The 1,153,433-nt window shown below is 42.0% G+C and overlaps 6 protein-coding genes, 2 long non-coding RNA genes and 2 other non-coding genes across 38 annotated transcripts; 3 read left to right on the top strand and 7 right to left on the bottom strand.

Annotated features, from left to right (window-relative positions):
* Positions 1 to 23,353: 23,353 nt before the first annotated feature.
* APBA1 (amyloid beta precursor protein binding family A member 1) lies at positions 23,354 to 263,196 on the top strand. 9 transcript variants are annotated; one of them, XM_084987523.1, is made up of 13 exons: positions 23,354 to 23,702; positions 183,638 to 184,906; positions 220,601 to 220,696; positions 225,234 to 225,273; positions 229,010 to 229,155; positions 239,121 to 239,153; positions 240,194 to 240,280; positions 241,039 to 241,224; positions 245,349 to 245,528; positions 248,001 to 248,213; positions 256,422 to 256,541; positions 258,550 to 258,690; positions 259,488 to 263,196. In XM_084987523.1, the coding sequence occupies exons 2-13, from the start codon at positions 183,707 to 183,709 to the stop codon at positions 259,557 to 259,559; spliced, it is 2,514 nt and encodes an 837-aa protein (XP_084843649.1). In that variant the 5' UTR covers positions 23,354 to 23,702; positions 183,638 to 183,706; the 3' UTR covers positions 259,560 to 263,196. The 9 variants fall into 9 exon arrangements, 8 of the variants coding, with proteins under 8 accessions (XP_084843649.1, XP_084843660.1, XP_020920347.1 ...); XM_021064688.2 differs by lacking the exon at positions 23,354 to 23,702 and adding an exon at positions 23,993 to 24,051; XM_021064677.2 differs by lacking the exon at positions 23,354 to 23,702 and adding an exon at positions 23,993 to 24,152.
* Positions 234,670 to 234,775, top strand: LOC146407056 (U6 spliceosomal RNA). Its single transcript, XR_014833600.1, has one exon. It is a non-coding gene; the product is annotated as a U6 spliceosomal RNA (small nuclear RNA).
* Positions 263,197 to 296,639: 33,443 nt separating the features above from the next.
* ENTREP1 (endosomal transmembrane epsin interactor 1) lies at positions 296,640 to 363,166 on the bottom strand. 4 transcript variants are annotated; one of them, XR_014822670.1, is made up of 12 exons: positions 362,689 to 363,166; positions 353,492 to 353,548; positions 327,315 to 327,425; positions 316,558 to 316,686; positions 314,741 to 314,848; positions 314,470 to 314,603; positions 306,901 to 307,054; positions 306,672 to 306,750; positions 304,426 to 304,578; positions 301,858 to 302,757; positions 301,073 to 301,365; positions 296,640 to 297,570 (listed from the first exon to the last, which is right to left on the bottom strand). XR_014822670.1 is itself a non-coding variant. In XM_021064669.2 (11 exons), exons 1-11 carry the CDS (start codon positions 363,094 to 363,096, stop codon positions 297,367 to 297,369), a joined length of 1,830 nt encoding a protein of 609 aa, XP_020920328.1. In that variant the 5' UTR covers positions 363,097 to 363,166; the 3' UTR covers positions 296,640 to 297,366. The 4 variants fall into 4 exon arrangements, 2 of the variants coding, with proteins under 2 accessions (XP_020920328.1, XP_005660207.1); XR_014822671.1 differs by having other exon boundaries at positions 306,925 to 307,054; XM_021064669.2 differs by lacking the exon at positions 301,858 to 302,757.
* A 46,464-nt stretch (positions 363,167 to 409,630) lies between these two features.
* On the bottom strand, positions 409,631 to 547,133 carry TJP2 (tight junction protein 2). 14 transcript variants are annotated; one of them, XM_084984867.1, is made up of 25 exons: positions 547,051 to 547,114; positions 546,682 to 546,938; positions 515,443 to 515,644; positions 452,644 to 452,697; positions 448,675 to 448,799; positions 447,006 to 447,108; positions 444,564 to 445,143; positions 440,744 to 440,847; positions 439,823 to 439,976; positions 437,835 to 437,943; positions 437,597 to 437,730; positions 435,316 to 435,382; positions 434,144 to 434,294; positions 430,122 to 430,230; positions 429,136 to 429,346; positions 426,490 to 426,677; positions 425,499 to 425,594; positions 424,645 to 424,724; positions 424,061 to 424,271; positions 417,712 to 417,812; positions 416,308 to 416,520; positions 414,674 to 414,784; positions 413,164 to 413,493; positions 411,968 to 412,053; positions 409,631 to 410,540 (listed from the first exon to the last, which is right to left on the bottom strand). In XM_084984867.1, exons 3-25 carry the CDS (start codon positions 515,599 to 515,601, stop codon positions 410,375 to 410,377), a joined length of 3,642 nt encoding a protein of 1,213 aa, XP_084840993.1. In that variant the 5' UTR covers positions 515,602 to 515,644; positions 546,682 to 546,938; positions 547,051 to 547,114; the 3' UTR covers positions 409,631 to 410,374.
* LOC146407055 (uncharacterized) lies at positions 545,935 to 662,094 on the top strand. Of its 2 annotated transcripts, none has more exons than XR_014822758.1 (3): positions 545,935 to 546,308; positions 656,945 to 656,998; positions 660,461 to 662,094. It is a non-coding gene; the product is annotated as an uncharacterized LOC146407055 (long non-coding RNA). The 2 variants fall into 2 exon arrangements; XR_014822756.1 differs by lacking the exon at positions 545,935 to 546,308 and adding an exon at positions 628,181 to 628,263.
* Positions 587,069 to 609,299, bottom strand: FXN (frataxin). Of its 2 annotated transcripts, XM_021064638.2 has the most exons (5): positions 609,116 to 609,299; positions 603,936 to 604,033; positions 601,961 to 602,081; positions 592,878 to 592,975; positions 587,069 to 588,855 (listed from the first exon to the last, which is right to left on the bottom strand). In XM_021064638.2, the coding sequence occupies exons 1-5, from the start codon at positions 609,281 to 609,283 to the stop codon at positions 588,693 to 588,695; spliced, it is 648 nt and encodes a 215-aa protein (XP_020920297.2). In that variant the 5' UTR covers positions 609,284 to 609,299; the 3' UTR covers positions 587,069 to 588,692. The 2 variants fall into 2 exon arrangements, 1 of the variants encoding a protein (XP_020920297.2); XR_014822709.1 differs by lacking the exons at positions 587,069 to 588,855; positions 592,878 to 592,975 and adding an exon at positions 596,867 to 598,801 and having other exon boundaries at positions 601,497 to 602,081.
* On the bottom strand, positions 643,039 to 983,564 carry PIP5K1B (phosphatidylinositol-4-phosphate 5-kinase type 1 beta). Of its 3 annotated transcripts, none has more exons than XM_021064629.2 (15): positions 983,502 to 983,564; positions 863,000 to 863,084; positions 858,367 to 858,435; positions 810,612 to 810,742; positions 796,487 to 796,604; positions 784,662 to 784,814; positions 778,246 to 778,545; positions 750,173 to 750,384; positions 748,507 to 748,590; positions 748,334 to 748,382; positions 743,550 to 743,634; positions 731,267 to 731,422; positions 725,397 to 725,541; positions 666,148 to 666,265; positions 643,039 to 643,791 (listed from the first exon to the last, which is right to left on the bottom strand). In XM_021064629.2, the coding sequence occupies exons 3-15, from the start codon at positions 858,433 to 858,435 to the stop codon at positions 643,789 to 643,791; spliced, it is 1,623 nt and encodes a 540-aa protein (XP_020920288.1). In that variant the 5' UTR covers positions 863,000 to 863,084; positions 983,502 to 983,564; the 3' UTR covers positions 643,039 to 643,788. The 3 variants fall into 3 exon arrangements, with proteins under 3 accessions (XP_020920288.1, XP_084843748.1, XP_020920285.1); XM_021064626.2 differs by lacking the exon at positions 643,039 to 643,791 and adding an exon at positions 658,589 to 659,030; XM_084987622.1 differs by lacking the exons at positions 796,487 to 796,604; positions 858,367 to 858,435; positions 863,000 to 863,084; positions 983,502 to 983,564 and having other exon boundaries at positions 810,612 to 810,705.
* Positions 688,354 to 688,483, bottom strand: LOC146407054 (small nucleolar RNA SNORA18). The gene has a single exon (XR_014832377.1). It is a non-coding gene; the product is annotated as a small nucleolar RNA SNORA18 (small nucleolar RNA).
* LOC146407053 (uncharacterized) lies at positions 757,077 to 763,084 on the bottom strand. The gene is made up of 2 exons (XR_014822766.1): positions 758,387 to 763,084; positions 757,077 to 758,085 (listed from the first exon to the last, which is right to left on the bottom strand). It is a non-coding gene; the product is annotated as an uncharacterized LOC146407053 (long non-coding RNA).
* PABIR1 (PP2A Aalpha (PPP2R1A) and B55A (PPP2R2A) interacting phosphatase regulator 1) lies at positions 898,077 to 902,799 on the bottom strand. Its single transcript, XM_021085089.2, has one exon. It carries the CDS (start codon positions 902,697 to 902,699, stop codon positions 901,836 to 901,838), a length of 864 nt encoding a protein of 287 aa, XP_020940748.2. The 5' UTR covers positions 902,700 to 902,799; the 3' UTR covers positions 898,077 to 901,835.
* Positions 983,565 to 1,153,433: the final 169,869 nt, after the last annotated feature.

Genomic DNA, 1,153,433 nt, shown 5'->3' with positions numbered 1-1,153,433 from the left:
GATGCAAGCTATTATATCTGGGGTGGACAAGCAATGAGATCCTGCTGTATAGCACAAGGAACCATATCTAGTCACTTGTGATGGAACATGATGGAGGATAATGTGAGAAATAGAGTGTATATATATGTGTGTGACTGGATCACTTTGCTGTACAGTAGAAATTGACAGAACACTATAAATCAACTATAATGGAAAAAACAAAAATCTTTTAAAAAATGAACAGGAAATATGATAGACATTATCTCAAAGAAGACATATAGATGGCCAAGAGACATGAAAATATGCTCAACATTGCTAATCATCAGGGAAAGGAAATGAAAACCACAATGAGACCAAAAATTAAAAATAGAACAACCATATTATCCAGCAATTCCTCTGCTGGTAATATATGTGAAGAAAATGAAAACACTAATTTGAAAAAATATATGAACCCAGTGTCTGTAGCAGCATTAGTTACAATAATCAAGATATGGAAGCAACTTAAGTGTCCATCAACAGATGAATGGATAAATAAAATGTAGTATAAATATGCAATGGGATATTACTCAGCCATTAAAAGATGAAATTTTGCCATATGCAACAAAATGGATGGATCTGCAAGATATTACACTTAGTGAAAAAAGTCAGAGAAAGACAAACACTGTATGTTTTCACTTATATCACTTAAAAAGTAAAAAGTAAACAATGAATGATCAGAAATAGACTCCCAGATACAGAGAACAAACTAGTAGTTACTAATGGGGAAAAGGTAGGGAAGGGCATGATAGGGGAAGGGAGTTAAGAGGCACAAACTATTAGATATAAAATAAATAAGATACAAGGATATATATAGCCAGGGAATATAGCCAATATTTTATAATAATTTTAAATGGAGTATAATCTATAGAAATATTGAATTACTATGTTGTACACCTGAAACTAATATTGTAGATCAAACTTTAGTTAAAAAAGAATTAACAACAAAAAAATGCCCAGTAAACTCAAATTTTAAATCTAAAATTAAACAAAAACCTAACAATGAAAAGATTAACTATGAAACTGAGGCAACATTTGCAAGAATTCCACAGATTAAAAAACGAATGTTGTTGTTCTTTATATTCTACTTTAAACTTTTTCATAAGTTTAGGGTTATTTCAAAATGAAAAAAATTTATAAGCACCCTTGATATATGAAGAATTCCTGAAATTTGGTAAGAAAAACACTAAGACAGGGAGTTCCCTCATGGTTCAGCAGATTAAGCATCTATCACTGTCACTGCTATGACTCTGGACTGATCTCTGATCTCTGGCCAGCAACTTCTGCATGCCATGGGTGCAGGAAAAAAAGAAAGAAAAACACTAAGATAAATGTTTAAAAGTTCTATACAGACAGTACACACATACACAAACATATATGTACTCACAATAAGAACAAAAAGTGGTTAATAGATAAGGCAGAAAAATATTCTATCCTAATAGCAAAGCAGCTAGAGAGAGAAGAACAGACAAGACCTAAAGTTAGCAGAAGGAAAGAAATCATAAAGATCAGAGCAGAAATCAATGAAATAGAAACAAAGAAAACCATGGAAAAGATCAATGAGATGAAAAGCTGGTTCTTTGAAAAGTTCAACAAAATTGATAAAAACTTAGACAGACTTATCAAGAAAAGAAGAGAGAGGACTCAAATCAATAAAATTAGGAATGAAAAAGAAGTACAACAGACATCACAGAAATACAAAGGATCATAAGAGACTACTACATGCAACTATATGCCAATAAAACAGAAAACCTAAAAGATATGGACAAATTCTCAAAAGTACCATCTTCCAATATTAAACCAAGGTGAAACAGAAAAGATGAACAGACCAATCACGAGTACTGAAATTGCAACTGTGATTAAAAAACTTCCAACAGAGAGGACAAGATGGCGGAGGAGTAGGGGGACATGCTCGCCCTCTCCCACAAACACAACAAAAAAAGCATATCTACAGAATAAATGACTCACACAGAACAGCAACCAATCGCTGGCAGAAGAACCTAAACTCTAATAATGGCAAGAAGTTCGTGACATTACTGGGCATAACGGGAGAAAAGAGGAGAGTGAGAGAAGGTGAATCCGAGCAGGACGGGCGCTCCCGAAAGGGAACTGTGGAGGAGAAAGGGATCCCGCACCCTGGAAAGTCACCTACACGGGGGAAAGATCAAATGAACCGGAGCAATCTCCAGATGCAGAGAAAAGTGTAGCAGTAAGTTGGAGTATGGAAAAGCCGATCAAGAACCGAACGGACCATCTGAACTACGGGCACAGTCACCAAAAATTGAGACGCCTGGGTGGGGGTTGCACACCGAATCCTCGTTTCCAGAGGTTAGTCCCCGGGAAAGGGCCGGGGGACACCTGGGTGGGGGCTGGGCACCGAGACCTCACCTCCGAAGGTTAATCCCCGAGAAAGGGCCAGGGGACACCTGGGTGGGGGCTGGGCACCTGGGTGGGGGCTGGGCACCGAGACCTCAGCTCCAGAGGTTAGTCCCCGGGCTAGGGGGGCGGGGCGGAGCGGAAACTGCTTGGGAGGTCTAGAAACCATTTGACGGGGCAGAGACTGCCTGGGAGACTAGAAAACAAAGCTGTCGCAGAGGAAGAGAGCAATACCCTAGGGGCGGGGAAGTGGAAAGCCGCCTCAGAGGGAACCTGGGAGAAGAGCCTGGTCTGCGCCCATGCTGGGGAGGGGAGAGAAGAAGGGGTGGGTCCCCATAGAATACCCCCCACGCCACAGCAAGCTTACAGGCCCGCTAGCTAGCTGAAAGCTGTGCTTCCCAGTGCATCCCCTCCCCCCACCCCTGCCACCCCCTACACTCTCTCGAACCTGGGGCTGCCTGCCATCCAGGAGGGCTGGCCTCAACAATTGCCTGAAGCCTACCACCGCAGGGGCTGTCCCTGCACAGGCCTGCTTGCCCTTTGGAGGGGCTACACTTCCGCAGAGCAGCACCAAACACCACCAGCCCCCGAGAAAAGGCCTGCAGCCCAGAAAAGCTAGAACAAGCCTAGCCAGGCAGTGAATAGATCTGCCTAATTCTCAGACAGTTTTTCTGAGTCGGGCTGCCCAGGGGAGGAGCCTCTTCGGTTTCCAATGGCCCTGCTACCCGCCCAAGCCCCCATGGGGTGCCCTAGTGGATCAGCTGCATAGGACTGCCAGCTCCAGGCAGGACCCCCTGCAGCCCAGAAAAGCTGCAACAAGCTCGGCCGAGCCGGGAAAAGATCTCAGATGGTCTTTCTGAGTCCGGCTGCCCTGGGGAGGAGCCTCTTGGGTTTCCAGTGGCCCTGCTACCCGCCCAAGCTCCTAGCGGGTGCCCCACTCCCACGGAATAGCTGCTCAGCACCACCAGCCCCCTAGCAGAGCCTCTGCAGCCCAGAAAAGCTGCAACAAGCTCGGCCAGACTGTGAAAAGATCCGCCTACATTCTCAGGCCGTCCTTCTGAGTTGGGCTACCCTAGGGAAGAGCCTCTTAGGTTCTCAGTGACCCAGATAGCTGCTCCAGCCCCCAGGGAGTGATGCACCCCTGAAGAGCAGCTGCCCAACACCGCCAACCCCCTTCAAGAACCCCACAGCCTAAAAACACCAGAGCAAGCTCTGCATGACCAAGTGAAATCTGCTACCATTTTGGTGTGGACCTCCCAGTCCTGTCTGCCCTTAGGAAGTCCTCCTTTGCTTCAAAGAAACACTGTTAGTCCCATCAACACTCCAGAAAAGCCACACTGCCTCAAAAAAGATTGACCAACAACGACAGCCCTCAGGAAATATTCCACAGCAGTGACAAGGCAAACACTGCCCGATAACGGAGAGTACAACTCCCTCAGGTGAAAGAAAACAACAAGCAAGATGAAGAAGCTGAGAAACCACCCCCAGTCAAACCAACAGGAGAACTCACCTAAAACAGTCAACAATGAAACAGATCTCTGCAGTCAGACAGACCTGGAGTTCAAAAGAGAAATAGTGAAAATACTGAAGGAATTAAGAGAAGATATGAACAGTAATGCAGATACCCTCAGAAAGGAACTAGAAAATATAAGGAGGAGCCAAGAAAAACTAGAACATTCATTTGCAGAGATGCAAACTGAACTAAGGGCAGTAAAAACCAGAATGAATAATGCAGAAGAACGAATCAGTGATATGGAAGATAGAATAATGGAAATCACTCAATCCAGTCAACAGACAGAAAACCGAATCAAAAAACTGGAAAGCAATATAAGAGATCTATGGGATAATATAAAGCAGGCCAATCTACGCATAATAGGAATTCCAGGAGTAGAAAAAGATAAGGGGATGGAAAATATATTTGAAGAAATTATCGCTGGAAACTTCCCAAATCTAAAGGATACTGGGTTCAAGATACAAGAAGCACAGAGGGCCCCAAACAAACTGAACCCAAACAGACCCACACCAAGACACATCATAATAAAAATGGCAAAAGTTAGTGATAAAGAGAGGATCCTAAAGGCAGCAAGAGAAAAACAGAATGTTACCTACAAGGGAACCCCCATAAGAATATCAGCTGATTTCTCTACAGAAACACTACAGGCCAGGAGGGAATGGCAAGAGATATTTAAAGTGCTAAAAGGAAAAAATATGCAACCTAAATACTCTATCCAGCAAGAATATCATTTAAAATAGAAGGGGAAATAAAAATTTTTCCCAACAAACAAAAACTTAAAGAATACAGCAACGCAAAACCCAGGTTAAGGGAAATATTGAAAGGGCTTCTCTAAACCAAAAAGAAAGGAAGGAAAGGGAAGAAAAAGAAAAGAAAAAAAAAGAAGAAGAAGAGGAAGAACTAGGACTGAGGAAACCACAATCAGAGAGCAGTCACTCAAATAAGCCAGCATACAGATTTAATCATGAACATGCTTCAAACAAAATAAAATTAAAAAGAAAAAAATAAAAAAGAGTCATCAAAACCATAAAATGTGGGCAAGGGATGTTAGGAAGTAAATAACCCTTTTTGTTTGTTTGTATGTTTCTCTTCTTAATTTTAATATAGTAATGAAGTGTTTGAACTTACAGGACCATCAGGCTAAAAAACAATTATTGGAAGGGGTTAGCATACTTAAAAAACAGGGCAACCACAGGCCAAAACCAAATATTGCATTTGCAAAAAATGAAAAAAAAAATACACTCAAGCAGATAATAACAGGAGACCATCCAACCAAAAAAAAAAAAAAAAAGAAAGAAAGGAAGAATGGAAAACCATATAATCAACTGGAACACGAGGTTCAAATGGCAATAAATAATCATCTATCAATTATCACCTTAAATGTCAATGGACTGAATGCCCCAATCAAAAGACACAGAATGGCTGAGTGGATAAAAAGGCAAAAACCTTCAATATGCTGCCTACAAGAAACTCATCTTAGGACAAAAGATACATATAGATTGAAAGTGAAAGGGTGGGGAAAAATATTTCACGCCAATAGACATGACAGAAAAGCAGGAGTCGCAACGCTCATATCAGACAAAATAGACTTTAAAACAAAAGACATAAAGAAAGACAAAGAAGGACACTACTTAATGATTAAGGGATCCATCCAAGGAGAGGATGTTGCTATCATCAACATATATGCCCGAAATACAGGAGCACCCAGATACATACAACAAATATTCACAGACATAAAGGGAGATATTGATGAGAATACAATCATAGTAGGAGACCTAAATACCCCCCTCACATCAATGGGCAGATCCTCTAGACAGAAAACCAATAAAGCAACAGAGATCCTAAAGAAAACAATAGAAAAGTTAGACTTCATTGATATCTTCAGGACACTACATCCAAAAAAATCAGAATACACATTCTTCTCACATGCTCATGGAACATTCTCAAGAATTGACCACATATTGGGACACAAAGCTAACCTCAATAAATTTGGGAGCATAGAAATTATCTCAAGTATCTTCTCTGACCACAATGCCATGAAATTAGAAATCAACCATGGGAAAAGCAGAGAGAAAAAACCTACTACATGGAGACTCAACAACATGCTACTAAAAAACCAATGGGTCAATGAGGAAATCAAGAAGGAAATTAAAAACTACCTTGAAACAAATGATAATGAAGACACAACCTCTCAAAATCTATGGGATGCTGCGAAAGCAGGGCTCAGAGGGAAATTTATAGCAATACAGGCCTTTCTCAGAAAAGAAGAAAGATCCCAAATTGACAACTTAACCCTCCACCTAAACGAATTAGAAAAAGAAGAACAAAAAAGTCCTAAAGTCAGCAGAAGGAAGGAAATTATAAAGATCAAAGAAGAAATCAATAAAATAGAGATTAAAAAACAATAGAGAAAATTGATAAAACCAAGAGTTGGGTCTTTGAAAAGGTAAACAAAATTGACAAACCCCTGGCCAGACTCACTAAAAAGAGGAGAGAAAGAACACAAATAACCAAAATTATAAATGAAAAAGGAGAAATCACAACAGATACCGCAGGAGTTCCCGTCGTGGTGCAGTGATTAACAAATCCAACTAGGAACCATGAGGTTGCGGGTTTGATCCCTGGCCTTGCTTAGTGGGTTAAGGATCCAGAGTTGCTGTGAGCTGTGGTGTAGGTCGCAGACATGGCTTGGATCCTGCGTTGCTGTGGCTCTGGTGTAGGCCAGTCGCTACAGCTCCAATTCAACCCCTAGCCTTGGAACTTCCATATGCCGCAGGAGCGGCCCAAGAAAAGGCAAAAAGATAAAAAAAAAAAAAAAAAAAAAAACACAGATACTGCAGAAATACAAAAAACCATAAGAGAATACTATGAACAACTATACGGCAACAAGTTTGAAAATCTGGAAGAAATGGACAATTTTCTAGAATCTTACAGCCTGCCAAAACTGAATCAAGAAGAAACAGACCAACTGAACAGACCCATCACTAGAAATGAAATTGAAGATGCCATAAAAAAACTCCCTACAAATAAAAGTCCAGGACCAGATGGCCTCACAGGTGAATTCTATCAAACATATAAAGAGGAATTGGTGCCCATCCTCCTTAAACTCTTTCAAAAGGTTGAGGAAGAAGGAATACTCCCAAAGACTTTCTATGAGGCCATCATCACCCTCATTCCAAAACCAGACAGAGATACCACCAAAAAAGAAAACTATAACCCAATACCATTGATGAATATAGATGCAAAAATTCTCAACAAAATCTTAGCCAACCAAATCCAACAACATATCAAAAAAATTATACACCATGACCAGGTTGGGATCATCCCAGGTTCACAAGGATGGTTCAACATACGCAAATCAATCAGCATCATACACCACATTAACAAAAAAAAAGTCAAAAATCATATGATCATCTCAATAGATGCAGAAAAATCATTTGACAAAATCCAACATCCATTCATGATCAAGACCCTCGCCAAAGTGGGTATAGAGGGAACATTCCTGAATATAATCAAAGCCATTTAGGATAAACCCACAGCATATATAATACTCAATGGGGAAAACCCGAAAACCTTCTCACTCAAATCTGGAACAAGACAGGGATGCCCACTCTCACCACTGCTCTTCAACATCGTTTTGGAAGTCCTAGCCACAGCAATTAGACAAACAAAAGAAATCAAAGGCATCCATATAGGAAGAGAAGAGATCAAACTGTCACTGTATGCAGAAGACATGATACTATACCTAGAAAACCCTAAGGACTCAACCCCAAAACTACTTGAACTGATTAATAAATTCAGCAAAGTAGCAGGATATAAGATGAACATTCAGAAGTCAGTTGTATTTCTGTATACCAGCAATGAAATATTAGAAAAGGAATACAAAAATATAATACCTTTTAAAATTGCACCTCACAAAATCAAATACCTCGGAATACACCTGACCAAGGAGGTAAAGGACCTATATGCTGAGAACTATAAAACTTTAATCAAAGAAATCAAAGAAGATGTAAAGAAATGGAAAGATATTCCATGTTCCTGGATTGGGAAAATCAATATTGTAAAAATGGCCATCCTACCCAAAGCAATCTACAGATTGCAATCCCTATGAAATTACCCACGACATTTTTCACAGAACTAGAACAAACAGTCCAAACATTTTTATGGAACCACAAAAGACCCAGAATTGCCAAAGCAATCCTGAGAAGCAAAAACCAAGCAGGAGGCATAACTCTCCCAGACTTCAAGAAATACTACAAAGCCACAGTCATCAAAACAGTGTGGTACTGGTACCAAAACAGACAGACAGACCAATGGAACAGAATAGAGAGTCCGGACACCTATGGTCAATTAATCTTTGACAAGGGAGGCAAGAACATAAAATGGGAAAAAGAGAATCTATTCAGCAAGCATTGCTGGGAAACCTGGACAGCTGCATGCAAAGCAATGAAACTAGAACACACCCTCACACCATGCACAAAACTAAACTCCAAATGGCTGAAAGACTTAAATGTAAGACAGGACACCATCAAACTCCTAGAAGAAAACATAGGCAAAACACTCTCTGACAACAACATCATGAATATTTTCTCAGGTCAGTCTCCCAAAGCAATAGAAATTAGAGCAACAATAAACCCATGGGACCTCATCAAACTGGAAAGCTTTTGCACAGCAAAGGAAACCCAAAAGAAAACAAAAAGGCAACTTACAGAATGGGAGGAAATAGTTTCAAATGATGCAACCGACAAGGGCTTAATCTCTAGAATATATAAACAACTTATACAACCCAACAGCAAAAAAGCCAATCAATCAATGGAAAAATGGGCAAAAGACCTGAATAGACATTTCTCCAAAGAAGATATACAGATGGCCAACAAACACATGAAAAAATGCTCAACATCACTGATTATAAAAGAAATGCAAATCAAAACTACCACGAGATATCACCTCACACCAGTCAGAATGGCCATCATTAATAAATCCACAAATAACAAGTGCTGGAGGGGCTGTGGGAAAAGGGAACCCTCCTGCACTGCTGGTGGGAATGTAAACTGGTACAGCCACTATGGAGAACAGTTTGGAGATACCTTAGATATCTATACATAGAACTTCCATATGATCCCACAATCCCACTCTTAGGCATCTATCCGGACAAAACTCTACTTAAAAGAGACACGTGCACCTGCATGTTCATTGCAGCACTATTCACAATAGCCAGGACATGGAAACAACCCAAATGTCCATCGACAGATGATTGGATTCGGAAGAAGTGGTATATATACACAATGGAATACTACTCAGCCATAAAAAAGAATGACATAATGCCATTTGCAGCAACATGGATGGAACTAGAGAATCTCATGCTGAGTGAAATGAGCCAGAAAGACAAAGACAAATACCATATGATATCACTTATAACTGGAATCTAATATCTAGCACAAATGTACATCTCCTTAGAAAAGAAAATCATGGACTTGGAGAAAAGACTTGTGGCTGTCTGATGGGAGGGGGAGGGAGTGGGAGGGATCGGGAGCTTGGGCTTATCAGACACAACTTAGAATAGATTTACAAGGAGATCCTGCTGAATAGCATTGAGAACTTTGTCTAGATACTCATGTTGCAACAGAGGAAAGGCTGGGGGAAAAATGTAATTGTAATGTATACATGTAAGGATAACATGACCCCCTTGCTGTACAGTGGGAAAAAAAAAAAGAAAAACTTCCAACAAACCAAAGTCCAGGACCAGATGACTTCACAAGTGAATTCTATCAACCATTTAGAGAAGAGCTAACACCTTTTCTTCTGAGCCATTCCAAAAAATTGCAGAGGAAGGGACACTCCCTAACTCATGCTATGAGGCCACCATCACCCTGATACCAAAACTAGACAAAGATACCACAGAAAAAAAGAAAATTAAAGGCCAATTTCACTGATGAACATAGATGCAAAAATCCTCAACAAAATACTAGCAAACCAAATCCAATAATACATTTAAGGGATTGTATATCTTGATCAAGTGGGATTTATCCCAGGGATGCAAGGATTCTTCCATATTCGCAAATCAATCAGTGTTATACACCACATTAACAAACTGAAGAAAAAAACCACATGTTCCTCACAAAAGATGCAGAAAAAGCCTTTGACAAAATCCAACACCCATTTCTGATAAAAACCCTTCAGAAAGTGGGCACAGAGGGAACCCAACTCCACATAATAAAGGCCATCTATGACAAACCCAGAGCTAACATCATTCTCAATGGTGAAAAGCTGAAAGAATTCCCGTTGAGATCAGGAACAGGACAAGGATGTCCACTCTTGCCACTACTATTCAACATAGTTTTAGAAGTCCTAGCCATGGCAATCAGAGAAGAAAAAGAAATAAAAGGAATCCAAATTGGAAAGGAAGAAGTAAAACTATCACTGTTTGCAGATCACATGATACTACATCTATTGAATCCCAAAGATGCTACCAGAAAACTGTTAGAGCTCATCAATGAACTTGGCAAAGTTGCAGGATACAAAATGAATACACAGAAATCAATTGCATTTCTATATACTAACAAAGAAAGATCATAAAGAGAAATTAGGGAAGCAATCCCATTTACCATCACATCAAAAAGAATAAAATACTTAGGAGTAAACCTACCTAAAGAGACAAAAGACCTGAACTCTGAAAACTATAAGATGCTGATGAAAGAAATCAAAGATGGCACAAATATATGGAAATACATACCACGCTCTTGGATTGGAGGAGTCAATATTATCAAAATGACTGTGCTACCCAAGGCAATCTACAGATTCAATGCAATCCCTATCAAATCACCATGGACATCTTTCAAAGAACTAGAACAAAATATTTTAAAATTTGTTTGGGAGCACAAAAGGCCCAGAATAGCCAAAGACACCCTAGAAAAGAAAAACGGAGCTGGAGGAATTAGGCTTCCTGACTTCAGACTATACTACAAAGCTACAGTCATCAAAACCGTATGATACTGGCACAAAGACAAAATATAGATCAGTGGAACAGGATAGAAAGCCCAGAATTAAACCCACACACCTACCGTCAACTAATCTATGACAAAGGAGGCAAGAATATACAGTGCAGAAAAGACAGCCACTTCAATAAGCGGTGCTGGGAAAACTGGACAGCCACATGGAAAAGAATGAAATTACAACACTTCCTACCACCGTACACAAAAATAGACTCAAAAAGGATTAAAGACCTAAATATAAGACCACAAACGATACAACTCTTAGAGGAAAACATAGGCCAAACACTCTCCGACATAAACCACAGCAATATCTTCTCAGATCCACCTTCTAGAGTAACGACCACAAAAATAAACAAATGGGACTTGATTAAACTTCAAAGTTTCTGCACAGCAAAGGAAACCCTAAACAAAACGAAAAGACAACCCACAGAATGGGAGAAAATATTTGCAAATGAAGCCAACTGACAAGGGATTAATCTCCAAAATTTATCCACATCATCTGCAGCTCAATACCAAGAAAATGAAACAACTCCATCGAAAAATGGGCAGAAGATCCAAACAGACAATTCTCCAAAGAAGACATACAGATGGCCAAAAAACACATGAGAAGATGTTCATCTTCACTAATTATTAGAGAAATGCAAATCCAAACCACTATGAGGTACCCCCTTACACCAGCCAGAATGGCCATCATCAAAAAGTCCACAAGCAATAAGTGCTGGAGAGGGTGTGGAGAAAAAGGAACCCTACATTATCTGTTGGTGGGAATGTAAATTGGTGCAACCACTATGGAGCCTCCTCAGAAAACTAAAGTAGAATTACCATTTGATCTAGCAATCCCACTCCTGGGCATCTATCTAGAGAAAACCATGACTCGAAAAGATACATGTAGGAGTTCCTGTCGTGGCTCAGTGGTTAACAAATCTGACTAGGAACCATGAGGTTGTGGGTTCGATCCCTGGCCTTGCTCAGTGGGTTAAGGATCTGGCGTTTCCATGAGCTGTAGTGTAGATTGCAGACGCGGCTCGGATCCCGCGTTGCTGTGTCTCTGGCATAGGCCTTTGGCTACAGCTCCGATTAGACCCCTAGCCTGTGAACCTCCATATGCCACTTGGCCCTAGAAAAAGGCAAAAAGACAAAAAAAAAAAAGAAAAGAAATGATACATGTACCCCAATGTTCACTGCAGCACTCTATACAATACCCAAGACATGGAATAACCTAAGTGTCCACCAACAGAGGGGTGGATAAAGAAGAGGTGGTACATATACACAATGGAATATTAGCCATTAAAAGAAAAGAAATAACAGCATTAGCAGCAACATGGATGGACCTAGACATTATCATGCCAAGTGAAGTCAGTCAGGCAGTGAGACACCAATATCATATGCTATCACTTACATGTGGAATCTAAAAAAGGACACCATGAACTTCTTTGCAGAACAGATCCTGACTCACAGACTGAAAAGCTTAGGGTTTCCAAAGGGGACAGATTTGGGGGTGGGGAGATGGGATGGGGGTTTCAGATGGATATGCCTTAAAATTGGGTTGTGATGATTGTTGTACAACTATAAATGTATTAAAACTCATTGAGTAATGAAAAAAATAAAGATAATAATGGGAGTTCCCGTCGTGGCACAGTGGTTAACGAATCTGACTAGGAACCATGAGGTTGCAGGTTCGATCCCTGGCCTCACTCAGTGGGTTAACGATCGGCGATGCCCTGAGCTGTAGTGTAGGTTGCAGACATGGCTTGGATCCCGCGTTGCTGTGGCTCTGGCATAGGCCAGTGGCTACAGCTCCGATTAGACCCCTAGCCTGGGAACCTCCATATGCCGCGGGAGCGGCCCAAGAAATGGCAAAAAGACAAAAAAAAAAAAAAGATAATAATGAGATCATTCTATATATACTGCTTTGTAACTTGAATGTCCAGTAAATAGTATATTGCAGACAATTTCCCCTCTAATAACTCATGGGCTCCCTCCTTTGTTTCAATGATTTATAACATTCCTTTTCTATATATACTATATATAATTTACATAACCATTATATATAATTTCTACACTATAAAATTATACTATAGTATAATTTTAGACTATAATTTATATAACTAGTTCCCTCTTGATACTCATTTTGGTTACCAAATCATTATTATCACGAATGCTACATTGATTATGTACGTCTTTGTAGACTTATGCAATGCAAAGATATCTGAAATTTATGACTATCTGAAAACAAACATCTATGACTCTTTTTTTTTTTTTTTTTTTTTTGTCTTTTTGTCTTTTTGGTTTTCGAGGGCCGCTTCCCGCGGCATATTGGAGGTTCCCAGGCTAGGGGTCGAATCAGAGCTATAGCCACCGGCCTACACCACAGCCACAGCAACGCCGGATCGTTAACCCACTGAGCAAGGCCAGAGATTGAACCCGCAACCTAGTCAGATTCATTAACCACTGCGCCACGATGGGAACTCCCAAACATCTATGACTTTTGAGTATTTCTGTATGATAAATGTCTAGAAATAGCATTTCAGGGTCAAAGCTTATAGCTAAGCAAGCCTTTTCAAATATTGTTTATACTCACAAATACTGTATCATAAAAATGCCTGCTTTGCTATTACATTTTTAACAATGTAGTATATTATCAAGTTTCCTTTTGTTTGGCCAGTCTATTCAGTGCAAAATATTGCCATTGTTATCCTTGGTATTTCCTTAGAGATGCTGAGCACTTTTTTGTAGATCTGTGTGTCATTTGTTTTTCTTCTAGGAATTAGTCATTATTGTCCTTTGTGTTTCTATTTACTTATCTTTTCTCATTGATTTGTTAAAGCTGCTTTTTGTATCAGGCACAGTAGCACTTTATTACATTATAAGCATAATTTTCTATGGTTTTCTTTTGACTATTTTTGATTTTTTTGGTACAGAAATTCTTTAATGTTATTGTATTTACTGGTATTTTCTAATTCTGGGTCTGTGTCATGCTTAGAAAAACTCCTCTCAACTCCAAAATTATAGATAATATTCATTTTTTTTCTTTATTTTTTTTGTTTTTGTTTGTTTGTTTGTTTTTTGCTTTTTAGGGCTGCACCTGCAGCATATGGAAGTTCCAGGCTAGGGGTCGAATTGGAGCTGCAGCCACTGGCCTATTCCGCAGCCACTGGCCTATGCCACAGCCACAACAATGCAGAATCTGAGCCACATCTGTTACCTACACCACAGCTCAGGACAATGCTGGATGCTTAACCCAGTGAGCAAGGCCAGGGATCAAACCTACATCCTCATAGATACTAGTCAGTTGGATTCATTTCCACCTAGCCACAATGGCAATTCCTCTTCAAGTAATTTAATCTTTTCAATTATTCTACTTTTTTTTTTTTTTTTTGCTGCATCCACAGCATATATAATTTCCTGGGCCAGGGATTGAACCTGCACCACAGCAGTGACCTGAGCCACAGCAGTGACAACACCAGATCCTTAACACACTGAGACACCAGGGAACTCCTACATTTTTATTTTTGAAGTATGTAGATTTTATTTTGCCATAAAGAGTGGGGTTGAAAATCTAGTTTATTTTGTCACAAATGGCTAGTCAGTTGACCTAATAACACATTAAATAATCCATTTTTTCTACACAAATTTCAAATGCCACATTTATGATGTAGTAAGTATTCACATAGACTTTGTGTATTTCTGAGATCCATTTACTCTGACTCCTGAGCCAGAAAGTGGCAATTTATCTTTGAGTAAACACACTCTTATCAGAAAAACAAAATGCTGCTATTCTGGAGTTGAACATCCCTAGACATTATGGAAAATTTCCTTTTACTTACTTATGAGTCATCAGACTCGGGCGATATGGTCAACATATCTAAAGGTGTCAAATATGGTTATCATGTCCAAGTTACTGTGAGCCTCACCTACAGTTTTTTACCCCTACTTTACTTGTCAAGGAAGGACCAACATAGTTCATCTCTTTTTATTGTAGCGACAGAGTTCATTGTGACTAAATGATGGAACCACAAACTAAAAGTACTGTATTTCATAAAGGCTAGTGACATCAGTCTAAGCTATGGAACTTTCTCTCTCAAAGATGCCCTGAGTGTGAACAGATGTTTAGATTCATATGCATAGATGAGAAATTAAGAATATCTTTTCCAACTATTGTATCCATCCTTGTGTAGATGTACATTGACTACGTGAAAATAGATACAGTATTTTAGTTTGAGAACATTTCTGAGTAGAGTTCACATAGAATCAATGATTCAGAGGTTTGCCATAGTGTGTGTGTGTGTGTGTGTGTGTGTGTGTGTGTGTGTGTGTGTGTGTATCCTTTTGTCTCTTCAGTTCCCATGGCATAATGGATGGGAACAACCCTGTAACTCTCTATCTCAGATGGAATGCCATGTTGTGCCTCTTGATTCCATTGTGTGGGTTTGTGCTATGTTGTACCTTTCTCCATGGCCTACTTGCCTATCAGACTCAGCAGGTATAATGCCTAGAGCCCACAATACTTTAAGGAGCTCATAAGAATGTCTTCATTTCTTTTAAAATCAGGGGCAAAAAAAAAAAAAAAAAAGAATTTTTAAGTCAAAGGAAATGTTCTTATATAATATTAATATATCCATCTTTGTACCAATATAGTTATAAAGTATATTCTTTGATATTTTTTATGAAGGAAAAGGCCCACAAAAGTCATAACACAGCCTTGCTTGTCCCTCAAAAGGTTTCTTACAAAGTGAACACTAAACTTTTTAGATCTTTCATCTCTATTCTCCTCTTGGAAATTCACAATTAAACTATAATAATTTTAGTTTACTCCAGGTTCTCTGAATTTATGCGATCCTGGAACTTTTTTTTTCCACATAATAACTACTGTCTTCCCCCAGAACTAGTGTTCCATAGGAAAACTTGTGAAACACTTAGCTTTCTATTACTTTAAGACTCAACATTGATCAAGATAGTCTATAGCTGAAATCTCTCAACTGTATATATTTTTAGCAGACTATATAGAAGCCTAAAGAATTATTATCTGTTCTATTTAAACAATTAAAATGCATACCTTATTCTCCTGGAGCAGCATGCTAGCAACAGAGCCCTATCTATTCACTTGGCGAGAGAATTTTACTGTTGCACAAGTTTTAGATTTATGCTACACAGCTCACTGAGACACATTTCAGTTCAGTTTTCTTGATAGGCTTGCAGCAGTATGAGGATGAAAAGAATTCCCAAATGGCAAGGAAGGGTAAAAAGCTGCTTTCCTGAATCCCAGAACATGTTATTCCTTAACCTATCAGACCTTATTAAGAGTAACTTAAAATCTGTCAGCTCTCAAAAGGTTTCTCCAATAACAGATTTCTTGGTTCCATCTCAGTTCCTGCAGTTCCTATAACCACAGCCTATTCAATTTAGCAGTGCTTGGCTGCATGAATGCTGAAATTAAAATGTGCTTTCAAAATTCAATCCATAGCAAAACTGACCTAACTTATAAGCATCTCCACAGTTAGATTTAATAAAAAGATATGAGTTTGGGATGGAAGGCAGAAGAAGGATAAATTTCTCTGAGGAATAAAAGTAGAAAGTGGTTGGTTTTTTTTTTTTTTAAGTTTATATTGACTATGTCCCCTTTTCTTGGGAGGGGGCAGGGGAGCCACACCTACAGCAATGCCAAATCCTCGCGGCCACCAGGGAACTCTGGCTAATGTCCTTATTTTAAAGTCAGTTTTCTATTTGATAGAAAAAGTCAGAGACCTTAAGTCTTTTATTTTCTTTTTTCTTTTTTTTTTCAGCTTGCAGAAGGTTTGTTCAATAGGAAAATGATCTCTATTACTTTTCTGGAAGCAGATGCATCTCTCCGGACATATTGCTTTAAAATACATATAATTCTCATCTAAGAGAAACTCATAAGCCTTTTGGTTAAAAGAAAATCAAATTCAGGATCATAATATTTTTAAAAATTAGGGAATAAAATTTCTTTTAAGGAAAATAAACCTGCTTATTTAGCTACAGACCTGACTTCTAGAAGCTAGAAAATTGATTTAGTTCTCTAAATACGTAGCATTTTAGCAAAACAATACAAACAACCAAAAACAAAAGCTCTCCTCTGCACTTCTTTTATTGCCAGTACACTTCATGAAATGATTTGTGTATAGGTCTGTCTGCCCTCCTTAAGGCAGAATAGTCCTTGAGGGTAGAGAGGTTATAATATTTGCTTTAGTCTCACAAATGCCTAGCACACCCACTAGCATTTGCCTGTACAGCTTGTGGAATGGAGATCTAAGTGTTAGTGGGGTTTTTTTGTTTTGTTTTTGTCTTTTTGCTTTTATTTTTTTAAGAGTGTGTAAAAGGGATCAGAAAAGCGAAAATAGGATGACATCCCTCTGCCTTAGTGATATGAGTAAACGGAAGAGATTTCTATCTTCTAAATGTTTCTGGATTTTCCTAATGAGAACCTATCACCTTGTGGAGCTGAGAGGAAGCAGGGCTCTCTGCCACTGCTGAAGGAAGACTCCCCTTTTATCTCTTACCAACCCTGCTTCGCACCCCCGCCCCCACCAGCTTCATACCTACTTGCCATTGGCATGTTCATCTTTGCCAAGCTGACTGTCAAAAAAATGGTACCCGTATAGTTTTTTTGTTTTGTTTTTGTCTTTTTGCCATTTCTTGGGCCGCTCCCGTGGCATATGGAGGTTCCCAGGCTAGGGGTCGAATCGGAGCTGTGGCTGCCAGCCCACACCAGAGCCACAGCAACGCGGGATCCGAGCCACGTCTGCGACCTACACCACAGCTCACGGCAATGCCGGAACGTTAACCCACTGAGCAAGGGCAAGGATTGAACCCGCAACCTCATGGTTCCTAGTCGGATTCGTTAACCACTGCGACATGACGGGAACTCCCTAGTGGTTTTTTGATAGTGTAGTCTACTGGAAATTGTCATCATGGCCATGATTATTAGTTACATTGTTACCATTCCTCTGAATATGAGACAGAAGGAGAGAATGAATGAGAGAATATATTATCCCCCTTGGCTGGCAAAGGGCTTGAAGTCTTGATAAAATTGCTGAAACTAATTTTATTTACTATTAAAGTCTTACCTAGGCTCTTTATTGTTGAGCCAATAAAGATATTTATAACTTTTTCCCAGAGGCTACTGAATTCTAATAAAAATAGTAACAAAGGAAAAATAAATTATTTTAAAGGCAAATCAGTAGTTTTGAATAAACTAATTGTAGTAATTGGAAGGATCATTAGTAAATATATCAAGCAGCCAATAAATATTTCAGGTATACTTGCTAGGTACTCTATATATGCTAGGTATTTGGTACAAGGAACACAAAAACACTATACCTGACATTTGGTCCCTATTCTTGAAGAGCTCATGATCTAGGTGGGGAGAAGATACAACATACCCAAAATAAAAAACAAAATAAAGCAAGAACAGAGCAGCAGTGATTTTTAAATTACACTTCCATATGTCAGTGCAATTGTAGAAACAGCACTGAGGTTATCTCTTGCCCAAAATGAAAAATGGTAGCCTATTTCTTTGTTTATGAACTGGTAAAACTGGTTATTAGAATTCTCTCAATTTTATATTTGTATTTTATACAACTTCCTTAGACAATTGGTGTTTACTACCATTTCTCTATTATTAAGAGGGCAAAAAGATATGTCTATAGCAAACACATATTGAGAGAAAAATTTCTGAAACTGCTGAACACTTAATTTCATCGCTTCTTATTTGTAAGGGAATGCACTACTGGTTGTAATGTTTTTTTCTAGAACACAGTCATATTTTCTTCCAGTAAAATTGTTCCTAGTGTGTAGGATGAATTAAATATATCAAGATTTTATGTTCTTCCTACCAGATGACCATAATATTCAGACGTCTTACTACTGAAGTAAACTGGGGAACAATCAAGTGTATAAGCAGATGTAAAAGAGAATGAGCAAAAAATGTTATCAATTTTTGTCATTTACATCCTGATATTCCACAGAGGCTGTAAGGCTGCTAATGCTTCAAACAGGTGCTCAGACATTAAGTATATCAATGATAGCAACACAGTCTGAAAACATTTTCTTGGAGTATGTGGTATGTGAAATAAGCTTGGAAGCATAAATCAAATCTGGAAAAATGCTATAGAAATGCAAAGTGACCCGATAGCTATTCTGTAATGCTACCAGGCATCTGGTGGTAATGTTAATTTCCACAGACACATTTTTAGTAACCCTAGCCATATTTTTTCAAATTGTTAGGGTCATGTCTATATTGTAATTTTTTTTAAAACTACCAGTACATAGAAAGAGGAAAATATCACTACCACTTAAGTGGACTACTGTTAACATTTCGATGTACCTTTTGTGTTTTTTGTTTTGTTTTGCTTTTTCTGCTGCACTCGTGGCATGAAGTTCCTGGGCCAGGGACTGAACCCACACCATAGCTGCAGCCTGAGCGACAGCAGTGACAATGCCCAATCCTTAACCCACTGCACCACCAGGAAAGTCCTTTTTTTGTTTTTGTTTTTTGGGGTTCGTTTGTGGAGGGTTTGGGTGTATTTTTTCGGTGCACTTTTTAAAAGTCATGATCAATTGTCTACATAATTTTGAATCTTGATTTTTTTCAACTGTGATGAGAACTTAAGCTTGCGGTTTTTTTCATATTATTAAAAATATGTGGATATGATATTTTTAAGGGCTACATAAAACTGTAAAGACATTAATCTATGTACCAACTCCTTTGTTGCTGTAAATTTAGGTTAAATTTTCTCAGTCTTTTCTTTTCTTTTTTTTTTTTTTTTTTGTCTTTTTGCTATTTCTTGGGCTGCTCCCACGGCATATGGAGGTTCCCAGGCTAGGGGTCAAATCGGAGCTGTAGCCACTGGCCTACACCAGAGCCACAGCAACAGGGGATCCCAGCTGCGTCTGAGACCTACACCACAGCTCACAGCAACGCCGGATCGTTAACCCACTGAGCAAGGGCAGGGACCGAACCCGCAACCTCATGGTTCCTAGTCAGATTCGTTAACAACTGTGCCACGACAGGAACTCCAGTCTTTTCTACTATAAGTCTGACATGAATAGGATAGATGTTTTCCTTTGCTTCTGCCCATTTCCCACTCTTTGTGGTCGTACTTAGGTCTTGCTCTATTCTCAGTCACGTGGTACGAGGAAGACCCAGCTCCAAGGTGGGAGCCATGCTATTGGTCATGGAGGTTGGTTCAGAGATGGGCATATAACCATTCAAAGAAGACAGTATGCTCCCATGACATTCTTCACTCAGAAACTTCATTTTCGGTGGTAGGGTCACTATGTGGAACCAGAATGCCTTCTAGTGGATCAGAAAGCGCAGCCAGAGAATGCAATTCGGGTGGGAATCATTAAAGAGTACAGTGAATGTGATTCAAGGAAGAGAGAAAGGGAGCCTGACATATTTGGGGATAGAAAGGAAAAAGACTGGGTCTTGTTTGAAGCCAGGAGAGGATGTATGTCAAGAAAAAGCTGGTGAAATAAGAAACAGCACGTAAAAGTAAATTCATTGAAGTTTAGGATATGTACATTTCACAAAGGTTTATTTTGTCCATGCATCCAAAATTCTGTGACAAAAATAACTACAGATTGGATAGGTTGCTAGATAATCAAGTGTTAGCAAAAATAAAATCCTCAAGAAAAACCTCATTACCCAAAGATTATTGAATATTTGCTCTATATACAACCTCAGTTCTTAACTTAAACTCAAGGACTAAGAGAGAAAAAAGGTAATTGCTAAGGAATATGAAACCAAGGAAAAGTATATACTGCTACCAAAAGAGACATGTTCTGTTTGGGCTGTCGAGAATCCTAACAGGGGTTGAACAAGGACATGATCACACTCTTGTGAAACTTGAATTTAGTGAATCTTGGGCTCTTCGGGTCTTTCCTGACCAAAAGAAACCTAAATGAGTAAAATTTCATGGATCCCTGCCCTCTCACCAAGGGGCAAACAGTGCCTGTCCCAGTAAGATACACTCCTAGGTACAGGGCAGGGTTATGGAGTTCAGGAACTCAGAGATCACACTGAAGAAAATTATCTTTGAGTCAGTGGGAGGCCAATTTGAGTTTGCTTATAATAGGAGGCTCTAAATTGGCATGCACAGAGACTTCTGAACCATATGTAGTGGTGGACAAGGCCTGAATTTAAACCCAAGTCACTTGGGACAATGTCTATAGTATTATTACCTGCTACAATGGATGGCAAGGTGCCAGTATTCTATATACTGACTTCTGAAACATTGAACAGCAGTTCTGACCCTTGTTAAAAGTAGATGAGTACAAGCATCTGAAGTGGCTTATAAGAATACTTATAATAAAGTAGAAAAATGCCAATAAAGCAGGCACAGGAAAATTATCGATAGAAAACAAGACCAAACGAAGAGCTGTGACATAGACATGAATGTTATATGCATCTACCCATTTCCTAGACTGACCTACAAATTTGGCTTCAGTTTCCTGCCAGCCAAGGCACAAAGAGTTCTCTGATGACCTAGTGGTTAAAGATTCGGTGTGGTCACTGCCATGGTACGGGTTCGATCCCTGGTCCAGGAACTTCCACGTGCTGCAGGTATGACCAAACAAAGTACAAAATAAGCAGAAAGATCTCTGAGGAAGGAGTTCCCATCATAGTGCAGCAGAAACAAAACTGACTACTATCCATGAGGATGGGGTTCGATCCCTGGCCTTGTTCGGTGGGTTAAAGATTTGGTGTTGCTGTGGCTGTGGTGTAGGCCAGCTACAGCTCTGATTCACCCCCTAGCCTGGAAACCTCCATATGCCATGGGTGTGGCCCTAAAAAGAAAGATTGCTGAGATAACAAACCAAATGGCACCAAGTGTATGCACAGAGAAGAGCCTGTCACTCAGAACCTATATCCCCTTACTGAATCTGAAATTCTAACAAGATTAATTTCCTTCCTAAAACCACAGCTGATTAAAAGTAACAAAATAGGGACTATCATAGCAAGGCACTCTGAAAAGCCTCCAAACTGGTATGTATGAAGGCAAGAACTAAAAATAAGCAGAAGAACAGGCAGTGTAAAAACTAAAAACCCTAAATACTCACCAAGTAATAGGCAGGAGTGTGTCAAGGGTTCAGCATCTCTCTGCCCTGGACCCTGACCTTCATGAATCACTTCTTCAGACAGCTACCTCACAAATCTTTCAGGAACTGATATGTGATCATGATCACACACTTCCAACACTTACAGCCTTTCACTGACTTCCAAGGTTCACAGGATAAAATCCTTATTTAAAGAGGCCCATAAGGTTCTACAGGTGTGGCTGCTGCTGCCTGCCTCCCTAGCCCTTTCTCATTCCCTCTCACTTCAGCCCCACCTGCGTGGGCTTCTACACATTTCCTTCTGTCTGCCTGGAAGAGTCTCAGTGCTGCCTCTCCTAGATAGCCTGGAAGATCATTTCCCTGGAAAGCCTAACCCAATCCTGGAGTTATATTAGGTTTTGCTATAAACCTTTAGCACCTTTGCAATTGAGAATGGATCACAGTTGCACTTATTAGTCTAATTGTTTAATATCTGTTTCCTCCATTGTACTGTGAACTCTGGGAGAACAAGGGCCCTATCTAGAATATACGTCGAATAAATATTTGCTGGGGGGAAGAAAAAGAATTATGTAAGGTCACAGTACAAGTATCCTTGTAGTATATAATATTTCGATTTTAGTAAAAGATCTTTTTGAGGAGGGGGAAGCTATTAATTAGTTATTAAAGCCAAAAAAAAAAAGATTCATTACGCAGTGGAATGTAAATTCATATGAATTTTAAAGCTAAAACACAAGACTTCAAGAATACATCAGACTACATTCCAGATTTCTGGCAGTATTTTGCTTAAAATAATATGTAAACATGGTGTGTGTAGCAAGAGATTCCTTTCCCAAGAGCTCCAGATAATCAAGGCTTATCTTCATTTTACTAGATGAGAATATGTGTATGAAGATGGCTTTGCAAACTATAAGGCTTTGTGCAAATATCATTTATTATTACTGAGAAATCTGTGAAGAGAAATGATTTCGCTCATAATACATTGCCAATTATAGGTGAGGCTGTCGACAGAGCCCAAGTCCCCTGAGGCCTGTCTATCCCACTGCTTTTCATTAACGCACAGCACCTGACACCTGGTTCCTGCTGCTAAGGCTCCCCCCCACCCCCACTCTTATTCCCTCCCACGCATATCTGGGACTGATGCCCTAAGCTAGGCTCAAATACAGTCTAAATTCTGACCAACCAGAACTGAGAAGCAGGTAGAAAAATTAAGCCGAGCATCTCCCGGCAGAAGCTTTCTGCTCTTCCCCCAGGAACGGACTCTTCCCCTCAAGGGCGGCAAACGCGGCCCGTTTAGCTCCAGCTCAAACCCGAGCGACTCGCCCCCTGGCGGCGACAACGCAGGACTGCAGCGCTTTCCGAGACGCCAGCCACCCTCTTTTCTGAAGGGGTCTTGTGCAGCCGCGGGGCAGCGAAATGCAGGCAGGGCCGGAAGAAGAGAAGCTCGGTAGTAACTCAGCAAAGGGAACACCCCTCAGGAGCCAAAGCAGCGGCCCGACCTCGTGGTCCCACAGCGCGGCCCATCCTGTCGGGGAACCCCCTCTGGGCTTCCGCCGAGGAGGCGGGGGTGTCCCCATCAGTCCCCTCGCGGAGACAACCCCACGTCACGCTCAGTGCGCCCGGCCAGCAGCCAGAGGAGAGAACAGGAGGTCCGGCGGGGCCCACGCACTGCAAGACGCCCCTGCCCGAGCCAGGCACTTAAGAGCGACAAGAGGCAGCAGAGCCAGGCACGCCCACCCGCGTCGGGACCGGGGCGCTTCAGAGGCGGCGCGTGGAGGACACCGCCCAACTGCTTAGGGCTCGCGCGCCGCGCGTGCGCGCGGGTGGGCGTGGGAGGCAGGGCGCTCCTAGCACGCGGCGTGCGCGCGCGCGCTCCCCGGGGCACCCTCCCTCTCCAGCCGGCCGGCTCGGCCCCGGCGCGCGTCACGAGGGGCGGGCGGCGGGCGGGAGGGTGGGGAGAAGGGGGTGGGGCCGCGGGACCGAAGGGGCCCGAGCGGCGGCTGCAGAGCCCTAGCCCGAGATTGGCGAGGGAGGCTGAGGTCGTGGCGGCGGCGGGAGAAGATGGTGGCAGTAGAGGTAGGAGCGGCTGGAGTGGAGCTTTATTCCCAGGCTTGGCACCAACGCTGTCATTAGCGCCGCCTGCTCCCGCGGGCCCGCGGACCCAGCTGTCAAGCAAGGTACCACCGCCAGGGAGGGGTGGGTGAATGGGGGCTCTCCGGCGCTGATGCTGCCCCCGACTGAGCCCCGGTCCTAGCGGAAGGGTGCCCCCGGGCGCGAGAGGAGCTGCGAGGAACAATAGTGCGGATAAGAGGGGACAGCCGGCGACGTCCAGAGGGCAGTGCCTTTAGCCACGGAGCTAACGGGGCGGGGGAAGGAGGCGTTGAGAATTGGGATGCCGGGTGTCCGGTGCTTGCTGAAATGCAGTGCTTTGGGGACAGCGGCGGGCCTGATGACAGTCATGGCAGGAGTGTGTGTGTGTGTGTGTGTGTGTGTGTGTGTGTATAAAAGGTAGAGCCTAAGGGATGGGGATGGCGAATGAAAGGTGTTGGGGGACGACATTTCCAGGAATCCCCGCTAGGAACCCTCAGCTCTTGGCTGACTGTGAAAAAGAGTGTGGTGATGGCAACGATGAAGTGGGCAGGAGGCACTTGGTGTGTGAATGTGGAGGGAGACAGCAGGGTGGGTGCGGATTTGTAAAATACCATGTGTGTGAATCTGTGTATGTGTGTGATTGTGTCCACGCTCCTCAAACTGCTCTCCAAATCCAGAGATCTGCGGGTGCTCCGACTTGCTGTCACCCGTTTACTGTGGGACACTGTTTGTTATTTCCATCCTGCAACTCTGAGTACCTTCTCTGTTCTGCTCCTGCCCCGTGGATGGCCGGGTGTGGGGATTCTCACTTCTCCTCACTCACCCTCACTTCCCCCTGTTCTCACATGTCTTTTGACATGGGGATGTGGAAGTGTGACTGTGGCTTTGGACCCATGGCAGAGAAAGAGGGTAATGGTTACCCTTTCTGGGCTTTCTGAAAGGTTTTGAGGGGAGCTTCCATCCTGTGACACCTCTCCTCTGTTCAGCCCCTGCTCTGTAAGGGTCTTAGATGCCCTGACACTGCAGTTTCTATTGTTTATCTCTGGTCTGACCTGAAGGAGAAGGGTCTTTAATGGCCACATCCCTCTCTCTTTCCCCCAACTTTGAATGTCAACTAGACCTTCTTCTTCCATATTTAAATACTGGAAATCTTATGGCTGAAGAATATGGTCTTTATGTTTATTCTTGTAGCATGAACTCTAGATGTGTGTATAAGAGATGGGAGGGGTGGTATTTAAAGGACGAAAAAGATCCTACTGAGAAATATTTGGTACCCTCCTTGGTCAACGTCACACAGGCAGGGCGTTTTCCTTAGGAAAAGGGATACTTTATTTCTACTCCTGGTGTCATCTACTCTTCCAGGCTTCACAATGACTAGGTGGTACCATGTATTATTCCAGAACTGAAATCCCCCAAGACTCATGGTGGTGAGGTCCCAGGTCAGTGCGTAGTCAATGTAGCCTGCTAGTAGGGAATTTGGAAAATGTCAGGCTGGGAATAAGTCACCCAGTGGGAGCCAGGACACAGAATTGCATCCAGAGTCAATAGCTGTTTAATTGTCTCTGCGTGATAAAGATAGGCTTGTGTGGGGCTGGGTAGAGAGCGATAGGAAGGGAGATAGCATATTCATATATGTGTCCACTGCAGTTTGGCTCCCTGCTCCTGTGTTTCTCCTGCGGTATTTATAGAAATGAATGCACCTTTCCACTTAGTATCTTGATATTTCTTTATTAAAATGTCATGAGACTAGATTAACCTGCTTAGAACATATTTTAATCATAACACCTTAAATTCTACTGCATTGCTGTCGGAATCCAAACTGGCTGCCCTGATCCTTTTGAAAAGCCTGTAAGCAGTCATAGCTACACAAGTAAGTATACAACACATTGGCATCAGAGCTTTCTTTCTCTTTTAAAAAAAAAATCGTTTTATTTTCTTTTTGCAGGAGTTGCATTGAAAATAATAATAGGAAAATAATAATAGGGCTGTCCACATATTTTTTTTCTTCCCATTTATCTTCTCTTAATTAATGATGATCTGTAGATCGGGTTTTCTTGGAGCTGTGAACATTAAATTTCCCACGTCAAGTCAAGTCTTGTAAAATTTTAATGGGAGGTTGTTGGACTGCATCCAGGATTTAAGGATAGATTTATAAAAATGAATTTTAATTCTTAGTTCTTCACTCTCATTAGTTCTGCTGATTTCTTCCTGAGAAAAGTACTTTGGAGTGTAAAAGGCATTCTCAGAGGTTTTGGATTTTCTAAAAAATAGTTGGCATCTTTATATCTGCAGGTAAAATTCAGAGATGTAAATGTCTAATAAGACAGTTTAAGAATATTATTAATTATCAAGATAAATAAACTGTTTTGAAAAAGAATAATTATACAACAGCACAGTTGATGACTCAAGAATTAGTGATTTTCTTTCTGACATAACTGTGATAATTTTTAAAATGCACTACTTAGCTTCCTAAAGTTGGGACTATTAAGGTTAATGATATAGCTTGAATCCTGTAATTCAGTCTGAGAAATAGTTGTACCTTTTGCTGTGGTCTGCAGCAAGCCATTTGTTTTGCATGGATGCATTCTCTTCATTTAAAGAAGCCTTAATTCTTTTCCTTGCCACCATTGGGTCTCTTAAAGAAGTATATTTTTCGGAAGACTTAGAAATAAGGGACATTTGAAAATCGACCTATGAGGGCAAAAGGAATAAACCCTGGTACCATGAGGAGGTGGGACTTAACTTCCACAAGGAAAAAGTAATTGTTCTTAAAATTGAGAGAATTTCATGCCCCCAAATCCAAAGTTAACCCTTTGGGTTACTGTCATTAATTTACAAACATGTTAGTTGCCTACAACATCTCAGGCACTGTATGCTTTTGGATAGGGCTCAGGAAATGTTATGAGGCCTGGAGATTTGAGGAATAAGGAGACTTAGATCCTGCCTGGAAGGAGAGACAGGGGGACGTTCATGTAACTAACTATAAGAATGGTGGAAAATGATTAAATGCTGAAAAAGCTATCTGCTTGTAGAGCTGTAGGAGTTCACAGGATACAACAATGACTTCAAAAGGAAGAATCAGGAAAGATTACTTGAAAGAGGGAGACTCTGAGTGGAGGAATTTGAGCTGGCAGGGAAGGAAAGGCATACTCAGGAAGGAAGAGCAGAGCAAAGACCTGGTGGTGGCCTTTAAAATGGCAAGTGTGGCAAAAGGAAAATCAAATATAGCACTTCACTCAATACCGTATTTATCCTCAGTGTGTGCTCACAGAGGGAACAGAGTGGTGTGTCAGTTATTTCTCAATAAAAAGAATGATAGCACTTTGGCTGGAGTGCAGGAGATGGCCAGAAACGTAATGAGACGTAAGGTAAGAAAGAGAGGGTCAGTCAAGGTTGTGTGATGCCTTGTATATGAATTGTATTCAGTAACTACCAGGGAACCTTAGCAGCTTCTGAGGAGGAGGGTTGACAAGACCAGAACTGTGCTTCAGGGAGAAAATCTTGAAGCATTGTGTTGGATGTAATGAAATGAGGAAAGACTGGCAGTAGTGAGACTAGATAGACTCTGTTGTCAAATCAGGGATAAGAGGAAATGAGGCAGTGGGAGTGAAGGGGAGAGGGAAGACTCAAGAGACAGTGTGCAGGAATAATCTGAACCCTGAGCAGGGAAATCAAGGTCATTGTCAGGCTCTGCCGAGAGAATGATTGGGTCATTGTCAGGAAGGATCTTCAGAGGAGGATGAGGAAGAGGGGGGAAAATAAATTTTATTTTGGGTCTGACAGGTTTGTCCAGATGAAGGGACTACAATACAGGTGTAAGTCACGGAGGGAGGTTAGAGCTACAAAGAGAGATTTGTAAATCATCTACTTAGGAGTGATTTTAATGGATAATAGGGAAAACAGCAAGAAGAGGCAAAAGATAAGGAATGTCTGTGTGTTTGAGAGGAAAAGAGAAAAAAAAAAAGGGTGTGAAGAATACTAAACAAGGGGCAGCTAGAGAAATGTGGTGGCAGTAGTATGATGTTATGGAAGCTGGAAAAGGTGAGGGTTGCACCATCATTCTTACGGCTCGCCCAAGTGGGTGAAGGTGCAGTGAAGAAAAGCCATTGAATTTGACCCCTGGCTTTCCTTAATTGTCTTTGAACGTGATGGCCGTGCAGTCAGGCTGTGAGGGGTTGAAGAATGGAGGATGATGCATATGGAAGGCAGTGAGGACAGACTTAATTAATAAGTGAGGTGATACATCCAGGGCAGGGCATAGTGTAGAAAAATAATGCTTTAGTGTAGGAAAACTTGAGCCTACTTTATAAGCAGAGGAAAAGAAACCATTGAAGGGAAGAGCAGTTGAAAATGTAAGGGAGAGGCTAAACTGATGGAACGGAATCTTCAAGAAGATGGGAGCACACTGGATGAACGCAAAAGGACTCTTTTGAGGCAGGAGCAATGGGAACTTGGAGGTAGAAGGAAAAGAATTTCTCCCAGTCTTCCAGGTCAAGTCAAAGAGTGGTGAGCAAGTTGAGGCCATGGTAGAATAACGAAGACTTAGACTATATGCTATAGAAATGGAGCAGTGAGTCAATTAGGGGTGAATAAAAGTTTACCACCCAGCTCTGAGGGCCTCCTGGTTTTAGAGAGCATGACTATGTAGTAAAATTAATTAGCTGTCTATGGTTAGAGTTTGACAACTACTTATGTCAGTTTGTAAAAGTGATCATGAAATGTTGTCAAATACAGTGGTTCCTCCTTCCCTTAAACTCACTGAAAAGAGAAAAATATTTGCCTTTAAAATTAGTTGAATGAAAGACTCCACCCGAAGTAGTTCCTGTGACTGTTCTCTCTCAGGGATTGCTGACTTCAATAAATAAAGGTTATAATAAAATAAAGGGAAAAATATACGTATTAAAAAAAAAGATGAGTTTTCCCTATCTATAATTGCAAGTATGACAAAAGGAAAAGCAAATACAGCATTTCACCCAACACCATATTTATCGTAAGCACTCAGTAAATATCTCTCACATGAATAAATTATTTTATTTTTTTAGTAAGGTAGGTACAGTAGTATCTAAGATCTAAAATTTTAGGATTTTTTCCTGTTTATACCATGGACATTGAATGAGTTGTATTCCATGGCCTATTCAAGTTTATGATAGAATAAAAACTTTTATTTTTTTCATATCTACTACACTGAAGCCTTATAAATATTTTTTTCACTAGATAATTTTGAACCCTTTAGACCCTTGAGTTATAGGGTCATGTCATGATTCCAGACAAGTTTATGGAAATTCAGCTGTGGTGAGTGATGATCTTGAGGTTCTACTGATGAAATCATTTATTCATTCCTTCAGCAAATGTTCAATGAGCACTTTCTCTCTGACATTCACTGTTCTCTCTCTCATTTTTTTTTGCCTGCACTATTCAAAGAAGTATTTTGTGTATTTATTTTTAAAAATTTTATTGGAATACAGTTGACTTACAAAGTTGTGTTAATCTTAGGCATACAGCAAAGTAAATCACTTATACATATACATATATATGTAGGATACATCCATTCCTTTTCAGATTCTTTTCCAAAACAAGCTAGCACACAGCACTGAGTAAATTTCTCTGTGCTATTCAGGGGGTCCCATTACCCATATATTCCATAAGTAATAGTGTGTGTATATCAATACCAACCCCATAATTTATCCCTGCCCCATTTCCCTTTTGGTGAACCTAAGTTTGGTTTTGAAATTTTTGAGTGTTTCTGTCTTATGAGTTCTACCGTATCGTTTCTATTAGATTTCATATATTAGTGATCTCATATGACATTTGTCTTTGACTTACTTCATATGATCTTTTCTAGGTCCATCCATGTTGTTGCAAATGACATTATTTCATGCTTTTTTTTTTTTTTTTTTTTTTTTTTGGTCATTCACTGTTCTTGTTCCAAGGGATTCAGCAGTGGGGAAAGTCCCTACTCCCACCAACCTCTTAGTAAGAGGAGATCAAAAAATAAATAAGCAAATATATGTCAGGTGGTGGCAAGCTCTGTGAAGAAAGCAAGGAAGGAGCTGAGTATGACAGTGTAAGATTTGCTGTTTTTTTATATCGGGTGGTCAGAGGAGGCCTCAAGCAGAGAGAGCTTAAAGAGGTGAAAGAGTGAGCTATGCAAGTATTTGGGAAGTGCTTGGCATGATCAAGGAAGCCTGACTTGTTGCCTTGCTTCACGTGTCCACGTGGTATCACACGTGATACATGAAGAGGGCACTTAGGGGCCGGACGATGTGATGCTTTGCCTTTTGGTATTGAATCAGAGGCCTATAAAGCTGCATCACTGTGTCCCACATTTGGGCTGACCTGTGGGTGAGTCACTGCTGGGTTTATGGAAATATAGGTGTCCTCAATCAAACATTTAAGTTAGAAAATTTGAAAAGTGGCTCTAAGTAGTGATGAAACAGTAGTTAACTAGAAGTAGCCCCTGTCTTGGAGTGCACATCACTCTTCTGCGGCCTGAAGCTTCTTTAGTTACAGGGCTTCTTTTCTTCTTCTGTCCTCATGCCTCATTCTCAAGTTTAAGGTCTTTGAAACTAGTACTCTATTTTGTTTATCTGAGCATACCCTACAACCCATAGAAAAAGTTTGCATTGGTAAGAGATCATTAAATACTTATTGTAAGGAATGGATGAGACATTTCCAAAGATCTAAGCAATTTAGGTGTGAAGAATGAGGGTAAAACTCTTCACCTTGATTTGTGCAGACAGTTGTTTCTTCAAAGAGGACGCAAAATCACCACATGATGCTAAGTAGTTTATGTACGCAGGGCCTGAGACAGGGACTTGGGTACAAGTAATCTCTTTGGGAAGTGATCCCAAGAAGCATACCTGAACGATTGCAGAAAATGAGACAGAGAAGGAAGGAAAACCAGTAAGAGGCAAGTTAATGAGCAGGTTACCTTTGTGCACAATGGAGGTTCCATTCTTTACGATTGTCCACCAAGCAGCGAGGAAACTGGGGTTGTATTCACCACTTAATACTGGGGGCATTAAGTTCCTAACATTTTAGTGCTGCCAAGATTAGCCTGAGCAGGCTTTGGAGGCACCAGAGAAAGCCCTTGGGTAAATAAGCAGAGAGCAGAGCAGGCTGGAGGCAGGCAGCTGCCAGTGGGCAGCTTTCAGAGCTACAGGTGTCTCAGAAGTAGGCTGAGGCGACTTGAGGCAGCACAGTCACAGTATCTGTTTCACATGGTTCAGGGACATCATAGGGAATTCTTTACAGAGAAGAATTTCATGCCAGTTACTGGTATTTTATTTTAGGATTGTAGCAGCTTCCTGCCATTCAAGTTTGCTCACAAGCCAACTCTTGACAATCCTCAGTTATTCAGGATGACTATCACCACATATGCCCTTTGTGTAAGGTACCTTGCATTTTAAGATGATCCCCAATTTTCCAATGAGATGGTCTTTTAAAAGGTTTTATGTCAACTTGATTATGGATATTTTAGGGACATAAAGGATGAAACGTCTACTTGTATTTGTTAATTTACTTGCATATATTTAAAATCACATTATCTAAAATTAGTTAAAAATATGACATTCTTCTACCTTCACATTTTACTAAATCATTTATTCGAATGTTTCGTATGTTTCTTTGACTTCAGAGTCTTTTTGGTCATTAGGCCGCATTTGGCATATTCATTTCTATGTAATTTGTTTGAAATATAGTGCTTCTTGAATTTCCATATGATGTTACCACGACAGACTTTCTAAGCCGTGTGTGCCCATTCGCACAGCATAAGAACAATCATTTTTTCCCCTTTATTCCTATATATATATATATGTGTGTGTGTATGATATCTGCAACTGAGCACTTCTTCATGACTTGTTTAAGGACATACAATACATGCAGTTGTGAAGGAATATTTGCTTAAATTGGTGTTAAAATCTTGGCTCCCCTTATTCATTCATTCATCTCTTGTATTTCAATCCTGTGACCTTCATAAGCATCCCTATCTAGTATTGATTTCAGCTGTTTCTGGTTATGTTCAAATAGTTCTCAAGTAACCTCTGAAACATACATCTCCTTTTCATAAAACATTCAGTCTTACTAGGTAAATGTTTTTGACACTGTTTCTCCCTTTAAAATCAGTTGCCCTCACATCTAGCATTAATGAATTGCTTTATTTCCATTCCTGTTGTCTTGGAGATAATAACCTTTTTGCTTTTGGCATTCAGAAGGGAGTAATTGAGAGAATACCTCATAACATGGGAGACTTTACATGGAGTTAAACACAAGGTGTCTTTCTCTTTTCCGAAACCTAATTTTGGAGGAACTAGAAATCTCATCTTATTTTTGTTTTGTTTTTGTTTTCTTTTATTTTTAATCTTATGGCCACACCCGTGGAATATGGAAGTTCTCCAGCCAAGTATTGAACCTGAACGACAGCTGCAACCAGTGCCACAGCTGCAGCAATGCCAGATGCTTTAACCCACTGAGCCAGGCTGGGGATGGAGCCCTCACCTCTGCAGTGACACGAGTTGCTGCAGTCAGATTCTTAACCCATTGCACCATGGTGGGAACTCTTCATCTTATTTTTGCACATGCCCAGGGACCATGGGAAGTTATTGAGGATGGTGGTGGTAAAACCATCCCTTCCTGCAAAGTCTTCTCTCCAGCCTCCTCCTCTCCTGCTCCATGGTGGATTAATTAGTGTGAAAAATACACCAATGATTTTGTTTCATGAAGCAAGGGATTAGCCATCATTCTGAACAATGTAACCATTTATGTTTCTGACTTTTGGTAAATTTTGTATCCCAAGATTAATTCTGTTTGACAGATACACTTTATTTTAAAGAAGAGATATACTTGGCAAGATGTGCAGAAATCCCTTTTCTTATAAATCACAGCATAACTTAAATGCAGAAGAGCTTATCATTTAAAGACATTCCATTCAATAGGAATAATTATCTCTTCACATGGCTATTCAATGAATTAGGATTTTTTTATTCTGGATTCACACTCTATTCCTGCCTTTAAACTTGTTTGACCATGGTCCCTAGTGAGAATACAGTTTACATCACGGTCTAGCAATATAGATGAGTGTGTGTAAACACCCACACTCACACACACACACAAACATATCACTGAAACAAAAGTTTCACTCAACAATACTTGTCCTTTATTATGTGTATCACATCTGGATGCTTTCTGTTCTATTCTGTTCTATTCTATACGGTTGTCTACCCGCTAAACTCATTTCAGCTCTAATGGGTCCTGACATGCAGTTTAAGAAACACTGTTCTATTGTATTAAAGCCATCAGAAGAGCGCTGATTTCCTTATAGTATGAAATAATTTCACATCAGAGCTCTTTAAAATTTGTTTCAAATCATTAGCATATTTGGATATTTGGTAGTGTGAGTGTATGAGGTCATAATAATACTAAAGGGAAACTTTATTTTTTGAGTAAATGTTTTTTTTTTTTTCCAAAAAAAAGAAGTGATTAGTGTGGAAAGTGGAGTAAGATGAATGGATTGGTCCTGAAGTCTAGCAACTTTCCTAGGCTGTGCAAACTCACGGCTTGCAAGATCACCACTCACGGGTCTGGCTGGTCTCTCCTCACAGTTCTTTCCTGTCCTCCTCCCTTTTTGCTTGTTTCCTAAGCCTCACCCTCAACCTCAGGAGTTCTAAATGTTCAGTTCAATTACTCAATTCCCACTTTCAACCTAGTATATTTCTTCCTAAATGTGAAACTAGTTTTTACACCCACTTTTCTTCCAATAACTGGAAGGTACAAGAATCTTTTTTTCCCTGAGCTAATACCTGGGGGAGGGGGTTGTCCTAAAGAAGGAAGAATTTGTTCCACTGGTGGAATATTTCTATAGCATTGGGTGGAGCAAAGGTCTAACCTAGTCTGATGTTCACATGTGATGGGACTCTCTATTGGCTCTCCTGTTGTCTCATGTAAGTACGTGTCAGTCTCCGTTTTAAAAGTCCAGTAGTTTACCCACCCAGTGAATGAAAGCAGGTTAACGTCATAGCTATAAAGTGGCAGGCATTGTGCTGAGCAGTATACACAGTTAACTCATTTGCTTCTCATACTCATCTCACGCTTCATAACCACATCAGGAGAGGACTTATGTTACACACGGGACTTGAGGCCCTCAGAGATGCTCTCCGTGACTAAAGGACAGGGCAACAGGGACTCCCCTGAGGTCCAGGGATAGGAGAAGGCCCCAATAGCTCCTGGTCCCCAAGTGTCCTTTGTCCTGCTGCCCGGCAGAAGGCCCCCCCCCCACCCAGCTGGACTCCCTTGTTTATAATGCCCTTATTTCACATGGGGTGTGTGTGTGTGTGTGTGTGTGTGTGTGTGTGTAACTGTTGTACCAGCATCTCTCCAATCTCCACACCACGGGGTGGAAAGATTCAAGACAGAAGTAATGTGGTGCTGCCAACCCTGGACAAGTCTCTAGATTGGGCTGAGCCTCAGCATCCCCAGCTGTAAAAGGGGGGATAATGAAACCTGCCCTTCTCTTCTCTTCCTATACAGGGCCACTGGGAGGATCACATGAGATAGAAGGAGTTATAGGAAAGTAAGGTAGATGTGTCACTTCCTTCATAATGACCTTGGGCAGAGGTGACATCACTCTCTTCTAAGCCAGGGGTCAGCAAACTATTTCTGCATGGGGCCAGATAATAAATAGGTTAAGTGGGTGCATGGCCTGTGTCGCCACTTCTCAGCTCTGCTGCTATAGTGCAAGAGCAGCAGTAGGCACTGTGTGAACCAACGAGCAGGGCTGAACTCCAATACGACTTTATTTATGGATGTTGAGATTTGAATTTCGTATCACTTTCACTTGTCACAAAATTTTGATTCCTCTCTTGATTTTTTTCCAGCCATCTAAAAATGTAAAGCCACTCCCAACTCCCGGGCACTGGGCCAGATATGTCTCATGGAATTTAGCATGCTGACTCCTGATGTAAATGCTCATAGCACTTCGAACCACTTGTTAGCGAGCAACCCCAGTTCACTTTGGACTGCAGCTGTGCACACTCACTTTATTCCATCCTTCTCTTGTCCTTCCACAGTGTACACCCACCCACCAGCATTGTTTTCATCTCCTTTAGCACTGGAAAGGTGAATAGCACATGATACTCTGCAGACCCATACACATGTGTGTAGTACATATTTAGGGAATAAACAGGGATAAGAAAATCTGTTGCTTTTCTATGTATCTCATTTTTCATCTTTAAAGGAAATTCTTCCTGTTGCCTAGTAAATTTGGGGAATGATTGAGTTAACGTTTTGCAATTAAATTTAAGGGCTTTAGGAATCATGTTTTCTCCCCTGCTGTTAACCAAAAAAGGAAAAGAATGCCAGGGAAGAAAGAAAGGGAAAACAAGAAACAAAACCAGCATTTCAGCATAAAAAGGGCTTATTAGAGAATAATTGAAGTGGCCAAACGTTTAGCTTTTTGTCCCTGGGGCTTTCTGTCACTCTGGAGGCTGAAGTGCCTTGTGCCTCAGCTGCCAGCAGCCCTGCTTTTTGCTGTGCTTTCCCCCTGACCCTCAGTTTTTTTCTTTTCTTCTTTTGGCCACAGCCTGCAGCACCTTGGTGTGGGACCTCAGTTCCCAGATCAGAGATTGAACTTGGGCTGCAGCAGTGGAAATGCCGAATCCTAACCACTGGGCCACCAGGGAACTCCCTTTCCCCAAAACTTAACTCAGAGGCCAGAACTCTGCACTTGGCTATAAAAAAGATGGAATGATAGAATGTACTTTATCTTTTCATCTGTGCTTCCTCAACATGGACCAAGGAGTTACATCTCTTAAGAGCAAAGCCTTAAACACTACTTCTGTTTTACTTCTTAGCAGGTACACAGACTCTGGAGTGGAAGTATAGGAATATATGTATCATCTAAAATTTTCTTCTCAAAATGATGTGGGCAGAAACTAGATGGAGTAATTACAGTGGTGTGTGTGTGTGTGTGTATGTTATTTTTCCAAATAGTCTATGAAAATATTACTCTGTTCTGTCATCAGCCAATTATATGTATGTGTGTGTGTGTGTGTGTGTGCACGTCCGTGTATTTAAGGGATGGGAAGAAAGGAATATGCTAGAACATTGGAACTAAAATCATTAATAGTGTATACCCCTTATTAAAATTTGTTAGGAAAAGAACAATTAGATCAGCTTTCAAATAAATGCGTATCTTTTTTAGTCTGCCAAAAATATAATAACCTAGGGAAAATATATGGCTGGCATAAAAAATTTTTTAAAGTGTGCTTTCTACTTGGCATAAATTCTTGTTGCCCTGATAGGTGCTCTCTAGCCTTGAAGACAGGAGGTTAAGCCAGTGTTAGAAGTGCGTATTACATTTAAGTCATGTGAGGTATTTGAAGCCTGCTTGGGGAAGAATGGAGGCTGTGGGGCTCAGGATTTTGTTCCCTGTTATGTCTGAGCTGCTCCAGTGAGACACAACATACCACTTACTGGCGGTGCAGAGACTATTTTCAAAATTGCCCTCAGTGGATGGAGGCAGAGAGGGTGGGGGTAGGGAGCAGACTTATTGGAGAACTGCAAGGTGGAGGGGGTGCTGCTGGTAATTATCCATCTGTCTGCAGTTCCTGGTGTGGAATGAGACTCCTCTTGATGAAGTAAGACACTGTGCTTATGAAGGTGGATGATTAAGCTTTCGTTCATTATGTTATCTGCACAGTGAATCTTACCTTTTCTTCTTTTTCTGAGTTTAATTTTTTTCCTTTCTTACCATCACCACCACCCCTTTATTCCACTTGGGAAATTACAGTGGGCTTGTTTACGTCTCATGACTTATTTGAATGGCTCCCTTCCACACCGGGTGTTTTCAGCTAATGTCTGGCCATTGTGGATTGTCTATTCATATTAGGGCTGTGCCAAAGATGGCCAGAGGTCTGTATAGTTGGCAGGGTTTGTAGAGGTCTTGGGTTGGGCTCCCCAGAGCAAACACTGAGAAGATGGTTGGTGCATGCAGGTGCTGCTTTATTAAGGAGATACTCCTGGAGGAGCCTGGAGCCTGGAAAGGGGGCAGCAGAGCTCTAGTGTGATGTGGCCTCAGGGCTGTCCCCACCAGAGTCAGTGGGGTTGGTGGTACATAACCCATACCTGACAGTCACTGGGTAAGGGCCCTGGGGATAAAAGGGGGGACTGTGGGGAGAGGGACATAAATTCTCAGGTATTTCTGGTTCTTTCCATGAAAAGGCAAAGCTAGGATAGCTCTCCCCGGAGGACTCATAGGTGCTGACTGTTATCTGGATAAAGATCTAGCTGTGACCCCAACATTGTCCACCACCAGACCAGTGGCTTCTTCTTGGGGGTGCTCAGCCAGCAAGCCAATTCAGCTGCTTCCCTGGGAATCCCCAAATACCAGTCTCTTTCCTGAGGAGTAGCTGCTGGCTTCTGGTGGTGTGTGTGTTGTCCCATCGAGCAGAGGGCTGGGATCCAACTGTCTGGTTACAGTGAATCGCCTGTTTCCAGAGCCTTCTGCACCTCCATCCTTTGCTAGGTCTGTATCCCTGGGGTTCTATAGTCCAGTCACTTCCAAAGAAATGTATTAAAATCTCTTGTTTGTGACTATTCTCCCTCCCATTCTCTTGGTGGTTTTATACCTTATCTATGCCTTTATAATAATTTAAGTAGGGTCTTGAGAGAAAAGGATAAAAATGTGCATGGTCAAGTTGCCACATTTAACAAGGAGCTACTCAAAATAAAAGCTGAAGTAGAATTTTAGAATGAAAAACATACCTGAGTGTATGACTACATATACACACACATATATATACATACACATACATACATATGTGCATATAAAATGCTTAAATATTTATATTACTACAACATCATGAAAGTAGACCAATAATTGGGAATTAGCCAATCTTAGTACGGCCTAGTAAAATGATATATTAACCAAAAGGAGTAGTTGCAATCTGCTATAATCATTAGCTTGGTGACATGAGCCAATGGTTGCCGTTACTGTCTTTGGGCTAAGCAAGAGGACTTCTGTGTTCCCCAGTATTTTTTGTACAGTACCACCAGACAAGGTAAACCGTGGATGTTGGAATGAACTATGGTTCCCATATTATGACATGAGAGTTCACCTTGGCAGTTAACAAGTAAACGGAAACGTAGTGATAACCCAGGCAGGCTCCCAAAACACTACCTTGTTATTTAGGGACTCTGAAATTTAAAAAAAAAAAAAAAACTGCCTCTGTATGTAACAGATTTGGCAGATGGGTGAGGTTCAGTAGGATGCAGATAGCAACCCTCCCCAGTTCTCACACGGCCCACTGAACAGACTTGTTTTCTCTTCCCCACTGAAATGCATTGGGCAGGTCCCTTAGATTTCCCTCTCTTGAGTGGCAAAAAGTTAAATCCAGTCTATGGATCATATAATAGAGTCCCGTGTACTAATAAAAATTCCAAACTCCTGTCTCATTCTTGACTAAAAAATTTGCAGTGAAAGCCAAAACTAACACAGCATTGTAAATCAACTATATTCCAATAAAGAAGACCAAAAAAAAAAATGTAAAACCCATATAACTAGGATGTAGATGAGATACAGAACATATCCTGCCCCTCCTAGCAGCCCCCTAGGCTCCCTCCTGTCCCTTCCCAGTTAATATCAACCAACACCCCAAGTGTAACCATAGACAATTTTGCCTGTTTTTAACTTTACATAAATGGAATCAAAGAGTATGTAACTTTTTGTGTCTGACTTTTTTGTTTAGTATTGTTTTAGAGATTCATCCATGTTTTTGTATGTATCAGTAGGTTGTTCCTTTTTATTGCTGTTTAGTAATCCATCAGGTGGATATACTGAGTTTATTTTCCATTCTTCTGTTGATAGACAGTTGGGTTGTCTCACTGTGAACATTCTTGAACGTTTATTTTAGTGCACGTAAGTATTCCTTTCTGTAGGAGTGGAATGTCTGAGTTGTAGAACAAGTGTATGTTTAGGTTTAGGGATATTGCCCAAAGGTTTTCCAAAGTGGTTGTACCAGTTTACACCCTCAACAGAAGCTTCTGAGAGCTGTGGTTGGTCGATATCCTTGTCAGCACCTGGTCTCAGACCACTCACTTAGCTCTAGCCATTCTGGTAGGTGTGTAGTTGTGCTAAGTGTGTCTGATATTAAACTTCACCTCCTCCAGCTCAGGCAGGCTGCTTCTGTAGAGCCCACAAGAGACAGACATCCCATTGCTCTTTGCTGCAAGCACAGCCCCCTCTCTCTTTGCCCTGCCAGTTCTGAGTAGCTTTTTGATTTCTCACAGCAAGGGTCAGATAACAATACCTGGGTCCCACAAACTCCAGAGGGTCTGTGTCAATCTCCCAGAGTGTTTCTGGGAGCCTTTTCTCATAAAACACTACCACAGAGTTAGTGGCTTGTCCAAAAGAAATTAACTTTCTGACAGCTCTGGAGGCTGGAAGTGCAAGATCAAGGTGTTGGCAGGTTTGGTTTCTCCACAGGCCTCTATCCTCAGCTGGCAGACAGCCACCTAGTCACTGTATTCTCGCATGGTCTTTCCTTATGAGCACATGTTCTCCATGTCTCTCCCTCTTCTTCTAAGGGCACTAGTTGTTTTGGATTAGGACCCCAACCTTATGACTTCATTTAACCCAATTACCTCTTTAAAGACTACCTCCAAGTACAGTCAGGTTGAGGGCTAGGGCTTCAACATGTGGCGGGGTGGGGCATGCCGTTCAGTCCATGACCCTTGGTTTGGTGTGTATGTGGGGAGAGCGCTCTGCCAACTTTCCAACAACACAAGAAGTACTCGTGGCAGCCAATTTTGCTAAATCATAGTACAATCAGTCGTGATATAAACTACTAGCTGGGGAGTCCCTGTCATGGCTCAGTAGTGATGAATCTGACTAGTATCCATTAGGACACTGGTTCAATCCCTGGCCTCGCTCAGTGGCTTAAGGATCCAGCAATGCCATGAACTGTGATATAGGTCACAGACGTTGCTCAGATCCTGAGTTGCTGTGGCTGTGGTGTATGCTGGCAGCTGCAGCTCTGATTTGACCCCTAGCCTGGGAATTTCCATATGCTGCGGGTGCGGCCCTGAAAAGCACAAACAAACAAAAACAAACAACTTGCTGGGAAGATTTTTTTAACTAATAGAAGTAAAACACATACAGTAAAGTACATAAAGCATGTACATCTTCAGTAGTGTTTGAAGAATTTTCCATGTGGATAAACTTGTGTGTCTGCCACCCACATCAGGATGTGGAACATTGCCAGCACCTCATAGATTCCCCCAGTCTGTACCTGTTCCTCATTCCCCCAAGTAAACACTGTTGTGACTTCTATCCTCATTTATCAGGTTTGGCGATCCTTGAACTTCGTATAAAAAGATTCACATATGTGCTTCTTTTTCATCTGATTCTTTTCCTTGGCTTGCTATCTATAAGATACCTCCATGTTATTACATGCATCACTGGTTCATTCTTCTTGTTGCTGTATTTTATTCATGTGTATAAATACCTAATGATTTGTTAACCTGTTATCTTGGTGATGGACATCTGAGTTATTTTCAGTTTTTGACTCTGAACAAAGCTGCTGTAAACATTCCTGTATATGACTTTCTGTCTTCACTCCTCTTTCTTGAGTATGTATTTAGGAGTGGAGTTCCTTGATCAGAGGGATAGCTGTGTGTCCAGTTGGAAACATTTTAAGCAATTGTTTTTGTAAATACCTTTCTGTTTGATATAATCTTAACACATCCTCTTCACAACTCAGGGACAGATGTAGGTATACATGTTCTGCTTTAAGGCAGAGATGTGCTTTGTTGATATTTTTTCTCATTAATTTTATTGTCTAACTCAGTTAACAGAATATGATTTTGTTAACTTTATATATCAGAGGTAAATGAAGCATATGCTTATGAATTCACTGGGTACTGAACAGGTTATTCATGCATATTTGAAGAATGTTTTTGTCAGCTCTGTTAAGAAGCCAACAACCATCTACTAACAGGCATTTTGTTTGCTATATCTGAATCAACAAGGTTATGCATTCAAAATATTTTCATTAAAAATAGTTTTATGTACAACAAAACAAGCCAGTGCATATTTTAATTTTAAACATCTTATTCTTAAGCGTTAATTGATTCCCATTATAACCAGATTATATTTGTTTTAGCCAGAATACTGTAAAGCAGCTTTAAAAAAACACCTAGTAGTAATAAAATGGTAAACATTTATGTATTGCTCATGGTAAGTGACATAAAACACTGCTCAAAGCACTTAATATAATTAGCTCATTTAGTCCTCATAAAGTATGCTATAATCATATACCTCATTTTACAAATGAGGACACTGAGGCACAGAGAGCTCAAGTGACTTGCCCAGGATCACACAGCCAGTAGGTTGTCAAGGTCCAGTGTACATATATAACTATGATACCATACTGCCTTTTAACTCATTCTCTCATCTTTCTGTTTATTCATAGAAGAGCAGGCTGTAGGAAAGAGCATTCCCACTTTCTCAATTCTTAGACATTTTCTCAGTTTAGATTAAAGCTGTTGCAGTTAAAATATTTATTATTACTTGAACAAATTCCATTAATCAGATGCCTAAAGGATGCCAACCTGTTCTCACTGCCTTAAAAAATCACATTGAAAGAATCCCTTCCTCCTCCTTTGTTAAACCCTTAGGTTATATTGGGGAAATCTGTTAAGAAAAGAGCCTGAATATTCCTGCAGACCCTCTGAGGCTCTGAAAATCTGGCTTTTGTGCGGCAAGAGAATGATCCCCAGAGAGAGAGGCCTTAACCACCATGATCTGAGCACTGCTTTCTCAGCATTCACTGTCCATCACATCCATTCTACACATATTTACTGCTCATGGACAGTGTGCCAACCCTGTGTGAGGCCCAACAGGTGACTGGAATGGAGCCCACAGGGCCCTTTTCCTCAGGAAGCTAATTTGGAGTTGAGCACAGGAGACAGGCACACACACAAACCATGTACATGTCATTGCTGTCATTACAACTGATGAGTGCCATGAAAGAAAGGTGAAAGTGCTTGCGTGTGACCGGCAGCCAGTCCTATTGGGATCACTTGGGAGGGACTTCTCTGTGTGGGGAAGTCACTGAGGTGGAAGAGGGCGTAACTCCAGGCAGAAGGGAGAGGGTGCACTAGGTCCCTGGGAAGGGGAGGGGGTGTCTGGAAGGGACAGTGTGGGCAGCTTGCTGGACACTGAGGACAATAGGAAGCCTTTTCAATGTTTCAGATAAAGGAAAGATATGATCAGACGTGTGCTTTGCTGTGAGAGTAGATTGGAAAGAGGGCAAAAGGGAGAGCAGGTTTGTAAACATTTTCCAACAAGGAAGGTGCTTCACATTAGAGCCCATCACAGAACCCCAAGGGGGCGTGGGTGGTTCAGAAAATGCTGACAGAAGATCTGGGAGATGGACAGACTGGAAAGATTTAGCAGGTACAGTCATCAGGATCTGGGGAAGGACTGGATATAGGAGGCAAGGAAATCAGGGGTATCACCCCTGACTCCTAGGTTTTGTTTGTGCTGCTGTAGGAATGGGGTTTCCCGTCACTGAAATAAGAAATGGAAAATGGGAGTTCCCACTGTGGCTCAGCAGGTTAAGGACCTGACATTGTCTCTGTGAGGATGCGAGTTTGATACCTGGCCTTGCTCAGTGGGTTAAGGATCTGGTGTTGCTGCAAGATATGGTGTAGGTCACATATGCAGCTCAGATCCCTTGTTGCCATGGCTGTGGTGTAGGCCCCCAGCTACAGCTCTGATTCGACCCCTAGCCCGGGGACTTCCATGTGCTATAGATGCAGCCATAAAAAGAAAAAGAAAAAAAAGAAATGGAGAATGGAATGACTCATTGGGAGGGTGAGCAAGGAGCGGGGAAAGTACTTATCTTAAGGTGTCTGTGAAGCCTGCAAGGAGGGGCACAAGGTAGCTGCTTAGATATAGACATCTAGAACCTTAAGGAGAGGTCTGGACTAGAGATGATGCTAACCAAGCATCACAGCTCTAGAAATGAAGTTCTAATCCACAGGGATGCCTTGAGTTGGGATAGATCAAGTGCTGTTTTAAAAAGACAGCATGGATGAGGAATAGTGCAGAGAGCTGGGAGTTAGCCTAGTTGAATTGCCCTTTCTCAGTGCTTCAGACCCTCTCTGAACAGCATCTGTAGTCCTGAAACCACAGAGCTCTATCATAGCACCAGTGGTCCAAACTCTTAAAATGAAAATTTGTTAAATGTTTGATCACTTTGTATTTGATCACCCGTTTTAAAGAAAAATAGATTCATGGTTGGTATAAAATGTTTATGAATATGTTTACATGTAAACCTGCTAAGAGTAAAATTTCTGGAATCACTTGCTGATTAAATGGAAAAATGTCCTGGGCTTTAGATCTCTTAGAGCAGCTTATTCCAGTGCTCCTTGTAACTTTTTTTTTTGTGAAGTTAAACCCTTTTATGTGTTATGACCCAGACTCTGGTATAGCTTTGTTCCTAACTTTGTTCTTATCTCCTTTTAGATTTTCCCTAAGAACATTACTCTTGGTGAGAAATGATGAGGCCAAGGTCTTGTGGCTGAACTTTGGGAGCCAGCATGTGGACCTTTTTTTTTTGGGGGGGGGGGGTCTTTTTCAGTTGAAGTAGAGTTAATTTACAATGTTGTGTTAATTTCTTCTGTACAGCAAAATGATTCAATTTTACACACACACACATAATATATTCTTTTAAACTTCTTTTCCATTATGGTTTATCATAGAGTATTGTATATAGTTCCCTGTGCTATGCAGTAGGACCTTGTTGTTATCCATTGTATATATAATAGTTTGCATTTGCTAACCCAAAACCCCCACACCACCTCTCCCATAAGCCCCTCTCTTTCTTGGCAACCACAAGTCTATTCTCTATGTCTATGAGTCTGTTTTTGTTTTGTATTTAAGTTCATTTGTGTTATATTTTAGATTCCACATATAAGTGATATCACATGGTATTTGTCTTCCTCTTTCTGACTTATTTCACTTGGTATGGTAACCTCTATGTCCACCCATGTTGCTGCAAATGGCATTATTTCATTCTTTTTTAAGACTGAGTAATAGTCCAGTGTGTGTGTGTGTGTGTGTGTGTGTGTGTACACTACCTCTTCTTTATCCGTTCATCTTTTGATGGACACTTAGGTTATTTCCATGTCTTGGCTATTGTGAATAGCAGCATGGTGGACCTTTAACCATGCTCTGCTCTTCCTAGCAGAGGACTAGCCCTTTATCTGTACAGACACTGTAAACAAAGACATTGAAGGGCCTGCAAGTTCTGACCCAGAGTCACAGAGGGTTGGGACAGGATTCAGACCTACACTGGGGCCATCAGTGTTGCCCAGCCATCAAACCCCACCATTGTCAATCACTCCCATGTTCCTAATCTTGAAGAAACCGGCACCAAAATCCCGTTCAATAGTCTGCTGTCTTATTAAAAATAATTTATCCTGAGCTTCACTGGTCATTTGGCACCTTTTGCTTGATTTCCTAAAAAACAATGCTATCAGAAACATTTTACCCAAAGATTTTTAGATACTCAATAGTACTATTTAACTTTAGTGTGTTTGGGTCTTAATATTTTAATAGCATGCATTCTGATGCACAAAGGAAGCAGCTTTTAAGGCTTGGTTGTTCTGAGTTTTGCTTTTCTGTATATCTGTATATCTTTTCTGTATACATGACATGTGTATCTTAAACTGTTGCTTTCATGACCTTAAGTAATCACTTAAGAATAAAGTTGAGAAAAATATTGTCAGGAAACCTGAGAAACAAATGATTGACTTTGGTTATTGTCTACCCTGAAAGCTGTCAGATGGAGATTACATGTAATATTTGGAATTTGGCTGGCTCCTTTTCTGTGGTTTTTAAAGCACTTGCCATATCCAGCTACTTTGCAAAATCCTGATAATCTCTTGGGAAGATGGGTGTGTTTTTTATGGCTTGATTTTAAGAACAGTGATTTATGAAACTTTATCTGAGGGAGGTGAGGAATAATAAAATATCCAGGGTAGAACTGCAGATTTGAGATTCCATGATTTGCTTCCTTTTCATATACTTTGTGAAAGAAAAGGTTAAGATCCATAGGTAAGCTTTCTAGCCTTGAACAGTGCCTGCTTTCTGAACAAAAAGAGCTGTAATCCTGTTAAAACGTCTTGCTGCCAGTGAAACCTCGGGACCTGGCTTCAGATATTCTATTTGATGGCACAGGTTATATATTGCTGTAACCAAGGCATTTGGTCCTTTTGGGGTGGGGGTGGGGGCTCTGAATATTGAGTAATGATACATTTCCTGACGAAATGATGGGAATGAGGCTGCAGGCTGGATTGGCAGCACATTGGTGGCTGCCTGTCTTCTCCCCATTTATAGGAGGTCATGAGGAGCCGTCTACCATCCAGTGCTCCCCCGTGTCCTCAGACTTGCAGTTGGAGGGCACTGAGAAACCTAGAGAAATAGCGTTAATCACGGGTCCCTGGCCACCTGGGCCAGTCTAGAACCTCTCAATCACACCCTTCGTTCCCCTCCCTACTCTGGTACCAGAAGAGAACAAAAGACAAGAGACAAATGGAGCTCTGTTACTGATAAAGCTGGTTGGAAGCTGTGCCTTAGGTGTGCAGCTGCCAAGGGCTCTCTGAAATTCATGTCACTCATGTTCTCCGCCCTGCCAGCACAAGGGCAGCACATGCCTGTAAGCCCACTGAGAGGCAGAGAGCAGATCCCAGAATACTTCTCTATAGGCAGGCAGAGGCGACAGAGAGGAAGGGCCGAAGCTAGGCAGCCTCAGGACTTCTTCCGACTCTCCCAGATCCCACGAGACACAGCCTCTCCCATGAGAAGGAATGAAGGTTGAGGAGTGGGGTGGGGTGGGGCCAGAGAGGTGGGGGAGGGTTGTTTCCTTTAAAATCCCTCGTGGGAACATCAGACCTTGGGAAGGAAGTTGCTCCTAAAAACAGAGAGCATAATGATCAGCAGAAAAAAAAAAAAAAAAAGCCCAGACATGTTTCTCTATATTCTAAAATGACTGTTTATCATACGAGAGTTATGCATGCAGGGTAGAAAACCGTACCTAAGCAAGATGATGAAAATCAGTATCACTCACTATCCCACTAGCCAAAGGTAATGAATGTTAACATTACGGTGTTATCTCTTGCTATGTGCATAATGAAAATACAGCATGTATGCTATTTTATATCCTGCTTCTTTCACCTAGCAACATCATAAGTTTTAATAAATCTAAAAAATGATGCCTAAGAGCTTATCAAACTAAAACTTTTCCTATTTTCACCTTGTCTATATATTAGAGGAATTTCTTTCAACTGGTTGTGTGACTTGCGAATGAATATACACCCGTAGGATTTAGAGTAAAATTTGTGACTTTTATTTTATGAATGTGTTATCAGTCAGGGTTCTTAGATCCTAGTATTAGAAAGTGACTGGCTGACCAAGCAGAAAAATTGTTAGGTAGCTGGCAGAATTGTTGGGAGACCTGGAGGGCTGGGATAAAGGTTGAGTTTTCTGAACAGCACCCAACACCAAACTTCAGAACTGGTCTGACGAGAAAATGCCACCTCTTCTGAGCTCTTGATGACATGTGACTTCTTTGCCAGGACCTTAATTTCTTTCTTTTTTTTTTTTTTTTTTTTTTTTTTTTTTTTTTTTTTTTTGGTCTTTGCTTTGCTTTCATTTTCTTTCTTTCTTTTTTTTTTTTTGTCTTTTTGCCATTTTTTCTTGGGCCACTCCCGAGGCACATGGAGGTTCCCAGGCTAGGGATTGAATCGAAGCTGTAGCTGCCGGCCTATGCCAGAGCCACAGCAACGCAGGATCTGAGCCGCATCTGCAACCTACACCACAGCTCATGGCAACGCCAGATCCTTAACCCACTGAGTATGGCCAGGGATCGAACCCGCAACCTCATGGTTCCTAGTCGGATTCAATAACCATTGTGCCATGACGGGAACTCCATCTTTTTTTTTTTTTAATTGAAGTATAATTGACTTACAACTGTGCTAATTTCAGGTACATAACAGTGATTTGATATTTCTATGCATTATAAAATGACCACCCAGGACCTTAACTCCACCATCACTAAAGCTACCTCAGTGTCAGGTACTCCACCAAGTGGCCACGACCTCTTCTGACCCCACCAAAGAGAAAGTGAGCTCCCGTTCTTCCCCTTTCACATCACGAGCTCCTGAGTCTGCCTCTGCGCACAGGTTTATCTGGTTGGCAGAGCCCAGCTCATATGCCTTTTCTTGAACTGCAAGGAAAACTGGGCAAGCAGGTATCTAGTTTTCTCTCTCATGTTCCTTGTGTAACCTGGACCCATACAATGGCTGATTACCAGAGAATGAAATTCAGGCAGTTAGTGGCCAAAGAAAAGAAAAATGTTTTACATGTGTCATGTTGTTATGAGTGCTTACTTTAACTGATATTTTCTTGTTTAAAAAAATTGTAGTTGATTTACAATGTTGTGTCAATTTCTGCTCTACAGCAAAGTGACTCAGTTATACATATATACATTCTTTTTTATATTGTTTTCCATCATGGTCTGTCCCAGGAGATTGGATATAGTTCCCTGTGCTCTATAGTAGGACCTTGTTGTTTATCCATTCTAAATGTAATAGTTTGCACCTACTAACCCCGTTCTCCCAGTCTGTCCCACTCCCTGGCAACCACAAGTCTGTTCTCTATGTCCTTGAGTCTGTTTCTGTTTTGTAGGTAGGTTCATTTGTGACATATTTCAGGTTCCACATATAAGTGATATCATATTGTACTTGTCTTTCTCTTTCTGACTTAACTTCACTTAGCGTGATAATCTCTAGTTGCGTCCATGTGGCTGCGAATGGTGTTATTTCATTCTTTTTTATGGCTGACTAGTGTTCCTTTATATCTGTGTACCACATCTTCTCAATCCATTCATCTTTCGATGGACATTTAGGTTGTTTCCGTGTCTTAGCTATTGTGAATTAACTGATGTTTTCAAATAACTAACTTCCTGTCTTGATCATGTTAAAGAAATTGACTTCTTTTGTCACTTGGACAAGTTACAGTCTTCCTTACCTGCCTGTGCCACAAATAAGATGAAAAATGCTTTGGAAACAATAAAGAACATATAAGCTATAACAACCCCTCAACCAATTTTTTTATGTCTCTTTTGCAGTCTCACCCCTATCTGAAACTGTTATCTTGAGCATTACTGTGCATCTTCTAATAAACAATCCAGGGACTTCTGGCTTGACTCTTTGGCAGCATCTGACACCTCTCCATTCCCCACTGCCCTTCTCTAGTCCCATCTCCCCACACACTTCTGGTCACTTCCCAATCCATATATATTCTCCCTTGCCCCTATCATTTTCTGGCGTTCTATTTCTAAAGCCCTGTTCACAAGTTGGCTTCCAAGAGGCTTCATCATTAGGACCCTGGCTCTCCATCCAGCAGTAATTCACACTTCTCAACAGACATCCCCAACTTCCTATACTGAATCAATTCTTTTGTCTCACATGCAGGCCTACCCCCAGGCTTTGCTCACATTGTATCCTCTTCCTAGAATGTCTTCTCCCATCTCCCTTTATCAAAACATTCTCCAATTTTATTTCTAAACCTCAGTTGTAGCTATCCTAATTTCTACTTTTATATTATGTTTTATTTGTATCTTCCCTCTTTTTTTCTTGGCAGTCTTGGAAGGTGTCTATCTCATCAAACCTTTTTAAAGAACTATCTTTTGGTTTTGATAATTTTTTAATTTTGTTTTTATAGTTTTCTAATTTATGACTTCTACCTTATTTCCTTCTTTTTGATAATTTGGGTTTGCTCTGGATTTTTTTTCCCAATGTTTTTATTTGAATGCTTATTAGCTCATTTATTTTAAAACTTACCCTGTTTCCTGATAATTATATTTGAAACTATAAATTGTCCTCTAAGTACTATTTTAGCTACATCTCTGTAATTTTCACGTGATTTTTATTCACATTTTAATTCAGTTCTGAATATTTCTCTTCTCCATTCTCAAAGGTTTCTTATATGCTGTCTCCTTTCTAACACCTCCCCTATCACACATTCAGAATCTTTTTTTCTCTATTCTCTTTGACTTTGAGAATTTTTTCCTCTATCTCAGTGCCCTTCTTATAATTTACTTTATTAGTTATCTGTGGGATGTTTTAATTCCTGCACTGAACACTCTGTCCCTTGGCAGTGTCTTAGGACTGTGTATTGTTCATCTTTTCTGGCTCCAGCCCCCAGTACAGTGCAACAATAGTATGTGCTCACTATTATTAAATCGTCTAGAACAAAGATTTTTTATTTTAGGTTCTTTGTACCAAATGATCAATCAGTAACTCTCAATCCACAAGCACTTGCTAAGCATTTTTCCTTTACAAGTTAATATACAAGTCCTGTGAATGAATCTAAAGAAGCTGAAACTCTTGAGGTCCCATCTAAGACTTGGAGAAAAACAGGGTTGCTGGACCTCCTAGAAATAGAGCTCTGTAGTGAGAGTATTTGGCTCTTATGGATAGGACAAGCCAAACTGAAGCTGCCAGGATGTGATTAAATGACTAAAGAGGAATTGACTCAAACTTCTTATTGAGAACTAATAGCAGAATTGGGGAAGGGATGGAAAAAAACTAACTTGACATTGAAAGAGTAGGAAATACTGGCATAGTCATGGTAAGAAGTACCTATCCCGAGGGATTTTGTAACTGGGGATAGATGAATTGTGATGGCGGTCACTGAATTAAAATGGCTAAGTAAAAAAATTAACTAATACTTTGTGAAACAAATACTTATTATATTTAGAACATTTACTCTGTACCTGATACCAAAAATTCTAGTGATACAGTAGGGAACATTACTCTCTCATGAAGCTTGCATTCTAGTGGAGAAAAATAGATTAACGTGAAACTATAAAGTGATAGGAGACTGGGTAGGGCTAGGCCAGCCATGTTTGGCTCATGTTTCTGAAACAAGAAAGAGAAGAAGCATGAGGGAGGTATGAACAGAAAGAAACAGATATGGAAGACCACTGGGTCTTGAGGAGGAGAGGAGATGTGCCAGTTCCTGGTGTGAAGCCTTCCTGATGTCAGCTGAACTTCTTGTTTTCAAATCCCATAAAATATCCACATCCTCATTAGTAAATTCTCATATTCATAAACCAGCTTGACTGAGTTCCTATTTCTTTCAACCCAGCAGTTGCTGATGCAGACCCCATTCCATGCCACGTAAGAGGTATGGAAAAGGGGCTGTTGACATTGAGGAGGGCAGGGTCATTGGGTCTGGGCAGGTGAAGAATGAGCTCATAAGCTCATAGGGAACTCATGGGCCTCAAAAAATGAAATTTCCAGGTACCTATCTATGGAAGTATTTTCAGTGTTCATGCTTACTTCACAACTATTATCCTTTTTATAAAAATTGAGGTGTAATATACATACAATAAAATTTTTCTTTGTAAAGTATACAATTTGAAGAATTTTAACTAATGTATGCAATTTTGTCACTTCTGTTACAATCAAGATACAGAACATTTATATCATCCAAAAAAGTGTTCTTATACCTGTTTGTAGTCAATCCTCTCCCCTCACCCTCAGCCCCTGGTAACCACTGTATATTTTCTGACCCTAGAGTTTTGCTCTTTTTAAGAATGTCATATAAATGGCATCATATAGTATGTAATCATTTATACTTTACTTCTTTCACTTCATATAATATTTTTGAGATTGATCTAGGTTATTACATGGATAAGTAGTTTCTTTTTTGTTGTTTTATTATTATCCTATTGTATAGACATATCACAGCTTATCATTCACCACTTGATGTTCGTTTTGGCTTTTTTCCATTTTTTACTATTATAAATAAACTTACTAAGAATATTCACACTAAGGTCTTTGTGCAGACATTTGTTTTTGGTTTTAGGAGGGTAAATCCTTAGAAGTGGGGTTGCTGTGACATGAGTAAGTTTATATATATAATTTGATAAGTAACTGCCTATACTAAAGTTCTCCAGAGAAATAGAACCAACGGAATATATATATAGAGAGAGTGACAGAGATTTATTTTAAGGACCTGGCTCATGTGATTGTGAAGTCTTATTAAGTCTGAAATCTGCAGGGTAGGTAAGCAGTCTGGAGATCCAGCCAAATTCTGCAGTTTGAGTTGAAAGGCATTCTGCTTGCAGATTTTTTCCTTACTCAGGGAAGATCAGTTTTTGTTCTGTTAAGCCTTCAGCTAGTTGGATGAAACTCACCCATATTATGGAGGGCCATCTGTTTCACTTCAAGTCCACTGATTTAAGTGTTAATATCATCTAAAAAATACCTTCACAGAAACATTGAGAATAATGTCTGATCAAATACCTGGATACTGTGGCCTGGACAGCGTGACACATAAAATTGTAAAATTGCCAAACTGTTTCCCAAAGTGGCTATACCATTGTGATTTTTCCATCAGCAATATATGAGAGTTCCAGTTACACTGTATCCTTGCCAACACTTGGAGTTTCCATTTTTTTAATTTTAGTCACCCTAATTAGGTTATACAGCTAATTTATTGCATTTCCCTAATGACTAACTAATTAGGTTGAATATCTTTTCTTGTTGCTTTTGGCCAGTTACATGTTGTCTCTAGGAAAGTGTTCAAATCTTTTGCTTATATTTTTAGTGGATTATTTGTCTTATTATTAAACTATAAGAGTTGTTTTTACTCTAGATATATATCCTTTTAGCACAAATGTGTTTTGTAAATATTGTTTCTCAGTCTATGATTTGTCTTAATTTCTTAACTATGTCTTTCAAAGGATAGCTTTTTATTAAAATGTGATATATTTTATTACATTCTATCAAGTACACTTGACCCTTGAGCAATATGGGGGTTAATCCATGAATAATTTACAATCATCCCTCTACATGTAAGGTTTCTCTGTATCTACCAATCATGGACAATATAGTACTGTAGTGTTAACTGTTGTATAATATCTGCATGTAAGTGGACCTGAGCAATTCAAACTTGTGTCATTAAAAGGTCACAATAGTGTGAATAGTGTGAATATAGTGTGAATTCTCCAACTGTGCATTTCTATATGTATTTTAGTATTAGGCCCTTGACATTCCTCTACAACTTTTAGGATCCACTTGTCGACTTCTAAAGAAAAGTCTGCTGAGACCTTGATTGGGATTATGTTGAAGCCATAGGTCATTCTGGGAATAATTGACATCTCTTCTTATTATTGATGTGTTGAGTCCTCCAACCCATGATAATGCTCCCTTTATTTAATTCTTCCTTAATTTTTCTCGGTAATGTTTTTTAGTTTTCAATAGACATATTTTGCTAAATTTTCCCCATATCATGTATTTGATATTTCCTTTTAATTTCAGTAAATGGAACTTCTATTTGTTCCATTTACTGGCATGTAAAAATGCACTTGATTTTTGTACACGGGCCTTGTATCTTGTGTGGCCTTGTATCTTGCCAAACTCAGTTATTAGTTTTATAATTTTGATAGGTTCCTTAGGATTTTTTTTGTATAAATGATTATTTCATCCCTGAATAAAGAATTTTACTTCTTTATTTCTTTATCTTGCCTTATTACACTGGTTAGGGTCATCAGTATTGAATAGCAGTGGGGAGAGAGGTGGTCATTCATCATTAAATGTGATGTTAGCTGTATGTTTTTCAGAGATGCCTTTTATCAAGTTCCCTTCTGTTCCTAGTTTTCTGAGAGTTTTTATTATGGATGGGACCTAAATTTTATGAAATGCTTTTTCCATGTGCATTGAGATGATTGTATAGCTTCTCTTTGTTAGTCTGTTGGTATAATGAAATACATTGATTAATTTGTGAATGTTGAAACAGCTTTTCATTCCTGGGATAAATCCCACTTGGTCATGACATATTAGTCTTCCTTCATATTGCTAGGTTTGATTTAATAATATTTTTTAAAGATTTTTACATCTGTTCATGAGGATATTTGTCTGTAGTTTTATAGTTTTTTTTTCTTTTATTGTAGTACCTTTGTCTCTTTTGTTAACAGGATGATGTTGACTTCATATGATGTGTTCTGTCCTCTTCTATTTTGTGGAGGGGTTTGTATAAGAGGGTTTGTTTCTTTTGTGTGTGGGGGGGAGAGCTTTGATTGACTTTTGATTCTCCAAAGGCAGTACTCTGGACCTGGAAATACCTGCCTTAAATCTTGGACTTGCAGTGTTCTAGAATCAGGCCTGTGTGGGGTCTAGCATCTAAAAATCTAGGCTGGGCGAAAGCGAAAAAAAAAAGGGGGGGTTGGTAAAATTAACTAACGAAGCCACTTGGGTCTAGAGTTTTATTTATAGGGAAATTTATAACTATGGCTTAAACTTCTTTAAGAGAAAGAGGAATGTCCAGGTTATTTATTTTTTTGTAAAGTTTGGCACATTTCCTGTCTTTCAGATAATTTGTTTTACTTATGTTATCAATTTTATTGGCATAGAGTTGTTGACAATATTCCTTTATTATCCTGGTAATGTCTATAGGATTTGTGGTAATATCTCATGTCATTTTGGGTATTTTGGTAATTTGTGTTTTCTCTTTCTCTTTTTTTGATCAGTTAAACTAAAATTTAGTGAGTTCTGTTCATCTATTTTTATTGAAGTATAGTTGATTTACAATACTGTGTTGGTTTCAGGTGTACAGCAAAGTGATTCGGTTATATATATGTTTTCAGGTTCCATTTCATAACAGGTTATTATAAGATATTGAATATTGTTCCCTCTGCTATATAATAAATCCTTATTGTTTTTCTATTCTTAGTGTATATGTATTAACCTCTTATTCCTTCCCTTCCTTCCTCATTTTTTCCTTTGTTGACCATAAGTTTGATTTCTATGTCTGTGAGTCTGCTTCTATTGTCTGAGTAAATTCATTTGCATTATTTTTTAGATTTCACTTATAAGTGATATATAATATTTGTCTTTCTCTGACTTACTTCACTCAGTACAGTAGTCTCTAGATCCATTTATGTTGCTGCAAATGGCAATATTTTGTTTTTATGGCCAAGTAATATTCCATTGTAAATATATGTATACCACATCTTAAACCAATCATCTGTTGATGGGCATTTGAGTGATTTCCATGTCTTGGTCATTGTAAATAGGACTTCTATGAACATTGGGGTTCATAATCTTTTAGGATTAGAGTTTTTGTGTTTTCTAGATATATTCCTAAGACTAGGATTGCTGGATCATATAGTAACTCTATTTTTAGCTTTTTGAGGAACCTCCATACTGTTTTCTACAGTGACTGCACCAATTTGCATTCTCATCAGTAGAGTAGGCATGTTACCTTTTCTCTATGCCCTCTCCAGCATTTATTATTTATATGCTTTTTGATGATAGCCATTCTGAATGCTGTGAGGTGATGCCTTGTTGTAATTTTGACTTGGTTTTTCTAATAATTAGTGATGTTGAGCATCTTTTCATGTGCCTGTTGACTATCTGTATGTCTTTTTTGGAGAAGTGTTTATTCAGGTCTTCTGCCTATTTTTTATATGGTTGTGTGGTTCTTTGATATTGGGTTGTATCAGCTGTTTGTATATTTTGGAAATTAACCCTTTGTTAATCATATGGTTTGCAAATAATTTCTTCCAGTTTGTAGGTTGTCTTTTCATTTTGTTTATGATTTCCTCTGCTGTGCAGAAACTTATAAGTTTGATTAAGTCTCATTTGTTTATTTTTGTTTTTATTTCTTTTGCCTTGGAAGACTGATCTAAGAAAATATTGCTATGATTTATAGCAGAGAGTGTTTTACCTATGTTCTCTTCTAGGAATTTTATGGTGTCATGTCTTAAACTTAGGTCTTTTGAGTATTTGTGGTGTGAAGGAGTTGATTTCCGTGAGGCTCTCCAGCTTTCCCAGCATCGCTTGCTAAAGAGATTATCTGTTCTCCATTGTATATGCTTTCCTCCTTTGTAAAGGATTAATTGACCTCATGTGTCTGGATTTATTTCTGGGCTGTGTCTTCTGTTCCATTGATCTATATGTCTATTTTTGTGCCAGTACCATGATGTTTTGATTACTGCAGCTTTGCTGGAAGGGCAATGCTTCCAGCTTTGTTCCTTTTCCTCAGGATTGCTTTGGCAGTTCTGAGGCTTTTGTGGTTCCATATAAATGTTTGGGTTATTTGTTCTAGTTCTGTGAAAAACGTCATGGGTAATTTGATAGGTAGTGCATAAATCTGTAGATTGCTTTGAGGAGTATGGCCTTTTTAACAATATTAACTCTTCCAGACCAAGAGTGTGGAATATCTTTCCATTTCTTTGACTCTTATTTAGTTTCCTTAATCAGCGTCTTATTGTTTTTAGCATATAGGTCTTTCACCTTCTTGGTTAGGTTAATTCCTAGGTTTTTTTTTTTTTTGATGTGATTTTTATTGAGATTGCTTTTTTACTTTCCCTTTATGTATTTCATTGTTAATGTAAAGAAAGGCAACAGATTTCTGTATATGAATCTTGTATCCTGCTACCTTGCTAAATTCATTTATTAGTTCTAATGAGTTTTGTGTGGAGTCTTAGGGATTTCATGTTATTTGCATGTTAATGATGATTTTACCTCTTCTTTTCCAAGTTGGATACCTTTTATTTCTTTTTCTTATCTGATTGCTATGGCTAGGACTTCCAAAACTAGGTTGAATAGATGTAAAAGTGGACATCCTTGTCTTGTTCCAGAATTTAGTTAGAAGGTTTTCAGCTTTTCACCCTTGAGTACTGGAGGTAGGTTTGTCATCAACGGCTTTTAGGGAGTTCCCTTGTGGCTCAGTGGGTTAAGGATACTGAGTTGTCACTGGCACAGCTCAGGTCGCTGCTGTGGCCCAGGTTTGATCCCTGGCCAGAGAACTTCCACATGCTGTAGGCATGGCCAAAAAAAATGGCTTGTATTATGTTAAGATGTGTTCCCTCTACACCCACTTTGGTAAGATTTTTTATCATGAATGGATATTGAACTTTATCAAATACTTTTTCTGCATCTATTGAGATGATTATGTGGTTTTTGTCTTTTCTTTTTTTTTCTTTTTTTTTTTAATTGTTATTTCCCCAATACAATTTTTTTTCTACTGTACAGCATGGTGACCCAGTTACACATACATGTATACATTCTATTTTCTCCCATTATCGTGCTCCATCATAAGTGACTAGACATAGTTCCCAGTGCTGCACAGCAGGATCTCATTGCTAATCCATTCCAAAGGCAATAGTCTGCATCTATTAACCTCAAGCTCCCAATCCACCCCCTCCCCTTCTGCAACCACAAATCTATTCTCCAAGTCCCTGATTTTCTTTTCTGTGGAAAGGTTCAATTGTGCTGTATATTAGATTCCAGATGTAAGTGATATCATATGGTATTTGTCTGTCTCTTTCTGACTTACTTCACTCAGTATGAGAGTCTCTAGTTCCATCTGTGTTGCTGCAAATGGCATCATTTTGTTCTTTTAAATGGCTGAGTAGTATTCCATTGTGTATATATTACCACATCTTCCTAATCCAGTCATCTTTCCATGGACATGTGTTGTTTCCATGTCTTGGCTGTTGTGAATAGTGCTGCAATGAACATGCAGGTGCATGTGTCTTTTTTAAGGAAAGTTTTGTCTGGATATATGCCCAAGAGTGGGATTGCTGGGTCATATGGTAGTTCTGTGTATAGATTTCTAATGTACCTCCATGCTATTCTCCATAGTGGTTGTACCAGCTTACATTCCCACCAACAGTGCAGGAGAGTTCCCTTTTCTCCACATCCCCTCCAGCACTTGTTATTTGTGGACTTATTAATGATGGCCATTCTTACTGTTGTGAGGTGGTATCTCGTGGTAGTTTTGATTTGCATTTTTCTAATAATCAGTGATGTTGAGCATTTTTTCATGTGCTTGTTGGCCATCTGTACATCTTCTTTTGTGATGTGGCATATCACATTGATTAATTTGTATATACTGAATCATCCTTACGACTCTGGAATAAATATACCTTGATCATGGTGTATGATGCCTTTGTGTTGCTAGATTTGGTTTGCTAATATTTTGGGGGGGATTTTTGCAACTATATTCATTAAGGATATTGGCCTGTAATTTTCTTTTTCAATAGTATCTTTGCCTAGTTTTGTTATTATGTGATAGTGGCTTCATAGAATGACTTTGGGAGTGTTCCTTCCTCTTAAATATTTTCGAATAGTTTGAGAAGGATAGGTATAAGTTCTTCTTTGCATGTTTGGTAGAATTCTCCAGTGAAGTCAGCCAGTCCTAGACTTTTCTTTTCAGGGAGTTTTTTTTGTGTGGTTTTGTTTGTTTGTTTGTTTGTTTGGGTTTTTTTTTTTTACTTCTTTAAAAAAAAAACAATAGATTCTGTTTTACTTCTAGTGATGATCTGTTCAAATTATCTGTTTCTTCTTGACTCAATTTGGCAAGTTGTGTATTTTTAGAAATTTATATGTTCCTTCTACATTGTTTTATTTGGTACTTAATGGCATGTAAGTGTCCATGGTATTTTCTTATGATTTCTTGTATTTTTTGCAGTATCATTGTTATTCTATTGATCTTTTTAAAGAAACAACTTTTGGTTTAATTGATCTTTCTCTATTCTGTTAGGCTTTAAGATACTATTTCCTCATCTCATAAAATTTATGTCTTGTTATAATCAACATAAAAATCTCATTTTCCCAATATGCTTCTGAAGGAATTTTTTTTTTTAATCCACCAGACACTCTACACCAAATCCTCGTTAAATGCCATATATCTTCCATGTATACCTAGAATCCAAGATGAGTTGATTCAGCTTTTCTTGAGTCAGAAAGACAAGGTGGAAAAAAAAAAGTCATATAATTTTTGGAATCATGTACTGGATCCATCAGTTATTAGCTATATAAGCCTTAGGAAAGTTACTTCCTCTCTCATGAGAAATAGGGATAATACTTATTCCTATGGTTGTTATGTAATATATATAAAATACTTAGCATGAGACCTGGCATTTGGTAAGAAATCAATAAATGTTAATTCTTCATAATATTATTATATACATTAAATATTTTTCAGTTTTACAAGTATAAACTTATAATTTGCAAGCTTTTTGTGTAGCTGCCAACAATCCTAAACTTCCCTCAAAAAGTGCTGTGCTTCATTTGAGGATTACTGTCAGAAGTCTTTCAAATTTTCTTTATTTCCCAAGAATAAGGGCTGAACTAAGTTTTATGATTTCTGAATCAAAAATACAATATTCTAAAATTTTAATCATTTCCTAGTAATTTTAAAGCAAATTTTTACATATGCATATAGGATGTATGTATATAATAGTTTTAAAAGTTGTACTTATACAGAATGTATATATGTGTGTGTGTGACTGGGTCATCTTGCTGTACAGTAGAAAATTGACAGAACATTGTAAACTAGCTATAATGGAAAAAAATTTAAAGCATTATATAAAAAAAGTTTTACTTATAAGCCATGAGCTATAGGTCATAGACTTGGCTCGGATCCTGTGTTGCTGTGGCTGTGGTGTAGGCTGGCATCCGCAGCTCTGATTTGATTCAGCCTGGGAACTTTCATATGCTACAAGTGCAGCCCTAGAAAGCAAAAAAAAAAAAAAAAAAAAAAAAAAGTACATATAAATACTGTGCAGAGTACACTGTTATCAAACCTGAATACAGCTTGTTATCATGAACATTTTCTGTTATCTTTCTTCTCTTTTTAATTTGCTGAAAAAGCAAAGAGGTCAATTTTCCTATAGGTTGTCCCAAAGGCTAGATATTGTTGACCATCTTCTATGGTGTCATTTAACATGCTCCCTGGTCTCTGCATTTTATAAAAATCGGTAGTCAGATCTAGAGACTTCATCAGATTCAGTTTTGATTTTTTTTAACAAGACCATCTCTTAAATGGTTTCTCTAAATCATTACTATATTGGGCCTTGCAAATTGATGACATTCTAATTTTATCATCCCCTCATTTAGTAAATGGATGTCTTCTTTAAAGAGAAAATTCCCTTTGTGAACTATCTGATTACTTTGAAGTACAGTTCACACCAACATGGTAGGCTAATTGCTTGATTCTTTTTCTTTTGTTTACTAGTTTTCAAAATAAGGAGTTGGTTTGCTCACCCCCTCCAGAGATAACCTGTGAGGAAAAGTTTGTATTATTGCTATTGACTTTAGTGTCATGCATTTAAACCCATTTGATGTGTTTTCATCCATTACAGTTTGGCCAGTAGGAGCCTGTTAAAGTTGGCTCCTGAATCCTTTGGACAAAATCCTAGTAGTCTTTGATAGCTCCCTTGCTTCTGCTGTGGTGAGATATTCTAGGTTCATTTGTCGCATTTCCTGCTCCAGACCTGGCATCAACCATTTTCCCTAAGAACTTTGGTTTCTTTTAGTGAGAAATGGTAAAGATCACAATCCACAATCCATTGGGCTGCTCTTTGCTACTGGCTTGCTCATTATTTCCATGCTAGTTTAATTGGCAGAGTTGGGAAATGCATATTTTTGTACAAGATGAAGTACATCATGAGTTCATACTGATCTTTCCTATTGAAATTTAACACTACAAGATTATAACTACATTTTAGAAGAGAAAAGTTTGCATAGATTCATACAGCTTCTATGAGCTCTGGACCTCAATTAAGAATAGACAAAAATAATACTATAAAAATATCTTTTAATTGCCAACTGCCCCAGCAAAATAGATGTTTTTTTTTTTTTCATTTTTAAGTAATAAAATGATTCAGTGCAAGTGGTGGGAGCAGATTAGACTATCATAGAAATGAAAACCTCTATAAATTCTACTGTTCTAGCATAGAGCATGGACCCTCCTATTTGAGAAGCCCTGTGCCAGGCTAAATCTCTACGTTATTCTCTTGAGACTTCATTAAAGGTTAAAACCTTTTATCTTTTTCCATTAACCTTCTGAATGGGCCCTAAGGCATCTGAAATTAAAAATTTTTCATATCTCCGCTTAGACTGGCTCCAAGATGGTCTTTTCTTGGTAAACATTTGATGTGACTTTTAATCACTTCAGAGTTTTTTGCTGATTTGAAACCAGAGATTCTTTATACTCTTTAAACCCACATTCATGCATACCCACATGCGCATGCACACACACACACACACACACACACACACACACACACACACACACACAAACCAACTGTTTAATCTCATACACATAAATGAAGAGAGGGCCAGGGGTAAGGGCTTTATTATTCATTTTACACAGTGTCCACTCGAGTGTTTTGTCCATAAAACTAGATCCCCTAGTGCATTTGAAGTATGAGTCTGTGTACAAAAATCTGATTTGTACTCAGCTCTTCAGCAGCATCTCTTTTGAGTCAATAAAATTACAGCTCATCTGTTGCATTTTGCTTTGGAAGAAACAACACCATTTGCAGAGGCTGCTAATGCTGCTCAGTTGTGGGTTTTGCAGGAGGGCATTCATGGTAACATCATGATTTGTAAAATGTGTGCCTTACTTGCACAGTCTGCCTGATTTTCCTGAATTATCTTTCCTTCTCTGTCTCATGTGGCCTGGCTCTCTGTTTCTTACATTAAATACCTCTTTGCTAGCTCTGTTTTTAGACCCATTATCCATTTTCCCTAGAATAATATCATTTCAGCATTATTGTTCACAATCATGATTTTTTAGTATCCTGTCAGTATTGAAAATCTTAATACTTTCTATCACCTTTGCTCTTGGATCTCTGTTAACCTGACAGGAAGTGCTGTACAAGACAACATAGCTTATGCATGAAAACTTCTCCATTTAGAACCACCTCTTAGCCTGGGTAAGAAACATACTTTAGGAGTTGTCATCATGGCTCAGTGGTTACCAAACCCGACTAGAAACCATGAGGATTTGGGTTTGATCCCTGGTCTTGCTCAGTGGGTTAAAGATCCGGCAGTGCCGTGAGCTGTGGTACAGGTCGCAGACACAACTCAGGTCCTGCATTGCTGTGGCTCTGGTGTAGGCTGGCAGCTATAGCTCCAAATTGACTGCTAGCCTGGGGACCTCCATGTGCTGGGGGTATGGCCCTAAAAAGACAAAAGGCAAAAAAAAAAAAAAACAAACCATACTTTACCCATTTGATTTACTTGGCCAAATGGTTTATCACTAAAGCAGCCCACAAACATTTATTTTCTCATGTAGAATGTGACCTCAAGATGCAACTAATGATTAATTCATATGTTAAAGCCGAAAGCTTCTGCTGGTGTCACCTTCTAAAATTAAGCTCCTGGTAATAATTAAGAGCTGCAGCCCTGGGGGCATTCAGTATTACCGCTGGCTTGATTGTTAACAGGGAGAGCTCCATGAAGCATCTTTCAACTCCTGAGCCTCTAGGCCAGCTTGGAAAAGATGAGGTAGCCTTAGAGAAACTTGTGTTTGAACTTGTTCTCAAGGGTATGGTAGCAAGTGCCTTAGTGGATTGACTGTGAATGGAGAGGAAACTTTGATCATTTGAGAGATGGTGTTCCAGCCAGTCCTCTTGTCCTGCAAGTTGTCAGAGGAAGTAACATTTACCTGACCAGAAGGTCAGTGAGGAGAGTAAATGCTGAGAGCATCAGGGTCCCTCCCACCCTTTGTGCTGTATGTAAGTTACCAGTTGGAATGGCAAGAGTTTGAAGTGGTGTGTTTCGGGCAAGAGTCTCAGCCTTCTTGGCTCCACTGCTATTTTTTTCACACGTATAAGGTATTCACAGTGCTACCTTTTTTCTTCAGATTTTGCAGGGCTATATGTCACTAAGCTGGACTTACTTGTCAGTCTAGGTCCTAGCAGGAAACATTTGAATGATTTAGGATGGTTGAAGAAAGGGACTATTTAAAACTGTATTTTTGGGGTTAAGGAAGACAAGAGATGGTGAAACATTCTGGGGCGTGCAACACTGGGGAGCCCATGACCCCTTCACCTACTGAAGGGGCCAGAAGAAGGAGGATTAACAAACCCTGGAGAGAGTAGCTGGAGCTGTAGGAGAGGGCAGCCTGGCATGAGCTGTGGCCTTTGAGAGAGGTGACCCAGCAGAGGGGAAGCTGGAGGATCCGACACCCCGAACTCACTTTTCTTTCTCTGACCTGTCTCCTGCCAGTGCCTCCCCTGGCTGAAACCAACCAGCAGCTGGAGAATAAGGAAGCCCACTGAGGCCAAAGGTCAGCCTTGAAACACAGAGCAGAGGGAGAGCAGAGGCCACTGAAAAATATCTAACAGCCCTTTCCTATAATGTATACAAATGTGGATTGTTTCATAGAAAAATGACAAATATGGACAAGTAATTCACATGTCTGATTTCAAATCACTTTGTGGGTTTGAAGTGAGAACTCCAATAATCATTGGGCTAAAAATAGCACTGGTTGTTATAAGCATTCTCATCTTAGCTTTCTTTGTGCTGGGTACTGTTCTAAGTACTTCATCTATATTAATTCTTAATCTTCAAAACAGTATCATGAGATGTATACTGCAACTGGTCTCATATTACAGATGAGGGAACTGAAGCATGGGGAGCTTGTAGTATCTGCACAGTCTCATAGCTGGGAAGTGGAAAACTGCCCTCCTGCCCTGTACTGCTTCTTACTTGTTAAAGCAAAGTATGTAAAATACAGCTGATGGGGGGAGGGGGCTGCCGTGTTCAGTAACGATTGCTCTTTGCTTCCAGTGGGTAACTGGAAGAGATTTTGTATATTTGAAATCTCTTCCCAGGAGTTCCCGTCATGGTGCAGTGGAAACGAATCTGACTAGGAACCATTGCTGAGTGGATTAAGGATCCGGCATTGCCATGAGCTGTGGTGTAGGTCACAGACACGGCTTGGATCTGGCGTTACTGTGGCTGTGGCGTAGGCTGGCAGCTGTAGCTCTGATTAGACCCCTAGCCTGGGAACCTCCATATACTGCAGGTGCAGCCCTAAAAAAAGCAAAAAAAGAAAGAAAGAAAGAAAAGAAAAGAAATCTCTTCCCACACTTGAGAATTTTAGGTCTATAAGGCCAAGTTCATTTGTTGGTGGGTCATTAGCTATGACACCCCCTCCCACCAAGAACAGTTTAGTGATAGATTTTTTTTTCTCTCCCCACCTTTAATGTTTCTTCACTTTTCTTTCCTCTGTTATCCAGATAGGAAGTACTCTTTTTGAGCCTCAGAAGGATAGTAGCAACAAAATAGCATCTACCAACTTCCAGTTCACTGGCTGGAGAACTTGAGAAGGATAAATTATTTTTTTCCTAACAGTCCTGAAAGGCAGCTGTCAAAATCCCTATTTTATAGGCAAAAGACTAAGTCCTGAGACCATGGTTTCTTGCCCAAGTTCACACAATTAAGAAGTACAAGTCCAGTTCTCACTTGCTCTGCTTCTGTCCTTTCCACCATTTGCCCCAGGCCAAGGCCATCAAGGATGATGGACAAGCTTTCACTTGACTGAAGACCCTGAGTACTTTTGCCCCTGCACACCTATGCTTATGTGTGGGTCATTCTCAAGAAGAGAAATGCAGGAGAGACCAGAGATTCAAGAGAAAATGAGGATGGCAGTTGGGTCATGGAGAGGGGAGTGTGTTTTCAGGAAGAGAGCATGGCCCCCTATGCCAAAGGCAGCAAGCAGATAGCTTGATAAGTTAAGAACAAGTGGCCCTTGGATTTGGACATGTGGAGAGCATTGGTGACTTTAGCAAGAGCAATGTTAGAAGACAGATCCAATTAGAGTGAACTGAGGAGGAACTGGGAGGGCCAGGAGATGGAAGCATCACATCTGGACTTTTCCTTGGAGAAACTTGACTGGGAAAGGTGAAGAAGGTGAGTTCCCAGAAGGGTGGGATGGTTCTTTAGAGGTAGGGCATGAGAGAATGTGTTTGAAACTGTGAACAGGATCCATAGACAGGGAGAGGATAACAATGAAGCAGAGAGGAGGAACAACTAAGGGTTAAAATTGACCTTTTTAACTTAATTTTTTGTGACCTGGCTCCTGCCCTCACCCTGGTCCCATCTCCTTGATTGTTAGGCCCAGTCACTCTCATTTTCTTTCTGTTTCTCATGCTCAACTCAGTCCTGCCTTAGGGCCACTGCACGGAGGTTCCTCTCCCTGGCATGCTCTGCTCCCAGATCTTTGTATGTCAGGCTCCTCCTTGACTTGGCTGTTTCAGCTAAAATGCCATATCCTCAGAGAGAACTTCCCTGGACACTCATTTAAAGCAGTCCCCTGCACCTCCTTCTAGTCACTCTGTCATAACCCTATGTTACCTCCTTCATAGCAGTCTCCTCTCCAGATTTACTGAGAAGTCATCATTTTGTTGGTGCCTACCCTGTCTGCTCCATTTAGAATTGTGACCCACTGCCATTCCATATACATACTTCTAATTACCTTTATTCTATTCTCTCGTGCATGAGTGCTCTCATCATAGCACATATCACGTTTTAACACAGTGTATAAATTACCTACTTATTATGACTTGTGTTTTTATTCTCTTGCCCCTGGTAGAATGCAGTCTCCATGAGGATGGGAATCTGTGTCTGTTTTGTTCACTGATGAATCTATGGGGCTGGAGCACTGCCTGGCAAGGAATAGGACCCCCCAAATATGTTCCCTTGAATTGACTTAACTTTCCACTATCTGAAATTACCTTGATCAGTTTTTGGCTTGCTTGTTAATTATTATCCCCCAGCTAGAATGCAAGCAGAGACTTTGTCAACCATATTTGCTGCTATAATCCCAATGCAAAAAGTGTGCTAAGATGTAGTAGCTGCTCAATAAATACTAGTTGAGTGATTGATGATTCCATTCCCTAACTTGACTGAACTCCCAGACTTGAGACAAATTCTGATTTGCCTTAAGTACACCTGAACCTGGACTGTCAGTTTCCAGACCTTGGCCATGCTTTGTCCCTCTGGAAATTTTTGGAACTTCAACATCTGCAGTAACACAAAAAATGGATTCTGGCTCCATTTCCTGGCAACTTTCTGTCATCATTACATGAGTGATATTATGTCTATTTTTACTTCTTCTTCTTTTTTTTTTGTCTTTTGTAGTTTTTTAGGGCCGCACCCGTGGCATATGGAGGTTCCCAGGCTAGGGGTCAAATCAGAGCTACAGTTACTGGCCTACACCAGAGCCACAGCAACGCCAAATCTGAGCTGCATCTGCAAACTACACCACAGCTCATGGCAATGCCAGATCTTTAACCCACTGAGTGAGGCTAAGGATTGATCCCACAACCTCATGGTTCCCAGTTGGATTCATTTCTGCTGCACCACAACAGGAAACTGTGCACAGTTTTTTTGTTTGTTTGTTTGTTTTTTTGCTATTTAGGGCTGCACTTGTAGAATGTGGAGGTTCCCAGGCTAGGGGTCGAATCAGAGCTACAGCTGCCGGCCTACACCACAGCCACAGCAACGCAGGATCTGAGCCATGGCTATTACCTACACCACAGCTCATGGCAACCCCAGATCCTTAACTTACTGAGTGAGGCCAGAAATTGAACCTGCAACTTCATGGTTCCTAGTCGGATTCGTTTCCACTGCACCATAACAGGAACTCCTGTTTTTACTTCTTAATTCCCATATATGCTTCATAAAAATTATTCAAAAGTTAAGATTAATCATGAATTATTAGCACTAGAATGATTCTTAGAAGTTATCTAAATCATTTTAGAGGTTATCTAGTTCTTAGAGGTTATCTAATCAGAGGTTAATGTATCATGATTAATATCAGCAATTGGGCTAATGTTAACATTAGCTGTCTAATTAAAATGTATAGTAAAAATTCAACTAAGAACTACATATTCCAAATATAACCTTTACATTAACCAGATCCTTGGCACTGATATTAAATAAGTGAAAGAGAGGAATTCTGATAGAATCCTGAACATATAATGGACATTTTTAAGGCTTATAATTGGTTTCAATTCAGACTTTAGCTGTGATTTTTGCATTTATGCTCCACTTATTATAGGGGCAACATATTTTAAAGATTCCTTTTGTATAGTTTCATGTAAACAACCTTATGTGATTAATTTTCAAAGTTGTCGTCCTGTAAAAAAAGCTATGAAGAAATTTTCGAAAGTCTAAAGATATGTAATTAGGAGTTAACACAAGAAGTTTTATAGCTCTGTAAAAACACCTTCAAAGCAGAAGGCCACATTAGGCATTCTTTCTTTTATAATTCATCTTTATTCCAGAACTAAGATATGCACTCACAGGTATAGAGATTTAATGGAGACTTATTTGCAAAAACATGAGCAGATGAAGACAAATTGGTTGTGTCTTATTGTTTTGCATTTCCAGGAATTTTAAGTAAAGCTACTTAGAAGTTCCCTGTATAGTATAATAAGATTTTCGAACATGTCACTATGCCCATTATTTTTCATTGTCTGCTTAAGAGGCTCCTCTGGTTAATAAGCTTTCCCTTGTAGGACCCAGAACATCTAAGAAGCTAATAGGCATCCTTTGGAAAAGTTGACACGGCGCTCAGCTGGCTCTGTCTGACTCTCAGTATTTCTTCCAGGGATTATCTGCAGAGGAGGGGAGTGAGCAAAGAGCTCTGTATCCAGGCTTAGAATGACCCTGATTCCTTTGCGGGGGGTGGGCAGAGAGGGACTTGTCTCATTTCTTCTCTCACTGAATCACTTTTCTAATTCTGCATAAGTGATTACCACAAACTTGGCAGCTTCAAACAACACACACTTCTTATCTCACGGTTTCCATGGGTCAGGATTCTGGGCACAGCTTTGCTTGGTTTCTCTGTTCAGAGACTCACAAGATTGTAATCAAGGTGTCCGCTAGGCTGTGTTCTCTAATTCATGTTCCTTTCTTAATCTTCTTTCTATGTTGTGGGATCCTTCTTGGTTACTTTGGGGATGAGAGAGAGTCCTTGAGGGTAATAGAAAGAAATCAGAGAATTAGTTCTTGAGGAACGAAAAGTTTGGTTCCAGAGTTTTGGGTGGCCATCATCTGTGTTTCATGTAGCAATAACAGTTTCCACTTGGTTTCTCATTATGTCACTGAGGAAAGTCCTTTGGGTTATAGCAATGAATTGACATCCAAATGGCACAGGTACTATCAATGGAATTCTGCAGTCAGGGTGGGAGCTGGTCCAGATGAACAGATGAACTCAACGAACATGTCCCACCCACAAATATTCTGTATTGGCTATAAAATTAGAAAACCTGCCCTCCCATGCAGGCCAGTTATGGAAGGATATATTCCCCAGAGATCTAGTTAACAGAAGAGGTGTTTTTCAGAGTCTAACTGAGAGAGAAAGCGAAAAGGAAAAACAAAAACCCTAGGGTGAATCTAACTGCACTGAACTATAATGAACCTAAAAATGGTGTTATTTGATAACCAAATAAGCCCTAAACCAAACCAAACCAAAACAAAAAGGAACATTCACAGTTTAAAAAACAGTAATTTTGAGATATTTTTAAAAATCTCTCTCACATTGAGAGTGTTCATATTTGTGGTAATTACGATGTGGCATATTTCTGTTTACATTCTTACTAATGACTTGCTTTTGGAGTGCTTTAAGAAATGCCCACAGAGTGCTTTAGCTTTATACAGAATAAAGACTAGGTCAGCTGTGTGCAGCATTGTATGGAGGGTTTTGAATAGTGACTGGAAGGCCCTTTTAAGCCCTGACAGCAAGAATTACTGAGGTAGAAATCTGCAAAAGCAAAAGCATTATTTAAAATAATACTTCTGAATTTATCCAAGGTTTTTTCCCCCCCTATAAGTGCTGTTTTTCTCCCACTGGCCTCAGGATTATAAAGTTTTGGAACTTAATGGCTGGCGTTAGTAGGTAAATAAATATGAGAAGAGATGCCATTGGTTTTTATGGATATTGGTATGCCTTAGGACATGAACAAAAATCATAATATTTCTTTCTTTTCTTGGGTCTTCGGAGCTTATGTTCCTATTTCAGTCTCTCAAGGATGTTTGGCCAAGTCTTAAAGAGTAAATTTATATAAATAGCCGGAGGTCTTAGAAATCAGTTGACAGATAAAGAGGGCAGCACTTTTCGTCTTTCCTATTCCATATTTTTTGAGAAGATGCTGATTTAGGCAGTGTAGCTTACAGCACCTTCTTTCTCTCCCATATATTATCATAAAATTGGTGATTCCCAGTTGTTAATGGGGAGGGTGATAACGTATTGAAATGAAGAGATATTGATTTGAATTTTATCTCTTGGATCACCACTGTTGGTTTTTCTATTCTCTTTTAAAAGTACTAATATTTGGGGGGGGGGGCGGTTTCCCACTGTGACTCAATGGTAACAGCCCAACTAGTATACATGAGGATGCAGTTCTATCCCTCGCCTTGCTCAGTGGGTTAAGGATCTGGTATTGCTGCAAGCTGTGGCATAGGTCACAGATGCAGCTCTGATCTGGTGTTGCTGTGGCTGCAGCATAGGCCAGCAGCTGTACCTCCAATTTGACCCCTAACCTGGGAACTTCCATATGCTGGAGGTACATCCTAAAATAAAATAAAATAAAATAAAAAAGTACTAACAGCTCCTAATGTATACTTGTCAAAAAACAGTTCATTTCTAGAGTTCCCGTTGTGGCTCAGTGGTAACGAACCCAACTAGTATCCATGAGGATGCAGGTTCAATCCCTAGCCTTGCTCAGTGGGTTAGGGATCCGGTGTTTCTGTGAGCTGTGATGTAGGTCGCAGATGCATCTCAGATCCTGAGTTGCTGTAGCTGTGGCATAAGCCGGCAGCTGTAGCTCTTATTGGACCCCTAGCCTGGAAACCTCCATGTGCTGTGGGTGCAGCCCTAGAAGGACAAAAAACAAACATACAAAAAAGCAAAAACAAAAAAAACCCAACGTATTCCTATGCAGTAGGAAGATTGCTGTGGCCAAGGTCTGAGTCAGCAGAGCTGCTCTTCACTCTTTGGTAGATGCTATGGCTGAAGCTCAGTTTGTTATCAGCTTAGCTCACTGCCCTTCACTGACCTTATAAGCTTGTGAACTGTGTTTAGCATCTACCAATTGGTCCTGGAAAAATAGAAACTTCACTTCAAGACTCGAACCAAAAATGGACAGAACCTGTGCTTAACAAATTGCTTTTTCTAGACCTACAATGGCATTTATTTAGATGGTAGTTAATGGTTGAGTTTCCCCCAATATCCAAGTTAATCCCTTTACCAAATAACTCAGATAAAACCTTTTTAGATGATCAGGGTAGCATTGGATATACTGCCCCAATAATGTGCTTAAGAATTAATCTGCTGAATTTATTCCCAGAGAGTAATTTAGGCAGTGATGAAACTCAAGCCCAGTGACATATGTTGCTCTCATATATTCAAGATCATAGTCATGTGTGAATGAAAACCTCTTATAGTTGTTGGGATACATTTCAGACTTTAGTAGCACTTCTCTAATAATTATACAGTTAATGTTAAATTTTACAATGAACAAATGAAAAATTTGAATTATGTTTTAACCAAACTAGCTCTAGTAGAGTATAGCAATTCAAACTGATTGGGTCTAAGAGTGACTTATCTCTAACTAAGCCTGATTAATGCAGCCTTGCTATTTCCCATAGTCACATGTCCAATATGTATCTGTGGGCCTACTATATGCTGGGGACGTTTCCAGGCACTGGGGATATCTCAGTGGTCACCTCAGACAAAATCTCTGTTCTTAGAGAACTTACATTCCATTTGAGGAAGAAGACAAGAAGCAAAAATTTCAATGTTCAAGAGAAATATCAGCCAGAGATAAGTGCCATGTAGAGAACTAAATAGGGCTTTATGAGAAAGCGTGATCACACAGCTACCTTAGATTGGGTGGTCAGGGAAGGTCTCAGTGAGAAATGCAGACTTTAAATGGAGATTCTAATGTCAAGAAAGGTGCAGTCCTGGGAAAGATGAGGGGAGAGGCTTTCCAGGCAGAAGGGACAGCTGGCGCCAGCCTGGTGTGTTGAAGTCTAGGAAAAGGCCTTTGTAGGCTCTCGTGCACTGGAAGGGTGGCCAGTGTGGGGCCCAACTGTTCAGAGCCCTGAAAGGTAGGGAAAGGAGTGTGAGTGTATACTAAGCACAGATAGAGCCCAAAGATCCCTGGAATGTAAGTGTCACGAAGACAGTATCAGGGCAAGAGACATGTTAGGAGGCTATTGCTGTGGTTTGGTTGTCAGTAGTTACTTACCTGTAACCAGCGCTGGCCATGATTTATTTTTTCCTCTGAAAAATGGTGGTGGTGGGCCGAGGAGGGGACCCTAGAAAAATATGTCCCATTTGACAGTGGAGAAAGAACACATAAAGCATTTTAAATTTATTGTTGACATCTCTTTAAGCTCAACTTCACATCTGGATTTCTCTACATTTATGAAAACTTAAACTCTAAATCATGCTTTCTTACTCATGAACAAAGTTTTGAGTGCACTCTTTTAATTTTGTTGCACAGACTGATGTAATTTCTTGGAAATTTGACTTCCCTGGGTTGCCTTCTAGAAATCAGAGTGTGTTTAGCCTTCCACTGAGGCTGGTCTACCTTAGGTTAGAGTGTAAAACCAGGTCTTTTACCTGCTGGGCACATCACCTGAGCTTTGTGGGTGTCTGTGGGGTGTCCATATTCAGCTTCCTAGGGGACAGCAATAGGAACTGAACAAAGACCCTCCTAGTCTCAAAGAAAAGTGCTATTTGGTGGGTACTTAATAATTAGTAAGAGAGGAGAATATTGCAACTATAAAAATTGTTTCCAAATTGAATGTGTTTTTCATTTGAGACCTTGGCTCAGGCTGAGAAAATTGTTTGGTACACTAAGAATGAGCATTATTTGCTCTGTTAAGTGTGTGGGCTGTTTTCATCAGAGGCATACCCCGTTCACCCTTATGCTGATCTGTGCAGTGTGGCTACTCCTTTAAAATTCACTGTATCATAAATTCATGCTGCTCGTTATTAAATTTAGAGCCATTTGATTTTCACCAGAAACTGGCTCAAACTATACAGTATCCTAATTTGGGCCTTCAGGAACTTTATGTTTCGAATCCAGAATCCCTCAGAAGCAGCTTGCCAGCATGTTCTAAATATGGGTTATAAATGAGTAAATGAAAAAAAAAAAGGATTATGATAATTTATGTTTCACATTTTATGTTGCTTACATCTCTAAAATACATTAACACCCACCTTATATAATTCTCAAAATACCCACATGAGAGAGGCATTACCACACATAAAGGGAGAATTCAATGCATTAAGGTGACCTACTCAAGGTCACGAAGCTAGAAACAACAAAACAGTCCACCACTTTCTCACATTGTGAAGGAGGTCAGGCTGCGTCCCCCAGTGTTGGGGCCAACCATTTTAAATGGCCAGGTTTAGGGCCCCACCTGCACCTTGAATCAGATACTCTAGGTCTAGAGTCTAGGAATCCGCATTTTTCAAACACCCTGCCCTGGCTGATTTTTGTATGTGGTAAAATTGAGAAGAATTAGCAGATCTAGTCAAGTTAGCCCTTAGGAAAATCATGAGTTGGGGGAAGATTTTCTGTGACCCATCCACCTCCTGCTCCAAAATCTTGTTCTTCTCTTTGATCTCTCAAGCTTACCCACTGCTTTCTTTTATTAAACCCCCTCCAAGAAGACGTGCAGGAGCTAAAAGTACCAATTCTCCTTAGGATTTCTGCCTTTTCACACAGAGACCAAGTCTTAAGGAAAGAAAGAAAGAGAGGGAAAGAATGGGGGAGAAAGGAAGGAAGGAAAAAAGAAAAATCTATTGGAAAGTGAAGGAAGCATGTATGAATAAAGGAGAATGAGGTTGACCCTCATGTCATCTGTTCTGTTGCAATCCCAGGTCAGTTCTGGGTATAGCACTCACCTACAAGATGCACATTTCAGAGCAACTGTAGATGGATAAAGTAGGTTTAGGGGGTAGGGTGCCTATGAGCCTCTCTTGAACTTGCTGGTTTCCAGACTTTTCAAGTACAACTTGGCAGGTTGAGCCAAAGATCATGACCGACACTGGTCCTTTTAGTGATGAAGCTTGGATCTCCTCTTTCTGGTGGGACCCCTTAGGGAGTTTAGTAGGACCCCCTTAGAGAGTGGGACCTGTTAGAGAGATGACCCCTGGCTCTCCAAGGGTTTAGATACTTGAGTAATGAGGTCATTGTTGGGATTCTGTGGCTGCCTGTGCTCATCACAAAGACAACGCATGCCGTTTCCATGGGCTGTGATAGCCAAAACCACAGCTGACCATGAGCTGCTGTCCAAACATCAGAGGCTTTTGTCGTGAGCGCTTAAGAAATCATATTCTCCATCATCACTGACACTTTCAGGGAGAAGTCTTTAGCTTGGGCAGGAATTTAGTTCCTGAGCTCTGGATAGACTGTTCTAGGACATACAGAAGAACATGTCATTACAAGAAGATCCCAAAAGGCTTCTTGGTATAAAAACAGGCTTTGGTACATATGCACTGTCCTTAAATGCTATTGATACTGAATGACTTCACAGGCCAGAAATATCTGTCAATGGCATTTCTCTTCAAATGGAAGAACCCATGAAATGTAGCCAGTTCATTTTCTGTTCTTTTCTTTTCTTTACTTTTTTTCTTTTTATGGCCGCACGCAAGACATATGGAAGTTCCCAGGCTAGGGGTCAAATCGGAGCTGCAGCTGCTGGCCTATACCTCAGCCACAGCAATGCCAAGTCTGAGCCACATCTGTGATCTGCACTGCGGTTTGTGACAACGCCGGATCCTTAACCCACTGAGCAAGGCCTCACAGACATTATGTCGGGTTCTTAACCCGCTGTGCCACAACAGGAACTCCTCTCCCTGTTCTTTCTTTTCTTTTTTTTTTTTTTTTTTTTTTGTCTTTTGTCTTTTGTTGTTGTTGTTGTTGCTATTTCTTGGGCCGCTCCCGCGGCATATGGAGGTTCCCAGGCTAGGGGTAGAATCGGAGCTGTAGCCACCGGCCTACGCCAGAGCCACAGCAACGCGGGATCCAAGCCGCGTCTGCAACCTACACCACAGCTCACTGCAACGCCAGATCGTCAACCCACTGAGCAAGGGCAGGGACCGAACCCGCAACCTCATGGTTCCTAGTCGGATTCGTTAACCACTGCGCCACGACGGGAACTCCTCTCCCTGTTCTTGCAATGAACTTGACAAAGACATATTCATGTTTAATCGCCTCTGGAAATTAAGCCCTCCATGTAGGATTCATTTCTTTGTTTCACTTTCTAGAGATTGTTTTGCTGGAGGAGACATCTGTGACATGTGTGAGCCTTGCTCTTCTTCTTACTCACTCAGATACTTTGGGGGAGATGGGCTGATTCTGCTGGGTCTTAGTTTCATCATCTTTGACAAAAAGAGAATGGATTGAATCAGTGGATCCCAAACATGGATGACATCCCTAGATTCCTGGGATCCATTCGAGATCTACTGAAATAGAACCTTGGAGACTGGACTCTGGGAATCTGTGTTTTTTGAAAAGTTCTGGGTGCGTCTTAGGTTGGGTGGCGACTACATCAGGTGATTAAGATCCCTCTGGCTCTGATGAACTAGGAGGCAACATCTGTCCTGTTCCTCAGGTTGCCAGTTGCTGCAGTAGAACATGATTTGTTGCTAATCATAGCCAACATAGGGTTCCCATTAATTGCTTCATTTCTGCCAAATACCATGGTTTATTCACTAGTAGAAAGCAGATTAAAGATCATAAAATATTTGCCTACAAAGCCTGCTGAGCCTGAGTCACTCATATTTTCCTATTTTATTCATGAAGAATAATTGTAATGATGGCCAGAACTCACTTAGTGCTGTGTGCCAGGTGGCCTTCTAAATACATGAGACATATACACTCATTGGATCCTCAAAACCACTCTATATTGTGGGACTATTGTGATACCTATTTTATAGATATGGAAACTGAGACACAGAATGAATAATTTCCTATAGCTGCTAAGTAGTAAAGCCAGGACTTGAACCTTAGCAGTCTACTCAAGAGTGATACTACTGTCCTCTACAGTCTCTCCATGGATGAGAAATTGTCACTGGCTTCTCTGATCTTACTCTAGATGTCTAGGCTGGTTGACTAGAAGGAAGGCTGAACATTACTCAAAACAGGGCAGCTGAGAGGCTGGAGGGTTAGCAGGGAAAGATCTGTTTGGCAAATTGAGATACATCATGGACATTGGGAGAAGTTGGATCTCACTCTCAGAAGCAGAAACATGGGTAGAAGAGCAAAGTAGGGGCAGTCTTAGAATGGACGTGGGTGACAGAGATAAGGAGCAGAATATGGAATACCAGGAGAACCGTGGAGGTTGCCTCTTTTCTGATCCAGATGGACAGGGAGCTGGCTAAGGGCAAGGAGAAGTCAAAGAAGTAACAGGAGACCCAGGGAGCTGCAGTTTCAGAAAGCCAAGAGAGCACAGATTTTCTCAAATTGAGGGCGGATAAGCAGTGTTGAGTGGTACAGTGTCCAACAAATGGAAAACTAGAGAGAGGAGGTAGAAATTGGGTAACTAAGACCTCATGGGTAACCTTTCAGAAGGGAATTTCAGGGTGTTAAAGTACCAAATGACAAAGTCATATTGGCTGAAACCGTGTTGTCATGCTATATTCAATGTAATTAATTTGTGTAATCCTCCACCAAGAAATACCTGCAGAATTAAGTTAGAAGAAAATCCCACCTGCTTCGAGATTACCAGCTCACTGGGCAGCTGGCACCTTTAATGTTTCCATAGCTATAGTTTAGCTCACCTCACTGGTGATAATAACTATCATCTGGCGAATGCTTGCTCTGTGCCAAACACTGATCCTTAACAAAAGTCCTATCCATCCCCATTTTACAGATCAGGAGACTGACACACTGAGAGGTTATGTAACTTGCCCCACATCTCGGTGCACGATGGGGCTCAGCCCAGTTCACATGTTCATCTCCAGCAGCCCTGCCTCCTTCCGCCCCCTGTGGTCTGTGCTGGTCTAGCTGCCTCTTCTTTTCTGGAACCTTATTATTGTTTACCTGTGCCCAGCAGGTGTAGCCGGACTGGCCAGAGCCTGCACCCTTTAACCTCTCATCCGGCCCTTTCCACGCAGAGATGCAATGGGTGTAAGGGACCAGGACAGAGCCCTGTGGAGGTTTCTCCTGACCAGCTGCTGTGTCACCTCCCTACAGTCTCTAAATCAGGCTCTCCCTCTCACCCATTTTCTCAGCTTAGCATGTACTTTATAGCCTCTGGTGTTCTTCCTGAGGACTTTGCAGGGGGAAGAGGGACTAGCATTTATGCCAGGCTTTGCCCTGGCTTAGAGGGTAATTTTCTAGACTGTCCTCAGGAGAAGTTGCAAGCCACCAGTACTAAATGTCAGATCTAATTTGGGGAGAGAGAGGAAGAGGCAATGCTAGCAACTGGGACCTAGTTTTCCAGAAGACAGAGCTTTGAGACCAAGATGTCAAGGGAAGACACTTTTCAGCTTGGCATTTAATTGCTTGTTTTGAGTGTTGGGAAACTTTATTTTTCCAAATGTTTGAGAGATTTCAGGCAACTTTTTGCAGAGAAGGCCAGAATAAGAATTTATATTTTTGTCAGAGAATTTTGTTGGCTGTGCAAACCAGGAATTGAAAATTTTCTGTTTATGTCATTAAGCAGAACATAATATGTGTGTGTGTGTGTGTGTGTGTGTGTGTGTTGCACATGCAAGGGCAGCCCAAGTACCTCTGTCAGTGTGAATAATTATGTCAGAACACATTTATTAAAACCCAAAATTTAAAAAATGAATGTATGTCAAGTTCAAACTTTTTCATAAAGCAGATTTTATTTTATCAGCAGGTAAAATTTCATCTTGGCTTTTGTCTGTCATAGTCTAAGGACAGGGAGGGGGCCTGTATGTTAATAACTGAGAGATTTTTGTGGTGCCCTTTGAGGTGATGGTGATAATGATGCTTTGTCTTTATATGGCTCTTGGTGGTTGGCAGAGCCTGTCCATGTACATCATTTCGAGTCTCACAGCAGCCATGTGAGACAGGAGGGAACGCAATCTGCTTTTCATGGTTGAAGGAATGGAGATTCAGAGAGGTTAAGCAATTTGTGTAAGGTCACACAGCTAGTAAACAGTAGGGCTGAAATAGCAAATATGTTTGCAGTATTTATGAGTGTAGTATTTATGAGTCTCATATTTCCTTCCCAGATTTATAGAGATCTCTCCAGCTGCTTCACTCGTCCTTGTAGACTTCACAAATGACTATTGTGTAATCACTCAGAAAGTATGTTTCTAAAGTAATGTCATGGGTTCCTTTCCATTAATGTAATCTCTTTTCTTATGGCTCTGGAAGATAGACATTTCCTTCTCTTCACCACTGGATGAATTCCTTGGGGTGGGAACTAAGGCTTAAATTTCTTTTGAATTGCCTCAAAGAAGCAAATACTGTGCTTATTTCAATAAATGTTGACTCGTGTTGGTTTATGGTCCAGTGCAGTCCCTCAGAAGCCCCCTAGACAAGAGGGAACCAAAATGTGTTAAGTACCTGCCATATGCTGAATACTTGGCCAGCTGCTCTGCATCTCAATTAACTTCCACACAGCCCATTGAGGTAGATGTAGCTGTCCCTATTTTGTAGATGCGATGTTCACAGAAGTTGAGAGACTTACCTGAGTTCCCCCAGATAAGTCTAATAGGTAGCAGGTTAGGATTTGAACCTAGATCTTTCTGGCTCCAACATGTTTGTGCCTTTCTCTAATATATCTTTGAAAACAAAGACCAAAAATATTTGCTAAGAATTGCTCACGATACTTGAAAAAAGACACACTGGCATGAAGAACAGACTTGTGGTTGCCAAGGAGAGGGCAGAGGGAGTGGGATGGACTGGGAATTTGGGGTTAGTAGATGCAAACTATTACATTAAGAATGGATAAACACTAAGGTCCTATTATATAACACAGGAAACTATATCTGATCTCCTTCGGCAGGCCATGATGGAAAATAATATAAAAAAGAATGTGTATATATTTTTTAAAAAAGAATTGCTTATGAGACTTGAGCCCTTGCCTCTCTTTGTGTTAATCTGCCTTCAGCCTACGTCCTTTTCTGCCCCGATCCTTAGATCACACTTCTCCTACTTACATCTGCCTTTCCTCTCACTCTTGCCTGATTCTACCTGTTAAAACCTTTTTTTAGCCCAAATCAATCTCATCAGTCGGTAAGGAGTGATCTTGACCTCCTTTATGCCTCCATTTTTGTTTTGCTCTTTTCATGGAAAGCACGATACCCTTCCTCACATAATAGTTATTTTAGGACCTCCCTTTACATCTCAAGCTTTAGGGAGTTGGAACTTACTCTACTTTTCCTTTAATCATTATGGCATCCTGCACATAGCAAGAATGCAATTAATGTTGCGTGAACTGGATTGAGAGAAGCTGAGTGGTTCCTAGAAAAGAACTGGTACCAGCCCAGCTTCTTGTATCTGCAGTTGTTGAGGAGTATGAGAATTGGTGGGGGTGCTGCCCAAAGCTACTGTCCATGGCTGTGTGCTTATTAAAGAGACTGAGCTCTGTGCCATTTCTCTGAACCTGAACTAAAATGACTGGTCCAAGGATGATGAATACGTAGCATGCATGCTGCTATTCCCCCTCCCTCCCATTCCAGCAAGCATCACAAAAGCATTTAGAGTTGACATTTAAGAAAATGTAGTTGCTGCTCCTGTGTTGGTCTACCTGGGTGTGTGTGTGTGTGTGTGTGTGTGTGTGTGTAAACTTGATAGTAAAACATTGAGAGTTGAGAGCTTTAGCATTATCTGTTTTAAGTATGCCAGTAAACACCCATACTTGATCTTCTCATTGTCAGGAAAGCAGACTTAAAAGGAAGTGTAGTTGCACAATAGTGTAACTGTACTTAATGCCACTGAATTCTACACCCCCAACATAGTTAAAACGATAAATTTTATATTATGTCTGTTTTACCACAGGTAAAGAAAAAAGAGGTATATGTCCCAAATATTTGGTGTTGACAGTTACATGGCTCAGCAGTACAGGTGGGCAGAGTTTTGGGGAGAGTGGAGGTATAGTACTTATTTCTTCTCTGTCACGCTCCCATGTTCTCAACAATTTCACAAGCCCATAGCAAATATGTAGCATGTTCTGGAGTAAATGTATTATTAAGCCCTCTTTCTGACTCTCAAAATGGGGTTGTGCGTATAGCAAATAGTCAATAAATATTTGTTGGTGATAGAAATGATTCCATGTAGGTAGAATGCATATGGAGTCACTAGATTCGATTCTGCTATTGGTTGTCCACCATAAATATCACTGCCATCCTGGTGGCATGTAAGTCTCCTCCCTCTGGCATTAGGTCCCTTATAGACAGGAAATTAGTCCTCCACTTGAAGATGGACCCTCCAAGACATGCATTGTCATTACTCTTGGTCAGCATCATCTCTACTTCCCACTCCCTGGTATAATGCCCAACAAGAAATAAGTGTAAGCATTTTTTAAAAAAAGAAAAACATTGAATGAAGGAATAGAATTGACATCTGATTTGTTTTTTTGTCCATGTCAGTGCCAAGCCTAGTGCGGCACCCACACAGTACACGTTTTTAGGTTAAACTAATGTTTCAGATGAAAAGCAGATCCCATACTACAGTATCACCTACTGGCACATAAGAAGGGCTAATTAAATATTACTGATGGTTATTAGATTATGTCTAGAAAATGTTAAAGCTAACAGAGTGGCACAAGTATGGGGGAAAAAAGCCACATCTTTAGAAGAGGGACAGAAAGTAATGGAAACAGTGTATAATTAGGGCTCAAAGTTGAGAAAATATGCTTGTAGGGAATATGACCAAAACCTAAGTTCTCAGCATGGGTGCTCTTTAATGCAGTTAGCTTTAGGTAATTGCATGTAATTATCCAGTGGCTCTGTATCACCACTTCTAAGGAGAAGACCAAGGGGGCCCCTTGAAGATAATGGTATTTAGATGCTCCTTTGTGCCTTCTTTTCCCTTGTATGTTGAAGTAGCATATTGGAAATGCTGTCTTCATGGGGCCAGTACCTTAAATAAAACTTGTGCAAATAATGATCCATCTTCCCAGTTGTCATTATTCTTCATCACTGAGTTTTCTTTTTAGCCCTCTTGATATTTTGAAGTTAGCTGTGAGTCTTGCTTATAATTCTGCTCTTGAATCCACCTACCCTCCCCCCACTTCCTTTTGAGTAATTTGTTTTTCGTTTTTTATTTTTTTGCTTTCTCGGGCCACATGTGTGGCATATGGAAATACCCTAGGCTAGGGGTCAAATTGGAGCTCAGCCGCTGGCCTACACCACAGACATAGAAATGTAGGATCTGAGCTGTGTTTGTGACTTACACCACAGCTCATGGCAATGCCAGATCTTTAACCCACTGAGTGAGGTCAGGGATTGTACCTTCATCCTCATGGATACTAGTCAGGTTCACTACCACTGAGACACAACGGGAACTCCACTTTTGAGTAATTTGATGATAGTATAGATTTTTAAAAATCCTTTCATTTAAAAAATAAAAGAGGAAACAAGATGATTAGGCTGTACTTCATCTTGTATAGGGGCATTAATTCATCATTGTAGCAGTTTCTACCTTGGCAAACATTTCTATTTTTACTACTGCATTTGCAGCCAACAGTTTTCATCATTATAATTAAAAAGATTTTGTGATTTCTTTTCCAAATATGGTTCTAAGTGTTCTTGGGGGAATACCACTGCATCTAAAAAGGGTGAGTTGTAGGGTAGTTTACAGTGTGATGCTCTTCCAATTAAGTGGTGATCTCCTGTGGTCAGAGGAATCTAAAAATAGTAGATATTGCTTGTTTCTACCTTGTGCTACCTTGTTAGTGCTGGTATTTTCTAGGCATAACCTTTTTTTATTTATTTTTTATTTTTTTTATTTTTTGGCTTTTGCTTTCCAGGGCTGAACGCATAGCATATGGTGATTCCCAGGCTAGGGGTCTAATCAGAGCTACAGCTGCCAGCCTATACCACAGCCACAGCAATGCCAAATCCCTGACCTACTGAGCAAGGCCAGGGGTTGAACTGGCATCATCATGGATACTAGTCGGATTCATTTCTTTCTTTTTTTTTTTTTTTTAAGCAATAAACATTTATTTCTCACAGTTCTGGAGGCTGGGGAATCATTTCTGCTGCACCACAACAGGAACTCCATTTCTAGGCATAATCTAATGATAAGAACTAACATTTATTTAGCTGTTATTCTGTGATAGACACGGAACTAAATCTTTACATGCGTGACTTTACAAAGACCCTGTGAAAGAGCCACTGATAATATCCTCATTTTACAGATAGAGAAATTAAGGATTAAGCAATTTATTATTATTATTTTTTAATAGTTATTTCCCCAATACAATTCTTTTTCTACTGGATTAACCCATCTAAAACATGGGTCCAAGGTCAAACAATCAGTAAGCGGCAACACTGAGATTCCAACCCAAGCGGTCTGAATTTGGAGCCACAGCTCTAACCACTGGGTAGCACTGCCTTCCATGCACTGTTAGTTAGCACAAGCAGACCAATTTTTGTCGCATTAACATTTTACTTAAGTCAAAAGTTAACATGAAATACTTTGGGGAAACATTAGAAAATAATGTGCTTATAGCTAGAGATGAGTACTAGAGTGTGTTATTCAAAGTGCATATGGTAAAGCTTAGCTTTGAAGGTTGGAGGAAGCTTGAATTAAAAACCATAAATGTAGAGTGGCCATTGTGGCTCAGCAGGTTAAGAACCTGACATAATGTCCCTGTGGATGTGGGTTTGATTCCTGGCCTTGCCCAGTGGGTTAAAGATCAGGCATTGACACAAGCTGTAGTGTAGGTTGCAGATACAGCTTAGATCTGGCATTGCTGTGGCTGTGGTGTAAACCAGCAGCTGCAGCTCTGATTTGACCCCTAGCTTGGGAACTTCCATATGCCACAGGTTTGGCCCGAAAAAGAAAAAAAATAAAAACTATAAATGTACCTATTCACCAGTTCTGGAAGTAATGGTAGATGCTGCTACTGCTTTTCTTTTTTCACTTCAAAGAATAAATGCAAAACTTCTCGTTTGTGAAGCAAATTAAATTCTGGTTGGGAAAGTAGAGTTTCTTTTATTTTTTTAAATTTTTTATTATTTTGTCTTTTTGCATTTTCTAGGGCCACTCCCTCGGCATATGGAGGCTCCCAGGCTAGGGCTCTAATCAGAGCTGTAGCCGCCGGCCTACACCAGAGCCACAGCAACGCGGGATCTGAGCCACGTCTGTTACCACAGCTCATGGCAACGCCAGATCCTTAACCCACAGAGCAAGGCCAGTCGGTGTTCGAACCAGTGTCCTCGTGGTTCCTAGTCAGATTCATTAACCACTGAGCCACGACGGGAACTCCTGTAAAGTTTCTTTTAAAGACTCTGCTATGTTTCTTGAAAATAAATGGGGCAGTATCATTGCATTTTTTTTTTTTTTTTTGGTCTTTTTGCTATTTCTTAGGCCGCTCCCGCGGCATATGGAGGTTCCCAGGCTAGGGGTCCAATCGGAGCTGTAGCCACTGGCCTACACCAGAGCCACAGCAACGTGGGATCCGAGCCGCGTCTGCAATCTACACCACAGCTCCTGGCAATGCCAGATCCTTAACCCACTGAGCAAGGCCAGAGATCGAACCCGCAACCTCGTGGTTCCTAGTCGGATTCATTAACCACTGCGCCAAGACAGGAACTCCCTCATTGTATTTTTTAATTTATCTCTTTATTTACCTTCAGAACAGGAAATCTTCTCTTTATCGATGTTTTTTACCACTTGCTTTCATGCCCCCGCATCGCTATGTATCACAGCTTTTAGGAAGCAACATGGCCTCAGAACTGAGTCAGAACTGTAGTTGGACAGACTTGGGTTCAGAAACCAACTTCCCATTCACTTTCTGTGTGAACCTTGTTTAAATTCTCTGAGCATTAGTTTATTTATCTGTTAAAAAAAAAAGAAAGAAAGAAAGGGGAGAAAAAATAAGTGAGTGATACAATAAAGCATAACTTCACAAGAACTCTGGTGAAGTTTACACTCAGTGACAGATAGCAAGTTCCCATCACAGTGCCTACTGGCCTGCAGTGGGTGCTGACATAATGACTCTGGGTCTTGCCTCTTCCCCTCTTCTCTACCTGTTCCATTACACCAGCATTTGCTGTGGTGCTGGGTTTTGTTTAACCAAAAGCCATTCTCTGCTATGGACAGAGGCAAGAAGTCCTCTTTGCTGCAATAATATTCTAAAAAAAGACTGATTCATTTGATTACATACCAGTGTTTGTTTGTTTGTTTGTTTGTTTCCTGGAGTTTTGTCTATAAACTCTAGTGTATATATGTATGGATTCTTTTGTGTATATTTACAGTTGTTAAGCCTATTGGCAGGGCTCTTTGGCTGTATTCTTCCTTCAGGTTCCAAGGGTCTGAGGACCATGGATCTTTCCTCTGGTTATGTGAGTTCTTTTTGAGAATTTCCCATTCATTCACCCAATCATTCATATATTGGTTAAGTATATATCGAATGCTTGCTGTATGCTAGGTACTCTAAGTGCTGGCACTGTAGACCATAGTCCACAAAGCAGACCCTGACCTCATGGAGCTTACGATTGTGATGAAATTCATTTTGAAGATGATTTCAAAACAAATTTATTGTAACCATGTCCTGGACTCTGTAGATAAGCACCTTGAAACTAAATGCTGCTGCAAGGTCTCACTGCTCACAATGACATCCGTGTTATTATCGCTCTGGCATCAAGTGGTTTTTCTTTAATAGTGGCTCAAGGAACAGAGGTGAATATAATTATAAACAACGCCTTCTAACAAAGAAAAGGTCAAATGACAATATGAGGCAGTTCTTGTGACAATGGGCACTGCATGTGGAGCCTAAATAGGAAAAAATGGTTGGAGAAATGAGTCATCACATCACATACAATAGAAAAAGGAGGTCATACTTAAAAGAACCAGGCCACAGCATGGAAATCTAATTTTAACAGTGCATTATATATCAGATTAATTAATGTGATTCATTTGGATTTTATTGGCTTTGTGGGTTTGTTTGTATTATCAGTTATAAATTTGTTCTGATTTTATAGCTATTGTAAGAGCTTAAAACATAAGGAATTTATAGGCTTATAATAATTTTTGTTTGGTTAGCCCAAGGGAGGCTTAGATATTTTTTTTTTATTGTAAAGGAGGTCAGTACCATTATTCAAGTTCAGAAATCTTGTTCCAGAGAAAGGACCTCTACAGGTAAAGTCCTTTGGGAATATAAACAGTTTAGCAAAAACTAGTTACATCCTTGTTTTATCAGAAAAAATTAAGGAAAGGGCTGTGAGGAAAGACTATAGCTATTGTTTTTACACCCCAAATGCTATGTTCTGTGTTAAGAGTTGTGAGCTATTGTTTTTGTTAGTCATCACTGAGTTGTCATGATTGTAAGCATTTCTCATTAATTCTTTTAGAAGAAAAAGTTTACACTGACCTCTTTCTTCCTTGCCATGCCTCTCCACTTGCCTACCTGTGTGCCCATGTGTGTGCACACACATAAAGACGCATGAACGAACGTGGACCTATAACCTTCTTCTGACTGACTTATATTCATTACTTATATACTCTGGACCTGTCCTCATTATAAACTCCTTTGTATGGGGTTGCAAGACTTGTTTTAAAATAGTTTTAGTATTCATGATAACTTGAGCCTATCCGAGAAGCATTAAAGAGCAGTCATAAGAAATTATATCTTTATAATAGTTAGCATTTTCTGCTATGTAATATAGAGTATCTGATCAACCCTTCCAGATTCTAGACTCTGGGCAGGCTGGGGAGGTGGTTTCCTTTTAGAATCTGGCATGATTCCCATATACAGGATGACCATACATCTGTCTCCATTTGTCTGGCACTCTCCAGGCTTAGGTCTGCTGTCTTGGCTCATTAAAGGTGCTCCCTTTCGCTCGCAAAAGTATCTCATTTGAATGAGAAATTGCAAGGTCATTCAAGTTACACAGAACGCTTTGGCTTTATGGTCTAAGTAGATCCAAACAAAGAAGCTGCCTTACAGACTCACTTTAGTTACTAATTTTCTTTCTTCACTTACTCCTCACTGTAGATCTCTGAGTTCACATAATTGGAAAGTGATTATGTAGAAAAATAGGGAGTTATGTATGTACTTGGTAGCACCTCTCTTAGGGATAAGCGCAAGTTTGTCATGGAATTGACAGGGATCATTCACTTTGGAGCAGGGATTGTCTGAGCCTCAGCAAAAGTTTTTATAATGTGAGCTAATCAGGAAGAACATTTCACAATCAGAAGCTCAAATCCTACATATCCTGTTGCAATGGATTTCTAGGACCTAAATACATTCCTCTGCAAAAATTAGAAGTGAAGAATTCCCATGTGGCTCAGTGGGCTAAGGATCCGGAATTGTCACTGCTATGTCTCGGGGTTTGATCCCTATCCCAGGATCTTTTGCATGCAACGGGTGCAGCCAAAAAGAAATTAAAAATGAAATTAAGCGCTTCATTGTGTCCTGCCTAAAACAAATATCTCATCACCAGGGTAGGTTGTTTTGGATGGTGATCTTGCCTTTGTCAGAGCTTATTATTTGACTGGGCTTGGATGATGGTCTGTAGTGTAGCCATGTGGACACAAGGTGAGGAAAGACCTCTGGTTGTTCTGGAGTACAATGTCCAATTTAACCTTGGCGTAAGCTATGCTTCACCTCCTGCTACTTCTCTTTAGCTGTTTGGTTTGCTCCTTACAGCCTTCCCAGAGGACCAGGAGGAGGAAAGAAAGGGAAATTCCTACACATCAGTTTTCTAAAAAAAGTCATTGATAGAAAAATGGTTGAATCTATTTTGCTTATCTTCATGGTGTGCACCACGAGCATGTGTTCGTGTGTGTGTGTGTGTGTGTTTGGTTTGTTTTTTGTCTGTTAGACTGAGCATACTCTATTTTCTTGCATGTATTTCCTTCTCACTAAATATATATTACTTTTAATTTAGTGAAATGCATATAGTCACTAGAAGAAAAGCTCCATTAGAGGAGACTCGTAGCCTGTTTTTATTCTCCAGTTTGTCCCCCATGCCTAAAACAGCACATGATGCTGAGAAGGTGCTCAAATGTAATAATGAATGAATGAATGAATGCCACAGAGATGGAAAGTAGGTTAGGTTTTGCCAGGAACTGCAGTGAGGGGAGAGAAATGGAGATGACTGCTAATGGGTATATGGTTTTCTGGGGGGTTTAGGAAAATGTGCTGGAATTAGATAGTAGCAGTGGTTGCACAATTTTGTGAATGTACTAAAAATCACTGAATAATGTATTTAAAAAAGATTAATTTTATGGGATGGTAACTATATCTCAATTTTTTAATTACAAAAGTGAATGAATGAATGATATGCTTTACAATAGTATTAGTGCTTCATAGATATATCTTTTGAATAATGAATTATTTTTCTATACCAAAATAGTCTAAAATAAGTGTTTCTCTCTAATCATGGTGTGTGTGTGTGTGTGTGTGTGTGTGTGTGTGTGTGTGTGTGTGTGTGTTGCTAGTCATGTGGCTTGGTAGTTATCTGGCCAAAAACATTTGCATTTCCGAAGTTTAGGGCTTACTGTGGTGTCTGAGCATCATGTGGGATTAGAGGAAATCAGAACACACCTTGGAAAGAGTGGTAGAGTCTCTCTGGAAAAGTGGTTTTGTTTGTGAGTCAGAGCATAAGAGTAACTCCCCATCCGTTGATATTGTTTGATTCCAGCACTACCAAAGAGCACTGCAGCGTGATGCTTTTTGAATATATATTTTTTTAATATTGGAGGAGAGAGACCTCTGTCAGAGGCAGTTTCAGTTCAGATATTTCCAACTCTTTTATTCTGTGCTCTTGTTATATCTGTTTAAAGTCCCTGTGAATCTGGCACTCTCCAGAGAGGAAATCTATCAAAACAGATTAATGCCATCACCCAAAACATTGGGCTATACAGTGACAATTAATCTGGAAAGATTTATTAGAATTCATGTAATTTAGCCTCTTACTAGTTGCCAACAGGTAGTTCTCTGGTATTTAAGACAGCAAATGCAGGTTGTGGAGGTGAGGATGGTTTTACACCCTCTTTAGCACAAGGTCATGTAGAAGTCTTTTAAAAAAATATCTTCCTGCATTTCAGCTGATTTTCTTGTAGTCTTTTCTCTAAGGTATTGGGTATGAAATTAGTTAAAAGAGTGTTTACTGTTATATGAATATTAAGTGGCATCATCTTTATTCTGTCTGCGGAACTGTGTTCAAAGAAACTGACCTCCTGATCAAAAAAGGAGTTTAAGACTCTTTGGGTTTGGAATACATTAACTTTTTGTGTATGGAATACATTAAATTTTTTATGCAAGGTGAATATTCTATCTTGTTCACATTAAATTAATGAGTTCAATAGCTTGCATCTCTTTCATTGTTAAAATATCTGACTTTGCTGTACATACTGTTATGTTGTCATTGATTTTTCTTTTTTGCTTTTAGAGCTCTAACATTATACTACAGATACCTGATATAATATATGTGTTACTTCTACCTCTACTATTACTCTTATTAAATATTTATGACTTTTTTTTTTTTTTGCTTTTTTTTAGGGCCGCACCAGCGGCATATGGAGGTTCCCAGGCTAGGGGGTCAAATTGGAGCTACAGCTGCCAGCATATACCACAGCCACAGCCATGCCAGATCTGAGCCACATCTGTGACCTACCCCACAGCTCACAGCAATGCCAGATCCTTAACCCACTGAGTGAGGCCAGGGATCGAACCTGCATCCTCATGGATACTAGTCGGGTCCATTACCACTAAGCCACAATAGAACTCCCATTTCTGACTTTTTAACGTATTTATTTAAATACTTTTTAATGTATTTAATGTATTGAAGCTATGCACAGTTTATATTACCTCATTTAATCCCCACAGCAAACCTCTAAGAGGGAAGATGGGTTGTTATCCTTATTTTGAAGTCATGCATAATGGATACATGGCAGAGCTGGGTTCAGACTGTGAACTGGGGCTGCTTTCTCATAAGGGGCTTTCACTTCCATCTTCCCAGACTCCCAGAGAACCCTGCCACCCCCATGTGGCATACAAGGAGGCTAAGTAAGGCTCAGGGGCACACAGCTAGTAAGAGAGAAACAGGCCTAAATGGAGGTCTTCTTACCCTAAAACCTGGTACTCTGCATCATCGCCTTAACCACAGTCAGTGGAAATTGTAGGTAACCTCAGCCTGCCCTCTTCCTGTCCTCCTCTGAGCTTCCATGAAGAAGGCAGAGAAGGGGGAGTTGTCCAAGGTCTTGGTCTGTGGCGGCCACGGTGGTGAGATAGTCCCTTTCTCTGGTCCTCACCGGGGAGCTAGCAGATCATATAGGAAGGAGGTCAGCTTAGGGAGCTTTGGTCCTGTTTCCTGGAGGATGGGAAAGCTGTAACCCAATGAGATGTTTGCAGAAATACCACAGGCAGGGTGAACCTGTGACCTGATTGGATCAGTCTCATAAAAAAAGCTCACGAGGAGTTCCCGTCGTGGCACAGTGGTTAACGAATCCGACGAGGAACCATGAGGTGTGGGTTCGATCCCTGGCCTTGCTCAGTGGGTTAAGGGTCCAGCGTTGCCGTGAGCTGTGGTGTAGGTCGCAGACTCAGCTCTGATCCGGTGTTGCTGTGGCTCTGGCGTAGGCCGGTGGCTGCAGCTCCGATTGGACCCCTACCCTGGGAACCTCCATATGCCGTGGGAGCGGCCCAAGAAAAGGCAAAAAAAAAAAAGACAAAAAAATAAATAAAATTCATAAAAAAAAAGACAAAAAATAAATAAAATTCATAAAAAAAAAAACTCATGAAACCTCAGAAAAGAATACATTGGCCTTCCGACTGTGCTCACCCTTCTAGTGAACGTGCTGGTTGTCAACATTCTAGAGGTCACAGACCCCTTGCTGTGGTGGCTCTCAAACTTCAGCATGCCTCAGAATCCCCTAGAGACTTAAGAAAGCACAGACCTTTGGGTGGACCTCATGCCCAGAGTCTCTGATTCAGGAGATCTGGGCAGGGCCTGAGAATTTGCATTTCTAATACATTCCCAGGTGATGCTGATGCTGATGCTGCTGGTCTGGGGACCACACCTTGAAAACCGCTACCTTAGAGAATTTGGTGAGAGTTACATACCCTCTCCTCCTCAGGTAGATACCAAACCAAGCTGATAATAGGAGTTTACAAATTATCAAGTACTGGCAAGCTGGTTCAAGAAAGCTAGTAAATAGTTTGGTATTGGAGGAAGTACATGAGGGTGTAAGTTACTGAATGGTTTGAAGTTGGTTTGGTGAGTCAGTTAGAAACTGCACCGAGGATGTTGTGGGAGAAGCTCTATAGGACTTAAAGGGGACCCTGCCTATTTGTGGGTGGGTTATATAAATGCCTTAAAACTATTTATAATATTTGCAAACTTGTCATAGGCAATGGCTAAAATACTTTTCAAGGTATTGACGGTTGGAATGAAATGCAGTTCTCTAATATATGCAATTCATTGTAAGACAAATTTTTCATTTTGATGAAGTATATATATTATAGGAATTCCTGCTGTGACAAATGGGATCTATGGGGTCTCTGAAGCGCCAGAATGCAGGTGCAATCTCCAGTCCAGCACAGTGGGTTACAGTTCCAGTGTTGCCACAGCTTCTTTGTAGGTCTCAACTGCATTGTAGGTCAGATTTGATCCCTGGCCTGGGAACTCCATATGCCGTGGGATAACCAAAAAATATACATATATATATACATAACATAAAATTTACCATTTTAACTATTTTTGAGGGTACAGTTGAGTGGCATGAAGTATATTCACATTGTTGTGCAACCATCCCCACCACCCATCTCCAGAGTTTTTTCATCTTGCAAAACTGAAACTCTTGTGCCTGTTAAACCACTCCTCCCCTTTCCCTCCCACCCCAGCTTTTGGAAATCACCCTTCTACTTTCTGTCTCTCTGAATTTGACTACACTAGGTATCTCCTATAAGTGGAATCCTATAACATTTTCCTTTGATGACTAGTTCAGACCAATTTTTGAACAAGTGTTGAAACAGTTATAAAATGCAGTAATAATAACCCTAACAATGAATAGAATAGCAAGTAAAGTTGAACTTGAAATAAAAGCATGGTAGAAAACTTGATCTTTGGACTTTAAGCGTCCTTCTCCACTGTCCACTATGACTTGAAGCCTATTTCCTGGTACATGATAGGCCCAAGGCCACTCTGAATATACGGACTCCTTTCTCTCACCTGCAGGTAAATCTTGCTCCAGTTCTTACCAGAACCCTGTCATCTTGAAGGCCCCAAGGCAGAGCTGGGTCTTGAGCCCCCAACCTCATCCATTCATTTATTAATTCAGCAAATACTCTTTCAGCACGAACTAGGTGCCTGGTCCTGTTTGAGGTGCAGGGAGCCAGATTCCCTATGTTTCCCTATGCCCTTCTTTACCTCAAAGCTTCTGGTGATGCCTGGAACATTCAGAGAGTGAGAAATGCTACTTCAGGTAGATTCGCTAAGTGGAGAAATGTCTTTGAAGACTTTTAACCATGTTGATGGGATTCTTTCTGTAGTGTATTTGTCCTTCCATACTTTAAGCTGAATGTGCCAAACATAGTCTAACCTTCCTTCCATAAGGAAGGTCTGTGTTGCACTGGAATTATTTATTTGCTCCCCTCCCCTAAATGTCTCTGAACTGCTGCATTTAGATCAGCAGCTACTGCTGTTTCAGCTGACACTTTTCAAGGTATCTTCAATTGCCCTCCTAATCTTCGAGATCTAGGAAGATCAAAGGACAAAAATCAGATATTTCGAGCTTGAAACAGTTAACTGGCCTGAAGATAGATTGTGACAGAAGAGAGTTTTTTTTTTTTCCTCCAGTCTCTCCTTATACTTCTAGATGTATAGATATCATAATTTTTAGTTGGGCCTGTGGCAACTAAAATATGGAAGGCCACGTTTCCCAGCCTCACTTTGCAGCTGTGTGCAGCCCACATAGCTAAGTGCCAGTCAACGAGATATAGACAGAAAGCATCTTCTGGAGGGTATCCTTAATGAATGGCATGTACCCTTCTTTCTAACATGTGTGGTACATGGGTGTGATAGCTGGAACTCCAAGTAGAACCATGAGGATAAGGAGAACACATTTGGGAAGTGGCACAGAAAGCTTGATATGGACTTTTTTTTTTTTGGTCTTTTTGGGGCTGCACCCATGGCATATGGAGGTTCCCAGGCTAGGTAGGGGTCTAATTGGAGCTGTAGCCACCAGCCTACGCCAGAGCCACAGCAACGCCAGATCTGAGCCGCATCTGCAACCCTACACCACACCTCACGGCAATGCCAGATCCTTAACCCACTGAGCGAGGCCAGGGATCGAACCCTCAACCTCATGGTTCCTAGTCAGATTCATTTCTACTGCACCACAATGGGAACTCCAATATGAATTTTTATATGAAAGAAGTAAACTTATACCGTGTTAATTCACTATTGCTTTGTGTCTCAGTTACTTGTAATTAAACCTCGTCATAACTAATACACAGATATATTTGATGAAAGGATTTAAATGCCTGGAAAATAAAAAGGTTCCACAATGATAGTTTAAAAAAATTGTTAGCACAACTCCAACATATAAATAGATAAAAAGGAAGTGGTTCTGATTGGGTGGAGGTGTCCAGAGTCCCCCTGGCTCAGCTTTCCTTCCTTTCTTCCAGAGCTCTGAGGCAACTCTGATGGTGAATTGCTACACAATATAGTTTAAAACTCGTATGTGTGACCTTAAGTCTCTTCCCAAGCTTAGATTCTGGGGGGTAAATAGAGCCATCCTATGAGTGAAGTAAGTCAGCAGAGGAAGACAAATTTCATATGATACCACTTATATGTGGAATCTAATTTTTAAAATAATACAAAAGAACTTATTGATAAAACCAAAACAAACTCACAGACTTCAAAATCAGACTTATGGTTGGAGTTCCCATTGTGGCACAGTGGTTAATGAATCCGACTAGGAACCATGAGGTTTCAGGTTTGATCCCTGCCCTTGCTCGGTGGGTTAAGGATCTGGCGTTGCCGTGAGCTGTGGTGTAGGTTGCAGACGCGGCTCAGATCCCACATTGCTGTGGCTCTGGCATAGGCCGGTGGCTACAGTTCCGATTCGACCCCTAGCCTGGGAACCTCCATGTGCCACGGGAGCGGCCCAAGAAATGGCAAAAAGACAAAAAAACAAAAAACAAACCAAAAAAAACCTTATGGTTACTATAGGGGAAGCCGTGGGGAGGAGGGATAAATTAAGAGGATGGGAATAAGATATATGCACGACTGTATTAAAGAGATAATTAAACGAGGACCTACTCTGTAACACAGGGAAATCTATTCAATAGTTCGTAATAACCTATATGGGAAAAAAGAATGGATATATGTATGTGTATATGTATAGCTGATTCATTTTGCTGTATACTTGAAACTAATACAACATTGAAAGTCAACTATATTCTTAAAAAAAAAAAACTAGTTTATGAAACATTAAAAAATTGGAGCCAACCCTCAAGACCACTCTGATTGTTAAGCTGACCTTGGGATGTCCCCGTAGGTATTCTCTTATCATCATTTAACACCAGACCAGTGGATCCAGAGTATCTAACCTCAGTGTGGATCTGGCTAGATTTAGATGTAGACTGATGAACTTTTAGCATCCTTAGCCATCTGGAAATAATCTATGAATCAATGAATAAACAAAAACTACTCAAGATAATAAAGGGAAACAGTTATCATCCAGCACATACCCTTTATTGCATAGAGCTCTCTTCAGATGACTGACAATGGGCATAAAATGGCATATGAATTAGAGGTCTCCTTAAATATTTCTTGAGAGAGTGACACAGCCCCAAGCACCGGAGAACAGGTTGGACTAGATAATCTCATAGGTCTTTGCCATTCTACCAAAGTACGGTTCTATTAGTAAGCAGGAAGGCAGAAGCTGAGAACCAAGTGGATTTCTTTTACTATGCTTTGAAGTTCCCCTTAGGTACAAATTCCCATGGAAACCAGACTAGAAGAGGGAAAAAAAAAAGGAGATTTCAAAATATTAAATATCTATTTATTTATTGAAAATATTGAATATGTATTGAAAATATTAGATAAATATTTCTTTGGCCTACTGCCTGCTTGGTGTTTAGTGTTAGACCTCAGGCCAGAAGGCAATATTGCAGACATTACCTAGACACTCAGTGGTGGCTTTTGTACAAAGTTTACTTGAGCTTTAGTTTTTCATCTCCTCATTGCCCAGATCATCACCTCAAGAGTAGACTCTAAGAATATGTGGTTGTAGAACCTATATTTTATTATTAGTAATGTTTATAATAGTTATCATGAGTTGAGTGCTTACTTTGTGCCAGGCTTTGTATTTGGTGCTCCATACCACGTTTCTCACTTAATTCTTATAATTAAATTGTAGTTGTTAATATCCCATTTGACAGGTGAGGAAATTTATGTCCAAAGAGGTAACTTGGCTAACTCGTAACAGCAGAGTGTGATTCTGGCCTCTTATAGGAGTCTAATACAGTGCTCTTAACCACTATTTCCCCACCAGAAAGTATTTTACGATTGTTTTGAGTAATGCCTGTTCGTCAGAAAAGAGCTAAAAATGCTAGGTTGGAAAGCATTTCAGAATGCTTCGGACTGTCAATTAGATAAGCCTTTCCTATTAGTGTTTTGTTCACCAGACATTCCCAATTGTGTTATTATATATTATTATAATTCCAAATCATATCACACTCATGTAAATCACATATCATATTACCATGCACAATACTATCACATTCACCACAACCACCGTGCTTCCATAATCTCATCCAAATAATTCTATATCATTCGTCTTCCCTTCTCTCGCTCCCTGATTCCTCTCATATTTCTCGGTTTGCCTTTCATTTAATCACCTCTTTTATGGTGATTAAATAGTAATCCAGATAGATGAGGAGGACTGTTTGTCCAGGAGCTGGTTTGACATATTCCCTCCCCTGGGAACTTGACTGCACACCCTGGTTCCTTGCGGCTCAAGGTGTGGTGTGTGCATCAGCAACAGCATCACCTGGGAGCTGAACAGAAATGTAGACTCTTGGGCCTCACCCAAACCTACTGGGACAGAATTGTGTTTTAAAGACCACCCTCATAGGTCATTTTTGGCACATTCAAATTTGAGAAGCCCCACCTGTATCTGCTGCTGCAGCCAGGATATGGCATATCTAATTCTGGAGGCTGTTTCCAAGGGGAAAGGATGGGCAGAACCAACAGGGAGAAGTCCCAGAGCCTGTGACCCAGCTCAGGAGTCTGTAAGCCAAGGGGAGGAAAGAATTTCTCAACATACGTAAAGAACATCTGTGGAATCTAACACCAAAAGAGCTAACACCTCTATTCAGCACAAATGCAATAAAAACACATTCAGCCCAACTTGGAAACTAGAGAGAGTTAAATAAGAGCTGGCTAACAAGGGCATAAATGTCATTTTAAAGTGCTTCACTGAACAAAATTTCTTTTCATAAGTAATGAATCCTTCAGGGATGAAAAGAGCTGATGAAACAAAAGGTTTCCTTTTTCAAAAGTAATTTTGTATTTTGTTTATTTGCTTACTATATATTTTTTTTAATCCTAGCCCTCTTAGCTACTTTCATTGGAGCCAATAGGAGTGTGAAAGAATTGACCTCATTTGAAATTTCCTTTCAGCAAATGGTCAAACCTTTGTTTTCTGCTCTATTGTTTTCTAAACTGGCGCAAAAAAATAATACTTCTGCTTCAGGCATGTGCTTGCAACATTAACCTCCTGTAATTTCCTGAAATACATATTACATCTGTTCTCTGATTACACATGAACCTCTGCTCCTTACTCTCTCAGGGTGTCTTTTGTATTTTTTCTGTCCTCTTGTTGATGATTAATAATTCTTACACTTATAATTTCTTGGATTTTTTTGGTGATTACTTAATGAGAGATTGATAATTCTTATGCTTATAATTTCTTGGATTTTTTTGGTGATTATTTAATGAGATCTGAGCAAGTGAGATACCACACACTGCATTTTTTCCTATCAAAGCAACCCCATATTATATATGCATGATAGTGTGGTTGCTGATTTAAAATCCAGCTCTAGAAGAAAAAATTCTATGCTTCCCAGAGATTATAAATGACTAGATAGAGATAAGTGCAGGTGTATTTATATCATTCTCCAAATATTATGATAAGAAAGAACTGTAGTTTGCTGTTTGACTTCAATGGATAAAATTTTAAAATGTAATAGAAATGCAGGTGCTTGGCTTTGTATTTTAAAAGCATTACATTCCAAAAAAAAACTTTCTTATGAGAGAAAGACACTGCAGTACCAACAGTTAGGGTCTTATAATGGTGATAATCACTCTGCAGTGTTTGAATGACTAGTAAGTTTCTTATGTGGCTTTTTGTAAGCTTTCTTGGTTGCAGAAGCCTTTATCACTTTACTGAGTTCAGTAATGAAAACTGACCTACCATTCCTATGCATTTAGAAGACTTCAGGCCCTATTAATGGACTGTAGTCATATACACAGTTCAATTTTCAGGTTTAGGACTATTTTAGTCTTAACAAATGAAGAAAAGTTTATATGAGAAACCACATTCTTTGGCGCAAAAATGATAAGACACTCTATGGAGCCATAAGAATGAAGTTATCATAAAATATTGTGACTCTAGGATGTGAAGGAACTTTAGTTTCCTAGCATTCTAATAGCGGTGATTTAGGTAAGTGGCTTTGTAATTACTGAAAATGATAAACGTGGGAGTTACAAGTGTGGAGCAGTGGAAACAAATCCATCTAGTAACCATGAAGTTGCAGATTCGATCCCTGGCCTTGCTCAGTGGGTTAAGGATCCAGTGTTGCCATGAGCAGTGGTGTAGGTCACAGACACAGCTCAGATCCTGCATTGCTTTGGCTGTGGCACAGGTAGGCAGCTGCAGCTCTGATTCAACCCCTAGCCTGGGAACCTCCATATGCCACAAGTGTGGCCCTAAAAAGCAAGGAAATAGAAAAGAAAAGAAAAAGAAAGAAAGGGAGAGAAAGAAAGAAGTATCACTCTTTAAGTGGGAAAATGTAACCCAGTCAGAACACATTCTGTGAAATTGATATCAGCAATGATTAAGTAAGTGAGGACTGGTCACTATCATTAAAAACACCTTTCCCATCAAAGGCAGTTAGAAACATGAGCATGGGCTGAAGACCTGGCGTATTGACACTGGGTCACTGGACAGGTATTGCCAATAGCTTATATGTTAGGCATTCAAACAAAGTGGCAGACAGGGCCCTTGACTTTGAGGGGTGCGCTTAATTGAAGAGACTGGACATTTTATACATTAATATGTTTAAGAAGATTTGTGAGCCACCTATATTTGAAAATACAAAATGTCATTCAGGGAGGTTTTTGTATTAGCTGTGAGTTCAGGAATCCACAGGATAAAAATACAAAAAAAAAAGGCATAGAATTAGGAGAAGGAAAGAAGACAGGCATGTGAAGGGAGGGCGACATGTAGTATTGCGAATCATCTGTCTTGAAAGCATGTAGGAAAATGGAGCCTAATAGCAGTGCATTCTGTCTGCCCAGAGCCCTGCCACGACCTCACTGGAGAAGCATCAAATGCAATTTTTCATCATCTTTCACAGTTCAGGACAGAGGTCCAGGGGCCCTCCTGGAGTCACAGCAGCAGTGGGAAAGGATTTTCTTCCTGGATCTGTTCAAATTTGCTTTTGGCTAAAAACTTGCTGCTGAAAGCCCCCAGCATTCCCTTAATATTAGGACTTTGGTCCTAATATTGAGTTTGGAACCAGATCTGGGGATTAAAATATGCAGAATATTCTCCATACTGTTCTGCCATCTGCATTGTAGGCCAGGAGGAAGGACCCCACGTGTATTGGTTGCTTGAGTGTGTCTCCTGCCCTCCCCCAACCTAGAGAGGCAGGCAGTGTGGCTTTGGGATGGGGAGAAGCCAGTGGAAGCACAGTACATGCATTTGGCCTGAAAAAGGCTGATACAATTAATAAACATTAGAACACTATTCTCTGTCTGGAAATTGAGGGTGATTATTTCTCCTTCATTGTGTGCAACATCCTTTAGAGATCATTTGGGGAGGGATTTTGTCAGACTGGAGAATTGTGATTAATGGTGAGGGCCTTGTAGAGCCTGCCTGCATGAATGCATTATCCTCAGTTGCTTTCCCATCTGTGCACACAGATCACTCAGCGCCAGAGTGGCGGGGCCTTTGGAGCTAAGCTGGACCAGACCCATTATTTTGACTAATGAACCAACAGGCCCAGAGAGAGTAAGGGGCTTACCCCAGAGCACACAGAGTCGGCCTAAGGCCAGGACAAGCACCAAGGTCTCCTGTGTCCACAGGCTCCCATCCCTTGGCAACATAATGCCGGTCTGTTCACAGTTCATTTCAACAGCTATACCTCGAACCTCACTGTATGTCGCTGAACTGAGGTTTAAAAGATGGTTAAGATGTGGTCCATGAGGAACTCAGTCTGTGAGGGAGAACAAGATTGATAGCACATCTGATCATTTTTCAAAATTAAGACAGGAATGAGCGCAGGCATAGAAATACAGTGGAAAAGCACTTGAGCTGTCCTAGGAGTGCTGCAGGGGGTGCCACTAGAGGCGAGGTTTGTAGGACTGGTGACAGAAACTGGAGGAAAGATGAGAGGGCCATCCTGGGGAGAGAGCCTGAGCCTGGCCACTGGGCTTTCCTGCCAAACCACTTCCTCACGATCCTCTACTGAGAAGCAGTATGGTCATCATCAGCTACCTCATTTCTCCTAAAATTATAAGTGGAGGGTGTACTAAGTGTATTTAATTATTTGTTTCCTATTTCGTCAAGTGGAAGATTGATCTAAAGAGTTTGGCCAGGCAGAAATAGAAAAAGCAAGTCTAGTTTGAATTCCTGCTTACAATTTCAGTTTTGGGGAAGCTACCTGAGTTTTGAGGTGAACACAGAATGTTTTAGCTTTAATGTACTAAAGTCTGCCCCACCAACTTGAAAGGCATGATTGACAACTGTGACCTAAATGAGCTACTGTGCTAAGGCTCCCCTCAAACCCGTGTCTGTGGTGACTTTGTGCTCCAGATCTCTGGGGGGGGGGGGGGTTCATTTTGTTTTTTGTTTTTGGCCATGCCTGCAGCATGGGGAAGCTCCCCAGCCAGGGATCAAACCCACGCCACAGCAGTGCCAATGACAGATCCTTCAACTGCTAGGTCACCAGGGAACTCCATGTGCTCCAAATCTTGTAACAGCATCCTATTTATACCCCTCCCTAGGGTGTTCTAAATGCTTGTGAAAGAGGAAGATGAACCAGTGGGTTGGAAGCCCCTTGTAACACGGAGCTAAGGATTAGGAAGACAAAAGAGCAGAGAAGAGAAAACTAGAGGGGAAGCTTTGTTTGGGCCTTGTCACTTGGTCTTTTCCTATTAGTGATGTAATTGAGCAACAAATATTGACAGAGCATCTTCTAAGGACAAAGCACTTTGGGAATGAAAAGCTACTGTCCTTCCCTCAAGCACCTTGTATTCTTGTTCAGGGGATAAGGCATACTTTGTGACACAGTCTCTTGCCACCTGAGGTAGTTTAGTTAGTAGCCATGTTACTGTTGACAAGGTGCCTTACCAAGGTTGAGCTTCATTTTTCTCGTCTGTAAAACGGAAGTGCTAGTTCAGGTGGATGTATTGAGATGACCAGAGATGGTCTGTGTCTGGCACCTCACATGATGCCTGGCACATGGCACATTCTCAGTAAATAGTAGCTACCATCCTCCTCCTCACCATCATCGTAATCATTATGGTTTAGAGGATGTCTGCATCAATATCTTCACATAAATCTTTAACAGGAAAATCAAACTTCACATGCCCCCCCAAATGGAAATCCTGATTACTTTCTGCCCCCAAATGGTTCTTTTCTCATCTCACCATTGGACTAAATGACATCACCATCTAACCAGTTGCTTAAGCCAAAGATTTAGAAGACATCATTGATTTCCTCCCATTTTCTCATCCTTGGTTTCCAACTACCCAGCAAAATTTGTCTGTCTTACTTCCAAAAAATATCACAAATTTTTTATCTCCTCTGGTCCATGGCACCATCATTTCTTGTCTCAACCACTGGGCTCTGCCTATCAAACCTAGACTACTGGACACTTTGAATCTCCTGCTGTCACTAAGCTCACTCTTCTGTTCCTCCAGTATAGTAAGGCCTTTCTTGCCTCATAACCTTTGCACCAGCTATTTTACCTCTTTGGAATGTTCTTTCTTCCTCTCCTCTCCCCATTAGCTTCATTGCTTGCTCATATTGGCATATTAGGTCTCTGTTTAAATATCATTCCCTCGAAGGGGTCTCCCCTGACATTGCCTTGCACATCACCCCTCATCCAGTTTCTGATATAACAGTACTCTGCTTGGTACCTCTTAGAACATCTCCAAGGGTGCTATAGAAGGGAGAAAAGTACTGGAGGATCTCAGGATTGGAGGAAATGGCTTATATCACTTCTGCACATATTCCTTTAATCAGAGTTCAGACTGTAGACCCATCTCCCTGCAAGGGAGGCTGAGAATTGTAGTTGTCTTGTGTGCTTAGGAAGAGGAAACAGGATAGGAACATGTGTTGTTGACTGCTACAGCTCAGCAACTGAGGGTCCGAGTGCAGTTTTTTAGAGATTACTCAGTGACACTAGCATCCTTTTGTCCTCTCTCCATCTCCAGACTCTTTCAGTTTGGCCACATTCTCGGGATCTCCTCTCACTGAAGTCAGATGGAGGCAGGAGCTCCACATCTTGCCACCAACAGTAGTAAACAGTAAGAATCTTTCCTAGAAACCCCAGCAGAAGTCTCATTGATTCCAAGTGGGTCACCTTCCTATCACACAACCAATTACTGTGACCAAGGGATGTGACCTTAGACTAATGTTCTGTTCTCCATCCCCAGATGTCCCAAATCCAGTGGATCAAGATTGGGGGTGAAATGGAATTGAAAGGGCTCTTAAGGGACGTAGAGGAATAGATGCCAAAGGCAAACAAAGTTGAACATCCACTGCAACAACTTACAGGATTTATTGACCAAAACTGTACAATTCTAAAAACACCCCTAATTAACCTACCTCAGGATCGATGTATTGGGAAAGATTTTTCTTCTTAAATTACCTCTTAAATTACCAGAAGCATATTGTACAGCCACAATTATTTGCGAAAGTATGTTGAAACCTTAGTTCTTTTTTTTACATTCTTTTTTAAAATGTATTATCATCGTGGTCTGTCATCATCTATCAGTCTCTTATCGTCATGGTCTATCACAGAATTTATCTATAACATGGATATAATTCCCTGTGCTATATGGTAGGACTTTATTGTCTATCCATTCTAAATGTAATAGTTTGTATCTACTAACCCCAAATTCCCCATCCATTCCACTCCCTCCCCCTCCTGCTTGGCAACCACAAGTCTATTACCTATATCTCTGAGTCTGTTTCTGTTTTGTAGATAGGTTCATTTGTGCCCTATTTTAGATTCCATATATAAGTGATATCATATGTTTTTTGTCCTCTTTCTGACCTACTTCATTTAGTAAGATAATCTCTAGTTGCATCCATGTTGCTGCACATGGCATTATTTTGTTGTTGTTGTTTTTTGGTGGAGTGGTATTCCATTTTATATATGTACCACATCTTCTTAACCTATTCATCTGTTGTTGGACATTTAGGTTGTTTCCACATCTTGGCTATTGTGAATAGTGCTGCAATGAACATAACGGGTGATTGTATCTTTTTCAATTATAGTTTTGTTTGGATTCATGCCCAGGAGTGGGATTGCTGGATCATATGGCAATTCTATATTGAGTTTTCTGAGGACCCTCCATAATGTTTTCCATGGTGGTTGTACCAGTTTACATTCCCACCAACAGTGTAGGAGGGTTCCCTTTTCTCCATACCCTCTCCAGAATTGGTAATTTGTAGACTTAATGATGGCCATTCTGAACAGTGTGAGCTGGTCCATCATTGTAGTTTTGATTTGCATTTTTCTAATAATTAGTGCTGTTGAGCATCTTTTCATATTCCTACTGGCCATGCGTATATCATCTTTGGAAAAAAAAATGTCTGTTTAGGTCTTCTGCCCATTATTCAATTGGGTTATTTTTTTCCATTGAGTTCTATGGGTTACTTGTATATTTTGGAGATCATTTGCAACTATTTTCTCCCATTCCATAGGTTGTGTCTTTTTCTAATGGTTTCCTTTGCTATTGCAAAAGCTTATAGGCTTTATTAGGTCCCATTTGTTTATTTTTGTTTTTACTTCTACTGCCTTGGGAGACTGACCTAATAAAATATTTGTATGGTTTATGTCAGAGAATGTTTTGCCTGTGTTCTCTTCTAGAAGTTTTATGTTGTCATGTCCTATATTTAATTCTTTAAGCCATTTTGAGTTTATTTTTGCATATGGTGTGTTTTAGTTTCATTGATTTATATGCAGCTGTCCAGTTTTCCCAACACCACTTGCTGAAGAGATTGTCTTTTTCCCATATTATATTTTTGCCTCCTTTGTCAAAGATTAATTTTGGTTTATATCTGGGTTCTCTGTTATGTTCCATTGATCCATATGTCCATTTTTATACCAATACCTTGCTGTTTTGATTACTATAGCTTTGTAATGTTGAACTCTTAATTCTTTGATTTATCACACTTTAGCCTGCATTTATTGTTGACTAAGGATAAACCTATATGGATCTATTCCAGTTAAAAACTACATGTTTTGAGTTGTTAGTTATAATGAGCAGTGAGGAATTCCCCTGTATCACTCCACCGCTGCTGAGTTTACAGAGGATGCAGTTATAGCTCCTGATAAGACTAAGGTGAGAACAAGATCATCGGAGGAGAGAAACCGGAGTCATGGTGTTAGTAAGATCATCTACCTGTATGTTGAAATCACCCAGAATTGTGATGGCAGGGAGGGACCCAGAACCCGAGGAATGAAGCTAAGGGACTTGGAGACTGTTGAATGACTGAAGCAGTGAGGTATAGTGGCTAATTCACCATGTGATAAGATGAGTTTCAAAGGTAAGGAAGTTTTAAGGAGCAAAGAGAGAATGATCTGGAGGTAACACTGAAGGTCAAGGAAGATATCAACTACTCCTCTTGGCCCAGAAAAACAAGGGTTGTGGTAAAGAAAGCTGGCCACCATTTACAAATCTTAAGAGAGGAAGCAGTGCCTTTATAAGATCACCATGTCGTGGGAGGGAAAAAGGAGTTCCCTGCTGGCCTAGTAGTTAAAGACCCAGCATTCTCACAGCTATGGCACAGGTTTAATCCCTGGCCTGGGAACTTCTGCATGCTGCAAGCATAGCCAAAAGAGATCATCAGATTATGACTAGTAAAAGAATGTTTAGCAAAAAGGTTGACTTTAAGGTCCTCTTCCAAGAAGCCCATTTATCATGATTTCAGCTCAGCTACAGGCTGAATCAAGGCAGACCCTTGTGTCTGTCAACCATAGGCCACCTTCTGTTTGTGTACCAGCCCTGTTTAGGTTCAGCAGATACAATCTGAGCAAAGTAGACATGGTCCTTGCCTTCATGGGGTTTCACATTAAGTAGGGGAGATAGACATTAGTCAAATAATCAGATAAATATCAAAATAGAAACTTTGACAATAGAGGTTTGCAAACATTCAGAACATAACAGAGAGAGAGTTCTGATTCCGGGATAATTCTAAGCAGGAAGGAACACGAAGACTGTAGTTGTCAATATGGATCCAACTATTTGGCATTTGGAGTTAAGTACAGCATTGGCCAAGACCTAGAAGTATATTGATCTGTCTTTGTAGTTGTTATGATGTATAGGTGGGGTGTTGAGTGATGGCCCCAAATGCTTGCCCCAGCAGAAATCCTGTTGAGCAACCATAATAAGGGTTCAGGAGCTCCATGGGAACAGAGCCAAATTCATGGGCCATTCAGTCATTGTGGCAGGGTTCCAACATGAGGTGACAAGGCAGGCATAGCTATCAGTGGACAGTCCAGAAACAGACCCAACTTGAAAATTCTGGGAAAGCATGGCCCACCCCAAGGCTTTATGAAAGACTGTATGCTGAGTGGGAGAAGGCATGCAGTGCCCAGTCCAGAGCATACTGGAGTGCCCAGTAGGTGGCTAGCATGGGCTTCAATACATAGATTAAACCAGGAATCTGTTCCCAGAAGTGGGTCATTAGTTGGGAACAAAGTCTCATGAACAGGGGGAAGTCCACTTTGCAGAATTGGAGTACAGGTTAGAAACGGTCAAGAGGATCTGGATACTGGCCCCTGGATGTCAGACCAGAGCTCCAGAAATCCCACCACCAGCCAGTCAGGACTAAGATGTGGGGATATGGCTGGGCTGAGCCTGTAGCTGGGGGTCACATGGCATCACTGGGACGAGGGGAGAGCTGCAGAAGCTGGAAACAAAAGCCAGGGTTGGCTCAGTCTCTGAAGTTCTCCCCTTTTCTCCAGGGTTCTCTGGCCTCTTCCAGCCTCCCACCCTGCATGGTGGAGGAAGCCAGCACATGCCCTTCTGTTGTGGCCCAGGCCCTTTTCTTTACCTCTTTTGCTTTCATTCAGAGGATCCTGGCAGAGGTTTGGGGTCAAATAACTGAGCTAGCAATCCAACAGGTTATCATGGTTCAGAAACTATTTTAGTCCTTAAATCTTTCCCCTCTGCTTTTAGTATTTTAAGGGAAAGATAATTTTGCAACTGTGAAGTTACTGATTAGACATGGTATTACCACTGCCTACGTGATACTATGTACTTACCTACCTCACCTAAAAGAGTGCCAGCTCCTCAAGGGCACGGCCTCTGTTTTTTCTCTACTGTGTCCCTCAGTGCCTATGTCAGTGTCTGTCAGAGAGGGGATGCTCAACATGTTTGTTGATTGAATAAATGTGAATAAACAAATAAAAAATAACATTCCATTCAAATGGTTGAGGATAGCTCTCCATGCTGTCCATAGACACATTATACTCAAATGATATGAATTCACAGCGTCAAGCTAGTTATCACGAGGTTCCTCTGGATATGATACGTAAATGATGATCATTTCATGCTGGACAATAAATGACTATTCCTTTGTTTTCTTGGCTACTCTACAAGTAATTCAGGTTTTTATGTTAACTCAAACTTTGACCCTTTTTTCTTATTTTCTTGCAAGTGAAGAAAAGCGAGCTTTGCTTGTTTGTATCTATAATCATTTAGATGGATTTTACTTCATAGAGGGGTATTGTTTCCTCTTTAAAATGGACCCGTGGTAAAGTTTGCTAAAATTTACTGAATAATTACTATGCATCTAGCACTGTTATAACTTTGCTCTTTACCAGCAAATGTTTATAATAGTTGCATGTGTGATTATTCCCATTTCACATTGGAGAAATTGGGGTACAAAGAGGTTAAGTATCTTGCCTAAAGCCATACAGCTAATAAATAGAGGAGCCAGGAGCATTCTTAACCACTCGACCACTCAGCCTGTAGTGGTACATTGGTGAACATCACATAAGTCTTCACTTATGGAGTGAATAGAGAATATATATGATATATTGACCACCTCAGAGACTTCAATATCAAATGGGTTAATACAGGCAAAGCACTTAAAACAATGTCTGCCATAAGGAAGCACTCAACAAATTCCAGCCATTTTCATTCACACACACATTTTTTTAATTAGATTTTTATTTGGGGTTGGTCAATATTTTCTCTTACTGGCAGAAGTTGGGAGAAAAGAGCCAGTGGCATTAAATGAAGTTTATTTAACAAACACACAGGAAGGGAATGTGACTCACTGCTAGAGAGATTGAAAATCTTAGCCATTCTTCAACTGATCTGATAAAGAAAAAAAAAAAAAAGCTTTTTACAAGTAGAAAGAAAATGTCTGACATTTATTCAGTGCTCACTCTGGGCTGGGCCCTGTGCTAAACACTTTGCATGGATTGTGCCCTTGAATCTTCACCACATCCTTTCAAATTAGATACTATTATCCACATTTGGGAGATGAAGAGATGAAGCCTGGAGAGGCTAAGTACTTGCCTAGGGTGCCCCAGCTGGCCAGCTCATGCGACAGAGCCAATGCTTTTAATAATTCTGTGATACCACACATTACAGCATTCCCAGGGTGAGAGGTCAGGCATGAAAATGGCTACTATGTAAAACTTTTTATGAAATGTGGGGTGTAGTTAGGATGGAAACCCTGATTATTGTTTTAAAAGTGTGTAATTAGAAATCTCTTTTAAGATTTTTTTTTTTCCTTTTAAATGCCATTCATTCGCTGGATAATTTTCTTGAGCTAGTTCTGGTAACACCATTATAGTATAATTACTTGAGATATAGGAGCTTAAGATAGAATTCTTAAGAACGGTATCTGACTAATAAGGGTAATTTTGTAGTAATAGATTTAAAATAAATTCCAGTTGTCAAAACCATTAACATCAAGGATTTCTAAATAGGCTGGTTGTATGTGTCTTCATTCATTTGCTTCATTCATTCATTTATTCAGCAAATATATATTGGGAGCCTGCATAGAGTCTGTTCCAAGTGAATATGACAGATTCCAGCTTGCCTGGATCTTAACTCACTTTCACAGCTGAAGGAGCCAGGAAAACAAGCTAAAGGCAGAGAATTAAGGGGAAGATCTTAATTCCCTGCCTTTAGCTTGTTCCACCTTTAGAAGAAGGAGCCCCCAGTGGTGGAACTGGTGAAGTGAGGCCAGAATGGGAACAGCCTGAATGGGAAGAAAAAGCCAATAGGGTAGAAGTCGAAAAGGTTCCAAAGGAGAGAGTAGGATGTCTCAGTAGTATGATCCCCATTTTATCAGGGAGGAGATGGGTAGAGGAAGCTCAGGAAGTGGGATCGAAAGCAACAGAAGCCAGAGAGAATAACAGGCATTGTGCCTAAAATCTGCAAAAACACCCAGTTAACATATTCCTTTATCTAAAAGTCTGCAGTAAAGGTTGATGGGCAGATGCATCACCATCTTATTGTCCTGTTATTGAGGGTAGAGAGCAACCAGCCTGAGCATGGGAGAACTGTTTGAGCTGCCCTGGAGACAGGTTGGAAAGTGCAGGATTTCCCTTCTATATCATCCACTTAAACACTTGTCAAGAGAGTACATCTCCTGGTAAATATTCTTATCACACACAGAAAAGATTGCCCTTCTTTGTTTGGACTCCTGCAATATTTAAAAGGGGGAATTTAAATATTGGGAGAGCTCCACTCTGTTGGTTTACCTGACTTTGTACCTGATCATTTAAATCAGAAAACAAATTGTGCTGCTCTGGGATTGGATGGATGCTAGGTTAGATGCCCATAGGCACTTGGAATAGGCATATCTGGTGGGTAAGAAGGTAGCTTCTCCTTTCTCTCCTGTGTAAATAACTTGGTTGGTCACTAAAGAAAGGGCCTCAGACCTTTCATAAGAGTCATACAGAATGACAGCACATTTTTTCTGCTGTGAAAAGCTATTGTAGTCCCATGAGGACACATAACACATTGGCCCTCAAGCCAGGACTCCTTTTATCAACCACCTGGGCCCCAATGGGTACAGTCCCTGTTTCACAGATGACCTTCACTTTACCCAATGTGCTCTCACTTCACTTTTGAGAGAGAAGCCAGTTGCTTGTCCTTATCCTCACATTACCCTCAAGAAAACTAAGGCTCAGTGAATATGGTGACTTGACGCAGTCAGGCATCTGGGAAGTAAGAGGAGGGATCTGTGCTGGGAATCTCCTGCTCCCCCGTACACCCTGCATCCTGCTCACTCCGTAGGGCGTTGTCATGTTTTAAGGGCTTTCTTCACTCCTTAAATATTTATTGAGTGCCTACTGTGTGCTGCAACTCTTCTAAGCTGAGCATGCTTCTGCCTTTTTGTTCTGAAACAAAATTGCAAAAAGCAAAATAGGAAGGTCTTTTAAGCCTGGAAGTCCTGTGGAGTCAGGCCCTGCTCCCCCAACCAAACACACACACCTGAAGACAGTATATTTCTCTAACCCCTTATATCACATAACTTCTTTGAAGAGGTCAGGACTCTTATTTTTTTCCACCACCAGAAATATGCAAGGAGCTAAGCTTTTGGATGCACTAAGGTAAATGTCAGGGATGTTTTCTCAGTGAATCTTCCTGGCAGATCTTATTTTTCCTTGCCGCAAAACTAATAACTGTGGCCATGCTAACATATAATCCCAAGATGAGGAAATTTCAGGGCAGGGTAAGGGAGAAATGCATTTTGACCCTCTTCCTTTGACTGATAGGGTCGTTTATGTGGCCTATCATGAGCCTGAATTTGCTTTCCATCAGATGTTCCAGGAAATTACAAGGCCAGAAAAGGAAACCTGGAGATGACGCCATCTGCAGGGTGTTTCAGTGGTGTTGCTGATTGGGGCCATCTTTGATCTCTGTCACCTACTGCTAGGAAAGGAGTGACTATCAATTACATAAGCTATCAGAGGCTTACAGAGGCATGTCAAAGATGGATCCAGGTCAGGATACCCATCAGGAATCTGGAAAAGCAATTCAGCTATTCAGTTTAGGGACAACTATTCAGCTCCTAATGGGTCTTCATTTTCTTTAACTGTTTGATAACAACCCCATGAAACTGCCAAGGTGACACGGAGAGGGATCTGTGAAGTTTGTGTTGTGGGGAGCTGAAGCTACTGTATATAGCCCACAGGATTCCATAGGCTCAATCAGTATGTGTCATGTGAAACTCCGTCCAGTGGAGTGAAAAGCATTTCACGCTTTTGGTTTTTCAAAGGATGCCTGTCAGCAAGTTTCCTAGAGCAAAAAATAACTGTGAGGTAGTCAAACTTCACTAAGAGTCCCAACCAATCAGATAATGTCATACCACCATGAGGGGGAATTTAGGGCTTTGCTAGAATAATAGGGTCCTAATCTGCCAATAGGATTTGTTAACGCAGGCCAGGAGGGTTGTCCATGACCACCGGCGTATTTTCACCCTCACACAAAGTTCATCGTCCTTTCTCAGTGCCTCTTCTCTGACCTGAGGTCAGGCAGGGTGAGGAAGAGGTTGTTCTCTGGGGCTCTGGTCAGTAGGAAGTTTCTAGGGCTTAATCTGAAGTAAAAGATGCATTACTTCTTTTTTTTTTTTTTTTTTTTGGTGTTGTTGTTGTTGTTGTTGTTGTTGCTGCTGCTATTTCTTGGGCCGCTCCCACGGCATATGGAGGTTCCCAGGCTAGGGGTCTAATCGGAGCTGTAGCCCCCAGTCTACGCCAGAGCCACAGCAACGCGGGATCCGAGCCGCGTCTGCAACCTACACCACAGCTCACGGCAACGCCGGATGGTTAACCCACTGAGCAAGGGCAGGGACCGAACCCGCAACCTCATGGTTCCTAGTCGGATTCGTTAACCACTGCGCCACGACGGGAACTCCTGCATTACTTCTTGAGTATACCCTCAGTGTAGGCATTGTGCTAGAAGCTTCTCCACTATTGCTGTTGACCACAGTACTTGCCCATTCAGCCTAGATTTAGGCTCATAATCTTCAGCAAAGGCTCCTGGCCGCCACAGTCAATCAGTGGGGTTTAGCAGGCAAAGTAGTACCCAGGAGCCACCCGGGGAATTTAAATTGCCTTCCTCAAGGATAGAGACCGTGGCTTCCCATCACCTCTCTTAATGCTTAGCTGCATTCACTGCCCAGTAAAGGTCAGATGTTAAATTAGGACTTGCCTTTTGAGAATAGTACCCACAGGCGGATGTGGCTGTGTGTTTTTAAGGAAGTGGGAAAAAACAGCCCTTCATATGGGGCTGCAGATAGCCAGAGATCTGGGTGTGCACGCCCATAAAAACCATTCTGCAGCAGCTAATTGGCTTTGGAAAATGGAATAGAACAAGCAAGAATCAAATCAGATCTACTCCCAAACTGGCTCTTCTCTATTTTCTCTTCCTCTCCCACCCACTTATTTACCTCTCCCTTTCCATCATATTTCAGCTATATTTATGGGAATCTGGTAACATCCATTAATTGAGATTTACACCTTTTCTCTGAGCACCATGATATGTTTGACAAGAGCCTTGGCTTAAAAGTCAGATTGTCTCGGTTTGCTTCCCTGCCCTCTTCCCTTACTACCTGTGTGACCTCAGCCAAATTCTCAACACCTCAACATCACTATATTGTGAGGACAAAAAATGATTTTACTACTATGAAGATGAAGATAAAATATAGCTCCTGCTTATTAGATTGGTCAAATGTAAATTTAAAAATACAGATATTCCTCCTATGGTTAGAATTCCCCCAAAGCACACTGATACACGAGTGCCCATAATATGCAGAGAAGGTGTCCATCATGTGGCCTCTGTCAATGATGACCCAGTCTTGCTCAGGAATTAGTATCATCATCCCTAGGAAAAAATACTCCTCCAAGTGCAGCCCAGTGGCACTCTTTGTGTGGCTTTGTACATTATCAGCACACAGCATATAGATTATGCTGTGGATTATGCTGGCTGATGTTAGTCCCAATATGATGGGTAGGGGATAGGGGAAACCCTTAATATTGAGTTGCATATTAACAAATACTGAGTTTTTATTGCTAGAACTCTGTTCCCTAATCCTCTTTTACCCATTGAATGAATGGTTTTCTACATGGTAGTTTTGCAAAGCCCATCTCTTCATCCTTCCATCCATCCATACATCCATATATGTATCCATCCATCTATTCAAGAGAAACTTAGTGCCTGATAAGTACTAACATGGTGCTAAGTGCTGGGTACAACGGTGTGCACAAAGACAGGGTCCCTGTCCTCATGGAATAGTATAATTTTTGTGAAGTTCTGGTAAGATATCATTTGCTAATATGTAGCTATCCTATGGTAGCAGTCAGACTGCATGTGCTAAACTAGACTCTAAAGTCTCAAAGGGGAAAATGGAAAAGGTACCAGTGTGGCCAGGGGTGTGCTCCCATAAAATCCACCATGTCTTCCCCCTTCTACATGATAACACTTCCAGTAGACGCCTGATTTCTCAATCTTTATAAAGTATAAATAAAAGGATTGAAAGAAACATCACAGTTTCTTATTTTAAGCACATAAGCTAAGTAAAACAGGGAGTTGTCTTGTGGCACAAAGGGTTAAGGATCTGCTTAACTGCAGCATCTTGGGTTGCTGCTGTGGCGTGGTTTGATCCCTGGCCCAGGAACTTCCACCCTGCCTTGGGTGCAGCCAAAAAAAAAAAAAAAAAAAAAAAAACAACCAAAGTAAAACAATGTGTTTGCTTTCAACCAGATCCCCACCTCCAAGCCCCTTCTATCCAGAAATTCTGGGTAGAATTTACAGAAAGGAGAAATCAATGACAGTGAAAAGACTCAGAGAACCTCAAGCAGGGAATGGTCTGTGAATTGAGCCTCAAAAGATGATGAAAATCTTCACCCTAGGTGCCCGAGGCTTCTGTACACAACAGGTGTGCCCTGGCTTGGAGCAGTAGGGTCTGTGAGGGCCTAGGAAGAGCCATGGTGGTTGGATCCCGTGTTCCAGTGTACAGGGCTGGCTCTCTGCTTCTCATACTGTGTTGGGCCTTGCCAGGGGATCCCTTGACACTGCAGCTGGGATGCTCTCATTTTGCTCGGTTGATTTAATTTCTCACTCTAGAGGAAGAAAGTACAATTGATGTTTTCTAATTTGCCTCTAGACTCCTTTAACAGTTACCTTCAGCACAGCAAATCTGAGGCACTTTACTTTAGATCAGCTAAGAGGCTCACAAGAGAGTGTTTGCAGTCACTAGGGACAGAAGGATTTCTCCAGCTGGGCCAGTTCTCGTGATTGCCTGGGTTGCTACCACACCAGGGGTGTCACGGTGGAGAAGTCCAGAGATGTGGATTCCAACTGTGCGACCTCAGGCAAGTCATGTCACCTCTCTGGACCTTACTTTTCTCATCTGAAATATGAAGAGCCTAAATTAAAGTTTCCTCAACTGTGGAGGACAGTTTAAAGTGGCTAAAGGATGAGCATTCTTTATTTACTAGCCATATGTTTTTATGGTCCATTCCATTCATGTTAAGTGATACTAGGTTTTCATAATAATGGTAATCATTTCTTTTATTTTTTTTTTTTATTTATTTTTTTTTTCTTTTTAAATTTTATTTTTTTATTTTCCCACTGTACAGCAAGGGGGTCAGGTTATCCTTACATGTATAAATTACAATTACAGTTTTTCCCCCACCATTTCTTCTGTTGCAACATGAGTATCTAGACATAGTTCTCAATGCTATTCAGCGGGATCTCCTTGTAAATCTATTCTAGGTTGTGACTGATAAGCCCAAGCTCCCGATCCCTCCCACTCCCTCCCCCTCCCATCAGGCAACCACAAGTCTCTTCTCCAAGTCCATGATTTTCTTTTCTGAGGAGATGTTCATTTGTGCTGGATATTAGATTCCAGTTATAAGTGATATCATATGGTATTTGTCTTTGTCTTTCTGGCTCATTTCACTCAGGATGAGATTCTCTAGTTCCATCCATGTTGCTGCAAATGGCATGATGTCATCCTTTTTTATGGCTGAGTAGTATTCCATCGTGTATATATACCACATCTTCCGAATCCAATCCTCTGTCGATGGACATTTGGATTGTTTCCATGTCCTGGCTATTGTGAATAGTGCTGCAATGAACATGCGGGTGCATGTGTCTCTTTTAAGTAGAGCTTTGTCCGGATAGATGCCCAAGAGTGGGATTGCAGGGTCATATGGAAGGTCTATGTATAGATTTCTAAGGTATCTCCAAACTGTTCTCCATAGTGGCTGTACAAGTTTACATTCCCACCAACAGTGCAGGAGGGTTCCCTTTTCTCCACAGCCCCTCCAGCACTTGTTATTTGTGGATTTATTAATGATGGCCATTCTGACTGGTGTGAGGTGGTATCTCATGGTAGTTTTGATTTGCATTTCTCTTATAATCAACGATGTTGAGCATTTTTTCATGTGTTTGTTGGCCATCTGTATATCTTCCTTGGAGAAATGTCTATTCAGGTCTTTTGCCCATTTTTCCATTGATTGATTGGTTTTTTTGCTGTTGAGTTGTATAAGTTGCTTGTATATTCTAGAGATTAAGCCCTTGTCAGTTGCATCATTTGAAACTATTTTCTCCCATTCTGTAAGTTGTCTTTTTGTTTTCTTTTGGGTTTCCTTTGCTGTGCAAAAGCTTTTCAGTTTGATGAGGTCCCATGGGTTTATTTTTGCTCTCATTTCTATTGCTTTGGGAGACTGACCTGAGAAAATATTCATGATGTTGATGTCAGAGAGTGTTTTGCCTATGTTTTCTTCTAGGAGTTTGATGGTGTCCTGTCGTATATTTAAGTCTTTCAGCCATTTGGAGTTTATTTTTGTGCATGGTGTGAGGGTGTGTTCTAGTTTCATTGCTTTGCATACAGCTGTCCAGGATTCCCAGCAATGCTTGCTGAATAGACTTTCCTTTTCCCATTTGATGTTCTTGCCTCCCTTGTCAAAGATTAATTGACCATAGGTGTCAGGGTTAATTTCCAGATTCTCTATTCTGTTCCATTGGTCTGTCTGTCTGTTTTGATACCAGTACCACACTGTTTTGATGACTGTGGCTTTGTAGTATTTCTTGAAGTCTGGGAGAGTTATGCCTCCTGCTTGGTTTTTGTTTCTCAGGATTGCTTTGGCGATTCTGGGTCTTTTGTGGTTCCATATAAATGTTTGGATTGTTTGTTCTAGTTCTGTGAAAACTGTCCTGGGTAATTTGATAGGGATTGCATTGAATCTGTAGATTGCTTTGGGTAGGATGGCCATTTTCACAATATTGATTTTTCCAATCCAGGAACATGGAATATCTTTCCATTTTTTTACATCTTCTTTGTTTTCTTTGATTAAGGTTTTATAGTTCTCGGCATATAGGTCCTTTACCTCTTTGGTTAGGTGTATTCCGAGGTATTTGATTTTGTGAGGTACAATTTTAAAAGGTATCGTATTTTTGTATTCCTTTTCTAATGCTTCATTGCTGGTATACAGAAATGCAACTGACTTCTGAATGTTAATCTTATATCCTGCCACTTTGCTGAATTTATTAATCAGTTCAAGGAGTTTTGGGGTTGAGTCCTTAGGGTTTTCTAGGTATAGAATCATGTCATCTGCATACAGTGACAGTTTGATCTCTTCTCTTCCTATATGGATGCCTTTGATTTCTTTTGTTTGTCTAATTGCTGTGGCTAAGACTTCCAAAACTATGTTGAAGAGCAGTGGTGAGAGTGGGCATCCCTGTCTTGTTCCAGATTTGAGTGAGAAGGCTTTCAGTTTTTCCCCATTGAGGATTATATTTGCTGTGGGTTTATCATAAATGGCTTTGATTATATTCAGGAATGTTCCCTCTATACCCACTTTGGCGAGGGTCTTGATCATGAATGGATGTTGAACTTTGTCAAATGCTTTTTCTGCATCTATTGAGATGATCATATGATTTTTGACCTTTTTTTTGTTAATGTGGTGTATGATGTTGATTGATTTGCGTATGTTGAACCATCCTTGTGAACCTGGGATGAACCCAACCTGGTCATGGTGTATAATTTTTTTGATATGTTGTTGGATTCGGTTGGCTAAGATTTTGTTGAGAAGTTTTGCATCTATATTCATCAATGATATTGGGCGATAGTTTTCTTTTTTGGTGGTATCTCTGCCTGGTTTTGGAATGAGGGTGATGGTGGCCTCATAGAATGTCTTTGGGAGTATTCCTTCTTCTTCAACCTTTTGAAAGAGTTTAAGGAGGATGGGCACCAATTCCTCTTTATATGTTTGATAGAATTCACCTGTGAAGCCATCTGGTCCTGGGCTTTTATTTGTAGGGAGTGATTTTATGACCTCTTCAATTTCATTTCTAGTGATCGGTCTGTTCAGTTGGTCTGTTTCTGCTTGATTCAGTTTTGGCAGGCTGTAAGATTCTAGAAAATTGTCCATTTCTTCCAGATTGTCAAACTTATTGCCATATAGTTGTTCATAGTATTCTCTTATGGTTTTTTGTATTTCTGCTGTATCCGTTGTGATTTCTCCTTTTTCATTTATAATTTTGGTTATTTGGGTTCTTTCTCTCCTCTTTTTAGTGAGTCTGGCCAGGGGTTTATCAATTTTGTTCGCCTTTTCAAAGAACCAGCTCTTGGTTTTATTAATTTTCTCTATTGTTTTTTGAGTCTCTATTTTATTGATTTCTTCTTTGATCTTTATAATTTCCTTCCTTCTGCTGACTTTAGGACTTCTTTGTTCTTCTTTTTCTAATTCATTTAGGTGGAGGGTTAAGTTGTCAATTTGGGATCTTTCTTCTTTTTTGAGAAAGGCCTGGATTGCTATAAATTTCCCTCTGAGCACTGCTTTCACAGCATCCCATAGATTTTGAGAGGTTGTGTCTTCATTATCATTTGTTTCAAGATAGTTTTTAATTTCCTTCTTGATTTCCTCATTGACCCATTGGTTTTTTAGTAGCATGTTGTTTAGTCTCCATGGAGTAGGTTTTTTCTCTTTCCTTTTCCCATGGTTGATTTCTAATTTCATGGCATTGTGGTCAGAGAAGATACTTGAGATAATTTCTATGCGCCCAAATTTATTGAGATTCGCTTTATGTCCCAATATGTGGTCGATTCTTGAGAATGTTCCATGAGCATATGAGAAGAATGTGTATTCTGATTTTTTTGGATGTAGTGTCCTGAAGATATCAATTAAGTCTAACTTTTCTATTGTTTCCTTTAGGATCTCTGTTGCTTTATTGGTTTTCTGTCTAGAGGATCTGTCCATTGATGTGAGGGGGGTATTTAGGTCTCCTACTATGATTGTATTCTCATCAATATCTCCCTTTATGTCTGTTAATATTTGTTGTATGTATCTGGGTGCTCCTATGTTTGGGGCATATATGTTGATGATAGTAACATCCTCTCCTTGGATGGATCCCTTAATCATTAAATAGTGTCCTTCTTTGTCTTTCTTTATGTCTTTTGTTTTAAAGTCTATTTTGTCTGATATGAGCGTTGCAACTCCTGCTTTTCTGTCATGTCTATTGGCATGAAATACTTTTCCCCAGCCTTTCACTTTCAATCTATATGTATCTTTTGTCCTAAGGTGAGTTTCTTGTAGGCAGCATATTGAAGGTTTTTGCCGTTTTATCCACTCAGCCATTCTGTGTCTTTTGATTGGGGCATTCAGTCCATTGACATTTAAGGTGATAATTGATAGATGATTATTTATTGCCATTTGATCCTCGTGTTCCAGTTGATTCTATGGTTCTCCATTCTTCTTTTTTTTTTTTTTTTTTTTTTTTTTTGGTTGGATGGTCTCCTGTTATTATCTGCTTGAGTGTATTTTTTTTTTTCATTTTTTGCAAATGCAATATTTGGTTTTGGCTTGTGGTTGCCCTGTTTTTTAAGTATGCTAACCCCTTCCCATAATTGTGTGTTTTAGCCTGATGGTCCTGTAAGTTCAAACACTTCATTATTATATTAAAATTAAGAAGAGAGACATACATACAAACAAAAAGGATTATTTACCTCCTAACATCCCTTGCCCACATTTTATGGTTTTGATGACTCTTTTATTTTTTTCTTTTTAATTTTATTTTGTTTGAAGCATGTTCATGATTAAATCTGTATGCTGGCTTATTTGAGTGACTGCTCTCTGATTGTATCTTCCTCAGTCCTAGTTCTTCCTCTTCTTCTTCTTCTTCTTTTTTTTTTTTTCTTTTCTTTTTTCTTCCCTTTCCTTCCTTTCTTTTTGGTTTAGAGAAGCCCTTTCAATATTTCCTTTAACCTGGGTTTTGTGTTGCTGTATTCTTTAAGTTTTTGTTTGTTGGGAAAAATTTTTATTTCCCCTTCTATTTTAAATGATATTCTTGCTGGATAAAGTATTCTAGGTTGCATATTTTTTCCTTTGAGCACTTTAAATATCTCTTGCCATTCCCTCCTGGCCTGTAGTGTTTCTGTAGAGAAATCAGCTGATATTCTTATGGGGGTTCCCTTGTAGGTAACATTCTGTTTTTCTCTTGCTGCCTTTAGGATCCTCTCTTTATCACTAACTTTTGCCATTTTTATTATGATGTGTCTTGGTGTGGGTCTGTTTGGGTTCAGTTTGTTTGGGGCCCTCTGTGCTTCTTGTATCTTGAATCCAGTATCCTTTAGATTTGGGAAGTTTCCAGCGATAATTTCTTCAAATATATTTTCCATTCCTTTATCTTTTTCTACTCCTTCTGGAATTCCTATTATGCGTAGATTGGCCCGTTTTATATTATCCCATAGGTCTCTTATATTGCTTTCCAGTTTTTTGATTCGGTTTTCTGTCTGTTGACCAGATTGAGTGATTTCCATTATTCTATCTTCCATATCACTGATTCGTTCTTCTGCATTATTCATTCTGGTTTTTACTGCCCCTAGTTCAGTTTGCATCTCTGCAAATGAATGTTCTAGTTTTTCTTGGCTCCTCCTTATATTTTCTAGCTCCTTTCTGAGGGTATCTGCATTGCTGTTCATATCTTCTCTTAATTCCTTCAGTATTTTCACTATTTCTCTTTTGAACTCCAGGTCTGTCAGACTGCAGAGATCAGTTTCATTGTTGACTGTTTTAGGTGAGTTCTCCTGTTGGTTTGACTGGGGGTGGTTTCTCAGCTTCTTCATCTTGCTTGTTGTCTTCTTTCTCCTGAGGGAGTTGTACTCTCCGTTATCGGGTAGTGTTTGCCTTGTCACTGCCCTGGAATATTTCCTGAGGGCTGTCGTTGTTGGTCAATCTTTTTTTGAGGCAGTGTGGCTTTTCTGGAGTGTTGATGGGACTAACAGTGTTTCTTTGAAGCAAAGGAGGACTTCCTGAGGGCAGACAGGACTGGGAGGTCCACCCCACGATGGTAGCAGATTTCACTTGGTTCTCAGCACCCCCTGGGGTCTTGGGCGGGTAGCAGGGCCCTTGGAGACTCAAGAGGTTCCTCCCCAGGGCAGCCCGACTCAGAAAGACCGTCTGAGATCTTTTCCCGATTCCGCCAGGCTTGTTGCAGCTTTTCTGGGCTGCAGGGGGTCCTGCCTGGAGCTGGCAGTCCTATGCAGCTGGTCCACTAGGTCTCAGCACCCCTTGGGGTCTTGGGCGGGTAGCAGGGCCTTTGGAGACTCAAGAGGCTCCTCCCCAGAGCAGCCCGACTCAGAAAGACCGTCTGAGATCTTTTCCCAATTCGGCCAGGCTTGTTGCAGCTTTTCTGGGCTGCAGGGGGTCCTGCCTGGAGCTGGCAGTCCTATGCAGCTGGTCCACTAGGTCTCAGCACCCCCTGGGGTCTTGGGCGGGTAGCAGGGCCCTTGGAGGCTCAAGAGGCTCCTCCCCAGGGCAGCCCGACTCAGAAAGACCGTCTGAGATCTTTTCCCAATTCGGCCAGGCTTGTTGCAGCTTTTCTGGGCTGCAGGGGGTCCTGCCTGGAGCTGGCAGTCCTATGCAGCTGGTCCACTAGGTCTTAGCACCCCCTGGGGTCTTGGGCGTGTAGCAAGGCCCTTGGAGACTCAAGAGGCTCCTCCCCGGGGGAGCCCGTCTCAGAAAAACCGTCGGAGAATTAGGTCGATCTATTCACGGCCTGGCTAGGCTTGTTCTAGCTTTTCTGGGCTGCAGGCCTTTTCTAGGGGGCTGGTGGTGTTTGGTGCTGCTCTGTGGAAGTGTAGCCCCTCCAAAGGGCAAGCAGGCCTGTGCAGGGAGAGCCCCTGCGGTGGTAGGCTTCAGGCAATTGTTGAGGCCAGCCCTCCTGGATGGCAGGCAGCCCCAGGTCCGTGAGAGCGTAGGGCGTGGCGGGGGTGGGGGGAGGGGATGCACTGGGAAGCACAGCTTTCAGCTAGCTAGCGGGCCTGTAAGCTTGCTGTGGCGTGGGGGGTATTCTATGGGGGCCCACCCCTTCTTCTCTCCCCTCCCCAGCACGGGCGCAGACCAGGCTCTTCTCCCAGGTTCCCTCTGATGCGGCTTTCCACTTCCCCGCCCCTAGAGTATTGCTCCCTTCCTCTGCGACAGCTTTGTTTTCTAGTCTCCCAGGCAGTCTCTGCCCCGTCAAATGGTTTAGAGACCTCCCAAGCAGTTTCCGCTCTTCCCCGCCCCCCTAGCCCGGGGACTAATCTCTGGAGCCGAGGTCTCGGTGCCCAGCCCCCCCCCCCAGGCGTCCCCCGGCCCTTTCTTGGGGACTAACCTTCGGAGGCGAGGTCTCGGTGCCCAGCCCCAACCCAGGCGTCCCCCGGCCCCCTCTCGGGGACCAACCTTCAGAGCTGAGGTCTCGGTGCCCAGCCCCCACCCAGGCGTCCCCCGGCCCTTTCCCGGGGACTAACCTCTGGAGCCGAGGATTCGGTGCCCAGCCCCCACCCAGGCGTCTCAATTTTTGGTGACTGTGCCCGTAGTTCAGATGGTCCGTTGGGTTCTTGATCGTTTTTCCGTACTCCGACTTACTGCTACACTCTTCTCTGCATCTGGAGATTCCTCCGGTTCGTTTGATCTTTCCCCGGGTAGGAGACTTTCCAGGGTGCGGGATCCCTTTCTCCTCCGCAGTTCCCTTTCGGGAGCGCCCGTCCCGCTCGGATTCACCTTCTCTCACTCTCCTCTTTTCTCCCGTTCTGCCCAATAATGTCACGAACTTCTTGCCGCTATTGGAGTTTAGGTTCCTCTGCCAGCGATTGGTTGTTGTTCTGTGCGAGTCATTTCTTCTGTAGATGTGCTTTTTTTGTTGTGTTTGTGGGAGAGGGCGAGCGTGTCCCCCTACTCCTCCGCCATCTTGTCAACAGTCCTCATTTCTTTTAAATAATTGTATTTATTTTCCTCATGTGATTTCACTCACAAGCAGACCATGACTCCTCGTTTGCCCTGTCCCCATGGTCCTGAATTGAAAACTCTCCAGTATCCTTTCCAAAGCCTTCTCCCTTGGCCATTCATGTCATGATGGTCTTGAGGGAGACTTTTCACTTTGTGTATTGGGTGTGCTGCATGGGCCTTCATTAGAAAGTCAGAAAACCACTTGGGTTTCACATGATGTGGGGTTAGTCTGTCCAGGGCTTCCCAACCGCCATTCAGTCTCACATGACCTTCACAGCTTTTGCCATGTCTCTGTGCCCTGTTCACTAACAATGATTTGTTCAGGTAGACTGGGTTTACTTCTTTCTCAAAACTATTTTTTGTGTGTAATTATTTTTTTATCTAATAATTTTTCCCCATTATAGCTGGTTTACAGTGTTCTGTCAATTTTCTGCTGTACAGCATGGTGACCCAGTTACACATACACGTATACATTCTTTTTTCTCACATTATCATGCTCCATCATAAGTGACTAGACATAGTTCTCAGTGCTACACAGCAGGATCTCATTGCTAGTCCATTCCAAAGGCAATAGTCTGCATCTATTAATCCCAAGCTCCCAATCCATCCCACTCCCTCCCCCTCCCCCTTGGCAATCACAAGTCAGTTCTCCAAGTCCCTGATTTTCCTTTCTGGAAAGGTTCATTTGAGCCATATATTAGATTCCAGGTATAAGTGATATCGTATGGTATTTGTCTTTCTCTTTCTGACTTACTTCATTCAGTATGAGAGTCTCTAATTCCATCCATGTTATGGAAATAAATGGCATTATTTTTTTTTCCCACTGTACAGCAAGGGGGTCAGGTTATCCTTACATGTATACATTGCAATTACATTTTTCCCCCAGCCTTTCTTCTGTTGCAACATGAGTATCTAGACAAAGTTCTCAATGCTGTTCAGCAGGATCTCCTTGTAAATCTATTCTAAGTTGTGTCTGATAAGCCCAAGCTCCCGATCCCTCCCACTCCCTCCCCCTCCCATCAGGCAGCCGCAAGTCTCTTCTCCAAGTCCATGTTTTTCTTTTCTGAGGAGATGTTCATTTGTGCTGGATATTAGATTCCAGTTATAAGTGATATCATATGGTATTTGCCTTTGTCTTTCTGGCTCATTTCACTCAGTATGAGATTCTCTAGTTCTATCCATGTTGCTGCAAATGGCATTATGTCATTCTTTTTTATGGCTGAGTAGTATTCCATTGTGTATATATACCACCTCTTCCGAATCCAATCATCTGTCGATGGACATTTGGATTGTTTCCATGTCCTGGCTATTGTGAATAGTGCTGCAATGAACATGCGGGTGCATGTGTCTCTTTTAAGTAGAGTTTTGTCCGGATAGATGCCCAAGAGTGGGATTGTGGGGTCATATGGAAGGTCTATGTATAGATTTCTAAGGTATCTCCAAACCGTTCTCCATAGTGGCTGTACCAGTTTACATTCCCACCAGCAGTGCAGGAGGGTTCCCTTTTCTCCACAGCCCCTCCAGCACTTGTTATTTGTGGATTTATTAATGATGGCCATTCTGACTGGTGTGAGGTGGTATCTCATGGTAGTTTTGATTTGCATTTCTCTTATAATCAGCGATGTTGAGCATTTTTTCATGTGTTTGTTAGCCATCTGTATATCTTCTTTGGAGAAATGTCTATTCAGGTCTTCTGCCCATTTTTCCATTGATTGATTGGCTTTTTTGCTGTTGGGTTGTATAAGTTGCTTGTATATTCTAGAGATTAAGCCCTTGTCAGTTGCATCATTTGAAACTATTTTCTCCCATTCTGTAAGTTGCCTTTTTGTTTTCTTTTGGGTTTCCTTTGCTGTGCAAAAGCTTTTCAGTTTGATGAGGTCCCATGGGTTTATTTTTGCTCTCATTTCTATTGCTTTGGGAGACTGACCTGAGAAAATATTCATGATGTTGATGTCAGAGAGTGTTTTGCCTGTGTTTTCTTCTAGGAGTTTGATGGTGTCCTGTCGTATATTTAAGTCTTTCAGCCATTTGGAGTTTATTTTTGTGCATGGTGTGAGGGTGTGTTCTAGTTTCATTGCTTTGCATGCAGCTGTCCAGGTTTCCCAGCAATGCTTGCTGAAAAGACTTTCCTTTTCCCATTTTATGTTCTTGCCTCCCTTGTCAAAGATTAATTGACCATAGGTGTCAGGGTTTATTTCCGGATTCTCTATTCTGTTCCATTGGTCTGTCTGTCTGTTTTGGTACCAGTACCACACTGTTTTGATGACTGTGGCTTTGTAGTATTTCTTGAAGTCTGGGAGAGTTATGCCTCCTGCTTGGTTTTTGTTTCTCAGGATTGCTTTGGCGATTCTGGGTCTTTTGTGGTTCCATATAAATGTTTGGATTGTTTGTTCTAGTTCTGTGAAAACTGTCCTGGGTAATTTGATAGGGATTGCATTGAATCTGTAGATTGCTTTGGGTAGGATGGCCATTTTTACAATATTGATTTTTCCAATCCAGGAACATGGAATATCTTTCCATTTCTTTACATCTTCTTTGATTTCTTTGATTTTGTTTTTTTAAACAGAATGGCATTATTTTATTTTTTTATGGCTAAGTATCCCATTGCGTATAAAGTTTTTACAAATGATTTTCACATTTACCTAAAATAAGAGTAAAACCAACACACTGAGTACCAGGAATGATCAGTATCCTTTACACTTTTTAAACTTTAGTTCCCCAGAAGCTTCACAGGATATCTTTTCCCAGTGTTTCAGTAAGAGATCAATAAATTCATTTGCTTTATGGAAGTTTATCTACATAGGTAGAAGCTTTAAAATTTTTTAACTTCTTAATCTGGATCTGTTCTCCTGGGTCCAAAATTTTTAACTAAGACTGAAACCAGCAAAGTAGTTAGTGAAGAAAAAGTGTATAGAAGAAAATGTGTTCCTTTAAAATTGAAGAAGGGGAAAATGTGTGGTTGAGGAGGAAATCTCTGTAACCGCATTACGGTTAGAACAAAATAAGGCTCTAATGCAATGGTTTACAAACTTGAGCAAGGTCAGAACTTTTGTACAACTTAATAGAAAAAAGAAACCCAGTTTAAAAATGGGCAAAAGACTTGAATAGACATTTTTCTAAATATGTGCAAATGAAAAGTGCTGAACATCACTAATCATAAGGGAAGTGTAAATCAAAACCACACTACCACCTCACACCTGGCTATTATCAAACAAATCAACAAGAGATAAGTGTTAGTCGGATGTGGAGAAAAGGGAACATTTGTGCACTATTGATGAAAGTAAATTGGTACAGCCACTATAACAAACAGTATGGAGTTTCTCAAAAATTAAAAATAGAGCTACCATACTATCCCCCGAAGCCATGTCTGGCTGTATATCCAAAGGAAATGAAATGATTTTCTCAAAGAGATATCTGCACCACCCACCATGTTTATTCCAGCATTGTTCACAGTAGCTGAGACATGGAAAAAACCTAAGTGTCTGTCAACAGATAAATGGATTAAAAAATGCTTCATATTGAATAATGGGATATTATTTAGCCATAAAATAGAAATCCTGGCATTTGCAAGAACATGGTTGGACTTCGAGGGCATTATGCTAAGTAAAATAAGTCAGACAGTGAAGAACTAGTACTATATGGTCTCACTTATATTTAAGATCATAAAAAAAGCTGAACTCATAGAAACAGAGAGTAGAATGGTGATTGCCAGGGGCTGAGGGGTAAGGGAAATGGGGAGATGTTACTCGAAGGAATCAAACTTCCAGTTGTAAGATGAATAAGTTCTGAGGATCTAATGGACAGCATGAGACTGTAGTTGACAATACCAGATTATGCTGAAAGCTGCCATGTGACACAAATGAACCTTTCCACAGAAAGGAAAATCAGGGACTTGGAGAACTGACTTGTGATTGCCAAGGGGGAGGGGGAGGGAGTGGGATGGATTGGGAGCTTGGGATTAATAGATGCAGACTGTTGCCTTTGGAATGGACTAGCAATGAGATCCTGCTGTGTAGCACTGAGAACTATGTCTAGTCACTTATGATGAAGCATGATAATGTGAGAAAAAAGAATGTATACGTGTATGTGTAACTGGGTTACCTTGCTGTACAATAGAAAAAAAAATTGTATTGGGGAAATAACAATAAAAAAAATTGTTCTAAAAAAAAAATTGCCATGTGAGTAAAGTCCTAATGTTCTCACCATAATAACATCAAAATTATAATTATGTGATGTGATAAAGTATAACTAACCTTATTGTAAACATTTTACAATGCATGCAAGTATCAAATCATCACATTGAACACCTTAAATTTACACAACATTACATGTCAATTATATCATGACATGTAATGATAAATAAAAAGCTGGGAGGGAAAAAGAACTTTTCTGGGAGCATTTTAAATATAGATTTCTGTTTACACTAAATAAGTAGGTGAGGTGTGGCCCCAGGTGATCCTTACGCAGGTCCAGGGAATGGACCACATTTTGAAGTTCTCTACCTTTATGTAAAAGTTTACCACTGTAAAGATAGTTGGGGGGGAGGAAGATTTTCGTTTTATCACTAAGACATTTATTTGGAGATACATAAATATGTATATATGTATACACACACATATATACAAAAATTGCTATTGTGTGGAATGAAAATATTTGAATATCATCAATTTCACCTTGCCTGATAAAGTTTGAAAGAAATTGTCATCACCAGGTCAGGGAAGAGGAAATGCTACTGAACATGAAGGCAGTGCTATCAAGGTGTTGTTCCTGAGCCTCTGGGCTGAGTTGCAGGAACTCCAGATTCAGTCATCTTTCTGGCCTCTGTGGGCAGAGAACTAAAGAAAACCAAGCAGTTTCTTCCCTGTTCCCAGGGCTCCTGGCTGAGGCTGCCCCTGCAGGTAGAAGGTGTGTGTCATCAAGGACCCAGGTTCTTCAGCCAGGAAAGCATCGACATGTTGAGGTTCTGTGGCAAGAAGCCATTTTTCAGGGCAAGAGGCTAATACACTCAATTGAGTTGATTCTTCGAGAGGTCTGCAGCTGCCAATGGCTACATGTCCGTCCTACACTTTGGCAATGTATAGTCAAAGACTCACGATGCTCCAAGCCAACGATTCTTTACCTTAAATATTATCCTTGTTTAGAGACTATGTACTAGAATGTCTCCTGTCAGTTATTTGTAATATGTCCCCATCCTCCCCTGACCAAAAGAGGACTATACTAGAAAGAGAATAGTTAAATAGCTTGCAGAACCTATAACACAATAAAAATCATATAACCAATAAAATCATATTTTTGAAGATGAATGACATGGCAAAAAGCCATTCAAACAGTCACAATCTTGAGGATACTGTGTGTCAAAGCCTGTGCTAAAGGCTTGGATGGAATCACAACTCTGACCTGGAGGAGAGAGAGGACTAAACAGGCAAGCAATGTGGCAAATGGTCAGGTGCTTACAAGGGACTCTGGAATTCCCCCCAAAGAGGGGCAGCTCACCCAGACAAGGAATCCCAGAAAGATCACAAGAGGATGGATACCTGAACAGGGTGGGTCTGCATTGACCCCAGTAGGGATTAAGTGGAGCTTTCTAGAATGGGAGCAACCCACACAAAGGCCGTGGAAGTGAGGGGGGTGTTATTCAGGCAAGTTGGAATGATTCATTCTAGCTGGAGCATCAGGTGACTGAGGAAGGGGTGGGAATGGGCAGCACCCTTCTCTGGGTGCCCTCCGTGTGCCTGCAGCTCCATATCGCTATAGAGTAACATATTGCTTCTGTGCATGACCACCCTGTGAAGAAACAGCAAGGCAAACTTTTGACTAGAACCTCCAGCTCTGATGTCTGACGTGCCCTGAGGCTAGAGCAGTTGGCAGAGGCCAGATCATTGAGGCCTCATTTTCCATGTAAAGCAGCTTGGATGTGGAACTAGGGAGCAATTCGAAACATGAACTATAATAGCCTCTATTTCCCCACAAAGAAGAATTAAATGAAAAAGTTACGTCCAGTGATAGAATGTTTTGCAAGCATTAAAATGATAGTTATCAACATTAGAAACATGAGAATTTTTTAAATGTAATATTTAGAGCTTTTTCCAGTGTAAAATTGATAAATGTTCACTATAAAGTGTGAAAAATTCAGAAGTCTTATTGTGGCTCAGTGGGTTAAGGACCCGGCATTGTCTCCATGAGGATGGAGGTTTGATCCCCGGCCTCGTTCAGTGGATTAAGGATCTGGTGTTGCTCTGACTGTGACATAAGGCTGCAGCTGCAGCTCCAAATTGACCTTTGGCCCAAGAACTTCCATATGGCACAGGTGCAACTATTAAAAGGAGAAAAAAATGAAAAATTTAGAAAACTATACTAAAAAATGTAATCCTAAATAAGTAATCCCAAAATAACCACTTTTTATCTACCCGTGTGGGTATGTGTGTGTATACACACACAAAAATTAATTCATAAGTTGTATAGTTTTGTATTTTGTACCATTATATTAAGAGCATTTCCCCATGCATAGCATTAAGTATTCTCAGAAAACATACATTTTAATGCCTGTGTAGTCAATTTTATAGACAAATAATTATTTAAATGGATAAAAGACAAGAATGAAAATTTGTCTGGACTCTGTGATTACAGCTATATAAAACTGGCATAGGAAACAATAATTGTGGGTTTACGGGTTGCTTCACCTCTTATATTCTCTAAGATGTTTATTTTCATGACTTAGTTTTAAAAAATTTTTCAGCACTTAATTCATTCAGCAGTGAACTTTTTTCATCATTTTATAGTTGACAAAATCACCAATTAATAATAAAATTATGCTTCTGTTTGACATCCAGTCCTGGGTTTGGGTTTGGAGGAAATGCACATCAAGAAAGAAAGGAGGGGAGGAGATAGAGAAATCCTCAACCACACCCATTCAGTGTCTCTGCTTTTGAAAGCACAGTGTAACTATGACAGCCTGGCTGGAAAACAGTGGAGAATTGTGCTTTCCAGTAGAAATTCCAGTCTGGAGCTAGAAAACTGCCTTCCACCACCCATCCATCCCACTCCCTTCTGAGAGATGGAGAATTACTTTGTCAATATAGAAAGTAATAAAAACCAGAAGAGACTTGTTTTATCAGTCCGATATTGTTCATGTTGATTTATTGTCTAATGTTTTTTTCCTCAGAACATAGTCACAAACCAACCAAGAGGGAAAATTGAGATTCTAATCAGAGGCTTTGATGATCCATGGCTCTGGGAGTGAAATATTATCCAATTTATAGCCCGTTCATGTTTGTATATGGCATCTGCAACATGATGTGGGGAAAGAAATACAGAATCTGGCCTGTAGCAGTGAGGATATAATTTGTTAGTTGGTTGAGAAGTTATGCAAATAAAGTGAAAGGGGATTACTCTATCAAAGCATCTCCAAAATTTTCCTTGCGGTGCAACAGATTAAAGATCCAACACTGCTACTGCTGTGGTACAGGTCACAACTGTGGTGCAGGTTTGATCCCTGTCCCGAAACTTCCACATGCCATGGGTGTGGCCAAAGGAAAAAAAAAAAAATCATCTCCGAAAGTTCCTTGAGCTACAAAACTTTTAGAAAGTAGGTCTTTTCTATTACAAAGAATTTACTTACCCCTCTTTCAGGGAATTATTCTATCATTTATTGGATCTGTTTATAAATCGCTGAACATCAGAAAAACAAAGATGCTTTTAAAAAGGACCAAAATACCTTTGGGAAGTCACTTCAAATTTAAGATAAAAGACAGACTATAATATTATAAATGTCTCAATAATCCAATGTGACAGTGAGAAAAATTTATACCATCAAAATTGTATTTGTTTTTAGGCCCCACCTCATATTTCTAGCAACATCCCCCAGAGTGTCTCCTCCTCTTACACCATACACTCTTTCAGCTCCAGAAACCCAGTGTTGTTGAGCCTGCTGGACCTTCAGTGCCATCTGACACCCCAGTGCCTTTGCACAGCCACTCCACCACAACCCATCAAATACACCTGGAAAACACTCTTCATCCTTCAACACCCAAGCACACTATCCCCTTTTCCAGCATGCCTTCTCTTAACTACCCCAGATCACGACTCTGCCTTTTCTCTGGGGTTCTTTGAACACTGAAATGTTGCCTTTGTGACACGGCCCCGCCATAGTTTTGTTTTGCATCTCTCTCCACCATGAGCCACTGGAGATCAGGGACGGGTCTCACTCTCATTTGTGTTCTCACTGCCTAGCACACAGTAGACTTTCAATACATTTTATATCAAAGTAAATGCTTTCATTTCCAAAACGAAGCGACTCATTGATATGTGCTAAGGAGCTTTTAGGTCCTAGGACCTGGGCAGTTTCCCATTGGTCTGAATGATGCCAGCACCACCCCCCTTTTTTGCTAGAAAGAGAGGCAATGAGTTAAGTGCTTTTCTCAAGCTTCTCAGAACCCTGATTAATATTCTCTGATTCTCTATCTTAGAATATATGCAAACCTCTCCCTCAATTCCAGCCTACCTGGCAGGGAAACAAGAATTTACAGTGTCACTCACCCACAATGAAGAGTGCATGCTTGGCAATTTGATTTAATTATTTCTGGAACTCAATTCAGACTGTTCTTATCTGCCTAGGAAGAAATAAAGACTCTAGTGAGTTTCTTGGCCACTTTTGAATTGGCACTGTCCCAGAAGAAAGCAGGGGATAATTTTTTTTTTCCGTTTTAAGCCTGGCATTCACCTCAACAGCAGAGTTTTATTTCACGAGAAGAATTTTAAATCTACTGGACAAACTTTCTGTTTTTTTCACAATAGAAGTTTCTATTCTTGCACAGTCATCTTCAGTAATAACAAAACATATATATTGTTCAGGGTTTCTCAACCTTGGCACTACTGGCATTTGGAGCTAGATAATTCTTTGTGTGGAAGACTCTCCTGTGCATTGTGAAATATTTGCTAGCATCCCTGGACTTTGCCCACTACCTACAAGTAATCCCCCAACACACAGACTTGTGACAATCAAAACCATCTCTAGATATAGATGTCACAAGAAGGGGAGGAGGACAAAATCATCCCCATGTGAGGCCCACAGATACATACATACATAGATATACATACACACATTAATATATAGAAATTTTTACATATAACACACTTCCTCACACTCTCGTATAGCCTTAGCACTTGGAAAATTCTGCTTGGCTTCCATTTCTTATATGAAAATTACTTCTTTTAGAAATAATTTTCTGGTTTGGAGGTGTAATATGATGTAGGGTAGTAGGTGTGGGTGTGAGTGTGTGTGTGTGTGTTAAGCCATACTTGAATGAAAAGCTTAGTCTCTCCATAGATAGGTGAACAAATTAACTTTCCTTTTTGGAAGAAAGCACCGCAGGATATAAACAGAAACTATAGGATACCTCTGTTTCATTGCTAAGTGATACAGTAAAGGAATAGTTCAATATTTGCTCTTTCCTGTTTCCCCTCTCTTGGCTTTGAGCATTCTTTTCCATGGCTGGATTTGGGGAACTTGTCAGACTGTAGAGACCAAACCTTCCTAGAATGCCCAGCTCTTATACACTGGCTCACATTTACCTCAACCATACTTAGCTGGCAGTAACAGAGCTCCTGTTTTTGCATTTCTTAGTGCATGCCAGACTCTATCCTAGTAATATATAATAGTATAATATAGGAATATAATAATATCCTTTACCTGTATTATTTCTTTAGCCTTTACAATAATTTTATAATGTGGGTGCCATTAATATCCCAATTTGACACATGGGGAGACAAGCATAGAACACTGAACCCAGAATTAAGCAGAGCTCACTCTTGACCACTACGCTGTGTCACTTTCCAAAGAATCAATGGATTTGCTTATCAAAAACCTCCAATGACTACATCAGATAGATGCCTTTTACATTTTTTATATGAGCTTTTTGGTTGCTGGTTGAAAACAAGAGGGCGCTAGCGGAGGTGAGCATATACTTAAAATTCTGGTAAAAGAGACCAGAAACATAGCTGGGGGAAGCTGGTTCTCTTTCTGTTGGATACATATTATATAATGCATGCATTTGGGTTGTATTTTTATATTAATTCAGTGGAAGATGTAATTGGTCATCTTCTAATGAAGAACATATTACAGTCCTAAAATGCAGCGTGCAAGCAGATCATTTCTCTTCAAATTTAAATTTTCAACTGAGAGAATGATTTACCGAAGACCTCTGGACCATCCATGAGGTTTTCCCCCTTTGCTGAAGTGTTATCTCAGGCTGACTCTGACTAGGAGAAATAAGAACTTTCACTTAGAGCATGCAAGACATTCTCAGGAAATGTCAGTGACTTCCATTGTTCTTCTATAAATGGAAAACCTTCTCATATGACTCCCACCCGGAGAGCTGGGTTGCTTCTCCAGGGTTGGCCAGCCCTTCTTGGGGTTTTCAGCACAAGCCCAGGGTCTCCATTACTTCTCCCGCCTTCTCCTATCTGGGGAATACAGCACCCCGCTGGATCACAGGCTCCTGGGATGCAGATGCTCAAGATGAAGGTCCTGCCCACAGACAGGGTGTCCAGGACCCTCACGTTGTCTTATGCTGCCCTGCTTCCTCCAGCCCCCTCTCATTTTCAATCAGCAACCTGGAGTTCAAAGTTAATGAAGAACATTGAAAACTCAAAGTTTAACAATTCAAGATGAGTTGGGTGGCAGTATGGGTAGCAGGAATTTTTTACTGTTGGAGAAAGCTTCACACCCCTGGCGTTCCCCTTGCAGGTGCAATTTTCTCTGTGGGTTTTCCTCCCTATCTGGCATGTTATCTGCTTGTCTTTCAAGAGCTCCCTTCAGTATTATTTCTTCTATAAGGAAATGGTTGGTCCCTCCTCTGTGCTCTTCTGCTGTGACCAAAATCCAGTAAATATTTAATGAATGAATGGATAATTCCATACTAGAACATACATCTTTTTATTATAATAAATAATTATTGTAGAGAAATTCAAAAAAGTACTGACATGTATATGCCATTCAATTTTGAGCATCCATCCACCCACTATTCATTCAACAAATATTTCCTGCACCCCTCCTGGGTGCCAGGCATTGTTCCAACAGCTGAGAGTCAGGGAATAGCTAGGAACAATGGACAAAATTTCAGCCCTCTCAAACTTAACACTCAAGGAGAGTGAGGCAGACAGTAAACAGCAAATATGTGTCAGATAATGGTGCACCCTGAAGAAATATAAAGCAGGGCAGGGAGGTTGTGAGTGATGGGGAGTGAGGAGGGCATGTTGCTATTCAAGCCAGGCTGGCAGGGAAACATCTGAGCAGAAGCCTGAATGCAGCTGTGGAGCCAGCCCTGGGGATGTCTGGGGGAAGTTGTTTCCAGGTGGAGGGAACAGCAGGTTCAAGGGCCCTGATGAGGCCTTTAGGAGATGTGGATGGATAAGTAGCCAAGGGCAAAATCATGCAAAGCTTGACTGGCCACGAAAAGGACTTTGAATGTTATTCTGAGATGCAAGGTCATTGAGCAGGAAGATGATGGGAACAGATATATAGATATATGCTTTTATTTATTTATATTTTTTTTTTGCTTGGCTTTTTTTAGGGCTGCATCCATGGCATATAGAAGTTCCCAGGCTAGGGGTCTAATCGGAGTTACAGCTGCCAGCCTACACCACAGCCACAGCAACTCAGGATCCAAGCTGTGTCTGGGACCTATACCACAGCTCACAGCAATGCCGGATCCCTGATCCACAGAGCTAGGCCAGGAATTAAACCCACATCCTCATGGGTGCTAGTCGGATTCATTTCTACTGCGCCACAATGGGAACTCCCAGATTTATAGTTTTAAGCATCACATTCAGTGCATTTACATCCTCTCTCATTCACCCAGCAGTTATCAAGCACCCATAGTGCCAGGCACTGCCCTAGATACTGGGGAGCGGCAGATCAAAGACACAGAGTGTGCCTTCAGGAAGCATGTGGTCTAGTGTGGAAACAACTAGGCAAATGGGCAGCTCAGCACACTGGGTTAACGTCATGGTCAACATGGCAGAGAGCTATAGACCCAGGAAAGACTGACGCAGGGCAAGAGCAGAGGAGATTTTCCAGATGAGGTCATTGTCAGTGATGTTCCTAATCTCTCTCAGAAAAGCATGAGTATATGTTGCCATGGGGATATGGAACGGGAAGCTCTATCTCAGTGTGGGGAAGGTAAGGGAAGAATCTTGAGGAAAGGATTTTTAGACTATGTCCTGAAGGATGAGCAGTAGCTGGTCAGACATAGAGGTGGGGTAGAGTCCAAATAAGTGCCCATCATGGGGCAGGGAGTGGAGAGCTGGGATGGCAGCAGAAGCAGGAGAGATGAAGCTGGGCTGGTTGGTGGAGTCTGAGCATGCAGGCTTTGAGGCCATGGTCAGGGCACCATCAGGGCTTGAGTCATTATTTGGAGAGCAGTGTGGGGAAAGCATTTTAAAGAAAGGACGGGTATGATTAGAGTTGCATTTCTGAAAGGTCAATCTGGGTGCTTGGTGGAGAATGTTCTGGAAAAGAGCGGGGATGGGGGAGACCAGTTGGGAGCTGAGCCATTGCCTGGAATGGACATTGTGGGAACCGGGCAGCATGGTAGGTTTGAAAGTGTATAGGGGATGAGCAAGAGGGCGGGACAAATGGTTGGATGTGGAGGGTGAGGGAGGAAGACAAACGGTCACAACTGCTAGGCGCTGCTTTGGGAAGGGTGGCTATTGGAACTGTTTATCGAGATAAACGATAGGATGTGGAAGAAGAAACACCACAGGGAGAAAGACGATCAGTTACTCTTTGGGTAGTTTGAGGCTGCAGGGAGATCCATCAGGCAGCTGGATATTCTGGTATGAAGCTCCACAGAGCAAGGGGTTGTCTTCTTGGGAGATTTAGCCTGCAGACAGGTTGTGGGAATGGATGGGGTTGCTAAGGGAGAGTGTGTGTGTGTGTGTGCGCGCGCGCGCGCGCACGTAACTGAGGATCACTTGTGATCCTTAGATTTGAGACCACCTAAGGACTCTCATCAGATGTGTGTTTACACCTCAGACCTGTCACAGCACTCACATGGCGTCGGCTGTGCTCACGGTCAGGGCTGTGCAGCAGTGTGTGTTCTGAGCCTGGGGAGCTGGGCAGGCATCTGGTGACAGGAAGATGTTGGTAAAGGTGGCCTCAGGATGAAAAATGAGCTCAGGTCTCTCCCTGACAAGTGCTTCCAATCACCTGCCCATTTCAGTTGTTTGGAGGCTTTTGTAGTGAATAATCAGTCTTGTTTTCTCTTTCGTACTTCAGGATTAGAAAGAGTATTTTAAAATGTTTTCTGCACTTGGCCTTACACCCATCCTGTATGAAGAGCAACAAAGGAAGATATGCCTTCTTCTTTCTTTCTTAAAGACTTGAGCTGCCGTTCACTAAATTCCCATTAGTAATATTTCAGGGTGAAAGTGGTCCAAGAGTAGAAACTTCCAGTTAGAAGGTGAATAGGTTCCAGGGATGTCGTGCCCAGCTTAGTGACAGTAGTTAGCAATATTGTGTATTTGAACGTTGTTGACTAGTTCTTGAAAGTTCTCACCACACAAACACACTCACACAAATTGTGACTTTAGGAGGTGACAGATGTGTAGACTAACCTTATTGTGGTCTATCATTTCATGGTATATGCATTTATCAGTATGTTGTACCCCTTAAACTTAGGCAATATTATATGTCAATTAAATTTCAATAAAGCTGGGTAAAAGACATATTGCATACAACTTCAAAAGGGTTGCTAAGTGTTACAGGAGGTTGAGATTTCCTTAAACCAAAGGTGTGGCTGTGAAAAAGCAAACATCTAGTGAACCATATTTGGCCAAAGCAGAATTGGTCGTTCTTGGTAAGATTTGACTGTAGTGATATTATTTGTTCTGATTGCTCAGAATGAGGATTGATTTCTGCCCCTATTGAAGTTGATCTAGACGTTCATGCTAGTCCACGCATGAACTATTAATACTATTAGTACATAGTAAGTCCTCACGAAACCTTACTCACCCTTAGTATTGTAGTTTTGTTATTATTACTTCATTGTACTTGAATGCCTATCCATCCACTGCCCCCAGACGGGACTAAGGAAAGGATCTTGACCTTTTTTTGTCTTTTTGCCTTTTCTAGGGCTACTCTTACGGCATATGGAGGTTCCCAGGCTAGGGGTCGAATTGGAGCTGTAGCCGCTGACCTACACCAGAGCCACAGCAACACCAGATCCGAGCTGCGTCTGCAACCCACACCATAGCTCACAGCAACGCCAGATCCTTAACCTTCTGAGCAAGGCCAGGGATCGAACCCACAACCTCATGGTTCCTAGTCGGATTCGTTAACCACTGAGCCACAAGGGGAACTCCGGATCTTGACCTTTTTATGTCCTTGAAACTAGCAGATTCGTTGGCACAGGATAGAAATTAAGTATTGTATACTGTATTCTAATTGTTTGATTATATCAGTAATCTTTTCCCAGTTAGAGTGTAAGCACCTCCAAGACAGGAATAATGTCTCCTAACATCCAAAAATTCTGGCCCTGTTCTGAGCACATGGAAATTATTTACTTGCATTTATTTAAAAATTACAGATTAATTAGTTCCCACTGTAGTGCAGTGGATTAAGACCCAACAGCAGCAGCTCAGGTGGCTGTAGAGGCACAGGTTCAATCCCCAGCCCAGTGCAGTGGGTTAAAGGATCCAGCATTGCCGAAGCTGCAGCTCAGATTGAGCCCCTGGCCTGAGAACTTCTACATGCCATGGGTATGGCCATTAAAATTTTTAAATTAATTAATTGATTAAAACTGACAGATAAAAATCATTTCACTTTTGTCAGTTGAAGAGCATAAAGATTAAACACTTTGTGACCTCCCACCGCAGCAACAAAAGCTATGTCAAGGCCACCTTATTGAAACGCACACCAATAACCTGGAAAAATGATGAGGAAATAGGCCTTTTACCTCTCAGAGATGCAGCAGTCAAAAGTGAAGACATAGCCTTTGTTTTTAAGTATTGCTCTTTGATCACGGTATTAAATATTCATAAAACTCTTGAAAGGAGATTGTCATTAGGTATTAGAGCCATTAAGGTTGTCACTGGGTTTCAGAGAGTTGCCATGGAGATGAAATTGCCCCTGTGATTCCACTGCTCTTCAGATTAACTGGGTTGGTATCAGTTCCTTCATTCATTTGTAGTCCTGTGCTCCTGATGCTGAGAGGTGTGATTAGAAGGACAGAAGTTGGGGGAGAATGCTTGGAAGGAGCATCTGGAATTTAGAGATGTGGAGGTGCAGTTTTGTGCACTTCAAGAGGATAATGTCACTGGGAATAGAACACCACCACCAGAACACTGTCTCTTGCTGTCACATGAATGCCGCTATACACATTTTGATTGAGAACCAGCATTGAGGAGAGGCTGTGCTATTTGTTTCCAAAGAAGGTAGCTTGTATTTCTTGACATTTTATCCCAGTGACTTTTACATTAACAAAAGCCAGTGGGTGCTATGGAAATAATCCACCTTTGGCAAAGCTAAAGACCTCCTGTTGTCACCAACATCTTAGAGAAAACTAATTATCTGAGTGTCAGGAACCACAGGACCAGTGCAGTTCATCTGGAACTATTTGGTTTCTTCAGAGTGATCTGAATCTTGAGGATGGATGGACAGTCTCTCTAGCAGCTTTTTAAAAATTAAAACCAGGAGTTCCCGTCGTGGCGCAGTGGTTAATGAATCCGACTAGGAACCATGAGGTTGCGGGTTCGGTCCCTGCCCTTGCTCAGTGGGTTAACGATCCAGCGTTGCTGTGAGCTGTGGTGTAGGTTGCAGACACGGCTCAGATCCTGCGTTGCTGTGGCTCTGGCGTAGGCTGGTGGCTGCATCTCCGATTTGACCCCTAGCGTGGGAACCTCCATATGCCTCGGGAACGGCCCAAGAAATAGCCAAAAAAAAAAAAAAAAATTAAAACCAAGTAAGCAGTAAACTTGGGGTAATATGAGCCCACATATTCTCTGTCAATATAAGTCAGGTGAGGCTGAAAAGGTTAATATAGCAGGTTGCTTTGTCGTTTATGTGGTAGCCATGCAACCATGTAGTAACTGATATATTTACCTTTGCTGCTTTTGAGTTTAAGAATTTTTTTATTCCAAAAAATAGAGAGTAAGACTTAAGTTGGACCTTGATGAAAACTGGACTAATCCTGGGAAAGCTTTTCACTTGTAATCATTTAAGAAAAGAGTTGTGGGAGTTCCCGTCGTGGCACAGTGGTTAACGAATCCAACTAGGAACCATGAGGTTGCGGGTTCAGTCCCTGCCCTTGCTCAGTGGGTTAACGATCCAGCGTTGCCATGAGCTGTGGTGTGGGTTGCAGACGCGGCTAGGATCCCGCGTTGCTGTGGCTCTGGTGTAGGCTGGTGGCTACAGCTCCGATTCAACCCCTAGCCTGGGAACCTCCATATGCCGCGGGAGCGGCCCAAGAAATAGCAACAACAACAACAACAACAACAAAAAAAAAGACAAAAGACAAAAAAAAAAAAAAAAAAAAAGAAAGAAAAGAGTTGTGATGTTAACTCTTTTGCTGTTGAGAGTGGAGGAGAGATTTAACAATAAAATCATTTAAATTTCAAAGTCCATTTTGAGTGGATGGGGCAAACCGGTCATTGTTTACCGGAAAGTGACAAGTTGGATAGAGAAATACTATTTCTTAAATTTTTTTAAAATGATGTGCAATCAAAAGCACAACAGTATATAATACAGATTTTAAAAATTTTGTCAAATTTAGGTGACCTTATATATAGAAAATAAGGTAGACTTGAGACCTATGTGGGGGAAGAGTTCAGTTTACAAATGGACTGGCCCATACTACAGGACACTGCCGACACCCAGAGCTTTTAGGTATCATGAGATGACTTTGCATTCTGCTCAAGATTTAGAAAACAGTCATTTCCAAAGTAGCCAGGTAAATTTTATAAACCACACTTCTTGGAACTGATATTGATAGTGAGGGTTATTTTATTTTTTGTTTTGCTTTTTGGGGCCACATCTACAGCATATGGAAGTTCCCAGGCTAGGGGTCTAATTGGAACTGCAGCTGCCAGCCTACACCACAGCCACAGCAACAATACAGGATCCAAGCTGCTTCTGCAACCTACACCACAGCTCACAGCAACACCAGATCCTTAACCCACTGAGCAAGGTCAAGGATCAAACCCGTATCCTCAGGGATACTAGTCAGGTTTGTAACTTTCTGAGCCACAATGGGAACTCCCCAATAGTGAGTTTTTAAATAATTATGTTCTACAGCATTCAAGTCTACCAAATACTGTTTTATCAAATTGTTTCTAACTTCATTATTTTTAATAAATATTTTTAAAGATCGCATATTCTATTTTTAAGTCCAGAATTAAAATTTCCTATTTGAGCAGATCTAGCATATTCTCTCTACAAACAGGCCAAGTATGCACAATATGTTGTGGGGTTTGTTTGTTTCTTTTTTTGTCCTTAAAGTGATCTTTAAACATTTTGAGTAAAGCAGAAATTCAAATAGAATCAACAAAATCTAGGATATTTTGATTGTCAGTAATATTACACAATAGGGTTTAATTCTCTTGCTGTTCCTTTATAAGAGTTTTTAAAAGTTGCTTCTAAGTTGGATTTCGTGTTTGCTTTAACCTTACAGTAGCCATCCAGTTTCTTTTGAATAAACATGGAAATACTATTAAATCTGCTTTGGAAGTATAGTGAGTCACTCCAACTGCTGCTTTTTTATTGGAAATTAATGAAAAAATAATTGAGAAAAATTATCACCTCCTACCAAAAAAACTGTTAGATGGCAAATATCAGAAATGAATATTGTCATAATCATAGTGCCCTTAAAAAAATTCCCCTGGACTCACAAGTGATAAGTTGTAGGATTGGCAAATCCATATAGATTCCTGAATCAGCTATGGTCAAGACTCCAGTCAACCCATGGACTCTATAGCAGACATTGATTTGTTCATTATAAACCAATAATGAGCTATCTTTGACTATGTAGCATAATTAGTTTTGTTCTCCACCCGAGGTTATTGCTTAATGCAGATCCCAAGCATCCTTTTCTGAGGAAGGGGCACTTTCCTTCCAATATAACAATAATAACACTTTTTGCAAGAGTGCCAACATGTCCCTAAAGCCATGCCATTCAAAGTGTGATCCTCATACTCAGGCAGTGAACTGTTTATTACTGGTCTGCCGTGAATTTAAGGTGCTCACACCTCCATGTGAGACAACTGCATCACTAAGCACACGGCTGGTTCACCAGACATTCTGGCAACCTCCTCAATGAAGGAAGCAAGTACATTGACTTACAGTCTGGGGAAAGCAAAGTGCCGGGGTCCTCTCTCTTAATGTTCTCCCTCTGACTTTCAGGAATTTTCTCCAAACTTGGAAAGTTCAGCTTAGAAGGTATAAAATGTGAGAACATGAGATTTTTGTGGGGCAGTATTTACAAAGAGCAACAGTATACGTCTCACATATACGGAGTCCATATTATCATGTTTAGTTATTATTCAGTTTACTTCTTTTTCAGGAAAGATACATTTCTGTTTCTATGTAGCATCAACTTATACATAAGCTTGATTTCTAGGTAGCAAATTAATTAATTGAATAATGTCATTGCACAGTGTTTCATAACATTACGTTACTGATAAGTGCTTACTAAACTATTCCACCAAGTACTTTACATCCATTAGCATATTTTATCCTCACAACAACCCTTTGTGGTAAGATTTTTATCAGCTTCTTTTTGGAGTTGAGAAAACAGAGGCTTAGAGAAGTTAAATAACTCACCCAGTATCAAACAGCTAATCAGTAGTAGTTAGAGCAGTGATTCAAAAATCAGGTGGGCTTGGCTTCTGGGCCCTTGCTCTTAGCCACTCAAAAGCCCGTAATGGACAGGAGGATGAAGAATAGATGAGTGAATCAGATTCACATTCTGACAACCTGGTGGACAAAACTCTAGCAAAACAAACAAACAGAAAAATTGGTTAAAATATACTTTCTAGGAGTTCCCATCATGGCTCAGTGGTTAGCGAATCTGACTAGGAAGCATGAGGTTGCAGGTTCGATCCCTGGCCTTGCTCAGTGGGTTAAGGATCCGGCGTTGCCATGAGCTGTGGTGTGGGTTGCAGACGCGGCTAGGATCCAGCGTTGCTGTGGCTCTGGCATAGGTCGGTGGCTACAGCTCCGATTCTACCCCTAGCCTGGGAACCTCCATATGCCGCAGGAGCAGCCCAAGAAATGGCAAAAAAAAGGAAAACACACACACACACACACACACACACACACACACACACATACATATATATACTTTCTGAAAATGTCATGACAATTGAGAGTGAAAAAAGGCAAAAGAATCACCAGGTTTGAGAAAGGATGTGGAGCTCAAAGAAACCAGGTGAGAAAACTGAAGTTAGGGCCCTAGGAGCACTTGAATCTGGAAATAGACCCTTGTGTTAACTCCCTTGCATGCAAGGACTGGACCTGTGCAAGCCAGGAGCTAAACCTTAAACTCCATGTAAAGCTGAGCTCCTCAAGGGTCAGCCTTTTTCCAAGAAGGGAACTTGAAAAATTCCATTCATCACACTCATTCTGTGTACTGGTGTGGGGTCCAAATCTACCCCAGTGATGCAGAAGTGTAGAGAGATTGTTTGTATATGAAGAGTCCTAAGCCCTCAGACTGATGAAGCACAATGGCTTCTATCCATTCTTCTAGCATTACCAAAACCCAGTCCTCATTCTGCTATAATGTATGGAAATTTTAGAACACCAGAAATGAAAGATGCATTTTAAATATAAACACAACCACAAGAAGGAAAAGTAAATAAAGAAAAAAATAAAATTACCATCAAAGGAAAAAACAATTCAACCGGCAGCAATACTTCTTTTTGGTAACAATAAAAATTAAAAGACACTGAAGGAGTTCCCGCTATGGCACACTGGGTTAAGGAACCAGCATTGTCTTGTGGCAGTTCAGGTCACTGCTGAGACGCAGGTTCAATCCCTGGCCCAGTGCAGTGGTTTAAAAGGATCCGGTGTTGCTGCAAATGTGGTGTAGGTCACAGCTGCAGGTCAGATTCAGTCCCTGGCCAGGGAACTTCCATATGCCACAGGTGTGGCCAAAAAAAAAAGACATTCAAATAACATTTGTGAAAAAATAACTATCAACATGGAATTCTCTTACTCTGCAACCTATGATTTAAGTGTGATAATGACATGAAATATAGAGTGATAGAAAAACTACTGATAAAACAATAATTTCACAAACATTATGTTGAATGATAGAAGCCACACAAAAGGGTACCTACTGGATGATTCCATTTATATGAAATTCAAGAAATAGGCTAAAGTAATCAATAGTGATAAATGTGTGAATAATGGGGGTAAGTATTGACAGAGAAGGGGCATGAGAGAACCCTCTGGTGTGATGAAAATATTATGAGTCTTGATCTGTGTGATATACCTGGGCGTATACACTTGCAAAAATTGAGCTAAACCCCTCGCATGCATGTGCATTATATACCTTACTGTATGTATTTTGACTCCCTGAAAAGGATATATTTTTAAAACAGGGAGGGCAGAATAAAGACTTTTTAAGTTTGCTTTCTATAGGTACTCACTAAAAAATTGCCAAAGATGTATTTCTGTAAGAATGAGCTAGAACCCAGAGGATCAGAGTGGGTTGTAATAATGAACAGTGAGGAAAGGAAGTGGTAGATAAAAGGTTTCTTTTAAACAAACATTGACCAACAACAATAACAATGACTTTGAGGAGTGGGAGTTAAAAGCAAGATGGAATTAAAACACTAGATAACAACCAGTGAAGGTAGTAGGTAGCAGCTGGAGTTAAAACCTTCTAAGATTCTAGCTTTTTTTCTGGAGAAGGGTAGAAATGTGATTAACTTTGAGTCAATGTTAAAAATTTAAGGTAGCCGCAAAAACAATAGAAACAGAATATGTAACTTTCCATATTAAGTGATTATGAAATAGGAATTAAGAAGTTATTCAATTAATAGTAAAAAGAAAAAGAGAAAAATAGAGGCAAATAAAATCCATAGTAAATAGGAAAAAAATTGTAGAAGAAATAGGTCCAATTAAGTTAGTAATTATAAATACAATTTATTAACAGATATAACTTTTTTTTGGACTTTTTAGGGTTGTACCCACAGTATATGGAAGTTCCCAGGCTAGGAATCAGTGGTGTAGCTGCCAGCCTACGCTATAGCCACAGCAGTGCCAGATCTGAGCCACATCTGCGACCTATACCACAGCTCACAGAAATGCTGGATCCTTAACCCACTGATCAGGGGCAGGAATCAAACCCACATCCTCATGAATACTAGTCGGGTTCGTTACCGCTGAGCCACAGTGGGAGCTCCAACAGATTTAACTTTTTAACATGTTAGAAGACAGAGATTCTACTCTACTATTTATAAGAGAGACTCTCAAATCAAATTACACAAAGCTAAAGAAATAAAAGTGATAAGTTAAGGAGATTTTTTTAAAATGAGGAGTTCCCATCGTGGCATAGAAACAAATCCAACTAGGAACCATGAAGATGTGGGTTCGATCCCTGGCCTTGCTCAGTGGGTTGGGGATCCAGAGTTGCCGTGAGCTGCGGTGTAGGTCACAGATGTGGCTCGAATCCCCCATTGCTGTGGCTGTGGTCTAGGCCAGAAGCTGTAGCTTCGATAAGACCTCTAGCCTGGGAACCTCCATATGCCGCAGGTGCGGCCCGAAAAAGACAAAAGCCAAATAATAATAATAATAATAATGAGAGTTGATATAACTACACCAATATCTTGCAAAATAAACTTTAGGGCAAAGAAATATTTTTAGGAGTAACTCATCAGGAAGGTATAAAAATTCTGAGACTGAACTCTCAAAGTAAATCAAGCAAAATTTGATAGAATGACAAGCAGAAATAGACAAATTCTTAATGACAAGGGGAGATTTTAACACACATCCCACAGAAAATGATACCTTAAGCAGGCAGAAATGACAAAGATGTGGAAGAGTTAAACAATGCTGTTAACAAACTCTCTCTTTTAAATGTATAAGGATCCCTGCCCCGACAGCTAGGTGATATACACTCCAAGCACAGCATACATCATTTAGAAATTTGAACATATCTTATTGATACAAGAAAAATATTAGTAAAGGGTAAATGAGACAAAGTATAAGACAACTGAGAGTGTTGGGGCTTGTGGCAAACCAGAGAGAATGTGCCTTCTTAAAAAAACCAAACAAACAAATATACTCCGCAGCATATCGCCTCAGTGAGAAACTTGTAAGTGATTGCACTCTTCTGAAGTCATCCAAGCACAAACATTGGCTGCTTCCTTTCCTTCTTGTTGCCTTCTCTCTGATCTTTTGACAATTTAGACAGCTGTACTCATAGAAAGGAAAGGTGTTATCAGTGACTAAGCCTCCCCTCCCCCGTCATAAGTCATCTTTCATTCCTTTTTGGACTTGTAAATACCTCCAATGTGGAGCAACAGGGCATCAGAGGACAAGGGGAGGAGAGGAAGAGGCTAATGTCTTACATTAGGTTTAAAGATTCTGTGATGAATTTTGGATTATTCATTGTCCCTGGTCCTCAGAAGGTCCCCTCTAAGAGAGGTTGTATGAAGTCTTCTCCGAAGATGTTGAAGAATTAATCAACTAATTTTCTTTTGGGATCCAGTTAAGACTTTATGTATTGAACATATTTCATAAGTGCCTGCACTTTTTCATGACTCAGAGAATTATGTGACCCTGAGAAATCCTGGACCTAGATTCTCTGTAAGTTGGGCGAGTGCAGGATTTATCAGAAACACGATAGGACTTCACTTAGAAATTGTCTCTACCTCCTCTTCCATGGTTTATGAATAATGTTCAATATTTCTCAATATCATTGTTATAATACTCTAGATTTGGAATATATCCTTTTAATTTGTTAACCTGTGATATCCTTAACCCCTTATGATTGATTCATAATTCATTCTCATTTTGTTACATTTTAATATCTCTTCCTGCTGACCTAGAAATTCTACAGGCAGCTCCATTTTTAGGCTGATAAAATGCAGTGATCCCTGAAGCGATCTGTGCAGTCTCCCACAGGTAACCTCCTTCAAGCTTGAAATGATTCCATTTATTAGCGTGAATCCCTGCCCTTAAGAACATATTAGCTGAATGTTTGCTAATATACCTTTGCATACTGGATATCAGTCTGTCTCCTAAAATCTTTCTCAACTTTTTAAGTGAAGGCTTTGATCACCAAATGATGGATCCCATGAGTGTTTTTGGTTGACAAAAAGAGGAACAAAACCACCCATCACAGTTAATTTTTCAGTGTAACTGAAGAGCTAAAGCATCTATTAAGAGTTAGAATCACCCCTAGCTCTAAGGAATAAATAATGCTCAGGTTTGGGGACTTTTGGGTTTTTTTTTTTTTTTTTTTTGGTCTTTTTGTCCTTTTTAGGGCCACTCCCGCAGCATATGTAAGTTCCCAGGCTAGGGGTCCAATCAGAGCTACAGCTGCCAGCCTACACCACAGCCACAGCAACACCAGATCCGAGCCACATCTGCAATCTACACCACAGCTCATGGCAAGGCCAGATCCTTAACCCACTGAACGTGACCAGGGATCGAACCTGCAACCTCATGGTTCCTAGTTGGATTGATTTCCACTGCACCACAACAGGAACTCCTGGGTTTTTTGTTTGTTTGTTTTTTAATTGCCACACCTGCAGCATATGGAACCCAAGCCTCACCTGTGACCTATGCTAGATCCATTAACCGACTGTGCAGCGACCCTAACCTCTGCAGTGACCCTAACCTCTGCAGCGACCCTAACCTCTGCAGTCAGATTTTTAACCTATTGTGCCACAATGGGAACTCAGTTTGTATTTTTCTAAAAGTGCTAACTATTGGTCCCTTTGCAAAGGGTAATAAACTATGATTGTACTTGGTCACACACTCACAATGGGCATCAGAATTCTTACCACAGCGGAAGTCATCACTGACTGCATTTGTGTAAAATCTGACAGGCTGTCAGCACAATTGTGTTCACAAACTTCCAGTCTTGGTCCCTGCATCCAGCATCTCTCTGGTTTTCCATATCTACCTCCAAAGATTTCAGTCTTTAGCGTATGGACTAAACAAAGACGTAAATTCTTTTGTTTGCCGTTGCTGACCAAACGAGAGCTGGTTTTGTTCCAGATCCAAATATATTTGAACTGATTGGATAATTTCTACTTGACATAAAATGGGGAGACAAATGAATGTGATAGTGACAGGTTTCTCTGGATTATGTTGGTGCAATCGCTGTGCTTTAAGTATTCTATGAAAGACTTCATTCACCACATGTAAGTCCCTAGTGGAAGAATTAACTAAATGCTTCTCTGATTTAGACTCAAGTAGCAATTCATGTTGAGCTATAAATATGAAAGTGATTTGATTTTGGTGTTTTCTCTTTTTTCTTCCTTTTTTTTTTTTTTTTTTTTCTGCTTTAACTGCTTCCTCATTTTGGGTTCATCAGTTTTAAGCCTAGATTAAAACAGGCACCTGAGTCATAAAATTAGTTAAATGGACAGTATCCTCATTACATAAAAAGCTTATGTAATTTTTGTAAATAACACTAAGGTCACAACAGATAACTGAGTAGAGGACGTGAACAATTTCCCTAAAGTGAAAATCCAGATGGCAAGTATGCATTTTAAAAACTGTTCAATTCTCTAGTAGTCATAGACATGTCAGTTAAAGCAACCACGAGGAGTTCTCTTGTGACACAGTGGGTTAAGAATCTGGCATTGTCACTGCAGTGGCTCGGGTCACTGCCGTGATGTGGATTCAGTCTCTCACCCTGGAACTTGCACATGCCACAGGCATAGCCAAAAAACCCAAAACAAAACAAAACATAAAAACCAACCATGAAGTGTCCCTTCTCATCTTGAAAATTCTACTTTGGGAGGTTACTCAAATTTTTCTAAAAATTTTAATTGTAGAAAGCATTAAAGATTTTGACATGTCTTGTTAAATTAATACATTTTAATATATGTCACGAAAGTTTTTGCTAAAGTGTTGTACCAATTATTCTACCAAATATGCCGATATATCTCTCTGCACTCTTGTGTACATTAAGATGATCCATTTTTTAAATGGTACCAGTGAGGGAGTTCCCGTCGTGGCGCAGTGGTTAACGAATCCGACTAGGAACCATGAGGTTGCGGGTTCGTTCCCTGCCCTTGCTCAGTGGGTTAACGATCCGGCGTTGCCGTGAGCTGTGGTGTAGGTTGCAGACGCGGCTCGGATCCCGCGTTGCTGTGGCTCCAGCGTAGGCTGGCAGCTACAGCTCCGATTGGACCCCTAGCCTGGGAACCTCCATATGCCGCAGGAGCGGCCCAAAGAAATAGCAAAAAAGACAAAAACAAAAAACAAACAAAAAAATAAATAAATAAATGGTACCAGTGAGCAAATTACTGCATAACTGTATAATACTTTGGAGCATTAAATGAATATTTATGAAGATTGTATATAACACAGAGGAGATGCTTATGAAAAGGACAAATGACACTTTGGGTAGCCCCAGCCCCATGTGTCACATTGTCAAATAGGATCTAAGGGAGAATAAAAGGTGTGTGGTGTCCAGCACTCACTGATGACCAGGGTGGCTACCCATTTCTTTTAGTCCCACTCCTTACAGCCTAAGGAATGTTTAAAATGTGGATAAAACCAGCCCAGTGGTATAGCCCACTTCCTCCCATGCACTGGAAAATGACTGCGCAAATATTAAAACTCATTTCCGTGGTTAAATCACCAACTACTGTTTGGAAGAAACCTGGACTCTCTCCAAGCAAAGTGCGTTTCTGATGTTGACCTGTTCTAGCCTGCAGTGCCTCACTTAGTTTTGAAGACTTACATTTTGGAGATGTCTTCTCTGGACACATGCTCATCAGTCAGGATCATCAGTCACTCTTCAGCTCGCTTAGCCTCATCTCTGTCCTATCATCTGCTTACATCTGTGATGAATTCTTAAGGAATTTGAATTCTTGTGAACTTGAAGTCTTGTGAAGAAGAGCCAACCTTTCTGCAGGTGTCCTCACTCCCAAATCAAAATGAATAGAGAAAGCTCCTCAGAGAAAGACTTACCTTCAGAATCCAAGATATCACCATGTATGTTTTTCAGACCTAAAAATATCTTGCCATTCTTCGCTATTTCTAAAGGCTGTGCCCCATTTGAAAGGCAGCAGCAAGATCTCACAATCAACATAGTTTTATTTTTAAGGTAGAAAAAAATTGGAAGTAATGAACTGTTTTGACTGCTGTGTTACTGAAACCCTGATGAAAGCTGTTCGTGTAAGCACATCAGCTAAGTCTTTGTTGTGTAATATTGAAGCTCGCTGCAAGTGCTGGTTGCTCATGGAAGCCTTGAGGTCTGTTTGTGTGCTGACTCTTTGGACATGGAGATATTAGAGGTTTGGATTCCTTTTCATCGAAAACCATGAGTGGATCTCAAGTGAACCAGTTGTATCTATGTCTCATTTCTTTAAGTATGGAATTTATAGTGCCCACTAATTTTATAAAGATGTCTTAGTGTAAAGAAGTTGGGTGGGCTTTGGACTGTGACAATCCAGAGTCAAGTTATGGCTTTGCCAGATTCTAACCACATGACCTTAATTTAGTTAATACACTCTTATTTCAGGTGAAGTTTGCCTCTTCATGCGATATGTGGGAATAACAGCACTCACTTGACAAAGGATTAAAGATAATATATATAATAATAAGAATCGGAGTTCCCAATGTGGCTCATCGGAAACGAATCTGACTGGCATCCATGAGGACGCAGGTTCGATCCCTGGCCTCACTCAGTGGGTTAAGGATCTGGCATTGCCGTGAGGTATGGTGTAAGTTGCAGACACAGCTCAAATCTGGCATTGCTGTGGCTGTGGTGTAGGCCAGCAGCTACAGATCCAATTCGACCCATAGCCTGGGACCTTCCATATGCCGTGAGTTTGGCCGTAAAAAGACAAAAAAAAAAAAAGAATCAACATGTATTAACTACCATTGATAATTCCTTAGCACTTTATTAATATTTTATAAGGAAGTACTTGAATAAGGTGCTTTTTGAATGACTTTGTGATTCACTGAAATTAATCCAGTGCATTTTGGATTCAAGTGCTAGTCTGGACGAGGGACATTCCAGACGATGCACAAGCCCTTCTCCTCAGCTTTTGTGCTCTGTAGCATGCATTGGTGAGGTGGTCAGGGGCTCCCTATTTTCTGAGACTTGGGAATGAAGCTCTTTTCCTGAAAAAACCAACAAGTTTATATATGATTCAGTCCACACTTTTGTATTCATTAGCACCATGGTGAACCAAATATACTTAATTGGATGCTTAATAATTCTGATTCAGACACTTTATAGAGGGTGAGAAAGATATATTCTATTTCTGCCAGCAACTTGTAATATAAAGTATCCAGAACAATCTGTTAAAAAAAAATCTGTGCTCATAACTTTGCTCATTTATTATGCCACTCTAGCCCAGTCTTAAACCCACAAGGATTTGTGAAAAAGAGTGTTCACACTGGGAATAACCCAAATATGCACCAGTAAGAGAAAGATGAACAAATTATATAGTCATACAATAGAATACTATTCACGGGTTAAAAAAATCTGAGTTTTTTAATTTTAATTTTTAATCAAAGTATAGTTGATTTTCAATATTGTGTTAATTTCTGCTGTACAGAAAGGTGATTTAGTTATATACATGTATATTTTTTAAATATTCTTTTCCACTATGCTTTATCATAGGACACTGAATATAGTTCTGTGGGCTACATAGTAGGACCTTGTGGTTGATCTCCTCTGTGTATAATAGCTGACATCTGCTAACCCCAACCTCCCAGTCCATCCCTCTCCCAGCCCGCTCCCCCTTGGCACCACAATTCTGGTCTTCTTGCCTGTGGGTCTGCCTCTGTTTTGTTGATAGGTTCATTTGTTTCACAATTTAGATTCCATATATAAGTGATATCATGTGGTATTTCTTTGTCTGACTTACTTCGCTTAGTATGATAATCTCTAGTCGTAGCCATGTTGCTGCGAATGGCATTATTTTATTCTTTTTATGGCTGAGTAGTAGTCCATTGTGTGTGTATATGTTGGTGTATAGATGGATACCACATCTGTATCCATTCAGCTCCTGATAGACATTTAGGTTGTTTCCATGTTTTGGCTGTTGTGAATAGTGCTGCTCTGAACATAGGGGTGCATGTGTCATTTTGAATTACAGTTTCGTCTGGATAAATGTCCAGGAATGGGATTGCTGGATCATATGGTAACTCTATCCTTAGTTTTCTGAGGAAACTCCATAATGTTTTCCATAGTGCCTGCACCAATTATATTCCCACCCTCTCCAGCATTGGTTATTTGTAAACTTACTAATGAGGGCCATTCTGACCAGTGAGAAGCCATACTTCATTGTACTTTTGTCTTGTATTTCTCTAATAATTAGTGCTGTCGAGCATTTTTTCATGTGCTTATTGGCCATTTGTATTTCTTCTTTGGGGAAATGTCTGTTTAGGTCTTCTGCCCATTTTTTTGATTGGATTGTTTGTTTTTGTTGTTGTTGAGTCTGAATTATTAATAGACGCAACATGGGTGAATTTTAAATACATCATGTTGTACCAAAGAGGCCAGTCATAAAACAGTATATACCGTACACTTGCATTTTCGTGAAGTTTGTGAAGGGGCAAATCTAATCTATGATGACGGAAGTCAGAATAACAGTTATCTCTGAGGGTTATGACTAAGAAGAGGCAAAAGGATTTGTTTAGGGTGATGGAAATGTTCTATAGTTTATAGATATAAGGTATTACACACTCACACGTACATGTTCATAAAGCTATACACTTAAGATTTGTGTATGTGTAGTGTATGGTATATCGCCACAAAAAAAAAATTGTCCAAGATAAAGCACTATTTTGTTTAGAGAAAGTGAGTAGGATGAGGTTAGAAAGAAATTAACTCTTAAAATAGCAATCACTTTAGGGTTTACATGCTTATATGCTCTGTTTCTATAAAAATGAATCTACTATTGAATTCTACCATTGATTTTAAAACTAAAAGAACTTGTCATGGTAGTTGAATGACTTGTATCCCATTCTTTTTCCATGTAAAGTTTTAGCTCTGAAACAGAATAAACCATATAAACAGTACTTACTTCACCAGTGAGTTCCAGCTCACTGGAACAGGAGAAGTTTGAATTTAGAAGGAACATTGATTTTTAAACTGCTCTTTGGATCAATCGATAGTTCAGTTCAAAGAAAAGAACAAGTTATGTTGTAGATTCATCCTCCCATCTCCAGTTGGTTAAACTCCGTGGGAGAAACAGGAGAATAAATTACTCAGAGTTGAATGTGTTTGTGTTTGAACTCAAAGTAAATTGATTTTCACACAGGACATCTTCATTTTATGCCTAAAGAATGAGCCGTTCGTTGACTACCCTCCTTTTGCTCTGTGGTATACTTTCTCTGAGACTGGAAGAGAGAAACAATGAATGAAGTAAGAGCAGAAATATCCAGGCATCCCCTAAGTATGACAAATACCCAACCTAGGAAGCTCCTCTGGAAGGCAAACATCAACTCTGTCTCTTCACTTTTTTCCCTAAATACTTTGCTTGAAAAATTTGTAAACAATCTCTTCTGCTGTAGTGTTCAAAGCCTTTCATGATCTTTTTTTTCTCAATCTTTCTAGACATTTCCCCTCCCCCCTACTTCTCCACAGGAACCCCCATCCCCAACTTTCTATCCACAATGAACTATGTGATATTTCTTTAAAACTCTCTCAATTCCATTTTCACCCCTGCCATGTGCTTCCCAACCCTTCATTAATCACAAACACCATGCCTTATGCAGAATAGGCATTACAAATTTGCAGAATGAAGGGAAGTGGAGAAAGAGAAAGCCTGCATCTGTCTGAACAGCAAAGATTGAAAGTAACAATGAAATGTTTCAGATTTACCATTTCATGGTACATAGGTTTTGCCCTAAAACAGATTTCATGGAAACTTTCAAAACCCTCCTCCTTCCCTGACTTTAGTACTTCACAATACCAAGTAATTAAGATTTTTGTTCCAAGAACATAAAGGTCACCCAGATTTCTTTTTGTAACAAAATAGTGTAACAGTTGCAGGGGAAATAAAACAGGGGGAAAAAAAACAGGAAAAAAAATTGATTCTAAAACTCTATATGCTAAAATTAAAAAGTAAACAGAAATATTCTTTTTAAAATATTAATAATGTTAAGTTTTAAAGCCCCACAATCTGCTGTGAGCTGCAGTGTGTGGCAGCATTATGAGCAGCTATGACCTTGTCCCCTGGAATCTGTCACCAAGGCCTAATAGCTGGTTAGAGATCCAAAAGATATTCATTGAATTATTTTTCCGAATATTTTTCTTTTCACAAATGTATATTTAATGAACATTATTTAAAGGTGAAAGATGTCAACACTATTTTTTCTCATATCTAAGGATTTAACATAACTTCTGATAAAAGTTTTAAGGTATTCATGTATGTATTACATATACTTAATGCATATATACATATATAACATCTATATTATGTATATTTATACATATTTACATATATACCTAGAGTGTACCTACACATCTGTAAGCTGTCCAATAAATTACTTACACATTTTGGGGGGCAGTATAATACTCCTCTTTGCTCCTACCTCAGGACATTTGAACTTGATGTTCATTCTGGAATGCTTTTTCCCCAGTAACTGTGTGCTCACTCTCTCCTGTCCCGTATTATCACTTGTTTTTTTCCTTTACTGTCCTTCTCAGGACTCACCGTATGTCTTTGCTTACTTTTATTGTAAACTCCTTAATATGAGATCCAAAAGGACAAGGATCTTGTCTGTTTTATTCACTTTGCTATCTCCTGTACTTAGCACAATGCCACACATATAAGAGGAGCTCATTAAATATTTATAAAATGAATAGTTGAATGAATGACTTAGAGGTCATGTGACCAACCTCTACCACACACATAAGTTCCCTTTGTATCATTCTCAGTAAGAACCTGCAGTTACAAATTATTCGAAAGGCACTTATAAAACAATACAGGGAGTTCCCCTTGTGGCTCAGCAAAAACGAATCTGGCTAGCATCCATGAGGACGCAGGTTCAATCTCTGGCTTTGGTCAGTGGGTTAAGGATCCGGCATTGCTGTGAGCTGTGGTGTAGTCACAGACACAGTTCAGATCCCACCTTGCTGTGGATGTGGTGTAGGCCAGCAGCTACAGCTCTGATTCAATCCCTAGCCTGGGAACCTCCATATGCCATGGATGTGGTCCCCCAAAAAAGACAAAAGACAAAAGACAAAAAAAAAAAAAAAAAAAAAAAACCAATATGGGAATGAACTGAGTTCAGAAGAGGCGAAAATAAAATAAGACAAATGATTGGTGCAAGTTGAGAAGAGGAGGAGGAAAATTTCTGAGAGAATTTACAAGAGAGGAATAAGAAATCAGTCTGACACATTTTATATTATAGAAAGATGGCTGGAAGATAGGAATTTTGTTGTTTGTCACAGAGTCTATTACTTTTATTCCTTAATCCCTGATAAATTAATATCTCTGTAGCACTTGAAAGTTGCAAGTATAGTTGATGATGACCTTATTTATAACTAAGTGGCTAAATAAATAAAAGGTCATGCGAGGAGTAGTGATGAGAGTATTTCATGAACCAAAGAGCATAAGGTCCTGAATAGAAAACATTGCATATGCCTCATCTAAACTCATGACAACCAAATCAGTGAGATAGGTACAATTATTATTCCCATTTTTCAGATGTAGAGACTGAATCTCAGAGATTTAAATGAAAGATATCTTACCTATTATGCATACCAGATTCCAAATTTTATGCTAGATATTTAGAATCTAAAACCTAGCACATGGTGGAAAAACTCAGTTCCAATTTTTGCAGCAATCCTGGGAGCAAGTTATAAAAAAGAAATTAGAAAATTCTATCTCCTCATTCCTAATGTAAGCCTTCTTTCCATGTTGATTTTCATGCAAAGATATTCCTTTTTTATTATTATTACAAACTTGTTTTAAAAGTGCTTTATCCTCACTTCCTCTTCTTCCACAGACCCTTTGTAACAGTGGATTGAATTGATGTGAATTGAATTGTTTGGATTTAAGAGGTTCTTAGCTCTGCAGTTACCTCCTTCACCACAAGAGGTCACTTATAGGCCAGTGAGGCCAAGACCACCGAGGGGTTTATGAGAGGTTGTAAAAGAATGGGGGAAATCAAAATTCATAGACCATGTCATGACTCCTGACAAGGTGTGAAGTTGATGACTCATTGGATCAAGGTGGCAGGAAGTGAAATATCTGTGGGTTCTAGACACCCTTGGCCAAGAGAGAGTGGCAGAATACAAGAGGACAAATAGTGCAGAGGCATCAGCTGGCGACAGTTACCCCTTGACAAATTGTCTTAAGCAAACAGCAGTTCTAAGTACCTACAGTGTCTCAGGCACTTCGCCAGATGTTTGGACAATGACGGCAAGGACACGGCACCCACTTGCCCTAAACTCTCTGTCTAGTGCTCCCACTGATCTCCATGTTTTGCTTTAAAGATGGGATTGCAGATGGAGAGCCTGCAATAGCCTGCATTTGGGTATCTTTGCCGTCAGCCCGCCACTGCTCCATCACTGTTACATTTTGCTTTTCCGTACACCTGGCAGGCTCCACTCATTTCACATTACCTGCCTGGCTCCTGTAGACATTTCAGTTTTGCCCTGTGATTTCCTTGTCTGCTCTCCCTCACCTTGCCCACTCTGAAGACAAACCCTATCTACTTCTCTGCCCTTTTTTTTTTTTTTTTTTTTTTTTTGAAGAGGTTTGGTTACCAATGCCCTGGGCATTTCAGGGCTTCGGCTGTCTTGCTGCCTCAGCAGCTGCTGTAACAAAGGAGATGTCAGCTACTTCTATTCCAGATGAGATCTGAAGTAAAATGACCTTGTTTGCCTCAAAGAGAAGACCAAGGACTTCGTGGGGAGGAGGGGCCCAACCTATGAGCAAGATGTTCTCACTGGAGCATCTGGAACACAGCTGGCCCTTAGGGCACCAGTGGCCAAATGTTGGTGGCACTGGGCAGCCTCCAATGTCATGTGCCCCTGTGCTTTCTCCTCCAGGGTTTTATTTCTTTTCATTGTTTCCTTTTCCTAATTTCTTACTTTATTTCATTACCTTTCGCATTTTACCCCTTTCTTCTCATGTTATCTTCCCATTGCTTTCTGCTCCCTCTGGTCACCCTAGCAGAAACTAATGGTCTTACAGAGGCTGACTCTGGCCCATAAATGGACATTATCTGGCTCAATCGTGTTGTCTTTTAATTCACTTGCATTTGAAGGTTTCTGGACATGGTGTGCACTGTCTAGTTTATGCCACAGTCCCTACCACACAGTCACACACCTATAGCTGCATTCATTTAACTTACCTGCTTGGCCCCAGATTGATCTCATGTGTGTACTCCAGAGGTTATTTAAATGAAACAATGTATGCGATTAAGATGTGGCTTTTTTTTTTGGCCACTCCTTTGGCATGTGAAAATTCTTGGGCCAGGGATTAAACCCGCACAGTCGCAACCTATACCACAGCTGCAGCAACACCAGATCTTTAACCCACTGCATCACACAGGAACTTCCAAGACATGGCTCTTCTATCCTGATCACCTTCTACCCTTTAATGGCTACCACCTATCAATTTGTCAGAAGCTATTCCTGTGCATATAAGGAGGCATTTATAAGCTTGCTTAAAAATATAAAACATAGTATAGAAGAGCTAGCAGCCTCTGTCTGAAGGCCATCAACCCTCTTGTATTCCTTTCCTGTTGCTGTTGTAACATTATTTCAAATTTGTAGACTTAAAACAGCAAAAATTATCTTACATTTCTATAAATCAGAAACAGACACACGTCCCATAGGGCTGACATCAAGGTGTCTGTGCGGCTCTTTCCTTGCTGGAGGCTCTAGGGGAGCATCTGTTACTTTAATAATTCAGATTGTTAGCAGAATTCAGTTGTCCGAGGTTGTCAGACTGAGGGCCATCCAGTTTTCATTCCTTAGCTCAGACCCACTGCCTTTGCCATCTTCACAGTCAGCAATGAGGGTCAAGTCTCTGAGGTTTCCAATCTCTCCTCCTTCTTCTATCTCATTTCTGCAACACAGCTGGAAAAGATTCTGTGCTTTTAAGGACTCAAGTGATTAGGCCGGGCCCACCCAGATAATCCAGGATAATCTCCCCATCTCAGGGTCCATCCCTTTAATCACAACTGCAAAGTCCCTTCATCACATAAGGTAGCATCTGCACAAGTTCCGGGGATCAGAGATGGACCTCTTTGGGAGCTGTTATTCTGCTGACCACACTGCTGATCCCAGCTCTTAGATTGGTTGGAACCTCACTTGGTAATTGTATTTGAAACCAGACATGAGGTAGCCTGCTGAGTGAGCACTTGATCAGAGATGGGGAAAGCCTGGATTTCACTCCAGCCCTGCAGTCATGCCCCTGGCAAAGGTTGTAGAGTTTAGTTTCTCTTAGGATATTGCCAAGATGTCCAGCTTTAAATTGTACTAGAAATTAAAAACTGAGTAAAGTTGATTAACATTCTAGAAACCAGAATTTTCAGTTACTGCCATAGCAGAGACCAACTCAATATTTATCCTTCCTTTCTTAGCTACTAAGAGAACCCAGATTTTATTTGGGGTGGCAAGATGTCCAGCCAAAAACCAAAATCAAACAACAACAAAATCTGTGAGTCTGAGCTTTCCTTGCATCTAGAGGTGGTCAGTGCGATACACTTTTGGTTGACATATGAGTAGAAATTACTGGGTAGGAATTCCAGGAAAGCTCTTTAACAGGAGCTGACTTAGCTGATACACACCCCTTCTAGCCCTAGGCCTGCTCCATCTGCCTCCCTAGAATGCAGATGTGGTGACAGGCATCAGGCTGCCATCTTGAAAGTAGTGGATGACAGACAAGCCCTAAAGATGGCAGACTGGAACGCTGGAAAGGGTTAAGTTCCCAACAACATTGCAAAACCCCCATACCAGCCCTGGACTGCCCACTTCAAGATTTCTTTTCTGTGAGAGAAAAAGATGCCTAGAGCACAATCAGAGCGAGGAGGAAGACGTGATTTGTTTCTAAGCAGCTAAATCCAGGAATTCCCTGGCGGCTTAGTGGGTTAAGGATTAGGCATTGTCATTGCTACGGCTCAGGTCGCTGGGGCAGGTTCAATCCCTGACCCAGGAACTTCTGCATGCCATGGGCACAGCCAAGAAAATAATAAGAAGCTAAATCCAATTCCTGCTAGTCTCTATGTTCTAGCCATTGATTATTACTCTAAAGATTATCACAAGATTCAGAAGTGTCTCCACCAATAGGAAAGGAGTTGTGAAAAATAACCTTTTCTTAAAAATAAATTTCACTCTATCAAGTGATTTCAAAATGAAAGTAGGTATAAACATATGCCTAACATTTTTTAATTGAAATATCTTTTTCACATACATTGTCTTATTTTATTATCAGAATAACCCCATGAGGCAGGTGGGTCAGACAATGGCATTGCTTTCATTTGAAATTCAGGAAACTGAGGCATCAAGAGCTTTAGCAGCCTTCTTACAGACTCCAAGTCCTTATTTATGTCCTTGCCTCTAAGCCATTTGCTCTATCCTGCTCCTCACTTCATAAGATTTATTCCTTAATGTTGTAATTTTTTTTTTCTGTCTTTTCTCTTTTTAGGGCTGCACCCTCAGCATATGGAGGTTCCCAGGCTAGGGGTCTAATAGGAGCTATAGCCTCCAGCCTACACCACAGCCACAAGCAACGCCAGATCTGAGCCGCGTCTGCGACCTACACCACAGCTCATGGCAATGCCGGATTCTTAACCCACTGAGCGAGGCCAGGGATTGAACCTGCAACCTCATGGTCGGATTCAGCAGTTACTTCCTAGTCGGATTCGTTTCCACTTCGCCACAATGGGAACTCCTTAATGTTGTATTTTGAAAGAACCACTGGGGATTCTCGCTGTGGTACGCTGGGTTAAGAATCCGACTGCAGTGGCTTGGGTTGCTGCAGAGGTGCAGGTTCAATCCTGGCCCAGCACAGTGGGTTAAAGGATCTGCAGCTGAGCTTCAGATTCAATCCTTGGCCCAGGAACTTCCATATGCCATGGGTGTGTCCTTTAAAGAAAAAAAAAAAAAAAGAGAGAGAGAGAACCGCTAATATATGATGTGAAAAAAATAAAAAATTTTCTTTGCCTATGATGTGTATTTAATGTGGAAAAAACTGTAAGATTATTCTTCTCAGGCTTCCTTTGAGGATTACGCATTCCCTCAAGCCGGTTCTAATGAAAGAGGAGTTGGTCAGTGCCCCAGAGGGACCTCTCTGAAATGAGGATGGCTGGGCCCTGGGATTGATCGATGACCCTGGATGCCACTAGCAAGTGTCCTGTGGTTCTCTGACTTCCTCCAGCTCTCTTCACCTCCCCCTCTCATTAAATGGTGGAGGCCTGGGCATCGCTTCAGCAGAGTCCCTGGGTGGGAACAGTTCCTAGAGAAACAGAAATGTGAACAGGAAAAGCAAGCCATACCCCGTCTTCAGCAGTTACTGCATAGAACTGAAGTAGATTGACTCCTGAATAAGAATAACTCACTCTGCCACTGTAGTGAACTATCTGGTCAGAAAGGTTTCAGATTTTCCAAGTCTTATGGGTTAACCTTTAAAGCAAAATGCTGATTTTTTTATATTAAATTGAAATGAAATCTAGTGTATAAATGACAGCCCCAAACACAAACAACATCCTCCTTTTCAGATTGCTTCCTCCATCTGAAGAATAAAGCATTCTCAGTCCAAATAATGAGCTTTTTTTATTTTTATTATTTTGATTTTTTGTCTTTTTTTTTCTTTTTTTTTAGGGCCGCACCTGGGGCATGTGGCAGTTCCCAAGCTAGGGATCTAATTGGAGCTACAGCTGCCAGCCTACGCCACAGCCACAGCAACGCCAGATCTGAGCTGTGTCTGTGACCTACACCACAGCTCATGGCAACACCAGATCCTTAACCCACTGAGCGAGGCCAGGGATTGAACCCATGTCCTCATGGATACTAGCTGGGTTTGTTACTGCTGAGCCACAACAGGAACTCCCCATTTTTCCATTTCAGTCTCACTGTGTACCGAGCCCCTTTGTCCAAGAAGACTAACTTGGTTTTTGTTCTTCCATTCATGCACCCAGCCCAGATTGGAACTGAAAACTCTAGGTCCCATTTCTGAATTTCTAAAGAAAGAACTCTGACCTGTCAGAATCAGGGACTTACCCCTAGTCACTCAACTAAGGTACAGTGGAATAAATGAGACTAACAAAGGCCAACTCCTGGGAACATGTGGATGATAGAAAAGCAGTTCTAGAGGAGGTTGAACTGTGATAAGCTGCACAGAGACCCCCAAACATATCCTCTAGTCTGAATGAAGAACAAGACATTGGTTTCTAACCTGTGGGCCACAACCCTGGGTGGGGAATGGCAGGTAGGAGGGTAGAGACATATTTATTGAGGGGTCCTTCCTTGAAACCATCCACACAGATAAGTAGCCCTCTCCATAGTCTGAATAAATGGCATATGCTGAGCATATGGATGCAGGTGGTTTTTAATTGTATGTAGATGCTTTTATAATTAATACAATCTAAATTCCTTCAAATGTATTTGTGAATCAATCCTGTTGTTTGGTCATCATATGTCATTTTCATCACTGGGCACTGAGAGTAAAGCTGTTTTTATGCAAGAGTCCCCTTTATGGAAGATAGTTGAGGAGCCCTGTGAATAACGTTAGGTATGGACTGAGCAACTATATGTGTAGTTGTGAGTGTTGGCTGTTATGGTCAATAGGAAGCTCTACACATGAGTTTTATTTTATTAGTCCTCTTTTTCTTATCACGAAATTGTGTATAGGCACCTTACCGCTTGAAAGTAATATACATGATACAGTAAATTGGTAGAAAGCCCATTCTGAATGACAAAGAATATTTAAATTGACTTTGTATTGCTTTCAACTCTGTTCAGTAAAAGGAAATCAGGCAACAAAGGGTTAATAAGAAGATCTTTGTAATGTGCCATGAGCAATATTTAAACCTGGCTTGTAATTGCCTGATGATTGTTGACATATGAGCAAATGCTTTTACAGCATTTTAAAATATCCCTTAAAGGTACCTTAAATATTGAAAGTACTGTTTGCACCATTTTACGAATTCTCTTCCTAGATGTTGCAAGGGAAAGTTCCATTTCAGCCTAAAAATTATAGTAACAATCAAATAATAGAAGCTAGTATTACTGTGGCAGTTTCTTGATACAAGGACTCCACACTTTATAAGCATGTTTTCATTTCATTCTTGCAACAAATTTCCATACCTTATCTACTCCTGTTTTACAGGAAAGGAGATTGAGTTTGAGAAGCCTGGAACTAATGTTACATTACTTGGATCCAAATTAATATGCTTTTACTGTTTGTAAAATACTCCATGAAATGGGAGAAATGATAACAGAGAGATTCACTTAACCCATTAGGTTAGGTGGGGAAAATGCAGACGTTGCTGGCACATTGAAGAGCCACATAGCTTTGTCATTAAGACCAGATCCTGAAACAAGTCAGACTGTGCAAGATCAAATACCACCCCCACAGCAGATCTGCTTTGTGACCCTGGAAAACTGATTCGACCTCTCTGTTTCTTGGTTTCCCCACTTTAAAATGAAGATGGATAGTAACTCTTTCATAGAGTTGGTATGAGAATTAAATAATATTTAAGTGCATCAAAGAGTCCCTGGAACATAGGAAATGCCATCTGGGTGCTTTTAACTGGTCTGGAGCCTGTACATTTGGTGTGTTAGCAGAGGCCGGGAGTGCTGCCGGTGCTCCTTCTGTAACCCAGAGGCTAAGTCAGTGGGGGCTCTCTGGAAAGGCAGCGGGCTACAACATCAGGTACTTCTTCAGACTCATAATTCTCTACTTTCTAATGGTTTCCAGACCTCTTTACTTGCCGATGAGTGGAGCACCAACATTTCTAGTCAGGAGCCCAGGCAGAGCAGGGGCTGTGGCAGCCAGGCCAAGGACGCAGTCCCAGCCCAGCACACAGCCTGGGCTCAGTGAACCGTAGGGGGGCCTCATTCCCCAATTAGCAGCCAGTGCCCCTCTCCCGGCTCCCACGCTTCCACTTTAAATCCATCGAGTGCCATCCTTAGAATCTAAGGAACCCTAACTAATTGGACAATAAAAGAAGATTTTGGTCTAGAGACGGCGGTGCATTTAATGGCATTTGCAGGGATTTTGATTGCACTGCTGCTCCGCAGCTGTCTGGCTGGGGCCTGCAAGAGCCTCTTAACCTCACTGCGCTGATTTCCCCTGCAAGGAAAATGAAAGCAGGCTCCCGTGTCCTTCCCACCCCTCCCCAGTAGTCCTCGGATTAATTGCTACTTGTAATTCATTTTGATTTGGTTCAAAGAAATATGGCTATAGAAATACTAGGGTGAAATACTGTTTTTCTATAATTCAGGAGGGATTATCAGTCTTAAGTAGAATGACTATTCAGTGTATCACCTGAACTTACACTTTTTTGAGAATAAAAGGGGCACTGACCATAATTAAAATTACACAGATTTTCTTGGAAGACAGTTTAGCAGTTTCTTAACAAAACCAGACACACTTTACCATACATGTGATCCTGTAATCATGCTCCTTGTTTACCTAAATGAGTCAAAAACTTATGTCCACACAAAAACATGCACATGGATGTTTATAGCAGCTTTATTCATAACTGCCCAAACTTGGAAGCAACCAAGATGTCTTTCAGTAAGAGAAGGGATAAATAAACAGTATAAGACAATAGAGTATTATTCAGCACTAAAAAGAAATGACCTGGAGTTTTCATCATGGCGCAGCAAAAACGAATCCAACTAGGAACCATGAGGTTGCAGGTTCAATCCCTGGCCTCACTCAGTGGGTTAAGGATCCCGTGTTGCCCTGAGTTGTGGTGTAGGTCACAGATGCGGCTCAGATCCTGTGTTGCTGTGGCTCTGGCGTAGGCTGGCAGCTGTAGCTCTGATTGGATCCCTAGACTGGGAACCTCCATATGCCGCAGGTGTGGCTCTAAAAAAAAGCAAAAAAAAAGAAATGATCTATCAGGCCATGCAAAGATATGGAGGAACCTTAAAGGCATATTATTAAGTGAAATACACCAATCAGAAAGAGTTACATATAGAATGATTCCTATTGTATGTATGGAAAAGGCAAAACTATGGAGACAATGAAAAGATCAGTGGTTGCCAGAAGCTAGTGTGGAGGGAGGGATGAACAGCTGGAGCCAGGAGTTGTTTAGGGCAGTGAAACCGTCCTGTATAACACGATAATGGTGGGTGCATATCATTATACATGTATCAAAACACATAGTATGTTAGTTTGCTGTACACCTGAAACTAACACAACATTGTAAGCCAATTGTATTTCAATAATATATTTTTTTAAAAACCCATATAGTATGTACAACACAAAAAATAAACCCTAGTGTAAGCTATGAACGTTGGGTAATAATGACATCTCAGTGTAGATCCATTGACTGCAACAGATGTACCACACTTCACAGGTGATGTTCGAGCAGGAACATGAGGAAATGACAGGAGTAAGCTATGTGACTATGGTGAGGCATAATCTGGGACAGAGGCAACAGAGAGTGCAAAGGAGCATGTTGGCATTTCATGGAATAGCAAGGAAGCTAGTGCCGCTGAGCTGATGTCAACTGAGGACAGCTTGGGCGTTGAGGCCAGAGTGGCAGTGGGGACCAGGTTGGATATGGTAGGTCATTGTAAAGATTGAGGGTTTTCTTTGATGGGAGGTAGGAAATCCTTAGAGGAGACAGGTGATCTAGTTTACATTTTGACAGAATTGTGGAAGCCTGGGCACCTATTAAGAAGCTGTTGGAATGGTGATTGGCAGTGGTTGCAGTGGAGGGAGTGAAAGTTCTTGGTTGGTTCTTGTTTGTTTTCAAGGCAAGAAGGTTGAGAGTTGCTGACACATCAGATAGAGGAAATGAGAGAAGGGATTTAAGGATGATGGCAAGATTTTGTCTGAGCAGCTAAAAGAAGGGCAGTGAGGAAGATGGTGGAAGGAACAGGTTTAGAAGTCAGAAGTTTGTTCTTAGATATAATTTTGAGGTGCCTGTCAGATGTTCATGGTGAGATATTAAAAAGTTAGATGGTATAGAGCAGAGTCCAGGGGAGTGGCTGGAGCTGGAAATATAAATTTGAGAATTGTCACTGCATAGATGGTGTATAAGCTGTGAGTCTACATGAGATCACCTGGGGGGATGGTGTAGATGGTGAAGAGAAGGGTCCAAGGACTGAGCCTTCTGATGGGGAGAGGCCTGGGATATGAACCAGCCAAGGAGATGGTGAAGGAACAGCCAGGGAGGGGGACCAGGAGAAAGCATTGCCCTGAAAACTAGAAACGGGGTGTGCTTAGAGAGAGGGGGTATGATCCGTTGTATCAATGCTGCCCAACAGTCAAGTCCAGTGACTGCAAGACTGTACAACATGGAACTTGCAGGTGATGTGGACAAAAGCTGACTCAATCTTTCAGTAGGGATGAAAGCACAGCTGGAGTTGGCTTATGACAGAACAAAAAAAGAGAGAGGAGAGGAGTTCCCATTGTGGCTTACCCTACTAGTATCCATGAGGTTGTGGGTTCAATCTCTGGCCTTGCTCAGTGGGTTAAGGATCTGGCATTGCCATGACCTGTGGTGTCAGATCTGGCATTGCTATAGTTGTGGCACAGGCTGGCAATTGCAGCTGTGATTCAACCCCTAGCCTGGGAACTTCCGTATGCTGCAGGTACGGCCCGAAAAAAAAAAAAAGAGAGAGAGAGAGAGACAGAGAAAGGAGAAACCAAGAAATAGTCTCAGAAGGTTTAAAAACCTTGCTCTGGGAATACATCTTGCAAGTGGCAGAGCCAGAATTCCAACTCAGCTCTTTCTTACTCCAAAGCCTGGAAGGCTTACAGTGGAGGAAGGAGGGAGGGGCCCTGAACCAGGAGACACTGGGGCTTTGACAGTAGCTGTTTCGTCTTGAGTAAGTCATTCAACAGACTTCTTTGAGGTCCTACCATGTGCCAGACCAGCTACTAGGTGATGAATACACCGACTCCTGACCCAGACTAGGGAGTGAGAAAGGAAGTTAGGAATGACACCTAGAGAGAGGTCGAACAATCATTTTAGCTTTTCTCCTCATTTCTTAAACAAATGGTGAAGGTGGCTCAGGAGAGTTCTAAGTGTGTTTCTTACCTTTAAATTCCATGGATTTGGGATATTAGTAAATTGTCTCATCTAGAGATGAGAAAGGGAAAATCAGCACAAATTTCCCATCCTCTCCAGGATGTATCGCCAAGGTATTTTAAAGATGTCAACCCTTAATTAGAATTTGAAATTGGGAGAAATGTGTGTAGGCATTTAAGTTGCAATTAGAGCAGTAGATTAAAATCATTTTGAAGGGACCTCATTCACTTCCCAAACTGTTTAAATTGATTTTACAATTTTCTGCCCATATAAGTAGCCAGATGACATATGGATAGCTAGGGAACTACTAGAAGATTTTAATGAGATCACCCTTGTCAACCAAGGAAAAATGATAAAAACTATTATAGCATCTGTTTTTACTGCATCAGTAAAAGGGGGAGGGGGCTTCAGCCTTTTTCAGTGGGCTTTTACTGTATTTTCAGTAAACCTATAAGGCCCAAGATTCTGTTGTATTTCATCATGACAAAGCAACCCTTATCTCTGCTGAGTGGCACTACTAAATAAAAGTTTTGTTTCTCTTTGCAAAGAGAAACTATAAATCTAGTCAAAAGACATGATACAGTGGGATCCATTACTGGCATCAGGGTGACAGTCAAAAGATTAATATTCTTACTTAAAAACAAAAACACCTGGGAGTTCCTCTCGTGGCTCAGTGGGTTGAGAACCCGAATAGTATCCATGAAGATGTGGGTTCAATCCCTGGCCTCACTCAGTGGATTCAGCATCTGGTGTTGCCATAAGCTGTGGTGTATGACTTGGCTCAGATCCTTCATTACTGTGGCTGTGGTGTAGGCCAGCAGCTGCAGCTCTAATTCAAATCTTAGTCCACAAATTCCCATATGTCTCAGGTGCAGCCCTAAAAAAGAAAAATAATAATAATATAATATAAAAATTAAAAAAAAAAAAACCACCCTCCTACAAGTGCATAAGAAAAGAACTTGGAGTTCCCGTCGTGGCACAGTGGTTAACGAATCCGACTAGGAACCATGAGGTTGCGGGTTCGGTCCCTGCCCTTGCTCAGTGGGTTAACGATCCGGTGTTGCCCTGAGCTGTGGTGTAGGTTGCAGACTCGGCTTGGATCCCGCGTTGCTGTGGCTCTGGCGTAGGCTGGAGGCTACAGCTCCGATTTGACCCCTAGCCTGGGAACCTCCATATGCTGAGGGAGCGGCCCAAAGAAATAGCAAAAAAAAAAAAAAAGAAAAGAACTTGACAGAAAAGCAGAGTTCACAGGCAAGGAAATGCAATGGCCAAAAGCCTATGAAAAAAGAGACTACTCTGTTAATTGTCAGGGAAACTCAAGGTAAAACAATACCTTTCAGATCAGCAGAAATGAAATATATTGATCCGTTGGGGAAACTCCATATCCCTGCCTCATGATGCACTGTGGAATAACACCGGTGGCCCCTCTGCCTGTCCCTCATTCCCTTCTTTCCAGAAAAGGAGGGATGGTTTGTGAATTTGGGAAAGGAGACTGAGGTTGTTGGACTGCTGCCATCTCGGTCCTCTTTTCCAGCTCTGCCTGCCTGCAGTGAGAATGTATTCTGATGTGCTCCCAGCCATATGGTAGGCTTACCCTGATGGGCATGACACCTGTGAGGGACACCTTCAGTTGACCAACGTCCCAGTGACTTGGCAGGGTCCATTTATGTAATGCAGAGGTGAACTCTTAGTAAGACAATTTGGCCAAAAATATAAAAGTAAATCATCCAATCCAACTTTTCTGACCAATCTAGATATTTTTAAAATCTCCCATTTGTGTGGCTCCTATATCTATTTCTTTGCTGGTTCAGAACTTGGGAAGGGAAGAGAGAAATGTTTGTTTCCTGTACCCTGCTTACCCAAGGCAGGGGGACAAAAGAATACATACGTCTGTGCTTACATGTGAAAAAATTGAAATTCCGTAGAGTTGGAAGGGAATTACTAAAATTTAGGGGGAAGTACTTGGCAGTGTTATGGAATCAAACTTGGGTCCACTCTCCCAAGTGCAGTAAGGCTAATCTACCGACGCCAGGTTGTGGTGAGGGAAAGTGCAGCATTTATTGCAGGGGCCAAATAAGGAGCCCTGGCAGCTAATGAAGTCCTGACCCCCTTTATGGCTTTCAGGGGAATGTCTTTAAAGACAGGGTGAGGGAGAGGGTTGCAGGGTATGTGATCAGTTTGTGGGCATTCTTCTGATTGGTTGCAGGTGAGGTAACCAGAAGTCAGTATCATCACCTTTCTAGTTCCAGTCAGTGGGTCTGTGTTAGTGGTCAGCATGTAATTAACTTCTTCTACATGGTAGGGGTTTCAGTATCTGCAGAGCAGCTCAAAGGATATGTTTCAGAATATTATCTATACTCCTTAAGGAGGAATTAAGGATGCTTGATATTATTATTTTGTCTTCTTTGATAATTTTCCTTTGTTTTTGCATCACTCACTTCTCTGATTAAGTGTACTCTTTGGACTTTGGGGAAGGCCTTGGAGGCTAAAGTTTTTCTTTAAATAAGGAGCAGGTGGAGGACATTGGGGAGGGACTTGTCCCTGGAAGGCCCCATAGGCTCTTGCTTGATGACAGCAGTATTTGTTAAAATTTGAAATTGTATTAGTGTGGATGACATGATTTAGTGTCTGGCATCTGCTTCATCATAGTCCACAAGGAGCACAAAAGTGGGTAGAGGTATGAATACATCAAGACTGGCCTTTTTCATGTCTGCAAGTTTTTGTATCCTCTCAAATTAAGAGACCATACCGTTCTCTCTAGCTTTCCATATGCTTGATGTTTTCCATAATAAAAATTTGTTTTAGAATGTGTATTACTTTCAACCAGCAATTGCACTTTTAGGAATTTATTTCATAGAAATAACTGTATCAGCCCATATGGACATATATCTATGAGGATGTTTATTGAGGCATTGTATAGGAAAAGTGTGGAAATAATCTAATGGTCATTAGTAAGAAAATGATTATATAAACAGTATATATGTTGATTTTATTAAACAGTAAATTAGGGGCAACAATCTTGTACAACATCAAGGAAAACTCATACCATCTTCCTAATCTTTTATTTGTAAGTATGAACAGGCAGGAATCACCAAATATGTAGGGGAAAAAATAGCAACATGAAAGAGAAATAGCCAAGAAAAACAGACTCAGAGGAAGTAAAGTCAATACAGGAAACTTAAAACAAACAAACAACATCTCTTGTTAATATGTTCAGAGTCATTCAAGAATTTGTAATATTCATCTTTAAATGTCACAAAATCAGATACTAGAAAAAGAAAGAGCTCTTAGAGATTAATGTTAAGCTGTCCAGAAATTCAATAGAAGGCCTTAGGGAAAATAAGTTGAGGATATTTATAAAGTAAAAAAGAGTAAGAGATGGAGATGGTAGAGACCAGAGAAGTCAAGGACCAACCCAGAAGCTTTCATACAGCCATTGTGGAAAACACTATGGAGTTTCCTCAAAAAATTAAAAACGGAAATACCATGTGACCCAGAAATTTCACTTCTGATTATTTATCCAAAGGAAATGAAATCACTGTCTTGGAGAGATTTCTGCACTCTTGTGTTCATTGCAGCATTATTCACAATGGCCAAAATGTAAAAAACAACCTACATGTCTAGCAGTGGATGAGCAGATAAAGAAATGAAATATATATATAATATATATACATATATACATATATATTATATATATATAATGTTTTCACATCATTATAATGGAATATTTTTCAGCCAAGAGAAAGAAGGACATCCTGCCGTTTTGTGACAGCAAGGATGGACCTTGAGGACATTATGCTAAATGACATAAGTCAGACAGAAAAAGACATTTATTGTATGATCTCACATATGGTGGAATCTTAAAAAGTTGAATTCAGAGAGCATGGAATGGTGGTTACCAGGGGCTAGGGAGGAGGGGAAATGGAAAGATGTTGGTCAAAGAGAACAAGCTTCCAGTTATGAGTAAGTTCTGAGATTCTAATGCACAGCATGGTGATTATAGTTAATAATCCTGTAATTATGTACTTGAAAGTTGCCAAGAGAATAGATCTTAAATGTTCTTGCTACAAATAAGAAAGGGTACCTTTGTGACATGATGGAAGTGTTAGCTGACACCATAGTGGTAATCCTTCTGCAATATGTGAGTGTCACCAATCAGCATGTTGCACACTTTAAATGTATGTAATGTTATATGTCAATTACACCACAATAAAACTGGAAAAAGAAAAAGCTCCAGGAGTTTCCGTCATGGTTCAGCAGAAACAAATCTGACTAGCATCCATGAGGACGCGGGTTTGATCCTGGCCTCAATCAGCGGGTTAAGGATCCGGTGTTGCCGTGAGCTGTGGTGTAGGTCAAAGACACGGCTCAGATCTGGTGTTGCTGTGGCTGTGGCATAGGCTGGCAGCTACAGTTCCTTTTTGACCTCTAGCCTGGAAACCTCTATATGCCATGGGTGTGGCCCTGAAAATAAAAGAGAGAAAGAAAGAAAAAGAAAGAGAGAGAGAGAAAGCAGAAAGAAAGAAAGAAAGAAAGAAAGAAAGAAAGAAAGAAAGAAAGAAAGAAAGAAAGAAAGAAAGAAAGAAAAAGAAAGAGAAAGACAAAGAAACAAAGAAGGAAAGAAAGAGAAAGAAAGAAAAGAAAAGAAATGAATCTAACATCTAACCAACAGGAGTCTCAAAACACAAAGCCAGAAAAAATGCCAGGTGGGTGGGGGAAGGAAGTTTTCAGGGAAATAATAGAACATTCCTCCAAACCGAAGAAAGACACAGATCTTCAGATTGAATCAGCCTATCAAGTGCACAGGATAGTGATTACCAAACAATTTAAAGCCTCGTCCTCTGAAATTTCCAAACACCAAAAACAAGAACACTATGTTGAAAGGTACCTGAGAGAACTACAGAGGGATGTGAATTAGGTTAGTTCCAGACCTCTCAGCAGCAGCATTTAATGCTGGAAACGCACTCTCCAAGCATGGGCCTCAGACCAGCAGCAAGATCATCGTCTGGAAGCTTATTAGAAATGCAGGTTTCAGCCCACCCCAGACCCACCAGTCAGGACCTGCATTTTAACAGGATCCTCAGGTGATTCACACGCACATGAACAGGCTGGGACACACAGGGTGATGACTTCATGGTATGAGAAAAATATATATATTATGAACTTAAAATTTGATGCCCAGTAAGGGCAGAATCAAAGCACTTTAAGGCAACGTACAAATTACAAAAAACATGCAGCTCTGGTGAGTGATGTTGATAATGGGTGAGGCTATGAGTGAGGGCAGAGGTTGTATGGAAATTTCTGTACCTCCCCCTCCATGTTGTTATAAAGCTAAAACTACTCTTGGATTTCCCACTGTGGCACAGTGGGTTAAGGATCCAATGTTGTCTCAAAGGGGGCGTGGGTTCGATCCCTGGCCTGGCATAGTTGATTAAGAATCTGGCATTGCCACAGCTGTGGTATAGGTTGCAGCAGCAGCTCCAGTTTGATTCGTGGGGATTCTGTATGCTGCAGGTGTGGCCCAAAAAGGAGAAAAAAAAAGCTAAAAGTACTCTACGAATAGCCTTTTTAAAAAGATAGTATTTAAAATTATAAATGTAAGCAATACAAACGTAATTATTAAACATTGGGAGACAGAAGGAAAAGGAGAGATTCAGTGAACAAAATTCTCACTTTCACTATATTTTATACCAGGGAGTCAATAGATATTGCTTAAATTAAGTCCGTAAATTGTGATATATTATGTAGTGGTAAGGAGGTAACTATTAGAACTAAAAATAGGAAAAAGGTACTTTTTCATCCTGTTACTCAATGATTTTTTTTTTTAGTGACTTTTTTTAAAGCTGAGAGGTAATAACCTTTTATTTTTTTTTTATTTTATTTTATTTTTTTTTTTTGAGACCTCACTGAAATGTCTGTGTGGGCTGATTGATTGGAATAACATAAATAAGCGCCACAATTTTATTGTTGTCACACATATATTAAGAGTTAATTTACTAAGAGATGCAGTCCAGTTCAGGCTATTTTGGATCAGTAGACAGTTTTCCTCCCTGTGGTCGATTCAGGAATCTTCCTTCTTGTGATTCTGATATCATGCAGGTCTTAGACCGTTCTGCATTTAGCTTCTGGTGGGGCAGGAGAGCATTGAAGAGGCAGACTCACTTCCTAAATGACCTGGCCCAGAAAGGACATTCTCACTTCCACTTTCACCCCCTTGGGGAGAACAAGTCTAGATGTCATGAGGGCTTGTAAATGTAGTTCTTGGTGACGGTTCTACATTGCGGTGGGTGAGCTCAAATTATTGGTGGGCAACAAACCACTTCTGCCACACTCTGTCTCCAAATAGCTATGAATAAATGCTACATATCCTTTGCATCTCCTTAAAGGGGCACACGGATTCTGGACACTGCAAAATCAAGTGTCCTGCTAGTAGAAAGGATGGTATGTTGCTCAGATTTGCTCTGAGTTGTTTAATTCCTTTCCCTTGCTCTGATATCATTTAACCAAGCATCTTTTGGTAATGACTTTCTTTCACTTAGTAGATCTGTCTCTTGTAACTGGATAGCATGTCCTCTTGGTAAATTAATACATCAGTGTTATAAAAGGAGGGTGGAGGAGGTGTGGAAAGAAATTGGCCCACATGCTGCTCCGTGGTGGCAGCTTCATTAACACATGTGTGACTTTGAAATGGTCATGTAACCTTTCCACTCCTTGGCATCCTTATCTGTAAAATAAGAGACTTGTTGCACGTTTCTGTTCTAAATTTTTGTTAGTTTATAATTCTATCCAAAAGTGAACTGATAAGATGAGTTTCTGGCGTGCAAGTGACCATAACCTAGTCTAGAAGTTCCCACATAACTATAACAACTCTTTTATTTATTTATTTATTTATTTATTTATTTATTTATTTATTTATTTATTTTTCTTTTTTCCCACTGTACAGCAAGGGGATCAAGTTATCCTTACATGTATACATTTTTTTCTCCACCCTTTGTTCTGTTGCAATATGAGTATCTTATAATCCTTTTACCATTCCCACCCCTGCAATCTGCCACAGAGACATCACTCTTGAATAGTAAGATACAAAGAAAAATAGAGGCTGGAGCTCCCATTGTGGCTCAGCAGGTTAAGAACCCGACATAATGTCTTTGTGGATGTGGGTGTTCCATCCCTGACCCCGCTCAGTGGCTTAAGGATCTGACATTGCTATGAGCTGTGGTGTAGGTCACAGACACAGCTTTGGATCCTGTGTTGCTGTGGCGGTGGCATAGGCTGGTAGCTGCAGCTCCGATTCAACCCCTAGCCTGGAACTTCCACATGCCACAGGTGCAGCCCTAAAAAGAAAAACAAAAACAAATCAACAAAGGAAAAACAGAGAACAGAGGCTGATAAACAGAGTGGTCACAAGGAACTCGACATGTGGTGAGAAATCTCCATCCATAACAGAAGGGAAAGGTTTTAGTGGGGACTCAGCTCATCAGCCCTACCAGAAAGCCTTCCTCAACAAGAAAGGGGGATAAACTCTCCCAGATCATAAAGGGGGGCACCATCCCTGTAAGGTAGGCAGAACAGGTTATTATTTTCATGACATATGTAGGTTTTTAAAATAGGTTCATGGTTCAAGCATCAAAAAGTACAAAAAGACATATGGTGAAAAGTCCCCCATCTGCTCGGTTCCCATTCTTTGCCCTCCCTTTCCAAAAAAGAAGTAACCACTGGTATTAGTATTTTTGTCATTTCAGAGGTTTTCACACATATATATTGTTTTCCCTCCTCTTCTTATATATATGACAATATTCATTATACGTTCTTCTAACTTTGCTTAAATATATCAAGGAGTTCTTTCTATTATCTGTACATGAAAACCACCCTGTGTTTCATAGAATTTTATCTATAATTTATCTTATCAGTTTTAGTTGTTTCCAGTCTTTTAACACAAACTGTACTTTGCTAATTTAAGGAGTTGTATGTAAGTCATTTTGCACAGCTCTGTATGAATAGATACATAAATTCCTCAAAGTGATAATTTTGATAGATACTTTCCCATGTTATAGATGAGGAAAGGTGGTTAGAATTTCTGACTGCAAATCAAGGGCTGTACACAGCTTGCTGCTCCCAGGTATGATTTTCTTGAGTTGGAGCTGGAAGGGGATGAGTAGGTCTGGTGTTCTAAGCTGAAGCAGGCTGCTGTGAGGTAAGCAAGCAGAACAACACAACAGTTCACAAAGTACAAGCTGAAGGAGTGAGGCTTGTTGGCAGTGTGCTGGGAAGTCACAGTGGCAGATATGAGTGGAGCACTACCAGTGACAGAGCAGGCACTTTGTGGGCACCGGCTTGTAGGAGGCTCTAGAAATGGCAGTTACACATACGTCACAGGGTGGCCTTTGAGCCAGGTGGCCAGGAGGTGACCTTGTGCCAGTCAGGTTCTTGCTACCCATACCTGGATTCACTGGGTATTAGGATGGTGATAGGACAGTGACAGAATCGTGGAGAACCACATGTCACTTGAGCTTTAGTGAGGGGTAGTGGGATAGTTTTGTTAAAGTGGAGCAGCCTTGCTTGCATATTTTAAAGAGTAAAATATATGTGTGTGTTTATTTGTGTGTATTTTATCTAACATGTATATTATATATTTAAATATGTATATATTATATTAGTTATGTATATCTATATATTTTACTTATATATAACATGTATAACAAAGTATATTTAAATACATATGTACATATAAACTATACATACATAGGAATCATACATATTTACATATGTAAATTATATTTTAAATAAATATGTGTTTACATAAATATCTATTTAAATAATGGACTTTTTAATATACTTTTTTTTTCTTTTTTGGCCATACTCATGGCATATGGAAGTTTCCAGGCCAGAGACCGAATCCGAGCCACAGCTGCCAGCCTATGCCACAGCCGTGGCAATGCCAGATCCTTAACCCACTGTGCCAGGCCAGGAATCAAACCCATATCACCACAGAGACAACACTGGATCCTTAGCCTGCTGTGTTACAGCAGGAATTCCATATAGTTTATATTTTAGAGCAGTTTTAAGTTTACAGAAAAATTAAGTGGAAAGTACAGGGATTTCCCATATGCCTTTTGTCCCGTACATGCATAGTCTCCCTCACTGTCCCCCTTTATCAGCATCCTGCACCAGAGAAGTACATCTATTACAATTGAAGAACTGAGATTATCACCCAAGTCCATAGTTCGCATGAGAATTCACTTTGGGTATAGTACATTCTATAGCTCGACAGGTATATTTTTTAATTCCTGTCCGTAGTGCTACATTAACTCATTTTATTCACTAATAACCCTAAGTAAGAGGTAGGTGCTATTATTACCCATTTAGAGAAACTGAGTCACAAAACATTATGTGACTTGCCCAAGGTCACATAGCTAGCGAGTTTTAGAACTGAATTTGAACCTAGGCAGTCTGACCTAATTCCTAACTGCTATGCTCTACTGCCTGTGACTTGATTGCCCAGTCCCTGGGCTCTCCCCTCCCCGCCCCTCCTCCAGGGGAGAGAAAAGGGTGCTCCTCGTTTTTACTTGCCTGGCTTTCCCAGAGCCTCACTGTCTTTTTGAGGAATCTTTGAGCAACTTCTCTTGTTCCCTGCAGCAGGAACCCTGAGTGCTGAAGGGCAGGAGCTATGGGTTAGCTGTGGCCATAAGCATGACGGTTACCAGTGAGGGGGGTGGAAGAGGGAAGGGCAAAAGAGGCTAAGAGTGATGGAAAGAGGAAAGGAGCTGTACAGTGACACTGGCCTCAGGGTCTGATCTGAGATTTTTTTTTTTTTTTTTAATGTCTTTTGTCGTTTCAGGGCTGCACCTGTGGCACATGGAGGTTCCCAGGCTAGGGTCCAATCAGAGCTACAGCTGCTGGCCTACACCACAGCCATAGTAGCTCGGAATCCAAGCTGCATCTGAGACCTCACCACAGCTCAGGGCAATGCCGGATCCTTAACCCACTGAGCGAGGCCAGGGATTGAACCCACAACCTCATGGTTCCTAGTCAGGTTCATAACCAGCTGTGCCACGACAGAACTCCCTGATCTGAGATTAAAGGACAGCAGTGAAAGTCAGGGGAGGGGGGAATATAGGACCAGTGCCTTTGGGAGACCAAAGACCAGATGCTATAGAACTTGTGGCTCTAAATCACAGCAACAGTCAGGCTTTTCACTCATTTATTTATTTGTTATTCATCATCTCCTGTTATTTGGAGGAAAAATTCTGGTAATTGGAGGGACTTTGTTGAACGGGGTGATAGAGGAAGATTATGTTACTTTTGGAAAAGCTTGAACACAGCTAAGTTGTTCTGTAAAAGACAAGGAGATTGTTTAGCATGCCCAGAAGGAAGATCTAGAACTGCTCTGTCCAGTGTGGTGGCCATATGTGGCTATTGAGCCCTTCAAATATGGCTAGTCCTGATCGAGATGTGTGTAGGTGTCAAATTCACATTGGATTTTGATAACTTAGTAGGGGAAAAAAGAATGCACATAGTATGAGTAATAATCAGGGTTTTAAAATTTTTTTTAATTGTTATTTCCCCAACACAGTTTTTTTTTTTTTTTTTTTACTGTACAGCATGGTGACCCAGTTACACATACATGTATACATTGTTTTTTCTCACATTGTCATGCTCCATCATCAGTGGCCAGACATAAGTCTCAGTGCTACACAGAAGGATCTCATTGCTAATCCATTCTGAAGGCAATAGTCTGCATCTATTAATCCCAAACTCCCAATCCATCCCAATCCCTCCACCTCCCCTCTGGTAACCACAAGTCTATTTTCCAAGTCCATGATTTCCTTTTCTGTGGAAAGTTTCATTTGTGCTGTATATGAGATTCCAGATATAAGTGATATCTTATGGTATTTGTCTGTCTCTTTCTGACTTACTTCACTCAGTATGAGAGTCTCTAGTTCCATCCATGTTGCTGCAAATGGCATCATTTTGTTATTTTTTATGGCTGAGTAGTATTCCATTGGGTATATATACCACATCTTCCTAATCCAATCATCTGTTGATGGACATTTGGGTTGATTCCATGTCTTGGCTATTGTGAATAGTGCTGCAGTGAACATGCAGGTGCATGTGTCTTTTTTAAGGAAAGTCTTGTCTAGATATATGCCCAATAGTGGGATTGCTGGGTCATATGGTAGTTCTATGTATAGATTTCTAAGGTACCTCCATACTGTTCTCCACAGTGGTTGTATCAGCTTACATTCCCACCAACAGTGCAGGAGGGTTCCCTTTTCTCCACACCCTATCCAGCATTTGTTATTTGTGGACTTCTGTAATGATGGCCATTCTGACTGGTGTGAGGTGGTATCTCATGGTAGTTTTAATTTGCATTTCTCTAATAATCAGGGATGTTGAGCATTTGTTTAACATAGTAATAATTGTTTATATTGAATATATATTGAGATGATAGTATTTTGGATATATTAGGTAAAATAAAATGTTATTAAAATTACCTGTGCTTTACCTTTTTTAATGTGACTACTAGACTTTTTAAAATTACCTAGTTCACATTACATTTCTACTGGACTGTGATGATCTAGAGGGAAGGGACAAGAAGCAAGAAAACTTAGGACTATAGCAGAAAATGCACAAGAGAGCCAAGCCTTGTAGCTGATGTCAAAAAAGGAAGATGTGGGAAAAATTAATCAGTGAGGGTTGGGGGAGGTGACGGGTGTGATGTGCAATATAGTCTCTCACCTCAGTCTTCGCTATGAAGTCTTCAGTAAAATCTACATTATTTTTCAATAAAGCAAAAATGTTATTAAAAATATATATTATTATTAAAATATTTTCCTGGAGTTCCCGTCGGCGCTCAGTGAAAGCAAATCTGACTAGCGTCCATGAGGACGCAGGTTGGATCCCTGGCTTTGCTTAGGGGGTTAAGGATCCCGCATTGCCCTGAGCTGTGCTGTAGGTCTCAGACACAGTTTGAATTCCATGCTACTGTGGCTCTGGCGTAGGCTGGCAGCTGTAGCTCCGATTGGACCCCTAGCCTAGGAACCTCCATATGCTGGGGGTGCGGCCCCCAAAAGACAAATATATATATTTCTCCCCCCCACCCCACCCCCGGCCTTTGGAGAAACTTATGTCTTGAGGTGACTGAAAGCCTCTGGGTCCTGGCAAAACCATGTCTGAATTTCATTGGTTTACATTTGGAGCCTAAATGAAATTAGTTAACTAGAAGTTGAGTTACTCTACCTCTTTTCATTCTAATCAGTGTGCCCAATGAATTCAAGAGTTTTGTTTTCACTTTTGTTCCTTAAACAATGCATGCTCTCAGCTCTGCTACAATTTAGGCTCCATTAGTTAAAAATAGCCTGGAAACATTTTGAATTGAATTAAAATAGCAACTGTCACTTCCTTTTCATGTAGTGTTCAGTATAGCCTAGCATTTGCATTTGTAGATTTCCCCCCAAATACATCTCCATACATCTGAAGACTTGTTGCCAGGCTCTCCCTGAACCGTTTTTAAGAGAAAGTTTTTTTCTTCTTTCCCCACATTATGTGGTTCCCCTCTTAACTTTTTGCTAATGTGACTGAATTGAGAGAGTTGATTGTCAAGGGAGGCTTGGAATCAATATGGGATTTCTGGCCCATCAAATTCAAATTCAAGTCATCACCAATGTTGCTAACTAATAGTTGCTCAATGGATTTTGTTCTTTGGAGGTTGTGAAGCTGAATTATTGGGGAGCGAAGCTTCCTGGTCACAGCTGTTTTTAATCATCTAGTGTAGCTCTTGCATATCAGATTTGAGGCATGACCGAAAAAAGTTTTGAGGACAGTGGGCCAGAATATCGGATGCTGCTTTCTGGACCTGTGAATAAAAAGAACGTCAGAAACAAGAATCCAACTTGAAGCTTCGGATTTAGAATTGTGGCTAACCTTCTGGCGTGAATTTAGGGAAGGAAAATGATAGGGGAAGTAACAGAAAACTTGAGGGAATAGAGAGAACAAGTTAACTGACTTTCTAATGAGCCAAATAATTTGTAAAAGTAACAGCAGCAGTAAATTTGAGGTGATGTGGTCTCAAGGGAAAGACTACATTTTAATGAATTACTGTTCCGTTCATCTTTAGCCTGATATTCCCCCTTTTCCATCTCCTTTTGCAGGATGAAGTAATGAGCCTCTGAAAACTAATACGGCTGAACTGATTTTAGAGATTTACTATCCTTAACGCTGTAGTGCAGTATGTGCATGGCTGTCTGTATAATAAGAGAAATATCATGAAAATGTCCAGATTGATTGTAACTGGTGACTTACTACCCCTGAAGTGAGTGTAATGTAGCAATAGAGATAATAAAAGTAGTGAAGGGTGAGAAAAGGAAGTTATGTAGGGACATGAAAAACAGGGGAATCGTAATGGAGAAAAAAAGTCTTTTTTGTGTAACCCTCAATAAATATGGATTATGTAGATATGTCTGACTTTATATACCTGGGGCATTTCACAAAAATTCAGATAGACTTTTGATTTCCAGAGAATGCCCCTTGAGTTTTCCATAAAATTTGTAAGACTTCCCTCTGAGCTTCCATGATTGCTGTAAGCTAATTTCATGTATTTTATTGGAATCAGAATGATAAATGAATGATTTGATTGTTAAAGTGCTAGACAGAGAGCCGGACAATAAGGTAGTCTGCATAAATTCACAATTTTCTCTTTAATCAAAGGCTGGGCTGTGATCAGAGCTTTGAGGTCAGAATGGCTGAATTAATCCAAGTGGATGAGTTAATTTTCATGCCTGTTTAGTGTTAGCCACAATTACACAGATTTCAAGGTGAATGAGAGTAATGAACTTGATTTTGTGGACATCACACAAGAATATGTTCCTTCAAGTGGCTTCTGTACCTCTGTTTACTCTGCAAGGATAAAAGCATATGTTAAAGATGTGGCCATTGGCCAAAACAATATTTAAAGCCCTCTTTTGGAATTGAATTCACAGCCTGATTGGAGTCTTTTTAATAATCTTGGCTGTCACATATCTTCATCCTTTATGGATAAATTTGGTATTTGGAGAACATCAAACAGCATCCTCAGCCAAATCCTGTAAATAAGGTAGATGATAAATGTGGGTAACACCCTTTGAGGTCAAAAATCAAACACAACTAAATGTGACTATAGGATATTGAAAGTGGTTTGCTGGTAGCTTCAAAAACCTCAAATTAACTTTGAAATCAGTTCCAATAAAGGAGTGGTCGGAGTATTTTAGCAAAGACAGTGCCCTTGGAACACATAAGTATAGAGTCTGCCAAGGTGACTATTCTAAAAGGGATTATACCATTTAGATGTTTGTTTAAAAAATCAATCGCATCACTTTATGGGCATGGTGAGATGTAATAGGAAGAACAGCAAAAGCCAGAGGCATCTACCTCCCCCCTTTTGGCTCTGAGTGACCTTGGACAAGTTATTTAAGCTGTCTTGGCTTCTGCTTCAAAATTAGCAATTGGAGATAATAATCCCCACTGAGACTGTTGTGAGGGTTAGAAATATGTTATATAAAACACCACATATATTGGCCTACACATAGTACAAGGTTTGTGATTATTTGATGGATTTATTTATACCTAGCCTTATTTCAAAATGGATTAAAAGTAGCTTAACTGCTTGTTTTCCCCCCTTACATAGCCTTTTTTAGGGAATGGCAATATTAATAAATGTACCATGTTCTCTGGTCATTTATACTAACATCTCTCTCTCTCTTTTTTCCCTTTTTAAAAAAAGATGTATTGATCTGTTAAACACTAATTATAATGTGTGCGGAAAATGCACTAGTAAATGTTAACATATCAGACACTGTCCTAAATGTTTTATATATATCAGCCTGTATCATCCAATAACCATGTGATGTAAATGCTATAACTATGCACATTTTAGAAATGGTAAAATTGGAGCATTTTCTATGATTAAGTTTTCAAAGTCAAAGAGCTAGTAAGTGATGAAACCAGGATGTAGATTCAGGCGGTCTGTCACCCACCTGTCCCCTTAACTACTACCTCTTTGAGTGTAGTGAATGACAGGATGACTCTTTAGGGATAAATTTGATATTTGCAAACTGTCGAGCACCATTTATAGCCAACTTTGTAAATAAGGTGGGGGATAACCCTTTGAAGTCAAAAGCCAAATATTAGAATAGAATATTGCGAGCAATTTGCTGGTAACTTCAAACTCCATAAATAAGCTTTAAAAACTCTTCCCATACAGGAATTGCCAAAGGGTTTTGAGCAATGGAAGTGGCCTTGAATCATACAAGTATAGAGTCTTTCATGGTTTTTTGAGAAGGACCAGGACCCACCAACTTGTGTTGGGCAGGTGCTAGAAGGCAAATCCAGCTGCAGTATGTATATAGGTGCATTAGGACAGGGATTTCCTGCAGTCCCAAGAAATAGGATTTTCCTTCCAACTCCAGGACTTTCCTTCCAGCAGGGGTAGACAAGCAATATTCATTAAGTCCATGGGAAATAGTTGTATTATTTTATTTTTCATATTACTTTAAATATATGCAAAAGAATAAAAATGTATAAATGGAATCATAATTTTTTTCAGAGGAGAGAAAATTTCTTTTTCTAGTTTTTTTCAAAGGGGAAAATGGCTAATACAGTCTTTCTTCCTCTTTTCCCACTTCTCCATCCTCCACCTTGTTGCATTTTCCCTCCACCTTGTTGCATTTTCCCTCCACCTGCATTATGACTCCGCCCCTCTCGGACACACACACACACACACACACACACACACACACACACAGAGTGTACTCTCCAGGTTAACCACCTGGTATTGTTCCTTTTGTTCCTTTTTTACATGAAATTTTGCCTTCAGCCAGACCTGAAACTACTTCTCTATGTGTTACAAGGGACCACCTATTGGAAATTCTTATTAACAACTACTTAAGGACAGGTCAACCAAAGTAATTTACAGCCTCCGCTTCTGTAAATTACCAGAAACCAACATGAGCCTCAGCTAACATTATAAGCTATCTGGATTCAGTTTGCTGAATCATGAAATGCTTTGTTTCTAAATGATGCACTGCAGTGGAGATCCCTCCCTTTGTTCACTTTTTCTAAGCCAGCTGTGGAACAGTCTAGAACTAAGAGCCAGAAAGCCACCTATGCTTCACTACTGGCAGCCTGGATTCCCTCACTCCTGCAGCAAGATGCCACAGCAACTATTTTCCATGTTGCTTAGCTGCTCTTGCAGAGGAAACTGTCTTGCCTAAATTTTCTAGGCCATCCAGGCTTTTGCAGGGAGGGATTTTCTTCAACCAGCTGTAACTCCTCCCTGCTACTCTCTCAGCCTCCAGAGGCACATGGCCAAGGTCATTGGCCAGATGATGGCACTCTTTACCTAGGCCTCAGTTCCTAGGATGCTTATGAGCCATGAAATCCTGAACCTAAAAGAGCAGCACTGAATGTGATTCACAAAGGTGATACAGTTGTTGTTTTAATGCTAGCCTCCTTTTGTAGCTTGAACCTATTTCTATTTTGCATCTGTCACCAGGTATTATAATTACCAAAGCTGTGGGCCCTTGAAGTCTGAGACCATGGTTTAGAAATTTTTGTGTCTCCCTTGCCTTGCACAGTGCCTGGTACACATCCAATAAATGCCACCTGGACCAGTGCCCTCAAATGTAGGCAAATGTTGAATCACTAGAGTTCTTTGGGCACTTAAAGCATCCGAAGAAAGTGGTGAAGTTTGCAGGGGTAGATATGGGCAGCAAAGATTCAAGATGGAAAGAAGAAATGAGTTCTCCAAAGTCTGAGCTTGCAAAGTCTAGAAGGCCCCTGATAATGAGAGGTTGGAAAGTAAATATTTTCATTTTAATCACTAAAAATTAATTGACTACCTACTATGTGCCCTTTGTACTTGGCACTGGGGAATCAAAGATAAATGACATGTCCCCTTTTCTCAAGGACATCGTATTTATTAAAAAATTGCTGTTCAGAATGATAGGTGCAATAATATTGTATAGATAGATGGATAGATAGATAGATAGATAGGCAGGCAGAGTACAGTGGGGATGATCGGGGGTGTTAATCAGGCTTTATTACTCCTCTGCTTAACCCCCCCCAACCCCACCCCAGTAGCATGCCAGTGCACTTGAAATAACTCTTTGCCATGATGTACTAGGCCCTGCCCTGCTGGCCTCTCCCATCTCTCCATCCTCATCTTCTACCACACCATCCCTTACTTCACAAATGGTTTGCGCTTTTTTTTTTTGTCTTTTTAGGGCTGTACCCATGGCACATGGAGGTTCCCAGGCTAGGAGTCGAGTTGGAGCTGTAGCTGCCGGCCTACACCACAGACACATCAACGCCAGATCCGAGCTGCGTCTGCAACTTACACCATAGCTCATGGCAATGCCGGATCCTTAACCCACTGAGCAAGGCCAGGGATCGAACCTGCATTCTCATGAATGCTAGTCAGATTCGTTTCCCCTAAGCCACAACAGGAACACCCACAAATCTTATTTCTATCTTTGAACAAAGCAAGTCCTTCCTCACCTCAAAATCCTGCCCTCAGATCTTTACTTGGCTGCCTCTTTCTTTGTCATTCAGGTCTCAACTCCAATATTCCCTCCTCTGGTCACTATATAACCCTCTCTCCTCTGTCACTTTTTCAGCCGTTAGCACGTTTCATTTTCTTCATAAGACTTTTCACTCCCTGATGTTATCATATTTGGTTATTAACATAATTATTCACTGTAAACCAGCTATAATAGAAAAAATAAAAATCATTAAAGAAAATGCAATTATTGTCTCTTTCCCTCCACACCCTTGCACTAGAATGGAGGCTCCCTGAGAGCAGAGCACCCTGTCTGCCTTGGCCACTGCTGTGCCTCCATGCCCAGAACGTTACCCAAAGGCTGGCAGGTAACAGACACTTATTAGGTATGGATTTGCCTTGGAGAAGATAAGACAGATTCAACAAAGAAAAGTTATAGGTGAAAAATATGCTGAGGAGTTCCCGTTGTGGCGCAGTGGTTGATGAATCCGACTAGGAACCATGAGGTTGTGGGTTTGATCCCCAGCCTTGCTCAGTGGGTTAAGGATCTGGCATTGCTGTGAGCTTGCAGACGAGGCTCGGATCCTGCGTTGCTGTGGCTCTGGCGTAGGCCAGTGGCTACGGCTCCAATTGGACCCCTAGCCTGGGAACCTCCATATGCCGCAGAAGCGGCCCTAGAAAAGACACAAAGACAAAAAAAAAAAAAAATGCTGAGGATAAGGAAGGCAGTTAGGGCCAGTGTCAGGGTGTTAGATTACAGGGGGGACAGGTGAAGCAGGTGAGACTGGAGGAGTGACATGGCCCAGGGACTCTGTTGGGAGTAGGACTTAAGCACCGTGAGCCTAGAGCCAGAGAGTGGGGGATGGTAGGCGGGTCAGACACCAGTCCTGCCAGGTATGTCACCTGGGCAATTGCCTAACACCTCCTGCCTCCATTTTCTCATTTCTATTTTTTTTTTTCTTTTTAGGGCTGCACCTGTGGCATAAGGAAGTTCCCAGGCTAGGGGTCGAATCAGAGCTACAGCCTTGAGTCTATGCCACAGCCATAGAAATGCAGGATCCCAGCTGCGTCTTCCACCTACACCACAGTGCACAGCAACACCAGATCATTAATCCACTGAGCAAGGCAAGGGATGGAACCCACATCCTCATGGATATTAGTAGGGTTCATAACCCTCTGAGTCACAACAGGAACTCTCATTTCCTCATTTTAAAAATAGCTGATAATACTCTCCATAAAGATAGTAAAAGAGTATGCTCTTCATAGGCTAGTGTGAGGACTGAATGAGTCATTAGTGGAAAATGCCTAGCAATGACTGATAGATCGTTAGCTAAGCATTTGTACTGTGCACAAGAGGCGGGTCACTGAGGAGTCTGAGAACTAGAGTTACGGGATGCAGATTTGTATTTTGGAAAGATGAGCAGGTTGGCAGCAGTGAGCATGGCCTGGAGGGCACTGGGAAATTAGTCAAGGAAAGCACTCCATAGGTGAGAGGGACCAAGACAAGGCAGTGGCAGTGAGGACGATGCAAGAGTTATTAAGACAATGGACTTGGTCATCACTTTGGGGAACGTAGTGAGGGAAAAAGTCAGTAATGATTCCTGGATTGGGGACTTGGTGGTGCCTCTCACCCATATGGGAAATTCAGGGGAGGGGGCAGATTTGGGAGTGAGGATGGGGAGAGAGGCTGAGGTGGCATGGTTTTTTCAGCTGTGGCAGGTTGAGTTTGAGTGCTGCGGGAACTCCAGCTGGAGCTACCCAACCAGACAATCCCTAACACTTTCCTGGATTGCAAAATGATGCTAATGTGCTTATTAGCACTGTACCTACTGGTCCTTAATGTTAGCACTTAATATATAGTGTTTATAATCTTTGCTTTTTCACCAAATACTGTGAGAAACATCTTTGTCCACATCTGAGTTTTTCCTCTGAGATTTCTGTAAGTGGAATCATTGAGGCCAAGGTATATTACCTTTTGACAATTTTACTTCATCTTCCCAAATTGCTTTTCAAAAAGGTGGTACTGATATATATTCCCACAAGAACCTGGGATTCTTTCGAAACAGCCTCAGCTGTTTTGGATTTTTTTTTTTTTAATATAATAAACACAACTCTCAAAAGTTGCCAGGGTACAGGGAACAGTCCTTTCTCTTGTGCACTGCTGATGGACCCGACCACCAATGTCAGCTCCAACTTTATTTATTTATTTATTTTGGTCTTTTTGCCATTTCTAGGGCCGTTCCCGAGGCATATGGCGGTTCCCAGGCTACAAGTCTAATTGGAGCTGTAGCCGCTGGCCTACACCAGAGCCACAGCAACGCAGGATCGGAGCAGCGTCTGCAACCTACACCACAGCTCATGGCAACGCCAGATCCTTAACCCACTGAGCAAGGCCAGGGATCAAACCCACAACCTCATGGTCCCTAGTCGGATTTGTTAACCACTGAGCCACAACGGGAACTCCAGCTCCAACTTTAAAAGTTGGTAGTTGCTGGTGTTCCCGCTGTGGCTCAGTGGGTTAATGATCCAGATTGTTTCTGTGGAGGCCCTGGTTCAGTCCACTGACCAGTCCATGGGATTAAGGATCCTGCATTGCCTCAGCTGTGGCTCAGATTCCTTTAGCCTGGGAACTTTCATAAGCCACGCCGAGGTGCAGGAGGAGAAGTGTTGGTAGTTGCCTTTCTCCTCAATGTCTGCTATTAATTAACATGCTGCCAACTCCATAACCCAAACTGCATTCTTGAAATCAGGATGGTGAGTGAAATAGAAACACTCCATGCCTGAATACTTCCCTGAGGTTGATGGGGGCAGGGGTATAAGCACCATGCACCCAATGAATAGAAAAACTCTACTGTACCAAAAATGCATTATTTTAACAGTATTTCCCCCCCCCCCCAAAAAAAAAGCACTGTTTTCTGGTAACTTTCTTACCGTAATCTATGCATGGAAACCTCATTTCCTTTGGGTTAATCAGTGCGCTATGAGACAGCACCGTTCACTGGTCAGATAGGATTTTTAACTCAGAATATACTAAAATCTCCTTTGAACACATGTAACAATAGATTTTCATCAAGCTAACAGGGAAAGTGCCATTTTCACTGAAGACAGTGTTTTGGTTCGTTCTGCATGGCCATCATGAATTGTTGGCCTGTCCAGGTGTTTCAGATGGTTGTTGTTGCATTTCTAACCCTGACCACACACAGCTGACACTCTGGGCCACGGCACCCAGGGAAGTACCTGGCAGGTTTGGTATCCCTCCCTGTGAATGCTTACTTTGTGCTCAGAAGACCTAGATTTGTACATGAGTGTGGTTTTATCTGTTGTCTTTTCCAGAGAGTCCTTATAAAGGAAATTTGGGTAGATTGTTTTTGTCCATGTGTTGTATTGAACTGAATACTTGTTTTGTAGTTTTCATGATCCACTGGAGGCCACCTAACCTGGGGGCCCTGACCACCAATATTCTCTTATGTTCAGCACATTAGCCATCCACCTGGTCTGAATGACAACTCATACTTGGAAAATTTTCTTATACCCAGTGCACAGTCGCTGTTCTTAAGGGTTAGATGAGAGGAGGCCACAGTGTTTCAAAGACTGGGTCTAATTTGTACGAAGTAGGACTTTTGTCAAGGAGGGAAGCAATAGGAGGGATCAGGTCTACTAAGCCATAATTGTTTTCTAGTAAGTGTTAGGTGTGGAGCCATCAAATAACAGGGGAGAGAGATGATACTGATCTCGGAGATACAGCAGTGAGTAATGGCTTGAAGCAAGCTCTTAATTCTCTGCTCAGGAATTGAACCTGGGCAGCCTGGATGAAAAACCAGGAATCCTAGCCACTGGACCTGCTAGAGGCTAAAAGTAGAATTGCCCTGATTCTTGTCCCCTGTTGAAAGCAAGAATGTTTCAAGGTGGCAAAGACTGTGAAGATAGGTATAAAGTTTATTGTTAGAGTCACAATACATGTGGGAGAGCACACAGATAAGTAGTTTTTTAAGTCAGAAGCAAAGAAGTAATACACACCCTAAAGAGGAGTGTAGGTGCGGGCATCCCCCTGAGTGAGGAACCCGAACCTGCACTCCTCTTTCTGGTGATTTAACTCACATAGGACAGTTCTCCCAGGTCTTTGTTTACCTTTGGCCAGTTTTCTTCTTTCATTTCTCACACCTGAAAGGACACAGGACCCTCCCCAATATTGCATGTGCATCTTTTGACAAAGATGGATTCCAGAGCAAAGGGTGCCTGGACAGTATGGGGACTTATTATGGCCTGACGCCCCCTCCCTTTCTGACCCCTAGGAGTCTTATTGCACATGTGTAATTGGGGCGCTCTCCTTGACCCCAGGAGTGATTGAGGTGGTCATCTTATCTTTCTACTCCAGCAGAGCTCAGCTCCTGCAATTAACTTTTTCCTTGAAGTGTCAGAGGGGAAACAAGGCCCAATTTACTTGGCCTAACAAATCCCAGCTGTCCTCAGCCCAGGGGTTCATCTACCTCCTACCTCAAAACTCCTGCTAAACATGACCTTGGTAGCTCCAAAATGCTCTCACCCACTACTGGGACTGTCATAGTGCTTGAAGGAAATTGCTACAGTTGTGATGGGAGTTGAGTAGAATATAATGCATCCCAATATTAGAGAGTCAATCAGATGTCCCTGGTCCTCCTGGAGCTTTCTGCTGTTAAAGAGTTCAAGTCCCAGTTTTTTCCATTTGTAAGATGAGCTCTCCAAAAGAACTTTGAGAAAAGTTTACACATGTTGTTGAAACCACAAGTGTCTTGAAATCTTAGGGATCCTGCCTGTTTTTTGTTGTTCTTTATGTCATTTGTGTTTATTTCCATATGCTGTGCAGATTATGCTACAAAGCTCTTTTGTGGTAAGAAGAATTGAGAGAGGTTGAAACCAAAGCTATCTCTAGAGCCACAAGTCCCTTTGGAAATAGGGAAAGAGATCTACCTATATTTTAAAGAAATTAGCATGTTATCTAGTTATTAGCTATAATGCTAATTCATAGAATCAAAGATTTTTAGGTGTATGAGGGAAGTGAGTATTAGAAGTCAGCTAGTCAGTGTTTCTGTTAAGTGCATGTCTCAGAACACTGGCCTCTAGGAAAAAAGCATTTCCCAGTCAGACAGGTTTGGGAACCCTGCAGTCTATCTTCCTCCCTTGAATTATTTATAATGAGAAGTCAACACTCAGCCGGCCTTTCCCAAACTTATTTAACCATGGAGTCTTTTTTTTTTTTTCCCCTTCTGTGTAATAACTGTTAACATCCTGCTGTAGGAAATGAGTCCAGTCTCATAACGGAGGTCCAGAAAATTAAGCCACTCAACCCAAGGCAACAGAGCCAGTAATGACACAACTAGAACATACTGCTGGCTTCCCTCAGAACGGCTGCATATTTGTATTGACAGCAATGCCTTCAAAACATTCCAAGATTATTTTTTCCCTTGAAATTATTTAAAGAATCGTTTCTAGAGTATCTAGGATCCTAGTTTAATTTACAGAGATTTATCTCTTAGCAGATGGAAAATGTGTCAATTGCCTCATTCAATTTAGTAGTACTCTCTATTCAAATGCATCAGAAACAGAACCTGAATAGTAAGCTGTGGGGGAACTAAAGGCTCAGGAGGCTCTCAGTTAGACGGGTGGGGAAGGGAGAAAGCCAGTAAGCAATTAAACAAGGAGCTATGTAATTACAAATTACGACACGTGCTACGAAGATGAACTACGTGCCGTCAGAATGAGCTTACATTTGCAATCACTTTTTAATTGACCCTGATTCAGAAGGGATCAATAACAGCTAGTTTTATGGTTATCTTGGTACTCAGCTTCTGACTACAGTCTGAACCACGTTAACAACCCCTCCCTTCTTGTTTTTCCAGCCGGGCAGAACAAAATGAGAGCGCTTTGAGCCGGCCCAACCTCTCTCCCAGCCGTCCCCGACGCCCACCATGAACCACTTGGAGGGGGCCGCGGAGGCGGAGGTGGAAGTGACCGACGAGGCGCCAGGCGGGGAGGTGAACGAGCTGGTAGAGGCCGACCTGGAGCACCCCGAAGTGGAGGAGGAGCAGCAGCAGCAGCAGCACTATGGGGGCCGACCCTCGCGCGGGCGCGCTGTCGAAGACCTCCGAGCATCGCCCGGGCAGCAGCAGGAAGAGGAGGAGCGCGGGGAGTGCCTGGCGCGCTCTGCCAGCACCGAGAGCGGCTTTCACAACCACACGGACACCGCTGAGGGTGACGTTATTGCCGCGGCCCGCGACGGCTACGACGCCGAGCGCGCGCAGGACCCAGAGGACGAGAGCGCATACGCCGTGCAGTACCGACCCGAGGCCGAGGAGTACACGGAGCAGGCGGAGGCCGAGCATGCGGAGGCCACGCACCGCCGCACACTGCCCAACCACCTGCACTTCCACTCGTTGGAACACGAGGAGGCCATGAACGCTGCATACTCGGGTTACGTCTACACGCACCGGCTCTTCCACCGCGGCGAGGACGAGCCCTACGCTGAACCCTACGCCGACTACGGGGGCCTCCAGGAGCACGTGTACGAGGAGATCGGAGACGCGCCCGAGCTGGACGGGCACGACGGCCTGAGGCTGTACGAGCAGGAGCGCGACGAAGCAGCTGCGTATCGCCAGGAGGCCCTGGGCGCGCGGCTACACCACTATGATGAACGCTCCGACGGCGAGTCTGATAGCCCGGAGAAGGAGGCCGAGTTCGCGCCCTACCCGCGCATGGACAGCTACGAGCAGGAGGAGGACATCGACCAGATCGTGGCTGAGGTCAAGCAGAGCATGAGCTCACAGAGCCTCGACAAAGCAGCCGAGGACATGCCCGAGGCCGAGCAGGACTTGGAGCGTGCTCCTACCCCAGGCGGGGGCCGCCCCGACAGCCCTGGCCTGCAGACCCTGGCGGGGCAACAGCGGCTGGCGGGTACCGTGGGCAGCGAGGCGGTGCAGCGGTACAGCAAGGAGAAAAGGGATGCCATCTCGCTGGCCATCAAGGACATCAAGGAGGCCATCGAGGAAGTGAAAACCAGGACCATCCGTTCGCCTTACACCCCCGACGAGCCCAAAGAGCCCATCTGGGTCATGCGCCAGGATATTAGTCCCACCAAGGATTGTGACGACCAGAGGCCGGTGGATGGAGATGTAAGTGTGTGCGGATTCGGACTTGCCCAGCTCTAGGCGCGGTCTTCTGGGAGACGGGCGCTGGGTGGTCATTGGGAGATGACTTGATGAGATAAATGATCAGTGGGGACGCTAAAAATCGTGTCCACCGTAAGCTTCAGAGACAGCTTGCACTAAAGCCCCAGTGAGTGAAATACAGGTGGGAGGGGATGAAGTGAGGAGAGGTTGCATAAATCAGTGTTTCTCAAACAGCCCTTGGAGCGCTTGTTCAGAAATCGATTTCCACTACTCCCTGTTCCCCAGTTTCTCACTTAGAAGGGGCGGGGCAGAGCCTAAAAATTTGCATTGCTAGCATCCAGTAAACAATAAGTGTGGGTTGAGTAAGGAGAGACTTTACTGGAAAGGATTATGGCAAAGGGGGAAAGTTACTATTGTAATAGGGGAGGAGGCCTAATGCAGTAGTAGAACCGCTGACTCTGTAAGACCCTCAGTGGTCTCTAGAGTTAGGCAAAAAGGGGGTTCCTTTGTAGGGAGGAGTAGGTAAGGCTAGAAAAACAAGGCTGAGGAAGCGGGATGAAAGCAAGGCTTGAATGCATTGCTCACAAGAGAGTGTTTTAACCTGAAACCAGCCTAGTCCCTGGAGGGGCTGTTGAGGAGGGGTTGTAGGCTGACCAAGGTTGAGGGAACCGGAAGAAGGTGAGAAGTGGTAATCAAAGGCTTGTTAATAAACATTTTGTTCTGCTTAATCAGCATTTCACTTACCCATTTGTCAGGCAAAGAATGGGAATTGGGAGGGTCTGTGTCTTGCTTGCCATAAATGAACAAGGGGCACCTGTGAATAATCTGAGTCTTAGCCATTTCCAGAACACAAAATGGGCAGAGGTGTGGGTGTTCCTTAACCTTTGCTGTTGTCTGGGATCTTGAGACTCAGCTGAAATTCAATGCTGTTACTAATAAGTTCCCGGGTGATGCCGATGCTGGTGGTCCCAGGACCACAATTTGAAAGCCACTGCCTTAAAGCCACCCCCTTAAAGGTTTGCCATGGACAATATGGCCTCTCTGGAGGAAAACAAGGAAATCCTTCTGGGCTCTTTCCAGCCAGGGGTATCTGCAGCTTTCTTATTCCCCCTGTGCCTCAATGTGACTTTCAGAAAGGGCTTAATTTTCATTTCCGATGGTACCAGTGTGACCTTCTCACCTCATGAAAGACGTATTTTTGGTTTTAAGCTGAAATAAAAACTTTCTTATGAAGAGCTGCAGAAAGCGATTGCTGCCCTGTTGGCATTTTATTTTCCATTTTTGAAATACCTAAGAAATTTGATAACTTGGCAAGCTTAGGTGTCACAGTCTATTCAAAATAAATCAAGAAGTCTAACCTTTGCCCCCCACAACCTGGCTCTAAAGATTCTTTTTCTGCTCTGACTCTCACTTTTCCATTCTTTTGAATAATTTTTAAGCACTTTTATTTAAAATGGGAGCTTGGAGTAGAAGAAGGGTCACGAGTTAAATTCAATTTCACTTAATTCTGCATTTTGTGATTGCACTAGGCTTTTGCTCAGTGTATCTTCAGGAGTGAGAAACCATTATTGGAAGCTGGTTGTACATTTTACTTATAGCTAAAGGGCTATGCAGGTCAGAGAGGTATCATTTGTCTCTTTTAGTGATGGTCAGTATTGGCTGTTAACTGATAAAATTTCGGGCATCTTTAAAGAAAGGTTGGAACTGGTTGGGAAAGGATGTGCGTCCTCCTCAGCGAGGGGGCAGCACTGGGTCAGCCAGTTCCGCAGGCTCTGCCTCTCCCCAGTGTTTTCCAGGCTTCACTTGCAAGCAGTTAAAAAACTAATTCACTCACATGCAGAGTTCTCGGTGACCTCCAGCTGTCTTTAGCTTCCTCCTGGCTAGGAGGGAGGGATTCAGCAAACATTTTGCAGATGTAGTGGAAATGCAGCAGGTCTTTAAAAATGGGGAGCTGGCAAAAGACCAGGTTCTATATCCTTTTAGAAACTTGAAGAGCCATTTGAGAAGAAGCTGCAGGAGCATTTTGTGTGTCTTTTGAGGGCCACACCCACAGCATATGGAGGTTCCCAGGCTAGGGGTTGAATCGGAGCTGTAGAGCCAGCCTGCACCCCAGCCACAGCAGCATGGGATCTGAGCCTTGTCTGTAACCTGCACCACAGCTCACGGCAACACGGGATCCGTAACCCGCTGACCAAGGCCAGGGATCGAACCCACGTCCTCATGAATACTAATTGGGTTCATTTACCACTGAGTCATGACGGGAACTTGGGGGAGCATTCTTCTAGATACTGGTCTCTTCAGCTTTCTCACTGGCACTAGCTCCATGAAACCGAAGGTTTACCTCCTCGTCCCTACAGCTTCACCATGAATCCACAGTACAGCCTACACTAGGGCTGGGTGCATGTTTTTATCTATTTGAACTGGGAAAACAACTTAACCTATTGGAAGATGTTTCATTCCGAAGGTGGAATTGATTCTAGAATATTGGGTGGTGCTTTAGAAAATTCAATTTAATGTTAAGAAATTGGTGAGTAGGGCTTACTGGGTTATGAACAGTTAATACAAAGCAAACCCCAAAACCTGTGCCTTAAAATATTCCTCCAGTCATCTTTTAGCCATTTGAGTTTATGGATTGTATTTCATCTGTCACGCCATATTTATAGGAAAGATCTTCATTTGCTACCTCTCTGGTGGTATTATGGGGGAAAATATAAGGATACACATTCTTCTGATTTCCAGCTCAGTATCAAAAAATATTTACTGGGAGTTCCCTTTGTGGCTCAGCAGTAATGAACCTGACTAGTATCCATGAGGATGTAGGTTCAATCCTTGGCCTCACTCAGTGGGTTGGGGATCTGGCATTGCCATGAGCTGTGGTGTAGGTTGCAGACACGGCTCGGATCCCATGTTGCTATGGCTATGGCATGGGCTGGCAGCTGCAGCTCTGATTCAGCCCCAAGCCCCAAGCCTGGGAACTTCCATATGCCATGGGCATGATCCTAAAAAAAAAAAAAAAAAAAAAAATTGCTGAATGCTCATTCCATGTATGCTGTTGTCTAAAAGGGGAAAGCACTGTGGTCTGGAGTTGTCCTGAAAGGTACTTGGTGAAAATACAAATTATTGGAAGTTCTCTGGCTCAGTGGGTTAAAGATCCAGTGTTGTCACTGCTCTGGCTTGGATCTCTGCTGTGGCACCAATCCATGGCTCAGGAATTTCCATATGCTGTGAGCATGGCCAAACAAATTACTGCCTTTAGTTGTCAAGTCCAAATACCTAAGGTGGGGCCCAGTGATCTGTGGTTTTGTTTGGGTTTTTTCTCTTGCTTTGTTTTGTTTTGTAAATTCTCCCCTTCTTTTTTTTTTTTTTTTTTATTTTTATTTTTTTTGGCTGCTGCCGTGGCATAGGAGGTCCTGGGCCAAGGATCAGATCTGAGCCACAGTCACAACCTGCACCACAGCTATAACAACACTGGATCCTTTAACCCACTGTGCCAGGACAGGAATCAAACACCTGTATCCTTGGTGTTTGAGAGACACCACTGATTCTGCGCGCCACAGAAGGAACTCCTCCCTGTGATTCTTAAATATTAAGAACCACTGATTTAAAGGACAGGTATCATCTGGGTAGTTTCCTCATGTAAATTCTGTGGATTAGAGACTTAGCTAAATCTCTTATTAAGGCAGGTATGGTTTTCATGGAAGGAACTATCCCATTGGGATCATGGGTCAACAGGCCTGGAGAAGGGGGGCCCTAAAATTCTTGTTCCAGAAGCACTGCATTCTTAAAATAGCAAAATCAGAAACTGCAGCACAACACATACATGGAAATAAAAACCACCTGTACTACTACTTACCAGAGATATCTGCTGATGGCTAAATCTGCTTTTAATTCTCTAAGAACTTTCCTGTTTTTCTCTTAAGCAAACTGGCATCTGTGTGCTGGTGAGTGGTACAGAACGTGAAGATAGGAATGCTCATTAATATGAACTTAAAAAATGTAGACTAGATACTCAGCACTGAGTGGAAATTTTTTTTTAAACTTATAAATGCTTTGTTCCTAGTAAAGTCCCTCTTTTCCAGGTATATGTTTGAAAACTACCATCTAACCCCCTTCTTGAAAAATAGCTATTAAATGAATGACCAGTTGTGAAAAGTTCTGCAGCCTCCCCATCTCTCTTTAGGCAGCAGACTCCCTCTGAGTAGAGAGCAGAGTCATGATGGAATCAGGGAGGTGGGTGGGAGCCAGCACATTGCATAAATGGGAGGGTTTGGGCTCTTTGAACTGCTGTGTTGTGTGGCTTGAATTGGTGTCTATCTCTGCTCTCTCTTAAGATTACATAAAAATGACAGTAAAATGATAAAAATATGTAAAGCCACAAGCAACAGGAGACAGAGCGAGTGGCAGCAGATGAGAACAAAATTTTAGAACATCCAAGTGTTCTGGTGACTGGCGGTGGTAGACGTTAGTGCCCCCCCCCAGCCCTCCATATTGCCAGTTGTCCTGTCTCTCAAGCACAGGGAGGACCACCCTACAGCCCCTCATCTCCTAGGAGCTAGACACGGCCAGTGAGGTGGGAGCAGTGAAGTTGATGCTGCTTCTCAGCAGGAGCAGCGTGGAACAGCCATCTCTGCCTCAAGCCTCAGGTTAAGATGGTGGTGCCACACAATGGCAGAGCCTCTGTCACTATGGTCCCAAGTGACTGGGATTAGCAGGGCTTCCTGCTGACTGTGTGAACATAAAGTATGAGAGAAGACTTGGACTTTATTTTTTTAAGCCTTGAGGATTGGGGGTATTCTGTTGCCACAGCATAGCCTGATTGATTTGAACACACTGATGAGGTTTCTGTTTTCCCTACTCTGCCAAGTGTCTGTGAGGATTTGTGCCTTGGTCTCCCAGAAAGGCTCAGAAACCTGAGACACCAGTTACCTCTGATGACAGGAGTATGGCTGAAAAACAGATGAATGTTTGAAGGTCTGTCATGGGAGAAAGAAGATTCTAAACCCCTTCTCCAGCCCCTGCTGCCAGCTTGCTTCTCTTCCCTCCCTTCCCCAGAAGGTGGGAGATTTACTGTAAGGGTGGGCGAGCCAGAGAAGTGCCGGAACTGGAGACACTAGCCACAGCTGAATATGGGGATGAGGATGCCTTATGGAAAACAGAGCCCAGTAAGCAGTGAGACTCTGAGAAAGCTTTGGAATTCTTAGCTATCAGCCGTAGAACCCATCCCCTCCCAGTTCCCAACTCCAGCAGGAAGTTAGAATATTCCTGGGGGAGAGGGGAGGTTCATGGGGACAGAAAGGCCCAAGAAAGAATACTCACAGTTACTCCGCTTGGGGGTTCTCCAGCATAAAACCTGGGTTTCCACCTGATGACCCCACAGTAAAGGTTACTGCCTCTCATGGATCTTCCAGTAGACTTTTGGGGACCCACCTTTAAATATCACCGGACATTTAATTTTGTATTTGTCCTCTCCTAGGAAATACAAAGCCAAAAAAAAAAAAAAAAAAAAAAAAAAAAAAAGCACATGGAAAAGGTACTTGGAGAAATAAAGGCAGTGCTCAGAGTGGGAAAAACCAATAACACATTCGTCAGTATCCTCAAGTAGGAAAAGTTAGTGGAGACACCAAGTAAGAATAGGATGCTATTTAAAAAAAAATTCCCCCAAATTTTTAAGAAAATGACAGCAGGAATTTTTGAAATCCTTCAGAAGGAAGTTTAGGAGACAAAGTAGAGGAAATCAAGAACATGGACCAATTAAAGCAAAGGATAGGAAGAAGAACATAGAAAATATGGAGAAATTATGAAACAGCGTTGTCTAGACGCAAGGGACGTGAGAGTTCCCTGATGAAAAGATCCCAATGGGGACCTAGAACAATGAAATACAGGCACAGAAGTTTCAGAACAAAAGGGAAAAAGAGAACATCCTGCAGGCTCTCAGGGAGATGAAAACCCGGTTACAAATAGTCAGGAATCACTATGGTGGTGGACTCTTGAGAAGCAACACTGGAAACCAGGAGGCCTGCACTCAGTCTAATTTCCAATTAAGTGTGAAGGTGGAGTCAACATGTTCTCAGTTTTGTGGGGTCCCAGAGATTTACCTCTGGGAGCACCTTTTCTCCGGAAGCTACTAAAGGATTCCTGCCCCCCCACCCCCCTCCAGCCATGGGAGTGTAAATCTAAGTGAAGAGAGAAGATGGGACATCCAGGAAATGAGACAGAGGAGCTGCCCAGGGTGATGGGGAAGGAGATCTCAGATGAGGTTGTGAGAAGGACAAGGCAGCAGCCAATCCAGAGCTTGGAGGGCTCCGGATAGGTTTCCAGAAAGGGTTTAAATGAGGGATTTCCTACTATGTTCTTACCTAGAGGAGTTTTAGATTTAGAGGGTTTGGCATAAATTACTGATCAGTACACTGAAAACTAAGCAAACGGCCAAACAAATCAGTTATTTACCTCGCTAAAAACAGTTGTTATACTGGTAGGAAATGCAATAATGCAATGCATGTGTCTCAGGGAAGAGCACATGCATAGGCTTCGTAATGCAAACACTGAATATTGATTAGCCAGAAACAGTTAATATTGAGAGGCTAAGGGAAGGTATAGTATAAAAGAGGTATATCCTAATCTTTTATAGTAGAAGCTAAGAAATAGTATCTGCAGGTGAAAAATCAAGGTGAGGTAATGTAAACATACTACTTAAGACTCTAGAAGTGAATACCAGACGAAATGATAAAAGCGGACCACAGAGCCAGAAGGAGTAGGGAAAATGACTAGTTTTTGCTATAAGCCATGTAGTGCTGGTTGGACTTTTGGACTTCCTTTGCGGCTCATGACTTTTAAAACTATATTTCTGTATTTCTTTGCCTTATATTTAAAAAAAAGAGAAAGGGTTGGCATCGTTATTCAGTGATCACTTACTATACGAAGGGATTGTCTCGATGTTACTATCCATTTTCTTGAAAAACTAAAAGCAAACATTCGTATATTATGTGTGCAGTTTATAGAAAATGATTGCCTTATTAACTGTGTTGATAAAAGATAAATGTCCTAAGTTTTTCATTTTAATTTCAGGCTGTGTTTGTGTATGTACTGAGCACAAACACTTGCATTTGGCTTCTATCACACACGTAAGAGTGAAGAGGTAAAAAGTAGGTCAAGGCGAGGGCTGTACTATTTAAGGTGAAGAACTCTAATTGGTAAGTGGATTTGCATCTCTACAGGGAAAAACCTGAAGAGTTCAGGAGCTGTGGGCTTGATAAGGGGCTTAGAGTTTGGAAACCACTGAACATATGTGGGAAGGATGGCAGCCAGAATACGAATAATTGCAGTGGGAATGATGTTTGCTGAGGTCAAAGTGGATACATTGATTTCTTCTCAGGTTTATGTGCTTATATAGGTTAATGGTCTGTACTTTAAAAATGAAGTGTTTTCAAGATGCCTCCTTTTACCAGGGTACTTGTAATGGCCCATTCTTCAACTTAGGGTTAGCAGTAAATTGCCATATCCCTGCCAGTGGGAAATAAATAACAGAACTTCGTTGTCAATAACAACAACCAAAAAATCTGCTTTTCTATGAACCATGGAGGACCTGATGTGACCGACGTAGTTTTATTTTGTTTAAAGACATAATGATCTTACTGTTGAAACCTCAAAATGAAAAGGCTTGACCTGGAAATCCCTTTTGGAAAGCAAATACATAATTCATTTCAATCATCAAAAAATAAAAGGAGATAGGATAATGTGTGCTTTTGCTCTCTTCTCCTGGATTAGAAGTATTTCTGATTCCTTTAACTCACCTTTTGAGTTTCACCTGTCAGTTCAGCTCCAGGACAGGTGTCTCTCCATTGACATCAGGCCATCACCATATTGGAATCACTGGAGCAAACAGTGATTGGAAAAAACATGGAGCAAACTTTTTACTACAGCAGAAGGCAAGGTCTCCAATGACTCTGTGCTCTGTGGAATGAAAATAAGTGATAGGAAAGACTGATTATTTTTTTAACTCCCAGGTTACAATTTTTTCTCGTGACCTGACCGCATTCCCAAGAGGAATCTTTCTCAATGTTGTAATGGATTGTCTCACTAGTCAATGTATATGTGAAACTGCCAAGAAATATGGGGAAAGCAGCAGGGAAGGAAGTGGATAATTTAGCCAGAGAGGCTTTCGTTATCATTTTCTAGATAGAAATGCGGCACACAGGGCTACAGTTTGAGTGTCTGACATGCTCTCTTAATAAGTTGGGGCTCAAGAAACTTCCCAGGATTCTTTAGAAATATTGTGTCAGCTCTTCCAACTATGCACTTTCAGTATTTTCTGTAAGTGGAGTGGGGCTATTTAGGGAAAGAAGGGAAGGTGCAGGGAGAGGAACAGATATATCATAGATAATTGAATTCCTTATGTAAACCCAGTTAAATCCTCGGAAATGTTCTCATTACAAGTGTAACTGACAACATGGTCTTAATACAGAAATGTAGCTTCTCAGTCCACTTCCATCGAAGCACAGTTTTCACTTTGTTGAGAATAGCCACAGAAAGGATATTGTTTTATTTCAACAAAGGCCACCTCACTCTCCTGAAAAGTCCCACTGGCAATCTCTCTCTCCAGCTATTTCCCACACTAAGACAACAGGCACTCAACTGCCCACTTGACCTCTTTAGCTGGTCAGATCCTGCTAATGGAACACCAAACACTAAGTAAGGCTAGGAATGGATCGAAGGAGGTTTGGAGCTGAGGTGGGCATTTTGGCCTCAGCTTCCCAGAAGAAATAGCTGAGAATAGGTGGGTTATGTTACCCAGCAGCCTTGGCCCACCAATCACAGCTTTAGAGGGCAAATCAGCTTGAATGTCTGTGTCCTTCGTTTTCGGGAAAGACAAAAAAGAGATTCCTCCAGGAAGTAATTTCCCTGCATAAATTTCAGGTATGACTTATGCAGACCCCTCTGGATCCAGATGGCTCCTTTGGCATGTAAGGACCCCCCAACTCACCCTACATTGGCTTACTCATTGGTCTGACACCTATAAATTCTAAATCTACTTCTTTTTATACAGGCTTGTCTCCATACCCAACTCTTTATTTTTAAACATTCATATATTTTTTTAAAAAAATTTTACAGTATAATTGACTTAAAATGCATTCATTTCTGCTGCGCAGCAAAGTGACTCAATACTTATATATATGTATTCTTCTTCATATTCTTTTCCATTATGGTTTGTCACAGGATATTAAGTATAATTCCCGATGCTGTACAGTAGGATGTCATTATTTATCCACATACCCCACTTCTTACCACACTGACTCACCTCAGTCCAGATCACATTCCTTTTCATTGCAGTTTGGGCCCTATTCTTTGTGGGGGCTTTTTCCCCATTTTTTTAAAGTACTACTGAAGTGTTGATTTACAATGTTGTGATAATTTCTGCTGTACAACATGTATAACTGAATCGCTTTGTACACATATCCATTATTTTTCAGATTCTTTTCCCATATAGTTTATCACAGAGCATTGGGTAGAGTTCCCTGTGCTATATAGCCAGTCCCCATTGGCCATCTATCCTATATACAGTAGTGTGCATATACCATCCCAAACCCCCAATCCATCCCCCCCACCTGTCCCTTTTTGTTTGTTTTCAAAGTCTATGAGTCTGTTTCTGTTCTGCAAACAAGTTCATTTGTATCATATTTTAGATTTCCCATATAAGTGATACCATATGGTAGTTGTCTTTCTCTTTTTGACTTCACTTAGTTCAATAATCTCTGGGTCCATCCACATTGGTGCAGATGGCATTTTTTCATTCCTTGTTATGGCTGAGTAATATTGCATTGTGTGTATGTACCACACCTTCTTTATCCATTCCTCTGTCAATGGACATTTAGATCGCTTCCATGTCTTGGTTATTGTAAATAGTGCTGCAGTGAAGACTGGGCTGCATGTATCTTTTCAAATTACAGTTTTCTCCAAACACATGCCCAGTAGTGGGATTGCTGGATCACTTGGTTATTCTATTTTTAGCTTTTTGAGGAACCTCCATACTGTTTTCCATAGTGGTTATACCAATTTACATTCCCACCAACAATATAGGAGGATTCTATTTTCTCCACACCCTCTCCGGCATTTATTGTTTGTAGACATTTTGGTGATGGCCATTCTGACTTGTGGGAGGTGGTACTTCATAGTAGTTTCAATTTGCAGTTCTGTAATAATTAGCGATATTAAACATCTTTTCATGTATTTTGGGTCATCTGTCTTCTTTGGAGAAGTGTCTGTCTGGATTTTGATTGGGTCATTTGTTGTTTGATACTGAGCTGCATGAGTTGTTTGTATGTTTTGGAGATTAATCCCTTGTTGGTTGCCTGATGTGTAAATATTCTCAACCCATTTTGTGGGTTGTCTTTTCATTTTGTTAATGGTTTCCTTTGTTGTGCAAAATCTTTTAAGTTTAATTAGCTCCCATTTGTTTATTTTTGTTTTTATTTTTATTACTCTAGAAGGTGATCCAACAAGATATTCCTGTAATTTATGTCAGAGTGTTCTGCTTATATTTTCCTCTAAGAGTTTTATAATATCTGGTTTTACATTTAAATTTTGAGTTTATATTTGTGTATAGTGTTATGCAAAGTGTCTTAATTTCATTCTTTTACATGTAGCTCTCTGATTTTCCCAGCGCCACTTACTGAAGAGACTCTTTTCTCCACTGGATATTCTTGCCTTATTTGTTGTAGATGAATTAACCATAGATGCATGGGTCTATTTCTGGGCTTTCTATTCCAGTTCCATTGATCTATGTATCTGTTTTTTTTTGGCCAGCATCAAACTGTTTTTTTGTTTTTTTTGTTTTTTTTTGTTTTTTTTTTTTGTCTTTTTGCTATTTCTTTGGGCCGCTTCCGTGGCATGTGGAGGTTCCCAGGCTAGGGGTCTAATTGGAGCTGTAGCCACCGGCCTACGCCAGAGCCACAGCAACGCAGGATCCGAGCCGTGTCTGCAACCTACACCACAGCTCATGGCAATGCCGGATCGTCAACCCACTGAGCAAGGGCAGGGACCGAACCCGCAACCTCATGGTTCCTAGTCGGATTCGTTAACCACTGCGCCACGACGGGAACTCCCTTTTTTTTTGTTTTTTTTTTTTTTTGTTTTTTTTTGTCTTTTTGCCAAACTGTTTTGATGACTGTAGCTTTGTAATATGGTCTGAAATCAAAAAGCCTGATTCCTCCAGCTCCATTTTTCTTTCTCAGGATGGCTTTGGTTATTTAGTGTCTTTCGTGTTTTCATACAAATTTGAAATTTTTTTTGTTCTAGTTCTAGGGAAAAGGCAGTTTGTAATTTGATAGGAATTGCATTGAATCTGTATATTGTCTTGGGTAGTATAGTCATTTTGACAATATTCATTCTTCCAATCCAAGAACATGGATCTCTCCATCTGTGTTATCTTTGATTTCTTTAATGCCTTGTAGTTTTCAACGTGCAGGTCTTTTACCTCCTTAAGTAAGTTTATTCCTAGGTATTTTATTCTTTTTGATGCGATGGTAAGTGGGATTGTTTCCTTAATTTCTCTTATTGTTTTTCATTGTTAGTGCAAAGGATGCAAGAGATTTCTGTGTATTAATTTTGTATCCTGCAACTTTACCAGATTCATTGCTGAGCTCTAGTAGTTTTCTGTTAGCATCTTTAGGATTTTCTATGTATAGTATCATGTCATCTGCAAATAGTGAGTTTTATTTCTTTTCCAATTTGGATTCCTTTAATTTTTTTTCTTTTCTGATTGCCATGGCTAGGACCTCCAAAACTGTTGAATAAAAGTGGTGAGAGTGGTTATCCTTGTCTTGTTCCTGATCTTAGTGGGAATTATTTCAGCTTTTCACCATTGATAATGATGTTAGCTGTGGGCTTGTTATACATGGCCTTTATTATGTTGAGGTAGGCTCCCTCTATACCCACTTTCTGGAGGTTATCTTTTTTTTTTTTTATCAGAAATGGGTGTTGGATTTTGTCAAGAGCTTTTTCTGCATCTATTGAGGGGATCATATACTGGGTTTTTTTTGTTTGTTAGTTTGTTTTTTTTTTTTGTCTTTTGAGGGACGCATGTTCAGCATATAGAAGTTTCCAGGCTAGGGGTCAAATCGGAGCTGCAGCTGCCAGCCAACACCAGATCCAAGCCACGTCTGTGACCTACACCACAGCCCAAGGCAACACTGGATCCTTAACCCACTGAGTAAGGTCAGGCATCAAACCCAACATCCTCATGGATCCTAGTCCGGTTTGTTACTGCTAACATATGATTCAGAAGTTACAACAGGAACTTCTGAATCGTATGGTTTTTATTCCCAAGTTTGTTAATATGGTGTATCACACTGATTGATTTGCAGATATTGAAAAATCCCTGCATCCCTGGGGTAAATCCCACTTGATCATGGTATACAATCCTTTTACTAGATTATTATATTTGGTTTGCTAGTGATTTTGTTGAGGGTTTTTGTATCTATATTCATTGGTGATACTGGTCTGTAATTTTCTTTTTTTTGTGGTATCTTTGTTTTTGGTATCAGGGTGATGGTGGCCTCATAGAATGAGTTTGGGAGTGTTTCTTCTGCAGTTTTTAAGAATAGTTTCAGAAGGATAAGTTTTAACTCTTCTGTAAACATTTGATAGAGTTGACTTGTGAAAGTCAATCTTGTTCTGGACTTTTGCTAGTTGGAAGTTTTTAATCACAGTTTCAATTACAGTACTTGTGATTGGTCTGTTCATATTTTTTATTTCTTCCTTGGTCCATCTTGGAAGATTGTGCCTGTATAAGAATTGGTCCATATCTTCTAAGTTGTTGTATTGGCATATAGTTGCTTGTAGTAATCTCTTATGATCCTTTGTATTTCTGTGGTGTCAGTTGTAACTTCTTTTTCATTTCTAATTTTATTGATTTGAGCCTTCTCCCCACCACCACTTTTTTTTTTTCTTGATGAGTTTGGCTAAAAGTTTATCAATTTTGTTAATGTTTTCAAAGAACTAGCTTTTAGGTTCATTTATCTTTTCTACTGTTTTCTTCATCTATTTCATTTCTTTCTGCTCTGATCTTTATGATTTCTTTCCTTCTCCTAACTTGGTTTTGTTTGTTCTTTCTCTAATTGCTTTAGGTATAAGGTTAGGTTGTTTATTTGTGATTTTTCTTATTTCCTCAGGTAAGTTTGTATTGCTATAAACTTCCCTCTTAGAACTGCTTTTGCTGTGTTCCATGGGGTTTTTGTTTTGTTTTTGTTTTTTGTCTTTTTGTCTTTTAGGGCCACACCCACAGCATATGGAGGTTTCCAGGCTAGGGGTCCATTTGGAGCTGTAGCTGCTGGCCTACGCCAGAGCCAGAGCAACATGGGATCCCAGCTGCATCTGTGACCTATACCACAGCTCACAACAATGCTGGATCCTTAACTCACTGAGTGAGACCAGGGATTGAACCCCTGTCCTCGTGGATACTAGTCGGGTTCATAAACAACTGAGCCACAGTGGGAACCCCTGTGTCCCAAGGGTTTTGGATCATTATGTTTTTTGTTTTCATTTGTCTCTAGGTATTTTTTAATTTCCTCTTTGATTTCTTCAGTGATCCATTAGTTGTTTAGTAGCATATTGTTTAGTATCTGTGTTTTTTGCAGTTTTTTTTTTTTCCTTGTAGTTGATTTCTAATCTTACGGTTTTGTGGTTGGAAAAGATGCTTGATATGACTTCAGTTTTCTTAAATTTACTGAGGCTTGATTTGTGGCCCAATACGTGATCTGTCCTGGAGAATGTTTCACATGCACTTGAGAAGAATGCGTTTCTTTGCTTTTTTGGATTTTTTTTTTTTTTTTTTTTTTTTTTTTTTTGTCTTTTGTCTTTTCTATGACCACAACCATGGCATATGGAGATTCCCAGGCTAGGGGTCTAATCAGAGCTGTAGCTGCTGGCCTATACCACAGCCACAGCAACACAGGATCTGAGCCACGTCTGTGACCTACACCACAGCTCATGGCAATGCCGGTTCTTTAACCCACTGAGCGAGGCCAGGGATTGAACCCACAACCTCATGGTTCCTAGTCAGATTCGTTTCCACTGTGCCATGACAGAAACTCCAGCTTTTTTGGATTTAATGTTCTATAAATATCCCTTAAGTCCATCTGGCCTAATGTGTCATTTAATGCCTGTATTTTCCTGTTGATTTTCTGTCTGGATAACCTGTCCATTGATGTAATTGAGGTGTTATTGCTGATTTCTCCTTTTACGACTGTTAGCAGTTGCCTTTTATATTGAGGTACCCCTATGTTGGGTGCGTATATGTTTCCAATTGCTATGTTTTCTTCTTCAGTTGAGCCTTTGATCATTATGTAGTGTCCTTTGTTTCTTGTAATTATATTTTAAGGTCTGTTTTGTCTGATATGAGTACTGCTACTTGAGCTTTCTTTTGAAAGCTTTCTTTCCATTTTCCTGGAGTACCTTTTCCCATCCTCTCACTCTATGTGTCCCTAGATCCGAAATGGGTCTCTTGTAGACAACATATATACAGGTCTTATTTTTGTATCCATTCAGCCAGTGTATGTCTTTAGGCTGGAACATTTAATACATTTACGATAATTATTGATATGTATGTTCTTATTGCCATTTTGTGAATTAGTTTGTTTGTTGTTTGTTTGGATGCACCCACACCATGTGAAAGTTCCTAGGCCAAGGATCGAACCTGTGCCACAGAAGTGACAACACCAGATCTTTAACCATCTGAGCCACGAGGGAACTCCCGTTTTGTTCTTTTTTTCTTTTTTCTTTTTTTTTTTTTTGTTAAGGCTGCACCTGCAGCATATGGAAGTTCCTGGGCTAGGGGTTGAATTGGAGCTATAGCTGCTGGCCTATGCCACAGCCACAGCAATGTGGGATCCAAGCCATGTCTGCCTGTGACTTGTGCCACAGCTCATAGCAATGCCAGATCATTAACCCACTGAGTGAGGCCATGGATACTAGTCAGGTTGGATTCCACTGAGCCACAAGGGGAACCCCCACATTTTGTTCGTTCTTTTGCATTTGTTTTTGCTAGTCTTTTTTCTTCCCTTCCTCTTTTGTTCTCTTGTAGTTTGAAGACTATCTTTAGTGTTGTCTTTGGGTTGTTTTTTAATTTGTGTGTGTATTTAATGTAGATTTTTGGTTTGTGGTTGCCATGAGCTTCTGATGTAGCAGTCTATACACAAATAGACTCAAGATTGTTGTAAGTTGCTGATCTTTTAATTTCAAATGCCTTTCCAATAGCCTACAGTCACACTATCCTCATCACAACCATTGCCAGTTTTGATATTATATTTGTGTGTGGATGATTTCCTACTTTTACTATGTATTTGCCTTTACCAGTGAAGCCTTGTAATTTGTAATTTTCTTGTTTCTAACTGTGGCCTTTTCTTTTCCACCTATAGAAGTTCATTTAGCATTTGTCATAAAGGTGGTTTGGTGGTGCTGAACTCTCTTAGCTTTTGCTTGTTGGTAAAGCTGCTTTTTGTTTGTTTGTTTGTTTGTTTGTAGTCTGCCCTTGCAGCATGTGGAGGTTCCTTGGCTAGGGATTGAATCTGAGCTGCAGTGCAGTTAACACTGATCCTTAACCCACTGCACCAGACTGGGGATCAAACTCACAACTCCGCAGCAACCTGAGCCACCACAGATTCTTAACCTACTGTGCCAAAGCTATTTGTCGAATCAGAATGAGAGCCTTGCTGAGTAGAGTATTCTTGGTTGTATTTTTTTCCCTTTCATCACTTGGAATATATCATGCCACTCCCTTCTGGCCAGCAGAGTTTCTGCTAAAAAAACCAGCTGATCACCTTATGGGGAGTTACCTTGTATGTTGCTTGTTTTTCTCTAGTTGCTTTTAATATTTTCTTTTTGTCTTTAATTTTGGTCAACTTGATTAATATGTGTCTCAGTGTGTTCCTCTTTGGGTTTATCCTGGGACTTGCTCTATCTCTTGGATTTGAATTAATGTTTGTTTGTTTTTTCCCTGTATTAGGGGAGTTTTCACCTATTATCACTTAAAATATTTTCAGACCTTTTCTCCCTCTCTTCTCTTTCTGGGACTCCCATCATGCAAATGTTGATGCATTTAATGTTGTCCCAGTGTTCTCTTAGACTGTCCTCATTTCGTTTCATTCTTTTTTCTTTTTTCTGTTCCATATCAGTGATTTCTTGCAGTCTGTCTTCCATCTCACTTATTCATTCCTTTGCCTCATGGATTCTGCTATTGATTCCTTCTGGCGTATTTTTCATTTTGGTTATTTTATTTTTCATCTCTTTGTTCTTTAAAACTTATATTTCTTTGTTAAATATTTCTTATAATTTCTCAACCTTTGCTTCTGTCCCTGCACACCCCCCCCCCACTGAGATCTTGGATCATCTTTACTTCATTACTCTAAACTCTTTTTCATGTAGGCTACCTATCTCCATTTCACTTAATTGTTCTTCTGGAGTTTTGTCTTGTTTCTTCATCTGGAGTGTATTTCTCTGCCATTTCATTTTGTCTAGCTTTTTGTTGTGGTCCTTTCTGAAGGCTGCAAAGTTGTAGCCCCTCTTGCTTCTGGTGTCTGCCCCCTGGTGGGTGAAGTTGGTCCAGGGACTTGTGCCAGCTTCCTGATGGGAGGAACTGGTTAGTGCCTGCCTGCTGGTAGGTGGAGCTGAGTCTTGTCCCTCTGGTAGGCAGGGCTGTATTATGGGGTGGGAGTAGAGGTGGCTCTGTGCCTAAGAAGACTTGAGGCAGCTTGTCTGTTGATGGCTGGGTCTGTGTTCCCACCCTACTGATTTTTTGGCCTGGGGCTTCTCAGTCCTGGTGCCTGCAGGGTGTTGGGTGGGGCCAAATATTTCCAAAATGGCAGCCTCCAGGGAAGCTCACACTGATGATTATTCCCTGAGACCTCTGCCCAGTGTCCTGACCCCAAAATGAGCTGCAGCTGACCCCTGCCTCCCCTGGAGACCCTCTAAGACCTACAGGTACATCTGGCTCAGATTCTTACGTAGTCCTTGCTTTGCCCTGGGACCCAGTTCAGGTGAAACCTTGAGTGTGCCCTCCAAGAGTGGAGTCTGTGTTTCCCCAAGTCCTGTGGTGCTTCTACACTCAAGCCCTGCTAACCATCAACACCAAATACTCTTGGGGCTCCTCTTCCCAATGCCAGACTTCCAGGCTGGGGAGCCTGACATGGGTTTGGAGCTATTGCTCCTGTGAGAGAGCTTCTGCAATATGGTTATTTTCCAGATTGTAGGTTGCCCACCTGGCAAGTATATGATTTGCTTATCTTGCAAAAAAACACCCCTCCTGCCATCTCGTTGTGGCTTTTCTTTGTCTTTGGGTGTAGAATATCTTACTTGGTAGTTTCCAGTTTAATTTGTTGATGGTTGTTCAGCAGTTACTTGTGGTTTTGGTGTTTTTCTATGAGGAGATGAGCTCAAGTCCTTCTACTTTGCCATCTCAAAAGACCTTGGGGCCCTCTTCTTTTAATAGATAGATTCTAGGAATCCACATTTCCTGATTAGAAGATTGAGTCTTACCAAAGCTGATAACCACCCACTCAAACTGCAAACTACAGTTTAACATTTGATTCTTTACTATCTTATTTTCTGCTTTCCTCATATGCATTAGCCTGTTGCCTCTGTAAGTCACTGTTAGTCTATTGAAGGCATTCCTCTTGTAACTCTTGAAGCAAGTCACGCAAGGTTGATGCTCAGTAAGTATTCATTGTATGTAAATCTTTGCTCTGTCATTGACCTACTATAGTTCCCTTAAGTTCAGTTTCCTCATCAGTAAAAGATGTTCTCAGTTTTATTTCCCAGATAGACTTTGAGAGAAAATGATTTTGTATATATTATATCCTCTATGGAAATGTGAAATCAGAATTGCAAGTTTGGTGTATTGGTGGCCTTAGTAGGTCAGAGCTCACTTAACTTTTAGTGTTGGTCAGTGACAAACTGGATTAGAGAAGTGGCCTGTTAGCACCCCTTTCTCACTTTCTCCAGGCTAGTGTTTCCTGCTGCTTTCCCTCAGCACTTAGTACCCTCATAGCTGCCCATCCTGTCAGGCACTTAGTGTAACCCAAGGTCTCTAGGTAACCTGAGGTCTCTATTTCTGCCTTAAGTTGCTCTTTATCATCAGCTTTTTCCCCATGGGTGATCTAATTAAGTAAAACTAAACTGCTGATTAGTGATAATGGCAATATACACATCACCCCCTTCAGGTAATGTTTACCTTTTATTGGCATCCCCAATTCCAGGGACCAGTTAGTAAATATATTTTGAGGCAGGAAACCATTTTGGCACTAACAGTTCTTAGTCAGAAACCAGCCACTCTCCTACTGAGAAGGAGAAATTGCCAAAATCCTGTGAAGTGAGGACTTGATGTTAACACCTGCCCTAATCATATGCACTTTGGTATCCACCTTTTTTTTTTTTTTTTTTGAGAAAGATGATGTAATGAGGGTCGGGAAGCATCCTGGCTCTATCTGGATCTTGATTTCTTTGGCATCACCTATACTCCCTGTCCTCTCTCCTTTTCTCTCTTGCCTGAATTCAATATCAGCCTATGTGGTTTTTTTTTTTTTTCTTTACTGTTGCTAGGAAACTATTGACCAAGGTCAAGTGTACATGCTAATTCATTAAGGCTTGTTAGCAGCATCTTATCCGTTGACCTTGTGGTTGTATTGTCAAGCTTACAAGGGTGAGTGAAAAGAACTGTTTTTGCCACTGAAGGATTCTGTTTTTGTGAAGGATTCCTGTTAAGATATCCTCCTCTGAGAGGTCCTTTTGCTGATGGACACTACCTCAGGGAGCTCTGGCCAGCCATCGTTTTTCCAGGATCTGGATGGCAAAGGATAGAGTTGAAATGGGATCTGTACTCAAATAGACAAACTTGAGAATGAATATATGGTCTGTTGGGGACTGATTTCTCCAAGCAGATCAGTGTCTAGCTGGAATGTGATGTCTTCTTGGCAGGTGGGGGCCAGAGAGAAGGTGTTTCCTAAGATAGTCAGCTCCATTGTATCCTTTCATAGCTTGAAAAGAACTAGACCCCAAACATCCTTAACACTTAGTATGTTCTCCTGGCCAGCTGTAGAAGAGGATACATCCCAGTATTGGCTCTGAAGCCATCTTTGTTCTAAAATATGATTCATACTGTTTAGAAAAAGGGGGGCTGAGAGACCTTCTAGGTTAACCCTCCAGAAGATCATCCAGGAGCATAACTATAAAACCAGAGGATATGCTGTCAGGGCAGCAAAAATGGGCCCCAGTGTATTTTGCCAAATAGACCTTAGAAATCAATAGGAAACCTCTTCTTAGGCAAGTGAATGATGTCAGAGGAGTAAACATGTGCTCAACCATCTGCCATGCAAAAGGCCATACAGTGATAGATCGAGTTGAGTAGTTACAGTTGTTCCTCTGCTAACACTTTAATACGGCATGAGCTACGTATATGACACTGTGTGAAAGAAATAAGGCCTGGCCACAAAGCCACACTGTTCTTCATTTTGTCAGTGAATCAGAGAGAGCTGTGACTGCTGTATCTTATCACAAATGGAAAGTCTCAATTTATCATCCACTCGTTTGACAAGTACTTTTGAGTTCCTCCTATAGATCAGTGCTGTGCAAGACACCAGGGATACAGCAGCCATGGAGATGCAGGCTCTGAATAAAAAAGACACAGGCCCTATCTGCACAATTTGTTATCTACTCTAAGGTAGTTCTTTGTTGAGCCCTCAGTCAGACTTCCAAGCCTCCCTCTGCTCTTTTTGTTCGTTTTCTGTTGTTTTGTTTTGTTTTTTACTTTTTAGGGCTGCACCTACAGCATATGGAAGTTCCAAGGCTATGGGTTGAATCATAGCTACAGCTGCCGGCCTAATCCATAACCACAGCAATGCAGGATCAAGCCACTCTACAACCTACACCACAGCTCATGGCAACACCAGATCCTTAACCCACTGAGCATGACCAGGGATCAAACCCACATCCTCATGGATACTAGTTGGATTTGTTTCTGCTGAGGCATGATGGGAACTCCCCAAGCCTCCTCTGCTCTTGAAGCTTTTCTCTGAAACTTTGTTTAGTGTCTTAGCTATCTACTGCTGTGTAACAAATTGCCCCTAAACTTAAGATGCCTAAAACAAGCCCCATTGATTATCTCACAGTATCTGTGGTCATGAATCTGGCATGGCTTCAGCTGTTCCTTGGCTTTGGGTTTTCTCAGAGGCTGTAATCACGATGTCAGTGGCCTGTAGTCAGTTTAAGGCTCTCCTGGGGGAAACCCTGCTCCCAGGCTCATGCTGCTCTTGATGGCAGGATTCAGCTCCTCAGAGGCTGTTGGACTGAGGGCCTCAGTTTCCAACTGACTATTGGCCAAAGCCCTCCTCCATTCTTTGCCACATGGGCAGCTTGAGTTAATGAAGTACGCCAGACAAGAAGGCTGCAGAGTCTGATAGCAAAGTGGAAGTCACAGACTTACAACTCAGTGACAGACTGATTTCCCATCACCTTTGTCGTATTTTGTAATTGCTTAGAGAAAGTCACAGCCCACGCTCCCTCCCCAGGGAGGGGATTACACAAGGGTCTGAATACCAGGAGGTGGGGGTCACAGGGGCCACTTGAGAAATATGCCTACCACTATTGGTATCTGTCATTACTTTATGCCCCCAGAGGTTCTGGGCTTAAAACCTGAGGACACAGCAGCTGCTGGCCTCATTCTCCCCCCAGCCGACCTAGTCAGCCAGTCCCAGTTCCTAGGCTGTATTTATTTTGTTGTCTGGAACTGGGCAGGTCTGCAGATCCTGACATGACAGAAAATGAAGTCAAAGTGGCGAAAAGGGGGGATGGGGGTGTGGTCAGTACAGAGGCAAGGCAGGTGGTCATATTAGAGAAAGTTGGGGCTCAGGAGAACCAATGGAAATGGAAAAGAAGGGGGACTGTCCTGAAGGATGCGCGTGACCCCATGGATTCGTAAGTAGGATTTTAATTTTATTTTCAAGGGAGTGCCAGTGCCAAAAGAATTTGCTGGAAAGGCTCATTCATAAGCTAAGGCACAGCTTTCAAGCTTTGTGCTCATGATCCCCCTGGACTTTGGGGATGGGACAACCTGGACCACCAGTCATGTCGCTTTGAATTCTGACAGTTTCACTCGGTGCTCCGGGCCCTCTCAAGTTTACCCGGAGTGTTGGACAATTGCTATCATCTCTGTGCACCTTGACGTAGAAAGAGTTGGCAAGGCATGGGGCAAAGGGGTCTTGCTGGTGCTTAGAGAGCAGGTCTTGAGGCTGGATGGCATCGCACTGCCTTGATTTCTTCCTCAGGTGTGGGGTGTGGATCCTATTCTTTATACTCCTATTTCAACCGTCTTCTTGTTGTGGGGCCGTTTTGCATCGCAGGTGTTATCCATTATTGATGAGGCATGGAGAAGGCAGTGGTGAATAATTAAGCAGGTTTCAGGTGCAGATTGAAAATTAAAGGGAAGGAAAGAATGAAGAGAAGGAATTCTGGATTCTGTTGCACCAACAGGGCATTATGTGAGAATGCTTTCTGTAACTTTCCAGAAAGTCTGCTGATTTCCTTTGTAGTCTGGTGATTGTAAGTTGTATGTGTGATGATGGTTCTCTGGTTTATAACTGAAAAAATTACAAGCTTTCCACAGCAGCAGTGAAGATTCTAATGGCTTCAGTCTGTCTTGAATGGTCTGTGAATCCAAACCAAAACGATTTTTATTTTTAATGGCTGCACCCACAGCATGTTGAAATTCCCAGGCCAGGGATTCAGTCCGAATCCCTGCAACCTGTCCTGAAGTTGTGGCAATGCCGGATCCTTTAACCCACTGCATGAGCCAGGAACCCAACCTGCACATCCACAGTGACCCAAGACTCTGCAGTTGGAGGTTCCCAGGCTAGGGGTCAAATCAGAGCCACAGCTGCTGGCCTACACCACAGCCACAGCAACACCAGATTCAAGCCGCATCTGCGACCTACACCACAGCTCATGGCAACGCTGGATCCTTAACCCACTGACTGAGGCCAGGGATCGAACCCACGTCCTCATGCATCCTAGTTGAGTTTGTTAACCACTGAGTCACTAAGGGAACTCCCTGCAGTTGAATTCTTAATGCATTGCGCCACAGCAGGAACTCCAAACTAAAATAATTTTTAAGAGTGTTAATGAGGGAGATGGCTTAACTTATGAGCTGGGGAGAGTTCCGTGGTAGGGGCTATTCAGGCTGAACTCTTGAGAATCAACACCCTGAGATTTTCTATCTTTTAAATAATTAATGGGAAGAAGAAAATGTTTTTGAGAGATGCCCAGTGGTATACATTAGGAAGGAATGCTTCCTGCACTACTCACCTTTTTGGAAAAGGCTTCCTTGAATGGGGCTGACAACCACCGGAGTCGAATCAGACTGACCTGAACTGTAGTAGGTGCAGCCAGGCTGCCAGCAGAGAAACCCAGGAATAAGCAGGGTGAGAGGAATGCACAGGGACCTCCTCTTTCTGCCCTGGCCTGCAGAGTTGTCCACGGCACAGGAAACTGTCACCTAGCATGGGTGGGTTTTCCAGCTGTGGGTTGTTCTGCTCCTTGGCTTCTCGTTCTCGTCTTTCTGACTTGTGACCCTGTTCTAGCTTATCACGTGCCCTCAGGGAGAGGGACCTGTCAGCATGTCTCATAAAGGGTTTAGTAAGGAAGAAGGTCAAAGCCATCTGTTAGGATAAGTGTCTTAAATGTTCTGTTCCTTTTTTTTTTTTTTTTTTTTTTTTTGGTTTTTTTGCTATTTCTTTGGACTGCTCCCATGGCATATGGAGATTCCCAGGCTAGGGGTCTAATCGGAGCTGTAGCCACCAAGCCTATGCAGGGGCCACAGCAACGCCGGATCCGAGCCGCGTCTGCAACCTACACCACAGCTCACGGCCACGCCAGATCAACCCACTGAGCAAGGGCAGGGACCAAACCCGCAACCTCATGGTTCCTAGTCGGATTCGTTAACCACTGCGCCACAATGGGAACTCCCTGTTCTGTTCCTTTTATCTTTCATGCATCTACATCCTCCCCCATTGCCCTGGTTGGTTAAGAGGTCAGTTGGCTCCAAGAGGTCTCTATGTCTCCTGCCTTTAGCACCACCCTTCTCACCCCCGTTTCCATTAGTTCCCTCCAGCTCAGTTCCACTTCTATTTGTCCCGACCTTCCTGAGGACCAGTGGACATGGTCCAGCTCTCAAATCCAGTTTAGGATTACCTAATGGTTTGGGTCAAACTGTGCCAGCCATGGGGTTGGCTTCTTTTGGTGTTTGTGAGCCTGGCTGGCCCTCTCCGCCTTTTTCAGATGGCAGTGCAAGGATGTCAGAGTGCAAGGATGTTCAGCAAATGTGAAGAGGGTCCTTTTTCAGCATCCTGTGTCCCCAGCGAGCCAGGCCCTGGCTGGCCGCCGTGTTCTCTAAGCCCTCGACACAGGCCCAGGTGCATTCTGGCACAGGTTCTGAGAGAGCCTCTTTTTCCCAGCTCCTGCCCCTTTCTTCCACATGAGCTGGCTGCTTTTTTCACAGGTTCTATAAACGTAGCAGAGTTGATAGAGTGTGTGAAAGTTTCTGGTAGCACCTCAGAACTGAGTTTATTTCCCCCAGAAATAGTAGGCGTCACTGCCAGAAGGGGTAGGCCGGCCCCAGCTCCGAAACATCAGGTGATGATGCCCCACCAGTGACGCATGGCCGCCAGAGCCTTGGGCACTGAGGGGTTAATGCAGCTAGGTCAGGCACCCTGGGAGATGGTTACATCTCCCGTTACAAGTTGCATTATTGACTGGGCATCTAACACCACTGGAAGCAATCCATCAGACAGGCCCTGAGGTCAGGAGTTAGCCTCAGCCCACAAGTGGATGCGCTGGAGCTGGCCCTGCCACCAAAGAGCACCCACCTGCAAAGATGGAGAACTTCTGGATGTACCAGTTTGAGTGTCACGAAGATGAGGTAGGTGGATCCTCGGGCTTCTGAATTACGTTTGCTGCTTTGCTCTTGGTTTTCTTCTCCTGGTCCTGTCAGGAGAGTAGGAGTAAGTGAACAGAGCAGGAATAGGACAGAAAGAAATGTAACCAGATTTGCCTGTTGCTTGGAAGTCCAAGATGAGCTGAGCAGAAAAAAGGCTGTTTGATCACTTAGAGGTGCACTCTGCTTCCTCTCCATCAGCATTGCATTGCTGTCCTCTGTGTTCTGATAGATAGATGACTTCCTTTGGGTACTGTATCTTCTAATTCTCTGTATTGTGTTCTGTATTGTGTCTTTCTTCTGTGATGCTAATGACAGTGAATGGAGACGAGTGCTTGCACATTAGGAACGGCTTTGCTAGTAAATTAGCTATTGGGTATAATGAGCCCCGTACAGTGCCTGGCACATGGTAAGCCCTCCCCAAATGGTAGCTATTAGTGTTCCTAGCAGATAATGTGTTGTTATAGTAAATAGTGTGCTCTTAGCTGCTTCTCTTGATACAGACTGAAAGTGACCTTCGTTTTCCTCTCACTGAACTCAGGTTCAGTGTGGCCTGAGGATGATGGTGCAGGAGGACCATCAGGGAATATGGACTTCGGTGGAGAGATGAGTAGCAGGCTCCCTCATTTGTCCGGCACGTGTTGTAATGCATTTCAGATACATACAATGAGGTACTTCAAGGGGAAACGGTAACATTGCTTTATAGATCAGCTTTATCAGATGACTAAGTTATCCCACCTTGCAGGGATGACTCTGGTTCATAGTTAACTAGTCAGTTGTTTTGGCTTTTTTTTGTTTTCTTTTTTTTTTTTTTTTTGCCTTGGAGAACATGGTTTCAGAACCTTAGAGCCCTTTAGATGATGATGATATGAGTGATTTGTGTGGTCCCCCAATAACAAAAGCAGCCTCTGAGGAGATGGCTGCAGTGTTAGGCTTTGTCTGAACTATGAGGCGGGTGGGATCTTCACCACTACAGCCTTGCCATGGGTGTCAGAGACTTGGGGCTGGCATTGGGAACATTTCCCCGGTGGGAAAAGAGAATAGAAATAGAATATTCTGACAGTTATCTCAAAATGTTCTGTTGGTATTAATTGAATCCATTATAAATGTGTATATAAAACTCTTCATTAGGCCCAGGCTATTATCATTTTAATGACATAATTATGCCCCTACAATGCCTATGCTAACTTTCCTGCTTCACCACATTAAGGAAATACAAATGTGCATTGATAATATAGTTTGAATTGAGAGTGAATAATTATGGGTTTCTTCAGCAGTTGCAGTTTTCAGAAGCACAGACATAGCTTGGAGCAAGAAAAAACTAATCATATACTTGGGCTTTTTAAAAAATAATTCTAACATGGAATAGGTTAATTTTAAACTCTTTAGATCACTGAAGAAAACAGTGTACATTTACTTGCGAAAAAGGGTAACACTAGATAAATCAGTATACATAGTGGAAAAGCTCTCCGAGGACACTGGAGGTAAAGCCCCGCACAGCCTCTGAAAGGGACATTTCCCAGGAGAAGTAGAGTGTGGGCCATGGCCTGCCCTAGGCAACTCCCACTTTGAAAGTCCATATAGAAAAGGGAATGGAACCAGAATGTTCAAGCTGGACAGGAATTGAACAACCTGATGACAGTCTAGGAAATACCACCTTTGAGAATGCTTGTCCCTGCTCTGTCTGCCAAACTTTTCTGCTATCTGAAGATGCAGATATGCAAGCTGAGTCTGCCAGAAAGGGGGACAGACCACAATCAAGCATGAGTGAGGAGAACCATGAGCCACACGTGGGTACAGACTTGCATCTGAGCCCAGAAGTGCAGTGCTTCATGTGTCCAGAACCTACCGTTTTCCTTGTTGTGTTTCCTTTTGCCTCTGATACTAAAGGATTTGTGCCCATGCATCCTTCCATATGTTCAGCACATGTATTGAACTCCTGTTGTATGTTTTACGGTCAATCCTGTATTAAGAACTGGAAGAAGGGGAGTTTCTGTCATGGCTCAGTGGTTAACAACTCTGACTAGGAACCGTGAGGTTGTGGGTTCAATCCCTGGCCTCGCTTAATGGGTTAAGGATCCGGGATTGCCATGAGCTGTGGTGTAGGTCGTAGACGTGGCTCAGATCCCACGTTGCTATGGCTCTGGTGTAGGCCAGTGGCTACAGCTCCAGTTAGACTCCTAGCCTGGGAACCTCCACATGCCTCAGGTGCGGCCCTAGAAAAGAACAAAAACAAAACAAATAAACAAACAAAAAAAACAACTGGAAGAAGAAAATGTAAATTAATCATAAGTCCTGTCTGCATGGTGCTTATTAAAATAGTGTTGTTAAAGTATCCAGTAGTGTCATAATTTTATAAAATATAAGGGAGAAAGTGATGTACCATAAGAATGGCACAGATAAATGCAAGCAATTCTCATAGAAAGATTCTTTCACCTAAGGGGGTTGGAAGGACTTCATGAAAGAGGCTCTTGGAGGGTTGGGAGGGTCATGGACCTGTGGAGTTCAGACAAGAGCCTCAGCAAAAGCTCTGTGCAGAAACAAGTAATACACAGAGAACAGAAAGGAATTCAGTTTGGCTTTATGATAGAGAATAGAACTGGAAGCAGGGGAATTGGTAAAGATATTCAGGCCAAAGCTTGGCTGCCTTAAGTGCCAAGGTGAAGAGTCTAGGATTCATTCCTTAAGCGGAAAGGAACCACTCAAGTTTTTGAATCGAGGAATGAGTCGCTCAGAGTTTGTTAAAACCGTGTTTAAAAATGAAAGTAAATAGGTACTTAGTGAGAGGGTCTCAGTCTCTGATTGTCTCAGTTGGTTTGGGTTGCTGTAACAAGGTACCATAGCCCAGGGGGCTTAAACAACAGAAATTGATTTTTCACGGTTCTGGAGCCTGGAATGTCTGAGATTAGGGTGCCAGCCTGCTCAGCTTCCGGTGGGGCCCTGTTCTCTTCTTGGTTTACGGATGACCAGCTTCTTGCTGTGTCCTCACAGAGTGAAGAGCAGGGAAAGAGGAAACAAGGCCTCTTGTGTCTCTCTTATAAGGGCACTCATCCCGTCATGAGAGCTCCACCTTCACAACCTAATTACTTCTTAGAGGCACCACCTCTACATATCATCCCACTGGGGTCTAGGGTTTCAATATTTACATTTGAGGGGGATGCAATCTAGAACACTAGTAAAGAAGATTCATGAGCTCTTAGTATGTCTGCTGCTTGATGGCTTAAAAACAAACAAACAAACAAATCTTATTCTCAGGTTCTCTAAGTTCCATAGAGGTGACCTTCCTAAATAATTGAGTTCCAAAAAGATTTGGTAAAACTCTTTACTTTTAAGGAATCATTTCTCCTGTCCTTCATTGCAGTGAAGTTTTGGTCATTAACTTCCCCTGGAGGAAAGGGACCTACGTGTACTGGGGCACGTCAAGGTTGGCTAGAGCCAGCTGGGGTCTTTCACCCGGTGTCCAAAACAGCGGAGTATCTCGGTGTGTCATGGTCATACGTGAGCTCTATTGCCAATTAACACTGGAGCAACGCATGTGCCTGTGATTCTCTTTTGTTAATCAGTCACCATAATAGCATCACGCTCAGCCCTCATGTTTTGACATGCTGTCTTGAATGGGAGGCAGTGGATGTGCCAGATATTGCTCACAGGCATCATTATACCCCCCGGCCATAGCCAGTAATGAGCTATTCTTACCAATATACCAGGAAGAGTCTTGGGGCTTATAAATTAATTTAAAGTCTTTGTGGTAGGATTTTCATAGAGCCTTCTGTGTGCTTTTAAATTTTATCCATGAATAAAATTTTAATAAGGAATCCAGAAGATGAGATGAAGAAAACATCCCCATGGATGGGTGAAGTAATTTTTGTGAACACTCTCCCAGAGGGGTGAAGTAATTTTTGTTGCTGTTAGAATCTTAAAAGACCTTTCAAATATTAGTTGATTGTTTTGTGCATGCCCAGGCACTGAGCTGACCCCCTGTGTGTTTTGTCACTGATTAACTCTCATGTCAACCCCAGGAGGTGGGTAATAACAGTTTTCCCCAATTTTCAGGACAGTCAGAGAGGGTGGGAACCTGCTAAGTGTCTGAACCTTGAGCGATGAAGCCAGAATCCACACTCAGGTCTGTCAGATGCTGGGACTTGAGGACTTAACCTCTTCAGTGTCCTGAAACCCAAGTTAAAATTTTACTTGTTGTACCACAATACAAAATTAAGTCTTTTCAAAGGAGAAATGTAACTCGTGTTCCCCGTAATCACCTATGCTTTTGAAAACGGACGGGAAAGCCATCCGTTTTGAAGACCCAGTGTCTCAGGAATCGATGGTTTTGAAGACCCAGTGTCTTAGGAATCGTTTGTTTGGGGGGTTTTTTGTTTTGTTTTTTTAATTCTGCCAACTGACAGGCTTTGTCCAGGGACTTCCAAGTCCAGGCACAGTGGCAGAAAAGTCTTGTGTCTTCTCTACTTCTCTGACCCAGATGGGCTTTCCCTCCTCCTGCTCTTGCCTGTTCCAGCAGCTGTCATGTCCCATTTAACCATGGGACTAGAGGGAGGGGGCTGTTAAAGGATCCCTTCAAAAGACTGTTTAATTCATGTACCATGAAGACCAGAGTTTCAAAGTAAGCATGGAGAAAGGGAGATTTGATTAGAACTTTACCTTGAAAAACTAAAAAAAGCATAAACATAAGCTTAGTTTACCTTTTGACTAATAACCTGTCAGTTCTAATTTTACCTGTATGTGAATTCCTAGAGAAGAAGTATTGATTTGGGGAGTTGCGATTTTTCTCAAAGAGTCATCAAAGCATACAATAGAAGAGTCACCTTCAGTTTGCAGGTGACTTGTGCAGCATGGTTGGTCATGAAGAGGTCCATTTCAGCAAAAATATTTAAGGACTGTTTTCCCGCGGGTCTCTCTTCATTATGGGATGATCCAGTCATGCTCTTTTGAAGCATCTTTAATGCCATCATACTTCCATTTTTCTGTTCTTAATTGTTTATTTTTTAGGTTGTGCGTATTTTAAAAAATTTTATTGGATTAAAGTTGACTTACAGAGTTGTGTTAATTTCATGCATAGAGCAAGGTAAATCAGTTATACACACATCCATTCCTTTTTAGATTCTTTTCCCATTTAGGTTACCACACGGTACTGAGTAAATTTCCCTGTGCTGTACAGTAGGGCCCTGCTACCCATCTATCCTCTTCTTAATTATTAACTGTGGTAACTACCAACTTTTCAAGGGTCCGTAGTGGCTTTGAGCAGTTCGTCAACTTTGCCACCCTCAACTTTCTGAAATTCTGCTTTTTATTTATTTTTGCAGTATTTATGCTTCTACTCTGTAGTGCATTTGCTGGGTTTCTTTCCTTTTTTTATTTTTTGTTTTATTTTATTTTTCCTGTTTTGCCTGTAAATGCCAGGTGGTCCCAACAGTCAAAAGAGACCAACTGACAGAGTCATGGAGCACATCGATGCAGGTGTTTGGGGACGGGATTGGCATTTGGGGATGCTAGCGACGGATAAGATGGATACTGCCATTGTGAATCATTGGCTCCTTAGTGGCTGTTCTTATGTTGTGGTAACTTTTTTCCCTCAGGGACTCGGACACTGCTTATGGAGAACACCCTGTGCATGTTTGTGGGTCTGTCTGTCCAGCTAGACCAAGAACTCCTGGGGACCAGGCAGGATCTGGGCTTCCCCAGACATTGTCAGAACTTCCATGTTGAATAAATGAGTGAATGGCCCGGTCTTGGTGTCTTGTGACTGGAATGCCTACAAAAGTCTTTCAAGATCCCCATACATCTCTCCAAGTCACATCTTTGTTCTCAGTCCTGCCTCAGTCCTTAGGCCTTTCTAAAAAGAACACCGCCCTCTTGGAAAGAGCCAGGAGGCCTTAACCTGTGGCTTTGAGGTGTTCTCATGATCACCTGTCAACTATTCCAGGTGGGCATCTTCTCTTTAAGCAGATGTCCAAAAATGAAGGAAGATTAAGAGAAAGGGAGGAGCGAAGGTGATACTCAGCCTCTCAGTCCTTTAGATCTTCCAGTTCAACCCAGGAGACAGTTACTACGTGCCGAGACTGCTTCTTCAATGAGCTTCATCAGGCCAGTGACTCATAAAGAAAATAACCCTCTTGGCAGAGAGCAGGCCTTGTTTGTCACCAGGTGGGTTTCCAGTGACTGGTCCCTGCCCTGCTCTTCAGCTCATTGCTCCTTTCCCTGTAGAGCTGGGCTTCCCTCCTGCCTCTGTTTCCGGTACCTTCTACCTCTTCCCTGTCTCATCCCATCCTACTGCATGAATATCATCGAGTTTTCAGGATTCAACCAAAGCGGTTCCTTCCCACTGTAGCACTGCAGATGCAGACCCCTCCCTCCTGCAGATTCGATCCCCTCAACCCTGTGACCCTCTTTATGAATTAATACCCTAGCCACCTGTCATGGTGCTGACTTCCCATGTCTGCCTCCCCCACTGCCTGGAAGGAAGGGGGTGGAGGACAAGACCAAACATCTCTTTCCTCTTGGTTTCCCTGGCCTAGTGCTAGAGGCAGTGAAGGAAATGTCTGAAATGTCTGGTGAAGGAATAAGTGAATAATTATTTGTGCCCTGCTTTTCTCCCCTCTAAACATAGCCTGCAAGTTCCGTGAACTGTCTCTCTTACCCCTATCACCAGCGGTTCATAGTTTACCTCTAGGAGATATTCAGTCAGAATAAAAATGATCGGCTTTCCCTTGAGATGCTTTTGCATCCTTAGGCCCAAGGCGAGAACGATCCATCTCTTGTCCTGGAGTTGACAAGCCTAAGTCTTGAGGCTGAGAGCTCTGCTTTGTGTACCCCAGAGCTGTGGCTCACCTGCTAGAACATAATTCACAGAAGACAAATGTTGAGCTTAAGGAGACCTCCTGTAATTACCACAACAGGGAGTTGTCAGGTCATCTTTGAACACCACATTCCCTGGAGATACCCTGTATGGTGCTTAGCTTTGTGAATTTTTAGACACAGACTTACTTCGCACCTGTGGTCTCATTTGCCTAAAATCGAATATCTATCCAGTAACCGGAAGGCATGAGGATCCAGACAGGGAAATAGGTAGTGGTAGTTTGTACTTCTTACAGCATTTGGTTGGTTAAATCTTGCCTCCAGCACATTCTTGGATAGCAAAAGGAGTTATACAATTTCTGACTTTCTCTCTACTATAGATGATAAGATAGAAGTTGTGGATAAGGGACAAAGGGCTTGTAAAGCACACATTTGAGGTGAGTTGACACTAACGCCTTTGTGTGGACTCCATGGAGGCTGCATCTGCTCTGAACATATTTGTCCACCTTGACTTTGTCATCAGTGCCGCAGTAGGCTTCCAATGAAATAGGGCCATCTCTCATTTGGGGAAAACTTTCTGCTTTAAAGGAGCTTTGGAGTTCCCATTGTGGTGCAGTGGAAATGAATCCGACTAGGAACCATGAGGTTGCAGGTTCGATCCCTGGCCTTGCCCAGTGGGTTAAGGATCCAGCATTGCCGTGAGCTGTGGTGTAGGTTGCAGATGCGGCTCAAATCTGGCGTTGCTGTTGCTGTGGCTGTGGCGTAGGCCAGTGGCTACAGCTCCCATTCGACCCCTAGCCTGGGAACCTCCATATGCTGCGGGTACGGCCCCAAAAAGGACAAAAGACAAAAAAAAAAAAAAAGGAGCTTTGCTGGAGTTAAGGTCACAGTTTTCACAGGCAAAGACATTTCTCTCATTCAAAAATGCAGGTACAACCTTCTACACATAACTGTGGGGGGGTCCTATAGCAAAGAGAGGCTTATCGTGGACCACTGCAAATAATGACAGAGAGTAGTGATTGACTCCTTTCTATGCAAGCTGAAAAACATAGTAAGGCTGAAAAGCACACTGACACCATTTTTTTGGTAAACATTTACCATTTTTTTTTTGGTAAGTGCCTCCTGTTTACGAGACCCAAGGCCAGGCATGTGGATTACAAAGATGAGTAAGACAAGAGTCCTGCCTAAGAGCTCTTATGGGAGGGGAGGTGTACATACAAATCCATAATTGCAGAACCTGGCCCATGCTATCAGGGGAGAACAGTAACTTGAATAGAGTCTGAGGATGCTTCAGCAAGATGAGTGCTTTCAAAGGAGAGAATGAGGGAGACTTCTCTAGATGGAGGTCATTAACAGCACATACAAATAGAAGGAAGCCTAAGAGGCCTCATGTGCATGCAGAAGGACAGAACATGAGCGTCGGAGGGGAAGTGCTTCCTATTGAAGGCTGGCCTGGGTCCCATAAGAGCCTTGATGAGAACAGTGTCCCCCAAAGTCCCATTTGTACTCTTTGGTGTCCCATGGCAGGCACCTGCCATTGGTCACTGTGCCTTACTGTGGGATCTGACCTGCCTCTTTTGGATTCCAGCCCACTGTCCACGTAACCTGTCTTCTCACATCATCCAGAGATGACCTGATGCCCACGACATTGCCAAGATGCCTTTTTTAGAAGATTTGCAAGAGAAGAGACTTAGAGAAGTAGGCACCATGGGCTACTGTGGGAGCACCTTTTAAATGAAGGTGATACATAGCCTTCCAACTGAGCAATTAAAGAAAAAGCAGCTGCTCTATGTTCCCCAGGGACTAGACCTTTAAAATCATTGTGACAGAGAAGATTAGTTGGGGGGAAATAGACATAAATAGCTAAGGAAGCACTTCAAATTTGAAAAACTGGGGAAATTTAAAGACATTAAATTCTCATGAAGACTTGACTACCTTAATTTCGAGGAAGCAAGACAAAGAGCTTACTCAGCAAGTACCCACCAACTCTCTTGGGTGCTGATGAAAAATCCTGTGTGTTCTCTCTCAAGGCATGCAGGGCACCTTTCTTGCCTCCAGGACCGTGGGGCTTGGATACTTTATGTCTGATGTTACCCTGGTGCTTGTCCTCTTGGCTAAACTGCAGAGCAGCTGATGTCTGCCTGTGAGTGGTGAAGAGGCTTGCTGGTCCTCACCCCTTGCCCAGAATCAGGTATATACAGGCCCCTGGGAAACAAATCCAGGCTTCACAGCAATGGGCCGGGACGCTATAATGTCTTTGTGAATAATACCGCATTTCAGTACATCATCCTTGAGTTCATTTGGTGTTGCCTGTAATTTAGGCTTTTTTGGAAAAGACTAATTTTTGTGTGATTTCACACGGTCCCCCTTGCTGAGGTCCCTCTTGTCTATGAGCGTGCCCCTTCCCCTCCTTAGCACCATCATTTCATGGAGCATTCTCTGTTCCCATGCAGAGGTATTTTACTGACGTCTCTGCCTCTGCTTCCCCGTGGGGCTCAGTCTCAAGAGGTGAGAAGCAGATTCAAGCTACTTGTGGTATGATTTTGTTTTCTTGGCCCAGGATGGACCTCTCTTCACTCACATTCCTATGCTTCCTCGGAGACTAGATCTTGCCTGGGTTCAGTTTTATGCCTGCTATCAAGCATCGCCAACAAACTGTGAAGCAGTGTGTTCTTGCTCTCAGGGGACCTTGGCTACAGAATTCTTCAGCATCCCTGCGGTTCGCCCAAAGATTCTCTTTATCCAGCCTCTGCTGATTTTAGGAGCATGCTGAAATGTCTGGGACTTGGCCGGGGAGGGTTTGCAGCCCCTGCATTAATCCCATCCCTGTGCTCGTGTTCTTTATTTGGTCATTCAGTCAACAGGGATTTACAGTCACTGGCCTGGAGCTTCATACCCACTAGTGTGGGGCCTGCTCCAGGGACCCAAGCCCATCACCGGGGGCAGTAACACACCTGACCATGCTTTCCAAACCTTTTCTAAGCTTGATTTTTTTTAATGATTTCTATTTTTTTACATTACAGCTGATTTACAGTGTTCTGTCAGTTTTTTACTGTATAACAAGGTGACCCAGTCACATTTACATATATACTTTTTTTTCTCCCGTCATCCTGCTTCATCATAAGTGATTAGATAGAGTTCCCAATGCTACACAGAAGGATCTCATTGCTTATCCATTCCAAAGGCAGTAATTTGCATCTCTTAACCCCAAATTCCCAGTCCATCCCCCTCCCCCGCCCCCCCTCCCCCCCGCCCCCTTGGCCACCACAAGTCTGTTCTCCAAGTCCATGATTTTCTTTTCTGTGGAAAGGTTCATTTGTGGCATATATTAGATTCCAGATATAAGTGATATCATATGGTATTTATCTTTCTCTTTCTGACTTACTTCACTTAGTATGAGAGTCTGGTTCCATCCGTGTTGCTGCAGATGGCATTATTTTGCTCTTTTTTTTATGGCTGAGTAGTACTCTATTGTGTATATATACCACATTTTCTTTCTTTTCTTTCTTTCTTTCTTTTTTTTTTTTTTTTGTCTTTTTGCCATTTCTTGGGCCACTCCTGCGGCATATGGAGGTTCCCGGGCTAGGGGTCGAATTGGAGCTGTAGCTGCCAGCCTACGCCAGAGCCACAGCAACGCAGGATCCGAGCTGCGTCTGCAAACTACACCACAGCTCACGGCAACGCCGGAACCTTGACCCACTGAGCAAGGGCAGGGATCGAACCCGCAACCTCATGGTTCCTAGTCTATATACCACATTTTCTTAATTCATTCATCTGTCGATGGACATGTAGGTTGTTTCCATGTCTTGGCTATTGTGAATAGTGCTGCCATGAACATACAGGTGTATGTATCTTTTTCAATGAAAGTTTTGTCCAGATACATGCCCAGGAGTGGGATTACCAGATCATATGTTTTCTAAGGTACCTCCATACTTTTATCCACAGCAGTTGTACCAATTTATATTCCCACCAACAGTGTAGGAGGGTTCCCTTTTCTCCACACCCTCTCCAGCATTTGTTATTTGTGGAGGGTTTTTTTTTTTTTTTTCTTTAAGGGCCCCACCTACAGCATATGGAAATTGCCAGGCTAGGGGTTGAATCAGAGCTGTAGCTGCCAGCCTATACCACAGCCACAGCAATGTGGGATCAGAGCCAGATCTGGGACCTAGACCACAGCTCGCAGCAACGCCGGATCCTTAACCCACTGAATGAGGCCAGGGATCGAACTACATCCTCATGGATGCTCGTCAGGTTTGTTACTCCTGAGCCATGATGGAAACTCCTCTAAGCTTGATTTTTAAACACATCATTTAACAAAGAATTTTTTAACTCTTCTAAGAGCAGCCAAGGTCATGTTGTTTGGATGCTGAAATACCTGTGTTTTCAGTGGCATGTGGATGAAATCAGACAAAATATATGCAGTCTGAACTGACTAGGAAAATACAGGTGGTGTGGTCCTAGCTCTTTAAAAATGCATGTTTTAATTTTTCCTTTCCTACTCAGGTAATCTCAGGCAGGTGATTTTTAGTACCCAAAGTCTTTGTGTCCTTCAACACGGAAAATGTTTTAAAAACACAAATGTTTGAGTATCACTTTTAGCTTAATTTATCTAGGACTTTAAGTTTGATATTCAGCCTTTGCTGTGTTTAAACAGTTGGCCTAAGGTGGTGGGTGGGGGCAGGGAGGCAGAACTGTAAGGGCTTCTTGGAAAGCATGGCAGGCATTTAAAGAAAGCCTGACAAGTCCAAGCCTTTTCTGTCCAGTTGGCAGTTCGTCTCCAAGGAAGTTTTCTCACGGCTGAAATGTTCCTCCAATTGTGTGCAGCGTTCTCCTCTCTCCACAGGTCCCCCAAGGCTGGGCAGTTCACCCAGTACCTCAGCTTCTCACTGTGTTTTCCTTTGCCATCTGTGTTCTAGTCTCCATCTCCTGGCAGTTCCTCACCCCTGGGTGCAGAGTCTTCAAGCACATCCCTTCATCCCAGTGACCCCTCGGAAGCCTCCACAAATAAAGAGGTAGGATACCATTTTGTTATAAAGCCATCGGCCCGTTATGTTTTACTCTGATTCTGGTTTATGCTTTCTCCAGCCTCCCACAGAGCTGCTGACCCACATTCCCCTGGGGAGAAAAAGTCTCATCTCTCCCATGTGAGGTTCGGTGATGAAAGCCGTGCCATCCAGTTTGAAAGCTACTAGCCAGAGGTGTCTAGTTTAACTCATAAATAAAATGAAGAAGTCACTTCCTCAGGCACGCTGGTCACATTCCAAGTGCTCAGTAGCCACACGTGACGAGTAGCTCTTGTATTGGAAGCTGAGATTACACAGCATTTCCATGATGGCAGAAATTTCAAAACTGTGTCTAGAACACTATAAAGCAGCTATAATGGAAAAAAATAAAAATCACTAAAGGGGGGGGGGGAACTGTGTCTAGCAGCATCCTTCTTTATGAGCCTTGATGCCGTGGCATTAGAGTTGCTCTGCGGTTTGCAAAAGGGGCTGGCTTCTTAAATACTCACTTATTTCAGGCCCAAGTGAAAGATCTTTCATGACAACAAGGTGACCACCTGTCCTGGCTTACCCGGGGTGGTTTCAGTTCACATCTGGTGTCTAGGCAGTGCCTCTGGTAACCACCCTTTCTCACGGTCTGAAGCAGCGCTGTCCAGGAGAACTTTCTGTGATGTTGGGAATGTCCCACGTCTGTACCATCCTGTGTGGTGGTCACGAGCCACATGTGCCTGGAAAGCCTTGAAAACCATGATTAGAGACACTGAGGAACTGAATCTCTTGCCTTTTATTCCATTTCATTAACTTAAGTAGCTACGTGTGGCTCAGGGCTGCTGGATAGTGCAGCCTGAATGTGTCCCTTTGGATAGCAAATCATGTGGTCACTCTACTGATGGAGGCCATTACTGAGCTCCAGCAGAGAATATTTAAGAGAGAAGATGCTACTTGCCCCTGCTAAGGTTTCTGGGGCTAGAAAAGGGCAGGTGTTTTTCCCTGATGGGGAGCCATTGCCACCTCTGGCACCTCTTGTCCTTTTATACCTGCCTCCCACCTACTTATGAATGAGCATCAGCTGAATACTGGCCTGCTGCATAATCTCTTTGTGGGCTCAGCGTGCTCTAAATAAAGATGCTGCCTGATCAGCACTGGGGATATGCGTTAAAGAGGTAAACCACGGGATGAATGGTTGTCTCATTTTCCCTCCTTTTGTTAATAACCTTCTGTTAAATTCAATGGACGAAAGCCACCTCCATTTTAACCTGAGTGGCAGATCACTTCTAAAGGGGTCATTAGTTAAAATGTACCCTTAAAATATCATCAAACACACATACATTTACCATTAAATATTCATGCAGGGGAGAAGTATTTTCTAATCTATTCCTATTAAACCAAGCAAACATAAGGAGGCATTCTCTAAAACGACACAGCATTAGATTTTAAATTTGAAATAGACTCCATCCTTCTCTGGTTTTGATCCTCAGGCCGCAGGAGCAGGAGTAATGAGGTTACAGCTTTTCCTGGCCCTGCATCCCACCACCTCACCTTCTACATTATTCATAGCACACAGATCAGCGAGAACAAATGGCAAGAAGAGAAACCTCAGTTGATAGTAACAGGAATGAGAGTTAGCGTTTCTTGAGCATTTTTGGTGCTCGGGCACTAGGCCAGGCCAGTCACGTAGTATCTCATTTAATTCTGAGAATAATTCTGAGAGATGGAAATTATTGTCCTCATTTGTTAGTGGAGGAAGCTGAGAGGTTGAGTCACATACCTGAGGTCCCAGATCTCACCAGTAGTTGGGCCGGCTTTTGAATCCAAAGCTCCTGAGACCCCCCAGGCTCTTAATACCAGAATCTGCTACCCCTGGGATGACAAAGACTTGCAGGTAACACGCTATATGGACAAGGTAGCTTTATGTCATTATTCCAAGGGTCAGGCCCCTAGCCTCTGCACACGGTTGTGTGACCTCCTGGAACATCCCAAAGATTTGGTCTTTAGCTTCTTAAATGTGGCTTTATTAATTCTTGAGTGTTAAGGATCAGCTAATGTTTGTCTCTGTCCACATGTGAGAAAACAAAGGGCTAATCAGACATCTGAATACTCAGCATTTGATTATTCATCAGATAAAATAAGCAAAGCAAATTTGTCAGTTTCTCAGTTCCTACAGGACTTGGCACATGTTTATGCATATCTTTAGAAATAATGATGAAAATCTTCTTTATGTGCCATAATTAAAGATTCTTTCATTTCAGAAAATTCCTTTTTAAAAAAAGTTTACTACCTCAGAGACTAAAGAAAGCCAGTCATGAGCTCATGAATAGAGAATGAGTGAAAGTACCCAATGCCCTCCATTGTGACTCTAAATAAAACAGCAGCTTTGAGAGCTATAGACTAAAGCAGTTCTTTTGTAGCTTCTGCTAAAATCTGGACATTGTCCTTGAGATGAGCATTCAGGAAAGTATTCTAATACCCCCCAAAAATATGAATTGGCCTCTTGGTTGTACCTGGAGTCTAAACCATTTTGATTAAATAAAGTAAAACCTCATTGCCCCTAGATCTGGGGGGCAAGGTCAGGGAAATGACTGGGGAGTAATAATCTAAACGTCTTTGGCCTTTATGAAGAAGCTGGCTTTCATCTGCATACCATGAAGTTTCAATTTTTTTTTTCTTTAAACCAACAGAATTTAAGCCAACGGGCAGTCCACTGGACATGACTTTTCACTTGGGTAAATGGAAAGTAAAATCAATGTGATATTAAATAAAAATAAACAAAGGGAAATATTGAAAAAAAATTTAAAAATAAAATCAATGTAAAGCACCATTGAAATGGGAGTTCGCTTTCCTCCTGTGTACATAATTGTGGCTTTCACGAGGTGTGCATTTTTCCATAAGTGCATCAGCAGCCAGTAACCTTTCACTCCCAGTGAACTTCTGTCCTTAGTTTCTTTAAAGGTCATCCTTAATGAAACCAGAAACCCACCCTCTTTGGTATGAGGAACCGTTTCGTCCCCGTGAGCACATCAACAGCAGGTTTACTGAGGTTGCCCTGCATGGTGTATTGTGTGATTACCGTTGAATTCTTGTCATTGTCCTGGATGAAGTTTGGAGTCTTAAAATTAGGTTTCTTTCCCTTCAGGTTTTCACATAACAATTAACATTGCTATCTTTGAAAATGCTGTGCAGATATTAACTAATTAACCATCCTGTAGCCATTCCCATATTCCAAGTGAAGAGCATTGGATAAAGTGTTGTGATACGGAGTTGTTTCCCATGGTAACACAGCCATCATCCAGGGCCCTTCACTCTTCCAGCCCACCAGGCACCCCAAAATACACCATCATCTCAAACCATCCTATTGAGTACCTGTGTTGCACTGGATAGTCTTGTTCTGAAATGATCACCTAACACCTAGTAAATTTTTAGCAGCAAAAATCCTTAGGCTTTCTTAGGATAACCCTTGGCCTTGAAAACCCTAATTCTGCTCACTTTAGGGACTCTTGTCTTTTACATTAGCTCTCTATTCTCTTACAATGTTCATATCACCTTGCCCCAGACATTTTTAGCTACAAATTCTATCACTGATTAAAGCATGAATGAATTACTTACTCTTTTTTTGGGGGGGGGGGCTGCATCTGTGGCATAAAGTTCCCAGGCCAGGGATCAAATCTGTGCCACAGCTTTAATCAGACCTAAAGCAGTGATGACACAAGATCCTTAACCTGCCGGGCCACAAGGGAACTCCTGAATTGCCTACTCTTATTCCACCTAGTTATCACTAGGATATTTGCTTGTAAAAAGAACCAGGTGCTGAGTATTGCTCTTCTGAGAACTAGCATTGAAATTGCAATTAGTCAGGTTTTATAAGGTTTTCTAGCTGATTATATCCACTTCCAAGGATGCTGTTAGGAGACTCACCTTTGCTACGAGGTGTTACTTAAAAAAGTCCAGGGTTTTTAAATTGCTTCTTTGTTTATTGTGTTCTTAGTTTAAGGCAACACACAATAATGACTTATGTAAGGATGTTTTTAAACTAAAATAAATCAGTAAGAGATGAAAGGAAGAGATAAAAAAAACTCTAGCAACCATTTTTTTAGCACAGTGAGAGATCAGTGCAGCAAAGACCTAGAGTAAAATAATGAGTTCCAAGAGAATTTTTAATTTTAACCTATAATCATTTCAATGGTGCTTTTACTGATCAGCAATTTCTCACTTAGACACACAGATTCTTAAAAATACAAATTGAGCCCTTTTTATTGTTATTTCTGCTCATAAATTTTTGTCTGTGGGTTCTTTTTTAATACATCTCTCTCAGATTGTGGACTCTAGGATTTCCCAGTTATCTAAAATATGAATGGATAGTTTTGTGCTCTGGGTAACCTTTAATAATAAATGCATATGTTTATCCACACTTCGTATAGCAAAAATTGTTGACAACTGGTTAATATCTGCTATTGGTGATAAATTTATTGTTCGTGCTGCATGGATGGTTGTGTTAATGCATTTTTCATCATGCTTTGCCCTTTTTGAAACCTCTTTGTCTTAATTACAGTCAAGAAAAAGCTTGGCTTCATTCCCAACCTACGTTGAAGGTAAGAGATGAAAAAGAAATCTTGGAACACTGAGTCATTCATGAATCTTTTAGTGTTTTGGGTATTTGAAGCACTGGGCCATGAGATGCTAGTGGGGAAGAAAGGCCACAAAGTCGCTGATTCTCAGTCTTAGAATCTTTGATTCAAAGTACAATAGCTGTGAGTCCCACAAAGGCCCTCCTCTCTGCCTTTGCTGATTCTGTCCAGGGGACTCTGAGACTGGGGTGAGGCTGGGGGCTTTGCCCAGACTAGAACTGGCCATATTGTATCCAAAATCCAAGTCTCTTTACCTCTAGTCCAGTAAGCATGTTGCATCCATCAAGGACCAACTCAAATGAGAATGAAATTAAACTAAAGGAGAAATGTTGACCTTCTTCATTAAAACCCAGAAACAAACCAAAAAAAAAGAGAAACTTTCCCAATAATGTCTCTTTCTTGGATGAGCTAGTAATGGTGAAGTTTATCCAGTCCTCAGCCTCTGCCAGGTCCTATTCTAAGCACTTTCTGTGTAATAACTAATTGAACCCTCCCATTGATCTTGTGACGAGAGTTCTGTCATGATCCCCATGTTAAACATGAGAGAACTAAGGCCTGGAAAGGGGTCAGCAGCCTTCCCAAGATCCCACAGTTAGAGAAGCGGAGACGAGCCACACACCAGCGTTCTGACTCCACAGTTCTCCATGTGATGGATATTCTCTGCAGGGATGCCGCACATGGCTGTGTAGCTTATTCACTGCTCAAGGTCACCCCATCGGCAGGCTTGGTGGGGCCAAAACTCAGTCCAAGCTGGGCACCCGAGCTCGAGGTCAGGCCACATAGGGAGTGTGGCAGGTGAATTTGGGGCAGAGTAAGTGGTCATTTCCTTGAAGGAGGATTTTCTGAGGACCAGAGGATGCCTCAACATTGCTTTGAGGCTGCATCTGGGCTCTGGATCCTGTGTGTGAACAGTTGGAATGAATTAACTTGGATACATAAACCTGCCTGAACCCTTGGGCCTGAAGCCCAGGACACACTCATAGGTTTGGTTGTAACTGAGGTTTCTTTCTTGAGTAACCTGGAAATTTTTTGCACCATTTTTGTAAAGCTCCCAAACTCCACAACAGCACCTTGGGGAGTTTTCAGAAGTTTGGAAATCATTCTTCATTATCCATTCCTCCAGACTTTGAAATTTTCAAGCTGAGCATTAACATGAGTGTGAAGATGTAAAGCGTGTGCTTGTTTCCCACAGAACAACACAAAGGCATCACTGCCGTTATTTGGTTTAGGACTCTTACAACTTTAATGTTTTTTGGCTTTTTAGGGCCACACCCCCGGCATATGCAGGTTCCCAGGCTAGGGGTCAAATCGGAGCTGTTGCTGCCAGCCACAGCCACAGCCACAGCAACACGGGATCCAAGCAGCATCTTCAACCTACACCACAACTCACGGCAACATCGGATCCTTAACCCACTGAGCGAGGCCAGGGATCGAACCCACAACCTCATGGTTCCTAGTCTGATTTGTTTACACTGTACCATGACAGAAACTCCAACTTTAATTTTTTTTAACTTTAAAAAAGAATACACTAAAACAAAAAATACACTAGCACTGAGCCTAAAATGAACTTATGAACTTGGGGCTATTTATTTATTTATTTTTGTGATTTTAGTACAGTGGCGTTTGATTGTAGTTTCCCTGGAGGATAATTGATGTGAGATCATATCTCAAATTTATATCTGTTTAGGTCCAATATTTCTTTCTCTCAGCTGCTTAACATTTATATAGTCATTTAAATGTTATTTGTGTTACTCTTTAACTTAGCTGCATATCAGTATTTATTATGGTTGAAGAGGGATGTTTCACAATAAAGAGCTAAATCCATTGATAAGTATATGATGTTGGAAGTCCCATAGAGAAAATATCTCAATTTTTATTTTTTCTTTTTCTTTTTTTGGGGGTAGGCACCCCCATGGCACATAGAAGTTCCTGGGCTGGGTATTGAACCCGAGTTACCTGAGCTGCTGCAGTGACAACACAGATCCTTAACCCACTGCACCACAAGGGAACTCCTCTTTTTGTTTTTCTTTTAACATTCATTAAATGTTCCACAAAATGAATGGAAGCTTTTTTAAAGTTGCTATGCCAGACGAGACCTGTTTTCTATAATACCTGCTTGGTAGACATGATGTTTATGTGACATTGTAAATCTGTCACTGGAATTTATTGTGACAGACTGATAATCTTTTTACTTTTTTTATGAGCCCTAGTATGGGTCCAAACTTGTTCCTATATTATTTTAGACAGGGCTTCCCTGCTATACAGCTAAAGTTGTGCATTGTAAATAACCTGAATACCCCACACATCTTAGGTTTTAGGGTAGGAAGCCTGAGGCTGTTGAGAAGCATGTAAATGACTGGTAAGTATGTGGTGCAGGCAGGTTTGGCTGTGTACCACTCAGTGATTGTCCAGAAGTTTTTCTCAGATTGAGGAGCAGAAAAATAACAGGTTTCCTTGTTTAATCACTACACAGATGCTTTGTGAAGGCCTTTCCTAAAATGTTGTTAATTTCTTTTTTTTTTTTCCACCACCATCACCTTGGATTTAGGAAAATGAATAGCTTATTTTAAGTCTGTACCCTGATAAGTAGCTTATCATGGGAAGCAGCTGTTGAAGCTCAAGATGAGCTTGATGTGTAAGGATAAAAATAAAAGCCATTTCAGATTGGATCTCCAAGAGGAAAAAGCAAATTGTTTCCATTTCTAGTTTTCTAATTTAAAACGCTGAGGTTTTAACAGTGGGTTAAAAAGTATATTTTAGTCTTTCCAAATTTGGCATGCAAGCCAAAGAAAACACATGTTTTCATTGCAGAATTAAAATGCCTTTCTTAGTGCTTCTGTTGTAAAGTTATATATTAGTCCCAAACATGTTAATTTCCAGTGGGGTTTACAGGTGTTTATGGTAAGAATCAGATGTCCCGAAATTAAATATTTAAAACTAAGGCTTGATTTGTAAGGCTGGTGAATGAGAACAGAAAATTCCAGTTGTCCCTGGAATTGATGGGTATGCAGACCCCCGGCTGGACCATAATAGCCTGTAAGTCAGCAGGGTTGGCAGCATGAGACCAAGGCTCGGGGGTAATGTTATCTCTCTTGCAGACTTCAGATCACAGGCCACTTTGGGAATCCAAACATTCTCCCACAAATACTTACTTTTCCAATTTATAAAATTTTTTCTCCATTATGGATAAAGTGGAAGGGGTGACGTAAAGAAGTGGCAAGCAAAGGAACTGATGTTGAGTGAGGTTTTTAAATAAGACAGCCTTCTGCTCACCTAACCATTTGTCCAGCGAACATTTACTTCATACCCACCGGGTGACAGACACAGACCAGACACACGAGAGCCTGAGATGAATGTGACACACTCTTTGTCCCCAGAGAGCTCACAGTCTAACAGGAAAAACAACATCCTTTGTCACTGAATGTTGTATTTCATGTTTTAAAAATATTTACATTGTTTATCATAATCGGTAGACTGGGCGAAGTAAATTCCTTTAAGAAGAGATTGTTCTTTCTCTTTGAAAATGAGGGCTGGGTGCAGGTAGACCAGAGAGAGTTGGTTTTCACTAGCTGGTAGACGCACATGCTCAGGGGTCTCTGGAGCTGGCCCACCTGTGCTGGTGGGGAGCAGCAGGGGAAACTGGGTGCCACTGGGGGTAGGACAGTGGCCTCGCTCACCACTGCGGTTCTCTGTGTTACAGTTCCCGGACCCTGTGACCCCGAGGACTTGATCGATGGGATCATTTTTGCCGCCAATTACCTTGGCTCCACCCAGCTGCTCTCAGACAAAACTCCCTCCAAAAATGTGCGCATGATGCAGGCCCAGGAAGCAGTCAGCAGGATTAAGGTGAGGGGGTGCTGTGTGTCCCGAGGGGGGAGGATAGGGGGCAGAGGCAGACATCTGAGCCCTGCATAGTGGTCACCTCATGCCTCTTGTATCTAGTGCCGAGTTTAGAGGAGAGTAGACTGAGATGGCATGGCAGGCAGTGCTTACATACACACCTGCTAACAGTTCTAAGTGGAAAAAAAGATTTCCAAACTACGCTGGAGTCCTGATGTAGAAATCCTATATAATTTGGTTGTTTTTAAGGGCCAGTCTTAAGGAAAAACTGCATATGATCATAAGCTTTGAAAAGTTGAGATGAGGAAGGACAACATTTTAAGTATTATATTTCCAACATGAGAGCGGTATCGCTGTGTTTGCACTGACAGCTGGAGATCAGTGGCTTAAAATACATGATTCAAACGAGGTCTCATTGCTTTTGAACCAGCTGATCCTGTTCAGGCTAGGATGAACTGGCTTGCTTCAGGTAACATGAACCATTTGATCAAATCTACCTTGGTTAGTCTGAACCAAGTCAGTGCAGAGCTAACCCAGTTCAAACCAGTCATCACCTGTTTGAATCAGTTTTATCAAGATTTAAAGGGAGCAAGCTTGTTTGATCCCTGGAGAGCCACTTGTGTCTAGTTTAAATCATTCACAACTAGTTGGAACCAGCCAAAACTACTTTGATCCCATGGAAACACAGACCTCTAGAAACTCCACCAAGATGCCAGGACCACCTAGAATCATGGACAAGCCAAGGATGACAGAGACCCTTATGATGCCATCATGTCATTCAAGTGCCATTAAGTGCCACCAGCTCCTAGAACCCCTGAGTCTGTTTTCACCTAGACTCACAAGCATCGCATCACCATTGAAACCAGAGCCAGGTATTTCAGGCAAGTTGGCATAGGTTAGGACTTGACAGAATTGGTGCAATCCAGTTTCCATTGGTCCCTCCTCAAGGGACCCTTCCCTTTTTCATGTGTCCTTTCTCACACATCCCCTAGTTCCATCCCGGGCTTTGTCTGGCCATGTGGAATGAGAAGCATGAGCAGCTGGCTGTAGCTGAGAGTCCTTACTCTCCCCATCAAGGGAAGAGTATTTCCTGGGCACTTACAGGTTCAAGGCTATGCAGGGTCTTGATAAAGAGGGAGAATAGTGATTTATAAAGCAAGACCCTTACCCTCCAGCTCAGCATCACAAATGAGCAGTGAATCAAGCCAGTGAATATGCAGGGGGTGTTCGAGGAGGAAAGAGGGGTGTGGGGTCCTAAGGGCCACAGGAGTGTGGGGAGACCTTGAGAGGCAAGATGCTGTCTGAAAGCCCAGGGGAGGGGAGCGCAGCAGCCATGGAGGTCACTCAGAGCATGGGTGTTGCTTCTGGTTCTCCTGAATTGGCTGATTCCCATCTTATTCACATGTCTAGGCTCTTCCATGCCCTAAATATTGAACACGGTCATTGATGCCCAATTATGATGCCCTTGAGTACCCCCTCTGATGCCCAGTAATTCTGTAGCTTCCCAGGATGCTATGTGAATGTCCCCAGGTTCTCTCTCATTGCTTTTTCCTCAAGCTACTATCTGTCCCTCCTGCTGCTGGGACCTCCAGGAGTCACTTGGCTGCTCTTACCACCTCTCTGTGCTTAGAGGAGACATGGCTCTTCTGAGCTCAGTGTTGGGCCCTTCCCTTCACTTCCAATCACACTGCAACAGTAAGTCCACACTGCACCTTTTGATAATATCACTGACGGTTTAGGAATTAGAATGTATAAACCAGAGAGTAACTTACAACTACGTCAAGGGTGGTGATTGTCACAACAGCAATAGGCCAGACCCAATGCCAACGTTGCTGACAGGGGCTACCAGTTTCTTCCATGTAACAGGGACCCACTCCATCACTTTGTCGGAGATGCACAAACCCCGTCTGTGCCTCAGACCCTACTTCCACAAAGCCCGCTTCTGTAGTTTTCACGTCGTCTTCTAAAATTAGTCTCTCCCAGGGTGATTGACAGTGGGGAGGTCCCACCCCTTATCCCCAGAAATGCACCTCACCCTGTGACTCCCAGCAAGACAACTAACTCCCTGACAGTGTGTCAAGCGGACCTTCCTCCCCCTCTGGGTCTTTCAGACTCAATCATACTGCTGGTAGAACATCAGGTTTCTGTTGAGCTGTGCATCCAAGCTTGGCCTGATGCCTTTTCACTGTCTCCCTTATCATAAAGGGTTGACATTAATACCCACAGATGTCTCCAATCTCCTCCGTCTTCATTTAGGATCTCGACATTCAAACCAAAAACGTACAGACCTCTTCACAAGAACAAGCTGCTTTTCAGGCACTGACCTGCCTTGTTTCATACAGAGCAGAGAACTTTCAAACCAGTCTTTAGGGACATAGTTCTGGCTCCTCGTGTCCCACAGTTACCAGACAACATGTGATGATTTTGTTGTATTAATATTTGGTAAGTAGACCCCCAGGGTGCCGAGTGGCGAGCAAAACACCACAAGAGAAGTGAAGATAGAGAAGTTGTTAACTCAGAGGAAGTACATGCACACTTAGAGGGACATGTGGGAAGGTCAGGCAGGACCTGGCCCTGTGCCCACATTGGGTTCCATGGGTGGAACGCTTTGAGGGTCCCAGGCTAAAGCCAGATTAGTCGATTGAAACCAAAATGGGGCTTTTCTGAGCTCTCCAGGGGTCTGATTTGGGGGCAGGGGAAACATGGGGAAGGCCCTGGGAGGCAGGGGGAGACGTTATCACAAGGGCCGATGCAGGGGTCCTCTGAGAAGCTTACATTTGCTGGTTGCTCTCCACGGCACTTGCTTGTATGAAGGAGCTAATGTCAGTTTCAGGCCCACGCAGGCTTCTTGGCCAAACACAATGGGTGCTGAGGTAGCAGCACCGGGGAGTAACTTAGCTGAGCTCTCTCGACCCAGCACTTAGTTCTCAGGTTACTGGTACCACTCGTTCCCACAGCATCCGTGAGAGGGTGGGGACCCAGCATGGTTCTCTGACAGATGGGGACGGCCTCCAAAAGAGGTGTTTGGAAATGGGTAATGGGTGTTTTTGGTTGTCACTCTAGTGTCACGGGGTCTGGGACATGGTTACGGGCACTGGTGGCCAGGGCCAGAGATACCTGACACCCTGTAATGTTCAGGACGGAGCCTCGTGACAAAGACTTACCTCGTCCAGAATGCTAGAGCCCCCCTGCTCCCTGTCAAGTCACACTGCCAGGGCCTGCTAAGGCGAATCCTCCAGAACAATAGTCGGCCCCCAAGAGTATTGAAGACCTCCAGGACCAAAAGCTACGTGTAGCTTTGAGATGTTTGTCCTTGGTTCTGTCTGTTGGCCTCCTGCCAAATAGCCCTGGACTCCTACAGCTGGAGTCTGTCTTTCTGCTGCCCTGTGACACATAACGTGTACTTGGTGACCTTGGTGGGGAGCAGGCACAGGTACATCGTCTGAATGGAGAGCAGCAGTGGGGAAGAGCCAGCATCCCAGGACCTCCTCCAGTGCCACGACTCACCAAATGTTCTGTGCTTTATACCTTCCAATTTCCACAGTGGTTTCTGGGCGCCCTTTTCCCTTCTTGAAAGTCCAGCTCCCTGAGGAGAAACCCAAAAGGTTTCAAAGGATTGGTTGGTATCCAGAAGTGCCACGAGTCGTTGGAACAAAAAATTAGATGGCTTTGTCAATCAGAATGGGCAAGACAGAGGCTCTCTGATTATAAATCCACTTGAGACCTGCCTAGAGCAGAGTAAGCATCTGGAAAACATATATTTATTTTTACAGCAAATTGCTCTGGTGTGAGGAGTTCATTATAGAGTGGTAAAATTAAATGGTGGCATTTCATTTATAAGTATCATTTTGCAGTCTGCTTCTGTGCATCTGAAGGAACTGTTGCCTATCATTAAATATTTTCTGCCTCGTGTTCCTTTTACAGCCGTCTAAATGCCTGTCAGATTGTTTGCCTTTATACCCAGCCTGACGCTCTTTCCAATTGTGAGTGGAGAGGGCTGCGCTCAGAACCCAGGGTTTATTTCCACGCCCCCTAGAAAGTGACTGTGTCAGGATGGTGCCCATGGACTTCATCGTTTGCCCAGGGAACCCAGGAGCCAAGAGCATTTGTCCAGACCACTCGGGTGGTCTCACAGGGAGCACGTACGGTGGTGCCCCAGGTGCTTGCGTCTCTGAGGGAGGTGGTGCCACACTCTCTTCCTAAAGAGAGGCTGACCTTTCAGGAATGAGTTACTCTAGGCCACTTTGAGAAATGCAGAGCAGAATGAGGCTACAGATTTTTATATCCACATCCACCCAGGAAGAAAGGCGGGGAAATAAGCTCCATGGATTTATGTGGAAATCCATTTAGTAATGTAATAGCCTCACCACACTCTGATGAGTAATTCCTGACCTGCTGCTCTCACCTACACAGACAGAAGAGTTTCCTCCTTTGTTTTGCGGGTTCCTTTTTCCCTCCCTCCCCGTAGGGACCCACCTTGCCCCTCTCTTTCCTCTGCCTGCATCGCTTGTTTGTGCATGTGAGTGAGACCTGCCTCACCAGGCGAGAGTCTCTCTGTGGCCATGTGTTTGTGGTGCTTTTTCTGTGAGCTAGCCCTGAGCCTGATGCTTGGGTCTCCATTGCAAAGCAGGCTTTCATTACTGGTCTGTCTGTCAATTACGTGGTGTCTGTCACTCACTTAGCACCGACTGTGGACTGGAATTGAATAGTGATTTTGGATTTATCCTTGGAGTTTGAAGGATTAAGATTTTCTTAACAAAGAATTTATAGGCTAACTTGCCAGAGTGGGAAATTGAGAAATGAGAATTGGAAGGTGTGATTCGGCTAGATATGAATTTGGCTCAAAAAGCAAACTGTCCCTGTGCAGGATCCTGTGATAGCCATCTTAGGAGATAAAAATCAACCAAGACCCAGCCCTTGACCTTGAGAAACACGCAGTCTAAAGAGGAAGCCAAGAGGAGTGTTAGGTAACAATGATACAAGTCAGGCTGAGGAATCTGACATTAAAAAACTTTTCCATCTACCAGAAGGTAAGAAATAAGGTGCATCTGAATGCAGTAGAAGAGTTAGAGGACACCTATCATTTTTTTCAAGCTCTTTTTTTTTTCCATCTTTACACCCTCCCTAATGAATCCTTTCTGCCTTTTTCGTTGATCATTTTTGAGATGTAATATCCTTCCAGGAAGCCCCCTATATTATTTAGAAATGCATTAGAGCCGTGGTCCTCATCAAAGTGGGGGTCCTCGGCCAGCAGCAGCAGCTCCCAGGAACTTGTTAGAAATGCAGATTCTCAGGCTCCATCCTGGTCGGAAACTTGGGTGGTGGAGCCCAGGAATCTGTTTTCATAAGCCCTCTGAGACTGTGATATACGCTACCTGCACTTCAGGACCCACTACAGGAGAGAAGGGCAGAGCATCTAGCAGTAAGGAGCCTCCATTCTCTAGCTGTGCTCTGCACATTTCAGTCAAGCCAAGCACTGCTCACGATGGGGTTCCACATAAGCTCAAGAAACGCTTTAGAGTGCTCGCTTCAGCAGCACATATACTAAAATTGGAATGATGCAGAGAGGATTAGCATGGCCCTGAGCAAGGATGACACACAAATTCATGAAGCGTTCCATATTTTTGGAACCATGAGGTTGTGGGTTTGATCCCTGGCCTCACTCAGTGGGTTAAAGATCTGGAATGCTGTGAGCTGTGGTGTAGGTCACAGACGTGGTTCGGATCCTGTGTTGCTGTGGCTGTGGTGTAGGCCGGCAGCTGTAACTCTGATTCTACCCCTAGCCTGGGACCCTCCGTATGCTGTGAGGTGGCCCTAAGAAGCAAAAACAAAACCAAAAAAAAGGAAACGCTTTAGAACTGGTCTTTTTTGGATATTTGCCACATGTGTTTTCCTATTAAAGGCTCTGAGAAGTCCTGTACTAAGGAGATTTAATTCCCTTTGTTTAACCAGAAGCATCCACAATTACTTGAAGGCAGCATGCATTATCACTGTGGTGATACTGAGAGTCTGGTTGCTAGGATTCATTTAAACAAGTTTTCAGAAAACCTTCCGGAGAGAGCTTTGCCCTACCAGCTGTCAGTATCTAAAGTGCCCTAGGCAGGACACCCCCTCCCCCACCCTCAGTGTGGAAATCATGCCTTCACCCTTCTAGAGAACCAGACTCAAGCCAGTGCAGCTCGCTTTCCTGCCTTTCTCTGACTGCATCGCCATGTTTCACTCCACCCTCATTCCCACTTCATTCTCTGCTCCTCACCTGAAAGGCAAGGTGAACTGCCACACACTGCCAGAGTCGTAGAAATTTCTTCGTGTCCACGCAGAGTGTAGTGTGTTTATCTCATTTTCTTTCTACATTTGTGAAGCTCACGAATGGTGTTCTGATATTTTTTTGGTTCAAGATTTTTGTAAGGAGTCTTCTTTATCAAATTTTCTTATATATGTCTTTACTAGCCTTCCCCTAAAGATCCTATTTTTCCTTTCTTTTATGAAAAGATGTTCTTTAAGTGTTAAAAATTAGGATTTAATTGTAAACTGAAAATTTCTATCAGTATAGTTCTGTCTAAGCCATCTGATCTGCCATCTGACTTGAAGAAGTCTGTGGTTGCTAAAGAGGATATTGACACTTCGTAGATCTCTCACACACATTATCTCATTTCTTCCTCCACAAGGAGGGGTTGGGGAATCCTGTGAGGTAGGTATTATTAACCCCGTTTTGCAGACAGACCGAGAAATTTATAGATGAGAAACTTGTCCAAATGGCACAATAGCAATTGGAACATACAGCGAGGCTTCCAAGCTTTGAATATCTCTTCTGACCCTTAATAGCTGTGTGACCTTGGGCAAGTTAATTAGCCTCTCTGTGCCTCAGTTTCCTCTTCTGAAAGATGAGAGTAATGTAGTGCCTACCTCACAGGATTGTTGTAAGCTTTTCCACTGATACATGTGAAATGCTTAGAGGGATACTGGCATATACCAAGTGCTCAGTAAATGTCAACTGGAGAGAGAAAAGCTAGAAGAGTCAGGAAGATCCCCAGCATGGGTCTTAAGAGCAGCAGGTACTCAACACACATTGTGGATCGAGTGATGAGATGGATAGTGCTGCAGATTATGTCCTTTGCCCCACAGCCTGCTGGGTGGTAAGCCATAATCAATCTCAATGAAACATGAGGATTTAAATGGATGTTGTCACTGCTTGCTTCAAGATGCATGCTGGCCTTAAGGTTCTCTCAGACCTTTTCTCTGATGCTCCAGTCTCTCATTCTGGCCCCAGCCCCATCATCATTTCCAGTGTGAGGTCTAAATGTGTAATTCTCACTTGTTTCAGGGCACTTGAGTATCATAAGTGATTTAAAGGTGGTATTACTCTAAGCACATAAAATATTTTTAGCTTCAAAGAAATTGTCTCAATGCCTTTCATGAAATTTGGTTTGACTTTTGGATCCCCTTCCTCATCACCCATCCCAGTAAAAAACAGAATTTGGACGTTCCATTGGTGGCAGACTTACTTTCCTTTGAAAAACGCCTTTTCAGATCACTCTTCCCTAGAGTGAGGAATTTTGACCAATGGCTGTTAGGTTTAGGTATCAAAAATAATAGAAATTCATAAAATCCCACCATATCATTTCAGGGGAGGTAGTAGAAGACAAACAATTGTTAGCACTTTCACAGCTGTCCTCTATTTGGGGATTATAACCGATGCAGATCAGAACGTCCCCCGTCAGGACTCTCAGATTCCATCCAGGAATCTCTGTGACATAACATCAGGACAGGGCCACTTTTTAGATGTGGAAATATGTCCACTGTCGTGTGCAGCCGTTAGGATAACTTGTGTGCAGCTTGGAGTTGCTGCCTTCAGACTTTTCCAGAGCAGACTGTTCACCACGAACTCGTGACCACCAGTACGAGCTGTGGGGTAGCTGTGTGGGAGTGGGCCTGCCCTACTTCCCTGGATGCACCTAGGTTAGCTAGATGGCGTTTGGTTGGCTGATCGTCCAGTTTCTCCACCGTGAGGTAGTACTGACAACCATTTAGTCATTAATGCAACAGTGATGTGCTGCTGAGGGTGAGAGCTTTTCCTACCAGGTGAGTACCAAGGACGTGAGGGAGCAGTTTTTACTGCACCCTCACCACCCAGTCGCCAAGCAGTGCCTGTGATTTGGCCACCGACTCACCGCAAGCAGGATCTGTGTATATATAGCAGGCCTTGCCAAAGCCAAGAGATTGCATCCTGACATAGGCAAATTGTGATCATCTAACATCATAATCATATAAAAGCAAACACAAAGAGAGTGCTTATTAATAACACTTAGCACTGTCCTGAGAACATTGTGTATACAGTTGGCCCTTGAACAACACTGGTCTACTTATGCATGGGTTTTTTTAAAATTTTTTTTCTTATTTTTTACTTTTTAGGGCCACACCCCCGGCACATGGAAGTTCCTGGGCTAGGGGTTGAATTGGAGCTACAGCTGCTGGCCTACACCGCAGCCACAGCAACATGGGATCCGAGCTGCATCTACGACCTACACCACCTCTCAACGACGGTGTTGGATCCCCAACCCACTGAGCAAGGCCTGCATCCTTATGGATCCTGGTTGGGTTTGTTAACCATTCAGCCACAAAGAGAACTCTCGGGATTTTTTAATAGTAGAGTAGATACAGTGCTGTGTGGTTCAGGATTGATTGAACCTGTGATTTGGTTGAAGCCAAGGGTATAGAACTGTGGATACAGAGGAACCGAATTATGTCTTCAGAGGCCCAACCAATTACAAGTTGTATGTTGATTTTCGACAATGCAGTGGTTCCTGCCCTAACACCCCCTCCCTACCGCATCATTTAAGGACTGACTGTGTTCCTTTTAGCTTCAAAACAGATACTCTCTTTACCATCATTTTTACAGTTAAGGAAACTGAACCATGGAGACATTAAGTGGCTTGCTCCAAGCCACAGGACTAGTAGGTAGCAGAGCCAGAATTCAGTTTTAGACAGTCTATCCTCAGCTATGCTATCTTGAACAAATATTAAATCCATTTCCAGTTAGGTATATAGTCTCTATTGGTACACAAATTTAAGGTGAGAAATACTACAATAGATAAAGAGGGAGAACAATTCAGAAATCAATAACAAAACGATAGCTAGAAAATCTTCAAATATATTAAGAACAAAATTCTGGAGTTCCTATCGTGGCTCAGTAGTTAACAAATCCTACTAGGAACTATGAGGTTGTGAGTTCAATGCCTGGCCTCGCTCAGTGGGTTAAGGATCCGACGTTGCTGTGAGCTGTGGTGTAGGTTGCAGACGCAGCTTAGATCCTGCATGACTGTGGTGGAGGCCAGCAGCTACAGCTCCAATTAGACCCCTGGCCTGGGAACCTCCATATGCCATGGGTGCGGCCCTGAAAAAGACAAAAAGACCAAAAAAACCCCACACACACAATTCTGAATAAAGTTCAAAGAAGAAATCACAGTGTAAATTAGAAAGTGTTTTGAATGAAATGATAATTAAATTACAACATTTAGATTGCAGCTAAAGTGGAGATTAGAAGGAAGTTCATAGTGTTACATAAATATATCAGAAAAAAATAGAAAATGTGTAATTTAAGTTTTCATCTTAAGAAACTAGAAAAAAAATCAGCAAATTAAAACCAAAGAAAATATAATTAAAGATATAAGCTGCAATCAGTGAAATAGAAGACAGGCATACAGTAAAGGAAATACACAGAGCCAAGAGTTGGTTCTTGTAAAACATCAGTTGCAGTTGACACATGTCCTTTCTCTTACAGCCGCGCCACCTACTAAATTCTGATTTAGGAGATCAGTTAGAGAGTGGGATTTTTTTAAAGCCAGTCCTCCTCCCACAGAAATGCTTATATCACTGTGGATATTAGTTTGTCAATTCCCTTTTCAACTTTGAGTCTCTGCAGATTTCTTTTCTAACTGTTCTCCTGTCTCTGTTTGTTCCATGCTAAGCAGATGGCCCAGAAATTAGCCAAAAGCAGGAAGAAGGTGCAGTACAAACAACTTCATCAGCTTGGTGTTATGCCTGTTTTGTTTTGTTTCGTTATTTTCATTTGTTTATGTTTTGCCTTTTTTCCTTATTTCGTGTTTTTGTTTTCTGCATCCAGCAAGTTTTTGTTCAGATTTCTTTTTGAACCGCCCCATAAGCCAACGTTTCTCAAAACTCAGTTGCCCAAAGTGGCTGTTTTCTGTTGCTCATTAGTCATTTCACTTCAGAGGAACGACAGGGAGCAGATTGGGGATGCTAAACAAACCCTACTATAGTGCTGAAATTCCCACCATTCAGGAGCATTCACGTGGCAGGGACTTGGGTCTGCTCAATTCTCGTCATGTTTGATTTGTGGATTTGTCAGATTGCTGGATGCAAAAAAGAAAACTCGCTAATAACGACATGCGTGCGGAGTTAAGCCCTAAATGAACCAGACCGATGCGCTTTTTTGGTCGTGGAGCTTCTAGGTGCCTGCGAGCTACCCGTGGGACATTGAGACTTTGGGGTTCTTTCTTAACAGGGTAGCTTGGGTTTGGGGGGGGGTACTGCTTCTGTGTTGCTTGGGTGGTGTGGGAACACAAAGACCCTCTTACCAGAACCGCCTCCCATTGCCTTGTTTGCACCTGCTGTAAACATTGCCTCCCATCACTTGAGCAGGAGCAAGCTCTGACTTCTCCAGGGTCCTGGGCTGTGAGTCAGTCGCCCTTATTCCTTCTGTTGTTGGGCTCCAAAACCTTTACAGAAAGTGCCATTCTCAGTCACTGTTCAGAGTCAGATCTCCTGCAGTGTGTTACTGCTTCCATTGGGTGGGGGGAGCAAAGGGGAGTCTGCATTTCTCCCTGTAACCTGGAGATGCTCACTCCCGTCCCCGTGTCCATCCTCTGTGTGGTCCCTTCAGCCTTGGCAGTCTAATTCTGGAGTCTGCATCGCTGTTCTGGTGACTGTGTCTCAACGCCTCTGTGTGTGAGCTAACTCTGCTCCCGTGCACCTGGGTCACAGTCAGGTACTGAGCTTTCCCTCGGTGCATTTTCCTTCTCAGGCTCCTGAAGGTGAATCTCAGCCAATGACCGAGGTGGATCTCTTCATTTCCACGCAGAGAATCAAAGTGTTGAACGCCGACACGCAGGTATTAGCTGGCGCCAACCTTCCCTGGGGGTGAAGCTTAGCATAGCGACTAGAAGACTGTGCCCTTGTCTGTAGAGCAGCTGTCCCTAGAGGCTGCCTTCCACGAGCTATAAGGTGGTGTCTGCAGTGCCTGCTGCTGGGGTGGGGGCTGGAGAGAGACTTGGTGTAAGGAGCCTTGGGGCTGTTAAAGATCAAAGAGAAAAATAAACCATGGATATTGTTTGCTAATAATTCTCTTGAGTTTTCATCAGAAGATTTGTGAACTTGAACAGATTAGCCTTTTAAAAATTTTTGTTTAAACTCACATATATGCAGGAGTTCCCTGGCAGCCTAGCAGTTAAGGATTCAGCTACTGTCACTGCTGTGGCTCAGGTTCAGACCCTGTCTCGGGAACTTCCACATGCCATGGGTACAGCCAAAAAATAAAAAAAGATAAAATCACACATACACACAAAATATAGCCATCACGTGCAAGTTTCTTATTTTTTAACTTCCCCACCAGAGACTCTCTTGGTTGTAAGATGATTGAAATTTCTTTTCATGTACCACAGACCACTCCCTGCTCTGAGTTATCATGAGCCAAGAGACTTGCTCCCAGGCCTGGGTGGGTGCACATGAATCTGCCAACAGGGCCTTTTCAGTGAGCCCCGGGGGCCCCCCTGCGTGTGGACCACGTTTGGCTGGGCTGTAGGGTGGCAGGCGCTCATGGGTCATTAGATGTTGTGCTGGAGTTACTATCCTCTCCCTTCTGTCCTGCAGGAGACGATGATGGACCACCCTCTGAGGACCATTTCCTACATCGCAGACATCGGGAACATCGTTGTGCTGATGGCCCGTAGGCGGATGCCGCGCTCCAACTCCCAGGAGAACGTGGAAGCCTCTCACCCGTCCCAGGATGGAAAAAGGCAGTACAAGATGATCTGCCACGTCTTTGAGTCCGAGGACGTAAGGGCGGCCTTCCCCTCTTCTCCCTCCATGTCATATGGGCTGTTCTGGGGTGGGAAGTTTCCCTCTGGTTCTCCGAACGTTAATCAGACGTGAGGCAAGTAATGATTTAGTACTTACTACATGTCCAAGCACTATTCTAGCCTAGTATATGAGGCTGAATAAAATAGACAAAAGTACTCATCAGGAAGGTGATAGAGTGGTAGAAAGTAAATAGACCTAATATAAAATTAAGTAACAAAATTTGATAAGGAAAAATTAAACTAGGTCAAGGGATAGAGGGTCAGGGGCTATTTCAAGTAGAGTGATGCACACAGTCCTTTCTGAGGTGACATTTGCGCAGAGGCCTCAACAGAATTGAGGAAAGAGCAGGTGCAAAGACCCTGAGGTAGGGGCCTGGGGATGTCCTTTGAGGAAAGGCAAGGAGGCAAGCCACTCAGAGGAGAGAAGAGTGGCAAGAACTCACTCAGACCCATAGGGGCCCAAACAGGTCTTACCTGGTCACTAGGGTCTTTGAGGAGGACAGTTCTTGGATGTGCAGGACCGTCCTTTCCTAATAGGAAAGTTAGGATCCCTGCCCCTTCGCACCAGGTGGCAAGAGCACCACTCACTCACTCCTAGTCCTTAGGAAAACCAGCTGCTCTTCCAGTCATAAAACTAGTGGTTTCTGATGCCCATCTCTCCAGGTGATAAAAATCAGCAGAGAAAATTAGTTTACAACAGAGGTGGGGCCCATTCTTCTATTCAGCCTTCTTCCCCAGTTGTCAATGGAACTGTTGGCCAGGCCACCAGGCTTCAAGCTGCATTAGCACCCATGCTTCTCCCAAAGCCTCACAGGCTTTGACGACTCCCCCCGGGCCAGAGCCACAGTTCCACCATAGTCTTGAACTACAGAGCATCCCTCAAGAGGGCCGTATCAGTGCCATTGACTGGGCTCATTTTTCCTCCTGCCACAGTGTAATAAGCTCTGTTTCTCGTATAGAGCGGAGAGCCCTTATCTACTTAAAGAAAATTGCCTTTGGTAGCCTTGGTTCCTTAAAAGGGGTCATTTTTCTCTGGGAGAGTGTTCATTGAGCAGCAGTAAATGGCCTTCTTCCGAAAAGTTAAGAGTCAGAGGCGAGCTGCTTTTCTCCAGGGAACCAGAGCCGTCACGGCTGTAGCCACGAAGAGGAGACCCAACCACTGTACCACCCTTTCCTCTTCCAGTTCTCTAGAAAGTGGCCCCAGGGACAGGGGCGCTGAGCAGGCAGAGAGCTTGCTGCGCCTGTTCTGGCCATTTTCCCTGCTCTTCCTCTAAAGCTGCAGCCAAACTCATAAACTGAGAGTGAACGAGTTTAGAAGGTTCTCGGAAAGTTCCAAAGGGGTTGTGTTTAGAATCTGGTTTCACATGTCCTGGAGGCCCAGGGAAAGGGGGAGCTAGCTCTGCTCACCAGGCAGGAGGGTCCCGGTATGACCTTCTGCCACCCCCACCCCCCCGTCTTGGTGCTCCTAAGGAGGGCTTTCTTTTTCCTCTGGGCTCCTTTGGGTCCATAGGGGCAAGTGATGAAGGGGAAGGATGAGGAGGCAAGAGTGGATCTGGGAATTTTATTACTTTGCTTCCAAAGCCCAAGACAGAGGAGGGTGTGGGCTCCAGGCCTGGGAGAGCCGATGTGAATCCTGCTTCCATGTAGCTGTTGAAGGCACTGCTGTAGAAGGCACTGCTGTGTGGCTCCGGTGGACGTGGCTTAGACACCAGTAGCCTGTGCATTCGCCAGGTGCATCTGCTCATGATGGTCAGGAGGCCGACTGGCCGTGGTCTCAGACACACATTTCAGAATGTCCACATGTGCTTCTGATCCCCACAGCAGTGCCTTGGCAGGAAGTGGAGGGGGGAGGTGGTCCTTAATGTGACTTGTGGCATGTGAAGTCACCAGATTCTCAAAGTGAAAAAAGTTAAGCATTTCTTTCCCAGCCACAGGATACCACTGTTAATTAGCTGCTTTTAGCAAACATTAGCAAAGGGAGGGAAAGGAGGAGTGGAGGTGAGAGCTGTGTGTGTGTTTAAAACATTGCCCTAGAGCTTTTTCTTATTTTGTGGGTTTTCTACTCCCTAGAATTTTATAGAGAGGAGGTGGGCTCTGGAATCGGGCTGCCAGGATTCCCAGTCCCCACCCCACCCCTCCCACCCCAACTGAAGCTCTCAACTTCCTTTTCCCAGTCTGTCCGATAGGAACAAATAAAACAGACCCACAGTGGCAAAGTCTGAGAGCTCTGAGAAACAAAAGGAATTTTTGTACTCAATTAGCTGATAAACCTACTCTGAGCTGCCATGAGACACTTTATAGGATTTATCCAGCTTACCATGACTCTTACACATTTAGCTGCAGGAATGTTACTGGTGATCATTTATAAGGGACTTCTCCAGGCTCTAATGGGGCTTTTATCCAATATATGATATATGCATCCTGTTCTTTCTCAAATTTAAATATTTCTGAATTCTGAAATGCTGCCTTCAAAGCTTAGGATGATAGCTTGTGGCCCAGTCCTACTTACATCATAGACTTGACGTCAGGATTTGCGTGGTGGTGCTTGTATAGCGTTTAACACAGCATAGGCTCATAAGAAGTGCTCAGTCGCTCCTGGCTCTCCCAGGGCGAAATGTTGATTAATTAATGCAGGAGAAAGAAGAATAAAAGCAGAGTTCCTGACCTGTGATCCATGTGACCTTGGGAAGGTTCCTTGGTGTCTCTGGACCTCAGTCTCCTCCCTTGGAAAACAGAGGGTTGGACCAGATCAAGGTTCTCAACTCTCTTGGAACCAAGAGTCCCTAAACATAATAAATATTTAGTAATGTCCTATTACTGTCCTGAAAAGCAATTCATAGATAATATAACCTTCCTTTGTGAACACTGTTTTCACAAAATAGCCAAAGTATTGCTCTAGATGTAACTAATATAAAGGAGAAAAAAAAGCAAGCTAAAATGAAATTGTTCTTAACTACTAGATGTAAATGCTTGAGCCCAGCCATTCCAGAAAAAATAATGGAATCATCAGATGCTTATGCTTACTTGATGAATGAGTTTGGATATGAGAGCACAGTATTCAGCTGAATGTGGTAAACACTTTCTATTTAAAATTTTAGGGACTTCCCGTCATGGCTCAGCAGTTAATGAACCCAACTAGCATCCATGAGGACGAGGGTTCAATCCCTGGCTTCACTCAATGGATTAAGGATCCGGCATTGCTGTGAGATGTGGTGTGGGTCACAGACATGGCTCGGATCTCACGTTGCTGTGGCTGTGGCATAGGCCAGCGGCTATAGCTCTGATTTGACCCTTACCCTGAGAACCTCCATGTGCCGGGGGAAGACAAAGCAAAAGAATTTGAATTAAGGGCTAAATAAGGAAATCAATAGGTAGCAAGGTAGGCAGATAGACACACACATGCAGCTCCACCGTGCTATGCAGACAGCATGCAAGCTGATGGGAATAGATATATCAGCAGCCCACATCCTGCCAATTGCATTCATGCTGATGATTTTCCAAAGTCGTGGCGCTTAATTGCAGTAAAGTGCTGGACAAAACAAAAGCTGGCGTTCTCTCAGTTTATATAATAATTGTATCCATGGAATGTTCAGAGTGTATTAGAGCCATGCAGTTAAGGTCTTGTGTTTTTATATGAATGAGGGTTGAGTCCTAGACTCAGGTGATGAGACATAGGCGTTACATATACATGAAAGTCTGGCAATTTCAAGATATTTGAAAACCTTGCAGGATGTAGAACAAGTCATCCTCTGTGGGGCTGTGCTTTGCATGGCAGTAAGTCCAGCATCCCTGACTCCTAGCCACCAAATGCCAGGAGCTCGCTAATGATCACTGGCATCACCAAAAATGTCCCCACTGGAGTTCTCCAGTGGCCTCACAGATTAAGGATCCAGCCATTGTCACTGATAAGGCACAACTTCAATCCCTGGCCCCAGGACTTCCACCTGCTGTGGGTGTGGCCAAAAAACAATGTCCGCACTCATTTTGAAATGTCTAGCAGGCACATGGTGCCCCATGGAGACTCCACAGTCCTGACAGGACCCAGGTCCCCAGCAGCACTGCCCTGCTGACCTCTGTCTTCCCTCTCTGGCTCCTCTCCAGGCCCAGCTGATCGCACAGTCCATTGGGCAGGCATTTAGCGTGGCATACCAGGAATTCCTCAGGGCCAACGGGATTAACCCCGAAGATCTCAGCCAGAAGGAGTACAGCGACCTGCTCAACACCCAGGACATGTACAACGACGATCTGATCCACTTCTCCAAGTCGGAAAACTGCAAAGATGTAGGTACTTGCCTGAAGCTGCTCCCAGAGCTGGGCCAGCTGGACCCGCTGTGGAAGGGAAGACGCAGTGGCTGGGTTGATGAGGGTGGCATTCATAGGATGTTGCTAAGGGCTCAGGCCCGTCTCTCTTCCCCTTCATGTGAAGCCCTGGTATTAAAGTCTGCAGCTGAGGGCATGGCCTTTGAGGCAGGGCATCTTCTGCCCTCTGCAATCCAGGACCACTTAGGGGAGGGTTGCAGAGGCAGGAAGGACCTGAACCCTACTCTTGCCAAGGCCCCAGTCTAGGAAAGGGCACATTTAAAAGGAAGATTTTATTTTTATTTATTTACTTGTTTTTTGGTCTTTTTAGGGCTGTACCCATGGCATGTGGAGGTTCTCAGGCTAGGGGTTGAATCGGAGCTACAGCTGCCAGCCTATGTCACAGCCTCAGCAACTGCAACACTGGATCCAAGCCGCGTCTGCAACCCACACCACAACTCACAGCAACGCCAGATCCTTAACCTACTGAGCGAGGCCGGAGATCAAACCTTTGTCCTCATGGGTACGAGTCAGATCGTTTCCTCTGAGCCACGATGGGAACTCCCCAAAAGGAAGATTTTAAATGATGGTGCCAGGCCAGAGACAGCTGTGCCTGGCAGAGTGGAGCCAATCTTGGGTCTCCGATGATGAGTACTGAGCTCCACAGGAGTGTCTGGATGAAAGTGAGCCCTCTGAGCTGGCCTGAGGTCTGGGTATTCTTTGGAAAGTATAGTGCAGAGGGCTGGACCAAAGTAACAGAAGCATCATGCTCTGCAAGCTGGGGCATTGTTTGGGGAGCCATGAATGAGGCAGCGTGGCTGGAGGAGAGGATGTGAGGAGCCAGCAGCATGAGTCAGAACTGGAGGGCCTGACGGTCCAGCTGAGGCAAAGGGCTTGGGCTTTCTCCAGTGGATTGAGAAAGTGATTTTTTTAATCCACTGACCTATGTTAGGTGTCCTAGGTTCTCTGGAAGCACAGCCTGAGTCAGGAATTCTTATTCAGGGATTTGGGAGGAGGGTGCACTCTGGAAAAAGTGAGTGTGGGCAGCAGGGCGGTGATGAGCATCATTCTGATCCAAAGGGACGCTCCAGGTCACACATCATAGGATAGGCTTGTCCCACCTGGAGCCACAAGAGCTGGCAGGCCTGTGTACCATGTGCTAACCCACCACTGACACTGAGGTCAGACACAGTGTGTTAGCGTGCGTGGGCTGCCATGACAAAGTCCCCCCAGCCCGGGGTATCAAACACAGAAACGTATTGCCTCACAGCTCTGGAAGCGGGAAGTCTGAGATCAAAGTGTCGGCAGGGCTGGTTCCTTCCGAGGGCTGTGAAGGGAAGACCTGACCCAGGCCGCTCTCACTGGCATGTAGATGTCTGTCTTCTTACTGGGTCTTCACTCTGTGCATGTCTCTGTACCCACATTTCCCCCTTTGATAAGTTATATCAAATTAGGACCCACCCCCATAACTTTAGCCTGACTCCCTATGAAAAGACCCTGTGTCTCCAGCAAGGTGGTACTCAGAGGTCCTGGGAGTTAGGACTCCAGCATATGAATTGGGGGCGGGGGTGCAGGGGACACGGTTGAATCTGTAACAGGTGGTGCAAGTGCTATCTCCCATTTGGCTAAGAGCAGTTCTCCAGGGAAGGAGCCAGTTGCAAGCATAAGCAGCAGGGGGAAAGGGACCCAGCTCCACGAAGGGGGCTTTGTCAGGCCCTAGCTGTCCCCACTCCAGTGTGTGTTTAAGCATATATGGATCTGTAAATATGAATAAACAAACACACAACACGCCACACTCACACTCCTTGTTGGTTGCTTCCAAGAAGCGTGTTACCCCTAGCTGGTATCTCTGCCTTATCAGACTGCAAGTGTCCAAAATTAGCTTCCAAGTGCTCTGCCCAGCTGGGAAAAGCCACCCAAAAATTACATGTATCTAGAGCCATGGTCTTTGTTTTTGCACTTCCAATCTTTTTTGTTCTTTTTTCTCAGCTTTCTCTTTGCAGAGCAGCGTTTCTGTAATGTATATTTATTTTTAACTCAAGAACCTTAAGAGAATTTGTGAGGCTCTGTGGAAGAGGGGACCTGTGCGTAGAATCTGAAAGCTATTCTGGAAACCATAGCGCACCACAGAAGCCCCCACCCACACAGTCTCTCTTCTACTTCACTAAGGACTGTAAGAAAAAACCCACATGATGCCCCTCATGGTTATGTCACCAAGGCAGGATTGCTTATATGGAATAAGAATTATAAAAAAGGCTATGAGACTGCATCACATTGTTTCTTAAAATTCCAAATGCTGTGGACTACAGAGAAGACAGGGCTCGCTTGGGGTGCAGTCATCAGGGACATGTCTGTCGTGTTTAGTCAAGACAGGAAGAGGGGCAGTGCTTTGATTTCTGTTGCTACACGGGGTGATGGCTGACTCAGGCTTTCTCCGTGTTTTTCTCCTTTCAGGTCTTCATAGAGAAGCAGAAGGGGGAAATCCTAGGTGTGGTGATTGTGGAGTCTGGCTGGGGATCCATCTTGCCAACCGTGATCATAGCCAACATGATGCACGGAGGACCAGCAGAGAAGTCAGGGAAGCTGAATATCGGGGACCAGATCATGTCCATAAATGGCACCAGCCTGGTCGGCCTGCCTCTCTCCACCTGCCAGAGCATTATTAAGGTAACGGGAGATGGGAAAAATCAGCTTCTCTTGCAGACATGAAATGACAGGAGGTTATTAATATTTAGGAGCCTGTGCTAAGTGTTGGGCACTGAGAAGGACACAGATACAAAAGGCATGGGCTTGCACTTGAGCTGTTTACCATCAGGCTGCTATTTACACATTCCTCCTTGAAATTGTTTTTCGATCAAGAATGGTGTTTTTGGCTACATAACACCACTCACTAACCCCTGCCCATTTCAGACATCACTAATCAAGCACAGCACTCTCTCCCACTGAGCCCAGACTCAGCCTCAACAGAATTTACTTGAGCCCAATTCCAAAACAATCGCTTACTGCAGTCAGCTAGGTATACTTGAGATGACTTGTCATCTCTGTCACAAATCATGGAAGTGGTTCGAATCCCAGAGCACTCTTTCCTCCACTGTGATCCAGGCCAATGTTTCCTTCCCCAGAGCCTTCTTAATGAGATCCTCACCTGCCAGGTAGAGAGAAGGAAACTCTGTACAGTCTGTGCGCTCCTTACACCTGAATATAATTACAGCTTGTTCAACCTGAATTGACGCTATTGCATAAGGCTGAGAAGAGCTACTTAGAGGAAAATAGGAATAGTGAGGAGAAGAAATTAGATTTTCTTCTTGGAAATGAAGCATCCGTGTGGAGTCTTTTGAGCACATTGCAATCTGCTTAACCGCATGGTTAGTAGGAACAAGAATATTCCTACTCCACTATAGGAGCTGTGGACTCCAGTAGCTCTGTACCAAGCACTCTGGTATCGCAGACTGGGATCCTGTGGACTTTCTTTGGTCTCTTGGGGTTTCCTGGAAGACTAACTAGAACATAGCTCTGTGTGTGGGGTGAGGAGGGGGTGAGGGGAGAGAGAAAGAGAAAAAGAGAACAAACATGAATTCATGCAGTCGTTGTTCAAAGCAGAAGAAAATCACAAAAGACAACATCCTTGACCAGGGGCCTGGGTGGGGGGGAGGTTGATGTGAGTATATAGGACACAGAGGTGGGTGCCTCTTTGTTTTTAATGAAACAGATTCTAATTCCTCATAAGATAATCACACCCAGAAAGAAATAGTCCTCTTTGGCCTCATTTCTTTTTGTTACACTCAAATACATTCTTCCTCTTGCTCAACATACATTAAAGATAAGATTAAAGAACCGGCTTTGAACATGCATATTCATTCAGACTCGTTTAATTGGGCTTCTGTTAGGCTGAGCTGAACCATAGAGAAGCCAGAATGACAAAATGCACTTGGAGGATAATTTATCACTGAAAGGGTTCAGTGGCCCCTAATGGCAACATAGGGCCTGGGCGGGGATAAGCAGGGCTTCCTGAGGACTAGTGAGGCTGCATGCCCTGCGCATGACACAGCTGCCAGGCAGTGCCTGCCCTTGGCACTTGTCCCCTCCTCATGAAAGGCCACACGAGAGGTTCAGAGAGTCATCAGCCACTCAGAAGGTACAGATAACATGCCCCGGCCTCCTCGCAGCTGACAGAGTCCAGATCCTTCTCTCCCTACTACCCGCCTCTGCACAGAGGAGGCAGTTGAGGTGAGGGAGGCAGTGAGACCCATGAGGGCAGCACCAGCCTCCTCAGGACCAGACGGGGACTGGTCTTCTGTCCAGCACATCATACATCAAGGTGGAAGCAGACTAGTCAGGTCACTGAGCGGTTTGCTAAAGGGAAGAGGTTTGTTTGCACAAACAGCTGACCTTCAATGTCTCCAAGTGGAGTCTTTGTGGAATTGGAAAATTAAAAGGCTGTGGGGAGATGCAAGAGCTATAACTGATGAAGATGGAGAGGAAGAAACACCTTTGTGGCTGCCCTTGGCAGAGAAGTGCTGAGCAGGCAGGTCCTGGTGAGGATATGCTGCCCCATCAAGCGGGAACCTGTGATTGGCCTGGCCCTGTCCCCCACTCCCTGCTCCACTGGAGGATGTCACCACTGATTTCAGCTGGAATTGCCAGTACCACATGAGGGTGTTGAGTGTTTTGTACACTTGCTTTTATTTATTTTATTTATTTATTTATTTTTGTCTTTTATCCTTTTAGGGCCACACCCGCAGCATATGGAGGTTCCCAGGCTAGGGGTCGAATCTGAGCTTAGCCACCAGCCTACGCCAGAGCCACAGTAATGCCAGATCTGAGCTGTCCTGAGCTTACACCACAGCTCACGGCAACACCAGATCCTTAATCCACTGAGCGAGGCCAGGGATTGAACCCTCAACCTCATGGTTCCTAGTCGGATTCGTTTCCGCTATGCCACAACAGGAACTCTATGTATACTTGTTTTTAAATTCTCTGGGAACATGTCTTTTCCCCCCCCACTGTACAGCAAGGGGATCAAGTTATCCTTACATGTATACATTTTTTCCCCCATCCTTTGTTCTGTTGCAATATGAGTATCTAGACAAAGTTCTCAATGCTACTCAGCAGGATCTCCTTGTAAATCTATTCTAAGTTGTGTCTGATAAGCCCAAGCTCCCGATCCCTCCCACTCCCTCCTTCTCCCATCAGGCAGCCACAAGTCTATTTTCCAAGTCCATGATTTTCTTTTCTGAGGAGATGTTCATTTGTGCTGGATATTAGATTCCAGTTGTAAGTGAAATCATATGGTATTTGTCTTTGTCTTTCTGACTCATTTCACTCAGTATGAGAGTCTCTAGTTCCATCCATGTTGCTGCAAATGGCATGATGTCATTCTTTTTTATGGCTGAGTAGTATGCCATTGTGTATATATACCACATCTTCCGAATCCAATCATCTGTCGATGGACATTTGGGTTGTTTCCCTGTCCTGGCTATTGTGAATAGTGCTGCAATAAACATGCGGGTGCATGTGTCTCTTTTAAGTAGAGTTTTGTCCGGATAGATGCCCAAGAGTGGGATTGTGGGGTCATATGGAAGTTCTATGTATAGATTTCTAAGGTATCTCCAAACCGTTCTCCATAGTGGCTGTACCAGTTTACATTCCCACCAGCAGTGCAGGAGGGTTCCCTTTTCTCCACAGCCCCTCCAGCACTTGTTATTTGTGGATTTATTAATGATGGCCATTCTGACTGGTGTGAGGTGGTATCTCATGGTAGTTTTGATTTGCGTTTCTCTTATAATCAGCAAGGAACATGTCTTTTTTCCAGTAACTGAGCAGATGCTCACACTGCCCCCCCACCTACCTCTCCATCCCACGCCCTCGGCCAGTGCAGGGGAATGTTCTGGGCTTCAAGCCTTCACGGTAATATTCTTTGTTTCAGCGTCATGTCAGTGCTCCTTGCAGTGAGTTTAACGAGAAGCTCTCATCCCAGTAAACCAGTGCTTTAATCACTCAGGGATCCTGTTAAACTGCAGGTTCTGATTCTCCAGGTCTGGGTGGGATTCTGCATCCCCAGGGATAACATTGTCCGTCTGGAGCTCTGAAAGACAAGGGTCTAAAGCTGAGTATTCTGCATCTTGCCACTTTAATGCATGCTGACCTTTTCTCCTCCTGGTTATAGGGAATAGAGTACATTTCTAGAGTAGATGGCATGTATTGAATTATTTTCGTTACTTTCTTCCCTAGCTCTTATTATTTTTCCCATCCTAAATCCTAAAGTGTAATCATCGGTAGCCAAAGGGTATTAGCAGAGCAGCCGTTCTTGCCGTCACCTCCACTGTCCTGTCCACCAGATTTGTTTTCTTTTTGAGACGAGGGCATCACTTCCCTTTCCTTCCACAGGATCATCACAGATCTGCTTTCCCGTTGCTATAGAGACGGTCCTGGCTTCTCTCCTCTCCCTTCCCCTCTTCCCTACTCCTCCCCTCCCACCATATTTCTTAATTTGCTGCACCATTCCACTGTTGTCATGGGAACCAAATGACCATTTATTTAATTGGCACCTCCAATAAAATGGCAGCTGAGAAATCCAAGTTAATGGGACCCAACTTGAAGCATTGATTAGGAACAGCAGAGCAAATGCGTGGTCTGGTTGTTTCAAACCACCACCCCTCTGGGCTGCTTCTTGCAGCAAATATCCCCAGTCTAGAAATCCTTTCGCTGAGGGATGAATCGGGCATCTTAAATGAATTCACACAAAAAGAAAGAACCCGTCAAAGCAATGTGAACTTTTTAGGTATCCTGGAGAAAACAGTTATTCTGTTGCTTTTCAGTAGCTCTGCAAGGTTTTTCTATGGCTCAGAGACATGCCTGAACAACCCAAGTGGTTGAAAGCAGGTGGTTTTGTCTGGAGGGTTTTGTTTTACACATGCTCCTCGTGTTTGCTGCTTTTGTGTCCCACACACTCCTGGTCTTATGGTTGGTGATTTGGCGAGAGATGGGGCAAGAAGCCTGAGGGCTCTGGCTGCCCTGCCTGTGCCCACAGCCCTCCCCTGAGCTCCCAGAAGCCCCGCTCCACTAACTCCCAGCACCTAACACATGTCTTGGCGCATTGCAAGTGATCCATATATGTTCACTGATTAAATGAGTTAGAAAGAGAAGTCACTCAAGGGAGACAGAAATCTATGCATAAATGGCATCTCAGCAGCACCCTCCACACACCCCCAGAAAAGAAGCTGATTTTTAATGTTAGAAATAGCTGTTTCTTAGCATGATGGTTGAGATGTGGTGTTGTCAGCAGACGTGTTTAGGGAAGAATAAAAAAGCGTGACAAGAGGTGAAATTGTAGAAATCAGACATGGAAGAGTCATTAGTGGGTTTCATCACTTGCTGTGAAGATGAAGAGACAGACATAGAAGGAGGAGGAGTAGAGGGTCTAAGACCTCTGCCTGTGTGGTGGAAATGCAGCTGGAGCCCAGGTCTGCTGACACAGCCAAGACCTCTTCACCAAGCGCTGTTGGTCCTGCTATGGAGTCAGAATTCCAGTGCCTCCTCCTGTGGGCATGGCCAAGGGCACCTGCCCTTGAGCAGAAGCCCCAGATCTCCGCAGATTTCCTTCACCCCAGGAGAGTCACCCTCGGCTTACTCTGTCACTCTTATTTGAAGACATTTCTTGAACCAGAGAAGTTTCCGAGAGATGTTCCAGAAGCAGTGGAGAGGTGCGGGTGACAGCTGCCTGTGTGTGCATACCACAAGCCAAATCACAGCCATTGAGAGGCTCCGGTCCTGCAGAAGACAGCAATGCAGGACACTGAGGAAACAGCAAAGGTGGGAGATGAAACTGAGCCCCTCAAAATACATACATTGAGAGACAAGCTGGAACCACCCAGAGGTAGTGGGGCAGCCAGGGAGTAGGAGCGCTGCAGAACTATGGCCAGTAGGAAAGTAAGCTGAAAACACAGCCCCGTGCAAGGCTAGGATCAAAGATGAGGGGCACGGGTTCATTCTTCTGTAGCTCTCCCAGGCTTCTCTGTAGAGCAGGCCTAAAGCATAAATACCACAGACCCCTCCAGTTGTTTCTGTGGGGGAATAACAGTATTGGAGAAGATGCTGTGGGTTTGAATACAAATGGACCTGGGACTGAACTTTGCTGTGGGTGAACTTGTCTGAATTGCTTAGCAGATTGGAGCCGCAATATCCTCTTTAAAGCTGGCGTAATTCAGAGCTTCCAGTTTTCCAAGGAGATTAAAGAAAACAGCTCCTGTGACGCCCTAGATTGGTGCGTGGTGAAAGTCAGTGACAGGATGGGTTTTGATGGACAGTGACCTTAGGGGTACACACACACAGGGGGCTGACTGAGCATCTGGCTTTGTCGTTCCTAGCCCCATGCGCTCTCGGAGCACACTCACCACAGGTGTGAGCAGTAAGCTGACGTCTTTGGCGCCGATCGTGCAGGTTCATTTTTCTGTGGCAGGGTCTCTACCAGTTCTCAAAATTGAGTCTGTCACCAGGAAGTGTGTATCAGGTCATCCAGGAGACTTGTTAACACAGAGATTGTTGGGTCCCACCCTGGAGTTTCTGATTCCACGGGTCTGGGTGGACCCCAGACTGTGCGTTCCTACCAGAAGTGGCCAGCTGAAGCTGGTGGTGTTGGTGTGGGGTCCCCACTTTGAGAATCACTGGTAAATATACCTGTTGGCTACGCATAATAAAGCCAGACAACCAGAGGCCCAAAGCCCCTATCCATCCCTCGGTCTAAGGCATTATCTTCATTACATAGAAGCAAAATATGTGTGGGTCACCTCTGCCACTCAGGTAAGTCACACTCTTGCCCCAAGTTCTGTTGGCAGCGAAGTCATCTAACACCATTTTCACCTCTCTGCTTGACAAGGTGCTTGTGAGGAAGGCAGAAGCCTGAGCTGGGGGTCCATCACTCTGGTCCAGACCCCACTGAGCCTTGGGTGGGGAAGTTGAATTCTGTGTCTGCATCCCCATCGGTACGATGTGAGGTGGAAGTCCTGACCTCCTGCGGGGAGCTGGCAGCCTCGGCTGTAGAATTCCAGATTCCTATTTGTAGACTAAGAGCCGAACACCCTTTTCGCCAACATGGATTTGTCTTCGTTCTCCCGGCTCTCTCTCTACTTCGCCAGAGAGGGTGCACACTGGCCCCATCTGTGCGCTGATGGGGGGGATACTGTGGACTTGGGGCAGTAGAGCCTGGCCCTTCTCTGCTGACTGCTCTCTCCTGGAGGAGAGGATGCTCACTCACCCCACTGCACCATCTTCTAGGAACAGCTTCTCCCCTCACACCTGGCCCTTTGGAGCAGAGGGCTCGGCACCGCCCCCCAGTCAGCGGGCCTTGCTGGATGGGAGTCCAATGGCAGGAGTGCTGAGTTCGCCCCACTTCAGTTCTCAAAGCAGGGCCTCCAGCCACAAGCTGGGGTCCCTCTACTCCAGGCTTCTCCTCTGTGTGCCATGGTAGGAACAGGTTGTAGAGTCCCTGCTCTGGGCCATTTGGTTTGGCCCATCTGGCAGGTGGGGGTGGCCTGAGGCAGAACTTGCACTCTGGGGAGATATGGGAAGTGCATTTCAGAACTGAATTACTTTTGAAGGACTTGGCACCTTCCTCTTGGGTGAGGCTCATGAGTCAGTGATGGGGTCAGTGGGGACAGAACTGCCCCAGCGCCGGAGGGCCAGAGGGAGGAAAAGTGTAGCTCTGTGATGACATTGTAGGGGTGCTCCCACAGACCCGGGCTCTGGTCCCTACTGGGCATGTATTCAAAGGTCAGTAAGATGGGCCCCAAGCTCCACTTAGAGTGGGATGGAGGAAGCATTCTAAACAGGCTCAGAAACCAGATGGAGTCCCTTTTAATCTCTAAAAACCAACTTTGCCTCTATACTCCATCCCAACTTGAGGGAGGGACAAGTTACCAAGGAGCAAGAAATTGGGGACCATCTCCAAGTCCCATTTCCTTCTACTCCCTCTCCACCAGCACTGGTGCTACCACCCTCTTCACTGGGCCATGGAGGCCTTCCCTGGTTGGGGTCCTGCCTCTGCATCCCACATCTCTGCAGGCACTCCTGGGAATGCTGAGAAGCTGTACAACTCCCAACAGGCAGAGTGAGTGGGGGACCAGAGCCTCAGGGATGAGAGACGGCAACCCTGGTGACCTGGGCCAGTGCTGTGAGTGAGACTGCTTTGTTAGGAGAGGAGGAATTGCTACGTGCATGCCTTTTGGAGGAACAGCTCCGTTCACGTGTGGCTCTCACCTGACCAAGAGCAAGCCTGTGCATCCTCCATCTTTCCAAGCCAAAAAGCACGCGTGGCTGTCGGAGCCGCGCAGGTGACTGCTTGGTTCAGATGCCTTGAACACAGCCCATTTCCCAAAATGAAGGCACTGCCCACAGGAACTGCTCTCGTGCAGGACGAAAGGGCTCCGTGTAAACCGGGCAGTTTTCTCCTCTGAGTTGACAGAGTCTAGCATGGACTGTCCAGCTCAGGTGCTGTCCAGCTGGATGAGGGGGCACTAAGGCTCAGCAGGGTATATTGTGCCTTTGGTGCCATCTGCTTTTATCTTTTTTCTTTGTAGGGCCACGCCTGAAGCATATGGAGGTTCCCAGGCTAGGGGTCAAATGGGAGCTGCAGCTGCCGGCCTACACCACAGCCACAGCCACAGCCACACTGGATCCAAGCCACAACTGCGACCTATGCCATATCTTGTGGCAGCGCCAGATCCTTAACCCACTGAGTGAGGCCAGGATTGAACCCGCCTCCTCCTTGGACACAAGGTTGTGTTCTTAACCTGCTGAGCCGCCGCAGGAACTCCTGCTTTTATCTCTTGTGTCAGCCTCAATGGTAATTGAATCCCCTGTACCTGATTCACATTTCAGGGCTTGAAGAATCAGGCCCGGGTCAAGCTGAATATTGTGAGGTGTCCGCCGGTGACCACCGTGTTGATCAGGAGACCAGACCTTCGCTACCAGCTGGGGTTCAGTGTTCAGAACGGAATTGTAAGTCCAGCCCCACGCCTTTTCCAAAAGTCTGACACAAAACTGCAGCCCAGGGCTTGGGGGGTTTTTGGTGTTTTTCAAAGCCGTTCACCTCTTGTAAAGAACCCAGCAAGAAAGGGACAAATGGGTGAAGGCAGACTGGCTTCCTCTGTGGGCAGAGAATTCTGTGCCTTCCCCAGGGGCGGTGGAGGGCCCTCCCCCCTGCCAACCTGAGATAGTTGGGGAGACACCCACCTTCCCCACCAGCCCGGGGCTGCCGGCACTGCTGCTGTTGCCCAGGCTGGGGCCACAGGGCCCAGGGGACTAGGCTCTGCTATATCCCCTCCACTGGTGATTCCTCTGCAGCCCAGGCTGAGGACCCAGCCCTGGGGGAGTTATACGTGCATGATCTTGGCCTTGCATTTTTAACCTCACTGGGCACTTTGGAGAGAGTATTTTCATCACTTGGATGTCTGCCTTAAAAGATTTCCTTTTCTTCCCCTTTCATTGTGATAAAGCATACACAACGTTAAGTTTGCCCTTTAAACCATGTTTAATCATACTCTTTGATTAAGGACATTGATGAAGTGGGTGTGACTATCGTGCCTATTTCCAGAACTTATTCTTCATCCCAAACCGAAATGCCATCCTCAGTACCCCTCCCTCTTGGTCCTGGTTTGCTTTGTTCTGCACTCATAGTAATTCTGGGCTTTGGTGACAAATATGTAACCTTCTTGATATTACAGATTTTGGATGTGCCCTCCCTCTCTCCTGTGCAGATGGAAAAACCCTATTCTCCCCTCCCCACTTAAATTTTAATTAATATTTGTGAGTAATTAACATTTTATTCCAAGTATGTCTTCAGGTTTAGAAATACCGTTGTAGTTTCCAGTCAGAGCTGAAATAATCCAGCCCACTTTATCTGTCCTGTGTACCTAAGCAGCCTCATTTTCATCTTAAGAAAGGAGCCAGGATCGCTTCTTACAGTTTTGGCCTGATGACCTGTTTTTATGTGTTGATACTTCTTTGTTTGCCTTGGGAATATTTGAGTAATATTAAAAGTGGTTTAGGTATTATCAAAGAATTGTCATATGATAGATGTGGGGTCTTCAGGGCCCCCTTAGTTTTATCTACAGCAGGGAAAGCACCAAAGGTTGTGACCCCCAGAATTCCTGATGGGCTGAAGGGTCCACACACTCACAGTCACAGAAAGCATGTTGTCCCAAGATATTGCAGTCTCATCTATACAGGCTTTTAAAGAAAAGTGCACAGTCAAGAGTGAAAAGTCAACTCTGTAACTTCATATCATGTTCTTTCGGGGAAGTTCTGCATGCTTTGTGTGAGGTCGGGAGGCTTCACCTGCAGGACCAAGCCCAGAGCCCTCCACCAGCCTGCAGCCTTTGCCCCTGCCTGGCTGCACTGAGACAAAAGCCAGCCACCTGCTCATTTCTGCGAGAAGAGGTGGAACAAGAGCCACTGAGTTGGGAAGGCCAAAAGGAGCTGTTGCCCTCCAGCTGACCACCCTTTGGAACACAAAGTGGGGTTCTAGCAGGTTCTAGTCCCATTTTTAATTCATGTAACTGTGACCCTGAAAAGCCAGCTGTTAGCATTACCCAGTTCAGTGTTGGAGGCCCAGATAATACTAACCTGTGTTACACAAGCTGACAATTTGAAACATTACCAACTCTGGGATGGGCTCAGACAGCTCTCATTACCAAGACCAAGCCGGGATGAAGAGTAAATTGTAGTCAAAATTCACTGGGCCAGGAAATCCTGTGTGGTGCTACGTTCCCTGTGCAAAGTGCGTGGATAGGAGGTCGGGGTCGGGAGGCAGATCTGGGCCTCGAGAGCTGTATCTCTTGTAAACAGAAACAAAGAAGTATAAATGTCCAAAACTTGACTGTGGCAGCTTCTCAGAGATGAGAGCGCTGGGGACTGGGGCCGGTTCTAGGAAAAGCAGTCTCCTGCCCCCACCCCTTCCCCCTGCGATGCTGCTCAGGATGGATAACTTGGCCTTTGACTCTGCTAGATCTGCAGCCTCATGCGAGGGGGCATAGCGGAGAGAGGAGGCGTCCGCGTGGGACATCGCATCATTGAAATCAACGGGCAGAGCGTGGTCGCCACCCCGCACGAGAAGATCGTCCACATCCTCTCCAACGCCGTGGGGGAGGTAAGGGAGGGTCCAGGGCTGGGGGGGGTCCCCTCCTGCCCCCAACTCCGTGCTCACTCTGGCCCTGAGTGTCCCTCCCCGCCCTGACCACACCTCAGACCATTTTAACTGTGGAAACAAGCAGTTGTCTGAGAGCCGCCCCCTTGAAATCCCATCACATCGCCTCCAGCCTTCGACTCCACCCCCCTTTGCCTAACCTTCTCATTTCGCCTCTCAGATTTGGGCACCTTCTCTCCATGGCTGCCTAAGTTCTTTGCATTTCCCCCATCTAATCCCACCAAAAGTGCCTAGAAGATTCAAGTCTTAGATTCACGTCTTATCACCAGCGCCCCCAAAGGCAGCTCCCTGGCTGGGCTGGGGCTCTGACAGCTGTTTCGGGGCTGACTGCCTGCTGAGGGATGGAGAAGCAGCCAAAAACCCCACAGTGGTCCTCCTTCTGTTTTAAGACGTTCTTTCTCAATTTCTTTTCTTTCTTTCTTCCTTTCCTTTCCTTTCTCTTTCTTTCTCTCTCCCTCTCCCTCCCTTACTTAATTTTAATAAAAGGCCTGCTAGAGCAAGAGTACTATGGAAAATAAACCTTACCTGGTGTTCATTTTTTGCTATCACCCTTAACTTTGTAGAAAGCCCCTGGATTCTGGTCTTCCTGGAGGCCACCTGGGTCAGGTCCCCATTAGTAATGGGAGTGGGGGGAGATGAACAGGGTGTACTTTCAAGCCTCCCCCCACGGTGAGAGGCACTGCAGTGCCCACACAGCCCCCAGAACCCCAGTCCGCATTAATGTGTGCTTCTGCCCTCAGATTCACATGAAGACGATGCCGGCTGCCATGTACAGACTGCTGACGGCCCAGGAGCAGCCCGTGTACATCTGAGGCTGCACCCGCGCCCGCGGCATGCATGGAGGACTCTCCTCACTTGTGGTTGTGTTTCTCGTGCTGCATCTGTGTGCCCACTGAAACATTCCCCACTCACGCCCAGCACTCGGTCTGACACAGGAGGAAAAGAATCTACAGAGACCTCCCTCTCTGTGCTCTGTCTCTCTCCAGTTTGCATTTTTTGTTTTTAATACCAGGGAAGTTTTGTATGCACTCCCTTGAGGGTTGTCACCACCCAGGAAGAATCCTCGCTTCCCCAGAGGTGCAGCCCTCTCTGAGGAGCTCCTGGGGGTGAGGAAGAAGCTGACTCAGCAGTGCCTACAGTCCAGTCGCTGATCTCTGCTCTCCTCCCCTCCGTGTACGGGAACCTGGTCGTAACAGGGGGGCCGGCCCATGTCTTTATAGATAAGCCTGCCCACTGTCCTGGGGGCAGCATACGTTACGTCCACCCAGGATTTCTGAGCCAACCTTACGCCTCTTCTATCGCTGGTTTCAGTTTCAACATAATTGTGTTTTCTAATCTGAGCCTTTTCACCCAAGGATCGAGGGAAACTGCCCTGGACAAGGAAACCACCGCATTGCAGAGAAATGGGCGATTTCCAGGGCATCTCAGCTTCCTGAGGTTACCAGCCGTTAGATAAACTCGGGCAGGCACTCTCTGCCTCCTTCGGCATCTCACACGTACGTACACAGTCTCACTGGCACATAGATCACCCTTCCCTCCTCCCTGCCACCAAGGAGGCACCCAGAGCCCCTGGAAAACCCATATCACCTCCCCGCAAGACCCCTTCCCCCGGCAGATGAGGCCTGTGGGGGCTGCTGAGCTCTGTTTGGAGAGAGACGTCCTTCTGAGGCCCGGCCCTGCCAGCAGCGCCTTGGCTTGTGTTCTAGTGGGAGCCCCCTTGCACCCCCACCCTCCATGTGCACACACATCACGCTGGGAGTCTGGGAGGGATGGACTGCTCCCCTTGAGGCGAGGATCCTATGTCACTGTCGTGCTTCCTGGCCCGAGGTGGGACCAGCCTTCCCTGCTCAGGACCACTAGGCAGGCTGTGACATTTGAAAGGCCAAACCAAGTACATAAACCCCACAATTATGGGGACCGTCGTGACCTCAAGCAATGCCTAAGGATCTCCAGATGTGTCCCAGAAAGAGCGTGCTGCCTCGGGGGGCCTGACGGAGCTTGTCTTTGGCGTGGAATATTACATGTTTTCATCCGGTGCCTCAGGTCCATGGGTTTCGTCTCCGTTCAGTGCTGATGTTTTCGTAGTATCAGGATTCTGAGCCAATTTTTGTGTACTATTGGTCCAAAGAGCGTTTTGTTTTTATGTGGGTGGGGTGTGGCTTGGTTTGGTTTCTGTTTTGTTTGCAACCTCAGGAGAGACAGGGGAAGAGAAACTAATATATTTTGTGATATTAATATAGTCCCTCTTCTCAACATCTGGGATATTTAGGTTGTGTCTGTGCAAATGGGAACCCGGTGAGCACTTGTGGGGCAGTAAGTATTTATATACCGAATGGAGGGATTTGGGGAAGGGAGAAAATGGGAAAAGAATAGCACCAGGAGACTTCCACCAGAGATGTGTTCGTCAGGGCCCCAGGGATCTCTGAGTTTTATGCTTAGAGTCACAAACCTGAACTTTTCATCAGCGTTAAATGGCTGGACTCCCAGTGTCACTAGATGACAAGCCCTGCTCAAGAGTGGCGGGGCTGCCCCTTTGCCAAGGGTCCAGGGTGGGCCTTTGGGGACCCCTGGATCGCCTTTGAGGATGCTTAGCTGAGTGCTGCTGGGAGACCCGCCCCAAGCCTGACCTACCACAAATGAGAGGAGCCAGGAACCTCCGCTCCAGGTTGTCCATTTACCAAACTATAGTGTCTGATGAGATAAGTAAATACTGAAGAGTCATAAGTTCATATTTCCTTTGCCAGACAGAGGTGGTGAGCCAGCACTGAGGTATGCTGGGTGGTATTTCAGGCAAAAGGAGCCTTGGGAAATCACCAACACCGTCTACTCCCAGAGTGACTGCTCAGGGCGTCTGCCTGCCTGGCCAGGGGACAGGAACCCTGTCATCACATCCCTGGGTGGCCTCCTGCATAATTACAGGGAAGTATCTTCACCCAAAGGAGAGAGGAGATAGAATGTACTTTATTTGCTATGGCGCAAAAATCTTGGAAAGTGTCTTGGCAGGTGTTGGTAAACTCTCCTAGAAGGCTATAGTACTTTAATATAAGATTATCCATCACATACTCTTGTGTTACTAAAAGTGGCTTCTCACCCCGAATATTTCTGTAGCTTGGTCCACATTCAGCCGGGTGAAGTGTATTCATTTCCCTGCTCCCACTGGATAGAGGGAATTAACCCACCTTTGGAAATTAACCACAGAGGCAGAATCTTAATAGTAACTGTTTTTGAAAGTCCCCCCGGAGGTGGTGGTGCATTGCCTTTCTGACACCCCAGTTTATATAGTTATACTTGTAAATATCTGAAAACCCCATGTAATGGGGAAGACTGTACAGAGCAGCCTTCCCAAACATGGCCCTGGACAAAAAGCCACTCTTGCTGCCTGGCTAGATCGTGCTGGTGACTCAGCTTTGGGGACAGATTCCCAGATCCGTCTACCCCTCCTGGTCCAGCCAGGATGCCCCAGAACCCACCCCACCTCGGTCTTCTCAAATGTGAGCATTTCAGGGAGCCACCATCAGTCTTGGGTTCACGAGAGGACAAAGCCCCCAGAGCCCCATGCCTGGAGCCTGCTCCCCTCCCCGCAGCGGCTCCTCCAGACCTGGAACCCATCCCCGGGGCGCTGGACTCGCGTTGCTGCCGCCGGGTCTGCTTTCTGAACACACCCATCAGCACCGGCCTCGGAGAGTCCCAGAGTAACCTACTACCTCCCGCATCGCTCCCGCCAGCCCACAGCCCTATTCACACCCTAGACGCTGTCCACGCGCAGATGGCACCCCACCACGAGCCCTTCTCGGGTCCCCTGACCCAGCGGTGAGGCTGTTAACCAATGTTTACAACCAAGGGCACCCACCTCCTTGTAGGTGTGTTTACTCTCCCACCCACACGGCCACTTGCTGGTTTGAGTTTCACGTCTGTCTGCTCCTTCCCTGATTGAGGCCGACTTTGGGGCTGACTTGAGCACACACACAACACACACACACACACACACACATACACCCGATCTTTGGTCCCATCCCTCCCTCAAGGCCGTGGTGGGGACGCTGTGGGAAGGACATTCCTTGTACATATTCAGCACAGCCCCTAAAGTATCAACTTGTACTATTGTTCTGTAAAGAGGGTGGAATAGAGCTTATTGTAAAGCGTGGGGAGAAGTATAGTATTGTATTTGTAACAATATGGTTCTTTGTATACACAAAACTCGATCTCTATATATAAATATAAATAAATCTATAAATAAGATATATATACACGTGAGCCTGGAATGTGGATGCCGCACACCCACTGAATGTACTTCCTCTGACAGTCCGGTCCCCGGGCTGGCCCGCCCTCCCCTTCCTCCGTACCGTTTTGGGGGTCGTGATGTATGTAATGTGTTCTCTTCCTTTATTTAACTGAACGCTAATGTCTGTTAAGAGTTGCTACAACAATAAACAAGAACTTCACCTCTTGGCCCCGGCTGAGTGTCTGACTCGGGGCGGGACAGGCGGTGGGGGTGGGGGGGGACGAGACTGCGAGTGGGGGAAGATATCATCCTGCTTCCTGGTCATCCTGCCTCCTAGTCATCCCCAGGGGCTCCCTCCTGGCCCAGAGCCCACTTCCTAAATGGGAACGTTCTGTGAAACCAGCACGGCGATGAAAAACAAGAGACTCTGTCGCCTGGTCAAGCCGATAATCCTCAGTCTCCCTGGCCTCCTTGGCACGCACAGAATGGGAGAGGGGAACCCTCTGGAATTTCTCCGTGAGGGAAGGGAAACAGAAGTGAATTACTCCCCCAGGAACTCCCCAGTTAGGGAGGTAGCCCTGATTAAGTGGCTAGTAGACGGAACACTGTGCCTTGTCCTGCCTTCCCCTGCTGTCACCTGGCAGAAGTTTCCTGAGGAGTTTCTGGAAGATTCATCTGGGGCTCCTTGCAATTCTGCCTTTGGAAGCTCACCAGACATGACCTCCCTGCTCCCAGGGGTGGGCTGGGGGTTGCCCAGTTCCCCCACACAGTATGCAGCCCTATTTCTAAAGCAAAATGTCCTTAATGCTTTTTCTCTGTGGACACAACTGCCCCATCTTCACTGCAAAGCATGGTCCCAGCCCTTGAGTATCCATGCACTGGGGCTGCCAAAAGCCTTGGAGAGCAAAACGTGCTTTGCACTAGAGGTCCTTTGGCCGCCTCCTGAAGCCTGGCCCCAGGGGCCCCATCCCCACCTCTGTCCCCTTTCACAGAAAGCAGATCCCACAGCACACAGATGTCTGCTGTCAAGGAAAGGAGCAAGGAAACACAACGCACGGATGCATGAAGTCACAACTTGGAAATTGACTAACGGCCCGTCTTTTAGCATCTTCTATGTGCCAGGCACTGTTCCAGAGGCTTTACGCAGACAAACTCAGTTCATCCCAACAGTGCCTTTAAGAGGTAGATGCTGCTATCATACCCATTTTCCAGATGAGAAGACCGAGGCGTGGAGAATTCAAGGACTATACTTATTTTTCCAACTGCTCCCAGCTGCCCATTCCATCACAGCTGATAAACTCAGCATTATACTTCTGGGTCCCTTGGTTCTTACAGTTTCCTTTCCAGGTTCTTATCTTTTACAAACCTCAATTCATATCCCATCAAAACTACGCAATAGACCAACAGGGCTCTGCTGTGTAGCATGAAGAACTCTACCCGTAGTCTGTGATAATCTATGTATGAAAAGAATCTAAGAGAGAATGGATGGGTATATATGGGTGACTGGGTCACTTTGTTGTACAGCAGAAATTATCACAGACTTGTAAATTAACTATACTTCAATAAAACTTAAAAAAAAAAAAAACTGCTCCACCTCTAGGCTAGGCTTGGGCTCCAGGCACTGGGAGAGGAGCTTAGCTTCCCCCCTTCCCTCCCTACACCACCCCTCTAAGGAAAAGATATAGGTGAGATCTGGGCAGAAACTGGACAACTTTAGACATCGCCCTTAGAAAGGTCACAGGCCTCTCCCTGTCTGGGTCCTTCCACTGATCCAGTTTTTTGACTGGGGTCTCCCTGTTGACAAATGGTGAGCAGCCCCCAGGCACTGGGTGTCCCTCAAACCCCCAGCCCCATCCTCCGACTGACCCCTCAGGCCACAGTTCTCCAAAATGTATACATCTTCAACCTGAGCTATGTCCCCAGCAAGTCTGCAGCCCCTAGTCCCATGAGCCAGCAAGCTTGCGTGACATCCACTTTTGTCACCCCTTAGAGGGAACTAGGCTAGACACACTTGATCTAGCCCATGAAGCCCATGAAGCAGGTCTCCACCAACTTTCCACCAATAAGATGCTCACCAGTGGGGGTGGGAGGGGGGAAGGGCATGGGCACCCAAACAGGGGTTCCCCTCCCTTGGCTTGGGACAGAAGAAATACTTCTTTGCCCACCCCAGGAGTGCCGTGGGGGTAAAGAGCCCCTTGACTGCATCTTGCTCTCCCCCACTTGGCAGCACCCTGCCACGGTCCTCACGTCGCCACGATGACATGGGAGCAGCAGCTGGTGGAGACCCTATTCTTGGACACCCCTCAGCAAGTCCCCTGGAGGTGCACTGTCCCCTGTGGGTGCTATTTGCCCCCAAGGGTGAGGGTGTCCCTTACTCAGGTAGGACCTCACACTTTGCTCAGCATTGATCTCCACTGAAATTGCAGAGCAGAGAAAGAATTCCCCCATTATCACAACGCACACAGACCTATTCATTTTAGAACCATCACAGAACCTGCACTTAAGTCTTTTGCCTCTAATTTCCCCTCCCACCATGATCTTGGTGACTTCACCCCATGGAGTTTGTTTGCTCATCTGCAAAATGCTATCTGTCTTGTGGGGACGGTATGAGAATCAGTGGATGCATTTGAAGCCTTTAGAATGTGCTTGGCTCTTGGAAGTTGCTAAGTATAGGCCACTGCCGTATTGAAGCAAGCACACCAGCTTTCCTGGGTCCCACAGAGCCAGGGCCTCACGAGCTCCCTGGGATCTGCATATCCCCAGACTGCACAAGCAAGGGCCATGACTTAGGAAGACCAGCCCTGACCTCTTAGAAGCATACATACTGCTGGTGCTTAGTTCTGGTGGCTCCAGCATACCTGCAGCCCCCACCTGGCTTCTGGGGTTCTACAAATGACTGAAACATTTAATTTCATCCCACAAATGCAGGTTTTGTTTCTTAGTAAAAACTTCTGGAATGTCAATGCATACATTTTTAAAAGCCAAGAATATGACTCATAAAAATATAGAATGAACATGTATCAAAGATTTATCAACTCATTAATGATGAAACAAGTAAAATGGCTGATCTAAAGGGTACTTTTAAGAACTAAGTATTTATAGATTTTTTAAAAGGAATTAGAATGAAGTTGCTAGGTTAGAAAAAGTGGTTCAGGTCCTTTAAGACCCTACAAATATAATCTTTGAGATTATCTTTTCTAAGCAGAAATCACTTGCATCACTGGTTGTGGGGAAAGAGAAGACTATTGGATAATGATAAATGCAATATGGAAAAATAAAACACAGAAGAAGAATTGAAAACAGGGACTTGAACAGATGTTTATGCACCCATGTTCATAGCAGCTTTATACACAATAGTCAGAGTGGAAAGGATCCAAGGATCTAACAAGGGATGAAGGAATAAACAAAATGTGGTATATATAAAAAATGGAATATTATACAGCCTTTAGAAGGAAGCAAATTCTGATACACGCTACAATGTGAAGATTGAAGACATCTAAGATAAAGAAATAAGCCAGTCACAAAAAGACAAATACTGTATGACTCCACTTTAATGAGATATCTAGAGCAGACAAAGTCATAGGATAGAAAGAAGAATGGTGGTTGCTAAGGGCTGATGGAGGGCAGAAAGGGGAATTATAGTTTAATGGGAATGGAATTTCAGTTTGAGAAAAAGGTAAAGTTCTATAGATGGGCAGTTGCTATTGTAGCAAAGCAATGAGATTGTACTTAATGCTCCAGAATACCACACTTAAAAATTGGTAAAATGATAAATTTTATATATGTGTGTATGTATATATACACACATATATTAAAATAAATAAATAATTTGAACAGACCAATTACTACATATATCTTAGCGACATTTTAAAAATAAAAATACACACGCATGTAATTATCAAAGAAATGCAAATCAAAACTACAATGAGGTGAGGTACCACCTCTCACAGGTCAGAATGGCTATAATTAATAAGTCTACAAATAACAAATGCTAGAGAGGATATGGAGAAAAAGGAATCTTCCCACACTGCTGGTTGCAATGTAAACTGGCCCAGCCACTATAGAAAACTGTATGGAGGAGTTCCCATCGTGGCGTAGTGGTTAACAAATCCGACTAGGAACCATGAGGTTGCGGGTTCAATCCCTACCCTTGCTCAGTGGGTCAAGGTTCCGGCGTTGCCGTGAGCTGTGGTGTAGGTCGCAGATGTGGCTTGGATCCTGCGTTGCTGTGGCTCTGGCATAGGCTGGCAGCTACAGCTCCGATTCGACCCCCTAGCCGGGGAACCTCCATATGCCGCAGGAGCAGCCCAAGAAATGGCAAAAAAAGACAAAAAAAGAAAAGAAAAGAAAAGAAAACTGTATGGAGATTCCTACAAAAACTAAAAACGGAGTTACCATATGAATCCAACAATCCCACTCCTGGGCATACATCCAGAGAATACTATAATTCAGAAAGATACATGCACCCCTATGTTCATAGCAACACTACTCACAATAGCCAAGATGTGGAAATGATCTACATGTCCATCAACAGATGAATGGATTAAGAAGATGTGATACATACATACAGTAGAATACTACTCAGCCATAAAAAGAACAAAATAATGCTATTTGTAGTAACATAGGTGCAACTAGAAGTTACACTAAGTGGAAGAAGTCAGAAAGAGAAAAATATCATATAATATCACTTATATGTGGAGTTTAGAATATAGCACAAATGAACTTTATCTACAAAATAGAAACAGACTCAGAGTTTGAAAACAAATTTGTGGTTACCAAGGGGACAGGAAGAGGGGGAGAGGATTGATTGGAGGTCTGGGATTGGCATGTGCACACTGTGGTATATGGAATGACTGGCCCACGGGGACCTATTGTATAGCACAGGGAACTTTACCCAATATCCTGTGATAATCAATAGGGGGAAAGAATCAGAGAGAAGGGATATGTGTATATGTATGACTGGGTCACTTTGTCATACAGCAGAAATTAGCATTGTTAAGTCAACTACACTTACATAAAATATTTTTTAAAAATTACAAGCATGAGAAATAAATAATTTGAACAGACTAATTACTAGAAGTGAAATTAAATATGAAATTTAAAAACTTCCTACAAACAGAAGTCCAGGACCAAATGACTTCACAGGCAGATTATACAAAACATGCAAAGAACTGATACTGATCTTTCTTAAACTTTTTCGAAAGATTGAAGAGGAGGGAAAACTCCCAAAGACATTCTATGAAGCCACCATCACCCTAATACCAAAATTAGACAAAGATAACACCAAAAAAGGAAATCAGAGGCCAGTATCTTTGATGAATATAGATGCAAAAATTATCAACAATAGTTTAGCAAATTGAATCCAACAACACATAAAAAACAAAGTTTGAAGATCCCAATGTAGTGCAGTGGGTTTATGAAACAATGTTGCCTCTGAAGCAGCATGGGTTTGATCCCTACTCTGGCACAGGATCCAGTGTTGCCACTGCCATGGCATAGGTCTCATCTGTGGCTTAGATTCCATCCCTGGCCCAGGAACTTCCATGGGCTCAGCCAAAAAAGAAAAAAAAGAAAATCATATACCATGACCAAGTGGGATTCACCCCACAATCACAAGAATGGTTCAACATATATGCATCAATCAGTGTAATACATCACGTTAACAAAAGAAAAGTTAAAACTACATGACCATCTCAATAGAGGCAGAAAAAACATTTGACAAAATTCAAAATCCATTCATGATAAAAACTCTTAACAAAGTGGGTATAAAGAGAACATATATTAGTATAATAAAAGCATTTATGACAAACCCAGAGCCAATAAAATACTCAATGGAGAAAAACTGAAAATCTTCCTGCTAAAATCTGAGACAAGACAAGGATGCCCACTCCCAGCACTCATGATGGTCAAGACATGGAAACAATCTAAATGTCCATTGACAGATGAATGGATTAAGAAGTTGTGGTACCTAAATACAGTGGAATATTACTCAGCTATAAAGAATGAAATAATACCATTCACAGCAACATGGATGCAACTAGAGATTATCATACTAAGTGAGGTAAGTCAGAAAGAGAAAGACAAATAGCACATATTACTTATACGTGGAATCTAAGATATAGCAGAACGGGGAGTTCCCGTTGTGTCTCAGTGGTTAACGAAACCAACTGGAATCCATGAGGATGCAGGTCTGATGCTTGGCCTTGCTCAGTGGGTTAAGGATCCAGCATTGCTGTGAGCCATGGTGTAGGTTGCAGATGTGGCTCAGATCCTGTGTTGCTGTGGCTCTGGCGTAGGCTGGCAGCTACAGCTCTGATTAGACACCTAGCCTGGGAACCTCCATATGCCAAGGGTGCAGGCCAAAAATATATATGTATATGTTACCATTTTGAGATTATACATATATCTCACAATGGTAATCACAGAAGAAAAAGAAATAAAAGGAATCCAGATTGGAAAGGAATAAATAAAACTATCACTGTTTGCAGATGACATGACACTACACCTAGAGAATCCTAAAGATGCTGCCTGAAAATTGTTAGACTCATTGATGAATTTGGTAAAATTTCAGGATACAAAGTTAACATACAAAAATTGACTGCATTTATGTTTAGTAAAATGCAAGATCAGAACAAGAAATTAGAAAAACAATCCCATTTATCATCACATCAAAAAGAATATAACACCTAGGAATAAACCTACCTAAAGAGGCAGAAGATCTGTACTCTGAAAACTACAAGATGCTGATGAAAGAAATCAAAGATGATACAAGGAGATGGAAAGATATACCATGCTCCTGGATTGGAAGAATCAATACTGTCAAAATGACTATACTACCCAAAGCAATCTACATATTCAACACAATCCCTATCAAATTACCAATGATACTTTTCATAGAACTAGAACAAAATAGTTCAAAATTTGTTTGCAAACACCAAAGACTCAAAAAAGCCAAAACCATCCTGAGAAAGAAAAAATGGAGCTGGAAGAATCAGGGTCCCTGACTTCAGGCTATCCTATAAAGCTAGAGTTATCAAAACAGTATGGTACCTGCACAAAACCTGCAATATAGATCAATGGAACAGGATAGAAATAAAGCCCAGAAATAAACCCAAGCACCTATGGTCAATTAATCTATGACAAAGGCGGCAAGAATATACAATGGAGAAAATATCAACTCTTCAAGAAGTGGTGCTGGGAAAACTGGACAGCAACATGTAAAAGAATGAAATTAGAACATTCTCTAACACCATACACAAAAATAAACTCAAAGCGCATTAAAGACTTAAATATAAGACTGGATACTATAAAACTCTTAGAGGAAAACATAGGCTGAACACTCCTTGACATAAACTGAAGCAATATTTTCTCAGATTCACCTCCTAATGAAAAGAAAACAAAAATACACAAATGGCACCTAATTAAACTTAAAGTTTTTGCTCAGCAAAGGAAACCAGAAATAAAACAAAAAGACAACCCACAGAATGGGAGAAAATAATTACAAATGAAGAAATTGACGAGGGATTAAGCTCCAAAATATACAAACCCTCCTGAAGCTCAATATCAAAAACAACCCCATCAAAAAATGGTCAGAAGATCTAAATACACATTTCTCCAAAGAAGATATACAGATGGCCAAAGAACACACAAACAGATGCTCAACATCACTAATTATTAGAGAGACACAAACCAAAACTACAATGAGATAGCACTTTACACCAGGCAAAATGGCCATCATCAAAAAGTCTACAAATAATATATGCTGGAAAGGGTGTGGAAAAAATGGACTGCTCTTACACTGCTGGTGGGAATGTAAGCTGATGCACCCACTATGGGAGACAGTATTGAAGTTCTTCAAAAAATTAAAAATTGAACTACCATATGATCCAGCAATCCCACTTCTGGGCATCTATCCAGAGAAAACCATAATTCGAAAAAATACATGCATCCCAATGTTCATTGCAGCACTATTTACAATAGCCAAGACACGGAAGCAACCTAGATGTCCATCAACAGAATAATGAATAAAGATAAGGTACGTATATACAATGGAATATTACTCAGCCACAAAGAAAAATGAAATAATGACATTTGTAGAAACATGGATGGACCTAGAAACTATCATACTAAGTGAAGTTAGTCAGACAGTGAAAGACAAAAATCGAATCAACCATATGTGGAATCTTTAAAAAAAAAAAAAAAGATACAGATGAACTTATTTGCAGAACAGAAACAGACTCAGGGACTTTGAAAAACTTAAAGTTACCAAAGGGGACAGATTGGGGTGGGTGGGAGGGATGGACTGGTGATTTGGGATTGGCATATGCACACTGAGGTATTAGAATGACCAAAGAAAAATACTGTATAGCACAGAGAACTCTACCCAATATTCTGTGAAAATCAATGTGGGGAAAGAATCAGAGAGAATGAATATGTGTATATGTATGATTGGGTCACTTTGTTCTACAGCAGAATTTATCACGGCATTGCAAATTAACTATATGTCAATAAAACTTTTAAAAAATTTAGGGGGGAGTTCCCGTCGTGGCGCAGTGGTTAACGAATCCGACTAGGAACCATGAGGTGGCGGGTTCGGTCCCTGCCCCTGCTCAGTGGGTTAACGATCCGGCGTTGCCGTGAGCTGTGGTGTGGGTTGCAGGCGCGGCTCGGATCCTGCGTTGCTGTGGCTCTGGCGTAGGCTGGCAGCTACAGCACCGATTCGACCCCTAGCCTGGGAAACTCCATATGCCGCGGGAGCAGCCCAAGAAATGGCAAAAAGACAAAAAAAAAAAAAAATTTAGAGGTTCCCATCATGGCTCAGCAGTAAAGAACCCGACTAGTATCCATGAGGATGCATGTTCAATCCCTTAACCCTGCTCAGTGGGTTGAAGATACAGCATTGCCATGAGCTGCAGTATATGCGACAGATGCGGCTCCCATCTGGCGTTGCTGTGGCTCTGGCATAGGCCGGCAGCTGCAGCTCTGATTCAACCCCTAGCCTGGGAACCTCCATATGCTGCACGTTCAGCCCTAAAAAGAAACTCCTAGAGGAAAACAGAGGCAGAATGCTCTTTGACATAAATCACAGCAACATCTTGTTCAATCCACCTCCAAGAACAATGACAATAAAGACACAAGTAAACCAATGGGACCCAATTAAACTCAAAAGCTTTTGCACAGAAAAGGAAACCATTTAAAAAAAAAAAAAAACTCACACGCACACAGAATGGGAGAAAATCTTTGCAAACAATGCAATACACAATGGCCTAATCTCCAAAATATACGGACAACTCATGCAACTCAACAATGAAAAAAATGAACCAATTGAAAAATGGGCAGAAGACCTAAATAAACATTTCTCTAAAGAAGACATACAGATAGCCAGCAGGCATATGAAAAAATGCTCAACATCACTAATTATTAGAGAAATGCAAGTCAAAACTACAATGAGGTACCAACTTAAACACCAGTCAGAATGGCCATCAGTAGCAAGTCAACAAAAAACAAATGCTGGAGAAGGTGTGAAGAGAAAAGTACTCTCCTTCACTCTTGGTGGGAATGTGAATTGGTAAAACCACTATGGAACGGAGGTATCTCAGAAAAGTACATATAGAACTACCATATGATCCAGCAATCCCACTCCTGGGCATATATCTGGACAAAACTTTCATTGAAAAATATACATACACCCACATGTTCACTGCAGCACTATTATACACAATAGCCAAGACATGGAAACAACCTAAATGTCCATTGACAGATGATTGGATTAAGAAGATGTGGTACATATACACAATGGAATATTACTTAGCCATAAAAGAGACAAAATAATGCCATTTGCAGCAACATGGATGCAACTAGAGAGTCTCATAGTAAGTGAAGTTAACCAGAAAGAAAAAGACAAATACCATATGATATCACTTATTTGTGGAATCTAAAATATGGAACAGATGATCCGATCTAAAAAAACACAAACAGATCATGGCTGAAGAGAGCAGACTTGTGGTTTTCAGGGGTGAAGGGGGAGGGAGTGGGATGGATGGGTATTGGGGTGGGGGGTGAATACAAATTGTTACATTTGGAATGAATGGGAAATGGGACCCTACTGTACAGCTCAGGGAACTGTGCATGACTGGGTCACTTTGCTGTACAACAGAACTTGAAGAAGCATTGTAAATCGACTATAATTGAAAAAAAAAAGAAAAAAAAAAGAATAAGGGGTGTTTGTGGCTCACGGAGCCTTAACTATTCTACATCTGGCCCTTTACAGAAAAAGTTTGTCAAAACTTGATTTACTGTGTCCTATATGATGGCATTAAATAAGAAAAAATCATTAAAATGAGTTTTCATATAAAAAATAAAAAATAGGGCACAAATGAACCTATCTACAAAACAGAAACAGACCCACAAACATAGAGAATAGACATGTGGTTGGCAAGTAGGAGGAGGAGGGAGCAGGATAGACTGGGAGTTTGGGGTTAGTAGATGAAAACTATAACATTTAGAATGGAGAAGCACTGACATCCTACTGTATAGCACAGGGAACAATATTTGATCTTTTGGGGATAGAATGTGATGAAGATAATATGACAAAAATAATGTATATGTGTGTATGTATGACTGGGTCAGTATGTTGTACAGCAGAAATTGGTACAACATTGTAAATCAACCACACTTTAATTTTTTTAATTACTTTTTTTTAAAAAAAGAAAAAATATACGATTACAGAATGAGTTTGGAGATACAATTTTATATGGGATGGCTAGAGAAAGCCTCTCTGAGAGGAAGTAATGGGAGGGAGCTCCTGTGGATGTCTAGGGAATAAGTGTTCCAAGCTGGAGGGACAGCACATACAAAGGCCCTGAGGCCCTATCTCGCAGGGAGTACTGGAGGCTAAGTGTGGCTGGAACAGAGAGGACGGCAGCAAATAAGTGGCTGGAGATGAATTCAGTGGGGTAGAGCATGATAGCTGTAAATATTGGTGATTGTAAGAACGCTCGTGTTGTGTGCATACAACACGTTTCCACACAAACCCACACATTCCATCACACTCAGCTCATACATCTCTTTACCTCCCAAGCTTACCACTGCCAGCAAGAGCTAGGATTTGGCGCCCTCTGGTGACATGACATCAGAAATGCCAAATCGAGGCAAGCACCTAGAAATCCCAGATGGGGATTGCGTGAATAAATCTTAGCCACCCATTACAGCGCCCCGGTTTTTCAAGTATGTTAACTATAGAGTCCTAAACAGGAAAAGGACTCACCGGAAGCCACACAGTGAATAGGCAGCTAGAACTGCATTCCCTGGCTCCTTCATATAACCGTAGCTGCTGAGAGATGGGGTCAGGAAGTCTCATCTTCCCACTGGCCCGGAGACAGGGAGAGCACAGTGCCTTGACCTCAGCCTTGGGCCACCTCCAGAGTTTTTGTGGGAGCTGGGCGCAAGAGCACAGAAACCCGCCAGTTCTCCGTCCCTTCTGCTAGGCTGGGAGAAGCCATTCTTGGAGGGCTGAGGGTGCCAGTCTGAGAAGTAGGAGGCAGAAGCACAGCCTTATCACTAATCTGAACCCCCTACTCTGTAGCCCACCCCTCACTCTGCTCCTATTGCCTAACTACATGACAGCTCTCTTTCCCCTCAATAGTGTGTTTGTTTCATCTTTTTAGGGCCACACCGCCAGCATGTGAAGGTTCCCAGGCTAGGGGTTCGATTGGAGCTACAGCTGCCCACCTTTCACACCCACAACAACACAGGGTCCGAACCACATCTGCAACCTACACCACAGCTCATGGCAATGCTGGATCCTTAATCCACTGAGCCAGGCCAGGGATCGAACCCACATCCTTATGGGTACTAGTCAGGTTCCTAACTGGTTTGGTTGGGGATGGGTTGAGTGAGCCATGATGGGAACTCCCCCCTCCAGAGTTTCTTATGGATAGGGAACAAATTTTTCTCAACTCTCTAGTCATGGTGAGCTATGATTAGAAGAGTCATAGACAGGCATTTGAATTATAGCTCTGCTGTTATATTAATTATATTCTTACTGTGTGACCCTGGGCAAGTTAATCAACCACTTTGAGCACCTATGTCTTCATCTATAAAATAAGCATAGCTTGGCTCAGTTCTTAATATTAGAAAGTCTGTCCTTGGAGGCAGTCATTAGGTACAAAGTACAGAACTGGAGTTCCCATTGTGGCTCAGTGGTTAACAAATCCAACTAGGAACCATGAGGTGGCGGGTTCGATCCCTGGCCTTGCTCAGTGGGTGAAGGATCCAGCATTGCCGTGAGCTGTGGTGTAGGTCGCAGACATGGCTTGGATCCCGCGTTGCTGTGGCTCTGGCGTAAGCCGGTGGCTACAGCTCCAATTCGACCCCTAGCCTGGGAACCTCCATATGCCGCTGGAACGGCCCTAGAAAAGGCAAAAAGACAAAAAAAAAAAAGTGCAGAACTGGTCCTGGAGACAAAGTGGGGAGGAGGTGACATCTCTGCAAGGTTTTGAAGGTGCTGTAGGAGTTTGCCAGGTGCCATGGTTGAGGAGACTTGTCCATGCAGAGGCAGAGGCCTGGAAGAACATGGTGAAAGGATCCAAAAGCACTTGGTACCATGGAAGTGTGGTGTGGTGGCTTTCCACTGTGTCAGCTTAGCTAAGCTGGAACTTGGTTTTCCACAATTCCCTTCCCTGTGTGATTCTAAGTGAGATTTGAATGGCAGACATGAAGCTTGAGCCAAAATTCTCTGAAAGTTAGAGTAAAGCTGGAGGCTGCTTCAGTGCACACAGCATTGCTGGCCTGCTGGTTCCCACTGTTGGCTCAGAGTGAAGACTGTCCAACAGCTCTTCCAGATCCTCCTCCAGCCCCTCTGAGTCCTGGGCTAGGTGTGTATTTATAATTCATGTGAACATATATGTGTGTGTGTTTACACACACTCTCTCTCACGTTTCCTCCAGAGAGCCTATTGTTAAACTCTTACCAGCACACCTGCTGTGGCTCAGCTTCCCAGTTGGCTGGGGCCGTCTCCAAGCTTACTTGTGGAGAGTTTCCCTGCAAATCTTTTTCTTTTTTTTTTCCTTGTCTTTTTTGACATTTCTTGGGCCGCTCTCGCAGCATATGGAGGTTCCCAGGCTAGGGGTCAAATCAGAGCTGTAGCTGCCAGCCTACGCCAGAGCCACAGCAACGTGGGATCCGAGCTGTGTCTGCAACCTATACTATAGCTCATGGCAACGCCAGATCATTAACCCACTGAGCAAGGGGCAGGGATCGAACCCGCCACCTCATGGTTCCTAGTCGGATTCGTTAACCACTGCGCCACGACGGGAACTCCTGCCTGCAAATCTTTATTAATAAAATAAATAATAATCTTTTGTGGCCCCCTTGGGAGCAAACAAATCTTGACGAGTCTTTATCACAGCACTTGGGGGCAGGCTCTCTGGGGTTCCCAGGGCCTGCCTTGTCCAGGTGAGAAGAGATGTGTCCTGGGTGACATCTGAGGGTCCCTTGGTGCATTGGCCTCACAGGGACTCAGAGCAAAACAAAGCACTTGCCATTCATCAGGGTTTAGCAAACCCCAACCAGCCCCACTGACAGTCAGAATGAGAACTTGCATTCTTTGGCCACCTCTAAGGGGCCAGGTAGTTGAGCCGCATCTGTGTTCTGTCATGTCCTAACACAGCACTAGCACAAGGAAGATATTGATGAAGACTCTGAACTCAGATGCAGTGGGTACATTGCCCAAAATCCAAGAGTGCTGATCTGAATTCAATCCTAGCTCTGTAGTGCTGCCCACTCTTCCTGCAGGAGCATGTGGTCAGGGGTGTGGCCTGAACTGCCAAGCAAGATGGTCATCACAAGATGTCACCTACAGAGAACTTGGCAGGAGGGGGGTTTGGTGGGGGATGGGTTGAGTGAGGGCAGAGGAGACAGATGTGCAGCCACTTCTGAGTAGGGGGTAAGGAATGGGATGTTTGGGGCTGCAGGCAGCACAGTCAGGCCACCAGTGTGTCAGGCAAGGTTAGCTAGACTTAGATTGTGAAGCCCACACCACACAGATGGGAGCAAGTCCATTAGCAACTGCATGTTATTTCATTTATTTCATTCTTGACTAAAGAAGAGCTCTAGGGAGGGCACATGCAAATTCTACCTGGGCTGTTAATTACCAGATTCCGTTTTCACCCTGAGACCTCCTCAGTCCATTTCTTCAACCTCTGAGCACAGCTTGGGGCCGGCCCCTGTGCTGGGATCTGAGGAGGCCGGGCTGGACCTGAGGCACCATCTGTGCCTGGGAGCTCAGAGCAAGGGCCTGGCACCTGCATGTGGCTGGAGAGGGAGTAAGCGTGTGGTAAGTTCTGGTTCTCTTACTGCCTGGCCCTCACCAGCATGGAAGCATTTGCTAAGTTACTTCACCCCCTCATTTGAAAAATGGGACAGTAGCAGTGCTTACCTCTGAGTCTGGCTCTGAAAAGCAAATGAACAGATGAGGGACTTGGAATGGTGCCTGGCTGTGGTAAGCACTCCATGGGTGTCACCAATGATCGTCCCAAAAGAGTCTCAGTGACTGACATCCTCGTCCGGTGTCCCCATAAGGACACTCAGAATCACCATCTGGAGGTGGGTCAGGTCTCCATAGTGTGTCTGGCTCTCCTGGCCTCCTGCAGGCCAGACCTAACTGCTGGGCGGATCTATGATGTTCTACAGCCACCTGCTGGGCCTTCTGCGAATGTAGCAACTAATTCAATAAACCCCGCAATCCTGATTCTATAGGAAATAAGTCTGAGGGCTGGCCTTGTCTGGATCTCACTGCCTGTGCACTGCTCAGAGCCTATATTATTCCCATTTCTCTTTAGTAAGAGAGAAAATATTCGGAGTTCTCATCGTGGCGCAGCAGAAACGAATCTGACTAGCATCCATGAGGACGCAGGTTCGATCCCTGGCCTCACTCGGTGAGTTAAGGATCCAGCATTGCCGTGAGCTGTGGTGTAGGTCACAGAAGTGGCTCGGATCTGGCATTGCTGTGGCTGTGGTGTAGGCTGGAGGCTGCAGCTCTGATTCAACCCCTAGCCTGGGAACTTCTATATGCCACGGCTGTGGCCCTAAAAAGAAAAAAAAGAAAGAAAGAAAGAAAGAAAGAGGGAGGGAGGAAGGAAGGAAGAAAAGAAAGAAAGAAAGAAAGAAAGAAAGAAAGAAAGAAAGAAAGAAAGAAAGAAAGAAAGAAAGAAAGAAAGAAAGAGAAAGAAAGAAGGAAGGAAGGAAGGAAGGAAGGAAAGAAGGAAAGAAAAAAGGAAGGAAAAGAAAAGAAAATATTCAACTGGTGTTCCCTTGGCTTATCTGGAGTGGGTGAAAATGAGATATGGAATAAAATTTTCCCATTCTGCTTCTCTGCTCAAGTTACTTCCATATAAAAATAGATTAGGCAGAGAAGAAACACTTGGCTGGAGGAGGGGGATAGGGGTGGCAGAAGAGGAGCTCTCCACCAACCCCGAGTTCCAAAACCTTCCATCCAACACAGTGGCTCTTATTGGCCAGGGTTGTAGGGGTCCCAGCCAATCCAGCTGGGGGTGGTGGGGGGAAGGTGGGGAGGCGATGGGAAAAGTGTTGGAGGTGACGTATTTCCTGGGCAGGAGCTTTTGACAGCAAAAGCAAGGGATGCCTGGGGAGCCAGAAGCACAGCTCATCCTGGTATGTGCTAAAACCACCTGCAGTTGCCTTCTCAGTGGAGGTTGCGTATCTATGGCCAGAAACCCCCCCAACCCTAGGGAAATGGCTGATGCTGTAACTGGACTCACAATTCCCCAACCAGAACCAGTCTCACAAGAGTGATCAGGGCATCCTGGGCGCTGCACTGTGTTGAACACATCAGGGGCGGAGCTTTCACATGCTCTGGGATGGATCACCAGGGCAACCCCATCCTCTCTTCTCTTCAAGTCCCCACCTCGGTACCTGCGTCTACCTCCCATCTCTAAACCACAAGTAGAGCTACATTATTCCTGAAAACAAAGAAACAAACAAACAAATCGTGAGAGAATGGAATTCTTAAAAATGGATTCTAAATGCACCAAAAAGTCTAGCCATCTAATGGCATTTACTAAACACTGCTACATCTGATGGTCTTCTGGTGGTAAATGGAAATTTTGGGTTCTTTATTTAGGTTATGGTCATTCAGTCAGTCACCTAGCATTTATTTAGGGTTAATTCTATGCCAGCAACTGAGGAGACCACAGTGAACAATACAGACAAAATATCTGCTCTCCTGGCATTTGTGTTGTAATGGAAGAGGCAAAAAATAAGTAAAGTATGTAGTTATTTTAAGTCACAATGTGTGCTGGGGAGAAAAATTAAGCAGGGAAATGACAGGAGTACCAGAGAGTTGCAGTTTTGAAGACGGTAGCCAGAAAAGGCTTCCCTGATAAAGGGACCCTTGAGTTATGACTTGATGCGGGAAGGAAGGGGCAAGAGATCAAAAAGCACACCAGGCTGGAGAGGTCAGGTACAAAGGCCCTGAGGCAGCAATACCTGGACAGGTTTAGAAACAGGAAGGAAGTCAGAGAAGCCTGAGTGGAGGGAGGTGGGGGAGAGGGAGAGGCTAAGAGCCAACCAAGCCAGGAGTAACCGGGATGGGATGGGAGCTTTGTATGGAGCCTTATAAATGACCTGAAGGACTCTGGCTTTTATTCGGAGCCTGGTGGGGGCCATGGGAAAGTTTGACCAGAGGACTCGTGTTTTACAGGGTTGCTCTGGCTGCTGCAGGAAGAAGGAATTGAAGAGGTGCTACTTTAGTTATCTTATACTCTGCCTCTTACCTCCTGCCAGCCAGCAAGTTCTCCCAATTCTGCTTCCCATGTATTTAGTCCTCTAAATAGTGTTCTTAAGGCATGCTTTTCAATTATGCTAAGTCCTTATTTTATATTTTAATTTTTACTTATAACCAGTTTTTCTCATTATAAAATTCATGCATATTCACATGAAATTTTTCAAAAATTTAGAACACTAAGAATAAAAATGGCAATCACATACAATTTAGTACCCAGAGAGAATCACTGGGAGATTTGGGGCCCTTTTCCTTTCTCTCTGTGGGTGATGACTGTGTCTGTTTTGCTCACTTCTTGGCCCATGACACCTAGCAGAGTGTGTGGCATATGGCATAGAAAAGAGGTATGTGTTCAAAGAATGGTCACCAGTTGGCTAGAAACTCACAAAAGCATCAGAAACTTCATTGTCTTAGGTCAGTGGCTAAGACAACTTCCCGGACATATGTGGCTGTGGCAGGAGCCGTATCTGAATGTGCCCATGCTCTTCATGACCCCCACGGTGCCCTCCCTGGAACAGGCTACCACCACCATGATCTGCATTAACGCAGCAGGCTCCTAACTGGTCTCCTGTTTTCTCTCTTCTCTCCACCGCCCCCTCCAACCTGTAGGCAGAATGAACCTATTTACATAACTAAACCATGTTAATTCCCCTCCTCCAATCCTTCCACCACATCTCATCACATGTAGACGGAAACCAGGGGCCTTGCAACGATCATGTACTGCGGGTGGGAATGTAAACTGGTGCAGCTACTGTGGAAAACAGTATTGGGCTTTCTCAAAAAACTGAAAACAGAACTGCCATATGACCTAGCAATTCCAGTCCTGGGTATATATCTGACGAAAGTGAAAACACTAAGGAGTTCCCACTGTGGCACAGTGGGTTAATGACCTGGCTTATTACTGTTGTGTTGCCAGTTCAGTCTCTGGCCTGAGAACTTCCATATGCCACAGGTGTGGCCATAAATTGGGAAAAAAAAAAACCAAACACTAATTCAGGACAATACATGCACCCTAAGGTTCACAGCAGCATTATTTACAGATGCCAAGCTATGGAAGCAACCTAAGTGTCCATTAACAGATGAATGAATAAAGAAGATGTGGTATATACACACAATGGAATACTACTCATTCACAAAATGAATGAAATTTTACCATTTGCAGCAACAAAGATAGACCTGAAGGGTATTATGCTAAGTGAAATAAGTCAGAGAAAGACAAATACTATATGATATCACTTATATGTGGAATCTTACAGGTATAACAAACTAAATATAATATAATAAAAATACAGTAGACTCACAGATATAGAGAATAAGCTAGTGGTTACCAGTAGCAAGAGGGGAGGGGAGAAGGGCAAAATAGGGGCAGACAATTAAGAAGTCAAACTACTATGTGTAACATAAGCTACAAAGATATATTGCACAACACAGGGAATATAGCCAATATTTCATAATAACCTTTATGGAGGATAATCTTTAAAAATTGTGAATCACTCTATTGTATATTAGTAACGTACATAATACTTCATTAAAAAATAAAAGAAATAAAACTTAGGGCCTTACAATAACACTATATGATCTGGCCCCTGGCTGCCTCTCTGATCTCATCTCCTATCAATCTTTCCTTTGCTCACTCTGTTTCCTCCACACTTATCCTCTCAGCCCACACCAAGACCACAACTGCTTCAGGGGCTTTGCCCTCTCTGTACCTGCTCCTATGTGGCTGACTCTCATTTCATACAGATTTCTACTGAAATGTCTCCTTAACAGAGAGATGTACCCTAGCCCTTCCTCTAGTGCAGCAGGCCCTAACCTGGTCACTGTCGGGAGCAGCAACACTTAGCACCTCCTATCCCTTTATCATGCTTTATTTTTCTTAATAGCCCTTGCTATCATTGCTGTTATTTTGATTATTATTTTTTGAAGAATGCTCCATTTGTTCAAATATAATTTGTTTTAGGAAATAAATATAACACCAATACCTAAACCACCAGATACAAAGAAATATACAGACCACTATTGTTCGTAAATATCATTGCCAACTTTCTAAATGAAACATTAGCAAACCACAATAAATCTAAAATCACATTCAGAAATCATACATCATGAATAAGAGGAATGTATTCAATAATGCAGATTAGCTCACTATTAGGAATCCATTAACATCATAGTCCACATTTAAAAAGTCTAAAGGGGGAGTTCCCGCTGTGGCACCATGGGGTTGGTGGTATCTCTAGAGCAATGGGATGCAGGTCTGATCCCTGGTCCAGCACAGTGGGTTAAGGATCCAGTGTTGCTGCAGCTGTGGTGAAGGTTGCAACTGTGGCTTGGATCTGATCCCTGGCCTGGGAACTCCATATGCTGTGGGGAGACCTAAAAAGAAAAATTCTAAAGGCAAAAAATCAATATCCCTATCAATGCTGAGAAAAATTTAACACCCCTTCATAAATAAATAAAAACCACTCAAGATCTTAGGAACAGAGGTATAAGTATACTTCAACATGATAGAATATACATTATCTTCATCCTAAAGCTCTTATTTAATGAGGAGGCATCAGAGGCATTTTCTCCAAGATCGGGAACAAAGCAAGGATTTTGATTGTCTCTATGACTCGTCAACATTATACTAGAGGTATTAGCCAATGCAGCTAAGCAAAAGAAATCAAGTCAAGTTATAAGAACTGGTTGTTGGACTGCACTCTATAGGCCTGCAAGGCCTATACTCGCCTCGATTCAAGATGGAAGAAAGCGCCTAGAATTAGCAACACAGACTTTAATGATTTAATGGATAAGGGAGCTTCCACAAATGAAGCAACATCCTGGAGTGACTCCACGGACTCCAGTGATGCTGTGTCCTGTGGACGGTGGGCAGGACATGGCCGCAGTCGTTGCTACCAGGAGGAGAGGGTGATGAACATTTACAGGGGAAGTGACATCAGGTTGGCTCACTGGTAACCAAAGAAACTAGCAGAAGGGCATCCCCTCATCTCCCCCTTGACAAGAACAATCACTAGCTGGGACCTGGGGCACATATGTAGGAAGGTCAGTCGTGTGAATAGGGAATGGGTAAGGCAGAAGTGTTAAAGCAAGGGATGTAGCGAGAACAAGAGAACAGCCATCTTGGGTGGCCTGCCATACCCTCCACCCCTATGTACCCTGCACAACCCTTACAACCTTGGTTTGCCCTTCTTCTGAGATATCCCTGGGGTCAGGTATGTAGAGGGGCACTGAAACTAGATACTGCAAATACAATACAGACAGAAGCAGCCGAAGAAAATTAAGAGTAAGATACCTAGTTTGCTGAGAACAGTTATTTGCCAGGATGTGGGCAAATGTTGGGGCCAAGTGCTTACCAGGTCAATGGAAAGGGAGTAAGTGGCAGCATTCAGTCCAGTTATAAGGAAGGTAAGGCTACCCCTGTTTTTTACAAACCCAGAGCCACTGCCACAGGGAGGAGAAGGCCCAGCTTTAAAGGAAACATTCTGTTGGCCTAGGCAGGAGTCAGCAGTCACACTACAGGTTTGCCATTCCATATTATTTGCATGTCATTAAGGGGAGACTTGAGTGTCCAGAAGCCAGCTATTCCATTCCACACAGCAAAGCCCAGGGGTGCTCATGGGCAGTCAGTTGTATATTAATGTTTAACAACAAGGGTCCTTTTGATGTATTAGCATGTGGGAAAAGAAGATGATTATAGTCACCCCCATGGGCAGTCATCCCCTCATAAGCACATTAACCAGAGTGATTTTTCATGGAAGTCCAGAGGAAAACAATGGCATCTCACTGTAGACCCAGCAATTATACTCATTTCCCAATGAGGCCATTGTTGCTGCTCAGTCCCTTAAATACATTTCTCCCTCTCAGACTAGGGACAAATGTAAGACATCTAAAGGGAACAATTCAGGGGATATCATGACAATAAAGCAAAATACAGGCAGTAACCACATTCTGAGATTCCCCACCTACCTGGGGTTTCTATCCTAGTTTGCAATACAGTTTAGAGATCTCAAGTTTTCAGTAAAACAGGAATATGTCCAAAATCACATTCACAATGGTTGCCTAGTTTTACCTCGGGTGTATGAACCACAGCTACTCCACTTGGACTTTCAAGAGTCTTCCCCTCTACACAATGGCCAAAGCAGGTGTACAATACACGTTCAATAGGCCACAAACCAGGCCACTCTACTCAGGAAAGTTAAAGCATGTATAAGCCAGAGTAACTCCCCCATACCTCGGTATGTACAAGTTTCCCCTGCTTTTCCATCATATCCACTTTTGATTATAAATCTTTCCACAGAAAACACCAATGATCTAAATATTTATCCTTCAAAGCTGGGGTAGTTCAGCTGCCCGGCCCAGGTCCAGATCATGCATGTCCTTCGGTGCTAGACCTCTTCCATTACTTGATTAATTTTAAACTTTAAATTATTTTTTGGCCACACTTGCAGGATATGGAAGTTTCTGGGCCAGGGATAGAACATGTACCATAGCAGTGACCTGAGTCACAACAGTGACAACACCAGTTCCTTAAAGAAAAGGACACCAGGAAACTCCTGGGCCTTCTTTATATAGGTCTAATTATCCACATATGGGGAAAATTAATCAGATATTGTGAACAGGCTCAGGAGTATGTTGATGAGGAAGCATTTTAGAGGTTGTACATTTTATCAGTTATACCCAGTTGTCACACAAGCATTGTACATGTGATTTTGTCAATAGACTTAGAACAAGAATATGAATAGTTATACTCTGTGAAAATACCATTAGATAATTTTCTTTTCCTCCTGAACATCAGGCAAAAATGTGGCTAACACAATAACTTTCATAAATCTAAACCTCAACTAAGAAAACTAGAATGTACTATCCACTAAAACACATGACTATGTTTTAACGGATATTAAATTTCTCTCTGAAATTTCCCTCATCTCCGCCAAATCAAATCACACAGCTAAATCAAGACTAACTTGTTGGCAAGCAAGTCTGGTCAATTGACTCTATGATCTCTCAAGGCCAGGAAAGTCATGTCAAAGGCTTTCCATCTTGCTCCACCTCAGTGGATTTCTTTCTTCTAGAACACCCCAAAATATTGAGATTTCTGCTCATTCTGGGAGACAGTCTTTCCTATTCACCTGATAAAGTTGCTTGTCACCCAAGAGTTTCCAATATCTGAAGTGACCAGGTAGAGGGAGAAGGAAAATGCTTCAATTCCATCCCCAAGTTTAGTTTAGCAAATTGCTTTAAGTCATAAATAACTTGAAGGCAAGAGCTTCCCTATACCTGGAAAGCATAGATCAAAACTAAAATGGATCAGGACCCTATGGAGTGTGCCCTGGTACAAATCCATTCCATGTCCTCCATTTCTTGTTTGCAGGAAGTAAGCCCCTCCCATCCAAGTGGAGAATGATAACTTCAGGCTGAATGCAAGATTCCTGGAACACCACCCTATTACCTCACAACCAATCAATCAGAAGAAAGTCACAGATCCTGTAGTCCTCACCCCAGATTTTGCCTACAAAACTTTTCCCCCAAAACCATTAGGGAGTTTAGGATTTCAGAGCATGAATTACCTGTTCTCCTTCTTGGCACTGCAATAAACCTGTCTCTGCTCCAGACCCCAATGTTTCAGTTTATTTAGCCTTACTGTGCATCTAGCAAATGCTACTTTTGGTAGCAGCAAAACTAGTAATATTTATTTAGCCTTACTGTGCATCTAGCAAATGAACTTTTGGTAGCAGCAAAACTAGTAATATTTCCAACAAAAACTATAAAAATTGTAATCATATTTAGCAGTTCATTGAGTAACCAATTCTTTGTTTATCTTTTTATAAAGCCATCAGATTTTCCATTAGGATTTTTTCATTTCTTACCCAATTCAGCAGTAAGATCTGAAATTTATTTATCAAAAAAAAAAAAATAGCAACTGTGAGGAGAGTATGAATACAGGATATTAGAAAGGCATTTGAAATTAAGAGACCAGCAACTTAAAAACAATCTTGGATACACACACACACACACACACACACACACACTACTATAGCAAAACCTCATGGTAACCACAAACAAAAGATCTACAAAAGATACACACACAAATAAGAAAAAGCAATCCAAACACAATACTAAAGATAGTCATCAAACCACAAAAGAATAAGAGGTAGGGAAGAAAAAAGATTCCCCCAAATAAATCCAAAACAATTAACAAAATGCAAAGAGGAACAGATATATCAATAATTACCTTAAATGTAAATGGATCAAGTGCTCCAACCAAAAGACATACACTGGCTGAATGGATACCAAAACAAGACCTGTATATATCCTGTCTACAAGAAACCCACTTCAAATCTAGAGACACATACAGACTGAAAGTGAGAAGATGGAAAAAAGGTATTCCATGCAAATGGAAATTTAAAAAAAACCTGGAGTAGCAATACTCACATCAGGCAAAATAGACTTTAAAACAAAGAGACAAAGAAGGACACTGCGTAATGATCAAGAGAATTAACCCAAGAACAAGCTATACCAACTGTAAATATGTGTGGACCCAACATAGGAGTACCTTAACATATAAGGTAAATGATAACAGACATAAAGGAGAAATTGATAGTAACATAACAATAGTGGTGGACTTTAACACCCCACTTATAACAATGGACATATTGTCCAGACAGAAAATCACTAAGAAAACAGAATTTAAATGACACATTAGACCAGGTGGACTTAGTTATATTTATATAGCATTCAATTAAAAAACAGGAGAGTACCTAGATTTCAGAAAATTGAAACCATATCAAGCATCTTTTCTGACCAAAATGCTATGAGATTAGAATCAACTGCAAGAAAAAAACCTGCAAAAACCCACAAATAGAGGCTAAAAAATATGCTACTAAACAACCAATGGATCACTGAAGAAATCAAAGATGAAATAAAAAAATTCCTAGAGACAAATGAAAACACAAAAACCCAAGCCTATGAGACACAGCAAAAGCAATTCTAAGAGGAAGTTTATAGCGAAACAAACTTACCTCAGCAAACAAGAAAAAAAAAAAAAAATCACAAATAAACAACCTAACTTTACACCTAAAGCAACTAGAGAAAGAACAAACAAAATCCAAAGTTAGTAGAAAGAAATCATAAAGATTAGAGCAGAAATAGAGACAAAAGACGAAAAAGATAGGATTACCCAAAACTGAACCAGGAAGAAATAGAACATATAAACAGACCAATTACCAGTACTTAAATTGAGTCAGTAATTTAAACTTTCAATAAACAAAAGTCCAGAAACAGAGGGTTTCACAAGCAGATTCTACCAAACATTTAGAAAAATTAAACACCTATCCTTCTGAAACTATTCCAAAAAAATGGCAGAGGAAGCAACACTCCCAAACTCATTGTGTGAGGCCACCATTACCCTGACATTAAAACCAAAGACACAACAGAACAAAGGGTGGGGGAAAAAAAATGTAATTGTAATGTATACATGTAAGGATAACTTGATCCCCTTGCTGTACAGTGGGAAAATAAAAGAAAGAAAGAAAGAAAAAGGTGGAAGTTACAGTTTTCCACATTCTAAATAAAATATATTTTAAAAGGTAAAAAAAAAAAAAAAAAGATACTACCAAAAAATTATAGGCCAATATCATGGATGAACATAGATGCAAAAATCCTCAGTAAAATAAAATACTAGAAAACCAAGTGCGACAATTCATTAAAAGGATCATACACCACAATCAAGTTACCAAGTGGGATTTATCCTACAGACGCAAAGATTTTTTTAATATTGGCAAATCAATCCGTGTGATACACCATATTAACACATTAAAGAATAAAAACCATATCATCTCAATAGATGCAGGAAAACCTTTAGTTTATGATGAAAACTCTCCAGAAAGTGAGCACAGAAGGAACATACCTCAACATAATAAAGGCCATATATGGCAAACCCACAGCTAACATCATACTCAACAGTGAAAAGCTGAAAGCATTTCCTCTAAGATTAGGAACAAGACAAGGATACCTAGTCTTACCACTTTTACTGAATATAGTTTTGCAATAGCCATGGCAATTGGAGGAGAAAAAGAAATACAAGGAATCCAAATGGGAAAGGAAGTAAAACGGCCACTGTTTGCAACTGACACAGAAAATCCAAAAGACGCTATCACAAAACTACGAGAGTTCATCAAAAAATTCAGTAAAGGGAGTTCCCGTCATGGCGCAGTGGTTAAGGAATCCGACTAGGAACCATGAGGTTTCGAGTTCGGTCCCTGCCCTTGCTCAGTGGGTTAACAATCCGGCGTTGCCGTGAGCTGTGGTGTAGGTTGCAGACACGGCTCGGATCCCGCGTTGCTGTGGCTCTGGCATAGGCCAGGGGCTACAGCTCCGATTAGACCCCTAGCCTGGGAACCTCCATGTGCCATGGGAGCGGCCCAAGAAATAGCAAAAAAGACAAAAAAAAAAAAAAAAAATTCAGTAAAGTTGCAGGATGCAAAATATACAGAAATCCCTTGGATTTCTATACACTAAAAATGAAATATCATAAAGACAAATTAAGTAAACAATCCCATTTACCATCACATCAAACAGGATACAATACCTAGGAATAAACCTACCTAAGTAGGCAAAAGACATGTACTTTGAAAACTATAAGACACTGATGAAAGAAATTGAAGATGACACAATCAAATGGAAAGATATACCATGTTCTTGGACTGAATGAATCAATATTGTTTAAATGACTATACTACCCAAAGCAATCTACAGATTCAATGCAATCCCTATCAAATTACCAATGGCATTTTTCACAGAACTGGAAAAAAAACAATTTAGAATTGAAATGGAAACACAAAAGACCTCTAATGACAAAAGCAATCCTGAGAAAGAAAAATAGAGCTTGAGGAATCAGTCTTGCTGGTTTCAGACTATACTATAAAGCTACAGTTATCAAAACAGTATAGTACTGGCATGAAAACAGACATAAGAACAATGGAACAGGACTGAAAGCCTAGAAATAAACCCACACACTTATGGTCATTTAATCTACAGCAGGAGACACAAGAATATGCAATAGAAAAAAAGACAGTCTCTTCTATAAATGGTACTGGGAAAGCTGGACAGCTATATGTAAAAGAATGAACTTAAAACATTCTTTAACTCCATATACAAAATAAAATTCAAACTGGATTAAAAACCTAAATGTAAAACTGGATACTATAAAACTCCTAAAGGGAAACAGATGCAGAAGTCTCTGACATAAATCACACCATTATCTTTTTGGATCTACTTTCTGGAATAATGGAAATAAAACCAAAAATGAACAAATGGGACCTAATTACACTTAAAAGCTTCTGCACAACAAAGGAAACAGTAAACAAATGAAAAGACAACCTACTGAATGGGAGAAAATATTTTCAAGCAATACAACTGACAAGGGATTAATTTCCATAACATACAAACAGCTCAATATCAAAAACAAAAAACAATCAAAAAATGGGCAGATGATCTAGGCATTTCTCCAAAGATGACACACAGATGGCCAACAGGCATATGGAAAAAGGCTCAACATCACTAATCATTAAAGAAATACAATGAGGTATCACCTCATACCAGTCATAATGGCCATCATCAATAGGTCTACAAATAGCAAATGCTGGAGAGGGTGTGGAGAAAAGGAATCTTCCTACACTGTTCATGGAAATATGCAGTCACTGTGAAGAACAGTATGGAGGTTTTAAAAAAAACTAAAAATAGGAATTCCCTTGTGGCATGGTGCATTAAGGATCCAGCATTGTCGGCACAGTGGCTCGGGTCACTGCTGCGGCAAGGGTTCGATCACTGACCCAGGAACTTCCACATGCTGCAGGTGTAACAAAAAAATCTAAACTAAAAATAGAGTTAACATATGATCTATCAATCCCACTCCTGGGCATATATCTGGATAAAACTCTATTTGGAAAAGGATACATGCACCCCAATGTTCATAACAGCACTATCTCCAATAGCCAAGATATGGAAGTTATTTAAATGTCCATGGACAGATAAATGGATAAAAAAATGTGTATACACACACACACACACACACACACACACACTGAAATAATGCCATTTCCAGCAACATGGATGGACCTAGAGATTATCATACTAAGTGAGGTAAGCCAAAGACAAATATATGATATTGCTTACATGTGGAATTTTTAAAAATTATACAAATAAAATTTTCTACAAAACAGAAATGTTCTCATAGACATAGAAAACAAACTTATAGTTACCAAAGGGAAAGGTAGGGGGATCAACTAGGAGTTTGGAATTAATATATACACACTGCTACATAAAAAATAGATAACCAACAAGTAACTACTGTATAGCACAGGGAACTGTACTCATTGTCTTCTTATAGCCTATAAGGAAAAAGAATCTGAAAATGAGTATGTGTAACTGAATCACTGTGCTGTATACCTGAAACTAACACAACACTGTAAATCGACTATACTTCCATTTAAAAAATAAAAAATAACTCAGGTTTCAAGTTACCAAAATCTGGAGAGACTATTTTAGATAGACATTCCCAAAACATAATTATTCCTTTGGAGTGAACCTGAAAGCTCTTTTTTTTTCCCTCCTTTACTCCTTGAGATCACAGGTGATTCAAGTTCCTGAGAGCCCCGGCAGGTCATTTACATCTCAAAGGCACAAGAAGAGAAATACCAATTCCTTGGAGAGCTAGCTTAGCCAATTACCAAAGGTTCACTCTGATGCTCAGCAGAGCCATTAGGAGCCATTGTTCTCCAAATGTCTGCGTGGCCCTCATTCCTCAAGAACAGCCACCACGGGGTCCCACATATTAGATGGCCACCCCAGGATTTCCCCGCCCTCCTGCAACTTTCGGGATCATCCCCACAACTTCAGGGCCCCACATGCTAGTGGATGGCCCTGCCACTGTCCATTCCCCTTACTTCTCAACATCTTGGCGCTCATGGGAGTTTCCTTGGTCTCCCCGCTGCTCACCAATTGTTGGGCATCACTCTGCAGGCCTAAAAGTCTTGTATGTGCCCAGCTTCAAGATCAAAGAAAGAGCCTGGTATTAGCAACAGAGACATCAATGGTTTAATGGATGGGGAAGCTTACACTTTTGAAGCAAGGTCCTGGAGCGACTCCCCACCGTGGGCTGCAGAGGACAGGAGGACAGGGGGGCAGACTCCTCTCCCAGTAGCAAGGGGAGCTTGCCAGTTATAGGGTGAATTGAGGGCTTGCTGGCTCCTTGGTTACCAGGGAAACCAGCAGGGCCCCCGCCCCTCACCACCCCCTTGATAAAAAAAATCACCAGCTGCAGGGCTGAGCCAAGTATGTAGAAAGGTCACTAGCACACGTGTAGGTGAAGCAAGCACTGGTGGAGCAGGGGAATGTACAGAGAGCAAGACAACAGCCATCTTGGGTGGCCTGACCACACCCTGGTGAATCATGAAGGGTAATATGCAGATTACCTAAATTAGTAAAATAGTTCTGGAAGGGCTCACAGTAACTATTAGTCATGATCACTATTCTGAAGTGATACACTGGTGTTGATGTTTTCATTCCAGTGGGTTCCAATCCTACATTTCCTTTACCTTCCCATAGTTCTGTGGACCCCAAAAAAAAAAAATGTTGCTGGCCACTTCAGTAAGCAAAGAATATCACCTGCCATTCCAGTAAGCAACAGATATTGCCTGCCATCAAGCCATCATCCACGGCAGCTGCCCCTCAGGTGTGCCTTCAGTGGAATTCAGCGTGGAGGAAAATGGGATGCTGGCCCTAGAGAGTTAAAGTGCATATCTAAGGAATAATGTCAATGAGCCGAGACTCTTTCAACTTCTCATACATTGAAAAACACAAGCTAAAATCATTACCTTCAGATGTCTCTTTTTTTGGAATCAGTCATTAATCTTTTGATGTTCTACTACTTTTTTTCTTTTTCCAACAACAAAAAAAAAGGACAGGAGGACAAGGGATATCCTGGCTCCTTCCTTACCTCTCTGGACAGTTCTTCAGAGCTATCAGATGCAGCTGAGAGAAGTGTAACTTTGCATTTATTATTAGTATTTTGGTTGGTCCCCTTGTCCCGGCTCAACATTCTCTCCTCTGTACCTGGCTCATTGCCTGCTACTCTGTCGCTCAATAACTATCTGCTGAATGAATGAGAGGATGGAGGTTCCTGCAGAGAGAGAGAAATGGGAGAAATGTGGTGCCTTTGGCCCCAGACTTGGCTTCCCTTACAGAGTCCCAGGGAGGAAAGCCTTGGAAACAAAGATGCCCTTGTCCAGACACCCAGCCCCACCCCCTCATTGTTCTCTTCTGCATCCTGGCCAGTCTGCGGAGGGGAGCAGAGATGAGCCCCTTTGTGCTGCTTCCCCAGTTCCTCTCCTGCTGGGTGGAGCCCACAGCTGCCTCTTTCCTCTGCCAGTTCTTCCTAATCCTGAGGGTCTCGCCAAGCCAGGGATTTTGGCAGTGTGGGCTTCTCTGTGAGGGGTCCTCAGGGGTCAGGCACCCTTGGAGACACATGGGTGCAGAGGGAAGGGTGTCTGCCTGCCCTCTCCTTCCCAGTCCAGCAGTTCCTCCCCCTCCATCAATGTCCATGCAGAATCGGCTCAAATGAAACCGGGAAAATCAGGCTGGAGTGGGAACCCTGAGCAGCACTGAAGTGTGGGCCACAGACCCGAGCTGAGAACTCTTTGTTCCTGGTCCCTGACAGGAGCGAGTTCAGAAAATGAGGGTGTTTTGAAATGTTCCCTTGTTAGAGCATTAAAGTACCATTATGACTGTTGAATCTAATAATTTAATAAGGGGGTTAAATGAACCATTAAGTCCTAGAAAGGGATGGAGGAAACTTAAAAGCGTATGACTAAGTGAAGTCAACCGGAAGCAGCTCCAAACTGTGTGACTCCTACTATATGACATTTTGGAACAGGCAAAATTATGGAGGCAGTAAAAGGACTGGTGGTTGCCAGGGGTTGCAGGGAGGGAGGGATGAATTGGCAGAGCACCAAGGATGTTTAGGCCAGAGAAATTACTCTGTTTAATATTATAATGGTAGATATGGGTCATTGGTCATTTGTCAAAACTCACAGAATATACAACACCAAGAGTGAAGCCTCCTGTAAACTATGCACTTTGGGAGATGACATGTCAATGCAGCTTCATCGACTGTCACAAATGTATCGCTCTGGTGAGGGATGTTGTTCGTGCAAGAGCTCAAGCGTGTGTGAGGGCAGGAGGTACATGAGAACAGTCAATTTTGCTGTGAACCTAAAACTGCTCATAAAAACAAAGTTTCTTTGGAGTTCCCAGCATGGCTCAGTGGTTAATGAAACCGACTAGTATCCATGAGGATGAGGGTTCGATCCCTGACCTTGCTTGGTGGGTTAAGAATCAGGTGTTGCTGTGAGGTGTGGTGTAGGTCGCAGATGCGGCTCGGATCCCACATTGCTGTGGCTGTGGCCTAGGTGAGCAGCTACAGCTCCGACTCAACCCCTAGCCTGGAAACGTCCATATGCCTCGGGTGCAGCCCTAAAAAAATAAAATATATATATAATATTTTATATTAAATATATCTATAACACGAGAAGGGGCTCTGCATTTTCTATGTCTTTTTTTGGTTACTATTATTTCATTTTCCTGTAATCAGTGCCATTATTAAATCAGCACCATTGACTGAATTTTATGCTCCCTCAAAATCCGAATGTTGAAGCCCTAATCCACACTGTGATGGTATTTGGATGTGCGACCTTTGGCAGGTGACTGGGTTGAGGATGAAGCTCCTGTGATGGGATTAGTACCCTTAGAAGATGAAGAGACCAGAACTCTCTCCACCACGTGAGTACACAGCAAGAAGGAGGCTGTGTGCAAGCCAGGAAGGTGGCGGCTCTCACCAGAGCCTGAGTCTTCCAGAACTTTGATCTTGGACTTCCCAGGCTCCAGAATGGTGAGAAATAAATATTTCTGTTGTTTCAGTCATCCAGTCTAGGGTAGGCTGTTAAAGCAGCTTCAGCTAAGAGTTTTCAGCTGGTTTATTATAAAAGTTTTTGGTCTGTGACAGATTGGAGAGGGGAAACACTGGTCCTTCATCCCAAATAGTTTGAGAAGCTCTGACCTGCACCAACAGCCCTGGTCCAGGAGTTGGAAGCACTGGTCTCCTGCTACAGCTCTACATGTAGCTCTCTGCCTCAGTCTCCCCAGCTGCAAACTACAGGGGTAGAGTGACCAGACCTAGCAAATGTGGCTGTTCATATTTTGGTAAATATGGGCAACCTCTAGCAGTGAGGTGCACGGAGCCCCTTCCTTACACCTCACTGTTAGTTGGGATGTTCCAAAGAAAGCAAATTTGGGGGATATTCTTCCAGCCAGACACCAATACTCACTGGCAAGCTGCACACAACACCTTGCAAGCCTGGGAAAGTCCTGCTCTGTCCTAAGACACGTGGACACACAACAGGTGTGAAAGGTTGGGGCAGAGGCAACAACATTCTCAAAAAGCAGACTGTGTCCTGGTCGGTCCCATGAACATCTCATGAAGCGGGGACCAGACTCTCACTCTGCACTGATGCAGAGGCAACGAAGACTGTCTGGGGCTCCTAGCCAGACAGTCACCTCACCACTGAAAACTTATTTCAGATACCCCCTCCATGCCAGTTAATTAAACTTCTGGGGTACTTTTGATAAGGACATTTGAGAGGCTTTGTTACCATGTCTGGACCAGATTCTTAAGATACTCCAAGTGCAAAACAGCTGCCCCCTCCCATTCAATTCTGCACGCACATGAATATCACATTATCAATGTCTATATATGTCAAAGTATACTATACCCTGCAAGCTAACAGGGAGCAGTACCATGTGGCCTCTAAGTTCTCTAAGGCAAACAGAGATAAAATATTGTATTACCTATTGTAAGATAAATGGTAATCTATAAGACATACATTTTTTTTTGCTTTAGGTTCCTTTAAAGTCTGAGAAGTAAGACAGAAGTCAGTTATCTGACTTTACCAATACCTTCAGATCCTGGAAATACATGGGCCATTCCCCAGGCTGAGGGTCGATCCTTCAAAGCTGAGCCAGGTCCCCACTTCTTCCTGATATGTGTTAGGGGATGCCCTCAGTCTGTTTCCCTTTCCTCTTCCAGTTATTGCCGGCAATTCCCCTCTCCTCGGGATGGCTGGGACCATCTCTGTGACCCTTCCCCAAGGCTAGAAGCAGGCACTGTCCACACCCTCAGTCCTCACCTGCCTTCCCTGGGCCTTCGGGGGTACAGCGATGTTGGCAATGGCTGCTGAAGGTGTGTGGTAAGGACTTCAGACGGAAGATGGAAAGGGGTGCGCTTCCAAAGTGGGGAAAAAGAATGTAAATCTAGGAAAGTCAGAAAGGCCAGCCAGGAGGTAAGGTCTGAGAGGGGTGAGGCTGTCCTTTTCTCCCTGATCATGGAGGAGCAGCAAATTGGTAGCTGAGAGCTCCTGGGCCTCACCTGGAGACACCAGGCTGGGGAAAATAAACATCGGAAAAGGAGGAGAGCAACCAGACAGGGTGACATGGGCAGTTCACAGTGACGGTGAGCCTGGGAGGGCATGGGACACAGTGGAGACCCTCAAAGAGGGCAGGGGCTTGCCCCAGGGAAGTGGGCCAGGCCCCAGCGGGCATATCTGGCGGTGACAGCAAGGGCTTCTAGGAAAGACTGCTCACTTGCCTGGGGAACTCAGTGCCTAGGCCCAGGCAGATGGGAATGGAGAAACTGTCATTCTGAAAAGCTCCTATAAACCTCCTCCATAAACACAGCTCACCCCAGGAAATGGGCCAGCCCCCCATCTCGCCTTCATTTCCAGCTCTGCTCCCACAGGGCACTTTCCACCCCAGCTCAGTGCCTCCAAATGGTCTCTCCTCCTCTTTACTCTGTCCCCTGACCTCACCCCAGTTCCCACGCTGGTCTGGCGTGTTAGCTTAGAACCAGGAGAGTCTTGCCTCCACAATCCAAGCTAGAAGTCTCAGCAACCACTTGTTCACAGAAACATGAAATGGCAAATTGCTATGATTTGGGAGGCGTAAATGAAAATGACATCTCTAGTGCTCAACTTCTCTGTGGTCTTGGGCAAGTTACTGAACCTCACTTTCCTCATCTGTAAAATAGGGACAGTCACCACACCCATCTCTGAGGCTGGAGTGAGGGTAACATGAGAGTGTAAAGCCCCCCGCTGGGCACCTAGAGCCCAGGTGGTGCCCAGCAAAAACAGCGGGCCTCCCAGTGTATAGCCTCTTTGTCCAACTCCGCTTTATCCCATATCCTGACCTAAACTAGTTTCCATGTGGCATGCTGATCCTCTGAAATGTAATTACATCTGCACTCTTCTGTTGCAAACTCTTCCATCATATCTCACTGTGAACATAAAATCCAGCCTGAGGCTCCGCCCTGCCTCTCCCCTGGCGCAGGGCTGCAGTCACTGCCGTCTCTAGTACGGGGGGGGGGGGGGGGGGGGGGTTGGGGGGGGATTCGCACTGGTTGTTCCCTCTGGCTGGACCACCCTTCCCTGACCCTCAAAGTCAGGTCCAGCTCAAATGCAATTTCTTTGCAGAAGCCTTCTCTCACGGCCCCCATCCTTCTTAGCACTAATCCTCAATCTGCAATCACTTTACTGATTTGCTGCCCATGGCCTCACAAGAAGGCAGCTCCGTGAAGCCAAGCGCTGGCTGAATGCATGAAGGAGGCATTGTTACCCGCCGGGCTATGTGCTTTGGGGATTAAGCTGGTTTGGTGGCCTGCCCAGACCTGACCACCTGACCACCATGGCCCCAAGTTCCAAACTCTTAGTAAGGTAAGGCCTGACCACCTACTCATAAACAAACATTGCACAGCAAGCCCAGAGGTCCGAGGTAAATGTTTTTATTCTCAGTTCTGCCTTAGCCGTCTCTAATTTTGCAAGCATGAATAAATGGAATCAACAAGAATTCTCTCCCTAAATGGCCTTCCTTAAAATTTGTCACCGAGTGAGTTTCCTGTTTTCCCTAAAGAGAATGAGATTTAAAAGTGACCTAGCATGAGGCCTGACGACTGCAGAAGATCGGGGTTAATCGTCCTGCTTCCGTGCTTCCTGCTTCCATCCTGCTTCTGTGTCAAGTTCCTCTCTCACTTGACAGCACAAGGCCACAGACAGCTATAAATAGCAGCCCGGCAGTTCTGCCCCTCCATCGAGGTAAAGAACTCTGTGAGGAAGAGCCCCCTGGGGGCGTCGGGGGTGGGGATGGGGAGCGCACCGGATTCTGAGCGGTTTCCGTCCACAGCAGGGCCAGCCCAGCAGAAAAGGAGATGCTGCTTCATTCGGGCCTCCAGCTTGGTACATCCAAAAGCCACACAGGCTGGCAAGAACTTGTCGTCCCCCTCAAGTGCCCTCAGCCAGCAGAAAGGGGAGTCAAAGAGGAGGGGGAGGCAATGTTCCCGGGAGTCCCCCCCTTTCTGAGGAGAACCCAGAGGAGGCCCCCAACTCCCAGCCAGCAAACTACAGAGTGAGGAAGGGGGTTTGCTCCCTGGGAGAGGCTCTCTGCCTTCCAGGGCCCACCGTTCTTCCTGCTCCTCAGGCGCCCTGGCCCCGCAAGTTCACAGGACAGTCTCCCGGATGACACCAATGAGGCTGTGCGGCCTCTCAGCCTCCACTCGCCGGGGCCTCCTCTCGGCTCTGGGCCGCCCCACCGGGACAAAGGTGCTCAGATCTCCGCAGCTCCGCAGGTGCAGCAGGCCAGGCTGTCTTCTCGAGGGCAGCACAGGGGTCCTGGAGGCACTGGGCTGCATCGGGGCCATGATCTTTGAGAGAAGAAACAGAGTGACAAGAGGTTAGGCTGCACCAGATGTGACTCTCAGACCTGCCTCCTACATCCATCCATGGAATGTTTAGTTGAGTTGCCCTGGGAAAGAAAAAACGTGTTTTCCCAAAGAGGAACTCACCTGGAATTCCAAAGAGTCTTAACATATTGTCTCTTTTCTGAAATTCCTAAGAAATTCCCCCAATTTTCTATTGCTTCAGCTGTAGACGTGCCATGCTGAACTGCTTGTCTACTTCCATTTCTTGCTTATATTTAACATTCTTATCACTTTTCCCCATTTTCCCTGAGGTCTAAGCCAGTGATTCCTAGTGGGTCTGCACATCACTGGAGGAGTGGGGAGCTTGTCAGAAACGTGGACTTCCTGCTCCCCTCACAGCAGTTCTGACACAGGAGTCTGGGATGGGGGCTGGGTATCTGTATTTTTTTGTCTTTTTTTGTGCGTGTCTTTTTAGGGCCGCACCTGTGGCATATGGAGGTTCCCAGGCTAGGGGTCGGACCAGAGCCGTTGCCGCCGGCCTACGCCGGAGCCACAGCAATGCCAGATCCAAGCCACATCTGCAACCTATACCGCAGCTCATGGCAACACCGGATCCTTAACCCACTGAGCGAGACCACGGATCGAACCCGAAATCTCATGGTTCCTAGTCAGATTCATCTCTGCTGGGCCATGACGGGAACTCCAGCATCTGTATTTTTAACAAGAACCTGGGTGATACCCACATACTTGAAAATTTTATAACCACTGGGATTGTGACCAGATAGATAGTAAGTTTATAAAATGTCAACCAAAACCAGTGATGCCTCTAATCTATCTGAGAACTCTTCAATTAAAAACACAATACACAACATAAAAATCAGGCCAATTTATCTGTTAAAAACTCTTAAGAATGTTTCTGCTGCTAGATTCATTTTGCAGTGTACCACATACATAACTTTAAATATATCATAAGATGGCAAAAAAAAAGAAAAGGGAAATTCCTGATTCAACTGAGATAGGGAAGAGCTGTCGTGTACACACAGTTTTTAAAAATGACACGGTCATGTCCCTATGACCTATATTGCTGTGAGCACCTTGAGGAAAACTCAAGTGCTTTATTTTTTTATTTATATATATATTTTTTTTCTTTTTATGGCTGTACCTGCGGTATACGGAAGTTCCCGGGCCAGGGATCAAATCCAAGCCACAGCGGTGACCTATGCCACGGCTGCGGCAATAACACATCCTTAACCCACCATGCGGGGCTGGGATTGGAACCAGCGCTTCCACAGAGACAAGCCAGATCCTTAGCCTGCTGTGGGAACTCCTCAAGTGCTTTATGACTGTCTGACATCACAGCACAATCTTTAGGATGACTTTCTGTTTAGTCTATACCATTCTGAGACTTTAAGGTCATCAAAAGGTTAATCCCCTAAACCATGGGCCATGAAATTTTGCTAACACTCTATTATTAGATTTGTCCTTAAGGCTGTCTTTGTTTCCTGAGTAAGAAGAAAATCCTAACATTCATAGATGTCTACTATTGTTACACAGTAAATGAGGACAAGTGGTTTTAATATGGGTAAAAATCAAAACCGATATAAAAACACATTCCAATAACACTAGAGAAAGTGAAAATGCCCAAAGCTGGGTAGAGTGAGAAGTAAAAGCTCCCTTCCCCTTGTCCTGCCTCTTTCTCTCTGGGGAGTTGTGTGGCATTATGATGCCTCACCACTGGGGTCCAGTTCTGGAAGCCCTAGCAGGTGGCCCAGATCTGATCCAGTCTGCGCACGAAGACATCACAGACATCTGCAGTGAGAGCATCTGTTGGACTGTAAGTGCTTGTGCTTTTCTCCCAAAGCAGCTTTCCAGCAAGCAAAACTTTGCAAGAGGTGCTTTGCAACAGCTTCGCAGAGGCTCCAGTTCTTACCTCAACAGCATCTGGCAGCCTCCAGTACTTGGTCCTGTTTGTTGGGCTACTGGGGCTGAACAGAGGGAGGGAGGCAGGGAATGACCTCTGAGTGGACCAGGGACATGCAGATGTAAATGTCCCTCCTACACAGGCTCCTAACAGGAGCCTGACCCAGGACCACAGGTGGACCACTTTTTGAGAAAGCGTACAAGAGGGCCCATGGTTCATGTACCCCTTTGGACGGGCATGTAAAATCAGGCTGCTCTCCTGCTCCCCAGGGGCCTCTGAGGGCTGGGAGAGAATTTGCCTTCTGGTTTCTGTTAAGAGGCCAGCAGGTGGGAAGGGCAACAGAGAGGAAAGTGAGAAGGGGGTGTGTTCTATCTGCCTTAAAAACTTAGCTAGGCTCCTGTAGCTGGTAATGACCCTGAGAATCAGGCCAAGTCAACACAAGAAGTATTTGATGGGTGCTTCACACCCATAAGCACAGCCAAATAACACCCGTGAGCCATTGTGTACTGAGGTTTAAAACCACCTCCCCACAGACATGGAGCAAGGAGCAAATACCTAAAAGGCAAATACTCCTTTTAGAAGAGGAGGATGAGGAAAGCTGTGATCCATTCCCAGTTTCAGAGGGAAGTTCCACTCACTCAGAGAAACAGATAGGGAGACCACCTAGTCCAACCCTCCACTTTAAAAATAAGAAAGCTGACACCCAAGTGGAATATTTATGTGCCCAGTTTTATCTCTACACTTGTGGTTTGGGGATTGCCTTGAGTTTTTTGTGGGTTTTTTTTTTTTCTTTTTATAGCTGTACCTGTGTCATATGGAAGTTCCCAGGCTGGGACTGAATCAAATCTGCAACTGCCAGCCTATGCTGCAGCTATGGCAACAGTGGGTCCAAGCCATATCTGTGACTTATGCTGCAGCTTGCAGGAAAGAGCAGATCCTTAACTCACTGAGCAAGGCCAGGGATCGAACCCACATCCTCACCGGCACTGTGTCAGGTTCTTAACCTGCTGAGCTACAATGGGAACTCCCGTGTGCTTTTTAATCTACGGACAGGAAAAGGTGTTGATTTCTTTAAACCTATCAGCTTAGGTAATCTCACCAAACATTTCATGGGAATGTGAACAACTCCCAGGATCTTGCCAGTATTAAAATTCCTGTATGTCCATCATTGTCAAAGGGCTAAAAAAACACGTCAGATCAAGGGAAACTTTCAACTTTGGAAGTGGGATGTTGAATATACTGCATGCTGCCCACAGCCCTCACTTTTACCCCAGCGAGGATGAAAACCCCAGTCTTTTTGGCCCAAGAGAAGAGAAACCACAGCAGCTGCTCCCCCAGGCACGCTTCCACATCCCAGAAAAATTGGTTTCTCTTCTCTTGGGCCAAAAAGGCTATGAACAAGTCACCACACCTGGAAAGAAAGCAACCAGCTTCCTCCTCTCCATCCCCAGACCTCCTAACCCCATCCCCCTTGATACAGCGACCATGACCTTTCTGAGTCTTGGATAGGAAACCAAAGAAGCTGCTTCAGCTGCTATGGAAACAAGTTATTTGACTCATGCCTGATATTAATAATAAAACTACCTGTTCTAGAAAACTGGCACTTGTGATGGCTTCCTCCATGTGCTCCTCGTCGGACTTCAAGACAGATTTAATGTTTTCTACAAGTTCATGGATATCCGGGGTCATAGTGCAGGAGGACTGCTCCAGGAACCTCGCCACCAGCAGCTTGGTGTCCATGTAAGATTTGTAATCTATTAAAGACCTCGGTCTGCATCGTGAAGCTCGGGATCTCAACCCTCTCCTCAAGGTCACCGCAGCCAGGTCTGGTCTCCCCTCAGTCTGGGTCGCAGCTTCACAGCTGAGCACAGGGACGGCTGTGGGCAGAGACAAACAACACGCACCCATTGGCCAAGCCCCATGAACCCACACCTGTATCTGAAACAGCACAGACCATGAAACAGTATGGAAAGCGTGCGACAAATGCCGACAGCCATGCACATCTCGCTCTTGCTCTTGCAGAAGGAAAAGGCAAAAGAACCAACCAACCAACAACCATGACATGAACTTATTCCCTGAAGTGTCATTTCAATAGGACAGGTCCCCCCAACATTTTATGGTGTCACACAAAACAGAACCATTAAGGTAAAGACAGATGAGAGAGAGTGTCCGGAAGACTAACTCTAACGGAGCAACATTTTCATGGAGGGATGAAAAATATATGAAGATAGGTGGGGCGGGCAGAAAAGAACATGGTTGGCGGATAGAAGAATGTTCCGGGGGGTTAATGAAGAAGCCGCTTAAAGAGAGGGACTGCGGAGAGACGAGACTTGTCGGAGGAAGGGATGCTCTGCTCGCGCTGACTGTACCTTTGTCCTAAACATCCTCAGGGGCACTCTACTACTTAAGAGTATCCACGTTGCACCATGGTTGGGAGGTGGCGCTACGGCTGATGTTACAGAAAGAGAAATCTAGCGCAGAGGAAGTCCGGGGCATTCTGGAAGTCAACAACGGGCCTGGGAAATCCACCTCAGGCTCCGATTTCCACAACTACCTACTTTAGTAAGGGTACAAGGACGGGCAGAACAGTGCGGCTGTGGCAGGAGGGCGAAGCGAAATCAGGCCTGGTCTCCACGTGTCCGTAGGCAGCCAGCAGCCTTCAGTGTACACCACACTGGAGATTTCAGTCTGGGAAGGTCTGACAAGCAGGAATTCAGAGTCGAGGAAGAAAGGAGGCGGGTGGGGTGGGGCGGGAGAACAGGCAGAGGAATGGGAGCCCTCCTTTTCCTCTGGAGAAAGGTAGGCATGAGGAGTTCTACACAGAGGTCGGTCGCTGTCTTCCTAGGCTGCCACGTGCAAGCCACAGAGAGCCAGAGTCTTCCAGGACCGCTCACTACAGGCACTCATGTGAGGAGGGTCGGGGGCTACGCTGCCACCTGAAGGCAACCCAGTCTCTTCCACAGCAGAGGGCTCAAACAGGGATATAGGCGTCATCCTCGCCCCTGCAGCGCTGCAGAAGGAGAGCGGGCTCTGGAAAGATCTCACTAGGCTGTGCAGACAGCCAAGTTCCCATGGAGGCGGCAGGTGGCCATCTCGATTCCTCAACTTGCCAGGTTGGGGCAGAGGACCCCGAGGTGCAGACGGGTCCTTGGAGCTGAGGAGCCAGGCTGCTGGCCAGCTGGGGGGCGGAGGGTACTCAGTCCCCACTCAGAAGCCGCTGGAGAGACAAGAGGAGTGTTCTCTCTGGCTTCCACACGGTCAGTCCAGAGCTGTGACAAACAACACAGGCTGTCAGAGGGACAGAGCTGAACTAGCAGGGGACACAGGGCCTGGGACAGAGCAAGACGAGAGAGTTTGCAAAGCTGTATTGGCACAGAGCTTGAAGAGAGCACAAGCCACCTGTTAGGATAGGTCACCAGAAGACACCTGTGCTGGTGGGTTTACAGAAACTTTTCCTTTTCTTCCTTTATTTCCTTTATTTTTTACCATTTTCTACAATGAAGAGGTATTTGGAGATATCCAATCATATATTCAGAAAAAAAGATTCAATCTTATTTTAAGCTTCATTTTTTCCCCCTTTTTACAGCCACACCCATGGCATATGGAAGCTCCCAGGCTAAGGGTCAAATCAGAGCTGTAGCTGAAGGCCTACTCCACAGCCACGGCAACAAAGGATCCGAGCCTTGTCTGCGACATACACCACAGTTTGTGGCAACACTAGATTCTCAACTCACTGAGCAAGGCCAAGAATTGAACCCACATTCTCACCAAGACTATCATCAGGTTCCTAACCCACTGAGCCACAATGGGGATTCCTTAATTTGTCTGTGTGTGTGTGTGTGTGTGTGTGTGTGTGTGTGTGTCTTTTTGCCTTTTCTAGGGCCGCACCTGCAGCATATGGAGGTTCCCAGGCTAGGGGTCAAATCGGAGCTGCAGCCCCCGGCCTATGCCAGAGCCACAGCAACACAGGATCCGAGCCACGTCTGCAACCTACACCACAGCTCACGGCAACGACGGATCCTTAACCCACTGAGCAAGGCCAGGGATCGAATCCACAACCTCATGGTTCCTAGTCAGATTCATTAACCACTGACTGCGCCATGACAGGAACTCCTCAAATTTTTTTTAATTAAAAAAACTGAAATTAAAATTCAAAAGTATTCAGATAACACCTATACATCAACAAACTCAAAATAGGGGCAGATATGGAGTGAAAGTTTCACCCTCTCCAGAGCTCTTTTTTTTTTTTTGGCTTTTTAGGGCCACACTTGCAACATATAGAGGTTCCCAGACTAGTGCTCAGATTGGATCTACAGCTGCCAGCCTACACCACAGCCAGAGCAATGTAGGATCACAGCCATGTCTGCCACCTACATCACAGATCATGGGAACGCCAGATCCTTAACCCACTGAGCAAAACCTGGGATCAAACCCACATCCTCATGAATACTAGTCAGGCTCATTACCACTGAGCTACAATGAGAACTTCCTATCCAGAGTTCCTTAAAAAAGGTCAGATTTGAATAATTCCATCTACTTATAAGCAATGAAAGTATAATTAGTATTAAATGATAGAAGAGGGGGTAAAAAAATACGCCCCTTTAACTTTTTCCTGGTATGAGAATGTTCATTCCCACAGGACTGGGAGCATCTAGGAATCAAGTTTGCACCCATTTTCTTTGTGTGGTACCCAGACAATACCATGTGCAACCAAACGCTTTTGACAATACTGACTTAACAAGAAAAAACCCTCCCAGCCTTAAAAGACATGGTGGATGTCTATCCCTAGTGTGCACGCAGAATATCCTATTTCCCCAAGACCTCTTAACCCCCTCCAAGTTCTCTCTCAAACCGTGGGGACTTGGGTGGCCAGAGCCACCTGGCGCCTTTAGGCAAACAAGCACCGTGCCCTGGGAAGCGCTTGGGGAAGACATCACCTCTTTCTGTGGAATGATGCAGCATCGGGTCACTCTTGGATCTTGTCCTCAGGGGTTGGAGGGCTCTCTGGCTCCTCGAGGGATGTGGCTGGTTTGCGTTGGGCGTTGATATGGATGCCCTTTCTTCTCCAGGTGTGTTAGGAATGTCCCCACCTGATTTTTTTTTTTTTTTAAAGAGGAGAAACATAAATTATTTCACCAGCTGGTGCCTTCAAAATGCGGGGCAGGAAACACCTGGAAGCCCAAACCTGCTGGGACAAGGGTAAGACAGTCAATAATATTTGCTTAGGCTGCAGGCCCAGTAAGTTTTTATCTCCCAGCACTGTGGGAAACGCTGCCTCTCCAGGCCACCCTTCCACACCTAAAACAACCAAATAAAAAAACCTCTAAGTCTAAGAGCAGAAAAAGAAGCCAGGCCAGAATGTGTGGAGGTGTTAGAATCTTCGCCAGTGAAGCTTCCTGGTGCCACACAGGGAGGCTCCTGCCATTTTACAGTTCCTGCCAGTTCAGGATGAACTTGACTGAGTGGAAGGTAATACCGGTGAGGTGGTCGCCCTGCAGGCTGCTGGCCAGTGCAAGCAGAGAAGGTATCTGTGGGGCTGGGTTGTGAAATTCTCCCCAAAACCAAGTTAAAGAGCCAGTGGCCACTAAATGAATCAGTCAGACCACTGCAACTGGATGACTGCTCCTCTGGAAAAGAAAACCCCATCATTTGTGAGCCTAAGCTGTGGTTTGGGAAACTTTTTTTTTTTTTTTTTGCTTTTTAGGGCTGCACCCCCACAGCATATGGAGTTCCCAGGCTGGGGTTGAATCGGCGCTTTAGTTGCCAGCCTACACCACAGCCACAGTAGCACAGGATCCGAGCTGCATCTGCGACCTACACCACAGCTCGTGGCAATGACAGATCTTTAACCCACTGAGCGAGGCCAGGGATTGAACCCAAAACCTCATGGTTCCTAGTCAGATTTGTTTCTGCTGCGCCATGATTGGAGCTCCTAGGAAACTTTTTTAAGAAAGGGGAGACTTACAAACATACTTAGGAAACAGAATCCTACTGCATAATTCTACTTAAGGGGGAAGGTGAACAGAAACCCATTCCAAATGGTGCTGCTGAAAAATTACCGCCGTCTAAAATAGCTCAAAGTTGATCCATTATTTATCACCATTTGCAATTTTGTCCTGTGGACAATTCTCTGGGCCATTTAAAACCTCTCCAAAGAGAGAAAGCGGTAACAACGTTCCCTTAAGCTCCCAGGATAAATGTACACTGACTCTAGTATCTAATGCAGGATTGGAAATCAGCATTCAGGACATATGAAAGCAGCAGGACCTGGGTGCTCGTTATAAATGAACAAATCACTCTGCAACAGATGAAACTCTTTTTGCCCCTTTAAAAGAGCTCATCCTATTTTAACAAGAGAAAAAAACTTAGATCAGAAAACACCGGACCTCAGAGTTCCTGTCATGGCTCAGCGGAAACGAATCTGACTAGTATCCATGAAGATGCAGGTTTGATCCCTGGCCTCGCTCAGTGGGTTAAGGAGCCAGCGTTTCTGTGATCTGTGCTGTAGGGCTCAGACCTGACATTGCTGTGGCACAGGCCAGTGGCTACAGCCCTGAATTGACCCGTAGCCTGGGAACCTCCATATGCCATGGCAGCCCAGAAAGAAAGGAAGAAAGGAAGGAAGGAAGGAAGGAAGGAAGGAAGGAAGGAAGGAAGGAAGGAAGGAAGAAAGAAAGAAAGAAAGAAAGAAAGAAAGAAAGAAAGAAAGAAAGGAAGGAAGGAAGGAAGGAAGGATGAAGGAAGGAAGGAAGGAAGGAAGAAAGAAAGAGAGAAAGAGAGAGAAAGAAAGAGAGAGAGAGAAAGAGAGAAAGAGAGAAAAAGAGAAAAAGAGAGAGAGAAAGAGAGAGAGAGAGAAAGAGAGAAAGAGAAAGAAAGAAAAGAAAGGAAAGAAAGAGAGAAAGAAAGAAAGAAAGGAAAACACAGGAATGCTAAATTAAACATTGTAATCCATTTCTGAAAACAGTCTCGTTATTCATAAAAGATTCTTTATTTCTGTTCACATATGATCTCCTAAGTACAAGCCCCAAGTGTTGATTGTATTTTCGCACCTGGAAGAAAGGACGTAGTTTGAACCATTTGTTGCAAGAATATCTGACCTCCAACAAACTACGATACAGATCATTATTTTATCATTTTTACTCTACTGAATCATGAGTTTGGGCAGCAATAATGTATTTATTACCTTGAATCACTGGTGTGCAGATCAGTTCCAATGGGCTGGTGGCAACTTCTGATCCTTCTGGCATTTGGAATGAAGATTGCTACATCCCAGAAAAAAAAGAGGGTTATTTGTTGATATTCAACTCAACCATCCTTTGGACTGGAGTGAACTAAAAAAGTTCTGTAGGACACAGTTCCCTCCCCAACCCCGTGCTCTGGGCAGCTACTTTTCCTACCTGCCACCAACGTACCAAAGAGAATCTCAATGGAAGTACCTGCTGCTGGTCTGTCTGGCTCACCACAGCTTCATAGGGAGGCGGGGGGTCCAGAGGACAGAACACTTCCACGCCTTTGATCCGCGCTCCGTAGATATGCGGCAGTGGAATAACATCAGGACCGGCCATCCTAGGAAGAACAGCTTGGCATTAAGAAGCACGTTCTGGCCATCTGATGGTAGTGGCTCCACACGGGCTTCTGCCTTGGGAAGGGTTATCCACGGACAATGGGGAAAATCACTCACCCCTCCACACTACAGTCTCCTGGTCCAGGAGCAGGAGAATAACCTAAGCTGCTCTCTGACGGAGTGCCCGGAATTCTTAGGTGAGTGACAACACAGAAAATGCAATACTATCATATTCCTTTTAAATCTGCTAGTCAAAAAGCAAACAACAATACATAAGAGATAGAAGTAAATCAGCAGCTGCCCAGGGACCTGGGGACAGGGGGAGAATGAGACGTGACTGTTCAATGGGTACATGATGAAAATGCTTTAGAACTAGATGGAGGTGATGATTGTGCCATATGGTGAATATATAACTGCCACTGAATTGTTTTCAAACAGTAAATCTCACATTATATGAATTTTGCCTCAATAATAAAAACTAAGGACTCAGGGAAATAATTATTTCTTAGCTTAGTACATGACAAAAGTTTCTTGCCTGCATTTCCATTAAAGTCTGATTCATGATAGAAACTCATTGTCAAACAAATATTTGAAACAATGAATACCAAAAAGGGGGGGGGGAGAGCATCACAGCTCAGAGACAAAGCAGCATGCTGCAGGGGCATCATGGAGTGCCTCTTCCTAAAGGTGGTCTTTCAACCTACACTGATGGAGCACTTGCTCCAAGCCAGGCACTGTGGCTTTTGTCCTGTGCAAGAGAGCAGCAAATAAAAACAAAAACCCCACAAGATCTTCTACCAATGTTCACAGAAAATTAGACAAACCAAAAAAAAAAAAAAAATTATCTAGATAACAAAGAACCTAAACTTTACAACAACAGTTAAAAATACACGAAAGTTGGGGAGTTCCCAAGTTCGATTCCTGGCCTCGCTCTGGCATTGCTGTAAGCTGAGGTGTAGGTCGCAGATGCAGCTTGGATTCTGTGTTGCTATGGCTGCAGTGTAGGCCAGCAGCTGTAGCTCTGATTCGACTCCTAGCCTGGGAACTTCCATATGCTGTGGGTGCCGCCCTAAAAATTAAAAAAAAAAAAAAAAAAAAAAAAAAAACTCGTGTAAATAAGTCCTGGGGACATAATGCACAACAAGCAACTATGGTTAATAATAATGTACTGTACATTTGCAGATGCTGAGAGTAGATCTTAAAAGTTATCACAAGGAAAAAAACCTGTAACTATATGAGGTGATGGATGTTAACTAGACTTGTGATCATTTCACAATATATACAAGTGATATATACATATATATATATCATTACTTGAAACGAACAAATATAACGTTGTATGACAATTATCACAATTAAAGAAATACACAGAAGAACAAAAAACCTGTACACAGGCCATGAAGTGCTGGAGAATAAAAAAAGATACAGTAGCAAAAGTTTAATATCTGAAATGCAAAAATAGACATAAACTAAAGCAGACCAATAAAAAGACAAATTCTGGAGTTCCCATCATGGCTCAGTGGTTAATGAACCCGACTAGGATCCATGAGGACAAGAGTTCGATTCCTGGCCTAGCTCAGTGGGTTAAGGATCTGGCGCTGCTGTGAGCTATGGTGTAGGTGGCAGACTCGGCTCAGATCTGGCGTTGCTGTGGCTGTGGCGTAGGCTGGCAACCATAGCTCTGATTTGACCCCTAACCTGGGAACCTCCATATGCCCCAGGTGCGATGCTAAAAAGACAAAAGACCAAAAAAATAAAAATAAAAAAATAAAAAGACAAATTCTGGGGCTGGGGTCAGCTTTTTTTTTTTTTTTTTTTTTCTTTTTTTCTTTTAGAAAGGTGCTCTCTGGATTATGGTTGTTTCGTTTGCACGCATTTACAAAAATGCAATATTGGTGGGAAAAAAACCTGAAAAAGATGTGATATTCTTTTTTCCTACCAATAATGCTTCAGGAATTCTGGGATTTAGAAGAATGAGACTTCTGCGCCCAAATGAAAAAAATGAAAAAGCGTTCCTCTTTTTTCCTGCATCTTTGTTCAGAAGCAAGACTCTCACCCCCTGCTTGACCTGAGCGGGAAGGAAAAGGTCACAGGCTGACACCAAGATGTCTGAGCTCAGGCACCGGCAGGAAGGATCCCCTCCCTGGACTGGCTGGGAAAGTCACCAAGAAAGGGATATTCTCCCTTAGAGCAGGACTGCTCATGGGCTTTACGCCAACTCTCCACTCCAGCCGAAGGTGGTGAAGAACTATTAACACTGAGTGCCTTGAGGAAGCCAGACCCTTCTTGGACCTGACTGAAGACTCTTTCCAGACAAAAGAAAAAGGCAATTTGTTTAACTCACTGAGACCTAGGCATCCTTCCGACCTCTCCAGAGGGCCAGTCTTCAATCCTTAATTAGCATAATCCTATAAGCATCTTTCCAGCACTACAGACCCTTGCCTGTTCCCTCCCTCAGCCAACTCCCCAAGCATTTCTTCACTACTGTGTTCTTGCCTAGTTCATCCTCCAGCTTTGTTTGCTACCTCTGGTGCTCTTTGGTTCATATTCCCAGCCCAGTGGCTGGCTGTATGTTCCTACAAGGGCTTGCGCGTTAGCACCAAGAAGTCAGAGGAACGGGCTCCACTTTAGATCCGAAACTACTACAGAATCTCATCAGGAAGGAAAACTGGGGTGTAAGAGGGGGTGCACTTTATCTAAATTGGCTGCAAAATGAACGGCTTCTAGAGTGGTTACTACGATGACCAGCGAAGCCTCATTTAGACGGAAGATGCTTCTAGAGTTGATGCAGAAGGAAAGTTCCTTTCCTACTATGCAACTTTTCCTTACTGGTACCTCTTTGAGGTGAATAAGGATCTGTGAAGGGAAATGGGTCTGCTGTCTCCTGCAGGTTTTGTTCCTGACCCATACGGCGCTCAACCCTAGCTAAAGCGTAGAATCACCTAGGAGGGTTTCTAATCCAGGCACGGCCCAAGCCTCACCTCCAGAAATTCTGCTCTAGCTGACTGGGGGGCGTGGGGGTGGGGAGCGAGGGCAGGTGTCGCCATGCTGTCAGTGCTTCTGGATGACTGCAAGGCACAGCCAGGATTGAGACCACTGCTAAAGGAAATGGATTATGGTGGCTGAAGTCAAAACTTTGTTTTATCTGGGAAAGTTGATCAGACTTCTATTGAGAACTGGTATCAGTAATATACAACTATAAATGTAATAAATTCATTGAGAAATAAAAAAAGAAAGACAGCAAAACTTAAAAAAAAAAAAAAGAAAAGAAAAGAAAGAAAGAAAGAAAACTGCTGCCTGATAAGGTAGAGCTAAGATTAAGGGTTAAATGTTTCCCAAGAGTAAGACACATGCCAAGAACACTTTAAGCCATGCAACTACAGAGGTGGAACACAGTCGAAGCTCTTTTTAGAAAGGTTTGTTAGCACATTATCTCTTCATGAGCCTCCCAGAAGCCACGTGACAAAGCAGGTGAATGAGGAAACTGAGGCTCAGAAATAGTAAGAGATCCACCCAGGGACAATCTTTTAAGACTCCAGAGCTCAGCTTTTTTCAAGTTCATCCCAAAGCCTCCAGGAACCCTTCACTGGTTCATGCTCATGAGCTCTGAAAATGAACAGAAAACTCAAACAGATCATGCAAAATATTCTGCCTTGATGTTACAAATAGGCCCTCCCTAAGAACTTACATGAGGCTGATGCAGCAACTAATATGACCTTGACCAAAGAATGATCCCCCTCCGAGTGCTGGGAAAGCTGTGCCATTCCACGGGGCACATGTTGGTAGGGTTCTGGTGGGGGATGGGGGAGTGAGGGAGGCAGGGGCACCTCGCCCAACAGCCAAGCCCTGGCACAGCTGAGCCCTGGCACAGCCCAGCTCCACCTGAGTTGGGGTTTTGAAGTTCATTTGGAAAGGAACCAGGTGGGCTTTGCTAAGTCTTCATCTTTAAGAAATGCCTAGGTCAACCTGGTTCCCATACCCTCATCTTGTTTTCTCTAGCAGGTAACATCCCACAGCACAACCTGGGCCACATTCATGGTAGAAGTTGGAGATTCTGGAGTTCCCATTGTGGCGCAGCAAGAAACGAATCTGACTAGGAACCATGAGGTTTCGGGTTCAATCCCTGACCTCACTCAGTGGGTTAAGGACCCGGTGTTGCCATGAGCTGTGGTGTAGGTAGCAGAGGCAGCTCGGATCTGGCATTGCTGTGGCTCTGGCGTAGGCTGGTGGCAATAGCTCTGATTCTACCCCTAGCCTGGGAACCTCCATATGCCACAGGTGCGGCCCTAAAAAGACAAAAGACAAAAAAAAAAAAAAAAAAAAAAAAAAAAAATTTGGAGATTCTTTTTGCCTCTTGGCTCAAGCCAACTTCTGAGCTGGTGGGACTCTCTGGAGTAGTGGAAAGGGGTCCACAGCCCCTCCTGTCCTTCCAAATTGGTTCACAAAGTAGATAATTATCTTTAGACAGAAACCTTGACTACAATCAGGCTTCTGTTTTTGACAGTAACTTGAGAAGCCCTTTCTCAAGGAGATACCAACGCATGAAATGGTTGTATTTATAGAAGTTAAATAAACCTCTTCTGAGAGGTCTCAATACCTTATAGGAAATGGGGAGCCTCTATTTCATGAGAACTCTTCACGTAACTGGTTGTGGAAATATTAATGAAAACATCTGTCAATATTCTTGCCTGCCTGCTTATGAGAAAGAAAAGTACCAACTTAAACTGCAAGCATCTATGATGTTGATTTATACTGAGAATCTAGAAAGTCGGTCAAATTTCCAAACATCTCTGATAGAGTATCTAAAGGTGAATAAATTTGGTCATTTTAAAAAGGAAGGTGGGCAAGGGGGGAGGGGAAAGATAGAGGAATGGGATTGAGAGATACAAACTACTACATATAAGCCACAAGGATATATTTGTATGGCACAGGAGAATAGAGCCATTGTTTTGTGATAACTTTAATTAATGTACAAGCTATAAAACTACTGAATTACTATGTTGTACACTTGAAACTAATATAGTAATGTAAATCAACTATACATCAGTTTTTAAAACATACGTTAAAAAAAATAAAGTGGGATATTGGTAGAATTTCAGAAAATGAGGATATTTGCCCATTGGAGATAGAAGCTAGGGCTCCAGGTATATATTTTAGGCTGAGCCTTCTTTTTCTCTCAAGGCTGTTCTGTGTTACCCCCTCTCCCCGTGGCTCCTGGGAAGTTCTGGCTAGTGAAGCCCTTGAAGAAAAGCTTATCTATCTTCTTACAGCTCAGATTTGGCCAGAGGCTAGCTCAGTACTCAGAGGGGGCAAATTCAGGGATGCCCCCAGATCCTCAAAGACCCATACTGACAAGCATGACCACAGAGGTGCAAAGAGAAAGGAAAGAGAGAAGAGAAGGTGGGGGTGGGGGTGGGCCCCCACAGGACGGCGTGACTTCTAAACCCACATGAGTCACTTTCCCTTTCTGCCACTGCAGGAAATTAAATCTGTCTGCTGCCTCCTCTGAGGTCAACCAAAGGCTCACCCACAACCTCAGAGAGCCAAGGAATTCTTCCTGCAGAGGGCATTTCTCTTCCCAATCACGAAATAACAGGCATTTATTTGCAGGCAGCCTGCAAAGGTCTCAGGTCTTAGCAAACGTGTCCTATGTGCACAAAGAATAAGTTTTTCGTTGCTATGTCCTTCCAGCCTCTGTAATACTTGGCTCATTTCCTAAAAGACTACAGAAGCCATCCTAGCCCCTAAAACTCTAAAATTCCAGTACACCAGTCCCTGTACAACAGGGAGGTTGAGCTGTCTGCCAGGCCAACTATCCAGCAAGCTAAGGTCCCCTCTGGCTTTGTGGTCATTGCTACATCTACCTAGGTGGGTGGACAGGGGAGGGGCCAGAGCGGGGTTTAGATATGATTTTGAGGGAAAAGTTGGGAAGATAATCCAATGAAAATAACATTAACAGTGACGGCGCCTGGGTGAGAGCTCCTGTTGGTCACCTGCTTCAAAGTCACATATGGCTGCCCTGAATACTAGAAAATAGATTTCCAAAATTCCCAAGCCTGGCACCAAATTTGTCTGACAACTTCCCATGTGTACCTCAGGGATTAAAAAACAGAAATTCCTGGAGTTCCCCTGTGGCTCAGCAGTAATGAACCCGACTGGCATCAAGGAGGATGTGGGTTTGATCCTTGGCCTTGCTCAGTGGATTAAGGATCCAGTGTTGCCATGAGCTGTGGTGTAGGTTGCATAATCTGCCTGGATTAGGCGTTGCTGTGGCCGTGGTGTAGGCCAGCAGCTGCAGCTCCAATTCAACCCCTAGCCTGGGTACTTCCATATGCTGCAAGAACAGGCCTAAAAGGATTAAAAAAAAAAAAAAAAAAAAAAAAAAGGCAGAAATTCCTAGCCCTCCCAATAGCAAGTGAAAGATACTAGTCTTCCTTGGTGAATTCAGAGATTTTCTTTTGGAAGCTTAAAATTCAGGTTTGTTTACCCTGTAAATTCATACAAAGATCACTTCGTCCAACAAGCCAACTCTGATTAGCTGACTCTTCCTTCAAACTCTCTGCAGCCCACTCTCCATGTGGGGTGGGCAGTTCTCCTTCTGCATTCAAAAAAAAAAAAAAAAAAAAAAATCCTCCCTTTTGAGTCCTATGGGGATCCTTCCAACACTCATTTTAAGACCTAGACTGTGAGCTCTTTGATGGGGGTGGAGGGTGGGAATGGGGGGTGTGGGTATTACTCATTTCAGATTTCAATAACCCAGCACCATGATTAGTAAGCAATAGAAGATGGATTAAATGTTTGTCGGATGAATAAATGAAGTTAATCTTTAGAAAGGTACAATTCTCGAAGTAGCAAACAACAAGAACCAATGTATGTGGCACTTCATTCTATAAATAATCATTTCTGAGATTTAAGAAACAGACGATCAAATTTTGAGCTAGAATTTGAAAAGGAAGCAAAACATGGTGTCTATTCTTTTTCCTAGACCAAGGAGATGTAATTAATAATTAATCTTTTTTAATGGCTGGGAGAGAATTTCATGACATGAGGACCTGCTGATGGTGTTACAATGAATATCGATTTGGCCCAACTGAGAGCGTTTCCAGGGCAACAGCAGTTCTCAATCATGTCAAATTACAGCAGTTATCTCACTGGGTGTCAGTTTTCCTAGGAAGCTAATTGAAATTGAAAAACTATATTCTTAGGTCAAAGTTTGAACTTTGGTTTCATGCAATTTGTCAGGACCCCTCCCCCTCAAAAAAAAAAAAAGAAAGAGAGAAAGAAAACAGAAAATCTTGAAAAATAACACAATGTCTAGACTTTGGAGAGAAGCCAGAGCGCATGCTGTGAGTTCTGGAGACCCTTCCATTTTCAAAACTGAGGGCACCCCAAAGAAACCTGGGGCTTAGGAGAATACCTGCGGTTCATCCGGGGTGTACACGAGTAAAACGTGGCAAAATAGGAAGGGGGAGGCACCGGAGGCACAAAGTCATCAGGGTCTGGGATGCGTCTGTGTTCCTCCACTTCTTCTGCAGAAATCTGGGATTCATCCTAATTAAACAGCACCTCAGTTAGTCCACAGCCTTCCCTACAAAGGCTCAGGGCAAAAAGCAACGGGTTACACAAAAAAGTTCGCAGGCAGGCTCAGCGGAGACATGGTCTCGCACGGCCCCCTTGCATGCACTTACGATGCAGGATCTTCTGGCTGCAAAGATCTGGAGGTAGCGGAGGGCGGCTGCCACCAAGCAGACAGTGGTAGTCAGGGCGTTCAAGGCACACAGGGCGAAAAGCACTTTCTGGAACCAGGAAACAATGATGCCCCTGAGTACCTCATAGCTGATGACCAGAATGCAACATTAAAACTTTAAAAAAGAGTAAGAGTGCTGTCCCACTAAGTCAATTCTCATGAGAAAACGTATGTAAAGGCCTTAGATGATGTTTGGCTCATGCTACATGCCAAACAAATGCTGATTACTATTAAGGCTCTCACTGGAGTTTCCTTGTGGTGCAGCAGGTTAGGGATTGGGCATTACCACTGCAGTGGCTTGGATCGCTACAGTGGCATGGGTTTTATCCCTGGCCTGGGAAATTCCACACGCTATAGGCATGGCCAAAAAAAAAAAAAAAAAAGGGAAGAAAAGGAAAAGAAAAACACTCTCACACAATGCTGTGTACTTCTTAATTTTAAAAACATCTTCGGTATTATTGAAATCTCTTACATTTTTAAGATAATATCTTTGCAACTAAAAACAGAACTTATCTTAGAAGCTTTCCGTGCCAGGCAGACCTGACGTTACCATATTTCTTTTTGCCAGCATCAGAATCCTGTCTGGAAACGCTTTTTCCAGGCAAGCGCTGTTTCTCTTCTGAAGTCAGTGTCCTCAGTGATACCGATTCCCAATCTCCCCGCCCTCCTACCCACGGTCCCCCACCAGGACAGCACAGCTGCTTAATTTGTGGCCACTGATTCTATTTCAGGAGTCACTGGCAGAGCTGCTCCAGGCACCCAACTAGGACAACACAGGGGGCAGGTCGGCCCGAGTGTAAACAGGGCTTCTCTCCTCTAAACACATGTCTCAAAATAGCAGCAAAGCCAATTCCAAAAGTTTCTGTTGCCACAGTCGAGGCTCCTTAGTGGGGCTTTCCTCAAGCAAAGTTCTGGCTCAGAGAAAGTCTGGGGGTGACTCAGCTGCCAAAAATCCAGAAGCCAAAGAAGGAAGGTCTTTTTTATATCCTCCATGACCCAAAGAGTTGGGAGCTTCTCTCTCTTTTGCTGAGATTCTTCTTCCACACAAAATAGAAACCCAGAACAAAGATCAAAGAAAGCCATCAATGATGGACCATCCAAATGCTATTATCTCAGCAACTGATCCTGTCACTCACTTAGCTAACAGAGCTTAAGTCAGGACACCGCTTTTATCCAATTTCCTAATAAAGGTCAATTTTGTACATCTCTTGAGCTAGCATCATTTGTTCTTAATCTCTTTTGCCTATTAAATGAGAGGTAATGTCTTGAATTTCTCATGTATTTTCTGGCCAATGCATCTCCTTAGTCTACGTGGCAGCACTCGACAGCCCACAGGACTCATTTAAGCCAACAGAGGAGCATAGGAACAATGACCAGTGGACATCTACTTTGCAGGTTCTGCTGAACCTACATCATATATGAGTAGCTATATCATGGATGGGTAGGTGGGTATGTGTGTGTGTCTGAATATGTATATTATATACCCACACATATACATATGTACATATTTAGGCTCCTTTACATTTTTCACTAGCTTATAATTCTTGAACACAAAGAAGCCATCCCATCATAGCTTAAGAGACACACAATAACCTGGTTCCTTCTGCTCTCAATTCTGTCTCTGGATCACTGATGAGGGGTTTGCTCCTATCTGCTTTCAGCAGCATTATTTGAAGAGGAATTATTTCAGGGAGTGCTGCCTTCTTTGGGGTCTCTGTGGTGTATTTATTGAGCAGGAGTGAGGTCCATTCCAGATACCTTAAGTAGAAGGTGAACAGCACTACAAGGCTGAACTGGGAAGAGCTTCAAAGCATTTTCTTTGTCTGTGCATTTGGCTGGTTGATATTCTTCACAACAGAAGCAAATCTTGCCTTCACCTAAGTCCACCTTCAAAGGGAAAAGGAAGAACAATAACTTAATTATTAAGTAAAAATACACAGGCCACACCATGGAGCACCAATTACTACAGAATGAGATATGGTAAGGTTCAGTGTCGGGCAGTGTCTACATCGGTCAGGATACTCTAGGGTATGCTATGGCAACAACCAGCCCCCAAGTTCCAGTGGCTTAGCCAACCAAGGCTATTTCTTGACTATGCTACATGTCCAGTGCAGGTCAGCAGAGGGCTCTGCTCATCACATTCCCTTAATAGGGCATCCACTTTCTGAGGATTGATGATGACTATGCTAGACACATGGAAAGCACATGAGCTGAACAACTGTACTTAAAGCAGGGCTGCTAGGTCAAAAGCTCAGTTAAATCTGAATTCAGATAAACAACAGGAGTTCCCATCGTGGCGCGGTGGTTAACGAATCCGACTAGGAACCATGACGTTGAGGGTTCGGTCCCTGCCCTTGCTCAGTGGGTTAACGATCTGGCGTTGCCGTGAGCTGTGGTGTGGGTTGCAGACGCGGCTCGGATCCCGCGTTGCTGTGGCTCTGGCGTAGGCCAGTGGCTACAGCTCCGATTTGACCCCTAGCCTGGGAATCTCCATATGCCACGGGAGCGGCCCAAGAAATAGCAAAAAGACAAAAAATAAATAAATAAATAAACAACAGATCATTCCTTAGCATTAGTATGTCACAAATATTGCATGAGACATGTTTACAGTAAAAACAAAAACAAAAACAAAAACAAACCAATTGGCTGTTTGTTCGAAATTCAAATTTCAATGGGTGTCTTGTGTTGCTAAATCCAGTCACCCTAGCTTGAATCTTCCTCTTGGAAACGACACTCATCACACGACCTCAATTTCATTTCCAAAGCAAATCATATGGTTCCGCCTAACTCCAAGAAGGCAAGGAAGTTTACTCTACCAAGTGCCTGTAAAAAGCACAAGATCTCTTTGGTTAACAGTAGTCCTAAACCATGCAGGCTTAAAGAAATCTCTTAGTTTGCATCTTCATTGTGTTCATAGATTGTGTAGAAGTCTTATTTGAAATGATAAGATCACTTCAAATATATATATATGTGTGTGTGTATATATATATACACACACACATATATATATGTGTATATATATATATGTGTGTGTGTATATATATATACACACACACATATATATATGTGTATATATATATTTGTCTTTTGTCTTTTCAGGGCCGCACCGGCAGCATATGCAGGTTCCCAGGCTAGGGGTCTGATGGGAGCTATAGCTGCCAACCTACACCAGAGCCACAGCAACTCAGGATCCAAGCCGAGTCTATGATCTACTCCACAGCTCACGGCAACACCAGATCCTTAACCCACTGAGCGAGGCCAGGGATGGAACCTGCAATCTCATGCTTCCTAGTCAGATTTGCCGCTGCATCACGATGGGAACTCCATCATACATATTTTTAATGAGATGCTTTGCAAACTTTGGGTCATGTTTCCAAGTTTCCATTGAGTCAGGTTGTGGACATACCTGATTTTGGCTAATAAGACCCCTAATTTGGGAGCAGAAGTTCATTCTTACTTGCTCTGTGGCTTGAGCTGATGAAGTTGGCAGTTCTATGTTGGCTAAAAGGAAAGGCCACACTTCTTTCATATTTGTTAAATTAAACAGGTGCCTTTGACTTCACTAGCTGCAAAATTCTTCGGGAATCTTTAAGAATGACTGAACATCTACAATGTTTTAGTTACTTAACAGAAAAAAACTCTTTTTTTCTGACTGAATTAAGACTCTTAACCTCTAAACATAGTGATAAATTTCATGGCATTCTTCCAACTTAGGAAGAACCTTAGTTCCTTCTAATACAAGTTGACTAGGAAGCCAAGTGGAAAAAACTCATACTGCTTACTGATTTACACAGCATTTTTTGGTTTGGCTTTCTTTTTCCTTTGAGCTGAAATTTACACACACACACACACACAATTTACATACACAACTCATAAGCATATCACTCAAGGAATTGTGAACCATACCTATATCCATGGAACTCAAACCCACATCAACGCACAGAACATAACATCCCTGGAGAAGATTCCATCATGTCCCTACCCCACCAATCCCTGCCCACACCCTCCTAAAGGCAACTACTTTTCAGATATTTTTTCCATATAGATTAGCTTTTTTTTGTTTTTGATTTTTATGGCCGTACCCCTGGCACATGGAGGTTCCCAGGCTAGGGGTCTAATTGGAGCTATAGCTACTGGCCTGTGCCACAGCCACAGCAACATCAGATCTGAGCTGTGTCTGCGACCTACACCACAGCTCACGGCAACACCAGATCCTTAATCCACTGAGCAAGGCAAGGGACAACCCTGTGGTTCCTAGTCAGATTGGTTTCTGCTGCACCACAATGGGAACTCCATATAGATTAGTTTTGCCTCTTCCAGAATTCCGTGGATTTAGAACATTTTTTTATTCCTTGTCCTTAAACCACATCAAAAGGGACGCATTACTATATTAACTACTGATGCCCAGATTTTGATATAAAGTCTACCTCTGATACAAAGAATGAGAACTAGAGTTACCTCAATGGACTCTATAATCTATTAATTCACTCCCACTTGGTTTCTGTCTTTTCCTGGTTTGTCCTCAGAGACTGTTATCTCAACAACGACCCCATACCTAGATTCACAACCCAACACACAACCGGCCCAAGAGTATCTGTATTGTAATCTTTCCTTCACTGTCTCACATTTTTGAAGGTACCTCTTGCTGCTAATATCTGTACTAGACTCTGGCCTTGGGAAGGAAAACTACTGTGGCCATTCAGACAGGTCTTCCCTAGGCAGAGGGGGCTGTTCTTTCCCCTCAGGAATTGCTGACTTCCTCTTGGGCCCTCTTCCATAATAATAGCAGTCCTCAGACTGAGCTAAATTCAGAAGGTAAATATTACTCCCAGTGGGCTTCCTCCTTTAAAGTCTCCAGCTGAGAACTTCCTGTTTTAATACTAAAAGCCCTATTTAGTAGTAACAAAGACACCGCTGGTAGAGATGAGTCATTCTTCTCATGTCTCCATTCTGTTCACGCCCTCTCATTTTTCTTCAACATGACACAGAGCTATTTCCATTTCTTATACTTGTGTAAACCTCAAGATTCTACCGGAGGACTTGACCTCCTTCAGATAAGACAAGGTGTCATTTTACAAAGTACTCCTTCCCACATGAGTCCATTCTTGATCCAAGGTGTTCACTTAAGAGGGAAACCGTTTCTGTGTGGGCTGCACACACATGGCGGCATGGTTCACACAACACCAGGCATCCACATATTAAGAAACCACAGCCATATGGAAACTTTAGGACAAGCCCATCTGGATGGCACAATTTTCCAGATAAGTGACGGTTAATCTCTTGACACAAGGGATCCTACCTCAAAGTTAATCATTATACAAATAACGATGAGTATTTATTACAGTGCCCAGCTGATACAGGAAAGCCCTGAGGCTCCACACAAAATGATTCTTGGCAACTGTACATTTTGTGCTCTTCCTTCTTCCTGATCCTCCATTTGACTTTTTTTTTTTTTTTTTTTGAATTTTTAGAGCCATACCTGCAGTATATGGAAGTTCCCAGGCTAGGGATCTACTCAGAACTGTAGCTGCCAGCCTACGCCACAGCCAACTCAGGATCGAGCCACGTCTGCAACCTATATCACAGCTCATGACAGCACTGGATCCTTAACCCACTAAGCAAGGCCAGGGATCGAATCCACATCCTCATAGACACTAGTCAGGTTCGTTACTGCTGAGCCACAACAGGAACTCCCATCAACCTTCTTAATCCCATCTCTACCCAATACCTGAAAACTTGTTCTAATTTCTCTTCAATCTCTTTAAGCATCTGCAAACAACCCTGTTCAAATTTCCCCAGTCTTAAATGAAAAACATCCATCCTTCATACTTGATACTACCTCATCTGAAGCTGTCATATACTCTCCTTTCTCCTTTCATTAATCAATAGTACATCTCTTACCCTAGCTGCAGATTAGAATCTTCTGGGAAGTTTTCAAAAAATGATATGTCCATCTTTAGCAACTAGAGAAGTGCAAATTAAAGTAACGAGGAGGAGGAGTTCCCTTCGTGGCTCAGCAGTTAACAAACCTGACTAGGATCCATGAGGATGTAGGTTCAATCCCTGGCCTCACTCAGCGCGTTAAGGATCCAGCACTGCCATGAGCTGTGGTGTAGGTCGCAGATGCAGCTTGGATCCCAAGTTTCTGCGGCTGCAGTGTAGGCCGGCAGCTGTAGCTCCAACTTAACCCCTAGCCTGGGAACTTCCATAAGCAGTGCATACAGCCCTAGAAAACCAAATAAATAAATAAATAAATAAATAAATAAAAATAAACTAACAATGAGATCTTGAGTTAGCCCAATCAGACTGGCAAAAAATTAGAGAGTAATAACACTCGCAGGTAGAGGGTCACTGGTAGTAACATAAGGTAAAGCTCTTTAATAAAGGAACTGTCCATACATTTTAAATTAAATATACTTATTCCCCAACCACTTTGGAAACCTGGTTAGCAGTTTCACATAAAGTTAGATAAACATTTACCACATGACCCAGCAATTCCACATCTACCTGTTTACTCAAGAGAAATGAAAACAGCCCCCCCCACACACAAATACAAAAATGTTCATAATAGTTTTGTCGAAAATACCCCCAAACTGGAAATCACCCAAATGTCCATCCATAGGAGAACTAAGAAAAAAACTGTAGTATTTTTATACAATGAAATACTGACCTGGTTTAAGGAAAAAAAAAAAAAGCAAATAATTGGTGTGACCCAAAACATGGATGAATCTCAAAAACATCATGCTGAGCTAAATAAGTCAGATAGAAAAAGGTACATACCACACGACTCCACGTGTATGGAATTCAAGAACAGGCGAAACTAATCTACGGTGAAAGAAATTAGAAGGGTGGTTGCCTCTGAGAGAGGAGAGATAGCCAGAAAGGAGATAGCAAGCAATTTTCTAGAGTGATGAAAATGTTCTAGATCTTGTCTGAGGATATATACATGAGCATATTTGTCATGATGAATATATACAATGGTCAAAACTCAAAGAACTGCACATTTGAGATCTGGGCATTTAACAGTAAATTTTGTCTCAATTTTATTTATTTATTTATTTATTTGATTTTTAGGGTTACACCTGCAGCATATGGAAGTTCCCAGGCTAGGGGTTGAATCAGAGCTGCAGCTGCCAACCTACGCCACAGCCACAGCAACTCAAGATCCGAGCCACATCTGTGACCTACACCACAGCTCATAGCAATGCTGGCTCCTTAACCCAATGCGCAAGGCCAGGGATCTAACACATATCCTCATGGATAGTAGTCAGGTTTGTTAAAGCTGAGTCACAACAGGAACTCCCTGTCTCAATTTTTTTTAAATGGATGGAATCATCAAATGGTTGGATGTGTAATAAAAAATGAGACAAACAGAATACTCCCTATCCTGGGAGCTGACTCTGCTAAGGTCTCAGCCCCCCTAGGGATTTGCAGAATGGTATTCATGGCAGCACTGCTTCTATTGGCCAAAACCCAAACCACAACGGACAAGAAAATAGTGACCTGGTCAAAGGAATAAAGGGTGTTAGAGCTGCACGTAATTATTTTTACAAGAGAAAAACAATATGCAGGGAAGTGGATATACCATATCTCATTAAAAAATCATGAATAATCCCACCCCATACACGTCTTTGTAAGGTTATATGAGCATGAAAACATGAAAGGAACCTCCCCAGCCTGTTGCACGGACTTGGCGTGACTGATGTAGGTGGGGTGAGGCAAAGAGGGAAAGAGAGCTTCCCTTCCCCAGAAAGATTTCATTTGTCAAATAGCCTCAGTACCGGAGTTCCCATTGTGGCTTAGCAGAAACAAATCTGACCAGTATCCATGAGGACGCAGGTTCAATCTCTGGCATCATGCAGCAGGTTAAGGACCTGCGATTGCCACGAGCTTCGGTGTAGGTCTCAGATGCAGCTCAGATCTAGCACTGTTGCGGCTGTGATGTAGGCCTGCGGCCACAGCTCCAATTCGACCCCTAGCCTGGGAACCTCCAGATGCCACAGGTGCGTTCCTAAAGACAAAAAAAAAAAAAAAAAAAAAAAGGCTCCGTACCGAAAAACAATTACATTACAATCCTGTTGATGACAAATTAGGTGTATTTTCATTCACAGAGATGTGCCAAAAAATTGTTAAACAGTTAACTCTGATATCTATGCATTTCTTTTTTCTTTTCTTTTCTTTTTTTTTATCTTTTTGCCATTTTCTTGGGCCGCTCCCTCGGCATATGGAGGTTCCCAGGTTAGGGGTCGAATCGGAGCTGTAGCCGCTGGCCTACACCACAACGTGGGATCCGAGCCGCATCTGCGACCTACACCACAGCTCACAGCAATGCCGGATCGTTAACCCACTGAGCAAGGGCAGGGACCGAACCCGCAACCTCATGGTTCCTAGTCGGATTTGTTAACCACTGAGCCATGACAGAAACTCCAACTCTGATATCTAAAACAGTGAGATTAAAAATTATTTTTAAATTCTGTCCTACACTGTTATGGCTTGTCCAATTTTTACCATTATATAAGCAGAAACAATCCGAGAGTTGGCTTTTGTGGTGGGAACTTTTTTTTAAATTAAAAACACACTTAAAAGCTTTAAGACATACTGATGCCCAGGCCCCCACTCCAGGGAAATTGAGAATCTCTGGGTATGGAGCCCAAGTTCAGATATTCATTAAAAAGTTCCCCCCAGGTGATTCTAAGGGGCAGTCAGGGCAGAGAACCACAGACTTTCTCAGGAAAGTCAACAGTGGAGGTCCTTACCTCTTATACTCTGGCCTCTGTGTGCTCCGGAGCCCCCAGTAATGTAATCACTAGGGATAACTCCTCACCACTGCCCTTAGGAGCCTCTCCTCTCTTGGCTCTGACCCACTTCCTTTATTTATTCATTGTTCAAGACCCATCTCAAATACCTGTGTTCCAGGTATCCTATCTCCACCTTCCCATGGGTATAAGCCCTTCTTCTTTTGCATCCCCAGAGCCCCACATCTCACACTGATGGCCAATCACAGTCTCCCTTGCTTTGCGTTTATTCATTCTCTCCACAAACACCAGTCAAGCACTTGCCACAGTTAACCTATTCTTCCTGCTATGTGATAAACTTCTGGGTCAGAAATGATGTCTGACTTTTCTCTCTATTCTGCAGTCTCTAGCATGTCGTCTTACATGTAATAGATACTACAATTCTGTCAGATGGTCTTCCAAAATACATGACTTTTCACTTCTAGCCTATGTCTGCTATCTTTGCTCCTTCCAATTTTTTGTGTGAATAGTAAATAGGAAGACCAAACTCTGCTCAAACATTTTTCTAGGGGAGTTCCCATCATGGCTCAGGTGTTAACTAATTCGACTAGGAACCATGAGGTTGTGGGTTCGATCCCTGGCCTTGCTCAGTGGGTTAAGGATCCGGAGCTGCAATGAGCTGTGGTGTAGGTCACAGATGTGAATCGGATTTCACTGCTGTGGCTCTGGCGTAGGCCAGCGGCTATAGCTCTGATTCGACCCCTAGCCTGGGAACCCCCATATGAGCGGCCCAAGAAATGTCAAAAAGACAAAAAAAAAAAAAAGAAAGAAAGAAATTCTGGGAACTCTGTGTATGTAAATAAGTGTGTAGGAGTTCCCACTGTGATTCAGCAAGTTAAGAACCCAACATAGTCTCTGTGAGGATGCAGACTGGATCCCTGACCTCGATCAATGGGTTAAGGATCTGGCAGCCGCAGCTCCGATTCCACCCCTAGCCTGGGAACTTCCATATGCTGCAGGTGTGGCCCTAAAAAGGGAAGAAAAAAAAAAAAGTGTGTGGAAGGTGCTGTTGAAAACTCTCAAGATAGCAGAGAGCCAGACCCTGTCCTCGGGGAAATTCCCCATCAGTAGAAGAGAGAAGACAGGTGTATGAATACCTTTAACCCCCAAAAGAAAAAAAAGAGAAATGTTTCTGAGATGTACAGAGTGTGAAAGATTATCTTCTCCAGGGATCAGGGACTGTTTCTTTAAGAAGATAATCATGGAATGAGGCTGAAAAAGGCTGACATCATTTAGTTGAACAGGGAAGTAAGGGACAGGGGACTGGGTGGGGGGAGGAGGGGCACAGGAGAGCACTGTCAGAAACAGGAAAGTAGGGCAGAAGCCTAGGTAATGACATTCGGGCTTGGGCTCAATTATCGGAGTGTGAGCTGCTGCAGTGGGAGGGCAGGAGGAGGGCGAATTGGAGAGGGCCTTAAAAGCCAGAAAATATTGTGAGCCTGTGCTTCCAAAACTCCAGGTTATTAAGCAATGGAAAGAGAAAAAAAACAAAAAACAAAAAAAAGAGGAAAAAACAAAACAAACAAAAAATCCCCCCCAAAACTGTGAAGGATTGTTTAAAAAGAGCATCAGTAACTGTAATTGTAATGTACACATGTAAGGATAACCTGACCCCCTTGCTGTACAGTGGGAAAATTAAAATAAAAAAAAAAATTAAAAAAAAAAAAAAAAAAAAAAGAGCATCAGGTTTTTAGTCCCTGAGGAGTCTTCCCATTTGGGAAGGCCATGGGTTTCAGCACAAGACTTTATCACAGTGCTTTGGGAAGTATGGCAGCCTTCTTGCATCCTGCTGGCTTTGACAAGGTGAGGCTGCCATGGAAACAAGTTCCAAACAAATGAGATTTACTTGTAAAGAGTCCACTTCTTTTGCTTTGTGTCACATGGAGATATTTGTTATTGAGAAGTCCTCTTTAAAAAGCTCAGAGATTGGAATGTTATGATAAGCAATGAGGTCCTACTGTACAGCATAGGGAACTATATCCAATATCTTGGGATTTAAAATGATGGAAGATAGTATGAGGAAAAGAATGTGTGTGTGTGTATGTATGTGTATATGTATGTGTGTGTGTATGTGTGTGTATATATATATATATGATTGTGTCCTATGTTGTACAGCAGAAATTGGCACAACATTTAAAAAATACCTTAACAATAACAATAAAGCTCAGAGATGGTCAGAAACTCCACTTCTGGGCATATACTCCAGAGAATTGGCCCATTTCCATGGTGTATTATTTACAATAGCAAAGAGGTAGAAAGAACCCAAGTATCCTCCAATGGATAAAGGATAAACAAAACATGTCCTCTGCATACAATGGAATATTTATTATTCAGTCTTGAAAACGAAAGAAACTCTGACACATACTATAACGTGTACATACTGAGGATGTTACATTAAGTGAAACAAGCAATTACAAAAAGACAAATACTCTATGATTCCACTTATACCAGGTCACCAGAACAGTCAAATCCACAGCATCGGAAAGTAGAAGGGAGGGACTTTCCAGTGTGGCTCAGCAGGTTAAGAACCCAACTAGTATCCATGAGGATGCAGATTCAGTCCCTGGCCTCGTTCAGTGGGTTAAGGATCCGACATTGCCATGAGCTGCAGTGTAGGTCACAGACGCAACTATGGTGTGGCATAGCCTGGGAACTTCCATATGCCGCAGGTGCGGCCCTAAAAAGACCAAAAAGAAAAAAAAAAAAATTAGAGAAAGTAGAAGAGTGGCTGCCAGAGGCCGGGAGAGGAGGGAATGGGGAGTCATTGTTGAAAATGTATGGCGTCAGCTTTGCAAGATAAAGAGTTCTAGAGACTGGATGCACAACAATGTGAATGTACTTAACACTACTGAATGGTTAAGCTGGTAAATTTTATGCTACATGTATTTTACCAAAATTAAAATGTAGGGGGAAAAAACTGAGATAGTACAAGTTCACAACCTCTTATCCATAATTCTTAAATACAAAAAGCTCTGGAAATCAAAAATTTTGATTACCGCCTGCTATCCCAGATTCCACTGGGGTGCTACAGAATGGGAATTTCCATCGCGGCTCAGCAGAAACGAATCTGACTCATGAGGATGCACGTTTGATTCCTGGCCTTGGTGGGTTAAGGACCTGGCACTGCCATGAGCTGTGGTGTAGGTTGCAGACATAGCTCAGATCTGACATTGCCATGGCCGTGGTGCAGACCAGCAGCTATAGCTTTGATCTGACCCCTAGCCTGGGAACCTCCATATGCCACAGATGTGGCCCTAAAAAGACAAAAAAAAAAAAACAAAAACCACCACCACCAACAGAAAAACCAGTATATGAGTCACACTTATCTTCTAAACACTGGAAAAACCGAATGCCAAAACACACCTGGTCTCCAAAGGTTTCAGATAAAGGACTGCTGACCTGAATTCTGATATTATTTTTTCCTCTTTAGATATGAGTAGATAGATATTGATTGTGGACAACCGATCCATCTATTCACTAATGATGCATTATATTACTAGAGTTCTGAGGTTCTGCTGGCTGCTCTTTGCTTTGGAAAAAAACAGATGAAGCTGACAACCTGAGTAAAATAATTAGGGGCAGTTCTTTGTTTTGTTTTCCTGCTTCCTTTTACCAACTTCAGGTTTCACTTTAGGATGTTGCCAGGTCCTCGGTGTTGCCAGCTAAATGCTGGCACCATGGAAAGTTTGGCAGGCCATGTGATCTTTCAGGACTGCTTACCAGATCACACCTGGGCACACTGGACACGAACTGGGCCCCTTGGCAGCCTAGGATAAATCCGGCTAAATTCAGGAGGACACACACCACAGAGAGCAGCACAAAGAGGTTGACCTGAAATGGCAAGAAAGACTCAGTTAATCCACAGCAACATGGATGGACCTAGAGATTACCATACTAAATGGAGCAAGCCAGGCAAAGACAAATATCATATGATACTGTTCTTATGTGGAATCTAAAAAAGTGACACCAATGAACTTATTTACAAAAGAGATACAGACTTTGAAAACAAATTTAGGGTTGCCAAAGGGAAAAGCAGGGAGGGATAAATTAGGAGCCTGGGATTAGCATATACACACTACTATATATAAAATAGATAAACAACAAGGACCTACTGTATAGCACAGGGAACTATACTCAGTATTTTGTAATAGCCTATAAGAAAAACAAATCTGAAAAAGAATCTGTGTGTGTGTGTATATAACTGAATCACTTTGCTATACACATGAAACTAACACAACATTATAAACCAACTGTACTTCAGTTAAACATATGCATTTAGTGCCAAAAAGTTAAAAACTGTGTCCGATGATGACCAAGTCATGAAAAAAGAAAGCAGTTAGAAAAAGACAATGACTAAATTCAGAGACAGTTTGTCTGAATAAAAAAATTCATTCTTTTCCTAGAGCAAATTTTTTTAAAAAGTCAGAACCATGTTTTTAATGACAAAACTCCTCTCCCCGCACTTTTTTTGAATGTTTTAAATGTTGCTAAGAAACACCATGGACTCTCGAGTTGTCTCAATTTCCAGTCCCTATTTTTCTTTCTCTTTGCAAATAAGGGAGTTCTGACTTTTAGCTGTCCACTACACCAAGCCATGACTATTTCTTCCTTGAGCCATTGTTATTTTTTCCACACTTTACAGGATGAGGGTAACTAGACAGATGGAGAATTCTGGAACATAAGTGGAACCAAAGAAAGTCAAGGAGCTCAGAGCCATTACCAGCCAGAAATCGCAATATATCTGTGGGCATAAAGATGAGTCTTTTTTCAGCTCAGAAGAGTATTAATACTAAAGAAAAACTGTGCTATGATCTTTCATGTACTCCAAGGTTAGATATTACAAATACTACCCTAAATAGTTAGGAATTGACAAAAATCAACCAAGAAGCCAGTGTTACTTAGTGCAAATTAGAGACTACAAAGGCTTTTCCACGTAACTCTGATTATTATCAAAATCAAACCATACTACCAATATAAAAGTTTGGAGCTAACAGAGTTCCCCCTGTGGCATAGCAGCTTAAGTGCCTGGTGCTGTCTCTGCGATGGCGATGGTGCAGGTTTGATCCCCAGCCTGGCACAGTGGGTTAAGGATCTGGTGTTGCTGCGGCTATGCTATAGGTTGTAGCTGCAGCTTGGATTTGATCCCTGGCCCAGGGAACTTCCATAAGCCATAGTTCAGCCAAAAAAAAAAAAAAAAGATTGAGATTGGAGCTAATGATTATCAGCATTAGAACCAAGCACCATTTCAGGTAGCTGATATGTCAGAATTGGCTGGTAAATGAGTTCTCAAATGAACTCTAGTACAGAAAACTCATTCCTTACTGCTAGTATTCCAAGAAGCTTGGAAGCCTCTCCCCAAACCCAGGGTATAAATCAATATTTACTATCACAAGATGCCTCTTTTCTTAAGACAAATTCTTCCTCTCCAAGAGGAGTCTGGCTTGTGTTTCTCTCCTGTCCTCATTAATTTGTAAAAGGACTATGCACCCTGTTGTCAAATCTTGGGGAAAATACTAGTAGTGGCTACTGTGTTATTATTTCCCAGGCTAGATTCCTTCATGTCTGCAGGGCCTGCCTTGCATGGTGCCCCCTTGCAAGAGCCCCCTCTTGCACTGCGTCATCCCTGATCATACCAAAGCTTTCTGGAAAATGAGAATGCATAACTGGCAAAGGAGTGGACATGGTCTTCTTACATGGGCTTCTTCCATGCCCTGGCAGTTGCTATTCAAAGAGACCTAATATATCTGAAATCTTTACACCAGCAATGCAATTATTTTTACTATGAGGAAGTCTTGAATTTGCCTTTGGAAATTTTCTTTTTTTTTAACCACACCCATGCATGAGGAAGTTCCCAGGCCAGGGACTGAACATGTGCCACAGGAGCAACCTGAGCCACTGCTGTGACAATGCCAGATCCTTAACGTGCTGTGTCACAAGGGAACTCCCTGAATATTTTCTTTTAATGTAATATCAGATGCCTTGAAAATAAAACATGGTTGTGACACTTATGCCCACTAGCCTATCACTAAACTTCATAACTGAAAATTAGCATCATCATCATCTCTTTAGTGGAGATTTAGTAGATCCCAAATCTCCACTAAAATCTTAAATCCAGCTCATCAAAAGACACTATCACCAAAAACAAGAGGCAAGCCCACAGACCTGGAGAAAACATTTCATACATATATTGAACAAGAAATCCATATCCAGAATATACAAACAACTCTTCAACTCAATAATAAAAGGACAAACTAATTTTAAAAACTGGGCAAAAGACTTGAAGAGAGTTCAAAAAAGACACAGGTATGGCCAATAAGCCCCTCAAAAGGTGCTCGATATCATTAGTTACCGTGAATGCAAATTAAAACCACAGAGAGATAAAACTTCACATCAACTAGAATGGTTAAAATAGAGACTAACCACCAAGGGTTGGTGAGGATGAGGAGCACATGGACTCTCAGACATAGCTTGTCCAAGTATAAAATGGTGCCAACACTTTAGGGGAATATTTATCCATGTCCTAAAATTAAATATAAATCGCTCACGCAGAAAAATTTCAAGTAGTTTAAGGAGACACCCCATCCTCAACTCCCTACTCCTTGCATGTGGGCTGCACCAGGTGACTTCCTTCCAAAGACTACAGTATGGAGAGAAGAGTGGGAGTGACTTTCAGGGGCGAAATCTGACAAACACGACAGCATAAGGTTAACATTAGTGAGAAGTCATGATGATGGCCAGCACTCTTTTTTTTTTTTTTTTTTTTTTGGTCTTTTTGCCTTTTCTAGGGCCGCTCCTGCGGCATATGGAGGTTCCCAGGCTAGGGGTCTAATCAGAGCTGTAGCCGCCAGCCTGTGCCAGAGCCACAGCAATGCGGGATCCGAGTGGCATCTGCGACCTACACCACAGCTCATGGCAACGCCAGATCCTTAACCCACTGAGCAAGGCCAGGGATAGAATCCGCAACCTCATGGTTCCTAGTCAGATTTGTTAACCACTGCGCCACGATGGGAACTCCATGGCAAGCACTCTTGATATGCTCTGGTTAAAAATGAGACTTTGCAGTCTTCCTCCCCCACACCCATAATAACCTCAATCTAACTATGAGAAAACATCAGACAATCCCAACTGAGATACATTCTACAAAATATCGACCCTCCAGATCTTCTCTCTACTCTTCACTACCCTCCCCGCTTCTCAGGGCGACTGACTTGCAGGCGGCATCAATGGGGTTCCTTTGCCCTCTGGTCTGGTTGCGTTCAGCCAATGGGGAGCCTTGGCAGAAGATCCAAGGGAGGGAGGAGCGTCAGGCTGGGGTGGTTAGTCTCCCGGATCCTTCTCTGCAGACCCAGGCTGGCTGTGTCCCTCATGAAAAGCCTCAGGTCCTCTCATGGGGTCATCTGTGCATGATCCCAATTTCAGTATTCTGACCCCTCTTCTCTCGCCAGGGCCAGGGATGGTAACAGCTTCACTATTCCTTGCACTCTGCACAAACCTTTATGAAAGGCCCTTAATTAACTCCTTGTCAGATGACAGTTTTATTCTGTCATCTGTGTTTTACCAAAACCTTGACTAAAACAACTTTTACATACATTTTTTTCCTTATATTTAACCTATTTTACCTGCTCTTTTAAGCCTAGCTCCTATTAGTCTCACTTCAAATACATCATGACCTGCTCAATGAAGTGAACCCCATGGGTTACATTCCTGAATTTTACCGAAGCCAATTCATCACTGGGATGTACCATCAAGAAACAGAAATGCCCAGAGTTGATGGAGAAATGCCTTTCGAAAACTTGTGCTTTAAACATGAAAGACAGTGGGACCCAAAAAGTAGAGAACTTGCCTTTCCAGATCCTGGGGCTTTTAAGGATAAGATGCAAAATCCATCCATTTAAGGGCCAAAATCCAAAGAGCTGGTCCTCTCACAAGCACTGGCAACATGAGATGAGCTTGTTATGTTTTTGGTTTTACTGTTACTAATTTGAATCCTGAGTCTTTTCTGATACTCATTATTAACCACGTAGCTTGACACAAAAGGTATGTTTTTGAATTGAGTATTTGGAATTCACCTTGACACTGATCTCTTGCAATTGTGCCCCCAGTTCATTTCAGGTCTCAATTAAGTGATCCAATAAAAGAATGTCTAAGGAACCCGAAGCTATGCAAGAAGAAACATTACCTTCAATTTGTCTGCTGAAAGTTCCTCATAACCTCCATCACATAACGTCATTAACTAATTATGCCTATCACAGCTTGGTATTGTTAAGTGTTGTTTTTGATACAAGATTTCATTCTCTAAATAGACTGACCTTTCCCTACTGCCTAAGGACTTGTATTTTGCTTCCCTACTGTTCCAAGCTCAAGAGGCATGTGAAAAGTCAATATGCATGTTTAAATAAATACAGTTCCAGTAATTGTGTAAATGTTGTTTAAAAATGAATAAGTTTAAAAGAGTGAATTGAACATAAGCATTTAGGTCTACTAATTCCCGAAAACCCATTAAAATGGCAGTAAAAGGAACTAAATTTTAAATGCAGAAATCCTTAAGGACCGAGTGAATAGGAAAATAGCAGTAAAATTTTAGACGTTAGAAAGCCAATGAGAGAGCATAAAGTGACTCAGTGGTCCTGAGAAAACTGAATCCTACAATAGAACTGAGAAAAGCCACAACAGCATTCATTCCTCAGAATCTCCAAAGGTTCAGAAATGCTGGCAGCAGATACCCCGAGAAAAGAAAGGTAGGCTAAAATTAGGACTGACTGAGAGTGTAAGAAGCAATTAGAAAGTGGAACAACCACTATGGAAAACTTTTGGCCGTTTCTAATAAAGTTAAATATCTACCACTCTCTGACTCAGCAATTCACTTTTAGGTACATACATTAATATATATGTCCATTAAAAGACGTGTACAAGAATGTTCACAGCAACTGGTTCACAATAGCCAAAAACTGAAAACAACCCAAATGTCTAAGAATAGGAGAATGGATGAACAAATTGCAGTGTACTCATAAATGAAATAAAACTGACTGCTAGGGTTTGAAAGTTTGTGTCCCCTCCCGCCCAAATTCATAAATTGAAATCTTAACCCCAAAGGGTTGGCCTTAGGAGGTGGGGCCTCTGGGAGATTCTTAGGTCATGAAGACAGAGCCACTGAGGAAGCATAAATTGACTCAGTGGTCCTGAGAAAACGGAATCCTGCAACAGCAGGAAGGAAAGTTAAAACAACGGAATTTATTCCACATGAGTGGAATTAGTGAATTTGTGTATGTCTGTGTATATTCTTTTCTATTTAAATACCAAAAGCTCACCAAATTCCTTCCTTAGAAACTTCTCAAAAACTTTTAATCAAAAAATACTTCTACTGGAGTTCCCATTGTGGGATAACGGAAACGAATCCGACTAGGAACCATGAGGTTGTGGGTTCAATACCTGGCCTTGTTCAGTGGGTAAAGGATCCGGTGTTGCCATGAGCTGTGGTGTAGGTCATAGACACGGCTCAGATCTGGCATTGCTGTGGCTGTGGTGTAGGCCGGTGGCTACAGCTCTGATTAGACGCCTAGCTTGGGAACCTCCATATGCCGCAGGTGAAGACCTAGAAAGACAACAACAGCAACAACAAAAATATACTACTGCCTCAGAATCCTTTTCTTTCACACCTTCATTTATCTTTTAATTTCCCAAGAAAATACCACTGGTAGCCATTTAATCATGTCTTTTTTCCCCCTGCATGCAGTCTTTTGATACTGCTCAAAATAATGAAAATCAGAATATACTTTTTCCCAGTGGGGCACAAAAATCTGAACCAAGGAACCAAAAACAGAGATAGTCTTAAATAATACTGAGTGGATGAATGAATGAATCAATCAATGAACAAATGAAAGAAATTTGATTCTTACGATAAATACTGCATGGAGGTATCCTGCATCCTTACTAATATTCTGGACTATATAGAGACAGGCCCTGAAAGGACAACACCACATTTACTATCAGTGCCTGCATGAATATGGCTACCATCTTTGGTCTTGGTGGGAATGAAGATCTCATCACTTCCTGGGAATGAAGATGGGAAGGGCTAAGACTTCTATCCCATCATTTCCTAGGAAGGAGTGGACATGGTGGGTGAGTAGGTGGAAGAACAAAGCACCCAGTCCTTAGAATTCAGGTTACATTTTCCCAGAGAAACGAGAAGATTACGGGATCTGGTTGGGCATGCGACTGACATTCTAACACTGATGTTCTCAGAGACAAGCAGTCCAAGCTCCAAACCACTGCTTACTCACTGGTTAATAAGATGAATGTCAAAGGATCCTGACAGTTAATGTAACCACTTATTTGACCCTTAACATTAAAGAATTTAATTCAGTTTGGATCTTCATTTTAATACAAAGATCTAGAATCATGAACAAAGTTACCTGAACACAACACAGTGACCCTGGGGGAAAAAACTGAAGACAAGACACCAAACTAAAACCTTTCTGGACTCGCTGAGCAAAATGAATGTTCTAATGGAGCGCTCAGGACCATGGCAACCAACAAAACATAATAAATCACAGCGACTCACAAAGCCCAGCCTCTTGCTGCTTTAAGCCTGTTTCGGGAGCTCACACATGCACTGACTTGGTGTGCCAGTGCGCCTTTAATCCTCAGATCCCAAGAGAACCTGCTCCCGGGCTTCACTCCCTTGACATCCTTTCAACTTCTTCCAGAAGCCTGGCAGATATATTACCAATGTTCAGACTGGCTCTCCCTGCCAACAAGCCAAACACAAGCCTGTTGCTGTGAACAGAACCAGCTGTCTCTCTTTCCTCTCAGAGATGTTGAAGTGTCAGATTTACTCATATCATGGCTGTCCCAGATTTTCTTTTAATAAAATATTTAAAATATAATAACACTGATTTCGAATGCCTTTTTCAACAGGAGTGAAAGGCTTCTTCCTCTCTCCAACAGAGTAAGACACAAATTTTCATCAGTTTGGGAACCAGCTTCCACATAAGCTAAAAATACTGATAACCAAGAGTTGCAAATTCCACGAAAATATACAAACTTCAAGGTCCTTTTGAGGCGTCCAGTTCTTAAAAGGAAATTCTGCCTTACCTGGGGTCCTGCCCTTGTTCTCCTACAGAGGCCCCATCTCCCGGGGCTCCCTTTCAGCACATTGCCCCTCATTTCCCAGGAAAATGACTTTCTTCATGACCCAAGCAATCAGGTGTGGCAGGGATGGGGGTGTCCCAATCACGTGTCTGGCTCCATAATTCTCTGATACCACTTAGGCAGCTCTGCCACCCTAAATTAACATGTTCTCATTAGGAAGGTGGCAAAGGACCAGGAGCAAAACATCCTACTGAGAGTCTCAAAAGAAATAATCAGAAGATGACCAGACACATGAGATCTGCTCTTCAAACAGGGTAAAAGGGTCAGGAACATGCTCTGCTATGCCTCTCGGGAATAAGGTGGCAAAAGTAAATTTGGATGTGAAGGTAAGAAAGGCAGCGGAAAGTTGTATTTTTATTTTTTGTCTTTTTAGGGCCGTGACCTGCGGCATATGTTAAGTTCCCAGGCTAGGGGTCAAATTGGACCTAGAGCTGCCGGCCTACACCACAGCCACAACAACGTGGGATCCCAGCCACATCTGAGACCCACACAGCAGCCAACAGCAAGGCCAGATCCCCAATCCACTGAGTGAGGTCAGGGATTGAACCCACATACTCATGGACACCAGTCAGGCTCATAACCCACTGAGCCACAACAGGAACTCCAGCGGCAGAAAGGTTTAAACAAAACTGTAGGTCATGGAGTTCCCACTGCGGTGCAATGGGACTGGTGGCATTTTGGGAGCACTGCGACCCAGGTTCGATCCCTGGTCCCGGACAGTGGGTTAAGGATCCAGTGTTGCCACAGCTGCAGCTTAGATCAAAACTGCTGCTGGGATCTGATTCCTGGCCTGGGAACTCCATATGATATGAGGTGGCCAAAAAAGAAAAAACAGAACAAACAAAAAAAAAAACCCTGCAGGTCTATGATTCCTGAGACTCCATCTCCTTCTCCATTATTCTTTTCTTTCATCTGTGCTTCTCTAATTTTCATTCTTTCCCTACTTCTAGCCCCTATTTTAACTGTCTTGGCTTCCCAAGGTTCAGCAAGTTAGAAGGTCAGGTCTTATGACTCCCCAGCAATGAAAATCACAGCTCTAGAAAAGCCATCCAGAGTCAGTGGTCCAGAAAGGCGGTTGCCATCAAGTCCTTCCCTCTCTGTACTTCATAGACTGTTCCTCACATCAAGAAATTAAGTCTAATACCTACAATGGAATATTTTTCAGCCTTAAAAAGGAAGTACTGACACCTCTACTGGCAGGAATGAACCTTGAAAGCATTACGCCAGATACAAAAGGACACATATTTGATGATTATGATACATGAGGTATGAGATACCTAGAGTCACCAAGTTCACAGAGACAGAAAGCAGAATGGTAATTACCAAGGGAGAATGAGCGGTTATGGTCGGACATTCTGTTGGGGATGATGAAAAGGTCTGGAAATGGATAGCAGTGATAGCTGCACAGCATTGTGAAAGTATGTAATGCCATGAACTGTATCCTTTCAAATGGTTAAAATCATCAAGTTTTAATTATGCATATTTTAGCACAATTTTTAAGAATTGGGAAAAAAATAGGAAAAGAAGTGGAGGCTAACTCCCAATTTTCCTCCCCTTGATTCTAAGCTGGCTTCGGGAAGTTGCTGGACCAACAGAATGCAGCCGGCGTGTCGTTCTGAGACATCCAGGCTAAGAAGCCTGGGCCACCTGGGTCTCTTGGAACACTCATCACAGTCACTCCCTCCCATAACCCAGTCACCATTCAGGGTGGCTGTTACCTCAAGAGGTCACTTGTTCATGCTCTAGTCAACAGCCCTGGCTGAGCTTCCAGTCGTGTCAGTGTAAATACATACTGAAATATTTAAGGAGGAAATGTTGTGAGGACTGGAATTTATGTTAAAACAACCCAGTGGTAAAGGAGAAGAGAAATGGTTAGGAGGGTAGATGAAACACACTTGAACATGTGTCATTGATTATTATAACTGGGCAATGAGTACGAGGGAGGTGGTTGTATTTCTCTCAAATTAGGAGTATATGTAAAAATTTCCATTTCAAAAGAATAAGGAAGAGGAGGAGTAGGAGAGAATGGAAGAGGTGGAGAGGAATGAGGAGGAGGAGAAGAGAGATGGGGGGTAGTGAAGATAAAGAAATCAACTGGATTCATTTCTTCACAAAGTCAACTCCTGGAAGAAAAGAAGTGGCAGGAAAAGCATGCTAGAATACAAAAAAGACTGAAGAGACAGAATAGTCAAATGAAATAACTGAACCTTGACTGGGTCCTGGATTTAAAAAACAAACAAAAAAACAACGCACAGGGTTACACAAGGGTACTCCCTTTGGATGATACAGAAACGTGCACAGATGATACTTCAGTTGAAAAGGTTTTGATTAATAAAAATTATACAACATTTTGCAATAATTGGGAAAATTGAGATATGGGTTGAATATTAGATGGCAGTAGGAAATTACAGATCATTTTCTTAGTTATGATCATGTTATTTTGGTAAGGTAGAAGAATGTCTTACTTTTAGGAGGTGTCTCCTAAAACATACAGAGGTGAAATACCATGAAGTCTGAGACTGTGAGATCATTCTATGTAAAATGTGTATGTATAAACTTAGCAAATAAGGCAAAAAAAGACCATTAAAAGCTACTGAATCCAAGTGGAGGCTATATGAGAATACAGTGTGTTATTTCCTCAACTTTTCTGTACATTTGAGAATTTTTATAATAAAACATTTAAAAAATATTGATGAGGCTTTTGCAGGAATAAAAGTTACAAGAAGTAGAAGAATGTGCCCACCTCCTATTACCAATGAACTTCTTTCTAAAAGAGCTGAGTAGTCTGCCTGGCGATACAGGGGTCTGGGTGTAATACTCACTCTAAGTCAAGCCTTCTTCTTGGCATAAGGGGATCATCTGCTTCACTTAAACACATCTTAAAATAAAAGTCTATCCATCACAAAGGCCCACACAGCTGCACAGAGCTCCCAGGAAGCCCTACTACCCTTAACAGACAAGCCTGCTGTACAAAGAGACACGCACAAGCAAGGGTAGTGCTTAAGAGCAGGGACTCGAGAAAGACCACCTGAAAATGCATCCCAAGTCTCTCACTTCAAGCTATACTATCTTGGGCAAATTACCTAACCTCTTTGTGCCTTGATTCCCTCAGAATGAAGATACGAATAACATCTTATAGGCCTAGTAGGTAAATACATGCATTTCACTTACGTGTTTATTATCATTATCCCAACTTATTACAAACATTACAATATTACAATTATTACCAACCTAGTTCTTCAGTTATAACTATAATAAATAATAAAGGATCAAAGGACATTCAAAAACTTAACAACACAAAAAAAGAAGGACCAAGATGTCAACCATAACTACTGACCCCCATGGAGAAAACATAGATTACTCATAGAACAGAAAAGAAAAAGACAATGAATAAAAAGTGTAAAACTTTGAAAAGTTAAGAAACAAAATGCTCATTTCAAGAGGGCCAACATCTGATTATTAGGTATTCTAGAAAGATAGAGCAGAGCAAATGGAGGGAAGGAAATAATCAAAGAACCAGTAGAGAAAATTGCTTGGTGTGGAAGAAAGACACAAGTCTTCAAATTTAAAAAAACTCAAATTACTCAAAGGTAAAAACAATCAAAAAGTATCATGTAAAAAAAAAGACTTACAACTAAAGTAGACAAAAGGAGCTCCTGTCGTGGCTTAGCGGTTAACGAACCTGACTAGTATCCATGAGGATGCAGGTTCAATCCCTGGCCCTGATTAGTGGGTTAAGGATCCAGCATTGCTGTGAGCTGTGGTACAGGCTGCAGACACGGCTTAGATCCTGTGTTGCTGTGGCTGTGGCGTAGGCCAGCGGCTACAGCTCTGATTCGACCCCTAGCCTAGGAACCTCCATATGCTGTGAGTGCAGCCCTAAAAAGACAAAAAAAATAATAAAGTAGACAACATGCAAGATGGGCAATGTAAAGCAGAGAGAGGGAAATCCTAGGAAAGAGCAAAAAAAGAAATGCTAGGGAAAAAAGACATGATAACAGAAGTGAAAACTATCTTCAATGGGGTTCAATCCATGGCTTTGCTCAGTGGGTTAAGGATCCGGCATTGCCGTGAGCTGTGGTGTAGGTCACAGATGTGGCTTGGATCTGGCATTGCTGTAGCTGTGGCATAGGCCAGCAGCTGCAACTCTGATTTGACCCCTATCCTAGGAATTTCCATATGCTACAGGTGCGGTCCTAAAAAGAAAGAAAAAAAAAAAAAAAAAGTGTTGGCAAAGATGTAGAGAAACTGAAACATGCATTGCTGATTAGAATGTAAAATGACACTGTAGCCTTGGAAAACCACTCTTCAAAACGTTAAGCACGGAGTTACCATATGACTCAGCAATTACACCCCCAAGCATACAGCCAGGAGAAATGAAAACATGTCCACAAAAAACTTGAATATTAATGTTCACAGCAGCATTATTCACAGTAGACAGAACAGTGGAAATGTCTATCAACTGATGACTAGATAAATAAACTGTGATATATCCATCAATGGAATATTACTCAGCAATAAAAAGGGAAAAAAGAAATGATACATGCTACAACAGAAGGACTCCTTAAAAATACTGTGCTAAAAAAAATGCTAAGTGAAAGAAGTCAATTACAAAGGATCGTATACTATATGATTCTATTTATTTGAAATATCCAGAAGTGGCAAATTCATAGAGATGGTACAATTAGTGGTTTCCTAGGGCTGGGAATACTGAGAGGAAATGAGGAGAGACTTTTTAGGGATACAGGGTTTCTTTTTTTGGCAATGTGAAAATGGTCTACGATTGGTGGTAGTGATGTTTGCACATATCTGTGAACATGCTAACAACCACTGAACTATACAGTTATTTTTTTTTTAGGGCCACACCCACAGCATATGGAGGTTCCCAGGCTAGGAGTCAAAATGGAGCTTTAGACTCTGGCCTACACCACAGCCATGGCAACGCCAAATCCTTAACCCACTGAGTGAGGCCAGGGATCAAACCCGCAGCTTCATGGATATTAGTCAGATTTGTTAACCGCTGAGCCACAACGGGAACTCCTGAACTGTACAGTTTAAACGGTGAATGTTATGGTATGTCAGTTATATCTCTATAAAATTTTTTAAAAATACAAGAGGGAGTTCCCTGGTGGCCTACCAGTTAAAGATCCCATGTTGCCACTGCTGTGGCTCAGGTTCGATCCCTGACTTGGAAACTTCTGCATGCTGCAGGGGAGGCCAAATATATATATATAGTACATTGAACAAACTTCAAACAATAAAGAGATTTTTTTAAAAAATATAAGACACTAGATGATTCTCTGAGATTAGGTACCTTTTTTTGTCAACAGAGAAAAAGAGAGTCCTTTAGAAACTCTAGGAAAAATGTAAATCTATATATCAGAGTCCAAAGCTGAAGTAAACTAAGACATGATACTGAGCAAATGATAGAGAATAAAGGAGCATAACAGATTTGAGTTGGTTGCTTGAAACTGTTCACCTTTGAGTGACACGGGATTACATTTCCTTTTCTCTAGATCCAGCCATTCTTCCTGGTGCCACAGAGAATAACCAGCTGATCCCTTGAACAAGCAGGACTCATGTGCATCAACAGAAAAAGCACCTTGGTTTTTCCCCCAATATTGTTCACGCCCACGTGGTAGGGCTACTTCTTCCTGAACCCTAGAGGAAATTCAAGACTTTCCTGGTCCATAACAGACACAAAAAGGCCCCCAGTCACTTCAAGTCACAAAAAGTCCCATTATGGTCATTAAAATGTCCACACCTGTGTCCTAGTCAAAACTTGAGAATGCATTTAAATTTCAGCTTCTTTCCTTCTCATCAGGCAGGGAGCAAACTAGCCTGCAGTGAGAAAGGCAAGGGAGAGATAACAATGGTATTTCTCTGCTTCTTTGTGTCCATTTCTCCTTCTAAAGCCTGCCAGCCACAGCTCTGATATTCTGGAGAGGAGGGAGTAAGCGGGAGGCCAGACCAAATGGGTAAACAAGGTGAGAGGCAGGGAGACTTCCCTTGACTGTTCATAACTGGCCTCTGCAAGTATTTATAGGAGACTCTCCTGAATGGGGCTTCCATTGGCTCCTCTGAGATACCGTATTTTTTGAACCTGCAGTTCCCTTAATGTAGGCATCCAGCAGTGCAGGTCCAGCCTCCCTCTGCTGTGGTCTCTTCACTCCTCTACGAGCCCCCTAGGGCAGGATATAACTTCACCTCAGGCCTGCTCTCTCTTGCAGGGTCCACCCATCTAGTCGGCTAGAAATATGCTTCTTGGGGTTGGTCTGTGAAAGGACATTTATTTCCCAACTGCAGTCTTTAACTCTCAGGCCACAAGGTACTCCAACCAGTTCTTTAAATTCCCCAGGCAGAAGCCCGACACCAGTCTGGTCAACTGGTCAACCACCATGGGACCCATATCATGTTCTCCTAGTGCTTATCTTTAAGCACCTCTCCCCTCCCCTATGTGGAGGTGGAACACAAAATACCACAGCAATTCAGTAACTTTTTCCAAGCATTTGTCTCTTTAGTCCCTAATCTTTTTAAAGGCTAGGGTATGGAGATTAGCTCAGGGTTGCAAAACTGGTTTTCACCCAGAAGCTTTGCAAGGCCTGCTTAGATAGTCTAACACAAACTGAAACATGGAGCTGTTGGCATCCACTGTACTTTGGCTTCAGGTGAATCTGGAAAACAAGAACCCAATTCCACCATCCTATTACAATCACATTCATATAATGAAAATACTGTAAATGCTATTATCGGTTTTCACTCTTTCAGAAACAATTTATAGACAGAGACTGAATGGCATAGTTTAAAAAAAATGTTAATGTTAAATCATGGATCATATAAAGGTAATGAATGGTGTTACTATCAAAAGGAGGTAGAAAGGGGGAAGAAGTAGAGCGAATGGCTAATTTTCTCATCTCATAAAAGAGAATCAAAAGATACTACCCCAAGTTGATGAATTAAGAAACAGAAGTTTATCAGGGCTCTCTTGTGGCTCAGTGGGTTAAGGATCCTGCATTGTTGCAGCAGTAGCTCAGGTTCAGTCCCTTGCCTGAGAACTTTTGCATGCCACAGGCTCGGGCAAAAAGAAAATTAGGGCCGGAGGATAGGTAGGAGAGAATAAGTGTTACCCATACCTCACTTTTAGCAAGATGGAGACAGCCATCAGGGGCACTAAAACCAGGAAGAAATTAAAATGGTTAATTTGGGGAAATGATGTCAAGTTTGGATGCTGGGGACAATGCACAGACATCTAATTATTACTTTTTTTCAATCACTCAATGAACTTATTACATTTATAGTTGTACAATGATCACCACAATCCAATTTTATAGGATTTCCATCCCACACTAATTATTACTTTTAATAAAAATAAGAAGGCTAAAAAACTCTTTTTTAAATAAAAAAGATTTTTTTTCTCTTGAAAGGTACTTGGTAAATTATAAAATATCGCAATGTAAAAATTGCCACAGTGGTATGATTTAAAAAATATATATATATATATGGTGTCTATGTCTGAATATGAATATATCTATATTTATCACATGTTTGATAACATACATATATAGTATTAAGTATATATATCATATATAAATATATTTTATAGAAATAAATATAGAGTAAATAGGAAATAGGCATTCCTATGTGGCTCATTGGGTTAAGAACCTGACACAGGAGTTCCCGTCGTGGCGCAGTGGTTAACGAATCCGACTAGGAACCATGAGGTTGCGGGTTCTGTCCCTGCCCTTGCTCAGTGGGTTAACGATCCGGCGTTGCCGTGAGCTGTGGTGTAGGTCGCAGACGCGGCTCGGATCCCGCGTTGCTGTGGCTCTGGTGTAGGCCGGTGGCTACAGCTCCGATTGGACCCCTAGCCTGGGAACCTCCATATGCCGCGGGAGCGGCCCAAGAAATAGCAACAACAACAACAACAAAAAGACAAAAGACAAAAAAAAAAAAAAAAAAAGAACCTGACACAGTACCTGTGAGGATGCAGGTTTAATCACTGGCCTCGCTCAGTGGATCCAGGATCCAGCATTGCCGTAAGCTGTGGCATAGGTCACAGACATGGCTCAGATCCACTGTTGCTGTGGTTGTGGTGTTCGCCAGCAGCTGCAGCTCCAATTGAACCCCTAACTTGGGAACTTCCATATGCTGCAGGTGTGGCCATAAAAAGAATAAATAAATAAATAGCAAACAGTCTCAGAGAGGTGAGACTTTGCCCTAAAGTATACAACAAATTATGGGATACCAATCAGATCCTGGTCTGACTCAAATCTATACTCTTTCCAGAATTCCCTTGTGACCTGGCAGGTTAAGGATCTGTCATTGTCACTGCCATGGTGCAGGGTCGAACCCTGGCCCAGGAATTTCTGCATGCTGAGGCTGCAGCCAAAAAAAAAAAACACACTCTTTCCCCTTCATCAATGTGCAGAATACCTGCTAATATACCATGTCCATTTATAAATTATTCTTTTCTGTTCATTAAAGAGCTCTACAAGGAGTTCCCGTCATGGCTCAGTGGTTAATGAATCCAACTAGGAACCATGAGGTTGTGGGTTCGATTCCTGGCCTTGCTCAGTGGGTTAAGGATCCGGTGTTGCCATGAGCTGTGGTGTAGGTCGAAGATGCGGCTCAGATCCCACGTTGCTGTGGCTGTGTTGTAGGCCAGCGGCTATAGCTCCGATTAGACCCCTAGCCTGGGAACCTCCATGTGCCAAGGGAGGAGCGGCCCTAGAAAAGGCAAAAAGACAAAAAAAAAAAAAAAAAAAAAAAAAAAGAGCTCTACAAGACAACTCTTTGGTATCCTCATCAAGAAGTTGCAGCTAGTAAGACTCAATTCCACCTCTAGTTCCTCCGCGTAAGTCACACACTCATCATAAACCAAACTAACTTGAGCACCCACTGGATTTCTTATTCTTCAACTAAGCTAACAGAAATGAGCAAATGTTTAAAACGAACCTCTTTATTTTTTAACTAGTTTTTTTTCTAACTTCTTTTTTTTTTGCTTTTTAGGGCCACACCAGCAGCATATGGAGGTTACCAGGCTAGGGGTCTAATTGGAGCTACAGCTGCCGGCCTACACCACAGCCACCGCAATGCCAGATCCAAGTCATATCTGCGACCTACACCTCAGCTCATGACAACGCCAGATCCTTAATGCACTGAGCAAGGCCAGGGATCGAACCCACAACCTCATGGTTCCTAGTTGGATTTGTTTCCACTGTGCCACAACAGAAACTCCTTTTTTAACTTCTTATAAAAGTAACATTAATAGAAGAAAAAACATGGTCCCACAGCAGTCAGTGTTCCCCATTACGTTATGAACAAAAGAAACCAACTCAGGCTATATAAGCAAAAAAGGAATTTCTTGCAAGGCTATCAGGTAGTTCAGAGAATCCACAGAAACCAGGCTCAGAAACCCGGCTAGGAGGCAAGGGAAGCCGGGCGCTGGGACCTCTACCAAGATCATGTCACAGGAAAGCCGGGTCTCTGGTTGCCAGCCTTGGACACTGGTTGCCTCTTTGTCTATTGAGTTCTAAGCTGCTCCAGCTATTCTGCATCAATGGCTCCAGGTTCAGAGTCCTGGGCAGGAGCTTCAGTGGATAGAGGTCACAGGCTCACACCCTGGCTGCTGGCACTGAGAACTGTAAGCAGCTGGTCTCCCAAGCTTCCATAGCTGGAAGCAGGGCCCTGCCTCTGATCAAGACACACAAGGGCAGATAAAACCAAGCCCCCAAAAGACAGTTCAGATATGGAGATACCGGTAGCCGGAACCCAAACAAAACAGGGAAACTAAAACATCCCCCACTTCACACAACATGTCCTCTCCAGATATGAAGTGGAAAGTCAGTCTCCCTCCATCCCATCCCCACTGCACTCAACAGAGCTGCCTCGTCTAAATGGTTTCTTGTGTATCTATTCAGGAATTGTTCATGTAACTACAAACATACATTATGATCCCCAGGGTTCCTTCAAAACACACAGGTGGTTCTATACACATTATTCTGTAACTTTTTACATAACATCTATTTTAAGATGCTCCCCATTCAAAATGGTCTCCTCTCTTGCATCAAATCATTCACATGTACTTGTCTCATGGTTATACCCAGAAACTGATCACTACAGTCTGTTGGGCCCAGACATCCTGGAAGCAGGAATGGTCAGAAGGCCCTTTAGCAACCCTCACATACTAGAGTGTATTTGAAATGCACTCAGAGACACTTCAGCACAGACAGTGTGATACCATGTACATATTGATTGGTCCAAACTACACCCTCAGGACAATTAAGAAATCATATTCCAGTACACTCAGCTAGCATTTATGAAAAAGGCTACACTCCATAAGCTGCTGCTTTCACCTTTATCTCCCAAAAACATCCAAGCAGCTTTGCTAAATTAGCAGAGTGACAATTATGAGCTTGTTTAATCAGCATAATGGATGATTAAAATGGGGCTCCCATGAAAGAGGAAGGCTCTCCTCGCCTCCTTCAGAGGGATCCCTGGGCTGCCAGGGGTGGGCATGGACATAGCAGTGGGCAGCTGGCTGGTGACAAGGCTCATTTGCCACCTTGGGCTGTGAGCCATCCCTCCTGTGCCCTGAATCCCAGCACAGGGTCACCTGCAAAGAGAGGAGCCCCTCACTGTGGCCCCTTCCTCACCCAGAACCAAGGCAACAGCACTTCCCTCCCCCTGCCTTCACAGTCCCAAGATGTCAGAGCCCAGGACCCAGGGGTCTCCTGCCACCCACCCTCTGCATGGAGTGGCCTCGCTCTCAGGGTGTAGCCTAGAACTTGGGTCACCTTGGGCTCCCTGCTTTTCCTCCACACCCTACCATTATGCCCCCTGCCCCTCTGCCCACACAGGCCCCATTCCCTCAGGTGGACATCTGATTGACTTTGGCCTGGGCTTCCACAGCCCCAAGCACTCTCCTGCTGTGGTCAAAGGCTGCTATGAGAGGTCCCTCCTGGTCCCTCCCCGACCCTGACACCTTCTGGGGTTGGTGTGGCATCACAGCTCCACCAGTTTCTCCAGCACCTTCTGCTCCCATGAGCCCTCTGTCCAGGCTGACCCTTCCTGCGCTTCCCCCGCTAACTGACCCTGCCCTGTATTCGTGTCCCTTAGAGCCCCACAAATAACCAGCTGACAGCTGAGGACCGGCCTCAGCTAGTCCCCAGCTCATCATACCCTCTGGCAAGGAGTTCCAACCCCACGGCCTGCCCACCTGCCTTCGAGGTACCTGGTCCTGCAGAAAGGCTTGCCCTGTGTCAGCCTCAGACCCAGGCTAGTGCTCAAGGTGTGCTGGCTGGGGGCCTGCTCTGCGGTGCCCTCATGGCAGTGGGCCTTAGTATCCTGTCAAATGGGGACCTGGACTTGGGTAAGAGAAAATGGGGAAGTATGTAAGACAAAACACAGCCTCACCTCCCCCATCTCCCAGCCAGAGAAGAGTGGCTTGATCTCCTTTGTTTATAAGTTACCCAGGAACAGGAGCAGGTGGGGGAAGGAGAGCCGGGAAGTGTCCCAGTCCCACCAGGCCAGAGGAGGGGTCCGTGGCCTGGGCTGAAGGAGGACTGGAGGGGCAGGTGTTTTACACTCACACGAGGAGGAGCTGGAGGGCAAGGAACAGGAATCCTGACTCCTTAGCCACAAGGGTGTGGGGGGTCCCTCAGCAGGCATGGAGCTGGAGGAAGCTCCTAATTCATATTGAATTCAGTTCTCCCCACTCTGGGGGGCTGCCGGGCTGGGGCCTCAGGGACCTCTGACCCTGTACCTGGACAGGGATGGGGAGGGCCTCAGTGCAAGGATACTGTTGCATTTGGGTTTTTCACATTGCCTATTTATGAATATATGAATCTTTATATCAAATCTATTTTTTAAAACATGGAAATAGGAGTTCCCGTCATGGCTCAGTGGTTAACGAACCCGCTAGTATCCATGAGGAGGCAGGTTTGATCCCTGGCCTTGCTCAGTGGGTCAAGGATCCAGCATTCATGTAGCTGTGGTGTAGGTTGCAGCTCCAGGTCATATTTGATCCCTGACCCAGGAACTTTCATATGCTGCGGGGTCAGCTGAAAAAGAAAAAAAAAAAAAATTGGGGGGGGGTAAGAAAATGCCTATCCAAAGTTAAAACACCATCCAGGTAATTAAAGAGGATTCTAGAAACTTATAATATGAAGGCTATAAGAACTCTTTAAAAGATTATTCTGATCCAACCCCCTCATTTTATAGATGTGGAAATCAAGAGATTTTCCCAAGATCATCCCAAAATTAGTGGTCACGTGTCTGTGTTAAAATGCAGGTTTCTTGAACTCTCAAACCAGGGAGCTCATTCCAAATTATTGACGACTATGAAACACACTCGAAAGAACCAGCCTGCACACGCGAGAGCTTCAGAGCTCCTTTTATAAATGTACAGATTCCTAAACTGTTCAGGTCTTCTGCCCCTTCCTGTTCTTCCCACCACCAGGAATGAAAGGAACCACAATCTATGTTGCAGCAGAGTCCCCCTATAAATGGACTGAGGATCTTGGGAGGTCAGTTCCTCAAGTTCCATGACCCTCTCTTCAAGGCACAATAAGATGGAAAGAACCTGGATCCCCAAATAGCTTCATGGAGCAGAGCCACCTTGCCACCTTGCCTACTTGAACCTAAATTATCTGTACAGCTTATAGATGTCACGTTTGAGTTTCTTTGAGTAATGAGGCTTTACCCTAAATATTATAAGCTGCTGGCATACACCAGAGCCACAGCAGCGTCAGATCCAAGCTACGTCTGCAAACTACACCACAGCACATGGCAATGTCAGATCCTTAACCCACTGAGCGAGGCCAGAGATCAAACCTGCAACCTCATGGCTCCTAATCGGATTCGTTTCCGCTGCGTCATGATGAGAACTCCTAAATATTATAAGCTTGAAGAGAGAAGAGAAACTGGTGGATCATTTTCTAAAAATAGCCAATTCATTTACCTCTTCTATTCTTGGTCTAGGGTTCAAATCAGCAGGACTTGCAGTTGAGAATAAACCACCTATGTGACCGAAGAACATTACCAGGGAGAACCTTCAATCTTGGTGCTAAAGAATAAAGCTGCCCTTTTATCAGCTTGAAGGTCATTTTCATCCCCTCTGCTCCAAAGAGATCTGCGTATGCATGCTATCATATTTTATTTCACAAAAATTTTTAAAATCTATGAATTAAAGATAAATACACTCTAAACAAAGACCTCTGGGACACTGACAAACTTACTGTTTTTGAAGTATAGTTGATTTACAATGTTGTGTTAAGAAATTTATTTATTTTTATTTTAACTTTTTGTTTTTTGTGTTTATTTATTTATTTATTTATTGGAGGAGTTCCTGTGGTCGCTCAGCAAAAACGAATCTGACAAGTATCTATGTGAACACAGGTTTGATCCCTGGCCTCGCTCAGTGGGTTACGGATCTGGCATTGCCATAAGCTGTGGTGTAGGTTGCAGACGTGGCTCGGATCTGCCGTTGCTGTGGCTCTAGCGTAGATCAGCAGCTACAGCTCCGATTGGACCCCCTAGCCAGGGAACCTCCATATGCTGCAAGTGCGGCCCTAAAAAGACAAAAAAGGTAAAAGAAAAAAAAGAGAAAAAAGAAAAAAAAATTTTATTGGAATATAGGTGACTTACAAAGTTGTATTAATTTCAGATGTACAACAAAGTAAATCAGTTGTACATACACATATATCCATTTCTTTTCAGATTCTTTTCCCATATAGGTTATTACCCAGTATCGAGTAAATTTCCCAAATTTATCTACTTTGATGCACAGACTTCGAAAATTCTTCTCTTATGCCCTAGTCTTCAGTTATGTTCTGGAGATGAGGGTGCATGATGGTTGAGTTCTATGTAGGTGGGTTACTATTAAATAAAGGGGTTATCACCATAAAAATTATACATACAATCCCCTAGATTCAGAACACTGCATAAATTTAAAACAACTAATAACCCCACTTTAAACCAAGACCTTTTAAGAATTAACCAAAAAGATCCTCGAATTTTAGTTTTTACATTGTCATGCTATGAGAAAAAATTATAAAAATAAATAAGTAAATAATATTAACAAAGTTAAAAAAAAAAAGACATCACCAGGGAAGACCCTTCATTCTTGGTGCTAGAGAATAAAGCTGTCCTTTTATCAGCCTGAAGGTCATATTCATCCCCTCTGTTACAAACTGACAAGAAAAATAAAAATAACAATAGCTCAAATTACCACTTCATTAACAACCAATGCCTGGCTGGGCTTTCTCAGTGGCAATTCTTACCAAACTCTTTCAAACTCAAAGAAAAAAATCAAGACAATTCTGTTTTCTAACTGAGGTGCCTACATAAGACAATCTTTGAAGTCACTCCCAGCAATGAGTCTGTAATTTGTAAACACATATCAAACACGTTATTAGAACAAAAAAGGAATGATGTCTAGAATAAGAACATTCTTTTATTTATTTGTTTATTTTTGCTTTTTAGGGCCGCACTTGTGGCATATGGAGGTTCCCAGGCTAGGGGTCGAATCGGAGCTGTTGCTGCTGGCCTACACCACAGCCACAGCAACATCAGATCTGAGCCACATCTGCAACCTACACCCCAGCTCACGGCAACACCAGATCCTTAACCCAGTGAGCAAGACCAGGGATCGAACCTGCATCCTCATGGATGCTAGTCAGATTCGTTAACTGCTGAGCCACAATGGGAACTCCAAGAACATTCTTTTAAAATAGAAAGTGTTTGCTCTTGAAGGAAAATACATACATATTCTTTATAGAAACTACACACACACACATGCACACACCCCCTACCTTAATCCCAGTCATTGCCAAAAACAGCGTAAACATTCAAAAACCATTCCCAACATTTTTGTTTTTGTTCTGAACCTCCAAGTATTGTATCAGTACAAGGAAGAGGGTCCCGTGAATGAAAGCTTCCAACTCGGAGTTTCTACAAAAACTTGAGTTTGAAAGAACTAGGTCAAACTGATCCTTCTTTGTTCAAACGAGTATAAACCTGGCATGATCACTTCAACAAGCACAAAAAGGGGGCACGAATGTAAGTAGCTCTCAAGAGGGAGTGTCTGAGTGTTCTAAACTGGGGTGCACTCAAGAGCTCAGAAGGAGAACAGCTTGCTTTTTGAAAGCCCCTGAAAAGACCAACCAGCCCTCTCCCAAAACTCTAGCACCAAAATACTCCCTATCCACCCTCAAGTTCAAAGAGGGCAAATACAAAGTTCGAGAGAACAAAAATAAGTGAGAAAAACATAAGACAAACAAAAGTAAGAGAGAAACTTTGAGAACTCACCCAGGACCGAAATTTCTATTGCTTGCCAAATTAAAGCCAGAGTTTAAAAATAAGTGTGTCTTGAGCACAATGGTCCTGGGGAGAGACCCCTGTCCTCGCAGAAGTGACAGACCATCTCCTGAGGGAGATAGGCGAGGAGCACCCAGGAAAGCACCCAGACTGCTTATAGACCAAGAAGCCAGTATTCGGTGTTGGGACCCTGTGAATGGCACAGACGGGGGCCCCTGCAGTTGGAGGGGGGGGCAGGAAAGATCTCTCAGGAAATGAGTGCTGAGTTAAGACCCAGAAGAGATGGAGGCAGCCAAGCAAATAGCGAGGGGATGAAAGTCTTAGGTTTGAGAAGGACGGCCTGGCTGTGTCAGAGTCAGAAGGTGCCCCTGTGGGTGGAGTGGGATGAGAAGGGGGTGGGGCTGCAACTCTGACCAGCCCGGGGCTGCAAAAACAAGCAGGGTGCTTCTGGCCTCTCTAATGGAACACAACCTCTCACTCAAATCATCCAACAGCAGAGGGCATGTTCCCTAAACTCAGGAAAGGGGATGGGTACAGAACAAAAAAAGGCAGTGTTTCCATTGAGGATGGAGGAGGAGCAGAGTCACCCCTTGGTGTCACTAGATTATCCTTTCTATTTGGAAAAGAAAACTAGACTCGGGAGTTCCTGCTGTGGCTCAGTGGGTTAAGAACTTGACATAGCATCTGTGAGGATGCGCGTTCCATTCCTGGCCTCACTCAGTGGGTTAAGGACCCAGCATTGCAGCATTGCGGCAAGCTGCAGCACAGGTCACAGATGCAGCTAAGATCCGGCGTGGCTGTGGCTGTGGCAGAAGCAGGCAGCTGCAGCTTTGATATGACCCCTAGCCTGGGAACTTCCATATGCCACAGGTGCAGCTGTTAAGAAAAATGAGAGGAAGGAAGAAGAAGCTAGACTCAGAAAAGCTAAATGGCTTTGCACAGAGTGACACAGCTTTTCCTCAGAGGAGGCAGGCCTCAAAGTAGGAATGTCTGACTGGTGCGTCAGTGGCTTTAATTTCGCTTTTTAACACAGCAAAAGCACTTGGCACAGGTTATAATGATACCCTACTAAGATTCACGTGGACTGTTTTGTCCTTTATGATATTGACTAAGGCTCAAGTGACCTACTGATAAACTCAGAAAGTTTTCCCTTGCACAGTTCCTGCCACTTAATTTATCTTCTTTATAAATTGATGCTAATTAACATTTCAAAACAATTACTACATGGCCTTCTAAATACATAATTCATAACAGTCAAAATATAGAAGCTCAAATGTCCAACAGGCTTATAACTGATGGTAACACAGAAATATGACAAAATCCTGCTTAGTAATTCGAGGTGACAGGCACATGGACTCTTTGCACAGGGAAACATAATAGCTACTGAAATGCACTTAATCTAATATTAAACAGAAAAAGCAGAGCACAACATGGTGTATACAAACTGGTTACGACATTTTAATATGCCAAATACATTTTTATTAAGGCCATTTTCATTTAACACTGCTAAACTCACATAATCTGTTTACAAGGCAAAAGAAAACAAATGTTAAAGAAAGACATGCCCAAAAGAAAACAATGTTTTCTTCCAAAAGAAAACAATGTTAAAGAAAGAAATGTCTTAAAAGGTGGACTTTCTTAATATCTATCTAGAACAAGCACTCATGTTCTCTTTACCATTTGGAATTTTAAAAGTACAAACAGCATTAGAGAGTTCTCCAATTTTAAGTTAAATACGTATTACAAGAGAACTCTTATTTGTACACTTTTTGATGATAGCCATTCTGATGGGTGTGAGGTGCTATCTCATTGTTGTCTGGATTTGTATTTCTCTAATACTTAGTGTTGTTGAATGATGTTGAACATCTTTTCGCTAAAATTGTTTTATTTTGTAAAATAGCTTTAACTTCTCTTAACTATCTATTTGTTGAAAACTAGTAGTATTTTCTTAAAGTAATTTTATTCTCAATAGTTAAAAATATCTTTCAAGATAAAATAATTTAAAATCACTATTAATAACTTTGCAAAAGAAATCATGTTTATACATCACCATTTATCTTACATTCTGCTTTAGTATAATGTTGTCTTTTACTGAAAAAAATCACAGAATAAGAAAGCTGACTTCACGAATAGATTTCAAAGTATCCTCAGAACCCCAAAGTCAGAATACAATTAAAAATAGACTAATTTTAGGAGTTCCCGTCGTGGCGCAGTGTTAGCGAACCCGACTAGGAACCATGAGGTTGGGGGTTCGATCCCTGGCCTTGCTCAGTGGGTTAAGGATCTGGCGTGGGTGCCCGCATTGCTGTGGCTCTGTTGTAGGCTGGCAGCTACAGCTCCAATTTGACCCCTAGCCTGGGAACCTCCATATGCTGCGGGAACGGCCTTAGAAAAGGCAAAAAGACCAAAAAAAAAAAAAAAAATAGACTAATTTTAGATAGTGGCAGCTTAAAACTGGATTTGATAACATATGTTGTCTAAATCCATACTACCTCATCATGTTTATCTTCATCCATTCTGAGAAAAGACAGCTTAAAATTATTGTTTAAAAGTTTTTCTGAAATTCTAAAAATGTAATCAACATATTGGTAAAGAGAATATGCATTTTGTTACAAAAATTTTATCAATATACTCTTGCACAGTAAAAGATTTTTAATTTCTAATAAAAATTCCAATATTCAATAATAATAATTTTAAAACGTGAGGTTTGTGTTAATGAGCATTTCAATATCGACCCAATAGACAAGAACAGTGCAAAAATGACTCTTTTCACCAAATAACAGTATAAACATTGAACACTATCAAAAACTTTTCTGCAGACAAAGCCCAGGCGCTCATAGTACATGCCATAAAATTCATCCAAAGCCTCATTTGCTCTTCCTCTGCTATATAATATATTAAAACGCTTCATCAATAATTTAATCCTTCCAGAAATATTACAAGTTTCACCAAATACATTAATTAGTAGACTTATAAAATGTTGCCTGCATTGTCTTGTGGACCTGAAAACACTTCGGTTTAATTTTTTAAGACCATCAACACAGTATTAAACACCATTTTTCTGATTGTAGTCTAAAATATGCTTCTTATATCCATCATCTAGTAAATAGTGGCCTGTATAAGACAAACTGTTACATATATTTGGAATGACTTTAGAAAATTATTTACCCCTACTTCAAAATGGATGGGAGAAAGTAAGAGGAGATGCTACCTAGAAAAAAATTGTAAGCACACTTCATATCAGATTTCCTAGATCCCCTACTTCATCCCTGAAAGCTGACCACTCCATTGGCAACTGTCTATTTTTTATAGCATTCCCTGAATAAAAGGACATAGCAAATAAAAACAAAGGATGAACATTAGCCAATGACTTGTACACTTTAAAATGCTTAATTTTAAGGGTGACAGTTTTTAAAATCAGTACATACCAGGAGTATCATAGGCCGTTTCCAAGTTGTTAATCCTATGATTCCAGAGAGTATCACCTACAAAGATAAACAATATCAGAAATCTAGAAAAGGGACCAATTTCAACAAACTCATCTCCAATACTGAAATTCCAAAATCTTCTAACTCAAATATTTAATATTCCTGCTGATTACATGAGCCCTGGTAGACCACTTTGAACCAAGCTTCCAAAACATTTTTTATTGACCATGTCTGTTTTTTCTTAAGCTCAGGTAAGAACACACGAACCAGAAATTAGCCTATCCTCTGGTTAGTGAAGGAATCAGTATTTCCCATCCAGGCTCCCTGCCCCCGGTAGCACCTCATCTGTCACCAGAGGCAGCAGTGTAAGAAGCATGCCTAGCTGCAACCCTCCCTTTATTAGGTGGGTACTCGGCCTTCATGGGACAAGGGAACTCCTCCAAATAGTAAATAAGGCCTTTTAGGATCTTCACCTGCCTACTTCTCAAGCCTGATTTCCATGCACCCTCCGCCTTCCAACCACACACCCTCTTGCCAGGCATAATTGTCCTTCCTCAGACTGGCCAGGCTCTAGACATTCCAGGGCTTTAGCTTCTCTTTGCCACAGAGCCCTCTCCTGCCAATTCCCCTCCTACTTGCCTGAGAACTCCTATGCATCCTGCAAGGCCCCAATTCACACTCACCTCTTCTGAGAAGCCTTATTATTCCAAACACCCCACACCCCTGGAAGCTCTTTACATAATTCCTACCCCCCCCCAACACACACACACACAAACTCTCTTGTTTCTCTGTCCTGCCCACTTACTCTAAATTCCTCTCTTCTTTCTCTGAATTCCCAGCTCCTAGCACAGTGCCTGCCATGTGACTGGTAACAAATGTTCCTGAACATTTGTTTCACAAAGTGGGGAGATGGGGAACAACAAGGAGAAACATCTTATGTTGCAAAATGACACTTTAATAAACAAATACCTAAAATCCTCAGTAAAGAGGAATCTGTGTTTTGCCAAAACTTAATCTGGAAACCAACATCAGCCCTTTGAATGACACAGTTCACTGAGTAGTTAAGAAAGGATAAGAAAGTAATTTCAGCCCAGGGACGTCCTGATGCCATGTGAGCACATCTACCTTTGTGTATATAATAAAGTGCATTTGCTGAATGCAGTCATGAGGATTTTCTTTCAAGTGCACTTTTTACCAAAATCACTCAAATGCACCATTTCACAATAACTATTTATTAACTGCAAACCAGTCAAGATTTCACAGTGCTACTTGAAACCCAAAGCTCAGAGGCCTACTTAAAATACTCTCCATTCTCCATTTATGGACTGAAGGCAATCATTTCACAACAAACCAGCAAAGGACACGTCTACCCACTCATATCAAGGATGAAAAACCATGTATGGACAGCTAGGTGACAGTTTCTTTGTATTCCATCTATGCTTAAACATACTAACAGCTGCCTGCTCACTGGACACAATATTTTTCCATCACCTTAAATTCAATAGGATATTTCCTTCCTCTAAAAGATTTCCTACTGGAAACTCACACAGGGCTCGTCTAGAAGGCAAGGGCTGCGAATGCTTTACAAACTAGAACGTGGAATCCATGAGACCTTGGGGGTTCATGTTCCTGACTTGGCTTCTAAGTAACCATGTGATCTTAGCCAAGTCATTTCACTTCTCGAGTCCTCCTGATCATTTCCTTGAATTTGTGATAACTGAAGGAAACCAGCTCTGGGTCTCTTCCATTTCAAAAGGTTTATTCCACTGTCATGGGTAGCAATTCCTCAGAAACCCTGTGAGTGCGTGCTGGCTCCACCTTGTAGACTAAGTGTAGGCCTGCATGATTGCACGTGTGCGGGCAAGTGTGTGTGTGCATGTGAATCTTTGCATGCATATGTGTGTGTGTCCACACACTTGTGTACTTCCTGTCCCCCGCCCTGCTGCTTTCCGGACTTTGCTGAGGAAAAGCAACTATTTTTGTGAAAACATAACTGAAAATTGGACTGCCCTTGAGGAAAACAAAAACTGCCTGCTTCACTAAACTATTAATGATGATTCGGATTATCAGTGTTTGATAATTATTAGTATAGAAGCCTGTAGTTCAGCTTTTGGGAATACATTTTTCATTAAAACAATATTATTATTAAAATGAGATGTCCAGCCCAGCCCATAAAATCTACAAAAATAGTGATATGTCCAAGCTAAGCTCTCCATATCCCCCATCAGCCACAGCATCCCACCTCTTACACGTTAACTATTTCATATGCTTACATATTTTACACACGTACATATTTTTCTTTATATGCTTATCACTAGACACACATTCATATATGTATATATACACACATGCACGGAGCGTGATTTTTACCAAAAAAACAGATCATAAAACATACTTTTCCTCCTCTTCCTTCTCTCTCAACGAATACTTCATGGAAATCACTTCATGTTTACTGCGCTAGCTCTCATTCATTTCCATTTAGCGGCTACATAATATTCCTTTGTATGACCAGTACCTAATGTATTCAATCATTTCCATATTCATGAGTATTCACTCTATTTCCAGTTTTCTGCCCTCACAAACAATGCTGTCGTAAACATCATGGACATATATCCTTAAAGACAAGCACTTTTTATTTCTATTAGATAAAGTCCCAGGAATAGGATTGTTAAATATATATGTATAAATAAATACATAAATATGTTTTAATAAATCATGACATACAATTGTCATTTCAAATGAAGGGTATCTGGGATAAAAGAACTAAGCTATCTTTTTTAAGGAGGGACTTTTGCATACATGGGCAAGCTAATTTAAAACATAATTTTAAAAATACATACAAAATGTATTTGACAAATGAGAAATGTCAATAATCTCAAAATACATATGACAAAGAAATTTAAGATCTCAGTAGGAAGAAATATAAAGCTTATTGAGCAATAACAAATAAATTAAGACATGTATCATACCCATGGATTGGAAGACAAAACACTTAAAGATACTACTTCCACTTGAATTATTTTGTACACTCAGCATAAATCCACATTAAACTCCAACAAGATTTTTGCAAACTACCCTGTTTTATAGGATGCTTCAAGAAATGACCTTACAGGTGTAGGTGGGAGTTTTGGTTACATACATCTCGGTCCTGAACTCTGAAACAAAGGCATACACCAACTTCTACCCAATTTCTCCCACTCTTCAAGCTTAATTAAGCTCTAACATGCTTAGGGGACCGGTGAGTGGTGACAAGGAAACAGGAAGCAGGACCAGAGAGGCAGAAGCCTCTGGAATGTTGAATAAAAATCACATCAGATGGGGGTGAATACCTCAAGAGTTCAAGACTTAGGGAATGTAGGCACACTTCGGGGGGGGGGTGGAATTTATGAATGGGGAGAAGGATGGGGAAGGGAAAAAGTAAGGAGGCTAAGTATTTAATGCCTCTACCTCCCTCTGTGGCAGCAGCAGCTGGAGTTCCATCACAAGGGACTCAAGAAGGTCCCTTAACACTGGCCTTTCATTACACCATAATGCTATTACTTGTTCAGTTTTGTTTTATACTCACTTGCAATCTCATGAGGGCTTGGATCTGTGAATATTCACTCAAGTACCACTAAAGTCTCCTAGAGGCACTCGGTTACGGCAAGAGTCAACAAACAAATGAATGAATAATGAATAAATAAATGAATGAATGAAGGTTAAAAACAGGAGATGAACTTGCTCAAAGATGACTATGTAAGCCTAAAAACATTCTTCACTCCTGTTCTTAAGAGTACATCAACAGCGAAAAGCAACTCCATCAGCATTCTTTCCACCCAACACAAGATGCAACTTGCTCTGAATGAACATGCAACCATCTATTTTCTAACACCAAATTATCTCTATACTATTAAAATGAGATTTGTCACAATTTTGGTTTCACTCACTTGTAACCCATTCCTTGTCACTTACAGGAAAAAGCAGAGGCTTTTTTCCTCCCGATAGTGCAAAGAAGGATTCTAAGACACTCCAAGCAAGAATCATTGTTACACATCATGCATGGTGAATGTGCCTTAAATTTCCAGCTTAAAAATCAAATCAGGGGAGCTTCCGTCGTGGCTCAGTGGAAACAAATCTGACTAGTATCCATGAGGATGCAGGTTTGATCCCTGGCCTTGCTCAGTAGGTCTGGGACCCAGCATTGCCATGAGCTGTGGTAAAGGTCGAAAACATGGCTTGGATCTGGTGTTGCTGTGGCTGTGGCGTAGGCCAGCAGCTGCAGCTCTGATTCAACCCCGAGCCTGGGAGCCTCCATATGCCTTGGGTGTGGCCCCCCAAAAATAAAATAAAATCAGGGAGTTCCTGCTTGTGGCACAGTAGGATCAGCTTTGTCTCTGTAGTGGCTTGGGCTGCTGGAGGGGCGAAGGTTCGATCCTCAGCCTGGTGCAGGAGGTAAGATTAGGCATTGCCACAGCTGCAGCATGGGTTGCAGCTGCAGCTCAAATTCAGTTCCTATCCTGGGAACTTCCACACACTGCAGGGCAGCCAAGAAAAAAAAAAAAAAAATCAAATCATTAAAGTTAAAAGCATACAATTCTACTGCCTAATTTTTCTGTATTAATCCATTAAAAGCCTTAGGGCAAAAACATTCTGAATTGTTTGTCAAAAGTTGCTATATCTAAATAGAGAGATAAAAAGTGCCATGTTATAGAGGTCTCACATTTACCTTGCAAATGAGCACACAATATTCAAATTTCTTAATAGCCTATCTTTCCCATAGCTTTTACGTGGGAAATTTTTGGAAAAATGTATTGTGCATGTATCAGTTTATCTGTCCAGGGTAACTCAACAAAAGAACTGACAAAATGGACAACTGGATATTTCTAATGTATGTCTGTTGGTTAGCACAATGCCCCACAAAAAAAAAAAAAAAAAAAAAAACAAAAACAAAAAAACTAGGCTGTTAATTATTTTAATTACTTTAATTAAATATAACCTTGATGTTTAAAAAACATTGACAGAAATTCTAGTATGTGCCAAACCTGTGCTAGGGCTCAGCAACGAAGCATTTTCATAAATGTTCTCTAATTACACCCACAAAATCAATTCTGAGGCCAAAATCATCCTACCCATTTTACAGATGAGTAACTGAGGCTGAGATGCTCAATGACTTGCTCAAGAACTTATCATGTGACTCTGCTCTTGTGTGAAATATAAGATCAAAGGAAATTAAATTCATCACAAAAAATATATTTAAAATACTTCAAATTAAAGTAGTATTTGATGATTATGATGGAAAAAATGTCTTGAATGTCGTTTAACTGGTTGAAACTTTAGAATTTTTGTGTTAGTTTTCCCTTTGAACGATTCATTCTTTTTTTTGCATCTTTGTCATTGTAATTTTCTTCTAAGGTTTGCCTTAAGTTCACAATGTCTGTCTCTTAATAAGGAACTGGAACCTTGCCAAAGAATCATAGCCTCAAGGGAGGGGTTACCATGAGTTCAGGCCATTGACTTCAATAGAGAGGCATGAATGTATGCAGACAAGAAAGGCTATTAGGGCCCCCAGAGAAGAACAAAAAACAACAATAACTAATTCTCTACCATTTGCCTGAAATGTCTCCCAAGGATAATATACATCATCAGAATCAGGAATTTTGGTTTTTGAGGGAGACACAAAGCAACCCAACTCTCTCTACTCTTTCAGTTTATCTGAAGCAATGAGGTAGCCTGGCCCCCTGCAATCCCAGCAGAATCTAACTAATATTAACTAACTGTGCCTCCAAACAAAGAGCCAGGACAGTATGGCCTGAACAGGGACACGAAGATCCTCCCTCTGCCACTCACTTGGGGCAAACTTGTTTTTAAAGTGGTTAATCTCTTAGCCTCATGAACACTGGGAATAATAATGGATTGAATCATTAACCAAGGACATCAGCAAGAAAATAAATAAATAATCATAGAGTGATCAAAAACAAGCACAGTGGAGTTCCCTCATAGCCTAGCAGTTAAGGACTGCTGAATCTTGGGTTCCATCCTGGAAAACTCCTTTTAGAAATATGTTGTCAAGTATTTAATGCTGAAATTATAATACCTGGGATTTGCCTTAAAATAATCCAGTGGGTGTTACTAAGGGGGAGTGGGTGTGGCCACATTAAGTGCTGATAACTACAGAAACTGAGGGAAGAGTCAATGGGGGTTCATTATACCATTCTTTATTTGTTGAGATTTAAAATTTTCACAATAAAATATTAAAAAGCAGAGTTCCCATTGTGGCGCAGTGGAAACGAATCCATCTAGGAACCATGAGGTTACGGGTTTGATCCCCGGCTTGCTCAGTGGGTTGAGGATTCAGCGTTGCCGTGAGCTGTGGTGTAGGTGGAAGATGCAGCTCGGATCTGGCATTGCTGTGGCTGTGGTGTAGGCCGGCAGCTGTAGCTCCTATTAAACCCCTAGCCTGGGAACCTCCATATGCCTCGGGTATGGCCCTAAAAAGCAAAAAAATAAATAAGTGAATAAAAAATAAAATTAAATTTAAAAGTATAAGCAGGTTCTTAAGACTTTCTGGTCACGTCTATGCTGTCTCTCGGGGTCGTTTATATTTTCTTTTTAAAAATGTCCATGTACTGGAGTTCCCGTCATGGCACAGCAGAAATGAATATGACTAGGAACCATGAGGTTGCAGGTTCAATCCCTGGCCTCATTCAGCGGATTAATGATCCAGCATTTCGGTGAGGTGTGGTATAGGGTGACAACTGTAACTCCAATTAGACCCCTAGCCTGGGAACCTCCATATGCCTTGGGTACAACACTTAAAAGGCAAAAATAAATAAAAAAATAAATAAATAAATAAATGTTTAAAAAGCAAAGAAATAAAAAATAAAAATATACGTGTACTGAAATATTTACAGATGAAATGATGTGATGTCTGAGATTTGCTTCAAAATAGTGTGGGAAGTTAATCTGAGAAATGCACTAGGGAGCATGCTGAAGCTAATTTCTAGCCTTCTTGGAACACCCATCCTTCTGGAGTTATCAGAACACAAAGAGCCAGCAGCAGAGCCAAGAAGATGTACAGATAAAACAATTGTTGGGTGAAGGGTAAATGAGGGTTCATTGTACAGTGCTGGAATACATATTTAAATTTCCATAAAGCAGAGTTTAAAAAAAAAAAAAACTCCTCTTTCACACACACAAATTCAAAAAGTATGCTACTGCTGAGATTTTCCTGCAACACTAGGAGACTCAGTTGTTAGTTGTTCTGAACATGTAGTATCTGTTGGTTCTATGTCCCTCTGCAAATTCTGAGGTCAACCTCAGAAAGAGGCCACCAAAAATAAGAATAATAAACAGCTGCAAGTGTGCATACAGACTTGGGCACAATGTGGAAAACGGATCCTATAGAAGAGATGTAGTTATGTATTTACACATCAGTGATTCTGTCCCTGCTCTGGTTTGCTGGGTCCTGAAGACAAGGATGTGCCCCCCACCCACCCCCCTCAGCAGGTCCAGACTAGTAGCCTTTATCTTCCAGCTGATCTATCTTTTTCTTTCAAATAGTTCATCAAGTCTAACTACGGCTTGACTGAAATCTAAAGTGCATTTACCTCTGAAATAATTCACAATAGTACAGTGATTTAAGGTTTTAATTTTAGGAGGGAAAAATAGTTTTCAATAATCCTAAACTAGCTATCTTTGAGAAGACAAGAGATTATGATTTTACAAAGAGCAAATCCCTAAAAATGTATGCAAGAGTCATTTCTGGCCCAAGGCATTTAGAAATAAAATGCACCCACTATTTGGCTGAATTTAGGCTGACAAGTGGACTAAGGAGCAAAACAGATCTAATCCCTACCCTATTGGGAATACTCCTCTTCCTGAAGTTCGAAAGGACTCCCAGAAGCCAGCAGAAGAGCCCAAGGGCAGGGTCAGGCAGGTGGGATTCCTTTTAAATGATGCACAGATTGTGAACTTCACCCACCATAGCACAGGCTGTCCCACATAAGATCATTCAGCATCAAAGTATTTCAAAATGAGAGTAAATTGGCATCAGTTTAAATATAAGATGTCAGGCCAGGCTCTAGGTACTTAATGTTCTAACAGTCTTAAACAATTAGTTTGATTTCAAGAAGTTCTCACTACAAATTTGGTCTTGAATCTGGGTTTGTGTGGATGTGCAAAAAGACAGTTTTTAGGCATTCGGAACATATATTCATTACAGATCTTAGTAAAAACTAAAGGCATTGCTACACCTTTAGATTTAGTTTAGAGAAAAGCTGTTTAATTTAAATCTTATCTTCCATAATCATTCCACCAAGACCTGTTTCCAAGTTTCCAGCAAACCTCAAGACACTGGATGCCTCAGAAGCTATGAAATCTGTTGGGAAATAGGGATGAGCAACCACTAGTGTCTACAAACGCCTGAGGGCAAAAGCCTTTTGCCCCAGATCAGCCTTTCCCGTTGGAGGAGGCAGGTCGCAGATTGGGGCAGACATCTCCAGCTAGCTGGGGCTTTGGCGAGATCAGCCATAATGATGGGTTCAGGTTCTGAAGAATTAAATTCTGTCCAGCAGTCTGCCTGGCTCCAGGAACCATGGGGCCCTGCTTTAACGACCAAGTAAGTACATGGGCGCGTTTACACACCCCGTTATTACCTCCTGAACTCTCCCCAAATACAGTGGAGCTGTATAGACCAGATATTTCACATTTACACCTGCCTTAGTGTGGAATAAAACAAGTGACGTGCCCCAGCCTCTCACTTCATCCATCCCACAAATACACCTACTATGTGCCAGGCATTGCTGATATATAACTGAACAAAACAGATTCAGATCTTTGCCCTCCCTGTGCGGACCTTGTCAGTGAAGTAAATACTCAAGAGCCGAAAGAAGTTTAATCATTTTCTTCCCATTTTCCTGCCCCCCCCAACACTCCAACCGCCCAAAGGGCTGGAAATCAGGTTTATTTTATTAGCTTGACAGGAACCACAAAACCCTTTAGCCTTTAGGAACAGACACTGTCCAGGTGCAATCAATTCACCCCTTAACGCCCTTTTTTCCAGCCGTTAAGCCTCCAAAAACTTCAACTGCCCTGAGGGGTTGTACCTCCCAAGTGCAGCCCTGGGGCAGACAATTACGAGACAATGGAGGGGACCGGCCTGAGCCCCCTGCTCCCCGGGCGGGCCCTGCCAAGGCTAGCGGGACGCGCGCAGCACTCACCGAGGAGCCGGCCCAGAACGGGCACGAGTTCTTCACCTGCGGGGAGCTGCTCAGCGACAGCGCCCCGAAGCTGAGTGCCACCATGCAGCAGCCCAGGATCAGCTGCAGCAGCCCGAGCGACAAGAGCGGGCGAGCCGGCAGCAGTGCCGAGCCCGGAGCCGCCGCAGCAGCGGCCGCAGCCCGGCGGGAGGAGAGCGCGGGCGGCGCGGCCAGCACGCCGGCGGCGTTGGCCGCGCAGCGAGGCCGCCCCGGGGGCTGCAGCGCAGCCCGGGGCCAGCGCGGCCGTAGCGGGGGCAGCGGCGCCTCCTGGGAGGCGGTGGCCGCGGCGCCCGGGCCCCCGGCCTGTGGCCCTCCCGCGAGCCCGGCCACCGGGCAGCAGGAGCCCGGGAGCACCACGGGCAGAGACATGGACAGGCGGAGAAGGGAGCGGCCGGTGGCGGCAGGGAGGGGACGCGGAGCACAGCCGCGGGCGCCGCGCACTGGGCACGCGGGCGGGCTCCGTGGCGGAGGGGGAGGGAAGGAAATGCACACGGCCCAACCACTTGCTGCTGCCGCCGCTGCTTTCGCCGCCGCCGGCCGGCTCTCGCCAGCCGCACCCACCTGCCAGCCGGCGGGTCCGCCTCCCGCCGTCCGGGCGCGCCTCACTCCCACCCGCGCACACCCACGCGCGCCCTGCGCTCCTACTGCACTGCTCTGCGTTGCCCTTGCACCTTTTGGGGTCCAGCCTCCGGAGCTCCGGAAAATGCACCCTGCCCCAAATTTAACAATAGGTCCCTAGGGGTAGGAGGTACAGGTAGCCGACGATCTAAGAGTGACTCCACCCGCCAAGCCGGGGCGGGACCTGAGCGCCGCAGAAGCACCCTGGACCCTCGCCCCGTTCCGTTCTAGTCCAGAGAGCGACTCTGGCAACCTTTAATGTGCGGGGAGTCCCGCTTTAAACTTTTTCTCCGCGGGGAAGGGAGGATGGCAGAAAGAAATGGTGTAGGTGTAAAGCCTAAACCGCAGGGTTTCGGGGAAGGACGAGCCAGAGCGAAGTCGCGGTTTGCGTGAGGCTTCCAAGCGCTGACAGTGCGCTGCAGTCCAGCCTCCAGGAAGTTGCGAGGGTGTCGGTGCGGGGGTAGGGGGGGTGCTTTCCCGGCGGGAGCCAGCAGAAGCACAGGGGTACCTTGGAAGTATCCAGCATCCTGGAGGAAAGAACTAGGAGCGGCCCGGAGCGTGTGGCAAGGGTTACACTCAGCAGCCGCTTCACCTTGACTCATGAACTGTATTGGGCACCACCTGATAGAACATAGAATCCCAAACTTGCGAAGAAATATCCTAATAAAATCCTAATCTGTTGGTAATTTATAAGATATTTAGAGCTTAAAAGATTGATTAGCCTTTGTAAAATTTTTCCGAGTAGTCTACTCTTCCCTTGGAGGAATTCTTAGGTGTTAAAAGTGTTAAGGGGAGATCTTGTAGTGACTCAGGGGAAATGAATCTGACTAGTATCCATGAATGCACGTTTGATCCCTGGCCTCACTCAGTGGGTTAAAGATCCTAACGTTGCTGTGAGTTGTGGTATAAGGTCGCAGACGCGGTTCAGATCCGTGTTGCTTGTGACTGTGGTGTAGGTCAGCAGCTAAAGTTCCCATTGGACCCCTAGCCTGGGAACCTCCTTATGCTGCCCGTGCGGCCCTAAAAAAGATACATACAAAAAAGTGTTCTTATACATGAAATGATTACAATAGACTTTTTCCGGATTAAGAACCAGAGCAGTGTCGGTTTGCAGTAATTTAGTCTTGGTTTTAAGCTTCTTATTTTATCCGTAAGGTGAGGTTATTTTATATCCTCCTTCCCAATAAACCAAAGGAAATGTGTATCTGGTTTTTATGCTCTGCTTGCAAAGGCTATATTTATTTTGGTCATTACTTACTTCAGCCAACGATATGATGCATTGCCAGTGTGCATGTGTGTTTACATGTACACTTTGTGAATTATTAAAGCACCTGTGATTAATAGTCCCAAGGACTTCTTTTATAAACTCCTCTTGGAAATACATTTTTTTCTGAGGATGGAGGAAAAAAGAGCTGTATTTTAAAATAAATATTTAAAGTATGCTGTTTCATGCACTTTAAAACATCTTACAGTATGTGTTCTTAAATTGCAGGTGCTGTTAAATTGAAAGCTTCTTGTGTGCTAGTTTATACATTTCATTTTATGCCCAAGCTTAAAGGTATTTAAATTTTAAGATTCTACTACACCATGTAACATAAAAAAGTCTGATGTTTGAGAAAATTTGTCAGCCCAGCGAATCTCTTCCACTGGTCAGTGTCTGACACCTGAACCATACTATCAAAAATACGTTTTCTTGGGAGTTCCTGTCGTGGCGCAGCAGAAACGAATCCAACTAGAAACCATGAGGTTGTGGGTTCGATCCCTGGCCTCGCTCAGTGGGTTAAGGATCTGGTGCTGCCATGAGCTGTGGTGTAGACTGGCAGCTACAACTCCGATTAGACCCCTAGCCTGGGAACCTCCATATACCACAGGTGCAGCCCTGAAAAGACAAAAAAGACTATATATATATACACATATATGCATATATATGTGTGTGTATATATACGTATATATACACACACACATAAATATGTATATATATGTTTTCTTTGGTACTGACTTAGGGTTGCTATAGGCAAGGGGGGAGGAAGTGGCATGGACTGGGAGTTTGGATTAGCAGATGCCAACTATTACATTTAGAAAGGATAAACAACAAGGTCCTACCTTATAGCACAGGGATCTATATCCAATCTATTGGGATGGATAGATAGTAATGCAAGATAATTTAAGAAAAGGAATATACATACGTGTGTGTGTGTGTGTGTCTGGGTCACTTTGTGGACTGCAGAAATTGGCACAATGTTGTAAATCAACTATACTTCAGTTTTTAAAAAATGTTTTCTTGGGTCTGGGGAGGTTGGTGCTAGAAGTCAGACATCCACCTTTCCTTGGGGTGGTTAGTGGTTGGAAAGTGAGAGCTCCACGGGAACTGATAACCATCTGTTTCTTGCTATGGGTGCCAGTTATGTGGGTGAGGCTCATTTTGAGAAAATTCATAGAGTTGCACTTTGTGCAGTTCTCTGTATTTTATATTTAAGTACCTCAATGTATTTCTAAGCACCCTACCCTTAAATTTTTGGTCTGTTTATACAGATACAGATGAAAACAGAGATGATTAAAATCCATAGTTTTATCCAATAGCTTTACTTATTTTTTTAAGGCACTAAACCTTTTCCAAAGCTGCTAATTAAGAGTTGTTGTGTGGCGATTTTCTTTTATATTGTTATTGGCCACATTTATAGCTGTGAATTTCTTTTTCATAAACATGAATCCATGAAACATTGCCCCAACCTTTAAGATTATGCCTGGAGTATTGGAGTTTGGGGTTTTATAATCCAAGCTTGATTCTTTGCATCCCTCATAGAATTGCTTAAAATAAGTCCTTAATTATACTTGATCAAGCTGAATTGTATGTAACTAAACTCATATAAGATGATTCAGAGGCACTGATTTCAAGTTGGCTTAAAAAAAAAAATAAGTGAGAATTTTGGAAAACAGTCTGGCATTTCCTCAAAAAGTTAAACACAGAGTTACCATTTGACCCAGTAATTCCACTTCTAGGAATATACCCAAAAGAAATGAAAACATATGTCCACACAAAAGCTTGTACACACATAGTTTTAGTCACAATAGCCCAAAAGGTAGAAGGAACCCAAGCGTATATGAATGAATAAACAAAATGTGGGATATCCATGCAAAGGCATATTTTCAGCAATAAAATGAGATGAAGTACATGCTACAACATGAATGAACCTTGAAAATGTCATGCCAAGTAAAAGAAGCCAGTCACAAAAGACCATATATTATGTGATTCCACGTATTTGAAATCTCCAGAGCAGACAGGACCATAGAGACACAAAGTAGATTAATGGCTGCTTAGGAATGAGGGGGGTAGGAATCAAAAGACTGAATGGAGGGAGAATTATAGCTAAAGGATTGGGTTGCTCTTAGAGGTGGTAAAGTCTTCTAAAATCTATTATGGTGATGATTGCACAAATTTTGAATATATTAAAAACCACTGAGTGGTACGCGGTGGGCAAACTGTGTCTCAGTAAAGATATAGGTGAATCTGTCTTTATCTTTCAATAAAGCCCTTACTCAACATAATTTAGAATAATGAAAATACAGAAGAACACGTGGAAAATTTGACCAGGCCTTTCCTTAATGTAGGTGAAAGTTCAAGGAAACAATGACTGTAGTGTATTGTGCGGTGGAACCCAGGTGCCAGCTTTCCTCAGTATGGAAGCCAGATTCCAAGGAGCAATTTCCACCAACCCTTCCTTTCCCCATACCTTATTTTCCACTCTCCGTGCTCAAAATCTTTACCTTCCAGGAGTTCGGGCTCTTTCACTCAGGTTACACAGGACATCTTTAGACAACCCCGCAGGGAAGAACTATTCTTTCTCAAAAACCCCCAATCTGTCAGCTAATTACGGGAGGTTATTCCACCTCCCCCCTCTTAGAGTGGGAGCTGCTGCAAAAACTCCTCAAAACACATTCCCTGGGGGAAAAACTGTAATTGCAATGTATACATGTAAGGATAACCTGACCCCCTTGCTGTACAGTGGGAAAATAAAAAATAAAAAATAAAAATAAATAAAAAAAAAAAACACATTCCCTGGCAACCTGTCTCCAGTGTTTTTTTATTTTACGAAGAGAAGAGCTTCTCTGAGTAAGGCATGATGGAATCTAGACATCCTCATTAAATATGGTGACTCTGGAGCAACTTCTCAAAGTTTGGTCCAGAACCACTTGGGCAGCAGGTCGAAATGCAGGTTCAACATTTTCATTCAGCAGTTTTCCTCCACACCCACAGAATCTGACACTGTGGGTAGAAGGCCTAGGAACCAGAATTTTAACATAATCCCCCCCCTAAAAAAATTAGTGGATGGTAGTAGTCAGACTTGAGAATCTTTATCTGGGGACTTTTATATGGTAAGTGAAAAGAAGTAGCAAACTAGTTGGAAGGGGAAAGCAGAGGTTTGGTTTGAAGACAAACTTAGATGTAAGTATGTTGGAGGGAGAGGCTTTGCTGGTCCCTTGCCAGGTACTGCTTCCCAGGTGATTTTTATGCAGGCAGGACTTAGACCACTGGGTTCTAATGGAAAGGGTACCCTCTTAGGAGCCTGGCACCCTGGGTTCTAGCTCCTCCTCCACTCTGTGATCCTGAGTCAGCTCCAAGCTTCTCTAACCTAGGTGTTTTCATCCATCAAGTGCAAAGTTATGATGCTTCATCTGCCTGTAGCTGGACCATGTGATCAGTTGGAATCTCTGGGGCCTGTGATTTTGAAATCCAACCACTTTCATGCGATGATTTTTCAGGTGACTAGCAAGAGGGCAAAGAACAAGAAAAGCAGGTGAATTGGGTTGCAGAATGGTTAAACTTGCAGACCCAAAATACCCTGGAAAAACCAGAAATTTCTTTTTTCTGATTTTAGATTTTTATTTTTTTCTATTATACTTGATTTACATTGTTTTCTCAATTTCTGCTATACAGCAAAAGTTTCTTTATTCTAAACTTTAAGGCCTCAAGTTCCATGGTTTCATGTTTTTCCTTGAGGTACAATTCTGTATAAGGATTGTGTCCAGGAAATGGAGTGGCAACTTCCATTATAATGATTCATTTTGCAGTGAAAAAGCAGTGGAATTTTTTTTTAATTAAGAGAGAGAGTGAATGGAAGAAAGAAAGCAACCTTGTGCAGAGCTAGGAAAACCAGGCACTTCATTTTTCTGAAATAATGGTGCAGACAGGTTGTTAAGGATTCGTGACACCAGTGGCCCCAAGACAGACATATTTTTCAAAGAGAAGGGCTGCAGCCATACTTTCATCTTCATTGAAGTTAAATACTGAAAAGTTCTTATAATGCAAATCTCACAAAATACCATTTGAGTCAACTGCTCTAAAAATTAGTTAGGATCATAACTTTCTAGTGGAGATAAGCTTTACATATATATGTAATAAAGTGTGTGTGCCTGATGTGTGTGAAATCTTGTGATATCAGAGCTTCCTGCAGGTTTAAGTTTCTGTAGAAGTCAAAGCTGGAATTCACCTTTGAGAAGAGACCATTCCTTTGTTCTGAAGTATCTTTTGAACTGGCCTTTTAGTTAGCAAATATTAGTTAGCAAAGCCTAGACCATTTAGGAACTAAGATGTTTAGGAAAAAGCTATAGGATGATAAGAGAGGCTGTCTGCCTGCCTACCGGCCTGCCTAGTGTGAGCAGAGTTGCCTATCCTCCACTAAGGGACTCTTGGCCTGGGGTGCTTGTCAGATTCACCAGGGGAGCTTGGTGCAAACTATTGCCTTTGGAATGGATAAGCAATGAGATCCTGCTGTATAGCACTGGAAACTATATCTAGTCACTTATGATGGCGCATGATGGAGGATAACGTGAGAAAAAGAATATATATATGTACGTGTGACTGGGTCAACTTGCTGTACAGTAGAAAATTGACAGAACACTGTAAACCAGCTATAATAGAAAAAGTAAAAATCATTTCAAATAAAGTTTAAAAAAATATATCTAATCTCTCCCTCATTTATTCCACTCATCCCACACCTCTCTCCTCTCTGCCAATCATCAGTCTATTCTCTGTGTAGGTGAGGACCTTAAGAGGTACAGATTTTCAGTTGTAAAATACATAAGTCACAGGCAGTAATGTACAGCATAGTGAGTATAGTCAATAATATTGTGATAACTTTGTACGGTGACAGATCGTGGGGGTCATTTTGTAATGTATCAAATATCAGATCACTATATCATATACTTGAAACTAATATAATATTGTAAGCCTATTACATTCCAATGAAAACAAAAGATTAATTTAAAATATATATATTATATATTTTCTATATATAATATACACAGTTTCTAAGATTCTAGTTGCAGAAATACAAATGATTTGTGAAGAATGTGTTGGGGTGAGGCCAATGCAGATTATATTTAGTAAAACTCCCCAGGAGTTTCCACTGTGGCACAATAGGATTGGGGGCATCTCTGCAACTCCAGAACACAAGTTCAATCCCCTGCCTGGTACAGTGGGTTAAAGGATCTGGTGTTGCTGTAGGTCACAGCTGCAGCTCAGATCTGATCCCCAGCTCAGGAACTCCATATGCCACAGGGTGGCTGAAAATGAAAAAGAAAGAAAGAAGGAGAGCTCCCCAGAGGTTGGAGATGCCCTCAAAAGCTATGTCTCAAAGACTTACATACCTTTCCATCTCTGTGTGTTGTATGTGTGCCTGTGTGTCCTTCTTTCCAGCAACTGTTCACAGAAGACAAAACTCCCAAAGATAGTGAAAGGATGGGCATTCCTGCCCATCAAAGTAGAGGAGAGACAATGAGATGGGTGTGGCCTGGGCTTGGCGCAGCCCATGTAGGTTGAGTTGTAGATGTCCTCATACACTGGGTTATTCATGACTGACAAAGGAAATGTAAAAATTCATTGGATTTAAAAGGTCTTAGGCCATTTAGTCACCCAGGGAGAAAGAGGTGGGGTCTCCCCTGTAAGGACAAGGCACAACTCCTGTCAGCCATCCTGTGGGAGGTTGTACCAGGGACAGGAACTGAGAACTGAGGAGTATGGAGCTTAAGATGCAGGAAGAAGAGTGACCTCATGCTTTCTATGAGCCCCCTGGTAAGACCAGCTACTGATCTTGACAGTCTGCTAGGACCAGACTTTGCATACATTATTTCTAATACTCAGGTATATCCTTGACAGAAATGGGCCAGAAAGGAAGAGAAAGAAATGAAAGGAAAATTACCTCAATTTTGTGTCTCTTGTGTGCATCATCTCCCTTCGTCTCTCAATAATCCATAAGGATAACAACAACAACAAAGTTGCTCCCCATGAAATGTTATAATACTAAATGACTCTCCAAGCTCTTTTAAGAAATGGGGTGCTCTTGAGAGCAGATGTGAGTTCTGTGCATTTGGAAGCCTTTCCCATGCTCACTTGCATACCTTGTTCTGATTTAATAAACTGCCATCTTGACTTTTGTGCCAGGCTCATTTTTACTTTGGGGCTTTTATATGTGCTGTTCCATGCCTACCTCCTTGGTGCCCAACTTACACACATTTTCCCCAAGCACTCCTATTCATCCCTAGGTTCCAGATCAGAGCCCCTTTGCTCCAGGAAGTTATTCTTAATCCTCCAGGGGCCAAGTCAGGTGAGCCTGCTTTGAGCTTAATTTCACTCTCTACTTCCCATCAAAGTCTTCATCACACCACATTGTGACTGTGCCTGATTTCTTGTCCAGACTCCTGCCTAGATTCTGCATGTGGAAGACACTCCGTAAGTGGTAGCTCATATTTTTGTGGCTGGTCAAGACAGGATCATTTTGGAAACATGGGAGGACTTTCTGTTCAGCCTTGGCAGTGACTACTAATGAGAGTGTATAATTCGTTCTACCAAATGAAGAGTCAGCCATGTGTGCCTTCCTTGCCAGTTCTCAAGACTAAGTCCACATAAACCATCTCCTAAGTGGTAAGTTTTGTTATGAAGGAGCTGGCTGTGTATTTGTTCATATTCTTTCCACCAAAGCTCAACAGCCCAATACAAACCAGTTTGATTAGAAAGGAGTATATTTTGGCCATTAGACATGAAAAAAAGAGAGATGCAAAGTGCCAGGACCATCTTTCTACCTCTTGTGATTCTGCAAGGCTTGTGCCCATGATGGCAGACATGGCTACAGGAATTCTAGCATCTCATCTTTACAGATGGCATCCAAGAAAAGAAGAATCCTCCCATCTTTCAAGTGATATGAGTCGTTAGAAAGATCATAATTAGGGCAGCCTGGCTTATCTGCCCATCCTTTGACCAGTCCCAAGGCCAATAGAATTGAGTACCATGACTGGCCATTTGGGTCACCTTCCCACTTTGTGTTTAGGTAGTAGGCTCAGTACTAGATATGGAGAGAGAAGAATGTGCTGCACAAACAAAATAGCTTCCATCCTGCCATACCAAATGACATCCCATCCCATCTGGCTGTCGTTTTGGTTTGCCATCCATCCTTCCTGCAGCAAAACCTTCACATCACCACTTGAGGAGCCACTACCCTGGTCACAGGATATCCCAGGGGCCCCTATACCCATGCTGACCACCAAGAATAAACAGTATACTGTATTCACTGGAACTTTCCATGGCACTCTGGACTCTCATGTGGAGAATGGTGGGTCCCTGATGAAAGGAAAAGAATATACTTGATACTATATCCATTCATCACTCAATACTAGAATAATGCTGTGAATCAAATGACCACAGTTTCAGCATGGAGCTCCACTTGTAAGCACCAGCCTACAGACCAAGCAGAGAACGTTCTAGTAAGTATCAACTTGTATGTGTACCTTTAGGAACACTACCTTTTAGACTCATAGAGGGTTACATCTTAAGGACACTTTAGACATTCTCTAAGGCCATGATTCCACACCTGTAACTCAAGAACCATTTGGACTCCTTGCCTTATCTGAAGACTGAATAAAGAATGTCTCATATGGATGTATTTCCAATTAATAAAATTAAGTTATGTTCCTAATTAATAAAATTAAGTTGTTAAAAGCTTATGATTTCAGGATCTAGGGTTAACAGATACTAAAAACAGCTTCTGTCATTTAATTGGGAAATATTTGAACTTTAAAAAAAAGCTCAGACAATTCAACTTCTTAGTAGAAGCCCAAGAGAAACGAGTGCTTATTGTCCAGCAAAAGATGCGCACATGAATGTCCATAGCAGATTTTTCATAAGAGCCCCAAACTGGAAACAACTAAAATGGCCATTAACAGGAGAATGGAAAAAGATCTTATATTCATATAATGGAACACTACATGGCAATGAAAAAGCTCCTGCTACTCTCAACAGCATGGGTGAATCTCAAAGACATAATGTTGAGTGAAAGAAGACAGCCACAAAAAAATATAACATGTTGAGTCCTCCATATGAAGTTGAAGGATAGGCAGCCCTAGTGTACACTGATGGAGGTCAGAAGGTTATCGTTGTCAGAGACTGAGGGCAGTGTGTGGGGGGAGAGGGAGCAGGGGAAGATACATAATAAAGGAAACTTCAGAGACACTGGAATGTTCTACATCTTGATATAAATGATAGAGTCTAAGCTATATCACACTTAAGATTTGTGTGCATCTCTATATTCAGTTATAGCAACCACAACAAAAAAAAAGTCATGACACATGAAAAAATAAGGAACTTACTGATTTTAACACTAAACATTAAATTTTAATTAAAATTAAAAAAAAAAACAACAATTTGGTCTTCCAGGAAGGCTTGACCAAGATCAATGTCTCAGTGGAAGAACCAAGATCATCCCTCAGGTTTCCGGATCCACAGCTCAAAGCTGTATCTATAATACTACACTGAGGTTCTGAATCAACACATGGGGGACACAAGTTCTGTTCCAACCTGGGTGGCATAGTGACTCTGGGTTCATATAGTCATCCTCAAACCTGGACACATTATACGGAATAATGACCCTTGGGACATCCCTGATGACCCAGAGGCAGTGTGGTTTGGTGAAGGAGCTCTGGATGGCCAATCTAGACATCTTGGTCATACTGGCCTTCTCACTGTACCAGGGCCTTTGCACCTGCTGTTCTCTCAATCTAGGATGCTCTTCTCCCAGATAAGTCTTGGCCTCTTACTTCATTCACTTTTTAGAGAAGCCATCCCTGACTTCCTTATCAAATGTGGCGCTTCTCCTCCACCTTCATTCCCTATCCTCATATTCTGGACTTCTTCCTGGTACTTACTACCACCTGACATTACAGTGTTTATCTTCTCCAGGGCAATCTGATAAATGTAAGCTCCACAAGGACAGGGACTTTGTGCAAAGTAAGCCTATATTCTCATCTCCTAGGACAGTGTCTCGGTAAATAGGAATCAATAAACTTGTATTGATTTACTTAAGCATTTATTGAATAAATGAATAGTCTTTGCTTTTTCTCTCACATACTGTGTGATCTTAGCCAAGTCACATCACCTCCATGGGCTTCATTCTTTTCCATTAACGGGGGGTAGGATGGAGGCACGGATGGGGAGGGGTTTAGTCTAGACTGTGTGTAGAATTCTTTCCAGTTCTGATGTATAATTCACAATGCCAGCATGTGGACTTGTTCTCTTCTTTAGGTGCCTTAGTCTCCTTTGAAGAGGTATATCCTGATTATAAATCATCTCAATGGGAAAGTACCAAAAAAGGTGTGTGTGCACATGCACACGTGTGTGTGCATGTGTGTGTGTGTAAATGAAGCTGAAAGACAACCCAGGGCCCCATGGCTCTGGTGTCAGGCTACTTGCCACCCCCATATCAGGTGTCCCACTCACAGTGGTTATGGTAGTGTCAGCCTCAGAACTCAGCCTTGGAGAGCAGGTGCTGTGCGCCTCTTCAACTCAGAGGCTCTGCAACTTAGAATGTGACTAAAGATGAGCTGGGCTATGACAGACATTTGAGGGGACTGATGCAACTAACAACAAAGGCCTCTTTGCTGGGATTAGGTGGGTGGGTGGAGATCTAAGGTGGGAGTGGGGTGGGGGTGAGGAGCGAAGAGCAGTGATGCATGGTTTCAGTGTCTTGGGAAATGGTGGATGGAGGCAGCCCAGGCAAAACCTCTGAGGACCCTGGAGGCCACTGACCATAGGCCTTGTAAATAGAGACCTCAATGACAACATGATGTGGATGAGAAGACGCTGTACCTTACTTAGAAGTAAATCTGGGAGTTCCCGTCGTGGCGCAGCGGTTAACGAATCCGACTAGGAACCATGAGGTTGCGGGTTCGGTCCCTGCCCTTGCTCAGTGGGTTAACGATCCGGCGTTGCCGTGAGCTGTGGTGTAGGTTGCAGACGCGGCTCAGATCCCGCGTTGCTGTGGCTCTGGCGTTGGCTGGTGGCTACAGCTCCGATTCAACCCCTAGCCGGGGAACCTCCATATGCCACGGGAGCGGCCCAAGAAATAGCAGCAACAACAACAACAACAAAAGACAAAAGACAAAAGAAAAAAGAAAAAAAAAAAAGAAGTAAATCTGAAACATTTACAGGGAGAGGGGGCTATGGAGCCACCTGGCAGGATATCAAGGGTCAGGGATAGCCAGAAGACAGATACTGGACACTCATATGTCTCATTGTTTATGTTAATCGTTCGGTCGCCAACCATGCTGGGTAGTAAATTTTCACTCTTTAAACACATGGAGAACTTTAGGTTCAGGGATATAGAGTGACTTCCTTAAAGTTAAACTGCAAAGTCAAAGCAAAAACCTAGGCCTCTTACTTCTTAATTCAGCTTTTTTCCCAGTATACCCCAGCAGTATTTTGTGTATAACACTGCTCATCATTCAAAAAACATGGAAGAGGGCTGTCAAAGAGCTGAATTAAAGATGACATCTTTGGAATTCCCATTGTGGCTCAGCAGTAACCCGACTAGTATCCACGATCATGTGGGTTCAATCCCTGGTCTCGCTCAGAGGGTTAAGGACCTGGTGTTGCTATGAGCCGTGGTGTAGGTCACAGATGTGGCTTGGATTCTGAGTTGCTATTGCTGTGGTATAGGCCAGCAGCTGCAGCTCCGATTCTACCCCTAGCCTAGGAACTTCAGTATGCTGCAAGTATGGCCCTAAAAAATAGCAAAAAAAAAAAAAAAAAAACCAAAAAGATGGTATCTTCAATTCCGTCTGTCTGTCAGTCCCATTTCCAGGGGCTATTCTTTGCTTTACCATAACCATGTATTCCCAGGCAGGGCTGCCATGTTCTTGCCTGACTCTGAAGATTTGGAGATTGGGTCAGGGGTAGACACCTGACCTGAGGGCACCCCAACCCCTACCTCCCGCCAGCATCTCCCCTCCAGGCCTCAATTGGTTGGTCCATCAATATGACGACCTCATTACTATGACTGGAAGTCAAACAAATCCATATATGTCCAAATAAAAGAGTGAGTTAGCCCTCTAATATTTCCTAAAAAGATGTTTGATCAAATTCAGCATCTATTTTCCTAAGGGAAGGAAGCTAGTCACAAATAACCACCTAGTATATGATTCCATTTATATAAAATGTCCAGAAGAGGCAAATTTATAGAGAAAGAACACAGACTAGTAGTTGCTTAGGGTTGGTGGGAGGACATGGGATAAAGTCAAAGAATATGGGGTTTCTTTCTGAGGTGATGAAAATGTTCTAACATTAACTGGTGATGTTTATATATATATATATATATATATATATATCTGTGAATACACTACAAATCAATGAATGGCACATTTTATTTTATCTCATTTTATTTGTTGCTTTTTAGGGCTGCACCTGCAGCATATGGAGGTTCTCAGGCTAGGGGTTGAATCAGAGCTACAGCTGCCCGCCTATGCCACAACTACAGCAACATCAGATCCAAGCCGCGTCTGCAACCTACACCACAGCTCCTGGCAACGCCAGGCCCTTAACCCACTGAGCAAGACCAGGGATGTTTAAAGGGGTGAATTGTACTGTGTATAAACTATGTCTCAATAAAGTTGTTTAAATATTCATTCCTAAATTTTTAATCTCTTAATTTTTAAAATAGCATAATTTCTTAACATTATATCTATCTTAAATCCTTATCAAGAACACAGAAAACAGTTTCATTAAATTTAGGAAAAAGTTAAGAATGTCTGTGTTCTCCACTTGTAATGTTCTAGGCTTTCTATCTAAGCAATGCCAAATATTTGAAAAAAGAATAATTATTATGATTTCAAAGATATGACTTAAACCTGGACAAAGAAGGACACTCTAAATATCTGGAACTTGAAAGAATAAAAGAATCCATCACTTTGAAACTTTTTTTTTTTTTTTTTTTTTTTTTTGTCTTTTTAGGGCTGCACCTGCGACATAAGGAGGTTTTCAGGCTAGGAGTGGAATCAGAACTATAGCTGCTGGCCTATGCCACAGCCACAGAAATGCCAGAGCCGAACCAAGTCTGTGACCTACACCACAGCTCAAAGCAACAATGGATCCTTAACCCACCGAATGGGGCCATGGGATTGAACCCACATCCTCATGGATACTGGCCAGATTCATTTCTGCTGAGCCACTAAAGGAACTCCTCAAAAATCTTTTAAGTTAAAATTTTAAACTGTTTAAATAGGCTCGCATCAGTTTCAAGGCTGGATAGAAAAAAGACTTTTTCGTAAACTAAAATCAGACAAGTGAAAATCCAATCAAGTGATCATCTGGGGTGAGACCATTGGATTTTGTAAGCAGGCAGAAACTTAAGTATTTGGATAAACTGCCACATTTCTTTCTTTTCTTTTTTCTTTTTTTCTTTTTACAACTGCACCCACGGCATATGAAAGTTCCCAGGGAAAAATCAGGGTAAAATCAGATCTGCAGCTGCCAGCCCACACCATAGCCACAGCAACACCGGATGTGAGCTGTGTCTGCGACCTACACCTCAGCTTGTGGCCATGCTGGATCCTTAACCCACTGAGCGAGGCCAGGGATTGAACCTGAATCTTCATGGATACAAGTCGGGCTCCCAACTTGCTGAGCCACAACAGGAACTCACAGATTTCTTTTTTAAAGATTTTAAAGATCTACATTTGTAGCTCCAGGCCTCATACCCAGCCTTCATTTCCAGTCTTAAGTCATCCCAGTTAACTGAGAATGGTACCATATCTCATCTAATTTAAGATACCGTTATTTTAAGTATCACTGAGAAAGCCTAACTGTTTCGAATCAAGGTGTCATTGATTGTAAGACACACCCTAAGTTCAGAGATGTTAAAATGTGGGGCAGGGCAGGGCTGGGGAGGAGGGTAGTACATCTTAGAATAAGATGAAATTTACTCAGTCAGTGAGTATCTTTTAACCCTGGGAAGATTTAGAATTAAATATTCTGAGTTCTCCAGAATTCTTCTAGTATTCCTTAGTGAGTACCAGCTTTTAATTCTGGGAAGATTTAAAATTAAGCATTAAAAATTTTAAGGACATCAGGAGTTCCTGCTATAGCACAGTGGGTTAAGGATCTGGTGATATCTCTGAGGTGGAATGGATTCAATGACTGGCCTGGTACAGTGGGTTAGAAGGATCTTGTGTTGCCCGTGGCTGTGGCATAGGTTGCAGCTGCAGGTCATATTGGACCCCTGACCCAGGAACTTCCATATGTCATGGGTGCAGCCCCCAAAATTAAGAGGATCGAAATCATGGTATTAATACTTTGAAAAAGTATACTTAGAGAGACTATACATATTTGATATCCTACATGTTTATAACATTGAAAAGAATTTGGTTATTAGAGTGATAGTCTTCTAACTCCCATTTAAAATATTCAATTGAATAACTAAGTTAGATTTATGATATTATGTTGAAATCCTACCAAGTTAATGCCCAGTGGTAGAACACCTAAGAGAACTTTAGGTTTCCCTTAGTTTATAAGGTTAATTTATTGCACAGATAAGAGTTTTTCAGTTCTTCAGGAAGACTGGCTTATTTGGTCAAGCAATGCTTAAAAAGAAAATCAAATATGTTAAATTGATAAATGATGTTTGAAATACTGAAATAGTTTAATTAACTGAGTTTTCAAACAAACTAAACAATATTTAAATATTTCTTTAAAAGTGATTATTAACAACTGCAAGATTATAAATAGAATTAAATTTTGTAGAATTAGAGCTATAATATATTGAGAACCACTTGTCTAAACCAAAAGTAAACTTCTAAAGAATCTTTCCTACCAATAAAGCCCACAGTCAGTGTTACCAGAAAGTTTGTGTTGACAGTCCAGAGGGGCACATGACCCTAACTGGCCAATCAGATCTTGCCTAGAATTTTTCACAAAGGAGCTGGGGACAAATAGTCTCTGGTGTGAGAGTCTGGAGTCCAAGGTCTTGTGAGCTGCCAAGAGTCTTATGTTGGACTTTGTGGAGGAACCCCGCCATCAAAGAGACTGGAGCTAATGGGCAGAGAGAAAGAGTGGAAAGAACCAGAGTAAGAATGAGAAGGGGTGGGGTGGGGGATGGATAGAGAAAAAAGGAGAAAGAAATAGAGAATGGTCCTGTTGGTGTTCAAGTCCTGGTTCCTGCTATTCCTCACACTTCATACTTCCTACATTCAGTCTCCAACTCTTCCTTCAGTTACATGGGTTACCTCGGTTTCTTTCCAAATAAATCCCTTTTTCTGACTACACTGATTTGGATTTTTGCCTCTGGCAATGCAAACATTTCAATAGTCCCAGAAACCTTGACAAATGCAGGTAAAAGCTGTATAACAGGAAAACCTCAGCTCACAGAGGAAGAGTTATGTCACAGTCAATACCACCAAGTTGTTAAGAATAAACATCCTTGGGAAATTCCACAATAAGAAAGCTTGTGTTTAAGCTGTTTGTCGTGTATGGGATATTTAATTTCCATAATACACAAAATGTACCTCATAAAAGTAAATATAAGAGCTAAAACTATCAAATCCCTAGAAGGAAACATAAGAGTAAATCTTCCTGACGTTCAGTTAAGCAAATGGTTTCTCAGATATGACAATGAAAATAGAAGCAAAAAAAGAACAGAGAGATGAATTGGACTTCATCAAAGTTAAAAACTTTTATGCTTCAAAAGACACAATGAAGAAAATGGAAAAAAATCCACAGATTAGGAGAAAATTTTTCAGACAACACATCTGACTCATATGCTAAGCAACTCAATGATTAACTCTTACAGCTCCATAATAAAAAGACACCTAACTCAATTTTAAAATGGGCAACCATCAGAATAGACATTATTCCAAAGATTATAAATGGCCAATAAGCACATGGAAAGATGCTCAAGATCATTAGTCATTAGGGAAAAAAATCATAATGAGATACCACTTCACACCTACCAGAATGGCTAGAATAAAAAAGACAGTAACAAGTGTTGGAGAGAATGTGAAAAAATTACATTAAGAGAAACAATCAAAGAAGCATATGAATGAATTATGTTACAGGTGCAACTCAGTATGGTATATAAAGAGGAACAGAAAACCACTTATTACCATTTAGATAGTCCCATCCTCTCCTCTTTTATGTTAATAGCTTGCTCTGGAAGAGCTAATCAGTGGGCCAGCTAGCTTCTTTTCTTTTTTTTTAAACAAAAAATTTAAGTGGGTTATATCACCCATCCTATTGTTTGCTCCTCTCATATAACTGTCAAAATGTTTGATTATATTCTGCTCCAAATTCCACAACCACTGCTAACAAAGTGCACACACAGAATTAACTCTCTCAAAATACTTTCTTCCTTACAGTTTCATTCTTCCTGAATTTTAAATGCCTATTGAAAAGAATCATCCAGAGCATCTGTTTTCTGAAAACAACCTGAAGAGCAATCACCTTGCCTTTCCAAAGTAGCCATACCATGTTTGGCTTTTCCATTCCCAAAATAACAGAACGTTTTGAAGAGAGTTACATGGCAGGGACCCAAGAGTTGGAATGCAAAGCCTTCTTGTCTCTTATAGAAGGCTCTTGAGTCCTTAAGTAGTTACATTCCAACATCACAAGGAAGCTGAAGAGGGCAAATGCAGTGAGGAGAGTGTTAGAGGCAGGCCTGGCATTCCTCTCCAGGGAGATACCAAGTTTGGTCACGCCCTAGAGAAGTTAGGGTGCCCTGCACGAGGTGTTACCACCGCTAGAGTCCATGAGGCTACCTGGAGGCTAATGGTGTCTTCCCCAAGTTCTAATCAGCTGCAAACACAATCTTCTCCAACACTCACCTGGATGCCACCCGGTTTTATTCCTCACCTTCTTCCTCCACAGAATTACTCAACAGCTCAACAGTGCTCCTTCACCTGGTGACAAAGAAGCAAACTGATTTCTTCCCTTCTCTTTCCCACCAATCTCTCTCCCCTTTAAGAATGGAAAATGCATAGATCAAATGTCCCTATTTTCCTTAGTTTTTAACAGCACATAACTCAGTTAATTCCTCCCTGGGGAAACTTTTCTCTTACCTAATTGTCATTCCTTTTTTTTTTTTTTTTTTTTTTTTTTTGTCTTTTTGTCTTTTTGTCTTTTTGCCTTTCTTTTTCCTAGGACCGCTTCCTGCAGCATATGGAGATTCCCAGGCTCGGGGTCCAATCGGAGCTGGAGCCACCGGCCTACACCAGAGCCACAGCAACGCAGGATCCAAGCCCCATCTGCGACCTACATCACAGTTCACAGCAATGCTGGATCCTTAACCCACTGAGCAAGGCCAGGGATCGAACCCCACAGCTTCATGGCTCCTAGTCGGATTTGTTAACCACCCCCACAATGGGAACTCCCTAATTGTCATTCTTATCCCAGTGTTCCTACACTTACTGCAGCTTAGATCCAATTAAGTTATTAAAATCTATTTCTCTGTTGTTCTCTCCCATTTGTGAATGAGAAATAAATAAAAGTAAGGATACTTCAAACAAATGGTGCTGGAGCAATAGGAAATCCTGGGTGTTGGATTGGTGAAGGTGGGGGTGGGGAGTCAGATAAGCATTGACCGAAACCTCACACTTTATACAAAAATTAATCCAAAATGGATCACAGATTAAAATGTAACATAAGGAGTTCCCATTGTGGCTCAGCAAGTTAAGAATCCAACTAGTATCCATGAGGATGCGGGTTCGATCTCTGGCCTTGCTCAGTGGGTTAATGGATCCGTCATTGCCTTGAGCTGTGGTATAGATTGCATGTGAAGCTCAGATCTGGCATTGCTGTGGCTGTGGTGTAGGCTGGCAGCTGCAGCTCCAATTTGACCCCTAGCCTGGGAACTTCCATATGCTGAGGGTACAATCTTAAAAAGACCAAAAAACAAAAGTAAAAACAAAACAAAAGCATTAAATTAAAAAAAAATTAAAATAAAATGTAATATTAAAGTTATAAATCTTTTAGGAAAAAAATAGGAGAAATTCTTTGGGATCTAGACCTAGGTAAAAAGTGATGAGGTAGGGTTTTTTTGTTTGTTTTTTTGTTTTTGCCTTTTCTTTTTAGGGCCACATCCACAACATATGGAAGTTTCCAAGCTAGGGGTCAAATTGGAGCTAAAGCTGCTGGTCTTCACAACAGCCTCAGCAACATAGGATCCAAGCCTTGTCTGCAATCTACACCGCAGCTTACAGGAATGCCGGATTGTTGACCCACTGAGGAAGGCCAGGGATTGAATCCTCATTCCCATGGATATTAGTCAGGTTCATTTCTGCTATGCCACAATGGAAAGTCCAAAATTTACTAGTTTTGACACCAATCATGTAATATATAAAAGGAAAATTTGCAAATTTGGCCTCATGAAAATTAAAAACTTTTGCAAAAGAGCTATTAAGAGGATGAGGAAATAAGCTGCAAGCTGAGAAGACAAATTTGCAACTGTATATGATAGAAGACTAGTCTCTGGTCTATATATTAAAAAAACCTCTCAATACTCAACAATGAAAAAACAAAAAATCCAATTAGAAAATGAGCAAAAGACATAGGTGACATTTCATGGAAGAGGATATAGTCATGACCAATAAACCCATGAGAAGGACAGATAAAATGACCACGATACAAGTTACCAGAAGCTGTTTGGCAACAGGGGAGAGGAACAATTGGACAGAAAGTATCAAGATACTTTAGGAAATTAAAGTCACATATCAAAGTGCCATCAGCAGGATGGCAGACTAAGAGGTCCCAGGCCTCATTCTCCCAGGAAAAAAAACATGATTTAACATTTTTTGTGGAGTTCCTGTTGTGGCTCAGCGGAAACAAATCCTCTAGGAACCATGAGGTTGCAGGTTCGATCCCTGGCCTTGCTCAGTGGGTTAAGGATCTGACATTGCCATGAGCTGTGGTGTAGGTTGCAGACACAGCTCAGATACTACGTTGCTGTGGCTCTAGCATAGGCCAGCAGCTACAGCTCCAATTGGACCCCTGGCCTAGGAACCTCCATATGCCGAGGGTATGGTCCTAAAAAGACAGGAAAAAAAAAAAAAGAAAGAAAAACTAAAAACTAAACACTTTTTGTGTGTGAATGAAGTTCAGTTATAAACTTAAAATAGGTGTTTATGACTACAAGATATCTTAATGCAAGCCTCAGGATAACCTCAAAGAAAAATCCTGTAACAAATACACAAAGACAAAGAGAAAAGAACCAAAGAAAATCAATACAAAAACCAAACCAAAACAAAACATGTAACAAAGACAAAAAAATGATGATGAGAGGGAAAAAACAGCAGCAAAAAAGAAAACAGCTATCCAGATAACAACCTATTAATAATTACTTCAAACACAAATGGATTATACCTCCCAATCAAAAGGCATAGAATGAATGAATTAAATAAAAAAAAAAAGATCCAGTGATGTGCTGTGTACAAGAGGCTCACTTTAGATTTAAGGACACACACTGGCTGAAAGTGAAGAGATTTTAAAAAAATCTATGCAAATGGTAAACAAACCAAAAAAAAGCAGAAGTGGCTGCACTGAGGCAAAACAGTCTTTAAATAAAAAACTCCTAGGGACAAAGAAGCATTGTTATATAACGATAAAAAGGTCAATGCAACAGAAAGATAAAAGAATTATAAATATATACTCACCAAACATTAGAGCAGGTAAACATATAAAACAAATATCGAAAGATCTAAAGGGAGAAATCGACCACAATAAATACAAAGATAACACATGCTGGCAAGGATGTGGAGAAGAAGGAACTCTTGCAGACTGTTGGAGGGAATGCAAATAGTTATAGCCATTATGGAAAACAGTGTGGAATTTCCTCAAAATTTTAGAGTAGAACTATCTTACGATTTAGCAATCCATCTTCTAGATATATATTTAAAGGAAATAAAATTAGAGTCTTGAAGAGGCATCTGCACTCCCATATTCATTGCAACATTATTCACGATAGCCAAGATCTGAAGACAACTGACAGTGACATCTCAGTGTCCACTGACAGATGAATTTATATATACATTATTTATATATACGTATATATCTGCAATGAATATGTAAGTATATATATATATATTTACAATGGGCATTTTAATACATAGTATGCACATTATATATATATAACTGCACACACACACATACACACACACACACACACACATTATATACATATAAATATACAATGGAATATCATTCAGCCTTTAAAAAGAAGCATATCCTGTTATTTGAGACAACAGGCACAAACCTGTAGGACATTAACTGTGGATGAACCTGGAGGCTAAGTGAAATAAGTCAGACACAGAAAGGCAAATACTGCATGATCTCACTTACATGTGGAATCTAAAACAGTCAAGCTCAGAAGCAGAGAGTAGAATGGTGGTTTCCAAGGGCTGGTAGAGTGGGAAATGGGAACATGCTGGTCAAAAGGCACAACATTTCATTTAATCAAGATGATTAACTTCTAATATACAGCAATACAGCAAGAGTTAATAACAGTGCATAATAACTTGTCTTTGTGTGTGTTTGTGTGTGTGTGTTTTCTAGGGCCACACTGGAGGTATATGGAAGTTCCTAGGCTAGGGGTCAAATCGGAGCTGCATCTGCGACCTACACCACAGCTCACAGCAACGCCAGATCCTTAACCCACTGAGCCAGGCCAGGGATTGAACCATATGAACACTAGTCGGATTCATTATCACTGAGCCACAGTGGGAACTCCTACATTGCATACTTGGATGGTGCCTGGTCCTTCTCCCCCCACCACTCAAAGCCTACATGGAACACACAGGATCATAAGCATAAAAATAGCAAGTGTGCAGGGCTGAATAAAATGCCCAAGTCTGGCCCTGTGCTAAGCTTTTGTTAATGACTACTGATCTATAAAACACCAATTAAACTAAAATTGAAAACACACTGTTATTTCTGTTCTGGATTTTGCATGTATACATTTTTTGTTTAAATAGATCAAAGTGATAGGAGAAAAAAAATCTTTACAGTTGTTCATGCCCATAAACATATCTGCTCTAGTTCCCAACCAGAAGGCTTTTCTTTTATCACTTCTACAGCCAGGAAGATAACAAAGCAATTTAGAGCCTAGTAGAGGAAGTAGATTTGACCTGGGCACAATTCTTTTTGTCCAATCAACAGATACAGAGGCTGAGCCATCTTTAGAGTGTCTGACTACTGAGTTGACAGGGGATCAGAGCATGCCAGAGCTGCCAGCCCTAGGACCACTACACAGACAGTTTGGGGTTCATGAGGGTTTACCTCACAGGATATGGGCAGGCCTGGGCCAACACAGTGTGCAAGAAAGAGAATCAACTCACAGAAGCTGAATGTAAGGTTCCCACACCCAGAGGAAGGGTCCAGACATGAGCAGGTGTGAGTTTCATAGACCAATCCTAAGTCAGTCAAATGGGTGTCTCTGTTGTCCAGTTTTTGCCAAGGGTATTATTACAGGGAATAACAGGCATGGATTTACACCACCTGTAGTCCACCTGATAACCACACATTAACATTGACTTTCAACTGCATCTGGTCATCTGAGAATTACACACGCAGACTGTACCCTTCTGGCCACTTCTGGAGATTCCTTAATGATTTTTACTTCCATCCACTTCTTTCTCACATTGAATACACATACAGAAACACAAGATGTAGCCACTTTAAACACTCTGCAGGGGAGAGATAAGATATGAACAAGTGAAAAGACAAATCAGATGGGAATGGACAGACACAACTTGCTTTAAAATACTTTCACCTCCCTTTTTTAGGAATAAATCTTGCCTTGTCTGTCTTTCAATGGCTGTGTTTACAAACGAACATTTTTTTTTTTTTTTTTTGGTCTTTTTGCCTTTTCTAGGGCTGCTCCCATGGCATATGGAGGTTCCCAGGCTAGGGGTCCAATTGGAGCTGTAGCTGCCGGCCTACACCAGAGCCACAGCAACACTGGATCCAAGCCGCGTCTGCAACCCACATCACAGTGCACGGCAATGCCAGATCCTTAACCCACTGAGCAAAACCAGGGATTGATCCCGCAACCTCATGGTTCCTAGTCTCATTCGTTAAGCACTGCGCCACGATGGGAGCTCCCAAACCAACATTTTCCATACTGAGGTGCAGAATATGTTTGTTAATGATCTTGATATTTTTAACTTTTGATGGATTTATTCCCACAGTGGGACTTCTTCCAAATGATGTACCATAAAGAGCTTCTACTGAGTTCAGCAAGAGCATTCTGGGCATGTTTTCCAAGACAAAACAGACTTCTAGATAGTTCCAGGGAACACCGACAAACCTTGGAAGTGGTGACAGTCCACATAGCTAAGGGAAAAACCCAGAGGTCTGAAGTCACTTGCGTGACGTGCAGAAAGGCAGACAAAGTCACACTGGTCTGTCCCTCCCCGACAGCTCTTCTTCTGGCCAAGGAAACATAGTCAAAACAAGCAGACCGCTCCCTTGTACAGTTTTGTCTGAGACTGGCGCTGTGTGACACCCCGGCTTTTGGCTCTGAAGCACAGGGACTTTGGGGGAAGAAGGTCAGAGTGGGAGAATAACCAGAGAATCTATATAAGGAAATGATGAGTATGCGTGAGGTTAGAAAGGCGTTCCCTTGGTGGGTCAGTGGCTAACAAATCCAACTAGCAGCCATGAGGTTGCGGGTTCAACCCCTGGCCTTGCTCAGTGGGTTAAGGATCAGCCGTTGCCGTGAGCTGTGTTGTAGGTTGCAGACGTGGCCCGGATCTAGAATGGCTGTAACTGTGGCATAGGCCGGCAGCAACAGCTCCGATTAGACCCCTAGCCTGGGAACCTCCATATGTCAGGGTGCAGCCCTGGAAAAGACAAAAAAAAAAAAAAAAAAAGAAAGACTTACCATTGCTTTCAGAGATCAAACAATGCTCATCACGTTCACATATACTTCCTGTTTTTCTCTCTCTCCTAACACACACACACCCTTTAAAATGTATTTTTATGTGGTAAAATATATATAACATTAACCATTTTAACCACTTTTAAGGGTGCAGTTCGCTGCTATTAAATATACTCACAGGAGTTCCCGTCGTGGCGCAGTGGTTAACGAATCCGACTAGGAACCATGAGGTTGCGGGTTCGGTCCCTGCCCTTGCTCAGTGGGTTAACGATCCGGCGTTGCCGTGAGCTGTGGTGTAGGTTGCAGACACGGCTCGGATCCCTCGTTGCTGTGGCTCTGGCGTAGGCCGGTGGCTACAGCTCTGATTCAACCCCTAGTCTGGGAATCTGCATATGCCGCGGGAGCGGCCCAAAGAAATAGCAACAACAACAACAACAAAAGACAAAAAAAATAAATAAATAAATATACTCACAAAGTTGCTCAACGCCCACCACCCTGCCATCCCCAGAGCTTTTCCATCTTCCCAAACTGAATTCTATGCCTATTAAATAATAACCCCCTATTCTCCCTCTCCCAGCCCCTAGCAACCAAAATTCCATTTCGGTCTCTATGAATTCGCATACTCTCCGTACTTCGGATAAATAGAATCATACAATTTGTCCTTTTGGACCTGGCTTGTTTCATTTAGCATAATATCTTCAAGTTTTAGAGTTCCCATCGTGGCTCAGTGGTTAATGAGCCCAACTAGGATCCATGAGGATGCAGGTTTGATCCCCGGCCTCGCTCAGTGGGTTAAGGATCCAGTGTTGCCATCAGCTTTGGTGTAGGTTGCAGATGCGGCTCATGTCCCACGTTGCCTGTGGCTCTGGCATAGGCCTGCAGCTAAAGTTCCAATCAGACCCCCAGCCTGGGAACCTCCACATGCCATGAGTGCAGCCCTAAAAACACACACAAATATATATATATTTACATATATATATATATCCAAGTTTCATCCCTGTTGTAGAATATGTCAGACTTCCCTCCTTTCTAAGGCTGAATAATGTTCTATTATATGTATACAATTCATTTTGTCTATCTATTCATCCATCAGTTGAAATTCGAGTTGCTTCCTCCTTCTACACTCTAAATAATGCTGCTATGAACATAGTCGTACAAATAACTGTTCAAGTCTCTATTTCAGTTCTTTGGGAGTATATATCTAGAAGCAGCATTCCTGAACCATACAAATACCTTTTTCTTAATGCTTCCATAATGGAAATTTTCTAACATTCACAAAAGTGGAGAGACAGTATAAGCAGCCTCATGTACCCATTCCCTGGCTCTATCACTGGCCCATGGCCCATTTTGCTGCATCCATGCTCTCTACTCCCTTTGCCACAGGAGTACTTTAAAGCAAATCCCAGACACCTATCATTACATTTATAAATACTTCAGAGTTTACTTTTAGCAGAAGCAATCTAGATATTTTTTAGGGAGTAAATGTACATGGCGAGTGCCTAACTATTAAATACCAATATGGATAAATACTCACTGACTATTAACCATTGTTTGGAATGTTGTTTAAAGTGGCAGGCCTTTTTTTTTTTTTTAGGGCCGCACCCGAGGCATATGGAAGTGCCCAGGCTAGGGATTAAATCAGAGCTATAACTGCTGGCCTATGCCACAGCCACAGCTAGGTGGGATTTGAGCCATGTCTGCAACCTACACCATTAGGGGTCTAATCAGAGCTACAGCTGCCAGCCTACAGCACGGCAATGCCAGATCTTTAACCAACTGAGCAAGGCCAGGGATCGAACCCATGTCCTCATGGATACTAGTCAGGTTCATTAACCACTGAGCCATCGTGGGAACTCCTGAAAGAAAAACGCTTCCAATTCTGGAAATGTTTATTACTCATCACTAAAAGCACATATTTTTTAAATGACGGAATCTCTGCTATAAATTCTCATAAATATCAGCCCAAGTTCTCAGCCACAATATGATTCGTGCTTTATCTGAACTCACTTATCTTTCCTCCCTGGCCTAAATCTGAGCAACTTTCAGCTTTTCCAGCTTAGACAATTATTTACAGAAATAACAAATTATCATTCAAATAAAGGCAATGGCTAAGAAGTTATTTCTCCTTTTACCATAAGCACAGAAAATGTGTGGTTAAGAACTGAAATTAAACACGTCTAACTTTAATGAGGAATTTGTATAATTTTTAGAGACATATATTTCCTGGTTATTTTTATAAATGATTGTATCACAAAGCTTTTGCTGCTTAATGAATCATGGCCAAAATTTATTGACTTAAAACAATGATCAAGGATTTTCCATTGTGGTACAGCAGAAACAAATCCGACTAGGAACCATGAGGTTGCAGGTTCGATCCCTGGCCTCGCTCATTGGGTTAAGGATCTGGCATTGCCCTGAGCTGTAGTATAGGTCACAGACGCGGCTCAGATCTGTCATTGCTGTGGCGTAGGCTGGCAGCTGTACCTCTAATTAGACCCCTAGCCTAGGAACCTCCATATGCCACAAGTTCGGCCCTAAAGAAAAAGGAAAAAAAAAAATCGATCAAGACAGGATTTTCTCTGTTAGATATCAAAACTTATTATATATCTTTGATTCTAAGATACATTTTGTTATCTTTGCATGGATCAAACAGTCTATGACATTGTAAGCAGCAGTCAGGACATATTTGTTATTACCTTCACAAAACTGAACTTGGTCGTGGGTGTTCACTTGATCACCACCCAGCTGAGTAGGATGCATCGCTGTATGCATGTGTTAAGAGATCTTCAAAAACAGTGCAATAAAATTCGGCATAGAAATGAGAAGTTATTGTGTACCAAGAAAGGTGCTGAAGCAGATCAACTGCATAGAAAATTGGTAACAGTGAAACACATTTTCATTGTTGGAGAAATGACCTTGATTAGATAGACATGTCCTTACAGATCTGTGCTTTGTGAGACCTAAGAAAGGATTATATGACACTGTGTTGCATTTTGTAATTCAAATGCATGCAGAAGAATTGCCCATCCCAAACTAAGAAACATCTCAAAATGCATGCTCTTCATAGAGCGCTCCGGAGGTTTGCAATCCTTGTTTGACTTTTAGAATGTCCATACATTGACTGCACAAGCCCTCACTTAGAACACTCAGAATGTATACTGGTGAAACTAAAGACACAATCTTTATTCTAAGATACTCACCAACACCCAGCAATCCTATGGCCCCCTTGTCCACACATGCTGCTAATGCTGTATGAGCAAAGCACTTTGCATATATCTTAGAAACGGGCTGACTAAATCTCTGCCTAAGACCTTTGTCCTGAAGTTTTTCTGAAGATTCAACTGCTTAAACTTAAGGTCTCTGTCATGGGGCAGGGAGTTTCAACCAACCTGGTAACCATTATTTACCCAGGTTCCTTCCTCTGGCCCTCCTTTTCCTTGGACTTCCTCTCAGGGATCTCACAAGAAAACCAGATCGAGTATCTATCCTTGTTTGTGGCAGCAGAGCACAACCTTGTTCGTGCCCCTTCCCAATACCATCACCTTTCCCTATTTCAAAGTGTAATTATTTCGGAGTCTTGGAAGCACCTTGGTATATACTCCCTTTGCAACTTATACAATCTGCAATTTAAGTATAGCAGATTGTATTTTCCCAAAAAAGTCACATCAAAATTTCCAATCCCACATTTTTCCAGAACTTTGCCTCTCTCCAAGAAGAGGGGGAATTCTATTTAGTTTTTCCCCGAACCTGAATGGAACTTGTGACTGCTTCAGTGAATAAGGTGCAGTAGAAATAATGACCCATGACTTGTGAGGCGAGGTCCGAGAAGGAACTATATATTTCCTCTCTTGGAGCGCTTGCCTGCAGAACTCAGCTGTCACGCTGTGAGGAAGTCCAAGCCAACTCTCACAGAGAAACCACATGAGAAAGTTGAAGTGGAGAAGAACTGACAGTCCACCCAACAGCTGGCATCAACTGCTAGATGTCTGTGTGAATGAGCCTTCAGATGATTCCAGACCCCAGCCTTCAAGACCTCTAGTGGAGGCCTCAGACACTGTCCATATCTTTCTTTTTCTCCTTTTTTTTTTTTTTTGGTCTTTTTAGGGCTGCACCCAGGGCATATGGAGGATCCCAGGCTAGGGTTGAATCAGAGCAGTAGCCACTGGCCTATGCCACAGCCCGAGCAATACGGGATCTGAGTCGCATCTGCAGCCTACACCACAGCTCATGGCAAAGCTGGATCCTTAACCTACTGAGGGAGGCCAGGGATCGAACCTGAGTCCTCATGGATACTAGCTAGGTTCATTAACCACTGAGCCATGACGGGAACTCCCATACTGTCCATATCTTAACCCAGGGCAACCATGCACATTAGTGCTATTTCTACCACATACTTTTAGGGTAATTAGACAGCTATAGTAGCTAGAACAGCAAACCATGTATAAAATATGAAACCTTTTATAGGTCCTTTCATTACCTCGGTTTCTGCAGACCTCTACTCTTCCTGTGTCACAGTAGAGATGCTCTGAGACTGGAGGGGTAATCACAGGGATGGTTCTGCTGCTGCAGCCAGCTCAGCCATGAGGGAAGAAAAGACATGGAAAATGGGAAGAGACCTACAGAGCATTAAGAATAATTGGGAATTATAGCAGAAATTGGCAGAACAATGTAAATCAACCTTAAGAGAAAAAAAATAAAAACTTAAAAAAAAAGAATAATTGGGAATTGACTGTACAGCATAGAATGTAATTTACCCAACCCTGACTATTTCTAACCCTGAGGTTGTGTTTCCTAGAACTCTATTTTTGGCACTGGTGTTGTACAGTCGACACTCCCCCACTTTTTATTTTTTATTTTATTTTTTTTAAGAAAGAAGAAAAGAGAGAGTTTCCCATCGTGGCTCAGTGGTTAACGAATCTGACTAGTATCCACGAGGATGCAGGTCTGAAACCTGGCCTTCTTCCATGGGTTAAGGATCTGGCATTTGCAGATGCATCTCTGATCTGGCATTACTGCGGCTGTGGTGTACGCCAGCAGCTTTAGCTTCGATTCAACCACTAGCCTGGGAATTTCCATATGCCTTGGGTGTGGCCCTAAAAAGACAAAAAAGAAAAAAAAAATAATAAGAAAAAACATGTGGGGAATAGAGGTTTGAATTAGTGCATTCCCCTGGGCCTTATTGCTTTGCATTTCCTGACTTCCTTCAAGGTCGCTCTCCCATTCATACACATCTTCTCCTTATTGCTTAGTTTGCTAAAAACAGGATTTATGGAATTTAATAAGCTGAATACCCAAGAGTGGCAGCACTATTAGCAAGCCCCAGTAATGTCCAGTCATCATAATTAACATTGCTATCACCATGATCTTTGCTATGACCAAATGATGCTTAATCTTGTAAAAAGTGTACCTCCAAACCATTGGAGAACACTCTGTTCTTATTCATTTGTAGTCATCTCATCCTTGGTCCCCCATGCAGAACCCAAGACAAGGACTTATGTGCAGGTGGTCTATGTGAGAGACAATCCCCAGGAGCTAGAGTGAAGGAGAGAGGAGAATGAGACCAAGACAGCAGGAAAACCAATAAGAAACCATTTTTTTTTCTGTTTTTGTTTTTTGGCCACCCTCATAGCATGTGGAAGTTCTGGGGCCAGTGATCAAACCAGTGCCACAGCAGCAACCTGAGCCACAAAAGTGAGAATGCCAGATTCTTAACCCACTGAGCCAGTAGGGAACTCCAAGGGTACATTTCTGAAGTTGCGACTCTAGATAGTGGAGTATGATTCCGTGGGACTTCCTGAGAAGCATAGGGAATTTCTCCATGGTAGAATAATATTGGCTAGTGTTTGAAGTTCTCACTGTGGATCAGTGGGTTAAGGACCTGACGTTGTCTCAGTGAGACTGCAGGTTTGATCCATGGCCTCACTCAGTGGGTTAAAGCTCTGGCATTGCCTTGAGCTGTGGTGTAGATCACAGACACAGCTCGGATCTGGTGTTGCTGTGGCTGTAGCAATGGCAAAGGCTGATAGCTGCAGCTCCAATTAGACCCCTGGCCCAGGAACGTCCATATGCTGCTGGTGCAGCCATAAAAAGAAAAAAAATATTGGCTAGTATTCACTGGGCACAGATTGTGCTATGTATTTTCAAACAGTTAATCCCCATGACAAAACCATGAGGTGGGTTTTAATAATCCCATTTTATAGATGACAAAGCTGAGGCTTAAAAAGCTTAAGCTGCCCAGGCAGAGCCACAGAGCTAGCAGAGGTGGAACCCCATCCTCTAACTTCAAAATCCTTTGCCACTTCAGCGCAGTTTCTACTGTGCAAAGGGGGCAGAGGGTTTCATTGGTTTCTTTCTCAGAAGCTCTTAGAAAATGCAAAATTATCTTTTTGCCCTCAAATCAAAAGCGTTGGAGGAAAAAGTTCCAACAGGTACAATAGGAATTATCTAGCAAAACCTAAACTCAAGGCTCCCAGCTGGAAGCCCGGCTGAGAAGGAACATTCTCTGGGTCCCTTGATAAGCCTCTCCAGCTGGTGTTATTCTTGTGATTATTCAGCTGACAAGATTTCACAGAAACCTACAGATAGCGAAACCAGAGACCAGTGGAAAACCCAGGAGAAAAGGACAAAACTGAGTTTTAGATTTTAAGGAATCCCTGGCAAGAAGAAAAGTTCCTGGCAGCCCCATCGCTGCCGCCCTCCTTCATCAGTCAGAGTCCTATTCTTAGTTTGAGGTATCTCAGTTGTCACCAACGAGAATTCTCAACTGGCTGAATAATGACAGTGGCCCAGAATAGCACCACTGAATTGGGGAAGAGCGAGCTGGCAGCTGCTAAATTGTTAAGTGAAACTGGACGGGGAGGAGGAGACTGTGAACACTGAGATGCTGCTGGTCACAGCGCCTTCCTTTTCACTCAGGGAAAAGTCTGGAATAGCCAGTTTTGTTGCAATTTGTAAACAATGCTTTAGGGGAGAAGAAGCAAATTCAAAGTAGAGAACTAGTACCCAAATGCCAAAAAAAAAAAAAAAAAAAAAAAAAGTCTTCATTCATTTAATGCCTTTTATTCATTTTGCCAGATTTAGAAAATGGAAATAGCTTTGTTGTCTTTAGTTATAAAATTAACATACACTAGTTGTAAAAAAAAATCAGATATACAGTAAAGTAGAAAAAAGGAAAGTAAAAATCAGCTACAATGCTATTACCCAAAGCTCAGAAATACAAACTCTATTCACTTTGTGATAGTTTGTCTACCTGATTTTTTTTTTGTATGCAAGCAACTGGTATTTGCTACCCAGAACTTTCCCCTCTTCCTCCAGGAAAGAAATCTGTCCAAATTCTTTTAGCACCTGTTCTGTGTCTCTATTTCTCAGCCTGGTGCTTAGGGATTGCCTCACCCTGGGCTCCACTGTCTGGTCCTTAGTGGCTTCAGCTCACTGCTGCAGCCCCCACCCCCTGGACCAGGAATTTGGTTCAGGAGTGGTCATGTGACCCGAGCCAGACCAACCCAAGTGAAGTTCGTGTCTTTTTCTGGGACACAGAAACAAAGATGCTCTCTGTGTTCTCCCGGACATGAATGAGGAGACACGTAGCCCCAGGGACTGTTGGCAGCTATCTTGGGATCATGAAAGAAGAAGCAACACCACAGAACGCAGAAGAGGAAGAGAGAAAAGCAATGTCTTATCTTTAACCCACTGCACCAGGCAAGGGATCAAACCCACATCTCCTCAGGGACCTGAGCCACTGCAGTGAGATTCTTAACCCACCACACTGCAGCGGGAACTCCCAGGCCCTTGGGGGTGTTATTGAGCCCCTGGAAACCCTGCCTTTTCAGTGACAGGAATCAATAACTTAATTAATAAATCAGCTTTGAGGAGTTTCTGTCGTGGCTCAGCAGTTAACAAATCTGACTAGGAACCATGAGGTTGCAGGTTCGGTCCCTGGCCTTGCTCAGTGGGTTAAGGATCCTGCATTGTGGTGAGCTGTGGTGTAGGTCACAGACACTGCTCGGATCCCGCGTTACTGTGGCTCTGGCATAGGCTTGGCAGCTATAGCTCCAATTCGATCCCTAGCCTGGGAACCTCTATATGCCACAGGTGCGGACCTAGAAAAGGCAAAAAGACTAAATTAATTAATTAATTAATTAAACAAATCAGCTTTGAGCTGAGTTTTCAGTAACTAACACCTGGGAAGATGTTCTCATCAATATCAGTTCCTTCCGACTTCTTTCTGGCATATACCCCCAACCCTACCCCGACACATAGGGCTTTAGGAAAAAAACAAGGATGGTAATATCTTTGCAGGTCAAGAAATACAGGCCTACATAATAGCGAATTCAAATGTCCTTCTTGCCATTTAAAGCTCTACATAAATGTCATTTCTGTCAGGCTTTCCTTGACTTATGCAGTGGAAAGTAGCCCCATCCCTAGTCATTCTTTATCACAACACCTTTTTCATTTTCATCATTGCACTTGTATCACTGAACTTAAAAAAAAAAAAGAAGTACTTATCTGTTTATTCCAGGTACCAACCCTTAAAATGTAAGCTCCATGAAAAGGAGATATCTGTATCCCTAGATTTTACAATAATATTCTCACAACAGACATGCTCTGTAACTGCTTACTGAATGAAGGACTGAATGTCTGAATAACACGTAATGTCTACTTTAAATGTAAGACTGGATACAATAAAACTCTTAGAGAAAAACACAGGCAGAACACTCTTGACATAAATTCCAACAGCATCTTTTTTGATCCACTTTCCAGAGTAATGGAAATAAAAACAGACACAAAATAAGCTTTTGCACAGCACATAAACCATAAACAAAAAGCCCACAAAATGGGAGAAAATATTTGCAAATGAAGCAACTGACAAGGGGTAAATCTCCAAAATATACAAACATTTCATACAGCTTTATATCAAAAAAAACCAGCAACCCAATCAAAAATGGGCAGAAGATCTAAATAGACATTTCTCTGAACAAAACAGACAGATGGTTAAAAAACACATGAAGTGATGCTCAACATCACTAATTATTACAGAAACGTAAATGAGGTGTCACCTCAGAATGGCCATCATCAAAAAGTCTGCAAACACGAAGTTCCTTCGTGGTGCAATGGGTTAAAGATCCAGAGACGCCACAGCTGTGGTGCAGGTCACAAGTGTGGTGTGGGTTTGGGAATTTCCCCACGCTGTGGGAACAGCCAAAAAGAAAAAAAATAAGAGGCTTCTTAGCCAAAAAAAAAAAAAGTCTACAAACAATAAATGCTAGAGAGGGTGTGGAGAAAAGGGAATCTTCATACACTGTTGGTGGGAATGTAAGCTGGTGAAACCACTATGGAGAACAGTATGGAGGTTCCTTAAAGAACTAAATGTGTTGCTTTTTAAGGAAACTTTATCCTTTGCCCATTTTTCTGTTGGGCTTTCAACCTTCCTTACTGACTTGAAGGATGGATTTTTTTTTTTTTAAAAAATTGATTGAGGGCATTAACCCAAACCTTTATACCGTATCAGTATCCAGACATCTATGTCTGAAACTTCAGATATTCATTTGAAGTTAGAACGTGCAATTTCTGGTCCTTTCCTTATTGCTGGCCTTCTCAGAGAGCGAAATGATGGGATCCTGGGGTCGTAGTGACCAAGTGGCCACACTTGAGTCTCAAAGATATAGTGGGTATGACTATGGAACCACAGTCAGCAGTCTGACCTGCAGACATCTTGGGCATGGGCTATTGACCACAGTGATGTAGAGGGCAACCCTTCAAGATTTTTATTTGACTTGTATAAGCCAAAAAACTTTATGTTTAGTGATGAGACTTGAATGATCACAATGAAGAGAAACAGCCCCTCAGTCAGTTTCAGTTACATACAAGTCTCTGAAATGTTATGCTAAGTAAAAGATGCCAGACACAAAAGGTCCCATATTGCATGATTCCATTTATATGAAACATTCAAAATAGCCAAATCTATAGAGATAGAAAGCAGACTCATGGTGGCCAGGGGCTTGGGGGTGAGTTGTATGGGGAGTAACTATTTAATGGGTGCAGGGTTTCCTTCTGGGTGAGGACAGTGTCTTGAACTAGATAGAGGTGATGCTCACCCAACATTGTGAGTGTGCTAATTGCCACTGATTTGTATGCTTTAAAATAGTTAATGGTTAATTTCTTTCTTTCTTTTTTTTTTGGATATCTTACAATTTTATGTGTGAATTATACTGCAACAAAACTCTTGATGTGGCCTCCTCTTTGTCTTCTGGAGCAGGATATCTTTTTGAAAGTTTCCAGTCCATTTGGTTGAAGGTTGTTCAGCATTTGATTGTAATTTTGTTGTTTTTATGAGAAGCTGAGCTCCAGTCCTTCTATTCCGCCATCTTAATCCTGTTTCCAATGGTTAATGTCATATTATGCGCATTTTACCTCAATTTAGAAAAAGGAACTTTTGCATCTATTTTTTAAGGCATACGTATTTCAGTACCCGCCCCGTGCTAAGAAATTACCTATAGTATAGCATGTAATCCTTACAATCGACCTCTTGAGATAGGTGCAACTTTTTTTGTTGTTGTTGTTCTTTTTAGGGCCACATCCGCAGTATATGGAAATTCCCAGGCTAGGGGCTGCAGCTGCCAGCCTACACCATAGCCACAGCAATGCGAGATCCAAGTTGTATCTTTGAACTATGCCAGAGCTTATGGCAACGTCGGACCCTTAACCCACTGAGTGAGGACAGGGATGGAACCTGCATCCTCAGGGATACTATGTTGGGTTCTTTACCTGCTGGGCCACAGTGGAAACTGAGATTGGTGCAATTTTTTAAATAAATTCATTTACTTATTATTTAATGTTATAGCTGACTTAGGAAATTATATTAGGAAACAGGTGTAATTTTTATATTTAGTTTACAGATAAGGAAATGAAGCTATAACAAAAAATTTATATGATTAGCCCAGAGTCACTAAACAGGAGTTTTCAGAGTGGAATTCAAACACAGGTAGGCTACTCAGGGGGCAACATCCTCAATCACTGTGCTTTGTGAACTGATTGCCTTCAGAGGAATTCTACCCCCTGAGCTTTGCCAAAGAAGAAAGGAAGCTGACCCATATTGGTGGTAAGTTTGGGCTGATATTTTTGCAGTAGCTATCCTAGGTCAGTCATTTCTATACATTCTTCCTTTAAATCTCACAATCACACTTTGTAGGAGGAACTGCTGCAATCCTTATTTTGCACAGAAGGAGCCTGAGGCTCAGGCAACTTACCCCAGGTCTCAGGACCAGTGAGTCAGTGCAGCCGGATCAGCTGAGATGCCAGCCCTTGCTCTGAACCAAGGATGGAGGGGACGAGCTCCACCCCAGCCTCTCAGGCTCTCTCTCACAGGACCCTTTTCCTCTCTCAGCTCAATCATCTGTGCAGCAGACTGGAAAGAGACAAAAAGCGAGAAGGCATTGCCTCCCCTTCCCATCCCACAGAAAGAGTGTTATCATCCTTCCACCCAATTAGTACAAATGCGCAAGACGGGAGAGCTGGTCCTAGTCCCCTCTGTCACATGCATATCTATTGATGGGTAAGCATTGACTAATTTATGAGATGTTAACCCATTTAGGCCTGAAGAGGAATACAAGCCCAGGGCCAAGTCCAGCAACAGGGCCTAAAACTATTACCTTATCTCCTATAAAATCCTAGACTATTTATTTAGAGAATTTTTCAGAATACATTTCCCCAGATCAGGTCCACATATACGACCCCTGCAATCATCCTGTTAACAAAGTTGAACAGCCATCCCTCCAAAATCCCATTTGGTCCTGATTCAGCAGAGCTTAGGAGCTCATTTTCTAAGTGACAGAAATATATTTGACACCCTCCCTCAAATCTCTATTTCTCATTCCAACATATTTCAACTATAGTAGGCATAGAGAACAGGACCTGATGACATATACTCATGAGTTCTGTCTAGAGTCAGATGAAATTTCCGGCCCATCTTGTGGAGTAAGCAGCAAACTGTGCCCAGGACCAGCAGAATTCCTTCTGCATGTTCAGAACAGTGGCATCCCTTGCAGTTGAGTGGATGCTACACGTCCAGCATCCATGGTGGGAGGGGATTCAGGGAAGAGGAGAGGGAGGGTTGCCAACTCAAGGCCTTTACCTATCATGAAGATCATGTTAGTAAACGAGGCTGGGTGGGTTCTATACAGGGCAGTAAACACCCAGCTCCAGCCTACAATTGTTGGGCAAATATGTGCACCCAGGAATTCCTTTCGTGGTGCAGCAGAAATGAATCTGACCAAGAACCATGAAGTTGTGTGTTTGATCCTTGGCCTCGCTCAGTGGGTTAAGGATCCAGCGTTGTGTTGCCGTGAGCTGTGGTGTAGGTTGCAGACGCAGCTCGGATCCCATGTTGCTGTGGCTCTGGCATAGGCTGGCAGCAACAGCTCCGATTAGACCCCTAGCCTGGGAACCTCCATATGCCACGGGTGTGGCCCTAAAAAGATTTAAAAAAAAAAAAAAAGCTGTGCACCCAGAAATGCCAGACTTCCCATTTTTTAAAGAAAGGCCTCAAATCTGTACATGTATGTAAAATGTGATTTTTAAATTAAAAAAAAATGTCATTATCCTGTGCAGGCCAAACAAAAAAATAGTTGTAAACAAGTTTAGTTCCATGGAGTCTGGCAATTTGTAAATTCAGTTTTTTTGTTTGTTTATTTTTGTCTTTTTAGGGCAGCACTCGCAGCATATGGAGGTTCCTAGGTTAGGGGTCAAATAAGAGCTGTAGCTGCCAGCCTACACTACAGCCACAGCAATGCCAGACCCAAGTCGCATCTGAGACCTATACCTAAGCTCACAGCAATGCCAGATCCTTAACCACTGAGCGCGGCCAGGGATTGAACATGCATCCTCATGGATCCTACGTTGCTGTGGCTGTGGTGTAGGCTGGCAGCTATAGCTCTGATTTGACCCCTAGCCTGGGAACCTCCATGTGCTGCAGGTGTGGCCCTAAAAAGCAAAATTAAATTAAATTTAAAAAAACTATTCATAAAAGTTGCCAGACATAGTCAAATTAATGCTAATGTGTAGTTTTTGTCTGGTAGAGGTGCAAATAATTTCTGCCTGGTGGAAAAGACAAATGTTATCATTTACTATTATGCTGGTTTTTAAAACTTTTGTATTTGACTCTGAATTCTTATCCTAATGTTACTTAATAATTGCTTATCTATACTTAATTCCTCAAATGCTATTTATTTTTGACCAACCTTGGGCATATGGAGTTCCTGGGTCAGGGATCAGATCTGAGCTGCCGTTGCAACCTATGCTGCGGGTAGGTTGACCACCATCACATCACTGACCCACTGTACCAGGACGGGGATCTAACTTGTGTTCCAGGGCTTCAGAGATGTCTCTGATCCCCCATTGGACCACAGCGGGAACACCCTCAATATTCTTTAAACCAGTCTTAACATCTTATCTGTTCTCTCATTAAGTAATGGGACAAATGAAATTCACAAGGGTTCATTTTATATTTGTAAGAGAATCATAATTTTAATCCTTCTGAAAATTATTCTTTGATATTAACCTGTCTTTTTCCTAGCCAAACTAAGTTCTCAGTAGTTTTTTCAACTTGTTTTACGAATGTTCTCCAGTTTATATCAATGCTACCGATGCTGAAGTTTAATCGGACATAATGTTAGAAAATTCTATGTCACTGATATGCTTTTGTAATAAAAGATATTACATTTCAATTTATTTCTGCCTTCATTCCTTCATTTCATTTTCCAACAAATATTTCTGGAATATATGCAGAACACTGAAGAGGATACAGAGATAAATAAGAGACACATGCACACACACACACACACACACACACACACACACACACTCACTCCTTTTAAGGGAGTTTAGAAGTGAGTGGAGAGCAGTTCTGTACACTGATAACTACAATGTCAGAGGATACAGATGAAGAGCTAGGAAAACTTTTTTGAAGGAACCAGTGTTAAATTTGAATGGGGGCATCAGAGAAGGCCTGACAGAATGTGATATATTAGCTGAATCTGGAAGGATGACTAGGCTTTTGAAAAATGGTGAAGAAAAGGGAAGGGTATTCCTATCAGAGGAAACAGTAAAGAATTTTAAAAAAATGCAGTGGGGACAAATCTTCTTATGAAAGAACATACATGGGCTTTGTGGGAGAAAGTTACCTTAAAAAGGATTTGAGAGTCTATCCTTAAGTAACAAACCACCTCAAACTCAGTGGTTGAACACAACATCTGTTTAATACTTCTTTAGATCTGCTGATCTAATCTGGGCTTAGCTAGAACATTTCTGCTTCATATCCCTCTCACCCTGCCCTGGAAACAGCAGGTAGCTTGAGGGGTTTCTGGCATAGGATGGCAGTGATTCAAGAGAGCAAGTGACAAGGTCAATCTAAACTTAAGGGGTGGGGAAATGTATTCTGACTCTTTAGTGGATGAAGTTGTGAAGTTATATGGCAAAGCACATAGATACAGTGAGGGGTGAAGAATTGGACCCAATGATGCAGTCTCCATGGGGACACACAGTAGGAAACCTAAATGCCATGATAAAGATTAAACTTTGTTATAAAGAAGATGTGGTACATACATACATACAACGGAATATTATTCAGCCGTAAGAATGAAAGAATGCCATCTGCAGCAACATGGATGGACCTAGAGATTATCACTCTTAGTGAAGTAAGTCAGACAGAAAGACAAATATCATATGATATCACTTATATGTGAAATCTAATAAAAATGATACAAAAGAACTTATTCTAAAACAGAAAAAGGAGTTCCCGTTGTGGTGCAGTGGTTAACAAAACCGACTAGGAACCACGAGGTTGCGGGTTCGATCTCTGGCCTTGCTCAGTGGGTTAAGGATCTGGCGTTGCCGGGAACTGTGGTGCAGTTCGCAGACATGGCTCGGATCCCGCATTGCTGTGGCTCTGGCATAGGCTGGCAGCTACAGCCTTGATTAGACCCCTAGCCTGGGAACCTCCATATGCTGCAGGAAGTGGCCCTAGGAAAAGCAAAAAGACAAAAAATTAAAAATAAAAATAGGAGTTCCCGTCGTGGCGCAGTGGTTAACGAATCCGACTAGGAACCATGAGGTTGCGGGTTCGGTCCCTGCCCTTGCTCAGTGGGTTAACGATCCGGCGTTGCCGTGAGCTGTGGTGTAGGTTGCAGACGCGGCTCGGATCCCGCGTTGCTGTGGCTCTGGCGTAGGCCGGTGGCTACAACTCCGATTCAACCCCTAGCCTGGGAACCTCCATATGCCGCGGGAGCGGTCCAAGAAATAGCAACAACAACAACAATAATGCCGAGGGAGCGGCCCAAGAAATAGCAACAACAATAACAACAACAACAAAAGACAAAAAAAAAAAAAAATAAATAAATAAATAAAACAGAAACAAACTCACAGATTTCAAAAGCAATCTTATGGTTACCATAGGGAAACTGTGGTGGGGAGGGAGGAATTGGGAGGATGGGAATAACATATACACACTAGCGTATAAAATAAATGATTAACAAGAACCTACTGCATAGCTCAGGGAAATCCACTCAATAGCTTGTAATAACCTATATGGAAAAAAGAATGGATACATTATATGTGTGTGTGTGTGTGTGTGTATGTGTGTATGTATGTATGTATGTATATAAAACCAATACAGGAGTTACCATTTTGGCTCAGTGGGTTATGAATCTGACTAGTATGCATGAGGATGCAGGTTCAATCCCTGGCCTCACTCAGTGGGTTTAGGATCTGGCTTCACCAGAAGCTGTGGTGTAGGTTGCAAATGCAGCTTGGATCCTGCGTTACTGTGATTGTGGTGTAGGCTAGCAGCTGCAACTCTGAATAGATCCCCAGCCTGGGAACATTCATATGCTGCACCTGCGGCCCTAAAAAAAACCAATTCATTTTGCTGTACAGCTCAAACACACAACAGTGTAAGCCAACTTACTACAATAAAAATTTTTTAAAAGATTAAATTTTGTTGCTAAGAGACTAGATCTTAATTATTCTAACCACAAAAAAAAAAAAAAGAAAGAAACATGATAGAGGTGTTAGCTAATGCCAAAGTGGTAATCCTATTACAATATATAAATACAGCAAATGCTGAAGTTCCTGCAGCAGAAACGAATCTGACTAGGAACCAGGAGGAGGCAAGTTTGACCCCTGGCCTCGCTCAGTGGGTTAAGGCTCCAGTGTTGCGGTGAACTGTGGTGTAGGTTGCAGACGCGGCACGGATCTGGTGTTGCTGTGGCTGTGGTGTAGACTGGCGGCTATAGCTCTGATTCGACCCCTAGCCTGGGAACCTCCATGTGCCCTGGGTGAGGCCCTAAAAAGCAAAAAAAAAAAAAAAAAGGAAAAAAATGAATGTATCAAATCAACAAGCTGCACATCTTCAACATACACAACGTTTTATGTCAATTATATCTTAATAAAAAATTCAAGAATTAAGCTTTGTTCTAGACAAGGGGAAGTCATCAATTTTTTTAAGCAGGAGGGAGACATTCTCAGATCTACATTAGAAAGATGATTCTGCCTGCTCTCTAGGAGGAGGATTAAAGAGTTTACAACCAGCTGAACTAGGGTAGTGGCTGTGGGAAAAGGGATAGAGGGACAATTCAAAAATAGTTCTTATGTAGAATGAAGTAGGTCATCATTTGGAGGAAGAGTAAGAAAATGAAAGATACCACTCAGGTTTCTAAATTGATATGGGAAAATCACTGAGGATTATAACACTAGCTATTTTATTGAGCATTTATTTTGTGCTGGCTACTATTGCAAACATTTTATGCATACCATTTGATTAAAGTGCCACAAAACAGCCCTGACACAGTGTTACAGTTTTCTATCCTATTTTATTTAAAAAACAAAAAACAAATCCTGAGGCTTAAAATATTTGAGTGACTTGCGCAAGGTTCTAAGTTAACAACTGACAATATTTGGGCTTTAACTTAAAAATCATTTCATTTCCAGAATCTGAGCTTATAACCTTTATGGACTGCTCCAGAGGGATAGGGATAACCAGGAAAACAGCTTTAGGGGGAACCAACATTTGATTTAGGGAAGGGACTGGATTAGTGACACTATATTCTGGCCCATCATACTAATTTTAAGTAATGAAATGCCAGTGTACTTACTGGTATAAAACATCATTTTGAGGCATTCCCATCGTGGCTCAGTGGTTAGCGAATCCAACTAGGAGCCATGAGGTTGCAGGTTCGACTCCCGGCCTTGGTCAGTGGGTTAGGGATCCAGCCTTGCTGTGAGCTGTGGTGTAGGTCACAGACACAGCTTAGATCCCACGTTGCTGTGGCTCTGGCGTAGGCAGGTGGCTACAGCTCCAATTGGACCCCTAGCCTGAGAACTTTCATATGCCGAGGGTGTGGCCCTGAAAAGACAAAATGAAAACATCATTTTGATATTTTTACACGCCTGAAATTTCAATCATTTACATTTTGACTCAAAGTTACATTCATTTGTAAAGATTCAGAACCCATCTCTCCCCTGTTTCAAACCCTTCCAAAGTATCTTGCTCTAATTCCCACTTCCCGCTTCTAAATGAGGTTTATGTATATTCATCATTTGTTTCCACAGGTCCTTTGGTCCACATATACTTACTGTGTAGTCCCTAATGGAGTCATTTTAGAACTGGGGGGAAAGGCAGAGAGAAAAGAGCATTTAGTGGGGATTAGGAAAGAAGCAAGAAAGGGGTTTGGGAAGTTTCTAGTACAGCTCCAGCCCCACCCCTCATTTTTTCCAGGTCCTCATTCTTTCCACTTCTCTCTCCTCTCATCCTCAGAGACAGATCTACTGTCATTACCTCAATACATCTCTTCTCCCAGGTTGTTGTATACCAGTCTCTTCCTCAGTCATCCTTCCTGGAGACACTCGAGCTCAGGACAGAGAAACCTGGACTTGGAGGTGGAACAGAATCTGAGGACAGTGCAGAAGTAATGAAACCATATCTTGCTTTTTTGTTACACAAAATAAATATCAAAATACTAGTATTGCCATTACTAGTTTGGGGAAAGCAGACTGTGACAATTTTATACCTCTGTAAAGACAGATGTGATTTAAAATAAAAGGTAGGATGGCAATGGGTTTTATTACCTCCCTATTTACACAATGTATTAACTGCCATTCAGCCTTTTGTTTAAATCTCATTTATTTCACTAAATATTACTTTAAAATATCAACTATTTTTATTGGGATTTCTCAACCCTATTATTTGAATCCCTTTTATTCATTTTTGTTTTCCCTTAATGCTTAAGGTTTTTCTTTTTTCTTTTTTTTTTCCTTTTTGTCTTTTGTCTTTTCAGGCCTGCACCCGTGGCATATGGAGGTTCCCAGGCTAGGGGTCTAATTGGAGCTGTAGCCACTGGCCTACACGACAGCCACAGCAACATGGGATCCAAGCCGCACCTGCAACCTAAGCCACAGCTCACAGCAAGGCTGGATCCTTAACACACTGAGCAAAGCCAGGGATTGAACCCGAGACCTCATGGATATTAGCGGGGTTCATTAACCACTGAGCCACAATGGGAACTTCCCTTAATGTTTAAGGCTTTTCTAACTAAAATTGAATTTATTCTTTACTTAAAATATCAATATATAAGTAAAACATACAACTATATCACATAAAATTACAAAGATGTGTAAGTACATGTAATTCTCCCTTCTTTTGGTTCATTCATGCTCTAACAGTGGCTAAGAAGCAGGAGTAGCTTACAAGGTGAAGGGTGCGGTGATGCTTAATTCTGTGTCTACTTGGCTGAGCTATGGTGGCCAGGTTATTTGGTCCAACATTATTCTGGCTGTTTCTGTGAGGGGGTTTTGGGGATGAGATTAACATTTAAACCTGTGGCTTCTGAGTAAAGCAGATTGTCCCCCCCCCAAATGCAGGTGGACCTCATCTGATCAGTTAAAGGTCTGGATAGAGAACAAAGACTGATCTTCCCTGGGCACAAGAAGGCATTTTGCCAGCAGGCCATTGCCTTTGCACTCACACTACATGTCTTCCCCAGTGGTCTGCCGACCGAGCCTGTAGACTTGGGATTTACCAAATAATAATGGCCTCCACTATGATGGGAACCAATTCCTTGAAATAAATCTCTATTTATATACATACATCCTACTTGGTTCCGCTTCTCTGGAGAACGCTCTGTAGGTTTTCACCTTCCCTTGGGGATAATTCCCTCATTCTTCTGTTCTCCCAGCCCACTGTAAGACACTAGACAGAAAAACAAACAAACAAAAAAAAACCCTCACTTTGGAGAACTCAATAGAGTCACAGCCTGATCATCATCATGGTACACGCTGTCAGGGCTCCTCCACCCTGGGCCTTGCACCACTGCAAGCTCCAGCCTGTTAACTGCCAGCCTCTGCATTTCTTTGCCTGAAGTAGGGAGGCGAGGGCATCTCCTTCCCTGCTCCCCACACACATGGGCACTGAGCAGCCCTTAATAACCAAGGCATGGAAACAACATAAATGTCCATCAACAGATGAATGGATAAAGATGTCGTACATATACACAATGGAATACCACTCAGCCATAAAAAAAAAAAAGCACAAAATAATGGCATTTGCTGCAACATGGATGCCACTGGAGATTCTCATACTAAGCAAAGTAAGTTAGAGAAAGACAGATACCATATGATATCACACATGTGGAATCTAAAACAGGGTACAAACGAAACTACAAAACAGAAACAGACTCACAGACTTGGTTGCCAAGGGGGAGTGGGATGGACAGGAAGTTGGGGGTTGGTAGATGTAGCTATTACATTTAGAATGAATAAACAGGAGTTCCTGTCGTGGCGCAGTGGTTAACGAATCCGACTAGGAACCATGAGGTTGCGGGTTCGGTCCCTGCCCTTGCTCAGTGGGTTAACGATCCGGCGTTGCCGTGAGCTGTGGTGTAGGTTGCAGACGTGGCTCGGATCCCGTGTTGCTGTGGCTCTGGCGTAGGCCGGTGGCTACAGCTCCGATTTGACCCCTAGCCTGGGAACCTCCATATGCCGTGGGAGCGGCCCAAGAAATAGCAAAAAAAAAAAGAATGAATAAACAATGAGGTCCTACTGTACAGCACAGGGAACTGTATCCAGTCTCTTGGGATAGAACATGGTGGAAGAAGAGTTCTGTTGTGGCTCAGTGGTAATGATCCTGACTAGTATCCATGAGGGTGTGGGTTTGATCCCTGGCCTCGCTCAGTGGGTTAAGGATCCAACATTGCCATGAGCTGTGGTGTAGCTCACAGACACAATTCAGATTCTGCGTTGCTGTGGCTGTGGTGTAGGCCGGCAGTTACAGCTCCAATTCAGCCCCTAGCCTGGGAACTTCCAAATGCCACAGATGTGGCCCTAAAAAGGAAACAAAACAAAACAAAACAAAATCATGATGGAAGACAGCATGAGAAAAAGAAAGTCATATATAATATATATATGTGACCCAGTCATACATATATGTATACTATATATATATACTATATAGTCACTATACTGTAGAGCAGAAACTGGCTCAACACTGTAATCAGCTATACTTTAATTAAAAAAAAAAAACCCTGAACCCAGCTGGTGAACATACACCTAGTCTGGGTGGGAAAACCCTGAGGCACATGTTTCGTGCCATTCGCTGGCATTTCTTGGGGGGGGGATTAAATTCTGGTCTCCCATTGTGGAGTTTCCTTGTATTTCCCAAACTACTTTCATTCAAAACCTGGTCTGGCGACCTGCTATCCCAATGAAGATCTCTCCAACTCCCCTACAGTCCCCTCCCCAATTATTGCTGTTTCATTAACCAATAAAATCGTGGTCGATGGAAATAGTAATCAGGGATGAACGGAAGTTTACGCTGCTCACAAAGGGGGACTGCAGTGCAGACTCAGGAAGTCTCAGGTCGGAGGCTGGAGGCTGCTCTGAGTGCAAACCTTCAAATAAGTCACACGTTTTATCCTATGAATTTGTGTGAGGCTTGCACTCTTGATGCCTGATCTACCCTGCATTTCAAACACCCCCCAGTCCACTCTGAGTGAAATGGAGAAAGACGGATAACATGTGTTCCTTGGGGGCTTCATGTATGTCCTACTACTATGTGAGAGGCAATGACCTTGAATGCTCTAGAACTTATCTCTTGATTAGATCAGAAGGCAGAGCAGTGCGTCTACACTGCAGCTTTGGGTACTTTCTCCAGAACTTTTGCTAAATGGCCTTCGGAATTATGCTACTGCCCTACGTGGAAGAATGCAGTAAGAAAGGGACCTCCTTCTTGCACGAAAGGGGTCACAAATGCAAGATGCAAAAGAGACACTATAGAATAGAATGGGGGAGGGGAGAGAATTCTGGAACAACTTCCCTCCCTCCCATGGACATGTTCATTCTGAACCAAATCATGGACCCGTCACATCTCCGCCCTCTGAGAAGGAGAGGAGCCTTGACAGCGTGTAGAGTGAACACTCCCCTCACTCATGCTTGTCTTTTCCATTCTGATATTCTTCCCTCTCCCCTCATTTGCCTAGCACCCATTTTTTTCCCTACTTGTGCTCCGCAGATGTACTTGGCAGCCTTAAATCCTTCCCAGGACAAAGCAGAATACAAATTAAAAAGGGGTGGGACACGCACTGGTGGTCCATTGGGCACTGTCAGGACATTCTAGGGAATATTGGTCCTTCCTATCTGTACCACGTACAGCATCACAAAAAAGTGCTGGAGCCAGATGTCAGCCCAGCTCCTGCTCAAAAGCCTGTCCTCCCCTTGCTGAGTCTGCAAAAGGGCTCATTCCTGTATTTAAAGAACATAGCAAAATAGGAGTTCCCGTCATGGCTCAGTGGTAAGCGAATCTAACTAGGAACCATGAGGTTTCGGGTTCAATCCCTGACCTCACTCAGTGGGTTAAGGATTCGGTGTTGCCACAGGCTGTGGTGTAGGTCGCAGACGCGGCTCGGATCCTGCGTTGCTGTGGCTCTGGCATAGGCTGGTGGCTACAGCTCTGATTAGACCCCTAGCCTGGGAACCTCCATATGCCGTGGATGCGGCCCTTAAAAAAAAAAAAAAAAGAACATAAGCAAAATAAATTCATGTTTTTTGTTCTATCCACAAAAGGTGGCTTTTATTTATAAAATATGCAGATTTGAGTCAACGCCTTGAAGCCTGCTCAGAAATTCAAGGTACTGCACTATACAGTTTATAAATTACAGCCACCAAGTTGACAGAGACACAACCAAGGATATATTTATAATGTAATTCAGTTATAAGTACACTGAATTTCCCACTCAACTACAATACAAGCTTATCACCTTTGTGTCAATTCATATAAAAAACTCTTATTAATGGAACCAAGACTCTTCTTTCCTAGATTCAGGGTACTTTTGATTCACACAAGCCTAAATTTCTAGGCCATCTCGTTTAAATTCTATTTAAATATTTGGAGTGAACGCAGCAGTATAAATTGATGTAACTTTCGAGGAAGCAATTCAGCAGTAAACATCAACAGCCTTAAAAATGTCCCCCTGCTTTTGCTCAGTAATTCCATTTCTGAGAACCTGACCTGCAGCAAAGGATTGAAATGCTGATCATTGATATACAAATCAAATGAGGTACATTTCATGTAAAAGGAAGTAAAAATCCACAAATGATCCAAACAGCCAACAACAGAACTATCCACCTAGGCAGCAGCAGTCACAGGATATACTGTTCTGCAGTTATTAGCCACGATGTCGCGTGAGTTTTAACTACCTGAGAGAAACTCTCAAATAAATACAAAAAGTAGGAAAGAGAACAGCATATTCCCAGTTGTAACACACACAGCATCCATAAATAAATAATTAGAGAAATGCATCAGTATTACCTGAGGGATGGGATTATGGGTAATTTTTATTTACATTTTCGTATGTGTCTCCATTTTCCAAAGTTCAGTAATGAGTATGTCCTCACTAGTTTTTTGGCTATGCCAGGGCCAGGGTCACTGCTATGACAGCACCGGATTCTTAACCTGATGACCCACATAGGAACTCCACCATGTCCTCACTTTTATGGTAAGGGAAATAAAAGCCACACTTAAAAGTAGAAAGTAATGCAGAAATCCACCACAAAGCACCTTATTGATTGCAATATCCTCCTTTTTATTAAATTATAAAACTGACTGATGTCAATACACACTCGGGAAATGTGTTTTTCTTGAGTATCTGCTTTTGTGCAGTGCATGGTTTCAAACAGACAGACAAAATATTTCTATACCCACTTCTTGTTCTTCGGGCTGTTTAGCACTGGTAGATAGCTCTTATATATACAGTCAGAATTTATGGAAAATATTACGAATACAAATGCCTTGAAAAGATGACACAGTACAGAGAAAACTGTAGTTATTAAACTGGTATAAAAATTTAGTCAAAGTGTTTTAGTCATTATGGCTTTGTAAAGAGCCTCAAAGGAAGAAAATTTAAGACACTTCTCATCAAAGGCACTTATAGAGCTGTAATAAAATACTTTGAATTTAGTTTGAGTCCAACAGTATTTTTATTCCTTTTTTTTTTTTCTTCACTCTTTTATTGAAACAGTCCTGGAAGGCAGTTATTAATGAGGAAAAATAGTTATCATTTCTTAATATACATGTCAAAAATATGCAAACAGAATTAATACAGATTTTGGTCCACTGAAGCAGGTAACCGTATCAGACTGTAGTGTTTCTCTTAATTCTGAGCAAAAAGTCATCAACTCCCCAGACCCAGCCCCTGGGCTCCCCAGCAGACCTCCACAGTGCACTGAAACTGGAAAAAAACCATCCTCCCATCACCGGTGCGAGTGCTGCTCTAAGTGGCCGCAGTGGGGAGTCAATCCTCAGACATCTATAATTCCGTGTCCCGGTAGCGCGAAGGCTGGCCATAATAACCACGTTTTGAGTGTTCTGACAGCTGCTGCCGGTATTCTTCCTCTTCGGCATCACTGCCATAGCTTCCTCTGGGATCCTGATAAAGTCTGGCGGGACCTCTCTGTGGCTCGGGGGGCCTGGAACTAACAAAGCAAGAGGGTTACATGCAGCCTGTGGAGATGTAATGATGCCTGCCTTGGGCAACTGCCAGGACAGATGGCTTATCTCTGAGCCACACTCTGCCAACAAACCTGGGCACCCCTGGCCCTGCTGCAGGTGCACAGAGTGGTGGTGGGAGTGGGATGGAAGCAAGAGGTCAAGGTCAATGCCCACTGGAGCAGTGAGTGGGGAAGCCAGCCACACGCTCCCTGACCTAAGAACTTTCCAGCTAGATGGAGGTGCCTTCCTAAGCTCACTGGCTTTATGTGCACAACAGAGCGAGTTCTCTGCCAGGTTCAGTCAGTTATACCAAGTTCTCTCTGTTGCCAGGAGCTACCTGGTTGGCTGTGTCACTCTTCAATTAGTAAAGAAGAAATTTGCCTCTAGATTTCTATTGCTATAAAACTAGACTCTCATTTCCGGTCAGGATGGCTGTAAGAAAATGCGATTTTTATCTCCTGTCCTTGGAAGCGGAAATGATCCAGTATGAAGCCTCAACAGGAAGACACTGCGATTATTACTAGTGCTTACACAGCACTTTAAACATAAAGCTTCTTATGACACCGGTCAATTGATTGCCACCTTCCCCTCAGACCACAGTTCAGCACAAGTGTCCTGACTTTGCTAGGTAACTCAAAGGAATTAAGGAGCTTGGCTAAGAGCAAGAAAATATTAGCATTGAAACAAGAGGCATAATTCATGTGCTATCTTAACATGATTTTTTTGCGGGGGGGGGGGTCTTTTTAGGGTCGTACTCACGGCATATGGAGGTTCCCAGGCTAGGAGTCTAATCAGAGCTGTAGCCACCAGCCTATGCCACAGCCACAGCAATGCCAGATCCAAGCCAAGTCTGCGACCTACCCCACAGCTCACGGCAATGCCAGATCCTTGACCCACTGAAGGAGGCCAGGGATCCAACCCACAACCTCATGGCTCCTAGTCAGATTCGTTTCCGCTGCACCACGATGAGAACTCCTATCCTAACATAACTGAACAGATCTCTGCTCCAATGGGCCTAAGGGGACCCGCATGAAATGTCCACGATTACTTTGTGTCAGTTTTAGCACACAATCAACACTACCATGAAATTCTGACTCTGTTATCTTTATAATTAAATTTGACTGAATAGGGAGTTCCCTGTGGTCTCAAGGTTAGGATTTGGTGCTTTCCCCACTGCAGCCTGGGTTCAATCCCTGGTCTGGGAACTGAGATTCCCACAACAAGCTGCTGTATGTCTTGGCTCAGGGGAAAAAAAAAAAATTTTTGACCAAGGTGAAGAGATAACCAGGAAAAAATAAAAAATAAAACAAAAATCTTGTCACTTTGGGATGGTGACGGAAATTCTTTCTTAGGCATCCCAGTTCCACACAAGCCCCACTTTTTAAACCTGTACCTTCTGGGCAGCCCTTACCTTATATATTGGGGCAGGCCAGAGTCTGGCTTGTGTGTTTTGATTGGAACTGCATAGATATCAGGATGTTTCTGAGCAATTTCAATCTGCGGTGATTAAGGAAAATAAAAAAGAACAAGAGGGAAGAGATTAATGACTGGACAGTCAGCTTGCTCATTTCCTGCTGGCCCCATTTCCCAATCCCATTTCAAGGAGAAGAGGCAAAAGAGAAGCAACTCTCTAGTCTCCAGGGTCACAGGTAATGCCTAGTGGTAGATGCCAAATAGGAATAACATTGAAAAGCAATGAGATTCTGTCACATGCTGCAACATGGTTGAACCTTGAGGATACTACACCAAGTGAAATAAGTCAGACACGAAAAGACAAATATTGCATGATATATGAGGCTCCTAAGCTGTAAAATTCATGGAGACAGAAAGTGGAATGGTGGTTAAAGGGCCGAGGGAGGGGATTATGGGGAATAATTAATATATATGGGGTTTCAGTTCTGGGAGATGACAAAGTTCTGGAGATGGATGGTAGACATGGTTACACAACAATGTGAATATACTTAATGCCACTGAACACTTAAAAATGGTTAAAATACCAAGTTTTATATACATTTTACCACCAGATAGAAAAGAAAAAAGGAAAAGGCTCAGAAGCCCTGTTGTTGTAATAAACATAAATGAATTCCCATAATCGCTGGGCAGAATATGCTTCATGAACCTTTACTTAAATTCTTCTTTGCCTTTGAAAGGTTACGAAGTATTTTATGTGCACGTGGCATAAAAATTTAAACAACATCAAAAGGCCAACCTATAAGCCTTTTAACTTTAACACCCAAGGTTTGCTTGGTTTCTATGGCAAATCTGGGAGCAAATTAAAACTCAGTGACCAAACGTAACAAATGTTAAATTTAATGAAAAATAATTTCAAAGAGACCACAGATTCTCTTGTCACATGTCCCCATTCCAAACCCGATATAGACTTCAGAAGTATAAAGAGCAGACTCTCATGCACCGACAATGTTACTTGACTAGAAGAATAAAGGGATGCCCAGAGAGGTGACAATATAGAAACAATACACAGGTGTTCTGCATCATGCATGTGTGCGGCAGTGGCAAAAGGATTGAAAATCATTACACTGCAATGAAACGTCTTCAAAATTCTTACTGTCAACACGCTAAGATAACCTAGTGGTTGCAAACAATTACCCTTGCATTCTGTGCTTCCTGGAGCTCTTGCATCCTCTGTAATCTTGCCTTGTGATCCATCTTCTCAAATATTTTTACTTTGCCCAGGACAGACTTGGGAGCGCCATCTTGCTCCTCACTGCCCTCTCCCACCTCGTCACTCTCTGGGGGAGGGACGGGAGTGGAGGGCTTCAGTATAGGCCGTCCAAAGGAGGGTTTCGCTGCAATGGGAGGAGGACAACCTTTGGTGGATGTCCCCGGAATTTCATTACTGGCAACGGCTGAGGGATTTGATTTGTATTCGTAGGATCTGGAGAGGTCAAAGGAGTCTTCTCTGTTTGAGGTTTTGGCCTGCAGAGAGCAATGACATAGTTTTACCTGGAGCTTATGGGTTCTTTGCAAATCTCTATTAGTGATTTAATACACTCCATTTCCTGATCAGTTTCCAAAGGTGGTCAACAAATTCTATTCCAACAAGGAATCAGATATGGCAGGGCACACAGCCACTGGTCTGGCATCCGGAGCCCTCCCTCACTCCCTACAGAAGAGCACTAGGTGCCTGAAGAAACCGAAAGGGTGCTGGGGAAGTGCTGGAAGGCCCAGGAGTATTAGAGGCCAATCAGACCTAACTTTGTCTGAGAGGCAATTAGAACTTCTGCAAAGACCTCCGAACAAGGCAGGCTTCAGGATGGAAGAGTGGCTCCTGGGTTGGCACCATACCACGAGTGCATGACCAGCCTAAAGATAAGACCCAGGTCCAGCCAGAGGTACATAAGCCTGGATTGGGGGGCAGGGAGGGCAGCGTATCACGCTGATGGCCACTTTTCCTTCACACTTTCATCCTAGGCCTGCTGGTAAATTTACACTGATCTCTTTTATGAGGCCACTAATTACTTCTAAAAGCTCACAGAAGCCAATTACTACTTTCTTCTTATTTCAAGTATTGAGTTACAGACAAATTTTATTGGGCTATAAGCAAAAGCCAGAGGGGTAAACAATCATATGACATATGCCCCAGTGTCCTCACATTGATTCTGTTCTGAATAATGATGTATTAAAAAAATAATAAACTAAGTGGTCCTTATATGAGAGGCATTGTAAACAATGGTGGTGATTGTTTTCTGTAGCCAAGTTACCACCAAGGATTTTTCAGGTACATCTGAATCAGACTGTGGGCAGGAAAATTTAACTGGACAGAAAAAGTAAAATAGATTCTAAGAAAGTGATTCTGGGCATGCAGTATTCATTACACGTCTATTCTTTCTATATAAACAAATAAACAAAATGAAACAGACACTAATCGTTCTAAAATTGTACCTTCTTCTAAAACTGCCTTGTCTGCCTGCTTTTTTGCCTTTTCCTAATTTTGGCTTCACCCAAAAGGCCAAAAGAGAGGCTCTAATAGAGAGTCCAGTAAATGGAAAACATAATCCAACACCATCTTATTGTTTGAGCTCCTCCCTGGCTATGTGTGCGGTCCAAGGGCGTCTGCTTCCTCCGCCTTCCCATCCTGGGCTTCCCAGCCACGTACCTTGGGCGGCTCTGGCTTGAATGCCGGGGGCGGGCTATTGTCCCTAAGTTGATCTCTGCTAGCAGCCCTCCTCATCTGAGCTCGTGGCTCTGGGCTGGGTTTCCTTATGCTCTACAAGACATAAAGGTTCATTCACAACAAGAACATCCCAGCAGAAAGAAGAGAGCACTGGTCTGCTTTGCTGGAGTTCTGTGAACGTGTGTGAATTCGGAAGCTGAGGTACTGACCCAGGGCTTCTTGACCAAAAAGGCTGTTACCAGGCATATTCCCCTACTAGCAAGTGCTTAAGATACTGTGTTCCAAAACTAGCTGCATCCACTGTACTGTTCTCTTTAGGTCTTCCCTAAAGTCTAAAGTCTCTTTTTGACACTGAAAGCTGCTAACATTATAAAGCATTCACGCAGCTGAGACATTTCAGAGTTCATTTTAAAATGGCTGCACCCAAGGCATATGGACATTCCCTGGCTAGGGAGTAACAATGAGCTGCACCTGTGACCTACACCAGAACTTTCAACCTGCTGCGCTGGGCCGGGGATCAAACTTGTGCCTCTACAGTGACCTGAGCTGCTGCAGTTAGATTTTTAACCCACTGTGCCACAGTGGGAACTCCTAAGAGTTCATTTATCCTTTACAACTTGCCTGATATATATACCAATTTTTTCTGTCATAGAGTTGTTCCTCCTGTCAACTTAATATATGGTCATTTTAAGGCTCCACCTGTGGCATATGGATGTACCAGGGCTAGGGGTTGAAATGGAGCTGCTGGCCTATGCCATGGCCATAGCAACCCGGGATTCAAGCCACATCTGTGAGCTACATCAAAGCTCACAGCAACACCAGATCCTTAACCCACTGAGCAGGGCCAGGGATTGAACCCACATCCTCATGGATACTAGTCAGGTTCATTACCACCAGGCCATGCTGGGAACTCCATATTTTTGGTACTTTTATTTCATAAACAATAAAACCATTCACTGATGTGAGCTAAAGTGCTAAAGAGGAGTTCATAGCAACAATTATCCAAATATATGGAGAGGCTTATCTACAAAGATCATTATTCCAATGTTCTCTGAGGTGAGAATAATCTACACTCTGGTTCTAACTTAGTGTCTGGTGATGTGATTTCTTGGATCACAGAAGCTGTCTGTACACTGGCCAGTGGATGCACAGTACACGGAATCAGACATATAAATGATCATGAACTCAATTAAAAAACTGAAATACAAGAGAGAAGGAAACTGATGGGGAAAACATTCAGGAGTTTTGGCAAGATTAGGAAGGTTAAAGGGAGGCTGGAGAAGAAAAAGCACAGATACCTAAGAGTACAGAGACCTAATCAAAGGTTACAAGTAAATACAACAATATCGTATTTAAAAATAACGTCCCACTTGAAATTTGGACCTCACACGATCATCGTGCCCAAGGACATCTGTGTGATGAGTACTGATCACTCAACCTCTCCCAGAGCTTACTTCCTGTCCTGCTTCCGGGCACCCTAGACGTCATCCAGTCCAACCCTTAGGAATACCTGCCACAACACCCTGAATCAACACTGGCCAGAGGAATTCAAGTGAAACGCCAGAACCTCCTTCTCCTACCCGTGGCCTGGCAGCCCGTGGCCTGCCTCGCCTCACCTCCTCATGCTGCACCGGCTCCGAGGAGCGGGTGATGGAAGACACCAGTGGCTCCTCGGCTGGCTCATCCAGCTCATTGTCAGTGTAGGCGCCTCCTTCGCCGTCGGTGTCTTCAAAGTCACTGATGAGGCGGCTGTCGCAACTCAGATAGTCTGCGCCCATGGCGGTTAAGTAGGACATGCGGTCTTCGGGGTCATCATCCATCCCTTCCATCTAGAGGAATTTGTTTCGGAGGGTCAGTGGGATCTGACATGGCTCCTGGGAGTGAGGGCTCAAGAAAATTCCCAAGGGCACAGCCAAGTGACAGAAACCTTGACTTGTTCTAGAAAGGGAAGTCACCTTTAGCTTCTTGCAATCACTTGGCTTTAAATTACAAAGTTAATTTTTGCACAGGGACTTAGAAAGCCTCTCCTCTATCTCTTCTTGATACTATCCTTCCTATATGCCTCCAATGAGCCAGCCTTCCTTAGATTGTGGTGCTTCTCTTCCAGAATCTAGGTCTCCTCCAGCTTTTTTCTGTTGAACTGTCTCCTGGTAATAGGTGAACGCTGCCTTGAGCTGCACGCCTCTCCACTTGGCCACGAGATCCTCAAATCCTTGTTCAACCTGTTCTCACCAACGGGGTTAGCAGAGAGCCTTGGTGGGTGTAAGTGCTTAGGGGATGCTAGATACCCTGATTAAATATGCAGTTCCTAAAGGGTGAGCCTAGGACTCAACAGTCTGGTAACTGAGGCACTTCTGCCACAAAATCGTACCTCTAAGGACTCACCAACTACCTCAACTCAAGTGGACTACAGAAACCAGCGCCAAAGGCTCTTGGAACCACAGGACATTCTATAATTTCTCTGCTTCCTCCCTGCAGTCTGTCTGTGTGCAAACCACCTGCACGGATGAGAACCTGGCCAATGTTAGAGCCTATACAGGCATCCCAGTGCTCTCTCATCACCAACTCAAACTCCTAGGACACATTCTCTGCCAAGCTGCTTTGTCAGCCAATGATTCCAAATCTGTTAGCGTTTCTTCTATGAATTTTTAACCATATTCTCCACGCCCCTCAACCTCATTTCTCACTTCCACACTGACTTTCCCGAGTCCTTAGTAATAAGCTGTTGAGCTCAGCACAAGGTCTTGTAAGCTCTGATTAGTGTGTTTGGAACACAACACTAGTTACTACGTTAAAAGCAAAAGGGAAGTGAATGTAGGGCTGCACATAGCACATTCTGCTTTTTTTGCAAAAGTCCCTTCATTTTATTACTTTTGCAGAGAATTTGTGAGTTTTCAAACGATTAACACATATGCTGTGATCACTAGAAATGGGCATGGTTTCACTACATTCACTACCCTCCTGAGAAAAAATTCAGAAGACGGACTCTCACCTCATAGCAGAGTCTCTGTGTCACATACCTTTCCTTCAGAGACCCAAACCGCTTCCCCTTGCTGATGCTGAATTGTGTCCTTCAAGCTGCCAAACCAGCTGTCATTGGCTGAATTGAGGTTGATCATAGCTAAAGAAATGTAAACCACAAAGGTGTGCATCAGTTTCCGGAGACCTGCTTATTAGAAATCCTACTTGACATAATTTATTCCAACTTGTTATATTTAAATTAAAACTTTGACAAATGGAAGAGAAAGTTGGCACATATTTGAACACTAAGCCAGCTGTGGGAATTTACATCCCAGGCAGATGTGAAAAAGCTAAAAATGGACTAATTTCTTTTCAGAATGGCTATTTTTCAGAAAAGCTACCTTCATTTATTTATTTGCTTTTTAGGGCTGCACCTGCAGCATATGGAAGTTCCCAGGCTAGGGGTTGAAACAGAGCTCCAGCTGCCAGTCTACACCACAGCCACAGCAACACCAGATCTGAGCCATATCTGCGACCTACACTGCAGCTCAGGGCAACGCCGGATCCTTAACCCACTAAGCAAGGCCAGAGATTGAACCCACGTACTCATGTATACTGGTCGGGTTTGTTACCCCTGAGCCACGATGGGAACTCCGAAAAGCTACCTTTAAAGATGTTTTTAGAGTATGTTCTTCAGGAGTAAAGATAACATAGCTAAATCAAATATAAAAGTACCATATTTTAAAGATGAGTACATAGACATGTATATTACAAATTTTAAAAGTGCCAATGTACTTGTTTATCTCCAATAAAAAACTAAACATTTAAATGTAGATCATTTTGATCAGCTTAAACATTTTAGAATATAGATATACCTTAACCAAACTCTACCGGTGGGTATTTATGGAATAGACATTCTCTATTCTTGCATAATAGCACACACAATGCTTGACCAAGCGCTTTTCCAAATAGCTTATGCAGATTAGTTCATTTCATGCTTCAACAAACCTTACAAGGTGTTACTGCTATCGCTTCATTTTACAGATGAATAAGTGAGGCACAGTAATGAAATTAACTAGCCCGAGGCCTCATACCAAGCAAGTGGAGAAGCCTGGATATAAACTCCTAAGTTTGCTTTTAGAGCCTATGGTTTTAGCAACTGCACGACATACCATGACACAGCCCAAAGAAAAACAGGAATTTAGAGCACCAATATAAAATACCAAGTAAAATATATGTGATCATTCTTCAGCAATATGTACTAGTAGACCGAATAGGGATAAATCAGATAATCAAAACTGAGCCTAAAATGATCAAACTACAAGTAGATTACAATTTTTAAAAACAAATCCTCATGGCCAATTTATTAAGGGATATTTTGTTGTGGTGGTCTTTTTGTCTTTAGGGCCGCACCCACAGCATATGGAGGTTCCCAGGTTAGGGGTCTAATCGGAGCTGTAGCCGTTGGCCTAGGCCACAGCCACTGCAATGCCAGATCTAAGCTGTGTCTGTGACCTACACCATAGCTCATGGCAACACTGGATCCTTAATCCACTGAGCAAGGCCGGGAATTGAATCCTCAACCTCACAGTTCCTAATTGGATTCATTTCCACTGAGCCGCAATGGGAACTCCTTAAGGGGTACTATAAGTCACCCAAAACTGGAGCTTACTAGTAAAAGCTGTTTGGCAGCCTGACCCATCTATTCTAGAGGCTGCATAATTTTCTGTAAATAGCCAAAATGAACCAGTAAGCACATTTCATAAACAATTATGCTTCAAATTTTCTTCTTAGTAACATAGAGCATTCTTTCGTTTAAAAAGTCCTAACACTGACCTTGGAAAATTCTGAATGAGCTTACAGTTTCCTTGGTTACTAATTATTCATAGCATTAGAATAAGCTGATACCTTGGACAAGGAAAATTCACCTTGACTACTTGGATGTATGTATCATTATCATGGTACTTTTGAAGATTATTGTCCTCTTGGTAATAGAAGTGAGACTGTGCACCCCAGAGACAAAGTGAGTGATTTGCACTAAATGTATTCAAAACATTCAGCCACCGTTTAAAGCTTTATGTTGGAGTTGTCTGAAATGGGTACAGTTTGTATTTATCACAAGAAAAACCTAAAGTTAAAAGGGCAGTTTGTGAAATGCAGAAAATACATTTCATGCCCCTTAATAAAATGAAAAAGTCGGAAAACCTCTGATTGAATTCACATAAGTATACGGGGGTGGAGGGGCGGGGGGTTTTCACAGTAGCTAATTTCCTAAGCCTCATTAAAAGGTAATTTCCGACGAAGCTGCTAACATCCCAATTTGACCTCCCTTTAACAGGTGGGTGTACAGCCATGATGCTGCTGTCCCTCCACTTGGAATCAAGTTCCTTGGGTTTACTGTTGGCTTTTCTGCTCATTAAGTTTTTCAGATTCTTTGACTGCAAGCAATATTGGTCAGTTCCTCATGTTTCCAGCCCTGGACTAGACCTATGTTCTCTTGGACAGACTAAATACATCTCAGCCTCCATCTCAGCTGGGAGTCCTGGGGTTCTGAGGGCATCCATCCCCAGCCCTGGCTCAGTACAACTAGTATCTGGGAGGATGTGAGTTTGATCCCTGGCCCCACTCAGTGGGTTAAGGATCCGGCATTGCTGTGAGATGCGGCGTTAAGTCACAGATGTGGCTTACCGTGTTACTGTGGTGTTACTGTGTCTGTGGTATAGGAAGGCAACTGCAGCTCCAATTAAATCCCTAACCTGGGAACGTCCATATGCCACAGGTGCAACCCTAAAAAAATGAAAAAAAACAAACAAACAAACAAAAACCCCCAATAACACCAACCAAAAAAAGGAAATGGGATTTTCTCATCATTTTACAATAAGGGAAAGAGGACACCCTTTATAACAAGAGGAAAAAGGACACCCTTGGTGAGACCACCTGCAAGATAAGCCTTGATTTTGAATTACTATTCAACAGGAGTTCCCGTCATGGCACAGGGGTTAACGAATCCGACTAGGAACCATGAGGTTGCAGGTTCGGTCCCTGCCCTTGTTTAGTGGGTTAGCGAGCCGGTGTTGCCGTGAGCTGTGGTGTAGGTTGCAGATGCGGCTTAGATCCCGCATTGCTTTGGCTCTGGTGTAGGCCGGTGGCTGCAGCTCTGATTCAACCCCTAGCCTGGGAACCTCCATATGCCACAGGAGCGGCCCAAGAAATAGCAAAAAGACAAAAAAAAAAAAAAAAAAAAAAAAAAAGAATTACTATTCAACAAAGTAGCTCTATTAGTCCTTATTAATTCATTAAAATGCCATAAATTTAAAATCATAAAAAAAACCCCTTGATTTTGGCCATAGTGCACAATGAGTATCAAGTTACAACTGAGTGAGACATGGGCCATAGAAAGTATACAGGGATACGCAGCTTTCATGAGTTAAACTTAGAAGTATGGAAGATGACTGTGAAAGGCCATCTAGTAGACAACTGAGGTCTCTTGGCATCTGCTCCATCCATCTTCAGGATCGAGAAACATTTCGTACTAAAGGCTGGCAACCTATGATGACAGCAGGTCAGCTCAGAGTTCTAGATGAAACTGGACACTCATAGTGTCTACATTTCCATTCCAGCTCCTAACCTGAGCTACCCTGAAACCTTCAACTTCTTAATTCACTTGGTCAAGAAACGGTTTGGTGTGCTGGAGGCAGTCCTGATTAAGTTACAAGCATGTATGCCTTGCATGAGGCTAGCTTTCAGCACACAGCTGGATAATGTTCAGTCTCTGCCTTCAAGGATCACTTAATCCTAGTGGAACTGAATGAGGAGTTGTTCAACCCTTGTGCACCCTGGGGCTCCTCTGGATCCTTGAACAGATACAGCCAGCTAGTAAGGCCTGTGCTCCAAAGAGCAATTGATGCTGACTCAAAGTCAGACCAAGGAAGCACCCCAGAGGCACTGCCTCCCCCCTTCTGCCCTGCTCTCCCTTTCCTCCAGCCTCCTTCACCCTGGTTTTTCCTTCACAACTCACTAGTTCTCTTCCTGGTATCTCATATCCCCACAGGAACCCCCAGTTCAACTCTCTGGGGGATGCCCCTAGGCATTCAATGGACTCTTTAAGGTAAGGAGGGGAACTGAAGCGGGCGTAGGATCGACATCAGTCACAATCACATGAGTCTCAGTTCAATGGGCAAATTATACGTTAAAGGGAGAAATGGGCACTGCATGACACCTTCTGCATTAGGATAATATGTCTGTGCTGTAATGTATAAAAGATATTGGACAACAGAGTGCTGGTCTGGGCTCACCCATACACTAATGTGTGACCTTGGAGAAATTGCCTGGTCTTTCCTATGGCCTAATAAGACAGCACACATGAAAGGCGGTACCACTGTTAGCTACCTCTATATTAAAAATAGTAATGATAGGAGTTCCCGTCATGGCTCAGTGGTTAACGAATCTGACTAGGAACCATGAGGTTTTGGGTTCAATCCCTGGCCTTGTTTAGTGGTTACAATCCGGCCTTGCCGTGAGCTGTGGTGTAGGTGGCAGACGCGGCTGGGATCTGGCATTTCTGTGGCTCTGGCGTAGGCTGGTGGCTATGGCTCCAATTAGACCCCTAGCCTGGGAATCTCCGTATGCCGCAGTTGTGGCCCTAGAAAATACAAAAAGACCAAAAAAAAAAAAAAAAATAGTAACGATAATAATAATTATATTAGTAGTAGTAGCAGCAATGGTAAAACAAACAAAAAACAAAAAAACAAAAAACACAAAGAGGGAAGATTATATATGAACATACTAAAAACACAAGTTCTTAAGGGTCTACAGTCACGAAAATCCAGTTTATGACACACACTCCCTTCTTTGCATTTGGCTAAATTCCCTCTGTTATAGCATTTCACTACAATAGTAAGCAGTATGTCTCACTCTTGAACAAGAAAAGCCAGTACCAGTAACACAAGGGTCTAACGTGAACATTCATTAATTAATTCACCCTTTCCCTTCCCAGCGAAGGATAAGCTAAAAATGACACAGGTTGACGATAACTGCCTGAATGCAAACGAGCTATCATTATCCTAAGGATATTAAGTATAATCATACAGTATACTTACGTTGCTCCCATAAAACTGCATGACCAAAAACTTCCTGTAAGCCTTTTATACCCTTAATTATACCACAGAACTAGTTGTTTTTATAGGTAGTGCAAATATTCAGTTACTAAAACAGTCATATTCTTAAATCATTTTACTTTCATGAATAATAGTAGCAGTAGGTCTGCACTTCCGGAACTTTAAAAAATGTTCTAGGAGTTCCCGTTGTGGTGCAGTGGTTAACAAATCCAACTAAGAACCATGAGGTTGTGGGTTCGGTCCCTGGCTTTGCTCAGTGGGTTAAGGATCCGGTGTTGCCATGAGCTGTGGTGTAGGTTGCAGGTGTGGCTCGGATCCTGCATTGCTGTGGCTCTGGCATAGGCCGGTGGCTATGGCTCCGATTAGACCCCTAGCCTGGGAACCTCCATATGTCAAAAGAGCGGCCCTAGAAAAGGCAAAAAGACCAAAAAAAAAAAAAAAAAAAAAAAAAAAAAGTTCTATTAAAGGTAAATTGGAGAAAAAAGTATATACTGAAGCAGAGAGAACGGTTTAAGTAACCCCCACGTACAAACCACCCAGCTTCAACAACTATTGACTCTTGGCCCCACCTGCTTTCCTCACCAAAGATTATTTAAGCAAATTGCAGACATCACATTCGGTCATCTATAAATATTTTATTTAGCATTACTGTCTAAAAAGGACTCAAAAAAAACGATAATCACAATATCATTATCACTCTAAAAATAGGAGTAATAAATCCTTAATATCATCCATCATCCAGAGTGTTCAAGTTCCTACTTCAGGGACATTTTCAAATAACGAAACCAAGTTCCTATCATCTTCTAAGTTAGCGCAAGTATAGATGATAGGCAGAGAACAAAGACAGAAGCCATAACAGATGTGGGTACTTGATGATATGCTAGGCTTAATCACTTGCCTTGGAGTCCCATACAAAAATTTGAACCTCATCAACATGAGCAATTTTTGTGTGTTATGGATCTTTATGATCATTTTCAAATAGTCAAAGTTACAAAGTTAAATATACAAATGCCATGAGTCTAATATACTCACTTTATAGGATGAGCTACTTTTCAAGGAGTCATGAAAAGGATTTCAGATTACCATTCTCCATTCAGATTATTTTCCTATCTCTTACAGTCTACAATTCTCTATTTCTCACTTTTGAGCAAAGAGCCTACTTTTTTTTTCCCAGCCAGGATTGAACCTGCACCAGAGCTGTGACCTGAGCCACAGCAGTGAAAATGGCAGCACCTTAACCCACTAGACTATCAGGAAACTCCTGAGATGACATTTTCTCCATTTCACTTACCTGTGAAAAGATGTGCACAAGTTTTTTTAAGTTTATTGGCTTGATCAAATAACTTCCGAGAACTTTTGTTGGATGATGGGTTCAACCTCTGTCTCATGGTTTTGACGCCTTGTCTAGAGTCTGGGTTGAAAAAAATCACAATTGGGAACCACTGAGTATAATTCAAGAGGTCCACGGCTTTGGGAGTCACATCCAAGAGTGCATGCTTGTCCTGTAAGAAATGGGGAACAGTTACGTAAATGAGCGGGTAAAGTCACATAGCATCAAAAAGTTTGTCTTAATTGGTAAAGGCTGCATCAGATAAAGTGTGCCGATTTAAATCAAAAAGCAGAAAACATTACCCTCCACATTAGGTCCATTTTAGCATTACCAATCTATTAGAACTTCCGAGGAAATGATTTAACAATTTATTTGGTATAATGCTCAGAACTCAGAGGAAACCAATACACCAGTGCCACAGAACATCAGCTAGTTTATAGTCTGCTTTTATCATTAACATTTAGTAGTTAATAAATACAAATTCCATTCTTAAAAAGACTGCAGGAAACCAGGACCCAATTCCTCATTCAGGTGGATTTTCTCACCTGTTCAATAATTTGCCTCACGGTATTCAACCGTACCACCCCAGTAGATTTCTCGGATCCTGCGTCTCTTGGTTCTGTTTCTGCAAAAGCAAAAAAAAAAAAAAAAAAAAGTGTTTTCTTATTTGGGGGGGGGGGTCGAATGAATATTTTAGAAATCAATGACAACCAAGTACCCCCACCTAGCATTAGCAAGGATAGGACACATGACATTCAGCATCTCCTAATGAGAGGTGATGGGAAGGATCCATTCTCCCTGTTTAACCAAAATCTAACCAGGAGAAACAGGCCAGGACAACAGGGGACATTCTAAGAGATAAGTGGCTTTGGACTCTTCAAAATACCACGTCACAAGATAATTTAGAAAAGGGGGAAACCAGAACGATATAAAATTCAAATGTGCTAATGTGCCTTGTTGCATTATGAATTTAAAAAAGCAACAACAAGCTATGGAGGACATTACTGGGAAAACTGAGGAAATTTGAAAAAGATTACATATTAAATACTATTATTGGATCAGTTCAAATTTTTTGGCTGTGATAACACTGTTGTGATTGTGTTGGAAGAGAAATAGGAGATTCACAGAAGTAGGAAGTGTTATAATGCCTGCAACTTAAACTTTCAAATAATTCAGTACAAATTGTAAAAACTGTGTGTGTGTGTGTCTCTATGCAGGGGAGGAATGTAGATGGCAAAATGTAAAAACTGTGTGTGTATGTGTTATTTGTCTATGAAGGGGAGGGGTGTAGATGGCAAAATGTGGGGTTTTTTTTTTTCTTTTCATTTTTTCGGTATGTTAGATATTTTTCAAAAGAAAAACTGGGAGATAAAAAAAAAAAAAAAACTGACAAACTTACTAGCAGTTTGGAACAAGTCAGGCAACTCATTTGCCAACTTCTCCATTGCTATGTCTGCTATGGGTCCGAATAAGACCACAGGTCTCTTGAAACCAGCTGAAAGGAGATAAGAAAAGTCATAAATTTAGGTATAAAGTAAACTACAAGGATATATCATACAGCCTGGGAATATAGCCAATATTTTATAATAACTACAAATGAAGTATAACCTTTAAAAATTGTGAATTATGATATTGTACACCTGTAACTTATATAATATTATACAGCAACTACACCTCAATTTAAAAAAAAAAAAAAAAAAGAAAGGAAAGCCGTGAAAACACCTACATATCTACAGCTATTAAAAATTAAGTAATAAGAAGTTCCCACTGTAGCTCAGTGGTAATAAAACCGACTATTCATGAGGATGCAGGTTTGATACCTGGCCCCTCTAGTGGATTAAGGATCTGGCATTGCCATGAGCTGTGGTGTAGGTCATAGACGTGGCTCGGATCCTGTGTGGCTGTGGTGTAGACCAGAAGCTTCAGCTTCAATTTGACCACTAGCCTGGGAACTTCAATCTGCCACAAGTGCAGCTCTAAAAAGAAAGAGAAAAAAAAAAAAAAAGAATTAAGTATCAATAGGCTATCGGTAAGCCAATTAAATGAAAGAAATTGTGTGTTCTCTCACCTCCAATTCAGCGCAGTTCTTTTCTACAGACTAGGCCTTCACTCCCCTCACTATTAGTAAAGATAAACTTTGCTCTACAGAATATACAAAAAATTCTTAATGGGAGTATTAAAAAAAAAACTGAGGTTGTAGAAATACAAGCCTGCATAGCTCAATTTTTGGTAAGTCTTAGTTCGTGTTTAAATATGATTCCAACTCTGTAAGCTGGCTTTGGCCTAAGTGATATAGGCAAATCAGAACATGATCATTAAAGTCTAAAAACAAAGAAAAACAGGCTCAGAGCCCAGTCAGATTATCTCCTGACCCCACTTGGCTTCCTCACCTTCTCGAAGCAAAACCCTCTCATAAGCCGGGAACTTGGTGCTGATGGACACCACGGCTGTCAGGTCTTCCCGACTCTTCCGTAGATTCTTTTTCACACCTGATCTCTGGCCACGCATCCTCCAGAAATCAGCCCTGTCTCCAGCGCTGTCTCTTTGGGCAGTCTGAACACTGGCCATCTGCTCTGCTCTAAAAGAAGAAACCAGGGGATGTCAATCTCTAAAGCCAGGAAATGCTCAAATGTGCATATTACAAACCAAACCCAGTCGTTGTTACTCATGGACTTGGATTAGAGAAGATGCAGCTTGACAAGGATCGAGTTTCATAGGATAAGTGGAGGCTTCCTCTTCTGGATGGAGGAAGAGAAAGGCTGGGTGGCTCAGTCATAACCACGCTAACTTGGCTTGTTCTGTTAGGCTGGTATACAGGCGAACCCTGTCTTACTGCACCTGGTTTTATTGTGCTTTGCAGATAATGCATTTTTTACAAACTATAGATCTGTAGCAGAGTTCCCATGGTGGCTCAGTGGTTGATGAACCCCACTGGCATCCATGAAGACATGGATTTGATCCCTGGCCTTGCTCAGTGGGTTAAGGATCCACTGTTGCTGTTAAGCTGTGGTGTAGACTGCAGACAAGGCTTGGATCCCAAGTTTCGGTCGCTGTGGTGCAGGCCTGCAGCTGCAGCACCAATTGGACCCCTAGCCTGGGAACCTCCATATGCCATGGGTGTAGCCCTAAAAAAATTAAAAAAAAAAAATCTGTAGCAACTCTGCCTTGAGCAAGTCTATCAATATCATTTTTCCAACAGCATTTGCTCACCTCACATCTCTGTGTCAGTTTGGTAATTAATTCTTTCGAAATTTCAGACCCTCCAACAGCAAAAATATTTTGAGGCTTGTTTGTTGTGTGAACTCACTGAAGCTTCAGACGATGGTTAGCATTTGGGGCAATAAAGTGTTTCTAATTATGGTCTGTACATTGTTTTCTTAGACATAACACTACTGTGCAGTTAACAGACAATACTATACTGCAAACATAACTTTTTTTTTTGTCTTTTTAGGGCTGCACCTATGCCATATGGAGGTTCCGAGGTTATGGGTCAAATCAGAGCTGTAGCTGCTGGCCCTCACCACAGCCACAGCAATGCAGGATCTGAGCCACATCTGCGATCGACACCACAGCTCATGGCAACGCCGGATCTTTAACCCACTGAGAGGCTAGGGATCGAAACCGCATCCTCATGGATACTTAGTTAGGTTCATTAACCACTGAGCCATGACAGGAACTCCAAATATAGGCTATTCTATTTATTTATTTATTTATTTTTAGAGCCATACCACGGTTTATGGAGCTTCCCAGGCTAGAGGTCAAATTGCAGCTGCAGCTGCCAGCCTACACCACAGCCACAGCAACATGGGATCTGAGCCGTGTCTGTGACCTATAGCACAGCTCATGGCAACACTGGATCCTTAACCCGCTGAGCGAGGTCAGGGATTGAACCCACGTCCTCATGGATGCTAGTCAGATTCGTTTCTGCTGAGCCACAACATGAACTCCCACAAACATAACTCCCCCCCCCCCTTTTTTTTTAAGAGCCACACTAGTGGCATATGGAGGTTCTCGGGCTAGGGGTCAAATCGGAGCTGTAGCTGCGGGCCTAAGCCACAGCCTCATCAACATGGGATCCGAGCTGCATGTTTGACCTACACCACAGCTCACAGAAACACTGGATTCTTAACCCACTGAGCAAGGCCAGGGACTGAACCTGTGTCCTCAAGGATGCTAGGCATATTTGTTTCCGCTGAGCCACGAGGGGAACTCCAAACATAACTTTCATATGCACTGGGAAACTACGAAATTTGTATGACTCACTTAATTGCGATATTTGCTTCATCGTGGCTAGTTTAGAACCAAACCTGCAGTATCTCTGAGGTATGCCTGTAAACATACCTGCTGTCAAGCCACAGTTATTTTTGTTTCTTATTCTCCCCACAGTCAGCCAACCAGTAAATATTCACTGGGATATGTAAGCCTCTCCCAAGGATGAGGGCTGAACACTGGAAAAGGGTGCTGCTAAGGCCATGTGGTGTCTGCTCACACAATGCACAGAGCAGCAGACATGCTCCTTAGGAAATGGTCCAAACACCAGGCAAGAGCAAGAACCAGCCACGAGATGCTAAATGCTCAAAGCAAACCAGCTGGAGTCCCCGTCACGGCTCATCAGTAACGAATCTGAGTAGTATCCATGAGGACTTGGGTTCAATCCCTGGCCTCTCTCTGTGGGTTAAAGATTCAGTGTTGCCGTGAGCTGTGATGCAGGTCACAGACGAGGCTTGGATCTGGCATTGCTGTGGCTGTGGCTTAGGCTGGCAGCTGCAGCTCCAATTTGACCCCTAGCCTGGGAACTTCCATATGCAGTGGGTGAGGCCCTAAAAGACAAAAAAACAAAGCAAAACAAAAAAAGCAAACCAGCTGGTGGTAATTTCACAGCTCCAGGCCACTCACACACAATAGATAGATGATGGCAGAGGACATGATGACAAATGATGAAATTGCATGAGGTTTCCTTATGGGGGGAGGGGTTTGGTGTTTATTTGGGGGAAGGGCAGCTTAAGGGGGTTATATAGGAGTGTGTGGTCTGTTACCTGCTTTTGTTGGGAATTAAGCCTTTTTCCAATTCATTTCCAATCCTCACGGCCAGCCAGTGGCCCAGCTTGCCATCATACAGCGTATCTACGACGCGGAAGACCTCCCCCCTGGTAAAGGCCAGGCTCTGCGGAGTTTCCTTCTCACATTCAAAGTGGCTTCTTATAAAAAACGAATCCCCTCTGCCACAAGCCAGGATGTCTCTGTACACTAAAAGACAAAAGCATCATTGCACACTGCATTCAGCTTGGCCTGAGCTCTTTTCTGGAAGAGTTATCAGCTCCTCCGAATCTCTGATTACCCTCTGCACCTTTTCTTCAAACAGGGAACTTAGTGCACTGGCCCCATGAGAAACACAGCTTAAACAGGAAGAAGGGCAAGTAGCTAAATTCAAGAGTTGCTGTGATGGTTAATTTTACGTGTCCACCTGACTAGGCCATCAGGTGCCGAGGTATTTGGTCAAACCTGATTCTAAGTGTGTCTGTGAGGGTGTTTCTGGTAATTTTAGTATTTATCTCTGAGTAGACTGAGTGAAGCAGATTGGCCTCCCTGATATGGGTGGGCCTCAGCCAGTCAGCAGAAGGGCTGAATAGAACAAAAAGGTGAACCCTCCCCCTGGCTAAGAGAAAATGAATCTTTCTTTCAAAGTGGGCCATCAGCTTTTTTCTTGCCTCAGACTCTAATAGATACACTGGCTCTTCCTGGATCTTGAGCCTGCCAGCAGCAGCACTTTTACTCCAATATCAGGCAGCTAGTGAAATTTTTTCAGTGGGGGCATAGAACACATTTCTATAGAAAGTTAAATGATACCCCAAGTTTTTCCATATACTGTGACCCAGAGATGAGGTGTGAAGATCCACTTCAATTTTTTATTTTTTTAATTAATTTTTTTTTACTTCAATTTTTTAATTATAGACTTGCCTATTCTGGTACCAAATTACCTCCCTCTCCAACCCCGACTGAACTAATGACCAAACTTGCTCACCATCAGCTCGGCTCTGAGCTAAAATGGTCACCATTTCACCTTTGGGGATTTCTAACAGGTAGAGAACAGCATCTTCCCGAACCAGCCCTCTGAAATCCTGTGTGTTCACCTGATGGGAGAGGCAAACAGAAAAAATGAAACAGCAAAAAATAAGTTATTTTTAAAAAGGTGCCACTTGAGCCTTTTTTCTGTTTGGTTCCATGAGGGCCTAGTCAGAGCAAACCCCAGATGTACAGAAGTCCTTACAGCCCTACTCAGACCTTCCCAGCCCACTACTATGGGCCTACCCTATGTGGGCACCAGCACATCCACCCGCCTACCCACACTTGCAACCACCCTTAGGGATATGCCATTCCACTAAGGATCAGATTAGATTTCCTGTGGTTGTGTCTGTCTCCCTCTCTTCTTTGAGTCTTCTATATAGGTGGCCAGGAAGGTCATGTACAATTATGAATCAGATACCTATAATGCAGTAAGGAGTGGTAGGGTCTGTGGCAAATGAGTATGCCGGCCCAGCTAAAGGCATTAACACTTTTTGACCTGGTTCAAATAAAAGCCTGAAAATAAAGGGAACCAAACCCACCTTTGTCTTATAGTTTCTATCACCTGATAAAGAGCATTAGCCTTATATGGCAGACCATTAACCTAATATATAGGCTTATACACATAAGCTTCTGAAACATAATGGGCAAGAAGCCTACATTTATCCCCCAATGACTAAATAGGGTATATTTTAAATAGCTTTTGGAAGACAAGTTCAAGAGCAAGTAAAATTAAAAAGTGGGCCAAAGAAAAAAGATACTTTGACTTCTTTGTTCTGTACCTTTAAAACCATTTTAAAACAGATTACATATAAATAAAAAACAAAAGTTACAGTATCTAATATTTATTTATTTGGTCTTTTTGTCTTATTAGGGCTGCACCCGCAGCATATGGAGGTTCCCAGGCTAGGGGTCCACTCGGAAGTACAGCTGCCAGCCTACGCCAGAGCCACAGCAACCCCAAAGCTGAGCCACATCTATGACATATACCATAGCTCACGGCAACGCTGGATCCTTAACCCACTGAGCAAGGCCAGGGATCGAACCCGCAACCTCATGGTTCCTAGTCGGATTCGTTTCTGCTGTGCCACAACGAGAACTCCCATCTAATATTTTAATAATGTATTTACAGAAGTGAAGATACAGATTCCTATGAAATATTTTCTTCAATCACAAGATGTGTAGAATCCTTTAATCACAGGGTAATGCCTTACTATTGAAAAAAAAATCATTAACTAAGCTTAATTTAATTAAGCTTTGGATTTAGGATTAAGTGAAATAAATATTAGACTAAAATTTACCTGGCATTTTTAAAACAGAGTAATTTACTAAATCAATGGTGTTAACTTTTCCTTTGAAACAATATTTAGCATTTAAGACAGCTCACTCCCATCTCTCTGTTCTCAAATTAGGGATATTTGCACTTTGGTACCTAATCCTTTCTTGCATGCCATCTGCAGATCTACCTCTGTGTCTACTTATGGACACATGGATGTTTTTATAGGCATGGTACAAACTTGTATGTTTACTTAAATAAGACAAGGTCACGGGCATGGAGGAAGACCCTGGAGGTCTCTGTCCATGCTTATGGCCACTTGAGACTGACTTTCCATCAAGCCCAAATCTATGATGCTCAAATGGTAGCTACATTTTTAAAATCCACATGGTTAACAACTAAACTTAGAGGAATTTGTTCTCTTTTTTTCTCTTTTCCTTCACCTAAGAGTTTCTGAAAAATAAATGGCATACCAGGTAAAAAAACAAGCAAAGATCTGGGTAAGGCAAGCCCTAAAGCATGTGTATTTCTGTTATTTAGAAGGCACATATTCTACCACAGCACACTCATGTTTTTGTCCACATGTCAAGCTGTCACCTTCATGTATTCATTTATTTTTTTGTCTTTTTAGGGCCACACCCACAGCATATGGAGGTTCCCAAACTAGGAGTCCAATCAGAGCTATAGCCACCAGCCTACACAACAGCCACAGGGACGCGGGATCTGAGCCACGTCTGCAACCTACACCACAGCTCACAGCAACACTGGATCCTTAACCCACTGAGTGAGGCCAGGGATGGAACCCGCATCCTCTTGGATACTAGTCGGGTTTGTTAATCGCTGAGCAACAAGGGGAACTCTGAGTTCAACAAGGGAAACTCCAAGTTCAACAAGGAGGAGCTGCACTTAAAAAAACTGGCGACAAAAAATTATTTTATCAGGTACAATGTACCCTGATATATTCAATTTGACTATGAAAAGGAATGGTGAAACAAATTATAGGAAAAAAGGCCAGGGCAGCACTTTGATACTTGAAGGTTAGGTTGAAAGACCCTCTCTAATAAATACCCTCTTTTATTATCTATTTGGTAGTCTCCAGGGTCTAGCTGTGTGTGCTATGAGCCTGAAGAGGATTCTGTGTCAGCTACACTATAACTGTGTAACCACTTCTCTGTGACAGTAGGGGAGCGCAATCTTTTTTTTTCACCCCTTTGTAGAACTGAGGGTTCGATAGTTAACAGAAAATCTATTCACCCCTAAGAATGAAGCCCATCTACTACCTGACCTCCAGATGAGACAGTGCAAAAGAAGGTGGTTCCTACAGCTTCCTTCTTGTCGTCAGAGTGACAACAGGAAAGAAGATACTTTCTTAAAGAGACAGCGCTGCATACCATGACTCTGACCCATGGAAGTGACTCTCCCTATCTTTAATGACTTAGAGGAGTCTCAAGCCCCTGAGTGAATTTACTGGGTTTTTTTTGTTTTGTTTTGTTTTTATGGACATTCAAAAATCTACCTTCACCTGCTCCATGAAATCTGAACCACTGCCATGAGGCCAAGAAGGAAAAGGACCATTTCTTTTCATGCCCGGCTGCCTACTTCCTGAGGAATTCTGCTTTTCTTCCCGCTCCTTTGAGACCAGAGGTTCTTACCAGACCCCCAAAGTAACTCATACAGAAGAAATGCTAGTTTATAGAAGCAGAAATTCCAGGGAAGATAATCCCCTAGCATTCTGTATTTTTATAGTCATGAGGTACTTAGCATTTGTGACATTAATTCTGAAGTCAATGGAAAATACATGATATGTGCATCATAAAATGTCAGTTGGGTTGGTAACCATTTTTTTTAAATCAGTAGATTACACAAACATATATATAGTAACTTTAAAAGTACCAATGTTTAGTGAGTTCCCTTGTGACCCAGCAGGTTAGGATCTGGCATTCTGAGGTTGCTGCTGTGGCATGGGTTTGATCCCTGGCCCAGAAACTTCCATATGCCAGGGGCGCAGCCAAATAAAAAAAAAAGTACCAATATTTGATTAACCAGGGATTCCCCTGCCTGGTCAATTTTAGATGTAAGTAACACACTGAGTGGCAGCCAAGTCCTTATTCTCCAATGGGAAAAAGAGCAGACATTGAACTTCCTACTCTGTGCAAGAACTCTGGTGGATACCTTGCGAGTATCACCTGTTCTAATTTTCCCAGGGTCCTGTGAGGCGGGTATGTTTATCCCCATTGGACAGATCCAGAAACCCGAGTCTCAGAGTTGGAGTCAAGGCTACAGACTAACATGAGGCTGGGACAGGATTCAAACCAGATGATCTGATGCCAACACCCAACTTTGCTCAATTACATCGCACAGCTTGAAGAGATGTAACGAGGCAGGGGAATCAACTAAAAACCAAACATTGGCAAGATCTTTTGAAAGATCTTCCATGTAGGCCTTTAGTCAAAGTCTCAATTTTGTAGTTAATCAAACTAATTAAAATCTGTGCAAAGGTCTAGAAACTATTAAATTCCCACAGAGGTAGGGATGAGTTTTAGATCCCAGAACCAAGGAGACAAGGCCCATTTGAAGGAAACAGAGACTTTATGTTCAGCAGCGACACAAGCTGGGCCACTTCCCCCACCCTTATGTAAGAAAGAACCTCCAGGAAACCCCTCTTTTTCCCAGTAACATCTAGAAACAGGGCTGGGATTTCTTACCTTCAGAATCTGGTCCCCTTCTTGAAGACCTTCCTGCTCTGCCGAGGTACCCTCTTGAATGCCAGCCACAAATATTCCAACGTCATTGCCACCGGCCAACCGGAGGCCCACGCTATCTCCCTTCTTGAACCTGACCATTTTGGTATTGGGACTGCAGGGGAGTCCATTTCAGGAAAAAAAAAAGGGGGGGAGATTTTTTAAATTTTGGTAAAGGAGAACCAACAGTAGCAGTGAGAAATTAAATTTTTTCTATCTATAAAGTGATCTACCCTTTAAAAAAGTTCTCATTGGGAGTTCCCATGGTGGCTCAGCAGTAACGAACCCGACTAGTATCCAGGAGGATGCGGGTTTGATCCCTGGCCTCACTCAGTGAGGCCAGGGTTAAGGATCCAGCATTGCCATGGCTGTGGTGTAGGTTGGCAGCTGCAACTCTGATTTGACCCCTAGCCTGGGAACTTTCATATGCTACAGGTGCAGCCCTAAAAAGAACAACAACAAAAGCACTCATTTTTCTCCTATAAACTGTAATTTTATCTTCCTTGGGGCTGTGAGATGAGTATCAATAGGCCACTTTACCAGTGAAGAATAGAAATAGAGAATGTTTAAGTAAACTCATTCAAGATTAGAAAGTAAATAAAGGCAGGAATAGGGCAAAAATCAAGTCCGTCTTGACTCCTACTTCAGGATTCTTCCAAGGGAAAGACTGCTGTCCCCACAAGCTTCTTGTCAAATGGACCCAGCCTGGGTCCAGGGAAGCTGCTCTTGATCACCAAGGAACCAGGGGTTCCCCTGTTAGTGCAGAGCACTGTATCACTTCTCCCGGCCTCCATCTGTCACTACAGCCCCTTCAGAAGCACACTGCTGAAGCACTACTTGACCTATCTGGGAGTTCTTGATCTGGCAAAACTCAAATACTCAGAAAACATCTGGAACACAAGCCAGGTAAGCAGACAATTGGAGTTAACACCACAAAGGTCACTCACTTTCACTTTTGACTTTTCCTACAAGTGACTTCTCTCCTCATAACCACCACCCATAAAGGTTGGTTAAAAGCAAATGATTGCATACAAAATCACCATCTGTAGTTTAAGAACACTATTTTTCCAGATTTCAGTTAAAGAGAGCTGTGTGGACAAAGAAAGGGGGAAAGCAAGACAGACTCGAATGCATACCCATATATTGCTAAATCCTCAGGACTCGGACGAAGAACGTTTCTTGGGGCTGGTTTTGGAGGAGGAGCTGAGGATTAAAAAACATCATTACTAACCTGAACTATTAAGTTTGGTTGTCTCAAAGTATAAAGATCACAAAATCCACCAAAAATTCAAGTCTGCATCTTATGCTACATTTGTGTCATCACATCAAACAACAAAGATAAGCCTTTAAAAGTGAAATTTAATTTTGAGGCATTAGCAGGTGTCAATGGTTTCTCAAAAGAAGCGAGACATAAACCTTTAAAATTCGAAGTGCATAATCACATTTATAGGCAGCAGCAATTTAAAAAAAATAATTTAAAAAACCATGAATATCTGGAATCTAATATATGGCACAAATGAAACTTTCCACAAAAAAGAAAATCATGGACTTGGAGAATAGACTTGTGGTTACCAAGGCGGGGGGGGGGGGGGTGAGGAGTGGGATGGACTGGGAGCTTGGGGTTAATAGATGCAAACTATTGCCTTTGGAATGGATTAACAATGAGATCCTGCTGTGTAGTGCTGGGAACTATGTCTAGTCACTTATGATGGAGCATGATAATGTGAGAAAAAAGAATGTGTACTTGTATGTGTAACTGGGTCACCATGCTGTACAGTAGAAAAAAAAATTATATTGGGGAAATAACAACAACAAAAAAACCATGTGATGATGCTATTCTCTTCCATGGATAAATATTTATACATTTATGAGACTGTCACACTGCAGGCTGTGCTAAAAGGGCAGATTATTTATACATTTCCATCATGACGACAATTTTATGGGGGTAGAGGTAGGAAATGGGGTTGAGATCGGAGATGGGAGATAACAGGACCTCAACTAATCAAACTTGACAAAATGTGACCATGACATAATTAGAAATATGTATTCAGTCCTTGCTCCCCAGCTCCCGACGCAGAGCTTCTAAAAGCCCTATCATTTCTGGAGTGATGGGGTGCCAAGAGCATCTCTGGCTCTCATGTTTGGTCTCTGACCCCAGTCCTTTGGAATTTCCTGGGTGACAGGAGTGTCCTTTGTTCTAAAAAGATGACTCCTAGCAGACTCCCAGATAGCCTCATGATGGGGCCAGTCACCAGAATAAGGAAGCCATGCACACGACAAAGCCTCCATAAACTAGAGGGTTCGGACTGCTTCAGGGTCAGTGAAAATACTGAGATGTTGGGAGAGTGACATGCCTGGAGAGAGCAGGAAAGCTTGTCTTCCATTTAGCTGTTCCTAAATTGTATTTTTTATTAAAAATAATAATAACATTAATAGTGAGAAAAGAAATTTCCTGAGTTCTAGCAAATTATCAAATGCTGGGAGGGGCTGATAAGAACCCCCTGTTGAGAGCTGGTTGGTCAGAAGTGAAGGCAGCAACTTGTGACTCATGTCTGCAGTGGGGCATCCTGTAAGTCCGAGCTTGAACCTCGGGGATCTGCTCGGACTCGGGCAGTCAGTATGAGAATTGACCTGAATTGTAAGACACCCAGTTGGTGTGTAGAGAAATTGAGAACTGGTAGTTCGGGGCAGAACAAAACTTACGCAATTACTGTCCGAGGAATTGTGAGCAGAAAGTTTAGGTGGGGGTCGGGGATGGGAGGCAGAAGAACCATGACTAATAAAACATCACAAAAGGTGACCAACCTGTTGCCACATAGAAGGGCTATTATTCTTTATATCGTTTCAATGTTAAATAAGATAGAAGTACCTCTTCCACATAGAAGAACAATTTTTTAATAATTTCTCTTGGAGTTCCTGTCATGACCGAACAGTTAACGAACCTGACTAGTATCCATGAGGACAGGAGTTTAGTCCCTGCCATTGCTCAGTGGGCTAGGGATCCAGCAATCCAGTGAGCTGTGGTGTAAGGTGGCAGACATGGATCCTGCTTTGCTGTGACTGTGGTGTAGGCCAGCGGCTGCAACTCCGATTGGACCCCTAGCCTAGGAACCTCCATATGCCGTGGGTGTGGCCCTAAAAAGACAACAACAAAACAACAATAACTAATATTAATATTATTATATTATTAATAATATTATAATGTTACTATAATAATATATTATATAATATTATTTATATGTATAATTATACAATTATATTATACATTATATAATATTATACTATAATATATAATATAATAGTAATATCTAATATTATCTAATATTATTATTATTATTATTATTTCTCTCCTTCCAGCCACCCTCTGGAATTACCAAGCACACACACCTGAACACGACTGTTTAAAAGACACCTCACCTGGGGCTTCCTCTTGATATCTGGGTTCTTTGCTGGGCTCAGTGCTGACCGCGGCTGCAATATCCCCAGTGGACTTAAAGGGAGTGGGTGTGGCGCCCATCCTGGACCATCTGCTCTGCATGTCCTCTCTTGAACTTAAGCACACGTCATGTTAATGTCTCATCATGTGACAGATTTGCAAATATGTATGTGTATACACCACAGGAACGCGTGCAAGGGAAAATACACATCATCTTACTTTGGCCTTTCCTTCAGCTTCTCATTTGAGGAATGATAATCGTAATCAGAATACTGCTGCCGTCTCTCCTCTGGAGAAAATGATCGGTTCGACTCTATTTCTGAGATATCTGGTTTCAAAAATAAGAAAAGACTTTCAATAAAATATTAAAGACCTGTGCCGGAAACTATTCTAGTCTCTGGGCAAAGAAACATGGGAAATGGAAGAGAGGCAGGCAGTAAATGTGCTATTAGTTTGACAGTCTTCTATTGGAAAAAAATAATCTGATCGTTTGAAAGGCAAGGCATTAATGAACAAAGAGGAATCCAAAATCAGAATTTTATGTTCCTCTTTCTTCAAACTTTCCATCAAAGCTGCCACTGACGAGTCAAAATCCAATGACAGGAATGCATCTGTGTGTGTACCTCTTGGTATTTGGGTTCTTTGCTGGGCTCAGTTCATTTTTACCACATAAACCAGTGCTTCTCAAACTTTGCTGTGCATGCACATCACCTGGGATCTTGTTAGAATGTAATTGTGCAGGGTGGGGCCTGAGATTCTACAATTCTATCAAGACAGATGACACAATGCTGCCAGTGGGCTGAGGACCACATTTGAAATTATAAGGAAATAAAGGGAGTTCCCATCGTGGCTCAGTGGTTAATGAATCCGACTAGGAACCATGAGGTTGCAGGTTCGATCCCTGGCCTTGCTCAGGGGATTAAGGATCCGGTGTTGCCATGAACTGTGGTGTAGGTCGCAGACGTGGCTCAGATCCTGTGTTGCTGTGGCTCTGGCATAGGTCGGCGGCTACAGCTCCAATCAGACCCCTAGCCTGGGAACCTCCATATGCCTCGGGTGCGGCCCTAAAAAGACAAAATACAAAATAAATAAATAAATATAAGGAAATATACTGTAAGCTTCTAGAATGCTGGGGTCATTTCTCATGCTCCACTTCTTTTCCGGTACTCACAGAAGTAACCACCTGATCAGACATTTTATATAATGGAAATTAAACAAAGTTTTAAGGTTTCATAAAGCAATTATTTGAATGATCGAGTCCATTTTCAAACTTGGGAACTTAATATTTTCTCAACTTTTCTGCACAAAGGCAATACTAAGTTAAGGTTAAGGAAGATACAGCCTGGAATTCTCCCGTGGTGCAGCCTTTGGGTTGCTGCTGTGGTACCGGTTTGCTCCCTGGTCTGGGAACTTCCACATGCCATAGGTGCAGCGCCCTCCCCAAAAAAGAAACAAAATAGTGTATTGGTAATTTTTACATGCTTAAAATATTATTCTATGTATTGTTTATCAACTACACTTCAATTAAAAAAAATTTTTAGGTTATGCCCAAGAGCGAAAAAGAAAAAAGAAAAGAATAAAAACCGGCTAAGAAGACATGAAACTATTGGGAAGGACATAAAGTTGGATTTGCTTATGGAAATAAACAAGACTGACCAAATAAATAATGTTATCCTATGTATAATTCCTACTCAAGCTTAAAAAAGAAATGAATATAGCATCATGCACGAGAAGAGGTGATACAGACTGCTAACCAATGAATACCACCATATTCAGCCATTCCCACTGAGTCTTTACTACAGTGCCAACCTGTTCTAGCTGTCTTCCACCTTGTCGTCTCTTTGTTGGAAAGATTAATAGCCGCTTTAGAAAAATATCAGGAGTTCCCGTCGTGGCACAGTGGTTAACAAATCCACTAGGAACCATGAGGTTGCGGGTTTGATCCCTGGCCTTGCTTAGTGGGTTAAGGATCTGGCGTTGCCGTGAGCTGTGGTGTAGGTTGCAGACTTGGCTCGGATCCCGAGTTGCTGTGGCTGTGGCATAGGCTGGCGGCTACGGCTCCGATTAGACCCCTAGCCTAGGAACCTTCATATGCTGTGGGAGCGGCCCTAGAAAAGGCAAAAAAGACAAAAAAAAAAAAAAAAAAAAAGACAGACAGAGACAGCTTCCTCACTTCCAGCTAAGCTCACAGCCTCCGCTTCCATTACCTTCTACTTCCGAGTCGCTGTCATTTAATGAGGGGATGTTGATGAGCGTCTGCTTGCTGTCTCTCAGCACCACGAGCTGCAATTTTCCTCTGGACTTTTCTATCAGTTTTCGAGCATCCGTTAAGGACATGTTCTCAGTTACCGTTCCATTTATCTGTGCATTTATGAAGAACAGTAATGTTACAAGCGATATAACTATTCACAGTGAAATAGAAAATTCTTGTTTTCCCCTTCTAAAAATTTAAGAGCTTTGCCCAACTATTTGAACAGACATGGGCTTCAGGACAACTGACTGAAAAAACATGAATTATCCCCAACCCCCGCCTTTTTTTTTTTTTGCTGCACCCACAGCATGTGAAAATTCTGGGCCTGGGATTGAACTCATGCTACAACAGTAATGCGAGGCACAGCAAAGACCTGAGCCACTGTAGTGACAACGCTAGATTCTTAACCCACTGTACCACTAGGGAACTCCTGAATTATCCTTTAAATTAAATATAACCCTGCATGCCTCGGACCCAAACACAGGCTATAATGTACTTAAGTTACTCTGCTAATTTATTTAACTTCCAAACTCAAGATGTTGGGCTTGGTTTACTATGGAACCCTGACTGAAGAGGTTTACAGAAACTATTAAATATTCAGTATTCATATACCACTAACTTGCCCTCTCATCTTTCTTTAGAGAATAGGAGCTTAAACTCTAAATAAACAAGGAAGAAAATTGCTGTTGAGTTTTTTTTTTTTAACTGCCATTACGCTATCACACATCTCCAAGTCTGGTTTTCCTGATAAAAAGGATCTCTCTGCCACACTTCCAGCTTTGTCTCACTGTTGGTTCCCATCTCAACCAAGTGTCACTGTGTTGGCACTTGAATGTGGAAATGCAGACCCTGTGAGCGTCAACCCTTGTCCATCCACCTTGAGAATGATGTCTCCTTCGTGCAGGTTGCCATCTTTACTTGCCAGACCAGTTCTCGTCATTTCCTTTATAAAGATCTGACTCCCGAGCCGGAGACCATACTCTAGGAGACAAACACACAGACATACACATACTTCATCAACGTGCTCAGAAAACTGAGCCTGGCTTTTGGGACTATTTAAAAATAGTTGTTGGGTTCCCTGGTGGCCTAGGGGTTAGGATTCAATGCTTTTACTGTGGGAGCACAGGTTCAATTCCTGGTCTAGGAACTGAGATCCCACATTAAGCCACTGCTTGGCATGCTGCCACCAAAAGACAAAACAAAACAAACACACAAACAAAACAAAAAACATTAAAGGTTTAAAAAAATATTTATGAACACTTAATTTTGCATGTGAGACAGTCTGCAAGGCTACTGGCCTGGACTCATCAAAATAAAAAAAAAAAGAGGCAGAAGAACTCTTTTACATTAAAAGAGACATAAAAACCAAATGCAATGCATGAAACTTCACAAGACCCTTGACACAACGTGGAGTCAAGGTAGGGAGTAGGGATGGATTACTCATTTTGGTGCAGCCTCAAAATGAACTGCACTCGAATATATTACAAGGCATACTAATGATAATTTTTTCAAGAGTGATAATAGCATAATGGTTATGTAGGAGAATGTTCTTATCCTCAGACGATACCTGCCGAAATATTTAGGGGTAAAGGATCATGCTGCCTGCGATTTACTTTCAAGTGGTTCCAAAAAAACCATTGTGAGACAGAGAAAGGAGGTAGGGCAGGAAGAGGGAGAAGGAGAAAAGGGAAAAAAGGAGAAAGAAAACAAATGTGGCAAAATGTCAACAACTGGTAAAACTAGGTGAAGGCTATGAGCATTTGCCACAAAATTGACACTTTTCAAAACAAAATGTTGGGGAGAACAACAATTCGCTATATCTTAATCAGCATGTTCTACTGACAATGCAGTTGCCTACAGAAGCACCACAAATAGTATGCCCTCCATCTGTAACAATTTAGATTGTGTGAGGTTTGGCATTAAAAAAAAACTTCTGTGTGTGAAAAAATGGGGAAAAATAAGCCAGCAAAGCAACAAATATTTAACCAAAGCTAGCACAGCTCAAGGGGGTTTATAGACTTTGAATTGCTCTCAAAAGAAAAACCACTGTATTTGCTAAGTATTATAAAATATTTTAAATGCTTTCAGGCCATTCTAATTTTAATTACTAAAGTTGTAAAAAATACGTATTTTTCAGGATGAATTTCGGTTACTTCAGGAAGCCACCTAAACCTAGCAGGTTTTAAAAGAAGCACATTCAAAATTTATTATTATGGTTATGGATACAAAATCTCATTTCAAAACAAAGTAGCTTTCTGCTACGAAGAGAGTTAGGAAATATAGTGACTTAGAGTAAGTTAGCATCATCAGATCCTACCACAAAAACAACAGTGTTTTCCTTTCTTTTAGGGAGCTGACACTCAAGAAAGAATAAGGGTAAGACAGATAACATTTTCTTTCAAGGATGGCAATTTCTTTCTGGTTAAACTGCCTCATAGCCCAGGACAGAAGGCTGAGACAAACTTGAGCAGTGACCTTTTTTTTTCGCATGTCAACAATTCCTCTATCCTCTTAAAAACTGCACTCTTCATGTAAAATTGCAAATAGTTGCTACTGGTGTATTTGTAGTCATCTCTTAAATGAAAAAAAATTTAAAAATCAGCTAACCATCTTCTAAGATTTTTACCAGCAAGGCTATCTGACACCCATGAAATATGTAAAACCTGACCATGTGAATGGATCATATTTTTCTTAATCAAATGTAGATAGGTCTTGCCTACAGCCAGATATTTTTAAAAATGAATTCTCATGTAACTCTAGCCAGTGACAGCTAAATTGTCATGTAATCATAGCAAAAGGTGGCTAAAAAATATTTTAAAAAGTGGAACTTTGGGGAAAAAAACCCTGAATTCTAGGCTAGAAGAACAAAATGGCCCAGAAGAGTAAAATGCTGTATCAGGAAAGGGGTGTGAGCCCCATTTTTTCCTTGACAGTAGTACTACTAAGACCAGCTATGACTTGGGCAGTTTCTTAGAACAGACGTCTTTTTTTTTTTCTTCTTATTTTTAGGGCTGCACTTGCAGCACATGCAGGTTCCCAGGCTAGGGGTTGAATTGGAGCTATAGCCACCGGCCTACATCACAGCCACAGCAACACGAGATCCAAGTCGAGACTGCGACTTACACCACAGCTCATTACAACACCGGATCCTTAACCCACTGAGTAAGGCCAGGGATCGAACCCTCATCCTCATGGATGCTAGTCAGGTTCGTTAACTGCTGAGCCACAATAGGAACTCCTCAATACCCTTTCATTATCCAGTATTTCAATAAGTACCCAGTTCTATAACTCACCTCTTTATGCTCTATAGAAGAACTAAAGCAAACAAACCCTCTCATCTGACAGACTATTTCAAATGCAAATTCCCAACCTAAAAAGCATGAAGTCTTTCATTTTGGATTCTTGAGTACTCTTTACCTTTTTTCCTCCTTCAAGGAGAACAATTAGTGAACAAAAGGAGATAAAAGATACGTTACAAGGAATTCAAAAAGTTGGAAGCCAAGAATCAATGCAAGGAACACCTCAACCCTGGGCTCTAAATCGCTCCGTATATACCTATTTACTTCCTGTCCTCTATTTCCAAGAGGTGAAGTTTGAGTTCCAATTCTACCCCTTATTTATTGGCTTCAAGATGTGGGCAAGTCCCCACCCTTCTCTAAGTTTTGGAATCCTCACCTACACTGCAGGTGCGACTAGCTTCCCCAGCTGCCACACGGGGCATGTGAATGTGGATGTGATTAAGTGTGTGCAAGTGCTCCGGACATGCAACACAGGATGGACAGACTGGGCCAGAGCCTGACTCATCGGTGGGCATACCACAAACTTCTCTGCACCTTAGTATTCCCACCTGTAACACAGGAGTGAAGTCTCCTACCAACTACACAGGCTTCTTTTTTTTTTTTTTTTTGTCTTTTGTCTTTTTGTTGTTGTTGTTGCTATTTCTTGGGCTGCTCCCATGGCATATGGAGGTTCCCAGGCTAGGGGTTGAATCGGAGCTGTAGCCACCGGCCTACGCCAGAGCCACAGCAACGCGGGATCCGAGCCGCGTCTGCAACCTACACCACAGCTCACGGCAACGCCGGATCATTAACCCACTGAGCGAGGGCAGGGACCGAACCCGCAACCTCATGGTTCCTAGTCGGATTCGTTAACCACTGCGCCACGACGGGAACTCCCTACACAGGCTTCTGATGAGGATCAAATACCAGCATTTAGTCCAGAGAGGCCCTGGCATGGGCTGGAGTATTGTCCTCCCCTGTGGTTTCAGCAGCTTATACTGTACTAGATTCATCAGGAAAGTTTGTTAACACAGAAATTCCAGGGGCCACCCTAGTGTTTCTGATTTTTGGGGGGTGGGGCTAAGCTGTAGCCTGAGAACCTGCATTTCTAACAAGTGTCCAGATGATACTTAGACCGCTCTGAGAACACTGGCCTATCAGTTTTAAAGACAAAATTCTGCAGACTGGCTCAGCCACTGGTGATAAAACTTTGTGCAAGTCAATGAACTTTTCTATGCCTCAAGTTTTCTTAACTATGAAATGAAGATGGGAGTAACTCCCACATGAGGCAGTGGTGAGAACGAAATGAGTTAATCTGTGCAAAGCATTTCATTCCGTCATCTCTTGGCACATAGCAGGTGCCACATAAGAGTTAGCTGTTGTTATGGTTTACAGCTTTTCTTCATTAAGCATGACTACCTTCATTCGCTTTGCTTTTCATCAGAAGGACCCCGATGGGCCTATCTGAGTCCGGCTGGTCTGGCCGCCCTTGCAGCTCTGGGCTGGGGCTGCGGGAGTGGAGGTGCTCACGGCTGCGGCTCCGGGACGCGGCGTACCGGGCGTCGGGCTGAGCCCTGCGGCCATACTCCTCCTCTGGGCTGTAGGCGCGATCGTAAGTCGGGTCAATGCTCCGGCCGCAGCTGCTCTCCCGGGCTCGCCCATAGTCGTCATGGTCCAGGCTTCTCTCTAAGCTGCGGCCGCGGCTGCGCTCGCGAGCTCGCCCGTAGTCGTCATGGTCTAGGCCCCGCTCCAGGCTCCTGCCACGGCTGCGGTCCCGCTCTCGGCTGCGTTCACGTTCGTGGGGACGGCCCCTCTCTGGGCTGTCCTCCCAGCTGTGGCTGCGCCCTCCGCGGCTGCTGGGCCGGCTTCTCTCGCTGTACCCGCTGCGCGCGCTTCTGCCATCAAACTCATCCATCACCTCGAAAGCCCGGTCATCCTCGTGGATAAGAGGGCTGCCCTGCACCGGAGCCAGCTGGACCTTCCGGGGCCTCTTGACTACCTGTCACCAAACAGCGGGGATGTAATACAATCACAACCAAACAGAGAGAATGCAGTGGTGAAGGTTCTCCTTCCAGTAAAACTGCCTGTCCCCACCCAGTCACTAAGCCTTGGGTTCCTCACCTGGGAAACAGGGACAATAAATGCCCCAAGGGCTTGAGAATAAAATAAGGCAACGAGTTTAATGCTCTCAGCACAGTGCCTCCAAAATCTGCTTCTACTCAGACTGTGTAAAGCACCAAGAGGCTTTAAATCACTCATTTACAAAAATGAAAATCCAGAAAATGAGACATTCTGTAAACAACTGCCTAGGTTCATCCCAAAGTCAATGTCATTAAAAAGAGGGGGGCAGATAGAGGAAAGAGTGACTCTCCTAGATTAAAAGGAATGAAAGAGATAAGGATCAAATGTGATGAGTGGCCTTTGACTGGATCCTAGATGGGGAAGAAAAATGGTCTATCAAAGTCATCTTAGGACATGGACTGTATATTAAATGTAGTTATTATTCATTTTCTTACATAGGATAATAATAATAGTTACATGGAAGAATGTTCTTATTTAAGAGACTTGCTAGTAAGAATGACTGAACTGTTGTGTCTGTAATTTCCCCTCAAACGGTTCACTAAAAATACATCTTTATAAGCATATATAGGGAAAAAAATAAATGAATATGGCAGAATATTAGCAATGCAAAAGATGTATGTGTTGATTATACTTAGCTTTGAACTTTTCTTTTTGTTTGAAAATTTTCATAATATAAAATTGAAAAAAAAAATTAAATACCACATACCCAATGCATCTACCTAGGACTGCCCCTAACATGCTGTGTTCCAGTTCTGGCTTAGCACATCCTCTTGCCCCACTAGAGTAAACACTACTTGCTGCTCAGACCTGCTTTAGAGCCAAGTGTCTTCTGGCCCACAGCTGATTTTCAACTAATGTTTGCTGAATGAATGAGTGAGCCAATAAGTGAAGGAATGCTACAGACTGCCAATATCTCCTAAGAAACACAAGTTTATGAAGATACAGCAGATCCTGTGTGAGCCTTTACCAATGAGTTTCTGAGCTCTTAATTTACTTTTCAAATTAATGCTGTTTGATCATTGTTCTTTTTTTTTTTTTATTTGCTTTTTAGGGCCGCACTTGCTGCATAGGGAAGTTCCCAGGCTAGGGGTTGAATTGGAGCTACAGCTGCCGGCCTATACCACAGCCACAGCAACTTGGGATCTGACCTGAGTCTGTGACCTACACCAAAGCTCATGGCAATGCCAGATCCCTAACCCACTGAATCCGCATTCTCATGGATCCTAGTCGGGTTCGTTAACCACTGAGCCACGACGGGAACTTGATCTTGTTAATTCTCTTAGGCAATAACTGTCTAATCTGGCTCTTGAGGCAAATTCACTCACATAAAAGAAGTATCGGTCTTAAGAAGTTAGGAGAGGATGAGGAGAAGGCAGGGAGGGATAACTTACACATCACCCTTAACATCACCCTCCCTAAGTACTGAAAATACAGAGGCAGTGGCCCCTAGCGTGTGTAATTCTGTCCAGTGCTTAAGAGCAAGCGGTGATTTTCTTCTGGGCATAAAAACAGTGCTACTGGAGTTCCCGCTGTGGCTCAGCAGTAACAATCCTGACTAGTAACTATGAGGATGCAGGTGCATCCCTGGCCTCCATCAGTAGGTGAAGGATGGCATTTTTGTGGCTGTGGTATAGGCTGGCAGCTACAGCTCCAACTGGACCCCTAGCCTGGGAACTTCCATATGCCATGGGTGTGGCCCTAAAAAGACACAAACAAAACAAACAAACAAACAAAAAAACGGTGCTACTGAGGCGAGCTGAGAACAAACCCAGAACGTACAATGGCAGCGATCTTCCCACTTTTTCTCAACTGCTGAACAGCAAAGGAATGGAGCACATCCTCCATGGGGGTGCCGTTAACCATGACCACCCGATCATTTTCTCTGCAGACAAAACAGAAAAACGGAATGTGAAAAACTCCCATCCAATCAACTGTGAATCACTTATTTGGGAACAAATAATAGCAGCAGATGGACCTCAGTGTCTGATGATTCCTGAGGCTTTATCTGTCAACTCTGTCTGAGCTCTTCTGAGGAAGGAACCCAGTTGCTGCTCAGCCCACTCTGGACAGTGTCCTCTGGAAACAATCTGGGCTCCCTCCAGGAGGCAGTGGACAGTAGTGAGGTCTGAGCACAAATGGAACTTGTGCATTGAGCCCTCCCCACCCACTGTACACAGTGCTTCAGCACATCTACAAATCCCCCCTAAGGAGGTGGACATACACTTGTGTTACGGAGAGGAAAAAGTTAGAAGCTCACTTCAGAGTCTTCAGGGAATTTTAAGGTCATAGAACCCTAACTCTGATCTTCTCTCATCCCACAAATCATGTAAAAATTCTGCTTTGCTCTTTGTAGGAAGGACTACTAATGTTGAGAGGACCACTGAGACTTGAAATGCCAAAAGCACCTACCTAAACTTTGGAGCTATCTGGCCAAGGCAGCTGTATGATTACCTTTTAGATTTCACCCTGAGCAATTATCGTGAGGGGATGCAAAGATGCATCTTTTCAAATGGCGTTCTCCCTTCAGACCAGAAGACTGGCAGTTGGAAAACCTGGGTTTTTCAGGTAGTAAAATTCCCCAATTTCCATATCCCTTTTACAAATAAGATAATCATTAAACCAGAGAATCCTCATTCTTTATTGGGGAGTGTGGGGAGGCGGCTACATCTGTAGCATGGGGGAGTTCCTGGGCCAAGGGATGAAACTGTGCCACAGCAGTAACTGGAGCCACAGCAGTGACAATGCCAGACCCCTAACCCACTGAGCTACCAGGGAACTCCAAGAATCCTCATTTTTTTTTTTTTTTTTTTTTAAATGGCTGCACCCATGGCATATGGAAATCCCCAGGCCAGGGATTAAATCCAAGCCACTGCTGCAACCTACACTGCATCTTTGGCAACGCTGGATTCTTTACCACACTGCACTAGGCTAGGGATCGAACCTACACCTCTGCAGCAACCTGAGCCACTGCAGGCAGATTCTTAACCCACTGTTCCACAGCAGGAACTCCAAGAATCCTCATTCTTAATGAATAAAAATTAAAATAAATATAGATTGTATGGGTAGGCATTGAGGAGAAAAAAAGCATGCCAATTTTATATTCCATGTTCCCAAATAATTCTTAAACCCAGGGATGGCAGTTATGATAGGGAGCTATAAATTATAACTATCTTCCAATGGAAATGACTACTTTCCTTCACTTGAAATCTGAATGTTCCCAGAGATTTGGGGACTGTTAAAACATGGTGTGTTATGGTTTCAATTACTGCCTGAATACTTACACATATAATTTATATATAAATAGTAAGTAATTTATATACATACATATATATATATATATGAGTTCCTTTTCTCTTTTAATTTTAAAAGTGCACACCCCCAGAGTCCCCTGCCTAGGGCCAACCAATGGGGGTGGCAGGGGTTGGGGGCGGGGAGAAAGGACACTCACTGAAGCAGCCCATCGGCGGGCCCACCCGGGAGCACGTCAGAAATGACGATTGATGTCTCCCCATTTTCAAAGTGGGGGTTGTCTCTGCCTCCGGATACTGCAATTCCAAATCCTCTCTTGGAATCCTGTTCAGTGGAGTTAAGAGAAAAATTAAAATAAAATCCTTCCATAAGTGGCTTTCAGGATTTATTATAAGCAGTCAATAAAATAAAGGTCAAAAAAATAACCAGAGAAGCTCAGGAACAGAGACCTTACAGAAACAAATGAGAAACAAAATAAAGCATCATCATGGTTAGCTGACAGGTTTATAAAGGGAAATTCCTTCTCCCAAAGAAACAGCCTCATCAAAGCTGGACAAGATTGATAGCACAAACCAGAGTTATCACTAGAAGCTGGCAGGGCTTGGGAAATTACATCTTTTGTCCAAATAAGGAAGTGCTATTGGAATCACCAATTGCACCTGTTCTCATATCCTGGCCTGAGCTGGAACAGCTTTAGTCACAACTGAATCTGTGCAAAAGCCGTATTTTTAAAGTATACCTTTAATTTCTAAGTTACAGAAGCTGGTAGCTTCACTTTAACACAGGGTGGAAAAAAAAGGAAAGAAATTTTAAAGATAAAATCCAAAGATAAACTTAGTTTTGAGACTTTATATAATCTGAAGATAAAATGAACTTATTTAAAAACAGAGACACAGGCATAGAAAACAAACTATAGTTACCAAAGGAAACATGTGGTTGGGGGAGGGGACAAACTAGGAGGTTGAGACTAATATATACACACTCCTATAAATAAAATAATTACCCACGAGGACCTACTGTATAGCACAGGGAACTATGCTCAATATTTTGTAATAACTGATCAGGGAAAAGAATCTGAAATAGAATATATATACCATATAATGTACATTTATATATATGTAAAACTGAATCACTGTCCTATACATCTGAAATGAACACTATACTGTAAATTAACTAAACTTCAATAAAAATTAAAAATAGGAGTTCCCGTTGTGGCGCAGTGGTTAACGAATCCGAATAAGAACCATGAGGTTGCGGGTTCGGTCCCTGCCCTTGCTCAGTGGGTTAAGGATCTGGCGTTGCCGTGAGCTGTGGTGTAGGTTGCAGACACGTCTCGGATCCTGCATTGCTGTGGCTCTGGCATAGGCCGGTGGCTACAGCTCCGATTTGACCCCTAGCCTGGGAACCTCCATATGCCGCAGGAGCGGCCCAAGAAATAGCAAAAAGACACACACACACACAAAAAAAAAATTAAAAATAAAACATTCCACAGTTTTAAAAAAAAATCTGAAGATAAACTTAGTTTTTGAGATCTTATGAGAGACCAAAGGATTGAAGTCTTTTCTAAGATGAAAACACAGATCAATTACATCCAAGATTAATCTAGCAATGTACAACAGTGAACCTGGATAATACATAATCCTAATTCATTTCAGTGTTTAAAAAAGCTAAACTCAGAGTTCTCCATCATGGCTCAGTGGTGACAAATCTGACTAGGATCCATGAGGACACAGGTTCAATCCCTGGCTCAGTGGGTTAAGGATCCGGCGTTGCCATGAGCTGTGGGGTAGGTCGAAGACGTGACTCGGATCTCACATTGCTGTGGCAGTGGCTGGCACCTGCAGCTCTGATTTGACCCCTAAACTGGGAACCTCCATATGCCAAGGGTGCAGCTCAAACAAACCAACAAAAACCAAAACCCAACCCAAAACCAAAAAATAAAACAAAACAAAAAATAAATTAAAACAAAAAAGCTAAACTCCTGGATTTCATCCAGATGACAGGGGTATATGTGACTATAACACTAAATATAGGTTTGATTACATAAAAATCTACTCAGAGAATAAAAGAAAAAGCTGCCATGACCACTTTCTGCATCATTCCACCCCAGGAAGTTTCCAAGTGGGGCCCACTAGGCCAATTGATGACAATTAACAACACCAAACAAGCTGGCTGTTGTCCATTAATCACATGGCTTTGAATTTGGCAGCACTATCACCTGGTACCTGGTTTTACGAAGAAGTAGCTCCATCCTCTATACCAGGCCTAAAATGTCTCTCACCATTACCAATTTTGAGTCCAAACTTACAGAGTATGTGGTGGAAGAGAAGCAAGAAGAGTCAGAAGATGACAAAGGGTGAAAAATAAGACCTAAAGGGGGAAACCCCTCAACTGAAGAAACCACGATTACTGCCCCAGAGGTTTCCACATCTGGACACTGATCTCTCTTTTTCTACCTGGACTGAGTCAATACATGTTTATTCAAGAAAGAACCAAATTTTCACTGAAGTCAAAGTATGAAGTTCGTGGTTCTGATGGTCAAAGGAAAGCTCTCCCTTGGAGGAACTCACAATCGCTCAAAGAGGTGACAGAGACTGAAGGGATTCAAAGTAGGAATAAGAAACAAATGATGCTGACCAAGAGGGCTTGAGAGAATAAGGCTTTGGAATGACGAGCGCATTTCTCACACAAATCGCTTATGGACTCTTGGTGGCTGCACTTATTTTGAGTGGGACTTACACCTACACGCCTACCTTGAACTTTGCTGTCAGAATAAAAGGAACAGAGCTAATACTCATTAAGCAGTAACTGTGTGCTGGACTCGAAATACCAGGTCTTTGTATTACCTAATTTAATCAAGAGGGGAAATAACTTGTGAAATGACTTTTAAAATTAAGACATATACACTCATATGTGCTATTACTTCTATTTTTCAATCCCGTGGGTGTGTGTGTTCAGCATCTCTTAATATAATCAGAACTGGACAAAGAATACAACCGATGTCTCCTGACTGCTCATCCAATGTTTTAAAACTTAGTTTGGATTTAAAACTCACTGAGGGGCTAACATGTGTTATAACCAAAATTACAAAAGTTGTAGAAGCCACTGTAATATTTTTAAACAGAACAGGTGATTTCCGTTCCTCCCTTCCATTTCTCGTCTCTTTCTTCATAAACTATTCTACTTGGAGACAGGTAAATACATTAATTAACCTCTATAATTTTATATATTATACAGACCTTAGCCAAAAAATAACATGCAAATCCTTGTTAATTTAGCAACTGCATTTGTGTAAAAATAAACAAGATCCATGATATATGTGTGTATATATGTCTGTGTGTGTATGTACACAATGGAATATTACTTAGCTATAAAAAAAGAATGAAATAATGCCACTTGCAGCAACTTGGATGGACCCTGAGATGATCACACTAAGTGAAGAAAGTCAGAGAAAAAAAATATCGTGTGATGAGGAATCTAAAATATGGTACAAATGAACTTACTTCAAAACAGAAATAGACTCACAGGCACAGAAAACAAACTTATGGTTGGTTACCAAAGGGGAAAAGAGGGAGGGTTAAATTAGCTTGGGATTAGCAGGTGCAAACTATATATATAAAATAAATAAACAGCAAGGTCCTACTCTATAGCACAGGGAAATATATTCAATTTCTTGTAATAGCATATAATGAAAAAGTACACATATATATACACACACACACACTGTTATATATGTATATATATATAACTGAATCACTTTGCTATACACCTGAAACACTATAAATCAGCTCTACTTCAATTTTAAAAAGATCTGTGAGGGAGTTCCCATCATGGCTCAGTGATTAATGTGACTAGGAACCACGAGGTTGCAGGTTCGATCCCTGGCCTTGCTTAGTGGGTTAAGGATCTGGCATTGCCATGAACTGTGGTGTGGGTTGCAGATGCGGCTCGGATTCCGCGTTGCTGTGGCTCTGGTGTAGGCCGGTGGCTATAGCTCCAATTAGACCCCTAGCCTGGGAACCTCCATATGCCACAGGAGCAGCCCTAGAAAAAGACACACACAAAAAATAAATACATAAATAAATAAATTTAAATAAAAAATAAAAAGATCTGTGATCTATAAACTCAAGAACACAACTGTAACAGATATGAACCATGCAGCACTCACCTTCTGTAGGGTCACAGTGTACTGTTCCCATATCAGTTCTTCCATGCCTGGAGCCTATTTTAAAAGAATCAAAACCAATTTGATTAAAACCACAAACATTTCAATGCTAAAAATAAACCTGTAACTCGAGATGTCTCAATAGAAATTCTAGTTCACACATTCCAAACATCAAAAAGAGTGGATTTTTTTAGGAACACTATAGTACTTATTTTCAAACACATGCTTCTCCTTAAATGAAATGGCTGTCTTGACAATACTAGAAAATTAGTAAAATGCAAAGTGAGAGATACATCCTAAAAGAAATGAAATATTAAATGTTAAGCATTTTTATTATCACCACTCCCAAACACTGTCATGATAAAAGCCCTTATCTAAAGTTTCAAACAGATATATTGTCATTCTTTAAAAAAATAAATAAAAAAAAAATCATTCCCCCTTCTTCCTGTCAAAGTTGATCTCCTAGGCAAGTTTTATGCATTTTTTATTTATTTACTTGTTTGTTTATTTATTTATTGCTTTTTAGGGCCATACCCACGGCACATAGAAGTTCCCATGCCAGGAGTCGAATCAGAGCTATAGCTGCAGCCTATACTACAGCCATAACAACACCAGATCCAAGACATGTCTGTGATCTACACCACTGCTCACAGCAACACCGGATCCCTGACCCACTGAGCAAGGCCAGGGATCAAACCCAAGTCTTCGTGGATGCTAGTCAGGTACATTATTGCTGAACCATGGCAGGGACTCCTGTGCATTTTTTATATTTAAAGGAATCCTTGGCCTTATCACAAAGAGTGCCGAATTGTGTAATGAGATCCCTTGGCCTTTTCTCCATCAGTATTGTGGGTATGAGAGATAATAATGCCTGGGCTTCAGTTTCTGACAATATTCTCAAATAGATGTCTAGACAAACCTGAAAATAGTGGATACCATTTAAAATAATAATTATAATTATAATCCATTAAATGCAGGCTGTCTTTTAGGGTAAATCTTTAAAGTCAAGAAATGCCAAGAAACCTCAAAGCCAGAGAGATAAGGCAGAAGCGAAGCAGGCATTTCAACAGGAGGCTGAGAAGAGAAACTGCAGGATCCAAATAGGGTGGAGATCAGATCAGAGTGGATGTACGAAGGGAAAAAAACACTGCAGGGACAGTGGCTTGTCTCATTCTTTGCTCTGGGGAGAACGGAAATAACTAAAGCTATCCCCCTAGGGAATTCCTGTCTCAACAGACCTGTACTCAGGCAGGTGTGAGACTGAAATTCGTATTACAGATGGAATTCCAGGAACACACTAAAACACAGGCTTCAGAGAAATCCCCCAGATAATTATCTGAGTAACCCAAGTTCACAATTTAAACACGCACACAAGGCAAGGCACCATGAGTGAGAGGTTAAACAAAAAAACCTACAGAACCAAGCACTGCAAATCTGGAAATAGCAATCACAGACCAAAAAAGTATGTCTAAGGTTTCATACATTTATCACAACAAATTTAAAGGGGAAATTTAAAGTATAATGAAAGAATAAGACGTCATCGAAAATGACCAAGCAAATCATTAAAAAAAAATTAGAAATAATAAAAAAATCATAATAAAATTAAATTTAAAAATGGGAGTTCCTGCTATGGTGAAGAGGGTTAAGAATCTGACTGAAGGTGTTCACAACATGGTGCTTTGGAAACAAATCCAACTAGGAACCATGAGGTTTCGGGTTCAATCCCAGGCCTGTCTCCGTGGGTTAAGGATCTGGCATTGCCGTGAGCTGTGGTGTAGGTCGCAGATGCAACTAGAATCTGATGTTGCTGTGGCTGTGGCAATTGGACCCCTAGCCTGGGAACCTCCACATGCTGAGAGTGCAGCCCTAAAAAGTAAAAAAAAAAAAAAAAAGAATCCAACTGCAGCAGCTTAGGTTTGATTACCGGCCCAGTGCAGTGAATTAAAAGAGCCAGCATTCCGGCAGCTGCATAGGTCTCAGATGTGGCTCAGATTCAATCCTGAACCAGGGTTAACATATGCCATGAGTGAGATCATTAAAAGAAAAATAACAAAAAATGGATTAAACCACATACTACACATGGTGAAGATACTGAATTGGAAGATAGATGTGAAGAAATTACTCAAAATACAGCTCAAAGCGTTTAACGAGTGGGATATATGAAAGAAATTAAGAGTGAGAAAGCCTTGCAATGTGTCTAATTAGATTTCCTGAAGGAGATAAGAAAGTGTAGGAGAGAGCCAATACTCAGATAACACCTCTTCCAGACTTGATGATTTTCGCGTTCAAGAAGCCTGATACATCCCAAGCAGGGTAAATTAAAAAAGAAAGAAAAACCCTTTGAAATACATGATAATCTCACTGTAGAAAGATATAGAAATTTGAGAACAGCTAACAAAAAGAGAATAAAATCTTTGTACCAAGATTACAAAAGAGCAATTAAAAGTAACAGCCAACTTCGAAATAGCAATAATGAAAGCCTGAACATGGTAGAACAGTATCTTTAAAACAGTATTTGTTAATTTGGGGGGCAGAAAAGATTATTTTTTATAAAACAAAAATTGGGTCAGATTATCACCATAGAGAAGCCATAATAAGAACTTTTAGGGAGTTCCCTGGTGGGCTAGTGGTTACAATTCAGCACTTTCACCATTGTGGCCCAGATTTGGTCCCTGATCTGGGAACTGAGATCCCACATTAAGCTGCTTCACATAGTGACCAAAAATAAATAAAATAAAATTTTAAATTTAAATAAATAAAATTTTTTTAAAATCCTAAAGGATAAATTTAAGGAAGAAAAATAGGGAGTTCTCGCTGTGACTCAGCCAGTTATGAACCAACTAATATCCATGGGGGTGCGGGTTCAATAGGGCTCACTCAGTGCGTTAAGGATCCAGTGTTGTCATGAGCTGTGGTGTAGGTCACAGACGTGGCTCGGATCTGGTATTGCTGTGGCTCTGGCGCAGGCAGGAAGCTACAGCTCTGATTCGACCCCTAACCTGGAACTTCCACATGTCACAGGAATAGCTCTGAAGAAAAAAAAAAAAAAAGGAAAGAGAGAGAGAAAGAGGAAAGAAAGATAATCCCAGAAAGACCTAAGGTGCAGGAAGGAATATGAGTAAGCCTGAACACATATTAACTGTGTGCAACTATAATAATGTACAATTTGTGAGAGTTAGACCATTAAGATAGAACCTGCTGATAAATGTGGAACTTCACTGAGTAAAATCTACATGTTAAATTTTCTGGCATAACCACTATAGGAATAATTAGAGTTCGAAACTTCCAAAAGAGCAGAGGAAAAAATAAAATGAAAAACAAAGCACAACAGAAGTTAATCAAAGAGAAGACAGAAGTGACAAAAACAGAAATTTAGAAAAAGCAGGGCAAATAACAAAACACAAGCCGTAATTTCAGAAACAAATATAGAAGAGTAATTATAATAAATGTAAAGACAGATGGTCAGAATGGATTACATATAAGAAGATCCAGTTATACGTTTTTAATAGAGAATTTCTAAAACATGAGGACACACAGAAATCTAATTATATGAATAAAAAGCCTTACTGTTATTATATACAAATCATTTAAGAAAAACTATGTAGGAGTTCCCATCGTGGCTCAGTGGTTAATGAACCCAACTAGTATCCATGAGGACACAGGTTTGATCCCTGGCCTCGCTCAGTGGGTTAAGAATCCAGTGGTGCCTGAGCTGTGGTGTAGGTCGCAGACACAACTGGGATCCCGCATTGTTGTGGCTGTGGCGTAGGCCAGCAGCTACAGCTCTGATTTGACCCCTAGCCTGGGAACTTCCATATGCCGCAGGTAAAGGCCCTAAAAAGACAAAAAGGAAAAAGGAAAAAGAAAAACTATGTAGCTGCTTTACATTTAAAAAAAAAAAAAAAACTTTTTAAATCAAATTTGCCATTCCTGCACTGCTACTAATATGACAGAGAGAAAAGAACCGAAACATGTCCAGCTAATATGCTACTGTTTTACCCAGTTAACAAACTCTTGGGATTGGGGGAAAGAGGCTTAGCACAAAACATAATTCTGACAAATGATAATATTGGAGCAGATAATTTATTTCCTTTGTTAGAACAGGGTTAGGAAAAGGCATTTTTGTTTGTACAAAAGAAAGATGAGCCTGCCTACTCTCTCTCTCTCTTTTTTTTTTTTTTTTTTTTTTTTTTTGTCTTTTTAGGGCCACACCTGTGGCATATGGAAGTTTCCAGGCTAGGGGTTGAATCGGAGCTATAGTTGCTGGCCTACACCACAGCCACAGCAAAGCCAGATCCGAGCCATGACTGTGACCTACACACCACAGCTCAGGGCAACGCCAGATCCTTAACCCACTGAGTGAGGCCAGGGATCAAACCCGAGACCTCATGGTTATTAGTTGGAATCGCTTCCACTGCACCACAATGGGAACTCTGAGCCAACCTACTCTAGAGGAGCTATAACTGATTCCTCAAACTGAGAGGAATTTCTAATCCCTTAGTTCCGTCCTCCCTCTATATACACACTGTGGGGACATTTCCCTGATTAATACCATCTGGCTCCAAGAGATCAGAATTCTCAGGGAGAGATTAAAAAGCAGAATTCAGATCACCTCTAGGGTTTAAAAGAATCCCCAAAAAAACGGTACCTGGAAAAGGTGAGAACTAGGATTTGTGCTACCAGCACACCTGGGACTGGGTGCTATGATTGGGCGGGGGAAGGGGGGGAAATCAGCATCCCAAAGGCTGATGTTTAGACTAAATGATGTTTAGGTTACATACTTACAATGAAATATGTAAACATTCAAAAAAGGTCATGATCTAAATTATGTACATCTCCCCTGCTATTCAAGTTTGTTCACGATGACCCGTGTTTTTCATTTAAAAGAGAGGAAGAAAGTGGACTTTCAGGTGAGCTTTTTTATGTCACTCACTTTTGTCCCGTATCTCCTAGAACAGTGTGTGACACACAGAGTAGGCACTCCAAAAGATTTTCTTTTCCATAACATAACAAATGGATACACTACTCATTCACTGTCTAAGTAATATGAGGAAGGCACTGGTTTCTACTATCTACAAGTTTTCTTAAAGGAAATAGCTATGACATTCAGTGGCCCTCTGCTTCTGTAGCACACCTGAGCTGGTTAGCGGGCAACTCAGGTACCTATGGTCTGGTGTTCCAGAGAGCAAGAGTTTATGGCTGTTCTTCTCTGGAATTTTGTCATCTATGTCTAAGACAGCATTTTCCAACGTATGCCAGGACAACACAAGTTTTCCAAGATTTTAATAAAGTTTTCTGTTTAACAAGAGGAAGAGTTTTCTTAAAGGGAAACAGGAGGCAGAAATCCAGTGGATCAGAAATGATTGTCCCTTTCCATTTCCACAGAACACCTCCTAATTCCTTGGAACCATCAGTTTTCAGTGTGGCTTTAGCACAACCAATTTCCAATCACTCAGAAGTGACCTTACTAACATGCCTATTTTCCATGTTTATCTTCTCTTCACTTTACCTCACAGCTGACAAATTTTAACAAAGTGAATTACTCTGGAAGTTGCAGTAAAATAAAAACAGTTGCCAATACCCCCACACATTAACAAAAACACCACCCATGGAGTTCCCATCGTGGCGCAGTGGTTAACGAACCCGACTAGGAACCATGAGGTTGCGGGTTCGGTCCCTGCCCTTGCTCAGTGGGTTAAGGATCTGGCGTTGCCGTGAGCTGTGGTGTAGGTTGCAGACGCGGCTCGGATCCTGCGTTGCTGTGGCTCTGGCGTAGGCCGGTGGCTACAGCTCCGATTCGACCCCTAGCCTGGGAACCTCCATATGCCAAGGGAGCGGCCCAAAGAAACAACAAAAAGACAAAAAAAAAAAAAAAAAGGAAAAGAAAAAACACCACCCAGTACCCCATCCCCAAAATGTATTTAAAAGTTATCAGGAAAGAACCAATACTAAGACAATGACCCCTAGGACTGGGCAACGCCATGAGTAGGAGTCGGGGAGCACAAGGTCCAAAACAAGAGTGATATTAAATGAATTAACACAATGAAAAACATAGGCGCTGAAATAATTATTTAACTTCTGTCGATTTTTAGTTTTTTGATCATGATGATTGAGTTTTCAACTAGAAAGAGAAAATTTGTTTTATATTTTCAGGTCTGCCTGCTGTTGGGAGAAGCAATGGGAATATAAATTGATATAAAACTTCCAGGGGGCAAATTACTAATATGTTTCAAAATGTAAAATCTATACACTACTTGATCAATCAATTCCAATTCTGGACATTTATTCTACAGAAATATTCGCACAAGTGCACAAAGATATACATACAGATGTGTTTACAGCTGCTTATAATTTTTAATAGATAATCAATGAACTGTCCAATAAGAGGAGACTGGTTACATATAAACAGATCTATACTTTAATGTCTCTTGAGGGGAAAAATCAAGATGCAAAACATTATTGTTTGTTCCTATTTTTTATGTCCTCAGTATGTTTATCGTTATAAGCACATAGGGAAAAGACTGGAAGAGTTAAGTACCAAAAACACGTTAAATTACCCCAGGAATTAAGGTATGCCAGAGAATATTTTTATGTTATTTTAGAAAAGATATGTAAAGAAAAAAAAAAAACCTCATAGCAAACTCTCTATTAAAAGTTTCAGATTTAAAATTTTTTGTCATTTAACAAAATAACTGCATTACTACAAAATTTTACTTTCAAAATATTGCCCAAGTATGAACCTGGCTTGTGAAATTCATTGTTCTTCCATAATAAGATTATACTGCCTTTAAGTACTTCTGGGCTGACTGAAGGGGTAATTTAAATTCAATTTGTCAGAGAAAGGATTAATCCCTTCCACTACCAAACCAACAGGACTGAATCAAAAATTTTGGCGGGGGGGGGGGGGGGGCAGGATGATGATGCACCATATGGAAGTTCCCTGGCTAGGAACTGAATTTGAGCTGCAGCTGCCAGCCTACACCACAGCCACAGCAAGGCCAGATCTAAGCCACACCTGTGACCTACGCCGCACTTTGAGGCAATACAAGATACTTAACCCAATGAGCGAAGCCAGGGATCCTCATGGATACTAGTTGTATTTGTTTCCTGAGCCACAAGGGGAACTCCTGAATCAAATTTTTAATGATACACACCTTGCCAGGTGCCAAAGGTCTCATCAACTTGTAATAAAACCGCTCAGGATTTTTTTTTGTCTTTTTAGGGCCACACCGGCGGTATATGGAGGTTCCCATGCTAGGGCTCAAATGAGAGCTGTAGCTGCCAGCCTTCTCCACAGCCACAGCTACTCGGGATCCACTGTGCCTCGATGGGAACTCCAAAACCTCTCAGGTTTTAAGTGCCTTATTATCTAGGGTTAATGAGTAGTTTATGTCATTACTACTTATAATATTAAAAGAGTATACTAAGTAATAAATTTTAAATCTTAATTCTTAAGGGGTAGGAAATTAGAGTAAAAATAAATTTTAATAGCTCCTTTGAGTATTAAAATTACACTAGGTTGAAGTTCCTCTCATGGCACAGTGGAAACGAATCTAAGAACCATGAGGTTGCGAGTTCAATCCCTGGCCTTGCTCAGTGGGTTAAGGATCCAGTGTTGCCATGAGCTGTGGGGTAGGTCACAGATGAGGCTTGGATCTGGCGTTGCTGTGGCTGTGGCGTAGGCCATCAACTATAGCTCCGATTAGACCCTAGCCTGGGAACCTCCATATGCCTCAGGTGTGGCCCTAAACAGACAAAATAATAATAATGCTAATAAAAATAAAATTACACCATGTTATATTTAGCCCACAAAGCTGTACTTTTTACAAAGGTCCCAGAGAAAACTCTTTATTCACTCATTCTCTTGTTCACTCACTCACAAATATTTATTGGGCACCCACTATATGCCAAGCACGTGGTTTGTGGCATCTGCACTATGATGCTAAAGAAACAGCCAAAGTCTATGTACAGCTTACTAACCATGGGAGTGCCCAAAAAGCATATCACACCGCCTTCTCTAGTTCATCTATATACTGTCTTTCCAGAAATATAGAGAACCCCTTACAATCACACTTAAGTCCCCAGAAAATCAGCTCCAGGTACATCCTCAGGGACAGGTGGTTGGCATGCAGCAGCTTAGCTTAGAGAGGAGATGACGCCTTTCAAACTGGGCCAACGGGCTCGGGCCCCACTCAACCCGCGCTGGGCTGTGCAGAGATCAGAGAATTGCTATCAGCGTAGACTCTGCACTAATGCCGGCAGGGAGCTGCTTGGCCTTTGGAGAGCTTTCCCATGCAAGGCCACAGGAAGAGCACACACATCAGAGTGCATTAGAGCAAAGGTACACCTCATCACAATGCGGTGATTCCTCTCCTGAGGAGAGGCCCTAGAGGTGCACACAAATCCACACGGAGTATTCACAGCAGCATTATTTCCACAGCCCAAACCTGGAGACAACTCAAATAATCCATCAACAGCAGCATGGACAAGTAAATTGTGATACATTATTAAAATGTGATGTTATATGGCAATGAAAACAAACTAGAGCCATACATCTAGAGCACAGATACATCCCAAACATAATATTGAGTGAAAAGCATCGAGAAGAATTTATAGAGCTGCCATCATTTTTGTAAAATTCAAGAAGAGAACACTTTCAAAAATATGAATATACTTAACACCAATGCACGGTACACTTAAGAATGATTAAGATGGGGAGTTCCCATTGTGGTGCAGTGGTTAACGAATCTGACTAGGAACCATGAGGTTGTAGGTTCGATCCCTGGCCTTGCTCAATGGGTTAAGAATCCAGCATTGCGGTGTGAGCTGTGGTGTAGGTTGCAGACTCAGCTCAGATCCCGCATTGCTGTGGCTCTGGTGTAGGCTAGCAGCTACAGCTCTGATTCGACACCTAGCCTGGGAACCTCCATATGCCACGGGAGCAGCCCTCAACGAGGCAAAAAGACAAAAAAAAAAAAAAAAAAAAAAAAGAATGATTAAGATGGTGAATTTGATGTTATGCATTTTCTATCACAATGGGGAAAAAAGCAAACAAAACCAATCTTTTGTTTAGAGATGTTTGTGTGTATCTATGTGTGACCTAGGATGAGGCAAGGGAGTGAGAAGGGACCTTGGGTCCATCTTGGTGAGGGTCTATGGGTATGTGTGATGGGCTCGTATGTTTGATAATTATGCATTATAATTTTAGACACATAATTCTATGTACCAAGCATTTTGTAAGTTAAGGGGGGGGGGTCCATACGTGAACATCAAAAGGTACCTGATTCTTGGCCCAAGGACTTCATACCAAATATTTATTAATGCGGTATAGACTCTGCAGTCTTTGTAATCTTTGCAAGTCAAAGAGCAGAAGAAAGTGCAACCATTTGGACTGGAGAAGGGCAAGGTAGAGCTCGTAGCAGTAATTTGAAAGGTTCATGGAAGGCAAAGAAAGGCAGGTTAGATGGAGAGACAGGCTAACTTTGGGAGATCAGCAGGCTGCAGCAGACGCCAAGTCTCCTTTTCACCCCAAGAGCCAACATTCTAGCAGCAGAAGGATCCTCAGGGCGCTTTTCACCACTTCCCACATCACTTTCACTTTTCCTGCAAATAGTGTGAACAACCACTTCCCCTGCCCCCAACATTGTTAATGCCTCATTCCTAGAGGACATTGGAAAAATAAAAAGGAACCAATTATTTTTGTTAACCATAAATAAAAAACTCTGTGTTAGCAGTAAGGTATTTACATGAAGAATGAGAAAGGGACAAAGACAGTTACCTGAACTGTCTTTTAAAAAATATCCTCTACTTGCTATAAAATTTATTTTCTTTGAAAAATCTTGGGCAAAGAAGTAAATCCCCTATTTTACATGTAGAATATGGAAATGTGTTAAAAATCAACCAGAAGGCAGACACCAGAAATTTTCATGCCCTGAATCCCCCAACGGGAAACTTTGAAGCTTTCTGTCCATAAATTTCTGCTTCTTTGTGATGGGGGGCGGGGAAGGGGGTCAGAGCCAAAGTTAAAGATTAATCAATATCTGCCCATAAAAGACACGTCTGATAAAAATCCCAAGTCATAAAAATAAACACTCATACATGTCATAGGGCTACATATATTCAAACTATAAGAGGAAAAAAAGAACATGCGAAAAACTTTTTTTCTATCATTTAGAAACCGAGATGTAAAAATTAACAATACAGATTTTTGCAGGATAGGAAGCAAAAAGTCTTTCCCCCCAAAAACAAAAATTACAATTACACAAACACAAATAAACATCTTAGAGGAGGCAATACATCGTTATCACTCCCAGGAAGCAAGATCGCGCTTGCAGATTCCCAATACATGGAAACAGCAGCCTTGGATTCATAAATCCTTTAAGCAGCTATCAGTTTCTGCTAAAAATAAGACAACTGTTTAAAAAACCCAAGTGTGACTATAATCCGAGTCTCACCATTTGTGAGTGAAAGTTGCAGAAGCATAAATAAATCAGAGGAGAAAGGAGCACTGTAAGAAGGCTCCCGGCTCCCAACTTCCCACAAAGAAAGGTCGGGAAAGAAAAGGGGGGGAAGAGCTTGCAGAGGGACTCACGTGGCCTTTCCATCTCCCCAACTTTTTGACAGCCTGGATCCACATCCTGTGGAGGACCTGCGCGGGCTTCATGGCCTCTGGAGGGTAATCAGCCAGACCACTGCCCACAGCCCAGGCTGTTCACCCATTACCATCACTCCACGTGGTTACGTAAGGCGGATACAATAGTGGCCCACATTCCCAGCAAATCCTGTTGTCATCTCGCACAGTGACACATCCATGCAGCGGGGACGCCAAACACTTTGAAAAGCACCACTTGTGAGGAAAAAAGAAAGCAGTCTGGATGTGCACCACTCTGACAGCTCACTTTTCCTCCCTCTCTCCTGTGCCAGGGAACCACAGAATCAGAGTAAATAGTCTTTTTAGATGTAGAAAAGGATTCGGTAGTCAAGGAGAAATTATTAAGCAGAACATTCTAGAGCAATACGGTGGAAAGAAATATTTAGAGAAGTACTTGTGTACCTTACAGACATACACACAAGAAAAGCATTAAGCAACTAGAGAGTGAGTGCCTGGTAATGTTTCAGGTGAATGGAACTGCCTCTGTCACCTAGAAAAGCCATAGAGATAAAATGTTACACATCCTCAGAGATAATGAAGTCTGTGCTTGGGCAGTTGGTGCAGCCCAGAGCCACCGTGGGGACAGAGTGCTCACTCAGCACAGCCTCCTCCTCTCTCTCCCCTTCCTGTAAATTTGGAAGATAAAAGAATAACAAGGAGCCCTTTATCTATTTCTTTCTTTGTCTTTACCACTTGGTGGCCAGAAGGAGTGGAAAAGCACTTTTGGGGTTTCTCAATATCTAAGATAGACTGTATGAGATGCTGGAGGTGCTGAGGGTTGGTCTGCAATGTGGGAAGCAGCTGGTGATCACGAGATGCAGACCATACAGGAAGCAACTTGCAGGAGAGGCAAGGACATGAGTTTTAAAGGCATAGGGTCTGGCGGCAATCACTGTCCAGACCCTTAGCTGTGGGGCCTGGGATAATTCATCTCCTTCTGTATAAAATGGGAATAATTCTCCTACACCTCAAAGGGCCAATGTCAGCCCAGAACGAGGAAACCTCTCCTTACAATGCGCATGGGCTGTCGGGCACTCAAAAATGGTCACGTCCTTCCCTGGGACTTTACAAGAGTCTGTTCTTCAGAAGTGTGGGACAGCAAAACAGGATGGGAAATGAATGAATGAAAGTTTGTTTCAAATCTTACCCTGAGGAGGGCAGGGAAGACAATGGAGGCCTACTGAAGCAGGACCCTTAGAAGCTGCACAGGTGCCCAGGACTCGACCCTGGCTGGGCTGGCTCCCTGCACCAGCCAGGCTCAGCCCAGGGTGCCAGGCGCAGAGAAGCAAGGATGGTGGGCACAAAGCAGCTCACTCCTTTACTGTGACAGTCCTTAGGAAAACGATGTGCTTTCCTGAAGACAAGGTAAATACGTCTTTCTCTTAAATTTATGTGTACTGGCCAGAATTCATAGGCATCCTCAAAGTTAAGAATTCCAAATTCTTGGAAGTTCTCTGGTGGTCTAGTGATTAGGACTCAGTGTTTTTACTGATGCAGCCCAGGGTCAATTCCTGGTCTGGGAACTGAGAGCCACATCAGGCCAAGGCCAAAAAAAAGAAAGACAAGAAAAAATGGAGAAAACATACAATAGATAAGTAAATATATACAATTTTAATGGAGAAAACAGACAATAGACAAGTAAACATACACAATAATCTCCAGTAGCAGCAAGTGCCATGGGAGGTGACACTGAAGAGAAAGAATCATAGGACAGCCTAGATCTCTTCCAAGAAGAGGGTACTGCAGATGTCAAGGCCATGAGGTGAGAAACTTAAACTTATTATGATCATGACAGAAAAAAAAGCTGTGTGAAGCTGGAGAAGGGTGAGCAAGGTAACCCATGAAGTCATGGCAAGTACATAAAACATGAAGTTCATGGCACAGGTGTAAATTAACTGGAGAAGAGGGGTACAAGGTGGATACAGTGCCCCAGGGGCAGGGATGGCCCTCGCACATTCTATGGATGCTCAGCGCAGATGCATGATTACCTCGTTGGGTGGGTCGCTATCCTGGGAAGGAAACAGCGGGCACAGCAGGAGGGCTATTCTGCAAGGTGTGTGCAAGCACTCAGTGTGGCCGGGCAGGACGCTGTTTAATAACACACATGGGATGCTACATTCTCAGCATGGACGGATGTGTCTAATAACCTAATCTATAGCTTGGGAGTCTTAAAACACCCACCCGCCCTGGAAACAGGAGACAAGATGGTTGTGAGAAAGAGAATGGAAGGAAGCCACTTAAAACTCAGCAGGCCTCTCTAGGTAGTTTTTCACTGATGCCCACAACCCTGTGAGTTAGCCATGATGGTCCCCATTCTACAGAGAGGAAAGCTGAGGCCAGAGTTTACACAGCTGACACTGCCAGGCACAGGTGTGAGGAGTGGGAACCACTCTAGACCTGATTCCTTTTCTACCTGTGCTCTGTATACATTAAGCCCTTAATAAGAGTGAGGCGGGCAGCTAGAAGGAAGGAAATAAAGGAGGGAGGAAGAAAGCAAATAAGACACAAGCAGCACAAATTGAAATCATCAAGCTTCCCAAGATGCCCCAAAGAGCACATCTGAAACCCTGGGAGACCACTGCCTGGAAAAAATGGAGCCAAAGGTTTTCTGCATCGGGATCCCTCTGGTGTTTTACGCCGTGTATCATTTTATTTATTTATTTTCCTTTTTTGACACCCCCCCTCACACCCTCTGTGGCATAAAGAATTTCCTAGGCCAGGGATTGAATCAGAGCCACAGCTGTGACCTATGCCACAGCTGCAACAACACTGGATCCTTAACCCACTGGGGCAGAATTCAAAGTGGTGCCTCCACAGAGACCAGCTGGATCATAAACCCACTATGCCACGCACAGCAGGAACTCCCTGGGATGTCATTTTAGAAGGCATCTTAAGTTCTTAGAGTGTGTTAATACATAGCCAACCTGGAGTTCCCAATGTGAGTCAGCAGTAACGAACCAGACTAGTATCCATGAGGATGCGGGTTCGATCCCTGGCCTCACTCGGTGGGTTAAAGGATCCTGCATTGCTGTGAACTGCAGCATAGGTCAAAGATATGTTCGGATCTGGCATTGCTGTGGCTGTGTGTAGGCCGGCAGCTGCAGCTCTGATCTGACCCCCCTAGCATGGGAACCTCCATATGCCACAGGTGCAGCCAAAAAAAAAAAAAGAAACAAGAAAAAGCCAGCCTCAGGATGGATCTTGCCTCTGAGAATGGAGCTTTTGTAGTTCCCCTCCTCCTCTCATGAAATTGGTCTTATTTTAATGATTGTGAAGGATTTAGACAAAAAAAAATTCTCTTCACCAGACACAATTTTGAAACACCTGTCAGATAAGTAAACAGGAACCTCTTTTTCCCAGAAAAGGCAGAAAATGGGCTCCACTCTTGCTCTTCCTAAAATGAGTAGTTTTTTAAACTATAAAACAAGTCTTTGGCTTCAAGACACCTGCCTGTGTCTCTTCAAAGCTAAATTTTTCCTGGTAGCAGTAAACTAGTCAGCAGTGAGTTAAACAACCTCTTATGTAATTCTTGGTTTGCCAAAAAAACCCAAAATCTTTCACAGTTTATTCCAAAAGTATTTCACATTCAAATGTGATTACAATGTACTCGCTCTTCCTTTGCAACGCACAACAGTGAGTGCTGAGAGGGAACAATGACAACTGGTGTGGATGGTGTGCTCACAGCACAGAACTCACAATGGACATAGCCTGAGTATGACCGGGTTAAAGAGAAAAGCTTTAAATACACAGAAGTTTAAAGAGGATTTCCTGATGGCTCAACAGAATTCACAGGATGAAGTTCCAGACCTGTGGTTGATGGGTAACAGAGTTATGTGTGTGTGCATTCTTGTTTTTTTTTTTTTAACCCCATCACCCTTTATTTACCAAAGGTGAAACTTTAGTGAATATTAAAAATTAGCGTATTAAAAAAATTATGAAGTTGCAGGTTCGATCCCTGGCCTCGCTCAGTGGGTTGGGGATCTGGCATTGCCGTGAGCTGTGGTGGAGGTCACAGACACAGCTCGGATCCTGCGTTGCTGTGGCTCTGGCATAGGCCAGTGGCTACAGCTCTGATTAAACCTCTAACCTGGGAACCTCCATATGCTGCAGGTGCGGCCCAAGAAAATACAAAAAGACAAACAAACAAACAATAAATAAATGGATAGTGGGAGAGGATGACATTAAGCCTGGGGGCACAATCTGTAGGGGCTTCTTTTCCCCCCCTTTTTTTTTTTCTTTTTTTAGGGCCACACCTGAGGCATATGGAAGTTCCCAGGCTAGGGGTGGAATTGGAGCTGTAGCCACTGGCCTACACCACAGCCACAGCAACACCAGATCTGAGCCGAGTCTGCAACCTACACCACAGCTCATGGCAACGCCAGATCCTTAATCCACGGAGTAAGGCCAGGGACTGAATCCACAACTTCATGGTTCCTGGTCGGATTTACTTCCACTGCACCACAATGGCAACTCCACAATCCGTAGTTCTTTTTTTTTTTTTTTTTTTTTTTTTTTTTTTTTTTTTTGTCTTTTTGCTATTTCTTTGGGCCGCTTCCGCGGCATATGGGGGTTCCCAGGCTAGGGGTCTAATCGGAGCTGTAGCCGCCGGCCTACGCCAGAGCCACAGCAACGCGGGATCCGAGCCGCGTCTGCAACCTACACCACAGCTCACGGCAACGCCGGATCCTTAACCCACTGAGCAAGGGCAGGGACCGAACCCGCAACCTCATGGTTCCTAGTCGGATTCGTTAACCACTGCGCCATGACGGGAACTCCCCACAATCCGTAGTTCTGAAAGCAGTTGCACTGAAACACAAAAAGCAATGAACCCAGACTCCAAGGAGACACTTCCAGGCATGATGCTGCCCCTCCCAACTGACGCATGACCTTGGGCACCCATTCAATTCCACTGCCACTTGGAGAAAACAAGGACATCATCATTTATTTCACAGGACAAAATGAGACAGTCTCCCTCGAAAACAGTGTAAAATTCAGGCCAGTAAATCTTCAACAGGAGGTGGATTGTCATTAAGACCCACAACAGCAAGTACTTCCTGTTGTGGTGGAGCAGAAATGAATCTGACTAAGAACAAGGAGGTTTCGGGTTCAATCCCTCGCCTTGCTCAGTGGGTTATGGATCTGGCATTGCTGTGAGCTGTGGTGTAGGTTGCAGATGTGGCTTGCATCTGGCATGGCTGTGGCTGGCAGCTGTAGCTCCAATTCAGCCCCTGGCCTGGGAACCTCCATATGCTTTGGGTGTAGCCCTAAAAGGTTAAAAAAAAAAAAAAAAAAAAAAAAAAGACTCCCAATAGTGGCGGTCACGATAATGGAGTGGGAAGAGTTCTACAGGCATTGCACACACCTGGGACCAAGCTCAGCTCCCACACACTCTACAAGCTCTGTGATCTTGAGCAGTTTGCTTGCAGCCTCTCAGTTGCCTCCTCTATTATATGGGCTTGAAATCCCCAACCTAATATAACTGTTGTGAGAAGTGAATGGAGTAATGCTTGTAAAGAGCCTTGCCTGGCGCTCATCACAGAATCAGACTCTCCACAAAGCCCCCCCCCCCCCATCAATATTGCAGTGACAACAGAAGGTCAATTCTGGATAAGAACCTGGTTTCTTTCTTCCTGAAGAGCACAGCATGATGACTAACACATCATGGAAGCCAGGGGAACTGAAAACACATGTCCACACCAGTGTTAACTGCGGTGTTATTTATCACAGCAAAAAAAGTGGAAACCACTGAAACATCTATCAATTGATAAATGGCCAGATGCAAAAAGGATAAATATTATATGATTCTGTTTGTAAAATTCCCAGAAGAGACAAAGTCACAGAAACCAACTGTAGATTAGTGGTTGCCTAGGAAAGGGTCTATCAAGTTTTCTTTTGGGGGTGATCAAGATGTTCTAAAATTGATATGGTGTTGATTGCACAACTCTAATTATACTAAAAAAAAATTTGAATTGTACACTTTTTAGTATGTGAATTATATCTCAATAAAGCTTTTCTTAAAAGAATGCATCATGGATTCTGCAATCAGAAAGTGAGGATTCTAACCCTTGCTTCACCATTTACACTATTTAACTTCTCCTTGGCTAAGTTTCCCCCATCTGTAAAGCAGGGGCAATAACAAGACCCACTTCCCTAAGATGGTTGTGAGAATTTATCAGACAATTCATGTACAGAACTCAAAGTAGTGCCTTACAATAAATAATAATAATAGCTGTTATCTCGAGCTATTATCAATATCATATAATTATTAGACTCATTTTACAGAAAAGACCGAAGTCAGAGAAATAAAGTAACTTGTTTGAGGTCACACAAGTCAAATGTAGCAGAGGACAAGATGCTAACTGCCATCAGTATAGCAGTATTCTTTTGAATCAAGTAGCTGCCTCTTCCACTGTGCAGTGATTGTGCCTTTCAGATCCTACCCATGAGTGATGACTGGTCCCTGGACTCCAAACAAACAAAGAAAAAGCCACGATTGTTTTGCCTGGGCACCAGACCTGTGATGGAGCCAATCACTGTGACAACTCACAAAGTCTTAACAAGCATGATGGTCACTTTCAGGCAGTTGGCCTGGGCTCAGTCAACCCGGCTCACTAACTCTTCGCCAGTGACTTGGTAAGAAGAGGGCACAGATTGGGAACCAAGTTGGACTTTATTTCTAGCTCTTTTAATAACCAGTTAGGTACGTTCCCTAATAGGCTGTGCCCTTGTAAACACACATTTAAATGAGGGGTCATGAAACACATCATCATTAATTGAATGTTACAATGTGCCAGCCACTGTGCTGAATGCTTTATGGCTGTTGCACATTAATCCTTTCAAAAACTCTACACGATTCCTCCCTTTTTTACACATGAAAACATAAGCCCTGATCATCCATGAAGCAAAACATTGAAAAGCTGGACTTCATTAAAATTAAAAACCTCTGCTCTGTGAAAGACAATATCAAGAGACTGAGAAGACAAAACACACAGTGAGAGAAAATATTTGTAAAAGATATATCTCATCAAAGAGCATTATCTGAGATACACAAAGAACTCTTAAAACTCGACAATAAGAAAACAAACTACCCAGCTAAAAAATGAGCCAAAGCCCTTAGCCAATACCTCACCAACAAGACATACAGATAGCAAATAATCATACAAAAAGATGCTCCAATCTTAGGTCATCAAGCAAATGCAAACTAAAATAACAATGAAATACCACTACATCCATATTAGAATGGTCCAAATTGGAACCAAATGCTGGCTAGGATGTGGGGCAATGGTAACGCGATGGTAATGCTCATTCACCTTTGGTATGAATGCAGAATGGTACAGCTACTTTGGAAGACAGTTTGGGAGGCTCTTAAAAAAAACTAAACATGGGAGTTCCCATCATGGCTCAGTGGTAACGAACTGGACTAGTATCCATAAGGATTTGGGTTTGATCCCTAGCCTTGCTCAGTGAGTTAAGAATCTGGTGCTGCTATGAGCTGTGGTGTAGGTCACAGACACAGCTCATATCTGGTGTTGTTATGGCTGTGGTATAGGACGCAGCTACAGCTCCAATTGGACCCTAGCCTGAGAACTTCCATATGCTACAGGTATGGACCTAAAAAGCAAAAAAAAAAAAAAAAGCGGGGGTGGGAGGAAACCTAAATATAGTGTTCCTGTTGCTCAGCAGGTTGAGAACCTGACTAGTGTCCGTGAGGATGCCGGTTCGATCCCTGGCCTCATTCAGTGGTTTAAGGATCTGGTGTTAGTGCAAGCTGCAGTGTAGGTCACAGATGTGGCTCAGATCTGGCATGGGTGTGGCTGTGGCATAGGCTGGCAGCTGCAGCTCTGATTCAACCCCTAACCTGGCAACTTCCATATACTGCAGGTGTAGCCATAAAAAGAAAAACAAAACAACTAAACATACTCTTACCATATGATGCAGCAATCATGCTCCTTGGTATTTATCCAAAGAGGTGAACTCTTATGTCTACACAAAAACCTGCACATGGATGTTTATATAGCAGGTTTATTCATAACTGCCTAAACTTGGAAGCAACTAAAATGTCCTTTAGTAGGTGAATGGATAAACTGGTACAACCAAACAATGGAATATTCAGTGGTAAAAAGAAATGAACTATCAAGCCACAAAAAGAAATGGAGGAAACTTAAATGGGTATTACAGTCAGTCCTTCGTATCCACGTGGTCTACAGATCCAACCAACAGCAGATCAAAAATACCCCCAAAAAAAACTCCAGAAAAGTTCCAAAAAGCAAAACTTCAATTTGCCACATGCAAGCAACTATTTCTATTTCATTTATATTATATTAGATATTATAAGTAATCTAGAGGTAACTGAAAGTATACAGGAGAATGCGTCTAGGTTTTATGCAAATACTACGCTATTTTATGTAAGGGATTTACCTGAGCATCTGTGGATTTCGGTACCTGCTGTGGGTGGAAACTATTTCATATATATATATATATATGTATATATATATTAGATATATGTGACAGATATTTTTGTATCTATATTACATACAGATGTTAAGGAACTTGCACACAACCTCACAGCTAGTAGGCTGTTATGATGTGAATCCACATCTGCCATGAGTCCAATTTCAATAAGATAGGAGGCAAAAAAACAAAAACAAAAACCTACCATCAGCAGATAATCACATTTAAGACCTCTAAGTTCATAGTCCTGGTACACTGAGCTATAAAGTATTATAATTTAAGAGACCATTCTTATTTATAATCACAAAGCATTAATAAGCCAAAAAAGAAGGGGCTAATTTGGCAACACAGATATATAGCCCTGCCTACTCTATGATTCTGAATCTGACTAAGCCAGTATAACTTAAACACAGTTTCACTTTAAGAAAACAAACATACAAACAAACCACCACCCATGCTGGTACCAAGATAAAATTATAAACTGCTGTGTCAAAAGGCAGGTTAGAAAACCAATTCGAGCACTCAGCTAAATCCTGCCAGCAGGATCGGCCCGGTATTAAATACCCAAGGTCAACGGTCCCTCCAGACCCAAGGTACCTCCAAGGATAGTCACACAAAAAAGGAGCAACACGATGTTTCTGCCATACATCAGCGTGCCTGACCACACCCCAGAATGTTAGTAAGCTTATAGATAGAGTCCTGAACCTCAAAGACATGAGCACTGGGGAGTCAATGCAGGAACTTAAAGAACGTTTTTAAATACTGTATTGCCAACACCCAGGAGCCTGGTAGAAATGCAGAATCTCAAGCCCTGTTAAAAAGAATATGACTTTAGGAGTTTCTGTAGTGGCTCCTTGTAAACAAATCTGACTAGCATCCGTAGAATGCAGATTCGATCCCTGGCCTTGCTCAGTGGGTTAAGGATCCACCGTTGCTGTGAGCTGTGGTGTAAGATGCAGACTCAGCTCAGACCCCGAGTTACTGTGGCTGTGGCATAGGCCAGCAGCTATAGCTCCAATTTGACCCCTAGCCTGGGAACCTCCACATGCTGCAGCTATGGCCCTAAAAAGACAAAAAAAAAAGAAAAAAAAAGAATATGATCTTAACAGGAGCCCCACGTGATTAAGATGCATGTTGAAAGTGGAGAAGCACGGGTCCTCAACAACAAAACTTGGCACCTAGAAAGGCAGTGCTCTGCAACTGTGCCGTACAACATGGCAACCACTAGCCACAGGTGGCTGGTGAGCACGGGACATGTGGCTATTACCATTAAGGAACTAAATGTCTAACTTAAATTTGTCAATAGCCACATTTAGCAAGCAATTAATTTGCCCTAGCCCTAGCCATCACCTAAACTGTTTCCATTTTTTTGCTGCTATAACTAATACTATGGCAAATGCTGTTGAGCATGAAGCTCCACCCTATAATTTGTAGTATTTCTGAATTAAAGAGTACTCATTTCTAAGCCTTTTCATGTATACTGACCCATTACTTTTGAAACAAGTTCTAGCAGTCTACAGTGCTTTAGCAAGATGAGTCAAATGCCATTTTGAGAAGAAACAAAATACTACTTATTTACAGAAGAAGTGCATGTTTTCATACTTTAAGGATCTTTTTGGTATTCTTTTAAAACTTTTCCTACAAAAAAAAAAAAAAGCTTGTAGGGAAAAAATATTTTGAACTCCTTCTGTTGGCCCATCGATAAAATTTGGCAAATGACCCTTTGAAAACACTAATTTAACCAGGTCTCAGTAAGAGATACAATAACTTCCTAATAAACCATTAATCTGCGGAGATTGAAAAGTTTACAATTTATGGCTTCAACTGCCTGTGTATTTGTTACACTTTTTTGTTTGTTTGTTTTTGCTTTTTAAGGCTGCACCCACAGCATATGGAGGTTCCCAGGCTAGGGGTCCAGTCGGAGCTGCAGCTGGCCTATGCACACAGCCACAGCAACTTGGGGTCCAAGCTGAGTCTGTAACCTACACCACAGCTCACAGCAACGCTGGATCCTTAACCCACTGAGCAAGGCCAGGGATCGAACCTCCGTCCTCATGGATGCCAATCGAATTCGTTAACCGCTGAGCCACGACGGGAACTCCCTGTCACACATTTGAAATATCACACATTTGACGAGGCAATGTGTACTTTTGCACAGTGCATTCAGCACAATAAGCATGCACTGCTTCTCAGGGAATCCACAGAGGAAAACAAAGAACCAACCACTCAGTGGTTTAAGAACACACTCCATTAAGGGGAGGGGCCAGCAAAGAGCAGACAGGAATGGGGGAGAGGTGAGGTTTCCTGCATCCACCTCCCACACCAATGAAAGGTGGGAGCCAAGCTACTAAAAATAACGAAAATACACATCAGCAAGCCTTAGCAAGGATTTTGACTTTAAAACAACACAGAGTAAATGAAACTGAAGCAAGCTGTGCCAAAATAGTGAGGCTCTCCTAATTTATTTTTCTCATTACAAAACTGAAAAAGAAGTTCAGATGTTTGAAACAGCATAACTGCTACACTTGGAAACCACATTCTTTGATCTAGTATCTTGCAGCCCGCTATTATGAAAACTGAGTTAAACAGTCCATAAAAAAATGTGGAGGACACCTCCCTGTCCCTACTCTTTGCCATTCTTTTCCTTTGTCGGTGACATAGGAAATTTCAGATATAGGTCACTGTTATTTTTTAAATTCTAAATTAAACGATGTTGAGTTCCTCTCCAAAAACCCATCTGTGCCTAATAACATAAATTGTTGACAGAAATTGTACATGTTCTAAAAGCATAAAAAGGAACCCAACATTTATTTCCCCTTTGTGGAATTTATGGTTATTAGAAGAGCAGCAAAGGCCACTTCAGAGTAACAGACATAACAACCCGCTAGGTGGCGCAACAATGCAGAAATAAAAAGAGATTGCCCTTTCCCTTCAAATTTAACTTTCCAAAATGTAATTCGGAGATTAGGAAAGACTATAATAATTATAACAAACCCCCACTACTACAGTTTTTATCAGAAACAAGGGATATTTGCAAATCTCCGGGGGGAGGTGGGGGACTAAAGTGGAGAACTGCACTTTTCAGTTGTCATTCATTAACCTTAAAAAAATTACAAAAGCATATTACAATCAACTGACACCCTATGATGCTTTGGCCCTGCTCCGGTAGTGGGAGAGTTAAGGCAATTTAAACCATCTGGAAGGTAAAGCATAGAATGTTCTACTTGTTAAGCACCGGACCTAATTGGTATGGAGGAACTTAATTTCCAGGAGAAAGAGCTACAGGAGTTAAAGTTTCATGTGGAAGGTGGAATCTGCTCATTGGTTCATTCAGTAAATATTTATGAAGCACCTCTTTCTTGCTAGGCTTTATACTGAGCACTAGAGACTCAACAGTGAGGATAATAAACTAGGTCCTGCCTTCACAGAGCTCACAGGCTAACGGCAGACCAGCTGTAGGACTAAAACTGTGATGTGAGCTATGAAGGGAAAGCACAGAAAGGTCTGGAAGAGGAGAGACTGGCCTCCCCAGGGAAATCAGAGGATGCTCTCCTGAGTGACTCTGCAGCCCTCTGAGGAAGGTCAAGATGCGAGAGAGCACATGGCTGGGGCACGAGAGAGGCAGGCAGGTGGGGGAGCCTGGGTCTCATCTGTGAGTAAAGGAAGCAAAAGTCTAAAGCAGGTCAATGGCATTTACATTTTGATATATTTTTATGGGTCCAAAATCCCTTGTTTTCTTATTTTCTTTCTTTCTTTCTCTCTTTCTTTTTTGGTTTTTTTTAGGGCCACACCCATGCCATATGGAGGTTCCCTGGCTAGGGGTCCAATCGGAGCTATAGCCACTGGCCTATGCTGGAGCCCCATCAATGCCAGATCTGAGCTGCGTCTGCAACCTACACCACAGCTCACACAGCAATGCTGGATTCTTAACCCACTAAGCAAGGCCAGGGATCAAACCTGCGTCCTCATGGATGCTAGTCAGGTGCATTTCCACTGAGCCACGACAGGAACTCCCAAATTCTTTGATTTCAGAGATGCAGAGAAGAAATCTAAGCCTAGGTTGACAGCCCCAGCAGGTCACTAACACAGGAGTCCGGAAGAAGGAAGAAAAGGGGATGTGCACTGAGTTTCTGGGGAAGTAATGGCCTTCTCAGGGCAGTTGACAGCACCCAGCACCCATCCAAGGGTTTAAGCGCCAGCCAAGATCCCCCTTCTGTGACTGTGAGGAAAGATTAAACCAAACCACAATTTCTAAGCTGAGTGCCAAAGACACCTTCGCAAGTACATAATTTAGGAGTGGCCAAGAAACTGTTATCTGGGTATGTAACAGGAATGTTTACCAGGCATTCTGAGAAATGGATGCAGACACCAGAATAAGCCAAAGCACCAAAGGAACAAACTGCACTATCTCACTGCAGCACTATTTACAACAGCCAAGACATGGAACCAACCTAAATGCCCATCAACAGAGAAATAAAGAAAATTTGGTACATACACACAATGGAATACTACTCAGCCATTAAAAAAAGAATGAAATACGCCATCTGCAGCAATATGGATGGAACTAGAGCTTCTCATACTAACTGAAGTAACTCAGAAAGAGAAAGACAAATACCTTATGATATCACTTATATCTGGAATCTAATACACGGCACAAATGAACCTTTCCACAGAAAAGAAAATCATGGACTTGGAGAAGAGACTTGTGATTGCCAAGAGGAGGGAGTGGGATGGACTGGGAATTTGAGGTTAATAGATGCAAACTACTGCCTTTGGAATGGATGGGCAATGAAATCCTGCTGTTTAGCACTGGGAACTATGTCTAGTCACTTATGAGGAAGCATGATAATGTGAGAAAAAAGAATGTATACATATATGTGTGACTGGGTCACCCTGCTATACAGTAGAAAACTGACAGAACACTGTAAACCAGTTATAATGGAAAAAAATAAAAATCACTATAAAAAAAACAAATAATGCCATTTTCAGCAACATTTTGGATCTAGACATTATCATACTCAGTGAAGAAAGTCAGAAAAAGACAAATATCATAGGATATCACTTACATATGGAATCTAATAAAAATAATACAAAAATACTTATTTGTAAACAGAAACAAACATACAGATTTCAAAATCAACTTATGGTTACCATAAGGGAAACTATAGCTTGGAGGGAAAATCAGGAGGATGAGAATAACATCTACACACTACAGTATATAAAACAGATAACTAAAAAGGACCGCCTGTACAACACAGGGAATCTACTCAGTAGTCTGTAATAAGCTATATGGTTAAAAAAAAAAAAAAAGAATGAATACATGTGGGTTTTTTGTTTGTTTGTTTTTCAGGTTTTTTGTTGTTTGCTTTTCAGCATATGGAAGTTCCTAGGCTAGGGGTTTAAGCTATCGGCCTGTGCCACAGCCACAATGACATCAGATCTGAGCCGTGTCTGTGACCTACACCACAGCTCACAGCAATACCAGATCATTTCACCCACTGAGCGGGGCCAGGGACTAAACCCGAGTCCTCATGGACACTAGTCAGGTTACCACTGAGCCACAACAGCACTCCAAGAATGGATATATGTGTATGTATAACTGAAGCACTTTGCTGTACACTTGAAACTGATACCACATTGTAAGACACCTATACTCTAATAATTTTTTAAAAATGCACTACCAAGAGTGCTCATCTGGGGAGTTTCCACTGTGGCTCAGTGGTAACAAACCTGACTAGTATCCATGAGGATTCCAGTTCAGTCCCTGGCCTCCCTCAGTGGGTTAGGGATCCAGCACTGCTGTAGCTGTGGCGCAGAACAACGGCTGTAGCTCCAATTCAACCCCTAATCCTCGAACTTCCATATGCCGCAAGTGTGGCCCTAAAAAGCAAAAAAAAAAAAAAAAAAAAAAAAGAGAGAGCGAGAAAGAAAAAGGAAAGAGTGCTCATCTAAATATGAGCAACAACCAAAACTTGTCTATGAAAGAATATTCAGGGAAGGACTTTTATCACATCTGCCAAGAGGACTCAAGCTTCTGCTTTCCTAGCCGTTGGGACTGGGGGAACAGACAGCTGCACCACAGGCTGAGCTCTCTCCAGCTGGTCTGGTCTGTCAGTGGATCCCGGTTTGTCACCAACCAGCTATAAAATTTCTAAGTTCTCTGAACATCAAGGGTGGTGTGAAGATCAAAGACTCTTGTGAAGATCAAGTGAGAATTTTATGCAGAAATTTTTACAAACCATGAAGTTTCACACAAATCTACTTCCTTAATTAAAGAAACCTCACTCTTAAAAAAAAAAGGCAACTGTGGTAATGTTTCATGAGACATTTTTTAAATATATGGCATTTAGTCACTTAATACCTGAGTATCTACTGTGAGTCAGGCTTTGCAAACAAAGGCCTATGGGCATTGTTAAGCATAGCCCCCCACCCTCACAGGATGCTTTTTTTAGGATGTAGAAAGGCCTAGAACAGTCCAGAGAACAATGGCAGTTAATGTGTACTGAACTGGGGTATCCGTTACTGATCTGTCTATCGGCCTTTCCAAATCCCCTGAGTCAGAGGAACATCATTAATTCCTCCCCTGCCCGACATTTCTTCAAGACTTCAACCATGACAGTGATTTATCATAACTTTAAAGTTTTCCCCAATAGGAAAGAATGAACTGTTTGCAAAATAGCCAACAACTGGGAAATACAACCAACAGTATTTGTTCCCAAGCTGGAAACCCAGGGCATAAATAAGAATATCCAAAACCTAGAAAGCAACGTTTTATCATAGAGGGACATCTCACTTTTAGGGCCTTTCTACACCCCCAAAATAAAATGTGTTTTGATGTACACTTTCTCCGTTTTCTTGTACTTAAGTTACTGCTTAACCGGGAGGACGTCTACATTCATAACTTCTCAATTGGCCCCTGTTAGCAGTCACCTTCCTAGACCGAAACCAGAAGCAAATCACCCCTTCAGTCCTCAGACTCACCCTCTTCTCCATCCAGCTTTCCCACAGCCAAGAGGGACCCCAGACAAGAGCGTCCTTATAAAGCCAGAATTTTTCACAACCCAGCATCTGACATACCTATTCCCAGATGGAAGAAGAATAGGCCAGAAACCCAGCACCCTGTTTTTGGAAGTTCTAAACCAGGGCGGAGCAAACACTTTCTTAAGGGGCCACATAGTACACATTTTTGGCTCTGCAGGTAAGAGGATATTACCTCTTATACAACCATTTCAAATGTAACCATTTAGGGAATTCCTGTCGTGGCGCCGTGGTTAACGAATCTGACTAGGAACCATGAGGTTGTGGGTTCGATCCCTGGCCTCAATCAGTGGGTTAATCAGCATTGCCATGAGCTGTGGTGTAGGTCACAGAGCCGGCTTGGATCTCACGTTTCTGTGGCTCTGGTGTAGGCCGGTGGCTTACAGCTCCGATTGGACCCCTAGCCTGGGAACTTCCATATGCCGCAGGAAGGCCCTAGAAAAGGCAAAAAGACAAAAATAAATAAAATAATCAATCCCTGGCCTCGCTCAGCGGGTTAAGGATGCAGTGTTGCTGTGAGCTGTGGTGTCCCAGACTGAGCTTGGATCTGATCTTGCTGTGGCTGTGGTGTAGGCCAGCAGCTACAGCTCTGATTTGACCCCCATCATGGAAACCTCCATATGCCAAGGGCGCAGCCCTAAAAAGACAAAAAATAAAATAAAAATTAAAAAAATGAAACATAACCATTTAATCCAGCGTGTCACTACAGCAGCTGGGGTTGCTGCTGTGGTGTGGGTTCCATCCCTGGCCGGGAGAACGTTCACATGCTATGTGCCACAAGAGGGCCTCCCTCCACCACCACCAAAAAAAATGCAACCGTTTAAAAAGGTAGGAACAATTCTTGGAGAGCAGGCAGGAAAAAATACACCACCACCACCCAACCAACAAGGCAGCTGGCTGTAGTTTGCTAACCCCTAGTCCACATTTCTGCAAAATTTAGTTAATTGACTGCTAACAGATGTGCAGGTATCTGTCCACCAAGACACAAAGTTTACCCAGCGAGGTGCTCACAACTAGCACTGAGGGAGGTTCACACACTTGATTCCTGCTTTCCTCCACCTTGATTTTTTCACTTCTATCTTCAATAAGCCTTCGGACTGTTCTCGGCATCCAGACACTATTTGGGGATAACCTTGTTTCATTTGCTTGTTTCTGTCTTTACTTAATGAGGGCTAAGTCATTAGTGGGTGCATAATCCAAAAGTCAGGTCAATTCAGAGTGAACTACACTTGGTTTCTGGTAGCAATGGAATGTCTCTGGTTATATTTTACCTTGGGAAAAAAAAAACAAACCTGAACTTGTTCTCTGTTTCCAATCATATACTGCAGGGGAAGCTGGCCTGAGATCAAAATCCTGCTTCAGATAATCCTGCAAGTGGATAATTAACTACAGGTGGTAGCATTATCAACCTGCATGTTGGGCAAGACACTGTGTGAAAAAATGTGTTACACACAAAGAAGTAAAAGCCTTGGCTCCTGATCTCAAGCTGGGTTGCTGTCTGTGCACTCTCACAAAAAGACAGTGACGATTTGGCACCCACAGCCCCAAGGCAAATGCCACTTGAGGAGAAATTTTTATTTTATTTTATTTTATTTTTTTTTTGTCTTTTGTCTTTTTTGTTGTTGTTGTTATTGTTGCTATTTCTCGGGCCGCTCCCGCGGCATATGAAGGTTCCCAGGCTAGGGGTTGAATTGGAGCTGCAGCCACCGGCCTACGCCAGAGCCACGGCAACGCGGGATCCGAGCCGCGTCTGCAACCTACACCACAGCTCACGGCAACGCTGGATCGTTAACCCACTGAGCAAGGGCAGGGACCGAACCCGCAACCTCATGGTTCCTAGTCGGATTCGTTAACCACTGCGCCACGACGGGAACTCCCTCTTGAGGAGAAATTTTTAAAAGAGAGGGTGAAAACACTAGAAGTTTCCACTGCCTACCATGAAGTCTGTCTGACTCAGAATCCGGTCAGAAATATATATCCAGCCTTTGTCATGGCTGAGCTTAGAACCAAAAATCAACACTTCAAATAGTGTCAGCCTTAGTAGGCTATCTATGAAAGTTCATCAAACTCATCAATTCTGGGTCTTGGGGGGAAGAAAGCCATGTAGTGAAGCAGTGAAGAAAAGACAAAAGCACTCTTAATTCCAGGGGGGACAGGAAAGAAACAGTTTGCACTTAGAAGCTTCCAACTCTTTTTACCCCATGGGCTTGGCTGCTCTGGTTTTCAATATCCTCCTACCCTAAAGCATCCAAAGGTGAACCCCCAGGACTCCATAACATCTGCTCCATCACCAAAATTCCCTCTCTATCTGTACCATCAACAGGAATTCAACAATACATTCCATCTCAGCTAGATAGCACAAAGAGCTGACCTACTTCACACTAAAGTGTGAATGTCTGGTAACCTCTTGGAGGTATTTGATGTTTTTCAAAGGATAGACTCTTACCCTGAGAAAACTTGTGATGGGATTCTCATCCTTAACAGGGATGTTCCCCAAAAAAGCAGCACATCTAAGACGAATGTTCTTCTGAATCCCACAACCATATACTTGGTAGCCACAACAAGTTTTTCTTAACATGAGCAACAACTGTTTTCTGTGGGAAACAGCCTCTAGTTAGTCAATTCTAACTAGAGGCTGTAGACTTGAAGAGACTCTGTTTCACCTGGCAAGACAGTCTTAACATTTCTGTAACACAACTGTGATTTAAGTTAGTTGTCTATGTAATCTACTTACCCGTAAGGCTGTGTCTCACTCATCTTAGTCTTTGGGGGTGTCCTACAGTAATGGACACACATGGGTCACTGAAGAATGAAAACACCTCTTAAAAACATTGATATGTTAATCGCAACTCACAATTCCCTAGAGGAAAATTTCCATATATTACTACTGTATAGCATAGGGAACTATATCCAACTTCTTGTGTAGAACATGATGGAGAATAATATGAGAAAAAGAATGTGTGTGTGTGTATATATAGGTATGTGTATACACACACACACACACATATATATGACTGAGTTCCTTGGTGTACAGCAGAAATTTTCACAACATTGTAAATCAACTATACATTAAAAATTTCTTTCAACCCCTTGCCTGGGAACCTCCATATGCAGCAGGTGAGGCCCTAAAAAGATCAAAACAATAAAAAGAGAAAAAAGCTAAAAACAACCACCCCAAAAAATTTCTATATACTTTCAGTGATAATGTGTAAAATCCTACAAATCAACAGAGGGCTGCTATTTTCTTTTATTTCTCTGCTCATCTGATTCTAAAAAGCAGAGGCTGGTGGAATGGAAAAAATCTACAGGTTTCAAGTGAATTAAATGGACTTTGGCTCAAATTCCCACCCTGTCACACAAGCCATGTGACATGAACAAGTTGCTTAACATTTCTGAACCTCAATGTCCTCACCTATGAAATCAGGTTTTAACGTCTACGCGCTCACTTGGTGGGGAGGACTCGATGAGGTCTATACCAGGGCTAACATGCATCACCCACAAGGCTTCCTTCTCTCACTTCACTAGAGAAAAGCCTGACCTGAGCCCCCACAGGATTAGACATTTTACAGAAACACCAGGAGTTGTGCTGGACACTTGAGAGCAAGCCAATGAACAACTGAGAGAAAACACAGCTGGACCAATCTCATTTCAGTTTTTGTGGGACTTCTCCGTTCTCTTCCTTTCACCTTCCCTCATTTACTGAGCAACTATTCTGTGCCTGGACTAGTAATGCCAAGAACCAGACTTGTCCCCGGAACTCACAATCCACCCGCCAAGGTTAAAAGTGACACCCCTAGCAACATGAGACAGAGTCCAGGCCTCGCTGAAAACACACTGCTCTTCTGAAAGGATAAACACATACACTGAAGTTTATATCTAGCTGAGGATAGTGTTTGCGGTTCTAAAACATTTTTCCAAGCATTTGTTTTTTTGTTGTTGTTGTTGTTGTTATTGTTTTGGGGGCCGCACCTGCAGCATATGGAGGTTCCCAGGCTAGGGGTCCAATCAGAGCTGAAACTACACTGGCCTACACCACAGCCACAGCAACACAGGATCTGAGCCGCATCTGCCATATACCCCACAGCTCACAGCAACACTGGATCCTTAACCCACTAAGCGAAAGCAGCGATTGAACCTGCGTCCTCATGAATGCTAATCAGGTTCAGGGGTTCTCTAACCTCTGAACCATGATGGGAACTCCAAGCATTTGTTTTGATTAAGCTCATTTCAATGAAAAAGCTTATGGGTGGGGGGATATGAAAGCTTATGCTGCTTCTCATGAAGATAATGGATGTCCATGTAGCAGACTACAAAAACAGAGCCAACATATCCAAATGGGAAGAGATGAAAGAGACACGCAGACAGACAGACATGACAGCACCCTAGTTTCTAAGGACAATCAGCTGCATAAATCATTATTCCAAATATAAAGCCAAAAGGGCAAAGCTGACGATTGTCTGGAATGATACGACTGCTGTTCTCTCAGGATGGTTCACTGCTGAGGATATAATCCAATCAGGTCAACATTTCTATGGAATCATCCAATCACACTCAAAGACAACTTCGAGCAATGCAAATGTTACTCAGAGCTTATTACTACACTAAGCCAAAGGAGCTTCCTTCCCCCCCAGCAACATGTGTACTCTCCTTGGCTCCTGTTCTATTAATAGGCCAGAGAGACTCTTTAAGGCAGAGCATACTGACTGCAAATATTCTGAGGTGATAAACAGCAAAAACATTACCAATGTATGATTTCTACACAAAGTAAATCACAAAAACAAAATTTAAGAAATTCAGAAAGCTGAGCAATGCCTGAACTAATTTTATTTTCAAGCTAGTTCTGGTTCCTCACATTTTGTAAAGAAATAGCCCACAGAGAACTTTATCTTTAAAAAGCCAGTGGCTAATCAGTTCCCAAATGTGAAGAGGTTTCAAGGACTGAGGAGGATACGCAATGTCAGCTGCCTTTCCCTAAGCTTTTGTGGAATCAGTTCATGCCAGAACTTGACTTTTTTAATTTTTAAAGGATAATTTCAAATAAAAATAAAAGCCATTTTACAAAAATACACAAAGCAGCACTACACATTCCTTCCTCGGGCTGTAACGCTATTAGCTGAAATATTTATAGACCCCTGGATCAGAAATACATATATGTTTAAAACCAATCATTTCTGTGGAAGGAGTGAATTGGGTCAGTGCCCTTAAGAAGCTCCCCTTCAGCTCTATTTTCTGCTCTCCAAACAAAGAAAGCCTTTGTGCATTGTATTAGCCACTGTAAACTGTTTGGACACCCATTGTCAGCCCTGGCTGACTGGATCGGTCTGGTGAAAAAGAGATAAAACAGGAGATCCTGTCAATATATTTCTAGCACATTCAAATCTAAGCACGCCAGCTCACCCTAACTGAGAAACCAGTGGCTAGGATGAAGTTACTGCTCATGCTTATCTTGACCCTTGGAATATTTGATTTCCTTATCGCTTCAAATTTCTCCGCAAGGAGTCTTCGGAAAGGGCACCGTAGCTCTAAATCCAAAAGAAAACACTGATGAATAAATTGCTTGGCCATGCTGATTCTAGCCACTCACCGGAAAGCAAGTAAGGTCCCTAATCAGTCAGGGTTATAGGGAAAATTATTTGAATGAGAGTGAAGATTCACAGACATTCTAAAGGAAGAAAAACTCATTCTTTCCACATGTGACATCATCATAAGGATGATTTTGCAGAAGGTGAGTCATGATTTCTAAATGTCTCAAGAGCTATACATGATGGCTCGTATTTCACAAGCAGGACAGCTAAATGTTGGGGTGGACTAGAGCATGCCGTCAGCCTAAGATGTGAGACCCAAAATAGGATAAAGATCGAAATCTCTTTCCATTTATGTTGTTAAAAGAAGACAGAGGGAGAAAAGGGAGACATTCCCTTCAGCCCATCTATAAACCAGATACATACCTTTTATTTTCTTAAAAACCAACAAATCAAAAGGACTTCAAAAAGAAAACACTCATTTTTGTTTCATAAAATTATGCATCAAAAAACAGCAGCTCTTAGAATCAAGCCACCTCTCAGACTGTACTAATTTATAGGCTTCCAAATTATAATTTCTCAAACTTACTCATATATAAAAGTACTGGAGTTCCCATTATGGCTCAGTGGTTAACGAATCCGACTAAGAACCATGAGGTTGTGGGTTCGATCCCTGGCCTTGCTCAGTGGGTTAAGGATCCGGCGTTGCCATGAGCTGTGGTGTAGGTTGCAGACGCAGCTCGGATCCCGCATTGCTGTGGCTCTGGCATAGGCCGGCGGCTATAGCCCCAGTTAGACCCCTAGCCTAGGAACCTCCATATGCCTTGGGTGCGGCTCTAGAAACAACAAAAAGCCAACAAAAAAAAAAAAAGAAAGAAAGAAAAGTACCTAAAACCACAGAGCAGCGAGAACTTGAGTCCCTTCAGGTAGGACATACATACGGCTGTGTCAACACTTCACTAGGTGACTATAGAGTCAAAGGACTGATTCTGAACACGAATAATAGAAAGAAGCCCCATCACATTTTTCAGTAATAATGATGATACAAGTAAATTATAACTGCTACCATTTAAGCTGCTTTTGCATCCCCAAGAGGCATCTATGCCATTTCTTGTTTGCTGACACTCAGCTTCTACTCCCAGAGGCCAGAATCCCACGACTCCCTTGCCAACAGGATGTCAATGAGGTGCAAGTATTTATTTAAGTTCTTAAAGGATGAAGGGAAGCAGATGCCATTCGTTTTCCTTTTCCTGTAGCAGCAGTCATGGGTAAAAACTGATTTTCCAGACCTGAGCTTTGCTGCTATCCCCAAGCTCCCTACTGCATCAGCCTCCTCTGAAGAAAGGTGAGATGGTTTTTTTGAAGGTTCTGGCTCTGAGCAGCAGCAGCGTTCTAACTCTGGTGGGGTGGGGGGTAGGTAGTGGCACAAATCAGAGAATTAGTAGTGGGCTCTTGGTTGTCATCCTCCAGCCTTTTGTTCTGGAGGCACCTAATTCTCTCTGTTAAATCTCTTTCACCTTGAAATAGCTAGAATGATGTCTGTTTTCTTCACTGAATCCTGACCGAAAGGGTAAATAATGTATATTACAGCTGAGAAAACCAACCCTGAGAAAAGTATGCTACCCAAGGCCAAGAAAGTGTCAGGACAAAAAGAATTCAAACAAGGTTTGCCTGACTTCGACATCACTAAATGAAAGTTAAACACACAGAGTGAAAGTTAAACATATCTCCAACCCATGACCCAGCAATCCTACTCTTAGGAACTTACACAAGAGAAATGGGTACATAAGCCTACAGAACAAAGTACAGATGATTTTCTTTTCTTTTCTTTCTTTCTTTCCTTCTTTTTTTGGCTGCACCTGTGCTATATGAAAGGTCCTGAGCCAGGAATTCACCCACACCACAGCAGTGAGAATGCCAGATCCTTAACCTAAAGCCACCAGGGAACTCTGAAGATTATTTTCATGGAAGCTTTATTCATAATAGAAACAAAACAAAAAGCTGACAACAATCCAACTATCCATCCACAAAAGAATCAATGAACAAACTCTTATAAACGGAGTATTAACTACTCAGCAATAAAAAAAAGACTACTGAATCATACAACATCACAGATGAATCTCACAAAGGTTACTCTAAGGAGAGAAATCAAACACCAAATGGCTTTTTTGGGTTTTATTTATTTGTTTGTTGTTGCTTTTTAGGGTTACATCTGCAGCATACGGAGGTTCCCAGGTTAGCCACAGCTGCCAGCTTACACCACAGCCACAGCAACTCGGGATCTGAACCTCATCTTCAACCTACACCACAGTTCATGGCAACGCCAAATCCTTAACCCATTGAGCGAGGCCAGGGATCGAACCCACAACCTCATGGATACTAGTCAGGTTTGTTCCCGCTGAGCCACAATGGGAACTCCCCAAACACCAAATGTTGATTTCATGTATACAGCTTCTCTCGAGGTGAAGCAAAACTATACTAGGCTGAGAGCCATCAAAAGAGAGGTTCCCTTGTGGGCACGTGGGATGGTAGCAGTCAGAAAAGTGGCAGGAGAGAAACCTGTAAAGTGATGGAAATTTCTATTTTTTGGTCTAGGTGGTGATCATACAGGTGAATACATTCATGTAAAAAGTTCATCCAGCTCTGCAACTAGATAGTGGCAGAGGTTACACAACCTTATGCCACTGAACTGTACACTTTAAAATGGTGGATCTCGTGTGTGTTTTACAATTTAAAAAAAATTACCAAGCTCTCCACTTCGGAGTTGTGCACTTTACGTAAATTACACTTCAATAAAACACCATGAAAATGATACTATAGAAAAAGCTTCCCTGTAAATAAGCAGGCTTTGGAGGTCAGACCCAAGATACCACCAGTCCACAGGAAAAATGTTCTCGGTTTCAGGTAAATGTGTCTCACCTCAGTTCTTCGGTAAATTGAGTTTAACCTTTCCCAACTCTTCGGTAAAGACATCTGCAAACTATACATTTAAGCAGAATCAGCTGACTAAACATGTCTCCCAGACCTCCGATTAAAATCCAAAATCAGGATCTGCTAGAAAAAAGGCCACCAATGTTCAAAATGAACTCCATGCCTCTTTATCTCAACATGTCACCACTTTGCCTGTTTTCAGAGTTTAACAAAACACCAGGAGGAAAAGCACCAAGGTTTTCAGTTCCATTTCTGGAAGATTTCAATAGGTGTCAGAGCTGCCGCAAAGCTCTCTCCCTTCTTAAAACTCACCCAGACACTAAACAGACCAGGCTGAGGCGGGCGAAGGGCTCTCCCTGAAGTTAGGCCGAAAAACTCAGATATGCTTGAAGTAACCCTGAAACGTGGCTGCTGGCAAATGATTTCACATCAGTCAGTGAATGGGGAATGAGGTCTTGTGACAGTCACCAGGAGGCCTGTCTTCAGCGTGTTTGTGAAGTACAAATCAGAAGGGGCTCCCAGGGGTAGGCCTGCCTTACCTTCCACACTCATGCTACAGGCAATATGGTCCCTGGGAGATAGGTCCACAGGGAAAGAAGTGGGTGCCGGACGCTCCCAGGATGCAGCTTTTACTGGGAAAGGCAGAAGGGAGGAAGGAGTGATTTTCAAGCTCTGCGAGATGGTTGCAGTTGCTGGCTTGGGACTGCAGGGGGAGGAAGGGAATTCAGCCCCCACTGAGCTGCTACATTATTGAAGCTGCAACTGAATAATAGATCTTTCCATCACTTCATGAGCTAAACAAGACAGCCTCTCTTAGAAAATCACCATTTAGAGAGCATCTATTGGATCTCTTCTTAAAAGAGAGAACAAAAGAGAAAGAAAACACATACAAAAGTTGTCTAAGGAGCATAGAAGCACTTCGAGATGACACGAACCAATAGGATTTATATTTAGAATGTTTTCAAGGCATTATACCAAACACTCAGAATCTTAAGCATTTCAAAAGACTTCAGAGATGATCAAATATAACTATTCATTTCCCTATAAAGAAACTGAGAACTGGAAATACAAGCCTTAGCGAAAGTCACCAAGCTGATTTGCACTACAGCTTACAATAGGTGTCGGAGATGCCACAAAGCTCTCTCCCCACCCAAACTCAGCCAGACACTAAACAAACCAGGCCGAGGCAGGCAAAGGGCTTTAGGTCTGTATAAAATTCTTTATTTTTTTCTTATTGACAAATTATCATCCATTCACTTTACCAATGTTAGGAATCCACTTTTCTAAGTTCTCAATGAATGTTCAGTTCTTACTAGTTTATGCAACAAGCCTTCCCCAAATCAAGTCAGTACAATGTGGTCGGTGCTTAGTGGCCTGTCAGCTTCTGGGGTGACCAAGGTGACTCACAACAGGGAAGGGCTCACGGCTGACTGACTGACAGGAAGTGACTGGCGTGTGGCAGACGTGATAAGGGCTCAAATAAACAGTGGCATGTGCACACTAACCAATCACAGGCCAGGAGGCAACTGATTCACCCAGCAGGAAGAAGCATAAGGGAGGAACTGGGCTTCGAGAAAGAGCTCGCCAGGAAGTTCCTTCTGAACTATTCATTCTTTGCAAGAGCCAAAATGGCTAGTTTTGCTCACATTAATTCCTTCAAAGAATTTCATTCTGCTTTGTCAGATATATTTGGGGACAGTTTTTCAAGGTTTGAGAAGGGTCTAGCTGCCTCCCACAGCCTGCATTACCCCTCCTGCCCATCTCAGAGCTCCACCCACCCAGGGCCTCAGGTGCTCCCCGCTGTGGGAAGCAAAGAAGAAACACCACACCCTAGGACTTGGAATGCTTCCTTTATAAGAAATCGCTCTGGGCAAATGGAAAGAAACAGCTACATTGGGAACATTATTTCCTCCTTGCAAGAACAAAGGGCTTAGATGCTACAAGTCCTGGAAGAGTTCATTAAATCCTACTGATGATGACTAGAAAGCAGCATTATTTCCCCCAATTCACCTTCAACTCAAGTGACAAAGTCTACAGCATGTGCCTTGTTCTCTCATCTGAAAGCTTGTTCTAATACAATGGCAAGGATATAACTGGGTTCTAATCATTTCCTATTAATTACAGCCTAATAATTATTACTGACTAGCAAGACTATCCCAATAATTCTCTCCCACAATATATGATATATAGTCCCTTTAAATGCCTCTGACTTGTCACCAACCATATTGTCACTAACTGTAAATATACATATTAACTATGTATTTAGTCCCATGCTTATAAAGGCTCTCTATCAGATGAAGCACACCATAATTGAAGTTTCAAAAGACATGTCATTTTCTCTTGTGAACATAAAGTATACTTCATACATCTGATTGAAGTCTACAATAGAAATAATAATCACCATATTAATTTTGAAGTCCATGTTTACATACGCATATGGGTAAAATTTAGTAAACATCTGTATTCAAGGATGTGACATGAGATCTTTGCAAAGATGAACAGCAGAGTTTGAAATCTGGGGATCAGTTGAGCTTCCTACAACACAAACAATTCTTTTATTCTCCAAAGATCTATCAAGTCTTTTCATCACTACTATCATTTCAGCCACCCTCCAAGCCCCTCCCCACCAGTAACACACATACAATGATGGGAGAAGAGAAACAGAAACTATAATCCACAAATATTCTAATCAGACTGAATATTTAGTCTGAAAGTTAAAATGAACTCATTATTACAAAACTATATACTACCACAGTCTGCAATGCACAATAGTGTATAAGTGGTTAAGAAAAGCTGCATCAGGGAGTTCCCATCATGGCGCAGTGGTTAATGAATCTGACTAGGAACCCTGAGGTGGCGGGTTCGGTCCCTGCCCTTGCTCAGTGGGTTAATGAGCCGACGTTGCCATGAGCTGTGGTGTAGGTTGCAGATGCGGCTCGGATCCCACGTTGCTGTGGCTGTGGTGTAGGCTGGCGGCTACAGCACCAATTTGACCCCTAGCCGGGGAACCTCCATATGCCGCAGGAGCGGCCCAAGAAATAGCAAAAAAAGAAAAGAAAAGCTGCATCATGTTTTTAAAGTTAAAGACCTGATTTAACTTTAACCACCTGGCAGAGGCACTAAACAAATGTCTGTACTGATTCCAAATGACTCAAGTACAAGTTACTAATTGAAGGTCTAGGACTTCTCATAAAAGGTGTACACACACGCCTACAATTACGAATTTTGGTGACCGAAACAAAATATTTTCTACTCTGGTTTTATTCACCTCCCATGAATATGAACTTCAATTGCTCATTTTGCCAGGTCATAGCAGGGGTTTTTTTCCTACCTTAAGACTTCCAATTGCTACAACAACCCTTGTTAAAGCCTATTTTATAGACCAATATAAGCTCCATTTTTAAAGAGTCAGATACATTACATGTGAGGTTGCTTGGATCTCTGTATTCTTTTCTTTTTTTTTAAGGCTGCACCTGTGGTGTATAGAAGTTCCCGGGCTAGGGGTCAAATCAGAGCTGCAGCTGCATGCCTACACCACAGCCACAGCAACACCAGATTCGAGCCATGTCTGCAACTTTTAGTGTAGCCCACAGCAACGCTGGATCCTTAACCTACTGAGGGAGGCCAGGGGTTGAACCTGCAACCTCACGGAGACCTTCTGAGCCACAGTGGGAACTCCCATGGGTCTGCATTCTTTAGCACCAATGGATCTTGAGTGAGATGCACTCAGTAACAGAGTGACATAGGCCAAGAGTGCCAAAGCTTCCTCCACCCTCCCCCTAACCCCAGCGTTCACTCTATCCTACTGCAAATGTCACACTTAACAGACCTTAAAAATGCAAATGTCTTGTGGGAAGCAAAGAAAGCAATGCAACTTAGGCAAGACCTTCAATAGGTGCACAAGTACACTGTCTACAGTAACACAGAGAACTGGGTGGACGAGGGCAAGATGCAAATGTTAAGATATAAAGACCATCAAATTCAACTTTCCTGGCTTTTCTGGACCATTTTGGGTCCAACTCTTCTGACGGTGTGGTTGAGGTATACCTAGTTTTCCATTCCTAAATGTCATACTCATATTTAAAGAGTATTTCCCAAGTCTCAGATTTCAAGGGCTACCTTCACAATTTTTGCCTTCACCTCATATCACTCATTCTAATAACTTACTGTTCTTCTTAAATCAAACTCACATTTTACTTAATACTTACTTTTGCCTCATTCTAAGCAATCTATCCATGAAATAAATGAGTTCGGTAATTGGCTCTATGTTTTTTTATTTCTGAACTACAAAAGTCATACAGAATAATTAAAGAATAGGCTCTCCCAAAGTTCCCTGGTGGCTCAGTGAGTTAAGGATCTGGCATTGTAACTGCTGTGGCTCGGGTTTGACTCCTGGCCTGGTAACTTCTGAATGCTATGGGCATAGCCAAAAAAAAAAAAAAAGAATGGGCAAGTCTCTCTCTGTGTCACCTGTAAGTCTGTCTGCATAGCACACTTTGGAAAAAACACTGTTTCAGAGATGGTTAAAAAAAAAAAAAAAAAGGCAGAGAAAATGCCTAATTAACTTAATAGGTGTTTTTTTGTTTTGTTTTGTTTTCAATATGACAGTACAGTCTCTCGAGTTTACAGGTTATGGGGGCTGATGCAGCATTGGATGCAGTAGCCAGCTGGATGATGAGGATGCTAGTTTCCTTGAAAACCAGAAGGAAACAGTCCCGCGGTCATGGAAGGCGTATGCAGGCTTGCCTGAGCTCTAGCACTCAGACACTAAGTTCTAAGAAGGACATTTCCTGATCGAATTGCAAACACAGAAGCAGGTACTTTCCAACCTAGAACTCCGTTCCTCACACAAAAATATAAGTGGCAGGCAAGCTCAATCCACTGCTTTCCGAGATAATCTTCACACTTGGAACTAGTTATTGCCAACACCAGATATTGGGACTGAGTACCTGATAACTTTTTTTATGCTGTTGTATGGTTGTTGCAAAAATTTTGTTTGCTTTTTGCTTTTTAGGGCTGCACCCATAGCATATGGAAGTTCCCAGGCTAGAGGTGGAATTGGGGCTATAGCTGCTGGCCTACGCCACAGCCACAGCAACAAGGGATTCAAGCCACATCTGCAACCTACACCACAGCTCACAGCAACGCTGGATCCCCAACCAGCAGAGCAAGGCCAGGGATTGAACCCATATCCTCATGGATACCAGTCAGATTCGTTTCTGCTGCACCACCACAGGAATTACCCCCTCTCCCCAGCTCCATTTTTTTTGGTTTTTGCAAAATTTTTAATGGGAATACCACCTCATACATTCATAAATTTGCTGGCTATACAGGCTTCTACTCACAAGCGTCATCATAAAAATTCCTGTGGGGATGAAGTAGGTGCTAAATCATTTTAAGGCACATTTCTCTTTTAACCTGAAGAAAATACATGTGAAACAGGTTTTTTTTAACTGACTAAATAGAAGTTAAATCTGACTTCAGGGTCACTTTCTGACCCTGACCCTTGGTTTTAAGATGAAGAAATGAACTCAGTAAAACATCTGAAATAATCATTCTGCCCCACCCACCCAATTTTCAAAGGGAAATGCCTCTCAACATCGAGACTGGCTGGTCCAAGGCCATTCGGGCCAGCACTCACTGACCCCCTATTACTGCTTAGAGTCTGATCAATGAGGCATTTTATAGGGTGTCAGCTCTCAATTTAGATAAACTAATCTGCAGCCACAACTCCTCAATGGGATTTGCTTTAGGGATTAGGCCAGGAATTCCCTGATGGCTCATATTCTTAGTAGAGGCTATGTTGAAAGTTTCAGGGTGATTACAACCCTTGCTAACTCTTCACCCGGCACCCACCACGCCCACAACTCATGCCACTCCCCCGCCAAATCTGCAGGACTTTCTACACTCCAGAACCTACTACAGGACTAAATTGGCCCCACCTAGTTTCAGGAATTTATCTGTTTCCTAAAAAGAAAGCCTTCTAGAGTTCTCTTATGACGAATCGGGTTAAGGATCCAGTGTCGTCATTGCAGCTACCGTAGGTTCATTCCTAACCTGAGAACTTCAACATGCCTCAGGTGTGGCCAAAAAAAAAAAAAAAAAAAAAAAAAAGCCTTCTTCAGAAGAAAAAACCTCGCTACTCAAAGTCACTGCAGGGATTTTATCATCTCCCTCGAAACCCCAGACACTTCTTCCGAAGAAGAGAAATGGTTGGCTATGACCTTTTGTCAATGTACAAGAATTAAATTAAATGTTAAACAAATATAGGCAGAAATTCTTGCAAATGGAATTCCCCACAGGGTGATGTTAAAAAAAAATGTGTTGGTCTTAAGCTTATGAACGCCCCCCAAATAGTAATATTCCCTGTGTGAGGGCAGAATGGGGGTGGAGTGCTTAGTGGGGAAACTGGTTCACTTCTTTGTAGGAAAAGTCAAGTCATTAATATATTAGGGCTTTCTGCGGCTTTTTTTCCTTTTCTCAAAGTTCTCTTACTGGCATCCAAGGCCTGTTTTAGTGTGAGCAACTTCTGCTCTTTCCCTCAGCAGCTGCCCCGACCCTACCTGGCACCTTCTATCCGTCCTTGCAAAACCCACTTCCCTTAGTAAGCCGGGACCCAGCACTCAAAAGAGTTTTCAGCTCCTGTTTTCATATTAAATTGGCCCTCCTTATCCAAGGATTGGGCCAATTATATATATCAAGGGGAAAAGAAATCCCCAGAAGTTCCAAAAAGCAAAACATGAATTTGCTGCACACAAGCAAATTTACATAGCATTTACGGTGTATTTACATCTATTTACATAACATTTACATGGTATTAGGTATTGTAAGTAATCTAGAGATGATTTAAAGACTACAGGAGAATATGAGTAGGTAGGTTATATGAAGCATATGGAGGTTCCCAGGCTAGGGGTCTAATCAGAGCTGTAGCCACTGGCCTACACCACAACCACTGCAACGCCAGATTTGAGCTGCATCTGCGACCCACACCACAGCCCATGGCAATGCCAGATCCTTAACCCACTGAGTGAGGCCAGGGATCAAACCTTCATCCTCATGGATTCTAGTAAGATTGCTTCTGCTGAGCCACGAGAGGAACTGCCACTATGCCATTTTAGATAAAGAACTTAAGTATCCTAGGTTTCTGGTATCCTAGAGGAATCTTGGAACCTCCCCTGCCCCAGGACACCGTGGGATGACTGTACCAGCTACTGTTTACTTAGCACCCACTACAGGCCAAGCTCCCTACGTCATTTCACTCAATCCTCATTCAACTCTGTGAGGTGTGTTGTTAACCTCATCTTCTATATTGGCTTACCCTGTGAGGTATCTGTTCAAATAGTGAACTTTTTTTTTTTTTTTTGTCTTTTTAGGGCCACACCCATGGCATATGGAGGTTCCCAGGCTAGGTAGGGGTCTAATCAGAGCTGTAGCTGCCGGCCTACACAGCCAAAGCAACTCCAGATCTGTGCTGCATCTGCAACCTACACCACAGCTCACAGCAACTCCGGATCTTTAACCCACTGAGCGAGGCCAGGGATTGAACCTGCAACCTCATGGTTCCTAGTCGGATTCATTTCCACTGGTCCAGGACGGGAACTCCTGAACTTTCTTCCTAATAAGAATCCCTGAAGGGGAGTTCCCGTCACAGCTCAGTGGTTAACGAATCCGACTAGGAACCATGAGGTTGCGGGTTTGGTCCCTGCCCTTGCTCAGTGGGTTAACAATCCGGCGTTGCCATGAGCTGTGGTGTAGGTCGCAGACACGGCTTGGATCCTGTGTTTCTGTGGCTCAGGCGTAGGCTGGCAGCTACATCTCCGATTGGACCCTAGCCTGGGAACCTCCATATGCCGCTGGAGCGGCCCTAGAAATGGCAAAAAGACAAAAAAAAAAAAAAAGAATCCCTGAAGGGAGTGTGCACAGGAAGACCCCACACTTTGTTGTATTTTTGTACTGCACAGTGCGCATCTGTGCAGCACACTCCCTCCTTCAGCCACAGCAGAGAGAGCCTGCAGTCCAAAAAACATCTAAAATTTTCAGATCAAACAGACTCTTGAAGTTGAGTCTTACTCACCTCACACCCCCACCTCCCCAACAGTGGCCGGGCACAGGTGGGTGCTCATTAATTTATTAACTGCGCGGTCCTAAAAAAGTTGCAGCAGCCATTCTGGGGGGGGGGAATCCCCCTTCATCAATCTTTGGCAGTAGCTCTGAAAAAGCTCAAGATACAACTCAAAAGCCACCACTGCCTTAGTAAAACACTCCTTTCTCTCAGCTCCCCAGAGAGAAGCAGCTCCAGCATCCTGTCCCTATTTCTAACTGGAACTATCAGTCTTCATCATTTACAGGCTTCCCCAACAAGACAGTGTGGTTGGTAGAAGCACACTCCTAACATTTCTATTTTCCACACTGAGATGAAGGTGCTCATAAAAATGTATTAAACAACCAATTTCATTGTCTTAGGCAGGATAATAATTGGCACTTTGGCGCGAAAGCAATCACTACTACTAACTCCTCAATTAAAATGAAAACCATCTGCTTCCCACGTATGCATGTAGACTGTCTTTCCCAGGAAGAATCCTGACAAAAATGACCCTGTTCTCCCAGCATGACCTTCAGCACCTCCAGCACAGACCATCTAAAGATCTGAAGGAAAAGGGCCGCTTTCCTTCTGTGATGGGATTCCCCTAGCTGAAGAAGGGAGGGCAGTTTCTACCACGGGATGAGACTCCACTGGGAACTGCTGGAAAACCACAACCATTACTCAGGCCAGACAGCTGCCAAGGAAGCAGCACTGCCTCGGAATTGAAGCTAAAATAGAGGTGGGAGGGTTGTATTCCATTACTAAGCCCTGGAGTATTCACTCCCAAGTTCATCCACGTTTCAAGAATGTTAAAACCCTGTAGGCAAAACCCTGATTATTTATAACTTAAACTACTGTGTAAAGCAGAAACTTGACAAATGAAAACATAAAAGAAAAGGAACTGGTGACAGGTAAGATAATACCAGAATACAAAGCATTCATCACTCCCTTTTTGGGGGGGTCCTCCAAAACCCTATCTCCATTCCCTGCCACAAATAACTTTTACTTATACTGCCGACTAAAAGAGATTGAAAGGGAAAATGAGGATTCCCATCTCCAAAGAGTCGTCAGTTCGTCTCATGCACACATGCTCTAACTTTGCATCAATTACAGAATAACTGGTTTGAAACTAAGAAGGAAAACTCAAAAGCAAACAACAGGCGACACAACAAGCTCAACGAGATGCCTCAAAGGTAGCAGGGATCCAAAACAGAGTTCAAGAGAGTTTCCCCTACTCGCGACTGAAAACCAAGTGACTTCATAGAACAGAGAAAAAGATTCAGGAATCCTGGAGGCCCTGACCCAGCACCTCTGCCGGCGAAACCTACTCCCTGCCCTCAACTCCACCTCCGGATGGAAGAATCCCAGCCACCTACAGCGCATCCGGGAAGCCCACCACGCGCTCCTAAGCTCTCTCCTCGCGACCCTTCTCCCAACCGAGCGGGACGCCAGACGGCACTTACATGGAGCCAACTTGACATCTCCCGCCTGGGTGGAAACCCGCGATCTCCTCGCACCGGCATCTTCGGGCGCGGGTCTCTCATGGACGCACCAGTCCCGAGCCCCGCTCCTCCTGATACTCCGGGCGGCAGGTCAGTTCTCAGCCCGTCAGCCGCGTTTTGCCTGGGTGACGGCCCCACGGGGACCCACCCCTTTGTCCCTCCTCCCGCGGCCGCGGCGGCTGCGGCGTCGGCCCGCCCCCGGCCGCAGGCAGCGCCTCTGCGCCGGCCGCCGGCCCGGGAAACTCTGAAAAGGGCCGCTACCACCCCCGCGCGGCCCGGGGGAAGGCTTGCCAGCGCCGCGCCCCTCAAGTCCCCACCGAGGGTTCGGGCTCGCGCGACTCCCCGCCAGGGACGGAAGAGGGTGGAGGCAACAGGCAGACACCGAGGCCCCAGCTTACCGCGCCCCCCACGTCCGAACCTCCCCCCTCTCCGGCCGGCCGGATGGTTCGCTCCGCGGCATGCACAGGGCCTCAGGTCCCGCTCCCCGCGCGTGCGAGGGAAGCGCTGCAAGTTTGCTTGCAGCGGTAAGTGTGGGGTGGCCAGTTAGTCAGCAGGTTCTCCCATTAGAGATCCTGTAAGAATGCTTTTTGGAGACTTTTGCAGCGCCCCCTCCTCGGTTCTCTTCCGAAAGGAAGAACCCGGGAAACCCCGAAGTTTTTGCTGTCTTGCCTAGAGGCTGGCAACACAGGGCACTGTACCCCAGGTTTTTCAGCTCAACAATTCCCCGAATTCCGAGGGTATAAGATGTTCATGTTAAAGAATAAAACATGACTTTTGAGGGAAATATACGCCAGGTTATCTCTTTGGCACATTCCAACAACTCTAATAAAGAGATGGAAACTCCTCTCTCATCACTAGCTTTTAAAAGGCTTTTTTTGAAAAATAGGTTACAAATACTTATCAGGCAGGATTCATCAAATTCAACTCAGTACATTTATTTGTTTTAGAGTCCTCTATACGAAGAAATGTGCACAATAAATAAAATCTTATTTGGGGAGTTCTCAGAGTGGCACAGCAAGTTAAGGATCTGGCATTGTCATTGCTGTGGCTCTGTCTCTATCCCATGCCAAGAGCACAGACCAAAAAAATTTTTTTCCTTGTTTTAAGGTAATGTAAGTTATTTGGAAAATCAAGACAGGTACACTGATGTAAAAAAATAAAACTTTGGGTTTGGACTCTAAGGAAACCACACTGTAAGAAAAAAAAATGTGGCCATCCTGCTCTTCTAAATTGAAAAGCAAAACTCGGCCCAGGCTCCCAAGAAGGTAAAAGGTAAAAGGTCAAAATGGATCCACTGACGAAATGCAGATGCCCAGCTCTCTCCCTAAAAGTTGCTTCACTTCCTGCCTAATCAAAACAAGTTTGGCAGTTTATGTGGAAAAACAAGTCCAGCAGATGTCTCTCTGAGAGTGTTAGGCTTCTGGCCTCCTTTGGAGTAGCTAAGTGCATGACTCTGAATAAAAAGCACTGTGAGTAATATTTCTCATTTTCATTCAAGTGTTCAGAATTAGACATTTCGGTTGTATTTCTGATGTAAGGTGTTACTCTCCTGATGAAAGCACTATTTAAAAAAAAAAAATCTTTTCCAAAATAGATGTTGCTGACTAATAATAACAGTGGCAGCATTTGTGAACTGGTCACACCTTAGTGACATGAGCTGATACCACTAAAATTTAAAAAGGATAAAAAAAGCCAGAATGTAACAATTATATCTGCTGAGTGATTTCCTTTTTCTCTCCAGAATTGCGCAGTCCAATATGATGACCACTTGCCACATGTGAATATTGACTACATTTAAATTTAACTAAAATTAAATAAAATGAAAATTTCAGTTTTCTTAATCACATTAGCCACATTTCTAGTGCTCAGTCAGTAGCCACATGTGGCTATTGGCTACCATATTGGACAGTGTAGATATAGACTATTTCCATTGTCACAGAAAGTTCTATTACACTACTCCAAATGATGACATTCTTACATAGTACAAATAACAAAACTCTCACAATACACAGACTCAAAGAGTGGTGAAAAAAGTGATTCAATTGATACAGGAGCTTTGCTGGTGGCAGTATAAATCAATACAACTCTTTGGAAAAGCAAGTTATAGGAGGGAGTTCCCTTCAAGGCTTGATGGAGACAAATCTGACTAGCATCTGTGAGGACGCAGGTTCGATCCCTGGCCTCGCTCAGTAGGCTAAGGATCCAGTGTTGCTGTGGCTGTGGAGTAGGCCAGCAGCTACAGCTCTGATTCGACCCCTAGCCTGGTACCCTCCATATGCTGAGGGTGTGGCCCTCAAAAAAAAAAAAAAAAAAAAAAGAAAGAAAGAAAGTAAAAGAAAAGAAAACAAAGTTATTAGTACATATTTTTCACATTTGGGGTTTCACATATGAACACCACTCCTAGCATTTTTTCTCCAAAGAACTTCTATCCAACAAGTTATTACTGAACACCTTCTGTCAAGTCAGAACCCCCTGATTAATGACTTAGGCTCTTACCTCGGAAGTTCAGTTTACAGCAATTGGCAATCAGTAAATTATAAGAAATCAAGTAAGTGCTGAGATTCCTGGCAGACTCAGGGTAGTCTGGGGGCTTTCAGGAGGGGTTACTCACCCCCACTAGGAGTATGGAATTTAGGGAAGGCTTTCTAGAGATGAGGCTGCTTATGCATTCTAAAGGATAGGCAGGAATGAGTTTGTGAGACAAAAAGAGAGGAAAAAGTTTTCTAGGTGAAGGCAATAAATAACAAGTGAAGAAACAAGAAAGGAAGAGATGGTGGGCTTGCCAGGAAGTGAGATTGTCCAGGCAAGCAGGGACTGTGTTCTACTGTGAACACAGTAAAAATGGGATTAGGCTAGCATTTTATAAAGATCACTGTCAGCTTCTTGGAAGATGGATGAGTTGGGTGAGGGTTGCAGGGAGGTGCGTCATTAAGAATGACAAGACCAGCAAAAAAAAAAAAAAAAAAAAAAAAAAGGATTTTTGTGTGGGAGTGCAGGTGAGAGATGATGTGGCTATGAAGTTAGAGACAAGGAGCCAGTTCAAGAGAAATTAAGGAAGTGTAATAACCAGTAGACTGGGTGAGTGCCTGATCAGATATGAGGTAAGGAAGAGGGAAGTGAATCTAAGGTGACTCTTAGGTTTCTGGCTTGACTAAGTGGCAAACACAATACAACTCTTTGGAAAAGCTAGTAGGAAGAACACCGGAGTGGCAGCAGATCTTGAGAAGAAGGGTGGTGAATTCAGTTTAAGTTCTATTTTAATTTCAAGGGCAATGGGTCCTTCAGGGGGAGATGTTCGAGTGTCTACTATGTGCTAGGCACTGATGAGTGTTTGGGTTGAGAGATTTGGGGTGGAGGGAGAGATCTGGAAACCATGAATGTATCAAGAAAGGTTTAGTCATGGGAGGTAATAAGACTATTCAGAGACATGATGTAAATTGAGGCAAGAGAAGAATAAGGACAGAATGCCAGTATCTGGGGACAAGCTTGAGGCCCCAGAGTAGAGATGAAAGAGGAACTGCCAGAAAGGGAAGAAAATGATTTGGAGCAGGGGGTCCAAAAAGTCAAGAGAAGAATGAATTTCAAGAAGGGGAGTATAGCCAACAACATGGAACTCTGAAGAATTCAATTAAGAACAGAAGATGCTTGGAGTTCCCGTCATGGCTCAGCAGAAACATATCTGACTAGTTTCCATGAAGATGTACAGTTTGATCCCTGGCCTCACTCAGTGGGTTAAGGATCCAGCATTGCCGTGAGCTATGGTGCAGGTCGCAGACGCAGCTCAGATCTGGCGTTGCTGTGGCTGTGGCGTAGCCGGCAGCTACAGCTCCAATTTGACCCCTAGCCTGGGAACCTCCATATACCACCAGATGCCATTGAATCAGCACTGTCCAGGATGAACAGTGGTCCTCTTCTTGGTGAATATCTTTTCTTCTTCTTTTTTTTTTTGCCACACCTGCTTCGGCATGTGGAAGTTCCCGGGGCCAACTATTGAACCTTTGTCACAGAAGCAACCCAAGCTGCTGCACTGACAACACTGGATCTTTAACCCACTAAGCCATAGAAGAACTCCAACATCTTCTTTTATCTTTTTCTTAGAGGACTGGAGGTTAGATGACAGTGGGTGACTGGAAGGTGGAGCAACACCTGATTCTATGTCTATTTATAATAACATAAGATGGAAATGGAAACCATTACTGTCTAATGATGGAGGGCTATTAAATTACAGCAAAGAGTTCCCACTGTGATGCAAGGGGATCAGTGGTGTCTTGGGATCGGTTGGCTGCAGGTTCTATCCCCAGCCTGACACAGGGGATTAAGGCTCTGATGTTGCTACAGCTGCGGCTTAGGTTGCAACTTCAGCTCAGATCTGATCCCTGCCCCAGGAACTCCATATGCCATGGGGCAGCCGAGAGAGAGAGAGAGAGAGAGAGAGAGAGAGAGAGAGAGAGAGAGAGAGAAAAGAAAGAAAAAGAAAGAAAGAAAGAAAGAAAGAAAGAAAGAAAGAAAGAAAGAAAGAAAGAAAGAAAGAAAGAAAGGAAGGAAAGAAAGAAAAAAAGAAATTACAGGAAATCAACTTAATTAGCATAGCAAACCATCATTTAAAATTATAATAAAGAAGTCAAATACCAACAAGGATAGTAACAGCATAATAATCAAAAAAAGAACACAAATAGTATCTATCCTGATGCACTAACAAAGAAATTATACACATATATATAAAAGAATTGAAAAGTATATGGGAACATGATTTGATGAAAAGATAGGATTGCATTTTTCTTTTTAAATTGTAGTTATTATTTGTGCAATGTTATTTGTGCAATAGACAATTTTTCAGCACTTGTTATTATGTATTACAGTGTATAAGGTCTTTGAAACAAGGTCAGAAGACTTCAGATAAATGTAATAAACTAAACACTTTTAATCAGATTTCCTCAGAATGTTACATTTGGGGATACACACACACACACACACACACTCACACATATGTATGCATCTATATTTGCAACATGATCATACATGGGAGCAAAGGAACCTGACATGAAACTGTCCCAAGTTAACTGAGCAATTTAGTTTGGCTGTACACTGGATGGCAAATTGGAAACAAAAAGACACTCTCCTGCAACAAGCATTTCTTGAATGCCTCACATGTACCCTGGTACCCTAAGGAAGGTATATAGAAGATAAAGTCAACATACAAAAATATACCACAGGGGGCTTGCTCACAGTGTGAGGAAGAAAAAGACAAGTAAATGATGACAGGGCACAAGAATTGCTCACATATATGTATGACTAAAGTGCTGGCAGTTAAAACTCTGCCCAAGGGAGGGGCACTTTTCAGGAGAAATGGCCTGGCATTCCCTTGCTTACCCAGGCTAAACAACAATTACAACAGTAATTGCGCATATTCACTTAAAGGACTCCTTCTTCCACAAGCAGCAACCCCACCATCACCACCACCCCAGCTCCTAAAATAACATCCAGGAGAGAGGAAGTCAACGTTCTGCTCTGCCCCTCGTGGCTTCACATTTAGTTATTTAATATTACTCTTGCTCACTTTCAAAGTCTGTTAGCTCCTACTGCAGGCACCTGGGAATGGCCCTGTACACACACAGCAAGAAGATGGCTGTCTACAAGCCACAAAGAGGGTATTCTCGGAGGACCAAACCTACCGTCACCTTGATCTGGGACTTTCCAGCCTCTAGAACTGTGAGAAGTACATGTCTGTCGTTTAAGCCACCCTGCCTGTGGTGTTGTGTTATGGAAACGTGAGCTAAGGTGGCCTCCGCGTCCTATGTGAGCGGACCCTGCTGCCTCATCCAAGCTCACTTCCTAGAGCCACACTGGGCTTTCTTCATAGCTGTTGCTCTTGAGACCCTGCCAAGCTCATCCTTGCCCCAGAGTCTTTGTTGAAGCTTCTCGGCCTGGACCAGAGAGCCAGCTCCTGCTTAGATTTCTCTGTCTAAAGTAGGAAGCATTCCTTGAGGTGGCTACCAAGCAGCAATACCCTCAGGAGAGAGTCAAGTTTTAAGTTAAAGCAAGGAGGTGGGTCCAGCTGAGTGTTTCATTTGGTAAAACAAGGGTTCCAGAGAGCACAGTGCAGGGATCTGAAAGGGTCGGAGCAGTGGGTGGTCTGTGTAGGAGAAGGGAAGCTCAGAGAGGAACAACAGCAGGAAGGGAGAGTAGCCCAAGAAAGCCAAGGAGACTATTATCCATGTTTCCCTCTTTTTAACTTTATTATCATTATTACCGTTGGTAATATGTTGGCACGGCTACTGTTAGCACTCAGTGAAAAGATGTTAGAGTAAGTACAAAAAGGATGAAAGTGTCAGTAGTCAGATTTATGGGGAGAGCACATTCTCAGTTCAAATGGATGGTGCCTTCCATTTGCCTCTCCTCTCCCTGCTGATGACACAAATCCCAAACTCCAGCAGCGCCCCCCCACTTCCCCACCCCCAGCTCTGTGTGAGAACCTGGCCATGTTTCTGTCCATGATGGGTTTAGCTGACCACAAAGTTGATGAAAGAATTAGCTATGCAACTCAGAGTCAGCTGTGGATGGATTACAAGTCTGAGGAGGCCCTGGTGCTGGGGCAGTTCTGGTTGGAAGTAGGTAGCTGTGGTCTGGGCTGACCTCTGGGGGTGGGGGCAGGCTGTCAACAGGCAGACTCCTGGGAGACTTACAGGGCTAGTCAGGATGTGCTTACAGGATAGCAGACAAGATCAAGGTGTACTCAGCCTGGTCAAGAGGGAGTTGAGACAAAGCATAATCCAACTCCAATCCTGGAGATTCTAGGAGCCCCTTCTGGGGCATAGCCTGCTCTGGGCAGATGCTGTGAGGCAGAGCACTCCTACTGCGCAGGAACCCTTCTGGCAAGGTGCCCTGAGTCCCAGAGGCACTGTGCTCTGCGTTTTGGCAGCTTTTTATTACTTTACAGCTATTTATAGTGCAGAGTGTATGAAATCCACATTCTTCAGGGGTAGGTGCCACTTGTTAACCCTACATTAAAAACAAACAACCATGGGAGTTCCCGTTGTGGCTCGGTAATAACGAACCCGACTAGTATCCATGAGGATGTGGAATGGATCCCTGGTCTTGCTCATGTAAATCCTCCCATCGCCCTGGTACATTTGGTATCCCTGCCCTGCCTTGAGATGAGGAAACTGAGCATCCTGGAGGCAAAGAGCTTGTCTAAGGTCATCACTGAGTAGAAGGTGGGTAAGACCTCAAACCCAGGCCTGTTGGACTCAAAGCTCATTCTCATCACTGCTCTCATCACTGCTCTCTGGCCCCTCCATTCATTGCCTCTACAGCAATAAGATAACTGCATGGAGTCAGGGTAGAAGTGGGTCTTTTGTTATTATTGTTATTTTTCTTTTGGCTCCTTTTAATAGAACTCTAGGGTTTTCACTGACACCACTAAACAAACAGTGTTGAAGAATCCTATTTGTGAAACTATTAAAAAGATAAGTGCTGCAGGAGTTCCAGTCGTGGTGCAGTGGTTAACGAATCCAACTAGGAACCATGAGGTTACAGGTTCCGTCCCTGCCCTTGCTCAGTGGGTTAAGGATCCAGCGTTGCCGTGAGCTGTGGTGTAGGTTGCAGACATGGCTCGGATCCTGCATTGCTATGGCTCTGGCGTAGGCCAGCGGCTACAGCTCTGATTCAACCCCTAGCGTGGGAACCTCCATATGCCGCAGGAGCGGCCCAAGAAATAGCAAAAAGCCAAAAAAAAAAAACCAAAATAAGTGCTGCAAGTGCCATTTGACTCCAGCCAAAGACATAGTAATTTGAATCTTGAATTCAAATATGATTCTGGGGTCTAACTGAATTTCAGAACTCCCTGTCGCAGAATAAGTTCTTTAGGAAAAACATGTTAATAAGTTAACATTTTTCCTGAAGGAGAAAAGCCCTCATCTCACATGCAAGGAAGGGAATCTGAGGTGAGATAGGCCCAGGGGACTGTCCGTGTGACACCAAGTCCTCTGGGGAAACCAGACGGGCCTCTGCAATGCCTGAATTGCTTTAAAAACATTATCACCAGAATCCTCTAGCCCTAAGAATTCAGTATCCCTGATCGACACAGATTAAAATTGCTGAAATGTCTCCTAGATTGTCAAAGAATCCTCAGACCTGAAAGGGGCCTTACAAAAAAAAGTTGCGTTTTCCAGAGCAGCAAAGGAAGCTGGTCTCTTAAAACAAAGGAAGCTGGGCCTAGAAAAGGCACTTTGAAGAGACACTCTCGATAAAACCTGAAAATATGGCTGCAGCATTTATATTTCTACAAGGACAGCTTCTTAAATTTCCCTGATGATAAGAATCACCTGAGGCATCCCAGGTCCCTCCCTGAGACCCTGAGTCAGTGGGTCTGAGAAGGGCCCCGGGGAAATATACATTCATAGCACATACCCCCAGGTGAGTCTTATCATCAGGGAGGTTTAGGAAATTCTGCTAAAGGGACATTGTTACAATTCTCTGGCACAAGACAGGAAGGTTACACTTTTGAAGGCAAGTAGAACATTTTGAAGGTCAGAAAATAACTCTCTACTTGCCAAATGTCTCGTTTACAAAACAAAGAGTCTGATCCTACCATTCTCTTGGTTATGTTTATTTAAATATGTATTTGTATAAACACATATGTTTGGATTTTAGTTATTTTAAAATTAATGATATTTGTTTATTTATGCAAACCATATAGTAGATCACACACAAAAAATAGTAAAACACAAGGAAAATGTCACCACTCAGAACAAACTACTGTTAACAATTAGGTGGGCTTCCTTTCCAAGTACATCCATACACAGGTAAACAGGTAGATACTGTATACAATGTTATATACCTGGGGTCACACGAGACATGTTCCTTTGCTACTTGTTATTTCTTTTTTGTTTTTATTTGTTTGTTTTGTTTTGGCCATGCCTGCAGCATGCAGAAGTTCCCAGGCCCAGGGATTGAACCCACACCACAGCAGTGACAATGCTGGAGACTTAACCTGTTGCATCACCAGGGAATTTCTACTACCTGTTATTTCTACATAGGGATATTGTTTGACTAATTTTTTTATGGCATTACAGAGGTATGTCATCATTTTCCTAGCTGCATAATACTCTATTTATGTGAATATACCATAACTTGCTAAATATATACTTTTTTTTTTCTTTTTCAGCCACATTCTTGGCATACAGAAGTTCCTGGGCTAGGAATCAAATCTAAGCCACAGCCGCAACTCCTGCCACAGCTATGGCAACAGTGGATCTTTAACCCATTGCACCACAGAGGGAACTCCACATATACTTTTATTTAAAGTTCTTTTAAAAACTGGTATAGGAGTTCCCATCATGGCACAATGGAAACGAATCTGACTAGGAACCATGAGGTTGCAGGCTGCGGTCTTATTCAGTGGGTTAAGGATCCAGCATTGCTGTGAGCTGTGATGTAGGTCATAGATGCGGCTCAGATCTAGCGTGGCTGTGGCTGTGGCGGAGGCCAGCAGCTGTAGCTCCGATTTGACCCCCTAGCCTGGGAACATCCATTTGCCACAGGTGCAGCCCTAAAATGCAAAAAAAAAAAAAAAAAAAAAAAAAAACTGGTATAGAGGACAAGGTAAAAATCAGATAGATGAAACTTCTAAGATTTATTTCCCATAGATAATGAGGAAGCAAGTAGTTTGTTAGAGGCAAATTCCTAAGATGTGTGTGGTGTGGGTAAGTATGTTAGTAACTTGTAAGAGGTATTAAAAACAAACAGAGCAGTGTTTTGTGTTAAATATAGATGAAAGGAATGAAACAAATAAGAATGCTACTCATAAGAAGAGGAGTTCTGATGGAAGGACAAAGTAAATCTTAAATATTAATATTTAACAAGATATTAATAAATGTAATAAATACCCAATTTATAATTATATTTATTTAGACATAATATAATGTAATATATTTCATAACTTAGTTTACATTATTATTAATTCATTCCTATCTAATAAAATATTAATAATAAATAATAAAGCCCAGTTTGTGGTACCTCCAGATTGACAGCAATGTCATCCCTCAATGGCTCACCTACCACATTCAGTTCTGGCCCTGTGTTTACTCTGCCCCAAAATGCAGACAAATTGCTGGTGAGTTATAGCGATTGACCAGATATACTTGCCCTATGTCCCTTCACTGGGACAAGCCTGTGCTGGCTTCAGACACCTTCTTTCTGCTGAGACCCCTCGTTCAACTCAGATCTGGTCTTTGTTGACCACACTATCATCACAGAAAGCTGTTACTGCACAGACAGGCCATGTGAAGACTGCAAGCTCAGGGCTCCAGAGCTTGGACCTTTCACCGTATTTGTATCCTAACCTAATTATGGTAAACTGTTCAAATCTTTTCCCCTTGCTTCTCACTGGGTGTTTTCTTTGTTTTTTCTTTCATTTTTTTTTTTTTTTTTGTCTTTTTGCCTTTTCCAGGGCCACTCCCTCGGCACATGGCAGATCCCAGGCTAGGGGCCCAATCGGAGCTGCAGCCGCCGGCCTGTGCCAGAGACACAGCAATGCTGGATCCGAGCCGTGTCTGCAACCTACACCACAGCTCATGGCAACGCCGGATCCTTAATCCACTGAACGAGGCCAGGGATTGAACCTGCAACCTCATGGTTCCTAGTCGGATTTGTTAACCACTGAGCCATGATGGGAATTCCCTGCGTGTTTTCAAATTAAATAAATGATGTGACTGGAACACATTTTGGTCTCTGAGCCCTTCTGTCTCCTAATCTCTGAGAGAACTTGCCTGGCAGTGTTCCTGGAGGCTCAGACTGCCTCACACTAATTTCCAACACTCCTTGAGCAAAGGCGGGAAGCAACAGGGTGGGCGGCTATAATGAACAAAATTACATACACAGAAGGTGCATCAAATTCTCTGCTACTCTGGGCCATGATGGAGAAGTTTACCTAAGAGTGAATTCTTTCATTTTTTCCTTTTTAGGGCCATACCCTGCAGTATATGGAAGGTCCCAGGCTAGGGGTGGAATCTGAGCCGCATCTGTGAGCACATCAGATCCTTAACGCACTAAGTGAGGCAAAAGGATTGAACCCATATCCTCATGGATACTAGCCAGGTTCTTAACCCACTAAGCCACAAGGGGAACTCCAGAAGTGAAATCTTTCATTCAGTTTCAGGAATGTATGGAGCTTTCAGCTTTTCCTGCCTCCAAAGTTATTATCTAAGTTTTTAAAGAAATCAATCAAGATTTATTTCTAAGAGATTCAGAGTGCTCTGAGGTTTATATTCTGTACACTAAATTACACAAAGTGTTTTTCTATTAATTTTTCAGAAGTAATTCTAGCTATTCTTCCCAACTACATTTTATTTTTCACCCACGTTCTCTCTCCTTTATCTAGTTCTGCTTCAGCTGGAACCATCCTCCACTTGCTATATAGTATTTTGATTCTTGTTCTAAATCTTGCCATATGTATTCTGCTGAGCTAAAGCCATCAGAAGAGACACATTCACTTTAACATATGAAGAAGCCTCTTTCAAAGTGTGTTGCTACAGTTATTTTAGTAACCAGACTTAAGATCTTAACCCAAAACAATCCTGCATATATAGTTATTTTAATTTTTTGACTATCAATAGTTGTATTACAATATTGACTCAAATATCAATGTCAATAATTATAATTAAATAGTCATGTGTACCTTGTGAAAAATCAATTTTTTTCAAATATCAATAAAATAAGGATTTAGGTGGGGGAAATCTTGTCTGGGGTGTTTAATCTTGTTATACAACCAGATTACCTCTATTTTTATTTATTTATTTTTTTAAGGGCCGCACCTGTGGAAGTCCCTGGGCTCGGGGTTGAATTGCAGCTGCAGCTGCCAGCATACCCCATAGCCACAGCAATGCCACATCTAAGCTTCATCTGCGATCTACCCCAGAGCTTGGGGCAATGCCAGATGGTTAACCCACTGAGCAAGTGGGAACCAACCCATAACCTCATGGATACTAGTTGGATTCTTTTTTTTTCCCTTTTTGTCTTTTCTAGGGCTGCACCCTCGGCATATGGAGGTTCCCAGGCTAGGGGTCTAATCAGAGTTGAAGCTGCTGGCCTACGCCACAGACACAGCAACACGGGATCCAAGCTTCGTCTGCGACCTACACCACAGCTCACGGCAACGACGGATTCTTAACCCACTGAGCAAGGCCAGGGATCGAACTCGCAACCTCATGGTTCCTAGTCAGATTTGTTAACCACTGAGCCATGACGGGAACTCCCCCAGATTACCTCTTAATGAACTACAATTTTGGCTGAGCTAAAAACTGATGAAAATGAAAATGATCAAGTACCAATGATCACTCCTCTCCCAACCAAAAGCTAATTGCATCATTTTACTATAAAAGGAATCATAAAATAAGCTGCCTCCAGGCTTACCCACACAGCCACAGGACCAGGCACCCAATATAGACAGAACATACAACAAAGTAACTACTGATTGAAAATTCAACTGCCACTCTCAGCCAGCAAAAGCCCTTACCCTGGAGTTCTCATCATGGTGCCTCGGAAATTAGTCTGACTAGTATTCACAAGGATGCAGGTTTGATCCCTGGCCTTGCTCAGTGGGTTAAGGATCCAGCATTGACATGAGCTGCAGTGTAGGTCACAGGTGCAGATCAGATCCCAAATTGCTTTGGTTGTGGCATAGGCCAACAGCTAAAGCTCCAATTCGACCCCTAGCCTGGGAACCTCCATATGCTGAAGGAGCGGCCCTAAAAAGAAGAAGAAAAAAAAAAAAAAAAAAGCCCTTATCCATGAATATTTCCTCAGGCAATGCTGTGTTCAGCCCAGAGGCTACCTGAAACCATTTATAGGATCCCTGAGTAGCAGCAATAGGTGGGGGAAGAAATGCTGAAGAGAAAGGCAGGGGGTGGGGAGGAAAAAGCATACTAAGTAGAGATGCCTTTAGGAAATGCGGCTGTGAAAAGTAAGAGAGAGGCAGGGCTCTGGTACACAAGCCCTAGTCATCTTTTAATTCCTAGGTTCTGAATTCTCCAAAACAGGCAGGAGTATAATTAAATTTATATTTCAGAACCTAGATTGAATTTTACTCATCTATGTGCTATACTTAAAATGTTCAGACATCTCAGATTTCCAGAGATAGGCCAAAGGCTGGTACTGTCTTGTTGATTTTATGAGTGAACCATGCACTCTAATTTTTGTTTGGAAAACACATTAGACTACAACACATTTGAAAGTAAGAATAAACACTTTTTTTTTTCCTTCCACTTCAATGGTATACCAATTTCTCATGATGAAAGTTTGCTTAAATTACTAAAATGGCAAAGTCTTTGGATATAAGCATTTTATGGCTGCACCTGAGGCATATAGAGGTTCCCAGGCTAGTAGGTGAATCAGAACTATAGCTGCCGGCCACAGCCACAGACACGCTGGATTCGGGCCATGTCTGCGACCTACACCACAGCTCATGGCAACGCCAGATCCTTAACCCACTGAGCAAGGCCAGGAGTCAAACCTGTGTCCTCATGGATGTTAGTCAGATTCATTAACTGTTGAGCCACCGTGGGAACTCCAAAAAAATGGAATTATTGTAGGGTACTGACAAAACTGCTTGTTTGAAATCTCTATATCTAGATAATGAAGTTGCTTGAAAGCCTGAATCCTGAAGTAATTCCAAGTAAGTGCACTTATACTACTGGTGCAGGACTGACACATTGCTTACAAACATTTAGGTTGGTTTGAGAAGGAAATTAATAATTGGATATTTACCCTTGTATGAGCTATGTATTTATAGGTATTTAACCTTTTCACAGCAATATATTTTATTTTATTTTTATTTATTTATTTATTTTTGTCTTTTTTTTTTTTTTGCTATTTCTTGGGCCACTCCCAGGCTAGGGGTTGAATCGGAGCTGTAGCCACCGGCCTACGCCAGAGCCACAGCAACGTGGGATCCGAGCCGCGTCTGCAACGTACACCACAGCTCACGGCAGCGCCGGATCGTTAACCCACTGAGCAAGGGCAGGGACCGAACCTGCAACCTCATGGTTCCTAGTCGGATTCGTTAACCACTGCGCCACAACGGGAACTCTCACAGCAATATATTTTAAATTCCATACACACTAATAATTTCCCACCACTCTCCTTAGACAGGTAGGATAGAAAACTGACATATAAGAGTATCTTATCCAGAAACTTGAGAACCAGAAACAAACAGGCTAGCGACTGGGTAGCCTGATCTCCCTACCACTGGTTTTCCCAGTGAACCCTGAGGAAACATAGCAGGAAAAGGAAAAGCCAGTAAACAAAGTGAAGCACTGGGTGAAAAAGCACAACGATGAATCAGAGCTGGGTTTCACCAAGCCCCAGTTCTGCTGCTGCTTAGGTTTAACATATGACATTACCACTAATCAACTGCTTCTGACCTATAAAAATGGCAAGTTTACATGGTTCAACCTAATGGCTGTGTGATTTGATCAGCTTCTCTAAAATCTCTCAGCTTCCATTTCTTCATCTGTAAAATGGTGTCATGAATTGTATTGTGTCTCCTCAAAATTCACATGTTGAAGTCCTAACCCTCATTACCTTGGAATATGACCTTCTATGGAGACAGGGTCTTTACAGAAATAATCAAGTGACAGTGAGGTCTTTAGGGTGGCCCCTAAGCCACTATGACTGGTAGCCTTATGAAAAGGGGAAATCTAGGGAGTTCCTGTTGTGGCTCAGTGGGTTACGGACCCAACTAGTATGGCTGAGGACGCAGGTTCAATCCCTGGCCTCGCTCAGTGGGTTAAGCATCCAGTGTTGCTGTGAGCTGTGGTGCAGGCTGGAAGCTACAGCTGCGATTCAACCCCTAGCCTGGGAATCTCCATGTGCCTCGGGCAAGGCCCTAAAAAGACCCAAAAAAATAAAAAAATAAATAAAGAAAAAGGAAATCTAGACACTGAGATGGACACACAGAGGGAAGGCAGCCATCTACAAGCTCAGGAGAGAGGCCTGGAACAGCAGATTTTTAACTTACAACCCTCAGAAGGAACCAACCCTGCAACAGGTTGCTTTCAGACTTCTAGTCTCCAAAACTGCAAGACAATACATTTCTGTTGTTTACGCCTCCCAGTTTGTGATACATTTTTACTGCAGTCCTAGAAAACTAATACAAATCAAGATTATAGTTGGACCTACACCTCCTGGGGTGGTGGGTATGAGAATTAAATGAAGATGACACAGCTAAAACATTTGGCACAGCACCTAGTATACGATAATAAGCACCCAAATAAACATAAAGCTTTCATCTTTCTTACTATAGGCTGATGCTTCACTTCATGTTGGCATTACAATGCAGTTCTCACCACAAACAACTATTCTTCTTTCCCAGGGCAGCGTCTCCAGGCCTCTGATGTACTGTCTCTGCTCCCAGAGAGTTTCTTTTCCCCTCTTTGCACATCTGGCCAACAACTTTTCCTCCTTGGGTTCCTCTTAAATATCACCTCCCCCAGGAGGCCTTCCCTCGCTTAATCACTGCCTCAGGCCTTCTGTTCACATCCACAGTATGGGGTGAGTATAGCCCTTTCACAGGGCGATGCAATTAGTGAGCCCAAATTAGACTCCCAGGTTCCCTTAAGATTCCTCTAAACTTCCTTCAGGCAACGCTGTGTGAGGTGTTCATTAAATATTTGAGGAAAGAATCCCTTCACCACAGGTAGGGAAACTGGCTACACACCCCACCTATCGACAAGCCCATGCTCTATAGCAGCTGCTACAAGTACTGTCCAGGGAGTTCCCTGGTAGCCTAGTGGTTAAGGATTCAGCATTGTCACCATTGTGTCTCGGGTTCAACCCCTGACCTAGGAACTTCTGTACACCACAGGTACAGCCCAAAAAAACAAAAAAAAAAAAAAAAAAAAAAAAAAGTACTATCCAGGTTAGTAGGTCTCAAAGTGTGGTCTGGAAATCTGAAGTATCAGCCTGGATGGGAACATTTTGAAATGCAGATTCCTGGACCTCACCCGAGAATGACTGAAGCAGCAATTCTGGAAAGATGCACCTAGGAATCTGTGTTTTAACAAGTCCTCCAGGTGATTTTGCTGCAGCTTAAGTTTGAGAGCTACTGTTCTGAGTGTCTCCAATTCCATATGAAGAGGCTGGGCTGCTGGTGTGCCCTCCCTGGGTATTCATTCCTACAGATGAGGAGGGCAGACTGTAAGCGGGCTCCCAGGGGCACAGAAGTTAAAAGTTTTTTTAACTTTCATCTTCAACTCACTTTTGGAAGCCCATACTATGGGCTGAGCTGGTGACAGCTCTAAAGTATCCAATGGTATACAATGGGGATCCAAGTCCAGGAAGTGAGGTTCTGCCCAGACTCTTAGCATCCTTCCTGAAGGCAAAGAGGTAACGATGATTTTGCCACATCAGAAAAGTGAACACCAAAACCTCTCAAAGTAGCAAGAAACAAGCACCAGACAATAGTGCTCTCCAGAGACTCCAAGATTTTCAAAGAGGCCAGCACAGGTAAAAGCTGAGGATCAGAAACCTTAGGTCAAGGGCAGGGCTTCAAGCTCCATGAAGTTAGCAATAGAAACCAGCTGCTATTATAGGAATTTCACTGAACTGGGGAGTCAGAGGCTATGCAATCTTGGGGAAATCATTTAAAATCTTTGAATCTCAGTTTCCTTATTTGCAAAAAGGTGCTGGCCATAGTTTCTCAGGGATGTTCTGAGGATAAACAAAATGGATGAAAGCACCTTGCCCAGTGCCTGGAAAATAAAAGGCTCTTGGTAAATGTTTGCTGGATATGAAACTAGAACCATGTGGGAAAAACTCACCACCCAAGCTTGCCTGAGGCTAATTCATCCCAGAAAGCCAAGCTTCAGTGTTTATACATGAAGGAGCTTTGGAGTAAGACACTGACTTGGGAAACCAAACTCCTGTTGAAGCTTATGTGGTCACTAGTACAGGGAATCAGAACCAGGGAGGAGATATTTATCAGGAGGCACTTGCTTGAGTCAGAAAGATCCTTCCCTTCAAAAACAATGTCAGCTCCAACCTCCCCTTTGTCAAAATTCATGCGTCCCTCTAACCCATTTGACTAAAGACACAGATCGCAGACATGGCTCAGATCTGTCGTTGCTGTGGCTGTGGTGTAGGCAGGCAGCTACAGCTCCAATTAGACCCCTAGCCTGGGAACCTCCATAGGCTGCACGTGCGGCCCTAAAAAGACAAAAAGAAAATAGAAAAGAAAGAAACAGATACTATATAGAAATCTCGTTTCAGGAAAACCACTTCTGGGGACTGGGGAAGCATTGCTTTTTTTTTGGTCTTTCTGTCTTTCAAAAACAAAATCTTGGCATATGGAGGTTTTGTTGGATGCTAGTTGGGTTCGGTAACCACTAAGCCATGACGGGAACTCCAAGCATCTGTTTTCTTCTGTTTGGAACCTTTAAGAGCACCACAGAGAACATCTCAGTAAACAAAACCCATTCCTAGCACTGTCAGTTCAGTGAAAACTAAGAACTTTCCCACTCAAGTGTCCTCATTTGTTTTTTGGGGGGTTTTGGGGCTTTTTTTTTTTTTTTTTTTTTTTTTGCCACACTTGTGGCCTGTGGAAGCTCCCAGGCCAGGGACTGAAGCCAAGCCATAGCAGTGACCCAAGCCACTGCAGTGATAATGCTGGATCCTTAACCTGCTGCACTGCAAGAGAACTCAAGTGTCCCCATTTAGACAACTAGACTGCAAGAAAGGTATGTGCCCAGTGCTTGCTATATGTTAACCCAATCAGCTTCATGTTAACATTCCATTTTTACAGATGAAGGATCTGGGGCTCATGGACATTAAGACATGCCCAAGATCCCACAGTTAGGAGGCAGGAACATTGGCATTTGAACAGCTATCTGCCAGCAACACTCCACTAAACTCCAGCATGGACATGCAGCTGGAATCCACCCCAGCAGGGTCCTGGAGCTTAAACAGACAGGAATTATGAAACAAACACCTGAAAAAAATTCTAACCCCATTCCAGCCAGTCATGGACTGGCCTATCATCATGGGTTAAAGTATAACTAAGAACAAATATATCCCAGCATCTGTCAAAATAAAATTCAATGCCTTGTAAATCTCATTTAATTCATACTTAAAATTGAATCAGTAAATGGATAATACTCAGCTCTTTTGCTAAAAGCCTGCACATAATTAATCTTTGGAAGCCAGTGTGACTGATGTCTTTTTTATTTTCAGCCAAATGCTTACCAATGTTACATAATTCTGCTAACCTCACAGATAATAGAAAAAAGGCGACCTACCAGAATGACCTATAACCTCAGACATCAAAATACCTTGCTAGGCATTTATTCTGAACCAAAGAGGTTAGACTTCCATGCTTTGGCCCGGAAGGACCTCAGGTGGCATTCACCCAAAGTTACCTATCAATTCAGACCATAAATGCAGGTAAAAATCTTTCTGTTCTCTGGGAAATGGGCTGATACAATTCATTTTCTTGGATTTTAAACAATTTCTCTATCAACAACATTGAAAATGGTAGCCTTGACTTTCTAGGATGTGACATAGTTTACATCACACTTTTGGTGGAGGAAAGCTAATACCCAGGCTGATGAGAGACAAAAAAAATGCAAGTACCTGGTAAAGCAGGCTGTCGGCTAGCAGGAGTCTGTGTTTTGTGGAGCACTTCCGCCAGGAGGTACAGCTGGGGTGCCAGTCCCACTCACAGGGAGATGATAATAATGCGGTACTTCGAACCCTGCAGAAAACAGTGTTGTTAAAATCTAGCATGGTCATTCCCAGCTTGGTGAGAGCTTCCAGATGCTCTGGAGCTCACATTCTGTACAATTCACCCCTTTATATATAGTATGGCTTTTCTTTTATTCAAAGACTTGTACAAAGAGAACCACAATTCATTTTAGAACATTTTCATTTCTGCACAGAAGAAACCCAGGATCCCTTAGATATCATCCCCTAGTTCTCCAATTCATCTCCACTGACCACCCCTGCCCCACCCCCTGGCCCTAGACAACCACCAATCTAATTTTTGTTTTTATAAAATTATCTATTCTGGAGTGAGTTTGTTTTCTGGTTGCTGTGTGTGGTGGCTCAATGTGGGACCTCAGTTCCCAGACCAGGGATTGTACTTGGGCTGCAGTGTTGAAAGTGCCGAATCCTAACCACTAGACCACCAGGGAACTCCCAAGATTTCATATAAATGAACTGATACAATATGTGACCTTGTGTGACTCTACTTTCAGTTAGCATAATGCTTTCAAGTTCATCCACATTGTAGCAAGTGTCAGAAGTTCACTGCATTGTATGATACACTATAGTTTACTTACCCTACTTATCAGCTGATAGGCATTTTGGTTAGTTTTTCTACTTTTATTTATCTATTTTTTTGTCTTTTTTTTTTTTTTTTTTTTTGTCTTTTCTAGGGCTGCACCCTTGGCATATGGAGGTTCCCAGGCTAGGGGTCTAATCAAAGCTATAGCTCCTGGCCTATGCCACAGCCACAGCAACGCAAGATCTGAGCTGAGTCTGTGACCTACACCACAGCTCATGGCAACGCCAGATCCTTAACCCAGTGAGCGAGGCCAGGGATCAAACCCACAACTTCATGGTTCCTAGTCACAGTCGTTAACCACTGAGCCACGATGCGAACTCCCTAGTTTTTCTACTTTTTATCTATTATGCACGATTTTTTTTTTTTTTTTGGTCTTTTTTCTTTTTAGGGACACACCTATGGCATATGAAGTTCCCAGGATAGGGGTCCAGTCGGAGCTATAGCCACTGGCCTACACCACAGCTCACAGCAATGTCAGATCCTTAACCCACTCAGAGAGGCCAGGGATCGAACCCGCACCCTCATGGATTGCTAGTCGAGTACACTAACCACTGAGCCATGACGGAAACTCTTATTATGTATGCACAAATGTTTAAATGGACCTTTTTTTCACTTCTCTTGGATACATACCTAGGAGTGGAATTACTGCCCCTAATGTTTTCAGTATTCAAAAAGATGAAAAATGGCCTGGGAACTTCTGCATGCTGCAGGTGTGGCCAAAATAAAATAAAATAAAATAATGGGGGAAAAAAAGATGAAAAAAATAAGTAAACATGTAAAGTTTGGCACCATCAATCCACCTGAGGATCATCCTGAAGGGAAAAACTCTTAAAGCATTCAGAGTTCCTGCTGTGACAAATGAACATCTCCTCAGAAAAGAAAATCATGGACTTGGAAAAGAGACTTGTGGCTGCCTGATGGGAGGGGGAGGGGGTGGGAGGGATCGGGAGCTTGGGCTTATCAGACACAACTTAGAATAGATTTACAAGGAGATCCTGCTGAATAGCATTGAGAACTTTGTCTAGATACTCATGTTGCAACAGAAGAAAGGGTGGGGGAAAAAATGTAATTGTAATGTATACATGTAAGGATAACCTGACCCCCGTGCTGTACAGTGGGAAAATAAAAAAAATTATTAAAAAAAAAAAACAGAGTTCCTGCTGTGGTACAGTGGGTTAAAAATGCGACTCCAGTGGCTTAGGACACTGTGGAGCCATGGGTTTGATCCCTGGCCTGGACACTGGGTTAAAGGATCTGGCATTGCCACAGCTGTGGCATAGGTTGCAACTGTGGTTTGGATGCAACCCCTGGCCCAGGAATTTCCATATGTCACAGGTGTAGCTGTTAAAAAAAAAAAAAAAAAAATTCACTTTTCAGGTTTAAAAAAAACTCAGCAGGTGAGAAAATATCTAGAGAGTTTTATTTACTTGTGGTAAAACATGCTTAACATAAAATGTACTTTTTTTTTTTTTTTTTGGCCATGCCCGTAGCATGCAGAAGTTACCAGGCCAGAGACGGAACCATGGCAGTGACAATGCCAAGGCCTTAAGCACTAGGCCACCAGAGAGCTTCTGATCTTTATATTGATATGTGTGGATTGCCCCCCTAATCAGAAAAGATGACAAACACTTTTTCTTTTTAACCCACACCCCAAGAAAACCCAAGAAAAATCCCTTCTGGACATTTTTCTGAATCTTCCATGTGCCTTTCAAACTCCTTGCCAGAAGGAGGCAAGCTCATTCCTGGGCTGGGCCTGGGTGCCAGCAGCCCCCCACATGGCATCAGAGAAAACAAGTGGGAGGAGGAATGTGGCTTCTCACCAGTTCTGGACATACTCTTCTGTTTGCTAGACAAAGTCATATTGTGGCATCTGTGCAAAACACTCCCTACACAATGAAACAGAAATAAAAGATAGTGTCCATTTTATTTGTACAGGCAGGGAACACATTTCCCTTCTCCAAGGATCAGCAGGAAATGTGGGCACAGGCTAAAGCAGAGCCATCTGGATAGCCTACAAAGCAAGCAACAAGATCAGAGCCCAGCCCATATACAGTTTCTATTATTACTTCCCATGATAAGTAAATGCCCAGCAAATCAAGATGGCCTTGGTTATGCTTTTGGCCTTAATATGAAATTTGCCTATAGGTATCAGCGCCAAAAAGAGTTTGCTTCTTTTATTGAAGTGGCTTGCTTTTGAATAGAATCAGTTTTCTGCACTGACTCTATTCAAAAAAAATCATTCTGTTCAAAAAAATTATCCTGTTTTCTTTTTCTTTACTTTTTAGGGCCACACATGCAGCATATGGATGTTCCCAGGTTAGGGAGCTGCAGCTGCTGGCCACGGCCACAGCCACAGCAATGCCAGATCTGAGCCCCATCTGCAACCTACACCACAGCTCATGGCAACACCAGATCCTTAACCCACTAAGCGAGGCTAGGGATCAAACCCTCATCCTCATGGATACTAGTTGGATTCGTTACCACTGAGCCACAACAGGAACTCCAATGACATCTTGATTTTAACTTTCTTTTATAATATTGCCTGAGGTTTCCAATAAAAATCAGCCATTTCTAAAACATACTGTTATTGCCTAGGGCTACCTTCTTAAGAAAAAGCTTGGAAGAAAGAACTAAATAATCCTATTGGTATTTTACAAACATGTAAAATATTTGTCAGGTAATATGAGTTAGTCCTGGAAAACTTTACAAAATTTTAAAAGAGACGGAGTTCCCGTCGTGGCGCAGTGGTTAATGAATCCAACTAGGAACCATGGGGTTGCGGGTTCAATCCCTGGCCTTGCTCAGTGGGTTAAGGATCCGGTGTTGCCTTGAGCTGTGGTGTAGGTCGCAGACGTGGCTTGGATCCCACATTGCTATGACTGTGGCATAGGCCAGCAGCAACAGCTCCAATTCAACCCCAGCCTGGAAACCTCTGCATGCCGAGGGTGTGGCCCAAAAAAGGCAAAAAAAAAAAAGAAGGAGCTACTCTTGAATACTATGCAGTATTACATGTAATTAAAGCAACTGGAATATTTCTTGAAAAGAATGAAAGGGACAGAATTTTTTTGTTTTCAGGCTCCACCACGTCTACAGAATTAGAATCTGCATTTTAACAGTGATTCTGAAAAATAAGACATTACAGGGCCTCGAGAGTTCAGAACTCATTAATAAAATAATCAAGAAAGGAGAGTTTACTACAAGGTTAGTGAGGGATATAAATAGGGTCACAGAAAGGCTATGTCAGGTGACAAGGGAGTCAGCAAACAAAAAAAGGGGATCAGCAAATTCATGTCTTTGTCCATGTGTATTCAAAGAACTCAGAGAATTGCAGATATAAAGAATATCTTGACCTGTGGTGCAGTGCTATTTCATCAGACTTAAAGAATGTTCTCAACTAAAAAAAAAAACTCAACTTCCCTTATTAAGGAGCACTTTAGAATGACTAATTTGACTTCTGTTTGACTAGACTTGGGGAATTGAGGAGAAACAGAGGTGGTTCTACTTACGGTACTTACTCATTCTGATGGCTGGAAAAGGTCATGTCCAAAAAGAAATGAACAATGCGGCAGCTAATTGACACATCTGAATCATATGTGTCTGTTTAGGGTGAATCCCTTAAGGAATGGTCCTGAGCCAGAAACTGGGAACATCCAATTGCTGTCTGAGGGCCCAGCCCTAGCTCATGATGACTCAAATGAGGCTATTTCACACTTGTAAAATTTTCAAAGACTAAATTAGAATTAAGGAATGGCAAATATATAAAGCACATGTAATGCAACTTCCCAATCTTCCAAATCTTACGCCCAGAACAAACCTCCCTCATTATACACAATATTCCTTCCTTGCTAAGCCCACACTGGGCCTGGGGAACCCCCCTAACTTGACTCTCGAAGCAGTCCACCCCTCAACCAGCATTGGTGTGGCACAAGAAATTTGTTTGCCAGCCCCGACAAAAGTCCCTCCCAGCTCTAAATTTCTGTCATTCAGGGACAAAGGTCCACGCTAAGGTATATCCAATCTCTACGCGCTACTTGAAGAATCACAATTTGGTTATTACAACATGGTTTCCACAGCCATCACTAAACAATGACCCACATGGCTTCTCCCAGGGTCACCCTATACCTCTTGCACCCTCTACATATATACATATTTCTTTTTACTTTCAAGACAACAGCAAAATCATCAGCAGCATCATCACCATCATCATCATCATTATGCTGCCTCAGGATTCCATTCTAAAGCATCTCTAAAATTTCCCAAAGAGGAAGTTTCCTTGTGGCACAGGCTGCAACTATGGCACATGTTTGATCCCTGTCATGGGATCTTCCACATGCCATGAGTGCAACCAAAAAAAAAAAAAAAAAAAAATTCTCAAAGACATATGGAAATTATTTCCAGTAATGACTACCTTTTAGATTTGAAGCAAATCTACCTTAAGCAAATGTCTCAGCAGTGGCACTATGGATATTTTGTCTTTTTTTTTTTTTCTAGGGCCGCACCCGCGGCATATGGAGGTTCCCAGGCTAGGGATCTAATCGGAGCTGTTGCCACCGGCCTATGCCAGAGCCACAGCAGTGCCAGATCTGACTCGCATCTTCGACCCACACCACAGCTCACGGCAACGCCAGACCCCTAACCCACTGAGCGAGGCCAGGGATCAAACCTGCAACCTAGTCGGGTTCGTTAACCACTGAGCCAAGACAGCAACTCCACTATAGATATTTTGGACTAGATAATTCCTTGTTGTGGGTTCTCCATCCTGTCCATTGCAGCATGTTGGGCAGCATTCCTGGCCTCTACCCACTAGACAAAAGTACCCCCCCACTAGGGTTGGAACAACCAAAACCCTGCCCAGACATTGTCAAATGTCCTTTAGGGGACAATTCCTGCCGCTGCACCCCTCCTTTGAGAAGTACAGACCTAAAGGATCATAGTAATTCTCTTAGGAAAATGGGACTATGGAGTTTTTTGTTGTTTCGTTTGCTTTTTATGGCTGCACCCGCAGGCATAGGGAGGTTCCCAGGTTAGGGGTCAAATTGGAGCTATAACTGTCGGCCTACGCCACAGGAACAGAAATGCAGTATCCGAGCTGAGTCTGTGACCTACACTACAGCTCACAGCAGCAGCCAGACCCTTAACCCACTGAGCGAGGCCAGGGATCAAACCCGAAACCTCATGGTTCCTAGTCAGATTCGTTTCTGCTACACCATGATGGGAACTTCGCGACTATGGAGATTTTTTCCCTCCTTATTTTTCTGGATGTATATTGTTTATATGATAAAAATGAGGTAGTGACTTTCTACTTTTTAAAAAGAAATACCAGGAGTTCCCTGGTGGCTCAGCAGGTAAAAGATCTGGTGTTGTTACTTTTGTGGCTCAGATTCTATCTGGTGCCCCAGGATTTCCACATAACAAGGGCACGACCAAAATACATATACATATATTAGCTACACAGATATCTCATGTTGATCCTTGAGTGAGTGCCGATGTGTGGCTTGTTCAGTGTAAAAATGGCATTCAGTCTTTAAAAGTACTGTATACAAACACCTTCAGTTAAACTTCTCAGCATGTGAGACACAAAAGAGGGACTTCAGAAAGTCAGGATTGGGGCCTCATAACTATTCAGAAAAGAACATCTAAACTCTTCCTCAACATGGTAAATCAGTTGGGGCTGCAGAAAGAGATATGAAGCAAGAAGTGCTGTTTCAAGAGAAGCATTACCTGAATCAGAGTCTGCATGTACACTTCAGTCAGAAAAATACTTGCATGTGGCGGAGGGCGGGGCGGGGGTGGGAGGGAAGGCACAATTTGCTTCATCTTTAAGAATTGCTGGAGTTCCCATTGTAGCTATAGCGGGTTACAAACCCAGCCAGTATCCATGAGGATGGCCTTGCTCAGTGGGTTGAAGAAGTGGCTCGGATCTGGCATTGCTGTGGCTGTGGCGTAGTGTTGCAGCTGTAGCTGATTCGACCCCTAGCCTGGGAACTTCCATATGCCACAGGTGTGGCCCTAAAAATAAAAATAAAAATAAATTGCTATGTTTGTAGACCATGCAACTTTGTCAAAATCATAAAATTTAAAAATATGAATATAAAAAAAGGGCTCTAGATACACCCATGCCTTCATCTTCATGATTATTAGACCAGGAACTTTCTTTTCTTTTTTCTTTTTTTCTTTTTTTTTTTTGGCTGTGCCCATGGCATATGGGCTCGGGATCAAAGTCGAGCCATAGCATCAACCGGGGTGTTACAATGACACTGGATCCTTAACCTGCTGTGCCACCAGGGAACTTTAATCAGGAATTTTCTTAGAGTATTATTGCCACGAATTTCATACTGACCATTTTAATTTTATCTGGGAAGGGCATATTTTCAGGAGGAAACAAGTTCTTATTTGCTGAGACAATACTAATTTGTTATCTGAGCCAAGACTAGACTTGAAATGGAGTTTAACTTTACCCATAAAAAGGCAGCATGCTTAGAGAATGAGTATGATAAACCAGATAAAATGTATAAATTGCTTTGCAGGGCTATATGATTTAAAATGCTGATAAGAACTAAACAAATAAATGGGAGGCTAACTACAAAAAAAGACAAGACAAGAAAGAAACAAGTGCTCAATAGAGAACTCGATGGCTCTTATGCTTATGACAGGGGTGATCCTTCCTTCCCTCGAGGCCCCCAAACACACACAAAACCTCTCCTGGTCTCCTATGCTTACCCAGGATGCTGCCAAAGGTTCACATGTCTTCTGCTCTCGGGTAGAAGTTCTCTTTTGTTAAGTGGGGTGATGCCAACTGCTGCTTCCAGAATAGCCATGTATTTCTTGTACCTCATCTTGTCTCTCTTGGTACCGGGTCGTGTAAATTTCAGGCCCTGTTCCGCCGGAGCAGATGAAGTGATGACTGCAATACTGGAAGCCGCTCTGCTTTTAGATGCTCAGTGTATCCCTAGCCAGAGCTATAAAACGCTCCCGTAGGGGGTACGGCATGGGGGTGAGGTCAAGGCCAAACCACAAACAAATAAATAAATAAAAGGCTCCTTCAGATTTCCCTGCAACGTCAGGATTATATAAGGCTAGGGAATTTTGAATAAAGCACTAATGAAAATGATCTGCAGGACGCTCATGGTTCTAAACACAGGGATCTAATGCACACTCCCCAATTAATCCGCACATAAATCTTTGAGGCCACTAATCCTTCAAGTACTAATGGCGCACGAGGTGATTTATCTCCAGGTCTAGTAATAATTGGTCCCCAAAGCCTGCACGCCGCTGGATGAACTAAAATCAGAAGCAGATCTGCTCCTTCTATGAATGCCTCTCTCTGAAAGGCTGTGCTTGGCAAGGAAAAAGGAGTTCCATTTGTCACTGATGGCAATGCACTTCTAAATGCTATAAACTTTTTCTCAAGTCAATAGCAAAGCAAAGATGAATTAATAGATAAACAATTCTGGGTTTTTGGTTTTTTTTTAACATTTTATTTACTTCTTCCACCTGTGGCATGTGTAAATTCTGGAGCCAAGGACTGAACCCACACTGCATTTCCTGCATCACAGCTGCTGCAACACCTGGATCCTTAACCAGCTACACCACCCAGGAACCTCCATATATATATACATATATATTTTGGGGGGGGCCACACCTGCAGCATATGAAAGTGCCCAGACCAGGGGTTAAATCAGAGCTGCAGCTGGTCGCCTACACCACAGCCACAGTGATACCAGATCTGAGCCACATCTGTGACCTATGTTGCAGCTTGGGACAACACTGGATCCTTAACCCAGAGCGAGGCCAGAGATCAAACGTGGATCCTCATGGATACCCATCGGGTTCTTAACCCACTGAGCCACAACAGGAACTCCTATGATATTTAAAAAATATCTCTATACCCAACATGGGTGAGCCCCGCCAGCATGAGAATGTACACTATTTGGAGATATTCAGAATCTATCCCCTCCTCCCTTTTTATAAGTGTCTCCTCTCATCTTTAGGGATTTTTTTTTTTTTAAGTTTTTAAAGACTTTTCTTACCCTCTTCCCATGGGGTAAAGGTGGAGTGTCTATCACAATGGTCCACCTAATGGGTCTTGGTCCACATGCCCCAGGCTGGGTGGATCAGTATTCCCCAGGATAAAACAAATAGGACATTTAGGAGTTCCTGTCATGGCTCAGTGGCTAACAAACCCAACTAGCATCCATGAGGACACGGGTTCGATCCCTGGCCTCACTCAGTGGGTTAAGGATCCAGTGTTGTGGTGAGCTGTGGTGTAGGTCACAGATGCAGCTCAGATCCTGAGTTGCTGTGGCTGTAATATAGGCTGGCGACTACAGCTCTGATTGGATACCTAGCCTGGGAACTTCCATATGCCACAGGTGTGGCCCTAAAAAGGCAAAAATAAATAAATAAATAAATAGGACATTTAGAGAGAAATGTCCTCACTCCACTGGAGGTGGTAAGCTGGGATGACAGGAAGTTAGAGCTGTTAGCAATCATGTTCCTTACCAGGTGGAGAGGCTTCATACTAGCTGCTGAGAAAAACAGTATGGGGGAAATGGGGTAACATCATTTGTGTTTTTGTTTATTTGTCTATTTATTGTCTTTTTAGGGCTGTACCTGCGGCATATGGAGGTTCCCAGGCTAGGGGTCGAATTGGAGATGCAGGTGCCACCACAGCTCATCACCGAGCCAGATCCTTAACCCACTGAGTATCCTCATGGATGCTGAGCCATGATGGGAACTCTGAGCATCTTTGGATTTTGATATCTTTGGGGGTCCTGGAACCAATCTCCTGTGGATACTGTAGTATAATCTGACCACAAGTGGTGAAAACAAAGGACTAACCATTTGGTCTTAGAATATTTCATTTCCATGGAATTCATGAATATTACTCCCACTGGTTGTTTCACAAACAATTAGTACCAGTTAGTCACAGGAATTCTTTTATAGGCTGTACTTGGTTGGCTACAGCTGGCCACTGCCGAAAAAAGCTCCAATACAGCCCTCATTTAATCATACAGGACGATGTAATTATACTTACACAACAGTCTTTGTTCTAACTAATTGTATTTCTAATGACATGTGATAAAAATTACTATACAACCCTCTCAAATAAGAAATGAAGTCTGAGTTACCAACAACAAAAAAAACCAAGCTAAACTTGTTACCCATTGGAAGCTACTTTACTACAGTGAAAGTGTCACAGTGCTTTATAAACAGCTTGTTTTAAAGCTGCATTTTCTACAGGAATTCTGATGTATTTAATATAACAACTCTTACAAAGTGATTCTTATTTATGATGATCTTATACAAAATTAAAATCAGGTCTTTCATTCGGAAAAGAATTGTGCTTAGGTAAGTAATTAGAAAGAATTTACTTTTGCTCCACAAATGAGTTTTAGTTTTCTAATTTACTTATTCATTTTTAAAAATTGTCATCTTTGTATGAACTCATTCATAACAGAACATGAGGATAATAACACAGAAAAAAAATAAATCTAGCCAAAATACTAGATATATAATTACATGGCTGTTTTGTTAATTCTAGAAATTCCTCAGAAATATTCATTTACTTGGTTAATTTCAATTTCTAGAGTTCAGGAATTCTTTACAACTATCTGATTAAAAATCATTATTTGGTGCCATTTGCAGCAACATGGATGGAACTAGAGACTCTCATACTGAGTGAAGTAAGTCAGAAAGAGAAAGACAAATACCATATGATCACTCATATCTGGTATCTAATATACAGCACAAATGAAACTTTCCACAGAAAAGAAAATCATGGACTTGGAGAATGGACCTGTGGTTGCCAAGGGGGAGGGGAAGGGAGTGGGGTGGATTGGGAGCTCGGGGTTAATAGACGCAAACTATTGCCTTTGGAATGGATCAGCAATGAAATCCTGCTGTATAGCCCTGGGAACTATGTCTAGACACTTAGGATGGAGCATGATAATGTGAGAAAATAGAATTTGTATGTGTAACTGGGTCACCATGCAGTACAGTAGAAAAAAAAAATTGTATTGGAAAAATAACAATTAAAAAAATCATTATTTGGGTTTTTTTAATTGTTAAATATACATGATCCAAAAAAGTTAAATTGGGGTGTTCAAATTCTCTTTCTGAATGATTAAAAATTGAATTTAAAAAATTCACATATAAAATTGACCTTCTCTTTGAAATGACTATTTCAACTTATTTATGCTGGAGGAAAACAGCAGACATCCTTTTTCACTGGGTATTTTAACTGATCCTGTGCTTTAGAAGTATAAAAATGGAAATGAACTAATGCCCCAAACAGGCTGTTATACAGGGTGTGGTCTGCTTTTCAGGGAGCTGAAAAAAAACCATAACTAAAAGTAGAAGAGTCAGAGAAAGAGTCCCTCTGCCTTTTTTAAGCTCCACTATAAGTGGAGTTCCTGTTGTGGCTCAGTGGGTTAAGAACCCGACATAGTATCCATGAGGATGCTGGTTCGAGATCCCTGGCCTTGTTCATTGGCCTAAGGATCTAGATCTAGCATTGCTGTGAGCTGTGGTTTAGGTCACAGGTGTGGCTTGGATCTCGCATTGCTGTGACTGTGGCATAGGCTGGCTACTGCAGCTCCCATTCAACCCCTACCCTGGCAACTTCCATATGCTGCAGGTGCAGCCCTAAAAAGACCCCAAAAAAGTTAGGAGTTCCTGTTGTGGCTCAGTGGAAACAAATCTGACTATCATCCATGAGGATGCAGGTTCGATCCCTGGCCTTGCTCACTGGGTTAAGGATACAGCATTGCTGTGAGCTGTGGTGTAGCTCGCAGATGTGGCTCGGATCTGGCATTGCTGTGGCTGTGGTGTAGGCTGGAAGCTGCAGCTCCAATTCAGCCTCTAGCTTGGGAATCTCCATATGCCACACGTGTGGCCCTAAAAATACCAAAAAAAAAAAAAAAAAAAAATTAGGACTTTGGGAGTAACATATTCACACTATAATATATAACATAGATAACCAACAAGCACTTACTGTATAGCACAGGGAGCTATACTCAATATCTTGTGATGGCTTATATTGGAAAAGAATTTTAAAAGGAATATATATATATATATATATGCATAACTGAGTCACTTTGCTGTACACCTGAAATACAACACTGTAAATCAACTGTATTTCAAGCTTGAAAAAAAGATCAGTTTCTCCTGGAGAAGAGAACCAGGTGATAAGCTGCAATTAGGGGATGGCAACAATATTGCTGACCAGGCATGAAGATCCAGAAGGAAACTAAGTTTCCAAAACCAAGCTTGCATCTCACCACCCATGATGGAGAAAAAAAAAAAAAAAAAAAAAAAAATCAACCTACACCAACACTGCAGAAGAGAACAAAAATGCAGATTCCACAGGCCATCTTAGTGATGTCAGGTTGCCTCGAATGAAAGTGCAGTCCAAAACTTTCAAGAGAGAGGAACTGAGATGATGTGACTGTCACATAAAGAAATGCAACTTGTAGGGATATGGCCTGTCAAGGCAGAGCAGTAGGTAAAAAGATCTGGAGCAAGTGACAAGCTGAGCTGTGACTGTGAAGAGCTGGAGACCTACCAAAAGGGACTGAAAGACCTTGAAGAAAAATTGCAAGGACCCCTTCTTCTCAAGCCAAATTCTTTTTTTTGGAGGTCAGTTTATCTTTTATTTTTTTATTACTCGAATGAATTTATCACATCTGTAGTTGTATAATGATCATAACAATCCAATTTCACAGGATTTCCATCCCATAGCCCAAGCACATCCCCCCACCCCCCAAACTGTCTCTTCCAGAGACCATAAGTGTTTCAATGTCTGTGAGTCAGCATCTGTTCTGCAAAGCAGTTCGGTCTGTCCTATTTTCAGATTCCACATGTCAGTGAAAGCATTTGATGTTGGTGTCTCATTGTATGGCTGACTTCACTTAGCATGATAGTTTCTAGGTCCATCCATGTTGCAAAAAATGCTGGTATTTCGTTCTTTTTAATGGCTGAGTAATATTCCATTGTGTATATGCACCACATCTTCTTGATCCACTCCTCTGTCGATGGACATTTAGGTTGTTTCCATGTTTTGACTATTGTAAATAGTGCTGCAATGAACATTGGAGTACGTGTGTCTTTGCGAGTCATGGTTTTCTCTGGGTTGATGCCCAGGAGTGCGATTGCTGGATCAAATGGTAGTTCTATGTTTAGTTTTCTGAGGAATCTCCATGTTGCACCAATTTACAATCCCACCAATCAAGCCAAATTCTATCCCTTCCAAAAGGAGCTTATGATCATTGTTCGAGAGTGTGGGACACTGGACAAAATCCCCTTCTCTCAGGACAGAAGGGTTCAGATTTGAGGGAAAAAAAAAAAAAAAAAAAAAAGAAGAAAATTTCTCTTGTGGCACAGTGGGTTAGGGATCCAGTGTTGTCAGTGCAGCCACTTGGGTCGCTGCTGTGGTGCAGATTTGATCCCTGCCAGGGAACTTCCACATGCCATGGATGCGGCCAAAAAAATTTTTTTAAATAAATAAATAACCAAAAAAGCAATGAAGCTCACGTCACAGCAATTCAAGGAGAAGTCAGCGTTACTGACCCCTTTTTATAAAGAAAAAATGAAGGATCGGAGTTCAGATACCTACCCTAGATCACTTACTTGGCTCCTAAGCAGCAGAGCCAATACTCAAGCCTAGGTCTGACTCTTTGCTGCTCTGTTCTAGTGCTTTCTTTTTTCTTTCTTTTTTTTTTTTTTTTTTTTTTTTTTTTTTTGTCTTTTTGCCTTTTCTAGGGCCGCTCCCACGGCATATGGAGGTTCCCAGGCTGGGGGTCGAATTGGAGCTGTAGCTGCCGGCCTACACCACAGCCACAGCAATGCCAGATCTGAGCTATGTCTGCGACCAACACCACAGCTCACGGCAATGCCAGTGCCTTAACCCACTGAGCCAGGCTAGGGATTGATCCCAAAATCTCATAGTCGGATTCGTTAACCACTGAGCCACGACAGGAACTCCTCTAGAGCTTTCTTGAGTGGACCATCATGCATCCGAGGATCCAGACAGCACATCTGCTTTCTGATCCCTGGCAGAGATGCTGCTTTCTCTGAGACAGGAGGGTTTCTCACCTCTACTCTCTCCCTGCTTCCTCCTGGCTGCAGGCTTGCCCCTTCCCTCACCTCCTCTTTCCCAAATCTCCTATCATCAGTGGATCCAAATGTGGAGTTTGTGGAGTTCCTGTCATGACGCAACAGAAATGAATCTGACTAGGAACCATGAGGTTGCAGGGTCGATCCCTGGCCTTACTCAGTGGGTTAAGGATCTGGGGTTGCCCTGAGCTGTGGTGTAGTTCTCAGGCGAGGCTCAGATCTGGCGTTGCTATGGCTATGGCATAGGCCAGAGGCTATAGCTCCAGCTCCAATTAGACCCCTAGCCTGGGAACCTCCATCTGCCATGGGTGTGGCTCTAAAAAGACAAAAGACAAAACACAAACATACAAAAAAAAAAACAAAAGTGGAGTTTGTCGCAAGAAGCAATCCTCTTCCTTCTCCTTCTCCAGGAAGCACCCCCACCACCCCCAACTGCCATCACCAAGCTGGCTTCCCACGCAAGGGTCACTTTCCTCCTTATCCTCCCCTTCAGAGGCTTGAAATTTCCCTGGACACCCCCATTCAGACAATCCAGGTGAGTTACCTCTTGGGTTCACTGAGCTTCCACCTGACCCTAACAGTCAAGATCCTGAAACAACACAAGGTTTTTAAGTCATTTTGTCTTAAATTTTCCTATGAAAACTTTCTAAGTTACCTGTATTTATTTTTAGTTAAAAATTTTTTTACATTAAGTGCTTCTAATTTTTTCGCAAATAGTACCTTGATAGTATTATAAATTTTAGGATACCTGTTGCCACCATTTAATCACTACCATTACATTAGAAACTAGTACAAATAAATGGTCAGTTTCAGTTTGATGAGACAGCCCGCTAGTTCCGAAACAATACGTATTTTGATGAACATTTTGGCCACCAAACACATTTGAAATAGCAAAACACTCGCTTCTGCCAATGGTTCTGTGGACCACAGTCACAAAAGAAAGGTGAAATAAAGGTGGGTCTTGGTATGTTTCAAATGACTTCAAAAAGCACAGCTCTGTCTCTCTCTGTGATTTTTCTCTCCTACCCTAGAAGGTAGGTACCATGTTGCACCCATTTTTATATCTCCAGCATCTCTCCTCTCTCAGGAATCAGCATATGACAGACACCCAATAATACTAGGGCTTACTTCCTAATTAAGAGGCAGCAGGTGGGGTTCCCGTTCTGGCACAGTGGTTAATGAATCTGACTAGGAACCATGAGATTGCGGGTTCGGTCCCTGCCCTTGCTCAGTGGGTTAAGGACCTGGCGTTGCCGTGAGCTGTGGTGTAGGTCGAAGATGTGGATTGGATATGGCATTGCTGTGGCTCTGGCATAGGCTGGCAGCTACAGCTCTGATTAGACCCCTAGCCTGGGAACCTCCATATACTGAGGGAGCAGCCCTAGAAAAGGTAAAAAGACAAAAAAAAAAAAAAAAAAAAAAAAAAGAGGCAGCAGGTACAATGGTTAAAACTCTGCTCTCTAGAACCAGACTGCCTAGGTTTGAATCCCAGGTTCACGTTTAATAAACTGTGTGGCCCAGCCAAGCCTCTGTACCTCTCCAGGGCCTCAGTATCTCTCCAGGGCCTCAGTTTCCTCATCTATAAAGAGGAGATGATAATGGCACCTACCAGTTCAGGTGGTGTAAAAATTAAATTACTAAATTTAATTAGTAACACTCAGGGCCTGAACTATCCAAATTGCTATCTAAGTGCTCACCATGAGTATTATTTACTCAGTGAAGATTTATAAGCCCAGGATATTATGGACTGAATGTTTGTGGCCTCCCCACATGCGTCAATTGAAGCCCTAATTCCTAGGACGATGGTAATTGGAGGTGGGGTGCTTGGGAGGGAACTTGGGTTTAGGTGAGGTCATGAAGGTGAGAGCTTCACGATGGGGCAAGTGCCCTCATAAGGGCAGGAAGAGAGGTAGATGCTCTGCCTCCACGCGCATGCACCCAAGAAAGGCCACACGAGCGCACGGTGAGAAGGCAGCCTTCTGCAAGCCAGGAAGACGGCCCTCACCCAGAAATGGACCAAGCTGGCACCCAGATAGATCTCAGACTTTCAGCCCCCAGAAATGTGGGACAGTAACATCTGTTGTTTAAGCCACCTAAGCTGTGGATCTTGTCCTGGAAGCCTTAGCTGACTAAGGTCGGAGATCCAGCCCAGACAGGTTTTTCAGCTCCCTTCCTCAATCAACCTTGTGTCCCTTAACCCCAGTTTTCCGTGCTCCCAAGTAGACCACTTCAACCTTCCAAGCGTCCACTTAGATCTCCATTGAGTCCTGCCCTTTGGCAGCTGGGGTGCTGGTAACCTTTAACCTGCCTCTCCATCCCCATCTGATGGTGTGGCTCCCTGCCAGACCAGTCCTTCCAGCCTCCAAAACCACGCACACTGCAGCAGATAAGCGCACACTGCCCAGGGCATCAGCGTGAGGACCGCCCCTTTCTCCCTGTTCCAGCTTCCCTTGCACCTGCTGCTGGAGCAGACTCTGTTCTTGTGTCACTTCTCTAATCGTATGTTTACTTGTTTGCTGTCTTAGTGCCTACTCTAGACTGTAAGCTCTGCTCGGTGGGCAGATAACTATTTTGCTGAATCTATTTCTTCTTGGGTTTTCTAAGTTCAACCCAACACTCAATCAATCATTCATTTACTCCTGAGACAACCACTGAGCTGCTCCCTATTCAACATTCTGATTGCTGCTGGACATACAAATAGTATGAAACCACCCCTGTCCTCGAGAACCACCCAGTCGAATAGAACTAGTAACTGCCACTCAGCATATAGCAGCAGGGATACAAGTGACCATGGCACAGGGATGGGACAGGAACAATCCTGTCCAAGGGGCTCACTTGGGGAAGTCTTCACAGAGCAAGGTACTGAGTTAGGTCTTTTAAAAGTAAGAGGAGACATTCCATAGGCTGACAAAAGGATCTGAAGCATCCTGGACAGAGGGGAACGTATCCCCAACACAGAGCAAAGTGAAAGAGCCAAGCACGTTCGCAGGCCAGGACATAGGGCGAGCTGGAGGGAAGGCAGCCTGTGAGCCCAGGGCTGAAGATGCCTTTGGACCCTTAGGCTCTGCACAGAGCAGGCATGACCAATGTTGCCCCTCCAGCTAACACAACCTTCCCTTCACCCAGATATGGCTGAACGATATTTAGTGTACATGTCCACTGTGCCAACCAGTGAGGTAAGTGCTCCCACATGCATTACCTTATTTAATTTTCACAAGGTCCTGAAGAGGGAAATTCTTCCCATTTTCAGATGAAGAAATTCAGGCACCAAATGACTAAGAAATTTTGCTTGGGCCACACAGGTAGTAAGTGGTAGAGGTGTGAATCCAGGTTGGTCTGAGACAAAATTCATCCCTCTGGCACCATCTAAGCCTGGGCAGGTGGCCTGGGGCCCTTGGCATGTTCCCCTCATAATGAAATGGAATTGCTTCTTTACTTGTCTCCCTTGTGGATCTCATGAGGGCCAGGACTGCTCTGTTCACCATTCCATCCCTAGCACCTGGCACAGGGCCTGGCAGAGCATGGGCATCCATGGAGCATGCTGAGAATGAATGAAAGGGGCTTTGAACTCTTTGCCAGGGTGTACTCTCACCCTTCTCTGGCCCTGAAGTGAAGGAATCTCTATTATCATCCTGAAGCCAAGATCTGAGTGCAAAACCCAAGTTCACCTCTGCCCTCTCCCACTTTGGTCAGAGGAACAAAAACTCCTGCAGCAACAGATTCCAAAGCTACATGGATGTACTCTTCCCCCAAAGGCAGGGTCTTCTGCCACCAGCCTCACTTTCCATCCTCATCCCCATCTGTGCACAAAAGCGTTAACATCCTTTGAGAGGCCTGCTGACAAGGTTGGCCCTTGGCTGGCACCTGGGAACTTGGATTTGAGGAAGGGTCCACCATTCCCAGGACAGATAAGGGTTGCTCACTGGTTCCACAAACAATGAAGTTTAGGCTTAACACCTGCTTTTCTTCTGGAAGCCTGAACTTTTGGTACATGCAGGATGCCAACATAATAGGTCTCCAGAAAAACAAACACCAAAAGAACCCTGGGCACTGAGTATTTAATGAACTTCCCTGGTTGGCAACATTTCACACAGGTGGTCTGTTGGACTTGAGTGTTTCCCACATGGTTCCACCAGCAAAAGACATTTGGAAGCTTGAGCCTGGTTTCCTCAGAATTCAATCCTTATGCCCCTTTTTTGTTTTTTGTTTTTTTGTTTTTTGTATTTTTAGGGCTGCATCTGAGGCACATGGAGGTTCCCAGGCTAGGGGGCGAATCAGCTGTCAGCCTACACCTTAGCCACAGCAAGTTGGGATCCAAGCCTCATCTGTGATCTACACCACAGCTCACAGCAACGCTAGAGCCTTAAGCCACTGAGCAAGGCCAGGGATCAAACCCGCATCCTCATGGATACTAGTTGGGTTCATTACCACTGAGCCACAATGGAAATTATGATCCTTATGCTCTTATTTTTGCTTTTTTTTTCTTTTTCTTTTTCTTTTTTTGCTTTTTATGGCTGTGGGTGCCTCACATGGAAGTTCCCAGGCTAGGGATCGAATCAGAGCTACAGCTGCCAGCCTGCGCCACAGCCACAGCCACAGCCACATAGGATCCGAGCCATGTCTGCAACCTACATCACAACTCATGGCAACAATGGATCCTTTAACCCACTGAGCAGAGCCAGGAGTCGAACCTGCATCCTCATGGATACTGGTCGAGTTTGTTACCACTGAGCCATGACAGGAACACCAAAAAAAAAAAAAAAAAAAAAAATCTTAGGGCTCTTCCATTTGCTAATTTTGCTTTGTGTCCTTTCGTTGTAATATTATAGAGGTGAGGACGACCATATGCTAAGCCTGTGATCCTCCTAGCAAATCTTCAAAACTGGAGGTGGTCTTAGGGGTCCTGAGATACCACCTCTCCCAGAAGCAGTACTAAAGAACACTTACTGTCTAGTCCTGACCATGAGCCAGAGGGATGGCACACTGCGGGCCCACAGGGGTTACAGGAATGTAACACCGTGCAAGCCACCGAGTGGGATGGAGGACACAGAGCTAAGTCTAATGTAGGCAGTGGCTGCTCAGGTCCAGACTCCATGAGCAAGTCACAGGCAGAAGTGGGCACAGATCACACCCACTGACACTAAACCCTCTCCCTCTGCTCACGGCAGGTGCCCCCAGATGGTAACACAAACACCTCGGGGCAGGCCTTGGCCTTGTTCCAAAGCCCAAGAGAAAGAAAGTCCTTATATTCTCAGATACAATGAAGATTCCTTTCAAACAAAATATGAAATAAAATTGGGAGATGTTTGTCTCAAGTCTGTGAAACCACAGGGAGGGTGGGGCACAGGACCCAAGATCGGTGGGCTGCTGCTTTTTCTGGATTTATTTTCTGTAGCAAACCTTCTGACCTTCACGACAGGGATTGTCAGCCTCAGAATCAGCTTATGTCAAGTTATGCTAAGGAGACTAGACACTTGGCAGCACAGATTTTTAATCCATTAAGCTGAGCAGGCAAAGGTGTGAAAGTAGGAAAACTAAAACTCAATGGCCACTACCTGCACACAGGACTCCTGTTGTGGTTTACAAAGCTCCCCAGGTTCTAGGCTGACTATTATTAATAGTAACAGGCTGGGGAGTTCCCGTCGTGGTGCAGTGGTTAACGAATCCGACTAGGAACCATGAGGTTGCGGGTTCGGTCCCTGCCCTTGCTCAGTGGGTTAACGATCCGGCATTGCCGTGAGCTGTGGTGTAGGTTGCAGACGCGGCTTGGATCCCGTGTTGCTGTGGCTCTGGCGTAGGCCGGTGGCAATGGCTCAGATTCAACCCCTAGCCTGGGAACCTCCATATGCCGCAGGGGCGGCCCAAGAAATAGCAAAAAGACAAAAAAAAAATAGTAACAGGCTGGGCAGAAGACATAAATAGACAATTCTCCAAAGAAGACATACAGATGGCCAGTAGGCACATGAGAAGATGCTCAATATCACTAACTATTAGAGAAATGGAAATCAAAACTGCAATGAGGTACCACCTCACACCAGTCAGAATAGCCATCATTAATAAGTCCACAAATAACAAATGTTGGAGAGGATATGGAAAAGGGTACCCTCCTACACTGTTGGTGGGAATGTAAATTGGTAAAACTACTATGGAAAACACTATGGAGGTTTCTCAGAAAACTAAAATAGAACTACAATACGATCCAGCAATCCCCTCCTGGGCATATATCCAGAGAAAACGGTAATTCAAAAAGATTATATGCACCCCAATGTTCACTGAAGCCCTATTCACAATAGCCAGGACATGGAAATATGTCCATCAAAAGATGAATGGATTAGGAAGGTGTGGTACATATATACAAGAGAATACTACTCAGCCATTAAAAAAAGAAAGAAATAATAGCATACGTGGCAACATGGATGCAACTAGAGATTCTCATACTAAGTGAAGCAAATCAGAAAGAGAAATACCATATGATATCACTTACATGTGGATTCTAAAATATGGCACAAATGAACCTATCTACAAAACAGAAACAGAAACAGACTCAGACATGGAGAACAGACTTGTGGTTGCTGGGTAGGAGAGGGGGAAGGAAGGGAGTGGGATGGACTGGAAGTTTAGTATTAGCAGATGCAAACCACTAGAATGGATAAGCAATGAAGTCCTACTGTCTAGCATAGTGAACTATATCCAGTCTCTTGGGATAGAACATGATGGAAGATATTATCCGAAAAAGAATGTACGTATATTATGACTGGGCCACTTTGCTGTACAGCAGCAAACTGGCACAAATGTAAATCAACTATTTTTAAATATGTTAAAAAAAAACAAAATAAAAGCTGGAACGGTAACAGGCAAGAGGGAAAGGGGCCAATCATGACTCCAAGACTGAGGCCCGAGGGAGGCATGTCCACACTTGGCCCCATGGCCCCAAGCAGCACATTCTAGATCTGGTAACACCGGCCTTCCTGGGAGTGAGGCTGTGCCTTTGTTCACACATAGTTGGGACAAGGGGTGTCACTAGCCTTTGTTTCCTTAGAACTCTCTGCCCACCCTCCCCTCATCTTAGAGGCTTCTCTTCCAGCCACCCCTCCCACCAAATCTCTCTCTCTCAGATCCCAGTTCTGTGATGGCCTGCCTCAGTCACATCTACTTCCTTGGCTCTACCAGGCTCCTGTATGTGCAGGATGCCTGAGCCCACCCCAAACCTTGTCCCTTCCCTCACTCTGGCTCCAGTCCTACACTTCAAATGTCTCCAATCCACTGGTGCTCAAAATGTGGTCCCTGGACCAGCAGCATCAGCATGACCTGGGAACTTGTTAGACAGGCAGATTCTCAGGCTCTCATTCCAGACCAAATGAGTCAGAAACCAAACTCAGGGGGTTATGGACGTGTGTTTTAACAAGACTCCAGGTGATTCAGATACAGCCCAGTGTGTGAGAGCCACTGAACCACACTTACTTATTCTAGGGCTCCCTCAAACAATTTGCAAAAGGAAGTAATTTTCTTCTTCTAAATCCTTCTCTTCCTTCGTAGAGCCAAGGAAGTAGATGTGACTGATGTGCCATCATAGGTGTTGGGACCTGAGATATGGTGGGAGGGGTGGCTGAAAGAGAAACCTCTGAGATGGGGGAGGAGTGGACAGAGTGTTCCAAGGAGACAAAGGCCACTAGCCTATTTCCCTGTTTCTCTCACTGCTCCCTACATTAACCAGTAATTCAAGATCCAAACATCACAACCCAAGTTCAAAGCAGTGGGTCTCTAAAATACCAATGGGTATTTTATTTTATTTATTTTTTTACTGCAGCTGTGGCCGGAGCATGTGGAAGATCCCAGTCCAGGGATCGAACCCACGCCACAGCAGCCACCTGAGCCACTGCAGTGACAATGCTAGATCCTTATCCTGCTTCACCACAAGGGAATTCCAGCAACAGGTATTTTAAAAATTTATGATTGATTTGTAAATATAGACCATAAAGACAATTCCCCACATGGCTATAGAGAAAAAACACCGCTATGCAGCTTGGGAAAGAAAGAATGAAAACGTACAAACCCATACCAAAATGTCCATCAGCCTACCCTCTGGTTAAGTACATGAAAATAAAATCAGGAGTACTCTAGCAAAATATATAAACAACTTACTGACATGATTTGTAAAGTATATTGTTGTATATTTTATTTTATTTTTTTTCTTTTTGTCATTTCTTGGGCCACTCCCGTGGCATATGGAGGTTCCCAGGCTAGGGGTTGAATCAGAGCTGTAGCCACCGGCCTACACCAGAGACACAGCAACGTGGGATCCGAGCCACGTCTGCAACCTACACCACAGCTCACGGCAATGCTGGATCCTTAACCTACTGAGCAAGGCCAGGGATCAAACCCGCAACCTCGTGATTCTTAGTCGGATTCGTTAACCACTGTGCCACAACAGGAAATCCTATTGTTGTATATTTTAATAAGGCAATTGGACAGATATTAATCAACACAATTTCAAACATATGCTAGTTCAAGTGTTTAAAATGTCTACCATCAATATTTTTTTGGTGTATTATTAACATCTGAGAAGTGTATGATTTTTTCATGGGCATTAAATCAGCATATAGAATCATAGGTCCCTGCCTGCTTACTCCCCTTCACCTCCAAGAATCTATGCATTAATTTTTGTTGTTGTTGTTGTTGGTCTTTTTGCCTTTTCTAGGGCTGCTCCCGTGGCATATGGAGGTTCCCAGGCTAGGGGTCGAATTGGAGCTGTAGCCGCCAGCCTACGCCAGAGCCACAGCAACGCAGGATCTGAGCCGCGTCTGCAACCTACACCACAGCTCACAGCAACGCCGGATCGTTAACCCACTGAGCAAGGGCAGGGATCAAACCCACGACCTCATGGTTCCTAGTCTCATTTGTTAACCACCGAGCCACGACGGGACCTCCAAGCATCTACGTATTAATTCTTCATTCAAATTCTTTGGAACATCAGGTATTATATGTACAAAGCCCCAAGTCACATAAAAAAGATGAACCAAAACCAAAATAAATTTTAAGTGAGCAAAGGGCTCAATTTACATTCTCAGTATTCCTCTCAACCACTGAAACTTGGGAATCTATTCAAAACTGATTTTCCAGAGTTTCCGTCATGGTGCCACGGAAACAAATCCGACTAGGAACCATGAGGTTGTGGCCTCACTCAGTGGGTTGAGGATCCGTTGTTGCCATGCTCTGTGGTGTAGGTCACAGATAGGGATCAGATCTGACGTTGCTGTGGCTGTGGTGTAGGCCAGCAGCTGTAGCTCCGATTCAACTCCTCCTAGCCTGGGAACCTCCATATGCTGAGGGTGTGGCCCTAAAAAGACAAAAACAAACAAACAAAGAAACCGATTTTCCTCTTGCTTTACCTAGTTCTCCCTTAGAAAAGGATTTTTTAAAAGGCCAAGAAAGAATGGCTTAGTAAATAAGCACATGAAAAGATGCTCAGCAACATTAGCCATCAGAGAAGTGTGAATCAAAACCATTTCACACCAACTAGGATGGCTAAAATAAAAAAGACAGATGACGACATGGAGAAATTGAAAGTCATACACATTGCTGATGGGATTGTAAACTGCTGCAGCCACTTTGGAAAACAACCTGGCAGTTCCTGGAAATGTTAAATATAAAAGTGAACATATGCGTTTCCTGCTGGTAGGTATGTACCCTAAAGAAATGAAAACATATGTCCACATAAAAACTTGCATATGAATGTTCAAACCAGCATTATTCATAATAGGTAACAAGTAGAAACAACCCAAAAGTCCACCAACAGATGAATGGATAAACAAAATATATTATACACTTACAATGGAACAGTATTTGGCAATAAAAAGGAAAGAAGCTCTGGAGTTCCTGTCGTGGCACAGCGGAAATGAATCCAACTAGGAATCATGAGGTTGCATGTTCGATCCCTGGAATCGCTCAGTGGGTTAAGGATCTGGCATTGCCATGAGCTGTGGTGTAGGTTGCAGACGCAGTTCAGATCTGGCATTGCTGTGGCTGTGGTGTAGGCCAGTAGCTGCAGTTCCGATTTGACCCCTAGCCTGGGAACCTCCATATGCCACAGGTGTGGCCCTGAAAAGACAAAAAGACCAAATAAAAAAAAAAAACAAAGAAAGAAGCTCTGATACATGATGCAATGTAGCTAAACTGTGAAAACATTATGCTAAATGAAGTCAGAAACATAGGATCAGATATTGTATAATTCCATTTATATCAAATGTCCAAATCTATAGACAAAAAGCAGGTTAGTGGTTGTTTAGGGTGGGACAGGCAGGGAATCAGAAGGTGCCAGAAAAATGGGTGGTAGGTGTTCACGAAGGGGTGGTGTTGTTTTTAGGGCAATAAAAAATGTCCTAGGGGGTCCCGTCAGAGCCCAGTGGTTAACAAATCTGACTTGTATCCATAAGGACACAGGTTTGATTCCTGGCCTCACTCAGTGGGTTAAGGATCTGGCATTGCCATGAGCTGTGGTGTAGGCCAGCAGCTACCACTCCAGTTCAACCCCTAACCTGGGAATCTCCATGTACCTCAGGTGCAGCTCTAAAAAGACAAAAAAAGGAGTTCCTGTCATGGCGCAGAGGTTAATGAATCCAACTAGGAACCAGAAGGTTGCGGGTTCGACCCCTGGCCTTGCTCAGTGGGTTAAGGATCTGGTGTTGCCATGAGCTGTGGTGTAGGTTGCAGACCTGACTTGGGTCCCAAGTTGCTGTGGCTCTGGTATAGGCCGGTGGCTACAGCTCTGATTTGACCCCTAGCCTGGAAACCTCCATATGCCACGGGAGTGGCCCAAGAAAATGGCAAAAAGACAAAAAAATAAAAATAAATTAAAAAAAATAAAAAGACCAAAAAAAAAAAAAACCTCCTAAAAATTGACTAAAAACCAAAAAATTGGACCTTTTATAGGTGAATTGTATGGCACATGAATTACACCTCAATAATAAAAAAAAAAATTAATGGGCCTAAAGCTAGAAATGAATTACAAACTCAGTTAACCAAAAACTGTTAGATTCTACAATGTGTGGCTTCTTCTGTTTCCTTTACATTGTAAAATTCTCCCAAATGAAGGTAAGAAATTATTACTATCATTTTACAGTATACAAGCACTTTTATAAATAAGTCCTTTTGAGTCCTTCCTATAATTTTAGAGGGAGTTAATTATTTCACTAATTTTATGTTTGGAGACATGGCAGCTCTGAATTTATGAGGTTTACTTCCCCTCAGTCAGCTGGTCAGAATAAACATCAGCTCTTTTGCACCAGAACCCTGTGCCCTTTCTTCCACACTGTGTGGCATCTTAGGGTATCCAGCAGATGCCTTTGGGTTGCTGTGCGGAGATGGCACTGCTGACCAGCCTTAATAAGGAAGAATGCCTATGATTTGATTTTTCTGGGAGCTGGACTAGCTATGCTAATGCTACATTCAAGCCAAGTATAATCTAACTGATCACTCACCAGAGGTCTTATGATAACATGGAAAGAATCCTTTGATGTTGAATCCCTTGCTCTTCTGGAATTTATTTCAGTTTTGGCTCATCTTTTTATTTGCTTCAAAGCCTAAGCATGCAGTACCTGATGTTCCAAAAGATTTGAATGAAGAATGAGTGAAGCCATAGTTTCTGGAAGATGAAGGGGAATTAGTAGGCAGGGATTTATTACTCTACATGGAAGGACCATGGAAAGGACCACATTCTAGAGGAGAAAGATCCAGGTTGGCTTCAGTTTTCTCATCTGTAAGATGAGAAAAAAGAAAAAGAAAAAAAAATCCACAAAATTTCTCTCAAGGTCATTGTACAGATTTAATGAGACTATAAATGAAAGTACTCAATTCAAAATACACATTCAACAAATGTTTATTGATATGGAGTAAAATGGTCTAATATCTTGATCTCTCTTAGGGAGACAAGTAGATCCTTCTAGACACTAAGGATTCTAAACCTCAGATCTCAAAAATAAAGAGCAACATCAAAAGGTACTGAATCAAGGAGTTCCCGTCATGGCTCAGAGGTTAATGAATGCGACTAGAAAACATGAGGTTTCGGGTTCGGTCTCTGGCCTTGCTCAGTGGGTTAAGAATCTGGCGTTGCTGTGAGCTGTGGTGTAGGTTGCAGACGCGGCTCGGATCCCGAGTTGCTGTGGCTCTGGTGTAGGCCAGTGGCTACAGCTCTGACTAGACCCCTAGCCTGGGAACCTCCATATGCTTCGGGAGCGGCCCTAGAAATGGCAAAAAAGACAAAAAAAAAAAAAAAAAGGTATTGAATCAATTTGCCAAATGTGAAACAATGACTACCTCTTTTTTTTGGCCCCTAGCATGCAGAGGTTTGATGTGGGATCTCATTTCCCAGCCTAGAGAGTGAACCCATGCTGTAGCAGTGAAAGTGCTGAATCCTAACCTTTAGTCCACCAGGGAATGCTCCAATGACTACCTCATTTTAAGGAAGAATTCATTATTAATTTTATTTCATGTTTAATATAAAATTGAATTCTCTTGTACTTTCAGATTAATTTCTCAATATCTTAGTTTGCATGTGTATATGACTTCCAAACCTAACTATTTATTAGAATCACCAAAGTGTTATTAAACCTACAGATTCCAATGCAGAGTCTCACTCAGATGGTCTGGAGTAGATGAAGGGTTCCATTTTTACTTAACTCCCCAAATGATTCTCCAGGCATCACTGAATGAGAAATAAATCCATTCACTGAACACTTGCTAAGGAATTTTTTTCACCGGTGTGCATTACAAAATAGCATTTGTTCACCACATAAAACACTGAAATATATTGCCATTTCAGAAGAGAACACAGTGGAGAAGGGGAAATCTATTCTCTTTTGCCTTACTAGAATTCTAAAAATATAACATTCTCAAATTCTGTGAATGCCAAGAATCTCCTGAAAATGGAGAATTTTCTGCCAAATCTGGCCTATTTGAATTATCTTCATCCATTATTTCAAAGGGATTTTTCTTTTCTTTCTTTTTCTTCTTCTTTTTTTTAATGGCCACATCTGGGGCAAATGGAAGTTCCCAGGCAAGGGACTGAATCTGAATAGAGCTGCAGCTGAGACCCAAGCCGCTGCAGTTTGATTTTTAACCCACTGGGCCACACACAGCATGAACTCCCAAAGGAACCTTGTAAGTTCCTTCCTACAAGATGATAGCCTCATGCTAACCAAAGTCATAGTACAAGAAAAGAAACAATCTGGGAAGAATTTTAAGGATCTGCCACTATTCAGCTATTTATTAGATCTTCCCAATATCTCCGATCACTTATGTATTCTGAACCACATTCTTGATCTATAACAATGTCTTTGTTAGATCATGAATGAAACCATTCTTACTAGTTTGCCAATTCACATTTCTGTTCTCACTGAAAACATGTCCTCAGCCAACCTGGACAATTTTAAGCAGATGAAGGCAGACAGCTTTCATGATTACAAAGCCTTTCCATAAATTAAGAGTTTAGGATTAACAGATACACACTACTCTACATATAAAATAGATAGGAGTTCCCGTTTGGCTCAGCTGGTTAAGGATCCAGCATTGTCACTGCTGTGGTTCTGGTTACAGCTGCGGTGCCAGTTCAGTCCCTGGCCTGGGAACTTCCACATGCCTTAGGTGTGGCCAAAAAATAAATAAGTAAAATACACAAACAACAAGGACCTACTGTATACTTCAGGGAACTATAGTCACTATCTTATAATAACCTATAATGGGAAAGAATCTAAAAAAGAATATATATGTGTGTGTGCATAACTGAATCACTTTGCTGTACACCTGAAATTAACACAACACTGTAAATCAACTATGCTTCAATTAAAACAACAACAAAGCTTTTCTAAATTATACAAACATTTTTACAACTAGAAATAATAGACCATTAGACTCACCTGACAAAGCAAAAACAAAATAGTTTGGGGTGTATTAGAAAAATATTTTTTAAAAAATAGAAAAACATTTCAAATCTTTTTAAGTCTTTCTGTGACCTTCTCTCACATATTCGCCAAGCAACAATTTTTTTTTCTTTTTTTTTTTTTTTTTGCTTCTTAGGGCCACACCTGTGGCACATGAAGTTCCCAGGCTAAGGTCAGAATCAGAGCTGCAGCTGCTGGCCTATGCCACAGCCACAAAAGATCGGAGCCACATCTGCGACCTACACCACAGCTCATGGCAATACCAGATCCAATCCACTGATCGAAGCCCGGGATCGAACCCTCATCCTCATGGATACTAGTCACGTTCGTTTCTGATGAGCCTCGACAGTAACTCCAACACTTTTTCCTAAGGTTTATTTCAACTACCTTTTTTTTTTTTTTTTTTTTTTTGTCTTTTTGCCATTTCTTGGGCCGCTCCCGCGGCATATGGAGGTTCCCAGGCTTGGGGTCTAATCAGAGCTGTAGCCACTGGCCTACACCAGAGCCACAGCAACGAGGGATCCGAGCCGCGTCTGTGACTTACACCACAGCTCCACGGCAATGCCAGATCCTTAACCCACTGAGCAAGGGCAGGGATCGAACCCGCAACCTCATGGTTCCTAGTCAGATTCGTTAACCACTGCGCCATGATGGGAACTCCTATTTCAACTACTTTTAAAAATGAGTTTGAGTCAGAATTAAAAAACAAAAACAAAACCAAAAAACTAAACCCAATGTAAACAGGAAACCTAAAATAAAGCCAATTAAAAGAAGCACAGAGGTAGATCTTACCAGGCATGTGCACCTAGTTAATTAGTGCAGTCTGAGCCCTGGGTAGCTCCATCCCTTACCACCCAAACCAGAAAGGAAGCCCTCATAGGTGCTGGTTGTCTCCATTAAAATAAAGAACACGCAATCTAAGAACCTAGAGCTACAATGCCACATCCACCAGGCCAGTGATCCAGGAATTTCCAAAAGTTTATTCATATCCTGCAAACGTCCTTTTATATTTTTTTCTTTTTCTTAGGGCCGCACCCACAGCATACGGAGGTTCCCAGTCTAGGAGTCCAATCAGAGCTATAGCCGATGGCCTATGCCACAGCCACAGCAACACTGGATCTGAGCTGCATCTGTGACCTACACCACAGCTGGTAGCAACGTTAGATCCTTCACCCACTGAGTGAGGCCAGGGATCAAACCCGAGTCCTCAAGGATGCCAGTCGGGTTCGCTAACCACTGAACCACAACAGGAACTCTGTAGGCATCCTTTTACTTTTACTTTACGTTCCTATTCAACCTTTTCTATACCTTACAGAAAATGTCATTAACAATATCCTGAAGCTCAGGGGCTGGGAAGAGAGGGGAGTAGGGTATTTTTTAATGGGTACAGGATTTCTGTTTGGGACAGTGAAGAAGGTCTGGAAAAGGATAGTGGTAATTGATGGTTGCACAGGTACTTAAAGCCACTGAATTGGACACTTCAAAATGATTAAAAACGGCAAACTTTAGTCTGTGTATATTTTATCACAGTAATAATTTTAAAAGTACCTAGAAACAAAAAGCTAGTGTGCTAATCAGAGGCCCAAATCTTGCTTAAGGAGCCACCTTGGGATAGAGGGGTGGTGACCCACAAAGCTGTAGTGTTTGTTTGCAAAAGGAAGATTCAAACGTGGGACTGGATGGAAATGTAGGGAAACATACTGTCAATCACTTCTTTTTTTTTTTTAATGATTTTCCCACTATAGCTGGTTTACAGTGTTCTGTCAATTTTCTACTGCACAGCAAAGTGACCCAGTTACACACACACACACATTCTTTTTCTCACATTATCCTCCATCCTGCTCCATCATAAGGTATAACCAGATAAAGTTCCCAGTGCTATGCAGCAAGATCTCATTGCTTATCCATTCCAAAGGCAATAGTTTGCATCTATTAAACCCAGATTGCCAGTCCATCCCACTCCCCCCCCCCCCCCCCCGCAACCATAAGTCTGTTTTCCAAGTCGTGAGTTTCTTTTCTGTGGAAAGGTTCATTTGTGTCAATCACCTCTTTCAACAGAACAACAAAACTTCACCCCAACCTGCCTTAGGCCCATGTTTCCCAAACGTTAATATGCAAAGGATCCCCTGGCGATCTTGATTCAGCAGATCTGGGCGGGCCCTGAGGTCCTGAATTTTTAACAGGCCCCCAGGTGATGCCGCTGTTGCTGTTCCTTGGACCTCACTCAAAGCCACAAGGCCCCAGAGCGCTTAAAAGGAAAGACTGTCGCCCTCTGAACCTAACCCTCTAAAACCACGGTCCCCTAGCCCGGAAACACAAAGGGTTGATCATATCTTTCAGGCGCAATGGCTAAGCACTTAACTTAGCTACCAACCACCTTTTGTAAAAAATGCGTTGAGAAACTTGGATAGAAGGCCTGACAGAATGGGACCTCCCGAGAGTTTCCACCCACCTTCCGGACTAAGAAGCGGCCACAGCCGATAAGGATAGCTGACGGAGCGGCAGTTTCGCAGAAAGCCCTGAAGCGGACTTCAAAACAGTCTTGAAAATACCCTTCTCAAGTTTGAAGAATGCCTGGAATTCAGTGGCCTTTATCCAAATAAAGATGTCCAACTCAGTTTTAACCGAGTTCCCTATAGAAGAACTTTGCAATGCAGTTCTTGAAGACTGACAACGCCCAGCACGTAGACAAGCCCGGCCCCTCCCGTACAAATGTGTCAGAAAGTGAAGGGAGAGAAAAAAAAAAAAAAAAAAAATTCTCCAAAACTCTGCTGCTCTGGGCGCGCGGATCCCGCTCCCGGCCTGAGCTGGCCGCACCTCCCCGGCCTCACAGTCATACCGCTCAGGTGTGCGGAGTTTTCAGGCTCCGCAGCTAAGTCTCCACCCGCAGCCCAGGCAGCCATCACCTGCTCTCAGCTAACCAGCAGCCCCCACCCTGCCCCCTTCGCACGCATAAATCCAAGACCCCAGCTCCCGCTTCCTTCAGATACTGCAAACGCTGACTGCACCAACAGAAACTCAGAGGCCCTTTTAATCTGGTTAAAGAGAAGCTCAACAGAAAGTGAAACAGTTCCCACCCCTTCGGGGACAAGGCGCCAGGCCAGGTAGGAAAAAGAAGGTGGCTCCCAGGCACCTGTTGCTGCCCCAGTTGCGCGCTCCAACCCACTTCTAGACGATTCCCCCAAGAGAAACCCTGTGACGCGCTGTCATCCCCCCCGCCGGGGAAGGGGGAGAGGGGGAGGGGGAGGGAGGGGGAGGCAAAGGTCAGTTAAGAATCACCAGAAAGGAAAAAAATCAATTCCCAATAAAGTACACCTCAACTCCACAGGGACATGAGGTGATACCGACTCAATTCACTCGCACTGCCCCCTACCTCCGCCCCCACGACGGATCCAGGGCGCAAGCGCTCCTCCACACCCTGCAAAACCCTCCCCCTCCAAAGTCAGGACCTGGGGAAGGTATCCGCGAGCCGTGAGCCTAGGCAGAAGGGTACTTGCCTGGAAGCGGGTAGTGGCTGCAGTTGGCGGAGTCCGGCGCTGGGCGAGGGTGGCTCTGCCAGGCGCTTGGGCGCCTCCGACGCGGCGCCGGCTGCTGGGCCGGTGTCCCCTGCGCTTTCCTCGCGCGTTGCCGGAGGCGCCTCGCCCGGCCAGAGTGCTGGAGGCGGCCCCGGGAATGGGCGGGCGCGAGTGGCCTCGGCTGCTGCTCCTGTGTATTATTGTGACTCAAACTATTTCCTGTTTGGAGATTTGGGAGAAAGGAAAAAAAATTCAGAGTGGGGGGATCGGGGCGGCACCGATCCAGAGAGCGGCGGTCCGGAGGGGACGAGGGTGGGCAGCGTCTTGTTACCTGCTTCCTTCAAGCCCCGGAGAGTGCCAAGAGCGCGAGCCAGGGGAGAGAAACTCCGTTTGTTGTAGCGCTACTTTGTGGGATCGGGAAGGACGGAAAGGGGCTCACACTCGCCACCCAGCGGTGGGGCAGGGACTGCGGCCACAGGGACAGTCTGGTTACTGCAGCCCGGACGCCCACTCCCTGGCCTCTTCCTTTCTCTGCAAAACTGCCACTGGGCTTTCTTTCCGCCGAAGGGCAATTGGAATTCGCTGTGCTCCTTTCTTTATTCGTAACCAGGTCGAATTTTCGATCCTCTCCAGGGAGGTGGGCAAGGAAGGGGTCAGCCTAGCAACCCTTTCAAAGACCACAGGAGGTTGGGGACCATTGTGGGTGGGTGTTTGATTGGTGGTGTTGGAGGTCTTTGTTTTTGTTGTGGGGGATGGAAAAGCAGGTTAATTATTTTGGTGGAAAGTTGACTTTTATGATCAGCTTCCGTTCCCCTCCTCCACCGACCTCACCCTTAGCCAGAATCACAGGGTCTGAGGCCCCAATCCGGAAATACCGGTTCCTCCCGCTGGGACAATAGGTGAGGGCGGGAGTGTTAACCCGAGAGCCAGCTTAGTCACCACGGAATCCCTGCTCAGCTGGGAAGGCAGAATCATCTTAGTGCCAAGGCCTGCAACTGACAAGCAGGTGCTCCTTCCTATTTAGCCTTATTAAAAAGCCTGGGAGTTCCCTTTTGGCGCAGCAGGTTAAGGACCCCTCGCGTTGTCACTGCAGCGGCCTGGGATCTCTGCTGTGGCGCAGGTTCCATTACTGGCACGGGAACTTACACATGCCCTGGGCGTGGCTCCCTCCACCAAAAAAAAAAAGAAAAGAAAAGAAAGAAAGAAATCCTGGAAGGTTGTGGAGACATTGTTTAATGGATGCAGAGTTTCCGTTTAGAATGTGGAGATGGATAGTGGTGTTGGTGGCACAACAATGTGAATGTACTAAATGCCACTGAATTGTGTGCTTAGAAATGTTTAAAATGGTCAATTTTATGTTATGTGGATTTTACCACCAAAAATATACATTAATTTCCTGGGAAGGTCATGCCCTCATTCATTCAAGACAGCTTTGCTTATGACTGCCAAGTCCTCCTCCCCTCCTCCCTACACAAACTTTTGCCAGAAGTAATGGTATGAATTAAAACTCAAGTTCATTTGGTTTAGATTTCTGGGAATACCTATCAACAAGTTATTCCAAGAAGTGAGTAGACTGAACCTAGAAGACAGTACAGTTTTTAAAAAGATGAACTGTAGATTGTCAGAAACATAGTGCTGACGAGATGAATAAAGGTGTATATAGTGCCTTATTATTTATCTAAGAAAGCAAGAACACATACATTTGCTTATGGATTTTTTAAGTGGAAAGATAAATTATTAAATCAAATAGTTACCTTTTTGGGAGAGATGAAACAAGTATAAGGAAAGAATAAGGATAGAAGCTAGACTTCTCTGTATCTTGTTTTGTAGATTTGACTTTGGAATAATGTAAGTTTTACAGAATTATGAAAAATCAAAAATTTAAAAACCAAAACGCAACAAATGAATGTAGGTATCAAGTTGGTGGCTTAACCAGGTAAAGGGAAATCATGTCGGGTGACTTTATTATTATTATTATTATTGTTTTTTGTTTTTTTTTGTCTTTTTAGGGCCGCACCCACAACATATGGAGGTTCCCAGGCTAGGGGTTGAATTGGAGCTATAGCCGCTGGCTTACACCACAGCCAGAGCAATACCAGATCCGAGCCTCATCTGCAGCTGACACCACAGCTCACAGCAACACCCGATCCTTAACCCACTGAGCGAGGCTAGGGATTGAACCCACAACCTCATGGTTCCTAGTCAGATTCCTTTCCACTGCACCACGACAGGAACTCCCCTGTCAGGTGACTTTAAAACACAATTTTTTTTTTTTTTTTTTTTTGCTATTTTAGGGCTGCACCTGCAGCATATGGAAGTTCCCAGGCTAGGGGTCAAGTCAAAGCAGCAGCTGCTGACCTCAAATCCTCATGAATCCTGGTGTGGTTTGTTAATGGCTGAGCCACAAAGGGAACTCCCTAAAACACAGTTATTTAATGCTACATCCCTTAGAAATATACCCTAGGATGAAGAGAATGTTAAATAATAAATAAATAAACTGCTTTTCAGTAATCACTTACCAATGTTAGTGGTAATTTCTGTTAATACTCTTAAGAATTTAAAAAAAAAAAAAGAAAGAAAGGAAAAATTAAGAGTTCTCGTTGCCACTGCGAAAAATAAGAAAAATTACTGGCACAGTGGAAACGAATCCGACTAGGAACCATGGGGTTGTGGGTTCGATCCCTGACCTTGCTCAGTGGGTTAAGGATCCGGTGTTGCCATGAGCTACAGTCTAGGTCGCAGACTCGGCTCAGATCCTGTGCCACTGTGGCTGTGCTGTAGGCTGGCGGCAACAGCTCCAATTAGACCCCTAACCTGGGGACCTCCATATGCCAGGGATAAGGCCCTAAAAAGACACACACACAAAAATACTCTTAAGAATTGACATTTTTCAGTATAAAAGAGCTAACTATAAAATTAAAGTTAGGAGTTCCTGTCGTGGTGCAGCGGAAACGAATCTGAGTAGGAACCATGAGATTGCAAGATAGATCCCTGGCCTTGCTCAGTGGGTTAAGGAGACAGTGTTGCTGTGAGCTGTGCTGTAGGTCGCAGACGCAGCTCGAATCTGGTGTTGCTGTGGCTGGCCAGCAGCTACAGCTCCGATTCGACCCCTAGCTCGGCAGTTTAATCTAGTGTATGGAATCGGTGTTGCTACTGCATGTGTTTGGGTGGCATATTTGCTATACACACACACACAAATAAAACACCGATTCAGTTTCTTCCTGTACCTGAAATGAAATGTACATTTCAGAGAAGACTTGGATTTTGGATTTTCTTTGAATGTACTCAGGTGAGAAGAAAAGGACTCTGGCTGGCACAGCTGGTCACTGATATTATCTTTGTTTTTCCCACCCACTCTTTTCATTCTGGGTTTGAGTTGTAGGTATGCCTTTGTGCTTGCCTCTAATCAGCAAAACTGCATTTTCAGTAACCAATAAATATTTCCACCCTGAAGAGTAAACATTGCAAAATCTACCCTTAGAAATAACAAGGGACACGTCCAAAGGCTATAGGGGCCATACTCTGAAAAGTGGGACAAGAACGCTGGGTTCTGATTTGGAGCTCAGCAGAAGTTCCCTTTCTGCCACTGGCACCAAATGAGTCCCGTAGAAACCATCTTGCTTTCCTGGGAGACAAAGCCCCATTCTTGTGCCTCTCATGACAGGGAGCTCTTGTGTTCCGTCCTGAGGTTCTGAACAATACTGTGCTTCACCTGCAGGCTGGACAGACAGGTGGGGAAAGGGTCAAATCGCAGTCTAAAATGGGGCACTTGCCTTGATAAGACAGGTGTTTTCTTTATAGGTGGATCTTTATACATGTACCATTGAGCCCTAGAAAGAGCCTTGGTTCTAGTCTTGACTTTGCTACCTGCTGCCTGTGTGACCTTGAGTTTTGCATTTTTGTCTAGTTTTACTGAGAAATAATTGTTATGCATCACTGTATAAGTTTAAGGCATATAGCACAATGATCTAAACATATTGTGAAATGATTACAATAGGTTTGGCTAATATCCGTCATCTCATATACATACAATAAAAGGAAAAGAAAAAATGTTCTTTTGATGAGAACTCTCAGGATTTACCCTCTTAACTTTTCTGTATATCATACAGCAGTATTAGCTATGGTTATCGTGCTGTATATCACATCTTTAATATTTATCTTATAAGAGCTTATAATAGTAACTGGAAGTTGACCTTTGGACTATTTTCCTCTGATTCCCTTCGCCCACCACCCACAGTGAATTGATGTAACCTCTCTGAGTCTCAACTTCACTCTTTGACTCGGCAACTCCGGCAACCCCTGCCCCTTAAAAACGTACATACATATTGAAAAAAATATATTCAAGAATGCTTATTCCTGGAGTTCCCTTCATGGCTCAGTGGTTAATGAACCCTACTGGGATCCATGAGGATGCAAGTTCAACCCCTGGCCTCATTCAGTGGTTTAAGGATCTGGCATTGCCATGAGCCATGGTTTAGGTCACAGACGCAGCTTGGATCTGGCATTGCTATGGCTGAGGTGCAGGCCAGGAGCTACAGCTCTGATTCGACCCCTAGCCTGGGACCCTCCATATGCTGCAGGTGCAGCCCTAAAATAGCAAAAACAAAAAGAATGCTTATTCCTGTGTGTTGGAATAGCAGAAAATTAAAATTAAATGCTACCAAAAGAATGGCTGGACAAACAATGGTACATCTGGACAATGTGTTAAATGTATTTCAATGCCTTTCAGGGTGGTTTTTGTTTTTGTTTTTGTATGGACTATTCAGAGATTTGCTTTAGTTCCAAAATGAATATTCAAATAATTAAAATTATAAGTCCCCAAACCCAGTTCTTCTTTAGACTTTAACTTTACATATTTTGTTATTCTATTTTGTAAGTCTAGTCTTTTTATTTTCACTTACAAAATTTTATTATGTAATATTTGATACATTATAAATAATATAAGGAACACCTGTATGTGATTGGGAGCATATAATCAGTGAATATATGAATCCACCACACTTTTAATCAGTAGAACATTCCAGTGCTTTTGATGATGCCACATGCTTCCAAATCCTGACACCCCACCCCCTTCTCCCTCAGTTTGAAGGGAATCACTCACCTAAATTAGGTATTCATTAATTTTTTTTTTTTTTTTTTACCAAAGCATCTACATCCTTCTAAACAATATATTTTTTGGATTCGATAGTTTGGGAGTTTTTTTTTTTTTTTTTTGCAATTTCTTGGGCGCTCCCACGGCACATGGAGCTTTTCAGGCTAGGGGTCCAATTGGAGCTGTAGCCACCGGCCCACGCCAGGGCCACAGCAACACAGAATCCGAGCCGTGTCTGCAACCTACACCACAGCTCACGGCAACGCCGGATCCTTAACCCACTGAGCATGGGCAGGGATCGAACCTGCAACTTCATGGCTCCTAGTCAGATTCATTAACCACTGAGCCACGACGGGAACTCCCAGTTTGGGAGCTTTATAAGAATAAAATCAGGAGTTCCCTTCGTGGCACAGTGGTTAACGAATCCGACTAGGAGCCATGAAGTTGCAGGTTCGATCCCTGCCCATGCTCAGTGGGTTAAGGATCCGGCGTTGCCGTGAGCTGTGGTGTAAGTCTCAGACGCGGCTCGAATCCCGCTTTGCTGTGGCTGTGGTGTAGGCCAGCGGCTACAGCTCCGATTAGACCCCTAGCCTGGGAACCCCCATATGCCCAGGGAGCGGCCCAAGAAGTGGCAAAAAGACAAAAAAAAAAAAAAAAAAAAAGAATAAAATCACACTGTATGTAGTCTTCTGCCACCAGTTATTTTCACTGCAAATTAGGTTTCTGAGATTTACTCAAGTTGTTGAGTATAGATAAATTTCATCCAATTCTATTCCTATGTAATATTGCATTTCTAGATTTTATTTTATTTTCCTTTGCATAAAAAGCTACCTATCCTCCAGGCAGATGATTACTTTTTTAGGGAACTTTGAGGAAAAGATTTTAGAGCATTGCAAGATCAGAATTTGTAAACAGCAATAGCGATTCTTCTTTCACCCATTAAAGAAACAGATACATACATCATCTCATGTCTTTGGAAGTTTTACCTATGTCTGAAGACACAGAGCTATCAGAAAAATGCATCTGGATGGAACTCACTAAACCATATTTATACTTGTGCCCATCACTCCATAATTTTAAGAAGGGGTAGCCTTCTAGCCCACATCCCTAGATTACTAATTCTTCCTTCTACTCATAGAAATCTGTACCTTCCACCCAGGTCATCACTTGAGAAGATTTTATATTTCTTTGATCCTTACAATTTGTAAATGTCCTTTCTTCCTAATTCTTAAGACCCTGGGACTTTAATGAATCATATACATCTCAACTTAGAACCATGCAACTCTAGCTGGTATTAAAATGGTAGTCAATGAAAGTGATAACGGAGTTCCCATCGTGGCTCAGTGGTTAACGAATCTGACTAGGAACCATGAGGTTGTGGGTTTGATCCCTGGCCTTATTAGTGGGTTAAGGATCTGGCTTTGCTGTGAGCTGTGGTGTGGGTCGAAGACTCGGCTTGGATCCAGTGTTGCTGTGGCTCTGGCGGCTACAGCTCCGATTAGACCCCTAGCCTGGGAACCTCCATATGCCGAGGATGCAGCCCTAGAAAAGACAAAAAGGCAAAAAAGGAAACAAGAAAGAAACTAGAACCTAGAAAGGCCAAAGAAGATCCCATGATACTCACTTGGGCAGGGAGGAAGATCATATGCAAAATTCGAAAATGTTATTCAAAGGAGTGACCAAATATACATCTGTAAAGGAGCGCAGTGTTGTCCAGTAAAATATTAAAATAAATAAAAATTTTAAAAAAGTGATGACAGTTATTGAATCTAGTAGAGTGTATGTATGTGTTCACTGTGCTAGTATCTCTACTCTTTTGCATGTTTGAAATTTTTCCTATATAAAAATTGAGGGAGGGGGACCAAATTGAATTCTGGATGTCTTTCTTGGCTTTGTCTGATTCGGAGGTCATAACTTTAAAAAAAATTTTATCGAAGTATAGTTGATTTACAAAGTTGTGTTAATTTGTGCTATACAGCAAAGTGATTCAGATATATATACACGCACATATATGTATATAAATCTTCTTTTTCATATTCTTTTCCATTATGGTTTATCACAGGATATTCAATATAGTTCCCTGTGCTATATAGTAGGACCTTGTTGTCTATACATTCTATACATAATAGATTGCATCTACTAATCCCAAACTTCCAATCCTTCTCTCCTGACTCCCCCTCTTGGAAACCACAAGTCTATTCTCTGTGTTTGTGAGTCTGTTTCCACTTCATAGATATGCTCATTTGTCATAGATTCTACATATAAGTAATATCATATGATATTTGTCTTTCTCTGACTTACTTCACTTAATATGATAATCTCTAGGTTCATCCATGTTGCTGGAAATGGCATCGTTTCCTTTTTATGGCTAGGTAATATTCCATTGTGCATATATACCACAACTTCTTTATCCATTACTCTCTTGATGGACATTTAGGTCACTTCCATGTCTTGGTTATTGTAAATAGTGCTGCTATGAACATAGGAGTGGGAGCATGTATCTTTTCAAATGATAGTTTTATCTAGATATATGCCCAGGAGTGGAATTGCTGGATCATATGGTAACTTTATTTTTAGTTTTTTGAGGAACCTCTGCACTATTTGCCATAGTGGCTGCACCAGTTTACATTCCCACCAACAGTGTAGGAGGGTTCCCTTCCCTACATGGGGGTTGGGGAGAGGGTCATAATTCTTTAAGCTATTTCTGCCAACCAACTCTAAGGAATACTCTTCATCAGTTAAAAGCAATGAACTCGTCTATATGAACTAGTGTGCAAAGTACTTTAAGACATGTTGCTAAAAAAGAAAAAGAAAAAGAAAAAAGACAAGTTGCAGAACAATACATATGGTATGAACATGTTTGTGCAATAAATACTTGCACATCTATATGCAAATGAGAAAGGGCTGGAAGGATGCTCAGCATCTTGGCAACAACAGTTAACTGGAAAAGTGTGTGGGAGAAGCTATGGTTTGGGGGAAGGAGAAATGGTAGACAAGACAGATCTGTACTTTGGGGGTACTTTTTTTTTTTTTGTCTTTTTGCCATTTCTTTGGGCCGCTCCTGCGGCATATGGAGGTTCCCAGGCTAGGAGTCGAATAGGAGCTGTAGCCACAGGCCTACGCCAGAGCCACAGCAACGCGGGATCCGAGCCACGTCTGCAACCTACACCACAGCTCACGGCAACGCCGGATCGTTAACCCACTGAGCAAGGGCAGGGACCAAACCCACAACCTCATGGTTCCTAGTCGGATTCGTTAACCACTGTGCCACGACGGGAACTCCTGGGGGTACTTTTTTAACTTAATTAAAGGCAAAAGTAAAAGGAATGCATGGAGTCAAAGAAGATCTGTCAGGTGTCTTTTGGCTGACACTGCAGTGATCCCAGTGGGATGAATCACGTCTATCTTGGAGGAGGGTTATGGTCATAGGCCCTAGTGCTCTCTGAACATTGAATGGGGCCAACCCCAGCTCCCAGAAACAGGCCGGACATGATCGCATACGTCAAGGGACTGGTAAGTGCTCTTTCAATACTCCTTCCCCTGGCCTCATTCCCAGCCACACCTGAGAGCAGGGTTGCTCCTGGGCCAAGCCTCTTCTCCATGGGGCCACAGCAGACAGCAGCCCCACCTTCTCCCTAAGCAAAGGCAAGAAAACACCCTGTGTAGTCACAGTGTTGAAAAGAAAGGCAAGAACCATGCTCAGCAATCACTGGGTTGAAGATTATTTTCATCCCCTTAAACACCCTTTGTAACCCACCCAACTTTGGTGTGATACCTTAAGTCAATCTGTAACTCTCTGTTTGGAGCCAGGGCTTACCTCTAGGTTCGTTGTCTCTATGGCCAAAGCTTTGGAAGTTTTTCTAAGAAAATATCAGTTCAAGTAAGTGGCACACTGCCTACTTTATGGCGTTCAACGATGTTAATTATTTGGACTTTGACAAACAGCTCATAAAGATATAGGACTTTGTGTTGATCACTTGTTAGTCCAAAGATCACTGTAATTTTAGTTAAGCCTCTAGCGAATATCAATTTTAAATATGCATGAAAAGCATACTTTCCCTGATGCTGGGATTTCCAGGGAGAAAGATGGATATAGAAATATGTAAAAATATGAACAGAGAGAACAACTTAGTAGAAAAAGAAGAATGTGACTACCTGTAGTGTCTCCTGTAAAAATCATTGTCACCATTATAATGCTCAAAAATCTAACAATAAAATACTAGTTGGAGCTCCCATCATGGCATTGCAGGTTTGATCCCTGGCCTCGCTCAGTGGGTTAAGGATCCGGCGATGCCATGAGCTCTGGTGTAGATTGCAGATGTGGCTGGGATCCCGAGTTGCTGTGGCTGTGGTATAGGCTGGCAGCTGTACCTCCAGTTAGACCCCTAGCCTGGGAACCTCCATATGCCACAGGTGTGGCCCTAAAAAGCAAAAAAAAAAAAAACAAAAAACCCGAAAAACAAAAAACTAGTTAAGCAGTAATTACAACTGTTATTCGCATGTATCGGTCAATCACAAGTTTAGAGACTTAGGTACAGTTGAATTGTACCTGTGCTTATTATGCATTGGGTAATACTAGGGATATTATGGACATGACCAAATAATGGGCTCACATTTTTTTTTTTTTTTTTTTTTTTGTATTTTGTCTTTTTGTTGTTGTTGTTGTTGCTATTTCTTGGGCCGCTCCTGCGGCATATGGAGGTTCCCAGGCTAGGGGTCGAATCGGAGCTGTAGCCACCGGCCTACGCCAGAGCCACAGCAACACAGGATCCGAGCCACGTCTGCAACCTACACCACAGCTCAAGGCAACGCCGGATCGTTAACCCACTGAGCAAGGGCAGGGACCGAACCCGCAACCTCATGGTTCCTAGTCGGATTCGTTAACCACTGCGCCACGACGGGAACTCCTGGGCTCACATTTTAATGAGTATTTATTTGGCATGGAACGCCTGTGACACTAAACTGGGGTTATATAAACATGTTAGTTGATTAAGTCAATAGCAGCAATTTAAAAACAACAAAAATCAGGGCAGGTGAAGGTGTGGTGAAATTGCTGCGTTGCTATTGCCTTTATAAACTGCTCCAGCAGTTTTAAAAAGTATTTCCAGGAGTTCCCGTCGTGGCGCAGTGGTTAACGAATCCGACTAGGAACCATGAGGTTGCAGGTTCGATCCCTGGCCTTGCTCAGTAGGTTAATGATCCCGCATTGCTGTGAGCTGTGGTGTAGATTGCAGACACAGCTCAGATCCCACATTGCTATGGTTCCGGCATAGGCTGGTGGCTACAGCGCTAATTCTACCCTTAGCCTGGGAACCTCCATATGCCACGGGAGTGGCCCTAGAAAAGGCAAAAAGACAAAAAGACAACAACAACAACAAAAAAAAAATTTCAGAAAATGCATAAAAACTTGTAAAAACTCACTGACCCTGTGATTTTACCCTGGGGATCCTATCTTAAGACAGTAGTACAAATATAGAGAAAACTATATGTGCAAAACTTTTCATCAACACTATTCATAAGGGCAAAAAATGAAAACAATATTAATATCCAATAATTATGGGAAATTTAAGTAAAGGCATATCCACTAAAAGGAACAGTATTGGAGATATATATATTGTATATATATATACACACACATACACACACATAAAGAGTATGTAACAATATTCAGTCAACAAGTATTTGTTGAGCTAGCTTTACTACACTGTGCTAAGCACAAGTGCTACAGTGATGAACAAAAAATGGAGCAAGTTTTGTCCTCGTGGAACTTGTGCGTAACGCTTAGGATATAATATTCAGTGTAAGTGACTGACTTCAAAATTCACATACTTAGATTACCCCAGTGCAAAATGAAATGCATAGACAAGAGGAGAGAAACAAACCAAAATGCAAGCTTTGTGGGTTTGCGGGGGAGGAGTAGTAATAGTACAGATGATTCCCCCCCTCATCATTTTACAGATTATATGAGTGTTCTCTGAAATTTCAAATATTGTGAATATATAGAAACATCAAGAAATACTCTTGTTAGCTGAGTATTAGACAAAGTAGAATAATTAAAGCAGTGTTATTAAAAAGCAGAATAATAGTAAATATAAAAGAGCTGGAGCTGTGCATGCAGGTGAACAGGGATTGAAAATAGTTGTGCAATAAGGAAAAGTATTAGGAAAAGCAATAGGATCTAACCCATTTTTCCTTCTAACATGTACATATTAACACTGCTGCTTCAAGTCTTGTAGCAATGTGTACTTCATTAGTGTTTTTTTGGTTGTCTTTTTGCCTTTTCTAGGGCCGCTCCTGCGGCATATGGGAGGTTCCCAGGCTAGGGGTCGAATCGGAGCTATAGCTGCCAGCCTATGCCAGGGCCACAGCAATGCCAGAACCAAGTCATGTCTGCAACCTACTCCGCAGCTCATGGCAACACCAGATCCTTAACCCACTGAGCAAGGCCAGGGACCGAACCCGCAACCTCATGGTTCCTAGTTGGATTCATTAACCACTGTGCCACAACGGGAACTCCAGGGTGACTTTTTTAAGATGATATGTATTTGGCTCACTCCTTTTTTTTTTTTTTTTTTTTGGTCTTTTTAGGGCCGTACCCAGGCTAGGGGTCGAATCGGAGCTGTAGCTGCCAGCCACAGCCACAGCCACAGCAATGCAGGGTCTGAGCCGCATCTGTGACCTACACCACAGCTCACAGCAAACGGCATCACTGCATACTTAACCCACTGAGCAAGGTCCAGGATCGAACCTGCGCCCTTATGGATCTAGTTGGGTTCATTAACCACTGAGCCACGACAGGAACTCCCAACAATGTGTACTTTAAAAAGAGACTTGGAGGAGTTCCTGCTGTGGTTAAAAATCCAACTACAGCAGCATAGGTTGCAGCTGTGCTTGAAATTAATGCCTGGCCCAGGAACTTCCATATGCCATGGGTACAGCCACTGGGGAGGGGCAGGGAACAGAGAGAGAGACTTGGAGGTGTACCTTCCTCTGTCAGTCCAAGAACTCTAGAGAAAGGCAAGTGGTGCTGGAGAAAGAGCATTGGGCATTGGAGTCTCACCTGGTCATACATTGCAGTGTGGTCACTTTCCAGTTCTGCAACAGAGGTAAACTCACTGGACCTACTTAAACCTATTTTCCCTTTCAAAAATAAGGATGATATTACCTATTTCCTAGATGGTTGTTAGTGTTAGAGTTTACATATCTATATATGCAGAGAAAAAACTCTAGAAGACTATTGATCATATCAGGATTATAATTGGCTACAGATATCAGAATTTCAGCCACAGTGGGCCAAGATAGGTTTTTATTTTATTTCACATCATAAAATAATCTGGAGGCAGACAGTCCAGTTTTTGTTTTTGTTTTGTTATAGCAATTCTAAGATTAAAGCAGGGGACAAGAAAAAAACAACAAAAACCCAGGGGACAAGATTTTTCCAGTCTTTCTGCTCTGCCATCGTTGCCTGTGGTTTTAATCCTCACAGGTTATTATTCCTCCACTTCAGGCATCTGGGGTACAGTGTAGGCAAAAGCCTGTCTATAAGCTGTCCTGTAAGCTCTTCTGCTTCCTTTAGCCAAACGTGGCTCCTGTGGCTATTGCGAGTTCCACACTCACATATACACACTTACTCTAGCCTCTACACACTTTGCAAATACTGCTTACACCTGGCACAGCAACACATAACATTTGCTCAATAAATCACAAGTGTTGAGTTGAAAAATTAAGTTGTCTCTTTGTTGAATTTTGATTCCGTTATGAGTCGTAAGTCAAAAGTAAAATATTAATTTCTTGACTAGATGTGAAGGGGCCTGTCAGGAAAGTTCTATAATGTTCCTTCATTAGGAAATACCCACAGTGAGGAAAAAACAAGGAGCTACTCACCTGGCTTGGAAGCCATCCTATGACCCACATTGTCCAGGTTGCTTTGCCTCGGGCTTGCTAACCTGAAACCCAGGAGACAGAAAGCAGAGGCCATCCAGGGTGTGGCCTGTTTGGAGAGCATGGTCCACCTGCACACTCAGGGATGGAGCAGCCACAGTTGCCACAAGAACCTTCCGCAAGAAGAAATATATCCCAAGTGCAAGTCTGGCAACTGTTAGGCAGTCATGTCTGCAAGAAAGTGTATGAAGAACTAACAGTAGCTAAAATGAGGAGCCGATTTAATTATCCTTACCTCTGGTTCCCAAGGCAACAAGGCAACAACTCCCGTAGGATCTTTGGTAATCAGATCCCTTTCAAACACACTTGGGAGATATTGGTTGTCTGTTGCCTGTACCTGCCAAGCTGGATATGATTCATTGGATTTCTGCCTTCTGGTGAGACAGAAAGAAGCACGCTGCAAATGTCTATTAATTCTTACTTGTGTGTTTTCTGGTCCTACTTATATATACCAGACACCCCCTCAGCAAAGGAACTCCTATCAAGGATGCATCCACTATGTGTGGAAGGATGTCATATTGAGTAATTCCTTCCTGCCCAGAGCCAGATTCTTGATTAATAGCATTCTAGCTACTGATGAGATTGGGTCAAGCAATTCCTTCCCTTTTGAACTGCAGCGGAAGGAGGTTTTATAAATCCCCAAACCCTTAGCTGCAATTATGAGGTTTCAGAGTTTTGTCTCTGAAATGAATATGGCAGCAAAATTTGGTGTGAATTGATAATGTAAGTCTATTTATGATCCGTATTTATTCTACTTAGTACAAATAATCACACATTTCACTGGGGATATATCCATGGGTTTAATTATGGGCCCGCCCACCCCAGGCAATGCTGGGAGTATCATGTAATGTTATATAGTATGTGCATCGTATTTCTGAAAAATTCTGAATTCCCAAACATATGGCCCAAGAATTTCAGACAAAAGGTTGTAGACTTGTAAAATTAAACCTTGGAGAGATATGTGTAATTAATGGTGGCTTGTTCAACACATCACATTGTGCTTACAGCCTCTTTATAAACTGCAGTGTCTTTTTTTTTTTTTTTTTTTTTTTTGTCTTTTTAGGGCTGCACCTGCAGCATATGGAGATTCTCAGGCTAGGGGTCCAGTTGGAGCTGTAGCCGCCGGCCTACATCACAGTCACAGACCTGAGCCTTGTCTTCAACCTACACCATAGTTCACGGCAATGCTGGATTTTTAATCCACTGAATGAGGTCAGGGATCGAACCCACAACCTCATGGTTCCCAGTCAGATTCCTTTCCACTGCACCATGATGGGAACTCCTAATCTGTAGCATCTTTGCTTTCCCTGCCCAAACACACAACATATCTAACTGCTGAATGCTATATCAGCCCAGTGGAAAAATTTTGCAAACTTAATATACACACCCCCACATTCTTTTTTTTTTTTTTTTTTTTTTTTTTTGTCTTTTTAGAGCCACATCCTCAGCATATGGAGGTTCCCAGGCTAGGGGTCTAATTGGAGCTGTAGCCATCAACCTACACCACAGCTACAGCAACACAAGATCAGAGCCGCATCTGTGACCTACACCACTGCTCATGGCAATGCCAGATCCTTAACCCACTGAGCCAGGCTAGGGATCAAACCCGAAAGCTCATTGTCGGATTCTCTTCCACTGCACCATGATGGGAACTCCACACCTCCACATTCTTACGCGGTGCATTTGTGCTGGTTCTGCCTCTGTTTGAAGGGACCACTCCTCCTTATAGGTAAAACAACTCCATTTCCTCTTATTGCTTCTCATATCAATAAGAAAACATGCATCCACCTAGGGCAAACATGAAGTTTCTCTGCATTCCAAGGAAAGCAAATTTGAAGAGCAACTGAAAGGAGGTTCAGTTTCTTTTGTGTATCCTTTCATTTCCTTTATGTGGCTGTAGCACAGGGCTTGGTTTTGTCACCCCTGTATTTATTACCATAGCAAGGTCATCTCTCAACTATCCAGATAAGTCAGCAGTCATGATTGGGATCTTTCATTGAACAAGAATCAGATGCAGAATGCAGAACACATAAAGGTTTCGTGGATGACAAATTATTAGATTAGCTGAACAGGTTAAGGTCTAAAGGTATTTCTGGGGACCAAGTAGAGGAGACACAGGAATGTCCCTGTTTTCCTCTGTACCTAGAAAAATGGAATGTACTCAGTAATGTATGACTAATTGCTCCTGTCACAGGGGAAACTTGTACCAACAAGCTAAAGGACATTCCAAAGGAAACTCATGACTCTTCACTCATATCTGATGGAAGAAAGTTCTTTAACTCAAAAAGGAAACTTGGTGGACTACACAGCCTCATAAATTTGCATTCACAACCACTACATGCTCTTTGATGCAGGATCCCAGCACAAATATGAAGCTCCTCTCCGTGATCAAAGAACTTGTGGTTAGCATTGAAGTGTCTGTCTCTCCATGGATCTGGGTTGGCAGCTCTGCTAAATGCATTACTTCAGGGAGAATAGTGACTCCCAAACCAGTTCTCTTTTGTGCTCTGGAGGCGGACTTTCAGCTACACCAAACCTTATTACATCAACTCTCTCCTGGGCTTCTGACGTGGTCTTAACTGTTTCCAGGGCGTGGAACACATAACTCAGCTATGGACAAAGCTTGTTCCCTCTCACTCATTCAGGCTTCTACTCAGATGCTAGTGTATTACAGATGCCTTCAACTACTCTATCAAAAAAGGTCCACCCTTGGAATTCCTGCCATGATGCAGTGGGTTAAGAATCCAACTATAGTGGCTTAAGTCCCTGTGGAGGTGCAGGTTCCATGCCAGGCCTGGAGCAGTGGGTTAAAGGATCCAGCTTCGCCATAGCTGTGGCATGGGTTGAAGCTGTGGCTCAAATTCAATCAGTCCCGGGTCCAGGAACTTCCACATGCCATGGGAGTGGCCACAAAATGGAAAAAAAAAAAAAAAAAAAAAAAAGCTCCACCCAAAACAGTTCTAGAGATGGATGGTAATAATCGGTACAATGAGAATGTACTTAATGCCACTGAACTGTGACTTTAAACATGATTTTTTTTTAATGGCTGCACCTGCAGCATATGGAAATTCCCAGGCTAGTGATCGAATCCAATCCAAGCTGTAGCTGCAACCTACACCATATCTTGCAGCAACGCTGGATCCTTGACCCACTGAGTAAGGCCAGGGATTGAACCCACATCCTCACAGAGACGATGTTGGGTTCTTAACCTGCTGAGCCACAGTGGGAACTCCCAAACATGGTTAATATGTCAAATGATTAACATGGTCAATTTTATGTTAGGGACATTTTATCACAATTTTTAGAAAGAGAAAAAAAAAACATCTCCACCCAGCACACTCCACCCTTCTCACTTGCTTCTTTTTTCTTAGTACAACAATACTGGACACTGTAGATTCATATGTCTATTATCTGTACTCCCCCAGATGAAGCAAAGATCCAGGAGAGCTGGTGCTTCATTTGTTTTCTCTTTATTTGTGATGCCCAGAACAGTGCCTGGTGCATTGTAGATACTCCTAAAGACATTCTGAATGAATGAGTAAAAGGGAGTGAGCGAGCGAGCAAGCTAGGTTTGAAACTCATATTCCCACCTCTAGTTTCTCTCCTCTAATCCAGTCCAGCCTAGACACTGATCTTAGAGTTATCTGAATTTTCTTTCTAAAACATAGATCTGCTCTCATTATTCCCATAACCCCAAATTCTACACATTTAGAAGAAAAATAAACTTTCTAAAAAGAGAATAAATAATAAACCACAGAATGTTACCTGAACAACCCTGAGAAATAGCATCCTAGTTTCTCTGCATGCTAAAGACTCATTTAAGACTTCACATAGGGAGTTCTCGTCGTGGCCCAGTGGAAACGAACCTGACTAGGAATCATGAGGTTGCAGGTTCGACCCCTGGCCTCATTCAGTGGGTTAAGGATCTGGCGTTGCAGTGAGCTGTGGTATAGGTAACAGATATGGCTCAGATCTGGCGTTGCTCTGGCGTAGGCCGGCAGCAACAGCTCTGATTCGACCCCTAGCCTGAGAACCTCCATAGGGCCTAAAAAGACAAAAAACAACAACAAAAAAGACTTCACATAGGTTTCAGGTCATGAGCAAACCAACACCAAAAATCCCCCAACTAGTTGTGATTTACTTACCGTGCTAGGAGTTCGAAATTTAATAGATAGAATGACATCTTAATTTCTTTGTATATAACAGTTCTAGTGCAAAAATTAACAAGTCATATGATTTATAAGCATGTCTTCCCTTCCCCCAAATCACTGTGTGGAGCAGGGATACAGGAGCGCAATCCAACTCCTGAACTATGGAGTCCTGGCCTCTATAATCCAGCCCCTACCTGTCTTGTTCCATATCCTCTTCACCCCATTATAAAGGAAAAAAATTTGCCACCCCAAACGTCTCTTTGGCATGAGGAGTAATTTAGGCTGATTTTTCTTTTCTTTTTTTTTTTTTTTTTTTTTTGGTCTTTTTGTCTTTTTGCCTTTTCTGGGGCCACTCCTGCGGCATATGGCAGTTCCCAGGCTAGGGGTCTAATCGAAGCTGTAGCTGCCAAGCCTACGCCAGAGCCACAGCAACATGGGATCTGAGCTGGGTCTGCAACCTACACCACAGCTCACGGCAACACCAGATCTTTAACCCACTGAGCAAGGCCAGGGATTGAACCCACAACCCCATGGTTCCTAGTCGGATTCGTTAACCACTGCGCCACCATGGGAACTCCTAGGGTGATTATTTTTAAGAAACAGAAGATTCAGCAAGTTCTCCTTCTTACCTTCCCTCAACCGCCTAAACGAATTCCCCATAAAAGGCTTGTTCCTGGATTAGAGCTCTCACCAGAGATTTCTGCAAAGAATATGGGCTATGTATGGTGGGGGAAACTTGGCAGGGCCTAGAGATCAGGGTCATTGTCTGCATAGCCCAGCAAACATTTATTTACCAGTCATTTGCTTTTCCGTCTTCATGTGTATTACCTTCTTTCTTCCCCTTTGAGTTCCCAAACCACTTAACCCAACATACTCTTTTGTCTTTAGTTGAAGATGACATTTAAGGTGAAGATTTTGGCCATATTGGTGAGTTCCTTGGTTTTCCTGGGTTTCTCCCCATATGCATGTCATTAAATTTTTGTTCGATTTTTCTCTTGTTAATCTGCCTCATGTCAACTTAATTATTATTATTATTATTTTGTCTTTTCTAGGGCCACACTTGCGGCATATGGAGGTTCCCAGGCAAGGGGTCTAATTGGAGCTACAGCTGCTGGCCTACACCACAGCCACAACAACGCCAGATCCCAGCCACGTCTGTGACCTAACCACAGCTCACAGCAATGCTGGATCCCTAACCCACCAAGCAAGGCCAGGGATCTAACCCACAACCTCATGGTTCCTAGTCATATTTGTTAACCACTGAGCCATGATGGGAACTCCTCAATTTAATTCTTAGACCAGCCAGAAAAACTTAGAAGGGTAGAGGAAATTATCTTCCTCCTTGACACCATGCTTCCCACACTCCAGCAAGAGTAGACTTTTCTAGTCCCTTTGTCCACATCCATGTTTCTTCCCTGCTTATCTCTGCTCAAAACTCTCCCTTATCCGGAACACCCCACTTCCCTTCCAGCTGACCCCTTTGCATCCCTCTCCCCTCTCCACCTGCTACAGTTTTGCTCCTCTTTCAGGGCCTCCTCCTCCAGTCTTCCTTTAGATCAAAAGCAATTGCTAATTTCCTTGAGCTCTTTTGGCTTTTTATTTTAAGCGTCTGCATCAAGCAGCATTTTGGATTTTGGATCAAAGTCCCGTATGCCCCTGCCTCTCTTCCCAACCAGACTGTAAACTCTGAGAGGAATGTGGCAGTGTATACAAGAGGCACTCAAAGCACATCTGTCAGAATTGACTTCTTATCATGGCACATTACATTTTTCACAGCTGCAAACTCTACTGGGGCTGTTGTCTGTCGGCTTTAGGTGTGGGCACCAGTGGCTGTGCCGTGCTGGAACATGTGGGGCCAAGGGTGACTTCACTGACAGAGAGAAGAAGCAGCCCTGTCTGTATTCACCTGACTGAGTCCTTGGGTCTGGTGGAATTTCTGAGGGAGTCACCAGGGCAGATATTTACTGTGTGTCATCACAGGAACAAGAGGGCTTCTGATAAGCGATTCTTGAAACTGTGAAAGCAGAGCTTTGTCAAGTGTTTGCCTTTGAGTCAGCATGGAGGGAGAAATCCGTGTTGACCCACAAACCTCTCTCTTGTCCTATCAGGGGCCAGTGGAAGATCAGTTGAAGGTAAACTGGAGACTTAGTGTGCAAGCTGCAATTCTCATGCACAAAATTTGGCTGATTTCCCAATTATGAACTAAGAGAATAAACATTTAAAAATTTTTGTTTGCCAAGTTCCTTTGTGGCAGAGCAGGTTAAAGATCTGGTGCTGTCGTCACACCTGTGCCACAGGCTGCAACTTTGACACAGGTTCAATCCCTGGCCCAGGAACATCCACATGTGGTGGGTACAGCAAAAAAAAAAAAAAAAAAAAAGTTTTGTTACTTGAGAATTATGATAGATGGCACAACAAGCAAGCAAACAAAAACAAACTCAACAACTGTCCCAAAGAAATACAATTCTAGGGAGTTCCCATCGTGGCTCAGTGGTTAACGAATCTGACTAGGAACCATGAGGTTACGGGTTCGATCCCTGGCCTTGCTCAGTGGGTTAAGGACCCGGCGTTGCCGTGAGCTGTGGTGTAGGTTGCAGACCCAGCTCGGATCCCATGTTGCTATGGCTCTGGTGTAGGCCGGTGGCTACAGCTCCGATTTGACCCCTAGCTGGGAACCTCCATATGCCGTGGGAAGAGGCCCTAGAAAAGGCAAAAAGACAAAAAAAAAAAAAAAAAAAAAGAAAAAGAAAAGAAAAAGAAATATACTTCTATTTATTGCTCTGGCCACAGCCTGACTCTTTTCTAAACCCAGTGGCGGTATCCTAGTCATCTTTCTCTTCTCCAGTATTTCCAAAAGAGCTTCACCAATCCTGAGCAGAAAGAAATACAAGGAACAGTGGATATGAGTACGAGTCCTGTTTTTTTTCTCCCCCAGATTTGCCTCTAACTAGTTGTGTGACCTTGATTCACCTCTCTGGGTCTCAATTTTCTAATGTATAAAATGGCAGAGGTGGACTAGAGCAAAGTAAAATACCAGTTTTAGTAGAAGTAATAGGTTTTTCCCAAAAGGATTCTGAATCCAGATGTCTTGGGAATTCTGGGCTGGAGAAGTTTCTGTACTGTAGGACTTCTCAGATGTGTGTGTTGTGTCTTTTCAAGAGAGAAGTGCTGGGTGTCCCAGGTTTCCTTGGCTACAAAATTCTTTTCTTCCCATAGAACCGGATGAGTCCCATACACTCACTTGGGAAGATGCTGGAATGGAGAATATCCAAGTTCCCTTTCAGAGCTTACTTGCTCATCCTATGCCTGGCGTCATGGTGACTTCTCTGGATATGTTCTATGTTGTATCCCATTTTGTCCTATTTTGTTCCATCAGCTTGCCTCCCAATGATCATTCTCCTAGTACAATTGGAGTAACTTGGTTCTTTTCATTTCTCTGAAAATTAGATCCACCATTAATTGTCAGAATGTAAAAATGATATCACTATTTGAAAAAACATGCAATACAGGAAAGTACAAGTAAAGAAAATTAAAATTTGCCCCTAATTCTTACCACCCAGCAATAATGCTAACAAAGTATTTTTTGAGTTAAAGGATTCTACAATTGGAAGAATGTTGTTATTTAACACTCGAATGACAAATATAATTGAATTACAAATATAAGGCAACATATTTAAAACAGATTGAGGGAGTTCCCGTCGTGGTGCAGTGGTTAATGAATCCGACTAGGAACCATGAGGTTGCGGGTTCGGTCCCTGCCCTTACTCAGTGGGTTAACGATCCGGTGTTGCCATGAGCTATGGTGTAGGTTGCAGACACGGCTGGGATCCTGCGTTGCTGTGGCTCTGGCGTATGCCGGTGGCTACAGCTCCAATTGGACGCCTAGCCTTGGAACCTCCATATGCCGCGGGAGCGGCCCAGGAAATAGCAAAAAAAGACAAAAAAAAAAAAAAAAAAAGATTGATGTTTTAGAACTCTTATGTTTCTGAAACACTGAGTGAAGATCTAATAATTGGGGTTGTTGAGATATTTTTTAAATGATTTTAATTTTTTCCATCATAGCTGGTTTACAGTATTCTGTCAATTTTCTACTGCACAGCAAGGTGACCCAGTCATACATGTATGTGTGTATATATATATATATATATATATATATATATATATATACATATATATATATATATTCTTTTTCTCACATTATCATGCTCCATCATAAGTGACTAGATATAGTTCCCAGTACTATACATCAGGATCTCATGGCTTATCCATTCCAAAGGCAATAGTTTACATCTATTAACCCCAAATTCCCAGTTCATCCCCCTCCCCCTTGGCAACCAAAAGTCTGTTTTCCAAGTCCATGGTTTTCTTTTCTGTGTAAAGATTCATTTGTGCCATATATTAGATTCCAGATACAAGTGATATCATAAGGTATTTGTCTTTCTCTTTCTGACTTACTTCACTCAGTATGAGAGTCTCTAGTTCCATCCATGCTGCTGAAAATGGCATTATTTTGTTCTTTTTTACGGCTGAGTAGTATTCCGTTATATATATACCACATCTTCTTAATCCATTCATCTTTTAATGGACATTTAGGTTGTTTCCATGTCTTGGCTATTGTAAATTGTGCTGTGATGAACATACCAGTGCATGTGTATTTTTCAAGAAAAGTTTTGTCTGGATATATGCCCAAGAATAGGATTGCTGGGTGATATGGTAGTTCTATATTAAGTTTTCTGAGGTACCTCTATACTGTTTTCCATAGTGGTTGTACCAATTTCCATTCCCACGAACAGTGTAGGGGGATCCCCTTTTCTCCACACCCTCTCCAGCATTTGTTATTTGTGGACTTGGTAATGATGGCCATTTTGACTGGTGTGAGGTGGTGCCTCATAGCAGTTTTGATTTGCATTTCTCTAATAATCAGTGATGTTGAGCATTCTTTCATGTGCTTGTTGGCCATCTGTATATCTTCTTTGAAGAAATGTCTATGCAGGTCTTTTGCCCATTTTTCCATTGGGTTGTTGGCTTTTTTGCTGTTGAGTTGTATAAGTTGTTTGCGTATTTTAGATATTAGGCCTTTGTCATTTGCTTCGTTTGAAACTATTTTCTCCCATTGTCTTTCTGTTTTTCTTTCTAATGGTTTTTTATGCTGTGCAAAAGCTTGCCAGTTTGATTAGTTTCCACTGGTTTATTTTTGCTTTTATTTCTGTTGCCTTGGGAGACTGACCTGAGAAAACACTTGTAAGGTTGATGTGAGAGAATGTTTTGCCTATGTTCTCTTTTAGGAGTTTGATGGTGTCTTGTCTTATGTTTAAGTCTTTAAGCTATTTTAAGTTTATTTTTGTGCAAGGGGTTGTTGAGATATTGGTGGAGGGGGTTGTTATTGGTTGAAGTGTGTCCCCAAAAAAGATATATTGAAGTCCTAATCCCTAGTGCCTCAGAATGTAAACTTACTTAGAATTAGGGTCATTACAGAGGTAGTTACATGAAGACGGGATCATAGTAGAGTAGTACAGTGGGCATCTAATCTAATATGATTAGTATCCTTATAAGAAGATGGCCTTGTAAGGACACAGAGACATAGAGAAAAGAATGCCATTTGAGGAATTCCTGATGTGGAGCAGTGGATTCAGAAGTGTCTCTGGAGTGCTGGGATGCAGGTTCCATCCCCAGCCCGACACAGGAGGTTAAAGATCTAGCGTTGCTGCCACTTAGGTCACAACTACGGTTCAGATCTGATCCCTGGCCCAGGAATTCCATATGTCCCAGGCAGCAAAACAAAACAAAACAAAATGCCATGAGATAACAGAGGGAGAGATAGAACAAATTCTTCCCTAGAACTATCAAAACAGTATGGCCTTGCCCGCACCTTGATTTTGGACTTCTGGCTTCCAGAACCATGAGATAATAAATTGGGTCTTAAACCTCCCAGTTTGTGGTACTTTTGTTATGGTAGCACCAGGAAACAAATATCAGGATGGCGGTAAATCAAGAGATGTTATGATCAACAGCTTGGCCATGTTGGCCCCTGTCTCATGGGTCAAGACCTCCCTGAGGCAGAGGTGTGTTGGAGTCTGTTCTCTTCAAAGCCTATATCATATACACTTCTCCTCCCTGTCCAGGGGAAGTGTTCATTGATATCATGCCGGGAGCTTGAAACCAGCCATTTGGGTGACCAACCACTCTGTTGCTTGGGAAAGGAAGGGTGTGCAGGGATTTAGTACTTCCAATGCTAAAACTGGGAAAGTTCCAGGCAAACTGGAACAAATCGGTTACCCTATCAGCTATGGTAGAAGTGTTACCACCACAAAGTTGGCAAATCCTATAAACCAGGGCACTGGCCCCTTGGAGAACTGCTGCTTAAACATTTGCCAGCACATTACTTTGGGTGGGTTTGGTTCCTCAGCACTGCTCCATTTTATTTGCCACCCAGCACTGGTTACCTGAAGCTGTTCCCACAGCTCTTTATCAAATCTGGATCGCACAGCAATTATTGGAAGGGATGAGGACCTGGGAAATTATCCTTTCAGTTAGAAGAGGCAAACCTTTGCTAGGTAAACTGTATAGTAACAACCCCAGCATTATGAGTCACTTTGACAAAGAACTTGAAGATTTAATGCTCTCTTCTAAATAACTCTTTATTTCTAAATCACTATTTATTTTTTAAGGCCCGCACCTTCAGCATACGGAAATTCCCAGGCTAGGGGTCAAATCGGAGCTGCAGCTGCTGGCCCACACCACAGACACAGCAATGCAGGATCCAAGCTACATTTGCGACCTACACTACAGCTTACAGCAGTGCCGGATCCTTTAACCCTCTGAGCAAGGCCAAGGGTGAAACCTGCATCTTCATGGATACTAGTCAGGTTAGGAACCTGCTGAGCCACAATGGGAACTCCTTTTGTTGTATTTTTAAATTTATGTATTGCATTACCAAAATCAAAGTTGTTCCCAAATAGATACATAGAATTACAGAATCATAGATTTGAACACAAATTGGGAAATGCTAGATATGACAATTTTTAAGGACTTAAATTTTTTTCCCCTAAGAACTACATAACAGAATTACAGATATTTAATATCATCCTATGGACTTACATACCCAATCTTAAGCCTTACAGCAAATTGTATTTGCCACAATAATTACTGAACACTAGAGCAGTGCTTGGCCCACCATATCTGCAATATAAATAAAATAGCTTCTCGGTTTTGCCCTAGCAGTTACATCACTCCACTTTTCCTCTAGAGAAATGCATGAGGGTGAGTGAATTGTCCATTAGATGGAGCACCAGCCTGGACGCCTCCCACTCCCAACCAGGCATCAATCCATGAAAATTCAGCAATAGCCTGTCCCTTCTTGACTCTCCTCCTAATTCACCCTCCACGGTTTCAGTTCCTCCAACCAATTGCTTGTTTAGGGTCAGAAAATCTGTTTAGAATGCACAGCTACTAGGTACTGTCCTCTTGAAAAGAAGGCATAACATAAGAACTGTAATCTGAGTTTATTCCATGTATTACTGAGGACTATAGCCTTGGGAAGCTTTTCTGAAGAGGAAAGGGAGGAGCCCGGGTGTATGTGAACTTTTTTGCTGAGAAAAACCTGTCAAGCAGAAAAGGTTAGCTGCTAATCACAAAGAACAAACATCACCAGCTAATCATTTTAGTGCTTTTCTATGTATGGGATCATGCAAGAACCTTGGGTCATTGAAAAATTTCCTTAGATTTGTATGTTAACTCTCTAGGGGCTGGTATACCGAAAGTATAGAATGCTTCCTGTTTTTCTCTATTCTGAATCCCCCAAGGTGCACTGGAGTGGATAATGGCTTGATCCCTCTGGAACTGGATTGGCATGGAATATTTTTTTCTTTACAATAGAATGCTTTCCAAGGTATATTGTGCAGTAAAAAAACAAAACATATACACAAAAAAACCCAAAATCGACTATACTTGAATTTTAAAAATAAATAAATCAACGAGGAAAAAACCCCGAAGTGCTGGGCAGTTGGTATAGTGTAGTACCTTTTATAATTTTCAAATGCAGCCTTACATATATGCTTGTATAAATACAAGGTGGTCTCTGTATGCCTATAGGACATACTCTTTTTTTTCACAATGCATTTCGTTTGTTTACTTTTTGGGTTCTTCCGGGAGACCCTGACTTCCTTGAGGAGATGGAATGCCTTTGTTGACCTTTGTTGTATCCTAGAGAGTGACTTGGATCCAATAAGCAATCAGTCAAAGTCACTTGAATAAAGGAATCATTAAATAAAGGCAAAAAGCTGCCTTTAGCAATTTCCTGTTCTCAGTTAAATTTGCTAAGCCAATATTTTAATATAAACATAGATACATCAAGGGTGTATGTCAATTCCTACATTTTTAAAGTTTTTTTTTTTTTAATCAGGAAGAGTCAAAGGCCAAAAAAAAAAAAAAAAAAAAAAAAAAGCCAAACCGTAAAATTAAACACACACACACACACACACACACACACACACCCTACAAACATCTAATTAGACCAAAACAAAACCAACTTACAAGCCTTGGCTCATCATCTATGAGCTTTGATAGCTATGTGCACTGATCCTATAATTTATGTCTACTAAACACTATTATTTTCCTTCTCTTGGCATTAGGCAACTTAGGAAAGGGTTCCAGAAAAATTTCAACACTACTAGCCCTCATGATTATTAATGTTATTAATACTGCTCATCTTTTTAAAAATGCCCAGTCTTCTAAATCCCTGTATCCAATCTGAGAGAAGAATGTATTTATAGGATTGCAGCCAAATGCAGCCATGAATGTTTTCTGCTGGCAGTCTCCACCTTCCCAATATTGACATTGACCCTAGGAAGCTCCCTTTCCTTTCAAGCTGCCCTGGGGATTCTTTTTCTTGTGGACCTCCTTGCCATTGGCACCCCTAGAGCCAGGCAGTGAAGGTTTTCCCCCTGCTCTATGGGTTCCTGTGGCAGTCTTGGGGGAATCAAGGCAGAGATTCGGGCCGAGGCAGGGGATGTTAATAATACCTACTTCCAACTTCCTCCCTCCCTTCCCAGCCTGTCCACTTCCTTCTCCTGGAGTTGGCTGCCACTCCAGGAAATAATTGCCTTTTTTCAGCCCCCTCTCTGAGCAGAAAGAAAAGAAAGGTCTGGATTCTCCTCCTTTTTGGAATCCATCCTATTCTATGGTTTTCCAAATAACCCTCTGAGCATCTCTAAACCCCTTAATTTCTCTCCTGCTGCACTCAGATTATGGCTTATCCAAGAATCCCCCAGGGAGCTGGTTGAAGATGGACTGTTGGTACTGTGTAGTACCGTTTATAATTTTAAAACACAGTCTTATATATATGCTTGTACAAATCTCTGCTCTGCCCCATAGTTTGTCTGGGAGTTTGCTTGGTGAACTGAACGCTTCCTGGGAGTTAGGTGGTTTTACCTTTTTGTATGGCTTGCACTTTTTATCTTGGGCATGGGGTGGTGTGGGCAAAACTTTTGTAAATATTGGTGGAAAATCCTGAAGGAGGAAAGAACAGCCATTTCAGAGGTGAAGTTCTACTGAGTCACTTAAGTTGTCCTGAACCACAAAGATGAGATCAGGTTCGTTGTGATGGGATAAATGCTGAGGCCCACTTCTATTCCAATGAGTGTCTGGAAAAACGTCTATCATGATGTTTCTGTGGCATCCTTCAGTCTTTCAGCTTTCCCTTTAGTAATTTTTTCTAAAACTCCTGTAAGGAGTTCCCGTCGTGGCGCAGTGGTTAACGAATCCGACTAGGAACCATGAGGTCGCGGGTTCGGTCCCTGCCCTCGCTCAGTGGGTTGTGGGTTGACGATCTGGCGTTGCAGTGAGCTGTGGTGTAGGTTGCAGACGCGGCTCGGATCCCGCGTTGCTGTGGCTCTGGCGTAGGCCGGTGGCTACGGCTCCGATTCGACCCCTAGCCTGGGAATCTCCATATGCCGTGGGAGCGGCCCAAGAAATAGCAAAAAGACAAAAAATAAAATAAAATAAAATAAAATAATAAAACTCCTGTAAGATCCCACCCACCAGGACAGCTGTGGCTTTAGGACCGGGACCATGAGCCTACAAAGCAAGAAGCAAAGTCAGAGCATAAAGCAGAGCCCCCTACTCATCCAGTCACCACCAACAACCCAGAGCAGGGGGCAGGTTTGCTTTTCAGATTACTGCTTCCTCCTTCCAGGGGTGGGCACTTCCTGGTTAGGAGAGAGGAGTCAGGTCCCATCGTCTTGTGGATAGCACACCCTGAAGGCAGATAAATGAAAAGGCTCTTCACTTTCTTGCCTCCTCCATTCCATATGCAAAATACATGTGTCCTCTTGAGTTGCAAAGGACTGGCTGTCAGATCTGGAAGAAGCAGGACCTTGCAGCTACCATACCACACAATTGAACAAAAGGACCAAAGAGCCTTTAAAAGGGGAATTAAAAATAGGAAGCCCAGATGGGGAGAGGGCTCTTGGATGACAGCTAAATGCTGTGAGGGGCCTTTGAAGATCTAGAAATTCAGAAAACCTAGGTGGGGTTGTAAGATCTCTAGTAGGATAGGATGGTGCAGTGGTTCCCAAACTGAAAAAAAAAATCTCAAGATTCCTTATACTCTTAAAACTTACAGAGGCAGAGCGCAGCAGGCTTCTAGGATAGTGTGCTACTTTGTATGATCCTGTTGTAGAAAAGGTGTACAGTTTTATCAATTCGTAATATGTTCATGGGGGCATCATATGAAAAAAAGTGAATAGCCCCCAAAGCAGTACTATTTGAGAGTTTATACATCTTCACTGGGGGGGTGTGTCGCTTAGAGAAAAGCAAATAATTTTTAGAAAAGAATGGGCCCTTCGGAGAAGATATGGGAGGTATAAAAGTGTAGGAGAACAAAATTTGCCACCTCAAAATCTGTCTCCTTGGCATGGAAATTATTTCAAGCTGAAAACAAACATGGCTCAAAAAACTCAGGAATGGAGTTCCTGTCGTGGCTCAGGGGAAATGAATCCGACTAGGAACCATGAGGTTTGAGGTTTGATTCCTGGCCTTGCTTAGTGGGTTAAGGATCTGGCGTTGCCATGAGCTGTGGTGTAGGTCGCAGATGCGGCTCAGATCCTACATTGCTGTGTGGCTGGCAGCTGTAGCTCTGATTCACCCACTAGCCTTGGGAACCTCCATGTGCCACAGGTGTGGCCCTAAAAAGCAAAAAACAAAACGGAACAAAAACAAAAACAAAACAAAAAACCTCAGGAAGAACTTTTGACATTCCCCCAACTGCCTAAAATAATTTATACAGAGAACCTGTCCCAGGAAGGGAGACATTGCCATAGGTAATTGCAGCACTGTGTGAACTAGGTGTGGTAGACTAGGAAGAACCTAGCAGTCTGGGGTGAAATTCCTCTCTGTGTCCCCTTGTCTGTGCATGGCCCCTGTGAACTGAAGTTTGCACTTGCCTCAGCCTCTACATGGAGTAAAACAGGAGCCACTGCAGCTACAAACCCGCAGCAGCCCCTGAGTGGAGCTCAGGGTGGAGACCAGGAGTGAGGCACTCTGGGCTCTGGGAAAACTGGAGGAAAAGGCCTTCAGATAGTCAGATATTTTTAGGAGAAGATTTCATGTGCCCAATTCTTGCATCTCCTCATATCTAGAAAAACACTAAAATCCTTCATGCTGAGGTCTGCTCCTTGTGACTGGTAGTAACCTTCAGGAGATCCACAACAAACTTTCGTAAACTGTGTGTGTGCATTGCAAAATGTATGTATGCTGCATGCACCTCCCCCTCACCTTCATCATAACCAGATATTCCCCCTTTTCCTCCTTGGGTGGTATTTCATCCCGGGCTGTAATTAAGGATAAAGAATGTCTCCAAGGGTGAGAGCGGGTGAGTCGGGCAGGCTGTGAAAACTCAGGATACTGGCCCTGATAGTGTAGGAGCATATCAAAGGAATGATTTCAGTGAGTTCAGGGCTCTTTTGTTCCTGCTCTCTGCCCTTTGCTGCAAAAATTCCTGTATATCCTAGCTTCTCCCTCACTGTCTCGGAGCAGTTTCTCTGGGCTACCTGAGATGCTATTTCTCCGGCTTAAGTCCTAATTTTGCCCCAAATAAAACTTAATTCTCACCTTTCAGGTTGTGCATTTTTTTAGTCGACACCCCAAGCATTTGTTTACCAAACACTTGCTCTTCCATCTCCATGTGAATTGCCTTCCTCCCCTTTGAAATCCTCAAACACTTAAGCCAAAGGTAGTTTTTAAGGTGAGGGTTTTGGCCATTAGGCTGAGTTACTCAGTTTTCTTGGATCTCTCATGACCACACATTATTAAACTTTGGTTTGATTTTTCTCCTGTTAGTTTGTCTCATTTACTTCATCAGTTTAATTCTTAGACCAGCCAGAAGACTTATTGTTTACCTATTCTAAATGTAAGTTTGTATCTACTAACCCCATGCTTTTATTTTTTTTTTAATTAAGGGACAGTTGATGGAATTCCTGTTGTGGCTCAGTGGGAACAAATCTGACTAGCATTCATGAGGACACAGGTTCGATCCCTGGCCTCAGTGGGTTAAGGATCCGGGGTTGCCCTGAGCTTATGGTTTAGTTTGCAGACACAGCTCGGATCTGGCGTTGCTATGGCTCTGGTGTAGGCCGGCGGCTACAGCTCCAATTCAACCCCTAGCCTGGGAACCTCCACATGCTGTGGATGTGGCCTTAAAAAAGACAAAAAGGGGGGAAACAGCTGAATTACAGTGTTGTGCTGCTAATTTCTGCTGTTCAGCAAAGTGACTCAGTCTCATATTTATGTTCTAGTTCCTAGAATTCTCACCGTGTTCATCTATTCTTTTCCCTAATTCAGTTAACATTCTTATTAGTAATGTTTTGAGCCCTTTATCTGGTAAATTGTTTATTTCTCTTTCAGTAGTTTGAAAGAATTTTTCTCTTGTTCTTTCATTCAAAACAAATTCCCCTGTCTTTTCATTTTGCCTAATTTTCTCTGCCTCTATGGAATTAGGTGAAATAGTTACCTATTTTGGCCTCGAAGTGATGTTCTTAGGTGGAAGTGTTCCTATATATTCTGTGTCTGCCCCGAGGCTTTGGTGGTAGAGCTCCATCTGATGTTGTTACGGCAGATACCCAGCAGCCCTGCGCTGCAGTGTATCAGCTCTGGCCACAGCCCCGTGGCTGTAGCGTACCAGCTCCGGCAGCTCTGTGGCTGCAGTGGATCAGCTCTTTTACCTGGCGAGAAACCAAGCAAGCACTCGGAGAGTTGGAGAACTCAGGTTTATTACGCCGGCGGGCTCAGAGGAAATGGATCTCGAGAGTCTGAGCCCGGAAGAAGGCTTTTACGGGCTACGTCTTCCGGGTCCATGCTTGGCTAGTTGGACCGGAGTGACATCAGGCAAGGTAGTAGATGTGGAAACAAATTTACAGAAGCAGATGTGTGGGGGAGGGGTGGTTGGGACAGTTGGTTAGACTTTGCTTAGTCATCATGGCTGGGGTCTCTCCTTTCTACATTTTTATTGGGATATTTTCTCCTACAATGTGAGCATGAGTCATATCTTCCCCCAGGGTGTGCTGATAGGTCTCATCTTGGTAGGAGGTGGGATGGAAGATGAAGGGGCTAGAACCAGAGCCAGAGCAGAGGTTTCTACTCTTCTAAGTGGCCTACACCACCCTATTTAGGGTAGGAATGGGTCATAAGCTTTTACTGGAGCAAAAGCTCTGAGGGTTGGTTCTGAGTTGATTCTGTTCCTTCTTGGTGTGCACTGTCTTTTTTCCTAGCATCAGCACCCTCACCCCAGAAGGGAGTGGTGATGGAGCAAAAGGAGCATAAGTGGGCACTTGGTATGTGGGAGGGGAGTGGGCTTTCATTGTCCTGGCCCCAGACTGTGTCCTGGACCCTTCCTGATTCACTGCCTCTGTAAGGTGCCAGCAATTCAGACCCCAGGCAGATGCTGTTCTGGGTCTGAGCCAACTCTGTCCCTCACAGCTAAGCACTCCCCTTGGCCACTGCCCTCAACCTAGTGTTTAGCTGCACCATGGAGCTGTAGGGGTTGGAGTGAGTGCTCAGTTCAGGTTGAGGCACATGCCAGGGTGGTCATGGGAAAAGGCGAGAGTGTCCAGAAGTTTCAATCTGCTTCCTCTCCCTGGTGTTAGGAATCAGCAAGTGTGTGTGCTCTTCAAGAACGAGTCTAGGTTTCTTAGAGCCCTCCTGTTAGTCCCATTGGTTTTCAAACCAACTAAGGGGATTATTCTTCCTGGTATAGGACCCCAGAGCTTGAGCACCCCAGATGTTGTATGAACTGCTTATTCCCTAGGGAGATTCTCTGAGACCATGCAACGCCCCCTCCTCTTCTGTCTCCCCTCCTGGGAGTGCAGGTCCTGACCTGATCAGTTCTCTTCCCTTCCTGCCCACTTTGGTGTGGCTATTTCTTACAGCCTTGGTTGTATAAGACCCTTTCTGACCATCTGCATTTGTTCTCAGTGAGGATGCTGCACGTGTAGATGTGTGTTTGGTGTGTGTGGGGTGGGCTCCATGTTCTTTTGCTCCCTTCCTTGGAAATTTACATTTATAAAGGAAATTTCCATGTGTAGAGCTTTTTCCCTCCCCTTTGCCAGGAAGAGGGGGACTCTTACCAGCTCTTATCAATAGAGAAGGCAGCTGCTTAAATTTGCATAACATTACTAAACAACCCTTGTTTATCATGCTTCTCTGGTCACTTTCCTATTACTTGCCTAATTACCCCAAACCCCTAAACCCTTTTGCCTTTGTTTGAACTAAGACAGTATGGTATATTAAGCCCCAATTCCAACTACCCTTTTAGGTTGCTCAGTACTGAGTACTCTCATGTGTCCATGTGTGTTGCATGTGTTCATGAACTTTTGTTTGTTTTTCTCAACTTAATCTGTCTCTTGACAGTCTAATTATAGCATCTCTCCTGAACAATCTAATATGGGTAGAGGGACAGGATTTTTCCCCTCTCCTATACCCTCAAATGACACCTCCCAACCATTTTTCTGTAAAATTAATATTTCTTGTTAATATGTTTAGAGCTGTGTTTATTTGAAATTTACTTGGGCTGCACTACTAAACATATAATACAACATGTTCATTCATTTGACTTTTATGGAGCTCTTAATGTGTTCAAGGAACTCTGCTTTTTACTGGGGCTACAGCAGTAAATGGGGGAGGCACAGTCCAGTCCTCATGGACTGTATAGTCCAGCAGAAGTTAAAAGTTCTAGACTAGTTAATTCCCATTGCTATCAGTGCTGGGAAGGAGAAACGAGGTGCTGTAAGATTCTGGAACAATCCTGGGTGTCCAGGTCAAGACACTGAGTGGAGGAGGGGTCAGCAAGGCTGTGCCAAGAACATTTTTCAGGAGTTCCCGTTGTGGCGCAGTGGTTAACGAATCCGACTAGGAACCATGAGGTTGCGGGTTCGGTCCCTGCCCTTGCTCAGTGGGTTAACGATCCGGCGTTGCCTTGAGCTGTGGTGTAGGTTGCAGACGCGGCTCAGATCCTGCGTTGCTGTGGCTCTGGAGTAGGCCGGGGGCTACAGCTCCTATTCGACCCCTAGCCTGGGAACCTCCATATGCCGCGGGAGCGGCCCAAAGAAATAGCAAAAAAAAAAGACCAAAAAAAAAAAAAAAAAAAGAACATTTTTCAGGTGAAATGAAAGCCTCGGACAGAAAAGCGGGTAATAAGGATAAAAATAGATGTAGGGCTGGGCAAGTCTCAGAACCATGTCAAAGAGCATAGCATCTTTAGCAAGCTGGGGATTTGGGCTTGTTTTAGTCAAATGTTGAGAGTGAAGGTTGAGAAAAGCTTAATTATACTGTGGTCTCAGTGCAAGCTTAGGTCAGAGAATTTCACTTTTCACACTGTGATATTTAGACTAGGCCATGTCTGATCTGGTCCTGCTAACATTTTACAGAGGTAGAGATCATATTTATACTTTTGAAAGCTCATTCTGGAGGCAGCATGGATGATGGGATAAAAGAAAGGGATCGAGGTGGAAGAAAGCTTTTGCAATGATGCAAGTAAAAAATGATGAAGATCTGAATTGGGATGTGTGTGGGGGGGTGGATTTTAGGAATGGTGAAGCGTTTGAGGAGACTTGCTGATAAATTGGCAAAAATGAATTCCAGCAGGATGCGGCAGATATTCTCTCAACATTTTGCTCAGCTCTAATGGCATCATTCACATCATATTGTGGTTGTTGTGATCTTCATGAATAGTAATGCCTAATGTTGTGCAGTGCACAGCCTGGGCAGCCTTAGACAGCAACCCTGACTCTAAATTCATCTACTTCTATTACTTTTGAACCTTATAGGTTTAACTTTTTTCTTTTTCTTATTTAATCCACTTTCTTTTGGAAAAATCTTATCATTGAAAGAGGAGTAGGAAATTAATATAATTGGGAAGTAGTACTCTTTTATCTTTTATCTTACAACTTAACTACTTTTCTTTTTTTTTTTTTTTTTTTTTTTTGTCTTTTTGCCATTTCTGGGGCCGCTCCTGCGGCATATGGAGGTTCCCAGGCTAGGGGTCTAATCAGAGCTGTAGCTGCCAGCCTACGCCAGAGCCACAGCAACACAGGATCCGAGTCACGTCTGCAACCTACACCACAGCTCACGGCCACTGAGCAAGGGCAGGAATCGAACCTGCAACCTCATGGTTCTTAGTCAGATTCGTTAACCACTGCGCCACAACGGGAACTCCTACTTTTCTACTTAACATGGTGAAAAAGGAGCTAAAAACTTTGAGGTCAAGATGTAGCATACTAATGCTCCTACACATCACAGAAACACAAATGGAAAGTAGAGGCCCATCTTACAATAATATTTGTACCTGAATAGGACTTCAAAGGACCTGTCTTTGCAGAGCTGAAGAACTTTGGAGCCAATTTTCCTGCTGGGTACAGGTGTTTTCCTCAGCATATAAAATAAATCTTCAGTAGAAAAGTTCAAAAGTCTACTCTGGCTTACTGGCTTAACCTTTCTAGTTCTGGTTTATTATCTCTATTCTGTAAGAATAGAACCATTTCATTTTTTCTATTTTTCTTTTTCCCTCTCCTTAGGGCCACACCTGCAGCATATGGAAGTTAGCAGACTAGGAGTCAAATCAGAGCTGCAGCTGCCAACCACAGTCACAGCAATGCCAGATCTGAGTCTGCAACCTACACTGCAGCTTGTGGCAACGCCGGATCCTTAACCCACCGAGTGAGGCCAGGGATCAAACCCGCATCCTGATGGATACTAGTCAGGTTTGTTACTGCTGAGCCACAATAGGAAATCCTATGTCTTTTTTTTTTTTTTTTTTTAATTTATCTTTATTGTTACTTAGGGTTCTACATTTTCCTAATCCCTACATTTTTTTTGTCTTTTGTCTTTTTAGGGACGCACTTTCGACATATGGAGGTTCCCAGACTAGGGGCCTAATTGGAGCTGTTGCTGCCGGGCTACGCCACAGCCACAGCCACACCAGATCCTAGCTGCATCTGCAACCTACACCACAGCTCACGGCAATGCCAGACTCTTAACCCACTTAGCGAGGGCAGGGATCAAACCCACAACCTCATGGTTCCTAATTGGATTCGTTTCTGCTTCGCCATGATGGGAACTCCTACTTCTTTCTTTTCTTTTGTCTTTTCTAGGGCTGCACCTGTGGCATATGGAGGTTCCCAGGCTAGGGGTCTAATAGGAGCTGTAGCCTCCAGCCTACATCACAGCCACAGCCACGCCAGATCCAAGCCATGTCCTACACCACAGCTCATGGCAACGCCGGATCCTTAACCCATTAAGCGAGGCCAGGGATCGAACCCGCAACCTCATGGTTCCTAGTCGCATTCGTTAACCACTGAACCATGACGGGAACTCCTACTGCTTTTTTTTAAATCACTTTTACCAGATCTCCCCATTGCTCCCCACAACCCCAAGTCCTTGGCAACCACTTTTCTACCATTTCTGTGAGTTTGACTTTAAAAAAAATCTTCTGTATTCATTTATTTTTAGATTTCATGCAGTGTTTATCTTTCTCTGTCTGGCTTATTTCATTTAGCATAACGCCCTCCAGGTTCATCCATATTGTTGGAAATGACAGGATTTTCTTCTTTGTAAGACTGATCCGTATTTCATCATATCTAGATCTTTATTTAGATATATTTCACAATTTCTTTGTCCATTCATCCATCAACAGACGCTTAAGTTGTTGCCATATCTTAGCTATTGTAAATGATACAATGAATATAAAGGGCATATATCTCTTTTGAGATAATAGTTTTGTTTCTTTTGGATATATACCCAAAGTACGATTGCTGGATCATTTGACAATTCTATTTTTAATTTTTTGAGGCACTTCCATATTGTTTTCTGTGGTGACTGTACTAATTTACAATCTCACCAATAGTGTACAAGGAATTCCTTTTTCTTTTCTTTTTTTTTTTTTGTCTTTTTAGGGCCGCACTCGCGGCATATGGAGGTTCCCAGGCTAGGGGTCGAATCAGAGCTATAGCTGCTGGGCTCCAATGCCGGATCCTTAACCCACTGAGCAAGGCCAGGGATCCAACCTGTATCCTCATGGATGCTAGTCAGATTCATTTCTGCTGAGCCACTGAGGAACTCCGGAATTCCTTTTCTTAACGTCCTTGTTAGCGTTTTTTATCTCTTGTCTTTTTGATGAGAATCTTCTAATACCTGTGAAGTGTTATGTCATTTAATTGGCATTTCTCTAATGATTAGTATGTTGGGCACCTTTTCATAGACCTATTGGTCATTTTATATCTTCTTTGGAAAAATGTCTACTTAGGTCCTTTGCCCATTTTTCATTGCATTATTTATTTATTTTTGCTATTGAGTTGTATGGATTCCTTATATATTTTGGATATAAACTTCTGATCAGATAAGCGGTGTGCAAATATTTTCGCCTTTTCAATAGGTTGCCTTTTCATTTTTGTTGAAGCTTCCTGTGTAGAAGCTTTTTATTTTTTATTTATTTATTTTTTTGTCTTTTCTAGGGCTGCACCCACGGCATATGGAGGTTCCCAGGCTAGGGGTCTAGTTGGAGCTGTAGCTGCCGGCCTATGCCAGAGCCACAACAACACCAGATCCGAGCCGCATCTTCGACCTACACCACAGCTCACTGGCAGTGCCGGATCCTTAACCCACTGAGTGAGTCCAGGGAACAAACCCGCAACCTCATGGTTCCTAGTCGCATTCGTTAACCACTGAGCCATGACAGGAACTCCAGAAGCTTTTTAGTTTGATGTGGTCCCCTTATTTAATTGTACTTTTGGTCTTTTTTTTTTTAGCATCAAATCCAAAAATTCATCGCCAAGACTATTGTCAAAGAGCTTCCTGCTTATGTTTTCTTCTAGGAGTCTTATAGTTTCAGGTCTCAGGTTCAATTCTTTAATCCATTTTCAGCTGTTTTTGTGTATGACGTTAGACAGTGGCACTCTTTCATTCTTTTGCACATGACTGTCCAGTTTTTTCAACATCATTTATTGAAGAGACTAGCTTTTTCCTATTGTATATACTTGGCTCCTTTGTTGTAAATTAATTGACCATATATGTGCTGGTTTATTTCTGAGCTCTCAATTCTTTTCCATTGATCTCTGTGTCTAAGTTACATCAATGCTGTACTGTTTTGATCAGTATAGCTTTAGTAGTATAGTTTGAAATCAGGAAGTGTAATGCTTTTTGCTTTGTTCTTCTTTCTCAAGATTGCTTTATTTGGGGTCTTTTGTCATTCCATAAAAATTTTAGAATTTTTTAGGATTTATAGAGATTATATTGAACTTGTAGTTCACTTTGAGTTCTACAGATATTTTAACTATATATTATATAGTGTGTGTGTGTGTGTATATATATATATATATATATATAGTTATTATTATTATTGACTGCCTCCACAGCATGTGTAAGTTCCTGGGCCAGAGATCAACTTGGGCCACCGCAGTGACAACATTGGCTCCTTAACCCCCTGTGCCAGAAGGGAACTCCCACATTTTAACAATATTAATTCATCCAATCCTTAAACATAAAATAGCTTTTATGTGTATTTTCTTCAGTTTATTTCATTGATGTCTTCTATTTAAGAATATAGGTTTTTCATCTTCTTGGTCAGTTTATTCTTAAGCATTTTATTCTTTTTGATTCAATTGTAAATGGGATTGCTTTCTTAATTTCTGAGAGTTCGTTGTTGGTATTTAGAAACACAACTGAGGAGTTCCTGCTGTGCTGCAAGGGCATCGGCAGCTTCTTGGGAGTGCTGGGATGCAGGTTTTATCCCTGGCCTGGCAAAGTGGGTTAAGGATCCAGCATTGGCTGAAACTGCAACTTAGATCTGACCCCTGGCTGGGGAACTCACATGCCGTAGGGTGGCCAAAAAGAAAAAAAAAAAAAAGAAATGCAACCAATTTTGTATATTGTATCCTGCAGCTTTACTAGAATCATTTATAAGTTCTAATAGTTGTTTACCAGTCTTTAGTATTTTGTATATATAATACCATGCTACCTACAAATAGTGACAGCCTTATTTCATTCCTGCTCATTCAATGCCTTTTCTTTTTTTCTTGCCTAATTGCTCTGGCTAGGACTTCTAATACATGATGAATAAACCTGGTGAGAATGGACACTCTTGTCCTGTTCCTGATCTTAGAGGAACAGCTCTCAGCATTTCACCATTGAGTATTTTAGTTATGGGCTTGTCATCTATGGCCTTTATTATGTTGAGGTACATTCCCTCTATACCCAGTTTGTTGAGTTGAAACAGTTTATACCTTAAATAATACATCCAGAGAAGGTGGACCATGTGAGCTCAGGTTCTGTTTTTGTAGCAAACATCAGGGTATAAGTGAGCTAAGTTTTATGTATTCCCAAGGGGCCACTGTGGGCTCTTTAAAATATTGTAATATATTTGTTGTTAAAATAAATATCATAATTTGAAGTCAAACCAAGGATTTGAAGCCATTTCTTACTCTAACAGTAGTTACACAGAAAGACAGCGATGAAGTCATAGTTTTGAACAGCAGGGTAAATTTATGTGAAATTTCATACCTATGCCCTTCCTTCCCCTTCTGGTATGGAGCTGTTTTCATTTGCAAGATAAATCCATGCCAAGAATTCAACTGGACATGACCTAAAATTGCTTTAATCTTCACGTGTACCTTGGAGGAATGAAGCTTGTTTTCCTTGGCAACCTTGAGTAGCTAATCCACGCAAACCTCACATTCATGAACATGGGTCTTTCTTTAGAAAGAGCAGTTCCTGTCGTGGCAAGGCCATTAACGAACCTGACTAACGTCCATGAGAATGCGGGTTCAATCCCTGATCTCGCTCAATGGGTAAAGGATCTGGCATTGCCCTGAGCTGTGGTGTAGGTCACAGACGCAGCTCAGATCCCGTGTTGCTGTGGCTCTGGCATAGACCAGCAGCTACAGCTCCAAATGGACCCCTAGCCTGGGAACCTCCATATGCTGAGGGTGTGGCCCTAAAAAAAAAAAAAGAAAAAAAAGAAATAGCAATGAAGTTTATTAGAATAGTGTCAGATACAGCTTGAGAAACATACGGTAAACCAGTTATTTAACACAGATGTCAAACATAAGGCTGGCCTTATTATCTTTAGAAGCTATGCAGAAGATGAAGTAAAATCTAAGTATTGCAGGGGCAAGAAAAATTGTTCCAGGCAATCAGATTCTATTACCAGGAGAACCAAAAAGAGCATTCTGACTAAGTTTAGGGTTGAGGACAGGATGTCATAAGTCATCATTAAGAGAAAGCCCCAAATTTGAATATGAAATCGTGTTGTGTATGTGTATGATATTTGTCATGTGTTTGCTTTGCATGGGGCCCAGGTACCACAGGTTAGGTAAGTCCATTTGACAGACCAGAAAAACGAGGCTGGAGTCAACAAACAAGTAGGTGGCAGAGTCTAGATTGAAAATTTAAAACTAATGTAAAAACTCAAGTAACTTGTCTGTATCTTCAGAAAGAGGCAAATAAATCATTCTGAATAGTGGCAAAGGGTCTACTCATTCAGGAAGTTTAACATATCAAAAGCTTTAAAAAATATTACACGTTTCCTTGCCTCCTTTAACATATGATACTGAACATTTACAATGTTTTCTTGAAAGCTCATCCTTGATGGAGCAATACCATAGGTGTGAAGTTCCTGGGGTCTGAGGTATGGGGACACTGGCCCCAGGCTGTGGTGCCTTTTCAGTTTGGTTGTCAGAACCTGATATTTATTCTTCCCCTGGCTGCTGTTCTTGTGCTTCCAGTCTTTTCGCTGCCTTAAATGGGAATCTCCCCAGGGCCTTAGAATCTAATTAAACCTGTTAGAATTGTATGTAAAGTAAAAGTAAGAAGGCTGGAAGGGCCACACAAGGAACAGCTTTTTGAGCACAGATTCCCTGATTTCCATTTTCATGTTACTGCAGCCCAATTAAATGCTTCTTTGGGTAAGCGAGGGACAATGAAACTTTCATTAGAAGCAAGAGATAGACATACACAGTTTTTTTTTTTTTTCCACGGGTACTTGAAAATTTTCCGCTGGACTAAAAAAATAACTTATTTTTGAAGAAAGACTATACTTCAAATACTCAATTAGCATTTGTTTCTATTGTCCTATTTGTAAGCTTTCTTCCCCATAGTGCAGTGTGTTTCTGGTTCTCCCACTGCAAGAGCCTCTGCTACACATTTGCATAGACTAGTCACTAACAAACCTTTTTTTTTTTTTTTTTTTTTTTTTGTCTTTTGTCTTTTTAGGACCTCACTCAGGGCACATGGAGGTTCCCAGACTAGGGGTCTAATCGGAGCTATAGCTGCTGGCCTATGCCACAGCCACAGCAGCACCAGATCCAAGCCGAGTCTGATCTATACCACAGCTCACAGCAACACCAGATCCTTAACCCACTGAGCGAGGCCAGGGATTGAACTTGCAACCTCATGGTTCCTAATCGAATTTGTTTCTGCTGTGCTACGATGGGAACTCCACTAACAAATCTTTCCTTAGTAAGAAAGTAACACAATAGGAGCCTAACTTTGGGTGAGTTTGAAAGTTCTGAGCCCTGGCTTCTTCTTGTGTAAAATGCAGGTCAATAACAATTCAAAAGAGGTCATAAAATGTGGTGGGCTGTTCTAGTCCTTACGGATGCTGTAACAGAATACTATACACTGGACACCTTATAAACAAGTTTATTTCTCACAGTTTTGGAGGCTGGGAAGCCCAAGATCCAGACCCCACAGACTGGGGATCTGGTAAAGGCCTGCTTTCTGGTTCATACACAGCCGTCTTCTCTCTTATAAGGGTACTAATCCCATTCCCAAGGGCTGTGGCTGGTGGTTGGATCAACAGCTAAACGTTCAATCCACAGCGCAGGCCTAGCACAGTAAGGGCACAATAAAAGATGCTTATATGAATATGAATTCAACTGAAATTCAAGTAGAAAAATATCTTAAACCATATATTTATTCTGTAACTTAAAAAAAAAAAAAACAAAAAAACACCTGTTCATTGACATCTCCTCTACTGGAGGGAATTCAAGCTAGCCTGTTAAGATGCCGACAGGACCATTAAATGTCTGAATTGAGAATCAACTATATTTTATCCATTTCAGCCTTCTCAGTTAACATGGGGAGTTGTCCAGGAAGTTGGAAAAAAACTTGCCCAGAGACTGCTACTTTGGGGCTTAGCCAAGTGTAGGACCAGGGTTCCTTTCATTTACAAACATCTTTCATTCATGTGGCCCTTCACAATTTAAGCATCTCAGCTCCATTACCTTATTATACTACACCCATAAGCTTATGGAGAGGGCTTTCTCCTCTCATCACTGGGAGATTTTTTGCATTTTCAGACCAGTGCTGCAATAGCTTATTGTACACTGACCCTTAAAAAATATATATATGTATACACACAGGTAAATGTACGTACAAATATGTGTCCATATAGAAGACACAGCACCACATCTCCCTGTGTTACCCCGCGTGGACCACACCCTGCAGTCATAAAGCACAGAGAGAAAATGGTCTTGGGTGTGAGAATTCTCCAGTTGCCACTGATGCTTCAATACTAAAGCGTTTAGAAGTGTTTACACTTTCAAGAGGAGCAGGAACTTTTTAGGCTACCCTTTTTTTTTTTTTTGCTTTTTAGGGCCACACTCGGCATATGGAGGTTCCCAGGCTAGGGGTCACACTGGAGCTGCAGTTGCCGGTCTACACCACAGCCACAGCAACTCGGGAGCTGAGCCAAGTCTGCGACCTACACCACAGCTCATGGTAACACTGGATCCCCAACCCACTGATGGAGGCCAGGGATCAAATCCGCATTCTCATGGATACTAGTTAGATTCGGTTCTGCTGCGCCACAATGGGAACTCCCTTAGGCCACCCTTTAATGAGTCTCATTTTGAGACAGGATGGCGAGGCTGGCCAGTCTCACTTCCTGCAGTTTTTGTAGTTAAGTCCTTCAAAGAATGAATAGTGAAGCCAATTCATTTCTCCCCCTGGTATTTGTCCTTCTTATTTTTCTTTGTTGTGTGGTTATACATAAAGTTATGGACATACAGACATTACAAGGGATCAGGGGTATCACATGAGGAAGGAAAGCAGACAAATCCAAAAAAAAAAAAAAAAAAAAAAACTCTATGGAAATTAATCAGGGGCAGGGCGAGAGGCGACACAGTCTTTTCACAGAGCAGCTACACACAATATAACTGTCCTCAAAGGCAAGAATGGAAAAAACTAGCCATTCGGCTGAAGGCCAAAGCTGGGGTCTTGGCTGTAGAGCTTTTAATGTCTTTAGCACTAGGCTGGGCAGCAAGTGCCTTTCCCAGAGTAGGCCAGAGAAGATAAGTCCAGTTTGGTTTTTAAGGCCGTCGTCAGCTCCCTGGCCAGCAGCTCGTGGAGGGACACACCGTCGTGGGAGTACACCCAGTTCCTCCCCGTCCAGTCGTAGCGCTTGGGGCCACTGCAAGACAAAACACAAACAGAGTCCATGGGGACAGCCCTTTAGCAGAAAGTGCCACCAAGAAACTGACCGCAGTGAAGATCTAGAAACTTAACAACTGTGTGTGTGACTTCTTGTCTTAGGGTCTATTTAAGAATAATTAGGGGCATTCATGTTACGGCTCAGCAGGTTAAAAACCCAACTAGTATCCATGAGAATGCGGTTTTGATCCCTGGCCTTGCTCAGTGGGTTAAGGATCCATCGCTGCCATGAGCTGTGGTGTAGATCCCAGATGAGGCTTGGATCTTCCCTTGCTGTGGCTGTGGTGTAGGCCAGCAGCTACAGCTCTGATTTGACCCCTAGCTTGGGAACTTCCATATGCTTCAGGTGCGGCCCTAAAAAGGCAAAAGGCAAAAAAAAAAAAAAAAAGAAGAATTAGGGATTTTCCTTGTGGCACACACAGCTGGTTAAGGAGCTGGTATCACTGCAGCACCTTGGGTTGCAGCTATGGAGTGGGTTTGATCCCTGGTCTGGGAACTTCCATATGCAGTGGGTGAGGCCAAAACACAAACAAAAAAAGAGAATAATTACACCATTATCCTCTGGAACAAGTCACAGGACAGTTGTCAAGACCTAAAAACATTATAGCCCCATCGATGAGTCTCCATGTGTCACCTTCTGATCTTTTGCTTTTCCTGATTCACAATGATACCTGCTAAGCCAGAGCTGTGTCTCCTAGATTATGGCCATAATGGTGACCATTGTGGTCACCACTGACCTGGTTTGATTTGTCCCTTTCCTGCATGATTATCATTTTCGTACATTCCTAACATTGTGCAATCACTACTTCAAGCTATTCCAAAACATTTTCATCACCCAAAGGAAATTCCATACCCATTAAGCAGTTACACCCTATTCACTCCTCTCCTCAGCCCCAGGCAACCATCTGTATTATTATTCTTTTGATAAATTTTTTTGGGGTCTTTTTAGGGCCACACCCATGGCACATGGAGGTTTCCAGGTTAGGGGTCCAACTGGAGCTGCAGCCGCCAGCCTACACCACAGCCACAGCGATGCTGGATCCGAGCCATGTCTGTGACCTACACCACAGCTCACGGCAACACCAGATCCCCAAGCCACTGAGCGAGGCCAGGGATCCAACCCAAGTCCTCGTGGATACTAGTCCGGTTCATTAACTGCTGAACCGTGACGGGAGCTCCTGTATCATTATTTTTAAAAATAATTTCCTTAATTTAATTTTAAATCCATGAAATTGAGAGTGGGACGGGCTAGTTCGTCCACCTCAAGCTCCTCCAGTGAAGGGAGGAGCGCTGTGTTTGCAAGGGCCCGGGTGTGCCGGATGTTGCTGTGTCTTGTACACAGCTTGTGCCCATTAATGCCACCTCCTCTCAGCCTAGGGGAGGGGCATGTACCTGAAGTTAATGGGGTACATGATGGCACCATGAGGGAGGGGTGGAAGAGGACACTTCCCAGGGGGAGGGCTTGAGTCTACCTGCGCACTCAGGACAGCTTTTCCAAAGTCCACACTGGGAGGGGTTTGCCTGGGAGGAGGAAGACCTAGACAGGAAGCATCCTGGGGGTTATGCAAACATCAAGGATTTCTGTGCAATCAACCAAAGGTTGGGGTTTGAACACTTTCCTAATAACAGGGATGAAAGGGCCAAACCAAAAGGACTGGGCTTTTGTTTAATATGCACAAACAGCTGGACACATAAAAATATAATAATCTGGGCCAGATTTAGAGAACGTTCCCTTGGCTCTGGACTCCAATTTGCTGCCTGGAGCCAGGCAAACGTGAGAAGCCCCAGGCTCCTGCACGCTGCCCCAGGGCTCTGCGCACAGCCCTGAGCACTGATGTCCAGGTGTCCACCCAGTCCTCTCCTTGACCCAATCCCACAACCTCCTCAAGCAAGGTGGCATTGCCACCATTCCTACCAGACCTGAAAAGCTATCAATTAAAAAAAAAACAAACAAACAGAATATCAGAAATGTAGCCCTAGGAAAGATTATTTTGGACCAAAGTGAAAAATTAAGTGGAAAATATATATATATTTTTAAAGGAACATAGTATCCATGACAGTAAATGGCTGCTTGGCAAATTTTCTTTCCAGATTCCCACCATGACTTACAGATTTTTTTAAAAAAATGACAAAATCTTGCATTTCTCAAAATTTATTATGATCCAGAAGTAGATGCTTCTAAACTTGCCTGGGATAGGATCCTAATGCTGATAGGTGAGTCCAAAAAAGACAAGGACTTTTTCAGTCTCCAGATATAACACCAGGGGACTGTCAGTGGAGCTACCATAGCTGGTTCTGATGTTCACAAAGCTACCGATCCCCAAAGCTGGATTTGAGCAAACCCATCCAGTTTCCCGTGCTGGTTCCTCTGAAGTTGGAGGAAAAGACTGTACAGGCTGCATGCATGGTCATAGTTAGGGTCAGGGCCACTATTTAAGGCCAAAGAGAACAGGCTAATTGGCCTCCGTGGGGTAAACACTCCCCCCTCCCCCCAGCCCAACTTCAAGTAAACTACCTGGGTCTAAAAAGCAAGACACACTCTGTGAATAAAGGCCTTGCTAGAAATGACAGGGATTCCTTGGAGTTGTTTGTGTTGAATTATAACATACTTCCTAGATGAGGTTGGAATGAAGGAAGCATAATACTTTATTTATTTTGAACAAAGACTCACACACCACAGCACCATCAACAGTACATTATGAACTGCCTAAAAATGATGTCAAGATTGGGGCAGGAGAAGAGTTAAATACTTTTTTTTTTTTTTTTTTAATGCAAATACCATTATCCTTTCAAAGAATTCCTTGCTAGTTATATTTGGGTCTTTCTCAATTCACAGTCAGTGCATTCTCTTAGGAAGGGCTAATGAATGACCAGGAAGCCTGGTCCGAGAGCTTTTTTGTGGGCGTCTCTCTTTGACTTTCTTACAACCACTTCACCAGCAACTAGAGGGGTGAGGGACCCTCTCTCCCTGGCCTGTTCTCAGGCTTTGAGACCCAGCTCAGACCAGCTCCAATACAATCTTTTCTTCAGCTTGATTGAAAGCACATCAATGGGAAAGGCAGGAGAGATTCAATGCCTAGGCATGGCCTTTTAAAATGTTCTCCCACCTCCATAGAGCACATGGCCCAATTCTGCAAATGGAATGGAATTCAACCAACCTTTAACTGAGATTCTCAAAACAAACCAGAGGGCAAACGTTAATGTGCTTTGAAGACAAAGTACAACTTGTTCAGATGCTGCAATAGCACAAGTGGCTTTGTCAAAGGGATGGCAATGATTTAATAGAGGAAAAACTGTGTAGGCTAGGTTCCGAAAACTTTTTGCTTCACATCTTGTTAATGTCCCAATATCTGCTTGTGGCAGCCACGTTATCACCAGATAGAAGTTACAAAACCAGAGTAAACTTCCCCACTGAGCCTGAGACATACTGTAAAACATCAGGAAAGGTTTGCTTACATAGGGACTAACACACAAAGGTGACTTTTTTCTTTTTGGCTGGTTTTTCTTCTTTTTCTTTTTATGACCATACCTGCAGCATATGGAAGTTCAGCTCAGGGTTCAAATCGAAGCCGCAACTGCTGGCCTACACCACAGCCACAGCCACGCCAGACTTGAGTCACATCTGTGACCTACACTGCAGCTAACGGCAACACCAGATCCTCAGCCCACTGAGTGGGGCCAGAAATCGATCCCGCATCTTCATGGATACTAGTGGGGTTCATTACCACTGGGCCATGATGGGAACTCCTTGGCTGCTGTGTTTAGCAGCTTGGTGAAGGATCTCAGTTCCCAGACCAGGGACTGAACTTGAGCTGTAGCGATGAATGCGCCAAGTACCAATCACTAGACGACCACCAAGGAACTCTCAGAGCGATACCTTTCTTTCTTTTTTTTGGTTTTTAAGGCTGTACCTGTGGCATAGGGTGATACTTCTGAAATAATCCATAAGGTCATGTTTCAGAGAAGCTATACATAATGAGAAGTTTTGACTCCTGAACATACCTGGATGGTGAAGATAACCAGATTTGCTTGTTTGGGGTCTGCTTGTTGATCACGTAGGTTCCTAGATCTCCACCCAGTTTAATGGTTAAAACGCCACTCTGGTGGATCAGGTGGGGAAAAAAAGCATGAGGAAAAAAAAACAAGACAAAGTTAAAATTGTGTCACAGTTGCCTCCTATTTTGTTGTATCTCCACACTCTGCATTTATACCAGTTCACAACATACAACATAAAGGACTGCCTTCAGTGTCTGAATTAGGAGATCAGGCAGAAAGAGCATGGCTCTCGGAATCGGATTATGATTAATCACAATGACACCCACATCGCAGAGGGCTTCCCCTCATTCCCTATGAGGTGGGCAAGGTGAAAATATCCTTATTCACTTCCCAAGGGGAGGAAACAAGAGCTCAGAGTGCTAAGTGGCTTGTCTGAGGGATTGCAAATGGCAAACGGGAGATCTACCTGCTGATTGGTGCCTCAACCCCTCAACTACCCACCAGAACATCCTAGGGACATTAAAAAATGCAGCTACAGCTCCGACTTGACCCCTAGGCTGGGAACCTCCATATGCTACAGATGTGGCCCCCCAAAAAAGACCAAAAAAAAAATGTAGACGCCAACTCTACTGGACTCCCAGTCCAGTCAGCCCAATCATCAGGCAGGAAAAGTTCATGACCAAAGAAAGGAAAAAAGGCAAGAGAGAAGGAAGGAATCAAACCACTTGCTTTGCCTGTCTCAGAAGAGCAATGGCCTGAGCTCTGCTGATAGAAGGCAGACACTCCGGACTAGGGTTTTCACCCCAGACCTGGCCCCACTGGTCTCACCAGCTTCTTAAATGGCCCTCTCCAGCTTTATTTTCCTCTCTAGGAGCCTTGAATTCATCTAATAAATGCTTATTTAAATTTGAAAACCCTCTTTCAACAACCAGGACTGAGGTCCCTCTAGAATGCTCAGCATGTGAAAGAACCAGCTTAAAGCCAGAGAACTGGGCACCTCTCTGCTCCCCATCCTGTGCATAGGCCACAGGTGCACGGCAGCCTTTCTCTGGGCCTTTTAGAGCCCCCATCCACCAAGGGGTCCCCGGTGGTTCCTAGAGCATTTTATGTTTGGTTCGCAAAGGTGGTAGAAGTCAACTTTGGGTTGAAAAGGTGGGGAAAGTGCCAATAATAACATAACTGATAGGCAGGGGATGAGGAAGACACTTTTTTGGGGGGGCACATCCACGGCATGTGGAAGTTCCCAGGTCAGGGTTTGAACCCACACCACAGCAGTGACAATGATGGATCCGTAACCTGCTAGGCCATCAGGGAACTCCAAGGGAAGACACTATTGGATTATACATATATATTTTTCCTGATTTAAAAAGAAATGTAGTGAGGAGTTCCCACTGTGGTGCAGCAGGTTAAGGATCTGACATTGTCTCTGTGTCAGCAGCAGGTTCAATCCCCAGCCCAGCACAGCAGGTTAAGGATCCATTGTTGCTGAAGCTGCTGCGTAGTTTGCAATTGTGGCTCAGACTCTGGGAACTTCCACATACTGTGAGTGCAGCAAAAAAATAAAAAATTGTAGAGACAATGGGAATACAGATGGTATAATAAGCAAAATGTAAACATCAGGGAGTTCCCATCGTGGCTCAGTGGACAACGAATCCGAGTAGGAACCATGAGGTTGAGGGTTCAATCCCTGGCCTTGCTCAGTGGGTTAAGGATCCGGCGTTGCCGTGAGCTGTGGTGTAGGTTGCAGACATGGCTCGGATCCCGTGTTGCTGTGGCTCTGGCTTAGGCCGGCAGCTACAGCTCTGATTCCACCCCTTGGAGTGGCCCAAAAAATGGCAAAAAAGACAAGAAAAAAAAAAAAAAGAAAACCAATAAAAATAGCATCTACTGGAGTTCCTGTCGTGGTGCAGAGGAAACGAATTGATTAGGAACCATGTCCTTAACCTGGACTTGCTCGGTGGGCTAAGGATCTGGCGTTTCTGTGTGCTGTGGTGTAGGTCACAGACACAGCTCGGATCTGATGTTGCTGTGGCTGTGGCGTAGGCCGGCAGTTGTAGCTCCCATTCAACCCCTAGCCTGGGAACCTCCATATGGCGCGGGTGCGGCCCTAAAAAGCAAAAACAAACAAAAATAGCATCGACTATTTTTCACCATCTACTTTGTGCCAGACACTGTGCTTTGCACTTTGTATAAAACTGATCCCTCCGTGACCATAACCATTGGCGGCAGGAGTCATTATCCCAATTTTACAGATGGGGAGAACAGAAGGACAGAGTAACAAGGAAATCTTAGTAACTGGCGGAGCTAATCTTAAACCCAGGACTGCTTAGGTCTAAAAGATGCTGTTCTTTCCATGAGACCAAGTGCATTCTCAATTCTAGTAATTAGCGGCAATATAAGCTGTTCACTCTTAGGTATCAGCTGCCAGCTTTTACTTTTTTTCTTTTTTGTCTTTTTTTTCCCCGCTATTTCTTGGGCCGCTCCAGTGGCATATGGAGGTTCCCAGGCTAGGGGTCTAATCAGAGCTGTAGCCACCGGCTTACACCAGAGCCACAGCAATGCAGGATCCAAGCCGCGTCTGCAACCTACACCACAGCTCACGGCAACGCCGGATCTTTAACCCACTGAGCAAGGGCAGGGATCGAACCCGCAACCTCATGGTTCCTAGTCGGATTCGTTAACCACTGCGCCACGACGGGAACTCCTCAGCTGCCAGCTTTTAAATGCATTTTTTTTTTTTTTTTGGTCTTTTTAGGGCCACACTCGCAGCATATGGAGGTTCCCAGGCTAGGGGTCGAATCAGCTGTAGCTGCTGGCCTACACCACAGCCATAGCAACGCAGGATCTGAGCAGCATCTGCTACCTACACCACTGCTCACAGCAACACCAGATCCTTAACCTACTTATCGAGGCCAGGATTATGCACAGCTGCATTCAACCACGCCCACTCCAGTTCATCATGTGTAATTAGATTTCTTTCTTATGCATTCTCATGGTTACTAGTCAGATTGGTTTCTGCTGAGCTGGGAAGGGAACTCCTTAAATGCATTTTTTTAAAAGGGCTAGGAACACAGTACTACCTAAGTTTGCTTTAAAAAAAATTATTTTCCTGAAACCCACCTGTACTATTTTGTTAGGACCACCTTTCATTTAAATTTTTTAAAAGAACTATATAATTTAGTAGCTTTCAGCATTTCACAAAGTGTTTTCATAATGTGTGCAAACATCCTCACTATCTACTTCTGGCTATCTCCATCACCCCCAAAGGGCCCCTGCAGCCAGCAGCAGTCCCCCTCCCCACCTCCATATAGTTTATGACTTTTCTTTCCATGTGATCAGGCTCAGGGAATCAAGATAAAATTTCTTCTATTTTGACCTATTTGTGGTCCTTAAATGCCCCACTGTGTGTGGACTCTACACCCAGCAGGTCCGTGACGCAGAGGAAAAGGCAGGGGGCCAGGTCTAAGATGCATGGTCTCAGTCCTTGGGACAACATCTGCTCCACCTCCTGCAGAGACAGTGCAAGGGCGAGGAGTGGGTGAGCTGAGGTGCTTCTGGGAAGGTCACCCTGATGCCTCTCAGCTGGGACTAGGGCCTGTCCCCACAGCCTCTGTGCTTTCCTCACCCATCTGAGTTGCCGGCTCATTTGCATGGCCACCTGCCCCTTCCTCTACTACTTTCAGCATCTTGAGAGCAGATTTGTCTTTTCATCCTAGCACTTTCAGTATATGTGCAAAATACCAATGGATTTTTTTTTTTTTTTTTTTTTTTTAAATTGTGGATGAGTGAATGGAGTGCACGGTAACCAGGCACTGTGTTAATACCGGCCAGGAAAGGCAAGATTATGTACAGCTGCACTCAACCACGCCCCCTCCAGTTCATCATGTGTAATTAGATTTCTTTCCCCAGGAAGCCAGACACTGTTTCCAAAGGAAAGTGCCAAGAGGAGGAAGAAAACTAGCTGCTTTACCAGTTACCTAGGAATCCTCAATGCCTTTTCTTTTTTTTTTTTTTTAAGGGCTGCTCCTGTGGCATATGGAGGTTCCCAGGCTAGGGGTGGAATCAGAGCTGCAGCTACCAGCAGCCACAGCATCTCAGAATCCAAGCTGTGTCTGTGACCTACACCACAAGTCACCGTAATGCTGGATCCTTAACCCACTGAACAAGGCCAGGGATCAAACCCATCTCCTTAACAGGTCCGTTACCCTTGAGCCATGACGGGAACTCCCAGTTCTGAATGCTCTTGGAACTGTCTGCAGGTAGACCAGATAAAGAGAGCCTTTTCTCTTAGTATTATTACTAATACACATTGCTAACATATACATACTATAGTAGTAATATAATTGTTAGTAATTTCTCCATTAGTATTATTCCTTAAGGGGCAATCTGAGTTTCTATTTCAGGAGAATGGTGCAAGGGAGTGAGGAGGAGAGAGGCAATACTTAGCAGCTGCTGAGACCCAGGCACTGACCAACAGGAACAGCCCCTGGCCACAGCTGGTGAGGCTTGATTCCCCATGGTCAATATCAGTGGAAGCAAAAATAGCGATTTCTGCTGTCACCAGCTCACTTGTAGAAACAGACACATGGGGGAATGGTATGTGGAGTTAGGGGATTTCAAATATACGCAAGTGGCTTCCTCCGCTCCTAAAACAGATGCTGACTTCCCCTAAAGGAATAAGAATGACTATAAATCACTTTTATCTACATTATTTCATGGGATCCTAATATAAACCTGGAGAAGTAGAAGTTACTGTCATCCGTCTTACAGCTGAAGGACCTGCCCTGACAGGTAATTCACTTAAGTTGTCTGGGAAATAGAGTGCAGATCCAGGATGCTAAACAGACCCTCTGTCACCAGATCCAAGAAAGTGCTGCCTCTGAGCTGGGGTCTGTGATCCAGGACCCAGAGGTGGTTTGCAAAGAGCCCTGGAAGCAGCATTTGTACTCATACATATGCAGAGAAGTTTTTCTTAGGAGGGTCCAGAGCACTCAGATTCTCATGGGGAGGGCGTGTATGTCTCCATCCCTCAAAGGTTAAGAAACCTCTGCTCTATGGCAATAACATGCAGACAGCTAAGTGAATGAAGGACATGGCAGCAAGCAAATTCTCATTAAAGTATCTAAGAGGCCAGGGCTCCACCTAGAAAAAATAGGGAAGGTAGGTTGGAGGTTAACTCTTTAAATAGCATGTTGCTTCTCAGTCTCCAGAGTCAAGTGCGCCAGACTCTGGGGTTGCCTAGTGACAGGAGGGATTTCTGGATCTGGCAGGCAGTCCCCTCTAATGACCAGTACCAGTAAGGGGTGAGCCTAGACCCAGACACTGACACCCACCACGACCTGCCCCCCCGACAGGATGACACAATAGCTGAGAAGCTGCCCACTTTCCCAGTCTACAGGAGGACACAAAACAAATGTGTCCTGGGTGTGTCCTGGGTCCTGCTTTCATTTGCCTACTTGGCCAGCAGCAAGCTGAAAAAACACCTTTAAGTGCCGAGTGGCATCAATGAAAGCATGTTTTGGAAAAGCAGGTGGGCTCCATTCCATTTACTTAGTCCATCAACATTTATTAAATCCCTGCCGTGTACCTGGCAGTGTTCCAAGCATTGGGATACCAAGAATGGATGGTGTCCCAGCTGTCAATGAGCTCAGTGTAGCCATAGGAGTTGATGTGTAAACAGATGCCTCCAACACAGGGTGAGCTGTGCTTCACAGAGTCAACCTCAGAGTGCTGGGCAAGGGTGGTGTCTGCCTGGAGCATTTGGGAGGGCCTCACAGAGGGCGGGGAAAGACTATATTCCAACCAAGCACAAGTAATGGTGTTGCAGGTGTTCTACTGTCTCTAATGTAATTTCAACTGATTTTTTTTTTTTTTTTTTTTTTTTTTGCCTTTTCTAGGGCCGCTTCCCGCGGCATATGGAGGTTCCCAGGCTAGGGGTCTAATTAGAGCTGTAGCCACCGGCCTACACCACAGCCATAGCAACGCCGAGGGATCCGAGCAGCGTCTGCAACCTACACCACAGCTCACGGCAATGCCAGATCCTTAACCCACTGAACAAGGCCTGGGATCAAACCCGCAACCTCATGGTTCCTAGTCAGATTCGTCAACCACAGAGCCACAAGGGGAACTCCTCAACTGATCTATCTTAAACATGAAATACTTAAGTTAGCACCTGAAGGATTCTAGTCACCAGAGGGTAAATAGCATTTCAAAGTACTAAGAAGTCTAAACTACAGAGGCAGCCACTATAAGCCATTAACCTTCTACTTGGACACTAGAGAGTTTCCTAATTAGCAAATGATTGGCCAGAAAAAATTCTTCTCTAGTTAGTGGACTGACACCCAAGGTACAATGTATAAACACTCAGGTGCCTCTTCCCTTGCGAGAATGGGTTACAGACTCTGGAAAGTTCAGCAGCTGACTCACCCTTCCGAGAGACACTTGAAGGCAGGACCCACCAATGAGCAGAAGCTTTTGTTGCCTGACTCAGTGAGGTAAGCAGAATCCAGCTACTAGAATACTGACTGGCACTTTGCTTCTAATGAAACATTCTCGCAAAGTATGAGTCAAGCTGGGGCTTCACTCATCTTGTAAGAACAGATAGAGCGCCTGTTTCTGTGGCATGTTAATAACGGTTTGCATGTGGGGCAGAGTTTAGCTTGGACTTGGTTTCACTATAGTTATAGTGCCTGATAAGGAGGCTGGGGGAGAGGAGACCTGTAACTTCCCCAGCCTCTAATCAGGCACAGATGGTCAGGCTGGGGTAGCCAGTTTGTAATGGTTCCCAAGGAGCTCTGCCTTCTGAGGCTGCCTGCAAAGTATGTCTATAGCCCGGCCTGGACACTGCGGCATTTTCTGCCACTGACAGGGACCAATGAATCCACCTGGAAGGCATTCAATCCTTTCTTGCCCCATCACCATCAAGTCCCTCACTGTCCTTACAACCAGGCCTGACACTCTCTCCATCTGATGGCATCCCTTTTTTATCCAGCGCACCCAACAGCAACATCCAATACCATTTCTATTACTTTAGCCTGACAGCTGGTTGTCCTAAATAATTCCATGACTTAATCCAAAATGCACACTTCATGACATTTCCTGATATTAATTAATTGCTGCCAAGAGGATTAACCTCTGCAGGGGATTTGCTCCCACTGGCTAAAAAGAGCTGCTGCCTAAGGCCCAAGCAATAATGCTAAATCCAAAGGCAGACCCTTGCTCAAGTCTGCCACCTGGTGGCCGGCTGATACACACCGGCATCTTGGCTTCCAGGATATTGGAAGTTTCATGTAGCCTAGAGGTTCCTGCCCAGCTGCATATTCAGAATCACCAAGGAAGTGGAGTGCTTCTAAAAACTTAAAAAACTCCAATGCCTGGCCTAGGCCACACCCTAGACCAGTCAAATAAAAATCTCTAGGAGGCGGACCCAAGGATGCCTACTAGAATCTCAGGTGAGCTTTTCAAAAACATGCTTCTCAGGAGTTCTCAGATGCCCTAGCAGGTTAAGGATCTAGCATGGTCACTGCTGTGGCATGGTTTCAACTCCCAGGAACTTCTGCATGCCATGGGCACAGCCAAAAAAACCAAAAAGCCAAAAACAAATATGCTTCCCAGAACTGCACCCTGACTACGACATCAGAATTTCCAGGAGTTCCCATTGTAGCTCAGGTTAGGAAACTGAGTTGTATCCATGAGGACAGGGATTCAATCCCTGGCCCCACTCAGTGAGTTAAGGATCCAGCGTTGCCACAAGCTGTGGTGTAGGCTGGTGGCTGTGGCTCCAATTCAGCAACTAGCCTGGGAACTTCCATACACCTAAAAAAAAAGGAGGAAAAAAAAAAAAAGAATTTCCAAGGAGTGGTGGCTATTTCTAGTCTAAACACGGCTTAGGCAATCTCTCACCCTGCTTAACAACCAGGGGTCTAGTTCATAACAGCACTGTTCACAGTAGCCAAGACATGGAAGCAATCTAAATATCCATCAACAGAGGAATGGATAAAGATGTGGTGTGTATATATATACACACACACACACCCATATACATACAATGGAATACTACTCAGTCATAAAAAAGAAGGAAATAATGCCATTTGCAGTAACATGGATGCAATTAGAGATTCTCATACTAAGTGAAATAAGTCAGAAAGAGAAAGACAAATACCATATGATATCACTTAAGTGGGAAATCTAAAAAAAGATACTTATCTATAAAATAGAAATATTCTTACAGACATAGAAAACAAGCTTATGGTTAACAAAGGGGAAAGGGGGGAGGGATGAATTAGGATTCTGAGATTAACATATATATACCACTACATATAAAATAGATAACCAACAAGGACCTACTATACAGCACAGGGAACTAAACTCAATACCTTGTAATAACTTATAAGGGATGGAGCTCCTGTTGTGGCTCAGCGGAAACAAATCTGACTAGCATCCATGAGGGCACAGGTTTGATCCCTGGCCTTGTTCATTGGGTTAAGGATCTGGCATTGCCATGAGCTATGGTGTAGGTCACAGACACGGCTTGGATCGCTCGTTGCTGTGGCTGTGGCGTAGGCCAGCAGACACAGCTCTGATTTGATCCCTAGCCTGGGAACCTCCATATGCCATGGATGTGGCCCTAAAACAGCAAAAACAAAAACAAAACCAAAAAAACCTCTAAGGGAAATGAATCTGAAAATAAACACACATATATATAACTGGATTACTCTGCTGTACATCTGAAACCAACAAAACACTGTAAATTAACTACACTTCTATTAAAAAAAAAGAACTAGTGGTCTAGATTAGTATTCCACATGACTGCATGATGAGATGCATCATAGTAGACAAACCTATGCCTGGGTCCCTCCCTGATTTACCTTCACGGATACCGAGTGAAGCTTGAGACTCACAGAGACTGAGTGACTTGCCCAAGGTCAATGGCCTGGTGGAGCAGGGCTGGAACCAGAACCCCCCAGTCTTTTGGGCCCACCCATAACTGCTTGCTGCTAGATGCTTAACTCCACTGGAGAGGAATTCTTTGTCTCAGTGAGTGAAAATTCTTAGGGAGGACAGAAGAATGTACAGAAGCAAAGAGGTACCCCAAAGGAGACATCATAGTCTTCAAATGTGAAAGGTTTGTCTGCAAGGTCTTCAAAAAACTCTGCTAAGGAGTCCAGCGTCTCCTCGGCCAGCCTTTCATAGGTGGTATCATCCAGAGAGCTGCAGGAGGAAGAGAAATAACCCCAATTGTGTGATCACCAAACCACTCCATTTTATTAACATCAATCGACACATTTATTTTTTTAATTACATTTAAAAAATTGATGGCAAGTATCTAACATGGACAGAATAAAAATGAAAATAACATGAAAGCATTTATAGAAAAGTAAGCCTTTCTTCCCAGAGAGGCAGCCCCTATCCTCAGAGTCAGCTACAAGGAGCAATCTTTTCTGTATCCTAGAATTTTATACTCTTTTTAATTTACAAATGAAGCACTTTGCAGTTCTCATTTTATGTCTTGGAAATTGTTCTATATTAGCAGTTATGGATTTTCACAGTATTTTATCTAATTAATTCCGCTTTTCCCCTTCAGCTGGACACTGAGGTTATTTCCATTGCTTTTGTTATTAAATTCTTATTTCTTTTTCTTTTTTGACCACTCTGAGGCATACAGAATTTCTGAGCCAGGGATCAGAGCTGAGCTATACTTGCAACCTAAGCCACAGCTGCAGCAACACCAGATCCTTAACCCACTGTGCAGGGCCAGGGATTGAACTGCATCCCAGCGTTTCAAAGACAATACTGATCCCGTTGCACCACAGTAGGAACTCCTGTTATTATAATTTATTATAATGTGCTAGACAAACCACTATCTAATTCCAGACATTTCCATCACTCCAGGAAGGTCAGAGCCATTCCCAGACCTGGGAGACAGGACCCATGTCACTCGGACATCTCAGCCTTCAAGGAGGGACTAGTAACTGTGTAGGCTGTGGCTGCACCTGGGGGTGTGTGTGTAGAAAGAGGGTCCCTGCAGATTAGGGGCAGAGAAGTGGGCTGCAGCTTGCCTGGCAGCTTCCCCCCAGAACCCATCACCTCCTCTGCCCAGGGCACCTGCTAGGCTACACTTTCCAGCCTCTTCTGCTGTTAGCTGGGGCCCTGGGACCGATTCTTTCCCACTAAAATGTGACCAAGGGACAAACGCCATTTCCAGGCCTTCCAATGCTTTTGTCCCTTTCTGTGGAGTAGAACCTGGAGAGGGTGACCAGGCCTCAACCTGAAGAGGGCAGTAAGGTGCCGATGAGCAATAGGAAAGGTGGAAGGCTCCCCAAACCACTTCTTAGAGGCATGGCCAGCCTGGACTGATGGAGAAGAGACACAGATCACTCCTCGTTGGAGCCTTTACAGCTTTGGGTCTACTTGTTACAGGAGGTGGGTCTACCCTAACTCCTAAGACATCAAAGAGAATGACAACAGAACTTTGGAAACAACCTAAATGTCCAGCCATAGGGGATGGGTTAAATGAATTATGGTACATGCATAAAACATACTACTATTTCATTAAAAACAATGTGGTGAGTAGGTAGTGATGTGGAAAGATGTTTATAGAGTTCCTGTCGTAGCTGAGCAGTTAATGAGCCTGACTGGCATCCATGAGGACACAGGTTTGATTCCTGGCCTCGCTCAGTGGGTTAAGGATCTGGTGTTGCAATGAGCTGTGGTGTGGATTGCAGATGCGGCTTGGATCCTGTGTTGCTGTGGCCCTGGCATAGGCTGGTGGCTACAGCTCCGATTGGACCCCTAGCCTGGGAACCTCCATATGCCACAGGTACAGCCCTGAAAAGAGAGAAAGACAAAAAAAAAAAAAAAAAAAAAAAAAAAGATGCTTATGAGTGCTGCTGCTTAGGAAGAAAACAGATTGTATATGGATGGTTTTTTGGGGAGGTGGTTAAAAGCAAGAGGAAAGGGAAAAAAAGATATTAAAGAGAAGTATGTATATGTCTGCAGATGTTATACATGGGGGGGGGACAGAGGGAGGAAGAGATCTCTGATGTGGAAGGGGTTTTATTTTACCCAGCATTGCCCAAAGTTCCTGTTGTCCTCAAATTCATCAAACAGATGCTCTGCTTTTTGACATTCAGAATCTGGTTGAGGCAGCGGAGGCTCACACTCTAAAAGCCAAAGTGAAGAAGAACATTACCATTTTTCAGTATATTACAGTCCATTAATGCACGGTTTAAATTCCACTACTTCTACCTTCATGAGCAACCAGGTGAAAAGTTTTCAGTGTATTCATTTCTCAGGAATTTTTTCTACCCTCTTCTGGTACATTACACCGAGCTCTCCAGGGGTCTCTTTACGCCTCTGCTGTCCAACTCAGGAGCTACGAGCCACAGGCAGCTATTTAAATTTAAGCTTATTGGAGTTCCCATCGTGGCGCAGTGGTTAACGAATCCGACTAGGAACCACGAGGTTGCGGGTTTGATCCCTGCCCTCGCTCAGTGGGTTAACGATCCGGTGTTGCCGTGAGCTGTGGTGTAGGTCGCAGATGCGGCTCAGATCCCGCGTTGCTGTGGCTCTGGTGTAGGCTGGCGGCTACAGCTCTGATTAGACCCCCTAGCCTGGGAAGCTCCATATGCCGCAGAAGTGGCCCAAGAAATGGCAAAAATACAAAAAACAAACAAACAAACAAAAAACTATCTCTCTCTCTATATATATAAGCTTATTGAAATAAGATAAATTTAAAAGTCTAGTCACTTAGGATGGAGCATGATGGAGGATATGTGAGAAAAAGAATGTATATATGTACGTGTGACTGGGTCACTTTGCTGTACAGTGGAAAATGGACAGAACACTGTAGACCAACTATAATGGAAAAAAAAATCATTAAAAAAAAGAGATAAATTTAAAAGGTAGTTCCTCAGTCACAACAGCCATGTTTCGAATGACCTGTGGCATCCTGTGGCAAAGATAGAGAATATACCCACCATCACAGGGGGTGCTAGCGGGCAGCACTGCTCCAGGTGTGCCAGGGTGCTGGGCACAGGTGGGTGGGCAGTGTCAGCAGAGCTCTTAGAATTCAACTAAAACCAGCAACAACAGGGAGTTCCTGTTGTGATGCAGCAGAAACAAATCCGACTAGTATCCATGAGGATGTGGGTTTGATCCCTGCCCTCGCTCAGTGGGTTAAGGATCTGGCGTTGCCATGAGCTGTGGTCTAGGTTGCAGATGCGTTGCCGTGGCTATGGTGTAGCTCCTATTCGACCCCTAGCCTGGGAACTTCCATATGCTGTAGGTGTGGACCTATTGAAAAAAAAAAAAAAAAAAAAAAAAAAAAAACCCAGCAAAAAACGAAAAGCAGGATGTCCAGAAGAGAGGCTCTGGCAAATCTTATTAACTTGATCTGCAGGGGACACCATGACCTGCTGACATCTTTCCATATGTACCTACTAAGCATCCCAGTGCCCAGGTCTGTGGAGTGGGGTCTGCACTGATGACCGCCAGGCCTGTGGACCAGTGAGAGCCAGCAGAGGGGATGGGGAGAGGGGAGGGAGAGCCCGGCGGAGACGGCAAGGGAGTGATGGAGAGGCAGGCTGCTGGACTCCATCTTCGGAAGGCACCAAAGGGCTTTCAGAGTGGGTGGCCAGGTTCATACTCTCCCCCAGGCACTGCGGTTGCCACTAAGAGAAGAGGGCAGCAGACATGGCTACTCTCTAGCCCTCAGGGCCTCGGGCAAGCTCAGAGAGGAGGCTGAGAAGTAAGCAGAGGAGGGGGAAATGGGGGAGCAGAATGCAGATGGGCTGTTTACCAACGCTGGCTCTGAGGGAGAAGTGAGAGAGCGGCCACAGCACATTCTAGAGTGTTCACCATCTGCTGGGTAGTGTTCTCAGCCTTTACAGCAAGGGACTTGTTTAGTCCTCCTAAGAATCCTCTGAAGGAAGTACTATTAGAGTACCCTTTTTGCTAAAATGTACCCCCAAATCAATGCTCAGGGCACTTTCCTGGTCATTCTTGGATGTGCAGAGAGCAACAAAAAATGTGGGTCACCTCTGCCCACTCGTTTCAGCTCCCACACTGGAAACAAGGGCCCTCTCCACAGTCTGTTTGGTGGCACGTTTTTTTCACATCTTTGTGCCTTTTGTTGGTGATTTCACTGTTGAAAGTGGCCATCGAAGTGCTGAAGTGCCGCTGTTGGTGTTTCTCTGTGCGAGAGGACTGTGATGGGCCTTGGGGAAAAAACACGTGGGTTGGATAAGCTTGGTTCAGCCCTGAGTTCTAGTGCTGTTGGCTGTGAGTGCAATGTCAGGGCATCAGCAAAATATATTAACAAGGTGTCTTTAAAAAAAAAAAAAAAAAAAAAAAAGAGGCGTTCCTGTTATGGCGCAGTGGAAACAAATCTGACTAGGAACCATGAGGTTGTGGGTTCGATCCCTGGCCTCACCAAATGGGTTAAGGATCTGGCATTGCCGTGAGCTGTAGTGTGGGTCACAGACGAGGCTTAGATCCCGTGTTGCTGTGTCTGTGGCGTAGGCCAACCGCTTCAACTCTGATTAGACCCCTTTCTTTCTTTCTTTCTTTCTTTTTTTTTTTTTTTTTTTGTCCTTTTACCTTTTTCTAGGGCCACACCCATGGCATATGGAGGTTCCCAGGCTAGGGGTCTAATTGGAGCTGTAGCTGCCAAGCTTATGCCACAGCCACAGCAACACGGGATCTGAGCCACGTCTGCAACCTACACCACAGCTCACGGCAATGCCGGATCCTTAACCCACTGAGCAAGGCCAGGCAGGGATTGAACCCGCAACCTCGTGGTTCTTACTTGGATTCGTTAATCACTGAGCCATGACAGGAATTCCCTATTCAGCCGTTTTTATTCACATGAGGAACAGCGCCCCAGGTTCCCTGCCTCTGTCTCTTACCTCTTCTTCCTGATCTAACATTCCCTGGGTAACTGCTGAAAGTCCCAGCTTCTGCTACCTTCTCTGAAGGCCGGGATCATACAGCCTGGTTACGAGGATTCAACAAGAGGACACTGATACTCTTAACATGGGGCCTGAGTGTGTTCAATGTCTATATTTTTTTTATTTTTTGTCTTTTTAGGGCCGCATGCACGGCATATGGAGGTTCCCAGGCTAGGGGTTGAATTGGAGCTGTAGCTGCTGGCCTAAGCCACAGCCACAGCCACACGGGATCCTTAACCCACTGAGCAAGGCCAGGGATTGAACCTGTGTCTTCACGATGCTAGTCAGATTTGTTTCCTCTGAGCCACGATGGGAACTCCTTGATGTCTGCTTTGAAGCAGGTCAGCAGAAGTGTGGGGAGGGAAGAGGTCAGAAACGAAAATCCTGTCCTTGCCCCAAAGAGTAGCTGTCTTTCTCTGCCTGAGGGAGGCAGATGGAGTTCATGGGGGGAAGGCGGTATCACAAGTGCTCCCCCAAAGCCACCCAGGTCACCCGGAGCCCTTGGACCATGTGTTGGCGGTATGTCTGCCTAATCAAGTCACCAGGGTTCAGTGATGCAGTCAGCTCAGCACAGGGCTGGCTCAAGGGAGACCTTGGAGGGAATACTAGATAGTTCTAGGCCCACAGGCTTGAGCTCAGGCCCTGGAACCACATGACCCAACAAAGGCAGAATCCTGCTGAGGCCTGGCCTGATGGCCAGCAGGGAGGCCAGCCTTCCCCCACGGGTCTCCTTAGTCCCCTGGGCCTTGTCAAACCACAAGCTTGAAGTGTGAATGGGTTGTCCTCCAGTACTGGGGAAGACGTATCAGTACAACCACTCTTTGCATCAAGTGCGTGGAATGTTTGCCAGCCCCTCGCTCAGCAATGCCAGGCTGAAGACTTCACCCCAAAGGCAGTTCTGTCCACTCACAGGAATGCCCACTGCAGCACCACTGTAAGAGCAGCCTATAGGACTCAACCGGAGCCTGGACAAGGTGGAACATACTCACCCAACCGGCATGATCCAGCAAAGAAAGCAAATAAATGGACAGCTGTGTGCATCAACAAAATCTCAAAACTGACACTTGATCACAAGGAGCAAGTCTCAGCAGAATAAACACAGCAACAAGTCTGTGTTCTGCAGAAGGGGAGTGTGGGACCTGTGTGGCTATAACCGCCTAGTTTTCCTGAGAAGAGGGGAGATCCACGATCCCAACTTTGAGTGTTGGCAACCTACCCCAGTGTTTCTTCACAGAAGGCCAAATAACACATGCCAGTGGGAGGTTTAAGCGGAAAGTCCAAGTTCCGGAGCTCCACCAACACTGTGTGTTGGATTTCACCTGCCACCTCCATCACCAAGCCCATCCGGTCACCAGCCACTTAGAGCTGATCTCTAGTCCGCTGCCCAGGCCTTTGCCCACAAGGTCTTCTCCTGAAGGCCAGCACGGCTCCCTAACATCATCAGACCCGGATTAAACATCCTCCCAGGCAGCCTTAATCCCACAGCTTTTCTTTGGGCTTCCTCCTTTCTAGTCGTGGAGTAACTGGGTCAGATATTTCTTTTGTATCCTGGGGGAAGAAAGTGAACTGCTGAAGACTTTATATATGTTAATTAAACCTCATGCCTGCTTGGCAAAATGGGAATCTCCTCTTCATGGCGAAGGAAGCCACGCCTCAGAGTTCCCAGGATCCCCCGAAGGGTCACCCACCATGCGGAGTCGAGGAAGGAGCTAGAATTTGGAACCCAGGCCCAATCTAAAAGCCCCGCTGCTCCAGTGACTGTGCTCTGAAAGCTTGACATCTTCACGTCGCTCGATGAAAGCATTTTTGTTCATAAAAGCCCATGCCTAAAAACATCACTCTGATAGTATACATATTTATATAATATACTATTATATTGATATATATTTTATTGAAATAGTCCTATGTACTGGGTACTAATAGTACAGATAATATACACATAGGAATATTACAGTAACTAGCACTTAATTATTACTTAAGTTCTCGCAAAGAGGTGACAAGCTTAGAGTCACCCCTGGTCCCTAAGAGCCGACCCCGTGCACCTTCCCTGCCTTTGCCCGCGCGGTTCCCGCAGCTGAATTGCAGGAAAAAACAGTCTCTTTTCCCCGGAAAGCGGAAGCCAGTACAAAAGACTCTCTGAGAAACCAAGACTAGTGGTCTCACCGCAAGGTGCCGCCGCCTCCCGCCCCCGCCCGAACGCGGCCCCAAAGGAGCGGGTGCGAGCGCGCGTTCCCGGCGTGCGCGGCCTCCTTGTTCCGGCGTGTGGCCCTGTCGGCTGCCGGCGCAGATACTCACCGACTGGTTGCGTGCGCGGGCCGCGGCGGTCCCGGTGCGCAGACCCCGGCAGCCATAAGGCTGGGGATCTTTCGTCGGCCGCGGAGCCCCGGCGCGGGCCTGGGCAGAGCCTCGGGGCCCGGAGCGGGGAAGGAAGCCGGCAGCCGCTCGGCGTCCGAGCGTCCACATGTCCCTCGCGATCTGCAGCCGCTCCGCCCTCCTGCTCGGGGGAAGGCAGGCGCCACCTGGTGGTCACGGGTCGCAGCCGCAGGCGCGAGCTCCCCTTTTCTGTGGGCTTGGGAAACGGCCAGATGTTACACTTTAGGAAGAACTTGCCAGCCTTGCACCACCTCTGCATTTAACAAAAATAGAGAGGCTGCTTCGTGCAAGGCAGAGGGCTTATCCCTTGGGCAACATAGTGAATGCAATACTAAGGTCCCCAACTCCAAGACCAGCTTAGTGACCTGCTGCTCCAGAATTTTATGCAGAAAGGATTTGGGAACTGCAGTTTTGCTGTGAACTGGACGGAATTCAGGTCTTGAAGCTGCTTGGCCGCCCGTATAAATTATAGCAGAAGAGTGCAGACAGGAAACGGATTGCTTGGTTTAAATTTGAACTCTGCCTACTTCCTACCTGTGTGACCAGTGAGGAAGTTAATTAACCTCTCTGTGCCTCATCTGTAAAATGGGGTATAAAAGTCTCTACTTCATACGGTGGTTGTAAGGATAAAATGAGTTAATCCATGTAAAGTTTTCTTGGAAAGGCCCTTAATCCTGTTAAGCCCACAATAAATATTAATATGTTAATACATTTTAAAAGAAAATTCTAGGAGCTTCCGTTATGGCTCAGCAGAAACAAACCTGACAGTATCCTTGTGGATGTGGGTTCAATCCCTGGTTTTGCTCAGTGGGTTAAGGATCTGGTGTTGCAGTGAGCTGTGATGTAGGTCAAAGACGTGGATAGGATCTGGCATTGCTGTGGCTGTGGCATAGGCAGCTACGGCTCTGATTTGATTCCTAGCCTGGGAACTTCCATATGCTGCAGGTGAGGCCCTAAAAAGACCAAAAATAAGTAAGTAAAAATAAAAGAAAATTCTACTTAGTTTGTGTATTGTAAAGGAATACAAATTATGGAAGTTCTTTTATATTTGAATATATGCTTTAGAAAATGTCAACTATGCATACTAGAGAATATCATCTTTATGGGAAAGATAGTGGATAGAGGAGATACAAAGTGTCAAATTTCTTCCAAAGCCATCTCAGTATTTTATGAACAGAGGAGATAAAACATCTGTATAAATAGGATAATGACAAGTGTTAAAGAAGAACATGAACTACTGGGTGTTGGTGTTGCACGGGAGAGCATATACAAGTAGGGGTGGGGGCAATCAAGGACGTCGTCATGGAGGAAGTGGCAGGGCCTTGAAAAAATAGGGTAGAGGAAGTGGGATTTGACTGCCTATCTGACAGGGTATTCTTTTGGATCTGAGATGTTCTCCTGTATTCAATTAATTTTAAGCAGCCATATACTGAGCACCTGTTATGTATATGCCAGGCATGGAGAAGTCATTTCTCCCCCATAAAGTATGTGGAAATATTTATGATTGTCACAGTTGGGAGTAGGGTGCATGTGTGTGCTAACGGCATCAAGTGGGTAGAGCCCAGGTATACTGTTAGACATCCTGCTATGCATAGGAAGCCCCCCGCCCCCAACACAGAGTCATCCAGACCAAAATGTCAGTGGTGCCAAGTCTGAGAAGAACCCACTGAAGCCACATGGGAAGAATCCATTGGCGGCAAAGGGAAGTGTGTTGGTTGTTGGCCTTGGCCCCAGGCCCATCCTCACATACTCAGAATGTCAAAATATACTTAGAGAGTTGCACTCTGATTAACCAGCATGCTTAGCATGTTCTGGCATGGAAAGGGCCCAGGCACCTGCTCCAGCTCCTGGCAAAGTTGATACCACTGCCCTTGCCTTTTTGGCCAAGGAAACAGGCTCAGAGGAGCAGAGCAGAGAATATTAAAGCCTCCAAGAATTTGTCCTTCTCCAGATCCTGAGAGGTTGTCAAAGAGAATTGGGCTTACCAGATAAGAGGCTAAAGCCCCATGGCTATACACAGCTGTGGAGGGACCCTGTAGGACCCAGTGCCTTTAGGAATGCAAATTCTCAGGTCTTATCCAGACTCTAGGAGTAAGGCCCAGAAATCTGTGTTTTAATGAGACCTCCAGGGAAATCTAAAGTGCCCTGAGTTTTGAGAACCTTGCAGTAGGGTACATTTTGAACACAAATGTGAATTAAGCCAGTGTCACAGAGTGATCTTTTTTTGTATGTGTATGTCTGCATCTGTGGCATGTGAAATTCCCAGGCCAGGGATTGAACCCATATCATAGCAGTAACCAGAGCCACCGCAGTGACACTGCCCCATTCTTAACCTGCTGAGTCATCAGGGAACTCCATGAGGTGATCTTTCTAAAAGTCTAAACCTTCAAAGTGAATCTCACCATTAGTTCCCTTTCCCCACTCTAAAGATATGTGCTTTTGGGGTTCCCATTGTGGCTCAGCGGGTTAAGAACCTTGACATAGTCTCTGTGAGGATGTGGGTTCAACCCCTGGCCTCACTCAGTGGGTTAAGCATCCAGCATTGCTGTGAGCTGTTGTGCAGGACACAGATGCGGCTTGGATCTGATGTTGCTGTGGCTGTGGCATGAGCCAGCAGCTGCAGCTCTGATTTGAACTCTAGCCTGGGAACATCCATATGCTGTGAGTGTGGCGCTAAAAGGGAAAAAAAAAAAAAAAATGCATGTTCTTTCCACACCCTTCTGTGTACCCTACTCCCTACCCTCCAGGTAATGAGTGCACCAGTTAGGTTTTGCTGAGTATAACAGAGAACAGGAAAATAATGTTTTAAGCAATTCAGAAGTTTATTTCTCTTTCACATCCAAAGATGTTGAGAAATTGGCATCCAGGGTTCTTGGGCAGTTCAGCCAAGTTATGAGAGATCCAGGCCCCTTCCAGCTTTCCACTCTGCCATCTGAGGTGTGGCCCTGGTCCCCATAGTCCAAAATAGCTGCTAGTCAGTCAGCCACCATTTGTGTATTCTAGGCAGCAGAGTGGGGAGAAAGGAATCCTCTCCCATTAAAGGACACATTCTGGAATTTCCACCTAATACTTTTACTTGCATCTGACAGGCTAGAAATTAATCATGTGACCTTACCAAGCTGCAAGGGAATAGGGTCATTTAGCAGCCAATGTGTTCAATGAAATTTTAGAAATCCTGTTATTACAAAAAGGGAGAATGGACATTAGAAGGCATCTGGACATCTTTGCCTTTGCAAATTACTCACAATTCCCAGAACCTGCCATGCTTTTGTTCCCTTCTGGGTCATCCCTTCTGTTGTTCCCTAGTTTTCCATCTCTTTGCCTGGTATGGGAGGCTGGATTTCCCAAGGAGGACCATGTCAATATTTATCCCATCTCACATGGACTCCAAAGGCTTTCATGCTGTATATGCCAAAGGATAAAGCTTCCTCTTAACTCTCTCATTTTGGTTTTTTTTTTTTTTTGTCTTTTTTTTTTTTTTTTTTTTTTGGTCTTTTTAGGGCTGCACCCTCGGCATATGGAGGTTTCCAGTCTAAGGGTCTAATCGGAGCTATAGCCGCTGCCTATACCACAGCCACAGCAATGCAATATTCAAGCTGCATCTATGACCTACACCACAGCTCACAGCAACAGCAGATCCTTAACCCATTGAGTAAGGCCAGGGATCAAACCTGTGTCCTCACAGATGCTAGTCAGGTTTGTTAACTACTGAGCCATGACAGGAACTCCTCATTTGGGGATTCTTGCTCTGGGGACCAGCCAATATGTTCTGAGGAAATCCGAACTAGCCGAGGCAGCGACCACATGGAGAGGAAGCGAGACCCCCAGTCAACAGTCAGCGTCAACCACAGACAAATGAGCGAACCTGTGTTCAGATGATTCCAGCCCCAGCCTTTTTGGGTCATCTAGCCCAGGCCCCAGATACCACGCAACTGAGGCAAGGCATCCCCGTCGGGCCTTGTCTGAATTCCAGACTCACAGACTCTATGAGCATGCAAGATGTGGGCCTGGGTGTAAGCCAGTATGTTTTGGGGTAACTTGTTACATAGGTGTGACGGCTGGATCATGTGACTATCTCCTCCTCTTCCTCTGGGATTCAACCTAGATGTCCCATGTGACCCTTCCCACAGCCTTTTCTGAAACCAGCCTCTCTGTCCCCAAAGTGTGTCTTAGGCACCCTCCTCTGTGTTTCCATAGCCTGCAGTGTCATTGCGACTGTCCTTATTTAGCTAATATCTCTGACACATACCAGATACTCTTGGTGAGTGAATAGCCAAAGCAAACCTGAGAAAGAAAGGTGGAGCTAAAGAATAAGGCTCCCTGATTCAGATTGGAGAGAGTGTGGAAAAAAGGGAACCCTCCTACACTGTTGGTGGGAATGTGCAATGCTGCAATCGCTGTGGAAAAGAGTATGGAGGTCCCTCAAAAAACTAAAAATAGACCTACCATATAATCCAGCAATCCTACTCCTGGACATCTATCCAGAAAAAGCTATAATTTGAAAAGATACATGCACCCTAATGTTCATAGTAGCACAATTTACAATAGCTAAGACAGAGGCAAACTGTGGGCCCACAGCTGCAGCTCTCATTTGACCCCTAACCTGGGAATTTCTATATGCTGCAGATACAGCCCTAAAGAGCAGAAGAAGGAGGAGAAGAAGAAGATAGGAGATTTTGGAGTTCCCTGTGGTGCAGTGGGTTAATGATCCAGTGTTGTCACAGCTGTGGGTTAAGTCAATGCTGTGACAGGGGTTTGATCCCCAGTTTGGGAACTTGTGCATGCTGTGGCAAAAAAAGAAAAAAAAAAAAAGTCAGGAGATTTAAAAAACGGTACTCAAAAGAGATCAAATAACCGAAGTAGAGATATAATGAACATCCTTCCAGACAATGCAGTAGGTGTGTGAACTGGAGTCTGGAACTTACCATCAGCTTCTACATGGATTAAATCAGAAGCCACTGCAGCTGCCCACCTGCAGCAGCCCCTGAGCAGAGCTCAGGGGGGAGATCAGGAGTGAGGTGCTCTGTGCTCTGAGAAACGCATCAGATCGGCCTCTTAAACACTCAGCTCAGACCACTGAGTCTCTTTCAACTGAGCAAACCACAATATCTTTCCATCAAGCCTCCTAGTGTCTCTACTGACTCGGCATAATCCCAAGTACACTTTTTTTTTTTTTTTTTTTTTTTTTTTTGGTCTTTTTGCTTTTTCTAGGGCGGCTGCTGCGGCATATGGAGATTCCCAGGCTAGGGGTCGAATTGGAGCTGTAGCCACCGGCCTACACCACAGCCACAGCAAGAAGAGATCTGAGCCGTGTCTGCAATCTACACCACAGCTCATGGCAATGCCGGCTCCTTAACCCACTGAGAAAGGCCAGGGATTGAACCCACAACCTCATGGTTCCTACTCAGATTCATTAACCACTGCACCACAACAGGAACTCCAATCCCCAGTATCTTTCAACCGAGCTCCCCCACAGCATCTCCACTGAGGAGATATTCCTTCCCCTCAGTTTTCTTCACTGAGAGGGCGTTCCCCCTAGTATCTTTCAACCAGAGTCCCCTCAACCTCTGCCAAGTCTCTTTCAGCTGAGGGGGCAGCTATCTGTTACACACTGCCAAATAAAACTCAGGATTATCAACCAGTACGGGAGGTCCGAGATCCAGGAGAGACTCACCCAAGTTCATCCGGACTCCCCAGGGAGGCAGATGCACACAAGGGGCCTCTGGTGGTTCCAAGGCTCGTGTTCCTCCTAGAGTTCAGGCAAAGGAGAGAAGTCTGCTCTGGGTCCCTTGTTTTGTGGTCACAACTGTCGACTCAAAAAAAAAAGCACAACCTGAAAGTTGAGGGTTAAGTTTTATTTGGGGCAAAATTAAGACTTAAAGCCTGGGAGTGGTTTGCTCAGGGCTACCTGAGATGTTGTCCTAATTTTGCTCTAAATAAAACTCAAATCTCAACTTTTAGGTTGTGCTTTTTTTTTTTAATGGACAGTGTCCTTATTTGTTCTGTTGAACAAGGATGCAAGGCAAAACGAAGCTTATTCTTTTTTAAATGCATAACTCTACCCAACAAGAATACAAGTTACATGAGAAGAAGCAGCTTGTCTGTCTTTATTCCCTGATATGTTCCCAGAGCCAGATAAGGGCCTGGCATATAGACGGTCCTCTATAAATATCTGTTGAATACATAATTACCATGCACATATTATCCACAGCGAACCAGTTTTTATATTTGATACATTTCCTTTCGTGATTAGTTAAATGTTCTTCATGGAAATTTTAATCGCCTTACCCACACCACCACCACTTGCGTTGTCTGCCTTAATTGTGTTCTTAACATTTGTCGGCTTCCCCAGGATTGTATCAAATCCCTGGAATAGCCTCTTCCCTAGGGGACCCCTCTCTTGGATGGCTTCTTCCTCCTGCTCCAAACTGGACCCGTTCTCTTTAGGGCACAGATTGCATCCTGGAACTCCCCACCTGAATTCTATGTCTTCCCTTCTTCCAGGGTTACTCCCTTGTTTGGATGGAGAACAAGCTCCAGATATATCCTATGAAAGTGTATGGGAAAGGAAAGCACATCTCTGTCTTCCTGGGGAAGGAGATCTGACCCCTGCTTACCCCTGGAGCTCATCCTGGACCCCTCCTCACCCACCTAACTGCTCTCCTTCCTGGTCCTTCCATTTGCCACACCTTTCCGTCTTTGCGTCTTCAGGTCTTTGCATCTTCAGGCCTTTGCGCATGCTCTTCTTCCTCGATGCTCTTCCTCCAGCTCACCACAGGGGGGCGCCTCTCATTCCTCAGGCCTCAGTTTGCGTGTTCCTGCCCTAAAGAGCCCTGCTCTGACTGAAGTATCTGATAGAGACCTCTCTCACCACTTCTGTCTCCCTCCATCACCTCTCTCCATTGTTCGAATTTGTAACATGTATCCTAACTGGCAAGTATACTGTCGTTTGTGTCTTGCTAGTTCACTGGATGTCTCCCACGCTAGAATATTTTCTGTCCTGTTCATTTTTGTATCCCTTGTGCTAGATAGGGTGCTGGGTAAACAGCAGGTGCTCAGTAACTATTTGCCAAATGAATGAATGGATGAACAGCACCACTCCATCCTCTGCTGGATAAGCTTTATCTGTAGAGTAAGGCTAATAGTGGTATCTAGCACATGGTGTTGTAAGAATTAAATGAAAGGAATTCTTTATGTGGCGCAGCAGAAATGAATCCGACTAGGAAACTTGAGGTTGCAGGTTTGATCCCTGGCCTCGCTCAGTGGGTTAAGGATCTGGCATTGCCTTGAGCTGTGGCCAATCCTGCATTGCTGTGGCTGTGGCCGGCAGCTATAGCTCTGAGTTGACTCCTAGACAGGGAACTTCCATGTGCCCTGGGTCCAGCTCTAAAAAGAAAAAAAAAAAAAAAAATGAAATAAGGAATACAATGTTTAAAAATGATATTTGCACAGAGTACGACTTCAATAATTATGATTTTCTTTTCTGTCTCTTCCTCTGAATTCTAGGCTCATCTCTGACCCTGCTTGGGCAAACCCATGCTAATCACAGAACCTCCTGGGCTGCTCAAATTTATTCAGTCAGGTTTTTTTTTTTTTTGCTTTTTAGGGCTACACTTGGCGTATATGGAGGTTCCCAAGCTAGGGGTCGAATCAGAGCTACAATTGCTGGCCTATGCCACAGCCACAGCAACACAGGATATGAGCCACGTCTGCAACCTACACCACAGCTCACAGCAACTCTGGATCCTTAACCCACTGGTCGAGGCCAGGGATTGAACCCGAAACCTCATGGTTCCTAGTTGGATTGTTTCCGATACCCCAAGACAGGAACTCCTGCTTGGGTTGATTGATAAAAGGATTTACCAAGTTGTTCTTCTCTGACGGTTGCCAGGGGCAAATTTTTCTGTAGTAAGGGATGAGAAATAGCAGTATGTCCCCAGGAGACTGATTATGGGGCCAGAATCTGAATCCCAGCTCTGAAATGCAATTTGATTCATGACCTTGAATTTAATATAGATTAAGTTCATATGATATTCAGCAAATTAATTGATCAATAACTCCAAAATTTTTTTTGGTCATTTTTTTTAGGGCTGCACCGGCTGCATATGGGGGTTCCCAGGCTAGGGGTTTAATCGGAGCTGTTGCTGCCAGCCTACACCAGAGCCACAGCAACACCAGATCCAAGCTGCATCTGCGACCTACACCACAGCTCATGGCAACTCTGGATCCTTAACCCACTGAGTGAGGCCAGGGATCATGGTTCCTAGTCAGATTCATTTCCAATGTGCCATGACGGGAACTCCCCCAAAATGTTTTTGACGGTAAACAAGAAACATGTGAATTGTTTAAATAAATAATATGCTATATACTGAAATTTTCAGTGGCCAGAAAAAAGGAGATTTGGATTTATTTTCTGAGAAGGAGTCCCTGCAGCGTCCCTTGGGATCATGTGTGATAGTATTTGATCTTTGATCTGACGGATTAAGAAAGCTTCAGGCAGAGGACCCTTACTGTACAAAAAAACTCTTAATGGAGCCTGGCTGAGATGACAAGAGGAGAGAAGCATATGGGAGTTTCCTAGTGGTGCAGCGAGTTAAGGACCCAGTGTCACTGCAACTGTGGAGCAGGTTACAGCTGCGGCACAGGTTCAATACCTGTCCTGGGAACTTTCACATCTTGCAGGTGCAGCCGAAAAAAAAGAAAAAAAGGAGAGACACATATAATATATATGAAATATCACTTTAGAGAGTCATTCTTGTTGAATTTCTGTTCATGTACCAATAGCCTTCAAGGGCTACTACTTATATGGCAGAAGCATGCAGACTTTGTGGACTTAGCTATTTTAGCAAGGTGTAATTTTTAAAAAGTTAGAAACAATTCTCATGCAAATAAATACTGAGCACGTGCCCAAGATTAATTAATCAGAGAGCTGTTAGGACTACGCTGTGCTCCCCCAATTTCACGTGATGGAATCCTAACCTTCGGTACTTTAGAATGTGACTGTATTTGGAATTGGAACTTTTATTTTTTTTAATATTTTAATTTTTTTTTTTTTTTTTTTTTTTTTTTTTTTTGCTTTTTAGGGCCGCACCCGCAGCATATGGAGGTTCCCAGGCTAGGGGTTGAATGGGAGTTATACCTGGTGGCCTACACCTCAGCCACAGAAACACAGGATCCGAGCCCTGTGTGCAACCTACACCACAGCTCATGGCAACGCTGGATCCTTAACCTGCTGAGCAAGGCCAGGGATGGAACCCGCAACCTCTTAGTTACTAGTCAGATTCCTTTCTGCTGCACCACAATGGGAACTCCAAGAAAGTTGGAACTTTTAAAGAGGTAATTAAGGTTAAAAGAGTTTTCAAAGCTGGGGCCCTAATCCAATGTAACTGGTGTCTTTATAAGAAGAGAAAGGAGCACAAAGAAACCATGTGAAGAGGCAGCTCGAGGGCAGCTGTCTACAAGCCAAGGAGGGAGGCCTCAGAGGGAACCATCCCACTGGCCCCTTGGTCTTGGACTTGCAGCCTTCAGAACTGTGAGAAAATAAATTTCTGCCATTTAAGCCACCCAGTCTGTGGTATTCTGATATGGCAGCCCTAGAGAAATATGTGAGAGAATGAGCAGGAAGGCAAAGCTGGTTTCAAAGAGGGTGGAAGAGACTGAGCTACATGGACGGTGATAATGAGTGCTGGAGTGGGAGTTCTCTTCATGGCTCAGTGGTTCACAAACCCGACTAGGATCTGTGAGCATGTGGGTTCGATCCCTGGCCTCGCTCAGTGGGTTAAGGATCTGGCGTTGTCGTGTGCTGTGTGGTAGTTCGAAGACACAGCTTGGATCCTGCATTGCTGTGACTGTGGTGTAGGCTGGCAGCCGTAGCTCTGATTTGAACCCTTCCCTGGGAACTTCCATATGCCGTGGGTATGGTCCTAAAAAGCAGCAAAAAAAATAGTGCTGGAGATTACTAAATTAGATCTATGGCTACTGAATGTTCTTCAGGTCTGTAAAACTAAAACCTTCAGGGGATTTTCCTAGATGAGAATCATTTGCCTTTTATCAGTTTTCTACAAGATGACTTTTTTTTTTTTTTTTTTTTTTTTTGTCTTTTTGGTTTTTCTTGGGCCGCTCCCATGGTACATGGAGGTTCCCAGGCTAGGGGTCTAATTGGAGCTGTAGCTGCCAGCCTACGCCACGGCCACAGCAATGCGGAATCCGAGCCGCGTCTGCGACCTACACCACAGCTCACAGCAACACCAGATCATTAACCCACTGAGCAAGGGAAGGGATAGAACCCGCAACCTCATGGTTCCTAGTGGGATTCGTTAACCACTGCGCCACGACCAGAACTCCCAAGATGACATTCTTGAGACCTAATTAATACCAAATAACAAGTCAAGCTTGGTAACATTGTCCTAGAGCGGAGTTTGTCAACAGTGGCACGATTGACATTTTGGATGGGACGATTCGTTGTTGAGGGGGCCATTCTGCACATTATAAGATGTTTAGCAACATCTCTGACTTCGACCCACTGTATAGTAGTGATATCTGCTCCCCTGTCCACTTTTCACAATCAAAAATGCTTCCAGGGAGTTCCTGTCGTGGCTCAGTGGTTAACGAACCTGACTAGCATCCATGAAGACATGGGTTCAATCCCTGGCCTTGCTCAACGGGTTAAGGATCTGGCGTTGCCGTGAGCTGTGGTGTTGGTCACAGATGCGTCTCAGATCCCGCGTTGCTATGGCTTTGGTGTAGGCAGGTGGCTACAGTTCTGATTTGGCCCCTAGCCTGGAAACCTCCATATGCTGCTGCTGGTGTGGCCCTAAAAAAAGACAAAAAAAAAAAAAAAAAAATTTCCAGACATTGCTAAATGTCCCTTTGGGGAGGATATGTGAGCAAAATTGTCCTCAACTGAGAATATACTATTCTAGTATAACTTCAAATTAAAGACCCAAAGCATAATCTCATTTGCAGCAAAACATATGGAGCTAGAAATTATCATACTAAGTTAGACAGTGAAAGACAAACATCATATGAAATCACTTATATGTGATAACAGGATAGAAATGAACTTATTTGCAGAACAGAGACAGATTTACAGACTTTGAAAACAGACTCATGGTTACCAAAGGGGACAGTTTGTGGGGGATTGACTGGGAGTTTGGTATTGGCATATGCACACTGCGGTACATGGAATGATTGGCCAGTGGGGACCTGCTGTATAGCACAGAGAACTCTACCCAATATTCTGTGATGATCTGTATGGGAAAAGAATCTGAAAGAGAATGGATGTGTGTACATATATAACTGAATCACTTTGTTGTACAGCAGAAATTAACACAACATTTTATATCAACTGTACTTAAATGAAACTTTAAAAAATGAAACAGACCCAAAGCCAGGAGTTCCCTTGTGACTCAGTGGGTTTAAGGATTTAGCCTTGTCAGGAATGCGGGTTAGCTCATGTCATGGTGTAGGCACCCCCCCGCCCCCCGCCCGCCGCGCGCCAAAAAAAATACACCCCAAAGCTATCTTTTTGCCTTAATTCCAAGTTTTGGATAAATGTCATTAACCTTGTTCTCATCTCTGCTCCTCCCTATCTGTATGACTTTGGTCTCTTTCTAAACCTAAGTTTCAGTCTCTTTATCTATAAAACCATCTTTACCTCAGAGGTTTGTGTGAGGATTAAGCGAAACTATATGCACAAAATATCTAATCCTAGTCATGCGCTAGGCCCATGGTTGGCTGTGTTCACACACTGCTCACACCCAGAAGGCAGAAATCTCCACTTTGGCTGGAGACATCCAGTACCCATTACAGGGGCCAGCAGGCTGGTGAGGATCACTGAGAAGCCAGGGCCCAGCCGCTGATCTGGGCACCTCCCCTCGCTGCTGCAGGCAGGGCAGAGGAGTGGGTGGTCTTGACAAGAGCTAGGTGAGGAGACGAGAGGGACTGGCCACCCACCTTTCTTTACCCCAGGCTATCACGATGTCACCCTCTCTCCTTTCCCCCGTAACTGGGTGCCATTGTCAACCCCTCCACTGTTTCCTGCCAGGACTCAGGCCTGGTGCTATTTCTCAGGCAATCAAAGGTACCAGTATGGGGGCTGAAATTTCATATGGAAGTGTACCTGGCATCTTGGTGGCTATCCTTCTACTTCTGGTTTTCAGAGGTGAGCTTCTTGATCACCTGAATTGAGTTTATGTGTGTAATGGCAAAATATTTTATGTCTTGGTAGGATTTGAGGAAAAAGGGGCTTTTGCGGTCCCAGGCCCCACTTCCTGAAGGAGGAGACAAGTGATTACCTAGGAAACCACTGTGAGACCAGCCCAGAGCCCTCCATGAGCCGCCTTGGGCCTCCATTGTCCAGCAGGGGACGCCTGCGTGTGCGAGGCCCTGGGCTAGGGAAAGGAGTTAGGTGGGGTTCTTTTTTCTTTTTTCTTTTTTCTTTTTTTCTAAGCTGCTAAATGTGTGGTAACTTGGGCAGGGGGGCAGGAGGGGTGTTCAGAACTGGTTCATGCTGAGGTGATAGAGCCCTCTGCCATTTCTTGGGACAACTGCTCCCCATTCCTTGCTTATGAAGCACCAACCGGGGGCAGCCTGGGCTTGAGGCTCCCTCTGGAGTGGAATGAAACTGCCTGCAGGGAAAGGAGTATGGAGTCAGAGCATTTGGTTGGTGCCTTCTCTTCGGGCTCCTCAGCATGGCCTTTCATTCCCACAATGCCAGACTGCCTGAGTGAAGGCCATGAGAACCAATATAAACAAACTATTGATTATACGAAGCACTGTGAATTATTAGTGAACCAGCCTGTGTGGATTGTGGCTTGTCAGTAAGGCTGAATGCTGCACGGGCCATAGGGAGGCCTTGGAGGGAGGGTGGGGGGGTGGCCTAGGGCAGGGCAACTTGTCCCAGACGCATCACACCAATTGCTGACCTGGGGCAAGAAGACCCTTAATCTACCAGTATTTCAATTTCCTCAAGAATGAAATGGGAAGTGTTCCCGTTGTGGCTCAGTGGTTAACGAATCTGACTAGGAACCATGAGGTTGTGGGTTCAATCCCTGGCCTTGCTCAGTGGGTTAAGGATCTGGCATTGCCGTGAGCTGTGGTGTAGGTCACAGACATGGCTGGGATCCTGTGCTGCTGTAGCTCTGGCATAGGCTGGTGGCTACAGCTCCATTTAGACCCCTAGCCTGGGAACCTCCATATGCCATGGGAAAGGCCCTAGAAAATGCAAAAAGACAAAAAAAAAAAAAAAAAGAAAAAGAAAAAAAAGAATGAAATGGGAGATAAAAACTCTGTCTTGTTTTCTTTATGATTGTGAGAATCATGTGTTAGAATTTCTTCTAGTAGGGGGTAGGATGCATGAGCTGTGATATTATGGGTGGGAATTTGGGCCCATTTCTTGTAGAAATGGTGCAGCTGTGTGGCTCATTATTCACCATTTAACAGGTTTGATGAAGCCCTATTGTGTGCCAGCACTGTTCTAGGGGCTGATGATACACCAAAGAGCTAAATAGGCAAAAATCCATCTGTCTTGTATTCTATTGTGAAGAGACTGATCATGAACAAAGCTAGTTAAATCACAGGTTAGTGGTGAGAAAAAAACTATGGGGAAAAACAAAGCAAGGATGAGGGAGAGGAAATGTAGTGGCCAGCCCCAAATGGCCCCCAAGGACCCCTCCTGGTATTCTCACTCTTGTAGAGGTCCCTCCACGTTGTACCTGGGTTAGTCTGTGTGAGCAATAGAAGATGGCACAAGTGGAGTTCCCTGGTGGCCCACTAGGTTAAGGATCTGGTGGTGTCACGGCACTGGCTTGAGTTTGACCCTTGGCCCTGGAACTTATACATGCCATGGGCAGGCCCCCCAAAAAAAACAAAAAAACAAAACACAAAAAAATAGAAAACAAAAAATAAAAAACAGAGAGAGAGAGAAAGAGAGAGAATATAGCAGAAGTGATGGAATGCCACGTCTGAGATTTGGATTTAGAAGGCTGCAGCTTGCCAGCAGCCTACAACCTCGAGAGAGATCCTGATGCAGAGCTTGGAGGAAGCCTTTTCTTTTTTTTTTTTTTTTTGTCTTTTGTCTTTTTGTTGTTGTTGTTGTTGTTGCTATTTCTTGGGCCGCTCCCGCGGCATATGGCGGTTCCCAGGCTAGGGGTTGAATCGGAGCTGTAGCCACCGGCCTACACCAGAGCCACAGCAACGCAGGATCCGAGCCGCGTCTGCAACCTACACCACAGCTCACAGCAACGCCAGATCGTTAACCCACTGAGCAAGGGCAGGGACCGAACCCGCAACCTCATGGTTCCTAGTCGGATTCGTTAACCACTGTGCCACGACGGGAACTCCGGAAGCCTTTTCTTGAAGTCTCTAGAGCTGAGAAGGTAGATGAATGTACTTTCTGTTTGTGTTTTTTGGTTTTCTTTTTCTTTTTTTTTTGGCTGCACCTGTAGCATATGGAAGTTCCTAGGCCAGGGATTGAACCCGCACCACAGCAGCGATCCAAGCTATAGCAGTGACAACAGTGGGTCCCTAACCCACTAGGTCACCAGGGAACTCCCTGAATGTACTTTCTGCTGTGGCTGCCAAGCCAAGGCTCTGTGCTAAGTACTTTACGTGTACCGTCTCCTCATAGCCATACTGAGTGTACTATTATTATCTCCATTTTCCAGACCACAGCTCAGAGGCTAACTCATATGCTGAAATCCTCCAGCTCGTGTCTGAGCTGAGACTCACACTTGGGTCCTTAAGCTATCCCAATATTCCACATCTCCTTTGCTCTTTCCAGACCTGGCTGGAGATGTAACAGTAACACCCTTTCCCCTTCCTTGTTTTATCTCTTGTCCTCCAAGCCCTTCCTAAATATTGATTTTTTTTTTTTTTTTTTGTCTTTTTGCTATTTCTTGGGCCGCTCCTGTGGCATATGGAGGTTCCCAGGCTAGGGGTCTAATCGGAGCTGTAGCCACCGGCATACGCCAGAGCCACAGCAATGTGGGATCCGAGCCGTGTCTGCAACCTACACCACAGCTCACGGCAATGCCGGATCATTAACCCACTGAGCAAGGCCAGGGACCGAACCCGCAACCTCATGGTTCCTAGTCGGATTCGTTAACCACTGCGCCGAGACGGGAACTCCCCTAAATACTGATCTTTATTGAGCTCTCTGGCTCTCGGGCTACAGTCATTCCTCTTTCACCTCTGGGGTGTCAAATGGTGGCTCCAATATTCAAGAAAATGATCTATCCCAATCCAGTTTCACAGTTCCTGGAATCTTGCTTTGTAGGAACTTTTAACTTTTAACTTTTAACCCTTTTGACCATGTTGACGTGCCTCATGCAATATTGCCAACGACGCAGTGTTGTACAGCAGGCCTCTAGGCTTATTTATCGTGCATGGCTAACAGTCTGTGCTCATTGAATAGCAGCTTCCAGTTTCCCCCTCTCAGGCCAGGTACAAACTTCCTTGATTCTGGAACTCACTCTCTGGTGCCATTACATACACCTCTTTCTCTGCTGTTTTTCTCTGCTTTCTTTTGTACTAGAGAGCTCTCTAATCATTAAGATAATGAGAGGTGGGATCTTTCACTTCTCAGCTCTTTGTTCTTAGGCTAGGAGGCATGTTGGTGTTCCTGCTGGGAAAAGAGGCATTTCAGTTAAGGGCACAGGGCCAAGTGCTGTTGGGGCCCAGGAGTTACTGGAAGTGAGTGCCAGGCCCATTGGAATGCACGGCCCTCTCGGACTGTCTTTCTATTTCCTGCTTCCTCTGGAGACGACACAGAGATAAGCACCATTTCTCGTCTCCTAACATTGATGTTAAAAAACCGCAGTGTAAGCTGGATGATAATCACAACTGTCATGGGCCCTGTGCTGAGGTGATAGTGGGGAGGAGGCCTGGGGAGGACTGTGGCATGCAGAGAACATGCTTGTGTAAAGTGTGGCTGCAACTGAGCCTGGTGGAATATGTCCTGTGGGAATGCAGGCCTGCTATGTACAGGTATCCCAACAGAAGACTGAAATTTGGGGGATTGGAGTATATAAAATTGACTAGGGAATTCCCATTGTGGCTCAGTGGTAATAAACCTGACTAGTATCCATGATGATGCAGGTTTAATCCCTGTCCTTGCTCAGTGGGTTAAGGATCTGTCATTGCTATGAGCTGTGGTGTAGGTCACAGATGTGGCTCGGATCCAGTGTTGCTGTGGCTGTGGTGTAGGCTGACAGCTACAGCTCCAATTCGACCCCTAGCCTGAGAACTTCCAAATGCCACAGGTATGGCCCTAAAATGCCAAAAGAAATTGACTAATTTTTTCTTTTTCAGTTGAAGTATAGTTAATTTACAATATTGTATTAGTTTCAGGTGTACAGCAAAGTGATGCAGGTATATAGATTATTTTTCATTTTAGTTTATTATAAGATGTTAGAGTTCCCTGTGCTTTATAGTAAATCCTTGTTACTTATCTATTTTATGTATAGTGGTTTGTATCTGCTAATCCCTTTCTCCTAATTTATCCCCCACTAACCCTTTTCTCTTTGGTAACCGTAAGTTTATTTTCTATGTAATTACGGAAAAGTAATTAAAAATTTTACAAATACTGCCCAGGCCAGTAAAATAAATGCAAGTCAAACAAAACATTTGTGGGCTCATATGGAGTTCTAAACCTTGGCTGTACATTCATGTCTCCTGGGGAATTTTTAAAAGTTCTGATTCCAGGAGTTCCCATCGTGGCGCAGCGGAAACAAATCTGCTAGGAACCATGAGGTTGCGGGTTCGAACCCTGGCCTCGTTCAGTGGGTTAAGAATCCATCATTGCCGTGAGCTGTGGTGTAGGTTGCAGATGCAGCTAGAATCTGATGTTGCTGTGGCTGTGGTGTAGACCGGCAGCTGCAGCTGCGATTGGGCCCCTAGCCTGGGAACCTCCATATGCCGGGGGTTCGGCCCTAAAAGGACAAAAGCCAAAAGAAAAAAAACAAAAGTTCTGATTCCAAATCACACCCCTGGCCAATTAAGTCAGAGTCTTGGGAGGCAGAACGAATCATCAGTTTTTGTTTTTTTGTTTTGTTTTGTTTGTTTGTTTTGCTTTTTAGGGCCATACCTGAGGCATATGGAAGGTCCCAGGCTACACTACAGCTCACAGCAACACTGGATCCTTGACCCACAGAGCAGGTCCAGGGATCAAACAAGAAACCTCTTCATTACTAGTCAGATTCGTTTCTGCTACGCCACAATGGGAACTCCAAGTCATCAGTATTTTTTAAATTGTCCCAGGTGATTCTAAAGTGCAGTTAAGGCTGAGAACTCCTGGACTTGATGAACATCAGTTGTGACCTCTGATTTCTCAGGCATGTTTTGGCAGGAGCATGTGGTGGGTGCTCTTTCCCACCTGGGACCTTTTCTAGGGTTAATCGGCAGGTGTGCTTTATCACCAGATGTCAGGGGAACTGGATGGGACATCCAGAGGAAAACACCAAGTGCTCTCCTGTTCTGTTTCTCTTACGGGCCCCAAGTCTTTGTCATGAAATGTAGGGTTTTATGGTGATGGCAGAAGAGGTTCCTAAGAAGCTCACATGCTGTTTTACCTTAAATGGTTGCAAAAGCACTTTTCATGGTCCACACTATCTGATTTAACATCTTGTCCTGGTACAATTTCTTATGCAGTCACCTGGCTGTATTGTTCATATGTTGTATGATAATGACCAGGCATCAGACATGAGCAGTCACATTGCAGCCATGTGACAGTGCCCGGAGAGGGGGGGGAGGGTAGGTACGCATAAGAATTTATCTTCAAGGTCTCAGACTCAGTACAGCAGGCCTTGCCATATACTATGGTGGTATTAATGGCAGTGGGCAAAGGCCGGGTCTGATGTTCCTGCCCCATCCTCAGATGGTGGTATTGCCCACAGTCCCATCCTTGACTCTGTCATCTCGTTTTTCTTGGATCACATCCTTTGTCTTTCACCCTCTTCCTTCTTAAATCTGTGTCACCAGTTCTTATTCTCTGCTGAGTTCCAAACCCATATTTCCAACTCTGTTAGACATTTCCACCTGAATGTTTTATAGGAACCGTGGATCCAAAGTGACCAAATCCTGGATTTATTGTTATTTTCTTGTCTTTCTTCCTCCCTTCCTCTCTCTCTCTCTTTCTTCCTTTCTTCCTCTTTTGTCTTTTTAGGGCCGAACCCGTGCCATATGGAGCTTCCCAGGCTAGGGGTTGAATCAGAGCTGCAGCCGCTGCCTATTCCACAGCCACAGCAACGCCAGATCCGACCCAAGTCTGCAACCTACACCACAGCTTATGGCAACGCTGGATCCTTAATCCACTGAGCAAGGCCAAGGATTGAACCAGAGTCCTCATGAATACTAGTTGGGTTTGTTACCACTGAGCCATGACGGCAACTCCTATGGTTGTTTTCAAAAAATTTTTTACTCTCTCCCTCCATTTGTTTTGTTTAAAAAGAGGGCCTTTACTGAAAAGACACATAAAGAAAGAATTGATAAGCCAGGACTGAGGACAGGAGCCCAGGAAACTTTTTTCACAGCCTCAGACACACATGGGCAGTCTTTTTTTTTTTTGGTCTTTTTAGTCTTTTTGCCTTTTCTAGGGCCGCTTCCTGCGGCATATGGAGGTTCCCAGGAGAGGGGTCTAAATCAGAGCTGTGGCCGCCAGCCTACGCCAGAGATGGGCAATCTTTTAAGGTGCTGTTTTTGGAGGACTCATTTACAAACGCCTTCAGTCCCCATGTGTTTCTGCTCAAGATTCAGATGCCTGAGCGTGATGAACTGATTGGCCTGTCTTGGGTCATGTGCCGGCCCCAGACATTAACTCAGGTGGGTGGGGCCTGTGGTTGGAGACCCACCAGAATTAGGCAAGATAGGCTTGGTGCAGGCTTGCAGGGTGCTGTTACAAGGAGAAGGGGGAGAACTTGCAAGGAGGGGAAAAAGGATTTTATAAAAATTGTTCTCATCTTATTGATTGAAATATTTTGAAAGAAGCACATAAGAGAATGGGTTTGTGAAAAACCAAGTAATGAAGAATGGAGAATAATATCTTACTCCTCATCTTACTCTCAGCCCCAGAGGTAAGTACGGCCAAGTTATTTACAGGTTTTTTTCTGGTACATTTACATATGTATGTAAATATATATGTCAGCTTATATGTATGCACACAGTCATTTAACTATTTTCAAATGAATATGATGTACTTCCTTCACTTAATTTACAGATCTTCACCATTTTGAAACCTAGCGCTCTATCTCATTTCTATTTTAACAAACTCATTCATGGTGAACATTAAGTTCAGAAGTTTATGAAAGGAAAAGTAAAAATCCCCCTCTCCTTTTTTCTTTTCCATTTTTGGTTGCCCTGCAGCATATGGAATTTCCAGGCCAGGGATCAGATCTGAGCTGTGGTTGCTGTGGCAACAACCTCCCTTTGTGCCACCATGGGAACTCCATACGTTCCCTCCTTCTAATCCATGTTTCCCTAAACTAGTGCTATTATTCTTCAGAGGTAACCACTGTGCACAGTTTCTTTTGTATCAGAAAATGTACTCTCAGGTGAACAAGTGAGTAGGGCCTGTATCTAGGACTGCTCCCTTTCTGTATCCCAATAACCTTACCATGCTGATGAGCATGTTTATCACCCATTTCCAAAAACAGAGCCAAATCAGTAGGATCGATGGATGGATGGATGGTTGCCAAGATTTTTGTTAAGATATGTAGTACTTGTTAAATTACTATCAGTAAGCTTTCTCCATCTTCTAAACTTCCTGACGCTCCACATATATATGTTTTGTATAAGAGGTCATGCCAATTTTTAAATCAACACTTTATGGATATCCTTGCTGCTGATAAATCAGACATAGAAACTAGTGTTCAAAGACCTTCTTCCACACTATTCTAATAGGAAATAAACTAGAAGCTGGTTTGTCAAAATCCGGTTATGATACGTTTTTCTCTCTGGACCAGAACAGGTGGAATTTTGTAAATAAATCTTGGGGAGATAGACATTTGCGGTCTTTTTCCTTATTTGATTTTGGGAGAGTTCTTTGTTCTCATAAAATATTTTATGGATAGAAAAGAAGTGAGAATTGACTGAGAAAATCCTTCTTAAAACTATTAGCCTCCTGGAAGCAACTATGGAAGCAGGAAGAGGAGAGTCAGCTGGGATGACTGGTAGTAAGCAATTCCGGGACGAAAAGAATATTTTGATTGGTTTCAGATGGCCGCTCAAGGCAGGGCTGGCTCTTACCTCTTCATTGAGCTCCAGAGCCCACCTCCAAGCAGGACATTCTGAGCACAATGAATGCAGGATCTCTTCCAATGAAAGGGTTTCTCTGAATGCAGAGGGCTGCTCGTTTCCTTGGGCATGCCAAGAACTCCCCTGACCTCTGAGATCATGAGGAAAAGCAGACCAGAAAGTGGAGAGAAGTAGAGGGTAATTATTCTGTGGTGCGTCTGGAACTAAATACGTGATGTTCTGACATGTAAACAGGTATGGAGCTGTTTCTTGTATGCAGCTTTTGCTTACTCTAGACCCCTGTTCCATCTTTCTTTTTTATTTTTTCATTTTTTTGCTTTTTATGGAGGTTCCCAGGCCTATGCCACAGCCACAGCAATGTGGGATCTGAGCCGAATCTTCAACCTACACCACAGCTCATGGCAACACCGGATCCTTAACCCACTGAACGAGGCCAGGAATCGAACCCTCAACCTCATAGTTCTAGCCAGATTCATTTCTGCTGCGCCACAACTGGAACTGTTGGAGCTGTTTCTTGTATGCAGCTTTTGCTCACTATAGACCCCTGTTCCATTTTTCTAACTGAACTTCAGAAGGCAGCTTAGTAACTGTTCTTTGTATATCAGTTCTATGGGAAAATCAGGAGATAATTCAGAAATGGACAGAGTTTTAGCAGATTTACTTTGGAGAAAGCAAAGAGGGGATTGCTGAGGTTGTTCTATGGAGAAGACTTAGAATTCCCATCTGCCAGGGCACTGCCTTAGCCCAAAAATCCAGAGGGGCAGTTGACCCTCTGCTGTATTCTTCTTGAGGAAATATTGTTTCGTTTTTGTGGAAGTTGGGTGGCTCTTGCTGTCAAAACTTGATCTTTCCTCTGTCACTTTCCCTCCAATTGGACCCTCTCTGAATATGTAGTCAAGCCCCATTTACTGGCCCATGATTCAAACAGAAGCTCAGAACCTGGCCTTGCACTCAGTAGACACTTGCTTAACCAACATTTGCAGAATTGTAAAAAAATTCACAGTTATAGTAGAAGCCTTCGACTTAGAGTCAAGCAAGCAGGGGTTTCTCTTTATCTTGTTTGCTTCCAGCCTGCAGGACTGGGTGAAAGGGTATTGTGTTTACTTGGAATAGCTGGAGGTGTCGTACCAGGGTAAGCAATCACAACCTTGGGTGAGCCGAACAGACTGTCAAGTTTAAAGGGCAGGATGAAGAGAAAATGGGAAAATGGGAGTTTGTGTCATGGCACAGTGGTTAATGAATCAGATTAGGAACCATGAGGTTGTGGGTTTGATCCCTGGCCTTGCTCAGTGGGTTAAGGATCTGGCGTTGCCATGAGCTGTGGTGTAGGTGGCAGACGTGGCTCGAATCTGGTGTTGCTGTGGCTGTGCCATAGGCTGACATCTACAGCTCTGATTAGACCCCTAGCCTGAGAACCTCCATGTGCCACAGGAGCGTCCCTAGGAAAAAAAGGCAAAAAAAAGAGGAAAAAAAAAAAGGGAAGATAAATAGCTATGTCTGCAGCTAGGTGTTTTCAGTAGGGGATAATATCTACTGTATGGAATCAACAGGGGAGGGCAGTCAGGACATACTGGCCATTTTCTGGTAGGTGTTCTTTTTTTTTGGTCTTTTTGTCTTTTTAGGGCTGCACCCACGGGATATGGAGGTTCCCAGGTTAGGGGTCGAGTCAGAGCTGCAGCTACCGGCCTATGCCATAGCAACACCAGATCTGAGCCACGTCTGTGACCTACACCACAGCTCACGGCAAAGCCAGATCTTTAACCCACTGAATGAGGCCAGGGATGGAACCTGCAACCTCATGGTTCCTAGTCTGATTCATTTCCACTGCACCATGATGGGAACTCCTATGGTAGGTGTTCTGACATGGTGGCCTGAGGGAGTGATGAAGGGCCCATCACTTAACACACTCTGACTTCTCATAAGTTCCTATGGTATGGTTTTAACCCACTGAGCAAGGGCAGGGATCGAACCCGCAACCTCATGGTTCCTAGTCAGATTGGTTAACCACTGAGCCATGATGGGAACTCCCTCTAATCCTTTACTCTGTCTTTGATCTGCTCTACTCTACTACAGATGATCTCTATTGCATTTTGAATCTCATTCATTGAATTTTTTAACTCCAGAATTTCTCTTTGGTTCTTTCTAAAAAATTTATGTTTGTTTCTACGAGTAAAGAACTCATTTCGATCGTTTTTTCGAAGTTTCATTGAGTTATTATTCTTTTTTTTTTTTTTTTTTTTTGCCATTTCTTGGGCCGCTCCCACAGCATATGGAGGTTCCCAGGCTAGGGGTCTAATCGGAGCTGTAGCTGCCGGCCTACGCCAGAGCCACAGTAATGCGGGGTCCGAGCCCCGTCAGCTCATGGCAACGCTAGATCTTTAACCCACTGAGCAAGTCCAGGGGTCAAACCCTCAACCTCATGGTTCCTAGTCAGATTCGTTAACCACTGCACCACGACGGGAACTCCTGAGTTATTATTCTGAGGTTTCTTATAGGTCATTGAATTTCTTCAAAATAGCCATTTGGAATTCTTTATCAACTAGATGATGATACTTTGTTCTTTTGAGTTTGGTTTCTGGGGAAATACTTATCTCCTTGGGGGCAAAATAATTTCCTTGATTTTTTTTTTTTTTTTTAATGTTCCTTGTAGTTGTGCATAGCTGTTTTCACAATTTGAAGTAGCAGACATCTCTTTAAGTCTTTCTTGGTTGCCTTCGATGGGGTACTGTTCATTGATGTTGCGGTCTGTGGGGTTTCCTCACCTTTTGAATGGGTAGACCAGCCCCATTCTTCTTGCCTCCCTCTTTGGGCAGAATTCTTAGACCTCTATATGTTTTCTTGTTCTTAGAATTCACAAGGGTGGCTGCTGGAACTGTCTCTTTGGTTTTCCAGAAGGTGGCACTATAGCTCCAGCTTGTGTTTTCTTGTTTGGCCCACAGACCTTTGTCCATTTTTCTGAAAGCACTCTGATTACTGGATCTGCTTCACTGCCACACTCAGGAGCATGCACAAGGATCTTGGCTCCAGAATTGGTGGAGATATAGCCTTAGCACTCAGGGTTTTCGGGGGAGGGGGCATGGACCCCGTGGGAAGATCTTCAGGTAGCGGTACTCCCAGAACTTTCAGATGGCCTTCGTGCTGAAGTCCTTAAGCAGCAGGAGGGACTATGTGCCCTTGACATTTTTCTGTTTCTTACTCTTTGTCCTTGCTCCTTCCAGTCATGGAGCTCCCACCTTAGTACTCTGGGTGCAGCTGGAGGAAAATGTTCCTCTATCCATGACGCATATAAGTTTGGGTTGCTGAGCATTAACTCACCAATTTCCACGTCCCTCACAGGAAAGGTCACCACTCTTGCCAGACAGTTATTTCTATGTAGTGCCCCCTTGAAAAGTGGGGCTTTAGCAGAGGTCCCCCATGTCCAGATTTGTATCCTTCCCACCAGGGTGCTAGAATCTCTCCTAGGCAGGCTGGACTTGTGCAAATTCTCTTTTGCCTATGAGTATGATTCCAGGTCAGCATATTACAGGTATTTCCCCCCACCTCATCCCCACCACAGTGAGAGGGGGATGGGGAAGGCTCACTGACTCCACAGCCTTTGCAGAGATCATTCTGCCTATTTTTGGATGCACCAGGGGATGAAAGTCCTCCTGGGTCCTTGGCATATGGTAGGCACTGTGTCCCACATCCCCCACTCAGGCACTTTTTTCATGGATGGACTATTAGCTTAAGAAAGGAGGAACATTTTATGCTTCCATGATGCTGATGGTACCCTCATAAGCTTTTAAATTTGATGTAGTCTGACTCGTTTGTTTTTTGTTGCTTTTATTTTGGTGTGAAATCCAAAAAAACCATTGACAAGACTGATGTCAAGGAACTTACGACCTATGTTTTCTTCTAGAGGTTTTATGGTATCAGGTCTTAATGTTCAAATCTTTAATCCATTTTGAGTTGATTTTTTTGTCTTTTGTATGAGTGGTTCAGTTTCATTCTTTTGTGTATTTCTGTCCAGTTGTCTTAACACCATTTTTTTTTTTTTTCTTTTTAGAGCCACACCTGCAGCATATGGAGGTTCCCAGGCTAGGGGTCAAATTGGAGCTGTAGCTGCCGGCCTAAGCCACAGCCACAGCAACGTGGGATCTGAACTGCCTCTGCAACCTACACCACAGCTCACAGCAATGCCAGATGCTTAACCCATTGAGCGAGGCCAGAGATTGAAATTTCATCCTCATGGATACTAGTCAGATTTGTTTCTGCTGAGCCGTGACTATTTATTGAAGAGACTCTCCTTTTCCCATTGTGTGTGTGTGTGTGTGTGTGTGTGTGTGTGTGTGTGTGTGTTTTGGCTGCACCCGTGGCATATGGAAGTTCCCAGGCCAGGAACTGAACCTGCCACACAGCAGTGACATGAGCCACTGCAATGACAATGCCAGGTCCTCAACCAACTATGATACAAGGAAACTCCTCCCCATTGTATACTTTTGACATCTTTGTCATAAATTAATTGACCGTATATACATAGGTTTATGCCTGGGCTTTCAGTTTTGTTCCATTCATTTACGTGTCTATTTATAAATCAGTACTATCCTGTTCTGATTACTATAGCTTTGTAATAAAATTTGAAATCAGGAAGTGTGATGTTTTCACCTTTGTTTCTCTTAAGATTGATTTGGCTATTTGGTGTCTTGTGTGGTTCTATACAAATTTTAGGATCGTTTGCTCTACTTTTGTAAAAATAAATGCAATTGGAATTTTGTTAGGCATTGCATTGATTCTGTAGATTGTTCTGGGTAGTATGGACATTTAAACAATTTTCTTCCAATCCATGAGCATAGGGTATCTTTCATTTGTGTATATCTTCGACTTCTGTCATCAGTGTCTTATAGTTTTCAGAGTATAGGTGAGTTATTCTTTTTGATGCAATTGTTTTTTTGGGTTTTGTTTGTTCGTTTGTTTTTTAGGGCCACACCCAAGGCATGTGGAAGTTCCCAGGCTTAGGGGTTGAATTGGAGCTACAGCTGCCAGCCTACACCACAGCCACAGCAGTGTGGGATACGAGCTGCATCTACAGCCTATACCACAGCTCATGGCAATGCTGATCCTTAACCCACTGAACAAGGCCAGGAATTGAACCTGCGTCCTCATGGATACTAGTCAGATTAGTTTCACTGAGCGGACGATGGGAACTCCAATTTGTTTTAATCCATTCAGCCATCTTACCTCTTTTGTTTAGAGAAATTAGAATAGTTACATTTAAAAATAATTATTGATAGATGAGGACTTTCTGCCACTTAAAAAATTGTTTTCAGGCTGTTTTATATTTTCTCGTTTTTTTTTTTTTTTTCTTTTTCTTTCTTCCTTTGCGATTTAAAGAATTTCGGTATTGGTAGGCTTAGATTCTTTTCTCTGTATTGTTTGTATACCTCCTGTAGGTTTTTGCTTTGTGGTTACCATATGGCTTACATAAAACATCTTAGAATTTTAATAGTCTATTTTAAGCTCATATTTTAAAATTGACTAATTAAAAATTTCTTTATTATATAAAGTCGAATCTTTTAATTTAGGTTAACAGTTCTCTGAGTTTTAATACATGTAGTTTTGGTTCACCACCACCACAATCAAGATAAAGAACAGTTCTGTCACCACCCCCAAGTTCCTCTTGTTGCTCCCTTTTCAGTTTGCAATCACTGACCTGTTCTCTAACCGTATAACTTTGCCTTTTCCAGAATGTCATATAAATTTATTCATACAGTAAGTGATCTGCAGAGTCTAGATTCATTCACTCAATGTAATGCCTATTAGATTCATCCATAGTTTTGAGTGCATCAGTAGTTCTTTTTTTTGCTGTGTATCCTTTCATTGTGTGAATAAGCCACAGTTGGTTTATCTGTTCACCCATTGTGGGACATTTGGGTTATTTTCAATTTTTGGTGATTGTTAATAAAGCTGTTATAAGTGTCCATGTACAAGTGTTTATGCAAATGTAAGTTTTCAGTTTTCTAGGGTAAATATAAGGAGCTGAATTCCTGGGTCATATGGTAAGGGTATACTTAATTTTCTAAGAAACTGACAAATTTTTCCATAGTAGCCATAACATTTTGCATTTCCAACAGCAAATATGAGAGTTAGAATTGCTTTGCTTTGGTATTGTCAATTATAAAAATTTAGCCATTTTAATATATGTGTCATAGCATGTCATTATAGTTGTAGTTTGCATTTTTCCAAAGACTAATGATTTCGAGCATCTTTTTTTCTTATTTGTTAGCCATGTATATTCTTTGAAGTGTCTATTTAAATCTTCCCTCATCTCTTTTTCAATAAACATTTTTGAGAATATATTAGATTGATAGAGAATTTGCAAAAATAGAATCGAGTTTCTATATTACCATTTACTCAGTTTCTCCTAATGTTAACATCTTATGTAAGCATGTCTCACTTGTCCAAACTAAGAGACCAAGTTTTGTACAACACTATTAATTAAATTCAGACTTTATTCAGATTTCACCACTTTTTTTTTCTGTTAATGCCCTTCCTCACCCCCACCCCTTTGCCCCATGCTCCAAGATCTTCCATTATAGGTTATTATAAGATATTGAATATGGTTTCCTGTGCTATCCAGTAGGTCCTTGTTAGTAATCTATTTTATATATGAGTGTATACATTTTAATCACAAACTCCTTATTTATCCCTCCCCTCACCTTTTCCCTTTGGTAACCATAGTTTGTTTTCTGTGTCTGTGAGTCTATGTCTGTTTTGTAAATAAGTTCATTTGTATTTTTTTTTTTTAGATTCACCTATAAGAGATACCATATGATATTTGTCTTTCTCTTTTGACTTACTTCACCTAGTATGATCATCTCTAGGTTCATCCATATTTTCCTACATACCATGTGGAAAAATGGCATTTTCATTCTTTTTTTATGGCTGAGTAATATTCTGTTGTATATATGTACCACATCTTCATGTAGTCATCTGTTGATGGACACTTAAGTTGCTTTCATATCTTAGCTATTGTAAATAGTACTGCAATGAACATTGTGGTGCATGCATCTTTTTAAATCATGTCTGTCTCTAGATATATGCCCAGGAGTGGGATTGCAAGATCATATGGTAGCTCTATTTTTAGTTTAAGGAACCTCTGTACTGTACTCCATAATGGCTGTACAATTTACATTTCACCACCAGTGTGGGAGGGTTCCCTTTCTTCCACACCCACTCCAGCATTTATTGTTGGTAGACTTTTTGATGATGGCCATTCTGACTGGTTTGAGGTCATACTTCATTGTAGTTTTGATTTGCATTTCTCTAATAATTAGCAATATTAAGCATCTTTTCATGTGCCTTTTGGCCATCTGTCTTTTTTGGAGAAATGTCTATTTAGATCGTCTGTTCATTTTTTGATTGGACTTTGTGTTTTTTGCTTTTTTTGATACTGAGCTGCCTGGACTGTTTTTATATTTTGGCGATTAATCCCTTGTTGGTCACATCATCTGCAAATATTTTCTTCCATTCTGTAGGATGTCATTTAGCTTTGCTCATGAGTTCCTTTGTTGTGCAAAGGAGTTTCCTGTGGTGGCGCAGTGGTTAACGAATCTGACTGGGAACCATGAGGTTGCAGGTTCGATCCCTGCCCTTGCTCAGTGGGTTAACGATCTGGCGTTGCCGTGAGCTGTGGTGTAGGTTGCAGACACGGCTCGGATCCTGCGCTGCTGTGGCTCTGGCGTAGGCCAGCAGCTATAGCTGCGATTCAGCCCCTAGCCTTGGAACCTCCATATGCCGCAGGAGCGGCCCAAGATAAGGCAAAAAGACAAAAAAAAAAAAAAAAGTTCATTTGTTTATTTTTGTTTTTATTTCCATTACTATAGGAGATGGATCCAAAAAGACACTGCTGCAATTTATGTCAAAGAGTGTTCTGCCTATGTTTTCTCTAGAGTATTCAGTTTTACATTTAGGTTTTTAATCCATTTTGAGTTTATTTTTGTGTATTTTGTTAGAGAATGTTCTAATTTCATTCTTTTACATGTAGCTGTCCAGTTTTCCCAGCACCACTTATGGAAGAGACTTGTTTCTTCATTGTATGTTCTTGCCTACTTTGTAATAGTTGACGATAGGTGCATGGGCTCTCTTCTGTTGCATTGATCTTTGTGGATATTTTTGTGCCAGTACCAAGCTGTTTTGACTAGTGTGGCTTTATAGTATCATCTGAAGTCTAAGAGCATTATGCTTGCTGCTTTTTTCTTTTTCTTCAGAATTTCTTTGGCAGTTCTGGGCCTTTTATGGTTCCATATAAATTATAGAATTATTTGTTCTAGTTCTGGGGAAAATGTCATGGGTAATTTGATAGGGACTGCATTAAGCCTGTAGATTACTTTGGGTTATATGGCTTTTCTTTTTTCTTCTTCTTCTTCTTCTTCTTTTTTTTTTTTTTAGGATCACACCCACAGCATAGGGGTTGAATCAGAGGTATAGCTGCTGGTGTATGCCACAGCAACACCACATCCAAGCCACGTCTGTGACCTACACTGCAGCTGGATGCTTAACCCACTGAGTGGGGCCGGGGGTTGAACCCCCATCCTCACGGATACTAGTCGGGGTCATTACCACTGAGCCACAGGTGGAACTCCTAAATGGACATTTTAACAATATTAATTCTTTCAGTTCAAGAGCATGAATATCTTTCCATTTCTTTGAATCATCTTCAGTTTCCTTTATTAAAGTTTTATAGTTCTCGATGTTACCTTTTTTAAAATAAAAATACAACAGCACAGAAATAAAGATGGGTAGAAAGTATATTAAAATATTAGTGGAGGGAGTTCCCATCGTGGCGCAGTGGTTAACGAATCCGACTAGGAACCATGAGGTTGCGGGTTCGGTCCCTGCCCTTGCTCAGTGGGTTAACGATCCGGCGTTGCCGTGAGCTGTGGTGTAGGTTGCAGACGCGGCTCGGATCTTGCGTTGCTGTGGCTCTAGTGTAGGCCGGTGGCTACAGCTCCGATTAGACCCCTAGCCTGGGAACCTCCATATGCCGCGGAAGCGGCCCAAGAAATGGCAAAAAGACGAAAAAAAAAAAAAAAAAAGAAACATAGAAAAATAAATAAAATAAAATATTAGTGGAGGATCTGAACAGACATTTTTTTCCAAAGACATATAGATGTCCAACAGGAATAGCATTAATCAAGCTCTGATGTAGGTATTGCTATAAAAATATTTTATAGATAAGTTAAGGTCTTTAATCAGTTGTCTTTAAGTAAAGGAAATTATCCTAAATAATATGGGTGGGCCTCATCCAATCAAGTGAAGGCCTTATAGCAAAAGCCAGTTTCCAGGAAAAGAAGAAATTCTGCCTCAAGATTGCCCTGTCAACCCATGCCTGAGTTTTCAGATGGTCAACATACTCAATGAATTTCAGAATAGAGTTTCCTTGCCATTATGTAGGTCAATTTCTTAAAATAAATCTATCATCCATGTCTATGTCTCTCTTATTTGATTTCTCTAAAGAACACTGACTAATACACAGGATAGAGAATTACAGGTTAGAAATACATTTCTCTCAGAATTTTAAAGGCATGGTTCCATTGGCTTCTAGCTTCCAACATAATCTTGAGAAATTTGATAGTTTTGAGTCTTGAGCCTTTATATAAAAATAATTTTACTCTCTGAAAGCTTATTAAATATCACCTTCATCCCTGGTGGTCTGAAATTATGCGATCAGGTTCATTTCTAGCCATTCTATTTGGCACTCAGAGTCCCTTTCATTCTGGAAATTCATGTCCTTTAGTTTTGGGAAGCTTTCTTAATTGTTTGAAGGTTTTCTTTTCTCCACTGTTTCTATTTTATTTTTCTGGAGGTCCTATTATTTAGATATTGGATCTGGTGAGATGGTCTTCAAATTTTCTTGTTCCTTTTCTCCTATTTCTTTATGTCTTGGGGCTTCCTCAAATTTATCTTCAAATAACTCTCTTTTGGAGTTCCTCTTGTGGCTCAGTGGTAATGAAGCTGACTAGTATCCATGAGGATGTGGGTTCAATCCCTGGCCTCACTCATTGGGTTAAGAATCTGGCATTGCCATGAGTTATGTAGGTTGCAGACATGGCTCTGATCGCGTGTTGCTGTGGCTGTGGTATAGGCTGGCAACTGCAGCTCTGATGTGACCCCTAGCCTGGAAACTTACATATGCCATGGGAGAAGCCCTGAAAAGACAAAAAACAAACAACCCCAAAACCAAAAATGAACTTTTAGTTTCTATTTTCTACCACCATGCTTTTAATTTCCAAGAGTTCTTTTATGTTTTCAGAATGTTCCATTTTGTGACAGCATCTTGATCATGTTTCATGGATGCCATGTAATTTATTATCTCTGAAGATGTAATGGTAATTTTTAAGTTTACTTCTTATAGTCTCTGTTTCCCCCAGTGGCAATTTTGTTTATATATTTCAGTCTCATTTTAGAGAATTTCCTTAGATGTCTTGGGATCCTTGGTTGGCTCTTCAGTGAGTGCGAACTAAATAACTGTGAGCACCATATGAAGGAGGTGTAGCTGAACTTCACTGTAGGGTGCCTTGGCTGAGGTAATTGTTGGAGAATCTCCAGTGTTATTCTTTGAAATCTTCCCCCTTGGTAAGGTAACTATGTAATTTGTAGTCAAAACCAGAACATTTTTGAGAGTGAAAGTATGCACTCTTATTATGTGAGTGTCAGGCATAAACTCAGACTATCCTTGGCAAACTAGATGATGCTCATCTACATCTTGGAAATGATATTTTTCAGAGGAAATTGCTTCATACCCAGTTTCAGGATGCTAGAAGTCAAGTTGTCTGCATTTAGGAGCTAAGTGTAGTTAGAAGTCTGAGGGTCTCATCATTTATCTTTCTCTGTGCCTGCTTATGACCCCAAATTGGAAGCTACTCAAATGCCAATCCAAAAAAGAGTAGAACATTGTGGAATAATTACACAATGGGTTATTACTTAGCAACGAAAAAGAATGTGCTTTCACTGTACACAATATAATAAATGAGAGTTCCCATTGTGGCTCAGTGGGTTAAGGCTTAGGTTACTGCAAGTTGTAGCTTAGGTTACAGATGTGGCTCAGATCTGGTGTTGCTGTGATGTGGTGTAGGCCAAAACTGCAGCTGATTCGACCTCTGGCTCGGGAACTTCCATTTGCCACAGGTACGGCTATAAAAAGAAAAAAAATGAATCTCATATAATGCTGAAAAACAGTAACACCAAAAGCTAGATAAAGAGCATGTATCAATGACACCATTTATATGAAGTTCAAGAACTGGCAAAACTAATCCATGGTGATGGGAGTAATAATAATAGTTACCTTTCGGGTATTGATGGGGAAGCATCAATCCCATCATTGGCACTGATGCATAAAAGGGCATGAAAAGGCTTATAGGTTAGCTGGAAATACTCTGTATCTTGTTCTAGGTGCAGGCTACAAAGATGTGTATATATATATGTAAAAATCATTGAACTATATAATTAATGGTTGTGTATTCTATTATATCTAAGTTATACTTCAATTATTCAAAAAAGTTACAAAATGTTGGGGTTTTCTGCGGTAAGTGAGAAAACTACAAGCTGGCCAAGTGTGATGGTGATAGGGTGGAGGATTGGGAATCACAGACAGCTTCATGTCATTGAAATAGCATTTGTCTTAAGGCTGAAAATAGTGTTTCTTTTTTTAAAAATTGTTTTATTCTTTATGGGTATAATACTAATTTATTAATACTTAAAATGCTGGATTCTTGAAATAGACATATGGACAGAGCTTTAAGGGTACAATGTGAAACACAGCATAATGTATAATTATACCTCTGCACACAAGTATGGGGACAAGCCCTGCAAGGGGAAGAAAAGCTCGGGACTGAACAGAGGTTCTTGGTTGCTGACAGAATCTCCCCTTGACTTCAGACCTAAGACACACCAAGGAGTCTGTCTGACTTCAGGACCAACAGTAACAGGATTGGAAAGAACAGATTCAAGGTTGTAGGGGGCCGGTCTGAAAGGAGATAGGTTAGCTGGGGGCTGTTGCAGCTCAAGTCCAGGATAGGTAAATAGAGTGGTTCATGAATTCTGAAGTCGCTCATTTCCAAACAAGTTTCCAAGATGCTTTTCCCCAACAGAGGAAATAGTGTTTCTTCACAGTTCTTGGGTCAAAGTCACTATGAAAAAAATTCACACACGCAAAAAAATCTTTGTTTTTTTCGGGTCTCTTTTAGGGCTGCACCTGTGGCATATGGAGTTTCCCAGGCTAGGTGTTGAATGGGAGCTGAAGCCGTCAGCCTAAGCCACAACCACAGCAACTCGGGGTCCAAGCCACGTCAGTGACCTACACCACAGCTCATGGCAACACCGGATCCTCAACCCACTGAGCAAGGCCAGGGATCGAACCTGCATCCTCATGGATACTAGTCAGGTTCGTTAATCACTGAACCATGACGGAAACTCCAAAGTCACTGTGAATATGATGGAAAGTATAACTTTTTTTTTTTTTTTTTTTTTTTTTTTTACAGAAAAAGCCCCCATATACCCAAAGGCATATCCAACTTGTGTATACTATTTCATGGTTCTATTAATACCCATCTATGATCCTCCTGAGAATTGGTGGGTCCTGGGGTTAAGGACCCCTGCTTAGAGAAATGTGTAGATTTACAAATGGGAGTCAGAAGAATGAGATTCTAGTTAAATAAACCCCTGTGATAAGCACAGACATCTGCTAGCACATATGAATACTAGGGAGAGAAAGACAAGGAATCCTCCACCATCCACGTCAGTAAAATTTCTGACTGACTTCCCAACCCAGGATCATTCCCAGCACCAACTCTGAAAGTAAAATTACTGCTTGTACTGACTAACCATGCTAAGCTGCATTTACAAAAGTTAATACCATGTTTGCTTATGAGGATCAGCTTGCTTTAACTTGAATTTTACACTGAGTATCTTACTCATCAGGAATGTCTTTTTGCTTTCTAATGACTTTTTCAGCAATGTGCCTCTTACACTTCTTCTGCTTAGGATACTCATGAGATGGTTGAGAGGTCTTAACTGCTTAAAATATTCATTGCCCCTCTCTGCTAAGTCTATTCCTATGTGAAAAGTATACTTCCCAACACTTTGATAATCAGACTTGTTAATGTCACTTGCTTTGGCCTGCAGAATGTCAGCAGAAGTTCTATAAACCATATTTAAGCAGAAGCTTTAAAGCTCCCATCGTTCCACTACTACTTTTTTCTTCTGCCATAAAAGTAGCAGGAGTTCCTCCAGATCCCCTAAGCAGAGATGTGGGGATTGTTTTCCACAACACAATAAAGTGAAAGCTGACGGACACACCAGGACGTTGGGAAAGTCTCTTGAACCCGTTGAGCAGAGGCTGCCATTGAGTCTTTTCTCAGGGAATCACAGACAGCTTCATGTCATTGAAATAGCATTTGTTTTAAGTCTTTTCATTTCTCTCCATTTTCATCTATCCTGAGAGTCAGAGTTTACTTAGAATTCCAGAATGTGCAAAAATGAGGCTCTAAGTTATTTCTTTTTATTAATAAAATACATGTAAAGACCAAAAACCATTGGAATTGATGTACTACCGTAACTGAGAACAAAATATTTTATTTCTCTCGATAAAACTATAGTTTACAATAGTATTTACTAAATAAATTATATAATTTCTCTTTTACAAGCAATAAACTAAATCACAAATATTTCAAAGACAATATATGTACACGACATAAGGCCTTTTATAAATAGCTTTGCTTTTCTCATTTCACTAGTAAACAGTGAAAAAATCTTTATAGAAGCTAATTTTCTATAAAGTATATGCAGACCTATTACACTGATCTTTATGTGAAACCAATTTAAATTTTTAGTGACATGGGCTATGATTATAACTTTGCAAAAAAGAGCAGAATTTATACTTTACCATTTTGCATGGATGAATTTTTAGAAAATATATAAGCAGATTACATATGTTGCTCATGTATAATCACTGGATGCATGCAAAATGAATTAATGCAAGTGTCAATAGGAAAATAGCACTTCCAAGTTCAAAAAAGGTGATTGGCAATGGTATAGAAAGCAGCTTAAATAGAGTTCATGCAGTTCTTCACAGTTCAGCAAGCAACAGCAAATGACAGAAGAGTGTGGTATTTTTCACATCACATCTGCTGATCAGCCTCTCCGCCAAGGCTCCCTGACATCTCGCAGACTCCACGTCCCGTTGATTATGACCCTGTGTGTAGTGAGGCTCAGCCAAGTTTCCTTTGGGTAATTCTGGAGTGGAGAAACTTCTCTCCCACAACTGTGTTCATGTCTCATTCATCTGCTTAGGTGGTCACCATTTTCACTTACTGGGGGGAGAAAAGAAAACAAATATAAGACTAAGCTTTGGTATCCATTTATAATGGGAACACACGCGAGTTCCCTTCATGGTGCAGGGGAAACAAATCTGACTAGAATCCATAAGGAGGCGGGTTCGATCTCTGGCCTTGCTCAGTGGGTTGGGGATCTGGCATTGCTGTGAGCTGTGGTGTGGGTTGCAGACGTGACTCAGATCCCACAGCTGCTGTGGCTTTGGCCAGAAGCTACAGCTCCAATTTGACCCCTAGCCTGGGAACTCCCATGTGCCACAGATGTGGCCCTAAAAAGCAAAAGCTCATGCAGGTGGAAGAGTGGGAGCGCATTGGGATAGATTCTTCTGCAATGATGAGCATATGCTTCTCTGGATCTGCCACATATACATTATACCAAGGTTTGCCAAGTTGCAACTACATCACAGAGCAGTGCTAGGGACTCAGAAGGAAGGAATGCTGGCTAAGACACACGCTTGCCCTGCAAGTGCACAGGGCTTTGGGGGTATGTCAGGCCTGAAGCCAAACAAAGCCATTTGAGCATGGTCTGGAACTCATGAATGCTGTATTCATTTTCCAATTCTATCCCTGTGACCAGGGGTTAAAGATAGGTCCAGCAAATATTTATCCTAAAATGGTAGCCACTTAAGGTTAGAGGCAATGAACGGGAACTTCTAACAGTCATATCAAGATATATATGGGGAAGTGGTACCATGACACAGACAGACACAATGGCTTAAATCTATTGATTTTCTAAGTATTTATAGCTACTGGACACTATGCAAGTTACTCAACCATCTTTGCACCCTATTTTTTTTTCTCTGTAAAATGAAAGTAATAAACACTACTTTATAAGTGAGAAATTTTCTCTGGGGAAATACAGTGGGTTTGTGTGTACACACACACACACACACACACACACACACACACACACACACACTATATACCCAAATTCTATATATCTTAGGGTCTGGCATATGCTAGTGTCTCCAAAACAGTAGTTGAGAAGGTTGCAGCTGGGATCGCAGCGATTGTGTGGCCCAATACATTCATTTGGAGGCTGAAAAACCTTGAGTTAAAACATTTGAAATGACTGAAAATTATTTGGAAAGAAACTCTGTCAAAGAGGATCCTGTTTAAAAGTGAGTATTTTCAGGAGTTCCTGCTGTGGCACAATGGGATTGGCTGCATCTCTGCAGCAGCAGGACTTAGGTTCGGGCCCTGGTGAGGTGGGTGAAAGGATCCGTTGTTGCCACAGCTGCAGCACAGGTTGCAAGTGCAGCCTGGATCTGAGCCCTGGCCTGGGGACTCCGTGTGTCTCGGGGTGGCCGAAAAAGAAAAAAAAAAAAAAGTGAGTATTTTTCCACGTAATTCGAGCCTACTGAGTTGTAGCTTTTTTTTTTTTTTTTTTTTTTTTTTGTCTTTTTAGGGCTGTACCTGCAGCATATGGAAGTTCCCAGGCTAGGGGTCAGATCAGAGCTACAGCTGCTGGCCTACCCCACAGCCACAGCAATGTGGTATCTGAGCCGAATCTTTGACCTACACCACAGCTCATGGCAATGCCAGATCCTTAACCCACTTAGAGAGGCCGGAGATTCAACCTGCATCCACATGGATGCTATTGGGTTCATTTTCACTGCACCACAATGGGAACTCCTTGAGTTGTCATTTTAATAACTTACGAATTTGTTTCACAGTTGATACTACTCCCTCTTACTAATCAAAATTGGAAATGTTTGCTTGCTTAAATGTACAACATACTCAGACTGTTATTCAAATAAACTTTCAGAAATAGCTTGAGCATTAGGTGGTGTGAGCTACAGCAGTGGGCAAAGGTGAAGTGTCTCTGTTCAGGACAGATGTCCTAAATAAGGTGGACTTTATTTAGGCTCAGTCAGTGACCTTAAAGACCCCACATAAAACTAAAAGATGCTTCTCATTAGAGTTCTGCTTTCTTTTTTTTTTTTTTCCTTGTCTTTTTGCTTTTTCTTGGGCCGCTCCTGCGGCATATGGAGGTTCCCAGGCTAGGGGTTGAATCGGAGCTGTAGCCCCCAGCCTACACCAGAGCCACAGCAACACCAGATCTGAGCCGTGTCTGCAACCTACACCACAGCTCACGGCAACGCCGGATCCTTAACCCACTGAGCAAGGCCAGAGACCGAACCTGCAACCTCATGGTTCCTAGTCAGATTCGTTAACCATTGCACCACGACGGGAACTCCTAGAGTTCTGCTTTCTGAAAATCTAAAACCAAAAAGAGGTGACAGTTCTCTACTTGTCCAGTAGATCATGGCTGGAGTTCTCTGGTTTCTAGTGCCAAACTCTGAGAGGGACATTGACCAATCTGAGCCCTGCCTAGAAAAATGTGCCAGTGAAGGACTCTAAACCCAAAACCCCCTGGAACTGGCTAAAGACCTGGGTTTTTTGGTCTAGAAAATAGGAGATGCAGAGATGGAGCATGAGAGTTGTCTTCAAATACCTGAAGGCTAGCCAAGGGGAAGAAAGGTTTAGGTAACTAGTTTAGCCCTAGGACACCTGAAAGTGTGACAGCTGTAGTGACACAGCTGGCTGTGACCCTCAGGATGGGAATGAGAACATCAGAATTGTGAGGTGAGTAGAATGGTAAAAACTTTACTCTCTCAGTGTCCCCCCTCCATCAAGCATCCCGATAGTCCTGTCCTCCCCTCCCCGCCACCAGGCACAGGACCCCAATCTGCCATCTGTTGAGATCCAAGGGGTGAGACGAAATGGTTCCAAACCAGGACTGGGACAAGTTGGTAGAAGCCAGTTTTGATTCAATGAGGAAATGTTTTCTTTCTTTCTTTTTTTTTTTTTAGGGCCGCACTGGTGGCATGTATAGGTTCCCAGGCTAGGGGTCCAATCGGAGCTATAGCTGTTGCTCTACACCACAGCCATAGCAATGCTGGATCCGAGTCATGTCTGTGACCTATACCATAGCTCAAGGCAATGTTGGATCCTTAACACACTGAGCGAGGGCAGGGATCGAACCCACATCCTCATGGATACTAGTAGGATTCCTTAACTACTCAGCCATGACGGGAACTCCAAGGAAATATTTTCTAACCAGAGTCAAGAGATGAGTGGTTACTGAAGAAGGGGCAGTTACTGTCACCGGGGGTGAGGCCAGGCTGACTGGTCTTTGGGTAGAGCTGAGGCACCCATAAGGTGGAGATGGGTGGCAGTCACAGGGCAGGGCATGTGGGAAGATCACAGGATTCTGTTACAACTGCAAGATTCTATTAAATACTGTTTGTAGATGTGTACCACCAAAGAACTTAGAATATTGAAAATAGTTCCTGTTACATAAACCACTTGCTGAAAAGAAATGTAATATTGTGGTGTTTCTCATAAAACTGGTTAAAATCAAACAGGATATTATAATGAAATATAATCCCCTTACTATTAAAAATGAGTCATTTCCAGCTCTGGTCATAAAAAATCCTTTATACTCATTAAGGTTTCTTTCTTTTTTTTTTTTTTTTAAATTGAGGGTGTTGTAGAAATTTCTATAAACTTTGTTAAACACCCACTCTCACCCCCAAGGTACAACACTGTCAAAGTTGGGTGAGAAATGCCAACTCTGCATCCATGTTGTAATGTAATCCTGGGAGGACACAACTGGTCATGGACCTGACCATGGATCTGAAAGCGTCCATTTTTGTACTAACTTATAACCCTAATAAAACGGCATGGCATGACTTCTTAAAGTCTTAGTCTTCGATGGGATCCGAAAGCAGTGTCTCCCAGCTTGTAAACTTGGCCACAGTGAGAAGACTGCAGAAGGGAATTTTATTATCACTTATTTAGTATAAAATGTGCTATAATTTTCCTTGCTACAAATTTTAATTCATAGTCCTATATTAGCCATCAATGAAGAGACAGAGTGTCAGCTGTTTTGTCTGCTTAGGAAGAAAGTCACAGCTTGAGTTTATCCTTCAAAACGTGGCGTATATAGAAATCCCTCTGGCTCCCCAGCACCAAGGTGGGCTCCTCAGGTAGTGTTGGCCTGGATGCTAGCAACTTCTTCTGAGATGCTCTGAGATGCAACCCTCTCCTAACCTGATGACTTTAGAAATAGAAACCAGAACTGGTCCTTTGGAGATCGAACCCAGCCAGATTTCAGAGATGGGATGACAGGCAGAATGACATTTCAGTTCTGTCATCACCTGAACTGCTGTGTTCATGCACACGCACACAGTCATTCATCCACACAGATGCCAGGGTTTCTTCCTATGCATGTGATGCTCTGAGAATCCACGATACATTTGAAATTCTGAGTCCTGAAGGTAAAGGTGTGATAATAGTTGGTATGAAAAAAGGAGAGTATTTAGGTATTTGTGGCTTTGAACCCTAGCATTATTAATTCTACATATGTGTGTTTGTGTGTGGATGTATGAGAGGCTCTTTTTTTTTTTTTTTTTTTTGTCTTTTTAGGTCCATTCCCCCAGAATGGAGGTTCCCAGGCTAGGGGTTTAATTGGAGCTGTAGCCACCAGCCTACACCACAGCCATAGCAACGCCAGATCCAAGTTGCATCTGCGACCTATACCACAGCTCACGGCAACGCTGGATCCTTAACCCACTGAGCGAGGCCGGGGATTGAAGCCACAACCTCATGATTCCTAGTTGGATTCGTTTCCACTGCGCCACCATGGGAACTCCCTAGGCTCATATTTTAAAAAATTTCTCTATTAAATTTATTTAAAATTTTTTTTATTTGATTAGATTACCTCTACATAATTTATTCTTTTTTATATTACTCAATGAATTTATTACATTTGTAGTTGTACAATGATCATTTTTTATTCAAGTATGGTTGATTTACAGTGTGTTAGTTTCTGGTGTACTGCAAAACACTTCGGTTATATATATATTCAATTGTATTTTTTAAAAATAAAAGGCCCCTTTTTATTTTTAGTGTTTTTTATGGCTACACTACCAACATGTGGAAATTCTTGAGCCAGGGATTGAATCTGAGCCACAGCTGAGATCTGCACACCTGTGGCAGTGCTGGAACCTTTAACCCAATGCACCAGGCCAGGTGCTGAACCTGCACCTCCACAGTGACCTGATCTGCTGTAGTCGGATTTTTAACCCACTGCACTAAAGGGAGAACTCCATTATGGTTTAATTGCAGGATAATGAATATAGTTCCTTGTGCCATACAGAAGGACCTTGTTTATCCATTCTATATGTTATAGTTTGTAACTGTTAATTCCAAACTCCCAGTCCATCTCAACCCCCACCCCCTTGGCAACCAAATATCTGTGCTCTATGTCTGTGAGTCTGCTTCTATTTTGTGAATAAGTTCATTTGTGTCATAATTTAGGTTCTACAGATAAGTGATATCATATGGCATTTATCTTTGATTAACTTCACTTAGTATGATAATCTCTAGGTCCTTTCATGTTGCTGCAAATGACATTTCATTCTTTTTTATGGCTGAGTAATATTCCATTTTAAGTATGTAATACATCTTCTCTGTCCATTTATCTGTCTGTGGACATTTAGGTTGTTTCCATGTCTTGGCTATTGTGAACAGTGCTGCTGTGAACATAGGGGTGCACATATTTTTTTGAATTATAGCTTTGTATGGATATATTTCCAGGAGTAGGATTGCTAGGTAATATGTTAGTTCTATATTTAGTTTTCTGAGGAACCTCCATACTGTTTTCCATAGTGGTCGTACCTACTTACATTTCTACCAACAGTGTAGGAAAGTTCTCTTTTTTCCATACCCTCTCCAGAATTTGTTATAGACTTAAAAATTTTTTTATCTTGGTATAGTCGACTTACAATGTTGTATTAGCTTCAGGTTTATAGCAAAGTGAGTCAGTTATACATGTACATATATATCTATTCTTTTTTCCCATATAGGTTATTACAGAACATTGAGTACACCTTCCTGTGCTATACAGTAGATATTCGTTAGTTATCCATTTTATACATATTAGTGCATATGTGTCAATCCCATCCTCCCAACTTATCCTTCCCCACAAGGTTTCCCCTTTGGTAACTTTAAGTTTGATTTCGAAATGTGTGAGGTTTTTTAATAACTAAATTCTTTTATATTATTTTAAATTAGATTACACATGTAAGTGATATCATATATTTGTCTTTGTCTGACTTACTTCACTTAGTATGATAATCTCGTTGCATTTGTGTTGCTGCAAATGGCATTATTTCATTCTTTTTTACAGTTGAATAATATCCCATTGTGTATGTATACTACATTTTCTTTATCCATTCCTCTGTCGATGAACATTTAGGTTGTTTCTATGTCTTGGCTATTGCTGGGTCATATGGCAGTTCTATGTTTAGTTTTTTAAGGAAACTCCATACTGTTCTTCATAGTGGTTGTATCAATTTAACTTCCCCCCAACAGTGTGGGAGGGTTACCTTTTCTCTACAACCTCTCCAACATTTACTGTTTGTAAAGCACTTCTTTGGGCTGCACCTGCAGCACGTGTAAGTTCCTGAGCCAGGGCTTGAACCCATGCCAGAAGAGCAACTCAAGCTGCTGTAGTGATAACAGCAAATCCTTAATCAGCTGTGCCACAAGAGAACTCCTGTTTGTAGACTTTTTGATGGCCATTTTGACTGGTGTGAGGTGGATACCTCATTGAGTTTTGATTTGTGTCTCTCTAATAATAAGTAGTGTTGAGAATCTTTTCATGTGCTTTTTTGGCCATATGTCTAGTTTCTTTGCAGAAATGTCTATTTAGATCTTCTTATCATTTTTTGATTGTGCTGTTTGTCTTTCTGATAAAAAGCTGCCTAAGATGTTTGTGCATTTTGGAGATTAATCCCTTGTCAATTAATCAAATTAATCTTTGCTTCATTGGCAAAGATTCTCTCTCATTCTATGGGTTGTCCTTTGGTTTTATTTATGATTTCCTTTGCTGTGCAAAAGCTTGTAAATTTGATTAGATCCCATTTGTTTATTTTTGTTTTTATTTTCATTATTCTAGGAGGTGGATCAAAAAAGATATTGCTGTAATTTATGTCAGATAATGTTCCTGCCTATGCTTTCCCCCAAAGAATTTTATAGTATCCAGCCTTATGTTTAGTTCTGTAATCCATTTTGAGTTTATTTTTGTGTATGGTGTTACAGAATATTCAAATTTTATTCTTTTATATGTAGCTGTCCACTTTTTCCAGCACCACTTATTGAAAAGACTTTTTTTTTTCATTTTATATTCTTGTCCTCTTTGTCATAGATTAGTTGGCTGTAGGTGCATGGGCCTTTCTATCCTGTTCCACTGATCTATATCTCTGTTTTTGTGCCAGCATCATCCTGTTTTGATGACTGTAGCTTTGTAGTATAGTCCAAAGCCTGGGAGCCTGATTCTTCCAGTTCCATTTTTCTTTTTCAAGATTGCTTTGGCTATTCGAGGCCTTTTGTGTTTCCATAGAAATTAAAAAAATTTTTGTTCTAGTTCTGTGAAAAATGCCATTGGCAACTTAATAGGGATTGCACTGAATCTATAGATTGCCTTGGTTGGTATAGACATTTTGACAAAATTGATTCTTCCAATCAAAGATCATGGTATGTCTTTCCATCTGTTTGTATCATCTTGGATCTTTGATTTTTTCATCAGCATCTTATAGTTTTCAGAGTACAGGTCTTTTGTCTCTTTAGGTAAGTTTATTCTTAGGTATTTTATCCTTTTTGGTGTGATGGTAAATAGGACAGTTTCCGTAATTTCTCTTTCTGGTCTTTCATTGTTAGTGGGTAGGAATCCAATAAATTTCTGTGTATTAATTTTGTATCCTGCAACTTTACTGAATTTTTTGATAATCTCTAACAGTTTTTTAGAGCATCTTTAGGATTTTCTATGTGTAATATCATGTCACATGCAAACAGTGATAATTTTACTTTTTTTCCCCAATTTGGATTTATTTTATTTCTTTTTCTTCTCTGATTGATGTGGCTAAGACTTCTAAAACTATGTCGAATAAAAGTGGTGAAAGTGAACATTCTTGTCTTGTTCCTGATCTTAGCAGAAATGCTTTCAGATTTTTACCATTGGGAATGATGTTAGCTATGGGTTTGTCATATATGACCTTTATTATGTTGAGGTAGGTTGCCTCTATGCCCATTCTCTGTAGAGTTTTTATCAGAAATGGGTATTGAATGTGGTCAGAAGCTTTTTATGCTTCTATTGAGATGATCCTATGGTTTTTATTCTTCAGTTGTTAATATGGTATATCACACTAATTTATTTTTGGATATTGAAGAATCCTTGAAGTCCTGGGATAAATCACATTTAATTGTGGTTTATGATCCTTTTAATGTACTGTTGGATTCAGTTGGCTAGTATTTTATTGAGGATTTTTGCATCTGTGTTCATCAGTGATATTGGCCTATAGTTTTCTTTTTTGTGTGTGGTATCTTTGGTTTTGGTATCAGGGTGATGATGGCTTCACAGGATGAGCTTGTGAGTGTTCCTTAACACTCCAAGGTGGGCTAAGTTGGAGAGTCCAAGTTCACTTTTTAGTGAGTCTCATTTTTAGGGTCATTTATATCCCTCCCCCTTTTTCAACCTTTTCCCTGAAACACACACATCCCCCCTCAACCCATTGTTTAAAAGATATATTTAATCAATAGGATTTCATAAGATCTGGAAAGTGCTGTGAGTGGGTCTTAGGACAGAGCTTAAACAAAGCAGAACTTGAGGGCAGTCAGACTGGCCAAGATGACCACACTAAATAGTCCCTGGGTTCTCCTCATTCTATGAGCTACTAACACTCAGGGGCGATGTTCTTTTTTAACTACAACTGCCTCATGGCCCCATGGAAGCAGGCTCTTTCCCTGTCTGGGGTCCAAAGGCAGCCTCATTTTGATTTCAAGTTGAAATTCTTTGCCAGAATACCTCTGAGGAAAACACTGATTTCTCTCCAGGCTATCATAGGTGGCAAGGCCTTTATTTTTCTTCCCTATACTGAGGCTGTTTTCCCTGGCCCCGCTCTGTTTTCTTGCTCTTTCCTATTCTTTTGGCCAGCATCCTCTCTGTAGTCAGGAGAGTACACCAACTCATCCTTCCTCCCTCCCCTCATTTTAGTCTAAACTCGCAGCATCACCACAAATGCACATAAAGGCTTCACAATGCCCCACCCTAATCATGCCCTTGGGCCTGGGGTCCCCTCCATCCTGAGGCTCACTAGATGGAATTCTCAGAGATCCTTGAGTTTCAAACACCAAGCAGCCATGATGGGCTCTGGAAATCTTATTTTGTCTTATTTTTACCTAAGGCTCTATACTTTTATTATAGTTATATATGGGGTACTTCACTAGGCATGATCAGTAAGGGATTTCTCTGTGAACCACAGTAGCAGACATCCCAAAGCTCACCGTTTTTTAGGAGGCAAACAGATACATAAGCTAGTGCTATAGAAATCAGAGCATAACATATGTATGGATGGTTTTATATGAGGTTTTTATAGCTGGAAGGAAGTTTGGAGGAGCTTGAGTCCAAATTTCCTAACATGACATTTTAAAAAATATTTAGACTCAGAATCAGCAGTGAAATTATTCTTCTCTAAGAACCAGGGACTGCATGGCCTTAAGCAAAAAGCCTTGAGGCAGAAGGTGGGATTTAGAATGACCTTGAAGGGTACGTACAGTCTGGATGAAAACAACCACATTGTGCCCAATCCGGTAGAATGTTTGTTGAATTCTGAGGTGTTGGCAGCACATGGAGTGCCAGGCCTGCTGCCAGCCTTCAAATGCCCTATCAGAGCTTTCCACACCAACCAGCAGATAGATGGCTGATAAGATGAGAACAGACCTAAGAAAAAAGTTGGCACTGATCTTGGACGTCTCATGGGATGGATGAGGATTATGGCCTCTCATTTCAAAACTGTTAATGCAGCAGCAATATTTTAACACAGTTCCCTGCCTGATTAATTTGTTTTCCAAAGGCCCAAGAGAAGCCTGAGGGCATCAGTGATTTATACAGGCTGACAATTCTACAGGGGACTTTGCAGCAAGAGAGTGACTTCTGCTAATTGCAAATCTAAATGGCTACCTTATCATCTAATGCATCACAGAGCCCTGTGGCAACAACCACATTCACTCTGGAAAAGTAAGGAGAGGAATATGGTACTGGTTTCATTTGAAAAGGAGCACTGCCTTGGAACAAGGCCACTGGCTTCTCTCTCCCTATGGTGGAAGGGAAAGGGTAAAATGCCAGTGGCCTTAGCCATAGTCAAGAGTGAGGAGCTAAAAGCTGTACCCCCCTCAAGACTTTCCTCTCTCAGCATGGTACCATTTCTCTTTACAGCAACACAGAGTAGCAGCATAGATTGAATTATCCCCCATCCCCACTCTTCACTCATACGTTGAAGCCATAACCCCAAGTCCCTCACAATGTGACATTATTTGGACATAGGCTCTTTACAGAGGTAAGGTAAAATAAGGTCACTATGATGAGCCCTGATTCAGTATGACTGGTGTCCTTAAAAAAGGGAAATCTGGACACAGAGACAGACGCACAGAGAGGAGAAACAGGGAGAAGATAGACATCCATAGGCCAAGGAGGGAACATATCCTTCCCTTACAGTTCTCAGAAGGAAACAACTCTGCCAACCTTGATCTTGGACTTCTAGCTTCCAGAACTGTGGGACAATCCATTTCTGTTGTTTATGCCACCCAGTTTGTGGTACTTTGTTATGGCTGTTCTAGGAAATGCCCAGGAGCCTTTACTGGGATTTGGAAAGTATTTTTTTTTTTTTTTTAAATAAGGATCTATAGGAGTTCCCACTGTGGCTTAGTGATAACGAACCTGACTAGTATCCATGAGGATGTAGATTTGATCCCTGGCCTCGCTCAGTGGGTTAAAGATCCAGTGTTGCCATGAGCTGTGGCATAGGTCGCAGACACAGTGTGGATTTAGCTTTGCAGTGGCTGTGGCATAGGCTGGCAGCTGCAGCTCTGATTTGACCCCTAACCTGAGAACTTCCACATGCCGTGGGCATGGCCCTAAAAAAGCAAAAAAAAAAAAAAAAGATCTATATTGTACTTAATCCTATCCTCTGTTGTCAGTTACTGCCACCTGGGGGTGGCAAGGCTCTAAGGAACAACCTGTCAAAGACTGAAAGTGAAAAAGGGGCTTTTTCCACCCATACTTGTTGATACTTCATTAAAGCCGCTGCCTCAGCAGTAGAAGTACTGTCTGTCCTAATCCCCAAATGGCTGAGGGACCTTTTCAAAGAGGCTCAAGTGGAACTGGCCCTGATGGGGGAGAAGGGCACGCTAGGATCCTAGGCAAGTTCAGCACTTTCACTGTTGTGACTGATTGTAACTGCCACCTCCAGTCCACCTTTAATGGTGGTAGATGCTGGGTCTGTCAGAGTGCCCCTCCTTTGCCACTTGAAGAATGTGCCCTGCTCAGCGTGCTACACAGCACTGAGAGGCTACCATAAAGTATCCCGGGGTTGAGACAATCCTCTGAGCCTCGCCCGCCCACTTAATAGGGGATTTCAATTCAAAGACCTCAATCACTTCTTACCAGGTTGGTCAGAGGCGCCTTCCAACCAGCAGGTGGCAGTAGGGTCTGCTGCAGGAATTCAGTCTCAAACTCCGTTCATAAACTTGACCGTGGTAGGGTTCACCTTAGAACCAAGTTCATTTTTCCCCTGATGTAAAGCAAAGCTAACTGCCAACCATTATACGAGGTGATCTTAGGGGTCTGACATAGCTTTCCCTTAAATCCAGCACAGGAGAATTTAACATGCTCAGAGCTCAAAAACCCTGTCAACAAGCTGACTGGATCTCAGCCTTGAACATGTGGGGAGTTTTTAAAAAATACGAATGCCCTGGTCCATCCTCAGGGATTTTCTTTCTTTCTTTCTTTCTTTTTTCTGTCTTTTTGCCATTTCTTGGGCCGCTCCCGCGGCATATGGAGGTTTCCAGGCTAGGGGTCGAATAGGAGCTGTGGCTGCCAGCCTAAGCCAGAGCCACAGCAACGCAGGATCCAAGCCGCGTCTGCAACCTATACCACAGCTCACGGCAATGCCGAATCGTTAACCCACTGAGCAAGGGCAGGTATCGAACCTGCAACCTCACGGTTCCTAGTCAGATTCGTTAACCACTGCGCCATGACGGAAACTCCAGGATTTTATTTCTGTTGCACAGTATGTCCCCAACAAGTGACTGTATCTGTTACAACATTCATTTACTGGACGCTTTTTTGTGAGGAATCAATAATAATTTTTTTTTTCTTTTTAGGGCTGCATCCTCAGCATATAGAAGTTCCCAGACCCGAGGTCAAATAGGAGCTGTAGCTGTCGGCCTATGCCACAGCCACAGCAATGCCAGATCTGAGCCATACCTGTGATCTACACCACAGCTGATAGCAATGAGCTGAGTGAGGCCAGGGATTGAATCTGCATCCTCATGGATACTAGTTGGGTTTGTTACAGTTGAGCCACTCTAGGAACTCTGCAATAATTTGGAAACATCTACTCAACCTCACAGTGACTTAGCCAGGGAGAAGAGAAGTGAATGGGGCCAAGCCTCGGGAAGAGCATGTGTGTCCTTTTCCATGTCCTCAGTAAGGCAGTATAGTTGGTAGAATAGTGTCCCCGAAAATTCATGTTCACCTGGGAATGTGACCTTATTCAGAAATATGGCCTTTGCAGATGTAACTAGTAAAGATGAAGTCACACTGGAGGAGGGTGCGCCCTAAATCCAGTCATTGGTGTCCTCATAAATAAAAAGGACTCACAGAGTCACAGGGAGGAAGGCAGTGTGAAGACTGGGGCAGAGATTAGAGTTTGCAAGTCAGACCACACCATGGACCACGTGGACCACCAGAAGCTGGCAGAAGCTAGGAAAGATCCTTTCCTTGAGGCTTCAGAAGGGCCCGGGCCCTGTGAGCACCTTGACCGCAGACTTCTAACCTCCAGACTGGGAGACCTTTCTGTGGTTTAAGCCCTAGGCTGTGGTACTTTGTTGAGACAGCCTGCAGAGCACAGGCACAGAGAAACCAAAGGGAAGCCAGGTCCTCATGTCCCACTCCAGGCTCAACCACACACCACCCGTCCCACGTGGGGAGGCCTGAGTTTTTTATGAAGTGGACAGTATGTATGCATTCTCCTTTTCACTCATTTTCCCCATTCCTCCTCAGATCCCAGGAGAGTGAACAGTATGAAAGAAGACAGCCCTGCTCACGAGGTCCATGGTAGGATTTCGACTTGCTTTCCCTACGGTTCTCATGTGTCCCTGACCTGGTTCCTTTTGAATATGCTAGCAGTTTCCTGAAGGCTCAGGGCCTGGTGGAACCCAAGTTCATACATTAGAAACTGTTCCTCCTCAAACTCTCTGTTTCTAAGAGTTGGAAACGTTCAGGAGGCTAGCGGACACTGGCTTCCTATGACAAGGGAAAAGATGGAGATGAGGATCAGAAAGAGAAGCAGCAGGCAGAGCCCAGAGAGAGTGGAGAAGGAGAGAGAGGCCAGGGTTAGGAGGTACAGAAAGAAGAATAATGGGACCAGCAGGCAGGGAGCTGGGATGGACAGGAGACTCGGGCAAGCTGGACGCAGAACTGGCCTTGAGCAAGGTGGAAATCCAGCTGGCCCACGAGGCCACAATTCATTGCAAAGCTAGGACAAAACAGAAAAAAATATCCACCGAAACCCTGCCTGCCGTCACTCAATTGTTAATTCTGGGTCTCACCTAACTAAAAAGCCAGTTATGCCTTTATAATTCTGACTCCAATTACCTACGCTAATCCTTAAACCATAGTTTCATACTGTTTGTTTTAAAAAAAATTCCTACGGTGACCTCCTAAATCCAGACTGACAGGTTGCCTCATTAATTTGAAGCTGGCGTCATTCTTGTCTGAGCACAGGAATCCCTTCTAGGTGCCACGGGGCTCAGGTAGCCAGGTCTTTTTCAGCCCTTTCACGTGTCTTAGAAACGGTATTTGTTCAATGACTTAAGAGGATCATCCTTCCTGGAGATTAAAAAAAAAAAAAAAAGAAAGAAAGAAAAAAAAGGGTCCTATTTTGCCCTTTCTGAAATCTCTTCATTTCTCGATATGGTCATACTGGTGGAAGGGAACGACATTCTGGTGAAATGCCTTCCAAACCAAAGGCAGCCTCTGCCTCTTCTCTTCCTATTTTGCTCTAAAACCTACCAAAACCTTGAGCAGCATCTTTGGTTGATGGGGAATCTAGCTCTCTGCTGAGCAGGGATAGAATTGCCACTGTTTCGAATAAATATCTTGGGCAGCAGCCAATGCTGGCTCATGCAAGGAGTGATTAAAGAGACTTGATACTTTACATACAGGTCATTAACTTCGATGCCAGCCAAGTCAGGTCGGAGTCAAGTCCAGAAATGCAGTCTGTCTTGCCACAAAGTCTCACTGAATTTTCTAGGACCCCCGTGACCTAATTTAGAGTGTTTTTCTTCTTTTTCTCAGGCTTTTCTCCCACTTAATAGTATGATAAGCTGTTAATTCAATCATTTTCACTTCTCTGCCACCCTTCATCCTATGATCAAAGAGTATTATTAACCACCCTAAAGACACACTAAATAACCAAGCTGTCCAGCAGCTGCACATCAGAGTCCTAATCTCCCAGACTGGCATGGCTGAAAAATAAATGGCTTAACTGTTTCTTTGCTCACAGCTATTTTTGCACTTCAAACAGACATCTTGCAGAAACACTTATCTGGATGCAAGGACATATTATTGCAAGGCTGTTAATATGGAAAGTGTAAAAAGAAAAGGGGCATAACCTCAGGACTAAATAAGAGAAGAAAATCGTTGTTTTCTGGCAGCCCTCTTTGAAATGTTTATATTATTTTAAAAAGCAATCCCATTATCTCCCACTTACCCACCCATTCCCAGCTACTCATAAAAAAGGACATTCTTGCCCACGACATTTTTCAGCTGCAGTGCTTTTTGTTGCTTGTTCCTCTTCCCATTAACACCAAATTACATTCGTATCAGGCAAAGAAGCTGCCTGAGGAACTGACATAACAGCTACAGTGATTGGTGCCTTAGAATAGCTGAGACCATTCAGAAAGTGGAATCTGGCTCTATTATGAAGACTGTGTGATTGCCCATTTAAAATCAATAGAGCCTGCTCATTTCTGTTGTATTCTTTTAAATACCCTCATCTGTGTCGTCAACTCAAAATTCAGTGGAAAACACATCTTTGGTCACTGGATAAAATCATCTTCAAAAACACTTCCCTTGAGTTGAATATCTGAAAACAAATCAGATAGCCTAGAATGATTAGTGTGAAGGTGAATGAATGGCCTTTTCCAGGTGATAGCTAGGAACCAAATGCCTGAATAAGGATGATGGAACAATTAGTGGCCTTTTCAGGTAACCTGTCCTTTTAATTTCATGTCAAGTCATTGGAAAAAGCAGGAAAGCTGGTCTGATTTACATGCACATAATGTGAGTGGATCTTTTTTTTTTTTTTTTTTTGTCTTTTTACGGCCACGCCTGCAGCATATGGAGGTTCCTAGGCTAGGGAGTGAATCGGAGCTGAAGCCGTTAGCCTATACCACAGCTCACACAGCTCATGGTAATGCCAGATCCTTAACCCATGGAGCAAGGCCAGGGATTGAACCCAAGTGCTCATGGATACTAGTCGGGTTCATTAACAGCTGAGCCACAGGGGGAATTCTGTGAGAGGGTCTTTAAAAAGGAAGTTTCTTATATTATCTGATGTACATGAATCACTTGAGTTTAAATCATATTTTAAAGGGATATATAAATAGCATTGTCCATTAGTATACATATAATAGCATTACAGGATTCATTGCACCTACCAATTCTTAAAGGAGAACATTACAAGAGAAATCTGATGACTATGTTTGGTTACAACACCTAACACAATGTCACCACAGAAATCTTCAACTGCCCTTTCAGTAAGGATGGCTGTGATAAAGAGGATTCTAACGAGGTCAAGAGCAAGGAGAACAAAGGTACAGGCTAGATTGGTTTTCCCTTCTGACACTTTCTCTGCCATTCACTCTTTTGCAATGTGGAGGCAAATGAAAATATTGAAGGGAAGGCAATGAGCTGTATCTTTTCAGATTGGAAAAGCATGCAAAATAAAAATCTCCAGCATGAAAATACTTCCTGGAATTATAAGTTAATGGGGCAGAACTTCTAGATGTATTGCCACAAAAATTAAATACTGTGAAGGTTGATGGTAGAATATGTGATGAAATAGGGAAATTTGGGGAAACAGCTCTAGCTATTCTGGAAAAAAATCCTTGACATTTAGAATAGGTCATGCCCAGTCAGAGCTGGAGGGGTCTTAAGAGGGGGTTTAATGATCCATTTCATGGATGAAAAAACTGAGGGCTAAAAAGGGTGACTAATACAAGATCAATGATTAATGAGAGGCAGAGCTATAGACTATAGGGTATGTATGTATATAACTTATAGTATATAAAATATATATAGAATATAGAGTATATAGTATATAATATAGAGTATAGAATCCCAGGCCTATTTCTAATTAATTCATGTCCCATTTGGTTCTGCAAGAGGTGAAGAGACTAAGGTAAAGTATTAGAGCAATGGTGTGGGGAGGCCCATTTTGGGGGATCCAGGAGGAAAGACTATCTTCCTATAATACTGAGATGTTACTTGCCTTTTGGTCTTTCCCTCTCACAGGTGCACGGTGGAATACGGTGATGTGCCCGAGCACACCAGACCAATGGAGAAGCAGAGCTGAGAATCCAGCTTCTTCTCCTCGGTTAGACAAGGGGATTGCAAAAATGTGAAATGGTGAAATGATGTCACTCTTTTCATTAAGTTTATTTTTGTTATGGAAATAACATTGTAGAGTTATTATTTTGAAAGAATGAATGACTTTTCTCATTTTAATTTTTAAATTACAAAGTAACCCACATACACAAAAGCTCTTTGGATCCTCAATTTTTAGAAGATAAAGGGATCCAGAGATCAGAAGGTTTAAGAACTGCTAGACTAGAACCTCAAAAAAAAAAAAAATTAAAAAAAAGAGAAAAATAAATGACGATGAAAGTGGAATTTTAAAAAAATTTCTCAAAATAAAACCCTCACTTCTTCCTTTTTAGATCCATCTCTCACTTTCATCAGGAGCATAATTCCAATGAGACCGACTTGGTGGTCAGTAACAACGACAGTGATGAGCTACCTCCTGGTTAACACTACAGTGATAACTAACACCCTAGTGATAGTGTGTTGAAGTTGGAGCTAGATTTGAATTTTGGCTCTGCCATTGACGAACTCTGAGAACTGATCAGGTAAACCTCAGATTCCTTATATGAGACAAATGCAACACCTGCCTCTTGAAAGAGCTAGCATAAGAAAAGCACTGGGATGGTGCCTGCATACCTTATGAGCTCAGTGTGGCCATTATAATTATTATTCAAAACGCTATGTTACAAATGATGTGACCGACCAGGGCTTAATCTCCAAAATATAAAAACAACTCATGTAGGTTCAATATCAAAAAACCAAACACCCAATCAAAAAATGGACAGAAGATATAGACATTTCTCCAAAGAGGAGATACAGACAACCAAAAAACATATGAAAAGGTGCTCAACACTGCTAGTTATTAGAGGAATGCAAATCAAAACTATAATGAGGTATCACCTCATTGTCACCTCACGCCAGTCAGAATGGCCATCATCAAAATACCTACAAACAGTAAAGGCCAGAGAGGATGTGGAGGAAAGGGAACCCACCTAGCCTCTTTATGGGAGTGTAAATTGGTACAACCACTATGGAGAATAGTATAAAGCTTCCTTAAAAAACTAAAAACAGAGCTACCCTATGATCCAGCAATCCCACTCCTGGGCATCTATCCAGAGAAAACCCATAATTCAAAAAGATACATGTACCCCAGTCACTACTGCAGCACTATTTGAAATAACCAAGACAACTCTCTTTCTCCTCTGTGTGTATGTTGTGTGTGTGTAGATGTATACACACACACACACACACACACACACACACACCCTGATTAAAAAATGGGCTCACCATCACTAATCATGTGTAAACATCAGGAAAATGCAAATCAAAGCCACAATGAGACATCACCTCACACCTGTCATAATGGTTATCTTCAGAGACAACAAACAGTAAGTGTTGGCAAGGACGTGGAGAAAAGGGAACCCTAGTACACTGTTGGTGGAAATATAAACTGGTACAGCCACTATGGAAAACAGTACGAGGTTCCTCAAAAAATTAAAAAAAAAAAACAATGCAATTATCATATGACCCAGCAATTCCACTCCTGAGTATATACCTGAAAAAAATGAAAACACTAGATCAAAAAAATACCTGCACGTATATATTCACTGCAGCATTATTTTCAATAGTCAAGTTATGGAAGCAACCTAAATGCCTATCAATAAATGAATGAATGAAGATGTCACACACACACACTGGAGTACTACTCAGCCATAAATAAGAACGAAAATTTTGCCATTTGCAACAACATGGATTGAGCTGGAGGGTATTATAATTAGTGAAATAGACAAAGAAAGACAAATACTCTATGTTTTCACTTGTATGTGGTATCTTAAAAAAAAAAAACAAACAATTGAATATAACAAAACAGACTCACAAATGGAGAACACATTATTGGTTCCAGAGGGGAGAGAGGTGACAGGAGGGACAAGATAGGTGAAGGGGATTTAGAGGTACAAACTACTAGATATAAACAAGTTGCAAGGATGTAGGTAATATATATATAGCCCAAGGAATATAGCCAATATTTATAATAACTTTATATGGAGTATATATATCAAATTATCTGAAGCTAACATAAGTCAACTATAATTCAGTGAAAAACAGAATCCTGTGCTCTTCCAACAATACCCAACTCTTTCCCTTACACCATTCTTCTTGAACTTTCACATTCTCTATTGAAGTTTAAAAATAATCAATGTTTATTATAAACTCAAATTTGTCTGTGTCCTTTTATCTGTTTTTCTTGCCACATCACCTTGTTGTCTGATCGAGGGCAAAAGATAGTCTCTTCAGCAAATGGTGCTGGGAAAACTGGACAGCTGCACGTACATCAGTGAAATCAGAACACGCCCTCATACCATGCACAAAAATAAACTCAATATGGCTTAAAGACTTAAACATAAGACACGATACCATAAAACTCCTAGAGGATAACAGAGGCAAAACATTCTCTGACATAAATCATACAAAAGTTTTCTTAGGTCAGTCTCCCGAGGCAATAGGAATAAAAACAAAAATAAACAAATGGGACCTAAGCAAACTTAAAAAGTTTTGCACAGCAAAGGAAACCATAAATAAAACTGACAAGACAGGAGTTCCTGTCATGGCTCAATAGAAACGAATCCGATTAGGAGCCATGAGGTTGCGGGTTCAATCCCTGGCCTCGCTCAGTGGGTTAAGGACCTGGCGTTGCCAGGAGGTGTGGTGTAGGCCACAGATGTGGCTCGGATCTGATGTTGCTGTGGCTCTGGCATAGGCCGGCAGCTACAGCTCCAATTAGATCCCTAGCCTCGGAACCTCCATATACCACAGGTTCAGCCCTAAGAAGACAAAAAGACGACAAAAACTAACAAACAAAAAACCAAAAAAAAAAAAAAAAACCCCAAAACTGAAAAGACAACCTAAAGAATGGGAGAAAATATTTGCAAATGATGCAGCTGACAAGGGCTTAATCTCCAAAATGTACAAACTCACATAATGCAACAACAGCAAAAAACAACCCAATTGAAAAATGGGCAGAAGACCTAAATAGACATTTCTCCAAAGAAGATAGATGGATGGCCAGCAAACAAATGAAAAGATGCTCAGCATCTCTAATTATTACAGAAATGCAAATCAAAAGTATAATGAGGTACTACCTCATTCCAGTCAGAATGTGGCTGGAATGTCATCTGCAAGGAGGCCAGAGTAAGGGAGGTGGTCCGGGCAGGGAGGCGACCAGACAGGCATAGGGCCTTAAGGACTCTGGATGTTGCTCTGGGAGAGGGGAGAAGGCACTAGCTAGGTTTGGGCTGTAGTGTAACAATCTGGGTGACTGGTGTCCTGCAGACTACCACCTGAGGACATAGAGTGTGAGGCTGGGGGATACGGGGAAGCATAAAATGGGGCTGTGGAGATGTGCTGCTATAGACACACACCCCACGTGGTGTTGATGCCCAAACTTGAGCCTGCACACTGAGAGGGATGGAGAGGGTTTGCTTAGGCTCAGCAAAGCTTTAAAAAGTAGAAAATCCTGGAGTTCCCATCATGGCTAAGTGTTTAACAAACCCGACTAGTGTCCACGAGGATGAGGGTTTGATCCTTGGCCTCACTCAGTGGGTTAAGGATCTGGCATTGCTGTGAGCTGTGGTATAGATCACAGACATGGCTCGGATCCCACACTGCTGTGGCTGTGGCATAGGCCAGCAGCTGCAGCTCCAATTTGACCCCTAGCCTGGGAACCTCCATATGCCATGAGTGTAGTCCTAAAAAAGACACACACACACACACACACACACACACACACACACACACACAGACAGTAGAAAACCCTCCATGTGCCATGAGTGCAGTCCTAAAAAAGACACACACACACACATACACACACAGTAGAAAACCCTCTATATGCCATGAGTGCAGTCCTGAAAAAGACACACACACACACACAGTAGAAAACCCTGAACCAGCACCTCCCATTTCATGAGACTTCGTGCAGCTGTACAAAGAGGTGGAAAATGAACCTGGGATGTACTTTGTAGGGTAAAATACTCAGTCTCCTCTTTTGCAGTCTAGCCCTTCGGGGGATCTTTCTGGGCCTCATCTTTTCTTTTTTTTTTAAACTTTTTACTTTTTATTTTATTTTATTTTCTGGCTGCACCCATGGCATATCGAAGTTCCCAGGCTAGGTGTTGAATCCGAGCTACAGCTGCCAGCCTACGCCACAGCCACAGCAATGCAGGATCCAAGCCATGTTTTCGGCCTACACCACACCTCACGGCAATGCTGGATCCTTAACCCACTGAGCAAGGCCAGTGATCGAACCTGTGTCCTCATGGATGCTAGTCAGATTCGTTTCCACTGAGCCATGACGGGAACTCCTGGGCCTCATCTTAACAATTCAATCATGGCTCTATGGACAACTTGACGAGCACTCAAGGGTGTTCCCACATGTGATCACTCATGATCCTCCGCACAGCCTTGTGGGGCAGTGAGGACAGGTGTTATTTCCCTCCTTTGGCAAATAAGGACATAGAGTGTTGCCAGGGCTGCTCCAGGACCTTGCTCAAAACTTGCCAACTTCTAACTTTAGCAGGAATTAACATAAATCTTTAAGTCACACGGGCCAAGGTAAGAACAGAAGTTAAAAGGAGAAACAAACCAAGAAACTAGATGGAACCAGCTGGGATGGAGAAGGTGACAGATCTGACCTCCAACAGACCCTCAGTCTCCTTATGAGCTGGTTTTACTACATTAACAAATTAAACGACACACTTATGGCGGCCATGACCAGAAATTAAGGACCAAGAAAAGATAAAAAGAGGGTGGCACCCCGCTCCCTCGGAGAAGCCCCGCCCCTTCTCCAGTAGACTAAGGCACATGCCTCCCCATTCTTAGCATCACTCCCCCTCCCTTTGTCTTTACTCTTTAAAATCTAATCCTTCTCATTATGTGGGTTGATCTGTCAACTAAGTTCTTGCTTCTCCATTCTTCGGCCATTGAAGAAAGTTGCGCAGCACTGATCTCAGCTTCAGTTTCATTATTTGGCTCCATGAACCCAAACAAAAAGGATCTTCCCTCGCCAAGGCAGAGGGCGATAGGCCAAGTCAGGGCCCAAGCAGTGTCCACATTGGCTTAATTCGATACCATGAGAAATTTCTAAGGAGATCATGTAGCCGATTGGTGACAATTGAGGGAAGGTGGGAGCCATGATTACCTGGCACTGAATTCAGGTTTTTTCCACAGCCTGGTTCTCTACCTCTTAGGCTTCCAGTTTATCAAGGGAGTAAGCCCAAAGCAAAGATGATTCACACAGAGGTGGATCCAGTTGAGTCAAAGAAGACAGTTGTTTGTGGGTAATGACCCCGAGGAGCCCCACTTGGTTTCAACATTTGGGGATCAGTTCTCATCACATATGGTGATTTAACATTTTATCCTAGATGTTCTGCATGCTGTTCTACAGGAACAGAGGGATGACACACTTGTGAAAAGACACACCATTTGTACAAGTGACAGAGTGCTACTGTTTCTTTTAAAACCCAGGCAGGCCTGATCTTATAGAACCTGTTCTTGTATAAACTATGGCCTGGGTCCCTTTTTAAGCCAGGAGGGGAAGGGGAAACAACCAGAGATTTACTTACTAAATAGACGTCAAGCACAGAGGCATTATCATCCTGCATTTCCAGGGTGTTTGGCTCAGAAGTCAAATAGATGGTCCCCTCTTCCAAGGTAAAGGTTGAACTGGAAGGTAACCCTTTACTGGAAAAAGAAAGAAGAATGGTGAGCCAATGTCCTTCAGAACAAAATCCTAGGACCCCTCCAAAGTTATGGTTAAGGAGGCTGAGGTGGGAAAGCTTTTGGGGAAGAAAACAAATTTGGGGAGTTCGAAGGAGATATGGTGATACCTAGAGGTATGCTCACCTGAGTTGAAAGAATTTGGCCTTGTGGGCAGTGCCTTTTCTCTGTCTGCTTCAGCCTATGAGACACTTATCTGCATTTCTGAGAGGGGTTTGTGGGCCCCACTCCTTCTGAGGGTGGACTGCTGGGAATCTCAAGGCCCACCAGTCATCTTTGACTTTGAATAGTTGATTCTTGTTTACATCCTTCTCTCAACAGTATTTGTGCTTTGCTAGTTTATAGAAGATAATCTTGTGCCTCATTAGCATTGATGATTTCTTTCCATTTTTTTCTTGGCATGAAAGGTTCAGTTACATCCATGGTTCTCAAACTTAAATGTGTGTGGAGTTCCTGATGTGGCATAGCAGGTTAAGAATCTGACTGCAGCAGCTTGGGGCTTGGGTGTTGCCATAGCAGCTGCGGCTCAGATTCCATCCCTGGCTGGAGAACTTCCCATATGCCTTGGGTGTGGCCATAAATAAACAAAACCTCCAAAACACCTAAATGTGCATCAGAATTCCTGGGGTGGGGGGGGGAGGCGGGGCTGGTAAAAGCCCAGTCTCCTGGGCCCTAGCCCCAGAGTTTGATTCATTGAGTCTGAATGGAGCCCATGAGTCTGCATTCCTAACAAGCTCCTAGGTGATGCTCTTGCTGCTGGTCCAAGGCCGACACCTGGAGTAACAATGGATGACATCAATACTGATCACTCTGTTATGTGCTTTGTGAGAACTGTCTGGGTGTACCTTTAGTAACAAGGGCGACAACATGATATTGTCCTGATATGATTGTCATGATATGATAATGAGGGTTTTTTTCTTTTTTTTCTTTTTAGGGCCACACCCATGGCATATGGAAGTTCCCAGGCTAGGGGCTGAGTCAGCTACTGCTGCTGGCTTACACCACAGCCACAGCAACTCGGGATTTAAGCCCTGTCTGTGACCTACACCACAGCTCACAGCAATGCCGGATCCTTAACCCACTGAGCAAGGCCAGGGATTACACCCGAATCTTCATGGATCCTAGTTGGGTTCGTTAACCGTTGAGCCACAGAGGCAACTCCCGATAAAGTGTTAAGTGTTGAAGTAATGGGTACATCTTGATGGTATTTAAATTGGGAATTAATTTAGTGGCTCAGGAATGTACACTGAAATAAAAGCTATGTTTTTACCATGTGGAAACTTTCCATGAGAAATATCTGCAAGCAGTGATGGAAGCGTGTGATGGTGGCGTTGTGGAAGAGATGCTGGCCAGCAGACACGTAGGACAAACCAGGCAGTGGGCTTTGGCTTTGCCTGGGCATGAGGCCTGGGAGCGGGAGTGCAGAAGACCGGCTTCAGCTCCGTGTTCCACAGGCCTGCCACCCTTGGGGCTGAGCTCTGAGCTCACCCTTTTGAAAACTCCCCATCTGAAACCATCCTCTGGATCTTGTCTGAGTTTTCCAGCTGGACAGGTGACCACCAAGGGCTTTACACTCCTCTGTCCTCCCCTAGTCTGGGAACTACATCTAATTCTACTGCTGTACACATTGGCTTATTCATTGGAGATACGTGAAATAGTTAGAAAACCTGAGCTTCTGAATATTAAAAAAAATCTGACAAAACAACTGCATGGGATCTTAATAAAGAAGGCTCATTTGCATAACATATAATGAATAAAGCTGAAGAATCCAGACGAGTAGTACGAGGAAAGGGAAGTGGGGATCTTTCATAGGTCTTCCATCTGGTGATATTTGAGAATGTGGAGATTCAGGGATGAAAACCATCTCACTCTGGCTTCTTATATTTTCTCTTCAACTCTGGACACAGAAAGAAAAAAGTCCTCTTGCTTTTCAAAAACCCAAGATGGGTGACACAATGTGGGAAGCAGGCTGTCCTGACTGATTTTAAAGAGCAGCGTGAATGCGGCTTCTTTCCCTCAAGTTGTTGGCTTTATATTGTGAACCTTCACAGATTTCTTAGGTTAAATAAACCATCAGGTTTCAAGGGGTGCTGTCTGGAGAGGCACTACGTGGTCATGAACATTGCCCGGGTTATTTTTCGGATCAAGAGCAAAAATGCTTTTGCCTTTTAGCTGCTAAGATGCCACTCATTCATTACTCCTGTGGGTAGAGAACATTCCTGCCTGGTTAAGCCTTATGAGGTTAAGCCTTTACCTACTTAAACATCAAAGCAAGAAACAAAGTGGTCAGAAAATATGTAAGCGTGGCATGACTTTTGTCTTTTACCCCCCCCCCCCACTTTTTGGTTTACATTTTATACAATTAAAAAAGTCTCTAATAGCTTCTGAATTATTTTGTAAGTGTAATTTATTTGATGAAATTCAAATTTAAGTTTAACTCTTCTTGTCTGAATTTTTATAGCTATGACTTTTTAACTATTTCCATCCTAAGATTAAGGGTATGGCCAAGAATATTCTAAAAGCGCTTTTTTCTTTTTAAAATTTATTTTTTAAATAGCACATTTAGTATAAAATATAGAAAAAATAATTCTCCTCTTTTTCCTGTCCTTTTGTGATTCAGAGTTCACCTCCTTAGGAGTAAATCCATTTTGCAAATATTTTTAAATCTAATATTTATGTTTCACTTTTGGAAACTATGAGTGAGCCACTAGTATAGTTAGGATCAAATTAAAATAGAAAAAAAAATAGAATATTCTTCAGGATTTAACAGGTACATTTATCAATTATTTTAGCTAAAATGTAACAGGATTACAGGGGAAAAAATACCACATTTCTTCAGTATCATATGGTCACATCTGATAAAATCAAATAAGCATCTTAAAAAAACCTTCTGTTACTTATGTTGTTTCTCACATATAATTTCTTAGTAACAATATTCTGAGCATCCTTAAATTTGGGGGATAAAAATGAGGGTCACAGGGACTTATATCCAGATAATATAAAAACTCTTGTAGTACAACAATAAAAAGGCAAATAACCCAAGTAAAAATGGGCAAAGCATCTGAACAGACATTCTCCAAAGCAGATATTCAAATGGCCAATAAGTACATGAAAAGATGTTCAGCATCATTGGTGATTAGGGCAATGCAAATCAAAACCACAGTGAGATACCACTTTACACCCCCAGGATGGCGATAATAAAAAAGACAGATAATAATAGAATCTGTTGGGACAGATGTGGAGGCATTGGAGCCTTTCTTCACTGCTGATGGGCATGTAAGATGGTAGAGCTATACTGGAAAACAGTTTGGTGGATCTTAAAAACCATATGACCCAGCAGTTACACACGTTGGTATATATATATGAGGAAAGAGAAAACATACGTCTACATGAAAAACTTGCACATGAATACTCATAGCAGCATTACTCATAATTGCCAGCAAGTGGAAATAACTCAAACGTCCACCAATTGATGAATGGATAAATACTTCCCACAATGGAATATTATTTGGCAACTAAAAATAATAAAGTATTGATATGTGCAATTAACATGGATGACCAATGAAAACATGGTAAGTGAAAGAAGCTGGTCATAGAGGACCATGTGTTGTATAATTTCATTTAGGTGAAATGTATAGAATAGGCAAATCTACCAGATAGAAAGCAGGTTGGTGGTTGCCAGGGACAGGGGTGAGGAAGCAACAGGGAGTGAGTGACTACTTTGAGTATGGGATTTCTTTTTATTCTATTGAGAATATTCCAAATTTGGATTCTGGTAGTAGTTACATAACTTTGTAAATATACTAAACCCACAAAACTGTATATTTTAAATGGTTGAATTTTATAGTATGTGAAATATATCTTAATAAAGTTTAAAAAATTTCATGAGGCATCTAGGGGTCATGCTTTTTTTTTTTTTTAGTTGAAATATAGTTTATTTACAATGTTGTGTTAGTTTCAGGTGTAAAGCAAAGTGATTTAGATACCTATATCTATATTTAAAAATATACATACACACACATATATATACAAAGATATACTTTTTCAGATTCTTTTCCATAATAGGTTATTGTAAGATATTGAATATAGTTCCCTGTGCTGTATAGTAAGTCCTTGTTTATATAATTTATATACAATAGCTGGTATCTGCTAATTCCCAAATCCTAATTTATCTTTCCCCCCTTCCCCCTTTGGTAACCATAAGATCGTTTTCTATGTCTATGAGTCTATTTCTGTTTTGTAAATAGGTTCATCTGTATCGTCTCTTTACCTTTTTTTATTTTTTTTTCAGTGGGTTAAGGATCCGGCATTGCCGTGAGCTGTGTATCGTCTTTTTAGATTCCACAAATAAGTCATATCATATGATATCTGTCTTTGTCTGACTTACTTCACTAAGTATGATAGTTTCTAGGTCCATCCGTGTCGCTACAAATGGCATTGTTTCATTCTTTTTAATACCTATGTAATATTCCATTATATTTATGTACCTCATCTTCTTTATCCATTCATGTGTTGATGGCCATTTAGGCTGCTTCCATGTCTTGGATACTATAAATAGTGCTGCTATAAACATTATATGTATGTATCTTTTAGAATTAGAGTTATTTGTCTTTTCCAGATATATGCACAAGAGAGGGAATGCTGAATCATATGTGCCATATAACTCCATTTTTAGTGGTTTTTTTTTTTTTTTTTTGAGGAATCTCCGTACTGTTCTCCACAATGAGTATTCTCCAGTTAACACTCCCACCAACAGTGGAGGAGGGTTCCTAAGGGCCATGACTCTAAATTTGATGTCTTAGTACATAGTAATAGAAATACCAGAAATTTGATGGAATAGATATTTTCGGTCACATACATTTTGGACTTTTCTGTTTTGAATCAATCCTGATTTGTTTTCCAGTCATTCAGAAAACAGTTTCTTTTTCCTAAGAGAGAAAAAAATTCTAGTTGACCTGACATGAGAAAGCTGGGCTCTGCAATTTCAAGGTGTGAGGTGGAGAGAGAGTGCAAGCAGGTTGGGATAAGCCTGGGGACCATGTGCAGTGTCACAGAGCCAGCATGGCTGATGCATGAGCAGAGGTTAAGGGGACCTGCATCCCAGAGGATGCTTTACCTACAAGATTGCAAACTGCTGGCCCACAGACCCAGTCTATCTGTGTGTTTTGGCCCAACTAGTTTTTTTTTTTTTTTTAACTTTAAATGATTGCTATATTAAGAAACAGGAAATTCCCACAAAAACCTTTCTTATGAGAAACAAGAAGAACTGGCAACTCTGAGCCCACATTTCTGAGTAGCGATGAGACTGCGGCACGTCCTTGCCAGTTCCCCAGGGTCCCCACTGCTTTCTTCTGCGTCACATCCGGCCTGTTCGACGCATTTGCGTCACCTCTGCCTGGCCCCTCTGTTTATGATCAGCTCATCATCTCTACTTTGATGATGAGGAAACTGAGGCCCAGGGAGGCCCAGTAATTTGCTCAAGGTCACACTGAAGTTGAATAGGGTTAGGATCTGAACTTTGTTATCCAATTAAACACCTTTTATATGGTCATCTCAGCTCAAAGTTTAGAAATTTGCCACTGCATAAACCTCAGCTTAAAAGCTTGAAAATAATGATATAAACCAGCAAAAAACAAACGCAGTATTTGGAGCTTGATGTGCACTATGGAGATCTTATGTTTGAGAAGAGTGATGATGGCCAGAAAGGTTTGGGCAAAATAGGCTTTACAAAGCAACCCATTTTTCTTTCTCACAAAGTTAAAATAGAATTACCATATGAGGCAGCAATTTCATTTCTGGATGTATACCCCAAAGAATGGAAAACAGTCTCAGATATTTGTTCAGCTAGTGTTATGGGCTGAACTGTGTGCCTCCCTCGACCCTCTATTTATATCTTGAAGCCCTTAACCCCCAGTACATGTCTGTCTTTGGAGACAGACTATTTATTTATTTATTTTGGGGGGGCACACCCAGGGCATATGGAAGTTCACAGGCTAGGGGTTGAATCGGAGCTGCAGCTGCCAACCTATGCCACAGACACAGCAACGCCAGATCTGAGCCATGTCTAAGACCTACACCACAGCTCGTGGCAACACTGGATCCTTAACCCATTGAGGGGGCCAGGAATCAAACACGTATCCTCATGGATCCTAGTCTGGTTTGTTACTGATGAGCCACAACGGGAACTCTGGAGATAGGCTCTTTAAAGAGTTGATTAAGTGAGATCATCAGGGTGGCTTTCATCCAATACAATCCTTATAAGATGAGGAGGAGGTGAGGACACAGACATGCACAGAGAGAAACCTCAGTGAAGACAGGAAGACGGCCATCTACAAGCCAAGGGGAGAGGCTTCAGAGAAAACCAACCCTGCTGACACCATGATCTCAAACTTCCAGGCTCCAGAGCTATGAGACAATAAATTTGTTGTTTAAGCCACTTAGGCTGTGGTACTTTGTTATGGCAGCCCTAAAACTAATATACCATGTTCACAGTAGCATTATTCAGAGTAGCCAATAGGTGGTATAATTCCTCTTACTTCCTCAAATAAGTAGTCAAATTCATAGAGATAAAGTAGAAGGGAGGTTGCCAGGGGCTGAGAGGGGGTGGGGGGAAATGGGGAGATGTTTAATGGGCAGAGAGTTTCAGTTTTGCAAGATGAAAAATTCTGGAGATTAGGTGCACAACAATGTGAATGTACCTAACACTGCTGAACTGTGCACTTAAAACTGGTTAAGGGAGTTCCCGTCGTGGCGCAGTGGTTAACGAATCCGACTAGGAACCATGAGGTTGCGGGTTCGGTCCCTGCCCTTGCTCAGTGGGTTAACGATCCGGCGTTGCCGTGAGCTGTGGTGTAGGTCGCAGACGCGGCTCGGATCCCGCGTTGCTGTGGCTCTGGCGTAGGCCGGTGGCTACAGCTCCGATTCAACCCCTAGCCTGGGAACCTCCATATGCCGCGGGAGCGGCCCAAGAAATAGCAACAACAAAAAAAAGACAAAAAGACAAAAAAAAAAAAAAAAAAAAAAAAAAAAAAAACTGGTTAAGATGGTAAATTGTATGTTATGTGTATTTTACCACAATTAAAAAAGCAACAGGAGTTCCCTTCGTAGCTCAGTGGTTAATGAACCAGTCTAGCATCCATGAGGATACGGGTTTGATCCCTGGCCTCGCTCAGTGGGTTAAGGATCTGGCGTTGCTGTGAGCTCTGGTATAGGTCGCAGATGTGTGGCTCAGATCCTGCGTTGCTATGGCTGTGGTGTAGGCTGGCAACTGTAGCTCTGATTTGACCCCTAGCCATATGGGAACTGCCATATGCCATGAGCACGGCCCTAAAAGGCAAAAAAAAAAAAAAAGGAACATAGTAAAAATATCTAATATATAACAAGAACAATAAAGCTATTTAACTTTCCAGTGTTTCAATACTTAAAACAGCATATAAATATATAGCCCTATATAAATAACCAGGCATTTATACTGTAAAGCCCCCCAAATGCACTCATAATAATCTGACATTAAATAGCAAATCTATGTAACCAACTCATTAATCTTTTAAAATGTTTGTTATCTTCATTATTCAGTATGTACTGAGTGAGATCAGAGTATAGAAATGGCATTTAACCGCCCTAATAATCTTAGCTTAGGTATTGCCCAAGAAAGGATGAAAATACATTTTAGGGAAACAGACACTTGAGCTGATAAGATCTTAAAGTCAGGGCACGAACTTGGGAATCAGATGATTTGGCTTTGAATTCTGGCTCTTCCTCCAGCTGTGTGATACTGGATGCATTTCTTAACCCCTCTGAATTCCAGTTTCCCACATGTAAAATGAGAATAATAATAAGTAGGGTTATTGGCATGATTAGTGATAACGAGAATGTACAACACAAACACCCATTTTTGCACCTTGTATTCTAGGTGCCAGGATGTAGCAGAGGTTAAAGTAAACAGAAATCTCTGCCTCTTGGAACTTACATAGAGCACTGAGGAAGACAGACAATTTAAAAAAAAAAACAAAAAACTTAAAATATGTATTATGTTGGTCACAAGCGCCAAGGAGAAAGATCCAGCACAGAAGAGAGAGACGTGAGTGGTGCAAACCAGGTCCAAGTAACACACTTTCCTTGCTCACCTGCTGGAGTTAGGGGTTTCAGGCATGAGTCAGACACCAAGGGACACATTCAAATCCCTTATACTCCATGAGGCACTCAAGCTCTCAGAAGCATCCCCCCAAAGCCACTTTCCTTAGGCTGGACAGGCATCCCCCCACCCTGAGGGCTCTCTCTCTTTAGATCTAAATATTCCGAGTTCCCTTCGTGGCTCAGCGGTTAATGAACCTGACTCAGATCCATGAGGATGAAGGTTCAATCCCTGGCCTCACTCAGTGGGTTAAGGATCTGGCATTGCTGTGAGCTGTGGTGTAGGTCGCAGATGCGGCTCAGATCCCGAGTGCTGTGGCTGTGGTGTAGCCTGGCAGCTGCAGCTCCAATTTGATCCCTAACCTGGGAACGTCTGTATGCCAAGGGTGAGGCCCTAAAAAGCAAAATAAATAAACAAATAAATAAAGACAACATTCCAGCTGCCAATTCTTCTTAGCTTCTCTAGCTTTTTTTAAACATTGGAGGTGGGTGGTCAATGAAGGGTTTTGGACTTCCTTTGCACATCCTGCAGTTTCACACCTTGCTTTTGTTTGGGGGTCTCTGCTAAAACTGATAGTAAGAATATTTAATTTAACATTCTGCTATGTTGTATTTAGCAAAGGTTAGTAAAGGTTATACATGAACATGCTTCACATAAACACCTAAAATATTATCTGGGCTTTAAGAACCTTTGTAGTACATACCTGAATGTGTATGTCTAAGTCCATTGCTACTTAAAAAAATTAAAGAAGTGCAATTGTTAAAAGAATAGGAAGATAATGCAAGAATAAACCATCCAGATAGACCATGATGAAGATAAGAAAGGGAATGTTTATATATGTGTGGCTGGGTCGCTTTGCTGTACAGCAGAAATTGACACAACATTGTAAATCAACTATAATTTAAAAATGACAAAATGATGAATAAAAAAATAAACCATCCAACCTAAATCAATGCATCCATAGCCTATAGTAACTTCCTTCTTTGAAGATGCCTTAAGTAGTAAAGGCAAGATATGTTTGTAAAAGGACTTTCACTTAAATGTTTACATCATGGATCAATTTCATGTTTTGTTTCTCTTTGGTTCTGACATTGGGGAACATTCTTGCTATTGCCCTGTTATCTTATTTCACTATTGTTTTCTGGGCACAAGCCTATTTGGAATCAATTTCGAATTTCTCTGGCTGAGAGTTTTCCAGATTCTGTCTTAAGGCTGACTCATAAGTGAAAGCCTCTCTCAGGAGTAAATGCCTTCTAACCCAGTGATCCCGTCAGAGGGCCTGCCATTCCTCAGTTTGCAGCTTGGGAAGATCCCATTTCTAGAAGCGATTTGTAAGTGAATGGGTTTAAGCGTCTGGCCAGCTGCCTGGGTTCCGTACCAGCAGGTTTTGCCACAATTCCCTCAATTCAGACTGTCTGAGGGTTAATTGCACCTGATTTGCAACAAGGCACTCAGGAAACTGTTAATCTATCCAGTTCTGTTCTTCCCTTGTCAAAGCAGGGGAGCTGCCAATATTCTTCCGCTGCCAAGTGCTCTGGTCTTTGCACACATCACAAACTTGTCACAGGTGAGAGCAGTACAAGGAGGGGGAATTTCACATCCTCCCAGCTCTCTCTGGGGGCTGACGTTAATGGTTCTCTGACGCCGCGCAGGCCTCTCTGTCATTTACAAAAATGTTCCTTTCTGTTACCAGCAACATTAGTTTGGCTTCACTGGACAGCATTAGCCTGGCTGGACTGCTAAAAACAGTCATCGATAATTTTATAGCCTGGAACACTCTGATTTCTGTTTGCAGACCTAATGAGTGTTTTATAGCTAATTCTCAAGGGGGCATTTGCTCAGAGCACATATGGTACAAAGCACATTTTTTGTCTTTTCAAAGTCATCCTCTCGCTGCCTTAATATTGTTTTGTCAAAGTAATAACATGATACATCACACCATAGAGATGACTGACGATGAAATAAACAACCTCCTGCTCTCACCTGCACACCAGTCATCTCCCCAAGGGCAGCACCTTTTACCATTTCTCTTTTTAGCCCTTCTGGTGGTTCTCTTTGTGTCTTTTTGATAAATCAGGGAATAAAAGATATTCTCAACCCAAGACAGCATCTATTGATTCAATATAAAGGATGTTTGCCTTCCCCTGTTTTGCACTTCCTCCCAACATTTGCTATTTATTTTTTATTTTGTCGCTGTAAATCACATACTTATAACCTTTTCTATTCCATCAATCATATGCCATATAGCCTTAATTTTTTCATATTTTAAAATCTTGTCCCTGCTTTCCTCTCTCATTTTTGTATTAGGTACGCTTAAAAAGATTTTTAAAAAATCTCTACTTTGTCATGGCTGTTAATATTTATATTTCTTTATTATTTCTTTAACAATTCTTTATTTATTGTTATTTTGCAGCTATAACCCGTTTTTCTTCTTTGTCCATGAACTGATTCTAAAATTAGAAAATCTATACATAGATTTATATTATTATGACTATGTAAATACTGTTAACGCCTGGCCGACAGTGAGTTAGGGTTACATTTCCCTCTATGGATTCAAAATCATGATTGCTGAGTCTTGAAAAGAAAAATATTCCCACCGTTAAGGTTAAATGGAGTCTTTTTTTTTTAACTTTTGCTTAAATTCATACCATGTTTTAGGTTGCTTCATGTTTAGAAGTCTTTGCCCTTTAGAAATGGGGTAAAACCTAGGGAGCCTCTGACTAGGGATGGGGTCCTGACTATGAGCCCCGTTTCTTGAATTATGAGTTATAATGCTGGGAAATTCATGTTGCTGAGCTCCTGGGTCCTTTGTAAGTGAGAATGTCAGTCCCAGCCCAGCCCACTTCCCAGGCCCATCAAGAGGACTAAGAGACCATGCAAGCGCAAGAAAGGCTGACAGAAGGTAAAGCTTTTCTGTATAAATCACTGGGAGTATCACTATGACTTTTACCTCTGGGACTCTGTCGTTTCCTGGGGGCGGGGGTACTTGAGGAGGTCTGCTTGCATAGAGAAGAAAAGAATTCTTTTTCTGCTAGTCTAAGTTCAGCTACCGGAACACTCACTGATAACGAATGTGGACAGGAAAGCTCTACTTGCAGAGAAAATCCACAAGTACAGTCTAGCCTCACTTAAAGGCTGCAAGTACTTGTTCAGTCCTTGCGACACATCTGCATAAGGGCAGGCCGATTCCAGCACGAGTCAGGCACTTCTGATGCGCTGGTCAAGCTGACACCCACTTCTGCTGAGATGGTCAAGCTGACACCGTGAGCCCATCTTGGAAAAGCTTGTCTCCCTCTGGGGGCATGGAGGGGGGCGGTGGTGGAGGCTGCTCTAGGGTGTGGAGCTCGGGAACTCAGGCACTGAGGTTCCCATGTGCAGCCTGCAGAGTGTCGGCCTGCAACTAGTCTCACGCCCTTGCTGGGATGAGCGTCTCCTTCACATCCAGTTCCTTGGGTAAGTGTACACCCATGCGTGCAAGACACCCAGTGTGGACCAGAGAGGTGGGAAGCCCTTGGCCATGGTCACTGCATCCAGACTGCTTTACCACCCACCTTCCAACCTGACATGAGGCTTTCAGAGGGAACTGCTTTCTTTTTGTGTTTTTTCCTTTACAGCCATGAGCAGGGCTGCTGCTCCTCCTTGCCCTCCCACTTCAGCTATTTTTAGCAAGGAGGCTGCTGTTTCTAAGGGAGGCGAGCAGAGCAGCAAGCTCTCTTTTTGGAATCAAACGGTGGCTGCCTTGTGGGTCTAGCACTCAGTTTAACCGTCCCCTCTCTCCCCACCTAAGTGACGCCCGAGGCATGGAGCTGGCTGCAGACACAGCATAGGGAGCAGCACTTTGAACTGGCAAAGAGAAGCAAACAATGTGTGGCCAGGCCTATTAGTTCTGGGGACAGGAAGCCGCAGCTGCTGAGACAGCTGGCAGCAATGGAGCTCCTGCCACCAGCAGCCTCAGAACCAAGCAGAGGAAGGAGGCAGGAGGGCCTACCTTGGAGGAAGGCATGTTTATGTATGGGGGTGGTGGCTGGAGGGAGAATGCTTTCAAAAAGGAACCCCCATCCAAGTTCGGGGAACTTGTTCGTCGTATTTTTCTAGGAGCTTTATTTTTCTTTTCAACACCTTCCCACACACATTTAAAGCTAACAGTCCTCACTGACGGTGATATTTATACAGTGATGATTGTGTTACAGACATTATTTCATTTAATCATCAAAGATAGCCCTGTTGGGTTGAGTCTCTTCCTGTTTATACCATGAATGTGAGTTTTAAGGCTAACGTGTCTTACCACAATTAATAAATGGGGCCACATGGGATTTGAACCCAGGCCTGACTCTGGAGCAATGCCACATGGTGCACCTATGGCCCCAAGCTGTCCAACCAGAGCAGAGAATTCGCCCTGTGCTGTGTTCACGGGGTTCAATTATAAGAGAAAAAGGGATTTAAATAAATTTGCTTTCTCACGACAAATCTATTATTACAAATAAGTCTTGATTAAAACTATCAACTTTCAGAGTTCCCATCATGGTGCAGCAGAAGTGAATCGGACTAGGAACCATGAGGTTGCGGGTTCCATCCCTGGCCTCACTCAGTGGGTTAAGGATCTGGCGTTGCCATGAACTGTGGTGTAGATTGCAGACACGGCTCAGATCTGGCATTGCTGTGGCTGTGGCGTAGGCTTCAGCTGTAGCTCTGATTACACCCCTAGCCTGGGAACTTCCATATGCCACGGGTGTGCCCACAAAAAGACAAAAGACAAACCCCCCCCAAAAAAAATAAAAAAAAGTATCAACTTTCCAAAAGAAAACAAAGGGGAATATCTCCTTGACCTTGGGAGGTCATGACTAGGAAGGGGCAGAAGGGAACTTTCTGGTGTGATGAGAACATCCTTTTTTTTTTTTTTTTTTAGGCCCACACCTGCAGCATATGTAGATTCCCAGGCCAGGGGTTGAATCGGAGCCTAGCTGCTGGCCTACGCTACAGCCACAGCAACGCCAGATCTGAGCTGCATCTGCAACCTACACCCACAGCTCACAGCAACACTGGATCCTTAACCCACTGAGCAAGGCCAAAGGTTGAACCTGCATCCTCATGGATGCTAGTCAGATTCGTTAACCGCTGAGACATGCACAACAGGAACTCCGGAATGTGCTTCATCTTGATTTGTATGATGGTTACTCCAGTGTACACATCTGTCAAAGTTCATAAGAACTGAATGTTTTATTATACACAAATACTTCAACAATGAACTGTCAGCATCAAAAATAGTGTGTTTCTACTCGCAAAACTGTAACTCCTCCACTCAAATGTCTACTGAGTGCCCATTTCATTTTTTTATACTAAAAGTGAAAAATAAGTTGGTAAACAGTTCACACATGGCTGGGTCACTAACTTAAGGAGGTTTCAAAAAGCTGGGGACGTGATAAATGTTAAAAAGAAGAAAACAACTATCACTATTATAGAATATAAAAAGGCAACTTCCCACTCAAAATATTAAAAACCTTCACAATCAATGTGATTTTGAGTGGACTTATGAGTACTAAACAGTTTCTGCTCTTGTGAAAACATGTTTTCCTGTTTGTATTTGGCAGAGTCTGATACCACGATTAGTTCTCTTCTCAGAGCTCTTCTTATCCATGGAGTTGAGAGATGATATAGTTAAACTGGTCCCAGAGGTACAGCTTAGGGGGATTAAAAAAAACTAGAATGTAAGCAGTCCACAAATATCCCCCAGATAAGTGGCATGTGCTGAAAACAGTACTCTCTAGCTAGAGAAAAGCACCACAGAGGCCACAGCAACTGGGGGCCTTTAAATCACAGGGGACCCACAGCCTCCATGGTGTGTAGAAGAATAAGTGAGGGGCAGAAGAATAAGAGGCAGGGTAGCTGAATTCTGGTACCAGCCTGGTCCTAAGTAGTGGTGTATGCTGCATTTGGATAAGCCATTTAACTGCCTTGAGCCCCAGTTTGCTCCTCTGTAAAAATCGGGGCTTTGAACGTGGTGAGGGCCTTCCAGCTTCCAAAAGCTTTGATCCTTAGCCTAGTTGGCCCTCTTTCAACTTCCCCAGAAAACCACATTTGAGATCAGAGCAGCATATCAGGGATACAGTCTCCCAAAATGGAAATGCCCATGCTGTGTAAGCTAAGGGAACCAAAAGGGTTTAAAATAAAATGAGCAAGTAATTTCCAACCACAGCACCATTATCCCCTCTACTGCACTTCAATGACATAATTGAATGGATGGTGGTTTGTAATAAGATACTCTGAAATCTCTTTACACTGGCTTCCTATCAGGACTGGGGGAAAAAAATCCAGAAAAAGAAAGCTTTATTTGGAGATATGGTTCTATAGGTTAAGTTGTGTCCCCTAAAATTCGTATGTTGACATCCTAGCCTCTGGAACCTCAGAGTTTATTTGGGAATAAAGTCATTGCAGATGTAATTAGTTAAGATGAGGTCAGACTGGAGGAGGCTCATACTGGTAGGGCCCCACTCTACTTCAGTATTACTGCTGTTCTTATGAAAAGGGGAAATCTGAACACAGACATGCACACAGGAAGGATGCCATGTAAAGACGAAGGCAGATTGTTTCCATGTCCCCGGTATTGTGAATAGTGCTGCAGTGAACACAGGGGTACAGATGAATGGATTAAGATGTGGTACATATATACAATGGAATACTACTCAGCCATAAAAAAGAACAAAATAATGGCATTTGCAGGAACATAGATGCAACTAGAGATTCTCATACTAAGTGAAGTCAGAAAGAGAAAGACAAATACCATATGATATCACTTATACATGAAATGTAAAACATGGAACAAATGAACCTATCTACAAAAGAGAAACAGACTCACAGACATAGAGAACAGACTTGTGATTGCCAAAGGGGAGGGGGAGGAGGTGGGATAGACTGGGAGTTTGGGGTTAGTAGAGACAAACTATAACATTTAGAATGGTTAAGCAACGAGGTCCTATTGTACAGCACAGGGAACTATATCCAATTTCTTGGGATAGACCATGATGAAAGATAGCATGAAAAAAAAGTATGTATATATATGTATCACTGAGTCACTATGCTATACTGCAGAAATTGATACAACACTGTAAGGCAACTATACTCTAATAAAAGTAAAATGAAATTTAAAAAAGATGAAGATAGAGATCAGGTGATGCCTCTGTAAGCCAAGGAATATCAAAGATTAACAGGAAATCACCAGAAGGCAGGTGACAAGCATGGAACAGATGTATCCCTATGGTCCTCAGAAGGAAGCAATACAGCCAGTATCTTGGACTTCTGGCCTCCGGAATGGTGAGACCATGTATTTCTGTCATTTAAGCCGCCCAGTACATGGTACTTTGTTATGGTCGCCCTAGCAAACTAATACAGGTGGTATAAATTCTTAAAGGGAAATCTTGCCTTGGCCAGTAGGCTGGCTCACCAACTTTCCTGCCCTTTCTTCAGCCCTTAATACTGGTAACATTAACCTACAGGAAATTTATAATTTGGATAGCTGAAAAAAATGACATTCCTATTCTTTGCTAAATACAACATTTCCTGTTTCCTGTTTGTTTTTTTTTTTGGCTCCACCCACAGTGTGCAGAAACTCTAGAACTAGGGATCAAACCTGTGCCACAGCTGCGACCTGAGCCATAGCAGTGACAGCGCCGGATCCTTAACTGCCTGCTCCACCAAGGGAACTCCAACATTTCTTGTTTTTAAAAAGCCACAAGGGATCAGGAAGAAGCAGGATGGATGTGGAGTTAAGGGATGGTAGATGAAAATTATTACATTTGGGATGGTAAGCAATGCAGTCCAACTGTACAGCACAGGGAATTATGTCCAATCTCAACTCTTGGAGTAAGGATGTATATACATATGACTGGGTCACCATGATGTATGGCAGAAATTGACACAACACTGTAAATCAACTATACTCTAATAAAAAGGCATTTCAGTAAAATCCACCAAACATTTGTTGAGCCTTTATTATCTACCAGGAATCTTTTTTTTTTTTTTTTTTTTTTTTTGTCTTTTTGCCTTTTCTAGGGCCACACCCCAGGCATATGGAGATTCCCAGGCTAGGGGTCCAATCGGAGCTGTAGCCGCCAGCCTATGCCAGAGCCACAGCAATGCAGGATCCAAGTCGTGTCTGCGGCCCACACCACAGCTCAGCAACGCTGGATCCTTAACCTGCTGAGCGAGGCCAGGGATCGAACCCTCGACCTCATGGTTCCTAGTCGGATTCGTTAACTACTGAGCAAGGATGGGAACTCCCTTCTACCAGGAATCTTTAGAGAGTGTTTGTGTCTTAGCTTTTGGACTTGACTCAGGTCCTCGTCAGGTCAATGTCCTAAACATGCATGTAAGTGGCATGTAAGTGGCATCACTGAGTCAAAATCCAAATTACTATCAAGTCTGCAGAGGCTTCTGGAAAAAAGTAATAGAAGAACAGATTACCAGGCAGCTTTGCTATCACAGATGAACACTGTAATTATCACTGTTCAGGGCTATTGGAAAACCATAAGCAGAACTGATTTTTAGTGCACCTGCTAGCTTTCAAGAGGTGCAGGATGACAGCAAGTTTTCTCATACGTGGCTAGGCCAACACCAAACTAATTACAAGCTCTGACTTGAATAATCAGAAAGTGTCACAGAAAGCACTGGTCTCTTTTGGACAGGTCAACACTCTGTCCTGAGTCATTAGGAGCATAAGCAGTTTAGGAAGTGAGAAATCGAATAAAGCTCCAGTTTGCAAAGGATGGGAGGTGGCTGACTGACATGGGAGGTATATTGGATTGATGTGTCTGAGAACTGGGATTCATTCTGGTTTCCAGATCATGGCTCAGCTTTAATAATTTTTTTTTCATCTTTTGTCCTTTTTTAGGGCCACACCTGGGGCATATGGAGGTTCCTAGGCTAGGGGTCTAATTGGAGCTGAAGCTGCCGGCCTCTGCCACAGCCACAGCCACAGCCACAGCCACAGCAATGCCAGATCTGAGCTGTGTCTGTGACCTACACCACAGCTCACTGCAACGCTGGATCCTTAACCCACTGAGCAAGGCCAGAGATAGAACCTGCAACTCATGGTTTCTAGTTGGATTCATTTCCACTGCACCACAACGGGAACTCCTTTTTTTTTTTTTTTGCTTTCATAATTTCTGACTGTGGTCCTTTTATATACCAAAATCCTGCCTGTAAATTAAGGAACAAAACTAAGTGCTTTATAGTCAAAGGTCAGGACACCCCATTTGCTTCAAGAGTGGTTCACCAACTTGACTGTGCAACTTGAATAGCCAACAGGTCCAGGAAGCTGCATTTTTACCAACTTGCAGTTTTAGAACCTATACTTTAAGAAATATGGCCTCACAGACACAGGAAGAAAAATACTGCATGATTTCACTTATATGAGAAGGTTTCCGGTGCTCTCACTAAACACACACACACACACAGACACAGACACACACACACACTTCCAATCTGAAGATAAAATAAGTCCTGGGGATGTAATATACATGGTGAATATAGTTAGCAATACTGTTTGTACGTTGGAAAGTTGTAAAGAGAGTAGATCTCAAAAACAAAGAAAATCAAAACAAACCAACCACAAAAAAGAGACACAGAATAGTTCCTACCTTCTCCTAAGAGTCAATAATCTAGTGAAGGAAAGAAATAAGCTAACTTTGAGTAAATAAAACCAAGACTTGGTTTCAAAAAAAAAAAAAAAAGGTAACCCTGTGAGGAGATGGGTATGTTAATTAGCTTGCCTATAGTAATCATTTCATGATATGTATCAAATCACCATGAGATACGCTTCAAATATATACCACTTTTATTAAAAATATATACTGTAAAAAATGTTCTGGCGGAGAACAGTTTGTAATCACCTATGCAAAACAACCACAGGAAATATAATACATTTCAAATATATTTAGCGTGAGAAAACTTTGATGCATTACATATGTATATTTCTTATGTAATTTTTTGGAAACCAGTATTTTGGAGAAATTTGCCATAGCCTTTCAAGTTAATGTATCAGGTGGTCATAAATAAATACTAAAATCTAAAAAAAAAAAAAGAAAGAAAGAAAAAAGAGAAATACTGGCTTAAAAGAATGGTAAGGCAGTAGGATGTGCAGCCTGGCAACGGTGTGGGTTGTGTTCACGGGTGATGGAGGACCAGAAGGGTCCATCCTGGGAATTCAGCAAAACAGGAGGAGGATGTTGGTCACTGCTGAAGTGCCCTGCCCATGTCTTCACGGTTGGATGCTGGCTCTGCCCTGCAGCTGGTGTTGAGAGTGACTAGAAAGGTTGGCATCCAGCTCCACAGGCTGTACTTGGCTGGTGTTTAGGAGCTTTGAAATACCACTGACTTTACTGGGGTCAGATATGTAGCCCTTTATGATGTGTCACCATGAAGAAATTCTATCTTCCGGAAAGCACACATAAGTCAAATGAGTAGGCACTTTGGAAAACACTATAAAAGAGGCTACCCGGGAGTTCCCACTGTGTCTCAGGGGAAATGAATCCGAATAGGATCCATGAGGATTTGGGTTCAATCCCTGGCCTCACTCAGTGGGTTGGGAATCTGGCGTTGCCGTGAGCCATGGGGTAGGTCGCAGATGTGGCTCAGATCCCAAGTTGCTGTGGCTGTGGGGTAGGCCGGCAGGTGTAGCTCCGATTTGACCCCTAATCTGGGAACTTCCACATGCTGCAAGTGTGGCCCTAAAAAAGCAAAAAAATAAAAAATAAAAAAAGAGGCTACCCGTTGTTTTCCACTGTTCACATAACGGATGTCTTGTTATGTGTCAATGTGCTTAGCAATCTGTCAATGCAAATATTAATGCTTATAAGTTGTCACTGTAATTATACGCTTTCTCATTTATTCTCCCTACTCTGGAGAAGTCTAAATTATCCATTCTTGGAGTTTGATTTAAGCTCTAGTTATTTTGGATAATGCCTATCTTTCATAAGCATGTCTACATCCTCTTAATGTGAAATTTCTCAATGGCTATTAATAAAGATGCTCTCAGAGTATTTACCATTTAGAGTCCTCCCCAGCAGGTCCTTAGATGATGTCGTTATATGACATCTGAAGTGATTTAGGAAGAGGCGCTTGAAAGCTTTGGTTCTCCCCTAGTGGTTTCCTCTTCTAACCAGTGTTACTTAGCGGGGACTTAGGTGGTTACTCCATCTCACTGAGCTTGTTCCTTATCCATATAATACCAACACAATCACTTTCCTTATTTATCACAAGGTTGACATGAATAATTTATATGCAAGTGTCTATCATGCGCCCTGCCCTTGGAAAGTACCTATTAAATGTCCCCTTCTCCACTAAAACTGGAGGTGTCTGATTTTACTTTCCTCATTGTCTCTTTTTCTCTAGCAATATAAAAGCATTTGTGAGGATTTAGTGAGGTGACTTATAAAGTCTATACCTTGTATTGAATACATTTTAGCTGTTATTAGTATCATCACTGAAGATAATTATAATAGACATTCTATGGACTTCAGTAGCACATAAGGAGTGGTGTGCTGGTAAATGTTTAATAACCAGGATTTGGGGAAAATGTGTGTGTATATATACATGTTTATAATAAATTTTACTGATGGAGAATGTATAGTACACAATTTACAAATAATAAAATATGCCATAGTCTTGACTATAAATTCCATATAACTCATTGATTGTCTTAGAATGCTTTGTTGATTTTTGCGGAATTTTTTGCATCCACGGACAACTTATGAATGACACTAAAATGAAATAAATAAATCTATTAGAACGTCACTCATTTTTGTCAATGATGAGAGCTACTTCTCTGATGAATGGAAAAATCGTTTTTAAATAATAGAAGAATACTTCCTCATTTTTTTAAGCTATTGATAATGCAGTGGCTATACATATGACACACTGAAGTTTTAAGAGTAAATGATTAACAAAACAACAAATCTAGCCCTGACTTAACAGCACTTGACAACTGCCATGGAATAAATACTTCTACTTCAATTTAAATACTTCTACTTTAGGCATTCCCATAATGGCTCAACAGTTAACGAATCTGACTAGTATCCATGAGGATGCAGGTTTGATCCCTGACCTCGCTCAGTTGATTAAGGATCCAGCATTGCCATGAGCTGTGGTTGTAGGTTGCAGACGTGGCTCAGATCCAGCATTACTATGGCTGTGGTGTAGGCTGACAGCTACAGCTCTGATTTGAGCCCTAGCCTGGGAACCTCCATATGCTGTGGGTGCAGCCCTAAAAAGACAAAAAAAAAAAAAGTATAAATACTTTTACTTTAATTTATCGATGTTATGTGGCTGAATGAAGAGCTGGAAGGAAATGCATCATAGCAAACCATCATATAGCACCCACGTGATACAGATCCAATACACATAAATAACCTCAGGGCAAATAATAGTAGATATGTAGTAAAATAACCAGGAAGGGATGATTTTTGAGTTATGACCTTTAAAAAATATATAACTCATTTAGTTGTAAATTTATGTAATTTAATCTCTATTAATGGCTGTGCTTAATAACTGGCTCACAGAATTTGACAGTTGACTCTCAAGAAACAGGAGGAGCAGGCTCCAGCCCACCACTGGACAAAGGCAAAAGGAAAACCTTAGGAGGCAGTGTGGACACAATCTATTGGAGTTGCTGCTTCCATTGGAATCCCTGTGGATGCTGGCAAAATGTTACTAGTTAATGAGCTACAGAGCCTGGTGGGATTCCAGAACAATCAACAAAGGGCTCTCAGATCCATATTTCTATATGTAATTTTGTAATCAACAGACACCAAAAACAGTTACATGAATGTTTCGACTTTGAAGAGTTAGAGCCCACTTCTTTCAGTTCTAAAAACTGAAAATCAAACAAGAGTGTATACCTTCTTGCATGGAAGACAATATATATTAAGGGAATTAAATCTACATTTGGATGAACAGAGGCTCACCTATCTTGGTATCTATCTTAGTATTAACGACCTACTTTATTTTACCAACACTTTTCCTCACATAGTGGGAAAGATGATTTCAGACAATCCACTTGGTGTGATATTACCGTGTAGGACAATTTCCTACTAACTGCCAGGAACAGTCAGCAGTAATTGTAAAACAAAGCTTTGGCCAGTCCTGTTCCAAGTACATAATGAATAAGTATCCAAAAGACTTGGCACAGTGCCTGGTCTTGACAACCCATAATTAACCCCTGCTATAATTCTAGAGGGTACAAAGTTTCAGGGAAAAAATTTTTCAGGGACAACAAATGCTCCTTTAAACAAATTTAGACTTCATTGGTCAATGATTTCAGGAAGTCAGCATCATCCCTTATAATATTTACGAAAAGATCAGTGGATAAGGTCAATGGATTCAGGGTTGAAGGATTCAGATTCTCATCTTGATCCTGCTCTTACCTATCTTGAGTGATCCTAACTAAATAATGTCACCTCTATGGACTTTAGTTTCCTAATTTTTATTACTTATTTACTTTTGTAAAGGTTTTTTAAAACATTACTAACACAGACAAAATTATTCCAATGTTTTAGTCATTATCTTCAAGGCAGCCCTTTCAAAAAGAATTTTTGCACAAATCATGTCATGTCAGTCAGTCCACAGTTCTTTTAGTTGGGTTTCTTTGATCTCAAATGGAATATGGGCACACTTCACAATTCCCCACCTATAATCTTTGGGATCCAATTTACTTAAGCAATTCACTTTAGGTAGGACCCTGTTTAGGGTCAGAAGAGATGGACCTGCCTGGTTCTGAATTTTAGACACCCTCTAAACAGGCATTAAGTTCATATCATATTCATTCCTAGCTATAAGACACTGGAACAGTACAGATGCTTGAGATATGCCAATACCTAAGATAAAAAAAACATTTGACTGTTAACGTTTCTCATAGTTTATTTAGCAGCTCTGTCTTGTAGTTCTTTCCCACAGATCTAACATGTAGTTCTATCAGTAAAGGAAACCATACAGTTACTCTATGAGGCATTTCCAATGATATAGGTTTATAAAAAAAACCCCATCGGATGGACCTCAACAGTTTCCTAAATTTACTCATTTATTTATTTATTGGGTTTACTGCAGCACTTTATTTCCTCACAATGACACGTTGCTGGAGCCTAATGTTCTCATGTGACAGTAGAAAACCAAAATCTGTTGTCATCTCTTAAAGAATTGAGAATTGCGTACAAAAACCTTACATAAATTAAAGGGTGAATACACTTACAGGTGTGAATGCAAACTTTTCCAACTCAAGGCAAGTTAACAACCCACGGTTTTCTGGCGGGAAAACATTGCCTAAGAAAGGACAGTGGGTCCTAAGGCTCAGACCTTCCCAACCCCGTCAGACTGGCAAGACAGAAATGACAACTGGTTCAGGACTCTTGCCAGCCTCGAGAGAAATCCTGGAATAGGAGCTCGGACACATGAATACCCTGCACAGATCGGAGAGACTCAGTCTCAGATTCTCAACCAGCCAACAGATTTCTCTTCCATAATAAACATGTTCTCACCTCAGCCACAAGGTGACAGAGCAGCATGTAACTAGGGGTTTAAATCAAGATATGCACAGGGTATTAAACATATACCAAGGGAAGAGTTAACTTGAATACAAGGTCTGGACCTGGCTGGCCAGGACCTGACCGACTACCTCAAGAAGCTTCCCAAGGAGCAGCTTCACTGCCACAGCCGAGGGGGAGATTGTTCGTGACTTCAAGAAGAAGCTCTGCTACGTTGCTCTGGACTTCGAGCAGGAGGTGGCCACTGCTGCATCTTCCTAACTTTTAAAGTAAATGTCTTGGGCTAAATAATGGCCAGTTTTTTCCTTAATGAGGAAATCAACTTTCATAATTAAAAGCCCAGCATGTCCCATAATGAATTAAAAATAACAAATACATCCTCCATGTTATTTCCTTGAACTACCATTAAGACTTCTTACAGAGTTTCATTGTCACACTCCTCTTTGTTCTCATGAACACACACAGTGATTCCTCTAGCTTCCGAATGTACACTTGACCTTCTTTCAAATGTGTATTCTCAGTTTTCCCTTTTGAAGTCTGTTTACTCGTGTGAACAAGTCTCTCTTTTCCGGTCAATCATAAAGTAATTCCCAGAAGAGGCTGGGGTGGGAGGTATAGGATATGTCAGGTACAAAAGATATCTTACAATGTTGATGTGTTAGGAAGACAGGGTGTGGTGGTCTCTTCTTCTACCTTATGGCAATGCAGTTTTTATCAATGGCTAAGTCTTGTTTTAAAATTCTGAGTCTGTGGTCTTTTATTCAACACTGTCTGATTAAAAAATTCTACTGTTGTGGAGTTCCCGTCATGGCGCAGCAGAAATGAATCCAACTAGGAACCATGAGGTTGTGGGTTCAATCTGTGGCCTCACTCAGTGGGTTAAGGATCCAGCATTGCTGTGAGCCGTGGTGTGGGTTGCAGACATGGCTCGGATCCTGCGTTGCTGTGGCTCTGGCGTAGGCTGGCAGCTGTAACCCCGACTGGACCCCTAGCCTAGGAACCTCCATATGCCACAGGAGCGGCCCAGGAAATGGCAAAAAGACAAAATAAATAAACAAATTAATTAATTAAAAAAAGCAAAAAAATAAAAAAATTCTGTTTTAAGGATATTGTGCCTGAGATTAATCAAAAACTACCACCCATAATAATAGTAAGAGTTGCCCCGTACTAAGGCACTGAATCTGGCACTTTACATATATTATCTCATTTACAATTTTACCAATGCATCAAGGTGGGTATTAGCCACACCGTTTCATACATGAAGCAAACAAGGTCCCAGGAAACTAAGTAGTGTGCCCCAAGACCAAGGTTTGACAGACTAGTTAGTGTATGACCTCCCCTACGCTACCTGCCACTGCACATTAAAACCCTAGCATGACCCAGGTGAAACTGATGCGAATCTTGGTTTCTAACAGGGAAGAGAGCAGCAGAACAACATCATGTCCCATCACAAGTGATTAGATATAGTTGCCTATGCTATACAGCAGGATCTCATTGCTATCCACTCCAAATGCAATAGTTTGCATCTACTAACCCCAAAATCCAGTCCATCTCATTCCCTCCCTCTCCCCCTTGGAAACCACAAGTCTATTCTCCATGTCCATGAGTTTGTTTCTTTTCTGTAGATAGGTTCATTTGTGCCATATATTAGATTCTGGATATAAGTGATATCATATGATATTTGTCTCTCCTTTCTGACTTACTTCACTTTGTATGGGAGTCTCTAGTTGCACCCATGTTGCTGCAAATGGCATTGTTTCGTTCTTTTTTATGGCTGAGTAGTATTCCTTTGTGTATATGTACCATGCCCATTTTATTTATTTATTATTATTTTTAAAGGCTACACCTGCAGCATATGGACGTTCTCAGGCTAGGGGTCAAATTGAAGCTGCAGCTGCTGACCTACACAACAGTCACAGCAATGAGTGATCTGAGCCATGTCTGTGACCCACACCACAGTTCATGGCAATGCCATATCCTTAACCCACTGAGCAAGGTCAGGGATCGAACCTGCATCCTCAGGTTCGATACTAGTCAGCTTCATAACCCAATGAGTCACAACAGGAACTCCCTAGAATGCCCATTTTAAAGTGGCCAATGTGACAAACTTTACCAAGCAAGGCTTTATCATCGACACATGCAAAAAAGGATCCACTCAGTAAGGTCTGCCCAACACACTGTCCAACCTGTGTCCATGCTAAGATAAAAACCATACCAGCAGAATGTATTGAAATAACATTTGTTACAAAGTCATGGAAAATATCTGAAAACACTAAGCCTATTTCACAACTATGTGAAAATACAACTAATTTTATTAAGCAACTGTCACAACAAGTTCTCAACTGGCTACTAAATACAATCCAGATTTAAACATCAAAACAATTCTATGATAATGCCCAACAATGGGAAAAGGTTGTGATGCAGAAAGAACTGCTATACCATGGCTGGGTACAGTGTATGTTGAAAACTATATGAGCACTTTTTGACCTAGGAATGCCAATCCTAGGTACAGACCCCACTGAAATGTATTCCTCTGATGCCAAAAGTCATGTATAAGAATGTCCATAGGAGTTGATATAGTAGCTCTAAGCCAGAATCAACCCAAATGTCTACTATTAATAGAACAGATATACTTATACATGGATACTATTCAGCAATGAGAATTCATAAATATAGCCACACCAAACAACATGGATGAAACCTACAAACATGATTCAGAGCAAAGCAGCTAGAGATAAAAGACTGCACAGTATGATTCTGTTTATGCAATGTTCAAAATCAGGCAAAACTAGCAGACAGTAGGAGAAGTCAGGAGGGTGGTGACATTTGGGAAAAAGGGGGTAATGACTGCAAAGGGCCTTGAGAGGGCATCCGAGATAAATTACAACAAATACCATTCTGTGAGGTAGGGACTATTATTTTGACTTTATACAGATGAGAAAATAGGGACTTTTAGAGGGGTTATGAAGACACATCTAAGGTTATACTTATTTATTTACAAGTAGCTTTAGTCAGAATGCTAAGCCACATCAGAGTCTTCTCATTCCTTTCTTCATAATATTAGTATTAAATACAGTGGACTTCTCTTTTTGCCCACCTAGTGCTCCTCTCCTCTGTTGCTAAGAGCAGCCCACTCAGCCTTGGGAGAACTAGCCTTCCCTCATTCCATGAGGTCCTGTGGGGGAATACGCTTGACAGCACCTCAATCTCACCTTTGACGAGCCTGTGCTCATTGGATGTTCTGCATCTTGGAGAGTGTGACGAATGATGGATGAAAACTACAGGAGCTCAGTAATAATATCAGCAGAGCCAAATGTGAAGCTGTCTGTGAGTCTGACATCCTCTGGAAGCAAGCTGAATGGAAGCAAGAGCCTGATAGATTGCCCACGCTGCTATATCCTCACCCTGGACTCAGTGCCTGGGACATTACAGATGCTTAGTAAATATCGCTCAATGAATGAGTGAATCCTCTGAGCTGCGGCATTTCATAGTCTTCCCTTGGCTTGACAGCTTAGCCTTTTCTTTACATTCTGTGAACAACTTCTGTTTTCCCAGTGCAATGCCAGCCTTTATTTCTTTTGCAGTGCCAGCTTCCTTTGCTTTTAAGCAAAGAACCTTATCTGACACATATTTTTTTCCACAGGATTGTTACATGTGCCATAATATTTGAGAACACAGCCCTATAACATTCTGTTTTCCTAGAGCAATGTATTTTCCCCACTATTGTCATCCCCAAATAAGGATGCTGGTAGACAATTCCTCAGCTGGAGCATCAAGGCACTATATAATCTCATAAGAGATATTTATTAAGTAAGTGGCATCCAGATCTCTGTGAAAAAGACCACCTACACCATGTGAGGAGGTAGTTTATTTCTACACTGCATTTGATTCATCCTAAACTTGGACCAACTTCCACACATTTATCCAGGGACAGTCATGAAAATGAAATCAATGTAAATAGCATATGCATTCACAGGAAATGTAACATTTTCTCAGGAAGAGATGGGCTGTTTCTGAGGAAAGGTATTAAGATATAAAAGCCAATAGTGTGCACAGAACCAATTTCAGAGAAATCATATGCTTTTTTCATCTCCTTGACAGTGGGAAAGGCTGGAGGTGATGTAAAAAGAGCACCTGAGAATAATGACGATGACAGGTGTTGCTGAGTCAACATCTCTGAGTCAAGTTTTGAAAGCCTGCAATAAGTGGGACGCAGTCTGACAATATGTACATTTCCCTCAGGAGATACACAGCCTGGTTTTCCCTATTTGGGACATAAAGAAATTATGGCTGTTTGTCCGATATAGGCAGCTAAAGAGACCAAGAAATTTCCCTTACCTTGGACACATATGCATGGAAAATGTCTTTGGTCCAATCCTAAATTCTACAAAATGAGGAATTTGAGCTCTAGGAGCCAAGGTTGTCCATATCCATTCTTATACAGATTGAGGTTCCATGTCAGGTTAAAATATAATCTGTATAATACATTAATCACAGTTAAGCCTGGCCGCCTAAAGACCTATACTAATCAACAGATTACTTATGTCCTTGTGTGTAAAACATGTACACTGAGTACACCTCATTTCGAGTAAAGATGCAAGAGGATGTTTTAAAACATGATCACTGCAGCACTATTCACAACAGTTAAGACATGGAAGCAACCTAACTATCCATAGACAGATGAATGGATTAAGAAGATGTGGAACACACACAATGGAGTACTACTCAGCCATAAAAAGAACAAAATAATGGCATTTGCAGCAACATGGATGCAACTAGAGACTCTCATACTAAGTGAAGTCAGACAGAAAGAGAAAGACAAATACCATATGATATCACTAATAAGAAACAAACTCATGGACATGGAGAACAGACTTGTGATTGTGAAGGTGAAGGGGGAGGGAGTGGGAAGGACTGGGAGTTTGGGGTTGGTAGGTGCAAACTATAGCATTTGGAGTGGATAAGCAATGAAATCCTGCTGTATAGCACAGGGAACTATATCTAATCACTTGTCAGGGAACATGGAAGATAATTTGAGAAAAACAAGGTGTATATATATACATGTATGAGTGTGTATATATATATATATACACATATATATATATGTATAACTAGGTGAGTTTGTTGTACAGCAGAAATTGACAGAACATTGTAGGTCAAGTATAATAAAAAAGAAAATAAGAAAAAAAGAAAAAAAATTAAAACATGATCCCCAACGCTCACATGATAAGAAATGCCACTATAATGCATGATTGTTGTGTAGGTTTTGGTGACATCAGTTTGGGAGAAGAAATACCAACCACTTTACCTTTTTTTTTTTAGGGCCACACCTGTGGCATATGGAGGTTCTCAGGCTTGGGGTCCAATTGGAGCTACAGCTGCCGGCCTATGTCACAGCCACAGCAATGCAGGATCTGAGCCGTGTCTGCAATCTACATCACAGCTCACAGCAATGCCAGATCCAAACACCAACCACTTTAAACAAACAAACAAACCACACTCCATATGATATTCAGATTGTGTACGTTTTCCCCAACGCTTTTTTTTCCTGTTCCAGGGCCCCATAAAGACATCACATTACATTGAGTCATCATATATGCTTGGACTCCTATAGACTGTGATGGTTTCTTAAATTTGCCTTTTTTTTTGAAGACTTGGATAGTTTTGAGGAGTACTTATTAGGTGTTTTGTAAACATGGTTTGTGTTGGGCTGATGTCTTCCTCATGGTTAGACAGTATTTGTAGGTTTTGAGGAGGGAAGATCACAGAGGTCAAGTACCATTCTCATCACGTCCTATCAAGGGTATACGTTATTAACATGACTTATCACTGATGATAACCTTGATTACCTGGCCAAGGTGGTGTTTATCAAGTTGCTCCATTATAAAGTTACCCCTACCTCTCTTTCCATACTATGTTCTTTGGAAGCAAATCACCAAGTGTAGTCCCCAGTTAAAGGATGGGGAGTTATGTTCCACTTCTTAGAAGGCAGAGCAGCTACATAAATTATTTGGAATTGTTCTGTATGGAAGGTTTCTCCCCCCCCATTCACTTATTTATGTAGTCATACAGTAATGTCAGTATGGATTTCTTTTTTTTTTTTTTTTGTCTTTTTGCCATTTCTTGGGCCAATCCCGTGGCATATGGAGGTTCCCAGGCTAGGGGTCGAATCAAAGCTGTAGCAGCCAGCCTACACCAGAGCCACAGCAACACGGATCCGAGCCACGTCTGCGACCCACACCACAGCTCACGGCAACGCTGGATCGTTAACCCACTGAGCAAGGCTGGGGATCGAACCCATCACTTCATGGTTCCTAGTAGGATTTGTTAACCACTGCGCCACGACGGGAACTCCTAGATTTCTATATTTATTTATTCTTTGGTTTATAATTCCAATGGTATGTTATTTCATTGCTCAAATTGTTCCACTTGTACTCTTGAGAGTTCTTTCAATTGGCTCCCATGCCCTCCTGACATATCCCCATCGTTTTGCTGTTTGAACACCCGTTACTCTTTCTTTTGGGGGGGTTAAGGATAGTTAGCTGTATTTCTGGATGGCTTATGCATGGATCCACCGAGGGACTAGGTTCAATCTTCTAATCCTTTGTAAATACTGAGCTCTGGTATCATTTTATAATTAATTCAAAGGTTTGAGACTGACCTCATTTACTTTGTCCTTCATTTACTGGGCAAACTTCATACAGAGATTTGGAAATAGGCTACTTTCCTTAAGCCATTCCTAGACCACGATTGGTATTAATTCACGTTGAAAGGCTAGGTCTTTCAAACTAGGCTGTCTATCAGTGGTGGCAACGGTAAAGTAAACTTTGCTAGAACATTCGTCTTTCTTGGGATACCCTCCGCCTCTCAGTCCTTCACACTGAACTTTCAAATTAAATCACATCTTCACAGCCATTGGTTTGAGCCAGTCCACTGGTTTTTACTAGTTGGAACCAGCTTCTAGATTTGAGGTCTCAGGTAATATAGACAGAATATGAAATTATTTGTCCTTGGGGACCCAGCAGAGTTCTAGTATGACCACAAAAATGTCTGAATGGTTATCTTACTAAAAAAAAATATACATTTGAGTAAATGTTATATTCTAGGCACTGAATAGTCATATACATTTTCTCATCTTATCCTCACAATAATCTTATAGGCAGATACTATTATTCTCTTGACAGAGGTGAGATTGAGGTCTGGGAGGTGAAGTCACAGAGCTGGTGAATGGCAGAATGGCATTCTAATTCAAAGGCCTCTATGCTAGCTTACCCATCCAAACTGGAAATTATGGCTATAGAATCTTACAGTTTCCTCAAAGGAAGCATGCCATGCCAAGTGTGGGCAGTGTACGCCTCAGGTCTATTTAAGGCCACATGCTTGCTGGTTTGGTTTCGCTCTGTTCAAAGAAAGGGCAAAGAGGGGGTTATACTTTCTTCCCATGAGGCTCTGCATTTGTTGTAATAAAATATTACATGTAATCCTCTCTTGGGAGTTACCCTAAGAGAAACCCAGAACTGCAAGGTTGCAGGGAAACCGAAAGGCATTCTAGCTAAAAAAGGCATGTTTCTCTGTCCCAGCAGCTCTCCCAGTTGGTCGTTTAGCTCCAGTGAGAGGCTTAGCATTGTCAGAGGTAGCCTATTTCTTCTTTAACCATGCTACTAAAAGCTTCCTCCTAGAGAACAATCATCTCTTTGTAACTTGTAGGCAAAGGGGTTTTGACTCTCTCCTTTGGGAAGAAGAGCTTTTAGCCTCCTTCTACATACCAGCCCCATCAGTTTCCTGGACTGCATGGGGAGTGAGGTCAGCCTGGGATCAGGTACTGCTTATTTTGCGGTGGAACCAAGCAGGGGCGGCATCCTTCACAGCAAGGCAACCACAGAACTGAGATGCCAATGTATCCAAAGTCAGCATATTAATACGTGCCCCCTTCTGAGACAACGAAGATCAGACGTTTACTTGTGATGAATAAATATCAGCTCTTCATCTCCCTTAGGCTTTTACTTTGCTTCATGGCATTGCAATCATCCTTCGGTAAACCGTGCAGAGATATTTTGTCCACTGTGTTCATGTCAAGTGCCCCTATGGTGAGGGGCACTTGACATGAACCACATACATTTCTATGTGTCTATCAGATTCATAGTTCAAAACAAGTAAGTCAAGGAAATCTTAGACATGCCTGAGTACAAAAGCAGTCTTGAAGAATGATGACTTACTGGCAAAAAAAGAAGGAAGTTTAAAGACTGCCATTGGGAAAGAAAAATGCACTTGATTTCATTTCCTTCTGATATGAATAGCAGGTGCTCAGACATACTGAGCTGAAAACAAGGGAGATGAGGGAATATAAGTAGTTCTAACAACTGTCAGGGGCTGAGAAATAGAAGAGGTTTTTTTGTTTGTTTGTTTGTTTTTTGTTTTTTGTTTTTTTTCAGGTTCCTTTTACCTTGGGGATCAGATCTTGAGTTTTAATTTAATTTGACTTGAAGAATTTGACCCACTGCAAGCTACTATCAGAGCAAGAAGAAACACCTAAAAATTACCACCACCAATTACTGAATGCCCACAGGGGGAAGCATGCAGTCTAAAGGAGCTGAACTGTAAAACGTAATAGCTGTGTGACTGAACTCCAGCATGTACCTAAAATGCGGTTTTAGGCAACGAGTGTATAATGAATGTCTCAACTGCTCTCATAGTAAAGGTCCCTCCCTGAACAGGGGAGTGTCAACCCTGTAAATGATTATTGGAAGAAACATCAATAGTATCTTCTTTCTAAAAGTGGGAGTTCCCTTGTGGCTCAGTGGGTTAACGATGTGGTATTGTCACTGCAGTGGCTTGGATCACTGCTGTAGTATGCGTTCGATCCCTGCCCCAGGAACTTTCACATGTCATGGGTGTGGCCAAAAAAAAAATATCCTCCATCTGGAAATGGTCAATGTGGCATTCTTAGTGGGGCTCCTTGCTGGTTGAATGCTTTGCAGTTGCTCTCTTGAAACTGTTAATAGTTTTTGAACAAGGGGCCCCACATTTTAATTTTGCATGAAATTCTACAAGTTATGAGTCAGTCCTGAATGACTGTGACGCTTTGGGAAGGTTAAGTACTTATGAATAATAATTTAAATAAGTTAAAGATTCTTTTTCTTTTCTTTCTTTCTTTTTTTCTTTTTTTTTCTTTTTTCTTTTTAGGGCTGCACTCGTGGCACATGGAAGTTCTCAGGCTAAGAGCTGAATTGCAGCTGTAGTTGCCAGCCACAGCCACAGCAATGTGGGATCCCAGCCGTGTCTATCACCTACACCACAGCTCATGGCAACGCTGGTTCCTTAACCAACTGAACAAGGCCAGGGATTGAACCTGCAACCTCACGATATTAGCCATGTTTGTAACCTGCTGAGCCATGACAGGAACTCCCTAAAGATTCTTTTTACAAGTAAAAGAAGGGTGGCATTTTAGGTTGAGAAACAGAATCATAAGGTTTCAGAGACTGTGGTTATATTAGAAATCACAGTTATTATCAGGCAGAACTTGCCCAAGGTTGTACTTTACTGAAATGTTTACTTGGAGGTACAGTTTAGAATTGCCTTGAGGTTGTCAATATATATCACAGTTGTGCTTTTGACTACAAATGCTTCCTCCTCCTATTCACTTGAAAAGCTTTAAGAAATGTTAACCAGATACCAGGTGGAATTCTAGGTGCCAGAAATGGAGAGAGGAATTAAGTCAGCCCCTGGCCTCAAGGTCAAGCACTGCAGAGGATGGTAAGCTTTGCCAATGTCCTTCCCATCATTTTAATACCCTGAGCTCCAGATTCAGTTTTGAGGGGCTGAATGGCTCCCTTCAAATCAAAGAACCACGTAACAGCATTTTTTTTTTTTTTTTTTTTTTTTTTGGCTGATCCTGTGGCATATGGAAGTTCCTAGGCCAGGGACTGATTCAGAGCCGCGGCTGAAACCCACACCACAGCTGTGGCAATGCCAGATATTAATCCACTGTGCCGCAGCAGGAACTCCCCACATGAGAGTATTTATGACAATTAATTTTACCTATGGAAAATTAACAATAAAATCTACCTAATCTTTATAAGGCAGTCAGAAGTTAAGAACCTTGGTTACTTGATAAAGCAAGGAAATGCTTCATGACTTAAGGAGCTTACTTCATCTATTTATATCAAATCAGTTCAACACAAGCCTAATAATGTTTTTTTTTTCATTTTTAAAAATTATAGTTGATTTACAATGTTTGGTCAATTTCTACCATGCAACAAAGAAGCCGAATAATGTTGAATGTACTTAACTGTTTCTCTGACCTCAGAGAGAATTGATTTTTCTATTTGCATATGAACAATAATATATACTGCTCTGGTAGCAGAGAAGATCTTCAAATCTTAGATTCTGCATAAAACAGGAGTAATTTGTCCAGAAGCAAATGTTTAGTCTATGTTTTATTTTTTCCCCAAATAAGAGTTTTAAATAAATATTTTCAGTAATGTATATTGTTTACTGAAGAAGGCAAAAGGTATATTTGTGTTCAGGTAAAACACACAGTTCCACCTTTGCTTCCTACCCAAGAACTCATAAAATTGAGAAAAAACCCAAGAACCAAAATGACTCACAGAACCCTCAAAAAGCTCAGGAATTAGAGGCACCAGAAGTCTCTGAAAATATATATGGTTGCCCTCACTATATATATGTGAGGTGAGGGGCAACCAAAATAAATATGCTTGGTTCCAAGTCTGATTCAGAAGCAGGCTGATCATCATTCCCATTTCTTACCATGGGGCAACTGTCCTTTTTTTTTTTTTTTTTGGCTTTTTTTTTTTTTGTCTTTTCTAGGGCTGCTCCTACGGCATATGGAGGTTCCCAGGCTAGGGGTCCAATCGGAGCTGTAGCCACCAGCCTACACCAGAGCCACAGCAACACCAGATCCAAGCCGCGTCTGCGACCTACACCACAGCTTGCGGCAATGCCGGATCCTCGACCCACTGAGCAAGGCCAGGGACCGAACCCACAACCTCATGGTTCCTAGTCAGATTCGTTAACCACTGAGCCATGACAGGAACTCCTGTCCTTTCTTAATCATGGTGCAAGTGTGCACAAATGCACGCACGCACACACACACACACACACACACACACACAAATTCTCTGCAGTGGGCAGAATAGAGGGTCTCTGGACTAGGGGCCACCTGGCATCGTGGAGACCTAAGAGACCTGAAAATGGGGAGATGAGTTGGGTGCCAGCTTGCTGGATTCAGAGACAGTCGTCTTCCCTCACTCAGCCACCAGAATGCTGGCAGAGAGCCTTTATCCTCCAGGCTGGAGAGGTTGGTAAAGTCTTTCCTGGGAATCAATCAGCCCAAGAAGAAAGACAAAGCTACTGATTATCAGAGGTTCCCTCAATTAAACAGCTTTGCCAGATCACTGCACAGTGAAACACCTGGATGACAACCCCCCGCCACACATATGGAACTTTTAATTACCTTGTAGCACCCCACATTTTGTTTCAAATGGTTTCATTGCAATATTAAACACAACATACAACTGATCTGTTCAAAGTGTATAATCCAGTGTTTTTAGTATATTCAGACTTGCGCAACTATCACAATGAATTTTAGAATATTTTCATCACCTGAGAAAGAAAATTGTACCTATGTTCAGACATTCTTCATTTCCCTGACTCCCTTAGCACTAGATGACTACTAATCCACTTTCTGTTTCTATAGATTTGTGGTGATACCCTTTTCAGTATCAACAGACAAGCAAAGATGACCAGATATCTGAGAAAAGTCACTATTTTGATGTTGAAAGACAGAGATCGAAAATACAGAAAAAACTCATTGGAGAGACACTAAAATTATGTAGAGAGAAGCAAAGGCCTAAATGGCCACATCCCAACTATCTTCTATATCCTCAGATAAGTAACTGTATCTATCTATCTATGTATCTATCTATCTATCTATCCATCTATCTACTTATTCTGCTTTTTTAGGGCCACACCTATGGCATATGGAAGTTCCCAGGCTAGGGATCAAACTGGAGCTGAAGCCGCCGGCCTATGCCACAGCCACAGCAATGCAGGGTCCAAGCCACATCTGAAACCTACACCACAGCTCATGGCAATGCCAGATCCTTAACCAACTGAGCAAGGCCAGGGATGGAACCCACATCCTCACGGATCTTAGTTGGGTTTGTTGACTACTAAGCCACAAAGGGAATGCCCAGTAACTGTAATTATGACATAAAAGGATATGATACTTAAAAATAATAAAGATAAGAAAGAGGCCTTTGAACATAAAAATATAATGGTAGAAATAATTTAATAATAGGGTTAAACAAAAATTTGAGGAAATCTCACATACACAAAAAACAGAGCAAAAGCCCAAAGAGATGGGAGATGGAGAAAAACAACAACGACAACAATGGAAACAGGGACGGCCAGTCCACTAAGTTTTGATTTTCAAATGAGGAAATACAGAGAGAGCAGAGAAAATAGAGGCAAGGAAATCATCAAGAAAATGTCCTAGAAAAGAAACATTCCTACACTGTTGGTGGGGATGTAAAATGGTGCAGCCACTATGGAAAACAGTAATGGATATTCCTTAAAAACCTAAAACTAGAGTTAGCCCATGACCCAGCAATCCCACTCCTGGGCATGCATCTGGAAAATATGAAAACTCTAATCTGAAAACATGCATGCACCTCAGTATTCATAGCTGCACTATTTACAATAGCCAAAGCATGGAAGCAACCCAAACATCCATCAATAGATAATGGATAAAAAAGATGTGGTACATACATGCAGTGGAATACTACTCAGCCATAAAAAAGAATGAGATAGTGCCATTTGCAGCAACATGAATAGACCTAGAGATTATCAGGTCAGACAAAGCGAAGTAAGTCAGACATAGACAAATACTATGATATCACATATATGGAATCTTAAAAAAATACATATGAACTTATTTACAAAATAGAAACAGACTCACAGACATAGAAAAAAACTTAGGTTATAGAAGGGGAAAGGGTCTTGGTGGAAGAATTAGGCATATGAGATTAACAGATATACATCACTATATATAATATAAAACAAGGATTTACTGTATAGCACAGGGAACTATATTCACTATCATATAATAAATTATAATGGAAAAGAATCTGAAAAGGAATATATGAGTTACTTTAATGTACACCTGAAACTAACATAAAATTGTAAATCAACTATACTTCAATAAAAAAGAAAATGTCATAGATCTAAAAACAAAACAAAAAGGAAAAAATAAAAGAAAAATGGAAAAGAAAATTTCCTAGACCCAAAGGAAGTGAGTGTACAGACTGAAATGGCCCATTGAGTACACTTTACAATGGATAAAAATAAGACCCACTCCAAAGCACTTTATCAGGAAAAAGTGAAAATCTGAAACTTTCATGGAGGGAAGACAAATAGGTCACATGTAAAGAATCAGGAAGCAGAATGATTTTGAACTTCTCAACAAAAGCCTGGAGAGCCTGAAGACAATGGAATATTGCCTTTAAAAATCTAAAGGAAAACTCTCCAAAATAAAATGCTATACCTTGCCAAACTATAACTTGTAAATAAGCTTAGCATAAAGACAGTTTTAGATATGCAAGAGCTCAAAAAATTTGCTGCTCACAACTCCTTTTCTGAAAAAGACACTGGAGGATATACTCCACAAAAACAATGGAACAATGTCCAAAGAGGAAGATTTGAGAACTATTAAGCAGGGGAACTAATATCAGAGATGAAGGTGAAGGTGGTGCCCAGGATGACAGCTGTGCACCAAGTGGGGAGGGCAGACTGAATCAGGTCAGAAGGCTCTGGGGAGAGAGACTTCAGGTGGACAGTGATGCATCTGAACCAATTACTCATGGTGGATAGCTTGAGATTCATTTAGTAAGGACTAATTAGTAAGAAGTACTGGACAACTAAGTAAACAAAAAAGAACAGGCCACTTTATTTTCAGGAAAAATAATAAGGAAAAGTAATGAGACTTTACAATAAGGGGTAGCTGTGAACTGTGATTATGACATAATAAGGTAAATAACACTCAAAATTATGATGCAATTCTACTAGGGGGATAGAGGAGGAGAGAAGGGTTAGTGTCAAGGTATTTTGTATAAATAGAAGGGAACTATACTATTCTTTTCCAAAATAAGAATACAGAATAGCAACACAAGCATTTTGTTCAGAGAGATGGAGAGAAAGAGCCACAAAATCAGATAAAAAAGGTGAAAGTGATTTGCCTTTGGGAGGGAAGAAATGGGAATAGGCAGTAGATGAGTAAGTGGTTTTTCCTAATAGCACCTAAAATACTATTTGACACCAAAGTATATTTTTGAAAAAATAAAACCTAGAAAAATATGGAAAAAGGTATGAGGAGAATGGAGCCATAGAAATATGCATGACATAAAGTGGCATTTATGCTATGATTACAATCATATTACAAATCATACATGTATGAAAAGAGTTTGGTTGTGGTTTTACAAAGGCATTAACAAATATGTTATCAGCAACACTCTCTAACCAGCTGAGCCAACCAGCGACTGGTTAACCAATATATTAAAGAGGTAGGATTAAGAATATAATTTAGGAGTTCCCCTTGTGGCGCAGTGGAAACGAATCTGACTAGGAACCATGAGGTTCTGGGTTTGATCCCCGGCCTTGATCAGTGGGTTAAGGATCTGGCATTGCCGTGAGCTGTGGTGTAGGTCGCAGAGGTGGCTTGGATCTGGCATTGCTGTGGCTGTGGTGAAGGCCAGTGGCTATAGCTCCAATTAGACCCCTAGCCTGGGGACGTCCATATGCCACAAGTATGGCCCTAAAAAAGGACACACACACAAAAGACAACAACAAAAAAGAATATAATTTAGAAACTTGTCTTATAACTTCTAAATCTTACAGAATTGTCATCAAATAAACTAAAACAAGTTGCTTGACCCTGAAAAAAAAAAAAGAGTAACTGCTTTCTTTTCCAAACTCCCTACCCTATAAAGTTCTTATATAATTTTTATAATCAGGAAATGAATTCACAAAGTTAAAAAAGTGCATTCCTTATCATGGACTGAAAATTGGTTCAGAATTAGTTCTACTTTTTGAAAGATTTTAAGTTATCAAGGAAAGCTCCTGAGGGGCTGGCGTTTTCTCTCTTTATTCCAAGTCAGTATTGCGAATACCATGACCCAACTATCTAAAAATTATCAGTTAATCAAAGGTAATGATTATGTTAATTTTTCTACTCAGTGCCAGGAATCTGAGATAGAGCCTCTGCAATGCAGTAAAAACCATTGTTCTGTCAGTTCTGAGGAAATGAGAAAAAAATATTTCCGAATATCCAACATTAACACTGCTTGAACAAAGAAAAGTTAATCTTTTAAAATTTGTGAGACTCTTGCATTACAATGAATTGTTATTTTAATGTTTAAGAAATGAAATGAAACCAGTTCTGTGGTCCATCTCTGGAGACATCTCAGGCAACATTATGAAGATCCCATCAGATTTAAAAAATAATTAAAAATAGTATGTGAGAAAAAGAATGTGTATATGTATGTGTGATTGTACAGTAGAAAATTACAGAACACTGTAAACCAGTTATGATGAAAAAAATAAAAATCATTTTAAAAAAGAAAAGTTAGCTAAAAAAAAAACCAGTAATGCCTTTTCAGTGCACATGTGATATATGATGAAATTTAGTTAACTACCAAATAAGTGAAAAAAGGTAAAAAAAATCATACCTAGTTCTAAAGCTCAAAGCTACAAAATCTTAAATGTTGCATGGATGTCTCTGAATGAAAATGAATATGGAGAAAACTGAATTTCTTTGACTAATATTTGCATAAACCTTTCTCTTACCTGTAGGATGCTCTGTTTGAAACCCATTTCCACAGAGGAGGCTTTTAGTTTCAGGGGTAAGTGATCCTGTGGGTGGTATTTTAGCTGAAACAGTCTAAGCAATTACTTAAGAGGCAGAAAATGTCTCATTAAAAAAAAAATACTGCTTTTTTTCCTAACAGGCTGTGTCTGGCACTACCACTGGTGCCTACATAACTACCATAGTTCCCTGTGTTTGCTAAAAGAACTCCATATTTTGAGTTAAGGCAGTGGGTGGAGATCGGTAGTCTCAGGGCAGGTAGGCCTCTTCCCAGACTCCTTTGGAAGAAGAGGTGGTCCTGTGATCTAGTTCTGGCCATGAGCTGTTAGGAGGATGCTGCTAGGGTCATGACGGGGAAAGCTTCCCTGCAGACCCCCTACCCACTGGATAAAAGAACAGACCACTGCAATAGGCAACAACCTCTCACCTTTTTTACTTTGCTTTTTATGTTTCCTTCCTGCATCTCTGGAGTAAGGACATGATGTCTGAAGCTGTGGCAGCTACTTTGTGACCATGGGGCAACAATATGGAAAGAGCCTGGATCCATGAGAATGTCACTGGGCAGCTGTGCCCACCTTGGCCTGCATATTCCTGGACTTTATACATCAAGTAAATGACAAATACTCTTTGTTGTATTTTAAGCCAGTACTATCCAAACTTTTTAAATGTTATAACATACAGGACAAGATAATATTTATACTGCCCTACATGGAACATGGAAGACTGCTGGCACCTGAGGTGTCTAACCCTAGGGCTTTGGCTATTCTTTTTTTTTTTTTTTTTTTAAATGAGAGTTGCAACATTTATTTCAGTTTCTTTTTTCTTTTTTTTTTTTTTTTTTTTTTTTGCCCCACCCACGGCACGTGGAAGTTCGGGGGCCAGGGATCAAACCTGTGCCACAGCAGTGACTCGAGCCACAGTTCGGGAATGCAGGCCACCAGAGAACTCCCGGCTTTGGCTATTCTCAGCTCCCCCTCTCACCACCCTGAAGACTTAAGGGATAAATACCTCTGCCAACATTTTTGTAGCTCACAAGTAAGCCTCACCATATAGGTTGGGAAGTTCTAGTTTAAGCCTTGCTTACTAGTGGGTAGTCTGTTACTTGGGCTTAAAGGATTTCTAACTAATACTGGGCTCACTTCTATTTCTTAATGCAAAATGACAAGATTTCATATCTCATACATTCTTCAGCAACATATAAATACATAAGAAACACTGATCTAAGTCTAAATCACATCACATGATCTCACTGACTGGACTATTTGTTATTTAACCTGTATTCTTTTTTGTCTGTCATGGGGTCACTTCCTAATTGACTAGGATCACATTTCATGAGATCCCCAAACAGGAATGTTTTCAAATGATGCAACCAAAAATATATTCATTGTGATTGAAGAACCATAGATTTTAGAGGAAAAAAATCCATTCGTACCTGGACGTTCATTTTATGTGTCAAGTTACTATTTGTTTTTCTTTGATACCGTCTTAAGTTTGGATACACAATGGCCTTGGTAGTAACTGATTTTTATATGTTCCTAAGTAAGTCCCTTTAACCAACTCTACTAGTGCTTACCTTAGAGGGTTGACAGGTGCAAGAAATAAAATAATCTCTGCTTGGAAACAACATGGTATAGAGTAGGCATCTAATACATGGTCTTAAAATTATGATCAAAACAAAAAATATAAAAATTATGCATCAATTCATGGTAGCGATGTAACTCACCAGTTTTCAAAAAAAATCTTCCATATTTAGTAAAAGTTTTTATAAATATTATTACATTACATAAGTGGTACAAAAGTATGAAGCTCTCGCCACCCCCTAGAATTCATGTAATTATTTCAATCGGCAGTCAGCTCCCAGGTGACCTGTCTTCCTGTCTTGGCAAAGAGGTGCCATGCTCAGGTTACAGCTGAGAGCTGCATGTGCTTCAACAAAAATATCCAGTTCCCTTGTTCTCCGGAGATCATACTGAGGGCTTTATGTGGGAGCCCCTTGTTTATTAAGGGCTGTTTTTATGTCACTAGGCAAGGAAATGAATTTTAAATCTGTCCCAGTCACAGAATGACGCACAGGACTGAATGACAATCACGAGCAAACTGGGGAACTCAGCTCTTTCACAGCTCCCGGGGTGATGGGTTCAATGCCTCTGTCTGCACTTGAAAAGACAGATGTACTAATTATTGTTACAAATAAGGCTAGAAGCAAGTCATCAGGATACGTCTTCCTGGAATTAAGCTTTTTAACAAAATTGCATTTCCCTTTTAGGGCTTTCTTCTTAGTTCAACAAGGATAAGCATCTCAAAGATTGCATTTGGATAAAGGAAGAAACATTTTTTGAGCACTTATAATACCAGCAAAATGGACACTATCATTGGGACATGGGGCTTTTTGCTCCTTAGCACTCTTCCTTTGCTGCGGACATCACAGTCTGCTCTGGGCAAGTCATCTTTCCTAACTCTTTTCTCCTAATTCACTTTGCATAGATTCTTCATTGAACTGAATACCGCTTGCCTTCCATTGTATCTATTTATGCAAATATTACAGTTGAAGAACGAAGATTTTCCAGTTTTTAATCCTCTCTAGCATCTTATATAATGTCCGGTGACTAGAAGGTCCTCCCCAAATGTCTACAGATATTAAGTTAAAGTATGTGAGAATGTACAGGATCTATATTAATTATGTGGTAAGGATCCCAGCCTGAGATGCTGAGATGAGACAATGTCCATTTTTAGAACTTTGATCTGTTGGGTAGGCCCGTAGGGAAGGTCCATTCCAAGTCTATTTGCTGAGGGTTGAGGGAAATCTAAGAAAGTAAACGAACTGCATCATGTCTTAATTATATATATACATATGGCTGTGCCCAAGGCATGCAGAAATTCCAGGCCCAGGGATTGAACCTCCACCACAGCAGTGACAACACCAAATTCTGAATTGCTAGGTCACCAGGGAACTCCTGAATCAGATCTTAGGTATCAGACAGGATGTCTAGCTCAGGAGCAGGCTAAGCCCAAGGATTCATGCTTTAGTCCTAGAGTGAAAGACACAGAGAAAGTCACAGCGTGGGGGCTGCTTCCTGATTTGCAGTCTTCTTATGGGCTACCAATCAAAGCAAAAATACAAAGGGCTTATTGCACAATAGACCTTTTGTTTTTCTTTCTTTTTAGGGCTGCACCTGTGGCATATGGAGGTTCCCAGGCTAGGGGTTGAATCAGAGCTGTAGCCACTGGCCTACGCCACAGCCACAGCAACATGAGATCCAAGCCACATCTGCGACCACACCACAGCTCATGGCAATGCTGGATCCGCAACCCTCTGAGTGAGGCCAGGGATTGAACCTGCATCCTCATGAACACTAGTCAGGTTGGTTACTGCTGAGCCACAATGGGAACTCCTGAAGAATAGACTTTTGAACTCATTCATACCCAACCAGGCATGTACTCATCATAGAGGAATCCACTGTTGATGACTGTGTCTATTTGGAGTGAGGCTGCTCGGAACAAGTGGGAGGAAGGGTAAGTCCTAGTACCAGTTGTACTGTTAGGTCATGCTGCAACCTCAGAATTCTTACTCAGCACCTCTCTGGGCCTCTCAATTTCTAGACAAAGAAGAAGAGGCTGATGGGACACATCCCAGCTAATTATACTGTTACCTTGAACCCCTCTAAGACAACAATAAAGAGTTAAAAAAGACATAAACTTATAAAAAGGGCCGAAGATGGGGAGAGAGTAACAGAGAAAACATTCTGGAGCCTAGAAGGTCTAGAGACAGGTACTAACTGATTGCAAACCCAAGAGAGCTGAGCCCTAAGCTGCCACTGTGGAAAGCAGAGAGACACAGCCGGACAAATACTCCAGCTTATTTCTGCAGAAGACGGGAAGGCTTTCCCCCCTACTCTGATGAGGATACAGGACAGAGGACATCTGGACCCAGAGATACCATAGGCAGTTGAGGGAAAAGACAGTGATGAGGTGAAGTGTGTCTATTCGATGCGGAGACACAAAGCCCTCTTCCCTACCACAGGTGGTTCCAAAAGGCTGACATCGAGACCTTTCCTTTTCAAGCAAGAAACTGGAAGCATCTTCTATAGGGAAGTTGTTCAGGTCACAGCAAGACAGGGAGACACCAAACTTGGTTCTACCATCAAAGAGTCCAGCTGGATACCCTTTAGTGAAACCTGATTAATTCAAATGCTTAAGCTTCTAGTCAGATTTTTAGTTTCCCAATCAAAAACGTGGTTGAGCAACAAATAAGGATCTCTAGAAATTGAAGGAAAACTTTCAATATGAAAAAAATGCTGATCAAAACAAACAGAAAAAGGCAAACCACATGAAAATTGAAACCAAAAGGTGAGAAGAGACAAAAAACAGAGCAAACCAAAAAACAAAATCCTGCTATCTTCAGAGAGAAAATAGAAGAACTTTCAACTGTGCAATAAGGTAAGATTGCTAAGAAAGAACAAAAAAGAATTTTTATGCAATATGGCAACAGACATGAAAATCTCCATGGAAGGATTAGGAGATAAATTAGAGAGGCTCTCTCAGAAAGTAAAATAGAAAGAACAATAGATGGAAATGAACAGAGAAAGATAAACTGGAGGATAAACCTAGAAGGTTCTATATGCATAAAAGGAGTTGCAGAAATAAGAAAGAAAACAGAGGGAGGGAATTAAAAAAATAGTTATGAAAATTTCCCCAAACTCGAAAGCATGCCTTTGCAGATCAGAAAAGCCCTCTGACTGTTCAACACAATGGTAGAAAAGAGACCTGCACCAAAGCCTACCGTCATGAACCACTGAGACACTAGGGGGAAACTGAAGAGATTATTAGCTCTGGAAAAAAAATACTGGCCATACACAGAAGATCAGGAATCAGAATAGCACTACATTTCTCAATAGTGACTGGAAACTGGAAAATAATGGAGCAAAGCTTTCCAAATTAAAAACAATAACAAAAAAGATTTACTGTGTAGAGTTCTATGTCAGCTAACCTATCAATCAAGTGTTAGAGTTAGAATAAAGACTTGATTGGAGGTACCAGCTCACAATGGTCAGAACAGCCATCATTAGTAAGTCTACAAATAACAAATGCTGGAGAGGGTGTGGAGAAAAGGGAACCCTCCTACACTGTTGGTGGGAATGTAAACTGGTAAAACCACTATAGAAAACAGTATGGAGGTACCTCAGAAAACTAAATATAGAACTACCACATGATCCAGCAATCTCACTTCTGGACTCATATCTGAAAAAAACTTTCACTGAAAAGACATACGCACCCCTATGTTCACTGAAGAACTAGTCATAATAGCCCAAGGCATGGAAACAATCTAAATATCCAATGACAAGAAGATGTGGTACATATACACAAAGGAATACTACTCAGCCATAAGAAAGAAGAAAATAATGGCATCTGCAGCAACATGGATGCAATTAGAGATTATCATACTAAGTGAAGTACATCAGAAAGAGAAAGACAAATACTGTATGATATCACTTATATCTGGAATCTAAATGGCACAAATGAACTTATCTACAGAAAAGAAACAAACTCATGGACATGGAGAACAGACAAGTGGTTGCTAAGGGGGAGAGGGAGGGAGTGAGACACACTGGGATTATGGGCTTAGCAGATGCAAACTATTGCCTTTGGAATGGATAAGCAATGAGATCCTGCTGTATAGCATAGAGAACTATATCTAGTCACTTGTACTGGAACATGATGGAGGATAATGTGAGAAAAAGAATGTGTATATATATGAATAACTGGGTCATTTTGCTGTACAGCAGAAATTGACAGAATATTGTAAATCAACTATAATAAAAATATTTTCTAAAAAAAAGATTTGATTGGACATGCAAGGCCTTGACTATTTTGCCTCCCATGAATCCTCAGGAAGATACTGGAGGACATGCTCCACCAAAATGAAGGAGTAAGCCAAAACAAACAAACGAACAAACAAAAAACAGGCAGATACAGGATAGGATAAATGGGGAACCAAAACAGAAAAATGTGATTAGGATTCCAGGATGCTTGAGAAGGGAAACATCAAGATAACACACATGCTTCAGCCCTAGAGGACAACTGTTGCAGACAGGAGCAGAAGGCTTTGCAGAAAACTTATATAAGACAATGAAACTAACAGAACATGATGTGTCTAAATAGTTGGGGAAGCAATTAAGGCAACTGGTGGAGAGTTTAGGTTTCCATTAAGTACAAACACACAGAAAGCTAAGAAAACAAAAGAACAAGATGATTATTTACTACAGAGAAAACAATTATACAGAAAAGGAAACCCAAACATAATATTTATACACCTATAATAATAAAATCCTAGATGTAGATCTAAGCACAAGCATGATGTAACTACTCTGGGAGGGTGGGTGGGGCTGAGTGGGAAGGATGCATATATGGGGTGGGTGTGGAGTGGGGAAAAGATAGTTAAATCTTCATCTTCTATAGTGAGAAGTTATTAACTAATGTCTAAATCGGAAAGGTCAGGAAACAGCAATATAAGCATGCTATTTAGAGATATGGAATTAACTACCAAATGAATCAGCTAAAAGAGTGGAAGTGGTGGCATTTGGGGACAGAAAAGTATAGGAGAAGGTAAACCAAGACCTGCCTTTTTTTCCTAATAAATTTTATAGAACTCTGGTAAACTCAGTGCACAGAATTTTAATATAAAAAATAAAAAAGTAAAAAACAAAAGACCTGGATGACATGATGTCAAAAGGACCCTTCTATTTCCAAACCTCCATGATTCTTTTAGGGCAAATTTTGCTACTAGGATTGGAAAAGTACCAGGATGGTGGGCAGGGAAATTCATAAATTAACCTTGGCATGCCTGTTTTCTCTCCTGTCACAACTCAGTGATGACAAAGAAATGGCCAAGAAGAATTAGTAGGATACACCCAGATACACTTAAAAAGATTAAACACCTATTCCCAGATAAAATGCTTAAACTCAGAAATATTCTTCCAATGTGATGAGAAACAACAAAAGAAAAGACATAAAAACACATATTTTCTCCATGTAGCCATCAGTTTGACATTTTCATTTTAGCCAAATCCTTTGCTGAACTTCTAAGCACTATTTTTTAAAAACTGAAGTATAGTTGATTTACAATGTTGTGTTAATTTCTGCTGTATAGCAAAGTGATTCATATATACGCTCTTTTAAAAATATTCTTTTCCATGATAGCTTATCATAGGACATTAAATGTAGTTCTCTGTGCTATACAGTAGGATCTTGTGGTTCATCCCTCCATGTATAATAGCTTACATCTGCTAAACCCAACCTCCCACTCCATCCCTTCCCTAACCCCCTTCCCCTTGGCAACTAAACACTAATTTTTCATATGGCTGGCCAGAAAAGTAATGAGCTCATTTATATCATTATATATTTCATTTTTATTACTTTATCTTTGAAAGTAGGTTATTAAATGATTACATTTTGGATTAACATTACTCTGATTTGAGATTTTATCATGCTTCTGGATTCTCTCATTACCCTTATCTAAGTCTCCTCATACCCAGACTATCTTGAGCTGCAAGAAAAGGCTGCTGTGTAGTCTCCTGATACCCAGACTATCTTGAGCTGCAAGAAAAGGCTGTTGTGTACATGTGTTTAGTCTGCCTGTGGGGAGGGTTTGGGGGGGATCTGTCAATTTCTTTGAAATTAATGAGCCCTCAGTAATGAGCCCTCAGTAGCAGGACTTGCACAATGAAAGTCCTCTGCCTCCAGAGATCAAAAAGTCATTCTAAATTGCAGGGAAATAAAGCTGCTTACTGTAGAGATAATTCTACAGTTAACAAAAGATTAAACAGAGGATGGTGGGGATCTATTTCCTTTGAGTCTTGCAAGAAATGATGTTGGTTACTTTGTTTATATTTGAGGTATATCACAGAAGTAACATCAAACTTGGGATCCTGGCGGAGCCTGGCAACAAAGGGTCCCTGGGTGGAGGAAGAATGGCGGGAGCTGGGAGAGTCTGGAAGGAGTTCACCCATCACCATCTCAGGCCCTGGCAGTCACCACTACTTTGTATGTGATGTCAGGAGAGGGCACAGCTCAGAAGGCAAATGGGAATGCAGGGGGTGCACCAAAGAGAAGCCATGGCAATTGAAGTGATGTGGACAAGCCTATGGCAAGGCCCTCTGTGGGGCAACTTGGGCAAGAGCTGTCTAGGGCATGCCAACTTGCATAAGACCAGCTTAACCAAAAGGTGGAACTGGAGTGTGGTGCTCTCAAATCAAACAGAGAGAAATGGTCAGGATTAAGAGGGTGGCTTCTAGGGGCGAAGAAGGACCAAACTGACCTCTAACGCAGTGTCATAAAAGCCATGAAATCTTAAAGAGATGGCTTTGATTGCCCACTGAATCAAGGATCTCTGCAGACTCAAAGAAATCAAGAATGGCTGCTGAGCAAAAATGTACTTTGGCCTCAGGTCACAGAGACTGAGCTGTAAAGTAGGTTTAGGGTAGGCTGGAGTCTCTCCAGAGGTGTTGCTAACTTCCTTTAAGGCAAGGGAACCTTTGGTTAAGATATGTCCAGGTAGGTCTGAAATACAAGGAAGGCACTGAGGTCCTGTTTCCTCACTATAATCTTGAAAACCCATCCACTTCGCTATGGTTTTGTGTTTAGGACATTCCATGTTATGTCCTCTTAATTCCTTGAACGAGCCTATCTGTGTTTCATCTGAACCATGAGGCAAAGAAATGGTTTCACTCCTCAGAAAGGAGACAAAGAGAGGAGCATTCCCAAAGAATTTTTTTTTTTTTGAAAAAACCTCTAGCAGCATGCCTAAGGTTTCCTTGAGCAAAGGGCTAAAACCTACATGGAGGAACAGATCACACTCTGAGAAGCATTTCTCTAGAGGTTCCATGGAGGAAAGAGGATTGGGGAGGGCCTGCAGAGGTATATGCACCACCAGCAAACCATTCTTCCAGAGATGCTGCATTAGTGGTTGAAGTCAAGGGAAAGAGAGATACAGCTTTCTGGTTCCAGAACTATGAGGCAAAAATGGATAAAAGAGGTTATTTTTGATCAGTTAGGATATCCAAGGGCTGGGCAACATTTGTTCATCTTTTTTTGCCCCATATGGCTTACCCATCAATTGCATCCATGAAAAATATCTTAATAATGCACAAAAAGCACCTAGAAATATTACCATTCCCCAATTCATCAAATCCTGTGAGCATTCTTTGAATTAATGTTGAATCCTAAATTATTCTTCATAAATGTCAGGTATCTGAAAAATTCACTTCAATTTCCTGCCTGGCTGAAACATATGAGGGAATCATTTGAAAAGTTAATCACTTCAGAAATAATTCTATAATTTGTCAAAAAAAAAAAAAAGGAGAGAGAGGCATCTAGTAAAATCCAGGTGTAGACTATATGATGTAAATCTGGGTATTTTGGCTGGGTTTGGGGAGGGGCAGCTAAACTAACAGGCATATGACTAAGCTGCTATCAGGCTCCAATTTCCTCTGCAGGTGCTCCAGTCACAACCGGAGAAAAGATGGGGCACGACTCTTAGGTTTGTCTATAATGCCAGCATGCCTAACATGGTCCTCATTTCTAATATGAGATATTCTTCTCTTCGAAGGCTGGGTATAACAAAGCAGGCTCCTGCTTCAGGGTTGTGAGGAGGGTTATTCTTTCCAAACATGTATCATCATTTGTTTGGCGACCTAGTTTCCTACACTGGAGACTAAACCCTTCTCTTCACTATAAGGAGGACGGCAGTGACATGGCATCCCTCCACCTTCCAAATGCGTGTTTGCTCAAACTGAGTTCTAGTCAGTGGTTGAGATAGGGTGGGCTGGGGCACTCCAATACAGTGTCTCATTAGGACATGGGTGATGGCTATCTTGCCTCCAGACTACATGGGCTGTTCTATCACCTGGATCCCCCAAGATTACAAACTTCTTTGTGGAATTCTTGAGCTGAGGAATCTTATCTACCCCAGGTGCTTGGAATTAGCTAAGACAATTCTATGAGGTTTTTTCTTTTCTTTCTTTTTAGGACCACACCCATGGCATAGGAAGTTCCCAGGCTAGGGGTTAAATGGGAGCTGCAGCTGCCAGCCTATGGCACAGCCACAGCAATGCTGGATCTGAGCCACACCTGTGACCTATACCACAGTTTATGGCAACACTGGATCCTTAACCCACTGAGTCAAGCCAGGGATCCAACCCATATCCTCATGGACACCATGGCAGGTTCTTGACCTGCTCAACCACAATGGGAACTCCTTCTCTGAGTATCTATAGCCAGCATCTACTCTAGCCCAGGGAAAGCATTATTGTTGGTAAATACTGGAGTACTGCACAAACCATTAGAAAAAAAAAAAAAGATTACAGCTACTTTACATTCTATTATTGCCTTGGCATGGTAATAAATTGGCTCTATGAGTCCTCTTATAAGGGTCTAAACTGATTCTTGTTCTTGCACACACACTCTACCTTTGCAAAGCTTTGATCTTTGTAATTCTTTCTTATGAAAGATTTTACATCTATCTAGTTTTTTCTCTGGGTGCTGTGGCTGTTATTTCTATCCTGTTTGAATTCTTTTTTGCAATGTTGGGCAAACCACATTCCTCAGGCTCCTTGGCTAGGTTCTGCAGTTGTGGACATGGGCAGGAGAGTGGGCGGGAGGAGGAGAGAAGACTTTGGCTTCCTTCTTTCTCATTTTTCTTTCTCCCTTCTTTGGGTGATATATCTGGAGCCAGCTGAGTCCCTGCCACTATCCTAGCTCTTTTTGTTGTTGTTGTTCTTTTTTTGGGGGGTGGTGGTGGTGCACTGCTGCATGTGGGGCATATGGAAGTTCCCAGGCTAGCAGTCGAAGAGGAGCTGCAACTGCCAGCCTACACCACAGCCACAGCAACACAGGATCTGAGCCATGTCTGTGACCTACACCACAGCTCATGGCAAGGCTGGATCCTTAACCCACTGAGCAAGGCCAGGGATCGAACCTGCATCCTCATGGTTACTGGTTGGGTTTGTTACTGCTGAGCCACAATGGGAACTCCAATGCCAGCTCTTTAGACGACATCTTACTCCACTGTCCCTGCTCCGAAGAGGACATCCAGTCCTCAGGTGGGGCCATCCCTCAAGAGTTTCGGTTCTGATAACATGGCTGGGATCATGCTAGGAGGTGCTTCCTGAAGTTATTTTCCTGTGTTTCTACAACTTTCCCCTTTCACTTTTCCAGCTTTCCATGCTCTGGAACCAATTCTCTTTCCTAAATTCTCTTTGAAATTCCAAGTGTGTTTTCTGTTTCCTTGACAGGACTCTGACTAATAAAGTAGTCTCAAAGGGCTTTTTGCCAAAAACAACTACATCTTGCCCCTTACAGTGGAACTTAACAGGGAAGCTGCAAGGTGTTAGGGTCTGGAATCACTTGGTTATTTTAACAATTATTTGGAGGCTTCTTACTAGGTGCCAAGAGGTATTATAAGTGCTTTCCAATTCTCATTTCATTGAATCTTTATTACAATGCTTTGGGGCAGTAGTATCATAATCCACATTTTACAAATGAGGAACCAAGGCATACAAAGGTAAGGTGACTCGCCCAGTGTTCAATAGTTAGAAGTGGCAATTGGAGGGCTGATGTCCTAACTGATGATTTATAATGATGAAAGTGAAAGTGAAACCAGCCTGGGGTTGCTGGTGGCAGTGGTGGTGGTAAAATGGTCTGTCTGCAAGGTAGGTGTAGTCAGATTAAGAAGTATAAAAGCATAGAGAGTCAGGAGAAGCCAGATTCGATATTTGGCATTGACAGGAGGGCTGCAGAGACCTTCCATGGGACTGGTAAAGCCCGAGATTGGCACTGAGGTACAGTAGGTAGGTATCTGTTTGCAGAGATACTGCAGGCACATGCTGTCCCTCTCTGGAGGTTATTATGGTTAGAGAATTGGAACTACCAATAAGTTTTTGCAACCAACTTTTTTTTCCCTTTTTCTTGTAAGTAATAAAGGTTCCTTCTAACCTTACTATGTCAGCAGAGTATATGGGATTTTTTTTTTTTTTTTTTTTTTTTTTGCATTTTAGGGCTGCACCCACAGTATGTGGAAGTTCCCAGGCCAGGGGTGGAATCGGAGCTAGAGCTGCTGGCCCACACCACAGCAACATGGGATCTGAGCTGCAGCTGCAACCTACACCACAGCTTACGGTAATGCTTGATTCTTAACCCACTGAGCGAGGCCAGGTATTGAACCTGCATCCTGATGGATCCTACTGGGATTTGCTAACCCCTGAGCCATGAAGGGAACTCCTGGGATTTTCTAAATCAAGCAGAAACATACCTAACACAAGTCTCTTCTCAGTGAAATTCTGCCATTTGCAACACTGTGGATGGAACTAGGGGTACTATGAATAGTGAAATGTGTCAGAGCAAGATAAATACTATATGATATCATTTATATGTGAAATCTAAAAAATAAATGAATGAATATAATAAAACCAGAAACAAACACAGGGAGATAAATTAGTGGTTACCAGTGAGGAGAGAGGGAGGGGTAAGATAGGGGTAGGGAATTAATACATACAAACTACCATGTATAAAATAAATAAGCAGCAAGGAAAGGATATGTTGTATAGCAAAAGGAATCTAGCCAATATTTTATCATAACTTTAAACAGAGTATAACCTATAAAAATATTGAATCACTATGTAGTATACCTGAAACTAACATAGTATTATAAATCAACTATGCTTCAATTAAAAAAAAGTCTCTTTTCAATGATCATATAACAATTTGGAGTCAATCTGGAAAGCTGGAAATAAAAATGTAAGGAAATAGCTATTTTAGGGTTTTTTTGGAATTTAAATTTATATGTCATTTTTAGCATTTGAACACTAAGACTCTAATATCTTTGAAAGTGAAAATCTTCGCTCAAAATCACATGGAAAACAGAAAAGGCAAAACAGAGAACAGAACTTGTGCAGATGTTACTGAATTTCCATTAAAAGCATCATCCAAAAGTCATCTTGTCTGAGACGTGACAATATGGACGAGGGCAGCTATTGAATAGCTGAGGCTCTGTCTTATATTAATTATTAGAGCTGTGGGTGGAAATCATGGCTCTATTTTTTAGCCATCTGACCTCAGGAAAGTCAGCTAATGTTGCATCCCTCATCTGTAAACCGAAGATAATAAGTATAATGACCTTGTAGGTTTGCTGTGAGAATTAAGTGGCTTGAACCATGTTAAGAACTTAACATGGGAGTTCTTATTGGGGGCAGTGGAAATGAATCCCACTAGTATTCATGAGATGTGGGTTTGATCCCTGGCCTCACTCAGTGGGTCAGAGATCTGGCATTGCTGTGAGTTGTGGTGTAGGTTGCAGATGTGGCTCGGATACTGAGTTGCTGTGGCTGTGGCACAGGTCAGCAGCTGTAGCTCCGACTTGACCCCTAGCCTGGGAACTTCCATATAGCTCAGATGTGGCCCTAAAAAGCCAAAAAAAAAAAAAAAAAAAAGAAATGAACTTAATACAGACTCTCAACAAGGTCCAATAAATAATTAGCTATTATTGTAGTAATTATTGGATTATTACTGATGGTTGAAGTACAACTAGTACTACGATAAAAAGTTCCCATAGCTATCATTTTTTAAAAATAAACAAACTTAGCCAAATGACTTCTATATTAAACATCATAGGTAGATGCTAACATAAGCCCAGTACTTTGCCTACTGGAAATACTTTAGTTATTAAGCAGCACAAAATGGTTCAAACACAGAGCCAGAATTCATATTAGGAAAAACAATCAACTAATTAATCTGTGCATAATAGACACATTAAGGATAAGAAGTCTTTGGAGGCCATAATGAAAGGCACAGTAGAAAGAACATGAGGCTTGGACCTCAGACCTGTGTTCCAGTTTAGACCCTATTTGCAGGCTACATGACCTTGAATGTGTCACATAATACATGTCTCTGCATTTCTCTTTCCTTGCCTTTCAGACACATCTGTAAGATAATGGGTCTCTAACATTTGGGATGGCTCTATTTGTATGTCTTTAAATTTGAATGGTAAGCAATTTGTGGGGAGGAACAGGTGGCGAGAGACAACTGTTCCACCCTCTCCTAGGGTTACTGGACTTAACTGGCAGGAAGAAAGGGGCACAGAACTGTGGCTGGAACCACCACACCAGGCTCTGAGATCTAGAATGTTGGATTCATCATTTAGGGAGCCTTTGCCAGCTGTCCCTCTGTGTACAAATGACCAGTGGTTTTCCTCTGGCCTATCTGCCCTTCTCATAATACTCCAAATGTCTTCAGGATGAGCCAACTATTAGAAATAGCCACCAGCAAAACATGAGACTGAACAGGGTGGTGAGGCTGGTGAAGGTGTCTTTGATGGGGAGAGGATAAATAAATTGGAATGCAGTAGGGCTTTTGAACCTTAATGTACAATCAGAGCATCAGCTTTGCTACCAGGGGTGGAGGAAATCATGAAAAGAATTAATATGCATGTGTGTACCCAATTTTTTTTTTGGTTGCAGCACGTAGTGGCTTGAGGTCAGATCTCAGTTCCCCCACCAGGGAATGAACCCAGACCACAGTAGGGAAAGCACTTGAGTCCTAACCACTAGACCACCAGGGAACTCTCAATTGTTTATAACTTTGAGATAAAACACATTTGCCTCTGTATTTCTTTACTTTTTTCTTTTTTGGCTGTATCTGTGGCATGTGGAAGTTCCTAGGCCAGGGACTGAACCCTTGCTATAGCAGTGACCAGAGGTACATAAGTGACAATGCTGAATTCTTAACCTGTTGAGGCACCAGGGAACTCTGCTCTCTATTTTTCTTTCTCTCGCTCTCTCTCTCTCTCTTCTTTTTTTTTGGTCTTTTTAGGGCTGCATTCAAGGAACATGGAAGTTGCCAGGCTAGGTGTCAAATCAGAGCCACAGTTGCCAGCCTGTACCACAGCCACAGGGGGTTGAATCAGAGCCATGGCTGCCAGCCTACACCACAGCCACAGCAATATCGGATCCGAGTCACGTCTATGATCTACGCTGCATCTTGCAGCAACACGGGATCCTTAACCCAATGAGCTACTTCGGGAACTCCCTCTTTCTCTTAGTGCTCAATTTATACCTCCTTTAAAAGAACATTATTCTTTTTTTTTTTTTTTTTTTTTTTTGGTCTTTTTAGGGTTGCATTCAAGGAACATGGAAGTTCCCAGGCTAAGGTTGGAATCGGAGCAGTAGCTGCTGGCCTATGCCACAGCCATGGCAACACCAGATCAGAGCCATGTCTTCGAACTATATTACAGCTCACGGTAATGCCAGATCCTTAACCCACTGAGCAGTGCTGGGGATCAAATCTGCATCCTCATGGATACTAGTCAAATTTGTTTCCACTGAGCCATGATGGGAACTCCCCTAAAAGAACACTATTCCTTTTTTTTTTTGGCTTTTTGCTTTTTCTAGGGCCGCTCCCACGGCATATGGAGACTCCCAGGCTAGGGGTCTTATCGGAGCCATAGTCACCGGCCTATGCCAGAGCCACAGTAACTCGGGATCTGAGCCGCATCAGCAACCTACACCACAGCTCACGGCAACACTGGCTCCTTGACCCATTGAGCAAGGCCAGGGATCAAACCCACAACCTCATGGTTCCTAGTCGGATTCGTTAACCACTGCGCCATGATGAGAACTCCTAAAAGAACACTATTTTTATTAGGAAAGAAAAACTCAAGATTCAAAAATCAGAATCTAAATCTCACTCTTTAGAAGCATTCACCCAAAGTTTCTCTTTATTCCTATGAATTGCTTGCTCTAACACAGGACTGTAGAGTAGAACTTGAAAGTATGTACTTTCAGCAATCAGGTTAAATATACACTTTAAAAAATGACACTGATTTTTCTTTGCTTCCTAGTCAATTTTTGGAGTACACTTAAAAAAAAAAAAAGAAGAAATTGCTATTGGAGCTTTTGAAGTCACAAGAATAATCCTTTAGGAAAGGAAATAATTGTAAGAGAAAGCAGTGTGCAACGGCAGTATGTAATTTAGGTGTGGTGACATCCAGGCACTAACTGACACTTCAAACTTAAGGATTCTGAAAAGATTGTCAGAAATGACAACTGCTAGTCGAAGTATTTACAGTGTATTTAAGTGCAGATATGTATAATATAAGGTGGAAATGGGAAAACAGACCTTTTCTGCCTTAACAGAAAAATGATTCATAGAATTAAGAAAGAGAACAACCTAACATGGGAATTATAATGTCAGTTTTCTTTCCTGGCTTTCTGTTTTAGGTTTGAAACCTTAGGGCCAGATGAGACTAAGGATACTGTCTATCTATTGCCTCAAGAGACATCACACAGGACCAGAAGGACTCTAAAGGAAAAAATGATAGGAACAAAATACGACAACTTCGAAGTTACCGTAGTGGCTCAGCAATAACGAGCCTGACTAGTATCCATGAGGATGTGGGTTCAATCCCTGACTTCACTTAGTGCGTTAAATATCCAGATCCAGGAGTTCCCGTCATGGCTTGGTGGTTAATGAATCTGACTAGGAACCATGAGGTTTCGGGTTCGATCCTTGGCCTTGCTCAGTGGGTTAAGGATCCAGTGTTACTGTGAGCTGTGGTGTAGGTTGGTGGCTACAGCTCCAATTAGACCCCTAGCCTGGGAACCTCCATATGCTGCGGGAGCGGCTCTAGAAAAGATAGATAGATATCCAGATCCAGCCTTGCTGTGAGATGTGGCATAGGTCACAGACATGGCTCAGATCCCGCATTGCTGTGGCTGTGGCGTAGGCCAGTGTCTGCAGTTCCTATTCGACCCCCAGCTTGGGAACTTCCATATGCTGCAGATGTGGCCCTAAAAAGAAAAAAAAACGAAAAAAAATTTAAAAAGATGGCAACTTCTGTTCAGTCTGCTGGTAAAGACTTCCTCATTGAAAAATTAGCAGGGGGCATGGTGGGTAGGGAAGCAGGCATATTGATTCCTGGGGAATCATAGGCCATTATTCCTCTTCAGGATTCTTCAGCACCTCTGTGGCCTTTTTTTTTTTTTTTTTTTTTTTTTGCAACTTTTCCTATGATTTCCCTAAGGTAGTTGTTAAATTGAGATCTGTGGCATGACTTTGGCTGCTCTTATACATCATGGCTAAAAGCAGAAAGGCCCACAGAAGCAGGCAGGCAAGAGAAGAGGTGGACAAAGCAGAAGGTGTTGTCCTTGGAGGGTCTAGTCAGGGTCTCCCCTCCAGCTGATAAATGCCAAGAAGCACTGGAGCCAAATGGTGCCAGAACTCATGATTTTTCAAAAGCATCTGGGTATCTTAGTGAAAATATACCATTTAGAAATGTGAGCTTCAGAGTTCCCATCATGGCCCAGTGGTTAGTTAACAAACCCAACTAGGATCCATGAGGATGCAGGTTCGATCCCTGACCTTGCTCAGTGTGTTAAGGATTCGGCATTGCTGTGAGTTGTGGTGTAGGTCACAGACATGGCTAGGATCTCCCGTTGCTGTGGCTGTGCCCTCCAATTTGGCCCCTAGCCTGGGGATATCCATATGCCACCTAAAAAGACAAAAGAAAAAGTCAGTTTCTTTGAAAAACATTCTTGGCTCACAACTTGCTTTTCTTTGGCTTGCATTCCTTTGGCAGGATGCCTACTTGGTTGTGACAAAGGCTGCAAGGTGGCTGGTGGGCCAGTTCGGTGGTGTGTACTGAGAGTGATTTCCTGATGTTCAGTCCAGAGCCCACTTCTCAAGCCTTTTTACAGACTTTTGTGAATTCCCTGTATCAAATCACTTTCTGCTTAAGACAGAGTGGTTTCTTATTCTTTTTTTTTTTTTTTTTTTTTTGTCTTTTTGTCTTTTTAGGGCCACACCTGCAGCATATGTAGGTTCCCAGGCTAGGGGTCAAATCAGAGCCACAGCTGCCAGCCTAGTGTCTGTGACCTACACCACAGCTCATGGCAACGCCAGATCCTAAACCCACAGAGCGAGGTCAGGGGTCAAACCCGCATCCTCATGGATACTAGTTGGGTTTGTTAACCACTAAACCATCATGGGAACTCTGATTTCTTATTCTTGCAACTGAATCTGGACAGAGAGCTAAATATAAGATATCAAATTGCAACTTAGAGATCCAATGCCACAGAAGATTTATTTCAAACAATTCACTGCAAAAAGAAAGGGAAAAATACCATAGGTAATATTGATGTTTTCCCCATCTGAATATACATGACACCTAGAATCCACATAAATAAAAGCAACAAGAATTATACCATAGCTCTGGAGCACACAGAGGAAACACTGAGCTGGCCAGGAAGGATTGGGAGTCAGAAGGAGGCAGTGCCAGACCCTGGGGAAATCTTATTAAACACTCAAGAATTGAACACCTCTGGCCAAGAAACTGGGTACTTAACCACAAATACTGCCATCAAAACCAAACAAAACTCTTTTATTTTTGTGCTGACAATTTCAGAAACTAACTTAATAGCATACCCAACTATCCGTCCCTGATAATGAGAACAGTAGCAGAACAGCGGTATGAAATCACCACGGCTTCACATGAGAATTGTTTTTGACCTTGCCAAGAATGTAATGTGACTTTCCAGCCATCTTTTGAGCTGCTATTTATATTTACGAGCTAAAGAACTGGGTTCAGCTGTACTATAAAGACAGGAAAAACTGTTGCTTGCCTCATTTACATAAATCTGAACACGGTACATGTTAATGTTAGGTATAAGTCACTTTAAATTTTTCTCATCTGAGGAAGCGAACCAAATGACTTTTTATAGTTCAGGTGAGTTGAATAATTTACAATGGAGCCTTGTTTGTTGGTCCTATAACAGAGCTATCTAAATGGAAGCCCAGGCAAGATTTGTGGCTCACCTCGTCATTTGTTCCTGGGCTGTCTCACCTGCTAGTACCTAACCTTTATCTAGCCAAGAGAGAAGGTAACAGCAACAAAAACGAATTTCTACAGAAGCTCCAACTGCAAAACCACAACTTGCTAGAATTTATAAATACACATATATTAAAAATGAATCCACCATACTGAGTCCTCTTTTTGGCAGTGAACCAAATTGCTAGCCTGGATGTGGAAAATAATGTAGAGTATAAAAAGCATTTCAACTGCACAAATCTGATCTTCATTCTCAAGAGCTGAATTTCAATAAGAACTGGTTCAACATTTAAGAGATCATTATTGAGAACATATACACAGTAGTCCCTGTCCTGTACTTGAAGCAAGTTACAACACTGTTTATATAAAAATAGAAAAAACAGCTAATCCCACAGTGTTGTGATCTCTTTGACAAGGCATCATCCTCTATAACTAGCACCGATGTTTGAGGACGTTTTGTTTAAACAAGAAAAATGTCAAATAACAAATTTTCTTTTTTCTTTTTTCTTTTCTTTTTTTTTTTTGCTTTTTAAGGGCTGTACCTATGAAAGTTCCCAGGCTAGGGGTGGAATCTGAGCTGCAGCTGCTGGCCCACACCACAGCCACAGCAACGTAGGATCCAAGCCTACATCACAGGCCATGGCAATGACGGATCCTTAAGCCACTGAGTGAGGTCAGGAATCAAACTCGCATCCTCATGGATACCAGTTGGATTTGTTATCACTGAGACATGATAGGAACTCCACAAATTAACTTTCTATCAAAGAAATTTCAGTGCCCTACCCCATATTCAGATTAACATTAAATGTTCAAGAGTCACTGTATTAATTTCCTCTTGCTGCGGTGATGAATTGTCATAAATGAAATGGCTTAAAACAATACAAATTTATTATCTTGCAGCTTTGGTGGTCAGAAGTCCCAAGATCCCAGGTGCAGGGAGAACTGGGTTCCTTGGTGGGTGCTCTAAGGGAGAATCTGTTTCCTTATCTGTTTTGGCTTCTAGACTCCGCCTGCACTCCTTGGCTCATGCCCCATCCTCCACCTTCAAAGCCAAGAGTCTTCAAACTCTCCTCTCTCTCTGACCTCTGCTTTTGCCATCACCTCTCCTTGCCTGACTCTAGCCTTCCTGACTTCCCCTTACAAGGACCCCATGATTACACTTGGCCTGTGTATATCATTCAGGATACTCTTCCCATCTCCAGATCTTTCACTCGGTCGTGCTGGCAAAGCCCCTTTTGCTCTAGAAGGTAAGAGAGTCATAGGTGCCAGGGATTAGGATGTAGGCAACTTTGGGGGTTATTCTGTTTACTATAGGTGTCACTCATACGAGAAGAGAATATTCAAAGATCTTTGTAGTTATTTGTGTAAATATGAACCAAGAATGCTTGCTAAAAAAAAAAAACATTCATAAGAAATTATTAAAATAAAAATGATGCAAGATTTGTCTTCTTCCATAGAAGCAAGTATATAGTTTCTACAGAATATAATAGTTAACTGTAAAGAAAATATCAGCAACATTTTCCCTCAGGTGCACTTCCTGCCACAGTAATAATCCAGCCTTTTCTCTCTTCCTTTTACTTACAGGGCAGGTGACAGTCACATCCTGGTTGTTAGGGATGACTTGTTCTCATTCAGATACACAGGTAACAACCAATTGGTAATCTGACCACACTAAGTATTACCTGTTTGAATAAAGCGTTGTCCTATCATGGGCATAATGTTCATTGACGTATAAGGAAGAAGATGAAATTGTGGTCGCCAAGGAAGTGGCTTCAAACAGCGACGGGGTGCTAGGCACCAGGTCTGGCCTGTGTCGGGATCCCAGCGCTGGGTAACAAAAGGCAAACACACACACTCATGAATCTCACTAACAAATGCTGCTTTAGTGTCTCTAATAATTTAAACGAGTCAAAAGCATTAATTTTACATATCAGGCTGCAAATTAAATTATGAATTAACTGTGCTTTTCTGAACTGCAGCAGAAATGTAAAATAGCTTCTTGCAAACAGGTTAAACAGAAAGGAAACGGCTTTAATTTACAAAATGGCTTATGGAAATGACATTATGAGTGTTCTTTTAAAAACCTAATAAAGTGATTTACTGTTTCAAAAGATGACATAAAAAGCTCCTAGGAGCATAAGGGGATAATTCGACAGAGATTAAAAGGATGACTGGCAAATGTATAAACAGAATCTGCTTTCCCCTCCTGAGGATAGGCACTTATCTGATTCTCAGGGCAGATCTAAGAACTCAGACTTTTTCAGAGCCAGGAAATGCTTCACAGAGTAACAGCCAGCTATACCTTAACCCTGTTTCAGCCCACATATATCTTTAAGTATTATCCACAGCTCTTCTTCACATTATATTTTAACAGCAAGGCTGCCTCTTTAAAAATGAGGGATTTCCTGTCATGGTGCAGTGGAAACGAATCCAACTAGTATCAATAGGATACGGGTTCGAACCCTGGCTTTGCTCAGTGGGTGGGGGATCTGGTGTTGCCATGAGCTGGGTGTGCATCACAGATGCGGCTCAGATCCCGTATTGCTGTGGCTGTGGTGAAGGCTGGCAGCTGTAGATCTGATTCGATCTCTGGCCTAGTAACTTACATATGCCGCAGGTGCAGTCCTTAAAAGAAGAAAAGAGAGAGAAATCCCTTATTTTTCTTTAAATCATGGGCACCAATGAAAACACCTATGCAAGAGCCCTCCCTCATCAGGAAAGTGGAATAGTCAAGGCTGAGCAGGAACTCATGCCCGTTTTCTCTGAGTTTATGTGGATTCTTTCTTTCTTTCTTTTTTAAGAGTTGAATCTGGATCATTTTAAATTGTCTTGTCCTAAACTTTGGGCAAATTCACATCCATTATTGGCTGGCCTGTCAGTGATAGTGTTTTGATGAAAGGTCCAGCCACATAGAACAAAGCTCCCTTAAAAAGAGACATTAAAAAAAAAAAAAAAAAAAAAAAGAAAAAAAGGGAGTTCCTGCTGTGGCTCAGAGGAAAGAAATCTGACTAGTATTCGTGAAGACGCAGGTCTGATCCCTGGCCTGGCTCAGTGGGTTAAGGATCCGGCATTGCCGTGAGTTGTGGTGTAGGTCGTAGATGCGACTTGGATCCCACCGTGCTATGGTGTGGTGTAGGTTGGTGGATACAGCTCTGATTCAACCCCTAGCCTGGGAACTTCCATTTGCCACAGGTGAGGGCCTAAAAGACAAAAAAAAAAAAAAAAAAAAAAAAAAAAGACATGCAGAGTTCCCTTGTGGCACAGTGGGCTAAGGAGCTGGTATTGTCACTGCAGTGGGTTGGGATGCTGCTGTGGCACAGGTTCAATCCCTGGGCTGGGAACTTCTGTATGTCTTGGGTATGACCAAAACAAAGAGAGAGACATGCAAGTTCTTAGAGCTAGAACATCACTGTGGGTGAATCCTGTCTATAGTTAGGCTCAAGAGGAATTTTTCTTAACTTATGGAGATATTTTATTTTTTAATTTTATGGAACTATAGCTGATATATTTAACACTGTATTAGTTTTAGGTATAAAACATAATGATTTGATACATGTACATATTGTGAAATGAACATCACAGTAAGTTAATACCCCATCACCGCACATCATTACAGCATTTTTCTCTTGTGATGAGCATTTTTTAGACCTCCTCTCTTAGCAAATTTCAAATATGCAATACAGTATTATTAACTTGAGCCACCATAGAGTACTGTGGATTCTTTTTCATCAGTTCCTGAAACTAAATTAAAACAGATGATGGGAGTTCCCGTCGTGGCTCAGTGGTTAATGAATCTGACTAGGAACCATAAGGTTGCAGGTTTGATCCCTGGCCTTGCTCAGTGGCTTAAGGATCCGGCGTTGCCATGAGCTGTGGTGTAGGTCACAGATGCGGTTTGGACCCTGTGTTGCTGTGGCTCTGGTGTAGGTCGGCAGCTACAGCTCTCATTTGACCCTAGCCTGGGAACCTCCATATGCCGTGGGAGCAGGCCCAAGAAATGGCATAAAGACAAACAAACAAACAAACAAACAAACAAAAAAACTCAAAAAAACAGATGATAATAAATACAATATAACCTTAAGCTGTCTCTGGTATTCCTTTATAGGCACAATAGACTTAATATTATATACTGTCTGGAAGTGTATGAATGGACAATCACCTAAGTGTGAGGCTTTGGACTTTGGATTTGGAGAGGTATAGATGGAGAGGTGGGGTAAGGTGAGGCGGGAAAGGGGGCAAGTAGAGAAGGCTTGGATTCTAGACTGCCCAGACACACATGAAAATGCATGAGATGATTCAGCTTTGTGTCTGATTTAGGTCAAAATAAACAACTGCTATGATGAACAACAGATGACAATCATCTAAAAACACAAAGGCTTGACATGCAAAAATCCTGAAGGCTTCAATTTAAAATGACAGGTGGCTAGTCATCTCCAATACACTTGATCCCTATCTTTTTATTTAATACAGAAAAAAGGATGAAAAGTCTCAGTGACATAAAAAACTGGGTCTGAAAAATAACCTCACTTCAGATTCCAATGGATCACCACTAAATACAAGGCAGCTAGAGCTGGACTGAAGACTACTAATCAGACTCAGATCTTGGGCATACTCAGCCTGACTTCATAAACCAGAGGCTCCCTGAGGGGTGGAAGATAGGAACACACTACCTGTATAGTGCCTCAGGCCCAGTTCATACAGCACCTGAGCATGGGGAAGCTGACCCCTTCCTCCTTTAGGTTAGGAGTCATTCTTTGAACCCGAGAACTGTTTCCTTACCAGCTCTTATCCTCCAATTTTTCTTTCTTTCTTTCTTTCTTTTCTTTTTTTCTTTCTTTTTTTTTTTTTTTGCTTTTCAGGGCAGCACCTGTGGCATAAGGAAGTTCTCAAGCTAGGGGATGAATCTGAGCTGCAGCTTCCAGCCTACACTACAGCCACAGTCATGCGGGATCCCAGTCATGTCTGCAACCTACACCACAGCTCATGGAAAAAACAGATCCTTAACTCACTGAGCAAGGCCAGAGATTGAACCTGCATCCTCATGGATACTTGCTGGGTTTGTCACCGCTGCACCACAATTGGAGCTCCCCCTTATCCTTTAGTTTTTAAAGAAACTATATGCTGAGCAGAATTCTAGGATGACCACAGTGACCTGCACCCTTGTGTGTGGGTAGAAGCTGTGAGAATGATGAACCACTACTCCTGTGATTATATTATCTTATGTGGCAGAAGGAATTTTGCAGATGTAATTAAGACCACTAATCGTTAACACTTAGTCAAAGGGGAGAGTATCCAGGTGGGCCTGGCCTTATCACGTGAGGCCTTTAAATCCGTGTCTAGAAGTCAGAGAAGCTGATGTCAGAAATTCCAAGTGTGAGGGGGACTGATTTGCAAGAAATTCTCTGTTTGAAGATGGAGCGGGCTGCATGGCAGGGAATGAGGATGGTCTCTAGGGGCTGAGGCTGGCCCACATCTGTCAGACAGCAAAGACCTGGGGACTTGAGCCCTGCAACTACAGGAGGTGAATTCTGCCAACAACAGGATAAACTCAGAGGAGAGGTCTTCTCCAGCACCTCCAGACAAGAACTCAGCCCAACTGACACCTCAATTCTAGTTTTTGAGACCCCGAAAAGCTGTGTCCACAGAATCCAGGTAAGCCTTGCCACTCCTCTGACTTATAGAACCTTTAGCTAATAAGTGGAGGTTATAACAAGCTGCTAACTTTCTGGTAATCTGTTACATGGTAATAGAAAACTAATACAACTTGGACATACACAGAGTGACAGAAAAGAAGTGATTAGAAACTAGAGGGAATTTGGTAATGACTTGGTGCATGATGAAAGGGGACATCCCCAAGTACAGAGCTTTATTAAAAGGATGGACCTTGCAGTACACTTTGTATATCCAGAGAGTTGTTAAGACAAACTCATTTTAAAACAGTATGTGAACAGTTTCAAAGAATATGCTTAATGGGTTTTCCTTCCAACTTCAGAGGCCTTTTCTGGTGAAGTACCTATATTTTATTTAATTTTTAAAAATCTTTTATTTTATTTTAATTTTTTTTAGGACCACACCCGTGGCATAGGGAGGTTCCCAGGCTAGGGGTCAAATTGGAACTACAACTGCTGGCCTGTACCACAGCCACAGCATGGTGGGATCCAAGCCGCACCTGTGACCTACACCACAGCTCATAGCAATGCCAGGTCCTTGATCCACTGAGCGAGGCTAGGGACTGAACCTGTGTCAATCTGGGCAAAAGTTGGTTTATAAGATGAGCATGGTTATAATGAAACCCAACATGCCACATAAGGATAAGTGCTGCAGAAGGAAAAGGATGAACATACTACTCGAAAGACTCTGAGGGGGGTAAGTGCTCTGAGGAAAAGAAAACTTCAAGAACAGACCTAATCTTCTATAGGAAGTAAAAGAAATTCTCAGGAAATACAGGGATTCCCAAAGGAATATTCTGGTAATAAAATCTGAAATATCATTTCCTCTTACAGGATTAGAAGAAAAAACCCAAATGATTAACTCAATAGAGAAAAATATCTGACAAAATGCAACACTCATTCTTGATAAAAACTTTAGAAAGCAGGAACAAAAACGAACTGCCTTGACCTGATTATGGGCATCAAATATAGCAAACTTCTTTCTCAGCAGTGAAACATTAGAAGCATTCCCTTTAAAATCAGGACAAGACAAGGCTGCCCACCACAATCACTACTTCTATTCATCAGTGTGCCAGAAGTCCCAGTCAGCAAGAAAGAAAGAAAGAAAGAAAGAAAAAAGATGCAAGGCCTATGCAGTAGCAACAATCAGCCAGAAAAACCAAATCTTAAAAAAATACACTATTTGAGAAGTTCCTGCCGTGTGGTGCAGCGGATTAAGGATCCAGCATTGCTGCAGCTGTGGTATAGGTTGCAGCTGGGGCTCAGATTCGATCCCTGGCTTGGGAACTCCCACATGCTGTGAGTGTGGTCAGAAAAGACAAAAATACTATCTGAAAAGACATAAAATATATATCTATGTCTCTATAGCCATTCAAGGAATAAATTTAACAAAAGGTAGGAATATATGATAAGCCAGGAGAAAATTTTTATTAAACTTATTTTTATTAAACTAAACCTTTATGAAACCCTTATGAAACTTATTAAAGAGAACCTAAAAAATTGAAAATTCACTGTTACATTGTGTATGTAATTTATATTTGTGTTTCAAAAAAATATATATATACAAGCAAAGAACAAGGTCTAATAGTAAAAATAACAAAAATCTTCAGATTTGTTATCTTCAAGCAATGGGATTATATTCCTTTGCTTTTGAATATTTTAGTATGTTCTAATTTTTTTTTACCATGAACCATATACAGTATTGTCTATGTGTTTTAAAATTTTTACATTAACTGTGTCATCCTGTAAATATCTGTTTAAAAATGAATTTGGAGACTTTATCTCTTAGGGCAAATATTTTCTAATTTTTCCACCATGGGTTCACATTGCTTATATAAATAAAACTAGAATTTTCTTTCTTTTTTTGAGTTCCATGTCTCTACCTTCTTCATCAAGGCTGCTAAAACTCTGCCCTTCGGTCAGCAAGTCACGCTTCTCATCCTTCCACTCCTGGCTGATTGAGGACACAATCTCCTGTGAGGTTGCCTTTAGGGCGGCAATGGAATTGCACCGTTTTTTAGATGGCGAGGCCTTCAAAGCTAGACAAGAAGAAAAAGGACAGACAATTACCAGTTATTGAAAAACTACATTAATATTTCATTCATTACATTAAAATTTTACTTATGATTTATTAACATTTTAGTCATTATTTGACTAGGATGCAAGAAGCTTTGTTTTATATACATGAGGAAAGGGAGATTATGTTATGTTTTGGTAGTTTTATTTTATTTAATTTTAATTTTTTATTATGGTTGATTTACAATGTTCCATCAATTTCTGCTTGTTTTGGCAATTTTATTTGTCCAAAATGACTGGACTTAAATCAAAGTATGTTAGAATAAATTTGGGTTGAGATCTCTCTCCATATTTTGAAATATAGTCTTATTTGAGGTGAAATTCCAACATTTCTTGCTAAAGAATTATTTTTCCTCCTCTGAGCAATGTTTTTCTAGTGCTGGGAGGAGGCTGGGTGGGTTGATAAATGCAGATGTAAAGTAAGGAGAATTCTCACGACCCCAGTTTTATTAACTTGGGACTGGGAATTTCTAAACAAGCCAATGTTTAATCTTATACTCATGTTGCCCAATTTAGCTAAGTTACTTCTGGTTGCTTTTTTTTTCAGTGACTTTCCACTGAGATTCCTGCCCTCTGGGTCTTTTCTAGGTCATGGTTACATTAGATATATAATTCACTCCTGATCTTTGTCCAACATCATTCTAAAACTTCTGAAGTGTACAGGAAACCTGAACCAAGGTAAGTATACCTCACCATTCATCACACTCCCTGAAGGCTGTGACTTTACGTCTGATACGTCAGTGGGAGCTGCTTCAGCTACAGCCAGACTGTCCCCATTTGTATTCACTCTTTGCTGCAATAATTCTTCCTGACTTATTACTGTTAGAGAACTTCCTTGGAGGGTAAAGGGAGAGGGAAGATGAGGCCTGTTTACACTTTCCCCTGAACTTGGTTTTAGTGGTGTCTTCAGAGTTTTTCATATAGGGGTAACCTGACAGCAGATGCATTAGAGTGAGTATGTTGGCTTTGGGCATCTCAGAGTTTAGATTACACGGCTCATCGGGGCCTTGCATCGGCGGCTTGCAAGAACTTAATTGGAAAAGGACTTTGGGACACACAAATGAGGAAAGAATAGAGGGGAATCTCCCCACTTAAAGAGAAGGGAAGGTCCGTGTGTCCCATGAGCACCTTATAATCATAATAACATAGTCATCATAATTAACAACACTTGTAGAGGGCTTTAGAGTTTGGAAGCCAACATCCACATTCTGTATCTCAAACTATCCAGACGATCGTCTGAGGGCGGTAAGCCCTTTTATAGGTCCAGAAATTGAGAACTGAAAAGTTGTAAGCTGCTCAAGGTCACAGAGCTAGAAGGCATGAAATCCCAGGTGTCTTTCTTTGAAGTTGCCTAACTGGAGGTTCATTTCCTAGTTTTTTGACATTCTATTTTCTGTTAAAGTGAGGGGAAAAAGGATAAAACAAGATTTTTTTTTTCTTTGAGGGGAGGAGATTTTGAATGTTTAAAAACTGATCAAAATGGATTAATGGTAAATAAGTGGGCTGAATAAGTCACTTTTTAAAAAGAGTTTTATTAGAGTATAGTTGACTTATACTGTTAATTTCAGGTCTACAGCAATGAGAATCAGTTATACATATGTGTGTGCATATGTGTATATGTATGTATATACATATGTATGTGTGTGTGTGTATATATACATATAGTCATTCATTTTTATATTCTTTTCCCATATAGGCTATCACAGAGTACTGAGTAGATTTCTCTGTGCTATACAGCAGGTCCTTGCTACTTACCAATTTTGAATAAAATAGTGCATATCTGCCAATCCCAACCCCCCAATGTATCCCTCCCCCCAGCGTTTCCCCTTTGGCAACCACAAGTTTGGTTTCAAAATCTTTGAGTCTTATTGTGTGAATAGGTCACATTTTTTTAAAACTCCTCATCCCACTGAAACAGTAGTCATACTTGCTTCACAGCTGTGAAGGAATTATCCACACACTGGCTTTGGCTTTTTTTTTTTTTTTGTCTTTTTTTGCTATTTCTTTGGGCCACTCCCGCAGCATATGGAGGTTCCCAGGCTAGGGGTCCAATAGGAGCTGTAGCCGCCGGCCTATGCCACAGCCACAGCAACGCTGGATCGTTAACCCACTGAGCAAGGGCAGGGACCGAACCCGCAACCTCATGGTTCCTAGTCGGATTCGTTAACCACTGCGCCACGACGGGAACTCCTGGCTTTGGCTTTAACAGTTTATCAGTTAACTTCTATAAACCCTCAACTCTCACCTTTTTTTTTTTTTCAGTATAGTACACTTGACCCTTGAACAACACAGGTTTGAACAATGTGGGTCCGCATGTGTAAGGATTGTTTTTAATAGTGAACGCTATAGTACTACATGATCTGGGGTGGGGTGAATCCTTGGATGCCAGGAACCACAGATACAAAGGGTCTACTCTAAGTTATACGTCAGTTTTCGACTGTGTTGGGGCAGGGGAGTTGGCACCACTAACACCCCATAATGTTCATGGGTCAACCGTATTTTAAAATTTCTAAGTCCGTCAGAGTACCTCAAACGTCATCCAGGGACTGTTAGGAATCTCTGAGACCCTCTTAGAAGGTCTGTGATGTTAGGACTGCTTTCGTAAAAATATTAAAAAGTTATTTACCTTTCTCACTCTCATGGTCTCCTGAGTTTTCTAGATGTTACTTGACCTGTTGTATCACCATAGACTGAATTTTTCAGAAGCAGACATGAGAATCTAGATGTCTTCAATTAAGTCAGAATTAAGGACTTTCAAAAATATAAAATAATACCACTTTTGGGAGTTCCTACTGTGGCTCAGCAGTTAACGAACCCAACTAGTAACCATCAGGTTATGGATTCAATCCCTGGCCTTGCTCAGTGGGTTAAGGATCCAGCATTGCTGTGAGCTGTGGTGTAGGCTGCAGATGTGGCTTAGACCTGGCACTGCTGTGGCTGTAGCTGGCCAGCAGCTGTAGCTCTGATTTGACCCCTAGCCTGGGAACCTCCACATGCAGTGGGTGAGGCCCTAAAAAGCAAACAAAACAAAACACTTTTCTCACTCAATTACTTGTTTTGGAAAAACAATTATTTTTCATAATCACTATTTTGTTAGAAATTTTTTTACTTTTTAAAATTGACTTATGAACATGCCATTTTTTATTGTTACCTTCTAAGAATTAAAGAATACTTCACATTTCCCTCAATTTTAAATCCTAATTGGTTAAATATAGATAGGTACATGGCACATAAATAAAAGCTCTTTGGAGTCCTTAATCATTTTTAAGGATGTAAAGTGGCCCTGAGACCAAAAGTTTTGAGAATCACATAGCTCTTGGGTCAATGCTAATTCTCTAACTCGAGGAGGTGCCAGGATCAGAAGAATGTTGACAGTATCACAGAAACATGAGAGAGGGGAACACACTCAGAGAACTGTCTATACTTGTCGTTTATAATGGACTGATGGTCAAGGGCCTCCAAAAGAAATAGCTCTTTGTTCATTATCAGCATCACATACAGTGAGAAGCAGAGAAGACCCAAAATCAAACTCCTGCCAGGACCACACAGCACCTAAAGAAGGCACTTTTACTTTTGTCTTAAATAGTGAATCTTCCTAAAAGGAATTATCTGAGCTTCACTCAGTGAATAAGGACTTGAATGAATTTTGCAGAAATTGAATGCCTCAGGGACTTCTTTTGACTGGATAATCTCAAAGGATGGTTTGGGTTGCTGGTTACTTTCTTTTTTCTTTTCCCCTTTGGCCACACCATAGCATGTGGAAGTCTCCCCCAGGCGAGGGATCAAACCTGCACCATAGCAGTGACAACATAGGATCCTTAACCACTAGGCCATGAGGGAACTCCTGCTGGTTACTTCTGTGCCACAGAAATTCTTGGATTTTTCTTTGGCTAAACAATGATGATAGGTATCCTGTGTCCATTCCTAGCCCTCTGTCCTGCTACTTCACTGCTCAATCCCAATTGCTTTTCAGCTCATCCATCTGCCATTCCCTGAACCTACCATGTTATTCCTAACCCTGGGCCTTTGCACATGCTGCTCCTTCTATTTGAGATGCCCTTCTTGCACCACTTCCTAATAAATGCAGGCTTAGATTTTCGGGACTTAGTTTAAATATTCTTTTCTCTGTGAAGCTCCCTTTGGGTAGATTGGTCTTATTTCTCTCTGCTCACCTACAGTAGCATATTCAGAAACTCTATTAACAGTTGCATTATTACATTATAAATCTGTTACACCTTCCAATCCCTGACACAAAACAGACTATAAAATTACTGAGGGAGGAACTAATTAAATTTTTTTAAAAAAAGCTTTCTATATTATTAATGCTTAGCATAGTGTTGGGTACATAATAGGTACTCAAAAGTTGGTTGAAAGAATTAATTATTGTTTTGAAATTTTAGGACCACTGATTTTTAACTAATTAATGTACTATTCTCCTTCATTTAGGAAACTAAGTTTTAGTACTTTAGATGCATTATCTGGGTAGAGAATTTCAGTGAGGTTTCAACATTACAGTGACTAATATTTACAGAAAGAATGAAAGGATTTTGCATACATTATTATATTGACAGTAATGACTCATTCTGGGGTGGGATAAATGGATTTAAGAAAGTCAGAAACATTGATTAAAAAAAAAGGAAGTTGGGAGTTCCCGTCGTGGCGCAGTGGTTAACGAATCCGACTAGGAACCAAGAGGTTGAGGGTTCAGTCCCTGCCCTTGCTCAGTGGGTTAACGATCCAGCGTTGCCGTGAGCTGTGGTGTAGGTTGCAGACGCGGCTCAGATCCTGCGTTGCTGTGGCTCTGGTGTAGGCCGGTGGCTACAGCTCCGGCTTCAACCCCTAGCCTGGGAACCTCCATATGCCGCGGGAGCGGCCCAAGAAATAGCAACAACAACAAAAAGACAAAAAGACAAAAAGACAAAAAAAAAAAAAAAAAAAAAAAAAAAAAAAAGAAGTTGAAGATCAGGTAGTATTTTCCTGGGGTGGGGAGGGGAAGTTTTCATCTACAAAGAATGTATATTTGTTGCCAAATGGCTGAGTTGAGCAGAGCCCCTGACAACCTGTATTGCAGAAGTATGAACAAGGAATAATCTTTTATTAAGCCACAGAGAATCCAGAGTTAATTTACTGCTGCAGTAAAACTTAGCCAACATAAGTAATACACTATTTTTTAAAAATAAAATCACAACAAAAGGGGTATGTGAATGTGTGTGTATGTGCTTAGTGAAATATTTGGAAATATATATTCCAAAGTTTAAACTGTGACTTTCTCTAGGTGATGTATTTTCATCATTGTAATTTAATCTGTACTTTTCCCCTGAACTTTCTATAATAAATATGTATTACTTCACAGCCAGGAAAAAAAAAAAAAAGTATGCCTGTAGGAATTAGGGGCTTTAACTTAATCACAGTTGATAAAGTATCTTGAGTTTGTATTTTAAACTGTCAACTTTACTAATTAAATTGCCACACTTTGAAAAGCTGGTAGTAGATGAAAAGTCCATCCATTCATTCAATTATTCACCAAGTAATGACTGTGTACCTACAATGTGCCAGGAAATGTGCTAGGTTTTAGGAATATATATATAAGAACCAAACACAATCCCTACTTTTTAGGAACTTGGAGTCAAGTGTGGGAAATAGAACAGCAGCTCATTATGGCAGAGAATGGTGAGTGCTCTGAAAGAAGCATCATTTGAGCTAAGATGGGAAGGAAGAACCAGGTGGAGGATGGATATTATTACAGGTAAAGGGACAAGAAAATGTATGGATATGCAGGCAGCTTGGACTGTGAGGGGTAACTGGAGGGAGCTCAGAGCTGCTATAGCCTAGAGGATAAGGTACAGATGAAATGGAGTGTGAGAGATATCACAAGGGAGAGAAAAAGAGGCCACATCACAAAGAAGCTCAGAAGTGAATTTAAGGATTTTTGGGTACTAGAGAATCCACTGAGATTGTTTTTTAAAGTATGGAAGAGTTTTCATAGGAAATTAGCAAGAGGATATGTGTGTGTGTGTGTGTATACAGCAGCAACCCAGGCTGCTACAATGACAACGCCAGATCCTTAACACACTGAGCCACAAGAGAATTCCTAAAGAGGAGATTTATATTTTAAAGTGATCTTTCCAGCTGCAATGGAGAGAGAATGAATTGGATGGGGATATGACTGGAGGTAAAAAACCAATGTGAAAAGTTCCCGTCGTGGCTCAGGGATTAACGAATCCAACTAAGAACCATGAGGTTGCAGGTTTGATCCCTGGCCTTGCTCAGGGGGTTAAGGATCCGGTGTTGCTGTGAACTGTAGTGTGGGTCGCAGATGTGGCTCAGATCTGGCGTTGCTGTGGCTCTGGCGTAAGCCAGTGGTTACAGCTCTGATTAGACCCCTCGCCTGGGAACCTCCATGTGCCACGGGAGCAGCCCTAGAAAAGACAAAAAGACAAAAACAACAACAAAAAACTCCAATATGAGAGCTACAACTTTATGCACACACACACACACAAAGCAAACAAATCCAAAACCAGAATCATAAAAAACACAGTAGTTGAATGAGGAGAGTGAGGCATTATGACAGAAGGGCTAAGAGTGAGAATAGGTGTCACTGAGGGACTACACGTGGGTAGTAAGCAAAAGGAAATCAAAGATTGATGTCAGCACCTCTGGTCTGGGTACCTGAGTATGTTGGGGTGGCTTTCAGTGAGGCATGAAGGCAGGTTCTTGAGAAACCTGGGGGAGATCCAGAAATTCATCCCAATATTTGTGGACAACTGATTTTAAACAAGGGAGCCAAGATAATTCAATGGGGGAAAGAACAGGCTGTTCAACAAATGGTGCTGGGACATTTGGATACCCAGATGCAAAAGAATGAAGTTGGACCCTACCTCATACCATATACTACAGATTAAATCAATATTTGTAAATCATATATGTGATAGCAAAAACTTCCATCGAGAATATGTATAATGAACTCTTACAACTCAGTAATTCAAAGCAAATAACCCAACTAAAACTGGACAAAGGATTTGAATAGACATTTCTTGAAGGAAGATAAAAATGGTAAAAAAAAAAAAAAAAGCACTTAACAAGATCTCCAAAATCATTTGTCATTAAATAAATGCAAATCAAATCCATACTAAGGTACCGCTTTATACTCACTAGGATGTCTAAATTAAGAAAGACAGACAGCAACATACACTTCTGAGGATTTGGATAAATTGGATCCCTCATATATTGCTGGTAGGATTGCAAAACTGTGTAGCTGCTTTGGAAAAGAATCCAGCAGTTCCTCAAAATGTTAAATAGAGTTACCATCTAGCAATTCCAATCGTAGGTATACACCCAAGAGAAATCAAAACATGTCCACAAAAACCTTGTGTGTGAATGTTCACAGCAGCACTGTTCACAGTAGCCAAAAAATGTAAACAAATATCCCAAAAATGTAACCCAAATATCCATCAATTTAATTGTTTAATTAGATAAACAAAATGTGTTATATCCATACAATGACATATTATTCAGCAATAGAAAAGAATAAGGTACAACAAGATGGCTAAAACATCAAGAGAAAAAAAGTCAAACACAAAAGACCACATACCATATGATTCTATTTACGTGAAATATCCAGGATAGGCAAATCCACAGACAGAAAATAAGTGAGTAGTTGCCAGGGAGAGGAGGGAATAGAGAATGACTGCTAATGGGTATAGTGTTTCTTTTTGAGATAATCTAAGTGTTCTAAAATTAGACAGTGGGAGATCCTGTCAAGGTGCAGCGGAAACGAATCTGACTAGGAACCACGAGATTGCAGATTTGATCCCAGGCCTCACTTAGTGGGTTAAGGATCCTGTGTTTCTGTGAGCTGTGGCGTAGGTCGCAAATGCGGCTTGGATTCCGTGTGGCTGTGGCACAGGCCAGCAGTTGTAGCTCCAATTGGACCCCTAGCCTGGGAACCTCCATAGGCCATGGGTGCAGCCCTAAAGAGCAAATAAATAAATAAAAAATAAAAAATAAAATAAAATAAAATTAGGTAGTAGTGACAGTTGTATAACTTGGTGAATATACTAAGAATCACAGAATTTCACTTTAGAAAGGGTGAATTTCATGGTATGTGAATCACATCTGAATGACGATGTTATTAAAATCAGACTGAAATATTAAAGTGGGATAAAGTCAATAGATTTGGCTACTTGAGAAGTGAAAGACTTGTCACATTAAAAACACGATAAACTATACAAACTGAAAGATTTACAAAACACACCATATTTCCTGGAATTGAGGATGCCATTGATTGTACCATTAAATTCTATACTACTGAGAAAGCAAAAACTCCCAAGGGGGGGAAATTTCATGGAGGAACCTCACTAAAGCTGGAATCCCAAGGGCTACACCTTCCATAAACCCATCAGGGGTCACAAGGAAGCTCATATTTCTCAACCATAGCAAAAGGCTAAGGGAGGTAGAAAATCTTCCTTGAAAATTTAAACCACAAGTTGGTATTCACATAGGACTACAGGCTGAATAAATACTATCTTATGGTCAATCTTAAGCAAAAAAAAAAAAAAAGACCTTAATCAGAAAATTTAATTTATACTGGTCTCATTTTGAGACCAATTTAAGATATACCACTGAGATAATCAAATACAAAACAAAAGGTTTTCTTAGAATAAAATAAAGTTAAAAAGGAAATGATTTCCTAATATGTGGAGTTCATATAAATCATTTGGAAAAATAATAAACACCTAATATACACAAGCAAAGAGCCCAAAGCTCAAATCTCAGATGAATTACAAATGGCTAATAAACATGAATAACGGTTGAACTTCACCAGTACTTAAGAAATGCAAAATACTAAGTAAGAAAGAGAAAGACAAATACCATATGATGTCACTTATATCAGGAATCTAATATATGGCACAAATGAACCTTTCCACAGAAAAGAAAATTATGGACTTGGAGAACAGACTTGTGGTTGCCAAGGGGGAGGGGGAGGGATGGACTGGGAACTTGGGGTTTAATAGATGCAAACTACTGCATTTGGAATGGATAAGCAATGAGATCCTGCTGTATAGCACTGGGAACTATATTTAGTCACTTTTGACGAAGCGTGATGGAGGATAATGTGAGAAAAAGAATGTATATATGTATGTGTGACTACGTCACCTTGCTGTACAGTAAAAAACTGACAGAACACTGTAAACCAGCTGTAATGGAAAAAATAAAAACCATTTTTAAAAGAAGAAATGCAAAATAAAACAACAAGATAACATTTTTTACTTGGAGTAACATAATTTAAAAAGAGTAATTCTGACTAAGGGCTAAAATAATACAGACTCTTGCTGAAGTCTAGAGTGGCATAATGTTTCTGTGCAGTTATGTGCATCTTAACTCCCCAGTACTTCTTCTTGAAATCTATCCTAAATAGTCAATCATAAGCTTGGGCACAACATTTATCTGAAATGATGTTCATAAAAATACTATTTTTTTTAGAAGGAGATCAAGGAGAAAAAATTTAAGTGCCCAATAATGAAGGAATAGTTAAATACATTATAGCATATTTATATAATTTTAACATTGTATTGTAAGTAGTATCTTTGTATGCCATACAATGATATGGGAAACTATTCATATAATAAATGAAAAATAGAGGACATATACATAAACTTACACACGATTATGCTACCATTTTTATATAAATATACAAAGGACAGGAATAAAGATGGGTAGAAAGTATACCAAAATATTAGTAGTGGAGGACCTGCATAGACATTTTTCCAAAGAAGACACAGAGATAGCAAATAGGAACGGCCACTATCAAAAAGACAACACAATAACAAGGGTTGGAGAGGATGTGAAAAAAAGGGAACGGTTGGTGGGAATGCGAATTGGCACAGCTACTGTGGAAAACAGTAGGGAAGTTTCTTAAAAAATTAAAACTAGAACTACCATATGATTTAGCAGTCCCACTATTGGGTATGTATCTGAAGGGACTGAAATGAAATCACTGTCTCGAAGAGATATTTCCACTCCCATGTTCACTGAGGCATTATTCAATAATGCCAAGACATGGCGTCCAACGTGTCTACTGATGGATGAATGAATAAAGAGAATGTGAGACAGATATATAGATATAGATATAGATAAAGATATAGATATAATCAACATGTATATAATATATGTGAATACTATTCACCCACTAAAAATGAGGAAATCTTGTCATTTGTGACAAGAGAGATGGACCACCATGACGGCACTATGCTAAGTGAAATAAATCAAGCAGAGAGATGCAAATACTGTGATCTCACTTACATGTGCTAAAAATGTTGAATTCATAGAAACAGAGTAGGAAAATGGTTACTGGAAGCTGATGGGGGGTGAAATAGGGAGATATTGGTCAAAGGGTATCAACTTCCAGTTCTGGGAATCTAATATACAACATGGTGATACATGAATCCCTATGTTCACAGCAGCACTGTTTACAACAGCCAAGACATGGAAGCAACTTAAATGTCCATCAATAGAGGAATGGATAAAGAAGAAGTGGTACATATATACAATAGAATATAACTCAGCCATAAAAAATAAAACAATGCCATTTGAAGGAACACGGATAGACCTAGAGATTATCAGACTACGTGATGAAATCAGACAGAGAAAGACACATCATATGATATCGCTTATATGTGGATTCTAAAAGAATGATACAGATGAACTCATTTACAAAACAGAAATAGAAATCAGACTCTGAAAACAAACTTATGGTTACCAAAGGGGAAGGGTGGAGGGAGGGAAGGACTGGGAACCTGGGATGGCATATGCACAGTATGGTATATGGAATGGATGGTCAATGGGGACCTGCTGTATAGCACAGGGAAACCTACTCAATACTCTGTGATAACCTATAAAGAAATTGATATGTATATATCTATGACAGAGTCACTTTGCTGTACAGCAGAAATTAACACAACATTGTAAATCAACTATACTTCAATAAAATTAAAAAAAGAATAACTATTGTTAACTTTGGGCTCAATTTGTTCTTTTTTTTTTTTTTTAGTTCCTTATGGTTTAAAGTTAAGGTATTGATTTGAAATCTTTTTTAATGTAGGCATTTATAGTCATACGTTTCCCTCTGAGCACCGAATCTGCAACAGCCTTTAAGTTTTTGGAATATGTATTTTCATTTCTATTCATCTCTAAGTTTTTTCTAATTTCTCTGTACTGTCTTCTTTGATCCATTGGTAGTTTGAGAGTATATTACATTTTCATATATTTGTGAATTTTTCAGTTTTCATTCTTTATTGATTCATTCCATTGTGATTGGAAAAGGTACTTGGATGATTTCAATCTTTTAAAATCTATTGAAACATGTTTTCAATAGACTAATATATATAGTCTATCCTGAAGAATATTCTATGAGAATAACTACTGTTAACATTTTTATATATTCCATTAGAATTATTTAGGTACGTAAACCAATAACTATATATATATGAATAAATCTAAAAGGGCTAAATATACCTTTAATACTTTTTTTTTTTTTTTGCTTTTTAGGGCCTCACTTGTGGCATATGGAGGTTCCCAGGCTAGGGATTAAATCAGAGGTGTACCTGCTGGGCTATACCAGAGTCACAGCAATGCGGGATCTGAGCTATGTCTGAAACATATACCACAACTCATGGCAACACCAGATCCTTAACCCACTGAGTGAGGCCAGGGATTGAACCTGTGTCGTCATGGATGCTAGTCAGGTTTGCTAACCACTGAGCCACGATGGGAACTCCTAATACATCATTTTTTATTTGTTGTGTATTACCTCATTATTTAATTGTATTATAATATATTTAACCAGTACATTATAGGGTTGGACATTTAGGCAGTTTATAATTTTTCCCAGCACAAAATTGGACTCTAATGATTATGGCACCATTAATAAATACCTGACTAGGATACTTAACCACAATCACTAAGTGATTAATGCTTTGGGGAGATAAATAGTCCAAACTCTTCCAATAAAAATCTTGCAAAGATGCACAGAGTGAAGTCAGCCAGAAAATGCTAACAGTTAAAAAAAAAAAAAAGTCATAAAAATCTTACCTTGAATTTTCTTGAAAACTCTGGAATTCATAAACTTTAGAAATCTGTCTGCATAAAAGCTTGGTCTATGAACCGAAACAGTGTCCTGAAAAGACAAATCAGGTATCACAGGTTTACCTTTCAGGCAATTTGTGCCAAGCTAGAAGAAAGCTCTATGCAACTGACTCTCTATTGGCCAATGTTGTTAACGAGAAGGTGTGGATGTTGGGAGCCAGGAAAGAGTGATGCCCTGTGTGCTCTGTGCCCTGAAGCAGGGCTCGGGGAGGGGGCACAAGGCTCAATCTGAGTAAAGATTCCAGGTACTCAAGGCAAAAGAGAACATTAAGAGGGGCAGGGAAGAGATAGCAAAAGACTCTGCTTTATAAAACAAACAGCTGATCCCTGTTCCACTGTGTGCCATGGGAAGCTTTTAAAATCCCCCCCCCCTTTTTTTTAACACACAGGCAAACAGTGCCTCAAGTGTCCTCTAGAATGAAGACATATTACTTTCAATCAGGAACAAAAAAATGGAGACACAGGAGCTCCCTGGTGGCTCAGTAGGTTAAAGATGCAGCGTTGTCACTGCTGTGGCTCTGGTTATAGCTGTGGCGTAGGTTCGACCCCTGGCCCAAGAATGTCCACATGCTGAGGGCACAGCCAAAAGAAAAAAAAAATTGGGGACTTAAGCAAATGAAAGAGTGAGATCAAAGGCAAAAAAACAAACTTTGCTGATTTCACTTCTTAATAATAAGGAAGAATAGAGCTGAGGTGAATTGACTCATGCTTGGTGGGAGTCTTTAGGCCTGAATGGGCATTTTATTACAAATCCTGGAAGGGGAATGGATGAAGAAGAAAATTTTATACATTTATTCTGTAGTTGTGTATATACTATCCAAGATCAACATCCTTGGAAATAGTAAATTTGCTTATTTAGTGCTCCATTTTAATTCCAGATTATGGATTCCGACAGTGAAACTTCTAAAAAACTTATGTTTAGATCCTATAAAGGGCCTATAGTGGGTTTGGAAGAAAAAACACACATTAGACCAGAATCCGGAGACCTGGTTCTAGTGCTAGCTCTGATTTTAAAAAGCTGTGTGATCCTAGGTAAAGACAGAATCTCAATGCCTCAGTTTTTTCATCTGTGAAATTGAGTGTTACAGGAGGCACAAGGTAATTCTATAATCAGCATGTTATGAAGGGCATAATATGGAGGAACCGTTTGGGGTGAGTTATAATGAATGGTCCTCCAGACTATCAGTGGTGCTGTAGATGTGGTGGATAATTTCCCACTGGTCTGACATGCGCTCTCCCCCATATTCTGGCAGCTCCTGTCAGAAATGGACACAAATTGGCAACAAGTACGGTTATTTAGAATTATGGGAGTTTCCGTCATGGCTCAGCAGAAACGAATCTGACTAGCATTCATGAGGATGCAGGTTCAATTCCTGGCCTCGCTCAGTGGGTCAAGGATCCAGGGTTGCCGTGACCTGTGGTGTAGGTCGCAGATGCAGCTCAGATCTGGCTTTGCTATGGCCGTGGTGTAGGCCAGCAGCTACAGCTCTGATTCTACCCCTAGCCTGGGAACCTCCAAATGCCTCAGGGGCAGCCCTGAGAAAAGAAAAAAAAAAAAAAAAAAAAGAAAAGAAAAGAAAAGTAGGATGGAAGATGATTAAGACTCAGCCTTTGCCTTCCAAGAGAAGTGAGACTGTGGATCTTTTTTGATATGAAGAAGCATTGTTTAAAGAAGAGGCACACTTGTAAACATATAGTCTTAATGACTGCTTACAATTACACAAATATGTAATCAACACAGAGACTTTCTTAAAAAAGACACCCCAAGAGTTCCCATCATGGCTCAGTGGTAATGAACCCAACTAGTATCCATGAGGCCACGGCTTTGATCCCTGGCCTTGCTCAGTGGGTTAAGGACTGGCATTGGCTGTGCTGTGATGTAGGTCACAGACAAGGCTTGGATCTGGCGTTGCTGTAGCTGTGGTGTAGGCCAGCAGCTGTAGCTCCAATTTTACTCCTAGCCTGGGAACCACCACATGCCTTGGGTGTAGCCCTAAAAAGATAAAAAGAAGAAAGAAAGAAAAGAAAAGAAAGACACCCCCAAACAGATGGTACGGCCAATAAGACAAAGATAGAGCTCCTTAGAAGAATCTGACCAACAGAGGACTAGGCCTTTTGTTTTTTCTTTGCTTTGCTTTTTTTTTTTTTTGTCTTTGACTTTTGTCTTTTTAGGGCCACACCCGTGGCATATGGAGGTTCCCAGGCTAGGGGTCTAACTGGAGCTGTTACCGCCAGCCTACAGCACAGCCACAGCAACGCAGGATCTAAGCCAAGTCTGCAATCTACACCATAGCTCACGGCAACACCGGATCCTTAACCCACTGAGCGAGGCCAGGGATCCAACCTGAAACCTCATGGCCCCCCGTAGGATTTGTTTCCACTGCACCACAACAGGAATTCCTATTTTTTCTTTTAATAGACTTTATTTTTTAGAGCAGTTTTAGGTTCACAGCAAAATTGAGCAGAAATTGCAGAGCCATCCCACATACCTCCTGCCTCCACACAGGCACAGCTTTCCCCAGTATCAACATGCTGCACCAGAGCAGTATACTTCTTAAAATCAATGAACCTACACTGACATATTGTTATCACCCAAAGTCCACAGTTTACATTAGGGCTCACTGTTGGTGTGTACATTATATGGGTTTAGATAAATATATAACATGTAGCCACCATTACAGAATCATACAGAGTAATTTCCCTGCTGCCCAAGCCTCTGGGGTGTTCTTATCTCCCCCTCTCCTACCTGGGACTAGGCCATTTGGATCAAAAATCTCATCTGGCAACAGGGAATTGAAATTGTCTCAGAAAACAGAAGGAGAATGAAATAGCAGGTGTTAACACTCTCCCTTTCACATCATAGCGCTGCTACTTTTCTCAGCTAGAAGGGAAAAAAAAATTAACCCACCATCTTGGCCTTTCCAAAGAAAGAATCTTTGATTTGAATACTAAGCCTAAGTTGGATTCTCAGAAACCAGCCTGTGAACCTGTTGTTTAAAAGTGGATTCTGACAAAGGTCACTGCTTAGCCTGTGGACAAAACGCAGATCTTTCATGCTGAAAGGTCATTACCAGTCTTCCAAAGAATTGAGAAAGTGGATGTGCTTTTCTAAGAAAGGAGAAGAATAGCAACAATAATTCATCTGTTTTCAAAGGAAGGTGTCTGCTAACATTTAAAAAAAATGTGTGAGCAATTCTTTGATCAATACATTCTTTGGAAGTGTCACTTCAAGTTATTAACTGAGGGGCGCTGAGGCCATAAATGTTCTGTCAGCAGCAGGAAGTTCAATTCTAACATCTAGATAGGAAGTTGTATGTGTGTGCAAAGAGTGAGTGAGACAGAAAGAGAGGCTGTTCTTTTTTTTTTTTTTCCTTAGGGCCGTACCTGTAGCATATGGAGTTTTCCAGGCTAGGAGTCTAATTGGAGCTGTTGCTGCCGGCTTATGCCAGTGCCATAGCAACACCAGATCCAAGCCACGTCTGCAACCTACACCATAGTTCATGACAACACCGGATCCTTAACCTGGGATTGAACCCTAGACCTCATGGTTCCTAGTCGGATTTATTTCCACTGTGCCATGAATGGGAACTCCAAGATTTCTCTTTTTATTTTTTTCATTTAGATACAGATTTTATCATACCTCAAGTCTCACGCATACATGAAAAGAAATATGGAAGAGAAATAAAATGGCTAAAATGTCTTCCTAAAACGTCTTCATATTTAGTGTCTAATTCACTGAATCACTTTTAGACTCAGAGGTTGCACTTTTGTTTTCTTCGGTCAAGCCAATTCTGGGTCCAAAAGCCATTTTCCAATCAGGCATCCTTTGTCATGTATAAACCCAATAGAACTTACAAGTTTTTCCTTCCTATGTCCTTATTATGTGTTAGACTTTGAGTTTAATACTAAAGCATGTTATTTGATTGAACCCTCACATCAGTCTATGAGGCAAGGTCTCGGTACTATTACTAGGCTCCTGCTACAAATGGGAAACCAGGCTCAGAGAGGTCAAATGAGCGATGTGTCTGGGTCAAGTGGTCAGTAAAGTGGTCTGAACAAAGGGTTTAAGCCCAGGGTTGCTAACCATCAAAGTCAGGTTTGAACCCATCTAAAGCCTGGTCTTGGGAGGATTTCAGTTCAACCATCCTACTGGTCTTCCCAATGCCCATGAAAGTTTCTTCCTTTTTTGGAGTTCCTGTTGTGGCGCAGCGGAAATGAATCCAACTAGGAACCATGAAGTTTCGTGTTTGACCCCTGGCCTTGCTCAGTGGGTTAAGGATCTGGCATTGCTGTGAGCTGTGGTGTAGATCTCAGACGAGGCTTGGATCTGGCGTTGCCGTGGCTCTGGCGTAGGCTGGTGGCTACGGCTCCGATTAGAACCCTAGCCTGGGAACCTCCATATGCCTTGGGTGTGGCCCTAAAAAAAAAAGAAAGTTTCTTCCTTTTTCTCATCACCTTATAATTGGGCCCTTCAGATTGTACATAAAAACAAGACATCCTTTTGTTTTCCTGGCCTCTACCAGGCTGGATGGTCTCTATTTGAAGAACTACTTACATTTCTGTTGTCTTTTTTCTTAGATCTGAACTAAACTGCTAGCCTAAGATTCTGAGTTCATAAAAATCTTTGTTTTCTCTCCTCTTTAAGTGATACGGCTTTTTAGACACACTTTAAAGTCTCTGATAAATCAGAAAAATATCCAGTTTAATAAGGAGCATGATAAATCACTTACCCCATCATAAACAAGAGCTTTCCAGGAATGTTCCAACTTTTTCATTAACCTAAATGGAAACAGACAGAAAAAGAAAAATAAGAACTTAAAATCACTCCCATTTGGGGAATTTTCAGACTGTTTCATTGATTTATTTTGAAATTTATAAAAGGCTATCTCCCCAGCTTTCTTACCTATATGACTGCAGAATGTCAATAATGCCCATGAATAAAAGTAGTTTTTCTCCCTTATGACTTTTAGCTGGAATGCCTCCCATTCTGTGGATAGGGCAAAAGAGAAAACATTCTATATGAATAGGAAGTTAAAAATCATTTCTAATAAATAGACTACAAATTCAAATGAGCAAACTTTATGAATTCTTGAATATCTCTCCCTTCATCATTTTTTGGGCTTTAGCTAAAGTCTTCCTGGGAATACAGGATATTTTTTCCCATGGAGAAGAATAATAGTATAGCTGAAGAGTTGGATGGGAAAAACCCAATTTAAAAATTCTTATTTTATAACCCTGAGCAAGAATTTTAAAAGTATTTTAAAATATTGCTTATTAAAATTGCAACAGTTTGGAGTTCCCATCGTGGTGCAGTGGAAACGAATCCAACTAGGAACAATGAGGTTGCGGGTTCGATCCCTGGCCTCACTCAGTGGGTTAAGGATCTGGCGTTGCCATGAGCTGTGGTATAGGTTGCAGACGTGGCTTGAATCTGGTATTGCTATGGCTCTGGCGTAGGCTGGTGGCTACAGCTCTGATTAGACCCCTAGCCTGGGAACCTCCATATGCCGTGGGTGCGGCCCTAAAAGGACAAAAAGACAAAAAAAAAAAAAATTGCAACAGTTCTACATATTCACTGTGAGATTTTAACATGAAATATAGAAAAGCACAAAGAAAAACATAGAAAGAATCCATCCCTAGGATGTGGAGATAACCACCATTAACATTTGGCACACCTTTCTGTGTTTGTGTGTGTGTGTTTATTAATCCAAAAAAATGTTTATTTAATTTGTTTTATAACCTGATTTTTTCACTTCTTGCTAAAGTATAGAAAATTTCTTCATATTCAATGCTAATATGTTTTTTAATGACTTTGTGGGACTTCACTGTACTGATATAAAATAATTCAATCAATCACTGGACATTTAGATGGATTTATAGCAAGGATTTTAAAAAATCCTTTGTATGTATGGATTTCCTTTATAAAGTGAAATATGCCTGCACTTAGTCATTGTTGGAGAATCTTACAAGGCAGGTGCTTACAGAGAATGATTTCTTCCAGGCTTCTTGCTCAGTTAGTTCACACAGGTGATACATTCAACCACTTCAATAATTTCCTTTGGTTGTTGTTGTTAGTTGATACACTCTCTCTACATGCAAACTCACCTTGCAGTTACTATCACATCTGGCTGAAGCAAGAGACCACATCTACCAGTGTGTAGGAGTAGGATAACAGAATCCTCTTATGAGATAAAAAGCTCTGAATTGCAGACATAATTTCTAGCACGTATTTGCTGAAATACATGTTTATTCAAATTCAAAGTATATTCCCGCTGTTGGGGTAGATATTTTGAATATGTAGTAAATGGATAAAAATATTTTTAGCCATTGTTAAAGAGGAAGCCATTTGAAAAGAGCAAACATGTATATGAAAGAACCATAACTCAAAAAACTGCCACTCATCTAGTTATCCACAGATGAATGCAAATGAGGTCTGGCTTAATCCATTTTAGCACCAGGTAGGAACCTATTCCTAAAGAGCCACCATGAAGGGAACACAATAGCATTTAACTCCCAATGATGTTGGCTGCCACCATCAAGGCAATGTATGGGCAGATGGCTGCACTTACGTGTCTGGGTTCTCTGTGATGATCCCATCTCCAGATTTCCCTGGCCCCTGGATGGATTCCATTGCTGTTGAGTAGAGAACTTTTTGCATCCCAGGACGCTTAGCATCAGGCACATTTTGTGAAGTTTCCTCTTCTTTCTCTTTGAGGGAATGGTCCAAGACGTGGATTCCCAGCAAAAGGCTATAGTCCATAATCTTGAAGCTTTCTAGCACCTGATTGAGAAAAAGAACCAGGAGATCAGTCATTCCAATGGTTTATAAGCCTCATCTGCACAGAATCAGAGGGCTCTAGATATGCCTACACAGTGTTCCTGTTTCCCTCCTTTGGGGGGGGGGGGTTGATAGAGGAAAAATCAAAATAAAAACATGTGAGGTTATCATTAGGTCATATGCAGTAAGGATTACCACCATGGCTCCAAGATGATATTTTTGTGCAAATATAGAGGACGCACATCTTTCCTTAGAAATCTATGGATGTTTCACTAATAGCATTTATTGAACACATTCTGTGTACCAGGTGCTAAGTGGTTCATTAGGAGTCAATTCTCAAAACTCTTTGAGCTAGGTGCTATTATTGTCTCTGTTTTGCAGATGACAAAAATTGAAACAGAGAGAGAATATATAATTTGCTCAATACCACACAGCTTGTAAGTAGCACTGTTAGGTTTTAAACTCAGGAAGTCAATTCCGGCATCCACATTCTTAAGCACTAGAGGTGAGAAACCAACAGGGCATGGTCTCTACAAGCTTGACCCTCCTCAGCACAAAGACCCAGCTGGAGAGGGTTTTTGCCTGGATTCTGTTCTCAAAATCTTCATCTTGTTAGAGTTTAGTCCTCTCCTTTTCAAAGCCTGTCTTCCAAAGTTATCATTTGGTTCCCTGTGGCAAGTCTTTTAAATGAACAGGACTTACTGCGTGATTATCCAGTCAGCAAACAGTGGGCAAGAGAAGGAATTAAAAGTAGCTGGATGCAGGAGTTCCCTGTGGCATCGCAGGTTAGGGATCCAATGTTGTCGCTACAGTGGTTTGAGTTGTTGCTGTGGCACGGGTTCGATCCCCAGCCTGAGAAATTCCACATGTCGTGGATGTAGTCCCCCCCACAAATAAAACTAGCTAGATGCAGCCAGATAAAGGAATAGCAATGCTCTGACAAGAAAACCATGGGGACAAAGTTGAGATATGAGGCAGGCAGTCAACTCGGCTCTCGAGTGTGGGTGGGTCTTTGATACTCAGGATGCTTCTTCACCTAGGGAGGAGTGTTCAGGAGGAAAGATTTCCTCTAGGATAAATTTCTTTTTTTAATAGATTGTCTAGGATTCCTCTCTTCAACAGATTTTTTTTAATTCCTGGCATTTCTCACACAAAGCTGCTCAGGAATCAAAACAGCCCAGAAAGTAAGACAAGCCTGGATGGCAGAATAACTATCTCTGAATGAATCAACATGATAATGTCTCTGTACTCAAGTCAGGAGATGATGCCCTTGGGGATCAGAGTCTGTAGACTATCAGTTAACCAGGAATGGAATATACACCTAGAATTTTTTATGCTTTTCATTCTTCCTTAGCCCAAGTGCATTTCAACCGACATTTTTTTTTTTTCCTTTTTAGGGTCGTACCCTTGGCATATGCAAGTTCCCAGGCTAGGGGTAGAATTGGAACTGTAGCCCCCAGCCTACACCATAGCCATAGCAATGCCAGATCAAAGCCAAAGCTGTGACCTACACCACAGCTCACGGCAATGCTGTATACTTAATCCACTGAGCAAGGCCAGGGATTGAACCTTCATCCTCATGGATGCTAGTTGGATACTAGTCAGATTCATTTCCGCTGCACCACAATGGGAACTCCCATCATCCGACATTTTTTTTTTTTTAACTTTTTGGCCATACCCATGGCATATGGAAATTCCCAGGCTGGGGATTGAGTCTGAGCCATAATGCCAACAATGCCAGACCCTTAACTCACTATGCCACAGTGGGAACTCCCTTCATCAGACATTTATGGCAACGTAAAGATGGGTCAGGCCTGAGGATTCAAATGTCTGTGCCTGCCACTTCCTGGATGCCATTTAACAGCAGGCTTTGTGAACCATGGCATATACACCTTCAAAAAACATGGTTATTCCAGGGTCTTATGCCTCTTTGCCAGCAGTGAGGAAAATTTAAGTGGATAGGAACTGAGTTTCAACTGTTTCAGGGTGCCCAGCCTTCAGCTTTCAGTATACTAGGGTTGAGTACTTTCAGAAAGGGGGCAGGCATGAGATGAGAGTAGAATCTTATTTAAGTGGTTTAGGCCCTGCACTTTCGAACCCGTGAGATCAGAGAGTGGCTTCACAGTAGTGTGGAACGGGTTCCCCCAACCTAAGAAGCAGTGATGTTGTCAAGATTAGAGAGGGAAGGAAGGGCGATAGGAAAAGCCCCTCACTGCTGACCCAGTGCTGGGCATCTGAGCCACTGACTGGTCCCCATGGAGGCATATACAGGTCTCACCCTTCCAGAAAGCACCATGGAGCCAGGTGGGTGATGAGATAGGTTTGCATCAGGGTTGCCAAGGACAGCCTCTTTAAAGAAAACACTAATGGATATTGGGTGCTTTCTTTAAGCAGGAAAAAGCAGACGAGGATCTTAGCCTTCCTAACTTTCCACCATCCTCAAAGCACAGCTTGGGGATTGTGGGCGTCCCCCTCTCCCAAGTCAATGACAACCCTGTACAATGGTCACCATCTGCAGAGGCCAGGTTTCCAACTCTCATTCATCAGTGCTGGCATGTCCCTGCTTAGAGAGACTGCTGCAGAGGGACATGCAGATTATAGAACACAAACCCTGTGACCCCAAGTGGGTTATATCACCTCCCTGTGCCTCAGAGTCTCCCTCAGGAAAATGGTGAGAGTAACATTAACTACTGTACAGGATGCCTATGAAAACCAAATACAATAAAGCAGATGAAGTCCTTAAAAAATTCTTGGTACAAAGAAAGTGTTCAATTAACTGCTAGTTATTACCGCTGTGATTATAACGTATGGCGACTCATTGCTCATCACTGAGGTGTCAGCTAGAAGTTGACACCCTTGGAGTTATACTGCTGAAAAGAGAAATTCATAAAAAGCCAACAAAAATAGGAATGCACTTCTAGCCTGCTTCCCAGTGTCCTTTTGGCACGTCTGGATTCCTTTAAAAGTTCTAGGTTGGAGGTACCCAGGAATACTGCTTGCTTGTTCAGCAGGAAAAGGTTGGCTGACATGGCAATTCTGGTCAATGGGCTATAAAACAATGGCCTCATGATTTGCCTGAGGGAACAGTCCTGTGTTCAATGGGTAAAAATCACAGCCTTGTGAGCTTCAGAGCCCAAAGTACCCATTAGTAAACATTCCAAAAGCAGTGAACCAGCCTCAAAAGCAAATTCTAATCAGGTCCTGTGACAACGTTGTAAATGTTCCTAAAAGGCATCCAGAGTTGTAGAAACGGAAAGGCATTTCTGGACACCATCATATTTGTTTCATTTTTCTCTGCAACGCATACAGATATGAATTCCACGTGTTAATAGTCTTTCTTTACATAATAATTTTTATTATAGTTTCTTATAATAATTTTTCATGCATTATTACATCCGAACTGGTTTTTGCTGTTGTTGTTGTTTGCTTTTTAGGGCTTCACCCATGGCATATGGAAGTTCCCAGGCTAGGGGTGGAATTGGAGCTACAGCTGCTGACCTATACCACAGCCTGAGCAATGCAAGATCCGAGCCGTGTCTGCGACCTACACCACAGTTCATGGCAATGCCGGATCCTTAACCCACTGAGTGAGACCAGGAATTGAACCCACATCCTCATGGATGCTAGCAGGGTTTATTACCACTGAGCCACAATGGGAACTCCCCACCTGAACCGTTTCATTGGCACTTGTAGTCTCCTTTCTTGCCCAAGGATAGTCCAAAGAGAACATGTGCATTTTATAAGCAGTAAGAAGTCAGGCTCTGGTCCAACTTTAACTAGTGGACAAAGCAAGAGACGAGGTCAGTATTTTAAGTGATCAAATATTAGTTTGGGTTTATTTAAAAACATCCAAACCAAAACTTTGATAGAAAATAAACTAAGAAAAAGTTACAAATAAATTTTAAAAAGAGATTCTTTTCCTCTGCACTTTAAAATTGGACTGCCAGGGAGTTCCCGTCGTGGCACAGTGGTTAACGAATCCGACTAGGAACCATGAGGTTGAGGGTTCGATCCCCGCCCTTGCTCAGTGGGTTAATGATCCGGCGTTGCCGTGAGCTGTGGTGTAGGTTGCAGACGCGGCTCGGATCCTTTGTTGCTGTGGCTCTGGCGTATGCCGGTGGCTACAGCTCTGATTGGACCCCTAGACTGGGAACCTCCATGTGCCGCAGGAGCAGCCCAAGAAATGGCAAAAAGACAAAAAAAAAAAAAAAAAAAAAAAAAAATTGGACTGCCAGCATCCTTGAAGGGAGCTGGTGGTCTTCAGGAGGTCCAGCTTCTACTTTCTGAGTGAAAGCCTTAAAAAAAAGATAAATTCCATTCCTGTCTTGTGTGGAGGGTTGTGCATGGTTGTTGAATTTTAGGTTGGAGAAAGTCACTATCCATAAAAAAAAATGTTAAGGAAGAAAAAGATAGCTATACGGACATATATTTTAAGTGAAATTCCCAAACCTGTGTAAAAGGAAAGATTCTGGGAACAGATTTTAGTCACGTGCATTGCAGATCTGCATCCATTAGGAACAAAAAAGTTCTGTTTCTCATATCCTCTCAGATATTTAATTAAAGGAATCGATAAATCTGCCAAAATCTGAACGTGTGAGCGTTGAGAGGGTGCAATATCCTGTGACAACAAGACAGACTGGTGTCTAGTCTGTCACTCAGGCATGTATTTTTTCCCAGGATGTCTTCCTGACCTCACTGTTGCTGGTGGATTTTGTACCTATGCATTTGCTATGCAAATGTCAGCAGCAATGCAAATACAGGTGCTTTTCCACCCAGCTTGGTTAAGACTACTCCCTCACCTGCGAAAAAGCAAAAGCAGAAAGGATTCCCAGGTGTATGTAAAACTGAAAGCAAGCTGAAATACCCCAATGCTTTTTATTGTTAGAACCAGCTTATTTCTTGCTCTTCTTCCTCAAGGACCATTTTAAGTCAGTAATAATACTGGAATGTGGTTAAAAAGTCAATGTCAAAACAGCTGGTACAACATCCTGAAGATGAGATTAAAACTATCTGTTCCTGAATAGAGAATCCGGAAACAAACCCTGACACCTATGGTCAATTAATCTTTGACAAGGGAGGCAAGAACATAAAATGGGAAAAGGAAAGTCTATTCAGCAAGCATTGCTGGGAAACCTGGACAGCTGCATGCAAAGCAATGAAACTAGAACACACCCTCACACCATGCACAAAAATAAACTCAAAATGGCTGAAAGACTTAAATATACGACAGGATACCATCAAACTCCTAGAAGAAAACACAGGCAAAACACTCTCTGACTTCAACCTCATGAATATTTTCTCAGGGCAGTCTCCCAAAGCAATAGAAATTAGAGCAAAAATAAACCCATGGGACCTCATCAAACTGAAAAGCTTTTGCCCAGCAAAGGAAACCCAAAAGAAAACAAAAAGACAACTTTCAGAATGGGAGAAAATAGTTTCAAATGATGCAACTGACAAATGCTTAATCTCTAGAATATATAAACAACTTATACAACCCAACAGCAAAAAAACCAATCAATCAGTGGAAAAATGGGCAAAAGACCTGAATAGACATTTCTCCAAAGAAGATATACAGATGGCCAACAAACACATGAAAAAATGCTCAACATCGCTGATTATAAGAGAAATGCAAATCAAAACTACCATGAGATATCACCTCACACCAGTCAGAATGGTCATCATTAATAAATCCACAAATAACAAGTGCTGGAGGGGCTGTGGAGAAAAGGGAACCCTCCTGCACTGCTGGTGGGAATGTAAACTGGTACAGCCACTATGGAGAACAGTTTGGAGATACCTTAGAAATCTATACATAGAGCTTCCATATGACCCCACAATCCCACTCTTGGGCATCTATCCGGACAAAATTCTACTTAAAAGAGACACATGCACCCGCATGTTCATTGCAGCACTATTCACAATAGCTAGGACATGGAAACAACCCGAATGTCCATCGACAGATGATTGGATTCGGAAGAGGTGGTATATATACACAATGGAATACTACTCAGCCATAAAAAAGAATGACATAATGCCATTTGCAGCAACATGGATGGAACTAGAGAATCTCATAATGAGTGAAATGAGCCAGAAAGACAAAGACAAGTACCATATGATATCACTTATAACTGGAATCTAATATCCAGCACAAATGAACATCTCCTCAGAAAAGAAAACATGGACTTGGAGAAGAGACTTGTGGCTGCCTGATGGGAGGGGGAGGGAGTGGGAGGGATCGGGAGTTTGGGCTTATCAGACACAACTTAGAATAGATTTACAAGGAGATCCTGCTGAATAGTTTTGAGAACTTTGTCTAGATACTCATGTTGCAACAGAAGAAAGGGTGGGGGAAAAATGTAATTGTAATGTATACATGTAAGGATAACCTGATCCCCTTGCTGTACAGTGGGAAAATAAAAAAATTATTAAAAAAAAAACAAAAAACAAACAAACAAAAAATCCTATATTACCATTAAAAAACAAAACAAAATAAAACAAAAAAAACTATCTGTTCCTGAAATGAAGCATACCCTCTAGGCTGTCACGGCTGGTGATGCATCGGGTGCTCTCATTCACATGTGATTTCTGTAGAATTAGTGAGTTAATGTAGGAGTTGTCCTGTCATCTTAGAAAGAGAGGCACTGTTATCTTCTTTTCACAGCCAACATTCATAAAGATTGGCTGGTCTTTTTCCCTTTTCATCTTCTGTGCCATAGTCCTTAGCCTGCTGCACACTGCTTTCTGTCTCTCTGCTAAAAGGAGCCCAAATGGCTACCCTATAGGATAGACTCCACGCTCTGGGGCCAGCTGCCCCAGGGTGACTCATGGCTCCCCTACTGCTTTGTCCTTGAGCAGATTATATAACCTTTCTGGGCTTGGTAGCCTCATTTGTAGAACAGAGATCATAGGGACACCTATCTCACAGAGCTAGTATGAAGGTTAGTTCATCCGTGTCAAGTCTTAGGACAGCCGTGGCATACAGAAAGTACTTAATAAATGCTAGCTCTTCTTGCTGTTCTTGTTCTCCTCCACCTGTAGAATCCATCACTGCTGACCATACCCTCTGAAATCTCCACTCATCCTCAGCTATGGTGGCCTAGCTTCTCTTGGTTCTGTGCCAGGCACCATAGAAGTTGCCCGATCTTTGGGGGAAGTAAAACAGACAACTAAACTATCCTGAAAATGGCACAAGCCTGGACCACAGCTTGGAATAAAGCCTGGAAGGAAAAACCTGGGTGCTGTGGAGATACCCCCCCCCCCACACACACACAAGGGGGACCTTCTTTTGACTTGGGGGTATCAACAGTGAAGGTAAGAGATGACAGTACTCGAAAAAGGGGCCAACTCAGGAGCTCCAGGGAGATGTGGACAGATTTAATACTCTTTTAGGGGGAGATTCCAAATATCATCTCTCTACAGACAATTCCTAAAATGTTATCTTTAATAGGAACTCACTCCTAAGCTACAGTCCTGTATATTTCCCACGGCCTCTGGTCACTTCTAAACTTCTGGACACTTCTAAACTCGCTGCAACCCCAAACTCATTTCCCCCAAAGCAGTTTTTCCCATTTTTCTCTTCTCTGAAATCATTCTAATGTGGATTTCAGACTCTATGACTCCTTTTCCTTTCATTAAGTGACCCAATCCTGTAGCTTCTATAATCAAAATGATCCTTCTTACTAATGCTTTGATTTCAACTCCCCCCTTTCCCTTTCTTTTTTTTTTTTTTTTTTGTCTTTTGTCTTTTTGTTGTTGTTGTTGCTATTTCTTGGGCCGCTCCCGCGGCATATGGAGGTTCCCAGGCTAGGGGTCGAATCGGAGCTGTAGCCACCGGCCTACGCCAGAGCCACAGCAACTCGGGATCCGAGCCGCGTCTGCAACCTACACCACAGCTCACGGCAACGCCGGATCGTTAACCCACTGAGCAAGGGCAGGGACCGAACCCGCAACCTCATGGTTCCTAGTCGGATTCGTTAACCACTGCGCCACGACGGGAACTCCCCACCCTTTCCCTTTCTGATCCATTCCCAACACCGTTGCTTGATAGGTGACATCAACCCCTTCTCAAAGCCTGCTGCACACTGCTTTCTGTTCCTCTGCTAGAAGGAGCCCACCTCTCACCACAGCTTAGGTGACACTGAAGGTCCTTGCTACAGTGGCCCCAGCCAACATCTCTGTTCCTTAATACCTGTCTAGAGACATCTCCCAGCCTAGTCAAACTGAAATCCTTTAATTACCCCTAAATGTGCCCAGAAGAGGTAAGACCAACGGCTCATGCTGTTTCTTCCAGAAGGTCATTCAAATGTTTTTTTTTTTTTCCAAAGCCTATTTCAATTCTTAACTCCATGAAGACTATACTCATGATGTTCATAAAATATTAGGAGGACACCTCCCCTCTGAAAAACTAAGCACATTATCAGTGTCCTTCTATGGAATAAAATTTGACTCTAGGTTTATTTACATTTTTCCTATTATACACATAAAACTATTCCACTCACCAAAGGCTTATTTTACTTTGTACTCCATGCTGTGTACTCTGATCATAGCAGAAATGTGCATTTATATTATTGCTTTCCATGTGAACAAGCAAACTCTTCAGCAGCAAAGGATATATAGCACTACATCTTATATCTCAAATATAAGAACTTAGATATTCTGCTTCTAAAGTCTATGATTACAATACTTATGTAAAGTCTTTAGCACTGAAAGCATGTGCTGTGATCTTGTGCTCTACATTGTCAGAAAAAATATAGATAATAGCCTACAGTATTTTCAAACCTTCCCACACCAGAGGTATTTATATGCACTGTGTCAAGGACAAAAATCAAGCTGTTATTTAGAGACTCTTAATTTACTGCTTAGTAGGCACACAACTAAATGCCAGATAAAAGGCAAGCTTGTTTGCTAAAACTAGGCTGAGCTTGGAATCTGGTAAGAATATCACATTTCTTTTTAGAAAGCCTTTGCAAAGCAATTCGCAGGCTGGGTCAAGAGTGCTTGGGGCTGAGTTTAAGATGGAGGCTCTGTTCTGAAACACATCTCAGGGCTTCCTTAGCATTCCCGCCCTCTGTTTCTCTGTTTTTCCAATTTGTAAGGAATAAAGTTAAGTTGGCGTAAGACTGTGAAAGGAAAAATCAACAGATGAGTTCAAACAACCAGTGAAAAACAGATGCCTTTACCAAGGCAATAGAAATTTAAAAAAATAAATCAACAGGATCTAATCAAACTTATAAGCTTTTGCACAGCAAAGGCAACCATAAAAAAACCCACAAAGACACAACCTACAAAATTGAAAATGGTGCAACCAGCAAGGGCTTCATCTCCAAAATATACAAGCTCATACACTCAATAGCAAAAAAACAAACAACCCAAATGAAAAATGGGCAGAAGACCTAAACAGACATTTCTCCAAAGAAGACATATGGATGGCCAATGGGCGCATGAAAAAATGATCAACATCACTAATTATGAGAGAAATGCAAATCAAAACTATAATGAGGTACTACCTCATACCAGTCAGAATGGCTATGATTAATAAGTGTACACAAACAAGTGCTGGAGAGGGTGTGGAGAAAAGGGAACCCTCCTGCACTATTGGTGGGAATGTAAATTGATAAAATTACTATGGAAAACAGTATGGAGGCTCCTCAGAAAACTAGATATATATAACTACCATATGATATGCAATCCTACTCCTGGGTATATATCCAGACAAATTTTTCATTCAAAAAGATACATGCACCCCTATGCTCATTGCAACTCTATTCACAATAGCCAAGACATGGAAACAACTTAAACATCCATCAACAATAGATGGAGTAAGAAGAAGTGGTACATACACACAAAGGAATACTACTCAGCCATAAAAAAGAACAAAATAATGCCATTTGCAGCAACATGGATGGAACTAGAGATTTTCATACTAAGTGAAGTAAGTCAGAAAGAGAAATATACCATGTGATATCACTTATATATGGAATCTAAAATATGGCACAGATGAACCTATCTATAGAATGGAAAGACTTGCAGATCTGGACAGCAGACTTGTGGTTGCCAAGGGAGAGGGGAAGGAAGGGGGATGGACTAAGAGTTTGGGGTTAATAGATGCGAACTGTTACATTAAGAATGGATGGACAATGTGGTCCTGCTGTATACCACAGGGAACCATGTCTATCACTTATGATGAAACATGATGAAAGATAATATGAGAAAAAGAATGCATACATATGTATGACTGGGTCACTTTGCTATACAGCAGAAACTGACAAAACAATGTAAATCAACTATAATGAAAAAATTTAAAAAAAGAAAAACAGGTGCTTTTAAAAACTGGTACCCAGCATCATAATACAATAAGAGTAGCAAAGATAATGCAGTTCAAGTAATCTGTAAATGATGCCTTATGCAAAGTGGAGAAAGATGGTGTTTCTAGGAGGGAAGAGATGCTCTTTAATTACATCTTAGGCAAGTAAGGTTGCTAACAATTTCCCATGTCTCAGGGGCTCTTATGGACATTAATCCATTCATGAAATATTTTATTGAGCATCTATTATGTGCTTGGCACTCTCTTGTTAGAAATATTTTGAGCATTCTAGTTAAAGTGTGACAAAACAAGACCATCACCATTTTACAACCCTTAAAGAATTAATGGATCTAGTCCATGGTCATCAATGCCGTTAACATCACAGAAAGAAAGGCATTCTGACACTATGTGCCTCTGGTTGGGTGGAGAAAAAAAAAATCAAACCTAAATTTGACCAAATCCCTAGATCCAACACCCAATCTACATGAAAAACCAGGGGAGAGGGCATTAAAAGAAATTATGGGTATGTTATTAGTCAAGCATAGATAATGGAATAAAAAAACCAATTACTTCAATAAATATTCCCAATGAAAAAATAAGTGACCAAGGTGAAGGAGGGTGGTTAACAAATAAACCCGATTTAAATCCTGATCAAAACTATATAAAAAAGGTTTTTCCCCCTAAAACAACTAGAAATGTGAACATTTACTAGTGAGAGTTATTAATTTTGTAAAGGCATGATAAAGGGGTTATAGTCACTTTTTAAAAAAAGGAGTCCTTAATTTGTAGGGATTGTAACTAAAATGTTTGAGAAAAATGATGTGAGGCTTGGGATGTGCTTCAAATTCGATGCGGGGTAGTGGGATAAAACAAGATTGGCTATAAGCTGAAAATCCTTGAAGCTGGTACAGAGTACATGGGGGTTCATTGTCATATTGTCTACTTTTGCATATGTTTGGATTTAAAAAAAATAAAGTTTCATATACTGCTTTAAAATGCTTAGATGAAATGCATTTATATATCTGTTTAGAGTTAACTTACCACCATCGATGCTGATGACAGGCAAGAGATGGCACAGATGAAAATAAAAAAGTTATTTGGGATCTCAACTAAAATGATTAAATCAGAAAAGTTGCCATGTTCTATGCTCATCTTGCCTGATCATTCTTTGATGGAAGATGTAAAGAATAACCAACTTAATAAGATGTGGGGCTGATCGGAAGATATATCAAGGTCCTGGAGTAATTGTTCCAACTGGCCTAGTCTAGTCCCTGAATAAAAGGTTAAATGATTGGCAAAAATATTTGTGTTAATTCAACAATACAAGGCAATTCAAAATAGTATCCTGAAGATTTTATGCAGAGACATTTCTGGATCCATTGGTTTAGGGTAAAATGAACCCAAGGGTCTGCCATTTCTCTCAAAGTCAGCTCCCTGGAGTAGGGCTCCAAAATTCCTTGCATGTTCAAGTTCAGTTAAAGAGGCATGATGTCTTCTAAATTTAGTTTAATTTCCTCAGTAAAGCTCAGAGCGTTCTTTGCTAATATAATAAAGGGAAAAAACAGGTTGTAAGACAAGCCATACAATTTTGGCTGCTAAAGCAGACTGAAATAAATATTCAATCCTTAGCCTAGTGATGGCAATAATGTGTTTTTCACTGTGTCTAATCCAGTGATTTAGAATTCCGGGCTGTGCTTGATTAACCTATACCAAGGCTTTTTTTGCTCACTTAAAGAGCTTAAAGTAATAGAAGTGTACCTAATAGGCATGAGAACTAGTCATCTATTACTTTAAACGCTCTATCTATGAATATATAGATGAATGAACTATATATACATATATACACATATATATTCATCAGCTTCTATATTAGAGGGGTTGTGGATCTTTTTCTTTATATAAACCTTGTTTCCACACGTAAATAAGTCTTAATAAATTATCTTGTAAACACCTTTAAAAGTAACATAATAAAAATTCAAGTACTTCCCATTCCATTTTCTAGTTGCTTCACCATAAATGATTTGCTTCATTGTGGTTTCACTAGCAGGACAGTTGAGAGCCTGGGGCTGTCCATAGGTGAGCCTCAGAGGCCATGTGTGGTCCAAGTTTCTGCCTGCACTTCAATGCATGAGGTGAAATTCCTGAATCCTCTTCCCTATCTACTATTCTCCATCCCCTGTGGTGGACTGCCTCTCTGGGTAAAGGGGAAAAAGTCCTTATCCCTTCCCTCTTCCCTTAAATGAATAAGCAGAAGGAAGAAGGATGAGAGCGTCTGTCCATGATAATTAAGATCTCAATGGTTTGCCTTACGGTTTAAGCTCTAGGCTTCTTTGAGGTGAGGGCCATACCCCACAGACTTAGCACTGAGCCTTATTCAGAACAAGAGTTCAAAACTATTTGTTGAATGACATGTAATTAGTTTGGTAGGAAGGTAAGGTAGCATTTGTCAACTGAGATACCTGTGGTGGTTTCAAGCCAGACCATGCTCTGAGATCATTAAAGGTTCCTCAGGGCAGGAAGAATCTGGACAACTCACCATTAGTACTGAAAAACTTAACAGTTTCTGAAGAGTATCAAGCACCTACCCATATGGTAAATTTTGAGAAGTGATAGAAGACCCAGGCTGTGGAAGCTAATAACACTAGCAAGGAATTCCTTCAGGATCTTGAGGTAAAGAAAATATATGAGGGTAGCTCATTTCCACGTCCCACACAGCACGAAGGAGATGATTTAAGGTGGCAAGAGAATACAGTAAGTGGAGCCCCTGCAGTAATGTTCTGGTCTCTGTGTGTCAAGATGTGATCAATAACCTCCATTTCCAATGTGTTTACCTAAAAAGATGGAGTAATCAAAAGAGTCAACCTAGGCCAGGCCTGAGAGGGGCTCCAACTTTGACTAAGAAGAATAATTACATTGAGGGATGACTGTTTAAACCCGAAGAGCCTGAAATAGTATTAATTGCTAAGTTCAAGACTGGGGAAGTGGATTTTTGTGGGCAAGAGTGGACATGGAAAATTAAAAGACTCTATTTTCTCTATACAACTAAGTATAGAGAAAATAAATTTGCAACTTAGAATCACTGCTTTCTCTATTCCTGGAGAATTAGGTTGTTGACATAGTCTCTGAAATGGCTAATAATATAGAAAAGGTTGTATAGCTCGTTTGCAAAGAGAAAAACCAGAAGATGGTGAATCTCCCCTCCAGAGAACACCCATTATCCTCTGAAGCCAGATTACCAGATGCTGGTAAAAATGCAGCAAACAATGCGCTGGCATCTCAAATGCTCTGTCTTTGGAACAGCTGGAATTGGCAAAACATGGGCAAAGTTTGCAAAAAAGGTCTTGATGTGGGGAAATGAAGAGAGGAAGGTAATGAGATACAGACTCCAGCAAGGCTCACTTTCAGGCTAGATGAGGATATTCTAAGTCAACATTAGGTTTTAACTTCCCTGCATCCTTAACAGCTCTGGACCATGGATGTATCCATTGGACCCTGTATCCCTTTAAAAATACTTTTTTTTTTTCAAGTATACATGCAGAGAAGTGCACAGACATATCCTTTTAAATAAAAAGTTGAAATTTAATACATAAATTCATTAATAACAGATTATCCTTGGCCATTTCACTCTTATGGGGACAGGGGTGGGGAATTCGTCCATGGAAATTTTCTACCTCACAATACAGAAGTGCAGAAATTTGAGGAACAGGAGTTCCCATCGTGGCGCAGTGGTTAACGAATCTGACTAGGAACCATGAGGTTGCGGGTTCGATCCCTGCCCTTGCTCAGTGGGTTAATGATCCGGCGTTGCTGTGAGCTGTGGTGTGGGTTGCAGATGCGGCTCGGATCCTGCGTTGCTGTGGCTCTGGCGTAGGCCAGCGGCTACAGCTCCGATTTGACCCCTAGCCTGGGAACCTCCATATGCCACAGGAGCGGCCCAAGAAATAGCAAAAAGACGCACGCGCGCGCACACACACACACACACACACACAAAGGAAATTTGAGGAACAGAAGTGAGGAAGAAGAATTATGGATGGAAATACTAAATTAAAAGATGTCTATGAGGAAGGACACTGATGAAGGACATTCACTTGCAGGAGAGGGGAGGCATGTAACACTGTCGACTGAGAGTGACAGAGAAGAGCCGTGTACATGAGCCTCTCAGAAGTCAGTATGCGCTCATCTTTTTGAAAAGAATGAGAACCAGTTGTGTGGTCCAAGAAATACCTGGCCTTTCACAAGGAGTCAAACAGTCCCCATCCTCCAGAACATGGCTGCTCAGTAAATGTGCACTGAATGGTGAATGCATAATATAAAACCCTATAAAAATCAAAGTGATTTTCCCCTTTAAAAAGGGGAAAGCGTTTAAAGGTGTTTCCACAAGGCACAGTTCTAAACCATTTTCTACATTCTGCAACATTTCCCAGACCTTGGAAACTCTCAAATAGGGACTGTGACTCAGTCTTTCACCAGATTCCAGAAGTTTCTCCTAAGCTATGGCACCTCATGCCCATTTTGCAAGTTTATAGGGTTCGCCACCCCTCTGTGTCCTGTGGCTCGGGTATTTACAACTCTGCTCTGTTTCACAGGGTCATTCAAGTGACAAACTGACACTGGCATCGCAAGTGGATCCACCCTCACCAACCTCAAAGTCTTTCCGGGAACATCTTCAAAGCCAGGGTTGCTACCCTCATGCCCCCCGTGGCCATGTCCCCTTCTTGCTAGAGCTCTCTGCTCTGGTTTCCCAGGATCCTCTGGGGCAGGAGGAGGTGGCCCATGTGGATATGCCTTTCCCTTTGCTCCCTGCCCTTAGAGAGCCTGTGAGTCCTCCCATTTGGGGCCCACAGTGACCTCACCTCTAGAGCTGGGGTCACCTACAAAACCAAAGACAGGTAGGTTCTTCTCACACAATAGCAGAAAGCCCTCATGTACTATTTCTATTTCATAGAGCCCAAAGACTTCAACTTCCTTTAGGTGGGCTTACTATGTATGTTTATATTTATAAGGGACAAGTTACTTCAAATGCAAGCTAGCTAGACACATCACCACCACCACCACCACACCTCAGGAAATACGTGAGTTCTCTCATCTTTTATTTTTTTTCCTTTAAGGGTTGCACACGCGGCACATGGAAGTTCCCATACTAGGGGTCGAATTGGAGCTGCAGCTGCCAGCCCACATCTTGGCCACAGCAACTTAGGATCCAGGCCATGTCTGTGACATACACCACGGCTCATGGCAACACCGGATCCCCGACCCACTGACTGAGGCCAGGGATCAAACCTGCAACCTAATGCATGGATACTAGTCGGGTTCGTTACTGCTGAGCCACAATGGGAACTCCAAGTTCTCTCATCTTTAGGTAGTATTTCTTTTAGGAAGAAAAAGGAGTTTACTTCTTAGGGTCAAGTAAGATATTTTCATTCTCCATTTCCATTCTTTTCTGTAGACATTTTTATAATATTCCATTTGGTTGGAAGTGAGGGTTAAAAAAAACCCCACTGACTATGGGGGAGTTCCCTTCACAGCTCAGCAGTTAACAAACCTGACCAGGAACCATGAGGTTTCGGATTCGATCCCTGGCCTCACTCAGTGGGTTAAGGATCCGGCCTTGCCATGAGCTATGGTGTAGATCGCAGACGCAGCTCAGATCTGGCATTGCTGTGGCTCTGGCATAGGCCAGCAGCTGCAGATCTGATTAGACCCCTAGCCTGGGAACTTCCGTGTACCGCAGGTGCGGCCCTAAAAAGCAAAACAAACAAACATGACTGACTCCATCATACTTCCATTTCTGTAGTTAATGAGAATTCTCGAAAGCTGCTCACACAGGATTCAAAAGCGTACATCTAGCTCCCATCTCTCTCACCAGCAGATACAAAAAACAATCAACTCCACTGTAACCCCATCACATTTCTCAAAAAGAAGTTTGCTTTTAAGTTAATAGGATTTCATGTGCACACACGTTGGGAACAGTTGGCAAGTGCCAATGGGCTTGATTATGCTTTTCATTAAACTTTCAAAATTAAATGTTTGGATTATTAATTTTCCTTTATGTTCCTCGGTCACCTGGCACTGTTTTCCTCTCTCCCTCCTCCCTTGAGGTAGGTGATGAGATTAAGTTAACTCATTGCCTCGTCCAAGCCACGCTGTCTACTTTGTGGGAATCTTTTCTCAACTCCTACAGCACCTTCTCACCAGCTCCACGTCAGAGCTAGAAAACCAGTCACTGGGCCCTTCCATCCCATCCTGTCCACATCCATCTACTACTTCATATTTTCATTTCCCCCAACTTTCCTTCATTACACCTATAAGCCCCTTAAGGAGAGGGAAGAGATGAAATAACCCGGGGATTTGGTGTAAATCCTGGCTCTGGCACTATAAGCTCTGCGGACCTAGGGAAGCTTAACCTCTCCTGCGTCTCCACTTCATCCATCAGAATGGAATAATGGCACTCACTCTGCAGGGCTGTTATGAGGCTTAACGCAATAATCTACCTATAATGTCAAGCACTGTCTGGTATGGAGCAAGTCCATAGTAAACCTTAACAGAACCAACCTATGGATGAACTGAGCCTTGGAATGTGTTCCTGCTGTCCACAAAATCATATATTAGGTACCACATTGAGCCTATGTATTTCATAATCATGTATTATATAGGATATGCTTTCAATGTTAAGCTACTTTGTTATCTATAGGTTATAGCTAAGATAGAACCCTCTCTATCCCAAACTGGAATAGCAGGTTTTCGAAATATTGAAAACTGCTTATTTGGCTCAAACTAAGGTATACACACTAAGCAGAAAGTCAGGCATGAAAAACACCACAGAAGAGTATCTTGATTTTTGCTGCTGCTCCCAATTCTCTGGTACTGACCATCTTGTCCCTTCTGCTACTGCTGGTTGGAGCTCCTTTCCATCACCCGCCTGCATTAGAGCTGAACAGCAGCAACAAAGGGGACAAACATCAGCCCCTTTCCAGGACTGATGAACAGCTGTGTTGTACAGATAGTCTTAAATGGGGACAACCATCACCACCTAATAACTGAGTAGATTGAGGTCAACACAGTCGCAATTTACTGATTTACTGGTCATTAGCAGACACTGGCCAAATAAATAATACAAATGTACTTCAATTATCCACCCATTCACAGAGCTGATAGGATGATTTACTCTGGTTCTATTTCACACCAAGCCATGGGTAGGCTATTATCAAAGCTTGCTTGTATTATGTTCACTGATTAGGGAAGATTTACCCTGTCGAAAGTGTTGTTGCTATTGCCTTAGCTTCAGGAAAAGACAAGACTGAAACAACTGCTATTAAGTGTGAAGTGATTTGAAGGGTAAGACGATGAAATCACACAATTACTGCTCTCCTAGAGAGCAGAGTTTAGTTGGCAAATGTAAAATGCATACTCACATAATTACAATGCCATGTAGAAATACCAATGGCTATAGAATAGAGTTAGATGAGCACTTAAAGTCTCTTAGAAAGACTTATTATTGGTGTTAAAGTCCTGCACCTCAGGCCTCTACTTCTTACAAACCTCTAGCAATTACATTAAGACCCACAGATAAATGATCAGCCACTAGACTTAACTGAGAGTTCTTCTGCTTCATTTTCCCACCCCTCTTTCCTTGATCTCCAAACTACTCTTTTATTGGATTTATTTTTTGCTTTGCTGGTGTACACACTCAAGTAAATTTTTAACAAGAGATTTAAATATATACATATCAGAATGGCTAAAATAAAATGTAGTGATAAGAGCAAAAGCTTGGTGAGAATGAGAAGAAACCAGATCACTCATACATTGCTGGTGGAAATTCAAAATGGTATAGCCACTCTGGAAAAGAGTATAGCAGTTTCTTTTGAAGCTAAACACGTTCTTACCATACAATAAAGAAGCTGCATGCATGCATTTACACCAGAGAAATGAAAACTTACGCTTATACAAAAACCTGTATTGCAAATATTCATAGCAGCTTTATTTGTAACCGTCAAAAACTAGAAAACGCCCACATACTATTCCACGAGTGAATGATTAAACTGTGGTATGCCTATACTATGAAACACAACTCAGCAATAAAAAGGGGGCAAACTATTGATATACAAATTAATTTGGATGGATCAAAAAGGTATTATGTTGAATGAAAAAAAGCTGATCTCAGAGGTTACACACTGTATAGTTCTTTTTTTTTTTTTTTTTGGTCTTTTTAGGGTCACACCCACGGCATATGGAGGTTCCCAGGCTAGTGGTCCAAGAGCCAGATCCTTAACCCACTGAGCAAGGCCAGGGATCGAAACCACATCCTCATGGATGCTAGTCGGGTTGGTTAACCCCTGAGCCATGATGAGAACTCCTGGTCCTTTTTTATTTATTTATTTATTTTTTAGGGCTGCACCTGTGGTATATGGAGGTTCCCAGGTTAGGGGTACAATTGGAGCTGTAGCCCCCGGCCTATGCCACAGCCACAGCAACGCGGGATCCAAGGTGCTCTGTGATCTACACCACAGCTCACAGTAACACTGGATCCTTAACCCATTGAGCAAGACCAGGGATCGAACCTACAACCTCATGGTTACTAGTTGGGTTCGTTAACTGTTGGGCCACGATGTGTATGGTTCTTGAAATGACAAAATTATAGAGATGGAAAACAGATTGGTAGTTCCAGGGGATTGGGGAGGGGTGGGATGGAGGTGGCTGTGGCTACATATAAAAGGAGGGGCAGGAAGAGTCTTTTTAAAAAAATGTTTTTTTCATACTTTTCCTCAAAATTTTATTTTGAAAAATTTGAAATCTATAGAAGAGTTACCAAGTTCATATAAGTAACACCCATTAAAAATTTCTTATGAAAAAGAATAAAATAATGTCACTTGCAGCAACATGGATGGAACAGGAGGGGTCTTTGTGAAGGAACTGTTATATACTTGATTGTGGTGGTTTCAAAAATTTACATAAACATACAATTGAATAAACTATACGTACACACCCATGCCCACACTCACATGAATGCATGTAAAACTAGTGAAATCTGACAAAGATCCCTAGATTGTCCCCATGTCAACTTCCTAGTTATACTAGTGTACTAAGGTTATTTAAGCTATTACTGCTGGGAAAACTAGGTAATGAGTATATGAGATCACTCGGTATTTTCTCTTCATGTGACTCTACGATTATTTCAAAATAAATTGTTTTTATAAAGGAAGATTTATAGGGAGAAAAAATTTCCTTCCGCATATGACAATGTCTTCTACTCTCACAAGGAAATCTCTCTTGGCTAGGCACAGACATCTAAGATCATTTTCTCTCAGACCAGAGCACAGAGTTCCACTGTTCCCCAGGAACTTTATGATTCTTTCCAGCTCAAATAATCTTTAACTCCATTAAGCTGTTTTTATTTATTTGTTCACCAACTTGTAACTTTGCTTTATGTTGATAGTACCATGTTATCAAAATAACACATAAGCGATGACAAAACAATATGATTTAAAATAATGGAACAAATAAAATATATCATGGATTAGCATGTCTTTAAAATATAATCTGGAAAACAGTATGTTTATCTGTATCTTTTTTGGGTAAGTAATCTGCTAACAGAGAAGCAGAGTCAACGCTACCTCTGTCTCCTCATGCTGAAGTCAAAACAAAATCCAATTCCTTACTGATAAAGCAATAGCTTAGATCTAAGAGTTGTCATCAGGAAGAGATGTGTATCATTTTTTTCTATTAAGTCTGCAGCATTTTTTCCCTCTTTAAAGATAACTGGAAGGCAACTAGTACATTTAAAAAAAGAAAAGAACTTGTCTATGCTAAATGCAGAAATATTCATGCTGAACAAAGTTATAGCTATAAGCATAAGCACTAGCCAGCATGCTAAATTAAGTATTATAGAAAATAACTTACACTGTAACACATACAAACATGCCCAGAGCTGAGCAGCATCTGATCTACAAATTTTGAGCCCGCCATACACGGAAAGAAACCCCACTTTGCACATCAAAAAGTCTCAGTATTCATAAGACTGGTCTCATTAATATTTCATTGATATTAATATTTATGGTGACAGACATTTGTGTGAAAAAAGAAAATTGCTTCCCCACTACATAAAAATTAATAACTTTGGTGCTCCACAAAAATAAGAATAAATGTAAAATAAGTCATTTAAGTCATTAATTATCAAGACTGTGTCTGATAAAACTCTCACATGAAGGAATAAGAACTATCTGAATTGCAAATGCAAGTTCTCACTAATATACTTTGTACCAATGTCATTTCCCCAGAGTTACCAATAAATATTGTAAGATGCAATAATTTATCAAATTCATTCAATGAGGCTGGGTTTAGACTTTTACTAAGTTATGTCAGAGAAGAAATAATTATAGTAAATTAAAAATGAATGCCAAAATAGTTCCTAACTGTTCTCCCAAAATTAATGCATAAATTTCAATTTAATTTTAACTTCACCATCTTGTAATATATCGTGCAAATACACAATAAGGCAGATATGCAGCTGCAGAGAGGTACAAGAAATAAGCTTTGGCCTTTCAGATATTTAGTTTAGCTAGGAGACAGTGCATAGACCTAAAGGAGGCAAGGATCAGTAGTAAATAAAATAAAGCCTAATGACTATTTACAACATCCTTTCTATGGGAAAACAATAGAAAGACAAAACTACTTTTGTTACACAAATGACTTTTAACATGGGACAATCAATACAGTTTTTCAAAAAATCCCAAGTGATTCAAAACGGAGAACATCTGCCTTATGAAATTTTCAGTGCTGTATCTGGCAGGCATTGCTGTGAAACTGGATACTTCTTCCAAAACAGGCAGAACTTAAAAAACCGTCACCAAAGATTTTTTTTTGCAGGTATACCTAAACCTGTCTTCTTCTATCATCAGACAGTTTTTTCCTTTGTTCAAATATGTGTTTCAATGAACAGTTTCCTAAGTACCTACTAAGCACCAGGCATCGAAGATAACAAGGACAGAATAAGGCTTGATCCTCAGGCTCAAAGATCTACATGTGAATAAATAAAATAGTATGTTCAACACTAAAGAGGTTCACCCTGGAGGCTTGGGGAACCACAGCAGGATGGTCTCAGGGGCAATGACACCTAGGTCGTCCTAAAATGAATAGGTGGGGGCAGGTGAAGGAGAGAAGAGAAGAATGGTCCAGCAGAGTAAGGCATGCATGAAAAGACCAAAACCTTTAGAGAATGTGTCCGGTAGATCAGAATGGCTGGAGAGTGGGCATGCTCTGGGGAGAAGGGAGAGAGAAAGCTGAAGTGGGAACCTGAGAGGGCATCTGGAGAAGTGGCAAGGACCAGATCAGGAAGGATCTGAATGCTCCAAGCTAGGAAGCATGTATATAGGCTTCGGCCTCAAGGCAGTGGGGAATCTCAGCTAGAGGATCTCAGGGAGCTGGTGGTCTTCTGACACGAGAATCAGTCCCGCAGCAGCAGTGGAAGTGCTAGGCAATGGCAGTAAAAACTAGTGAAGAGCCTACTGCCAAACTCCAGGTGATGAAGGGTCTCAATCAAGGCAGTGGCTATTCATCTGCATAGGAGGGGGCAGATCCAAGAGCTATTTAAGAGGCAGGCCGGATATGATGATCTACTGAGTGTGGAGAAAGAGAACAAGAAGGAAGGATGAGGGTACTGATGTAAGCAACTGGCTTCATGCTGACCATATTCCCTGGGCCAGGGAAGACAGGCAGAGGAGAGGATGGGAGGAAGATGACGGATCCCTGGGAAGAACAGTTTACACATAGGATATGCCTCTCAGCCTCTCTGTCACATGGATACTGTGGGGGATGGTTTGAATAAATCCTTCCTGTTTTTTGGTGGCAAGTGACCTATGAGGTCCTGGCAGTACTTTCTGCTCCTTGACTCTTACCCTGGGCCAAGAGTATTGACGGATTTTGCAGTAGGCAGAGGGTGAGGTCAGGAAAAGGAAGTGCTTCCAGAAAAGGAACCTGATTCTTCACAGGTCCATTTTCTATAGACACAGCCAATAGGGAACAGAGATGTGGGAGTCTGTGAGAACCCAAGGTCTGGATTCCTGATTTTGGAAAGCACCCTTTATCGGATTCTTGTGGGGAAATCAGCTCCCCAGGGTTGAAAGATAAAGCAGGTTCAGTTTTCTAGAAGAGTTCCCAATGGCCAATGTGCTGCGTGAAGGAGTTGGCAGGATGGACCATTACAGGGGGCCAGGCTTACAGGCAAGGGCCTGGGACTGGGCTCAGGAAACTAGGGGAAGAGCCTTGGTGGCTGCTCAAGGCATACAGGAGAAGATGGCATTTAAGAGGCTCTCAGTGTGGGTTGAGGGGGCTCAGGCCATTCTGGATGCTGAGTCCAAAGCAGCAGCTCTGATTGGGAGTTAGGGAAATGGTCTGTGGGGAGCAGGGTGCACTGTATGCAGGTCAAGCTGGGTTAGTGAGTCAGGCAAGTGTCTTCCGGCCAGCAGTCACGTGAGGGAAGTGGAGTCCTGGGGTCTGAGATGTCAAGCTGAAATATGAAAGAGGTGGGGGCAGGAAGCAAGAAGAGGTCAGCAAGAGGTTAGGAGGCCTACGGTTTCTATTTGGAAACAACAGACAAGCTGGGGTCTGAAAGTCTAGAATTCTTGGATTTGCCACTCTAAGCTGTTAGGAGGACTTGGCACCACCCACAAGGGTCTTTGGACATCATTTGGCTCCTGACTGCTTCTCTCTCCTACCTCACATGTTCCTGTACTATTATCATAACACCAAACAAGTCTTGTTCTTGGAATGCATAACAGCATGTCATGCTTAGCTTATTCTCTCTTCCTCGATATATGCTTTCACTTCTTTGCCTACCTGGAGAATGCTTCTCCTCGTCCAAAACCAAGATATGATGTTACCTACTCATCATATGGCATTCAGCATATGGCATTCAGCATATTAAGTGCAATGATCATATTCTAAGGTATTAAGGGTAACATCATAGCTTGGTTTTGAACGAGGAGTCAACACCTGACGTTGGTACACAGTAGGTCTGGAATACACGTCTGATATGTGAGCAAAAGGCCATATCCTAACATGGGTCTAGTTCACCTTTCTTTTTTTTCTTTTCTTTCTTTCTTTTTTTTTTTTGTCTTTTCTAGGGCCACACCCCACTGCATATGGAAGTTCCCAGGCTAGGGGTCAAATCAGAGCTGTAGCTGCTGGCCTACACCAGTGTCACAGCAACACAGTATCTGAGCCGTGTCTGCGACCTACACCACAGCTCACAGCAATGCTGGATCTTTCACCCACTGAGCAAGGCCAGGGATCAAACCCACAACCCCATGGTTCCTAGTCAGATTCGTTAACCACTGAGCCACGATGGGAACTCCCTTTTTAAAAAGTTAATTAATTAATTAATTAATTTTAGTTTACCTTTCTGTGGTTGGGCTGCTGCCACACAAATGCAGTCCCTGCCTGATGTGTTTCTAGAGCCTTCGCAGTACTGCCTCACTTAGAGGAATATTAACAGCAGAGATTCCTGATCATGAGCCTGAGAGTGATGTCACATCCTTCCTGGATCTCTACAGCACCTCAGCTGATGCTAAAGCTCAGTTCTGCACAGTGAGGGAGATATCAGGGTAAGATATGCTGTAGGTAGGTAATTCTAACCACACATCTGATTCCAGCCCTTTAGAGGATGATCTGAAGAAAGACGGAGATGAGTCTGCCTGGCTCTGGGATGGGGGTCCTCAGCCTAGGGTGCAGTGGAGTTAGGAGGGGGATGATGGGCTTCAAGGGATTCATGAACTGTGTGTGGTAGGCATTTTTCAGGGGAGATGGTTCACAGCTTTCATCAGTTTTGCAAAGAGGCCTATGCAAATATTATTAAATACTAAGACCTACTATTCTAGAAATGTGCCTTCCTCAAAACAGTTCTACTCTGAGAATCAGCTGCTGACTCCAGATCACAGAGGCCTTGGTCATGGTCAAGGCAGATCACAGAAGGGGTATACGTTCCCTCCAAACACAGCTTCTACACGCTCCAATACCACCCCCAAGAAAAGCCTTTCCAAAGACAAATGTGCACAGTTTAAGGAAGCTTCATGATCTGTGTCTTGCACAAGTTCAAATGTAATGAAAGAGAGGGAGTTAGCCTCAGGGTACCTCTACACTGACCTTTATGCTCCTAAGAACAACAAATCTTCAAAAAGTAAAAAGGCAAATCTCCAGGGTCTCATTCCCGAGGAAGAATCATGTTTGATCTGGTTCTATCAGGACTGGGCTCAGGAAATGCTAATAAACAGACAAATCCTGTGCAATGGCTTTTTACATTTGACCTTTCCTTTTTTTCTGGCATAGGAGCCTGTGGTTTTGGAAGACAGCAGAGAAAAGGCTTTCCATATTTAAGAGGAAAGAAACACACATACACAAAGAGAAAGCAAATCTAAAACTGTATTAAACTCTGGGGGAACTGAGAGTCACTTTTCACCCACATCCTGTCAGGGTAGAAAAGCACAGGAAAAGGTTTCTACCAAAAAATGTGTATGTTTTGTTTTTCCTTCTTTTAAAAGAAAACACGAATCCCTCGTATGCACCCAGATATCTGAATAGCTTCAGCTGGATATTTTTTGTTGTTTTCTTGGTTCCCACTGTTCTTCCCATGACTTCTGAAGAGATAGTTTAAAAGAATCTTACATTGAATCTTCACATTTCAATTGCTAAAAGCACATGCTTTGGCCCCAAACAGGTGTGGGCTCTGTCACTGACATGCTAGGTGATGCTGGACTGGTTTTTTTTTTTTTTTTTTTTTTTTTTTTTGCTTTTTAGGGCTGCATCCGCAGCATATGTAGGTTCCTAGGCTGGGGTCTAATAGGAGCTGTAGCTGCCGGCCTACGCCACAGCCACATCAACCCTAGATCCGAGCCACGTCTGCGACCTACACCACAGCTCACAGCAACGCGGATCCTTAAAGGCCAGGGATCAAACCCACAACCTCATGGTTCCTAGTCGGATTAGTTTCCGATGTTCCACAATGGGAACTCCGGGTTTCTTGACCTTTTTAAGAACCTAATTATTCTCCAATTAAAATGGAAGTCTGAATGGTATTGACTTCAAATGGCTATTGAGATCATTACATAAAATAATGCATCAAAAATCTTAGGCTATTTAGTGAAGTAAGATGAAGACAAATATTATATGATAACATGTATATGTGGAATCTAAAACAGCAATACAAATGAACTTATTTACAAAACAGAAATAGACTCCCAGATATAGAAGAAGAACTTATGGTTACCAAAGGGGATAGCAGGTGGAGGGGGGAGATACATTAGGAGTTTGGGATTAACAGATACACACTACTATATATCAAATAGGTAAACAACAAGGATCTACTGACAGCACAGGGAACTCTATTCAGTATCTTGTAATAACCTATAATGGAAAGTAATTTTAAAAAGAATATATATATATATATATATAGGAGCTCCCCTCATGGCACAGCGGAAATGAATCCGACTAAGAACCACGAGGTTGTGGGTTCAATCCCTGGCTTTGCTCAGTGGGTTAAGGATCTGTGTTGCTGTGAGCTGTGGTGTAGGTTGCAGACATTGCTTGGATCTTGTGTTTGCTGTGCCTGTGGCATAGGCTGGCAGCTGTAGCTATGATTCGACCCCTAGCCTGGGAAACTCCATATGCCTCAGGTGCGGCCCTAAAAAGCAAAAAAATCCCAAAAGAATATATATATATATATATAACTGAATCACTTTGCTGTACACTTACAACTAATACAACATTATAAATTAACTATATTTCAATTTAAAAAAAGGAAAAAAAATCTTAAGCTAGTTTGGCCCACTCATTCTTTGGCAGCTAAAGAATAGGAACTGTGGAGTAAATCCTCTACCAATGAAATAAACAACTCCAAGGACACATCTCTGTGTGTTATCCCTACACGTTCTAAAAAGTAGAAAACAAAAAAACAAAACAAAAAAAAAAAACACAAGAAACAGTGGGATTGCGTTTCTCGGTGAGGATTCTCCACTTCATAATTCAGATGGGGCAGTGAACCTGCCTTTTTCACCTGCAGGTGAGCTCACGTCTGGCCAAGAAGGAACTCGCTCTCCCTGCCACAATGTGGGTCATCTGACCAGGTCCACAGAAGGCCAAGGCACACCCCATCTTTCCCAGGGTTCAGGCTCTATGTGTCCTGTTCACCCTCCAGGAAGCCCTGGTCAGGCCTGGACTGAACCCACCAAAGCACGTCATCCGCCTGTGTCCAACATGTCCAGCTCAGCTGAGAACCTGCATGGTTCTCCCATGTTCAACAGGGCCAGGAAATAACATTCCTGAGGATTTGTTATCAAATGATCATCATCCTCTTGAACGCAGCAGAGTTGTATTTTCATCTGTTTCTCCAAAAGCGCTTTTACCTACTTTCTGTAAATTTATCAAGTCAGAAAAATTTATCCTGGACTTTTGTTTCTTTCCTTTTTTTTTCTTAAGCATTGCAGACTAGGGGGACTTCAAACTGTGATTCTTCCTCCTTTTGACTATCGATCGCTCTGGCTACTTTACATGCAATTGTGTTTGTTCTGGCATTGTTCTTCTTTTTTTTTTTCAATGACCACTCTCATGGCATATAGAAGTTCCTGGGCCATGGACTGAATCTGAGCCACAGCTGCAACCTATGTCACAGGTACAGCAATGGGACCTTTTAACCCACTATGCCGGGCTGGGAATCGAACCTGCACCTCTGCAGTGACCCAAACCATTGCAGTTGGATTCTTAACCCACTGTGCCATGGCGGGAATTCCCTAATTCTTGATCAAGCCTCATTCCCAATTGCCCTCTATTCAGATCCAGATCCCATAAAATGACTTCAGCAAATGGGCCCACCCCATGGTTCTGCATCCACACTGGATTTCCAGGGATCCACTTATCAATCCCACCAAGTTCATCTTCTCTAAGCTTCTCTTCCCTGTTGGAATCTTATGTCCTCCAAGTTTTGTATATGGCTTTTCTTGCTCATCATTGTGTTAGATCTACATTTCCTTTCCCTCCAGTTTCACTACCTTCCCTACAGGAGAAGCTGAAGAGGGAAAAAAAATCTTGTTTCATTTGATCAAAGAAAGCGAATATAGATAATTAGTAAAATCAAGAGACTCTAGACAATTCCCTTATCATCCACAAGTTCCTTCAACTCCAGGGAAGCCTGGATCAGTGCCAGGACTGGGAACTATGGGACTTCACATGCTGGCTTTTAGATCTTCCTTACAAAGGTCCATTACCACAGACAACTTTTCTTTTTTTTCTTTTTAGGGCCACAGACGTGGCATATTGAAGTTCCTACGCTAGGGGTTGAAACGGAGCTACAGCTCCAGATCTACGCAGCAGCCACAGCAACGGTGGATCTGAGTGGCATCTGGACCCTACACCACAGCTCATGGCATTGCCGGATCCTTAACCCACTAAGTAAGGTCAGTGATCGAACCAGCAACCTCATGGATCCTAGGTGGGTTCATTAACCACTGAGCCATGAAGGGAACTCCATTACCACAGACAGCTTTTCAAAGTCCTTCACAGCAAGAGCATTTCCTTACCCGGCAGTCTCTCTGAAGCGTCTTCATGAGCGCATTGTATGTTTCTGTATCAAAATACAACCCTTCGTGCATGTCTTGCAGGAAGTCTAGGTCCTTAAATGTGGGGTTGGATTTCTCCCTCTCTTTTCGGGATGCTCTGCGCTTATAGGTGGAGCCCTTCAGGTCATAAGTAAAGTGCATTCTCATGGAGCGGGGTAAGACGTTGTTCATGACTACAATCCTGATGTTGATGCCCCCCGACTGCATGCAGTACAGTCCATAAAATTTTGGCAAAAGAGTCCTCGGATTCTGGTTTAAATTCTAAAAAGAGAAAAAGGGAAAAAAAATGTTTAATGTCTACTTTTACAACATAATCCTCCACTAAGACCGGTTTTCATCAAAAACGATCATTAACACTGGAATGGGATTATATTTGTGAATGGTCATTGTTAAAATCTTGCTGTTCCTAATCTAGTTCTTAAGCTGGTTTATGGGAACAGCAGTTTCATCATTCTGAACTCAGGGCATTAAAAGTGGCTGAAGTGACAATGGACAGAATGTCTCAAATTAGCTCCATCTAAAACCAGGCAAAGACGTGATCTGGGTGATTATTCTCTAAGGTAGCTCAAGAGAAAATTAATTGCCGGGGGACACGGGATGAACATTTTAAATTTTAATAGCTCCAGAGGAACTGTATTCCCAAAGTCCAGGGCCCATTCACAACCACACTTTGTAAGGTTATATATTTTCCACCACTCTCAACAATGCTGAATATTACCCAAGTAATACCCAAGTTTACAATCTTCCTAAGCATACTAAAAAGTGAAAACTTGTTTTTGATTTGATTTAAATGTTCTAAATGTTAATACATGTGATGACTAGAGAACTGTAATATTTTTATGTGTTTTTAGCCACCTCAAAGATGATTTTGTATTACTATCCTTTGGTCATTTTTTCTTTGGGTTTTTGTCATTGTTGGAGTTCTTGATATACTCTGGATATTTATTATTTTCCCATTCTTTATTAGGTACATTTTTTTTCTAGTATGTTATCTTTTTGTTATAAAGATAAGGAGTATATGCCTATTTTTGTTCCAACAGTAGGTGAGAAATTTAAAAAATGGAGAAAAATAAAAAATGGTTTACTAAAGGGTGTTTATATAACGAAAAGTCTACTATCCCTAATCTTCTCCCAACTCCCAACTTCTGTGAAAACTACTATTTCTACTTTCTTTGCATTATTTTAGAAATATTCTATGTGCTTATGTAAATTTTATATTTGGTATTTTTTTGTTAAACAGATGTCTTGCCTTTTCATGTAGTCACATTTATGTACTTGTTTCTTGTACTTTTTTTGGTTCCTTATTTAGAGAAGCTTTTTATACCCCAAAGTTATAAATTTCTTCTATCTTCTTACAAATTTTTGATAGTTTTGGTAATTATATTTGGCTTCTAATCCATATGGAATTATGTTTTTTTTCCACTTTTTAAAAAATATAACTGACGGACAGCACTGTATAAGTTTAAGGTGTACAGCACGATTCGACTTACATGCATCATGAAATGAGTATCACAGCAAGTTTAGTGAACATCGATCATCTCCGACAGATAACAAAATTAAAGAAACAGAAAAAAAGGTTTCCCTTGTGACAAGAACCTTGCGGATTTACCCTCTTAACAGCTTTCATATACACCATGCAGCAGTGTTAATTATATTTATCACGTTGTATATTACACCCCTAGTATGTACTTACCTTTAACTGGAAGTTTATACATTTTGACTACTTACATCTAATTTCCCCTTCACCTCCACCTCCTACCTCTGGTAACCACAAATCTGACCTCCTGTTCTATGAGTTTGTTTTCATTTTTTTTCGAAGTATAATTGACATGTAACACTGTGATAGTTACTGTTACACAACACAGTGATTGATATTTCTATACATTTCAAACTGATCACCACAATAAGTCTAGTTAAAATGTGTCACCATACAAAGATACTACATAGTCAGTGAATATATTCCCCACACTGCACATTTCATGTCATGACTCATTTATTTTGCAGCTGGAAATTCATACCGCTTAATCTCCCTCACCTATTTCTTTCTTCTCCCTATCCTTCTTTCCTCTGGCAACTACCTCTTTGTTCTCTGTGTCTATGGTTGCTTCTGTTTTGTCATGTTTGATTATTTATTTGACCAAGTGAAATCATACAGGCTTTCTCTTTCTCTCTCTGACGTATTTCACTTAGCCTAATTCCCTCTAGGTTCATCTATGTTGTCCTAAATGGCAAAATTTCATTCTTTATTATAGCTGAGTAATATTTCACTGCATATGTGTACCACATCTTCTTTATCTATTCATTTACTGATGGGAATTGGAGTTACTTCCATATCTTGGCTATTGTAAAGTAATGATGCAATAAACATAGGGGTGCATCTATCTTTTCAAATTATTGGTTTTGTTTTCTTCAGGTAAACCCCAGGAATGGTTTTGCTGAATTATACAGAGTTCTATTTTTAATTTTTTTGAGCACTCCCCATACTGTTTTTCACAGTGGATGCACTAATTTATTACATTCAACCTGAGGATTCTCTTTTCTCCACATCCTTGCCAACACTTATTATTTGTTGACATTTTGCTAACACCCATTCTGACAGATGTGAAGTGATAGTTCATTGTGGTTTTGATTTGCATCTCTTTGATGATTAGTGATATTAAGCATTTTTTTGTGTGCCTGTTTTTGCCCATTTTAAAACTGGGTCATTATTTATTTTTGATGTTGAGTTGTACGAGCTCTTTGTATATTTTGGATATTACATCTTTATCATGTATTTCATTTGCAAATATTTCTCCTATTTAGTAGGTGACTTTTTTGTTTTATTGCTAGTTACCTTCATTGTGCAAAAGCTCTTTAGTTTGATGTAGTCCTATTTATTTTATCTTTTTTAAGTTTTATTGTAAATTATGCTTTCAGTATTTTATTTTATTTTATTCTTCTCTTTTTGCCATTTCTTGGGCCACTCCCACGGCATATGGAGGTTCCCAGGCTAGGGGTTGAATCGGAGCTGTAGCCGCCAGCCTACACCAGAGCCACAGCAATGCGGGATCTGAGCCTCGTCTGCGACCTACAGCACAGCTCACTGCAACACCGGATCCTTAACCCACTGAGCAAGGGCAGGGATTGGACTCGCAACCTCATGGTTCCTAGTCAGATTCATTAACCACTGCGCCACGATGGGAACTCCTCTATTTATTTTTGCTTTTGTTTTCTTTGCCTGGAAGTAATTTTTTGTATGTGAAAGATCTGAAATAGGGGACTTAATATTTTTACTAAATGGATAACCATTTATTGAACAGTGTGTCCTTTCTCAATTAAGTCCCTCCTATACAATATAATAAGTTAAATACACATGGGTCTATTTCTGGACATTGTTTTAATTCATTGATTTTTTTTGTCTATAACTATACAAATACATTTTTAATATTTGATTTATGTATTTATAGATTTTTGGTATATGTTATGGCAGGCCCGCTATTTTTCTTCTTCACTACAACCTTTGCTTTCCATTGTTCATTTTTTAAACGCTCTTAAAATAATACTTATTTTCACTTTTCAAATGAGCCAGCTTTGCCAAGTTCAGGGAAACAAATTCTATTAGAATTTTTGATAGAAGTTAGACTGGACTTATAAGTTGATTTGGGGGGGATTAAATATTTATAATACTGAGTATAGGACTGATACACATCTCTTCATTATTTCAGAAATTTTTTAAAAGGATTTTTATTTTTTCTATTATCGTTGATTTACAATGTTCTGTCAATTTCTGCTGTACAGCAAAGTGACCCAGTCATGCATATATACATATCTATACATTCTTTTTCTCACATTATCCTCCATCATATTCCCTCACAAGTGATTAGATACAGTTCCCTATGCTATACAGCAGGATCTCATTGCTTATCCACTCCAAATGCAATAATTTGCATCTACTGACCCCAAACTCCAGTCACCCCACTCCCTCCCCTTCCCCTTGGCAACCACAAATTTGTATTTCATAATTTATTTAATGACCTTCAATAAAATTTTGCTGTTTCCTTCACATTGGTCTTGTACACTTGGTTTCTTTTAAAAATTTTTACTAAAGTATAGTACATTTATTTTTATAGACAGTATTGAAATCTTACTACAAATTTTTTTTGGATTATTGTTCATATGTTATACTTATTATATCTTGTTTTCCCAATTAGACTTATAGTATGTCTTCATTTATTTATATTTGTATGGTTCTCTAATAATAATCATTATATATTATTGTCATCATAAATGGGATTCTTTTTTTCTCCCTTATATTTTCCAACATTACATGATCTACACCATAGAATATGGTAGATGTTGTAGATTTATCACATATCCTGCAAATCTACTAGATTATCATTACCTCTAGAAACTACTGGCTTATTTTCTTGAAGCTTTCATTTTCAATTGCATCATCTGCAGAGAACCGTGTTTATACTTTTTTTCTATTTTTCTTTTGTAGTCAAAAAATTATTGCTAGAAACTCTAGCAGATACATCAGAAAGGACCAGTGACAGAGGGCATCCTTACCGTTTCCAACACATCAAGGGAAAGAGCTCTTGTTCTCCATAAGACATTATGCAAACTCTTGGAGACTGATAAATGTATAATATATGTGTTCATTTATTCACTTACTATGTTAAAAACTTCCAAGCCGATTTTGGGAATTTTAATTAAGTTCAGACGATATTGAACTATGAGTGCCTTAGTTTCTCTATATCTATCTATATGGATAACCACATAATGTTCACATTTTATTCCTATTAATGGGATGAAATTATATTGTTTGTTGTACTAGCTTAAATGATTGAGATAAAATTACTTATTCAGCTAAATTTAAAAAATTCACTTTAACTAATTTAAATTTAATAGCCACATATGGCCATGGCTACCATATTGGGCAATGCAGTTCTAGAAGCAGCGAGTCATCTATCTAAGCCTGGAACTATAGAAGTTTAAGATTTACTCACTTAGATGAGCAGAGAGGGCTATGTCAGTTTGATTCCAATTTTAAATTATTTAAAAATGTGTATATGACAAGAACACCTTTGAAAGGATATATGACAAATATGTGTATCTCTAGTTTCCCACTTTTTTTTTCTTTTAAAATATCTATGTGCTGTCCACTAAGATTTTTGTTTAGATTCTTGATTCCTTTATTTATATGTTATTTTACTGGACTTTGGAATGAAACAATGTTTTTGCATACTAATGAGTTGTGTGGCATAGCTCATCAATTTTGAAACAAAGATGACCGTTATCATCTCTCAAAGCAAATGAGGGTTGGAACTGGGGTTTTTGAAATCCAAACTGCTTGTAGCCATTCCAATCACAGAAAATTAATAACTGCTATGAAAGCACAAAGAAACCAGAGGTATGAACATGACCAAACCACTGAGAAAAGTGAATATTTCTTTAAAATTGGGTCTATGATAGAACATGATGGAAGATAATGTGCAAAAAGGAATGTGTATATATTCTGTACATAGAAAACTGACGGAACACTGTAAACCAACTACAATGGTAAAAATAAAAATCATTTAAAAAATTGGGTCTAAATGTCTAGCAAATCCACCTTGGCTGCATTATTGTTTCTTGTCTCTAAAACAGGACATGGAAAGTGATTTTTACATCATATTTAGACAATGGAAACTTAAATTCGGAACTGTAGTAGCTGAGACTAGACAATACTGAATGCATGCCAGTGTATGGTGCACAGGTTAAAAGATGCAGCCTCTGGAACCCTGCTGCTTGTGTTCAAGCCCCAGTTCTACACCCCACTAGCTAAACAATGCTCAGCAAGTCATTCCATTTGTTTCTGCCTCAATTAGCTCTTCTATAAAATGGCAATGACCGAAACATCCACAGTTCTGTGGGGACTAAATGAATCACTGCGTGCAAAGGACTTACAGCTGCGTTTAAACACACAGCTCACCCCTCAATGAACGTTAACCACTCATACGACTACTACTACTACGTAATAGGACAAAGAGCTCTACAATGCCCTCCTTCCTTTATCCTACAGCCTGTATCCTTTCTTTATTCCAACAACCATGGAAGACAGGTGCTTCCCAGCCTTTCTCCAAAGGTTAACCGAGGCTCAGAGGTTACCTTATTTACTCATGGTCACAGTTTGTTGATGGCTGAGTGGGATTCGAGCCCAAGACTGAGTCAGTCTGCAGCTATGCTTTACTACTCAGTTCTACTTGCTTTTTAAAATCTATATGGCAAATGTCATAGTATAACCTAAATGCAAGATGAAGCATGCTAAAGAGTCACTGAACAAAACATATAAAAAAAACTGTTGAGGAAAGTAATTAAACCTTAAGTAGAAGCTTTAATTATGTGCAGTTACTTACCATGTAATAGCCTGGCAGCAGCTTCTGAAGGAACTCTGCTTCTTTATGTTGAACTGTTTTGATGATAAATTCATCATCACTGGTCACAAAAAACAAGGATCCACTGGCTCCAGGGTTAGACAGCTCTATTAGAGGTTCACTGCATATGGAATACTACAAATAAATACATAGTAAAAATACATTTAATGGGTATGATGCATCCAAGGAAGAAAATCCATTGCGTATCTTGGCCATTTAGAAATAGGAAGCCCTTTTGCACAGCTTTAAAAGGAGACTCCAAGTATGCTAAAAAGACTCTTCTGAGATTTCTAAAAATATAATTATCTCAATTCCTTGATGAGGAAAAAACATGCCCTCCTTCACCCTCAATAGGACACAATCACCAATCACTGGATTTGTCTAATGAAATAACTCACACAGTGCTGTTGACTAACGTGCTTTGTTTCCAGTAAGTGCCCATAAAATAACAACGGAAGGTGTATGATCCACACTGTGCATGTGTCACTTCAAAGCCAGCACCTACTCTCTTCTCACTATTTACTCTCCCAAGGGAGGTCTCATCCACTCAATGCTTTCAACAAGGAGACGATTTAAACCTCTGAATCATCAGCCCAGAGCTCTCTCCAAACCTGTGTGCCTGACTTTTAAACAGACAACTCTACTTGGTTATACCACAAGCACTTCACATGTAACAAGTTCAAAAGGAAGTTCATCTCAGGGTTGTGGTTAGCCCATGTGATGCCTTTATAATAATTAGAAAGAGGTCTTTTTTGTTCTTCTTTTTCTAATTCGTTTAGGTGGAGGGTTAAGTTGTCAATTTGGGATCTTTCTTCTTTTTTGAGAAAGGCCTGTATCGCTATAAATTTCCCTCTGAGCACTGCTTTTGCAGCATCCCATAGATTTTGAGAGGTTGTGTCTTCATTATCATTTATTTCAAGGTATTTTTAAATTTCCTTCTTGATTTCCTCATTGACCCATTGGTTTTTTAGTAGCATGTTGTTTAGTCTCCATGTAGTAGGTTTTTTCTCATTTCTTTTCCCATGGCTGATTTCTAGTTTCATGGCATTGTGGTCAGAGAAGATACTTGAAATAATTTCTATGCTCCTAAATTTGTTGAGGTTAGCTTTGTGTCCCAATATGTGGTCGATTCTTGAGAATGTTCCATGTGCATTTGAGAAGAACGTGTATTCTGATTTTTTTGGATGTAGTGTCCTAAATATGTCAATTAAGTCTAACTTTTCTATTGTTTCCTTTAGGATCTCTGTTGCTTTATTGGTTTTCTGTCTAGAGGATCTGTCCATTGGTGTGAGTGGGGTATTAAAGTCTCTTACTATGATTGTATTCCCATCAATTTCTTCCTTTATATCTGTTAATATTTGTTGTATGTATCTGGGTGCTCCTATATTTGGGGCATATATGTTGATGATAGTAACATCCTCTCCTTGGATGGATCCCTTAATCATTAAATAGTGTCCTTCTTTGTCTTTCTTTATGTCTTTTGTTTTAAAGTCTATTTTGTCTGATATGAGTATTGCAACTCCTGCTTTCCTGTCATGTCTATTGGCATGAAATATTTTTTCCTACCCCTTCACTTTCAATCTATATGTATCCTTTGTCCTGAGGTGAGTTTCTTGTAGGCAGCATATTGAAGGTTTTTGCCTTTTTATCCACTCAGCCACTCTGTGTCTTTCGATCAGAGCATTCAGTCCATTGACATTTAAGGTATGCAGACGACATGATACTATACATAGAAAACCCTAAGGACTCAACCCCAAAACTACCTGAACTGATTAATAAATTCAGCAAAGTAGCAGGATATAAGATTAACATTCAGAAATCAGTCACATTTCTGTACACCAGCAATGAAATATTAGAAAAGGAATACAAAAATACGATACCTTTTAAAATGGCACCTCACAAAATCAAATACCTCGGAATACACCTGACCAAGGAGGTAAAGGACTTATATGCTGAGACCTATAAAACTTTAATCAAAGAAATCAAAGAAGATGTAAAGAAATGGAAAGATATTCCATGTTCCTGGATTGGAAAAATCAATATTGTAAAAATGGCCATACTACCCAAAGCAATCTACAGATTCAATGCAATCCCTATCCAATTACCCAGGACATTTTTCACAGAACTAGAACAAACAATCCAAACATTTATATCAAACCACAAAAGACCCAGAATCGCCAAAGCAATCCTGAGAAACAAAAACCAAGCAGGAGGCATAACTCTCCCAGACCTCAAGAAATACTACAAAGCCACAGTCATCAAAACAGTGTGGTACTGGTATCAAAACAGACAGACAGACCAATGGAACAGAATAGAGAACCCAGAAATAAACCCTGACACCTATGGTCAATTAATCTTTGACAAGGGAGGCAAGATCATAAAATGGGAAAAAGAAAGTCTATTTAGCAAGCTTTGCTGGGAAGCCTGGATAGCTGCATGCAAAACAATGAAATTAGAACACACCCTCACACCATGCACAAAAATAAACTCAAAATGGCTGAAAGATTTAAATATACAACAGGACACCATCAAACTCCTGGAAGAGAACATAGGCAAAACACTCTCTGACATCAACCTCATGAGTATTTTCTCAGGTCAGTCTCACAAAGCATTAAAATAAGAGGAAAAATAAACCCATGGGACCTCATCAAACTGAAAAGCTTTTGCCCAGCAAAGGAAACCCAAAAGAAAACAAAAAGACAACTTTCAGAATGGGAGAAAACAGTTTCAAATGATGCAACTGACAAGGGCTTAATCTCTAGAATGTATAAGCAATTTATACAACTCAACAGCAAAAAAGCCAATCAATCAATGGAAAAATGGGCAAAAGACCTGAATAGACTGTTCTCCAAGGAAGATATATAGATGGCCATCAAACACATGAAAAAATGCTCAACATCGCTGATTATAAGAGAAATGCAAATCAAAATTACCATGAGATACCACCTCACACCAGTCAGAATGGCCATCATTAATAAATCCACAAATAACAAGTGCTGGAGGGGCTGTGGAGAAAAGGGAGCCCTCCTGCACTGTTGGTGGGAATGTAAACTGGTACAGCCACTATGGAGAACAGTTTGGAGATACCTTAGAAATCTATACACAGAACTTCTATATGACCCCACAATCCCACTCTTGGGCATATATCCGGACAAAACTCTACTTAAAAGAGACACTTGCACCCGCATGTTCATTGCAGAACTATTCACAATAGCCAGGACATGGAAACAACCCAAATGTCCATCGACAGATGATTGGATTCGGAAGAGGTGGTATATATACACAATGGAATACTACTCAGCTATAAAAAAAGAATGACATAATGCCATTTGCAGCAACATGGATGGAACCAGAGACTCTTATACTGAGTGAAATGAGCCAGAAAGACAAAGACAAATACCATATGATATCACTTATAACTGGAATCTAATATCCAGCACAAATGAACATCTCCACAGAAAAGAAAATTATGGACTTGGAGAATAGACTTGTGGCTGCCCGACAGGAGAGGGAGGGAGTGGGAGGGATCGGGAGCTTGGGGTTATCAGATACAACTTAGAATAGATTTACAAGGAGATCCTGCTGAGTAGCATTGAGAACTATGTCTAGATACTCATATTGCAACAGAACAAAGGGTGGGGGAAAAAATGTATACATGTAAGAGTAGCTTGATCCCCATGCTGTACAGCGGGAAAATAAATAAATAAATAAAATTTAAAAAGCAAAAAAAAAAAAAAAAAAGAAAAGAAAGAGGGACCTCTTTTTCCTGGTAGATACAGTTCTGGGCCAGACACAGGCTGATGAATAGATGAAGGGATGGATTCTAGTCTTCATTCCTTCACCTTAGCCAGGTATTCTTGGGCAGCGCACACCCTCCACAACTATACATGCTGACTTGAGATCATCTCCCCCCACCCCCCTCATCTCCCCAGTCCATATCTTAGAGAACGGGAGCATCATTTACTTTGTTCCTTAAACCAGAAACTTGATGCCTCCCACTTCTTCACCTTCCATATCCAGACTATTGATTCTATCTGCTTGCTTCACGGTATCTCTTTTTCTAATCCCCCAAATTCAGTGGTTTCATCGTTTCATGCCTTGATTACTATGGTAAGCCCCACCTGTTTTCAACTATCCACTCTTGACTCCTCCTTGCTGTTCCCCACCCAGAGATCTTTCTAAAATGCACAGCATTCCACACCTTCACACCTTTTGATGGGTTCTACCATCTACAAAGAAGATGACATCCAAGTTTCTCAACAAAGCATTCAAGGCCATGAATAGCATAGCCCAATTCTCCTGCCTCCTCTTCCATCACCACCCTCCTTAAAAGAAACTCTACCTCTGGCCACAAAGAACTGGTTCTCATTTTCTCAAGTGTGCCACATGCTTTTTTTTTTTTTTTGCTTCTTAGGGCTGTACCCATGGCATACAGAGGTTCCCAGGCTAGGGGTCTAATCGGAGCTATAGCTGCTGGCCTACACCACAGCCACAGCAACAGTGGATTTGAGCCATGTCTGCAACCTATACCACAAATCACATCAGATCCTTCACCCACTGAGAGAGGCCAGGGATTGAACCTGCAACCTCATGGTTCCTAGTCAGACTTGTTTCCACTGCACTACGATGGGAACCCCGTACCACATACTCTTGACTTTTGCATTTCCCTCTACCAGAAATAACCTCCATGCTACCTTCACCTATCTGATGATCATTTACTCATGCATTCATTCAACACTTAAAAGATATGTGCTGAGCATCTGTACTGCCCCAGTGACCTAGGAGGCTTATATCCTAGTAGGAGGAAATAGCCAACAAGGAAATTAATTATATGTTGGAATGTGCTAAGTGCTAGTGAGAAAAATGAAGCGTGGAAAGAGGGCAGGGAGTCCCAGCAAGGAGGAGAATGGGGTGGTCACCAGAAGCTTCAATGGGAAGGTAGCATCTGAGGAGGGGTCTGGGGATATCTGGGGAAAGGGCATATCAGGCAGAGGGAAAGGCAAATGCAAAGGTCTTGAGACCTGAAGAGTTCACAGCCATGCAAGGTGGCCATGGCTAAAGTAGAATGAGCAGGGAGGAGAGCTGAAGAAGCAATCAGGAGGGTTGGGTGAGCCAGACCCTATAGGGAGCCACAGGCCACAGTAAGGACTCTGCTCTTTTCTTTATGGGAGCTGAAAGCTACCGGAGGGTCTGGAGCAAAGGACCACCCCATCTGCTGTGTAGAGAGCCCACTGCAGGTAGACCAAAGAAAGACACAGTGAGAAGGCTGTTACAGTGACTTTGGCCTTTAGCGGCTGCTGAATATCACTTGCTCTGGAAAACTCTCCCTGGTTCTGTGAGTCCCAGATCAACTGCTTCCTAGCACTAGATGTGCTCACTGTGGAAGTTACCACAAAAGACCTTAATTTCTTATTTATTTATTCCAAGTTCTCATTAGACTGTAAAACTCTGAGGGCAGAAACTCTATCTTTTTTTTTTGCCCCCACTGTACAGCATGGGGATCAAGTTACACATACATGTATACATAATTTTTCCTCTCACTGCCGTGTTGCAATGTAAGTATATAGACATAGTTCTCAGTGCTACACGGCAGGATCTCATTGTAAATCCACTCCAAGAGCAAAAGTTGGCATTCGTTAACCCCAAGCTACCGATCCCTTCCACTCCCTCCCCTTCCCCCGGCAACCACAAGTCTATTCTTCAAGTCCATGATCTTCTTTTCTGTGGAAAGGTTCATTTGTGCTGTACACTAGATTCCAGTTAGAAACTCCACCTTATACTCTGATGCAGTTCAGGACCTGTGCCTTGTACTCGATCAATTTTTGCCAAATAAATGACTGAAATTTACCAATACCTGAAGGGCTGTCTCACCAAAAAGTACCTAAACCCAGCAAAGCAGTAAATTTTCACTTAAAGAGCTCAGTACTTATTAACTAATAATCCCCATTATTGACTAGAGAAAGGTTAAGGGCAGAGAAAAAGGCCAATAAGCTAATGTATGAGATCAGACCAGCCCTGTTGAGGGGGAAAAATAGGGATTTCAGGAACCATATTTTGAGGATGGAGGCATCTGACAACACCAGGGCTGGCATCCTCCAAAGTCTTTTATCTCGGCTTGTGAATATTTAAGTCCCTATCGTAGCAAAATCTGAGAGGAGGTGAGGAAGAGGAGGAGAGAGTGGAGTAGGGTAGAGAAGAGAGAGAGAAATTGGGAGACAAATGATTAAAAGGCAGTTTCTAGATGTCACCTTTTAAATTATCCTGCTTTGGTGCCACTGCAGGTAAGGGAAATGAAATTCATCAGGAGATGGCAACTTCCATCTTCTTCTTCCTTTCTGCTTTAGCCTTGCTGCCCGAAATTCTCTTGCTTAGGAGCATTACAACCTAAGCTCCCTTTTATTTTTTGTCTTTTTAGGGCCACACCTGCAGCATATGGAAGTTCCCAGGCTAGGGGTCAAATTAGAGCTACAGCTGCTGGCCTATGCCACAGCCACAACACCGCCACATCCGAGCTGCATCTGTGACCTACACCATAGCTCATGGAAATGCCAGATCCTGAACCCACTGAGTGAAGCCAGGGATTGAACCTGCATCCTCATAGATACTATTTGGGTTTGTTACTGCTGAGCCACATCAGGAACTCCGTCTAAGCCTTATGCATGAGTTGAGGATAAGGATGAAAAATGAAAATAATCATCAGGATGCTGTAACAGCCAAGAAGAAGCAGAGGGCATCTTCCCTGCTGTGTGCAGGGTCCATGTGGAAGGAAAGGCCTGGGACTTGGAATCAACTGATGTTTGGAAAATCATGGCTCTGCCAGTTGCTAGTTATACGACCTTGAGCAAGTGACTCAGCATCCTGGAGTCTTAGGAACCTCATCTCTAAAATAAAGATGGTAATATCTACCTGACAGCAGCTTGAAGTTTTAAAAATGAATGCTTCTGAAAATCCTGCCACAGAGTGACCACTTAGTCACAATCATACACACACTCCAGAGATAGCTCTAGGAGAGCCAACAGTGCCCTATGACTGTTTCAGCCTAATTCCCATGACAAGAAGGCTATCCAGAGGTACACTAAGATGCTTTTGGTAACGCAAGAAAAAAGATGGGTAGTGGGGGAGGATAAATTAGGAGTGTTGGAAAACGCATACACACTACTGTATGTAAAATGGATAACCAAAAAGGACCTACTGTATAGCACAGGGGACTCTACTCAGTATCTTGTAATAACCTATATTGGAAAATAATCTGAAAGAGAAGGTATATATACATATATATGTATATGTATGTATCTCTATATGTGTATTTATCTTCATATCTATATATCTATATGTATCTGTATGTGTATATACATAGATTTACAGATACCTATATATGTGTATATATAGATATGTGTATGTATGGATATATTCAGGTATATATAACTGAATCACTTTGCTATGCATCTGAAACTAATACAACATTGTATATTAAATATATTTCAATAAAATTAATAAATAAAATTTTTAAAAGATGTAAAAAGGTGGGTCTTGTGTATACTCATGAATTCCAGACCCTGGAAAATAAAGGTGAGAACCCCACGTTCTCATAAAAGGTGAAGGCAGACCCCAGGCTCTCTTTAGAATTCTGAGTCTTTATTCCATGGGGTTTGAACTTCTGGCACAGAACCTTCTTGTGGATAGGAGTAAATGTTGTGAAAGTACAAAAACCCTGAAAAATGTAGAAATTAGGGACTGCAAATAGAGAAATTAGGGGGTGATTCAGGAAGAGCTGTCTAGAGAAAACGGATTCAGACCCAAACATCTGCTTCCAATTAAAGTCTCAAGTTCTTCTATAAGCAGTGACACAACTGGAGACTATTTCATTGGTTACTTAATTGCCAAATACTCCTTTATTATGTAACTTATAAATTATTATGAATGGAAAAATCAGTTGTTCTGACCTATTTTAGTAACCACTTGGGGGTCATTCTTAGCACAGCAACAGTCTGCAATAAGCTGGCATCATGATGCTGAACTCCCAGAACTATTACCATCATCTCCATAATGCTATGGTTTCTCACCCTGCATCCTGGTTACCATGTTCTCTTCTCAGCAATCTTCTCTGAAATGCTGCCTTTTAAGAGCAAATCAGCAGAGGCTATGGGAACATTTGAATTAGCCATAACCAACAAGCCCTCCCCCCCCATAGGCACCCCTGGGCTTATGCACCTCGCAGACACTCATCTGTGCAAGCTGTTCCAGTGTGTTTATTCTCTGCCTTCTATTTCCTTCAAGGCCTCCCTATTGTAGCCACTGGAAAGAATGCAAAATACAACCCAGCTGGGCTCTGCCAAGGCAAATTAGTGTTGCAAACTTGCACAGTGTGGTGGAGATCATTTTTCCAGCTATCTCTTCCTTTCCATGGTGTTAAATATTCACCCCACTCTCTTTCTTAGGGGTGTTGGTGGGCCTGAAAAACACCACATAAATCACCTTATATTCACGAATACCCAGGCACCTGGTAAAGAAGGAAGTGAACCAAAGCCTTGCTTCCTAAGCAGAAATGGGAAAAAAATGCTCTGGGGCCTCTTGGCCTTCCCCTGGGAGGCATTTATTTTGGAACAAATAAGGAAGAAGGAGTGCTTGCATTGCTGTGTGGGGCACATGGATACACCTTCACTGTGCTGTCTCGCATCCAAATTATTTCACGTTTCAACATGAATTTGTAATCAGCATGCGCATGGCGAATTTTAATGGTACTGAGAATGCAATCAGAGTAATTCAGGCTGAAATCCAGATGCAACAGCACAAGACTAAGTAGAAACACACATACCAAGGGGATCTGCCATCAGATCTAGCTACAGAGTTAACCAGTCATTGCAAGAAGTTACCCTCTCCTCCCTGCTCCCACTTAGGTCAGTATATCCTCACAAATGTGGGGTTAGATAGCCCCAGAATGACAGATGCCAGGATGCATCTGTGATTTGTAACACAGCCTTTTTTTCTTCACAGTTTTTCGGGGGACATCTTCTTCCATTTTTCTGTGATTTGTTGGACCTAACTCTTCCAAAATGTGCTTTGTAAGGGGATCTTTGACCTCTTTGGCTATATTCTTCAGACTGGATAACCACAGTTTACAGTTTGATGGGCTAGGGAATGACCACTTGAGATCACATTATTTTTGTTTGTTTTTTTTAGGGCCGCGCCCTGAGGCACATGGAAGTTCCCAAGCCTAGGGGTCGAATCAGAACTGCAGCTGCCAGCCTACACCACAGACACAGCAATTTGGGATCTGACCTGCGTTTGTGACCTACACCACAGCTCATGGCAACACCGGATCTTAACCCACTGAGCAAGGCCAGGGATTGAACCCCCGTCCTCATAGATACTAGTTGGGTTCCTTACTGCTAAGCCATGACAGGAACTCCAAGATCACATTTAATGAGAGGTCTGAGACTCAGTGTTGGGAAGCGTGAGGCCACCCAGTGGAGGGAATGAGTACCGGGGAGGGATGTAAGACACTCACTCCTCTGGCCTGGGCTCTGCTTTCTCTCCCCAGCGTCAGGAACATTGGGCCCCTCCAGCTTCAGATTTCTCATCCACAATGAAGAGTTTGGCAAAAGTCTCTAAGGTTCTACCTGACTCTCTGAAGCATGCTGTGTCAGGTGAAAAGATCCTTTTCTTATCTACCCGCTCCACGGCACCAGGCAGGGTCCTCAGATGTAGCGCTTTGGAGGTGAGCTTCCAGAAGCTCCAAGATCAGTAAAGGGAGCTGACTCAGTCCTGGGCTGTGGATGGCCCTGGCCAGTGGTGAGCAGATGGCCATGGTTAGCTAGAAGCCACTGCCCTTGTTCTGCTTCTTGCAGATCCCCGTGATGGGCTTCCCAGCCTGCAGGTCAGTGGCCATAAGAGCATTAAAGGGAGACCTGTTCAGGGCAGACAGCCATCTCATCTCACTGATCAAATCTGTGTTATGAAGTGCAAGTCTGTGGCATCTCCTTGGCTGGCAAGAAGCTCAAGCTAAGTCAGAGGAGAATTTGTTCATTTGTAATGTATGGCAGAAGATGAGGTAGCAATCTTATTTTCAGTAAGAAAATATCAAGACCTAACAGCGTCCTCCAGATCCTGAATGACAGTGTTTCCTGAATGATAGTGACCTTCAGTAATTACCGAATGTCCAGAAACTAAAGATTCTTTGCTAATATCTATTTCTCCCCAACCCTGCAAATATGTTTGCGTACATGAACGGTTGGAGGGCAGGGCTGGTCATGCTAGATCCAGGCACCCAAACTCTCCCTTAAAGGGTGGGGTGAGGCAGAGACTCACATGGATGTGCACACTGATGGGCAGCAGGACGTTCAAGGACTTTCTACTAAGATCTTATACTCTGCGAAGACTTACTAATGTGTCTTTTTTATTACTCAATGAATGTATTACATTTATAGTTGTATAATGATCATCACAATCCAATTTTATAGGATTTCCATCCCACAACCCCAATTAATGTGTCTTGGGGAGTCAGTATTCTCTCACTCATCAGCAGAAGCCATGTAATTTTCCTGGGGTCCAGCTAAAGAAGAGGGTCATTCATGGGTTTTCATCAGCCCAGCACAGAACCCAGCTTTGGATTTTTATCATTTACAACCTTCCTCAAATTATAAGATGTGGAGTTCCCGTCATGGCTCATCGGTTAACAAACCACACTAGTATCCATGAGGACATGGGTTTGATCCCTGGCCTTGCTCAGTGGGTTAAGGATCTGGCATTGCCGTGAGCTGTGGCATAGGTGGCAGACACAGCTATGATCTGGTTGCAGACATGGCTTGGATCCCGAGTTGCTGTGGCTGTGGCGTAGGCCAGCAGCTGTAGCTCCAATTTGACCCCTAGCCTGGAACCTCCATATGCCACAGGTGCGGCCCTAAAATAAAAGACAAAAAAAAATTTTGTAAGATACCATTTAAATACTCTCTGTTAAGAAGTAATGCATGTTACTATATATCCTCTGCGAAGGATTATTCCAGGATCTGCCTCAAATCTTATTGAGATCATTCAGAATAGGATGAACAATAAATATTTGATGATATCCTTCCTACAGCCTCTCAAAAAACAATTTTCAAGAGCCCCAGGGTGTTAACAGTGAACATATTATGAGATAAACCATTTTCCTCTTGAAACAGAAACTTAGTTGCTGGCTTCTTGAACAGGAATAAGGTAGAACTCTGAGGTCACATCAGACTTTCTCACAAAAAGCCTGCTGTGTTTTGTACCCGCTATGTGCCAGAAGGCAGATATGGAGAAAAGACAGGCCTAAGGATAGGATGTGCCCTGGTACCAAATATAAATACCTTTGGAAAGAGCCTGCATGAAGAGCTGCTGAGAACAAAACTACCCAGCTTCTTTAAAATCATATCCAAATTGTAGGTCAAGGTGAAAATGGCTGTGGGCCAAAGCAAGTTTGAGATGAATGGTATAAATAAGGCAATTAAAATAGGAAGGCTTTCGAACAGAATCCAATCAGCAAAATTCACCAGAGTATTTAAAACTAACTATAATATATCTGTTAGAATAATTATCTGAAGCAGCAACCAATACCATACTTATCGAAACATCAATTACCACAGCAGATGTTGCTGCTATCCAGCAAAAGCTGCAGACTCAAACCACATTCCCTGAAGCTAAATTTATAATCATTATAAAACTTGAAACTTCTATGAGGCTCCAGAGCCTGATCAAATAAGACACAAAAGACACTTGTCGCTGTTGCAGTAAGACAAATGTTGACATCATACATTTCTGAAGAAGGAAGGAAAATGATAGGTTCTTACCAAGTAATCATCAGGCTTGATACCAAAAAGTTCTCTGAAATATCGGAATGCTAGTGGAGCATACGTCTTAAATCTGAAGTCTGGGTAGTGATGTGCTGGGGTCAGATTGCTCCCTTCACTGCAGTTAAAATAGCAAATAAGAGAGAGAGAGAGAGAAAGAGAGGGAACATTAGCAAAGACAATTGTGACTTCAAATTCTGGCTCCACATATCCTGTGCCAATTTCACCTCTAGTATGACATCCCTTGAGAGTGGGGCTCTAAGCTCATGTCACAAAGGCCAATGGCCATCAGGTAAAAACACATGCTATTGCATCAAGGGCCACTCCAAGTAGGCAGCCCCTGCCAATCACAGTGTGTCTGGAGCATGGAAATCCTTCATCATTCCCCCATGACTCCTTCCTGGGAAAATCAGTCCATTTTCCCCAGTGAAACCATTCATAACGATGTGAATGTAAGATCCAGGTTTTAGTACATGGAGGAATTTCAAAAGTGCATTTTGCGGGCTATGAGATTTGAATATTGTGATATATACTTTAAATAGGAATACAGAGAATAACTTCAAAAATATCTCACCAACACAGAGAACCATCCCACTGGGAAGACATGGGTCCTGAATGTGAACCTTTCTTACATCCATAGCACAGGAGAAGGTCCTTTAATATCTTAGGGATTTTAAAGCCTGATTTTCATTCCCACATACATCATTATCATTTTTTCCCCTCTTCTGGGTTCGTCTTTGAAAATTTCTATGCAAAATTTATGCTATATAGGAGTTCCCGTCGTGGCTCAGTGGAAACAAATCTGACTAAGAACCACAAGGTTGTAGGTTCAATCTCTGGCCTTGCTCAGTGGGTTAAGGATCCGGTATTGCCGTGAGCTGTGGTGTAGGTTATAGATGCGGCTCGGATCTGGCATTGCTCTGGCTCTGGTGTAGGCTGGCGGCTATAGCTCTGATTGGATCCCTAGCCTGGGAACCTCCATATGCCGTGGGTGTGGCGCAAGAAAAAGACAAAAGACCCAAAAAAAAAATTATGCTATATAAAAGGTATAAAGAAATTAGTGAATACTCATGAATCTAAAATACTGCTTAAGAATATTATTCATGAATCTCCCTCCGTACTTTTACTGATCATGAACCCTTCTTTCTCCTTAGAGGCATCCGCTACCCTGATTTTGATGTTTATGGTGTCTACCATTCATTTTATTCTTTGACTACACATAATAATACATTTCACATGAAATGGCACCTAATCATACAAGACACCTAATCTTTCACCGTAAAAAATTACAACAATGCAGGAGAACAGCATATACTTTTATGTAGAGGTTCAGGGTTTCCTTTCACCACATTCTAGGTGGGTCATAAGGCTCCATGTAAGTTTATCTTGTTACTACACAAATCAACGGTGCAAATAAAAAGGCTCAGAGCACTCAACACACACGTGTAATCTACCACAAGTTAAGTTTGCTGAGGTCAGTCAGATTTATTTATCAGTATCTGACACATGGTAGCCCGTAAGTATTTTTTTGGAGTAAGGGAACGAGTTTTCATGATAATGCTAATACAGTTAAGTTGATTCTTAGATGAAGCTAAGGCCTAAAAGTCAATATATAAAATATGAGAAAAAGAACATGTCATACATATGTATACATATGTTTGACTGGGTCACTATGCTGTACAGCAGAAACTGACACAATGTAAATCAACTATCCTCTAATTAAAAAAAAATAAATAAAACATGAAAAAAAAAAAACACCACAGTCAAAAATCATTCTTGAAAACTGGGAAATTTTCTATTCAGTATATCCAGTGCAGCCAGTTTTCCTCTCGCCTGGTTTCTGATGACTGTTTCTTTGGGTGAGTTCCAGAGGAAGCAGTTGACTGGTGATATGAGGGGCCATCATTATCACTATTATTTTTTTAGGGCCATACCTGTGCCATATGGAAATTCCAAGGCTAGGGGTCGAATTGGAGCTTCAGCCTGCACCACAGCCATAGCAATGTGGGATCTGAGCCACATCTGTGACCTACACTGCAGCTCAAGGCAACGCCGGATCCTTAACCCATTGAGCAGGGGCCAGGGATTGAACCTGCATCCTCATGGATACTAGTTGGTTCATTAACACTGAGCCACAATGGGAACTCCAAGGGGCTGTCATTCTATAATATGTCTTATCTGGAAAAGTCCAGGACTGCACTCGGGCAGTAGCATGGTGGGCACAGCAGGGGAGTGACACAGGGATGGAAGCTGACCAGGAGATGAGCCATCATCTCCACCTCAGCTCATGGACAGAGGCGCCCAAATCTCCCACATGGTTAATGTTGCCCTGGGCAAGTACAGGTGAACATTCACAATGTATGTATGATGCCCAGACACAGTATTCAAACATTTCCTCATTCCATATTTTGGGATTTTTGAGGAGACATGCACTCAGTTACAGATCTCACAGGATTGCCAAAAGGAATGACATGATTATAACTTGAAAACACGGGCTCAAACAACAAAAAGAATAAAAGCAAAGAGGCCCAATGTGACTTCTGATATCCTTCCTCACTGCCACAAGCAAGTAAAAATAATTACAATGCCTTGGGTTCTAAAATAGGCTATTTTTAGTGGGCTAAGAGTGTGGGCAAATTTTTTATTTCATCTACTTTCTTTTTTCCTTTCTATCTCATGCAATCTGAGTAACTCAATCCATTACAGCAGCTTACCTTCAACATTCAAGAGCATTCCATTGTGTATATTCTTGAATGTTGAAGGTAACACAAAAGAACAAAATAAAGCCATCTGCAGCAACATGGATGCAACTAGAGACTATCATACTAAGTGAAGTAAGTCAAAAGAGAAAGACAAATACCATAGGATATCACTTATATCTGGAATCTAATATACGCACAAATGAATCTTTCCACAGAAAAGAAAATCATGGAGAACAGACCTGTGGTTGCCAAGGGGGAGGAGGAGGGAACGGGATGGATTGGGAATCTGGGGTTAATAGATGCAAACTATTGCCTTTGGAATGGTAAGCAATGAGATCCTGCTGTATAGCACTGGGAACTATGTCTAGTCACTTATGATGGAGCATGATAATATGAGAAAAAAGAATGTATACATGTATGTGTAACTGGGTCACCATGCTGTACAGTAGAAAATTGACAGAACACTGTAAACCAGTTATAATGGAAAAAATAAAAATAATTATAAATAACCCCCCCCAACCCAAAACATTCAACAGTAAATAAAACAATGGTTCCACATGCATGGAATTACTCTGAGCTTCTTGGGTTGTTCACCTTTCCTTGGAGCTACTATTAATTACAATAGTTTCCCTTGGATTCACATCTCCCTGACTACCATGGTTCATTCAACAATGGTGTTAAAAAGGATATTAGGTTTCCTTGGAGATGAGGCAGGCAGGCAGGCAGACAGGTGTGCACGCATGCACACACACAGAGAACATCTCCAGTCAGAAAAAGGGAACACTTATTTCTGTAGATATCTAACCTGACCTGACAGTTGGTTAAAAAAAAAAAAGTCACTGCATCACTAAAAATGAAAAAGAATTGTGTCTAGCTAACCTTGGGTCACAGTAAGATATAGAGAATGGTATGGGACAACTGAGACAGGCTTGCCTGTATGGCGTCATCAGTAACTTATTTGTATAAATGGAGAAGATGAAAAGAGGGCAGGGATAATACTTAACACAGGCATCATAGAAGGTGGAAATTTCTTCATGGCACAATTAACATATATTAATAATTAACTCTGAGGTTACATAACCTTGAACCTCTCCATTTGCCTGAATGGAGAAGACCATTCCCTAATATTGGATTATAATACATGAACCACTTTTGTTTGTTTTTCTTATGAATTCTGCTTTCATTTGACTAATATTAAGACCTTGCATTCTCTTAAAGCATACTGGAAATCCTGTGTGGGAGTTAAGATCCTCCAAACGCCCTTACATCCAGGTAGATGTGGGTTCAAGTTCCATCTCGGCCATTTAAAGTTGTGTTCTCTGAGGTCTGGTACTGAGCCTCTGGCAATGACATGGCAAAGTGGATGGAATGGGAATGGCCATGTGCTTGGCATTGAGTCTGGATGACTGAAGCTGTATGATGATGGAAGACAATCCAGGGCCGAACACATCACATGAAGAATGGGGTGACTACTTAGTTTAAAAAGAAAAAGTCAAGGAGTTTTCTCGTAGTCTAGGAGGTTAAGGAGCTGGTGCTGTCACCGCCAGCTGATTGGGTCGCTGCTGTGGTACAGTTTCGAGTCTTGGCCCAGGAACTTCCACATGCCACAAGTGTGGCCAAAAGGAAAAAGTAAAGAGAAAGTGACAAAATGGAAAATATGTGCAACTGATATCACAAAGGGCTAATCTCCCAATACAAAGAGCTTCACTACACAGCAAAGAAAAAGAACAAAAGGTTATATATTTTCAAAAAATAGCCAAGGATACACTTAGGCACTTCACAGAAATGGAAGTATAAATGACTTAAACATATGAAAAGATTTTTCAACCTCATTCATAAAAGACTGCAAATCAACTCTCGGAGAGATCATTTTCTCTATCAGATAGGTAAAAATTTTAAACTTTGATATAGCTCAAGGGAGACTGGCACCTTGAAACATTATTAGTGGGAAAGTAAACTGATACTTTTCCTTTGCTGGACATTTTCACAACTTTTGTCACTAGTACAAATACACTTAACTCTTCCCCCACCTCAAAATGAAAGTAGGTTTATTAAGAGAGATATACCTTCCATAAGCAGAATGTGGTCTGTCTCAGGAGGCAAGAGTGAAGCAAATGTGTATAACTCTTGATGCAACATGTACACAACTGTAATTTATGCTACGATAAACTAGTGTTTGCACAAAATGACGTATGTGTACCTGGTTATTTTCTATAGCACCATTTGTAAGGACAAAGGATTGGAAGCAACTTAGATGTCTCTCAGAAGAGTACTATCAACTTAATTACGGTTCAGTCACAAACTGGAATACTATGCAACTGTTAAAAAGAACAAGGAAGCTTATATACTGACATGGGGAGATCTCTGAAACAAATTAAGGGAAAACAGATTAATGCAGAATACAGTGTACAGCATATCACTATTTGTACACAAAAGCAAAAAAAAATCTTTGGTGTGTACATGCATAAAAAAATCCTTGAAGGATGTACAGGCTCCTAGAAATAGTGATCAATAGAGTTAGACACTGGCTAAAAAAGGCACAGGAAAGAAAGGAAAACTTTTCATAGTACTTCTTTTAAAAGCATCATGAGGATTAAACCTGTGTATTATATTTCACAACATTAAAAAAAAATTCTAAGTGAGGGGTAAAAGCCATAACCCCCAAACAAATCTCTGTACATTTGGTACCACAAAACAGAAGGGTTTGCTTCTGCTTATTCAGCTGCTCCAGTGAATAACAAATACCATCTTAACATAAATGAAGCTCTACTGAAGGAAATGCAAATTAGTGGGCTGTTGGCCCCAGCTGGGGTTTGTCAGGAGTTACATAGCACAAGAGCCACACCAAAAAGCAGGTGCAGTGAGGATCAGCCAGCAGACTCGAATCTGGGTTTTCTGAGCTTGCATATCCGCAGACCTACTGGGTGTGGGTACAGATGCTGGCCCACAGACGTCCAACACAGAGAAGGCTCTTCTGCATGCATGAAATGCTGAGCCAAGGCAGGAAGCACAATTACAATCAGCATTAGTCAACTGCCTGGTGGAAGAGTTCCACCAAATATTCCTGTGGGCTTTCCTTGCTTGAGCCTGGGTGGCAGCCATCAGGAGACTGTCCAGCACCTAGACTTACTCCATAAAAAGGGAGTCTGCTATAGAGCCGAACTCTTCACAGCTCGAGATTTATATTATGTTTCTTCAACACATTTATGTAGTGCTCAGGGGGGAAAAAAACCATTTTCCTGTCTTGGCATAAAGTGGTGGTTTTAGAAATTTCACCTTTGAGGTTTGCAGCAGTGGTTTGAGATATCTGCATCCCATGAGCCAGTAAAATTTCAACAATAAAAACCTGGAGGCCATATATGGGATTTCCAACTTTATTTTGCTGAGCAAGAACTTTTAAAAGTAAGCAAACACACAGTAGTATCCTATCAAGTTGTTAAAGAAAGGGTTTGTTAAATAATTCCACAAAAGAAGGAAGAAACTTTGAATAAAAAATAGTACTTTCTCTTGTCCTTTTCTCCCTTATTTCATTTTTATTTATGTATTTTTAAATTCTTTTAATCCCTTTTTTTACTTTTTCGGGGGGGGGGGTACACCCATGGCATATGGAGGTTCCCAGGCTAGCGGTCTAATCAGAGCTGTAGCCACCAACCTATGCCAGAGCCACAGCAACACTGGATGTGAGCCGTGTCTGCGACCTACACCACAGCTCATGGCAATGCCGGATCCTTAACCCACTGAGCAAGGCCAGGGATTGAACTCACAACCTCATGGTTCCTAGTCAGATTCGTTAACCACTGAGCCACGATAGGAACTCCTCCCTTATTTCAACAAAAAGTAGTTAAAGTTTATTGTGGATCAGCTCTGGCATTTTGATATTCACTCTTCTAAGGAGGGTCAAAATGTTTTTCTTTTAGAGTCACACCTGTGGCATATGGAAGTTCCCAAGCCATGGGTCAAATCAGAGCTGCAGCTGAGGTATACACCACAGCCACAGCAACACTGGATCTGAGCCACATCTGTGACCTATGCTTCGGCTTTTGGCAATACCAGATCCTTAATCCACTGAGCAAGGTGAGGGATCAAACCTGCATCCTCACAGAGAAAACATGGGGTCCTTAACCCACCGAGCCACAACAGGAACTAGAGGGTTCAATTTTAAAGCTCAAGTTAGTGTTTACCTTAAGTCCCAAAGCATGTTCTTTCTTTTTTTGGCCACACCCATGGCATGTGGAAGTTCCTGGGATTAAACCTACACCAAAGCTGTAACCAGAGTCACAGCAATGACAACACCAGATCTTTAACCTGCAGAGCCACCATGGAACACCCAAAAGTACATTATTTGTTAATGGCAGTAAATGTTTAGGATTATACAGTGCTGAAGCTTGAGGAAGCATTAGCCACCATTTGGAATTTCCCATTTAGCAGATAAGGAAATTAAAGTCCAGGGAGGCAAAGTAATGACCTAAGCCACTCAGGAACAAACAAGAGGGGGAGATTAAATCCACACCATAGCAGTGGAAAATTACAAGCAGTCAGGTTTGTCTTAACTTCAACTTTATGTTCCTTAGTTAGTCTTCCTTCCCTGAATCCAGTTATAGGTTTCAGGGTACAACTTGCCCAAATATCCTAATTACTTCTCCATAAAGGCATCACTGCTGCAGTGTCATGGGGGTTGAGTTTGATCAGCCACCTGGGGTTCTCATCCGTATGTCCTGTGCACACCCAGCTTTGTGTGTGTATGTGGTTTTAGAGCCTGATAACCAAGTGCTATTTTTGGTGGCACTGGGAGGAGAGATTTGGTGCTAAGCAATGAGGTGAAACTGATTTAGTATCTCCAGGGCATTTGAAGGGTCCAGCTTTGGCGCTGAGGTCCAGAGTCTTGATGTTTTAGAGGCAGTATTTTATATATAGTGACCCCTATGATTTCAAACTATAACCAACAGTTAGTGGGTGTGGGGCATCTTGGCAAAACAAGTGGGTCAGCAACTCCTAGGTGACGGATTTACTATGAAGGATTGTAAATCTATGTGATTACGGAGGCTGAGAAATCCCATGATCTGCCGTATGTAAGCTGGAGGCCCAAGAAAGCTGGTGTATAATTCTCACCCAAACCTGGATGTCTGAGAACCAGGGGAGCAAATGCATATGTCCCAGACCAGGTCTGAAGGCCCAAGAACGCTGATGTCTGAGGGCAGAAGATGGCTGTCTGGCTCAAGCAGGGGGTGAATTAGCCCTTCTGCCACCGTTTTGTTCTATTCAGGCTCTCAATGAATTGAATGGTGCCCACCAAAATTGGTGAGATGATTGTCTTTACTCAGTCTACGATTCAAATGCCATTTTCTTCTAGAAATGTCCTCACAGACACACCCAAAAATAATGTCTTATGACCTATCTGGGCATCTCTTAGCCAGTCAAGTTGACACATAAACTTAACCATCACATCTCCCAGGAGGCAGGATAAGTGAAGGGGTCCTTTGTCCTCATGTACATACGGTGACACTGAGGCAAAGAAAATTTAGTGCAATACGGTTGGACAAGTGATGCTATAGTCCAGTAACAAACTCATGATGGCACCCAGTCTTCGAAGTGGACCTTTATTATTAGTCAGGGTGTGTAAAAGCATCCTTACACATTATTAATTGCCTCTGTTGTTCAGGCAAGATGAAGATGGCTTAGTTTTCACATATGACTCTTTAACCTGTAAAATATAAATCAGTCCTCTCTCTTGTCAAATTAGACAGTGCTCCTGAATGGAAAAACAAACATAACAAAACCAAGGGGACACTCTCTGCTGGTTCCATCCTCCCTCTCCTGAGCACATCTGTCATGGGTACATCTGAGCTGCCTTGTGCAGTACGAGGCTGTATCAGCTTTCGAGGCCAATCCCCTGACAGCCTGTCTTGAAAAGTCTATAGTTTAAGACAGCTTAAATTCCAAAAACCAAAGAATGCATTATGGGGTATCATTTACTGGGAACACATGGTATCATTGATTATCTAAACATTAAACTTCTCAGGTAATTATTACTACACTGGGAAATTACATTTTCAAGGCAATTTCAAGTAAGTTAAAATGTTATATAATATTCAGTGCATGCATTCATTTTTGAATTAGCGATTAATAATCTCCAAAATATATAAACATCTCATGCAGCTTTATATAGAAAATACAACCCAATCAATAAAATGGGCAGAAGATCTAACAGACATTTCTCTAAAGAAGACAGATGATGGCCAAAAACACATGAAAAAAGATACTGAACATCACTAGTTATCAGAGAAGGGAAGAGGTATATAACTTTTATTGATAGGAAATCATATTCCCCATTCCCACTACATAAACGTTAAACAAATATTTAAAAGAGTTTCGACTTGAAGGGACCTCACATTATTGGCTTATCCAGTGACAGCCACACCTCTCATTTAATCCTGAGAAGAATATTCTGTCAACTTTGTGTTTGATCCACATCTATATGAAACCTGGTGCCATGTCTATATAGATCAGGGATTGGTAATCATTTTTTGCAACTACTCAACTCTGTTCTTGTGGTAGAAAAGGTGCCATAGATAAAATGTCAGTCAGTGAATGTGACTGTGTTATAATTAAACTTTATTTACAGGAAGAGGCAGGGAGCTGGATTTTTCCTATGAGCTGTAATGTGCTGACCCATGTTATACGTAGATTTTCGGATGAAGTTATGTCAACAATACTTGAAATGCAGGTGGTTGGCTCGTCTGTCAAAACCCTAACATCTAGCACTGACATCTGATAATGCTTATGTCAACTTCTGTTTGCTTGTCATTTACAGTACTGTTTTAACCTTATTGTAACTACTACTGTAGTTCTGTGGAACTCTCTTTCCTCTCTGAGGTTATTCCCTGGCAATTCAAATAAACCCCACAGAGCACAGCCATGAAATTTAAGGGCAAAGATCCTCATATCAAGCTAAACTCCACATCATAAGTGCGGAGATGGAAAGGCAAGAGACTTTTATAAATTCTCCAATTAGATAATTATTCTTGAATATAGAAAGATACATAAGCTTTTATTGCCAGCTATCAAGCCATATTTTCTGTCCCAGAGAAGGCAGTGATGATGTCTCCCAGAGGGAAGCAGACAGATGGATTCAAGCTGGTCGTCAAGGGGCCAGACAGTAGATTTAGTTTCATAATCCTAGATCTTTTTTTTTTCTTTTTATGGCTACATCTGTGGCATATGGAAGTTCCTGGGCTAGGGGTTGAATCTGAAGTGTAGCTACAGGCCTATGCCACAGGCATAGCAACACCATATCTTTAACCCACTGAGGGAGGCCAGGGATTGAACCTGCATCTTCATGGACACTATATCAGGTTCCTTACCCACTGAGCCAGAAAGGGAACTCCTAGATGATTTTTTTATTCAAAAAAGCAAAAACACTGTTCCTCTGCTTTAATACCACAGTGTAGGGAAAACAAAACTTTGGAGCCAGCTATCGCCAAGTTTAAGTCCTGGCTTGACCATTTACTGGTTGTATCACTTTGGATTAAGTTCCTTAACATCTCAGGGCCTTAGTTACTTCATATGCAAATTTTTTTTGGTAAAGATGAAATGTAATAACAACAATTTAGTATTTGTATATGTCATATAGATTTATATTAGTAAAGCTGTGCTTGATTTATAGTTGGTATGTAAACTTTGCCTCCTGTTGACATCTCAGATTCATGTTTACATGGTAGAAACACTGTAAAACACCCACTTTCTTCCTAATCCCATATACATATGAAAATTTATCTATAATCTTGAGTTTGCGATCATGGCACAGAATGTGGGGCCAAAACATTAAGATGTGGTCTTGGTTCTCTTTACCAACTTCGTGATTTTCTAAGATTATGGAACTAGATAGTATTCAAGGATTTTTTATCATCCTTCACGTCTTAAACAGGTCCAGAGATTTTTCCATTTACAAAATGAAATACTCTATAGTGCAAATACATAATACCTAGCAAGAACTTTGAGCCACTTTAAAATAATAAATTTAAAAATACCCAATGTACTTTGTTGCTAAGGGCAACAGATTCTGCTGCATCACAGCAGTAGTAAATTAAAACATCTCAAGGCACTCTAAGCAATTAGTTCTATGATCCAGATAAACGCATTGAATTTGAGAGCTGCCAAAGACTTCAGAATGTTTCACCTGCTTGCAGCGGGGCCAGTTCTGCTCACCTTCCTCTATTCTCACGCCCAGGCATATGTTCAAGTATTAGAGTAGGGGAAGGGAGCATTCTCTGGCCGCTGTACTGAGTTATAACTGACACACAATAAAGTATACAGTTTGTTGATCTTCATATATGTATACACCACTGAAACCACCATCACAATCAATATCCTGAATTTACCCATCACTTTGTGGGGGCATTTTGGTCACTATGGTAACAAGGATATATTACTGGCCTGGCCTGGGGATGACAAATGTGCAGTCTTTCACAAAGAATTATCTCATAAAAAAAAAAGCCAACAGCACCTCTGTTGAGAAATACTGGGGCCAATCCCTTTGCTAAACCAATGAAGAAACTAAGCCCAGATGAGGAAACTGTTTTCATGTAAATGTATCTGAAGCACATATGTTCTTTAAACAAATGAGATAGGAATTTCTGAAAGAAATTCCTGTCTGAATCAAATGTTTAATGTCATATTGACATTTAAAAGCTATCATACTTTAAAATGATGTATTTTCAATGTGACAGTGAATTCCTCTAGAGAGGCTAAGTTAGCTGGGTGCTCCCCTCCCCAGCGACTAATGTGCCATTCAGCAGCAGCTGCTGCTATCTTGGCATACAGAGAAAAGGTCAAAGACACAGAATCCAGGCAGGTATAACTTTGGTTTCCTACTCCTGAAGAAAAAAGACCTCACTTTATCTTCATCACAAAAATGCAGTATGCCTACGATAAACTGTCCATGAACAAAAGGAATTAAGGCACTCAGCACCTGTAAGTGCCCATGAAGTCCTTTATGTGCTCCCTTGCTGTAAAGCATCTTGTATAGCCTAGTGTATAATTATAACATTGATATTTAAGATATTAACTTAAAATTCATTTGGGGCTTTATGAGCTCCAAGACTCATGTAGTAACCCCAAGAAGAAAATCTGGTATTTTCAAAAACAACTAAAGTGGGAAGCAATGTGCTAGGTCAGTGGTTCTCAAACTTTTATGTACTTAGAATCAGCTGGAGTGGTTGTTAAAACAGATTCCTGGGTCCCAGACCCAGAGGTTCTGCTTTTGTTGATCTGGGGTGGAGCTCAGGAAGCTGCATGTCTAACAAGTTCCAGATGATGCTGATGTTACAGGTCTGGGAATGATATGCTTGGGCCATAACTTCCCCTGCCCAACCCCCAGGGACATCCATGACTGGCTCTGTTAATGGGACACTGTGAATAGAAAAGATGAGCAAGGATGGACCACTGTGCCCTTCACTGTACACCTGTCTTCAGCTGTAACTGCTCCAGTGCCCTGAACACACTGCCAGCCACCCTCCCATAAATGGCCACCAAAGGAAAAAATTAGGTTGAAATGTTTGGGTAGAGCCCCTAGAAGACCATGAGAACTAGAATATTCTGGAAACACATTTACAGGAATTTAAGACTAACAGAAGATGACCTCCTGACTTTAAAGAGAAAAAATGATTAATACATACTTTTTTGGAAGGACAGACTGTTAAAAGCAAACACAACAGACAATTTCCAGCTATAGAAAGAGGACTGGTCTCATGAACAGATAGGATTATATCTTAGGGCTTGGGGTTGTCCATTATCTGCATGGAAACTTCCTGGCTGCTCAGGAAATCCAGAGAAGCAAACTTCAAAATTTCTACAGACCAACTTTGTTTTTTTTTTTTTTAATTACTCTGTGAATTTTATTACATTTATAGTTGTACAACGATCATCACAACCAACTTTGTTCTTTAGCCAAGATCATTTAAAGCCAAATGAGGCTGTCAGGGTGCATAGCTGACTTTCTTTCATGAATGGGCTCTGTTGTGACTACATGTGCACACTCACCTAAAGGTTTTATTTCTAAGCAGTTGACAGCTGGCCGAAGAAATAAATATAAGTACCATTTCCCTGAAGGTTGTTTGTTTTGTTTTGTTTTTAAATAAGGCACTGAGAACACTGAGAGGAAAAGTGTCATCTCAGCCATTCTCACTCAAGCCTAGTACTAAATGATAACCAAATTTGTTTATTTTGGAGAAACAATTATTTTAAAATATAAATTTCTGATAAGTCAACCCTTATAACCCCAAAGATAAAATAATTACCCCAAGCCCCCAAATCAACTTTATTATTTGCTAGATGACTTTAAAAATTTGTGTGTGTGTGTGTGTGTCTTTTTGCCTTTTCTAGGGCCGCTCGCACAGCATATGGAGGTTCCCAGGCTAGGGGTCCAATCAGAGCTGTAACCGCCAGCCTACACCAGAGCCACAGCAACGCGGGATCTGAGCTGTGTCTGCAACCCACACCACAGCTCACGGCAACGCCAGATCCTCAACCCACTGAGCAAGGCCAGGGATCGAACCCGAAACCTCATGGTTCCTAGTCAGATTCGTTAACCACTGAGCCACAATGGGAACTCAGAGATGATTTTTTTTGAAAAATACTGTCAGCAGTAATGACATTTACAATTTAATAAGGAGTACTTCTCTTCCTATACTAAGCTAGTCTTAGATTTTTGAATTATTTATTTATTTTGGTAAAGAATACATATTAAAAAGCTTACCATTTTAATGATTTAAAAATGTCCAGTTCTGTGGAATTATGTACATTCACACTGTGATTTAATCACCACTACCATCCATCTCAGATTTATTTGTTGCATTTATTTTTTTCCCCTGAACATGATAAAGTTAGAGGTGACATATATGGGTAACTTGGCTGTTTCTGCAAATATGTCAAAACAGGGGGCTCCCCATAAGTTTGCAGGAGGAAATTTCCCAGAGGAGATGCATGAGTGTACTCAGATACAGGGCCCAATTGTGGGCCTCCCCAACTCATCGTTTAAATTAGGGACAGCAAAATCTTGGCAACAGTTGCTGCTTCTTAGGTGCCTTCCTTTTTTTAAAGCTATGCAGACATTCCTCTGTGATTACTGTACTCTTTCCCACTGAACCTCTAAGTCTTTCTCCATAGGGTCTCCCAGGCATTGTCACAACTAATTAATTACAACTGGCCCATAGGATGAAACCTATTAACCATCTCCATAAAAACTGCAAGCCACCCAATGCAATGGAAAGTAACAAACATTTGGGTTGCTTTGGGGCAAGCAAAAAGTCCAATACGAACATCAGTACATGGTATACACATGTGTGGGTAGAAAAGTCTTTACTATGGGGATGTCACAAGGAAGGTGCCTTAGCATGGACCTCCATCATAAATAACAATGTTCTTACCTGGGTAGGAACACACTTTCCACCACGTAAAAATCTTGCATGAGAACATCTCGATCTGGCTTGGAGGTGAGGTTACCCACTGTGTAGCCTATTCCCAGCTGAATAGCACCTTTGATGGCAGATGATGCAGTCTGCAGAGAAAACAAGGATTTCAGTGTTAGCCTTAGTAGTTGGGGCTCTGTCCAATGCCAAAAGCAGCAAAAACAGGGCAGTGGGGTTAGATCTTCTTTCTTATTCCTAAGCAACGAGGAAGCTAGGTTTGAAAAGATGATAGAGGAGTTCCCATTGTGGCACAGCAGAAACAAATCCGACTAGGATCCATGAGGTTTTGGGTTCAATCCCTGGCCTCGCTCAGTGGGTTAAGGATCCAGCATTGCCGTGAGCTGTGGTGTAGGTCGCAGATGTGGCTCAGATCCTTTGTTGCTGTGGCTGTGGCTGTGGCCAGCAGCTGCAGCTCTGATCGACCCCTAGCCTGGGAACCTCCATATGCCAAGAGTGCGGCCCTAAAAAAAAAAAGATGAAAGACAAAAAAAAAAAAAGAGAGAGAGAGAAAAAGATGATATGTTCTTTTTTTTTTTTTCTTTTTATGGCTACACCTGCAGCATACAGAAGTTCCTAGGCTAGGGGCCGAATTGTAGCTGCAACTGTGGGCCTACGCTACAACCACAGCAACACTGGATCTGAGCCTATACCGCACCTTTCAGCAACACCAGATCTCTAACTGACTGAGGGAAGGAAGGGATCAAACCCACATTCTCAGAGAGACAATCTCAGGTCCTTAACCCATTGAGCCACAGTGGGAACCCCTACGTTGCTTTCTTTTTTTTTTTTTTTTTTTGATGGAGAGCCCATTCCAAATATTAAGGACCCTTCTTGCCATGAAATTTGGGTGGTAATCTTTCCTATAAATGGTTCTAAAGTCAAATTAAAATCCCCAATCTCCATCTTTCTTTTATTAAGAACTCAGAAACTTGGTAGAACACTTTCAGGACACAGCATTATAATTTCTACCAAAAGGCAATTGGTACGGACACATCTTTTAAAAATCAGAAATTCTGTAACATACTTATGGATCAAGAAGAGTATTTAGTAGTCTTGCCATGGATCCATAATAAAAATTTCCTACATTGATTTGTGATAAAATGCATAGCATTGGAACATCACTATTGCCATTTTAACATTTTTCCTAATATCATTCCATAATTATACTGACATAACTTTAACCTGAGGGACTTAACGTGTGTGTATAAATACTTTAAATCAACATAATTGGAGAAATAGCAAAAGAACTCAATTTCAGAAAATCAGAGTGCATCCTTCTTAGCAGTCAAAGTGTGGCATATTTTTAGGCCCTGCACTGTCTAATGTACTGCCATGTACATAGTAGGAACTAAATAAATACTAAAAATTAGTGGTTCTCTACCAGAGAATTCTGACATTGCCCGAAGACATTTGTTGGTTGTTATAACTGGTGATGGAGGTGTTAGTACTGGCATCCACAGCAGGTAGAGGCCAGGGATGCTGCTAAAGATCCTACAATGCACAGGATAGCTTCTCATGACAAAGAATTGTCAAGCCCAAATTATCACTGGTGTTGAGGTTGAGAAACCATGACTTAAATGAACATAACCAAGATCATCAGTTTTATAGAAAAAATATTATTTTTGAGCTAACATTTTTCACTTAGCAAATCCACGACCCATTTCCACCTTCCCGCATGCTTTATTCTTTTTTTATTTTTTCATGCTTTTAAATCTATATATCTCTATCTATCTATCTATCCATCTACCTATACACACATACATATAGATATATATCTTCTTGAAAAAAGGTAACCTCTTGATTTCTGGGATAGAACATGGTCCTGGGTCCATTCTACTTTTCTGAAGGTCTCTCCTTTCAATTCTTCACTAACTTCTCACATTTTTTCTGCTATAATTGCAGTGTCCCTAAACGTTTGATCCTTAATTCTCATTTATTTCTTTAATTTATACAGATAGTTAATCCATTCCTAATGGCTTCAAGTACTGGCTCTATGCATGTGACTCTCAGATCTTCTAAACCTAATTTGCATGCTGTTCTATCATCACAAACATAGTCTACAGAGCACCAAACTATTATCTTACAACCAATCTACACCCTCGCCCCCAAGACTGGTTTCTCTTCCCAAGGCTCTGTAAACCTGTCACCTAAGACTGAATCCCAAACAAACCACATCTTGCACAGGACCTCAGTAAATATTCGCTGACTTCACAAGAAATGTCTATCAGCATTCATACTGCTTGGTCACCTCCCCTATACAACCAGTAACACACTTTACCATGGAGTGATCATTGAATCGTTTTACTCACTTCCCAGCAAATATTTCATCATCCTTAGTGTGAGGACCATGGCCCACCCCCCCTCCCAGCAGGACATGGAGAAATGTCTTCGTGTTTTTCTTTTTTTCATATGCCTTTTTACTTATAATCCCAGAGAAGCAAGATGACAAAGGGCTGAGAGTCAAGCCCGTACAGTGTAACTAGCGCTTAGAAAAAAAAAAAAGTTGCTATTTTAATACACCACCAATTGGTGTCAGTAACCTTTTGTACTTACAGCTGACTTCTCAAAGCTGAAATGAATTTTTCTTTTTTAACCTCACATAAAAATTCAAAAGATTTCTCTGCACAGTAAGGTATACAGAGACCTCAACAGAGGTTGTATAGTACAGGGAACTCCAACCAATAGTCTGTGATAAACTATACAGGAAAAGAATCTGAAAGAAAACGAATGTGTGTATATGTCTAACTGAATCATTTTGTAATTTCTACATAGCAGAAATTAACACAACATTGTAAATCAATTATACATCAATAAAACTTAAAAAAAATTCAGTTTCTCTTCTCTGATCCATTATTCACAGCAGTGTGGCACAAGACATGACAATGGCACTTTCCAGAGGACCCAGCTCCCCAAAATGTGCTGTTCCAGACACTGTTCCAGACCGATCAACAGACTCACGTGCCCTCAAAGTGCCTTTTTTTCCCCAGCTCCCCACCCTCCTTCCAGAACGACCTGTATTTCTTCTCAATTCATTCATTTGGAGTGTCTTTGGCTACAACACCTGTCCGAGAGATGTTACCCAATTCCGTGCTGATCTCCCAACCTCCAAGCAACAGAAAGTGGTTAAAGTTGTAGGAGTCTATATGTAGCACTTTCAGACTTTAAAGAAGTATAAGAATCACTGGGACACTTGTTAAAACAGACTGAAAGCAAGCCTACGGAGACAATGAAAAGATCAGTGACTGCCAGGGGTTGGGGGAGGGGAGGTGGAGCACAGAAGATTTTTCAGGGCAGGGAAAATACTCTGTATGATACTATTATGATGGATACACATAAGTATGCATTTGTTTAAACACACAATGTAAACCATCAAGAGTGAACCATAATATAAACTGCAGACTTTGGGTGACTATGATGTATCCATAAGGTTTTGTTAGTTACAACAATACACCACTCTGGTGGGGGATGCTGAAACTGGGGGAGGCCGTGCCTCTGTGGGGGCAGGGGGTGTATTGGAAAATCTCTGTACCTTCCTCTCAATTTTTCTGTTAACCTACAACTACTCTAAAAAAAACAAGTCTTAAAAAAAGTCAACAGGCATTGAAAACACCAAAAAACAAAACTAAAAATGACCTATGGGTTGCAGCTCCAGAAGGTCTTCAGTGAAGCTTAAGAATCTGCTCTTGCTCTAAGAAGCACTGAAAAAAATCTTTTTCCTATGGTAGAAGATTCAATCTTGAGTCTCTGAAGGAATAAGATCTTGGAAAGGACTCCGCTGACATCTGTTTAGTTAAACCCAAAAAACAGACTTATAATACTATTACTTTCAATTTAGGCTCCTTAAAATTCAAGTGCTCTCAAGAGAGAAATAACAGAAATCATAATAAAAGTTAATCTTTTTTATCAACTATTTGTGCCAGGCACTTGATATATGGATAACAGCAACAATAACTATAATCTATCATAATCATAGCACATACTTACAGTGTTTACTAAAAGGCAAGCACTACTCTACAAGCTTTTGGTTATATTAACTCTTCCATCTTCAAAATAACCCTGTGAGGTAGGTACTACTATTATCTCCATTTTATTGACTCGGGAATGTCCAGTAGCTTAAACTAGGTCACACAACTAGTAAAGAGGTGGAGCGAGGACTCAGAGCTGGGGAGTTTGGCTTCAGAGTCCCAGTTAGGAACAAGTGTAGTGCTGCCTCTAACCTCAGAATCTCTCACCTCATTTAACCCTTTCACGGACACTGAAGAGTAGTGACAATCACACCCGTTTTACAGGTAGGGATTTTCTTTTTTTAAACTGAAGTATAGTTCATGTACAATGTTGTTAGTTTCAAGAATACAGCATGATTCAGTTATGCATACATAGATATCTATTTTTTCCAAATTCTTTTCCTGTATAGGTTATCACAAAATATTGTTTGCTGTGCTATATAGTAGATCCTTGTTGTTTACCTATTTTATATATAGTAGTGTGTATATGTTAATCCCAAACTTCTAATTTATCACGCCCCTCAATTTCCCATTTGGTAATCATAAGTTTGTTTTCTATGCCTGTGAGTTGTTTTATACATAGAATTATTTTCATCATTTTTTTAGATTCCACATATAAGAGACATCATATGGTATTTGTCTTTCTCACTTCATTTAGTATGATGATTTCTAGGTCCATTCTTATTGCTGCAAATTGCACTACTGCATTCTTTTTTATGGTTGAGTAACATTCCGTGCGTGTAAGTGTGTATATATATACCCATTTCCTTTATCCATCCCTTTATCCATTTGATGGACACTTAGGTTGCTTCCATTCCTTGTCTTGGCTATTGTAGATGGTGCTGCTATGACACTAGGTGCATATATCTTTTTGAATTATACAGGTGGGGATTTAAGGCTCGGCAAGGTTAAGTGACTTGCCCCCCACACATTGTTAGTGTGTGGTAGAGAGTCTGGTTGCAAAGCCCATGCTGCTTTTAAGCCTTTTTTTTTTTTTCAAAACAAACCTGGAATCAAAGTCAGAAGCTCTCTTTTATGTCTGACTGTTTGACCTCAGGAAAGGAAGCAGCTCTGGGGGAGCTATTCCTTTTAATGAAATAGGTATAAAATGTTTTATTTGCTTCTAATCATACCCAACCATGGGCAAGCCTAAGAAAAACTTGTAAACCACTTGGTAAACCAGCATGAACACCACTGTTAATGTCACTACTAATAACATGAAGAGGTAGAAAAGGAAGGAGCTATTTTGCTGCCATGGAAGAATCACTACCTCAAGGTTTCCTCCTCTCCATCTCTGTGTAAAATTAAATGCTTTAGCACTGGTGTATTTGGGTATAATTAATAAAAAGCATCTCCTGTGCTTCATAGAAGGGTCTGATTGTACTCACTGGGGGGCACATGGTTTCTCAAGTCACCAGCAGTAAAAGCCCCATCACCTGACATTTTCCCACTGGACATTAGACACAGTGGCTAGGATGAAAGAAATGATAGTATTTTCTGACACAATCACTCTTGAGCAAGATGTGCTTTAAAACTGCAACAAACTTTGAAATGCTATTTGGAGAGTCTCTGATCAGCAGATTCATAAATCATGATGGCAAAGAACCTGCTGTGTGTAGTGCTCGTGTTTGTTCTTCTAGAACCAGCAGTTCTTCCCCTGCAAACTCTGAGCCTCCAGCCCTCTCCTCCTTCCTCCGGAATCCCACCATGAGACCAGTGAGTCTGCAATGAGTTGGTGGCTCCACGGGTGCGCACGCCCGCGCGCGCACACACACACGGTCCCTCCGGTTTTCCTTCCTGGCTTTGCACATGCTCTAAATATGCTGAGACATGACCATTTCTGCTTTGAACTCCAAAGGGGACTCTTGACTCCTTTAATACATACAGGTTTAGAATTCAGAATACAGCTAATCAGGAGCTCCCACTGTGGCTCAGTGGATTTAGAATCTGACATGGTGTCCATGAGGATGCAGGTTCCATCCCTGGCCCCAAGCAGTAGGTTAAGGAACCGACATTGCTGCAAGCTGTGGTGTAGGTCTCAGGTGCAGTTCTGGTGTTGCCATGGCTGTGGCATAGGCCTGCAGCTGCAGCTCCAATTAGACCCTTAGCCTGGGAAGTTCTATAAGCCACAGGTACTGCCCTAAAAAGACAAAAAAGAAAAGAGAAAATACAGTTAAAGAGAGTCTCATTTTATTTATTTATTTATTTATTTGTCTTTTTAGGGCTGCACTCATGGCATGTGGAAGTTTCCAGGCTAGGAGTCCAATCAGAGCTACAGCTACTGGCTTATGTCACAGCCAGAGCAACGCCAGATCCGAGCTGCATCTGTAACCCACACTACAGCTCATGGCAACGCCAGATCCTTAACCCACTGAGCAAGGCCAGGGATCGAACCTGCAACCGCATGGTTCCTAGTCAGATTTGTTTCCACTGTGCCACGATGGGAACTCCCAGACTCTCGTTTTAATTCAGGCATTTTCAAGGGCTCAGGGGAGACAACATTTTGCCTGAATACCAGGAACACATTTAAAGCATTTGCTACTTGTAGAAAGAACAAGGTAACATCACACAAGCAAACCACATGCATTTTCTTTCTTCCTTTTCTTTCTTTCTTTTCTCTCTCTCTCTCTCCCCCCCTCTCTCTTTCTTTCTTTCTATTTTTAATTTTTTAAAGGGCGGTACCCTGAGCATATGTAGGTTCCCAGGCTACAGGGGTCGAATCGGAGCTAGTCACCAGCCACAGCCATAGCCACAGCAACACCAGATCCACAGCTCATGGAAAGCCAGATCCTTAACCCACTGATGGAGGCCAGGGATCAGACCCACCTCCTCATGGATACTATTCGGGTTCATTACCACTGAGGCACAACAGGAACTCTTTTGCATTTACCTTCATAGCTTCTTTTTACTAATCCAAATCTTTTCAGGCATGATGATAATCCTGAGAGGAAAATTAGTGTCACCTTGCATTTGGATAATATGTACTACTTTTTAATAACTGCAATTAATTGTCACAATGTTGTGTAAGGAGGTAGGGTTTTAATGCCTAATTTATAGAGAAACTGGGGCTCTGAGAGATTAACTTAATCAAATTCCTTGGCTAGTGTGTGGCAGAGCCAGCAGAGATCTCTGGTTTGGAAGGTACCAGTTCAGCGCTCACCCTTGCTCACTGCTTCACCTGCCTGCATTTTCTCTGCAAGAGGTGGATCTGATTCAAGCTGAGAAGCCCTTGAACAATAAGATAATAATGATGACACTATCAATGAGACAAAACGTCTATGTAAACCTGCTATTAGGGGAGCAATGATCGTGACAGCACTAAGGTTTTAATGATCTTACAGTGGTTACAGGAAACTGATTTCTACAGCACATCGTCTATGAAATTAGATCATTTAATGTGCAATCTGATTATCACTGGTTTTAAAAGGAAGTATTAAAACATTTCAAGTCAACAAATTTCCCTCCTCCAAGGTGAAATGATGACCTAATTGTAAGATTATAGCCAATATATACATTGCTATATATATGTATATACACACACATATATATAGCCAATATATACATGCTGACCTAATTGTAAGATTATAGCCAATATATACATTGATTTTTTTTTTTAAAGTACAGATCTAATTTTGTCATCACTTGGCTTGAAATCATCTAATGGGTCCATGGTACCCTCACTGCAGGATTATGTTCAAAAGCCTTAGCTTGACACAGAAGCCCATCTTATGATATTACTCCCTCCCTACCTCCCACTGACTCCTGCATTCCAACAAAAAAAGAAAGATCAATAATTCACACACACATACTATCCTTTGAGCAAGGTGGCCTTATAGGTTCATGAACCCTTAACAACTACATGTGAAATATCCTGCTTTATGCGTTTTCCTCAAGGAGGCAGTTCAGGGCTGTCTTTTTTTTCAGAAGATCCATTCTCCCAAAACTACAGATGGAGAAAGTCTAATTCTACAAAAGAAACGTTCATTGAGGAGTTCCTGCTGTGGTTCAGCAGGTTAAGAACCCGACTAGTATTCCTGAGGCTGCTGGATGGAAAACTGACTGGAGAGAATACATGAAGAAAAATGATTAGGAGGCAATGGTCATGGCTCATATTGAGATGTGGATGGCTGAGAGTGTGGTGATGAAGAAGATGGACACAAAAGTTGAAGGAGGTGAACAGAACTTGCTAGGAGTTAGAAATGAGGGAGAGAAAAGTACTGAAATGCCTTCTGGTATTTTCCTTGAGCAATTAAGGGGACTGAGGTTGCTTCTGAGTTGGGGAGACTGAAGAAGGAACAAATTTTGGGGGGAAGATGAAGAGTTCCATTTGAGATGCCAATGAGACATCCAAATGGAGATGTCAAGATACAAGTCTGGAGCTTAAAACAGAGGTTTGGGCTGAAAATTGGAGTGCTTTCACCATATAAATGGTATTAAAAAACCAAAGGGCTGGATGAGTAATATAGGGAGAGAGGGGAACATTTTAGAAGGTTCTTGAGCATGGTTAACAGAGATTAGAAAGAGAAAGGAGAACCCAGGGAGATTTAGGAGTGATGACAGGAGTGGGAAGAAAATCAGGAAAACATAGCTTCAGAAAAATCTTAGTAAACCAAAACAAGAATTTGAAAAAATATGTGACAACAGTCACAAATAGCTCCTTCATTTGATAATATGAATGTCACAACTTAGAATATCTAAAGCTGTGCATTAAATTCTCTATTCTTTTCTCATTTATATCAATTCATAATCCAAGCCTAGATCTAGACTATTTGACATTACTTGATAAACTCCAGTCAATTTATGCCTTCGTTTAAACCATATTTTAGAAATGTTCCATAACATAAAAAATTACATTAAAAAAGTATGATAAAAAAATAACTCACAAATGCTTTATACACATCCACAGAGGAAAACAAGACAGGAAGGAAATACACCAAACTGCAAGATTATCTCTGGCTTGTGGGATATTGGGTGATTTTTACCTTCAGGCTTTATACTTCTCAGATTTTCTAAATTCTGTTATATGCAGGAGTGGGAAATGTCCTTCACTAAAAGTACTTTTACCGTGTTTATAAATACATTTTGAAGGCTAAAAAAGACATGTTTGGGATGTGCTCATTTTTTAAAATCTCATTTTCTTTTAGGTCAAGGCCTCCACCCTAGAAACCCATGTGACTGTTAGGCAACTACAAAGTGTAATTATAATCAACTTTATTTTTGTCACCCACTGTCCCTCTAAATTCATTCTGGGGTTAGATCTTCCCCTGTCCTAGGATGAAATTTAGGGCAGGTCTATGACCCTTTTGGTGACACCAAGAATAAAGTTCTCTGCTCATATCTGGTCACAGGTTAGTAAAAAAAGTGGTCTCACATAGGTATTTGATATGTATAGTCCACTTCCTAATAAAAAAAATATACTGTCAGTAACAATCTCACTTTCCCCCATCTTTCCTGGCATGAGTAGCCACCAGCAGTGGGAAGGACTAGCGGGCTCCTTTCTCTTTTCTGACTGATTGCTGGAAGGAGCAAGAAAGGTCTGACTTAAGGAGAGGCTTACAGTGGTAAGATGCCTAGGCACTCAAGGCTTGTCGGGTGTATATGTACACCTCTTTATCTTATGGGCTGCTCTCATAGGATTAGCAATTACTCCTCCAAATGGCTGTTGCATTCTCTCTTTCAGGGGAAGACCACATCCCCTCTGGCTGGTAGTTCCCTGTTGTTCCTCCGGGTCCTCACTTGGACAGGCTCAGTGATGACCACGCATCAGTTTTATCTCTAGCTCAGGGCCCTCAACTGATCACAAAAGTCTGGGAGTCCCCCCACAATCGCTAAGTACCCTTGCTTATTAGCTTTGCTACCATCAAAGCATTTGACCAATACTTCTCTCATTCTTCCCATTTCCTAGAAGATGCTATAGTCCATTGCATCCCCTAGGCTGCAGGGGTTGTGTCAGATTCCCAGTGGTCTCAGTGAAGCCCCTTCCTTAGGCTTAAAGTGACAGGTAGATCTTCTCCTAACCCTCCCCTTTGTGGGAGTAATGCATGACCTATCAGCAACTCTCTCCAAAATTCATTTTCCAGCCTCTATGTTTCATGTGGGCTAGCCAAGGTCTTTCATAGATGGAACTAGTCTTAAACCACGTCCTTCTCCAAGCTCTGCACGGTGGGCTGCAGTGGTTAACGAATCCGACTAGGAATCATGAGGTTGAGGGTTCGGTCCCTGCCCTTGCTCAGTGGGTTAACGATCCAGCGTTGCCATGAGCTGTGGTGTAGGTTGCAGATGCGGCTCGGATCCCGCGTTGCTGTGGCTCTGGTGTAGGCCGGTGGCTACAGCTCCGATTGGACCCCTAGCCTGGGAACCTCCATATGCCGCAGGCACAGCCCAAGAAATAGCAAAAAAGACAAAAAAAAAAAAAAATGCTTGCACCTTTTCAGTTCACCTTGTCCTCAAGTAATTCACAGGTCCTGCTGATAAAAAGTGAGGTTTTGATCAATGGCATCAACTGGTTTCTCACTTGGTTCCATTCCACCTGTCATATGACTGCCAGACTCATCATTATCAGGCTTTAAAAAAAAAAAAAAAAAACCACCACCCAGCATGAAAACTTTCGCTGTTTTTTTGTTTTTTTGTTTTTGTTTTTTCCCCAATGTCTGCAGAAGTGAACCTCAATTATGGTCTTTAAGATTTTCTACAATCTAATTTCTACTAATGCTAATGACAATATCAAATAAATTTCGACATGCTAAGTCTGTGAAAAACACAACCCTGGAATCTCATGTTGTAATTCGACATAAGTTGATTTCTCAATCAGGAATAGTCAACTGTGGGTGTCCCTGATTGGTACTCAGCTTTCCTCTGTTAAGGTATCCTGCACCCTCATGGCTCTGACATCCTTTAGGGTCTCAGAGTCATCCAAATCCAGCTGGCTGATAGGAATGGTGAAGCAACACCCTCTTTCCACTTCTGACTACTTTTGCCAGAAGTCACCATGCAGGATTTTTACCCCAGGAGTGCTACTCAGCCCTTCACCCTCCTCTGGGTCCTGGGACAGGTCCGGTACAACATTAAAGGGCTTCCTACCCTTCTGGATTTGGCCAATGGGACATCTGCACAGGACACTGAAGAGAGGTTAGAGGGTGACTTTAGGGTGTCCACTCCCTTTCTTCCCTAACTGCAGGTTTGGCTCAGTCTTGTGTGTTCTTCTGAAGGCTCCTTTCCTTTCTTGGGAGCCTCTCTAGGTAACTCCTATTTGGGATTCTAAAAAGAGTACCTTTCACTTATCCTTCAGACCCAAGAGAGGTAATAGGGCAGAGTTTGGCTTCATGATGCTACACTGGCCTTTGTAGTTTCCTTATTCACTCCTGCATCTCTGCAAATAGCACCTTTCTCAAAACTCTCTTACAGTGCTCTAATGTGAATGTGCCAACCATTTCCTCTCCAGATCCTCCATATAAGACCCCCCTCATAGTCCATTAGCAAGGAGTCACAGGGTCTCAGCAAGACACCAGGAGGGCTGGCCTTGCAGCTGCTTTCCAGCTCCAGCTTTGCTATGGAAGAGGGACCACAAATTCTGGTGGACAGTTTGCTGTCTTGGCCACACCTCCGATCCTAGTGCCCTCTAGACAAATCCACACCTTCAGCCAAACTCTCCTGCTTAAATGTGCATGTGATTCCTGGTCTCTGCACACACTGATCCCCTGCCTTCCACGCTGTCTCCATTCTCCTTTGCTTTCCCACCAACTCCAGTAGTTGTAGTTCTATAGTAGTCTTTGCTCACCCAGCAGCTCCATTTTCCCAGTATGAGTGGTTTCATACTTTGGGAATATTCTGTTACTTTCAGAGCCGGCAACTACTTTTCTGATACAGTTTCTGCAGCCATCAACATTTTCCAAAATAAGAATATTGGAGGACCAATATAATGATGTCCTTTCGTGAGCCTGCATGGCCCTTCTGTGTGGTGAAATTGCCTCTTAACACGGTCGCTCTGACACGCTAGGCACTAAACAACCTCGGAAGAAGCCCAAGGCAGATTCACTTTCTATTTAATTTTCCCTTATTACTAACCAGCCTTTATAACAAGATCCCATTGTATCTACTTGTTTGGAGGACAATTTGATGCCCTAAATGTGGTAGAAAGCAGAACAAAGAAAAGGTGTTTCATGCTTTTTCTTAATTTATCTCCTTCCTTATTTATAGGATTGGCAGTGAAGTACATACTCTCATTGAAATGGAAAAGCATGTTAAGCAAACACTTCTCATTAACAGAAAAATACTATGCACTCAAGGTATTCAGCAGTGGTAAATTATGCACACTTAATTGCCCTTAAAAGAGACATGCGATCGACTGCAGATGAAATTTTTGATTTAGGGCAGAATGGCATTATGAATGCTGCTATATTAGTTTTTTAGAAATATTACAGCATAGACTGAGACACTCATCATAAATGTGGCAAGTATAATATCCTTAATGCTACCCCACACACTAGGGAAGATCGTTTCATTTGTTTGTATATTCAAATAAAAATAGTATTTATTTGATACAAACAAATTTAGATCCAATAAATGAAAATAAGAAAGCTCTGATTTTTCATCATTCTAGAATCAACAAAAACTTAACTTCACATAGTTTAGAGTACTGAACTTACTGGTAAGGTGTCAATTTTAAAGGTAAACTAGTATAGGGATTTCTCAATAGAGGATATACAGACAGCTAAAAAAACACATGAAAAGATGCTCAGCATCACTAGAGAAATACAAATCAAAACTACTATGAGATATCAACTCACATCAGTCAGAATGGCCATCATCAAAAAGACTACAAATAACAAATGCTGGAGAGGCTGTGGAGAAAAGGGAACCCTCCTGCACTGTTGATGGAAACGTAAGTTGGTGCAGCCACTATGGAAAACTGTATGGAGGTCCCTTAAAAATCTAAAAATTCAGTTACAATATAATCCAGCATACCCAGAGAAAGCCTTAATTTGAAAAGATAATGCACCCCAATGTTCATGGCGTACCATTTACAGTAGCCAGGCCATGGAAGCAACCTAAACGTCCATCAACAGAGGATTCGATCAAGAAGATGTGGTACATATATACAATGGAATATTACTACTAAAAAAAATTAAATAATGCCAAATGTGGTAACATGGATGGACCTAGAGATCCTAAGTGAAGTCAATTTGAAGTCAATTAGACAAAGACAAATATCATATAGATCACTAATATTTAGAGGAATCTAATAAAAATGGTACAAAAGAACTTATTCACAAAACAGAAACAGACTCTACAATTTTAAAACTAATGTTATGGTTACCAAAGGGGAAGCATTAGGGGTGGGGATAAATTGGGAGGTTGGGACTGACATATACACACTTATATACAAAACTGATTGATAAGTAAGAAGGACCTACCATATAGCACAGTAGGGAAATACAGGGAAAAATCTATCCAATACTCTGATAGCCTATATGGGGAAAGAATCTGAAAAAGAATAGATATATTATCTGTATCTATATCTATACACACATATGACTGATTCACTTTGCTGTACACCTGAAACTAACACAACATTGGTAAGTCAACTATAGTCCAATAAAATTTATTTTTAAAAATAAAGATGAACTGTTTCATTGGTGATAAGCACTGCTTTGGGGGGAGTACTTAACACAATGCCTATAGTAATTGCTACTAGTTGTCTCCAGTACATTTTCCTCTTTCTCATTTAGCAGTTGTTCTCAGTGAGGGTTGCTTTTGTCCACCAGGAGACACGGAGCAGTATCTGGAGATGATTTTTGGTTGTCGCAACTGGGGAAGGTGACTGACATCTATTGGATAGAGGCCTGGGATGCTGCACGTACAAGCACAGGACAGTCCTCCACAGCAAAGAGTTAGCAGGCCCCAAAGATCAATAGTGCCAAGGATGAGAAGCTCTGTTACACAAGTGAATTGGGTAGTTTGGTTGGTGCTCTTGCAGCTAAGTGTAATCACGTGTCTAACTTCTGACCACTGAGAGATGAGAGAGAAAATGATGTGTCCACCCTCCAGGTCACACAGTTAGTCAGAAGGTGAGTGTCCTCAGCGGCTGTGATGGCTGGAGCTGAAGCAGCCCCCCTTGATCTTATTTAGAAGTTGGACACTGAGGACGACAGAAAAACAAGGTAGAAACCTGGGCCCCTGATGACTCTGTAGAGAAGTAAGTTAACTCTGGACTGTTATGTGAGCTAGAGAAACATCAGCTTTGTTTAAGCCACATTTATTCAGATTCTTGCTTTTACGCCTAACACAATCTATATTCCAAGTACTCTTTACCTGAAAAGTGATTCAGACTCAAACAGATCTCAAAGTGAAAGAAATGTCCTCACAGAAATTGTGTAGTACTGCTTAATAAAAAAAATTGGGGAGTTCCCGCTGTGGCTCAGGGGTAATGAACCCGACTAGTATCCATGAGGATGTGGGTTTGATTCCTAGCCTCGCTCAGTGGGTTAAGGATCCGGCATTGCTGTGAGCCATGGTGTAAGTCGCAGATGCAGCTTGGATCCTGTGTTGCTGTGGCTCTGGTGTAGGCCAGTGGCTACACCTCCAATTCGACCCCTAGCCTGGGAACCTCCATATGCTATGGGTACAGCCCTAAAAAAAAAAGAGAGAGAGAGACAGAGACAAAAAAATTAAATTGTAGCCCATACTCATTGAGAGGAAGTCAGACAACTCTAAACCAAAGAAAGTAAAACAATAAAGTGCCCTCCTCAATCTTCTTCTTCAGGGTTAATTACTGTCACTTCTTTGGCCCTGTATCCTTCTAGATTTTTTTCTCCACACAGTGAAAACATGCATATGTATATCTATTAGAAAATATAAAAACAGGGAGTTCCCTGATGGCCTGGTGGTTAGAACCCGGTGCTTTCACTGCTTTCACTGGGTTTGATCCCTGGTCTGGGCACTGAGATCCCACATGAAGCTGCTGCACACCAAAGCCAAAAAAAAAAAAAAACCAAAAAGAACAACAACAGAAAAAAACTCAACTAAAATAAAAACGGAATCCTTCTATTCATACTCTGTTACAGTTTATTTTCTGCATGTCTTCCATATCTATACAGATTCTCATTTTTAATGGTTACATTAGATCTTGATAGTTTGTATGTAAACACAACTGTTTTAACTACTCTCCTAATGATAAACATTGGGGTTCTTATTTTCTCTTTTTAATAACCAAAAATGCTGTTACGAATGCCCTTGCTCATATAACTTTGTACACTTCTTTCCTGCATATTTCTGCAGCAGATTCCTAGAAAAAGAACTGCTGTGATAAAGGATATGCACATTTATACTTTTGTAGGTACTGCCGAAATGCCTCCCAAGAGAGATTTCATCAGTTTGTATACTCATCAACAGAACAAAACAATGAATTTGCCATCAAACCTTCATTCACCAACACTGATATCATTAATATTTTTAATTTTTGCTAATCTTGCTGTTTTAGTTCCCATTTTTCTGGTCACTAGCAAGGGAGACCCTCTTTATGTGTTCACTGTATTATCTGCCTTTAACTTCATACTTTTCTTTTTTATGGTTACACACTAATAACCATGTGCAATTATTTTACACCAATTAATGTTAAATTGCATTTATAAAATAATCACCCTGGAAATGAAAATGAGTAAGATTCCATGCTTGTGTGGAAGAGTTTTTATTACTGAACTTGTAAGCTCTCACAGGGCAGAAACTACAGCTATTCTTTATCATCTACCACACATTTCTTCTTTATTCTTTTTTACTATAATAAAATTCTGCACTTCTCTAGATGGCTTTTGAAATTTGAAATGGTACTTTAGAGAAATTTATACCCATATTCCAAATTGTTTTCTGCAATAACAAATAAGAGATGTATTCTATAATTGGCTCACTGGGACAGAGACTTCTTTTGGAGAAATATATAACAACACCTGGAGTGTTTGGGGGGTTGAGAAACATACCTGGGCAGAGAGAGATACAGAGAAAACTGTCAAAGTGCTTTTTTACCTGTCCCATTAGACTCTTACACTGTAGGGCTGGAAAGGACCTTTAGGATTAGCTTCCCTGTGGTGGGAAACAATCACGTCTTTTTAGCTGGCATTATTTCACTTTATGATAGTATCTTTCTTGCCATACCGTGCTGCATTCCTTTTTTGTGGGGAACAAATGGAGCACACTGAGACCATTTTGCTATTCTACTAGCTACCTGGCATTTTTCTGAGGGTTTACTGTCACCGAGGCTTTGTCCTAGGTGTGTTAGAGAGGCATTTTCTCCTGTTTTTGCATTTAATGTCATAACAACTCTACCAGGAAGGTAAAACTATTACCCCTGATTTACCTAAGATGAAAGAAGCTTATTCAAAGCCACACAGCGAGGAAGTGACAAAGCTGGTCCTTTAACCCAGATCTGTAACCCTGAGTCCAAACTCACCATCTTCATATCTGACATCATAACTGGACCCAGAAATACAGAGGTATCAGCTTTGCCAACTGTGCCTTTCGATTTAGCACAGGCCCAGCTAAATACTACAGTTACTTTAACTATGTGTTTCTTGGCAGTATGGGCCTGTTTCCAGGTAATGCCAAGCCAGCTTCTATTCTTTTTATTTGTATTCTCCACTGACCAGCAAGTTCACAGTTAACTCTCTTTGCCCAGAGGTGTGGAGGTGGTCAGGGCCAAGGCAAGCCTCAGTCCTCTGTGGTCTCAGGAGATCTTTTCACAGAACTCTGCCAGTTCAGATACGCAAAGACATAGGTACTTGACTGACAGGCTTACAACGGGGCCCAAGTAGAAAGGTTTCACTGCAATGCTGGCATTTTGGAATCTTTAGAAAAGGAATTAAAATCTAGGCTTCCCATAGGACAGGTGTAGGACAACCCACTAACCCCTTTCCCACAAAAGAAGCCCTTTAGGAACCTCCACTCTCTCGTCCATCCTTCCCAGCTTTTATTTTTTTATTGTTATTTTTTTGCTTTTTAGGGCCATAGCCACAGCATATGGAAGTTCCCAGGCTAGGGGTCGAATCGGAGCTACAGCTGTTGGCCTACACCACAGCCACAACAACTTGGGATCTGAGCCACATCTGCGACCTACACCACAGCTCATGGCAACTCCAGATCCTTAACCTACTGAGCAGGGCCAGAGACTGAACCCACATCCTCATGGATCCTAGTCAGGCTCCTTAACCACTGAGCCACAAAGGGAACTGCTTTTTTTTTTTTTTTTGTCTTTTTAGGGCTGCACATATGGCACATGGAGGTTCCCAGGCTAGGGGTCGAGCTGGAGCTACAGCTGCTGGCCTACTTCACAGCCACGCCAGACTGAGCCACATCTGTGACCTATACCACAGCTCACCACACCACTTACTGAGGCCAGGGATTGAACCCGCATCCTCATGGATACCAGTTGGGTTCTTAACCAGCTGAGCCACAACAGGAACTCCCATCCTTTCCAGCTTTTAGCTTGGTCTACTTTGAGAGGATACTAGCCCTAGCCCTCCCTATTAGACTCCTGCTCCCCAGCCCCAGCTCTTGCTGCATATGAAGACAGAGACATAGACTGACACAGACAGATACACCTGCTGCTGTTGCTGTTTTAAGGAATGGGAGGGTATAATTACAATTCCTTATGGAAGGCTAAGATCTGCAGGGAAATTTAACATAGCTCTGGAACTATCAGCGGTATATAAACTCCTGTTGTTCTATCTTTTATCACCTACTCCAAGAGACCTCAAAACTCTCCTTTTTGTTCCACTAACTTCTTCAGTTTTTGACAGAAGAATGTATTTAATTAAAGAGGGAAAAGAGTCAGAACCTCTCATGGCTCCCAGTAGCATTAGCAAGGCCATTGGTCACTATTCTGTGGTTAATCCAGAATTAATAACTTTGTAAAAAACAGAAGGGCTTAATTGCTACACATTTACTCGAAGAGACTAAACACAGAATTGACCTGGGGCAGGAGTCACTGGATTTTTTTTTTCATTTATGCCTCAATTTGTATTAGCTGCGTAATGATTTTAATAACAGTTTCTTGATCTGTAAAAGATAAAATGAGAAAAATGATAAATGGCATAGAATCAGGCCTAGAAGAAGTAAAAATAGCTTTTCTTCTTTCAAATCTCTTCCAGTTTAGTTTTTTTCTCCTCTTATTTAATTTTGATGATAAACTCTTTACGTGGGTCAGAAGGGATTTTATGAATATATGTATCTCATATATGCATATGATGACATATACATATGATATCCCTACATGTTTATAAGAATAAATAACATTTATGGGAAAATATATACATATATGTATGTATATTTTTGACAGGAATAAATAATATTTATGGAATAGAAAGGGAAAGCTCAAGGATCCAAAATTTAGAAGAAAGGGGATAGCTTATAATTGCTAATGAGACAGAATCATACATAAAACAAAAAGAGGGGGAGGGAGTGGGAGGGATCGGGAGCTTGGGCTTATCAGACACAACCTAGAAAAGATTTACAAGGAGATCCTGCTGAATAGCATTGAGAACTATGTCTAGATACTCATGTTGCAACAGAAGAAAGGGTGGGGGAAAAACTGTAATTGTAATGTATACATGTAAGGATAACCTGACCCCCTTGCTGTACAGTGGGAAAAAAAAATAATAATTTTACAAACTGAAACTACAGAGATTTCTACAGATTGACAATGAAGAGCATCATTTGCTAGAGTTGTGCTCTTTGTCATTCTTTGACTCTTCTTTGACTGGCAGGCCCTAATCCTATAGAACAGATGAATAAACTATAGTAGATGTCAGGTCTAAGAACGATGGATGCAGAAAATGGGTGAAAAAAAAAAAAAGGCTTCTCTTTCAATTCCTATGATACAGCTTTCTTTTTTGAAAGAATGAGAAGTGACATTAACCCTCCTTTCACAATTAAGTTACTTAAGTAACTGTTTTATTTTATTTTTTATTTTATAGCTGTACTTGCGGCATATGGAAGTTCCCGGGCCAGGGACTGAATCCAAGCCATAGCTATAAACCTGTGCTGAAGCTATGACAATGCTAGATCCTTTAACCCACTGTGCCAGGCTGGAGATTGAACCTGCACCTCCACAGCGACCTGAGCCACTGTAGTTGGATTCTAATCCACTGTGCCATGGTGGTAACTCCACAACAATAATTGTTAACAGTGTTATTACTACCTGTTTGGTAGTAACAGTGTTATTACTACCTGCTTGCCAAATTTCTAGTAAACTACAGAAAAACACTGCCAAGAGAGTTTTAAACAAAAAGATCTGAAATATAAATGTTACTATTTATCTGATGGGGCTCTAAAATTTGGACTTTACAAGCTTTCTTAATATAAAACCATGGGTTTTAAGTATTTAAAGGCATTAATAATTTCTTTTGTGAGATAAACAAGCGCATACATTTTTATAATACTGCCTTAGATTCTGCTGCAAGTGTTTTAAGTGCTTATGATAGGTCAGTCAGGTCAAGTTATTTGTATTATTGATTTCTCACCATAACCCTATTACTTTCCTTTTATAGATGAATAAACTGATTCACTGAAATTCTGGATAAGTGCACATCTGAAAGATAAATCCTTGGTCATTTTCCACAAAAGACTAAACACTTCAAATGTAGAGATGGAAGTATCAGAGGTTATTTATAAATCTTTCAAGAATCTCCATAATCAGGTTAAAGTAACAAAGACTGGGGATTAATCTGAAGTATTATGCATATTTTCAAGTACGGATTAAGCATTCTTTGCCCACATAACCCCTATGTTTTAAGATTTAGGATTACACTGCATTCAAGATGTGATTTTCCCCCTACACACTTTCTCTTTTAGAATCATGGAATCATTTCTAAAATCCTCTTAGAACCCTGTAACTTTGAACAACAGCAAACCCAGCCATTTTAGGAGCTCAGGACTCTCCCATCTGCTTGAAGCTTCAGTGAACCATATCCTACGGCTTTGCCTCCTTAGCCTCTGGATCCCTCCTATCACGGCCCTTTGAAATCGCTGCAGTTTTTCTGGTCCCAGAGGTTGGATCAGCTCATTCTGCCAGAAAAACTCCTTAGGTCACTGGAATAGAAGCACTATTAAAACCCAACTGGACACCCAGGCTGCAACAGGGATGAGTACCTGGCCAAGAAAGTCTGGCTAGTACCTGCCCCTGCATCCCTGAGAAGCTCTACCGTGTGGCCCTGCCTGCCTAAGATGCTTCTGCAATTCACCATGGCTCTGGGTCACTAGAGAAGCTTCTCCCAGATTCTTTCCAGAGCACCATGCCACCATCTTACTGTTCCAAGCACTCTTCCTCCTCTCATCTAGCTGGACACTCGGGGTGCAGGATGAGGCCCAGAATCAAGTGACAAGACACTTGATTGGAAGGTCCCAGCTCTGCCACCAAAGATAGAAAAAGAGAAGCAGCAGCATTCACAGGCAGCAACTCCTGCCCTCATTTCATAAGGCCCACCATAATAATGAGCAAACATGAACAGAAATTTGGGATCAGTGATAGGCAGAAAAACCTGAGTTTGGGGCCCCTTTTGCTACTGGGTGGCGGGGCTGTGAAACTGAGAAAGTGCTATCACTGGGCCTCAGTTTTCTTCTCTATAAAGTTGACTAGACGACTGTCAAAATTTCTTCCCTATCTAAAATTTTCTAAGTCTTCTTTCTAATTTGATTTATTCTTCTGTCTGACACGCAGTCACCAACCATAAGTTATTTGTTTTGGAAGGTTGAACATATTTCACTCCAACATTTTCTCTTCTCTCCCCACCCCCGGCCCCATTATAGCCGCTCCTTAAAACATACAACATAAAGTAACTACATTTTGCCTACTCTGGATTACACTTCTTAAAGTAAGTCAGGATGAAAACAAGAAAGGAGAACAGGGTAGTCGTTTTTCACAAGAGAAGCAGGAGGAAGCAACCTTGCTTCACCCATGTGCAATTTCCAGAAGTGCCAGTCAGGTAAAGGCTAAGGGTGCTGCCTATGCATTTCGGTCCTTTTCTCTTGAACTCAAGAGTATTATTTAATTGATCATGACATTGCCTATGGTCATAAAAGCTGGTGTCAGAGTTACCAACAGATAAACACCCAGTTTGAGATTCTTCCCACAGGAGCTCACCCCCAGACCAATGCCCTTTTTGGATTATCATGTGATGTGGCTGTTCTCAGCATGTTTCCTAGAACCTCTCGATTTGATCCCAACAAACCAGCTTTCCAGTGGCCCAGCTCAAAATGATCAGGGTGGGCCCAGCTGATGGAGGACCTGCTGTTATAGTGAAAATGCCTGACCCACAGTCCATTGCTCAATAGAGGGCTGCTTCCTTCCTTGGTAACAGAGGAAACCGTGGTAGGTTTCTGCAGCCCAGACCCCTGACCGCTCCCTCCAACTATGCTGACCTGTCAGTCATCCACTCACAGTGCTTCGCTGAGTATTGGCTGAATGAGTGAGCAGATGTTATTGGATGAGTAAATCCATCGCAACACTAAGATTCTATGATGCTCTGGAGACATCAGGCCTAAGGTGGTGCTCTTCCTTTTTGGGCCTTGCAACAGCTAACTCTCAGGATGCATATAAGCAACAGTTTTCTGTCCAGAAATTGTAGTGTTATGTTCTCTTATGTATTCTTTACATCTGCTGTAGAAAAGGCCTGGTTCATGCTCAACCTGATCGTGACCTCTTACAGCCTCCACCGTCTTCTGACCTATACCCCCAACTCCTGCTCTTCCAGGTCACAGTACCTAACACTCGGCTTTAGGCAGCTACACGGAGGGGTGCTTAGAAACAGCCTGGCTTGTGAAATAGACATGCCTGGTACAGTATGTGGCTTTGGGGAAAGTTCTACAGTCCAGCTGGGTAAGAGAATAGCTTCTCCCAAGAGGGGCAGTATCTTATTGTGAACTGAAGGGAACAAAAGCGTTCCCAGGCTCTTCGATCAACCGCTGCCAATCAGGGCTGCTTGACAAAAGCACAGGTGGTCCTGACACCAAGCATCACAGCCACTCATACCAGGGTTTTCCAGGTCAAAGAGTGTTCATTTCATGGGACGGGAACCGCCTGCCATCAGCTCCACAAAATAAGCATGATTGGAAATACCTGTGACTCTCCATCCCATGATTTAATTCGTCTGGAATTTAACCAGCTGGTAATGGGGGGAAACCCAAACAATATGGAAATTTTTTTTCAAAGATTCAAAAAGGAACAAGGAAATACAAATCATTCTTATTACACTCAGTGCCCGAGTAAAACACAGTATACAGGCAGGGCTCCAACAGCCTCCTTTCTCCCTTTTCAACTACAGCTGCCATAGCCGACTTTGCCAGGACTTGACCATGCTGAGGCCTAATCCCTCACCTGCCACAGGGTGCCCTGGTTAGGCTGTTTTGGTAAAGCATGGATAAGGTCTTAGTCTTTATATTCTGAATATCTTCTTTAAGACTATGCTTGGTTATCCAAATTACATCCTGATCTCCAAACCAAATCACACGACATCTAAATCCTCAACCACAGACTCCACAGAAGTGAAGAGCAGAGGGACTATGATTCAATTCTAGTCACTGAGAACAGAGGCCTGAGCAAGTGTGCAGAGGGCAATTCTGAAACTGTGGGGGCAAACTTACTCCTTTGCCCGACTGGACTAAGGAAATTTCCCCAAGCCATACCTTATACTGTTAGGTTTATTCCCCAACTAAGCTGTTTCTACATGAATCAACTCTCTACATAGTCTTCTAAAGCCAGGTATCAGATAAGTCATAGACTGATTCCCTTAGGCCAGGGTTTCTCAACCTTGGCACCAATGACATTTTATTTATTTTTTAATTTTTATTTTGATGGTTTTTATTTTTTTTCCATTCTGTCTGGTTTACAGTGTTCTGTCAATTTTCTACTGTACAGCAAGCAAGGTGACCCAGTTACACATACATGTGTACATTCTTTCTATCTTTCTTTTTTTTTACCATTGACATTTTAGATTGGCAACTTCTTAGTTGTGCATGTGGGGTCCGTCCTATGCATTATATGATATTCAGCAGCCTCCCTAGCCTCTACCTACCAGATACCAGTAGCATCACTTCCTCCAAATGTGACAACCAAAAATGTCTTCATATATGGGCAAAGTTTCCCTGAGGGCAGGGAGACAAAATTAGCCCTGGCTGAAAACACCAACTTCATCTAAGAGCAAAATGCTCATAACAGACACCAAGATAACACACCCTCCTATCTGCAGGTGAATATATCACAGAGATGCTTATTTAGTTGTCTGCGTATATGGCGTCCACGTCAACAGAATGCCTTGTATGTTACGCTTATCAAGAGCAACATCTTAAAGTTTAACAGTTGTTTTAACTCTTATTTTGGGGCATCAAGCCAACAAACTAATGAAGTGTTTTACAAACAAAAAAACCCAGCGATGGAGAAGTAGGAAAGGAAAGTGCACTCTGTTCCCCTTTGCCATGATCCTCGTCCTTAAAAATGCAGCTGGCATAGTGTGTGAGCAAAAGAGCCTGCCCAGCCTCCCTGCCTTCCATGTATACTTGCACACATACACACAAACAGGCTATGGTGGCCCACACCAGAGGACTCTCCAGTTCTCAAAGGTAAACTGCACAGGAAACATTTGGGTCACCTGCTCAGGAGAAATGCCCACGTGGAAATCAACATGAAGGGTGTCTCTGGGGCAGATGGCTTGCTCTGGTCACCACAGGGCAGCCGCCAAAGGCTCTGGTGACAACTGCGATATGCCGAGAAAGGCTGAGGATCCAGAAACTTGCAACTTAAGCTCTAGCTCTGCTTTCTGACTCAGCACATTCTTGTCCAGAGACTGAAGTATCTGGGCTTCTATTTTCTCACATGTTAGTGAGGAATTTTATTAGAGGCATTTCCAACTCTCAGAGTTTAAGTATCTAAGAATATAATGTAGACAAATGTCACTTCCACCTACCCCACAATCCTTCTTCTTTCTAAATTAATCACTTCTGCTATTTCCACCTCGAGTGATGATGACTATTCTCAATTTAACAGAAACTGCAAAAATGCCTGTGTTATCCAACTACTTTCAAGAAAAAGAACTGATCCTGTCATCAGAAGTGATGAACTTATTCCTTTTTTTTTGCCCAAGATAAACTCTCTGTGGATAGCTAATATTCCATTTTCAATAACTACTAAAATGATCCACTGACGTTTATCTGAACTGTGTGCTGAAAGATGGAAAATACCAGTCCCATGGTACATATGAAGTCAGCAGAGTATTTATAGCCCTTAATTCCAACCTAGGGATCACCTGACTCCATACCCCATGGCAAGATTTTCCATATGTAATTTCCTTCTTCCAGACATGCTTCATAAACACGACTTGCTTCTGTAAACAGCAAAGAAATCACATGGAGAATGGTACTGTGGGAGATGCGTAACACTGCAGGAAATGAAGGACACCATCTGTACTATCTTTGATTTCCAAAGCTGTGTTCAAAGACTGTTTCATGTCCCAGTAGTAACAGAAGCCATATTTGCTTTCTAGTCATATGGAATAACATCGGTTTCATGCCTCCACCTTGTAAAATTTATTACAGAAAGATTTAGGTCCTGGAGATACATTTATTATGCTTACCAATTTGAAGGAGGGAGTTAAATAGAAAAGGGGGCGGGGAGAGAGGAAGTGAAAGAAAAGCAGACAGGAGATAGTCTCCACACCTCAGGACCTCCACCGAGGTCTACTGAGAGTCCTAAAGAGACTAATGGGATATGAAAAAGGGATGACAAACTGCTCTAGATATACCAAGGAGGACACTGAAATTACATTAAGGCAGACCCCAAAATACACCCAGGTCTTAATCCCTAGAACTTATAAAACCTGAGTAAGTCACCTTGGAAGGCATAATGTTACCCTACAAGTTTCAGATGCAATCAAGGATGCTAATCAATTGAATCAGAGATAGGGAGATGTCCTGAATTATCCAGATGGGCTCAATGTAGTAATATGAGTCCATAAAAGTGAAAAAAGACACAAAAGAGAGGGTGGTGAGTGAGATGTGAAAAGGACTCAACTGTCATTGCTGGCTTTGAAGATGGAGGAAGGAGCCACAGATCAAAAACTATAAGTGGCCTCTAAACGGACCCTAAATGACTGTTTGTTGAATGAATGAATGAATGAATAGATGAGTGATAGGTTTGACATGGATGAATATCCATATGGCCTTTGAAATGGGTGATGGTCTTTACAGGAACTCTGTGGGCTAGAGATGACCAAGCATGGACCAATAGGAATATAGCACTCTGGCCTTTCTCCCTTTTCTTTCCATGAGACGAATCCTACATCTAAAGACTCTGGTTCTGTCAAGATTCTCGTAGGTCAAGATTCTCGTAGGTTTAAAGAGCAAGTGGTGTCAGGTTGGAGTGCCATGCTTTATACACACTTTAAGTTTAGACACACTTCCATTTATTTTCTTATAAGATTGTCCTGTAATCTCATGACAGACTTTCAATAATTTTCTGGTTACTTATTCTCCTTCAGCCATGGAAAAGGGGGGAAAAAAATCTCTACTTTTTCCCAAAGAGGATTAATCTTTTTAAACCGTTAAGAGTCATTTAAGTTTCTAATCCACAGGGTATTTAAGAAAGGGTGGGAAAATATGCAAGGTATTATTACCTTTGCACCAAAGGAAAACCAGTATGGACTCTCTTAACACAGCTAAGGAAAAATATGTAACCTCTCCCCAACCTTTTACCTCCTCCTCCTTCACTTTTCTATAGCATCCTGCATGCCCTTAATAAAGCAGTTACTGAAAGGGGTGATCATAGAATCAAAACCAACCAAAAAAAAACCACACTAAAATAAATTAGGCATTTTACAAACTCATGGACATGGAGAACAGACTTGTGGTTGCCAAGGGGGAGGGGGAGGGAGTGGGATATACTGAGAGTCTGGGGATAGTAGGTGCAAATTATTGCATTTGGAGTGGACAAGCAATGAGGTTCTGCTGTATAGCACAGGGAACGATATCCAATCACTTTTGATGGAACAAGGTGGAAGATGAGAAAAATAAGATATATATATGTATAACTAGGTCACTTTGCTGTATAGCAGAAATTGATGGAACATTCTAAATTAACTACAAAAAAGAATAAAAAATAAAATACTAATATAAAAATAAATAAATTGGGAGTTTGGATTAACATCTACCAATAGGTAACCAACAAGAACCTACTGTATAGCACAGGGAACTATACTCAATATCTTATAATAACCTGCAGGGGGAAAGAATCTGAAAAAGACGGATATATGTATATGCATAGCTGTATACCTGAAACTAACACAACATTGTAAATCAACTGTACTCCAATAAAAATTTTAAAAAACTAAGCAACTTTATTAAAAGGTATTTAGTTGTCATCCTCATCTCCAATTTATAAATCAAGAAACAGAGCCCAAATATAAGGTAAAATTATACTCAGAAATAAAACTGAGATGAATAAACAGAATTTCAGGCAGAAAAAAAGTCACCCTTCCCATTTTTTTCTCCAAAATGCAATTTCTGAGAATGATTTAAACAACTTACCCTACCCTCAGAACAGTTTGGGAAGACGTTAAATCTTAGGATAATTCCCACACAGCTTACTCTAGTATGGGGTAAAGATTGGCAGGCCTATAGGAAAAAATTCTAAAAACTGTCCCAAACTATAAGGAAATAACACAATTACCCTGCCCATCTGGACTGGCACCAGAACTAAATTAAATAATATTTTATGAAAAACATGGCTTTAATATTTTCAAGTACTTAGAGGATCTTAAAAAGAGAAGAGTTTTTCTAATGACTGCCTTTCCACAGTCTACTTAAATCAATTTTATAAAAATGTCAATATCTGATTCAGGTTTAAAAAGAACTTTTAGTAAAGCTACAGTCAGGAAGAAACTTTGTTAATAGAGAAAACAATTCTTGAGCTAAGTGACAACACTGTACTACTGGAAGCACTAGAGTGACACTTCCCAAGCGTATTTGACCAAGGGATTTGTATTTACATTATCTACTAATAATGTGTGTGGCAAAGAACGCACTCCAAGAAACAGGGCAAGAGCCATTTGCCCTTTGACATAATGAACAAGACCAGGTTGTCCTTTTATTACAATGTTTCTTTGATAGTTTTAAAAGATCAAGTCAGCAGTTTATAAAATAAACTCACACCAATAAGATCTTATATATTTCCAGCTAGAAAATGCAATGGAAAAAAAAAGAATCCTTTCGCCACAGGAAAAAAAAAAAATCCCAAAAGAGTAACAACAAAAATCCCACATTAAGTTATTCCGAAGTATATTTAACCAAAATAGGTACAAAATCTTTGAATAAAAATTTCTTGAGGAGCCTAAAAGACAATAAATATATAGACATTTCATTCTTAGAAGGGAAGAATAAAAATGTTACTTCTCCCTAAATTCATTAATGAATTTAATATAATTTCAACAAAAATCATAATATAAATCTTTTTAGAGGAAGTGAACTTATACTTCAAGAGTTCAATTAAAGAATAAATACAATATTCAACATAGTTTTGGAAGTCCCAGCCACGGCAATCAGAGAAGAAAAGGAAATAAAAGGAATCCAAATTGGACAGGAAGAAGTAAAACTATCACTATTCGCAGATGACATGATACTATACCTAGAGAATCCTAAAGACTCCACCAGAAAGCTGTTAGAGCTCATCCATGAATTTGGCAAAATCGCAGGATACAAAATTAATACACAGAAATCGAGGGCATTTCTATATACTATAACAAACAAAGATCAGAAAGAGAAATTAGTGAAACAGTCCCATTTACCTTCACATCAAAAAGAATAAAGTACTTAGGAATAAACCTATCTAAAGAGACAAAAGACCTGTACTCTGAAAACTATAAGATGCTGATGAAAGAAATCAAAGATGACACAAACAGGTGGAAAGACACACCATGCTCTTGGGTTGGAAGAGTTAACATTATCAAAATGACTATACTACCCAAGGCAATCTACAGATTAAAAGCAATCCCTATCAAATTACCAAGAACATTTTTCACAGAACTTGAACAAAATATTTTAAAGTTTGTTTGGAAGCACAAAAGACCCAGAATAGCCAAAGAATCCTAAGAGAGAAAAATGGAGCTCTAAGAATCAAGCTCCCTGACTTCAGACTATACTACAAAGCTAGTCATCAAAACCATACGGTACTAGCACAAAGACAGAAATATAGATCAGTGGAACAGGATAGAAAGCCCAGAATTAAACCCATGCACCTACAGCCAACTAATCTATGACAAAGAAGGCAAAAATATACAATGGAGAAAAGACAGCCCCTTCAATAAGTGGTGCTGGGAAAACTGGACAGCCACATGTAAAAGAATGAAATTACAACACTTCCTAACACCATACACTAAAATAAACTCAAAATGGATTGAGGACCTAAATATAAGACCAGATACTATAAAGCTCTTAGAGGAAAATATAGGCCAAACACTCTCCGACATAAACCACAGGAACATCTCAGATCCACTTCCTAGAGTAATGACAATAAAAACAAAAATAAACAAATGGGACTTCATTAAACTTCAAAGTTTCTGCACAGCAAAGGAAACCCTAAACAAAATGAAAAGACAACCTACAGAATGGGAGAAAAACTTTGCAAGTGAATCAACTGACAAGGGATTAATCTCTGAAATTTATAAACAACTTATGCAGCTCCATACCAAAAAAGCAAACAACCCCATCAAAAAATGGGCAGAAGATCTAAACAGACAATTCTCCAAAGAAAACATACAGATGGCCAAAAAACACATGAAAAGATGTTCAACATCACTCACTATTAGAGAAATGCAAATCAAAGCCACTATGAGGTACCACTTACACTGGCCAGAATGGCCATCATCAAAAAGTCTACAAACAGTAAGTGCTGGAGAGGGTGTGGAGAAAAAGGAACCCTATTACACTGTTGGTGGGATTGTAAATTGGTGCAACCACTGTGGGAAACAGTATGGAGATTCCTCAGAAAACTAAAAATAGAACTACCATTGGATCCAGCAATCCTACTCCTGGGCATCTATCCAGAGAAAAGATATATGTACTCCAGTGTTCATTGCAGCACTCTATGCAATAGCCAAGACATAGAAACAACCTAAATGTCCATCAACAGAGGAGTGGATCAAGAAGAGGTGGTACATATACACAATGGAATATTACCCAGCCATTAAAACGAACGCAATACCGGCATTTGCAGCAACATGGATGGACCTAGAAATTGTCATGCTAAGTGAGGTCAGTCAGACGGTGAGACACCAACATCAAATGATATCACTGGCGTGTGGAATCTAAAAAAAGGACACCATGAACATCTTTGCAGAACAGATACTGACTCACAGACTTTGAAAAATGTATGGTTTCCAAATGAGACAGGTTGGGGGATGGAGGAATGCACTGGGGGTTTGGGATGGAAATGCTGTAAAATTTGGTTGTGATGATCGTTGTACAACAATAAATGTAATAAAATTTATTGAGTAATTAAAAAAATAAAAAATATAGAATAAATACAAAAACATCAGGAAATTTTTTAAAATTAAAAATAACATGGGAAGTCTTGCATTATGAATAATGTAATTAAAATAAGGCATTAAGAAGTTCTTGCTGTGGCACAACAGGATTGGCGGTGTCTCTGCAGTGCCAGGATGCAGGTTCAATCTGTGACTGAACAGTGGATTAAAGGATCCCCAGTTGCCACAGAAGCAGCATAGGTCACAACTGTGACTTGGATCTGATCCCTGGCCAGGGAATCACTGCTGCAAGGGTGGCCAAAAAAATAAAATAAGATAAAATAAGGCAATTAACTAGCACAAAAATAAGAATTGAAGAGTTCCCATCATAGCTCAGCAGAAACAAATCTAACATCCATGAGGATGTAGGCTTGATCCCTGGCCTCGATCAGTGGGTTAAGGATCCAGTGTTGCTATGAGCTGTGGTGAAGGCTGCAGATGAAGCTCAGATCTGGCATTGCTGTGGCTGTTGTGTAGGCCGGCAGCAATAGCTCTGACTAGATGCCTAGCCTGGGACCACCTCCAAGTGTGCCCCTAAAAAGACAAAACACAAAAGACAAAAAAAAAAAAAAAAAAAGAATTGAAAGCAAAGACAAAAGCTTTAAAGGAAATATTTTAAAAATCTGATTTTATAAAATCTTGGGTAAAAAAATTAAGTAAAATTAAAAGACTAATTTAAAGCCAGAAAAACATTTGCCACAAAAATTCAAGCCTCTGACAGATAAAAGTAGCTCTAAAAACAGATAATCTTCAAAGTCAATAAAAATCACCTGAAAAAAAATGGTCAAACTTACTTGTGATAAAAATAAATGCAAATTAAAATGAAAATTATGGCATCTTCACCTATCCTACAGGCAAAGCTTTTTTTGTTTTTTTTTTTTGTTTTTTTTTTTACAAAATTCGTAACATTATAGTTGTATCCAAAGTAAATATTCCATAGGACATATGGGAAAAGGGAATAGTGGAAGAGACTTGTCTTCAAGTTTAAAATAATTAAGTTAAAAATAAGGAAATAATCTTGGGGAAGGACTGTGTTGATTGTACTGCTTAGTTTTTCCATGATTTTCTTAAAAATGCATGTAACACAAAGCTGGATTTTCCCTGCCCAGCTGTCTTCCCCCCCTCCTGCTGTCTTCAATGACACATGTGCACCCCATTCTACTGCATTCTGTGTCCTCAGAGAGAATGACATTTCATCTCCCCAAGAGAATTCTACTGGCCCAGAATGAGCAGCTAGAACACATAAAGGCAGAGACAGATGGGGAGAAAGGACTCTTGGAACCCAGTAGATTTTTCAAACTATTTCAGACACTGGGAGATGGTAAAGCTACAATAGAAAACATCAACCTTTTTTTTTTTTTTGCCTTTTCTTGGGCCACTCCCGCGACATATGGAGGTTCCCAGGCTAGGGGTCGAATTGGAGCTGTAGCCACCGGCCTACGCCAGAGCCACAGCCACGCGGTATCTGAGCCATGTCTGTGACCTACACCACAGCTCATAGCAATGCTGGATTCTTAACCCACTGAGTGAGGCCAGGGATCCAACCTGCAACCTCAAGGTTCCTAATGGGATTTGTTAACCACTGCGCCACGATGGGAACTTCAAACTTTTTTTTTTTTTTAAATGACGGAAATCAAAGAAAACATTTTCCCTTTCTGTTCATATTTTTTTTCTCCCAAAAGTTTCTTTAATGGACAGAAGTTAGATTTCCTTTTGCCACAGAACTCCACTACTTTTTGAAACCAGACTGTCAGATTAGGAACCACCATCAAGAGAGGACGAGGTCCCAACCTACTTGAAATTCCAAATGTGAGCAGTGTCCTGGTTTGGAGAAGATGGAAGTAGTATATGTTCCTTCACTAAGTACTAAGTTTTACTGGTCTGCCAAGTCCTTGCTCTCACGGGACTTAAGATCCATTGGGGATGAGTGGGCATCCAGCAACAATAGTGGAGATTTCATACGTACAGAGCCAACTACCACGTTCCAAGAGCTTTCTCATACATTCTCAGATCTAACACTCAAACTATCCTGTGATGCTGCTGGGCTCTGATATTTACTGTCTTGCATGAGGCTGAGTTCATAAATGGCAGTCAGCCTGACCACCCCAGCCATGCCCCCTTCTCACCTGCTGCTGGTGATGAAGGATGAGCCAGGGTGGGTGCTCTCATCACTGCCAGTCATTGGGTTCTGAGTGCAGACTGAAAATCTGCACCCCTCCACAATTGTGTGAGGGATATGCTGCTTTAAAACTGTTTTTATTCCCTCTCTCTTCCTTTGAAATAGCAAACATGAAAGATCGTTGATCTTGTTTCTTTTATGTTACCAAAAAAAAAGGTGTTTTCTATGCTCCTGGGTGAGAAAAATAGGCTGCCAGCCAACCCCAAATCCTGATTCCCCCCCTGACAATTACTGGCATCTATCTAGGGCAGCCTTTAATTGGGCCAACATCTGGAAAGAACAGAACCTTTATGTGACAGGGCTGGGAAAAGAATGTCATTTAAAATTCATTGCTGAAGCTCTTCCATAAGCAGCCGATCATAAACAGTCTGTAGATCACAGACAAGGGGACTTGAAAATGCCATGTCATGAAGAGCCAACTTTCAAACACCCATTCAGTGACCTGTGATACAGATAATCACCATTACCTTTGACCGGAAATGGCCAGAAGAAGTGATCTGAGTTCTTTCAAATTGTTTGTTCTACAATCTGAACAGTCAAAGCCCAAATTCCATCTCCTTCGTCTCCACCCCCCTCCCCCCAAGAGATCTCACCTCTAATTGCAGATCCGGAACTGTAGGCTCAAGAACATATCTCTCCGGAAAGTCTATAACAATTTCAGAATTAAGAAAAAAGTGATACATCTCTTGAACGCTATGTTCTAGGCACTGTTGCGGGGCCCTACGGATGTCAAGATGATTGGGCAAGGTCCTTGCTTCCAGCTGCTCATGGTGCCCTTGACAGGACACAACTGCAAACAATTACTACAAAACAAAGTCATCCATGATATAACAGAGGTAAGTGCAGGGTGCTGAAGGAGGCCTGGGAAGCAGTGACTAATAGTCACTGCCTGGGAGCATGGGGAAGGGCCTTGAGAGAGTTGTTTCTGGAATAAGGACATTCTATTGTGATCAGCATAGGCAAAGAGCAACAGGGATGGACACATTCAGTGGGGCTGAAGTCAGGTATGCATTGAAGGTAATGGTGGGGGTTGGGTTAAGACACGCCCAGTGGGGGTGAACTATAAAGGATTTATAGGCTTGCTGTGGAGTATGAGTCTTCTCTTTAGGTAACAGAAGGCCAATGGAAGATTTTAAGGGAATGACATGGCCAGCTTTGTTTATCTCAGGAATATAACTCTCTGGAGGAAGGTGTTAGAAGGTAACACTATTCACAATAGTCAAGACATGGAAACAACCTAAATGTCCATCAACAGATGAATGGATAAAGAAGATGTAACACACACACACACACACACACACACACACACACACACACACAGGAATACTACTCAGCCATAAAAAAGAACAAAATTACGCCATTTGCAGCAACATGGACGCAACTAGAGAGTCTCATATTAAGTGAAGTAAGTCAGATATATGTGTAACTGGGTCACTTTGCTGTGCAGCAGAAATCGACAGAGCATTGTAAATCAACTGTAATAGAAAAATAAAAATATTTTTAAAAAATTAAAAAGTGAAGTCAAAAAGAGAAAGACAAATACCATATAATACCACTTGTATGTGGAAGCTAAAACACGACACAAATGAACCTACCTATCTATGAAACAAAGAGCCTGATGGACATAGAGAATAGACTTCGTGGTTGCCAAAGGGGGGGGAGGTTGGAGGAAGGATGAGTGGGAGGTTGGGGCTGGCAGATGGAAGCTATTCTATACAGGATGGATAAACAATAAGGTCCTACTGTATAGCACAGGGAACTATACTCAACGTTCTATGATAAACTATAATGGAAAAAAATGTGGGTGTTCTTCAGTTCTGGGGCCTCTCTTCCATCTATCTCACCAGTTCCTATGAATCTACAGCATGATGAGGTGAAGCAGAAGCCTAGACCTCTCCCCTGAGTCCCAGATCCATACTTCCAACTGTCTACTTGATTTTCCCCTTCAATGGTTCACTGACTCCCCTATACTAACAGGTTCAAACTGGGGACTGATTTTCTCTCACCAACCTTTCCCCACACCTTTCCTTTCCATCTGAATAAATGGTCACAACATCCACCTGGGTGCTCAAGTTAGAATCCCAGGATAATCAGTCATTCCTATCATGCCCTCACTCCCACATGCAGCCATGAAATGGTCCTAACTCTGAAACACACCTTGAACTTCTTTCCTTTCTCTCTTCCTCCTCCTAGCCTGCCACCCTAGCTTAGGCCACTGCCTATTTCTCTAACCCAGGGTTTCTCGCATTAGCACTACTGATGTTTGGGGCTGGACAGTTGTTTTGGGGAGGACTGCCCCGTGCATGGTAGGATGTGTAGCAACATTCCTGGGCTCCAGCTGCTAGATGCCAATAGCACCTTCGCCCTAGTTGTGATAGCATCGTCTAATGACCCTTGGGGACAAGCCAGCCCTAGTTGAAAGCCTCTGCTCTCACTCCACTTGGCCTCTCTCTTCCATGTTCAGTACCCTCCCCATCACACTGGCCTCTCCATCAGCTCCTTGAATCCACCCTGCTCCTTCCTGCCTCCAGGGCTCAGGAGATACTGTTCTATCAAGAATGATCTCGCTTCCACTCTTCTGTCAGCTAGTTCTTTCCCAAATTTGTGACCCAGCCCTGTGTCACCTCCCTAGGCTCTTCTGAATACCTCATCTAAAGATAGAGGCCCTGCCTGTGTATTTTATCTTCATAATACTTTTAAAGGTAGTAACAATTTTATTATGGTTACTTCTTCTGGTCCATCACTATCACAAAAATGAAAGCATGTTTAGAGCCAGAATTATAATTGTCTTGGCCTCTGCCCTGCTTCCAAGGCCTAGTTTAGTGCCAAGCTAAATAAATATTCATCAACTGAATAAATGAGTGAACACACAGATATACAATCAAATGTATATCTTATAGCCCAGACACTGACCATACTTTATTTATTTTGCTTTTTAGGGCTGCAACCCAGGGTTTCTCAGAGCCACAGCTGCCAGCCTATACCACAGGCACAGCAATGCCAGATCCGAGCCACGTCTGTGAGCTATACCACAGCTCACAGCAACACCGGATCCTTAACCCACTGAGCAAGGCCAGGGATCAAACCCACGTCCTCATGGATACTAATGGGGCTCATTAACCACTGAGCCACAATGGGAACTCCCTGACCACACTTTAAAATGACAAAACCACCATGTGAAAACTTAGCTCAGGAGAATTAGAATGTCCCTTAGAAAACCTACATTTCAGCGCTGTTCTCACTAACCAAATGTCCCCGATCCATAATGCAAAGCTGACAATGGTACATCTTGGATGAGGCACCAGCAGAAGAGAGAGAGGAGCTCATCTCTTTTCCACTGGGAAATCAGACCCCATGACTGAACCCTATTCCTTTTAATTCCTTATATTCCTTTGAATTGAACTCCATTTACATCTTTGGGGGTCTGAGGGTATATATGCATCAGGAGTCAATCAAAATAGATTCAGGAGGACGGAGAATCTTACAGTCTCCAGAGACCACAACCTCCCAGTCTGTCGCCTCTCCCTAGTGATATGCTGTGTGTCTCGGGGGCGAGGGCTTCCAGGCAGAGGGTGAACTCCTCATGTTCCTCTCGTGGTGTAAAAAAGTTTCAGTGAACTGAACTTGCAAAACAGACGAGCCATTTGGGGGAACTTGATTCCCATGGGGGAAAAGAACTTCTAAAATGGTCACCCTCTGACCCAGTGCTTTCTTTATCAGATCTTTTTAGCTCTTAAGCAGATTACTGGTTATTACTCCTCCTGTGACAGTCTACCAAACAGCTTTTAAAATGTGCCCTAATTTGACAGTTCAGAATATGTTACCCCTCCAAGTAGATGTCATCCCTTCTGGTCAATGTGCAGTCTGGGGTTAAGAGTAATTTTTGCAGTTATGACTTTGTCATTTTCTTTCCAGGGTTCGGCACAGTGCCCAAAGGATCGATTCGTTTTTCATTTCAAAATTGCTACACTCTTTCTAGAGAAAAGCATTCTTGAGGCTACAGTTCTGATCTATCTTCAGAGGTGAGACACTGTGGAGGAGGAAGGATGGCTTGTCAATCACCGAATTAGGGAAATCGTGCTTTAAAACTGTTGAGTTTTGTGCATTTGCCCTGTTCCAGAGATGTCTGGATTTATCTGTGCCACTGGCCCCCATTATTCTACTGGATAGTTGAGAATTTTCCATTTTAATATCACAGGCACCACAGTGTTCAGAGGAGAGTATACTGGTTAGGGTCTGACAGACCCTAGAGAGAGGCAGACAGGGTTCAAATCCCAGCCTTATTCTGCCACTGACTTGCTGTGTGCCCTGGGGCAGGTTACCTAACTCTCTGTACCTCAGTTTTCTCATCTGTAAAATGGAAGTAACAGTATTACCCCAAAGGTTGTTTTGAAAGTGAATGAGTTAACAACACTAAAGTGCATAGAATGGTGGCTGGTACGTGCTCAGGAATTAATAAATGTTAGCTCTTGTGAGTAGCAGAGCTTTAAAATGCTTCCAATTGGTAATAATTACACTTTAATTTGCTGAATTAATAAGTTTCTGGCTGGAGTGGGCCCAGTGGTGTTTGATAAAGAAGATTCTTCCAGCAATCAATGACTCTAACTAAATAAAACATCAAAAGTCCTGAGTAAGCCCACAGTATATGTTCTGTGAACGTGTCCTAAGTAGACATAAGCCTTGAACCTCATACATGGCCTGTTGTCTTTTTCGGAATCCAGAATTTTAAATTTCTATGATCGTATGCAATGTCTTAAGACCTATCTTTACAAAATCCTGTTAAGTATCCAGGTAAGGGTAGCGGGACAATAGTGATAAAAATGGCCAAGCCCTAAACATTGGGACAGGTGCCGGCTGACCGGATCAGAAGCCATTTGGCCAAGCTGTGCAGGGAGGTGTACAGATCACCTGCAGGTATTATTCCTTGTGACTTCAAAACAAAAGCATCTTTGTGCCCCGAGACTAGGACCTTCAGCTCAGATGGCACAAGCGGCTGCAGAAGCACTGGGAAACCCAGCCTCCCAGCCTGCCATGAACACCAAATGCAACAACGCAATGGTTCCTGCTGCCCCTGAAGGAAGCTGGACAGCAAAGCTGGGATGTAGAATGTCAGGGTTTTGGGACTTTCCATGGTCAACCAGGGTGCAGAAGTGCAGCAAACCTGGGTGGCTTAGCGCACAGATGTTCCTTCCAAAGTGAATGCTAAAAGAGGTCACTTCAAAATGGCCAGTTCAGGAGTACCCATGTGGTTCAGCACTTAGTGAACCCAACTAGCATCCATGAGGACGAGGGTCCATCCCTGGCCTTGCTCAGTGGGTTACATGTCCAGCATTGCTGTGAGCTATGGTATAGGTCGCAGATGTGCCTCAGATCCTGAGTTGCTGTGGCTGTGGCGCAGGCTGGCAGCTACAGCTCTGATTGGACCCCTAGCCTGGGAACCTCCATATGCCAAGGGCGTGGCCCTGAAAAGACAAAAAAAAAAAAAAAAAAAAAAAAAAAACTAACAACAACAACAAAAATGACTAGTTCAGAGAAACAACCCAAGGGAGTGTGGAGTTGGCTTCTCTACCTATTTATTTATTTACTGATTGATTGCTTTTTGCTTTTTAGGCCCACACCCGCAGCATATGGAGGTTCCCAGGCTAGGGGTCAAATCATAGCTGCAGCTGCCAGCTTATGCCATAGCCACAGCAATGCAAGATGTGAACAGTGTCTGCGATCTATACCACAGCTCACGGCAACACAAGATCCTTAACCTATTGAGTAAGGCCAGGGATCGAACCTGTGTCCCCATGGATGCTAGTCAGATTCGTTAACTGCTAAGCCACGATGGGAACTCCTTCTCTACCTATTTAAAAGCTGCTGGTGGTTTTTACTTAATTATCTGCCACCTCTTGCTTAAACGTCATCAAGGCAGATTTGAAATCACTTGCTTTAGGGCTTTTCGAGGATGAGAGCACCGCTGATCCTCTACAGAAGCCGAGGGATCTGGAGGGAAAATCTGTACAAAAAAGGAGGGGATGGCAATGGTATATGATTCTACATGCTTCTAAATGGAGCAAGATTATTTAAAACCCCCCACTCTGGTGCAGATCATCTCCTTGCTGCTTAATTTTAAAAGCACAAAGGCAGCTCATCATTAGAAGCACATCTTTCTCTCTTCCTTCCAAAGCCTGCAGAGAAGGAAAGAATATTTGTTCCAGCACTCTCCACCTACTCTCTAATGCCCAGGCCAGGCCAGAGCCAGCTCCTGGATGCTAAGAGACAGCTCTCACTAGGAGCCCAGCTCTGGGGCAGGCAGTCACATTGGCTGCCATGCTCAGTTGTAACAAAACTAATCTAATTGGAAATCAGAGGCTGAGAGTTCCTGCTCTTGCTAATACAACAGTGCCTTCACTCGCTAGCATTCTATTTATTCCAGGATGTCTTCACATTTGTTAAATCATTTGATCCTCACAGCGTTGGGAGCCGGTCAAGGCAGGTATTCATTATATTTCATCCACGAGAAAAATTAAGATTCAGATCAATTACGGAAAATGGCTAAGATTGTACATCTAGTATTTGAGTTGGACTCATACCTACTGGCCCCTTAAAGGCTTGGTTTGGCTGAAAAACCTTGTCACTACTAACATTTTGAGAATTCTTTTTTGAGGGCTCTGCCCCGGGCATTGTGGGGTGCAACACTGCTGGCATCTGCCTCCTAGCACCAGCCCCCTCATTGTGACAACCAAAAGGTCACCAGACGTTGCCAAATGCTCTCTGGGCACTGGGTGAGGGTTAGGGTGATTTGGATTAAGGTAAAGTAGGAATAACACTTGGAATGCCAAAGAACCACTCTGCCTCAGATCAGTGTAGGCTACTCAATGCAATGTGTCTGTTAAGCTACAGAGTGTGGTACCATCAGAGCAGAAAGCAAGGGTCTTATTTTTGGAAGTGGTGGCATTCTAGAGTTTGAAGGCAAGAAAGAGCAGTCAGGGCTTGGGACATATGCCAACCCCCTTTTTCCCACCTTAAGATGTTATTTATTTGGTTTTTGAATAGGCACATCATTCCTATGGTTCAAAATTAAATAATATATATATATACAAAAAAGCTTCCTTCAACTCAAGATTCCTACCACCTGGTTCTCCCCAGAGGCAGTCGATGTGGACAGCTGCCTGTGAATCTCCCCAGAGAGGTTTTAAAAAAGAGCGTGCATTTAAATAAATCCTTCCTCTTAGTGCAAAGCACCTCTGAGTCATTACTTTACTCATGTTTAAAAAGTCATAAAGGATATCTTTCCCTGCCATGTGGTTAAGAAGCAGGCTTTGTACCTCCCACCTCATCACTGCCTTCCTCCACTGGGCAGGGATACTGGCTGAGACAGTGGGTTTACATGACAATCTATATCTTTTTTTTTTTTTGCTTTTTAGGGCCAGTGCACTCAAGGCATATGGTGGTTCCCAGGCTAGGGGTCAAATTGGAGCTACAGCTGCCAGCATACATCACATCCACAGTAAAGCAGGATCTGAGCCGCATCTGTGATGCACACCACAGCTCATGGCAATGCCAGATCCTTAATCCACTGAGCAAGGCCAGTGATCGAACCTGCAACCTCATATTTCCTAGTTGGATTTGTTTCCACTGTGCCACAATGGGAACTCTGACAATCCACTTCTTTCTTTAGGGCTGTACTCGCAGCATAAGGAGGTTCCCAGGCTAGAGGTTGAATCAGAGCTGTAGCCGCCAGCCCACGCCACAGCCACAGCAACGCCAGATCTGAGCCATGTTTACGACCTTCGCCATAGCTCACGGCAACGCTGGATCCTTAACCCACTGAGCAAGGTCAGGGATCGAACCTGTGTCCTCATGGATACTGGTTGGGTTCATTAATGGCTGAGCCACAATGGGAACTCCAACAATCTACATCTTAAAAACAAAACAAAATGGAAAAAAACTGGGGAACTGGGGTCAAGGACCCTGTTTGTATCCACAGAGGTCAGTTTCCTACTAGGGCACTTGGAGTGCCGTCATCAGGCATGTCCACCATGGTGGAAACTGGTCAGTGAGATTCAGGGCACATTTGAACTTGTGTTGGTGCCAAAGATAGGCCCTCCAGACCTATGGCAGCCTGTGGAAGTCATCAAAACAAGTCCTAATGAGGACTTGTGAGCAGGCCTAGGATGAAAGGAGTAGAGGAGGGAGATGTGACAGGCCTGGAATGACAACCTTTGGATGGAGAGGCGAAAGAGGAAGAAAAGCAAATGGCAGGATTAAAAACTTTCCACACCTAATGGAAATTGGTGTAGCCATTATGGAAAATAATACAGTGGTTCCTCAAAAAACTAGAAAAACAGAATTGCCATATGAGCCAGCAATCCCACTGGATTTGAGGCATATATCACCACAAAAGTGTAATTCAAAAAGATCTGTGCACTCCTGTGTTTGTAGCAGCTCTATTCACAACAGCCAATACATGCAAACAACTTAAATGTCCATCAACAGATGAATGGAAAAAGATGTGGGATATATACAATGGAATATTACTCAGCCATAAAAAAGAATAAAATAATGCCATTTGCAACTCTCATACTAAGTGAATTAAGTCAGCAAGAGAGACAAGTATCATGATATTACCTATATGCAGAATCTAAAATATGACACAAAGGAACTTAACTATGAAACACAAACAGACTTAGGGACATAGAGAACAGACCTTAGGTTGCCAAGGGGGACAAAAGATGGGGGAGAGATGGATTGTCGAGTTTGGGACTAGTGGATGCAAACTATTATATATAGAATGGAGAAACAACAAGGTCCTATTGTATAGCACAGAGAACTATATTCAGTATCCTATAATAAACCAGAATGGAGAAAAACACAACAGCTTCCTATGCCAGCTGACTGGGAAACACTGATTCTGATGGATAAGTCATAATATCAGCACATGATGTGGCTGGAGCTTTACACTATTTTCCTGACCAAGAACTGCTAGGTGACTTGGCATAAACCACTGAACCATGCTTACATGTTGGTTTTGGAAGGGTAGGGGGAGGAGAGGTGGGCAATTTCTTCACATACAAAATAGAGAAAACTCAAGACTTCTGGCATCAACATTTTACCCAAATTTAAACCATTCAATTTTTTTTTTTTTTTTTTTTTTTTGGCCTTGCCAGCAGCATGCAGAAGTTCCTGGGCCAGGAATCAAACCTGTGCCACAGCAGCAACCCGAGCCATAGAAGTGACAACACTGGATCCTTAACTTGCTGAGTCACAGGGGACCCCCCCCCTTTTTTAAAACCATTCTTAAAGTGAGTTGATGTCCTGCTTTCTCATTCCTTCCATCCTTATCACCTTGTTAAGAACCATCTCTTCAAACTTCTCTAGTTCCACTGATGGCAGAAAATTTCTAGTAGTTACTCTAATTGGAAACATCTAGGTCAGCTTTGATTGTGATTTGCACTGTCATTTCATCAGGCCACTCATCTCTAAATCAGTGGTACCTCACCACCTAGAGCTGTGCTGTCCAACATGGTAGCCATTGGCCACACATGCTTATTTAAATTTAACTAAAATTAAAATTAAAAATTCTTTCCTCAAACACAGGGGCCCCATTTCAAATGCCCAACAGCCACACACAGCTTGTAGCTGCTGTGTTAGTACAGATAATAGAACATTTCCATTATTGCCCAGGGTTCTAATGGGCAGTTCTGGCTCAGAACATGAAATCCTAACTCCTCCAACCAGCAATCCATGCTAGCTGTCACTTAGAGCTGGCTCATACTTGCAAAAATGCCTCTGCTCTCCCCAAAGAATGACACTTAGCTTTTTCTAGGCCAGACTCTCTTGTCCCTCCAATGAGTCACATTCATCCCTGATTCTGTGCCTGTGGCCACCGGATTCCCCATCACTGAGACAAAAGTGTGGGTGGATCAATGTACAGTCACCTAAGGAGTGTGATTTTCTGCCATGACAAAAAGCAATGAGACATCTATGAAATTTTAATCCCAGGAAAATGTTCTAACGAACAAATCCAAGAAAAGGACTTGTCCGCAGAAGCCTGTAATGAGCTTTGGGCTTGCTAGGACTTGCTCTTAGAGGATTAAGTGAAATGCCCCTTGTCTTGACACTTAATACCAATTCAAGTTGTTATTTAATGTTATCATGTAAGCCTCTTATCTATTTTTTCCTCTTAAATAAGCTGTATGGATATAGTAAGCAGGGACTAGTCCAAACATGAATTTCTTTTGCATCTTCCTCTCCTATCTCACTTTTCTATCCCAACAGTGCAGAGGCTGCAAACTGGCCATCCCATAGGGGCCAGATGTGATTGCCATAGTGTGTTGATTTTCCAGAGTGTTTTGCTTTTTTGGTTTTGGGGTTTTGGGTTTTGTTATTGTTGTTGTTTGAATAGGAACAGAATTGCTTTATTCAGGAGGCCAGCACCTGGGGAGACGGCACACTCTTGTCCAAAAACCAACTACAAAATTCTGCTCCACCATGAAAGTTTTGAAAGGGAGACTCATTTGGGGAGGGGGCCAGAGTCTTCATCATCTTCCACTGTGTACAGACTTTCTTTCAGAGTGTATTTTTGAAGTATTTTGAATCAGTTGCCAGTCTTTAACAATTAGGAGGCTTCCTATCAGAATACACATTTTTGGTTCTTGAAAAATCAGTTATCTGGCAAACCTGGGTGAGCAATCATGCAGAGCTCTATCAGCTGGCACTGAGGGCCACCTGCCCCTTTTAAACACGGTGTGTACTCTCCTGTTTACCATCTTCCCCCTGCTTGTTTCACACTTTGGTTACCTGCCTGGCCCCTGGAGGCTTTTGCATTTACAACTCTTGCAGAAGACACCCAATACATGAACTGAGAACAGAAGTACTACACTTTGTAACAAAGCCAGGCAGCCCTAATGCCTATTTAATGGGCAACATGTTTGTTTTTAAGCAGCTGAAAAACAAAAAATTCTTATTTCAGCCATTAGTAAAAGATATTAACCTCCCCAGCTGATTTTAGTGTTTCTTCTGGACTTGTCAAAAACTGATAGTGGATTAGGGAAATGGTCAACCGGCAGAACAAAAAGCAGTCAGCCTACATAATCACATGCAAATAATTGAGACTCAGAGAGCATAACATCGTTCCATGAACTCTGAATGTTCCCTAACAACACGCAGACGTCATCGGTCATCGCTCTCCTGATGCTGAGTGTTGCTGGCAGCTGCCCAATGAATCTTGATACAGAAAGCCTAAACCTACCCATTAACTCCAACCCATACTGATTTCTCCTCTTCTGAGCCCTGTATTATAGACTACTGTGTTCTAAAACTGTTTTCATGTCTCGGCTCTCCCATTCAACTGGAAGTTTCTTATAAACTCCTTTGAAATTTTTCCCACGCCTAGCACCCTAGACCAGGGTGTTCTTAACCTGGACTGGCTTCAGTCACAGGCAAAAATCTAATGGGTCATCAAGTCCTTATTAAAAAGGAGCATACCCTAAGGTCAGGGCTTCCAGACTGAGGAAGAAATTTAATTTTAGGCTATCTGTAAAAGGGACAATAGTTAATGAAATTCACGGTGGCCTTGATGACACCCATCTAGTCTGTTGGCATTCCCTGTTTCCTGTCATTTGCACGTTTGCAAAGTATAAATTTTATGTCTTTTTGAAGGTCAAGCATAAAAAATATGAAGCTACACAGGGTCAACTCATGCATTATGTTAGTAGAGACTAAGTGAAAAAGGAGAAAAATTGCTATTCTTTGGAAATATCGGTCCAACCAGGTACACGTCCATTAATTATAACATCTAATCCGTACTTCTCCACCGTGTCTGAAAGGATGCCACAAGAATGTTCTAGGTACCTTTAAATCAAGATTCATTAAACTTGAGAATTCTCCTTATCTGCAATTAATTTAACAAATCTTTCATCATAGGAAATGTAGTTTATGTGACAAACTCTTTATGGACCTCTGCAGGTTTGTGAAAGACATGCGCTTCTTCTCCAAATGTACACAGCCATTTATTTACTCACACATGCTCAAATTCTGCTGAGGAACTGTCTCACATACGGTTTCCAGAAGGTACCTTTCTCTCATGTTTGAAAATAGGGATGATTTTTGCTTATCTCTTGCCTTTTTTTTCAATTATAGTTGATTTACAATGTTGTGTCAATTTCTGTACAGCATGGTAACTGAGTCATACATATGTATATATTCTTTTTCTCACACCATCTTCCAGTGTCTTCTATCCCAAGAGACTGGATATAGTTCCCTGTGCTGCACTTTAGGACCTCACTGCTTACCCAACCTACATGTAATAGTTTGTATCTGCCAACCACAAATTCCACATCCATCCTACTCTCCCCCGCCCCGTTGGCAACCGTAAGTCTATTCTCTATGTCTGTGAGTGTGTTTTTGTTTTGTAGGTAGGTTCATTTGTGCCATATTTTAGTTCCACATATAAGTGATACCATATCGTGTTTATCTTTCTCTTTCTGACTTACTTCACTTTATCTCCTGCCTTTTGATAAGTCTTCCCTTCTCCTGATTTTACAAAGCTCATACTCAGTGGTTTCCCTACTGTAGCTGCAAGTTCTTTCATCTGGAAATGGTTCAACTGAGCCTAGAGACAAACACATTTGTTGTAGCTGATGGAACTCTTTATCATCCCCTCCCCTAACTCCACCATTAACACCTCCAGCTTAAAGAACTGTTGCTTAATGGAGAGGAATTAAATTGAGTAGTTCAGCTGAGCTGTTAGCTGTTAGCAAAGTAACACTTTCTCTAAGAGATCCCTTCTTCCCTTTGCATATCAACACCATATTTATTGAGAGCTATAATTCCAGGCACTGCAGTTGCCTCTGTGGTGCTTTTCTTACAGAGAGGCTACCTCTTCTTCCACTACTAATCTTCCTTTTAAAAACAGAGATCAGGAGTTCCCATCGTGGCGCAGTGGTTAACAAATCCGACTAGGAACCATGAGGTTGTGGGTTCGGTCCCTGCCCTTGCTCAATGGGTTAACGATCCGGCGTTGCCGTGAGCTGTGGTGTAGGTTGCAGACTCGGCTCGGATCCCGAGTTGCTGTGGCTCTGGCGTAGGCCGGTGGCTGCAGCTCCGATTCGACCCCTAGCCTTGGAACCTCCATATGCCGCGGGAGCAGCCCAAGAAATAGCAAAAAGACAAAAAAAATAAAATAAAAAAAAATAAAATAAAATGAAAACAGAGATCATTAAAAAGGTCCCTATGCCATTACGCATTTTAAAAAATCATTGATTTTTTTGTCCTCTTAAGTTACTCCGTCTTCTCTTCTTAGAATTATTTGCTATATCAGAATCTGATTTTTTTTATAACCTTTCCAACACTGCTGAGTCAAATAGCCTCTTAGAAATAGCAATCATAGAATCATACCTATAATATTATTAAAAACCTACTTAACTAATTCTTGGGCAAGACCCACTTAGCAAACTCCAAGATCACATGGTCACATTATTTTTTTATTACTTTTGCATCACTACAGAGCTTCTGTAAATCAGAACTCAGTCAAGAATTGCAGTGCACAGGGAACTATATTCAATATCCTGTGATAATGGAAAAGAATATGAAAGAGAATATATACGTATAACTGAATCACTTTGTACAGGAGAAATGAACACAACAACTATACTTTGATAAAATTTAAAAATAAAAAAGTGAACTGAAGCAAGCAAAATTATATATAAATATATATACATGATCTTCTTTCGTTTTGGCCACATCCATGATGTGAAAGTTCCTGGGTCAGGGATCAAACCTGGGCCACAGCAGCAACCTAAGCCACTGCAGAGACAACACCAGATCCTTAACCTGAAGCGCCACAAGGGAACTCCAGTTTTGACGATATATTTAATCTCAATATATCCAGAATTTATTATCATTTCAACATGGGTCCCCAATTAAATTTTTAATGAGAAAAAAAAAAACTGCAGTGCATCTTGATGCTGACTGAGAAAACGCCCTGAAACTGATTAAAAGTCATGATAGGCTGGGAGTTTGACCATCTCTGTGTTGGTCTCATGTTTGAATTTACGAAGAGTCTTGGATAAATGAGATAGGATTTGGTTTTCCACCTGTGTCTAAAAATAAATAATAATGCACTGTTGCCTCTGTCCATATTCATGAGTTTTCTGAGCTCTCACAGGACCTTTGTGAGCTCCTGAATCTTTACCCGACTCCTCTCCAACCACATCATCACTTTGGATGGCAACCTTCCTGTCTATACTTCTAGGTTTGGCTGAGTAGCAAAGGGCATATTATTCCACATGAAAATGGAACAGGAAACACATCGTGTTAGCTCCATGACCTGAATCTGTGGGTAGATCACATGGCTCATGTACTTTATGAGAAAACCTCTCACTAGTTATCCATTAACGAGTATAAAAGGCAAAAGGAAATGTTAAGATAGAATAAACCTTCAATACACAAACCTCCTACTCCCAAGAGAGAAGGAGGGTAAAGGCTTTTAAAAGCTAAACTGTCAAGTCAATTTAAAGTCAGGAGCAGTTGTGCCTGGGAACATATATTACTCATTAATGCTTCTGAACATCAGCTTGGTTGCTAGGAGCCAAGAATGTATCGAAATCAAAGGGTGGTCAGGGAAGATACTGGGAAGTCTGAAAAGAGGTCTTTGTGAAGTGGGCTGAAGACATAGAATATGAACGGCTTAGAAAGAGGTAAGATAACATTTCCTGTTAAGAAAATATATATATATATTTTTAGGGCTGCACCCACAGCATATGGAGGTTCCCAGGCTAGGGGTCCAATCAGAGCTGGCCCACACCATAGCCACAGCAACACCAGATCCAAGTTGCATCTGTGACCTACACCACAGATCATGGCAATGCCAGATCCCCAACCCACTGAGCAAGGCCAGGGATCGAACCTGAGTCCTCATGGTTACTAGTCAGATTCATTTCCACTGAGCTACAACAGGAAACTCCTAACAATATTTTTAAAGGTAAATTATTTTTAAAATTTTGGTGGCAAGTACTCAAGTCAATTGAAAGATTTTCTTCAGTGGACACAGAACACTGCACACACATAAGGTCCTTCTTCTTAGGAGTAAGAAGGGTTTTCAAAGAACTAACCTCTGACAATGTTTTATATCAGAGCAACTATGGTGGGCAGAAAAATACACACCCCAAAGATGTCTGTGTCTTCAGATCTATGACTATGCTGTGTTATATGATAATAAGGAGTAAGGGTGGAGAGGAAATTAAAGTTGCTAATTAGATGACTTTAAAATAAAGAGATGAGGAGTTCCTGTTGTGGCACTGAGGAAACCAATCTGACTAGTAACTATGAGGTTGCGTGTTCAATCCCTGGCGTTGCTCAGTGGGTTAAGGATCCAGCATTGCCGTGAGCTGTGGTGTAGGTCGAAGATTCAGCTCAGATCCAGCAATGCTGTGGTGTAGGCGTGGGCAGCTGTAGCTCTGATTGGACCCCTAGCCTGAGAACCTCCATATGCTGCAGGGCAGCCCTAAAAAGCAAAAAATTAAAATAAAATAATAAAATAAAGGGATTATTCTTGATTATCCAGAAGAGGCAATGTAATCACAAACATCCTTTAAAGTCTCTGAGTAAAAGAGTAAAGTCTCTGAGTAAAAGACTCAAATAGCTTTTACTGGCTTTGAAGTTGGAAGGAAATCATGATACAGAAAACGCAGGAAGCCTCAAGGAAGCTGGAAAAGACAAGGAAATGGACTCTTCCCTAGAGCTTCCAGAAAGGAAGGCGGCCCCATAGGCACCTGGATCTTGACTCAGTGAGACCCATATCAGACTTGGGACCTACAGAACTGTAAGATAGAAAATTTGTGTTGCTTAAGCCATTAACTTTGTGTTCATTTGTAACAGAAGTGGGAAACAAATGTTTTGGAGGAAGCCAAGGCTTATAGCAATATCAGCATTCTAGACAATAAAATTATTCCTCTTTCTGAGCTGAAGAAAGAAAAGAACACACTTACCTTTTTATAGGTTTTTTCTTCATTTGGTTTCCCAGGTGCTGCATCTCCATTTTCAGCAGCAGATGACATCTACAAGAGAAAAATGTACCTGACTGAATTTAGAAATTCTACTCCGAAATACAATATGCTAATAATATTGTCACCTAGAGAAGCTGTTTTGGTTAATTACATTTTTGTTGTTATGGCTGTTGTCTCCGAGAAAGAGCGAGATTTCTCAGAATACTAAAACAAACAAAAAAATCTGTGTTCTTCAATCTTTCCAAAAGAAAGCTTTACTTATAAATCATTTTGGTAGCATATTTTATTCTGTATCCTTAAGAAAGGTGCTATGAAAATCCAAGCTCATACTATGTGTATAAGTTTCTTTCCACAAAGCCTTTAAAAAAAAGCCCTTTTCTGTTTACAGACGCTTCCTATAAAAGTATCTGGAAAGTACCAAAAATATGAATCAGAACAACAACAACAACAAAAGCCACTCAATTCTACTGTCCTTGGGCAACCCCACTCTTCATATTTTGGTATATTTGTTTCCACCTTTTGCTTCATGCACTTTCATGTTAAAAACTTTTTTTTTCTTTTTAAGACTCTACCCACAGCATACCGAAGTTCACAGTCTAGGGGTCGAATCAGAGCTACAGCTGCAGGCCTACACCACAGTCACAGCAAAGCGGGATCCGAGCCATGTCTGTGTCCTACACCACAGCTCACGGCAATGCCAGATCCTTAACCCACTGAGCTAAGCCAGGGACTGAACCCTCATCCTCATGGATCCTAGTTGGGTTCGTTAACTGCTGAGCCACATGGGGAACTCCATCACATTACAAATTTTATGATACCATCTTGTTGCAGAATTTTTCACTGAACATTTATATAATAAACACTTTCCCATTTGACTATAAAAATCACATTGTAACAAGAACTTTTTCTAGTTGCCAGAGACACCACTGTGTGAACACAATTCTATGTTAATATTTTAGCTAACAATGCCAACACTGAAGGATAGGTACGGTGGTTCAGGGGTTTGGCTTCTACAAATAACGCAACAGGAATGATTCTGTGCTTCTGTCTTTGTCCAACTTCAATGTTGTCTTGGATTAGTTTCCTAGAATCTCTAGGTCACTAAAAAATTGAAAGCCCTTACCACATATTGCTTAATTTCTTTCCAAGGAGAATACAACCATTCACATTACCAGCTGTGAGTAGGAGCTGGTTTCATTACATGCTTAGCAATGACAATTATCATTTTAACTACGTTTGCTAATTTAACAGGTGAAAGAAAGTACCTCCTGATTTTAATTTTCATCTTTGAAAATTATTAGCAAAGGTTAACATTGTTTGCATATCTTTTTTTGGCTCTTTGAGTTTCTTCTTTTGGCTTTTATTTTGTCCATTTATCTATCAGGTACTTAATATCTTAGGTATTGGTTTTTACCTATTATGAGCAGTAATATCAGTGGTTTCCATATTGATTTTTATGTATTAAGGTTATTAATCTGTTTATAAGCACATTGTTAGTATATTCCATTCTGCTGTCTTTTCATTTGTTTTATAATTATGACAGAGAAGTTTCACATTTTTCATACTTAAAACTATTGACTATCTTTGTAATTTCTTAAAATGATTTTAGATAAAATATTTTTTCTCTAAAATATTTGGGAGGTATCAGATGTTTATACCATTGGGCGGTATCAGATGGTTAAACATATTCCTCTCACCTCTTAATAATAATATTTTTGCATTTTACGTCTTTTTTTTGGTTGTTGTTGTTCTTTTGTATTTTCTAGGGCCTCACCCATGGCATATATAGAGGTTTCCAGGCTAGGGGTCGAATCAGAGCTGTAGCTGCCAGCATATGCCACAGCCACAGCAACACAGGATCCGAGCTGAGTCTTCGACCTACATCATAGCTCACGACAACGCTGGATCCTTAACCCACTGAGCGAGGCCAGGGATCGAATCTGAAACCTCATGGTTCTTAGTCGGATTCATTTCCACTGCACCACAATGGGAACTCCGCATTTTACTTCTAATTCATCTGATTTTTAAAGCCAATTTCTTACATGGTAAACAAGGATAACTACAGAATCTGGGAGCCATGATATTTAAAGGTCATATCTTAAACTGCAAAGATGAGTATTCTATATGCTATGGGGAGGAAAGCCCCTGACTTTCTCATAAGCCTTTGAAGCACATTTTAAATCTTGTGCTTGGAGTTCCCTTGTAGCTCAGTGGGTTAAAGATGTGGCTTGGGTCACATCTGTGATGTGGGTTTAATCCCTGACCTGGAAACTTCTGTGTGCCACAGGAGTGGCCAAAACAAAACCTGTCATGCATGGCTCAGTGGTTAACGAATCCAACTCATTTTGGTGAGTTTTGAGTAATATATGAGTGGAATTAGAATATACCTGCAAGATTTTATAATATCAGGCTCAGGGTAAAAACCAAACTAATCCCTCTATCATTCCCCTTGAAAGCTCCAATTACATAATCACTTTAAGAATACATAGGGATTAATCTGATATTTGATCTCTATTTTTCCATTAGAATATGCTTGTGTCTCCAATTTTGTTATGTACTACTACTAATAAACAAGAGTAGGTTTGTCTGGCCTTCCCACTGTGGCTCAGCAGTAACAAACCTGACTAATATCCACGAGGATGCCGATTTGATCCCTGGCCTCCCTTAATGGGTTAAGGATCCGTCACTGCCGTGAGCTGTGGTGTAGGTGGCAGATGCGGCTTGGATCCCAAGTTGCCATGGCTGTGGCACAGGCCAGCAGCTACAACTCCAATTTGACCCCTAGCCTGAGAATTTCCACATGCTGTGGGTGTGGCCCTAAAAAGACGAAACAACAACAACAAAAAACAAAACAGAGTAGCCTTTTCTTTAAGCTTCAACTGTTTAATAGAGCCAAATAGAATGAAGACCTCCCTAAAGAATGCAATAATTTCACTGCTAAGCCTCTGCAGCTTTTAAAACCAAAAACCTTTAACAGCAATGATGAAGGTGCTTGAAAATACAACCTTAATGAGGGGTTGACAAATTGGCATGAGTGAAGGACAGAGATGAGGTGGTCCTTTTTTTTTTATTACTTTGTAAATCATTCCTGACTGGACAGTAGGAAAGAAGAGGAGAGATATAGGTAAACATAATCTATTTTTAATAAACGATTCTCCTTAGGCAGCACAAATCAGATAATAATGTTAAAGGGAGGCCATGAGATGTCACCTGCATTCAAAGTTTTTTCCCTGCAGGATGATGTTTAATAACACTCATACAGACCTGCTGACCAGAACATCCAGGTAGGGGAGGCAAACCAGATGCTTAGAGATGCTCTGGTAAACTGCAAATGGCTATTAAAATGTTCACAGTGCTAATTACTGTTTTTTCCCCAGAATTGCTATATTCTGCACCAGTTAAGGTGCATAAGTTTTAACTATGAAAACTGGGGTAAGTGTGGATTAAACTTTTTTTTTTGTCTTTTTGCCATTTCTTGGGCTGCTCCCGCGGCATATGGAGGTTCCAAGGCTAGGGGTCGAATCGGAGGTATTGCTGCCAGCCTACACCAGAGTCAAGCAGCATGGAATCTGAGCCATGTCTGCAACCTACACCACAGCTCACAGCAACACTGGATCCTTAACCCACTGAGCAAGGCCAGGGATTGAACCCGAAACCTCAATCATTCCCCTTGAAAGGAACCTCTGGTTCCTAGTCAGATTTGTTAACCCGAAACCTCAATCATTCCCCTTGAAAGGAACCTCTGGTTCCTAGTCAGATTTGTTAACCACTGAGCCACGACGGGAATTCCTAAAAACAACCTGACCTCCTTGCTGTACAGTGGGAAAATAAAAAAAAATTATTAAAAAAAATTTTAAAAACATTATAATCACATATATTTCTACACACACATAAAAAGGAGGAGGGAAAAAATTCACAGAAGTACCGGTGATTATCTGCCAATGATGAGATTGTGAATATTTTGGGTTTTCATGTTAATATTTTGCTATACTCTCCCAAGTATTTTGCAGTGACCACTGCTACATTCAAAAAAAAAGAAAAACAGGGAGTTCCCGTCATGGCTCACTGGTTAACGAATCTGACTAGGAACCATGAAGTTTCAGGTTCGATCCCTGGCCTCGCTCAGTGGGTTAAGGATCCAGCTTTGCTGTGAGCTGTGGTGTAGGTCACAAACATGGCTCAGATCCTGTGTTGCTGTGGCTGTGGTGTAGGCTAGCAGCTGTAGCTCCAATTTGACCCCTAGCCTGGGAACTTCCATATGCTGTGGGTGCAGCCCTAGAAAAGACAATAATAATAATAATAATAATAATAATAATAATAAAAGAGTAAAAAATAAAAATAAGAAAAACACTTTGCCATTCCAAACTTTAACCACACACAGTAATTAAGAGCAGAGATCACATCTCCTGGGTTTTGCCCCCTTTGGCATGCCAACATCCACAAAATTTCCAGTTTCTATTTGCTTGTTGTTTGCTTTCAATTTGATAATGTCAAAGGTCATGAGGTAGATATGTATGTGATTTAGAATAATTGTAAACAAGTATAAAATAAAAGAGGTAAGGGTTTATAATGAGTCAGGTGGTGTTAATTAAAAATAGAGACTATACGTCCTTACCTTTATAAATGAAATGGCAAGTCATCTGCAGTTGGTTGTGATGAGTGGCTTATTCATTGTTGAGACTGTTTTCCTTCCCAGATCCCTGTTAAAATAGAAGAAATCACTGGTCATTATTTACTCATGCCTCTTATTTCATCTCCCAGAAAGAATCAAGGGTAGCTATAGGGGTACATACAACACAATCAGTTAAAACTAAAAGAAAGGAAGAATGTTTGTGAAGGGAAGATCAAGATGAGGAACAAGATGGTACCAGCAGAATGCGCTGAGCACAGAATAGGAGCCATGTGATCCAGTACCGTCACTGAAGACCCAGTGTGACTCTGAGATTCCTAGGGGCCACAGCAGAGGAAGAAATTACTAGTTACCTAAATGTCTAATGTTCATAGGTCAGTTGTTGAAATGAACCACATCAGGGATGGTAGCTGGAATGGAAATTCCTCCTGTGGGTCCTCATAAAATAGACCCCATGTGATACAAGAATAATTTTCAATATTATCCCTGTGATAAATCAACTGCGATTTTTTTTCTTTTCTTTTTGCTTTTTTTTTTTTTTTTGCTTTTTTAGGGCTGCACTCAAGGCATATGGAGGTTCCCAGGCTAGCGGTTGAATCAGAGCTACAGCTGCCAGCCTACACCACAGCCACAGTAACGCCAGATCCGAGCCACATCTGCGACCTACACCACAGCTCGGGGCAATGCTGGATCCTTAACCCACTGAAAGAGATCAAGGATCGAACCTGCAACCTCATGGTTTCTAGTCGGATTCGTTTCCTCTGTGCCACAACGGGAACTCCCCCACTTACTTTTATCAGTGTTTTTTAGATATTTTGTCAAGTTTATATTATATATCTATCTCACTTTAAAATAACTGTATCATAGATCAGAGAATGGACAGACCATTGTTTAAGCAACTGCTTCTTTATGGATGAATATGCAGAGTGTTTCTGGTTTGGCTACCATAAACACAGAAGGAATAAACAGACTGAAACATCTATAAAGTTCTACTACTTCTATTTCTGTGAGAAAGGATCCTAGAAGTTGAGCAAAACTGGATTAAATGCATTACTTTTTTGAAGGAACTTTGTTACATTTCTTTCTATAAAAAAGGTACAAGCAATCAGTCTCACTGTGCATATGGAGGACCTGCTAATTAATGTACTCATCAGCATGAGATGTTCACCATCTTTAAAATGTTTGCCAATCTGATGAGCAGAGAATGACACTGCAGGTCTTTTGTTTGTTTGTTTCTTTGCCTGTGCCTGGGCATATAGAAGATCCTGGGACCAGGGATCAAACCTGTGCCACAACAGCGACCTGAGCCACTGCAGTGACAATGCCAGGTCCTTAACCCACTGTGCCACAAGGGAACTCTGACATTGCAGCTGTTCTAATTCACATTCTCTTGCCACTAATGGGGCTTTTCCTCATCACAGGTTTATGTGATTTACATTTCCAGTTCATGTCCTTTGCTTATTTTTATACTATTGTTTATGGGTTTTTTTGTTTTGTTTTGTTTTTTGTCTTTTTAGGGCAGCACCGGAGGTTCCCAGGCTAGAGGTCTAATCGGAGCTGTAGCCGCCAGCCTATGCCAGAGCCACAGAAATGCCAGATCCAAGCCGCATCCGTGACCTACTCCACAGCTCACAGCAATACTGGATCCTCAACCTACTGAGTGAGGCCAGGGACTGAACCCACATCCTCATGGTTCCTAGTTGGATTCGTTTCCACTGTTCCATGACGGGAACTCCCTTTTTTACTTTTGTAATCAATCTGTAAGGTCTCCTGGTTAATTAAACATTAACTCTATCATATGAGCTGCAAGCTATTGTTCATCTTTTGGCTCTGTTTACGATGTCTTGTCAGGTATACATTTTAAATATTTATATAGCCAAATCCATTAATTTTTCCTATATGGACTATGGATTTTCTGTCTCACTTAGGAGAGCTTGCCCAAGCCTAATGCTATACTACATGTATTCTCCTATATTTTCTTCAAATACCTTTATAGTTTCATTTGCAACATTAGATCTTTACTTCAAATGGAATCTAACCTCAGCTTCTCCCAGATGGATAGCTAATTGCCTCAACATTTTTTTTTTCACTTAACTTTGATCATGGTTAAATGTTAACATATTTTTTTTTATTACTCAAATGAATTTATCACACCTGTAGTTGTATAATGATCATAACAATCCAGTTTCACAGGATTTCCATCCCACAGCCCAAGCACATACCCCCAACCCCCAAACTATCTCCTCTGGAGACCATAGGCTTTTCAATGTCTGCGAGTCAGCATCTGTTCTGCAAAGAAGTTCCGTCTGTCCTTTTTTCAGATTCCACATGTCAGTGAAAGCGTTTGATGTTGGTGTCTCATTGTATGACTGACTTCACTTAGCATGATAATTTCTATGTCCATCCATGTTGCTAAAAATGCCACAAAGACACATGTACTCCAATGTTCACTGCAGCACTATTTGCAATAGCCAAGACATGGAAACAACCTAAATGTCCATTGACAGAGGAGTGGATCAAGAAGATGCGGTACATATACACAATGGAATATCACTCAGCCATTAATTGCCCCAACATTGATAACTTTCTCCTTACTGGAAAGACATGGCTCCTTTAGCAAATATTAAGTTTTACTACATACCTCAATATATTTCTGTACCCTCTGTTCCAAAGACTGAATTGTTGATTTCTGAGCTAATATGTTGTTTTAAATGCAGTAACATGACAATATGCTTTGATATCTGCTGCTACGGGTTTCCCATTCTATTTTTACTAAGTTTAGCAATTTTCTCACGTTTACATTATTATATGGACTTTAAAAATCTCATTGCTTGATCTGAAAATATGGCTACCTCCAACTCGCCCACCAAGATGAGATTCTGACTGGAATTATACTGAATTAACATACCAAATTGGGAAGCATTAATATTTTTGGAATGTTAAGTTTTCTTATTCAAAAACATAGTACAGTTCTCTATTTTTTCAAATGTTACTGTCTTTTACTACAGCCATATTTTTTGTTTATGTCTTATGTCTTACTAAGTTCATTCCCAGATAATTTAGTTTGTCACTCTCTTAAACATGGATTTTTCTATTTTCATTTCTAGCTGATTATTCATAGAAAGAAAATGACTGGGCTTCATCTATTAGCTTTCACCCAGTCATTTATCAAATCTTCTTACAGGGTTTCAAAAGATTTTAGGTAGAGTCTCAATCACATCACCTGCAATATTTATACATCTTATTTGTATTTCTTATTACATTCACTGAACTTCTAAAAAAATATTGAATAATAGTGGGTGAGTAACAGCAGTATTGCTTGACATAACATAATCCTACAATAGTCACCATCCTCCATAATACTTTTGTTTGATACCATAGTAGCTTTTTCTTCTATATTCTACTTTGCTTTACTTTTTACTATGAATATCTACTGAATTATATCAAATACATTTTCAGCATCAATTGATATAATCATAAAATTGTTCTCTCTTATTCTGATGTACCAAATAAAACATTGAGAAATTTCACAATGCAAAATTATGTATTTCTAGCAGTTTCTGTCGTGGCTCAGCAGTTAACGAACCTGACTAGCATCCGTGAAGATGTGGGTTCAAGCCCTGGCCTTGCTCAGTGGGTTAAGGATCTGGCATTGCCATGAGCTGTGGTATAGGTCACAGATGTGGCTCGAATCCTTTGTTCCTGTGGCTGTGGTGTAGGCCAGGGGCTACAGCTCTAAGTGGACCCCTAGCTTGGGAACCTCAATATGCCGAGGGTGTGGCCCTGGAAAGACAAAAGAAAAAGGAAAATTACATATTTCTAGAAAAACCCTAACTTGGATTTGACTTGCTACCAGTTTTAAAAGGATATTTTCATAAGTGAATGTGAACAACTCTTCTTCCATCTTTTATCAGGTTTTGGTATTAAAAATTAGTATTTTTCATAAAATTGGAAGGCTTTCTCTCTTTATATGCACTCAATTTTTGCTTATTTGTTTCTTGGAATTTATAACCTCTCTTTGAATCTAATTTTAGTAATTTATATTGTTAGAAAGCCATCAATTTCCTTTAGGTTATTAAGTTTATTGTACTTAAGTTGCACATAATATTCTGTTACCGAATCCTTTTCATTCTTTTGGGATCCAGGTAATGTCCTTTTCCTTATTCTTGATGGTGTATGTATATAGATACAGATACACACACACACACACAGCATATGTATTATATATTGCATATATGTATTACGAATATGTAGTTTATTAGTCAAACTTCCCTTTTCTATCATTTGTTTTTGTGGCCATTTCTATTAATTTTAGCATTTAATATTTTCTTTCTTTAGACTTTTAATTAATTTCTTCGATGCACTACTTAATTTTCATTCTCTCTTTTTTTTTTTTTTTTTTTTTTTTTTTTTTTTTGCTTTTTTGGCTGCACCCAGGCACGTGGGTGTTCCTGGGCTAGGGGTCAAATAAGAGATGTAGCTGCGACCCACCCACAGCTCACAGCAATGCTGGGTCCTTAACCCACTGAGCAAGGCCAGGGATTGAACACGCATACTCATGGTTACTAGTTGGGTTCATTACTGGTGAGTCACAATGGGAACCCCCTTCACTGTTTTAAAAAATAGTATTAAAATCGCTTAGGCTATAAAGTATTCCTGAATATATTAATGATTTCCCCATAAATTTTGATGTCAAGTATTCTGTTAATTTCCAAATAATTCATCCAGGAATGATCTACAAGAAGTTTTTTCTTAATGTTGAATATTTATATTTTAATTACTAATCTTTCATTCACTGCTATATTCTTGCTTATCTCACTGGGATCAAAATACGTGACGAGTAAAATCTTCCCTTCCACCCCCATTGCTGGCAAATTCATTGTTTTTTTCCTACAGCCATAGAAAAATTCTTTGTACATGTTCCATAAACACAAGAGAAAAACGTGCCTTTCATGTATATATGGCACTATATTACTCCTTATAACATTGTCTTGTGAAATTATGAAAAAATATCACAATTCTGATATTTTTATAATCATATGCTCTTACATATCTACTTTTCCTCTTTGCCTTAAAATTTCCATAACTATGCTGGTCCGTGTACAAAGGATATGTATATAATAGTGTCCTTGTGAACTGTGCTCTTTAATGTATCTTTTTTTCTTATTTAATAATTTTGGTCTTGGGTTCCATCTTAGTTGATGCCAATATTCTCACTTCTGCTTTCCTTCTATCTGCACCTGTTTGGTATCTCCTTGTTCATTCCTTTATCTTCAGCTTTTTTAGCTGCTGTCCTTTTGTTTTAGCTGGGTTCCTGACAAATAGATGAAAACTAGATTTGGGGTTTTTTTTATTGTCTTTTTTATTACTTAATGAATTTTATTACATTTATAATTGTACAACAATCATCACAACCAAATTTTACAGCATGTCCATCCCAAACCTCAGTATATCCCCCCACACCCCTAACCTGTCTCATTTGGAAATGTAAGTTTTTCAGTCTGTGAGTCAGTATCTGTTCTGCAAAATTCATGGTGTCCTTTTTTTAGATTCCACATGTAAAAGTGATAGCATTTGATGCTAGTGTCTCATTGTCTGACTGACTTCACTTAGCATGGTAATTTCTAGGTCCATCCATGTTGCTGCAAATGCCGTTATTTCTCTCCTTTTAATGGCTGAGTAATATTCCATTGTGTATATGTACCACCTCTTTTTGATCCACTCCTCTGTTGATGGACATTTAGGTTGTTTCCATGTCTCGGCTATTGTACAGAGTGCTACAATGAACATCGGAGTACATGTGTCTTTTCAAGTCATAGTTTTCTCTGGATAGGAGTGGCATTGCTGGATCAAATGGTAGTTCTATTTTTAGTTTTCTGAGGAATCTCCATACTGTTTTCCACAGTGGTTGCACCAACAGTGTAACAGGGTTCCTTTTTCTCCACTGGGTTTTTTTTTAACCTATTTAAGAGTCTTTATAATTTCAAAGGGGATTTCAACAAATCCACATCTACTGCGATAAGTTTATATTTGATTTACTCCCATCATTTCTGTTTACTATTTCTTTTTGCCATTTTTTTTTTTTTTAGGGCCATACCTATGGCATATGGAGGTTCCCAGGCTAGGCGTCAAATCAGAGCTGTAGCCACTGGCCCACACCACAGCCACAGCAACTTGGGATCCAAGCTGCATCTGCAACCTACACCACAGCTCACGGCAGTGCTGGATCCTTAACCCATGAGTGAGGCCAGGGGTTGAACCTGTGTCCTCATGGATGCTAGTCAGATGCATTTCCATTGAGCCATGACAGGAACTCCCATATCTGTTTACTATTAATTACATTTATTGTTACTGAATTTATTTTTATTCATTCCTTCTTTCTGTATTAATAAAATTTAAAATTCAATTTTTCCTACTAATTAAAAATTTTCATTCTACATTAACTTTGCTCATAATTACCTATTTTTAAATCATGAAAAGTCCTTATATTTCCATTAAAAAATAATTTGACTTTATGCCATCCCATTACCCTGCCACTTTTCCTTTGGTTATTGTACTGGTCTTGGTTCTGTGCTACCCAGATCCCCCCTCAAGGAGGGGAGGTTGCTTGTCATTACGAGTGTGGTCAGCAGACACCTCTGGCTGCCAGCCCTTTCAGGGTCTGCCTCTGCAGAGAGCCACCTCACCCTGCGCCCTGGCCTCCTGGGGCTGCACAAAGCCCACGAATGAGTGATGGGCTAGCTTCCCACTGAGTTGGCCTGGGCTTTGGGAGTCCTTCACAGAAGTCTGAGTTCTTCCTTTACTTGCCCAAATGTGCTTCCTCTTCCCTGCTCTCAAAAGGTGTGTTAGTCTCTAAACTGCCTGGCTTAAAATGACAGAAATTTATCCTCTCACAGTTTTGGAGGCTAAGAGTCCAAATCAACATGTTGGCAGAGCCCTGCTCCCTCAAGGCTCTGGACTGCATCTTTTCTTTCCTCCTCCTAGCTTCTGGTGGTGGCCCTTGTGTCCTTTAAACAGAGCTGCCTCACTCCAGTCTCTGCCTCTGTCAGCCCCCCATGCATCTCTGTTTCCACAGGCCATTTTCCTTTTATATGGACACCTGTCATGTTGGATCAGAGTCCAACCCAATGACCTTAGCTCAATTACCTCTGCAAAGACTCTATTTCCAAATAAGGTCACGTTCACAGGTACTGGGGGTTAGGACTTCATATCTTTTTGTGGGACACATTTCAGCACTTAACATGGGTACTGACCCCTAAAAACATCTTGCACCCCAAATTCTGTCCCAGTGCCTGCTTCCTGAGAGCCCAAACCAGGACATCTCTTCCTCATCCCCAAGAGGAGATACAGGGAATATTTTTACTCTCTCACTGACTGCTCCATCTTGAACCACTAAATAGCTCCTCTTAGGTGACATGGCTCTTCTTATTGATCAATTGATAGTTCACGGTCACAATATCGTTAGACTTGACTGTTAAGTATTACAAGGTTTGCTGCTCATCATCATTTCTTTAGCTCTTCATCTCCTCCCATCTGAACACCTTTGTTCTGACTCAATTTTCATTCTGTTGAAACCCTTCTCAAGTAGTTTCCTCAGAAGTGGCACATGGATAGTCCACTTTGCATCACTCTATGTCCAGAAATGTCTTTCCTTTGTCCTCATATGTAATTAGATCTCTTGGATTCTTGGCTCACAGCTCTTTTCTAGCATCTTTCTGTTGATATGATACTGCTGTCTTCTTGCTTCCTGGCTTACAGATGAGTTGCTTCATGCTAGTCTGATGCTCCTGTCTTGGTAAGTTATTGATTTTCTCCATCTAGAAACCTATGAGAGTTTTCTCTCTTAAGACAGTTCAAACATTCCATAAGGACAGATGTGTCTTTTTTCATTAATCCTGCCCAGTGAAGGGAAACTGACAAGAAGCTATTTCAGGAGATCTGATGACTTAAACCATGAATAACAGGTAGGCTATCTAGCTGAGGAATGAACGGACTTCATATCCTTCGGGCAGTGCTCAATGAAAATTATACTCCAATTATTTCTCATAACCAACCTCATGAGAGGAATTGGACAGGGTAGCACATCAAGTTATAGTCTTTTGCAAGAGCCTGGAATGTAGAAACTCTAATGGCCAAGTAAGGACATGATCACAAGCTTTAGGTCTCCTTAGGAAACATGTTAATAAGTAATCTGACGTGAGACTCCCAGTTAAAAGATATTTTCTTAGATCATTTCTGACATTAAACAGAGCCAATTTATGGTGTCATATGATTAGATTGTTGAGACACCAGCTTGGCTAACAATAATAATGAAAAAATTTTTGACTAGTTGATTGCTTATCTCCCCTTTATGGGATTTAATATCTGGATTCTGTTAGCACGAGGAATAAATAATTTACACTATTTCACAGCCTTCTGCATTTCTATGCTTTCACTCAATGTGAGGGAAGGAAACACACTATCATTTACTGAGCAACAACTACAAGTGAGATGCTGTCACATACATGATTTCATTTCATCCCTTGGCATTCTCTAACTTAGCTTGTGCTGTTCTGACACTTGTAAATGAGTGCCTTTAACATCCTTAGGATGCAGTCATTTTTAATTTTGCTCAGTCTCTTGCATGAGGCTTGTTTGCAGAAGTGAAGCCCTTAGTGGTGAATAAATACAGCCACCCCAAGCCCCTCTTCTCAGTCTGGCTTTGCTGTTCTCTATACCGGTGCTGAGCATCCGAACCACTGGGGAGTTTTTTGAACATTTAGGTTCTCAGGCCATGCATGGAAACAATAAAATCACTCCCTCTATGTGCTGGGTCTGGGGAATCTGTATTTTCAGTCTGCTTCAAGGGCTTGGGATCATTTAAGTTACTCTGAGTAGCAAAGGAAATAAAAATGTTCTATCATTTCAAGGGAGTCGTCAGGGCCCACGAGGGAAGAGAACCCATTCTGGGTGTGTTAAAGAAAGGGAATTTAAGACATGAAATTAGTTATAAAAGTAACATGTGAGCTGAAAAGCTAAGCAAAAGATGGTAGTGAAATGCTGAGATCAACATCAGCACACTGAGGCCTAGAGGCACAGCAAGAGAAAGGGGTGTTACTCTTTCAAAACTGGAGGTATCTGTTGGGGCCAGAACATCACAGCAATGGTTAAGCAGAAGAGGTTGGAACTACAGAAGGAGGGAGTGTATTTGGAGGCATGGAGAAGAGAGTCACTGGCAGGGATGCCACTCATGATAGGGGGTGGGGGCAGCCTAGATTCTCCCTCACTGCCTCTACCCACTAATCCCTTCTGATGGCTTCCATGGGCCAGCCTCCTGAAAGTCATGTGACATTGGGAGCCTGAGAAAGGCATCTTCTGTGAATGCTTGCCCTGTGATGCAGAACAGAAGAAGAGTGAGGAATGGCTCTGAAGACAAACAGGCATGGGCCATTGTCTTTTGCCCCCCGCTTTTTTTTTTTTTTTTTTTTTTTTTTGGCCACCCAGCTACTCAACAGTAACCCTTTCAATCTCTAACTCCCCAACTAGGGCCACAGAAGTCAGTATTTTTAATTGGCCACAGAAGAGTTGGCTCGCCATGCAAGGCCCAATGAGGGGCAAAATGACTAGTTACCTAATTACCCAACTATGAAGGCCAACCTGTAGATGCAAGAGGTTAGAGACCCCAGCCATGAGTCCTTAATGATCTTCCAAGTCACCACTTGACTGAACACTGACAAAGCAAAGCAACAAGGACTAATGGGAAGAACAGTGGAATGGGCCTCTGAAGGTTTGGGTTTTACGTCCATCTCTGCTATTAATTCTCAGTGACCTTGGGCTCGCATCCACTTCTTTTCTACCAGGAATCCTACTGACTCCATTAGATGATGCTTCTGGTTTGGTGCCATTGCCTCAGACCCTCACTGGAATGAGGAGGAGGCTCATTAATTACTTGAGCATCATGAGTGCAACCTGCCCTGTGGGAACTGATCTTCCACAAGACAGCCACATTTGAAGGTTTTCTTGTCATTCAGGCTACCTATGGTAACATTTCCTAGATCATTTTCCAACAGAGAAAGCAATTAAAACATGATTTGGGCCTTGGGCATGCCTGCATGTTAATGTTAATCATTTTTGTGTAAATTACGCTCTTCTGAGTTCATTTTATCTGCCAGAAAACCAATTCACTCTTTCGTTCATTCAACTAACATTTATCGGCAGCACATGTCATGCTTTGAGCTTGGCCCTGGAGCCATAAAGACAAAGGCAGATCTTAGTCCTCAAAGAAGTCCTATTGACAAGAGGGAGAGATAAGGGGACAGGTACAATACAATTTGACATGTGCTTTCCGTGGGTTCTTGGAAGAAGAACTGCCCAAGTCAGCCTGTAGGGACCATGGGAAGCCTCATTTATTTATTTATTTATCTTTTTTAGGACTGCACCCACAGCATGTGGAAGTTGCCAGGCTTGGAGTTGAATCGGAGCTCCAGCTGCCAGCCTATGCCACAGACACAGCAACACCAGATCCAAACCGTATATACAACCCACACTACAACTCATGGTAATGCCGGATCCTTAACCTACTGAGTGAGGCCAAGGATCAAACCCAAGTCCTCATGGATACTAGTCAGGTTCGTTTCTGCGGAGCCATGACGGGAACTCTGGAAGCCTGATTTCTGAGGAATACTCAACCTAGATTTAGAGCAGTTTTCGGGGGACACAAGGTTGAGAGGCAGAGGGTGAGGAAGATGCCAGGTGCTGTGGCAGCTTAAAGAGCCAGCAGCATGAAGGAGCATATAAAACACATTTTCATGGGAGTACTCTGAGATTTTGAATCTTGCATTTTAAAAAATTTACCCAGAAGAAGTTCAAGGTTTTAGGTTGTTACTTAAAGGGTTACAGACAGACATCCAGATGGCTCATTCCACCTGTGATTACAAGTCCCTATTCAGTCCTTTGCCTGAACAAAAATACATTTGTAATAATGTATATAGACTCATGAAAACCTGGAAAGTCATTCTTAGGAAAATGTCAGCCTTGTAAACAGTTTTGCTGGGGAGGCTTAGAAGCATTGCAGTTCTTCCCCTGTAGTCCTTCCTGTGCACTTAACAAGAATTTTGATACTCTTTTAAAGCTGCTGGGGCAGTTATCAACAGCATTAACAAAACAGGTAAACCAAAGGCTTAAAAATGTGATCGGTTATTTCCCAAGGCTAAAATATAAGAAACAAAATACACCAAATTGAAAGTAATTCTTGATGTATTTTCCAAAGCAGAAATGCCTATATTTTTCAGACTGGAAAAAAATTTTTTTCCATTATATTAAGAAGTCATAGGCTCATATTTCTTTAGAATATTTGCATAAACTCTCAAAGAATTGTAGGAGATGTGCATGTTAAGTATTCACACAAAGGAGGCCACCTATACACACATATGTTCAGACATATGGTATGTTACACATTTGTAAGCTCAGAAGCTGTAAAAACAGAACCCTGGTGCTCTTACATTCAATGTAAGGCCCCCCCCATTCCTCCTGATGAAAATAATTTAAATTAGGTTTCATTTCATGTATCTAATGTTTGTATAACCAAACTGCTGCCAAAACCAATTTGAAATGATGGCACCTGCTCGCTATGAATCCAAATGAAGACCAATCAAAACAAATTGCAGGGCTTATATTCTCTCGTAAGACACATTCATCAACTCTCAGAATGGCTCTCACAAAGTGAATCAATAGAACAGCTATAAACGGTGCTAACAAAAGGCTTGGCATAAAATGAACCACTCGTAATTCATTTTCCCAACAAAGGTTGTACTAAAAGAATTCATACGTCTTTTCAAACCAGGCCTTCACTGTAAACATTAGACAGAAGAAAGTAGTCCATGCAAACAACTGAGGGATGTGTTGTTTCGAGAACAATGTAACTCACAGCCTTTCAGGAAAACACCACCATCGCACAATCTTCTCCTGCCTCAATTTTCATTTCAAGTACACAAAGACCTACTATGTCATTGTGTGTATTGGAGGTTAGTGTTGGATGGTGGAGGAAAAGGCTGAGACTCAGGAGAGCAAATTCGTATGTGGTCATGATGCCTGGGCTTCCATTTGTACCCAGAAAAGCCTCCATGAAGACTTAACAGTTTACCTTTTTGTCTCTTCTCAGAGACATCTGGGTTAATCACTAAGAATCTCAGATGGTTGGACTCTTGGCCTCTGTGTAATGCTATCTTTTCTTTCCCCATCTTTACTAGATATTTGCTATTGCATAGACATCACAACATTATATTCTCACTACAATGGAACAGTTTATTTTTTAATTTACCAGATTATGCCTTCTGTCCACATTTTATTTCTAAGCTAGTTTCCTCTTTTTCCCCCCAAGAGTACATGCTTCAGCAATTATTCAATTACTACAATAATTTTTTTTTTAACTTTTTAGGGCCGCACCCACAGCATATGGAGGTTGCCAGGCTAGGGGTTCAATCAGAGCTGTAGCTGCTGGCCTACACCACAGCCACACCAACACCAGATCTGAGCCTGTCTTTGACCTACACCACAGCTCACAGCAACGACGGATCCTTAACCCACTGAGTGAGGCCAGGGATCGAACCTGTGTCTTCATGGATCCTAATCAGATTCATTTCCACTGAGCCACAAGGGGAACTCCTCAGTTATTACAATAATATTGTGTAAACCATATGTGAATGAAAGTCAGGACCAGAAGAAAAAATATTTGGGCTCAGAAGTAAATAACCAAAACCAATTTGGTTTTGCTCCTCAGGTGTTTGCAAAGTATTTCTGGGCTGATTTCCTCTTCTTTGGAGAAAGCCAGAGCAACAGAGATCTTTTATATGCCCCACCCCCACCCCCAACAAAAGAGAACTAGTAGTTTACCAAGAGCACTTCCTCTTCGCAGTGCACATCTGAGGGGAAATCTGAAAGAAGGGCTAGGGGTAGGTAGACCCTAAAAAAAAATCACTGCCTGGGGGATGGTAAATGCTCCAAAAAATGCTCCAGAAAGAGACTGAGCAGGAGACAAATTCTGTCCAATCAAAAATTTTCTAGAGTTCTAGCCCTATAACCTGCACTGCCAACAAGTCACACAAGTACTTTCTTTTCTTTTCTTTTCTTTTTTTCTTTTTTTTTTTCTTTTTTTTTAGGGCTGCACCTGCAGCCTATGGAGGTTTCCCAGACTAGGGGTCTCATCAGAGCTGTAGCCACCAGCCTACACTGGAGCCTCAGCAACGTGGGATCCGAGTCGTGTCTGCAACCTACACCACAGCTCACGCCAACGCCGGATCCTTAACCCACTGAGCAAGGCCAGGGATCGAACCCACATCCTCACGGATGCTATGGGCTCGCTAACTGCAGAACCATGAGGGGAACTCTCCACACAAGTACTTTCAAACTTGGCACAAATATAAGTCTGGATAGAAGGAGAAGAGCGGTAAGATGACCAAGTACAGCCCACTCCTCACCCAGAAAGGTAATCATTTACCCAAACACCGATTCCAGCACTTCTATGGAAGGTACTTTGGGGGAAAAGAACAATGAATAAGATGGTCCCTATTGTCAAGGCGCTTCAAAGAGAGGCCAAAACCAAAGCACAGAAATAATGGCCAAGTCTTTAACAGGATTAGGAGTTAATACCTTTTACTTGGCTTTGCCTCCAACAAGTGTTCAATTATCACAGTCAGAGGGCTCACATGGCCTGTTCTAAAAAAAATGCAATTAAAACTAAAAACAAATCCCCCCCAAAAAAACCCAAGGTCATGAGATCATAAATCAGTTATTAATCCTGAAATATTAAATTTCCCAAGTCCTGATATGTGCTTGGCTGAATGCATGTTTTAGACACCCCGACCAAGAAGTATTTTCTACAAACCAACAATTTAAAACTGGAGAATGAAGATTAAAGGAGCTGTTCAGGGAGGGGAGGTGACGGGGTCTGCAGTAAGCAATCCTAAAGGATGGGAGAGCTGGCAGGGAGTGAGGGAAGGAGCAGGAGTCAAGAAGGAAGCACATCTGGGAAAGTGCATCTGGTGAGGGAAGATAATCCTGACCTAAGAGTGGGGAATGGGAGTTCCTGTCCTGGCGCAGCAGAAACAAACCTGACAAGAATCCACGAGGATGCAGGTTCAATCCCTGGCCTCACTCAGTAGGTGAAGGACCCGGCATTGCTGTGAGCTGTGGTGTAGGTCGCAGACGTGGCTCAGATCCCACGTTGCTGTGGCTGTGGTGTAGGTCAGGGCTACAGCTCCAATTAGACTCTTAGCCTGGGAACTTCCAAATGCTGTGGGTGCAGACCTAAAAAGACAAAAGAAAAGGTGGGGGGGTGAATGAAGCTGGGGACAGTGACCAGTCCCAGGCTAGATGGCCTCAGGAGGCAATCACAGATATGACCAATCAGAGAAGATCTGCTGAAGGCTTTTGAGTAGGAGGCCAATAAGACTAAAAGTAATCATGATATCACGTAAGCAGAGACAGGACGGGATGGGATGGGGAGGACCAGATGGAAGGAGTGAATGCAGCAGCTGCTGTGGTGGTCATGGTAGTGAGAACCTGGAAGGCCAGGGTTGAGCTAGAGACTAAAAGTGCAGAGCCCTGCCTGGTGATGACAACAAGGACACAGTCAGAACCTGGATGCTGCCAGGGTCTGCAGAAATGTGGGGGTCAGTCAGGGTGTCTGCGTTTTCAAGCTTCACTAGCTGTGGATGGTCATGGAGCTGTAACAGCAGCTGTCGCCCTGCCAGTGGTACCCTCCCCATCTCTATCCCAGTCTCAGGATGGACCCAGGGAACACCCAGGCCCAGGTTGAACCACCAGATTATTCATATTAAGAATTTTCTTCCAATACAGGGACTGAATGGTCAAGCAGTCTTGGACTTTTTTTTTTTTTTTTTTTTTTTTTGTCATTTTAGGGCAGCACCTACAGCAGATGGAAGTTCCCAGGCTAGGGGTCGAATCGGAGCGGCCTATGCCACAGCCACAGCAACATCATATCCAAGCCGCATCTGTGACCTATATCACAGCTCACGGCAACGCCAGATCCTTAACCCACTAAGAGAGTCCAGGGATTGAACCTGCATCCTCATGGATATGATTTGGGTTCATTACTTCTGAAGCCATGACAGGAACCCCCGGATCTTGGACTTCTCAGGTCTGGTAGAGCCGGAGCCAGCCCAAGTTTTAGGAGAGTGAAACTAAGAACTTAGCAATTTAATCAGTCTGCAAAAGGATGCATGGACAAGGGCCAGGCAGAGACAGTACTACTGCCTGACAAAACCCAGCCATGAGAATTCAGCCACACTGCCCTAGTGAGCAGCTGGCTTCTGGGAGAGCCCTGGATCTTCATAACACACCCACCATTCCCTTGTGCTCTTAGGATTAGCATCCTTATGGCTAAACCCTCCTTGACTAAGACAGAAAATCTCCCATCAGTGAGCTGCCACGGGCTTAGCCGAGGTCATCACCCCACCCTCCACCTGTCACCCTTTCCTCCAAGCCACTCCCAATGGGAGAGGTGGTGACAACGAGGTAGTCAGAGGAACAGGGGGTGAAGTCAGGCTGCCTGGTTTCACCAGCTGTGTAACCTCCTCAAGTGACAATCTATGTGCCGCCACCTCCTCATCTGAGAAAGTGGGGGAAATGACAGTACCCCCCTACATGGCAGCTGTGAGGAGTGACCAGTACATGCATAAAGCACTCACAGTGTCCAAGCACAGAGAACACACTCCATAAATGTAGCATTATTATCACCATCCTCATCCTCATCCTCAGCTACTCTCACCAGCAGGAGCCTGTGAGACAGAGCAGATCCTGACATTGCTCTGCTTCCAATTATTCTGCGGAGACAGAGCAGACCCCCAGCATTCAAGGCCGTGCAAAGTCCAGGGCTCACCCCTATGCTCTGTCTACCCATCCCTCCCTCACTGGAGGCAGGAGCTGCTACACATGCACACGTTCCCCCATGCCTCTCTGGCTCCTCTCAAGTCTCAAGAGAACATCCTCTTCCAAACCTTCTGCCTCAGCCCAGAGTTTGTTCTGCTTGAGATAAACTCTCCATGACCCTGTGCATCCATCAAATATCTCACGTTCCTGAGGGCTTCCTTGATTTCTTCTGTCCCAGAAGAACGCTGTGCTTCCTTGGCTGTGCTCACAGAATTGCCATCAACTACTCACATTCTGCTGTTTCTGGGACCCCAGACTGCCTTTGCTCTCAGTAATGAGTATATATATATATATATATATATATATATATATATATATATATAATATATAGTGAGCACTTTATTGAGCCAGGCACAGTTATAAATACTACATTATCAACTCATTTAATCCTCTCAACAACTCCAAGTCAAAGACTTATTACCCTCATTTCACAGATGAGAAAACCCAGGCACAGAGAGGTTAAATAACTTGTCCAAGTTCACACAAAGAGTTAAATGGCAGAACAAGGATGTGAGCATACAGGTTTTCCAGTTCAAAGAAGGGCTCCTAACCACTCTGTGAATACTGCCTATTTTAAAACTTCACTTATTTTCTTTGGTCACCTACCTGATATATGGAGTGATTGGCCATGGGAGGAACTGCTAAATAGCACAGGAACTCTACCCAATACTCTGTGATCATCTATATGGGAAAAGACTCTTAAAAAGAATGGATGTGGGAGTTCCTGTCATGGCACAGTGGAAACAAATCCGACTAGGAACCATAATGTTGTGAGTTCGATCCCTGGCCTTGCTCAATGGGTTAAGGACCTGGTGTTGCCATGAGCTATGGTATAGGTCACAAACACGGCTCAGATCTGACATGGCTGTGGTGTAGGCCAGCAGCTACAACTCCGATTCGACCCCTAGCCTGGGAACTTCCATATGCTACAGGTACAGCCCTAAAAAGATTAAAAAAAAAAAAAAAAGAAGAAGAAGAAAAGAAAAAAAAGAATGGATGTGTATATATGTATAATAAAATGACTTTGTTGTACAGCAGAAATTAGTACAACATTGCAAATTGCAAAACAACTATACCTCAGTAAAGCTTAAAAAAAAGTCCCCTACCCAACAACCTCTGTGTCTTGCCACCTGCTTCACAGATGGATGAACTGTCCCATCACTTGTTGCCTTTCCTCCTGTGAACTCTTGAGCACTGATTCCCACCCTTCTCTATGGTCTGGGACTCTCTCCTCCTCTCCCAGGCACACTTAAGGTATGTTTCGTGTCCCTTCCCACACACACCTGTCTGGAGCCCTCTCTCCATCAGTTATCCTTTGACCCGGATATTCAGCCTCCTTTTCTCATCTGGCTCCTTCCCAGGGGAATATGAGCTCATTAACTTCTTTCCCGGGACCCTTCCTCCTGACACCTCCTCTTCACACTGACGCTCTCCTCTGGCTGCAACCCTGTCTCACTCCCCTTATGTTCAAGGTCAAATCCTCCCAAGACTAGTGTACACTCCCTGAACTTTCCAGACCTCTTTGAAGCACAGACCCGAGAGGGGCCTGCATACAGTTGGCTCTGAAATTTGTGCTGAACTGATGAATAACCAGTCCTCCTTCAGTGAGAGTCCCTCTTCCCTTGGCTACCTCACATGGACAATAGTGGCCATTGCCTGCCCCAAATCCCTTTCCTCATGGTCCTTACTAACAGAGCCCTAATTTTCTTTGGGGAGGCAATATGTCCAGTTAAACAATTGAAAAGAAACTCATATTCCAGACATTCTAGCAAAGAAAAGTCAGTAGACATTTTAATCCACTTGCCATTTGCTCTTTTCTCTTTCTTCCATGGCTGGCAGACTTGAGAGGGAGCATGGACTAGGACTATATGGATATGGTTTTCCCTTCCTGATATATCTGGCTTCCCCTCTATCTCTCTGAACACATCTTGGTCTCTGGCAGGCTCGCTTTTCTTTGGTTTCCTCTTAATCATTCATGTTCATGGTCATCTATATCCTTTTCTTCTTACTCCCTCTGCATAATCCTTTCCACTTCTGAAGGGTTCAATTGCAACCTATTTATGATGAGTCCCAGTAAGTCTTGAGCCTACTCAATCTAGTCCTCAGCAACTCTTGAGCCTGCTCAATCTTTCTTGAGCTCTAGATCTATGTTTTCAGTTGCTTTCAGGGTTCTATAAGATGCTAGAATTGATAGCATCTTATGGGCACTATCAATTCTACAGTTTATCACCCTCCTCTCAGCTCAGAGAATGCTACCTACCATCAGCCAGCCACCTAGTTGTTCAAGCCAGAAATCAAGGGGCCATCCCGACTTCTCCTGAATCCCCATCCCACAGCTCATCAATCAAATTCTTTTGAGTCAACCTCCTTCATGTCCTTTGATCGAATCTTTCGCATCATGTTCCCTGTTACTTTCTCAACTGAGACTTCATCATTTCTTGCACAGATTATTGCTTCAGCTTCCTAATTAGTCAGCCTCACTGGGGCACACTATTGCTGCAAGAATCTTTCTATAAGGCAAATCCATCTGTGCCACTCTCCATCTTTAAAACCCTGCATGGCTTCCCCCTGCTTCAGGGCACAACTCAAAGATTTCAGCATAGCACATAACCTCTCATGACCTGGCCTCTTCACCTCATCTCTCCTGGCTCCCCACCCCCAACATGACTGCACCCCTATGGGAAGACTTGCAGTTCCCAGAAGTCACAGCATTTCCCCGCCTCCTTCCTTTGTATCCACTACAGAGCCTGACAGGCCACTGCTCTCCCTCCCCCTCCCCCGGCCTGGTGTTCTTTATCCTTCAAGATGCAGCTCAGGCATCAGTTCCTTCTATGAATCCACTCCTACTCCTCCCAAGTCAGGGCTCAGTGCCTCTCTGCCCTCCCAGGAGCCCTGGTCCTGCCCTATTGTGACACACTATATTTTAACCAGTTTAAATTTCTTTTCTTCCCACTACACTCTCAGCCCCCTCAGGCCAAAAACCTCCATGTATTTTTCTGTAAATCACAGAACTTTGCACAGTACCTGGCACATGGACTTAAAACTTGAAAGTTTAATGAATGTACATATGAGAATGTCTGCCATACTTCTTAGATAAGCTTTTTTGGGGGAGGGGATCTTTTTTTAGGGCCATGCTCACGGCATACAGAGGTTTCCAGGCTAGGGGGTGAACTGGAGCTGTGGCTGCTGGCCTACACCACAGCCACGGAGATGCCAGATCCAAGCCACATCTGCGACCTACACCGGCAATGCCGGATCCTTAACCCACTCAGTAAGGCCAGGGATCAAACCCACAACCTCATGGATACTAGTCGGGTTTAACTGCTGAGCCACAACAGGAACTCCAGATAAGCTATCCCAATTTCAGAAAGAAAGCCTTATTTTTGGCCCTTGCTTATTTTCCATTAGGTCAATGCTTAAATAAGTGTTTTCTTCTTCCTTTTTTTTAGCATTGAATAATGAATGGTTTTCAGAGTGAGAAAACAAGATGAAAAACTAGGACAGTGATATAAGATCCCAGATATTTCTACAAGAGTTCTCTTTCTTTCTTCTCCCTTCCTTCCTCCCTCCCTCCTTCCTTTTCTTCCTTCTTCCCATCCTTCCCTGTTTTAGGTTCATTTCACACATTATTTCCTTTTCCATTTTTTTTTTTGGTTTAAAAGTTGAAGAATAGTTGATTTAACATGTTGTGTTAGTTTCAGATGTACAGCAAAGTGACTCAGTTACATATACTTTTCCCAGATTCTGTTCTATTATAAGTTATTACAAGATATTGAATAGAGTGCTATATAGTAGGTCCTTTTTGTTTATCTATTTTATGTATAGTAGAAGATGTCTGTTCAACACAAACTCCTAGTTTATCCCTCTCCATCTCATTTTCTTCAAATGGATCTCTTTTTGAGTATTTAAAAAAATATGGGTATAAATGCAACTCATATCTACTACAGAAATAAAAAATCATAAAGAAAATAAAAGTGGCCAGCCATCTCACTGCCCCGAGGTGCCCACAGTTCTTCCTCTGGAGTCTTGTCTTTTAACTGGCTTCCGATGATGCTCAGACTTGCTTTGCTCTTCATTCCATTACTGCTTCTAGAATGGCACAAGGGGCCGAAACCGGGTTGTGTTACCCTGGGGCAAGACTACGTCATTCGTTCCATCAGAATTCAACATGGCATTAGTCACAGAACAAAGTAAGAAGACCCTGTGCAGCAGCCTCCCTAAGGAGTGAACGTCAACCTGAGACTGGGCTTCTCTTGAGGCAAACTTCTTCATCTTTAAACCTACATGGGTACATCTCAGGTACGAAGGAACCTGAACCTTTAAGTGAAAACAGTCTGGATTTTCACTTATTGGTTAGATGAGACTAAATCCACTCTGGCAAACACTTCTTGTTAAGTAGTATATTAAGTTCACAGGAGTAACTTTTAAGCTTATGATCAAACAATTTCAATTCCTATGGCTTTGAAAATAGAGGGGGAAAAAAGTCCCCAGTCTTCAGATTTGGGATTTATTTCAAATCCCACAAACCTGGCAGGCTGCCTCGAAGCTCACCACTGCATAGCTATCTCAGCACTAAATATACATTCTTAACGTTAAGGAAAAGGATAAATCTATGATGCTTAAAATCAGCCCAAATGAATGCAACCCAGGAAGGGGGCAAGCATTTTGAGGATTATTAGCAATCCACAGGAAAAATGTGTGCCCTTTCCCTAGAATACCACCAAGTGTCTCTAGAATTCTAAGTTCTCTGCTGCCTAGGCTGATTGTTTTCCCTTGAAGAGCCCTTGAGGAGTTTCCATCAGAATCTCAGGGCATGGAGTTCCCGTCGTGGCGCAGTGGTTAACGAATCCGACTAGGAACCATGAGGTTGCGGGTTCGGTCCCTGCCCTTGCTCAGTGGGTTCACGATCCGGCGTTGCCGTGAGCTGTGGTGTAGGTTGCAGACTCGGCTCGGATCCCGCGTTGCTGTGGCTCTGGCGTAGGCTGGCGGCCACAGCTCCGATTCAACCCCTAGCCTGGGAACCTCCATATGCCGCGGGAGCGGCCCAAGAAATAGCAACAACAACAACAACAACAAAAGACAAAAAGATGAAAAAAAAAAAAATCTCAGGGCAACTGTGTCTTGTCTCAAGGGAAAGCAGCCAGCTCCTCTCCCCTGTACATATAATTTCCATTCACCTTATCAGCCTGCAGGCAGAGGAGCTTGGGAACAGTGATGGCTTAAAACATGCTACACCATCTACTTGTATGGCAGCAGCAGCTGCTAGAAGAGGCCTGGGAGCACTGGGAATGGGTACAGACCCCAGTGACTTGGGTCAAGTTTTCTGTCTGGGATTTTGGGGAGAGGCTGAAGAAGGAGATACAGATATGGAGACAATAACTCAAAATGTTCAGACACTTGGAATGCTTAGGGCTTGAACACCTCAAGAACTTAATGTAAGGGAGAATTTGGAGCCAAGGTACCCAAATTTCCTACCTTGCTTCCAAATTTACAACCTTTGGAAGCTTTATCTGAATAATTAAAAAGTACCCCTCCTCTTAGTAAAAGTTCACTCCCCTGCAGAAAATGAGAAAAAGATATGTCCTCTGGGCAGCTTCCACCTTCCAAAGAAAAAGGCCCTCTTCTACCAGCAGGTTAAGGGATTGGCAGCCGAGTGTGGGCTGGAAAGCAGCCTTGGTTTGCCCTTCAATGGTGCACCTTTGTAGAACCACATAGAGCAGTGCAGTCCTGTACTCTCAAGACACAGATCCCAGCCACAGACAGTGGAGGGTGGGTCTTCAAGAACAATGCTCTATCAATAAGGAGGGGGTGGTGGAGATTCAAGCCCCCTCCTCCTTCACCATCCCCAGGCCAGAGGATCCTTGGAGGACTGAACGAATCCTTCGCTTAAAGCACATCTGAGCAGGAGTTCACATCATGCCTCAGTGGTTAACAAATCTGACTAACATCCATAAGGACACGGGTTCTATCCCTGCTCTCACTCGGTGGATTAAGGATCCAGTGTTGCCATGAGCTGTGGGGTGGGTCTCAGACACGGCTGGGATCCCGCATTGCTGTGGCTGTGGTGTAGGCTGGCGGCTACAGCTCCAATTCGACCCCTAGCCTGGGAACCTCCATAGGCTGCAGGTGCAGCCCTAAAAAAAAAAAAAAAGAAAAGAACACCTGAGCTTGTGCAGGCCCTGGGCTGTGTGCTAGGGGAAAGGCCTGGCCCTGACCGACCGTGAGTGCTAACCATCTAAGGAAAAGCCCGCCCCCAAAGCTTGCAGGGTCTGGGGGAAAGAACAAACAAGGGCCCATACACCATATGCTGTGAGGTTCCTCCTGATTCATCAGCCTGGGCACCCACTGCCCACAAGTACCTCCACCCACCTCAGCATCAATGTTTCCAGTTCCTTAAAGGAACCTGATGTATAGGAAGGTTGGGATCTGGATTCAGAATTCCCAGACTCCTCAGAGGAGGTGACACCCACCTGAATTGTATCTCAAATGACTCGCAGATAATAAGGTAGAAAAGGCTGGAATGGGTTTTTCCAGGGCATGGGAACATCGTTTGCAAAAGCATGGAGAAGGGACAACATGGTGCCTTCTGGAAATTACCAGTTATTTCTCACAGTGAAAATAAAGAGATACATGTTGGGGAGGGGTCTGACATGAATCTGGAAGGTTCTGCAGGGAAGGTCTTGTGTGTCATGCTAAGGCATTTGGAGTAAGAGTCACCTAGGAGGAGGCCTTCATTCATTTTCACAACTGGCGTGTGCCTTAAATGGAGCCACTGAGGAACAAAGGATATGTACTAGAAATAGAGGGTTTCGGTATTATTAATTATACTCCAAATGCTTTTAAAAACGTCTATGAAAGCTAACAGACGAATGGGCAGTGTGGTCACACCAAATATAATTTCAGCTAGAGTGCAGACCTTTCCTTAGTTTGGGCTCACACATCCAAGCGACATCTCCCTTTGGGTTTCTCACAAGTATGTTAGACGTAATACACCCTTAAACAGAACGCAAACACCTCGGCTCCTGCTCCTTCCAATCTCCCATCTCATTCAGTGTCACTCTAGTCTGCCCTGGAGTAACCCAGTCAGGAAACTAGGAGCCCTGCTTGCTCCCTCCCTCCACCTCACCAGCCCCCCTCAAGTCCTGCTGACGTCACCACCGCCTTCTCTCCATCCTACTGCTACCCCTCAGCCTCGTTACCTACAGCTCTTGCCTAGAGGAAAACAACAGCTTCCCAATGGGTTTCTCATTTCCACTCTCCACAAGGCAAGAATGACCAGTAAGAGGAAATTCATTCAAATTAGTCCCTTGTGTAAATGCTTTCCCGCTGCATTAAGAATAAAATCCCAGCTCCGCCCTTAGCCTGTAGGCTCTGATGCTGAAAGGTAACCCCATCTCACACTGCTCTTCCTCTTACTCATTAGGCTTCCGCCACACTAACCTTTTTACAATTCCTCGAATATGCCAAGCTCTTTCTTGTTCAAGAGCTCTGCACATGTGACTGCTGGTCTGTAATGCTTCCCCTGACCACCCTGTCCAAAGCAGGTGCTTCTCTCTCATTCAAGTTCTCAGTCTCTTGTTTATTTCCTTGGTAATCTTTACTGCAATTGGCAACAATTCCATTATTTGTCTCTTTCTCTTTCCTTTCCTTCCTCTCTACCCCTCTCTTCTTCTTTTTTTGATTTCCCCTTACTGTAATATAGACTCCAGAAAACAACGGAGTTAATGTCTTTTAGAGACTAGGGATAAAACTGTTAATGAAAAGGTCAGTGTCTGGCTTATAGTATGTGCCCAAGAAATATTTACCAAGTGAACAATGTTACAACCGTATTAGAAATTCACCCCAATTATCACTCTCCAAAATTTTGTTAATTAGGTTTCCTAACTTTAAAAAAATCTTGCTTATAAAACAAGATTAAAATCTATAAAGGAATCACTATATGGAAGGAAGCTTAATTCAAATCTGGATCCCCATGGATTATTTTCTTCAAGTATTCATATTAGTTATTTTGTGGAACTTTGTGGAGAATTTTAAAAAAACTATCGTGGATGCAAATTCATTTATTTTAAAAAATCATAGCAGTAACAGCAGTACTACATGCCTTATTTAATGTGGAAAGTATTTAAATAAGGTCATTATGGCTCTCTTACAACATATCTATTTAGTCTAAACCTCTGGTTCCTTTCCACTATAAATCTACTTTGTTTGAAGTCTCAGAATGTACAGCCCAAGGCTTTTCCAATGCAAGACCAACAACAGTACACAGTGATTTTGATCATATTTTGGAGTATTACTAAGAGCATGAAAAAATTAATAGATAACATGAACTGCATATTCTTTGTCTATTCTCTTTTGATCTCCTCATCAATCTACAGCCATAATTTCTAAGCTATTAAATCCAAGACAGGAGAAAAAGAATGTCATTGGGATGCAAGTAGTTACAAGAACACCCTGAGAAGCCAAATTCACTTCATTTACTATTTTAGGATCAAATGATTTCACAACTCCCTAAAAAGGAATAAACAATTAGTTTTTTTTTTTAACCCATAAGTATGGAAAAAGAAGAAAACATTAAATTAGTAAAAAAAAAAAAATTAACTTAAGAATGACTTGTTTTAGGAGTTCCCATCATGGCTCAGCAGCAACAAACCTGACTAGTATCCATGAGGATGTGTGTTCAATCCCTGGCCTAGCTCAGTGGGTTAAGGAGCTGGCATTGCTATGAGCTGTGGTGTAGGTCGCAGATGCGGCTCAGATCTGGCATTGCTGTGGCTGTGGTGTAGGCCAGCAGTTACAGCTCCCTAACCTGGGAACTCCCATATACTACAAGTGCAGCCCTTAAAAAAAAAAAAAAAAAAAGAAAGAAAAAGAAAAAGAATTACTTGTTTTAAAGTAAATTGCAATTGTTGTTGGCCAGAAATTGCTAGAATATGAGCTGTTCACTACAGATGTTACATGACCTTCTTCATGTTTCCCTGGGAGGACGACTTATCAACTTGCTAAAGTGTTGTTTCTTTTGTTGGGTTGGTTTGTTTGTCTTTTTAGGGCTGCACCTGTGGCATATGGAAGTTCCCAGGTTAGGGGTAGAATATCAACTGTAGCAGCCAGCCTACACCACAGCCACAGCAATGCCAGATCCAAACCAGGTCTGCGACCGACACCACAGCTCACGGCAACACCGGATCCTTAACGCACTGAGTGAGGCCAGGGATTGAACCCACATCTTCATGGACACTAGTCAGGTTCTTTACCACTGAGCCATAAGGACAATGCCACATTGTTTCTCTTATAAACACCTTTTATTTCCTTCCTCTGGATTCCTATGGCATCTTGGAAATATGTCTAGGAAAGTATTAGAAAGCAATGTGCACTTTAATTTCTATGCATGTACGTCACCAAGAGCAGCTTAAAGACTTATCCACCCTGCCCTGCATCTCCATACCCCAGCACAGCGCCTGGAGCACAGTCAGTATTCACTGAGCATTTATTGCAAAAATTACCTTTTTTTTTTTTTTTTTTCCCCTGCTTTTTAGGGCCACACCCAAGGCATATGGAGGTTCTCAGGCTAGGGGTCAAATCAGAGCTATAGCTGCCAGCCTACACCACAGCTCACGGCAACACCGGATCCTTAACCCACTGAGCAAGGCCAGGGATCAAACCTGCAACTTCATAGTCCCTAGTCGGATTCATTTCCACTGTACCACAATGGGAACTCCTACTGCAAAAATGAAAACGTCATCTCTATTATTCCTTTTCCTAAGACCTACAAATTTGGTGTCCATATTTTACAATCCTAGTATTGACAAACATGATACCGAAAAGGATTTTTGTGGTTTTCCTAGATGCCTGAAACAGAAATATCCCAGTTTTAATGTCAAGATTTCCAAGCCATTTCAATGGGCAGCTAGAGGCAATGTTTGATGTCTTAACTAACCTAGAAGCTGTGAGATCTCAAGTTGCCATAGTTACGAAAGAAGAAAATGGTACGGACCCTAAGTCTGTGGGGCAGATACGTGTCTAACCCTGGCCTCCTTCTCCACCACCATTGTGCATGCAATCCACCCCTCCCCCACACACATGCTCAGACCTCCCTTCCACTGAAATGACAGAACAGTAATAACTGACCTGATGACCTCACTAACCCTGAATTACAGCTACATCTAGTTTCGGAGATAAAGACCTCAGCAACATTTTCCCAATGACGTTATCCAAACTCTCTAGTTTGGGTTCAATGAGTCAAAGGCTGTCTCAGATTCATGAAAAAATCTAGAAATACAGATTATTTTCAGACAACTACACTTTTTTTTTCCCCAGTCACACACAGGACCTCCAAACATGAACCATCAAATAAATCACTCAAAGCTGATTTGGAATGACTTGGAAGAATGTTTTAGAAGTGGACAAAACTGAATTGAAATCAATCTGCCAGCTATTTCAAATTGGGAAGTCCAAGAAAAGTGCTGTTCTTTAAATTTTAAAAGTTGTTCACATGTCCATCAGAACACTGTAATTGAGAAAAAAATTGGAAACATCTGAGAGAGCCAAAAGCAGTTGGTTACTATAACATGGTACAAACACAAGAGGGCAAAATGAGGCAAAAGTATATTTAAAATACTCACTGTACATTACTCGGAAAAAAGTAGTTTGTGGAGCTTACTATACAGTAAGTACATCTTTGTGCAAAAATTACATGTGCATATTTAATTACAGAAAAACCCGGAACAATATACAGGGGTAGTTAAACAGCAGCCTCTTAGTGAAGTGTACTTATTGGCATTTCCTAAAAATTCAAAAATGAATCTGTATTGCTTTTATCAATAGAGAGTGTAATTTCCTTGTTTTAGCCTATTTGGATTTTTCCTTTTACTCTTTTTTTCACATTATTAAAATGCATGGCTTATGAAGGTTTGCATAAAAATAAATGTCATCTAAGCTCCTTTCCTAATTATAAAGAATTTGATAGATTATGTTAAAATTAAAGTAGATTTCTGAATTCTAGGTTGTGTAAATAAGCATGAAAGGGAAAAAAACCCTGCAATTTTCACAAGTGTTAAGAAAACTAAAATGAAAGCATACTGACTTCCTACACCATGAAAGTTGCAACATCACTTCCATAGCCTGTGCATTGCAAGGTTTTGAGTCTGGAAGAGTTCCTAAAGCCTGAAGCACTCACTCATGTGCAACAATGAAGCACTTTAGGACATGTTTATCACAGGCTTCCACAAGTAAACATTCTGCCTTTCCTGAGCACCATCTATAATCATTGATAAACACTGAGTTCTTTCTATAGAGATGAACTGGTATTAGCAAAGATATACAAGCCATTGTCCCTTTCTTTCAGGAAATCTGTCATTAAGACAGGAGAGTATTTCATATACTACATATATTCTTTAGGTTTCCATTTATTCAAATTACCCATTTTCTGCTAAATAATTTGACCTGCCTTCTCCCCTCTAATTCTTATGGACTTATGTGATAAGAACTACACTCATTTAAAGATGAAGTAATTTGCTTAAAACCTGAAGCAGGGAAGTGGGAGGGCTAGGTCTGGAATGCAGTTCTCCCAGTCTGTAGATGCAGTGCTTTTATACCCCTTCCGCTCCGGCCCCGGCTCCCACCCCCACCCCCACCCCAAACCCTGTCCCCAAACAACAAAGGGCTACAGGCAGTAGGGAGGGTAATTAGGAGGAAACCAATACTACCTAGAGGCAGGAGAAGCAGAGGAGACTCCATGGAGTGAGCAGGACTTGAGAGGAGTCTTGCAGGGCAGAAATATAGTATCAGGAGAGAGAAGGAATCCCAGGAGACAGTATTCTTCCCTCCTGAGTACGGCTTGGATGTCCCCTAGTCCTCTTGTAGGAAGGATTGGGACAAACTGCCCAACCCACAAGAATGAACCTGACAGTATTTTACAATTAGAATGAAATCGTAGCAATTCACAATAAGGAAAGCATTCCTTCTTTCTTATCATTACTGGCACTCTCCTCTCCCACCGTTCAGCAATAATTTTGAAAAGGAATTAGGGAACAAAAATCTGTCCCTAAATAAAACCTAAGAGGACAATGAACTACTTTAAAAAAAAAATTCACAGCACTCACTGAAGAGGAAAATGTCTCTGGGTTAAGAAACTGGGCCAGACGTGCAGAAATAATTGTGTCATCGGCGTGGAACTCAATTTCAATTTATAAGTGGAAAAAAAGCCATTAAGAGAAATAAAAGACAAAGGAATAAAATGGACCAGATGAAATTCATGAAGGAAGTGAATCAGTAAGCCCTCTGCTTGAACGGTCTACTCATATTTGGAGTAAAAGCATTTACTTATAGATTTTTTTCTCACAGCAACGCAAAAAACAAAAAAAACCCCACACCCCAAGTGGAAAGAAACTAGTTTCATTTGGCCTTGTTTTTTTTCCCCAAATTATAATCATATATATATATGTGTGTGTGTGTATATATATTTATATATGTATTTATATGTGTGTGTATATACTATTTATATATATATGTAAAGGGATATTTCTTGTGAAATGCTTAATAGCAATTTACCAAGAAGAAGGGGAGCAGACTGATCTTTTACTTTAGCTCCTCTTTATCCTCAAGGATCTAGAATAACTCAATCTCTTTCTTCAGCCCATCTGGCTGCCTCCAGTTCTCTCATCCTATTCTCTCTTAAACCTCCTCTAATCAGGCTTCCACCCACCACCCCAATGAAATGTCTCTCACCAAGGTGACCTGTAACTTACATGTTACTAAATCCAAGGCTCAATGATCAGTCCTCACTTACTTGTCAGATCAGGGGCAACTGATGACACTTAATCATTCCGTCCTCTTTCATATGTTTTCTTCCCATAGTTTCTAGAACCCACACTCTCTTGGTTTTCTTATCTTCTTGGTTATTCCTTCTCAGTGTCCTTTTCCAGACCTTCTAACATTATAGAGTGACCCCAAGGTTCAGTTCTTATTCTTTACACACATTCATGTGACCCTCAGTGATTCTGACTTTAAATATCACAGGCAGATGGCTCTCTATTGTGTATTGCCAGCCCAGCCCTCTTTCCTGAACTCCAGACTCAGGTACCTAACTGCTTGCTTGACATCTCCACTTGAATGTCTAATAAGGATTGTTTATTTAACATTTCCAAAGTTGGACTCCTGACTCCCTCCACCCTTCTCCCCTCCAGCACCAAACATGCCAATCAACAACAGCAAAAACGAATAAACAAATAAAACAAACCCACCCCCAAACCAAAAACTCTCCCGCCCTCACAGATTTTCACATCTCAGTTGATGGCAACACCATCCTTCCAGTTCCTCCCTGTCTCTCTCTCCCCCACCCCCGCCCCAATCTCATGCCTACCTTAAATCTGTCAGCAATGTCTACTGGCTCTACTTTCAAAGTCTATCTGAACTTAACCACTTCTCCCCACCTCCAATGTTACCATCATCTCCATTCTCAAGCCACCATGATCATCACTTACCTGGATTGTTGGAAAGCCTCCTAATTTTCCCCTGCTTCCCCCCTGCTCCTCATGGTCTATTATCAAGACAGTAAAAACACTTAAAACCTAAGATAGGTCACATCATGTCTATGCTCAAATCCCTGCAATGGATATTTCTCTAAGTCAATGGCTTTTAATGGCACTCTAGACCTTATGCTACCTGTATTTGCAACAATCCCCAGCTCCGCCCACCTCTCTAAGCCCCTCCAACTAGCGTTTCCTTCAATAACTCTGCTCCAGCCACCATGACGTCCTTGCTGTTCCTCACTGTATGTATTTTGTAATTTACTTATTTATAATGTTTCCTACTACTCCGCTTTCTATCCTGTTAGAATGTAAGCAGAACATGTGCTTCACAAGCGCAGGAGTCCATTTTGTACACTGATATATCGACTCACAGGTGCTCAGATCAAAACTGCTTAACGAGGGAGTTCTTGTCGTGGCGCGGCGGAAACAATCCAATTAGGAACCACGAGGTTGCAGGTTCGATCCTTGGCCTTGCTCAGTGGGTTAAGGATCTGTTGCCCCAAGCTGTGGTGTAGGTCACAAATGCAGCTCGGACCTGATGTTGCTGTGTTGCTGTGGCTGTGGTGCAGGCTGGCAGCTGTAGCTCTGACTGGACCCCTAGCCTGGGAACCTCCATATGCCATGGGTGCAGCCCTAAAAAGCAAAATAAATAAATTAATTAATTAAAATTTAAAAAAAACTGCTTAATGAATGAATTTCTAGTCTCTTAGCAAATAAAGAGCCCCATCATATGACTGCATTTGTTCCACTAAGAATCTTACTACATTCGTTTCTCTGAAAAACAGCCTGTGCCATTTGTTCACCTACTTATCTGTCTCTCAATCATCTACTTCTATAAATTTGAGTAAGTATAATGTTCTATGCACAGGTATTAGGCACAGAAGTAAAAGAGGTTTTGTTTTTAAACAGGTTAAAGAGGCAAGAAACCATACAAACACATGTCAGCCAGTTCACTGCCTTAGAGAAGGAAGCCCTGGGTATATAACAAGATCGCAGAAGAAAGCTTCTAACTGACCAGGGCTGGAGAGGCAGAGGCCATCAGGAAAGGCTCTCCAGAAGCTGTGCTCACTTGGGCTAAGTTTTTAAGGAGTTACTTAAGGAAAGAAGTTGGTAGGGAGGGCAGAGGAGGAAGGCAGGAAGCAAGCGTGGATCTAAGCAGAGGACACAGCTTGTCAAAGCACAGTCAGTATCTGGAAGCATGAAGCTGGGGGGAACCCCAGGCAGCTCAGAGTGGCTACTAGAGTTCTAGGGTTCTGGGTTATGTGGGGGTATGCAAATTATCATAGTGTATAATTGGATTTAACCCTGAAGTTAAGGGGTAGTCATTCAAGTTGAATTTCACATTTGCATTTTGGAAATACTGGTAGTAGTGTGATAAAATGCCTTGAGAAAGATTATTAAGATAGGTATAGAATTTTAATTGAGTTAGAAACCTAGTTTAAATTGATAAGGTCAAGAGCTCCAAGAACTTCAATTCTTGACTTAAAGTAACCTTTAATAATAATGAAAGATAAGTATCGGTATCCCTATTATTTACCATTTTTTTAGAAGACTCAAAAGAAGTCCTCTAAAAAAGACTTGAAGAAAAAAAACTTTTTTTTTTTTTTTTTGTTCTTTTTGAGGCCACACTCGCAGCACATGGAGGTTCCCAGGCTAGGGGTTGAAACAGAGCTGCAGGCACCGGCCCATACCTCAGCCACAGCAATGCGGGATCCAAGCCAAGTCTTCGACCCTCACCACAACTCACACCAACACGGGATTCTCAACCCACTGTGCAAGGCCAGGGATTGAACCCGAGTCCTCAGGGACACTAGTCAGGTTTGCTATAGCCGAGCCACAAGGGGAACTAACTCCTTGAAGAAATTCTTAAACACAAACTGATTCAACCCCAAATCACCAATGAGGAAGGACAAAGAGTAAGCAAACATTCCTGAAGAAAACCACCATCAATGTCACTCTCCACAGGGAGCTGACAATGAGAGACCCAGGGCTCATGTGCTAAAAGGAATACCCAGTCCATTCATCATTTCCTCACTCCCATTCTCTCCTCAACATCTCGAATTTTCCTTTTTAAAACACATCAACACTCAATGGCTACTTGACACTTTGGAGTTCCAGTAATTCTCCTGGCATTGCCACAATAAAATCATTCTTTGTCCATAAAGTAAGGGGGAGGGATTGTCTGAATCTCAGGAATGGTTATCTCAACCTATCATTCTCCTCTGCGAGGGCACAAAAGATCTTTTTCAATTGTTTTCTTTCACAACCTGCCTTGCTAGCCAAGCCATAGATGTCAGTTTGTTTTGGAAGATTGTTGTAGGCAATTGGAAAAGAACCAGAACCATCCTTGGCATTGATACAGAACTGAACTTCCTTCCACAGGTAAATAAAAGCAATACATTCTCTGTTCTCTAGTTTCAGTCACACCGCCTTAGAATTTGCTAATGAGTGATTTTCACGTCTCCCCAAGTACTTCTTCCAAAAGTTCAAAAAAGACAAACAGAAAGCAGGCACAAAGAAATCCCAGGTATAAGAAACAAGTACCTATTTCTTTTTCAGGGCAGCACGTAGAACTTGGAAAAGTCAATGCAAAATCGAGGCACAAAACACTTGCCAACAGTGTTTATATACATATACATGTCTGTGTTGTGGGGTAAGTATAATTTACAAAGTCTAAACTACCTAAGAAAACCAAGGAAGGAAAAATGAGAGGAAATCTAAAATGGGAGGAAAGCTAGATATGGCTTCAAGCACCCAGAACAAGGCTTATAAAGTAGGTCATGTGTGTATGTGTAAAGGTGTATGTACATTTAGTTGTATGTGCACAAGACTAGAGTATTTGATGCTATTTGCCTACCCTCCCTGTTACAAAACTATTTTCACAAAAAAAGCTACATATAGAACCAAAAGTCACTTTTGAGGTTAAATATTTATTGCACTCCCAAAAATGATTCTACCCTTTTGGAACAAATTGTGGCTTTGAATGGTTTGTTTCAAAATATCAAATGCAGGGACATGACTCTGTGAAACATGAAGTCTAAGTAAGCAGCAATTCTAAAATATGTTCAAAGGGAAGATTTCCTTTTTAGGTCCTCTTGCTCAACAGTGAAGTGATTTTCTAGGAAGTAAAGTTAAAAAAAAAAAAAAAAAAACTTCACAGAGATTGCCCAATTGTTCTGAATTTAAATCTTTAATCTCTGGGCAGAACTTCTTACAGAGAAAGAATGTATGTTTGTTATTTAGGTAATCAAAGAGTTTGGAACATTCCTTAAATCCTGCTGTTACTTTTTGTTCTAAAATATGACACATTTTTAACTTAGAGTTTATTGGGGGGAAGCATTCAAATGGTCTTGCTTTTGTATCCCTCGGAGTGATAATCTAAGGACAACTGAGGACACCATATATCTCAACTATAACAAAGCATATGTAATATATATACATATATATTTGTAAGCAATAATCTAAAATTTGTTTGTAGTTTGGGGCTTTATTTCCCAACATCAAAGCCATTTTTAAAAAATATTTAAAGCATGATTTCCTTCTATACTACTTTAATTTTTTACTATGATGAAAGAAAACAATCTCCCTCATAGCTTTCTCTAATATGGTAATAATATTTAAAGCCTTCATTTTGAGTAATCGTATCATTTTATTCAAAAAGTGGCAACACTACCAAGCTAGAAAATAAGCTTTATCATCTCAAAAACAAAAACTCTGTTTATAAGGAAAACACAAAAAGGACCTAAATTCAAGGAAAAAAATAATAGTAAGTAATAGAGACTTGATAAAATGTATTTGGTTTTCTCACCTGTTAAAATGTAAATACAGCATTTACCTCACAGGAATGTCATGAGGATTAAATAAACTCATACACGCAAAGCACCGAAAATAATGTATAGGCCCGTACTGAATACTCAATAAATATTAGTGCTAATTAATATTATCAGCAATGGCCCATGTTACTAGACCATCTCTTGCAAGTCAACAATCTTAAAGGGATCATAATCTTGTGAAAATCTTGGCTAGCAAGCAATGATAGCCCTATTTCACATAGGAAGTACACTGCAAAAAACTGCTCAAGAGTTCCCAAATCCAGAAGCAACAAGGTAATTACTGAGGGATCAGTGTTTCTGACTTGTGAAGGGAAGGCTAGCATCTAAAAAGGCTTGTTCCACATTTTCCAGAGTCAGACTTGAATTAAGTGGTGGAAGTTAACTGAGGGAAATGCCTGTTCAGTATAAGAAAGACTCCCAGTGTCAAAAACACTCACCTCATAAAAGAACAGGGTAGAAAGTATACTGTGACTGTGTGAGAGGAAGAGTTTCATCAGTGAAGGATGATAAAGAGAAGATTCCTTAGCAGGTCCACACTAGATGACAATAATGACAACCACCACCACCACAGTGATAGTACCTATAGTTGATACTTCTACAGAATCTCCCCAGCATTGCTGTAAGGATTTCCATATAGTCACCCATCTAATCCTTACCTCAGCCACCTGGCTTCACAGTCTGCTTTTAACCACTACAATACACTGCCTACCTCCCAGTTTGGGAAGTCATATTAACTTTTAAGAAAACCTTTCTATTTAGATGGCAAGTTAGAGAGGGCATAAGGAATTATCTTGGGTACACCGAGCCATCTGACTTAAATTTTTTTTTAATCAAATAAATGGAACTTAAGACTATTGACATAGGACTCTCTGAACAAAATCAGATATGGAAAACATGGACAAAACTGCTAAAGTGAGAGTTCCATGGGGAGATCAGATTCTATATATACTTTTGTTGTGACTGAATATAATGTAAGACCTTGAAAAAACAGCCTAATCCATGACTGGATGATTTTTCTTACCACCTCCAAAGTCCTGGCCACTCAAATCCACTTCCAGCAGAATCCAAATTGTTTCCCACATTGGGCTTTATTCAGCACCTGCTTAACCAATTTTCAAACCTAGGTTAATCCAATCTACTTTGTTTGCACCTGCCACTCAACTGCAATCTGACATCCAGTGAGGCCTAATAAACCTCCTACTCACCCTTGTCACTCCTTTATAGATGCTCATAGAGGCGGCATTAAACTTTTATTTCACTCAAGCTTTCAAATCTACTCCTGCCACACCCTCAAATAACCTAGACTCCTCAATAACTGGAAAACAGAATTAATTAATACATATTCTTCTAATTTTTCATCCTCCACACCCCTAAACTCCTGCAACACAAATCAACATTTACTGCTATCTTTGCTTAGCCTTTTCACTCTTTCCTGTTGCAAAAGAAAAAAAAAAAAAATGCTTCCAGACTGCCTTTCCAAGATCAACTCTTTTTTTCTACTTTCTGATGCTATTCAGGAAATGTCAGTTACATCATCATCTTCTTTGGTTTGTTGTTTTGGCAACTGTTCCCCCAGTCTCCCACCTCTCGGATATTCAGGCTTTTTCTACTCATCTAAAAACATGCCTTTAAGAAAGCAATTCTCAGTCCTTTTTGCCTCACAAGCTTTTCCCCATTATACTGTCAAATATCTAAGAGTGGTCTCTTGTTGCAAGTATGTGGCTGTCTGAACTGATAAATGTGAACCACCAGAAGTCAAACCAATATAGGTTATTCTTGATTACAATCAATCTTTTAATGTGCTTAGAGGTTCTGACATCCAGAAGCCATGATTTGGTGATCATTGATTATCTTTTCCATTTACAAGGGTAAATTTTTTAACAAACATAATAAAGGAAAATATACAATGGAGGTTTGTTATATATGACAAACTATAACTAGATGTTGATATGTGCCTTGGGACTTCTAGTACAAAGTTTATAGATCAGCAACACTAGTATCTTAAAAAATGTTCTTTAATGAATTTTTTGTCTTTTTAGGGCTACACCCACGGCACATGGAAGTTCTCAGGCTAGGGATCCAATCAGAGTTGTAGCAACCAGCCTATACCACAGCCACAGCAACGCCAAATCTGAGCTGTATCTGCAACCTACACCACAGCTCATGGCAACGCCAGATCCTTAACCCACTAAGCGAGGCCAGGGATCAAACCCACAACCTCGTGGATCCTAGCCGGATTCATTTTCGCTGTGCCATGACAGGAATTCCCTAAAGGATAATTCTTACATGAGCTAAGCCCTCATTCTAGAGTAAGGACTGAAGTTACGAACAACAATAAATAATGTAAATTGCCCATATAAACTCTTAGAGTTTATCTCATTTAAAACTTACCACCTACATAGAAAAATAAGCTTAGAGAAATAAAAATTTCTCTATACCTTCAAGGGAAAAGATCTCATAAAAGGCCCTAAGATAGGAGAGAACAAGATGTACTTAATAAGAAGAAAGCAAACCAGTGAGGGTGGAGCACAGAAAACAAGGGGAGAGGCAAGGGCCAGAATGCACAAGGGCGCCTAGGCCAGAATTAATACATTTTGGTATACCTTAAGAACAAGAGGAAACAAATGAAAGGCTTGAAGCTGGGAGATTGAAGGGTCAGATCTGCAATTTAAAACGGATTACTCTAGCTGCTGTAGGGAGAATGAATGGGTAGCCAACCAGGGTGAGTGTGAAGGGACAAGTGGGAATTAGGAGGCCTACGAGGGAAATGATGATAGGCTGGATCAAGGATGAGGGCGGTAGAGATGAAAAGATGATAGATTCTGGAAGATAAAATCACTAAGATTTGGTGAATGATTAGATATGAGGGAAAGAAAAGAGAGAGAGATTATCAAGACATTGGTTTCCTGAACTTATATAATACATATAGGGAATACAGAATACTATCTTGTACAATATTTACTGAATTATTATCAGAAACTCCCTAGGGGAAGGGAAGATGAATTCTACATAATAAAAGGCAGACTTTCATTTTTTTAAACTATATAGCTATCTGCATTGTTGAAATATGTTTCTAATCAGAAAGTATGTATTATTTCATGGTTAAATTCAAATGCCACAAAAAGAAACATTTTCTTGGCTGAAAAGGGTAAGGATGGCATTTAGGGAGAAAGAACAATTTAATCAAAGGCACAAACACGTGAAAGTACATGGCATATTTAAAGTGTATCCAGCGGTCTGTTATTTACAGAGTAAGAAGGAAGGATGTGTAATTGAGACAGATGAGCAGAGGATTAAAGCTGTGTTAATTAAGACTGTGGCCAGTTCATGAAGGACCTTATTATATGCAGGCTAAAGAGAGTATTTTCTAAACTAGAAAATGGGGAAGCATATAAAATTTTTAAACAGGCGGCTGATAAAATCAACTTTACATCTTATAAAGAACACTTGAGAAGCAGTGTGAGGACTGGGCCAACAGGGAATTAAGAAAACAAGTTGAGAGATCACTTAGGCCAGAACTTAAGCTAAATCAGGAGCAACAGAGACAGGGAAGGGGAGAGATGAGATTCACTTCAAAAGTAAACAAGACTTGGTGATTGAGAGCTGGATATGAGAGGGAACCAGGAAAAGTCAAAGATTCTCCCTGTGGTTTCCAGTTTAGGAAATTAGATAGGATGACATCAATTTAGGCAATTTAGAAACAGGTTAAATAAAAACAATAATAAATTTTGTTTTGGAGATGCTGAGGTTAAAGTACCTCTGGAAGCAGGTCAAAGTACCCAAAAGGAAGTTGGATACACACATTTGAATTTGAGGAACAAGGTCAGGACTGGAGCACATGAATAAAATTACCCAGAAGAACTTTAAACCTGTGGACACACTCTTACCCTTGGTGTAATTCACTGAATTCTTGAGGCAACTGTCAAAATTTGGCCAGTTCCATTTATTCTCATACTTTTAAAAATTCCACATAATTGTAAAAGTCTCTGTAGGCAATAACTTAAAGCAAGCTGGAACTTTTTGTCTTGGTTTCTTGGTCTAAAAGTCTTTTTTTCTCCCTTCCTCTTTTGTTTGCCATTCTTTCTATCTACCTATCTAGCTAAGGAAGATACAGAAAATATCATTAAGGAAGTGTAATATAAAAAATTGTTATTGAATACTTTCATATTTTGTCTTAATTGTAAAAGGCAAAAAGAAAAGAACATTCCACAATTCTACCTTAACAAAACCTAATAATTTCCCCTGATTTCCTCTGGCAAGTCACTGACCCTCAGTTAACAGACATTGCCCCAGGCAGTTGACTCCAGCTATAGCTTTAACCACAGAGGTTCCTCAAACAAATCCACAGTCCTATTGTTGCTTACTGTCAGAAATTTGAGTCACACTGTATCTCTGTCTAACAGATGATGCCCTGGTTTCTTAGGAGGTGGAGAGGAAGGACCTGTTGGCAAGGAAACAGTTGCTTCCTTCCTGAGCCAAGGAAAACCAAGGTGACAGATGGGCAGAGCAGAAAAGCAGCCAAAAGATGCTCTGGCTCCTTGCTGGCAAGGATTTTCACTGAGGCATGACTGGATATCATAAAGATTATTAATGATTGAGAGCAATTCATCTGCCTGGGTGTTCTGCTGAAGTTCAACAGGGCTTCCCACACATTTTCTGTATTGAAAAAATTTAATGTTTGCAGTGGTACAAAGAACCTGGCCTCAGCCTATGTACAGTGGGCCAAGACTGTAAGGCACTGTCCCATTTCACATTAGGATTATGCCCCAAAGAATACCTTTTTTAGCTTAAAAAAAAGAAAGAAAGAAAAATCCTGTATAGGAGTTATATTTTTATGACTTATGGATTTACTATTAAAATTTCATTAGAAAATGTTTTTTAATATTTACTTTTATATATTTAATTTTAAAAGATTTGGTGCAAATTTTTGTATTTTGTTCCTTTATCACCCTCTCCCAATCCACTTCTGTACTAGAAAATTAAATATTTGAGGATTCCTGGGTAAAATAGACAACCACTGGATGGATATAACTAACAGTTAAAAAACAAGTGTACATAGGTAAGTTACTGTACTTCATCAAATAGAAATTAGCAATCACTGAAAATAACATTAAAAAATTAGTGTGGGCATGAAGTATGGAATTTTAAAACATCAGTTTACTATGCTGATTAATTCAACATTTATATTTGCATCAGAACTTAATAATCCCATAAATAAATAGAGCTCTCAGTTATTTTAAAAAATCAAGGGATAACATATGTATTTAGACATATTAGCAGCATAAAGATGTATGCTTCAACACACTTATTGGGAAAACGTCTGAAAATATTACTACACTGAAGTCAAGGGCATCTGCAGGAACCTGACATAAAGTTCTCTAGAATAACAACATTTCAGGAAATTCCAAAAAAGGAAAAGGGTCAAATAGGAAATAGCCTCAAATTAATCGACAAAGTTCAGTGCTTGCTCCAGCTTGATTTTTCTCTCCATTGCAAAGACAAAAACAAAACCGAGTCTCAGGATGGGTGGGTGAATCACTTAGATGAAAGTTCATCTACTGGAATAAATGGAGAGGCCGCTTGGGCAGGCGATACAGGAGAGTCGGTGGTAGTGCTGACTTTGGCTGGTGAGTTACAAGAAGATCCGGCACTGCTGCTGTTTCCATCAAGGGTATCGGAAGATACACACACACCAGGATCTGACAGTTGTGCAACGTCAGAAGAAAGCATGTTGGTGATGCCCTGGAAAAATCTCTTTGGCTGATATTCAGTTTCCATTTCACATTTTCTTTTCAATGGTCCAAGAACACTTGGTCTAATGCAATTAATGGGACTCTGGCTTCTGCGGGTAGTAAATCGGGTCGTTGGGCTGGGAATAGGACTTGGAGGCAATCCATTGCTACTCACAAAACTTTGCAAAGACGGTGAAAAACACTGCTTTCCAATTCCCCGGGTGGGTGACGGTGCTGGTGACACTGGAATGAAATCAATGCGTTTCGGGGAGGCGGATTTCTCCACGTCGTTGTCACTCAGGCTGAAACTTTCCTCCCAGGAGTGGCTTATCTGCATTGCGTTCTGCACCTCGCGCTCGTGGACCGTCTCTCGGTTGATCAAGTCCATGCCCTCCTCTTGTTTGATCTGGTGCAAGCGGCTGCTGTGCATACGGACGGGGGAGGCTGGTAGCAGCAGGCCGTGGCGGTTCGGGAACGTTGTGCTGTTCCGCCTGGCGCTCGGCGCCTCGGCCTGGAACACCGGCGAAGTGTCACTGAGGCCGTGGATGAGGGGGGCGCTGTTAGACCTCCTGAGGCCCCCGCCGCCACCACTGCCGCCGCCCTCCGCCGGGCTCCCACCCGTGCCCGGAGGCAGCTCCAGGTCTAGCTCCATCTTCTCCTGAGCCATGTCGGGGGCAGGGAGGCGGGGGCGGTGCTCAGTCAGAGACCTAGGATTCCCATTCCCCGCAATACAGGGCCGCCGCCGCCACCACCGCCACCGCGAATCTGTCAGCGGGCTCGTGCCTTGCGCATGCGTGTCTCTTTGCGCAGGCGCCCTGAGCTGTCTCTCCTCACAGCGCCTGCTTAATGCGTAATAGCCGCGCCGCAGGCCTAGCGGGAGGGGCGAGGAATGTTTGGGCAGCCAGTGGGCACGTTCCTTCCGCTAATAAGCACTGGGCGCAAACTTGCTTTAATGCCTGTTAATGTTAAGGAGTATATACTTATAAAATATAAACAAACATATTCAGGAGTATATTTTTATAAAATAAGAGCTCTGAGAGAGAGGCCCCTGGCGGTGTGGGACTGTATGATGAGGAGTAATATTTGGCCTAACAAGAAAGGGCTTCCCTGAGGAAGGGACATCTCCTGAGATCCCAAGAAGCCTGAGAAAAGGATGCGGTGTAGAACTGCTTGGGAAGCAGAGAAGAGAGTGGCTGGCAGGAACCAGGAAGGAAGGGAGGGAGTGAGTGTGGCCTGGAGTGGAGGGTGAGCTGGGTGGGACCTAAGGTTGGTAGAGCAGGGTCGGTCCTGAGAACAATGAAAACGTGGAAGTTTTTCCTGCATGGAAAACTGAAAGCAACTGAAAGAATGAAAGGACTCAAGTCTGGAGAAGACATTAAAATCTTCGGAAAAAAGCCAGAGAGGAGGCCACCCTCTAGGCCCTAGATGATGGTAATCTGCACTAAGGTGGTACGTGGGAGAGGAGTTGGAGAGAATGGTAAATCAGAACTATTTAGGTCACAGGGGAAGAAAACCAACGTGTGTGTAATTCTATTAACTATTTACTATTGTTTTACTTATAGTCATTTCTGGCACAGGCATATGTGCTCAATCATGTTCATAATGAGGGATGAAATGAAGGGAAAACCAACGGGTCCTCAAATGTAATGAAAACACAATAGTTGGCTAGTGTGATTAATATAAACTGTCATATCTCATTACAAATCGGTTTGTATTTATTCTTTTTTTTTTTTTTTTTTTTTTTTTTTTGGTTTTTAGGGCCATACACATGGCATATGGAGGTTCCCAGGCTAGGGGTCAAATTGGAGCTGTAGCTGCCAGCCTACACCACAGCCATAGCAACGTGGGATCTGAGCCAAGTCTGCAGCCTACACCACACCTCACTGAAACACGGGATCCTTAACCCACTGAATGAGGCCAGGGATGGAACCTGCAATCTCATGGTTCCTAGTCAGATTCGTTTCCACTGTGCCATGATGGGAACTCCGGTTTGTATTTATTCTTTCATGTACTCAGTCATATTTTTTTCTATGTACCAATTATGTGCCAGGCACTGCAGTGGTAGGAATTAGGCCCTAATGTTTAGGACATTTAATTTCTCCTGGAGGGTGGGGAAGGATAAATGTGTAGGCTATTTTCAGATAGTGGCAAATCTTAGGAATAAATGGAGTGGAGAAAAATAGAGCAGCACTGGTAGGAAGGAGGGGCCAATCAGATAAAACTGAGATCTAAATGATAAGAAGCAAATCATGTTGACATCTGGGGGATAAATATTCCAACCATAGAGAATAGCAGGTGCAAAGATCCAAGGCAGACATGGGTGTGGTCAGCTGGCAAGAAAAGTAAAAAGGGCCCTACAGCTGAAGTATAAGGGGGAGAGTGGTATGAGGAGGTAAAGGAGTTTGGATCTTACAAGTGTTATGAGAAGCAACTGAGGAGTTTCAAGCAGGAGAATGATATTATCTGGTTTAAGTTTTAAATATCACTTTGGCTCTGTGGAAGATAGGCTGAAAGAGGGCAAGAGTGGAGAGAGAAAGATGGATTAGGAACCTATGGCAACATTTCAGGTAAGAGAGTATTTTCTATCTAGGATTCTACCTGTGATGACAGGGAGAAGTAGATGGATTCAGGATATGTTTTGTAAAGCAAACCAATAGGATGTGCAGACAGATTAGATTTAGATGGCAAAAGAAATAGATAATTCCAAGGCAGCTCATGGATGTTTTACTTAAATTGGGTAGAGGGCAGTATAATTTACTGGGATAGAGAAAGTACATTTAGAGGAGTAAAAATTAAGAGTTCTGTTTTGGTTGATTTGAGTTGGAAGTGTTCATTAGATATCCATGTGTCTATCTGAACTGAAAGAGAGCTTAGTGATTTTTGTTCAGCCCTCTTTTTGCAACTGAAGGAAAGAAAGATCCAGGGAGGCTGGCAGTCAGCATCACATAGCTTATTTAATAGTGGAAACCAGTACTAGAATCCAGTATGAGAATCCTAGTCCCTGCCCTTTTCACTGTATCTCAAACAACTTTTAATTTGAAGGCCCTGTAAAACACAGATTCTGCTCATGAAATAAGGTAGATTATTCATACCTATAATTAATAGAAACTGACTTAAGCTTTCCAAGTGCCAGACACTATTCAAAGTGGATCACCTATAGAATCTCATTTAATCCCCACCATAACCCTATCAAGTAGGTATCACTATTCCACTTTGCAGGGGAAACTGAGACGCAGGGATTAAGTAATGCAGCCAGGGTGACAAGACATAGTGGGACCTGGTCTTTCTGGCTCCAGAGCATGGACATGAGGTAGCGCCCTCGACATGCAGACTAGGAGAAACCACATCCAGACTGTTCATACCTTTGTGAGTACAATAGTATTTCAGACAGAATTTGAAGAACAGGTACGATTTTCATAGAGAGATAAATTAAAGTTGGAGTCTGAGAATTGGAGTTCCAAATGGCAGGCAAAAGTTCTGAATGCCAGGCAAAAGTGCCTGCATTTAACATGTGGGGCAATAGGGAGCCAATGAAGGTTTTTGACAAGAGAAATGACACAGTAAGAGCTATGCTTTAGGGCCTGACAGATGGATCACAGATAGAGGAAGGATATAATGTAGAAAGAACCAACCTTTTCTAAGTGCCCAATGCTTCCAGGCTCTTTAAACACTCTCTAGTCCCACTTCTCACTGTAATCCTGTAAAGCAGATACTGCTGCTCTCATTTTACAAAGAGACAACTGAGTTTCAAAAACTGCAAAAGGCCCTACATGGAGGAACACAGATCTGGACCAATTAGCATCAAGATCTCACTTCAAAACCTATATTCATTTTGTTGCTTTCCCTTTGAATTAAAGATGAAAATCTGCAAGTTAATTCCAAGATGAAAGGAGGGTCTAAAGTTGAGAACGGCAAAAAACTGAAGAGGATGTGGAGAGAGGAAGATAATAACCCTGACTGCTTGGATGTACAAAGGATGAAGAGAGAAGTCACAAATGACTGAAGTTCAGGAGCAACTGAAAGAATGGTACAAACATTTTAAATAAAAACAAGAGCTTCCAGAAGAAAATCTGTATTAGATGGGTAGAAAAAAAGCATTAAGTATAGAGCTAATTTTTATAATATCCATAGCATATTGCTAATTTGTATATTACTAAATCATTTCTACTGGGCCACCATTGTTCATGTCTGGATAAATACAATGGTTATCTTTACCAACAAAGTACAGAGATGGTGATAACCACAAAATCAAACATCTATGCCATTTGGTTCTTACCTGAACATACCTGTTAGAAATCTTCACTCATTTTTGTGTGTCTACCCTTGTTCCTACAGTCAATTCTATACCCAACGTTCAAGGTCATCCTTGAAATAAGACATGAATAGTCACTTCCCTCTTCAAAATCCTTTGGTGGGTTCCCACTCAGAGAAAAGGGCAAGGCCATTACAAGGACCTACTGAGCCCTATCTGGGTCCCTGCCATTCCTCTGCTTGCCCATTTCTAATTGCTCCGCCGCCCCCCCACCCCAACCTCAATGCCTTCAACTATAGACGCCTCCTTACTGTCCCTCAACTGGCCAGGCATGCTCCCTCCTTCACTTAGCTTACCCTCCTTCAAGTGGGCATCTACACTACTCCATCCCTCAGCTCTCTGCACAAATGTCATTGACCAAAAGGCTTTCCCTGACCTTCCCTTTATAAAAAGCAACATCAATTCCCAACACCAAACCTATACTCCCATACCCCTTACTGTTTTCATTTCCCTTCAGAGCCCACATGACAGACAATAGGTATACAATATTTTTCTTTCTTGTTTATCCTTAAGAAGGCAAACTCTATGAAAGCAAGACCTTTGCTTTTTTCCCTGCTATACCTCTAGTATCTAGAACAGAGCTTCACACATAGCACTCAGTAAGTTGTTGTTGAATCATTGTGCAAGTGAAGGATGGATGAATGAATGAATGGACTGATATAGCTTTGTCTAAAAGGGAAGAAAATTCTAGCATTTGAAAATCCAGCGTAACAGGCTTTTCTAGACTGATTCTAAGTGCTCTTTGATAGTTCTTTTGCTCATATTGAGAATATCATTATTAGCTGTAGCACCCTCCAGCCCAAGCAGGTAGGCTACTTGAATGAACCATTTTGTGAACTAAGACGTTTAAGTCCTAAGTTTCCATTCTTTTTTAACCAAATGCTATATACACAGTTGACAGAATTAAAATGCTCAGTGCTGATGATCTAGGCAGTGTTTAATATATTGAGGTATTGCTTCCTCTCAAAGGATACAGAAGAGAAAACAGCAGCCATAAAATGCAATTCAGCCTATTGCAAAAATAACACCAGATACAGTATCTAGATCTTCCCTGAGTTAATTCATACTTCTGGTTCCATTGTAGGTATGAATTAAATACCACACTTAGGAGTAAGTCATAAAATCAAACATCTCTAAATAAACTTTATTGTGATTAATACTGTATTTTTTCAAACGAACAGGTAGTTTCCTTTTAATTCCTAGGAGCAATTTTGACTATTAAACCCCTAAACATATGACAAGGCAAATATGCACCTCTGAATCCTCACTGAATGAATGTGAAATGCAACAATGGGTGCACATGTAAAATCTGAGATGAACTAGAAAATATCTCCACATGCACATTAATATCACCAAATCTAGAATAAAAATACTGCAGAGGAGAAGTGTACTTTCAAAGCATAGGAACTTAGGAGTGTTAACTGGTATAATAACTTAGGAAAAATATTTGACAATACATCATACTGCCTACCAAAAGAAAATATATGTTCTATGATTAATAAATTCCACTTGGATATATATATATATATATATATATACACATATATATACATATATATATGTGTATATATACACATATATATATATCCAAGAGAAATGAGTGCTTCCAGCTACTGAAAGACATGTTCAAGAATGTTCCTTGTGTTATTATTCATAATAGCTGCAAACTGGAAACAACCCAAATATCCATAAACAGCACATCAAAAGGGTGAACCCAATATACAATGGAATTCTTTACTCAAAAACATGGATGAGTTACAGTATTATGTTGAATGAAACAAATGAAACACAAAGAGTGTATACTCTGATTCCCTTTTTCTGAAGCTGAAGAACAGTCAAAAGCAATTTATGGAGGTAGAAGTCAAAACAATGGTTACCCTTCAGACTGCTGACTGAGAAGGACACAAGGAAATGGCCCATGTCCTGTTCTGGGGGGCTAGTGACACAGGCATACACATATGTAACTAAATTATTAAATGAAATACTTAAAATGTATACACTCCATTGTATATGAAGTTAGTCCTCAAAATGTTACTGATACAGAGAACTTGACAGGAGAAAGAGAGGAGAAACACACACACACAAAAGCCACATTTCACAGGGGCTCTAAACACCAATAGACTCCAGCAGCCTGACACAAGCACTGCACACTTGTCTAAAGCCAGTTACAGTTCACCAACAGAACTATTGGTTCTACTTGGCCCTGTTCCCCAAGAGCCCTCAAAGTTAGTTATTTTTAAGAAGGAAGGCATGAAGGAGGAAATGAAGCCCATATTATAGTCTTTGACTTTCTCAGCTTCAATCTTTGTATGTTCTGTTCAAAGTCGGTTCTGCAATATCCTTCTAAGAATAATTCATGAAACGAAACAGAGGTAGAGTAAAATCAAAAGAACTTGACGGGGGCTGTTATTACAAATGGAAGGAATCAGAATTGTGTTTGAGAACATGATTTTTGCCACAAGCAACTTATTTTGTTATCATAATGAAAGAAAAATAATAGATGACCTCAGAAACTGTTATTAACCATTTACTGCACAATTATTGAGCCATTAAGTGTAGATACTCCTCATAGCACCTATCGTGGAGGTTGCTTAAGCTAATCCTTAAAACCTTAAAGCAAAAGCAAGGATTAGAAAATCAAAGCACAAACTACTAAGGGACTTGTGACTTCGTCCCCTTCGGTTTTCAGTAACAGCTAAAAATCCTCATGCCACTTGCATGGAAAAAGTTAAAAAAGGGGCCTCAAAGGTCTGATATAAGGAGCTTACAGACTAGGCCCTAAGCAAAGTTCAAACAAATAAATGTGAGCTGTAGTTATTTTGTTCAATTTTCTTCAAGGGAGAATATCAGGGAAGATGCTAAAAATAGCCATTCAGTTCCTGCTAAGTCCTTTAAATGGAACAGAACAACAAGTTGGTGTCATTTTTAGTTCCTTGGCTATTTTACACATTTTAGGTGGTGTCCATTTTTTTTTAGTTTAATTTTTTTCAGCCTTATTGATGTATAATTGACAAATAAAATTCTAAAGTATCTAAAGTATACAGCGTGATGATTTGATATATGTAAACAAAAGGATTCGTTCCATCCAGTTAACATATTAATCACCTCACATATTAATCTTTTTTTTTTGAGAACACTTAAGTTCTACTTTCTTAGCGAGTTTCCATCACACAATACAGTGTTAGCAACTGTAGTTATATGTTAGATCCTCAGACTTTAGTCATCTTTTTGTGCCCCTTTGCCAACTTCTCCCTTTTTCCTCATCATACTCCACCTCCCACCACAGGAAACTACTTTCTGATTTGACTGTTTCTATCAGTTTGACTTTTTTTTTTTTTTAAGATTCCACATATAAGTGATATCACACAGTATTTGTCTTTGTCTGGCTTATTTCACTTAGTCGAAGGCCCTCCAGCTTCATCCATGTTGTTGCAAATGACAAGATTTCCTTCTTTTTTAAGGCTGCCTGATATGTCTTTGTATACATACCACCACATTTTCTTTATCCAGTCACCTGAGGATGAGTGGCAGTGTCCATTTCTTTTTCTTTTTAGGGCGGCACCTGTGGCATATGTAAGTTCTCAGGCCAGGGTTGACTTGCAACTGCAGCTGCTGGCTTATACCACAGCCACAGCAACACCAAATCTGAGCCGCATCTGTGACCTATGTCGCAGCTGGCAGCAACACCAGATCCTTAACCCACTGAGTGAGGCCAGGGATCTAAACTGCATCCTCATGCAGTGTTCATTTTTTACTGCTTTCTTTTTGGCATCAAACTTCTCCTAGGCCATAAACCGAGGTTATTATGAGTGTCCTTTACTGTTCATATGGTATATGTTTCTCTCTGCTGCTCTGTCTTCTCCTTAAAAGATTAATCCACCTGGCAAGAGGGAAAAAAGACCTGATGGTTTTATGGATAATGTATTAAGTCAACTTCACAACATGCAAAAGTTGCATATCCAGTTGGAATTATATACCTGGGCCATTCAGCTGGGTGTTTGAGCAACTTCCATAAGGGCTCAACATGTTAGTGTCAGTAGGACTATGGCAAAAAAACAAAACTCAACAAAACTTGGAGTCAATCAACCATACTTCCAACACTGCGACCTTGGACAAGTCTGTCAATTTCTCTGGTTTTTGTTTTTCTCATTTATGAAGTGGAGACACACCCTCTTTGGTGTAACTATCAAATGATACAATGTCCATAATGGGCCCTGCAAATAGCAAAGGCCCTATACCAACAGGCTTCTCTCAATGAAAATACTCCATGCTATGACTGCGAAATGATCCTGCCTACTTTTCCATATACCCTCATCAAAAAACTTCCTGTTTTTTTCTTTCAGGATTCCATGGAAGAAAATTCTCCCTCCATCTTCTTCCCTAAGACCATAGTAATTTTCACAAGCACATATTTTCTGTGGTCTAAAAAGTTCATCTGCAATCAGACAGTTGGACAGTTTCTAAGAAGGAAAAATAAGAAAAACCACACTTCTGGGAGTTCCTATTGTGGCTCAGTGTGTAACCAACTCTACTATTAACCATGAGGTTGTGGGTTCGATCCCTAGCCTTGCTCAGTGGGTTAAGGATCCAGAGCTGCAGTGAGCTGGAGTGTAGGTCAGGTTGCAGATGAGGCTTGGATCCCGAGTTGCTGTGGCTGTGGTATAGGCCTGCAGCTGTAGCTCTGATTCTACCCCTAGCCTAGGAACTTCCATGGGTCATGGGTGTGGTCCTAAAAAGCACACAACACACACACACAAAGGAAGAAAGAAAGAAAAAGAAAAGCAAAGAAGGAAAGAAAACCCACAATTCTAAAAATTTCGCTCTCTGAATCTGTGTGAGAAGAGGCAGACCCCATGGGGTAGAGGCTATCAGGAACTAAAAATGTGGCTGATGAGTGAATCCTATTCCCCAGAGCAAGCCATTTGTCTGTCCCCAGCAGCAGCAGCTACCCTCCCTAATGGCACTGTACTTTTCAATTGGGACTAATCCCAGTGGCTTAGTCTCATTTATTCATTTTAAACCCTGTTTTGAATTCCTGCTGCCATGCTACTGTCCTTCCTGGCATATAATAAACTGCAGAGACACACATTTGGCTGAGCCCGATAAACAAGATGAACCCAGACCCTCTCAGACCAAACCAGTAGAGGAAAGGGGAAGAGACCAGACAAAGATTCAAGACATTTCAATAGTTACCATTCCTCAGGTAGCTGATACTTTTAGGTTCTGAGGAGCAGAGAAATTTGAAGGTACTGCCCTCAACCTAAAGACGGATAATCTACATGCTTTAGGGAAAAATTTTGGCTTCGGAAGATGACAATGACACAGCCAAGAGTCACCAAACCTCTAAGACACTTGCAGACCGTGAGAAAGAGAGCAGTTTCCAATTTGTTCTTTTCCTTTCACCTAGATTTGCTTGAAGCTAATATGACTAGGAAGTACAAGAAAAACAGTATCAATAGGAAAGGGTGCTCTATTTCCTCCTACCTGATACTAGGTAATTTATAAACTGAACGCAACCATAATTCAGTATCTGCATGCCTTTTTCACCTGCAGTTCAAAATGTGTTAGTAGGAAATGAATTTATACCATCCTTGGAGTTCAATCATCTGAAATCCCACATACTTTGTTTGTTTGTTTGATTTGCCTTTTAGAGCCACACGTGCAGCATGTGTAAGTTCCCAGGCTAGGGGTCAAATTGGAGCTGTAGCTGCCTGCCTAGGCCACAGCCAAAGCAACACAGGATCTGAGCCATGTCTTCGATCTACACTACAGCTCACGGACAACACTGGATCCTTAACCCACTGAGGGAGGCCAGGGATCAAACCTGCATCCTCGTGGATCCTAGTCAGATTCGTTACCACTGAGCCACAAAGGAACTCCTGAAAAGTCCCACATATTAGGAAGTGGTACAGATTTTTCTTCTTGACTCATCCATTTGAAAAGTAAAAGTCTAAGACAGGAGAATTCTTCAGTATTTCCAGTTAAGACTCTTTTCACCAGACAATGTTGTCATCATTATCATCACCATACACTTGGAGCTTGCATTTACTGAGGGTATATGTGCCAGGTACCCTTCTAAGTACTGGGTATGTATAAACACATTTAATCCCTACACCATTTCCAGGATTCTTATCCTCAGTCTATACATGAGAGAAAGGAGAGACAGAGAGGTTAGCTAAGTTGCCAGTTAAGGGGTAGAGGAATTTAAACCCAGGGGTCTGGCTTCAGAGGCTGAGCTCATGATATATAGGTGGATTCTTCAAACTTGTCAGGTTCATGGTGCTCCAGGCTATTTCCAAAGAAAGATGGTGGGCTTGCTATGTATAGGGTAATTGTTCTCCTTTTCAGAAAGACAGAGGGAGGGACCCACCTAATTGCATGGGCTTATAAACACTATTGAGGTTACAAAATTAAGCAATTAATTAACTCCCTACTTGTGTCAATGCAGTTGTAAAGACTAATGCCAAGGATGAGAACCACAGAAAGTCAGCTCTGAAAGGAGCTTTAGAAATCCCCTACACTAACTTTTAGCAGCAAGGGAATAGGTTCAGCGAGAGCTGGGGATTTCTTCTAGGTTAAAAAGGCATCCAGGACAGAGACAGGATGCTTTATTAAAAAGTCTGAGGAATTACTTCTTCACCTTTGCTCTCTGGGTTTCCCTCTTACTTCCCTCTCTTTCTCTAAACACAGCATCCATTTCCATTGCTTCAACTACGACCAATGTGCTGACATTTCAGATCCATACCCCTAAGTAAGGCGGACCTATCTCCAGACGGTACTCATTAACTACCTACTAGACAGTTCCACTCTGTGCTTCACAGGTCCTTCAAATTGTCTATGAACAAACCCACTTATCCCTATCCCAAATCCGCTACCTCTCTTGAGAACAAATTACACAGCAATCTCCAAAAAAGCACATCGAAACACCATAGATTCTAGATTTCATCACTCCTTCATGTCTTCCATCTAATTATCACAAAATAGTATAATTTTACTTGCTTAACATCTGATAACCCCCTCTTTCTGCGTCTATTATTAAAGCACTGTCTGCCTCCAGCTATTCCAATAGCTTCAATGGAATCTTGCGCATATTAGGATGGCTCCAGTCCTCCCCAAACTTGCATAAATGCTGCCAGAGTCGATTTTCTAAAATAATCTCATCAGGTTATACCCCTTTCCTTTTGCTAAAATTCTTTCATTACTGAGCCCTGTATGGTAGGGGAGCAGGCATACAGGCAACAGAGAGAAAGATGGACTCAAAGAAGAAAGGTGGGTAGGAGGGAGGGAGGAAGTGGCAAACCCTACTATCTGCCCAAATTGCTCCAAAGCTCTACTCCTTTTGAATGAAAAGTGCTACAGCATAATATTTAAGAAATCATGCTCTGAAGTCAGAGAATCCGGGCTTAAATCTTGATTGTGTAACTTACACATGTGTGACCTTGGAGATCAAGTTACCTACCCTCCTTGAGACACTGGATGGATTTTGGATTATACTCATCCCAAAATGAGTATAATATTTAGTTTTCCAAGGCACCTCCATACTGTTCTCCACAGTAGTTGTACTCATTTACATTCCCACTGCCAGTGTGGGAGGGAATGTAAATTGTCTCCACATCCTCTCAAGCATTTGTTATTTGTAGACTTACTAATGATGGCCATTCTCACTGTTGTGAGGTGATACCTCACTGTAGTTTTGATTTGCATTTCTCTAATAATTAGTGATGTTGAGCAGCTCTCCATATGTCTACTGGCCATCCACATATATTCTTTGGAGAAATGTCTATTTAGGTCTTCTGTCCGTTATTCTGTCCGTTTGGGTTGTTTGATTTTTTTTTTTGCTGTTGAGTTGTATGAATTGTTAGTATATTTTGGAGATTAAGCCCTTGTCAGTTAATTCATGTTTATTACTGAATAATATTCCATTGTAGCAATATAAAACAATTAGAATGAGGATAATACTCCTTCTGTCAAATAACTGTTGTGAATATGAATTGAGGTTATGTGCATGAAGCTCTTAGAACACAGCCAGACATGAGATTTCTCAAAACAAATCCTGGAACCATAACCAGTACATCTTATTTAACTAGATGCTTACCTCACTTCTCTTTCCAAGGCACCAATCACCTAGCCAGGTCTTCCTTCAATATTTATTGAGTACTGAATCTATAAACAGTTCAGTTAGGAGACTGAACAAATACTGGTAACAAAGCTTCTTTACTAGATCCCTGAGCTAGATCCTTGAGATTTCTGATTCCCTCAAGCCACAAAACATTCAAAATCTGTTACCTATAAGTCTCTGTAGAGGATAATATAGAGGTGAAAAAGATCTCCAGAAAGTTGCAAATCCAAGAAGGAAGGAAGCAGCATATTTTTCACTATAAGCTAGACTTCATGTCCTCAGCCTTAAGCGGGCATTAGGATGATCTGTGGAAATTTTAAAACAAATGCAACAGAGCCCCAATACAGAGATACAGAGATTCTCACTCAATAGACTTGGGGCATGGCAGTAACTTTTTTTTTTTTTTTTTTTTTTTTTTTTTTTTTTTTTTGCTTTTTAGGGCTGCACCAGTGGCATATGGAGATTCCCAGGCTAGGGGTCCAGTTGGAGCTACAGCTGCTAGCCTATGCCACAGCCGCAGCAGCATCAGATCTGAGCCGCACCTGCAACCTACACCACAGCTCACAGCAAAGGCAGATCCTTAACCCACTGAGGGAGGCCAGGGATCGAACCCGCAACCTCATAGTTCCTAGTCGGATTCACTGCTGCTGTGCCACAACGCAACTCCTGGCATTGACATTTTTATTTAAAAAAATATTCTCCAAGTGAATCTGATAGGTTCCGAAGGTTGTAAACTACTGGGTAAACAGTATCTCTACTGCTCATAAGTACATATTCAAGTATTAACATTTTAGAAGATGAGGAGACTGCTTTCAGCTGAGTGAGAGGATGAAGAAGTAGACTAGGAAGAATCCTTGACAAAAGCACCCCAAGGGAGGCTGTTCTAATCTGCCTGATTTGGAGCTTGAGGAGCCATCTTACAATCATCCCAGTTGAGTGAACCTTCGACTGAGAAATGTTTTCCTGTGACCTGGACTCCTTTCTATCCCAGTGCTGACCTGGAGAGATCACGACACCAGCAAGATAGACAAGGGCAAGGAAAGGGGAGGAGAGCCACACCCCTCTTCAGGAGCTGAGACTTTCAGCCAACAGCTGGCCTTAGCTCAGGAGGGGAGCAGCTGAAGTAAAGTTAGAGGCTCTGCCAATAACATCAGAGATACCAGCCACAAGCAGTGATTTAAAGTGACACTAGGACATTTTATCACCTAAGAGTGAACACAAAGGTTCCTGAGTTTTCATTCAGAAACTAGTATAGATCTTTCCCCTTGGAATACATTTACAGAGAAGCAAAAACAGAGCTCTCATTACATCTGATGAGTGTTGCCTCTTATACACAGGAAGACACTTTTCAAATGTGGCAGAAATGCTGAAGAATATAAGGACTGTGAGTTGTTTTGTTTGGGGGGAGGGACGATGAGGTCTGGGAGACACTTGGATATCTTAGAGAACGCCTGTAGAGACAGACGGAATGATTGTGCAGAAAGAAATAGGGAGGAGCTGCACCTCGAGTGGAGAGTAAAAAAATTAGAGGCAGCCAGTAGACTATGCTTTGAAAAATGTGGCTGTTTCAAGTCGAGAAAGCATTTTTCAAGTTCTGACTGGGTTCCAGGTGCTTCCGTATAGGCTCAGAGGAAAGCAAGCAATAAAGTATCGGCACGACGGGTCATGGAAGGGTTCTTAAGGACAGGATTTTCCTAAGCTTTTTCTATTTCCTGAGAAGTGACTAGTGGTAAGAGAAATACTAATAACATAAAAAGAAAGAGAATTGTGACAGAAAGTCCTAGAGTGGATGAAGGACATGGAGTTGGGGCAGGGGGCACAAGCAATAGGTTAAAAATATTTATTTAAAGTCTAGAAAAAAAACCTTTAGCTTTAGAGCAGTCAGATCTGGGAGAATTACATTGTTCTTTCTTGATAAATAATAGCTAGTTACAGTTTCAGAGGGCTGCTTCCATTTGATGTAATCCGTCACTGACAACATAAAAACTTCCACCTTTCTTCAGCAAAAGTGAAGGGAAAATGCAATTAATGCTATTGCTTCTATTATACCTAACAGATCTGGCAGATATAGAATATAAACTAGGAAAAAATCCACAGCATAAGTGACAGTGAAAGCCTGTCCCATTTTTCTTACTTCATTTACTTTTGGAATGTGTTACATCTACAGGCTCAATTACGCCTAATGATGTGGCAAAGAACAGAAAAATTTCCCTGGGCTAAAAAAAAAAATTCTGCACATGGTGCACAATTTGGAAGGAAGAACGCATTGAGGAAGATGTAGACCATGGCCAGCTCCCTGAAAAGATGGCTCCTTGATCTTTTACTTTTTAAAATAACCATTTTTCCAAAATAAAAATAAGATGAGGGAGAGAGAGATGTGTTGGTAGATATGAGGAAGCTGTGCATTTAATGAAGCAACTATTTTTTCATTTGTTCCAATGCTTCCATCACTCTTCCCAACAGCATGACTAGTCAGCTGGCTATAAGTGCACCCAGTGTTTCTCTTCGGTTTATTGTCAACAAGTGAAATGCTTCCAAGGGCAGACAGATAGAAGGTGTGATAATGCTGAGAGAGCCTGGGAGCCTCTAAAGGAGGACAAGAGCCACTGCACAATTCCGGCCAACTGTTGCCCTTTGCAGAAAAGGGTGTCATTCACTGCTGAAGTTTCTGATTTTTCAAGAGAGCTTGGACATTCAGGTTTTTTAAAATGTGGACTCTCCCAATTTGTAGATGTTAAATTTTAAAGAAATTAGAAAGCTAATGCACTGGCTGGGCCTATCAACAGGGTATAAAAGCTGGCTTAGGCTCTATAGCATGAGTTCAAGACCTCTGAAAACCCATTCTTTTTTCTCCTTATTTCATAGGTCTTGGCCAACCAGGACTGTCATTCTTGCTCTGCTGCTTGATGACCCCTCTTTGTTTCATCAGTTTTCTTCATACTCAATCTAGTCTCTGACCACAGGCTAAGAGATGGCAGCAGCCATGTCTTAGAGGTAAAGGGATGCCCTGCAGTGCTTGACATGGGGCCTGGTGTTACTACGGGAACTCCGGATTTTTCTTTTTTGATCTAATACCGAGGCTAGGTTCTCAAATACTGAACCAAGCTTATATTCCTGTGATGCACTCCACTTGACCATGGTATTTATTTAATATACTAAATTCTATTTGATGCTTTTTATTGAAGGGTTTTGTATCAATATTCATAAGCCAGGAGTTCCTGTCGTGGCTCAAAGGAAACAAATCTGACTAGCATTCATGAGGATGCAGGTTTGATCCCTGGCCTCACTCAGTGGGTTAAGAACTCAGCGTTGCTGTGAGCTGTGGTGTTGGTTGCAGATGCACTTGGATCCTGCATTACTGTGGCTGTGGCATAGGTCATCAGCTACAGCTCTGAGTTGACCCCTAGCCTGAGAACCTCCATATGCCATGGGTATGGCCCTAAAAGACAAGAAAAAAAAAAAAAATCACAAGCCAAATTGATCTTCAGTACACATGTACATGTCCACCATACTATCTGTGTTAAGTTCTGACATGAAGATCTTTTTGGAATAATAATTTTAAAAAAAACCACCTTGAAAGTTTATCTTTTGCTCTCTGCTTAGAAAAAGCTGTAATAGTAATGTAGCTGTTTGTCTAGGCTGACATGGGACAGCTCCAGTTTACATCAACTGTCCCAGTTTAGCCCCTTTTAATCAATTATATAGTCACAGTGCTTAATAAAATTAATATCCTTGAATGCTGAGAGAATTTACTGAGGCCATACTGGCATGTACACTTATAGCAAGTACCTTCTGATAACTTTTTCACTTCTTTCTTGGTTATTAACTTCAGGTCTCTCTCAGACACTGATACAGTAAATTTTCCTGCTCCCTCTATCTCTATGGAATTTCACATAGTAGCTCATGATATCCTTTGGTTATTTCTTCCTTTTAGTCTCTAATTTTGTTGATTTTTACTTTCTCTAGTAATGAAATCTTTGCTTACCGTACAAAATTTTAAAAATAAAAAACACAAAGAAGTTTAAAATCATCCATAATCCCATCACTCAGAAATAACTGCTACTGACACCACACATGAAACATTTCATACTTTTATCTGTCTACACACCTACCTACACACAGTGTTTATTAACCTGCCTCTTTTGTTATATGATGTGAACATCTTTTCCATATCAATAGATATAGATTTACATCTTCAATTTCAATGGCTATGAAGCATGATTTTACTACGATTTTCCTATTTAAATTCCTGGCAATAGAGGATAGGTAGATAATTTTTAACAATGCTGCACTAAACATTATCTAACATCATTGCATGTTCACCAGTTATACTGGTAGGACAGATCATTAAAAGGATAAGTGCTAGTCAAAAATACATTTAAAAGTAATTGTGGGATGAGTTCCCTGGTGGCCTAGTGGTTAGGACTCAGCACTTTTCACCACTGCTGCCTGGGTACAATCCCTGGTGTGGCAACAGAGATCCCATAGAAAGCTGCTGCAGGCTGTGGCCAAAAAACAAAATAATTTTTTTGCTTGTAAAATAAGTTTCCCACATCAAGCTGCTGCACACTGAAGTCAAATAAATAAGTTTTTTGCTTATTAAAAGCCTGTATTTCTTATAAAAAAAAATTTAGCAAAGGACAAAGCAATCATTTCCTGCAGTCTATTTCCCAGTCATACTTCTGCTAACATTTTGTTAGCTATATAATAGCCACCAAGGTTTAGTGCACACTGTTTTTTTTTTTGGTTTTTTTTTTTTTTTTTTTTGTCTTTTAGCCATTTCTTAGGCTGCTCCTGTGGTATATGGAGGTTCCCAGGCTAGGGGTCCAATCAGAGCTGTAGCCACTGGCCTATGCCAGAGCCACAGCAGCGCGGGATCTGAGCTGCGTCTGCAACCTACACCACAGCTCACAGCAACACCGGATCCTTAACCCACTGAGCAAGGCCAGGGATCGAACACACAACCTACTGTTTTAAACCATACATATTATACATACTACTTTGTAACTTACCATACTATGACATCTTTGTATACCTCATTTTATACATACAGTTCTACACAGTTATAAAATATGCAATGGATAAAATAACCATAATTTGATTATCTGCTCATGGAAATGTGAGATGTTTCCAATTTTTGCTACTATAAACAATGCTACAATGAATATCACTGTCTTTAGTTTTTGCGCCATTGTTCAATTATTTCTGCAGGCTAAACTTCCAGAGGTGGAACTGCTAGATCAAAGGATTTATACTTCAAGGCTTCTGATGAACACACTACCCTTGAAAAAGTCTCGATCAACTGGCATTAGCAACAGAGCGTAAGTGCTCGTTCTCACATCCACCTCAACCTCAGTATTGTTCTTCTTAAACTTAGATAACAAAAAGTGCACCTTGTTTTTGCATTTAAAAATTATTAATAAATTCTACTTTTTTTGGCCCTCCACAATAAGTTATCAAATCTCTTTATATGATCTAGTATCTATCTATAACCAAAACAGCCATAATAAATTATATTTATTTCTTAAAATCTTCAGTCCTATTTTGGAGAATTAAAAAAAAAAAAAGAAAGAAAGAAAGAAAAAGAAAAACATGCCTTGCATTTTCAGAAATAGCTCTGGTGCTCTGGTTGGAATTCTGCTCTAATTTTATTCCAAGTAAGGGAGAACAACCACTTTCTCCATGTTGTATTAACATAAATAGGTACCAGAACACTATAAAATGTTTTGCTAACAGCACAGAATTCAGCATAGCACAGGTACACACCCATCTTTCCATTATAGTATAAACATTTTAATAGATGGTTCATTTTAATACAGTCTCATCTCTAACTGCTCCATGGAACAGACTGTTAAAATAATACCAGAGGCAGGCTCTGTTTCATCACAATATCAACATCTGTAATGTCTGAAGCATTAAAAAAAAAAAAGGGAGCGCAATCTTTCTCAAAGCTTTCCTTTTTTTTTTTTTTTTTTTTTTTTTTTTCCCAGGGCTTTCATTTTTAAATAAGCACCCATTCTGAACAATTGTGACTGATTTCCTTTGGAGCAAAACTGTGGTGAACATTCACTTTAAAAAAAAAAAAAAAAAAAACTGTTAAGAACAAATGACCTGCAAGTGAATTCAAAATAATGAGCAGTGATTGTAGCATTCCATCAAAGCGTTTGTGCTTAAGTGTTTAAAAACAAGATTTCGAGCACATATTCCAAAAGGCAGCAAATTTACATGGGCCTTCTCCCTTTTTTTCTAAATTCTAGTTTTATTTTTAAGTGCACACGTCAAACATATGTGAAATGTTTCAGGATTTTTTTTAATAATCATCATTAAAAAATCAAAGTAATTATAATTTGAACCATAAAATCAAATTTTTTGGATATACTGACATTTATGATCAAGAGATCACATAAATAAGGGTGAGGGCAAGAGAAGTTCACTTTATCAGGTATAATTAGAACAATTTCCCTGTCTTTTTAGCACTATTATGTTTTGTTTTGATTTCATATTGGTTAATCTATCTGACCTTGCAATGCTTGATGGAACACATAAAGTAACACTATAACATTAAATGAAAATTCAGTTTAAAAAAAATTTATTTCTAAAGCATTCAGTAGAGAGGTACCAAAATTCTAAGGTCCTTCATTAGTTCTTTGATGAAAGAAATACTCTACAAATATACCAACTTTGGGAGACTTATCTTTCCAACTCATTCACTGAGCTACAGGCCCCCAAAAGTAATGTATTCCAAATTCTAGTATAAAAGACAATTAAAGCAATAGGTTAGGAAAATAAGACGATACTAAGACATGGAAAGGCCATTCTATGTAATTTATAGTACTGTGAATTCACTCACAATGGATGGACTTAATGGACAAAATATTCCCAGAAATAACCCACCATTTAGCTCCTGAATGCAATGAACAAGTGACCACTATGGAGGTTATCCCTGAGATTAACATCATCAAAGAGCAACCAACTTTAAAGAGAATCAAGATAAACTGGAAAGTCATAAGATCTCCTGAAAGCCTATTGAGACAAAGACGATGATTTTTTAAAAAATCAGGGTGGGGTGGGGAAGAGTGTCCAAAAAGAGGGATATATGCAAAAAGGAGAGAGAATGGAAAATCAGTGTCTCTGGCATTTCCAGAGAAGACAGTGCCCTGGGCCAAATGCTCTAAGAATTCTCATCCAGGGAGTTCCCATCGTGGCTCAGTGGTCAACGAATCCAACTAGGAACCATGAGGTTGCGGGTTCGATCCTTGGCCTTGCTCAGTGGGTTAAGGATCCGGTGTTGCCATGAGCTGTGGTGTAGGTCACAGACGCGGCTCGGATCCTGTGTTGCTGTGGCTTCAGCGTAGGTTGGCTACAGCTCCGATTGGGTCCCTAGCCTGGGAACTTTCATATGCCAAGGGAATGGCCTTAGAAAAGGCAAAAAGGCAAAAAGGCAAAAAAAAAAAAAGAATTCTCATTTGTCTGGCAGACATGGAGTAAGTGAGAGAAGCTAATCCACCAGGTTGGCATCATCTTTTGAAACTAGCCCTTCAAAGCACTTACCTGCATTTACTCTGACTCCTCAGCCTTACATATGAAACCATTTGATGTTAACACAGGAGCTCAGGAAAGCTGACCACTTTATGGGAAGAAAACCTCTGTCCCAGCATGCAGAGAGGTTTCCATTTTGAGTGTCAATTGATAAAAGTGGCATTTTTCTTCATCAGTCTTGCTGATGATTTTGAGTAGCAGGAATCGAATCACCAGGGTCTAATAGGCCTTGCAAAAATAATGACAGACTTTATAAAGCCACAAAGCTCAAATCATATTTTGAAAAAACCCTTCAACAATTTCCCCATGCCAAACAGTACAAAGTCAAAACTCTTCAGTATGGGCTGTGCAGGCCCTCGCCTACTTTTTCAGCCACATGTAGTATGATTGTGAGCATCATCAACAGCTGACCTTGGTGAAGTTCTTTTTATACGTTAAGGCCCTGACCCAAGCAGGGCCTTTACTTATGAGACCTCACTCTTTAAACCCCACAAGGTAGCCAGTGCTGTTTTTTTTGTTTTACTAAACAGGGAACTAAGGCACAGAAAGGTTAAATGCTTTGCCTCATCACATTCCCACATGAACCCCATACTTCAGCCACACTGAAATATGTGCAGGTCTTGCAAATGCCATGTGCTTGTGCTCACAACTGGCTTTGCACAGAACACTGTCCCACTTTTTCTCATCTGACCCCTTCCTACTGAATCTTCAAGACAGTTTAGTCAGGGCCTCCTCTGAGAAAATTTCTAGATCCCCCCACTTTCCTAAAATAAGTCAGATGCTCCCTCTTTTGTGCTGCTTTTGCCAGTCGGTATCCACTCACACAGAACATGGGGATTTTAAGAGTCTGTAGGTAAATCTGCCCTCTCCCCGCCCCCCTCCCATCCACCCAGGCTACAGGCTCTCTCTTGGGCAATGTCAGGGTCACTGCATAAGGCCACAGTCTTTCACTGCACAAATCTAGGGGGCGCTATTCACAGACTACAGAATGATGGAAATGGTGACTCTCAGAGGTATCTGGTACGGCAGTGCTAAGGCAAGTATCCCCTTTGCCTTCCGAAGAATTTGGCACAGGGTACACACTCATAACCATGTCTAAGTGACTGGCTGGTACAGACCTCACAATACATATGAAATGGTGTTTGACCACTCAGGTCTCCCAACCAGTTAATCACCCTCCACATCAACACTTCATAAGGTAAAGTCTAAACAACACACTCAACTTAAGATAGTGCTAGTCTGCCCCTCGACACATGCAGAAAACCCCTGCCTTATCTCTTCTACATCAGCCCCTTGTACATTTGCTCTAAATGCTAACATGAATTTAGATTTCCCTCTAAGCCTTTGACAATGGCATAATTAATCTGCAAATAAATGTAGCATTTTCACCAAAGATGAAAATAATTTTTATTTATTTATTTTTTTTGCTTTTTAGGGCTGCGCTCGAGGCATATAGAAGTTCCCAGGCTAGGGGTCAAACCGGAGCTGTAGCTGCCGGCCTACACCACAGCCACAGCAACTCGGGATCCGAGCTGTGTCTGCGACCTACACCACAGCTCACAGCAACAGCGGATCCTTAACCTGCAACCTCACGGTTCCTAGACGGATTTGTATCCGCTGCACCACAAAGGGAACTCCCAGAGATGCAAATAATCATTTGTGATAGCCAGATAGAAAAAATCGACTCAAAAGAATGGACTGCAATGCTAATTAATACAGTCCAATTTTTCTATTAATGAGCATGGTCACGAGGGCACTATGATTTCATATTCAGAAAAACAACATTCCACAATGTCCAACCACCTGCTCAGTAAAGAGAAAAAAATCACACACTGAACTTTGGCAAGCATTTATAATATCTTTGATTAGAGGTTAAAAAAAAGTTTAGGCAATACATTCTTAATTTCTTTGGAAGGACACAGTTTCAGTCTTTCCATGGATGAAAACAGGGTCCTTGGTAAAAGAACCTTCTACACACAATTAGTTTTAAGAAACTGCTGGAGATTGAGGCAGGCTTTGCTGAAGAGAAATTCTTTAGTCATTCAAGGTCACTATTTAGCCCTAATTCCTTCCATTAACTCCTACTTTCCATTGGCTGATTATGCCCACCTCAGGGTGTGAAAAGGGAACAGAGGCAAAAACAACTTGCTCTGAACTTACTCAAAAGAACTATGAAATCTAAGAGATATGGCAGTGTGGTGGGCAGGAAACTGATGCCCCAAATCTGTCCAAGTCCTAATCCCCCAAACTTGTGACTGTGTTGTGACTGTGGGAATTAAGATTGCAGGTGGAATTAAGGTTGCTAATCAGCTAATCTTAAAATAAAGGGCCTTTAATGGGAAGAGGGAGGCATAAACTTTGCCTAGTGATGCAGCATGAGAAAGACTGAACCAGCTATTGCTGGATTTGATGGTGGAAGGAGGTCATCAGCAAGGAATGCTCTGACCTCTGGAATCTGAAAGACTCAAGATGACAGATTCTCCCCCTGGAGCCTCCAGAAAGAAAGTAGTTCTGCTGACACCTGAACTTTCACCCAGAGAGGCCAATTTTGGGCTTCTGACCTCCAGAATTTAAGATAATCTGACCATTCAGCCATAAAAAAGAACAAAATAATGCCATTTGCAGCAACATGGATGCAACTAGAGGCTCTTGTACTAAGTAAAGTCAGTCAGAAAGAGAAAGACAAATACCATATGATATCACTTTTATCTGGAATCTAATATACGACACAAACGAACCTTTCCACAGAAAAGAAAATCATGGATTTGGAGAACAGACTTGTGGTTGTCAAGGGGGAGGGGGAAGGACTTGGAGTTTGAGGTTAGAAGACGCAAATTACTGCATTTGGAGTGGATAAGCAATGAGGTCCTGCTGTACAGCAGAGGGAACCATATCTAATCACTTGTGATGGAACATGATGGAGTATAATATGAAAAAAAGACTGCATATAAATGTATAACTGGGTTAATCTTCTATATAGCAGAAATTGACAGAACATTGTAAACCAACTATAATAAGCAAATTTTTAAAATAAAAAAAAGATTATCTGTGTTGTTTCAAGCCACTAAATCTGTGGGAATTTGTTACAGGAGCAACAGCAAAAACATACAGGAAATTTCACCCAAGAGAAGACATATATGACTTCTGTAATTTCTACGGCAGGTAAACATTTATTTCCCCCCCAAAGGCAAGCCAAGAGCTCCTGCAGACAAGCAGATCTGATGTGGTTGTTGCTTTCTCTGCCCTCACCTAAGCCTTATCACAAAATCCCCTTTACTGCTAGCTCTTTTACAGAAATGACCTGAAATACATTTGAGTTGGTGTGGCATTTTGAGACTCTGTGCGTACAAGAGTCATAGCATTTTATGAGTGCCAGAGGGATCTCAGAGAACATTTGGTCCATTCCCTGTAATTAGGCTCTAAGTGAAGACATCCAAGCCAAAAGGCCTCAGGTAGTATCATACTACAGGTTATACAGCTAGGTAATCACAAAGCCATATATGCTCATGCTCTCTCCCTCTCTCTAGGGCTCTTCCAGTGCCCTATGCTATTAGTAACTAAAATTAAGTGCTGTGCATAAAACTAAATGACATTTGAGATGTATGCTATTAAGAAGATGATTTTTTTTAATTTAATTTAAATTTTAAAAAAATTTAAAAACCTGATGTTTCTGTTGTCGGGAAAATCTTAGGTATGTTTGGAACAACCTGGGAAGTGAGTCTACTTTTTCAACTGTATAGCTTATGAAATCCAAATATAAATCAAGTATTTCTAATGAAAATCTAGTGTCTGGAGGTGCTATCAGTGTAACATAGACACTAACTTAGAAGGTCTAGTCAGAAGAAAAAATGTATTCTTAATTTTTCATATGATGAAATGTTGAAATGACAGAATTTTTGGCATATTAGATTACATGTGGCTACTATAAAATTTTAAATTACACATGTGGCTCTCACTATATTTCAGTGCCATTCTAAAGGAATGGATTGAGACACATGAGTATTTTAATCTGACATTCTAGAAAAGAGAAACAGTAAAATTACCAGATATTTGTTCGAGGCAAAGATGAAATTATAGAGGGACTATGTCTCAGAATATATGTATACATGATTAGAATCCTCAAACTTTGTAACAAGGTCACAGACAAAAGAAAATTTTTTTCTAATTTTATTTTTAATTAATTGGAATACAAGAATGATTAGAACAAAAAGATGTTAAAAAAATTACTCTTCTTAAAGCATTTCTTGTTTGTTGGTTGGCTCTTAATTTACACATGACCTTGTAAAACAAAAACTGTAAACTAGGAATGAGTACACAGACTGCAGGAGCAGCCATTATACATTTTTAGAACTCTATTTTCTCCACAAATATGTCAAGCTGACAAAATAAGAATACAAGCAATTCACAAATTCTTCACATTCAGTTTCTAATTCAAGCTCTCCCTTGTTCTGGCCTTGGTAACGGATCAGCTCAAAGTTTTTAGAACCTACTATTATACCACGGAGACAGAATCTGATCTGTCAGACGGGGGTCTTAAAAAATGTTTATGTAAAATATCACAAGGCCAGAGGCCCTACAAAAATCCCTGGAATTTGGCCTTAGGAGTAAACCAGTTAATCAGACTTCATGTGATTCTTTATGCACAACGGGAATGAGCCTATACTAGAAATATCCCCGTGTGCCATCTGATTGATCAAAGAAATCCCAGCAGTCTACACTGCAGCTCAGAGGAAACCAGCTTCCATAGGCCACCCAGCTGCTCAGAGCAAAGGAGTGTTTTGTTCAGGTGACCCTAAGCCTCCCAGAGGTCACACAGGATAATCTCGGCTTTGTTTTCTAGGCTCTCTGAGGATACCTAGGGCAGTGACTGTTTGAGGACCTTAGCAGAACTTGCTGAGGTCATCCTGGGATTCATCCTCAGGACTCTGGCCATCTGTAAGCCTGAGTGGATCATCTCATTCTCCATTCCCACAGCCCCACGGTCCAGCTTTCCTATTTAAATGTTCCACCTTCAGGGAAAACACACATGATTATAATGTTTAGATAAAAGGACACTACACAAATGTATATACGCAGTGTGATAGCAATTACACAAACACAGGAAAAACAGCTGCAAACGCCAACAGTGTTTATTTCTACTGGAAGGATTATATTCCTTGTACTTTTCGCTATTTTCCACATTTGGGGGGGGCAACTTACACTATTCGAACAGGCCTATTTCTTCTTTGCAGGGGTATAAGGGAGTGTTAAATAAAAAGGGCCCATGTTACTAAGGTACTTGAATATATTCTGAATTAGCATGCTCCTTTGAGATTAGTACCTAATATATTTTGTAAATTGCTTATAACACCATTAAGCAGATGTATGCTCAGAAGTGTACTTTCTTTTTCCTTTTTTTTTTTTTTTTTTTTTTTTTTGGCCCGCATTTTTGGCACATGGGGGTTCCCAGGCTAGGGGTCGAATAGAAGCTGTAACTGCTGGCCTACACCACAGCCACAGCAGTGCCGGATCCTTAACTCACTGAGCGAGGCCAGGGATCGAACCTGCATCCTCATGGATCCTAGTCGAATTTGTTAACCGCTGAGCTACGAAGGGAACCCCCAGAAGTGTACTTTCAACATGCTCCCCTGCTAATCCAAAAAACAGGATCAGCGCTAAAAACAAAAGTGGATCCTTTAGGAAAGTAGTCTCCAAAGTAAGATAAAATAAACCTAAAACATCTCTTCTGTGAAGTATGAATATAAATTTCAACCATTCAATGATACTGAACATCTAAGATCTTGATAAGACCGCATGAAAAAATAAGACTTTACATGAATTCTTTGATCCACTTTTCTAACTTGAGTGTAATATATTTCAAATTATTTCTTATAGATTTTTAAAAGTTCAATAGGGCAGACAGAAAGGTACTAATCACTTAGAATCTAACATAAAAGGTATTTATTAGAATGATATATATTACCTTTTAGATTCAAGCAAATGCAAAGCCAGGCAAATGTAGCTGCCATTTGCACAGAGTTTAACTGCTATATATCTATATCTATATCTATATCTATATCTATATCTATATCTATATCTATATCTATATCTATATCTATATATATATATATATATCTCAAGAAGGCCATACACAAAACATTATGAAATTTTTTTTTTTTTTGGTCTTTCATCTTTTTAGGGCCATACCTGCAGCATATGGACGTCCCAGGCTAGGGGTGGAATCAGAGCTGTAGCCGCCGGCCTACGCCATAGCCATGCCAGATCCTAGGCACGTTGGTGACCTACAACCCAGCTAAGTTCACGGCAATGCTGGATCCTTAACCCACTGAGCAAGGCCAGGGATCGAACCTGCAACCTCATGGTTCCTAGTCGGATTCATTTCCACTGCTCCACAATGGGAACTCCCACACCATTATTAAAAATATCTTATTTGGAGAGGAAAGAGCCTGGTATTGCCAAAGTACTATCGGAAGAGATCCATAAATCATGTATGGTGGTCAAAGACTTCCTTTAAAGTCAGAAATCTGACCAAGATGCCTCACATCCCCTCTGTTACTTTAATATTATTTTTCACAAGTGGTAGCCAAAGCGGTAAAAATTACAGATAATGGAAATGGAAAAAATAATTAACATGATTTGGAAATGACATGATAGTTCATTGATAAAGCCCTGTAGAAATGCTTAAAAAAAATTCAGACTCAACATACAAAATTCATAGCTTTCCTAATTTCCAGAAGTAACCAGCTGGAAAGTACAATGGGGTAAAAGTCACACTTATAAAGGACAAAAAATATAGTAAACAAATAGAAATACATTTAAAGAGAGGTATACAGAGCCAACATAAAGAAAACCATACAATTTTACTGTGGGACACAGAAGTAGATCTGAATTAACGAAATGAGGTACTATCCTGCTGAATGTGAAAGCTTAATATGAAAAGATTAGAATTTCCTTCCAAATAAATTTATAAATGTAATGCAGTTACAACTAATACTTCAGTAAAAAGTTGCCTTTAAAACTTAACAAAATTACTCCGAAGTTCCTTTAGCAAAGAATATTCATGAAAATTTGGTGGAAAAGGGATGAGTAACTAAATTGAGCTTGTACTTTCAGATCAAAATGTTATAAGCTATAGAAATTGAAACCTGTTTTGTTCTCATCTGAAAAGATGACCCAAATTCAGTCTAAAATTCAGCATACAATTAAAATGACATTTTAAATTAATGCAAAAAGGATGGATTATTAAATCAGGTCTGCCAACTAATTATTCATTTTGGAAAAGATTAAGTTAGATCCAGATCTCTCACCTTACAAAAAAATAAATTCTGGATCCATTAAAATTTAAATGTGAAGGAATTCTCATTGTGGCACAGTGGAAATGAATCTGACTAGTAACCATGAGGATGCAGGTTCAACCCCTGGCCTTGCTCAGTGGACAAGGATCTGGCATTGCTGTGGCATAGGCCAGCAGCTACAGCTCTGATTTGACCCCTAGCCTGAGAACTTCTATATGCCATGGATGCAGCCCTAAAAAGGTACAAAAAATATTTTAAATGTGAAAAATGAAACCACAAAAGTACTAGAAGAAAATTAAGGGATTGGAAAAAAAATAAGCCTAACATACACCAAATTCACTAGGAAAAATATTAGATTTGATAGCATAAAAATGTTAACCTTTGAGAAAGATAAAACCACCAAACAAAACTGAAAGGCAGGCAAATTAAACTAAATATTTGCAACATATGGTAGAAAGGGAGTTAATATTCTTAAACAAGACTGAGTTTCTGTGACTTGATTAAAAAATCTTGCTTTTGGGAGTTCCCGTCGTGGCGCAGTGGTTAACGAATCCAACTAAGTACCATATGGTTGCGGGTTCAATCCCTGGCCTTGCTCAGTGGGTAATGGATCCGGCATTGCCGTGAGCTGTGCTGTAGGTTGCAGACATGACTCAGATCCCGAGTTGCTGTGGCTGTGGCGTAGGCTGGCGGCTACAGCTCGGATTCGACCCCTAGCCTGGGAACCTCCATATGCTGCAGGTGCGGCCCTAAAAAGGACAAAAAGACCAAAAAAAAAATCTTGCTTTTAAAAATAGTCATATATATTCTTGCCTCCTTTGTCATTGATTAGTTGACTGTAGGTGCATGGGTTTAACTGCTTTTAAAAATAGTCAAGTGACACAAGACAATTTACAAAAGAAATCATACACAAAAATTAAAATATACCTAAAATCAAATATGTGCAAATTAAAACACGATACAGCACTTTCAATATTAGCATGTCAAAGACTTTTAAAAGGTGAATCATGAGAGTTTGGGTCTTGGCTCAGTGGAGATGAACCCAACTAGTATCCATGAAGACACGGGTTCTACCCCTGGCCTCACTCATTGGGTTAAGGATCCAGCGTTGCTGCGAGCTGTGGTCTAGGTCACAGGCACAGCACCGATCTGGCAATGCTGTGTCTGTGGCATAGGCCAGTGACTGCAGCTCTGATTCGACCCCTAGCTGGGACCTTCCATATGCCCCTGGGGTGCAGCCCTAAAAAAGAAAAAAAAAAGTGAATTGCATCCAGTGATTTCAAGCAAACAGGGGACTGGCCACTCCCACTCTTGGTCTGCATCTATGTAGGCATCACTTTTCTAAGAGAAATATGGCAATGTACATTTAAAAAAAAATCTAATATTTAACAACCTCATTGACGCAGTAATTGCATTTCCAAGAATTTATCCCAATGAAATGACTGTGGATGTTTAAAGCATATTTATAATATTTAATGATTAAAATACATTTCTAACACTAGTAATTTGTACACATTATGCTATGTCCATTAAAAATGCAATAATTAAAAATACTACTGGAGAATATTTAGAGACAGAAAATAAATTCAAGCTGTCTTTACTTTTTAGAAAGCAGATTCTAAAGCAGTATATCCTCTATGATTTTGTTTTTAAGAAGATCTGCAATCGATGGAGATAGAAAAGATGGAAGGATACATACCAAAATTGTTAATAATGGATATTCTGAACTGTGAGGCTGTGAGACATTTTACCTTCTTTCATCTCCTTTATTTTCTAAACTTTCTACATGAGCAATGTATTCCTTTTATACTATATTTTTATATGTCTGTTTACTCCTTTATTTTCACTGAAAATTAAAACAAAAAATTACCTTGTTTGGTTTCTTTTGTCTGTTTGTTTTTGCCTTTTTTTTTTTTTTTTTTAAGGGCCGCACTTGCAGCATATAGAAGTTCCCAGGCTAGGGGTCGCTTCGGAGTCGGAGCTGCCAGCCTATGCCACAGCCACAGCAACAAGGGATCTGAGCTGTGTCTATGTCCTACATCGCAACTCATGGCAATACTGGATCCTTAACTCACTGAGGAAGCAGGGATCAAACCCACATCTTCATGGATGCTCGTCAGGTTCGTAACCCACTAACCCACAAAGGGAACTCCCCTACCTTGTTTATTTTGGACACAGTGTGCCAGCCTTGTTTTTATGTCCCAGGAGTTAATGATCCTGCTTCTTACAACCCTCCCCCATTCAAACTTTCTAATCTCAACCAGCCACATTTTATTACACTGAACTGAACATACAATAGAATCCTTGTCTGCACTCCAGACGTGACCCTCTTCCACCTCTTTCACAGAAATATCCACTCCTCCTATATCTTTTCTCAATGACTATCATGAAAACAGTATGAAGAATAGTTAAGAACAGTATGAAGGATAGTTATAAATGGAAGTTGCAATAGCCCCTCACCTTTAAGTCAGCTCAAAGCAAGCCTGCCAACTAATCACCGAATAGGGATGTGAAATCAAGAGGCCTCAAAAGTATATCTAGTCTGGCCTCCAGCTCTCGGGGCAGGCAAAAACACTACTCTTCCCCTCTGGTAGATGAGGAAAAAAAAAAAAAAGCAGAAAAGAACTGGCTACAACACACACTGGTATCTAGGGGCAAAAGGAGGAATGAAACCCGGGTCCTATAATCCTAGAAACACAACTTTTCTACAGCGTCAGGTTACATGAATCATAGAGAGGGAAAAGGGGTGGGAGAGAGAGAGAGAGAGAGAGAGAGAGAGTTAATTGACGGGAATGTAAATTGGTGTAATTACTGTGGAGAACAGTATGGAGTTTCCTTAAAAAACTCAATACAGAACTACCATATGATCCAGCAATTCTACTCCTGGGCATATAGCTAGAGAATATCATAATTTGAAAAGATACATGCACCCCAATGTTCACTGCAGCACTATTTACAATAGCCAAGACATGGAAGCAACCTAGAAGTCCATCGATGGAGGAATGGATAAAGAAGATGTGGTATATATGTATGCGTGTGTCTATAAACACACACACACACACACACACACACACACACACACACACACTGGAATATTACTCAGCCATAAAAAAGAATGAAATAATGCTATTTGCAACAACATGGAAGGACCTAGAGATCATCATACTAAGTGAAAGAGACAGAGAAAGACAAATATGTGATGTCGCTTACATGTGGAATCTGATTTAAAATGATATAAATAAAAATGGGTCACTTTGCTGTATAGCAGAAACTGACAGAACACTACAAATCAACTTTTAATAAGATAAAAATTTTAAAAAAGAAACAAAAATAAAAAAATAAAATGATACAAAAGAACTTATTTAAAAAACAGAAACAGACTCTAGATTTCAAAATCAAGCTTATGGTTACCCATGGGGGAACATTTGAGGGTGGGGGGAGAAATTAGGAGTTTGGGACTGACATATACACACTACTCTATATAAAACAGATAATCAAAAAAGACCTACTGTATAGCACAGGGAAATCTACTCAATATTCTGTAATAACCTATATGGGAAAAGAATGTGAGAAAGAATGTATATGTCTGTGTATAACTGATTCACTTTGCTGTATACCTGAACCTAACACAACAATTTAAGTCCACTATACTCCAATAAAATTAAGGGAAAAAATCCTGGGGGAAAAAAGAACTCTTATGCACTGTTGGTCAGATTCTAAATTGTTGCAGCCACTACATGGAAAACAGTATGGAGGTTCCTCAAAAAATTAAAAATAGAATTACCATATGGTCCAGCAATACCTCTTCTAGGAATATATCTGAAGGAAATGAAAACATTATGTTGAAGAGATACCTGCACCCTCATGTTTATAGCAGCATTATTCACAGTAGCCAAAACGTGGAAACAACCTAAGTGTACACAGATGAATGGATAAAAAAACTCATGTCTGTGTGCACATGTGCACATACATACACTGGAATATTAACCAATCACAAAAATGGAAGCATCGTGCCACTTGAAACAATACAAATGAATCTTGAAGACTATGCCACAGGTAAAGTTAGAGAAAGATAAGGACTATAGATTTTACATATATATGGAATCTGAAAAAAAAACCACCAAACTCAAAGAAAAAGATATCAGATTTGTGTTCACAAGAGATAGGGGGTGTGGAAGGAGGAATTATGAAGGTGGTCAAAAGGTACACACTTCCAGTTATAAAATAAGTCATGACTGGAGATATAATGTATAGCATGGTGACTATGGTTAACACTGCTGTGTGCTATATATATATATACACACACACATACTATATACACATACTGTATATACTATGTATATACACTCTATGTGCATATATACCATAGCTGTTAAGATAGTAGAACTTAAGAGTTCTCATCACAAGGAAAAAACCATTTTTTTTCCTATTTTCTTTTTTTTTGGTATCTATATGAGACAGTGAACGTTAAGTAAACTTAGTGTGGTAATCATTTCACAATGCATGTAAGTCAAAACATCACGCTGTACACTTTCAACATACACTTTCAACTGCTGTATGTCAATGCTAAGCCAGGGAAACTGGAGAAGGCAGGGAACCACCACTTCCTGGCCTTGCCCCTAGCTCTGTAAACGACCTTACTATTCTGGACCTAAGTTATTCATCTTAGGGCAAGTCAAACCTTAAGATCTCTATTAATGTACAGTTTAACTCTGCTTCCGTTAACATTAGTACGTTAGAGGGGAATCACAATTTGACACTGTACGGGAAGAATGAAATCTAATGCTAGGAAGCCAGCCCCCCCACTTTCAAAACTTCATTTTATTGGCAGCTGCAGGGGGGGTGTTTATTCCCCTCCCATGTTCTGCCATCACTTCCCAGCTGATGTGGTTATATCATGCTCCATCCTATTGCCTGGGGAGTTCAGAACATCCAAGATGCTGTGTGATATGGGTGCTTTGCCTCAGCTGGCATAGAAACTTGGGCCTATTGGAAATGAAATAATAATAATTCCAGCAAGCGTTTTAAGATGCTTATTTTATCAGGGATTGCAGAAAGGAAGAGACCGTATTCCAAATGATCTACTTCCTTTCGCATAAACTGTTTGCTTCAAATATTGTGTTTAGCTTACTACTTCATTAAAATGATCTTTCCACAAAAATAATAAAGAGTAACAAAGGTATTTATCTCAAAAAAATTAGTACATTATAAAGTTATGAGCAACACAGAAAACAATATACATTCTGTTCAATGAACAGGTAGTGGGTGCCTACCATGGGCAAGATACCATGACAGATACTGTGAGGATATATAGCTTTGGCTTCTATCTAAGTCACCAACCTAGTGCCATAAAATTGTAGAGCTGAGCAGAACTGAATTTTATGAACTAGCAAACAGACACAAAATGTTGGCATATATTGAAATATTAAACTTTTACTACATTTGTAAAGTTATCTTAAACATTTCATTGAGTCCTTACAAAGGTTATAAGGAGACTGGACCTTGGGAAGGTTAGTGACTTGCCTGCAAATCATCTGCTTTATACTTAGCCAGAATTAAAAAGATGATCTATTTGATGTTACAAGTGGAAAAAAGTACTCTGATCTACTAGGCAGATTCCTTCCCTGAGACAGCACTGCCAATAATTATCCCTGAATCATTTCTGTGAAGAATTCCCACGGCAGCTGGGATAAACCAAAGCAGCCACATGGCTTAACTTTGAAAGATACTCCCAGGCAGTACCATAGAAAACGAGCAGAGGTTTAGCACCTATAAAAGACTCAGATGTTCCAACTACTTGTCATCAGCAGAAATACATTAGCAAACCTTGGTTTCAATCCACGTTAAAGATATTTTCATTTATCCCCTTGGAAATACTCAAAAATGTTCCTACCCTATGGCAAAACAGAACTGAGCTACAAAACAAAAACAGACTTAAAGACATAGAGAACAGACTTGTAGTTGTCAAGAGGGAGAGGGGAGCGAGTGGGATGGACAGGGAGTTTGGGGTTGGTAGATACAAACTATTACATTTAGAATGGATGAGCATTGAGGTCCTACTATACAGCACAGGGAACTATATCCAGTCTCTTGGGAGAGACCACGATGGAAGATGACAGAAGAAAGGAAATGTATATATATGTATGACTGGGTCACTACGCTACACAGCATTAAATAGCACAACATTGTAAATCAATGATACTCTAATAAAAAAAAATTTTAAGTTCCTACTCTATTCAAGAAACTATTTTAAAATGTTCCTACCCTATTCAAGACCACATCTTGTCTCCAGTGCCATCTCCAGCACCCCCAATCCCCCTCACACTAGACTATTTGTTTTTCCACAGTTCTTATCACCAACTAACACATTACACTATTTACTTACTCATTGTGCATATTCTTCTTCTATGATAGAAATCAAGCTCACTAGAATGGGGGCATCTTTGTTTTATTCCCTGCTGTGTCCCCAGTACTAAGAGACACAATGGTCTAAACCACAGTTGGAGTGAACTCCTCTTTCTTACAAAAGTAGATGATGGTATCTATTCAAAACACTTTCTAACATTTCACCCCAAACTGCTAAACGCTGCTAAATATTTCGCACATTTGAATGGAGACATTGACACATCCATAAATGAAATCAACAACTACGTCACTGACGGGAGAGTTGTAATTATGGAATAATAGAAATATCACTGACATCTGGAAGGGGGGTTTTCTTGTTGATACAGCTTATCCAGGGAATTATATGCAGAGTTCAGTGAGTGAGCATGACTGACAGGCAATCAGAGCATGCAAATCGAGCCATGATTCCTCAGCAATTAGGCACAGGGTTGGGGAGCTGAGGGGTAGGAGACCACAGCAATAAGAGAAACACGTTTAGTTTCAGACACTGATCTTCAAAATAGAAGTTACTACTATTTGGAAATGTTTTCTAATGAACATTATTTCTTTAACGGTGTGATTGACTAGCATGGCAGATCACAGCTTCATAATTGTTTTCATTAAACACTTTATGAGGCACCATGTGCTGTTCTGAGGCCTTCACATATATTATATCATTTGAATAACTTCACAATGACCCTGAGATGCAGGAACTATTACTATTTTATAGATAATGACACAGGGTTAGGGTTAGGGTTAGGCTCAGAGGGACTGCCTTGTCTGCTTGGGACCACACAGCTACTTTGTGATGGAGCTGGGGTCACATACTCCAGGTTAGTGGTTCTCATTAGGGAGTGCTTTTATTCCCCGTGTTCTATTTGGCCATGTCTGGAGACGGTTTTTGTTGTCACAGCTGCAGGGAAGGTGCTGCTGGCATCTAGAGAATAGAAAAGCTGCACAACTTCCTACAAGGCAGAGGGCAGCCCCACAACAAAGAATGGTCTGGCTTCAAACGTCGACAGCACCAAGGTTGAGAGATTTTGCTCTAGAGCTAAAACCCTTAACCATGTTCGCCAAGTTTGAGAAACATCACCTTGGATACAGGGCAGAAGGAGGAAAACTAATTGTAACATGGCAATTATAAGTGACCTTATAAAATAAGTATATTTGTTTCCTGAGGATGTTGTAACAAATGACAACAAACTTGGCCACTTAAAACTACAGAAGTGTATTCCTTCACAGTTCTGGAGCCCACCAATCCAACACCAGCATTACCAGGCTGACATAGGCCATATACCTTCTGGAGGCACTAGGGGAGAAACCGTCCCTTGCCTCTCCCAGCTTCTGGTGGTTGCCAGCCCTGGCACTCCTTGGCTGGTGGCCACATCATTTCCACCTCTGCCTCCACCCTCACATCCCCCTTTTTGCTCTGCATCTCTACAGGCAAGTAAGTCCCCTGCCTCTTTCTTTTTCTTTCTTTCTTTTTTTTTTTTTTTTTTGCCATTTCTTGGGCCGCTCCTGCAGCATATGGGATGTTCCCAGGCTAGGGGTCTAATCGCCACAGCAACTAGGGATCCGAGCCGCATCTGCAACCTACACCACAGCCTGCAACCTACACCACAGCTCATGGCAACGCCGGATCCTTAACCCACTGAGCACGGCCAGGGATTGAACCCACAACCTCATGGTTCCTAGTCGGATTCGTTAACCACTGCGCCACGATGGGAACTCCCCCTGCCTCTTTCTTATTAGGCCACTGTGATGACACTAAGGGCACATCAGGTAATCCAGGATAACCTCCTCATTGCAAGATCCTTAATTTAATCACTTCTGCCAAAATCCTTTTTTTTTTCCCCCAAATAAAGTAAAATTTAGAGGTTGCAGGGGATTAGGACAGATATCTTTTCTCTTTCTTTCTTATTTTTTTTAGGGCCACACCTGCGGCATATGGAATTTCCTAGGCTAGAGGTCAAATGGAAAATGCTGCTGTCAGCCCACACCACAGCCACAGCCATGCCAGACCCGAGCCACATCTGTGATTTACTCTGCAGCTTGGGGCAATGCCTGATCCTTAACCCAGTGAACGAGGCCAGCGATCAAACTCGCATCCTCAGGAACATTATGTGGGGTTCTTAACCTGCTCAGCCACAACAGGAATTCCTGGGCATATATACCACTGGAGGGCTACTCAGCCTACCATGCAGTAGGTATTACACACTATTTACCCATAAGGGAATGTTAAGTCATGTGCTCAAGGACAAATGGCTAACAAGCAGTGGAGGTAGGATCTGAACCAAGCTCTGTCTATCTCTCAAGGGCAATTTCTTTTCTTTATAGCACAACCCTCATGAAGGCTGAAGAAAAGCTCCTAAACTAGCAAGTTTTAACCTCTGAGTGGGGACTAATGCAAGGAGACTGAAAAAAAAACCACTTGTGTTCCAAGCACAGCACAAATTTTTATGATACATTTTGAGAATATTTGCATTAATGCATTATTTTCTTTATATAATTTAGTGATCATTTCTTATTGCCTAGGAGATATCTTATTATACAAAGAATTACCTGTAATCCTTGCATAGAACAGCCTACAGCCTTCTTTCTGAGTGTTTAGTAATATGCAACAAATTACAGCTTTAACTGCATATACTCCTTCAGGATTTGTACATTATTATGGACTAAAATCCAACACTTGTGGTAAGAGGAAGTTATTGCCAATGGAGGAAAAGATATGGCGGGTCTATTTGTGGATTTTTGCTATTAAAAATACTGGGTGGAGTTCCTGTCATGGCTCAGTGGTTAACAATCCGACTAGGAACCATGAGGTTGCAGGTTCGATCCCTGGCCTTGCTCAGTGGGCTAACGATCCGGCGTTGCCGTGAGCTGTGGTGTAGGTTTCAGACGCAGTTTGGATCCCACGTTGCTGTGGCTGTGGCATAGGCTAATGGCTACAGCTCCGATTAGACCCCTAGCCTGGGAACCTCCATATGCCATGGGAGCAGCTCAAGAAATAGCAAATAAATAAATAAATAAATAAAAATAAAAATACTGGGTATGCAGCCATGAAAAGGAATAAAAAAAAATGAAAAAATAAATAAATAAATTAATTAAAAAAAGGAGTTCCTGTCGTGGTGCAGTGGTTAATGAATCCGACTAGGAACCATGAGGTTGCGGGTTCGGTCCCTGCCCTTGCTCAGTGGGAGCAGCCCAAGAAATAGCAAAAAAAGACCAAAAAAAAAAAAAAAGGAATGAAGTACACATACATGGTACAACATGGATGAATCTTAACATGCTAAGTAAAAGAAGCTAGATTAAAAAAAAGGCACGTACTATTCCATTTATGTGAAATATCCAAAATAGTTAAATCCACAGAAACAGAAAACAGATTCCTAGTTGCCTGGGGCTATAGGGGGTGAAGAATGGACAGCATCTGCTTAGTGGTATGAGGTTTTATTTTACTTACTTATTTTTATATTTTAACTTTATTTATTTTGCCTTTTTAGGGCCACACCCATGGCATATGGAGGTTCCCAGGCTAGGGGTCAAATTGGAGCTATAGCTGCCAGCCTACGCTAAGCCACAGCAATGTGGGATCCAAGCCACGTCTGCAGCCTACACCACAGATCATGGCAACACCAGATCCTTAACCCACTGAGCGAGGCCAGAGATGGAACCTGCATTCTCATGGATACTAATCAGATTCGTTAGTCACTGAGCCACAATGGGAACTCCGAAGTTTTATTTTATTTTATTTGGCCATGTCCATGGCATGTAGAAGTTCCCAGGTGACAGCTGCAGCCTGAGCCACAGCAACACCAGATCCTTAGCCCACTGAGCCACCAGGGAACACCTATGAGGTTTTTATTTTAAAGAGACGAAAATGTTTTAGAATTAGAGGAGTTCCCGTCGTGGCGCAGTAGTCAACGAATCCGACTAGGAACCATGAGGTTGCGGGTTCGGTCCCTGCCCTTGCTCAGTGGGTTAACGATCCGGCGTTGCCGTGACCTGTGGTGTAGGTTGCAGACGCGGCTCAGATCCCGCGTTGCTGTGGCTCTGGCGTAGGCCGGTGGCTGCAGCTCCTATTAGACCCCTAGCCTGGGAACCTCCATATGCCGCGGGAGCAGCCCAAAGAAATAGCAAAAAGACAAAAAAAAAAAAAAAAAAAAAAAATCTATAGAATTAGATTGAGGTTGCAGTTGCCTGTTTTTCATTTTAATATGGTCAATTTTATGTCATGTGAATTTCACCTCAATATGAACAAAGATAAATAAATGGAGACCTCTATGCTAAGGAATCTCTAGGGTAGACAACCTATTTCTTTATGATGCCATGTTAAATCATAATCTAGTTCAATTCTTTAGAATAGTGGCACCTAGCCAAGAAACTATGATTTTTTCTGTATGACCCCAGACAGAATTCATTTCTACTACTCTACTTTTAAGACTCTGACAAGAAGTCTTAAAGAACTAGAAGTCATAAAAATTCCAAGTTCACTTTGTTTATCATTTATTTATATATATATATATTTTTCTACTGTACAGTATGGTGACCCAGTTACACTTACATGTATATACACTCTTTTTTCTCACATGTTCCATCATAAGGGACTAGACAGAGTTCCCAGCGCTAAACAGCAGGATCCCTTTTTAATTTTTACTGCTAATATAAGAAACACATGGTGTAAGAAGTAATTATGCCAAATTTGAAAGTAAAGTAATACCTAGGATAAAAACTTTACCTTCCACTCTCCTAAAATAAGTTGCCTATGTGGGTTTTCCTACAAAAAAGCCCAAATGAGAAAATAAAATGAAAATGCTCTGCTCCCTCTGAAGCCCCTTTCAAATGGAAAGCATTGCTGTTAGTGTAAATAATGATAATCATGAAAAAGAATGCATAGAGCGAAATACTGCCACGTTGCAGTATGTGCTTTGAAAGGACATGGCAGTAATAACTAACCAAAGAAATTGGTGGTCTATTACCGTACAGTCAACAGACAGTCATTAAGCAACAAACGTCAACAGCTGCAGTTTCGATGTGATAATAACCAGATAGGACAGACCAGAAGAATGTGCATACGAGATAAGCTCCCCTCCTCCTGAAGTGAGTAAGGCAAGGTTGCCGCCTCAGGGAGTCTGGACTCCCCCAGGGGCCCGATGGGGAGTAACCCTTGTCAGAGGAAGAATGTAAAGCTCTCCAACTGTGGCCAGGGTCCCAGCAGTTTGTGGAGCACTGGGGAAAGAACAAACAACGCTAAGGTGATCGCGGAGCCCAGTTTAAGTCCAGCACCTTCCCTCAGAATCCAGATGCTAGGGAGTTCCCTTTGTGGCTCAGAGGTTAACGAACCCAACTAGGATCCATGAGGATGCCAGTTCGGACCCTGGTCTCGCTCAGTGGGTTAAGGATCCCATATTGCCATGAGCTGTGCTGTAGGTCGCAGACATGGCTCAGGTGTAGGCCAGCTGTGGTAAAGGCTGCAGATTTAGCTCATATCTGGCGTTGTTGTGGCTGTGGTGCAGGCCAGCAACTGCAGCTCGTATTCAGCCCCTAGGCTGGGAACTTCCACATGCAGCAGGTACGGCCCTAAAAAAAAAAAAAAAAAAAAAAAAAGAAAAGAAAGAAAAAGAAAAAAAGAACCCAGGTGCTACTGTTCCCAGGGGGCAGGCAGATCCCAGTGCCCAAAAGCCTCCTGCGATATGGGCGGAAGACAAGGAGAGGACATGCCACCTGTCTATGCGCCACTTCCATAAGGAGGACTCTTAGAAATACTCTCGCTCTGCACCGCGTGGGAGAGATTCTAGGTAGAGAAGTAGTCTTTCCCTTCCAAATGGAGGCCAGGTTGCTGTCAACTCTGTGTCATTTGGAAGTGGTGAGCCAGGCCACGGCCTTGCTGCAAGGCCAGAGGACAGCTATGATGACAGGGACAAGTCTAGGAGAGACCTGGCAGGACTGATTTCCAGTTGGCCACTTACCCCTTCCAAGATCTCCCGCCTAACTTCTCCTTCGTGTGGTTATCTGTAAAATGGGGCTGTAGCCCTGCCTAGCCCTGTCTGCCACAATAAAAGTCCCTGTCGAAGAGAATGAAAGTGAGAGTGAAGGTAACAGGGGGACAATAATGAAAAGTATACCACAAGTCAAGCCTTCTATCAGCACTTCTTAAACTCTGCCTGTGAACCCCATGCAACTAAGCTCCCAGATGTTAAGTGTTAATACGAAAGAAGCTCTGCATTTGGGAAACAAGGGCTTAAATCAAGTTGACTTTGTTATTCCTGCCTTCCCTCATTTATTCAACAAATATTTAGTGAGCACCAGTTAGGCTGATGCTACTGAATAAAACAGATACAGACTTTTCCTTTATGGGGCTTACAGTTTGATGGGAGAGAAAGACACTAAACAGATGTTGTAAAGGAAATAAAGAGAATGCAGTGGCAGAAATCTAGGGGAGATTATCTGGAGTGGAGGAGGAAGTCTTTTCTAGGGTAGCAACATGTAACAATCTCGAACAGCTCAGAAGGAGCCAGCAATGTAAAGAAGGGATGGGAACCACGGAGGGGACGGCTGGGGGGAGATACAGGGTGAGCCCAGGACCTGGAAGGGAAAGGTCAGGAGAGGAAGCAACTAGGTCAAAGTGGGGGATACAGTTAGCAGTGCTGCCCACAAGGGCATGATAGGATGTCAAAATGGACATGGCAACCACTCAGCCACTAAGATAGAATAGATTCCAGACTGCAAAGTGAAGTCCCAGACCTGGATGCAATTCCTCAAAGGACAGCAGCCCCAAACCGTTTTCACAGATCTTGAGCTCCTCACCCACAGTGAGGGCACAAATGCTCTGGCTGGTGGTGGCTAAAAGGAGAGAATGACTGAAGCAAGGAGGCTGCAGCTCTACAGTAGTGTAAAGGACTTCAGAAGAGGAAGGAGAACCAGCTCTCTTTCTGCTAGCCTAGCAAGTAGCCACAACTGGATGTGCCATTAGCCAGAGACTCCTGCAACTTGGGAGACACACGGATCTTGTTGGTGACTTCGGCCCGAGAAATCTGAAGGACTAGTAGTACGCTGGCTGGATGCTGACTGACAAGCCAAAGGAAATAATAGTTGCATTGGGATCAGCCTGCATTCTCCAAGTTCATGGGAGCAAAGATGTCTGAGTCATTCCCAAGGACCAGACACGAACCACACTGTGAGCATATGTATGGAGCTCTGTCAGGCTGTGCCCAACAAGGGCCACCTCTTGCACAGCAATGGAACCCAGCAGACAGGCAATCACATGGACCAGGGGGCTGGCTAGAGCAGCCACACCAAGCAAACTACAGGTAAGAGGTCCCCAGAGACAAGGTAGTGGGATATCTCTGAAGAACCCACAGGAGGAGCCCATTAGAGAATAAAATCGATTCTAAATATTCACAACACTAAGTCAGCAGTCCTGTGATACTGCCTGCCAATCAGAATTTTCTTGCCCCTTTCCTGTCCTCCCCACCCCTCCGCAAGTCAAAAGCAACAGCTACTGAGTAAGCAAGAGGGTGGGTGTCTAATTACAGTCCCTTTTTCCTGCAGCAGGCCCTGCTGGAGGAAGGGGAGCAGTTCTAAGTAGGAATAAAGTGGAAGGTGGAAGCTCTGACAATGACATGATACTAGACCTTTACAGTATCTGATACATTCATTACAATGGGGCTTTTTATTATATAAGAGAAATCAGAATAGTCATGGGATACATTTTCAGCTACATACAGGGGAAATGAGGAGTTCCCACTGTGGCACAGTGGAAACGAATCTGACTAGTATCCATGAGGATGCAGGTTTGCTTAGCGAGGCCATGGGTCCAGCACTGCCGCGAGCTGTGGTGTAAGTCACAGATGTGGCTCAGAAGTGTCACTACTGTAGCAGTGGCACAGGCCAGCAGCTCCAATTTGACTCCTAGCCTGAGAACTTCCATAAGCCACGTGGCCCTAAAAATAAAAAAAAAAAAAAATTAAAACATAACAATAAAAACAGGGGAAATGCTTTCCACTGAATAAATTTTAATGGGAGAGTGGGAGACTAGATCAAGTTGTTTTTGGTGTTATCCCATGAAATCTAATCCTCGGAGGCAAATTATACATGGAACTGCATTGAGGCAGCATATCTCATGGAAAATGTACTTCCCAAAAATGAGGGCCACCATGCCCCATCTTTTTAAAATTTTTTTTATTTTTTGTCTTTTGTCCTTTTAGGGCCCCACCCACGGCATATGAAGGTTCCCAGGCTAGGGGTCTAATCGGAGCTATAGCTGCTGGCCTACGCCAGAGCCACAGCAACACCAGATTCGAGCCGCATCTGCAACCTACACCACAGCTCACAGCAACGCCGGATCCTTAACCCACTAAACAAAGCCAGGGATCGAACCTGCAACCTCACGGTTCCTAGTCAGATTCATTTCTGCTGAGCCATGACGGGAATTCCTGTGCCCCATCTTGAACATAAAGATCCCTGCAGCTTCATGACCCTCTGCAGGGCCATGCAGAGTCTTCGGCAGCTGAGCAAAGCAACTGAGGCTACCGACCTTCCACGCAGAACAGAGGTTCTTGTCCCCCACCCTGCTCCTCTCCCAGAAACATATTAATGGTTCAGGAAAGGATCCCTGCCACCAGGAGCCACCACCATGCTCAGCTCTGATCCGCATGAAATAGAGTCCAACTAAGCTCCCAAACTTCAAACCTCACAAGTCTTCTCCTTGGATGTCACTCTGATAGGATCCTTCCACTGAGACCCAGCTGAGAAGCCCAGAGCCTGAACTGACACCCACAGTAAACCCAAGGGAATCAGTCCCAAGACAGCGGCCTCTAAGTCCCTCCATTCATTCTCCCTTTGTCTTATGGGCCATGAGACACATATCTTAGAATGCAGAGCAGTAACCTCAAACAGAACTTATCTTCAATGAACTGGCACTTTGGCCAAACAAATGTGCAAAGACAACATTTTCAGCATCATTATATGTTAGCGCATTTTAGCAATTCGACATACACTGGCCGAGTTTTTATATTATTGGAAATACTGCTACCAAATACATACTATACAAGATATAGGTGCCCTACTTTGGTGAGAGTTCACTTAAAATCAAGATAAATTTAAAAAATGTTTCTGGGCCTGCTATCCACTAGGTTTTGAGCTCCGGGAAGGCAGAGACTATGTCTCATCTGTTTTTGTGCCCCTTGGGGCCTAGCATGATACATAAGAGGGTTCAATCAAGTCCTATGGTTAAGTGAATGAACAAACAAACATATATTCCAGCTTACATTTCAAGCTAGATTTATGTAAACATTGTAATTAAATGTTTCAAAAAAGGGAGAGACTTGTTATCCATCATTTTTGACTACTCCATTCTACTCTCTACCAACAATTCTAGTGTGTCTATTTGAATCTTCCAAATGGATACTTCAGTGTTACTTGGAATAAGAGATTTTTCCAAGGCTGCTCTTTCAACAGGCCCCTGAGACCAGGTCAAGCGCCCACTCAGCCCCACTGAGCAAGAGCAAAGATCCACCATGGTAGATCCATCCAAGGGAATCCCTGTTTCAGGTCTCTCAAAGGGAATAAAATACATACATTGAGGAGTTCCCGTGGTGGCTCAGCAGAAACAAATCTGACTAGCATCCATGAGGACGCAGGTTCGAACCCCGGCCTCGTTCAGTGGGTTAATGATCTGGTGTTGCCATGAGCTGTGGTGTAGGTCGCAGATGTACTTTGGATCTGCAAAGTGGCTGTTGCTGTGGCTGTAGTGTAGGCCAGCAGCTATAGCTCCAATTTGACCCCTAGCCTGGGAACCTCCATATAAAGACAAAAAAAAAAAAAAAAAAGTACATTGAAAAGAACTGACTTTCACCTCTGTGTGGAAGGACCTTTGGGGGTGAAGCTGAAAGAGGAAAGGTTCACTAGCACATGGTTGGGAGGCATCAGGCACCAAAGAAGAAAGGTCACAAAACTGGGAGTTGGACAGATCTGCAGCCAGTCACATCTTAGCTCAGCTGGGCTTCCTCATCTGTAAAATGGAGATCATAATGCCTACCTCAAAGCACCATGGTACAGAAAACAAGGGAATGTATAAAGACTCTGTTTATAGTACCAAACATAATATGGGCTCAAACAGTCGTTTTATTACCACTATCTACACATAAAGCAAGTTAGATACACCTACCTGCATATTTAAAGATGATTTTATATATGAGCGGTCCACAACTCTTAAAGGAATTGAGATCTAAGATTCAGCTGTTTGGAACTTGGAATGTATTCTCCCATAGGAACAATGACATAAATCATAGAATTTTACAATTAGAAGGGGCCTCCAAGCTCATCTAGTGATGTAATAAAACTTCCCACTAAATGGAGTATTTCCTAATATCCGCTCCCTGGTATTTAATTTCCAGGGTAACTTAATTTCCTAATGTCCACTCCCTGAGCCACCATACATACGCAATTTTTCAGGTTGAGTCCATCAAAGCCAGTATGACCTATAAGGTAGCTGAAATACTACACACAAGCAAACTAAAAATAGCAGAAAATGATTTTTAACCGTTGAGCAATAGTTCAATTTCACATGTTCTTCTAACCTTAGCTAAGATTATCTTCCCACTTAGAAATTCATTGGTATAGAAAGTGAGACAAGTTATTTCTTATAACCTACCCTTCCCTCCCCACACCCAAAAACTGTCACAAAAAAACTTCCAGTTAATATGAGACAGGAAGTTTATCTGCAGCATGAACAAAATGCAGCAGGCCCATGGAAGAGACAGGGATAACTGGGGGAGGAGAGGAGGGGTGTCAAGGGGATGAGATGTGGGTGTGGAACAGGGCACAGGAAAGATGGCCCTGGTTTCCAAGGTCTCCTCCTTTATCACCCTGCCCAGCATCAGCCCTATTTCACATGGTTGTGCACAAATTTAAACTATCTGTCGAGGTCATTTGAGCCCCTGAGGGGCCTCCATGCATATGCCATTTTTTAGGGGTTATCTGTCCACCTCAGTCATGCAGTGGACAGCACAAGCAGAGAATGCTCTGGGGTATTCTGTCCCACCTGTCTTTGGAATGGCAGAAGCTGGCTGCTTGAACTTAGAGGATGTTCACGAGGTAAGTGTATTTAGCTGAGCTGGTGTCTATAACATTGTTTTCAATAAAGAAAATTCCAATGAAACTGCAGACATGACCAAGGGAACCTGGTGTTGCATAAAAGCTCTAAGCACTACTCAGATAACATGGGACAATACTCATGATACAATGTTAAATGCAGTATGTCCTTTAATGAAATATACGTAACAGTATGATTTCAATTTTGAAATACATGTCTATGCCATGTTTTATATATGCTTACATATCTATCCAGACCTTGAGGAAAAAGACTCTAAAACGTGAACAATTATTTTTGTCTATGCTATGTAAATACAGGGTGTGTTTGTGTATGCATGTATATATGTATGTGTATAAATATAATTTTCTGTATTTACCAAGTCTGGTTAACTGAGTAAATAATTACATTAAAAGGGGTAAAATGGCATTTAGAAACTCTTAATTAGAGATTTTAAAGCTAAAAGGATCCTTAGAAGTGACCCAATCCAACACTTTTCCAACCGCTCTGATACAAGGGAAGACAACTCTGGCCCCTCAGGTGACTTATGAGCTGGACATCTTACAACTAGTGGAGAACTAGCCAAACTATGGCTTGAGCCCAGATCTTGCGACATTTATGGTCTGTGCCACTCCCATGATATCACGGGTCCTACAGTCAGGGACTAATGAACTTCAGAAGGAAATACTCCACAAGGAAAGAGCAAGTCTTACTGCGCACACCTACACTTCTCACTGGATAAATATTTGCCTAGAGTCATGTCATAGTTTTATGACATGCAAACAACTTGGTTGCTAAAGGAAGCCTGGTGACTTCATCAGAGCTACTGAACCAGAGTCCTAGTTACAAGGCTTTTAACTCCTGCACTGCTCAGAAGCCCACCTTCAGAGACTTTTCAAGGTGAAAGTTACATCAGAAGGCACCTCTGTCCTCAGGCTAGGCATCTCTGTGATGTTGGAGAAGAAATGGCTTATTTTTTGTCTTGCACTGTTGCTAATATCACATATAATAGCCATTTAATATCCTTTCCACTGTATCATGTGGTATTCCCAATACTTAACATTTATCCAGTCCCAAAACACATAAGGAAAGCAAACTGAAAACCTTCATTAGAAGCACTCATATCCTAAAGGCTTTAAGTACTTCCTATTTATAAACATGAAGCCTTGTTAGAAACAAAGCACCATCCAAATCTGACAAAAAGATCAGTTCTAAGCTCTTGCATTTCTTAAGGGAGAACATTCAGACATTTGATGCAAACACAGGTACAGAGCAGCCTTGGGCCACACAGAAGTGGCTTCCTATTTTGCTCTGCTTATCTTGAGCTGGTTGGACTGGAAGAGCTTTTAGGCAAGAGGTGGGAAGGTGACCTCCAAGGACAAAGTGGCTGAGGACTGGCCACAGGTGGCAGGTCAAAGAACTGGTTTTCAGATAAGACAAGAGACTCTACCCCTGGTCACAGGCACAGTGAGTAGCTGTTTCCTGCCTGGTATGTTAACCAGAAACAGTACGGGAATCCAAGATATACTTACAGTGGGCAGAGAGCATGCAGGAGTCTGGACAATACATCAGTTGCCTGTGTTAAGTAGTAATTAACTTAGAACGTGCAGTTAGCTGTGCACATCATACAAAAGAAGACCAAGTCCAAAGCATGAATAGGCACAGCAGAGCAGGAAGTACCTAAAATGGGCTGTGAAAATGCTGATACTGGAAGAAATTTATGGTAGAAGAATCCAAGGAGAAATTTAGGAGGCTGAAAAGCACTGCAAAAAACCCAATTTATCTCAGGTTGCAAAACATTCCTCCCACCAAAATTATTTCAGTATTGGGAGAAGCCCTAGCAGGAGACTGAAATTTATATGTTGAACTGTAAATGTTGAAATCTTAAATATTTTGAAGTTTTAAGGAGAGAATGTGATGGGCTCAAATATCCTCTCATCTTTATTTTGTCAGTCAAAATAAAAACATCTATAATAGAACAAAGACCCCATCAATGGACCCCCTTGACCAGACTCTCAGACTGTGAGAATTTACTCTAAGCTGGTATGACAAATGAAGCAAAAGGTTAGGCTGTGTGAAGATGTGTAATACACTGTATTCTATAAGAGCAAAAATAAAAACACTAGATCATATTTCATGACTAACAAAAGGGAAAATTAGACGAGAGTAAATTAAGGGACATGAAATATTTTCAACCACTTCAGAAACAATAACATGATGATACCAATTAGGGAAAATATGAAGTTTAAAATTGAAAATTAAATGTTCATTATGATTGAAACTAAATCAAAAGAGTGGGGCTGGGGAAGAAGCTAGCAGAAGAGCCAAGGATCAGGAACTAGTGGTGGCCAAGATGGTACAGAGTAGGCTGACGAGGGCTGGAGATGCTGAAGGCAGCTACCCTTGGGTAAAGCCATGGAGAACTTTTGGGGCTGGTGAAGGAGAGGCTCCTGTCTCCTCTAGAAATTCCAAGGGGTGGGCCTGAGCCCTAAACAAAGATGTTGGTCTTCCTAAGATCAAAGGGGCCCAAGTATACTGCTTCATTACACTTGGACTGAAGGGTGAAAAACAGGGTGGGCTAACAGAACCCTGAAGGAGGGAGGACACCTAAAAGAATCTGTAGATTGAAAGAAAATAGAGCCCTTTTCAGAGATGGCCAGAAAGGGTCTGTAATCCAGAAAAGTCTGGAAGGTTCCATCTAGACCAGAAATTTGGCTCACTGACCAAGGAACACAAGGATGAACTTGTAACAGCCTGACAGAACATGAGAGCAGGAATGAGGCAAAGAGATTAGCTTCACCCCACCCTTCACCACCCTCAACTTTCAGATAAGAAAACTCAGCCCAGAAAGGTGATGTCAACTGCTCGGCCAAGATGGCAACTGGTTCAACAGCAGCACCAGGGTTAGCAGATCTTTTTAATATACCCAGCTCTTGTATCAACCATATTTATGGTCCACCACTCTCTCATCATATATGAATTAAACTCAAAATAATATGCAGCAATATGGATGGAACTAGAGACTCTCATACTAAGGGAAGTAAGTCATAAAGAGAAAGACAAATACTATATAATATCACTTATATCTGGAATCTAATATGTGGCACAAATAAACCCTTCCACAGAAAAGAAACTCATGGACTTGGAGAACAGACTTATGGTTGCCAATGGGGAGGGGAAAGGAGTGGGATAGACTGGGAATCTGGGATTAAAAGGTGCAAACTATTGCCTTTGGCATATATAAGCAATGAGACCCTGTTGTATAGCACTGGGAACTGTATCTAGTCATTTATGAGGGAGCATGATGAAGAATAATGTAAGAAAAAGAATGTATAAATGTATGTGTGACTGGGTCACTTTGCTGTACAGTAGAAAACTGACAGAACACTGTAAACTAACTATAATGGAAAAAATTAAAATCATAAAAAAACCTTGAAATAATCATTTTGCCCTCTAAGTACTATTGCTTCCTTTTTAATTTGAGGAAATTGAGGAAAGCCCAAAAAAGGAGGAAAATCAACTGCAGTTTCAATTCCAAAAACCTCAATTTTTAAAAGTTTTCATTATTTCTATTAGATCTATCTATTCAGTTTTTGGTGTACTTTCAGAGTTGGTAGATATTTATTTCATAGTGTGAATCCTTCTTCTATAGGTTTGGGAGTTTCTATTGCGGTGCAGAAATGAATCTGACTAGGAACCGTGAGGTTGCAGGTTCGATCCCTGGCTTTGTTTAGTGGGTTAAGGATCCGGCGTTGCCGTGAGCTGTGGTGTAGGTCACAGACACCACTTGGATCCTGCGTTGCTGCGGCTGTGGTGTAGGTCAGCAGCTGTAGTTCTGATTCGACCTCTAGCCCGGGTACCTCCATATGTCTCAAGTGCAGCCCTAAAAAGCAAAATAAAAAATAAAAATAAAATATAGGTTTAGCTAACCCACTGAACCCATCAATCACATAACATATATGACTTTTTCAGATTTCCATCCAAGTCCTAAAGATCTTTCTTACGTTGGGCCCAAAGACAAATTTGAGGTCCTGACACTAGAGGGTTCTTTCCAGGCTGACACTCCATCATTAATTATGCTATGGTATATGAACAGAATCAGCTGTGAATTTAATTATTCCATCATCCTCTAATTTATTATGTGCATAAGGAGGCCTATGGGAGATTTTTATCAAATGCTTCAATGTCTTTGGCATTTTCTTCCTCTAAAACCCCCATCTAAAAAAACTGTGATGAATTGGTCACTATACATTAGTAAAATTATACTGGATCCTAGGGATCAGTGCAATGTCTTCTACAGGCTGATTAGTCATTTATATGATGACACTTCAGAATTTTTGCAAGGGAGCATTTCTCCATTGATAGTTTCAGGAATTCAACTTTTTTGAAAGCCATAGACAACATCTATATGTCTCTGGTCTCCTGGATCCTCTCCCACTCTAGCAGATTTATTCAACAATCCCTGGCAGTGACTCAGTATCTGTTAACACTTTCAACACCCCAAGATACAATCTAGCGTGCCCTAGAGATGTGAACTCATTCAAATTACCTAGATGATCTTTCACTGTCTTCTAAGCCCCTCTTAATTGTTTCATTTTGAAGATCATTCTCTTTGATGCAGAAGCAAAAGCAAAATAGTTCTGTATATGTCATCTACTGATGCCAGCCTGATCCACTTGCTTAAGCAAGAGTCTGCCTCTGTCTCTATTCTTCTAGCAGCATACACAACTAAAAATCAAAACAAACTAAAACACTATTCTCCAAACACAAATGCCACACCACACACATTACACACTGAGTCACAAACAGGCACACACACATACACCAAAAATGTTCAACCTAGCCTGTGAAGATACTAAATGAACACAACAATGAAATGTCATTTTATAATAAAACCACAGAAACATACCTTTTAAGTCGTAAAAGTAACAATGCTTATGAGGTTGTAGGGAAATGGACATACTTATAGTTACCAATAAGGTAACTACGTATTTGGAGAGCAAATAAAGACACTCATGTCCTTGGCTTCACGAAGCCCATGCCTGCACATTTACCTTAAGGGACACATTACAAAAGAAAAGAAGGTCCAAGTATACAAATAAATCTCCAGAAATCTCTTAATAGTGCAAAGTGGATACAGTCTGAATATCCAGCCACATCAATGGTTCAATGAACCACAACTGCAGGAGGTCAAATAAAGACATCCACCAACAAAGACATCCACATCCTAATCCCAGAACCCATGAATACACTACCTTACATGGTAAAAGGAACTTTCCAGATGTGAAAAAATTACGGGTTTTGAGATGGGGAGACTATCCTGAATTATACAGATGGGCCCAATGTCATCAATGTCCATATAACAGGGAGGCGGGAGGGTCAAAGTCAGGGAAGGAGATGTGACGACAGAAGCAAAGGTGAGAGATGGAGAGAATGAAGAGGGTGGGAGGGAGAAGAGAGATGTGAAGGTGCTACCAGCTTGAAAGACAGGGGAAGGGGTCATGAGGCAAGTGTATGGCACCTTGAGAAGCTAGAAAAGGCAAGGCACCAGACTCTTCCCTAGAGCCTCTGGAAGTAACACAGCCCTGATAACAGCACAATTTCAGGAATTCTGACCTCCAGAACTTTCAGATAATAAACTCATATCCTTTCAAGCCAATACATCTGAGACAAATTTTTTTGGCCACCCCACAGCATGTGGAAGTTCTGGCCAGGGATCAAAGCCACGCCACAGCAGTCACCTAAGCTACAGCAGTGACCACACCAGATCCTTAACCTACTGAGCCACCAGGGAACTCCCTTGAGGTCATTTTTTTATAGAAGCAATAGAGAAAAAACACACCAGCTATTCCACAGCCCCTAGAAATTATAAATCTGAGGACTGCATAGCAACGAAAAAAATTAACATACACACGGAAAAATTTAATGTATGCAATGATTACTATGTAAAATGTATATACAAATAGGTCAAGATTCATAAATTAAGATTAAAATTCTTCTAACAAATGAAAAGACCTCTTAACTGGTCTCACTGCTTCTGCCCTGGAGCCTCTAAGCACCCAGAGCAGTCAGAGCAGTTCTTTTTAAGTATGAAATCAGATTCACTTACTCCTCCACTCAAAAACTTCAATGGTTCCCACCTTCTTAAAGAAAAGGCCCAGTCACTTTGCTGTACAGTAGAAATTGACAGAATACTGTAAATCAACTATAATGGAAAAAATAAAAATCATTAGAAAAAGAAAAAGCTCAAGTCCTGAGAAGGGCCTACAAAGCCCAGGCCTGCAGCAGTGCAGGACTCTGGGGAGAGCCACTCACACGTACGGGATGTGACTGGCATCCCTGAAGGTGTGCAAGACACTCCCACCCAGGTGCAGGTTTGTTGCACTCACCCCATCGCCCTGGCCTTCATGCTTACGACTCTCTGTCTTGTTATACTACTTGAGCCTTGCCAGCCAACTTACTATTCCTGGAACGTATGAAGCACACCCCTTCCTACTTCTTGCACTCCCTGTTCCTGCTGCCCCAAGAACTCAATGTCATGGTATAGGTTTCCTGGAGCAAAGGGCACAAACATCTTATACATTTGCTCTCCACACACACAGTTACATCATCAGTAAATATCAGTGTCTCTGTTTCCCTCCCAGCTCAGTAGCATTGCCTTTTCTCTCTTAAAAGGTTTGTCTCCATGGTGTGTTAGGACATTTTGTTGTCGTGCTCATTTCTTCACTGGCTGGGTTGAACCATTTTGGTCTAAGTGTGCATGTGTCTAAGTGTGCAGTGTCTGTAGTATGTCACTGAAATTCTGATGACTGATTACCTTGCTTCCTTCTACTCTCTACTTAAACATCACTGACTTAGGAAGCAGCTTTCCTTGGCCATCTTGTATTTAAAAAAAAAAAAAAAAAAAAAAAAAAAAAAAAAAAAGAAGGAGTTCATACTGTGGAGCAGCAGAAATGAATCTGACTAGGAACCCTGAGGTTTCAGGCTTGATTCCTGGCCTCACTCACTGGGTGAAGGATCCGGCATTGACATGAGCTGTGGTGTAGGTCACAGACATGGCTCAGATCTGGTGTTGTTGAAGTTGTGGTATAGGCTGGCAGCTGTAGCTCTGATTTGACCCCTAGCCTGGGAATCTCCATATGCCTCAGGTACAACCCTAAAAAGCAAAACAAAAACAAAAACAAAAACCCACTGCCCCACCCCAGAACTCTGCAGTCTGCTATTACTGCTTTACTTTTCTCTACAGCATCTATTACCATGCATCATACCGAAAAATACCTACTTGTCACCCACCTACCAGAATTAAAATGTAAACTCCACAAGAACACAGACTTTCTCTGCTTTGTTTGTTGATACATCCCCAGAGCCTAAATGAGCTCACGTGGTGGGTCTTCAATACATATTTTGCTGAGGAAGTGAATGAAAATGAGAGACAACTACAGAGAAATGAATAAACCTCCCATTTTAACAGAGCTGATTTAAAGGGGAACCCATAAAAAATAACTTCATTTAGTATAGTCACCAAATCATTTTCACAAACCAGCTGCTAATGATGCTTTTTTTAGAAACTCAACCACTTTTGATGATGCTATTTTTAGAAACTCTCAGTACAAGCACAAGTCTTCTGTGTTTGCATTTTTAACATCCAAATTAATCAAGTGTTCTCTGAAGCCACCTTAGTGCCTTTAGATGCTGTCTCCCCATCTCTCTTGTGAAGTTTCATCGTATTTGTGTGATCAGAATTTCATTTTTCAGAAACCCTCATCTCCTTTGGGTCACATACTCCTGAAAAGCCATGAGATCCAGTGCGTTTCCATTCAACATTTTGTTTTTTTTTCCCCCTATTTTACAGCCACTCCTGCAGCATATGGAAGTTCCCAGGCTAGGGGTCGAATCAGAGCTAGAGCTCCTGGCCTATACCACAGCCTCGGCAACACCAGATCTGAGCCCTATCTGTGACCTACGCCACAGCTTGCAGCAACACCAGATCCTTAACCCACTGAGTGAGACCAGGAATTAAAGCTGCGTCCTCACGGACACTGTGTCAGGTTTTAAACCCAGTGAGCTGCCAAGGGAGCTCCTCCAATGAATGTTTTTAAGTCTACTCTCCTAATGCCCTGGTAACATGTCTTATGACAAGGTTACAACTATGGTTACAAGTTCCCAGAGATCTAAGACAGGAAATATACCAAGTGAGCCAGGAGCATCTTGTAATGTTCACAAAGTAGCGGATATAGGGGCTGGCTGCAAGAGGAAACCAAGCAGGAGTTCTCTGGTGGCTCAGTAGATTAAGGATCCAGCATCATCACTACTGTGGCACAGGTTCGACCCCTGCCCCAGGAACTTCTGCATGCAGCAGGCATGGCCAAAAACAACAAACAAAACAAAATAAAATACATTAGAATTAGAACTTTTTCAAAAAAAAAAAAATAAGAATAAACAGAAAAGGAGTCCAAACTGGAACAATTTGAGAAAGAAAATAAAGTAGTATGGGATTATAGCTCAAAGTATAACAAATACTTTCATTGTGATATAAATAAATTGTTGAATAAACAAACAAATGGAGAACAGACAAATCTCCCATGTGGAAAAATTCCACATAATTTTTAGAGACTCCTCAAGGGAAGAGGAACCCAACTCCCTGCTCTTTAAGTATGGGCTGCACATAGTGACTTCCTTCTAAAGAGCATAGTATGGTAACAGAGGGGAATGAAAAGAGTGACATTATGGTGCAGAAACCTGGCAAACATTACTTCCGCCAGGTAATTAAGCTCAACTGCAGCAGTGATGTCATATGAACAGCATGTCCCCTTGAAGAGGATAATGGCACAACGTCTCCCCAAACCACATTACCCCACTCTGATCATGAGAAAAACATCAGACAAATCTCAACGGAGGGACAGTCTATAAACTACCTGAGAGTAATTCTCAAAGTTTTCAAGGTCATCCAAAACAAGAAAAATCTAAGAAACTGTCCCAGCCAATAGGAACTTACAGAGATATGACAGCTATAGGCACTGCGGTGTCCCAGATGAGATGAACAAAAACACAGTAGGGAAAAACAGTGACTCAGAATACAGTATGGACTTTAGTTAATAATAATGGATTGATATTGGTTTATGAATCGGGACAAAGGTACTGGACTCATATAAGACAATGACAGGGAAGACTCAGTAGGAATACAAGAATCCTCTACATTATATTATTCAGAGTTCTCTAAAAATGTCCTAAAAATGTGCTAAAAATAATTTAAAGAGATCATAATCCTCCATATTCTACCTCTTAAAGTAATTCTTCCTTAGTGCTTATTGTTAAGTCCAATATAACAACTTCCTTTGTTTTTCTTCTGAGATGTGACCCCAAAAAAGGCCAAAAGGTCTTAAGATTTTTTTCAGCCCAATTACCCTGCCGGCAGAAGCTGAGATAACCATCTCCTACCGCCTAGTTTTGCAGTTTGTGTCAACAAGGCATGTCAGCCTTAGCTTCCATCTGTCTGGTTAGCAGAATGTCCCCACAACAATCAAACTGATGATTTGGTTTTGTTTTGGTTTTTTTGGGTTTTTTTCCCTTTTAACTTCACCAAATGCTCTGCAGAATGGTTCCTCCATCAGACTAGATTTATAGATGTGTGTTCCTCTCTTTTGACCAATCCTGTTTCTCCTCTTTGGCAGTTGGGAGAGTCCCATCCTTGTGAGTCTCAGGATCACGTGGGCGGGAAGCCATGGAAACAAGCATCAGTCTCCACATCAAAGAAAAGAGGTATGGGGGATGGAGCAGGACCTTCTGTATCTGCTATCTCGGTACATTGTGGATGCACCTGCCTGCCACCACCAGTCCTCACTGGCTAAATTCTTAACTAAGCAGTGGAGATAGGCTGGGTGTAGCTTTGAGTCTTTGTTCTTGTGGTCCTTCCCTTGCCTGTGAGCCATTTCTCTATTCTTTGGTTTCTTCTAGCTTCATTATCTCTGTGTGTCCCACCCCCAGGAGGTGTCTTCCCCTTCTCAGAATTCTCCTAAACCCCACCTACCTCATTTTGCATTTTTAGCACCAGGGATGGTATTTCATGAGTGTTATCTCTTCAACTGCACTGCAAGCTCCTTACCAGGGAGAACTTCAGCTACTCTTCTGTATACACTTTGCGCACTGATCATTCAAACTGTCTGGTAAACATCAGCAAATATTTAAGTGCTTGCCATTGAGTTTTCAATCTGCCAACAATGAGGGAGGCACCTAATGACCTCCGTTTTAGAGCTAAAAACACGAAGGAATACAGGAGGTGGGTGACTTGACTAGGGCCACATTGAAGTTGCAGAGCCCGAACGTGAACGAAAATTCAAGCTCTTGATAACCACAGTACATTCTGCTGCCTCCTAATAAATGCTTACTAGTTAAGTGATCCTTTACAGAGTCTAGGTATTTTAATAACCAGTTATCTCAGAAGGATAGTTAGGTCCCAAACTGGCTAAGAAAAAATTTTTTAATGCGCTCATTTATTATTCAGTGTATTTTTACTAAATACCTAAAACAGGATTTTCCCAAGGTTTTCTTTTATTTTCTAATTAAAGTACAGTTCATACACCATGTGTCAATTTCCGCTGTACAGCAAAATGACCCAGTCATACATATATATACATTCCCTTTCTTATATTATCTTCCATTATGGTCTACCCCAAGAGACTGGACATTCACTGAGAAAAATTTTATTCAATCCCCAACCCCGCCCTGCCTCAAAAAAAAGCCCCCTGAAACTCACACAGAGTTGGTATATAGCATAGGTAACAAGATTCATGAGAGACAGTACTTTTAAGAAATTCCTTTAGGAAATAATAATGTGTAATTATTTGTGCAAATTTCTCTCCATGGAATTTTTTTGGCCACACCCATGGTATGTGGAAGTTCCCTGAGCCACTGCAGTGACAACACTAGGTCCTTAACCCACTGTGCCACAAGAGAACTCTTCCACTCTTCCAAGGGTTCATTTTATTTACTTATTTTTTTCTTTTTAGGACCACACCTGCAGCATATGGAAGTTCCCAGGCTAGGAAATGAATTGGACCAGCAGCTGAGGCCTACACCAAAGCCCTGGCAACACTAGAACCAGTGGCATCTATGACCTATGGTGCATCTTGCGGTAACTCCAGATCCTTAACCCACTGATGGAGGCCAGGAATCAAACCCACATCCCCACCGACACCATGTCAGGTTCTTAACCTGCTAAGCCACAACAGGAACTCCTGGATTTATTTTAGTAATTCCATTGTATATATTCTGACATTGCTAGAACCCTTATTTGAATTTTTACTGAAAAATTAATAATTTTCAGTGGCTGAATGGGAAAGCATGGATTGGTTGCAAAAGGGGCACCAGATAACTTGTAGGGTGACAGAAGTATTCTAAAACTGGATGGTAACGATGGTTGCACAGCTGTTTAACTTTACTAAAAGTCTTCCAAATACACACTTAAAATGAGTAAAATTTTTTGTATATAAAGTCAATCTCAAAAAAGCTGTTTTTAGGAGTTCCCGTTGTGGCTCAGTGGTTAACGAATCTGACTAGGAACCATGAGGTTTTGGGTTTGATCCCTGGCCTCGCTCAGTAGGTTAAGGACCTGGCGTTGCCTGAGCTGTGGTGTAGGTTGCAGACGCTGCTCAGATTTCGAGTTGCTGTGGCTGTGGTGCAGGCTGGCGGCTACAGCTCCAATTAGACCCCTAGCCTGGGAACCTCCATATGCCGCAGGAGTGGCCCTAGAAATGGCAAAAAGACAAAAAAAAAAAAAAGCTGTTTTTAAAAAATGATTCTTTAGGGAGTTGCCTGGTGGCCTAGTGGTTAAAGGATCCAGCGCTGTCACTGCAGGGGCTCAGGTCACTGCTGTGGCACAGGTTTGATCCTTGGCCTGGAAACTTCTACATGCCACCCCCCCCCCCAAAAAAAAAACTTAAAACAGAAAACAATTCTTTAAGAAACACTGTGGTTAGCCATCATTCTGCACACACAAACCAGTTAGGAAGACTGATGGGCACAGAATGAACCAAGAGAGGAAAACAAAATATGCAAGCCTGTACAGTTTGGACTACAATGCCAGGGTGGCTCATATGCTTTGAGGAAACTGGGCAGAGACCAGGCCCCCTGCTAGAGAAGTAACCAGTGCCCAGCGCCACCCTCGTGGGCACAGACAACACACAGCGAGGTCCTCCTCAGCCATCTGCTTCTCATTTCCCACTGGCAATTTTGTGGCTGAATGATCAGCTTCTTAGGAGAGTTCTAAAAATAAGCTACCACCAATTCAATTATACACGAGTACACGAGTATTTACAGTCACCTTGTGGCCCCCACCTAAATTAAACCACCACCCTTTCCATTCTAGCAAGAGGGTGTTGAGCTCCTCAGCAGATGCAAAACATCAAAACCGGTCTAAGGCTCCAATTTCTTCTTCATCATCATCACCAGCAGCAGTATCAGACGATGAGCTTTTAAAGGATGCCTGCACACTGTGCCAGCAATCAACTGTAAAAAACCACTCCACCCACCCAAGAATTACCAGGCTTTGCCTAAGGGACAGGAAGACCTCTATGCCTGGTTCTTGCTGTCACTCTCATGACAGCTGCTACTTAGCTCTGAGCCCTCCCAGAAAGTCTTGCCCAGGGAAAATACTGCCCTTCCTACATCTGTTAGATGTGTTAATTACTTCTCTTTTGGGGCCCACTGGCTTCTGTTTACCAGAACCTCATGTCTGGTTTTAGCTATCAGACCCAGGATCAGTGTCTTCTCTTGAAATGTCCTTTTCACAAACCATATGCAGCCATAGTTGAGTTTCAAAAAAAAAAAAAAAAAAAAAAAAAAGGAGTGCCTGTCACGGCTCAGCAGTAATGAATCCGATTCGTATCCATGAGGATGCCAGTTCAATTCCTGGCTTCACTCAGTGGGTTAAGGATCTCGCATTGCCATGAGCTCAGTTGTAGGTCACAGACATGGCTCAGATCTGGCATAGCTGTGTCTGTGGTGTAGGTCAGCAGCTGCAGCTCCGATGTGACCCCTAGCCTGGGAACTTCCATATGCTATAGGTGCCACTCTCCCTGCCACCTCCCCCCCGCCCCAAGAAAAAAACTGAATGAAGGCTAAGACATACCATGATTGATCCCTACGTAGACAGAAGAGAAAATGCTAGCAGAGGATAAGTTGGAAATGGTGAGGGAATGAATTTCCTTTGAATCTCAAATATGCCCCAAGCCAAATGAATGCATAGTTTCAGATACTTCTTGACCAGCACTATGAAACAAAAGTAATCCATGTAATAAAATCAGTCAGCAAGACCCTGGAATAAAGGGATTTGCTTTGGACAAATTTTATTTATTAAAAAAATAAACAAGAGACCCTTCTGCCCTCAAGGAACTTTCAATTCAGCAGAGAAGATAAGACACACCTGCAAATAACTGAAAATACATAGTGAAAAATTACAATTCCTGTCAGAGAAATATAAATAAAATGCTTATCTTCTCCCCCTTACTATTTACTCCAGAGTCACAGGTTTAAGGAGCTTCTGGAAGAATTCCAACTTGAGACTAGTTCACAGGAGTCCCTGAAAGATGAGCAGAAAGAGCTGAAAGTCATCTCCCTCACTCCCCAGCCTCCTTTACCCATGTAATTCAAAATTCTGCAATTTGCTTATTATGAAATACTTCCTGAAATACAGGCAATCCTTTAAAGCAAAGAGCAAAATTCTAGCATGATCACTTTTTTTTACAGTGTGACTCTATCTCAGAGCAATTCCATAGCTGTGTGAGCCCTGTGCACCAGGCTAAATTCAAACTTGGCGAGATCCAGATCACACACTACAACCTTGGAGCCTTAATTTGGAACCCTGGGGCTGGCTTTTATGCCAATTCAAACTCAAACCACATTCAGCACTTTTACCACCTTAGTTTTTCTCGTTTTTATTTTTGTTTTTGTTTTTTTCAGCCTGGAGGCATATGGAATTCCAAGGTTAGGAATCAGATCAGAGCCATGGTTGTGACCTATGCAGCAGCTGCAGCAACGCCTGATCCTTTAACCCACTGCCCTGGGCCAAGGACTGAACCTGCGTCCTGGCACTACAGAGACGCCATTGATCCCGCTGCACAACATCGGGAGCTCCATGCCACCTTCTTCTTTCTTTTTCTTTTTTATTAGAGTATAGTTGGTTTACGGTGTTGTGTCAATTCCTGCTGTACAGCATAGTGACCCAGTCATACATACACACACACACACACACACACACACATTCTTTTTCTCATACCATCTTCCATCATATACTACCCCCAAAAGACTGGACATAGTTCCTTATGCTATACTGTAGCACCCCACTTCAATTGCATTATCTTCCCCTAATTCAGGCTGTCTGCCTGGCTCTCCTATCTATGGTAAACTCCTTGAAGGCAAGGAATCTGTTTTTGCTGTTGCCGCCCTATCCCACACCCCCACTCTGAAGGTTACCTCTTTTGTCCTTAGCACCTTACCAAAAGCTTTGCACATGAAAAGTGAAAGGTCACATTTACTTAGTTCCTACTACCTACATTCACTAATCCTCTCAAGAATCTATTGAAGGGGCACCATTAAGTAAACAAAGAGACTGGATCTTGGACCCTGTCCATTGTACACAAGGCAATGGGGGTTCAGGTTCACTTCTCCTCACTTTCCCCTGCAAAATAAATGCATCCTATCCAGACATCAGAAATACCACAAGTCATGCTGGTAGAATAGATAGTCATACACTGATGTTATTGAAAATTTTACAATTTCAATACGGAACTTCCATATACCTGGGCATATGGAAGTTCCCAGGCTAGGAGTCAAATCAGAGCTGCAGTTGCCAGCCTATACCACAGCCACAGCAACACCAGATCTGAGCCACATCTGCAACCTATGCCGCAGCTTTCAGCAATGCCAGATCCTTAACCCATTGAGCAAAGCCAGGAATCAAACCTGCATCCTCATGGATACTAGTCAGGTTCTTAACCTGCTGAACCACAATGAAAACTGAAATATTACAACTGTTAGACATCAAGGGTTCAAAAACAGTGTGTAAGATTCCAAATCAGCATCCAAACATGAACCATGACCCTTGAAACTAAACTATCACACATATTATGAAGGATCCATAGGCATGTGCTAAAGGTAACTTTCCAATGATGGTGAGTGAGGTCATATCAACTTACTTGTTAATGATTGAAGGGTAAGTAAGGAGGAGCAGCTTTCAGCTATGACTGCAAGAAAAGTGCCCCAGCCCAGGCCCATCTCAGGGGTAATCCTTTCTCCTAAAAAAAAAGGAGATATATAGCAGCAACTTGCTGAATATAAAACATGCAAGAAGTCCACTATTCCTCTTTCTGTTTTTATTCTAGTTGCATTGTATCTGTATTTAGTGTATACATAAAATGGGTAGGGCTCATTTTAAGGACCCAGTGAAATCCTTGGAATTTATTGCCCAGTTCCAATACAACCTGAGATGACAAGCTCAGGAGTTCTCTCAAGGTCAAATCCCACAATGACTCCTATGGGCTTACTGAATTCTCTGCTTTTCTGGAACCTAGTCGGATGTGATAAAGTGTGATATGGGTGAACAATGGAGAAATTTGATTTTATTTATGGAATTTAAAAATGTAACTGGATATGAGCTATGATAATAGATCTAAAACCTTCTTTGAAGTAAACTTCGAATCCAAAAATAAATCTCATCTGCTGATACTGGCTCTCTTTTCGGGAACAGATGTTCGTTCTAATTAGTCTTTTTTTTTTTTTTTTGAGTTTTTTGTTTTAAGTCACTCACTTTTTCTTTTCTTTTCTTTTTAGGGCCACACCCAAGGCATATGGAGGTTCCCAGGCTAGGGGTAGAATCCGAGCTGCAGCTACGAGCCTACACCATAGCCACAGCAACAAGGGATCCAAGCTGCGTCTGCGTCCTACGTCTGTGACCCCAGCTCACAGCAACACCCACCAAGAGAAGCCGGGGATTGAACCTGTATCCTCATGAATACTAGTCAGATTCGTTTCCACTGAACAATGATGGGAACTCCGGTTCTAATTAGTCTTGAGGAGTATTTCTTCAATTGCCTCAACCTCACCTTTCCTGGAAGCAGAGTGGACCATCACTGGTATCCCAGTTCCTGGCTGTTGGTATCAGGTGCTCCAAATCTTGTTGACTCTGCATATTATGTTCTAGATCTTAGGATATCCTTTCTCATGTGACTTACATTCTCTCATATTCTCTATTATATTCATATACAGCATACCAAGTAAACAATAAAAAGTTAAACAAAAAGCACATTGCACAAAGTACTCCATGCTTTCTCATCCTTATCGGGGTACTTGATTATAAACTTTCATTATCTGTATTGTTTCAAGTTATTTTACCTAGGATTTTTTTCATAGTGTTTTATCTGCAAATAATAGAATATTGTTATGAACTATTATAGTTCATTTAATTATTGCCCCAAATGTTAGATAATGAAGTTATTTTTAGTCTTTCATTATTAAAATTAACATTGTTCTAAAAAGATTTTGAGAGAAAAAAGAGGAATTATGGAATCAAAGGATATCTTCCCCAGTATGGCTTACCCTTCAGGAAGTATGTTGAAGGGCACCAATGCTCCTGATCACATGCAAGTATTTCCAATTTTACACAGCCACACACCAACACTGTAACTTACTTTAACTAACTTTTAAACTCAGTTTACCTCAAGTTGTATTTCTTTTATCACTACTATGGATAATTATTTTCATACACCTTGGTCTTTCTCATGGTGTAAAAATGACAGAACTTAACCTTTGGCCATTTATCCAAATAAAGGCTAATTGTAACACTGAAACATAATATGTGTGTCTTATACATTCTGGATACTAACGTGTGTGTGTGTAGCTATGGATAATGAGAGTTTCCCCATTTCATTCTTTTTTCTTAAAGTATTCACTTTATAGGAGTTCCCTTCATGTCACAACAGAATCAAATCTAACTAAAACCCATGAGGATGTGGGTTAGATCCCTAGCCTTGCTCAGTGGGTCAGAGACCTGGCATTGCCCTGAGCTGTGGTGTAGGTCACAGATACGGCTTGGATCCAGCACTGCTGTGGTTGTGGCATAGACTGGTAGCTGTAGCTCTGATTAGACTCCTAGTCTGGGAACCTCCGTATGCCGTGGGTACGGCCCTTAAGAACAAAAGTATTCATTTTATAATATAATTTCTTAAAATAAACATATTAAGAAATTATCTTCTTTTTGTATTTTGCTAAGTAAGTTAGAGATTAATACCTTCCCAAAATAAACATACTTTTCTCTACACAATCAATATAAATCAATGTATTTTTTAAAATTCTTCAGAATTTTTTAAATTTTTTTCCACTGTACAGCATGGGGACAAAGTTACACATACATGTATACATTCTTTTTCCTCCCATTGTTCTGTTGCCATGTAAGTATCTAGACATAGTTCTCAATGCTGCACAGCAGGATCTCATTGTAAATCCATTCCATGAGCAATAGTTTGCATCCAATAAGCCCAAGCTCCCGATCCCTCCCACTCCCTCTCTCCCCCGCTGGGCAGCCATAAGTCTATTCTCCAAGTCCATGATTTTCTTTTCTGTGGAAATGTTCATATGTGCTGTATATTAGATTCCAGGTATAAGTGATATCATACGGTATTTGTCTTTCTCTTTCTGACTTATTTCACCCAGTATGAGAGTCTCTAGTTCCATCCATGTTGCTGCAAATGGCATTATGTCATTCTTTTAATGGTAAATTAATAATTTATACTTACTCTTCAATGAGCATTTAAAAATATATAAAACTTAAGTAAATAGGAAAAGTTCTTTTAGGAAAAACATACCTTACGATAACCTATAATGGAAAAGAATCTGAAAAAGTATATGTGTATACATATATATAATTAAATCACTTTCCTGTATTTGTGAAACATTGTAAATCAAGTGTACTTCAATTAAAAAAGAAAGTTATAAAAAGCTGAAGATATTTAGATATCTAGTATCTCTAGTCATCCAAATATTTTATTTTTTTATTTTATTGTGTTGATTTACAATGTTGTGCTAGTTTCAGGTATAGGGTAAAGTGATTCAGATATACATGTGCATATATCCATTCTTTTTCAGATTCTTTTTTCATATAGGTTATTACAGACCATTGAGTGGAGTTCCCTGTGTCAAACAGTAGGTCTTTGTTGGTCATCGACTTTACATATAGTAGTGTGTATACATTAATCCGAAACACCTAACATCCAAAATATATATATATATATATATATATATATATATATATATATATTGCTTTTTAGGTCCACACTCACGTGTATGGAGGTTCCCAGGCTAGGGGGCCAAATGGAGCTACAGCTGCCAGCCTACGTCACAGCTCACAGCAATGCTGGATCCTTAACCCACTGAGAGAGGCCAGGGATCGAACCTGCAACCTCATGGTTCCTAGTCGGATTCGTTTCCACTGCGCCATGATGGGAATGCCCCAAAATATTTTAAATTCGAGTTAAAATTTTCCTTTTAAATTCCTTACCTCTCCTTAGGCACCACCTCCACACAGTCTCCTAATATATCCTTGAAATTATTCATAGCTAAGAAAGACAATTATTTTTTGTCCTTTTGTCTTTTTAGGGCTGCACCCAAGGCCTATGGAGGTTCCCAGGCTAAGGGTCCAATCAGAGCTGTAGCAGCCAGCCTACACCACAGCCACAGTGACACAGGATCCAAGGTGTGTCTGTAACCTATACCACAGCTCACAGCAGTGGTGGATCCCTGGCCCACGGAGCAAGGCTAGGGATCGAACCCACATCCGCATGGATACTAGTAGGGTTTGTTAACTGCTGAACCATGATGGGAACTCTAGGAAAGACAATTTTTTACTGGTGGTTAAACATAAGAATTTCATAAACATAAGAAGCTATCAGTAGCAGTGCCGTGAATTAGCATCTCTAAGGAGATGCTAACTTAACTACACACAACTTAACTACTGTCCCAGCCAACTAATCACCTTAAGGAAGGTACAAGTTAGTATGGTAAACACACATACTTCCCCCTGTTCACAGAGGACTTCATTTCCATACCAGTTCCTTCATTTAAACCTTCCCAGACCAGCAAGATGCTCTTAGCTTCAAAACTCTTCTTAAAATACTCCCACTTCGCAGTGGTTAATGAATCCGACTAGGAACCATGAGGTTGCGGGTTCGGTCCCTGCCCTTGCTCAGTGGGTTAACGATCCGGCGTTGCCCTGTGCTGTGGTGAAGGTTGCAGACGCGGCTCAGATCCCGCGTTGCTGTGGCTCTGGCATAGGCCGGTGGCTACAGCTCCGATTGGACCCCTAGCCTGGGAACCTCCATATGCCGCGGGAGCAGCCCAAAGAAATAGCAAAAAGACAAATAAAATAAAATAAAATAAAATAATTACAAAATTATGGCTATATGTCCCATTCTGTACAATATATACTGTTGCTTATCTATTTTATACCTAGTAGTCTGAACCTCTTAATCCCCTATTCCCATCTTGCCCCTTGCTCTTTCCCTCTTTCTACTGGTAACTATTGACTTTTTTTCTCTATCTGTGAGTCTGTTTCTGTTTTTTGGTAAGCCACAAGGGAAGTCCAAGTCTGTTTCTGTTTTGTACATACAATTGTTTTTATTTTTTAGACTCCACATGTAAGTGATAACATACTTAAAGTTATTTGTCTTTCCTGGTCTGACTTAATTTCATTAAGCATGTAACTCTCTAGGCTCATCCACTTAGTTGCAAATGGCAAAATTTCATTCATTCTTTTTTATGGTTAAATAATATTCCACTCTGTGTGTGTGGGGGGGTGTGGGGGGGTTTGTGTGTGGGGGGGGTGTGCGTGTGTACACACACACATAACCATATATTTGTCCATTCATCTGTTGATGGCTATTTAGGTTGCTTCCATAGCTGGGCTATTGTAAATAATGCTGGTAAATGAAGAATGGGGTGCACGTATCTTTTCAACTTCACGTGTTGTTGTCCCCTCCCCCCCGCGCCCCCAGATATATACCCAGGAATAGAACTGCTGGATCATATGGTAGTTCTACCTTCAGTTTTTTGAGGAACCTCCAAACTGTTTCCATAGTGCCTATACCAATTTACATTCCCACCTTTTCTCCGCCAACATTTGCTACTTGTAGACTTTTTAATGATAGCTATTCTGACAGATGTGAAGTGATATCTCATACGGTTTTGATTTGCATTTCACGGATGATTAGTGATGTTGAGCATCTTTTCATGTGCCTGTTGGCCATCTGCATGTCTTCTTTGGAAAAATGTCTATTCAGGTCTTCTGCCCATTTTTTAATCAGGTTGTTTTTGATATAGTTTAGATATTAACCCCTTATTGTATGTATCATCTGCAAATATTTTCTCCCATTCAATAGGTTGTCTTTTAGTTTTGTCAACAGTTACCTTTGCTGTGAAAAAGCAGGGTTTTTTTTGTTTTGTTTTGTTTTTTTTAGGGCTGCACCCACAGCATATGGAAGTTCCCAGGCTAGGGGTCAAATCAGAGTTACAGCTGCTGGCCTACAACACAGCGAAGCAATGCAGGATCTGAGACGCCTCTGCGACCTACACTACAGCTCATAGCAGTGCTGGATCCCTAACTCACTGAGCAAGGCCAGGGATAGAACCCAAGTCCTTATGGATATTTGTCAGGTTCATCACCGTTGAGCCACAAACGAAACTCCTTTTTTTTTTTCTTTTCTGTGAAAAAGTTTTAAAGTTTAACTAGGTCCCATTTTCTTGTTTTTGCTTTTATTTATTTTGCCTTATGAGACAGATCCAAAAAAACATTGCTATAATTTATGTCAAAAGACTGTTCTACCTATTTTCTCCTCTAGGAATTTTATGGTTTCAGGTCTGACAGTTACATAATCCGTTTTGAGTGTATTTTTGTATAGAGTGTGAGGAAATTCTTTAATCTCATTCTTTCACAGGTAGCTGTCCAGTTTTCCCAGTACCACTTATTGAAGTCTGTTCTCCATTGTATATTCTCACCTCCTTTGTCATAGATTAATTGACCAGCCTTCTTTTTCTTTAACAAGTAAACATGAGTTTTGCTTTCTTCAACAAACCTCCACATCCAAGATCCACCTCTTTTTAAAGATCCAAGTATGCTGCTCTCCTCATCCACACCAAGTGTGTGTTTAAATTCTGGAACTCTGATCAGACAGACTCTAGCAAAGAATCCCACTTGCATGCTTGGCCTCTGGGGATCAGGGAGGAGACTTATTTCATGGCAACCCCATCACAGTAGATGCTACATCCTTTGCTTAGATCTGCTTACCCATGGGCTAAAAAAGTGGTTGTCTGGAACCTGATCCCTTCTGAAATTGCTGTGAAATAAATTCTCTAACGTTCCCTATGCTTTTGTTCTAAGGACCATCATTCCAATCTAGCCTCACAACATGTGTCTGAACTAGGCCAGGAACCAGGGTACAGATTCTCATTCCATGGATGAAAACAAAAAGGCACAAAAGAGGTCAAGCCACTCGGCCAGAAGTCATCAAAGTGTCAGAAGAGGGGCAGAATGAGACAGAATCTCTGCTTCTAGGGCCATATCTCTCACTGAACCCAGCTTCAGCCCACGCAAATGTATGTGAAACAATATTTAAAAATACAGGAAGTGCAATCCAATGAAACCTGGAGATGAACTCTGCTTGTAATAAACCATGGTAAGTATAGGGAAGCTACCCAAAGATACATTCTCTTCCTTTGAAAGTTTCAAATTGTGAGTATGATAAATGGTAAGAATTCTGTACTGGTTTTGTGGACCTTTTTGGTAACTAAGTTTCTTTTTTGTTTGTTAGAGAGACAGAACATTCTAGCCACAAACATAGGTAAGCAGGCACTTTCAATTTAGTTCAAGGTACCTCAATTGCTGCAAATCCTCAGAGAACTTTGAGTTGTTCACCCTTTCACCTTATTCTTCTAAAGGAGGAGAAAAATAAACAAAGAGTAACAGTAATAGAAGCGGTTAATATGTAGAAGACACTGGAGCTGTTAGGCTGGGTGGGAAACATGGAGTGAAGACATGGTCCTGGCTGTCAGAACTCCACCTCTGTGGCAAGAGAAGCTGAGAAAAAATGAAAGGTCAGCCTCAAGCGAAAGTTCGATGAGAGTGACAAGAGCAAGAATGCCAAAGGGAGTGTGCACCTAGGAGACCCCTCCTGGGCCCGTGTGGGGATCAGAGGAGCCTTCCAGAACAGTGGGACACGTGTGGTGTTGTGAAAATCTGATGCCATTTCCCTAAACAGAGAAGAAAACAGAAGATTCAGTAAGAGAAAAAAAATGGGGAGTTCCCGTAGTTGCACAGTGGAAACAAATCTGACTAGGAAGCATAAGGTCTCAGGTTCAATCCCTGGCCTCGCTCAGTGGGTTAAGGATCTGGCATTGCCATGAGCTGTAGTGTAGGTCGTAGACGAGGCTCGGACCCCACATTGCTGTGGCTCTGGCGTAGACCAGCAGCTATAGCTCTGATTAGACCCCTAGCCTGGGAACCTCCATGTGCTGCGGGTGTGGCCCTAAAAAGAAAAAAAAAAAAAAAATGGAATGAGCCAAGGCATAATGAAACAAAGGTGCAAATAAAGACAAGGGAATGATATTGGTTCTCGGTCAGACATGTTCTCTTTTTAGTCTACAAACCCTTCCAGGGAAGTCTCATCTGATCTCATGGCTTTAATCTTTGGCGAGAGACCCTGACCCTGTCCCCATCTCGGGTCTCTCTCCTCACAGCCACACCCACCCGGCTATCCCAGAGGCATGGCAAATGCATGTTCAAAACTGGAATCATCACCCCAGCCCTCCCGCCTCTGCCACCACATACATGTTGCCTCTTCTCTGTACTCAGTTGATCATCATTCTCCAATCTCTCTGGCTACTCAAGCCAAAGCCAAAGAATTGTCATTATCTATCTTCTGTTCCCTCCAATCCACATGCAAGTAGTCACCACAGTTCATACTCCTAAGTCTCAAACCTGACCACCCTTCCCCATCCTTACTACCGTAATTCAGGTCCTCATCACCTCCTTGTAGCTACAACATCTTCCACAACCTGTCTCCCTGTCTCTAGTCCCTTTCCCTTCACATGCACCTACAAACCATAGCTCATGCTGCTAGTCTAACAAAAGCATGAGCTATTTATTTTGTTGCCCATGAAAATCTTCTAGTTGTTGCTTCCCTGCTTACAGAAGAGAAGTTCAAATTCCTTTGCACATCTGACAAGTCCGTGGTCTGGCTCCAACACACCTCTCCCAGCCCTATTTCCCTTCATGCATGTGTACTCTACTTTTTATCAGATTATATAGCTCCAAAACACACTGGGAACATTTATGACTTCATGTCTTCTTATATGTTATGTTTGGTACAGAGTAAGTGTTTAAGAAATGGTACTTGCTGTCACTACTACACTATTACAAGGGTGACAATGATACCAACAGCAATGACCACGATGACCACGATGAATGGTTAACGAGGGCTAAACTGTAACCAAATTATGGGACTAAACTGAGCGACCAAACCAATTCATTTAGATTTCAGACAGAGCAAAGCATTTAAGGATTTGGGGGCATTGATGGTGATGAAATTATCATCTCAGGTAGGAGGTATGATAACTGACTAAAGCAAGAGGAAGGTGCAGGAGCCATATGGGAAGCTGCTGCAAAAGTCCAGGTAAGAGGCATTCAATGTCAGAAATACAAATGAAAATGGAAGAGGACATTTTTAAAAATTCCTCAGGACTTGGTTCACTGCACAGAAAGATGAGCAAAATTGAAAGACTGCTAAAAATTGAAAGAAGGTTTCAAAAACCTGAGGATATCTTTGATGAAAATCTAGAATTTGGGAAGGGAGGTGGATTCAGGTAATTCAAAGGGTCACATACAGACTTCAGAATATAGGTATACTTTGCAGACAGGTAAAAGCTGGGGCTCAGAAGAACAGATAAGGGGGGCTAAGAGAGAGTGAGGCACGCATGATTAAATTGTTCTAAATGTTACAGACCAAAAACCAAGACATGGAAAAAAAGACTAAAATTTGGCCACGAACAAGGCTGCTCATTGGGAAAGGAATCTGAAGGAGGAGGAAGGCAAGAAGCCAGGAATCAAACCTGCATCCTCATGGATACTAGTCGGGATTGTAACCTGCTGAGCCACTACAGAAACTCCCTAGACTGTTAACATTTTAGAAAGGAAGGGGGAGCTAGGAAGGTGAAGATGAGACAGTGTGGCTTAAAATAATTTATTCGTTCATTCAACAAATGATAATGGAGAGCTGTGCTGGACACTTTCTGGGTGCTGGGGACACTGCAGCCAATACAGCAAGTCCCCTTTTGGAAGTTCCCTTTCCAGTGAAGGAGGCAGAAATGAAGAAAACAATAAAAAGAGATCCTCAGGGAGTGTGGCGACTATCTCTTAAGCTGCCAGGCGCACCTGGAAGATGCTTCACACTCAGTTCTAAAATGCTGCCAGAAGTCTCCTGACATATGTGGAAAGTGGCTCTTACTCTACACAGTTTGCACAAAATGAAATGATGCAGCATGTTTACATGATAAACTGCCACGTAGGAGAGGAAGTTTCTGAGAAACTGCAAAACTAAACAGTGAAGCCCAACTCCATACAGATCTGAAAAGCTACATTTCCATTTTATCTTTTCATAAACAAACATAAGCCAAAAGTCATGTTTCTCTCTTAACCCTCGGCATGAGAGACTGATGTCCCATTTTCTATAAATCTTCACCACTCTGTCTCAACTACATGTCTTGGGAAAAACAATAAAAGGGCATCATTTAAACAGAGCTTGCCAAAGCAATGATGCCTCTGTTTGTTTCCATCTGAAGAATTCATAAGCCCAAGAGCAGCCTGGTTCACATCACCTCTTAAAAATAAGTTAAATTTGGAGTTCCCATCATGGCTCAGCAAAAACGAATCTGACTAGTATCCATGAGGATGCAGGTTCGATCCCTGGCCTTGCTCAGTGGGTTAAGTATCCAGTGTTGCTGTGAGTTGTGGTGTAGGTCACAGACGCAGCCTGGATCTGGTGTTGCTGTGGCTGTGGTGTAGGCTAGTGGCTACAGCTCCGATTCAACCCCTAGCCTGAGAACCTCCATATGCCCCAGGGGCAGCCCTAAAAAGACAAAACAAAAACAAAGTTAAATTCTTCATATTCACCCTGTTTTTTGGTAGGTGCTGAAATTAGTTTTTCAATGGAAGATGGACATCAGAAAACTTAAGAGAAATTTCTATGCAATTTATCCAATGGAATGTGAAATATCTTTGGTAATCTATACTCTCTAAAGGTAAAAAAAAATGTAAAAATGAAACTTTCCCCAAATATCCATAAACTACTACTTTTTTCATAAAATGCATTATAAAAATATAAAAATTTAAAAAAATGATTATCTCAGCCCAAAAAGTAGCACTTTATTTAACTGAAGAGCCCAAAAATAAGACAAGTTTAAAAAAAAAATGCTTCCTTATTGGACAATGAATTAAATGAGAAAGAACTGATGCTTGTTTGCTTGAGACCGCTTTTTTCCTTCTTAAAAAAAATTTCAAGTCAATGCACAAGATGAGTCTATTTGGGAAACACAGTTCAGACCATATGGGGTGCTACCTGGCACCTAAGTTCACAACAGAGTTTCAGCAGCAAACAAAGAGTGAAGGTTTATCACTGCCAAAAGCCATAGAAAATGGGCCAAAAAAAATAAATAAATAAAACTGAGAAAAGGTAGATAAAAGATATTTCAAAAATAGCAATGCAAAGTGGGGCCATTTGGTACAGGGCAAAGAGCAGTCTATCCTTGAATGAATCTGAAAGTTATAACTTTTTTTAAGTTTCATCGAAGCATAGTTTGATTTACATGGTTGTGGTAACTTCTGCTGTACAACAAAGTGATTCAGTTATACATGTACATACATCCATTCTCTTCCAGATTCTCTTTCCACATATCATCACTGAATATTGGGTAGAGTTTTCTGTGCTATGCAGCAGGTCCCCACTGGCCAATCATTAGTTATCACTTTATTATGGCATAAGAGACACTCTATGCTGAATGATCTTTTAAAGAAGCAGGGAAGGTTGTGGCAACTTGGGGGAAATTTTATACACAAAAAATTGGCTACAATAAATTTTGATACTTAAGCAAATCCTTAACTACCGGGAAATTTATTCTAGAAGTAAATCAGTCTGCCCCAAAGTTCTGAGTAAGCAAGAGTTCCCTGTTTTAAGCTCCCTTCATTTTGTGCTTGAACAGCCTATTAAAATTGGCAGGCTTGGTGTCTCAATGAATTTCAAGCAGAAAAAAAAAAAAAAAAAAAAAAAAAAACCCTGCTGTCAAACTGTTCTTGACATGTTTTTTAAGTGAGGGTAATTTTTTTCCTACAGTACTCTTTAGGTTCTCACTAAAATAAATTAGTATGAACTATAGGGTGAGCATTCCATGAAAATATGTAGCCATGCCCCAGTTTAAAGGTCACATTTCATCATTGTAGGTTATTTATCCTGTATAATAGACAGGGCGGCCTTATGAGTTAGTTACCTTCCCCCAACGTCAAGTTCTATCAGATGCCTACTCCCCAAATTTCACAATGCATTTTGACATTAATTAAAACTTTGCAGCAGGAACCTTATGGGGTTAACTCACAACCCTTCCTGAACCCACAGGGATGGAAAGAGCACTGGATGAGGAGTTACGGGTAGCTCCTCAACAAAGGCACACCTCTGGTCTGAGCTTCTGCACAGCAGCACTGGAGGGCACAATAGAATAGATTCATGTTTTCCAAACTGCAGGTCTCAGCCCATCATGGGGAGCAAAACCAATATAGTGGATCATAATCAGTGTTTAGTAGAGGCTGGAGGTGGAATCAAACATATCAGAAAATACTAGAAATATCTCATGTAGTATAGACAAGTATTATTCTATGAAACCATTATCTTGGATAGATTATTTTTATGTCTATGTCTGTTATTGGCTTTTAACATACAATGTGCTTCTTAAAGGAAGTTGGCCATAAAGGGTTGTGCAATGGACTGAATGTGTCCCTCCACCTCAATTTCATTTGTTGAAATCTTAAGCCTCAGTGTGACAGTATTAGAAGATGGGGCCTTTGGGAGGTAACTGGGCTATGAAGGTGGGGTCCTTATGAATGGGGTTAGTGCTCTTATAAATGGGACCCCAGAGAGCTCTCTTGTCCTCTCTCCACCATATTAAGACACGATGAGAAATCAGTAGTCTGCAACCCGGAAGAGGGTTCTCTGACCATGCCAGCACCCTCATCTCAAACTCCCAGCCTCCAGAACCATGAGAAATAAGTTTCTGTTGTTTGCAAGCCACCCAGTCTGTGTTACTTTGTTTTAGCAGCCCGAACTAAAACAGTTTGGTACTTATAGTTCAAGCGACACTGAGTAACTGAAAAAGTCAGGTGCAAAGGTTTGATGCAAGCTTAGCTTAGGCTAATTTCTATTAACTAGTTTCTATTGGATTCCACAATCTTGTTCATCCTAAAGATACCTAGAGCATCGAAGACAGTGCTTTTAGCCTCCAAGTAACTCCATAATCAAAAACTGCTTCTCTCCTATCTAAACAGCAGTCTTGGGTTCCTGTTAGAATGAGTGAATTCACCTTGAGGATTTTGGGCGCTCTAAAAACTTGGTATTTGCTGTGGGTTAGGAAGGTCCCTAGGATCACACTGAAGTCTTCCTCCTGTGCCTGTGAGAGCAGCTAACGAGTTATGACCATGGCCTGACCATATTCCAAGAAACAAAAGCATCAAAGTAGGATGCTATTTGGAAGAACGAGTCCTCAAATTTTTGCAAGAGTTCCAAAGGCCACTGCCCTGGAGAGCCCCAGGGGCCAGAATGTGCCTGCTTTCTGAAGGGTGTGGCTGGGGTGAGAGGTAAGGCTCCAGCCAGCCAATTCTAGGGTCCCTTCCAGCCATTTCAACTATTCTGGCTGTGGTATGGATGATGGTGGAAGAGGGCCAGGATGGACTCAGGAGCCCAGGGAGGTTATGGTTAGAATCCTGAAGAGAGAATAAAAAGCTGGACTAGGAATCAGCAGAAATGATGAGAAGCATAAGGATGGAGGAGATAGCACACAAAATCAACAGAAATGGGTGATGAGTTAGATGTGATGGACGGAAAGGATGGAGCCAAGGATGGCTACCAAGTTTCTGTCTCCTGTGACGTCGAGGCTAGTGGCATCCATCACAGAGCTAAGCAATCCTGCAAGAGGAAGAAGTATGGAAAGTAAAGGTTAGGATTCTGGTCTTGGATATGAAAAATTTGAGATGCCTTTGAGATATCCAAGTGCAACATCAATGATGTAACCTAGAGTTCATATAGAGCCCTAGGTTAGAGATATAAATTTTACATTCACTTAGGCCTTTTTAAAACTTTTTTTTTAAAGGGGGGTTTTGGTTTTTTTTTCAAACCTTTTAAAAATGCTTTCTTCAAAACTACATTTAGAGGCACAACTGCATGAAGCAGAGGAAAGAATGTGGGCTTTAAAATCAGAAAAGCCAGAGTTGGAAACATCCGTTGCTGGCTCTGGGCCAATGAGCATGAACCTGGCCTATTAGGTTTCCAATACCTCTTCTCTCTGCGAGAATGCTACAGCCCACTTTAGGAATATGGTGAAAATGAAAATAAACAGCACTTGAGAAGTGCCTGGAAGAGAGAAAGTCCTCAGCAAAGTGGAGCCAGAATCAAGTTTGTACTTTTTTATATATTCCACAACACCTGGTACTGTCCTGGCTAAGGGGTCCATCAATATCTAGTCTATTGAAATGTCTTGAAATACTCAGAAATGTAGGTAAACCACTGTTTCCTCTTCCCTCTTCCTAGACAACCACTAGCTCTTGAAATCATTCCTCCACTTAGTATCCCACTGAAGCAACTCCCAAACATAAGCCATACATGGAGTGTGGCTTACCCCTCTTCACCCATATAATCTGATCCACCTCTCAGCCCTGGGAGTACCTATCACTTGGCAGGGCCAGTGACTCTCTGGAGCATTTTTTTTTTTTTTTTTTTTTTGCTTTTTAGGGCTGCACCCATGGCACATGTAAGTTCTCAGGCTAGGGGTTGAATTGGAGATACAGCTTACAGCCTACACCACAGCCACAGCAATGCAGGATCCGAGCCACATCTGCAACCTACACCACAGCTCATGGCAACACTGGATTCTTAATCCACTGAGCGAGGTCATGGATCGAACCCACATCCTCACCGATACTAGTTAACCACAACGGTAACTCCCCAGAGCCTTTTTTGTAGTAGTCCTGGATACGAAATCCAGTCATTATCAATTTGATCTCTTTTGACCCACAAGGATCTGAAAAAAGCCAAGACTGGTTTTATACCTCCTGCTGGTATTTCTGGTGGAGCACGCAGATGGCACCCTCTCCACACATCCCGACATTCACTTGGGAATACTAAGGAGGCTTAGCCTTTGAGCCATGGACTTAACATTTCCTGACAATATTGCATGTGCATTAGAATCAACTGGATGCCTGTTGACATTCAGACTGCTGAACCCCACCCCTGGAGTTTCTGACTCAGCTAGCTTGGGGTATAGTATGAGAATTTGCATTTCTAACAAGTTCTCAGGTGATGCTAATGCTGCTGGTCCAGGGGCCCCACCTGAAACCACTGCCCTGGCTTCTTCCCTGTGATGGGGCTATTGATATATCTCACATTTAAAGCAAAACCAGCTGAGGTTGGGAAGTTTCCACCTGGAGCATCATAGGATTTGCTTTGCATATTATCACCAAGATGTCTTAATTAAGAATTATATCTGGTTAAGATTTAGGTGCTTTTACCAGCCAGAATGGCTATCATCAAAAAGTCTACCAACAATAATTGCTGGAGAGGATGTGGAGAAAAAGGAACCCTATTACACTGTTGGTGGGAATGTAAATTGGTGCAATCACTGTGGAAAACAGTATGGAAATTCCTCAGAAAACTAAAAATAGAATGACCATTTGATCCAGCAATCCCTCTCCTGGGCATCTACCCAGAGAAAACCATGACTCGAAAAGACACATGTACTCCAATGTTCATTGTAGCACTCTATACAATAGCCAAGACATGGAAACAACCTAAATGTCCATCAACAGACGAGTGGATCAAGAAGAGGTGGTACGTATACACAATGGAATATTACTCAGCCATTAAAAGGAAAGCAATAACAGCAATTTTGGAGTGACATGGATGGACCTAGAAATTACCATGCTAAGTGAAGTCAATCAGGCAATGAGATACCAACATCAAATGCTATCACTGACATGTGGAATCTAAAAAAAGGACACAATGAACTTCTTTGCAGAACAGATACTGACTCACAGACTTTGAAAAACTTATAGTTTCCAAATGAGACAAGTTGGGGGATAAGGGGATACCCTGAGGGTTTGGGATGGAAATGCTATAAAATTTGGTTGTGATGATTGTTATACAATTATAAATGTAATACAATTCATTGAGTATTTAAAAAATAAAAAATAAAATAAATTTGTTTGGAAAAAAAAGATTTAGGTGCTTTTAGACCCCATTTTAGCAGTTTTGGAATGCTATGTTTTGTGCTTCATAACTTCTACCTCTCTGTTCTCTACTATTCATTTTTGCAGAAGTGAACAGGAAGGACTCTTTATGTAAACATACTGCTTCATACTCATGCCAGGACATAGTTACCTAAACAAGCACTGTTTCCTTCTCCTGGAGGACCTAGCTGTCATTCTCACGGAGCTGCCACAGCCAGCCTTTAACTAACCACTGTCTTCACAGCTCATCCTGCTTGGCTTGAATGAACTCAACAGTTCATCTTGATGGGATGGATGGAACCTATTCATTCATTTGTTTACATGTTTACTGAGCACCTACTATATGCCAAGCCCTTTTCTGAAAAACAGTTTTAAAGAACCATGACCCTTTCCCTCAAGGAGTTTATAATCTTAGGTTGAGTGTGAATTTGAGCAGAACTGATAAAAAACAAAATGAAATACATGAATCCATTGTGATAGGTAAGTATCCATTGTGACAGATGGAAAAAAAAAACATATGAAGAAGGTCCCCTTTAGGTTAGATGACCAGAGAAAGCCCCTGGAGGAGGTAACACTTAAATTTAGAGAAGCTGGAAGTCCATTCCCATCTGTGTACCCTGAGCCAAACATACTCTTAAGGCCACTCTGGGAGCTTTAAAAATGTTTATCTGCTACTTATAAACAATAAAAAGAGTAATACATTTCAGGCTTAGATTACTGTTTCTATTAAGGAAGAGAAAAAGCCATTCCTAGGCATACTGGTTAAAGCAAGCTGGAGGTCTGGTGAATAAATACAATTTATAATGTAAAATGAAGGATCACTGTCCACTTTTAAAAGTAGTGCTTATCAGCATGCCTAACTTTTCTAAAATAGTCTAGAAAATAATAATAAAATCCAAAAAATTATGAAACATCCCAAGGTTTGAAAGAGTGATATTCATGTAAATGCATAAATTGTTCAGTACATATTTACTAAATCCTCAGAACTTCCCAAACCATAGGGATGCCTAACCCTTCCCACTGACAAATATTAGCTAAACATCTATGATGCACTTACCACTTCCTCAAGCTGGTCATAGTTTTGCTTCTTTTCACTACTGCCATTTCGCTTCCTTACTCTGCCAACAAACATTATGACCAAATGATCGGAAGATCATGATGGTGGGCATAGGTTTTTGTTTTGTTTCTTTTTTTTCTTACGTGTGCTTTAGATCTTGAAAATCCACTACCCTACAAGTTGCATCTACTACATTTCTTGCACCAGTCTATGAAGCAAAGCAACACATTTTTACAGCTAGCTATCACTAGAACTTCCTGCAAACCTCTTGCTCAATATTACTGGATGGCCAAGGCCTAAATATCATCTTTATCTTTCAAAATGGATGGATTTTCAACAGCTCTGTGTCTTCAGCCCTAGAATTTTAGTTCCAATTCCAGATAATTATACTTTCTAGGTCTCTAGTGCCTGCAAACCCTTGTCTGAAGAACCTCAACTGGAAGACACATATGCCCACTTTTAGTGGAGCAATACTGAACAGGCAATGCTGTATAGTTCGTACCAATTTTACCACTGACTTTCTAAAACTCTTAGAGGAAACAAGTCTCAAGAATTTGCTCATCCACTGAATCAACTCCCCAAAACATACTGCACACCTACTGTTAATTCATCCCATAAACAATGCAGAAGACTTTCTACAAGAGGAATACATGGAGGTGTCCTTTCTAACACGTGTTTGTTTTAACTTAGAGTGATAATACCAGGGCACTACCAGTTGACTAGACCTATAACCATGTCTCAATTATTGCTTCAGGTCTTTCCAGGGGTAACCTAATTTGGGTAGGATTCCTGTGTTTTCCAGTGTCATCTCCTTTATATGCCTCTGAAGATGTTAGACAAAAGTGGATACAATTGAGAATGGAATACACAAAATCAAGCCTGTTTATACTGAAAGGAATCTGAATAAAATACTTCATCAATGGCACACAATTGTGATTACACAGTACTTCAAAAATGTCATCAATATTGATTAATGAGAACCTACTAAATAGCACAGGAAAATCTACTCAATAATTTGTAATAACCTATATGGGAAAAAAAGAATGGATATATTCACATGTATGACTGATTCACTTTGCTGTATACCTGAAATTAATACATTATAAATCATCTATAGTCCAATAAAATTAAATTTTAAAAAAGTCATCAATAGTTTAAGCTTACCATTTATTTTAAAAAAGAAAAATACTAAATAAAACAAAAGGCTAGGTTTCCTCCCTTCCTGATTTCCCTGGCATTTAGGAGGATTGCCATAGATAAGTCCACAAGTGAACAGCTGAGCTACATAATGTACAGTTCTAACTGGGCAGCTTCTAAAAAAAAAATAGAAGGACTCCTTCCAACTCCAGTTAATGTGCTTGATACAAAGGGAACATGTTTCTGCAACAAACACATTTAGAGCTTGGTGTTTTACAGAGTAACTAATGAAGGCTCAAGCCATAGAAAAATTTATTTTTCCAGGATATTACATGTTCTGACTCACCATTTTAACAGAAGTACAAGTAAAATGAAAATGCAAATTAAACGTATACGTGTTTATGACTTAACCAGTATATGACAAGGCTACTTTTGGCTTCTGGCTTTATTAACCAGGAAGAGAAGCCTGGAAAACCACCATACATTTGTATTTCTATTCAAGTAGTTCCCTCTCTCCAAGTACTGGTTGGAGCAAAGTATTAATTCTAAGTCCAGTAATACATATAAGCCAAGAGATCATAGTGAATGGATGAAAGAAGACATTGTATCCTTAATTATCTGCCTGAACAAGATTTTTTAAAAATACCATCTCACATGTGATTACTCATTAATAATTATTGCAAACAAATCTTTGTTAACGTCTATGATTTCTAGAAATCAAAAATGCACTTTCACCATAGAAACTCTGGCCAACCTTGAATAAAAGCTTTCTTAAGAATTCCGCATTAGCCATGGTCCTCCTTCTAAACACCTGTGCGACTGTGAGCGAGTCAGTTAACCTGTTCTGCAACCTGTTCAAGCCTGGGTTTCTTACCAATAAAAAGTGAGTCTCTGAACTAGTTAACATACGAATTCTTTGTAAGAAATCTACCTCAGTCCCCAATGGCTGAATCTGTTAATAATATTTAAGACCCATTCTAATTCTTTATCATCATTCCTCTAAACATAAAAAACATGACTTTGGGGCATATAGGAAGAAGCGTGTTAAGAGGTTTCTTAAAGGGAACAGAAACTAGATTGGTTTTGTTAATTAGGTTCCCCCTATGAAACCACCAGCCAGTATTAGCAGCTGCTGAAATTTACCCAAAGAGTGGTTGGTTTCTCCATCTCAAGACTTACTCTTTCATATAATGGCACAAGTCAACTTCTAGGAATGTATCTTTCAGCCAGTTACACATTACTAACAACAAAGGGTGGGGATGGGAGGCAAGCAAAAGAGCATTGCAGAGACTACATTTATACAAAGAAAAACTCTTCTTTATATGATGTATTCAGGAGAGCCATGATGGGCACCTGCACCTGCTAGGTTCAGGAGGCACCTTTTGTAGGTAAATTATCTTATGGATCAGCAGATACTGGGAATTTACACGATAAGATGCAGTCTATGTATTATGGCAGGTGTTTTCCTTATGAGTGATTTCACTCACCTCCTTCATTCAACAACTCTTTATTGAGTACTTTCTATATGCAAACCCCAAAGCTAAAGAATGAATAAATAAAGATGAGAGTTGATCATCTGGAATATTCAAGTTAATCCTGACGTTCATTTAAGAGTAGTTCAGCCCCTCAGAATATTTCCAAGTCAAAAAATAATACTAAACAATCTAGATGCTAAGCTCAAGTGCCCTTGGACTTTTTTTCCCTTCCATTACATGGTATGTGGTAAAAGGGGAGTAAATTACAGGTGTGGTAGGTAATTTGCTAAATCCCTTTAGTTAATACAGGGTGAAAAGTCTTCTATCCCCTAAAGGAAATAACATTGGCTCACAAATATATTGATAAGCATCGCAGACTGCTAAAACCAGAAAAAGCAAAGTAATTCCATACCAACCTCTTGTTTTACAGGTGAGAGACTTGAGGCTCAGAGGTGGTATGATCTGTTCCAGGTTATACAGCCAAAAAAGTGCCAGAACCAATACCCAGGTCACCAGCAGGCAGGCTTAACAGTCCCTAGTATACTGTACATGTTCTAGCCCATGACATGCCCTCAGTGCTAAAGGCATAATCCACAGAATGAAGGACTAGACATCAGGAACTCTGAGTTCTGGTCTTAGAAACATGATACCACAGAAAACTTGGATCACTTATCTAAGCCTCAGTTTCCTCATCTGTCGAAATGTGAACAGTAATTCATGGTGAAACAGTGCAGACCCCAATAAAGGCAGAGGTCTGGCCACAGTCAAAACATTATACAAGTACAGAACTGGTACTGGGTGAGGATAGCGGTGATGGAGATTTCAGAGAACCTGGCTCTGACTCTAATTATCCACTTGTAACCCTGAGATGTCACTGAATTTGTGAGCCTCCCATTCCTCCTGTGAACATGTGGTTAATAATCATTGCCCTGCTTCCCTCAGAAATGCTCAGAATTAAATGCTTTTCACTGTTCTCTGAAAAGCATTTACAAAGAGCAGGCATTGATGCAAATATAGGTATTCTTATCAAATCCTCTAGTCTTCTTAATTTGGACAAACATGTAACACAGTTTCATTACTTATTTCTTAACAGTTTCCCTTCTCAACTAAAAGGTCATTTACATCAGTCTCAGACTTACCAGTCTTCATAAGTCCCCAAAGAACGAACCATTTCCCTCAGCCCAGAGATCATGCATGATGCTTACTCAACTTCCCACTGGCACAGACCTGGCTGAGAAAGGTTTATTTCCAGGGCCTCCTTTCCGCTGGAAACACTCGGACAAAAGCTTCCATGAACACTATCCCACTTCATCACACTGGAGTGGTAATGAAACAAACCCTTTGGCTTTTCTCTACTCCGAACAACTGCGGAACACTTCAGCCTTTACACAGACCTAGACAGAGGTCTGAGTGGATGCTTTTCACAGGAGGGGCAACAAAGGTTCCCCAAACCCATGCTCAGCAGTACCAATGGGGAGACTGCTTCTTCTTTGCAGAAAACTAACACATTCTTAGGCCCAGCCCGCCATTCAAGGATCATCCATCCACCTTAGAGTTAGGGTGTCCAGCAGGCTGAGAATGTCATAGAAAAATAGTGGGGGGGGGGTAGTTCTGGTCTGCGACACTATCTTTAAAAAAAAGCATCACAGTAACCAGCATTTTCTTGCTGAGAGCCCTGATTTCAGTTGATCAAAAAAAACAATTCATCAGTCTATCCAAACAACTTCTCTGGAACAGGTTTCTCTCTAACCGCGACGGGTACCAGAGACTAGGGTGGGGGACGGTTAAGAATTGACAACAGGCTTATCTGCATAGATGAGCGATAAGCAGACATTTGTTGTCTCCCTGTTTTGACGATTCCTGGCATCGGTATGGCAAATCAAACTCCAGCATTCTCCCTCTCTGGTGCCCCCACCATCCCCCCGCCCCAACCCAGCTGTTGAAGTGTCACGTTGACGGGGCTGGGGGAACAGAAGCAGGGGAAACGCAGAAGTCTGTTGCTGCATTTAGACTGGAAACACACAGCACCTGTTCAATCCGGCCCCGGCGCCAGAACTGACCAGAACACCGAACTGCAAGCCCCTCTAGAGATCCCAGAGGCGCCTAACAAGTTCGCCCGCTGTATGATACCAAGGAGGGGTGGTGGGAGATTTCTCTGCAGCCAAACTCAACTGACTCCCCTGAAAAAAGGGAGGGGGCTCCTGCTTAACTGAATCCAGAGTGATGCTCAAGTGTCAGAGCGGCCCCAGGGGATCCGGGTGGTGAGCGGGTGGGTGCCCGCGGGGAGCGCGCAGCCGAGAGCCCCAGCGGAATGAAGGTCCTGCTTCGATGGCCACGCGCGCCTCCTCCAGCAGACCCCTAGCACGAGGCGGATAAAGTGCGAGCGTTGAGAGACCTCCAGGATTCATCGGAGACTTAGAGCCCCCAACCAGAGCCCAGACTGAGGGTCGTGGGAGGACGGGCCCGGCACGCGCAGGAAACTTACCTCACCCGGACAGCATTCGGGCGCCTCCGGTGTCGAGACCAGTTGCGCCACAGTCTGCAAGTTATTGGGACGTTGTCGCTTCCCCCAGGCGAAGAGAGAGCTGTGCAAGCAAGGGGCCGGAGGGTCCGCGGGGCGGGGCCCGGGCTGGGGCGCAGCGAGGAGAGCGGGCAGGTGCCGGGCCGGAGCCGCGGGTCCAAACTCGCCCCGGACGCGCCTCGGCGGTGGCGCGCGGCTGCGAGTGTGCAGTGCGCGCGCGCCGCGGCCGGTGTGTGTGTCCCCGCTTTCCCCTTCCTTCCTTGCCGGTCCTCCGGCCAGACTGAGCCGCGGGCGGCCGCCAAAGCCCGCGGCGAACGGAGCGGTTCCACTGCGGGGCGCAGCCTGGCCGCGTCACGGTCGGGGGTCCGGGACCGAGGGGCGAGGAGCAGGGCGCCCCCAAGCTCGGGCAGGGGTCCCGGCGCTGAGCGCGCCGGAGTCAGAGCGAGGCGCGGAGAGAAAGCGGGCTGTGCGGCGGCGGCCGCGGTTCGCGGAGGCTGCAGGCCCCGCCCGCCAGCCGCCCAGGCTCTTCCCCTTTTCTCTCCACCCCCTCGCTCCATCCCCACAAGCCCTGCAGGGAAGCCAGACCGGTTTGCAGCAGCGGCGGTGAGAGCCTCCGCCGCAGTGGAACTGGGCGTCCGAAACGATGCTCGGGGACTAGGAGCTCTGTCCTGCCGCTGCGTACCTCAGGCGGAGAGCGGGGATGAGGCGGGCCCCCAGATCGAGCCGGCTCCTCCAAAGCTCCAGGGCTGGCCAGGGGCCTCCAGGCAGTATTCAAAGTCTAGCTACCCGGCTAAACCCGGCTGTGTGTGGGTTAGGGCTCCCCGCTTCCTCAGGCCACCGAACTCTGCAGCGCCAGGTCGCCTGCCGGCTGGACTCCGCTTACTCCGAACCCTCACTTAAGTACATGTGACCCCTTCACCAGGAAGGGACAAGTCATTCTGAGAACAGCGGGTGTTCCCAGGAACTAAGACCTACCCAACAGGTAGAAGAAGTAGGTAGGGGTGCGGGGTCCTAGGAGAGAGAAGGCTGAGGGCGTCCAGCACGATGATGAGAGTTCGGGCTAAATCTTACTGATAGCACTGAGTGGGCACCGGGCCTTTGTAATCTCACCTGAAGTCAGCCTAGCTGCGGAGAGGACAAGGGCCAGGTCTAAAGGACTCTCTTGCGGGGCGGGGGATAGGGGAGGGGATGCTGTCATAGAAGCTATAGCTAAATATATTTAATTGAAACCGAAATGGTAGCGGATCTCAGCTGAACCAAAGCAAGCCGTATTTCTCATCCTCACCACGTCCTTCCACTTTAGTCTTATTTTAAACACACACACACACACACACACACACACACACACACACACACAGAGAGAGAGAGAGAGAGCACGGGAAATATCCTGTCTAAGACAACATGTCATGGCCTCATTCTCAGATACCACCCGCTTGGCAAGCCAAAATGAATTTTTCCGAGAGGATGCTCTTCATTCTCAGCAAATGAAACACCTCTTTTTCAGTTTTGGAATCTTTTTGTATCTCCATCACCCCCACCGTATCAGCTCAGAATGGTGCAATAATTCCTTGGTAACACATAGCCGTTAAGACTGTTTTTCCAGCCGCCTTCCTCCAGATGTGTCTGACCATCACTGGGAGTTTTAAGGCACCCCTTGTTTAGGACCCTGTAACGTGTCTGGTTTTATCCTAGCATCCTGGACTCTTCAAAGCTCAGAGCATGCTCCCATTACAGAAGTAAAAACTGAGACCCAAAGACATCAAGTGACCCAAGGGCCTTAACACAGGTTCCTTGACTCCAGAAACACTGGATTAACAAAGTTCATTTGGGGGTCTGAAGAGAGCAAGGTGGAGGAAAGAAACAGATCAAAGAACCTTTCATCTGCCTGGCGTGAATCACTGTGTAGAGGGCAGCAGCACACCACTGTAAGTAGCAGGCTAGCTGGGATCTGGGGGTGGTAATCCCAGTCTTTCTTCTGTACCTCAGATATCTGCTCTGAAATCCATGGAGTATAAAACAAATCTGCTTCTCAGTGAGGTAGTGGTGAGTGAAAATGCAGTCAGTTCTCAGTTATATCCTGGCAATACAAAGTGAAAACAGGTAAAACCAAACTTTAAATACAGTGGATCAGAAATGGTCATGCTACATGCAAATAGATGCATACAGATGCCAGCAGCCTCCGGTTTCCAGAGAAAAATCACAAAGCAGACTGCCCACTGGCACTTTAGAGAACTGACTCTAGTATATAGGATTCTAAGGAACTCTACCGAGAGCCTTAAGATCATCATTACTATAAATTAACGGAGCAAGGGGCCACATACTGTGAGAAGTGATATTTCTCCTTGATTTTATCTCCAAATCTATGAACAGGGATTTGAGAAAGTTACTCTCTACTGGAAATAAAACAACATCATTCTCATTAGCAATAGTGGTTTGGTCGTAAAATCTGGAAATATTTAAAAAAAAGATAATGATGGAGTTCCCATTGTGGCTCAGCACTGTGGTTAAGAACTGACACAGTGTCCGTGAGGATGCAGGTTTGATCCCTGACCTAGCTCAGTGGGTTAAGGATCTGGCATTGCCGCAAGCTATGGTATAGGTCACAGATGCAGCTCAGATCTACTGTTGCCATGGCTGTGGTGTAGGCTGCATCTGTGGCTCTGATTTGACCCTTGGCCCGGGGAACTCCATATACATGGGTGCGGCAGTAAAAAGAAAAAAAAAAAAAGATAATGTGTGTCTAATTGTTTTACTTGATTTTGAGGATAATTTCTCCAGTTGTTTTCAGATCTTAGTCCAAAATCTTAATAATGCTGTTTAATACTCTCCTATGAGAAATAGGGCTAGATTTCTTATAGTAGATTTGATAGCCCTGATTAATAACCTCCCTTTATCCCCATCCTTTCTGTCTCACTTTGTAGTCCCTTCTCATTCTGCATTCACCCATGTGATTTATTTCAGTCAGTGGAAACCACACTTGGTGAAAATGAAGTTTTGTTGTTGTTGTTGTTGTCTTTTTTTTTTTTTTTTTTTTTGGTCTTTTGTCTTTTTTTAGGGCCGAACCTGCAGCATATGAAAGTTCCCAGGTTAGGGGTCCAATCAGAGCTACAGCTGCCGGCCTACGCCACAGCCACAGCAATGCCAGATCTGAGCCACGTCTGCAACATACACCACAGCTCACAGCAATGCCAGATCCTCAACCCACTGAGCAAGGCCAGGGATCGAACCTGCAACCTCATGGTTCCTAGTCGGATTCGTTTCTGCTGCACCATGACAGGAACTCCGTAAACGAAGTTTTGAAAAGTGTTTGGGCAACAAAGAAATACCACTACACAACTACTACATTTTCCAAAATCCAGAACACTGACAACACCAAATGCTGATGAGGATGTGGAGCAACGGAAACTCTCATACATTGCTGGTGGGATTGCAAAATGGAATGGCCACTCTGCACAACAGTTTTTCAGTTTCTTACAAAACTCAACATACTCTTACCATGTGATTTGGCAATAGTGTTCCTTGGTATATACCCTAAGGCACTGAAAAGTTATGTCCATACAAAAACCTGCATGTGGATGTTTATAGCAGCTTTTATCCATAATTGCCAAAACTTGGAAGAAACCCAGACATCTTTCAGTAGGTGAATGGATAAATAAACTGCAGTAAAATGGAATACTCTTTAGTGCTTAAAAAGAAGAGCTATAAAGCCATGAAAACACATGGAAGAAACTTAAATGCAGGTAACTAAGTGAAAGAAGCCAGTCTGGAAGGACTACATACTGGAAGACCCAACTCTATGACATTCTGGAAAAGGCAAAACTATGAAGACAGTAAAAAGATCACTGGCTGCCAAGAGTTGGGAGGGAAGGATGAAGAGGCAGAGCACAGGATTTTTAGAGCAGTGAAACTATATGATTCTATAATGATGAAGACATGTCATTATAAATTTGTCCAAAACCTTAAAATGTACAATACCAAGAATGAACCCTAACATAAACCATGATCTTGGTAACAATGATTGTGTCAATGTGATTTCATCAGTTGTGGCAAATGTGCCCCTCTGGATGGGAATACTGATAATGGAAGAGCTATGCAAGAATGGGGGCAGGAAGCATATGGGAAATCCCTGTACCTTCCCCTTTGATTTTGCTGTGAACCAAAACTGCTCTTGAAAAAATAAAGTCTATTTTTAAAAAAATTTGGTTCATTTCTGCTTCTGTTCTTGGAATTTTTGCCATCACCAAGAGAACAAGCCCACTGGAGAATGAAGAACCGTGTGGAGCACAGCTGAGTCATCACAGCTGAGGTCATCCTTGACTAGCCAGCCCTCAGTTGACTGCAGAGGTACAAGCAGGTCCAAATGACATCAGCCAAGCTTAGTCCAGATCAGCAGAACCACCCATCCAACTCAGATTCACAAGAAATAATACGTGGCTGCTGTTCTAAGTCACTGCTTCAATTAATTCTCTATCGCTGCACAACAAACCACCCCAAAACTCATAGCCAAAACGAGTTACCATTTACTATTTCTCATGAGTCTGTGAGTCACCTGGGCTCAGCTGGGCATTGGCTAGAGTCACTCGCTTGGCTGCATTTAGGTGGTCACTGGCAGCTGGGCTAAAGGAGAAGGTCTGAGAAGCTTTCACTCACACATCAGGCACCTCCATCTGTCTCCCCCAACCTCTCTCTTTCCATGTGGCCAGTTTGGACTTGCTCACAGCAAGTAGATCTTTCAGCTTTGTCAGATGTCTTACATGGCAGCTGGCTTCTAAGAGGGAGGAACTAGAAACTGCCAGTCATCTTAAGAGGTAAGCTTGGGGGAGTTCCCGTCATGGCACAGTTGTTAATGAATCTAACTAGGAACCATGAGGTTTCGGGTTCAATCCCTGGCCTTGCTCAGTGGGTTAAGGATCTGGCATTGCCGTGAGCTGTGGTGTAGGTTACAGACACGGCTCAGATCCAGCATTGCTGTGGTTCTGGCGTAGGCTGGCGGCTACAGCTCTGATTAGACCTGTAGCCTGGGAACCTCCATATACCATAGGTGCAGCCCTCAAAAGACAAAAAGACCAAAAAAAAAAAAAGTGAGCTTGGACATCCTAGAACATTACTTCCACTTGATTCTATTGGTCAAACCAGTCACAAGATCAACCAAATTCAAGAGAAGAGGAAATAGATTCTAACTTTTTAAATTTGAGGGGCAGCATGTATGCACAGGAATAAAAGGGTCTTATCACAGCCATTTTGGGAAGACTACCTCACCTGCTATTTTGGGGTGGTTGTTGATCTAAACTAAGAAACTTAAAGCTAGTTACAGATCCTTTCTGGTTCTATCTATGAAATGAGGGAGGTCAAGTTTCTCCAGATTGCTAATGCATATTTAATTTTTCTTTGGTGTTGTCTCAAGGGCAAATTGAAGTCCAACAAATATCTAGAAAGGAGTTGCCAGAGGGAATTCTAAGCACAATGGTCAACTGTGGGTCCATCTAGCAGTTCACCAGTTAATTATTTTTTAAGAAAAAATCCTCAAGAAATTATATGAAAGGCACGCACTACCTCCATGGACATCAAATAGTAAAGTAGAAGCTGAACATCATGACTCATGAAGGAACATCTTTTATCACCTTGTCTTCTCTTTTTAGAAACGTAATTTCTAAGCAGGTAAGAAAAGCTAAGTACTTAGCTGACTCCCCTGCACAACTTGAGATGCTCATTTCAGAGGGTCCGTTCACCTATGCGCTCTAATTTCATGTTTGTTCTTAAAATTAACAAAGACTTGAAAAGCTTACTGCCAATTTGCTTTCATCTCTTCTTTAACCTGTACCATCTTCTTTCCTTCTAGCTTTGCTTTCTTTTCCTGCTACATCTTTTCTTCCTGAATCCAACAGGAACCGAACTGGGAGACCTAGACCTGCTTTCTTACGTCACTTCTGTCCCTGCAACAGTGAAGTCTGCATTCTCTCTTGGCTTTGGAGTCCTTGGATTCAGATTCATGTCTGTATCACAACAGGGTAGCATGAGATGCTCTGAAAGTTCACTTATAAGCCTGAAGGTCTATCATCCTTAGATGCTTCTACAACACACACAGTAGCAAGACTTGGAGGGGGCAGAATAGTAAGGACTCAGAACTATTTAGAAGGGATGCACAGGGGTCTCAACCCTTCTCAAGAAATTCCCAATACCTCAGTACTTTTTCCTAAGGTTTTTTTTTTTTTTAAATTAGAAAACATGCAATTCTACCCGCCACAAGCCCTATTTAACTCATTACTTTTTGCCCAGAGGGTGGTACCATCCTAGCTTTCCTCAAGACTAGATGATATTTACATCCTATAGCCAGAATGATTTGAAAACTAGAGGCCCAGTGTTAGCAGGCATTCAGGTCTGACCCTAAAAATGTTCCCCAAGGAGTTCCCGTTGTGGCTCAGTGGGTTACAAATCTAACTAGTATCCATGAGGATGCAGGTTTGATCCCTGGCCTCGCTCATTGGGTTAAGGATCCAGTGTTTCTGTGAGCTGTGGTGTAGGTCACAGATGCAGCTCGGATCCCACATTGCTGTGGCTATGGTGTAGGCCAGCAGCTATAGCTTCAATTTGACCCCAAGCCTGAGAAGTTCTATGTGCTGTGAGTGCAGTCCCAAAAGAAAAAAAAAGTTCCCCAGAATACCTGGTAACGCATCTAAGAAATATAAAAAGAGCTAGAAAGCTTTCTGTAACAAATTCATACCAAAATATGAAAATTATATGCATTGAGATTATAACAATATGGACAAATATGTCCATGAACAACTCCTGAAAAAAAAATTAAAAATTAAAGTTCTGGAGTTCCTATTGTGGCTCAGCAGGTTAAGAACCTGACATATGGTCTGTGAGAATGTGGGTTCAATCCCTAGCCTCACTCAGCGGGTTAAGCATCTGGCATTGCCACAAACTATGGTGTAGGTCGTAGATGCAGCTTGGATCCAGTATTGCTGGGACTGTGGCATAGGCCAGCAGATGCAGCTCCAATTCATCCCCTAGCCTGGGAACCTTTATATGCCACAGGTGGAGCCCTAAACACACACACACACACACACACACACACACACACACACACACCCAGGAAAATAAAATTTAAAGTTCTTGTGCTAGGGTAGGGGAATTATAAGATTAAAAAAAGTTTTGATGTTATGTTGTTTTTTTACACTTTAAAAAATGCATATGCCATTAAACTTCTTTAATCTAATTTCTGATAGCCTGTACAATCTATTTTCTTTTGAGTTCAGTTACTCCCTTTCTCTTCACATTTCTTTCTTGTTACAAACAGACTCACATGCATATCTTTTCAGTGAATTTTCACCTTGCCCAGAAGTTCCAAAAACAACATAAACTCAATAGTGTTCCATTCGAAGAGTGAACAGGAAACAAAGAATGAAGGGAAGAAAGAAGAAAAAATTCAGAAATGGTAGAATGGCACAGAGAACCAAGCTATCCTTCAGAAAGCATCCTAAACTGATGTAAAATTTATCCACTCCCCTCTGGTTAGAGAGGCTGGTTTCAAAGTTTAAAATAGAGGAAGAAGGCAGAAATGCATGAGCAGTGTTCCTCAAAACTTCACAAAATCTACTGCAATTATTATACCCTGAGGAACAGTGTCTTGAAATTATCTAAAGTCACAAAAGCCAGCTGTAGAATCAGAAATTAAAACCCAGGCTATTACCTTATCCCTAGATTAGGAGGCAGTCAGCAGAATGGGCCCTAGACTCTTCATGACTAAGCACGTGTTTTTCATGCCAAATCCTTCTTCATTCTAAAATTGCAAAATATTTAGTTTGCATTCTACCTCCTTGCGATATTAAAACAATTTCTCATTAATAGCAAGTACATTTGACATGAAAGGGGTCCCAAAAAAGATAGACGGGTCTAGAAACAGTATCAGGAAATAATGGAGCCTACAAGGAAGGCAGAAAAAGAAGGAAAGGTAAGGAATTCAACAAAGACCCTTGAGCTTCCTAAATAGAGATGATGACTGTCCATGCAAGATGTCCTTGGTGTAACGCCTTTCTGTAGCCATGGGAGGAAGGACTCAGGTGCTTACAATGAGCAAGATTATCTCCCACTCTCTATGGAGGGGCAGCTTATGGGGCCAAGACTTGGAGTTTCTCAGTCTTGCTTTCTGAACGGAGGTCATGTGAATGATGCTGATGACACAAGAGATATTTGAAGAGAAATGAATGTTAACTTCAGTCAACCAGGGAAGCCCCCATTAAAATTTCTCAAGTCCTCTATGATGTTTTACCATGTGAATGTACCAGGGAGACAGTGTTGATTTTTCCTTTTATTTCTCCAAAGTTTTAAAGACTCTCCTGGACTTGGAACAATTTAGGCAGCAATGGTTAGCAAGTGTCTCCTCTTGGTGATATTTGAATTTGAATGCTTTGCTAGTGAATGGAGCCTTATTTTGATCTATTTTTAAAGACATTGTTACAAGCTATCAGAGCAACCTAGAATATTTGCTGGAGTGGAACATAGAAAAAGGAAATGTGTTAATCAGGCTATGCAAAGTAATACAACATATAACCTTAATCCCCAATAATGTAAATTAACACACAAAATTCATTTCTAGTTCATGATTCCATTCAGCGTGGTTTAGTGCTGGGGTTGGCTTCCTGTAGCTATACAGGATCCTTCCATCTTGAGGCACCATTATCATCAGCAAGTGGCCTCCAAAATACCTGCTGCTGAACTGGGAGAGAGAGCAAAGAATTTAAGATGCCTGGAATGGAAATGGTGAATATCACATCCACCCATGTTGCACTGGGCAGAACTTGCTTCAAAACCCCATCTACCAGCATGAAACCTGGAAAGATACGTCTAAGGGCTGTGCTCAGGAAGAAGAGGAGAGCATGGGTTTAGCATTATATTTTCTTTCCAATGTACTGAATTAAATTTATTCTTACAGAGCTATGACTGGAGGCCTGGGAGGGAGTCTCTGGCAGTCAGATTTATTCTTCTATGCTTGTGTCCTGTTTTTTTCCCTGGATTTTTAGATTGGAAGCACCATGTTGTATGTATGTGCTTTGGAATAGCATTGCTGTCTTAGAAGTGTTTGTGGACACACAGGGGAGCATAAAGAGTCAACAATCGATACTGTTAAAGAAAATTGAACATTTGAAGCAAATGTATAAAAAAGTGTCTTTCTAGAGCTCTCGCCAGAAGGAGAGTGCTATTGATTCTATCATCATGGGAGATAATGGAATCTGTGCCATCAACTTTTGAAGTTGCTGAAACTGGAAGCTCTGGAGTCTTTGAGAGGGAAAAAAAAAAAAGAGAGAAAAATAAATGTAAGTCTATCTGCAGTCAGCCTGTCTTGACATAGGTGATTTCAAGAGGAAGAGTTATAATGAGGGGAAAAGAAAGAGGATGGGGACAAGCAAGAAAAGTGTATGTATATATATATATATATATATATATATATATATATATATATATTGTACAATATATATATACATTGGCAAAAATACTCTGTAAGTAAAAATAGAGAAGTTGGTGGAACTGGGAGGGATTTACAAATACTTCAAACCAGAAGGCAAAGCCACACCATGAAGATATAAGTTAGAAAAGGCTGGAGAGTTGCCTTTTCCTAGGTGAAGTGGGGAGAGAACATCAGACTGCAGCAAAGGACCAGGCTACATCCCATTCAAGTTCTTCTTGGCTTGTGTTTTCCATGGGTTGGGGACAGCGTGTATGTATATGACCTAACTTTTCCCCTTGATTTTTTTTTTCTTTTTCTGTTTTTGGCCATCCTGTGGCATAGTGGCATATGGAGTAGCCAGGCCAGGGATCAGATCCAGCTGCAGTTGTGACTTAAGCTGTTTGGGCCAGGAATCAAACCTGCATGCCAACGCTCCCAAGATGCCACTGATCTCATTATACCACAGCAGGAACTCTTCCTCTTAATTTTTATTTTCCTTTCACTCACACCTGTGGCACATGGAAGTTCCAAGCTAGGAGTTGAATTAGAGCTGCAGCTGCCAGCATACTTCACAGCCACAGCTATGGGAGGATCTGAGCTGTGTCTGCAACCTACACTGTGGCTCATGGCAATGCTGGATCCTTAACCCACTGAAGGAAGACAGGGATTGAACCTGCATCCTCATGGACACTATGTTGGGTTCTTAACCCACTGAGCTACAACAGGAATTCCTTCCCCTTAATTTTTAAAGTAGTCAGTATAAGAAAGGATCCCTCTTTCATGACCATTCTGCAAACCAAAAGATAGTGGCATTTCCTCCAGAAATTTTCAGAAGAAATGGTTTAAGAACTCTGTTTAATAGTCAAGGTCTCATTTGCTGTATCATGATAAGAATAAAAGGCATAATTTGAACTTGCACATATACTGCAACCTCAAAAAGTATAGAAAATCTAGGCAATATCTCAGAGAAATCTGCTAATATATTAGCTCTTAGTGACTTTAGGTTAATATCATGTCTCCTTTTTAAAAAATCCCTCATGCTACTTTTTCAAATCAGAAAAAAAGATAAAGAATTGAGGGAAATGTTAATATTTATGAGGACTTAAAGTTACATATGTTTTTAAATTTTAGAAAAAAAAAAGAAAAAAGGAAAACTCAATTTTCTTTACACAGAGACTACTGTCTCTAACATTTGGTATTTGCTTACTGTGCTCTAAAGTATTTTATACTCTTCTTTAAAGCTGAAAATAACGTGCACAGTGCAAAGGATCTGAATAGACATTTCTCCAAAGATATACAAATGGCCAATAAAAGCACATGAAAAGATACCCAACATTACTAGCTATTAGGAAAATGTAAATCAAAACCACAATGAAATGCCACTTTATGCCCACTAGAATGGATAGAATCAGAAAGAATCACAAGTGTTGGTGAAGATGTGGAGAAATGAACCCTCATGTGTTGCTGATAGTATAAAAAGGGACAATTACTTTGGAAAAGAATCTGACAGTTCCTCAAAAGGTTAAACTGTGAGTTACCATATGACTCAGCAATTTCACTGCTAGATATGCCCAAGAGAAATGAAAACATGCATCCGCAGGAAGATGTGCATACAAATGTTCATAGCAGCATAGTTTATGGATAGCCAAAAAGTGAAAAAAAAAATCCAAATCTCCATTAACTGATGGATGGATACCACAAAACGTGGTATATTCATGTGATGGAATATTACTCAGCAGTTAAAAAGGATGAAGTACTGATACTTGCTACTACAAGGATGAACTTTGAAAACACTATGCTAATTGAAAAAAGCTAAATAGAAAAGTCTACATGTTGGAGGTCCCACTGTGGTGTAATGGGATTAGCAGGATTCTGCAGTACCAGGATGCGGGTTCAATCCCAGGCCCAACCCGACATAGTGGGTTAAAGGATCCAGCATTGCTGCAGCTCTGGTGTATACTTCAACTGTGGCTGGATCTGATCCCTGGCCCAGGAACTCTATATGCTTTGGGACGGGGAAAAAAGAAAAAAAGGCCACAAGTTGTTTGATTCCATTTATATGAAATGTTCAAAATGTGCAAATCTCTAGAGAAAGAAAATAGATAAGTGGTTGCCTAGGGCTGGGGAGAGGGGCACTTCCTGGGGAAATAAGTACTGGATTTTGGGTCGGGGGACATGAAAATGTTCTGAAGTTGACAGCAATGATGGATGTACAACTCTGAATATACTGAAAAACATTGAAATGTACACTTTAAGTGGGTGAACGGAATGGCATGTAAATTAATCTCAATAAAGAAGTTTCTTAAAAAGGAAAAAAATTTAACATACATATGTCAAAAAATTTCAAACCATATAGGAGGCTAAAATTAAGATTTTCCTTCCTACTCACCATCCAACTTTCGGTTGGAGAGAATACCATTTTTAAGTTTCTGGGTTTTTGTTCTTCATATAGCTCTCATTTTAACATTAAATAATGTAGTTATACTTTTCTTAATTGAGCTATCATTTTAAAACATATCTTTGACATTTTTCTCTGAAAGAGAAGAAAATTAAGACAGTTTTACCAACTCCTACATCCTCTCTTCCTTTCTGTCTCCCAATTTTTGTGTTTCTTATTTTTGTAATAGTTTCCACTTTTATGACTTTAATAAAATACTCAAGTCTCTATTTCTTGATTTATCAGTTTTAAACACCACCTAGTAACTAGAAGGAGGTAGACTTCAGATATTTCATAACTACATAAGCTGCATGGAAGAAATTCAATTAAATAAAACGCTGGGTCCTGCCCACATTGTTTAATCATGACATTCAGAACTTAAAATGGGAGTTCCCATTAAGGCTCAGTGGGTTAAGAACCGAACATTGTCTCTGTGAGGATGCAGGTTCAATACCTGGCCTCTTTTAGTGGGTTACAGATCAGGCGTTGCCACAAGCCGAGGCATAAGTCACAGATGTGGCTTGGACCTGGTGTTGCTGTGGCTGTGGTGTAGGCCTCAGCTGCAGCTCTGATTCAATCCCTAGCCCAGGAACTTCCATGTGCCACAGGTATGGCCATAAAAAGGAAAAAAAAAAAAGAATTTAAAATGTTTCTCAAAGATGTTTCAAAATTTGGCTAAGTGATAATATAGTTATTTGAGAATTGATCGTAATGGATAAGAGTGCTGTGTTGCCTGCCTGGGTTGCCAAGAGTAGAGACCCAATTCTAGCCACACCATAAATTCATCACAGTATTTACCCAATAGGCATTATATAATAACTTTTAAGAAGAGTCCTCTTCTGCTGACAGGAAACTGCCAAACACCCAAAGGAAAGCTGGACAATAATCATTGTGGCTTCCTTTAAACTCAGAAAGACTGTGATTCTGGAACTGTGGATTTGTAAGGATGATTTTCTGCTATGTCCTATTAGCAGTGTACCTCAAGTCTGGATGCTGTGGTGATGATCTTGGACCATGTAGCAAAGAGGATGATGGTCTAGTTCAAGCCTGGGGTGTCCTGTGGGACAGAGGAGATGGAGAAGAGTGGGGAGGGACAGTGGCTTTTAAATATTCTACAAGCATTCCATGGAGTTCCTGTTGCGGCTCAGTGGTTAACGAATCCGACTAGGAATGATGAAGTTTTGGGTTCAGTCCCTGGCCTTGCTCAGGGGGTTAAGGATCCGGCGTTGCCGTGAGCTGTGGTGTGGGTTGCAGATGTGGCTCAGATCCCACATTGCTATGGTTCTGACGTAGGCCAGTGGTACAGCTCTGATTTGATCCCTAGCCTGGGAACCTTCATATGCTGCGGGAGCAGCCCTAGAAATGGCAAATAGACAAAAATAAATAAATAAATAAATACTCTGCAAGCATTCCAATGATAGATAATTACCTTAAAAAAATGCTTAACTTAGCAGTAATAAAGGGAAAGAGCAAAGTGAAAGCTCTAAGATACCTCTGAATCCCTGTGAAGGGACATGAGGTAGACACTGGCTGCCTACATACGTGTATCAGGTCCTATGCCAGCTTCTTTGCCTGAACTGTCTCAATCACTCCCCATCCCAGAAAAGCAATCTTATTATTCACATATGAAGCAACTGAGGCAGAAGGGCTAAGTCCCTAAGCTAACAGGGCTGTCCTTCATGGCTCCAAATACCTTAAATTGCCAAAAGTAAGGAATAATTCAAAACCCAAATGATAGGAGGTCCCTGGTGGTCTAGTGGTTAGGATTCTGCTTTCTTTTTCTTTTTTTTTTTTTCTTTTTTGTCTTTTTAGGGCTGCACTTATGGCACATGGAGGTTCCCAGGCTAGGGATTGAATTGCAGCTGTAGCCACTGGCCTGCATAAGAGCCACAGCAATGCTGGATACGAGCCACATCTGCAACCTATACCACAGTTTACAGCAATGCCAGATCCTTAACCCACCAAGCGAGGCCAGGGATCAAACCCACAACCTCATGGTTCCTAGTCAGATTCTTTTCTGCTGCGCCATGATGGGAACTCCAGGACTCAGTGCTTTTACCTCTGTGGCCTATGTTCCATCCCTGTCCTAGGAACTGAGATCCTACATCAAGCTGCTGCACATGGCCAAAAATAAATAAAAAATAAAAAAGTCTCAATGTTGACAGCCTTTGGGGGAAAAGGCACATCAGATGAATACTGGCATAGACTTTCTAGAGAGATTAACAAGAAGCATACAGTTATTAACACCTATGTCCCAGACATCTTACTTTGAGTAATATATTCTAAAAAATTTATATAACTTCAAAATTAATAATTGTACAAAACTATTTGCTGCATTAATATTATTAATGGTGACAGGAAATAAACCCAACAGCTAACTGAAGACTGATTATGTCATAGACTATCACTAAGAGGAAATCTTACTTGGACTATATTGATGTGCAAAAAAATGTATATGAGATCATTTGACAAAAAAATGGAACATAATAGACAGCTGGGGAATAGTGATCACAACTAAATAAAAAGTCTGTACAGCATCTGTGTGCCATATTTGCACTGTTCACAAGTCATTTCAGATTTTTTGGTTAATTGGATTATTTTTCCCAGAAAGTGATGCGCATAATAATACACTGATTTAAAATTTCCCAAACTAATTTTGCACCCTATGATTAAATGTCCTTTCCTGGAGTTCCTGTCGTGGCGCAGTGGTTAACAAATCCGACTAGGAACCATGAGGTTGCGGGTTCGGTCCCTGCCCTTGCTCAGTGGGTTAACGATCCGGTGTTGCCGTGAGCTGTGGTGTAGGTCGCCGACGCGGCTCGGATCCCGAGTTGCTGTGGCTCTGGCGTAGGCTGGTGGCTACAGCTCCAATTCAACCCCTAGCCTGGGAACCTCCATATGCCGTGGGAGCGGCCCAAGAAATAGCAACAACAACAACAACAAAAAAGACAAAAGACAAAAAAAAAAAAAAAAAGTCCTTTCCTCAGAGTTCACAGGTGGCCTAGTGGTTAAGGATTCAGCATTGTCATTGCTGTAGCCTCAGTTCCAGGCTTGGGGACTTCTACATGCCATAGGCACAGCCCCCAAAAGTGTCCTTTCTTCTTTGGAGCTGGGATCCATTTGAGGGCTTGAAGAAAGGTATGAGAGACAGGGGAAGAATCATAATGCTTCTGAAAACAAAGATGCATTACCCCAAAAACATCTCTTGCATGTTCCCGAAGACTAAAGTCTGCTGTGATACCAGTAATATTCTCTGAGATCAGGGAAAATCAGCAAAGTCTTTGACCTGCCCCTGAATTGATCTCTTTATAGACATATCCATAATGTTGTTGGAGAAGAATTTGCCTTCAGAAAGGACTGAGTCATCTCATCTTAATAAATCTCCAAACTGATGGAGGTATTACCTGTGGTCTTGGCATTGGCCTTGTATGCACTGCGCTAAGCCTTCCCACAAGACTTTCTTCCATGCTGAAATGCTCCTGCTATTTATATCCAATGGGTATTTCAAGACTCCTTAACTGTTCCAAGACTCTGTTAACTCTTCCTCTTTTGGGGGAGTCTTCACCAGAAGCCATTGCTACCCCTTGGGGTTCCCATAGCACTTAGATGATACCACTTGTTCTGCACACATTTCACAGCGAGATGGCCTTGGTTTTTGTAAGCCCATATTATATCAGTGCTTAATGGAGTGCTTTGAATTGCAGCACAAGCTTTCCATCAATATTTGTAAAGCTCTTGCCCATTTCTTCTAAAAGAAGCCTCTTTTGCCCAGGATTCCTTTAGTAATAGAATTAGCATTTCAAGCATTGGTGTTTTGAGCAGACAGATGGATCTAGGATCAAATGTTCCCACTCACATTTGTCTGGAGACTTCTGGGTGAATTTTGTAACTTTCCTGAGTCTATTTCCTCATTCATTAAATAGGAATAGAAGACATCTTACAAGAAGTATAGTAAGGATCAAAACTACTCATTCTTCAAGTCTCAGCTACAATATCATTTTGTTTGGGATCCCTTTCCTGGCACCCCTCTTCCCCTCCAAGTCTACATGGGGTGGTATCTCTCCTCTGCGTTCTCCCAACTCCCTAAACCAGTGCTGCCCTGTAGAACCCAGTGCAATGATTCTGTTCTCCAATCTGTGCTATCCAATAGGTAGCTGCTAGTCACATGTGGTTGCTGAGCATTTAAAAGGTGGCTAGAGAGACTGGCAGGCTGAATTTTAAATGTTATTTAATTGTAATGAATTTAAATAGAAATTTATTTATTTATTTATCTTTTGTCTTTTTAGGGCTGCACCCATGGCATATGGAAGTTCCCAGGTTAGGGGTCTAATTGGAGCTGTTCCTGCCGACCTACATCACAGCCACAGCAATGCAAGATCCGAACCACGTCTGCAACCTATACTACAGCTCATGGCAACACTGAATCCTTAACCCACTGAGTGAGGCCAGGGATCAAACCTGCAACCTCATGGTTCCTAGTCGGATTCGTTTCTGCTGCGCCACGACGAGAACTCCCTAAATAGAAATTTATTAAACATGTGGCTAGTGACCACTGGATTGGACCGCACAGTTCTCAGTAATCCCCATGATGGAAGTTAACACACCTTGGTTCATCAACCACAAGACTGAGATACACAGCAAAAGTCGTTTGGACTGTGATAATCACTGCTCCACTCACAGCACCAAGCACAAGCACAGGTCGGGTACAAGAAAGCTCTTGTAGGGCAGCTATCATCATATTCAGCATCATTCATCTTCTCACTCTTGGTTTCCCATAGCTTAGCCCAGCACATGCAGTAGGTGCTCACTAACTAATTGATGCTAATTGATTTAATTGATTTCTAGGCTTGCCAGCCAACCAATCATCTGCTCCTGGAAAATGTTCAAGCAAAGGGAGTTACAAAACCATCTTTCTGATAGATTTCTTTGTGTGCAGCATTGAAGTGAGATGCATCTGCTCAGATTCAAATCCTGGCTATATAACCTCTAGTATGGAACTCTTCTGTGCCTTAGTTGATAATTCCTCTGTAAAATGGGGACATTAATAGCCTCATTGAGTTGCTGCAAGGATTATACATGTTGAGGTTTATAACTATCACCTTACAGAAAGTATAGAGAACAGAGGCCATGTTAAATTACATCATAGGGATTCAATCAGCAAAATCCAGACTGTGGGAAACTCTAGTCAGGATACAGAGGCAGCCATCCTGTCTGTGGTCTTTAGGGAATAAATCCAAGAACCAAGACAAGGCTCTGGGATTGGTAACCTGGCTGCAAGGGAGGCTGTCAGGGGAGGAAGAATTAGAGAGTGGCTTTTGTGTAACAATCAATAACGTGGGCTCTACGGCTTATGTCACTATCAGTGGCAGCTGCCTTCAACTTAATGGGCAGGGGTTTGGCAAAGAGGGCCCCCTAAACTTCAGATTCCATCATAGGATGTTGACAAGCCAGGCACAGGAACCGTGTCTGCTAGTGGTCCCAAGGTCTCAATTTTTCCATGAGTGGCTACTATAACCAAAGTTCAGTTACTTGCTCATAGTGGAATGAGAGGGTGAAAATAGGGGTTGGGTTAGGGATAGAATGAAAAAAAAATTACCTGGTTTTGCTGGAGTCTTTTTTCTTTCTTTCTTTCTTTCTTTTTCTTTTTATGGCTGCACCCATGGCATATGGAAATTCCCAAGGCAGGAATTGAATCCAAGCTGCCACACCTGAGGCAATGCTGAATCCTTTAACCCACTGTGCTGGGCTAGGGATCAAACTTGCACCTCTGTGGCAGCCAAAGCCACAGTCAGATTCTTAACCCATTGCACCACAGAAGGAACTCCTAGTTTTGCTATTCTTAAGAGTTCCTTGGAGCCGTGAAGGGTTATCTTTCCATCTCCTTGGGATGTATTATCCTTAGTCTTCCCTGCTTGCTCTCCGATTTGGGTCTCCTGAAGTGTGGCTGATATGTTTCAAAATTCTGTTTTAGAAGAATTTCCCAAATTCTTTTCTATAATATTTAATTTTTTAATTTTTAGGTTTTTTTTCTCTAAAATTAAGCAAAACGAAGCGGGCACACATACAACTACCAAAAGAGTAATACCTCCACAAAATCCTAACTTTCTCCACTTTCATTCATCTGTTCTGCCATTACCCTGACCCTATGAGCCATCACCTCTTGCTTGGATGAACTCAGGATACTTTTTTTTTCTTTTAAAGTATATTGGATTTACAGTGTTCTGCCAATTTCTGCTGTATAGCATGGTGACTCAGTCGCACATATATGTACATTCCTTTTCTCATACTATCTTCCATCATGTTCTATCCCAAGAGTTTGGACACAGTACCCTATGCTATACAGTAGGACCTCATTGCTTATCAATTCTAAATGTAACAGTTTGTATTTACCAACCCCAGACTTCCAGTCCCTCCCGCTCTCTTCTCTGGGCCCCTTTGAAACAACAAGTCTGTTCTCCATGTCTGTGAGTCTGTTTTGTAGATAGGTTCATTTGTGCTGTATTTTAGATTCCACAAGAACCTTTTAACTAAGTCTTCTCACTTCTGCATTTGCCTCCTTAAAATTCATTTGCCAAACAAGGTGCAGTGTGATCTTTAAACCAGTAGCAGGTCTTGTCACTCTGCTGCTTAAAATCTTTGAAAGCCTTTTTAATGTCTTAGAATAAAAGTTAAACTCTCCAAGAGTTTGGTCTGATCACAAAATATACATCTTTAGAATCATTGCAGCTGACTCTGCCCCTTGCTCCTCACAGTGCCAACCACATTTGCTTTTTTCTTTTGTTTGCTTTTTAGGGCCGCACCCAGGGCATATGGAGGTTCCCAGGCTAAGGGTCCAATCGGAGCTGTTGCTGCCGGCCTACGCCACAGCCACAGCAATGCAGGATCAGAGACGCATCTGCGACCTACACCACAGCTCACAGTAACGCCAGATCCGTAACCCATTGAGTGAGGCTAGGGATCAAACTCGCAACCTCATGGTCCCTAGTCTGATTCGTTTCCACTGCACCACGATGGGAACTCCTGCTTTTTTCTTTCTGTTTCGTAAACATGCTACACTATTTTGTACTCAGGGAATTTAAACTTGCTGTTCCTTCTGCCAAGAAAGCCCTTAACCTGGCTCTTCCCTGGTTGTCTTCATTCCTTCATGTTAGTCTTGACTTCTCTGACATTTCCTGCAAGAGGGCTTTTGTGACCATTGTACTGAAAGATTTATGGTAACTATATTTCACTTAAAACCCATACACTCATTCCCCACCAACACATATTTTAATACATATGAAATGAAGGACTTAGAGCAGCATGTTGTAAGTCTTCAGTATTGTTAGGTGTTATTTTTTTTCCATTATACCACATGTGATCTAAATTTCTTTTGCATTTTTACATATTTACTTTGCTGTGTTTTTTGTTTGTTTGTTTGTTTGTTTTGTCTTATTAGGACTTCATCCATGGCATATGGAGGTTTCCAGGCTGGGGGTCCAATTGGATCTGTAGCTGCCGGCCTATGCCACAGCCAAAGCCATGTGGGATCCCAGCTGCATCTATGACCTACACCACAGCTCACGGCAACACCCCAACCCACTGAGTGAGACCAGGGATCAAATCCTCATCCTCATGGATACTAGTCAGGTTTATTAACCACTGAGCTACTACCAGAACTCCTACTTTGCCATGGTTGTTTTACCTTCCTCATTATTAGCTCCCTAAGGATAGGGACCCTGATTTTTTGTTTTGTTTTGTTTATATATCTCTAGTACCTAAAATAAAGCCTGGCCCATAGTAGGTACTTATAACAATTGCTGAAAGAATAAATTAACTGTAGAAAAAAATATATATGACAAAAAAAAAAAAAAGGACTAGAAAATAACCATCAGGAGTTCCCGTCATGGCACAGTGGTTAACGAATCCAACTAGGAACCATGAGGTTGTGGGTTCGATCTCTGCCCTTGCACAGTGGGTTAACGATCCGGTGTTGCCATGAGCTGTGGCTCTCGGATCCCGCGTTGCTGTGGCTCTGGCGTAGGCCAGTGACTACAGCTCCAATTAGACCCCTAGCCTGGGAACCTCCATATGCCACAGAAGTGGCCCTAGAAAAGGCAAAAAGACAAAAAAAAAAAAAAAAAAAAATAACCATCAATAGCTACATAGGGGGATCCTTGGGAGACTTTTGTTTTCTTCTCTCTAGCTTTTCAGATAGTCCAAATTTTTACAAAGATTATGTACTCCTCTGAAACATATAAAATGAGTTAATTTTTGCAAAAAGAATTATGTTGACCTGCAATATGAAATATGAATTGATTGATTTATGCAAGCATGTGGCAGGGTGCAATCTCTGGATCTGTGCTTAACTACCTCTTAAGTCAGAAGTCATCTGATGTTCTTCAGGAAGAAAATCAGTGCTGAGTCCCTTAGTGTGTGAACACACATGTGGGCCCTGGGGAGAGCCCACTGGGAGGTCTGACAAGTCTCATTCCGTCAGCGGCCACATACCATGTGACTGGCCACCTGCCTCTTTATCTCTAGCTCCTTAAGTCAGGAGTTCCGTTCAGCCACAGAGCTTGACACTGTGGAGGTCAGCCAAGGTCAGAGCTCTAGTCAGAATGACTCATGCCCTGCTCCGTGCTTTCTGCTGGGCACAGGCTGGAGCACAATGAACATTGTGATTTTCCATGCTTGCCTCCCAGGCTCAGTCTCTGAAACACTGACCCATGACAAAAATCTGAAGTGGCCCCCAAGAAGGGTATTCGGCATTTAGGAAAAAAAAAAAGAAGAAGAAGAAGAAGAAGAAAAATATAGATTCCACTCTCTGGTCCTAACCAAGGTGGTTTTAATTCAAAGTTGACCACCCAGTGCAAACGAGCTTTTCAGATTTGTCCAAGGGAGGGAAATCATTATGACTTATTAAAACAATGAATGTGAAAGATTGCAAACATCAATACAAGTGTTAACAATAATATAGTAAAAAAATGCAATACCAGATCAAGCTTAGTAAGATTCTTACATGCCTCCCTTGCATTGGAGTCTCTTGCCAAAAAAATAATATCTAGGTAGATAGATAGATAGATAGATAGATAGATAGAGGTGTATAGATATAGTATAACCAGGCTCAACTCCATTTTCTCCCTCCCCAGTGTCAAAGAGTATCATGAAGTAGCTGCTTATCATTGTTCCACATGGTTTTATATGTCCATGTATCCATCAGTTTTGTTAAATTGTTACGATTGTTTTAAACTTTTATATAAAGTTTACCATACCCCACATATCATTTTGCAACTTGTTGCTTTTGTTCTTGTTCTGTATTATATTTCCAGGATGTGACTTTCTTGATACATGGGATGGTCAGTTTTATAAGTCACCTTGACTAGACAACAGTGCCCAGTCATTCAATGAAATACTAATTTAGGTGCTGGCATGAAGATACTTTGTAGATGCGGTTAAACCCCATAATCAGCTGACTTTAAGTAAAGGAGATGATCCTAGATAATTTGAATGGACCAGATTCAATAATTTGAAAGGCATTAAGAGCAGAGCTGAGGCTTCTCTGATGGAAAAAAAAAATTCTTCTGGAGTTCCCGTCGTGGTGCAGTGGTTAACGAATCCGACTAGGAACCATGAGGTTGCGGGTTCGGTCCCTGCCCTTGCTCAGTGGGTTAACGATCCGGCGTTGCCGTGAGCTGTGGTGTAGGTTGCAGACGCGGCTCGGATCTTGCGTTGCTGTCGCCCTGGAGTAGGCCGGCAGCTACAGCTCCGATTCGACCCTTAGCCTGGGAACCTCCATATGCTGCTGGAGCGGCCCAAGAAATGGCAAAAAGACAAAAAAAAAAAAAAAAAAAAAAAAAAAAAAAAAAAAAATTCTTCTGTGGACAGCAGTTTCACCTTCTGTTTGACAGTTTCAGGCTGCCCTTCCTGATGGTTGCCCTATGGATTTTGGATTTACCTAGCCAGGCCCACAATTGTGTTAACACAATTCCTTGCAATAAACCTCTTACTATATATCCACCACTGGTTTTCTCTGGTTGGACCCTGACTGACGCAATACATGCACCTCATTCATTTATTTGTGTTGCTGTCTTGTGAAAACCAGACTGTCAATATTTTAGGCTTTTTGGGCTATATAGTCTCTATTGCAACTACTCAATGATCCCATTGTAGCATGAAAGCAGCCTCAGACAATGCATCAAGGAATGAGGGTGGCTGAGTTTCAATAAAGGTTTATTTACACAAATAGGCATTGGGTGGAATTTAACCCATGGGCTATAGTTTGGTAACCCCTGCTATAATGTATACCATTGTATGAATAAGCCACAATTTATCTATTCTCTTTATGATGGATGCTTTTCTACATTTTCTACCATTACTATGCAATGTAACATTCTTGTACACATTTCTTTCTTTGTATACATGTTCAATGCTGGATCCTTGACCCACTGAATGAGGCCAGGGATTGAACTCGCAACCTCATGGTTCCTAGTCAGATTCATTTCCACTGTGCCCTGATGGGAACTCCAGGTTTTGTTCTTTTATTATTAAGTTTTATAAACTCTTCTTATATCATAGATGAAAGTCCTTTGTTGGATATATGATTTGCAAGTATGTTCTCCCAGTCTATAGCTGGTTTTCTCATTCTATGATATGTCTTTGGCAGAGCAGAAGTTTTAATTCAAATTCATCAGTTTGTTCCTTTATGGATTGTGTTTCTTGTGACTTATCTAAGAAACCTTTGTTTAACCCAAGGTCACAGGGATTTTCCCCCCATGTTATCTTCTAGAAGTTTTATGTTTTTATGCTTTGCAATTAGGTCTATGATGCATTTTTAGTTAATTGTTGTACATAATATAGTGTATGCATCAAAGTTCAGTTTTTTTTTCTTACAGATATCCAGTTGTTCTAGCACTATTTGTTGAAAAGACTACTTTGCATTTTTGTGAAAAATCAATTGACCATATATGTGTGAGTCAATTTCTGGTCTCTCTGTTCAGTTTCATTGATCTATATGTCTGTCCCTTTGCCAATATCACACTGTCTTGATTACTAGAGATTTATAATAATTCTTGAAATCAGGTGGCATGACTTTTCAAGTTGGTTCCTCTTTTTCCAATTTGTATTGACTATTCGAATGCCTGTGCCTTCGCATATCAGTTTTGGAATCAGCTTGTTGATATCTACAAAAAATTCTACCGAGATTTTGATTAGGACTGCGTGGTAACTCTAGATTAATTTGAGGAGAAATGACATTTTAACAATGAACACACCATGTGTTTTTTGATATATTTAGTTCACTGTTTCTTTTATCAGGGTTTTCTAGTCTTCACCATACAGATCTTGCACATATTTTGTTAGATTTATACCTAAGCATTCTTTTTGAAGATACAGTTTATAAGCTGTATTTTTAAAAATCTTGCTTTCCAATCGTTCATTGCTAGTATATAGAAATATAATTGATTTTTTTTTTTTTTGTATTTTTAGGGCCACACCCATGGCATATGGAAGTTCCCAGTCTAGGGGCTGAATGGGAGCTGAAGCCGCCAGCCTACACCACAGCCACAGCAACTCGGGATCCGAGCTATGTCTGCAGCGACCTACACTGCAGCTCATGGCAAGGCCAGATCCTTTAACCCACTGAGCGAGGCCAGGGATCAAACCCACATCCTCACGGATACCAGTTAGGTTCATTACTTCTGAGCCACAATAGGAACTCTCATAGAACTATAATCCATTTTTGTATATTGACCTTGGAATCTTGCAACCTTACCGAGTTCATTAGTTCTAGAAATTTTTCCTTTGCCAACTCACATACTGGTTTGTGGGGTTTTTGAAAATTGATTTGCAAGTATTCTTTATATATTCTGTATATTTATTCACTGGACCAATATTTATTGAATGCCTGCTATGTGCCAGGTACTATAATAACACACTAATCTTGAGTCAACTTTGTTCATTGCAAAATTATTTAAGAAGAAGTAATTCATCTGAATTATAGAAATATTTATATAGTACTCATCAATTAATCCACTTATTCAAAAAAAATTTTTTTTTGCCTTTTTTAGGGCTGCACATGCAGCATATGGAGGTTCCAAGGCTAGGGGTGAGATCGCCACAGCCACAGCAGTACAGAATCCAAGCCATGTCTGTGACCTACACTACAGCTCACGTCAATGCCAGATCCTTAACCCACTGAGCAAGGCCAGGGATTGAACCTGCAACCTACTGGTTCCTAGTTGGATTTGTTTCCGCTGCACCAAGATAGAAACTTCCTCAAAAAATTTTTTGAGTACCTACTATAGGCCAGGCAATAGTTGGCTACTGGGGATATAGCAGAAAAGCAAACAAACCAACCAAACAAACAAACAAAAAACCAAAAACAAAAAAGAAGAGCCCTTCTCTAAAGGAGGAGAGAGACAACAAATAGTAAATAAACAAGCTAATTTCAGGTAGTGAAAATGCTTTGGAGAAAATAAGTTTAGGTAATAGGATGGAAGGGAACAGGTGAGAAAACAGAGAAAAAGGCAGCGTTAGATGCAGTGGTTGTGGAAGATCTCTCCTAGGAGGCCAAAATATGAGTGAGGAAAAATAAACTGAGGAAAGGGCCCTCCAGGAAGGGACAACAGCAGGTGCAAAGCCCCTGGGGTGAGAATGAGCTTGGCATGACTGAGGAACAGGAAGAGGATCAGACAATCTGTAGTTTTATTAAGCAAGGGGGACAGTAGAACAAGAGACTAAAGAGGCAGAGAGGGTTTGGAAGCAGGGAGAGACCATAAGAAAGGAGTCCTGATTCTGAATCCTTAGGAAATAGCAGTGCCTGAGCCAAGCATCTCTGACACAAAGATGAGTATTACAGAGCCCTGCTCTCAGGAGGCTGTGATCTAGTGGAAGAGGCAAACATATAAGCAATTGCACTACAATGTGAAAAGCACTGATTGAGGTAGGTGTGCAGGAAGTGTATAGGTAGGAGACAAATGATCCCTTATTCATATTTTGTAAGATTTCTACAGCCTCCTATATTAAGCCCCAAAGTGGAAAAATTCCTTTAAAATAATATATACACACATATCTGTATGTATATAATATATGGTACTATGTTATTTTCAAATTGTGATCAATAGGTAGCCATCCCTTCTTTGCTCCCATTGTACTCTCTGCCCTATATTTACTTGCTGCTCTGTCCCATCAGTCTCCAAGTTTCACAAAAGCAGCATCCAAGCCTTTTTTTTTTTTTTTTTTTTTTGGTTTTCAGAGCTGCACCTGAGGCATATGGAGGCTTCCAGGCTAGGGTAGGGGTCTAATCAGAGCTGCAGCTGCCAGCCTACACCAACGTGGGATCTGAACCGCATCTGTGACCTATACCACAGCTCATGGCAATGCCAGATCCTTAACCTACTAAGCAAGACCAGGGATCGAACCTGCAACCTCATGGTTCCTAGTCAGATTCATTTCCCTGGCACCATGATGGGAACTCCAGCAGCTGAGTCTTATTCCCCATTATTTCTCCCATGCCTGCCACAGGGCCTTGGGCATTCTAACTGCTCAAATAGTAGTGCTAAACAGGTCCCAGCAACTCCACATCTTAATATTTGGCCAATGGATAGGAAAATCACTATCTTGGAGAGATACCTGCACTCTTACGTTCATTGCAGCAATATGCACAACAGCCAAGGTATGGAAAGTACCTAAGTGTCCCTCGATGGATAAGTGGATTAAGAAGATGTGGTACATACATACACAATGAAATACTATCCAGCTGTGAGAAAGAAGGACATCCTGCCTTTTGGAGTAACATAGATGGATCTTGAGGGCATTATGCTAAATGAGGTAAATCAGGCAGAGAAAGACAAACAGTGTATGACCTCACTTACATGTGGAATCTAAAAAAGCTGAACTCATAGAAATGGAGAATAGAATGGTGGTCACCAGGGGCTGGGGTCGGGGGAAGTGGGGGAGAAGGGAGATGTTGGCCAAAGAGGACAAACTTCCACTTTTAAGATGAGTAAATTCTGAGGATGTAAAGTACAGCATGGTTATTATAGCTCATAATTCTGTATTACATACTACAAAGTTGCCAAGAGAGTAGATGCTCTTAAATATTCTCCCCATAAAAAAGAAAAGGTAATTAATTATGACGTGAGAGAGGTATTAACTAAGGCTATGGTGGTAATCATTTTTGCAATACATAAATGTATCAAATCAATGCATGTATACCTTAAACTTACACAATGCTATATGTCAGTTATATATATAATAAAGCTGAAAAGATAGATTTACCACATTATCTAGCAGTTCCACTCTTGGGTATGTACTCCAAAGAATGGAAAGCAGGGTCTCAGGAAATTATTTCTGTGCTCATGTTCACAACAGCCAAAATGTGGAAGCAACCTAAATGCCTATCAAAGGATGAATGAGAAAACAAAATATGCTATGTACATATAATGGAATATTGTTCAGCCTGAAACAAGAAGGAAATTCTGATACAAGGTACAACATGCATGAATCCTAAGCACATTATGTTAAATGAAATAAGCCAGCATTTTCAAGACAAATATACACTCAGATGTGGTACCTATAGTAAAAAAAATTCAAATTCATGGAGATAGAAAGTAGAAGGATGATTCCAGGGACTGAGGGGAAGGGGAGTTATTTAATGGATATAGAGTTTCAGTTTTGCAAGATGAAAAGAGTTCTGGAGACTGATTGCAAACCAATGTGAATGGACTTAACACGGTTGAGCTGTACACTTAAAAACAGCTCAATGTCAGTGTTCCTGTTGTGGTACAGTGGAGGCGAATCCAACTAGGAGGCAACCATGAGGTTGCGTGTTCAATCCCTGGGCTCACTCAGTGGGTTAAGCATCTGACGTTGCGTGAGCTGTGGTGTTGGCCGCAAACACAGCTCAGATCTTGTGTTGCTGTGCCTGTGGCTAGGCTGGCTGCTGTAGCTCCAATTTCACTCCTAGCCTGGGAACCTCCAAATGCCGCAGGTGGGGCCCTAAAAAGAAAAAAAAAAAGCTCAATGTTCGGAGTTCCCATTGTGGCTCAGCAGGTTACAAACAGGTTCTATCTCTGGCCAAACTCAGTGGATTAAGGATCTGGCATTGCTGTGAGCTATGGTGTAGGCCGGCAACTACAGCTCCAATTCGACCCTTAGGCCGGGAACTTTCATATGCCGCAGGCGCAAGCCTGAGAAAAGGAAAAAAAAAGTAGTGCAATGTTTAATAGTTAAAGTGGTAAATTTAATGTTATGTGTATTTTACAACAATTTCAAAAAAAAAAAAAAAAAAAAAAAAGAATAGGGCAAAGCAGACACACCTGAAGGGATGTGATAGATGGCCCAGCTGATCTAGGGAGCAGGGCATGGAGGAGAGACAGGCCAAGGGCAGATAAAAGACGAGACCAGTTTCACCCAGATGAACTGCCTTTAGTCCAAGTGGCAGCAAGCATCATGATGGTGACAGCTCTCTTTTCATGCCACATTGCTCCATCTGGACTGGTAGCCCTTTCCATCTGTTGGAGAGCTGTCACCCTGAGCATTCCCTTTGCCACTTCCCTGGGGAACGCTTTCACTATTTGCTCTGACTGTATTTAGATCTCCTGTTTTTTTGAATTTCACTTTTCTGTATCTTTTTTTCTAGGTGTATTCCCTGTTTCAGTGGGGTATCCACAGGAAATTTCTTTCTTGAGAGCATATATAACAGAAAAATCTTTATTTTACCCTCATACACAATGATAACTTGGCTGAGTATGGAATTCTAGGGTAGAATCATTTTTCTTTAGAATTTTGGGAGGAATGGCAGCATACCTTCTTGGTTCCAGTCTTGCTATTAAGAAGTCTATACAGGAGTTCCCGTCGTGGCGCAGTGGTTAATGAATCCGACTAGGAACCATGAGGTTGCGGGTTCGGTCCCTGCCCTTGCTCAGTGGGTTAACGATCCGGCGTTGCCGTGAGCTGTGGTGTAGGTTGCAGACGCGGCTCGGATCCCCCGTTGCTGTGGCTCTGGCGTAGGCCGGTGGCTACAGCTCCGATTCAACCCCTAGCTTGGGAACCTCCATATGCCACGGGAGCGGCCCAAGAAATAGCAACAACAACAACAACAAAAAAGACAAAAGACAAAAAAAAAAAAAAAAAAAAGAAGTCTATACATATTCTGATTGCTCTTCTGTGGGTGACCTATGTTTTTTCTCTCTGGATGCTTTTAAGATCTTGTACTTGTCTCCAGGGTTTTTGGAAACTTAAAACAATGTGCACTGGTGTGGGTCCATTCTCACTCGTTATGCCATGTATCCTTTGAATCTGGCAATTCCTCTTCTTCAGTTATGGGAATTTTTATGGAATTCTTTTATCACCGATTTTTATCTCCCCTGTGTTTTCTATCTTCTCATTCACAAAGTGCTATGATATAAGCCTGAACTTCCTGGACTACTCCTCTATTTTCTTTTTTCTTCTTTGTCATTGTGCTCTACTTTCTGGGAGATTTTCTCAGATTTCTGCTATTAAAAGCTCTTTTACAAAAGCTCTCTTTGTTTTCTAAATGTATCTCTATTATTGCATCCTATTCTGACTTCATGGATATGCAATATCTTCTATCTCTCTGTGGATATTTGTTACAGTTTATGGAGATGAGTTGTTTTTTTCTCTCTGAATAGCCTGTTTCTTCCTAGTTCTATTTTTCTTTTTCATTGTGATCGCTGAAGACTTTCCTAAGCTGTTTGGCAGTCTTGGTTGTCTGCTTATGCTGGGGAAGATGAAAGGCTGATTAGAGTCTCTGAGGTCATGGGTAGAGCTTATTAACTTTGAATATCCCTCTAGGGTGATGTAAGGCTTTGGGGAGTTCCTGTCGTGGCTTGGTGGTTAACGAACCCGACTAACATCCATGAGGATGTGAGTTCCATCCTTGGCCTCGCTGAGTGAATTAAGGATGCGGCGTTGCCAAGAGCTGTGGTGTAGGTCGCAGACGTGGCTCGGATCCTGTGTTGCTGTGATTCTGGTGTAGGCCGGCGGCTACAGCTCCTATTGGATCCCTAGCCTCAGAATCTCCATACGCTGTGGGTGCGGCCCTAAAAAAAAAAAAAAAAAAAAAAAGAAAAAAAGTAGGCTTTGGGGGGTGGTAGTATAGGAGTCATTCCTCCTAGGCTGGCCACACATCCACACTCTTCCCCCCACCCCCACCCCTTACCTCTAAGGAGAAGTTTAAAATCCCCTGCCTACAGGTAAATGTCTAGCCACCAATGTTCTGGAAAACCAGTGGAAAGAAGGCTCAAGTTCTCTGATAAGTACTTAGCACACTAATGGTCACTCATTTCCCTATCATCCACATGGTACCCATTCTTACTTGGTTACCAAAAGGGAAATGTTGGGGGGAGGGATAAATTAGGAGTTTGGGGTTAATATATACACACTATTATATATAAAATATATAACAGGACCTACTATACAGCAAAGGGGAATCTATTCACTATTCTGTAATAACTTACACAGGGAAAAAAGAATGGATGTATATATGTATATAAGTGATTCACTTTGCTGTATACCTGAAACTAACACAACTTTTTAAGTCGACTATACACCAATAAAACTTTTAAAAATTAAAAAATAAAGAGTTCCTGCTGTGGCACAGTGTGTTAAGGATCTGGTATTGCCACACTGTGACACAGGTTGCAGCTGTGGCTCATATTCAATCCCTGGCCCCGGAACTTCCATATGCTGTGGTTGCAGCTAAAAAAAAAAAAAAAAAAAAAAAGCAGTTTGTTTACTGGATGAATTACAAATCTTTGTCCATGAAGATCTAGCACATACAGAAATCACTTTTGTAGCCCAGGGATGCTGAAATGGCAGAAGCAGGGGAATTTACACTGCTGTCTGGTGGACACCTCCTCTTGGATCATCTCTCATTGGCGTCATTGGCAACCTTCAAAGTCCAATGCAAGAGGTTTCTTATACAACTAAGCACTTCATCTTTATAAGCTATAAGTGCGTGTCTTATGCTTATGAAGCTTCACGCCCACCTGTTTATTGTGAGCAGGTGAGGTGCACCAAATATTTACTATTGATGTGTCTCAGATTAACAAAGAGTGTGACTCAAGAATCCTATTTCCCCAACACGAACCAGGGATCCCTCCTATTTCCCAGAAGCAATATTTCCCCCCCACTAACTCTAGGCTTTGAAACATGGCTTTATAAGGAAGAATGTTAAAAATAACCAAACCTAATATGACTCTATGCATAGTGTCACTAACCACCAAAAGACCTTAGGTGACCAGAAGGCTCCAGTAACACCTTTGGCAAACAAGATGAGGAATGAGGGCACAGTGGGTTTGCTTCCTTGTTTTCATTCAAGACTCAAATTCTGGGCCTCAACTTATTGCCTTGCAAATGTCACCCAGTCTTGAAAGATGAGAAGGTAGAGAAAGCAGGACAGAAGGAAAAGTGGTTCCAGACTGGAAGGAGTTGTTAGAGAAGTTGGAGGGTCTGAAGGTGAAGGGAGTTTGTGAGCCAGGTGGAGAGTGTACAGGGGTTGGCAAGTAATGAATGAGAAAAGCCAGCACAGGGGATGAGCAGAGGCAACAAGAGGGGGTAGGATGAAACCCCAACTGGGGTGACTTAGGAGATGGGTGAGAGCCAAAGGCCCCAAGTAAGGAGCCTGAGAATGATGACATAACAGCGACCAAATTATCAATGGCAATTAGTATGTCACATGCTTCAATACATTATCTCCAATCTTTATCCAACCTCCTAGCTAGGAAACATGATTTCTACAATACAGATGCAAAAGCAGGGTCCCAGAAACACAGCGTGGCAAAGGTCTGGCTGCCTCTAGAGTCCAGCTGCCTTCTGTTATACCCAGCTGCCTCCCAATTCATGCCAAGTTATGCATGCAGCCACCCAGCCAGCTACTACCTACAAACTAGTAAACTGTATCCTGAACACAGCAAAAAAAAAAAAAAAAAATTGTCCCTTAAGTGGCAGAGATTCCTACATTATTTTATTTTATTATAGGTTATTACAAGATATTGAATACAATTCTCTGTGCTATATAGTAGGTCCTTGCTGTTTATCTATTTTATATATAGTAGTGTGTATCTGTTAATCCCAACTCCTAATTTATCCCTCTCTCCCCCCTTCTCCCCTTTGGTAACCAAAGTTTGTTTTCTATGTCTGTGAGTCTCTATTTTGGAAATAAGTTCATTTGCATCATTTTTTTAAGATTTCACACTTAAGTGATATCATATGTTACTTGTCTTTCTCTCTCTGGCTTACTTCATTCACTCTGATGATCTCTAGGTCCACCCACGTTTCTGCAAATGGCATTACTTTGTTATTTTTTATGGATGAGTAGTATTCCATTGTGTGTGTGTGTGTGTGTATCTTTATCCATTCCTCTGTAGATGGATACTTAGGTATCCACATCTTTATCCATTCCTCTGTAGATGGATACTTAGGTTGCTTCCATATCTTGGCTATTATAAATAGTGCTGCTATGAACATTGGGGTAAATGTATCTTTTTGGATTATAGTTTTCATATTTTCTGGATATATGCTCAGGATTGGGATTGCAGGATCATATGTTAACTCTGTTTTTAGTTTTTTAAGGAACTATTCTTGCACCAATTTGCATCCTCACCATAATGTTGGAAGGTCCTTTTTTATGCACACCTTCTCCAGCATTTATTGTTTGTAGACTTTTTGATGAAGGCTATTCTGACTAATGTGAGGTGATACCTCAGTGTAATTATGATTTACATTTCTCTATATTACTTAGTGATGTTGAGTTTCTTTTTATGTGCCTGTTGGCCATTTGGCTGTCTTCTTTGGAGAAATGTCTATTTAGATCTTCTGCCCATTTGCTTCTTGATTGTTTTTTTTTAAAATATTGAGTTATATGAGCTGCTTGTCCATTTTGGAAATTAAGTCCTTGGCAGTCACATCATTTGCAAATATTTTCTCCCAGGGTTGCTCCTTCTTCTCTAAGGTTAGTGTGAACATCACGTCCTAAGCTAGCCTCTAGTTTAACCATCCTAACTAAAGTGAGTTCTTTATGTAGTCTTCTTGCTCAGCCCCTTCTTTCCATCACAATATTTATTACAACTTAAAACAACTTTTCATTTTTCTGTTTTTTTTTTTTTTTTTTTTGGCTGTGCCCATGGCATGCAGAAATTTCCCAGCCAGGGATTGAACTGCACCACAGCAGTGACCTGAGCCATAGCAATGACATCGCTGGATCCTTAACCTGCTGCACCACCAGGGAGCTCCACTTTTCTGTTTACTTTTTAAGTTGATGTCCTTGCATTAGTGTGAGCTCCATAAAGGCATGAGGGTATCTTCCTTGGGTGCCATTTTATGCCCTGCACTCTCATAGTCCTTGACAAAAGAAGTTCAATACATATGTGACAAGTAAATGAAAGACAACATTATGGGATCACAATGCATGTTCTAACATTGAACTGGAATTTCTTGAAGTCTTAAAATTCTAGGTAGATGTGGCATTCCCATTCCTGAAGTGGCTCAGCAGTATCCATGAGTTTTCAGATTCAATGCCTTGCCTTGCTCAGTGGGTTAATGATCCGGTGTTGCCGTGAGCTGTGGTGCAGTTTGCAGATGCAGCTCGGATCTGGTGTTGCTGTGGCTGTGGCTGGGAGCTACAGTTCCAATTTGACCCCTAGCCTGGGAACTTCCATATACTGTGGGTGTGATCCTAAAAAAAATAAAAGGCAAAAAATTCTAGGTAGATGTATTTCTGTGCAGAGGAATTTTGATTCTTCCTTCTGGTATATCCTCAGTAGGATAATTTCTAATTATAAGAATTCTATCGAATAATGTTACTGATTTCCTCATAAGCAAGTGTCACCTACTGCTTTTTTTTATGTATGACATAGTAGGTGTTGCTTCAGATGAATCAACTGAGGAATTTGTTCTGAATTCGTAAACCACCGAAAAAGCAAAACTAAGTATCACGAAGCTCTTTCCCTACCAGTTGCCAAGGGTTTAATCCTTGTAGGTGTTTTAGCTCTTGATTTAATAAACAACCAGTGTTTGCTAGAAAACTGAATTATCTGAAGCCTGCTTCCTGAAATGGAAAATTAAAGTATTTCAGCTACAATGTCATCGTTTTGCTTTGATTCTGGGATACAAATTATCCATGCAGATTATTAGAAATCTGCAGCTTCAAAGATTAGAGGCTGGCCTCAAGAAAACAGGATTTCCTAAAATTTTTCATAAAATCTGGAATTTGGAACCGCCACTCTGGTATTATCAGACACCTACTGTTTTACTCCATTGCTAAGCAACAGGTGACATTATCCTTCCTTTAGCGTGTTCTGTTGTGATTCTCTTCATATTCCTCTATTTTGTCTTGCATAGCCTCCTTCTCTGGGAACCGTTTTCTCCCACTACTGCTTTGGTGTCAGTGTCTTCTAGACCTGGACCCTCACTGCCCTTCTCTGACTCTACTGTCTCCTTAAGCTACCTGGCCACACAGTCTCAGGGCTTCAGTCCCCATCTGGGTGCTAATAGGACCCGAATCTCCATCTTCAGCCTGAGAATCCCCCTTTAAGCCCCAGCTCTATATTCCCATTAACTTATTGAATAAGTTCTCTTGAATGTGCTTCCAGAAACTCATATTTGACGTGTCTTAAATCCAACTCACTAACGACCCCTGACCTTCAGAGAAATTCCTGCTTCTCCCCCCTGTGAAAGATATCATCATTCGCCAGTAGCTCAAACCAGAAACCTGGGGATCACCCTCCACTTACCCATCTTCTTTACTCCCACATCTTATCATACTCCAAATATTTTCAGCTTTATCTGCTAAGTATTTCTTGGGCTTCTTTCTTTGATTCTATGTTTTCTTCTTTGAGTCACACTATCATAGAATAGGAAGAGTAAATACTTTTTTTATTTTTAGATGAGCACTGTTCTAAACATTTGTGTAAATTTCCATTTAATCCTGCACAGCTATCTCATCAGTTATTATTACAACCCCACTTTCAGATGAGGAGAATGAGGCACAGTGACCTTGAGTGACTTGTAGAAGCTGGTAACCAATAGAGCTGGGATGCAGCTCTATGTGCTGCATCTACTTGCATTCCCAGCTGGGAATGCAGGAATCTATGTAACCACTAGGATATGCAGCCTCCATAGTCTAGCCTGGAATCCTATGATTGTCCCCTAGCTGTTCCTCCTGCCCTTCTTTCTCCTTCCCATAGCCACCCAAATGATCCATCAGGAATGCAAATTGGATTAAATTTGCTTCAGTCATTCAGTGATTCCTCATCTCCCATAAGGCAAAGTCCAAACTTCTTGGCATGACCTGCATTGCCCTTCATGATTTTGTCCAGCTAAGCTTTCTGATCTCATCCCTGGGATTCAGTCATACACATAATCTAGGGGTTAATCTTTCTCTCTGTAATGTACTCTCCAGGCCAATGGCCAACCCCTTATCATCCTGCTAAACACCAATCCAGTCTTCAAGATTCAAATATCACCCCTTCGTTATTTCCTTTTCTGAAAAATAAAGTAACGATAGCCTTGACTTTCCATATCACCTGTATTATGTTAATAGCAAGTGTCTCATTGCAATATCATAATTTGTTATTGGCCATGTCTCTAACCTGGACTGTGAGATTCTTGAGGGAGGGATGATGCTACAGACTACTTTACATTCTTGGTGCACTGTACTCTTCCTGACACATATTTGTTGTTCATCATACACTTCGCTATGGTTTAAGGGATAACAAACTTGGATCTAAGAGTACGGGAAGTGATAGCTTAAATGGTAGAGCAGAATTGGCCCAAGGAATTTTATATGCATATTTCCTAGAAATTTCCAATCACCCATATAATACTTGATTCTCTTCTACAAAATTCACTCATTTAATAGACATTTCTTGGGTGCCTATTATGAGTCAGTAAACATGCTAAGATGCAGGAAATGAAAAGAAGAACAAGGCACAGAGTCTGTTTCTAATAACAAGTCCTTTCAGGGGCTTAGTTTTATAGAGTAGGGGACTCAAAAAAGAACAGGCAGTGCCCATATGGCAAGAACCATGGTTAGAGAGACACAGTGGGCTGTGAGGGAACAGAGAAGAAGCACAAACCCAGTGTGGTGAGAGGGAGCTTCTTGAATGATGGTTAGATCTTCAAGTGAAGAAGGGTAGGGCACCAAAATTCCAGAGAACAAAAAAAGCACTGATTTTTCTTTCCTTCCCTCCCTCTCTCCTTCCCTCCCTCCATTCCTTTCTCCCTCCTTTCCTTCTCTCCTTCCCTCCTTCCTTCCTTCCAATGGCTGCACCCATGGTATATGGAATTTCCTGGGTTAGAAGTCGAATTGGTGCCACAGCTGAGGTCTATGTCACAGCCACAGCAACTCAGGATCCGAGCTGCATCTGTGACCTATGCTGCAGCTTGAGGCAATGCCAGACCCTTAATCTCCTGAGTGAGGCTAGGGATTGAACCCACATCCTCACAGACACTATGTCAAGTTCCCAACCTGTTGAGCCACAATGGGAACCCTTCACTGACTTTTCTGAGTGCTGATGTAACCTGATTTTGCCAAATAGCTAAGCAAGAAACAGAAGAAGAAAAGCTTTGTATATTATGCTAAGCATTTTTGGCTTTATCCTGAAATCTGTGGGGTGCTATGAAGGGCTTTAGATCAGTAACGTAACTGATATGTTTATTTAGGAAAAAACCACCCTGCAGTGGGAAGCAGGGGGACGAAAAGTGGTAATAACCTAGATAAGAGAGAACGAGATTCTGGCTGAACATCACTGCAGTGGAGAATTAACTAGAGGCAGATATGAATATGGTCACCATATTGAGATAAATGAGAGGGAGGAGTCAGGCATGGCTCCCAGGCTGGTGATATGACAGAGCGATTCATGGAGATATGGAGTGTGAGAAGAGGCCAGATTCGGTGGGGGGAAATGACTCCATATTCAGGAAATATTTGAGATTGCAGTGCCAGTGTTACATCCAAGAGGGAATATCCCATAGAATCTATCAAACCGGGGAGGGGGGGTTAGAGATAAAGCATGGAAAACCATCAACATATGAATGTTAAATTAAAGAAGGGATATAGAGGACAAATTAGTGGTTATCAGTGAAGAGAGGGGAAGGGGGAGGGGCAAGCCAGGGGTAGGAGATTAAGAGATACAAACTACTATGCATAAAATAAATAACAAGGATGTTTTGTATAGTACAAGGAAATGCAGCTATTTAATAACAACTTTAAATGGAGTATCATCTATAAAAATATTGAACCTTTATGTGGCACACTTGAAACTAATATAATATTGTTAATCAACTATACTTTGACAAAATAAATAAAGGAAAAAAGAAGAAGGGGGAAGGACTAAGGATGAACCCCTGAAGAATACCCATGGAAGCATAAGAGGAAATGCTGGTGAAGTGACTAGGCCAGGCCTAGACGTCTATATTCACAGAAGTCATGAAGTCACAGTACTCTTAGATACATATACACTGTTGGTTTTTTGGGGAGTGGGGTATGCTAAAGGTATTGAAGAGTGGGGTTGTTTTACAATAGCGATCTGCCTACCACTAAACCAATGGCTTCTCAGTAGCCCAAAGTAAGCTTTAATTAAGGCCATAGCTTTAGTGAATGAAGAATATGATTAAAAAAAAAAATCTCTGGGCAATTCCCATCATGGCTCAGCAGTAACGAATCTGATTAGTATCCTTGAGGATGTGGGTTCGATCCCTGGCCTCACTCAGTGGGTTAAGGATCTGGCCTTGCTATGAGCTGTAATGTGGTTTGCAGACATGGCTTGGATCCCGTGTTGCTGTGGCTGTAGTATAGGTCGGAAGCTACAGCTCCAACTTGACCCCTAGCCTGGGAACTTCCATATGCCAGGAGTGCAGCCCTAAAAAGACAAAAAAAAAAAAAAAAAAAGAAAAAAAAAGAAAAAAAAGAAAATCTCGGATATAAAACCTAGGAGATTAAATGTAGTTGAGGGATAGTATGAACACAGATATGGCAGCATCATCCCTCAATGTAAACTGTCCTTGAATTTGCTAGTATTTATATATTTGACTTCATCTAACCTTCAGGACATTTATTTTCAGATTTTCACTTTTTGAGGAACACTGCTGTACCCTATGAAACATTAATAGTACACAAATCAATTTCATTGGGTTTTGTTACGTTTTCTAAGAGAGAGAGGGAGAGGAAGCATGCAAATGACAGCATTGGAACCTCTTCTAAAGACTTATTTTGCAGTCTTCTGCAGTTATTCTTTGGTCCTTGTGCCTGGGTATGTTTATCTATGTATTTATGGAATATGCAGTCCCATAGAATGCAAGCACCTGGAAAATCTAATTAGCCTGGGCTTGATTAACTGCAGGCAGTATAACTCTGCAGTCTTGGTCTGTTCTTCATCTCCTACAGCGTGCTTACTGATATGAATGTGAAGACACAGTAAGAGTTTCCATAAGCAGCTGCCAAACAGGCTTCTTATGGTATCTTGTCTGCACAGAATAATTGCCCAGAAATAAGGAAGTCTCTCCACCAATCAGGGGCTGGAAAGTAGATTGTACCCAAGGAGAAATCATAGCAGCAAGTATTATGACTATAACCCAGTTACACCATTAGCAGCAGAACAGTTTTCAAACCTTGGTGGGGACAGCCCACCTGCAAACTTCATTCCATGGGCAGGGGCTACTGTGAAAACATCAGGAAGAGGAAATTTAAGACTTTGTTTTTGTTGTTGTTTTTCTTATTTATCAAAATGCTGCTCCACCTTTGGCACTGGCATTGAGAGACTTCAAAGTTCATCCTACAGAAATGATCTAAACCACCCCCTGCAAGAGTTGGGAGAACTTGACTGAGATGTTGATTAATGGATCAGAGCAGAGGGGAGTTTACCATGAGGATGATGAAACTTAAGCTTTCCAGCCCCTCACTCGCTTGGGCTATTTCCAAAGTCCTGAGTTCATTATTTTGTGGTTATTAGTTTGCATTCTTTATTTAAAAGGGGGGCCCAAGAGTTGCATAAGCTTCAGGCCTCATAAAATTTGGATTGACCCCTGGGCTTGGACCAGAAGTTGTTTGCTGCAGCTGAGCCCATAGTTTTGCAGAACTCATTCTCCACCCCCCATTCCCTTCATTGATCCAACCGTCCATCCCCACTTCTGGTTTTAGCTGGGTGTGACTTCTCATCTAGAGACAGTATTTCCCAGTCTTGTTAGAAGCCAAGGTGGAGCCATGTGATGAGAATTTTATCTGTGGAGTGTACACACAAGCAATGTGAACAATTTTAAAGATGTACCCTCCTTGGAGTTCCCGTAGTGGTGCAGTGGAAATGAATCCGACTAAGAACCATGAGGTTGCGGGTTTGATCCCTGACTTCTCTCACTGGGTTAAGGATCTGGCATTGCCATGAGCTGTGGTGTAGGTGGCAGACACAGCTCAGATCCTGCGTTACTGTGGCTGTGATGTAGGCCTGCAGCTGTAGCTCTAATTGGACCTTAGCCTGGAAGCCCCCGTATGCTGCTAGTGCAGCCCTAAAAAGCAAAAAAAAAAAAAAAAAAAAAAAAAAAAAGATGTACCCTCTTCTTTTTCTCTTTTCTCCCTTTCTGCTGGCTGGAAAAAATACATCAGTGGAGCAGCCACCTTGGACCCAGAGACAAGCTAAGAAAGAGTTCATGATAGCAGGTTGTGGTAGACCACATACTTCTGGACTATTATTTGAGAGCTGTATGTTTATATTTGCAGCTGGGCTTTGGGTTGGGGATCAGGTGGTACAAAGCTCAATAGCTTCATTTTCTTCATAGACCCTTCTCCTGACCCATTTCGATGCACCACAGCCCCCATGTCAAGCCAGGGGCACCAAGAAGCAATGCTCCAGCAGCTACCACTCTCACCCTGTGTCCTTTGGGTTCCTGATTCTGAATCCCCTTTTACTCATGATTCCACACTGGGCTACTTGCGTTTGTATTTCTCTCTGGCTTCTGATTCTTCAGTACCTTTCAAAGACTTTGCTCACCCTTCTTCTGCCAACTCTCTCCATTTCACATTGCCTCTAAAATAATTCCTGACCCAATGAGCCCAGTGGCAGTGAAGGATACAGGCTAAGCTGCTATAACAAAAGACCCCCCAAAATACAGAAAAATACAAATGCAAGTAACAGGTGTGGAATCATGAGTAAAAGGGGATTCAGAATCAGGAACCCAATGGACACAGGATGAGAGTGGTAGCTGCTGGAGCATTGCTTCTTGGTGCCCCTGGCTTGACATGGGGCTGTGGTGCATTGAAATGGGTCAGGAGAAGGGTCTATGAAGAAAATGAAGCTATTGAGCTTTGTACCACCTGATCCCTAACCCCAAGCCCAGCTGTTGGACCCAAGGGTAAGGGACTGATCCTAAGCTATCACAGGCATCCTGTGATCCTCTATGGTTCTTCCTACTGCTGTGTTCTACTCTTAATGGGACTGACTACCCTAATCACACTCTTTTATCATATGGAGGGTTATTATTTTTTTGTTTGCTTTTTTAAGGCCACACCCATGGCATATGGAGGTTCCCAGGCTAGGGGGTCGAATCAGAGCTGCAGCCACTAGCCTATGCCACAGCCACAGCAGCGCCAGATCTGAGCCATGTCTGTGACCCAAAGCACCGCTCATGGCAATGCCGGATCCTTAACCAGCTAAGCGAAGCCAGGGATCTCACCTGCATCCTCATGGATGCTAGTTAGATTCATTTCCGCTGAGCCACAACAGGAACTCCTTATATGCAGTTCTAATGAGAGCCTTAGAAAGAGTGGGTGAGCAGTTGACAATGGAGATATAAGCCAAAATACAGGAAGAAAGAAGATAAAAGAATAAAATAAAGCCACCAGGAAAAGAAGCAAAGAGAAGAGTCAGGATGGGCAGCAGGGGGAAGGCCATGCCGTGTCAGGAGCAAGACTCATTTAGTCTTATGATCCCAGGCCTTTCCGTGGAGGATGAGAGCTAGGGCTGTACCCAACACTGCGTTAGTTCTTCTTAGGACAGCCTTGCTTTACAGCTCTGAAAAGATATTTCGCCCTATATACTTCCCTGGGTAACCCCCAATAAACCCCTTTAACTGAGATAAACATCTGATTTAAAGGTACAAAGCTGAGCTAGCCAAAAAAACCTGCTCTAATTTCCTATTTCTATCTCCATCTGGATTCACTATCTTCATGAAAGAGCTACCAAATAAAGAAGAATACAAGCGAAGCCAGAGTTATGTTTTTGGGCATGAAGGTATGTTGTTGAAATTGGAAGAGTCAGGAAAGTGATGGACTGTGCATATCCCTTTTTGCATATAATTTGTCCAGATGAACCGCATAGCAGAATGACACTGTGTCATTGTTCATGTTCACAGCAGATACAAATTTGGAAGAGTTTATGTGTATTTAGTCTCACTGTTGGAAGAGCTGTTAGAACATGACATGCTATTCTGGTTCCCTTCCATGAATGCCAGCTCTGTTCGGGGCAGGGGGGAGGTTTACACTGTGTTCTAAAAACATCTCCTTTAAGGACCTATTTTTCTGTCTGCAGAGGACAGATGATAACTTCAATCACACCTGGCAGGCGTCTGCAGAGCTCACAGCCATTTCACCTTATCTGATTTGTCCCTACACCTCCTCGGAGAGAAAAATGAGTGAGCCAAAAGAGGTGTTCTCTTAGTTTCAGAGAATGAGATCCTCTAGTGTTCTGTCTTCTCTCTCCATTTTCTTTGACCCCATTCTCATCTTCAGCTCCATCAGCCTTGTTGACATCTCTGTTGGCACTTTGGGGCTACCTGCCTCTGTGCCATGATCTGTGCACCTGGACATCCATCCTTCTCCCATGTCCTCTCTGAGCTGGGGTGGCAGGAGAATCTTTCTTGAGCCACTAGTGCTGGCATGTACTTCATGTTGCCCAGAGGATGCCTGTGCAGATAACATGTTCCCACCTGGTGTTAAGTACTATTTCTCTTTTTTTTGTTTTTGTTTTTGTTTTTTTTGCTTTTTAGGGCCGCACCCACGGCATATGGAAGTTCCCAGGCTAGGGGTCAAATAGGTTCTTCAGCTGCCGGCCTGCACCACAGTCACAGAAACACCAGATCCAAGCCTTGTCTGTGACTTACACTGCACCTCATGGCAATGCTGGATCCTTAACCCACAGAGCAAGGCCATGGATCGAACCCATGTCCTCATGGACACTAACGGGATTTGTAACCTGCTGAGCCACAGCAGGAACTCCCAGTACCATTTCTATGGGATGGATTTCCTAGACTTCAATGCCAGTGCCAAAGGTAGTAGCAGCATTTTGCTAAATGATAAGAAAACAAAACAAAATGTGTCTTATATTTCCTCTTCCTGAGGCTTTCACTGTAGCCCCTGACTATGGAATGCACCCCACTTTTCAATGGGAAGACTACGGCCTTTTGGATTAAATCTAGTGTGGCCTTGTGTACCAAATCAAACCTGCTACTTATTTCTATAAATGAAGTTTTTATTGGAATTCAGCCATAATTATACTTCTACACCTATGGCTGTTTTGAGATTCAGTGGTAGGATTGTGAAGCTTACATTATGTACTCTCTGGTAGTTTCAACAAATTTTCTGATGCCTGACCTAGAAGAAAGCAATCAGGCCCAATCTAGCATCTGGCTCAGGAGAGACACTTAGGGAAATTCTTACTGAAAGAAGGTTGGAAGGAGATATAGGGAGAAAGAATGAATTGCCCCCAAATCACATTTCACATAATGAGATGTGAGGAAGAACAAGATTACAATCAGAATCAGGATTGGCACTATCAGATAAAGAGTCTGGAAGAGTGAAGGGCATGCGATTAAGTATTGCTGGGTTACCAACTACACTAAACATAATGGCTTAGCATAGCCATTTTATTGTATCTCATAATTTTGTGGACATAGCTTGGCTGCCTGATCCTTCTGTTCCATGTGGCATCAATGGAGATCACAGGCTGGTATTTAGCTGGCAGGTGGGCTACTTTAAAAGGGCCAATTCCGCTTTACTCTTGGTCTGGTGCATTGGTGGGAATGGTTATAAGGCTGGGCTCAGCTCTGGCTGTCCCCTATGTCTACATGTGGTCTTGCCAGCCGGGCAGCTTCAGTGTAGTCAGACTTCTTACATGGCAGCTCAGGGCTCCAAGACTGAGTGTTATAGTGAATAAGGCAAAAGCTTCAGCATCCTTTTTGACCCAGCCCCAGAAGTCACATAATGACATTCTTACCCTACTCTATTGGTTGAAACAGTCATGAGCTTGCCTAGATTCAAGGAAATGGGACATAGACGTTTATCTTTCAATGGAAAGAATGTCAAAGAATTGGTGGTTATGGCTTACAACCAGCATGAGGGGAAGAAAAGGGACTTGTTAGGGGCAGGTAACCAACATTTACTAAAGGCTTTTCATAGTTATCTCACCATAACCTCATAAGAAAGGGATTATTATTTCCATTTTATAGCTTAAAAAACACCACACACCCAGAATTCCTGTCTTGGCTCAGTGGTTAACGAACCTGACTAGGAACCATAAGGTTGCAGGTTCGATTCTTGACCTCACTCGGTGTGCTAAGGATCCAGCGTTGCCATGAGCTATAGTGTAGGTCACAGACGTGGTTCGGATCCTGCATTGCTGTGGCTGTGGTGTAGGCTGGCCGCTACAGCTACAAAGACCCCTAGCCTGGAACCTCCATATACCACAGGTGTAGCCCTAAAAAAGACAAAAAGACAAAAAACAAAACAAAACACCACACATCCAAAATTAAGTGACCAATAATTAACTTACACAAAGTAACTGAGCTACTGAGGTAGAGTTGTGATTTCAACCCAGACCCATCTAATTCCAACCCTGGAGCTTTCAGCATTATATCATGATGTCCATCACAGATAAGGGAAGAAGACCCAACCATGGCAGACAGTACAATGGTGGGGGCCAAGGAGTTAAAGGGGGAAGGACCATGGTTCTACTGTTTCACTCCTGGTGGCTGGAGGGGCCTGAGCATCCTTCCAGGAAAAGGGCAGACCCCAGCCAAATACTACCTCCTGCAAGCCCAGTCCAAGAGGTGCCAGATGTTCTTTCTTCTCCAATTTCTGGTCAGCTGTGCTGGGAAGTATCTGCTCAAGGTCACACACCTTTGACTGCCAAAGGAAGTGATGTTGGTGAAACAGCTCAACCATTTCCTGTGTGGTAGGTTCCTCTCACACCTGTGCCTTCAGACAAGGCACCTAGAGGCCACCTCCACTCTGATGTTCCCCCATCACAGATTCAATATATCAGGATACACAGTATCCTTTTCTCAGGGCAAGCTTCTGCTCCACATGCCCTCCTCGGTTGCCAGACTAGTGAGGAAGACTTCCAGTTCCTGATCTTATAGGTATGGATGATGGAGGTCAACCCTTGATCCAACAACAAGTAGAAAGTTGAACAGACTGAAAAATTAATAACTCTTCTTGGATCCATAACAGAGGGAGGACACAGGGCCAATTGCTGCCTCCAAGACTGGAGACACAGGTGGATAGAGGGAGCTAAGACTCACACAGCAGAAAATACCACAGAAACCGGTGTGGAGTGGGGGTAGGGGAACCTGAGCTGTAATTGAAATATTGATGGAGACTCAGTAGGGACAACTGTGCAAGTTTAAAACTCCAGAAGGACCCACAATATTGTGAGCTGACCTCCAGGAGCTCAATCAATTTCCCACAGTAAATTTTGGGCTTCCAGCAAGGTGAGGAGAAAAGGAACCATTCTGAAATATCCCAGAACACTCTGTTCCTCTTAACTAGTTAGTCCTGCTTTCAGGAGAAACCAGTTGAGTGGAACCTAATCTGCTGGGGTATTATAAGAGCCTGACTAACCTAGGAGAAGGGAAATGCCCAGCTCTACCCCACTCTTTCCATCCTGTCCCATCGAAGTTGGGAGATAAAAACTGAGAAACACTTGTGAAGCTCACAGGCCAGAAGAAAAGACCAAAGACTGAGACCTAAACATATGACCCAGAAATCCCACTCTTGGGCATATATCTGGACCAAGCTTTCCTTGAAAAAGACATATGCACCTGCATGTTCTTGGCAGCACTATTCACAATAGCCAAGACATGGAAACAACCCAAATGTCCATCAACTGATGATTGGATTAGGAGGATGTGGTATATATACACAATGGAATACTACTCAGCCATAAAAAAAGAACAAAATAATGCCATTTGCAGCAACATGGACGGAACTAGAGCCTCTCATACTAAGTCAAGTAAGTCAGAAAGAGAAAGACAAATACCATATGATATCACGTATATCTGGAATCTAATATAGGGCACAAATGAACCTTTCCACAGAAAAGAAAATCATGGACATGGAGAATAGACTTGTGGTTGCCAAGAGGGAGGGGAAGGGAGTGGGAGGGATTAGGAATTTGGGGTTAATAAATCCTATTGCTTTTAGAATGGATAAGCAATAGGATCCTGCTGTATAGCACTGGGAACTATGTCTGGTCACTTGTGATGGAGCATGACAATATGAGAAAAAAGAATGTATACATTTATGTGTGACTGGGTCACCTTGCTATGTAGTAGAAAATTGACAGAACACTGTAAATCAGTTATAATGGAAAAAATCAAAATTATTATAAAAAATTAAAAAAAATCTGAACTCTGGGGAAAAAAAAGAAATTACAAGTCATACTAAAAGGCAAAACACACAATATGAAGAGAAAGAGTTGCTAAGAAAATACTCCCTTAGCTTGAGTGATGTATGTACAAAGCCCTTCTGAAAAAACAAGGTCTCTTAGACACTCTGGGGTTCACTTAAGGACTTCTATTGTAATATTACTTAAGTACAAGTAAACGTGGTTATGTTCTCATTGTGCTATAGTACCTACTAGATAAAGGTGAAAAAAATGTATAAATTAAATGCAAAAATAAAACAAGAAAACCGACCAATTTCATATTTATAATATTAAACTAATATTTAGAAATTATTGTTTGGCTACAACAAAATCGTGATTTAAGGTGAAATACTAAAAAGATAACTTTCAGCTCCGCCTTCTGACTGCTGGCGAGAGGAAAGGGGCTAGGGGGGTGAATCAACTGCCAGTGGTCGATGACTTAATCAATCACGCCTATGGAATGAGCGCTTCATAAAAATAAAAGGATGGGTATCAGAGAGTTTCCAGGAGGGTGGGTGCACCCCAGTTCCACAGAGATAGAAGTTCTTTTGCTCCAGACCCTTATGGATCTTGCTCTGTGTATCTCTTCTTCTGGCTATTTTTCTGTATCCTTTATAATAAACTGGTAAATGTAAAAAAAACAAAAAACAAAAAAAACAAAAAATGAGCCCAGATCTATCTACATTTATCCCTCTCTGGCTTTTTGATTTCTATAAAGATCAATGTGAATAATGTCTATTTATAAAGTATTTGGCACAGAATTTTATTAATAGCAATAAGTTTTTGTTTGCTAATTCAGGGTAATCATACTATATATGTGTGTGTGTATATATACATACACTTTTTTTTTGTTTGTTTGTCTTTTTGCTATTTCTTGGGCCGCTCCCGTGACATATGGAGGTTCCCAGGCTAGGGGTCGAATCGGAGCTGTAGCCATTGGCCTACGCCAGAGCCACAGCAACGTGGGATCCGAGCCGCGTCTGCAACCTACACCACAGCTCACGGCAACGCCGGATCATTAACCCACTGAGCAAGGGCAGGGACCGAACCCGCAACCTCATGGTTCCTAGTCGGATTCGTTAACCACTGCGCCACGATGGGAACTCCCACTTTTTTTTTTTTTGGTGTTTTCTAGAGCCGCGCCCATGGCATATAGAGTTTCCCAGGCTAGGGGTCTAATCAAAGCTGTAGCCGCCAGCATATGCCACAGTCACAGCTACACGGGATCTGAGTCATGACTGTGACCTACACCACAGTTCATGGCAATACCGGATCCTTAGCCCACTGAGCAAGGCCAGGGATTGAACTTGCAACCTCATGGTTCCTAGTTGGATTCGATAACCACTGAGCCATGACAAGAACTACCATACTTTATATTTAAATAAAATTAAAAGGTATTTTTAATGTTGCATTGCTTTATAAACTCTGAAAAGCTATCATACCATATAATATCAATTTATTAGTTCTACTGAATTACCAAAATCTGGACTCAGTGTGTTCTTTAATATAATTATTGGTGGCTCTAGTATAGGAAAATAACATCTGAAGTTTTTTTTTTTCCCCCAGCAGATGTCAAAAACAAATGTCTGATTTTATTACAGAGTTAACTATTAGCATGTTGACAGAATCCTGTAAATATTAGAAGTAGAATATTTTAATAACTTGATCTGAAGCCAAGATTTCCCTCTTTTTTTTTTTTTTGTCTTTTTTAGGGCTGTATTTGCGGCATGTGGAAGTTCCCAGGCTAGGGGTCAGTTCGGAGCTGTAGCCGCTGGCCTACACCAGAGCCACAGCAATGCCAGATCTGAGCCACATCTGCTACCTACACCACTATCTCATGGCAACACCAGATCTTTACCTCACTGAGCAAGGCCAGAGATGGAACCTCTGTCCTCATGGGTGCCAGTCAAATTTGTTTCTGCTGAGCCATGATGGGAACTCCTGAAACCAAGATTTCTTTATACCACAGCTTCCTTGACTTCAGCTTAGATGTTTAAACTCCTGTGAAGCCTTTGCTCAAGCTGAGGAGTCACATGTTCTTTCGTAGTCACTTGGCTCCAGCCCCTCACAGACATTTTACATCCTCTGCAGCAATCACAGTAGCAATTACTGTAAATCCCTGTCACTGTCATGAAGGCAAATTCAAGTCTCAATTTACTAAATAACAGAGAGACTAAAGTCCTACCCTAAAAAGAAAGGTTTTCCAGTGAAAAATTATCACTGTCCAGAACTTTGACATGAGGACAGTGGCAGACACAGCACCACTGCTGACAGTCTGACATTGGGACATACCATCTAAGCGAGGTCACATTCTCAAGGTCAACAGAAGTCAAATTCACTAACATGAATTACTGTTTAGCAATATCCATGTACTCAAATGCCATATCATGCAGAATATACTTAAACTGGTTTTTGATTGTCATGATGGAGAACAATTACATTCAAAATATTCTTTTTTATTTTATTTTTAACAATTTTTATTTTTTCCATTATAGTTGGTTTACAGTGTTCTTCGATTTCTACTGTACCGAAAAATGAGCCATATATACATATTTTTTCCTCACATCATTCTCCAACATAATTGATCATGTGACTAGATAGAGTTCCCTGTGCTTTATAGCAGGATCTCATTGCTTATTCTTATTGAGTATTGAGGATCTCAAGAATCTCTCTGTCCATGAAGTCATTACTGTGCACTGTGAGTACCCATCCCTAAAAAGAGAGAATACCATTATGGAGGTCACAGTTCCTTTTACCTTTTGTTGTTTATTGGCTTTTATACCTTTTTAAATTGTGCTAAAATATACATAATGTAAAACGTACCATTTTTACACCCCTCCACCTTTGTTTTAGCTGCCCTGCAGCACATGGAATTCCTAGGCCAGGGATCATATCCAAGCCTCAATTGTGACCTATACCAGAGCCGGATCCTTAACCTGGAAGGGGGTTGAACCTGGTCCTAGTGCTGCAGAGACACTGCCGATCATGTTGCACCACAGCAGACCCTCCAATTGTAACTGCTTTCAAGTGCATAGTTCAATAGCATTAAGTATGTTCACACTGTTGTGCAACCAGTATCCAGAATAATTTTCCTCTTATAAATCTGAGACTCTATACTCATTAAACAGTAACTCCCCAGTCCCCCTCTCCCCAGCCCCTGGGAGCATCATTCTACTTTCTTTCTTTCTTTCTTTTTTTTTTTTTTTTGTCTTTTTGCCATTTCTAGGGCCACTTCTGCGGCATATGGAGGTTCCCAGGCTAGGGGTCTAATCGGAGCTGTAGCCGCTGGCCTACACCAGAGCCACAGCAACTCGGGATCCGAGCCTCGTCGGCAACCTACACCACAGCTCACGGCCATGCCGGATCGTTAACCCACTGAGCAAGGCCAGGGATTGAACCCGAAACCTCATGGTTCCTAGTCAGATTCGTTTCCACTGCACCACGACGGGAACTCCTTTCATCATTCTACTTTCTGTCTCCATGAATATGACTACCCTAGGTGCTTCATATAAGTAGAATCATATACTTTTTGTCTTTTGTGACTGACCCTTCTACTCTGAACATAAAATAAAACACACACACACCAGGTTAGCCTTAAACAATCACCAGCCGTGGAAAGAGCATTTGAGGGCTGTATGTAAAGATGTTTCCTGCTCTGAACTCCCACACACGGGTACTTTCTTTGCCATCCCAGTTCTCCTCACACTGATCTGTCAACAAGTTGAAATGTTGCCTCCATTCATTTTGGTTTGCCAGGCTGAAAGCAATTAGATTATATCTGAAAGAAATAACTGCTCCAAGTTCCTGATGGGGTATAAGGAGATTGGTGGCATCTCTGCTGCGCTGGGATGGGGTTCCATCCCTGCCAGGCACAGTGGGTTAAGGATCCAGCATTGCCACAGCTGTGGGCATAGGTCACAGCCTAGCTCAAATCTGATCCCCAAGCTGGGAACTCCATATGTCATGGGGCAGCCAAAAAAGAAAAAGCAATTATTCTCATCCATGAAATGATGAGCAGTGGTTCTTACCATTTTTGAGGATCAGATGAAAGCATGTACTCTTTTCCAGGGAAATGCAGAGGTGTGCACACTTTTGCACATAGTTTCAGGGGTTTATAAACACTGATTTAGGAGTTATCATCATGGTGCAGCAGTAATGAGCCCACTATCCATGAGAACGCAGGTTTGATCCCTGGCCTTGGTCAGGGGGTTAAGGATCTGGTGTAGCCGTGAGATGTGGTGTAGGTCGCAGATATGTCTTGAATCTGGCGTTGCTGTGACTGTGGCGTAGGTCAGCAGCTATAGCTCTGATTCACCCCCTAGCCTGGGAACTTCCATAGGCTTCAGGTGAAGCCCTAAAAAGATAAAAACAAACAAACAAAAAACAGAAAACCCAGATTTAATTTAGGTTCCCTCAAAAAATAGACCCTGAAGTAAAGATTTGGGTGTGAAGCAGTTTATTTGGCAATCCCATGGAATATGACAAGGAAGTGAAACAGAGAAGAAACCCAAGAAAATATGTGTGAACTAGATGGTACCACTGTGGATAATAAAGGCTCCATTTTGCTGGAGGTTCTCTCAGACAATCTGCAGAACATACTTCAGAATTGTGGCCTCAACTCTCCAGCGATTCCAGCCTGCTATGCCCTGAAGCCAACATGCCCCTGCAGTTAAGAAAGCCCTCAGGTAAAGGAAACAGGTGTTTGAGAAAAAGGCTTCCAGGTGTGTGGGAATTTTTCACTGAAGCTGAAGGTAAATTCTGGGTGGGCCCAGGGGATGTGAGTGAGTCACTGACTCTGCTATGGGTCCTGGGAAGCTCATCAGTGAACATAGGTTAAGAGTCTTTGGAGTTCCTGTCGTGGCTTAGTGGTTAATGAATCCGACTAGGAACCATGAGGTTGCGTGGTTTGATCCCTGGCCTTGCTCAGTGGGTTAAGGATCCGGCGTTGCCATGAGCTGTGATGTAGGTCGAAGATGTGGCTTGGATCCCGCATTGCTGTGGCTCTGGTGTAGGCCAGAAGCTACAGCACTGATTAGATCCCTAGCCTGGGAACTTTCATAGGCTGTGGGAGCGGCCCTAGAAAAGACCAAAAAAAAAAAAAAAAAAAATAGAGTCTTTGGAAGAGGTTTACTAAATGCTCTTCCAGTTGCAATAGCCTATTGTTCTGTGTGAGCAGTGCTCAGCTTGCCTGTCCTCCCAGGCATAATTTTTTTTTTGGGGGGGGGTCTTTTTAGGGCCATACACGTGGCTTGTGGAAGTTCCCAGGCCAGGGGTTGAATTAGAGCTACAGCGGCCAGCCTACGCCACAGCCACAGCATTGCAGGATCCCAGCCATGTCTGCAACCTACAACCACAGCTCCTGCAAAGCTGGATTCTCAGCCCACTGAGAGAGGTCAAGGACTGAAAGCACATCCTCCTGGATACTAGTCTGATTCATAACTGCTGAGCCAAAACGGGAACTCCTCAGGCCTAGTTTTTTGAGCAGATATTCCAGCGAGCCCTCCCTGAAAAATACAGCCTGTAATAGAAATCTATGCTGAGACTGTACCCAGCCTGCACCGCTTAGCACAGCTCCATTTGTGCTTGTGATCCAGCCACCACTATTTACTCCAGATGTTCTTTCAGACAGTAGTGAACCGCAAGTCCTGACCCAGCAGGCTCATGTGCTTAATTCCATGGTTTGTGAGAAGGACTCACACAGTCGGGATCTGCAAAGAGTTAAACGGGAATGACCTCACTGCCACCTCAGATTAGAGTCTCTGCTATTCATTTCCTCTACATTATAATTAAGTCCCATAGAGGAGGTGGTCAATTTCATTAAGCAATAAACCAACAACACATGGGGACCTTAATAATGAAATGCAAATTTTTAAAAATCCCAAGCACAAGCCTTAGGATTTTTTTTTTCTTTTTGTTTTTTCAGGGCCGCACCTGCAGCATATGGAGGTTCCCAGGCCAGGGGTCGAATTGGACCTGTAGCTGCTGGCCTCCACCATAGCCACAGCAACACAAGATCTGAGCCGTGTCTGCAACCTACACCATAGCCTATGGCAACGCTGGATTCTTAACCCACTCAGCAAAGCCAGGGATCGCACCTGCATCCTCATGGATGCTAGTCAGATTCATTAACTACTAAGCCACAAAGGGAACTCCAGGACTTGTTGATAGTGGCTTTCCTGATTAGCGCATGGGAGTTGGCGAGAGAAGAGCAGGAATAATTAGAAAAGGGCTGCAATCTTAGGTTCAGTTTAAGGTTGAATTGTGTTCACTCCAAAAGATGTTGAAGTCCTAACCCCTGGTACCTCTGAACATGACCTTCTTTGGAAGAAGGGTTGTAAGCAGATAGTGAGAAAGAGAACCAGGAGTGATTTTTTTCACTTAAGTCATTTTTGGCCTAAGCCATTTTGTGATCCAAGCCTGGCCACAATGCTTGCCCTTGAATAGGCGGGAATAATTGATGATCTGAAGAGAACAAAGGAATGCAGGACAAAGGGAAAGACATTAAGAAACAATAGCCAAAAAACAGAGTCTTAGTTCCTCTTCAAAGGGTATATATAACAGTATATATGACAGGAGCTCAGGCCCCCACCCAGGTGGAGGAGGGTAACTACATGCTAAGACCCCAGATTGGGTGGAACCTAAGGAATGATGATGTTGACTTTTTCTGACCTTCATGACCTCAATCAACTAAAGCTTGGACTCTTGTCAACCTTTGCCCCAACTCTACATGGAATTCTCCTCTGCTCAAGCCCCTTCATGAATATGCATATACTACCCACACCCCTTCATGAACACGCATACACCCTTAGCTTAAAATTTCCCTAATTTTGCTGTTTGAGGGGATACCACTTGAGGAAAGATCCTCAGCATTTTCCTTACTTGCTGCAAGTCATAAATCCTTCCTTATGACCTTTGGCTTGGTTGGGTCTTTCTTTGGACCTGACACCCACCAAGAAGAGAACCCAGTTTGGAGATAACAGAGTATTTGCAGATGATCAAGTTAAGAGGAGATCACGAGGGTGGGCCCTAATCCAGTATGACTGGTGTCCTTTTAAAGAGGGGAAATTAAGACAAGAGACAGGCACACACAGAAGGAAGGTAATGTGATGACACAGGGAGAATATCATCTATGAGCAAAGAATGCCCAGGAACAGAGTCTCCCTCACAGCTCTCAGGGGGAACCAGCCCTGTTAACCCTTTGATCTCAGATTTCTAGCCTCCAAGACGGGAAGACAATACATTTCTGTTGTTCAAGCCACTGAGTTTGTGGTATTTTGCTACAGCAGCCCTAGCAAACCAACACAAGCTCTAAGTAAGGAAATAAACTGAAATCCAAGTGTGGGGAGAGGGATGGGGATAAAGAAGACAAAGAACATAATGTGGTAAAGAGCAGAAGAAGTGATGCCATGAGCCTGAACCATCACCTGGTGTGTCTTGAGTCAACAGGGATCAGGGATAAAATTCAAGAAAGTTGAAGACCTGGTAAAGGCAATTGCAGGACACACTCTCCACGAAGGAGCCTTGTTCTCTTTTCCTAGGAATACCCTCTATCTTCCTCCACCACTTGAAAGAGCTGCCTTGAAGAATGTTGTGTTCTCTTTCCCCCTTTTCCTGACTGTATGGAAAGGTCGCCTCTCTACCCCCAACCCATGGACCTTATCCCATCAGTGTATTTGTCCCTCTGCATTAAAAATTTTCCCCTCGATGGCCTCCCCACTAGGCTGAGACCTCTCTGAATGCAAGGACTTCTCCCTTATTTCTTCTGTTATTTCCCATTATTGCATCCCTAGCATCAGATACTAATGTCTAGTACATTGTAGGGAAGCTCAATAAATGTTCCCTGAAGAAATGGATGGATGGATGGGTGGATAAATGGATAGATGGATGCATGAAGGCATAAGAAACATGGACTTGATAGTGAGACAAAAATCAGCTTGTCTCTTGGGGCAGTATTGTAGGTATTACCTGGGCTCCAGGCAGTTGCAGGATGTAGCTTCTTATGTAAGAATTTGGTCAGCAGGACCACAGTTGGGAAGGGCTTATAGAACTGTGATGAGCCATGTGGCATTCATTCATTTACCCATTCTTGCTCAGACAGTGTTCCAAACACTTCAGGATACAAAGATGGGGACAGCAAAATTCCTCGAGGGACTTTACAGCTGGGTAGAGGGAGAGACTTTTAAACAAGGAAAGGCAAAGTTGTATTCTGAAAGATATTTGTTTCATCATGGTTTATAATAACAGAAAATTGGAGAAAGCCTCAGTGCCCATCTATAGGGAGAAATAGTTAAATATAGCAGTGTATTAATCTGATGGAATACCATGTAGCAAAAATAAAAGAACAAAGACAATTTCAGGTCCTATTTAAGTTAAGACTAGTTTAGACTATGAGTGATAGAAAATTTGAAATTAGAGTGGTTGCAATCGATATGAAACCTGATATTAGAATTGCCCCCTTCGAATCCGACTAGGAACCATGAGGTTGCGGGTTCGGTCCCTGCCCTTGCTCAGTGGGTTAACGATCCGGCGTTGCTGTGAGCTGTGGTGTAGGTTGCAGACGCGGCTCGGATCCCGCATTGCTCCGATTGGACCCCTAGCCTGGGAACCTCCATATGCGGCGGGAGCGGCCCAAGAAATAGCAACAACAACAACAACAACAACAACAACAAAAGACAAAAAAAAGACAAAAAAAAAAAAAAGAATTCCTCCCCCCCCAGATGTATTGTTTTTTCCACATACACAAAAGCCAAAAGTAAGCAGATTGTTGGATCAATAATCATCAACTTGAGCTTCTTCTTTTGCTATTTCTCCATCCATGGACTGTGACTGTACCCTCATGGTCCAAGAATTGCAACTAGAGCCCTAGCCATCACCTCTGCACTCCAGGCAGCAGGAAGAAGGAATGGATGAAGAATGGAAGGCCTCTTCCCTCTATGGATACTTTACAGAGTTGCGCATGTTCCTGACTTTGTCTGTATTCATCAGGGTTCAAGTAGTTATGAATGTTATGGGATAAAGGACTTATTCTGGAAAAAGAAACCCTCATTTTTGGAGAAGCTGCAGTAAGTTGGACTGTCAGAGGCCTTACCACCTGGTCATTTTGAGAAGCCAAGCACACTGAGCTGCTGAAGGGGCTGGAAAGGGGGGACTCGTGGCAAGATCTATGGGATGATTCTGCCACATCTAGAAGTTCTCAGCCAAATGTGGGTGGGTCAGCATGGCCAAGAGTTGGGAAGAAGAGTTGGACATGCAGTAGGAGAGTAAGTTCCAGCTGGAAACTGTTGGACACCTCTGCATCCATCTGTTACCACACTGGGCAATAAAATGACCATTAGAGAATAATGGCTGCTGTCTCCCATCTGCCTCCTAAATTTCGCACGAGTTCCTCTTTTGGCCAACTATAACCTGGAACTTCACATGAATTGTAATTCTGGGAAGTGTAGTTCCAAGTTTAACCAAGGTAACACAGCACAAACCACCAGGGTCCACCCTTTGTCACCCTGGTGTACATGTTCTTTCTCTTCTTTTCTCTTTTCTTTTCTTTCTTTTCTCTTTCCTCTTTCTTTCTTTCTTTCTTTCGTACCCAGGGCATATGGTAGTTCCCAGGCTAGGGGGTCAAATCAGAGCTACAGCTGCCAGCCTATTCCACAGCCACAGCAATGCAGGATCCCAACCACACCTACAACTGCCAATGCCAGATCTTCAACACACTGATCGAGGCCAGGGCTTGAGCCTGCACCCTCATGGATACTAGTAGGATTCATTACCACTGAGCCACAACAGGAACTCCCACTTTTTTCTTTAAACTGCATTTAATTTTTAAATAAAGACAAGAGTAAAATCATGCTTCCGCTTAACATGATGCAGGTATTCCTCATATAGCAGAAAAATGCAAACCCTTTTCCTAAAAAAGCCTACTCGGAAGCTCCTGTGTAAACTTTATCCAATATTGGATGATGTTGAGTACTCTTCTAGCTAAGTTACACTCTGAGGGCCTTCAATTTAAACACTGAGATATAAAGTTAACAGCTATTTACACACCCTGTAATTAGATAGTAGGAGATTTGGGAAGAAAAAAACAAAAATGTATTTGTTAATATATATTTTGGATAAGTTCATATCAAAGCAAGGGAGAAACAGCCATTCATATGGCAGTCCTCATTTATACAACTGGTCATGTGGTCATAGCTGTTATTTATTACTTCTCACTTTCACGACTACATTTCACATTTTCTTTTCCCTCAGCAAGCAGTGCAGCTGATCATAACCTTGCATGATGAGAGTAAACCAAGCCTTCATTCCAGTCTGTGCCATTGGCAGTCCCATTTGTATTGAATATTGCAGTTTTCCATTAGCTTTTATCATAGGACCCAGGATGGCTAAGAGGCAGCCTAAGAGGATCTTCTATAGTCCAGACATACTCTTCCCTGCCCCCATTTTTCCTTGATCATCAGGATCAGTCATCCTAGTCAGTAAATACTGAGACCGTTGTTTTGCTGCTGTTGTTGTTGTTGTTGGTTCATTCTTTGGCATAAATGGCCTAAAGTGATCAACGAGCATGTCAGATATCAGCTAACAACCCACCTTTGTGTCTCCCAGTGGAAGCATTTCTCCCTTGAGATTTAAGAACGCTAAACTAATAGTCCAAAGTCGTGGGGACAAAAACAAACAAACAAAAAACAAAAACAAAAACCATTTTACTAATGGATCACTAGGGATAACAGAGAAAGAAGTCATTCTCCTTCTACCCCTCGTGATTCCAGGACACATAAATCCTGGCTATGGGGGAAACTTGGCCTTATATTGATGAAAATTAGAGCACATATTGCATCTTAGTGGCTATTATCCTGGCCATGAAAAGCGCTGCCACAAAACTTTGTATCAATTTAATTGAGGTATAGTTGACAATTTAAAATTGTGTATATATATATATATATATGTATATATATGGTAAACAACTTGATGATTTGAATTACACACTGTGGAGATAGCCATCACAATCAAGCTAATTAACATATCCATCACGTAGTTACCATTCTGCATGTGATGAGATCACACTTGAGATCAACCCTCTTAGAAAATTTCAAGTATACATTATTTTCAGCTGTAGTCATATGGTTGTACTTATCTCCAGAACTCATTTAACTTGAATAACTGAAACTTTGTACCCCTTAACCAACATCTCCTTATAACCTTCTCCCCCCAGCCTCTGGTGACCACCATTCTCTGTTCCCATGAGTTTGACATTTTTAGATGCTGCATGTAAGTGAGATTCTTAGTATTTCTCTTTCCATATTTGGCTCATTTCATGGAGCATAATGGATATGTTACATAATGTCCATTAGTGGGCATTTAGGTTGTTTCCATATGTTGGCTACTATAAATAATGGTGAAATAAGCATGGACGTATGGATATCTCTTTGAGATACTGATTTCACTTTCTTTGGCCATACATCCAGAAGTGAGATTGCTGGATCATAAGATAGTTCTATTTTTAATTTTTTGAGGATCCCAAATACTGTTTGCCATAGTGATTATACCAATTTACATCTCTGCCAACAGTGCAAATAGATTCCCCTTTCTCCATATTCCTGTCAAACCTTGTCATCTTTCATCTTTCTGAAAACAGGCATTCTGACAGATGTAAAGCAATATCTGATTGTAGTTTTGATTTGCATTTCCCTGATGAATAAAGATGTTGAACACCTTCATATACCAGTTGGTCATTTGCGTGTCTTCTTTTTTGAGAACTGTCTACTCAGGTCTCTTGTCCATTTTTTCTGTATGGTTGTTTTCTTGCTATCAAGCTTTGTGTTCTTTATGTATTTCGGATATTAACCATTTATCAGAGATAAGGTTTGTGAATATTTTCTCCCACTCTGTAGGTTGTCTTTTGCTCTGCTGGTGGTTTCTTTTGCTGTGCAGAACACTCCAATTTGATGCAATCTCATTTGTCCAAATTTTGTTTTGGTTACCTTTTTAGCATCAAATCCAAAAAAATCTTTGTCCAGACCCATACCAGGAAAGTTTTTCCCTAAGTTTTCTTCTAGTAGTTTTATGATTTCAGGTATTAGGTCTTTAATCCACTTTGAGTTGATTGTTGTATATGATAGGAGTCCAATTTCATTTTTTTAAATGCAGATATTCCAATTTTCCCAGCACCACTAATTGAAGACACTACTCTCCCCCACTGTGTTCTTACCACCCTTTTCAGAGAAGCTGGTTGCTCACACTACCCTCCCTTTCCCTGTGTGAGAAATGTCAGGAAGTTCCCTCTTGGCATTGAGCTGTGCTGGCCTGGGGCATGGGATGATTCAAGCAGAAATGAAGCTATTCTTCTTATCCTTTCACTGTGGTTATTCTTTCTTTTTTCTCCCGGCACAGTAGGTATTGCTTCTGCTTGGATTCCAGAGCTCTCTCAGAGCTATATTCATTCATGCATAGCTGTCTATTCGTGTGGAGGGTGGGAGGAAAGGCTAGGGTCTCCTACTCTGTCATCTTGCTGATGTCACTCCCATAACTGCATCTTAAAAGGATATCCCACCATTCTCTTAGGTCAGCCTCTTTAGGAAGCTGGTATGACTGGTGATTTGAATGAGTATAACCCATCACCACACTTGAATTTGCTGTATGATGAGCATTATGATCAGAAACAATCTTGTGTAGGGGGTACTATGACCATAAACCAGGCATTCCATAAGTCCCAAAGTAGTGGAATTATGGGTAGGACTGGCAAATCTATAGCCAGAAAAAATTGCAACTCTTTCCATGATTGAAGGGATTTGGTTAACCTGCCACCAGATGACTTGCTGGATCCCAAGGAAATAATGCCAGTTCAGAGCTCAGTGTTGGTCCCTGCTGTTGGCACATTTGGGACTCAGCACTGGCTGTAGCCATATTGGCTTTGGTGAATCTAAGTCATGTTGCTGAGCCCAGGGATAACCTTCCTCCCTGCTGCTGTGACTACATTGTTGATGATCCCCTCTCCCCAGACAGGAGTTTGGGGGGAAGACAGTAGACTGGTATACATGGGCTATGTTTCCTTGTCCATTTGGTTGCTAAGACCTTCCTCTGCTAAGGCTTTTTGGGTGAACTTTTTTTTTTGTCTTTTGTCTTTTTTAGGGCCTCACCCATGGCATATGGAGGTTCCCAGGCTAGGGGCCTAATTGGAGCTATAGCCACCGGCCTATGCCAGAGCCACAGCAACGTGGAATCCAAGCCGCGTCTGCGACCTACACCACAGCTCACGGCAACGCCGGATCCTTAACCCACTGAGCAAAGCCAGGATTTGAACCCTTAACCTCATGGTTCCTAGTCGGATTAGTTTCTGCTGTGCCGCAACAGAAACTCCTGGGTGAACATTTATATGAGACATGTATCTTTTTAGTCTGTGCCCATTCAGAGACGTCTCTTTACATAACCATTCCTCAGACCTCCTTGTCACCAATTGTCCAGATAGGCTCCTTCCAAGTTTCTGACTATTTATCTATTATCCATGAATTTGTGATTCATACCCCTGATTATCTCTCCTTCCAGAAAAAAAAAGAAAAGAAAAGAAAAGAAGAAAGAGCATACAGATGCTTTGCTCAAAGTTCTGGTACTGGGAAGATTTCCTTTCACCTTTGCCCTTTTGGACTCTCTTTCTGAGGGAGAGGGTACTCAGCTAGATGTCCACTTTTAGGTGATGCTAGAACATTGGGCAGGATAATGTATAACCAGGCCTAACTAATGCTTCCCCAATAAACTGGTTTTAAGGAACATATTGTGGGGATGTGGATACAAGTATGTAAAGAAGGAAGGAGAAAGAGCAGGAGCCATTCTCAGCTACTCTTTTAGAAAACTTACTTCTGCCTTTAGGATATCCTTGAGTCACTTCAACTTGATGGCATGAGTGTACACTCAACTTCCTGAATTGATGTGTCAGGCAACACCGAGTTAATGATGGGTAAGTCAGGTCCCATGTGAACTTGGTGACCCATGGTCAAATCTAGAGATCAGCTGCAAGTTAGAATCAATTTCTCAAAAGGAGAATAGTTACCTGCAAAGGATGGTGCAGATTTACTCCAAGATCCTAAAGATATGCACTGGAATTCACCTATTGGGGTCTTTCCAAGGGCTCCACAAAGCATCTATATCTGTCATGACTTCAGGCACCAATAGGTTTGCTGGGGTATATTGCCACCCAAGTGGGAGAGTAGATTTTATGGCAGTCTGACATCCAGAAAAACTGGTAGCCTTTGGGTTATTTGGTATATTGGTTGGAGTAGCGCTTCCACATAAGGTATATATAGCCTGGAGAATTCAGAGACCCACTAGACTATTTTATGCCTATTTCTTCATAGTAGGCATGTGTAGCAACTCACCCATCACCTTGGAAAGAGTATCCTGACATAGGTCAGATGGCGAGGTCCCTGGGAAATTCATCTAGGTAGCAGACACCTGATTTTTTTTTTTTTCTTTTTAGGGCTGCACTTGTGGCCTATGGAAGTTCCCAGGATAGGGGTCGAATCAGAGCTAAAACTGCCAGCCTATGCCTCAAAAACTGCAATGGGGGACCCAAGCCATGTCTGTGACCTATACCACAGCTCAAGGCAATGCCAGATCCTTAACCCACTGAGCGTGGCCAGGGATCAAAACTGCATCCTCATGGATACTAGTCAGGCTTGTTACACCTGAGCCACACGGGCTGAGTTTTTGTCAGATGTATTTTTCATCCCATGGTGTGGATGTGTCATACTGTGTTGCTTAAGGTAATTGCTACTTCCCACTCCCTAGGTCCAAACAGCATGATATCATTAATACAGTGGACTGCTGCCATAGCCTATGGAACACAGAGGCAATGAAATCTGAATGGACTAGATTTTTTTTTTAATGTTGAGAAATGTAATTAACAGAACATATCATATGATATTCATATCAAACATTAGTTGGGCCAAATGCATAGACACCTTAAGTATCCCTAGATGATCTAATGAGGCAAACCTAATATATTCTATAAACCTTGACACTACAATCCTTCTCCAGAGAAAACATCCAACGCCTTGGAAAACATTTGATTCTGTGTTTAACCACACAGCTTCCCAAGATTCCCTGTCACATGAATCTATGAAATGATCCAGGAGGATTCCTTTCAGCTCCTTTTCAGTGAAGTCCCCATCTCTCTAACCCACTAGAGCCAGTGCCATTTCCCTGCTGGCTCCTCTCTGTGATGCCTAACTGACTAGACTTTGACAGAGGACTGGAAAGTTGATAGAGGCCGGGAGTAGGAGGGTGGAGGTTTACTCTGAGCCTGCTAGCTGAAAGCGAACAGCTCCCAATGGTCTTTACTAACGTGTGTGGAAAAGAATTCACTAGAGATCTTGTTATCCTCGAGCCCAGTTAAGGGGTGGGTTGTGAAACCTGCTGAACTTGAAAGACTCCAAATATTTTTCAAGTTGCATGCCTTGTTGGTATTTCCAAGGGCAACATGGAATGCCAGCTGATCTTTTACTCCTTGTTCTCAGCACAGCTTCTTGTTTCTTTCTTTGCAAAAAGATGAAGAATATTAGAATCTTTCGGTTTCTAAAAACAAGACAACAGGTACTCAGTGACAGGAAACAGTGTTACTCTATGAATTCTGTTACATACCAGACCGTGGAAGAGCAAAGGCATGCCAAGCTTATAAGAAAATTCAGGATTCATTTTGGGTGATTTGCTGAGAAGATCTACATAAAAACAAACAAAACTTATATATAGAATCACACTTTCTCATTGACTTCCTACTGCATTTTGGCGCTGTATCAAAAGATACAAAGATGAAGGCAAGATGAAATCACCTGGAATGAGTTTCCTGGGCCAATAGCAGAGAGGTGATTTTTTTAAATTAATTTTAATGGAATACAGTTGATTTACAAGGTTGTATTTGTTTCCGGTGTGCAGCAAAGTGAGTTGGTTATATATATACATATATCCATTCTTTTTTTCCCATATAGGTTGTTGAAAACTATTGAGAAGATTTTCCTGTGCTATACAGTAGGTTTTTGTAAATCATTTATTTTATATAGTGGTGTGTATCTGTAATTCTCACCCTCCCAATTGTTCCCTCCCCCCAACAGTTTTGCTTATGGTAACCATAGATTGGTTTTGAAATCTGTATTTCTGTTTTTAAAATAAGTTCTTTTGTATCATTTTATTAGATTCCACATATAAATAATATTATATGATATTTGTCTTTGACAACTTTATTCAGTATGGTCATCTCTAGGTCCATTTATGTTGCTGCAAATGGCACTGTTTCATTCTTTTTAATGGCTGAATAATATTTCATTGCATATATGTACCAATCTGCTCTATCCATTCCTTTGTTGATGGACATTTAGGTTGCTTCCATGTTTTGGCTACTGTAGATAGTGCAACAGTAAATACTGAAGTACTTGTATAAGAAGTGATTTTTGAATGAAGGGATGGGTGGCCTCAAGTTCTTGCTGGGGAGAATATCACTCTCTAATATGAGGAAAGTAGAAGCATAGAACAGCTGGCCTGGAAGGGGCCTCAGAGGCCATGCAGTATGAGTCTCTCATTTGACAGATGAGAAAAATGAGACTCACTGTGTTGAAGTGACTGGACCATGACCATACAACTAGAAATTTAGAGTTTCAGTGAAGCTTAATATCCTGGTCCTTCTCCTTATAAGCTATGCATAACCATGAGCAAGTTACTTAACTTCTCAGTGTGCTGGTTTCCTCATCTGTAAAATGAGGATAGTTATAGTACCTACCTTACAGGGTCATTGTGAGGACTAAGTAAGATATTTAACCTGAAGCACAGAGCAGGATGCCTGAGAGCAAATAATAAATAGGTGCAATTATTATCAGTTGTCTTAGGACAAGCTTCTGAGTCTTACATCACATGAATGCTAACAGTCTATGCAATCTTTGAAATGGCATTTTAGAATCCAAGTGCCTGTTGGAATAGGATGGTACTAATTTGTCTCAAAAAGGGATTAGTCCTTGAACAACGGTCTTTTCAAGCTGTCTGTCATCACTTCTAACCAACAACTACCTTCAAAGAGTAACAGCAGCTGCTTTGCTTTCAGCTCCTAGATCTTGGACTATGTCATTTTTGGTCAACTCTCACAATCAGCATGGGGAGGGCATTCTAGGAAGCCTATATCTCAGTGGACAATGGGGCAGCACAATTGCTCATGCCCACAGGAAGTGTCCATGTAAATTCTCCCTCCTCTTGAAAATAAATGACTTAGAGTGCATTTTATTGTCTCCTGTACATACTGCTGGCTTCACATGACATACTAGGTAATGAAAAAAATTTTTAATAGTATGAGAGGCTTGCTTTGTTTAGAGGCTTAAAAAACCTAGAACAGGCATCTTCTTGAGAACTCAGTAGAACTACTTGAGATCGTTTTGAGGAATCAGCTGGCATCACAGAACAACTTGCATCATTAACAGGCATTTGATATATGTGTTGCCAAATTGAAATGTATAATGATGCATTCTAGCTCTTTTCATCTGGCGTTTTAAGAGAAAAATATGTGTGGAGAATTAGAATACAGTCTGTAGAATTTTTATGACATGTTAATTTTAACAAGTTGGTTTTAATCAAATAAAGTTGATGCATTCATTCTCTCCTGGTGGGGCTCAAGAATGGACATCATAATATAATGTATATATGATTTATATTATAATATCATATATCATTTTGTGCTGTATACCTGCAACTAACACATTGTAAATCAACTACAATCTTTAAAAAATAAATAAATAAAAGTATAAAATTTGAAAAAAAACACCAAAAACCAAAAAAAGGAGTGGATACCATGGAAGAATTAAGTCAGATCCAGACACAGGAATTTAGTTTCAAGCAGTTCTTGATATGATAATATCTCAGGTAGCTGAGATGCATTCAACCCTTCCTTTTTTTTCCACAGAAGGAGGTAGGAAGAGTGTGGTCTTTTAACTAAAGGGACTTGATAGAAATCCTTCTACTGCCTAAGCTGCTTTGGGACTTTGAACATGTTAGCACAGCGCAACTTGCACCCTGTCCCCATCTCTCCCTGGATAGACCCCTTCCTCTCAGCCTTTCCCAGTTCATGTTTATTTTGCCAAATTCCTATGATTAATTAGTTCGTATTAATGTGTGAAAATTATAAGGTAAATTCTGACCTTTAGAAAGTCTTATTCATTCTCTTCTTCTCTCACACCTTCTGTTCTACTCCAAAATGTGCTTGGAAGATGTGCTTCCTGCTTTGATCAACATCCCTGCCAGTGACTGAGTGAAATTCCAGCGGACTCTAGATAGATTCTTAAACATTGCATGGAGTGGTATGTGTATCTTTACTAATTTGCTTGCAGATGGAATGGTTTAATTACATGTGCCTGCTTGGGATAATATCAGCTTTTACTGTTTCCTTTACTTTAAAAAAATCTTTTTGTTTTGTTTTGTTTTGTTTTGTTTTAGGGCTGCACCTGCGATATATGGAAGTTCCCAGACTAGGGTTTGAATCCCAGCTGCAGCTGCTGCCCTACGCCACAGCCACAGCCACGCCAGATGCAAGCCGTGTTTGCAAACTACACCACAGCTCATGGCAATGCTGGATTCTTAACCCACTGAGAAAGGCCAGGTATCAAAACCACATCCTTATGGATAATTTGTTACCCCTGAGCCATGATGATATGAACTCCTTTTCTCTCTTTAAATGCCCCCTCTTCTTCTGTAGTAGCCAGAACAGGGAGGGTTGGGGAGAAGAATGCCAGCTCTAAGCACTCCTGAATTCCCTTTCCTCCGGCACTGGAGGGGTGTGGCTCTTCATTGAGATGATAAGTTCTGAGGTTCAGTGTCCAATATATTGAGTGGGTATCAGATGAAACCCCCCAACACCCAGACCAGCTCTTCCTCACTGAGGCAGTTAATCAAAAGCATCACTTTTTCTTGCTCTGTCTACTGTTTTTATTTATCTCTTTGAGGACCTTGTAGGGAAGGACGGGTGACAGGTCTTAGATAAGATACAGCACCTACCCCCAACCCCTTGCAAAATGCCATCTTAATTTCATCCTGGTCTGCATCCACTTTAGTTATATGGCTAATAGTGGGTCTCCTCCCAGGAATGATGACACAAGCGGGGGAGGGGGGTGTGGGTAGGAGGAGGCCTTAAGCTAAAGAAATGGAATTTTTTGCAAAGATGGGTTCTAGACACAAAGAAGAGGAAAACAAATCCCATTAAAGACACATGATGTCTTCAGGGTCAGATGAAGAGCCCACCTCTGAGGGCGCTTAAAGTGGGCAATCTAGAGGAGGAGGACAAGATGGCGGAGGAGTAGGAGGACACGCTCGCCCTCTCCCACAAACACAACAAAAAAAGCACATCTACAGAATAAATGACTCGCACAGAACAGCAACCAATCGCTGGCAGAGGAACCTAAACTCCAATAACGGCAAGAAATTCGTGACATTATTGGGCAGAACGGGAGAAAAGAAGAGAGTGAGAGAAGGTGAATCCGAGCAGGACGGGCGCTCCCGAAAGGGAACTGCGGAGGAGAGAGGGATCCCGCACCCTGGAAAGTCACCTACCGGGGGAAAGATCAAACGAACCGGAGGAATCTCCAGATGCAGAGAAGAGTGTAGCAGTAAGTTGGAGTACGGAAAAGCCGATCAAGAACCCAACGGACCATCTGAACTACGGGCACAGTCACCAAAAATTGAGACGCCTGGGTGGGGGCTGGGCACCGAATCCTCGGCTCCAGAGGTTAGTCCCCGGGAAAGGGCTGGGGGACGATTGGGTGGGGGCTGGGCACCGAGACCTCGCCTCTGAAGGTTAGTCCCCGAGAGGGGGCCGGGGGATGCCTGGGTGGGGGCTGAACACCGAGACCTCGCCTCCGAAGGTTAGTCCCCGAGAGGGGGCCGGGGGACGCCTGGGTGGGGGCTGGGCACCGAGACCTCGCCTCAGAAGGTTAATCCTTAAGAAAGGGCTGGGGGACGCCTGGGTGGGGGCTGGGCACCGAGACCTCGGCTCCAGAGATTAGTCCCTGGGCTAGGGGGGCGGGGAAGAGCGGAAACTGCTTGGGAGGTCTAGAAACCATTTGACGGGGCAGAGACTGCCTGGGAGACTAGAAAACAAAGCTGTCGCAGAGGAAGGGAGCAATACTCCAGGGGCGGGGAAGTGGAAAGCCACATCAGAGGGGACCTGGGAGAAAAGCCTGGTCTGCGCCCGTGCTGGGGAGGGGAGAAAAGAAGGGGTGGGTCCCCATATAGAATACCCCCCACGCCACAGCAAGCTTACAGGCCCACTAGCTAGCTGAAAACTGTGCTTCCCAGTGCATCCCCTCCCCCCACCCCCGCCACGCCCTACGCTCTCACGGACCTGGGGCTGCCTGCCATCCAGGAGGGCTGGCCTCAACAATTGCCTGAAGCCTACCACCGCAGGGGCTGTCCCTGCACAGGCCTGCTTGTCCTTTGGTGGGGCTACACTTCCGCAGAGCAGCACCAAACAGCACCAGCCCCCGAGAAAAGGCCTGCAGCCCAGAAAAGCTAGAACAAGCTTAGCCAGGCTGTGAATAGATCGGCCTAATTCTCCGACGGTTTTTCTGAGTCGGGTTGCCCCGGGGAGGAGCCTCTTGGTTTTCCAACGGCCCTGGTACCTGCCCAAGCCCCCAGGGGGTGCCCCACTCCCGTGAAATAACTGCTCAGCACCACCAGCCCCCTGGAAGAGCCCCTGCAGCCCAGAAAAGCTGCAACAAGCTCAGCCAGACTGTGAAAAGATCCGCCTACATTCTCAGGCTGTCCTTCTGAGTTGGGCTACCCTAGGGAAGAGCCTCTTAGGTTCTCAGTGACCCAGATAGCTGCTCCAGCCCCCAGGGAGTGATGCACCCCTGAAGAGCAGCTGCCCAACACCGCCAACCCCCTGCAAGAACCCCACAGCCTAAAAACACCAGAGCAAGCTCTGCATGACCAAGTGAAATCTGCTACCATCGTGGGGTGGACTTCCCAGTCCTGTCTGCCCTCAGGAAGCCCTCCTTTGCTTCAAAGAAACACTGTTAGCCCCATCAACACTCCAGAAAAGCCACACTGCCTCAAAAAAGATTGACCAACAACGCCAGCCCTCAGGAAATATTCCACCGCAGTGACAAGGCAAACACTGCCCGATAACGGAGAGTACAACTCCCTCAGGAGAAAGAAAACAACAAGCAAGATGAAGAAGCTGAGAAACCACCCCCAGTCAAACCAACAGGAGAACTCACCTAAAACACTCAACAAAGAAACAGATCTCTGCAGTCAGACAGACCTGGAGTTCAAAAGAGAAATAGTGAAAATACTGAAGGAATTAAGAGAAGATATGAACAGTAATGCAGATACCCTCAGAAAGGAACTAGAAAATATAAGGAGGAGCCAAGAAAAACTAGAACATTCATTTGCAGAGATGCAAACTGAACTAGGGGCAGTAAAAACCAGAATGAATAATGCAGAAGAACGAATCAGTGATATGGAAGATAGAATAATGGAAATCACTCAATCTGGTCAACAGACAGAAAACCGAATCAAAAAACTGGAAAGCAATATAAGAGACCTATGGGATAATATAAAGCGGGCCAATCTACACATAATAGGAATTCCAGAAGGAGTAGAAAAATATGAGGGGATGGAAAATATATTTTAAGAAATTATTGCTGGAAACTTCCCAAATCTAAAGGATACTGGATTCAAGATACAAGAAGCACAGAGGGCCCCAAACAAACTGAACCCAAACAGACCCATACCAAGACACATCATAATAAAAATGGCAAAAGTTAGTGATAAAGAGGATCCTAAAGGCAGTAAGAGAAAAACAGAATGTTACCTACAAGGGAACCCCCATAAGAATATCAGCTGATTTCTCTACAGAAACACTATAGGCCAGGAGGGAATGGCAAGAGATATTTAAAGTGCTAAAAGGAAAAAAATATGCAACCTAGAATACTCTATCCAGCAAGAATATCATTTAAAATAAAAGGGGAAATAAAAATTTTTCCCAATAAACAAAAACTTAAAGAATACAGCAACACAAAACCCAGGTTAAAGGAAATATTGAAAGGGCTTCTCTAAACCAAAAAGAAAGGAAGGAAAGGGAAGAAAAAAGAAAAGAAAAAAAAAAAAAAAAGAAGAAGAGGAAGAACTAGGACTGAGGAAACCACAATCAGAGAGCAGTCACTCAAATAAGCCAGCATACAGATTTAATCATGAACATGCTTCAAACAAAATAAAATTAAAAAGAAAAAAATAAAAAAGAGTCATCAAAACCATAAAATGTGGGCAAGGGATGTCACGAGGTAAATAACCCTTTTTGTTTATATGTATGTCTCTCTTCTTAATTTTAATATAGTAATGAAGTGTTTGAACTTACAGGACCATCAGGCTAAAACACACAATTATGGGAAGGGGTTAGCATACTTAAAAAACAGGGCAACCACAAGCCAAAACCAAATATTGCATCTGCAAAAAATGAAAAAAAAAATACACTCAAGCAGATAATAACAGGAGACCATCCAACCAAAAAAAAAAAAAAAAAAAAAAAAAGAAAGGAAGAATGGAGAACCATAGAATCAACTGGAACACGAGGTTCAAATGGCAAGAAATAATCATCTATCAATTATCACCTTAAATGTCAATGGACTGAATGCCCCAATCAAAAGACACAGGGTGGCTGAGTGGATAAAAAGGCAAAAACCTTCAATATGCTGCCTACAAGAAACTCACCTTAGGACAAAAGATACATATAGATTGAAAGTGAAAGGGTGGGGAAAAATATTTCACGCCAATAGACATGACAGAAAAGCAGGAGTCGCAACGCTCATATCAGACAAAATAGACTTTAAAACAAAAGGCATAAAGAAAGACAAAGAAGGACACTATTTAATGATTAAGGGATCCATCCAAGGAGAGGATGTTACTATCATCAACATATATGCCCCAAATATAGGAGCACCCAGATACATACAACAAATATTAACAGACATAAAGGGAGATATTGATGAGAATACAATCATAGTAGGAGACCTAAATACCCCCCTCACATCAATGGACAGATCCTCTAGACAGAAAACCAATAAAGCAACAGAGATCCTAAAGGAAACAATAGAAAAGTTAGACTTCATTGATATCTTCAGGACACTACATCCAAAAAAATCAGAATACACATTCTTCTCAAATGCTCATGGAACATTCTCAAGAATCGACCACATATTGGGACACAAAGCGAATCTCAATAAATTTAGGAGCATAGAAATTATCTCAAGTATCTTCTCTGACCACAATGCCATGAAATTAGAAATCAACCATGGGAAAAGGAAAGAGAAAAAACTTACTACATGGAGACTCAACAACATGCTACTAAAAAACCAATGGGTCAATGAGGAAATCAAGAAGGAAATTAAAAACTACCTTGAAACAAACGATAATGAAGACACAACCTCTCAAAATCTATGGGATGCTGCGAAAGCAGTGCTCAGAGGGAAATTTATAGCAATCCAGGCCTTTCTCAAAAAAGAAGAAAGATCCCAAATTGACAACTTAACCCTCCACCTCAATGAATTAGAAAAAGAAGAACAAAGAAGTCCTAAAGTCAGCAGAAGGAAGGAAATTATAAAGATCAAAGAAGAAATCAATAAAATAGAGACTCAAAAAACAATAGAGAAAATTAATAAAACCAAGAGCTGGTTCTTTGAAAAGGTGAACAAAATGGACAAACCCCTGGCCAGACTCACTAAAAAGAGGAGAGAAAGAACCCAAATAACCAAAATTATAAATGAAAAAGGAGAAATCACAACGGATACAGCAGAAATACAAAAAACCATAAGAGAATACTAAGAACAACTGTATGGCAACAAGTTTGACAATCTGGAAGAAATGGACAATTTTCTAGAATCTTATAGCCTGCCAAAATTGAATCAAGCAGAAACAGACCAACTGAACAGACCGATCACTAGAAATGAAATTGAAGAGGTCATAAAATCACTCCCTACAAATAAAAGTCCAGGACCAGATGGCTTCACAGGTGAATTCTATCAAACATATAAAGAGGAATTGGTGCCCATCCTCCTTAAACTCTTTCAAAAGGTTGAAGAAGAAGGAATACTCCCAAAGACATTCTATGAGGCCACCATCACCCTCATTCCAAAACCAGACAGAGATACCACCAAAAAAGAAAACTATCGCCCAATATCATTGATGAATATAGATGCAAAAATTCTCAACAAAATCTTAGCCAACCGAATCCAACAACATATCAAAAAAATTATACACCATGACCAGGTTGGGTTCATCCCAGGTTCACAAGGATGGTTCAACATACGCAAATCAATCAGCATCATACACCACATTAACAAAAAAAAGGTCAAAAATCATATGATCATCTCAATAGACGCAGAAAAAGCATTTGACAAAGTTCAACATCCATTCATGATCAAGACCCTCGCCAAAGTGGGTATAGAAGGAACATTCCTGAATATAATCAAAGCCATTTATGATAAACCCACAGCAAATATAATACTCAATGGGGAAAAACTAAAAGCCTTCTCACTCAAATCTGGAACAAGACAGGGATGCCCACTCTCACCACTGCTCTTCAACATCGTTTTGGAAGTCTTAGCCACAGCAATTAGACAAACAAAAGAAATAAAAGGCATCCATATAGGAAGAGAAGAGATCAAACTGTCACTGTATGCAGATGACATGATACTATACATAGAAAACCCTAAGGACTCAACCCCAAAACTCCTTGAACTGATTAATAAATTCAGCAAAGTGGCAGGATATAAGATTAACATTCAGAAGTCAGTTGCATTTCTGTATACCAGCATTGAAACATTAGAAAAGGAATACAAAAATACAGTACCTTTTAAAATTGTACCTCACAAAATCAAATACCTCGGAATACACCTGACCAAAGAGGTAAAGGACCTATATGCCGAGAACTATAAAACTTTAATCAAAGACATTAAAGAAGATGTAAAGAAATGGAAAGATATTCCATGTTCCTGGATTGGAAAAATCAATATTGTGAAAATGGCCATACTACCCAAAGCAATCTACAGATTCAATGCAATCCCTATCAAATTACCCACGACATTTTTCACAGAACTAGAACAAACAATCCAAACATTTATATGGAACCACAAAAGACCCAGAATCGCCAAAGCAATCCTGAGAAACAAAAACCAAGCAGGAGGCATAACTCTCCCAGACTTCAAGAAATACTACAAAGTCACAGTCATCAAAACAGTGTGGTACTGGGATCAAAACAGACAGACAGACCAATGGAACAGAATAGAGAATCCGGAAATAAACCCTGACACCTATGGTCAATTCATCTTTGACAAGGGAGGCAAGAACATAAAATGGGAAAAGGAAAGTCTATTAGGCAAGCATTGCTGGGAAACCTGGACAGCTGCATGCAAAGCAATGAAACTAGAACACACCCTCACACCATGCACAAAAATAAACTCCAAATGGCTGAAAGACTTAAATATACGACAGGACACCATCAAACTCCTAAAAGAAAACATAGGCAAAACACTCTCTGACATCAACATCATGAATATTTTCTCAGGGCAGTCTCCCAAAGCAATAGAAATTAGAGCAAAAATAAACCCATGGGACCTCATCAAACTGAAAAGCTTTTGCACAGCAAAGGAAACCCAAAAGAAAACAAAAAGACAACTTACAGAATGGGAGAAAACAGTTTCAAATGATGCAACAGACAAGGGCTTAATCTCTAGAATATATAAGCAACTTATACAATTCAACAGCAAAAAAACCAATCGATCAATGGAAAAATGGGCAAAAGACCTGAATAGACATTTCTCCAAAGAAGATATACAGATGGCCAGCAAACACATGAAAAAATGCTCAACATCGCTGATTATAAGAGAAATGCAAATCAAAACTACCATGAGATACCACCTCACACCAGTCAGAAGGGCCATCATTAATAAATCCACAAATAACAAGTGCTGGAGGGGGTGTGGAGAAAAGGGAGCCCTCCTGCACTGCTGGTGGGAATGTAAACTGGTACAGCCACTATGGAGAACGGTTTGGAGATACCTTAGAAATCTATACATAGAACTTCCATATGACCCTGCAATCCCACTCTTGGGCATCTATCCGGACAAAGCTCTACTTAAAAGAGACACATGCACCCGCATGTTCATTGCAGCACTATTCACAATAGCCAGGACGTGGAAACAACCCAAATGTCCATCGACAGAGGATTGGATTCGGAAGAGGTGGTATATATACACAATGGAATACTACTCAGCCATAAAAAAGGATGACATAATGCCATTTGCAGCAACATGGATGGAACTAGAGAATCTCATACTGAGTGAAATGAGCCAGAAAGACAAAGGCAAATACCATATGATATCACTTATAACTGGAATCTAATATCCAGCACAAATGAACATCTCCTCAGAAAAGAAAATCATGGACTTGGAGAAGAGACTTGTGGTTGCCTGATGGGAGGGGGAGGGAGTGGGAGGGAACAGGAGCTTGGGCTTATCAGACACAACCTAGAATAGATTTACAAGGAGATCCTGCTGAATAGCATTGAGAACTATGTCTAGATACTCATGTCGCAACAGAAGAAAGGGTGGGGGAAAAAACTGTAACTGCAATGTATACATCTAAGGATAACCTGACCCCCTTGCTGTACAGTGGGAAAAAAAAAAAAAGTGGGCAATCTAGGCAACTAGGAACCTTCACAGAGGGAATGGGTCACAGGCCATCTGGAGGGAGGTAAACAGGTGGCCAAGAGCTAGATCATTCAGTTTGGCTCCCAAGTCATTTTAGCATGCTCTCATAATCTTTTTTTTTTTTTTTAACATTTTTTTATTAAAGTGTAATTGATTTACAGTATTTCTTCAAGTTCTGTTGTACAGTAAAGTGACCCAATCACACACAGTTTCCTGTGCTGTACAGTAGGGTCCCATTGCCCATCAATTCCAAATACAACAGTTTGCATTCAAAAAACCCCCCAAATCCCTGCCCAACCCACTCCTGCCCCCTTCCCCTCTGACCCCAAGTCTGCTCTCCTTGGCCATGATCTGCTTCTGTTTTTTTAGATAGGATCATCTGTCCCATATTTTAGATTCTACAAATAAGAGATATCATATGGTATTTGTCTTTTTCTTTCTGGCTTACTTCACTGAGAATGAGATACTCTAGTTCCATCCATGTTGCTGCAAATGACATTAGTTTGTCTTTTTTTATGGCTAGGTAACATTGCATTGTATATATATACACCACATCTTCTTAATCCACTCATCTGTCGATGGGCATTTAGGTTGTTTCCATGTCTTGGCTATTGTGAATAGTGCTGCTATGAACATAGTGGCGCATGTATCTTTTTCTTTTTTTATTTTTTTAATGATGATTTTTATTTTTTCCATTATAACTGATTTACAGTGTTCTGTCAATTTTATGCTGCACTGCAAGGCAACCCAGTCACACATAAATGTATACATTCTTTTTTCTCACATTATCATGCTCCATCACAAGTGACTATAGCTCCCAGTGCTATACAGCAGGATCCCATTGCTTATCCATTCGAAAAGCAATAGTTTGCATCTATTAACCCCAAATTTCCAATCCCTCCCACTCCTTCACCCTCCCTCTTGGCAACAACAAGTCTATTCTCCATGTCCATGATTTTCTTTTCTGTGAAAAGGCTCATTTGTGCCCTATATTAGATTCCAGATATACGTGATATCATATGGTATTTGTCTTTCTCTTTCTGACTTATTCCACTTAGTATGAGAGGCTCTAGTTCCATCCATGTTGCTGCAAATGGCATTATTTTGTTATTTTTTATAGTTTAGTAGTATTCCATTGTGTATATATACCACACCCTCCTAATCCAATCATCAGTTGATGGACATTTGGGTTGTTTCCATGTCTTAGCTATTGTGAATAGTGCTGCAAAAACATGCAGGTGCATGTGTATTTTTTAAGGAGAGTTTTGTCTGGACATATGCCCAAGAGTGGGGTTGTTGGGTCATATGGTAGTTCTATGTACAGTTTTCTAAGTTACCTCCATACTGTTTTCCATAGTGGTTGTTAACAGTGCAGGAGGGTTCCCTTTTCTCCACACCCTCTCCAGCAATTGTTATTTGTGAACTTATTAATGATGGCCATTCGGACTGGTGTGAGGTGGTATCTCATGGTTGTTTTGATTTGCATTTCTCTAATAATAAGTAATGTTGAGCATTTTTTCATAGGCTTGTTGGCCATCCATATATCTTCTTTGGAGAAATGTCTATTCATGACTTCTGCCCATTTTTTAGTTGGGTTGTTGTATTTTTTACTGTTGAGTTGTGTAAGTTGTTTGTATATTTTAGAGATTAAGCCCTTGTCAGTTGCATCATTTGAACCTATTTTCTCCCATTCTGTAAGTTGTCTTTTTTTTGGGGGGGGGGGGTTCTTTTGCTGTGCAAAAGCTTGTGAGTTTGATTAGGTCCCATTGGTTCATTTTTGCTTTTCTTTCTTTTCTTTTTTTTTTTTTTTTTTGTCTTTTTGCCTTTTCTAGGGCCTCTCTCATGGCATATGGAGGTTCCCAAACTAGGGGTCTAATCCGAGCCATTGTTGCCAGCCTATGCCAGAGCCACAGCAACGCGGGATCTGAGCCGCGTCTGCAACCTACACCACAACCCACGTCAATGCCAGATCCTTAACCCATTGACCGAAGTCAGGGATTGAACCCCCCAAACTCATGGTTACTAGTCAGATTCTTTAACCACTGAGCCCGATGGGAACTCCTATTTTTGCTTTTATTTCTGATGCTTTGGGAGACTGGCCTGAGAAAACATTTGTAAGGTTGATATCAGAGAATGTTTTGCCTATGTTCTCTTCTAGGAGTTTGATTGTGTCTTGTCTTACATTTAAGTCTTTCAGCCATTTTGAGTTTATTTTTTTGCATGGTGTGAGGGTGTGTTCTAGTTTCATTGATTTACATGAGGCTGTCCAGTTTTCTTAGCACTTGTGGTGCATGTATCTTTTTCAATGAAAGTTTTGTCTGGGTATATGCCTGGGAGTGGGGTTGTTGGATCATATTGTACTGTTGGTATGACAAGATATTCTAGGTTTGTTTTGGATATTTCCTGACAAATCTTGAATAAATCATATCCAAAGAGGCCTGGTTATAGTGCAAATTGGTATTTAGTGCATTAAAAAAAAGGATGCTAGGGGTACTTATTGTGATGGAATTTCATCGTTTCTTAGAATTTTAAGTCAACAAGCTCTGTGATTTTTTTATTTTTGCCTTTGGTATTCTCCAGTTATACTATGACCTGCCAAAGTGTCCTGCTTTGAATATTGCACCTCTCCACCCTCTATTCTGTTCTTCTGAAACTCCTATTACATGTATGTTAGACCTTCTCATTCCACAAACACTAGTTCCCATGCTCACTTTAACATTTTTAATCATTTTATTTCTCTATGCTGCCATCTAAGTGATTTATTATGATCTATATTATAGTTTGTTCAAGTTCTTTTCAGCTGCATCTTTCTTGTCTTGTTGTTTCCTTGAGTTTCTAATTTCACTGACCACATTTACATTTTTAGAAAGTCTTGTCAATTTTCAATTCAGCTTGTTCATTTTTCATAGTTGTTCTTTTCATCTTTCTTTCCTTTAAGTCTTAATCACTTCAAAAATTTACTTTATAGTCTCTAACAGATACTTCCATTATCTAAAACTCTGGGAGTCTCATGCTGCTGTGGGTCCCTCTGGAGAGGCATTGCATGTGCATCTGCTTGGGACCACAGGTATGCCTACCAAAAACCACTTTGACTTTTATTTCTTAGCTTGAGACTCCTGAGTCATGTGAGTCACTTAGGATTTGAAATCCTAACCTATGCCTAACCCACGTGAGGACATTCCTGTGATTACAAATTCTTAGAGAATGTACTTTTTCCCCCACTGATACCTAGATTGAAACTGAGCCATTTCCTGGTTGTTGCCCTGTGCCAGTGGGGAAAGTTGTACTCCTTTAGGAGTCTTGGCTTTTCAAATCCCTACCTTGAAGGGGTCCAAAGCCATTAAAATACAAGAGCCTAATTAACTGAGAATCTTCCTCGTTAAGCTTACATAAAATAATATCTATTTCCTTATCACTGTAGTTGTCAACTTCCTCTTTATTTTTGGTCACTGATTATTTCCTTGTTTGTTTTTATTTACTTATTTTTCTATAAGCACTATCCATTTAAGAAAATGTTTTGGGGAGTTCCCCCCATTATGGCTCAGCTAGTTATAAACCCAGCTAATACTCATGAGGATGTGAGTTCAATCCCTGGCCTCACTCAGTGGGTTAAGGATCCAGCATTGCTGGGAGCTATGGTGTAGGTTGCAGGTACGGCTCAGATCTGGTGTTTCTGTGGCTGTGGTATAGGCCAGTAGTTGCAGTTCCGATACAACCCTGGGAACTTCCATATGACACAAGTGTGGCTCTAATAAGCGAAAAGAAAGAAAGAAAGAAAGAAAGAAAGAAAGAAAGAAAGAAAGAAAGAAAGAAAGAAAGAAAGAAAGAAAGAAAGAAAGAAAGAAAGAAAGGAAGGAAGGAAGGAAGGAAGGAAGGAAGGAAGGAAGGAAGGAAAGAAGGAAAGAAAGAAGGAAAGAAAGAAAAGAAAGAAAGAAAGAGGAAGAGAGAGAGGGAGAGAGAGAGGGAGAGAGGATGGGAGGGGGAGAGAGAGAGAGAGAAAGAAAGAAAGAAAATTTTTTGTAGTTTATCTGAAATTTCAGTTTCTTATTTATTTATTTATTTATTTATTTATTTATTTTTGTCTTTTTGCCTTTTCTAGGGCCGCTCCCATGGCATATGGACGTTCCCAGGCTAGGGGTCGAATTGGAGCTGTAGCCACTGCCATACGTCAGAGCCACAGCAACGCGGGATCTGAGCCTCGTCTGCAGCCTACACCACAGCTCATGGCAACACCGGATCCTTAACCCACTGAGCAAGGCCAGGGATCAAACCTGCAACCTCATGGTTCCTAGTCGGATTTGTTAACCACTGCGCCACAACGGGAACTCTTAAGTTTCTTATTAAAAGGGTTTCCTGACTATGTAGTTTGTCATAGTGCTAGATACAGAAACCCACTGTCTAATTCCACTTTTTCCTAAAATCTTATTTATATCTATATTAGTCCAAATATCTAAATCCACAAGCTATTAAAATAAAAAATCAAGCTTTTGACTAGAAAAATATTGGTGTATCATGTGGATCAGATATTCTGAACGTCAATCGATAGCATAATTAGACGTTATGATATCTGTGGCAAAAATAATTGAAGGAATTCTTTTTTTTCCCCCCTTTTTAGGGCCATACCTGCAGCATATGGAAGATCCTGAGCTGCTGGTCAAATTGGAGCTGCAGCTGCCAGCCTATGCCACAGCCATGGCAATGCAGGATCTGAGCCATATCTGTGAACTTCACTGCAGCTTGTGGGAACACTGGATCCTTAACCCACTGAATGAGGCCAGGGATTGAACTCCACATCTTCAGTGACACTATGTTAAGTTCTTAAGTCACTGAGCTACAATAGGAATTCCTAAAGGAATTCTTGAGAGTGAAAATGTTGGTTCTTAACTCCATTTCACAATCAGATGTCTACTCTCAAACATTTATATGATTACTGGCACATCAATACACTACTTTAACAGGCATAGCTCCCAAATTGATTTCCTTCTAACTACCCGTATTTCTAGTACAGTGGTTCTCATATCTTGTTCCCACAGAACACTACTTTTCAGTGATCTTAACCAAAATGTCCTATCATCAATATAAAATAATGGTCCCCCAGTTTGCAGAAAATTCTTAGCAAATGAATATCAATTTTTGCAATTAAAAAATTTCCCCGCAGTGTTTTTCTAATGTTTGTATACTCAGAATTACCTGTTGGCTACTATTCAAAAATGGATGAATTTATAGGAAAGTTCTAACCACAGAAAAGAACTCATAAACTTGACTTGTTAGGATATTGTATATACTCACGGCTGTGAAGATGAAGAGACCTGCACAGAGTTTGTGTAATAAAGTCTTCATTTCTGGAAGTCAACTTTTCTATGATTCTGAGTGTTTCTAATTCTTAACTTTTCCATCTCTCAAATTCCATTAATCTATTTTCAGCATGATGGATAATTTTTAAAAGTTGTTCTACAGGACAATTAGACATACCAAGATTTCATGGCCTTCTACAAATGGTACTGTAATATCTAGGCACACTGACCAATGAGAAATGTTAAGAAACACCATCTCAGAACAAAAGTTTTTCAGAATTTGTTGTCTTGGAGTTCCCTTCATGGCTCAGCGGTTAATGAACTGGACTAGTATCCATGAGGACACGGGTTTGATCCCTGGCCTTGCTCAGTGGGTTAAGGATCTGGCGTTGCCGTGAACTGTGGTGTAGGTCGCAGATGCTGCTCGGATCTGGCATTGCTGTGGCTGTCAGTGGCTACAGCTGCAATTCAGCCCTGGCCAGGGAACATCCATATGCCATGGGTGCAGCTCTAAAAAGACAAGAGACAAAAAAAGTAAAAAATAAAAAAATAAATAAATAAAAATTGTTATCTCCAATGGTATAATATTGCAAACAACCACATAAAATCAGGAGAGTTATGATAAAGTTACAATGTTTTAAATATACATCCACGATATTTAAAAGTTGTTCATTCACATTGTCCAACTTAAAAGCCTCTCAAAGAAACCCAGTCTGGCATCCAAAAATAATCTGCCAAAAATAACTCAAATATTTACTTGTCTTTTGAGACATGAATACCTCTCAAAATGTCTCTTTTCCCTCATCAGTGTTTGATAGACACTGCAGCAAATCCTACAGTGCTTTTCTCAGCACTTCTCTAACCCCTCCCACAATTGTAACTCAGGTTTCTCTTATTCTTCTCTGGATCCAATGGTTTACCCATCTTGCAACACAAAATTCCAACATAATGGACCTCTGGCAAGCTGGGATCTTCCTTAGGTGTTAGAAGAGAAGAAAGGAGGAGGTAGAATCAGATCCTCTTGGTTGTAAAACCTGGAGACTTAGGTGCTTGATCATTTTCCTCCTGACACCCATGTATGTGCATATCTGCAATGTATCATACATGTTTATAGTAAGGACTAAGTTCCCTGTGTTACCTACACTCTCTGGATATCAGTTTCCTCATTTTTAAAAGGGAAATGAAAAACAGTATCTGTTTTCTGGCATGGTCTTGAAGCTCAAATGAGCTCATATTTGCAGAACATTTAGCAATAGCGCATGGTACATGGTGAGTGCTCAGAAGTGTAATTATTACTTCTTGATAGTAGTAGTCATTGTACATGTGGCAAGGAGTAAAGACAACTTATACTGGCCTATAGGCTTTATGCAATTCATCTTAAGCAAAAGCCTTGGGTAATAAGTGAATAATAAAAGTAGTAATTTTGGTGATGGGAAATGTAGTAAAATTTTTCACTTTTCAAGTATTTGTGTATTCAAACCATGGTAAAGTCATACTTGTTGCCTATCAGTTGAAACACTGGCGTAATTTCAAAAAAAAATAGGTTATATTGAGTGTTTATGATGCACTGGGCACTCCACTAAAAACTTAATACATATTTTCTCATTTAACTCCTACAACTGTATAAGACAAGGGTTATGACTGTTACCTTCGTTTTTTTTTCAGGTGAGGAAACTGAGGCTTCCGAGAGGATCGTTCAGAGGAGTGAAGACATTTTTCTTTCCTTGTGAGTCTCTGACTATCCCGTGCCTCCCATAGTTTGGAACTTCATCAAGATTTGTTGAATGGATGAAAAGAATAGTTAAATCTTCCTAGTCTTTATTTTGGTCTTGGGCCTTACACTCAAAACAGGTTTTTAAAATCCACATGAAAGTAGACACAACCATACTTTGGGGACAAATCCATTGCCCTAGACCATTTTAGGAGGGAGATAAAGAATAAAAACGAGAAGCAACGTGGTTATCTGGATGGGATAAAATGGTAAATTGCTCAGGTATTAAGATTGCCAAGGTTATCAGACACTGGTGGGTGGTGAAAATCACAGAGGAAATACTTCCCCTTTATAAGGTGTCATGGAGAGTTAAAGTCAAGTGAGAGATACCATCCTGCTTTCTTCCTGTTCTCTATATTTTGAAGACCAGGACTTGTTGGCCTGGGCTAGTGGGGCTGCTGAAATGGAGAGTGGAATGCAGGCCATCTGTTAGCACATAAAGCTGCTGCCAAGGTCTTAAGAGCCACAGTCTTAGGACAGGGTAGTTTCAGGAGTCTGGGCAAGCCATTCATCCACTCAGGGCTTTCCCACTGAGGGTCAGTGGCTTCCCTTCCTTGTCACCCACAGGGTGACCCACAATGGCTCAATGGATCTCAGGATCATCACAATTTCTGTTTTGTCCTGGGTAAGCTAGAAATTAGATTCAAGTTGACATGTTCTGCAGGTTGGTATTAAAAATGCAGAGCAGCAAATTTATCAACTGCTGGATTCCTTTAAAGAAATGCATCCTCTTTCCTTGAGGGGCCACTATAATGGATTCTCAAAACACATCTGAACCGGTAGCATCAGCAGCATCTGGGATTTTATGGTCGGGAGAATCAAATTAGATACAGAAAGCATTTTTGAGGTTGTGTGTCTGTGGGTTTGTATGTGGTGGGGTTGGATGGGGGGAGCACTGTGTGATGCTAAAAGTGAACATATATTTTGGTAGCCACAGACCAGTTGAAAAATTCTTAAAATTGCCATTTATTTCTGATGTTCAAGATCTAAATAAGAGAAAATGAGGTCACAAACTCGGGTGACTATTTAAATGGATTAGAAAGAATTGATTTTATGTTGAAGATTTTATGTTCAAAAAAGGGTTTGCCCCTCTTTAAATATCTTATAAAGTTTTTGATGACTGAAAATGAGAAAATTTACATGGAATATTGCAAATCAACAACACTTCAACAAAATTTTAAAAGATTAAGTCCCTACAAAAAATACAGGTTTCCCTTGATATCCTAAAGTAGAGCATCCCTATGAAAGCTTTTGTGAGCCAAATGATGTAAAGTGAAGAAGAAATTACCCTAGGATACGTCTTACTCATGGAAGCACAAAATAAACCAAGATAAAGCACAGATGCTCACAGACTCAGTCAAAGCTATGGCACCTGGATGCTGAGATGCTGAGTGCAGTGTGGTTCCCGGGGAAGGAGCTTGGTGGTGCCCCTCTTGATGTCCAGGGTATACATAATTAACAGTGAACAATATTTTCACTTATTAACCTTTTTTGTAAAAGCGAAGATCTCCTTTGGATTTTTTTGGTTAGTGAAAACAGGTGCTAATGGAGGTCTTCATAAAAGTGAGGTGTTGTAAAGTGAACTTTCAAATCATGGAAGCTGTCTGTACTAAGAAAATGTTGAGAGTTTTAACAAAAGAGTGATTGAGGCAAGAGAGAAAGAGGGGAATGGACATAGATAATGAAAAAGGGACTGAAGGTCTTCATTGATTCACTTGACTATTAGCTATCAGGCATGAAATACAAGCATAAGTTGGAGATATTGTGAGTTTGCTTCCAGACCACAGCAATAAAGAAAATATTGCAATAAAGCAAGTTACATGAATTTTATTGTTTCCCAGTGTGTTTAAAAGTTATGTATACACTATACTGTGGTCTATTAATTGTACAATGGCACTGTCAAAAAGTACAATGTACATACCTTAATTAAAAATTACCCTAGGAGTCCCCTTTGTGGCTCAGTGGATAACGAACCTGACTAGGATCCATGAAGACGCAGGTTCGATCTCTGGCCTCACTCAGTGGGTTAAGGATCTGGCGTTGCCATGAGCTCTAGTGTAGGTCACAGATGCAGCTCAGATTCTGAGTGGCTGTGTCTGTGGTGTAGGCCAGCAGCTGCAGCTCCGATTTGACCCCTAGCCTGGGAAATTCTGTATGCTGTGGGTGTGGCCCTAAAAAGACAAAAAAACAAAACAAAACAAAAAACCCTATTGGTAAAAATTGCTAACCATCATCTAACCCTTCAGTGAGTCATAGTAACAACATCAAAGATGACCGATCGCAGTTGATAAATACAATAATAATGAAAAAGTTTGAAATATTGCCATAATTACCAAAGTGTGACACAGAAACATGAAGGGACCAAATGCTGTTGAAAAAATGACACTGATAGACTTGCTTGATGCAGTGTTGCCACAAACCTTCAATTTGTAACAAATGCAATATCTGCAAAGCACAATACATCAAGGTGCAACACAATGATGGTATGTCTGTGTATGCATGTATTGTGCCTAGTAGATATAATGTTTATATATTATAATATATATTATATATATTCTATGTGTATAATGTTTACATACTAATATTTATATATTATATATATTTATGCACACACACCCAAGGAATGTGCCACATTCTGGGAATAAAATTTTGAACACAAATAGACATGACCTTTGCTTTCATAAAGTTTAAATCTAATAGGGGATACAGGTATTTATCAAATAATTATATAAATGAATGTCTAATTACTGAACTTAAGTATCTGAAGCAAAAGAATATAGTTCCCTGACAGATACAGCAAAAGATCCTGGTCTAGGCTGGTGGAGGGAGGGTGTGAGAAGAGGAATGTTCAAGGAGGGCGTCCCTAAGAAAGTTGCCCTGAGATCTGAAGGATGAGTAGAGATAAATTGGGTCAGCCTGGAGGCAAAGGGTCAGGAAAGAAAGTCCTATAGACAGAAGAGCCTATGAAGGCCCTGTGAAGGAAGGCCCATGTGATGCAGTCGAACAACTGAATTCAGGCCAGTATGAATCGAAGACCATAAGGGCAAAGGTGAGGCCAAAAGAAGCTGGTGAGGTTGAGAGACACCAGACCATGTAGGGCCTTATAAATCCTGTATGTATCAATTAGAAATTGAATTCAACTCTTACAGCCAGAAATTCAATGGTAGGCAGTTTAAACAAATCAGGTTTTTGTTCCCTCATAGGGAAGAAGCCCAGAAGTAGAGTCAAGTCCTGCATAGTGGTTTCATGAGCTATCAGGGCCCAGGGTTTCTTCATCTTTCTGCCTTACCATCTCTAGGACTAGCTTCCATCTTCAAGGTCTCAAGAAAGCTGCTGAAGTTCCAATCATCGCATCCACAATCCAGGCATGTAGAACTGAAAAGACAAGGGTAAAGGCGCTTCCCGAGTCACTGCGCCTAAGAACTTTTGCTTGCATCTTATAAATTATCCGTCTCTGTAAGGGAGGCTAGGATATGCCTTTTGTGTGTGTTTGTGAGATATAGTGCCATTTATAACATTCTTTTTGTAAGAAAGAAGGGGAAAAAGATACTGTGGAAAGGCGGTCTTTGCCACACTAGATTAAGGGTTTGAGCCATTTTTGTGTGACCAATAGGAAGTCATTGGCAAGTTTCTGGAAAAACATCACATGATGGATTGGTTGTAGTATGTCAAAGGAATGGGGCTGGGAAAGCAGAGTAAATGGGGGAAGAAATAGAATAAAACAGAGAGAACATGATGACAGCCTAGCTTAGGGTGATGGCTATGGAAATAATAGAATCAGGGTTGTTGTGAAAGATTTTGTAGGTGAAATAGACAGGCTTTGGTGATAAATTAGGTATGGTGATGAGGAAAAGGAAGGTGGCAAGGATGCTACACACTGGCTGGATAATGGTGCCATTCACTGAGACAGAGAACAAGGAAGAGGAGGAGGTTTTCTGGGAAAGATCATGAACTTGGTCCTGGACATGTTGAAAAAGAATGTGTTCCAAATGGAGATTCAATACACAGTTGGACATCTGGGTTTGCAACACAGAGAAGCAGTCTGGGCTGGAGAGAAAAGTTGGTATCCACTGACATGTAAGATAATACCTAAGATCATAATTGATAATTATTTCCTGGAGATAGTACATAATGTGAGGAAAGAGTCTAGAACTGAGACTTGAGAAACCTCAGTGCTTAATGAAAGGAGGAGGAGGAGAATAAGCCAGAAATGGTGACAAAAAAAGAAGCAGCCAGAGAGAGGGAAGGAAAATGGGGATGTAATGTCTCAGAGCCAAGAAAGGCCAAGCAAGAGGAACCATGTCCAATGCAGATGAAGAATCCATGAGATGAAAGCTGAAAAGGTCTTTTAGATTTAATGACATGGAGAGCATTACAGGTATTAGTGAGGATTCTTGAAAGAATGTTTGGGCCAGAAAACAGATTATAATGGGCTAAAGAGCGAAGCAGTCATGAAAAAAACCAAAAAGGCAGCAATGAGTACCCAATTAATTAAAAGTCTGGCCCTGAAGAAAATGAGAGAAAAGGAATAGAGGTATGGCCTGGGGAGGTTATTTTCTAATCTTTATGGGCTTAAATACAGATGGGGAGGACCTAATGGAGAGATTATTCATGAGGTAAGAAAGGACAATTGATGCATTGAAGATTTCTAGGAAATCAGGAAGTATTGGATCCAAAGCACAGATCATACAGTGACCCTAATGAAGCTGAGGAGAAAGTACAGTTAAAATTGGAGCACAGATATGGATTTGGGGGCAGAAAGTAGGACACTACAGTTCAGAATGAACACATATCTTGTCCTTATCTTCTCCATGGTGGCATATCTTAGGAAAACTGAAGTCACACAGGTATGATAATCTTTAGGGAAAGCACATTTCCCATAAAAGTTTAAGCATCTCCATTTTATCTTCTTTCTCTTGGGCATCTCATTCAATGAGAACTCAATTAAAACCCGTCGTGTGAGTTAGGGCTTACTGAACCTTCATAAAATCATGTAATCCTCCCAACATCCCTGTGAGGTTGATGCTTTTGCATAGTTTCAATTTAAGAGATCAGGAAACTGAAGGCAGACAGGTTAAGTAACTGACCTGAGATAACACACTAGTCAGTAGTAACCACAGGGTTCAAATTCAAAGCCTTATCTGCCCACTGCAGGGTTCCTACTACAATGCTGGGCTACATGCCTTGCCAGAGAGGATGCTGATCTACAAATCAATTTAGATACAACCAGTGTGAGCAGCGAGGCAGACACCTTCCCATTTAAGATGAACACCGGTGTCTGTGGCTTGAAGGTAGTCACAGCATCATCCTTTAAATGTTTTCTTGAAGGGTCACAGAGGGAATGAAAATGATTAAGAAATAGAAAGGGGAGAAAAATCAAGAGAAATGAAACCCCACAATGTCCCTGAAAAAAGGGAACAAGTTTATTTAAGGTTAAACTACACAAACAGAAGGACACGTGTTGATATGACCATAAAAATGCTCAGGTAAATATGTAGCAGGTGGAACTTCCAAGCTGCTGCTCTGGGATTTCTAGGCTTTTACCAAGCTGCCGGAGGGCAAATATTTGCCAGGGACCGAAAGGCAACTTCTGTTTCTACTTCACCACCAAGCACTTTCCTTCCTTGGGTTATATGATCTTTTCCAGAAGGGTTTGCTCACTTCAAGGCAACACCATTCACAACCAAGACGCATCTGGAACTACTTCACACTGGATCAGAGCCGCTTCCTTGAGACAAAATGGCTGCCCCGAGTTTTTCCAAGGGGCAGGTATCGGGTCATTTTAAACCAACCGGAGTGAAATTTGACCTATGGCTGCAGGTTACCAGGATGTGTGCATGAATTTACTTCCTTATTTTTATGTTCCAGTGACTCTGCCAGTAAAATGGAGGATCAATAATTGACATCTGTCTGCTTGGGGGAAGACTCTAGCCTCTCCTGGGAAACACCAGGAGCTTTGTTTGTCTAAAGAGAAAGGAAGTTTCTAGGGTGGGGATTTTTCATCCTTGCTTCTGGAAATCCAAGAAATACTTTTTAGCCTCTTTCTTCCCTTTTTCCACTTTATACCCAAAGAAAATCTTCCCCCAAACCCATAAAACTTGAAGATGTTTAATAAGATAGCACCAATAGGCATTTTTATTGAAGTTCCTTTTTTCCCTTCACCTTCTTTGTTGGAAGGAATTCATGGCCTTTGGAGGTTGAATCAGAAAACTTCATTTCTTTATTTTTTTGGTCTTTTGTCTTTTTTAGGGCTGCACTCACAGCATATGGAGGGTCCCAGGCTAGAGGTCAAATCAGAGCTGTAGCTGCCAGCCTACACCACAGCCACAGCAACATGGGATCTGAGCCGCCTCTGCGACCTACACCACAGCTGAGGGACATGCTGGATCCTTAATCTACTGAGCAAGGCCAGAGGCTGAACCCAAGTCCTCATGGATCTTAGTCGGTTTTGTTAACCATTTCGTCAGGTTTGTTAACCACTGAGCTGCTACAAGAACTCCTTTTTCTAAATAAATAAATTTATTTATTTATTTTGCTTTTTAGGGCCGCACCTGCCCTAAAGTTTTCCAGGCTAGGGGTCGAATTGGAGCTACAGCAGCTGGCCTACGCCACAGCCACAGCAATGCAGGATCTGAGCTGCATCTGTGACCTGAGCCACAGCTCATGGCAACATCGGATCCTTAACCCACTAAGCAAGGGCAGGGATTGAACCTGCGCCCTCATAGATCCTAGTTGGGTTCATTAACCACTGAGACACAAAGGGAACTCCTGATTCAGGAAACTTTTTTTTTTTTTTTTTTTTTGTCTTTTTGCTATTTCTTGGGCCGCTCCTGCGGCATATGGAGGTTCCCAGGCTAGGGGTCCAATCGGAGCTGTAGCCACCGGCCTATGCCAGAGCCACAGCAACGCGGGATCCGAGCCGCGTCTGCAACCTACACCACAGCTCACGGCAACGCCGGATCCTTAACCCACTGAGCAAGGGCAGGGACCGAACCCGCAACCTCATGGTTCCTAGTCGGATTCGTTAACCACTGCGCCACGACGGGAACTCCTGATTCAGGAAACTTTAGACGACTTGTTATGTATTCAAGTGTGCTTTTGTTGGGGGATTCCAAAGGGTTGACTTTAGGCTTATGGAAAGCCTGGAAATTTGAGGCAATTCACAGCAAAGATAGTGATCACCACACACAAAAATGTGCTCTATCCAATACTCTCAAATGAGAGACTATAGAATATAAAATTATTTTGATGTCATTTATTCATGATCCCCCAAGGCAAATTACCTCTGCCTTAATATATGTTTTTCAATTTGGATTAGTGGTGAAAACCCTGGACCCTGGGAAGATGATACTTCCAGCTTCTTGGCTAATAGCTTTTAAGCGACTTTTGGTTCATTGATTTCACTAACCTTTTCCAAGGCCTTAAACATTTCTTTCTAGGATACTGAACTTTAACTGAAAACAAGTGTTTCAGGGGATGAGACTGGTAGAAGATCAGAACTGCAGAGTATTTATAAATATAATAATAATTTTTTTTTTGTCTTTTTTTGTTGTTGTTGTTGTTGTTGTTGTTGCTATTTCTTGGGCCGCTCCCGCGGCATATGGAGGTTCCCAGGCTAGGGGTTGAATCGGAGCTGTAGCCACCGGCCTACGCCAGAGCCACAGCAACGCGGGATCCGAGCCGCGTCTGCAACCTACACCATAGCTCACGGCAACGCCGGATCGTTAACCCACTGAGCAAGGGCAGGGACCAAACCCGCAACCTCATGGTTCCTAGTCGGATTCGTTAACCACTGCGCCATGACGGGAACTCCAAATATAATAATAATATTAATAATAGTCTACATTCATTTCCCAGCTACTGGGCTCAGCATTTTATGAGGATTGCCCTATTTAAATATTGACAATAACTTTGTAAGTTTAGTTCTATTATCATTTTCCTCCTTTCTTTGCTTTTTTCCCTCAATTTCCTGCTGAGGAAACAGTTTAGAGTACTGAAGAAATCTGTCATAATAAGAACTACGCCAATCCAGACCCTGGGTCTTGACAGTGAGCCCCCGGGAAATGTCACTTCTTGGGTATGGAGAGTCACATGGAGGAGGAAACCGCAAAGCTCATAGGGAGGAAAGGTGGCAAGACCACTGTCACTGAACAAAACTGGATAGAATTCTGGATCCCATCCATTACAAACATGACCCTCAGACATAACTATGATCCGCCGTAAAAGGAGCACTGGCCAGTTCAAGGCTTTTGAAATGCAGAAAACTCTCTAGCTCCCTTTGTCCTCTCCATCTGTGAGGCTGTCTCCATCACTCAGGCCTCTGTGATATCTGCTCCCTAACACCCAAAGGAATAAGCCCTCCATGAAGACATTTCTAGTGTCTTCCAGCATGTTTGTATAATTAATTCATTCGATCTTCACTGAAACTTGTGAAGTCAGCTGGGGGCATACATTAAACTTTCACTTTACTATTTCTTTTTTTTTTTTTTTTTTTTTTTGGTCTTTTCTAGGGCAGCTCCCATGGCACATGGAGATTCCCAGGCTAGGGGTCGAATCAGAGCTGTAGCCACAGCAACGTGGGATCCAAGCCACGTCTGCGACCTACACCACAGCTCACGGCAACGCCGGATCCCCAACCCACTGAGCAAGGCCAGGATCGAACCCGTGACCCCATGGCTCCCAGTTGGATTCATTAACCACTGTGCCACGACGGTAACTCCCTTACTTTATTATTTCTTTTCTGTCAACCAGGAAATTGAGTCCTGGAGTTTCTATTGTGGCTTAGTGGGTTAAGAACCTGACTAGTATCCATGAGGAGGTGGGTTCAATCCCTGGACCTGCTCAGTGTGTTAAGGATCCAGCATTGTCATGAGCTGTGGTGTAGGTTGGCAGCTGCAGCTCCAATTCAACCCTTAGCCCGGGAACTTCCATTTGGTGCAGGTGCAGTCCCCCCTCACCACAAAAAAAAAAAAAAAAAAAAAAAAAAAAAAAAAAAAAAGAAGAAGGAAGGAAGGAAGGATGGACAGAAGGAAGAAATTGAGTCCCAAAGAAGTGAGGTTAACTTGCCCAGGACACTGAGCTAGCAGAGCTCAGCAGGGTAGAGCTGGGACCATAACTCAGGGCCTTGAGCCCCAAGACCTGACTTGTTCTATGAGACCCTGCCCCTCCTTTTGGGATCAGGAGATGTTTGCCCAGCGCCTACTAGGCATAGACTTTTGAGCAAAGCGCTTTGGGTGGGAAGATGATAATCTTCCCCTTTGGAAGGATTACTGTTTTGCAAGATGGCTCTTATTTTCATCCAATAAGTAACACATGAATAGTTGGTGGTTTTTTCAGAATTCCTTTGGTGGCATAGTTAGTTTTATACTTCTTTCTGTCTCCCCTTACACACAGCAGGCACTCAGTATGTGTTGGGGTCAGTGCTGCTTGCATTAGTGACCAACAGTAGCAGCTCAGTGGAAAGAACAGAGACTTTGGAGTCGGGCCAATCTGCACGCAAGGGCTGCCTCTGCCTGTTCTGGTTGTGTGACTTCAGGAAGGTGCCTGAAGGTGCCTCTCAGTGCCTCAGGGAACCTCAGCCAAAAAGGAAGATGACAGACAGAGTGATGACGGTGAGGAGTCTGAGATCAAGCAGGTACGGCCTTGAGTGCAGGGCACAGAGGAAGCAGGCAGGAAGTGCTGTCTCTGTAGTTGACACTGTTATCCTTATCACCTTCCAGAGAGAGTTTCGCCTCATCACTGCTAAGCCTGCAAGGCTTCCTCTGTATATTTCAGCACGTGTTTCTGTTGAATCTGTAATCGCAGGCGGTTCTTTTATCTTCACTCAGGCGAGGAGGATGATCACATTTAAAACCATAGCTCAACCAAGTGCAACTCAGCACTGTGACCTCCCTAGCTGCAGGATGCATATTAATAGGATCAACCCAAGACCCTCTTGGCAGGTGTCCACCCTACCCCCACCCCCCCCACCTTGTTCAACAAAAACACAGTTAAATTTGGAACAGGAGCCTTTGAACCAGAACCCCCTTTCAGCTATTTGTGGCACCCTTAAGCTAAGTATGATGGCTGGGGGAGCTTCATTTTCGTGTTATCAAGTGCTTCTAGCAGGACCAGAAACTGAGTCATTAACTATTGGAAGAACTCCTGGAGCCCACTTAGGAGAGCCCATTAATGTGAACCAAAGTCATTTCTTTTTAATTTTTATTAAATTTATTTTTTTTAATCAGGGTATAGTTGATTTACAGTGTGGACTCAATTTCTGCTGTACAGCATAGTGACCCAGTCATGCATGCACACACACACACACACACACACACACACACACACACACATTTTTTTTTTTTTGTCTTGTTTTTTGTCTTTTTTAGGGCTGTACCTGCAGCATATGGAGCTTTCCAGGCTAGGGGTCTAATTGGAGCTACAGTTGCTGGCCTTCGCCACAGCCACAGCAATGCCAGATTCCAGCTGTGTCTGTGACCTACACCACAGCTCTCGGCAACACCAGATCCTTAACCCACTGAGCAAGGCCAGGGATCAAACCTGTAACCTCATGGTTCCTAATCAGATTCGTTTCCACTGCACCAGGATGGGAATATATATATATTCTTGTTCTCATGTTGTCTTCCATCATGTTCTACCCCAAGTGATTGGATGTAGTTCCCTGGGCTAACAGTAGGATCTCACTGCTTATCCATTCTAAATGCAATAGTTTGCATCTACCAACCCCAAACTCTCCATCCATCCCACATCTTCTCCTCACCCTTGGCAACCACAAGTCTATTTTTTAGATCCGTGAACCAAAGTCATTTCCCAAAGAGGTGATTTCCTCCCTCCTTTGTGCCAGTCTGGGACAAAACTGCTCCCCAAACCAGGCTGCTGTTGCACAGGATGCTTCCGAGGCTGGATGATTCCAGCTCAGTGATATCAAATCTCACCACTTGTTTTGCTCAAAGCAATCTCAGAGTAAGGAAATTTTGCTTGTGTTGAAATGGGGCCTCTGTTAAAACAACAACAACAACAAACCCCACAGTTCCAAGGCAGGTCAGTGTACACAGCCCTCCACTCCTCTCATGACAGAGTACATAGCAATTAAACTCCCGGAACTCTGTCACTTTATGTGTCTCCAATTTACTCCTGCCTGAGATTCGGGTCAGAGAGGACAAGAAACAGCTTTGTTTTCTACCTGGGCCTTTCCAAGCCCAGATGCAAGCTCCTTTCCATTCTTCAGTTCTTCTTCCCTCTCCCCTGCCTCACTGCATAGAGTCTAGCAGGGGCACAAGAGACTATTTCTACCGTGAGCTATGTATTGAGCGTTAAATGTCTTAAAAATAATTTTAAGCTGGGCTGTACCTGGAATATGTCCAGGTGCGCCTGTTGAACATAAGATGTTTGTTGTTCCACCCTGGCATCTGAATAATTGCTCTTCCCATTTCTGAACCTACCTATAGCTAACTTTGAGTTCTTGGAAGATGCCAGGCTCTGTACTGAGCCTGACTTGCATTATCTTGTTTAAACCCAATAAAGATCCCATGAAGTAGGCCCTACTATTATTCCCACTTTACTGCTAAGAAAAGCAAGGAAAATTAAGTAACTCAAGAACCCATGCTGCTAACCTCTCTGCCACATCATCTCTCAGTTACAAAATACTGTCAGCTTTGTTCTCTTTAGGGATGTAAATACCTTGCATGTGGAGGCCCAAGGCTTAAAATTCTGCGCCAAGTTCTCCGTTTGGTCCTTGCTACCTCACTCGTGTTTCAGAAATGCCACAATCAGTTCAGTTTCAACAAGAATTTATACAAAGCCCTGTTGGTAGGAATGTAAATTGGTGCAACCACTGTGGAAAACAGTATGGAGATTCCTCAGAAAACTAAAAATAGAACGACCATTTGATCCAGCAATCCCTCTCCTGGGCATCTATCCAGAGAAAACCATGACTCGAAAAGACACATGTACTCCTATGTTCATTGTAGCACTCTATACAATAGCCAAGACATGGAAACAACCTAAATGTCCATCAACAGATGAGTGGATCAAGAAGAGGTGGTACATATACACAATGGAATATCACTCAGCCATTAAAAGGAAAGAAATAACAGCAATTGGAGCGACATGGATGGACCTAGAAATTATCATGCTAAGTGAAGTCAGTCAGACAATGAGATACCAACATCAAATGCTATCACTGACATGTGGAATCTAAAAAAAAGGACACAATGAACTTCTTTGCAGAATAGATACTGACTCACAGACTTTGAAAAACTTATGGTTTCCAAATGAAAAACTTATGGTTTCCAAATGAGACATTTTGGGGGATGGGGCATGCACTGAGGGTTTGGGATGGAAATTCTGTAAAATTTATTTGTGATGATTGTTGTACAACTATAAATACAATAAAATTCATTAAGTAATAAAAAAATAATTTATACAAAGCCCATCTCTAGAGCCTCCTATATTGTCACCTTAGTATCAAAGTAGACAAAGGAAGTTCATAAATCTATTTCAGGGAGATTAGTCCTTATGAAACAGAGAAATCAATGTAAACTGAAAATAAATGTTTCAGCATCTAGGGAAGGGAGAGGCCAGGTCATGGGGAGGTTGGGGGATTTTAGCTGACCCCTGAAGAATGAGGCCAATGTCAAGAGGTGGAGAAGGAGAGAGAGGGGAAAAGGTGTAAAAAAATTCTTGGGGGCAAGAACCCAGGGAGTTAGTCTGTAATATAATGTGTACATGGTAGTTTCTCTTTACCGTCAAGGCTGGGAATTCCAGGGGCTTTACTGTCTCTGCTCCTGATAAAAACAAATATTTCTTAGCCCATCAAACAGATTTTTCTCTAGAGTCTGGAAGGGAGTCAAAGGACCTGCGTGCGGGGTATGTTCCAGAGGCAGGAGGACTGGTCTGTCTCTTTCTAGTTTTCATGGTGTCTCTCTGTCCTCTACTATTCCTGATGTCTTCTCTGAACTTGCTTTTTTTTCCTTTTTTTTGTAAACTGAACATATGGAAGTTTTATAAGTGGAATGCAACAAGTTGTCCTGGCTCCACTCCCCCCTGCCCCCCCGCCCCCCGCCTGGCTGTATATGGTCTTGGAGGAGGGTAAACCTTGTTTGGACATGTTTCCTGTGACTGGTCCTATGCCACACACTTTGCCTGTGTAATTCCTTATACCATCCCAAGAAAGATAATTCACAAACTGCTACCATCCGCATTTTATAGATGACAAAATGGAGGTTTAGGGAGATGAGTAACGTGCCCTAAATCACACTGCTGGTCATTAGTGAAGCTGGGACTCCACCCCACATCCATGTGACCACCCAGTCTATAGTCTTAGCCCACTAGTTATACTTCCCAAGGCAGAGGACTTCTTGGAGCCCCCAGTTTCTTCATGTGCAAACTGTTTGTAACAGCGTGTGGTGTTGATGTAAGCGCTGCATCCATCCTGTGCCCCAACATTTTGGGTGGTTGAGTAGGGGGCCTCGTTTAGTTTTCACGATTCAAAAGCAGTAAATGTTTCCATTAGCTTTGTCTTGTGCCTTTCCGCTTCCTCAAGGATTTCATAAGCACTCAGTAAGTACAAAAGGCTCTAACCTAGCCTGGTATCTTTCTCAACCTTTGTGATACCACACACAAAAAAATGAACACCCAATTCCTTCATTTTTAGTTCTTCTCTCTCTCTTTCTCTTTTTCTCTGTGGCCTATCTTTGCAAATCTCATTGAGGGTGGAACTAGGAAAGTACAGTCATCCCTCGGTATCTGAAGAGGACTGGTTCCAGGAATCACCCCCCTCCCTAAAATACTGAAACCCAGGATGCTCAAGTCCCTTAGAAAAAATGATGCAGTACAGTTAGGCCTCTGTAACCCTGGGTTCCATATCTGCCAATAGGAGAGCAGGCTGTACTTCATTCAGGTGAGTTTGTAGGTAATGGAAAGATGGAACAAAGCTCTATTGTCCTTGGGTGCAGGTGGGTAAGCCTGGGTACCTTAGGTTTGGCATTAAGTACTGTTCTATCAAATACATACTGGGCAGGTGTTTGAGCAGGTGGGGTTGCTCTGGGGCAGGTGCTGAACAGGTAATTACACTTTCGTAAAAGTGAATGTCAGACTTTCTCCTCTGCCAGGTCTTAGCCACAGGGACTAAAAACAAACAAACAAGCAAAACAAACAAACATACAAAAACATTTTAATTGGTTTCAGCTTCCAAGAGTCTTAGCAGGCCAGACTTCCAAATCTGCCTCCTCCAGGGAGAGCACTTCCAAATCACATCATTTGGCAACAAATCCCTCTAAAACAAAAACCCAAAACCAAAAATCCTATTTCTAACTAAAGCGTAACTGTACTTCTTAGATGGTCAGCTTGGTTATGCATTTCGCAGCTTAGAGTGACACAACCTTGGGCAGAAATGGAATCTTCAGGTCCCATACCATTTACCAGGAACTACAGAATGTCAGTATTAAAGCAAAATAGAAGTCCTATACACACCACCTCCTCAACAGATTTTTTTAGAAAAAACAAAACAGGGGTATCCCACAGAGCTTAAGGTACTTAAATATATAACTAGTTCATAGTGGATTCAAGGTAAGTCCTTTCTTCTTTTCAAAAGAGTCCACATGTTGTAATACTTGTCCATGGCTATCACCATCCTATGAGGGAGATACCAGTATTCTTCTACAAATGAGGAATCAGGGCTGAGAAATGACTAAGTGACTCACCCAGAATCACAGCCAGCAAGTGCTGGCCCTGGACTCAAATGGTCTAACTAGCTTTCTCCTCATCTCGGTGTTATACCCCCAGGGCCACTTTGGAACAATTGAAGACAAAATGCAGCACAGGCATGAAGTAAACAGTCTTGTTAAGAAACTGCATAATTCCTATACTACAAAGCTATAGTAATCCAAACAGTATGGTACTGGCGCACACACACAAAAGAAATATAGATCAATGGAACAGGATAGAAAGCCCAGAAATAAACCCACACACCTATGGTCAACTAATCTATGACAAAGGAGGCAAAAATATACAATGGAGAAAAGACAGTCTCTTCAAAAAATGGTGCTGGGAAAACTGGACAGCTACACATAAAAGAATGAAGTTAGAACATTCTCTAACACCATAAAAAAAAAAAAAAAACCCAAATGGATTAAAGACCAAATTATAAGACATGATATTATAAAACCCTTAGAGGAAAACATAGGTAGAACACTCTTTGACATAAATCACAGAAATCTCTTTTTGAAGTCACCTTCTAGAGTAATGAAAATAAAAGCAAAAATATCAAATGGGACCTAATTAAAATTTCAAATTTTTGCATAGCAAAGGAAGCCATAAACAAAATGAAAAGATAACACACAGAAAGGTAAAAAATATTTGCAAACAAAACAACCAATAAAAGATTAATCTCCAAAATACACAAACAACTCATGCGGCTCAATATAAAAAACAAGGAACCAAATCAAAAAATGAGCCAAAGATCTAAACAGACATTTCTCTAAAGAAGACAGACATATGGCCAAAAAGCACCTGAAAAGATGCTCAACATTGCTAATTATTAGAGAAATGGAAATCAAAGCTACAATAAGGTGTCACTTCATACTGGTCAGAAAGTTTACTAACAATAAATGCTAGAGAGGATGTGAAGAAAAGTGAACCCTCCTACACAGTTGGTGGAAATTTAAATTGGTACAGCCACTGTGGAAAATAGTATGGAGTTTCCTCAAAAAGCTAAAAACAGAACCACCATATGATCCAGCAATCCCACTCCTGAGCATATATCCAGAAAAAAAGGTAATTCAAAAGATACATGCACTCCAGTATTCACAGCAGCGCTATTTACCATGACCAAGTCATGGAAGTAACCTAAGTGTTTATCTACGGATGAATGGATAAAGAAGATGTGGTACATGTATAAAACTATTCAGCCATAAAAAAGAACAAAATAATGCTATTTGCAGCAACAAGGATGGACCTAGAGATTATCATACTAAGTGAAGTAAATCAGAAAAAAACAAATACATAATATCACTTACATGTGGAATCTAAAAAATGATACAAATGAACTTATTTACAAAAGAGAAACAGATTCACAGACTTTTAAAACAAACTTATGTTTATCAAAGGAGAAAGGTGGGAGGGGCAGGATGGCTTGGGGTTTGGAACTGGTGTATGCACACTACTATATATGAAATGGATGGTCAATGAGGGAACTTAATATTCTGTGATAACCTATATGGGTAAAGAATCTGAAAAGAGTGGATATGTATAGATGTGTAACTGAATCACTTTGTTGTACAGGAGAAATTAATACAAAGTTATTAATCAACTGTATTTCAATAAAATTCTTTTTGGTCTTTTGCCTTTTAGGGCCGAACCTGCGGCATATGGAGGTTTCCTGGCTAGGGGTTGCATCGGAGCTGTAGCTCCGAATCCAAGCCACAACTGCAACTCCGGATCCAAGCCACATCTGGGACCTACACCACAACTCGCGACCACATTGGATTCTTAACCTGCTGAGTGAAGCCAGGGATCGAACCCACAGCCTCATGGCTAGTCAGATTCATTTCCACTGTGCTACATCAGGACTCCAAGAGGGACCTACTATAGAGAAGTGGACAGGAAGGGCCTCTTGGCAGAGATGATGCTTCAAACAGCTAAGAACAAGCCAGGTAAGGTAGAGCAATGGGGAATGACATCCCAAATAGAGGGCATCAAAGGCATAAGGTGGAAAGATCTTGCTAGTTTGGCAAACAGAAAGAAGAGTAATGGTCCTACAGTAGACTGAGGGAGGAGGACAGGATCACCAGATCATATGGAATGGTAGCTTGGAAGCAGATCACACAGAACCTTGTAGGCATTTGGATTTCATTCTAAGACCAAGAGCAAATCCTACAGGTTACAAACAGGAAAGACCACCCTGACTGCTGGTGGTAAAAGACTCAAGACTCGGGGAGAAGGAGGCCTGTCTGGGAGTATGACTCAGAATCATGGCAGCCAGATTGGAATGAGCAAGTAAAAGAAGACTTGGGTTTCCTTCGTGGCTCAGCAATTAACACACCCGACTAGGGTCCATGAGGATGAGGGTTTGATCCCTGCCCTTGCTCAGTGGGTTGGGGCTCTGGTGTTGCCGTGAGCTGTGGTGTAGGTCACAGACAGGGCTCGGATCCTGCGTTGCTGTGGCTGTGGCTGTGGCTGTGGTGTAGGCCAGCAGGTGTAGCTCCGATTCGACCCCTAGCCTGGGAACTTACATATGATGCAGATGCCCTAAAAAAAAAAAAAAGAGGAAGACTTGGTGAGGTTAACTCCTACTCACTCTTCCTAACCTCCCCACCCACACACCCCCTGCTGCCCCAGGCAATCTGGTAGATTATTTAGGCCAATTATGCTCTTAAGAAATAAACCTTTACGTTGTAATATTTTTTTCACATGTTCAAAGAGCTTTCATGTTTCCTCCTCTGTTGCCATAAATGATCACATTTTTATCTAGGTTAGTTTCAGAAGAGACTGTGTTCAAGGATTTCTGGGATAAAGAAACAGTTTTTATTTTATTTCTTTGCTTTATGCAGCATTCAATATACAAATACTCCTCTTTCTTAAATCCCAATAAAGTTTAACTAAACTTCCAAAATCAGAGAATGTTATTTTAATTTTAAAGGTGTACCCACAAAATTCTTTCAAGCAGTGTACTTTTCTTGGTATTCATTTATTTATTGGAAAAATCTATTTTGAGATCCAGCAATGTGCCAGATACTGTGTGCTGTACGTATGATGCTCTGCTGCTCACTAGGGGGTTCTGGTGGAGACATATGTAAAATATACAAGTACGGTGCTGAACTGGATGAGAGAATAACAGTGGGCAGAAGAAAGTAAATTGATTTTGAGTGGTCAGTGAAAGCTTCCCTGAGGAGAGAACATTTATATTGGGAGTAGATGGATATATGGGGCAGCTAGGGAGAGTGAGGAAAGAAGAGGAAAGAGAAGGAACATATTCCTAGAAGAGGGAACAGCATTTGCAAAGACCCTGAGGTGGAAACTTCAAGAAACAAACACCATGGCTGGAGTGTAGAGAGCAAGGGGGCAAATGGTGGAAGATGAGGTGGGCCTAGGACAATGTTTAATCTTTTATTTATGGATAATTACTTCACAGTGAATTCAGGAAGAAAGCTATCATATTGGGAGACACTGTTCCTGTAAGAACGGTCAGAAATGCAAGAGAAAATTTCCCCCTGAAATTATAAAATTATAGTCAATGAAAAACGGATTCAATTTTCATACACTTATTTTACTCTATGACTGGGTAAGATGTACCGCACCTTTCTGTGTAAGTTAAGAACTTGTTAGGTGACTTACTAAAAATTTTCTCAATTTTTGGGAATAATGTGTGGGGGAAGGAATTCCAAAGGGACAACTGACAAGCTGAATCTGGTCCATAGACTGGCTTCTCTGACCTGGACAGTGTTTTACAAAGTCCGAATAGGTTGCAGTTACAGAAACAGCAATTTCCTTTTGTACAGATGTGCAACTATAGGGCATTTCCCAGCTCCCCGGGGCCTGGAGGAGCAACCACGTGACTGCAATCTGCCAATGGAATGCGGGCAAAGGGTTTGCCAGTAAAATCCTTCTCTCAGTGCTTTAGGCTTTCTCTCTCCATCTGCAGCTGAATGTGGAAGAAAAATGCCATAGGAGGCGCAGAACCACATGGGAAGCTCAGTGAGACAATTTAGGTGGTTCTGTAGAGCTATCCCAACTGAGAGGTGGGGAGATTGGGGTATTTATGCACTTCCTCCATGTCTGTCTTTGGTAGAGAGCTGCTTTCAAGAAGTCTAACTCTTTGGCATTTTCATCCTGCCCTGCATGAAGGCCAAGTTTTGCACAACGTCTTCAGGCAGTGAGTTCAAGGCATTCACTGGAGGCACCCTGGCAGAGGCGAATGCTAAGTGGGGCACCGAAGTATCTGCTGAGAACATTTAGCCTACACTGACTTATATGGGTGCCAACATTTAAAATTAGATGACTTCATGACTTCACATAAAAATCTGAATTTCTGACTTCTCTGAAAAAATGAGGTAGTAAATATTGGGTCTACATTTCCGTATGACAATATCTGGCTGGAGCTGACTAGTGCTTGATGCATTAGAGGGAGTAGGGTCCTTAGATATTCACAGTCCCCACTATACCCTACTGTGGCCTACCCTCAACCTATTTCCCTTATTTATATTACTTTGATGGTCCTTATGGTAGGCATTTGATTCTCTAACCCTTGTGTTCTTCTAGGACAGTTTTGTTTTCTCTCTTTCCACCTTTCTTTCTTTTTTCCTTTTTCTTTTTAGGGCCATACCCAAGGCATGTGGAAGTTCCCAGGCTAAGGGTTGAATTGGAGCTGCAACTGCCAGCCTACACCACAGCCACAGCAATGCCAGATCTGAGCTGGGTCTGTGACCTATACCACAGCTCAGGGCGATGCTAGATCCTTAACCCACTGAGCAGGGCCAAGAACTAAACCTGCATCCTCATGGATACTAGTCAGGTTCCTAACTGCTGAGTCACAGCAGGAACTCTCACTTTTCCTTTTTTCTTTTTTTTTTTTTTCCTTAGGGTGCACCCATGGCATTTGGAGGTTCCCAGTCTAAGGGTCTAATTGGAGCTACAGCTGCCAGCCACAGCCACAGTAGCAGAGGATCTGAGATACGTCTGCAACCTACACCACAGCTCCTGGCAATACTGGATCCTTGACCCACTGAGTGAGGCCAGGGATCAAACCTGCAACCTCATGGTTCCTAGTCGGATTCATTTCCACTGTGCCATGCAACGCCAGGAACTCCCCCACCTTTCTTTTTCAATCAAATTGAATTTTCTTTCCTCCCTAGCCCACTTCAAGTACTGCTTAAGATATATCTTGTTGAGAATTTCCCTGACCACCCTCACCTAGGTCATTTGCCAGGCTTTTGCAGTCATCTAGATGTGGCTACATGTGGCTTTTTAAATTTAAATTTTAGTTCATTAAAATGAACTAAGTTTAGGTAACATTTAAAACACAGTCCTTTCATTGCATATTTCAAGTATTCAATAGCCATAGAGGTTGGGGGCTATGATACTGTATGGCATGGACATCACACATTTCCATAACTATAGAAAGTTCTATGGGACAACATAGACCCATAAAATATACGCTATATCTTAGCTGTGGTTTTTCTTGTAGCTGTTCTTATGTTTTCCATAAGTATTTACTCTTTAAGGTGAAATCTACCTCAGAAATAAAAGAGCTTGTTCTACATACTGCATTCTTTTCTCACCATCTAATACCTAAGCAATTTGCCTGCAGTAATACTGAGAATGGTTCTTAAATGATGTTCTGCACCAGGGTCCCCAGTGGTCTCATTCAAGGAGACATTGTGTCTTCTTCTGGCCCCTCAGGCTCGTATGGAAGATTGAGAAGATGCTCAGAGTGGAAAAGGACAGAGAATGTCAGGTATGATTTCAACAGCATACCCTCTTAGGACTGAGAAGGAACTCATTAAGACCATGTACTGCCTTGCACTTAAAAAAAGAAAAAAAAAAGCTATATATATATTTATATATATATATATTTCATGTCTTTATTTAAAATTTCATACTGGGTTAAGAATCTGACTACAGGGGGTCAGGTTGCTGCAGAGGGATGGGCAGTCTCTGCCCTGAGGACTCCCATATGTTATGGGTGCAGCCATTAAAAAAAAAAATTCCACAATGGTTGGAGCAATAGAGCGTCAAGGTACCATAGAGCACTCTGACTTGGGAGACTGACAAACTGTGTTGACAGTCCAGCTCTGATCCTTATTACCCTGGGGCCCTTGCACCATTTACTTGCCTTCCCTGAGCCTCAATTTATTCAAAGGGAAATCATAATGATACTTGCCTAACAGACCTTCTGTGAGGATTAAATGAGATAAATGCCCCAGGAAGTGCTATAAGTGCTAGCCATTGTTAGTATTAGCAAAAAATCAAATTCAAAGGAAAAACAATCAAGATAAGAATCGGCTTCCAGTTGTGCACCTTGTTGGAAAGGACCAAAGTAGATAATGCATCCAGAAAATTCCCTCTGATAGAAACATTTGCAAAGTCGCAGGAGATCCATTTTGACACACTCATTTTTCTTGGAAAATGTGAATGTATTTCCATTAACATAAAGACTCCGATTATTAGGCAAGCATTGCACGCTCTCCTTGTCCTACTCTGCCACACAAATAATTCTCAAATTAAAGCTACTATTCAGTGGGGGAAAAATGATGATAGAAATAGGATGACCAGGAAGAAAAAGACTACAAAACTTTAATCATTCAGTTCTAGGTCAGAAAATAAAATCATTATAGAAAGTATTTCTCTTTTTTTCTGTCTTTTCCATCCAAATGTCTTTGACATTTGAAAAGAACAGAACATTTTGAATGCTTTCCTTTTCCAAAGAGGTAAACAATGGCTGGAATGTTCTTAAGCACCTCTGAGGCATGGCTCTGTCCTCTTTGCCATCAAACTGAAAAATCATCACACAATTCAATAACCTCACCAAGAAACAGATTAAAGGCACTTCCTGGTGAACAGAATGGATCATGCTAGGCCTATCTAGGAATGGCATTTTGGCCAATGGCCATGGCATCATGATAGAAACTCATTTGGGTAGAAGCTCCAAAGCAGCATTGAGTAGATATTCTTTCTTTACCGTGCATAGTTTATTGTTAAGGGAAGATGCTTGAAATCAGTTGCTAAGGGAAATAAGGTAGATTTAAAAAGGGGATATGTGGTATGATCACATTCTGGTAAAAGAATGCAAAGGCTCAATTAGAGCACTTTGCAGTTGCAGAAATGTACTCTGGCTTTCAAGAACAGAAATTTATTGGGAGGATATAGAAGTTCACAGAAGTTTCAGTTAGCTATTGCTGTGTAACGAACCACCCTAAACTTAGTGGCTTAAAAAAATCAATTTGTTTAGCTCTGGATGTAGGCTGGTCTTCCCTATCTATCTGAAGGCAGTTGTCTGTCCATTAGGTGATTCTGCTACTGTGAGTTGGCTGAGGCCCCTGGGCTTTCCTCCAAATGGTTTCTCATCCTCCAGCGGACAAGGCCAGTCTTGTTCTTATAATGGAGTCAATGTTCTAGGAAAGAGCATGGAAGCACATGGGGTCTCTTGCAGCCCAGGCTCTAAGCTGGCATGCTCTCACTTTCCCTGCATTCTGTTGGCCAAAGCAAGTCACAAAGCATCCCAGATCCAAGGGCTAAGGAACTAGATTCCACCCCTTCAAAGGACTCTAACTGTTGCAAAGGGCATGAATATGGAGACCACTAGTTGGGACCATTGATGTAATGAGTTTATTATGATAGAGCTGATGGGAGAGCAGAAGAATCAGTTCTCAGAAGGCCCTGGACTCAGGGAAGCTTAGGTGTCTGGGTGATGGCAACTCCTGGGTGATCTCAGAGTTTCTCTCTCAGGTTGAAAGAATTCTAGCAGTTTCAATCCCTGAGGCTCACTTAGCTAGGAAATCTCACTTTGTTCACCTACTTTGCCTGCAGAGGACATGACATCTGAATTGGCTGCTCGACTAGCAATGACATTCCATTGATGGAGTGGCTATCCCTAGAGCAAAATGTGGGTGTGGCTTGAATCCTGGTACTCACACCAACATGGGCTCCGTACACCAAAGTGACAGAAGTACCATATGCATGATGGATTTATGGAAGAGGTTTTTTGTTTGTTTTTGTTTTTTGTCTGCATGTATTTCTTAAATTTCTAGGTGCTTTGACCTCAGGTATTTTTTGCCTTAGCTCTCCTCCTCCCCCCCTTCTTTTTCTCCTCCCCCCTCCCCCTCCTTCTTCTCCTCCACACACTCGTGTACACACACACAGACACACACCACTTCCCTCTCATTCCAAAAGGAAAGTGCTTTCATTCTCTATCTTCTCATCTATAAAAATGATAGGAGAGATTGTCTCCAAAATCATTTTGACTTAAATGTAATGGATACATGCATAATTCTAATTTATCAACTAAATTATTTTATATGCTGTTTGACACTTTCTCTTCATCCCAATATACTATAGTTTAGCTCTTAAATCTTCTTTGGAGAGAAAGATTTTCTTTAGTGTCCCTCTTTTTGGTCCCCATCACCAGAAGTTGATATGCCAGTCAGTTGGAAGACCACAGACACCTAACAGGTGTCGTTCCCTACCTGCGGAAGGCTCCAAACTCACGCTTTACTTATTAGAAATCTGTCCCTGCAGAAAATATCCCTTCTTACCTTCTACAGTACCCAGACACTTATGAGAGAGAGAAAGAATTTTGTGTTAGTGTATGCTTACAGGGGCCACTGACAAGTGGCTTTGACCTTGTGGGTTGGACTTAGGGTAGCTAAAAACCAAACCAAACCAAAACAAAACAACCAAAAAATTCCCCAGGATATTCAGCTAAATCTGAGCTTCAGATAAATAAGAAACAACTTGTTAATATAAGTATGCCCCATACATTCCAGATATTGCCATTCTAAACAGGATCAATTAATATTAAGTATGTATTCATTTTTATCATCAATTCAATTATCATTGGCTAAATCTGGCAACCTCAGTTAGATTTCTAATGTTATTTGTTCCTCTAAAACCATGCCACCCTCAGGCACAGAGGAAATAAACAATCTGAACCAGACTTTGGCCAAAGACCCAAAACTTCTGTTTTGAAGCATCTGAAAGAAATCATGAGGGAAAACACTTTGCAGAAGGATATTCCTCATTTCCTATGGTCATGACAGTCTGGAATAGGAATTCAAGTTTGGATCTAAGTTCAGGGAAAAAGTAATTCTTTTCTTGTTTTTATTTTTCTTTCATAAAAGTTCTATAGCTGCAGTATACACCCACATGCACGCACACATATTTTTTAAAAAAAACAAGCAAAATCTATCATCAGCCAAAGGTAGCTCATGGGAGGCCAAATGAGACATCTCCTCAGAACTTCAAAAAGGGAAACGAGATCAACACTTCAACTCCAAGAGGTGAATTAACAAAATTGCTCATAGGCTCCTCAAAAATTCCCAGAACGGCCATGTGACTGCAGGAAAACCTTCGACTTTAGCAAACGCATGAAAGGAATCGATAATAAGAAAGGGGGTCATGAACTACTGAGCACATGCAAGGGAGAGAAAGGTAGAGGAAGACTTTGGCAGTGCTTGGCTTGGAGGTACCAGCCAAAGTGAGGCAGGGATAAAGAGAACAGGGAGAACTCAGAACTGGAAAAGTCCTGGTTCAAGGATACTTTGAATTTTGTTGTTATGTTCAGCATAGGGAGAACTCCAGTTCCTTTAACACCCCATCTGCCCTGTGCACAAACAATGATGGTACCTTCCAGGAGAAAAAGGAGAGAGAAATATATTCCAACTTTGCGCCCCTCCCCCCACCCAAACTTCATTGAGGCTTCATGTAAATGAAGGAATGGCAGTTGTTTCCCCCTCATTCACTGTACCTTTGAACAGGATTCAGTGTAACCACAATTTAATGTTCATGTCATCCTGGCACTAATGAGGTTGGTCTATTTTAGCATTTATTGACAAGGAGGAAATGGCAGGCAGGCAGGTGTCCAGAGCACCAACCACTAAAAGGACAATTTCCTCTGTGTTTGTAACAGGTGGAATGTTTCAGCTGATAGGACTCTATTCTTTGGAGATATTTCCTCAACAAAGCTCAGTTTGATTTTCAAATTTGCCAAGCAGATCCACTCCCCCACCTTTTGTTGATATTCTTTCCTCTGATCCGTCCAGTTTTAAAACCCTAGACTCAAGGTCAAGTTACTTCATTTATTTATTTATCAAATGCCTATGGAGCACATGTTGTGGGCCAGGCACTGTTTTAAAACAGTAACTCATTTAAGCCTCCTGTTAGCCGTATGAGGTAGGGGCCACTCTCATCCTCGTTTTACAGCTGGGGAAACTGAGATATTGAGTGGTTAAGAAACCTGACCAAGTAAGCGGCAGATGCAATAGTCTTGACCACTTTGCTGGGTGCTTTCCTTTTAGGTATGTGCTGATGTAATCGGCACCTCTTGGTTGTACCATTGTTAATTCTCCCGATCTCTGGGGGAATACGTTTTCCTGAGTGGGAGAGGCAGGGAGGGAGTTTTAAGGCAATGCATATTGCTAAGTGGGATGGAAAAAGAAGATGCACCATGGCTACTCTGTTAACCTCAAGACATGGTTGAAATCAGTTGTCTCAAGGAATCTAGTTCTTAGTTCCCTCGTATGAAGTTTGAGGGCTCCCATTTCAAAAACAGTTATGCAAATTCAGAGAGGAAAACCCATGTTAGCAGTTATCTCATCCCCTGAAATACAGCATCTGTGGATCTGAAATGTCCAGAAATGTTGTGGATTTAACTGAAATCAAGGATAAGTTCCTTTTTGGGAGTTCCCTTTGTGGCACATCGGAAAGGAATCTCACTAGTATCCATAAGGAGGCAGGTTTGATCCCTGGCCCTGCTTAGTGGGTTAAGGATCCAGCATTGCTGTGAGCTGTGGTATAGGTCAAAAATGCTGATCAGATCCTGAGTTGCTGTGGTGTAGGCCAGCAGCTGCACCTCTGACTTGATCTGTAGCCTGGGAACCTCCATATGCCACGGGGTACGGCCCTAAAAAGCGGAAAAAAAAAAAAAAAAGAAAAAGAACAAGTTCCTTTTCTGATGTTAAGAAAATTTCTCAGAGTTCTATGAGGATGCAGGTTTGATCCCTGGCCTTGTTCACTGGGTTAAGGATCCCGCGTTGCCATGAGCTGTGGTGTAGGTTGCAGACACAGCTCGGATCCTGCGCTGCTGTGGCTGTGGCATAGGCCAGCAGCTAACTGGTCTGATTTGACCCCTGGCCTGGGAACCTCCACATGCCCAGGTGCAGTCCTAAAAAGACAAAAAGCAAACAAAAACAAAAACAAAAAACATAATAAGTTCCTTTTCTGATGTTAACAAAATTTCTCAGAGTTACATTATGGTTCAGAGGTAACAAACCAGACTGGGATCTATGAGGAGGCGGGTTTGATCCTTGGTCTCGCTCAGTGGGTTAAGGATGGGTTAAGGGTCCGGCTGTGAGTTGTGGTGTAGGTTGAAGGCATGGCTCCAATCTGGCATTGCTGTGGCTGTGGCTGTGGCTGTGGCATAGGCCAGAAACTGCAGCTCTGATTCAGCTCCTAGCCTGGGAATTTCCATATGCTGCAGGTGCAGCCCTTAAAAAAAAAAAAAAAAAAGAGAAAGAAAGAAAGGAAAAATTTCTTTACCTGAAAGAGTTATTATTACTTGTATGTGATTAGCAGGTTGACCATACAGGTCATCGTCCAGACTGCAAGATTTTTAAGAGTAAAGGGGGCATTATTAATAATTATGTGAGGACAAACTGGCATTAAACCAAGACACAACTTGGCAAATGGGAGATATGGTTACTCTAATGATAAATGAAACTAGAACTAGCATCTTGGGTGTATATGTATATGTCTGTTAACCCCATACACTTAATTTACCCCTCTCCCCAGAACTAGCATCTTCAAGCAATGACAAAGGTTTTAATCTGGATAAGCCCAACTAGGATATCATGTGACACCCTTGCTGTGCTTGTCCTGGGTTGGCACTTGATAAGTCAGCCAGGTTTTGTAAATGCTGTGGGAGCTCGTGGTAGTCCTGATAAGAACTGCATGGGGCCCCTGCAGACCTGCTCTGTGAGTCACTGATACAGTCACTTAACAGAGCAGCTGAAACCCCACAAAGCAAGGCCAGGTTAGTGGATGAACCCAGGGGCTTGCTAATTTTCAACAGATGACCAAGTGCCACCTGAACATCCACATGGATTTTTTTCTGAGCCCACTTGATATGCTCTAGCTCAGTGGAGGGTGACAGGATGTCAAGGAGACTTGAAACCCTGTCAACCGAATGACAGCTGAAGAAAATGGGAACATACTGCTTGGAGAAGGAAAACAGGGGGGCCCTCCAGGGGTGGCATCAGATAGCTGACTCCCTGCAGTGTGCAAGAAGGAATAGGCTTATCTTGAGTTGTTCAGAGAGTGGAACAAAACGGAAACTCCGGGCAATCAGATCTTGGCTCAATTTAAGTGAGTGAGCCTTTTTTGTTGTGCTGGTGGTTTTACTTTTGGGAGAAATGTTTTAAAATGGCATGTATTCTTTAGGAAAAAAAAAAAAAAACACCACAAACTATAACGAAACACACATGGTAAAATGTAAAAGCCTTCCTCTTTCCTCCTGTTACTATTTCCTGCTACCCAACACCATCCCCCTGGAATAGCCTGATAGTCATCCTCCCACAGCCCTCTCTTTGCACGTGCAAACACACTATCTGTACATATACATATACATACTCTACATTTGCAGGTAATCCTGCTCTATTTTTTATTCTTTTTTGTTTGTTTGTTTGTTTTGTCTTTTTGCCATTTCTTGGGCTGCTCTTGCGGCATATGGAGGTTCCCAGGCTAGGGGGCGAATGGGAGCTGCAGCCACCGACCTACGCCAGAGCCACAGCAACGTGGGATCCGAGCCGCGTCTGCGACCTACACCACAGCTCACGGCAATGCTGGATCCTTAACCCACTGAGCGAGGCCAGGGACCGAACCCGCAACCTCATGGTTCCTAGTCGGATACATTAACCACTGCGCCACAAAGGGAACTCCCAGATTATTATTTATTTATTTATTTTACTATTTCTTGGGCCACTCCCACGGCATATGGAGGTTCCCAGGTTAGGGGTCTAATCAGAGCTATAGCTGCTGGCCTACGCCAGAGCCACAGCAACGTGGGATCCGAGCTGCGTCTGCAACCTACACCACAGCTCACAGCAACACCGGATCGTTAACCCACTGAGCAAGGGCAGGGACCGAACCTGCAACCTCATTGTTCCTAGTCAAATTCGTTAACCACTGCGCCATGATGGGAACTCCCTTTTCTTTTCTTTTTAAAAAATAGCCATAAAATGGGTATATCTCAGGGTATGGTGAGAGGAGCCCTCATTTCTGAATGATGTGATACAAAGATGCCTTGCTAAAAGGATTGGAAACAGTCAACTGTGATTTTAATTATTGACAGCACTTTTTTTTTTTTTTTGTCTTTTTAGGGCAGCACCCAAGTCATAAAGAGGTTCCCAGGCTAGGGGTTGAATCAGAGCTGGCTACACCACCACAGCAACACGGGATCCAAGCTACATCTGCGAACTACACCACAGCTCACATCAACGCTGGATCCTTAACCCACTGAGCAAGGTCAGGGATTGAATCTGTCCTCATGGGTGCTAGTCAGATTCGTTTCCGCTGCCCCATGATGGGAACTCCAACTGTACATTTTTGAAGTGTTCCACAATTTTAGTTAACAGGTTTTGACCTTTTTTTATTGAAAGTTTCTTAATAGGTGCCTTGAAAAACAAGTTAATATTTTGTTCCAGTTCTTGTTAGTAAGAGGAAAAATGTTCAAACAATTGAAGCTGTTTGAAAATGGAAAGACTGTCTAGGAGTTTGAACCACTGGCTATGTTTAAGCAGAGGGTAGAGGACCCTCGGTTGGGACACTGCAGGGGAGATTAAAGCCACAGATTGGAAGGCGGGGAGAGAGGTGGACTGAGTGCCATCCAAGATCCATTGCTGCATGCTGAGTCCCTGAGTTCCTGCACATGCTCACCTGTGCTGTGAAACAGGTCCAGGAGGAGCTCTGTGAACAGGAACATCCAAATGGCCCCCGGCCCCTACCTCCACCTGCAGCAGGAACAGCAGGTGCACGCATAGCCAGGCTGGTTCCGGAGGCCGCCCACTGACAGAGGGCTGGTAGACAGGAACGCCTGCTGGTAGCAGTGCTTGTTCCAGCTGCTCTTTAGACTTTGGGAGCTTTCAACTTAGGTTCCTTTATTTTAAAGAAAGCAAATTCTTCTCTAAACACCGCAGGTTCTTAATCGACAGCAAATACTGCACATTCTTTCTTAAGAGCCTGGCAGGGCAGGAAATTACTCCTTCACCCGTTTCCTGTTTGGATATTTCATCAAGAGGAAATTTAGTGGCTGTGAAAGGTAATATTATTTTGGTTTCCCTTAAAAAAAGAGACACTGGTTAGATTTTTTCAGTGTTCAGAACCCCCTATACTTGTAAAGGGGCTTGTATAGGTATTTCTTTTCTTTTTATCTTGAAAAAAAATACCCCTGCAAAAGACAACATTGAATACTTATACAATCTTACCATTTCACCAATGATTAACATTTTACCACATTTGCTTTATCTCTCTATATACAAATATACACATTAATATTATTATCAGGAACTATTATGGGATGAATGTTTGTGCCCCTCTCTCCCCCAATACACATGTTGAAATTCCAACCCCCAAAGTGATGGTATTGGAGGTGGGACCTTTGGGAGGTGGTTAGGTCATGAAGGCAGAGCCCACATGATTAGGAGCTGTGCTCTTATGAAAGAGATCCCCTAGAGCTTCCTCATCCTTTGACCCTTCCCCTATGTGAGGACACAAGGAGAAGCCAACGTAGAAGAGTACCCTTACTCAAACATGCTGGCACAATGATCTTAGACTTCTAGCTGCTAGAACTGTGAGGAATCCATTTCTGTTGTTTATTAGTCACCCAGTCTATGGTATTTTGTTATAGCAATCCAAATGGGCCAAGACAGGAAATATTTGATGTAAGTTGCACACACTGTGATACTTCCCACCTGAACATATGGTCAAGGGTCTCCTAAGAACAGGGGTACAGTTTAATGATCCAGTTTAGGACCCTTGACAATGTATAATACTGTTACTGAATGCAATCATTTTCAAATTTTGCCAATTTTGGCCTTGAGAACATGTTTTCCCAGTCTAGGATTGCATGGTTATACTTCACTGTCATCTTTCTTTAGTCTCTTTTATTGCAGAATGGTTCCTTAGCCTTGCCTTTTATGAGACTGATATTCTTTTTTTTTTTTTTTTTTTTGTATTTTTGTCTTAATAGGGCTGCACCCACGGCATATGGAGGTTCCCAGCCTAGGGGTCCAATCAGAGCTGTAGCTGTCAGCCTATGCCACAGCCACTGCAACTCCAAATCCGAGCTGCGTCTGCAACCTACATCACAAGCTCATGGCAACACTGGATCCTTAACCCATTGAGTGAGGCCAGGGATCCAACACACAATCTCATGGTTCCTAGTTGGATTTGTTTCTGCCGCACCATGACAGGAACTCCAGAGACTGATATTCTTGAGGAGTCCGGGCCAATGGTATTCTATTGTGTCTTTTGATTTGGGTTTGTTTGGTGTTTCCTTTGGACAGGAATCAAATTATGCACATGTTACGTCCTCCTTAGTCTCTCATTGAGAGGTACCTACTGTCAGTTTGTCCTGTTCTTGGTGACAATGACTTTTATCATGGGGTTGAAGTGGTGCCCTGATGATTTCTCCACGTTAGAGGATTTGCTCCCTCTTTACAGTCAATAAATAATTGATGATTAGACATTGGCAGTGTTACCAGATTTTTTTACTCTAAAGGTAACTAACCTTTCCCCTTTGATGTAATAATCTATGGAGAGATGTTTTTAGACTGTATAGATAGCTTGTTTACAAGAAAATTGGTTTTAGCCTCCACTGATGACCCTTGCCAGAATCAATTACAATATTGCTATAGTGGGTAGATGCTTTGGAAAAGGGGCTGCTGTAATATTGAGGTTCCTTCTCTGCACCCTCCCTCCATTATTCCTCTTCTAAGAACAAAAGGGATGCCCCAGGAAAGCCACTTGGGCCAATGTGACTAAATGTCCCTGACAGCACATGTCCCCACCATCCCAAAGTCTGAGCTATGCCTGGAATATGAGGCAGCCATGGTCCAGCAGCAAGAGCCTGAGATTGAGAGTCGGATGAGCAATGATCTGGTATCTCCACTTGGAGAGGGTTTCTCTAAATGAACACATACTAAACTGAACTCGTTTGAGGAGGTTGCACCCTCAAACCTGTGCCTCCTTCAGAATTCCAATTTCAATGAACATCCACACTATCTACCTAGTGCCCAAAACAAAAGTCTGGACAGCATAGTCTACTCCGGGCTCTACCTGACTCTTCACATCTAAGTAACCACCCTGTGTGATGCTACATGACCCCTCATGACCCCCTTTCAAACATCTCCAAGAATTCATTGTCTTCTCTTCACCCCTGCTGCACCAGCTGGTCCAAGCCACCAGCATCTCTCACCCACTCTTCTGCACAGGTTCTTGAATGTGACTGTGCCTCCAAGATTTTGTGTGCTACAATCCACTCCCCTCACTTCATTCAGAGTAACCTTTCAGCGGTATAAATCTGATCACATCCCCTTCCTCCCTTCACCAGGAAACATTTTGGTAGCTCCCCATGGCTCTAAGGATCATTTGGTTAAAGTGATACATCTCAACTCCCTAATACGGTACTCAAGGCCCACAACTGAGAGTTGGCCCACTTCACCAGTAATATTTTTCTTTTCTTTTTTCTTTTTTTTGTCTTTTTGCTATTTCTTTGGGCCGCTCCTGCAGCATATGGAGGTTCCCAGGCTAGGGGTCGAATCGGAGCTGTAGCCACTAGCCTACGCCAGAGCCACAGCAACGCGGGATCCGAGCCGCGTCTGCAACCTACACCACAGCTCATGGCAACGCCGGATCGTTAACCCACTGAGCAAGGGCAGGGACCGAACCCGTAACCTCATGGTTCCTAGTCGGATTCATTAACCACTGCGCCACAACGGGAACTCCAGTAATATTTTTCATCATGGAACCACCTCATACTTACTGTCCTCAGTTCTGACCTGACAGACCAAGACAGGAACAGTGTATATAAAACGTGTTGAAAAAAAAACCATGCAACTCCTCAATGCAAACACACAAAGGAATCCCCCCCCCCTCCGGAAATCATGGAAGCAGATTTGACCCAGCCATTTCCAGGACAGAAACTTTAGAAAGCCGCCTCATAACTGTAGATCCTCCTCCTTAGTTGAGGAGAGGTGTACTCACCAGGAGAGAGTTCCTTACAAGTTTGCTCATCAGGGTGTGTGAAGCCACTGAAAAATATAGGCCACCAGAGGGCGCACCATGACCCCTCAACAGGCTTGAGGAGGGCTGGGTTCCACATTTACCCTAAAAGATATTGGAAACGTATTAGATACATTACATTTGTTTATGCTTGCAGACTACCACAGGCATCTCAAATCCCAAGACAGCCACATTCTTTTATTTTTGTGCTGTATCCATGGTTTCAGGACAAACATGCTAAGAAAAACCTTCCTATCACTGAAAGGAAAAGGAAATATGAAAGCTTGGGCTATTTTCTTCCTCCAAAATCAGACTACATTTTAAACAGTCTCTCATTAGGCAAGAACTCTTGATTCATTGAAGAAACTTCTAAAACTCTGTATGGCACATTACTCAGAAATATTGGAAAATTCTCCAGAATATTGAGGATCAGGCAAAATGACAATGAAATACAATTAATAGCAATTTCTTATTGAGCATTTACTATGTTCCAGATACTATATTAAGACTTTGGTATGTATTAAAAAAGTCAATATAAAGATGTGCAACTCACACAATAAAGTCTAAAGCTAGGTATTATTGTTCCCATTTTGCAAACGAGAAGACCAGGCCCAGAGCACTTCAGTAGCGTCACTAAGATCACGGAATTAGGATCTGAATGGGAGACCATCAGATGTCAAAATCTGTGTCCTACTCATTGTGCTGTGTCCTTGGCGATTTCTCATCTTTCTCTTAAAAGCCCACCATCTCCATTTCAGGACCCTCCCTCTTTCTTTTCTTCCTCCCATTAGTACACTCAAAGTGCCAAGTGTGACTCCAGAAGACAGCTACCAAGTCTAGATCCAAACTACCCACTGTTTCCTAGACCTCACCTTCAATACCAATCAAAAGTGGGCTATCCTGTGTCTTATTCCTTCAGGACTGCTGTTTCGTGCTTGAGTACATTTTAGAGCCTTGTAGTATAATTTTTTTTTAGTCTTTTGTCTTTTTAGCAATCACAGCATATGGGGGTTCCCAAGCTAGGGGTGAATGGGAGCTGTAGCCGCCGGCCTACTCCATAGCCACAGCAGTGCCGGATCCTTAACCCAATGGGCCAGGTTAGGGATTGAACCTGCATCTTCATGCATGCTAGTCAGATTTGTTTCCACTGAGCCACAGTGGGAACTCCTAATATTGACTCAGTATGAGTACTGACTTACATGGGGCTCGGTAAATGCTTGTTGGATGGATGGATGAATACTAACACACAGAGACAAGAGAGGAAGTGTCAGAGAACAGAACACGAGTTCTGGAATAAAAAAGATTTGTATTTTGACTATCATTTGGGTGGTCCTTAGTACTATGTAATCACCAAATATTTCTGGCTATGGTTATTTCAGGCCCTTGGTAGTTCTATCTTCCACTCTTAGTGTTTCTATATCCCCCAAAGGCTTCAGTCTTTGAGATTTGGGAATAAAAAAATCAGAATTCCCAAGAATTCTCAGGAATTATGAAACTATAAATTTTCAGGATTTTTTCATGACATTTTATTTACATGTATTTAATAATGGGTAGCCATAATAATAAATATTGAGTCATTTTTTTCTGTGTTAGGGCTATACTGCCAGAAGTTTTCTGTAAAAAATGATGTAATAATAAATGCATGGCTTATTATTTTTATGAGTCAATTTCTTGTGACAAGCTTATATATTTCAATAACATATATTTTTTTGCTTTTTAGTTGGCATATGGAGGTTCCCAGGCTAGAGGTCAAATCGGAGATATAGCTGCCGACCTATACCACAGCAACGCAGCATCTGAGCCATGTCTGTGACATACACCACAGCTCACAGCAATGCCAGATCCTTGACCCACTGAGCGAGGCCAGGGATCCAACCTGCAAACTCATGGTTCCTAGTCAGATTCATTAACCACTGAGCCATGACAGGAACTCCATATTTCAATAACATATAAAAAGCTCTTCCTTATATAGACATTTGATAATAAAAATATTAAAAGAAGGGGAGAGTAACACAAGATAAATAACCAAGAAAGTTATTATAAAAATGGAATATGGAGTTCCTTGGTGGCCTCGTGGTTAAGGATCTGGTGTTGTCATTGCTTTGGCTTGGGTCACTGCTGTGACGCGGGTTCAGTCCCTGGCCCAGGAACTTCCGCATGCTGCAGGGGTGGCCTAAAAATGGAATATAACACAACAAATACTTCTATAAGGCATTATTATTACAACAAAAATTTAGCACACACAAAGTATTAATTGCCTAACCCATCTCCTTTTTTGCCCTGACATTTGTTCAGTTTTCAGGACTGTATCCAAAAGCAATTTCAAGTCAAGTGTTAGAGTATATATTGCTTCATATAAGTTAATTTTCTTTTTCAATGATGAAAATTTAAAAGATTTGTTTTTCTCTTCTGCTTGCCCTGGTTTTGCCTTTGCTGTTGCAATTGATATTGCTTTTGCTAATTCAGACTGTTGTTGTTTCTGATTTCCTGTCAGAGTGTTCCCCAACAATTTTCACATCATCTGCTCTTTGCATTGCTTTCAGCTAAAGTTTTTACAAAGAACTGTAGCCTAGAGGGAGTATTCAAACACTGGAAAACACCAATGAATTACTGGGTTGTGTTCAAATAACAGAATGTTCAGATCTCCTAGCAAAGTTAATCGCATTCAATAGGAGCCTGTATTACATATTTCCAAAACTTACTTCTTTGAAAATCACTCAGAGGATTCGTATGAAGCAGACTAAGCAAACAGATTTATTAATATTTGTTTGAAAGGATGGTTCACCCAGTTGACAGGGCCATGAACACAAACTTACAACCTGGGAACTGCTGCTTGCAAGACTGTCTGATTAGATGGTTTTGGCTTCTGGGGTGTTCCTGTCCCGATTCCTGAAAAGTCAACCTTAACCTTTGATTCCACATATCAGTGTTTCTTGGTCTTGCTTTCAACCTGACATGAGTGAGTCCTTTGAACCAGTAACATCTCTAGGTTAATTCCTTTTTTTTTTGTCTTTTGTCTTTTTAGGGCCACTCCCACAGCATATGGAAGTGCCCAGTCTGGGGGTCGAATTGGAGCTACAGCTGCCTGCCTATGTCACAGCCACAGCCACATGGGATCCAAGCCATGTCTGCAACCTACACCACAGCTCACAGCAACGCCGGATCCTTAACCTACTGAGCAAGGCCAGGGATTGAACCTGCAATCTCATGGTTACTAGTCGGGTTCGTTAACTACTGAACCACGATGGGGACTCCTCTAGGTTAATTATTTATGGTTTAATTCTTTGAGGAAAATCAAAAATTCTTCCTGTTTTCCCAATTTCTTGACTGAATTTTATTGAGACTTGGGATTTGGAAAAGCACACGCATTACTAGAAAAATTCCAAGCAGGCATTCCCTCACGGAAATAGTACCACTGCCTTTAAGATGCAGGTGTAGCATGTGGCAGGCTTTAGCCAATGGAACATGCTGCTTCCAAGCAGAAACTGTGAGAACCATTATGAGATTTGCCATGTTCCTTCTGCTGCACTAACTGTACAAGTTCATGTTGCATTTGACATTCTAGAACCAGGGTTCCTGAGTGGCTATGATGAGGAGAGCCCACCAACAACTCACATAAAACCTGTAACATCCATGAGAAACGTTGTGAGATATGGGCGTTGTCAATGCAGCATAAGTAGAGCCTATAGTGACACACTTTCACGTGTTGGGTAAATTACTTACCCTCTCTGAGTCTCAACTCCATTCTTAAAAAAGAGAAATTTCTATTTCAGGGCATTGTTTTTAGTGAAGACTGAAATAAGATAAGCACATGTGGAGTTCCCATCCTGGCTCAGGGGAAACGAATCTGATTAGTATCCATAAGGACCCTCGCTCAGTGGGTTAAGGATCCAGCATTGCCATGAGCTGTGGTGTAGGTCACAGACTCAGCTTGGATTCCACATTGCTGTGGCTGTGGTGTAGACCAGCGACTATAGCCCTGATTTGCCCCCTAGCCTGGGAACCTCTATATGCCATGGGTGTGGCCCTAAAATAAATAAATAAAATAAGCACATGTAAGACCTCTAATACAATGTCTAATATGTAATAGGTGCTCAATATATGCTTATCTTGCCAAGGAATAAAGAGGATATCCTAGAAATTGATCACAGAAAAACAAACAAAAAAACCCCGGAAATCAGGACCACATCAGATTTCCCAAATGCAACACCAGAAGCTAGAGATGTCAAAGGAGCAATGCCTTCAGGATTATGGAAGGAAAGTCTTTACCCAGCCTAATTACCAGGAAAGCATGAGGATAGAATACAACCATTTTCACAAAATATTCTGTATCCCATGCTTCCTTCCTTAGAATAGGGTATACTCATATGAGTGGGTTATTGATCCAAGAGAATGTAGGGTTAGGAAACCCAGGAATCCAACCCAAGCTAGAGGGACTCTGCTGAAGGGCACCCCCAGTGTGATGTCTGGGAAGAGCTTGGCGAGCACTGGCCAGCCTGGAGCAAGAGGATGGGGCTGCGGGGAAGCCCTGACCAGGAACAATATTAAACTGAGAGGAAATCCAGTGTATGTGGAAAATAGTGTCGGAGGGAGGGTACATTCTGTTAGTAAGTTTGAGAAGAATTCATGACAGCACCTGAATAACTGGGGATGGTTAAAAATATAAGGCAATTTATCCATTGTAAGAACAAGAAAATCTTGAAAAATCATAATTATTACTTGACTTAGCAGGCCAGAATATTTCCATGGCTGTAATAATTTATTTGCTGATTATCGATTGAAGCAGAATTTTTAAAATAACTGCCAAAAATAGGTGGGACAAGGGAAGAGAAATCAGGAAAGTGTTAAATCTTCATCTTGCAAATTAGGAGATCAATAGATGATGCTTAAAGTTGTAAATTAGGAAATCTAGTCTTAGCAGATTATTTAAAAACATGGAGGCACGTGCCAAAGGAAACATGACAGATTTGGAAGTGGTTATGAGGCAGAATAATAACTCAGATAGTCAGTGTAGGAGCATGGGCTTCCATGCATTCTTTGACATGGCTATTGATTAACATTTGTGGCTTAAGGGCTCCAGGGAGTAACATCCCCACAGGCCTTGTTTACTATAGGGAGTGTACCTACACCCAGATGGACATTAACCCCTAGCCCCCTGTGACTCAGTTTACAGGAAGAGAAGGGCAAAGAAACCATGAGACTTACCAGACATTTCCACCCCTAAGATTCCTATTGGACAAGAACTGATAAAGGTAATTGGGTAAGGCCAATGGGAGAAAACAACATTTTTCTGGACCCCACATTGGTAACCCCATCTTTAAGGGATAAAAAACCCTATAGGACAATAAAGAGGGGGACTCTTCATCCCCCTCCCAGCTGTCCTGGGAGCTGTTTGCTTTCCTGCAATAAAGACTTTCCTTGCTTGCTGCCTGTGTGTTCGTGAAGTTCATTCTTCGGTTCTGTGAACAAGAATCCAGATTCCAGTAACATCTTTCTGGCATCAATTACTTCTGAGGAGTTGCATTCAGGGATGTAGACTGCTTATAATCTGGCTACAGCTGCTGCCAAGACTACCTGAGTAGATGGTTTTGGATTCTAGGGTGTTCCTGTTCCAGTTCTGGGAAAAGTCACCAGCATGTATGTGATTCTCCTGCATATCAGCATTTCTTGGTCTTGCTTTCAACTTGACACGAGTGGGTCCTTTGAACCGGTAACATCTCTATGGTGATTCTACAATTTTTGTTTCCAGGTACAATTTGAGTTATGCTGTTTGACTCTTTAAATTATATACATATCACTCTGAAATAAAGATGAGTTACTATTTAAAAACTAATAAATACTATTTACATGAAGCCCTGGGTTGCAGTTGGGGGTCAACCACAGGCAAGTTTCGTGACTCTGGGTAAGTCTTTTGACCTCTCTGAGCCTATTTCCTCATCCGCAGGACAGGTGGGAGGTTTGAACTCATTATCTATTACCCCTGAAATCTCAAATGCACTCTTGTCAAAATGCAAACTTGTAAAGCACCTTTAAAAAGACCACTCCTGATTTTCACAAACACTTTTTCAGAGATAAAATACTGAAACACACCATTTTAGGTTTAAGCAAAAAAAAAAAAAAAAAAAAAAAAAAAAGTACAAAGACTCTGACATACTGGCTGCAGTTTTCATGGAGCATTTTTAATAGTCTGGCAAGCTTTGTAAGAGGTACATTTTCAGTCTATGCAATGTGCAGAAATAAATATGACCTTGAGTGTTCTTGTTTTCGCATGCTCCATTTCCCCCCCTCAGGACAGTTTCAAGAGTTACTAAACCAGGATTTAGTGTCTAGATAGGGCACCACCAAGAATAATAGCCCCCCTGGAGAGATCCCCACATGCTCCTTAAAGGTATGAGCTGTCTGTGTGGAACTAATGAAGCAGGTGGTTGCATTCGAGAGAACTTCATTTCCATTTCCCCTCAAACTCCTATGTTTGAGGTGGCCTCCCTGTGCTAAACTCCCCAACAAGGAACAGCAAAGAGCTCACCATTTCCAGAGGAGAGATCAATCAGAGTCACAGCTACACCCAGACAGAAGATCCATCCCAGTATCAGCCTCCTGCTCCTTTTCTTCCCACCTGTTGCCAAAACTCAGCCTCTGTCCTCTGTTGCCAAATGGAAATGTGAAGACAGAGTTTTGGGTGAAGGAGAAAAAGATAGCTTTACTGCTTTGCCAGGCAAAGAGGGCCACAGAAAAGCTGGTGTTTAGTGGCCCCAGGATTGGTTGGGGTGGTCTTCCTTCTTCCTGGAATGAAGAATGCTTCATCAAATAGTTCTTCCATTTGTTGGGGGTTTTAGTACTAGAGAAAGGCTCAAAGATATTGTTATGTATATTCCCCAGGAGGAACCAGGACCCTGCCCTAAGGCTGCACTATTGTCTCTTGACTGCTCCTCCCTGGTCTCTGCATCTCCTCCCTTCCCTGATTAGCAACTGTTTGAACCTGCCCTTTGGAACTCAGGGAATGTCCTGGAGGCTGAAGCTTATTCCCTAAAAACAAGAAATGGAGGCCACAGAAAGCCTTGTGTGCCCAGGAACCTCACAGGGCCCTGCTCAGTTACAAACCCACATCATCCTTCCCAGAGATGTGAGGTTCTGGTGATCAAACTTACTTTCTCCCTTGGCTCCTCAGGCACAATTTCTTCTCCAGAGTCAGAGCTCACTTCCCCAGCATCAGGTGGGCTGGCTGTGAGCTGGCGACATTAGCTGGGTATAATTTTCCAAAACCCCCTTTTATTTTTCTGCATGGGTAAACCTCTGTCATCTGCCTCCATTAAAACTTTGATTCAGAGATGTGAATCAGACAGCCCCAGACTCCTGGCCTCAGAGCACTAGGTTAATTTCCATGCTTGAAGTTTTGAAGTTCAAGATGAGGGAGGGATTTCCTGGGCAAAGGTCAGAGGTCCATCCACAGACAATAGCTACACTTGCAGCTTCTTCACTTGATTACGTGGAGATGAAATTCATATCTTGCATATGCTAGCTCATTTAGTGCCTTCAACAGCCTTATCACCATTTTATAGGTGAAGGTACTGAGGCACAGGAAGGTGAAGTAGCTCACCCAAATTTGCCGTTAGGAGTTGGTGGAGTCAGATGTGAACTGAGGTCTGTGTTACTACAAAGCTGGTGTCTTTTCCCCTTTGGTGGTCTCTCCATCTCCCTGCGCTGGGCTCCAAGATCAGGATGGAGGTAGAGATCTGGCTGGATTCCAATGCCGGAATTGGCTGAGGGTGACAGCAGCTCAGAGGTTTGGTGGCCAATGTAGATCACCTTGAAATGTCTTGGCTGTTGAATGTTTTCTCTCAGTTTTGGTTAACTTTGGCCATTCATGGTCTCCATCATCTCTCTGAGTCCCAGAAATGGCCAGAGGGGACCTTGAGGACACACCAGGATAGAATTCTGGTCTGACTGGGTCACAACATGAATGTGCTATGGGTCAAGTTATTGGGCATGCAGTCTGAGGGCATAGAGTGACTTTGCTGCTCTTAAATTGTTTCCTTTTTCATGACTTCCATTTCTATTCCTCCATCCCTGTCTTCCTGCTTGTGGGGCATGGGATGGAGGCAGGGTTTCTGTGTAACCTTGTTTCCAAGTCTGGTCTACAATCACATATCTTCTTGGGCCCCATGCCCTAAGGACTGGCTTAGAATCTGCAGCTCAGTGTTCTGGTTTGGGAAAAGAACTGGGCCATCTTCTAGGCATCAGGGAAGTTGCTGAAATCTCCATGGGGGCCTCTGGGTCCTAGTGTAGAGGTCCTGCCTTCATTGCTGCAGACAGATTCCAACCTTGGCTGAATACTCTGCCTTGGATCTTACATAATTATTCTTACTTACTTTTCAAAAGGCCCTGGTGAGGGCTAAAAATGTTTTATTTAAAAATAACATTTCTTAGGTAATTTTTTGGTCAAATATAGCATATGCATCACAGAAAATTTAAGGAAAAAAAAGCAAAACAAATATAAGAAAAATTAATAATCACTGTAATCCCACCACCTGGAGAGAGCATTTAAGAATATATAGCATTTAATTCTTTTTTTTTTTTTTTTTTTTTTTTAGGGCATGTGGTCACTTTTATTTCTAAAAGTGGGATCATATTACAGTCACTGCATCACCCAGCTAACAGCCATCTCTCTTCTTTCTCCTTTGTCAGCAAACCCTGATTTTGTTCAAATATAGGGCAGCCATGTGCCTGAGGGAAGGCTGGGACCGTCTCTAGCCTGAGGGAATACAACTTAACTGGTCTGGGTCATTCTGGAAAATTCTACTCATCTTGCCAGTGATTAGCTTGGGAATAAATATATAACATGTTGGCGCAATGTGACACGAGGGAAGTCTAGGGAGCTTCTGGGAAATTTCCTTTGCTCTTAAAAAAAAAAAAATCCAGCACTGCTGCAGTGGAAAATATAGATTGATTTGTTATTTCCTTAGTTTAAATACTGGGGTAAATGTTATGAACAAGTTTAAGACTTTTAATACATATTCTAAATTGCCTAGGAGTCATTATTGGCATGTTTTGTACTAACCTTTAAAAACTCTTTATAGAAGGTCTAGCATGTCTTTTTTTTTTTTTTTTCTCTCTCTCTCTCTGTGGCATATGGAAGTTTCTGGGCCAGGGATTGAATCTGAGCCACACCTGTGACCTATGCCACAGCAGCAGCAATGCCAGATCCTCAACCCACTGTTCAGGGCCAGGTATCAAACCTGTTCCCCAGCAGCAACCTGAGCTGCCTCAGAGACAACACCAGATCCTTAACCTGCTGCACGACAGCAGGAAATCCTAGCATCTCTTTCTTAGCAAGGAACTATCAAAAGAATCATTATCAAAAATTATTATTCCTACAAGTGCAAACTTATTTTCCAAAATGTGTTCAATTTATGCAAAGAATGTCTTCTAACAAACATCAATACTTCATGTTCTTCAACCAAGTCAAGCTAACTCAAATAATTAGAATCATATGATGTTTAGGTCTCAGGGCCAAGTAAGGTTATATGTTTGCGCTGATGGCTCTCAGCTTTGGCTATTCATTTGGAATTACCTAGGGATCTTTCAATAAAGCCAAAGCCTTTATAGAGGCATAATGGGTATACAATAAATTGCACATATAGCGAGTAATATGATAAGTTTTAATAGATGTACACATCCACAAAAGCATCACCAAAATCTAGATAATTAACATATCTTTGACCCCCAAATTGCAAGGCTCATTGTCCTTGCTGTTGCTTCATGTCCACTGACTTGGAAACAATTCCTTCATATATTTTGTCTGTGTTGTTAGTTGTCTCAGGTGTAAGGGGAAACCCACTCCCTGTTACTTCATCTTGGACAGAAGCAACTATTCCCCACTTGAGGAGCTCTTGTAAAAAATCTCTCTGTTTCACCCCCTAATAAATGAAGGATAATATGTTGGCGGATAAACAAATCATTTTATTTTCTCATTAAGGTATAACTTACTTGCAATAAAATCCATCCTTTTGATGCACAGTTTTGTGAATTTGGGCCATTGTAGACACTCATGAAACTATCACTGCCATTGTGATACAGTTCTACCCCCACTTCCAAATTCTCTTATGACTCTTTGTGGTCAATCTTCCTGCTCCCAGCCACTAGCTCCTGACCACCATTGACCCTGCCCCTCCCTGCAGTGTGGGTCATGGACCAGAGTGGATGTCTGGACAAAGGAGGTAGGCAGATGAAAGGTCTAGAGGCAACAACACATATGGGCTCCTACAAAGGAACCCCAGAACAGGCACACTTGGCCAAGCTGTATGTTACCCTTTAGTCTGATGAGCAGGTATGGTTTTCAGCTGTGTTTCTTGGGCAGGGAACTTATGGGAGCAGAACAACCATCATCACTGGGGTTAGTTTAAGGCCTTATGAATATTGACTATGCCATGAATATTAGACACTTGGTCCTTCCATTCTTTCCTCTCTCTGTTCAGCATTTACATGCTTTGTATGCCCTATCATGTCCTCTGGGTCACCAACTTATATATCCACACTTCCCATTTGTTTTTCTTGTCTTCTAAAGCAGCATTGTTTTTTCCTAAATAATCCACAGATGCACATTTTGGGCACACTTCAATGCCATCTGTCATGTGTAGCCATAGAAACAAAAATCAATAAATGCCCCTTCAAGTGAAGTATCACTCAGATGTGAAATCCAGGGATTGGATCAGTGAGGTCAGGAGTTGTACAGTGACAACATTATAACTGCAGGAAATAACAGTGATAATTACAAGTTATCTTGTTTGGTTCTCCCACAAGCCCTACGAAGGGGTTATTCTTAGCCCATTTTCCAGATAAGGAAACAAGCACAGAGAAAGTAAATAATTGGTCGAGGCACTCAGAAGCGCTCTTTCTTCCAGATTCAGGCTCAGACCTTCTCTTTACATATTACAGTGGGAATTAAATCATTTCCACTTCCTCAAGTTCTTTAAAATGATAAATGGTCCTAGGATAGCAAACAGTGTCTAGAGACAGGGTTGATGAGGTGAAAGGGAAGAATTCTCACGCTTTTTCCAGTGCATGTGGTCAGATTCACAGAACACCAATAACTCCATCCAAGGAAATTCTCTCTCCATTTGGCAACTTCCCCTCATCCGGTTTAACCTATAAGGCTTATTAAGAATAAGCTGCTAGAGCTAAGTGATCAGCTGAGAAGGGAAAAACTGGTTCTCAGTCATCCTTTTTTTTTTGGCCACACGGGTGGCATGTGGAAGTTTTAGGGCCAGAGAATGAACCTGAGCCATAGCGGTGACAGTATCAGATCCTTTATCTTCTGAGCCACCAGGGAACTCCTCAGCCATTTCCTTTGCTTAGGTGGTCCAGAGCTTAGATTTGAAACGGGGAAGTGGCTCTCAGCCCAAACTGAGCACAAAGATTTCTGCATCTGTGGCATATGGAAATATGCAAGTTCCCAAGCTAGGGGTCAAATCAGAGCTGCAACTGCTGGCCTACACCACAGCAACTCAGGATCTGACCTGGTCTGTGACCTATACCACAGCTCACAGCAACACCTGATCCCCAACCCACTGAATTCAGCCAGGGATGGAACCCGTGTCCTCATGGATACTAGTCGGGTTTGTTACCACTGAGCCACAACAGGAGCTCCCTGAAGATTTCAATAGAACAATCTATTTCAGACTTGAAGAATTCTCAGCCAAGGTCCTGCTCGGTGAATTACAGAGAAACTTCCATCCACTTTGGAGGTTGACCATCCTTCAGTCTCCTCCCCTCTTGTGCTGTGGCTCAGGGCAATGGGTCTCCAAGTGAGCTTCCTGGACCAGCAGTACTAGCATCACTTAGGTGTCTTTTTTTTTTTTTTTTTTTTCTTTTCAGTTGAGGGAAAATTTACTTAAGATCAGATTAACCATTCTAAAGTGTACAATTCATTCTCATGTGGCACATCCTCCGTGTTGTGCAACTATCCCCCCTCTACCTAGTTCCAAAACATTTTCATCATTCCAGAAGGAAAGCCTGTATGCGTTAGCAGTCACTCCTTACCTCCCCTCCCTGGGCTCTGGTTCCCAATAATCTGCTGTGTCTATGGGTTTGCCTATTTTGGACATTCATAGAAATGGAATCATACAGCATAATACGTGATGTTTTGTGTCTGGCTTCTTTCACTTAGCATAATGTTCTTGAGGTTCACCCAGGTTGCAGCATGGGTTAGTACTTCATTCCTTTGTGTGGTTCTAGGAACTTCTTAGAAATGCAAATTGCTTGCTTCACTCCCCCTCCCCCACCCTAGTGTATCAGAAACTCTGAGGGTGGGGTCCAGCAACTTTATGTATTCCCAAGCCCTTTTGACTACTTGAGTGTATCCTAAAGTTTAAGAATTCCTGAGTTAGGACATGTCAGCCTACGATGTTCGACTCAGAAGGAAGTTGTTGGGTTCCTGAATGCGGGATTTTGTTATTCTGCCAAAAACTCCAAGTCAGTGTAGAGGTTTTAAAAAAAAATGTTTTTGCTGTTTTCTTGAGTTGTAGGAGAGGGTTGTCGGGATCTGCCAGATTAATTTCTTGTCTTTTGGGGTTTTTTGGGTTTTTTTTTTTTTGCTCTTTTTTTTGGGCCATAAAGGAAGTTCCCAGACTAGGGGTTGATTTAGAGCTGCAGCTACTGGCCTACGCCAGAGCCACAGCAACGTGGGATCTGAGCCATGTCTGTGACCTACACCACAGCTCATGGCCATGCTTAACCCACTGAGCAAGACCAGGCATCAAACCCTCATCCTTATGGATAGTTGGGTTCATTACCACTCAACCACAATGGGAACTCCTCAAATTCATTCCTTGTCTTAAAAAAAAAAAAAAAAAAAAAAATCTAGAGCACATTCTTTCCATCATCCCAGACTAGTTTTTATCTCTCATGTTAACTTTAACATTTTCCATTTTGTTTCTGTCCCATTTATAGAATGGCTGCTTTCTTCTCAAACAGCTCCAGATGTGCCTTCCATTACCAAAGTTGTACATTGTAGGTGGCTGCAAACAGGACCATCCATCAGGGTCCTTCCTTCGTTCCCTCATACGCAGTACAGATTCCTCCTTTAAATATGCTACCTCTCTGCCCAAGAACCCACTTAGGGGCTCTCAGCTGCAATGAACCTGAAGGAATTTCTGGAGTTTGCCACCCAAGCTCCAAATTTCTTCTCTGGTATTTCCCCCTCATGGTGGCTTGTGCAGCCTACCTGACCCTCTGCTAATAACCTGTAGGTTTCAGAAGAAGAGTTGTCTTGGGCAGTGTGGGAGCCTGTGGTAGGAAATGCAAGGAACTAGCACCTGAATGAATGGGTTCCTGTGCTGACTTGATTCATGCTCTTGTTTATTCAACAAACACAGAATTTATTGAAGACCATGTAGGCTGTCTACTGGGTAAGGAGAAGGCAGTGAACAAGATCTCCACTGTCCCCCTCCACCCCCACTTTGGGGAGCTTAAAGTCTAGTGCAAGATCCAAACAACAGAGAGGGCATTTCAGCATCGTCAGAAGAGCTATGGATGGGCAGTGTCTGTGAACTACACCCTGGAGGATATGAGAGGTACTTACTCTGGTGGTGGTGGTAGTAGCAGTGGTGGGGTGTGTGTGTGTGTGTGTAGGGGGTGGTCAAAGACAGCTCTGAAGAGAAAGAGAGGGATACGTTTAGACAGGAAGGATGAGTTTGCAAAATTGGGCATCAGGTGGAGCAAACGTGGTTTCGTTGGAAAGAGCCTTCCAGGCAGACGAAATGGCATTTATAGAGGTTGCAGGGAAGGAGTCATGCTAGGAACTAGAAGGACTGTGAAGCTGTGGATTCTAACACTGGGGTAGGTCTGGTGTGACAGAAGCTTAACAAGAGAAGAGGTTGTAGAGCTAGGTTAGGGCCAGGACGCTGTGTCGCCTTGTCGGGAAGCTCAGTGGAAACTCACGGAAGGGCATATGCCCACTGTGGCATGTGGAAGGACTGGCCAATAGGGACTTGCTGTGTAGCACAGAGAACTTTACCCAATAACCTGTGTGGGAAAAAAATCTAAAAGAGAATGGATGTATGTGTATGTGCATATCTATCTATCTATCTAAATATCTATCTATCTATCTATCTGAATCACTTTGTTGTACAGCAGAAATCATTGCATTGTAAATCAATTACATTTTAATAAAACTTTAAAAAATGAGAAAAAAAAAAAAAAAAAACCCAAGAAACAAACCTGAGCTGTGATTTGGCCTGTTGTGTGTGTCTGTGCTCACGTGAACTAAGTCAGCGGAGCAAGCTGGAGGGAATGGAAAAAGACACTGGGAATCCAGACAAGAGGCTCTTCCATGGGGCCTCTCCTATCACTGCTAATGGGCGTGAAACTTAGACAAAACTTGGGAAAACAGTTTGGGAATGTCTAAAGTCAAAGATACGTGTGCTCTGTGATCCAGAAATTCTGTTCACCAGAAATTATAAGCAAGACTCTCATAACTGTATTCTTTGCAATAAAAAAAATTGGAAATGATTTAAATGCCCATCAATAGGAGAATGGATAAAATGGGGTACATAAAAATGCTATATTTATACAATGGATTTTTTAATGCAGTAGTTCAGATGAATGACCTGGGACTGGATTTATCAAACTGAAAAATCTCAAAAGCATAAAATGTAAAACAAACAGCCAGGGTTTGCAGAAAGACAGGTACAATTTGACACTCTCCTTAAAGTTTATAAGATCTATCATGACTTTAAGTACCACTAAAATAGAAAAACTGCTGAGAACTAAACGCTGACAAGATGCTTTCCTGTTACTTGTTATTTTATACTTTATACCTGATTAGTCAATTTTTTTTAACCATATATGATTCTTGTGCATACATAAAAAGGAAAATAAATTGAAATAAATCGGTTTAGGTGTTCCCCCAACTTTTTCCCATATAAATTCTGACCCTTCTCAACAACAACAAAAAAAAAAACAACCTGATCGAAAAATGGGCAGAAGACCTAAATAGATATTTATCCAAAGAAGACATGCAGATGGTCAGCAGGCACACGCAAAAATGCCCAACATCACTAATTATTAGAGAAATGTGAATCAAAACTACAGTGAGGTAACACTTCATACCAGTCAGAATGACCATCATCAAAAAATCTACAAAAAATAAATCCTTCACTGTTGGTGGAAATGTACTTGGTAAAACCACTATGAAGAACAGTATGGAGGTTCTTCAGAAAACTAAATGTAGAACTAGCATATTATCTAGTAATCCCACCCCTGGGCATATATCTGTACAAAACTACAGTTCAAAAAATATGTGCATCTGTACGTTCATAGAAGCACTATTCACAACAGCCAAGACATGGAAGTAACTTAATGTCTACAGAGGACGAATGGATTAAGAAGATGTGATATACATACACAGTGGAATACAACTCGACATAAAAGAAAAAAGAAATAATGCCATTTGCAGCAAAATGGATACAACCAAAGATTCTCATACTTAGTAAGTCAGAAAGAGAAAGACAAATACCATATGATATCACCTATGTCTGAAATCTAAAATACGGCGCAAATGAACCCATCCACAAAACAGAAACAGACTCATAGCCATAGAGAACAGACTTGTGGTTGCCAAGGGGGAAGGGAAGGGACTGGGATGGACTGGGAGTTCGGGGTTAGTAGATGCAAACTATTACACTTAGAATGGATAAGCAATGAGGTCCTACTGTACAGCACAGGGAACTCTATCCAATCTCCTCTGATAGAACATGATGGAAGATAATATGAGAAAAAGAATATATGTGTATGTATGACTGGGTCACTTTGCTATACAGCAGAAATTAACACAACATTGTAAATCAACTATATCTTAATAAGTTTTTTAAAAAACATTCTGACTCTTCTAAATTATTTTGACTTAAAGTCACTAATGTCTCTATGTTTCCCACATAATTAATCCTCCATCCAACTAGGGGATTGGTGATAGAACTGAAAGTAACTCACGGTTGGTGGTGCTGGGCTCTTAGGCTCTTTTTGCAGTTGGGTAGAGCTAAGCTTTAGCGTCTTCCTCCCGGAACAATGCTGGGCAGTTCTCATCGACCGACCGCCTCCCCGACTATCTCCTCACAGTCACTTGGTTTCTGAAGGGAAAGGGGAACCCACTGTTGTCTCTACCATCTTCTGCACGTTTAGTCCTGCTACTTTTGATGTCAGAGGATGTGCAGGCTGTGGGGCACCAGTGCCACCTGGCTGACAGCTACAGGAAGGTGTCATCAATGCTAAGAGCAGGGTCCTGATTCCAGAGATATGAAAATGTGAAAAAAGAGGTGTGCTTTACATTTTGAAGGGTAAGTTCAAAGCAGGAGGGTCCTGGCAAACCCGCTTGTCTTCACAACCACACCACACCACACCCTTCAATCTAGTTTTGCAATGGAACGAACAGTTTGGTATCACTTACATGTGGAATCTAAAAAAAAAAGATGCAAATGAACTTATTTACAAAACAGATGCAAAAGCTTTGCTAAAAAACTAATGGTTACCAAAGGCGGAAAGGAAGGGGAGGAATAAATTGGGAATTTGGGGAGTTCCGGTTGTGGCTCAGTGGTTAGCAAACCTGACTAGTGTCCATGAGGATGCAGGTTTGATCCCTGGCCTTGCCCAGTGGGTTAAAGATCCGGCATTGCCGTGAGCAGTAGTGTAGGTTGCAGATGTGGCTTGGATCTTGCGTTGCTGTGGATGTGACGTAGGACAGTGGCTACAGATCTGATTGGACCCCTGGCCTGGGAACCTCCATATGCTGCAGGTGCAGCCCTAAAAAAGACAAAAAGACAAAAAAAAAAATAGGAATTTGGTATTAGCAGATACAAACTACTATATATAAAATAGATAAACAACAAGACCCTACTGTCCAGCACAGGGAACTATACTCAATATCTGGTAATAAACTATATGGAAAAGAAAAAAAAGGTATGTGCTTTAGAAATATGAAACATGACAGATATTATTTATGGATAAAAAGATATATAGAAAATGTCGGAGTTCCCGTCGTGGCGCAGTGGTTAACGAATCCGACTAGGAACCATAAGGTTGTGGGTTTGGTCCCTGGCCTTGCTCAGTGGATTAAGGATCCAGCATTGCCATGAGCTGTGGTGTAGGTTGCAGATGCAGCTCGGATCCTGCGTTGCTGTGGCTCTGGTGTAGGCTGGTGGCTACGGCTCCGATTCGACCCCTAGCCTGGGAATCTCCATATGCTGTGGGAATGGCCTAGAAAAGGCAAAAAGACAAAAAAAAAAAAAAAAAAAAAAAAAAAAAAAGACATATAGAAAATGTAAAACCTATTCATGGAAGTGATGACTACCAAATTCAAGGCGGCTGCTGTCACTGAGGGTGGTGATGTGGACGTGGAGGGCGTGTGACTGGGAAACGATGCAGAGGGCACGGTGAATGCTCCCGTTCCAGTCCTTAAGCTAGGGATGTCACAGGGATGGGTGTTTGTATTACCCTCTGCCCTTTTTGTAAGACAAATATTTCATAACTCAGAAAAAAAGGACACAGTCACTCTAGTGCAATTCTGTTAGTAACTGCTGTGTGAGTTAGGGAATGGGTGTTAAACTTAGCTTCCCAGTCTATGATGTAAAGATGATACTACCTTTTCTTTCTGCCTCAGAGGAGCTTTGGATGTTGTGAAGGTCAAAGCAGCAAGGGCTTTTGAATTTTTGTTAAACCATAAAGCACAGGAGAGAAAAGTTACCGAGATGGTTATCTCACAAGTTTACCCAATGTTTTACCAAGGATGTGTGGGAGATGCTTGTGATAACGGCCTCCAGTGGAGCAGGCCTCCCTTGGTCTACACCCCCTATGGCAATATGTCTCAACCCCTCCTCCTATCAAATAGTGCAGCCTATTTCTCCCCTCCTAGGGTCTGGGTCTGGCCTTGTGACCTGCTGTGATCCACAGAATACAGTGAAAGGGACACTGTGAGTTCCGGAGCCCAGACCTCTGGGGTAATGTGTCTTTCACTGCAATGCTCTGGATTCCTGAGACCCTCACTAGGTTGGGAAGCCCAGTCTAACCTGTTGGAGGATGTCAAAATAAGAAGAACCAAGAAGCCCAACCAAGAGCCAGTACTAACTGCTAGACCTGAGTGATGCCATTCGGGCCTTTCCAGCTTCACTGACCCTCCAGCTGAATGCTGCTGACCACCAGAACTCCCCAGACAATGCAAAGAATCCTGAGAAAAAAAGGAACCACCCGGGGTCTTGAGGCCACCATGTTTAATGGTGGTTTGTTTTGCAGAGTTAAGTACAATGACCTATGAGTGGCAGTTGGGTACTGTCTATTTTGCAGATGACGAAACACTCCTATTGCCATTTTGTAAGCTGAGCAGTAAGTAACTATTAAGCACCTACTGTGTGTAGGTTACAGGACAGATGCTATGAAGACTACAGAAAAGTACTGAAGATAAATGACTCAGTCGTAGCACTTGAACGAGCTGTAACCTTGTTAGGAAGATAAGATGGAAACTATAGAAAGTTAAATAAGAATACACTAGATTGAAAAAGATATGCTCTCCAGAGAAAAATGAACATTTAAGAAGTCCCTACTATGTGCCAGGAACTCTGGCTTAGCTCATTTAATTCTCGCAACAGCCTTAAGAGGTAGGTGCAATGATTACTCCCATTTTACAGGTAAGGAAACTGAGGGACCTGCGGGTAAGTCAGCTGCCCAGAGTCACACAGCCGGCAAATGGTCCAGCTGGCCTGCAGCCTGACTGCAAAGCCCACGTGTGTCCTGGACTAAATGAACAAGAGTGAGGCCAGAGCTGTGAGGATGAGGGGACAGATGCTCTGGGGCTGGGGCTGGTCAGGAAGAGCCCTGAGGGAGAGAGACCTCAGCTGGCCTTGGAGGATGGATGGGCGTTGGAATGGATCAAGATAGAAAGTTCTAGGCAGGGATTGTGACATGTGCCCTGTGGGAAAGAGAAAGAAAGCATCCCAATGAGACCCCAGCTGCCTGGCTGACGGGAGGCACTGACAGGTGGCCTGGGAGGAGCGTGGAAAGCTGGAGAACATGGCAGTATCACTGGGGGCCAGAAAACAACCAGGAAATGGGGATGGGAGGGTGTCCTGGGCCACTGAAAACTCTTCGCAGGGGATGGAGAGGATACAGGGCCCCCGAGTGCCCTGTGAAGCCCCAGGTCCAAGTCTGGGACAGAACAGAGGTGGGGCAGGACAGCTGTGCCAAGCAGGAGGATGGTTCCTTTGCACCAGGCCTGTGGGGCGGAGGTGCCCCTCACTGCCCCACATGTCATGGTACACAGACCATCTTCCCCTTGCTGTCTTGTACTAGCAGCAGCCGCCAAAATCATTTCTGCAAAAACCTTTGCTGTGACTTGAGAGGGAAAGGTGTGTTCAGATACACTTCTGAAATTCCCCTAAGCCATCTCCGAATTACAATGAACATCTCAGTATGAGCCTATTCTTATCGGCTGAAGGTGGTTTTGGTTGAAATATGTCACTTCACCTTACAAACCCCAATGGTACCTGTGGGGTAGGGCGGGGTTGTTGGTCATCTGCAGAGGTGGTTATGGTTCATGGGAAGGATTCACGCAGAGGAAAGATCACAGAAGCAGGGTCAGCCTTCCTCACTCCCTCCCTGCATCCCTGGATCCCTCACACCTGTGGGATTCCGCAAAGGCTTGGAGTGAAGACGCATCTGAAATGGGCCTTGAGCGACGGAGAAGATTTTGATAGATGAGGCCAGAGGAAAAGATTTACCAGGTGGTAAACTGAGCAAAGGCCTGTGCATGGCAGGGGACGATCAAGGAAAAGGAAAAGCTATGGAGTAAGGACAGAGCTTGGGAAGCAGAGTTAAGACAGGACAGGTATGATGGTTGGGGCAGCCTTGGGGAGCGAGAGCCTTGAGTGTGGACAGTTGGGAGACAGGCGTGGCCTTCTGAAAGCTAGACAGCAAATATATTACATGGAAGCAGCAAATGTTCCTGGCTCCTTCCTTTTATTTTATTGTTTCCCTTTTTACGGCCGTATCTGCATCTCCAGCATATGGAAGTTCCCGGGCTCGGGGTCCACTGGAGCTGTAGCTGCCAGCCTATGCCCCAGCCATACTGGATCTGAGCCACCTCTGGAGCCTATGCCACAGCTTAGAGCAATGCCAGATCCTGAACCCACTGAGTGAAGCCAGGGATTGAACCTGTACCCTCATGGGTGCTGTGTTGTGTTCTTAACCTGCTGAGCCACAATGGGAACTCCCCTGGCTCGTTCGTAATTCAGTCTTGTGGATCTAGGTGAGCACAGATGGATGACAATTGCATGATTCTGAGAACATCCTTCTCAAAAAGATCAGAAGGCTCTACCTGAACAAACCCTTGCAAAGCAATTGATATAAAGGGCATAACTTGATGTACTTAAAACTGTACTTGTAATACACATGTACAATTGGGTAGAAATGGGTAGAAAAATTTGAAAATACAGTGAAACAAAAGGAAGGGGAAAAAAAGAAGTATCACTTATGATTCTGGCACCCAGAGATAATGAATACATCTTTCAGACTTGTTTCAATACACGTATATAAATCTATTTTACACAAATGGGCTCGTACTGTTTTAGAACCTACTTTAGAAAGCTGAATGCCTTGTGACAATCTTTCCATATCAATAAATATACTACTCAGCATCATTTAAATGGCCATTTATTACTCCACATTGAAAAACATCTTGAACCGTCTCCAATCTCCCACTTCTATTGGTGTAAAAACCTTAACTGTATCCATTCAAATGATGTGTTCTCAGCCACATGTACAAAAGGGAGCACTTAAAAAATCAAACCGAGCATAATCACCATCATTAATGTTAATAACTCCAGAGCTCCTTTCTTTTTTTGTCTTTTTGTCTTTTTAGGGCCGCACCCGCAGCATATGGAGGTTCCCAGGCTAGGGGTCTAATTGGAGCTATAGCCGCCGGCCTACGCCACAGCCTCAGCAACACCAGATCCGAGCCGGGTCTGTAAACTACACCATGGCTCATGGCATCCTTAACCCATTGAGCGAGGCCAGGGATCGAACCCACAACCTGATGGTTCCTAGTCGGATTTGTTTCTGCTGTGCTATGACGGGAACTCCCCAGAGCTCTTTTCAGTACACACCTGAGATTCTGCAGTCTTTCAGAAGAGTCTTCACATGAGTGATTAGGTGGCACCATTCCCTCAGAACACAGAGGACTCATTTAGGAACTTGTGTGGGCTACTTCTGGCCAGACGTGACCCCTTCTGTTGTCTTTGAATTTCTGTATTCAACTCCCTCAAAAAAGAAATGACAAGAACCAGGTATCTTGCAGTTGTTTGTGATCCACATGCATTTCAAAGGGGGAAAAATTTACTGGATTTAATATATCCTGCAAAATGTTATGAGTAGACTGTGCAGAAGAAAATGCCATTTCTACTAGGTAAGCTATTGCTGGGGCCTCTTGCGAAGTTAATTGCTGATATCAGACTCTCCCTGATGCGATGGAAATGCTGAGTTGAAGTGTGCCCCCGTGGTTTACAGAGCCCACTTGACCCTGGAACCATCCATATATGATAAAGTATGTCTCTCAGATGAAAGCATCTTTAAAATGACGTCAAAAGCAAATAAATACCACTGATTTGACACTCAGGGAAGAATGAAGCGTAAGGACCTCACTACTTCCCTCTAGTGGTCGTGTCCTGTTTCAGCGGGTCTCTTGAGACTAGGTTTTCGGAAACTCTGCGCCCTCTTGTGGAGGGCAGGAGAAGGCAGAGTCGGAGGCTGCAGAGAAGCAGGTGGATGGGCAAAGAAAAACTTGACCTGAGATATTGGTAAACCTGAGTCACCTCCGCCAGTGCAGGTGGATGTTTTCCTCCTCAGAGATTTCTCAAAAGCCAAAGCAAAATCAGTTCTCATTCCTTTTGGATGAATGAATTGCATTTCTTTTAAAATTAAATACCTTTTTAAAAATTATTTTATTCATCCTGTTACTTTGTCCTCTTGGACTTAGCCAGTTTAAGTAGTACGGTATTGCTCCATTTATCAGATGTGGTCTATGTATGAAGAGAATGTTCCGGGCAGTCAATTGGTGGTGTAGCTCTTGAACCACTATCATTTCTCAGGTTTTGCAGATAGTGTGATTAAAGGCGTGGGCTCTGATAGCTAGATCCAGTGCTAGTTCTGCTAACTGGGTGGCAGACAGGCACCTAATTTTACTTTCAAAATCGCACTTTCCTTTCCTATGGGGATGATCATAGTTCCCCCCTGAAAAGTTACTGCGATAATTAAAAAATATAATAAATATATTAGCACACTGCCTAACTCTTTGTACTTAGCAGATATTAACAATTACTACTTCACCAGAAGATGAACATTTTACAATGTTCATTTTTTTTCTTTTGTCTTTTAAGGCCACATCCACGGCATATGAAGGTTCCCAGGCTAGGGGTCGAATTGGAGCTGTAGCTTCCAGCCTAAACCACAGCCACAGCAATGCTGGATCCTAGTCCATCTGTGATCTACACCAAAGCTCAGAGCAACACTGGATCCTTAACCCATTGAGCAAGGCCAGGGATGGAACCTGCGTCCTCATGGATGCTAGTCTGTTTCCGTTAACCACTGAGCCACGACGGGAACTCCTACAATGTTCATTTTTTAAAGTTTTATTGACATATAATTGATTTACAATGTTGTGATAATTTCTGCTCTACGGTAGTGATTCAGTTACACATATACAGTCTTTTTTTTTTTTTCCAGATTCTTTAACAGAGTACAGTGACCGATATTAACCAGTGTTTAAGAAGCTCAGATTTTTCCTTGTAAAAAATGACTCAATGCCCATGAATAAGAGCAATAAAGTACTAAGAAGGGCTGAGGTCTAAATATGATTCTAATGCTTTTTTCCACTACAAAGCTGGTGGTCTGCATGTGAACTGCCTGTGAAGCATTCTATGTTCTTATTTATACTTCCATTTTCACCTGTTTCTTCACTACTTTGCTGCCCATCTCGAATCCCACTGCCAACTCCACCCTTCTTTTGCATCTGCGGAAGAGATGGAATCAGAAATGAAGTAACAGAGCTCATTAGAATTCTGCTTTATGTGATATGTTAAACAGACTCCAGTGGGAACATCAAAACCCTTCCCCTCTCCTATTTGAATACATGTAGGTCTCTTAGTGTCTATGGAATCCCACACCCTGTGAGTAGGGAAGAGCTGAAAGAATGGAAGTGTTACAAGACTTTTCTTAGGATGAGCAGCTGATCATGTGAGCTGGCATTTTGGAGGCAGCCTCAGTATTTGCTTTTTTGGGTTTTTATTGAAGTGCAGTTGAGGTACAATGCTGTGTTAGTTTCTGGTGTAAAGTGATTCATTTATACATACATATATATATTGTTTTTCATATTCTTTTCCATTATGACTTATTAAAGAATATTGAACAGTTTCCCATGTTATACAGTAAGTCATTGTTTATCTGTTTTATATATTTATATATAGTTGTGTATCTGTTCATCTCAAATTCCTAATTTACCCCTCTCCCTCTTCCCCCTTTAGTAACCATAAGAAAAGTTTGTCTTTTTAGAGCTGTACCCACAGCATATGGAGCTTCCCAGGCTAGGGGTCAAATCAGAGCTGTATCTGCTGGACTATGCCAGAGCCACAGCAGCCCGGGATCCGAGCCGAGTCTGCGACCTACAATGCAGCTCATGGCAATGCCAGATCCTTAACCCACTGAGCAAGGCCAGAGATCAAACCTGCATCAGATTCATTTCTGCTGAGCCAGGATGGGAACTCCATAAGTTTATTTTCTATGTCTGTGAGTCTGTTTCTGTTTTGGAAGTTCATTTGTTTGGTATTTTATATTTCACATGTAAGTGATATCATATGTGTCTCCTTTGTTGAAGATTGACCTGAGATATGTGGTTTTATTTCTGGGCTCTCTCTCCTGTTCATTGATCCATGTTTGTTTTAGTGCCAGTACCATGCTGTTTTGATTACTGTAGCTTCGTAGTATTGTCTGAAGCTTGGGAAGGTTATGGGAGGCAGCCCTGTTTTGATGTTTGCCTGTTTATTTTTATTCTTTTGTTTTAGGGCCACGCACATGGCATATGGAAGTTCCCAGGCTAGGGGTCTAATCAGAACTACAGCTGCCAGCCTATGCCACAGCCACGCCAGATCCTAGCTACATCTGTGACCTATACCACAGCTCATGGCAATGCTGGATCCTTAACCCACTGAGCAAGCCCAGGGATTGAACCTGCAACCTCATGGTTCAATTGGATTCGTTTCCACTGCACCTGATGTTTGCCTCTTTAAGTGGCAGGGGAGTTGTATGTGTGCTGAGTTCTGTTCCTTGGGCTGGAAGCATTGCCCCTACTGGTGAGAAGGGCAGGGTTCTGCCCACAGCTGCCATTTCACAGAAAAGAGTCCTGCAGGTAGTGATAAAGGGGAGGGCAAGCAGATACTACCCAGGGGATCATAACCGAGGGAATCAGAACCAGAGTCCAGGAAGGAACAAAATCACAGTGAGGTCTTTTTTGTACTATAGAGCTGGTGGTCTGCATGTGAACTGCCTGTGATGCATTCTGAGTTCTAGGAGATGAGGTAGGTCTGTGACTGAGAGTACAAATAATAAGGTGAGAAGTGGGAGTGGTGCCTGGAGAGGGGTCAAGGCAAATGATTCAGGGTGAGGATGGTGGATGCTAGCTAGATATAAGTCATCACATATTTAATGTGATGCTGGCTTTGCTGCATAAGAATAGACCTTATAACTTCAATAACTTGGACCCAGAGAGTTGGAGGGGGAATATTTGGAGTAGAAAAATTCCACAAATAAGGAGCAGTTGTCTGCCTGCCTGCCTGCCTTCCTTCTTTCCTTCCTTCCTTCCTTCCTTCGTCTTTTTAGGGCCACGCTTTAGAGCAGCTGTGTTTCTTAGGGGATTACCTTCAAACAGTAATTCCCTATACCTTCTATACTATGTCCTAAATCACATCCTTCAAAACACCAGTGTTCCATGATTTGCCATGAGGTGGTCCATAAAAAGGGTTTCCTATGTTCAAGAACTATTTGACAATTACATACCAAGAGTGCTGAAAACCTTGGTAACCACTCTAGACACACCCTATGCCCTTATTCCTGGACCCCTGGTGTGGTCCTGTTGGACTGGCTTTGTCCCTTGACAAAAGGCCATATCTTCAGCCAAAGCAGACACCTCTCTCTGGAGGAATAATAGTAGCCTGTGTTACTGGATATTGTGCTTTTCTTTGTGAAAACCTGCATCCTGCCTACACCTTTACAAACCATCATTGTATAAACTGTCCTTAAATTATCCCAATTAAGTACACTCTTGCCTTTCACAACCCTGTATTTCATTAGAGACCCACAATGCTTAATGACATTTTATAACCCATTTATTTTTTCCAAAGCTAAACAATGATTTATTTGGGGCATCATGTTCTTTGTTTTTTCTCAATTTAAAAAAATTAGAGTTGATTTATAGTGTTGTGTCAATTTCTGCTGTACAGCATAGTGACCCAGTTATACATATATATCCATTCTTTTTCTCATATTATCCTTCATCATTTTCTTTTCCTTTTTTACTTTTTAGGGCCACACCTGAGGCGTATGGAAGTTCCCAGTCTAGGGGTCGAATCGGAGCTGTGACTTCCGGCCTACACAGCAACGCCAGATCCAAGTCTCGTGTGCAAACTCCACCACAGCTCACAGCAATGCTGGATCCTCAACCCACTGAGCAAGGCCAGGGATTGAACCTGTGTCCTTATGGATACCAGTCGGGTTCATTAACTGCTGAGCAATGAAGGGAATGTCTCCATCATTTTCTATACCAAGAGACTGGATATAGTTCCCTGTGCTGTACAGTAAAACCTCATTGCTTATCCATTCTAAATGTAATCAAAACCCATTTTTTAATTTCTCCATTGTGGCCTCTTGCACTGGAACATAATCATGTTGCCTGGCATATAGAAGAAGGGGCTTGTCTTAAATGGTGTTTTCTCAGAAGCAGACCCTGAACCAAAAATATGATTTATATTGAGGACATGTTCCTGGGAGAAATTGCTCAGAGAGCAGGGAGGCAGGAGACAAAAGAGGATGAAGTCAAACAATGGTGCAATGTCAAGAGGGAGTCCTGGTCTCCGGATCCCAGGGGTGCACTGGAGCATGTTGAATGTCCACCATCCTCCCCGCAACACACAGTGAGGTCATCATTAAGTAGCAGAGGCCAGGAGGCAATGGTGGGTCATCAACACCCAGAGTTTCCAAATGGACATGGTGACAGCAACAGTCACGGTCAAAGCTTTGAGGAAGGGTAAAGCTGTGAGCATGCAAAAGCTGGAGACCTGAAAAGGTGTCAGTGCTGTCCTCTAGAGCTTTCACTAAGAACGTGGGGAAAGAGTGAATCAATGAACAAGTAGAGGCCCCCCAAATCCCTCCACATAGACAGAGGGTATCATGTTTTGTTTTATATCTCATCCCTATTACCTTACTGAGTGTTCTATGCATTAGACTCTGGTAAAGAAACATCACTCAGGTGGAGAGCTATTTTTTTCTTATCCAGGACCCCAGGGTTGGGCCAAGAGACCCTCCCCCGACTGAGACAGCAGGGCCAAGGCAGTTGCCAGAGTCAGACCTTGTAAAGAACAGGGTCACCAGGGCACAAGTGTGACCTGAGAGAAAGATGTGACCAGTGAGGTTAGAGACTTGGCATAAAACTGGCTAGGATGGGGTGTAAGGTGACCAAAGAGCAAATGAGAACCTGAGAGTCCATCTCCAGGGCAGCATGAGAAGGTAGCCATGAGCACAGCAAGAGGACAGAGAGAGAGTCCACTGTAAGGATCCCTGGAAGGAGCAGCAACAAATGATCTAGGAGATCATTTTGGGGCCTGTACATCCCTTGCATGATGATGAAGAGAATATATGGACATGTAAAAATCCTCCAACTCAAAATAAGACGGTGGCTCTGTCCTAGCTGCTCATGGACAAACAACTGCATCATTAGCCAGTATCCCGGAGGGAGGAGGAAAGATTAAAACCAGAAGGACCTCCATTTGCGATGGCTTTTTTAGTTGAAGTATGTAAAGTTTAATAGAAATGTTACGTTTGCCTTTAGTGAGGTGGTTATGTTCAAAGAAAGATGCTTTCTCACGTCCCTGATAAAGGACCCCCAACATGGTGGTACTGAGTACCATGTGCAGTGAAGCTGAGGGATCTGTGCCTGTCACGCCTGTGCTGGCCCTTCTCTGAAGATGGCAGAAATGGCTAGAGCATTCATCCCCAAGACAAGATCTGGGTATAAGGACTTTGTTACATAAGTATTATGTGTTTTGCAGTCTTAGAAACAAACAAGGAAATTAAAAAAAAAATAGTACGTTCTGATTCTCAACTATGTTCCCAGGAGTCGAGGGTACAGGACAGTGAGTCTAGAAGGATGAGGGGCTGAAGCAGGGGATGCTGCAGAAGGTTCCCGGGATGCTTCCTTTCCACTATATTTGAGTCCAGAAATGTCTGCTTCCTCTGTCCTTTTCACTGTGGACAGGGGCACATTGATTTAAAGGATTAAGGGAAGAGCTGACCCGACCCTTGTAAAACCCTTTGAAGGAAGCAGAAATTGAAGCCCTGACCACACGCTTGGGCTGGCTTTTGAAGTTTAAAAATGGTACAGCTAATACACACTACTACTTCTTTTCTTTAAAAATTGAAGTATAGTTGATTTACAATACTGTGTTAGTTTCAAAGTATATATATTTATATATATTATTTATTATATTAAATATTGTATTATATATGTGTATATATACATATAATATATAATGTACAATATACATATATAATATACAGATAATATATAATACTATGTATATTAAAATATATTCCGATTATTTTCCATTATGGGTTATTACAAGATACTGAATATAGTTCCCTGTGGTATACTGTAAATCCTGTTGCTTATCTATTCTATGGATAGTAGCTCATATATGTTAATCCCAATTTATCCCATCTCAATTTATTCTCCCCCTTCTTTCTCCCCCTTTGGTAACCATAAGTTTGTTTTCTTTTCTTTCTTTTTTTTTTTTTTTTGTCTTTTTGCTATTTCTTTGGGCCGCTTCCAAGGCATGTGGAGGTTCCCAGGCTAGGGGTCGAATCGGAGCTGCAGCCACCGGCCTACACCAGAGCCACAGCAACTCGGGATCCAAGCCGTGTCTGCAACCTACACCACAGCTCACAGCAACGCTGGATCGTTAACCCACTGAGCAAGGGCAGGGACCGAACCCACAACCTCATGGTTCCTAGTCAGATTCATTAACCACTGTGCCACGACGGGAACTCCCGTAAGTCTGTTTTCTATCTCAGTGAGTCTGTTTCTGTTTTGTTTTTGTTTTGTTTTTGTTTTTGTTTTTTTGTCTTTTTTTGCCTTTTCTAGGGCCGCTCCTGCGGCATATGGAGGTTCCCAGGCTAGGGGTCTGATTGGAGCTGTAGCCGCCAGCCCACACCAGAGCCACAGCAATGCAGGATCTGAGCCACGTCTGTGACCTACACCACAGCTCACAGCAACACTGGATCCTTAACCCACTGATCAAAGCCAGGGATCGAACCTGTAACCTAATGGTTCCTAGTTGGATTCATTAACCACTTAGCCATGACGGGAACTCCTGTTTCTGTTCTGTATACAGATTCATATGTATCATTTTTTTAGATTCCACATGTAAGTGATATCATATAATATTTGTCTTTCTCTGACTTACTTCACTTAGTATGATAATCTCTAGTCCATTCATGTTGCCGCAGATGGCAATATTTCATTCCTTTTTATGGCTGAGGACTTATGATGATGCTGACCTTTAACTACTAATGGTAATATGTGATCACCAAGGGAATAGTAAGAATTTAATAGACCAATCTGTAAGTATAAAAAAAAAAAATAGGGGAGTTCCTATTGTGGCTCAGCAGGTTGCAAACCTGACTAGTATTCACGAGGATGCAAATTCGATCCCTTACCTCGCTCAGTGAGTTAAGGACCTGGCATTACAATTGAGCTGTGGTGTAGGTCCCAGACATGGCTCAGATCCTGGGTTGCTGTGGCTGTGGCATATGCCAGCAGCTGCAGCTCCGATTTGCCCTCTAACTTGGGAACTTCCATATGCCACAAGTGTAGCCCTAAAACAAAAAACAAACAAACAACAACAACAAAAAAATTGGGCTGAGAATGAATTCAACCCATGAAGCCATTAAGCATTCACCTTGACACCCATGAAAAGCCTTGCCCTGCAGCTGGGAAGAGTGGTATGGCAGAAGGGGCAGCAGATTGACAGATGTGGGATAGAATCTCTGCCTCCAAATGAGTAAACATTTGTGGTAGGAAAGATGGGTGAGTCATGCATTAGTACCACTATTTGTGTTGGCAGACTGAGATAAAAGGTGTTAGTACTTTTCTAGAAAGAGATTTTCTACATTTGGAGAAATATTGAAGGGGGTAGGTAAGCCACAAATGTTTGAGTCTACCCTGTGCCTTTTGATCATTTGTCTATAGGTGTCCCTAACCCTGACCTTGAGAAAGAGTTCCCACTGCCAACAACTGCTGCTAGGGGAGGCCCACAGCAACAGTCTTTTTTGGGAACCCTGCCCAGACTCAACTCACTGCACCAAACAAGAGTCCTGAAAAGAGACTTCCTTGCAGTGGGCTCTGAGCTCTGCTCCTCCCCTTCACGATCCCCTAGCACCATGGTTCAATGACGGTCCATAAAACTGACCCATCCCAGGAGAGCTCTGGAAGTAGCCTGTCATGGAATTGGGGCTGGAGCCCTGTTCTAGCCACAAAAATAGTGCAACTAGTGGGCAGGAGCTCAGAGAAGGGAGGAGTAGTAATTTCAGGTAGGTTACCTGCAGGTTTCTGAGGACCCCACCCCATCACTGCCACTCTCCCAGCGCTCCTCCTCACTGTGCAAGAACACATGGCTTTTGTACAGTGGTCTCAGCAGACCAGGAGCTGAACAACTAAATACCATGCAAGTCATAGAAATGACAAAAGCCTGCTGAGTGTCAGGCCTTCTGAAAAGGCACTCAAATTCGGGGGCGGGGGGTGTTGTTTGTTTGCTTATTTTTGTTTTAAACATTGTGCTGGCCCAACAAGATATTTCTGCAGTCTGTATTCTAACATCACAGGCCACCAGTGTGTCATTTCTGATGTAGACCATCCTCTCTTTTATAGACAGCTTTTAAAAAATCCTATTTATCTATTTAATTTATTGAGGTATAGTTGATTTACCAAGTTCTGTAAGTTTCAGGTGTACAACAGTGATTCACAATTTTTAAAGGCTATTTTAAGGAGTTCCCGTCATGGCTCAGCGCTTAACAAACCCGATTAGTATCCATGAGGATGTGGGTGCAACCCCTGGCCTTGCTCAGTGGGTTAAGGATCCAGCGTTGCCATGAACTGTGATGTAGGTCACAGACACAGCTCAGCTCCTGTGTTGCTGTGGCTGCAGCATAGGCCAGCAGCTGTAACTCCGATTTAACCCCTAGCCTGGGAACTTCCATACATTACTGATTCGGCCCTAAAAAGACAAAAACCAAAAAAAAAAAAAAGTTATTTTAAAAACAATAGCTATATTCCCTGCATTGTACAATATATCCTGTGGCTTATTTAGTTCATACATAGTAGTTTGTACCTTTTAATCCCTCTACCCCTATATTACCCTCTCCCCAGTGAAAACCACTAGTTTGTTTTATCTGTGAATCTGTTTCCTTTTTGTTACATTCCTAGTTTGTTGCATTTTTTTTTGTTTACATTCCACATGTAAGTGATATCATATAGTATTTGTCTTTCTCTGTCTGACTCATTTCACTAAGCATAATGCCCTCCAAGTCCTGTCACGGACAGTTTGAAAGGTAAATTTGTAGTGCTGGCATCCTAGAGTAGTGATTTACAATCTTAGTTGTGCACATGCATCATCTGGAGAGTTTTAAAAATATACTTATATGCTGATTATAAGAGAAATGCAAATAAAAACTACCATGAGATACCACCTCACACCAGTCAGAAGGGCCATCATTAATAAATCCACAAATAACAAGTGCTGGAGGGGCTGTGGAGAAAAGGGAACCCTCCTGCACTGCTGGTGGGAATGTAAACTGGTACAGCCACTATGGAGAACAGTTTGGAGATACCTTAGAAATCTATACATAGAACTTCCATATGACCCCGCAATCCCACTCTTGGGCATCTATCCGGACAAAACTCTACTTAAAAGAGACACATGCACCCACATGTTCATTGCAGCACTATTCACAATAGCCAAGACATGGTAACAACCCAAATGTCCATCGACAGATGATTGGATTCGGAAGAGGTGGTATATATACACAATGGAATACTACTTAGCCGTAAAAAAGAATGACATAATGCCATTTGCAGCAACATGGATGGAACTAGAGAATCTCATCCTGAGTGAAATGAGCCAGAAAGACAAAGACAAATACCATATGATATCACTTATATCTGGAATCTAATATCCAGCACAAATGAACGTCTCCACAGAAAAGAAAATCATGGACTTGGAGAAGAGACTTGTGGCTGCCTGATGGGAGAGGGAGGAAGTGGGAGGGAACAGGAGCTTGGGCTTATCAGACACAACTTGGAATAGATTTACAAGGAGATCCTGCTGAGTAGCATTGAGAACTATGTCTAGATACTCATATTGCAACAGAACAAAGGGTGGGGGAAAAATGTATACATGTAAGGATAACTTGATCCCCTTGCTGTACAGTGGGAAAAAAAATAAATTATAAAAAGATAAAAAAATAAAAAATAAATAAAATCTAAAAAAATATACTTATAAAAGAGGTTTTTGTTTTTGTTTTATTTTTGTTTTTTGTCTTTTTAGGGCCACACCACGGCATATGGAAGTTCCCAGGTTATGCATTGAATTTAGAGCTGTAACTGCCAGCCACAGTCACAGCCACAGCCGCTTGGGAGATGAGACACGTCTGTGACCTACACCACAGCTCATGGCAGTGCTGGATCCTTAACCCACTGAACAAGGCCAGGGATCGAACCCACATCCTCATGGATACTAGTTGGGTTCATTAACCACTGAGCCATGACAGGTACTCTGGTAAAAGAGTTCTTGATTCTGCCCCAGACCAATTCATTCTGTGTCTATTTTTCACAACTTCCCCAAAGAGTCTCCTGTGCAGCCAGGGTGGAGCAACACCATCTTTGGGCTGACTTTCTGCCAGTCTCCCAAACCTGTAGGAGTAGAGTCAGCCCTGAGAAACAAGCCAATTTGAAGTGCCTCAAATACCCTCCGGGTGAAGCTCAACGTGGAGAAGATGTTTTCCAGGTTATTGCTGCTGGGGCTGGCAGTTCCTTCAGACTCCCACAGACTTGACTTATTGCCTTAGACCTGGCTGGTGTCAATTTAGACTCAGCCTTGCGAACTTGATCTAGACTTCTTCCCCTATAAGCTTTCCCTCTCAGTATCCACCTTCCAAAGATTCTATCCACTGTCAAATCAAAATGCTGAGAATTAGACCTTGACCTCCAGCAAGACAGGAATCCAGTCCCCTCACAACTCCAGGGGATGCAGTTAAAATCAGAGATGTTGAGTGGAACAAGGAGAATAGAGACAGAAGGAACAACCTATCAGAAAAGAGTGAAAGCAGGAGATGCTGGGCTAATTAGCAGCTAAGGGCCTCGCCCCACCATGACAACCAGACGAGGTCACAGTGAACTGTCTATTAGTGTCAAACTTTTACTGCCACTTTACCAAAATAGAACCTTCTATAAGCTTAAGGCTTAAAGTCAGTTATATCTTAAAATGGTGTGTCCAGAGTCCTTTTTGGTGGACTGCACAAGAAGTAGCTGAAAATGAATCTGTAATGGAAAAGGTCCTCTCCCCATGTTGAATTTGAATGTATGGCTGGAAAAAATGATCATCCAACTTCCATTATTTTTAGGTGTGAAGAAGCTTGGGGCTATGACAGTGAAATAGCTTGTCTAAGTGCATGCAACTATCTTGTGGTAAAGCTAGAAGTGGTATCAAAATCCCTCACCAATTTACACTGTTAAATAATGAAGACGTTCATCTCTGTTAAGTCTGGATACAGCCTTAGAATCCTTCCCAATAAAGATCCTATAAGACCCACTATCAACTGGTCAGAACTGGCACCTGAAAGGACGCCTATTTTCATTTGTGTTTTAGGGTATGCATTGAGAAGTAGGGGTGGCCCTAAGAGCTGTATTTATAACCATAAAAATCCTTTCACTCTACCCCATATTTGGACATGCAGAGCCCATGGATGCATTTCTGCCCTATTTACACTAGACTGGGTGGATCAGTGACGCAGAGTCAGCCCTGCTGGGAGACGGAATATGGACACTAAATATCTAGAAGAGCAAATTTCCATCACCCAAAATTCTAAATGTAGCCAAACAACCCCATAATTGACTATTTAAAAAAGAATAACAATTAAATACACAATCTACCAAATGTGGTTATTAAAAGTAAAAATCAAAAAAAAAAGAATAAAAACTCATTCTCATCCCAAGTCATTATTAAAAATCAAGATTAAGGGAGTTCCCATTGTGGCTCAGCAAGTTGCAAACCAAACTAGTATCCATAAGGATGAGGATTTGATCCCTGGCCTCGCTCAGTGGGTTAAGGATTCGGCGTTGCTGTGGTGTAGGGTGCAGATGTGGCTCAGATCTGGCATTGCTGTGATTGTGACGTGGGCAGGTAGCTGCAGCTTTGATTTGACCCCTATCCTGGGGAATTCCATATGCCCTGGGTGTGGCCCTAAAAATAAGAATAAAATAAATAAAAATCAAGATGGAAACAGTTGAAGACATTTAATTCCTTCTTCACATTCCTGGTTATTTGTTCTTGGTTCCTCACCTCTTTATTACTCAACAGGGCCTTTTGTCTTTCACTGCTGTCTTCCCTTCCGCATTTCTCTCTCTCCAGCTTGGACACCACATCGACCCTGAGGTTTAGCAGTGGCTCCCCTTTCTTCTCCTCTAGATTAGCTCTGGTTTATGTGAAATAGAAGAGCCAGGGCTCTAGATATGCACTCAGTTCCCAGGCTAATATCCCAGGGAAGATTCCTCCTCCCTTCCCGCTCTCTACTGGGGACCCAGGCAGCCCCAGTGCTGGGATGGCTCCTCACCTCTCTGTTCCCTTTTCCCTTGGGTCAATACCTCACTTTCTCAGAATCACGTTTTTCCCTCAAACTGAGACAAGCTTTGGGCCCTTTGCTGCAGTGACTGGACAAACATCTGCTCAAGCAACAATACACAAAAACACTATGTATAAAGGACTAAAAGTAACTCTGTGCATGTGCAGTTGGGGCGAGTTACAGACAAGAGAAAAAAAACAAAACAAAAAACTAAAAAACAAAACCCTGCCACTTCTGAAGAACCCAGGGCGAAAGCAGGGTACTATGCTTCTGCCCGCCGGAAATACCACTAAAGGGGTGGGCGGACGACCTAAGCCACCCCTCTGGACCAACCCCTGGACCCACCCATACCTTCACCCTATATAAAGCATCAGTTTCCCCCCTTTCCCCTCAGTCAGCAAGGGAACCTGTTGTTTTCACTCCTTCCTGCCGCAGCAGGGGCCCTGAATTAAGCTTTGCCTGAATTTTCTGTCTGGCCTCTTACCAGTATCTGTTGGTTAAGGAAGACCAAGACCTCAGGTCAGTAACAAAATAAGTTTCTCTATCACATATTTCATTAATTAGTTATTTATCCCTCTGTCTCTTCTAGCCAAATTTGTACTGTCTGAGGAGAAAAACTCTGTTTCTGTTATTTTCCATTTTCCAGCATCAGGTAGGTTATGTGATTAATAAGTCATTATATAAATGAACAAATGAAAGAAAGACAAAAATGAAAGAAGCAGTTTTACTATCTTTGCAGTTTTACAAGGGTGTCTCCTTGCTGCTTATACACAAACAAGAACCCAGGAAACCTAAAGTTAATGTTTATTTTGAAAATGTGTTGATTTAGTGGTTCTTGGTGATTTAATACAGATAGCCTTTAGACTGTGGAGGGTGGGGGGAGAGGGTATATAGAATTAGCATAGAATCAGCCCTAAAGAGAGCAGCTGTAAAATAAAAGTTGAAAATGCCCCAATTATCTCCGACGCTGGTTTGTTACAGAGCCACACAACTACTGGAATTAGAAACTTATTCTTCAGATTTCTGAGAACTGTAATAATTTGATAATCAGATATTGAATGCCTGTGAGTCATTAGATCTGGGCATTTGACCAAGGATATTTCTTGTGTACAGGCATGGCACACTAACTCATGGACTCAGTATTATGGGGATGTTTATTAACCAACTGGAAATCCTTCTCTCCTAGCAAAGACCAGGGCTCTAAGGAAAACAGGCAGCTAAGTTTTATGGCCAGTATTGCTCCATTAGAAGTATTTCCTCTAAAAAAAAAAAAATGGGGATTTACCATTGTGGCTCAGCGTTAACGAACCAAACCTGTATCCAGGAGGATGCGAGTTTGATCCTGGCTTCACTCAGTGGGTTAATGATCCGGCATTGCAGATGTAGCTCAGATCCTGTGTTTCTGTGGTATAGGCCGGCAGCTGCAGCTCCAATTTGACCTGTGGGATAGGATTTGCCCAACTTTGATTTCATCAGTCTTAGGAAGAAGATTTTCCCTTTCTTTAAATGAAAGTTCTGTTTCCCTAAAGGAACAAGTCAGCCTTGCTCTTTGAGTCAATGCCCCAAACCATACAGCCCCAGGGCTTATGCATGACTGTTCCGACTCTAAGGCAGGTAAAGTTATCTGCACATCCTCAAGGGGTATCGCTCATATGACACCAAACAAACACTCACAGCTTATTAAAAAACTACCTGAATTTTAAAAAGCTTAATTCAAAGGGAACATTTCATCATTTTCTCTGGAAGACTGATTATGGCTATATAGTTTCCACAATGCCCACTGTGGAATCTTCAGCTTCTAAAACTACAGAAGAATCCCATGAAAAAAAAAAATCTCTTCTTTTCCTATTCTATTACCAGAAAATTAATCCTTAAGCAAGTCATGTATCTCTTCTGGGTCAAGTTCCTCACTCTCTAAAACAATTGTAAGGGTTCCCATCATGGCGCAGCTGAAGTGAATCTGACTAGGAACCATGAGGTTGCAGGATTGAGCCCTGGCCTTGCTCAGTGGGTTAAGGATCTGGCACTGCTGTGAGCTGTGGTGTAGGTCACAGATGTGGCTTGGACCCTGCATGGCTTTAGCTGTGGTGTAGGTTGGCAGCTATAGCTCCGATTGAACCCCTAGCCTGGGAACCTCCTCCATATGATGCAAGTGCAGCCCTTAAAAAAAAAAAAAATTGTATTACCACAACCATCAGACAAGAAAAAAAAAAAAAAAAAAGAAAACCAAAACCAAAACTGTCACTATGTACAAATGATATCCTATACATAGAAAATCCTAAAGACAACATCGAAAAACTACTACAGCCCAATGAATTTGGTAAATTTCAGGATAAAAATTAATATGCAGAAATATATTGCACGTCTGTATACTAACAATAGTCAGAATGATAAATTAAGAAAAAAATCCCATTTCCATTAATCTAAGGTGGTAAAAGATCTGTACTTAGAAAACTATAATACATTGATGAGAGAAACTGAAAATAACACAAACAGATGGAATGATATATCATTTTCATGAATTGGAAAAATTAATACGCTAAAATGCTCACACAATCCATGGCAATCTACAGATTCAATGCAATCCCTATCAAAATACCAGTGGCATTTTCACAGACTAGAACAAATAATTCTAAATTTTGTTTGGAAACATGAAAGAAAGACCCCATGTAGCCAAAACAATCTTGAGAAAGAAGAACAGAGCTGGGAATATTGTGCTCCCTACTTTAGACCATACTACAAAGTTTCAGTAAAAAGAAAAAAAAAAAAAAGGAAAAGTATGGCAACTTTGAAAACCACATATTGAAGATAATGGACCCCAAAAATGCAACTACCTTGTTCCTTAAAGTATCACTTCAAGAAACACCTGTTTTAGATTTACATGAGTAAAAATAAATGATAAAAATAATATAAAAGAGAGAATTAGAATAAAATAAGCAAATAAATAATAAAATTATTCTATTAAAAAAATAACAGTATATTACTGGCACAAAAACAGACACAGATATCAATGGAACAGAAGAAGAGTCCAGAAATAAACCTACACAGTCATAATCAACTAATCTATGACAAAGGAGAGAAGACTATAAAATCAGGAAAAGACAGTCTCTTCAAAAAGTGGTTATGGAAATACCACTTCTTTGTAAAAGAATGAAAGAATGAAATTAGAACATTTTCTCACATCATATTAAAAAAAAACCCTCAAAATGGATTAATGACTTAAATGTAAGACTGGAAACCACAAAACTCCTAGAAGAGATCACAGACAACACTCTTTGACATAAATCATGTCAATATTTTTGGGGATCTGTCCCTAGGACAAAGGAAATAAAAACAAAAATAAACAAATGGGACCTAATTAAACTTAAAAGCTTTTGCACAGTAAAGGAGATCACTGACAAAATGAAAAGACAACCTACTGAATGGGAGAAAATATTGGCAAATGATATGACTGACAAGGGACTAATATTCACAATATATAAATAGCTCATACAACTCAATGTCAAAAAAACAAATAACTTGATTAAAAATGTGCAGAAGACCTGAATAGGCATTTTTCCAAAGAAAACATACAGATGGACAATAGGCATAGTGTTAAACATTGCTAATAATCAGATAAATACAAATCAAAACCATAATGAGTTATTACCTCACACCTGTCAGAATGGCTATCATCAAATAGACCACAAATAACAGCTGTTGGCCAGGATGTGGAGAAAAGGAAAACCTAGTATGCTGTTGGCGGCAATATAAATTGGTACATCCACCATGGAAAACAGTATGGAAGTTGCTCAAAAAAAATAAAAATATAACCACCATATGATCCAGCAGTTCCATTCCTGAGTATATTATAAGAAAACAAAAACACTAATTCAAAAAGTATATGTACTCCAATATTCATAGCAGCATTATTAACAATAGCCAGGATATGAAAACAACTTTATCGTCCATCAACAGAAGAATGGATAAAGGAATACTATATATAGGAATACTACTCAGCCATAAAAAAGAATAAAATTTTGCCATTTGCAACATCATAGATGGACCTGGAAGGTATTATTCTTAGTGAAATAAGTCAGACAGAGGAAGAAAAATAATGAATATTATTACTTATATATGTAATTTAAAAAATAAAACAAATTAATGAACATAAAATAAAAACAAATTTGCAGATGTAATGAAAAATATCTATATAAAACAATGAAATGGTTACTTGTGGGGAGAGGAAAGAGGGGTAGGGGTAGAATGGGGTAAGGGATTAAGAAGCACAAACTACTGTGTATAAAATAAATAAACTACAAGGATATATTGTACAGCACAGGAAATATAGTTAATATTTTACAATTTTAAATGGAGTATAATCTACAAAAATTTGGAATCACTATGTTGTATACCTAAAACTAATATAATATTGTAAATCAACTCTACCTCTATTAAAATAAAATAAAAATTTTTTAAATAAAATAGTTTTGACATCTGCCCCTACTTTTTAAACTGTCTTTAATATATGTATGTAGAAATACATATTCATGGACAAACTGACACATGGCAATTTGTGGAAGTTCTAGTCTGTTAACAAATTATAAATACAGATTCCAATCTCTTTGGTCTAAAATCCAAGTAGTCCAGATGACAGATTTGGCATTTTTAAACCATGTAAAATTGGGAAATTATCTGCCTTTTATGAAATTTAATTTTCTATCTATAAAATGGAGATAAAAGCAAAAATCGTTCATGGTGGTTGTTCAGATTACATTAGGTGATCCATAGAAGTACACTCAGCACAGTTTCTGGTATACCGTGCTTTTAAAATGTTCATTGCCTTTTAAACTTCTATTTATTAGGCATTTTAAAACATATTTGCAGCTCTTGGAATATTATGTGAAAAAGATATCACAGAAACACATAATCTACCAAGACTGAATCAGGAAGAAACAGAATATCTGAAAAGACCAATCTTTGGTACAGAGATGGACTCAGTCACCAAAAATCTCCCAAGAAAGAAAATTTCAAGATCAGATGATTTCACTGGTAAATTTTTCTAAACATTTACAAAAGAAGTAATGCCAAATTCTTCTCATATTCTTCCAAAAAACTAAAGAGAAGTGAATACCTCCAAATTTATTTTATGAGGCCAGAATACCCTGATACCAAAGCCAGATAAGGACATTAAAAGCAAAGAAAATTATCCCTGATGAATTTTATTGCAAAAGTTCTCAAAATACTAGCAAACTGAATATAGCAGCACAGTTAAAAAAAAAAAAAAAAGCATTTGCCATGATCTAGTGAGATTTATCCCTGAGATGCAAGAATGTTTCTAAGTATGCAAATCAATGTGATCCACCACATTAATAGAATGAAGAAAAAAATCATACAATCATCTCAATAGTTGCGGAAAAAGCATTTCACAAAATTCAACATCCACTCATGATAAAAACATCACAAATTAGGTATAGAAGAAACATACCTGAACACAATAAAAACACATGTGACAGGCCCACAACTAACATACTCAATGGTGAAATGTGAAAAGCTTTTCCTCCAAAATCAAGAACAAGACAAGAGTGCCCACTCTCATCATTCCTTTTCAATGTAGTACTAGAAGTCCTACCTAGAGCAATCAGGCAAGAAAAAGAAAAGGCATCAGAATTGGAAAGAAAGAAGTAAAATTCTCTATTTGCAAATAACATGACTGTTAAGACTGATAAATTCAGTAACTTTATAGAATAAAAAATTAACATACAAAAATTTAATAGCACTTCCATACACTAACGATGAATTACTTGAAAAAGAAATAAAGAAAATGATCCCATTTACAATAGCATCAAAAACAATAAAATACTTAGGAATAAACTTAATCAAGGAGGTGAAAACTCCCTATGCTGAAAACTACAAGCCATCAATAAAATTAAAGACTCAAATAAATGGAAAAGAATCCTGTGTTCATGGACTATAGAGTTAATAATTAAGACGTCCATGCTACTCAAAGCCATGTATAGATTCAAAGTAATCCCTATCAAAATTACAGTGCCTTTTTTTGTTTAACAGAAGTAGGAAAAAAAACCCCAAAATTTACCGAGAACCCCAAAAACCTGAATAGCCAAAGCAATCCTGAAAAAAAGAACAGAGTGCAAGGTATAATGCTTCCTGATTTCAACCTATATCATAAAGCTACAGTAATTAAAACAGTATAATACTGGCATAAACAAGGCACATAGACCAATGGAACAGAATTGAGATCCTAGAGGTAAATCCATGGTTGGCTAATATTTGCCAGGATTACTCAGTGGGGAAGAGATAGTTTCTTCAATAAATGGTGCTGGAAAACTTGGATATTCACATGCAAGATAATGAAGCTAGAACCCCATCTTACACTACTCAAAAAAATTAACTTGAAATGGATTAAAGATTTAAATATTAGGCTGAAAACCATTTTATTCCCAGGAGAAGACACAGGAAAAAAGCTTCTTGATGTGGGTCTTGGCAGTGATTTTTTTGATATGACACTTAAATCACAGAAAACAAATTCATAAATTAAAAAAAGTAGGACTACACAAAACAAAAAATCTTCTGCACAGAAAAAGAAATGTTCAGCAAAATGGAAAGGAAGCCTATGGGATGGAAATATCTGCATATGATAAGAGGTTAATAGCTACAATATATAAGGAACTCATACAACTCAATAAAAAAATCGGTTTTTAAGTACAGTTGATTTACGATGTTGTGGCAATTTCTGCTGTACAGTAAAGTGACCCAGTCATATGTATATACACATTTCTTTTCTTATACTACCTTCCATCATGTTCTACCCCTAGAGATTGGATATAGTTCTCTGTGTTGTACAGCAGGACCCCAATGCTTATCCATCCTAAATGTAATCATTTGCATCTACCAACCCCAAACTCCCTGTCCATCCCTCTCCCTTCCCCCTCTCCCTTGGCAACCACAAGTCTGTTATGTATGTCTGTGAGTCTGTTTCTGTTCAAATAATCCAATTTTTAAAATGGCCAAAGGACATGAATAAACATTTTTTTAAAGGAGATATGTAAATGAAGAAGCGCTCCACATTGCTAATCATCAGGGAAATACAAATCAAAACCACACCAAGATATCACCTCACATCTACTAGAATAGTTGTTATCAAAAAGATACGAGGTAAGTGTTGGCAAGGATCTAGAGAAAAGGGAACACTTGTATATTGTTGCTGGAATTGTAAATTGTTACAGCCACTATGGAAAACAGTACGGAGAGTCCTCAAAACATTAAAAAAAAAAAAAAAAAAAGCATTACTGTATGATCCAGCAATTATACTTCTGGGAATATATGCAAGGGAAAAAAAACACTATGTTGAAGAGATATTTGCAGCCTCGTGTTCATAGCAGTGTGATATTTACAACAGCCAAGGCATGGAAACAACTTAGTGTCCATCAATAGATGAATAGGGAAAGAATTTGTAGGATACACACACACACACAAAATGGGATTGTATTCAGTCATGAATGATGGAAATCCTGTCATGTGTGATACACTTATCATGCTAAGTGAAATAAGTTAGAGAAAGACAAATACTGAATGATCTCACTGACACATGGAGTCTTTAAAAAAAAAAAAAGAAAGAAAGAAAAGGAAATCAGATTTGTGGTTACCAAAGGCGGAGGGTAAGGCATGTGGGATTGGATGAAAGTGGTCAAGTTTCCAACTTTCAGCTCCAAGTTAAATAAGTACTGGGGATGTAACATACAACTCGATGACTATAGTTAATACTATTGTATGACGTATTTGAAAGCTGGTAAGAGGATAGATCCTAAGAATTCTCACCACAAGGAAAGTTTCTTTTTTCTTTTTTCCTTTTTTGGGTATCTGTATAAAATGATGGCTATTAACTAAACTTACTGTGGTAGGTACGTCATTATGTTGTTTATCTGAAACGGTGCTACCTGTCCATCATACCTCGATACAAATGCGGGAAAAGTGGTATCATAGACACTGAATGGTCATGGACATTTTCCAGTTCATCAACTCCAACTACATCATTTTACAGATGTGCACAATGAGCTCTAGCCTGAGTCCAAGGTTATATACTAGCAGCCAGACTCAAACACCAATTTAGGTTTCTGGATTCCAAGTTCAGAGCTCTTATGATGCCACTGCCATAAAACCTGTGTTGTTGATCTTTCATGGATCACTGGTGGAATGTGATGTGACTTCACAGGCCAGATAGTCAGCTTGGAGTTAGAACAGAGGAGGGAGGAGGTGGCAATTGCCAAAGTGAATCCGAGGCAGAGAGAACCAAATGGGCAGTGGGGGTGGTAGGAGCAGGATGTCAGAAGCCTTTCAACATAGATGATGGGAGGAGTGCTGGGAGGAGGAGCCACAACATCAAAACTGCAAGGTGACTATTGACAACAGTCCATTTCCAAAAGATTGCTTAGCCTGTAGGAAAGGAGTAAAAACATCCCCAAATACATTAGGTTGTGTCTTTTGTTCATCTGTTCTCTCGGCTTTGTTATCTGAGAGGTTGTGAGACAGGGCTCTTTGACGTGTTGAAGTTTCAGAGTAAACACGCACAAGTACTGTCAAAACAACTTATAAGTCCCAGGAAATGAACAGTAGACCTCCTACCCCTTTTCACATGAAAATTCTAAACACAGGTCAGATTTCATTTTAAAAGACTCCAAGAAACTGTCCCTGATTATTATTATTATTTTGCTTTTTAGGGCCACACTTGTGGATATGGAGGTTCCCAGGCTAGGGGTCAAATTGGAGCTATAGCTGCTGGCCTACACCACAGCCACAGCAACGCTGGATCCTTAACCAATTGATTGAGGCCAGGGATCGAGACTGCAGCCTCCTGGTTCCTAGTTTCCACTGAGCCAAAGGGAACTCCCCTCCCCCCCCACCCCCCATTGTTATTATTATTCTTCCTCTTCCTCCTCCTTCTCCCTGCCTCCTTTCCCCTCCTGCTCTTTACTCACTTCTCTCTGCAATAAATGTGTCATCATCTAGGGTTTGAAATATAAACTATTTGTTGCAGTTTGACTTAATTGTCACATTAACTATGAAGAAACCTCCCTGAAAGGAATATTCCACAGAGATATACCTAGCCTTTAATAGCCCAAAGAAATGTTTCCTAGTGTTCTTTCTTTGAAAGTTTATTCCTTGCTCTATATACACAACCATGATCACCCTAATTTATGATAGCTGGTAACCCAAGCAGACTAAAGAAATAAAAAAATTCTTGGTAACCATGTCAACCGATTTTAAGATTCAGGCTTCCTTTCCAAACAAATACACATACATGCACACACCCACTTTGAAGCTGGGAATCTTCACTTTGCAGATTGTAAAACCCTGAATCATTTATTTAAAGGCAGAAATGTGATTTTGTAATTGTAAAGACTAATGAAATTTTATGTAGTTGATGATTTCATCGATTACCTCAATGTTTGACAATCTTATTAAATTGCTTTCTAGAAAGAGTAGATCCATTCAAACTCTCATCCTGTGAATATTATGATAAGCCACTCTGGTGAACACAGTAATACATATAGTCATTAAACTTTTCTGTAAAGCTTATATTTGTATTTCTGTAAGATTTTTTTGGTATGAGTATAAGCAATAAAGTTAGAACAATTTCAGAGGGATTAAGTACCCAAAATGAATCTAGTCCAGGCAATAATTTCAAAAGTCGCATTTGAACTTCAATTAGAGCACTAAGCCCTAGAACTTATTTTAGCCTGTGGAGCCTCTTTATGTAAATCAATTCAGTGGGCAGGAGAAAAAAATCAACAAAGATTTTTTTTTTTATGTCGAGGTCAACCCTAGAAAAACTAAGCTATGCTTTCCAACTTCTCCCTTTTTATTAGAGAAATAACAAAGGCTTGGAACAATTTCTGTCCAAGTGCTCTTCCACAGAAATGATTCGCAATCTTGAGAGACCTCGGAATCCCCTGGAGGGCTGGGTGCCTTTCTTAGAACTTCTGATTTAGTAGTTCTGGGGTGTGACCCAGGGAATCTGCATTTCTACCAAGTACCTAGGTGATGCTTGTTCTCAGGGACCATATTTTAAGAGCTAAAATATATAATTATGTGTATGTGTGTGTGTATACTTTTATTATGTATATATACATATGGTACATGTGTTGGCATATATTCAAAAGGAGAGAAAGAATGATCAAGAAAATGTAGCTAAGTGTTAATTGGTGAGTCTGAGTAACAAGTATTCAGGAATTCTTTACTTTTTTTTCTTTTTAGGGCTGTACCTGCGGCATACGAACGTTCCCAGGTTAGGGGTCGAATTGGAGCTGCAGCTGCTGGCCTACGCCAAAGCCTCGCAGGATCCAAGCCACGTCTGCAACCTTTACTACAGCTCACGGCAACACTGGATCCTTAACCCACTGAGCAAGGCCAGGGATCGAACCTGCGTCCTCATGGATGCTAGTCAGATTTGCTAACTGCTGAGCCACAACGGGAACTCTGTGGAATTCTTTACTCTCAATGCAATTTTTCTCTAAATTTGAATTTCTTTCAAAATAAAAATTAAAAAATTATACCATGAAACTAAAACTATTTGCTCTCTGGGAATAAGAAAAGAAAACCAGCATGACTAGTCTCCTTGGGCACTTACTATGAGTTTGAGTCATGCTCAATATTTAGCAGCCAGCTTCCTTCTGGACTCATCATTATCAATCCATTCTCAGCAATAACAATAATTATAAATAAAACAAGACTTGGAGTCTGAGTACACGTAAGAATTTCTGAAGCAAATACGTATATAAGTGGTTAGAACATGGACTTTGGATCCCAGCAATCATGGTGTGATTCCTTTTCTGCCAATTACTAGCTCTGTGAAGCTGGGAGTCGTTTTACCCAGGGCTACAGCATTGTGCTATTTACAGAGAAAACTGGGTGAAAAGGCTTTCTGTAGTAGTGCAAGGCTCTAGCCCTGATTCAACCATTCTGAACCTCAGTTTCTGTATCTGAAGAATGGGGAGATGATAACACCCAGAGTGGTTACGGACATTGCATGACAACACGTGAAAGAGTTGAGCACAGTTGCCTGGTCCATGTAAGTGCTCAAGAAATGGTAATGGTATTAAAGATAATAATAATGATCAGTATATTGGAAAACAGTGGTTCTCCTGAAGGAGACACGACCTCCATGGTCCTGTCCAGTACCAGCACAGTGATCTAAAGACAGTTCCATTTAACAAAGGCAACACAGACTTTTCTCCTTTTGTATTATTACTTTTTCTCCTGGGACGCCTCATGAAAATCCATCATTTCAGTTATTTAACTTACATCAGAGAGAGAAGTTTATGATTTTCCCACTCCATGAATAAAAATAGTGTTTGTTTTCTTTGTAGTGGGTCACTTGTCGTACCAGTTCTTGAAGATATCAAGACCCAGCACCTCGCTGATAAAATAAACTTCTCTGTAGGCTTTATTTTTCCCAGGACATGGTAAACTGAGAATTTTTAGGAAATAAACATTTACTTAGATATCTTCCTGAGAAGAAAATAGGGCATTGTTGGAAAAAGCTATTTTAGGCAGCAAACCCAATTGGCCAGATGAAAATAAAATCTGAGAAGATGTTAGTGGATAAGAAGATGAAGTTCAGGATAGAGGTTGGGAAGAATGATTCAGAACTCTCTCTCTGAGTGGCAGATGTGGACCAGCCCTATATTTCCAGGCAAAGACCACTGAGAGAAGAAGAGATTGGGAAATCTGGTCCTAGCTGCATCTCTGAGCATCTCTGAGGCCTTAGCAAATCACTTAGCCTTCTGGCTTTCTATACATCCTCATCCATAAAACAAGGGAGCTGGATTTTATCAGGGGATTTCCCAAAATATTCATTAAGATCAATCTTATGAGACTCCTTAGTGAAAATCAAGTAAGTATAGAATTGCTCTAAGTTGGATAAGTGAGTCCAGAGGTAACGTCACTCATTTCTTGCCTCTGGCGGCTTGAGAGAGAAATCAGAGGGAACCCAAGGGTTTCTTGGAACCCAGGCTGAAAACCACTGACATGAATGATGTGCTTTCCAACTCAGACACTGTACCCTCTAGCTTTCATCTACTTCTTGAGAGGAATGATCATAGTTAACAGTTAATTACGTAAAGTTTTATTTCTCATAATCCTTCACAGCCTCCTTTAACTTCTGACAGTTCTGCATAGAAGCCATTATTTAGCTAGCTTTGCTCATGGGCAAATTATAAATCTTATTTGCCCAAAGGTTTTGAGGGAGACAAGGTCAAGGCCAAGATTTAAAAGCAGCAAACCTTACCTCTGGTACACAGACTGAATAAGAGACTAGTTTTAACAATTGTTCCAACTCTTAAAACTGTAATTTATGCTGATTTTGATTCATAGTTGTTTTTTGTTTGTTTGTTGTTTTTTATTCCAGTCTTCCAAATAACTGGGTTTCTAGAGCCTGTAGCCATGTATGGTGAACTGTCCACGAGAAATTTTATACAATTTTATTTATTAGGTTGCAGAGAAGTTGCTGGAAAGCCAAGGGGGAAAGTAGATGCTTTTAAAAAAACAATACTCTGCCCTGGTGCATTTGGGGAACTTTCCTGTAAGAAATTACAGATCATTATTTTCCTTGATGTACCTTTAGTCAGACAGATGGCACAAGACAGAACAAGAATTCTTGAGAGTTTCCATGGCAATTGCAGAGGAACCTTGGCCTATCTGCAAGGGAGTGTAGGGCGGTATCTAGGGTGAAGGAAAAATCACAGGAATTCATTCTGCAACACCCACTGATTTTAAACTATTCCCAGGGCATCTATTGAGCCCCTCTTGTCTCAAAAGCAATCTCCTTGTTACTGAGGGAGGGAAGAGGAATAATGATAGCACATTATTGTCTTTTCCTTCTAGAAGTTTACAGTTTTGAGTAACATGTATACAGACAGTATACATTAGACAGACACAAACGTAATTAGCAACCGTGTCATTAATATAGGATTTTCTTTAAACAAGACTGCCACTGAAGCAGTGGCAAGAATGTAATCCTTGTAAACTGCGTTAACAGCAGAGTCTTAATTCGTAGACCATATAAAAGGCATTGTAGCCCTGAGACTCATAACATGGGTTCTGAGCTGGACCTCCCGTGTTAAGATCTAAGCACCACTGTTTCTTAGTTGGTTGACCCTCCATAAATTAAGTTGACTGTACCTCAGTTTCCTCATCTACAAAAATACGAATAATAATTACATGTGGCTCAAAGAGCTGTTAAGAGGATACCAGGAGTGAATACATGGAAAGGGCTTGAGGTAGGCAGGTGTTCCATACATATTAAATATACCAAGAGGTATAATCTCTCAATGGAACTTTGTTCACAAATTTTCAAAATGTCAAGCTCATCTGACCTTAAGGAGAGAAAGAGTAGATTGTTAAGATGACACTCTTATCTGGCTCTACGACCTTTGACAAACAATGTCTCAGAGCCTCATTTTCCTCATCTGTAAAGAAAGCTGTATCCCCCTTGCTGCAATGAAACGGACCCTTCACCCCAAATTTGGTTGTGATGTTGAGACTGAGGATGCCACGCCAACGCCAAGAGGGTCTGAAAAGCTTTGTAACTCACATGAAGAGGATTTCTGGGGAGAGTAAGGTGGGTTCCCCAGCAGGTTCAAGAACAGTTTAAGGGTAAAACACAAGGACAGTGGCTTTGAGGCTTTACAGTGATGGAATGAAGGTTCCCCTTTGCAGCTGGGGTTGACATGATTTGAATTTCACAACCATGCCAAAAGAGAGACCAGTTGGGCCTTTTCTTAAAAGCTTGTCAAAATGTAGGGCAGAAAGGCAAGAGACCTGGTGGGGCTTGACAGCTGTCAGTAGCAAAGCATCAAAAAGCGGTCAGATTCTTTATTATACCACCTTCGAGGATTGTTGGGAGCATCAAGTGAGATTATACACAAATAGCCTTTAACCCAGTGGCCAGTAAACAGTGTAATGCTACCTTTTGAAATAAATATGGTTTCTTAAAAAAAAGGCACTCCATTTTTAAAACATGCCCCCCAAATGCAAGAAACAACACCTGCTTTTTCCTCGTTCTGTTTATACTAGAAGCATTTTTTAAAAAACGTTAATGTAATCTCTAAATGTGAAGAAACAATTACCAGCCATCTCCAGCAACGAAAAGGCTGGGTTCCAAGAATTCTGTTTTAAATTGTCACTTGGAACACTTTTCCCATAGAAACAACGTTATAAATAGAGTTGAGTTCCCAGAGGGATGCTCAAATTCTTCTTAAACTATATGATAGCTAAAATAGTCCTTGATAGAGCAGCGTACTCTGAATCTCAGAACAGCCCATGGGCCTCTCGTAACCCCAAGCTCACCCAGCTCAAGGCAACCCTGGGTGAGATCAGATCCTAAGAAGTTTGGAATTTAGGTGAGGAGGAACCAGCTGAACAGGAGCTAGAGCATGGGATGGCAGATGGAGGTCCATGGGTAATTATGGCTGCACTTCTTGATAATTACTGAATCAAACCCTGATGGGATTATCTTTTCATCCCATATCACTTTGGGTGCTGTGGGGCTTGCCCTGAAGGAAAGGGATGCTTCCATTCTCAGCCAGTCTATGGAGGAGTTGATCCAAGGTTAGGACACGGCAGTGGTGGACCTTAGCCTAAGGAGAGGGAAAAACATGGCTCTATGTTCTTGAGGTAGGTTTCCAGGTATGGGGAAGCCTGGAGTGCATGGTTGGGCAGGAATGTCTCTGGTCACATGGAAAATACCAGGACCAAGCCCTGAACCAGCTCAGGAATCAACCCTAACTGGGTATGGACCTCTGCCAGAGAGGGAGCATACCTCTGCATTCATTTTCATTCTCTCTCTCTCCCCATCTCCCACCTGTTCTAGTGGCATTGCTTGGTTCTTATGGGCCACAGGGAATTACAGGGGTGATACTGGGTTGAAGAGACACTGGCAGCAACATGAAGGAAGATGATGTGGATGGGAGATGAAGATGGTTACCTTCTGAAGGAAGAGCCATCTAGGGTCTGCTGAGGGGGCACAGGGAAGCCCAGAAGCTTTACACAAGAGAACAGCATCACTATCTTCCATAGACACACTGTGGGTCAGAGACCCTGCTAAACACTTCATCTCTGTGAGCACACTCAAGACTCCTCATCACCCTCTGATACACTGTTAACCATCCCTTTTTACAGATGGAGAAAATGAGACAGGAGAAGTTAAATAACTTGTTGCATTATCAGACAGCTAGTAAGTGGCAGTGCCAGAAATTGAACTTAAGCAGCTTGGCTACTGAGGCTGGGCCCTCAGCTGCTATGTTTTCTTCTCTCACACACAGAAGGATTCACCAGGTGCAATCCACAGAAATCCATGGAAATGTATACACAACAAAAGGCCAGATGCCCTGCTAGGAAGCAAGGTGGGGGTTGGGACAACTGGGAGTCAAAGTGGCTTCCTGTTCTGGTATGATCAGAATATGCAGGCAGTATGCCTTGCTCACATTCTGAATTTATTCTTTCAGCACAGATGTGTTGGATGTTGTGATGGATACCAGAGATAAACAATTTGATCCCTGCCCTCAAGACAATCTCACAGTTTTGTGAAGGAAGCAAAAAAGCAATTGAAAGAGCTATAAAAAGGTGTCTGTGGGAGTTCCCTTCGAGGCTCAGTGGTTAATTAGCCCAACTAGGATCCTTGAGGATGTGGCTTTGATCCCTGGCCTCACTCAGTGGGTTAAGGATCCGGTGTTGCCATGAACTGTGGTGTAGGTCACAGAGGCGGCTTGGATCCAGAGTTGCTGTGGCTGTGGCTGTGGCCGGCAGCTGTAGCTCCGATTCAACCCCTAGCCTGGTGGGAACTTCGTATGCTGCCAGTATGGCCCTAAAAAGCAAAAAAAAAAAAAAAAAAAAAAAGAAGGGTCTGCATAACCAGAAACCCAGGACCCAACCCTGACTCCATACGGAGTCCACCACACCCTACTGATGCCTTAATTTTCTCCCAGGTCCTCTCTTCCCCCCTGCCTGGTGGACACAGAACATCCAAAGGACTCAGTGGAAACACACCCCTGTGTCTCCTGACCCTGTCAAAGTCCACAGTGGTATCTTGGGTTTCCCTGTTGTAACAGCTCTGAGCACCTGAGGTGTACTTGTCCAGGATCTGTCTTCCCACTGGATGGCAATTGCCTTGTCTCTATTGTTTACTGCTATGTCCTCAGCCCATGGGACAACGTAGACGCTTCATAATTATGTCAGTTAAATAAACTAGTTTAATATAAGCAAGCTCCACGTGTAGAAGATAAAAGAAAAACAACAAGAACCATTTGAGGAGTTCCCGTCGTGGCGCAGTGGTTAACGAATCCGACTGGGAACCATGAGGTTGCGGGTTCGGTCCCTGCCCTTGCTCAGTGCGTTGACGATCCGGCGTTGCCCTGAGCTTCTGTGGTGTAAGTCACAGACGCTGCTCAGATCACGCATTGCTGTGGCTCTGGTGTAGGCTGGCGGCTGCGGCTCCAATTGGACCCCTAGCCTGGGAATCTCCATATGCCACGGGAGCGGCCCAAGAAATAGCAAGAAGACAAAAAAAACAACAACAACAACAACAAAAAAACCCATTTGATTAAGTTGAAAATTTCTAAAAAATTTGATATTTAGAAGTACCCTTGTTTTGGGATTAGTAGATGTGAACTATTGCCTTTGGAATGGATAAGCAATGAGATCCTGCAGTATACCACTGGGAACAATACCTAGTCGCTTATGATAGAGCAAGATAATCTGAGAAAAAGAATGTATGGAGTTCCCGTTGTGGCGCAGTGGTTAACGAATCCGACTAGGAACCATGAGGTTGCGGGTTCGGTCCCTGCCCTTGCTCAGTGGGTTAACGATCCGGCGTTGCCATGAGCTGTGGTGTAGGTTGCAGACGCGGCTCGGATCCCGCGTTGCTGTGGCTCTGGTGTAGGCCGGTGGCTACAGCTCCAATTCAACCCCTAGCCTGGGAACCTCCATATGCCGCGGGAGCGGCCCAAGAAATAGCAACAATAACAACAACAACAACAACAAAAAAGACAAAAGACAAAAAAAAAAAAAAAAAAAAGAATGTATATATGTCTATGTGACTGGGTCACCTTGCTGTACCATAGAGAACTGACAGAACACTGTATACCAGCTATAATGGAAAAAATAAAAATCATTTAAAAATAAATAAAATAGCATAAAAAAAGAAGTACCCTTGTCAACAGGCACTTTTGGCTGGTATCTATATCTATTTCTTTAGTATAGAAATTGTTTACACAAAGCGTGTATCTATGTTTAACTTGTTTATAAGGACTTTTTTTTCCCAATTAATCACCATCTGTCTGGAATTTTATCCAAACTCCTATCAATTGGGCAGTATTATTTTTTTTTACAGAGTCAGAAAATTTATAGAAGAGTTCACTCATAATATTCTTCTGACAACATGCCATGAGATAAAAAACATCTGATGCTCATTCTCTTAAAATATTTCCTTTACTTATTCATATAAACCAGAGCCTCATATTATACCACTGAATGCAATGGTGTTTTTCAGTCTTTCATAACCTGTGATGAAGTGGGGTGACTGGCTTGCCTCCACTTTAGTACCCAGATGTAATGCAAAGCTTCATGTTCAAGGTCAGACCTTACTTACCCCTAAGGCTTGTTCCCCCAAGGTAATGGTCTAAAGAAGGATGACCCTTGAAAAGTGAGACTTGATAACCACAGAAACTCCATCAGCCATTTGAGAGGTCTAAATGAGCTAGCGGGGGACAATGCCTGGCACATGGTGAGCAATCATCAATTGCTATTATCAAATTAGGTAGCAATTATTAGTGTTTCCTCTGAAGCCAGTTGCCATCTGCACCGTGACTGCAGGGATTTTTGTCTTTGATTTACTAAAAAGTCACAAGTGCCTCTTAGACTAATACTTGGCACACAATAGGGTTGTAAAACTTGCTGAATATCAGTAAATGTAACTATAAGCCAACCTACTCATGCACCAGGCAAGTGCTGGACACCAAAACTATCTATCTGTACCTCATTTCCCTCCCTGGATCTAAGTTCATTTCTGGCCAACTCCTGACCCTTCACTGCATCCATTTTTCATCCCCATATTCTTTCCTTCTGGATTTTCACACTCATCTTGATTTCCTTGGATTGACCACGGTCCTGTATAAGAAGTGCCAGCCTTCAGATCTTTCCTGCATGGTGGTCTAAGGGAGAAACCCTCTACCACCAGCTTCATTGATTTTTTAAAGTATTTATCACCTACTTTAGCAGGCAGTGTTCCAGGCCCTGGAGATACAATGGTGAACAAGAAAGCCAGGTTCCTCTGTCTTTGTGGGATTAAGCTAAAATCACCATGATCTCTTTTATTTTATTGAGGCCCAGAGGGAGGAGAGAGGGCGGATTTCGTCTAATAGGCTGCAGAGCCATAAAGAGTGAGATCGGGATTTTGCATAGTGGCTCAGTGGTAACAAATCTGACATAGTATCTATAAGGACACGGGTTCAGTCCCTGGCCCCGCTCAGTGGGTTAAGGATCTGGCATTGCCATGAGCTGCTGTGTAAGTTGCAGATATGGCTTGGATCCAGCATTGCTGTGGCGTAGGCCATCAGCTGCAGCTCTGGTTTGACCTCTAGCCTGGAAACCTCCAAATGCCACAGGCACAGCCCTAAAAAGACCAAAAAAAAAAAAAAAAAAAAGAGAACCATGGGTAAACTGATGAGGTGTTTTGAAACACCCTCTCCAAAGCAAGTGAGGACAAAAAAATGTCACCTGCCATTTCAGTAAACCAAGAACGTTGCACGTGTCCAGCCATCAGCCATTGCAGCTGCCCCTGATGGTGTGCCTTGAGGGGAATTCAGGATGGAGAAAAATGATACTGGCCCTAGATAGTTGAGATGCACACTCAAGGAATAATTTCAGTGAATCCAGACTCTTGCATCTTCTCATACAGAGAAAAGCACTAAAATCATTAACTTGGGATGTCTGCTTTTTTGATTAGCTGCAATCTTTTGATGTTTAACTATATACACACATAATATACATCTGCGTGTGTATATATATATTTTTTCTTTCTCCCAGCAAAAACTCCCATATGCCCTGGCTCTCCCCCACCCCTTTTTTTTTGGTCTTTTTAGGGCTGTACCCGTGGCACATGGAGGTTCCCAAGCTAGGGGTCGAATCGGAGCTATAGCTGCCGGCGTACACCACAGCCACAGCAACATGGGATCTGAGCCATGTGTGCAACCTACACCAGAGCTCACAGCAATGCCAGCTCCTTAACCCACTTAGTGAGGCTGGGATTGAACCTGCGTCCTTATGGATGCTAGTTGGGTTCATTAACCACTGAGCCATGACAGGAACTTCCTTCCCTAACCCCTTTGGAGCAGTTCCTCAGAGCTGTCTGAGAGGTTGTCTCCCAGACTATAATCCTCAGTGAAGTCCCAGAATAACCCTTAATTTCTGTCTTTTAGGTGGTGCATTTTTCTTCAGTCGACAGTGTATCCCTTTAGAATCTTTATACTTTGACTATCAGGAAGTCTGCTCCTTTACTCTCTATTCTCATTGCTGCTCTGACTACCAAGTGACTCACAATTGAGCCCCCCAAAAGCTTCATTTCAGTCTCCCACCATCAATACCTCATACTAGCCTTTAACTTTCAAAATTACATGGCGGGTTGTTGAAAGATAATTCCTGTGGAAACGCTATGATTACATTAAAATATGCCCCACAGGCTCTTTAAAATTCACCTCTCCACAGAGACTCCACTTTGTCCTTCCAGACATTTGCTTGTTTGAAACGACACCCAAGCTTTACTCCATCATCATACCTCCTATGAGTGGAATACGTGCTCTAACTGTCCCTGGACTTTTCCTAGTTAAGCCTTGTATTTGGTCAATGATTAGTGAAGCAGTCTCCACAATTTGACTACTGTTCTCAAATTCTTGTGGGTGTGTGGAAGAGGGGGGCAGCAGAGGAAACATGTTTAAAACAAAGTACTTCCAAGGCTGTAAGTTCTTTATAGTCATAATTTAACTTGAGTGTTAAAAAAGATTTCATGCTGGTCCCAATAAATGGCAGTGAAGTTTTTCCCTCACTCTGCAGTTTTAGGGAATAGTGTGAAACTAGATTTGGCTTTTTCAAGAAATCCATGTTTACAATTTAGATGTCCCTGGTTGTCATTGCATTACCAGCTTGCCTTTCCTCAGAAGACACACAAAAACAAAATGAAAATCTTCTCTAAATGTCACACATTTGCTTAATAAAATAACGGCAGCTGCCATTTAAGAAGTACTTACTGTGTCCCGGGTGTTGCTTTATGCCCTTGACATGGGTTAACACATTTATTTATTTATTTTTGTCTCTTTTTTTTGCCATTTCTTGGGCTGCTCCCTCGGCACATGGAGGTTCCCAGGCTGGGGGTCCAATCGGAGCTGTAGCCACCAGCCTACACCAGAGCCACAGCAACGCCAGATCCGAGCCTCGTCTGCGACCTACACCACAGCTCACAGCAACGCCAGATCGTCAACCCACTGAGCAAGGGCAGGGATCGAACCCGCAACCTCATGGTTCCTAGTTGGATTCGTTAACCACTGCGCCATGATGGGAACTCTGGGTTAACACATTTAATCCTCACAACAACCTTGGGAGGGAGGTGTTATTCGTATCCTGTGGAAACTGAGGTACAGAGTTGGTCAGAAACATTATGCAAGATCATGTCCTCATGATAATTTGTTATAGCCAGGGCACCTCAACTATTAGGAAGCAATTTTTTTTGTCAACCTGACAAAGTTTTTTTTTTTTTTTTTAACAAGTTTATTTGGAAGGGAAACTTCACGTCTCTAACTGTAAATGGAAAATCAGTATCACTTGCCATAAATAGGAGGTAACTATGTAACCAGATAGAATGAATGCAAAACAATGTTATTAACTTCTAGCTTGATTCTCTTGCCTGCCAAGATCAGACATTCTTTGCTAAGAAGAAGCGGGGGTGTGCAGAGAAGCAGGTGTTACCGAGGTGTTGAAGATATATTAAAACCAAAATATAAGGCAAAATAAGTTAACAAAAGTAAAATTCAAAGTATGTTAATGCCACATTGAGACTTTCTCCTTAACATTATCATAATGAATAAAAACTCTCAAACATAATTTCTTTTCGTGTGCAATGGATTCCAAATCTGATTTTGTCCCTTCCTTTCCCTGTGTCATCGGACTGCCCCAAGCCTCAATTATCTATCTGAAAATGAGAACAGTCTCAGAGGTGTAGATGTAACATATTCGTGGAGCCAGGCACAGAGCAGGCACTCAATAAATCACTGTGATCAGTGGCCACTTTTTTTTTTTTTTTTTAATCTTTTGTCTTTTTAAGCCTGCGCCTGCGGCATATGAAGGTTCCCAGGCTAGGGGTCAAATCAGAGCTGTAGCTGCTGGCCTACACCACAGCCACAGCAATTCCAGATCTGAGCTGCATCTGTGACCTACGCCACAGCTCATGGCAACGCTGGATCCTTGACACACTGAGCAAAGCGAGGGATCGAACCCACATCCTCATGGACACTAGTTGGGTTTGTTAACCACTGAACCATGATGGGAACTCTGACAAATGGCCACTTCTTGAAGAGACATGCCATCTATCTATCTCTGTGTTTGATATCAAGCCCAGGTGTGTACTCTCACCTGTTTTGCTTCAGCAGAGCAGGGGCAGGCTGGAGCTGGGGTGAATACAACAATTTATAGGAGAAGCAAGCTAAAGATGCTTGGAGGGCTACTGATATGAGGAACCTGCTTGCTGATCTGCTGGGGGTTCCTGAGTAGGTATTGAGGAGAGATAGGGAAGTTCAGTTTGAGTATCTTCAAACTGTTGGGAAACAAGGGAGATCACAGAATGCACTCCTCCTTGGGTCCTGGGTCGGGACCCTGACCTTCCTCATGGTCCCTAAGCAGTGCAAGGCAGCCAGGCTCTTCCAACCACTGTGCTCATCTCACCTGATGCCCCATCAGCCTGCTTCTCCTGAACCAAATGGCTGGCTCCAGGCTCCTGAAAGTGGAAAGCCTCTGCAGACCTTTAACTCCTATTTCCAGAGTCTAAGCCTCAAGAATTTAATTTCCAAAATGATAATTGGCTCCAATGCTACCTACTAATTCACTAAAATGCTTGAAGTTTTTCTTAGAAAACCAGAAAAATCTGAGTCTCTGGCCAAGTTCTGATCACATCAATTCTCAAGAAACAAAACACAAACAAACCAAATTTATACGAAGGGCAAATGGTTCTACTCAGGGCTTTGGTCTGTCTCAAGACAGTTTTGATTCCCTCCAGAAGCACTTTCTGATCCACATGCTGTGGAAAACAGTCTGGCCTTACAGCTCCCTCTCCAGAGAAGAAAGACACTGTTGGAAAACAAGAGAAGGGTGAGGGGCAGACAGGTTACAAACCTAGTGCTGAGGTGTGTGACCATGTTACAGAAAAACCAGGAACAGGAAGCCCCCAACCTTCTCTCAGCCCAAAAGGCTGTGTATGGGTGCCTGTGGGTTGGGTGAGACGACAAAGGAGGAGAATTTAGTTCCAGAAGAAACAATGTCATGAAGTGATCAAAGGGCTGAGCATTAAATTCCACACCTATACTTATTCCTCAAGAAGACTTTGATCCATTGGGGGTGATATATATTTGATAAAGGGGTAGCAAACCAAAGCCCATAAGGTCCTGGCTGGGGAGGTACATGAATGAGACCCTGAGTGGTGCGATCAGTGAATTGGAAGGCATATCTCTTGCTTCAGAAATGCAGCTGAGGGCATTATTTACAATAGCCAAGACACAGAAACAAGCTAAATGTCCATTGACAGAAGAAAGAGTCAAGAAAATGTGATACATATATATAATGGAATATTACTAAGCCATAAAAAAGAACGAAGTAATGCCAACAATCATGGACCTGGAGATTATCATACCTTATGATATCACTTATATGTGGAATCTAAAATTTAATAGAAATGAGTTTATTTATAGAACAGAAACAGACTCACAGACCTAGAAAACAAACTTATGGTTACCAAAGGAGAAGATGGGGGGGGATAAATTAGGAGTTTGGGATTAACAGGTACTAATATATGTAAAATAGATAACTAAAAAGGACCTACCATACAGCACAGGAAACTCTACTCAATATCTTGTAATAACCTATAATAGAAATGAATCTGATATATATATAAACATATATATTCATGAATTATTTTGCTGTACACCTGAGCCTAGCACAACACTGTAAATCAACTACTCTTCGATTTTAAAAAAGCCAGCTGAAGTGCAACTCCTTGATTGTTGTCATGCAGAACTGTGGATGCCGAATCACCCAATGTGCCGATTATTAAGCTGTTATCTATTTTTCCACATTCTGCTTAGTGATGATGGGGACTTTCTCCTTTGTCGGCCACTTTCTTGGCAGGTTCTGCCAGCAGAGGGCAGTAGAGGAAGCCTGGATGGCAGGATAGGTGAGAGCAGGTCTGTTATGCCTGTTCACCTGCTGGAACCACCAGCCTCAACCCAGTAGTTACCTTCACCCCAGCAGCAACAGCTGGTTTCAGATTCCAGCTTTCTTTCCCACTCCCAGAACCACCCAGACTGGGTCTCCTCAAAGGAACCAGAAGCTGCCCTGAGGGCTCCCCCACCCTCAGAGGCTTCAGCCTTCTCTGAGCCTCTGGGTTTTGCTAACCCCTGTTTATTCCCTTCATTCCTCCAGCTGGAGGAGTGGCGGCTCCTTCCTCCTGCAGTTAATGTGGTTACCACCATGTCCCCTGTCTATTTTTCAGCCTCCTCAATTTTTAATATATCTCCTGAATTAAACCTCTGTTGAAATAACCAGTGTGGCTTTTATTTCTGATTGTTTTTTTTTTTCGATCTGCCAGTTCTGATTTTAGGAGAAGCTGAGTATCTCGATTATTTTGTGGAATCATTCATTTTTTAAATATAGTGAAAAGAAAAGCATGTATTTGAAGACCAGGTTCAGTCTTGGCACAGAGAGAGTAGTATCCCCAAGTTGAGGGCTGCTGAGTGCCTTGCTAGCTGCTGGGATCATCACCTAGTGCAGCTCACTGCTGCCCCCATCCCAGGAACTCCCCTCCGGTTAAGGGAACTACCTGGTCCAAGAATAAGCCCCTTCCGAAAGGACAGCCTGTGGCCAATGACTGGTGGATGCAGGGAAACCAAAGCCTGGAGCGCTGCATGCAGATTCATTGGAGCTTCCTTTGGGAAAATCTCTGGAGGACCATCCCACGGCATAGCTCCCTGTGTGACTGGCTAAGTCCTCTGGACTGCAACCCTGTCATGAATCAGCTTCTCCCCCTGCCCAACTCTGGCTTTTTCACATCCTCACTGGCATAGTTCCTTACTGTTCCAATGAATCTGCATGCAGCTCTCTCTCTCGAAGTGTTTCCAGGGAATTCATTCTAAGCCAAGGCTGCCTTAGTTTGGTGTAGAGAGCATTGCACTCATTTAGGAAGCACATGAAGAAAGAGAAATACTGTTAATTTTACCCAAAACATATTCAGTTGAAAAGAGGGCAAAGGAAAAAGAGACAGAAGATAGAAGGGTCCACGCGAAATATCAAGTGGAGATGAGGCAAATAGTCCCCAGAAGTGAAGGGGTCTTTAAGAGCATGACATTTCCTGGAGCTTCTCTGGGAACCACAACAGTCATCTTTTCCCAAAGCCAAGAAGACACAGCAGCCATGGCAGCCTTTCCTGTCTCAGAATGGGCAGAGCAGAGGAAACATTGCCAGAGGCTTTATTTAAACACATCTGGAACTTGCTCCCTGAGCAGAGATCTCCCCATGGCCTCATGGGGGAACTAATAGGTGTTTTGCATTTGCTTCTGGCCCATGGGGTGGGAAGGTAGCAAAGCCTGTGCTTCCTCCCTGTTGAGCAGCTGGGGCTACAAGTGATGGAGATGCGGGCAGAGTGCCCGAAGCTGTACAGGCTCCTCACCTGCAGCAGGAAAGAGTCTCCATGCTCCCTCCCCCCACTCACCATCTACCATGCTGGTTGGTGCAGAAGGGAAGATGGACCCTGGGCGAGGCTTAGCTTTGTCGTTTCTAGAGAAAGCACTACATGTACCTCCTTGGCCTGTCCCGAGGTAACTTTCTTGGGAATGTGAAACCACTTTTTTATTAAAGTATAACACGTCCCTTTCCCTGCTAACCCCCTTCGACAGCTCACCCATGTTTGTCTGATCAGCAGGCCGGGCAGTATCACGTCAAAGAGGTGGTGTGGGGAGGCAGGGGTCAACCACACTGTAATATTTAACTATATTACTTAAAGTGACTAGAGAAAACTCATTTTAATTTTTAACTTCCCAGAGAGGCCAAGGCCAAGGGGATTATTACAGTATTCCCTGAGGACCTACTGAGGAAGAACATGTTGGA

This window comes from Sus scrofa, chromosome 1, assembly GCF_054392235.1.
Source record: "Sus scrofa isolate SSC_HxYL_T2T_F1_AM1 chromosome 1, Sscrofa_HxYL_maternal_Yorkshire_Landrace_v2.0, whole genome shotgun sequence".
Classification (NCBI taxonomy): Eukaryota; Metazoa; Chordata; class Mammalia; order Artiodactyla; family Suidae; genus Sus; species Sus scrofa.
This window is presented reverse-complemented; position numbering and strand designations above follow the sequence as displayed.

Excerpts from the sequence above, each read along its gene's own strand:
- TJP2 (XM_084984952.1), bottom strand. The coding sequence starts at position 515,601 with ATGACCATGCTAGATTTTAACAACACTGTTTTCTGCAGGGTTCGAAGT. Across the intron at positions 440,848-444,563 it reads GAAAAGCAAAGCGAATGAAG|AGTATGGTCTCCGGCTCGGG; the intron begins GTAGTCATGCTT and ends TTTGTCTCCTAG. Across the intron at positions 439,977-440,743 it reads AAGGAGACATCATTCTCAAG|ATAAATGGAACGGTAACTGA; the intron begins GTGGATGGACAA and ends ATAAATGCACAG.
- PABIR1 (XM_021085089.2), bottom strand. The coding sequence starts at position 902,699 with ATGGCTCAGGAGAAGATGGAGCTAGACCTGGAGCTGCCTCCGGGCACG.
- APBA1 (XM_084987523.1), top strand. The coding sequence starts at position 183,707 with ATGAACCACTTGGAGGGGGCCGCGGAGGCGGAGGTGGAAGTGACCGAC. Across the intron at positions 220,697-225,233 it reads AAGCCTCCACAAATAAAGAG|TCAAGAAAAAGCTTGGCTTC; the intron begins GTAGGATACCAT and ends TCTTAATTACAG. Across the intron at positions 225,274-229,009 it reads ATTCCCAACCTACGTTGAAG|TTCCCGGACCCTGTGACCCC; the intron begins GTAAGAGATGAA and ends TCTGTGTTACAG.
- ENTREP1 (XM_021064669.2), bottom strand. The coding sequence starts at position 363,096 with ATGTCTCTGCCCGTGGTGCTCCCGGGCTCCTGCTGCCCGGTGGCCGGG. Across the intron at positions 307,055-314,469 it reads ACACCCCGGATGAACCGCAG|GATGGCCGGTCCTGATGTTA; the intron begins GTATTCTCCTAA and ends TGTTCTTCCTAG. Across the intron at positions 306,751-306,900 it reads TTCCATTGAGATTCTCTTTG|CAATCTTCATTCCAAATGCC; the intron begins GTACGTTGGTGG and ends TCTGGGATGTAG.
- PIP5K1B (XM_021064626.2), bottom strand. The coding sequence starts at position 858,435 with ATGTCATCTGCTGCTGAAAATGGAGATGCAGCACCTGGGAAACCAAAT. Across the intron at positions 784,815-796,486 it reads TCAAGCCTGATGATTACTTG|TATTCCATATGCAGTGAACC; the intron begins GTAAGAACCTAT and ends ATTTATTTGTAG. Across the intron at positions 731,423-743,549 it reads AGTTTTCAAGAAAATTCAAG|CTTTGAAGGCCTCGCCATCT; the intron begins GTAAGATTTTTA and ends CTTCTTGTCTAG.
- FXN (XM_021064638.2), bottom strand. The coding sequence starts at position 609,283 with ATGTGGACGCTCGGACGCCGAGCGGCTGCCGGCTTCCTTCCCCGCTCC. Across the intron at positions 592,976-601,960 it reads ACTATGATGTCTCCTTTGGG|AGTGGCGTTTTAACCATTAA; the intron begins GTACCTCTTTGC and ends CTGATCCACCAG. Across the intron at positions 588,856-592,877 it reads TGGTTATCTTCACCATCCAG|TGGCCCCAAGCGCTACGACT; the intron begins GTATGTTCAGGA and ends TTTGTCTTGCAG.